The 1,139,950-nt window shown below is 39.5% G+C and overlaps 7 protein-coding genes and 2 long non-coding RNA genes across 50 annotated transcripts; 4 read left to right on the forward strand and 5 right to left on the reverse strand.

Moving 5' to 3' along the window:
- Window positions 1-19,224: 19,224 nt before the first annotated feature.
- On the forward strand, window positions 19,225-79,867 carry FUCA2 (alpha-L-fucosidase 2). Of its 8 annotated transcripts, XR_004476872.2 has the most exons (10): window positions 19,227-19,645; window positions 24,719-24,906; window positions 27,897-28,236; window positions 29,575-29,785; window positions 30,030-30,220; window positions 38,850-38,958; window positions 40,197-40,296; window positions 46,773-46,927; window positions 76,221-76,343; window positions 79,043-79,867. XR_004476872.2 is itself a non-coding variant. In XM_033405900.2 (8 exons), exons 1-8 carry the CDS (start codon window positions 19,248-19,250, stop codon window positions 46,841-46,843), a joined length of 1,608 nt encoding a protein of 535 aa, XP_033261791.1. In that variant the 5' UTR covers window positions 19,226-19,247; the 3' UTR covers window positions 46,844-48,362. The 8 variants fall into 8 exon arrangements, 4 of the variants coding, with proteins under 4 accessions (XP_033261791.1, XP_033261799.1, XP_049551549.1 ...); XR_007470661.1 differs by lacking the exon at window positions 79,043-79,867 and having other exon boundaries at window positions 76,221-77,212; XM_033405900.2 differs by lacking the exons at window positions 76,221-76,343; window positions 79,043-79,867 and having other exon boundaries at window positions 19,226-19,645; window positions 46,773-48,362.
- LOC117196621 (uncharacterized) lies at window positions 34,348-44,783 on the reverse strand. Of its 4 annotated transcripts, none has more exons than XR_007470682.1 (4): window positions 44,252-44,783; window positions 42,816-42,934; window positions 38,294-38,352; window positions 34,348-37,857 (listed from the first exon to the last, which is right to left on the reverse strand). It is a non-coding gene; the product is annotated as an uncharacterized LOC117196621 (long non-coding RNA). The 4 variants fall into 4 exon arrangements; XR_007470681.1 differs by lacking the exon at window positions 44,252-44,783 and having other exon boundaries at window positions 34,348-37,299; window positions 37,689-37,857; window positions 42,816-43,130; XR_004476895.2 differs by lacking the exon at window positions 42,816-42,934 and having other exon boundaries at window positions 44,252-44,778.
- On the reverse strand, window positions 45,752-81,599 carry PEX3 (peroxisomal biogenesis factor 3). 2 transcript variants are annotated; one of them, XM_033405913.2, is made up of 12 exons: window positions 81,324-81,599; window positions 73,139-73,270; window positions 68,466-68,547; window positions 62,244-62,287; window positions 60,868-60,992; window positions 60,494-60,560; window positions 60,332-60,386; window positions 59,634-59,802; window positions 57,977-58,047; window positions 55,744-55,866; window positions 48,358-48,454; window positions 45,752-45,976 (listed from the first exon to the last, which is right to left on the reverse strand). In XM_033405913.2, exons 1-12 carry the CDS (start codon window positions 81,379-81,381, stop codon window positions 45,893-45,895), a joined length of 1,107 nt encoding a protein of 368 aa, XP_033261804.1. In that variant the 5' UTR covers window positions 81,382-81,599; the 3' UTR covers window positions 45,752-45,892. The 2 variants fall into 2 exon arrangements, with proteins under 2 accessions (XP_033261804.1, XP_004263803.1); XM_004263755.4 differs by having other exon boundaries at window positions 81,309-81,441.
- Window positions 81,600-81,738: 139 nt separating this feature from the next.
- ADAT2 (adenosine deaminase tRNA specific 2) lies at window positions 81,739-187,442 on the forward strand. 12 transcript variants are annotated; one of them, XR_007470674.1, is made up of 11 exons: window positions 81,739-81,876; window positions 93,999-94,103; window positions 96,478-96,628; window positions 98,209-98,315; window positions 102,412-102,484; window positions 102,583-102,697; window positions 142,878-143,037; window positions 154,126-154,215; window positions 164,584-164,672; window positions 166,486-166,657; window positions 187,286-187,442. XR_007470674.1 is itself a non-coding variant. In XM_004263756.4 (6 exons), exons 1-6 carry the CDS (start codon window positions 81,781-81,783, stop codon window positions 102,624-102,626), a joined length of 576 nt encoding a protein of 191 aa, XP_004263804.1. In that variant the 5' UTR covers window positions 81,739-81,780; the 3' UTR covers window positions 102,627-104,337. The 12 variants fall into 12 exon arrangements, 2 of the variants coding, with proteins under 2 accessions (XP_004263804.1, XP_049551562.1); XR_007470667.1 differs by lacking the exon at window positions 166,486-166,657 and having other exon boundaries at window positions 155,771-164,672; XR_007470673.1 differs by lacking the exon at window positions 166,486-166,657 and having other exon boundaries at window positions 155,771-164,672; window positions 187,289-187,442.
- A 2,047-nt stretch (window positions 187,443-189,489) lies between these two features.
- On the reverse strand, window positions 189,490-423,009 carry AIG1 (androgen induced 1). Of its 3 annotated transcripts, XM_033405977.2 has the most exons (7): window positions 422,623-423,009; window positions 358,596-358,751; window positions 332,443-332,544; window positions 231,105-231,220; window positions 196,717-196,880; window positions 196,098-196,115; window positions 189,490-190,175 (listed from the first exon to the last, which is right to left on the reverse strand). In XM_033405977.2, the coding sequence occupies exons 1-7, from the start codon at window positions 423,007-423,009 to the stop codon at window positions 190,138-190,140; spliced, it is 981 nt and encodes a 326-aa protein (XP_033261868.2). In that variant the 3' UTR covers window positions 189,490-190,137. The 3 variants fall into 3 exon arrangements, with proteins under 3 accessions (XP_033261868.2, XP_004263805.1, XP_033261861.2); XM_004263757.3 differs by lacking the exon at window positions 196,098-196,115 and having other exon boundaries at window positions 422,623-422,951; XM_033405970.2 differs by lacking the exons at window positions 189,490-190,175; window positions 196,098-196,115; window positions 196,717-196,880; window positions 231,105-231,220 and adding an exon at window positions 328,406-330,820.
- Window positions 423,010-423,051: 42 nt separating this feature from the next.
- LOC117197176 (uncharacterized) lies at window positions 423,052-465,804 on the forward strand. 2 transcript variants are annotated; one of them, XR_007470688.1, is made up of 5 exons: window positions 423,052-423,186; window positions 426,910-427,005; window positions 427,799-434,179; window positions 434,410-435,226; window positions 464,671-465,804. It is a non-coding gene; the product is annotated as an uncharacterized LOC117197176 (long non-coding RNA). The 2 variants fall into 2 exon arrangements; XR_007470689.1 differs by lacking the exon at window positions 464,671-465,804 and having other exon boundaries at window positions 426,910-434,179; window positions 434,410-438,607.
- Window positions 465,805-468,132: 2,328 nt separating this feature from the next.
- On the reverse strand, window positions 468,133-506,700 carry LOC125960724 (basic proline-rich protein-like). The gene is made up of 3 exons (XM_049695629.1): window positions 506,329-506,700; window positions 505,503-506,214; window positions 468,133-478,733 (listed from the first exon to the last, which is right to left on the reverse strand). Exons 1-3 carry the CDS (start codon window positions 506,698-506,700, stop codon window positions 478,627-478,629), a joined length of 1,191 nt encoding a protein of 396 aa, XP_049551586.1. The 3' UTR covers window positions 468,133-478,626.
- HIVEP2 (HIVEP zinc finger 2) lies at window positions 505,128-698,253 on the forward strand. Of its 12 annotated transcripts, none has more exons than XM_033405994.2 (12): window positions 505,852-505,990; window positions 551,333-551,407; window positions 611,296-611,379; window positions 613,547-613,659; window positions 664,464-664,558; window positions 670,661-670,705; window positions 671,412-676,967; window positions 678,001-678,155; window positions 685,217-685,392; window positions 688,766-688,867; window positions 689,647-690,542; window positions 695,797-698,253. In XM_033405994.2, exons 7-12 carry the CDS (start codon window positions 671,799-671,801, stop codon window positions 696,619-696,621), a joined length of 7,323 nt encoding a protein of 2,440 aa, XP_033261885.1. In that variant the 5' UTR covers window positions 505,852-505,990; window positions 551,333-551,407; window positions 611,296-611,379; window positions 613,547-613,659; window positions 664,464-664,558; window positions 670,661-670,705; window positions 671,412-671,798; the 3' UTR covers window positions 696,622-698,253. The 12 variants fall into 12 exon arrangements, with proteins under 12 accessions (XP_049551522.1, XP_049551524.1, XP_033261885.1 ...); XM_049695566.1 differs by having other exon boundaries at window positions 505,858-505,990; window positions 551,330-551,407; XM_049695565.1 differs by lacking the exons at window positions 505,852-505,990; window positions 611,296-611,379 and adding an exon at window positions 505,128-505,540.
- Window positions 698,254-932,165: 233,912 nt separating this feature from the next.
- ADGRG6 (adhesion G protein-coupled receptor G6) lies at window positions 932,166-1,068,784 on the reverse strand. 6 transcript variants are annotated; one of them, XM_033406087.2, is made up of 26 exons: window positions 1,068,646-1,068,784; window positions 1,060,887-1,060,987; window positions 1,004,766-1,005,107; window positions 1,001,912-1,002,535; window positions 993,252-993,320; window positions 990,901-990,984; window positions 984,927-985,012; window positions 981,693-981,745; window positions 980,609-980,671; window positions 977,056-977,198; window positions 974,050-974,161; window positions 972,649-972,713; window positions 971,843-972,053; window positions 970,370-970,541; window positions 968,871-969,011; window positions 966,490-966,609; window positions 964,808-964,853; window positions 963,214-963,320; window positions 958,431-958,558; window positions 957,231-957,499; window positions 955,955-956,051; window positions 953,540-953,823; window positions 941,468-941,569; window positions 940,664-940,816; window positions 937,464-937,509; window positions 934,951-935,083 (listed from the first exon to the last, which is right to left on the reverse strand). In XM_033406087.2, coding segments are annotated over exons 1-25 (3,588 nt in total). In that variant the 5' UTR covers window positions 1,068,648-1,068,784; the 3' UTR covers window positions 934,951-935,083; window positions 937,464-937,495. The 6 variants fall into 6 exon arrangements, with proteins under 6 accessions (XP_004263807.2, XP_049551531.1, XP_033261972.1 ...); XM_004263759.4 differs by lacking the exon at window positions 937,464-937,509 and having other exon boundaries at window positions 932,166-935,083; XM_049695574.1 differs by lacking the exons at window positions 937,464-937,509; window positions 1,068,646-1,068,784 and adding an exon at window positions 1,068,265-1,068,592 and having other exon boundaries at window positions 932,166-935,083.
- Between the last annotated feature and the right edge of the window lie 71,166 nt (window positions 1,068,785-1,139,950).

The raw sequence follows: 1,139,950 nt of genomic DNA on the forward strand, positions 1-1,139,950 counted from the left end.
ACAGGTCCATTTCCACAGAGTCAGCCATGCTTCTCTGGTCCTGCTCTAAATGTCTCCTATTTTTCCCACCTCTTTAAATTTACACGGCTTCAAGTGTTACTACGTTGCTATCTTGTGTAGTTTAGGACAGAAAAAAAGATGCCTCTGCTTCAGAGCATTAACTTGCAATGTTTCAGTAGATAGGTCTTTGGTAGTATTGAAAGGGCCCTTGGAAGGATTTCCCCCTTTCCCTTGTAATCGACATTAGATTAGGATGGTGTTTCTCGTCATCCTTTGCTATCCTGCGTGTTGTATTACCCGGTGATGCTGTCTGTACTCCTCACGTCCACTTCCTTAGCGGTTAGGCTCCCCTTGTCAGCTGCCTTCTTTCTGGGGCACATTTGCCTCTTCTCTGCGCTTGGGTCTCACCCCACTGGATTCTCCCCATTGCTCACAGCAAGAGCACCTCCACCATCCTTCCAGGCCTCCTGCTTCTCCCTTTCAGGTTTATCCTGTATGTCACCTCTTTTGAAGGTAAATAAATGAATAACTAAATATTCCAAAACACATGAAGTCTTCCCCTGCTCATTATTCAGTAACTTATCATTTCAGCTTTCACTCAGTCAACACCTACTGGAGTGTCTCTTGAGGGCCAGACACTATGCCGCCGCGCCCTCCATGCCCTCGAGGAACCCCTCAGCCCTCCCTCCCTCCATGCATTTTCCTTTCACCACCAAGCTTCTAAAGAGAGTAGCCTCCACTTGCTAGTGCCTGTTCTTATAGTCCCCCTTCCCCATCCGCATTCCTTCACTATCTATAGGGTGACTTCTGCCCCTGCTACTTACTGCGTGGGCTGCTTTGCCACTATCACTTTTGAGCATTTAGCTGCCAAACAACGTACTGAGGACCTCTCAGGTCTGACCCCTGCTGCAGCCCTTGACACTCTGGACCACTTGTTCCTTTTCTGGACTCTGTGTCCCTGGTTTCTGGGACACTCATCTCACCTCTCTGCCTCCCAGATACCCTCTTCTCAGGATCTCTTTTTTTCTGTCTGTTCTTACCTAATGCTCCCCTGGGGTCCAGCCTCAGCCCTCTTCTCTTCACACCTGACGTATTTTTTCCTGGAAAACCTCACCTTCAGCTTTAAACTGTGCAGAGACACCTCCCAAATCTTTTCCTCCAGTCTAGAGACTTCTTTCCTGGTCTTTAGATCCCAGTGTCCAACAGGGCTTGTCTTCTGGGTGTTTCCTTGACACTCGGCAGTCAATGTTCCCAGAGCTGAATGCTTCCTCCTCCGTGAATCTGTTCTATTCTCCATCTAAAATAAATATCTCCAGAATGGGTTTCCACTCTGCTCTCACTGCCATGTCTTTAGCTTGAACCTTCATCTTCTATTTCCCCTTAAAGGAAGGGACTCTGCCTCTATGCTCACTTTCTTCCACTGAGCTCCCTTTCTCATTCCTAGCGTGATATTTCCAAAATACTCACAAGACTTTGCTGCTCCCCCATTTACATCCCTTCAAAACAACTATCCATGCCACATGTTCAGGCACATGCGCCCTAGCATGGCGTATCAGGGCTTCTACATCCTGCCGCTGTTAGACACACCCTGCTCTCTAGTGTCCAGACCTATTTGTAGTTCTCTGTTCCTCTTCTAATGGTAGCTTTGCATCCCCATTTCCTCTGCCTGAAGCATCATCCTCCACCTTCTCTAACTTTGCCCAACTCACCGACCACCACTCATCCTTCGAGCCTCAGGTCAAGTGTCTCCCCATCCACGAAGTTTTCCTGATGCCTCCCTGACCTCGGAGCCAGGCAAGGGCCCTTCCTGAGCAGTGCCATAACGTGCCCTGTATATCTCTGTTACGTCCCTTTTCACACAGGATTGCATATGTTGGGGTGCTAGTCTATCTCTCCCTCTCCCTGTGAGCTGCCTCAGGGCAGAAAGTACCTAGACTGGGTTGTGTTCTCCCAGCACCACTGTGTGTTGGGATGAATGAATCAGTTAATGAAGGCTATTTGGGCAGACAGACATTAACAAGTCCTTCCCTGGCAATTCATGGAAGGTGCTATGGAAACCCAGAGGAGCAGGACCTAACCTGTCTGAGGGAGAGGATCAGGGAAGGCTTCCCAGAGGAAGGGGCACCTGAGATGCACAGGCACCCAGGATGTGGGAGGGCATCTGAAGGACACAGAAGCTTGAGAAAGTGGGGCTCCTCAGGACTCTGTAATAGCTGGAGAACAGGAAGTCCACAGGAAGTAGCTAATTTTTGAGCCTGAAAAGTGGACAAGAAGTGGATTAGGATTCACTTTTCAAATGCCGTTATGTATCTGCAATCCTAAAATGATGACATATCATATTTATTGGGGGTTTTGTTTATTTCCAGTTTTGTTGATCTTATCTCACCTCTGGTATAAGATTTCAATTTCCTTAGCAATGTTCCTCAGCACCTAGGACAATATTCTGCCCAGCACTTAATAAATGTAGCTATTTGACAGACTGATAAAAAGAGCGGCAGAACATTCAATTTTTCAAAGCAAAATGTTTGTCAGTGTTATTAGTTTATTTGTTTGTTCTGCTCTTTTCGTTAAATATCATTTCTGAAAGCTTGGAAATAAAAACTGAAGATGAAAAAGGAATTACTTTTAATTACAGAGTGTTGTAACAGTGATTTAACACACCAAAATTATAATATCTTTGTTTTACCATTTAAAAAAAATTATGATTTATGTAAGATTATAAAAGACATAAATGAAAATGTATTGACTAGTTGGGTCTGCCCATTAATGCTTAGTACACCCTGCTTTCAGCAGAAGCACGTGCATTATTATCATAACTGCAATTTTATTTTGGTGTCTTCCCATCCCCCCACACATACACAAAGTTCCATTGATCAGACTTTATATGTAAAACACACACACAAATACAGTATATGTGTTTTCTTAGGAAATACTATTCCAAAATACATGGCATTAGAAATTAGTGTCTTTTATGGACAATATTGTTTCCTTAATACAGGTAGATAAAGTCTCTACGAATGAAAGAAAAGGTGACCAAAGTAATATCAGAAAAGAAGAGGGGCTTCCCTGGTGGCGCAGTGGTTAAGAATCCACCTGCCAATGCAGGGATCACGGGTTCAAGCCCTGGTCCAGGAAGATCCCACATGCCGCAGACCGACTAAGCCCGTGCGCCACAACTACTGAGCCTGCACTAGAGCCCACGAGCCACAGCTACTGAAGCCCACACGCCTAGACCCCGTGCTCCACAACTAGAGAAGCCACTGCAATGAGAAGCCCTCACACCGCAAGGAAGAGTAGCCCCCGCTCACTGCAACTAGAGAAAGCCCGCACACAGCAACGAAGACCCAATGCAGCCAAAAAATAATTAAAATAAATAAATTTATTTAAAAAAAAAGAAAAGAAGTGGCAGAGATCAGAATGGATGATACACAGTCAAAATGAAATAACAGAAAGGCAAGGAATCCAGATAATAAAGAGAGTTGGTAACAAAGGAAACGAGGGCAAAGGACCATAATATAGTGACAGTAGGTCTGCATTAAGGTCACATTAAAAAACAAAACAAAACAAAAAAACAAGAAACAGGAAACCAGTTTTGATGACCTCTAAGGTTTATTCTGGTCTGGGATTTGATGGTTCTATGAAAATTTTTATTTGGATTCATTTTAAAATTGAAGATAAAATTGTTTTATGAGAGAGGCCAAATCTGGTTCATAGTTTTGAACCCAAACTACCATTTCTCTTTAAGGTACTAGGTTGCATACTCCTTCCTTTCTCCCTCCCTCTCTTCCTTCCTTCCTTCCTTCCTTCTTCTCCCTCTAAATACAGCCACTCTGTCCTAAGGTGCCTAGGCTCTGTGCTACACACACAGAGATAAAGGAATTTCTCTAATCTCAGACTAACAGCCTAGGAGACAGAGGTGCACAAAGTACAGCAGAGATACAGCGGAGGAAATCATTGACCCTTTTTGGATGAATCAGGGAAAACTTCAATGGAGAAAACACAAGCGAGCCATAAAAGTGAGTGGGGATGAAAAAGAGGAAAAGGCAGGGAAAGCTGCCAGGTAATGGGAATACCATGTGTGAGGCCCAGGCTAGGAAACAGTAGAGAGGAGTAGGGAGGTGAGTCTGGCTGGACTCGGAAGGGAGTGGGGAAGTGGTGGGTTGTGAAACAGAGAGGGTTGTCAAAAGATTTAAGCCTAATAGTAACATGATCACAGGCATTATCTTTTGCTTCAATTTGGATACCTAAATCTGATACCTAAGTGAGGCATATACTTAATTTGTTAGTTGTTTTTAAGGATTGAAAAACATATATAAGGTGCTGAGCATAATGATTGGCATATTCTGGGAACTCAATGCTCTAAGACATTGGGGATATGCATTATATTTCTTTTTTTTTAAACACTTATTTACTTATTTGCACTGGGTCTCAGCTGCGGCAGGAGGGCTCCTTAGTTGTGGAATGTGAAGTCTTTGTTGCAGCATGCAGGGATCTAGTTCCCCGACCAGGGATCGAACCTGAGACCCCGCATTGGGAGAGCAGAGTCTTATCCACTGCGCCACCAGAGAAGTCCCTATATTTCTTTATCTCCGTAAATCATACCCAACTCAGCTCCATCCACAAAGGTTACCCAAAAGACATTTTTCAGGATTCCTTCCTTCTCCTTGTATCAAAGAAGAACTTTAGTACTTTTGCATTTAGGAAGATAGGAAGGGACTGTCCTAATTCTTAGTCCAAGGTCAGCTATAGCTTCTTTCACCTAGACTTCCAAGGCACCTGCATGTTGTGTCCAGGACACCCAGTCCCTACAGAAGCCATCCCTTCCATGTCCTGATTCCTTAGAGACTGTCAGAGAAGGTGCTAAGGTCCCCATCACTCAGCTGTCAAAACTCTCAACCCCATTCCCAGTGGGGGTGGAAGTGTCCAGCACACCTGGGGATTACATCCTTCTTAACTGAACTCTCAACTAAAACCAGTCGTTGATGGGAGTGCAAAAGTGCACAGCCACTTTGGAATCTAGTTTGACGGTTTTTATAAAGTGAAATGTACATTTACCCTGTGCCTCAGCAATCCCATTTATAGGTATTTGTCCAAAGGAAATGAAAACTTATGCTCACGCAAAAACCTGAAGGCAAGTGTTCATAGTGGCTTTATTCACAATCTCCAAAAACTGAAAACAACCCTAATAAGTACATCCATACGATGGAATACTACTTAGCAATACAAATGTATGAACCACTAGTACATACATCATGGAAGAATCTCAAAAGCATTCTGCTAAGGAAAAGCAGCCAAACTCAAATGGCTTTTGTACATTATTGTTCCACTTCAGTGACATTCTGGGAAAAGCAAAACTATGGGGGATCGAAAACAGAGCAATAGTTGCCGGTTGCTGGGAGCAGAGAGCGGGGATGACTTTTTTTGGCTGATGGAACTCTTCTATGTCTTGACTGTGGTGGTGAGTAAACAACCATTATTTGTCAAAAGGCATAGAATTGTATGCCAAGAAGAGGGAAATTTATTGTGTGTAAATTATACCTCAAGAAAAAAATATCTTTCCTTCCCTTTTGGGACAATCCAGCCTAATTCTCTTGAATGGCCAAGACTTTCAGCAAACAGACCTGCTTAGAGGTTGCTCTGTGCTTAGAAATTTCTCTGGTCTGGAAGCCTCGTACTCACATACGGAAACATTTCTTAAATGTTAAAATGCTATTATACGGCTCCCAGGAAGCAAAGGTCCACCCTTCTGGAAGGGAGACAAAGTTCTCTTTTGTCCCTTCTTGATGCATCTCCAGTTGCATGGTGGTGGGACTGGGAGGTGGAAAATCCGAAACAACCAAAACAAACAACAATAACAACAAAAACCAGAGGTCAGTTTAGGGGTTGTCTTTGGACTTCGCCATTTTTGTTTGTTTTTAAGCTTGAACTTCCAGAAGGGGGAGGAGAAGATAAAAATTACCTTTATTCCTGGATCAGACTGTCCTGCAGAGAAATAAGATAATGTAACTTCTCAACAAGTTTTCTGTTACATTCTATCAGGATTTGTTAGATCCATCCCAGGATTTGTTCTGAAGGCTGGGTCTGCTGGACTGAGGGGGCAAGCTCCAGTGAGCTCATGGAGGAACAGGGAGTGCAGCAGGGGAGGCTGAAAAAAGTAAACCCACAAACAAGGTCATTGCTCACAGTTGTAATACTTTGTAGAAAATTAATCGGGTGATCTGATAGGAAACAGCTGGAAGAAGGGCTCCATTAGCTAGGATGATCAGGGAAGGCCTTTCTGAAGATGGGACCTTTGTACAGACCTGAAAGATGAGGCATCCAAGGTACCAAGAGCACAGAGGGTGCCATTACAGGCTGAGGGACCAGCAGAAGTGAAAACTCTGCTGGAAGAATAAGCCACAGAAAGGAAGCCAAGGAGGCTGGTATGTAACGAGCAAGTTGTCTAGGGTGGGAGGGTAGGGGGGTAGGCGGTGGTAAAGGTGACCCAGAGAGGGAAGGGAGGTCCAGACCCTCCACTAATTCATGTGGAATGAAGTCAGTGAAAGGTTTTAAGCAGGAGAATGACATGACCTGAATTACATTAAAAAAAAAATTCTGCATTTTTTTTTTAATGCAAGTACTGATGGGTTGAGGGGGCGGGAGGGTTGAGAAAAGCAGTGAACCAGGGCTCACTGCAAGATTTTTGGCTTGAAAATAAGTGGTAAAATTAGCTGTTTTTTTTTTTTAAGGGACAGAAATGAGGAAGACTTGTTTCGTTCAATATTTTTTAAATGAGACAAAGCTATAATAATTAAAATAATTTGGTGCTCGTGTATTAAGAGTTGTTAAGACTTATTTAACAGGTAAAATGCACCAGGCATCCCTCTAAGTACTTTGGATGTATAACACATTTAATCCTCATGAAAAAACCTATAAGATGGGGACTCAGTAGCACTATTTTAAGGATGAAGAACAAAAGCACAGAAAGAGTAAGTAAAATGTCCCAAGTCCAAAACTCGGAGGTAGTCTGGCTCCAGAACCAATGCTCCAACCGCATATCCCTACCCATCCCAGGCCAATGGAACGTAATGTGGAATCCTAAAAAGTCCCCAATACACCTAAATCTTAGTCTATCATAAAGGTACCATCACATGGGAATCAATGGGAATTAGCCAATGAACAGTGTTTGGAAAATTTCCAAAGTATTTGAAAACTACTTTTTAAATCTTCCTTTGGCACATTCACTAATACACTAAATAAAGACAGATTAAAAAGGTAAATGTTAAAAAAAAGCACACACACACACAAACCATAAAAATTTAGAAGAAAACATGAGATAGAAAAGCACTGTTTAGGAATGAAAGTAATGGAAGAAATCACAAAGAAAAGAAATCAATAAGTTTGACTTCATAAAAATTAAAAACCATAATGCAAAACAATTAAGAAACAAAGTAAAAAGTAAATTGCCTTCCAGAAGTATTGTATCCAATTTACATTATGGTTCAGAAGATGGTATCAATTTACACCCTTCCTGCAGTGTTTGAGAGTACCCATCATACTTTGCCAGCGTTGGCCATAAAATTAAAAAAAAAAAATTTTCTAAATTGACAAGAAAGAAAATGATAAGCGTTTGTTATTATAATTAGTATTTTAAAATGGTAATTCAATCACCTGTTTGATATCTTTATTGGCCATTTGCATTTCCTGTTTGTGAAATGGTTGTTCATGCACTTTCTGTTTATCTGCAGGAGTTTTAGCCTTATTGATTTCTATGAGCGCTTTACAGACCAAGAAGAGTACAATTTTTTTCACATTTGTAGAAAATGTATTTGTCCAGTTCATTGTTTACCTTTCAGTTTCTATTTCACATTTTTTGGAGGGGTTGCTATTGTTAATGGAATAGTCTTCTCCTTTTTCAAGCCAGTTGCTGTGTATACAGGAAAGCTATTGATTTATGTATCTCTGTAACCTGGTACCTACTAAACTCTTTTTAGCTCTAAGAGTTTTTAGTTGATTCTCTCTTGGGTTTTGGGGGTCTATAATAATACTGTCTAAAAAAAGAAGGGAGGGATGGAGTAAGTAAAGGAGGAAAGAAGAGGGCGTGGGGATGTTTTCTCCTCCTTGCTAATAATAAAACTCTTATTTAGGCTTGTTATGTTTTTTTTTAGCCAGAATTTCCAGTAACTTTGGTGACAATAAATATCAGGGTTTTTTCCTCTTAATCTAATGAGAATGTCTCTGGAATTTCACTCTTAAGTATGAAGCTGTCTTTTGATTTGATATAGATATTAATAATTATCATAGGAATCACCCTTCCAAGTTTTTTTAAAGCATATATTGTGGCAGGATATTATTCCTATCTACCAAAGATGGTAACAGAAAAGAAAGCAAAATTTTAAACTTCATGCAGAAAACACACTAGCAACACTATTTATTGGGATAGCCAAGAAGTTCGTTTGGGTTTTTCCATAAGATATTATGGAAAACACGAATAAATTTTTTGGCCAGCCCAATATTTAGTTTGGCTGAGCTCAGGGGGAAAAAAAGTCCTCCTCAACTTTATTCTATGTGTTGTGGACAATTTTTTAAAAAATAGTCCCTTGATTTTCCTTTGGGCAGTACTCCTTTTCCCTTTAAAAACAGAAGCAAAAACAACTTCACTGAAGTTTAATTTACATATAATACACTGTACCCATTTAAATGTATGATTTGATGAATTTTGACAGATGGACACACCAGTGAAACTGCCACAATCAAGATACTGACAATTTCCATCACCCCTAGAAGATACCTCCTGCTTTTTTGCAGTCCATTCCTCCCTTTGTCCACAACCCTGGGCAACCACTGATCTGCGTTTTTGCCATTACGAATTTGTTGGCATTTTCTAGAATTACCCCCACTTCTACAAAGGTAGATGTGGCCCCTTGAAAGGTAAAGAAACTTGGCTCTCCTGAAGGTAGCCTCCCTTACGGAGCCATGGGTCCCCTGGAAGCACTGAAGATAATCTTCCTTCAGGAAATTAGTGAGTAGCTCTAATATCCGTGGTCAGAGAGGGTTAGTTAGACCATTTGTGTTTTGAGGGTTTACAAGGAAAAGTTTTCCTATTCCTGGCACTGAGTTCTTATTCCCTGGGAAGGAAAGCAGAACAGGTGTTCCAAATCCATAAGGGCTCAGACTCCAGAACTAGTCATGATGCAGTGGCCCCCAGGATTCTGGAGATGGCCGTGTGTGTGAACTGAAGGGACTGAACCCAGAGAGGAGGGCATCTAGGCAAGGAGAGAGATGGCCACTCATGTGAGCCAAAATTGCTAACCATAAAGACCTATCATTTTGAAAATCCAGACATGGACCCCTAGGCCCTCTGGGAGATAGCTACAACGTGCAAGCCAAAAGAAGGGACCATGGAGAGTTACTACCTTGAAAACCCACGTACCAGTACCCTGGGAATTTAGGGAGGCCTCATGTGTGATTAGTTTCCTATTGCTGCTGTAACAAATTAGCACAAACTTAGTGGCTGAAAACAACACAAATCTCTTATCTTACAGTTCTGGAGGTCAGAGTCCAAAATGGGTCTCAGTGAGCTAAAGTCAAAGTGTTAGCGGAGCTGTGTTCCTTCTGGAAGCTCTAGGGAAGAATCCATTTTCTTTCATTTTTCAGCTTCTAGAGGCTGTGAGCATTCTCTGGCTCCTGACTCTCATCCACCTTCGAAGCTAGCGGTGACCAGTCAAGCCTTTCTCATGATGTCATCCCTCTGGTTCTGACTCTCCTGCGTCCCTCTTCCCCATTTAAGGACCTTTGTGGTTACACTGGGCTCACCCAAATAATCCCAGCTAATCTACTTATTTCTTTTTCTCTTCTTTTTTTTTTGGTCATGCCACATGACATGCAGGACCTTAGTTCCCAGGCCAGGGATCAAATCCGTGCCTCCTGCAGTGGAAGCGGGGAGTCTTAACCACTGGACCACCAGTCCCTAATCTTATTTCAAGATCAGCGTATTAGGGACCTTAATTCCATCTGCAGTCTAAATTCCCCTTTGCCATCTCTTGTAACATATCCACAGGTTCTGAGGATTGGGAGTGAACATCCTTGTGGGGCTGTTACTTGGCCCACCACATGATGTAAACTGAAACAGCTGACTACAAAGACCTACCGCTCTGAGAACCTATGTACAGGTGTTCTAGGCATGCAAGAGATGGTCATGCGTGTGAATTCAATGAGCTAGCCATGGACAGGTGACCATCATGAGAACCCAGGCACCATCAGCCTGGGCACTCCAGGAAGATGGCTATGTGTGGAAGTAAAGCATGTGGGAGCATCCTCTCTTGAAGAACCCAAGGGGCCAGCCCCAAACGTGCCACAGCACGGAATTATCGATAGAATCGTTTAACTCCGTAGGGCAGTTCACAACAAATTTCATAACCAGTACAGGAAGCAGCAAGAAGCAGGGCAGTAGTGGGCAGTCCAACAACAGTGGTCTCCCCACTGGAATGTGGAAGCTGGACTTATGTCTTTTTGGATAGCGTGAGTGCCTACAACAGCTCATGTGGAAAGAGGGAGATAATAAGCTTTCTGCCAAGAAGATAAGCGGGTATTGAGGCAGAATTAATACAAACAAGCAAAACACTATGAACAAAATTTTAAATAAAGACAGGATCCAATCCTGCACTTAAGGGAAAAAAAAAAAGAGTAAGTGAAAAAAATCCTGTTATGCTGAGGATGAATCCAGACATGTGAGAACAAGTTTCAACATTGTGGACAAAAGTAAGGTAGCCCTGTGAGTTTCTCATTTATTATGCTGCTCAGTAGCTGATATAAAAGGATTTAGCCATGGCTCTTACCTTCAAAAATAAGCAAGATTTCATAGTATTGATAGTTTCTGGAAAACTGTAATGAATATTCCTTTTTTTTTTTTTTTTGCGGTACGCGGGCCTCTCCCTGTTGTGGCCTCTCCGTTGCGGAGCACAGGCTCCGGACGTGCAGGCTTAGCGGCCATGGCTCACGGGCCCAGCCGCTCCGCGGCATGTGGGATCTTCCCGGACCGGGGCACGAACCCGTGTCCCCTGCATCGGCAGGCGGACTCTCAACCACTGCGCCACCAGGGAAGCCCCTGAATGTTCCATTTTTATAATTCCATTTCCCTTGTCAATGAGTAGCTACATGGGTTAAATTTTAAATTTCCTGTGAAGAAAATTGGGAAAACACATAAAATATAGAGAATAAATCTTATATGGATATTCGAGGGAGTATTTTACATTTTGGAATGAACCTTTGAGCAGTTTTGTGGTCAGATAATATGGGTTTTACTGATCTTTACAGAATGAATGACATTCTTTCTGGTAAGTTCCCAAGGTATCAATATTTATGGATGAAAAGACTGTGTTGTGAAGGGAACTGGGATGTGGTCCCCATCTAGAGAGCTTCCAGGGATTGCAGTCATGTGTATTACACACGCCGCCATCTTTATTCCTCGATAAGAGACTCTACAGATAATAATATGCCAATCTGTCGGGCATGGCATCTCTTCAGATGAGCTACCACCTCACCACTGCACGCACTACCTTCTCTATTTTGACCAGTGTGTCAGGATAGAATCTTTGATAGCGATACAGGTCTCACCTATGTAGCCTCACATGGGGCTCTGATCATCTTATCAGAAGATTGTAGCAATTTCTTCTTCGTCAGACTCTGTCTGCAGGACTGACTCTTGACCTTCTTAGTGTCTTCAGCTACTGCAGTGAATAGCCCTCAGGGCTCTAAACTGGATAAGATCCTATGCCTGCCTCTTGTGAAAATTGCTTGAGGCTTCTTGAGTCTTCCTTACAGGTCTTACCCTTAGATTATTGCTTAGAATACCCTCAACCCAATGCCTTCCCTCCCACCACTCAAATGCTGCACACATCTCTCTCGCAGCAGCACCTCATCATTGCTCACCTCTGTGGATTCCTTCTCTCTTCACACTGGACTCTGGTTCTTGAGGGCAACAGAGTTTTGGAAGCTTCTTATGGGCTGGCTTTATATCCTGGGCACCTGACCCATGCTGTTGGCCTCTGTCTGAAATACCTTTGCTCCCACTGTCTGTCTACCTAATTAACTTACTCATACTTGAGAGACCTCAGTTCAAATTTTAATTCCCCAGGGAAGCCTTCTCTGACCACCAGACTAGATTGGGGTCCCCTGCCATATGCTTTCAGAGTAGTCTTTATTTCATAGCATGTACCCCAGTGTGCAATATTATATTTGGATCATTTGTTTAATGTCCATATTTCCCACTAGAGAGAAAGCCATATGAGGGAAAGAACTGGGTCTGTTTTCTTGCCATTGCGTCTGCCGGGCCCAGCTCAGTGCCTGGCCCAAAGTCAGGGCTAACTAAATGTATATTGACCTAATGAAATAAAGGAGTAATGACTAAATGAATGAAAGAGTGTTTCATTAATATAATAACCAGAGTCCAGGTAGCTCTCCTCAGTTTAGCATCATGGTCAAAAACATGGGCCCTAGACAATTTAGGCAAGTTATTTAGCCTCTCTGTGCCTCTTACCCTCATCTGTAGAATGGGGATAATAAAAGTGCCTTATGAGGATTTAATGAAACTGTATGTATGTATACAGATCGACCGATAAGTAGATAAACATCCATATATGTATCTTTAAATATTTAGAAGAATGCCCAGCATATAGTAAGTGCTAAACAGCATTTACCAAACCTTAAAACTCCCACTCCCTGCGATGACCGGAACGTTCAGCCATTGCTATTCTAATGCACTTACCCTGGCTCACATTAATATCAATATTTCATCTAATCTCTTTGTATATTTTTAGTGCTTCTTATCCTCTGTCTCTACGTTCTCCAGGGCTGACTTATCTATCGGTGTAGCAGGCACAGGGCCCAGGCCCATAATACTTGTAGAGACCCACAGAAATGTTTTAATGTCTTCTAAAATCTGAAGGGGCAAAAAAAAGAGCTTTTAGGTTAAAGAAAAATATTTTAATATATAATATGAATATATTTGCCTTTACCCCAGCATAGTCATAAAATATATGCTTTATTTGTTTGTTAGCTTATTTATTTTTACCGAGGAGGAAGGGGCCCTTGAAGGCAACAGTGTCCAGGAAAGTCAGAGTGCAGCCCGGCAGTTCTCAGCCTGACACTGCACCAGAGCCTTCACTCTTCAGTTAGAAGAAATGAGAACAAAAATGCCACCATGGCTGTGTCACAACTTTTGTGCACCATCTGAATGGTTTCTGGTAAGGGCAGGCAGCTCCTTGAGAAAGCACAGCCCTGGCAGTAGGTGATCTTGCTATTCTGGGTCTACCCTCTGAAAGCACATGCACTCCCCTAGAGCTGGGCTGCAGAGAGGACTCTGCTCCCTGCCGTCCTCTCTCTCCCACTGCTTCCTCAGCCCTCCTGCACCTCCTCACCCACAGGTTTCCTGCCCACACTCACCTCTTTTCCCATCTCCCCTTCGTTCACTTTCCTCTACCCCGGCTGGCTTCCTCTAAAGCACTCTTTTTTTTTTTTTTAACATCTTTATTGGCGTATAATTGCTTTACAGTGGTAAAGCACTCTTAACCTCCTCTTAGCTTTCAGCATCCTTCACCTCCTGGACGCTCCCCTGTGTTTCCCACATTGCTTTGCTTCTTTAGCAATGCTTTTGGGTGCCTCTACCTTATCCCTCTCTTCCTTCTTGTCACTCATCATTCTTGCACGTCGTCCACTTCTCTTTGCATTGTAGTTCCTTTTGATTCTAATTTCAGGCACTCTTTATATCTGCTGCTTTACTTATTTATTTTTTAAGAGCTCTGTGCTCTTAAGTTTTTTTTTCTTTAATGTCTCCTTTCTCCTTTTTGCCCAGTCCTTTTTCAGTTTTCTGTTAGTTCCTTTTCTTTTTTTCTGCTTCCTCTTCCTCTGAGGATGTGGTCCCTTACCTCTCACCTAACCAGGGCTGTGGAAACTCCACCCTCTGCTCTGATCCCCACAGCCAGAAAGGCCACAGGAAAGGAGACTTGATATATGACAGAGACCTCTTCTTCCTGAATTGGGCCTCCATGCACAGACACTAATTAGATCATTAAGTTTTCAGTGAAGACATTGAGAAGGAGAGAAATAGAAGGCAAGTGGATCGCACATTCTGATGCTTGGCTGTGTATCAGGGTCATAAAATTACCCGGGCCACCCACTCTCATCCAGAGAAAATGTGGCTCCTTTGTTTTGTTAGTAGTCAACCTGCTTGCCTTGCAGACCACCCAATTGCCCCCACCTCCCCAGCCCCCCACCAGTTGGTTGGTGAGCAAAATTGATTGTTCAATCTGGATTACAGGTAGACAAATCCCATAAATTAGCCTCTTTAGCAAATATTTAGGCTCCCCTTTGGGTAAAAAAGCTCAGTATCTCAGATGCTTCTCCATTCCCTGCTTCTCCTTAAGGTGGCAGGCTTAGCTGTTGTTCTCCAGGTGCTGGGAAGAAACATGGCATCCCTGCCCCTTCTGGTCTTCGGGTGCCAATATTTGTCCTGTTGATGTTCCCAGATGAAGCCTGAAGCTGCTATAATTCATGATCTGGTCTCTGTCAGCCCACCTCAGCTCTCAGTGGTATGCTGGAGTCCTCTGAGATATGACTGTGAGCCCCAAATCCTTGGCACAGAGGCCCCAGGGAACCACTGGAGCCAGATTCCCTGTTAGGTTCTCTGCTACCTCTGGGTCCTGTCTGTATCACTGGAGTATCAAGGTCACCCAGGAAATCTACAAGCAGCCTCTCCTGTCTAACAAGGCTCCATCTACTTAAATTTGCCTGTCAGCCTAAGAGGCTTCCTCTCAAGTCCTAAGTGGGAATCGGGAGAGAAATGCCCCTTCCCTTAGTCACCCCTTATTTATCTGACACATATAATAATAATAGTCTGTACTTAGATGAAGCTTAATATGTGCTTTGCGTGGTTTAATTCTCAGAACCCTATGAGGAAGATGTACTATTATCATTCACATCTAATAGGTGTGGAAACTGAGGCACAGGAAGGTTGAATGACTCCCTCAGGATCACAGAGCTCTGGAGTCAAGGGTGGAGCCAGAACGAGCATCCTGGTGGCCGAGCTGCAGAATCTGTCCTCTCAGACTCTGAGCTATGCTGCTCCCCTGCCTCCTCTGAGCCCCTTGGCCTCTTCCCTTCATTCCTCCTTCTGCTCCCCGCCCCCAGGCCAGAAAACGGCAGGATTTTATTTGCCCACGTCATATGCTCTCTCTACCCTGAAGCTGGTTTACTTACCATATAAAGAACGGCATGGGTTTGGTTTGTTTTGAACACTTTTCTTCTGCGTTTCCAGAGGGCGGCTGTATAGTGATGTCACCCGTGAGGCGAACGTTTCATTCTCCCATTGTCCACTTCAGCGGAATTCTGGGAACTGCTGAGACTGGCTGGTGGCAGCCATCCAACTCCCATATGGAGATCCAGAATGTGTCCTCGAGAGCCTCACTCAGATATCAGCTCCACCCTCGGCAGCTCACTACATCCCGGAGGACATCAACAGCGTGACTGCATCCTCCGGCAGCAACAGAAATTGACCAAGCCTGGCTGGGCTGCCCTGTCCCACTGGGAGATCAGGAGCAGTGACCATGGTAAGCACCCCGTGTACCTGCAGCTGCCCAACGTGTGGCTGCTGGCCCTGGTGGCTCCACACTGAGGCCCACCCGTTGCTGCAAGGGACAACTACTTTATCTTTCTACTTTCTTCACCTGGCACCTCCAGGTGACCTCAGACAAATAGGATGGGATTGGGGCTCCTTGACCGTGTTGCCCACTGGGGCCCAAGGTTCCCCAAGATGAGCCAAGCACACTTGGAGATCTATTGTTTCTCAGATATCTGGATCCTCTATCAAAACCTTTAATTACATAGTTTAAGCCTTAGGGTGGTGTGGTTCTATTGCTCAATTAGCAGTAGCTTTAAGTGTGAAGACTGCAGCTCTGTAAAGCATTATCACAGAAAGTGGGAAGTACCAGCTCTCCATCAGCGACCGTGTTCTAAAATGTTTCATAGATTTCATCCTTTTAGTCATTTAGCAAGCATATTTTGAACAAATCTCTTCATTTCCAGACAAATCTATTTCTTATTCATTCCAAATTCTTTATCAACGATTCCCCACCTGGCATTCTAGGATTCTTATGTGTCCTCAGGGCACTAAGGAAGGCCTTTTGTCTGTTTTCAGTATATCCTACAGAAATTGTACTTTTATGATAAGGTTGTAAAAATGTTCTTTGCCTTCAAGTGAAATGATAAATGACCCAGTGGCATTTATGCAGATCAGAAGGTCTGATTAGCACTCTTTAACTGAAATACATGGAAATGTAAATAACTTATTACATGATAAAAGAAATTGGTTTGGAAGATGGAAACTTTCAAAAGGTGAGGTTCACACGTGCAAAGGATGCTTGAGGAGAAGACAGGGCCCCACTACTGCCTTCTCACCATGGCTATGTCTACTGTCCCTCTGAGAGTTCACAGTCTCATTGTCACTGTGAAAAATGTCTTTTATGCTGATTATACAATTGTCTGTTTCAAGGGACATCAAGGCACAGTGACTAAAGGGCCATTTTTTTTTTTTTTTTCAAATATGCCCTGGAGGTTCAGGGGCCGCTGAGGTACTGGGTCATTCTAGGATCAAAGACTGGCTCATAAAAATTGTCACCCCACTTTATCACTAACTGGGGCCACTGCGATAGGTAATGATGTTCAGTGGATTCTCAGATCCCTCTCTTCCAGGAGACCCACAGCCTGGAAAGACTGGGGGCCCTTATGGCGGAGCTGTAGTTCTGGGAAGCCACTGACACTGCATCGAGAGGGTAAATGTCCTTATACCTGGGGTGACAAGTGGCTGCTGCCACTCCCATGTCTTTGCAGAGACAGGAGAATGAGGGCAACAGCTACTTAGCGTCATTTCCTTCTTTAATACTTTAATAATACTTGTTAAAAGGAAACAAGCAGTCCCAAATGGAGTCAATTGTGCTAAACCCCACCAAGATTTAATACCTAACTCACTGTAGTTTCAGCCTCTCCCAGGAGTGGAATTTTAAATCAGTCAGTCTGAAACTTCCTGGTCCACACTGGGGAGGTAATCTGCCCTAGACCGCCTGCATTCCCTTAAGGAAAGGTGACCTTACCTGAAATAATCCACTCTTTGAACTTCCTTGTCCCACCCTCTTTTTGCCCATAAAAATCTTCTATTTTGTACAATTCCTTGGATTGCCTTTCTACTTGCTAGATAGGATGCTGCCCTTTTATGAGTGGTTGAATAAAGCCAATTCAATCCTCAAATTCACTCCACTGAATTTTGTTTTTTGAACACACTCAATAATTAGAACCCTGATTCATTGAAGGACTTCAACAAACATGCTGCTCCGTGCCAGGCTCTGCCGTAAATTCAGGACTACAGAAAGGCAGATCACTTCCTGTCCTGGGGATGCTCATACACAGCCTCATGGGAAATGAGATCTGTATCCTAGCTACAAGATAATCCATGGACTGCTATATTAGTGATGGAATGAGATATTAATGGGAACACACAGGAGGGAGTAAAACGTCTGGGAGGGAAGGTGGTGACAGAAAGCTTCACAGAGGCACTGACATTTGAACTGGCCTATGGTAAAATGAGAGGCAGTTTTCTATGGGAGCAGATGGGGTGGGGATTCTGGCTCTACTCTGAAAGCATTTAAGAGGAGAAGACAATGAGCTTTTGATGACCTCCCTTTGAAACAGCAGGGAAGGCAGCAGGGCACAACCTTTAAAAGAAATGACATAGCCCTTGAGGATATGACAAAAACTGGTTAGATGCAGTTGGGCCCAAGATGGCGGAAGATTCGACTTCCAGTGGACCTTGAACCTCATTATACACTCATTGTAATACATTATCATATACTAAATGACACACCCACAGGCACCATGACAGTTCTGAGGCTGACCATAAAAGGCCAAAAAGTGGATGGTGGCCAAGTTCCTGGAAATCCCTGCCCCTCCCCCCAAATAGTTGGAATAATCCTCCCACTCATTAGCCTATGAAATTACCCAGCCCATAAAAACTAACCACCCCATATTCCAGGGCCTCTCACCTTCTGAGATGGCCCACACTTTGCCTGTGGAGTGTGTTTCTCCCTGGGCCACTCTCGCCTTTTAAAATGGGCCGCATTCTGTCTATGGAATGTGTATCTCTCTAAATAAAACAACTTCTTACCTATCACTTTGCCTCTCGCTGAATTCCTTCTGCACAGAGACATAAAGAATCCGAGCTTCAGAAAGTCCTGAAACCTACTGTGCGATTTCAATTAAAAGACAGTGGGTTCAAGTCCCGATCTGAGCTTTGGCTGGTTTTGAAGCCCATCTGAGCTGTGCAGTTTCACCTTGATTAATCATTCCAAGTTTCTGCCTTCTTTCCCAAGCCAGCAGATTTTTTTTTAAAGGAACATTTATTTATTTATTTATGGCTGCGTTGGGTCTTTGTTGCTGCGTGCGGGCTTTGTCTAGTTGCAGCGAGCAGGGGCTACTCTTCATTGTGGCTTTTCACTGCGGTGGCTTCTCGCTGCGGAGCATGGGCTCTAGGTGCGTGGGCTCAGTAGTTGTGGCATGCGGGCTCAGTAGTTGTGGCGCACAGGCTTAGCTGCTCCCCGGCATGTGGGATCTTCCCAGACTAGGGCTTGTTGGCAGGCAGATTCTTAACCACTGCGCCATCAGGGAAGTCCCACCAGCAGATTTCTTAAACATTCGTTTCACTGGTTTCACCTGTCTTAGATCACTTTGTTTTCTACTGCAGTGGTTTTCAAAGTTTGATGTTCAGACCAGCAAAATCAGCATCACCTTGAACTTGGTTAGACACGCAAATTCTGGGGCTCCAACCTGCATTGCAAACTCCTGGAATTTCACCTGATACAGACTCAAGGTTGACAGCCACAGTTCTAAACACACCCAGGACTCTGGGGAGTGGGAGCGGGGTGTAAAATGCAGAGGCTGAGAAGGATCTGGGTTTTTCGGTGCCACCGGCCAGGGAGGGGTTGGACCACCCGGCTGAGGTTCCCGCCTTGGGATCCAGGTCCACGGTTCCACCCAGGCTGGTCTCTAGCGTCTCCTCTGGCGGTTTCTCGAAGGGTCCTGCGGTTGAGGGGAGAGGTGCTCCCACAGGTCCCTGAACCAGACTCGTTTTTTCTCTCCCAAGCGGATTGACTAGGAGGCTTAGCTGAGCAGCCTCAGGGCTGGCTTTGGGGTAATACTGGCGTCCTTAGTTTTGCAAGTGAGCGATGCCGGCCTCCTGTGGTCGTTCTGTTCCGGCGCCGGGACCGCGGCCACTCCCATCCCAGAGAGGAGGGTGCCTCTCTCCTAGGACAGCTTGGTCAGGTGACCTTGGCGGCTCTTACTCAGCCAGGGACCCGGAAGGACGAGGGATCAGGAGGCCGCGGGCGTGCGGGCAGGACGGCGGGCGCGGGGCCATGAGGTCCCCGAAGCTGCCTGGGCTCGTACTCTCGCTGCTGCTGCTGCTGCCGCCGCCGGGTCCAGTTGGCGGCGCTGCGCGCTTCGACCCCACCTGGGAGTCCCTGGATGCACGCCAGCTGCCCGCCTGGTTCGACCAGGCCAAGTTCGGCATCTTCATCCACTGGGGCGTGTTCTCCGTGCCCAGCTTCGGGAGCGAATGGTTCTGGTGAGTGCACCTCCCTCCGTCTCCTCTGACCCCGCTTTGCACCCCACTGGCCTCCAGCCACGACCCAGATCCCAGCCTATGCCGGTTTGTTTTGCCCCCTAGTCAGTTTCACCTCCCGCTGTTTTAGCGGTGTTTAGCATTTCCGGGTGTTAAATGAAATTTACTGTGTAAGTGGTTCGTGCTGGGTGAACACCGAATTTTTCTTCCGTGTGACTGCAAGAGTTGTCCGACAACTGATGTGACTGGCTTCTCAGCTTCTTGATAGCTGCACTTATCAAGTTGTAGTTATCACTCTCTAGCCACCGAATGGCTAAGACAGCAGGAAAGTAATCGACTGTGTGGGGTCATACTGTGAAGCATGAGCCTAAACTGCCGTCCTTGTCCTTAGAGAATCAGACACCTTGTCCCGTCGCTGTTCTGCTGCTACCTGTCAATTTTTAGTTGTTCTGCCATGAAGTATGATTTAAACATAAATTCATGGGTATGTGAGACTTCTGTTCCTTTGGGCATTCACTGGCTCTTTAATGTTAAAATATTACCACGTGTGGCTCAAGAAACAAAAAGTTCTAGAATGTTTACCCTAAAAAACCCCAATTATTAATAGACTGCTATGTGGAAAGTGCTGCACAAAAAATTGCTCTGTAGCTTTTACCTTGAGATCTATGTAAAAATGTGCATGTAATCCCTTACAACTTTGCAGTGTCTCACATACTTTCCTGATTAAATACCTGAGGTATTTTAAGTTCTTCAAGATAGAACATATATAATATATTCCTAGTGAAATAAGAAAATAAACAATGAGTATTTAAACCTGCTTTATACTATATAGTGTACAACAAATTTAATATATACAATATATTTTAGATACGTCAACTGAAAAAAAATACCCTATGTGAGAGTTGTGAATTAAGTTTTATTTGGGGCAAAATGAGGACTGAAGCTTGGGAGACAGCCTCTCAGAGAGCTCTGAGGAGCTGTTCTGAAGAGGTTGGGGGGAGAGATCAGTATATATGTGACTCTGGCGAAGGCGGATACGTGCAATCAAGCACGCATTTTGGCAGAAGGTTACCGCTAGTCACGAGAAGGGTGCTGCTAGTCACGAGAAGGTTACCGCTAGTCACGAAAAGGGTGCTGCTAGTCACGAGGAGAAGATTCTCCCTTATGATTTTAGTGCTTTTCTAGATATGAGAAGATGCAAGAATTTGGGCTCATAAAATCTCCTGAAAATATCTAATTATCTGAAGGGCTGTTCTGCCAGTTTTTCCCAGAGCACAGAGTGCCTCATTCCTCATCTCCACCTTGAACTCCTCCCAGGGTGTGATGAAGGTCAGTGACTTCAGTGGCTAGCGACTTCATTCTTATAGAACCAGATGGCAAGTGACAATTTCTAGTTGGCAGATACAATACAGAGTATAAACTATATATTGTATTAACGTTATACTATAAACATTGTATCACTTTCTATAAAGAGACTTTCTGCAACCAGTAACTCTTCTTATTCAGTTAGGCCAGTTGATGTAAAAGAACTGTATAAACTATGGAGTACTATTCATATACTCTTTTGGAATCAACTTCAAAACCAAGGGACTCTTTCTTCCCATAACTTGTATTACCAAATATATTTGCTTCAGGATGTTATAAATCTTTCTTTGCAAGTTTTGTGCTGTGAGGCATTTTGAGTTTAGTTTTGAAATGTTTCAGATTAGCAAGGTACATCAATTAACAGATTTTTTCCTCTTAAGATATAATAAATTATACTTTAATTTGCCATTTTGTTCAACTGGGAAGATTAGGTAAATATACATTTGGTGCTGGGAGAGGATTTGATTGTTAACTGAAACTAGTGCTCTGTGCAAAACAGCTAGTTTTGAGTCATCTTATTCTTTGTAATGGTTAACTTTTTATTTTCTACAAATGAACACAAAGTTGTTTGTTTTGACCTAGGACAATAAAGATAATTCTCATAGAAAACAGAGTATATTTTTGATGGTCTGGAAGTGCAATAACCCTGTGGAAGATTCTTTAATTATCTATAGTTTCCCTTTGTGTCCCCTCTACATCTCTGCTCCCCACCCCAATTTGTCCTGGAGCCATCAACAGTAGAGATGGGTATATCTGACTGTCCTTAATGGCAGTTCGAAACCAAATATAAATTATGGGCTGTTTACTGTAGGTGCCTCTTCTCATCTCTATTAGTATGAAATTTGAGAAGTGACTCTAGACTATAATAGAGAATGCAAGTTCAAATTAGATGTGTTAGGAAAAAATAGAAATCTCTTATCTTTTAACTTTCTGACTGTCCCAGTTTCTCTTTTGTAGTTCGATTTAAAATGTAAAAATGCATCATGTATCAATTAGGATACTTTCACTTCAAGGTATAGAAAACCCAAATAAAAGGTTTAACAATAGGGGTTTGTTACTCTACATAATGAGAAGTTTAGAGGTAGTTGGCTCATTGATGAAATCAAAGACCTAAGCTTTCTGTCATCCTCAGCCTGTTGACTTGTCCTGTCATGGTCACATGATGGTGGACAGGCATCACTTCATACAACCTTGTCCGAAGGCAAGTTGTATCTCTTTCTATTAGAGAGGAAACCATTCCCAGAATCTCCCAAGTTGGCTTCCCCTCAAGTTCCATTGGCCAGCTTGGGTCAGGTTTCCATGTGGTAGGTGTGATGGAAACTGGGAAAGTATGTATCTGACTCTTGGGCAGGTAAAGAATAGTGCCTGTGACATATTATGTCCTTCAGTGAAGTCTTCTCAGTGGGATGAACCTCCTGATCATCTTTGGGGATGTAATGCTGATTATGGATTTACTCATCCCTTAGAAACACTCTTATGAAAGGAGTGGTGGAAGGAAGAGTAGAAGATGGGTCAGAGATGGGGCCTGCATCTATTTCATGAGCATAATATTACTGCCATATTTATCTAAAAATTATGTTTTCGATGTTGTTTTCCTCCTGAAGCTTTGCTTAGGCAGTTTAGGCCCCATTGCTCAGAAACCATGCATATAACCAGTGACTCAGAAACCATGCATATAACCAGTGACTCCTTGGAGGCTGAGTCAATATAGTAAAATAACAGCATCTTCTTAATTTTACTGTCATCTCCTCCCCCACTTGTTCTCTGCTAGTGAATATAATACATTTGTGTTACGCTTTATGTGCTTTGTCTTCTTTTGAAGCCTTCATCACTTATGTTACAAAGGACTAACTATGTAAAGATACTACATGTTGCAATTTAAAAGTGAAGAATTAAGAGCAAATGGGTGGCTGTGTTGTCTAGAATGTTCAGGTTGATGAGCTGAGTGGAGTTCACAGAGGGATAGATGGAAGACTATGGAAGTTTACATAAGCTTTCTTTAAGGTGAAGTCAAACTAAATGGGGAAGTGAGGAAGAGAATCTTGGTAATATGCGAGTAAGGGGGATTTAGTAAAGGGAGCTGGGGCAGTTACAGGTGACCCTTGAATGACACAGGTTTGGTCCACTTTTATGTGGATTTTTTTCAATAAATATACACTTGGCCCTCTATATTCGAGGATTTCACATCTCTGGATTCAACCAACCTCAGATGGAAATTTTCATCCACGGTTGCTTTAATCCACAGATGCCGAAACTGTGGATATGGAGGGCTGACTGTATTGGCTGACTGGGCTGGCCAAAAAGTTCCTTCAGTTTTTAAGTAAAAATAAAAGACACATTTTTCATTTTTACCAAGAACTTTATTGAACAACATATTCACTGTTTTGTTCCACTACCTTCTGCCATTTTTCAGGCAACTTCATAATTCCATCTTCCCCAAACTTTTTATCTTTTTGAGCAAAGAACTGTTCCAGGTGCCTTTTACAGTCTTCCAGGGAATCGAAATTTTTTCCATTAAGAGAATTTTGTAAAGACTGAAATAAATGGAAATCTGAAGGTGCAATGTCTGGTGAATATGGCGGATGAATCAGAACTTCCCAGCCAAGCCGTAACAGTTTTTGCCTTGTCATTAAAGAAACGTGTAGTCTTGAGTTATCCTGATGGAAGATTATGCGTTTTCTGTTGACTAATTCCAGACGCTTTTCGTAGAGTGCTGCTTTCAGTTGGTCTAATTGGGAGCAGTACTTGTTAGAATTAATCGTTTGGTGTTCTGGAAGGAGCTCATAATAGAGGACTCCCTTCCAATCCCACCATATATACAACATCACCTTCTTCAGATGAAGACTGGCCTGTGGTGTGGTTGGTGGTGGTTCAATTCGCTTGCCCCACGATCTCTTCCATTCCACATCATTGTACAGTATCCACTTTTCATTGCCCATCACAATTTGTTTTAAAAACGGAACATTTTCTTAATGTTTAAGTAGAGAATTGCATGCGGAAATATGGTCAAGAAGGTTTTTTTCGCTTAACTTATGTGGTACCCAAACATCAAAGTGATGAACATAACCAAGTGCAAATGATTTTCAATGCTTGATTTGGATATTTTGAGTACGTCAGCTATCTCCCGCGTGGTATAATGTTGATTGATCTCAATTAATGTCTCGATTTGATCACTATCAACTTCAACTGGTCTACCTGAGAGTGGATCATCGTCCAGTGAGAAATCTCCAGCATGAAACTTCGAAAACCACTTTTGATACATTCAATCACTCACAGCACCTTCTCCATACACTGCACACATCTTTTTTTGTGTTTCAGTCATTTTTTTACCTTTCTTGAAATAATAAAACATAATATACCAAACATGTTTCTTTTTTCTTCCATCTTTAATATTAAAATGTCTACACAAAAATTCACCAATTTTGATAAGTTTTTTTTTAAATGCACGCTGATATGGCAGCTGTCACAATACAATCTAATTGTTTTGAATGAAGTTAAAGACAAGTGGTACTAGAGCCATCTTACAGAAGAAAACAAACGAACTTTTGGCCAACCCAATACTATGCCATTTTATATAAGGGACTTGAGCACCCACAGATTTGGATATCTGCTGAGGCTCCTGGGACTAATCCCCGATGGATACTGAGGGATAACTATATCTCAGATGTTTATGTGAATGCTGCTTATATGCTGTTTCCTTCATCCCCTTAGGTGGTATTGGCAAAAGGAAAAGTTACCGAGTTATGTGGACTTTATGAAAAATAATTACCCTCCTGATTTCACATACGCAGATTTTGGACCACTGTTTACAGCAAAATTTTTTGATGCAAACCAGTGGGCAGATATTTTACAGGCTTCTGGTGCCAAATATGTTGTCTTAACTTCCAAACATCATGAAGGTAAGTACAACATTTGCAAAAACTCACAGTGGTTATGAAATGTAAAGTAGTTCTTTTGGACCAAGAAACTAAAGCAAGGTGATCCACATGAAATCAGAGTTTTCTCTTAGGAGCAATCATAAGTGCTTGCAGCTTAAGAGACCATGTGTTCCACCCAGTTAAGAAGCATTATGTATGCAGAAAGATCATACCCTCCACATGACAGAGAAAAAATGGAAACTGATCACATTTTTTTATATGCATATTTAACAATTTCCAAGTAATCCAAGATTTGATTTGAAGCTATTTGAAATGGGAAGTGGGTTGCAGGTCAAAGTTTACACTTGGAATTGCATTCTTCCTTTCTTTCCACCTTTGTAATGCATTCTGGGAAGGTACCCAGGGGATTATTTTGCTGTAGTTTTGCATCATGACGGACACACAAGGTTGTGCTTTTGGCCAACTCTTATATGGCCCAATTGAGGACAGTTTGCTAGTGATGAAAATGACGCAGGTCACCTGGAAGGAACAGGATTATGGAGCTGTAGTGGTGCCCAGAAATATCAGACATGGTGGAGGAATATGTAAAGGAAACACAGTGGTTGTATTAGGGTTCTTCAGAGAAACAGAACTAATAAGCAGTATAATATATAGAAAGGTTTATCATAAGAAATTGACTCACGCAACTATGGAGGCTGAGAAGTCTAGACCCAAGAGAGCCAGTTGTATTGTTCCAGTCTGAGTCCAAAGGCCTGAGAACCAGGAGAGTGGATGATTTAGGTTCCTGTCCAAGTATGAGTGCAAAGGCAGGAGAAGACTGATGTCTCAGCTCAAAGACATGCAGAGAAAAGAATTCTTTCTTAATCAGCCTCTTATTCTGTTTAGGCAGGACTTCAGTGGATTAGATGAGGCCCACCCACTGGGGGAGGGCAATCTGCTTTACTCAGTCTACCTATTCAAATGTTAATTTCATCTAGAAACACCCAGGAACATATCCCGAATGATGTTTAACCAAATATCTGGGCACCCAGTGGCCCAATCACGTTGACACATAAAATTACCATCATAGTAATCTTCCACTAATAGGATAGATTCCACCCATTACCATTCCAGTATCTATAAGATCAAGGAAGCATCAGCAAATTATTATTGTTCCAACAGCATGTTAATAGTTAGACAATTTGTTTGCATAACCATCTTTGCCTTGGAATAAAAAATTTTCCCTCATTATTTTCCCCAGGGGTGGGTAGGGGATTAGAAGGGAAGAACCAAAACCCAAAATAAGGAATTATCTTAGAATATTTTTCCCATTGGCCACATTCTAGTGGCTTAATGATTTTCTCCTATAGATGTTTCTCAGGCTGAGATGGATATTTATAAAGCGTATTTGCTTGTGAACATGTTGATTTCCTGATGCCTAGGAATTTCTCCAAGCTGCATGGCACAAGGTATTACATAGTGAGCTTATTTAAAAACAAAACAAAACAATCTTAATCACATTGTGAGGACAGATGATGTAGCCCACATTTATCAACTCTCTAGGACTCATATTGTTGGACGTTTTCATGCTTATGGGAGAGACCCTGCTGAGCCTGGCTAGGCGGGAAGACCACTGTGTGAGCTTCTGGTGGTGCTACTGAACCGAATACCCATGTGGTTTTAGCACCGCCAGACATTAGGGTCTGTCAAGTTGAAACATTTTGAATAAGACTTTAAATATCATCAGCAATGCTTTGAAGTTTACCACAAACATCTTTAGAACCAGTGTGAGCTCTTTTAAAAGTTTCTTCAAAATGAATCCAGAGTGTGTCCATCTTAGTCTTGTCCTAATTTACAAGAGTAAAGTGTTGCACCAAAGCACCTTACTTATGTCTGTTCTCAAAGATTCTTTTAGATTTTAGTGGGACAGCAACAATGTATTTATGTTCCTAGGTGCCAACTAAACATTTTGAGGCTTTTTAAATTATTTCTTAAGTATTTCAGTTTATATAGGGCTTCTATGGTTTTTATATAGAACAACCAGCAATCTAAATGCAAATTCCTTTTAAAATATGAATTATTTCAAAGTGCTTATGTAAAGGCAGACATTCTTCTTACCTATTTAGTTGGTAGGTAATTCACTTTTAGGTAATTTAAAGCACGACATCCAAGCTTATGATTTTAGAGTAGGATGAGATTACAAATGGTGGGTACATTGCAAAGTACAGAACTACTGGGGACTAGTACCCCACCCCCACCTTGATAAAATGAATAATGAGGGTAAAGGAGACTTACTACTATACATGGACACCAGTGTTCTAAGAATCATACTATAACAAAATAAATAATCCTAAAACCAGGGAATATACTTTAATTTTTGGTTTAGAAGACAAATAAGAATCTTGCAGGAGTGCATCTCAGGATCTTCACTGTAAGCAGTAACAGTCATTGTTTAGCATGGTAGATACGGAAGGTGTTCCTGTCTTAGCTGTGATCGCTAATGTTGATTGCTGATTTTGTGCTAGACCCTGTGCTAGCCATTGGCTGAGGATATAGCAGGGAACACTGCAGACATGATGCTGTCCCTCAAGGAGCTTATAGTCTAAGAGGGAGAATACAGGAGATAGATCAGACTATACAGACTTTATGGGGAACCCTGAGAGTTGCTTTTAAAAATCTTGGTTCTACTTTGTTTAAATTCTCATTTGTTTCTTGTATGAAAGCAAAATGTATACTATGGAAAAAAACTGCCATAAAGCAGTTGTTTGTGGAAACAGTGATTTATGTATTACGTGTACTGCCTATGTGATTTGAAAGCTTTCTTTTTGTTTTTTTTGGCTGCACTGCGCAGCTCGTGGTATCTTAGTTCCCCAACCAGGGATCGAACCCATGCCCTTGGCAGTGAAAGCTCAGAGTCCTAAGCACTGGACCGCCAGGGAATTCCCCCTATGTAATTTGTTTTGGTGTTTGTATATGTGGAAATTTACTAAAACAATTGATATGCTTACAAGCTTTTTAATATAATGTTTCAGGCTTCACCTTGTGGGGCTCAGAGCGTTCGTGGAATTGGAATGCTGTAGATGAGGGGCCGAAGAAGGACATTGTCAAGGAACTTGCAGTAGCTGTTAGGACCAGGACTGACCTGCGCTTTGGACTGTACTATTCCCTTTTTGAATGGTTTCATCCGCTCTTCCTTGAGGATGAATCCAGCTCATTCCAGAAACAACAATATCCACTGTCTAAGATGCTGCCCGAGCTCTACGAGTTAGTGAACCAGTATCAGCCTGAGGTCCTGTGGTCAGATGGTGATGGAGGGGCCCCAGATACCTACTGGAACAGCACAGTCTTCCTAGCATGGTTGTACAATGAGAGGTGTGTGTGTTATTAGATTGCTGTTGTGACCTTAAACATTCCTACTACATGTATAAAATTTTAATTCCCTTGCTTCTTGAAATATGTCCTTTCAGGCTCATTTGTGACATGGGGGAGGAAATCATTGTAAATAATGCTCATTAGATATATCAATATTTACTCAGAATAATCAAGAGTTACAAATCAGGAGTCAAATACAACTCAATAGTCTGATTTTGAAATCAGACTAAACGTCACAGGATCAAGAACTTTGAAGACATTAATTTTGTGGGTCCTCATTTTCATCTTCTATTCTGGGACAACTCTATTTATTCATCACTGTTTCTGATGATGTGCTTTTCAATTCCTCTAATTGCTTCTTTTCATCCTCATACATTTGATAATCTTTGCTGCTCAGACAGTGTCACCCTTGTTTGTCTCCTCTTTTCCCTCATCGTCAGCATTTCACCTCTTCCTGTTCTCTCCTCTTGCTTTCTAGCATGTTCCAAGCTACCCCATTAGAACAGGAAGTTCTGACTGAGCTCCTTGATAAGGCTTACACTATATGGAGCAAAGTTATATTTGTAACTAGAAAGTACTTGGTATCATGCTAGGAGGTCAGGGAGTGTCCTGCTTGTGTTCTCTGGGCCCACAAAGGGCACACATACAAATACTCTGGAGAGCTCTTGATATGTAACTGCAGTTTCTCTAGGTACTCCTTCCAAAAGGAAATATGGGGAACCCTCCACTTCAATTTGTGAACCAAACGATCCCCTCTAAGTGGAGAAGTGCAGGAGGTACCAACTGCTATGATGAATAATGTAGCAGGGATATTTCATGCTACAGTGAATTCCGTGATAACGGTCAACTTTCCTGAGGTTTTTCAATATTAGGCACAATTGTAAGAGAAAGAAAGGCTAGAATATATGTAGGAGATTATTCAGTCATAGGTGAGAAGAATGTCTTGACTGTAAGTTCAATTTTAGCTACCATTCACAATATGGAGGCAGGGAGGAGAACCTTCAAATAATAGTAAAATACTCTTATAAGTGCTATGTGTGCTGGGCACTGGGCTATGTGTTTTACATAAATTAGTTCTGTTCTAATAATAGATGAGGAAATTGATTATTCAGAAGAGTTAGGTAACTTGCTGTGGGACAGCGAACTTAGAAAGTGACAGGCCAGGACTACAATCTCCCCAGGTCTATTTGACTTCAAAACCGTGGGCTTTGTATTATATTCCACTACGGTTATTTTCCAGGAGTGAATTTCAGTCAGACCTCTTTTCAGTGACACTGCTTTTGTGTAAAAATTTTTTACTTTTTGTTTAAAAAAAAAAAATCATCCTTTTCATTTCAGCCCAGTTCGGGACACAGTGGTCACCAATGACCGTTGGGGAGCTGGTAGCATCTGTAAGCACGGTGGCTACTATACCTGCAGTGATCGTTATAACCCAGGACATCTTTTGCCACATAAATGGGAAAACTGCATGACAATAGACCAGTTTTCCTGGGGCTATAGGAGGAATGCTGGAATCTCTGACTATCTTACAATTGAAGAATTGGTGAAGGTACAGTAAAATGTCTGGTGACCATTATGGTAGCACTTGTAATAGTGTAGGTGTATGAGAATTATTTTTTCTAAATTGTATAGCTCAGCGGTCTATAACACAGGACATTACTCTTTTTTCTGTGTGTATTCTCCTAGATAGTGGCTATATATATATGTCTAAGTCCATAAATACCACATGTTAACACATTCAGGATGGAATTGTTTTCTTTCTCTAAGAACTATATTTATTCTTAATTTTTTAGCAACTTGTAGAAACAGTTTCATGTGGAGGAAATCTTTTGATGAATATTGGGCCCACAAAAGATGGCACCATTTCTGCAATTTTTGAGGAGCGATTAAGGCAAATGGGGACCTGGCTAAAAGTCAATGGAGAAGCCATCTATGACACCCATGCTTGGAGATCCCAGAATGACACTGTCACCCCAGAGGTATGGTAAGTACTATTAGATAGAGGAAGGCATTTAACATTTCTCAGAGGTAAAGAGAAAAGTAAACTAAAAAAGGAAATGGGATGAATGCCCACCTACACAAAACACTTTCTTTACTTACTCTACAAGAAATTAGAATATTTTAAAACACATTATTTATCAAATTGAGCTGAAATCATCTCTAGATTCCTCCAAACAGTGGACAGATTTCAGGGAAAAATATTCAGCTCTTACAAAAATTGTAGGCCATTCAGAAAAATGAAAAAAAAAAAAAAATGCTGAGTGGTTAAACCAAAAGAGACTTCAGGTTTAGTCAGGTAAATTCTAACTTTTGCAGGTGTTACATCGCACCAAATTAGCAGGAGGTGCGGAAGGGCAGAAAAAATATTAAAAATCTGCAAAAATAACAGCATTATTTAAATTGATTAAAAATCTTGTACCTTGTTCCTATTATTCTAATAAATCTAAACCTGAAGTTTCTTTAAAATTATCTTAACTGGCTAACTTTTCTTTTAACTAGTATCTCCTGTAAAAGCCTTGCCACAGGTTCTGTCTGAGCTTTGGAAAGTTCTATGGGCCAATGGGTCAGACTCTGCAAATACGGTGGTTTCTGATGTGCGGTCTTAACATATATAAATAAGAGTAGCATTAGTGAAGCTCTAAAAATTCACCTTATGTTGCCACCAAAGTGAGTACAGCCTGATCAAGCATATATCAAAAGATTAGACTAAATAATCTTCCTTGAACTTATGACTTAAAATAAATTGTCAGTTCATTGAAGAAAATAAAGTAAGGCAGTCTACACAGAAGCAACTGACTATAGAATTTTAGAATGCCGGGTCTGGGAGAAGCCACAATAAGAACTCAGAACCAATCTTTCATTTTACAGAGGCTAGTTTAAATTGGGTTTTAGAATTTGCTTCTGTGTTTGTATTTGACTATGAGGGTGTCTGATCTGGGATTTGACAATGGTTAACCATTATTCCATTACATTTTCTTTCAATAAGTAAAGATAAAAGCCAAACTACTTATTAGCAAGACCTATAAAGCCGTAGCCTGGCTCCACTGCACCGAGCCCAGTGGCTTGCTATCCCTGCCTTACCAGAGGAGCTCTCTCCCCACAGGTTCAGCACGTGTGCTTCCCCTCCTTGCTGCATCTTTAGATAACTATCTAGACTCCCAGGGCTATCCTTGAAATCCTTTGACATTTTAGCCCTGGCTCACTGTTACTGTCCCCAGAACTACTCTTCACATAATTCTTAGTGATTTTAATGTCAATATTCACAGCTCTTCTAATCTGCTGGCCCCTCAGTTCCGGTACCTCCTCCCTTCTAGGGATCCTTTCCCCTTCTGTTGGTCGTACCTTAGACCTTGTATTTCCAATAATTGTACTCCTTCTATGCTCTCAGTCTGAAGCATTCCATTGTCTAACTCCCACCTCTTATATTTTAGCTCACTTCAGCTTCCAAAGGGATCTGCCGCCTTTAATTCTGTCACTTTTTCTCTTCCTCCTGCCTCAACCCTCTCATGTCTTTTCTTTTTCCTTATCCAGGTCAGGTTCTATGCATCACTCCAGTGCATCCACCCTCAACTCCTTAACTCTCTCTCCCTCTGTCGTACTCATTAAAACTCAGCTCTACTTATTCCATATCTACCCCTGTGTAGCTAAATGTGACTAGAAACACACACACACACACACACACACACACACACACACAATGTCAAATGCTCTCGCTTTTGGCTTTAAAGCAAACCCGTGTATCCTGGATCCCATCCCAGATTATCCACTCAAGGATATTGTTCTAGCAATTCTCCCCGTTTGCTCCTCATCTTCAATTTCCCCTCTTTGTTAGATCCTTTCCTATCAGCATAAAAACCTGTTTCGGTTTTTTTCATCTTGAACTCTTTCCATCCTACTTAGATCTCCAGCTACTTTCCCATTTCTCTACTTTCCTTTATAGTAGAACATCTTGAAAGAATGTTTTTTACTTGCTATCTCCAGTTTCTTGCTCCAGTTTTCCTCTTTTTTTAAAAAAACTTATTTATTTATTTATGTATATTTTTGGCTGTGTTGGGTCTTCGTTGCTGCACGCGGATTTCTCTAGTTGCGGTGAGTGGGGGCTACTCTTCGCTGCAGTGCACAGGCTTCTCATTGCGGTGCTTCTCCTGCTGCGGAGCACAGGCTCTAGGCACGCGGGCTTCAGTAGTTGTGGCGCACAGGCTCTAGAGTGCAGGCTCAGTAGTTGTGGCGCACAGACTTAGTTGCTCCACTGCACGTGGGATCTTCCTGGACCAGGGCTTGAACCCTTGTCCCCTGCATTGGCAGGAGGGCTCCCAACCACTGCACCACCAGGGAAGCCCTCCAGTTTCCCTCTTAAACTCACTCTGGTCAGACTTCCACCCCACACTCTATAAAATCACTGTTATCCAGGTCCACAGGAACCTCTCCCTCACTGGGTCAGTCGCGGTCCCTATCATCTGAGCTTACTGTCAGCATTTGCCCCAGGTGATGGCTGTCTCTGTCTTCACTGTGCCTGTTGGCCATTCCTTCTTAGTCTCCTTTGCTGGTTCCACCTCAAGTCCCCGACCACTAAACCTTGAAGTGCCCTGAGGCTCAGCCCTTGGACTTCTATTCTTTATCTTAATTCCCCAGGTGATCTCATCTATTTTCAGGGCTTTAAATGCCATACTGATGACCTCTGCAGTGCAATCATCTTTTTTAAACTCCAGACTCATATATTCAACTTCCTAGTCAGTGTCTCCACTTAAAAATAAAGCATCTTAAACCTGTTGTGTCCAAAACTTAGGTCCTTAAAATTTTGCTCTAAATTAGTTCCACCCACAGTCTCCCCCATCTCAGTTAATGGCAGCTTCATGCTTTTAGGTGCTTGTCAGGCCCAAAACCTTGGAGTCCTTAACTTCCCTTTCTTTTACATCCCACAGCCAATCCATCAGTAAATTCATCATATCTTTGAAATATATCTGGAATCTGACCACTTCTCATCCTCTCTGTGGCAACCCTCTTCCTGTTAGTCTCCATCGTTTCCCCCGTGGATTATTTCAGTAGCTTCTTGTCTGATCTATTTCCATCTGTGCTCCTTTAATCTATCTGCTACAAAACCTTTTAAATAATAAGTCAGGTTACGACACTCCCATGCTCAAATTCTTCCAGCGGCTTCCAGTCTTAGAGAAAAATTCAAGACTTACAAAGGCTTATAAGGTCCTATAAAAACGAGCACCTTGTCTCTGTGATCTCATTGGCTATCATGCTATCCTTCACTTCCTCTCCTTCAGTCACTCTGCCCTCCTTGCTGTTCTATCAACAGGCCAAGCATACTGCTGCATTGGGACTCTGTGCTTGCTGTTCTCTTCCTCTGCTCACGTGGTTCTCCCTCACATCCTTCAGGTCTCCTCAACGCCACCTCCTCAAAGAGGTCTTCCTTGACTATTCTATTTATTTTTATTTTTTTGCATGTAGACTTTCTTCTTTATTGCTGTACACCCAGAACTTAAAAGAGTTCCAGGTATATTGTAGTCACAAATAGATAATTTTTGAATAAATGAACACATTTTAAAATTTAGGGGTCAGGTAATTTCCAGCAATGCCATTGGTTTAAGAAATTAAAACTGCTTCAGATTACCAAATGTGAGAGTGATTATGATTTCTAACATGGCTCAAAATAATTTTTTAAAATTTGAAGTTTGTCTCCAAATCAGTAAGGAATCAGTCTAGAGAATCAGAAGGTCTATGATTTTTTCTGTTTTCTTCATCACTGATTTACCTTGAGAACAAGTTGTCTATTCCTTTTAAGAAAGTAAGTTTAGTGAAGATTTAAATTAATGTGACAGAATGTACAGATATTTAATTTGAGGTTAGTATAAACACAGAGGACCCAAAGAATCCCCTAACAATCCTCTGATCTTCTTTTTTCTTTTTTAACATCTTTATTGGGGTATAATTGCTTTACAATGGTGTGTTAGTTTCTGCTTTATAACAAAGTGAATCAGTTATACATATACATATATCCCCATATCTCTTCCCTCTTGCATCTCCCTCCCTCCCACCCTCCCTATCCCACCCCTCTAGGTGGTCACAAAGCACCGAGCTGATCTCCCTGTGCTATGCCTGATCTCCCTGTGCTATGCGGCTGCTTCCCAGTAGCTATGGATTTTACATTTGGTAGTGTATATATGTCCATGCCACTCTCTCACTTTGTCACAGCTGACCCTTCCCCCTCCCTGTGTCCTCAAATCCATTCTCTAGTAGATCTGCGTCTTTATTCCCGTCTTGCCCCTAGGTTCTTCATGACCTTTTTTTTTTTAGATTCCATATATATGTGTTAGCATACGGTATTTGTTTTTCTCTTTCTGACTTACTTCACTCTGTATGACAGTCTCTAGTTCCGTCCACCTCACTACAAATAACTCAATTTCATTTCTTTCTATGGCTGATTAATATTCCGTTGTATATATATGCCACATCTTCTTTATCCATTCATCTGTCAATGGACACTTAGGTTGCTTCCATGTCCTAGCTATTGTAAACAGAGCTGCAATGAACATTGTGGTACATGACTCTTTTTGAATTATGGTTTTCTCAGGGTATATGCCCAGTAGTGGGATTGCTGGGTCGTATGGTAGTTCTATTTGTAGTTTTTTAAGGAACCTCCATACTGTTCTCCATAGTGGCTGTATCCATTTACATTCCCACCAACAGTGTATGAGGGTCCCCTTTTCTCCACACCCTCTCCAGTATTTATTGTTTGTAGATTTTTTGATGATGGCCTTTCTGACTGGTGTGAGTTGACATCGTATGGTAGTTTTGATTTCCATTTCTCTAATGATTAATGATGTTGAGCATTCTTTCATGTGTTTGTTGGCAATCTGTATATCTTCTTTGGAGAAATGTCTATTTAGGTCTTCTGCCCATTTTTGGATTGGGTTGTTTCTTTTTTTGATATTGAGCTGCATGAGCTGCTTGTAAATTCTGGAGATCAATCCTTTGTCAGTTGTTTCATTTGCAAATATTTTCTTCCATTCTGACGGTTGTCTTTTCGTCTTGTTTATGGTTTCCTTTGCTGTGCAAGAGCTTTGAAGTTTTAGGTCCCATTTGTTTATTTTTGTTTTTATTTCCATTTCTCTGGGAGGTGGGTCAAAAAGGATCTTGCTGTGAATTATGTCATAGTGTGTTCTGCCTACGTTTTCATCTAAGAGTTTGATAGTGTCTGGCCTTACATTTAGGTCTTTAATCCCTTTGAGTTTATTTTTGTTTATGGTGTTAGGGAGTGTTCTAATTTCATTCTTTTACATGTAGCTGTCCAGTTTTCCCAGCACCACTTATTGAAGAGGCTGTCTTTTCTCCATTTTATATTCTTGCCTCCTTTATCAAAGATAAGGTGACCATATGTGCGTGGGTTTATCTCTGGGCTTTCAATCCTGTTCCATTGATCTATATTTCTGTTTTTGTGCCAGTACCATACTGTCTTGATTACTGTAGCTTTGTAGTATAGTCTGAAGTCAGGGAGCCTGATTCCTCCAGCTCTGCTTTTCTTTCTCAAGATTGCTTTGGCTATTCGGGGTCTTTTGTGTTTCCATACAAATTGCGAAATTTTTCATTCTAGTTCTGTGAAAAATGCCAGTGGTAGTTTGACAGGGATTACATTGAATCTGTAGATTGCTTTGGGTAGTATAGTCATTTTCACAGTGTTGATTCTTCCAATCCAAGAACATGGTATATCTCTCCATCATCTTTAATTTCTTTCATCAGTGTCTTATAATATTCTGCATACAGGTCTTTTGTCTCCTTAGGTAGGTTTATTCCTAGGTGTTTTATTCTTTTTCTTGCAATGGTAAATGGGAGTGTTTTCTTAATTTCACTTTCAGATTTTTCATCATTAGTGTATAAGAATGCAAGAGATTTCTGTGCATTAATTTTGTATCCTGCTACTTTACCAAATTCATTGATTAGCTCTAGTAGTTTTCTGGTAGCATCTTTAGGATTCTCTATGTATAGTATCATGTCATCTGCAAACAGTGACAGCTTTACTTCTTCTTTTCCGATTTGGATGCCTTTTCTTTCTCTTCTCTGATTGCTGTGGCTAAAACTTCCAAAACTATGTTGAATAATAGTGGTGAGAGTGGGCAACCTTGTCTTGTTCCTGATCTTAGTGGAAATGGTTTCAGTTTTTCACCTTTGAGGATGATGTTGGCTGTGGGTTTGTCATATATGGTCTTTATTATGTTGAGGTAAGTTCCTTCTATGTGTACTTTGTAGAGGGTCTTTATAATAAATGGTTGTTGAATTTTTCCCAAAGCTTTCTCTGCATCTACTGAGATGATCATATGGTTTTTTCTCCTTCAGTTTGTTAATATGGTGTATCACATTGATTGATTTGCATATATTGAAGAATCCTTGCATTCCTGGGATAAACCCCACTTGATCATGGTGTTTGATCCTTTTAATGTGCTGTTGGATTCTGTTTGCTAGTATTTTGTTGAGGATTTTTGCATCTATGTTCACCAGTGATATTGGTCTGTAGTTTTCTTTTTTGACTATTTTATTTAAAAGAACACCTAGATCCCTTTTTGCCAACGTAGTGTTGACCTAAAATAGACTGCCAGTTATTTCTCCAGCAAAAGTGGGTTTATTTGCGATCAGCAAGGAATTGTAATTTGGGGTCTGCAAACATGGCAAGCCACATGTAAGTCCCTGCACAGCAAGGGAAGGAGAACTCTTTTACTGGGGGGAAAAGGAAGCTGGGAAAGCTATAGTAAATGAAGAGTCCATGGCTTTTCATTGGCTGAGTTGTTGCCAGGTAATAAGAGGAGCCTTCCTACTTCATGTGGGCTCTGCTATTGTTGCAGGGCATGGGAGCTCCCCTCTCTGGTCTCCTGACTCTATTTTAATTGAGCTTCCTGTTTATCAATTTTCACACAGGCATGCTCTATTCTTCTTACTGGGCTTCAGTTTTCTCCATAACATTTAATCATCATCTGACATACATTTTTTTGCTCATTCTAATTTTCTCCACTACATGTAAGCTCCATGAGGACAGGGACTGTGTTCAATGCTATGTCTCCAGCTCTGAAACAGTGATTAACATTTTAAGATGTCAATAAATATTTGTCAAATAATTGAGTGAAAAAATGAATGAATTCTGTTTTCTTTGTCTAGACCTTACTCTTCTCACCTTTTCCCTTTTGCTCACATTCATCCTTTAAGTCTCAGATTAAATGTCATTTTCTTGCTCATGGTATAACGTAAAAACATGCCTTTGTTATAATCTTTCAACTTCCTCTTCTTTCATAGTGCTTATAAAAATTCACCCTTCTATATTATTTGTGTGATTATTTGATGTCTCTCTCCCTCACTCTAGTCTAAGCTTTACAAGAACAAGAACTAAGTGTGTTTTGTTTTCTATTGTATCCTTAACACCAAGCACGGTACTGGGCCCAGCATTGACAGATACATACCTGTTGAATGAAGGAGTATGAAGATTTGATCATCAGGTGGAAAGCCATCTATTCTTGCATCTTATGCTCTTTGCTCACATTCCCCCACCTGTTTCCAGCTCCATGAGAAAAGTCTGATGAAGAAGAGTAGTACTAGAAAAATCTCGGTTCCAAGAACTTCCTTTTAGCACTGGGGAAGTGGGGAAGACAGGTGCTGTGATAATTGTGATTTATAATAAGAAATATATATTTGGTCTTTTTCTGTTTCTGGCACAGAGCTCCTAAAACTCTTGGAATTTCCTAAGCGATGAGAGCCATAAAGGTGTCTTTTGTTATGTCAGTGAGGTGATTTTGGACACTACCAAAGGATGAGGGCTGGTTGCCAGGAGACCCGACCATGTTATTAGAGGGTTGGAACTTTCAGTCCCACCCATGGCCTCCAGGGAGGGGTGAGAGGGTGGAGGTTGAACCAATCATCAGTGGTCATTAATTTAATTAATAATGACTAATGAAGCCTCCATAAAAATCCCAAGGATGAGGTTTAGAGAACTTCTGGATTGGTGGAGGTACAGGGAGAGTGGAGCACCTGGAGAGGGCATGGAAGCTCCCTGCCCCTTCCCACATACCTTGCCCTGTGCATCTCTTCCATCTGGCTGTTCCTGAGATATATCCTTTTATAATAGACCTGTAATACAGGAAGTAAAATGTTTCTGTAAATTCTGTGAGCTGCTCTAGAAAATTAGTTGAACTCAAGGAGGGGGTCGTAGGAAGCTCCAATCTATAGCCTGTGGGTCAGAAGCCCAGGTGACAATCTGGACTTGTGACTGGTGTCTGAATTTGGGGAGGGGGCAGTCTTGTAGGACTAAACCCTTAACCTGTAGAATCTGACACTATATCTGGGTAGATGGTGTCAGAATTGAGTTGAATTGTAGGACACCCAGTTAGTGTCCGAGAATTGCTTGGTGGTGTGGGGAACTTCTCCCCACTCCACACACATACACGGGAATTGGGATCAGAACCCTTCTGGTGCTTTTTATGCTACCATCGGGCTAGTTTTCCTTCACTCTATTAATAAAAACATTGGTAAATATTTCCTGAATGGAAGTATCTCTGTAAAATAATTCTAGACCTGACCCATAAATAATGAGAAATATTACTATGCTTTTATTCCCTTTTAACCAGGTACACGTCCAAACCTAAAAACAAATTGGTCTATGCCATGTTTCTCAAATGGCCCACATCAGGACAGCTGTTTCTTGGTCAGCCCAAAGCTACTCTGGGGGCAACAGAGGTAAGAGGGAATTTTGTCTTTATTGTTCCTTTAACTTGCTGCCTAGAATAACCTGATGAAGACATAACTTTTAACTTCAGGGTGAGCCTTATATGTGTTCCTCTTATACCTCATAAGAGTAATTTAAAAATGGACTTCATCAATGGCAATGTTTGGCAAAAACCTTTGAAAGTTTTCTTTCATTTCCCAGAAAACCAAACCTATAAAACGGCTATATTATCTCCATGCGTATCAATTAAAATATCTTCTTCACAGTCATTCTATGTTGTTCAGGCTCACTGCATGCATCCAAAATGAATCTTTTCGTAAAACTGGAGTCCAGATTCTTCCCCTGACATCCCACCCCAGAACACATCTGAATAACTATAAGATGTCATGGCCCTACCATTTCAAGTTCACAAAAAACTGGGGGAAAATTAAAGGTTAATCTCACAGTTTTAACCATCAGCTCTGGCATCGAGTTCACTTTGATATATTTTATAGATTATTTTTAAGAAACTGAAAATTTTCTGGGATATGAATTGTCCAAATGCTTTTCCTTGCATCATTTTTCCATATTTCATTTCTAACACTTATGGCCAATCAGGCAGAAAAGGAGATGAGTTCAGATCTGATGTTTAATTACAGCTTAGTGTCCTGGGCATGACATTATCTTTTTATTTTATTTATGTTCTCTTTGGCTGCCATCAATAGTGTTATTTGAAAGTTCACGGGTTTTGTTTTTATGTTACTCTACATGATAAGCAAAGTTTTCTGGTTCAAAATAACCACAGATATATAGAAAACTACTTATTGAAATTCACCTTGTATAAGATGAAGAATATAGAACAGTTACAGTAATAATTGATCACACTTAGGTATTGTTGATTAGTGGAGGTTATTGGAACATCTTGGGGGGAATGGTGGCTGGATAAGGAAGCTGAGCCTTTCTTCAAACATTCTGTGTGAGAACTGGGCAGGCCTTAGTTGTGCAGATTGGTTTGAGAATAATTTTCTCTACTCTGACACTATTCAATCTTTACAATTCTTCCCCAAATCCTGCACACTTTTAAGAGTAATATGGGAGCAAGACAGATGTATACACTCATTTTAAAACAGCTTGTAATCCACTAAATAAAAGTAAAAAATGAATCTTCTGTCCGCATTGCTTTTTAAGAGATATCAACCACTCCTTCCGAATAAAGTGAGGGAGTCAGAGATACACTTGGAGACATTTGTGTGTATGTTTTTAATTTCAGGTTGAACTACTGGGACATGGACAGCCACTTCAATGGACTCCTTTGGAGCAAAATGGCATCATGGTAGAACTGCCTCAGCTAACTGTTCATCAGATGCCCTGTAAGTGGGGCTGGGCTCTAGCACTAACTAATGTGACCTGATTTGCAGTAGAGTGCTTCCTGATGCAGTTATATCTAAGACTAGAATGTATCAGGTTTCTATAATTGTAGCACACAGAGAAAGCAAATGTAAAATTGGCCCAGAATTTCCTAAATTACTCACATAACTGGTTTAACTCTCCAGTGCACTTTGCTATTGACGTCCCTTCACACTGAATTTATTTCCACGTGTGATTCAGAGGTGGGGATTTTGTTTCAGAGTAGTGAGGAATTGGTGGTGTTAAGGACTGAGTTGTGTCTTCTGCCAAATTCACATGTTGAAGCCCTAAGCCCCAATGTGATTGTATTTGGAGATTTTAAAGAAGTAACTAAGGTTAAATGAAGTCATAAGAGTGGGACCTTAATCCAATATGACTGGAGTCCTTATAAGAAGAGGAAGAGCACGGATGCAAGCATATGGAGGAAAGACCATGTAAGGATGCAGTGAGAAGGTAGCCATCTGCAAGCCAAGGACAGAGGCCTCAAGAGAAACCAAACCTGCTGACACCTTGATCTTTCAGCCTTCAGAACTGTGAGAAAATAAATTACTGTTGTTTAAGCCATCCTATATGTGGTATTTATTATGGCAACCCTAGCCGACTAATAGAGGTTCATAGGTATATAATAAATTTGGCTTAATATTTTATTTCCAATGCTTACAGTAATTTTCTTTTTATAAAAAAAATTTGTCTTTTTTTCCCTCTTGGTAATAAAACTGATATGTTCACTATAGATATTTAAAATTATACAGAAATGCTTAAAGGCAAAATCACTGTTAAGATCACCACTACTAATATTTTAGTATGTATTCTTCCACGTTTTTCTTTGGCAGGGGGAGGTGAGTGTGTGGGATTGGAGGTATGGGCCTATTTTTGTGGGTGGGCTAATTTGAGGACCAATTTAAATTAACAAATTTACTTCCTGTATATGCTTTTAAGCAAACTGAAGTTGAACAGCTAGCTGAAAATTAGGAAGTCTATTCAGATCTTCCCTAAGAATGAAGCAAAAATAATACTGATGTAAATTTAAAGAAACACTGATTAAAGAACTCACTCCCCTTAACAAAAGATGTTCCACATGGCTAGATCTTTATTTGAAGTGCTACAGGCTTCATTTTGTCATATCAATCAAATGTGGACATCTCATTGTTCCCTATAAATGCTTCAAGTAGACAGGGAAATAAAATACTATTCATATTTATTTTCTAAAATCATCTTGAAGTTGAAAATCTTAAAAAAAATTATTCATTGCTGAAGTTTCTACAACTATCAAAATTTTGAAACCATGCCAAAGTATTTACATGAATAAGTACTTTAAGAGTTCTAAATCCCAAGTAACATTTTATTAGAGGTCCAAAGACAGATTTACATGATCCCAAACACTAGACTAAGGAAAAACAAAAAAAGGAAAAAATCCCTCAAACCCAAATAAACAGGGTTAGAAGAATCTTAACATAAAAGTGAGGTCATGTTTGTTTGAAGAAAGTTTTTTTTTTTTTGCGGTACACGGGCTTCTCACTGTTGTGGCCTCTCCCGTTGCGGAGCACAGACTCTCAACCACTGCGCCACCAGGGAAGCCCTGAAGAAAGTATTTTTGAGACTAAAAACCTGTCAATCATTTAAATTCCTACCCTGTCCATCTTGACCTTTACAAATAGAGGGAAAATGGAACTATTTAAGCAAATTATAGTTAGGTATAGGGTTTAGTTAATGGGTAGCTGTGAGGGAGCTAAATGATAAAATACAGCTCAGCATTCAGAGGTGCTGATAAAATGCTTTGCTAATAACCAGACATTATATATGAAACAGAATGAGACACCAAATTTAAGTTTATTTAAGGTATATCTTGCTTATATGTGAAATATACTATAAGTGGGACTCATAACAAGCATTTTAAAATATTCCATCAAATTCTTAGCATTATCATTGGTATGGAGGGCAGGAATTATAGTAAGGATAATTAAAAACCAGAGCTCTTATTACCTATTTTAGCCAATAGTCCTTAACCCCCCAAGCAATTGTGCCTTTTCCCAGAGTTACTAAATAGGCACAAAATTGACTTGTTTTGAATTTCAGTAACTTTGGATTTTTCTTTAATGATGAGAAATATTGAAGGCAAGCAAAGCTAGATTATTAGACTGAATGATTTAGACATTGATATCATTTAAAATATGGATATCACTTTAATAAGACTCTCATTTTCTTATGAGTGCCACATTGAAGCAACACAATTACTTTAAAAGGTCAGGCTAATCAAATAAATATGAATTAGGACAATAGAAAACAAGACAGATGTTTTGCCTTCTGTTCATTTCAATTTTGTAAGTAAAAGACCTGGTTAGATGAAAACCTTCCTAACTTGCAAAAAAATAAATAATTGTTCATATCAGATTTTTATATATATACAGTAACCAACACATTTATGCAAGTTTGAAGGAGAAAGTAGACGCTGTTTTAAGTAATCTCCATTTACCCAACTCACTAGATTAACGGATGCTCTCCATTTTCTTGGAAAAGCATACTGATTGACGCCCAGGCAAGCTGCAGGCTTTCAGTTAGTAGGCTTCTGTCTGGCACATGCTTCACCTTGATTTTCACTTGCTGCAATATATGTTTACCAAGGGTTAGTTGAGTTCGTTACTGTTATGGATTGAATAGTGTTCCCCAATAATTCACGTCTACCCAAAAGCTCAGAATATGATCTTGGAAGTAGTGTCTCTGCAGATGCAATTAAAGTAAATATTGAAGTAAGATCATACTGGATGCAGGGGTCACAAGCATGTAAAAGATGACCATATGGAGACAGAAGCAGAGACTACGCTGCTACAAAGCCAAGGAATTCTTGGGGCCACCAGAAGCTGGAAGAGTCAAGGAAGGACTGGAGGGATTCTTCCTGAGAGTCTTCAGAGGGAGCATGGCCCTGCTGACACCTTAATTTTGGATTTCTAAGCACCAGAATGGTGAGAGAATAAATTTCTATTGTTTAAGCCACACAGTTAGTGGTAATTTGTTATGGCAGTTCTAGGAAACTACTATAGTTACCAAACTGATTATGCCAGTAGAACTTTTTATCATGTTGCATAAGCAGATGAAATGAGTGTGAACAGTTATAGTTTCTGTGAAAACCAAGTTGAATACTTTGGAAAAACTAGATAAACATATGTTGCCTTTTTTTTTTTTCCAATTTAAATGTACTGGTTAATTAATTGTGGGTAAAACAGTTGTAAAAGGACTTCCCTGGTGGCACAGTTGTTAAGAATCCACCTGTCAATGCAGGGAACACAGGTTTGATTCCTGGTCTGGGAAGATCCCACATGCCATGGAGCAACTAAGCCCGTGTGCCACAACTACTGAGCCTGCGCTCTAGAGCCCGCGAGTCACAACTACTGAAGCCCGCACGCCTAAAGCCCGTGCTCTGCAACAAGAGAAGCCACTGCAAAGAGAAGCCCGCGCCCTGCAATGAAGAGTAGCCCCCGCTCGCCACAACTAGAGAAAGCCTGCGCGCAGCAACGAAGACCCAACGCAGCCAAAAAAAAAAAAAAAAAGTTGTAAAAGACTGAAGGGAAATATAGTAAAAATCTACAAGAATTCTGTACCCCTGGTTTACAACTATATAATGTAATACATGTGATCTGTATAAGAAAGACAATTAGAGAACCCTTAGAAGCAGATCTACACTGAAAAGGTAGAAAAGACATGGGTCCTACATTCAATAACTGGCAAATAAAGATTATTTATATTTTAAGTTAAAATATCTAAGAATACATGTGTTATTTTTTAAATGATACCCTGCTTTAAATGACTTCTTGGATTAACCAAACAACTAAGGGTCCCAGATAAAAGGGCTCCTACTGTACAATTAGAAGACAAATTTATAATGTCTAAGTCCAATTAGCTTTAAATACATGTGGTTTTTACCTTGTCATCTCTAAAACTGCTACAACTCTACAGAGGTAGATGATTCCAGGTGATAATTTTCAGATGATCAGCTTTCTATCCTTAACAAGGCTGCACCTGTTCATTCTCAAAATTTCCTTGGATGAAATCCTGCGTTAATATTGCTGGAAGAGATGCATGCCCTATTACACACACATTTACTAATTTTCCAAAATATAGTTTTTCCACCACCCTATTAGAAATAACATCATTATATTCTGTCAAATTTTGAAAAGAAGCATTTGCTCTCCTCTCCACTTTTACATCTGTTTTTTCTGTTTTTTTTGTTTTGTTTTTTGTTTTTTTAAAAAAATATTCTAGGCATAGATTCCCTAGTGGTTGGCTTCAGGCCTAACCTGGCCTTAGAAGAGACTTCACAATTCATTTTCTACCTTCTACTATTTAGATATATGTTATATGTTAGAGAAATAAAACAACATAAAATGATGCTACTGAAAATATTCTTATGCTACTGAAAATATATCTAATATAATGACGATCATGATTCATTTATTTCTGCTCTAATTACCCATATAAAGAACTATAGATTTACTAGAACAATGAATTATTTCTTTTCAGAAGGAAATGCTATTTATTTTTTCTAAACAAATAAGTTAAAAGAAAGCAACAATTACCAGTTAAAATGAAACTTGAAAACTAGTGTAATCTCCAAAAATAACAGCAAAAATGCTATGGGACAAATAAATTAATAGTTGTAAAGTATTAACTCAATAAAACCATATTTTACTAAAATACTTTATTGCAATAAGATTCACTGTTCAAAATCAATACAAAGTTATTAAAATTATTTACAAAAAATGAATGAAACTATGTACAGTAGTTAATCATAGCTGTGAGTAAACGGCATCAACACAATTTTTGCCCCTAAATCAATATGTAGTTTCCTAAGGATTGTTAACAACAGTAAAGAAAAAAATTGCTGATCATAGTTGTTCCCTATTTTTTTCTGGCCGTGCCATGCGGCATGCAAAATCTTAGTTCCCCCGACCAGGGATCAGGGATTGAACCCGTTCCCCCTGCAGGAGAAGCAGGGAGTTTTAACCACTGGACTGCCAGGGAAGTCCAGATCACAGTTGCTAAATTAACTGATTTCTCTAAAAAAACGAAGTCCTCAATCAGGTATATTTAAGACAAATAACTTATCCCTTTGAATACTAACTGGAAGTCTGATTCACTCCTGTATACTGTAGTCCAGAGAACTTAATGATTAAATAGCATTATTTTCCAGACTTCACACCTACTTCCCAAACAGATTTTACCTCAGTATTAATGTCAAAGTATACTGAATTTCCTATTATATAAAAGAAGTATCTACATTAATCAGTTTGGAACTAATATCCATGGTGTAACAAATTATTAACAATTCTGACATTTGCCCTGTGTACACTCAGATATGCCCACAAAAACCAGTTTGTTGATGACTTTAAAAAAATATATTAAGATGCCAAATAAATCTATTTTATTATGAAATGAAGACTTTGATTATGAATATATTTTTATTAGACATTTCAGTACCAAATCATTACCCTCTATATAGTTGATTTATTCAGTGTATTTTTTAAAGCAAATGAATTCCACTGTAGTTCTTCCTGAAGGAAAAAATCATTTCTCCAGTTGTTGAGGAGTACTAAAGGCCTCATACACATTAGCAGCGAAGTCTTTCACTTGCTCCATCATTAACAGATCCTAGCAAAGACGACAATAAAACATTACAGTTTATAAAAAGAACAGATAATCAGAATTCATTTCTGTAATCAAGCAACAAAGTTAGCTCTAAGTTTTGTGGCATTAAGGCCAAAAAGAAAACCATTTAATGAAAGAAGTAGTTTTTCTTATAATAAATTCCTGGAGATGTTTATTGTTTAAGTTCTTACGTGAGAGATAGTGGATATGATAAGTATTCAAGTGTGGCTTAGAGAAGACGACCCAAAATAGTCTTCAAATGGATTTCTGTGTGTGTCAAGTGCTAGAAGAGTATCTGTTGAATAAATGATTACAACACTATACAAGTCTAAAGGTACTTTTGCTGGAAGCTGACATGACATGATTGAGGTATATTACTTTCTAACATAGAATATATGTAGTATATCATCTATTACATATACACACATACATAATCACACATATACACCTGAGAACAGGGGTTCTTAAGGGATCTGTGAATGTAGATAAGGAAAAAATTACATCTTTATTTTCATTAACCTTCAACTAAAATCTAGCATTTCCTTCAGTTATGAATGTAAGCAACAAACTGATAGTAGCAGCAGAACCTCTGAATTTGCCTTTAGTAGAAATCAGACATTTTTACATCATATGATAGACAGCTGTGGAAGTTACATGGAGTGCCATTACATCTTGTTATTTAATGCATGAACAAAGAAGCAATATTGCTATATCGTAAATCTGATTTTTAAAAGTATTTTAAAACTGTATGCAATTGGTTTTCTTTAAAACCTACGTATTTTACAATATGCATTTATAGGCATTATTCTGAGGAGGCGTCCACAGGCTTCTCCAGATAGTGAAAGGATCTATGACAACAGAAACCATTAAGTGCCCTGTGAGCAGCAGAGAAACAAGAAGTGAACCTATCCTTTGTGTTCTCTCCTAAGCATCAGAAAACCCAAGTGAGCTTAGGTAAGTCTTGTTCTCACAAATTCAAGGTTAAATTCTCTGAATACCATGTGGCATTTTAACTCATAGAAATCATAGTTAAAAAAATTGGTGGAAGTCTTGTCAATTAATGGTCTAGTTTATAAACTCAATCTACATCCAGTCACACTAAGAAAATTTACTAAGCATTAGTATCAATGATGTTTTTACTAGGTTGAAACCTTTTGTCTTCATTCTCAATTATACAGACTTTAATTAATGTAGAACATAAATTACTTAAGCACCAGAGCTGGTGTTGTATTACGCTTAGCTGTATTTCCCACTTGTCAAGATGAACAGCTTACTGATGAAGCCAGAGACTTCATGAAAATGGAGAAAGATAAAGGTTTAAATGCCAGAAGTTATAACTTTTTTTCTCACACTAATATACATGTAAAAATTAAAAAAAATAAACAGAAAATTTAAAACTAAGTTTTTAATTAAGATTTTTTGAGCTTAAATTAAGCTTAAAATTAAGTGAAATGAGATCAGCCTTATTCATTCTTTCTTCTGAAATATGAATGGCTAATTCTCATGGGTGAGAGGATGACACAGAAGACTGAAGGAGTGAGGAAAAGTAGCATGTTAAGGACAAGCTAATGACACTATACAGAGAAAGGAAGAATTACAACCCATAGTCTCAGGACTCTTCATGTCCTCAAGTAGAAATCCACAGAGATAAACGATACTGAGAAGATGCCATCTTTACACTTAGGCCTAGGGTCTCTTTGCACTGCACATTATGGCAGTGGTTTGGAACTGAGGTGTATTGCGGGTAATTTATTACTTGTTGTACAGTTTCCAAGTTTGCAAGTGACTTGGAAAAAAACCTATGGATTCAAAGTTGTCCTTTTAATAAAATTAGTCTTACTCAATGTATTCTAAAATGCTTTCCTAAGAAAGGAGATGGAGTTATAGGTAGTCTAATGAAAAATTTAAATAACCTACTGAGTATGCAGTTTTTAATGAGCAGATTATTGGTGCACTATTAATTGTTGTATTTATTAGCTATTAAGATGCTTTACCTTTCCCATAAAAATTTTCAATTTTTCCTCAAAATGCGAGGAACTAGTTCGCTGATTTGCCTCAAGGCTCAACTTTTCTACTAGCACAGCTTAATGCAAAACAGTAACACTGTAAATTCAACTGACCACTAGAATGTATTTGGACTAAAATGTAGTCTGTCTAACACGTGTTGGACTATAACATGGAGAAAGGTATTCCCAAACTCATAAAAGTGCCATGATACATTATTACTCTCATGGGTCATGCTACCATACTCTACATGTGGTTTCAAGTTTTTGGTTTCTTTGAACAAATATCATAGAAGAGAAATGTAATTTTATGTTGGACAAATAGGATCACAACCAAGAGTACAGTCTGTTTTTAATAATACCCCCAAGCTTTCCTCTTACCTGAACAAAATGACTAGGTGTTTCACTGCAAACTGAATGGATCTGTCCATTTATTATTGGAATTATCTTAGCTAAAGGCAGGCTGACACTGGAAAGACTGAAAAATCATCACAGTAATAATTATTTTCTTAAATTATCTTATAGGAACTTAATATTTTAATTATAAAAGTAATAGTCATTGAAAAGTACTTATAGAAATGTATTAATAAGAAAATATAAACCACATATAATTCTACCACCTAGAAATAACAACTATGATGTCAATTGACATCATAATTAATTTTTTCCAGTAATTTTTTATATATACATATCTATACTTTTTGTGTTTTTAACACACAACTATAACATCCCAAGCAACACTTGTTTTGCATTTTTATTCACAGGTTATAATCATTTTTCCATCTCATTAAAAGTTCTTCCAAAGTTTTTGTCTGTTTTTTAATAATTATATAGTAATCCATCCTCTAGCTGTGACAATTTATATCATCAGCTCCCTACAGTTGGGCATTTAAGTTTTTGCCTAATATTCCTTAATATAAATAACTTTTTGTATTTACAGTAAATTACTGGGTCGAAGGGTATGAATGCTTTTAAGCTTTAAAATGTATATTGCCAAATGCTCTCTGCTTCTCTAACAGTTTATGAGGATACCTGCTCTATCATGCCTTCTTTCTACATCAAGCATTATCTTTTTCTTTAACCTTCATATGTCTGATAGCTGAAAATGGCATCTCACAGTTTTGCTCTGTATTTCTCTTAATTACTAGCAATGTCAAATGTTTTTTCCCTCTACTTCAGTGAACTGTACTGTCATCTAGTCAGCTGAGTAAGTAGAAAACCTGGGATCATCGGTACTTCCTTCTCCTGCCCATATCCAGCCTCTCCACAATCCTCAATATTTCTTAAATGTGTCTACTTCTCCCCATTGCCAAACCTATCCACACTAGGCATTATCTCTTCTCTAGACTACAGCAATGACCTTCTAACCTGTAAATGCTCAATAAACATTTCCTGGATGAATGAATGAATGAATGTTATATGTGACTATATATATAATGACTGTTAAATAATGAAACTACTTTTTGTGTGTGGGTTAAAGACTTGATTTATTACATAAAATATCACATTTCATACATTTAAACCTGGGACTACACTAAAATTTTCCTTTTAAATATCATGAAAATGCTGAAGCTATGGTATCTAACTAGTATGCTGTGCTAAGATTTGAGGGAATGCTTTTTTTTTTTTTTAACATCTTTATTGGGGTATAATTGCTTTACAATGGTGTGTTAGTTTCTGCTTTATAACAAAGTGAATCAGTTATACATCTACATATGTTCCCATATCTCCTCCCTCTTGTGTCTCCCTCCCTCCCACCCTCCCTATCCCACCCCTCCAGGCTGTCACAAAGCACTGAGCCAATATCCCTGTGCCATGTGGCTGCTTCCCACTAGCTATCTACCTTACGTTTGTTAGTGTGTCTATGTCCATGACTCTCTCTCGCCCTGTCACAGCTCACCCTTCCCCCTCCCCATATCCTCAAGTCCGTTCTCCAGTAGGTCTGCGTCTTTATTCCTGTCTTACCCCTAGGTTCTTCATGACATTTTTTTTTCTTAAATTCCATATATATGTGTTACAATACGGTATTTGTCTTTTTCTTTCTGACTTACTTCACTCTGTATGACAGACTATAGGTCTATCCACCTCATATTCCATTGTATATATGTGCCACATCTTCTTTATCTATTCATCCGATGATGGGCACTTAGGTTGTTTCCATCTCCTGGCTATTGTAAATAGAGCTGCAATGAACATTTTGGTACATGACTCTTTTTGAATTTTAGTTTTCTCAGGGTATATGCCCAGTAGTGGGATTGCTGGGTCATATGGTAGTTCTATTTGTAGTTTTTTAAGGAAACTCCATACTGTTCTCCATAGTGGCTGAACCAATTCACATTCCCACCAGCAGTGCAAGAGTGTTCCCTTTTCTCCACACCCTCTCCAGCATTTATTGTTTCTAGATTTTTTGTTGATGGCCATTCTGACTGGTGTGAGATGATATCTCATTGTAGTTTTGATTTGCATTTCTCTAATCTAAATTTGATTTGCATTTCATCATCTCTAATGATGTTGAGCATTCTTTCATGTGTTTGTTGGCAGTCTGTATATCTTCTTTGGAGAAATGTCTATTTAGGTCTTCTGCCCATTTTTGGATTGGGTTGTTTGTTTTTTTGTTATTGAGCTGCATGAGCTGCTTGCAAATTTTGGAGATTAATCCTTTGTCAGTTGCTTCATTTGCAAATATTTTCTCCCATTCTGAGGGTTGTCTTTTGGTCTTGTTTATGGTTTCCTTTGCTGTACAAAAGCTTTGAAGTTTCATTAGGTCCCATTTGTTTATTTTTGTTTTTATTTCCATTACTCTAGGAGGTGGGTCAGAAAGGATCTTGCTGTGATTTATGTCATAGAGTGTTCTGCCTATGTTTTCCTCTAAGAGTTTGATAGTTTCTGGCCTTACATTTAGGTCTTTAATCCATTTTGAGCTTATTTTTGTGTATGGTGTTAGGGAGTGATCTAATCTCATACTTTTACATGTAGCTGTCCAGTTTTCCCAGCACCACTTATTGAAGAGGCTGTCCTTTCTCCACTGTACATTCCTGCCACCTTTATCAAAGATAAGGTGTCCATATGTGTGTGGGTTTATCTCTGGGATTTCTATCCTGTTCCATTGATCTATATTTCTGTTTTTGTGCCAGTACCATACTGTCTTGATTACTGTAGCTTTGTAGTATAGTCTGAAGTCAGGGAGCCTGATTCCTCCAGCTCCTTTTTTCGTTCTCAAGATTGCTTTGGCTATTCGGGGTCTTTTGTGTTTCCATACAAATTGCGAAATTTTTCATTCTAGTTCTGTGAAAAATGCCAGTGGTAGTTTGATAGGGATTGCATTGAAAAAAGTGGAGAGATTTATGCATTCCTGAAGAGATCAGTCATTATTCTCCTTCACAGTACCTTTGCAGCATTTTTCTTTTTTTTTTGAATTTTTAAATTTAACTTATTTTTTATACAGTAGGTTCTTAACAGTTATCCATTTTATACATAGTAGTGTATACACATCAATCCCAATCACCCAATTCATCTCACCATCCCACCCCCCACCCCGCCACTTCTCCCCCTTGGTACCTTTGCAGCATTTTTCAAAACCTGTCATGATTTTTGTTTGATGTGTCTCTTTATATGTTAGTGAATTTGTCTTCCACAGAAATTGAAGACAGCACTACCACACAAGGTCCATGTGGTTTCATGCCCACCTCACTCACTGTATTATCCTAGCACTTTGTAAAGGGCCTGGTGCAGTGTGTGCTCAAAACATACTTGTTGACATGATTAATAAAAGTTTCATTCATCCATTGCTATGTCCCACCCCCAATGTCTACTTTCCCAATTCCACCTTCACAAAGCAATCAAAGTGATCCTACAATGTAAATCCCATCCTGTCACTCTCCTGCCACTTTTCCAGTGGCTCCCCAGCATTCTCAAGCTGACAATCATAACCTGTATGTGCTGAATTCTCCAACTTCATCTCACACCATTCTTTCCCTAGTTCCATCCTTTCAGCTGCCACACTGGTCTTCCAGGTCCTCGAAGTGTACTGTGGTCCTCCTGTCTTCAAAGTCTTTGCGCTATGACTTCTGCTCTGAATGTCAACTGCCTCACTCTATCCAAGACCTCATCTTTTTGTTCTTGTTCAAATTATTTCCTTGCAAACTCTACTTGACTTTCCATGTTTGTTCAAATACTTCTATTATATGCTCAACATTCTTTTCCTATATAACACTTATCATAGTTTATGCAATTATGTTTACTGTCTGTTTCTCCTACTAGATTATAAGATCCATGAGGACAGAGACTTAGTAAAGTACTTGATAAATAGCAGATGTTTAATAAACAGATTTTAGATAAATGGACAAATTGGTCATTTCTACATGCTCTTTTGTGAATTATGTTTGTGTCTCTGACCATCTCCTTCTTTGGGTTTCCTTCCTTAACTGATGTGTATATAATGCTATTAACCTCTGTATATGATGCATATAATTTGCAAATACTTCCCCAATATATCATTTGCATTTAATATTGATTATAAAGTTATAACTTGCTTGATCTTTAACTTTTAAATTTTACCGCCAAACATTATTTTATTCATATAAAGTTCTTTACTTTCATTCTTAGAAAAACTTTCTCCATCTTGAGATCAGCTAAATATTCACCTGTTTTCTATCACTTCATTTATGTTTTGATTGTTTAAACCCCCTGGTTTTTGCTTTTGTTTTTGTTTCTGGCTATAAGTATGGTACAGAAGGGCTCTAACTTTATTTTACAATTAGTCATCTTACCATGACTGTCTTACCGTTATTTACTAAATAATACATCTCTTCCTAACTTTTATCATATGCTATATCTTGTATATTTTAGAGCCTGTTTCTGGATTTTATATCGTATTTCACTGATTCATCTATTCCTAGTAACATATTATTTGAATAACTGTACCTTATAATACATGTTCTATAGGGAAAGTATTCATTGCTCTACTTCTTCAATAATTTCTTGAGTATTCTCAGCCCTTTATTCCTCCTTTAGTACTATCAGTTTTTTTTTTTTTTTTTTGTGGTATGCGGGCCTCTCACTGTTGTGGCCTCTCCCATTGCGGAGTACAGGCTCCGGACGCGCAGGCTCAGTGGCCATGGCTCACGGGCCCAGCCGCTCCGGGGCATGTGGGATCTTCCGGGACTGGGGCAGGAACCCGTGTCCCCTGCATCGGCAGGCGGACTCTCAACCACTGCACCACCAGGGAAGCCCAGTACTATCAATTTGTCAGGTTCAAAAATAACAAAGCAACCACTCTCTAATCCTCAGTGGATTTTGATGGTACTTTGACCACATTTATAGATTAATTTTGGGAAGCTAACTTTACAAATTTTAGCTGATTCTCTTGGATTTCTAAGTATAAAATCATGTCACTTTCATATAACAATAACTTTTTTCTCTCCCTTTCTGAAACTAATGTCATTTTCTGAAGATAAGAATTTAACTTAGAAAATCAAGAGTCAACTAACAGTTTATTATACAGTAATAAACATTCAGTAAGTGTCTCTTCGCAAAATAAATATATAAAAATCACTGGCATTCCTGAATTTGGTTCTCAAAATTGTCTCTTCCTAGTCTTACTGCACTGGTTAGAATAATAAAATGATGCTGAATAAATATGACAATAGTGACCATCTTTATACTGTTTTTAATTTAATGGAAATAATTCTAGTGTGTTGCCATTAAGTATACCATTTGCTTTTGATTTCAAATATTTTATTATATAAAAAGGATTTTTTATTTCTAGAAGAGGTTTTATCAGTAATAAAAGTTATATTTTATTGAATGCTTTTTCAGCAACACTGAAGATGATGCTTGTTTTTTGTCCTATTAACTTATTAATGTTATGAATTAGTGTAATAACTTTCTTAATGTTTAAACTTCCTTGCATTCTTAAAATAAACCCTAATTAGTCACAGTCTTGGAGAATAACTAGAAATTCCAGGCTCTGATGTGAGACAAATGTGAGTGAACATCTGGCTTTACTACTCGCTGGCTGCGTGACCACAAATTATTTAATTTTTCTCTGTCTTAGTTTCCTCACCTGTGGCAAGAGGAAGATACTAGTACTTACTTCCTAGGGCTATTTTAAGAATTCAATGAGATAATGTTCTGAAAAATACCTATCATACTTGTATGTAGAAAAAGAAAACAGAAGTACTGGTCACTATTATTACTGCTATATATTTCTGGATTTCATTTGTTTATATTTTATTTAGGACTCATATCTATATTCGTACTTTAAGTGCATAGTTTTTCTTTTACATCCCATGTTTATCCATCATATTTTCTATTGGGTTGTTTCTTGTGATAGGAAAACTTTTAATATTATATATATATATGTTTATATATACACATATATTATATGCACATGTTGTATATATAGTATATACATAAATATATACATATGTAATATATACATATATATGTAAAATTTAATGTTTTATTAGTTTACATCATTTTTCTGTTGATTCTCTTGAGGGTTCTGGATTATTAATTGTAGTACACATAATTAGTGATATTTTCTCTCTTTGCCAATAGTTAAGTATAAACACTGAGTACTACAGGAGTGATAATGAGTACTACAGGAGTTCAGAAAAGACTATCAATGGCTGATGTAATTGTAACATAATTTTTATAATTCTTTAGTGTATAAGATCAAGTATTTGTTTATATTATATCAACTATTACAATTCTTATAACTACTCAGGAAATGACTAATACTTCTGCTAGGTAGAGATTATAGTGAAATTTTGTTGACTGGAGCACCTTGATTTAGGGAGTATTTTATAGAGGCTGAAATTTTTTTTTGATAATTTAAAGAACTGCTAAAAAAGATTTTAGGATGATATTTAAATTGCTTCAGAAAATAAATTTTATGATGCTAGGCATTCCAAATCCTCAATGTTAACTGCAAATTATTCCTTTTTGTATAATAAAGATGGGTCCCAGAGAACCGGGCAAATAAAATAATCTTGCCCTGTGTATTTGAGAATTAAATTGGACATTGCACATACATACTGCATATCAGTTACTGTTACCCCTAATTTTAACAGATGAGTTTATAGTCAGTTAACATTGATTTAGTACCTATTATTTTCTGAATTTAACTTAAAAAACTGCAAAAGAGTGTAAATCCTAATAGGAGATTCAAGGTGCTCATGCTGAGATGATAAGAATATAATAAAACCATAAGATATCTTTTGGCAGTGTGAATCCATGACTTAGTAATAGTTATGATTAAAATCACTACCAATTGCACTAAATAAACATTCCTAATCCTACAATAAGGGCTGTAGAACTAGGAGATAATTCATCAAGTGGGAATTTAGAAACAAGAATGCTTGGCTGAATTATACAGGCTAATTATGGCTTATAGTACTGGAATAATATAAGAGAAAACATTAAAACTTAAATAATGTTTTCAGTTTTGTATTCTAAAGAGTGAAATCTAAAAAGCCCCAATAATTGAAATTTGGCCTATAGAAAAAATAGTTTCACAACTTAAGTACTTTATATAGTGGCAAAATTTTTGGAAGAAATGAAAGTTTTAATATTGAATACTGAAAGAGCTCCTCCTAATGAAGGAGTCATTGGTTGAACAGAGTTTAATTTGTTGAAAAAACAAACATTCAAATTTATCCTCTAAGATATTTTTGTTACCTGGAACAAAAAATAAACACATCCCAAAGCACTATTTTATTAGAACATTCTTTAGACTGATAACATTCTTTTATGTCTTCTTACCTATTCATGGAGTTACCGTGTTGCAGGTCCTGTTCAGTAGGTCGAAAGAACTCAGCCATATTGTCTAGCAGTCTACTAAATCCTCGGTTTAGACAGGTATTCAAAACTGTACTAAAATCTGGACTACACAAAATAAGAGGATAAGTTACTTTTCAGATTTTCAATCGAAAAGGACACAAATTCAATAACGATGTGGTTACCTTTGACAACCACCAACATTTCTAGTCACAATTTAGTTTTTAGACTAAAACACTATAAAAATATATCAAGGAGTCAATCTTAAAAGTTAAGCATAAAAAGTGAGCTTATTATTTAGCACAACACAATGAGAATATTCATGCATTTTGCTAGATTTTCTTACATTAGGCAGCACTTTATAAGTGTATTTTTATAAATATCAATAAATAGTATTACTTCTCTTGAGGAAACACTTGAAGAGGAATCCTCTTATAGTCACAGGTTATTGGTTTGCCTTATATACTCTATCATATCATCCCAGTGAGACAGAATATTTTATTAACATGTACAACAGATGAGGAACTGGATACTTGAGGGATGAAGAAATCTGTCCAAAGGTTATGTAATTAGTAAATATGGGAGCCAGAATTTGAACCCAGGCCTTTTTGATCTTAAAGTTCAAGCTCTTTTTGTTACATCATGTCAGTACCTCACAAAAACTCTTTGATATAAAGAATAATATATGTATGCTATGAGAGTTAGAAACTGCCTAGTTGAACAGATTAGTTCTATCTTCGACATGTAGAAATCTCAATTCAACTCATGAGAGTGGAGGGCTAGGGCTATAAGTTTGGGAATTACTAACATACAGACAGTAAATTAGTAGGAGTATATAAAATTGCTTGGGGCAGCTGAGGATGAAATAAGAACAAATACCTGGGAAACACTAATATTTAAAGGAAAGGCAGGCATAGAGGAACCTAAGAAGAAATGATCTGAGAACTGAGAGAAAAATTAGATTTTTCATTGAAGCCATAAGAGAAAGGAATTTCAAGAAAGCCTTGATCACCAGTGTCAATTACTAGAGAAAGGCCAAGTAAGATGAGCATTACATGTTGACTGGATTTGGGAAAAGTTCACTGATGACCTTTTTCTAGAGCTTCATGGAGTGGTTTGAATAAGAAAAAAAGTGGAGATTGCTACTGTAGAAAGTCAAGGGACTAGAACTTGATGAATTCAGATAGTAGAGTCAGTAGCTGAGTTAACCTAAAAATTTGCTGATTTTCTTCAAGATTATGAAAAAATATTATAAACAAAGGATATAATTTGCCCAGAAAACAGAACTAGAAAAAAACTAGAAAAAATGATCTTAAATTATCTTTAGTTGAAAAGAAACTTTGATATTTTAATCACTTAAGATAAAGTGGATGGAACTGGTATTACCACTAAGATTTCACAATGATAGAACTACCTCAACGAGTGTTAAGTGGCTCAATCAAGGTTGACCAGATAGTAAATAGGACAGCCAACCTTGAATCTAGGTCCTCTCGTCTTCTAATGCATAATCTGATGCTTTTTCCATTTCTAACACTCTGGCTCTCTTCTGGGTAATTTAAAATAGTAATACTCAGTTTAGGGAGGATGTGAAATTTTTATCACTCAAAGATTTAGGAACATTATAGACTATCCTGAAAGCATCAGGGGAAGTAGTTCTCAAAATTGAGTACAGGTGTGTGTGCATACACATTAGCATGTGTGTACATGTGTCTACACCTGAGGCCTAGCTGGAGCTGGCTAGCTTTGGCTGCCAAGAGCATCTTTTCCCAACTCTCCAAGTCAGCACTGAGTGACCTCAAGTTGGTAGTCAGCACTGCTGTGGCTACAATTTGTTTCTGGTCTTTTTTCTTTACAGGGCTGGTTGTTAACCATTTACCACTACACACTGAGCATATGAGAATCACCCTTGAAAGCCTTCCTCAAAATATAAATGCTAACTATCTTCCAGTTCCTTAACTAGTATATCAGAGTCTCTAGGCTAGGAAAGTAGGTGGGGGCAAGGCATGGGTCTCCTAAAAAAAAAATCTTTGCTTCCCTCCCCACCCTAATAAGAGGACCATTAGTTTAGGTAGGAAATCCTACTTAAGGCAGGGGAATAGATTTTAAATTTAATTTTAACAGAATATTATGTTGAACGTTGTTCAAAAAAAACTATAAAATGGTCATAAGTACATTCAAAAAAGAAACACATGCTTTCTGTTACATGCAGTATACATACCTTTCCAACATGTCTCTAGTTTCATTGAGTAGTTTAATAGTGGTAACATCTCTAGGAGAAAGCCCACAGGCCTGTGAAATTAAAAGGCCACATTTCAGGGTTTCAAATATTAGCACAGGGTTATGATGAAACAAATCATATTAATAAACTCAGGAGTTCAGGAAGCCTAAAAGTCTATGTTCTATCAACAATCAAAAAATGTTAAACTCAAAACACTATAAAGGTTCATGTGTACAGGTAAGCAGTATTTAGAACATGAGTCACAGTAAGATCTTTGTTTATCTGACCCCTCTTGGACACATTTCTAGAATATACTTACAAAGAAAAAAATAGCCTTTGAGGTTGCAGAGGCCAGGGATTTTTTTTCTGTGATTGTTAAGACTTTTTATCAGGATATGTATGTGTCTTTTCTCATCAATCTAGTTTAGTCTAAGGCTCTGTGTGTCCTTTCAATCTGAAGTTGCAGGTTTAAATTTAATTCAGGTAAGATTTGGTCTATCATCCCTCTCTTCATCCGTTCTTTTGAATCATTTTCTTTTTTAATTCCACTGTTGAATTTTAAAATTTGGAAATTGCTTTATCATTCCAGAAAGCTTTTAAAATACTATTATTGCATCTCCTTGAGATTCTAATTTGTAAGTAAGTTTTCTCCTGTTTCTTTCATTAATTCTGTCAGGTCTGTTCTGCTCGTTCAATTTAGCCTCCATCCTGCAGTTCACAGGGTTTCCTCACATGGTTTGCTTTTTTTTTTGGCCTATTCATGAATGCAGGGTCTCTCAGTACCCACAAACATCTATCTCTGGGGTTTCTGGGCAAGGGGGAAACTGGCAGGCAATGAAAAACATGGCAGTCTTTGTTCTAACAGGACCTTTACGCTGAGGTATGGCATAGGGGCCTCTCTGGTCTAAGACTTCTCCAATTGTTAAGTGAGAGATATTCTTCTCTCAATGGCAAAGAATGGATGCAATCCACTTAGGTATAAAATTTTTTAAAAATGAGGTCTATAACATGTACTCTTTGGCATTTTTATTATTCTTAACCAATGAATAACTTAAATCACAACTGGCTGGGACACACCAGTGTATAGCAACACCATAGCTGATAAATGTTAGATTAGGCCTTCTTTGTTTCTCAACTGGATGACTCCTTCAGTCCATTCAGATACTGCCATCATTGATTCATCTTAAAAAGCAAATGTGATTGTGGTACTGGCTTGATTAGAATTTGAAATGGAAGTTCAGACTCTTTATCTTGGCACACAAAGCTCTTTAGGATCTTGCCCCAACTACCAGCTTTATCTTCTGTTACCTGACCTCATACAGAAATGCTCTAGCCAAAGGAACTGAATTTGTCTGCTGTGTTCCCCAGGTGTAATTAATACATCTTATTCATTTTATATCCCAATCATACTAGTGTCTGTCACATAACTAATATTCAATAAAATTCTGCTGAATATCTAAAGTTTTTTCTAACTAGAAGTCAGTTCCATTTACAGTTTGTTTTCTAAATTAATGAGGTTTTATTTAAATTGCTGAAATACATGTCTTTCAATCACTTACCTTTCAAGAGACTCAGAAATCTAAATTTTAAGAGATAGTGAAAAAAACCTTAAAAAAAAAGAGTAATTCGTTTGGTTAAATGGTTATGAATGAAGCACCTGAACTGCTAATGGAGTTTCTTCATCTGGCATCATATAATGGCACAATAAAGATCTGGATCCATCGTTATTAATCCAAGAAGAAGATTTATGTTGCTCAACGAGATCTCTGATTTCTTTTAGTTTTTGCTCCAAGTCCAAAAGGGACAAAGAATGTTTAAGAGAAACACTAGAAACAGAGAAAAGGGAATTGGGATAAATTGAAACTATACAACACATCCTATACACACTCTTACCCTAACAGGTTACTACCTGAGATCCTGTTTCAACCAGTCAAACCTGAAACTGCTGACTGTGAAATCACTAGAGTAGATTAAGAAATCAGCTACCCGTTAAGGACCAAGAAAAATCTTGTTGCAGATTTCACAAGAAAATTCCCACTGTATGAACGGGAGTTAAAAGCCTCAGACACAGATTTTTAAAAGCAGGTTTTTTATCTCATGACCCAAATATCTCTGGTTTGTTTGGAAATCAATCAATAAACAATGAAACATTAAATCTTTTCCCTTAGTATGAAAAGGTTGATACTGATGAAGAAAATGGATTCCACAATGTAACACCGCAGGGCTGTGTCCATATTAGGTTAAGAGTTTCGCAGACCACCATTTGTCAAATCACTAGCTTCATTAGAACAATTCGAATTTTTCTTTTATTCATCAGAATCAGTAAGTCAGAAAAGCCAAAGCAAAATGCCTTACCTTCCTAAAATCTTCTGCACAGCTTGTTTAATGACAGTGATCAATTCTGTCAGGCCTATTAAAGCAAAAACAAACATAAAAGCGTTGTTGACTTTTTCAATTCCTCAATACTACGAATGAATGAATCAGAACTAGTTTACAGGTCACGAATAAGAATCTTACCATCTCCAAGGAGGTGTTGAATACTTGATAAATATTGCTGTTGGACATCTGGGGGGGCAAGAACTGTCTGTATAAAACAGAAATAAGGTACCCAATATTATTAGTAAATAATAATATTTTCATTATAACTTGAGCTGAGATTCTTTAGGACCTGGAACAACAGGAAAAATACTATTCTTTAACATAACAAAAAGCCTAGCTTCAAAATATGAAGAATAATAATGCTAAAAGTTTATAATCACATGAAATATAAAGATATTTATTCTATATGAATTATCATTCTATATGAATTATTTACCAAATAAATAATATTTGGTTAAATTTTGAACCTCTTGAAAGAAAGGGCAATATCTACTGAAGTCTATTAAACTTACGGTGCCATTTTTGCCAACTGCTGCATTATCCAGGTAAATATATCCACCAATTATGTTTAACTGGACTCGCAAAAGAACCACCAGCATGCAAGTACTGTACACAGCTACGATACTTCTTGTGAAACCTTTACAGAGAAAAGAAAACCACTTGGTACTAATTATTAAAATATAAACAAATGTGTAAAATCACAAACCATTCCTACAGTTATTTTTTCATAAGATGACTTTAAAAATACATTTGTAATTGTTTCAAGTACAAAAATATATCAATTCAAAACATTTCATAGTTTATCTGCTTAAAAAATGTTTATCGTAAATTAGGAATGATCTCTTAATTGAAACAATAACCAAAAAAAACAATAACGGATATATTCAGTGAAGGATTATATATTATTAGCTTAGAAAGGAAAAAAAGAAAGGACTGGGAAGCATTAAGTGTTGCAGCCTCAGAACTCAGAGCTGTCCAGGGAGCTAGTCCTGAGCAAGAGAAGAGGGCTGAGCATGGAAGAGCTCCAGCCGTCAACGGCAGGTAAAAGAGGATAAAGGATAAGCCCGTTAAAGGGCTGGAGGAAGGTACACAAAGACAGGGAAACACCCAGAGACCCGGCTAGGACAGCGTGTTCAAAACAGAGGAGAGAGAAAGGTGTTGACTCTTGTGGAGGGGTCTAGTAGGATGAAAATGTCCAGTGGATTTAGCAACACAGAAGTTACTACTGATGCTTGAGACCTCTGCTTGGGTGGAGATACACGACTGGAAACCAGGCTCTAGTATGTCAAAGAGTGAGTAGGAGTGAAGAAGGAAAGACAGGGAATGTAGAAATCTTTTGTATTATACAATGGATGTGAGAAAGTACAATAGCTGAAAGGAAATACAGGGTAGTACAAAAGTTTAGTTCATTTTCAAATAGGCAAAGTTTAAGCATGATTCAGTTGATAAGGATTAGTTGAATGGATAGGAAAACACAGGAATAACTGACAGTATGAAGTTCTGAGACATGAAGATACATCTCTTCTAGGGCAGCTTTCTGCTACAAATTTTTATCGCTAATCAAAGTCTGCATACAATATCAAAGTAAAGTTACTATCTGGGTTGGAGTAAAAACTTCCTTCAAAGTATATATTGTAGATATCAGTACCTAATATGCATATATGTAGTCTAGGACAGGTTTACATATTATCATAACAATACCACCACCACCGCTAATATTTATTGAGTAGTTTCTATGACCATTGATCTACTTGCTTTATGAGAATTATTTAATCTGAAAAAAACTCTATGAGGTAGGTAAAGAAGAGTTACCCACATAATAGAGTACAAAAATTTCCCATTAAAAATATTTTAAGGCTGTGCTGTTGCACAGAATACGCAGGCTTACTTATTATCTTCAGATCCTCCCATATGTCTAGCTTGTTTGAAGGCCTAAAGAAAAATATCAGAAAATAATAATATAGGTAATCTAACAGAAAACTTTGAACTTTACAGCTCTATACTTAATTATATTTTATCACAGGATAACTGCAGAAAACAAAGCCCATAAAATATAGTAAAAACAACTGTAATTTCAGTAACTGATAATAACAACCATTTTCATAGTATCCTGGTGTATATCCTTCCAGTCTTTCTCCTCCTTCTGAGCATATGCATATTATAAAATCATACAGGAAAAGCAGGAATATTTATTTCTTTCCCTTATTTACTGTTTTATAAATAATGCAGTAGGTTCTATAACTCTTCAAAGGTAAGTAATGAAGTATTTTTTGTTTACAAGTATCATTACAAACACATGCATTTAAATGTGTGTTTGATGTGTTTCTACCCACTGTAGCTATTATCCTTACTGATGTTCAAACTGCCCATCTTTAACTATTGTGGGACTATTCAGGTTAGTTCCGAAGTCCTTTTGACACGACCCCTTTTAGTCTTTGACAACTTCCTTGCTCTCTGACATAAAAAGCTGTTCTGGGTTCATCTTGTTCAATTCTTGCTGCAAACCTGAAATCATCCATTTCTCTGAGAGTCCTGGTTCCTAGTAGTGGAAAATGGTAGTCTGAGACTTAATCTTTTGATTAAGGATGTTCATTGCTACTGGGTAGGTCATTATTTCTAAGCCTTTTCAGTAGACTAAGCTAGTAAATATCAATATATGTATGTATTTATTTATTTATATGAACATATATTCAAAGAGATAAAATACATCATGAATTCATATTGATACTTCTAATTCAAAATTAGGACCACTGGGTTTTTTAACAATCTCATTGTCTTACATCTGTATTTCTTTTTGCTCACACTAGAAATCAGTGAAACTAACATAATTACTAATTTGCTTCATCCCTCACTCTATGGACAACAGTCTCAGAATAGCAATAGCAACAGTGAAAAGAGTTTAAGTTTTTTTTTTTCAATTCTGTATGCTCTAAGAGTATATATCCCACTAAAAATACACAGCCAAATTTCTATTTTTTTAATTAATTAATTAATTAATTTATGGCTGTGTTGGGTCTTTCTGTGCGAAGGCTTTCTCTAGTTGCGGCAAGTGGGGGCCACTCCTCATCGCGGTGCGCAGGCCTCTCACTATGGAGGCGTCTCTCGTTGCGGAGCACAGGCTCCAGACGCGCAGGCTCAGTAATTGTGGCTCACGGGGCTAGCTGCTCCGCGGCATGTGGGATCTTCCCAGACCAGGGCTCGAACCCGTGTCCCCTGCATTGGCAGGCAGATTCTCAACCACTGCGCCACCAGGGAAGCCCTCAAATTTCTATTTTAAAGTCAGTTGGCATAGCTTCTCTTTTTGTGATTACAACACCAACTAGATACGCATTTGGGTTAATTTCATTTATTTTACTATTACTTTTTAAACATTGCTTTTTAAACACTAAACATAGTTTTATAAATATGTAAAATATTTATATGGTTCCAAACTCAAATTTATACAACACAGTATATTCAAAGAAGTCCATTCCTACCCACCTTTATTCTTTTTCTTCTTCATAGGTAACTATTAAAAAAATATACTTTAACTTCCCATTGTTTTCCTTTATATAGGCAAATATGTATATATATTCATATCTGCCCCCTTAGATAAATGGTGGCATTCTATACACATTTTCCTTTATCTTTTAAAAAAATATAACAATATATCCTGGGGATCATTCCATAATAGTATAGAGATAGTAGCCATCGTTGTTGTTTTTTTTTTTTTAAAAACCATGGCATAGTACTCCACTCACTGTGTGTGTATACTATGTGGATGAAGTTCAGGGCTTTTCAAATCACCTTTGTGGTAGGACCAGGTATTTTTCTTATTTCTAATCTGTCACAGATGAACAGTTTGGTAAAATAAAATAAAAATGAATTACTAGAAAAGTCAAATTAAAAAACCACAAAGATACAAAAAATACAATCCCATATTCTTTATAATTATAATCAGACAATGAGTTACCATTACAATTGTGGGATATTACTAGCTTCTTATCTTTCTTTGGCACTGGAGAGACTGTAGAGCTTCAGGTGTCCCTTTCCTAGATGGCACAAGTGTGGTAGATATATGGAGAAAATCCTACCAGGCCCTGATGCAACCTTACGCTACTGTTCAGGCCTTGTGGCAGAACACCATATTTTAGTCCCATATTAAACTGGGAATCAACCACAATTCAAGGGTTAGGTATTTTAATGCAAGTAAATCACTTCTTTTGAATGTTATCTAAGATAAATTTCAAAGTGATTCTTATAGAAATTCTAAATGAAACAAGATAAGAAAACAGTGGTTCCAAAATTTTAACACAGGAAGTGCTCAACAGCAGCAGGCTGTGGAAGGGCAAACTAGGGTGTCTGCCTGGAAACTGTACTTACTGGGCATGATTTTGGTGGGACAGGACCGAATTATAGCCATGCAGGACATTTCTTCATGTTGACATTCACCACTATCAGACTTAAAAGTAGATTTAATTGAGTTATGAGACCTAATGTACAGCACGGTGAATACAGTTGATAATAATGCTTTCGTATACTTGAAATTTCCTGAGAATAGATGTTAAGTGTTCTCACCACACACCAAAAAAATGGTAACTACATGAGGTGATGGATATGTTAATTAGCTTGACTGTGGTAATCACTTTTAATATATACATTTACAAAAAATGAAAAAAAAAATTCCCCTTATCTGTTTTAAAGATTCTGATTCCAGACCTATGTAGAACAGAGGAAAGTACTTTCTAGGCCAAGATTCCTTTCAAATGATTTGTCTGATGGAAACCAACTTCAAGTTAAATACAATCAGACTCTTTAATATTACCAAAATATGTTTAAGAATTAAACTAATCCTTTCAAAGTGTTCTACCTGTCTTGTGATGAAGGATGTTTAAGATCCTTTGCCATTGAAACTACACTGCCATTATCAATCATCAATAAGAATGCCAAATATTAAAGGCAGTGTTGTTTATTTGCTACTATAAAACTGATAAAATAAGACTATCAAACCTTTCATTTATTTCTGATTAGTTATTATCACAATTAGTTCAAGGAGAAAATTAACTTGCTTGACAGGCTTATATGAGGCCGGAGTTGATTGAAAACCAATACAAAAGCAGTCATAAGATTGGAGGCCTTACTTTAATCACACTTTGTAAGGGCTCAAGCGTCTCTTTATGCAAATACTTCTCAAATGGACATTCTCCCCTCCCCCAGCCCCCAAACTGCAAATAGTAATTTCAAATCAAAAGAAAGGAAAGAAAAAATAACACAGAGATGTTTAAAGAGGAAACAGGCAATGAGGAGAACTGTTGTGCATCTTACCCTTCCAAGAATTTAAAAAATTCTCCTGTGTTATAAAGAGAAGAGGGCTCACGCCTTTTCTTTAAAGCTATCCAGGATTACCCATCATTAATCCCTTTGCTCTCTAGCCTCCCACATTTTCTCCCACATTTTGCTTTTACTTTTTACCACAGACTAACCATAGTATGTCTTGAATTATGACAATTTATTTCATCTAATTCCTCCTTTGGATGACAAAGTCTTAGAGAGAAAGAGACCTTATCTTAATTATCTTAAATCCTCCAAAACACAGGGAATGTAGGGCCTTACGGGAAACAGGGTTACCAAGAAAGAATCCCACTTATGTTTAATGTGTGTGTTTCTGTGTTGCTTTTATAAAAGTGTATTCACTTATTTCATTTGTCTTGCCTTCTCAGTAAGACTAAAACTTAAGGCAATTAAAATTTATTTTTCTATATGTTTCTTCTTTATATAATCACATGAACTAATTTATAAACCAAACCTTACATCCATAAGTAGTAGTAAAAGTGTGTCAGCCTCTAAGAATCATGAAACTAAGGAAAAAATTCTTATCACTAGCATTATACTTTAATCAGATTAAAAAACCTGATCAGTTGGTTGAATGAGGGAATATCTAGGTTATGCCTTTTTTAAAGTAGTTTTCTTTAGGGACTGTCATCATGTTGTTGAAGTGCAGAGTTGTAACTTTGCGTGGATTATGGACAGTCAATAATATGTATTTAAAAGCTGCACTATTGCAAAACGGGTGTATTATCCAGGTACTCATACATTTTTCTTTTACTGTTACTTGATTTTTATTTATTTTTTTAAAATCTATTTTTATTGTTGGCTGCGTTGGGTCTTAGCTGCAGCATGTGGAATCTTTTGTTGCAGTGCGTGGGCTCTTTGTTGTGGCGTGTGTGTGGGCTTTCTCTCTAGTTGTGGCGCGCAGTCTCAGTAGTTGTGGTGTGCAGGCTCAGTAGTTGCGACGCGCAGGCTTAGTTGCCCCATGGCGTGTGGGATCTTAGCTCGCTGACCAGGGATTGAACCTGCATCCCCTGTGTTGGAAGACGGATTCTTAACCACTGGACCACCAGGGAAGTCCCTGTTACTTGATTTTTAAACTTTGTTTTAGCCACTTAAAAACTGTTACGACACAATTTGCTTCAAATCCATTCCAAGTTGTATATTTGTTTTCTAATAAAAAAATTACAATTTATACCCCCATCCAAAAAAAGTACACAAACCAACTGTATATAAATTCACTGTTATTTTGGGAGGTATTGTCTGACCACAGAAAATGTCTTCAAAGAAATTTTCCAGCTTGCTGCGTAACCTGCCTGAGCACTAAATTCCTATCTGCAAAATGGAGTTAATAATATCTGCCTCAGAAGCAACCTAAGTGTCCATAGACAGATGAATGGATAAAGGAGATGTGGCACATATATACAATGGAATATTACTCAGCCATAAAAAGAAACGAAATTGGGTCATTTGTAGTGAGGTGGATGGACCTAGAGTCTGTCATACAGAGTGAAGTAAGTCAGAAAGAGAAAAACAAATACTGTATGCTAACACATATATATGGAATTTAAAGAAAAAAATGGTTATGAAGAACATAGGGGCAGGACAGGAATAAAGATGCAGATGCAGAGAATGGACTTGAGGACACGGGGAGGAGGAAGGGTAAGCTGGGACGAAGTGAGAGAGTGGCATGGACATATATACACTACCAAATGTAAAATAGATAGCTAGTGGGAAGCTGCCGCATAGCACAGGGAGATCGGCTCGGTGCTTTGTGACCACCTAGAGGGGTGGGATAGGGAGGGTGGGAGGGAGACGCAAGAGGGAGGAGATATGGGGATATATGTATATGTATAGCTGATTCACTTTGTTATAAAGCAGAAACTAACACACCATTGTAAAGCAATTATACTCCAATAAAGATGTTAAAAAAAAAATCTGCCTCACAAGGATACTGTGGAAATTAGATGGGAGTAATGTATCTAGCACTGGGCCTGGCACAAAGAGACACCCCAGAAAGAGCACTTTCTTTCCCCTGACTACTGGAGGATGATTACAAGGAAAATGAATATCTTTCGATAAGGCCACAATGATTAAAATATATTTAGTGAAACCATTCCCCTCCACCCCCCTTCTTGTTCATTAAAAGAAGCCATTTCCTTCTGGAAGTCTTCTCAAACTAACACAGCATCACACTAAATTACAATACTCCAATACACACTACTCTCCACATACAAGGTCCTATGTATGAAAGTGCTTTGTACACAGTACACTGTCATGGTAAGATAAATTATCATTATCATATGTTCATGTTATATTTGTACTTCATTTTGTTAATGATATAAAATGTCAGTTCATATGCTTTAGTTATTTAAAATGTATGTTCACATGCTTTAGCTAGTACGCTGTAAACTCTTTAAGAATATTAAAGAGTTAATATTTAATATTTAACATTACTGTCACTTCACAACATCTGGTTCAGGAACACATTCCCTAAGTACTCCATAATTAAATTTCTGAAAAAGTGTCAGAGTGACAGAAGATCTCTTCATATGAAAACCAGAATACATACAAATATTGTCACCCTAAATACTTTGCACACCAAGGTAGAACATAAATAAATGGACAAAATATTAATTAAATGATATCGTAAGTAAATATTTTTTTCTAAATGAGCTTATTTATTATAAGCTCTAAATAGAAAGAAAAATAAGAAAACAAAGACTTTTGAAAAGTATTTCAGTTACATTCTATAAATTTTCAGTGCAATGTATACATGAGAATGGCTGTAACTTGCATTTACCTGTTTTTTAGCAGAGCTGTAAGGCTCTCAGAATTGAGTTGCTGCATTAAGGCCTCTCTCAGTGTTGGAAGCATGGACAGCACTATAATACAAACAGAAAATTAAAAAGGTCACAAGTGATAGGACTGCCTTCACTGAGAAATGCACATTGTTTTAGGCTATATGACAGGACTAGCAACTATCAAGGGTTGGTAAGGAAGGTCAGGGCTTTCAAATTATTATTAAGAATAAAAACCAGTTACATACTAATAAATCATTTATCTGCTCATGTGAAGCAAAATTATGCATATACATGTGATGATCATAGTGATGCAAACAAGTACACGTAGAAGAAAGAATGGGAAGAATTATTACCAAATGTTAACAGTGTTGGTCTTTGGGCTACAGACTATGGATAATTCTTTTTTTTTTCCAGATCTTTTACAATAAATGTTTATTTCTGATTCAATAAAATGATCTTTTGTCTTTAGCTATACTTCTTGCTTCACATTTTATTTCTAATTTTAGAAAACATTTATTTCTTAACTACTACAAAGCAACAGGCATTTGTTACGACCTAGACAAAAGTGCATCAGGCTAGGGATTAAGAGCTGCCGAGTTGTAGTTTTGGTTTTGACAATGGCTATTGTTCGAATACCAACATGAAGATACAATAAGATATAATACTCTATGGAAAAAAAGACTGCATGTAATTTACGGGAGTTATTTATTTATGGCTCTATGCATGGTATAAGAAATGTTGGTGAAATGTACATACATAAATTTAAAAACTACTAAAGAAGTAGTGACAACAAAATGAAAAAATATCAAGAGATTACAAATGCCATATTCTAAAAGGGAAAACTTTAGTGTATGATTTTTACTTCTTGACAAGGCAAGATATTAATGACAAGATCCATGTTATTTTTTTTCAATAGAAAATTCAGCTTTTAACCTACTCTAAACATTTATTTCAGTGCTGCATTGTGTAGCTTCAGCACATTTCCTCAAGATACATGATTAAATCACCTAAGTTGTTTAGACCACTAACTAAAGTAGCAGCTCAGTCAATGTAAAACGTGGTTTCTCTTTTAGTGTCCGTGGTATGTATATCTAGCCTAAACACGGTATTTTATCTTACCAAGAAAAAGCAACACTAGAGTCCTAAATTCAGAAAAAGTAGTAGGGAACTTTAAAGATTATGTGGTATGACAACATGATTTAAGAGGAATCTCTTCAATAATTCTCCTGAGAGATAAGAGCTTCTGACTTTCCACTTCAGCATACTCAATCAAAGACAAGGCTATTCTTCTCTTCTAGCCATCTGTACTAACACTGAACAAATATGTTTCTGTATTGAGTTGAATACAGCTTTCATGTCTTGCTTTAGCCACCTGGTCTCCATGATAAACACCCCCAGTCCAACCACAAATCACAGGACAACCCTTCACCAGCCTTGAATCTGTGTGACCCTGAGCAAATTATTTAACTTCTCTGTGCCTCAGTTTCCTCATCTGTAAACTGGGGATGACAGTGGATCTACCTTACAAGACTGTTGTAAGGATTAAGGATAAAAGGCATTAGAACAGTGCTTCTTTACACATGGAAATGCTCAGCAAGTGTTAGCTCTGTTTATTATTATCCTTACTTGGCTTCTTCTGACACATGCCAGTTTGTATCTTCTTAACATGTGACAGGCAGAAATGGACCTCTGCTCTGACTACCACAGAGCATGTTATAACTACCTTTGAGCTGAACCACAGACTTTATTACTTCAGTCTAAGATTAAATTAGTATTTCCAGAAGTCACATCATACTCTGGTTCATAACAAGCTTATGTTCAACTAGAATTCCCAATCTTTCCTCATACCTCCTGTTTTTAAGCAAGCTTGGATAATTCTGTATCAGTACAATTGACTTTTAATGCAGAACAATTCTTTTATCCCAGTCTAGCACTTAAACGGGACTAGACTATTTTGCATCCCAAAACTTCATTTGTGGTGTCAGTTATGCATCCAAGCGTTGTGTCATGTGTAAATTTAATAAGCACTTCTCCCAAATCTTTAGTAAAATCATGAAGATGGTAGAGACAATGGGCAGGGCACAGAAGCATTCCATTAGATACTATCTTTCAAGTTGGGGCCAACTTCTTGGGTTAAAAAACTGATTATATTTACCTAAAAGTACTAAATTTTTCTAGTATGTCCATTACATCTTATTCAAAAGAATAGAAATTTAATTATATGATTTGTAACCCCATTATCAATACATATCAGAAAGCTAATCTGGAAATCTTTTCAGTGAACCTATACTTTGGATCTTAGTGGGCACCATATTTTAGTTCTAACTGCCTGTATCAGCTATGCATTCATCTGAGGGGTGTGATGGTCATGGAAATGTGCCGCTCGCATCTTCTGCTGGGAGGAGCATAATTAGCTGTCAGCTCCAGCTGCCACCCCTCTGGATCTACACTGCTCTCAGCCAATGACAGTGCTTGGTGGGGATACTAAGGCAGGCCCGATCCTGAGGGACTCCTCTACCAGGGAACTTAGGCTTGAGGACTCCCGACTGGCCTGCCAAAACTTTCTTAAAACCGTGCTGTAGTCAGAGACTCTTCTTACCTAACCTTCCTTCCTCTGCCCATTCTATTCACAACTATCAGACCTGTATGGTGGTCTAAAGGCTTTCCTTGCTTACTTCTCCTCCCTCCTCTTTATTCTGCATGGGTGTTCCCCCCAGTCAGTCTCCTGCACATCTAATCCCATCTTAGCTGTGCTTCCCAGAGCACCTAAACTGACACAAGGGTCCATGTCAAACTAAGATGTATTTTGAGATCCCAGAAGTCAGCATTTTTCATTTTTTGAAAATTTGAGTAATAACTGGAAATGAACTGTTCTTAAACTAGTGGTTAACAGTGGGGAGAGGGAAGGGGCAGGGGCAGTACAGGGGTAGGAAAAAAAAAGGATTATTTTGGGATTATATGAAATCATGTATGTGAAACTTTTGAAAACTGTAAAGCACTAAATAATTTTTCATTCAATTAAACAAAAAGAAAAGAAAAAAAAGAAATGGACTGCTCTTATTCTTTAAAAATTCATTAAAATGTCCTTGGTAGTACCACTACATTGAATGCTAAATATTGATTTAAAGAATTGTGTAATTTTTAAAAAGTTATGTTACTGAGTATTTATTATGTACCAAGCACTTTATATGAATTACTGCATTCTCATAAAACATTTATGAAGTGGGTTTTATGATGATCATTTTATAGAGGAAAGAACTAGATTTAGATTTGCCCAAAGACACACAGATATTACAAGGCAAAACTAGGAACGGAACCAGATCTGCCTCACCCTTGAGCCTGTGCTCTTACTTACTGTACCTTATCTGAGTTGCCATTTTACACAGCATTTATGATTAATTTTTGCTTTATAGATTGAAGTATTATTATTTCAAACATTAAAAATCATGGGACTTCCCTGGCAGTCCAGTGGTTAAGACTCTGCGCTCCCAATGCAGGGGGCACGTGTTCAATCCCAGGTAGGGGAACTAAGATCCTGCATGCCGCATGGCACAGACAAAAAAAAAAAAAAAAAAAAAAAATCATACTCCAGCTGAAATGCAATGTGTCTCTTAACCTTCTTAATCCCAGCCTCTTTATCAAATGAGACTGAACTAAAAACAAAGTTCTTCCAACCTTGAAAAAATATTCTACTTTTAAAATTGAACAAAGAGAACCTACCTTTATAAATTTTTTTCTAAATTAATTGTTCTTGAAAGAAATGGTAGAAAAGCATTAAGCTTCAAACAATAACAAAGAAAAACAAGTTTGACATGGATTTGAGAACTCATTCTTCAAGGAGTTATGCCAATTATAACGTAACACCTTGTTTTCTTCAAATATGGGCAGCTGATTTTGTTATAGCATCCTCCCAGTAGGTTTCTAGCTCTGGAGATTAAATTATTACCACTGATTAACACTGAGTGTATACTATTGTGTTAGACTTACAGGTCTCTAGGTGCCTTGTTAATGTAAGAAATTCTTTACTATGACATACATGGCCCAATGGCATCAGGCCCACTCCTGCAGCCCTGTCTCCTATCACTCTTCTTCCATTGCTCATGCTACTCTAACTACACAGCCTTTTTCGCTATTTCTCAAATATGCCAAGCTTGTTCCCACCACAAGCATTTTGTATGGCTCCCTCCATTGTATCATTTAATTTCTCCTCAAATGTCACTTCCTTAAAGAGGTCTGACTCCTGGTTGCCCCACCTTAAAGAGCACCCCACCCCTCACACAGCTCATTCTCTTGTAAGCAGTCATCACTGCCTAAAGTCATTTATCTGTTGTTTATCATCTTCTTCTCTCACTAGTGAATAAACTCTGAAGGTCAGGTTTTTGTTTTTTCACAAAATTGACCAAATTGTTCACCTTCTGTTTCCCCAGTGCTGAGTACTGTTGAGTATTTGCTGAATGAATAAATAAAATGAATGAACAAGCATCTATGTTGCATATTAATTTACATTGATTTTCCAAATCCACATTAAACGATGTATTACAGTTAAATCATGTAAATACTTGCTAGATTTAGCATTTTTGCCTTTTCCTCTAACTTTGGTCCTGGAGGTATGCAAATTAATATAAATCATCAAGCAACTTTATACATGTATAAATAGTTCTCTTTGTCTTACCTGTCATATTGCAAGTCCTCTGGTTACTTTCAAAATGATATTGTCGTCGTGCTTGGGCAATGTATTCTGCAGCCTCCCTTTCTTGTATTTCTCTGATTTTCTTCTGTCCATATTTCCCCAGGATATATATTCCTAAAATTATTTTTTAAAACAAGTTAGTATATCAATGCAGTTAATTAGAGTATTAAAAATTCTAAACAGTATTTTTAACCCACTTTATCCAAATATGAGGCTTATATTAGTGAAAAGCTAAAAATTACAACTTTTAAGAACCTAAATTAAAGAACTGTATAAGAATTGCAACCTGAAGAGAAGGAAAAGGAGACTGGCATTTTAAAAGCCAATGATAGATGGGTACATAAAGACTAGGTCTAAAGAAACAGAAAGGAATTAAATCTACAAAGTAAGGCAATGCCTTTAATAGTGAACTGGAGATATTCTAAATGTCCAGCAAAAGGGAACTGTTTAAATACATTATGGTCTAGCCATACAATGGACTCTTACGTAGCTATTAAAAACTACATTGCTAAATAGTTAATGACTTAAGGAAACATCCATGTTATAGTGTTAGAGGATAAAATAAGATCCTAGGAGTTTTGCTTTTTAATGTAAATAAACATATATGACAACAGATGGATTTTAATTTCTTACATATATTAAACAATGATCATTGCTAAATAGTGGGATAGCAGGTGATTTTTTTCCTTCTTCTTGCTTCTCTATGGTTTACACATTTTCTTCAACCAAAATATAATACTTTTTAAAAATATAAGAAAAAATTTAAAAGGAAGAATAAAAGGAAGGTAGGTTGTCAAGCAGACATCTAAAACTAGAAACTTAAGTGAAAAAGGGAAGGTGAAAAGGGTACAAAAATTCCTAAATTATGACACTATGATATAAAAATATAGGTGGGGTCTTACAGCCTGTAATTTACTTTAACACATTTCAGTATAGACAGTATAATATAAAATGTGCACATTTTGGTCATACCTTATAGGCATTCAGTTGTCCTGACTGGGAATGTTAACACTCCAGCGTGGTTAGTTAGCATTTGATCAAAAGCCATAGTTCAAGGTTTAAGCATTTCAACTAACCTAGCAAAATGAATATCAGAAATGGCTTTTCACAGATTAAATGACTGGTGTTTAAGATACTGGGTTAGCTGAAACATTTTAGTAATATTCATTTGAACAAGAATATACGAGAAAGTCCTTAACCCTTAGGAATGGCTTAGTCTCGGATCCTCAGCTGCTAGTTCGAAGGATTCTTAGTCAAGAGGGTTAACCACATGGCCAGCAGAATCCTACATCTAGAATACTGTTGCATTTGCTTTGGGTAAATCGTTTATGCATGGTGCTGTTGTAGCACAAAGAAAGGACAATGGGATTTCAATGAGCTTATAGAACAAGTTATGATACTGTTTTATCTATCCTTGATAATAGATGTTTTAATGTGAGCCAGAATTTGTTTCATGATAACCTGGCAACAAGGCTGTAGGAGAATAACTAATCCTCACCTACCTCCAACTGTCTGTAGCCTCCAATATAACAAGAAAGAACATAAGAATTGTACATGACCGAAATAACTGGATTTGGTCTGTTTGTCACAGGTGGGAAGGAGGAAGCCCACTAAGAACTGCAAAGCAAACACGTATCCTGAATTATTTTCACTAGTGTAAGCAATACAGATGAACTGATAACATGTTATATGTCTTAAAAAGACATTGAAAGAGTATGTGCTACAAATAATTAGAAATAAAGTGTGACTGCTGTTAGGTCTAGATGCAAAAAATGTATTACAATCTCCTTAAAGAATAAATAAAAATTCATATAAATGTCTTCAGAGCTACCTTTCTTGTAATTCATCCTCAATAAACTGAAGACAGCGCCATAATACTAACAGAATGAAGCAACTGACTTACGTTTCACGAAGTAACCCTTTGACAGGCAACTCTTAGATAATAACTACTTCTCAATGAATTGCTTCTATTTTATTTGCACAACAGATGGCTAAAAGTTATGTGTAAAATGATTATTATTTCTCAAATAATAATAATAGCGTAAAATGAAATGCTGCAATGACACCCCTTGTATAGTTAAGAATTTTCTGGAATAATAGTAAATTTGATTAGTCTATGTGTTTTCCTGGGGAGAAGGTCCACTGCTTTCATTAGATTTTCAACAGTGTCTGACAAAAACACTTTAGGAACTACAGTTGACCTCTGAACGACTCCAGGGATAGGGGTGCAGAACACTCCCTTCAGAAGTGGAAAATCTGCTTGTAACTTTACAGTGGGCTCAATTCATAGTTCTGTGCCCTTGGATTCAACCGAGGATCTGTTGTGCTGCAGTATTTACTGAAAAAAGTCTGCATATAAGTGGCCTTGCACAGTCCAAATCTGAGTTGTTCAAAGGTCAAATGTATTGTGTAAGTGGCCCTGTGCAGTTCAAACCTGTTTTGTTCAAGGGTCAACTAACTGTACTGTGTTTAATTTGGTAAATGTAATATATTCTTACTAAAGCTAAAAGATAAATTATTATGGGTTGAAGTGTATCCTAGCCCAAATTAACATGTTGAAGCTCTAGTACTTCAGAAAGTGACATTATTTGGAGATAGGGTCTTTGCAGAGATAATCAAGTTAAAAGGAGGTCACTAAGGTGGGCCTAATCCAGTACGACTGGTGTTCTTATAAGAACGGGAAATTTGGACATAGACATGTGTACAGGAAAGATGATGTAAAGACACAGGGAGGAGAAAGTTATCTACAAGCCAAGGAGAAGGGCCTGGAACAGATCCTCTCTTAAAGCCCTGAGACGGAACAAATCCTGCCAACACATTGATCTTGGATTTCTGGCCTCCAAAATTGAGAGACAATACATTTCTGTTGCTTAAGCAACTCAGTTTGTGGTACTTCGTTATGGCAGCCCTAGCAAACTGATACAAGGCATTAGGCTAAAATCCCACAATCCATTATTTTCCTCGAGTTAGCACTGAAGTAAATTCCTATACAAGGACTAATTTACCCAGGCTCTCATTTGCAAAATTCATAAATTCTGATTTTGTCTGATTTGTTTCCCTGCAGAAATAAGAATGAAGGCAGAGTATTCATTACCTAAAATGTGGAGTTCAGGATACACCTGACTTGCTGCCTGAAGTTTGGCCCAGAAGAGAGTACGTACTGATGGCTGTGGCACCAACTAGGCAGGTAACTTTAAGCAAGTCTTTCCTCTCTCTGGGTCTAAATTTCTTCATAAAATGAAAGGCTGGGATTATATGAGCTTTAAAGTTTCTTCTTTAGCTATGACTTTATTTATGAATAATGAAAACATTCACTAAATATCTCAAAGAATAAATGTAAAATGTTTTGACGTTTCCTTTCAGAACACTGCTGGTAAAGCAAAATATCTTCTAGCCTTCCCATATTACGAATTTGGTTTTCTAAAACCATCACTTAGTGCCTTAATGGATGAAAATCCTTCAGTATAACTATTTTACTAGGTTAATAACGTCAATAAGGGTTTGAAAATAATCTATTAACTTCACTCCCATACAAAAGACCACCAAACCCTTCTATTCTGATTCTATTTCAGAAATATTTTCTAAACTTTGCCACTTTAGTCCACTTCTCTACCACTGTCTTCATTCAGACCCAGATTATTAATGCTCTTGAACAGGTTTAACAGCTTCCTAACTCTCCTTTGTTTCTGGTCTCACACCTTTCCAATCCATCTTTTATATGCAAAGTGATTTTCTAAAACTTAAATCTGACTGTACTACTGCCATATTTAGAATTCTTCAACACCCTGCCATCATTTCTTAATGTACAGTCCCTGTTCCACTTACATCAGAATTACTGATGGGGTACTTGTTAAAAATGTAGCCTTGGGGCTCTCCTGGTGGCGCAGTGGTTGAGAGTCCACCTGCCGATGCAGGGGACGCGGGTTCGTGCCCCGGTCCGGGAAGATCCCACATGCCGCCGAGCGGCTGGGCCCGTGAGCCATGGCCGCTGAGCCTGCGCGTCCGGAGCCTGTGCTCCGCAACGGGAGAGGCCACAACAGTGAGAGGCCCGCGTACCGCAAAAAAAAAAAAAGTAGCCTTTAAGGAAGTTCCTTGAAAACATCCCCAAATGTTTTGTCTTATATGATGCTGTACCCCCAATATATAATATTGGTACACAATTGGAGCTCAATAAATATTTGTTGAATGAATTAAAGAATTAATGAACTGTACTCTGGACCTAAAGAATCAGAATCTCGGAGAAAGAATTCTATATTTTCATTAAGTCCCTTCAGTGATTTTTATCCATACTAAAGTCTGAGAAGCTCCAAATTCTGTAGAATGGCACAATAAGGAAGGCCCTTCACAATCTGCACTCTAGCTACTTCTCCAAATTTATCTTTTGCCACTCCCCATTTGTTCCTTGCACTTAGCCATAGTGAAATACACTTTGATTCACCAAAAACAAGGTCTCTGAATCTGCTGAGCAACCCCTTTACCTGTTGTGCCCCCTTCTACTTTGCTAGCTGTAACTCCAGCGGATTCTTTTTAAAATAAATAAATAAATAATTGATTAATTTTGGGCTGCGTTGGGTCTTCGCTGCTGCACACGGGCTTTCTCTAGTAGTGTCACATGGGGGCTACTCTTCATTGTGGTGCGTGGGCTTCTCATTGCGGTGGCTTCTCTTGTTGCGGAGCACGGGCTCTTAGGCACGCGGGCTTCAGTAGTTGTGGCTTGTGGGCTTAGTTGCTCCATGGCATGTGTTATCTTCCCAGACTACGGATCGAACCTGTGTCCCCTACATTGGCAGGCAGATTCTTAACCACTGCACCACCAGGGAAGTCCCTCCAGTGGATTCTTAAGGGAGGCTTGCTGAACACCTCCATTATTCTCTCTCTCTATGCTCCCACAGAACCCTGCTCTATTATGGTACTCTAATACTATCACTGTACTACTTTTGTTTATTTCCATTTCTGCTTTCTGGACTGCACTATGAGTTCCTCAAGGTCAAGAATTGTATCTTATTCCTGTGTATCACCAGAGCCCAATATAGAGAGAGTAGGCCCTCTAATTCAAATGTTTGTTGAATGAATGAAAAACCAAAGAGACCAAACATTAGTTTTTTCCCCACCACTGAATGGCCAAGATTCTTGAGCATGCAAGTTGATATCTTACCTAGTTTGCAAATCTGTCAAAATGTGCTACTTCTTCCATGAAGCGCTTTCCTAATTATTTCCAACTGCACAGGCTATCTGCCAGTTTGATATATACAGCATTTTTCAGGTCTTATTGTTTTGTATTTTAATTATTTGTATGCTTCTTGCTGTGGTTTGAATGTTTGTGTCTCCCCTAAATTCATATGTTGAAATTCTAATGCCCTATGTGATGGTATTAGGAGGTGGGAGTCTTTGGGAGGCACTTAGGGCATGACGGTGGGGCTCTCAAGAATGAGATTAGTGGTTTTTTTTTTTTTGCGGTATGCGGGCCTCTCACTGTTGTGGCCTCTCCCGCTGCGGAGCAGAGGCTCCGGACGCGCAGGCTCAGCGGCCATGGCTCACGGGCCCAGCCGCTCTGCGGCATGTGGGATCCTCCCGGACTGGGGCACGAACCCGTGTCCCCTGCATCGGCAGGCGGACTCTCAACCACTGCGCCACCAGGGAAGCCCGAGATTAGTGTTCTTATCAAAGGGCCTTCACAGAGATCCCTAGCCCCTTCTGCCATGTGAGACTACAAGAAGTCTGCAACCCCGAAGCGGACCTTCACCTAACCATGCTTGTACCCTGACCTTAGACTTCCAGACTCCAGAACTGGGAGAAATAAATTTCTGTTGTTTATAAGCCACCCAGTCTGTGGTATTTGTTATAACAGCCTGAACAAACTAAGTCATTTGTTTTCATTCCTTTTAGACCATAAAGTCCATGAAGACAAGAGTGGTGTACTGTGGAAAGAGAATGTGCTTCGGGATCTAACACACCTGGGTTTGAGTTCTAGCTTCCCTGTTCCTAACTCTGGGAACCTCAACAAGTTTTTAAATTCTTAGCACTCTGGTTCCCACATTTTTGAATGGGGATAACAATAACTATCCTGTCATCATCCCCACTGAATAGAAGAGCTTAATACAGGGCCCATTGGGCACCCACAAAATGGTAGCTATTACTATTAAAAATCTCTGTAAATCTTGTATTTCCAATCATATTACCTTCAACACTACAGGCACTGGATAAATATTTCTTAAAATTGATTAACTGATATGTACCATGTTATAGGACCTTTCCCTTGAAGCAGAAAGACTATGAGGCTCAAACAAATGCCAATCATGGTCATCTACTCTTTTTTCTTTTTAGACTGACATCCATTCTTGTTATAAAACACTAGGATTATTTTCTTTTTCTGTTCCTCTGAACCTCTTCCCCCCTTTCTCATTCCTCTTAATCTCTAACTATAAAGCTCTCAATAGATTTTTGAAAAAAATCTATAACTATCTTTCTTTTTTGAATTTTTGAATTTTATTTATTTTTTTATACAGCAGGTTCTTATTAGTTATCCATTTTATACATATTAGTGTATATATGTCAATCCCAATCTCCCAATTCATCACACCTATAACTGTCTCTTAAGTGTACTCTTTTGCTTCCCCTGTGATTATATCTAATCTACCATTAGGTTGTTCCATAAATCTGACGGGGTATGCTATTTTTTCTGAGATAGCTAAAGAGATACTATTTTCTTTCCTTCAGTAGAGGCAAAAATATTTTATTTATACTTCTTCCATTACACATAAATCATTAGTTTCTACAAATAAAGTGGACTCAGTAGTCTTTGTGTAATTTAAATATACATTAGATATCAGTGCATGAAGATATTAGAAAATATATTTTATCTATAAAGAATTTTTCAAAGAATGCCATTAAAATTTACATATAATCGAGGGTTTCCCTGGTGGCGCAGTGGTTGAGAGTCCGAGATCCCACATGACGTGGAGCGGCTGGGCCCGTGAGCCATGGCCGCTGAGCCGGCGTGTCCGGAGCCTGTGCTCCGCAACGGGAGAGGTCACAACAGTGAGAAGGCCGCGTACGGCAAAAAAAAAAAAATTTACATATAATCATTATTGATCTGTGGTAGACCTCAGAGAGGAGAAAAACATTCTCCTTGCCTCATTAACAAGAAGCCTGTTTCAAATTTTCAAGAATCAACAGAGCTGAATTATTGATGCTAAGAGTATTGCTAATTTCAAATTGTTTTGGGGCAATAGAATATAATCAATAGTAAGAGAAAAACAACCAAATTCTTTGGGAAACTTCTCTTGTTTTTAACTATTTCTGTAACCAAAGCATGTAGTCAGTGATAATACTTCTCCAAAAACTCAAATGCTAAAAATTTCCTCTTAACAGTCCTACATTTCCTTCTCCTGTATCACACAAGACCTTTTATTCTCTCCTTTAGACCCCTGCATGATTGTCTTATGAGGAAAAAGGCTCTCAAGATTGCTATCTAATCTGTTTCTAAATCTCCTCTCAGCCTGTGCAACTCAGTTATGTGAGCTAGGTGGGAATTCATCCCAATCTTGAAGATCCTGAGAAGATTGCACAACTTCCCGAAAGCACTTTCTTATTGCATAATTTACTACATAGTTTGTATTCTAAAACAGATGAAACAGAGCTAAAATATTGATTTGTGTTTCTTTGTCTAGCATATACCTTCCAGTCCTTCAGTACAATTGTGCTGTTTTCAAAAATTCAATTTAACTTTAAACAAGAACTCGAAGTGCAGGCTTTAGTTAACTTCCCTCGAGTATTATGAAACTTCTGCGAACGGTGAATGCCAAAGTACTGGAAGTACCAAACAGAAACGAAGAACCTCACAGTAAAACAATAGAAGAGAAGTAAAAAAATATGTAAGAGAACGGTGCCTTGAAACAGAAAAAAAAAAAAAAATGTGGTGGGTTCTCCCAAGGTGGGTGAGTAAAAGGCGAGAAACAGAGTAAGCGGCAGTATCAGGGCAAAGGGCACAAATTTCACAACTGCAGAGATGTAAAGAACCCTGGAGGTTTGTCACCCGGTTCCCCGTCCCATGGTTGAACGAATCCTGGGCCATCACCTCTATTTTAGAAGGCAGACATCTCTCTCTCACCCCCTCCTCCCTATGCCCCTTTCCAAGAACGCTGTCACCCACCTCCGAGGACCGTACCCAGGAAGATGCATTTCTTTTTGTGACGTTTCAGAAAATTCCACGTAGATCTCAGCATCTTCAGGCCCTGGGGGTGCGGGCTGCCTAAAGGGAAGGAGGAATGGTTCACCAGGAAAACGTTTCTTCGTCGCCTGGCACGGACTACCCGGCTGGACCGCCGTCGTCCCACTCGTTGCTCTCCAAAAACCACGAACGCGACTTTCCGCAGAGACTGTCACCGGAGCGGGAAGGGGGCGGAGACTGTAGCTGAGCAGCTGCGGTTTCTGTTGCTGCCGGCGCGCCGCCGCCGCCGCCGCCGCTCACTAGCCTGAGGCGCCGTGGTCCGTCTAGAATTCGCTCCCGAGTGCCTCACAGTTCGATTCCCCCGGAAACGACAGCCCGCCCCCACCGCGTTCCGTTGCCAGCGCTCCTCCGCCGCCGCGGCCTCCGGCACTGAGCGAGGCTGCCCCGGTGCAGTATGGAGGCGAAGGTAGGGTCCACGCAGATTACGGGCGGCGCGTGCTCTGTGTTGGCGGAGGAGACCGAAAAGTGGATGGAACAGGCGATGCAAATGGTGAGGGGGCGGGACGTGGATGTATAGGGTGGGAATTTTCTCTGGCTTATCCTGACCGAAGCGTTCGAGTAAACGTCCCCGGGGGTGCTTTCTGGTCTCAGTAATCTCGATGGCGCTCGCATTCTCTGGGTAAACAGCTGGCTTTACTGTCCTGAAATGTTCTTTAGCCCATTCTCACAGTGGTTCTGAGGAAAGGAAGAGACGAAATACAGAAATTATTTCTTTTTCACTTGTTTGAAGTATGCGCCAAACATCCCTATTCGGGGGCTGCTGGCACAGGCGTGCTGCGTCCCCTTGTTTCCTGTGGACATTCGCAAATCCTCGAAGTCACATTATTTTGTATTTATGACCTCTTGACTCTATCTAGTAGAAGGAAGGAAGCTGAGGACGTTTCCGGTAGAGAGCAGGATAAAAACAAGTACCTGAACAGCCAGATTCTCATTCATCTATCCATCCATCCATCCATCCATCCTTTCACTTCCCTCACTCCTTTCAAGACTCCTGATTAAGGAGGGCTCTAATAAGATTTGTGTATAATCCAAGCTTTACCCATACTTACGTGTCCCATCGAACTCTTTAATAGGGATAAAAGTCTATTTGGCATATATGTATATATATATAAATCATGCACACACACATATATGCATATGTTCATTTAAACTTGTTCCTCATACTCTTTTGAAAGTCACTCACAGTAAAAAAAAAAATCTATTTTGTATTACATTCCAGTAAACACACACAGATAAAATTGAAACAAAAGTTTTACAGAACAGTACTTAATCTTCCTATGTACAGTTTTTCTGGTATTTCTCTTTCATTGCATTTTGGAAAAAAAAATGCTGGTCATCACCCCTGATTTGATTTCATGACCCACTCTTTAAGCCCACTTCAAAATTTATTTCCCCCATTAAACTTACAGGATGCATAACTTTCTGTCTGATACTTTAATGTTCACATGTACCTTTAAATAATTAATTTGTTATTTGTAATATGGAGTTGTCTGTCCTGAACTCCTTTTATGTTACTAAATTCTCCAAGCTGGAGACAAGGAGTTTTCATGTGATATCAAAAATCTCACTCTCCTTACCCCAAATCATTTCAATAATATCATATGCCTGGCGGTGCCTTTTTTTTTTTTCTGGCCGCGCTGCGTGGCGTGTGGGATCTTAGTTCCCCCACCAGCGATCAAACCCGTGCCCACTGCAGTGGGAGCGCAGAGTCTTAAGCACTGGATGGCCAGGGAAGTCCCTGGGCAGCATCTTTATAAGTAGTGAGGATGATAATAAATGCACATGAAGGCTAAAATATCTCAGATTAAGCTGCATTTATATCTTTCTATGGGCGAGAGACCTGGAGGCCAGGGAATGCTGGAATACTGGGAATTCGTGGTCTCTTCCATTTATTTTCATTTGCTTCAGGAACTCTCCTGAATGTGGAGCTTGTGTAGATGAAATTTTGAGAGTTGCTGTCATAGAGGACTCAATAGTGGTTCCATAAACAGCTAAGTTTAATCAGTCATTGAGCTTTTCCACTTTGTGTATCAGAAATGTGTTTTCTTTCTGTCCTTTCATATCTTTGTACTATTCTCTAGTCTTCCGGACTAAACATTTGAGTCTTTTTACTACCTTTTGGTATGACCTTGGGCAAGTCACTTTATCCCCCTAGGGTATTGCTTCCTACTCTATAAAATGGGGTGGTTGAACTCCAAGTAATTTCTAAGCCCTCTCTGGCCTTGACATTTTTGTCTTTTAATTAGATTATAAACACCTAGGGGTGTGATTACCTAGTTTATCGACACAGGGTCAAGGAAGTCCTTAGTTTGCACTTATTTTTTTGGTTTTGGCCAATAGTATATGTTTCTTCCAGGACTTAAAAAAGGGAAAAAAGGGCTTGTCATAAACCTTGGGCTTTGTCCAACCATTCCCTCCCCACTAAAGAAACTTCAAATCTTAAACTAATTCAAAGAATTGTTGAAGTAATTGAAGGTGTATTATGTACTTATGAGAAGAATTTATGATTAGGCCAGAAGCACAGCTAGTACCAAATCTGGAGGCAGCAAGTTAATCTCTGATTAATGTGTTCTGAGGAACTTGAAAGTGAAATGTCCAGTATACAAATAATAGGGAGGATACTAGCATCCCCACAGCACTTGTACAGAGTACACATATTTATATGACCAGTTCAAGTAATTAGAATGTTTGTCTCTGATGTTAGCATTTGTTGGGCAAAGGCCTGGCGGAATTGGAATGGAGATGGATTCTTTAAAGTATATGACCAAAGGCAGAAAACATAAAAGGAAAATGAATAGGTTTTAGTTATATAAGTATTGAAATCTTCTCCATATTAAAAAGATAAGATACAAAGTAACAAAGCAAATGACAAAGAGGGAAAATATTTGCAATGTAAATAAAAGGACAGGTTTGATAACCTTAATATATAAAGAACTTTTACAAACTAATGAGAAAAGATGTACACCCTAATTTTGAAAAAGTCGAAGGATATGAACATGCTATTCTAAAAGAAATACAAATAACTAGCGAGTGAACAAGTGTGCGATTTCACTAGTAATAAATTAAATTCAAGTTAAAAAGAGTTACAATTTTTCACCTGTTAAATAGGCAAAGGTGAAAAAATTATAATGCTTGCTGTTGGTAAGGGTGTGTGTGTGAGGAGCTGGCTAGTTGGTTGCTGAAATTGGGGCATCCTTTCTAGAGGGCAACTTTGCTATGTATATATAAAAAAGCCTTAAAACTAGTTTATCCTTTGATCCAGTAATGCCTTTATGGTATTTTTTTTCCCAAATGAAAATATTTTAATATTTTCTTTTTCTGATTATATAAATAATTCATAGTCATAAGAAATTCAAACTATAAAAAGATTTAACAAATTAAGTAATAATTACCTAAAAATCCTACCATCAGAGATAATGTTATAAAAATTTTAGGGGCATCCTTCCATGTATCTCTGTCCATGTGTAAACAGACATATATACTTTTTTCTTATATTAAATCTCTGTGCTAGGTTTTTTCAAATTTATTTTTTGACATATATATGTTTAAATAAATGAAATTACGTATTTTCTTTATGATTGTGAATATCTTTTTCTAGACGTAAATATTTCTTATTTTGGTTTGTTTTCCTCACCCCCATTCCATAATACTTTTATTGCTATGGAATAGATTACCAAAAGTGGGACAAAGGATGTATGTATTTTAAAACCATCTAGACATTTTAAGATTGCCTTCTAGAATTATGCTGCCCAATGTAGTAGCCACTAGCACGTGTGGCTATTTAAGTTTAAATTGATTAAGATGAAATAAAATTAGATATTCAGTTCCTCAGTCACATTAGCTGCATTTCAAGTACTCAGTAGCAACACATGGCCAGTGGCTACCATATTGGACAGTGCAGATCAAGGGATATTTCCATTACTACAGAAAGTTCTGTTGGATAGCACTGGTCTGAAATGGTCGTAATTCCATCCCCAGTGTATGAGAATGTTCTGTCCTACCCCTGTTCCCACTAGCCCTGAAATGATCACTCTTTAATATTTGGCAATGTTATAGGTGAGAAGTATTATAATATCTGTGTTACTTTTTTTTGTTGTTCTTTGATAAATTTATCAAACTTTAAATAAAGTTCTCTACACTTTATTATTGTTTGTAAAATCACTATTTTTCATGACAGTTTTCTTTTGGAGAGCTAAGTGTATAATAAAGGTTATTGTTTTAATCATCAGAGAATATAATTCTAAGGGTGTAGGCTTAGAATCAAATAAAAGAATAACAGTGTTGCACTTTTACATTCCAGACACAGTGCCATGGATAGTGTTTCATGTAGGCCATAGTGTATAAGCCCCATAGTAGCCCTACGCTATCAGGTGTGTATTATTACTGGCCTCATCTTCAGAGGGGGACAGTGAGGTTTAGAGTGAAGTAAACTTCCCAAAGTTAGGGAGCTGGTAAGGAGAGAGCTGTGACTTGAGCCCAGCCACCTGTCTTCAGCCCGCCCTGCCTGTACTGTGCTGTGTTCGGTCACTCACTGCTCTCCAGTGCGCCCTACTGGACCTCTCTGCCTGTTCACTTTCATCCCACTGACTACAGTGTATTGAGCATCCTCATTAGACACTCGGATTGTTTTTTCTCTGTGAATTGCCTAGGCATATCCTCTTTTGCCCAATTTTATTATTAGTTTTATTTAAATAAATCACATTGTAGGAACCCTTTGTATTTTATAGCTATTTCTAGGAATAATTCATAAGGAAGTGATGGAGATATAAAGTTCTTCACTTGTTTATAATAGTGAGGGATTTGAAAAATAGCCCCATGTTCTAGTTAAACAATAGGGGACCAGTTAAATGAATCATAAATATTCATGTAAAGGAGCATCATCTAAGTTTAAAAAAATCATGTGCTGAAAAAATATTACTCAACATGGGGAAATGTTTGTAATATATTTCTAAATGACAAAGGCAGACTGTTGAACTGTTTATATAGTATAAATCTATTTGACTGTTTAGAAAACTACGAACATGTATATGCAGGCATAGAAAAAAACCTGAAAACTTTCTGTCACAGAATAATAACAGAGACCATATTTTGGAGTGTTGGGATTGAGTGGTTTTTATTTTTTGATGTGTGGATTTTTTTACCCCCAGGTTTTTTGCCTTGAACATACTTACTTCATAGTTAGGAAAAAAGAAAGCGTGAGTGAGTGAGTGTGTGTGTGTGTATGTGTGTGTGAGTGTGTGTGTGTATTATCAGAGGGTCAGAGATAGAGGGAGAAAAGTTGCAAGTTTTCTAGAATAAATCAATTGCATATTACTGTTCTTGCATTTTCTGGGCGCCTAGTATTACTATAATATTGTGCTAGGTCTGAGGAAAATTCAAAAAGAAAACAAGCACAGACACATGCGTTGTAACAAATGTGGTGTGATTTAGTGTTTCCTGTGTGTTAGGCCTTGTGATGCGTGCTAGGCCTGCAAAGGTGAGCAAAACAGGTTTGCTAGTGTTTGGATCTAGTGCTTGCCTCCCAGGAGCATACTGTTTAATTGATGAAATTAAGCCACGCACAAATGAAAAAGTTAATGGTAACAAGTTCAGGGTCCCAAATAAGAGACAGATATAAAGTACTATCAGATAATAGGTGACAAAGTCCTGAGCAAGTCAGTTGAATTAAATTATAGGATGCTTTCTTAACTTTAAAAAGGGAAAGTGGGATGTAGGTGGGTGGAAAAGGAGAGAAAGGTTGATCAAGCAGAGGAACCGTCAAGTCCAAAGAAATGGAGGACTTGGTCTTAGGTTAGGAGGTGATCCAGCTGTTTGTTCAGAATAGGGCTTCCTAACAGGAGCCCAGGTTTTAGGGGGATCTATAAACCCTGACGCTATGTATAAAAGTGTCATGTGCATGTGCCTTTTTCACGTTTGAGAGTCCATAACGTTCATCAGATTCTCAGAGGGGCTCTGGAAAGTTTAAGAACCAAGGACCTAGAAGGATAATGAAATGTTAGGCTGGCTTATTTGGCTGGTGGGAAGCGTGGGTCGTAGTTGGGAGGCTCTCGGTGCCAGGTTGAGGAATTTAATGTTGTAGAGGGAAAAGAGAGCTTCCGAGAGTCATTAGCAGTAACAGCTGTAGCGTAGTTTGACCTTTTGAACGTTATTATTTTCTACCTAAGAGTTGTTCTGGCTAAATTGTCTTTTCCCCTGATTTTTTTTTTTTTTCTTTTGTAGGAGATATACCTGGGGACTCACCAAGAGTCTGTGCACACTGCAGTCTGTCCCCATCTCTCCTCCTTTTACCACTGCATCACTAGAGAGTAGTTTATGGGAGCGATGGCTTTAGAGAAACTCCAAAATCTCTTCCATCCTAGAGCTGTCATTGTCTGTAACCTGCGGGCTCTGACTAGAGTGAAGGAAATGACATTTAAAGAGCAATAGAAATGACATTAAAGACATCTGGAGTAGAGACCAGTAATTGGGCCAGGAAGAAGAGAGATTTCATTCTTCAGTTTTGAAAGATGATAACTTATTAATTTATGAAAGACCAAGTTGCCATTTTAAATAGTAACTGAGCCTTGGCTCCTGTCAAAAAAGATGAGAGAGTTAAAAACCTACCTGCACACACTTCAGACCCACCTTGCCTGAGTTCTTGTGCATTCATAAAGAAGTGATCAGACTTGACAGAAGAGTTGGTGGGAGTATTGGAAAGTACGAGATGCGATGAGTTGAAAATTCTTTTCAGCTTAATTAAATCTATTTTGAATGTGACAGCAAAGCAAATATATATTTGATATATGCATATATACACATGTGTTTTATATACATGTAAACACACCCATCTATATTTTTTTTAATTGAAAAGCATTTCACTCTAAACTCACTTCCATGGAGTTTTTGGGTTATTCTCACCGCCTCCTCCCTAACTCGCCATTCCAGAGGCCCACCCCCTCACTGTGAGCTTGGCAACAACTTTAATCAACAACATTATTTGCCTTTTTAAAATACTCCCTTCACTCACATTTTCTCTCTAATTTGGACAGCAAAGGAAGGCATTTCACAAAAAAACACGTTAATCTAAGGAAGTAGGAAGATAATATTCAGGGTTGGGAAATAGAGTTAAAAGGAGATAATTTGCTGGAAGGGAGAAAGAGAAAATCCAAAGGAAAGAATGAAAGGCACAAGCCCCGTCACCTGGAGACCCTGGTGGAGGGGCTGCCAGGCCCTGCAGCGTGGCCCCGGCTGTCTTCCAGGTGTACGAGTCAGGACTTGGAAGGAACCCTGCTGGGCAGCTTGGGTTCACCTTCTCCCCGGCCACTTACTCCCTTTCCTCTTACTCTTGGATTCTCTTCTGCACATTTGAAACGGCCACATAGCCTCACATAGAATTCTTCAGGAGATAGTTTTACAGAAAATCCTTGTCACATGGCTCCCCATTTGTTTACTCTTGCAGTTTTTTTTTTAATCTTTAAACTTCCTATGCCTCACTCTCTTGCTAAATGTCCCCTCTCCTTTTGTCCCTTGAACTAGACCTACTAAGAACCCAAACACTGATAAAGTAGCTGAACAACGGTAATTACAGTAGAAATTAGAGACAGAGCCATGGCAGAGAGCCCAGGAACCTGACATCTGGTAGGTGCTCCACAAAGACTTGTTGAACAAATGAGTGGATGGAGCCAGGTTGCCTGGGCTCTAGTCCCAGCCTCTTACAGGGGCTAATTCCATAACCTTCCCATGGCTCAGTCTTCTCATCTGTAAAATGGGGAAGCTCACGGAACCAGTCTCATAGGGTTATAAACTAAATGAATTAATACAGTGCTTAAAATAGTCCTGGATCAAGGTAAGTTTTTCAGTAAGCTCTAAGCTATTAGTATTTGCAAGCTCAGAATCAGAACACTTGAGATGTAGACATAACAATCTGTTGTAATAGAAACTAAAAATGTAACTTATAGGCAAGTCACTCTTCAGGTCACTGGTTTCATTCCCTCCCTTCCACCCAAACTGACCCTTCTTTCTTGGCCTAGTTTTTTCCTTGGATCTTCCATAACACCAGATACTCCTGGTTTTCCTCCTACCTCAGTAGGCATCTCTTCTTAATTGCCATTGTAAGAGCCTTCTCTGTTTATTCCACCTTTATTTTTTTTTAATGTTTCAATTTGAAATAATTACAGATTCATAGGAAGTTGCCACAGAGTATACAGAGAAGGCTCACATACCCTTCAGGCTGTTCCTTCCAATGGTAACATCTTCCGTAACTGTAGTAAAATATTAGAGCCAGGAATGTGGCATTGACCCAGTCTGCAGGGCTTGTTCAGATTTCATCACCTTTATGTACTAACCTTAAAGCATTTGTGTATGTGCGTGTGTCTGTGTGTATGTGTAGTTCTATGCAATTTTGTCACCTGTTTAGTTTTGCGTAATCACCACCAGAACTGCTCCATCACCACAAGGCTTCCTCATGCTACCTCTTTATAGCCACCATCCCTCCCAAACCCTAAACCCCGGCAGTCATTTATCTGTTCTCCATACCTGTAGTTTTGTCATTCAGGAATGTTTTATACATGACTATGTCACCTTTGGGGATTTATTTTTTCATTCAACATAATTTCCTTGAGATCCATCCAAGTTTTGAGTCAATTAATAGTTGATTCCTTTTTATTGCTGTGTAGTTTTCCATGGATAGATGTAGCACACTTTGTCTAACCAGTCACTCTTTGAAGGACATTTGGGTCATTTCCAGTTTTTGGCTATTATGAATAAAACTCCCATGAACATTCATGTCTGTATACAAAATTGTGTATTGTATGAACATAAGGTTTCATTTCCCTGGGTAAATAAATGCCCAGGAGTGCAATTGTTGGGTCATATGTTAAGTGCATGTTTAGCTTTTTAAGGAACTACCGAACAATCTCCCAGGGTGGCTGTACCGTTTTACATTCCTACTGGCAATAGATGAGTGATCCTGTTTCTCTGCCTTGCTGGTATTTGGCACTGATACTTTCTATTTTAGCCTGATAAAAAGTAAATACTTTCTATTTACTTTTTATTCTGCTAAGTGTGTAGTGATAATCTCATTGTGGTTTTAATTTGCCTTCCCTAATGGCTAATGTTGTGACCATCTTTTCATGTGCTTATTTGCCATCTGTATGCCCTCTTTGATAAAATGTCTTCAAATATCTGTTGCCCATTTTCTAACAGTTTTTTTTTCACTGTTGAATTTTGAGCATTCTTTACATAGTCCCGATCTAGACTTTTGTTGAATTTGTGGTTTGTAAATATTTTCTTCCCGTTTTAGCTTATCTTTTCTTCCTCTTAACAGTTAAGGGTGTATTAGTTTCCTATGGGTGCTGTAACAAATTACCGCACATCTGATAGCTTAAAACAACACAAGTTTATTCTCTTATCGTTCTGGAGGCCCAGAGTCCACACTGAGTTTCACTGTGCCAAAACCAATTGTCAGCAGGGCTGTGCGCCCTCTGGAGGCTCTAGAGGAGAACATGTCTCCTTGCCTTTTCCAGCTTCTAGAGCGACATTCCTTGCTTGGTTCATGGCTCCTTCCGCCATCTTAAAAGTCAATAGAGTAGCATCTTCAGCTCTCTCTGCTTCCATCATCACAGTGTTTTATACTTTATGTGTCAGATTTCTCTCTGCCTCTCTCATAAGGACACTTATGAGTGCATTTAGGGCCACCTGAATAACCCAGGGTAACTTTCCTGTTTCAAGATCCTCACCAAATACTTGATGGATGAAAAAATGATTTGTCTCTCTTGTGTACCCCAGGTTATGTGTCATCCTAAGCTTATTTCATTTTGTCTTCCTTTAATTAATTTTTTATTTTTGTGAAGACAACACAAAGGAAAACTGATCAACATATTTGAACAGGAACTTCACAAGAGATATCCAAATGTCAGTAAACTTACGAAAAAATGGTAAACCTCTTAACGCACCAGGGAAATGAAAATTAAAACCACAGACACTACCTCATATCCATCAAAATATCCAAAATAAATAATATTAACAATTCCAGTTGTCAGTGAGGATGTAGAGCAACGGGAACTCTCACACACTGTTCATGGGAATGTAAATTATTACAACCACTTTGGGAAACTGGCAGTATCTATTGTACTAAAGGCAAACACACACAATAGCCTCTAACCCAGTAAATTTACTGTTAGGTATATACTCAACAGAAATTAATAGTACCTGAAGAGACAGGTATAAACATGTTCATACGGCATTATTAGTAGTAATCAAGAAGTGGAAACAACCCAAACATCTATCAACAGATTGCATAAATAAACTGTGGTATATGCATACAAAGTAATATAGGGCAATGAAAGTGAACTACAGTTACAGGAATGAACATGGATGCAACTTAAAAACATGTGAAACAAAAGCAGCTAGAAACAAAATATATACGCTGTGAGTCCATTTATATAAAGTTCAAAAACAGGCATAGTTAAGTCAGAATAGTGATTTAAGCTTACTTTAAATTTCATTCTTTGTGCGATGATTGCCTTAACTGCACCAGTACTTAGTCTCCACCCTCCTCAGCTGTCAGTCCTCCTCCTGGCTTTCCTTTCTATAGTAGCCTATGGTACATTTGTATATTTATTTGTATATAGTCACCAAACCTTGGAGCTCTTCAATCTTTCAAACTTTGCATAAACTGGGTATGCTTTAACTGTTTTTACAGAACTGGGACAGCACTAGCCTGTGGGTAGTTCATGACACAATTCTGAAGAATGCGGTCTTATTGCTTCAGATACTGTCTCTTTACACCTCTCCATGCCCCAGCTCTATCCCACCACTCCAGATGGGAGAGAAGTACAGTATGCTCCCACCACGTGCCTCTCCTTTCAGCGCTTTTGGCCAAATGATAAGTGTCAGTTGAGCAAGCTTGAAGCAGCTAAGGAACCCACGCTGGCATTATGATAGGATGTTATTGCTACTGTAAATAATGTAGCTGGGAGCAAGAGGCTAGTGCAGGAGACAGAACACACTGTTTTCAGCTAAGTCTTCAACTTGGCACTTTATATGCCCTATGGTTTGTGAAAATACCTCCGCTTAAATGGGAGTCTTGTCTTCCAAAGGGTCTCTGGCCTGCCACAGTAGGAAATGCTGTGCCTTTCTAGAAACAGCTGTACTTGGGATTTTTAATTGTAGTGAGGTGGCAATGATTGTATACTAGTCCAAGGGTTGCACCCGTTTAAGGTTCTCTCTCACCTGTGGTATCAGGGTATCCCAGAGGTAACCTGCCTGTTTTTGCTCTCTGCCTGAAGAAGTATTCCTTAGCTGTCCTGGGCCCCGGAGCTGCTGGAGTTCCCTCAGCCATAGCGCTAGAAGAAAAATGGGCAGCCTCTGATAGAGGGGAGACTTTGCAAATATAATAAATTGGTTTGCCATTCCTGGGATGGTGATGGAACTATGCCTAAACTTATTTTTCTCATTTGTGTTTTTCAGTTGAGGTATACTTCACATACAGTGAGATGCACAGTTCTTAAATGTATTATTCAGTTTTGAGTGATGCAGACATCTGTGTAAGCCACATCCTTATCAAGATAAAGTTTTCACCACCACAGAAAATTTCCTTGTGTCCCTTTCCAATCTACACATCCCCTTTCATGAAGCAACCACCGTTCCAATTTCTTCCATTGTAGTTTAGTTTAGTCTGTTCTAGTACTTCACATGATTTGACTTCTTTTCCCTTAGCACGTCTGAGATTCATCCATGTTGTTGTGTGTATCAGTAGTTTGTTTCTTCTTATTGCTGAATAGTCTTCTATTGTGTGAATATGCCATAGTGTGTTTATTCATTCTTTTGTTGATGGGCACCTGTTCTATTTCCAGAGTTCGGCTATTATGAATCAAGCTGTTATGAACATTCTTTTACAAGGTTTTTTGGTGGACATATATTCCCTTCTCTTAAATAAATACTTAGGAGTAGAATAGGCTATATGTTCACAGGCTATATGTATGTTTACTTCTTAAAGAAACTTGCAAAATGTTTTCCAAAGTGGTTATGCTATTTCTTTGTATAGAGTGCTCCTAAACTTTTATTGTCTCACTTAGAGCAGAAATTGTGGGCACAGGGAGATATCCAGTCTGGTCACCTTTATGCTGTTGGAACTCTAGAGGATATTTTCTGTAATTTTTAAAGAAACAAAACAATAAGAATTTCAACAAGGAAAGAATTTTAATAAAAGATTTATAAATGTTACTTATTCTTCTACCTCTTTGCAGATATATACACTATCTCAGAAAAGGTGCATAGACCCTGGCAATTAAAAAAAAAGAGTCAATAGCAAAAAGAGTCAGCAGCAGTCTTTTGATTACTTCTCCCTCCGGTGAGAAGAAAAAAGTCAGGGGACTCAGGACCTATGAAGGGGATTTGTTCCTGAGTCTCCTTAATATGGATATGATAGAGAACAAAGGCACTAAATACTAATATCTAGTATTAGTATTAGTATTATACTAAAATACTATGTTTGAGAAAAGGGAAGGCTGACCTGCATTTCTTTGTTCTGGTGTTTGTACGTGTGTGTACTGCTCAGGCTGCATCTTTTCTCTCCTACCATCTTTTCATGTTTTGAACATTACCTCTTAGATTTTCCATTTTGTCTTTCAGGCCAAAGAAGCCCTAGAAAATATTGAGGTTCCTGTTGGCTGCCTTTTGGTCTACAACAATGAAGTTGTAGGGAAGGGAAGAAATGAAGTTAATCAAACCAAAAATGTATGTGAGTTGAATAGTATAATTGCAGACATATGGAAGTGATGGTAGGTGTGGAATGAATTTATCGTAGATGACTAGAAGATGGGTCTGTGTAGAGTCCCGTGAGTATCAGTGGAAGGATGGTTTCCCTAAACATCTCTTTTTTTGAATGCCCTTTTTTTTCTGATTATAAAAGTGATACATGTTGATTTTTTTAATGAAAATTCTACTTTATAAAACACATCAATTTAATTCATATCGTATCCTTTAGTACCTTTACATAATGTATTCCTCATGGTAAATTAAAAAGTCACCCTCAGTTGATAGCTATGGAAGTATAAAAAGATCGTATAAAGGAAGCTCTTCCTAAATCAGATAATTCAGTGAAAGACAGTCTCCACCACCTGCCGTCTCTATCTACAGGTACACTTGAAAAGCTTGTGTGACTTTAATTTATTGTGGTTAGGTTGAGAAGTTCATGAATTAAGGCAACACTTCCTGAACATGGTATCACAACAGTGTGTCACAGTGAGTATAATGAAGTATCAAGTTTTAGGATTATAAAAAGTGCTAGGTGGACCCGAGGATAGCTTATGACTTTAATACCCCTCACACAGACCTTGATCTTACTTGGGAGCCAGAGAACACACTGGCGTTGGAACTGGTGCTGTGAGGACTTTAAAGTTCATCCATCACATCTCTCAAAAAGAAAACTCAGATTTAGTGAAACACAAGCAAAATAGGAACCCAGATTCATGAAGCAATTGTTATGTGGATATCAAAATGCTTCTGAGATAAGTAATAAACCATAATACAGCAATTAGTGAATATGCAGATACTTATGCAGGAGTGGAATTTTGTGTTTTAGATAATTGTCATATCTCCCTATGTGTATTTTGTAGTTCAGAACAATATCTTTAAGGTGAGATCACTGAATGTCCTAGCAACATCCATCTAAACCCCCAGTGACCTGGGTTTCTTACACACCTTGAAATTAACCTGGATTTATTTTTAGTTTTCTATGCTCTATAGAAGATCACCCTATAATCACAGTATAGAAAGACTCTTGACCCCAAGTGAGGAGACCCCAATCCTGCTTTTGGCTCTGATACCATCACCCTCTGTCACCACCACCATCACCTCTCCCAGCTGTGTGTCTTTAGTAACCTCCTAACGTAGCTTAGCTTCTGGTTCTTCAGCAGTAAAAGAGTTGATTGAGGTGATTTAGGTCAATGATTATTTCTTGAGAACTATGGGGACATTTGATTCAGTAGTTCTGAATCTGATTTTTAAAAAGCACCCGAGTTGGGGAAACTTTTCTTTTTTAAGCTCCACATTTGGTGCTGGTATGCAGTCATGGGTGGGAACCTCTTTGCTAAAGCACCTTCCAGCTCCGAGTTTATATTATTTCTGGGCCAGCAATGCTCCCATCTGCCTCTGGCTTCCATGGTACCTTGGCCACTGTGCCAGCACTTTCCACACCCTGCCCTATGTCACAGGTAAATGAACACCTTTCTGTTTGTCCCATCAAATTTTATGCTAGTTGAGGACAGAGACTTTTTTCCCCACAAAGAGTTTAGCACAGTGGCTTATACATAGTTGACATTCTGTGTAAGTTTATTGATAAACATGATTATCATGAATATTATCAATAATTATCACATAGCAGAGTGCATGTATCACGTTATGCGTCATTGTGCTTCATATAATTCAGATCGCTTTATGAGATGTAGATACCAGTATATCCAGTATTACACTGGGGAAACCAAGGCTTGGAGAAGCTATGTAACTTGCCCAGGGCTGTATAATCAGTAACATCACAGTCAGGATTCAGATTGAAGTGTGGTTCATTCCAGACTATGTGATTTCTCCTCTACTCAGCTACTCCCATGAGGTATCTGAGACTGATACCGAATCTCTGCTTCTCTCTAGAGTCTGCCAGTATATAAAATCTCATCCCAAAGAAAATACAAGTGATGACATTCCAGTGATGATATTCTAAATATAGATTTGCTTAGAGTGAGGTCAGTGACAGCCTTGAAAACATTCGTATTTCAAGTGTCCCCTGAAATATTCAGGAACCATAGACACATTTTTTTTTGAGACTTATCTCTCTATGGCATTTTAATTGAAAGAGTGTCCCCTAAAGTATTTAGGTACTTAACTAAAAATAGAGCATAATTCGTGTGGCATCTCAGATTAGGTGTCTTTTGTTGGTGAGATTATGGTACTTGAACTAGGAACTAGAGTGTCAACTGCTAAGGGTGTCCTGAAACCTTTATTTGCTAAAATGCTGGCAGAAATGATAGACCTATTTTTCATATTTACTTTTGAATATTTGTAAAATACAGTTACATGTAGCCAACAAGGTCAATGCAAGCACCTCTTCTTTCAGGCTACTCGACATGCAGAAATGGTGGCCATCGACCAGGCCCTAGATTGGTGTCGTCGACATGGCAAGAGTCCTTCTGAGGTGTTTGAACACATGGTGCTGTACGTCACTGTGGAGCCGTGTATCATGTGCGCAGCCGCTCTCCGCCTGATGAGTATCCTTTGACTTCATGGGTTAATGTCTCGTACTCTTCCTGTGAACTCGAAAATGGCCAAACATCATAGTAGAAACATAACCCATTTCTACTACATGAAAACAGAGACTTATGAAACAAATTATAGGAGGTGCACATTATAAAATACAGTATCCCTTGGCCAAAAAATTTTTAGGAAAGATTTTTGAATAATAAAATTACCTCGTTTTTAATATCAATAAACATATAACTATTAAGTAAGCTAGAGCAAGAAACACATGACAAACTGTCGTGTAAAGATAAACCATAAATTAGATTATAAAACAGTGTGCATAGGAAAAGATCTGAAGACTATGCATCTGTTTTGCCTTTAGTGAAGAGATTATAGGTGATTTAAAATTTTTCTTTCTCTGTTAATATGCTTTTATTGTTTATTTTTGCCATGAATACCTATTACATAGAAGGCTTGAAAAATTTTAAGTCAGAAGTAAATACAAAGGAAAAAACAAATCATTTATGATACTATAATTGTAAATAAATGGGAAATTGATAAAGTTACAGCTCTTTGAATTCTGTCTTTCACAGAATAAGCGACACAAATACTGAATACAGCAAGTTAACCTCTAAAGATCTTTTAAAAAATTATTTGATAATTCAACAACTCAATTTCATACTTGCATATGTTTATGTACTTATTTTGCTGTGTGTGAATCATTTAATCACTTTAAAAATAATAGAGAGGGTTTTGAATATGAAAATATGTACAGTTTCCACTTTACAAGCTCTCTGCCCATCCCGCCTTACAGAGTGGCTCTGCTTTAGTCTGGTTTGTACTAGGTCACAGGTTGTATCTCTTTGAGGAAAGAACAGGGAAAAATCTATTATTTTTAAGAGGTGAAAATCGCTGGATTAAATTCCTGCCTCCTTTCTGGCTCCAATTCTCTAATGATTCCAAAAAATCATCTAGGAAAGATCAGAGAGAGCACGGAGCTCTGAGCGTTCAGCAGCTACCACAGTCAGTTTTCATTCCGTTTGCAGTTGTGACACATTAGTTTCTATATTCTTTAAATCTCTTTCTTTTGTGTAACTGGATTGTGTAACTGGATTTTTAAGACGAAGCCTAAGTTTAATTATTTTTTGATAAGTGTGGCTGTTTTTTTGATAATTTATTTTTTGGCTGCGTTGGGTCTTTGCTGCTGCATGCAGGCTGTCTCTAGTTGTGGCGAGTGGGGGCTATTCTTCATTGTGGTGAGCGGGCTTCTCCTTGCAGTGGCTCCTCTTGTTGTGGAGCACAGGCAATAGGCACGTGGGCTTCAGTAGCTGTGGCTCGTGGGCTCTAGAGCACTGGCTCAGTAGTTGTGGCGCACGGGCTTAGTTGCTCTGCGGCATGTGGGATCTTCCCGGACCAGGGATCAAACCCGTGTCCCCTGCATTGGCAGGTGGATTCTTAACCACTGCACCACCAGGGAAGTCTCAGTTTAATTGTTTTTGAGAGTAGCATGGCCTTTCCTCTCCAGGCTAGCTGGTATAAACCCACCCTAGTTTTGTCACAGTAGGCACTTGAACTGCACACTCTTTGTAGGACCTTAATTCTTCCTTAGAAATCCCGCTGGTTGTCTATGGCTGTCAGAATGAACGATTTGGTGGTTGTGGCTCTGTTCTAGATATTGCCTCTGCTGATCTACCGAATACTGGGAGACCATTTCAGGTAACATGAACTGTTATACTTTTTCCTTTTTTCTAATTACTGTGATCTCACGATGGGCTTGCAAATAGTTAGCGTGTGCTCAGTACACCAAGAGGCCACGCTAGAACCAGGTGGGCTCTCGGGACCTCTGGTCAAGGTCATTGATGCCTCAGTGTAAGACCACAGGTTCATTTCCAGGTGAGTGCTCAGCTCTCTTAATTAACAGAATTCCTCCAGAAGGAGAGTCCCCAGCCTTCTGAGTTTTCCTCTAACAGTCTTCACCCATGCCTTCAGCTATGTTTGAGGACCCTACCACTGTGGGCGTTCTCCATCCATGCGTATGCCTGGCTCCACGCTGTACCAAGTTTGTGTGAGGCTTGGTTACAGTAGATGCTATTTACAGTGAATGTACAATAATTTTGCACAAAGTCAGTCGTTTTGCTTGATTGCCCTGTACTATTTTTGGTGCCTAGCAATCGATACCTGTTTTCATTATTTTTTTTCCTGCCTTTTTAATGTTGAAATTTCCCCCAGGCCCAAGAATCCACTTAGAAATTCTACTTTCCCTTGAACCTTGCCACTTCTCCCAAAGTTTTTATGTTTAAGGCTATGAACAGTAGGAATTTATATTTCAGCATTTGGTCTGTAGACAAATGCCAGTTTCCATAAACTGGTTTGATTGTTTTTTTCCAAGATGTAAGGTTGATCCTAAAAGTATTATGCTTTAAAAAGAAAAGGACTTAACAAATTGCTGGACATGGTGGGTAGTTAACAACAAAGACCTCAGATATTCTTGGGAGAATATTAAGTACCTATGAAGGGCTAAATTTGGCTGAATCCCACTGAGAACAAGATTTGGAAAACATTCTATTTTGAGTTTTGCCAGCTGAACATTGGCTTTCTTAACAACTCGTGCACTTTTGAGAATAGATGACTTTTGACATCACATCAGAAAAGAAATTGTAATAGAATGATGGAGAGTAAGCAATACAGTTAGCTTGATCATTAAAAAAATAGGCAAAGTGATTTGCTTTTTCCAGTTGCTTCTATCAGTAGCTCAAATTTTGCTTACATAACTCTTCGCAAGTGAATTGCTGACTCTACTTCATTTATGAGAAAGATCTAAAGAATTTCTCAAAGCTTCTGGGCAGAACAAAGATGAGCTATTGGATATCAGACATGGGGGAACATTTTTGACCAACATGCCGGTGACATTGAGTGCACACCATCCTCTCCTGCACGCCCCTGCACAGAATCCAACAGTATCTGGTTGAACCAAAAAATAAGTTCACTTGCAGTGTGTGTACCTGGCCAGATTGGCTCCATCAAAATGAATGGCCATGGTTTGAAGCCACATCTCCAGATTTGATGCCAAAATATATATTTTTTTTACAGTGTTTTGAGATTCTAGAGAAACTATCGATACCCCAGGCTTCTGGATGCTGTGTTTTCTACTTTTATTTGGTTGGCTTAGGGTGTGGGTAGGAGTGAGGCGGGAATTTGTGGGAGGTGGGATGCTGTTTTTGTATTGCAGAATTATAGATTCTTTTAATACTGTATTATAAGCAGCATTAAAGTTCATAGAGGAGACCTACAGAACTATTCTTTTCAAAGAAGATGGTGATTAATTTACTTTACCTGCCTTGTGTAAAAAAACTATTTTAATTAAGAATATGTGCTTTTTGTTAAAGCCACAAATTTGTAGCTATACTAGATGCCCGAAACGATTACCTTAGTAGCTTAGAGGGATCCAGTTTCCTTCTCCACCTGTAACTCAGTGGGTCTGGTCCCTGAGTGCACATTAGAATCACCTGGAGAGCTTGGACCCAAGCCTGTGCTTGGTCCCCACTCCAGACCCACTGAATCGGAAGCCGTGGAGGGAGGGGGAGCATTGGTATTTTTTTAGTGAGCTCCCAAGTGATTCCACTGAGCAGCCAAGGTGGAAAACCAAGGTTCTAACTTTACCTGAGAGGAGAGTGCTTTGTGCAGGTGGGTGCTCCTGAGACAATGAGGAGAGGTGGGGGACCCGGGGGACGGGAACACTGAACAGTGTAGGAAACGCTGTACTCACCAACATGGTTAGAAGATGAAGTACTGAGAAGCCAAGGGAGGAGAGGGTTCAAAAGAGAAGCAAGTGTAGCCAGGAGTCTCCACGACTGCAGAGAGTTGAGGAGAGTGAAAAGACCAGTGTTTTGGTCAATAGGGGCCCTTGAGATATCTAAGAGGGCAATCCTGGGAGCACAAGCCAGTGAGGATGAGGTTGGGGAGGAACTGAGAGCCGCAAAAGTGACGGCCACGATTCGGGAACGTTCTCTGGGAGGAGCAGGGTATCAGCTTGCGTGGGGGACAGGGTAGAAGGAAGATTATCGTTTTTTTTTTCCAGCTTTATTGAGATATAATTGACGTACAACATTGTGAGATTATAAGGTGTACAGTGTGATGATTTGATGCATGTATACAGCAAAATGTTACCACAATAAGGTTAGTTCATACATCCTTCACTTCATATAACTACTATTTTGTTGTTGTTGTTATTACGTTATGGTGAGAACACTTAAGCTCCCCTCTCATAGCGACTTTCAAGCATACAATACAGTATTGTTCTCTATAGTCACCATGCTGGAACTTATTCTTCTTATAACTGACGGTTTGTACCCTTTGACAAAAGTCTCCCCATTTCCCCCACCCCCTCCGCCCCTGTCAACCACCATTCTACTCTCTGTTTCTATAAAGAAAGTATTGTATATATGGTCATATATATATATATATATATATATATATATATATATGAATATTATTCAGCCATAAAAAAAGAAGGAAATTCTGCCATTTTCAACAGCATGGCTGGACCTCAAGGGTGTTATGCTAAGCAAAATAAGCCAGGGAAAGACAAATACTGTATGATCTCCCTTACATGTGGAATCCAAAAACATCGAACTTGTAGCAGGTGGTTTTGATGGGGAAGGTTTATGCAGGCTTTGTGGGCCCAGGCAGGAGCCAGCTGAAGCACAAGAGAAAGGGAGGCTCATCTTGAGCAGTGGACCACACTCGCCAGCCCAGTGCTTGCTCCATCCTCTCCTGGGCACTGCTTCCAGATGGAAGATTCCCTGGTATCTCCTCCACTCATTGCATCACTCGTGCACTTCCAAAGGGGGCAGCGTATCAAGTCCAAACGCCTTCAAAGCCCTATATATTTTGACTTCGTTTTTATTGCTTTCATTTCTTTCCTTGCACTCCCTTAATAATCACCCCACCCCCATCAGTTGGTTTTCTCACTCACGACCTAAGCCTATTCCTACTCTTTCCCTGAGATGATCTGCTCACTCTTTTAAAATATTCTCTATCGTTAAGGCAAGTTTAAGTTTCATCCCCCTGCTGTTACCACAATTTCTATTCTTTCCCATGTTGATCACTTCTCTGAAGGAATCTACCAAAGATAGAACAAACTGAACACTCAAAAAGACATCCTTTGTAGTAAGGATCGACTGATTTTTTCTTTAAAGAGCCTGAGGGTAAATATTTTAGCCTTTGTGAGCCACTTACATCTCTGTCACATATTATTTATTTTTTAACCCTTTAAAAATATAAAAGCCATTCTTAGCTGACCATTTCTAGCTGTGGACTGCCAACCCTAGCTCTATAGAATCAAACACTTAATGGGCCACCAGTAAAGAACAGCAGATAAAAATAGCTTAGTGCTTAGTGAGCGCTTAATGATATGCCAGGTATTTAACAGGGGTTATATTATCTAATCTCATTTAATCCTCACAGAATCCTTTTGGGTTAATTGCTATAATTCCCTGTATTTTACATATGAGGGAACCGAAGCATAGAAAGTTTAAGTATCCTACCCAAGATCACATAGCTAATGATTTGTATTATGATCACACAGTAGTTGATTGAGAAATAATAATTAGTTGATCGAGAGAGATGTTTGAGACCCTATGTCTGGTTTTTTTGGGGGGAAATATGCTTCCTTACCTATGTTACTAATATCCTCAAGGCATGTTAACACTGGAAATGTGTTTACATAATTGTGTATATATTGCAGTTTTTGTGGGATACAATACACATTTTCCTAGGCCTACATTCATTCTCAACTTTCTCGTTTCATCAGTGCATCCCTGGATATCGGGCTGAGGAAGCAGTGGAGATGTTAAAGACCTTCTACAAACAAGAAAATCCAAATGGTCAGTTTTCCACTACTGTATGTGTGTACTTCACTTAAATCAGTACGAAGAGAGTCTGCACGGGCCTACCTCTTCATTTTCTCTTTTTCTTTTCACAGCACCAAAATCAAAGGTTCGGAAAAAGGAATGTCAGAAATCCTGAACTTGTTCTAATGAAAGACTCATGTTCCTGGACGACACTCTTGGACAGAAAGCTGTTGACATTGTTGAATCGTATGTTTATATATTGTCCTTAATCCATGGGAAAATGGTTTTTCATCATTTGCTCTGTTAAGAGAACAAATTAGCACTTTTAAAAAGTCTGACAACTGCAAACAACTCCTAGATTTTCCACAAGCTGGAAGAACATTTTTAAGAAGGGGAAAAATTAAAGATTGACATTTTAGAAATTAGTAAGCAGTGCCTGCTCTTCCTGCCAAAATCGTTATGCTCGGTCCAGGGAAGTGCTGACTTTCAGAGGATGTGTATATCTGGCCTCAGTTACCTGGTGTGTCTGCATGGAGCGCATTGCCCCATGGACACCTGGTCTAGGCCTGGCCTTTCAGACTCGGACCCTTCATTTTTGGCAGACGCTATGTTCTCCCAGGGTGTGGGGGGCAGGATGTGACTTCCTTGGAAATTGTATATGAATCATATACATATAGACCGTGATTCTATGGTCCTTAGAGCAGACTTTTGCTTTTATAAAGCATTTAGAGAAAATACATACCGTTAAAACAAGTGCTTAAGTATCATTTCAAAATTACAGCATACTGCTATTGCAAAATCTTATTTATGCCTTCTTTGACGATGAATAGTCTTAACAGTAAAAGAAATGCATAAATGGACAACTCCTTCTTTGTTATTGAGCAACTAAACGGTGCCAGGCTCTGTTCGTTCGCTGAAGCAGTGAGCAAAACAAAGAATCCTGCCCTCATGGAGCTCATATTCTAGCAGGAGGAGACAGATAATGAGCTTAACAGATTACACAGTATGTTAGAGGGTGATAAAAATTATGGCAAAAATTATGGCAAAAATTATGGAAACAGAACGGGGTAGAAGGGGTGGGCGTGCCATTTGGTGGTGGGAATGCTGGTTGCAGAATTATGGTTAGTTTCATCTGAAATCAAGCACAATTATTTCTCTTTATAAAAATCCAGATTTAGAATTTAAAATCTAAAATGTAAAAGAACTTCCCTGGAGGTCCAGTGGTTAAGACTCCTCACTTGGCACTGCAGGCGGCAAGGGTTCCTTCTCTGGTCAGGGAACTAAGATCCTACATGCCGTGCGGTGCGGCAAAAAACAAAAAGCAAAACTAAAATGTGAAAGTGTCAGCACAACCCTCAAAGGGTATCCACAGCAGGAAGTCCCAGGTATCCATGCTTCCTGACTGCGGCAGGGGTTGCCTCTGATGAACTGCAGCTTTGCAGACCCATGCCGGGATGCTCTGCATCTGCCCAGAAGGGGGCCTCGCTGTTCCACCAGAAGCCCAGCTCCAGGCCCTGGAGGGCAGCTCCTCAGTTGCATTTCTTCAGTGGATTTATTTCCTTGATGCAAAGCATCTGTATTTGTTGGTTCTGCCATTTGAGCGATGTCTCTGACTTGTTTGTTTTGAATTACATTACAGGCTGGAATGTAATTGTGGTAAAGTATTTTTATATTGCCAAGAGTAGCAGTTAATCACAGTTACATGCTTCAGAGGATTTATAATTGCTTGGTTTTGTACATGTGTGTTTTTATCTGCATTTGAGAAGTTTTATGGAGAAGAATATGCATGATTTTAAATCTATAATAATGTTACATGTACCTTCCCTTCAATTTCACCTACTTTAAAAATGATCTTCTCATTAAATTTTAGTGCTTTGACTAGGTTATTCCTTTTTGCCGTTGGTCATGATTCATTTCTGCTTCTTATGCTTTTCTGCAAGCAGACTTCATTGCACTTATTGTCTTTGTGTCATTTTCTTGGGGATTATTGGTAGATAAAAACCCTGGGAACTTTTTTCTGGGGAGTACCACCCTTTAAGTCCAGCCAAGCATCTTATGTCAAGTAGGTTCTTGGTAAACATTTGTTAAATAAAATTATTGATTGAAATTTAAGGAAAAATTAATAATAAGGAGAATATCTGGGATAAAAAGCCAAAGCCAAATAGTACCCGGGTATTTTACCCCAGAGATAGTCACTACTAAAAGGATCAAGAAAATAATAAAACTAAAAAGAGGGAAGGACAGAAAAGACTTACCCACTATACATATGTTCTGTCTTTGCTGTGTTTTGGAGAATGGGTAAGTATTCCAAATTCCTAAGGATGGCTGAAAATTTTAATTTTGGTTATTACTTTTTTGATTCTCTTTCCAGTGATTGACTTACAGAATAGTCTCTCCTAAATTTTTGGTCTTAGGCACAGTTCCCTCCATTGCTTTGGGGAACAATCAGTTTGGATGGAGTACTGAAGATGGGAGGTCAGCACCTCCAGCACTGATACAGGACCATTGTGGGCTCACAGATGTGAAGGCTGTGGGATTTTGACAGCAGTTAGGCAGTGGTGGTGAGGAGTTGAGGATGTATGATGAGGTGATCCTGCTTCCTGAGTGGCATATTCTCTAGCTACTTAGATGTGGCTTAAAATATTGAAATGCTGCAGTTAGAAAGATTGAATCCAATTGATTGATACTGATGTAGTGTGTCAAAGAGACAAGCTGAGAGGCTTGTTTTGTGTATGACATAATTCTGCAAGCTGTGGGATGCACAGAGGTTTTAGAATCACAGCCTTCTTTGGAGAAATTAGTGGGAAATGATTGCATCTAAGTTGCTGGGGTACCCAATGTTTACTGGTCTGCACCGGACTCTGCTGAGAATGGGTGGTGTGTAATGCTTTGGCACCGTCAGTCACTGATAAAAGATCATGTTAAAATATCTGTGTTTTCTTGTGACTTGGCACTCTCCCTTACTGTGCTGTATTTGGAGTATCATGGAGAGAAAATAGATAGCCAAGAACTCCAACGTAGGCAAGAACTGTTAATTTTTCTTTAAACTCTATTTGGAAATAACTTCAAACTTAGAGAAAAGTTGAAGAAATACCTATATATCCCTTATTCCTTAAACCTATTAACATTTTATACCTTTAGATTTGTCATTTGATATCTATTATTCTCTCTCTCTCTAAAAAAATGTATATATAAATATATATATAAATACATATATATCAATATATGTTTTTCTGAACCATTTAGTAGAAAGTTATATACATCATACATTCTTATACAATTCTCATATAATCATGGTGTAGTTATTGACATCAGTAAATTTAACGTTGATATAATACTTTAATATACCATTTGTAGTCCCATTTTGTCTGTTGACCCCTTCACCTCCTTTAGAGAATTTTCCCCACCCCCCTGCAATATCAGATCCATTCTGAGGTCACATATTGCATTTGATTTTCATGTATCTTTAGCTTCTTTTATTCTAGAACATTTCCACAGCCTTTCTTTGTCTTTTGTGACATTGACATTTTAAAAATAATACAACCCTTCTGCTCCACCTCCTTTCTTTTTATTTTTTTATAATGGTGTTTCCTCATGATTAGATTCAGGTTATGCATTCTAGGTGATATTATGTTCTTCTCAGAGCGTCGCATCTGGAGGCCCCTAAAGGCCATCTGTCCCTCGCTGGTGATGTTAATTTTGGTTACCTGGTGAAAGTGTTATCTGATTTCTTTGCCAAATAATTATTGTTTTTTTTCCCCTCCCTTGCAAAGAATATGCAGTCTGGGGAGAGGAACTGTTACATTTTTTGAGAGAAAATGTATTCAACATTGATGGAAAGGAGGGGGAAGAAAATTAATGACATATATTTCAAAGCAACTGTTAAATTATTTGATTGTGTTCCTCCTCTTTTATTACGTCTGCCAAAATTTATAAAATTCTTTACAAATTCTTTTCCTAATAATATTTTAAATAGGAATGTCTTAAAAATCAAAAGGCAGCCTCAGAAATAAGTTCTCTCCTAATCTTTTCCTCAGCAAAAGTAACAATTATATCAATTTAATTATATATCTGATAAGATAGAGTTTTGGGAAAATAGGTCTAAGATGTTTCTGGTTTCACAGATGGCCTATAGTGATCCGAGAGGATCTAGGTAGGTAGTCATTTGGCCATAAAATGTGAATTCTCTTGGGTTTCCATAGAGATATCTAGACTTAAAACGTTTTAAGCACTGCTACTTTCAAAATGACTGTCAGTAAAAATAGCAAAAGCCAAGGCTCTTTTTGAAAAAAAATTAAACATTTTTTTTAAAGTAGTGAGAGTCCTGGTTAAAAATCCACGTTGAAGCCAAAGCTTGTCCTTCCCAGTCATTCTGCATCAGCTGGCCTTGAACAGCCCTGGGGAGAAGAGCCATCAGGAACTGCTTTCCCTGCCTTTTGGCAAAGGAATGAGACTACATTGACTTCATCTATGAAGACAACTGCCAACTATTTTCTTACTCCGTGAACTGTTAATTGTGCGTGGTGAGGAAAGGGGTGATGGGTGACATTATTTTTGTGCTAAGACTGGCATGTGTTTTTGTGCTAAGACTGGCATGTGTTCCGGCAAAAGTTTGACATCTTTAGTATCTTTGTTTTTTCAAGTTGAGCGAATAAAAACGGGCTCGTGGGATTATTTCTCACCTGATTTTTAAGTGACCACTGGGCTCCATACCATGTGTCCATGACTACTAGGGAGACTTTGTGACGTGGTTGAAGAAGCATGAACTTGGAGGTCTGGAGCAGGGGCCGGCAAACCCAGCTTGCTGGCTGTTTGGGAACAACTCACAGGTTGAAAATGGTTTTACACTTTTAAATGGTTGAAAAAAATCAAAAGGAGATTTTAGTGACCCGTGAACATGTGAAGTTCAAATGCCAGTGTCCATAAATTAAGTTTTGTTGGAACATAGCCATGCCCATTTGTTTCTGTATTGTCTGGGGCTGCTTCCGTGCTATAGTGGCAGAGTCAAGTAGCAGTGACAGAGACCTGTGGTTCCCACAGCCTAAAATGTCCAGTGTCTGGTCCTTTAAGAAAATGTTTGCTGGCCCCTGGTCTAGAGAATATGAAATGTTGAGGTTGGATTTCTAAGGTGCTTATTCAAGTTCTGTGACTTTGGAACTGAGTCATGTGGTTCATTGTGCAGCTGTGGTGAATTGCTTCAGTACCGTGATTCTTTTTTCAAGTCGGTTTATGAATATGAAAGAGAGATCCAGGATACTAAAATATTTACCCTGGCTTAGAATATTTTGTTTCCTTACATACACTTTAAGGGAGTGGCAAGGAGAAAAGATAATTTATCATTTTATTTGGGTTTAGACTAAAAAAGCCCATTTTATTCATGATCCTCATATAAAAAAGATTATCAAGTATTTATCACTTTTACTATAATGTCAGAAATCTATTGGACCCTTTTAAAAAGCAGGACTTAAACAGAAACTACCTCTATACCATCCCCATCACTGTGCCTTTGTCAGTTTTCTTGGGGAACAGGCTTGGGGAACAGTTTTCTTGGGGAACAGAACATTCCCATCACTGTGCCTTTGTCAGTTTTCTTGGGGAACACCCTTTGGTGCTAGAAAAGACAAAAAATAAACATTTATTAGGTATTGTGTGTGTTTGTGTGTGTGTGTGTGTTTGTGTGTTTTAACCCAGCATTGAGTTCAGGACAAAGCCTTATGCATAATAGACAGATACTATGTCTTAATTCTAAATTGCATAGTAAAGAAGTCTTTGAGGCAGACTTGATGGAGAAGGAGGGACACTAGCTGTGCCCTGAAAGGCAGGTAGGATTTGGGAAGGCAGGTGAGAGGGTGAGGGCTGCATATGCGATACTAGAGTAGGGGAAAAGCAGTGATGTGAAGATCCAGGCCAGGAATGCTTGGGCCAGGTTACAAAGATCCCCTACTTCTTTCTGAGAAGGAGTCTTTTTTTTTTTTTTTTTTCGGTATGTGGGCCTCTCACTGTTGTGGCCTCTCCCGTTGCGGAGCACAGGCTCCGAACGCGCAGCCTCAGCGGCCATGGCTCACGGGCCCAGCCGCTCCGCGTCATGTGGGATCTTCCCGGACTGGAGCACGCACCCGTGTCCCCTGCATCGGCAGGCGGACTCTCAACCACTGCGCCACCAGGGAAGCCCGAGAAGGAGTCATTTTTCATTCTCTTTCTGATGTGAGTGATTTCATACTCGTCCTGGAGTATGAGTGGTTTGGGGTAGGAGATTGCCAGGGAGCAAAGGTTCTGATCCTACTGTCACTGAGGAATCACACATCACTAGGCAAGATTTGAGTTGTGGGCACAGAATGTGTCAGTAATAGATGCTAACATTTGCATTGAATGTGTACCAGGCTCTATTCATATGTTACCTCAGTAATCCTCATATCAACCCTAAGAATCAGTACTGTTATCATCTCCGTTTTACATCAAGGAAACTGAGGCACAGGGAGGTTAAGTAACCTGTCCAGGGTCGCAGAGCACTAAGTGATTGTATCAGCATAGGCTTGTTTATGCCACAGGAACAGCCCTTACATTTTAGTGGCTTAGAACAAAGCTTTGATTCTCTCGTGCTTTACTTCTTGTCCATCTCAGGTCAGGCCAAGGGCTTAGGCCACCATCTGGGACATCATCAGTCACGGTGGCAGGGAGATGAGCAAATGGCGAGCAGGGCTCTTGCTTTGGAGCAGGGCTTCCCACTCGAATGTGCGTGTGCATGGCCTGGGGAGCTTGTGAGGTACACATCGTGAATCAGGAGGTCTGGGGTGGGCCTGAGATTCTGCATTTCTAGCAAGCTTCCAGGTGGGTCCTATACTGCTGGACCATGGGCCACTCGAGTAAGGAGGGCTTACTGACTTTTGCCCAGAAGTGAATCATCACTTCTCACATAGGAATTAAAGTAAGTCACACAGACACGCCCAACTTCAAGGTGGCAGGAGATGTAAGCCACCATCTACCTCAGGAGGAGGAGAATGGGAGTATTTGTGAACAGCCCTAATGAAGAGCAAAAAAATGTGAAGTTAGGATTTGAATTCAGGCAGGCTGTCTCCAGAGTGCGTGCTTTTTTTTTTTTAAAGGTTTCGGTTTTCACATTTATTTTCCTAGATTTTATTTTATTTTTTAACCATTTAAAAAAATTGAATTGTAGTTAATTTCCAATGTTGTTACCTTCAGGTGTACAGCAAAGTGATTCAGATATATCTACATATCTATATCTATTCTTTTTCAGATTCTTCTCCATTGTAGGTTATTACAAGATATTGAATATAGTTTCCTGTGCTATACAGTGGGTCCTTGTTGTTTATCTGTTTTATATACAGAAGTACATTCTCTTAATCATCACTCTGTACAATCATAGGTGTGGGTCTATTCGCTATGGAGAAAGGGCAGCACGGTGGTAGACAGCCAGTCAGGGTAGCCGTTGAGACTGATAGGTTGCTGTCAACTTGTGTGACAAGTGTCCGGTGTCCCAGGCAGCTTCGTGTCAAAGGCAGCAGTTCTCAACATGGTGTCGCAACTCTGAAATGTTTCAATCCATTTTTTTCTTAATAATGTGCTGACATCTCTGAATTATTTATTTTTGTTCGAAGCATACCTTAGAGTGGATTCAAGCCTTTCCCGATTATACTCTCTCTCGTCTAATATTGTGCCGTGCTTTCTTGTTTTGGAGAAAGGGTGGGGTTAAAGCCAGTATTCAGGGAATTGTGCATGATCCTGGGAACGCCCACGGGTGTGTGTCCATACGCCATTCATCATGTGTGTTTGCTGCAAAGTGCTGGAGTTGCTGGTCTGGAGGAGTCCTAGGCTTGTGGTTAGCACAGCAAACTCAGTTCCCAGCTGGCGGTGGCTGAGAAGCAGCTTCTCTGAGCCTGCAGCCTATGCCCATTCCTAGAAACTTCTGAGATTGTCCTTGACAATTGCCAATTGTGGGAATGAATGGTGGATACCAGGCCCACGTTAGAGTCTTTATTTTATTTTATTTTTTTTGCGGTACGCGGGCTCTCACTGTTGTGGCCTCTCCCGTTGCGGAGCACAGGTTCCGGACGCGCAGACTCAGCGGCCATGGCTCACGGGCCCAGCCACTCCGCGGCAATGTGGGATCTTCCCGGACCGGGGCACGAACCCGTGTCCCCTCCATCGGCAGGCGGACTCTCAACCACCGCGCCACCAGAGAAGCCCACGTTAGAGTCTTTAAATGGAGAAGAGAGACCTGAGTTCCTTACAGCACAGAGCCGAGTGAACGGCACATCTCCTTTGACCCTCCAGAAAGGTCACAGAAAGCACCCCAGCCCACTTTGCAGCCTGTTCCCAGGCTGAAGTGTAGACAAACTATTCAGAAACATTGGTTTCAGCAAGGCCCTGTCTGCCTTATGGAAAACCTGACTTGCAGATGATACTTGGAATGAATTGATTGTTATTCCGCCATTAAAAAAAATCCTCTCAAAAAGGAGACAGAGGTACATTTCAGTTTTACACAATAAGAGATAAGATTTCAGAATTAACCCATTACACTAGTTGATTCAGTCAGCAATTTAACTAAGCATGAGGGAGAAAATGGGCCTTGACAGCTTTTCTCTTGGAAAATCAAGTTAGCCATGTTGAAAAATGCTTTCACCCCTGTCCACCTTATCTATCATTAATCATGGGACGAACTGGAGAAACCAGAGTTTCTCCAGAGACACTTTTGTCACGTAATGCACGTAGTTCAATTAAAATATGCAGATTAATGCAAAGTTAATAATTAAGGGCACGTAAGAAACAAAGTCTTCCTATTTTTATTAATTACTTAGACGGGAAACCTACAGTATGACTTTCTAAAATTAGTGGAACAGAGTTCTACGGCTCGATCGTTCCAATCCTAGTCCTAGAAGGTACTACTAATGATCTTTCTTGGCTGTTAGTGCCCTTTGGAAAAAGACCTGTTCCTCCATCAGTAATCCTGACTTCACAGGAAAGTACTTTCAACTTTTAATCTAGTCTGAACTGGCATTGCTAGAAAGCCATTTCTTTCAATGACATTTCTATATTGGAGGCCTCAGTAACTTAAGGATGTCAGCTTGATTTTTGTATCAACGACATCACCATCCTGATTCAAATGCTAAACAATTTCAGGAAGGATGAAATTTCTTCCTGACCTGAGAGGAAACCCATTTTCTTAGTGATGATCTCTGCTGACACGACGGTCTGGGGAACCCAGCATGCCTTGCACCTTTATTGGTGGATTTCCTCCTCAGGTAAGCCCGAGACAACACACGGTGTTTTTTCTTTTTATCCTAAGCCCATTTTATCAACTTCATCAACCTCAAGCATTACTTTACTCTTCCCTTCAAAGTCTTGGAGGCTCCATGAAATCTTTTCCGATTACTCCAGCCCACAATGACCATTTTCTTCAAATTCCTACTTAGTGTCACATAGTTTAATACTCATTTGGTGTCTAATTACAGTAATTAGATTGTAATCTCCTTACAAGCAAGGATTTAGCCCGATGCTAGGCCCAGGGGCGGGTTTCGGTCAATGCTTTCGGAGGGATGGATTTGCAGTTCTGGATGGTTTCCAGGCAGCAGGACAAACATGCGTATTAGCACTGCCGAGAGAACGCCGTGTCGAGAGAACACCGTGTCGGCTGGCTGAGCGTGCCCTCTATCTCTGAGCGCTTTGGTGGATCGCTACCAGGCAGCTGGGCAGCCCAGGTAGCGTGACTTAGACCCCTGGCGATTTCCTCCAGCTCTTCTCTTCTCATTCGGACTGGGGCTCGAAGTTTCCCATTTCCGGGTTTGAGAAGTCAGGAGGACAAAGCAGGAGAGGGGCAGAGAGGTAAAACATTTTAGATCTGCTTTGCTAGTACCTAACCTTCCTGTGGAGGCATCACAAATAAAACGAGGACACATTGCACATTTCAGAGCGAGGAAAATGTTGTGCAGAGATTGATTTATATAACTTTTTTTTTTTTTTGCTAGATTAGTCCAGAAGCTGGATTAATATTTTAATCATATTCTCTTGAGAGGAAAAGGCAGCTGGTGAAATTGTTGGAGGTGACACGCCAATCTACATAGAAACCAAGTGTGGCTTGGAGACCACCATGGAAATAATAACTTCAGTCATTAAGTGGATAATGAAAGGAAGAAAGAAACCAGATAAGTTTTCCGGTTCAAGAATTTATTTTTATTATAAACTAACCTTAGGGAGACCATAAGCTTTATTATTATTTTAACATTTAAATTCAAATACTGATGGATTTATCTTTTCACTGCTGATTACTCTTGGCAGAAGCAGAGTTAGCAGTGAGGGCTATAGAACATCTTTCATCTTTTTATTTTTAAGTTGCCATTTTAATTGTGTACATAAGCTCAGTTGTGCAGGCAAAGCATGGCAAGGAGCACACAGTGTCACAATTCGTGTCGGGTTTGTTTTTTTTAATTTTAAAATTTTATTTATATTTTTATACAGCAGGTTCTTAGTAGTTATCCACACAATTCGTGTCTTGATACACAATTTCTCTCTCCCCGTGAACTTGGCTTTCCAAGGCTGGAATTCTAACAGTTGGTACAAAGTCACTGGCATCCTGAAATCTAAAGGAAGAGGCCTTTTTCTCTCTCTCTTGCTCTCTTTTTTTTTGTTTGTTTCCTTGCAGACCTGGATAATGCCAAATCTTCACAATGGGTCTGTAGCTGGCAATAGCAATAAGTGTCTGGAATATGCTCTGGGAAATGCAATCTTTTGCTTGGTAACTGCCCTCAGGTGGAAATTGATGTTTAGGTTATTACTGGGAATTTGTTTGTGCTTTAGAATTTTGTGGGATTAAGGCTGGTGCTGTGATATTCTCATTTGTTCTGTCGACCCTTAGGTATTTCAGAAAAGAGGGAAATGAGAGTCTTAGGGTTGAAATGATCAAACTTTGGAGGTGCTAAGGCTCTATTCCAATTATACTGGCAGATGGCCCAGCGTGCAGATTCTACCCAAAGGCCCAAATACTGTCTCTTCTGCCTGGAACTGAGTTAGTAGAAGGAAATAGGGTAGGGCGGAATTTTGGACTGAAATTTCTCTGTGGCAGCAGCAGATTGAACTGATGATAGGAGAAAGTTTGTATTGTTAACTTTTACAAGGTGACAGTCAATTTCAGGAATTTTACAGGGCTGGAGGATTATTTGGGCTATATTTTCATCTGGTGCTTATCGTTCACACTGCTTGGTTGGATAGCACAGCTGAGCAGAATCCAAGATGAGAAAGAGAATGGGGGCTGATGGTGGCATCGGGGCTAATGGAATTAATGTCCTGACCTGTTCAGCAGCTTTGGGGGCTACAATAGAGAAGCATTCGTAAAAACCGTGAAGGAATGAAGTAGCAACTCCTTGACTCCTGGATGATAGGGAGGAAGAGAATTTAGGAGAGGATAGGGAAGAAGGGCCTCCCTGAAGGAGAGGGTAAGACTTTCTTTGGCTTCTGTCCTGATCTCCTTTTCCTAAGGAGGACAGCAACTCTCAGAGTAGACTATGGCTCCCATGGTTAATTTCACTGGCTTAGTAAGAGAAACAGCCAAAAAAGGAAGAATGTTGGTGTCTAAAAGAGAGCAAGTCACTTGTCTATTCATGCTACTGGTTGGTTAGGTGAAGAGCATTGATTTGTCTTTGTGCTGATGGACAGAACTGCAGTGCAAAGTTAGAAGTCACTTTGGACTCTTTCTCATAACTCTTTTTTTTTGCGGTACGCTGGCCTCTCACTGTTGGGGCCCCTCCCGTTGCGGAGCACAGGCTCCGGACGCGCAGGCTCAGCGGCCATGGCTCACGGGCCCAGCCGCTCCGCGGCATGTGGGATCTTGCCGGACCGGGGTATGAACCCGTGTCCCCTGCATCGGCAGGTGGACTCTCAACCACTGCGCCACCAGGGAAGCCCCCTCTTTCTCATAACTCTTATGAGAACTAGGTGAGATAGCTTGGGAGCCGCTGAGAAACATCACTCTCGGCATTCATCCAGGCCTTGTATCTTCCTCTCTCTCATGAGTGTGGCTTTTCCTCACCTTGGAGTATAAAATCTGAGATTCAGTTTTTGTTCTGTACTTAGGATGGATATAGGTAGTTCAATACTAATGGGCTGTTTTGTATCCAGGTCAATTAGGCTCACCTGGTTAGATAGCCGCGTTCTCTAGCATGGTTAGAAATGGAGCTGACAGAACACAGACTCATCTGTTAGAATAACTAGTAATTGATGGTATTTACTCACTTTATTGTGTGCCAGGCACGGCTGTAAAAGGCTTTGCAGCTATTATGTGATCCTTGCAGCAACCTGCGGTGGTTACTGTTCTTTTTCCCACTTAAGGAGTGAGTTAATGTATGCAGAGTTTAATGTGCTCAAGATGGCAGAGCTAGTAAGGGGCAGAACCAGAATTTAAACTCTAGAGGCACATTTCTTCACCATTATACTGAACTATTTCAAGAAGATTACCCAAATAGGAAAAAAACCAAAAGGATGAGGACTGTTCTTCCCTGCCCAGCCCTCCGCTGGAGCAAAACTCCGTAACTCGGGTTTATTCATGAGGCTAGCCTTTGGCTTCCCTCAGTAGGTCATGAATTTGAATGTCTGTCTCTACTCTGTGTGTGGTATTTTGATTTGGTTTTGTTTTGTATTTTTGAATCTTCCTTGTTTTGTATTTTTGAATCTTTACAAGGTAAATCTTATAGAAGGAAAAGAACTGTTTTGCTTATAAGATCAGATCCCAGGATACTCACAAGCTTAAAAAATACAGCTGGACCATCTGCCTGGTTCTTTGCAAAAACTAGAAGTAAAACTGCATGATTTTGTAAAAACTTTTCAGTGAGACAGGTCTTGTTCAGGATCCGCAGATGAATTGCCAATACCTTTGCATATTCTGTAATCCTTCCTCCAAAATAACAGTACCTATTATCACTTTTACTGTTATAATTATCATTCGGTTCTGTACTAAGTGATTTACGTGTATCTTCTCACACTGACATGTATGTGATAGGTACTACCATCATGTATCAGTTATCTGTTGTCACAGCAATGTTATGTAACAAAACCCCACAAAACCTCAGTGGCATGCAAAAATAACTATTTATTGCTTATACACGTGGGGTGATTGGCTAAAGAGATCTGCCAGTCTTGGCTGGATTGGCTCATGACATGTAGGATTTGGCTCACTGAAGACTGATCTAGCCTGGCCTTGGCCGGGATAAATGGGGCAATCCAGCTCCTCCATTTGTACCTCCTCCTCCAATGGCCTGGGCTGGGCATGTTCCGTTGTGACTGGAGAGCTGCAAGCTCTGAACAAGCCTAATTGCATAAGTCCATTACAGCCTTCTTCGTGCAACATGTCTGTTAATATCTCAGACATGTTGGTTAAAGCAAGTCACATAGTTAAATGTAAGGATGTTAAATAAGTCATTCCATCCCTGTAGAGAGCACTGGAAAATGGCAGGGCAAAGGGTATAGATATAAGAAATGATGAACAATTGGGCCCATTTTTGCAATCTAGGACATGTTCGCTTTTTCAGATGGAGAACATGAGGCTTAGACAGTAAGTGTCTTGCCTAGGGTCACATAGATATATGAAATGACAGAGCTTGAATTTGAACCTGGGTTTGTCTTTTCTCAAAGCTGGAGCTCTTAATGATGTACTATAAATGCAAGCTTTAGAAACTAGATATGCCTCCAACTCCTTTCCAGATATAAGCCATCATTTAACTCCCTCATTATGCCTTTTAACCAATGAAGACAAAATGCAGCTGTTGATATTATATCATGAAAATGCGGTGAGGAGTAATTAGTGTTAGTAAATTCTCTGAAAAAGTGCTAGGTATTATGATCAAAGAAACACACAGACTTTTAAATCACTGCCTGACCTCATTTTACATTGTGTAGTCTTTCAGATCTCTCTTACCTGCCATAGTTTAGAAATGTACTGAGTTTAACATTCCTTAATATTCTCACTCCTCTCTGCCTCAAATCATCCTAGCAATGCCCCAATCTGCCTATACCAGCAGTAATTATATATGAAAGTTATACCCTATACAAATTGCTTTTACAAAAATGACAGTAATATCTTTAAGATTGTCTGGAAAGTTGTATGTTTTAACAGTTGATAAATGTGGACTCTTAGCTGATAGAAAATTTAGTCTTTATATCAACTGCCCTTTTTTTTTTTTTAAATAAATTTATTTTTGGCTGCATTGGGTCTTTGTTGCTGCACGTGGGCTTTTCTCTAGTTGTGGCGAGCGGGGGGTACTCTTTGTTGCGGTGTGCGGGCTTCTCATTGCGGCGGCTTCTCTTGTTGTGGAACACGGGCTCTAGGCATGTGACCTTCAGTAGTTGTGGCACTCGGGCTCAGTAGTTGTGGGCCTTAGAGTGCAGGTTCAGTAGTTGTGGTGCACGGGCTTAGTTGCTCTGCAGCATGTGGAATCTTCGCGGACCAGGGCTCGAACCCGTGTCCCCTGCATTGGCAGGCGGATTCTTAACCACTGCGCCACCAGGGAAGTCCTCAACCGCCCTTTCAACAGATGTGTCCTAGCCTAGTTTTGCTTTGTAACTTGCAGCTACTGTTGTTGTTCATTTTATTAAGTCAATTTCATGGCACATGTTTTGAAGAAAGTTGAAAAATTTTATATACTTCTGTTGACCCTAAAAGCAAAACAGCAGAACGGTACATTCAAGCATGCGGCTTGAATGCAACAACGCATTCCTAAAAAGGTAATTTCATGGTGTACCCTTTGGCTCTTGGTCTCTGGTCTTGTCCTGGACCATTGACAATATAACAAAGACAACTTCCTGCTTCTCAGGAAAAGGAATTTTTTATAGAGCTGTGAGGAGCACTGAGGGTCCATCAGGGTCTTTGTGAATATCCTGTGGATCAGTAAGGTTTTGGGGATCACCTTGGAAATTCAGATTTAGGAAGGGAGAATTTAAAGAAAAGGGAAAATTTGGAGAGAAGTGATACTGTGAAGATGAAGGGACATTGGTTCTGGAATGAGGGGAAAAAACAAGGCTGATAAGTTTCAGTCAACATACAAATGATTGGGGGAGACTGAGAAATTCAATTCAGATTCTTTGTGAACATAAAAATTTGGGGAACTTGAGTATGGGCTGTATCTCTTCATTCTAGCACTTACCACATATATGGCACTCCCCTGCTCTCCCACAGGACCATAAACTCACTTAGGGCAGGGACTGTCACTGTGTCTTGAGTGGTGTAATCACAGGATAGACCAATGCATTGCACTTAGCATGCACTACATAAATATTTGTTAATCAAATGTCCCAGAACCAGCTAATACTTCTGTTGTTTTCCTCTAGCAAGAACTCAAAAACTGCCTTTATCTTGTGTAACAAAAGAATAACCCATGAGTTGGATGTAACGTGGGAATTAAATAAAACATAATACCACAATTTATTTAATTGTGTCTGAAGGAAATGTTTCTCATTGTGGTAGGGAGAAGGAAGGAACATCACTGTAAGTCAGGGGACCTGTCTTCTCCTTGTTGCTCTGGTTTTGATCTTGATCACATGATCCATCAGAAGCTTCCCCATTTATATTTGAAAGTTTTTCAGAATTATAAGTGCCAGATTGATACTAGGTACTATCATTATATAAGACACAAGTTAAACTGGAAAGAAGAACTCCAGATACAGGAGCCATGTCTTTTGTCTTTTTTCATCTTGCACACGACTCCAGTGTCTAACTTGGTGCATGGTCAATAGCTGACACTTGGGATGTGTTTAGGGAATTAACGAATGATCCTAAACTGCAACATAGAATCATAAAGATGATCTCAAATAGTTATTCTTGTCTCTTTGTTTATAGATTGAGATTTTCACACATGATTATTCATACAGTTGAATTATTAAAAACTTATGTAAGATAAATAAAGTTGTAAGGCAGAATTTCTGCCCTCAAGAAACTTCCTGTCTCATTGGCACACAAGACTTAATTAGCTCCTCTTCCCTCAAATTAAACAGTAATAAAAGGCAATGGGAGGGGCTTCCCTGGTGGCGCAGTGGGTGAGAGTCCGCCTGCCGATGCAGGGGACGTGGGTTCGTGCCCCAGTCTGGGAAGATCCCACATGCCGCGGAGCAGGCCGCTGAGCCTGCGCGTCCGGAGCCTGTGCTCCGCAGCGGAAAAGGCCACAACAGTGAGAGGCCCGCGTGCCGCAAAAAAAAAAAAAAAGAAAAAAAGGCAATGGGAAAATCCTAGTTAAGTATATTTGGATGTAGGGAGAAACATTTACTCTTGTCAACTTAAGAGAAAAAAAAGCATGGCTCGCAGAAATGAAGGAAATGTGGAAGAGCCACAACCAGGAAGATCAGATCCTACACCTCCCAGGATCTGGGGGGTGGGGCTAGGACACAGGCTCAGCAGGACCCTGCAGCCGGGATGGTTTCGTTCTATCCACTTTCTCCTTCGGTCACTCCATTCAGGATTCTTGTTCCTGGGAGAGAGAATCCCATTGGCATGATTAAGGATAAATGCTCACTCCTTGGCCAAGAAAGAGCCGCTGGGCAAGAATGCATAAAGTGGGAACCGTGTAGTTTCCCGAAGCATAATTTGGGTGCATCTCTGAGATGCAGTGCATCCTACTGGCAGTATTACGAGAGTTCAGAGAAGGGGGATTCTGGTGAGACTTCACAGATGAAAAGGGGTTCAAGCTGGACCTTTAAGGATGGGTGAGAATGACACAAATGAAGAGGAGGGAAGATTTCAGATGGGGCCACAAGAGGGGCAAAGGTTCAGAGTTAGGATTGACCCTGCGTGTTCACCAAAGTTAGGCATGGCAGAGACAGAGAAAACAGAAGTTAGTAAAAAGTCCTTGGATTCGTCTCAGTCGAGAAGTGAGGACAGATACCAGGTTTAAAGGATAAATCAATGACTTGGGCAGGGAAACAGAAGTGTAGAGCTATCTGAATAGAAGATATTCCAGCAAAGTATAAGGGAAGCCTATGTTTTTTTTTTTTTTTTTTTTTTCCGGTACGCGGGGCTCTCCCGTTGCGGAGCACAGGTTCCGGACGTGCAGGCTTAGCGGCCATGGCTCATGGGCCCAGCCGCTCCAGGGCATGTGGGATCTTCCCGGACCGGGGCACGAACCGGCGTCCCCTGCAGCGGCAGGCGGACTCTCAACCACTGCGCCACCAGGGAAGCCCAAGCCTATGTATTTTTGAAAGAAAATCAGAAAAATAAATGATACACTGGGAGGAGCTTCTAGGTATGAGATTGAGAATCCAAGTGAAGGGGTGAGTCATGAAGAAGGAGGGAGTCACCACTTGTCCAGAGGCTGGAGGATAGGCAGGGGCTGGATGAGGGTGGAGCTATCAGCACAACAATTTAGATGACACTTGTTCTAAACAGACCAGATCTTAGCCACATAAGGTAGAGGTCACTACTGAGTGAAGGGCAGCAGTGCTGGATGAGGATTCAAAGATGAAGATGCTTTGGAGTATCCAATATGGTTAGAGTTCTCAGGAATCAAAAAGGGGTCAGTGAAAGATCACAGACAATATCTCTGCCTCCGTTAAGGTTAGCATGAATTTGAGTTGCATTTCCAAATGACTGGATAGAAGCTATTTTGGGTTAATATTCAAAAGCTAGGGTTTCCAAAACTTTGGAGTCGATTTTAAAGATAAGAAAATTTATTCAGGAATGTAGCCTTTGTTCCTAAACTTAAAGGATTATTGGAAATATTTGGAAGACAGCAGATTGACATATTTTGTTTGTGATGGTTTCCTTTGTTTATATAGGGAGTAGTTGCCACAGAAGTCTCTTGGTCTCATATCTTTTTCATAAAATAAATGTATCACTAGAAACACCAGACATTTTAGTGTTTGACTTAGCACTGAAATAGCACCAAATAGAATCTGTTTAGCCATTTTCAGCCTTCTTCTGTGCTTGCCCATTATTTATGCTGGAGTTATCTCAAAAAATGGATTAAAGGAGAAAGCATGAACCTACAAGCAATCCTTAACCTCAAATATTTGATCTATGTCATCACATTTAAGTCGTTCAGCATCTGCTTAGAAAAGACAACTAGGGAGTTTGGCTTCTCTTCACCCCTTTGAAAGAGTCAACATTAAGACTTATTAATGAGCCAGATTCTCCCCATGCCCAAGTCACCCTGTGGTGGCCCTTTCCCCAACTGCTTAAGGCAATACACAAATAATTGCTTTATGTCATAGATCTGGTTTTACAGAATTAAAAGTAAACCAAAATCTATCTTCTCCCAAAGAAGTCTATGAATCATGTTTTGATAAAAAATAATCACCTTTTATTTAACCATTTTTCAGTTTAAAAATGTATCTACCTGGTCTTAAAGGGGCCCTTTAGTATACTGTGTATAATTCTTCACAAGGCATAACCTAGTCATTAATATGGCTAATCCTAACAACCACGGTCACAACCACTGGGACTCCTATTGATTGAGTCTGAACTAAGTTCCTTACAAATATTGCCTATTGAATATAGATAATCATAATGTAGATTAGACTATAGATAATCATAATCATATGGAGTAGGTATTATTATGATGACCCATGTATGTAAATGTGTAACAAGGACAGTGAGGCTTAGGAAGACTAGGTAACTAGCCTGGTGTCACACAGTTAGTAACTAACAAGGCCAGACTTGAGCGTACATCTGGATGGTTCCAAAGCCTCTACCCTTGCACCATGCATTATAGTTTCTTTACTTAATAAATGCCTCTGTGTGTGACATTATGCTAAATTCTTGACCAGAAACCGGTACCCTTACTTGTTTGTCTTTAATTAAAAAATTTTAAACTTTTCCTTTTAAGTTAATTTTAAACTTAAAAAAAGTTGTACAAGTGGTACAAAAATCCCTGTGTATCCAGATTCCTCAAAAGTTAATCTTAAAAAAAAAAGTTAATCTTACATAATAGAGTACAATGATCAAAATCAGGAAATTAATACCATTCTATTATAGTATCTACAGAAGTTATTCACATTTCACCAGTTCTCCCACTACTGTCCAGGACCTAAACCAGGATGACATATTGCATTTAGTTGTCACGTCTCCTTGATTTCCTTTAGGGCCAGCCCTCCGCTCGCAAGACCCTGGGAGCGAGTGCTTCTGCAGATTTTGCACCCTGGGGGCTTGCTTGCTTCATTCCAGTCCCTTTAGTCTAGAACAGCTCTTCAGTCTTTCTTTGCCTTTCACACCCTTAACCCTTTAAAAAAGTACTCACCAGTTATTTCTGCAGAATGTTCCTTGATTTGTGTTTGTCTGCTGTTTCTTCATGAATAAATTTGCATTGTGGGTTAACTACTATAGAAGTTATGTTGTGTCCTTCTTGGGGCATCGTACCAAGTGGCATGTGATGTTGATTTGTCACGTCGCTTGTGATACTACCTTTGATCATTTGGTTAAGGTATCTGCTAGATTTCCCTACTATAAACTATTTTTTCTTTGCCATTAATAAGTATTTTGCAGGGGAGCTACTTTGAGACTATGTAAATATCCTGTTTCTCATAATACTTTTGCCACTAATTTTATCACTTATTGATCACTCTTGTCTAAAACAGTGATTATTATAGTGTTTGAAAATGGTGACATTCTTTTTCCATCATTACTTCTACATCTATTAATTGGAATTTTATTGTAAGGAAGAGCTTTTTCTTCTTCCCTGTTTATTCAATTATTTATTTATATTAGAATGGACTGATGGATTCTTATTATGTTCTGTGGTTTACAGTCTATTACTATCATTATTTATTTTGTTTGTTCAAATTTGGCCAAAAAAACCCCTTCGAGTTGGCTCCTGGATCCTTTTGATATGTTCCCATCATTTTGTTTTAAGCACTTACTTTCTGGCATCACAGGTTTTCCCAGGCCCATCTTGTACTTTCACTGCCTAGCCATGACATGAGCCATTTCTCCAAGGAGCCCTGGTTCATTCTGTTGGAGCATGGTATTCAGAAACCAAGATCTGGGCATTAGGTGTACTTACTGCTGCTGGAGTATCATTGCTTCTAGTTTCTCTCAGAGGAGAGAGCTAGAAACATATGTGCATATACACATGTTTATATCTATTTGAATACCTATCTTTCTATATATATAATAAAAACCATTATTTCATAGTGATACCTCCAATTCCATTCGAATACCACAAGGTTTATCCTGAATGCTCTTTATTTGTAACCCCATTCTCTGACAATGATAAAACAGGCTCTCATTAGCCACAATATTTTAATTTATTTACTTAATACTAGAATTCACAGAAAGTAATTTCCCATACCCCTGTATGTACATTTGTGCATGGTTCATTTTATCTTTGGTTTTAGTGCACATAGTAAAAATACTGTTTTTCAAAGTAACTGAGGTTTGTTCCTTTTTCTCCTTTGCTTTCTGTATGGTTGTGTTATTCATTTGTTATTTTACAGTTAGGTTTATTTCTTTGTTTGCCCTACCAGTTACCAATTTATTGCCCTTCATCTCCAAATTCACCCTTCATTACTTACTCTGCAATAATGGAGATGGATCCTTTAAGTATTTCTTTTTTGCAATAAGCACAGTGTTATAATTTGCCAGTGAAGGGCCCTACAGGGACATTGTAGAGAAAGGGATTTCTCTTCCTGGTTCCAGGGTGCTGCTGTTTTGTTATCTTCTCACTCCTGTCACATGGCTACCAGTGGTGTGTGGAAAAACCCAGTGCTGCTTGTCCAGACCACAGTGTTCTTTGGTGAGCTCACTGCCTTGACCCTGGTCCAGTGACCACCTCACTGTGTCCCTCCCAGTATGGACATCACACACTCTGGGCCTCGTGCTGCTCTGCTGATGAATGGGTTTCCAGTGTCCCAACTGCTTCTGTGTGCCAGTCCGCTAGTCTTGGCCACTTGGACCCCAGAGGAGTGCTTTTGGTTTGCTGGCCAGCTGTATTTCCTTCCTGAAAGCTTTGGCTTGCCTGTACCACAGAGGGTTATTTCCTGTTTATCTGGTGACTGTGGAGCTGCTCTGGCCCAGAAAATCCACTAATTTTTAGCATTCACTGAATCCAATGAGGTCTGAATCTCATCCTCAGGAAGGAGCCCCTTCCAAGTTCGTTCATTCCTTATACTCTCTCTCTCTATGTTAGAGTATTTTTTAGAGTACTGCTTACACCTTTACAGTTACTCCCATGTTATAGTTTACATTAAATTTCCCTGTTTGAATTAACTGCATGATTTCTACCTCCTGATTGGATTCATACATATTTCATTTGGTTTCCCTTTCCCATCCCTGTTGATTTTGACTATCTATATGCCTTGAGTAAGTGAATCACTACTATCATTGCCGAAAGTCAGAACTATTTAAAAAGGGCTGCTCAGAAGAGTCAATCCCCTGCCCCCATCAGTTCATTCTATCCTATTCTCATTTCCCCCATCCGTTACAACCCATTCCCACGTGCTCCTTGTATGTAACCAATCTCATTAGTTTCTACTTTAGCCTTTCTCTGTTTCCTTTTGCACTATTAAGCAGATACATGTATAATTTCTTATTTCCTTTTTTCTTTCACGAAGGATAGCATCCTACTGATATTCTTTTATACTTTGCTTTTTTCACTTAATATGTCCTAGTAAATACACCATGCCAGTTCATGGATCTTTATCATTCTTTTTTTACAGCTGCATAGTACTCCATCGTCTGCATATACTGTAGTTTATTCAGCTACTCTTTTAATCATGGTTATTTAATATGATTATTTTAAAAAACATGGTTGTTTTCAAACAGTGTTGCAATAAATAATCTGCACATATATATTTTTGTACTTTTGGAGATGTATCTTCAGGTTAGATTCCTAGAAGTGGGATCTCTCAGTTGGGGGGTAAGTGAATGAATTGTTTTGTTAGTCATTGCCAAGTTCCCCTCCCAAAGGGCTGTGCCAATTTGTATTCCCATCAGCAATGCGTGAGAGTGCCTGTTTTCCCCTAACCCTGCCAACAGGATGTGTTGTCATGCTTTTTGAATTTTTGCTTATCTGATAGGTGAGAAACGGTATAGTTCTAACTTGCATTTCTTTAATTATGAGTTATTTGAATATCTTTTCAAATGTTTAAATGACATATATACATTTTAAAATAAATTTTCTGTTCCTGTCTTTTTTTCTGTTTTTCTCTTGAGTTTGGTCATTTCTCCTTCTTACAGAATTCTTTAAATATTGAGGATATTAGCCCCTTGTCTCTGGTATAAGTTACAAACATTTTTCCTAGCATGTCAGCAGCCTTTTGACTTTCGCCATACAAGTCAATCTATTTTATTTTTTTCCTGTATTGGAAGTCATGGTTAGAAAGACTTTCCCTCTACCAAGGTTAAAGAGGAATATACCCATATTTTCTTCCCATACTTACATAGTTTAAATGTCTATGTTCAGATTCCTGATTCATTTAGTTTATTCTTGTGTATGGTGTGAGATAGGTATAGATTTTGTCTTTTTCTGGTAGTTACCCAGTTTTCCCTATTTTTGCCCCAGCAATGTGAGATGCCCTTTGTCACACACTAAATTTCCATATGTACGTGGGTCTCTTCAGGGACTTTTTATTCTATCCCACTGGTCTGTTTGCCTAATCATGTGCCAGTATCCAACTGCTTTAGATATAAAGGCTTTATAGCAGACTTTAGTGTTTGGTAGAGCCAGTTTCCCTTAGAGTTATTCTTTTTAATTGATCTCCTGGCTATACTTGCACATTTATTTTTCCATACTAATGTTAATATCAAATTGTCCTTGATAGTTAATATGATTGAATTATGTGATGATAAACTGAGGAAGCAATTCAGGAGCCCAGAGGTACAATTGCATCAGCAGTTAATAATTCAGCCAATGGGAGTCCATGGCAGAGAGACTTGGGTCCTAGCATCAGTAGCACAGATGGAGTAAGCAAAGTCGTAGAGGTAGGAGGCAAACACCAGGTAAGATCCATATCCTGGAAATCATGGTTGGCTAAAGCCTCAAATCAGAAGTTCAGAAGCAGTGGCCAAGCTCAGAAGTTGGCACATCACAGCCTTACACAACTGTGGTAAAGAGCCAGCAGTCTCAGTGTGGGAGCCCACAAATTCTGAGTCCACAGGTGAAGTGAACTTAAGTTACCCATTGGGTAGGAAAATTCTCAACTCTCTATTCAAATAACCAACAATATGGCTTTAAAGAGTTTTGTTTAAGTGTATTTATGCCTGACATATTTCTGGAGTAAGCTTTGTCTCATTTTGTTCCTGGGAAATCTAAGTTCCCTCTTGCAGAGTTCAATAATTTGAAACTAAAAGTTTTAAATGCATTTTAAACAGCCACTTTCCCTCCTCTACCCACACATTTACTAAAATAAACAAGGCCACCCTACAAGCCGCTCTTTGATTTGCATAGCAGCGAGAGCTGATGCAAATTCTCACATTTGGGGCTATTTCAGTTTCTGGGATGGCAAAGAGTTTCTTTCCTTAAATAATCTTGAGCATGGTACCTTTTCTAAAGCATGGTTACTGTAAAGTGAAACATTTGAGGAAATAAAGTGTTCATGATAAAAGAAAAATTTTAGATGGTGTCAGGTTTGATTTTTGCAGTAAGAAAACATCACATCCCTCAGTGGAGAGTTCGAATTTGTAGCCCGGAGGCTGGCTATGGCTACAGCCTTACTCCCACCCGCTCCCTGTCACACAGGGCTCCACCAGTCCTGCCCTCCACACACACGTGTCACTTTTTCCTTCTCATAAAAAAGCAGGACCTGAAGCCCCTTTGCACACTCTTCTGAGTCTTTTCTCCTTAAAAGCATAAAATTGCCACCTGCTGTGTTTCTCTTTTTTCCTAAAGTAAATTCAGGAGCTTTGTAATTTTAGCCTAATGTTTGTAGAGAATCCAGCAGAGCATATGCTCGTAAACGGGTAAAGAATAAACCCTGATTTATCCAACCTGGTGGTAAGACTGTGAAGTCAGCTCGGCTTGTCACGTCCTCACCCCTTTCTCCCATGGTACCATCTCATCCTGCCCTATTGTCTGGAGATGTCCAGTGTCCCTGGTTGTGCGTCCAGTGCATGAACATTGTTATGTTAACAAGGGTTGATAATGGGAAATTAACTGGTAAAGCAAATTGGAGGAAAAGGAGAGGGAATTAATATCTATAGAGCATCTACTTTGTCCAAGGCAAAAGTGCTTTAAGTACCTTGTTTCATCTAAATATCATACCCCTCCATGAAGTGGGCATTTCACTGTGTCATTTTTCACTTTGTCATTTTTTTCACTGTGTCATTCATTAGCCAGATTTTTTTCACTGTGTCATTCATTAGCCAGATTTTCTCTTGCCTCTGCCTGACCCAGAGCCCTTGCTGAATTATGGTGCCTTCATTTTTTCTTTCTTTTTAACATCTTTATTGGAGTATAATTGCTTTACAATGTTGTGTTAGATTCTGCTGTGTAACAAAGTGAATCACCTATACGTATACATATATCCCCATATCCCCTCCCTCTTGCCTCTCCCTCCCAACCCTCTAGGTGGTCACACAGCACCAAGCTGATCTCCCAGTGCTATGCAGCTGCTTCCCACTAGCTATCTAGTTTACATTTGGTAGTGTATATATGTCCATGCCACTCTCTCACTTCGTCCCAGCTTACCCTTCCTCCTCCCCGTGTCCTCAAGTCCATTCTCTACGTCTGAGTCTTTATTCCTGTCCTGCCCCTAGGTTCATCAGAACCTTTTTTTTTTTTTTTTTTTAGATTCCATATATATGTGTTAGTATACGGTATTTGTTTTTCTCTTTCTGACTTACTTCACTCTGTATGACAGACTCTAGGTCCATCCACCTCACTGCAAATAACTCAATTTCCTTCCTTTTTATGGCTGAGAAATATTCCATTGTATATATGTGCCACATCTTCTTTATCCACTCATCTGTCGATGGATGCTTAGGTTGCTTCCATGTCCTGGCTATTGTAAATAGTGCTGCAGTGAACATTGTGGTATATGTCTCTTCTTGAATTATGGTTTTCTTAGGGTATATGCCTAGTAATGGGATTGCTGGGTCATATGGTAGTTCTATTTTTACTTTTTAAAGGAACCTCCATACTGTTCTCCATAGTGGCTGTATCAATTTACATTCCCACCAACAGTGCAAGAGGGTTCCCTTTTCTCCACACCCTCTCCAGCATTTACTGTTTGTAGATTTTTTGATGATGGCCATTCTGACTGGTGTGAGGTGATACCTCATTGTGGTTTTGATTTGCATTTCTCTAATTAGTGATGTTGAGCATCCTTCCATGTGTTTGTTGGCAATCTGTATATCTTCTTTGGAGAAATGTCTATTTAGGTCTTCTGCCCATTTTTGGATTGGGTTGTTTGTTTTTTTGATATTGAGCTGAATGAGCTGCTTGTATATTTTGCAGATTAATCCTTTGTCTGTTGCTTTGTTTGCAAATATTTTTTGCATTCTGAGGGTTGTCTTTTCGTCTTGTTTATGTTTTCCTTTGCTGTGCAAAAGCTTTTAAGTTTCCTTAGGTCCCATTTGTTTATTTTTGTTTTTATTTCCATTTCCCTAGGAAGTGGGTCAAAAAGGATCTTTTGTGATTTATGTCATAGAGTGTTGTGCCTATGTTTTCCTCTAAGAATTTTATAGTGTCTGGCCTTACATTTAGGTCTTTAATCCATTTTGAGTTTATTTTTGTATACGGTGTTCTAATTTTATTCTTTTACATGTAGCTGTCCAGTTTTCCCAGCACCACTTATTAAAGAGGCTGCCTTTTCTCCATTGTATATTCTTTCCTCCTTTATCAAAGATAAGGTGACCATATGTGCGTGGGTTTATCTCTGGGCTTTCTATCCTGTTCCATTGATCTATATTTCTGTTTTTGTGCCAGTACTATACTGTCTTGATTACTGTAGCTTTGTAGTATAGTCTGAAGTCAGGGAGCCTGATTCCTCCTGCTCTGTTTTTCTTTCTCAGGATTGCTTTGGCTATTCAGGGTCTTTTGTGATTCCATACAAATTGTGAAATTTTTTGTTCTAGTTCTGTGAAAAATGCCAGTGGTAGTTTGATAGGGATTACATTGAATCTGTAGATTGCTTTGGGTAGTATAGTCATTTTCACAATGTTGATTCTTCCAATGCAAAACATGGTATATTTCTCCATCTGTTTGTATCGTCTTTAATTTCTTCCATCAGTGTCTTATAGTTTTCTGCATCCAGGTCTTTTGTCTCCTTAGGTAGGTTTATTCCTAGGTATTTTATTCTTTTTGTTGCAATGGTAAATGGGTGTGTTTCCTTAATTTCTGTTTCATATTTTTTGTTGTTAGTGTATAGGAATGCAAGAGATTTCTGTGGATTAATTTTGTATCCTGCTACTTTACCAAAATCATTGATTAGCTCTAGTAGTTTTCTCGTAGCCTCTTTAGGATTCTCTATGTATAGCATCATGTCATCTGCAAACAGTGACAGTTTTACTTCTTCTTTTCTGATTTGGATTCCTTTTATTTCTTTTTCTTCTCTGATTGCCGTGGCTAAAACTTCCAAAACTATGTTAAATAATAGTGGTGAGAGTGGACAACCTTGTCTTGTTCCTCATCTTAGAGGAAAAGGTTTCAGTTTTTCACCATTGAGAATGATGTTGTCTGTGAGTTTGTCATATATGGCCTTTATTATGTTGAGGTAGTTTCCCTCTATGTCTAATTTCTGGAGAGTTTTTATCATAAATGGGTGTTGAATTTTGTTCAAAGCTTTTTCTGCAGGTACTGAGATGATCATATGGTTTTTCTCCTTCAGTTTGTTAATATGGTTTATCACATTGATTGATTTGCATGTATTGAGGAATCCTTGCATTCCTGGTATAAACCCCACTTCATTATGGTGTATGATCCTTTTAATGTGCTGTTGGATTCTGTTTGCTAGTATTTTGCATCTATGTTCATCAGTGATATTGGCCTGTAGTTTTCTTTCTTTGTGACATCTTTTTTTTTTGCGGTACGTGGGCCTCTCACTGTTGTGGCCTCTCCCGTTGTGGAGCACAGTCTCCAGACGCTCAGGCTCAGCGACCATGGCTCACGGTCCCAGCCGCTCCGCGGCATGTGGGATCTTCCTGGACCGGGGCACGAACCTGTGTCCCCTGCATCGGCAGGCGGACTCTCAACCACTGCGCCACCAGGGAAGCCTTCTTTGTGACATCTTTGTCTGGCTTTGGTATCAGGGTGGTGGTGACCTCGTAGAATGAGTTTGGGAGTGTTCCTCCCTCTGCTATATTTTGGAAGAATTTGAGAAGGATAGGTGTTAGCTCTTCTCTAAATGTTTGATAGAATTTGCCTGTGAAGCCACCTGGTCCTGGGCTTTTGTTTGTTTGGAGATTTTTAATCACAGTCTCAATTTCAGTGCTTGTGATTGGTCTGTTTATATTTTCTATTTATTCCTGGTTCAGTCTCAGAAGGTTGTGCTTTTCTAAGAATTTGTCCATTTCTTCCAGGTTGTCCATTTTATTGGCAGAGTTGCTTGTAGTAAATCTCTCATGATCCTTTGTATATCTGCAGTGTCAGTTGTTACTTCTCCTTTTTAATTTCTGATTCTGTTGATTTGAGTCTTCTCCCTTTTCTTCTTGATGAGTCTGGCTAATGGTTTATCAATTTTGTTTATTTTCTCAAAGAACCAGATTTTTGTTTTATTGATCTTTGCTATTTTTTCCTTCATTTCTTTTTCATTTATTTCTGATCTGAGCTTTATGATTTCTTTCCTTCTGCTAGGGTTTTTTTGGTCCTTCTTTCTCTAATTGCGTTAGGTGTAAGGTTATGTTGTTTATTTGAGATTTTTCTTGTTTCTTGAGGTAGGATTGTGTTGCTATAAAATTCTCTGTAAGAACTGCTTTTGTTGCATCCCATAGGTTTTAGGTCTTCATATTTTCATTGTCATTTGTTTCTAGGTATTTTTTTAATGTATATAAATTTATTTTTTAATTTATTTTTGGCTGTGTTAGGTCTTCATTGCTGCATGCAGGTTTTCTCTAGTTGCAACGAGCAGGGGCTACTCTGTTGCTGTGCATGGGTTTCTCATTGTGGTGGCTTCTCTTGTTGCGAAGCACGGGCTCTAGTCACGTGGGCTTCAGTAGTTGTGGCTCGTGGGCTCAGTAGTTGTGGCTCACTGGCTTGTTGCTCCACAGCATGTGGGTTCTTCCCAGACCAGGGCTCAGACCCATGTCCCCTGCATTGGCAGGTGGATTCTAAAGTACTGCGCCACCAGGGAAGCCCGGCATTTTTTGATTTCCTCTTTGATTTCTTCAGTTATCTCTTGGTTATTTAGTAGCATATTGTTTAGCCTCCATGTGTTCGTATTTTTTACATTTTTTTTCTGTAATTGATATCTAGAGTTATAACGTTGTGGTCCGAAAGATACTTGATATGATTCCAATTTTCTTAAATTTACCAAGGCTTGATTTGTGACCCAAGATGTGATCTATCCTGGAGAATGTTCCATGAGGACTTGGGAAGTAAGTGTATTCTGTTGTTTTTGGATGGAATGTCCTATAAATATTAATTAGATCCACCTTGTCTCATTTGTCATTTAAAGCTTGTGTTTCCTTATTTATTTTCATTTTGGATGATCTGTCCATTGGTGAAAGTGGGTGTTAAAGTCCTCTACTATTATTGTGTTACTGTCTATTTCCCCTTTTATGGCTCTTAGCAGTTGCCTTATGTACTGAGGTGCTATGTTGGGTGCATACATATTTACAATTGTTATATCTTCTTCTTGGATTGATCCCTTGATCATTATGTAGTGTCCTTCTTTGTCTCTTGTAATAGTCTTTATTTTACAGACCATTTTGTCTTATATGAGAATTGCTACTCCAGCTTTCTTTTGATTTCCATTTGCATGGAATATCTTTTTCCATCCCTCATTTTCAGTCTGTATGTGTCCCTAGGTCTGAAGTGGGTCTCTTGTAGACAGCATATATATGGGTCTTGTTTTTGTATACTTTCAGCCAGTCTATGTCTTTTGGTTGGAGCATTTAATCCATTTACATTTAAGGTAATTATCAATATGTATATTCCTATTACCATTTTATTAATTGTTTTGTGTTTGTAGGTTTTTTTCTTCTCTTGTATTTCCTGCCTAGAGAAGTTCCTTTAGCATTTGTTGTAAAGCTGGTTTGGTGGTGCTGAATTCTCTTAACTTTTGCTTGTCTGTAAAGGTTTTAATTTCTCCATCGAATCTGAATGAGAGTCTTCCTGGGTAGAGTAATCTTGGTTGTAGGTTTTTCCCTTTCATCACTTTAAATATGTCCTGCCACCCGCTTCTGGCTGGCAGAGTTTCTGCTGAAAGATCAGCTGTTAACGTTATGGGGATTCCTTTGTATGTTATTTGTTGCTTTTCCCTTGCTGCTTTTAATATTTTTTCTTTGTATTTAATTTTTGATAGTTTGATTAATATATGTCTTGGCATTTTCTCCTTGGATTTATCCTGTATGGGACTCTCTGTGCTTCCTGGATTTGATTGACTATTTCTTTTCCCATGTAAGGGAAGTTTTCAACTATAATCTCTTCAAATATTTTCTCAGACCCTTTCTTTTTCTCTTCTTCTTCTGGGACCCCTATAATTCGAACGTTGGTGCATTTAATGTTGTCCCAGAGGTCTCTGAGACTGTCCTGAATTCTTTTCATTCTTTTTTCTTTATTCTGCTCTGTGATAGTTATTTGCACTCTTTTATCTTCCAGGTCACTTCTCTGTTCTTCTGCCTCAGTTATTCTGCTATTTATTCCTCCTAGAGAATTTTTAATTTCATTTATTGTGTTGTTCATCATTGTTTGTTTGCTCTTTAGTTCTTCTAGGTCCTTGTTAAACATTTCTTTTCTTTTCTCCATTCTATTTCTAAACTTTTGGATCATCTTTACCGTCAGTACTCTGAATTCTTTTTCAGGTAGACTGCCTATTTCCTCTTCATTTGTTTTTTCTGGTGAGTTTTTACCTTGCTTCTTCATCTGCTGCTTATTTCTCTGTCTTCTCATTTTGTTTAACTTACTGTGTTTGGGGTCTCCTTTTTCACAGGCTGCAGGTTTGTAGTTCCCATTGTTTTTGGTGTCTGCCTCCAATGGGTGAGGTTGGTTCAGTGGCTTGTGTAGGCTTCCTAGTGGAGGGGACTGGTGCCTATGTTCTGGTGGGTGGGGCTGGATCTTGTCTTCCTGGTGGGCAGGGCCGCATCCAGTGGTGTGTTTTGGGGTGTGTGTGAACTTAGTATGATTTTAGGCAGCCTCTCTGCTAATGGGTAGGGTTGTGTTCCTGTCTTATTAGTTGTTTGGCATGGCGCATCCAGTACTGGAGCTTGCTGGCCATTAGGTGGAGCTGGGTCTTAGCATTGAGACAGAGATCTCTGGGAGAGCTCTCGCCGATTGATAGTACATGGGGCCAGGAGGTCTCTGGTGGTCCAATGTCCTGAACTCGGCTGTCCCACCTCAGAGGCTCAGGCCTGACAGCAGGCTGGAGCACCAAGACCCTATCAGTCACATGGCTCAGAAGAAAAGGGAGAAAAAAAGAAAGAAAAAAGAATAAAAATAAAAGTAAAAATATAATAAGTTAAAAAATTATTAACATAAAAAAGTAATTAAAAAAAAAAGAAGAGCAACCCAACCAATAGACAAATCCACCAATGATAACTAGTGCTAAGAACTAAACTAAGATAAACATAAAAATAAGAAACAACTCCGTCGCAGACAGCAAACCCCAAGTCTACAGTTGCTCCCAAAGGCCATCACCTCAATTTTGAGACTCATTGTCCCAAATTTGGATTCATTGTCTATTCAGGTATTCCACAGATGCAGGGTACATCAAGTTGATTGTGGGGATTTAATCCGCTGCTCCTGAGGCTGCTGGGAGAGATTTCCCTTTCCCTTCATTGTTCGCACAGCTCCTGGGGTTTAGCTTTGGTTTTGGTCCACCTCTGCATGTAGGCCGCCCTCAGGTGTCTGTTCCCTGCCAAGACAGGAGGGGGTTAAAGCAGCGGCTGACTGGGGGCTCTGGCTCACTCAGGCCTGGGGGAGGGAGGGGTACGGTAGTCCTAATTGGAATGCAGGGTGAGCCTGCGGTGGCAGAGGCAGGCATGACATTTCAACAGCCTGAGGCGCACCATGTGTTCTCCCAGGGAAGTTGTCCCTGGGTCATGGGACCCTGGCAGTGGTGGGCTGCACAGGCTCCCGGGAGGGGAGGTGTGGATAGTGACCTGTGCTTGCACGCAGTATTCTTGGTGGCAGCGGCAGCAGCCTTAGCATTTCATGCCCATCTCTAGGGTCCGAGCTGATAGCCGTGGCTTGTGCCCATCTCTGGAGCTCGTTTAGGCAGTGCTCTGCCTTCTGTGGGCACACGGGGAAGGAATTCCCCTCTCCTCGCACACCCCGAAACAATGGTCTCTTGCCTCTTAGGCAGTTCCAGACTTTTTCCCGGGCTCCCTCCCAGCTAGCTGTGGCGCACTAGCCCCCTTCAGGCTGTGTTCACGCAGCCAACCCCAGTCCTCTCCCTGGGATCTGACCTCCGAAGCCAGAGCCTCAGCTCCCAGCCCTCACCCGCCCCAGCGGGTGAGCAGACAAGCCTCTCGGGCTGGTGAGTGCTGGTTGGCACTGATCCTCTGTGTGGGAATCTCTCCGCTTTGCCCTCCGCACCCCTGTTGCTGCGCTCTCCTCCGTGGCCCCGAAGCTCCCCCCCCCCGCCCAACCACCCCCGCCCCCCCGTCTCCGCCCGAGAAGGGGTTTCCTAGTGTGTGGAAACTTTTCCTCCTTCACAGCTCCCTTCCAGAGGTGCAGGTCCTGTCCCTATTCTTTTGTCTCTGTTTATTCTTTTTTCTTTTGCCCTACTCACGTACATGGGGAGGTTCTTGCCTTTTGGGAGGTCTGAGGTCTTCTGCCAGCATTCAGTAGGTGTTCTGTAGGAGTTGTTCCATGTGTAGATGTATTTCTGATGTATTTGTGGGGAGAAAGGTGATCTCCATGTCTTACTCCTCTGCCATCTTGAAGGGCCCCCCTCCAGTGCCTTCTGATTTATTCAGTGCCTAGGACAATGTCTGCTGCATAGTAGGTACTCAGAAATCTTGTGCTTATTTGTTGCTTAACCACGGACCTTCAAAGCTTCAAAGCCTGGTCCCCAAATCATTACTTTCAAAGTTGTGGGTGTTAGCAAGGCTGCTTTGGTAGATGAAGGCCTTTTCAGTATTACTCTTTTATCTCAGCCACACTGTTTAGAACACTGCTTTGTCTGACCCTGGATAAGATTTCCCTGACTTCTCTGATTCTGTTTCTTCTCTTTTCTGTGCCTTTGGCTGACCCCAAATTTAGAAAATCTCATAATATAATTTGACCCTCTAGATTTTCTCAAAAGTCTGTCCCTAATGACTGAGCTTACTCTGCACTGCTAGAATGCCAGCAGAGTCTGACCTCAAAAGTACTGAGTCTGCTTTTTCCCAACTGAGAATGTCATTCATATTTCTTTTCAGGATTCTTCCCAGCACAGGAGGATACTTCTAGATGTGGCCAAATACACATGACCAGTAAACAAATGTAAACATGCTTGACTTCCACTAACCACTGGGAAAATGATAATTAAAATTAAGAGAAGCCATTTTTCCATCCAACAGACTACCATGAGTTTAAAAAATTGAAAATATCCAAAGTTAGCATGGATGTGGGAAAACTCTCATCTATTTTTGGTGCGAGTGAATATTGATGAACATCTTTAGATATCCAATTAACACGGTTGATCAAGATTTCAAATGTACATATTTGCTAGTTTCCTTTTGATGGTTTTCTGTTGTTTGCCAATTAGTTTTTGAATTTTTGTCTCTTTTTTTTCCCCTGTGTTAGGCTTCTCCAGAGAAAGAGAAACAACAGGAGGTAGATAGATGGATAGATAGATAGAGAAATAGCTAGCTAGCTGTAGCTGTAAGTAAAAGAGGTTTATTATAGAATTTGCTCACATGATTATGGAGGCCAAGGAGTCCCACTATTTGCCATCTGCAAGCTAGAGGACCAGCAATGCCAGTGGTGTAATTCAGTCCAGGTCTGAAGGTCTGAGAAACAGGAACACTGAAGGCAGAAGACAGCTGTCCCAGCTCAAGCAAAAAGAGCAAATTCCTCTTTCTTTTGCTTTTTTGTTCTTTCGGGCCTTCAATGGATTCAGTGAGGCCCACTCACACTGGTGAGGGCAGTCTTCTTTACCCAGTCTACAGACTCAAATACTAATCTCTTCTAGACACACTCTCACAAACACACTGAGAAATAATGTTTAACCAGCTATCTGGGCATCCCTTAGCCCAATCATATTGACATGTAAAATTAACACATAAAATCTTTTTCTTTTCTTCCTTTCTTTCCTTCTTTCTTTCTTTCTTTCTCTCTCTCTGTCTTTCTTCCTTTCTTTCTCTCGCTCTCTCTCTTCCTTCCTTCCTTTCTTTCTCTTTCTTTCTTTCCTTCTTTCTTTCTTTCTTTCTTTCTCCTTCCTTCCTTCCTTCCTTCCTTCCTTCCTTCCTTCCTTCCTTTCTTTCTTTCTTTCTTTCTTTCTTTCTTTCTTTCTTTCTTTCTTTCTTTCTTTCTTTCTTTCTTTCTTTCTTTCTTTCCTTCCTTCCTTCCTTCTTTCTTTCTTTCTTTTTTTAAAAGAAATCCTGTGGCTGAAATTTGTTTCCTTAAGAGAGTCTTCTTGTGATGTGTGTCCTTCACTTGTTTTCCCCTATGTTCCTTTCATCCTTGCTTGCTTAGTTAGAGAGAGGGAAGCACCTATAACTGGGTTATTTTTTATTTAAAGGACTTTGCTGAGAGCCACCCTCATTCTTGAAGGTCAAAAATAAATGGGAGATGTGTTTCCAAAGAAATGAATTAACAGATATAGGGAGATACCTCAAGCACAGGCTGACTCTGTGCCATTTTAGAGGGTGGACTGGGTTCTGTTCGGACTGGGTTCTGCTCGGACTTTCTCCTCTTCATCCATAACATGTCCAGCTCCCAGGTCTCGTTTCTCTAACTGAAGACCCAGGGCTGTCACCAGCCTACGTGGGGTCATGTGTGAATTACAAGAGGGCTTTGGGTAATGCCTGCTGGCTAGTGCTTGGGGAGCAGATGCTGTCTTCAGGTGATCTGGGGAAAGGATTTAGCTCTGCTTGTAGAACAGAGCAGGGGCTTCATTCCAGCTCCCTCTGCTCAGCCTCTGGGCCAGGCATCCTTTTGCAGGGCCTGCCTGCACAACCTTCCCTGAAGCCCTGCAAAGTATGCTGGCTTTGTCTTCAGATCTGACATTGAGGAAATCGGCATTTTGCCTGAGCTCTAAAGACATGGTCCTTAGACTCCCCCACCTCAGTCCAGGCTTTAGAGTTTTGGGCAGTATGTTTTGTTTGGGGCATGGTCATTTCTTTGTTTCATTGAAGACAGTTTTCAGAGAAAAGAGTAAAATAAAATCCCTACTTCTTCTACCACGTTAACCAGAAGTTTAATTTCAGAAACATAACATTATAACTATTTGAAATTGTCTTTCATTTTATACTTTTTTTCAATGCTCACTTCACTCATTCACAATTGGCTGTGTTAGTCATGTACACTCTCTGCAGAGAGAATAAGTACTTAGATTGCTAAACTTACACAGTATTGCTCAAAAACACTTTTTTTCCCCTTGACTTTTGTGCCAGCAAGATCTTTCTCAGCCATCCTGGGTTCTTGTACTCTCCTATGTTCCTTTGCAGTTTTCCGAAGAACGCAGCTGTCTGGGAAGGCACACTAAAGGGGTCAACACTTAGATCATGGAATAATTCATCCATTTCCAATAAACAGCACCAAACCGAGCATTAGTTGGTTTCAGAATTCCAGTTGACTGTGATGATCGTTTTAGCTAAACTCTCAGCTGCTGGCAGGACTGGTGGAATGGTCTGCGTGAGGCTGTGCCTGTTTGTAAGTCCACACTGGGCACGGGGAGGTAGGGAACAAAACAACTACTTGGTTAAGAAATGCTAGTTTGTTGACGATTTTTTTTTTTTTTTTTGCTTGTTTAAAATTTTTCTTTTCCTGGGTTGTTCGGTCCAACTGGAAAAAACCAGTTTACAATTGACCAGATAGGGAAAGAGTCGGGTGTGGAAATCCAAATTAATTAGAGTTTTTTTCTAACTGATTCTGATACCTTAGGGATTACCACCCTGGGCCACTGGTTTTGTTTGTGGGCAGCCACTGGTGAGGAGAGCTCTTGGGCATCTTTTTGTTTTTCCCGAAGGCTGTGTCTTTGGCCTTAGAACAATTACTGATGTGCTCACGACCCTCCTATGAGTCCACCCAGCAGGGTGGCCAGGCCAGGACTTCGGCTCCGTCTCTTGCACGTGGAAGTGTCTCCTACATACTTAGATTTTGTGACCCGGACTCCAGGGTTTGAACAACAGCCCTGTTTGTAAATAGCTTTAAAAGAACACTTCAGTGTCCCCAAGTTGTACTGAGAATTTTTCTCCTGTTTTGTAACTTTGGTGTGTGGGGGGTGGGTAGGTTGGGGTGGGGTGTGTGTGTGTTTCAGTTTAAAGTCCTCAGAAGAGAGTCTTTTCTTTTTTTTTCTTTTTTTATTTTTTTTGAGAGTCTTTTCTTGTAAAGATTCTTTGTTTTAAAAATAGTATTCTTTGGTTTCCAATTTGCTTTTTATGAGGAGAAACCATAAAAACATATTCATTTATAAGGAGGAGTGGGGTAAAGAGCATACAAGAAATGCATACTTAACAGAACAGCTGTGACAATGTCTTCGTCTAACCAGCATGGTCCAGCACATTAAAAAAAATAAAAATAAAAATAATCCCGGGCTTCCCTGGTGGCGCAGTGGTTGAGAGTCCGCCTGCCGATGCAGGGGACACGGGTTCGTGCCCCGGTCCGGGAAGATCCCACATGCCGCGGAGCGGCAGGGCCCGTGAGCCATGGCTGCTGAGCCTGCGCATCCGGAGCCTGTGCTCCGCAACGGGAGAGGCCACAACAGTGAGAGGCCCGCGTACCGCAAAAAAAAAAAAAAAAAAAAAAATCCCAGTACCAAACAAATTACTCTTCAAGGGGAGGAGGTTGAGAGCAGTGTGTACAGAAAGTGTCCAGTTTAGGTAGAAAATGTAAAAGAATTGACCTCCGCCTCAGGGTCTGCTGAGTATTGTGGATAGACCCGGGACTGGGATGAACATCGTCTCAAACATGCTCACCGCCCAGGTCGTCTGTAATTTGCACTGAGGTGTAATTGAAGCTGCTTTCCAAGATGATCAATGTTTCCTTAGCATAAAAATCGGGGATCAGCACGTGATCTCCTTGGCTGGCTGGGGTTGGATTTCAGCGGAGGCTCAAGAGAAGAGAATCAAGCATCGGGAATATTTGGACCACGTGAAGCCGCTGGGGATCCTACACACCTGAGGCGTTTTGTGTAACAATTTTAACAGTTGCTGCCACGTTGCATCGTAGTCTTACCAGTCTTGCTAAAACATATTGCACTTTTCTGTTTCTTCAAAGCATGATAAATAAAATGAAACCTTTTTTTTTATTAATTCCATTTTTTCTCAAATTCTTTTCCCATTTAGGTTATTACAGGGTATTCAGTATTGAGCAGAGTTCCCTGTGCTATACACTAAGTCCTTGTTGGTTATCTATTTTAAATATAGCAGTGTGTACTTTTTAAATGTTTAAATCAGGAATAGCCTCAAAGCATTGATCAGTGTCTCCAGCTGTCGGCAGAGCTGGTTCCAGGGCCTGTGGAGGTTTGGGAGACCATCCTTTTGAATAGTGTGTCTGCTTTTGGTGGATATTGGTGTTGTTTCCCTGCCTTGTGGTCTGGGGTGCCTTCTCAGTGCCATCAGTGTGTGGCCTGCAGCCCCTGACCTGTAGGAGCATCTCTTCTATTTCCTTCTTTGCTGCTCCCAGGCTTCTGGGTGCTGAAAAACCCTTCAAACCAGCTTGTTAAGGTTGTTAAACTGGAGTCTGAGACACCAGCCAAGGCCTGAGAGGACTCAGCATGTACCATCTCTAGTGTGGACCAGAAGAGAGCTATTTTTGCCTAAAAGGTGCCTTTCTTGCTTACTTCTTGCCTCTGGCTGTGTTTTGTGTAGATGAGGGTTTTGGCTAGCATAATTTGATAGATTAGGAATCACTGTGGTTTGAAGGAAAAAGATGAATAAAAATAGGGTAAAGGCCCTATTGTATTTGGAAGTTGTGTTCTACCCTGACCACGTCAAGGCAGAATCCCCTACAACTGCTTTAACACCGCGTGGCTGGGCCCTAGGAGAGCTGTCAGCGAGCCTAGACTGTTGGGGGACTATAAAACAGAAACGTGGCTCTGGGTGAATTTGGTAGAAGGAAATGTGACTTCCTGTCCTGTTGCTACCTTGGAAAATAAACCGTCCATCATGGATCTGTTTCCTTAATTGTAAGTTGAAATATTTAAAACAGAAAATAAGAGTCTTCTAGCTTAGCATTCTGAATTGTGTGTGTGTTTCTATTTCAAGTCCTTTAAAATACAAGACTCATGGCAGGTGGCCAAATAGTACGCATCGCATCCAGTGCCGTCCTGACATCAGCTATCAGGACAGGAGCAGCAGAACAAATGCCCTGGGCCTCTCTCATCAACCCTGACCTGACGGAACAGGGCAGGCAATGTCGGAGATGGACACCACTTTTCTGCACAGAAACCTTTTAGCCAGCATCCATTAGACAGCAGAGAACGGGGTGACTTCTCTGCCGGGGCCCCAGAGCTGTCAAAATTGATGAATAAGAATAATTCTGACACACTCCTCATTGGTGTATGGTGGGCTGCCTGAATTTTAAAATCCTCTTCCTTTCTCTAAAAATGTTATATCTCATTCTGTATGTTCCAAGATGATCTACATTTAATATTTTTCCACCCCCTTAAATCTTGCCATCTACATGCTGATGGGTGAAGGGATATCTCATTCTGAAAATCTCAAGCAACTTTTAATTTTAACAAAACTGCAAAATTCATAAATTTTAAAAGGAAAGAAGAGGGGTGGGGAGGCGTATTTCACTTTCAACGTGTTGTCAGAAAGGAGTGAGCTAGAGTCTGGAGACAAAATCTTGGCCATGAAATGATGACAAGATACCCATGATTCTGATCTGTCACAGTGATGATAACAGACAGATTGGTTCTTCCCGAGGGTCCTGGGGGCTTCCTGAGGATGGCGGCTGGTTTGGAACCAGAGCTGAGATTTCCTCCTCTCCTCTTCAGATTGTGTTTGCAGCATGCTCGCCAGACATGGAATCTTAGAAGAGCCACTGCAAATGCTAGATGCAGTCTGTAGAATTCATTGTCTTTTAAATTTGGATATCATTCATGACCACACACATGCTTAGGAAATGGAGTATGCATATGTCATTCAGATGCTCCTGGTACAGTACGTATACTTGTGAAAATGTATCTGTGTAAGGTACTAGAGTCTCTTATAAGGTCCAAAAAAAATCCTGTGTGGATCTGTCCACTTTATAGACCCCAAGGACACCTCTGATCCCTGGTTAGTCATCCATTCACCCACGTCCCCAGTGCTCTGAGAGCTTCTGGGATTGCCTGCTAGGGTCTAATTCATACACTGTATTTACATGTTGAATTATAATCCTACTCTACCTAAATCAAATCACTGCCTTGCTTTCCTATTACCTATAACAATAAAGTCAAATTCCTTGCTTGAGTTCCAAGGCCCTTCTGATCTGGTCCATACCTCCCACCTCCTCTCCTGTCACTGTCCTGCCCAATCCCTCTCCTTCTCAGCCGCCCTGGCCTTCTTTCTGTTCCTAGAGCACCAATCTCATTTCCTCAGGGCTGTCGCACTTTCTGTTCTCTGTGCCTGGAATGCACGTTTCACTCTGCAAGACTGGCTGCAGCTTCTTGACATTTATTCTGTTCCCTGACCAAATGTCCCAACCTCCGAGAGGTCTTTCCCAACTACCCTATCAACCGCTACTCCCTCTCCATCACTTATCACATGAGCGTTTTATTTTTCTTCTCACTCTGAGACTGGATCTCTGTTTATCCGCTTGCCATCTGCCCGTCTCCCAGGCAAGAGAGCGAGCTCAACGGCAGCACGGACATTGCCGATGTTTTTCAAGGCCCCCTGGGCAGCCCCGAGAAACGGGCCTGGCACGGAGGGTGGCTGACTCCATATGTGTGGACTCAGTGACCACACCTGCACTAGCTGCAAAGTGAGAGTCATGTTTTGGGAGTCAGAACGACAACAACAAACTAAACTAGGAAAATAAAATTTCTTCTGAACGATTGGCCCAAATGTCATAAATCTCCATTTCCCGCTGGATTTACATCACTTGCTTTTGTTTGTTTGTTTTTTTTTTTTGGTACGCGGGCCTCTCACCGCTGCAGCCTCTCCCGTTGCGGAGCACAGGCTCCGGACACGCAGGCTCAGCGGCCATGGCTCACGGGCCCAGCTGCTCTGTGGCATGTGGGATCCTCCCGGACCGGGGCACGAACCCGCGTCCCCTGCATCAGCAGGCAGACTCTCAACCACTGCACCACCAGGGAAGCCCCATCACTTGCTTTTGGACAAACGAAAAAGTACAATTCTCTTATATCCCAGAGACTTTTCTGCATCCATTTGCTTCCTCCCATCCCTGTCACCTTGGAAATCGCTCGCTCAGCTGGCCGTGCTCTCCTGTCTCCTCTAAAGCCGATTTGCAGCTCCTGCCCTGAGGAAGCCCTTCTCATCAGCCTGTCCCTCCACCTCCGTCCTCACTCCTCAGCACATTTGGGTGCTGGCATGTTCACAGGCATCCTATGTGTGAATTTGCCCTTGCTCATGTCCTTTTCTAGAAAAGTAACTTTATCCTTTGATGTAGAGGTAGCAGGGAGAGGGACAGGCAAGGGTACTTTGTAATCATATTTTCAGTTACTTGAAAGTAAAAAATTGTGATTTTTTTTCCCCCTTTGCAAAAATTTTTTAATGCTGTTAACTGATATCAGAAGCCACCTGGGTCTCCTATTAAATGGGCCTGCTGTCATCTTCAGAAAGGTAGTTTGTTGCCTGAAAGAAACAACAAAGTCTTGTTTGTCTACCGACTAAAATTTAAAACACTCAATGTGACTGTAGCCAATCAGAATGGTCTCAACCTTTCCAGTAATGACAACGTGTCCATGGTCCTTGACAGCAGGACGTGAAGAAGGGCACTTACTCCTGTGAATCACAGGGTGCAGGATTTCGGGGGTCTCTGCCGACCTCCCAGCCCAGGACAGACCCTGTGAAGCCATCCAGCACTGCAGCAGAGCCAGCGAATAATGAGGTCACTCACCTCATCCTTCCTCCTGCCTCTGGGCAGCAGCAAAGCCAACCGACCCTAGTCAAACAGCTTTTACAAGAGCCGCACACACTTTCTCTTCAGTGTTTCCAAAGACAAAACCTTGGCGGGGTGTGTGAAGTGACAACACAGGAAGGCGGTTGTAGGGCCGAACCAACCCTGCTCTCCATTCTCTCTCCCAGGCTCAGAGACCAGCCTGCCTTCCTGTGGTTTCCGTGGAATCGAAATGTTTGCATGGGTTTCGTCATCTCCAGGAGAAGCTAGCTGGTCATGCAGTGACGGCCTCGTCCTTCACCAGGATGCCAAGTGTCGGGGGATGAACCCAGAGACTTCATAGAGCAGGTGTGTCCCCCCATCCTCCACCTGACTTCTGCACCTTCAGGTTTCATAACTCAACCTGTCTCAGAGTGAGGTGTTATTTAATGGTGTGATAAAACAAGGATACATATTTTTACCATGTTCACACCTGTGGGATTTTGAACTACAAAAAGGCAACAAAGGGGAAAGAGAAAGGGTCAGTGAAACCCTATACTTCATTTTCATTTCTCAACACCCCTGTTTCTGATACCCAAGCATTTCTTCCTTCTACCATTTTCTTCTCACTGAGTCCTCACAGCTCAAGTAGAAAACTTGAGAGATTTCCTGGGAGGTAGGGAGTACGACTGGCTCAGACCTCCTGCGTTGGTCCCACTGGGGCCTCACAGCTTCAGTCTGGTGGGGATATACTGAGCGCAGGCCTGCAGCTCACATCCCAGTCGAGTGAGCCCTCACCCGGGATTGGCGGGGCTGTGCACATGTGTGTATATGTGCATGTGTATGTGTGCTAGGAGCAGGCTCGTGGGATGAGGAGGGTGGAAAAGCCTCAAAATTCAACCTCCAGAGAGGAGTTTTAACTCAAGAGAGTCCCAACTAAAGACTTTTAGTACAAAACTAGAGACAAATGCATCCTTTATCAAAAGGTCTTACCAAGAAACATGTTAACTACTTGTTCTTTTCATTTGAACTTAAAGTTAAGTCACAGTTAACAGGCCCTTCTGGACTCTTAACTAAAGATTGTAGCCGGAACAGAATTATCTAGAGCTCCACAAGAAATCTTCCATGTGCTGTCTGTCACTGGCTTTGACAGGCCTGGTTCTACTGATGTTACCATGTCCTGTGTGTCTCTCTGAACTTGTTCTAGCCCGTGTTCATACTGTCTCTCCACACCCCATCTGCAGCCAGTATTTGAACAACTCCTCCTGTCTCTTTCTTCCAAACAGAAAAGAGGGAGGTACCACCAGTGTCCTCTCATGGAGTGTCACGGAATCACGGCTGTGACATCTTAATAGCCGCACTCCATGACAGAGCCAAAGTTGTCCCTGCTTTGCTAAATGACAGGTCAGGAGGGGCACAAAAAATGACTTTCTCTCAGCCTCCTCCTGTCCTGTACTTTAATGCATTTTCAGTCAGATTGCTCAGAATTATTAACATTTTATAGTGTATTAGAAAAGTGATGTCAGGTCATTTTCTTTTTTCTTTCCTTTTTTTAAAAAAATATTTATTTAGGCTGGGCCGGATCTTAGTGGCGGCACGTGGGATCTTTTAGTTGCGGCATGCGGGCTTCTTGGTTGTGGCTTGTGAACTCTTAGTTGTGGCATGCATGCGGAATCTAGTTCCCCGACCAGGAATCGAACCAAGGCCCCATAAATCAGGAGTGTGGAGTCTTACCCACTGCACCACTAGGGAAGTCCCGATGCCAGGTCATTTGCTAAAGCCTGAGTCTTCCTGCACTTTTATCCCCAGCTCAGCTTTTGAGCTGGTAGCATAAAACCCTCTCAGTTTTCCCATTTGAGAAGAAAGGTACATGAAATGGGCCTTCAATGTGCTTTCAAGAAGACATGATTTTTAAAGTCACTTTGAACAATTTAGAAATGAGCACAATTGCTTTTTCTATCCCTCATTTGGTTAATAGAGAAAAGGGTTTCTCAAGCTAAGATGAGAACTTCTGGAAGAGTCATGAGCTCTATGGCTCTGGATGTCTCCCAGCTGGTTTTAACAGGCAACTCAGGTCTGGGGAGGGATGGATGGCTAAGTGCCAGCTTAATTGGAACGTGGGGTTCCAACTCCAGCTCCACCACTATGTGTGACCTTGGTCAATACCCTAACATCATTACAGATCACAGTGATAAATAACATCGTTACATTATCAGTAGGGATAACAAGAGTAGCTACCTCATAGGATTACTATAAGGGTTAAATGAGCCCATCCATTTGGTTATTATTCTGGTGAATAGTAATTGTAGGGCAGAGAAAAGAGATTGATTAATCGCTGAGAAACTGGGAGGATGAACAGTTTAATGAAATTCAAAAGCTATTGGAAGAGGGCAATAAGTTGGTGGAATTAACATCACATTTTATTTTTATTTTACAAAATCCCTTTGGGGTTCTTGTATATGGAAGGGTGTCTCACTATCCCTGCCACCCCTGTCACTTTAGGCTAGACCATGGCAGCTTCTCCAAGGACTGTATTTTGTCATTTTAAAATTGGTTAGATGGGGTAACTCACCATATTTAAAACCAACTGGACTCATTTTCGAGCTCTTGGATTACACTTTATTTTCAAAAGCTTGGGGGAAGTTCTTACCCAAAATGCCCTGGTGAATTCTAGAATTACAGAAATTTCTTCCCAAAGTACATCCGAAGAACCAATTCTACAAACTGTCAGTTATAAGATGAATAAGGTCTGAGGACCTAATGTATAACATGGTGACTATTATTGATAACACTGTATCATATAATTGAAATTTGCCAAGAGAGTAGAACTAAAGTGTTCTCACACACACAAAAAAGATAACTATGTGAGGTGATGAACGTGGTAATTAACTCCACAGGGGAAATCTTTTCACAGTGAATATATATGGGAAATCATCATGTTGTACACTTTAAATATCTTACAATTTTGTTTGTCAGTTATACCTCAATAAACCTGGACGGATAGAGAGATAGATAGATAAATAAATAAATAAAGCAAGCAAGTAAGTGAGTGACAAATGGTTCCACCTCCTCTCAAATAGAGAAAGGTCTTTTTTGGCCAAGAGGAGGGAATTTCTTTTCCTTACTTCTCTCCCCAACTCTCAATGCAACCCCAAATCAAGATTATTTAAATTCTCAAACTTACTTAACAGAGTGGTCCCCCAGGGCTACAACCAGCCACGCTTCCGTGTGGAAACACAGCCAACACTTTTTGTTCACCCATTATTGAGTTTCTTTCTCCTCAATTCCTTCAAAAGATGAGAATTAGGTGGGGAAGCAATGTATCTGCCTGTGAGTTCTCCTGTGTCCAAGTTCAGTAGAGGGATGGAAATATAAGGCTTCTTCCCCATGGGGCAAAGATGGGAAGGTCTCATTGAAGGAGGCCTCCAGCCCAGAGGAGCCAGAGGCGGGTGCTGACATGTTTTCCTGGCCCCGGGATTGGGCTGTGACCTCCAGGGCCAGCGCTTCCTGCCTGCATCACCATACAGGCTCCAGGGAGTGGGCCTGGCCCCGGGACCATGGTCCTTGCTGTAATGGCCCTTCCTCCGCCTCCTTCCACCCTCACCTGGGCTGCCTCGTATTTTCCCAGTGGGGACCTTTCTCTCCACCCTCAATGCAGAAGGAGCCACACCAGCCTAGTGGTGAGGGTGAACTCAGGACAGGCTTTTCCCCATAATTCTGAATTTCCTATGTTTTGTCAGTGTAAACCAGACTCTTAATGCTATTTTAATGTAGTTGTTTTGTGTGTGAATAATATGCTCTTTTTGCCAAACCTCAAGCCCTGGAACTAAGATCTCATAAAAATGCCTAGAGTCCAAAGCTAATAGCTGTTATTCAGCTGTTATGGGGTAAGGCCGAAAAAGTTTCAGATTGATGTTATTCTCACCAAGGCCGTGGTGATACGAAACTATTGAGGGGGGCCCCAAGGCTCCAGATGCCCGGGGTGTAAGAAGCGCCGTGTCCCATCAGGATGTCCCAGTCGCTTTCCCTCCACAGCCCCTGTAACAGCTTCCGCCTTCATGATCCTCAGCTCAGTGAATAGCCTCACCTCCCACCCAAGCTGAAAGTCCTGGAAGTCACCTTTGACACCTGCCCCCCAACCTCTGTCACCCACCATACACATCTGATCGTCGCCAACATTCATTCAACAAGTATTTATTAAGGGCCTGTTGCACGCCCGGCGTTCTGCTGGGTGGGATGATGAAGCGACGCCTGCTTGTAGGATAGAGGGTAGGGTCATGGTTAAGAGTGTGGACTCTGAAGCCGGAGGTCACGGGCCGGTGCTGCCACCATTAGCTCTGTGACCCTTGACAAGGTCTTTTTGTCTCCCTGTGTAAAATGGGGATAATAATAGCATCTGCTTCATGGTTACTTTTTGACACCTATGAATTATAATTTCTAATGCACTCAGTGCCTGGCACATGGTAAATTCCATGTGAGTATTTGAAAAATAAAATGATAGAAGAGAGATTGGTATCAAGCCTTCATACAAACAAGTGAAGTGGCAGGCGGGAGAGGGTGGAGGCCCTGTGAGATCCCAGGAGCCTGGGCTGGGATGTGAAGGACGAGTGGGCATCAAAACGTCCATCTCCTGCCACTGTCCTCGTTCAAGCTACAGTCACCTCTCTCCTGGACCACAGAAATGTCCCTCTAAGTGGTCTTCTTTCCTGTTCCCCTCCTCGCCAGACAGCAGCCAGTGGGGTGTTTCTAAATCTTAAGTCTGATTGTGTCGTTTCCTAAATGGCATTCTTCAGTGGCTCCCAAGTTCCCTCAGGTCTATATGCAAGTATCCTCAGGGGGCTTACAAGGCCCTGCATCATTTTCTTTCCACCATTGTCTTGGTCCTCCTTTTCCTCGTCTCTTTAACCCCCAGGAAACACCCTCACACGCTATACTTCAACCCTGCGGAATTTCTTTTAGTTCTCTCTGTGGGCCACAGTCCTTCTCCCCTCTGGACCTCGGCTCTTTTAGTCACATCCACCTGGCATATCTCTCTGCTCTGCCCCACCTTTCCCTGGTGAGCTCCTATCATCCTCCAGACCTCAGCCTCAGCCTCACCTCCTCGGGGACTGCCTTCCCCAGGCTCCTAAGCTGGGTTGGAGCTCCTCCGTGATTTCCCGTGGCCCCTCCTAGGGCCCTATTGCAGTGTTGATCACTTTATCTATTGATCACTTTATTGTGTAATTTTCCCCTTTACTCTCTGTATTCCTGCCAAGCTCTGGGAGGGTAGAAACTGCCCTCTTGTTCAAGTGTATCCTCTGAATTCAGCACAGTGCCAGGCACATGGTAGGCTCACAATGCATGTTATAGGTTGAATTTATGTCCTCCCCCAAATTCATATGTTGATGTTCTCACAATGTGACCTCCAGTACCTCAGAATGTGACCTTACTTGGAGATGGTATTGTTGCAGATGTAATTAGTTAAAATGATTGGAGTTAAAATATTGAAGAAGGGTGAGCCCCTAATCCAATCTGACTGGTGTCCTTAAAAACAAAAAAACATGTGAAGGGAAAGACATGCATAGAGGGAAAACAATGTGAAGATAATCCAGGGAGAAGACATTCATCTACAAGCCAAGGAAGGCGGCCTGGAGCAGATCCCTCCCTCACAGCCCTTGGAAGGAACTACTCCTGCCGAAACCTTGATCTCCGGCTTCTAGCCTTCAGAACTGTGAGACAATAAATGCCTTACTGAAGCCACCCAGTGAGCGGTATTTTGTTATGGCAACCCTAGAAAACGAAGGCAACATATTTCTTCACAGACTGGGTTTCCAGCTCCTTTAAATGTGCTCCTACAAGTAAAGACTTCGCGTGTGCACAAATATCCCGTAAACAGCTCCGTGTTCCACAAATAGATGGATCCACAAGAATGGCAGGCCCAGGTGGCTGTCAGTCATCACAGCACACAGCCAATTTCAGCGTCGAACGACCCCTCTCCCTGGGTATTCCAAGATCTTCACCCGAGTGGGCAGGGGAGGTGCTCCACTTGGCAAACTCCCACAGTGGGGGGCATGGGAGCTGATGGGCAGGCAGGTGCTTGTTTTCCTTTCCAGCCAGGAGAAGCAGCTGAGAAGGAACCAGGCAGAGCAAAGCACAGGGAAGCAGAGAAATAAGAGTAGGCGTGTGGAGCCAGAGCTGTGCTCATTCTGGACTCCAGAACCATGCCACTGTCAGGGCAAAGCAGTGCATAAGCCAAAATGTCAGGGAGGAATGTTCCCCCTTTATAAAGAAAGTTCTCCTTCTCCATTTGATTGCAGCCTCTAAGAGGCAATTTTTTCAAATTTCTTCTGACTTAAGAAGTTCAGAGTTATGTTGAGCTGAAGAAACACCAGGATCGTAATTACGGTTATTATAGGGAGTTGTTGTATGCCCATCACCACAGCATCTGGCTGTAATCACATGCTTAATGGAATGCAAGATGATCCATTGCTCATAATGGGCACTTTCTGAGCCAGGCAGCCACCAAGCGCCCACCCTCCCACTTGGAGGCCCAACAGAACAGATGTTTGTGGAAAGAGAGGATGCTTGTGCCTGTCTGGAGGGCCAGCGACCTCAGGGCAGTGCTCAGGGAGAGTCATTCCATAACAAGGTCTTGGAACTCATACGGTTCTGACCAGTCAGGAAGGGCAAGAAGCAGGCTCTTCCCTTACTCTGGGTAGCAAGAAGGGGTTGGGGGGGATCGTGATGCTCACCTCTGATCACAATGAGCCTCACAGATGGTGAAGTGTGAGTATGGGATGTAGACCCATAGTTGCTCCTGGTAACCCCAAGCTCCTGTCCCCATTCGTTAGCAACTGGGATGCCCCAACACACTGAAAAGGCAGAATGACAATCCCTCTAGTCAAACAATTCTTGAGGTATAATTATCTTAGTCTGCCCTGGCTGCCATAAAAAAACAACAACAGCACTTATTTCTCAGGGTTCTGGGGGTTGGGAAGTGTGAGATCAAGGTGCTGGCAGATTCATTTCTTGATAAGTGCTCTCTTCCCTGGCTTGCAAATGGCCACCTTTGCCTTCTCGCTATATCATCACATGGAGGAGAGAGGAGGCTCTGGTGAGTCTTCTTATAAGGGCACTAATCCCATCATTGGGGCTCCACCCTCATGACTTCATCTAAACCTCATTACCTTCCCAATGCCCCACCTCCTATTCTCCTAATGCCATCACATTAGGGGTTAGGGATTCAACATATGAATTTTGGGGGGGACAAATGTTCTGTCTGTGACAATAATTACACTTGCTCTCTCTTCTCCCTTTCTCTCTCTCTCTTGTTTGTGTGTGTGTGTGTGTGTGTGTGTGCCCCCCATTTCTTCCTTCACACCTCAATTTTGAGAGCCAAGAAACCAAAAGTCATATGTCCCTGATCTGGCCTCAACCCTACAGATACGGCCCCTGACTGCTTTTAGTCTCACCCTGACCCCTTTTGGTCTCACCGTGCCCCAGGCTACCAGATGCCTCATGCTGGCTTTACCAGGTTTGACTACAGTGGAGTATTAGCTCATGTCTATAGGAGTCCCTTTAGACCGGTGCTATTAGAAACCCCAAGGCCACTTGATTGTACTGTGCCACACATTCCGGGTCTATTTTATTAACTTCCTCAAACATAAAACCCTATGGTCATCTAGCCTCTCTGGTATCATCATGCTTGATCTCTATGCTGCTGCTTTTTTATTGTAGTTTTCTGTGGCTGTCTTGCCTCTGTGGTTCCAATGCAAATAAACTTTCCTGTATCCTTAACCAATTCCATATCCAAGAATCTTCTGCATGCCCTAACAGGCATCTCAAACTCAACACTGCCAACGATGAACTTCTAGTATACTTTTGCCCACCCTATCCCTGTAAACAAATGTCTCTGCCATTGATTAGTTCAGTTGGTGATACCACCACCCATCCAGCTGACTATCCTTCTCCCTCACCCTACATCTTACCTAACAAATCCTATAGTGTTTAATCTCAAAATACTGCATATGTCAGACTAGAAGGCATGAGCATTTAAAATAGAGCCCCCTGGATTTTCAACTGGGAGATAATCTCTCAGACTCAACCATTTTTGAGGGGGGCAAATTTAATCAACAGTCAAATGTCTATATTTAAATTATTAATTTAGCTACACGTGTATATTTAAAATAGCACTTAAGCTATAAAGATATTAATTTAGAAATCAACATCCTCACTCATGTTTTCTGAAAGAGTTTTATTCAAACTCCTCACGTGCAGTTTTGACACCAGGGTTTCTTTCCTCACTGGAGCGTAGAATTAAGATGGTTTTCTAGAGCAAATCATGGTCAATTCTGTGTTGTTTGAGACACAGCATTTTAGAATCCAAATGTGGTTCTGTCTCTGGAAACAGTTCCTAAAGTCACAAGAACCCATCAAGCAGCTGGGGTTTTTTCAACTGTGTATTGTAATCCTTACTATGTAATCACTTAATATATTCATTTAACAGTAATCTTTCAAACGCTCGTTTGTAACACCATGCAACAGTTGTATTGTGAGGTCATAATCCCAGGAAAAATTACTGCAGTTCAATTAATTGCCTTTGCCTTTTTTTTGACTGAATCAGTCAGGAGGCCTCTCTAACACCTCAAACCAGCACTGATTCAAGCCATTTCAGGCCAGTGTGCCTTCTCCAAACATAGGGCGACCATATGCCCTGTTAGCCAGGGGCAGTCCTGGTTTAGCATGTTGTCCCTATGTAGTTATCAATAGGACCATCTCAAAAGTGTCCCAGTTTGATCATTAATCATATCATCAAGTACCGGTTTGTTGTTCCAACTAAGGTAATTGCAAGAACTCCCTAATAAGGATTTATAAAAATTCACATATAAGGTTTGTTTATCTTCTCCATAGGTTTATGTGGGGATGGGGAAGCACTTTGTCTAATATTTAGGCATAAGCGGTGTTTCTTATCAACTCTCACAGGAGCTTCCCAGGTGGTTTCTCTGCTTCCAGCGAGTTCCCCCTCAGTCCAGCTTCTACTGTGCTATCTCTCCCCTGCTTATGACCCTTCAATGGCTCCCCACTGACTACAGGATTATAGTCAAGCTCCTACCGTGGCTTACAACACCCTCATTTTCTGGATTCCCTTTTGCTTCCTAAAACTCATTTCCTGCTTTTCCCTATGTGACAGACTGAATCATAGCCTCCCAAGTATATTCACATCCTAATCCCTGGAACCTGTCCATATTATCTTATAAAAAGGGACTTTGCAGCTGTGATTAAATTAAATCTTGAGATGGGGAGATTATCCTAAAATTACCTGGGTGGATCTGATCTACTTACAGTGGTCCTTATGAGAGGGAGGCAAGAAGGTCAACGAGCAAGTAGGAAAAGGGAGGACAGGCAGAATCACAGGGAAGGGCGATATGATGACAGAAGCAGAGATTGGAGTCATTCACTTTGAAGATGGACAAAGAAGGAGCCAAAAGCCAAGGAATGCAGACCGACAGCAGACGAAAAAGGACAAGGGAGCAGGTTCTCTCCTAGAGCTTCCAGAAGGGATCAGCCCTGCCGACACCTAGACATTAGCCCTGTGAAACTGAATTTGGATTTCTGACCTCCAAAGCTGTAAAGAGAACAAATTTCTGTTGTTTTAAGCCACTGTGTTTGTGGCAGTGGGTCACAGCAGCCATAGGAAACACTATATCCTACTTGGTGCTTTGCATTCCAGCAACTTCTGTCTGTCTGATGCTCACCACTCACACCACGCTCTTTCCTGCCATCCCTCCTGCCTGGAATACCCTCTCCTCCCACCCATGTTTCTTTCTCACTCCAGCCCCCATTTGCTTGGTCAAATCCTGTTTACTCATATGACTCAGTGTGGGTGTTCCCATCACTGACCTCCACACCTACATCCACCTAGGTGGGGTGAGCACTCTTCCTCTGGCTCCCATGATTCATTCACATTCCTCTAGCATTTATTTTTCCATAGTTCCCTAAAATTATATATCTGATTGTCATCTCCAACACTTCCATGAAGGGAGTGTGTCATTTATTTTTCTATCTCCATATTCAGTAGGTGCTCAATAATTGTTTGTTGAATAATTAAAAAAAAGAATTTAAAGAACTTAACAAATATTTCTTATAAGAAACATTGGGTTATCCTTTGCCCATTTCCAAGTGATTTGAGGAAGAGCCACCTATGTTCAGTATTCTATTAGGTATCATCCTAGAAGAAATTGTGATTGCTGCCAATTGGAGAAATTCTAGGAATCAAAATGGAAGAGTTCCAGGTCTCTTTCATCCCTCAGAGAGGACTTTCTGGAATCTTGGCCCAGGGACAGATGTTTAGTGGATCAGAGAAAGCTTTCCCCTCAGATGAACTTGTTCATCAAGGTCCAGAGGCCAGGCTCTAAGCTCCATTGGGTAATGGGGGCCTCAGTTCAAATGGCTGTGTGCCAGAAATGTGTCCTCCCACACTTTAGCCCAAGGGGACTGTGCTGCTTTTTAAACAGGTCTTTCTGTCTCTACACCTTTGCTCACTCGTTTTCCTCCTCTTGGACTGCTCTTCTCTCTCCCTTTCCATGTTTCCATATTTCAACCTACTCGTTCATTGAAGTTCAGCTTCTAAAACGTTCCCAACTCCTAGTTGGCCATTTCACAGTTCAGATGAGAGAATATAAATAATTCAGTCCAATCCATCGCTACCAAAAAAGCTGAAGATCAAGTTTCTCCAAGACGGAGCCAACAACATCTTTCTCTACCAAGGAGAGCACATTTTCAGAGGAACGCAAGCCTATCTTTCGAATGGTGGTGAAATCTGCCATATAGGCCTCTGAGCATCCTCTTGTGTATCTTCTGTGGCCCATTATGGTAATTTCCTCTCCTCTTTACCTTCCTTGTAACTGGGCGATTATACTGCAGATCCCTGGGTACTATAATTTGCATTGCAATGTGAGGCTTCATTTGATGCTTGCAAATTATGGGCCCAGGGCTGAAGCTCTGATGTGGGACTTGCTTCCCCATAAGTCAGAAGAAGTTACATGTACATGAGTGCATTGGAATAAAGAACCTTTTCTCATAATCACAATTTAATATTTAAAAATAAAATTTCAGTTACAGAAAAATAATAGGATCAGGCCCACCATAAAAGGAACAGGAGAACTGAAATGAAGTGCTCTCATAAAAGTTTCATAAAATACAACCACACACATATTACACACTTGGGAGAAATGCCATAAAATTTCTACACATGAAGAGGCAATGTTCCCTTGATCTCTTTTCCTGTTCAACAAGGATTTGTTCTGAATTCTGAAATCCCTACAGGTGAGTGTTCACAGGCATTGCAGCATTTCAGAGGAAAAAAGTTACAATCACTGAGTTGGGAAGCTGGGAAACGAGAAATGAGCTCCATCCAGGGAAATCACAGGGTGTTGGTAGGACAACGATTTTCATATAGATGTGTTCTTCCTAATTCAGGTTCTTACAACAATAAGTAGTTTCAGGAGAATTCAACAACAAGAAAACATGGAGAAAGAAAATATGGTGTGTTGAGGAAGTTTCCTCAAGGTAAGAAGACCTGAGTTCCAGTCTCATTTCACCCTCTAACCCTTTATACAAGACCTTAGTTTCTTCTTCTATTTGTCATGGAGGTTGAATGAGGTTATTTTCAAGGTTCCTTCTACTGTAATATTCTAGTTCTGTCACCCAGTGCTCACTGGTGTGTGAGGACTAGTTTAGTGAGGGTCAAAGTCTATAGCCACTGAGGCAAAATCTTTACCTGGAGAATATTTTCCCAGCATTTATCTACATGAAGAACTTAGTGAGACACCAGATCTAGAACCTGGTAATTGGCCCCTGTCTGTTTTGTTGGTCTGAGAAAAATGCATCCTATTCTGCCCCAAAAATCTTCCATGGAGAGTTAACTTTCTCTGTAGAAGACGTGTGTGTGTGTGTGTGTGTGTGTGTGTGTGTGTGAGAGAGAGAGACAGAGACAGAGACAGAGACAGAGACAGAGAAGAGAGAGATAGATAGTTATGCTCTGAGAAGCACAATGTTAAAAGGATACATGCACCCCAATATTCACTGCAGCGCTGTTTACAATAGCCAAGGCATGGAGGCAACCTAAATGTCCATCAACAGAGGAATGGATAAAGAGATGTGGTATATACACAGTGGAATAGTACTCAGCCATTGAAAAGAATGAAATAATGCCATTTGCAGCAACATGGATGGGCCTGGAGATTATCATAGTAAGTGAAGTAAGTCAAACAAAGAAAGACAAATATCATATGATATCGCTTATATGCGAAATCTAAAAAAAATGATACAAATGAACTTACTTACAAAACAGAAACAGACTCACAGACTTAGAGAATGAATTTATGGTTACCAGTGGGAAGGGTGGAGGGGCAGGGATAGCTTGGGAGTTTAGGATTGACTTATACTCACTGCTATATTTTAAATGGATAACCAACAAGGACCTACTGTATAGCACAGGGGACTCTGCTCAATATTCTGTAATAACCTAAATGGGAGACGAATTTGAAAAAGAATACATATACATATACAAATATATGTATAACTGAATCACTTTGTTGTACACCTGAAACTAACACAACATTAATCAACTATATTCCAATATAAAATAAAATTTTTAAAAAAGAGTGGAAAAAATATTTCACGGAATTGACAAAACCGTGGGTGGAGAAGTGAGGCAGTCCTGAGCCAGAGTCTGTGAGCAGAAAAATAGTAGCCTTAATTGTAAATAACACTCAAATTATACTCTCTTCTCTGCTTTAGCTATAGGTCTGTGTTTTAATGAAATTTATATGGAATAAAGCAATTTCAGGCCCTAAGAAGTTCATTAAATGAAATTATTTATTTATTTAAAAATTATATATGATAAATCCTCCCATTTTCAATTGAGGTCTACTTATTTCAAAAATAGCCAACATAATAAGTTATGACACAAATTCCAAGGCAGCTGCCCTATAACAAAATGGCACAGAGGTTCTCTTGAATTTCATGATTATGAAATTTGACCCATTTGGAGTTCTACATAAAATAAACTGGTGGAAACAATCTACAATGACAATTCTGAACTGAAATCTTCTTTTTCTAGTCATTTGACCTATTTGGAGGCAGCATGGTAGAAGGCAAAGAGTTCAAGTTTCAGAGTCAGGCAATTCTGGGCTCAAACCCTGGCATTGGCACTTCTGTGTGAACTTGGGTGAGTTCTGCCATCTGTCTCTACTTCAGGGTCCTCATCTATCAAACAGAGATAACATCTTAGGGAATGGTTGTGGAAATTAGAGATCATATATTTAAGTACACAGTGACTAGCATTTGATAGGAGCTCAGTAACAGTAGCTACTGTTATTCCGTTTAATGGACCTGGCCTGTTACACCACTCCCCGCTACAGTGTGCCTGCAGGATGAGAAAGCACCAGTATATCCTGGATGTGGCCAGGAGAGCAGGCTTGCTACTCACTGCGGTAAAGCGTCCTGGAGGAAGCCCTGTTAATACAAACATAGGTGAAAACTACTCTCCGGCACTCACACCCTGATTTCTCATTGTCATGGTGACAGGGATACCTGGGCTCCCTCCCTCCTCTTCTAGCCACACCATCTTTGTAAATGCCTCCGTCCCCCATAACTTTTTGAACCCTCATTAGAAAGTCTAATGAATGGCCCCTTTTGAGGGAAGTTCTTACCTGCATGAGGTGGGAAGCTGGGCTGTGGGTGTCCAGGATCGCTTTCAGCAACACACAAAATGTACAGAGAGCCCAGTCTGGAAGAAGTGCTCATAAAATGTGCCATTGAAAAAGCCCTGGCAGCTAAAAAGAGGAGCTGTCACTCTCCAGCGCAGACACGCTCCAACAGCTTTGCGTCATTAAAAAAATACAACACAACACAGCAGAAGAAACAAACAGAGGGAGAAATGAAAATGCCTCAGTAAAATCTATGCAGTCCAGCAGGATCTAGCCCCTGTCATGAGATTTCCTACCGTTCTGTCCTCACTCTGCTTTGGCTACACCGGTTCTGCTTCAGGCTTCACACGCCCGTAATTCTGGATCTTTGCATGGCTCACTCCCTCGCTACCTTCAGGCATCTGTTCAAGGAGGCCTTCCTGGGCAGCTCTGGGTAATAGAGTCCCCATCCTCCCACCCCCTTCCTGCTTCTCTGTCTCTAACTTCTTTCCATTCCCCCGTCGCTACCTCCTGTTCTGCTGCTGCTTCTTCTTTGCACTTACCACTACTGGAACTTCATTTATTTACTTTTTCTTATTTTCTCTTGTCTTTCCTACCCACTAGAATTTAAATGTCATGAGAGTGAGGGATTTGTGTCTTGTTCATCGCTGCATCTCAAGTGCTTACAACTGTGCCTGGCATGTAGCAGGTACTCAATCAATATTTGCTACACGAGTGAATAAATAAACAGAGGAGCAAGAGAAGCAAGAGACTGGGTTTTCTCTCATACTAGGTCATGACTTTCCAACTCTAGAAGGCTGCAAATATTTTCCAAGTACAATTAGGATTGGAGTTCTAGTGAATTTCCGTTTTCAGTCTATACAAGGACATTACCACTTAAACCAGTTCCTTTTTAGAAGTGATATAGTATTACATTTAGTAGTAGTATGTTTTCTTCTAATTCAAGTTACTCTAGTTTTAAAGCAAGTGTATCTTCAGGTTGGTGGTAAAATCACCATATAGGTCTCTTTGTGGCCATTTCGTTAACTTCTCTTTACCTTTTTCATAACGGGTGAATCTTAAAACTGCAGAAGAACTTGGGTTGTCTACCGCAATAAAACCAGCAGCACTGTTAATAAGGGATATTTAAGCCCAAGACTGTAAGCTCAAGGAGGGCAGGAACCTTGTCTGTTTTTCTAAGTGTTTTATACACAGCACATAGCACAGTGCTTGGCACATAATTTGTTGAGAAACTTAACATATGTGATTAAGTAAATAGACGTAACTCTTGTTCTTCTTGGTTACTTTAGCATTGTAGACAGCTAATGAGACTACTGTTTCCTTAACCTTTGCATCTAAGTACCCACCTAGTAAAGTTATTAAGGCATTGATTCCTCATTATCTTCTCTCCTTCCCCTGATGGGATGGATTCTCACTCTCCCTGGTAGTCATTAAATTTTTCCTGCAGTCTTGGTTCTTGGTGGCTTCGTTCAGTGGATGTTGCTTCTACAACTACCTCTGTTTGTGTCTTTGTCCCCATCTGCTGCTACTTCGTGTTTGATGTTTCACTCTAATCTCCACAAGGACCTCTGAAGATGGAGGATGGTTATGTCTCAACTCATGGACTAAGCTTTCTCAGCCCAACTTTGGATGACACTGCTTCTCAGTAACCTGAGATCTTTGTCTAGTATCTTATATGTAGTCTGAACCTTCAATGTGACAGCACTCCTTTGAGGACTCAGAGTAACTTACCCAAGACTAATACCAGAAGATGAATGAAGGCACTACATGACTCATCCTGACTTCACTGAGTATCCCCCAAAACTCACGTCATTTGATTCTCTCCTACGTTAGGGTGATTTCACTATTCCCCCACCTGGGACATCCTTATCTTACCCATAGGTGTTGGGCAAACTTATTCTCCCATCCTGGTCTTAAAAGTTCTCTTTAACATCTATTCTTAATTCCCTAGAGGCAGTCATGTAAATAAAACCACTATAGTTCTGGAGGTAGAGGCAGGTGCAGATTAATCCCTACTTAGATTTCTGTTATGAACTCTACTTCGTTGACCAATATCCAAATAGGAAAAAGTCAAAATGGGGAACTTTATTACAATTCTAATAACTCTTTTCCAAACCTAACTCAATATTTACTTATTTAAAAATACTTTCAGGTTCTCCTCTCCTTAAAGGAGTAACAAGCCAAAGTAAATTTAGCTTTATAGTTATTTGTTTTATATATCATCAAAACTCTGAAATTCAATGAGGTACCTTGATCTTTCCTTTATTTAATGTTTTCACTATTTAGAATAAGAGTTCAATGACTTCCTGAATGATATTCCACAGTAATCATATTCCTGAACTCACCTGCCTCTCTGAGGGTAGGTATTGCCATCACCGCTTCAAAAAGTCAATCTCAGCTAAGGACATCTCTCTATCCACCAGCAGACACCCATTCATCAGTGGAAGACCCAAGTTTTTTATAGAAAATGGGCTTTTAACTCATCTTTTTATTATGTAGGACCAAATAGAAAATTTTATTATTAACATATAAGCTAAAATTTTTTCCACCCCAGGATAAACAATGGACTTCATGAGAAAAAATAGAGCATATGGGCCCTAAAATGTTTTAATAGGAAAATGTTTGTTTATTTAGTACCTACTATGTGCCAGAGAGTGTAAGTATTGTTGATTTGAAGACCATTAGCTATGTTCTATGCCCTTAAGGAGTGCAGAGTCTAGTAGAATAGACAGAATTAGTTATGTTAGGGTTAAAGGAATAATTTCCTATTGAATATAATCGATTTATTTCGGACCTCTAATGGAACTGGGAGGATGGAAGGGCCTCCTTGCTTGCTCTGGTCTGTGGGAGGAATGAGACATCCGTGAGGGAGATGGATCAGACACTGAGAATCAAGAGAGGACATTTCCCTACCCACGCTTCCTCCCTCCCTCCCTCCCTTCCTCCCTCTATTGCTTCTTTCCTTCCTTCCTCACAAAAGCCCTCCTCTGCCCTCTGCCAACTCTTTCTTCCCATCTCCCCACCAATGTCTATTCTTCATTTCCTTTCTCAAGCCAGTGGTTTAAGGGAGGGAAGACTCTTCTTTGGATCTTTTGTCCCCAAATGAAAAAAATAATGCCCAAGTCTCTCAGCCGCTTTAAGGTATTGGGTTTCAAAAACATTTTTACAACAGCCCTTCCAAGGACCACTCACCTGTCTGCCAAAGGTAAGTAATGCTCTGGAGTCAAGATCGCCTTCTTTGTCACAGGAGGGGAGGAGATTGTTTTTCACACACTTGGAGGGCTGCCAGTACGTTTGCTGAGTTTATTGCAAGCCTGTTTTAGGGTGTTGTTGGCTCATTAAACTCAGTTTCTTAATGTACAAGAAACTTGATAAGATCTGATAAGACCATCTGGACTATACTAGGGGCAGTGTTAGCTATTTATACCTCCAAATTACCTACACTTTGAAATAAAATGGCCAGTTTCACTCTAATTAAGTCATATCTCCACCAGGAAATAGGCAAAAAAATTTCTTAGTAGTTTCCTGATCTCCTTTTGCACTGTTGGACTTGAAACATGGTAGTCTCAGATTTTCATATCATATATTTATACAAAGTAACTTAAAATTATAACTGATATTTATGTTAATAAAATCAACTATTGATATATACTGATTTCCTGGTTTGAGCCATTAGTACATTCTAAATACATTATTGTCATTTTATACACATCATTTTCATTTCAAACTACGACCATGCAAGACAGGCAGTATTATTATTTATCAAATGAGAAAAACTGAGCATCAGAAAAGTTAAGTATCTTTTCCAAAGCCATACAGCTAGTAAGTGGCAAAGCCAAGATTTAAGCATAGATGTGTATATTAACACTTTCATATGTATATATTTACGTATGTCAGTAAACTATATGATAAATCATCCTCATGTTTATTTTTTCAAGACTGGTTGTAATTAAAATACAGTTTTTTCCTTTTCCATTTAAAAAGCTGGTTTTGGGGAGAGGAGAAGACAATTGCTAACAGATGTCAACAAATTTTTAGAACTGAGAAAGGAGTTTTTATTTGTCATAAAATGTGAACACTGAATATCTATTTAATTAATAACAATGTAATAAAACTAGATTAGGATGCTAGGAGATAGACAATGTCTGGAAGATTAGGGGCTGTAAGTGTAAGAGGCCTAATTCCTCATTGCCCAGAGTAGACAGTCAATAGAAAAAAAAATGTGAATATCAAGAAAAAAAGTTTAAACCTGTGTTAGAAACATGGAGATAAATATCTATCAGAAAACACAGGCAGAAGAGTCAAAAGCAGTCACTCATGTAGTAGGAGTTGAGAATGAGGAGGATTGGAGTCTGATAGTATACTTGACTTTTAAAATTAAAGATGAGGGCTTCCCTTGTGGTGCAGTGGTTGAGAGTGCACCTGCCGATGCAGGGGACACGGGTTCGTGCCCCGGTCCGGGAGGATCCCACATGCCGCAGAGCGGCTGAGCCCGTGAACCATGGCCGCTGAGCCTGCGTGTCCGGAGCCTGTGCTCCGCAACGGGAGAGGCCACAGCAGTGAGAGGCCTGCATACCGCAAAAAAAAAAAAAAAAATTAAAGATGAGTATTATCCTGATGCAAAATAAAATAAAACAAATGCATGCACATTGTAGATGACTTAGAAAATATAGATGAATACAGGAAGAACAAAGATCATCTCTGAATAATTTCTCCACCCACACTTAGCCATTAACATCTTATTGTGTTGTCCTTCAATAAATTTTTTTTTTTTTTTTTGCAGTACACAGGCCTCTCACTGTTGTGGCCTCTCCCGTTGTGGAGCACAGGCTCCAGACGCGCAGGCTCAGCAGCCATGGCCCACGGGCCCAGCCGCTCCGCGGCATGCAGGATCCCCCCAGACCAGGGCACGAACCCATGTCCCCTGCATCGGCAGGCAGACTCTCAACCACTGCGCCACCAGGGAAGCCCCTTTCAATACACATTTTTTGTTACAAACTAAATATATTTAAATATGTTCACACACATATTAAGAAGAATTGTGCATTTTAAGTACTTAATATAAGAGGTATTTTCTTATGTGATTAAAATTTTTTGCATAATATTCAGTTGTTTGAACATTATGTAATTAGGCATTTTACTGCTGTTGAACATTTAACTTTTAAAATGTATTACTTCATTTAGTCATTACAACAGCATTTTGAGTTACTTCTTATTATAATCCTCTCTTTTTTTAAAAAAAAAAAAGGACCTTGAAAAGGTTACATAACGTTATGTTGAAGTCCTAACCCTCAGTACCTCACAATGTGACTGTATTTGGAGATCAGTCCTTTAATGAGATAATTAAATGAAGATGAAGTCATTAGGGTAGGTTCTAGTCCAATATGACTGGTGTCCTTATAAAAGGAAATTAGGACACAAACAGGTGCAGAGGGAAAACCATGTGAAGACACAGGGAGAAGAATAATGGTCATCTACAAGGCCTCAAAAGAAACCAACTCTGATAACGCTTTGATCTTGGACTTCTAGCCTCCAGAAGTGTGAGAAAATAAATTTCTGTTGGTCTAGCTAGCACCACCAGTCTGTGGTGCTTTATTTTGGTAGCCCTAGCAAACTAACACATGTACCTATGGTCATGTCACCAGAGAAGGCTAAATCTGGGTTCAAAATACAGGTGTTTTGAATCCAGATTTCAGATCCCAAGCTCTTTTCCTCATACTCTGTACATGTGCGCACACACACGCACCTACATATAGACACACGTGCATTCGTCTTCCCTGGAAGTCACATTTCTATCTCACCACACACAGATTGATGCTGCCATCTTCTCCCTTTGCTTTTATTTCCATTCTTCTTTGTATGTCTTCTTAAATGTTTCCACTTTCTCCTTCTACTTCTTTTCTTTCTGCTATTCTTTCCATGGAAATTCTCGGGCAGCTTCTTTTCACCGTAAACATCTGTTTTGGAATAGCCACAGATCTTTTTATATCCTGACTTGTAGGTCTGTAACCATCTTACGTTCTGTTTCCTCAATTTATTCTTCAAGGCACATCTTGTTAAGAACATGATGTCACCCAGGGCTCTCAGGTATGAACTGGGATTAATAGAGCAACGAACTCCACAGCGTGATATAATTTGTGATATGAATTGAGATTTGATGTGATCAAAGAAAAACAAAGAATACAGTCATTGGCTTGTGATATTTTTGATTTGCAACTACCATAGTTTAACCTAGTTTCTCCTTGTCATACTCTCAGGGCTTTATTTCCTCTCCCCTCCAAAATCCCACCTTATTCTCCAGGATCCTATGATCAACAAAAATAAGCAACACTCTTCGTTTGGAGCAATTCTTGCCTTTATTTGAGCAGGTGCTAAATAATTATAGACACAGTTAGCATTTAAAGGGTGTGTTTCTTTTCAAGTCCTTAAAGCACATGTTCACATTGATGTTTCCAATGTAAAAACAAATTTCAAAGAGAAGAAACAAAGAGAACAATAAAATTTGAAAATCTCAAATCTTGACTAGTCCTGGTAAATAGAAATGGGACAGGTGGTTCCACTCTCCTGAAATCAATATTTTATTCTCAGGAGAGTGGAAGTCATTCTGGCTTAGAACCCCTTTAGAAATGATGAGGGCTTTGAGCACTTCTTTTTTTACAGTGCAGATATGAGCTGTGTATATTTTCTGGGGAGTCACACAATTGGCAAGCGTGTTGACATCCAGAGATTAGTTGTTGTGTCATACCTCTATTTTCCAGGCTCACAGATTTAAAATATCTTGACAATGACAGTGAGAGTTGATGATGCGGGTTGCTAGACACTGAAGTGTTTTTGGAGTTACTGTTTTTATGTCTTAGAATCTACTTTCTTGAAAGTCTTCAAAAATTTGATAGCATCTCGTATTTCCCCACTTCTGCCTAAAGGCAGAGAGATGGATGTAAGTGGCCTCTCAAGACTCCTTGAGCCCTGATAGTCTACGTTTGCCACTTGTCCTGCAGGCCACCAGATGGTGTTAACCATTAACCACAGGAAGTTCTATGGCCCTTGAAAATAGTAATTAATGAGAGGCATAGCTAAAGTTGTTAGGGGATCCGTTTACCTTTTTTTCCTCAGTTGCCTTAAATGTGTCAGAATCAAGTTGAAGGATGTCTATAATATCCACAGAATGGATCCACAAAAGCTCTAATTAAAGAGGATATCATTGTTCTCTCATCTCTTCAGTTGTACAATTTCTAGTGAAGGTAAGTCTGTGAAGACTCATTGATGTGATCTAAAGAGCTGTGATTGCAAGAACTTAAACCTCTTTAATCTCAAATTTGAGTAAAAAACCACCACCAAGTTAGGAGAGTGCAATTCTCCTTCTTTTAGCTGTGTAGATGAAACGTAATCCATTAGAGTTTTCCTTAGAACCCACCTGGATGTCCAGGAAAAGTAATATGGAACGTCCAAAATGTGCATGGGTATATAAAATAATGAGCATGCTTTGATGCATTTCAGTTAAGTTAAATTTTTTCACTCCATGTATGTGAAAGTAAGCTTTGACCTCGAAAATATTTCTGGATTGTATCAGGACTGCTTTTTTTTTTTCTGATAAAGCTCTATCTTTTAAAAAATTGCAATTGTATAAAGATGCAGAGAATTGAAACTTGCATTGCAGGAAAATCTGAGCAATTGCATGATTAAACAGTTTGCTCCTTCTCTAAAGACATGGGAATAATAAAAATAGACCCTGGATTCATTTCATGTAACTTCTGTTCATTCAGACATTTGATTGTGGTTGTGTTTACTTTGTTAACGAATTATTTATGTTATCCTAATTTTATTTTCGCCTTTAGATTCCAAGTATTATATGAACAATTAAGAGCTTAAGGAAGTACTATTTATGAAATTTAAAGCAAACATCTCTCTTCTAACATTTTTTAATAAAGCACAACATTGTAATATTTTATTCTCCCGTTACTCTATTTGCTGTCATTTTTATCCACGCGATCTCAAGTCCACACTGTGTGGGTAAAAGGTAATTCAACATTCTGGGACATTCTCTTTGTATTCAACTTCATGTTAGAGTGCCTGGGGGGATACAGATGATGTTTAAAGCCCTCTAGTGCTTACCAATTGGCCAAAATTAATTTTATTCTCTATGTTTCTGGCTTGGATATATTGAGTTTCATTGGGCAAAAAAGTGCTGTTGGTATTACTCAGAGTTTTATATTTTCCCTTTTAGGCTGGTCCAATTTAGGAAACGGAATCCTCTAAAGTCATAAGTAGAGATGCAAAAGCCTTCAGTTGCTTCTATGTTACTGAAATCTTGAGGTAAGATGCCATATATTCTAGCCTTTATGTTCTCTTAAACTCTTGTGTTTCAGGTGTGTCAAGCCTTGTCTTCTATATAACACTTCAACATTTGAGGTCGGAGCCTCCTGTTTCTTTTGCGTTCTTCTCTCTGAGTCCCTAATAGGTGCCCCAAAGTACTTAAGTGACATCAACTGTTAATGTTTGATGGCAGTCACCGTTGCCAGACAGTTTGGTATTACAGTCAGTAATATCGAGTCATCTTGACCATCTGTATTTCCCCAAAGCAGTTCCTAAAGCCCCAGTGATTTATTTTATGTGGTAAGGCAATTCATTCAGTTGTTCTTAAGCAATTCACTTTAATTTTCTTAATTCAAGTAGAAGTCTATATTGTTTTTTTTTTCTCCATGTTCACCATATTTCCCAAATGTCTGTCTGTATCTTTGTGTACTTCTGTATCTTTTCAAACTTCTGTATCCTAAACTTCTCTATCTTCGTGAACATCTGGACCTTTGACCTCCAGAGGGTGTTGCCTTCATTCCTCCAAAACAGTTGCTGGGTACTGTGTGCTCATTTGCCTGGAGTTCTTGACCACAGTGAAGCCACCTGTATTTGTTTTGGATGCCTAGCTGCCCAGACCTACATGTTTATTATATTTATTCCCACCTGAGTATACCTTGCAGTGGTTGGTGGGAATTGGGGGACCATGTTAACCCTCATGTATATTCAGTTAAGTCAGAGAAATCACTCCTGAACTTAGCCTAATCAAAAAGGGGAAATTATTGGAAAGACCCAGGGTAGCTCTCAGAGAGGAAGAACTGTGTAAACTAGGAGTCAGATTAGCTCCTGCAGCAACAGGTCTAGAATCAGGGGCTAGGTAACATCATGTACCCTCTCCTTCCCACATTGTTTTCTCCATTTCCTTTCTACATCAGTTTAATTCTCTCCTCCGACATACAGGCTTTCAACCTGTAGTAAAAACATGTGGTAAAAATATGGCTGTTCCAGATTCATATCCTTCCAGTTGTATAAAATAAAAGGGAAGATCCTGTTTTTAAAAAGCTAAAACCTGGAGAGGGGAACTCTAATGGCTGAACTTGACTTAGCTGTTCAGCTGTGGACTAGTTACTAGAGTCAGAGCATTGGAGTACTATCATAGGCCCTGTCTTGGTCACATGCCCACTCTTATGGCCAGGGCAGGTGGGGCAGTCCTGTGATAGACAGACCCTGCCAGAACCACAGGGTGAGAGTGAGGGAGCAGCTCTTCCCCCAAACAGGGATTAATGTTGACTGTTATGGACAGAATTATGTCCTTCTCAGATTCATAATTTGAAGCTCTATCCCCTAATGTGACTGTATTTGGACATAGGGCCTTAAAAGAGGTAATAAAGGTAAATGAGACTGTAAGGGTGACCCTAATCCAATATGACTGGTGTCCTTAGTATAAGAGAGAGAGAGAAATGCCAGGAATGTGAGCACACAGGAAAAAGCCAGAAGGTAGTTATGGCAGTCCTAGCAGACTAATACACTGTCCTAGGTTAGCAAACAATATCTATGACGTGGTACCTACCACACCCAGCTCCATTTTGCTCTGAAATTATCTTACAAAAGAAAGTTAAGGGCTTAGGAAATTAGCCAACTAGCTTTATAAAGAGATGCTCGCAGATTGGATGGGGTTGTCACCTGACCCAAGGGCAGCCCACTCCTAGGCTGGCTGGGATCCCTGTGTGTGTATGTGTGGGGGGTGGAGAGGGGTTGGGCAAAGGTTATTAGCTAAGTCATTCAGATTAGCTCCTCCTAGGAGGTGGGTCATGGAAGACTGGTTTATTCCTAGCAAGAAAACAGCAAAGACTCTTCTGAAGAGGCAGAATCGCCATGAGAGAGAAATGGAGAGTAACAACTTCCTCCCGTGACCTCAGATCGTGACAGCTTGCCATTGGGGGTGACCAACTTGTCCAAGTTTTCCTGGACTTCCCTGGTTTTGACTGTGAAAGTCCCATGTCCTGGTGGGTTTTCTGATTCCTTATGGTGGCTAAGTCAGCCTCTCTTCTTTTAACACTAAGAGTCCAATTATGATTACAACTGTTATAATTTTTTCTGACTGTTATCCTGGGGAAATAGATTTTTTTTATTAAAAAAAAACAAAATAGTGTTCTCTGTGAGTGAGTGAACTCGATATCTAGCCCTGGAGAGGAGAGGCAAGGAGAGAGAGAAGGACAGGATGTGAATGTGGGGGAGACCACTGAGGGAGTGGGAGTTGGTGATGTAGAGGGAGATATGATTAGTGAGAAGAAGTATAAAATGAAATTAAAGACCAAAATGAGCTCTTTGAATATCGCCCCAGCGTTCAGTGCCTGTGGGTAAACATGGGGGCTAGTTTGCCGTAGCTGTAGACCTGTGGGTACAGAATGGCCATTTGCCTCTCTTTCCCCTTGATTCACCTTTACTTGATTCAAAAGGAAATTCAGGTTAAATAAAATCATCTTCTACATATGGCCACATAAAATTTCTTTTATCACTCTGTGTTTCTGTTTTGTTAAACTTTTCATCTTTAAAAGATGTCTATAGTTGTTACACTTATTTTAAAAAAATCTACCTCTTAACTCTTCAGTCTAGCTTCTCCCTTCACACCTCTGAAATCATCTTGTCCGTCTTTATGATGACTTCCTAATTACTAATTTGTATGGCTCCTTCTCCAACTGATCATCCTTTCGTCATCCTTTCTAAGATTTCACACTGCTATTTTCACACTTTTGAAACTCGCTCTTCCTGTGGCTACCGAGATCCAACTTTCTTACGGGCCTCTCTCTATATGCCTTTGCTGACTCCTTTTTTTCCTGTTTCCTGTAAATATTGACACTGCCAAGGGCCTTCTTGATCTTTTCTTTTTTTTTTTTTTTTTTTTGCGGTACGCGGGCCTCTCACAGTTGTGGCCTCTCCTGTTGCGGAGCACAGGCTCCGGACGCGCAGGCAGCGGCCGTGGCTCACGGGCTCAGCCGCTCCGCGGCATGTGGGATCTTCCCGGACTGGAGCACGAACCCGTGTCTCCTGCATCGGCAGGCGGACTCTCAACCACTGCGCCACCAGGGAAGCCCAAGACTGTGTACTTTTTGATGATAGGAACCATATCTTTTCTCTTTTTATCACCAACATCTAACCCAGTGTCTGGCACATGGTAAGTGCCCAGTGATTAAACTATCTCTGCTTCCACCTTTGCACCCCATCTCTATTAGTTTCTTATTGCTGCTATAACAAATTAGCACAAGCTTAGTGGCTTCAAACAAAATAAATTTATGATCTCACATTTCTGGAGATGAGAAATGTAAAATGTGTTGGAAGAGGCTGAATTCCTTTTAGAGGTTCTAGGAAAGAATCCATTTCCTTGCCCTTTCCAGCTTCTGAGCTGCCTGAATGTCTTGGCTCATGTCCCCCTTCCATCTTCAAAGCCAGCAATGACGGACAAGTCTTTGACATTGTCTCACTCTTGACTCTGACTCTCCTGTCTCCCTTTTTCACTTATAATAACGATCCTTGTGGTTACATTGGGCCCACCCAGACAATCCAGGATAATCTCCCTATTTCTCCCCAACTGATTCTCCACCTTAATTCCCTTTTGCCGTGTGACATAGCATATTCAAAAGTTCCAGGGATTAGGACATGGACATTATTCTGCTTGCCACACCCTACTGTATATTTACTGCTGTTCTTTTAATTTTTATTTGTTTATTTATAAATTTAGTTATTTTATTTTTGGCTGTGTTGGGTCTTTGTTGCTGCATGTGGGCTTTTCTCTAGTTGCGGTGAGTGAGGGCTACTCTTCGCTGCGGTGTGTGGGCTTCTCATTGTGGTGGCTTCTCTTTTTTTTAATTAAATTAATTAATTTATTTTAACATCTTTATTGGAGTATAATTGCTTTACAATGGTGTGTTAGTTTCTGCTTTATAACGAAGTGAATCAGCTTTACATACACATATCCCCATATCCCCTCCCTCTTGCATCTCCCTTCCACCCTCCCTATCCCACCGCTCTAGGTGGTCACAAAGCTCTGAGCTGATCTCCCTGTGCTATGCAGCTGCTTCCCACTAGCTATCTATTTTACATTTGGTAGTGTATATATGTCCATGGCGGTGGCTTCTCTTGTTGTGGAACACAGGCTCTAGGCATGCAGGCTTCAGTAGTTGTGGCATGTGGGCTCAGTAGTTGTGGCTCGCGGGCTCTAGAGCGCAGGCTCAGTAGTTGTGGCTCACGGGCTTAGTTGTTCTGCGGCATATGGGATCTTCCTGGACGAGGGCTTGAACCCACGTCCCCTGCATTGGTAGGCGGATTCTTAACCACTGTGCCTCCAGAAAAGCCCCTACTGCTGTTCTTTATAATTTTCTGTCTTACCCATGTCAGCCAGGATGAGAGTAGGATATGTTGTTGTTGTTCACCGTTGTACATCCGGTTCTTAGAAAAGTGCCTGGCACATAGAGAACTTTCAATAAATATTTAGTGAATGAAATCAATGGATGCATGCATGCACGAAGCACTCTTGCTCTATCCAGGGCTGGAGGGTGTTTATGAGGTGAAGGAAAATGGAAGACCAGTGTTAAGTAGAGTGCCTGGATTTATCACAAATCTATTTATTTATTTATTTGTGGCCTTGCCGCATGTCCTGTGGGTTATTAATTCCAGAACCAGGGATTCAACTCAGGCCACCGCAGTGAAAGCACTGAGTCCTAACCACTGGACCACCAGGGAATTCCCACAAATCTATTTTTTTAATGCAAGGAATTCTCTCATCTTTATCATTAAATGAAGAGGCTCATATCAGCCTCTAAGGACAGTTCCTAAGTCAACATGACAAGTTTTTCAGGGAGTTATAAGAATTTGCGTTAAAAATACTTCAGGAGATGAGAGTGTCCTGCAGCAGGCAGCGTGGGGGCCCAGGCTCCCACAGACTCACTCTGTGAACTTCAGAGCCAAGAGAGTAGAGGAGCGTGTCTTAAGATAGATATATATGTATATTTATACATATACATATACATATGCTGCATGTGGGATCTTAGTTCCCTGACCAGGGATTGAACCTGCAGTGGAAGGGAGGCGTCTTAACCACTGGACCTCCAAGGAATTCCCAAGATTGGTATATTTTAAATGCTCCCTCATTAATTTTTTGTGGAGAGGGCCATGGAGCTGACTAAGACAGTTTATCTATGTACGGTACACACATGCACACAACTAACAATCTCGAATGCCAAAACATTCCTCCTCCACCACTCATCTTCCTTATTTGACTCCCAGACCCCTGGCAGTTAGATCTCCAGGCAAGAGTTTGAAAGAGAAATCTCAGGGCATCTAATCAATCAAAGAAAAAAGACCTACAGATGGTGAAATTGGAGAGCATCAAGCTGTCCAGATTAAGTCCTCTAATGGGAAGCGGTGGGTTGACAACCCCTCCCACCTTCTTAGGGACACAGATTGATTTTTTTAACATCTCTGTCTTAAACGTGAATGGACAACAAAAAACTGTCTTGCTTCTGGGGAAAGCTCTGAAATGAAACAGAGACACCCAAATAAAAAAGCAGCAAATGCAGCATGTAGTCAACAAAAACTATATAGAAAGGAATAATATATTTAAAACGCTATCAATAGCCTCAAGAAATAAGAGAAGGGATTGCATCCAGAAAATAAAAAAAATAGGACGCTATAAAATAGAAACATTCAGGAAACATAAAAAGAGTTTTTGGAAATTAAAAACATGTTAGCAGTTGAAAAGCTCAATTGAAGGGTTGGAAGATAAAATAAGGAAATTCTGAAGAAAGTAGAGCAAACAAAAAGGCAAAGAGATAAATGATTAGAGGAAAGATTGATGAATTAGAGGACTGGTCCAGACTGTCTAACATCTGAATAACAGGATTTCCAGACACAAAGAACAGAGAAAAATGAAGGGAATAAATTACCAATAAATAATTCACAATATTTTCTAGGCCTGAAAAACATCAGTTTCTTGATTAAAAGGGATTTGAAAGGGATCCCTGCCGAGCACTATAAAAGAAAAAGATGCAGTCCAAGGCACATCATCATAGAATTTAGGAATACTGAGGATGAAAAGAAGATTCTACAAACGCAGAATCTCTGATATGCTTCAGACACTTACAGGGTATCAGGAGTCAGAATGGTTTTGGACTTCTCAAAGCAACGCCGAGACTAAATGACAGTAGAGCTAGAAGATGGTAGAATTCTGAAGGAAAATTCTTTCTGACCCAGAATTCTGTGCTGACTCAAGCTCTTCACTCAAGTGTGAAGATAAAATAAAATTTCTGCTTGCAGACATACAAGGTCTCAAAACATTTCCACTTATCATTTCTTAGGAAGCTAGTAGAAGATACGGCAAGTACCAAATGGGAGCAAACCAAGAAAAAAGAACCATGGGATATGATAGAAGAAATAGAAGATACAGTGCTGAAGGACTGGGGGGACCCTCAGTTCACTGGGCAAGGGTACTCAGCAGCCAGTGTGACTCAGGAGACCAGATTAGGGTGGCCATCACTGTGACACCTTAATCCATTGTCTGTATGTTTAACCTGACAATGCCAGAGTGCGCCAGCCCAGATTCTAATTTGCATTTGGCTTATCTGAGCCATGTGCTGATGAGTTTTTTCTCCTCTTTCCATGCTCTGCTGCTGAATCAGCTGAGGATTCTCTTTCCTACACTTTGGGTTACTCCGGGTGCTACAGATTGGCCATGGTAGAAGCCGAGAGAACAGAATGGACCCAGCATCTGGTATACACTAGACCCCTGCCAGATGCTCTGAGTACGACTGACCTCATTTTTCCAGAATTTCCTAATGGCTTTGCCCACTGAGTGCCCCATCAGGGCCTCTTCTGATTGCTCAAGGAAGCTGACATCTATGACCTAGAGAACCTTGAGCCTCATTTTACAATGCAATATAATTGGCTTTTTCCTTACACGTCTAAGTTTGTGCTTTTGCTACTCTTTTTTATTAATCTAATTTCACTTTTATTAATATGTAAAATTATTAATAATAAAATATTTGTTTGAGGGAAAAATAGTTTTTTCATCCTTGGGCCTTGATTGGTCCTTGCAGCAATGTAAGAGTTGAGGACATGACTGTATGGGGGATAAAAGAAATGGCCTTGGCTTGTTGATGATTAGACTGAGGACCGCCTAAAAGAGATGGGTGATAGGAGCAGATACGATTAGTGGTCAGCTATTCCTGCAAGTGGTCTAAGATCATGGGGCTGAGGTGAGCATCTTCATGGCCGTCTCCACAATTATCTTATTAGAGCTTATTCCGATTTTCCCTTTGATAGGATTATCCTAGCCATTAAGGGCAGAAGGCTAAGATTCAGGCCAATTTCAATTGTAGTCACAGACTTTGTCCTCCAAAACCATCTGTAATTTTCCACTATCTCTGAACTTTAAGGATAATAAAGACAGTATGGGAATGGCTGTACATAAACAATTCTGATTTCTTAAAGTTAAGCAAATGTTCTGTGCCCTTTGCAGCATCTTGAAACCCTTCCTCAAGTGTTCACAAATTTCTCTTGTCTCTTTTAGTGGCTGTTGTCTGTAACACTGATCTTTTCCTGAACTATACTGTTATTTATTTTTTCTTTGCTTCTTTTATTAGACTGTGAGTTCCTAAAGGGCAGCAAATACCTTCCTCTCTAATTAGTCCTTTAGTTTCTACATTACATTGCTTTGGAAAAGTAGGACCGCCTTCCATCTCTTGAGTCCTTGTTATAATCTAGGTCAAGCCCATTATAACTGTCTCACTGCATGTGTACAACAGCTCAGTGAGGAAGGGCAGATTATCATCTCCACTCTCTAGATGAGAACGCTGAGGCTTGGAGGGCTGAATAAAGTGGTCCCTCAGAGAGGGAACAGCCCAGCTGGGAATCGAAGCCATGCCTGTCTGATTCTGCAGCTTGAGCGACTAAGCCCTACATTATTCGAGCTAACCATTCACTTCCTTTTTGTTTCAGACAGAATAGTTTTCTTTCAGCCTTAGGAAGGTAAACTCGGGAATTTGTCACAAAAGGCCATGAATGTTGTTTTTCTGTTCACTTCTGCCATTTCTTATCTATTACAATTTTTCCTTTTCACTAACTGAAGGGGCTGGGCTGGGACAGCAACAGAAATGAGGGAAGGCTGAAGGGTCTTGGGGAGATCCAGAGTTTGGGGTCTGTGGCAACAATCAATATGCTAATCACCTAACAATCCCCAAACAATTTAACATGAGTACTTCCAGCATCCTGGGACCCACACTTTCCATTTCTATTCCCATGCAGTGGGGGACACAAAAGCACTCTGTTCAGGTTAGCAGGAGGCCTGGCAGAATCCCAGCCCCACTCTGTCCCCATGTCCACACCCTTGTGTGGCCCCCTCGCCTGTCATTCCTCTGGATAAAAGGGACCATGCCTCCCAGCGGTGGGGTATGCCCATCATTCCCAGTTGAGGTTATGAAACCTGCTGTCTCAAGGAAGGAGAAAGAATGAAAATTGTTGGGTAGGGGGGCAATGTGGACAGGAATAAAGAGAAGCGGGCTGAAGGCTGATAAATGGGCAAAAATAATGAGTTAAAAAACTGCCTTGCTAGCAAATGGCCAGAAATCTGGGAAAAGGAGGAGGAGGGTCCCTGTGGAGATGGGAGGTAGGCCAGAGAAAGGAGAGAGGGAATGGGCCACAGCCATCTCCAAATTATTTTTCCTGTATTGTCGTTTTAAATGTTTAAATATTTGATACATACAGAGGAATATGTACATATCCCAGGTTATTTTTAAGCTGTTAGAATTTCATGTCTAAATAAAGTGTGAGAAAGCACACAGTAGGTAAGACAGGCTCTCTTCCTGGGTGAGAATGCAAGAGGGGAGATATGTCTTTAACTCGAGTGGAGCATTGAACAATTGCCCCTTGACTGCTTGAAAGAGTATATTGCAGTTAAAAAAATTATTTTTAGGGAAGTGAACAGCTTTGCCCTGTTTTCAGGGCTCCCATTCACATCCCCTCACAGCTGAATTGGAGAGATGCTTTACATTCAAGCCCTTCTGCAGGGAAACAGGCATTTAAAAAAAAAAAAAATTAATTAATTAATTTTTTGGCTGTGTTGGGTCTTCGTTGCTGTGTGCAGGCTCTCTCTAGTTGCAGCGAGCGGGGGCTACTCTTCGTTGAGGTGCGCAGGCTTCTCATTGTCGTGGCTTCTCTTGTTGCGGAGCACGGGCTCTAGGCGTGTGGGCTTCAGTAGTTGTGGCATGCGGGCTCAGTAGTTGTGGCTCATGGGCTGTAGAGCTCAGGCTCAGTAGTTGTGGCGCACGGGCTTAGTTGCTCCGGGGCATGTGGGATCTTCCCGGGCCAGGGCCCGAACCTGTGTCCCTTGCATTGGTAGGCAGATTCTTAACCACTGTGCCATCAGGGAAGCCCGAAACAGGCTTTTCTCTTGGTCGTAGTCTTAATTGATATTAAAACAATAGAGCACTCTGTGCCATAAATAACTCTTCTTAAAAATTAGATTATGTAGCAAGAGGTTAACTCAGGGAATATTATTTGCAAAAATCCAGTAACTCTAAAACTTAGGACATCTGTCAAGAGCGATTTGCCTGAAAATGAGCCTGACTAGGATTTGGTACTCACTGGTGGTACCTCATGGATGACAACCCAGGTGTTTTCTACTCTTATTTTGTGAATTTCTTCCCCTGATCTCTGGGACTCTTTGCTCAGGCCCAGATAACAAGGATGGAAGCACATAGGAAGCTGAGAATAAGAATGTCAAGTTCTTGGTCTCTATGTGCCAAAGTCCTCCGCCCAAACATGAGATAGGAGTGGTTTGAAAGAAGATGAAATTGGGCATCACAGGTCCCTGTCATGAGCAGATGAAGAACCTCTAAGCTGGAGAAGGGGAGAGAGTTCAAGAAGGATTGAGAAAGTTAGATTCCAGAACAGGGCTTTGCAGCCTGTGCCCCAGATTGAGCCAAGTCATTGGTGAGATAGAGGAGGATGAGAGAAAGGCCACAGAATTCAGAGGTTGCTCTGGTGGAGACATCCCGATGCCTGGCTTTTGGCCTGGAATTCTCTCCTGCAGGAATATACTCAATAATGCAATGGAATTAAATATAAACATGCCATTTGTTTTCCTTTTTAACGGGGATTGTGGAACTAGAATTTAGAAGGATCTTTGTGTTCATGTGATGAAAACCGTACAGATAGTACATCTGTATGTGAAGGTGCATGTTTTATGAATCCTAATATGATAATAAGCAATGCATTTGACTACATTAGGGAAAAAATAAATTACCTTTTTAGTCTCTCCATTGACAAATCATATCACAAAAACCAAGTATGAGTCAAAAAAGACAAGGAGAAAGTAGCATAGAGGTGACACGGACGATTACTGACCAAGAACATTTGTTACCTTCCTGGATTTTCTGTTCGTGGTAATTGTCAGCTTTGTAAAATTAGTGGTTTGTTGTGAATAAGCGTTCATGTTTGTATCTAATTTTTAGTGTATAATTTTGTATTGCATTCTTTTTCTTAAAAAGGGCCTCCAATCTGCTGCCCATGTAACTGTATTAGTTCCTGAAACAGATATAGGAAAAAAAAAAGAATAGCAATCTTTGTGCAGTGAACTCATGTCTCAAAAATGCCCTCATGAGCATCTCAATATGAGATCTTGAGGGATGCTGGTCTCTAGGTCTCTTTTCTGTGTGATGTATTTAGTTTGGTATTAGCAGGAGGGTCCCTAGACTGTGTGGGGCTCCAGGCAATTTTTTTTTTTTTTGCAAGGCCTTTGTCTATCTAAACAATTTGATTAAAAATTTATTACAAAATCCATGGGCCTCTGTCAGGCATAGGGAGAAAAGAGGTGTTCAAGTATTTGTTTATTGTCTAATTGGTGCACATAAAGTTTCTTTGTAGCATCCATTTCTTCCTATTTAGGTCCAGGAGCTGTTTCTTCCAGTTCTTTATTATCAAATGTATCATTTCTGGCTTCTTTCTTTCTTTCTTTTTTTTTGAGTTTCCATGTTCAATTTTTTATTTTTTTATTTTTTAAATATCTTTACTGGAGTATAATTGCTTTACAATGGTGTGTTAGTTTCTGCTTTATAACAAAGTGAATCAGCTTTACATATACATATATCCCCATATCTCTTCCCTCTTGCGTCCCCCTCCCTCCCACCCTCCCTATCCCACCCCTCTAGGTGGTCACAAAGCACCGAGCTGATCTCCCTGTGCTATGCGGCTGCTTCCCACTAGCCATCCATTTTACATTTGGTAGTGTGTATATGTTATTGCCACTCTCTCACTTTGTCCCAGCTTCCCCTTCCCCCTCTGTGTCCTCAAGTCCATTCTCTACGTCTGTGTCTTTATTCCTGCCCTGCCACTAGGTTCATCAGTGCCATTTTTTTAGATTCCATATATGTGCATTAGCATATGGTATTTGTTTTTCTCTTTCTGACTTACTTCACTCTGTATGGCAGACTATAGGTCCATCCACCTCATTACAAATAACTCAATTTCATTCCTTTTTATGGCTGAGTAATATTCCATTTGGCTTATTTCTTATCTCGCAACTAGAGATGATGTAGCAATGCTAGTATTACTCACAAAGCTGGAATCTGTTTGCACTGTTTGCAGTATTACCTCTGCAATTCTCTGCTACCTTTGATTCAATGCTGATCACACCATTACTCATGATGTCACATCACCCATCTGCCACCCATGAATACTGGCTTCCAGTGAGACACAGTAAAGTTGTTACTATGCTTTGTTGATGGTGACCACAAATGCAGGTCTCACCCCAGTTGTGCAGGGAAATGTGAATGCTATTTATTTTTCTGGTCATGGTCAATGTACTGTTTGGAATTTTAGGGCATGGATGTAGAAGTCTTTAGACTATAATCAGTGCACTTCTAGCATGTGATCTTTCTCAATGTTGACCACACTGCTGCTTTCCAGACACTGCCACGAGCTGGGAAAAGACGTGGGGGCCTGTGGGTAGAGCAGGAAGGGCAGTGCCATCTGTACAAGCAATGTCCCCTGATCATTTGGCACAATTAAAACCATCCTGGGTTAGCACAACCGCACCAGTCAGAGGTGAGAGGCAGAAGTCAATCGGAAAGGCAATGGGTGTGCTGAGCAATGATTTTAAAGCCCCCAGAGGAGACAGGTGCAACCAGTTCCAGGGGACTGCCTGACACGGCATACAGAGCTTGCAGAAGGGTTTGGATGGTCAACCCAGATGCCAGAGTGTGGAGTGCACAGGGTGAGGCATTCTTGCCACCACAGGAAAAAGATGCCTGCTGCCTCCAGGGGCTGTGCTCATGGGCAGCACAGCAGTCAGAATGTAGGGGGGTGAGAATCAAGGCATGGGTCCAAATATGTGGCTCAAACCCAAGTGTTGGCAGTGAACTCTTAGTAGCCCAGAGACCTAAACTTGCTATGTGTCTGACATAAGCGAGAGTCGCTCACACCCTGCATATCAGCACCATCTGGAGGCCCAACCTTTCATGATCCCTCAAAAGCAATATTGTGTTAGGCAGAGGGAGCAATCTGCTTGCCCGGCCTCCTTTCTGTTACTGGAACCTTGCCCTGGGGTCTCGGGTTGACCCTATAGGTATGAATCCCTGAGCAAATAGGGGCATATGGTTGAGCCCAGGTGAAGGGTAGAGGGTCAGATAAGAAAGAATATGGGGCCAGGACTTCTGAGGGTCCCAGTCCAAGCTCAAGGCTCCCTGCCCAGGTGTCATTGCTAGCCTCAGCTGATCCCAGGCACCAGAGGGGACTTAGAAGATCTTAAGGAGAGCACTTCAAAGTATGGGGCTACCCGAGGCTTAAGAGTCCAGAGCAAGGACACTGCTTGCTCAGGAGTAAGGGATGTCTACTGGATATCAGAGTGATGCTGGCCTCATAGAATGAGTTGGGAAGCGTTCCTCCCTCCTCTGTAATCTATAACTGTTTATGCAGGATTGATATTCTTTGTTCTTTAAATGTTTTTCCCCAGTTTTATTGAGATATAATTGGCCTATAACATTGTGTTAGTTTAAGGTGTACAACATAATGATATGATATATGTATATACTGGAGAATAACTAGCATGATAAGTTTAGTTAACATTCATCACCTCACAGTTGCAATTTATTTTCTTGTGATACGAACTTTTAATATTTACTTTCTTAGCAACTCTTTTTTTTAAGATTTATTTATTTATTTATTTTAGGCTGTGTCAGGTCTTAGTTGTGGCACACGGGATATCCATTGAGGTGCGTGGGCTCCCCTCTAGCTGTGGCCTGGTGGTTTTCTCTTCTCTGGTTGTAATGCGTGGGCTCCAGAGCGGGTGGGCTCTGTGGTTTGCTGCCCAGGGGGTCTAGTTGTGGCACGCGAGCTCGGTAGTTGCAGCACACGGGCTTAGTTGCCCCGTGGCATGTGGGATCTTAGTTCCCAAACCAGGAATCGAACCTGCATCCCCTGCATTGAGGTGGATTCTTTACCACTGGACCACCAGGGAAGTCCCTCTTAACAACCTCCAAATATAGAATATTGTTAACTATAGTTACAATGTTGTACATTACATCCCCAAACTGCTTTATCTTATAACTGGAGGTTGGTTACTTTTGACCACTTTCATCCATTTCCTCCACCTTCTACTCCCCACTTCTGGCAACCCCCCTGCTGTGAGAGATGACTCCTTCTCTTTTTCCTTCTTCTTCTTTGTACTTTAGTGCCTTCATTATAGGAATTAGTACCCCAAACATCCCTTTCATGACTTGGGGCTCTCGATCCTCTCCAGGCTCAATGTCATTGTCTATAATCCTTACTCACCTGGAGGGTTCCTTCATGTTCCCAGTCTATGCATTCATTTGTTCATCGGTACAACAGCTATTAAGGCTGCCTCATGCCAGGCACGCTGAGGACCCCAGGACACAGTGAGAACATGGTGGACACAGCCCGGCCTTCCAGGAGGGCATTAAACCACTAAACAAAGAGTCACCCCACCTTTACCTCTGCTCTATGGACCAGTGAGGACCCACGGGGTGCCGGGGCAGCTCCCTGGGCCTTTGCCAGCTCCTGGTCCTGCGCAGGGACAGGGTTGGCCATGGGGACTGCCCAAGGGCCGGGGTCCTACCACCCACGTGTGAAGCAGAGTTGGTTCCGCTCCCTGCGACGCGGTCACGGGGGGTAGCCGGAGAGGTCGTTTGGTCACAGCCCTTGGGTTCCCCAGCTGCTCTGCTCACAGCCTGCCCCAGGCAAATGCGGTCGGGTTTCCCAGTGTAGGTGCCTAGGCCAGTCCCCCGCCCCGGGCCAGAATTGTGTGAGAGACTTCTTGAAAGTGGGGATTATATTATTTCTTCTTTAAGTTGTCTCATAGAATTTTCCAGTGAAGACTTCTGGGCTGGGAATTATCTTAGTGACAATTGAATTAGGAATTCAATTTATTCAGTTTTTATAGGGAATTTAGGTTTTCTATTTCTTCCTGAGCACATTTTGGTAATTTTTTCTTTTCAAGGAAATTGTCTATTTTATCTAAATTTAAATTATTAGCATAAATTTGTTCATGATATTCTCTTATGACCCTTTTAATGTCTGTAGGACTTCTAGTATAGTGTAGGATTTCCCTTCTTTCATTCCTGATATTGGTGTTTATCTTCTTTTCTTGATCAGTTTAGCTAGAAGTTTATCAATTTTATCAATATTTTCAAAGAACCATTTTTTAACTTTATTGTTTGTTCATTTCCTGTTTCATTCATTTTTGTTCTTATTATTTCCTTCTGTCTTTGATTTCAGGTTTGTTTTCATTTCTTCTCCTACCTGTTAAGGTAGACGATTAGAGCATTGGATTTAGACTTTTTTTTTTTTTGCGGTATGCGGGCCTCTCACTGTTGTGGCCTCTCCTAGACATTTTTTTTTCCCCTAAAATAAGTATCTGTAGCTATAAATTTTCTTCTAAGCACTATTTTAGTTGTAGCACACAAACTTTTTTTTTTTGCGGTACGAGGGCCTCCCACTGTTGTGGCCTCTCCCGTTGCGGAGCACAGGCTCCGGACGCGCAGGCTCAGCGGCCATGGCTCACGGGCCCAGCCGCTCCGCGGCATGTGGGATCTTCCCGGACCGGGGCACGAACCCGTGTCCCCTACATCGGCAGGCAGACCCTCAACCACTGCGCCACCAGGGAAGCCCAGCACACAAATTTTGATATGTTGAGTTTTCAGTATCACTTAGTTCATTTTAATCCCATTGTAGCTGAAGAATATACTTTAAATGATTTCAATCCTTTTAAATATTTGAGACATTGTATTGCTCAGTATGTGGTCTGCCTTGTTGTATGTCCTGTGTGTACTTGAAAAGAATGTGTATTCTGCAGTTGTTACTAGGAGTGGTCTCTGTCAATTAGGTTAAGTTGGTTGATAGTATTATTTAAGTTTCTATACCCTTACTGATATCTTGTTTAACTGTTCTATCAATTACTTACTGAGTGTTGAAATATCCAGTTACAATTGTGGATTTGCTGATTTCTTTTTCAAAACTATGAGTTTTTCCTTATATATTTTGACACAATTGTTAGTTGCATGCACATTTAGGATTGTTATGTCTTTTTGATTAATTAGCAATTTTATCATTATAGCATGTTTTTCTTTATTCTGGTAGTATTCTTTGTTGTGAAGTTTATTTTGTCTGTTGTTAATTTAGCTATTCTAGCTTCCTTATGACTAGTGGTGCATGTTATATATTTTTAATCCTTTTATTTTTAACCTGTAACTTTATTTTAAAAATGGATTTCTTATAGGCAGACTATAGTTTGGTCTTGCCTTTTTACTCAGCCAGAAAATTCCTAACTCTTATTGAAATATTTAGATTCATGTAATTATTGAATGGTTGGGTGTAAATTTAAAATCTTATGATTTATTTTCTATTTGTCCCATCTGTTTATGCTTATTCTCCCCTTTTACTACTTTCCATTAGATTATTTTTTAACTTTATTGAGAAATAATTCATGTACAATAAACTGCATTCTTTTAAAATGTACATTTGATAAGTTTTGATAGTTGTATACACATATTGAATCACCACCACAATCAAGATACAGAACACTTCAATAATTGGGCATTTTTAGTATTCCATTTTATCTCCACAATGGGTTTATTAGCCATATCTCCCCTTTTTAGCAGTTGCCTTCGGATTTACAAATTACATCTTTAATTTATGACAGTTTGTCTTCAAAAACAGTATACCAATTTCTGAATTATGGAAGAACTTTACGAAGTTTCCTTCTCCCATTCTTTGTGCTAGAAGTTTTCATACATTTTACTCCTACATGTGTTTTAAACCTCACAATGTATTGTTTTATTTTTGCTTTAAACATTCATTATCTTTTAAAGAGATAATAACATGAGAAAATGACATATATTTACTCACAAATTTGCTATTTTTAATATTCTTCATTCTGTGTGGACAGCCAAGATCCCATCTGGTTTCATTTGCCTCCTGCCCGTACTGCAGGTGTAGTGCTGATGAAAGATTCTCTCAACTTTAGTATGTCTCAAAAAAATCTCTATTTTGCCTTAATTTTGGAAATACATTTCTCTGGGTATGTAACTTTAGGTTCACTGTTATTTTCTCTCAGCACTTTAACGATGTCATTACATTTCTTTGAACTTGCATAATTTCTGAGAAGAAATCTATGATTCTTATCTTTATCCCTTTCTATGTAATCTGTCTTTTTTCTACGGACAGTTTTAAGATTTCCTCTTTATGACTTGCTTTCAGTAACATGATTATTATTTCTCTTGATGTGATTTTCTTTGTTTTTATCCTGCGTGGGATTTGTTGAGCTCAGATTTGTGGATTTATAGTTTTCAACAAATTTGGAAAAATTTCTGCCATTATTTATTCAAATATTATTTTCTGCCTCCTCCCCTTCTCTTCTTTTTAAAAATAGGACTCCAGTTATATATATATAGTTCCACAAGTCACTGAGACTGTGTTCATTTTCTTCCTCCAGTCTTTCTATTCTCTGTGCTTCAGGATGGATAATTTCTATTGCAATGTTTTCACATTCACAGATCCTTTTTCCCCTACATTCTCTAATCTTCTGTCAATCCCATTCAGTGTATTTTTTATACATAAAGTTTTGTTTGCATTTTTAACATCTTCCTTTTTTTCTCCCAGTCATGTCAACTTTCCCTCTGTCTTCTTGACCCATGGACTACATTTATAATAGTCGCTTTAATGTCCTTGTCAGGTAATTTCATCTCTATCAATTCTGAGTCTGTTTCTATTGACTGACTTTTCCCTTGGTTTGGGGTCAAGTTCTCCTGCATCTTGCGTGTCTAGAAATTTTGGTTGGATGCCAGGCATGATAAATTTGGTCTCGAGTGTTGGATTTTTGTTTTGTTTTGTTCTTCCTTAAAGGGTAGTGTTCTTTTTTCTCTCAGGCAGTTAGTTTCTGAAGATCAGTTTAATAATTTTGAAGCTACTTTTAATGCTTTGAAGAGTGGGACTTGAGTAACATTTACTCAAGAACAGTGACTCATACCTGACCCTTCATGCCCTTTCTGTTCAATGAGGTCTCTTTACTCTGGCTAGTGGGAACACGAATTATTCCTGGCCTTAAATGGGCTCTTGGATTTATTCAGTTTATAGACCCTCAGCAATTGTTCTTTTCCTCAAACTGTAGAGCTTCATCCTACTCATGTGAAGACTGATATTCAGCCAAAGACTAGAAGGAACTCTATGCAGATTTCTGGAGCCCCTTCTCTTCAGAGCTCCCTTACGTTCCAGGACTCTCTCCACAAATTCTACCGCCTCAGGATCTCTGAACTCTGGGCTCCTTAACTCAGGGAGACCCCCCGGGCTTTGTTTGAGCTTCCCCTCCCAGTGCTATGATCTGGGAATCGCCTCCAGGCAGAAAGCCAAGGCGATTAAAGGGCACACGTAGTTAATTCTCTTTCTTCAGAGATCATAGTCTTCAGCAGCTCTGTTGACCACTGTCTGAAAATTAATTCTTTTATTATATTTTAACAATCTTTTCTAGTTTACAGTGTGGGAGAGGTAATTCCAGACGTTATCACTTCTTCATGGCTGGAAGCAGAAATCCCCTAGACACAATATACTTTCTTCCAACTTTGCCTTAATATTCTGCTTTGAGTGCAGAATACATGCTGCAAATTGCCAGGTTCTATCACAAATGCAAACTCTATTTATTACTGGGCTTCCGCCCCTCATCCCTACCACCCTCAGTTCTCAGAAACTTTTACCCAGACTTTCAACTAGACTTTTGAAATCAATATAGGGACTTCCTAAATTATAATTTAACTAGTGCCAAGATTATAGTCTCCAGTTGAGCCAATTTAAATGGAAAACTCACTTCTTAGAGGTACAGTCTTTTAGGGGATCTGCCTTTGGAAAACCATTTTGTAATATAAAAATTCCAAAATTACTGGTAACCATACTACAGAATTTATATATGTAAAAGGAGTGGTAAAATGGTGATGAAGGACATTTGGCTTCCCTGGAACTGCCAACCAGAATTATGGTTCAGGATAAAACTTGCCAAGTGTCTCACCTTTTCAGTTCAGACAACTGCCTTCTTGATGCCAGTCCCACATTGTGAGATGTGCTAACGGAAGGCCTCCAGCAGAACCAGTTTCTTAAACCCCACTACTTTGGTCTTTATAGAATAAAGAACACAGTGGGGACAAGGGTATTAGACTTCTGAAGGAAGGTTCATGACGTATTAACAATGCCTTTTCTTTCCTTCCTTCCTTCCTTGCTGGAGAGCCTGGGAGACAGAAAGCAGGGAGATTTCTATTTGTTCCACCCTCTTCTGTTGAAATCTGTGTTGCCCCAATTCCCTCCACCCTCAGTAAGAGCTGTGGGGTTGGGGGTAGGGTTGTGTGCCATGGAGCTGACAGAGCATTTGATGCTGCTGCTGGAGCTGTGAGAGAGGGTGCTCCAGAGCAGCCTGGGTACCCACCCTTGGCTTGGCAAGGATGGAGGAGTGCCTGTCAGAGAAGGTAGCTGGGGCTGGACAGAAGCAGAGACCTTGGGGTGGATTGCTTGTTGCCTTGGAAATAGGGGAGCAGAGGACAGGGGAACTGTGCGAGGGTGGACCCTCGTGGAGCTCCCTAAAGAGCTGACAGTTTCATCCCCACTCTAAAGCCAGAGTCAACACTTGTTTCCAGCCCCTTGGTGTCTGACTGAGAGGCAGAGAAGGGAGTTGCCAGCTCTGATGTCATTTTCTCTATAAGCAGAAATCCCTCCCTTTTTCCCCAGGCACAGGGAGGAGAGAGAGGGGGATGGGGAAGTTTTGACAGTTTGGATTTCAAAAAGCACAGGATGAAATATTAAACCTGAATGGGATGAAGAAATAAGGTGTCTGGCTCAGGTGGGATGTAGGGTTGAGGGCCCAGAACATTTAGCGCTGTTTGATAATGAATGAATTCCATTCTTGCAAATATCTATGTTTAGATTGTTCTTTCAGACTTATTAACATGCTTGTGCATGCATGTAAAACTGGAGATAGCAGTATAAAACTCTTACGTTGTGTTTGATTTTACATGCTTGCAAAATTCCCTTGAGAGAATATTGCTGCATGGGTTGATTTGACTGGGGCTTTGAAAATGTGTATTTTCAATAAAGCTTGGACATAAGATGGCTACCTCTCTTCCTGGCAAATCTCCCTGTAGCTAACATAGGCATTTGTTATTACTCCAGAATCCTTCGAATTGTACTTGAAATTAGAGTTATCTGTCTCAAAAATTTTCATTGCTTAGTTGATGAGGAGGCAAAGCATCCAAGTGTCTTTGGAAGTTTCCATGGGGACTTCTTCAATGACCCTCAGCACTTCCATTTCAATAGATCAGATTCTGAGTGACTTTGACAGGCTTTCAGCACTGGGTAATTGGTTTGGCTTAGTGAAGGACAGCAGTGTTGGTCACTCAATGATTAGAAAGTCACAAATATGAGTTAGATATTACCGTGTGGCTATTACTCTGTGTGTAGAGGGGTGTGTGTGTGTGTGTGTGTGTGTGTGTGTGTGTGTGTGTGTGTTTAGCATAGCACAAGTCTAGCCCACATAAACATATAAAAATGCTTAATGATAACATATGTTTCTTATTGCTGCTGTAAAAAATTATCAAAACTTAGTGGCTTAAAACTCAAATTTATTACCTAACAGTTCTGCAGGTCAGAAGTCCAAAAGTCAAGGTGCTAATAAGGGCAGTATTGAGGCTCCGGGGGAGAGTCTGTTTCCTTGCCTTTTTGAGCCTCTAGAGGCTACCTGCAATCTTTGGCTTGTGGCCTCTTCCTTGTGTCACTCCAACTTCTGTTACCATGGTCACATGTCTTGTAATCACTGTGAGTCTCCTGCTCCCTCCTACAGGGACCTTTGTAATTATGCTGGATACACTGGATAATCCAGGGTAACCGTCACATCTCAAAATCTTTACCTCAATTCTATGTCAAAGTCCCTTTTGCCATGAAAGGTAAGATATTCAAAGGCTCTGGCGATTAGAGGATGTGGACATCTTTGGGGGATGTTACTACCATGTCAAATTAACTAAAAAAGCAAAAACTCATATGATCTCATGCACCTGTAAAACGTTAAATTCCAACAACTGTTATGATCATGACTTCCTATCTGTCTATTGCCCTCATTTCCCTGTCTGCAACCTTATTAAGACTGCCAATCTCTGGACCATTTTACTACGTCCCAATGTTGGTCCTCTGTCTTTCCTCCTCAGTTCCTTCTAGACCCCATGGTTCATCCTTCCAACCATCCTTGCCAATGCCCTTGGCTCACACCTGCTTGTTCTTTTGTGGCACCTACTTTCAACTTCTTTATGATGCCTGGTTTGTTGAAGTCTCTTGGAGGAAATCCCCAAATGGTCCTTGTTATCACCAAGGTAAATTCATGATCTTTGAGGGCCCTCAGTGTGGGCTTGACAGCTTTCTATCTTTTCATAGTCTAGGCCACTCTTTTAGGGTATGTTATAGACTCCAACTCCATTCTCTGTTCTCTCACTCTCTTCACACCATTCTTTGAGGAAAAAATTGCAGCCATCAAAGCCACCAAAAAGAAGTCCATGAACTTTGCCCTTTGTCCTGCAAACTCACTTCCAAGGACTTTTGTCTCTTTCCTCTTTCCTGTGACAGTGGGAGAGGTGTTTCCTCCTAAGGCTAACCCAGAATAGTCACAAACCAGGAATATCCACAATTGATTCACATTCCCCTCGCAGACTGTGTTCTACAGGTCTAAGTTCTGCTTTCAAAATGGCATTCTGTGGGATTCCCTGGTGGCCCAGTGGTTTGGACTCTGCACTTCCACCACAGGGGGCATAGATTCAATCCCTGGTCAGGGAACTAAGATCCTGCATGCCTCGGGGTGTGGTCAAAAAAAAAAAAAAAGAGGCATTCTGTAATTGCTACTTCTTTACCATCCACTAATGTCAATGACTCCTCAATTCTCTGGAATCCAGATTCTGTCCCTACAACTTCACTGAATTGGCACCTGACCCACATACAGAAAAATCCAAAGTCAAGTTCATTATCAAACCCATCCCAGGCTAATTCTCCTCCAGGTTTCTTATTTAAGGAAATAGTGCTCTCATTATCTTGACTGCATCCTAGATGGTATTCTCTGAATTACCCTACAGTATAGCAGCTACAAGACCTGAAGATTCAATTTCTTAATATACATTATATTCAATTTCCTCATATATATTATATATAATAGTCAATTTCCTAATACCTATATTATACATAAACTATACATATTATATATAATATATACATACTTTTCCCATCTCTCTATTATAGGACCAGATGTTCATCTATATTTTCTTATATTTTTTATACTTTTTTTTTACATTTCATTATTTAATCTATCTGAAATTTTATGTGTGTACGTTTTGCGTGTGTGTGTGTGTGTGTGTGTGTGTGTGTTTTAAGGGAGGAATCTAGCTTTTTCTTTCTTTACCAAATAGTTATTCATTTGTTGTAGCACCTTTCAATCATTTAGTATGCCATTGCTGATTTGAAATGCTATCTTTATTATTTACTAAATGTATATATATTCTAGGACCTGTTTCTGGGTTTGCTTTCTATTTTATTGATTTTGCTCTCTATTCTTGAGCCATACCACACTATTTTAGTTATTGCATTTTTATAATATGTTTTAATAGCACAAGTATGCTTGAATTATGTGTCATTTTCAAGATTTTTCAGTTGTTTTTACCTGTTTCTTCTGTTAAATGAAGAAAAAAACTTTAGCAATTTTAGAATGGAGTTATATAGTACTTATAAATTATTTGGAGGAAGAAATAACCTCTTTAAGAATGGAGTCTTCTTTTCCAGAATTTAGGATATTTTTCCATTTTTATTTGTCTTTTTAAAAAGTCCCTCAGGAGAAAAATATACATCATTTGGTCATGAAAAATTGTCATTTTATTATAGTATTAGATTTAGGTTGCTGGTATTTTATCTATGATAAGCAAAATTTTGGTTTTATTTTGAGGGGTATATTAAGTCTGAAAAATAATTTGAGAAGCTTTTCATTGTTCTGCACCTTTGGTACAATTTCTTGTTAAACGCTTGCCTGTTAATTTGCATTAGTTAATTATTACTTCTTGTTCCAGAAGTGGATCTAGAAGCACATTCCTCCTCCTCTCCCCTCCTCAAGAATGTGGATGATGGAGTCGTCTTTACACTTGCACGCAGAGAAAAGGGTAAAGCGTGAACATCCTTTTGAGCACTGGTGGGGTTAAGCCAGAGGTTCCAAGCCAGAGGGAGAAACCGCAGGTCATTTTTTTCTCACCACTCGTTGATTACAGAGCAAGTAGTAGAGTCATCCCGATGGATTCTGCTCCAGGACAAGCCTGGAGCTTCTGTGAAGGGTCAGTGGGTGCATTGGCAGCACCTGGGCTGGGTAGGCATGTCTTAGCACATTCCCTGTCCCTGGCGAGACAGCCCTGGGTGTCCTGCCAGAAGTGTGGCCAGAGTTCAGGGCCTGGAGTTCCCAAAGCAAAGATGACCCACCATGGGAAAACCAAACCAAACCCCAAATCTGATCGTATGATCTTATTTCAAACCTAGCAGTGATGTATAAATCCAACGTGCTGCAGTATAAGTGAGTTGAATCAGCCTTAGGTCTAAAGCCCCACAGGTGTCAACTCCTTTAGGTGTTGGTTTGGTGGCAAAAAGTAGAAAAGTGTTATTTGCTAAAGAAGAGGGGTAGTAACAGGGCTCCAGATGAACTGTCCCAGAAAGTCTTTAAAAATATTCCATTCCTTGAGGTTTCTTCATTCTGAGAGTCAACTGGAGAAATAATTTCCTTTTAAATGGTGGTTTTTCTTTTCCTGCCTTTTTTTTTTTTAAACAACATTTAATTTTCTGTTAATAATATCAATTCTATAGTTACATAAAACTTTTTTTTAAAACATAGACCTTTCTCACTTCAGGTCAAAATATAACTTATTTGATGCTAGATGTAACACACAAACATCTCAGAAAAATAAGTAACACTGTCACGGACATCTTTATCTGGTTTCTGACCTTAAAAGGGAATGCCTTTGGTATTTGAGATGACTATTTCTTCTCATGATACGAGATATTTTTATATTACTAACGATATTATCAAAAATAAATGTTAAAATTTCTCAAATGCCTTAGAGCAACTGTGAAGAGAATCATGATTTTTTCTTTGTGAAATATTGAGGCAATGTTTTTAACAAAAATCCTAATATTAAGCCAGCCTTGAATTTTTAGAATAAACCTTACTTTTGAAAAATGATTTCTATAGTGTTGGGTTTATGTTGCTGATATTTTAGCTAAAGCAAGTAAAAAAGTTCTTTTTTTGCATGTTGCCTTTGTTTTGAGGGTTTTATTAACTTTGAAAAATAATTTGGGAAGTGTTTCATCATTCTGTAATCTTGGAACAGTTTAATAAACATGAGAATTGTTACTTGCAAGTTTTCAAGAACTTGCTCATAAAATACTCTGGACCCAACTCCTTTTTCGGAGCTAGTTAATTGAACATTAAAAAAAATGGCTTTCCACAGGGAGATCAGCTCGGAGCTTTGTGACCACCTAGAGGGGTAGGATTGGGAGGGTGGGAGAGAGATGCAAGCGGGAGGAGATATGAGGATATATGTTTATGTATAGCTGACTCACTTTGTTATACAGCAGAAACTAACACATCCTTGTAAAGCAATTATATACTCCAATAAAGATGTTAAAAAAAATGGCTTTCACGAATATGAGTCTATTACAGCTTTCTAATTCTTATTGAATCCATTTTCCTTGAATTTCATTGGCTTCTAAGAATTTGCTGTCATAGAGCTATAAGACATATTTTTATAATTAAAAATTTGTTTACATCTGTGCTTGTATTGCCAAGTGGTTTGTGTTTCTCTCTTTTCAGTTAATACATCAGTAGTTTCATATTTTAATGCTATATGTATAGATGAGGTACTGCATTTATTAATCAATTTATTTATCAATTCTGCTGGTTTTTTTTCTTGCCACCTTACTTAATTTCTGCTTTTATTTTTATTTGCTCCTTCCTTATACTTCTCTAAGATTTATTTTTAATGTGTTTTCTACTGCCTATTTGGCATTAGTATTATTTAAAAATCATTATGGTCAAAGACTTTGTAAGTTAGCTTTTTCTTTTCAACAAAATTATTCTTTTTGGATTTATCAAAAAGATACATATTTTTAAAATAAAAAAATTGCAAGAACCAGGCTCAGTAAACCCATTTTCAACAGGTAATAGAAAAAAAATAAGAAAGGAAACACCAGTGTTGTTAGGGGTTTGAGATGCACCATGCAGGCATTAGGCTAGGGGTTGCTTGCTCTTTATTAAAGTTATAGTTTGCATCTAGGAAATATTTCACAAAAGTAAATCATGAGATCCAAATACACTCAGGGTTTTAACTAAATCAATGCAATTATTACTAATATTGCCTTGTTTGAGACAACTGTGACATTATCGCAATAGGGAACATCCATCTCGTTTCCTCCAGGCTTACGCTTACATTCTTCAGCCTCCTGTAAGGACTAAATAAATACATGAATGCTAGGCTTCACATCTGCTCCTTTGACTTTCACATATTTCTCAACAAGAAACACAATAGGATTCTATTCTTCCTTGATTAAATGGAATTACAATTGCAAAAATTAAAATCCAATGATCAATTTTAGTTTTAAACATTAGAAGAAGTAAAAAAAAGAAAAAAGATGTTATTATCAATAATGAATTTGGAAAGAATTCTTTAAAACACAACTGAGGGCAAGTTATTTTGGAAATATCTGTATTTTATTCTTACATATATATTTCTGCATAAAAGGTGTTCCCTCTCTCTGGGGCAGGGAGGTGAAGGCGGATTCCACTGGTTTCTTTCAGGCTTCCTCTCCTGCATTACCAATGCCCGGGGGTAATGAGTCTTCATTGGTGGCTACATCCTGCTCTTCCGTTTAGACTTAGATCTCATTCCAATTTAGGCTTCTCTTTCTCTTCTTCCATACCTAGAAATACAGGCAAAGTTCTTTATTTGGACATCAGATTAAACTAGGAGCAGGTTTGCCAAAGCTGCTTTAAAGAACTCGCATCTCTCCACACTTCTCCCCACCCACCCTGCATGCCCATCCCTTTTCTCCTCGCTAAGAAGAAAAGTCATTTACAACTTTCTCCAGAAACTTCCTCAGTGACCTCCCTCCCTACCCTTCCCCCCAAATCAGGACATAACTTCTCTGAGACACACCCAGCTCTTAAGGCCTCTGGGAGTGAGGGACGCAAGTTAGTTCTTGACTCGTTGAGTTTGCACAGAAATCCCAACCGGACTGCCTTGTAACCAGCTTCTAGCAACAGGAGGTGTGGAGCTGATGAGTTTCAAAGAGCCCTCATTTATTTTTATTTTACTCCTTTCCCTTCCCAAGGCAAGGACTCTGGATTTTCAAAAGCAAATCTTTTTTATTTGTTTTGTTTTGTTTTTAAGGCCCATAGAGAGCTTATTAGCCACAAGAACTATTTATTTCCAGACCCACGTGTACTTAAACTCAAGTTCTCCCTCTGTTCTACCCAGGCCTGGTAGAACTGTTTTTCTTCCTGAAAGACTCATACGTACCGGACCGGTAAGACCTTGCCTGTTGTCTGTAATGAATAGTTAGTGATATTTCATTTTCCCGGAGATGAAAATATTTAAGTCATTCTCATAAATTAAAGTTAAATCTGGCAAATGCCCCCCACTTCTTTTTTCTTTTGCTTCTACTTAAACACCCTTCTCCTAACACCAAATTCTCAGAGCCTTTTGCTGGAATAAAAGAACCCCAGATACTGCATTGCAGGTTTTGTTGGTATTCTCTTATAAGTTGCAAATTCTCTGAAGGTAGAGCCCTTAACTGTTTTGTTCCTGATTATATCCCAAGCACCTAACACAGTGTCTTTCTGAGAGTAGGAGTTCAATTAATCTTTATGGAATAAATTAATAAACGGTGAACATAGAGAAGGCCATAGAGAACTAGTGGTAAAGCAGTAGAATGAAACATGGAGGCTCGTCACGATAGGGCTTAGAGTAGGAGAGACACCCCCGCGCCTTCCCCCAGCTCCCAGCTCCTAGCACCATGTGTTTGTGTGATCAGGGTGGTAGCAGCGGAGCGCGGGTAACATTCTCAGAACAGGTGTCCTTAGTCTTTTAGGTTTGGTTTTCATGACTAAGGAACTGGCAGAGATCTATAACACTTTTTCCAAAGTACTTCTCAGAAATCATGTTAAGGAAAACTTCACATTGAAGAGTAAGGACGTCTGAAGGGAGGAGGAATAGGGTTGAGGGGGAGAAGGCAGGACATGGCTTAGTTGTTGGGTAACCAAGGCAAAGGCGGAAAAACACAACATAGATTCTGTTCAAACAGCAACACATGACTTGGGTCCCAGCTCCGTCCCATGTTCCCTCTCCTGTGGAGAAGCTAATAACTGCTTGCTTTTCTTTTCAAAGTCTCTTTTCTCCTAAGTGTTCTCCTGCAGATGGGTTGAGTTGGCAGCAATAGTGGAATCTTAGTGGGGGTGGAGAACAGGGGGTGTTCATTGACCCAGACAGGGAAAATGGCTCCCCACCTACTTTAGTCTGGCAGCTTTGAGGTGGAGGGAAAAAATTAGACAGCTGTAAATAATATTTGGAAGAACCAGAGGTATAATTTCCACACCACTAGCAGAAAGAAACCTGTCACAAAGCTGAGGCACGATGCTCTTTCAGGAACGTAGAGGAAGAGCTGATTGACCCTCAGGGAGTCGGTCACGTGTGGTTCCCCCATGCTGGGAGAGGGGCTGCAGGGCAGCGCTGGAACCCTGGAGGCCTGCGTGGGCCTGTGTGGGACATGAGCTGGATGCGGGGCTGGGGGAGAACAGAGGCGGAGGTTTCTGTCACATGGGCGTGGCTCCGACCTCCTCTCCCTTCTGCTCTTTTACCTGCTTTCTTCGCCCTCACCCCAACCTTTCACTTTTGGACACTTGCATTTCTCCTCGTTTGAAATTTGACTTTAATAAGACTGGTCACCCCAGTCGGACACACTGGAATTAGAATAAATTTTTAGCTTAAGCACAGAATATTTCAGCAATTATAGGCTGAACTGTGTCTCCCTCAAATTCATGCGTTGAAGTCCTGATGCCCAGGACCTCAGAATGTGAGAGAAGGCCAAGGGTGTGTCTGCACAACCATGTGCTAAAGAGATGAGGCATGTGGATCATGGGTCCAAGGGACCGTCTAGGTAGAAGCCAGGGAGGACCTGTGGGGGACCTCTCATCTGATGATGTGGGACCCCACGAATTACATGGGAGAATTCTGTACCAGCAGAAACACTGCCAGCCTGGACTGAAAGAGACAGAGACAGGTTGAAATGAAGGAAGAATGAATCTGAAGGTGGCTCAGCGGCTGGCTGCTCCTTGGCCCCCGAGGGCGGCCACCCAGCACCTAGAGTGCAGGGCCACACCCCCCTTCCTGATGAGACCTGAGGGTATGGCATTCAGCCAAAGAGGATTAGTCTCAAGCCTTCAACTCGGAATTTGTCCTGCTGGCTTTCAAACTTGGTTGAGAACTGTGACCCTTTTCTCCCTATGGTTCTTTTTTTGGGAAAGGGGAATGTATGTTCTATGCCTGTTCCACCACTGGTTTTGGAAGTGATACATTTCTGTCTGGTTTCATAGGTTCACAACTGGAGAGCAATTTTGCTTCAGGACGAATCATACCCCGGGTCTTAACCCATACCTGATTTAGATGATATTTAAGATGAGATTTTGGACATAAAAGTTGATGCTGGAAATACTTTGGGGGTTGTTGGGAATGTACTTTGCATGAATGAAGGACATGAATTTTGCGGGGCAGAGGTAGAATGTTATGGGCTGAATTGTGTCTCTTCAAACATAACCCCTCTTACCTCAGAATGTGATTGTATTTGGGGATAGGGTCTTTTCCAAGTTAAAATTAGGGTGAGCCCTAATCAAATATGGCTGATGTCTTTACAAAAAGGGGAAATTTGGAGGTAGCCTCACGTATAGGGGAGCATGCCATGTAAACATGAAGACGGTCATCTACAAACCAAGGAGAGAGGCCTGGGACAGATCTCTCCCTCACAGTCCTCAGAAGCAACCAACCCTGCCAACCCCCCGATTTTGGACTTCAGGCCTCCAGAACTGTGGGACATTACATTTCTATTGTTTAAGCTATTTAGTGGTCCTTTGTTGTAGCTTCCCTAGCAAACCAATGTAACATCCACAAAACCACCTTGAGTTACTTTCTTTTCTTTTCTTCCATTTATTTTTTTAAAAAATATTTATTTATTTTGGCTGCGTTGGGTCTTCGTTGCTGTGTGCGGGCTTTCTCTAGTTGTGGCGAGTGGGGGCTACTCTTCATTGTGGTGCGTGGGCTTCTCATTGTGGTGGCTTCTCTTGTTGCAGAGCATGAGCTCTAGGTGTGTGGGCTTCAGTAGTTGCAGCACGTGGGCTCAGTAGTTGTGGCGCGTGGGCTCTAGGGCACACAGGCTCAGTAGTTCTGGCTCGTGGGCTCTAGAGTGCAGGCTCGGTAGTTGCGGCTCACGGGCTTATTTGCTCTGTGGCATGGGGGATCTTCCTGGACCAGGGCTCAAACCTGTGTCCCCTGCATTGGCAGGCGGATTCTTAACCACTGCACCACCAGGGAAGTCCGAGTTACTTTCTTTTAAAAAGAGCAAATGCTTCATTGTTAATTTAGCCTATTTTAAGGGCTTTTTGTTCATAGTTCCTATCAGGCTGATCTGTTTTGTTATTTTATAAGCTAGATCCATGATTCTGAGTAAAATTTCTGAGCTCTCATGTGTCTGGGTTTCCAATGGTGATGTTTTACTAGAAATAACAGAGGATTGAACATCAGTCAGAAGGTGTTGACTTTGCAACCACTTATTTTGGTGGGTCACTTATTGCTGGGCCTCAGCTTCCTCTTAGTAAAAAGAAAAATTGGCATAGATGGTTTCTAATCTAATTTTTGATTCTAAGATTCTGTAATAATGTGATTTTTTATTTTGAAGTTGAAGCCAACATAACCAAAGGAAGGAAACTGAGCCATTAAAAATCTGTAAAGATGGATCCAAGGAAGGGGGCTCAAATGTGGTATTCCTGCTCCTTGGGGGGTTTTATTTGGGGTGTAATAAATGTACTCAGGATTGTAATACTGTACTTGATTGTAATCAGTTCCTTCTAATACATACACACACACATGCACATACAGAAACGACTGCTTTTAATCAACAGTTTCAAACTCAACTACCTACAGAACCAAGCCACTGTAAGGGAGCAAAATGGCCTGGTGAGAACTAGGGAAACTTAAAGGGCCATCTAATGGGAGCAACTGATACTCAGTTCTAATCCATTGTTGCCAGAAGAGGATAGTGGGCTTGGTGTTGCCGGATGTTAAAATACTTGATTAGCTGAGAAATCCGGCCTCTATGTGAAATCTCCCAATTTTTAAATGTTGGTTCAGGGGGCTTCCCTGGTGGTGCAGTGGTTGAGAATCTGCCTGCTAACGCAGGGGACACGGGTTCGAGCCCTGGTCTGGGAAGATCCCACATGCCGCGGAGCAACTAGGCCCGTGAGCCGCAACTACTGAGTCTGCGCGTCTGGAGCCTGTGCTCCGCAACAAGAGAGGCCGCGATAGTGAGAGGCCCGCGCACCACAATGAAGAGTGGCCCCCGCTTGCCGCAACTAGAGAAAGCCCTCGCACAGAAAGACCCAACACAGCCAAAAATAAATAAATAAATAGACTTGTGTTAAAAAAAAAAATGTTGGTTCAAAAACAAAAATCCTGTGTAGGCCTAACAAAACTTTTTGGCAGGTAAAATTTGGAGGAGGCCATCAGTTTGCAATCACTCTCATAAACAAAAAAAATGCACTTGACACAAAACATCTGCCTCTGGGGAATTAACTAGATGGTTCCATGTAGATAAAATTAATCTCTACATCTGAAATGAGTTACAAAATGTTAGTCAACTTTAACTCACGTTATTAAGAGAATGGCACAAATTAAATTGGACAGATCATTAAAAAAAAACCAACGAAAACCTTAGCTTCACTATTCATTTTTAATGTCTAACTTAAACCTGCTAAAAAGCAATATTCTATTAATCTAGACTGGATCTTTTCTCTCCTGGTTTTCAGGCAATCTTCTCTTAGAAGTAGTAGAACATAATGAACGTTGGAATCGAGCTAATCAAGGGGAAACAGGAGTCATAAGGACTTCCTGAATAACACAGATTGGACACATTAGCTTAAATTTAAATATGGCCTTTCTCCCAAGAAACTGAGAAAAGTTTGTATTTTGTTTTGAAAATATTTTTGTAAATTAACTAAATATTTTTATAAGTTATCTAATAGAGAAAGATTACAATTCCCATTGAACATTGAAGAAAATTATTAAAAGACTAATTTCTGGTCCCCCAAGCTGTAGCCTGAATTGGTAAAATATTTAACACTTTTTCTAATAGACCACTGCCTAAAATCAAGCCAGTTACTGAGAAAGGAAACCCTCAAATTCCTCTGGGCCACTGAACATTGGCTAACACCTTGATGCATCCAGTCCTAGAAGATCCATGCACAGAACAAGTCCAGTTCAACAACATGCAATGACTGTGTTTTATTTGTCTAATTAGATCAACTTCCTGGCATAGTATTTGGCACAAAGTAGGGTGCTCAATGTTTGTGAATTACCGATCATTTGCAGGTGATGTCTACAATGTTGTGACTGTATCGGAGGCGATACCCAGAGCTCTCTAAAATCCCCAGACCATCTTGCCTTTGGATGTAGTTTCATGCAGCACTCAAATCACTACATATCTGTGCTGTCGTTTTTTCCACCTTCCCATTTTTATGTTATCTGACATACACTTTGGATAAGTTTTGTTTTGCACTGCTGGGGTAAGATTACGTGCCTTGCCAAGATGGAGGCTCTGCCATAAATAGAAACAAAAGGGAAATCAAATCATAGGTTAAGAGAGTTTTTGGAGCAATGAAGTATTACCCTTTACTGCCCGTCCCTCTTTGCCACCTTCAAGTCTTGAATGTGACAGTCACTGCTTCATCACACTTGCCAGAGGTATTCTGTGCTGCTGAGAGTTCTGGCAGAGTGGTGGCAAGCCCTCTTGCAAGCTGCTGCCCCCACGCGAAGGATGATATAAGAAGTGGAGATTTGGGTGATTTCTAATGAGACTGTTTGGTTACATTTAATCATTTGTCTATTTCACCCGGGGGTCCCTTTAGCTACGGCAGTGTTTTGTTAATCAGAGTGAACTTCCTAAATTTTTATTTTCTGCTAACACTACATTTCTCCCTATAAAATTTTATAGACATGCTTCTTTTGTCTTAGATTTGGATGTTTTACTAGCTAATATGACAAAGTGAGTAATAAACCTTTCAGGTAACTGCCAGCAGTTATAAAAATGAAACTCTTCATAAGGGATCCTGTGCTACAGTGGAATTTTCCATCCGTCTCTGCACACACTCTTTTAGGCAGCAATTCTTTTGTTTTATGCTCCCCCAAACAATACTTACTTCTCTCTGTATCCCAGATATAGCTGTTCAGAACTTCTCCCAGCAGGTACAAAAAGTTCATTAAGATGGTTGTAGACCCAAAGAAGAGGATTCTGGCTCCTGGGCCAATGTGTTCCAGGAAAGGGTACACCCACATCCCCGTTACATGATGCACCCAACACACCCTGCAGTGGAATCCGAAAGGAGACAGAGACAGGAGTTACTCTCATGTCAGATTTTAAAGCTGCTGATATAACAAATACAAACCCCCTACTACAAACATCCTTCAGCAATGCCAGTCGCCGTTTGCTTCTGATACTCTGCAACATCCCAGGTGTCTGTCAGCTGATAAACGGATGAGCGGAATGTTGTATACACATACAATGGAATAATATTCAGCCATAAAGAGGAACGAAATTTTGATACATGCTACAACATGGATGAACCTTGAAAACTTAATGCTAAGTGAAATAGGCCAGACACAGAAGGACAAATATTATATGACTCTATTTATATAAGATACTAGAATACCAAGAATACTTCATAGAGATGAAATGTATAATAGAGGTTACCAGGGCCTGGGGGGAGTGGGGAATAGGGAATGATTATATATGGTACAGAGCTTAAGTTGGGGATAATGATAATATTTTGGGTATAGATAGTGATGATGCTTATATAACAACGTGAATGGATTCAATGACACTCAATTGTACCCTTATAAATGCTTAAAGTGATAAATATTATGTTGTGCTATGCATATTTTATGACAATAAAACATTTCCATGGGGTGGAAATTAGGAAAAAAATATCTAAAAATTTCCTTGGTGGAGGGAGTCAATAATGAAAGAAAGATTGAGAAACACTGCTGTAGAGGGGAGAGGCACTCATTAAGCCCATCCAGGTCACCTTGACTAATTGTCCAAACTAAAAGATTTTTACCAAAAGAGGAAGCCAAGCTAGTCACAATTAAAATCAAAAACCAAAAAAACTGAAGCATTTGTGACAATCAACAGAAGTTAAGTTGAACTACCCTAAAGGATTCTGATGCATCATATTTTGTTTGTCCGTATCTTACAGGCAGTTTTATTTTCCTAATCTTGTCCTAATCTTGTCTTGTAAGGAGGTGTTGTGCACCCATCAAAGGGCTTATTAATTTCTATGGAGATAATATGCAATATACCCAAAATGTAATATCACAGAGCTGTAAATGATTTTGCAAACCAACGTATAAAATTATAATCTGACTCACTGTAAACTGTTTCCTCAATTAGGCAAATTAGGAGTAGTTCTAATTATGAATGCTAGTTATATTTTTACACTTGTTCCTGGCTTTCTACTTTTGTTCTACTTGAACGAAACTTTCCTTGGCAGCTTTTGGTAACGTCTCTGATGCCAGGCCGCTATTCCTCAGAAGTTGTTTGCAATGCACTTTTGGTCTGTATGGAATCATCTTATAATACTGAATAGATATAACAACCATAGCCACATCCCATCTATCTGTAGAGGACTCCTAAATTCATATCTCCAGCCTGATCTCCAGAGTTCCATACTCAATTGTCCACTGCACATCTCCGCTTGGAGGATGCATCTCCAAGCTAACGTTTCCATGATGTACTCACCATTCCTGCATCCTAATTCCTGCATATCTGCCCCCTCCCTCTGTCATCCAAAAGCAAACATATGTCTCCCACATCCTTCCCTTCTTAAATCAATGACTACTACCTTACTCCAGCAATTGCTTGAGCCAGAAAATATAGGGTCACTTTTGACATTTTTTCTCAAAATCCACATCCAATCAATCCATCCTTAGATCCTATTGGCTCTACTTTCCAAATATACTCCAAATATCTACTTCTCACCATTGCCACCACTGCCATCTGGGCTCAAACCATCATCACCTCTCACCGGCACCACTGCAATCTCTTCTTGACTCAGTTTTCTCCTTGCTACAGTTTATGTTATAGCCCATTCTCATTGCAGCATCCAGGCTGCTCTGAATTAAAGTCAGGTCTTGCCACTACTTTGCTCCAAGTAGCTTTTCTCTCTCAACTGAGTATAAGCAAGAGTCCCTAGATGGTTCTTCAAGGCCCTGCCTAAGCAGGCTGGGCACTTTTCTGACTTTTCTCCTACTAATCTCCCCCCTCACTCACTCCACTCCAGCCACAGTGACTTCCTGCTCTTCCTTGAGCACACAAAACATGCTGTATTTGTTCCTGTGCCCAGAACATTACTTCTTACTCCCATCTCCCCCAGTTTTCCCAGGGCTCCCTTGTGTCTTTTAGGTTTTCCTCTATGTCCTTTGTCAGCAAACCTTTTCTGTAAAGGACCAGTTAGTAAATATTCTCAGTTTTGCAGGCCTTACTGTCCCTGTCACAACTCTCAGCTCTGCCATTGCAGTGTAAAAGCAGCTGTAGACTGTATGTAAACAAATGATATGGTTGTGTTCCAATACAACTTTATTTATAGACATTGAAATTTGAATTTCATATAATTTTCACATGTCTTGAAATATTCATCTTCTTTTGATTTTTTCCAATCATTAAATAATGTAAAAACCATTCTTAGCTGGGTCATAAAAGAACAAAAAAAAACAGACGGTGGGTGGACTGGATATGGCCCACTGGCTGTAGTTTGCTGCTCCCTAATTTAAGTAGTTCTTTGTATGATGGCCAACAGGCACATGAAGAGGTGCTCAACATCACTAATCAGGGAAATGCAAGTCAAAACCACAAAGAGATATCATCTCATACTTGGTCAGAATGGCTATCCTCAAAAAGACAAGAAATAATAAGTGTTGGTGAAGATGTAACGAAAAGGGAACCGTAATATACGTTGGTGGGAATGTAAGTTGGTGCAGCCACTATGGAAAACAGTATGGCAGTTCCACAAGAAATTAAAAATAGAACTACAATATGATCCAGCAATTCCACTCCTGGAATTATACCTGAAAAAAATGAAAACACTAATTCATAAAGATATATTCACTCCAATGTCCATAGTGGCATTATTTGCAGTAGCCAAGATATGAAAACTATCTTAAGTGTTCATCAACAGATGAATGGATAAAGATGTGGTATATATACACAATGAAAAATTACTCAGCCATAAAAAAAATGAAATTTTGCCATTGCAACAACATGGGTGGACCTGGAGAGAATTATGCTTAGTGAAATAAATTAGAGAAAGACAAATACTGCATGTTATCACTTATATGTGAAATCTAAAAAATACAACAAATGAGTTAATATAATAAAACAGAAACAGACTCACAGATACAGAGAATGAACTAGTGGTTACCAGAAGGGAGAAGTGTGAGGGGAGGGGCAAGATAGGTGAAGGGGATTAAGAGGTACAAACTACTAGGTACAAAATAAGCTACAAGGATGTAATGTACAACACAGGAAATATAGCCACTATTTTATAATAATTTTATATGGAGAATAATCTATAAAAATACCAAATCACTACGTCATACATCTGAAACTAATATGATATTGTAAGTCAACTATACTTCAATTTAAAAAAGTAGTTCTTTTTATTTCACAAAGGACCTTCATGCACATTATCTTACTTAGTCTTCTCAGCAATCCCAGATATAGCATGTCATCCTCATTCTACTGAGGTAAAAATCAGAGTTTATAGAGTATAGTCAGAATATGTCAGAACTGACAATGGAAATGTAAAATTCTCAGGTTAGGGAAGTGGATAGCTATTCTGAGTATGTAATCCCCCTTAACTTATTCAAGCACCCTATGAAGTATGATTATCCCCATTTCACAGATAAAGAAACTGAGACTAAAGAACTTGTCTTTAAAAATGGCAAAGCTGGGAAAGGAATGCACACCTGATTTCTTTTCTCCTGCATGGACTTGCTTCTTTACATGAGGCATTTAATATTGTCTCCAAAAACAAAGAGAAGGTTTTCTTTTCTTTTCTTTTTTTTTAAGTTGTTTTGACTTAGTAAGTCATCATACCATCTCAGATATAGAAGTCCTGTTATGTGGGGTTTCACCTGGATTGGTGTGAGTGATGCACCCACTTGTCTTAACAGGTTGTGTGCTTTCACAATGTGTTTGCTTGATATAATCAGGGCTCAATTTTCTGCACAAAAATGACTCACGGCCTTGCTCGTCTATTTGTGGAGAGTTCTCAGTTCTTGGTTGACTTTCAACTTCGATCTCATTCTAAGACCTTCTCATTTAGTGCCCAAACAGCTTATGCTTAAGGTAATGATGTCAATTTAAATTTTAGTCTAAAAAAACTGATAACCATAGTGTGTGTGCATGTGCATACCTATATATGCATATGCTATGGTACTACGAGACTTCCGGGGTTGACTATGTTATTAAGTGTACCTCCAATTTCATTCACTTGAATGTGCAATTAAGAATGAAATTTATTGGGCCTCCCTGGTGGCGCAGTGGTTGAGAGTCCGCTTGCCGATGCAGGGGACACGGGTTCGTGCCCCGGTCTGGGAGGATCCCACATGCCGTGGAGCGGCGGGGCCCGTGAGCCACGGCCGCTGAGCCTGCGTGTCCGGAGCCTGTGCTCCGCAACGGGAGAGGCCACAGCAGTGAGAGGGCCACATACCGCAAAAAAAAAAAAAAAAAAAAGAATGAAATTTATTAATGCCTCCTGTCTGAGTTGTGCTGCACACTAGGGATACAGAAGCAAATGAGGCAAGGGTGATTCTTGTTCTCACGCAGTACAGTCTAACGAGGAATACAGATACAGAGAAAACACAAGTGTAGTAAGAATTAGGGTAAGTGTAGGAGTGTCATGGGGGCACAGGGATCATTCTCTGCTTTTTTGTGAACCTTACACTTACCATTAGGCTTTCTTTCTCTTGTGTATTCACCTTCCTTTCAAACCAGTTTTTTCACAGCTGATGAATATGCTCAAATGCTTCTCATTCAAACACAATCAAAAAGCTTCCATCAACTTCACAAATACTGCTCTATATGTCTCCTTCTCTTCAAAGACAAACTTCTCCAGTGAGTCTGCACTCACTGATTGCTGGTCTGTACTCTGCACTCCTCCTCCAACAGCCTGGCTTCTTTTCTTATGCTTCACCGAAACATATCAGCTCTTCGACCTCAATTTCTCCTGTTTTCTTCCTACCTTGTTGGCTGCTCTCCTTGGTTTCCTTTCTAAGTTCACCCTTTACTCCAGCCATTAAACGTTGAAGTTCCTAAGGATTGGCTTTTAAACACTCTTCTCATATTATGTCTTCTGGGTTGATAAGTTCTTCCATGTTCAATGCTGCATGTCTACCACCTATACAGATATTCCACAGATCTATGTCCTAATCCAGATTTCTCCTCTGTTCCAGAACGGTTGATCAAATAGTCCTCAGAAGATCTCATTTTACACATCTATAATGGTACCTCAAACTCCATACAGCTACAGCCAAAGTCATGCTTTTTTCCAACAAGCTTGGTCCTCCTCTGGTATTCCATTTCATTCAATGGTACTATCATTCATTCAGTTTTGTAACTCAAGCCTGGGGTTCATCTTTGCTGTGTCCATCTCTTTCACCACATATATATTCAGTCCATTACTTTGTCTTGTTAAGGTCGTCTCACACATCTCTCTAAAAGGCAGTTTTTCCCATCTCCATGAACAACATCTTAATTTGCGTTGTGATCACCTCTGTCTAGAGTAGCGTAATAGTTTCTAGTTTGTCTCTGCATTTACTTTTGCCTCCTTCCAGTTCATTCTCATAAGCACCAGAGTGAGCGTTTCAAACTAGAAACCTGACACATATGCCAGCTTCAAACATGTTATTGGCCTTCCATTGCTCTTTTTCAAAGCCGCTTTTTTTTTTTTTTTTTTTTTTTTTTTGCAGTACGCGGGCCTCTCACTGTTGTAGCCTCTCCCGCTGCGGAGCACAGGCTCCGGACGCGCAGGCTCAGCGGCCATGGCTCACGGGCCCAGCCGCTCTGCGGCATGTGGGATCTTCCCGGACCGGGGCACAAACCTGTGTCCCCTGCATCGGCAGGCGGTCTCTCAACCACTGCGCCACCAGGGAAGCCCAAAGACCCCCTATTTTTAATGAAGCCTAGAGTGCCCTTCATAGAGTTGGCTTCCACCTGTCTCATACCCCCACCTCCTACCTTGCTCCTCTTACATTGGCTTTCATTTGGTTCCTGGTTCCTTGATTTTACCATGTTCCTTCCTACCATGTGGATTTACACATGCTTCTGTTTCTGCCTATGCTGTTAGTTATCCACCCTTTAGACGCATTAAGTTATATTTCTATTTTATAGCTTAGCTCAACTATTATAACTAACCAGTCATCACACTGGAAAGTTTTCCCTGATCTGCTAGAGTAGGTCAGATTTTATACATTCTTATAGAACCATGAATCTCTTTTATTTTTTAAGCTCTCCTTTTATTAGTACTTAAATTTGAATGATATCTTCATTTGCATAATGGTTCTCCCCTTCTAGCATATCTAAGTTCTGTGAGGTGAGGGACTGAGTCTATTTCTACATATCATTGTATCCTCAGTGCTTACCACAATGCCTGTTACATAGCAGGAGAAGGAATAAATGAATAACGTAGCATTTAAGCTGTGATGCGAAGGATGAGTAACAGTTAGTTGAACAAAGGTGGGAGGCAAGAACTTTCTAGTCAAATGGAACAGTATGTCCAAAGACATGAAAGCAAGGGTGAATTCCCAGATGTTCAAGAAGAAACCATTCTTACTGAAATCAAGGGAGAGTGCATGAGGTGCAGGCAGGTGCCAAACTGTGGGTGGCTTTTTAAGCCATGGTAAGAATTATAGACTCTGTCCTAGTGTGGACAACTGGAAGTCTTTGAAGGGTATTAAATAAATATGAAACAGATCAGATTGACCTGGAAAACAATTGTATCAGAAGCGGTGGTGGCCAGGTCTAGAATGGTAGCATTGGGAATGAAAATTAGTTGGTAGATTTAGACCAGTGTCCATCAAAAACTGTAGGTCATAAGCAGTTGCATGCTGTATATATGCTCAGGAGAGCTGGTATCTTTAGGATGTTTGCAGGCTTGTTAGTTGGTGGCTTAAATTCAACCATGGTGGGAGTATTTATACCAAAAACTGCCAAATGCTACATATCTGGCTCTCCTTGCCTCGCCTCCAGAAGAGCTGGTTGTTAAACACTTGCCAGTAACCCACTGGTTACTAGCATTTTAAAAAGCAACAACAGAAGAAAACATAATAGAAAATATCAGAAAGCCTTGCACATAACGATGATAAATTTTTTTTTCAGAACTTCAGTTTCACTTGTGTGTGTGTGTGTGTGTGTGTGAGTGCGCGCGCGCACACATGCTGGTTGGGTCATGATGCAAAGGATGTTTCATTTATTTACAGTAAAATTAGTTTGAAAGGCACTGATTTAGGAAATGGAATTAAGAGAACTTGGTGATTGATTGGATTTAGGCAATGAGGGAACTGAGATGAGTTAAGGATTAATCATAGATTCCTGGCTTGATTAACTGGGTGGAGAGTGTTGCCATTTCCTGAGATAGGGAATGCTGTCAGAGAGCTGATTTGGGGGGATGATGAATTCAGTTTGGACACGTTGAGTTTGAGGCATCTGTAAGATATCCAAGTGGAGATATCTTGAAGGCAGTTACGTGGGTTTGGACTGTAGAGAAAGGACTGATGCGGCAATACAGATATTGGGTTCACTGGCAAAAAGATGGTGGTTGAGGCCATCGGAACAGATTAAGGTAGAGTACACAGTATGAAGGAAGTATGTCCATAAGAGAGCCCTGAAAAAGATCAAGATTTAAGGGGTAGTTTGAGGAGGATGAGGTTAAAAAGAAGCTGAAAAAGATGGGCTAGAGACATGGAAGAAAGACAGAAGTGTAGTGTCTTGAAGCCAATGGACAAGTGGTTCCAGGGTAGAGTAGGCATCTATTATCACAGTATCTTTGAGAATTGAGAATAATTAGAAAACTGACTTTCCACCTACAAAGTGGAAGCAAGAAAAATTTCAGATTCCAAGTGGTATGTGTATCACTGAAATCTACTTTGTTTGACTAGGTATAAATGATAAATATTTTTTACAGATCTTTTCCTGTAATTGATATCTAGTCTCATAGCACTGTGGTCAGAAAAGATACTTGATATGATTTCAATTTTCTTAAATCTACCAAGGCTTGATTTGTGACCCAAGATATGATCTATCCTGGAGAATGTTCCATGAGCACTTGAGAAAAGTGTGTATTCTGTTGTTTTTGGATGGAATGTCCTATAAATATCAATTAAGTCCCTCTTGTTTAATGTATCATTTAAAGCTTGTGTTTCCTTATTTATTTTCATTTTGTATGATCTGTCCATTGGTGAAAGTGGGGTGTTAAAGTCCCCTACTATGATTTTGTTCCTGTCGATTTCCCCTTTTATGGCTGTTAGTATTTGTCTTATGTATTGAGGTGCTCCTATGTTGGGTGCATAAATATTTACAATTGTTATATCTTCTCCTTGGATCGATCCCCTCATCATTATGTAGTGTCCTTCTTTGTCTCTTGTAATAGTCTTTATTTTAAAGTCTATTTTGTCTGATATGAGATAAATAGTAAGTAAAGAAAAATTGCCCTTGTCAAGCTCAGTAGCTCTTTCTGTCCCATGGCCAAATTTCATCCTATCATATAGACCATGAATTGTGGTGGTCACTGGAGCCCTTGAGGAGCTGTAGTAAGGGGGAAATATCACCCTTCCCTTTTTTGGCTCTGTCGCCCTTGTTCATCCTAGATAGACACATGTACCTATCTTACCTCAGATAACCTTTCAGTTCTTAAGATTAGTTTATTTGAAAGAGGATTGAAAAACTGATTTTATTATTCACATTTAGATAAGGAGCTAGGCTATTTGACAGCTGGGCTATTAGCCCAAAAGACACAGGACACAGACTCATATGCAGTAGCAGCTAATAGCTAACGACATTGAATTCTTAGTGACAGGCACGGTGCTCAGTGTTTTACAAGAGCAAATCTTTGGGGAAGGGATTATATTAGTACCATTTTACAGATGAAAACACCAAGGCTCTGAGAGGGTCAATAAGTGGAGAAGCGGAGATATCCACCTGAGTGGTTTCGCTCTTAACCTGTATGCCAGGCTCCCCTCGTGCTCTGAAGACTAGGATACAATGGATGGGAACAGCTGTTAATGCGCTTGGAACCAAAAGTATGATCCAACTTTGAAATCTCTGTGTAAATTTTTTTCTTTTTTTCCCCACGGAATATAAAAGCAACTCGTGCTCAGTGTAGAAAATGTGTGAGATGTAGAAATTTTACAAGATGTAAGATAAATCAGTTTTGGTGACGTTTTAACACAAGACTGAGTCTCTTATAAAACTCAGAAATCGAATTTTACAATGTCTCCCAAGGGGAGAAAAGCGACTGCAGGGATAAAATGATTAAACACTTCCTTCAGAGAAAGCTCTGACTTACCTCTTAAGAAACAGTCACATCATACGTGCAGTTAGCCTACTGGAATTTACAATTCTGCTTGGCAGGCAATGAGCCTGTGCCCCAAGGTGGGGTTAGACAAAGGATGTGCATCAGCTTCTTGCCCAGTGGATTCTGTGTGTCTCACATGGTACCTCCCACCTGATGCTTCTGAAGGACTTTTCAAGGGTAGTTTGGACCTTTGGCTCAAATGCTGACTTTAGACCTAGCCCTCTCTTTAGATCTAACTGTCTCATTTTAGGGCCAATCTAAAGGCCCCTTGGACATCTCCTGAATATTGATTGCATGGAGACTGGTTCTTGCTACATTTCTGAGAATCTAGAATTCTGAAGTGTTCTGGAGTTCATGTACTCACCAATTTACTCAACAAACATTTCTTGAGTCCCCACTGTGTGCCAGGTGGGAGCAAGCAGCAGTTGGGGTGCAAAGGTGTGCCCTTGAGGAGGAGTGCCAAGTTTCCCACTGAAAAGGCTGTAGGTCCCAGGGAATATGACAAAGGACATTTGTCTAGAAGAGAACAGGGCTCTGAAAACAGGGCTCAAAAAATTCTCCTTGGTGATGTGTATGGTGGTGCTAGAGAATTAAAGTGTTAATTCACAGGCAAATACCAGATGGAGACATCCCATCTGAAGCAGTGCTGAAACATCCTCTAGCTCAGTTACAGACATAATTTTAGAAGCTACAGACATAATTACATAATTCTTCATTTACTGCAGGTTTAATAGAGTATTCTTCAAGACAGTCTTTTAAGGTAAAATCATAATTTAAGATTCATCAAGGTCTTTTCAATGTTCTCCTTAGAGCTAGCCCAAATTTATAGAACCTGGGATGTATCTATACATGGAGCAAGGTTTATGGGTGCAGACACATGGGGCCCTGTGCTCAGAAGGGCCTCACAGTTGGCTTAATGCTCTGCTGTCACCATCTTGAAATTCGTAACAATTTTTGAACAAGGGGCTCCACACTTTTGTTTTGCTCTGGACCCCACAAATTATGTAGCGGGTCCTGTTCATGTAGTTGTGCCATTTATACTTCAGACCAACTTCCAGATCGTCCACGTGGTAGTCCGGTCACCTTGGGTATTATTGAACTTCTTGAGCCTCGGGCTCCCCTTTGGTAAAGGATGTAAACAGTACTGCTTCCCTCAGAGGTGTAGTCGTTAGATAGTGTGAAGTTCTTAGCACAGTCAACTTAGGTTAGACAAAAAAGCAAGCAAACCAAATAAACGAGTAAGCTTTCCAATGCTTCTCTTTATGCAGAAATATAGAATATTTTCCCCAACTTCTCATTCACAAAGATGTTTTCAAGGTTACTAGTCCCTCCACCCATCCCTGGGGAAGCAGGCAAATTGTGTGTGCCTCCCAGAATGAATTCCTGTAATGAGGTAATGAGGGGATGTGTTTTCTTCCTGATTCTAAATCACAAATATCAGAGTAATTTATCCACAAAGGCAGGCCAATAAGCTACCTCAGAATATTTTCCCACAGCAAATGTCCGGGCACACGTCTAAACTGGTTTCAAATGATTGGCCTCCTTTGGGTCCCACTTTCTACAGCCTACCTGGTCTTATGGTGATGTTGCCCTGGAGAGAATTCAATTCAAATTTCCCTTAATAAAATCATGACTGGTTTTGCTTATTAACTTTAATCATTTGGACGGACCTTCTCAAAGCATACAGGTACCAAACATCAAGTTGACACATTTCTGAACACCACAGGGAACATGTGTTCTTTCTGGAGGGAGGTGGGAAGTGTGGTCAGCAAGGGATTGTTATGGCCCAAGCAATCATCAGAATTGGCTGCAGGAATGAGAAAGCCATGCGTTTAAACTACTACCTCTGGAAAAAGAGGAGGAAGAACACGCTATACCCACAACTGAAAATCATAATTTTCCATATTTTGCCGAAATGATCTCTAGTGTCTCTCTAGCACATTTCATGCACCTCCCTCTCCTAGATTCTTATTTTAGGATTACAAACAATGTTTGGGTTATCCCTGCCATGATTACATCTTCTTTGATCCAAGCTCTCTCTAATTGCCGACCTTCTTTAATAAACAGCAACATTTCCAGACACTTCCTGAGCTCCTGCTTTGTGCCAGTGCCCTGTGTCGAGTTATAGTGAGGCCACCTCTGCATTATTTGTCACATTTGTCCTCTGTGTGCTGCTTCTACAACTGCTAAATGTTTCTTTTATTTTTTTTTTCATTCAACAAATACATATCAGGGCCTGGATGTGTCAGACATGAAAACAGCAGTATGTGAAGTAGATGTGGTCCCTGCCCTTGAGACAGGGTCCCAAGTCTAACAGTAACACAGACATTAGACGACGCCTTAGTATTATGCGCGAGGGAGGAGTAATAGAGTCAATTACTATTTTTAAGTTGAGTTGTAGTGTTCATTTTTCAACTTCATTTTAATTTTTGTCCAAATTAAACCATCAAAAGTTCTATAAAGCTGAAGTTAAAAAAGCAGAAACTCTCTGCCCTATCCAACTGCAGCCCTTAGTCTCCTTGCCATGCCCCATCCTGTTCTCCAGAGGAAGCCACATTTCAACAAGTTCAGCTGTTTCGTTTATCTTTAGTCCCATGTTTCTTAAAAATACCCATATATTGCTGTTTCTTGACTTATCAATTTTAGATATTATCTTCTGACTTGCTAAGATGAAAGATATGGGTTCTACTCTGTTACAACCTCTTTTCTCTTTTTTTCCAATTTTTGCCCACCAAATACATTTGTAACATATTTTGGGAAGCTGAATACGTTTTCAATATTTTTTTCCTTATGCTTTAGTGTTGTATCTAAAACCCAAATTCCTTGTGTTTTGTTATGGGAGTTGATGGTATTGAGTTTTACATTTAGATTTATGATGCATTTTGAGTTATTTTTTGTGAAAGGTATAAGGTTTGTGTCTAGATTCAGTTTTTTTCATAAGGACTTCTAATTGTCTCAGCACAATTTGTTGAAAAGGTATCGTTTCTTCATTGAATTACCTTTGCTCCTTTGTCAAGTATCAGTTGACTAGATTTCTACCTCTGGGCTCGCTCTCTATTTTGTTTCATTGATCTTTGTGTATATCCTTTCATGAAGACCAAAGTGTCTTGATTACTGTAGCTTTATAGTAAGTCTTGACATCAGGTGGTGTCAGTTCTCCAATTTTCTTCTTTTTCAATATTGCATTGGCTATTCTGGGTCTTTTGCCTTTCAACATAAAATTTAGATCCAGTTTTTTATGTCCACAAAATAACTTGCTGGGATCTTAATTGGGCTTGTGTTGAATCTATAGGTCAAGCTGGTAAGAACTGACATCTTAAAAATATTGTGTCTTCCAGTCCACGAACACAGACTCTCCCTTTACTTATTTACATCTTTTTTACTTCTTTCACAAGTGTTTTATAGTTTTGCATATAAATCCTGTACATATTTTGTTAGATTGTTATCTAAGTATTTCACTATTTTGATGCTAGTGTAAGTGGTATTGTTTTCAATTTCAAATACCAATTATTCATTGCTAGGACACAGGAAATCAATAGACCTTGTATTCAGTGACTAATTAGTTCCAGGAGTTTTTTTGTTAATTCTTTTGGATTGTTTACATGGACAATCATGTCATCTGTGAACAAAAACAGTTTTATTCTTTCCCTTAATCTATATATATTTTTTATCTTCTTTTCTTGTCTTATTGCACTAGCTAGGAATGATGCAGTAGGACTTCAGGAATGATTAGAGAGGACATCCTTGACTTGTTCTCAACATTAAAGAGAAAGCATCCAGTTTTTCACCATTAAGTATGATGTTAGCTGTGGGGTTTTTTGATAGATGTTGTTTTTTTTTTTTTTTTTTTTGCAGTACACAGGCCTCTCACTGTTGTGGCCTCTCCCGCCACGGAGCACAGGCTCCGGACGCGCAGGCCCAGCGGCCACGGCTCATGGGCCCAGCCGCTCCGCGGCATGTGGGATCCTCCCAGACCGGGGCACGAACCCGTGTCCCCTGCATCAGCAGGCGGACTCTCAACCACTGCGCCACCAGGGAAGCCCTGATAGATGTTCTTTATCAACTTCAGAAAGTTCTCCTCTATTCATACTTTGCTGAGTTTTCTTTTTTTTTTTTTAAGTCATGAGTGGGTGTTGGCCTTTGTCAAATTCTTTTTCTACATCTATTAATATCATCATACAATTTTTCCTGTTTAGTCTGTTGATGTGGTGGATTACATTAATTGATGTTTCAATGTTGACTGGCCTTGCATACCTGGAATAAATTCCACTTGGTCTTGGTGAATAAAACTTTTTATACACCGTTGGATTAGATTTGCTAATATTTTTGAGAAGTTTTACATCTATATTCAAGAGAGGTATGTGTCTGTAAGTTTCCTTCTTGTAATGTCTTTTTCTAGTATTGATATTGATGGCCTCATAGAATGAGTTAGAGGGTGCTTTCTCTGCTTCTATTTTCTGAAAGAGATTGTAAAGAATCGTTATAATTTCTTCCTTAAACATTTGGTAGAATTCACCAGTAAAACCCTCTGGGCCTGAAGCTTTCTGTTTTGGAAGGTTACTAAAAATTGATTTAATTTCTCTAGTAGACACAGGCCTATTCAGATTGTCTATTTTTCCTCTGTGAGTTTTGGTAAATTGGTCCATTTCATCTAGTTATTATCAAGTTTGTGGACACAGAGTTGTTCATAATATTCCTTAATTATTCTTTTAATGTCCATGGGATCAGTAGTGAGACTCCTCTTAAATTTCTAATATTAGTAATGTGTGTCTTCTCTGTTCTTTTCCTGGTTAACCTGGCTAGAGCTTAATCACTTTTACTGACCTTTTCAAAGAATTAGCTTTTGGTTTTATCAATTTCCAGTTTTCAATTTCATCTATAATTTTTATTATTTTCTTTCTTCCGATTGATTTTGGTTTAAATTGCTCTTCTTTCTCTAGTCTCTTAAAGTGGAAATTTAGGTTATTGGTTTTAGATCTATTTCTTTTCTAATATATGCACTTAATATTCTGAATTAACCTCTGAGCACTGCATTCTCTGAATCCTATAAATTTTGATAAGTTGTATCTTCACCTTCTTTCAGTTCAAAATATTTTAAATTTTTCTTGACACTTCTTCTTTGACCTGTGTAGTTTATTAGCATGTTACTTAAACTCCAAATATTTGGGGATCTTTTAGATATCTTTCTGTTATTAATTTCTAGTTTAATTCCATTGTGGACTATGAACATATTTTGTATGATTTCTATACCTTTAAATTTAAGGTGTGTTTTCTGGCTCAGAATATTATCTATCTTGGTGAATGTTCCACGTGAGCTTGAGTAGAATGTGTACACTGCTCTTGTTGAATAGAGTATTCTATGTATGTCAATTTGATCAAGTTGATTGATGGTGCTGTTCAGGTCAACTATATCCTTACTAATCTTTTGCCTGCTCGATCTATCAATTACTGAAAAACAGTTGTTGTAGTCTCCAACTATAATAGTGGATTTGACTATGTCTTCTTGTACTTCTATCAGTTTTTCCCTCACATGGTTTGATGTTCTGTTGTTAGAAGCACACATTAAAGGTTGTTATGTCTTCTTGGAGAATAAATCCCTTTATCATTATATAGTGCTTCTCCTTATCTGTGATAATTTTGTTTGTTTTGAAGTGTGCTTTGTCTGAAATAAAGATAGCTAAACCATTTTCATTTTGATTAGTATTAGCCTGTTAAATCTTTCTCCATCCCTTTACTCTTGGCCTATCTATGTCTTTATATTTAAAGTGGGTTTCTTGTAGGCAACACATATTTGGTTACTGTTATCTTTGTCTTTTAATTGATGTATTTAAACATTTACATTTAAAGTGATTACTGATATAGTTGGACTAATAACTATTTGTAGTATCTATTCATTGTACTTGTTTTTTGTTTCTTATTTTCTTCTCCCTTGTTTCCATTTTCTCTGGTTTTAATTAGTATTTTATATGCTTCCATTTTTTCTTCTCTCTCAGAATATCAATTATACTTCTTTTTGCAAATTTTTTCTAGTGTTTCACATTCATAACTAATATAAGTCCACTTTCAAATATTGATTCCTAGGTAGTGCAGATACCTAATACAGGGTACTCTCACTTCCTCGTTTCCATCCCTTATAACTTCATTGTCATTCATTTCATGTATCCACATACATTGTTACTATTGTAATTTTGAGGAACACTTCTCTAATAGATCAATTAAGAGTAAGAAAAATAAATATTTTATTTCATCTTTACTTATTCTTTTTTCTGTTATTCCTTTCTTTATATAGATCCAAGTTTCTGACCTTCATGATTTTCTTTCTCCCTAAAGAATACCTTTTAACATTTCTTCTAGGACAGGTTTGCAGGCAATGAATTCCCTCAGTTTTTTTTTTTTTTTTTTTTTGTCTGAGAAAATCTTTATTTTTCCTTCATGTTTGGAGGATAATTTTGCTGGATGAAGAATTCTAGGTTGTTGGTTTTTCCTTTCAACATTTTGTAAACTAAGTCAATTCTAAGTAAAGCAATGGAAACTATAGATAAATGAACACTGACCTCAGAATTTTTTTCTATTGCAAGACCTTAATTGCTTGCCCTAGCTTTTTCTCCTTCTGGTATTCAGTAAGTCCCCCAGTTTCTAGTCCTGCTGACTTTGAATCTCTCCCTTGAACTCATTCTTGTCTGTTCATTGGGAAAGCCCACATTTCCTCTATCATCCACCCCACCTGAAAGGTAAATGGATGCTTCCCAACAACTTCAAGCTGGAAACCTTCAACCCTTAATTCAGTTTAAATTTCTTCCATCTCAGTCCTGGGTCCTTTCCATTTCTGTCTCACCAGCCACACTCTTATCCAGTTCCATAGTAATTCCTACTCTCAATCTCACTGGAGTTTTCTTTTTGAAGTATTTAAAAATATATTTAATATCTGGCATGATTTTACATACCTCCACGTATTTTACACTTACTTGAGCCATTTATGATGAAGGTTAGTACTACAAGGGAAAGCCCTATAGAGCCCTGTGGAGGTTTCATGAATTAAAATAGCTAAAATTAAAGCACTAAAGTCTTACCAGTTCATAAATGTTTTCGGATCTCCTAGTCTCTGGGAAGGAGAAAAGTAAATTAAATTAAGAGTTACAGTTTTTATTCTCTCCTGAGTAAGTGGCAGAAATGATGTTTTGGGAGGACTGAATAGAAAAATAATGTTAAGCCTTAGTAAATTCTTCTATTTGAATGACTGAATACCAGTTGACTTCTCCAGCGATCTCTGTTAGAACAAGCCAGGCTGCATCATAGAGCTCCCATGTGCTGCTGTGAACTCCAATAACTGATTCACAACCAATGGGAATGACACTTCCCAGTTACATTTATTTTTAAAAAACAAAGACACTGGGCAAATCCAGGTGTTGAGTCACTAGGAAAGATGAACACCTACACAAACACAACAAAAATCCAGAAGCAATTTTCTTTCCACAGTGTTATCCTTAATATGTTAAAAAGCTGATTTTTTTCTTCCCTAGTTTCACATTGCACTCTTCTTAGTTACAATCACAAACTTGTCTTTCATAAGATTCAGCACTATCCTGGTCATCATTTAGCTCTATTTGTCCCTAGAGCAATGATATGAGGCCACTGAAGGTCATTAATAGGACATAATATAAGATCAAAGGGACACTAGTCCCGCTTCATGGACAGCTGCTTAAAAGAAAACCTGAGGGGACAGCATGTCCTCCTTTGGTGTTGCACCCAAAGACCAGCTTCCTGACTTTACTGGCGTTACCAATATTCTATTTCTTTTCATTAAGCAGTGACATGGTGAGTATTTGGATACTGTCTATGTTTCACATGGGAATAACAAAAGAAGGACTGCTACCATGGAAACCCACCTGATGGCCTTTGTGTTGAGCTCCTTGCTACTTGAATACATGCAAACTCCACATAATAAAGGGCTGATCAACATTAGGCATAAAGCTTCTCTGCAAGAGCACTGATTCTTAACTTTAATGAATGCCTTGGACACTGCAATCTGAGGCAGCATTATTCTTGTCCAACTTCATTATTAGATAAACATAGGGGAACTTGCACACAGACCTACTAGAGAATGGACTTGAGGATATGGGGAGGGGGAAGGGTAAGCTGTGACAAAGCCAGAGAGAGGCATGGACATATATACACTACCAAAAGTAAGGTAGATAGCTAGTGGGAAGCAGCCACATAGCACAGGGAGATCAGCTCGGTGCTTTGTGACGGCCTGGAGGGGTGGGATAGGGAGGGTGGGAGGGAGGGAGACGCAAGAGGGAAGAGATATGGGAACATATGTATATGTGTAACTGATTCACTTTGTTATAAAGCAGAAACTAACACACCATTGTAAAGCAATTATACTCCAATAAAGATGTGAAAAAAAAAAAGATATACTTTGGATTGCAAAGCAAGAGTCAATTTAAGGCCATCTCCCACTATCTGTCTCTTGTAAAAACAAGCTGCATAGTTTAAAGATGCATGCATTCAGAAATAAACTACTGAAAGCAAACTAGGAAGCTGGATCGTTGCCAGCTACATTTCAATAGATCAACATCACTTGATTTGTATGTGTCCAATATTGCTTCCTCTACACAGTGCCTTCCTCAAAGGAAAATTAATTCAAAGGCTTGGAGCATACAATGTTTTTTTTTTTTTTTTTAACATCTTTATTGGGGTATAATTGCTTTACAATGGTGTGTTAGTTTCTGCTTTATAACAAAGTGAATCAGTTATACATATACATATGTTCCCATATCTCTTCCCTCTTGCGTCTCCCTCCCTCCCACCCTCCCTATCCCACCCCTCCAGGCTGTCACAAAGCACCAAGCCAATATCCCTGTGCCATGCGGCTGCTTCCAACTAGCTACCTACCTTACTACGTTTGTTAGTGTGTATATGTCCATGACTCTCTCTCGCCCTGTCACAGCTCACCCTTCCCCCTCCCCATAACCTCAAGTAAATGTTGCTGAATTTTATATGCATAAGCATTTTAAAGAGGGATTTATTTGGTTAAGTTCAGGGACTATCCCTATTAACTGACTATGCTAGTAAAATTTTTAATTTTCCATAATATTTAATATTTTGGGGGAGTATACATAGTCAAAATTTTAACTGAGTTAACAAAAGGAATAAAAAATTGAGTTAACAAAATTGATGGTACCCCATGGGGGGGTATATCACTAGTAGTTTTCTTTCTTTTGAAAAAGCACTTTCACCCTTTCCAGTGTCAATTAAGAGTCTATCTCTCTAATGCTAGATTATATTTGAAATCCTGACTAGTACCCTATTCTTCTTTACCTGTTTTCACCTGCGTGAACAGCCTCTTGCCACTTTGTTTTATATTCTAGACCTTCATTCAAGAATGGAATACCAAATGTGGACAAAGAAAGAGAATGGAAGAATTGATGAACTAATATTTCTGAAATATTTATTTCCAACTTTGATGGAAAACTTGTTCAGAAATACAAATAAATATGTTTTGAAAAACATTAATCACTCTAGTTCTCACTTATCAAGGGTGTGAAAATTTATCTCTGAGGAATTGCAACCGTCAGTGTGTTGGAAAGACAGCCATATTACTATCCTACCCCAGTTCTTATAGTCTTTGACCCTCATGGATTCACGGTTTTGAAAGTATGCATCACTCATTCGTTCATTTATTCCTTCAAAATGTACTGAGCCCTGATTATGTACCAGGCATTGTCTGAGGCACTAAGGATCACATGGAGAATGTCGTAGTAGTTACTGCCCACCAGCCTGGCAGTGGTGCAGGGATGAGATTGCAGAGCAGTGCTGTGAGTGTTTTGATGAGTGACTGCAGGGATGCCATGGGAGGACTGGAAAGGGGCACCTAACACAGACTCAGAGTGTCAGGGATGGTTTCCTGTAGGAAGTGACATCTGATCTGAGACTCAAAGATAGACTGCATGTGGGAGTAAAGCCTGGAAGAAAATGGTCCCCATGGAGAGAATGATGCAAATGCCAGAGGTAAGAAGAGACCAAGGGAGGTTTGGGGAACAACAAGAAGATTAGAACTGGCTTGTGCAGTTCTGGAGAAGAGGCAGAGCTCACGTTGAAAGGGTTTTGTGTGCCATAAAGTTACATGCCTGTGCAGCATTATTTTTGGTCTCAATTCAAATGGGTCCTCTCTGTGGCCTGACATCCTTCTGCTTCCCTGTTAGCTCTTCTCCCTTTAATTATGTGGATACCTTATACCTTCACATTTCCATCTTCAGCCAAAAAAGTGGAAATAATCCAAAAATGTCCATCAACTGATAAATGGATAAAAGAATTGTGGTATATCCATACAATGACATATTATTTGGCCATAAAAATGTCTGAAGTATGAATTTGTACTACAACATGGATGAGCCTTGAAATCATTATGACAAGTGAAAGAAGGCAGCATAAAGACCACATTTTGTATGATTCCATTTATATGAAATGTCCAGAAGAGGCAAATGCATATAGACAGAGTAGATGAGTCATTGCTGGGCTCTAGGGGAAGAGGGGACGGACGGGACAGTGATTACTTAAAGGGTACAGGGATTCTTTTGGGGGTGATAAAAATGTTCTGGAATTAGGGTAATGGTTGCACAACTTGGTGAATATTCTAGAAACCGCTGGATTGTACACTTTAAAAGGGTGAATTCTATGGTATGTAAATTATATCTCTATAAAAAAACAAGGTAGAGGTGCAGATGAAACACGTTTGGCAATATATTGATAATTGTTGAACCTAGGTGATGGATAAGAGGGTTATATTATATTATTCTTTCTTTAGAAAACAAAACAAAAACCCCCTTCTTTGTCACCCACCTTTCTCCTTGCATTTAGATAATTTCATGTCACAATGAAAACAGAAATCAAGAGGTAACTTACTCAGCTTGCGGTCACCAAACCTTAACATTTGCTTACAGCCTTTCCTCATTCTTTCATTTCTGTGTTTTTGTTGTTTTTCTTTTTTAACATTTTTATTGGAGTATAATTGCTTTACAATGGTGTGTTAGTTTCTGCTTTATAACAAAGTGAATCAGTTATACATATACATATATATATATCCCCATATCTCTTCCCTCTTGACAAACGTTTTGCACAAACATTATTCTAGGAGGTGGGGATACAGAAAAACAGAAGCGGCCTAGCTCCCACCCTCAGGACATCCCCATCCAGCAGGAAAGCCAGATATCTAAGGAGTAATTCCAAATAAACAAGAAGCAGGAAGGAAGAAGCAGTACAGACCTAAACTAGATGAGGAATCAGGGAAGGTTTCTTGGAAGAAGTGATGTTTAAGGTACAAATCCAAGGGCGGGTAGATAACCTCTCAGTAGGTTAAGGGGTTGGGCTGGAAATCAGGTGATCAGTGAGGGAAGAGCATGTGTGAATGCCTTGAGGCAAGAAAGAGCACGGCGGCTCTGAGGGATGGAAAGTATGGAAAGTAGTGGAGTGTGGCTGGAGGGTAGAGGGTGGGAGGGCAAGGACGGGAAGAGGAGGTGGCACAGGGAGGCAGGGCCGGGATCTCACAGGGCCTCTAGAGAAATCCAAAAATTGTCATTAGTGCTCTGTTCAGATCTGATCAGGCCCCAGAGGGGTGAGCAGCTCACAAGAAATTGTCAGCTGGCTGAAGAGCCGTCAGATCAGGCCAAGTCCCTTCCATAGACACATTACCCCTAGCGTTCCTTGGTTACACAAAACCTCCAACTGGATGTACTAAAGTACTAAACTTTAAACCAAATGTATGCACAGAATTTCAGAAAGCATGTTATAAATAGCTGAGTACCGTGTGAAATGGTACCGTCACTGCTTCACGGCCAGCTCTTCTCCATCTATGCGTGCAGCAAATGAAGGTCACAGGAAGAATCAAGAACTCACTGTTCTTTCCCTCAACGATGGCTCGGGCACGAGCAAAGGGGTCTCTGCTGGGGACGATAACCCCTGTGCCTGGTTACCTTCTGTTATTTATTGCCAAAGATAAGAGGACGTGATGGTAGGTATGGGGCAGAGGAAAGCCCTACGGACGGTGAACCCAGAACAAGAGAGGTGTCTGTCCGAGAAGAATGCTGATGAGCGTAGCTCTGCTCCTACTGGCTGAGCTGGGGGATCTGGCATCACACCTACTGCCGTGATTCCGGCCGCTCCTGGGAAACACCACGCTCTCCTTAGTGAAGCTCCCTTGAACCTCAAGGCCACTTGTCACAGGTCCTGTTTGACCCCTTCAGTAACCAGCCGTGCATGCTGCTCTTCCAGCTGTGCCGTCCCTGGGCGCCTCTGGTCACACACTGCTGCGTGTACAGACTTGGGGTGATGCTGTCACCCACACGATGCCCATCTATGAGGGTTACGCATGCTCCATGTTATCCTGTTTCTGGACCGAGCTAGCTCATACTGGGAAGAATATTTCTAAAGGTTGTGAGAAAAAGATGCTCCAGCTTCACTACCACAGCAGAAATTGTACATGACATCAAGGAGGAGACGTGCTACCCCATCCTGGTTGTCAAACAGGAGCTAGTGCGGCTTTACTGTCCTCCCTGGAGAAGAGAACGGAGCTCCCCGACGTCAGCTGAGGCTCTCCAGCCGTGGGAGGCTCTGAGATCCGGGAGCTCTTTCCAGCCATTCTTCTTGGGCATGGAATCCTGGCATTCATGGGAATGCTTCCAATTCAACCTAAAGATGTGATGCTGATATTGGAAAGGACCTATATGCCAACACAATGTGCACCGTGTGGTCTGGTGGGATCACCAAGTATCTTGGTGTTAGTGACTATAGAACGCAAACAGATGCACAGCCCTGGAACCAACCACAATGACAATTAAGATGATCGCTCCTCTGAGTGCAGATATGGTCTCTGGCTGCTCCAGCTGATGTGGACTTGCAAGCAGGGCTCTGATGAGCCCGGCATTGGCCACTGCAAACACTTTTAAATGGACTGCTGGCAGATACACTGACTTTCTGTACGAGTTAGTTCACAAGTACAAGTTTGCCCTGGCAGAAGCACATATCTTATGTTAGATTCATCTACCCGAATATGTCTTTTCTTTTTTTTTTTGCGGTACGCGGGCCTCTGACTGTTGTGGCCTCTCCCGTGGCGGAGCACAGGCTCCGGACGCGCAGGCTCAGCGGCCACGGCTCACGGGCCCAGCCACTCCGCGGCATGTGGGATCTTCCCAGACCAGGGCATGAACCCGTGTCCCCTGCATCGGTAGGCGGACTCCCAACCACTGCGCCACCAGGGAAGCCCAGGGTAATTGCTTTTTAATTTCCCTGTATCCTCCAACAGACTGTAAGCTCCTGAGGACAGAGCCAAAGCTTTATATACTGTTTACCTCCTGCACTTAGCACCGTGCCTGGCGCATGGGAGGGACTCAATAAATAAACACCTGCTGCAGACAGTTAAGGAATTTCATCCTGAATCTACATGGACTTGGTTCTTTCAGAAGATGGGAGAATTAAAATATGATAATAATAATCAAACTAGTTCTTTCTCTTACTTTGAAAATTATTAGGGAAATGGGCCTACTTAAATGTATAAAGACAAAGTTTTGCATGGGTATTTTAGACCAAGTTCTCTTGCCATTTCCATTCTATCTCAAACAAAAGGTCTTTGGGGCTGTAAATTTCTTTTGACTCTTGGGGTATAAACTCAACTCTGGCGCAGATATCTCCTCATCTGAATTATTTTCAGTTGGTTTCCATTTTGTGTCTCCTGGGAGCCCAGCACTGCTGGGTGCTGTGGGAGATGCAATGCCGGGGAACACGCTTCTGCCCAGTTATTGCAGGCTGTGGAAATCATCTGCTGAAGGAGGGACTGGGATCACGGCAAATAGGTTTACGTAATCCCACCCATGCAGCCACCAGAGAATGTGTTCTGAGCCTTCAAAATACTGTTACATTGTCAAAGACATCGAGGAGGCTCTCCTCAGGGAAACGGAGAGGCTGTACTTGGGCTAATAAATGCATCTTTCCTCTACCTGGAATTTCTCATTGCCTGAACTGGGTCATCTCCCCAGGATCCCCTATAGGATGTTACTCTGGCAAGGTGCACAGACTGTGAGCTTCCTCCTACACGTCTATCAACGTCAGTTGGCAACTGAAATGAACCAGGCAAGTAGGAGAAGTGGCAATAAAGCTGAAATTCAACATCAGAGGAGGAGATGGTAGGAGCATCATAAACACTTTACATGGTTATTATTGAGCTAAGTGTAAGGTAGGTGTAAAATATATATAATTTAAAATTGTTTCCTTACTTTACCTGCTTGTATTTAAAACTCACATACTATCACGATGTCTCTTATTAAGCAATCTATCCTAAGAATGGTTTCTCTGACAATTTGATTGATGTGATATCTAAAGAGAATGGATTTGTATAAATCCTTAGAAAACTGTAGACGGAGAAGCTCTTTTTATTTTCTTGAAGATCATTTCAACTTTCTTTCTCTCCCTCTAGATAGTGAGGGGAGGGGATTTGGGTGGCAGACTTTGAAAGGATAAAGAAGATGTGGCACATAGATACAATGGAATATTGCTCAGCCATAAAAAGAAAAGAAATTGAGTTATTTGTAGTGAGGTGGATGGACCTAGAGTCTGTCCTACAGAGTGAAGTAAGTCAGAAAGAGAAAAAGAAATACCGTATGCTAACACAGATATATGGAATCTAAGAAAAAAAAAATGTCATGACGAACCTAGGGGCAGGACAGGAATAAAGACACAGACATAGAGAATGGACTTGAGGACACGGGGAAGGGGAAGGGTAAGCTGGGACGAAGTGAGAGAGTGGCATGGACATATATACACTACGAAACGTAAAATAGATAGCTAGTGGGAAGCAGCCGCATAGCACAGGGAGATCAGCTCGGTGCTTTGTGACCACCTAGAAGGATGGGATAGGGAGGGTGGGAGGGAGGGAGACGCAAGAGGAAAGAGATATGGGAACATATGTATATGTATAACTGATTCACTTTGTTATAAAGCAGAAACTAACACACCATTGTAAAGCACTTATACTCAAAGATGTTAAAAAAAAATTAAGCAAATAACCATATAACTACGACTGGTTTTTAACTTCCTAGATGGAAATGAACAGGTGACTGCAGTAGTGTACCACCGAGGGGCTGACCCAAGTCTTGGGAATCAGAGAAGGTCTCCCTGAGAAAGAGATTTCAGCTACTCTCTGAAGGCTGCGCAGGATGTGTAACTAATAATTATGGGTGATGTGACTGAGGAGAGATGGAGTTTGGATGGTGGTGTGGGGCAGGTGAAAGCTTTGAAGCTGGAAGGTACACATAGCTCTTGACCATCAGTGAGAAGGTCACCGTGGCTGTAATAAGCAAAGGGGGAAGAGGAGGGGGATAAGACCAGAGAGGTCGGTGGGGTCACGTAATGCAGGTCCCCAAGCCATGTAAAGGAATTTTGGACTTTATCCCTAGAAGCAATGGGAAGTCATCCGCATTCTCTGAGCAAGGGAGTGGCATGATCATATGTATTTTTAAAAAAGAGCTGAGGGGTCCTCCATGCAGATGGGGTGGCAGTGGGGAAATGCCAGCTCTAAGCAGTGGTTCAGCAGAGGGATGACTGCAGCTTGGACCATGGTGTTGGCGGTGGAGAGGGAGCAAAGTGTACGGATTCTAACAGTGCTTCAGAGGTGAAGCTAGAAACTGCTGGATGATTCTCTGTAATAGGCCCAAGTGAGGTGGGTTGAAGAGGTTCCATAGATTTCTGGCATGAATAACTGGATGCGTGGCAATGCCAAGGGGATACAGGTTTGGGGGTGTGATTGGGAAAGCAGGCACCGCATGAATTTGGTTTGCAGTTGCTAAGTGTGAGAAGCTTGTGAGCGGACATCAGGAGACAGCTCCGAGCTGGAGATCTGAGGTGGAGGTAGTTGTAAACACGGAGTGGATGGATTTATCCAGGGAGAAGACGTACTAAAAAAAGAGGACCTAGGTTACAAGGGTAGATTTCAAGTTAAGTATTCTTGCCACAAAAAAAAAATAATAGACAAAAAGAGAAAAAGACCGTGTGCTGAACTCCAAAGAACTCCAGCACTGAGGTCTGGGTAGGGTGGGAAGAGCCAGCAAATGATGCCGAGAGAGTTTTTTACGTTCTCTGCGAAGTTAAAGACTAGCCCATCTGCTGAGCGGGGGCAGGGCACAGGGAGGAGGGGGATGGGCAGAGCTGGCTGGAGAAACACGAAGTAAAATTGCCAATAGCATCAAAGGCACAAGCAGCATCGAAACGGCGATTCCGGAAGATGGCAGGGAAACGAAATAGGAGTGTTGGGGTGGATGGAGGCCAGGGATGTTGAGTGAGGAGTGGGGGAAAGGTCATAAGCGCATATAAAATGGTCTTGGTGAGGGGCCTGGTTACTAGCATATGGGGAATTCTAGTTCTTCGTGTATACCCAGGATGTCTGAGAACCAGCTGTTTGGGGTAAGAGAAGATGAAACTCAGAATAATAAACACTGGGAACTGACATGGATGATACACAAAAACCTTTTCTGTGCAGATGCTGATCTAAGACACTGATTCAACCAGCACCCAAATGGACGCTCTGAGGAGTCGCGTGCAAGCCACACGCTTAATCGGCAAGTCCTCAACTGTCTAGATAGGCTTCTCCTCCTCAGAGGATAAGAAAACAGTAACCACCACTACACAAAGTGTTTGTAGAAACAAACAGATTGGAATAATGGGAAAGCAATGACATTCTCAAATCTCAGGGGAAAAGCCGAGCTTGGGGAATAACTTAGCACAAGAAGCATAAGAAAGTTTCAGAACACTCTTGAGCATTCTTAATAGGTAGCAAGGAGACACAAACCCCACCAAGTAGGACCAAAATCCTTAAGAAGAGCCGAGGATAAAACGAAAATAAGGATGGTGGGGAAAAGAGGAAGAGAGAGAAATGAGACCTTTTCACAGAGACGTGGGCACTCAGGATTTTTATCGCCTGGGAGGAAGGAAAGATACTATCATTTCTTGAGTGACCCACGTGCTCAATGATCTATTATCTCTAGTGGGAGATAGTGTGCAGGTGTTCCCTCCCATGTTAGAGGTGGTAAAAATGAGGCTAAGAAGGAATAAGTAATTTGCTCAAAGCCCTTAGGAAGAGGGCATCTGAACAAAGACTGTCTGACTTCAAGGATATGGACCTCTACCTGCCAGAGTAGCATGACAGGTTAACGAGTGAAGCAACATGCAGAAAGGGGCTCATTCAGGCTCCCTAAGGACTGAGTATTCTTAGCGTAAACACGGACCAACAACAATGGATACTATACTGAGGGCCAGTCACGTGGCAGGCATTTTGTACCCATTTTTCTGACTCTCACAGCAATCCTAAGGATCATCACCTTCTTCTTTTTTCAGATGGGGAAACTGAGGTCCACAGAGACTAAATGACTTGCTCAGGTGTATGGGTTGTCTATTGTTACTGTAACACATTACCACAAGCTCTGTGGCTTGAAACCACACACATTTATCTTCTAATTCACAAATTTATCTTCTAATTAGAAATCCAACACAGGTCTCACGGGACTAACATCAAGATCTTGCTGGGGATGCACGCCTTTCTGGCGGCTGTGGAGGAAAATCTGTTTCCTTGACTTTTGTAGCTTCTAAGACAGCCCCCACTCCTTAGTTCCTAGCTTCTTACTCCATCTTCAAAGCCAGCAAATGTCGTTTGAGTCCTTTTCACAGCACGTCTGTCTGACTGTTCTCCCAGTCATGTCTCTCTCTGGCCACAGCTGGGAAAGGGTCTCTCCTTTTAAGATTGGATTGGGCCCCCTTGGATAATGCAGGCTAATCTCCTCGGGTCAATATCTTTAATGTAATCACATCCGCAAAGTCTCTTTTGTCATGTGAAGTGACACAGTCACAGGTTCCGGGCATTAGAATGTGTACATCTTTGGGTATCATTATTCTGCCTATCACACACTGAAGTTAAAAAGTATTAAAGGGGGCTTCCCTGGTGGCACAGTGGTTGAGAGTCCGCCTGCCGATGCAGGGGACACGGGTTCGTGTCCCGGTCCGGGAAGATCCCACATGCTGTGGAGCGGCTGGGCCCGTGAGCCATGGTCGCTGAGCCTGCGTGTCTGGAGCCTGTGCTCCACAACGGGAGAGGCCACAGCAGTGAGAGGCCCGCGTACCGCAAAAAAAAAACAAAAAAAAGTATTAAAGGGGTTTGAGTCTGGAGTTTAATTTGGATTTGGTCTAAATTAAACAGGAAATACAGTTGATTCTATCTTCAAAATATATTCAGAATCCTACTATTTCTCACACTGCCATTTCTACCACTTTGGTCCAAATCACATCATCTCCCTCCAAAATGACTTCTATGGCTTCTTAACTGTTCTCTTGTTCCATCCTTGCCCCCATCTGTTCTTAACACAGTAGCCAAAGTGAAGTTTTAAGAACGTCTACGATCATGTCAATTCTCTGTTCAAAACTTTCCAGTGACTCTCAGTTTCGTTCTGAATTAAGGACACAGTCCTTACAATGGCCTACGAGGTCCTACATGACCCTCCCTCCACCCCAAGAGTCTCTGTTCACTCTCCCTCTTGCTCTGCTCCAACACACTGGCCTTCTGCTTTCCTTGAACACACCAGGATTATCGCTGGAGCCTTGAGCGGGAGGGGACTCGACATTTTCATGCTGTCCTCCACTCCAGTGCCTGATGTAGAAGGGGAGGGTAAATCCTGATTCTGGGATGTCTCTTCTCCATCCAGGAAGTGAAATGGGAGGATGAATATCTTCTGCCTTCATTGCCCATAGTTGTACAAGTGGTTGCCACTGCTCCTCTGGCTAATACCAAATTCCCACTGATTCAGGCTGTGAGGCTGTTGCTCAGATGCTCACTTGTGCATGGGGTACATAGGCAGGAGGTTTGTAGGGGGTCTCTGAAGGGTTTCTCCACTTGCAGACGTTGTGGGAGCCTGGCTGGCTCCAGCTTGCCCTCTTCAACACCCCCTGGCTCCTGCCCACAGCGGAACCTTCTAGTTTTTTGCCCCTGGGAAACCCTTGTCCAGGGGCTGGCCTTCTTGAGTGGATAGTTCAAGCCCAGCAACCTCCCTTGATGTCACACCAGATCCACAAGAAACTTACCCATGTATCTTTGTCACTCACGATGGTAGGATCTAGGTTGCTCTACAGCTGCCCCTCCCTCCACCCTGCCATATCCTCCCAATGCCCTTTTCTTTGCTCAGGTAGGAGGCATAAGGAAGGTTAGCAAGTCTGATCCCTAAATTAGATTCCTGTCTCAGCCTGGATATTTACCAGGGCTTCGTTTGGAGCCTCTCACAACTAACTGGCTTTGGCGAGTGTGGGGAGGCACTTCCTTTCCCAGTAGCTCCCCTAGACCCCAAACTCAAGAATGCAAAGACCCTCTCCGTCTTCCCCAGCCAGGCTGAGGAAGGAGGGTGGTGAGGATGGGCATGGCAAAGAGTGTGGATGGCTTTGGGGATGGGTGAGGAAGCAGGGTCCTCTGGCTGTCTCTTATAAGACCCAAGAGGGCTTCCCTGGTGGCACAGTGGTTGAGAGTCCGCCTGCCGATGCAGGGGACACGGGTTCGTGCCCCGGTCCGGGAGGATCCCACATGCCGCGGAGCGGCTGGGCCCGTGAGCCATGGCCGCTGAGCCTGCGCGTCCGGAGCCTGTGCTCCGCAACGGGAGAGGCCACAGCGGTGAGGGGCCCGCGTACCAAAAAAAAAAAAAAAAAAAAAAAAAGACCCAAGAAAGGTATCTCTCTTCAGAATGGGAGGCACTTAGCACGTCACTCTTTCAGCTTGGTTCCAGTTTTCCGATGCCAGGAAATTAGGAAAACTTTCACACACTATCCCAGATGTAAAAGTCAACAGAGAGGCAGTTATGGTTGAGTGAAAGAGGCAAGTGGAACAGGAGACAATGCTGGTCATCTGCTGGCCAGATCTGTTCAGCTGGTGAAGAAACATCCAATTAAACAGGAGTTTAATGTGGTCCAAAATTTAATTTTCTTAGTGAAGCAGGTGCAAATTTTATGCGAAAAATTTTTACTCGTTCATGGCTTAATATTCTTTCCAAGACTTCTTAATTAGAGTACACTCTTATTTTTACTTTTAAGAATTTTTTCTCTACTTTAAAAATGATGTATGTTTCCAGAAAAAATTTGAGGAAATATAGAAACGTTTCAATAAGAAAACAAAAAAAAATCTGCAATTGCACGGCTGGGGCATAATCAAGTTTGGTGGTGATAAAATTCTGATTTTGGACCATTTAAGTTTATATCATAAAAGAAAGATCACACTTCACTATGATTTTACTTTGTTTTACTTTCTAGGTTGGAAAGTTGTACAATGGACACATTTGGGGCAGTAGGATTTGGAGTGTGGAATTTATCAAAAACAACTAGGGCCCTGAGACAACAGAAATTTCTATTTTGCTTTATATAAGCTCACTGCAGTGATAAGAAATGTTTATCCATGAGAAGACGCTCCCAGGACCCATCTTCTCCACTTCACTAATGCCTCCTTGCTTTTGACTGTGCCCTGCATTTAGTGGTCAGCATGTACTATGCACGGCCCCTTAGATCTCAGGTGGGCTCTGGCTGAATGAGAACCACCGTGGGAGGGGGTGATGGCCAGAGGCAGCAAGAAGACTCCTCAGCACACAGGAGACCCACTGTTGAATCCCTGGGGATGTAAATTTCCTAGGCTCTGCAGTGGTTTCCTGTTTGTGTGCCCTGCAGATTGAAAAGCAGAGCTGCAGCAGCAGCAATACTGCAGGGAGACAAGGATGTGAGGTGCTGGCGAGGAGGCACCACATCCAAGGAACAGATTGGCCACCAGGAGTCCTGCACCAGGTGGAGTGAGGACGTCTGCTCTTGTAGAATTTGTCAACTGGAGGGTGACAACAGTCAGTTGTTAAAGTTCACTTGTTTTACTCAGCCCCTCCTTCAAGATTTCCTGATGATCCTTTTAAACTTAAAAACAAATTTGTATTTTTATACCTTTATTGTTTTGGATTCTTAAAGTGAAGAGTGTTTAAGTGAGCAAGAATGAGTAAAGGAAGAGAAAGGACTTGTAGCATCAGGACTTGTAGCATCATATCTAAAATTCTCAGACCCTTGAGAAGAACACATGTGCTCTTGCTACTATTGCTGAGGAGCTTCTCGGAACTGCAAATGTAGAAATAATAATAATAATAGCAAATACAGAAGCTTTTACTGTCTGCCAGGCATAATTCTATGGGCTCTACATAGAGTAACTGAGTCCTCACCACCACCCCATGAGGTATGTACTATCCCTGTCCCTATTTTATGTCTGAATAAGTTAAAGCCCAGAAAGGTTAAGTGTGGGAGTGGAAATTCAAACCCAGGAAGTGGCCTTAACGATTAGACCTGGCTGCTACTGATGTATTGCTTCAAAACAAAACCTAAAAGCTCACTTGACTTGTTCACCCGTAGGGTTACCCTTCACACAGTAAGAAGGGGCAGAGAATATACGGTTCACTGTATAGACTCTGCAGCCACACCCCAGGGCTTGCACTATGCAGTCCACCCTTGAGCGACATGGGTTTGAACTGCGATGGTCCACTTAGATGCAGATATTTTTTCAGTAAATACTTAACGACACTACCACATGATCTGAAAGTGGTTGACTCCATGGATGTGGAACCTCAGATATGAAGGAATTGCAGATACAGAGGAAACACGTATACGGAGCTGACTGTAAAATTATCCTCGGATTTTCCACTGTGGCGAGGGTCAGCACCCCTAAGCCCCACGTTGTTCAAGGGCAACTGTAGTTCTGGCAACAAAAAATAGTGTCTTGTCCTTGGGCAAGCCATATCATCTCTCTAAGCTTTGGTGTCCTTATCTGTAAAATGAGCCAGACAATGCTTATCTCAAAGTGTTTTGTGGGGAACTAAATACAGTAATATTTAAAATTGCTTTTGGCACAGCAGTCGACAAAATGGTACTCAGTACAATTCCTGATAATTCCTGTTGCGTTAGAAACCAATGGGACTTCTGTGTTGTGTCCTGCATAGGAGAATACGGATCATCTCACTCATTAGGGGGAAATGTCACAAATAAGGTGCAGAGAAATGCGCGGAGGAGTGATGGTGGAGGAGAGGTGTACAGAAAGGGAGTTAAGAGCCCACCATCAATGGTCAGGGGATATTTGTGCCCCAGACCCCTGGGTAAGTGGAAAGACAGGTGGAGGTGGGCAAGGGAAGGGTCTGGGATGACTTCAGATGCTGAGCTTGGGTTGGACTGAGATGGGGGCTGGGAAGTGGAGCCACCGAGCGTGGGAGCTCAGTGGGCTCCGGTGTCCCTCGCTTTCTCAACTCTCGTGACCCAAACCTAGGAAGACAGCAGATTCAGACGGGTAGGGAGACTCGTGAAAATGGGCAGCAAGCTAGAATCAGAGCCAAGCAGACAGGCAGGCTGGCCAGCAGCCTCGGAGGTATAGATTCAGCTCAACCACACAGAGGATTTTAAGGGAGATCTACTTTATAATTAGCCTGTGACAAGAGGAATGCTTCCTTACATTTTGGCATAAGGTTCTGGAATGTCCAGAACGACCCTGGTATGTGGTATGGTAAAGATTTCACATCCTGAACCTTTTGCTGTTGTGTCACTGGTACGTCGCATCTGAGATAGTCCGGAAGGGAGTAAAACTCAGTACTTTTTGGATAACAATTAAAATCCCTGGGTTTGTATAATGTGACATGGTGTGAAGGGCATTGTTTAGCTCTTGGCATAGCTATGAATGCCTAGGGCAGAACACCAAAGGAAAAGGTCTACTTTGAAAGCTTTCTCAGAACATAGCTGGGAGAATTCGCTGGTTAATGCAGATACGTGTCCAAACAAGCACTGGTTTGCTCAGGGAGGGTGCAGAGCTGGCAGGCCGCCCTTGGCACAGAGAGCGTGAGTAATGCTTCATTTTAATGAGGGATCTTGGGGGTCTACAATGAAGACTATGTGGTATTTCCCACGTGTCTCTTTGGAATGTGGACTGATTGCACCCACAGTGGAAGAAAAGCCATCAGAAAGTATGTAGTTCCTAAAATCTCTGGGGCTCTACAAGATTCAGATAATTTAATGGCATATAAATGAACTCACAGAAATACACCCAGAGTTCCCAGAGTAAAAGTCCTCCCTTCCCACAGGTAAGTGTGTTTTGCGGGGAGAGGTGGGAAGGGCATTTTATTTTTACTTTTAAAATTTATTTATTATTTTTGGCTGCGTTGGGTCTTCGTTGCTGTGCGTGGGCTTTCTCTAGTTGTGGAGAGCGGGGGCTACTCCTGTTGCGGAGCACGGGCTCTAGGTTTGCGGGCTTTAGTAGTTGTGGCACCGGGCTCAGTAATTGTGGCTCGCTGGCTCTAGAGCGCAGGCTCAGTAGTCGTGGTGCATGGGCTTAGTTGCTCCGTGGCATATGGGATCTTCCTGGACGAGGGCTTGAACCTGTGTCCCCTGCATTGGGAGGCGGATTCTTAACCACTGCACCACCAGGGAAGCCTGGGCATTTGATTTTTAAACTAAATCTATAGGCAGTTCCAGATGTGTTGTAAACATTGTAGCAACCCTGGAATAACTGTTAGCTTTCCTACCTGACTCTTCTGAAAGATAAGAGTCATTTGAACATCAAGTTCTTATGTATAAAGCACATGAATTCATTCTTAAGATATAATTTCACAGTCACACTTCACCTGTGAGCCCGGATCATTTGAATTTTTTCTTTCAGAGAAAGCCAATACTTAATGTTTTGGGTAGAAAAAAAAATCTAAAAAGTCACTAGGAAAACAAACGTTCCCCAGTCCTCGTGAACAGTCGGTGACTCATCAATGAAGTGGCAGATGGAATTGAACATGACCGCATGTTTGTTCTGGGGTCTGTAGCCTGGATGTCCCCTTAGATCCAGCCACAGGGCGTGGCTTCCTAAAAGCGAATTCCCTTTTTGTTCAGATTTGGAGCATTATGTGATCATTCGGGCAAAGTATATGAAGTACTGTACTGACCTTTATTTTATATCTCTGGACTGGCTGGAGCAAAACGCTCCACAGGGACTGGACCTCCCAAAGTGCTCCAGGATTTTGGTGGGATTAAGTGCAGTCCTGGGTTTGGAAGAACGTGATTCAGTCCTAAAGACTTAAAGGAGGTGATGGTGACCCAGAACTCAGGACAAGAGAGTCCCAAGAGGCGGAAATGCTGAGGGGAGAGACCTTCTCTGTGTATGCTAATATATCAAAGAGCACTTGGAGTTATACAGAGAAATAAGAAATTATCTTAAGATAAATAATGCTGAAATGTTAAAACATGGTTAGAACTGAAATGAAAGTGAAGTAAACTCAACAGGCAAAAATTCTTTTATCAGATAAATTTGGCACCTCACACTTGGGGCTTATTCATGCCCAACAGACAAAGTAGAGATTTCCTGCTATGTATTTACCCCAATTTTTCAAAACAAAACCATTAAATGCGCGCTATATGTAATAGCGAATTCTGGAAAAGGTTTTAAACTGACTCAGGAAAATGTACATTTTCACTTGTTTCACTTAGAGGATAGAAGTCACTCCTCTAAGAGGTCATTTCTTCTGTCCTCATTTGCATTTGCTGCAACTCCCTCACTCCCAAAAAAAGCAACAACAACAAAAAATCCCAAGCAAAAAAGCCCTTAAGCAATAAAACTGATGTCCAAGAAAAACATTTAGTTTGAAAAAGAGTTGAAAAATGTAGCCTTGGAAGAACCACTGCTTACATGGAATTGTTCAACAAATTCCTGTTGTGTGAGGTTTGGCATATACTTTCTAAAAATATAAGCATCTGGGGAAATGAGACAAAGCCCAGGTCTTGGACCAAATGAGGCACGCAGTGTGAATCTGTTAGTGATTATATCCATAATGAAATATGTGCCCAAATTTAGCAGTGCAAAATCTAATACAATAAGAAAGCCCAGCAGGCACTGTCCTTACCATAATATATAGCCAACAGAGAAGGTACATATGGCGGCCAGTCCGCTGCTCCTGCTGGGATACGCATGGTGTGATGTCCTCATCTCAATTAATATAAAGGGCAAAACCGTCGTGTGCTGAAAAAGAACAGAGACCAGGTGACACAGGTTCTTATCATCACCCCTAATTAGCTATTTGTCTTCAGTAGGAGAATGGATAGTGTCAATTTCTATCAAAAGTGCCACAGCAGAGAGCAGTACATGGCTCACCTAGGAGGTAGAATGGACGTGAAAACATGCAGTCTATCAATTGCTCCCCTTCTTTTTCTTCTATATCTTAATGTTTAAAATTGTATTTTCTTTATGCCCGTTACAGGAAATTATAGAAATTATAGAAAGATATATAGGGAAAAAAGTTGCAACATAAGAAAGGAATAAAAACTACGACTGTTAATATTTTGCTACACGTTCTTTTCCCTCACTCTTTGTGCATATTATTTATACACAGCTAAGAAGTTAAGATCATACTGGGCATGCAGTTTTGTTTGGGATTATAGCATGAGACTTTTTGATATGCAATTATAGAAATACTTCTAGAATATAAACGCTGACCACAGCTGCTTAAAACTCCATTTTATAGATGTACCAACATTTACTTACTTACTTATTTATTTACTTATTTATTTATTTTTGGCCGAGCAGCTTGTGGGATCTTAGTTCCCCGACCAGGAGTTGGACCTGGGCCCCAGCGGTGAAAGTGCCGGGTCTTAATCACTGGACCGCCAGGGAATTCCCTGACCAACATTTATTTAACTGATTCTTTTTTTTTTTTTTTGCGGTACGCGGGCCTCTCACTGTTGTGGCCTCTCCCGTTGCGGAGCACAGGCTCCGGACGCGCAGGCTCAGCGGCCATGGCTCACGGGCCCAGCCGCTCCGTGGCATGTGGGATCTTCCCGGACCGGGACACAAACCCGCGTCCCCTGCATCAGCAGGCGGACTCTCAACCACTGCGCCGCCAGGGAAGCCCTCTGTTATTGTTTTAAAACAGTATAATTAGCTCTGAAGGGAACCACACAAAATGTACATGTGTGTTAAAACAGAGACAGTATGTATTTTAAAGATCTATTTTATTGGTTTTTTTCACTATAATTTAGTCACCTCAGATAACATTGGCCTGGAATTTCAGCAACAATTTGAGATGCCAACAACAGTTTTACAATAGTGCGTTCATGTAAAATTCAAATATATAGTTAGCCCTAAGGCCAAGATTTATCGAATCAATTGTAGAAGAAAAATACCTGCAAATGAAACGTTTACACTGAAGATAATGCTGACTCTTAATAGCCTGTGTGGGTTGTAGAATGATGATGTTATTTTTCACTCATTAATATTAAAAAATATCTAAGCTCTACCTCTTCCTCCATTGCTCCAAACTGAGTAAAAATTCACTCATTTTTCTATAAAGTTATATAAGTTCAAATAATTAACCTGAATATTCTTATCCAGTTATCCAGTTAACTTTATTTTACCTAGCCTACTTGCTGATCATCAGATGTCATACCTGGAAAGCTTAGGATGTGCTTTGGTGATGCCAGGCAAAAAAAAAAAATCTCTTTGAAAGATGAAAATCTCTCCAGATCACTCCATTTCTGGCATCATCACCACTAAAAAGGAGCTACTTGTTCCATAAGTGAGGACAAGAGATCTTTTGGTGCCTAGCTGTGCCTATGTCAGTCTGGCCAGCAGCAAATGTCATATGAGGGTAACAGTTTATCATCAAGAATTTACAGGCACTGAAGAATGTGTATCTGCCTTTCTAAAAATTTATAATGCAAATTATGTTTACTGATAAACAGTATATATTAACAAAGGTAAAAATAGTGCAAAATATTTATAGCGAATATGTTTCCCTGAAGGTAGCTGAAGTTTTATGAACTAAAAAAAAAAAAAAAAAAAAAAATCGGTAAAAAAATCTACAAAAGGTCTTGCTGAATCTCTAAGTAACCTTTGGTAGCTAATTGTGACTCAAAATCTGTAGCAGCAAGAGGGATAATTATTTTAGAACTAGGAGTACACGAAATTCAGTTCTAATCCACTCCCAGGCAACACTCTGCTTCAATGACTTAAGAACCAGCAAGGAAATAGTCAGCTTCATGTAAGACCATCAGCTGGACAAGAATGGTAAGCTTATGTTTTGTTCACTGTGGTATTTGTAGCACTTAAAAAAGAGCCTGGCACATAGGAGGGGCTCAATGAATATTGGTGCAGATAATTTAATCTTCAAAACCATATTTTAAGTGGGAGTTACCAACTCCATCCTGCAGATGAGATAATAAGGACTCATAAAAGGTAATTGTCTTGCCCAAGATCACAGAGCTATTAAGTCTGGAGAGGGTTCAAGACCAATTCCGTCTGTCTCCAAATTCCATGCTCTGCTTTCTATATTAGAATTATATCTTTAGAAGATATCAGAGTTAAATAATCTTTGACTCAAAAAACCTGTGGGAGTGCATGACTGAAGATCACTTACGATGTCTCTCAACAGACAAGAACTATTTTTTGGTTGAGCCTCAAAATAAAAAGATTTTCACTGTGAAAAACGTATTTTACTAAATGAGTTCTTTCCTGTGGCATACAGCATTCTGAATAATATTATATGGAGGAAGGGACCCACAAATGCAAAGTGCCTACTAAAGTCAAAAGTCCTAATGCAGTCCTGTCTCACGCTACTTGAGTTTTAAAACAAAAATTATTTTCTTAGTCAATTCACATTTTTTCTTAAATAAATCTATTTAAAGGAAAACTTATGAGATGTATAAACTCTCATAAATGGAACACATTAAGAAAGATAACCACAAAAACAAATACAATGAAAACTAATTGATCTTAATAAATGTTTGATAGACATGTTTGCCTGTTTGATTCTGAGGCCTGCTAAATAGGGTTGTTAGTCAGTATTAGAGGGGCATTAAAGACATGCTAGAATGCAATACAGACTCTTCTAAATGAAATCAGAAGGACTGAAAGATAATTGAGGGAGAACTACCTTTTCACCAGGTGATTCAATAGTATTTAATGCCAGGCCCCTGTACCACATAAATTATCTCACATACAATGAGAGACACACCTATGCACTGGAACAGATTATCTGTAAATTGTAGCTGTACCTTCTAAATGCTAAATTATTTGATTTATGAACAGGTGTTCTTTTGCCAGAAAAATGGAAAGACAGATGAGTAGGAAGTTTAGGTATTGATGGAGGAACTTAATGGTATTTAACAAGATTAAAGAAATGAATTTACATGACACAAGAAGGATCTGGACTTGCTATGGGGAAAAATATTTTCATTATCTGTGATGGCATTCAGTAGCCTATAAACTAAAGAGAAGTTTTATAATAAACTCTGCTGTGGAATAAATAGAAGGATAAAAATATATGCTGTGTGACAGTACAGATTCAGGCAAGTGGAGCGAATGAATTATGGGAGCACTCCAGATTACTTTAGAGCTCTAGCAACTGTGGCTGCAGTCAGAGTGTACAACACAAAAAATATCAGACAAGATTTGAGGACTCTGTTCACCTGCCATTTCTCTGGTCTTTCTCCTTCTCTCCAAAGTATTTTTTTTTTTTTTAAATAGAAGAGTACTGCTATCATACCACATGAACAAAGATTAAAAATTGTTTCAGTGAACAGTGGGATACATGTATCTTTTTGAATAGCCAGGACATGGAAGCAACCTAAATGTCCATCAACGGAGGAATGGATAAAGAAGATGTGGTACATATATACAATGGAATATTACTCAGCCATAAAAAAGAACAAAATAATGCCATTTGCAGCCTCATGGATGGGCCTAGAGATTGTCATACTGAGCGAAATAAGTCAGACAGAGAAAGACAAATATCACACGATATCGCTTGTACGTGGAATCTAAAAAAATGGCACAAATGAACCTATTTACAAAACAGAAATAGAGTCACAGATGTAGAAAACAAACTTATGGTTACCAAGGGGGAAGCGGGGGAGGGATAAATTGGGAGATTGGGATTGACACATACACACTACTATATATTAAATAGATAACTAATAAGGACCTACTGTATAGCCCAGGGAACTCTATTCAATATCCTGTAATGATCTATACAGGAATACAATCTAAAAAAGAGTTGATATATGTATATGTATAACTGACTCACTTTTCTGTACAGCAGAAACTAACACAACATTGTAAATCAACTATTTGCCAATAAAAATGAATTAAAAAAAAAAGACAAAAAGGGGCTTCCCTGGTGGCGCAGTGGTTGAGAGTCCGCCTGCCGATGCAGGGGACATGGGTTCGTGCCCAGGTCTGGGAGGATCCCACGTGCCGCGGAGCGGCTGGGCCCGTGAGCCATGGCTGCTGAGCCTGCGCGTCCGGAGCCTGTGCTCCGCAACGGGAGAGGCCACAACAGTGAGAGGCCCACATAACGCAAAAAAAAAAAAAAAAAAGACAAAAAGGATTGTTTCTTCCTTGGAAGCAAAAGCAGCTTTTGAACACGAGGTGTGCCAGACCAGCCCCTGCCTACCTGGATAATGAGAGAGCCGGCAACCCCATATCCACTTATTTGCATCTGTAGAGTACAGGCAGACCTCTGGGAATGTCCTCAAAGTAATGGATGCATCAAATCGCTAAAAATGAGATTGGGGCTTCCCTGGTGGCGCAGTGGTTCAGAGTCCGCCTGCCGATGCAGGGGACGCGGGTTCGTGCCCCGGTCCGGGAAGATCCCACATGCCGCGGAGCGGCTGGGCCCGTGAGCCATGGCCGCTGAGCCTGCGCATCCGGAGCCTGTGCTGCGGCATTTGGTTTACTGGCTTCCAGTGGAGTAGTGCTCATGGTGGTCCCCACGACGGTAGACCACATTTCTTGCCTTTATGGGTGTCAGGATATCTAGTTTTTCTTATATCCTATGACAACTTTTTTTTAATTTTTATTTATTTATGGCTGTGTTGGGTCTTCGTTTCCGCGCGAGGGCTTTCTCCAGTTGTGGCAAGCGGGGGCCACTCTTCATCACAGTGAGCGGGCATCTCACTATCGCGGCCTCTCTTGCTGCGGAACACAGGCTCCGGACGCGCAGGCTCAGCGGCCATGGCTCACGGGCCCAGCCGCTCCGCGGCATGTGGGATCTTCCCGGACCAGGGCTCGAACCCGTGTCCCCTGAATTGTCAGGCAGACTCTCAACCATTGTGCCACCAGGGAAGCCCCTATCCTACAACAACTTTTGATCATAAATAAAAAGTTGAAGGATGGCTGTGCGTGTGTGTGTGTGTGTGTGTGTGTTTGTGTGTACGCGTTCAGAGCACCTGCATTCTTGTGGGTACTTGCCTGCAGGCAGGGCTAGAGGTGTGACCAGACTTAATGGGGAGGATGCGGTGAGGGAGAGTTCTTATGATGTCCTAACAATTGACAGGTATATCATAAATAAAAATAATATGGAAAACTGCTCTAGGATACAGAAAGGTAAAATTAATAATTCTTATTAATTTCATATTGTAACATGAATATTTTGTTCCTTTGCTCCCCCCACCCCTTAACCACATCTAGAGTAAAAGGGGATTAAAATAGACATTTTTGTGCTGTAATAAAGCAAGAAGGAATTTCCAAGTTTGAAGATAAAGCCCATCGTGTTAGCAAAATGTGTTCTAAAACGATAGGAAGGGTGACATGAGAAAGACTGGCAAAAAAAAAAAAAAAAAAAAACCACAAAACACTAACTGATGCTAACCTTTGCAAATCTTCCAGGCTCTCCAAATAAGGCAAACGTTTGATGAACGCAGGGAAAAGCAGCGTTGGGTGGGGCATGCACAGAACTGGGGTGGGGCTTCCCCTGGAACAAGCATAACTTCAGAGTCAGTGGATGTCAGTACACGGCAATGTCATCCCAGGAAGCTTGGAAACAAAGCTGATGCAGGCTCTAAAAAACCTACATTTTTAACTCTGAAACCCTGACCAAATGTTTTATCCTGCCACCAGAAACTGTCGTTATTAATTTTACTGATGGGTCAGCTCAGGATTCGCCACCTTCCCTCACTCTCGTCACAGTAGGGATATTTTAGTGCTTTGAGTGACAGAAAACTGCCCGTTTTAACCTCAGTAGTTTCCAGTCTCCAGGAGTCAATGGAACTTTCCCACGTCATGGGCCTCCCTCTCCTAAGGGCTGAGGTGCTGGTTTTAATGTGGTGATGCCGGTACAATATGACACAGAATCTCCCCAGAAACTGCCAGAGCTTTTTAAATTGTGCCTTTCCTGTGTGGTGTTGGATACCCATTCCTGCCGGCTGTCAAATCCGTCTGAGATGCGCTTACACGGGCATCTCAGAATGACGTTAGAAAAGTGACCCAGGGGCAGGACTCAGATTCAGGTGGAACCAATATTTATTAAGCGCCAATATGTTCCAGGCATTTCCAGAATGCTTTATGGACTCATCCAGTTCTAACATTAGCCCCGACAGCTCTTAGGATATGGTTTTAATAATTAGGCCAAATAAACAAAAGAGTGCCACGCATTAAACCAAGCCATGCATATCCTTGCAATTAAGAGCAAATGATGCATTACAGAAACAATTACGCTAAGACAGTGGCATCATTTTACTGGGCTGTTACTTTTGCATTTAAAAAGCATTTTTAATATGACTTGAGAGAAGTTAATATCTCTTCCTGAATCTTCCTAATGAAGGTATCCACAAGGTGCCAAGCGTCTGTGGCATTACTGGGGGGCTCCAGAGTGGTGTCTTCTTTTCAGCCCAGCAGCCTGTGGGCCAACAAAAGGAATTCTTCTTTTTGTGAATGTGAGTCCAGAATTAACCCATGTTGTACCTTAAAACGTAACAGCGACTTGAAAATGACCTAATATTCACTTCTTCCGTGAACATTTCACAATTAGTGTTTGGGGTTCTCACAGAAGAGCACCTCGAATTACTGCCCGCAGATGATCAAGTGATTATAATATGATGAGATGCATTCATACGTGCAGACTCGCAACAGTGCAATGGTCAGAGTGATCTGGTCTGCTAGGGCGGGTTGAGGGAAGGATTCATGCAGCAGGAGACATTTCAACTGGGTTTTTATGTGTGACTAGGGCTTCACAAGCAGAAGACAGGGTAAAGGAAGAAGTTCATTCACAAGGCCAAGAAGAAGAAATAGTGTGTGGAGCACAGTACAGACCACCGAGGGACTGTCACCGTTGTAGGACAAGAAAGAGCATGAAGACTTAAGTCTGGACAGGTGAGGTAGGCAGAAGCCATAATGTGGAAGACTTGTATATGGACTTTGTCCTGTAAGAAGCAGAGCTAGCTCTATAGGCTTAAACTCCTCCATAGAGTTGAAGGTATACAGACACAGTAGAAACATATTTGGGTATTAATAGTAGAAAGAGCAAGCTGGAGGCTGGGTGGAGGATGGACTGCAGAGAGGAGAGATTTATCTACCGACATGCTCCTCTCTCCTTCCTCCTTTCCTTCCTTCTCGCTCTTTCCTCAAGAAATGGACTTGATTCTCTCCATGACTTTCTTCTAGGTCTTCCTCAGCATCCCCTCTCCCCTACCTCTCCTCAGCCTGCTTACCTACAATTTCCCCATTTCTACTCTTTTCTCTTTTACTTTAATAATTACCATAATACTGAAAACAGCATAGGGGAAAGGTTAAAAGAGAGAGCTAGTCTTAATTGTGGCAAAGCATATATATGATAGGTAAACACGGTAATCACTTCATTCATCCCTCTGTGTCGTATGTTGCTTCCCCCGTCATTCATTTATGTGCAGAAATACACAGTGATAAGAATGGCTACCATTTCCTGAGCTACTAAAACAAGCTCAGTTCTATGTTAAACATTTTGCACCAGCATCATGTTTAAATCTTAGAGCAACTCTAATGAAATTGTTTTTTTTTTTGCAGTACGCGGGCCTCTCACTGTTGTGGCCTCTCCCGTTGCGGAGCACAGGCTCCAGATGCGCAGGCTCAGCGGCCATGGCTCACGGGCCCAGCCGCTCCGCGTCATGTGGGATCTTCCCGGACCGGGGCACGAACCCGTGTCCGCTGCATCGGCAGGCGGACTCTCAACCACTGCGCCACCAGGGAAGCCCTGAAATTGGTATTTTCACTTTCATTTTATAAATGAAGAAATGGAGGAACAGAGGGATTAACTTGTCAGAGGTCATGTAGAACTAGTAAACGGTGCAGCCAGCCTCAGACCTCAGATCTACCAGACCACAAATCTGTGTCTTTACTGTGACACACACTGCTCCCCAAGCTTGCTTGTTTGTTCATTCATTCAGTAAATGCTGATTGTATTCCTGCCATGTGCCACTCACGATTTCAGGTATTTAAATATATCCCAGAACAGAGCAGACAAAGATCCTTGCCCCAACAGACGGCTGGCTGTTCTTGGGAATGCATTTCAATTAGGCTAATACAAACGTGGAGTCTCTCAGCTCAGAAAAGACCAGATTCATTAGGGCTGCATGAGGATTGTATGAGATTCTATAGTAAAAGTGGCTTGTACAGTAGATACAAAAAATAATTTAAGTTATTTTGGGATATTCCTCACTTAAGACGAAGCGCTCAATAACATCATCTAATGTCTACTGCATGCCAGTCCTCTACACGGATTGAAGTCATTTACGTCTCACATTGCTCCTCTGAGGCGTATGTTAACATCAATTCTGTTTCACAAAAACTGAGGCACAGAGTTGAGAAGTTGCTTGAGGTTACCAACTGGAAGGTGGTGGGTTTGGGCTTAGACTTGGGCAATTTGGCTTCTGAGCTTATCCTTTAACGGTGATGCTCTATGACCTGTGAAGCCCTTGGGAAGACGTGAGGATTGGGAACAGTCAATGGAAGAACAGGTACAGGGAAGGGAAGCTCTTGGTCTCATGGCTGTGCCTGCGAGAAGGAGCCTGGCCCTTCCCTCACCCAGCCATTCACCTCAGGGGACTCAGGGGCTGAGAGATGAGTGGCCTCTACACCCAAGTTTAAAAGGCAGGCTGTCAGACCAGGCTTTGTGCTCATGTTTGGGGATAAATCCCATGGGTACTAAGGGCCTCAGGTAGGCAGAGCGGCAGGAATAAGAATAACCCCAATCCGCTGACACAGACAGGCACTCTCTGAGATGCTACTGGTGTTCGTTTCTTGCCTTTTCTTTGGTCTACTCTCCTTAAAAGTACTTGGAAAGCATTTAGTGGGTGGGTTGAAGAGGGGTGGAAGGAAGAGCAATGGAAGATACAGTCTCAGTAGAAGGCAAGGGAAGGGAAATTTAATCAAATGTTCCTGTCATCAGTAAACTTTACAGCACACAGTCAAGTTCAGGGAGCAAGTCTAGAAAAATGAAACTCATTATTAGGAGTGCTCTGAAATTAAAAAAGAAACTGAAAAAATAAGAAACTAGGATTGTAATGTTATTCATATTCTTCTCAAAAATTATTTCGAGTTCCACAGAGTCCACCCATGCATGCACATCTGCATCCTCCACTGTCAGAGCATTATTCTGACCCCTTGATTCCCTTCTCTAAAAGAGTCTCACTATCTTCAGAACAAAATCCAAGTTTCTTAGCATTGCCTTCAGTGACTTACTCTCTATCGGACTCAGCCTGCTTTTCTAGACTAATCTCATACTGTTTTGTACTGGCAACTTCACCGTTCCACCAAGAGGCTTTCCATGGCCATGGCTTTGCTCATGCTCCTCTCTCTGACTGTAATCCCCTTGATATTTGGGACCTTCTCTTTAGTACACACTTAAGGCAAGGTCATTTTCTGCTCATCAGAGAACCATCCCTCACAGATCTCTGCCCCTTCACAGCTAGGTGGGGCCGTTGGGACGAGTTCTGGTCAACGGGCTGTTATTAACAGGAGTGATGTGGACACTATTCTAGGCCGATGCAGCTGTGAAGATACTGAATATTAATATGCCACATAATGCTACAGTGAACACCAAGGAAGGGGACCCTGAGGCGTGGGGAACACTTCTTTAGGGAGAAGAAACAAGCTTTACTGACCGCTGTACACTCAGCTCTCTTCTCCGTGCACGCAACTTAACAGGGTCTCAACAAACCTTTGTTCAAGGACCATGATAGTATGACTTTCCCTTAGGTAAACCCTATTTTCCATTAGTTTTACTATTTAAAAAAAAAAAACCCTGGCAATTTAAGATGAATAAAAAAATAAGTTCTTGGATGCTGTATATAAATAACTTAAAAAGTACCTTCATCTTGAAGGTACAAAAATTATAATTTTCTATTACAGAAAGGAAGGGGACTACTTTGCCCCAAACCATATTCATCTGGGACTAAGTCCCCCAACTAAAGCTACGTGTTCACAAAATGTAGAGAGGCATTAATTCTTTTGAAGTGAGAGAATAGTAACACATTTCCATCAACTTTGGTAATTTCCCCGCACTCTTCCACCACAGCACACAAGCAGATTTCCATGGTCCTAAAGAACCTTCTTCACTGAGTCTTCAAATACAATGATTTCAAATGGTTTTAATTTAGCCTTGTTTATGATAAAATAAATGTTATTCTGATTGATTGGCAAACGTTTATTGATTGCAGCAATAAGAGCAATTATGTTTGACATGAAGACGTTATAAAATCTATAACCCAAACCTTTAAAGCCCAATTTGAAATGTCAAATTTGACTTATGAGAACGAGTTATAATCCTGCTTCACGCAAAAAGCATTAAGTTAATGCTGGAGCAAAGTACTGTGGCCAAGTGTGCGTTGGCATAATTAATCAGGGATATTTCAGAAAAGAATCATCTCCAAGAGGTTATTGATTTATTGTCACGACACATTTTTCTTACGGCTGCGAGGGTGCTCTGGAGCTACGATGCACTGGCATGCATTTTTCAGTGACTAAGCCTTGATCTGTCCTCCTGGATTCCTGCCATCCTCACTGACATCTGCAAACACTCACATTTGACAGCCTCATGCCTGAGACTGGTGGCTTCCAAGTTGATTAGGATTAGTTCAGAGGGGTTTTGGACTAGACTGAGTGTAATCGAAAGCAGAGAGCCGTGAGTCTCCAGAGAGTGACATGCACCCTGCCAATGGCATCATGTTAATAGAGAATGTGCATGTGCGCACACACACACATGCAAACACACATATGCATACACCATAAGGCATATGCAAACACATCCATGCAAACACACCCAGACATACACACATGCAAACACATCCATGCATACACGTGCATGCATACACACACATACACAATGCAAACACACACATATCCATGCAAACATATCCACGCATATACCCCCCCCACACATCCATGCAAACACACACCCATACATTCACACACGCATAAACCCACATATACCCATGCAAACACACACGTACACACACCCATACGTATACATACACAAATGCACACACACAAACATACCAACAAACTTAAGGAATGGGGAAGATTTCAGTTTTAATCTTGAAGTTCATCTCTATTATCTATTAAATTAAATTCAAGCTTTTGCAGAAGCACTATTCAACACATATAGAAGTAGCTGCAACTTAGCTCTTTTTCACAGTGATTCCATGACATAGGGTAATACTGTCAGAAGGAACCTTTACAGCACAAAGTATTCAAATGTTCTCCCAAAGATTACAGGGGAAAGTCAAGGGAGAAAGAGGCAATTTAGCTCAAAGCTCAAAACTTTTTCTCCGTCGCCTCTTAATTTGGCTTTGCAAACAGAAAAGGACACACTTTCTACCTAAAGCAATGTTGGTGGTTACCGACGTGTGGGTGGGCAGACAGTAGGTACTGGGTGGAGGAAGGCTTCTAAGAAACGGATTACCCTGGGCACAGTACATCACGTTCAGTGCTCCTTCTAGGTCTTTGTTCAAGCAGTATTTCCCTGCATATTCTCGTCTTGCTTAGGCTGCACTGATGATTATGTGGCCAGCACTGAGTCCAGACTCCAGTGACCACATAGGCTCTGTTTGCTGTGGAGAGGTGGAGAGAAGACAGGACCAGGAAGCCATTCACCAGTAGCTGACTACATAACTTTGAGCCAACTGGGGTCTTTCTGGACCCCAGGCTCCTCATCTGTAAGAGTCTGCAACAGTTGACCGCAGGTCAGGTTCCCTGTGGAGCAGACTCTGAGATGGGAACCAGCAGACTCAGGTTTATTAGGGAGTGTCTGAGGATCAGTGCCTGTTTGGAGAAAAGAAGGAAGGGCGGTACGGCAGAGGGAGAAGTGTGTCTATGACGCAGTCTCAACAAGGGCCTTAGCTGACCCCACCAAGAGCTCTGAAGCTGGGCTGGCTGTTCAGTGTTGCCCCAGATTGGGGTAAGTGGGCCAGGTCTTTATATCAAGCATGGACCAGTGATGGAATGGGGCTGCCTCAGGGAAGGGGGCCTGACCTTTAGCAAGACAGCTCAGTTCAGGTGAGAGTGGCTCCTGGAGAGGGCCTTCAGTGAGGGGCTGAAGAGGCAGCATCCCCAGCTGCTGGGGAAGTAAGTCCTTCAGTCCCCAAAGGGGACCTGACTAGCACATCACAGCATCGTGAGTGCACACCCGCGGTCATCACATAGCCAGCTCCAACCTCTGTGTGTGAAACTCATCAAGGGAATAGTTACAATGATGGGAGCCTGACAGCTCACAACTGCACTGCAGGACTATGACCACACTGACATCGTACGACTTACTGTTTTAGGAGACAAGAAACTGGTCAGTATATGGTAAATTCCTCACTACCGCCTAATTTGGGGGCTATAAAGGCAGCTACCGTAATTTTATATATGGTCATGCATGACTAATAAGCTTCCTTGACATGTAACTGGGTTTCTCATTAACCAAGGCATAGCTGGCACATCATGCTCTTTAAAACTTGTTATCAGTCTTTAGCTATTGAACAATGTATTCCGCTGAGGAAGGCTGAATAAGGCACACGCTAGACCACTTAGTTTTGATCCCTGTGAACCTGAGGCTCTAGGAACAATGCCAGTCATACAGATGTCGTAAAGGTCTTTTTAAAAAAAAAAATTATTTATTTTATTTTTGGCTGTGTTGTGTCTTCGTTGCAGTGTGCAGGCTTCTCGTTGCGGTGGCTTCTCTTGCTGTGGAGCATGGGCTCTAGGCACATGGGCTTCAGTAGTTGTGGCACGTGGGCTCAGTAGTTGCGGCACGCAGGCTCTAGAGCGCAGGCTCAGTAGTTGTGGCTCACGGGCTTAGTTGCTCCGCGGCATGTGGGATCTTCCCGGACCAGGGCTCGAACCCGTGTCCCCTGCATTGGCAGGCGGATTCTTAACCACTGCGCCACCAGGAAGCCCCTGTCATAAAGCTCATATTCCCTTGTGAGACACTGCATTTGGGAGGGGTTGCTGGAGGAAGAAAAACGCTTCACGCTCCATATCTAGATCACAGGAAAGATCTTCAGTTTTATGTTTTCCTTACGGCCTTATGTCTTGTTATTTGCACACACAGGCCAATATTTTAAATGACTTTATTTGCCAAAACGTGTATTTCAAGTCCTAATTCTCCCCATTTTAATGTAATTAATCAAAGACATATACGTTGGCCAGCTCTGTTCGGATCAGCACGAGATCCACAGGATTAACTACACTGTACTCGTAGTTCAGGCAAATCAAAGAAACCTGACATTTCCCTTAGCCTGTCCAGACTAATCAGGGGTAGAGATACACTCTGTAAGCTCACACACAGCTTGTGGACTCTTCCCCACACCTGCTTTTGTTGATCCCTTGGGAGCAGGTCACCATTCTGCGAATATCTTAGGTGAACAGAAAAATCCCCAGTGTCCATAGCGATGAGTGGAATTTATGACACTTCACCAGGAACCTTCCTCATTAGTGGACAGTGGACTTTTAAGGGCTGTTCGTCACTTTCTGTCTGCAGGTCAACCCCTTGCTCCAGCCAAATGTCTCCCTGACCCAATGCTCCTCTCACTTTGATAGTCATGAATCTAAGCTTTATGGGAGCCACTAAAGAAAGAAGCAGGATGAGGTCAGAGCTCACTTGGAGCCTTGAGAATCTTTTCAGTTTTAAGAATTGAAGAGGATGAAGGGAGAATGGATGAGAGAAAGACTGTTCAAAAGGTATAAAATGAGAACCATTATGGGTTGTGTGAACTGGACATGACAGCCGGTTCCCAGAACACTGGGGATAAAGTGAGCTGAGGAATATAAAAAGCTGTGTGCTGTGCCACAGGAGGGGTTATGAAAGTGGAACGGACTCAAAGTATAAATTGATTCAGTAAATGTTTTGGTGAATTTGTGAGTATGATCAGTGAATAAAGGATTACTAGGACAGGCTAGGGTACGTTAAGAATATCAAGTGTCTTTAGAAAAACAAATATCGTATATTAATGCAAATACGTGGAACCTAGAAAAATGGTACAGATGAACCGGTTTGCAGGGCAGAAACAGAGTCACAGATGTAGAGAACAAACGAATGGACACCAGGGGGGAAAGTGGCGGGGGGTGTTGGTGGTGGTGGGATGAACTGGGAGATTGGGATTGACACGTATACACTAATACGTATAAAATGGATAACTAATAAGAACCTGCTGTATAAAAAAATAAAATTCAAAAATAACTATTCAAAAAAAAAAAAGAATATCAAGTGTTTTTAGAGTTAAGGAAGGACAAATAAGTCCATCTCCAACATGACCTCAGAGGACCCTTTCCTCTGGCCTTAACTGACCTGGGGTCTGACCCTCTGAGATGATTGCCCCAGTCCAGGGGAAACAAGATGACATCCAGTGTTTGAGCAAAAATGGTGGAATCTGTTAGATTCTTGAGCAGGAAATGTTTTACCAGCGTCGATGACGAACAGGGAAGGGAAGGAGAAAGAAGCAGGACACTGGCAAGGGCCAGGGCTGCTTTTCTGAGTCATGTGCATATTCTTTGGCTCTGCTTGAGTTGGCCCTTGATCACATTATTGTCTTTGATCAATTTTTGACAGATCATCTCAGGTGATTTCCCTTTAATGCCTGCCATGAATGGGCCGTGTCTTATCCTTATTTCCCTTTAATTCCTCACCTACGGAGCACGTTACAGACAAGCAGGATTCTGAATCAGAGTAATGAAGAGAAATGTCACTGAAGGATATTTGGGCCCCCCTGGAGTGGTAAGAGATGAAAGGAACGAAATGCACACTGTAAGAAGCTCTGACTTCACAGCCTTGCGGAACAGCCGGGGAGGAACATGCACACGGGGTTTTCAGAGAGTAGGTACTGAAGACATTTTTGTGGAATGAGGGAATGGGTGAGGATTCTGCAGAAACCCTGTGGATGCTGAGGGCGTGACCTGCTTACTTTCTGTCACTGACAGTTCACAGGGAGGATGAAGGGGTCTTTCTGGAAGGGTCTCTCTCACAAGGCTTTCTCCTCAGAGTGAGGTATACTGTGTCCAGCTCTTGCCAAATTTAAATTGCATCCATGTTAAAGAGGAAAAAAGGCTTTAGCACATTCCTTTGGGGAATGGAAACAATTTATTTTGTTTGTTTCTAATGGAGATGGCTAGCTCCAGAATCTCACTGTGAGGTCTGAGAATCTGGGTTGAGGACTGCCAGGCAGTCAGAGGGAGAGGGAGAGAGGAAGAGAGAGTCACCCAGACCTTATCAGGTGATGGAAAGAGCAGGAGCAGCCAGTTATAAAGGCGATGCTTAAAATAGAGTTCCTGGATCTAGGTCAGGAACACGTATTTAGCTAAATATTAGATAAACTGATGTACTTTCACTATTCTTTGTTCTAGTTTTTCTTAAAAATACTTGTTTTGTTTTCAAATTAAAACCTTCCTCTGCTGCTCAGCACAAGCAACTACAATATCTTTGGGGGTGACGGTTTCTGTTTGCTTTTCCTCCTTGATCTTCAGAAAAGGAAATTGTCAGGCTTCCGGCTCACCTTCCTTGGGAGCAGGAAAGTGGACGGCATAGATGCAAATGACCTGGACGATAACAAGTAAGGAGATTTTGGAAAGATTCTCAGATTTCCCAGCATGAACTGGATGATGAGAAACATAAGCATGATTTCTCATCTGCTGGTGTCCCCTGAAAGCTTATTTTATAATAGAATTTATTTCCAAAGGGGGGGGGTTTAATCTCCTAACAAGAGCGGAGCATTGTCATTGCCAAGCTGCAAGTGTCAGGATGCAGCCTCAAGGTTAACATGGGTGGCACAAATAACAAGGACAACGCATCCTTCTCAGCGTTCCCAAGCCTTTAATAAGACTGCTCGCGTGTTCAGTGATATACGGGCTCTTTTTATCTTCGGCAGAGAGCAGTACGCTTTGGGTCTTCGAGACACTGTTTGATTGCTTTACAGAAATCAATCGATAACACACAGGTAAAGTTGCCTGCAAGGCACATAAATCCTAGCATGGGGAGACCAGCTGTTGTGAGGTTCTGAATCGGTGCCAGTTTCCAACTGGGGAGTCTCAAGGAAATGATCCTGAATCTGGGGCCTTGTTTGGATTTCAATGGAACATAATCGGGCGACATCTGGTCCCCCACCTTGTGCTGGCTTGGCCACACTTCCTCCACTGTGACTCTGGGCACCTCCTGCAAGGCTTCCTGTGAGTGCCAAGCACCAGTGCCCTGCCCGTCACCAGCTGCCAATCAGTTTTTCACAGTGGGGGACAAAAAAAGAACTTGGGGCCTTGAAGACACCTGCTGAGAACAACTCCCAGAAATGCTCTTAAAATGCAGTTTGGGTCCCGCTGCCCCACAAGTTACTGGACATGAGACAAAAGAGAATCACAAAATTAACTTTGGGGGTTAAAAAGCGAGCAGGAGGGACTAAGGATAAGCATAGGAGATTAGCATGTGGGCACGAGGTGATGGAAAGGGAAAGAGGGGGTGAAAGACCTAATGAATAAGGGCTAATAATAAACAAATTCATGGAAATGTATGCACCCTTACTAATAAGCAGTTTCATTCAAGAGAAAAGCCATTTTCACATATTATATTAGCAAACCTTTCTTTTAAAATGAGGACACTTAATGTGGCAGGAATGAGGTGAAAAACACACACTCATGAACGCCAGAGTACATTGAAAATACTGTTTCGAAAGCAAATTGACCTTATTATCAAGGCCTCCAAACCCTTTCCCAAAGACTGTAATTGAACTTCTGGGATCTATGCTAAAGAAATAATAATCACCCGAAATAAAACAAATAAACACAAAATAAATATACACCCTTCCTTGGCTTAGTAAACAAAGATATTTTCCCTAACACTATTTACAATAGTAAAATAATTAAAAATTATCTTAATGATCTACAATGAGGAAACGTTTTTTAAACTAAGATATATCCACTCAATTTTGTAGCCATTAAAACATATTAAGAAAAACACTTAACATTATCATATTTAGACATCAAAGACCACTTATACTATCAAACATAGTTTTAAAAAGTCTTCTGTGTAAAACAGTCTAAAAAGAACACATTCTAGTGTTAACAGTGACTTCCTTTGTCTGAAGAACAATGAGGGGTCTTGTTTCTACATTTTTCTAGTTTTTCAAATGTTCTTTAATTTGCACATCTTAAAGTTAATTTCATTTAAATGTTTAAAAGGATACACTGGAGAGAATGTGGCATACGTATAGGAAAATATTAGAATATAGCATTTACAAGAAAAAAGAAATACGAAGAAACAAGACACAGCTTATAGGATAAGCTGAGAAGATGAACCGGAGAAAGGGCAAATGAGCAAGTTCCAGATACCAGAAATAAAATAGAGTGAGGGGGAGGAAGAAGCTTAAGTAAGTGACAAGTAAGAAAGAAAACCCAGTAAAATACCAAGACACGGAAAAGGAAAAGGAAAATGTATCAAATAAAAGTTGTAAGAAGTATTTAATATTTCCTATGCTACTTGGATTATATAAACCCATCTCCCTTCCCCTGGTACAGTTTAAATTTGCAAGTAGATTTAATATAGAGTTAAATTGTAGAGTTGTAGAGCTGTAGTTACCATAAGTAACACTGACTTTACAAACAGAAACGTCAAAGACAGTTGGGCCAAGTGCAGGAGAGTTACTAGTGTGATTTCCCTTGTACACAGTCATGGCCAAGGGTCATGGTGTTTTAGGTTTCAAATTTTCAAGTCGGTCGCCTGGGACCTAAGTGTCCTAACAAATATTCCCTGTGGCTTTCGCCTGCCAACTGGATTAGTATTCCCCTGTTTATCTCTTTTTTTAATTTTGTGTATAATATTTCAGGATGGCTAAACAGATTTATTTGAGGAAGAATGTAAACGGGAGAATATTAGAAAGGATTGCAGTAACAATGCACATTGAAAACTTCTGAAAAATTGACCACAATGTTTAGGCAGAAAAGTGTAAATTGCATAACTCTCATTTTCTATCCCTCGATTGGCCCTCTGGGAAATGAGTGGACAGCATAATTGTTATATGTCTTTCTAAGATCTTCCACTTGCTAGATTGTAAACCTTTGGAAAAAAAAGTCCTCAGTTTGTAGTTCTGCTTGATGTATATTGGCTGCCTCTATCTTTGTTTAATCCTGTGTAAAATCCCTTCCTTCATTCTAGAAATCCTTAAGAATCCTATTTCTTTTCTTTTTTTTTTTTTTTTTTTTGGCGGTACGCGGGCCTCTCACTGTTGTGGCCTCTCCCGTTGCGGAGCACAGGCTCTGGACGCGCAAGCTCAACGGCCATGGCTCACGGGCCCAGCCGCTCCGCGGCATGTGGGATCTTCCCGGACCGGGGCACGAACCCGTGTCCCCTGCATCGGCAGGCGGACTCTCAACCACTGCGCCACCAGGGAAGCCCAAGAATCCTATTTCTTGAAACCCATATATGATCAAGTAGTAAGTTAATGTGATTCCTGGCAGCAGTGTCCTCTATTTGAAGGCCATGGATTCCCAGAATTTCCTTAGTTTCCCTACCTCTGTTCCTCTTTTTTTTTGCAGCTTGAAAATATGATGAGATAAAACAGGGCAGTTCTTGTTTTCCAGAGGCACCACAAACATTAGGCAGGGCTGTGAGTATGTTAGACTTTCTCCCACAGTGAGTAATTCTTCCTGCCTCTTACTGGTGGATGGAGCCTTCAATTTCCTAGAGAAAAAAGTGCCTTGCCAATGACGTCACCCTGTTTTAACAACATGAAGTATTTAATACTTCCTATGCTACTTGGATTATATAAACCCATCTCCCTTCCCCTGGTACAGTTTAAATTTGCAAGTAGATTTAATATAGAGATGTTTTTGCTAAGCCATAGTATGAAAACACTTCCTCCTGCAAATTCTTAGACTGCTTTTAGTTATTTATTTCACTGAAATATCCACGGCTGAGCACAGCAGTTGCTGAAAGCCTCTTAGCAGCAGCACCTAGGACCTGTCATCCAATTCTATTTTTCAACAGCAGGATGAATTAAGTACTCCCATTCTCTCTCACAACTCACACATTTTCTGAAAGATAATCATTGAGAGAAATTGACCATAGACTAACCATTTGATTTTCCCAGAGCCCAAGGATTACCAGCCAGGTTAAATTTAATGCACTAACAGCAAGGAGGGAAAAGAACTTCAGGAAGTTCCTTAAATCACTGTGCGGTTAGAGCTGTTTGTTTAGCTCATTGCTCTCTTGGAGGTATCCTGAACTAGATTTCTTCTCTTTTCATGAGGCAATGTTAACTCTAAGTTAATGGGGTTTCCTCTAACTTTCCATTTTTGTGAACTCCACCCATGTGGGGTTAGTCTGGTGGTGATTCTATTTCTCCAGCTGTGTTGAAAAACTTGAGACTCAAGCATTAAAAAAATTTTTACATGAAGGAAAGGTAAGGGTTACAATTTGCCTGTGTTTTCTTTTTTAATATAAGTGTATTTATTTTTTTTTGGCTGCGTTAGGTCTCCGTTGCTGTGCGCGGGCTTTCTCTAGTTGCGGCGAGCGGGCACTACTCTTCGTTGCGGTGCGCGGGCTTCTCATTGCGGAGGCTTCTCTTTGTTTCGGAGCATGGGCTCTAGGAGCGTGAGCTTCAGTAGTTGTGGCATTCAGCCTCAGTAGTTGTGGCTCGCGGGCTCTAGAGCGCAGGCTCAGTAGTTGTGGCACATGGGCTTAGCTGCTCCGCGGCATGTGGGATCTTCCCGGACCAGGACTCGAACCCGTGTCCCCTGCATTGGCAGGTGGATTCTTAACCACTGAGCCACCAGGGAAGCCCCAATTTGCCTATGTTTTTTTTTAATAGCTTTATTTTCCCCCTATTAAACAAAGGGTTTGTTAAACATTTAAACAAAGCTACTTTTCAGGGGGAAACTTGTCTGTTTAGGTCAAGGCCACCAGTAGTCACACGCCACCCCAGAATCCAGCCTTGCATGGGTTGCAAGATGCCAACTTGAAGAGTAAGCCATGCTTTCCCTTCCTCCTTCCCTCGTCCTCTGCAGGGCATCCTCCGTGTGTGGGAGATAATAAGGTTCTCAGGTCATCTCCAGGGGACTGTCATTTTTAATTTTTCTTCCCTTTCCCTTCAACTAAAGAGCTGAAGTTAAAGAGAAAGGCATGCTTTTTGGTTTGTTTGTTCACTTTAATGAGCAAAATGAAGAAGGAGGCCAACGGCAGGCTCCTCTATGCAAAATATACCAATGAACTGGAAACTTTCGCAGGTGTGGGATAAGAAGAACAGTGGTTAAGGGAAGGGCTCTCAATTTAGACCTGGGTGGAATTCTAGCTTTTCGTTCAGTAGCTTTGTGATCTTGGGACAGACAGTTAACTTATTTAAACCTCAGTTCACACATCTCTAAAACGGGGTTAGAGAGAATAACTGAATCGTGCTGTGCAGGAGTAAAACTGACAACACAGAGAAAGCATTCATCACAGTACCTGACATAGAGTACGCATTCAATAAATGTTTGTGTTAATCGTCGTTTAATTGTTCTAGCTATAGTCTTTCCTTGATTCTCCCTTGTGATCACAGTATCCCAAAGGTTTTTGAGTGAACTTAGAATAGAGCAGACTTAATTGGCCAGTATGGGTAATCTATGATCATGGATGAATGAATGAGTGGATTAAGTTTACTGGTCCCCAAAGAAAAGCAGAGGACAGAAGTAAATCCCAACTATTTAATAAACACTGAGTACAATTATGTATAATGAACTGAAGTAGTGGGTAGGGAGGGCTGTCTTTAAGAAGTAGAAGACCCTCTCTGTCTCCCTTTATCCCCTTCTCCAATACAACTTTGGCCCACATATTCTACAGAAATTGTTCAGTTGGCCTTCAGGTCACTATACCCAAATCTTACTGAACTGAAACTTTAGGCAGCTGAAAAGCAGCAAGTCCAAAAGTAAATTCACCATCAGCCATTTTGCCATGTCATTGCTCTTCTCGTGTTCCCTGTCCATTATCCAAACAATTGCTCAAAAAAGACATTGTGTACATTCCCAACTTTGGCTATGAGCATGTTAGACAAGAGGAAACTTTATCATGTTCAAGTTCATGTGGGTCTAGAGCTTGGGAAAGAATCCTTAGTTAGGTGAAGCCATGATGTAGACAAGCTCACTTAAGAGAAAGGTGTATATTAAGACCAGAAGAGGGCCTGAGAACAAACCTTGAAGAACGCCATGTTTAAAGCTGGATGGCAGAAGATGAGCCTGCAATGCATAGTAGAGGAAGTAGCCAGAGAGAGAAAAGGAAAGCCAGAAAATGTATCATGGAAGCCAAGGGGAAGAAGATACAAGGATGGAGCAGTCAATTGCATTTAACGGCACTGAGAAGGCAAAATGAGGACCAAAAATGTCTACCAATGTTCTGGCCAATGGAGATCAACAGAGACCTCGGTAAAACCCATGTCCGTAGTTGATGGGGACAGAAGACAAAAGTGCAGGAGATCCTGATAACCCATGTTATCCAATCTAAACTCTTGGTACTAGAATTTAAGACCTTTCCTTCATTGTTCCTCAAGTTGTTTTCAACTTAAGCTTTCATATATAATTTTCAAAGTGTCTCTTTGCCTCAGCTATGCCAGTCCCTCTACAGGTTTCTTTTCTCATTCTTTTTACATGTCCCTTTTTGATTCTCTCTGCCAATTAAGTCTATGAAATACCTTCATTGGCTAGCAGAGGTTGCAAGGTAAGAAGCATTTGAGAGAAGAAAAATCTTTAAACAAAAGTTTTATGAGTTTTGCAAAAGGGTGTGGGTGAGAAGGGAAGATAGTACTCTCTTTAATGTTAACAATGGTAAAGAAGAAAGCTTGAACATTAATGTTATTGATAACTTGAGTCATAATTTGCCGGTGGTTGTTCCCAACTCATGAAGAGGCTGAATGAGCACAAGCTCATTTGAATTTATTCAGCATGTTCAATACTCTTATTTTATTACATATTAAACAAGGTGGAAGATTTTATCTTTATTTTACTGGTGAGGAAACTAAGGGATTCTCTAGCAATTGCATAGAAATGGTTCAGTCTAGTGGGAAACAGCTGCCCTTTGCCTTTGGAGAAACCTAGATTCAAATACAGCTGATGTCAGAGACTAAGCTGGAGGACCTTGGACATCTGCTTGGCTTTTCTGATTCTTATTCCTCATCTGTTAAATGGGGATAATAATATTGTCATGAAGATTAAATTATATAAACCCACAGCTGAGCATAAACAGACATTCAACAGTTATTAGTTTTCTTTCCCTTTCCTCCTTAAATTTCAAAATCCCAAAAGAGAAAGCACCACCAGCTGCACGTGGATATGCTTAACCTTGAGGGCTGGCAGGAAGTGATGAACGGTAAGGGGAACTCAGCCTCTCACCAAAATGCATGCTTTTGGAACTAAGTCTCCATCTTCCACAGACATTATTTGGCATAAGTAAAAATTAGAACTCATGAAGAGGTTATGCTGGCCTATTGGACTGACTGAGTTTGTCGAGTCAAGGCATAGTGTGCACATGTGAGGAGAGGGGCCATGACTTATATTTCTGTGTCCTCATGGCCCCTAGTACTGTATCAGAACCTACCAGATACCCTAAGAAACAGAAGATGGTGTGTTGGCTAGTTAAAGCAGATTTAAAAATGCTGGCTGAAAAAAAAATCTCAATTTAGTTTTGACACAAACTCTGCATGACTTGGGGGCAAATTACATAAAACATTGCAACTTTATTTCTTTGCCGAGCCATTTCGAGCCAAAATGTGAGAACAAAAACAAAACAAAAAACCCAACCTAACTAAACCAAACCAAACTAAACCAAAGCAAACCAAACTAAACCAAAAACAAACAAACAAACAAAAACCAAAAAAGCAAGCATAAAACTTTCTGTAAAAATATAAATGCTTGGGCTTCCCTGGTGGCGCAGTGGTTGAGAGTCCGCCTGCCGATGCAGGGGACACGGGTTCGTCCCTGGTCCGGGAAGATCCCACATGCCGCGGAGCGGCTGGGCCCGTGAGCCATGGCCGCTGGGCCTGCGCGTCCGGAGCCTGTGCTCCGCAACGGGAGAGGCCACAACAGTGAGAGGCCCGCGTACCGCAAAAACAAAAACAACAACAACAACAAGAAAAATAAATGCTTAACTGTAACAGTTCAACACATACACACATGCAGGGATTCAGTATGCATTTCCACGGAAAACCCCAAAGACTCACAAGTGCTGCATTTGTACTAATTTCAGAGGTTTAATTTGTTTTTTTTTTTTTAAAAAGGTTTCCTCAATTCTTTGTGAAGGTCAGTAAATGAAGATTTTTCTTTTAACATTTTTTTATTTAAAAATTGCAAATATTCAAACTCTTTCTAATAGTAAACAGCACATATCAAACTTCATTTTACTTTAGTGATTCAGGTGTTATTGACTCCAGGAACAGAATGGATGGAACCCAGGCGCTTGGAGTGCTCCCTAAAAGCCATCAGGCGTGGATCAAGGCAGTGAGCTGCCAGCTGTCTTTGATCCTGACACAGTGACTTCAGCAAAAATGACCTGGGGGCTTTGAAAGGATTCTTTCCAAAATAGCCATTCACCGGAAAGTCATAGGATGTCTTACGTATTTAGTTTCTATGACTGCAGCTGCATGCTTTAGGAGCAAATGAGATCAAAGATTGAAAACGTTTCCAAAGCCAATTTTAGGATTTAGGATTTCCAATCCCCTTCCACTGTCACTGTCCTAAGTGAGGAGAGGTAAGTGAGCACTGTCTTAATTTTCCCATCCACTACTGACATTTTTACAAGGGGCTGCAGTCAGAGGAAATAAATATGCCCCAGCTGATTTTGTCTTTTTTTAAAAAAAACAAACTGGGAACATAATTTTGTTTCTTCTGATATTTTAATATACAGAGAATGCTAAGCAAAGAAAGAAATAATCTACTATGGACAGTTGATGGACTGGGAATTCCACACAGAGAAGACTTCGGATTAGGGAAATACCATATTGATAATATGTTTTTATTTCAGCAGGACCCCTTCCTCTCCCTCTTTCAGCTATAAGTTCCATTGTTATCCACTTGGCATCTGTGGAAGATTTTGATTTTGTATGGATTTAATGTTTCCAAAACTAAAAAAAATAAAAATAAAAACCACTGGGCAAGAAAAATGTCTAAACCTATCAAAATGAAATTTATTGATGGCAAATGAAAATCCTAAGTTCTGGTTTAAAAAGTCAGTGACCATATATGCAATAAAAATAGTAGCCCCAGAGATCAGCATATGATAGGACCCAAATAAAGGTACAGGCCTACGAGAGAGGGAGAGAAAGTAATGGGTAGGGGTAACTTTTGAAGTATTAGTCATACTCTATTTTCCATTTAAAAATTTCTAATTTCTTTAGGTTTTTATCATAGGGCCCATTTCCCTACCACGTGTTTTCAGTGCTTTCCTCTGTACATGATAGAGGCATAAACAACACTGCCTATAATTGGGAAGTTCAACTTTATTTATTTTTGCAGTACTACTCCTATGTCCTAAATTCATAATTGCTTTTTAATTGCTATTCTCTTTAACTTCCTCAGATATTTATTTGATTTATAAAACGACATATTTTCTTAAGTACCTAGGCCACCATTTACAAAGGAAAACACTCTAAAACTGGACATCAATGAAAAAAATGCCACATCATTATTTTAGCCATCTCAGCAGGGTAAGAAAACACGTTCTCCAACTATTCCCTAAACTTTGGACAGAGTAATGATTCACCACCAAACAGAATATCTCAAAATCTAGAGAGGATGGACAATAGGGTTAATAAAATCACAGAATCTTTGTGAAGCATCAGCATATATCATCCCAACTAGAAAAATAATTAGGGAAGTTGATATAAAGCAATGTGTCCTATCTATTAGCATTCTTTGAAATTCCCATGAAAGGCGTGAACTTTCTCTCCAGAAAAATCCACAAACGCACACACTCACACATTTTCACAAACTATTTATGACCTCCAATCCATCTATGGGCATTATTGGTAACCCCATGTTACGGACTGAAATATGTTCTCCCAAAATTCATACATTGAAGCGCTAACCGCCAATGTGACTATTTGAAGATAGTGTCTTTAAAGAAGTAATTGATGTTAAATGAGATCATAAGGGTGGAGCCTTAATGCAATAGGACTAGTGTCCTTATAAGTAGAGGAAGACACACCAGGGGTGTGATCATGCATAGAAAAAGCCATGTGAGGACACAGTGAGAAGGTGGCCATCTGCAAGCCACGGAGAGAAGCCTCAGGAGAAACCAACCCTGTCAACACCTTGATCTTGGTCTTCCAGACTCCAGAACTGTGAGTAATAAATTTCTGTTGTTTCAGCTACCCTGTCCGTGGTAGTTTGTTAGGGCAGCCCTAGCACATTACTATACCCCATTATCAGATATGAAGGAAAGTGTGGTTTGATTAGTGCTGCTAACTACGGACCACTGCTGTTTAATACCTGAACTATTCTGTATCAGCAGCTATTTAAGGAGCTATTCTATGTCACGCTGGCTGATGCTCCTACCTGATAGTTTACCTAAGATCACATAATCAAAGCCTTCCAGAATGGGAAGGACCTACTTTTAAGTGTCTTACAAGCTATCACAACTCTAGTAGCATCTTCCTTAGAAAATAAAACAGAAAATACTTCACTGGAGCTAAAATTGTACATATGTAAGTTAGCAACTTAAACTGGGGAAAAAAAAAAGTACAATAGAATCAACCCATAACTAGTCCACGAGTTCATGAGTCAATAGCTAAGAAAAAGAAAAATTCTCAAGAATTTTCAGCTTCTGATGGTGTTTACAGATGCAAGATGTCTAGGACTTTGTCTCATGACAGGGTCTAACTGTTTAGGTGCCTGGGGAAGAGTCTCACTCAGATAACTGAAGTTGTTTTAAATTTAAATTTCCCACGTATAACATCTCTGGGGTGTCCACCTGGGCCGAAATTTCCACGTAAGGACGGGCCACTTTAAATGCCCAACCCCTGCTTCATGCAAGCTACAGAAGTTGCAGCACAGCGGAGAATAAGGCATGTTAAATACCCTCTCTTCCAAGTAATACTGCAGAGTGGCTTGCCTTCCATCTTCCCATTTTCTCTGGATCTCTCTGTAACTACCAAGACCTGTTACTTCTGCTTATTATTATTTTTGTTTATTTCTGCTTACACCGACAGACTCACATAAGGCAGGAGCCCACTACTTTCAAAAGGCATCTTCTCCCTACATGGAAGGGAAGAAGCCTTTGAAGAGGAAACAGGGTCAGTGGGAGTTGAGTTCAAAGCACCCCCAATGGCTAAGAAGCAAGAGAGGACTTCAAACAGGGAAAGGGCCAGTCTTTGATGAAGCTGAAAATTCAAAAGAATTTCTTCTGCTGGCCTAACGGGGAGATTCTTCCACATTGACCTGTAGGGAAAGGAGGTGGCATCATTACTAACCCGTGAGATTTAGTGTAAACAAGCCGGGACCAGGAACTTCAACATAGGGGCTTCAGTGATGCTGTGGTGGATGTTTTTGTTTAGTCTTAAGAATTCAAAAATGATTTGAAAAGGTTCCTTGAATTATATTTTCTGAAAGACTTTGAAAATGATTTGCTCTCCCTGTTGAAACATTCAGATTTTCAGTACAAATATTGAGGACTTCAGAGAATGAGTTCACAGTAAATGCATCATTGATTATCAGCGTATGGATAAATACTTTGCTTGGGGATCATCTGTTCATATACACAGTGTGAAATAATTAATGAGTTCCTGATGGCAGGCATAGTACTCCTAACTTCCCTACATGGCTATGCTAAAGATTTGTTAATTGGAGAATTTGTCCCAGCATCCCAACTTGACATTTGGAAAGCATATTCTCAAAGAATAACAATGGCATAAATAAATGTAAGTTAGAGTAGTTTGGTTAGTATGCTACTTGGTCTACTCTGGGTAAAATGGCCCTTACCTGGAAGTAAGCCCAGGAATTTAACTCCATTGTTTTTATAAGGAAATCCTACGGAATTCTTAGTTCCAACCAAGCAAGAAACAAATTTTGGAACACGATCCTTTCAAAAATACTTAGGGAATGCCTATGGTACTTACCAGACATGGCAGACAAATTCTAAGATGTATTTTCAATGATACCAGCTTCCTGGTATCTATGCCTTTGTTTGAAGGTAGGCACTGATTTGCTTTTAACTCATGGTATTTGGTAAAGTTGATAAGATACAACCTCTACGATTAGTTTAGACGAGACTGTGGGTTCTGTTTTGCTAGCAGGCTACTTCCCTTGCTGGCTTTGATGAGGCACGTAGCTATGCTGGGAAAGCCCACATAGCAAGACCTAAAGGGAGCATCCTCTGGCCAACAGATGGCTAGAAACAGAGGCCCTCAGTCCAGCAGCCCTTGAAGAACTGAATCCTGCCAACAGCCATGTGCACTTACAAGGAGATCCTTCCCCACTCAATCCTTCTAATAAGACCCCAACACTGGCTGACACTTTGCATCTTGTAAGAGGCCCTGTAGCAAAAGACCCAGCTAAACCGTGTTTGGAGCCCTGACTTCAGAAACTGTGAGATGATAAATATGTGTTGTTTTAGGCTGCAAAATTTGTAGTAATTTGTTATAGAGCCACAGAAGAAACCTAAGAAACCAAGTGTAGGTTCATCTAACTATTCCGACCTTACCCATCCAAGTTCAGACTAGCCCACCATCATTTCAACTGGGCCTTCGATGCTGTTTCAAAATAATTTTATTTACCTTATTAACTTCTTAGCATATTAAGGATTTTATTGCAAAATTTCTCTTCTCTTGTTGAATGTCCCTGATTCTCCCACATTTTCTATTCAATTCTCCAGTATTTTTTGGGTTCCTATACTGTTAGCTGTTCCTATAATATGCACTAAGAGGAAGATGAAGTGGATGGTAAGAATGCTCTAAGGTCTGGCAGAAAGGATGGTATTCACATAAATATCTGGTTTTCAAGAGAGAAATAAGTGACATAGAAAAGGGGTAAGGTGGCATGAAAATTCCAAGGAGGAGAAGGTTCTGTCTGTGGGGAGGGTAGAGTTTGATTAAGCTTTGGAGATGGAGAGTAGAAATGGAAAGAAGATATACAGGCGTACCTTGGAAATAGTGCAGGCTCGATTCTAGATCACACTGCAAATATTGCAATAAATCGAGTCACACAAATTTTTTGGTTTCCAAGTGCAAATGAATGTTATGTTTACACTATACTGCAGTCTATTAAGTGTACAATAGCATTATGTCTAAAAAATGTACATATCTTAATTAAAAAATACTCCATTGCTAAAAATGCTATCATCTGAGCCTTCAGTGAGTCATAAAAGTAACATCAAAGATCACTGATGGCAGATCACCAAAACAAATATAACAATTATGAAAAAGTCTGAAATATTGTGAGAATTACCAAAACATGACACAAAGACAGGAAGTGAGCAAGTATTGTTAGGAAGATGGAGCCAGTAGACTTGCTCAATGCAGGGTTGCCACAAACCTTCCATTTGTAAAAAAGATAATTATATCTGCAAAGTGCAGTAAAGCAAAATGCAATAAAATAAGGTCTGTTTGTAATGAGGTTTATTTCAGAAACAACAGTTTGCTTGATTTAAAGGGAACAAAAGGAAGGGCAGAATGCCTTTCTTATCCAGAGTGCGTGTGCAGGTGGTGAAAGGAAGAACAGTGGAAAGAACTGTAAAAAGCCAGGGGCCAGGATAGGATGGAGAAAAAGGCCAGAAAAGTCCCAGCTTTCAAGTTCAGTGCCATCTGAGGCCAGAGGAGTCATTTGGGTGCACAGAACCAGAAAATAAAAAACAATTAGAAGGGCTTCCCTGGTGGCACAGTGGTTGAGAGTCCACCTGCCGATGCAGGGGACATGGGTTCGTGCCCCGGTCCAGGAGGATCCCACATGCTGCAGAGCGGCTGGGCCCGTGAGCCATGGCTGCTGAGCCTGCGCGTCCGGAGCCTGTGCTCCACAACGGGAGAGGCCACAACAGTGAGAGGCCCGCGTACCGCAAAAACAAAAAACAAAAAACAAAAACAATTAGAAGGAAACCAGAGAATGCATTCATTCATTCAACAAACATGCACCTGTAATGTGCAGCCCAGTTCTACTCTCATGAAGCTTGCAGACCACCTGTGTCAGCAGATATAGTCATGGTGTTACCCTGAACCTACCTCAGGCCACAGTCCCCTCTAGTTTGCAAACAAATAGCATCAGATAGGTTGTCTCTCAATGTAAGAACTCTGGAGACTTCCAGGGAACATTTAAGACAGTATAGGTATTACATACCTAGGGGTTCTATAAAGCGTACCATAAATTGGATAACAAAACAACGAAATTTTATTCCCTCACAGTCCTAGAGGCTAGAAATCTGAAGTTAAAATGTCGGTAGGGATGCAGTGCTTCCAAAGTCTCCAGGGGAGAATCCTTCCTTACCTCTTCCAGCATCTTGAGGCTGCCGACATTCTCTGGCTTGTGGCTGCATCACTCCAACCTCCGCCTCCGTGGTCAGATTGCCTCCTCTCCTCCTCTGTTCTGTCTAATCTCCCTCTGCCTTTCTCATATAACGACACTCATGATCCAGGAGAAGCTCCTCCTTTCTCGATCCTTAACTAATCACATCATTTTGCCATCTAAGTTAACAGTCATTCTTTTGCCATAATAGGTAATATTCACAGGTTCTATAAATTAAGATGAGGACATATTTTTTTGGTCAAAAATTTTTACATTTCAATCTAAACAACTCATAGAACTACTTTGAGATGTATGACTCCCCTAATGTTTGGTGTTGTAGTTAGCCCATAATCAAACCAGGGTAATTAGCAGGAAAGCATTTGAAACCAAAAAGCCACATGGTTCCTTCAGGGACAGAGGGTAGGGGAGGAAGAATATAAAGAGCTGCTTCCTGTTGGAGAGCCAGCCTGGATGGGAAAGCATTCATGGAGAAGAGCGACTGAACCCCTGGGCCTGAGCTCAGGGCACACAGACAGCTGGGCTGAAGGGGGACCAGGCCAGACGTCAACACACAGCGGTGCCGATGGGGCTCGCCTTGTTCCGGACAGCTGCAGTGCTTTCTGAGAAGCCCCACGGTGCCTGCCATGCTCACAGTTTCCTTTTCCTAAGGGATTTATTATGCATAGCTTGCCATGCTGTATATCCCATGACTCTCCATTCCTGGTTGAAGCCACCTGGATGAAGAACCAGTGGTTGATCCAAAGCCAGCCTTCTGCAGGCAGTCTGTGACCCTCATGGTGACTTGCTTGTTGTGATATGTACTCGATGGAGGTGCATCATATGGAATCCTGACTGCTGATTCCAGTCTTTCTTTTATTTATTTATCTGGCTGTGTTGGGTCTTCGTTGCTGCACGCGGGCTTTCTTTAGTTGAGGAGCGCAGGGTCTACTCTTCGTTGCCGTGTGTGAACTTCTCATTGTGGTGGCTTCTCTTGTTGCGAAGCATGGGCTCTAGGTGCGTGGGCTTCAGTAGTTGTGGCTCGCAGGCTCTAGAGTTTAGGCTCAGTAGTTGTGGCGCAGGGGCTTAGCTGCCCTGTGGCATGTGGGATCTTCCCGGACCGGGGCTTGAACCCGTGTCCCCTGCATTGGGGTGGATTCTTAACCACTGTGCCACCAGGGAAGCCCCCAGTCTTTCTTTTAGAGGCTTTAAATGGGAGACACACAGAGAGCATCAGCAAACAGTAGGGTGGGCTGAAGCAAGAGACACAAGAAGAAGGCAGAAAGCAGAAGCCATGAGATAGTAGAAGCTCTGCGTAAACAGAAGCGATGATGTGGGAAGGTCGTCTGTAGCAGCAGCAGAAACCACAGCTGGTTATGGAATGAGAAGTCCAGAGGGAGGAACAGAGATGGAAGAGCTGAGCATTGAACTTGGGAGGCTATTAGAGTTGCTGTCGGCTGTCTAGAACTACTTTCAGATGAAAGGAGCTACTGTCCAGTCCTGGCCTTAACAATGACCTACGTTCGCATCTCTGTGAGGCCTGGCTGCGAGGCTGCCCAGCTGGTTTTAGGTCTTCCCTCACTTTACCGTGTACCCTCCTACTGCATCCACGTGTACTTCAGTGAAAGAACCTGAAACACAGCCTGCACATCCCACTGGTGTCAATAAATAGTTAATAACTGATTATTCTGCCAGTGTGAAACTGACTGTGCATGAAGGAAAGAGCTTCAAACCAACCCTTTGTCCCCAAAGAAAAAACATGAGTCAAGGGACATCCCCATGCCTGGAAGTGGCTTTAGGATTTTCTTCAGCTGTGGGCATTAACATCCAGTGTGAAAACACTTTAAAAACTGCAATGTATTTGTAAATGACAATTAAATTACTTTGTGGTACACTTGCCCTAATTTTAAAAATATGCATACTATATAATTATGTGCTTAACTTTCACTTAATACTAACAGCCCCTCTGACAAACCAAAATTAAATGTAAGTGGGGGGTTGGTTATTTCATTTCCCTTTAAAGAATGAACGTGCTTTAGATGCTGAAAATGAATATTAGATGATAGGTTGTTCTGTTTCATATATTTTGCAAATTTAAGTTTTTCCGTGGTGGCATCATTTCAGATCTATTACGCTCTTGACGTCTGCTGCGCCTCAGAATCTCTGTGGAACTTTGAGAATAGATGTCTTACCCTGGGAGATTCTGATTAATGAGGAATTCAACTAACTGATGGGAGCTGTAGGAAGCGGGGGTGGGTTACACCTACTTTTTGCCTTGATTCAAGTTCAATCGACTGAACTCACATAACTTGACCCCTGGCGTGGTGATGAGCGGGTCGTGTACATCAGCACGTGTGATCTGTGGGTGGGAGATGCTTGCCCCTTTGGTTTTCATCAGTGATCCCTCTCTGTTTGCAGTGTACTCAGAAAAGCTCTTCTCTGGGGGTGATGGGGTACGGTTCCCCTCCCACTACTCCCCTCAAAACATTCCAGGCCTGACAAGCAAGCGAGACAGGGGTTTAGGGTTTTACAAGCTTTAGCCTGGTATCTGCAATTACATCCTAAATTTCAGAGTACTAGAGACATCAAACTGTGCCTTCAAGAATATGTGAGGAAGTATGGTCTTACATGTACCATTGTGATGCACTGTATGTACACAGGCAGCTCCAGCCCTGCTTTCATGAAGACACTTACAGCTTAGGACTAAAATACCTTCCCTTGGCTTAAACTTACATGCATATATGGGTAAGTACTGGTAGCACTTTTTTTTTCCTGTAGAAATAATACAGAATTATTAGTTTCATAGATAATATTATTTTCAGGGCTCATAAAAACTCCACTGACTCTTTTTTTTTTTTTTTTTTGCGGTACGCGAGCCTCTCACTGTTGCGGCCTCTCCCATTGCGGAGCACAGGCTCCGGACGCGCAGGCCCAGCGGGCGTGGCTTACGGGCCCAGCCGCTCCGCGGAATGTGCGATCTTCCTGGACTGGGGCACGAACCCGCGTCCCCTGCATCGGCAGGCGGACTCTCAACCACTGCGCCACCAGGGAAGCCCTCCACTGACTCTTAATAGTCATAAGACAGTCCCAGGAAACCACTAAGGAGCACTTGCCTTCTGAGCCAGGCACTGATGTTCATCATAGCTCGATGTGCCAGAGAAAAGAACCCAGGCAGGGTTGCTAGCAACTTCATCTGCATTCAGGGGTACAAGAAGCCAAAGAGTCTCTTAGACACTGGTCAGTTGGGTTCTTATGTTTTTGCAAGGAAAAGCCAGAGGAAAACAGAGAGACCAAGAACTTTTGAATCAGATCCACCCAAGTTCAAATCCAGATCCTACTATCTATCAGCAGTCTGATCTCCGTAGACTCAATGAACACAGCAGCAGACAGCAAGGGGTAATGTTTACAGATTCCAGGGAAAGACTGCCTAGATTTGAATCCTGGCTCTCCCACTTACAGCTAGCAGCTCTTAGGCCTTTTTTTTTTTTTTTTTTAAGGCTATTTATTTATTTATTTAGACCAGTTTTTTAACCTCTCTGCATTTCAGTTTCTTCCTCTATGAGATGGGAATATTCGTAATGAAGAATTAACCTACCCAAAGAGAGGTCTGGTCTTTGCTCTTAGCTACTAGGACTTGCTCTCTAGACCCTTGGAATATCCTGCTTGATGGGGAGTGTCTTTGTCTGCCTGGGAACTTTGGCCACCAGCCAATCTAAGAATGTGATTTTATGATGAGGGCTTTGGGCCAAGTGGTAGCAGTTCTGCCCCCAGGAAGGACTGGAGACTGAAGGTCAGCCATGCAGGCAGTATGTGATGGAGCCCCAGTAAAACTCTGGACACCAAGAGCTCAGTTGAGCTTCCCTGGCTGGCTGTACTCTGTGCACAGGGTCGCACATCCTCACCAGGAGGAATTAACGCTGTTCAACTGGAAGTTCCACGTGTGGATCCCTCCAGGACTCTGCTCTGTGCCTATTCCCTTGGCTGATTTTATCTGTATCCTTTTCCTGTAATAAACATACGCAGGAGCATAGCAGCATTCAGTGAGTTCTGTGAGTCCTTCTAGTGGATTTTTGAACCTGAGGATGGTTTCAAGAACCCCTGAACTTGCAATGGGTGTCAGTAGTGAGGCTGGTCTTGTGTAATTTTGTAGTTGGCTCTCACTGTGGGCTGAACCTTTTGCATTCCCTCATATAGCTGCTGAGAGGATTACACAAGTTTTGACATGCAAAATATCTAGGACAGGTATATAAATTGCTCAATAAATGTAGGCTATTATTTTATAAACTTTACACACACAAATCATTTTTTAAATGAACACGTACTATGTGCCTGTTTCTGTGTTGAATGGCTCAAATGGATTGTCTCATTTATTTCCCACTAACTCTATAAGGAAACTGAATGAAACTTACAGGGGCTAAGTTAAGTCAGTTAGTGAGCAGAAGCCAGGACTCAAACCCTAATCTTTGTGACTTGAACACAGACCCGTATTTCGTGAAAGCCTATGCTTCTCGCTGATAAGCTAGACTGCGGCATAAGATACTACTGTTGATACACGGGCTACATTGCTATGATTACAGAGGATGTTTGCAAGCCCCCGAGCAAAGTGATCGATCAATGGGAGCCACAGCCATCAAGTTCCCAGTGTGTGTCCTTCCTGCACAGAAACACACAAATGTTTCTGCAGGAAAAATCTGGAAGAAGAGCCCCGCTTTTGAAACTGCTTCATTGGCTGATAGCAAAGAACAGCACCCTCATCTCAAGCTTGTTTATTTCTTTTCCAAGCAATTAACACTGTATGATTTTAGCTTTGGGAGGGGCAATCTTTATTCTTGATTGGATTTTGTACTGCCATATGAAATGAATAAACATTTTGGTTTCTGAATTAGAGTGTATCAAATTCCATTATAGTATCAATAAAATGAAAGCAGCAGTAAATTTAGTGTAGAACCCTCAGGGGAAAAATCAAATCACCATGAAACTCTACACACTTAAAATCTCTGGAAGCTGTGTTTTTCTCCCACACCTTTTTTTTTTTTTTTACTACTTTCGTATAAATAGATGCCATTTCAGTACACTTTGCTGCTGCACATATCAAAATGCTGTCTAGAAGAAGTGACAATAAATCCTGCAATTTCTCTCTGATGGATCGTACTGATGACATACCTGCTATTTCACCTTTCCTTGGCAACTAGCACCCCAGCCCTTTCTCCTTCTCAGTCTTGTTCATTTCAACTTCCTTCCTTTTTCTTCAATTTCTTACAAATTTGACTTTGTTTTTCAGGCTTCCCAGAGTACATTCTGTACTTATGAAAATGTGCTATTAATAGCAATGTTTCAAATTGGGATAATTCCTCAAATTGCATGCTGACTGGTTGCCAGGGGACCCAATTTTTTATTAGGTTCACTTGGTTCATCTTTGGGGTGCCTACTCACCTTGAAAAGTATTAAAGGGATCCTATAAACCCTGCATAATCCTCCTATGATTAACTGGCATGGTGTGGGAAAGGGCCAGTACACTTAATTGTCCCCAAATTCTCGTTGAAGATAATTATTCAATCCTCTGTTTCATTCTGTTTATACAGATATTTGTTCCAAAAAAAAAAAAAAAAAAAATCCCAGACCTAGGATAATGGCAATACTTACCACTAATCTAGGTTTAATAATACCTTTCCCTCTACCCTAAACGGTTATTGTGAGCTTTGAAAGATATCATGTACATCAGAGAAAGTGCTCTGTGAGCTGTCCTATACAAATGTAAGAGATTATTATAATATTAACTTGTGTAATGAGGGCTGGCTAGTGTTTAATATTTTGATGAATAAACACAAAAGCCTTGTTCATTAACTGGGCTTTGAGGGGTGTGACGCTCAACTAAAAATGATAATGGGGGCTTCCCTGGTGGCGCAGTGGTTGAGAGTCCGCCTGCCGATGCAGGGAACACGGGTTCGTGCCCCGGTCCGGGAAGATCCCACATGCCGCGGAGCAGCTGGGCCCGTGAGCCATGGCCGCTGAGCCTGCGCGTCCGGAGCCTGTGCTCCGCAGCGGGAGAGGCCGCGACAGTGAGAGGCCCGCGCACCGCAAAAAAAAAAAAAAAAGATAATGGTTGCTGATCCTTAATGCTGCTAATTTAGTGATAACAATGTTACAGACTGTTTCTTCTTTCAAGGTTGAACTATTAGATTAATGGCTGAGCTTACTTCCTTTATAGAGTATTTATTTAAATATAATGACTGCTCAGAGAATGAACCTAAGTTCAAGTTCTCTGGGTTGTCAGGAAAAGGCTTTAGGGGTAACAGATGCTATGAGCTTGTGAACCCAAACTGAATTTATGTAGTTGTCAAAGAAAAGGAGAATTAACCTGTAAAATGCCATAAAAGCACCTGAGCAGATGCCCAGAACCCTTCTAAGCTCTTCACATTTTCCCAGCTTGCACAGGTAGCGCATTTTCACAATTAAATTGATTCTCCAAGCTGGTACCCCACTATGTCCACAGTCTTTGGTTTGTGGACTTCGGGTTAAACTGTTGAGGGTGAAAGTCTTCTTTCCCCTGTATCTTCTGCTCCAAGCACATTGTACCTTCTTAGCAGTGACATTATGAGTACACACCCATGTGACACATTTACTGTTACTGGAGGCTACTCAATACGCTGTGAATTCACGGAGCCCTTGTAATAATTTTATGCCCCCAAGGGGTCCACATGCTGCAGAAGGGTAATTTTTCTATCAGAAAAACCCTTAACATCTTTACCTGGCGATCAAGGAGCGATAGCTCTTGACCTTTGGCCTGCCCCTTGACCCCAGAGCCTTACCATCCCCCCACTCAGACCTAAGGCTGAGAAAGCACTGTCACAGATCAAGCTATTCAGAGCCCCCATGCCTATCCCATCTTGACTAAGAGGTGAGCTCTCTCCTCCTTCCAGTCTCCTTCATGTTCATTTCCTCTGGGAAAAACTCCTTCAGGAATAGACAGTGACTTTTCCTTCTGTGTGGCCACACCATTGAATATATAATTCTATCATTTCATCTCAAAATATTGTCAGTCACTGTTGCTAGATCTGTTTCCCTCAAGAGTCTGTGAGCTGTTTGAGGTCAGGTGCTATGTTTTATTCATGTTTGCATCACCAGTGCTGACCGAGAAAGTAAGCAGCTTTCAACTCATGTGCTAACCGTCATGGCACATGAGAGGAAGGATTTTGATGCCGAATCTTGGCTTGGCAGGGAAGAATGCTGTGATTGATTAGCTGTGTCTGTGCTGAGAGCAGGTGGGGAGAGCTAAGAGCTTTTCCACAGCGGTGGGAGCTTGATAATGTCTGCGGTGTGGATGGAGAATGCTTTCTGGTTCAAACTGAATGGACATCTAGTCACAGATGAGTCTGGCAAGAACAGATAACAAATACTTGTTGTTTTTTCCCCTCCCTCAACCTCAACTCTCTCCAGAAAATCTCCATCTATTGAATCTTCCTTTCCCCCCACACCACAGGGGATTTCTCTTCCTATTTCACCCTCAGTGATAGTAAGGCAGTAGTCCAGAGCAATACTTCTGAACCATAGCTGGGTGGCAATATAGAATTATTTGTCTTCTTAAACAAGTTATAGAAAGTCTCCTTCCTCCACTGTCCTGTAGCAATACTATAACAATACCTGTGTCACCAAATAAAATGTACAGGTTGATCTGGGGTGACTTAACATCAGATATCTTGAAAGATGAGACTTCACCTGGTCAAAAGATTCCTGGCATTTTAGAATCTAGGATACTTTATCTGGTTATTTTTAACTAGGAGGTCATCCAAAGAGAGATAAGAGTAGGGTACCAAGCAAGTATGTAATTATGCGAAAGTACCTTGTCAATTCCAAGAATGCATGAGTTTCTTTCTTCTCTCCTTCCCTCCTTCCTCCCTCTCTCTCTCCCTCTCTTCTTTCCTTCCTTCCTTCCTTCTTTCCTTCCTTCCTTCCCTCCCTCCCTCCTTCCCTCCCTCTCTCTCTCTTTCTTTCTTCTGAAATCCCTATCAATGCTATTTTCACAATTTCACTTAGCATTCCAAGAATATCACTCCAGATGACCCATCCTGGAATTATTTGGCTTTTATTACCTTCTTGAATTGCTTTAGATAAACCACGAATATCCCAGCTAGAATTCCAATTCTGCACTCAGTTAGGCTTTAGCATCTACATATGCAACTGCAAATGTTCCCACACAATCAACTGATTGTTTATCAACGACTGAAAAGAAGCTGGACCAAAGATTACTGTAAACGGAAGGGAATGAATTTATACAAGCCCCGTGGGGTAATGAAAACACCCTCTGGTCTAGTCTCAAGAACCAGCTCTATCTGCCAACAAACTCTATGTGGATCTAGGATGGAAATAACCTTGGCAGAACCCCAGACCTCCAGTGGGTCATCCATCCAGGGCATCAGATCAGCGTCAGGCTCAGTAACACTTCACCTTCCATAGACCACACACAACCTTGAGTAAGGGACAGATCCACCGCCCCTCCCACCCCCGCCCGGCTCTGAAGTTTCAGTGAGGTTGTCCGGGGCACATAGTCTCAGCCATCATGTGAGATAGTCCTCTTGCAAGATGCCTAAGACATTGCCACTTCTAGGAAGTAGAAGTGTTCTGTTTCTAGTTAGTGGTGCGGGGGCTAGGTTTACCTTTCTTGGGTTTTTCCAGTTGAAAACAAACTAATAACTGGTTTAGTTTTATCTGTGGGTGCCATAGTTCTGAGACTTCTTGGACACATAGTGACTGGGCACATAGATTTAGGATTCCCCTATCCCATTCCCCCATGGCATGGCAGTCACTAACTCTGACAGTGTTGCTGAGTAACAACGGCCTATGATTTGGAGTCAAGATAAAACTGGATAGAAATTCTGGCTCTGCCAATCAGTAGCTGTGAGATTATGAGCAAGTGATTGTACCTCTTTTTCCCTTTATTAACTTTTTCATCTGAAAAACGGGGATAACACTTTTCTTTTCATAGGATTGTAAAATTAAACAAAGCTACATACCTAAGCTGCCATATAATATTCAAAATAGCATAGCCATTTCATTATTTTATTGCTACAGATGCATCACCATGTCCTTTGATGTGAGTCTGGTTACGATATACATGTGATTTGGGTTCTGTTTTCTCCTATTACATCCCAACCCTGCCACTCATACTGAAGTTTGTTTTCCCTTACGGTGACGAGAATCCCTTTTTTGTTATTTCTGAGTTGTGGCTGCTTTCTCATGCCAGAAGCCTTGTTTCTTCTGGACTGAGGCTCAATTCTCCTCACACAGCTCTTACTCCCACTCATTCTAAACCCTTCCCTCTACTTTCCTTTTTACCCCAGATGAGAAGATACACTGACACGGATAAAAACCTGGCTGTGTGACCTTGAGGTATTGCTTAAATGTTCTGTGCTTTAGTTTCCTCACCTATAAAATAGGGAGGGTAACAGAACTTACCTCATAAGCCTGTCATGAGGAATTTGTGTGAAAATTCCTTAGAACAGTGCCTGACACACAATAAGCACTGTGAAAATATTTGTTAAACAGAAATAAAAGGAAATAAAATAGAAAGTGGAAATTTTGATAGGAGGTTTAAGAGCAGGGCTGCATGGGAATAAACTCTCTTTGCTTGGCTCCTTTCTTTCTGTTTGTCTTTCAACAACCCATCCCGGAAATGGGAAGATGGTGACAGTCAAATTTGAGTTTGGACCTGAGGAAAAAGTTGTCAAGCAAGTTTGGCTTGAGTCAGGGGTATAGCATGAGGGGTAAAAGGGCACCACATAACCCTAATGGGGCTCAGTCTCATTCACGAGGGCTGGGCTTCACGGGGGATTTGCACTAATTCTGGGCTAAAACAGGGTTTCTGAGTACGCCCAGGGCCTGTCTCTTTCAGCAGCTCTCCTGACCCTGCTAAAAGTGACTTTAACATTTACCTGTGCCCAGCACAGGATCAACTGCAGAGGTTGTGGGGTTTTGTTTTTGTTTTTTTCTGATCATTTTTCTCATGCCCTGTGAGGATGGATAGAAGTTCTCCAGGCGGCCTTGCAAACATCAGCTCAATCAATGTTTGTGTAGGAAAATCTAGAGAGATCTGAGGAACACTGCCAGCGAAGGGCACACAGGATGTATAACATTTCCGCCTGAGGAATAACTAGCTCCTCATGGAAGTCCTTTCAATCAGACACTCAGAGTGTGGCCTGTGGACCAATGCTGGCTGTTGGTACAGATCCACGGAGAGATAAGTACAGGAACTGAGAATAAGCACCAAAAAAAGTGCCACACTAGGGAGAAAGGCTTGTTCTCCTATGGTTTCCTTTCTGCTCTGGACACCATTATAAGAAAATAATTCTGGAAACAATAGGAATCATCCTGTAACCACGAGGCATGAACTTTGAAGACGAAAGGCCCACACAGTAAGGGTGGCAGATCAGAAACTTAGAAGGAAACGAGGTCCTTGGTGGCATCACTGAGCAACTGGAATAACATCAGAAACACTTACCCTTTGACTTCTTTTATGTGAGAAAATAAATTCCTAATTTTTCAAGTCATTGGTCATGTTTTCTGTTACTTGAAGCCAAAAGCTTTCTGATTAATTCACTTCTTGAAGTTTTTTCCGGCTTTTCTCATGAACTTAGACTTTCCTCTTTTCTCTTTCCCCACAGTTCTAAACCCTGGAATTGCAGGTCCCTGAGAGTCCCGATATACTGGAAATCTTAACTCTGAGAGTCACACAGTTGAGAGATGGTATCGTTTTAGACTTTATAGGCCTGGTCTCTAGCACAGTGAGTGTACAATGTCCCTTACAAAAGTTTGTTAAATAAATAAATGTTGCCCCAACTCTGTTATAAGCTCCATGAGATAAGACTTCTTCATTAATTAATTAATTTATTTTTGGCTGTGTTGGGTCTCCGTTTCTGTGCGAGGGCTTTCTCCAGTTGTGGCAAGCGGGGGCCACTCTTCATTGCGGTACGCGGGCCTCTCACTATGGCGGCCTCTCTTGCTGCGGAGCACAGGCTCCAGACGCGCAGGCTCAGTAGTTGTGGCTCACGGGCCTAGTCGCTCCGCGGCATGTGGGATCCTCCCAGACCAGGGCTCGAACCCGTGTCTCCTGCATTAGCAGGCAGACTAAGACTTCTTCATGATTGCGTCCTCAGGGCCCAGTACAGTGCATGGCACACAGTGGTTGCTCAATAAATATTGATATTTGTTGGGTGGATGAATGAATGGGAATTGCTAACGGATGTGATGCTGTATTTAAGGAGTGAGGGATTAATTAGTCAAAGGCACTAATTCAAATTCAAAGCACTGGAGAATTAATATCAAGAGGGGGGCAGTACACACACAAAGTTAAGCTCTTGCACTCAGGAGCCAGGTGGTGAAGTTTAGGTTTGGGTATCATCACTAACTAGCAGAACAGTCATGGGTAAGTTACTTCACCTGTCTGAGCCCCAATTTCCTTACATGCAAAAACAGGAATAGGAACAGTACCTCTTTCATGTTTTTTTCCTGCGGATAAAATGGAATTGTGTGAACATAAAAGATGTAGCACAGTGCCTGGTATGTAGAAAAAAATTAATCTACATTCACTATTATTGTTGTCTATGCTTTTGGTGCAAATAAAATTTCTTAAAGAGGTATGAGAAAGGAATGCGGTTTAGAACAGACAAAGCAGTGGCATTTGGGTTGACAATGAAAATGGGTTTTAATGGGGGGGTGCATTTCTGGTGCAGGTAGCTCATTTTACTTACAGTTTGAAGAGGGGAAAAAGCTAAGCAGATGGCCTGGTGACACAAAGGACTGCAGCCTACTGTTTCTAGAGCTTGTAAAAATGGAACCCCACGCTGCCAGCTTGGCCGAACTTCAAACGAGTCCCACGAAATGCGTAAGTTGCTCAAGAGGGGGCAGGAACTTGGTGTGAAGCTCTCGAAAGTGCAAAGAACAGTATTATTACATTCATGGCAGCTTGACCCAGCGCTGGGGTCTGGCCCGAGACTGAATGGGAAGCTGGTGTCAGAAAACTGCAGTCAGACAGCGCACTCCATGGAGGGACTCCAGGGATGGAAGCATTTGAAACCCCTGACTCCAGAATAACGACAAATTGCCAACAGATGGCGTGAGTCATGGAAGCGGAGTCTGAGTGAAGCATCTGCAAACTCATGGCCAAGGTCCTGCCCTGCTGGGCTGAGCGGGCAGACGCAGGTCCCAGCCCAGATGGCCATGGAGGTCACCAGGAGAGACACCAGCCGTAACACGCTCCACTCCCAAGAGCTCACAGCCTGTAAAGCCCACAGAGGCTTCCCAGGATCAAACAAACCAAACTATCCTGGCCAGGTAAACCTTCACACCTCTTTTGGGCTTACTGGTTCAAGAAAATAAAAATGTATCAGGGGAGAAGGGAGGAAGATGGAGAGTCTGGGGGAAGCATTTAGCAGAAAAACTCTCCTGTTCTTCATTCCAGGACTGTATCTGAGACACTTACTTTCTCACACACAGGTTTAGCTTCAAATCAGAAACGTCCTGTAGGTACGTATATTTCCCACATATTTTTCCTGCAATTATTTTATAAAATATAGCCACGTGCCAAGCCATGTGCAAAAGTATCGAAATAAATTGTAGATTTTCTTCTTCTTTCAACAATATAGAAACACATAACATGTGCCCTGATGCAGACATGCAACAATGAAAAGAAAATACTGGACACTATTAAAAAAAAATCTTGCATAGAATAAAGTCCTCACGGCATTCCATCTGAAGACAAAGCCTGTCTTCCGGAGTTCCGCCTTCCACACCTTCTACTCCCTTACCTTGTCTGTGGCCATTCCCTAACCCACTTCTGCTACTAGAATTTCAGCCCCTCTAAGGTCAGCATCATACATTGGTCATTTTAAAATCCCTAACACCACCTACCTAACATTTAGTGGGCCCTCAATTAATGACTGAGGAGTGAATGGATAAACGCATGCATACAGGGCCATGGAGTAATCATTAATATTTTTCCCCAGGAAGGGCAGTGCATCTGAGCTCAGCATGGAATAATCCCTTTGCTGTGTTGTCAGCCAATCTAATTGAAGTTCATTTCATCCTCATCCCCCAATTAGTTTTCGCTGATGTCATGAATCATAGAATATTCACCCCCAGTTGTGAAAGGCCAGTTTCTAAATTCAAGGTACAAGTATTTCTGTTCCACCCTGTTATCAATGGTGTTGGTTTAGGCTCTAGAGTCTAATTGGGCTCCGTTCTTCCAGGATAAAATGATCTTAACCAGGATCTGTCTGAGGAATCCTCACTCACCCCAATCCAAAAAGAGCATGTGAAAAATCTACCTTAAGAGAAAAGAAGGTGCTGCAAGGTGACACTGGTTGGATGAATTCTTTTTTTCCCTTCCTACTATATTTCTCCAGCAATTAACTTTATTATTTTTTTCCCCCATACAAAGACAAAACCTCCAGGTCAGTGCTCAGTCAATTTTTCTTCTGAGACAAAGTTCCTGAAAGGTATCAGATGCTCCCAACCAAGTGGGAAAATCTCAAGGATTTTCTCTTTTCTTTGGGAAACCCCCTTAGGATACTTATCTGATTATCACTAATCACTCTAATCTACCTTTGAAAGAAGACAATTGACAAACAACAGGAATAGACCTAATGCAGTCTTCCAGAGCATAATTACTTTTTCTTCTTTTATGAGTGAGGACAATGTGTGAAGGGATCGTAAAAAGAAAGCTTTTACCTTTAAAAAGGCTACTTGCCTAGTGTTTTATTTAACAGTGGGAAAAACTGTCAAAGCCCAGGGTTTCCTCTCCTCCCTGTGACTAACCCCCTGGCCACCCTAGTCCCACAAGGCTGGGCGGGGGTATGTTTTAGGAGGGCTTTGCTGTTTTCAGAACATCATCCCTGCTGCTCGAGCACCATGGACAGATGCCAGGCAGGCACTGGAGCTGGCTTCCCAGAAGCATCTAACTCAAAATGCAGATACTTTTTTTTTTTAAAGAAAGGAAGAAATAAAGCCTTTTCTAATGATTTACTAACTCAGTAAACTGTGGACACGATAGAGACAGAACAGCAATTATTCACAACTGGCCCAGCAAAGCTGAGGCGATTTCCCAAATACCTAAACAGGGTTCATTACCCCCTTCCTCTTTATTATCTCATCAAACTACCAATCATTCCTGAATTTCCTGGTCTTTTCATTTGAGCGAAATAAATCAATCAACCATGGTCATGTAATCCAAGGACTTGGTGTTGAAATTTAAGAAACGGTAGATTTTAAAATTTAGGTTGAAAATAGAAGATTTGAGAAATGGCTGCAGTGTCAGGTAGAGCCACTGCTATGGTCCAAACCCGAAGGTGACATCAGAAGCACCTCAGGCTTCAGCCACTGTCACATGCTTTTGTCACATTCTGGGCTTCAGGGACAGGCGGGCTGGCCAGTGCTTAAAGTGGGGGGGATGTGAGACTCATGGACGGCACCCCCATCAGTGAGAACAACACCTCGCTTTGCTCCTGGCTTCTGTTCTTGCAAGCTGCTCCGCATACATTTTAGTTCTTAGCATTTGGCTCACGGGACTAGCATAGGCTGCGGAGCTTCCGGAGCGTCAGAAAGAGGGGGCGTGGCCAGCATATCATTTTGAAAAAACACCATTTACGTTTCTATGTTCATGTGCTCTACCTTTCCCACCTAAAAATGTATTGATGTGCTGTTTTTCGATTAGAAACCAATGGAGTTGAAATGGAGCTGTGGAACAAAATGGCGGAAGGGCAGATGGGAAGAAAAAGAAAGCACCCTGGAAGGTAGGCAATCCTTTAAAAAAAAAAAAAAAAAAAAAGAATCCAGAAAGCTTGTATTCTGCAGCAAAGGGAAAAGCAAAGCAAGGAACCAAATGATAAGCAGGTTATGGTGATAAAATAAGTAACCTATTTAAGACATTTGCCTTTTTAGAGAAGATGCCTAGAAAACAATCAATTTTTACTCCAAAAAGGAAAGCTATGTTATAGAATTTAGGGGTTGGAACATCTTGGAAAAGAAAGTAGTTGGAAGGTGATGGTGAGATATTTCCTTCAATGCATACACCTTCCCCTTAGGACAGGTGGCCTGCACACATGTGTTAAGTAATGGCACAATGCCTGAACAAAGAGCTTTGGTGGAGGGTAGGGTTGTCTATGAATTCACCAGGAGCTTAGCCTCAGCCCAATATTTTCTCTCTTACAACCTGATAGTCTCAGTTCTTCTTCCACCTTACCCTTAAAATTCTCATAAAGGTCCAGAAAAGTGATAAAAACTCATAAAACACTGGAAATGGAGAACAGCTGTCTACTAATTGCTAGGGTTTATATGAACGTTTCATTAAACGCAGAGAAACACAACAGACTGAGAAACACCACCAGTGTTCTTTGCACTGTGCCTCCACAAGCAACCTTTCCCACAGTTGCCAGCATAATCTTTCAAAACCTTAAATTTGATCTACATAAAACCTGTCCAAGACAGCAAAGGCTCCTGAATGCCCTCGTGATTAAACTGAGACTCTCCCGACTCAGCATCTAAGGCCTCTGTGGTCTGGTGTCTGACTACCTCTTCCTTTCATCCCCCACCGTCCACACACAGGTTGTGCAAAAGGCATATCAAGGCACTCACAGTTTATTTAATATTCCAGACTTTTCCTCTATCATCTATGCCTGTGCTGCCAAAGATAGTAGCCACTAGCCATACGTTGCTATTGAGCACTTGGAATGTGAGTAGTTAAAATTGACCTGTGCTTTACGTGTAAAATACACAGCAGATTTCGAAGACCTAGTATGAAATACAGAATGCAAAATATCTCATCAGTAGTTTAAAAATATTGGTTATCTGCTAAATGATAATACTTAAGATTTGTTGAATTAAATAAAATATATGATTACAATTGATTTCACTTGCTTTTCTGTACTTTTGTTTAATCTGGTTCATATTTGTGGCTTGCATGATGTTTCTGCTAGGCAATGCTGGTCTACAGCTATGCCCACATCCCTTTTTCACTTCGTCCATCAAGATGCAACTCCTCACCCTATAAGACTCAGCTTCAGCATCATCTCTCCTGGGAAGCTTGCCTAGCTGAATTAATGCTCCTCATAATCTGTATTATAAACATTAACATGGGGGCTTCCCTGGTGGTCCAGTGATTGAGAGTCCGCCTGCCGATGTAGGAGACACGGGTTCGTGCCCCGGTCTGGGAAGATCCCACATGCCGCGGAGCGGTTGGGCCCGTGAGCCATGGCCGCTGGGCCTGCGCGTCCAGAGCCTGTGCTCCGCAACGGGAGAGGCCACAAGAGTGAGAGGCCCGCGTACAATAAAAAAAAACAAACCGGAAAACAACAACAACAACAACAAAATAGCTAAAATAGGGCTTCCCTGGTGGCCCAGTGGTTGAGAGTCCGCCTGCCGATGCAGGGGACACGGGTTCGTGCCCCGGTCCGGGAAGATCCCATATGCCCCGGAGCGGCTGGGCCCGTGAGTCATGACCGCTGAGCCTGCGCGTCCGGAGCCTGTACTCCACAACGGGAGAGGCCACAACAGTGAAAGGCCCACGTACCGCAAAAAAAAAAAAAAAATGCTGGGTGTAGGCCATTTTATTTGTATTCCTCTTTTAGATGAGGAAACTAAGGCCCAAAGAGTTTAAATGACTTTCCCAAGGTCATGCAACACTAGAACCCAAGAATGGGAGTTTATTGCATATTTAAGGAGCAACAAATAGTTCTGAGTGGCTGAAATGATGGGTGGCAAGATAGACAGCTGAAGACATCTTAAGGAGTTGAACTTTCTCAATGTTCCTCTACTTTTAGCCAGTCCCTCCCACCTTTATGAACTCCGCCACACCTGTGAACAACCTGGACTACTACTTTCTTAGTACTTTTAAACTGGATTCTATAATATATTGACTGATTTACATTACTTTTCATGTTAAGCAGTAATAACAATGGTTTGATATATATACATACTTTTATTAAAATACAATAATATGATAGTATACTATTCTTATTAATGTACAATATATTCTTAATATATAATAATTTCTATGTAATATATCCTACAGTTTTACTCTAATATATGTAAAATTAATTAAACAAGGAAGACATTAGAGGAGGAGGTTCTAATGCCAAAACCTAAGCCTATAAATGCCTCAAGGTTAAGTAATCAACACCTAAGAACAACAGATCACAAAGCCAACTAAGCTTTCCCAAATAAGGCAACCGCTTAAGCTACAGCCCATCAAATAATTCCTTGCTTTGCTTCCATGTCTTCTCTATAAAAGTCTTGCCCCAGCTCCCATCTGTGTGGTGCTTCTAACCACTTCTGGTTTGGCACTGCCCAATTCAAATTGATTTTTGCTCAAATAAACTCTTTTTAATATGCCTCAGTTTAGCTTTAAACATATATACTTATATTTTTCCTCATAAATAGTAAAATAGGTATGTAAGTAGTAAAAACATTCACCAGTATGTCCGTAAAATAATTTCACACATCATTAGGAATATCCACACCATCCGCTGGGAAACTGCTGTGGACATCAGGGATCCTTTAAAAGATTTTAAACCTGCAAGTGACATAATCAGGTTGACCCTGTAGACTTCTAGAAGCCAATCTCATCTGAGGGTGAAAAGAAGGAAGGACGTTGGGATGAGAACTCTAGCCAATAGTAAGTTAAGAGAAGTTATGTGAGCTTGGAACCACATTTTAAATTACCTTTAAATAAAATAAACACTGAGATCATGAAATGTCATGTAGAGTCTGATGTAATGTCAGTTTCTACCTCTGAATGAGGCCTTGTAAATATGAAATAGTACTACATAATCCAACCAAGTTCTTCCATGACTATAGTCAAAAATCATTTTTCTGGGAGTCCAAATACCAGAAGCAACCAAACAATGAAATTATTATAAAAGGATTAAGGAAAAAAATTAAATGGTATCAGCCTGATCATTTTCTGCGGAGGGTGGTTTGCAAAGATGGTGTTATCTGATGAAATAAGAGTGACCAGTTGGCCAGGCCATGGTTGCCCAGCCCATGTGAGACACACAATCAGTGACGTCATCGCAGTCTCCCCGTACGGCAGGAGTCGTAGCATCCACTATGTGTTCTAGTGGATTTTAAGGCATTGACTTGCAAATGTGAAATGTGTATTATACAATATCTTTTTTCCAACTGCCAACAAGCACCACCTATCTGTTTGGGATAGAACCCCAGAGAAGGTGGAAGAGAACTGGCACTAGGTTGTGGGAATGCCTTGTTGGGATTCCCAACTTGGGAAATATTAGCTGTGGAATGCTTCTTTCACAGAAAGAGACACCAAGGGGCTAGGCAAGTGGAGCTCAATTACACCTTAAGCTGGTGCCTGTGCCGGAGTTAGAAGTTGAGTCTCTTCAGACTTTTTGGAGGCAAAGGTCTTCATATGTGAGTAGTAAGTACACATAGTTTTTAAGGTCTTTGTTCAAACTGCAGGAAATGGAGCTGCATTCTTCACGGTGCCTCACCGCCAAGTCCAAGGGCATTCCTGGAGTCAGGCCTTCCCTCCGCAGGAGGCACAGGGCCCACGTAGGGGCCTTCATTTCCTCTGGCTGGAAAGATCACAGTTTCTCCCATCTGGGTTTCTACCACGGTGTTGGTGTGATCCAACAGCTAAAAAGATCTCGGCCAAGCATCCTTCAAAATAATGTCTCATGAGGCCACAAAAACAACTTTTGACTTCCCGGGAATAAGAATTGAACTCTTAAATTGAGAATGAGTTGGTGTTTGACACTTGAAACGGAAAGAACACATTTTTAAAAAGCTAGCTCTACACCTACACAAAGAGGCAGATGAAAGTTACCTTTGTTTTCCCTGCTCCCCAGACTACACCCATCCATTTGGTGACAATCATTTCTTTATTGGTTTTGAGCTTCCAAAAGTCCCCCGAGTCCAGAGCCCTCAGAGTCTCTCTCATTTGTGTAAGGAAAGGAGGTTCATACCCCTATAATGGCTGCCCAGATGCTCTCTCCTGCTCCTCAGCTGCTCTCTCCTTCGTGCTGGCCTGTGGCTCTTTGATGCTTCCATCTTTCTACATACTCTGCTGGTTTGGGTGCCAGCAAGGTCCCACACCCACCTTGGCCTCAACTGACTGGATCAAGGGTGACCACTTCATTCTAGAATAGTCTGCTCTGTAAATAGGCCTAGTGCAAAAAGTCAAGATACAGCCCATTAGATTCTCTCTTGAGGGCCTACAGTGGTTATATTTGGTGATGCGGAAAAGTAAGCGATGAGAAAGCCAAAAAGGGGAGAGTGAAGGTTTTCAGAGCTCATTCCAAGGAGTCACTGGAGGTCTGCGGATGTAAGACAAGGGCCGGACGGAAGGGTGAGGGGAGGTCCGCAGGGAGGAACCAAGCCCACACCCACTTTATTCAGACTATTCAGACTAAGATGTTGCTCGAAGAAAGGTTTTTACTGCTTAAAAGTGTTTGAAAATCATAAAAAAGAGAAGAAATAGAACCAAAGAAGCTTAAGGAAGCTGGATAATAACTATCTAACAGGTGAAGGAGGAGGCAGTGGGCCCTGGGAGAACGGCCATTAATGCAGACCACTGATTCAGGAGTCATGTACTTCTGTTCTTCCGGGGCCCCGGCTCTTCCTAGCTGCCCCGGGGCCCGGCGTATAGTTCACGGCCACACCCCGCACCCCGCTTCCTCCCCCCATCCAATCACTTAAGGCAGCTGAGTGGTCCTGCATCTAAAGAACCTGTTAAAGGAGCCCCAAACTACCCAAAAGATTTTAACCGAGAGATCACAGCTCTTTTGGTGTATAATGGAAGGACTTGATCTCTGCATCATCATACAGGTATTTTAGGCCCTAAGGGTTGGTCTATTTTTTGCCTTTTTTTTTTTTTTCCAGTCTCATAATCTCTTAGGTCAAAGAATTTAGAAATCTCCAGATCCCAGATTGGAGGACACTTGTAGGATACCTCTCAGTGTTGCTTTCTAAAGCCCTCCTCCTAACGCCAGTTGAGTTGGATGGGGGTGAAGGAAGGGCCCAGGGCAGAGGCATTGGCACTGCTGTGATGGCTCCTTTCCACTAGACACTGTGCTCCGTGCAGCAGGGCAGTGCCTGGCTTCCCTCTGTATCCCAGCACTTAGCCCAGTGCCTGGTGCACGGCAGGCACTAAATAAGCACTTACTGACAGGCTGACTGACTGACTGACTGACTCCAGGTAAGATTCTTGCTTTCTGGGACAATCCTCCTACCTCTGAGAAGTCTACTATCTTTGTTCAAGAGTCTTAACTCAGTGACAGAAATTCATACAGTTAATTATTTTTCCATAGGGCATTAGGTTATCTTTGGAAATAGGATGCTTGGTGGCCTGTCCTGACATCCCAGAGTTTCCTTAGACAGAATGTAAATTAACTGCCCCTCTGTAATTCCATTAATTTTTTAATGGTTACCTAAATTAAGTAGTTTCTCTATAAATTTCATAAAATTATAAAAATTCTGAGGCCTAAGCATTTCAAATTCAATGAAAGTTAACTGCCTGTATTTTCATTTCTGAAAGCTCATGCTGAGATAAAAGTCTTGGGTAAAAATATTCACAGCAGTTTGCAGAATTATTTGGGCAATTATTGAATCCAAAAAAAAGATCTCGAATTAAAAAGTTAATGGAGAAGGGGATCTAGAACTGTCATTTTAAGGTAAGCTTGTACAGGTGTGACTTTTTTCACTACACCAGAGCATTTTTGTAAGTCAAACAAGTAGATAAATATCAAAATAGAAGAATTCAGAAAATCATGGCTGAGTTCCTCTGTCACCACCACTCCAAATGATCTCTTTTCAGACAAGGCGCTTTCTCTTAAAGAGATTTTGAGTAAAAATTTTAAAAAAATGTTTTGACAAAACCTATTGTTTCCATTCTTTTAACTGCAGATACTCATAAGAAAATCTGTATATTTTTATTGAGTATAAAACAGTTACATAAACAAGTATGCCAAAAGAGATGGTAATGCCACCTTACCTTAGAATATGTATAAATTTGCTTCTCAAATTGGGACAGAACAAGGAAAAAGCTAGACAAAATTGTCCCAGACATTCTGGAGTTTGGAGAGAGGCAGCCAAAGAGATTGATTTTAAGTATTTTACCATGTCCAAGTTGTAAGCAGATACCTGGCTTTCACAATATGCATGTGTAAAATTTGCTTCTTTTGCCAAAAATTTTTTTTTTTAAATATCAAATAATCTCCTTTTGGGCAAATCAGCCTAAAAGAATCAATGTGAAGCGTCAAGGGAAAGTTATGTGTAGTTTTAGAATCTTTACTGCTACAGACTTGATGGTTTTAATCTCCCAGTTCTTAAAAAAAGCAAAGTCAATGGGAATCTTTGCCATATAGTTTAAGGAACTTTTGGCTAACTGAGGAGGCAATGGCAGTATTTAGTTATTGGCAGAGCAAAAGTTACTTTCATTCAGTCATTTATTCATTCAAGCAGCATTTACTGAGTTCCTCTTATGTGCAGATCGTCTAAGGCAAAGAGACCTGAGCCAGATGTATTTGCTGCCTCCCCTCCCCCCCCGCCCCCCCACTGTGGGATGCCTACAACATAAACCTGATGGACTTCAATATAAAACAGAGAGCATCCAGGGCTCTAGGATAGGAATGTGACATGTTTAGAATTTAGGAGGTAAAGGGAGCGCTTCTCACTGGGCAGCCTGGAGAAGGCTTTTTGTAAGAGGTCACCTTCAGCATGAAAGACAAAGTGGATTTCAACAGTGGGGACAAAAACGAAGGATGTATAGTCAGGGAGGGGCACAGAAGCAAAGGCACAAGGGAAGACAGGACAGCTGGGGAAGCGGTCGGGTTTGCCGAGAACCTGGTATAGATAAAGGACGGTGCTTGAAATGAAGTCTGAACAAATAGATTGGAGCCCAAACAGGGAGGCTCTTAAATGCCATGCTGGGGAGTTTTACCTCTACTAAGTGGGCAATGGGAAGTCCTTAAAGGGTCTCGAGGCAGAGAATGGTTTAAGAGAGGTGGTTCCAGAAGATTAATCTGGCGGCAGCACACAGAATACAACAGAGGGGAGAAATACCCATCAGGACAGCATTACTATCCTCCCAGTGACAGGGACTGAGGATAGCGTCGGGGGCAGGAGGAAGGAAAATTAAAGGCCGATCCAGAAAACACTGAAGGCAGACATCGGGATGGTGGGAAGGAAAGGAGAGGGAACTGGTATTTACTGAGGACGTACCTCATGTTACTCTAACACATAACAATACATGACATGGGATGAACGTACATCCTGCTGTTCTTGGCACAGTCTGAGTTTATGCCTTGTTTTCTTTTTCTTTCTTTTTTTCTTTCTCTCTCTTCTTTCCTTCCTTCCTTCCTTCCTTCCTTCCTCCCTCCCTCCCTCCCTCCCTTCCTTCTTCCCTCCCTCCCTTTCTTTTCTCCCCTCCCTCCCTTCCTTCCTTAAGGTGCTGGAAGGATACTGAAGCAGTTGGAGATGTTGGCTGGAATTTGGGAGCAAAATCACACTCTAGTTACAGATTTGTGAGCCTTCCAAATCAACAGATGCAGGACCCTGGGACTGAATGACATCGCCAAGCATGAGACTGCAGGACAAAGGTCACAGCTCAGACGCCTGCAGCGGCCAGGCAGGTAACGCACGTGAGTGAGGTAGCAGTGGAAGAGGGAGGTGTTTGTGAGGATTATCCTCATTTCTCCCAGAAAGTATTTGCAATTTTATTGAAACAATACGGTCATTAAAACAGTAGTCTATTTCTTAATTAAAGCGGGCAACTACAGCAATTTCCAGTAATTTAATTTAAAAAAATCACAATTTATTTACAGAAATAGTAATTTCTTAACGATAAGACTTACTTAATAGAACAGAAAATGATAAACTGTAGTCATTCTATTTTTGTCCACATTTTTATCTTATGAGAGGTTTTTAAAAGTGCAATTAGTGCTTATCAAAATCCCTAGCTACATGCAAGTATGTTAAAACAAACTGCAGTGCCTTTTTACCGTCCTAAATAACAGCCAAGCAACACTCAGACACTACTGTCACGAACCTGTAAGTGGGGCTGGGGAGAGGGTAGAGGAAGATGGGGAGAGCAGAGAGGTGGAGGTAAAGAGTGGAGAGCATTTCAAAAGGCAATACGCCCAGGTTTCCAATGTACATACCAGTTCATTTATATTAGAAAAATTTATTAATGAGAACTTAAGTTACTAGTCTCGTCATTGCTTCATACCTTTAATTCAAAGCTAATAAGCACTGTAGCCCCCATGGGCCTCACCAGTGGTTCTCAGACTCTTCCTAGCACGAGATTTCCCTGGAATTGTTTACTGGGAGGATTCATTACCACACAGACTGTGGGGCCACATCTGTAGCTCTGGGATGGGTTGTGACAGTTTGCATCTTTAACCAGTTCCCAGGTGATGCCGAGGCTGCTGGTCCGGGGATCACACTTTGAGAACCTCTGGTCTACACACCAGTGAATACGCTAGACAGGGACTGGCTGGCTTCTGTCCTTTTCAGAATTACCGTGGAGCACAAACACGCACTCAGGCTCTGTTTCTCATGGCACTCTGGAAAATGATTCAATGACATGGCTTCACACAGAGGTCCAACTTTTTGCCTCATTGTCTGTGTTCTGAATCCAACCTAGTTTAATATTTTGGAAAATGTTACCCTTTTCTGTACCGAGCAAAGTAAATATTTTGTCAGTTGTTAAGGATGAGCTGCAGAGTAAGACCTAAAGATGTATCCAAATTCAGCAGGAAGGCTTGGAGCTGCTTCGGAACTTTTTCCAGATTGTGATTTGTAATGTATTTCAGAAGCCAGCAGAAATACCAACCACTCAATCTATTAAGAAAAGGCTGAATGAACCTTTTCACAGCAGATTTTTTTTTTTCCACACCAACTCTCATTATGCCTGGCAAAGAAAGGAGAAAGGAGAGACAAAATGCTTTTCTGTCCATAGGATTTCATCTGAGTATTGTTCTCACATAAAGAACTTAGTAGCAGAGTTTTAGAACTGGAAGAAATTTTTAACAATCCCTTTTTGACAGCTGAAATAACTAAGGCCCAAGAAACGTAAATGTCATTTGCCTGAGGACCAGACAGTGTCAGAGCTGGAGCTGGAATTAAACTCAAAGGCTCTTGATTCCCGGGCCAGCACTTCTCTTACTATAACATACCACCTCCATGCAGTAGAATTATAAGAAACGGATTTAAAAAGCAAATAAAAACAATACTACCAATAATGCATTTTACACTGCACTTTCACTGACAACTCCTAAACCAATTGGTTACTGATGGCTTCGCCTACTAGTGAGAGGGCTGGGGGAGCAGACAGAAGGTGTCCTGGAGGGTGTGCTCTTCTCACCTTCCTTCCTAAGAATTTCCAGAAGCATCTTGCAGTGTGGTGCTTTGGGTCTTTAACATGGTGTATGGACTAAGACAGTAGAAATATAGCCCTCAATACGGTAAAGTTCACATTTTGACAAAGAAATATGTGGGGGAAGATTTATAGAGGTAAAGGGATCTTACAGATCATCGGGGTCATACATCTCCTGTATAGATGAGGAAATCAAAGCTCTCAGGAGTCAAGGACATTGCTTGGGTGCTCAGTCTATTTAATGGCACAGCTCATGCCTGACTCCTGATCTCTTGCCCTGTTGCTATTTCTACCTTATTAACCTGTCTACTGTAGTATGGTGTGTTGATCTTTTTTTTCTTTTGGTTACGTTGGGTCTTCACTGCTGCGCATGGGCTTTCTCTAGTTGCGGCGAGCGGGGGCTACCCTTTGTTGCAGTGCGTGGGCTTGCACGGGCTCTAGGCACATGGCCTTCAGTAGTTGTGGCATGTGGGCCCTAGAGCGCGTGGGCTTCAGTAGTTGCGGTGTGTGGGCTCAGTGGTTGTGGCTCACGGGCTCTAGAGTGCAGGCTCAGTAGTTGTGGCGCACGGGCTCAGTTGCTCTGTGGCATGTGGGATCTTCCCAGACCAGGGATCGAACCCGTGTCCCCTGCATTGGCAGGTGGATTCTTAACCACTGCACCAGCAGAGGAGTCCCCGGTGTGTTGATTTAAGCCAGAAAAATGCATGCTTCACTGTGAGTCTAGATCCAAAAACACTAAATCTATTCAGCATTAAGAAAGTAATTATAATAAACATTTCTCAAGTGTGAGCTACGCCAGGCACCGTTCTAAGCACTTTACATGGATTATTGCATCTAATGTCATGTCACTGAGGAGAGGCTAGAACACCATAAGGTAAGAAATGGAAATGAAGAATGAAATGAAATAATGAATGTGAAGCACTTAGCACACAGCCTAGGCTGTTTTCCCAGGATACATGATTGCCTATTAAATGTAATAATCCAAGGTAGGGATTTGGAACAGCTCTTGGCTCACAGGGCATACTAATACTAGCTGTTATTATCACATTTTCCCTTATTTCTTCATGTGGAACAGACCAAAGAAGTTGGATCTAGATGAAAGTTATGAGCCATACCAGATTCAAACATAGGTAATATCCCAGGGAACCAGTTGCCACCAGTGGAGACCACAAAGACCACAGTGTAGCTTGGACCAAAATGCTCTCAAAGGCCAAATGCTGAAGCCAGAGACCACAAAAGAACAGAATTAAACAGGTTTGTATTGGGCACTGGTTTCAAAGAGCTCAGAGGGTTTACCGCCCATCTCCTCATCAATCTTAACCACATTCAAGTTGGAGAGGAAAGTGAACATAGTATGAAGACCTCTTTCATATGAAGGCAGTTTGCAAAGACAAAACTAATCACTCAAAGCCAGTGGTGAGGACCCAATTTCCTTAATAAGAATGTACCGATCTCCTGGTGGAGGATAAGAATATCACCATTAATTAAGATGAAACAACAACAATACTGCTCAATAAAGCACTCATGGTAGGTAAACTGCCTTGTAAACTGCCCACGTGGGAGTGCTTGGCATACCAGGTGCTTGCACACTGGCAAGAAACTAGGGAGATCCAGACAGAGTCCGCCCTACTGCTACCCACTTCCTCTCCAACCTGGCAACTAGTAAGGATTCATTCTGTTTTTGTTACAGAGGAGTAAATGAGGATCAGTGAGTGGAAGTTGCATGAAGGTAGACTTTGGCTCAAGATAAAAGAGAGAACTTTTTAAAAAAGACTAGTGGTATCCAATGACAACTGTGCTGCTGGCTGAGGTGGTGTGTGCTTTGTGGGTGACCAAGAAGAGGGAGGCCCAAGAAACACTCACAGGGTGTACAGTTATTGGTATAACAATTTCCATTGTCATTGTGATCATTTTCTTATTAGCATTCCATCACGTAGATAGGGGCACTGATTAGAGTTGAAAATGTTTCCACCAAGAGAGGCCACAAAACAGGGGAGTGTTGTTCTTAGGCCAAACTTGAGTTTGAATCCAGGTTCTGTTGTTAACTATAATTATGTGAATTCTGTTGCTCTGAGCTCTGATGCTTTGGAAAGTACCACTTCTATTTAATTAATTTTGAACAACAATACAGGATCTGTATTCAGTGCCTTGCAGTTCACAGAGGTTTCCTCAGAACCAAAGGAGGTGTCAGTTAGGGTTGAGGAGTGAAATTTGAGGGAATAGGATTAAAACAGCAACTTCTGACAAGATTTTTAAAAAGCTGAATCCCTCTTTCCTACCTGAGGAAACACTAAAACTGAAATTGGTAAAAGGGTAAACAGAATCAGGGGTCAGAGAGCACCAGAGGTTTAGGAAAACAAGAAAAGACATGGTTTGCAAAATAGTGAGAATGAATAAGGGATCCTTCAGGATGCCTATTTTTTAAGAATCACTACCTGAGGTAGAGGGAACAGTTTATGTTCTGTTTAGACTCAAGTTCTGGTGGACGGGAGGACAACCTGGCTACTTTAAAACACTGGAAGCAGGTTTAGAGGAAGGCACAAATCTGCAAAGATTTGTAAAGACATATGTCAGACACCTCCTTCAAGGACACGAAGTTGGGCAGGAGAGTTGGGTCAAATACAGGCAAATTTCCTACTTGGAAGAGGATAGTAACAATGGGGAACGTATGATATGATTTTTTATTCTATTTTTGACCATGGAAAGCAATACCAGCATGTGGGAAAAGGTAATTCAAGGTGTTTCCTGGGTTGGCTGACAGTAGTCATGGATAAATTGCCCTCTTTGAGTCAGTTAATGTTGGTGGCAAAAGCAAGGTGACAGGAGCATGCTCACAGGTTGCAACTTTTCAGAGCTCAAGGTACTCTCAGAAGAAGGCTAACAGGCTTCTATTCAAAGGAGAGTAAAGGTGTTCCAAAAAATCCCACAACTGGATGGAAAAAAAAATCCCAAATGAGGACAATACTAGCAGTAAATATAAGTTAACATCTTCACTCTATGTAGAGTTCATTCAAGTTGCTCAAGTAAGTGAATTCACAAACAAGAAAATGCAATTAGTAAAGACATACATGGGAAAATAAAATCACAATGAGATGCTGTACGCCTATGCCATGAGTGATGACAAGGGTATAGTGAAACTGGTGATCTCATGCATTGCAGGGGGCGTTGTAAATCGATACAGCCCTTCTAAAAGGAAAGCAATTTGGCAATATGTATTGAGCCATAAACATGATCATACCACATGACCAGTAATCCCACTTGTGGAAATCTACCTTAAATTTAAAAAATATGTGAAAAGCTATATCCATAAGGGTGTTTGTTGGAATAGTGTTTAAAACATTACAAACTTAGAATGGGCATGGGATTTCAATTCAATTCAACAAATGCAAATTGAATACCTATAAGTAGCTGGGTATAATAAAGCAGAATTCCTTCCCTCAATAATTCATGATCACAACTTAATGCCTGTCCTCTTTTCAATATTGTGAAACCATTGGAAAGGAGGCCATGGAAATACATTTTAAGCGATTAAAATGTGTGTGATATATTAAATTTTAAAAGCTGTAAACAAGCATTGTATTTACCACAATGTTTTGGAGGAAAAAGCAAATGAAAGAGCCAAGCAGGAAGTAAACTAAAATGGTAACAATGATGGAATAATGGATCATGTTTTCCTTTTCTTGACTCTAATGTGGTTATAGTACCTTTAAAATAAAGACAATAATAAACAAGAAGAGAAACACAGAAAAATGAGGTGGTGATTGAATAAAGATGAAGATTAATGAGGAAAAGTACTAAGTATAGTTAAGAATTTTTATTTATTTAAAAACTGCTTTTAGTTGTATATCTTTAGCAATTATTAGTACAAATGATTTGTTAGTTCAATAAACTGTGTTATTTTAGTGGAAAAATTATGAGGGTTCTAAACCACAGATTTATTGAGTCTCCCTCATGGAGGCCTTATGAATTTCACATAAATAAAAGTTACTCTGAAGCATGAGCTTACACAATTCTGCTACCTAAAAATGATAGGCTAAAATTCACTCCAAAGTGAAGAACAGATAAGATTCTGGTGTCCTAACCAAGGTGGGAAAAGCGGTTTCCCCCGGCAAGGAACTCCTGCAGGCAATGGAGCAGTGTAAGGAGGAGAAGCCACGTCCAAGAGCGATGGAGGCCCACGGGAGCAGGGGTTTCCCAGGTATTGTGAGTCCCTAAATTAACTGCTCCAGTTCCCTGGACCCTGCTCTTTCCAGGAGACCTGAAGACACTGTGAGTTCAACTAACACTGTGATTAAAATACCCACAGCATCAATCTTTGTGGGCTTTTTAAAAAAAATAGCGCTGTTTCGAGGCTACATAAAAGAGTCTTTTTCAAACGTGGCCATTGAAAGTTCTTGGGTTTCTCTCTTTTTAAAAAATATTTTAATTTTATTGGGGTATAGTTAATTTACGATGTTGCATTAGTTTCAGGTGTACAGCAAAGTGATTCAGTTATACATATATTATTTCTTTTTCAGATTCTTTTCTCATATAGGTTATCAGAAAGTTCTTGGATTTTTCTTTACCTTGAACCAAGCATGTTTGGATTTGAGCTTGTCATTCTACTTCTCACCTCCGGGCTCTTTAACCCCTCAGATCCTTTCTACTCTTCTATGACAGTGGTAATCCAAAACCTTGCCTTCTCTCCATGATGCCAGGCGGGCACAGGTGAATTTAATTCATTCACTTGCCACTGGTTGCCATGAGCTGTTAGAATTGTATTCTAGTTATCAACTAGGACTTCTCTGCATCTCACCTAATCTAGGTTAGATAATCAGTTCCCATTTCTTCCTACTTCCTGAATATGTTTCCTGAGCCCCACTCCCAGGATCAATTTCTGTATCAACAATAGTTCTTTAATGCAGGCAACTGAAACTGACTCTGATCATCACTAACCCAACAACAACAACAACAAGCAATTTTTGGAAGGCTATCAGGGGCTCACAGGACTAAATGGAGTCTGAAGGATCCTGCTTGTAAAGTGCCAGGAACAAGAGGTCTAGAGGTGTGGTCATGGGAACTAAGCAAGATCTCACTAACAAGCTGGTTTAAGTTTTGTGTTAGAAAGAAACTATGAAAAATTAGTGAAAAGTATAAAAAGATCTTAATTAAATATGTGTAGTATTGTATGATGAAAGAGCCCACTGTTGACTCTTAATTGTGGTTTTACCTCTAATTAGTTGTGTAGTTATTTTACATTTCTGAGCCTTAATATCACCCTCTGTAAAATAAAGAACCAGGTTAGAGATGGTTTAAACTATGGCTCCCTTCTAGCTTTCATGATCCTTGAGTCTATTCCAAGAGAGAGACCCTGTCAGAGCCCCTCCTCTCCTGCACCCATGCACCTGGGGCAAAACACTGTTAGGGAAGAGGCAGAGGCCACTTCTGTTAAAACGCAATACAGCCACAGAATCCTTCTCAATATTCCAGATATCTACTACCCATCGGTTGGAGTTTGCATGTAAGGGGAAATCAATTTGCCATTCCTGGTCTGTAGTATATTTTTCTGCTTTCACAGGATGAGCTAAACCAGAAAAACCAAGATATCCTAAGAGCATCAGACAAAGTCTTTGCTCAAAAGAATCTTCAAGACCAGCTGTTGTCCTGCTGCTAAACATCAGTTCAGCTTGTACGATCTCCCTGGTAACCGACTACAATAAGGTATCATCCCGTCAGCCTGAAAGTTTTGTTGTATAGTTCAAACACATTTTAGGAGCGCTCAGCGTGGCATTCGTCATTCAGTTCTTACAGGCCTTGCCTTTTGTCCTCTGTTCTCCTTGTTCACACACCTGATGCCTGTCCATTTATATTCTGCTGGAATCCTCCAAACTGAACATAATGAAGTTGAGGGAAACCTAGAAAAACCCGAGTCCAATTCAGTTGGTCTTAATAATCAAAAGCATCTGGAAAGAGCAATGTCAGAACTTTGTATAATTCAATCAGGAGACAGTAAGGGAGAAAGAGTCTACTGAAATAAAACATTTTTAAAAATGAAACAAGAGTCTTGGCAACTTCTCTCTTCCAAATCAAAAGATTCATCTCACCCAACAAGATGTATTAGGGTTAGATTTGCTACCCGTATCAGAAAGACTTGACATCTCAGTGCCTTAGAGCAGGGATTAGCAAGCTCCAATCTATCCTGCCACCTACTTGTGTAGATTAGAATTTTATTTGAAGACAGGCACTCATCTGTTTGTGTGTTGTCTGTGGCTGCCTTGGCACTCCAACAGCAGAGTCGAGCAGTTGTGATAGAGATTATATGGCCCACAAAGCCTAAAACACTTACTATCTGGCCCTTTACAGAAAAAGTGTGCCTACCGCTGTCTTATAGTGTCAGTTTAGTTCTCTCTCATGTAAAGAAGCCCAGAGGCCAGCGGCACAGAGGATTAATAGTGTCATCAGGGAACGGACTCCTTCTACCTTTCTGCTTTGCCATCCTAACTTTCATCGTCAAGAGCACCTTGTGACCCACGTGGCTTCTGAGACTCTCATTACCATTTCTAAAATTCAGGCCAGAAGAAATAGGGCAAGCAGAAGGTAAAGGGGGACCCCTCCCTGATGCGTCAGCTCATAATAACCCTTCCTGGAAGTTCCACAAAACACTATCACTTCCATTTTATTTGTCAGAACCTCGCCATTTGTCTTGTCTAGCTGCAAAGGGGACTGGGAAATAAAGGTTTTTTGGTTTTGTTTTTAAAAAATTTCTGGTGGCCCTGTGCCCAGCTAAAAATAAGGGTCTATTATTTTGGAGAAAAGAGAGTGTGGATGCTGAGTTAGGCAAGCAGCAGTCGTGGCCATAAAACACTATGTAGTGAAATCACAAACAGTAGATTCACAGGTAACCCATACCTTTTCCCTATACCTTACGGGGTGGAAATTTTTAAAGAATGAAGCATTTGTATTCTGACATCACAAATACTACTTGTTTTGTCTTATGTTCACCATTTGGTATGTATATTAGCCAATTATGTCAGTGATTGTCTTAGCCCATTCAAGCTGCTATAACAAAAATAACAATACTATCATAGACGAGGTGACGTAAACAACAAACATTTATTTCTCATAGTTGCGGAGGCTGTGAAGTCCAAGATCAAGGTGCTGGCAAGATTTTATGTCTGTTGAGGACCCCATTCCTGGTTCATAGCCAGCCTTCTTCTCACTGGGTTCTCATGTGGTAGAGAGAGAACAAGAAGGCATTCTGGGGGTCCCTTTTATAAGGGCACTAATCCCATTCATGAGGGCTCCACCCTTATGACCTAATCACCTTCCAAGGGCTCTACTGCTAATAGCATCAAATACCATTTGAGGGTTACAATTTCAACATATGAATTTGGTGAGGATACAACCATTTAGTCCATCATAGTGCTTGATCAATTCATTCATTCAACAAGGCTTACTGGGGACCTGCAATGTTCCACACATGGTATGAGGCAAAGGCAAAGTGTGATGACCCACAGTTCCTGCCCTCAAAAAGTCTGAGTCAGCAAGGGAGACAGATAAGTTTGTGGACACTGGTATTTCAGGGAGAGAAGTTTCCTGGGGAGGTGGATATTGGCATATCATGGAAAGCATATAGGAAGGTCTTAAGACTTGAGCTGAATGTTGAAGAACTAGTTGGAAAGAATTTGCTGGTGAAGAAGTGGGAGCAAGGGCATTCCAATGTGAGGGAGCAGCATGTGCAAAGACATGGCGGAGAAAGAGAATGAGCATGGATAGCCTGGCTGAGCACAGGGTGTGTCAGGGGCCACAAGAGATCAGCTGGGGAGGTGGGCACACATCACCCCCAGAACAGAAGGGATCTTGGCACCAAGGTGCTAGGTTTCCTCTGGACAGTGGTGAGTAGGCACTGAAGGGTATCACTTGGGAAAGTGACATGATCAATCTGTGTTTCATAAAGATCATTCTGGTCATAGTAAGGACAGATTGGGGTGGGGTGAAGAGATAGGAAGACAGTAGAAGGCTTCCATTTACATGTTTGCAATTATGCTTAAGTTAAAGTATAATCTTGTATTGTTGCATGAGAAGATCCATTCACCCAAAAGCTAATTAATAGAGAGATAGATGAATAAAAATAACCTGTATTTCATTTAATCCTCCCAGCCCTCCTGTGAAGCCCCACCTTACACAAGAGGTAACTGAGGTTCAGAAAGGTTAAGTGGTTTATCTGAAATCTCACAACTAGTAAGTGGCAGAGTGGGGCTTGCATTAAGGTTTCCTGATCCCAAGTCCAGTGCTCTTTTTACTGCATGTTGAGAGCAACAAGCATTCCAGACTCAACCTGTCACCCCTAAATCCAGGCCAGGCAGTACTATTTGCATGTCTTGGCAGTAGCATATCTTAGTGGCATTAAATGTAGGAAAACATGGAGGCATTTCCTTTCAGTTACTTTGTGAGGCAAGATATCAAGAGTATTTTATTAGGTTTTGGCAAATTCTCTTAATAGGAAAAATCAACCATATATTTTATTATTCTTTGTTCAATGCTGTGGCAATCATTCAAACACTCATGAAAGATCTATGTTTCTCTACGGTTCCAACTTTCTATTTGATTATAGCCCATCTTTCCTCGTTTATGTGGGGAGCCATAAAGATTCTCAAAACAGACTTGTTTAAAGTCTCGAATCAACAAAATTAAATAATATTTTTATTTTTAAAATTTTCTCATAGATTTTTGTCTTCTCAGAAAGAACTTTCCAGATAGCTGTTCTCATCCACACTCTGTCAAGACACTTAAAAACCTACATTGTGGGGGCTTCCCTGGTGGCGCAGTGGTTGAGAGTCCGCCTGCCGATGCAGGGGACACGGGTTCGTGCCCCAGTCAGGGAAGATCCCACATGCCACGGAGTGGCTGGGCCTGTGAACCATGGCCGCTGAGCCTGAGCGTCCGGAGCCTGTTCTCCGCAACGGGAGAGGCCACAACAGTGAGAGGCCCGCGTACCGCACACACACAAAAAAAACAAAAAGCAAACCTGCATTGTGATTGCTACTTAGTTTCCTTGTCTTTTTCTCCACTAGACAGTAAGATCCTTGAGGTCAGCAACAGGGTATTTATCTATCTTTATACCACCTCCAGGCACAGTAATTGGCACTTGATAGCCCACAATAAACTGTTTGTAGATTAATTAATAACATGGAGCAACAATGTAACTAAACACATACAATTATATTTAAAATGGCACTGTAGTAGAATATTGAGCACATAAAAAAAAATCTACCTTCACTGTAATTTTCCTGCAAAAAGTCAAAAGCTCTAGGGAAAGCTTCAGGGGTGTGGAATTCAGAGGGGATGCTTAGGGGTCTATTTTGCTGTTTGTTTAGACTTAAGACCACAATGCCTTTTTAACAAGTTGATCCAGAGATGGCTGCTTCAAGGTTCCTTTCCCTTGCCCCTCCGTCACATCGCCTACACGAAGCCTAGGCTTTACAGATTAAGTCTGCTTTTCTTGGTTTAAAAGCAAAGTCTTTCTGCTTTCTTGAGTTGCTGTCTTAGAAGAGCAGATGTTATGCTGGGCACATATGCCTTTAAAATTCACTTTGATTTCTATTCTTCGTCTGCTCTCCATGCTGGTACTCTACATTAAGGAGCCCCTAAAGTTTTGGCCCGCATGGGAGCTAAACACAGGGATTCAGATCCAAAGCTCTTCTCCACTCACACAGCTCACCCTCTCTCCTCCAGAGCCCAGCAGCATACGGTACCACACTTTCATTTTATGATGCAGTTTTGAGGACTGAATAGGTGTAACTACAAAGTAATGAGACATTTTCACCAACAGATCAGAATTCATTATCTGGTCGGTCCCTTGCCCTACACCTGTCTGGAAGGCATCTTTCAGAACTGCCTCAGACCCTGTTCATATCCATACCCTCAACCAGTCTCTAACTCTAGAACAGTTCCTTCCACCCTGACCTTGCCCTCTTTCCTTCCATTTGCTTTAAGCTCAGTTTTCCTCTTTTCTTCTGCTCTTGAGACCCCAAACCTGCACACCTTCAGAGCTCAGGGATGCAGAGGGGAGAGTCAGTGGGGCAGAGTAAGGAGGAAACCCCAAATCAAGCCTTGTGTGAAGCAATGGGGAGCTGAGGGCAGACTGACTGCCTTCTGTGATGCGGTCGTCCCATCCTAGGTGGCCAGTGTGGAGGCCAGGGGATGGCTGAATACAAGGAATGTAACGGCTGAGCTTCTAAGACTGTGCAGGGTTGCTGAGAAGAGAAGGCGGCGAGGGGAACAGCCAGAAGCATCAGACCAGATAGCTGGTCTTCAAGGATCGGTGGAATCAGGGAGCGGGGTCGTGCTCCTCACCCAGGGCGATTTTGCTCTCCAGGGAACATTCAGCAATGTCTGGAGACATTTTTGGTTGTCACGCTTGGGGGTGGGAGGGGTCACTGCTAGTGGGAGGAGGCCAGAAACATTGCTAAGCGTCCTACAAGGCACCCCTCCCCCGCAATAAAGAACTATCTGGCTCAAATATTCCATACTGCTGAGGCTGGGAAGCCCTGGGCTAGACAAAACACATTCAGAGCAGGTGTCATACTAAGAAGGAAAAAAAAGGTAGAAATTAACTTACTGCTGGAATTAAAAAAAATCATTCAGATCACATCTCATCAACCTCCACCTCACCTAATGTTTGCATACGAGGCACTTTTTCACATACAGATATTCATTTGCTCTTGGTACAGAGCAGTGTGACTGGCCCCTGGTGCTCTCGGAACTGGGTCAGTCTACCCTGGTGTTCATTCTTCAGCATCCTGTGCTGTGTCTCCTTCATAGTGCCAGGCACCATGAACACTGTGTCATTCTTATTTGTGATATGCCTCTCCTCCTAGAGTGTAAGCCTCAGGAGGCCAGGGACTGATGTGTCTCCCGTCTATCCCAGGACCCACCTCAGCAACTCATGTTGGGGATGGGCTGGGGGGAAGCAAAGAGAGTGGATGCTGGAGTCCCATTGAATGGGCTGAAACCCGCATTCTTCCACTAATTCACGGTCTGACCCAGGACAAGTCACTTCGCTCTCACAAAAACTCCGTTTCCTCATCTACAAAAACAGGGATATATGGCACCTGCCTCATAAGTAGAATTAAGTAATTTAATATGCACAAAGTGCTTAATTAATATTTGTCGATGGGTGAAGCATCAGAAAAGCAAACAAAGACAGGGTTAAAAATCTGCCTGTGATTAGGAGTTTGGGATTAAAATATACACACTACTATATATAAAATAGATTAACAACAAGGACCTACTTTATGGCACAGGGAACTATACTCAATATCTTGTAATAACCTACAATGGAAGAGAAAGTTAAAAAAATATATATATAAAACTGAATCACTCTGCTATACACCTGAAACTAACACAACATTATAAGTAAACTATATTTCAACAAAAGTTAAAAAAAAATCTGCCTGCAAACCACCAATGAAGAAAACGAAGAACGAAGAAAAACACATAAAACAACTTGGCTTTTACTTTGTGGGAGCTTCAGAATGTAAGATTTTTCTTCTTTGTGATGTAACAAATGTGGAAAGCAGTTTGTTAATATTTATAGGCAAAAGCAGTGAAAGTTTTAGCAGGATATACATTTTTGCCATATTGATTTTACTTCGCAATAAATGTTCTACCCAGGTTCTCTGACACGTCCAGTTTTCTCACTGTATTTATTGCGATAAGTTAATTTCATTTTCTATCGTCTCCTGCTAAAAACTGATTTACGGCACTATGGTTAGTCAACCTCAAAAAGGGCTTTAACAGTTTTCTGTGGTTGAACACTGCTAGCCTTCTTCCTGTGTAAATGCTACTTCTTTCTGCAGTCTTACATTCTTCTGTAGTATAGGACTCTCTCAAGCACACAGAGGATTTAAATCTTACTTGTTTTGTAATTGATATTTTCTGCTCTTCACAATTACTCTCCCTTCGGGTCTCTGATCGTGTACTACTCTTCGTTTTTCCTGGGTTATTTCCTATGTAATATATCTTGCAGAAGCTCCAGAGAGAGGCATGATTTCTAATCATTCTTTTATGTATGCAATCATTCACTTGACACTCAGGAAGCATTTATGGAGCGCCAGCGTATGCCAAACTCTGCTCCCAGCTCCTAGGTACAGGCAGTGAACACGTAAGCAAGATCCTGCCTTCCTGGAGGGGGCATTCTTGAGCGTGAAGGGAGACCAAAGAAAACAAAGAAGCAAATGCAAAAGGTAATTTCTGACCCTATATAAAGGAGATCAACAGCATGATTGCATTAGTTTTCTATGCCTGCTATAAAAAATTGCCACAAACTTGGTGGCTTAAAACGACACAAATTTATTATCTTACAGTTCTGAAGGTCAGAAGTCTGACATGAGTCTCAATGGGCTAAAATCTAGATGTTGTCAGGGCTGCTGTCTTTCTGAAGGCTCTAGGGGAGAATCCATTCTCTTGCTTTTTCCAGCATCTAGAAGGGGGTCCACATTCCTTGGCTAGTGGCCCCTTCCTCCATCTTCAGAACCAGCGATGGCCAGTTAAGCCTTTCTTAAATCATCTCTCTCTCTGACATTGCCTCCCTCTTTCCCATATAAAGGACCCTTGCATCCACCTGGATAATTCAGGATAATCTCTTTATCTTAAAGTCAACTGATTAGCCATCTACATTCCATCTATAACCTTAACTCCCCCCTCTACCATATTCACAGGTTTCTGGGATTAGGGCATAGACTTTTTTGGGGGTCCATTAATCTGCTTAGCACAATGATATAAGGAGGGACTATAATTTTAGTATCCTCTTCTATACCTACATAGAATAGATGCTTAATAAATTCAATACTTAGTAAATGGATCAGAACTGTATACATTTGCTTCTTGTTAAATATCCACAACGAGAGCTGTATTTTCTGTATTGCAGAATTGGTGAGGGGTAGGTAGTTTCGGTCAACCTTCCAGGTTAACCCAAAGTTATCCCAACACAGAGAGAGGCTCAGGAGCCCCTGCCGCATCAGGCTCTGGAGGAGAAGCCCCCTCTGCATTTCTCTTGCTTCTCCTTTGGGGCTGTGGCCCCTGCAGTATCACTAGTGTGGGATCCCTGGTGGTGATCATCCTTCCCCTCCTCCCACAGCCTTTCTTTTTGCAGCTTCCTGAGAGCTCCACCACCTTGATTTCTGTTGGCTGTGGCCATTTTCCTGAATTATAAAATGCAGTTTTTAAAAAAGATCCTAGATACCCTGAGAAAACCATATTCAAAAAGAGTCATGTACCAAAATGTTCAATGCAGCTCTATTTACAATAGCCTGGAGATGGAAACAACCTAAGTGTCCATCATCGGATGAATGGATAAAGAAGATGTGGCACATATATACAATGGAATATTACTCAGCCATAAAAAGAAACGAAATTGGGCTATTTGTAATGAGGTGGATAGACCTAGAGTCTGTCATACAGAGTGAAGTAAGTCAGAAAGAGAAAGACAAATACCGTATGCTAACACATATATATGGAATTTAAGAAAAACAAATGTCATGAAGAACCTAGGGGTAAGACAGGAATAAAGACACAGACCTACTAGAGAATGGACTTGAGGATATGGGGAGGGGGAAGGGTAAGCTGTGACAAAGCGAGAGAGAGGCATGGACATATATACACTACCAAACGTAAGGTAGATAGCTAATGGGAAGCAACCGCATAGCACAGGGAGATCAGCTCGGTGCTTTGTGACCACCTGGAGGGGTGGGATAGGGAGGGTGGGAGGGAGGGAGATGCAAGAGGGAAGAGATATGGGAACATATGTATATGTATAACTGATTCACTTTGTTATAAAGCAGAAACTAACACACCACTGTAAAGCAATTATACTCCAATAAAGATGTAAAAAAAAAAATCCAAAAAAAGATTAAACACTGAAAAGAAAAAATAAAAAAAAATAAAAAAGATCCTAGGAGAACATGTTCCAGATAAGGAAACTGAATTTTAGAATAGCTGGGGGGAAATATCTCAAATGACTCAGAAAGACTTTTGCCTGGTGCCTGAGAGATTAGACAGTTTTAAGGGTCTGCTTTTAGGCAGTATGAATATGGTGAGTTTAAGTTTTAATTTCTGCAGTGTTGCTTGATATTATGATGCCACTATTTTGCTGGGTGCCACGATTTTGCTGCCACGATTTTGCTGGTCCAAAGCATGCAATTCTTCCTCCTCACTAAATTATAGCCTTCGTTCCTCAGAATGTCTTATGAGAATTAAGCTTTGACAATTTAACAAGACCATGCATCAATGATCCTTCCTGCCCCCTGATTATATAACACAGTTGGCTGAATATGTGTCACTTGGCTTCTTTTATTTGTATCCATCTATTTTCCTCTGGATTCATGGCTATGTTCTCCATGCAACTAACTGTAAGCTCTCAGCAGGAAGGGAGGAAGTGGCGCATCGCTGTTATTTTGCTTGTACTTCTGCACAACGGCTACAGAGTTCTGTGGCCAAAAGTTGCTATGAATTATTTTAGTAAAAAGCATTGCTTGAAAACACTGCAGAAAAATGTTAATATTACTTCTCAGCTAACTTTTAGCTGTAGAACTGAACACGGGCCATGTCTATCAGAAAGATTTTGGAATTAGTTTTTCAGAGAAAACTGGTAATGCCAAGCCACATTTGGACACTTGAGGCCAACCCAACTCATCTGAAGATAAAAACTCAGCAGTGCATTCCTTAGCATGGTTTCTCTAAATGTTCTCGTCTTACCTCATGCCAAGTTAGATAGAATTAGATATGATCATTCATACAGACATTTTTATTTCTCTATAGAACAGTCACTGAAATCTTTGACCTAGAAGATGGTAAAGCAAACGTGAAATCTCCTAAATTAAAGACACGATTCTACCAACTGAAAGTCGGAGAGGAAAAAACCTTCTAGGCAAAATAAATATGTAAGGTTTATGCTTAGCAAAATGATCTGTGAAAACCAGAATTTTTTTCTTTGTTTTCTATTTTTAATTTTCCTTAAATCCACCCTAATGCTTAAATATCAGTACAAACTCATGTATTTTATATTCTACTCCCACTGGGAATGGAGAACAGAGAAGAATCCACTTTCTATGGTTCAGAATGTGAGTTGCCTGACCTTTCATTCTGCTACCGAAAGCCAAAGAACCAGTCACAGCTCCATGGACAGGAGAATCTAGCCAGTTACACTGTGTTTATAACACAAATCGGAAGGTATGTGTGTGTGTTGTAATGGTTACAAGAAATCTAAATTGAAACTTTGCTACATGTAGCTATAATGTTCACTTAAGTAACTGCTTTTCTTTTTCTTTTTTTTTTTTTTTGCAAACATAGTTTCTTACAAAGTCTTAGCTTGCTGCTATGGAAGCAATGACATTAACAGAAATAACAGTGGTGCCACAAATCTTCGGGGATTTTTTTTTTTTAATGGAAAGGAAAATTCTAAAACTAAAAATATACTTTTTATTTGCAACTATGGGAATACAAACACCAGAAAAACACAAGAGGACTGTATAATTGGGACATGGGAGGCATTCTATCTGGTGGTTTTAGGGAAAGGACAGTCATGGGATGGAATCTATGTCTTAGGTCATTAAAATTTGGGTAACAGAAAAAAAAAATCTGCATTAACAAAAGAGATGATATCTGGGAGGGAGTGACAGTTCCACCACACTCCCCTTGCACCACTTTACAGGGTAGGGGATACCTGCCCCAACGCCTTCTGGGTTTATATAGTTACTTATGACATTAGGAGCCCTGTCCCTTGGCATACGGTTTTTAAACACAGATAACCACTCACCACAGAGATATCATCCCCTATTTTAAATTTTAATTGTCAATCTTAATTGATATTTATTTTACAGAATCCACTGAAAAATGTTCAGATCTAAAAGTATCCAAATGTAAGAGAAATACCATCTTCTTTATCTCAGCTGTGACCATCAATGGCAGTTGGATTTGACGGCATGTTAAGACCAGTGACCTACCTCATTTCAATTGGCCTCTATTATCACTATTAGCAAAGAGCAGGATGGTTTTCTGCATGCTTACTGATCTTACGATCATAGCTGTAAATTATTTGTATCAAAGTGCTGATTCATATAACTTGCTTACATAAAAATTTTCTTTCCATTAAGGAGCACCATACTTTTTTTGTTTGTTTTCTCATCTTTTGCTTTCTCGTGGATCTTAAGAGTTTTAGGGGGTTAAAAGGAAAGATGATACTTTCTGTATTTTACATCTACTGTAAGGCTAAGATAGGTTAACACTAAAAAAGCAAAACCTTTCCTGTGTTTCTCTTATCAAATAATGTTGGGAAACAACAATATCCCTGGAATAAAAAAAAGAGCAGAGTTGGCTTTATGCCCTCTGTTAGCAGGCTGCAGTAGCATCTTCATTTACAAAGTGGAAGACATTGTATCAAGAATGTTCTTATTCAGTTAAATTTTACATCAGTTAATTGATTTAAAAAAATATTATTCCAGATTTTTGTGAAAAGAAAATATGATGCCTAAAGATTGAAAACTATCTTGAGAAAGAAAAAAAATTGTTGTTACTTATAATACATAAAGAATGACCCCATGCCAGAGTTACATCAGCACTGCAGTGAAGAAAGTTGCCTGCTAGCTATTTACAATGGACAGTGAAGAATTCAATTCTAACTTTTGCATTTTGAGCTATGTTGCACATATGGCTATGTCAGCCTTCACTGAAGTTTTGGATCCAACAATAACGACTGTATAAACACTGGAGCAAGTGGAAACTTAAAAATAAAAAGAGAAGTTGTGGAACAATGTAGTCAGATATCTGGGGCACTTAAAAACACAGATACAATAAATAAATAGATACAGACAATGTCTAATGATTTAGAGGAATGAAATTATATAACAATTGCCGTGTATTTCCATTGGCAAATCCACCAAAAGTTGATTTCTCAAGCAATTTCGCTATCCATAAATTCTCAAGGTTGATTTTTTTTTTCTTTTGCCCTGCAATCTGTATTCTATTAAACACTTTAGTTTGGGGAATTCTTTACTGCTGGCTAAAAGGACTCATGCATGCCCTAGGGTGTTGTGATAGCACATTAATGCAATATTACATTAATCAATGACACCAGAGACATATACTATTTTCAAAGGAAAACAACAGCAAAATCCACATGTGTGTTGTCTGGGCAAGTGAGCTTCTGACTTGGCAAAATGTTACATTCCAAATTCAGCTATCCTGAAACAAATCCAATTTGTGAACTTTATATCAACAACAGCAAACACTGATTGAGCAAAAGTAATGTATTTATGCATCCATCATTTATCACCAGAATATATAATGTGAAAAGAATGAGACATGATGCCAAAGAGAAACATTCCTTGAAAATTAATTAGCAAGTTTCTTGAGAAACTTCTTAAAAGGTTACATACACGTAGACCTGCATCAATCAACCCAAACCAACGGCTCTGTGCATACAACAGGAGCTAAGCCACGAGCACTGCTGCTTTGAGTACCTGCCAGAATGTCACCCTCATGTGGCTCAGTTTTTTTTATCCAGAAGGGGCTTGGAAGAGATTATCTGGATACTTTGTAGAAGTCAGAGTTCATGTTTTGCTACTCCAGCCTTGGTTCACGGCTGGTCTGCTCAATCCCTTAAGCATGGACTGGGGATGAAACCACAGATGGACTCCCTTTCCAGGGAGACCAATTTACCTCCCTCACAGCCCTGGAGCACAGCAGACTTTGGTGTGCTGGACGGGGTGCATGAAGAGCATTGAAAATATAAGCCCCAAATCTTGCAGTCAGTGACTTCAGACAAAAGTCTGTGTGAGGCATGCCTGGTAAAACCCAGTGAAGATACGCTATCAGAATGAGGAAGCAACCCAGAGGTAACATATATGGAGAGTGGGTGGGCAGTGTAACTTCCATTATGTGAAACTCCCCTTCCACCAGACAGCCTTGGGTTACCTGAACTCGATGAAAATAACTCCTTCTACGTTCTCTTGTTTTCATCTCGAAATTTCTATCTCCACTCCCTGGAACCCTTTTTCCTGGTCTTTATTGCCAAGGCAGACATGTCCCCCCACCACTCTAAGTATAATCTTTCTACCTTTGCTGTGAACTTGAACTCCCCACATGGTTCAGAATATGAGTAATTTTCTCTATATGGGAGATTAAAGATGGCTATAAATCCTTTGCTACTCCTCTCATTGAGAGGTGGCATCAAATTCCTTTCCCCTTGAACCTGACCTGGCCTTAGGGACTTGACTGACCAATAGGATGTGGCCTAAGTGATTCTTTAGGCTTCTGAGGCTAGGTCTTAAGAAATCTTGCAGTTTGCCTGGACCTCCTGGAACACTTCTCTGGGAGCTGCCACGTAAGAAGTCGGACTAGCCTGAGAGACTGATGAGGCCATATGTAGGTGCCCTGGTCAACCGTCCCAGCTGAACACAGCCTTCCAGCCATCCCCACCAAGGCACAGGACTGTGCCAGCTAAATACCACTGGGTGACCTCTGTTGATACCAGGTGGAACAGAAAAACAACCCAGCTGAGCACTGCCTCAATTCCAGAGCTACCAAATCCTGAGATATAGCACAGTGGTTGCTGTTAAAAGCCACTAAGTTTGGGGGTAGTGTGTTTTCTAGTCATAGGTGCTGGAACAGAACTCTAACTTGTAATTTCTCATGTTTACCAGTTCATTACCTTCTCCTAGAAATCTGCTCAGTTCTTCCAGTGTTAAAATCTTCCCTCAACCCTACCACATCATACAATAAAGCTCTGCTTCCCTCGATGGTAAACAGCTTCAAAAGACTAGTCCACTGCTTCCGTGTCCTCATTTCACTCTTTAAATACACAGCAATCTGGCAGGCACAGTCTCCATTCTAAAATGGCAGGATTCCAAAGTTGGAAGGTACCTTAAAGGCTGCATCAACCAGCCATATGTTCTCTCTTGAACTCCCTTCCATAAGGTCCCTTCTTAGTAGTAGGCGTCTTGATGATACTCTTAACATCTCAAGGGATGTGGTGCTTGGTGCCACTCAAGGACACTCCTTCTATCTTTGGATATCTGAGATTACAGGAAGTTCTCTGACTCTGCACAGAATTCTGTCTCTTTAAAGTTTCCATCCACTGGTCCTAGTTCTCTTGCTCCTCATTATATACAAAAAGACTAATCTCTCCAATTTTGGACGCACTGGGCAATCATCCAGGTAACACACGGATTAGGTGGTGGCAGTAGAGATGGAGAGAAGAGAGTATATTTTATACTTCTTCCAGTCAAAGACATCTTAGTGTTATTGAAATGTGTATGCATCTTAAAATTGATGCTTAATGTCACAGGGTGAATGTCACAATCACCTTTTTTGTTTCTATAATGTAACTGAACTTGGGTCTTGAGACGTCATTCCATTTAGCTATGGAAAACATGGAGATAGTAGAGTATAGAATGATACAGCACAGATGGTGGTTGAATCCTAGCTGCAGTTCCTTCTTATCTTTATGACCTTGAGAAATTTACCCTCTAAAACTACAGCCACTTCTAGGGATACTCAATCATGTTCAGTTATTTCAGTCAAATTCAGAACTTAGAGTCAAATTAGGGTTCTGCCCTTCCTTTTCTTTTTCCTGGGGTAGTATCTAAATTCTAAGAAGGCCCATCTGTGTCATGGCATCAAGGAAGAGACATCCGGTCCATTAGTTTTCACCCACCCCCAATCCTGCTAATCTCCACCCCCCCCAACGCTCCACCCTTCAACCAATGGTGCTAATCTTTTGGGGGGACTTTGCCCCACAATGCTTTTGCTGTTGAGGTTGCTTCTGTTTCCACAGCCTCTGGAACATGGAATCCTCATCAAATATGCTGATGGTGTTCCTTCCGTAGGACACCAAGGCCTTTTGGATCCCCTCCCAGGGAAGCCTCTGGAGACACAGGGAATTTTAAGACACTTTCCAGGTTGAGCGGATGTCTCAACCAGCTGCTGCTGCTTCCCCTCCACCATCAAGCTGCTGCAAGAGATCCCATTAGGTGTGGCTCCCCCTGGAACGATGGTTGGAATCTAACCCCATGGTTGGAATCTAACCCGGCTCTCTTGGACTGTGGCATCTCCCCAAGTGCCGCTGGGGTTTCTGTTATCTCCTATCTCCAGAGGCACTGGGTGTGGATCACCTTCTAAGGGTCCTTCAGCATCTCAACTGCAGATTCCTCTCCTGCCAACAGCTAAAATGTTATCTCCTTTGGGACACAAAACTTCTCAGACACCACCCTTCCTTCTCTCCAACTACTAAGTTGTCAGGCTTTGGCTCTTGATATGCAAAGCAAACCATGAAGACATTTTTTGAAGTTTATCTTTTAAAAAATTCTACCTAGTAATTCAACAAAACAAAACAAAACCCCAACCCTGGCTCCAGACTATCCTTTATGAATTGCATGACCCAATCTTAGAAGTCAATCACCAAGAATTTGCCTCTTTGTTTTCTGCAATTAGCTTGTGTATGAGGTGAAAAAGGAATTACCAAGAAGAAAAAAACATTGGTTAGAATTTGAAAAGACAGTCCTACTAATTACAGTTGATTTGGTAATGCTTACTTTCTTCCTGAAAACTATTATTAAATTAAAATGATGGGGGCTTCCTTGGTGGCGCAGTGGTTGAGAATCTGCCTACCAATGCAGGGGACACGGGTTCGAGCCCTGGTCTGGGAAAATCCCACATGCCGCTCCGCAACAAGAGAGGCCACAATAGTGAGAGGCCCGCGCGCAGCGATGAAGAGTGGCCCCCACTTGCCACAACTAGAGAAAGCCCTCGCACAGAAACGAAGACCCAACACAACCATAAATAAATAAAATTTAAAAAAAAAAAAAATGATGGTACATCTGACATCAATGACACAATAGCAATGAGGGAAAGAAACGTTAATTCAGAAGTAGTTTCTAAGCAGTTTGGTATAACAGAGTGGTTAAGGGGGTGCAAGCTGGAGTCGAATAACCTGAATTTAAGTCCTGGCTTCACATTAGCTGGGTGTCTTTGAGCAATTTACTAACTTCCTATGCCTCAGTTTTCTCATCTATTAAATAAGGATAATAATGACAATTAATTCATAGGTCGTTATGAGGATCAGATGAGTTCACAGATGCAAAGCATTAGGACAGTGTCTGGCACAAGGTAAAGACTCAAGAAGTGTTATTTATTGCTACGTGTTGGATGTGGAGGGTGGTACAGGAAAGAGGTAAGGACAACTCGACTGATCAGTTTTACAGCTAACTTGCTAGTCCCTGAGGTGGAACTAGAAGCAGGTTCTCTTTCCTCCAAGTCACTGTGCTTTCCCACAGAGAACAGAGATTCGTAAGGCAAGGATAAAACACAAGTCGACTTTAGTTCCACTTCTTGAGACCTAGTGGGATAGAAAGGAGAGTGCCCCCAGTTCTTCACAAAAGAGAATTAGAGTTACCGCTTTTCACCACTCTGGGCAGTAAACGGTGATGAAGAGGTCCCCAGCCTGTGGATTCCTAACCTGGCTGAGAGAAAGGCATCTTTTGGATGCTTTGTGGGGTCCCATCTACTTATGGGGCCCCCTGGGACCAGTCCTGACTGTAACCAAGTGAGGTCAGCTCGGAGAGCCTGGCTGCCCAGTATAAGTAGCCCACAAAATCCTTTAAAATATATAGCTTAAAGTCAACCACAAATTGAAATTCAAAGCTAGCACTGGTGCCTAAATCAAACTGCTGGGTTACAATGAAGCTATGTGGGAAAGCTTTCTTTTTATGGCTTACACACTTTAGCTACTTTAGGGAACAGTCTGGGTATCAAAGGACATTTCATAAGGAAATGATGGCTGCTTGGGCTTCCTAGTGGAATTGTCCTACGGATCCTTTGCAGACGAAATGATTCACTTTACCTGCTTGAAAAGCAAAGTAGATGGTGGTGCTATTTACTGAGATGGAGAACAGGTTTGGGAGGGAGGGAGGGGTCCAAATTTCAGTTTGGATCTGTTGTATATGAAATGCCTATGAGAAATCTGAGTGGAGGTATTAGGTAGATACAAAACTCAGATGAGATAGACATGTGAGAGATTTGTTGGTTTCTGTTAAGTGAAACTATGGAACAGAGGAGGAAACCCCTCTAGGAGACACTGTAGGAAGAAAAGAGAGTCCAGCATTGGTCCCAAGGCACCACAATACATAAACCTTCTGGAGAGGAGGAGATTGCACAGAAAATGAGAAGCAGTAGCTAGGAGAAAACCAGAGGCCAAGAAGAGAGTATTTTAAGGAAGAGGGAGTGGCCAGTTCGCTCAAATACTGCTCAGAATGTCAAGGGAAGTGAGGAGTAAAAACTGTCAATGGAATTGGTCAACACAGAGGTCACTGCAAATCCTCCATGTTGAACTGAACACAGGTTCAGTGGAGTGATGCAGCAGGCTTCTGATGCCGAGTGGGGTAAAGGGTGAATGGAAGTCAGGGATGCAGACATTCTGTGGGGACAACTCTTTGGAGAAGCTTAAGCTGAAGGAGAGAGGAGAGATGAAGTAGAGACAGGTGGGCTCTGGGAGGGTAAGAAAGGCTGAGAACTCAGCGGGGGGTGTGGGGGGGGGAGAGATACAGATCTTGTCACACCAGAGACTCGTTTTGTCTTTAATATCAACTGAAATCATTATGTAGTTTTCACAATGATGTTGTTGTCATAATTCCCATCCTCTACTCTAATAAAACTAGTCTTAAAATAAATCTTTTCTCTGTTCTCTTCAGTAGTATATTCATCATCTAACTACAGTTTCAACCACCCATTTATGCAGCTGACTACCCACACTAACCCCTCTCTGTACCCCAACACCATATTTGGAGACGGACATCTCATCTGGGGTCTCACCAGGGTCTCAAAGATAACAGGTCTCTATAAAGAACAGAAATTTTCTCAGTTGGGTCCTCTTTACTCCCCGATTTCCTTTAATGGGACATCCAGATACTCAACACTCAAAACCGTATCTGCCTTTCCTGTCACCAGGGAACCAACTCATAGTCTCTGGCTTGGAGCCTTTCTCTTGGTGGTCCCCTGCCCAGACCACTCTCTCCACCACCCCCATCTGCCAAAAGCCTACCTTTGTCTTTAAAGCTTACCATACCTGATCCAGGAAACTTCTGCTAATCCTTCCAATTTGATATGATCTCCTAACCTTTAAACCTCCTTGTATACTTCTCTTAAACTAGATTTATTTGAGAGACTGTCTTTTCTGCTTGATTAGACTTTAAACTCATGGGCTTTATTGTATTCATTTTTGCATCCCTTGCGTCACTAGATGCAGCAGGCACTCACCAAAGTTTTGTTTAATTGGCTCAAATTATTAATGAATTCTTTAGATGAAGTGAATTTTTCCAGTTGTACGCATGCAATATAAATAATAGTTCACTGGAAACTTAAGAGTGTACTTAACTGGAGTACAGAAATGAGCTCATATGAATATCAGGGCACTGCCAAAAACTGCTTTTCTTTCCTGGAACAAATATTTATTTAACTTTGTATTACTGTATGGAATATTTCAAATATACATAAAAGTAGAAAGAATAGCATAATGAACCCCCATGAACCCATCATCCAGTTTCAACAACTCATAACATTTTCCCAATCTAATTTCATCTGTTCATCAACCTTACTCCCCTTTTTTTTTTTTTCTGGAGTATTTTAAAGCAAACTCCAGACAGTATATCATTTCACTTATATATCCCTCAGGAAATATCTCTACCAGATGAGGTTTTGTTTTATAATTCAACCACATGTCAGACCTAACGAAATTAATCCTAATTACTTAAGATGATTTAATATCTAGTCTTTGTTCATATGTCCTCCATTTGTTGCAATCATTTTATTCAGAGAATGCTTGCTTTAATAGTTATAGCCTATTTTAAACAACTTAGTGCAAGGCACTAACTCTTGATTCTTTTAGCATATGTGCTGGAAGAGTTTAAGGAGAAAGGAGATATTCAATTTCTGCATTACTTAGTTTGCTTGATTCATTTCCTTCCCTTTTTCCGCTACTGCTGCTTTGAATCTTTCTCATTAGCATGTTTATCAAAGAATGGGAAGGGAAAGCAGGTGGGGCAAAGCTGTGATTTGTCCCACCATACCTCTTGTCCCTTTCTTCCATAAGAATAGAAGTCCTGGCACAAGGCTAAGCACTTAGAGATGACATTTCCTAGACTCTGTCGCAGTTAGATAGCTACGAGACCATGCAACTTTTTGAGCAAAAGTGATGTGTGCCATTTCGGGATCACACTTTTAACTGGAAAGACGTGTGCCCTCTCCTCTCTTATACCCACTTCTTAAGGGTTTATATACAGATGCCGATGAAGAAAAACCTTAGAGGATCCCAAAGCAACCAGATGAAAGAGCCCGGGGCCCTGGTTGACCTCATGAGGAAGAGCTGGCCTGCCAACTTCCAGACCACCAGTTTTTAAACTATGGTTATTTTGGTATCTGTTACAACAGCTGTTCTGATATCTTAATTAAGATAGAAGGTAAAACTCAACAATGTCAGTCTTACAATTTTCTAAAAATCTAATGAGAGTTTCTATTGCCAACATGACAGATAATCCAATACTCTTTGCATGTGTTTTCAATTATTACTAGCTATCACTCTGTCTTGAAGTATGATGATTGACTGACACTAGTTAACTGAATGTACACTGTGAAAATCCAGTGTGGTTGGATTTTGTTCCAGGCAAACTTTTTTTTTTTTAACATCTTTATTGGAGTATAATTGGTTTACAATGGCGTGTTAGTTTCTGCTTTATAACAAAGTGAATCGGCTATACATATACATATATCCCCATATCTCCTCCCTCTTGTGTGTTCCTCCAGCCCTCCCTATCTCACCCTTCTAGGTGGTCACAAAGCACCGAGCTGATCTCCCTGTGCTATGCGGCTGCTTCCCACTAGCTATCTATTTCACGTTTGGTAGTGTATATATGTCCATGCCACTCTCTCACTTTGTCACAGCTTACCTTTCCCCCTCCCTGTGTCCTCAAGTCCATTCTCTACGTCTGTGTCTTTATTCCTGTCCTGCCCCTAGGTCCTTCAGAACCATTTTTTTTAGATTCCATATATATGTGTTAGCGTATAGTATTTGTTTTCCTCTTTCTGACTTACTTCACTCTGTATGACAGACTCTAGGTCCATCCACCTCACTACACATAACTCAATGTCGTTTCTTTTTATGGCTGAGTAATATTCCATTGTATATATGTGCCATATCTTCTTTATCCATTCATCTGTCGATGGACACTTTCCAGGCAAACTTTTATTTGAGTTCTCCCCATGCTACTCCCTAACTATGAAGAAATTATTAAAACTATATGACACTTTAAAAATCTATAAAATGGGAATAACAGTGTTCCCTAGAAGATGAATTACAGTGAATAAATAATGTATATTAAAGGAGTGAACATGGTACTTGACACATAGAAGTATCCAGAAAAGGTTAATTCCATTTCTTTTGGTTCTCTGTGCCATAAGTCAGAAGGATCTAATGACGTTTTCCAATTCTCTACTATAGCTGTAGCCATTCAGGTCTCCAGCACTTGTTCAAAACAGCAAAGTTATCACTGGACACTGATTAGGGGTCCTGGGATTTTCAATGCCAGTTTGTTCCTAAAGGCTGAAAGAAGTTATAGGAAAAACTTGTGGATGAAAATCACGGACCTTATCCCAAGGATTATATGGCTGCTTAGAGGAAATGTTGATTAGTAGTGTATTAGTTAGGGTAACACAAGCTGAATAGAGCACACAACCCTCACATCTCAGAGGGTTCGAATCCTTTCGATAACAATAGATGTTTCTGGTTGGCAGGGAGGCTCTGTTCCATCTAGTTATTCAAGAGTCCAGATTGGCAGAGTCACCAACCAGCATGGTAACAAGGGATGGTAGGGTCAAGGGGGAGGTACTTATGGGCCACAACTGGAAGTTGATGTATGATTTGAAGTTCATATGATTTCATAACTTCCACCACATTCCACTGTCCCATGAGTCTTATGGTCAGACCTAACTGCAAGGGATGCTGGGAAATGTAGTCAGCTGAGCACCCAGGAAGAAGAGAAATGAATCTGGGGATCAGCCAGCAGCATCTACCATAAGTAGCAGTGAGACTGAAAGATAATTTACTGAACTATAATATTTAGCTTCAACTTGAGTAGTGGGAGAATACACTTGGAAAAACTTACTCAAAATCTCTATTAACAGTTTCTCACAAAAACCCTTTTATGATGTACGAAACAAATTTAGGAAAGATAATATTTTGAAGAGTTGATCAGAAAAAAAATTTCCTGATCACCTCCAAGTGACTCTAGTAAGTAATAAAAATTACTTTAAAAAGTTTTAATGTCAGAAAACCTAAATTATTTTAGTTAGAAAAAGACACAAGCCTTGGATCATTTTCCTCTAGGAAAAAATAAGCACTTTTGTTTAGGGAAGCATTTAAACTTCTAAGGGATTCTCAGAGTTATTAACTTCAAGTTGTCTTTTCCTAAACAATGATGTCCTAGTTACTGAATCAACAGTACACAGGTGGCCCAGAAACCACAAACACATTCATCACAGCCACTGTCAGAATCTCTGAGATATGTGGTGAAACCTGCTAAGAGGCTGCAGACTATTATGTTTCATTATAATGATATTTCCAGAAATAAAGGGGATTACACATTAATAAAGCAATGAAACTATGCAGGTAACCATGACAACGGCTGCAAATTCAATAACATTTTATACCCCTGAAAATTTTTTTCTTTTCTTTTTTTTTTTCTTGCCAGAAAGATTAGAGAAATTATGAGAAAGAACTGAGAAGCATTTATATCTCATCTGTACTCTCGTACCTCCAAGGATGTCATGGGCATGCTTAGCACATTCTAACACCAATTTCACAGCAACCTAAAATGCCCGTTCCGGTTCCTGTCTCCATATTTATCTTGAGAAATGGTCAAAGCAGGGAGCCCACAGTTCAATGTCTTCAAATGAACTTCAGGGAACTATTTCTCTAAGTCAGGTCCAATTTCATCCATTTTCTAAAATACATTTCTCTTTGAATCCTCACCAAAACAAACGGCTTATCTCTAATGACACGCCCACAGAAATTTCTGAAGGCTCTTAAACATCTAAATCAGATTTCAGAAAATTTTAAAGAAAGACATATAATCTAAATCATTCAGCTTTCCAATTAATCAAATTATGTTTCTGTTTATGTTTTTCTGGCTTCTGATGTGTTGACAAATGGGATGTCACAAATTGGAAGTATTATTTTAAAGTTTCTCTTCTCCACCCCTCAAGAAATGCACAAAACAAGAAAATTCTTTTTATCAGTGGTTCCCACATTCTCCTATGATTTAGCCTTATTATGTACAGATTAACATTCAGATCAACATAGAAAAAAAATTCTGGATGACAGTACATTAAGTGGTAGTAAGAACACCAAAGCCCATCTTCGTGTAGCTGGGAAAACTGACCCTGCGGAAGGTATGTGTCAGAAATAGCCCCTCTTTCACCAGGAGAAAATGGAGGGTCACAAGGAGGTGAGACCAGTAAGGGAAGAATTATCTACCCCTCAAATGCTGAGCTGCCCTTGCTTCTGGCTCAAGTGAAAGATGAAGTGATCCGTCTTCCCTCATCTAAAGAAATGCCACATTGATGAGATTTTTTAAAAATGCTTTTTGCTCTTCAGGCAGGCTCCTCTTCTCTCCACTGTTTGTCCGCTTGTGGTCATCTTGCCACTTGTCAGCACCTGTGCAGGTTGCTGTCCTCGTCTGATCAGACTTCCGTGTGGCCCAGGATGCTGCCCACCTGTCATCTCTGGAAGTGCCCTGTAACATCCAGGAAGCACTCTCCTCTCTTGGTTCCTCTTCCCCTTCTCCTTCAGCTATTCCCCCACCCCTGTGATGACACCTTCTCAGTTTTTCCTCCCCGTAGTGTGGGCGTTTCCACCCTCAGCCTCTTCCCCTCCCTCCTAAATGCAGGCTGTTCCTGTCAATTTTTCTCCCTCAACCCCGAAGAAGGAAATAACTGTCTGGTTCCACACTCCCTCTGAAATCCTTCAGCCACTCCCCAAAGCCATTAGGATCAAGTTCAGTCTCCTTCACCAGGCCTGGTCCTGGGTGACCTCCCAGTGCCACGAACTCCTCACACCTTTTCTGCATTCAGATGACTCTCCACACAGCTTGTCCAACATATGGTGGTATTTCTCGCCTTTGTATATGCTGTTCCTCTAGCTCGGACACCCTTCCTTTTTTTTCCCCATCTCTCTCATGTGTAAATCAAATCATTGTCCTCGTGCAAAACTTTGCCCTGCTTCTTGTTTCCTAAGATATAAAACCGAAACTAGTTTTTGGCATGTAGGGCTTTCCCAGATCTGAGCCCCTGCTTATTTCTCTAACCAAAGCTCCAGTTATGCCCATATCTTTGACTTCACTTCCAGAAATATCCAATTATTTTGAGTTCCCGAAGCTCAGCCTGAAAGGAAATTCTCCCTGAATCACTGCATCTACTTCCAATGTCAGCTCCTGAAAAGTGGTCACCTCCTCCACCCTCTCTTGGAGCTTTAATTTTTCTCCCATGATTGGCTGTTCCTTCTCAAGAAGAACGAAGTCAGGACCCAGAAAAGTCCCAAGCACAAGAGTGTTCAGTTGAGCAAATACCCCTGAATGGGTTCATCTCTCACTCTGACTGTTCCTCAATTCCCTCGGGGAGGCCTGAAGGCCCTGCTTCTCCCTCTTGCCAGTGTGTTTCTTTGTCCTTCTGCTATGAAGAGCCGCAGAGGTGCACTGAGAACCTCAGCTACTGCTCCCGGGGCAGTAATGACCACAGGTGCGTTGGGGTCACTACCCAAAGGTAGAGGAATCGAACACACATCCAGATTCTCCAGGGATCCTGAGGTTACAGCAGGCTGGGGACCCACAGGAAAGTAAGGGCCAGCCCAGAAGGATAAAGAAGACCTTTAGGTTTCTGGCCATACATTAAACTATATAACTTGAAATTATCTAAATAAATATGTGGATTAAAGACATTTCTAAGATCAGCCTCCCACTGAGTTATGATCTCCTGATGACAGACTGTCTCACATATAAAAATAGCCATTTGCATGTGACTTCTTCCTCCTCTCGGTCAACAGAGCAGGGGATGGGTGGGAAGAATCATTCCCTTCTAAATCACTTGCAATTCTTCCCGGTCTTCTTTTGCATTTGACTGATCACACTTGAAGCAATTTATTTCTCTTATATAATCCTTTTTCTTTCCCCACTCTTTTCTTCCATCTCTTGCTGAATTACCAGGAAAAAGGTTATTTCGCCACTGACCACTTAAATTTTCTAGCCCTCAGTTTCTCCTTCTGTGAAATGGGAATAATGATAGGGTTGGGATTAAGTATACAATATCTATAAACTGCTTAGCACAGCAGAAGGGGGGAGCGTGACATATGCTGGCTGTGATCACTGTCCTTTATATTCCATTTATGGGTAACAAACACAGGACAAGGCAAGAGATAAATCTCTATTAAGGAAAAGGATAGTCAGTCTTACGGTGAAGTTAACATATATGGCCAGAGCCATCAACTTCCTCACCCTCTTTAAAATAACCAGAACAATCAGTCAACACTTATTTCTCACTCCTAAGTGCAAGGCCCTATTCTAGGTCATGTGGAGGATACAAAAAAAGAGCAGTGAGGAATTCCGGAAGTCATAACTATTTCTTCTCTATTTGTGTAATGTATATTCTAACCATCTCTCAAAATGACAAGGCAGTTTGCAATATAAAACACTCAGGGCAGTGGCAATCAACACAAAATAAAGAATCAGATGAAAAAAATACACTGGGAAAGGAGAGAAAACCAGCTGGCTATGGCATGAGAACATGAAATGTGGCATCAGAGGAGAAGCGGAAATATCTCCCATTAATGAGAAGCACCAGGAGAGACAGCACTGTTTCCAGTATTAAATTCTAGGAGGAGACTATTGCATGGATACTTACATAAAAAAATACTGAGTCGAATAATAGGAAATATCTTCGGAGTCGTTTTGCAGAACAGGCAGCTGAGATTGACAGAAAAGTGCCTGGAGTCAGACAGGCTTGGTTTACATCCAGGCTAGGCTGCAGTGTCCTACCCTCTTTGACACATTAACTTCTCTGAATCTCAGAAACGGCGATAATGATCCCTGCCCCCCAGGGTCACTCTGAGGGTGAAATGAGATCGCGCAAGTCAGTGGCTGGCCACGGCAGTATTTAACAAAGACTTGTGTCCCCCACCCCCAGGTGTACCCTATATGAGTCATTATTCCTAATAAATATGTATGGACTTTAATGCTCATATATGATTCTTCATAAAAATGGATGAATCGTAAGTTGTCTATTTGTAAACTTGTTTGATTTTCTCTCCCGCTAGATTGCAAGCTCCACAAGGAGAGAGGTACCTCCTGTTTTTTCTTCTGGCATAAGGGGTAAGGAGCACACTGCACAAGTACGTGCTCCACCAATATTTATTGCAGGAAGGAAAGAAGGCATTTTTAGTGAGAACTCACTAATATGGTAAGCGCGTTGCTTTCTGGTGAGTAGCTTTGAGGTGTACACGTGGATGCAGAGACCCTCAAGAGAGAACGGTTTCTGCTCACTTGACAGGCGCTCTCAAATATCCACGTTAGATGTTCTGAATATCCTCATGCGCCTCCATTTAAATCTGCTTTCCCTCCAGTACCAGCATTCAAGGGAAAAGTGTTAAGCAACTCAGCTATTGATTTCATTGCTTTTATGTTCTTTAGATCTATGTGTTTCCAACAGTACGGTGTACTATTTATCACTGAAAGTGCACAATCAGCTTCAAAACAGAATGCGGAGAGTTTATGAGCTAGCCTCGAAAATGAATTACCACTTATAGAACAAAATTTTTGTGTGAAAATATGTTCCCAGTTCGAAATGACTAGCTCATGAATGAACTTCTGAAACCTGGTCCATTTGTACTTCAGGTGGTCTACAATGTACTGATAGATCCTATGAAAGTTTCACCTTCATAATGCCATGGCGTTAAAAAATGTAATCTAAAGTAAAATATTTTGTACCTTTCCTTTTCTCCTTCCTCCCTCCATCCCTCCTTTTCTCTTCCCATGTTTCCCAAACCCAGTTTTAAAAAAATTCCCTATATTCTAAGCCGCATTGGCAGAAGAAGCTCCGAAAAAGTGTTAAGGCTGTGACTCACCTCATTGTAATTCTCCTTGTAGGATTTATGGAAAAGGAGTGAAATCCAAGAGAATAAAATAAAACTGAAAAAATCCCACTGACAAGTAAAAATCCATTCTGTAGGAAATAGAGTTATATAAAAGATTTATATTTTGTTTCATATAACTCAGAGGAAACCCATATCCCCTGTTAACTGCCGTCTCTAATTAGTTACAGACCATTTAACTCCATAAATATTTTCAAGGATTAATGATAACTGACACATGTATTATGCCTTTAATCTTCTAAGTAATGTTAATATTGATTCATTTTTCTTAGAATCTTGGGGGTGGTGCCAGATTCTATCCCAGTAGAAACCGAGGCACCTTGTAACCAACGCATAATGGTTAGGTTGACCTGGTCATGCACGTTTACCCAGGTTTGTCTCTTTGCCGTGTCCTCCGCTCAGCTCAGCTCCAGCCATCACCACGGTGACTTCCCTCTTTGTGTTCTTCCATCAACCACTTTCCTCAAACCTCAAGGAAGCCTAGATACCCATGAATTCAAGGGCTCTCCAACTTGACTGTGCTTCAGAACCACGTGAAGGAGCATTAAAAAAAAATACAGATGATGCATGGGTCCCATCGCAGACTGAATCGGTCAGCATTCATTGGTTGGTCTCTGAGCACGAGACCTAAGTCAACCTGGCTGACCAACATTAGTGCAGTTTTAACGGCACAGAAAGAAGAAAGCATTATTCAAGACCTCTAAAAGTGAAGTTGTTTTTAAAGGGAAAGAGGAGTTTTCAACGGGGATCTGTAATGGTTAATTTTATGGGTCAACTTGACTGGACCACGGGGTGCCCAGGTATTTGGTTAAACATTACTCTGGGTGTGTCTGTGAAGGTGTTTCTGGATGAGATTAGCATTTGAATTAGTAGGCTGAGTAAAGCAGATTGTCCTCCTCAATGGGGATGGGCTATGTCCAAATCTACTGTAGGCCTTAAATAGAATAAAAGGCTGAGGAAGGGAGAATTTGCTCTCTCTGCCTAACTGTCTTCTAGCTGAAACATTGGTCTTCTCCTGCCTTTGGACTCAGACTTGGACTAGAACCTACACCATCAGCTCTTCTGGTTCTCAAGCCTTTGGACTTGGACTGAAACTATATAATTGGCTCTCCTGGGTTTGCAGCTTCAGATCTTGGGACTTTTCACCCTCCATAGTTTCGTGAGCCAATTCGTTGTTATATACACACATCCTACTGATTCTGTTTCTCTGGAGAACCCTGACCAATACAGGATCATAGTTCTTTTAACTGTGTGTGCTAGTATAAATATATATGAAGGTACATAGAAAACATTTGAGAGAGATTCTGCAATGATAAAAGCCACAACAGAAAAGAAGACCAAGAGCCATCATGTTAGAATAAAGGTTGAGAAAGTCCCCACCTTTGGAGAGCAGGCCCCTGTTCAGCTGAAGGGAGCTATGGGGGAATGCAGAATAGATCAATACATTTTTCACAAGAAAATGCTTTACATTCTGTTCACGTACACATAAGTAATCTCATGTGATTCTAATCAATAGGATGGTGAGAATGTGACTATAGATTAAAGGTGAAGGTGTTATCTGACTTATATTGAATAGTGATAAGCTCCCTGCTTCCTCAGACCTAAGATGTTTACTGAAAAGATAAATGAAAAATACCATCGGGAGGAGAAAGGCAGTGCTGTGTGCTGAAGTCAGCAAAACAGCGACACGAGGATTCTCGGTGATCAAAAGCTCTTTGGCCGGGGCCTCTCTTTTTTACTCTGGCTCTTGGTCCCTATGGTCTGTGATCTATGATGTTGAATACCAGAGGTCACAGTGTTCCTGATGGGTGATGTTCCCTGCTGCATTTCCCTCTCCTTTTATCTTTCCTCCTTCAGTCTTTTATTCATGTTTTTCAGTCCTACTTCATTTAAGAAGTTGAGAGATGTTTTAGGAAATACACTAAAAATCAGTCATGTTAATATGAGAGAGCTTTATATTAGGAATGAGGGCTATTTGGCAAATTATGTTCTCCATTTTAAAATACTGAAAAGTGGAAAAAAAAAAAAAAGGTAGTAACTGCAATTTAAAGCAAACCTTCCTAAATACAGACAAAGAAAACAGGATAAGATAAAGGAATCTTTCTGAGTTTCCTATGCCAGAACTATTCAAGCAAACTTTCCAAATACAGGCAACTGGGGAGAAAGAAAATTCACAAGCAAATAATTTAGCATATGACACTTAGTAAAATCTAATGAAATCACCAAACTTGATTTCAATATAAAACTGCTGCATGCAAAAACTGTTTTGCAAATGCATTACTGGTTTTAACATAAGTCGCTGTAGAAGGTGTGTTGCACTAGTTATATTCTATAATTTAGACTTTTAGCTTAGTTGTATGGCTTACTTATGTAACTCTACAAAATGATGAGTCTGGAAGGCTTGAGCTTATAAGGAAAAAATGCCTTCATTTTAGTGAGTCCAGTCTACACTCACAGAAATATCAAATTACTTATTGAAAAATCCCAGATGAAGTAACAAGGAATGTTCTGGGAAGTTGCTGTTGACAGTGTGTTGTCCTGATCTTATAGATGTATGTTTCCCAGGATTGCTTAGGGAGGATTATCAGCATTTAAAAAATGAGACTGGGGCTTCCCTGGTGGCACAGTGGTTGAGAGTCCACCTGCCGATGCAGGGGACACGGGTTTGTGCCCCGGTCCGGGAAGATCCCACATGCCGTGGAGCGGCTGGGCCTGTGAGCCATGGCCGCTGAGCCTGTGCGTCCGGAGCCTGTGCTCTGCAACGGGAGAGGCCACAACAGTGAGAGGTCCACGTACCGCAAAAAAAAAAAAAAAAAAAAAATGAGACTGGCCAGAGGTCTTTTACAGTCTCCTCAGGGAACTCTAGAGGGGTTGAATGGTCTTTTCTTCTTCTTTTTTAAAAAGAAGTATAGAATCTGATTTTGCATAAAAATCTGAGAGCTGGCTTCAGAGAAATAATGAAGAATTAAGAGAATTAAGTATGAATTAAGAGAAATGACTTGTTCCCCAATGTCCTTCCAACAGCCCACCTTGACTGCCCTGACCTTGGACTGTTGCAACTGTCCCATGTTGGTCAAAGCGAGGTCACAGGAGGGGAAGCTGAGGGGGACCTTTCCAAGTCATACCAATCCAGCAGCCTGATCACTGACTTCCAAATAAGGTTAAAGCACAGCTTCATTATCCAGAGCCTGAAATGTCAGCCAACTTCACCAGCATGAGAAGTGCAATCAAAAGGAGACATTGGGCACTGACTTAAAACACACCACTCAGTAAAACGGAAATCCGTATAGCAACAACTGATGTCAACATCGCTGAACATTTTTAAACAACTGCAACAGATTACAATATGGGTGCGCAAACTGAGATAAATGAATCGTTCCCTGCCTGGAGTCTAAATCCAATGAAATGGAATCATATCAACTGGGCAATTTTCAAGCACAGAGAGTTACTTCTTCCTACTGTCCTTTCTTTATCCACCACCTGCATCTTCATCCCCGTTTGCAGCTAACCCTCCATTTTAAGTTCCCATCTCCCCACTTACTGTTGGATCCTTTAAGCATCTTCCCTTCTTTCAGCAAATGTTTGAAAAGGGAACACCTAGGAGGAACAGCAGTGGGAAGCCAATTTTCACCATTACCTGATTTTTCCAACCTGTTACAAAGTGCAACTAATAAAATCAAGAGGGAGCATCATTCCTTGTGCACGTTCAACAGTCATGGTACACCAATACCAAATGAAGGGGCCAAGTTTTGACAATGTGATGAATACCCTTGTGGAAAGGGCTGGTGAAATGGCACTCCTTGAAGGCCCATATTTCACTAACTTGGCAAAACTTCGTTTCAAGGTCATTTCCAAATGCTCGTCTTGTGCAGAGCAGCATGCATAGAGCAGCAGTAGCGTGGCACCAGGTCAATCCATTAGTCATTGCTAGAGTGAGCCTTCTGTGGAGAGGCAGCCTGCTTCAGAGTCAGATGGGCTTTAGAAAAGCATGCCAAGAAAACCTGAAGATTTGAAATGTTACAGAAAAGAAGGTTGCTGCATCTTTTAGCTGCCTACTATCCTTGCAGACGGTGGCTTTTCATATTTTTATGCAAATATTACATCTCTACCCAGTGTGAAAGCCGGGTTAAAGAATGTGGTAAGTGAGTTTGTGCATATGTCTTCAATTGAGAACAGTGCTGAGTGCCAAACTTTGACCAAGCTAATCAGACTGTAGGTCTGTGTGAAAGCCTGAAGTGGTGGAATCTAGTTGCTATAGCTGCAAATTAAACAAATAAATGAGACACCATGGAATGCAGCAAAATATCTGTGGTCTGATCAGTTCATATTTGCCATATGTGTGAATATTAGCAGGCAAATTCTGAGTTTAAGTAAAGTTCTTTTCAAGAAGTGCAGCTGAGGGCAAATGCTTAGAAATAAATAAAGAAGGTCTGAAGTCTACGTCCAAAGATAAATAGTTTACATTTTATATGAGCTTTTAAGGAATTTCATTAACTTTTTAGGTTAGGGGTATATACAAATTCCGTGTTGCTACAAATACAAGATTTCCACCAGGGCACCTTCCCTGGAAGTTTTAGACAGAGTTTGACACTAATTTGTTACTTACTGTATGATGATAAGTTGAAATCATTAGCTAAGGGATTTACTTTATTTTATTTTACCTTACCTTATCTTTTCCCGTCCTACTTTAGAGGATTTACACTTATTTGGCCTACTATGTGGCGGGCACTGGGCTATGTACTTCCATGGCTACAATCTCATGAATTCCCACAAGCTTTAAATTCCCCACTAGTGGAACTCGGCAGAGAAATTTAGAAAGACTGTTGGGCAGAGAATGCTATTCTGATTAGCCTCTTAAATCACATACACTGAACTGTTTCCACAGAATAATAAAACTGGAGAAAACTACGGAGGTCACTTGGTTCAGTTCCCTTCTCTAGGTGGCTCACAGGTCTGCATCTATTTGAAGTGCGGCAAACAGAAACGGAGCAGCTTTTTTTGAGTTAACCTGGTGTGAGAAAGAGAATAGAGCAAAAAAGACATTCTGCTGTGTGTGCGGTCGCGGCAACAAGGACGTATAGAAAGAAATGTTTATTAACATCGATCTTTTTACCCTACACATATAGATAGTAGCAATGTGAACAGCAGCACGTGGACCTCTAAGATAATTAGATCTATTACCAGATCACATGAATTAATGTATTTGATAAGGATGAAAAAGTTTGCATTAAAGGGAAACATTTCCACCAATCAGGGCTAATCTTTGCACTTAGGTTAAAACATACCTTAACTAGATCATTAGGCGCAAGCTCCTTCTCTGAATACGGATACAGCAGAACAATAGGAAAAAAATCACTCTTGCTTAGATGAAAAGGAAAATAATTTAAAATGCCAAGAATGTTTACCAGTGTCTTGATGAAATATGTTTGTGAGCTATAACGACAATTCATGTTGAAAGACATCTCTTTAACTCGATGTTAAAGCTCCATGGAGAGAGGCCCTCGGTAGGGTAAGTGCCGTGGGGTCAGGCAGCTCAGCATTCTACTCCCAGCTAGTCCCCTCGCCAGCGGGGTGAGCTTGGACAAGTGGACGTCATTTTCAGTAACAGTTACTGCTGCCTGCTCTTCCTGTCTGCCACCACGTATGTCATCATCATCTAAATACCTGTCTTGACCTTAGGAATCAACCATCCTCTCCACGCACAGTTACAACGTGGTTATAATTTACTGCTCTGAAAAATCAATCATGTTGTTACTGACTTGACTCAGAGTGTTGTCTCCAAAGCAGCTTCAACTCAATGACACAAACTTAGGCACCGCAATTCAAAACAAAGAATACATCATTTTATTAACCCCCAGTATATCCATTCAATGATCCTCAAGTTCTTAGTCCTGCAGCTTCCCCAGAGCCCATCCCGTATTGGCACTGCATTTAACAAGCTGGAATTCCCTAGGAATACGTCTTAGGGTCCTGCAATTTGTGGAAAAACAAAAACAACAACTTTAAATCTTAGCTTAACCACACTGGTCAGGTAAGAATGATGTGGAAGCTTTAGTGTAGAGAACAGTGAAACTGCCGAAAAAGTTAATGGAAGCTTGGACAACACTAACACGCAAGGACGACCGCACCTGCCAAGTCATGTGAAAGTGTGAAGACACATCCAGACAAGCTGAAGCCTGCTCAGGGGAGACAGTGTGATGAAGGGTGTGTATACCATTTCCTCAGTAAATGTTTACTGAGTGTGCACTTAATCCCAGACACTATGCTAGGTTTTGGAGGAAAGGATAAAAAATTTTGTTGTCCTTTATGGCCTCATAGCCAATTGGAGGAGTAAGCAAGTAACTGAACAGTAACCAAACAATGTGATGAGAGAAAACATAGGTGTATAAACAAAGTGTCATGAGTGCAGTGAGAAGACCTACTCAGATGCCGAGGAGCCTCTGGACTGCTTCACTCATAGGTGGTGTCTGAGAAAGAAATGCAGGAAGGGGGCATCAGACCTTCAGTTCTTCTAGAAAAGTAACTGAGGCAGCAGTGCGGAGACAGGTCTGGTGATGAGACAGTGGGGAGGAGAGAGATGAATTGAGCTTGTTGCCTCAGTTCAGTTGAGTGATGATGAAGCCTTGAACCAAAGCAAGGATGGTGGAGGTCAGGAGGCTGGGGTAGACTCGACAGGTACTTTGGAGGTATACACGATATGGCTTGCCAACTAGCTCTGAGGGGTCTGGTGAAAAGGAGCTTTTAGATGCATCTTGCCATTATTGAGATGGAGATGCAAGATGGGGTTACAAGATTTAGAGGAGGGGTTAATGAGGTTGTTTCAATATGTTTATCTCAAGGTCCTTGTGTCAAATGCAGAGTGTGATGCCCTATGAGACACTGGACCAGGAAGTAAAGACTTGGGAATAACTCTTGTAGGGCAGAGACTGAAGTCATGAGGGAGAGTGAGACCCTTTTGGAAGAGAACATGAGGAGAACAAATAGGACTGGTGTTTCCATCTTGAACAATGGATGAAGGGACTGGGCAGATTTGGACTTAAAAAGAATGGAAGGCTCAGTTCCTTATGAGAGTCTTTCCTAAGCTGAAGACCCCATGGTCTTGGTCTACTACTGAAGCTCCATCATCAGGGATGCTCAAGCAGAGACTGAATTTGCCATTATATTGTTCAAGTGATTCAAGTATCACATGGTGTATGGACCAGATGATCTTTAGAGTCACTTCTCAAGTCCAAGATTCTGGCATTCTGTGCCTCTGTGGCAGAAAGTGCAGCTTCTCTCCCACTTCACTTTCTTTGGCAGCCATCACTGATGCTTGCTGAGGTTGGAACTTCAATTAAAAGGGAACTGGAAAGGATATAGGGATGGACTTCTGCCAAGGAGTTAAGTTTGTGGCTAATGAATGATCTGTCTGTGGTAGTGAAGAAGGAAGCCAGTTCCCAGGACAACACCTGCCTGCCTGTCCCCACCCGTCCCCCAACTATGAAGAGCTAAGGGCAGATGAATGGGAAACATATGAATGAAGTTTACTTTGAAATATCTATGGATTTAAGGATTAGGGGTAAGAAAACTTGAGTAAACCACTCTTTGGGTTTTGCTGACCCCAAAATATCTGAATATAATTTATAGACCTTCTGATGAACTCACACTACTGCTGGGCCTGCTCATCTATTAAATGTAGCAAGAAAAAGGGCAGAGTATAAGCCAAGTAATATTAGCCTTGAATTCTACCCTTGCATGGAAAATCAGTTCTACAAAGGAATTTGTGATGGCAGGAAGTTACTTTAAAAAGCCATCTGGCTATTACCCTAGAGAAAAAATACCCAAATAAAGCAATCAATATATGGAAGAGCTTTTCAATACATTTGATCCAGGCTATTACTTATCTGGCCTGTAGCTCTTAGATGTTCCAAGGACCCATGGTGTGTTCTTCAGACATCAATTCTGGCCTTTTCAGGTAAGAGAAACAATATATGTACAACCAATAAGCCCCGCTGGGGGGACAGCAGGCCGTGCATGCAAGATTTGGCTGCAGTGCAGCTGAATTTGAAAAGTGAAGTACAATACAAGGTAGGAAAAAAGTGAATGGTTTGGGGTTGCATTCTCTGTCAACAATTATGGAGGGGAAACGAGAAAGAGTGGGGTGAAAGAGAACAAGAGAAAATGCAGACACAGAATATTGATAAAGTCGATTCATTCATGCAATAAATTAGGTACTGTTCCAGGTGCTAGGGATAAATCAGTCACTAAAACAAAGATCCCTGCCTTCGTGGAAATTAAATTCTAGACGAAGGAGATGGACAATAAGCTCTAAACACAACATATAAATAAAAGCATATAATATGTCAAAGGCAGTAAGTGCCATGAGGGGGATAAGGAGAAAGGTACGGGGATTCCGGGGGGATGGGGTGGCTTCGGGGCCTAATAGGCTACTCAGCATAAGCCTTACTGAGAAAGTGCCACTGAGCAAGGATTTGAGGGGGGGAGGAAGTGAGTTAAGCAGATCTCTGGTGGAGAGCATTCCAAGACAAGCAGAGTGCTTGGTGTGCTCAAGGAACAGAAAGGAGGCCAGCTCAATCTACTAACATCTACTGATTCGTCAAATGATTATTGAGTACCTATACTATGCCAAGGACTGTGCCAGGCACTGAAGAGAGAAAAATTAATCCCCAAAGCTCAAGCAGCTATGAAGGAGATATGGTGTTTCAAACTGTGTGGTTTGGCTGTGACATTGTGTCTTCTTTACCCTGGGACATTTTTAATTCCCTTCCCCCCCACCCCGGTCTTCCTCTTTCTCAACTCCTATTCGATCTCCCTCCTTGTCATGGCCATTTCTCTTCTCACCCATGATGTTCCCTCCTTTCCTTTTCTCTTCTCCCTATCTTTTCCCTTTCCCCATCCTAGCCTCTCTATCTCCTCCTCTTCTTTCTTGCTTCTTTCAGGACTTTTTCTTTACCTTTGATTTTCTGTAGTTTAAAAGTGATACGCATAGGCGTAGGGTTTTTTGTTTGTTTGTTTTGATTTGTTTTGGCATTTATCCTGTTTGGTGTCCGCTGAGCTTCCTGGATTTGTGGTTTAAGATTAATTTGAGGGAAATTCTCAGTCATATTTCTTCTGTTTCTTTCTCCTTCTTCTCCTTCTGGTAATCCCATCATGCATCTGTTACACCTTCAGTAGTTATCCCATAGTTCTTGGATGTCTGTTCTGCTTTTTCAGTCTTTGTTCTTTATGCCTTTTGGTTTTTGAGGATTCTGTTGATATATTTTCTAGCTCAGAAGTCTTTCCTCAGCTGTGTCTAGTCTACTAATAAGCCCACCAAAGGCATTCTCTATTTCTGTTACACTGTTTTTTATTGCTAGCATTTCTTTTTGGTTCTTTCCTAGGATTTTCATCTCTCTGCTTACATTGCCCATCTGTTCTTGCATGACGCCTACTTTTTCCCTTAGCATATTAACCATAGTTGTTCTAAATTCCCAGTCTGATAATTCCAACATCCCTGCCATGTCTGGTTCTGATGCTTGCTCTGTCTCTTCTAATTGTGTTTGTTGTCTTTGGTATGCCTTGTGATTTTTTTTTTTGATAGCCGGACATGATGTACTGAGTAAAAGGAACTCCTATAAAAGGCCTTTAGTAATATGGTGGTGAGGTGTCAAAGGAGGAAAAGTGTTCTACAGTCCTATGATTAGGACTTAGTCTTTTAGTGAGACTGGGCCTCTGGACTATGAACTTCCCAAGTGTTTCTTGGGGGTTTTTTCCCCCTCAGGTAGGACAGGAAGGCTAGAGCCAGCTGGAGTTGGGTATGTCCCTCCTTCCAGGTCAGTTAGGCTCTCATGATACCTCAGCAGGTTAGACTCTGGTTAACTAGTTTCCATTAAGGTCAGGCTTTGTTAAGAGCTGAGTGTTCTTATGTATTTCACAATGGTTCCTTTTCTCTTCCCTCTGCTGGAAGCATGTGGGGATGTTTCTCTGAAACTTATTGTGGGAATCTGGTTGAGCTCCTGCAGGTAATCTCACAATATTGTGGGAACCTCTCTACGCCTGGGCCACCCTGGACTTTCTCACTCTCAGGTTGTCCTCTCTGAGCCTCCAGTAATCCATCAATTACCATTCAGGTTTCCCTCCCCGGGTGCTGGTTCCCACTCAGGAGACTCTGCTCCAGTTTAGTTGTAATTCTCTGTATTTGCTTGTCTGTCTCTCTAACCTTGGGGCAGTGGTTTGCTCTATGTTCTCCCTTCTCATATGGATCCAAGAAGAGTTGTTGATTTTTTCAATCTGTTTAGCTTTTTACCTGTGATGATGGAGTTGCAACTTCCAAGCTCCTCATATGTGGAACCAGAAAACCCTCTTCGTCTCTGCCTCACAAACTTGTTCAAAGGTTTCTCAAACATCATTTAAAAGAATACATTTTCTCAATTTACAATATTTCCAGGTGAAATAAAAAATGAGAATGAAAATTGACAAAAGCTAAAATAAAATACCTTAAAATCCATTACTGATTTAAAAGAGACAGAATAATCAAATCTTCATGTCAAACTTTAGACGGGCAATATCTAACACAGGAGCATTGGGCTTGGTAGAACTAATGACCACAAATGAAAATTCACAATGGAAGAAGCTAAAATCAGTAAAATTTGACACGAGAAAAGCTTATGGACGAGAACAGTATTCAATAATTCTGAAAGTATCTGCCTCACTGTGGATGTAGCTCTCCTTCTTGTTCTTTGGGGTCTTATTTGTTTTCTTTGGGAGGTCCATTGGGAGCCTAGGAAAGAAGTTCCCAAGAAACTCCTGACCTCTGCTCCAGTCTTACTTTTACTTTTGAAAATTTTCAGATATCTTCTAGTTACTTTAGAATATATTGTGAAAATTGAGAAAGGTAGTTTTTTCATATGAAAAAGAAGGTCTTCTTTCAGCCAACAACTTATTCTATGAAATATCCAATATCAGGGTGGCAGACTCCATGGGTCATGAAATGCATAATCTTTTTATCCCAGAAAAGGAAAATTTCTATAAGTTGTATTATGTACCAAAAGAATAATGTCAAATTTGAGTTCCTGCAAAACCAATGATCATCCAAGCAGTATTTAATGCCTTCTTTTCTGGGAAAGACAGATGTACAAAAACTTTGGTAATTACCAAATGTCAAAGTAATATTGAACAGAATAAACATTTGCCTAAATTAAGGTTCTCTTGAGGATCAGTTACATATAACAAGAACAACTGACAAATCAAGCATGATGAGAGGTGGGATTTATTTTTTTGTCTCCTGATTTATTTTTTTGTCTCTTGTGATTAGAAGAACATTTAGGTCATGTCTGCTTAAAGATCTGTGGGATAATAATAATATCCTAACCTTCTGCCGTGCTTGGCATTCTCAAAAGCACTTTATAAACATTAATTAGGTCTTCAATAAGCTGAGACTGTCTTGTTGGTTTTTTCCTGTTATAGCATCACTGAGAGTCTGCAATTTTTCTAGAGTTTAAATATTTATTTACTTATTGCTTTTAAAGTGTATTTACTCCATTGACAATGCTTTAAAATTATAATCAGCATTAGAGAAATGTTCACAGTCTACTTTTGCAACTAAGAAACAAGCCAGAGTAACAACAGTGCTTCTCCTTGCCCGAGTGAACAGTCTGTTGGTTTGGGAAACTGTTTTCTTACTTACCTTCATCCACTTCAAACACGCCCTTCCCATCCTTTAAAACTGCATGTGTTTTTCTCATCCTGTAACTACACAGTGCCTACCAGGGTGCTTTGCATGTGGTGGGTTTTCAAAAAATGTTTGCTAGATTGAATTAAACCAAAGCTCAGCCCACATATGTGGCAGCCATGCGGAATCCTACCACAACTATCTGTGACCACTCTCATTACATTTTGGAAACTCTGATTCATTTGCTGATATCACTTCTGTTTTTCTTTTGTCTGATTCTCAGTGGACTGAGAATAAAAGGTGATAGAAAGAAATAAATGTAAACTTGACATTCTTCTAAGTTTCAAAAGCAACTACACAAACATCCTTTACATTATCAACACTTAGTGAATAACTAATGGGCAGGTATGCTGTTTGAATTTCTGGGAATACAAAGATAATAGGGTTGCAAGGACAGAACAATTTTTGATTTTGGATATTGAACTGACTCCATTTAAATGTGCTATACTGGAGCTTCCCTGGTGGTGCAGTGTTTAAGAATCCACCTGCCAATGCAGGGGACATGGGTTTCGAGCCCTGGTCTGGGAAGATCCCACATGCCACGGAGCAGCTAAGCCTGTGCACCACAACTACTGAGCCTGCACTCTAGAGCCCGCGAGCCACAACTACTGAGCCTGCGTGTCACAACTGCTGAAGCTCTTGCGCCTAGAGCCTGTGCTCTGCAACAAGAGAAGCCACCACAATGAGAAGCCCGTGCACTGCAAGGAAGAGTAGCCCCCGCTCGCCGCAACTAGAGAAAGCCCATGCGCAGCAGTGAAGACCCAATGCGGCCAAAATCAAATAAATAAATAAACAAACAAATAAATAAATGTGCTATACTTTATATGTTTGTATTTTTAGTTGTAGTAAATTAAAATTCTTTGTGTGGAGCGTGTGTGGGTGTGTGCTATTTTAATGTAGCCTGGAGATAAGCTAGTGTTTACACAGCAAGGGTGTATTACCCTTCTATTCACCCATTTCCTCTTCCCTTCTGCAAATAAATTCTAGGATTGCTTGCTGAGAGAAAAGAGGAAGACAATGGAAAGAAAGAGATAGGATATTTTCCTTTAGTTATAATCATGTCTAACTTTTGGCAACTTTAGTGTAAATCAAAATTGAAACCCCTGTGGATTTCAGACCCTGTAAGTTTTCTCTTATGCCTGTTTGAATGCTGCAAATTCAAGACTGACTTGATGATTCTCCTGAAATGGTGTCATGATAGACTTATACACTGCATCTCAGTTCTGTGGTTCAGGGCTCTGGATCCCTAGAAATTATGTTGAGATTCTTCAAACAATGAATATGATTCTATACGTAAGAACAGAGTACATTCTCTCTTGGAATTCTTGTAGTTATAAAGATCTAAGCAGGCAATGATAGTGAGCAGGCCTAGAGAGCCGTAAACCATTTGCAGAAATATTTGACGATTACAAATTAAACTAGACAGTATTAAATAAAATATGTTCTATCCTCCTACATTCTTTGATATATTTTTGTAAAACAAAATAAAAAATATGATTGGATGAGTAGTAAAATTTATAAATTACAAATGTAAATATTTAGTATAATATAAATATCCCCAAATTTTATTTTCTTGCCTTCATTTCAGCAAATTCACTAAATATGTTTTTATAATGGAAATTCTTACAAAACTGGAGCTCTACTGACAGTATTAATCTAAAATATCAATTAAAAATAAAATTTAATTATAATTAAAGTGTATACAACTTGAGTGTTTTCATCAAAATATGAACATTAAATAAATGTAAAAATTTTAATGAATTATTTTCATACTTTAAAATTAGATATTCAGAAGTAGCTATTAAAATTAAAGGCAAATACAAACTATAATTAATTAAGTACAATTTTTAAAAAGCTGAAAATGCTGATTTAATTTTTTGATGCTTCATAAATCATATTACACATTTTTTATAAAGATTAAATTATTCATGATTGCAGCACTGAATGTTCATATTTTAATTGCCAATCCAAAGCATCAGCACCATGTTTTATGCATGATGTATTTAAAGTTTCACATATACATATTTAGAGTAATGTAAACTGTTTAATATTGCAAAATATTCCTCAGCCATCAAATGCAACTTCTTTGTGAGTAATTCTGGAACCATGAATTGGAACACGAAAAAAAGCCAAGAAATGGTCATTCAGCTTTTCTAAGACAAAATTCATTGGGAAAGAAACCTATTGAGCTCATATTATCTGAGAGGACTTGACATGTTCGTTAATTTATTTTTCCCTTTCCTAAATACTTCTGTCACTCAAATCCTCCTTGCATTTCTAAGTAGTGTTTTTCTCCAAGAGTGAGAATTTTAACCCATCAAAGTGAATCAAGGGAAAATTAGGAGCGTCCAGCTGAAGTTCTAATAACTTCATACAAACTTAATAAACCATTCATTCGCAACATTAGATGGTGCCAGGATCTGCAAAGATTGTCATTTATTCTCTAACCAGAAGGTAACACTGTACAGTTTAGGGATGTAGACAACAGGCCAGATTGCCCAGGACTCTTCTTCTATAGCACATGATGTAATCATTTGTTCTCAGCTAAGGCCCTTCTGGTGTCAGAAACCTTCTAAGCCTCAGTTTCTTCATCTGTAAAAGGGATAATAATTTCTTGTTCGTAGAACCACTATGAAAATTAAATTACATAGCCTGGCACACAGTAGGTTATCGAAAAATAGTAGTTATTAGTATTGACTGGCAAAGAATTATGGGGACTGGCTGTACTGCATTAGTCATCAATCTAATGATTAGGTACTGCTCTTCCTATATGCCAGGTGGCTGGGCAGAGACGCAGGATTCGAAGGCTGCCATTTTGCACTAGCTGTATAACATTTTTGCGGACATGTACCATGGAGAAATGAAAGTGCGGGGCCAGCACAGCTAACAGCAGAGCAAACTCGGCTTGTAAAAGTGGGGAAAGGCTCCATGAAGAAGACAGTATACAAGCTGGCAGGATAAGCAGGAGTTTCCCAGTGAAGAATGGGAAGGGCATTGGGGGCAGAGGATTGCAAAGACTTGGGAGTTCTGAAAGCATTTCCACATTCAAGAAAAGCAAAAAGTTGGAGAGAGGCAGAGTAACCATGTCAGGCTCCTGGTTCAATTTAATTGACAAGACCCAACAGATTTGTTTGTAGATAGACCTGAGGTGCCATGTTAATCATTCTACAGTGTGGCTCTAATTGGACTCAAGGAAAATTCCAGTTCTCTGAGATGTGCTACTTTTGAGGCGTTGGCTTACAAAAGGTTTGATCAATGGCCCTCAGTACAATAATGTTTGTTTGTTACTACACAGCATTTTCTTAAAATATACCAAAATTGGGGGCAGAAGGGAAACACTTACCTTGGACCTCAGATGCGTGATTTCCAGTTCTTCATTCCCCTATAATTTCTGTCATGGGTTGCCCTTTTCACTAGGAGCACCCAGGGACACATTCTAAAAACTGATGTAATCAAAAAATGCAGGCTTCTTAGTTAATTAGTTAACTAAGTTAAAACAGTGCTCAATTCCAGAGATGGAAAGGGAAGATGACACAAAATTTCTCTGCAGAAAATATACCCTCAAATCTTGTCAAGCAATGTGCAAACCAGCCAAAGTATTTGATCTGAAACTTGTGAAAGTAACGTCATTGCTAAAGCATCCGAAAGAATTAGACTGAGAAGGAAAAGACCTCAAAGCTGCAGGCAAATACCCTGGGATGGGCAGACCCTGACAAGGTGGACGACCACTGCTAAGGACACCTCCAACGCCTGTGACTCTCCCAGGAAAGTAACAGCCCTGCCTCTCCTCCAGGGGAAATTCTCCAAGTACACTGGTTACTTTCAACACAATCTCACTGATGGGAAGCGGAGGAGGCACGGGGTGTCCATAGTGGTGCAGGTGGGAATCAATCCTTAGTCTTCAACAGGGGACAAGCCTTTGAATGGCACAGAAATTAAATCCGTCCTGGAGTGAGCCAATTGTATTATACCGAACACCACTGACACCTCTTATAAACTATGGATTCATCTACTATGTAGTTTCAATAGTGACTCAATTTCATGAGAAGACATTTTTTATTTATGTTCAGTTTTCTTCTCTAACTGTACTCTCTCATTATAATTTTCAATTCACAGCTATTTAGGTAGATTCTGCCGACAGTCTAAATTAGAAAACAGCTCTTTAGTAGATTTTTTTTTAAATAAAAGGAAATCATTTGTTTTAGTCCACTTACCATTCCATGATTCAGCCACCCTGGGATAAAATTATCAAGCAACTTCGGGTAAATCATCTCTCTGTCATAGGCATAAATGATCCAGAACACCGCTACAACGAACTGGAAGGGAAAAAGAGATCCTTTATTTCAAAGGCACCAACTGTCCACAGAATACAATTTGTTGGTTATCTATTGTTCAAAGAACCCAGCAAAACTATAATTTATAATGAAAGACAAATCAGTAAGCCAGCTAATAACTGCAAAGATTGTTCTAACTTCATCCCATTAGTGGTAACTGTTGGGGTCCCTCCTCTTTCCTTGATCTCCCAACTGTGTTCTCTCAGGCGAAGGGCTCTGTTTGTGAGGGAGAGAGAGATGGCCTCTCTGACATCTGGAACAGCTCCCTTCCAGGGCTAAGTGTGTTGGTTTGATTCCTCTCAAGAGGGTTTAAAAGTTCATTGGTGGTTTTTTGGATCCCATTCCCCACTGTACAGCGTTAGAACACATTCAAGAAGCTGTAGTGTATTTTCCTTGAACCCATCATGTGGTTTAAATTAATCTTCACGTTCTCAAGTTTCTATTTCATCACTCACAGCATTGAAATCACTACTATAAAATGTCCCAAAGTCACAATTCCAGCAAATGTATTGATTTATATAGCCTACGCGGGGGCTTTAGTGACACTGAGAAGCAGAGTGTACGAACAGTTAAGGAAGATTCCTAATTTATGAATAATTCATAAATTCATCTGGATTCCAGAGGTTTATTTTGACCCATCAGCAACATCATCAAAAAAAGCGAAGAGAGTACTCAGTTTATTATCTTACCTTTCCTCAAACTAATGGTGAGAGAAGAAGCTCCGATAAAATAAAGAAATGAATGGCCCAAGGACTTAACCTTCACCATAGAATTTTTTTTAAAAAAATAAATGCTTTTGTAAATAGTCTATAAATGTAGCATGTAGAAAAGGGAATGAACCATCCCAGAGGGAGGTCTCATAGTCTCTTCAGAGTTACGTGTCAAAATAATAAATACTACGGAATGATAAAATGTGGCATGAATGTTAAACAGAAACAATTTTATCTCATTTCTTGTAAGTCATCCATGCCCTGACATTTTATTAATAATATAAATTTTATTGCCACTTTTTATAAAACTCCTGGTGTTTATAGCTCAAGGCTAGTAATCAGAAGGATTCCAAAGTTCTTTTAGAAGTACGTCAGTTATCACACGGATAGTCTTAGCCCGAAAAAAAATTCACCCTTAAAACCCAGGACGTTATGAACATTCACTGATTCATAAAACACACTGAATGATAATTACAATAGGCAACTGTAGATAACACACGTAGTTTTAATACCAGATTAGGGTCCCCAGTTATTTATCCTGCTTTTGGGGCAACTATTTTCACCCAGTGGATAAATGCACAAGAGGAAAAAAGAAAAAAACATCTATTATTAGCTTAAGGTTAACTATTGTCAGGATCTTTCCAAGTACAACAAATAATTTTTGAATTATCCGCAATTTGGGTTTGTTCATTCCACTACTAACTTCATGTGTATTGAATATCAGTGTTCCCTGCCCTCAGACCTGGGTGGGCTCCATGCTTTACAGTCTTGTTACGCAAAGTGTGGTCCCATGGGTCAGCAGCACCCACGCCACCTGAGAGCTTTTTAGATGTGCAGAATGCTAGGTCCCAGCCTGACATGTTCTGATCCTGTATTTTAATAAGATCCTGAGGTCATTCCTATGCACATAAACGTTTGAGATGTCCTGCTTTGGAAGGCTCTGCTCCAGCCACCTGGAACCTCCTCCCTCGCCATGGAGTGAGGCAATCCCAGGTCCAAGTGGCTGGTCTACCCAGAGCCTGCACCCCCTCCCCTTCTAAACCACATCCTGGGAAACCATGACCCTGGAATTTCCTGCCTAAGTAGACACAAGTATGCCTCAGGGCCTGTGTGGGTCTCCTTCTCGGGTCTGACCCTGGAAGACTGACTGTGCAATAAATGTTTGTATCCCTTGACCAGAGAGATGGTTAAGGGGTATTTATTCCTGTAGGATGAGAACCAAAGTTTTACATGTGGCCTGGGTGTCCATACACAGGCATGAAACCGTTTCAATCCTGGATGGAGCCATCAGTAGAATCCCTTTACCTTTGCCACATAGTATAATTTAATCATGACAGCGACATCCCATCACAGTCACAAGTCCCCTTCCATACTCAAGGGGAGGGGATTATACAGGCCTGTGTAGCAGGGGGCAGAATCTTTGGGCCGTCTTAGATTCCTGCTTACCATATGCTTCTACTCTTCTTTTCCAATATTGTTTTGGCTATTTTAAGTCCTTGGCATTTTCATTTAAATTTTAGAATCTCAGCTTGTGAATTTCTACAAAAACATCCCCCTAGAATTCTCATTATGACTGTACTGAATCAGTATATTCAATATGAGGAGAAAAGACATCTTAACAATATTGAGTCTTCTAACCTATGAACATAATTTATGTCTCCATTTATTAAGATCTTTAATTTCTCAATGTTCGTAGCCTTCAGTGACAGCTCTTGCACATATTTTAAGTCTACCACTAAGCATTTTATGTTTTTTCTGCTATTGTAGACAGCATTAAATTTTATTTTTTTATTTTTATTTTTTTTGAGGTACGCGGGCCTCTCACTGCTGTGGCCTCTCCCATTGCGGAGCACAGGCTCCGGACGCACAGGCTCAGCGGCCATGGCTCACGGGCCCAGCTGCTCCGCGGCATGTGGGATCCTCCCGGACCGGGACACGAACCCGTGTCCCCTGCATCGGCAGGCGGACTCTCAACCACTGCGCCACCAGGGAAGCCCTAAATTTTTTTTTTTTCACATTCTTTGTTTGCTAGCATATAAAAACACAAATGATTTTTTGTATATTGACGTGGTATCCTGTATCTTTGCTAAATTCACTTAGTCATTTGAGTGGTTATGTTATACATTATTTTTGGTTTTTATATGTACACGATCTACAAATGAAGACAGTTTTTCTTCTTTCTTTACAATTTGTGTGCCTTTTCGTTCTTTTTCTTTTCTTATTGCACAGTGTTGACCAGAAGTGATGAAGAGTGAGCATCTTTGTCTTCTTCCCTACTTAGGGAAAGTGTTCAGTTTCTCAACATTTCAGTTTAATATTAATTGCAGGTCTTTCTTAGGTGTCTTTTATCAAGTTGAGGAAAATCTCTCCTATTCTTAATTTATGTATATAATGAATGAGTGCTGAATTTTTTCAGATAGCTTTGCTGCATATCTTCAGGTGACCATATATTTTTTTCTCCTTTATTCTGTTAATATGATGAATGACAGCAATTGATTTTTAATGTTAAACCAACCTTTAATTCCTGGTCATTATGATGATCTTTTTTTATTTAATTATTTTATTTAATTTTTTAATTTTTAATTTTATAATATTTTATATATTATTGGATTCGACTTGCTGATATTTTAAGGAATTTTTTCCATCTTTATTCATAAAGTATATCAACGTCTAGTTAGTTTTTTTTTTTTCTCATAACGTCATTTTCTAATATTGGTTACAGGATAATGCTGGCCTCAAAAAATAAAGTGGGATGTGTTCTCTCCTCTATTTTGTGAAGGACTTTGTGCAAGGTTGGTATTATTTCTTCCTTACCTATTTGATATACTTCTCCAGTGGCATCATCTGGACTTACAAGTTTTCTTGTGAGAAGATTTAATTGTGAATTCAATTTCTTTAATAGATATAGAGGTTTCAGGTTTTCTATTTTTTCTTGAGTTACTTTTAGTCATTTTTGCCTTTTATAGATTTTCTCCATTTCATCTAAATTTTTGAGTTTATAAAGTTGTTCTTAATATTCTGCTATGGAAATCAGCAAATGCTACAAATCAGGTAGTTCATCCTTAGAGAGCTGGTTGTTAAAGTTTGCCAGCACATCACTCTGGAGAGCAACTTTCTGTTCACCAGGAATGATCATTCATGGTGTCCCTACCACATATAAAGCATTGTGGGGTCGATACTTAATAGTGCAATTTGGCCAATCCTTTGACCCTTACCATAGATCGACGGAATTATATGGGTTATTAAAAGCAAAGTGATTTTCAAGAAAGTGTTAGTCACCTTTCTCAGTGTAACACTAGAAGATCAAGATGTACAGCTAACTGAGTAAACAGCCTTCTAAACAATTCTTGAGATAAAAACACTGCACAGATGGTAGCTTCTTGGCTTCCTGCACTGACATCCTCTTGATGGTATGGTCATCAGCAAACCCAAAATAAGTTTGAACTCTACTACCAGGGCATGGATATGAACAAAAATAGGTTCTCTTGGACAGACTAAGTGATACTGAAACGTCCTACTGTTGTGAAGAAGCTTCTTCTCTGGCCAGAACTGGTAGCCAGCTGTTCCTCAGCACACACCTGCTGCTTCTGTGCTGCCAGGACCAGAATACTGTACTTGAACTGAGAGTGGGAGCAGCACAGTCACTTCCGAGTTCTTCAAGCTTCCCAGACAAAACGCTTGTGTTACAGTGGTTATTGAGGCCTCATTTGAACCCCCCGGAAGGATTAGAAATAAACACAAAAGAAAACTGGATTCATACTTTGTCTCTTTTTGTAAGGAGTCTCTCATATGGAGTCTAGTAGAAGCTGAAGCTAATCAGCTTTGGTTTAATTCTAAGAAAAAGCTTTACTGATCAGTGGGAAATTCCTTGGAGTTTAGTAACACCAATTAGAATGCAAAGGATGTCACAGAGACATTTCCCCTGAAGGAGGCTAAAATGTCACTTATCTGTAGATTGGTCTATGAAGGCCATTTAGCGTGATCTCAAACATCCACTGTTGAAGGAGGGAAGGAGGAACTAAATGAATGCACCTTTAAGTTTTCAGCTTCAACATGACTTGAGTTTATGGAATTACTTTCCCTTTTAAAACAAATCTATTAGTACCCAGACTTTACCAATTACTGATTGGAAAACATTTAAATTCTCTTTTGGGCTCTACTCCTTTGCTTCTAGATTTCCTTTTCATGATTTTCTTTCCCATCGATTCTTTCCAAGGTCATACTGTTGCTGAGAAGTAACATTTAGACATGTTTCCAGTTGTGATTTCTCTTTCCAAATGCACAAAGCATGAGAGTAAGTTGTGTGCTCTGGACGCTAGCTGGCTTTGTCTCTGATGGCCTCCATGCAGACAGTGAATGCCTCATTTTGACACGGCCCTTGTCTTCCCACTTTGCACATCTAGGAGATCCTGAGTCCGCAGGTGCTCTCCTTCTGGCTGACTTCCCTCAGCCACACCGTTAACTTCAGAAATGCACAGGGAAGCATAGGGCACTCTGAAATGTTACAGTATCTTTTGTTCCAGAGTACAATTTTTTTCTAGTACTCATTCCTAGAAGTGTGACAAAGAATTCCTCTACTGTAACGATGAGGCTGTGAGTTACATTATATTTTTTTATGCTGTACATTCTACTCAAATTACTTTAAAACCAGAATCTCCATGTAGAGAGTTTCTAAAGCACATGTTGATGTTACACCTTTCTCATGGCTTTCATCTTTTTGGTAGAGTTTATAATTTCTCCATATTTACCCACACTTAGGTCCTTAATTATCTTTTCTGACTGAGTAATTATGTGAGAATAAAAACCCAACTCCTACAGGAGCCCGCATGATTTGATGTCTGCCTGTATTTCCAGCCTTCACTTGTACCGTATTCTTTCTTGCTCGCTCCCTAAGCTCCAATTGGCAATTTGATTGTTCCTAAAACTCATCATGTGCTTTCCTGCCTCAGAACCACAGCATTTTCCACTCTATGCCAGGAATGTCCTTCCCTCATTTTCATGTGGCTGGATCCTCTGTTCCTTCAGGTCTACTTTAGACAGCATGGAAGCCTCACCACTGTTCCATTATTTTCTATCAGAAACCCTGATAGAAAATAGGCTTTTTCTTGTTGTTCAATTGTTCACTGTCTGGCTCTTTTATGAGAAAGTGAAGTCTCAGGAAGTAGGGACTTCTCTGTCTTGTTTACTGCTGTTTCCCCACTAAATGGCATATAACATGTTTTTGGTAAAAATTTGCTGAATAAATGAATAAAGGTGCATTGCTGTTCCTTGTATGTGTCAGACCCCACATGTCCCAGAGAAGCTAGTACCTCTTTACTTCTTCAATTTTCTTCCCATTGACCTAAGATTTCTCTTTTATGTTATCCACATTTTTTGTCCTCCTGTCTGTAAGGAGATAAGCCTTTCCTTCCAAGATTATTCTTTTAGCTCATCCCTTCTCAGATCTTTTACCTGTTTAAGTCTTCTATCATTTTAAAATAATCCTTCCCTGAATTTCTAGATCAAGATGGAAGACTAAAGGCTCTCTTTCTTGAAATCAACCAAGAATAAGGAGAATAAGAAACAGAAAGAAACCAATGGAAGCAAGGAACATCCCTAATCCAATAATCACTCTTCTCAGCAGGCTGCCAAGTGTTAGGGAACTTGAACACGGCTAGGGGGAGATACTGATGTGAGAAACAAGATCTGAGGGCTCTCTGGTCTAGCGAGCAGAACGGAGAGATCGCTACAGGTGACACACTGTAAGGGACACTCTGTGACCCTTGCTGGGAACTAGAGCTCTGAGATGTATGGGAGCCCTGGGGAAACATTCAGGTGTCAGAGGTGATGATGTTCAGTATGGCAGTGGGCAAGCACGGCATCTCTGCAAGAAGCAGGATGTGGGCATGTGAGGTAAACAAGACAGCATCTGTGGTCACCAGCCTGAATGGACCGCTTCTGCTCACCTGATGAAGACCAAGGTTTCTGTCACCATACGACAGGGCTGTGATCAATATGAATCAAAGAGAGAGAAATGAGTCAGACCCAGAAAGAAACCATTCTCCAGGGGAGGGCGGTGGTGGGAAACAGACAGAAATTCAAGCTGCCCTCACTCAGTTCCTTAGGCTGTCTCTAGTTCTAGCCTTTCACAAATTGCTGGCTCAGAAAGAACAAACCAATTTAAGGATGAGTAATCATTAAAAAAGAAATAGCATGGAATGTATTCATTACATTACCACAAAAAAAGAGATACCACAAAAAAGAGAGCGAGATAAAGCTGAATATGACCAAACGGGCGGGGGGTAACTGAACAATACAAAACAGAAAATGGACTAATTAACTGATGATCAAATAATTCTCCATTAAAGAAAAGCAGTCAGAGATGAAAAACTGAGACTTAAAGAAGAGAAGCTAGAGCGAGAGAAGGGGATAAAAGTGAATGGGTAGAATTTTGGCAAGAAATAAAGTATAAAAAATAAAACCACATAAAACTGAAAGTCGCATTATAAGCAGTAAAAGGAAAAACTGCCTTTGGTATAGACGGGGGTTTAGCTCTCCACGGTCCTGTGGACTAGGTACACTGAGAAACCTTCCTGCTGTGAAACATTAGGTGCTAAATAAATTACGACAAATATGCTTTCAAATGTATTGCTGAGCGGACAAGAAAGGAAGGGAAATCGCTAGGAACCAAAAGCCCCATACAGACAAAAACGAACAAGGAAAAAAACCCAGAACAGCAGCAAACACAGAAACTGGGACTGCCCTGGAGGCAAACGCTAACACCAGAATCTGAGTGTTCTGTGAACTGTGGCCACTGAGATGGATGACAGTGGCCTTGGGCCCATGCAAATCTAGGGACTGGGTCCTGAACCTGAGGGGCCTGGCCCACCTTCAAAGAAAGGGTAGGCTAGAGAAAGCACCCTTCATCTGGTTAAATCAATTGCTTTCTATTCCTAACTGCCAAGATTGTTTCAATCAAAAAGGTTTCATTTCATTGAATTTTGTTCTGCACTGAGATCATCCTTTTTCCTCCTTCATCTTTGTATTCACAAAAGCTATGTGTGGTGATAAAGCAAGTTTTGCGAAGTCAGAAAAGAAATTTTATACTTATATCAATTAACTGTGTGGATATTGTAGTACTTATCCCAGATTCCCTCTTCAGGGTCCATGCATCCATCGTGCAGATGTTGGGGATATCAGTTGCTGGCCACTGTCAGCTGCATCCCTCATTAGAATTGCCCTCAGCTGCAAGGAACTGCTTTGCTCAAGGCCATGCCCCTACCGCAGGGACAGTCTAAATCCAACGACTTACGGATGCAAGGATGCAAAGACCCAGCCCCTCTGCCTCAACTTAAGGCAACTCTGAAGGGTCATCCCTGCTCTAAGAGCTCCCAGGATGCCCGTTACAATTGCAGTGCGGGTCATCTTCTCCCTCTACCCAATGCTGTCTTCCTCACTTCCTAACAGGTATATCTCCCAAGAGCCCCTTCCTGCACGCACTCTCCATCTCAGAGCTGTTCACAGGGACCCCAATCCAAGACCACGCCATTCATGTAAAAGCTTAAATATGAAAACATTTGTTGTAAATCAATCACTGTAAAGAATTGTACAAAAATTAGTTGCAATCTCACCCTGCAGTAGTGAGTCATTGCCAAAAGGACAGGTATAGCCTTCAAGATTTTTCTCCACGCATGTAAAATGCATTCCATACAGTATTTTACAAAATTAGGCCACACTATACCTAGTCTTCTGCAATGTTTTAATTTTAAAATATTTTTTAAAGATACCCCATTTTTCTGAAGCACTTCATAGTACCCCACTGTATGTTACACACCATCATTTACTTAAGCAGTCACTAATGAATACGTACGTTAGTTCCAATTATTACAATTTGCAATAACGTTGCAATGGACATGTTAAGTTAATGGTTTTTGCACCTATATGAGAACCTCAGGGGAATAAATGACTAGACGTGAAGCTCTTGGATCCGAGGTCACCACTGCCTGTCGAGTTGACTTTCACAAAGGCTCCTCTGTCATTCCCAGCGCCAGCTGCCTTTACCCCAGCTGCAGGCCACCATGTCCCTGTCCCTGTCCTGGACTGTTGTGGTCACCTCTTGTCTAGATCCACTGGCTTCAGTGTCCTCTTAACTCTATTTCTACTTTTGGCCTCAGAGTTATAAAATGTTTGTTATAAAAACATTTAAGAACTTCCCAGTTTAAAGCTTCCGATGGCTCTCCCTTGCTTGCAGAATAAAATCCAAACTCCCTTTGTGATACGGCCCCAAATTCCCTTTGCAGTCCCTTGCCAGCTCCTTTCAGGAACCCAATCACCACACTATGTGTCGTTTTCCAAACTCACCACACACCTCCAAGTACCCATTCTTTTGTGATTTTTATAACCATAGCTTAAAACTCATTACAATTATTTTTCAAAATCCAAGCTCAATCAGTGTTGCTCTCATTGTGCAGTTGTTTCCTGCCCTCCCCCATCCCAGTCTCTTATCCGGAGTAATTATTTCCTTCCCTGACCCACCACAGGTTTCTTCTTGTGACAGCAGCCCATTTAGCTGTGACTCTTACAAGCCTTTTAACCTGCTGGCCCCTCTAAGATGCTGGAGGGCTCCTTCCACCTCCTTCCCCTCATGTGCTGCTCTCTTTGCCTGGAATGCCTTCTACCAGCCCTCCTAGCTCATCCTTGCCATATAGATGGTTCAGAAATGGCATAACCTCCAAGAAGCCTCCCCTGAGTTGCCCCAGACTCGGGCCCCCTTTCCCTGCATGGGTTCTCAAAGCATATTCTTTTCCTTTCTAACACTGAGTATAATTAGGATTAGATAATTTACGGTGTAATCAATAGTTTCTCTTTCCAGTGGAATGGAAGCTCCATGGAGGCAAGGATCAGACTGCTCCCTCTCTGTTGTATCATCACATCTCTCTTGGTGCTTTATAATTTTCTTAACTCTTCATTTTGAAATAATCTAAGACTTATAAGAACTTGAAAAATAATACAGAGAGTTCCTGTGTACCTTTCACCCAGCTCTCCCCAATGATAACATCTCACATAACTGGCATTGGTATAATACTATTAACTAAACTGCAGATCTTCTTCCAGTTTTTACATGCATTCTTTTTTAGAGGGTGTTATTGTACTATAAAAATTTACCACGTGTATCCGTTTATGTAACCTCTACCACAATCAGGGTTCAGAAGAGTCCCAGCCCCATAAAGACACTCCCTGATGTTATTCCTTTAGAATCACACCCTCCCCCCAATCTCAACCCCTGGCAATCATGGATCTGTTCTCCATCCCTACATTTCGTCATTTCTAGAATATTATATGAATGTAATCTTTCCTAGTACTTTATGAAGGATGGTTTACATCTATTTAGTTTCAACTATATATGGGCCAGAGGCTTCACGAGTAAGATCTTATTTAAGAATCACAACTACCTTGAGATAGCTACTATTATTTTTCTACTTTTATAGATGAAGAAACTTAGCTTTAGAAAACTTAACTTTCCCAGAGTCAAAAAGTAAATAAGCTGGCCAGAATGCGAGGCCAGACAGTGGGAACCCAGAGCCATTGCTATTAACCTCCTTAAACACTTTTTGCACGTAGTTCATACTTTTGAAGGAATTATAATTGAATGAATGAATAATTAAGTGCTATAAAGGAAAAACTCAGGTTTTTCCTTCCTGAGTAGGAGAAAAGCCCAGCTCTCCCCTACTATGTCTTTCTTTCCTGTGTGTCTCTTTACCTTCACCAAGAACACTTCACTTCTGACACATCGGGTCCCCAACTGTGTGGAGGCTATTTTCCCCCCCAACCAATTCTCTGACACCAGCTGAGTGTCCTACAGTTAAGCTCAATTCAGATACTACTGCCCGGAGATAGCAGCAGATCCCACAGGTTATGGGCTCAGTCCCATGAGCCTGGCCTCCTCCACCCTTCAAAGGCCAGCCGCAAGCCCGGGTTGTCACCTGTGCTTCTGGCGTGACTGGCTGTAGATCGAGGGTCCAACGATCCCCATCTTGGGTTCGATTAACTCAGGGAAACACTTACATTTACTGCTTTACTGTAAAGGACATGATCAAGGATACATATAAACGTCCAGATGGAAGAGATGCGTAGGGCAGGTATGTGGGAAGCGGTGTGGAGCTTCAGTGCCCTGTCTGGGTTCACCACTCTCCCTCCACGTCTTCACCAACCCAGAGGCCCCTGACCGCCATATTACTGGCAGTTTTGGAAGCTTCATCATGTACACATAATTGATCATTTACTCCATTTTCAGCCCTTCTCCCTGCTCAAGAGAAGAGAGGGTGGGACTGAAAATTCCAAGCTTCTAGCATGCCTTGGTCTTTCTGGTGACCAGCCCCTACCTAGGAGCACACCCAGAGTCACCTCATTAGAACAAAAGACATTCCTGGTGCTCTTTTGACTTAGCAATTTACAAAGGTTTCAGGAGTCCTGTGTCAGTTACGGGGTCAACGACTAAATATTAGAACAAGAGATGCTAGTAGTGTACTTATCACTTAGGAAACTACAAGGGTTTTAGGAGCTCTGTGCCAGGAACTGTGGGCAGAGACCCATATATATATTTCTATTATCTCACAAATGCCAAAGACTATTTCATTTCTCAGTTCTCTAGAAAGGCTTCCATAGAGCAGGAACTCAATGAATGTTTGGTGAGTAAATACTTTTGATTAATCATTCTAGAAAAAGGAAAAGGAAAATGGTCAGAGATGGAGAAAAATCACCAAAAATCATGGACTTAACATGACATACATGTAAAACCACAGGACAGTAGCATGAAACACAGAACAAGGCGGAAGCATCATTCTTGCCTTCATTGGTAAAAAGTGTATTCATAGAATTTCAAGCACCTCAACAAGGATGATTTGACGAGGTACGTCTTCCCTCTGGCAAATTAACATCCACAGGATAGAGAAGCAGTACTGATTTGGAATATCTGCTGGTCCTAACTGATACTAGGGGCTTGTCTTGCACCGTGGAGACATGCTCCCTTCCTTACTCAAAGTTTAGTTAACAGGCTCCTCTCTTATTTTCATGTCATCTTTGAGATGCAAGCCTTTCCCCACAATACCAGCTTGTGGGGCTGGGGCCCTGTGACCTAGAGTCTGCAGACTATTTGCCCAGGGTCACGCCCTGGGTCATCCCTGTGCCTACAGGCTGAAACCGCACCAATCACGTGGTTCCCCTGACTCTGGCTCTTTCCAGTGTTTCATGGCATCTCAGCCTGGCCTGTTTCACTACTGACTGAAACACGAAACTAATGGCCTTTATTAAAGATTGCTTTTCTTTCCCACCGACAGAACCCAAATTGCCTGGGGTTGGCCTCTAATGGTGGCAGTCTTCTTTTGTGAAGAGTGATGTTTGAAGGCTTATTACACTGTGCTGAGAGCATCCCAGAGACGGTGGACCTGATTAGTAAGGTGGTGTGCATTGTGAGAGGGTAGGGCATGGAAAAGAGGGGGCCCTGAGGGACGAAACTCTGTTTATTCCGCTTTTTGGTCCTCTGCCAAACTACAGAAACAGGGACAAAACACAAATGGCCTTATAATTGTGAAATCAAATCAGAAGTTAAAAATCTTCCCATAAAGAGTGTGAGACACAGATTGATCACTAATGGTCTGTCTCCAGGCTCATGATCTTTTGACAATATCTGGTTACCTTACGCCTCACACAGGTGAGATGACTCCGTAAGGTGTATCATTTTAGCATTCTAATAACTGACTCTCCTTTATGGGTTCAAAGTTTTAAATTGACCCATTTTATTTGTTTATTTTTTTATTGGGATATAGTTGTTTTACAATGTTGTGTTAGTTTCTACTGTACAGTGAAGTGAATCAGCCATATGTATACATATATCCCCTCTTTTTTGGATTTCCTTCCCATTTAGGTCACCACAGAGCACTGAGTAGAGTTCCCTGAACTATACAGTAGGTTCTCCTTAGTTATTTATTGTATGCATATTAGTGTATAAATTGATCCATTTTAAACTGAATTCCACACCCAAATAAATTGATCAAGGATTCTCTCACTCTCTGTCAAGTGACATAAATAGAATAATTAAACACATCCAGAAACCTCACACAAGACTATCTTATTATGTTAGAAACCACTGCCAGTCAATTAGCATTGACAGAAGTTTCTTTTTCGAAAAATGATTTGGATCTTTTGTCATCATAAAATCACTGAATAATCCAACTCTTGCTGTCTCTTTCTCTCTCTTTTTAATAAAAGGGGACTATAGTTATTTAATATGATTACATTAAAATGAATATTCACAGGGTAGCTATAAGTACATAAGAGAGATATCCAGCTAACCACAACCTGAATTTAAAGTTCCACCAGAAAATAAAGAAAAATCTAATGTAATCTAATCTAATAAAAGTTAATTAAGTAAGTAATTAGAGCATCCTTTTGTAGAAGCATCCTATGTTAGATGGCTGTGTCAATGATTGCCTATATTCAGTGCCTTGGGTGTAGTATCAGAATGGCTTGACAGGAATACTACTGTAACAGTGGAAGACGAAGCCTGAACAAATGGATTAGAGCCACCCAAGAAGGATATGTTAACAGAAGAAAACTGGTTGTCACAGTGGTTAGGTTTATTGGTATTAAAGAACACGAACGTGTCTCCAGTTTTGTACAGAGCAGGGGGTCCCCTGGCCCCCCAAGGTAGCATTATAATCTACCTAGCAAGTCAATCCTTAGGATGCAAAAGAATGGATCAGACCATAGTAATCTGACTACCCGCCACTAATGTCATCCAATTACCACCCCCCAGCCCCGTGCCTTGCTTTTGAGTTCCCCCAGGATTCTTCTGGCTATCCTTTATCTTCTTCAAAGTTGTTCTGCCTCTAGGAAGAGCTTACAGAGACTCCAGTTGGCCTGACCATTTTTTTGTAATTATAAATTAATTATCTTTCTGAGCTATACTTCAGTCTATAATCACTTAGCATGAGTTCATTTACTGAGAGAAGAATTCCTGTAAAAAAGACTCACAAAACTGAATGTTTGGGTCCTTGGTCCCAGGCTTTAATGGCATTTGAGTACTGTCGCAGCTGGGACACCCACAAATGGCCACCTCACTGCCTTTGAATTGCTATGGAGATAAGAGAGGAAGGAGGCTAAGGTTTTCTGTGTTTTGTTAATTTTTAGATTATACGCATAAACAAACTAGGAAAACAGTGTAGCCAGTTCTAGCCATAGTTTGCAATGGGAAAAGACCTTTTGGAGAGGTTGGTGTGTTTGTTTTTTAGTATCATATCAACAACATACCAGTGTTCCTTCTTTTTCCCTCTACGAACAATTTACCCTTTAAATTTAGATCATCTCTAAATAAGACATTTGCAAATGAGAACACATGTTCAGTTTTCCTATTACAAAAGTAACAAACGCTTATTGTAGAAATTTGTGTGAATTTTTGTTTTTGCCTTTATATCATTCTATGATGATCTATGCTGTATAAATAAAGTGGAAGGAGTCAAAAAGCAAATCGTCATCTTTGGAACCCAAATGGCTCAAAGATGCGTGCATGCAGCCTGAGCGTCAGCAATCCGTCTGCCTGACAGCGCTTCAGTTTTTTCCTTGGCATTTGGTCTACCTGAACTCTCTGTCATCTGTTTAGGCCCCCTCTAGAACTGCTGACCAATTATGGATTTTTTTTTTTTGGTTCAAGAACCCTTCTCGTCAATTAAGAGCCAGGAGGATATGCTAAACTAATTACTTTGAGGATAAGCATCTCAGGAAGGTGCCAAGATTGGGAAGAAACATCTGTTTTTAAGCTGTGCTAACAGAGCAAGGAGACCCAAAGAAAATCTACTTTGTACAGATGATCCCCCCCCCCCCCCCCCAGAGCTTGCTTTCTTTCTCCTCCCTTACTCCATTTTTGCTTGGGACTCTTCAAGCACAGAGCAACAGATATTTCTGACTGGGTCCAATACGACAGGCATTGCTCTCTCGATAGGACTGAGCAAAGCAAGAAGCGGCTCTGATGGCAGCAGCTTCCCCTCCTCGGTGCCCCAGTCCTCTTGTTGGCATCACAGTCTGTAGGGATGAGTGAGCTTCCTATTGCCTACTGCCTCTTGTTTTTATAAGATCCCCTAATAGAGGGAGTGAAACCGTGTGAGAGCATTTAACGGAGTACCTGGTGTATAGCATTCAATAGATGTTAAATGAATTTGCCAGAAGGTCTGTCGAAGGTTTCTCCCCATTTTCCTGGCTTGCCTCATTTTTTCAAGATAAAGTACATAAGAAAGTTCCTCTGTGTATCCCGCAGTGTAATACAGAAGACACATCGAATAGGCAAGATTATTTACAGGCGGCATTTGCTGAATGATGTTGAGGCCCAGGAGGCTGGGCCACTTTGATTAACTGATGTACCTCAGACCACCTCAAATCCTTGTTGAAAACAGGAGGGGGGGGATAAATTATAAATTTTAAAAGAAAAGCAAATTTGACAGAAACCTCTCTCTTGATAGAGCAGAACAAAACGGCTCTCGGGAATTCTTAGTGAGGCATCTCACTGGGCAGGCACAGTTGATTCGTTAGGGTACCCATGCAGAATGTACTGGATCGTCTCTTGCCAAAAATATTCTTTTGCAACTGTGTAGCTCTGAACTATGCCTTCTTAGAAACCCAGAGATGATTTACAGATGATACTAGATACATTTAGTATCCATTTTTTAAAAACGTAGCTAATTCTACTGATAATACCTTATTTTCACATATTAAAAACCAGTACATTGGGTAAAATCCATGGTGGCTTAAATCTGTATCCAATTGTTGAAACAAGAAGACAAGGCAGGAAGATGTTCTCTCCTTGCCAAAATTCGTACTTTGTAAACTGGCCTGTAAAACTGTATGAAACCACTGGCTCTATGGTGCCAATGAAATAATATATCACAGAGAAACAATAATAAGCACAAATGAACAGGCTTTGGCTAAACAGCCTCAAGGAAAAAGATAAACAGTGACTTCTGAGCCAGATTCTGCATAAGCCCCTTTCTCATTTTTGATGCACTGTCCTAAATGAGAAATTGTGGTCAGCTCGGAGTTCACGCACACAGCTGAAAGTGTGTATCAGCTGAATGACGAAAAGCAAAGCTGGGGAAAAAAAAAAAAAAAGCAAAGCTGGGTTTGGTTTGTCAAAAAGTTTAGAGTACTTGCAAAGAGCAAGCACTCCATCATTAGAATGATTGGGTTCAAGCCCAGGTCGCACCACGTCCTAGCCATGGACCTCAGGCAAGGGACCTGTAAAATGGGAACCCTGTCCGCCTAGCAGTACGACAGAAACATCTTCTGTGAAGAGGGAATGATGGACATTCCTACCTTTGGGGGCTCTGAGGATTAAAGAAACAGAGCACAGCCCTTAGTGTGGTGTCTGACCCCCAGCAGCATGTAGTAGGAGCGAGCTCTCATTCATAGACTTTTCAGGCTCTTGGGGTGCTGGTGGGTTTTGCCACTATGGGAAGGGAGACGGCAAGAAGTTTCAGAAAGTGTAAATGGAACTGCTCGTCCCCAGGCTGGAAACAAAAAAGAAAGGTGACAGCAAATGCCTCTGCGTATGTAGTATCTTCTTTAGGACTCTAAGTAATTTGGGAGGGAAGGGGGTACAGGTAGAATTTCTGAATAGTCAAGACAATAATGTTACCGTATTAGTGAATGTAGGGGCTGTTTTCCTTTGTTGACTCTGCTAATTTTGACAGCAAACCCCTGGGCTCCTACGTATTATTTTCTAGGCATGGGAGCGCTGAGGCTCTTTCTGTTTTGTTATTTGTGTTGGTATGAAGGCAGCCATTCTAATTTTGTAGTTGATTGTTAAGGCAAAGAAAGGGGAGGGGCCCTCCTTAGGATTAAGTGGGCTGAGGTGATAAAAATGGGCAGAGAAGACTCCTCTCCATTCATGCCTTCCAACCTTGGCACACCACTAATTTATGCTTAGGATTCTTTCCTACTTCACATCCCTCCCCAGTTTCCCCTTGGTGAATAACGAACAAAGTGGTAGGGAACTCATTGAAGCATAAAAGCAGATCGGGACAGAAGGGCTCCTCTGGTTCCCTCTGAGACACAGCTCCCTTCATTTTCCTTATGTTGCACCAGACTTTGGCCACCACTGCCCAAACTGCTGGTATGTTTGTTCCCTTTAAATGAAGCACAGACCTAACCTACAGGATAAAGGGACGTTCTGAAGAGGGAAACTTCTTGGAAAGGTTTCTTCACAAGCACTTAGGAACAGTGGGCAGGGCAACAGGGCCACCTGTGAACTGTGGCTACACACGTTCTCTCCCCTCACCATCTCTCATCTTCCCGTCTTCTCTCCTTCCCGCCTTCCTGCCTGTGTCTCTGGGAAAACGTCTCCCAAAGCCAGAATCATGCCTCAACTTCTGTTCCTAGGACAGTTACAAAAAGGCATGATGAATGAAAGTCCTATCCAGGACTGGCTCTTTGTAGTAAAATAAGCAAATCATTAGCATAGTAATTGCACAACAGAAAGTTAATACATTCTGTGTAGGTGGAAATTCCACTAGCTCCTTCCTTGGGGGAAAATATTCCTTTTGATATCGGCTGCTTAAACACAGCACATTTTGATCCAGATAAAACAGGTAAGAGTTACCTCAAAACGCCCACAGGGACTGTAGTAATTTCAGGAACACCCATACAGCAAATTGTTGTTTATTTTTCTATGAAGAAGGAGATGCTTGTGGTAGAAGGATGGGGTGGGGCAAAGGTAAGAGAGAAAGAGAGACAGAAACAGAAGTAGAGAGATAGGGAGGGAAGGAAACATGCAGAGATGGAAGACAAAAAATGAAAGTGTTCCTTTTTTCTTTCCTTTTCTTTCTTTTTTTTTTAAATCAACAACTAATACTGCATCTTGTTCTTGGTCCCCCAAAAAAGGGCATACAAAAGGTGCTGGTTTCTGGGGGGCGTGTCATTTTTTTTTTTTTAAATAAATTTATTTATTTATTTATTGCTGTGTTGGGTCTTCCTTGCTGCACACGGGCTTTCTCTAGATGCGGTGAGCGGGGGCTACTCTTCGTTGTGGTGCGCGAGCTTCTCATTTTGGTGGCTTCTCTTGCTGCGGAGCACGGGCTCTAGGCGTGCGGGCTGCAGTAGTTGTGGCTCACGGGCTTAGTTCTCTGTGGCATGTGGGATCTTCCTGGACCAGGGCTCGAACCCATGTCCCCTGTATTGGCAGGTGGATTCTTAACCACTGCGCCATCAGAGAAGTCTTGGAGGGGTCATATTTTTGAGAACAAGAATCATATACATTATTAATGTTATTGAATTAACATTTTTATGTTAATTGTTAATAGTAGAATTAATTAACAAGTCTACTTTTTTCTCCATTACATATTTCAAATACATATCTTACTTATGTATATAAATATGGGAAGAAGCTATCTTCATTTTCTGAGATAGATTTGTGGCCTTTTTGCCTAGAGAGAGTGGGAACTCTGTGAGATGGTATACAGAACACAATAATTCTCTACGATTTCTAGGGGACTATTATTAAAGGCAGATTTTTACTCACTGAACCCGGTTGCTGGACTAAAGCAGGGCTACCTCTGACAAATTTCATATGGAGTTTCAGAAAATGAACATAAACCATTTAGTCAGTTGTGTAACATATGTGATTTTCTTTGAGAAGAACTTCTTCAAATGTCAGATTTAGACAGTTGTTCATGATAATACTGCTGAGAATGCACCAGAAAATGGTATTGGCAGAAAATGAATGAAAAAAATTTGCCTTTCTTGGCTAAGATAGAAAATGTCTATGATTAGTTTCGTCAGTTTTACAATATCTATTTCTTATATCAACATAAACAATAAATAACCTAAAATTCTATTAGTTGTTATTTACTTTACATTTAATTATTATTCTCAAAATTTGTTACTTATAATATTTCTTGAAACTAGTGATTTTGTTTGGGCAGCAGTGTGCCTAACTCATGAGGATAAATCATAATTAATTTAAGTCCTCATGGTGACCTCATTCCCTTCGTCTCCTACTTGCTTTCCCAGCATTCCATGCAGCCAGTTCTAGCCATGTGACAGTCACATGAGATGCATGGGGAAATTGGCTGATGGAGCTTCTGGGAAAGGTTCATTGGTACGATGAAGAGACAAACCCTTAGGGAGAGCTCCCTTAAGAGTGTCTTCCTCTCCATGCCTTGAACATGGGTGCAAAGCATATGAATGTTTGGTGGTTTATCAACCCTTCTGAGATTGTAGGTAGCATGTTCAAAGACAAAAAGCCAAGACTCTGGAGACAGACGAGTGGACAACAGAAAATGCATAAGCCTCAAATGACAATACGGAGCAATACAGCCCGGAAACTACCTGCTTATAGGCTTCTTGTTTATCTTTATTGCTTAAGCCACGGTTGGTTGGATATTCACTCAAAAAATACTGAATTATTTACACGTTGCTTCTGATGCTTGGGTTATAGCAGTAAATTAGACACACAATCTCCCTAACCTCATAGGGCAGGTGTCAAGTCAGAGAAGACATACAGTAGAAATAAAAGAATAAACATATAATGTGCCAGGTAGCAGTAACAATGAAGGAGAATATAAAGTAAGTTAAGGGCATACAGAATGACGGAGGGAGGCTGATTTATAAAGGTTATTCATGGAAGATTTTCTGAGGTGGAATAATTTGAGTAGAGACCTGAATGAAGTGAAAGAGTGAGCCAGGTGAATATCTGGGGGTGTTCTGTTACTTGCAGCTGAAGAGTATCACTAACTTACACATCCAATATGTTTTTTAGTTATTCTTCAAAACAGAGCTCCAATATCATCATTTCTGGGAAGTCTTCCAGGACCTCCCACTCAGTAAAACCAATCCTTTCCTCTTATGGGCTACTTCTGTACCTGCGTGTGTTGTTATACTCATCATGTTACCTTTTAATTTACTTGTTGATATGGCTTATAAAGTCACCTTCTCTAAACTGTGAGACCCTGAAAGGCAAGATCAGTTCTTAGTGACCAGTATACGGCTCCTGGCACTCAGTACCTGCTACACCTAGCAAGCTCCAGGTACCTGCAAATAACTACTGACTTGACTAGAACTTCTGTCCTTTGAATGTTCTGGATATAAATGTGTGGTTTTCATTGTAGAGTGATTAAAAGTAGGCACCTACAGTAAAATTTCTGTCAAAGTGTGGTTATTTTTTGTGTTGAAGATATTTGTCTTGCAAGCTGATGACTCTTGAGTTGGCGTGAATGTGTACGAATTAAATAGTTCACCAAGGCAGAAAATCTTTGGTTTTCATTTAGGCGAGAAGAATATATAAGATGGTCAAGAAGCAACCTGGTTCTCTACCGGGAACATCTGTCTAGTCATATTCTGCCCTTGGTCTTTGGAAAAGGCATTCAAAAAGGTGAGTTTAAGACAACTCACCTAGGTTAGGTTATGACAGTCTTCGGAACATTTTTCAGAAGACTGAAGAATGGGATGGGAGGTAAAGGCTCCTTGTGCTAAGGAATGAATGAATCCTCATCTCCGAACCTACCCTTAGGCAACTCAGCTCACACTCATTTCAGCACAGGGCAAAAGCCTATGACTGACTCAACCCCAAATGAACTGGGTTTAACCATAAAATATGACCTTGCCGATATTTATATTTTTAACTTCAAAGGTGAAGAGAAAGAAAAAGGGCATTTGAAGAAACTTATAACCTCAGTGAAGGCTTAAAGAAAATAGAAAAGAGTTTGATTTTAGGTACCTGTGTGAAAATTTAATAAAGAGAGGATCAGGAGATATTAAGTGTATTAAATCCCAAGTTTCCCCTTAATATCAAAACAGAAAGAAAAGCATTTGCTTTTGTTTACAATCTCAAATAGAATCAAATTCCCTTCCTTTGTGTGTTACATTAACAGACATTAATATTAGTAACTAATATTCATTACTAAGTTTGCTTTCCATTTAAGCCAATCTCTTACCCCTAAAAATCGGAAATGAAAATAATGTTTTCTTAAATCGTAGAGGTATGACAATCTACATTTATATGCATCACAAAACTTTTCTGAAGGATGGCTTAGAGTTAGCTAGTATATCAACAAATGAAGACTTTGAGGAATCTCCTTCTGAAAATAATTGCTAGGTACGTTTGCTTTGAGTGTGCATTTGAAATTTCAAACTCCATTTTCCATGTTTCCTAACGTGATTATAACACCAGAAAGAGTTAACAAAGAGCTTTGAGAGTCAACTCAGATGAAAAGCTCAAATTCCAGAAAAGTTCATCGTGGCACATGCTCGTTTGCTCAGGACACCCTGGATCCCATCCTAGGTTAGAACAGATCCAAATTTCCAGGACCTTCTCAGACCCACTGCTTCTTTACTGAGACAGGTACATCCTCATCTTCACCCACCCATCAAGGTTAGCGAAGCAGCAACCCAGCATCTGCTCTAGAGTAACCCAAGTGAGCCCAGGCACAGAGGTGTACCGGAGAGGTGGTGAGATCTGATTATGTGCGTCACGCAAGCTGAGCAGCTGTGGAGGAACGGGATGCACAGACTCGAATTCATGGAAAATATCTAATTGTTCTTCGTCGTTCAATGGGCTGCTTGGGATAGCCGTTGGAGACACAGTTGGGAGTTTTGAAAGAGGCAATTTCATACTCATCATACTCATTGTGTGCTACTCTTTCTCTTTTTCTCTTTTTGGTTGAAAGCCTCAGCTCTAGTCTCCTAACTGGAAGAGTATCTGCCAGCACAAAAGTCAACGAACTCACAGGAGACAAAAGACATTCTTGGTTTGATTGCTCCTAATAAACTTCAGTGCTTCCAGACCACATAATGTCATAGAATTATTTGTAATGCTTCTTTAAAGGGGGGGACAGCGTTCAGAAATGAACTGCACATGGTAAGAAGAGCCTCCCAGGGGTTATCCCTGCAAAAATGAGCTGCAAGGCTTTGGGAGTGGTGGTGGTTTCCGGCCATTAGCGTTACTAATCAAGGCCAGCTTTGCATTTACGGGAATCTACACAAATCAGGAGGATACATGCTATGTTCACTCAAGCAGACCTGCCTGATTTCTTCAAGGTTACGCTGAAACAAAGCCTTAGCCCAATTATCTTGGATTGGAATGCTTCATTATTTTAATATATCCTTGAGAGAGAGAGAGAGAGGAGAGAGAGTACATGAAGTAGACACACATCAGGTCCATGGGTCACAAAATCATATTTAGTGCTTCATGCCCACATAAAGCAATTACTGTTGGCTCGTTACTGGAGGAAGCATTAGTGGAGAAAATACAAATCCTAGATAACCTACCAGGTCTTTCTTGCTGCCATAGTTACAGCTGAGGTGAGAGAGAGAGAGACAATGGGAGTGCCAGAAAAGCTCGGGCCTAAGAGGTCTCTTTGGGAAATTTTGAGCAGACGTGATACATTCAGCTGCCATTCCGCCCTCTTTTTATGCCCATTGCCTTTTTGCCCTGTACCAGGAAGCAAAAATAACATTGCTTTGCCCCCCGCAAACTTGTGGCGTGGAGCTGAGGAAACCAGGAGAAGATGGCAGAGGAAGTCCTCTGTGAGGTTGGCAGTCACTAGGCAGTCAGAGCCTGGAGGTCTCTGGGGACCGACCACAGGCTTCTAAGTGGAGCCTCTGTACCTTCCTCCTTAGGATGCTTGAGCCATGCCCCAGGCTCTCTGGGCATAGTTTGCCCTTTAGGATCTTGACTGTGTCAACCAACATGGTACAAGCTGTTTAATTACAAATGTTATAACCAATCATTCGCACACATAGGCATTCTTACACTACAGATCCTACAGGTCCTGGGCATTACTGCTATTCCTGTCCTTCTGATATAATGAACTCTTTGGGCCAGGCACCTCCCTCCCAGGCCGGGAGCCACAGGAAGAGTAAAGACGACACCACTTCAGGTGATTCCTAATGGCATTGCTTCAGGAAGGGTACATACGTTAACAAGGAAGAAAATCTTAAGTGGTAAAACTACCATGGAATTCCAGACCCTACTGAGCAGCTGGGGGAGATGGAGGAGTTACAGAAGTCATAGCAACGATTACGGCTCGGGCTTCCCTGGTGGCGCAGTGGTTGAGAGTCTGCCTGCTGATGCAAGGGACGCGGGTTCGTGCCCTGGTCCGGGAAGATCCCACGTGCCGCAGAGCCTGTGCTCCGCAACGGGAGAGGCCACAGAAGTGAGAGGCCCACGTACCGCATTAGGGCTCCTTGGAAAGGAAAGCTGGGAAATAACCATGGGGAAAGATAGGCAAAAATCATTAAATTGCATGTTTTAATGCAAAAATTATTTTGGATACAAATGATTATAAAGAACCAAATTCATATCCTCTGTAAATATGACTTCACAATAAAATTAATGGGGTCTAGGAAGAAGGCATTAACAGCTTTTTGCCTCAGAATGAATTTCTGTGCATTAGAGTGAGAAATCGGGTAAACAGATACAAAACATCAAATGACAGAGTAAGGAACAATGGAAAATGTAAGGAAATTATGGGCCAGGATTCTTCTTAATATTAAAGAGAGAGACAGAAAGAGAAAAAGAGAGGAAGGAGTGGGGAGGAGGCTCCAAAAAGGTCAGGAAAAATAAAAGGCCAGTGACCGTAAAAGGGAAAATGACTCATAATAACAGGGAAAATTATGAAAAACATAAATATTGACTATAAAATACCAGTGGGCAAGAGAAAAATAAGAGTTAAAGAAATCATTGAAACCGCACATCTCTGATTCCTTATTTGTTCTTTAAATTCTTCTGTGAAGCTCATCAGCTAGGAAAGGTACATTATGTGATGAAAATATAATATTATGATTTCTGGCTTAAAAAGGGGGTGAAATTAAAGGCATTATTACTTCTCTTCCCTCTTCTAAAACACACAGAAAACAACAAAAATTGTGAGGCACAAAGGAAAATATCAGATGTAATCAAACAAACAAGCAAACAAAAAAGGTTCCCATTCTTTTACAAACCATGAAGCATACACACACGGGCTGAATTCAGGAAGGATGCTGAAAGTTGACAAGTATCTCAAGTCTCAAGCAGGAGCAAAAAGTTTTTGGCTAAAGTAATGTCATAAATGTCTAAAGGGCATATGCAATGAGCCTTTGGTGAGAGTGGCAAGACATACAACTGAAGCTCACAGAGACACAGTTTGACACCACATCACAGAAGGGGAGGCAGAGCTAAGAGAAATGGTTAATATTATATTCCTATTTACCTTTGTATTGTGTTATTATTATATTCCTTCAGGCCAAGGAAGACTTCCAGAGTCAGTGACATGCCTATGGAAATTCCAAGGGAGTAAGGGGACTTCCCTCGTGGTCCAGTGGCTATGACTCCACACTCCCAATGCAGGGGGCCCAGGTTCAATCCCTGGTCAGGGAACTAGATCCCACAGGCTGCAACTAAGAGTTTGCATGCCACAACTAAAAGATCCTGCATGCTGCAACTAAAAAAAAAAAGAAGAAGAAGAAGAAAAAAAAAAATTCCAAGGGAGTAAGCCAGTAAAAAGTAACAGAAAATATACAGACTTGGATTTTCTAGATAATTCTTTCATGCAGAAAGTTTAGTCTTTACAGTTTATACCAATGGAAATTTTCTCTCAGATGAGTATTCTGATAGAAGGTGTTTGCATTTTATAAGGCAAGTCCAGAGAAGGAAATATCAAATATATTATGTAAAGCATTTAACTCTGTTATGTTAAGCAACAGAGTTTGACAGATTTGGTAGATGGCTTCAATCTGAGCAACTATCTAGGTTTTCAGAGGGTAAGGATGAGGAATGAACAGAGAAGTGTGACCAGATTATACTACTCTCCTTGTGTTGTTGTCAAGAGCTGAGGGTTACTTCATCCGAGAAAACACAACTCAGTACATAGAAAAAGCAATTCAGTGATAGTCTGGGTGTCCACTGACTGGTCTTAGAACAAGCACGTAGAGGTTTCTGCCAGGTATAAATAAGAGTCATTGGAAGGATTTATTTTTTTAAAGTTTTTTTTTTTTTTTTGGCTGAGTTGGGTATTTGTCGTTGTGTGCGGGCTTTCTCTAGTTGCAGTGCACGGGCTTCTCATTTTGCTGGCTTCTCTTGTTGTAGAGCATGGGCTCTAGGCAGGCAGGCTTCAGTAGTTGCAGCATGTGGGCTCAGTAGTTGCAGCACACGGGCCCTAGAGTGCATGGGCTTCAGTAGTTGCGGTACGTGGGCTCAGGAGTTGTGGCTCTCAGGATCCAGAGTGCAGGCTCAGGAGTTGTGGTGCACGGGCTTAGTTGCCCTGCGGTATGTAAGATCTTACCGGACCAGGGATTGAACCCGTGTCCCCTGCATCGGCAGGCAGATTCTTAATCACTGAGCTACCAGGGAAGTCCTGGAAGGATTTAAAAAACAACTTTCTGACTCTGCCTACAGAAGCCCTTGGACTTGGTACATGGGTTTCTATTTTTCCCAGAAATCAGGTGGCCAATGAAAGTTCTGAATTTGAATTAGATAACACACTCTTAATTGTTCTCACAATTTACAAGCATTCTCTCATTCTTCTCCTGGCTATACACAGGTTAAAATCTATAGAACCTCATGGGGCCCCAGCCCTTTAAAGAAACATGGTTTATGTACAGACAATGGATGATTAACAGATCTGTAAAGGAAGTTAAGCTAAGGAGGGAATCTAACTGAAAACAATGAAAATCAACGAAGCCAGAAGAGACCCAAACATTAAGCAGTATTTACTTAAGTGATATTAGCTAATGGCACCGCTGGGTAAGTGAAGAAGTATGAGCTAATACTGACTTCCTCTCCCAAGTTCAAAACTACCAGAATGGTCACAGACCCACGGAACATACATTTCAAGTTTGGGCTGCTTAAGAACGGCTATGGGTTGAACTGTGTCCCCCTAAAATTCACAGGTCGAAGTCCTAACTCCTAGTGTCTCGGAATGTGACCGTATTTGGAGGCAGGGTCTTTAATGAGGCAATTGAGATTGAATGAGTTCATTGAGGGGCTCTGGTCAGTATGACTCGGGTCCTTTTAAGAAGGGGAGATTGGGAGAGGGATACACACAGAGGGAAAAGCATGTGAAGACACAAGGAGAAGGAGGCCCTTTACAAGCCAAGGAGAGAGGCCTCGGAAGCAATCAAGCCTGCAGACACCTGGATCTCAGACTTCCAGCCTCCAGAACCGTGAGAGAATAAATTTCTGCTGCTTAAGCTACTCAGTCTGAGGTGCTTTGTTATGGCAGCCCCAATACGGAAGCCTATAATGAGCCCTTTTCTCCCTCTTAGAAGCCTGATGTAAGACCCAAGTTTCTTTCGTGGTTAAATGCTTTTGTACGTCATACTCACAATCCCAACAGGAAAGGCCAACACAGCCAGCATCCAGTCCCGGAGAGAGATGAGCTTCTTGAGCTGCCTCTCTTGTTCTTGGCTCCCACTTCCTCTAGTCAGGAGACTGGAAAGATCGGTCAGCACACAGATGCCAAAAAAGACAGCTTGAATAACCTGGAGGGAGACAATGATTGGTATTAGTCAATAAGATCGAAAGAAACCCAAGCTGTAGGACAGCAAACAAGCTACACCTTTGCAACATGACACAGGGTAAAAGAGGATCAGATGCACGTTTTAAGAGCTATTAGCCCTGCAAACCGAAAAAGAGTCAGACACTTACAACTTGCTACCATAGGGGAGAAAATTCATCTTAAAAACACTGCTTCCATTTTTGCACACCTAAGGACAAATGCAAAACATGCATGGACAGAAAGGGGTATCAGTTCTCAAATGACATGTCCCTTATTTTAAAACATCACATCTGTGGTTTAGTAATATTGACTAGTGTGATTTAACAAACATCTAAAAAGTGCAAAGAAAAAGACTTAAAAAAGATCCATAGGGCTTCCCTGGTGGTGCAGTGGTTAAGACTCCGCCTGCCAATGCAGGGGACACAGGTTCGAGCCCTGGTCCGGGAAGATCTCACATGCTGCGGAGCAACTAAGCCCATGCGCCACAACTACTGAGCCTGTGCTCTAGAGCCCGTGAGCCACAACTACTGAGCTCACGTGCCGCAACTACTGAAGCCCATGCACCTAGAGCCTGTGCTCCACACAAGAGAAGCCACCGCAATGAGAAGCCCGTGCACCGCAACGAACAGTAGCCCCGGCTCGCTGCAACTACAGAAAGCCTGCATGCAGCAATGAAGACCCAACACAGCCAAAAATAAATAAATAAAATAAATAAATTTTAAAAAGATCAATAATAAACGAGACAATTTAGTCTGAATGTGAAGAAACCTTCCTATGATTTAATCTCTTAGAGTCAAAATTTTTTCTACCAAAGGAAGTGGTAGAAAGCTTCTAGTCCTTGAGTCATAGAGAAATCAACTGAATGCAATAATCAGGACTGAAATGGAGCAATTTTCTGTTGTCATACTTGAACTAAATGACCTCCTTCTCAGGTTTTCAATCTTTATGAAATAAAATCTGTCCAAAGTAATGTAAACTTAGATACCCACACCATTTTCCCAAATAACGTACAACAACCACTTGTACATTCCCCAATCAATTACAAATTGAATTACTGACATCAGCTATGTTTACTTGGACTATCACAGAGAGAGAACATTGAAACGCTAGAGCCCAGTTATTTGTGAAATTCCTAAAGTGGGGGTAAAATTCCTAAAGTGGGGGGTAAAATTTGTGAAATTCCTAAAGTGTGAAATTCCTAAAGTGGGGTAAAGCCCAGTTATTTGTGAAATTCCTAAAGTATTGATGATCCCTAGCCTCGAGTGAAGGCAGGCAGCATACTGTAATACAGCTTGGCAGATGATAATTCAAATTATGGAAAGGGCAGAAAATATATTCCCTAGGCTCAAAGTCATACCCATTTAGCACCAAGAATAGATTCAGGGGAATTTTTCTGATTTCGTTTACAAGAAATAATTTACTGATGATTTATTTGTAAAAGATACAACTTTACTCATTATGTTTAGCAAACATAACAAAATAATTTTTTTAGTGAATTACCATCTTGGCGGTGGAACAAGTCTGTGAAAGCTCTGTTCCTTCCTGAGGCACAGAACAAAGGGAAGAAGGACCCTCAAAGTTACCCTCAGCAAAGCACTGACATACTCAGATGGTTAAACTCTTATCTTAGCCACTTTGAAAGTTCCCAGTAATGGAGAGTCCACCACCAGTTTTAGTCAAATAAACAAAAATCCTGCAGTATTTTTTATGTCTAATACCCCAGGCTCTTCTGAACTCAACAGATCCTGCTATTATCAGTCATTCTTAGTCAGAATAATGTTCTATTCTTCTTCATAATTTAGGCTATCTTTTGCCTTCAATGACTTAAGGGTTCTTGCTTTTCTACAACCAGAAAAAACAGAGGAGAAGTTAAGACTGCCACCTTGAGCATGGCACAATTAAAGTGTTGTCAAGAATCATGCTGTGATGACCAGAAATGATTTAAATGACTCAGAGAATAATTTCCTACTTGGGAAAATTTTCCATAGCACATCTTACGACTTTAGATGTTAGATCTTTATGTCAACCCTAATGGGGGTTGAGAAACTGGAGTGGCCATACTGGGGAATAATAATCTCTATGACAATCTGGCAGTGAACATATTAAAAGGTGTCCTACCTGATCGATAACCAGGGAAATGCAAATTTAGATAGCATATCTCATCCATGTAACTACTCACAATTTAATTCTGAGAGTACCAAGTATTATAAGGATGGAGAATAACCAGAATCCTTATGGTGGGAGTGCAAATTGGGAAAACCATTTCGAAGAACAATTGGCAATATCTAGTAATTTAAAGATGCATATACTCTTTTATCTAGTGACTTCACTATGAAGTCACATTTACATGAAAGTTAAATTTAACATTCATTGCTTCAGAAAAATGGCACAATCTAAATATCTCTTAATAGTTGACTAGATAAATAAATCATGCTATAGTCACACAATGGAATTCTAAGCACACATCGATTTTTCATTCTCACAACAAAACACTAAACAAACAAAAAAGGAAACAAAAAATGCTGCGTATTGACACCATTAAAATAAATTTCAAAAAATGCAAAGATAAATTTAAAGATGCACGTATATGAAGTAAAATATGAAGAAACACATGGAATTAATAACAGTAAATTTAGGTACCTCTACAAGGAGGATAAGATTGAGGAAAGCACACAAGGGCCTCAACTATATCAGTATTTTATTTCTTAAGTTGATTATTGGGTATACAGAAGTGCAATCAAATGCTGAAAATCTGTGAAAAAGAGGAAATCTTGAAAGTCACTACAGAAAAAGACATCATGTACAGAAAAGTAAAGATAAAAGTTATCTCAGACTTCTTGTATAAAACAACACAACCCAGAAAACAGTAAAATGATATCTTTAAAGTGCTTAAGGGGGAAAAACTGTCAAAGGTGAAAGACATTTTCAGGCAAATAGAAGCTGAGAGAATTCATTGCCAATAGCCTTTCACTATAAGAATGTAAAAGGAATTGAGAATATGATACCAAATATAACTTCAAATCTACACTAAGCAGTGACAGTTGCTAAAATAGTAAATATGTGGATAACTATAAAAGATTTATCTTCTAATTTGTTTTAATTTTTAAAAGATATTGACTATTTAAAGCAAAAATATAACAATATATTGTGAGGTCTTAAACATAGTTAGAAATAAAATTATGACTATAATAGTACAAAAGACAAAAAGGAATGGAAGGCATACTGCTGTTGAATTCTTAGTTACATATAAGGTGGTATAATATTATCTGGTAGAAGACAGTGATAAGTTAAAGATGCATATAGTAAACCCTAGAGTGACCACTGAAACAACAAATTTGGCAAACAACATTTGCCAAATTTAGAAGATTAATGGTACTATGAAATCTTATACTTCTCTACAGCTGATTCCTTTTCTTACTCTTTTTATCCACTGGTGTCATCTAACACAGCAGTCCCCTCACTATTACCTGTTGGCTACCCTGTCACTGTCTGTAGGTCTCTCCACTGGCTCTCCCCTGCTTACGACCACAGTATGGCCGCCATGCCTGAACTGCTGTGGAAGACTTCCCCAAAGTGAGTATGTGGAAATCAAAGAAAGGAGGTACCAAAAACAATTTTCACCTGATTTCCAAACATCAGGAGACAGAGAGAGAATTGTTGGGTTTTGTTAGGGTTGTTTTTTGTTTGTTTGTTTTTGTTTTGTTTTTTTAACACACACTGGCTAATCCTCAAAATGTAATACCTAAAAATTATGGAACAGGCCATCATTCCCTGCAGAGAAGCAAGGATTGACTTTTGGTTATTTGCTAGTTTAAGAAGCAGTTAGCTAGAACTGTTAAACCATTTTAGATTTCTGCTGCTTTGTTAAAATTTGATTTGAGCTGACAGCTAACAAATCACATTAGAGACATTTTACTCTATTGCCTATATATATTCTGTTGTCCATTGTAACTTAAAATTCATTAAGTTAAGAATGTGAAAGTCACATGGAGATGCACAAGTGAATCTTACGTAGGATTACCTTGAAGCATTATTCAGCTCCAGCCATTCTGCAGAGCTGGCATTTCCAAACCATCAACCCAGCATGACACATATACACCATCTGGCTTTGAGTTCTTAGCAGGCTGGTTGCTCTTATTATTTTGTATCATCATGTGTAGAAATGAAGTGGTCAAATGTACCATATCTCTCCAAGAAATATAAATAGAAATCTATCAGAATGAAAAAAAAAAATCCCAGGATATTTTTGAGTCATTCTAGCATTTGCTCCTCTAGAATGTTCTCTACTGTTTAATTCGCTCTGCATCTTCTCTCCGCCCCCTCAATTCTCCCTGTCAGAAATCACAACTTGTTTACTGAGTCATTTTAGGTTTAGGTTCATTTCCACAAATGTGGAAATGTACCAAAGTTCCATTCATAGCTTTATCTTTTTTACACGAATTGTTTTTATTAAATTAATTTAACATTATTTTCCTTTTTTCTCTGGAATGCACTAAACTATTACAATTCTGTTTGTACTAGAGGGCAAATTCATTAAATTTCTAACATTTACTCCCAAACATATATGATATAGTTTATCCAGAATGGGTTTTATTTCACTTCACTAGGTCATCTTCGATATCCTCATTTATATGTAATTGTACCAAAGCTACAGTCTATATATCAAGTTATATCATTACTTCAGTTGTTAATTTTTATATTTCAGCCTAATTGGCCAAACTCAGGCAAGAACCAAGGATGCACCAAAATAAGAAAAGCAGCACCTTAAGTAAGAAATGGAATCACTATTTGTATGAATTTTTAAAGACAGTACAGCTGTCTTGACCTTTGGGAGTAAGATTTCCAGTAACTTGTATCTATCACAAACTGCGTTTTGATTATATTGTACTTTCATAAGATTAATGCAAAGAGTACCACAGTGTTTGTTTTGAAGATTTTGCTTAATTTAAAGTTAATTTTAGACATGGCAGACAGAGGAAATAAGAAGGCAGAACTCTGAGGGGTGGCAATGAAATTGGAGTGACGTGGATCATGGAATGAAGGAAAACTGTGGAGAGAACAGATGGGAAAAAGGCAGTGAGATTTATAGGTGTCATAAGGGAAGGCCTAAAGGAGTCTTCTGTATGAGGACAGAGCAAGGGGAGATGATACAGAAGAAATGAAAAATCTACCTAAACTCTTTTGTAATTAGTGTACAATATTATGTATAGTAAATGTACATGTAATCTAGGAAAGAATAGTAGAATAGAAAGAAAGGAAAGAGAGAGAGAGAGAGAGAGGAAGAGAGAGAGAGGGAGGGAGGGAGGAAGGAATAAAAGAAAAGATAAGAAAAGAAACGTGACACATGCCCATGTAACATACCTGGATGTCTTGTATCTGTGTAATTTCTCCTATGCAGAAGGGTGAATAACACATTTGGAAAAATGGTGTGAGTTGGAGGTCTTCCTGTATCTCACACAGTCATATATCATGTGGTACTGTATAGCATAAACAGTTATTTTATTGTCAGTTCATAAAAATTTCAATGCAGTTCTTGCCTAAAAGCAATCCATGGCAATTTGTGTGTCCAATGAAGAGTGAATTTGACTGAAAGGAGTTAAACACTATGTTGAAAGAATACAAGAGCTACAAAATAGCAATACCATAACACACAATCTTCTAAGGGACTCCCCCTCCATTCCACAAATGCCTTACATTTTAATACTGCACAACTCCTTCTTATTATCAAGATCAAGAGTGAATCCCAAACGTATTTCGACACCAAGGGGCAGTGACTCAGTATGAAATCAGATGACTGAATTCTGCAAGGATTCTTTTGCATTTGCTTCCAGTGCCTTCCTTGCCTGAGACATCTGAACATCTGTGGCAATTCTACAGTATAGAGTCCATCAGTTACATGGAAGCCATGATCAGTTACACGTTTGAATGTTACTCTGTAGAGAAATAAATGCATTTAAAAGCACCACAAGTTCTCTCTGCCTCCTTCATCCACTTAGACTATACCCATCAGATGTACTGCCTGGTGAATTTTCCGTTACTACCCTTGGAGAGAGTTAGCCTGAACAAGACAATATGGTTCTCTCACTCTAATGACTGTAACTTTATTTTTCTAAATCCGCCATTTAAGTGATGTGCTTTAAGCCCAAGCATTTTCAAGGAATCTTCACCACAAACATTTCTGAGGAGATGGACTCATTGCATCACCAAGCCCGTGGTTTTCAGAATGTGATTTAGAGTCCTTGCCCATGTACACAGACATTTACCTCATACTGCTCTATCTCATTACTGAAAATCGATGAGGTCAGCCATAAGTCACCACTGGCTAGCAATCCACTCAGACAGACAGAAAGAAAAATAAGCTTTTCAGTCAGAAATAATGCACTTAGATAAGCAGCTTTGGAAAGGAAAGCTTTTCCACAAAATTCGTTACAATATCACAGAATCATTTTCAATATCTAAGCACGGAGAACAGTCATCTAAAGAAAACATTTGGATGTGCTTCACAAAGTGATGGGTGCAATCATGCCATGTTCCAGCACCATCCTGATAACAGCACCGCAGGGATCTTCCCAGAGATTCCATTCTAATCTGCAAATACGACGGAAAATTTCCCTCGGGTGTTTTCACGGTGCTACACTGACATTAGAAGTTACTCAAAACTTTTATAGGCTTAAAGATTTTTTTCAACTATTAGTATTAATCCTTTCAAATACTGAATTAAACACCCCATTGATTTATTTAACAAATATTTATTGATTACTACATACAAAACACTTAGTAAACTACTAACACAGACTATTAAATGATTGTACATTGTGCGGCAAACGTGAATGTACTTAGAAGTGTCTAACCTCTAACTTAGTGGCACCTGCATTTGCTAAATGCACAATAACAGTGGTGAACAGTTATTTAAAGAAAAAAATGTTGTAACTTTAATAACACAAATCTGTTCTGAAGTGCATTAAATTTTCTAACACTGTAAAATCGATTTTATCTGACTAAATTTTTACTTGTGGTAACAATTTACTGCAGCAGAAGATGATTTAAGTGCCAAACATAATCATTAGTTAAAGAGTTAGATAAATCTGAAACCTAAATAAAAAAGGACCTGAATTAAGACCAAATCAGATCTTAAGTAATAAGTTGACATAGAATCATAACCCATGCACAATCTGTATATAACAAACTAAACGTATTAAGAGCATATACATCTGCAGGTAAAGTTGTATTAATAAAGTCGATTAGGAAAACATGGCCCCTGTCCACAGACGTTTCTATTTTAATATTTATGAATCTATTGATTTTGATATAACGTTGAGTCTACATAAAGACTATGTGCATGATTGTAGACAAATACTTGGCAGGGAACTGAATGGTTAAAATACTTACAAAAGCAGTTCCCTGTTTCTAGATGCTGCCTTCTGCCTTCAGAAACAGGGTCTTCCACACAAAGCTTCTGGATGGGCTCTGAAAGGTCTCACTCCCTAACAGATAATATTTTGTATTTTTAACTCAAACTGGCCATTGTTGTACCACATTAATTTGTTTAGTATATCATTTTGAAGTTTACTGGTGCAGAGACTGAAAGGTATAAGATGAACCATTCTTTTCATTTCTATTCTCCACTAGTTCATCTATGACTCCATAATATTTTGCCTCTAGATTAAGAGTATTTAGAAAATCCCAGGGTTCTTATAGTTTGAGAAAGTATGAAGCTAGTGCTGGAAGGGTCCTACCGCCAATCAACTCAAGTGCCACTGTAAAATCTAGAAAAAATGAAAGGTCTCTAAGACATTTTATAATTACATTAATGATACAGAAAAGTCTGATAATATCAATTGTGGAAGATGATGTGGAACAATGCTAGAGGGAGTATATTTTGGTTCAATCACTTTGGAAAATAATGGCATTATCTAGTAAAGTTGAGGATGCATATACCTATGAATGGTCTTATGTATGTCTCCTGGTACCTAGAGTATACAACATGGAATGAGAATGGAGTTTTAGGTATATGCTTCTGTCCTTCAGATGGGTATGAAATTTTTAAAAGTTAGAAGTGGTACTGTTATTAGGAAACTAAGAAATACATTACAGTTCTCAATTACTTAGGTAACAAAGTAAATACGACCATTACTTTCTTCACAAAGTTATCACCTTATGTTTCTATTGAGAAACAACCTATTCTTATAGCTTTAAAATAGTTGACCCTTGAACAACATGGGTTTGAACTGCCCGAGTCCATTTACACACGGATTTTTTTCAGTAGTAAATACTACATACTACATGATCTGCAGTTGGGTGAATCCACAGATGAGGAACCTTGGATACAAAGGGCTGACTATAAAGTTATACATGGGTGTTTCTATTGCATGGGGTTCGGCGCCCCTAACTCCTACCTTATTCAAGGGTCAACTGTAACTTAATGGACATAATTTTGAGTCATAACTAAATTGTAACATGATTTTCTTGTACTTTACAAACTGGTGACATTTAGAACACTGGATGTGTAAGTTTATGCTAGGTTTTATATTTTTCGTTGACTTTTTTTAAGTAGGGTAAGTTTAATATAAAGAATGATTAGGCTATCATAGGAGAGTAAGTATTAGATGTAAACAGAATGCTAGAGGGTGCCCCAGGGCTCAGGGAGAGTACCCAAGGAAAGAAGAACTTGGAAGAAGCCCCCTCCCCAAGGATGGGCTTCAGACCTCACTAGAGAAGGTGTGTTTGCAGCCAGTTGCATGGTGGAGAAATTCTCCACCAAGAAGCAGCCTTCCCAGGTAAAGGGGGCCTCTGCTGATGGGCAGGTGCACAAGAGTTGAGTGACCACTGTGGGCAGGAGACCTGGTGCAGGTGGTGCTCTTGTTGGAAGAGCTGCAGGGACTCCACGTTCCCTGCCTGTGGCTGGGCCAGAACGATACTAAATGTCCTTCTACCCACACAGCTGACCACTGGGGCAGCAGCTGGAATCAGTAAGTGAAGCTCCATCCTCCTGCAATGTTCCTTCAGTGCCCTTTACTGAGAAAGCTCAACATTATCCTCAATGTGAAGGAGAAATGCTTAAAAAGTTATGGAAGAGCAGGTATTATAGGGTGAATTTGGAGCCGAGAGACAATAGATATCTCATTTAATTCACCATGACTTCCCTGATATTTAATAGTGTTGCTAACAATATTTTAGTTATTCTAATGAAATGCTAAGAATGAGGGAAGGACATTTGCTTTTAATTACTCAGATAGATGGTCTGACCTATCTCTTGACTTTGGGTCATTTAATTATTTTATGCCACCTTCTATAGATAGTACACCAGGAAAACTGATGGAGATATTATTGTAACACTTTAAATATGATGCAACATTCAAAGTGGTCAAATTTGCTACTAATTTGTGGTACTTGTGTTCGATAGAGAAGGCTGAAGTGAAAGACCAGAGCTAAAATTTGCATGCATATTGAAAATTAACCAATCTCTACCATACCTTTCCTATTCATATCTGAATTGTTTATAATGACAAAAAAAATCAAACAACCCAATGTGCACAGATTCAACCATGGATAAACAGAGGTATTAAAAAAATAAAATACAGCAGTGAAAATAAATTACCTAGAGTTACATATATCAACACAGATGATTGCACAAGCATAACACTGAACAATAAAAGCAAATCTTAAAAGACCGAGAAAGTATCACACTATTTAGATAAAGTTCTAAAAGAAATGAAAAAAAAAACAACCCCACAATATTAGACCAGGGACACACATGTGGTAAAACTATAAGGAAAAGCAAGACAAGAATAACAATAAAATGCTACCTAGAGCAAGTTAGAGTCCCCCTCTCCCTGCCCCAATATGCATTTCAGGTCACCTTTTATTTTTTTTTGCCACTTGATTCAAGTGTAATGAAATCATCATTAGTGTTGCTGTTTTATAAATGCCTGACTTTCTTGTAGACACATGGCGGCAGGGTTAGGTTTTAGTTCAATGTTGTATCCCTAGAGACTGGCACAACATCTGGGGTGTAGTATTAACACACATTTACTAATTACAGAATTAACGACAGTGGCAAAGACAGCTGAGTGGAGAAGAGAGGGGACCTGACTTGGGGCCAGTAGAAGGATGGCCGGGAAATGCTGGGGGCCCTATAAAGAAGGAGGTCACACAGCTATATTTCAACTGAGCTGCACTGTTTTATTACAGGTGTCCCCCGCTCTCCAAAAGCAGAGTGTTCGTATGAACCTCTCAAAAGCTGAAAAGGGTAAAGCAGAGAAGCAATTACCTTAGGACACATCTTGCTAACAGATGCACAAAATAAACTGACATAAAGCACAGATGCTCACAGACACAGTTCAAAGCTATGGTGGCTTGATGCTGTGATACTGAATGTACTTCCAGGGGAAGAAGCTTGGCAATGCCATTCTCACTGCTCAGGAGCATCTATAATAACTCCCTGTAAAACAAATGCTAAACGTTCTTTCCACTTTTCATCTTTCTTTTTTTTCCATAAAAGTGAAAGTCCTCTATGGATTTCTTTCAATTAGGGAAAACAGGTACTTTCATAAAAGCCAAGTGGTGTACAGTGAGCTCTGGAAAATCGGGGGGTACCTGCAATTTTTTCCAGTCGTGCTCAGTGCCCCAGTCACAAGGCACGTAAACGGACCTAATGGGTATGAGCGTCGGCCAGGCAAACCCACAAGGTGCTAGGGCAGTGAGGGTGCCCGGAGCTGAATAACTAAAGCGCTAGATCACAGGGTTTAGAGTGGTTAGAGAAAAACAGGGGAGGGATACAGCATGAGCTATTTTTTGGCGGCGGGGATGAGTCACAGGTCCGGTAGGAGTGAACACGTTGAATGATGGGAGACTGTGATCCAAGAATGAGCTAGAGGTCAAGCTGTTCTCAATGACCAGCAGACCCAGGGATGGCTGTGGCAAGCGGATCCTGGGCGGTTATGATAAGAGTCAGGGGAGTTGAGGAGAAAAAAAGTACCGTGAGGAGGGAACTTCATGCACTGATATGATTGTAAATGTCTGGGACAAAGAAAAATTAAAAAAGAAATTGGAACCAAAATGCGCAGAAGCATAGGTTCTAAAAAAATATCAGAGATAATTTAGAAACCTATCAATTAAGTGTATCAATATAAAATATATGTTTATAAAACAGTGAACAGCAACTGAGTGCCTTGCAGCAATAGAAATACAAGCAATGGCATTTTTCCTTTCAGTTACATTAAGGTAATACATCTTCTTTTGACTTTGTCACATTTCTGTTCTCATAAACATACAAAGTGTGTGTTTAAAAGCTAATAAATAGTAAAAACCCACCAGCAGCCAAGGCTGTACACGGACAGAACAAAAGAAAATAATGAATATACCCCATAAAGGGGTAAAGGTAGTCTCATCACTTTTATTGTGGATGGGATAACGAAGGTAAATCCAAAATCTTCTGGAGTTCCGACAGGTATTAATAAAAATACACAGTTCTTCTTCTAAAAACAGTATTCATCTGGAAACTTCTCCCGACAGATTCTGATTCAATACCACCCATTAAGAAATCAAAATAAATTTAAAAGTATAAAATCAAGGAGAAACAGCCTAAGAGTTCTAAAAACTCAGAAAACAGAAAATGCATATTTTATGTTGCTTCATAAGGTACATTAACTTTGAAAGCTAGCAATAATTTCCTCACCAGAATAACAAATAAATGAAAATAATCTGTTGTTGGTTAGAAATCAGAAAGTATACTAAATTTTATATCAGGAAGCACACTAAAATTTATAGATGGCTGTCTTTTTTTATTTTTCAGGATCATTTTCTTAAAAAATAATTATTTATTTTTTAAACATCTTTATTGGAGTATAATTGCTTTACAATGGTGTGTTAGTTTCTGCTTTATAACAAAGTGAATCAGCTATACATATATATATCCCCATATCTCCTCACTCTTGCGTCTCCCTCCCACCCTCCCTATCCCACCCCTCTAGGTGGTCACAAAGCACCGAGCTGATCTCCCTGTGCTATGTGGCTGCTTCCCAGTAGCTATCTATTTTACATTTGGTTTTGCTGCGTTCTTACATGGCAGAAGGGTCAAGAGACCTCTGTGGGGTCTCTTTTATAAGGGTACTAATCTCATTCACTAGGGCTCCATTATCATGACCTAATCACCCCAAAGATTCCACCTCTTAATACCATCACCTTGAGGGTTATGATTTCAACATATGAATTTCGGGGGAGGGAGACACAAAAATTTAGTCCATAGAAAACGTAAAGTTGTAGTATGCTCACTCATTCTGAAGGAAAAAATATATATACGTTTCATTCTTAACATTACATGGATGTTCAACTTACAGTCAATAAGTCTCTTGATCAGAATGCAGCAGCTGAAGGTTGATGTTTCAAACTGGTAAATGCTAGAAGAAATCACGTAGAAATATGGTGGGCAAATAACAGCTAATCTAGCCATCTTTTCTGTTGTGACTGACATCAGATGCTAGAACTGAATTGAAAATCGTATCTACAGGTGTTCATCAAATTATGTCAAATTTATAGATTGACCACGAGGAAGCTTATGTATAGTATATATAACATCTGCTTTGGCTATTTTAAAAAAATCCATTATTGATTTTGAGCCCAGGACAGAATATACTTTTGTGACAACAAAATATTATGAATGAAATCTCCCCAAATGAAGAATCAGAAAAATCTTTCTTTTTAGTGGCCTTCTTTTCCTTTGTTATGCTGTGATTGTGCTAATCACACCAAGCAGTGCTCTGAACAGGGTTTACAGGTAGGGACGAAGGCCTCTGCCCAAGACTCTTTATCTAGGTACAAGCCTCAAATCCCAAACACTGGAGGAAGAAGGGATAAGCCACTTAGATAACTAAGTCCAAAGTGTTCATGAGCTACTGCAAACACGTAACTGTTTTCCCCTTTATCTTAAGTGAAGGCTCCACAGTTTTGCAAAGCCTACCTTCCTCTGGGAGTATAGGAAGCGTAGTGCTTCAGTGCTGTTCTCTTCCATCCACAGTATATGCATCTATCATGATCAGGACCAGCTGCCTGTGCGCTTCTGGATTAGTGGTTGTTACCCATGCGCAGAAGTGGATTTTACTCCACTTAACTCATAACTCAGGTATCGCTCTAGAGATGGATACATCTTGAGAGGGCAGCATATTATGAAAATTATTCCATACTTCTGAATTGCTTTGTCTTCCAAAACCTTTGATTTAAAGATGTATGTGGCAGAGTTTATGACATGTTTGATATTTAAATGGAGCACATATGGGCAAAAATCTAAGTTGCTCTGGTAGCCAGCATGCTCCCAGACACGAGCTTAGAAATGTGTTACTAAGTGATGAAGAGAAAGTACTATGAAAATTCTTTCTTTGGAACTCTCTCCCGAAGCTCCCTATAGGGGTGGCATTGGCAGTGTTTTTCTTTAGGTCTCTCATTCCCTCTTTGTTGTAAAACTCTTAATAGGATATTATGATTTCGTTACTTATTACCGCTACCAAATCATAAGGCAATAAATGATAGGTCTTGGGGTTATGCTACTAAATTAATTCCTTTGTTTAATTCATTTTTATTTTTTATGTTATTGTAGTAAGAACACTTAACAGGAGATCTACCCTCTTACCAATTTTAAGTGTACCACACAGTATTATTAATTACTGGCACAATGTTGTAAAAAAGGTCTCTAGAATTCATTCACCTTCCGTAACTGAAACTTCATACCTGTTGATTAGCAACTCCTCATTTCCCCCTCTGCCCACCGCCTAGCAGCCACCATTCTACTCTCTTCTATGAATCTGATGATTTTAGATGCCTTGTGTACGTGGAATCATGCAGTATTTGTCCTTCTGTGACTGGCATATTTCACTTAGCATAATGTGTCAAGCTACTAAACTAAGGTCTTTAAATTGAATAAATATAGTCAACATGTGAAAAGGCTCTCTACAGATACATAATGACAAAAGCATGTTTACACAAACCATTTTCTGAAAGGTGTCTTTTATATAGAAAAATTGGCCCGTCTTAAGTCCAATCAACAGGTCTGTCTTACCTTAACGTTGAAAGCATATTGTAAATAATGTATACATCTATTTTAGTAATATTATAATCTCTGTGGACCCAAATTCCTTTGGTGTTTTTCCAAATCACATAGTAAATACAGAGATTGAGATGACTACTTCTACTTGAACACTATAATGAAACATTCTGCACAGGGCTGCAGGTAACCAGCTCCAGTGATGCCCAAATCATCTTCGTGCCTGAATCAATCTCTGATAGGAAAATACTTTAAATTTTTCATGTCATGAGGACAACATTTAGAAAAAATGTGTGTGTGTGTGTGTGTGTGTTTGGTAGTCACCACAATTGAACAGGTTGTAAAGGCTATACATGAAATATACCCCAATCAAATTTTGCACCCAAAATCATGATATACTGCATTTTTCCAAAAGCGTGTTACAGTAATATAATGATCATCTATATGGTAGTCTACAACATCTAATGTGCTTTTATATAGTTGTCATGCAAGTTGGCCTTTCCCCCTTTCCCACTGGATATCCCTTCTCAGTCTCTTTGCTAGTTCCTCCCAAACTTCTCAACCTCTAAACTCTGCGTACCCCAGGGCTCAGATATTGCACTGCTTCTCTGTTCCAGCCACATTCACTACATTGGAGATCTGATCCAGTCTCCTGACTTTGAATACCATCTCTGCGATAAGGACTATCCACAGTTACATCTCTAGCCCAGACCTCCCCCTTGAAGTCCAACTATCTATTCTACATCCTCACTCGAATGTTTCAAATAGGCATCTCAAAGTTCACAGGTCCAACATCAAACTCCTTGTGTTCCCCCACAAATATGCTCCTCCCACAGTCATCCTCATCTCCATGGATGGCAACTTTGACTTCATAGTAACGCAGCCCCCAAGCTCTGCTCATGCAATTCATTAGCAAATCCTGATGGCCCTAGTTTAAAAAATCATCTCCGGAGTCTGACACTTTGTACCACTTCTAGTGCTACCTCCACGGTCCGTGTCACCACCAACTCTCCCCTAGATTGCTGGAAAAGCTCCCATCTGACCACCTTGCTTTTCTGCCTTTCTCCACTCTATCCTCCACAGCAGCCAGAATGAGGTTGTGAAAAGTCAGATCATGTCACTCTGCTCAAAGTCCTTCAAAAGCTTCCTATCTCATGTGCAGTAAAAGCCAAAGTCCTCAATAGCATGTTCCACAAGGCCCTTCCCTGTCTCCTGCCACTGGCCCCCTCCCTCACCCTGCTCCAGCCCCAGTGCTCTCCTCTTTGGAGCCTCTAAACTTGCTGTTTCCTTGAACTACTTACTCACTGTCTTCATTCAAACATTAGCTTGTAGTGAGGCCTTCCCTGTAACTCTCTGTAAAATGTCCACCCCTCCTCCCCAGTGACACTGCCTAGCTCTCTTCTCTGCCTTTTCTTTTTCTTTACAAGAAACATTTTTTATATCCTCCCCTTTCTCTCCCTAGAATCTGATATCCTTGAAGGTTGGGATTTGTTGTATATGTTATCCCCTGGAGCTCAATAAATACTTGCCAAATGAATGAATGAATAATCAAATTTTAACTCTTTTTGTCTTCTTGCTTAGGATACGGTGGCCTGGCCTGCTCAAAATCATTCAACCAGTATGTTTTGCAGGCTGACTGTGAACCCAGGTCTTTTGATAGAAAGCTCATCCTCTTTCTACCAATGCTTGCTAATTAACTTGTAATACCACATTCTTACCGTCTCAGGGGGTGGGCCTGGTTTTCTGATTACTCACTTTTAACCCCAAATATCTACCAGTGCATGTCTCAACAGAAGAACATAAAAAATGTTCACTCAGAGAAGATGGTAACCACTTCCTGTCTATATTGTGAGCCCATCAAGGACAAAGATTATATTCTATTCATTCTCAAATCACCAGTGCTTGGTTCAGTGCTTGGAACAAGGCTGGAGCTAAATGTATGCTCAATCAAGAAGGAGAACCATATTAAGCTAACCCTAACCAGGAACATCGAAAATGTTGACAGTACATCTGACAGGTGTCATGGCATTCTGCCCCTTGCTCATTCACGGGGCAGCCAGGACACCTGATGGGAACTCTGCTACTTTACGAATCTACAGTTGCAATAAATGAGGAAGGCCGAAGCCTGGCTCTTCAGCAAAAATTATATCCTTGGTCAATAACAGTGTGGTCAACCACAGGTACTTACTTTGTGCCAAGACCTTTGCCTGATGCTTAACAATCTTATTTGACTACCACAAGAGTCCTTTAAGATAGGCATTGTATCACCATTTTACAAACTGTAACTATATAACTATGAGAGGTAGAGTGAATTCCTCAAGCCTGTGTACATTCCGCTATCAGTCAGTCTTGGAATTAGCCCTCTTGACTTCTACACCATGTTTTATGCCCTCACACAAAAGCTTCTTTTAAATATGAAAGATAATAGGCATTATATTTGCCTTGCCTCCCAAGGTATAAAAGAAAGCAAATATTCTGGTTCTGAAACTTACAGCTTTCTGTTAACATTTCTCCACATTCTTTTACATTGACTTAATTCTTATTTCAACACTGTAAGAGAAATGGGGAGTTCTAAACGAGTACAATCTTGCAGGGATGTAATTTGAACAGATGAATCAAAAGTCTTTAAAATATTTTTATAAATGCATCTTACTGGGTCACAAAAACTTACAGACAAGAATGTTTATTTCACTGGAGTTTATACTATTAACAATCTGGAAATTGTTAAACTGACCAAAATGACGTATTTAAAACTTGAAGGAATGGTGGGATGTTTATATATCCTTGAAACATCATGTCTTTCAACAATAGTTAACAACTTGTGAAAATATATAATCAAGTGTGAAAAACAAGTAACAAAAAGTAACCACAGATGACTATAGTTAATGATATTGTATTGCTTATTTGAAAGTTGCTAAGAGAAGGATCTCAAAAGTTCTCATCACACACAAAGTAACCATAACCGCAACAGCAACGACTAGTATAACTGAATGCTGACTGTGTGCCAGGCACTGAGCTAGGCTCTCTACTAACCCATCTCATTTAATCCTCACAATAACTCCAGGAGCCAGGGACTCCAATAATCTCGATATTACAGATGAGGGAATACAGGCCCAGAAAGATATCCGACATAGAGCATGATCTCAAGTTTTTGTAAAACATACAAAGAAACAGAGACCTAAAAATACAGGTTTTAGTCAGGATACCTGAACCAATCGATGGACATGATACTATAAGGGTATATAGTATGCCAGGATGCTATGTTCTAGTGATGGACTACCAGTAAGCTGACATCCATTGAAAATTTTATCACAGTTTAACTGACTTTTTCAAGGGGAAAAATACACACTTACAAGCTGAACATTTTATTCAAATTATAACTCACTATGTCTAATCGGTAATAAAAATAGTGCTGGCCTCATATTTGCTTGTATTCTCTTTCTTTCCCTGCCATCACTTTCACCTTTGTGCATTTTCTTTCCCACATATTTTAAAGTGGAATCAGAGAAGTTTTTCCATTCATATTTCTGAGAACTTGTTGAAAACTTGTAATGAAAACAGCAAGCTAAAGCATAAACTAATTATGTCAAAGGTTCTCACAGTATTTCCCCTTAGGAATTACCTAGCATTGTTTGAAACTAGTTATACTGTTTTTCAGGAGAAAAAAACAAGCATTAAATTGACTATCCCTAGAAGAGTTTTGAAAACAGGTATGTTTTGATAGCTCGGCTTGAAGGTGTGCTTTCTATGAACTTTCCTGCTATTCAGGGCTAGGAAGTAGATGAAACAATTACCTGTGTGTCTGGGTGAGTTGTTAGATTGGGATTTGGTTTGTATTCAGATCAAGTTAAGAAAATGTTTACAGTGCGTCTCTGTCCTAAGAGAACTCACAGAATCAACAAGTCGTTCCAGTACTTATTAGTGTGAGGGACACACCTACTGAATTAGCCTTGGGGAAGAAAAATCTTAAAAAGGCATTTAAAATTGTGGCTACCTGTATAGCCTGGGCTACTTTCTGGAAAGGAACAGTAGATTTGTTAATATATGTGGAAATACACAGGGCAGAATCTGGTTCTCCGACTTACCTCTTTCAAAGCTCTGATATTTATTTATGTGCTCACCATCCCAAACCACTATCATTTTAACACAAGCAGAAGACTAGCTCACATCTATGTTTTGCAAATGCTTTTACATCAACCTGGTATGCATTTTAATTTCAGTCCACCTAGTCTACTATTACTCATCCTTCAAGACCCGCTCCTCTCTCCTTGACAAAGCACAGCTGGAGGGATGACATACACCTTGGTGCTGAGATTTTATATTGTATATTGGTCTGTCCTTGAAGTTACGTCACTGTATTTAGGTGTTCATTTCTGTCTGGCTGCCCTAGAAGACCGAGCTTTTCCTGAAGAGGAGCATATGTCCTATTCATCTTTAGATTCTTAGGTCCATTTCACCTGCTTGAGTACTCAGCTGCTCTTAGCAAAGTTCTTTTTACACTCTGAACTTCAGTTTCCTCTTCTGTAAAATGGTCATAAGAATATATAACACACAGATTTACTGTGAAGATTTAATGAGATCTTGCACTTGGAAGCGCCTGCAACCTAGGCTCTCAATGACTGCTGACTTGAATTGCTGCAACACACATCAAAATAGTAAGTCAGAATGGAGCAAAATGCCTGAGACCTAGATCCTCACTACATGATTATCAGATGAATAAATATAGCAAACAGAAACCAAAGGGTGTAGACCAGCGGTTCTCTGAGTTACAAGAACTTCAAATATATGATGAAAGCTATGGCCTTTCTTCCCCTATGCACACATACTCAATTTTGTGTGGAATTTCAGGAACTCTCCAAACCTCCTGAAGTTCATTCATGGTCCCTCAAGTATATAGGCATCAGAACAAGGCCCTACCACAGATAATCTTGTATACAGACTAGATTACCTTGGTCCAGATGAATTCAGCTTTCTTCTCTGACTGCTATAGTGTCAGTTCATCCTAAACTGCACAAGGCTCTGGCCACCCTCCAGGCCCAGTAGAACACCTATGGAATCACTCTCAACCATGAAGTGTCCTCTCCTCAGATATGGATAGAGGGAAACCAAAATGTGAAGATCCTGCTTTGCTGGATTGTTTTCTGGGATTTAACATTATATCTGAAAAAAGAACTAGACTGAACATTTCAAGGCTTTAGGTTCTTCTCATTCATCATAAAGGCAAACATTTACAAAGTCAGGGTGAACGTTTGTCTCAAGTAGGGTTGGGTTTTGGTCAGAGAGCTCCTGGGCACACAAAATAAGATGCTAATTCTCTCAAGTCTCCACTAAGCTTAATGCATATATATCTCTCTAGTCAAAATAGAGCTTAATGCATATATCTCTCCATCCAAACCTCATAATGTTTATTTACATGTTCTGGTATCAACTGTAAATATTTTAACTCCTATACAGTTCTCTGCCTCTGGAGATCTGAGGGACAATCTCAGGAGAGCAACCGGTAACACCGACTACAGTGTTATAGGGTTGCCAGGAATTTTCCTGGAGATGATCTTTACTCAGCGGATTATTTCCCCACACATTATTTCTCTAGAGATCCCTTGTGTACACTTTAATAGAACTCTCTTAGACCTGGAATCAGGTGCCGCTTCTTCCGTTTTAAAAACACCTGTAACACGGCACTCATCAAACCACACAGTAATTACCTGTTAATGTTTCCGTTTCACCTTCTATATTGTGAGAGCCCATGAGCAAAGATGATGTCTTATTCATCTTTGCATCCCCAGGGCCTAACACAGTGCCTATTTATAAAAGCAACTGTGGAGGGAGAACACAAACATGAAAGGCATGTTTCTCCCCTTCAAGAAGTTCAGAGTGGGGGGGGGGATCAAAACAGATAAACACGATGCAATATAATATTAGAGTCGAGACTGGTGGGGAAGGATGAGATGAAGTCTCACTAGAGTGTCCCATCTGCGTTGAGTTCTGGAGAATGAGTAGGAGGCCAGGAGGAGGGTGACGGATGAGGAGAGGGCTGTGCCTGTTCTGGGCAGAAGCAGCAGCACTTCTGAAGGGCGAGCAGAGTGACGGAAGGGACCACGAGCGGTTCTGGAGAACTAACATCAAGAGAGGAGACAAGAGAAGTAGAGAGGGGCTCCAGTAGGACCCGGTTTAGAAATCCATGGTGAGGAGTTCAGCCTTTATGTCAAAGGAGAAGTAGAAGCCCTGTACGGTTTTAAACAGGGGAGCAACTCATTTCAGAGAGCTCACCCTGAGAGCAGATAACAGCTTGGAGTGTGAGAATGTTGAACGCAGGGGAGCCAATCAGGAGGCTGTTTAGGAAGGCCAGGTGTGAGGGGATGTGGGAACAGAAAAACAGTAGTGGATATGGAGAAGAAGACCGAGACTGCAGAATGTTGAGGATATTAAGGAGGAAGACTAGCCAGGATGATGTCACTGGACATGGGAGGAGAAAGGAGAAAGAGTCATCAATAACCACCTCCCAGTTTCAGGCCCACTGTAAAGGGTGCCACTCACCAAAATGCAGAGCATGTTACAAAGCATCCATTTTTGACATTAATTTTAAGGTGTCATTGGGGCACTAAATGGAGAAATCCAACGAGCAGCAGCTGGACAGAGGTGTTTGTGGCATAGGCTATTTCAAGACAGCCTCTGAAAATATCAGAATGCTGATTGATCGATGAAACCACAGAGATGAATGAGTTCCACTAGAATGAGAGTTCACAATGAGAAAACTGAGTCTGAAGCTGGCCGTGTGTAATCCCAACATTTGCAGGACAAAGAGAGCCTGGAAAATGGCCTGATGAAGAGTGTCAGAGAGGGAAGAGAAAGACCAGGAGAGGATGATGAACGTCAAGGAAGCCATGACAGAAGAGCTCCATGGAGAAGGAGTATTTCAATAACCTCAAATACTGAAAAGAAGCTGAAGAAGTACAAATGTTTCCACTGAACCTGACAAAGAGGAGGCTTTGTGTCTTGATGAGAAGAGCAACCTCAGCAGACGTCAGGAGCCAGTGTGAGAAGTCATTTGGAGCTGAGACACTGAAGTCAGTGAATAAGAAATATTCTTTCCCAAAGCATGTCTGGGGAAGGGAAGAAAAACAGAAGAGTAGAGGGAATTCCAAGAGACTTCTGAAACTCTGAAGCAGTATGCTCTCACTGACTCATGCATGATTTATTAAATTTTGAAGATTTTTTTTATTTAATGGGGAATCCACTTGATGGTAAATCCAACAAGTTTATCACTTAGTCACCTGGATAATATTTTGATCATTAATTATAAAATTTTTAATCTCTGGTGATTGGTGAAGTAAGTCAAAGATGTAGAAAGGTAGGTCCGGGATATAATTTATTTGTTTAGAATGGGCCTTTGCTTCAAGTCAATGAATTTGGTTCAGATACTTAAAATACACATTGGTTTCTTCATTCAACTATGCAATTACCCAAGACAGTAAGTCAGTCTGCTTCTCAATATTCTCTGTCATTCTTCCCACACCCATCTGCTGCTTTTAAGATTTCCAGAGATTCCATCTGGACAAGACATACTGCATCTCACCTACCTTAAACCACCAACCAAAAAATCCCCCACCTCCTCCTCAAGGCACAAGGGCACTTCCTCTCTTCAGCTTCAAAATAGTTTCTCCATAACATTTTGCTTAAGTTTGTGAGTCTAAAGGAAGATTTTGCTTCTATACAAACTAGAAGCAGCTCTCTAACCAAAAGGAGGGCACATAACTAGGAATAAAGCTAATAAAAGGTGTGTGAGACCACCACATAGAAAACCACAAAACTTTACTAAGATAAGCTTAAAGGAGCCCTAAAGAAATGGAGGAATATACTATGTTCCTGGAAGGTACAACAATGCAAAATGTGAATTCTCCCTAAATGGATAACATTCAATGTTATTTCAATTAATAACCTAATTTTTGTGTGTAAAAAATGGCAAGCTGGGCTTCCCTGGTGGTGGAGTGGTTGAGAGTCTGCCTGCCGATGCAGGGGACACGGGTTCGTGCCCCGGTCCGGGAAGATCCCACATGCCGCGGAGCGGCTGGGTCTGTGAGCCATGGCCGCTGAGCCTGCGCGTCCGGAGCCTGTGCTCCGCAACGGGAGAGGCCACAACAGTGAGAGGCCCGCGTACCACAAAAAAAAAAAAAAAAAAAAAAAACGCAAGCTGATTCTAAAATTAAATGGAAATGCAAAAGGCCAAGAGGAATAAAAACAACCTTGAAGAGTAAAGTTGGAGAACTTACACTACCAGCTATCAAGATTTAATTTATAGTTACTGTAATTATAAGTGTGGGGCATTGGTGCAAGAGTAGATAGACCAATGGAACAGAAGAGAATCCAGACACAGACAGACACATAAACAGTCACCTGATCTATAACAAAGCTGCCACTGCCATTCTTTGGGTAAAAGAACAGATATTCATATGAGAGAAAATGATCTTTGACTCCTACTTCCCACCAGACACAAAAATCACTACCAGATGGATGATTAATGTGAAAGGTGAAATGACACACCTTCTGGAAATATAGCACAGGGGAATATCTTCATGATCTTGGATTATATAACCATTTCTTAAAAGGGCAAAAGAAAGCGTGTACAGTAATGGAACAGATTAATAAATTGAGCTTCACTGAAAGTAAGAACTTCAATTGATCTAAAGGCACCATGAAGAGTGAAGACAAGATATCTTGAAAGAAAATATATTTGTAATATATATATATACACTTCTGAAATAGGACTCCTATATATATGTATATATTAATATACATACATATATACATCTATCCATATATTAATATATATGTATATATATTAATATATGTATTTTAAAAGCCTCCTACAAATCAGAAAAGAAAGACTACCCAAATTCTTTTAAATGGCAAAGGACTTTAACAGGCACTGCATAAAAGACGCTATTCAAATAGCCAATAAGCAAATAAAAAATTTTAACATTATTAGTGATTAGAGAAATATAAATTAAAACACAATGAAGTATTAATGTATAACCCCCAGATAGCTAAATTAAAATAATAAAATAAAATAAATTTTAAAAAATTGGCACCATAAATTGTTGGTGAAGATATAGAATAACTGGAACTTTTAAACATTGCTGGCAGGAATGTAAAATTTTAAAGCCACTCTGGAAAACCATTTGGCAGTATCTACTAAACTAAACATAGGTGTAGTCTATATTAACCTAGCAATTCTACTCCTAGGCAGACATACACGTGCAACAAACACATACACCAGCATTTTCATAGATGCATTACTCTTAATAGCTTAAAACTGAAACTAACCCAAAAGTGCATCAGCAATAGAAAGGAAAGTAAATTTTAAAATACACAAAGTAGAATCCTACACAGCAATGAAAAAGGAGAAATCACCGCTACATGCAAACACATGGATGAACCACACAGACACAATACTGAGCAAAAGAAGCTGGACCAAAAAACCCGGCACAAATGCATGATTCCATTTTTATAGAAACCAAGAACAGGCAGCACTAGTCTATAGTGATAGAGGCCATAAGAGTGGTTACCTTTGAGGGGGTGATGACAGGGAGGGGCCATGGGTGGCTTCCGGGGTGCTGGTGTTTGATATCTTGATCTGGGTGGTGGTTACACAGATATGTTCCCTTTGTAAACGTTTTTTTGAGTTACTCATGTAAGATCTGCGCACTTCTCAGTATATCTGTTGTGCTTAGAAAATAAATAAATAAATAAACAAAATAAAATAAACAAGTGAGTGAGTGAGTGAATAAATTTATAAATAAATGGGATACAGTAAGGAGGTATGGTCAAGTGTATGGAATCATGGCATTCCACACTAATACACCTAATAGTCCAGGGGTTTAAAAGGCATTTCTAACAGTAAATGTCTCAGAAAGTTAAATACCTGCGTGTATACCACATATATGTGTCTGTTTGAAACTGGCAAAGGCAAGTGTTAATATCCTCACGTACAGTTAAAAGTGTAATTTTATACACCAGAGCCAGGTTCTGGGTCCCATCAGCTGAAGTTAAGTAAGAATTCCCTGAGCTGCAAACGGCCCTTTTGTTTTGTATTCCTAGAAACAGAGGTTAGATCAGGGAAAAGGAAAAGCAAGGAGTTCTATTTCGCTTGTTGTGCTATCATACAGACACCACGAATGACCATCAGGGTCAGAAGATGTCTTCCCTTCCAAGCCTTTTCACTTGGTTTTAGGTTTCTCGAGATACTGTCTTAAATTGAGTAAATTTTTCTTAAACGTTATATAGCAGGTAGGAAATCTCACAGAAAACTCTTACCTTCCATTTTCAGTAGAGTAAATCTGGAAGGTTCCTAAACTAGGTTTGACTCTCGAGACTACAGCTCATTTTACAATAATCTCACACAGTAAACACAGCAGGAGAAAGCTGCCATGGAGTCACCTCTGACCACATAGGATATGATCTTCCCTGTACTCTGAAAATACTTTCTACTTAACTGTCAATTGAGAGATGTAATTCAGCATGAAAGCTTTTGTGCAGCCATTCTGACAAGTTGAAACATTTATGCAAAACATGTAACTCCAGTTAAAACAACAATAATTCAAGCACATAAATTTTCCGAGGGAAGTTTTCTGTAAAACCATGCTGTCCATCATCTGTTTAACCAGACCATGAATTTAATGAAAGTGTTTGTTCTTCGTTTCCCTCTTTTAGAAGAAACAGAACCAACCAAACACAAAGAACCACAGGAACCAAAACACATGAAAGATGTTAAGTTAGAAGTGTTTCCAAGTTATCACGGTGTAAGGATACTTTAGTGATTTCCAAGTTTTGAGAAAAGACTTGTAACTCAGGGGTTCTGAGAACGAGTACTACAGAAGATACCCCTTCCACCTCTGATTCAGAATTCTTCTCCCCTTCCTTGTGTCCTTCTGAATCGTCTTGTCCCCTTCAGAGTCTTCACTAAGGCTCTTTCCCCTCTGCTTTTCAGCCACTTGGAACAAAGGCTAAATGGTAAGTAAACAAATGATGGGGTTTCCACATACAGCCAGTTGGCATGTTTTCGTTGCTTGCACTCGGAGGGGAGGAAGTTTTCCAGTTTACATTTAAGGCCCCACATTTTCACTTCTAGTTTGAAAATATCTCCGTTCACTCACAGTATCACTAGAATTTTGTATAGTTAGTTCCCACAATCTAGATGATAGATATTTGCGTCGATGGCAATGTTATAGGTAAGTTATCACTTTGCTCCATTTAAATAAATTGTCCACGTAGGTTATTTACTCATGACACATCTCTACAATGTGTAGGCATCTTTATATTGAAATGAATCTTTTAAAAATTTTTATTTATTTATTTTTGGCTGTGTTGGGTCTTTGTTGCTGCGTGCAGGCTTTATCTAGTTGCGGAGAGCAGGGGCTACTTTTCGTGGTGGTGCACAGGCTTCTCATTGCTGTGGCTTCTCTTGTTGCGGAGCACGGGCTCTAGGCGCGCAGGCTCAGTAGTTGTGGTGCACGGGCTTAGTTGCTCCGTGGCATGTGGGATCTTCCCAGACCAGGGCGTAAACCCGTGTCCCCTGCATTGGCAGGTGGAGTCTTAATAACTGCGCCACCAGGGAAGCCCCTGAAATGAATCTTTGACTTTATTTGTTCATCAATAAAAAATTGCTTTTTCCCCCCCTTAAGAAAAAAGCTTAACTGAATGTACAAATTTTATTGTAAAGGAAGGCACTCCTAGAAGTGATATAAAGTTTTCACTTGCCTGTAGATACTATGAAAATTGTTATGTTTGATACAACCTATACAAATTTTATTGTAAATGAAGGCTTTCCTAGAACAGTGGTATAAAATTTTCACTGTATGCAGATACTATGAAAATTGTTATATTTAACTTTTTAAATACAGAAATGCCTGAATGAAGGGCAGTGGTAGGATCTGGGGAGAAGAAGCAGCAATCAAAGGAAGCCACCCTGAACCTAAGCCAGGGTCAAAAACCACTAAACTGGAAGAAGTTTGAGAATTGGGAGGACAGAATAAATGCTTTCCTAATTGAGAGATATCCAAGTGTCTACTGGTAGAAAACAGCATATTTACTTATTTATTCAATAAATATTTTCAGCCCCCCTAATTGTGCTGCTAGACACCATTTTATGGGATGAGGTTTTGGAGATGATCAGGACATAGTCCTTGACCTCACTGAATGCAGGGTGAATTGGAAGAGACAGACAAGAAACAATAATACATATATTCACTTTCTAGTACCCAAAATTGAATGGCTTAAACAGCAAAAATATATTGTCTCACAGTCCTGAAGGCTAGAAGTCTGAGGTCAAGGTGTCAGCAGATTGGTTCCTTCTTAGGGCTGTGAGATGAAAACTGTACCATGATGAAAACCCCAGCTTATGGTGGTTTCCTGGTAATCTTTGGCGTTCCTTGGTTGTAGAAGCATCATCCCAATCTCTGCCTTCCTCTTCACATGGTGCTCTCCCTGTGTGTGTCTGTGCCAAACTTTCCCTTTTTATAAGGATGCCAGTCGTGTTGGATTAGCGGCCCACCCTATGCCATTATGATCTCATCTTAACTAATTACATCTGCCATGACCCTATTTCTAAATAAGGTTTCATTCTCAGGTACTGGAGGTTAGGATTTCAACAAGAATTTTGGGGGAACATAATTCAATCCATCACAGTACAGAAAGAAAGGCATTCAACTTCACTGTACTCGTTCACCAGACTTTGGGAATCCTTGTAGAAAAGTACCGTTTCCTTAATGGCCTCCTTTCCTGCCACCTGTTTCCAGAAGTCAGTCCCCTGTTCCTACCATCTGCCCCATTTGGAGGCTGGCTGCCCGCAGAACTAAAATCTCAGGAATGGCAGCTACTGCGGCGGAGTGTGCCCAAGAGCTGGAAAGCTGTGTGAAGGTCCTCGTGTTCTACTTTACTTCCAAAGCAAAGCCCTATGTCTGAACCCAGGCTACTGAAGTTTCAAAAAACAAATCAGAGAACTCAGGAACACGTTACCCTACAGAAAATGATCCATTTCACTTGTGTTGCCAATTCAGGGATAGAATTGTGCCTGGGGACAGTTTTTTTTCTGGAGCTGTGGAAAGAATAATGACATTGTTCGACACTCTTTTCTCAGTAAAACTTACACTTCACAGTGTTTATAGTCAACCTGAGGAATCATTCCAGCTATCAACTCCTAGGCAAATAATTTAGACTTAAGGATGTGATATTAAAACTACAATACACAACAGATCTCTGTGCTTCCTGAGTTTTTTTCCTCTGAAGTTCTGTGTTCTATTCACTCACCCCTCACTGCTTCATCAGCAGCCTCACCTTGAAGATGACTCACACCCCGTTCCCCTTCTGAATGCCACACAGGGCTCTGCCTTTTCCCCTCAAATGATGCTCAGTACCTCTCACTCTTCGTGTTGCCTTGAGTTCTTTCTTTGATCGGTCAAATTCCTTTAGTTTATCTGGCTTTCTTAGCTTGGGATGCCTCATTAACCACTTATGTTACCCTAGCTTGACCACACCATCAGCATTCTGCTATGGTCTGTGCCATGGGCTCTTATTTTAAACAAAATTTTGTAAAAATATAGAAACACGGCCATGAGTTGAGAGGCACAGTGAGAATCCTATCTTAGCTGAGCTAAACTGCTAATATACCATTTTCTGCCCAGGATAAACATCCCCAGTTCTGGAGTTTATTCCAGGCCTACTAGCTAGAACTGTGGGACACACTCAGGATCTTCTATGGCTTCTCTGGTTTTCCTCTCTGATGCAGCACAGAAAAACAAAAACAGAAGAGCTCACACCTGGTACAGGCTAAGAGGTCTTTGGTGAACCAAACGTCACACACTCCAAGGTCTTTAGAACTACAGAGTGCCCATGTGAGACAAAGGACCACTATCCTTCTGCACAGATGGCATTTTCAGGATGGAAACAGAGACCTTCATGGAGAAAAGAATCTCTCACTAAAATGAGGTCAGAGGGAAGCTCCACCCACAGTATTAAGAGAGGCCAGAGTCCTTCATTTATTACTGTGAAGGGATTAGAGGAATATAAGGCAAAAGCCTTTATATGGCAGGGCTGTAAGCACTGTAACTTTTCGATGTTTGTATTTTTAGTTTGGAATCTTGTCTGTTTCCATGGAATGATCAGTTGAAAAACTCTTAAATTAAAAAAAAAAAGTCCTAAGGAGGCACTAGAAAGGCAAAAAAATGGGTTCTCAGACACCACCATAGACCAACCCACACCTCCACATTTGCTTATCTTATGGCTTCTCAGGAATACCTCTGGGGTTGATGAAAATAAAAACAGAAATCTCTTTCCATCTTCCCCACCACTGTCATCACCACCAGCAGGAGCAACAACAACAATCAGAAACACTGTCAATTCCTTCCACATAGGGCAGAAAAGGAGGGCAAAATATTTTGATGGGGCAAGTAATTTTCACTCAGTTATTCATAAGAATCCTGGCTAGTGACCAAACCCCTTCCAAGGCCATAGTAATTCTCCTTTAGTGATAATTTTGGGTTAGAACTTATCAGAAAAAAGGACATTCCCTAGCTCATTTTTGAAAACTTCTGTATTTATCATATCTCCCCTATCAGTGCTATAAATGAGGGCTCAATGTGCTAAAACAGTGTACTTCTAAATACAGCCATAGACTTCACCAGGCAAAGGGAGAATGAGTATATACATTCTACCAAGCAGTGTGGTTCCTGACGTGGGTGGACTTAATTTAGCTAATCAGGGTCACCTTAGAATCCAAACATGACTGTTAGGAATAGAGCTCTCAATCATTCATAAGGTGCTGTATATCTCTCTTTCACGATATCTCCACATTGTTTTATAAGTGTTTGGGTCTGACACTCCCATCTGACACTCCCATTAGACTGCCATATTTTTGAAGGCAGGGGCTGGGTATTACTTACCATTGTTACTATAACCTAGCAGAGCAACACGTAGTGTGTGTTCAGGAAGTGTTTGCGGGGTAAGTCAGTCAACTAATAAAAATGGCCATGTTCATTGCCTCTGTGTTGACTTTTTAAAATAAATTTATTTTATTCATTTATTTTTGGCTGCGTTGGGTCTTCGTTGCTGCGCGCGGGCTTTCTCTAGTTGCAGTGAGCAGGGGCTATTCTGCGTTGTGGTGCACAGACTTCTCATTGTGGTGGCTTCCCTTGTTGCTGAGCACGAGCTCTAGGCGTGCGGGCTTCAGTAGTTGCGGCGCATGGGTTTAGTTGCTCCGCAGCATGTGGGATCTTCCCAGACCAGGGCTCGAACCCATGTCCCTTGCATTGGCAGGCTGATTCTTAACCACTGCACCACGAGGGAAGCCCCCCTCTATGTGTTGATTTTAAATGTACACTCCAGCAACACTCTCCAAAAGTACAGATTCACTGGTAACGGCCTAAGTCACATTTGAATGCTAGACTTGTGCCTAAAGTGTACACAAATCTTCAGGACTCTGAGATATTATAAAAAAATAAAGTGGCGACAAACCTCTTAGAAAGCCTCATCCACCAGAGGGCAGAGAGCCAAAGCAAGAAGAAGTACAATCCTGCAGCCTGTGGAACAAAAACCACATTCACAGAAAGACACACAGTATGAAAAGGCAGAGGGCTATGTACCAGATGAAGGAACAACATAAAACCCCAGAAAAACAACTAAATGAAGTGGAGATAGGCAACCTTCCAGAAAAAGAATTCAGAATAATGATAGTGAAGATGATCCACGACCTCGGAAAAAAAATGAAGGCAAACATCGAGAAGATGCAAGAAATGTTTAACAAAAACCTAGAAGAATTAAAGAACAAAAAACCAGAAATGAACAATACAATAATTGAAATGAAAACTACACTAGAAGGAATCAATAGCAGAATAACTGAGGCAGAAGAACAGATAAGTGACCTGGAAGACAGAATGGTGGAATTCACTGCTGTGGAACAGAATAAAGAAAAAAGAATGAAAAGAAATGAAGACAGTCTAAGAGAGCCCGGGGACAACATTAAATGCAACAACACTCGCATTACAGGGGTCCCAGAAGGAGAAGAGAGAGAGAAAGGACCCGAGAAAATATCTGAAGAGATTATAGTCGAAAACTTCCCTAACATGGGAAAGGAAATAGCCACCCAAGACCAGGAAGTGCAGAGAGTCCCATACAGGATAAACCCAAGGAGAAACACGCCAAGACACATAGTAATCAAATTGGCAAAAATTAAAGACAAAGAAAAATTATTGAAAGCAGCAAGGGAAAAACGACAAATAACATACAAGGGAACTCCCATAAGGTTAACAGCTGATTTCTCAGCAGAAACTCTACAAGCCAGAAGGGAGTGGCATGATATACTTAAAGTGATGGAAGGGAAGAACCTACAACCAAGATTACTCCACCTGGCAAGGAAAAATATAGAAACACGGATTCAATGGAGAAATCAAAAGCTTTACAGACAAGCAAAAGCTAAGAGAATTCAGCACCACCAAACAGCTCTACAACAAATGCTAAAGGGACTTCTCTAAGTGGGAAACACAAGGGAAGAAAAGGACCTACAAAAACAAACCAAAAACAATTAAGAAAATGGCCATAGGAACACACATATCGATAATAACCTTAAACGTGAATGGATTAAATGCTGCAACCAAAAGACACAGGCTTGCTGAATGGATACAAAAACAAGACCCATCTATATGCTGTCTACAATAGACCCACTTCAGACCTAGGGACACATACAGACTGAAAGTGAAGGGATGGAAAAAGATATTCCATGTGAATGGAAATCAAAAGAAAGCTGGAGTAGCAATACTCATATCAGATAAAGTAGACTTTAAAATAAAGAATGTTACAAGAGACAAGGAAGGCCACTACATAATGATCAAGGAATCAATACAAGAAGAAGATATAACAATTATAAATATATATGCACCTGACATAGGAGCACCTCAATACATAAGGCAAATACTAACAGCCATAAAAGGGGAAATTGACAGTAACACAGTAATAGTGAGGTATTTTAACACCTCACTTACACCAATGTACAGATCATCCAAAATGAAAATAAATAAGGAAACAGAAGCTTTAAATGACACAATAGACCAGACAGATTTAATTGATATTTACAGGACATTCTATCCAAAAACAGCAGATTACACTTTCTTCTCAAGTGCGCATGGAACATTCTCCAGGATAGATCACATCCTGGGTCACAAATCAAGCCTCAGTAATTTTAAGAAAATTGAAATCATATCAAGCATCTTTTCTGACCACAACGCTAAGAGATTAGAAATGAATTACAGGGGAAAAAATGTAAAAAACACAAACACATGGAGGCTAAAGAGTACTTTACTAAATAACCAAGATATCACTGAAGAAATCAAAGAGGAAATCAAAAAAACCTAGAGACAAATGACAATGAAAACATGATGATCCAAAACCTATGGGATGCAGCAAAAGCAGTTCTAAGAGGGAGGTTTATAGGTATACAAGCCTACCTCAAGAAACAAGAAAAATCTCTAATAAACAATTTAACTTTACACCTAAAGGAACTAGAGAAAGAAGAACAAACAAAACCTAAAGTTAGCAGAAGGAAAGAAATCATAAAGATCAGAGCAGAAATAAATGAAATAGAAACAAAGAAAACAGTAGCAAAGATCAATAAAACTAAAAGCTGGTTCTTTGAGAAGATAAACAAAATTGATAAGCCATTAGCCAGACTCATCAAGAAAAAGAGGGAGAGGACTCAAATCAATAAAATTAGAAATGAAAAAGGAGAAGTTACAAGAGACACGGCAGAAATACAAAGCATTCTAAGAGACTACTACAAGAAACTCTATGCCAATAAAATGGACAACCTGGAAGAAATGGTCAAATTCTTACAAAGGTATAATCTTACAAGAATGAACCAGGAAGAAATAGAAAATATGAACAGACCAATCACACGTAATGAAATAGAAACTGTGATTAAAAATCTTCCAACAGGGGGCTTCCCTGGTGGCACAGTGGTTGAGAGTCTGCCTGCTGATGCAGAGGACACAGGTTCGTGCCCCAGTCTGGGAAGATCCCACATGCCACGGAGTGGCTGGGCCTGTGAGCCATGGCCGCTAAGCCTGTGCGTCCGGAGCCTGTGCTCCACAATGGGAGAGGTCACAGCAGTGAGAGGCCCATGTACCGCTAAAAAAAAAAAAAAATCGTGCAACAAACAAAAGTTCAGGACCAGATGGCTTCACAGGTGAATTCTATCAAACATTTAGAGAACAGCTAACACCCGTCCTTGTCAAACTCTTCCAAAAAATTGCGGAGGAAGGAACACTCCCTAACTCATTCTATGAGGCCACCATCACCCTGATACCAAAACCAGACAAAGACAATACCAAAAAAAAATAAAAATTACAGACCAATATCACTGATGAATATAGATGCAAAAATCCTCAACAACATACTAACAAACAGAATCCAACAACACATTAAAAGGATCATACACCATGATCAAGTGGGATTTATCCCAGGGATGCAAGGATTCTTCAATATAGGTAAATCAATCAATGTGATAAACAATATTAACAAATTGAAGAATAAAAACCATATGATTATCTCAATAGATACAGAAAAAGCTTTTGACAAAATTCAACACCCATTTAAGGTAAAAATTCTCCAGAAAGTGGGCATAGAGGGAACCTACCTCAAAATAATAAGGGCCATATACAACAAACCCACAGCAAACATCATTCTCAATGGTGAAAAACTGAAAGCACTTCCTCTAAGATCAGGAACAAGAAGATGTCCACTCTCACCACTATTATTCAACATAGTTTTGGAAATCCTAGCCACAGCAATCAGAGAAGAAAAAGAAATAAAAGGAATACAAATTGGCAAAGAAGAAGTAAAACTGTCACTGTTCGCAGATGACATGACACTATACATTGAGAATCCTAAAGATGCCACCAGAAAACTACTAGAGCTAATCAATGAATTTGGTAAAGTTTCAGGATACAAAATTAATGCACAGACATCTCTGGCATTCCTATACACTAATGATGAAAAATCTGAAAGAGAAATTAAGGAAACACTCCCATTTACCATTGCAGCAAGATGAATAAAATACCTAGGAATAAACCTACCTAGGGAGACAAAAGACCTGTATGCAGAAAACTATAAGACACTGATGAAAGAATTTAAAGACGGTACCAACAGATGGAGAGATATACCATGTTCTTGGATTGGAAGAATCAATATTGTGAAAATGACTATACTACCCAAAGCAATCTACAGATTCCATGCAATTCCTATATAAATTACCAGTGGCGTTTTTTACGGAACTAGAACAAAAAATCTTAAAATTTTTATGGAGACACAAAAGACCTCGAATAGCCAAAGCAGTCTTGAGGGAAAAAAATGGAGCTGGAGGAATCAGACTCCCTGACTTCAGACTACACTACAAAGCTACAGTAATCAAGACAATATGGTACTGGCACAAAAACAGAAACATAGATCAATGGAACAAGATAGAAAGCCCAAAGATAAATCCACACACCTATGGTCAACTAATCTATGACAAAGGAGGCAAGGATATACAATGGAGAAAAGACAGTCTCTTCAATAAGTGGTGCTGGGAAAACTGGATATCTGCAATGTAAAAGAATGAAATTAGAACACTCCCTAACACCATACACAAAAATAAACTCAAAGTGGATTAGAGACCTAAATGTAAGACCAGACACTATAAAACTCTTAGAGGAAAACATAGGAAGAACACTCTTTGACATAAATCACAGCAAGATCTTTTTTGATCCACCTCCTAGAGTAATGGAAATAAAAACAAAAATAAACAAATGGGACCTAATGAAACTTCAAAGCTTTTGCACAGCAAAGGAAACCATAAACAAGACCAAAAGACAACCCTCAGAATGGGAAAAAATATTTGCAAATGAATCAATGGACAAAGGATTAATCTCCAAAACAGATAAACAGCTCATGCAGCTCAATATTAAAAAAACAACAACCCAATCCAAAAATGGACAGAAGACCTAAATAGACATTTCTCCAAAGAAGACATACAGATAGCCAAGAAACACATGAAAAGCTGCTCAACATCACTAATTATTAGAGAAATGCAAATCAAAACTACAATGAGGTATCACCTCCCACCAGTTAGAATGGGCATCATCAGAAAATCTACAAACAACAAATGCTGGAGAGGGTGTGGAGAAAAGGGAACCCTCTTGCACTGTTGGTGGGAATGTAAATTGATACAGCCACTATGGAGAACAGTATGGAGCTTCCTTAAAAAACTAAAACTAGAATTACCATATGATCCAGCAATCCCACTACTGGGCATATACCCAGAGAAAACTATAATTCAAAAAGACACAAGCACCCCAATGTTCATTGCAGCACTATTTACAATAGCCAGGTCATGGAAGCAATCTAAATGCCCATCGACAGACAAGTGGATAAAGAAGATGTGGTACATATATACAATGGAATATTACACAGCCATGAAAAGGAACGAAATTGGGTCATTTGTAGAGACGTGGATGGATCTAGAGACTGTCATACAGAGTGAAGTAAAAGTCAGAAAGAGAAAAACAAATATCGTATATTAACACATATAAGTGGAACCTAGAAAAATGGTACAGCTGAACTGGTTTGCAGGGCAGAAATTGAGACACAGATGTAGAGAAAAAATGTATGGACACCAACGGGGGAAAGTGGCGGGGGGGTGTGGGTTGTGGTGTGATGAATTGGGTGATTGGGATAGACATGTATACACTAATGTGTATAAAATTGATGACTAATAAGGACCTGCTATATACAAACATAAATAAAATAAAATTCAAAAAACAAATAATTGGATAAAGTCAATGTCAAGATAAATTCAACACCTATGTTAAGTATACAAAATAAAAAAAATAAATAAAGTGGCAATCAGATATATGGAGTTTTGGGTTTGTTTCTTTGTTTTACTTTGGTTTTGGCTTTGAGGAAAATATAAATGACGACTTTGGCATGTCTACATCTGTCTCTGCTCATAACAAACTTCTGTATTTTATTAAGTCAGATATCTCTTAACTAGAACAGAAAGTAAATATGCATGATGGTGATGAAAAATAATATCAAAGCAGTATTATTTTATCTGGACAGTTTTACATGCAGAGTTCCGAATGTTAAAATGAATGCACTGATGAACAATTAATGTAATCTCCCACTTGGTGTGTTCTGTGTATGAGCTGTAAAAAATATTCAGAGGGCTTCCCTGGTGGCGCAGTGGTTAAGAATCCACCTGCCAATGCAGGGGACATGGGTTCGAGCCCTGGTCCAGGAAGATCCCACATGCCGCGGAGCAAATAAGCCCGTGCGCCACAACTACTGAGCCTGCGCTCTAGAGCCCGCAAGCCACAACTACTGAGTCTGCATGCCACAGCTACTGAAGCCCGTGTGCCTAGAACCTGTGCTCCACAACAAGAAAAGCCACCACAATGAGAAGCCCGCGCACCGCACCGAAGAGTAGCCCCCGCTCCATGCAACTAGAGAAAGCCGAAGACCCATCACAGTAAAAAATAAATAAAATGAGTTTATATAAAAAAAAAATTCAGAGACCTGCAATAATGACATTTCCATTTAACATCTCCTGAATGTTGTAAGCCATTCTTCTGACTGAAAACGTTTGCTCAGACATTAATTCAGGAGTCAGAGTAGATGATTTCTATGGTGGTCTTGTCTGACAAGCCATTCTGGATTCTTTCTCCCTGATTTTCAGGGCCCCACCCTTCATGTGTCCTCCAACAGATGCCAGTCCCTGCAGATCTCTCTTTTCCAGGCTCCATTCTTGCCCTTGAGCATGGTCTTCCTCTCCCCAACACTTCCAACTTGCTCCTCTTTCCTCCAACCAACAATTCCCTAGAAGTTAGACTAAGATGCTAGAATGCAAATAATGTGATTACAGAGTAATTCACACAATGCTGGGTATTATTGATATGTACCACCCTCGTGGGCTACTTGTACTTTAGTTGATAGAATGTGCTCCCTGGGACTTTTGAGCATTGGGTTCAGATGCCTCTAAATGTGCCATCTCACTGCCATATTTTCTCACCTTATTCCACTAAAATAGAAACTTGAAGAATGAAAGCCATCAACCTGACATCTCATTTTTATAAACTTTACCTATGTCTGCTACTTAAAGCAGTTTGACATCAGTACAAGTAAAAGGAGTTATAAGAGAAAAAAAAACCTCAGATATGCATACAAAAATGGTACAAAATAAAATTCAAGCTTTTATACCAGCGAGCTTAAATTAATTATTTAAGGTAATAAACTTTAAGTATGACCATATTATTCTATTCTCCATTAGCATCTTATAAAATCTTTGTGGGGGTATGTATATATCACTTGCCTTTTAAAACAAAGGTTAAAAAGATCAGAATATTGGGCTTCCCTGGTGGCGCAGTGGTTGGGAGACCGCCTGCCGATGCAGGGGACACGGGTTTGTGCCCCGGTCCGGGAGGATCCCACATGTCGCGGAGCGGCTGGGCCCGTGAGCCATGGCCGCTGGGCCTGTGCATCTGGAGTCTGTGCTCTGCAGCGGGAGAGGCCACAGCAGTGAGGGGCCCGCATACAGCAAAAAAAAAAAAAAAAAAAAAAAATCAGAATATTAAATTAGGAAGCTTTAACTAACACATTTTTATAATATTGAGTCCTGTTATTTCCTGAAGTAAATGAATGCCTTTTTATTTTTTTGATTAAAGTTATGGCCAACTGTCAAGTTTCTTCTTTTTCTGCTTTCCTTATAAAAATAATTGATAGCATTTTCTATCCAAATCACACTGAGACAAAATACTGAATTCAAAAGAATATTTTTAATGAAAACAAAACGCCAACCATCTCTGAGACCAAAGTAAACGACCTGGGTCAATGAATAGTACACATAGTTTTCTAAGCAAAAAGGGAAGCCATCTTTATGGAACTCTTATGGTTCAGAGGCTCCACTTGGCAGCTGGCATTGGAAGAATAGAAAGTCCTAGCATGAGCAGTGGCAAAAATTAAGCTCGTGTAGTCAACGAGTAGGTGACATCAGGACCCATGGGTTATATCCAAGCGTGCTGAAAGTTTCAACATTGCTGATCGAAGCTACAGGAAAGATAAATCCATTTTAAAATCAGTATGACACCACTGGCAAACAAACAAAATTGTACTTGAATGGAATTCAACTTTGGCTGAATTTTCTTAAAAAGCTGGCCACAGTTCTGCCCTTGACACACATGTTTCAGTTTGGCACTGGGCCTCCCAAACAACAAAGCAGGTGAAATTCCTCAAATATATGCATCTAATAAATCATTCTGTCAGTTAGACAGTAACATTTACATATCACCCTTCCAGTTCCTAACTGGCTAATCAGTTGCAAGACCAAATTACACAGTACTGAGGCAATAAGAAACACAGGCATGTAAACAATATCACAATGGCTCATTGTACTGTCAAGTTTACCCTACTTAAACATGCCATTTCTATCTGGATAAAGAAAGCCTCCATAATGATACCATTTTTATGAAGGCCCTAAGCAAGCAAAACTAATCAACACGATATATTGTTTAGGAGTACACACTATCTTTTAAAAGTGGGAATGATAAACACAAAATTCAGGATGGCGGCTACCTCTAGGCAGGAGGCAGAAATATGGGATGGGAAAGGAACATGATGTGGAAAACAACAACAGCAAAATCAATTTTATAATTATGCTTAATAACTTTTGCATATATCTATTATACTATTTTATGTGTATCATTTTTTCCACAATTGACTTTTGAAAAGTCTCTATCTTTCCTGGAATATGGAGTCCTCTATGTAAGAGAGCATTGCAAGCCTGGATTATGCAGAGTACCTATTTTTATTGTTAGTTAGAAATCCCTTAGAAAACTCTTTGATCTTTGCAATATTTCTGGCTGAAAAGCAAATAAAGTTTTCTACAGTAGTAGCAGCCTATAAAAAGAGCTAATGATGCACTTTTAGTTCTTTGATATTTACACTTCTTTGAAAATTAGGACTTTATTTATTTTTGGCCACACCACGTGGCATCTGAGATCTTAGTTCCCTGACCAGGGATCGAACCCACACACCCTGCAGTGGAAGCGTGGAGTCTTAACCACTGGACCGCCAGGAAGTCCCAAAATTAGGACTTAATTTATTTTTAATTTTATTTTATATTGGAATATAGTTGATTAACAAAGTTGTGTTAGTTTCGGGTGTACAGTACAGTGATTGATTCAGTTAAACATATACATGTATCTATTTGTTTTCAAATTATTTTCCCATTTAGGTTATTACAGAATATTGAGCAGAGTTCCCTGTGTTATACAGTAGGTCCTTGTTGGTTATCTAATATTTTAAATACAGCAGTGTGTTCATGTCAATCCCAAACTCCCAATCTATCCCTCCCCTCACTCTCCCCCGCTGGTAACCATAAGTTTGCTCTCTAACACTGTGAGTCTGTTTCTGTTTTGTAAATAAGTTCATTTGTATCATTTTTTTTAGATTCCACATATAAGCGATATATGATATTTGTCTTTGTCTGACTTACTTCACTTAGTAAGATAATCTCCAGGTCTATCCATGTTGCTGCAAATGGCATTATTTCATTCTTTTTAATGGCTGGTACATCGTATATATGTACCACACTTCTTTATCCATTCATCTGTCAATGGACATTTAGGTTGCTTCCATATCTTGGCTATTGTAAACAGCACTGCAATGAACATTGGGGTCCATGTATCCTTTTGAACCATGTTTTTCTCTGCATATATGCCCAGGAGTGGGATTGCTGGATCATATGATAGCTCTACTTTTAGTTTTTTAAGGAATCTCCATACTGTTCTCCACAGTGGCTCTACCAATTTACATTCCCACCAACAGCATAGTGGGAATACATAGTGGGAATACCTTTTCTCCATACCCTCTCCAGCATTTATTGTTTGCAGATTTTTTTGGTGATGGCCATTCTGACTGCTGTGAGGTGATATCTCATTGCAGTTTTGATTTGCATTTCTCTAATAATTAGTAATGCTGAGCATGTTTTCACGTGCCTCTTGGCCATCTGCACGTCTTCTTTGGAGAAATGTCTCTTTAGGTCTTCTGCCCATTTTTTGATTGGGTTGTTTGGTTTTTTGATATTGAGCCACATAAGCTGTTTGTAAAGTCTGGAGACTAATAATCCCTTTTTGGTCACATCATTTGCAAATATTTTCCCCATTCTGTGGGCTGTCTTTTCGTTTTGTTTATGGTTTCCTTTGCTGTGCAAAGGCTTTTGAGTTGGGGCTTCCCTGGTGGCACAGTGGTTGAGAATCTGCCTGCCAATGCAGGGGACACGGGTTCGAGCCCTGGTCTGGGAAGATCCCACATGCCGCAGAACAACTGGGCCCGTGAGCCACAACTACTGAGCCTGCGCGTCTGGAGCCTGTGCTCCACAACAAGAGAGGCCGTGATAGTGAGAGGCCCACGCACCACAATGAAGAGTGGCCCCTGCTCGCTGCAACTAGAGAAAGCCCTTGCACAGAGACGAAGACCCAACACAGTTCAAAATAAATAAATAAATAAATAAATAAATAACCTTTTGAGTTTAATTACATCTCACTTGTTTATTTTTATTTCCATTACTCTAGGAAACAGCTCGAAAAAGATATGGCTGCAATTTATGTCAAAGAGTGTTCTGCCTATGTTTTTCCTCTACGAGTTTTAATGTATCCAGTCTTACATTTAGGTTTTTAATCCATTTTGAGTTTTTTGTGTGTGTATCGTGTTAAAGAATATTCTAATTCCTTTTTTTTTATATATGTAGCTATCCAGTTTTCCCAGCACTATTTCTTGAAGAGTCTGTCCTTCCTCCATTGTATAGTCTTGCCTCCTTTGTTGTAGATTAATTGCCCATAGGTGTGTGGATTTATTTTTGGGCTTTCTATCCTGTTCTATTGATCTATATTTCTAGTTTTGTGCACCAGTACCATACTGTTTTGATGACTGTGGCTTTGTAGTATAGTCTGAAGTCAGGGAGCCTAATTCCTCCAGCTCTGTTTTGTTTGTTTGTTTGTTTAGAGCAGTTTTAGATTCACAGCAAAATTGAGGGAAAGGTACAGAGATTTCCTATATACCCCCTGCCCCTCCTCCACAAGATCCAACATTATCAACATCCCTCATCAGAGCAGTAATTTGTTACACCTGATGAACCAATATCGACACATTATAATCACCCGAAGTCCATAGTTTAACTTAGGGTTCACTCTTGGTGTATAAATTCTATGGGTTTGGACAAATGTATAATGGCATGTATCCAATATTATGGTAACACATACAAAGTATTTTCACTGCCTTAAAGTTCCTCTATGCTCTGCCTATTCATCCTCCCATCCCTCAACTCCTGGCAACCACTGATCTTTTCATTGTATCCATAGTTTTGCCTTTTCCCCAATGTCCTGTAGTTGTAATCCTACAGTATACAGCCTTTTCAGATTGATTTCTTTCACTTAGTAACACACATTTAAGATTCCTCCATGTTTTTTCATGGCTTGATAGCTCATTTCTTCTTAGTGCTAAATAATATTCCATTGTCTGGATGCACCAAAGTTTATTTATTCATTCACCTACCAAAAAAAATCTTGGTTGCTTCCAAGTTTTCGCAATTACAAATAAAGTCACGATAAACATCCATGTGCAAGTTCATTTGTGAACATGTTTTCAACTATTCTGGATAAGTTGCAAGGAGCACAACTGATGGATCATATGGTAAGAGTATATTTAGTTTTGTAAGAAATAGCCAGACTCTCTTCCAAAGTGGCTGTACCTTTTCCAGCCATGAATGAGAGATCCTGTTGCTTCACATCCTTGTCGTCATTTGGTGTCATCAGTGTTCTGGATTTTGGCCATTGTAATAGGTGTGTAGTGGTATCTCGTTGTTTTAATTTTTATTTCACTGATGACATATGATGTGGAGCATCTTTTCATATGCTTATTTTCCATCCATATATCTTCTTTGGTGAGGTGTCTGTTAAGGTTTTTGGCCCAGTTCTTAATTGGGTTGTTTTTATTGTTGAGGTTTAAGAGTTCTTTGTATACTTTAGACAGCAGGTCTTTATAAGATATGTCTTTTGAAAATACTTTTTCCCAGTCTGTCTTCTTCTTTTCTGTTGCAGAGCAGACATTTTAAATTTTAATCAAGTCCATATTATCAATTATTTCTTTCATGGATCATGCCTTTACTGTTGTATCTAAAAAGTCATTGCCATACCCAAGGTTATCTAGGTTTTCTCCTATACTATCTTCTAGGAGTTTTATAGTCTAGCTTTTTACATTTAGGCCTGTGATCCATTTTGAGTTAATTTTTGTGTAGAGTGTAAGGTCTATGTCTCATTCATTTTTTGCATGTAGACCTCCAGTTGTTCTAGCAAAGACTATCTATCTTTACTCCATTGTATTGCCTTTGCTCCTTTGTCAAAGATCAGTCTGTGTTTATTTGGGTCTATTTCTGGGCTCTATTTTGTTCCACTGATCTGTCCATCTGTTCTTTCACCAATGCCACACTGCCTTAATTACTATAGCTTTATAGCAAGTCTTGAAGTCAGGTAGAGTCAGCCCCCCAAATTTGTTCTTCTTCAATCTTCTGTTGGCTTTCTGGGTCTTTTGCCAGAATCAGTGTTTTGATATCCACAAACTAACTTTCTGGGAATTTTGATTGGGATTGCATTAAATCAAGTTGGGAGAAACAGACATGTTGAGTCTTCCTATCCATGAACATAGAATCTCTCCGCATTTATTTAGTTCTTCTTTGGTTTCATCATCAGAATTTTGTAGTTTTTCTCATATAGATCCTCCACAGATGATTTCAGATTTATACCTAAGTATTCCATTTTGGGGCATCCTAATGTAAATGGTATTTTTTTTTTAATTTCAAAATTCATTTGTTTACTGCTAGTATACAGGAAAGTGAGTGTATCCTGCAACCTTGCTATAATCACTTATTAGTTCCAGGAGGTATTTTTTGTCAATCTTTTTCAGATTTTCTACATAATATTTACCACTTTTTAGTGAAAAACAATGTGGCCATCTTTGGTCAAATCAAAAAATGATTTATGGTTATTTCCCTAAACACTAGGTAAAAACTGATTTTTTCAGCTTTATCGAGGTATAATTGACAAATAAAATTGTATATATTTAAGATTTATAATTTGATATTTTGATATATGTATACATTGTGAAATGATTACCACAATCAAGCTAATTAACACATCCATCACTTCACATAGATATCATTTTCTTTCCCTCCCTTTTTCTTCCTTCCTTCCTCCCTTCCTTTCTCTTTCTTTCAACATGCCTAAGATCTACCCTCTTAGCAAATTTCAAGTGTATAATATAGTACTGCTCCAGAAGTTATTCATCTTGCATAACTGAAATTTTGCGTCCTTTGATAAACATCTTCCTGTTTTCCCCTTCTCCCAGTTCCTGGCAAGCACCATTCCTAGTCTCTGCTTCTATGAGTTTGGCTATTTTAGATTTCCCATATTAGTGAGATCATGAAGTATTTGTCTTTCTGTGTCTGGCTTTTCTTCACTTGGCATAGTGTTCTCCAGGTTCATCCCAGTTGTTGCAAATGGTAGTATTTCCTTCTTTTCTTAAGGCTGAAAAATATCCCATTGTTTCTTTCTATCTATTTATCTATCTGTCTATCTCATTTTCTTTATTTGCTCATCCACTGACAGACATTTAGGTTGTTTTCATATCTTGGCAACTGTGAATAATGCTGCAGTGAACATGGGAATGCAGATATCTCTTCAAGATAGTGAATTCGTTTCCTTTGGACATATATCCAGAAGTGGCACTGCTGGATCATATGGCAGTTCTATCTTTAATTTTTCTAGGAGCCTCCATACTGCTTTCTATAATGGCTATACGAATTTACATTCCCACCAACAGTGTACGAGCATTCCCTTTTCTCCACATCCTTGCCAATACTTGTCATCTCTTGTCTTTTTAACAAGATCCATCCTAACAGGTGTGAGGTGATATTTCATTGTGCTCTTGATTTGCATTTCCCTGATGACTAGTGATGTTTTACACATTTTCATATAGCTGTAGGCCTTGGTATGTCGTTTTTTGAGACACGTCTATCCATTATTTATTTTTTAAATTATTTATACAATTTTTAAAGACTTCTTTCCATTTACAGTTATTACAAAATATTTGCTACTTCCCTAAACACTAGGTAAAGCCGATATTTTAAAAATCAAAAACCCTTTGCTAAAATATCTTCAAGACATAAAACTGGTTAAAAGATTTTTGGGTGCGTTATGTGCGTGCTTTGTCTGGTTTGAAGGTTATTCCCTGATTTACAGCAATTTCTCTAACAAAGGGATATTAGTTGATCATTTTCATCATATTATTAATACAGTAGCTGTCCAGTTAGGTTAAAAATTTCAAGAGCTAGATACTGACACTTAATTGTTTACACTTTTAAGCCTATTTTGAATAAATGAGATCCCAGTGGGGAAAGTACACAGAAGATGCAAATTAAAAATTCAGTTTATTCAGAGGAACAATGCAACCTAGATCTGTACAACACCGCTGTCCTGGATGATGGTGATATTTATTGAAACAGAGAACAATGAGGTAAAAACAAGTTTGGAAGGTGAAACCAATAATTGTTTTCGAACACAAGTTTGAAATGCATATTAATCCTCTAAGCAGAGACACAAAGCAGGCAGTTGGATATAAGAATAAGGAGGTCAGGAGAGATTGGGGCTCAAGATATAAATTTGGAGGATCATCATCACATAGAATATGTTTAAAGTCATGATGCTAAATGAGTTCCTCAAGGGAGCGAGTGTGGACTATACAGGGAAGAGGATCTAGGACTGATTTCTGGGGCATTCGAAATTGAAAGGTTAAGAAGAGGAAGAGAATTATGAAAGGAAAACTAAGAAGAAACAGCCAGAAATGTAGGTGGAAAGTCAGGAGAGTGTATTTTCCCAGAAACCAAGTTTTAAGAAAGTGTCTCAAGAAAGAGAAGGTGACTGACTGGATCAAATGTTCCTGAGAGTTTAAGTTAACTGAAGACTCAGAATTGGCCATTATATTTGTCATTGTGGTGGTCATTGGTAACCTTAATCAGAATGGAGTGGGTTTAAGAGATAATGGGGGAAGAGGAAGTGGAAATTGGAAGTGTAAACAGCTCTTTCAAAGAGTTTTGCTGGAAACAGAACAAGAGACATAGGGTGGCACTAAAAGATTCAAGACAAAGATAAATTTTATTTTATTTTGTTCATGATAAGACATAGTAAAGTATGTTTGCAGATTAATGGAAATGAAGCAGCTGAAGTGGGAAACTGTATAATACAGGAAGGAGAGGAAATAATCTCAGTAATGGAACACTCAAGTAGGCAAGAAGTTTTGGAGTCCAGCGCACACATGGAAGAGTAGTCCTTAGAAGTATGGGCAGTTCATCCATCCTAACAGAGGGAACATGGAGTACAGGCTCAAATGAAGGTAGATTGGCAGATTTGACGATGGGAGAATGAAGAAGTTTCTTCTGATTGCTTTTGTTTTCTAATTGAAACAAACAGCATGTTCACTATGCTCTTGGGCCAGTGTAAAGATTGTTCTCTGTGTGAGAGGATCAGGGAAGGGATGCCCAAGATTTAAGGATAGAGGAAAACAGATGAAAAAGGCGCTGTGAAAATAGGAGATTCAAATGATTAGGGAAATGTAGTGCATTGTTGGGCAGTACTGAGGGCCCACATGATATCTGTGGCCATAAATATGAAGGAGGACCAAACAGCATGATTTTCTTTAATTATGCTCAGCTGCTCAGGTGCAAGAATGAGTAGGTAGTAGTTGGGTTTAGTCAGAATTAAAGGTTCTCTAGGTCAATAAGACTGAAAGCAGAAAAGGACATGGTAGTCGATGGTGTGCAAGGGTGTGAAAATGTTGGACCATGGAATCTATGCTTAAAAAATGAGGAAATGAGGGGGGACATAAGGACTGGGAAAGAGGCTACAGCAGAATATCTCTGAGAAATTCTCCCTCTACAAAATAACAGAGCAATCCCCATTTCAGCAAAAAGCAAGGGAGGTTACATCTGACAGGCATTCTTCTAGGAAAAAAAAAATCTCACTTTTCCTTTATAATTTCGATCCTCTGGTATAGTGCTGCTCTCTTTCCATTTATGCCTAAAGTCCTTAGTAGCAATTTTTAAAATATCAAATTAGGTCACATCATAATGGCTTTCTGTGACAAACAGAAATTGGCTCAGATTATGTCTATTACAGTCAAGTTATGAGTTTAACTTCTGTTAACATATGGAGAAATTTTAGATATTAGAAGGAAAAATTCATTTAAAATGATAATGCTAGGTTGTCCTTCAGTAAAAATGTAAAGTAGGAATAAAGCAATTGTAATTGTATTACTGTATCTGTGGTATACTCCTATTAATTTCTAACTTAAATTTGATAGAGACCCATGTCTAGATTGAAGGATATTCCTTTTTTTTAATTATTTTTTTGAAGACAGAGAAGTTATCAAGAAAACTTCTAATCAAGTAATATCATATAGTATTTATTGACCATCATACAGTATTTATAGCACTGTGGTGGTATACACATAAGTGAAATCTTAGTTCAAGGAAATTCATATCGTGAGGTTTCAAGATTAAGTCTTATTTACAGTGACAACACAAGGTTCTTCTTTTTTTAAATTCTATGCTATTTGAAATCATATTTTAAGAGCAAAGAGAGGAGCAGTCTAGACAGGTGAGATCTCTAATTTTAGACTGGCCTAAATATGACTGTAGTTTACCTTTGAAACTGACCAATAATAAAAGCATTCTAACAGTTTAGAAAGGTGATTTAGCCAGTTTTGGTATATCAATTCATATAAACTGCAACAGAAGCAGCAAAACCAACACTGCTCAGATGAGTACTTTCAGGTGCTAATTACAAATAATTCTCATGGACTCACTAAAGTAGTATCTCTGCTAGGAAACATCTGTTCAGATTAGTTCTGTGTAACTTTAATCAAGAAAACAACATTAGAAAAATATATAATTCGGACCTCACTAACTCAGCTAGATGTCTGGCCAACAGTCTCCCTTAGAGACATTTTAGTTTTTAACTATTCCACTGGTCCTTGCAACCTGAAAAAACCTAACAGATTCTTTAGACTTTACCCTATAATTCATCATTTTCATAGACAACACAAGTTTTATACTATGCCTACTTCATTCTTGAATTTTACATTTTAATTCCTCTCAGCTTGTTCAATAAAAAGGGAGTAATAAATAGAATTTTTTTTAAAAAAGAAGAGGTAAATAGGGGTGGGAGTCTATGAAAACTGGCATAACTGATAATGAATGTCAATTACCTGAACTCAAAAAGATAACTTGGTTGAATACAAAATTTTAAATCACATCATTTTCTCCTCAAAATTCTGTAGGTGTTGCTCTGTTACTTTCTTTGATTTGGAGTCTAAATGATAGATACTAAATTTAGATGACTCAGTACTGTAATATTTGCTCCCTAGCAGGTAATTTGTTAAAGTGCTCTATGTTTATGTCTTATTTTGTTTTTCATGCGTGGAGACTTATATGATAGCTAATAATTATTTTAAATCACAAACTTTGCCAGGATGAGTCCAGATGTGTGTCATTTCTTATTTATTTTGCCTGAGAGATAATGAACCTTTTCAATTCATATGCCCAGAACTCTTTTCCCCCCAGCACTGGGAATTTTTTTCAGTTTTGTTTTGATTATTATTTCTGTTCTAACTGCTGTGGTTTATTTTTCAGAAACAATAATTGTTATTGAATTTCCATTCTCTTTACGTTATGGCTTCATTTTCATTATTTTAGTTCCTCTTCCTTTATCTTTTGAATTCTAGGAGAATTTTTTTAGCTTGTTCTCCATCATACTGATCCGATTTTCCACAGTGTCGATTTTAGTTTTTACTGGTCCCATTGTGGATTTTAGAGTCTTGCAATTAATCTTCTCTCACCCACCTTCCTTTTCATCTCATCCTGTTGCTTTTTCATCTTTCTATTCTCAACTTGCAACACTGTACTCTGTTTCTTGGATGCATGTCATTCATTCCAATGAATCTGAGAATTCTGAATAGTTTTCTACAACTTTTTGGTTTCCTAGTGTAAATAATCTTTATTACCATGCTCTTCTTGTGAGTTTCTAAGATGATATTCCATTTCCTTTGTTATTCAAATATTTTCAAGGGTTGCATATAGTTGGGTTTTATTCTATTTACTCAGCTCAGAACAAAAAAAGATTTATCTAAGACTAGTATTTTCCAACAGATAGGATATGTAGATTGATCTCGGGGTCACTCTTTTACTTCAGTGCTGCTCTAGTCCCAGAACTATGGATGAATAATAATTTATATGTACAATTTAAGCTCAATTTAGTAGTATTTTGTAAGCTTTCCAGGTAATGAGCATTCGCCCTGTTGAGAAGGCATTTTGCCCCACTCATAGGTTGGTTCTCTATCACTCTGAAGTAATGGAGTACATGAAAAAGAAACTGTAAATCTCAGAGTACACTACTGCTTAGTAGTAGAAACCTACAACACTTTGTTTGTATATATTACATTTCTTAGGATGTAATGCACTTCTGTTAGACCTCTTCCTACTTCCCTGCTGCCTAGTTGTTTCTGGGTTTTACAGACACCAATGAGGCAACACTTTGGCTGCCTCCCAGATCTATGACCCTGGAATAAAGAAGTCTTTCCAGACACTTTATCCCTGAATCAGAAACAAGAAAAGAGCTTCAGTACTATCATCTCAGATTTTAGACCAGCAGATATGGAGGGCCATCAGTTACATATCTGGAAACAATTTCGCTAGCCCTGGCTTTCATGGGACTATCCTCTCAGATTCTGAAACCAGGTTGACTGTAAATTCTAAATTTCTTACATTATTGTGAATTTCATCCTTTCTATTTTGTTTTAAAGATTTTTTGATGTGGACCACTTTTAAAGTCTTTATTGAATTTGTTACAATATTGCTTCTGTTTTATGTTTTGGTTTTTGGCCCTGAGGCATGTGGGATCTTAGCTCCCAGACCAGGGATTGAATCTGCACCCCCTGCATTGGAAGGTGAAGTCTCAACCACTGGACCACCAGGGAAGTCCCTCATCCTTTCTATGTATATACATATTTCTAGCATCCTCACTTTTCAGATGAAGAAACTAGGTCACAGAGCAGATAAGTGGCTGGTCCAAGGAAGCAGTCAGAGGCAGGACTAGGCTGCCAACCCAGGAGATTTTACTCCAGAGCCTGTGCACTTAATCATTGAACTCTCTATCCTTTCTGAACACTAAACTTAGTTAAAAAATTAGTTTCATCCTATAATGACCACAGTCCTCTCAAATCATGGTTCTTGTCTCTGTTGACAGGTATATATGTAACAATTAGAATAATAGTAGATAACATTTATTAACTACTTGATATGTGCCAGGCATTGGGTTATACAATTAATATACATTATCACATTTAATCCTCACAACTCTATGTGATAGATACTATCATTATTCCCATTTAACAAATTAAAAACAACAGCAATAATAACATTAGGCCTTAGAGATGGTAATAAATTTACCCAGAGTCAGATCTGGTAGATGGAAAGGCTGGGATTCAAATTCGATCTGACTTCCAAACCCAACTGCTCACCTTTTATCCTATAAAGCCTCTATTTAATAGGTATAATATGTTGCATATAATTCTACAATAAATTGATAGTATATTTTGCTAAAAATCTCATATGTTAAGAATTATATTATATATTCAACTATAAATACCTTCTGAAACAAAAATTTTCCTTCATCATATACAAATGGTTGCAAATTGGCCAGAGATTTCTGAATGTGCTTGTGGTAAGGGATTTAAATTCAATAAATTTTCCTATATTCACTTTGGTAGATCTCTGTGCACTGCATGAAGAGGCTTTCTTACCCTCTGACTTCCTGTAGGGTTTAACCAAGGAGGAGTACTGGCAGGAAATCAGACAGAGGAAGGAAAGGACCCTTGGGGTATTTGTTTTGTTCCCTCAATCCCTGAAGGTCCTTGCATGCCAGATGAGCACCAAAGGTCACTGTTCGGGCCTCACAGTGGTAACTTGCCCCTGTTACTAGCCCACAAGTTTTGTGCTATATCTTGTGACTTCTCTACACCCTGTCCACCCTTGTAAATCATTCCTTCACTAAATTCACTCAAATTACCGAAATTAAGTGTGCCATCTCTCTTCTCTGCAAAGACCTGGGCTGATACAGAAATGATCTGTTCTGGCATAGAACAAATGCCTTAATATTTTAGAAGAGGATATTCTCCCATGCTATATGCATTCTTAATGTTCATATGTCTTTTTAGAAATAGCAAAGATGTGTAAGTGTAATTACAAAGAAAAGGATGGGTAATGTTACAGCAGACACACTTTCCTTGGACTCCTAATGTTGACTTTTCAAATTGGATATAATAAATCACTCATGACTCAGTTAACATACAATTTTAATGCAAGATGAGTAGAATAAACAAGCAAACCCATGATTACTGCACATAGAAAACTATTTTGCTCACTTCAGCCATGTCAATTCCATCCTAACTGGGATGTTTTAGGCACTTAAAGATTTATGTTTGCCTCAAGTATTTATGAGCCCAAACTAAATGTGCCTAATACCACTGGGTTTTATAAACAGTCAAAGATAGCTAGTCACTCATATTTATGACATATGTGGTGAAATATTTACACAGCATCTCCTGGACAGGAAACTGTGGGGTTGAAGCACCTCGAGTGATCACTGGCATTATTTTTCTATTCATAGAAAAATGTGTTAGCAGGAATATAGAGAAATAAGCACTCTAAATTTTGGAGAGAATGTAAATTTACTGACTTAAAGTTTAAGATACTCTTTTAAAGACTTTGTATAGCAATTCTGCCTCTAATAATTTATCCTAAGAAAATAAGCACAGATGTGTGTAAAAATTTATTTATCCAATTTGTTCACTAAGACAATCAATATAAACACCCATATAAAAAGGAATATGCAGGGGCTTCCCTGGTGGCGCAGTGGTTGAGAATCTGCCTGCTAATGCAGGGGACACGGGTTCGAGCCCTGGTCTGGGAGAATCCCACATGCCGCGGAGCAACTAGGTCCGTGAGCCACAACTACTGAGCCTGTGCGTTTGGAGCCTGTGCTCCGTGACAAGAGAGGCCGCGATAGTGAGAGGCCCGCGCACCGCGATGAAGAGTGGCCCCCGCTTGCCACAACTAGAGAAAGCCCTCACACAGAAATGAAGACCCAACACAGCAAAAATAAATTAATTAATTAACTCCTACCCCCAACATCTTCTTTAAAACAAAAACAAAAAAAGGAATATGCAGTCATTAAAAATGATGTTATCGAAGAATGTATAATGGCATGGAAAAATATTTACAAAATATTCTAGGTGGAAAAAATAGGTATTAAAATGATATGTAAGCTACTTCCAGTGCCAGCCATGATGGAGAAAGCTGACTGCAGCCTATCATTCCCACTAAAACTCACAACAGAATACAAAAACCACCACCTAAGGACTTAGAAAAGTACACATACCAGGTGTATTGGGAATTAAAGTGAAAACTTGAATTAAGGATCCATAATGGGTGAGATCCATGAATTTTTATTTTCCTTTTTTCCCTAGAATTGACTTGAGGGCAAGCTGAATTCTGGAATTGTGCAGCAAGTACAGACAGCAAAAACTCCAGGAGAAACGCCTTCTTCTCTGCCAGAGGTATGGGGAAAAGACTGCTGTGTGCTGGAGATTTTGAGGGAGATCCCTTTTTTTTTTCACCTTTCATTTCTCTCCCAGCCGTGCTCTGAGGCCAGGCCCAGTCACAGAGCTGCACAGGCAACAGCACATGTATCTAAAACCCCAAGAAAAACCAGAGAAACTGGGAAAAGGCCTTCTTACAGAGGATTTTTTTCTCTTGCTGCTTCTCTGTGAAGGACGTTCCAATTGTGTAGGACTGCACGGCAGCATAGGAGGCTCAGATTCTGAGAGAACTCCATCTTTCTGGCCAGAGAAACCAAGGAAAAGAGTGTCTGAGGGCTGTAGAGTATGGGAGAAATCATGGAGAGAAGAGAGCTGAAAAGAAGCAACTCCTAAGTCTATGTTATGAACTGACATAAGTCTTGGACCTGCCCAGAACAAACCTAAAGAAGCATAGCAGATGCATCAAGACCTGAACTACCATAGAAAACATTACCGTAGTTCTAGACTAACCCTTGAGTGGTGTAAGCTCCAGTAAGATCCAAAAAGCATTGCAAAATCTTTGAAAATTCAGCTGACATCAGAACCACTATGAGACAGAATATGAAGTTAGAACCTAACTCGATTGATTGCCTCTTAAACAATCAAACAGAAAAGCAAGTCAACGTTTTCCAAAGGGCTTTAACAAGACCCAGAGTCTCACGACATAATATTCCAAATGTTCAGGGTATGTTCAAAAATAACTTGACATACAAAGAGCCAGAAATCTGATCAATATTCAAGGAAAAAGACAATTAACAAATGCCACTTCCAAGATGGCCCAGACGTTGGAATTATCAGGCAAGGACTTTAGGACAGCTCTTCAATGATCTTCCATAAGATAAAAGGTGAACATTGTTTAAAAGAATAAAAGATAGAAATGCTTAGTTGAGAAGTAGAAGCTATGAATAAAATGGAAATTTTAGAACTGAAAAAGACAAAAGCTGAAATTTTAAAACTCCTTGTATGCACTTAATAGCAGAATGCAGATAACAAAGGAAAGAGTCAGTGAATTTGGAGGCAAATCAATAGAAATTATACAACCTAAAGAACAGAGAGGAAAAAAAAGACTGAAAAAAGAAAAAAAACCCATGTCTTCAGAAACCTGTGTGACAATAATCAAAAGGTCTGATATTCATATCAATGGAGTCCCAGAAGAAGAGATAAAGGAGATAGATGGATGCAGAAAGAATATCTGAAGAAACAATGACTGAAAACTTCTCAAATTGAGTGAAAGATATCAGATTGCAGATTCAAGAGGTTCAGCAAATCCCTAATAGCATAAACTCATAAAAACAGGGCCAGACACATCATAATCAAACTGTTCAAAACTAAAGATAAAGGGAAAAAACTTAAAGCAAGCCAGAGGAAAACAACACATTACATTCAAGGGAGCAATGGTTTGGATGACTGCAGATTTCACATCAGAAATCACAGAGGCCAGATGACAGTGACACAACATCTTTCAAGTGATAAAAGAACTATTAACCAGAATTTTATACCCAGTGAAAATATCTTTCAGGACTGAAGGCAAAACAGAAGAAGTCTTTGATTAAGGAAACTAAAGGAATTTGTTGCCAGTAGATCTGTTCTTAAAGAAATGCTAAAAAAATGTTCTCAGGCTTATAGGAAATGATATCAGAGGGAAATACAGACACAAGGACGGAACGAAGAACAATAAAAATGGTAAATATCTGGGTAAATATAACAGACTATTTTACTCTACTAAGTTATTTAAAATATTTGACTTGATAGCAAAACTTATAATATTGTCTATGGAGTTCTCAAGTTATTTGGATGTACTTAATATGACAATTATCACATAAAGTGGGGAGGGTAAATTGATAAGGTTTGTATGTTTTAATTGAAGCGGTCAACTATTCACTCTAGATTGTGTAAAGTGAGGTGTGTATATGATAATCCCAGAACAGCAACTAAAATGATAATACAAAGAGATAATCCAAATAGCCAATAGTTAAATTAAAGTGAATACTAAAAAATACTCACATAATCCAGAAGAAGGCAGGAAATGGGGAATGAGGGAACAAAAAAAGGGTAAGAAAAAGAAAACAAATAATAAATGGTAGACCTAAATCCAACCATTTCCATAATTAAATTAAATGTAAATGGTATCTACTGAAGTATAGAGATTATCAAATAAGTTTAAAAATAAGACTCAGTATGTTGTCAAAACACAATCCACTTTAAATATACCACTATAGGTAAGATAAAAGTAAAAGGATGAAAAAAATATACAATCAAAAGAAAGCTGGAAAAGTTATGTTAATATCAAGCAAAGCAGACTTTGGAACAAGGAAATTTATCAAGGAAAAAGAAGAATATTTATAATCATAAAACAAACAATTCATCAAGATATATAGCATTCTTAAATGTGTATGTACTTAACAATGTATATGCCCCAAAATATGTGAAGTAAAACTGATAAAACTGAAACAAGAAATAGACAAACCCATAATTACACTTTTACACAATTACACGATTACAGAGAGACTTCAATGCTCCTCTCTGTTAATGAGAGAGCAGGCAGACAGAAAATCAGCAAGATACAAGAGACCTGATCAACGTTACCCACTAACTTAATATAATCGACATTTAAGGAACACTCTACCTAACAAGAGAAGAATACATTTTTTTTTCAAGTGTACATGAAATATTCAACATGATAGTCCATATTTTAGCCATAAAAACAAACTTAACAAATTTAAAAGAATTGAAATCATGCAGAAAATGATCTCTGATCATAATGGAATTTAAACTAGAAACAAATGATAGAAAGATATCTCAGATATAGCCAAAAATGTGTAAATTAAACCCCACATGTTTAAATAACCATTGTAAAATAGAAAGACTCTCGTGGGGGCAAGGAATATATGGGAAATCTCTCTACATTTCTCTCAATTTTGCTGTGAACCTAAAACTGCTCCAAAAACAAAGACTTGATAATTTTTTTTAAATAGAAAGACTCAAAGGAATTTAAAAAATATTTTGAAGTGAATGACAATGAAAATAAAATGTATTAAAACTTTTGAGATGCAACTAAAGCAGTACTTAGTATTAAATGTTTTAAAAGGGAAGAAGGACTCAATTTAATAAATAATCTGTTTCCACAGATTTATTAGTTAAGAAACTAATAAAGAAGAACCAATTTAACCCAAAACAAAAGGGAGAAAGTAATAAACTTTAAAAACAGAAATCAATGAAATTGAAAACAGAAAAACAATAGGAAAAAACCAGTGAATCCGAAAGCTGAACTTTGAAAAACATAAAGAACTTATGAGAAGTCCTTAGCCACACTGATAAAGAAAAAAGAGATAAGACACAGATTCCCAATATCAGGAATGAAATGTGGTTATCACCACAGACCCTAAAGACAATAAGAGAAAGATAAGGAAAGAATATTGATATTAGATGAAATGGATCAACTTTTTGAAAGATATAAACTACCAAATCTCAATGAAAAAGAAAGAAATAAGCTGAATACTCCTATATCTTGAAATCAACCAAAATGAATTTTCAACAAAGAAAACTCCTGGCCCAGTGGTTTTCAATTATAAATTCTGTCACAAATTTCAGGAAGAAGTAAAACCAATTCTGCTCAATCTCTTCCAGAACATTGAGGAGGAATAAGGCTAGCATTACACTAATATCAAAGTCAGGCAAAGAAGAAAAATAAAAAACTACACACAAATATTCCTCATTAACAGAGAGGTAAAATCCACAAAATATTAGCAAATCAAATTAAGCAATATATAAAAAGGACAATATACCACAGCCAAGTGCATTCACCCCAGGAGTGTAAGACTGACTTAATATTCAAAAATCAATCAATGTAATTCACCATATTAAGAGGGAAAAAAAGCCATATGAACATATCAATAGACGCAGTTAAAATCATTTGACAAAATTCAACATCCATTTACGATATTTTTTTTAAAAGCTTCTCAGTAAACAAGAAACAGAAGGAAATGTACTCAAACTGATAAAGGGTATATGCATAAAAAGTCTATAGCTACTATTATACTTACTTGCAAAAGACTGTTTCCTCCTAAAAAAGAAATGACAAGAATATCCACTCTCACCACTTATGTTCAGTATCATATTAGAAGTCTTAACCAATGCAACAACACATGAAAAAGAAATAAAAGCCATGACAATTAGAAAGGAAGAAAACTGTCTCTATTAGCAGATGATATGGTCGTCTATATAAAAAAAGAAAAGTCCATGAAATCCACAACAAAGCTCCTAGAATGAATAAGTGAATTAGCAAAATCATAGGATGTAAGGTCAATATGCAAAAATCAAATGTATTTAACATTTAACAAAAAGTAAAATTTAACAATACTATTTGTTTCACTGAAGAGGACATACACATGGCAAGTAAGACATGAAAAGATGTTCAAGATTATTAGCCATTTGAGAAATGCAAATTATAACCCCAATGAGATAGCACTACACAGCAATCAAAAATTAACTGGATGTCATCAAAATGATAAACTTTTGCTCTGCAAAAGACACTACAGATCATCCTCAATTTACCACGGTGTCACATCCTGATAAACTCATGGTAAAGTGAAAATATTGCCTAAGTCAAAAATGCACTGAACACATAACCTACTGAACATCATCGCTTAGCCTAGCCTGCCTTAAACGTGCTCAAAATACTTACATTAGCCTATAGTTGGGCAAAATCATCTCACCCAAAGCCTATTTTATAATAATGTGTTGAATGTCTCATGTAATTTACTGAATACTCTACTGAAAGTGAAAAACAGAATGTAGGTGTATTGGTTGCTTACCCTCCTGATCGCATGGCTGACTGGGAGCTGGGGCTCGCTGCTCTGCCCAGCATTGCAAGAGCATATCGTGCCACATATCACTAACCCAGGAAGAGATCAAAATTCAAAACTGGAAGTACAGTTACTACTGAATGTATATCACTTTCATACTATAAAAAAGTCGAAAAATCATAAAGTCGAACCATTGTAAATTGTGGCCTGTCTATACCAACAAAAGGTAAAGATACTCCCAGACAGGGAGAAAATGTTTGCAAATCACGTATTTGACAAAGAACTTCTTTTCAGCATACACAAAAACTCTCAAAGCTTAACAATAAGAAAACAACCCTTTTTTTTTTAAATGGGCAAAGGATTTGAACAGGCGCTTCGTAAAGAAGATATATGTATGATAAGAATGCATAAGAAAAGAGGCTTAATACCATGAGTCATGAGGGAAATGCAAATTAAAACCACAATGAAATACCACTGCACAACTATTAGAATAGCTAAAGTAGAAGAAAAATTGACAATGCCACACACTGACAGGACGCAGAGCGACTGGAACCCTCACACATTGCTGATGGCAGTGCAACGTGGCACAACCACTCTGGAAAACAGTCTGGCAGTTTTTTATCAAGCTAAACATATACTTGCCATATAACCAAGCGATCCCACTCCCAGTAAAAATAAAAACTCATGTTCATACAAAAACTTGGATGCAAATGTTTACAGTAGCTTTCCTCATAATCACCCCAAACTAGGAAAAACTCAAACGCACTTCAATTTATGAGTGAATCAACAAAGCGATACATCAATACCATAAAATACTACTCAGCATTAAAATGGAACAAATTATGGATACACACAGCAGCAGAGAGGAATCTGAAATGTATTATGCTAAACAAAAAGCACCAGGCTCAAACGCTATATCCCGTCTGCTTTACATATTTGTGTAGAAAAGGCAAAACTACAAGGGTAGAAAACAAACCTGTGATTGTTAAGATTCAGGGGAGGGTTTGACTCTAAGGGGGCAGCACAAGGGAATATTTTAATATTTTTAGGTGATTGTGGTGGTGGCAACTATGCATCCGTCAAAACTCAGAACTGCGCACCAAAAAGAGGGAATTATGGTGTCTATTAATTTTAAAAAACAAATTTATACAAACCATATGTATATATTGAATTTTTGTTTCAAAGAAAAGGCCATATATGGCTCAAAAGGCAAATGCCAAAATACTAACATTGGTATCTCCTTTTTAAATATAATTTTAAAATAATTTTTATAAATAATATGATTTTTCTGAAATCTGAATATATAAATGTGCACACACATATATACACATACATGCATATAATGTATACATGCATATATATACAGTCTGACTTTCCCTCTATGTGTGTTTCTGAGTATTCATGAAGTTCTGAAGAAAATACCATCTTGAAGCACTTCAATGCTAAGATGCACTGAAAATTAGGGACACTTAAGATGGAATATATTTGCTTCCCTACGGTTTCCAGTATTATACAAATTTTCTGGAATTTTAGGTACTGCTTTTGAAATTAAAATTTTAAGTTATAATACAGCCTGACAGTTCTAAATATGTCAACCTGAAAGGGCTAGACCACTGTCTCACTGACTTTTTAGAATTCCATGCTTCTAAAGCACTGTCATGAACACATGCCATTTGCTCAAGATTCAAAATGACAGTATTCTTATCACTTGGTGAATTCAAGCAATTTCTCTGGTGATTCCCAATTAGCCTGTCTTGATCCAGCCTATCAAAGCAACATTGCATACCTTGCTGCCCTCCACGATGGATCTGATCCAGGGGTCTCTCACATGCAGAGAGGGGTCTGTACTCACTGTCCTCTGGCAGGAATACCCTGCAGGTGAGACAGGGGCCCTTTAACTGTCTAGCCACAGGCTGCTAGACGCAAAAGAAAGCTATGTTGTTATGGAATCCTAAGCAGTAAGCTTTTTCCAAGTGTGCTTGGATCACAGGAACATCTGATTCAATATGGAAAACTGTAGTATTGTTCACACTTCCACAGAAACATATGACATTTCAGGGGAACACAGAGAAACAAATGAAAGCCTCAAGAGCAGTTACCAATTTTGTTAAATGTTATACCAGACATGGGGGATGGCAGAGATGGGAAAAGAAGTGACCTCAAGATGGTCAGATGACTCTGTAATTTCAATAACATTTGCAACTAAGAAAGGGAATTAGAGATTATATCATCAACTATTTCCCCGACTCTGACAAAACCAGGTCCCTATTTTATGTTTGCTCCAAAAGAAACACTTTCAAAGAGGGGGAAGAGGACTCTGTGTAAAGTATTATACTCAAAATTCTTCTCCCAGGTTAGGAAAAAGCATTATTTAATCCTTAAAGTTTACCTGCATTTTAGGGTCAAGTCTGATTGTACTGAAAAAAAATTTGCAGTTTCACCCTCTTTGTATAATATCCAAAAAAAAAAGAAAAAACCAAACCAAAACAAACCAATCTAATTTTGTTCAGACTACTCAATGAACTACTGGCCTTCACATGGCACTCTGCGGTTTTGACTGGCAAAGCTAAGTATCATAGTTACATAATAGTATGTAGAATCTCTTCTCAAGATATTTTATTTCCTATTTAAAATTAAGCCATGCACTTAATGGAGTCAAGAATATTTTATTATAAGTATATAAGTAAATATGACAAACTCAAATGCATCATTTAGTATACTTACGCAGTTTTTTCTCCCTTTTAAACATTTTTAAAGGTCAAAAATTCTTAGTGTGTCTAAAAGCAAAAAATCTATCCTCCAGGTGTACTTGACCATTTCCTGTTCTTTGAACACCCCAAGCTTTTCAACATCTGAACACTTATTTATCCTGCTCACTCTGTGGTTTTCTCAAATTCTTTTGTAAAACGGATTTAGATAACAAAATTAAGTACCCAGATTATACTACCTTAAACCTCTACAAAAATGCCTTCACCCAGTCAAAACAGAAGACCATGCCTTTGGCTTTCATAAAATCATAATATAAAAAACATCAACAATAAGAATATTTCTATTGATAATCTGCTAGAAAACAATCAAAGGCATTACCTGCTATGCTACCCGATGTCATTTATATGACTAGCTGAGTGATAAATAACCTTGCAAAGTCAGTGCCTGGAAGGAATTGTATTTTTCCTGATAAATTGTTATGCTTCCTTTATTCCAACAGTAGAGACAATACAATCAAATGTGTATTCTTTTTCACCTGATTTCCCTAAAGATTAGACAAACTTGTTTCTCAATTGCAACAAATAGCTCACCCTTGGTACCAAATACATATTTTTCTCTTTCTTTTATTTTACAGTTGTAATTTTTTACAACATGTTTTTAACTATGTCACAGTAAAAGTGACATAATTAAATATATTTTGAAATATGTTTAAATATGTTTTAAATATAGCTGGCAGAATTAATATATGAAGGCTGTGTCCTACAAGCTATTCCATGTTAAATTACAAAACAAAAACAGCATGGCCTAGAGCAGCATTTTTCAAACTAAAATGTGAAAAAGAATCACCTAGTGATCTTATTAACAGGTAGATTCTTATTCAGAAGGTCTGGGGTGGAGCTGGAGGGTCCACATTTCTACCAGGCTCCCAGATAAGATCACTGCTGGTCCTCACACTACACTTTGAGGAGGTAGGGCCTCACCGGTGTTCAGCCTGTGCATGAATGGAAAGTCAGTATAGGAGAAATAATGAATATAATGGAGCCCTAAGACATGGTAACTATCAAAATGGCGAGTACCACAAACTAGAGCAAATGGGATCATCACGTTTCTATTTCAACCTTTAAAAATCAGTTTCTTAAATCCAAAATCAATATTAATTTTTTATAACAAATGTCCAGTTCATGTTTTTCAAAGAAGTTGATTCTTATTCACGTGTTAGACATTCTACCATATAGAGCTGAATAAAATTCTGGTTGCTATATTTCAAAAAAAAAAAAAATCTGTAGTGTTTCGAATGTTTTTAGGAGGAAACAGGACAGGAAGAGAATACTCACTGAACATCTGGAAAGTTCCATTTATTCAAATGTTTCCTAACACCCAATGTATTCCAGCACTACTTTGAGGCCTCAACATCCAGTTTCTTTTTTCTTTTAATTTATGTTTGTTGGTTTGATTGATTCCTCATTTCTATTATTTTGGGGGACAATTATTATATAACTTGGGAAATTATTTGATTAATGAATAAGTGAATGAATCTGCATCATTTGAAGAAAATCCATCAGCTGTGATACTAGTTAAGAAAATATTTGAACATTCGTCAGTTTGTTTTTTCTTTCCAGCTTATTTCCAGTTAAGAGTATTCCTCCCAGCATGGCACGTTTCACAATGATAATTTCTAAAATACTTCACAGTAAAGAAAAGGCCTAGTTTTTCCAAAGTTATTCCATTTTCATAGATTCTCACATTGCCTGTTGTCACATGTATGTCTCCTCAGCATAGTTTCTGGTTAAAACTAAAATTAACCAGTTATCTAATACACATAAAGAACTAGCTGAGTCACCACATCAGTACAACAACATTTAAGGTTTCTTTTCTAGGTCACAGGATTTAGAGCCAAGTATACTAGTCTTCTATTGCTGCTGCAACAAATTAGCATAAATTTAGTGATTTAAACACAAATTTATTATTTTATAGTTTTGGAGGTCAGAAGTCCAAAATGGGTCTCACTGGGCTAAAATCAAGGTGTCAGCAGAGCTATGTTCCTTCTGGAGGCTCCAGGGATAATTTATTTCCTCGCCCTTTCCAGCTTGGAGACACCTCCCACATTCCTTGACTCCTGGGCCCTTCCTCCATCTTCAAAGCCAGCAGTGTTGCACCTCTCTGGGACTTTCTTCCACCGTCACATCTTCCTCCAACTGACTCTTCTCCCCTGCCTCCCTCCACTTTTAAGAAACCTTGGGGTAACATGGATAATCTGAGAAAATCTCCCTATTTGAAGGTCAGTTGATTAGCAACTTTAATTACTTTGCCATGTAACCTAACATACTCACAGGTTCCAGGGATTAGGATGCAGACATGCTTTGGGGGCCTATTATTCTGCCTATCATGTGGAGACAGTATTCCATTTACTTACTTGAATTTTCCTGAAGCACTTTTAGTTCTTTTACAGTGCTTCAATTCTAGGAAAAGAAGCTCTTGGGGAATAACAATAAGAGTATAAGATTACTGATAACAGTAATATATCAGTAATAGTTCAGTAATAATGTTCGGTATAAGATTACTGAACATTACTAATGTTCAAATATCTTCTTAACCAGTATCACAGCTGATGAATTTTCTTCAAATGATGCAGATTCAGTTATTATGTTATTATGCAATTATTATGCAGTTATTATGCAATAACTTTCATTTCACTTTTTACCATGAGCTCTGATTCTATTGGGATGACTCTCATACTCAAAGTAAGGTATGGATATAGCTGGAACGGCCCCTGCCACATAACCATATGATCCTGGATATGTGTCGCCTGAGATTCCTGAGCTACATTCTGGTACACTGATGCCGTGGATCATGGAATCAGACTGTGGCCACCAGGATAAATGTCCTGACTCTCTGTGATCCAAGTTGGCTAGGACAAGGGCCTTCTCACTGAAGTTTTGAGAAGCTAAACCCTCTTGCAAAATTGCTCTAATGAGCTTAGAATCATTAAAAATGTCCAAAGCACTAAGTAATAAAGTTTATTCAGTTTTTTTTTAACACAGAAAAATGAAAAGTTAAATGAGTAAATAATAGTGGCCTAATCTTTTCATACCAATAGTAGGGACTCACAGGCTGGTTGTTGTAACAGCTGTACAATGCTTAAGCTCCAAAGACTAAATCTCTAGTAACAAAAAGAATAACACTTTGCATGAGTGTTTCTTTGAATATATTCTAGACATATTTTCTCACAGGAACCCTCAATTAAAGATTTATTATATTTTAATCAGAAGCCATAGAGATAAAAAGTTTGAATGATTGGCTGAAGGCCCTATACAAACTGAATTTAAGTATGAAAGAGACAAAAATATATTTGTCATGATTATTTAAAATAGGCAGGTCCAACCACTAAATGCTAAAATATAAAGTGTATGACAGTTTAAGCCGAGTCAGATTGGCTCTACTACAGTTTCACGTCACTCAAAGGTTCTGAGAGGTACATCGTTTCTTGTGAGTCTTGTTTTATAACACACAGTAAGCAATGCCAATGTGAGTTGTCATTTCTCGCATGGGTTAACAATACCCTCAATTTCTACCGCTCTCCCCTGCTAATCCCCTCCCCTGCGCCCCCAAAACTATATCTAATGCAAAGGTGCTTCTGAGAACTGTTCATAGTTTCTATGGTTCTGGTGGGGTTTCCATCCGTATTTCAGCTCAGTGCTGTTCCTTGACAACACTCAAATGGGCCAGCTCAAAGTGAGATCAGGAGAAATGGGATAAGGTAGTGATCCAAGAGAAATTTTGTTCACATAGCCAGTAAAAGAATTCTGAAAATCTATGCACATATTTTTTAAATAACATCTAAATATTTTTAACATAAGTTTGAACAGTTGAAAAGGGGACATGATTTCTAACACTCTGATACATATTTATCAGAACTTCAGGGCTGCAGGTTTCAGTCTCCAGAAGTCTGCTACATAACATAAAAGGTAGAGCCAATCCTCAATGACGAGCCAATCAACTCAAGAAGACTTTCTGTCAAGATAAGTCTGACTTTGTTTTTCAATCAAATATGAAGATAGTTCTAGTGACAACTGTCTATCTTCTGAATCCTAAAAGGAACAGATAAATACAGCACAGAGCCTTGTCACGTGCTTGTCCCTTGGATGAACAAGGCAGAAGAAAGGAGAACTGGCAGGCAACACCCATGTTCAGAGACAGATCAGTTTCAAGAAAGAGCTGGAAGTTGAGGAACTGAAAATTGAAACCCCTGAAACACTCTATGCCCTGGTCAGTCTTGGTGCCCAGTTTGGAAAGTGCTGGGGGAAGGGCTTAAATTCTTCTCTGAAAGTATCTAACATGATACAAATTTAAAATGGTATTTCTATACAAAAACCTGCTGACTGCATATCTTCGAAACATCCTAAGCCTTTGGAAGTATCTTAAAACAGGTGTCAAGTTCTCTTCATCAAAACAAAGGGTCAACAATTAGAGATTACAATCTTGCTTGTGTAGCCAACCTTGTGCATAACCTTGGACGGGCAGTTCTGGCGATCCAGGAATTGGTTCTACATTTTCTCTAGTCCTCAAAGCTCCTCGCTTTTGTTTTAATTCTCTGTCCATACTTGACCATCTTTTAGTGTATGTTTGGGTCAGTCTTTCACCCTGAAGTTCCTAGGTTCCACCCCATGTCCTTATTGGGTTTTATGCTCATGTGATACTTCTCCAGCCCTTTCAGTGCCAGAAGTGGATAAACTTAAAAAAAAACAAATAAACAAACAAAAGCCCTCCAACTGCCAAGGCCATCATTGTGCCAACAGAGGAGCTGCTTATGCAAACTATTGCTAACTTTTACACGGGAAGATGGGGAAAGTATAAAGTCCACTGTGAATGCGTTTTGAAAAGCTCTCTCTTCTAATGCTTCTGGGGGGTGGGGGAAGGTTGGAAGTAAATTACTGACAATGGGCAAAAACAGATGCAAAGAAGACAACTTTATTAGGCGATTTCTCTTCTTTATGAGGAGCTTTCTTTCCTTTGTTAGGAGGACAGTCCTTTCAGAGGAAACACCAAGTAATTCGACAATACCCAGTTTCCTTCAGCTGCTGCGACTTGATCCCACGGTGGGTGCTCTGGAAAGCACCTTGGGGGCGAACGGGTCTGAGGCCACTCATGACCAAGGTCGTTCGATCCAGTTGCTAAGTTGAGAATCTTCCCGTGCCACCTCTTAGAAGCAGGTGTGTGTTCCCCTCCAAAGAGCCCACCACCTGGCTGCGCCCCACCTCCACTCGTGCCCCAGCTACCAGATAACGTTGGGTGCTACAGAAAATGCTGCTGCGGGGGCAGCCTGGCCTTCAGACGCAGTCACTGGGGAAGACGCAGTCACTGGGGAAGAGGCGAGGACCGGCGTGGATGCTGGAGCACGCGCGCAGGTGCCGGCGCACCCACAAACACACCCGGGCTCGGAGTGAGGGGAGGACGGGGGAGGGGGAGGGGGAGGGGAGCGGCCTTACCAGATCAATGAAAGTCAGGAATTTCCAGCTCCCTCCGTAGGTCTGGTGCGAGGGCATTTCGATGGCCTTGTAGTTGCACAGGATAGAGCAGTAGGACAGCAGGATGGCCACCCGCAGCACCTGGCAAGGGACAAGCGCCATGTTCGCGAAAGGCGCGGACGGGCTCGGCGACGAGGAGGACGGGCGGCGCAGGGCTCTGGCGGGCGCCGTGGGAACTCCGGCCGCGGGCGGGGCGGGCGGGGGCCCTGGCGGGACGTGTCCCGCGGGACCGGCGCGACCGCGAGCGCGCGCGCGGGCAACCTCGCGGGCGGGCGGGGCGGGGCGGGGCGGTGTGTGCGGGCACCGGCGGCTGTGGGGTGGGCGGCGTGGCGTCAGCTCTTTCGTCATCTACGTCATTCTGCTGCTGCCTTCGCGGGTCCCGGAGACCCGGCCCGGGGCAGCCCTTCAGAGCCCCGGGAGCGGGTGGGCAGCCTCCGAGGACGACCGGGACTCGGGGAGCGCGCGCCGAGTTCCGGGGACCGCGGCCAGCGGCAGCGGCCGGGCGGAGAGGGAGCGCGGCCCAGGGTGAGCGGGCGCGGGGCCGGGCGCGGGGGCCGGGCAACCCGCCCGGAAGGAGCGGACCCCGGGGTGGGCCAACGGTCCAGCTCGGGGACTTGCTGGCCAAGTGGCACCGGTGGAGGCGCGCACGTGGGGGGTGCAAACCCGTGAAACGGGGCCCCCGAGTGACTTGCTTTATTTTGGACCCAACTGGAATTTTAGTGTTAGACTACTGTTAATCTCTATGAAATCCCCTTATTAATTCTATTCCAGTGGGTAGGCTGCCCTGCACTTTTCCACCGGGGGTTTATAAATATCCTATCAATATATAACAAGGCCGACTGTGAACTGTGGACAAGGGGTTTATAAATAAAACGTTGTAAAGAAAGGAGTGTCAGATAAGTTTCTGCTGCAAGATTACATTCAGTTCAAGAGCAGATCATCCTGAGTCTGGATGTAAAACCCGTTTGTGTAATTTAATACTAATCTTTTGAGGGTTAAACTGGTTTTGCCGTTTTCCTTATTTATTTTTTCCTACACTCCAATACCAGGGCTTAATGGAAGGAAAATAAATATAAACTGGATTCCCTCCACCTTCCAGTAAATGTTGTCACACTGAAGTTGCTTCACTCTGTGGGCAGCATCACATTTCAGCTAACGAGATGCAGGGTCAGATTATGAAAGACAACATAGGTATTTCCTGTGGATCCATTTAAAACAGGTGTCCTCTGAAAATAGTCTCTTGAGTCACAGAATGTGGAGTGAGGGGGCAGGGAAAGCAGAGTGCACAGTGTTAAGAGGTAAAGTAGCAACTCCTGAATTTTTCCAACCAGTCTCTTAACCAAAATAAAGAAACCCAGTAGATATTTTCTAATCGGCCTCATAATTATGCCAGTAGAAGTTAATGTCCTCCAAATCAAGATAATTCCAAGAAGATTCTACCAGCATAAAACTATTCATTATTGATGATTCCTAGTTTTATTTTCATGTAAAAGTTGGGTGCATTTTTAAAAATTGTGTGTCCATGCTACAGGTTCATAAGATTGCAAAATTTAAAAGTAGATCTACTGAAGATCTAAGTCCTTAGTAAAGTTTTGAGTTCGTGTGATATCCTTAAAATTTGATACACCTTCCTACCTTACAATTTAGAAAATCATAAATAAGACTCCCTATCCCATACTAGAAAAATATAATAATATTTGTATAAAGCCATTTAAAATTTTATTCTGTACTCAATTTCTTTTTAAGTAACTATACCATTCAAAAAGTGTTTTGAACCTATTCTAATGGTTTGCTTTTGTTATTTTGTGATTTGCTAACCATAATAAGGTAATGAGTTTTGTGGGCTTTTTTTTTAAAAAAATGAAACATTTGCATAAACATTGACTCAAATATTTTATGAGAATGTCAGTCCACAATTTTTGGAACATCTTGCTGATTATTTATGAACACATCCAGGTTGCTCTTTTTGCTTTTTAGACCATATCTAGTAATCTTAGACATGTTTCACATGTCTCTGCGAAAAAAATATTAACCTACACACAGACTGCGTTTTTCTTAGTGTAAGTATTGCAGTACAGTATTGCACTTAAAACTTCACTCTGTGGAAAGTTATCCTTTTTTATGAACTATAATACATTAATCACTGATAAGTTTTACATGATTCCATATTTGAGTTAGAGAATACTGCTTTTCATTGTACACTGTACAGAAGAAATATCTGCATGTCACTTTTTTAGCTTTTTCATACTGCCCCACAATGAGTGGGGATGGAGGAGAGTAGCCTTGTCCAGTTGAGTTTCATGAAAACATGTTTCCCAAGGGAAGAGTTTAAGACCGTGTTTTAGCTTTTAGTTATTATACATTAGTGTTTCTTTGATTACTGTTAATAGTTCTTAGTCTATATATGGGCTCAAGATATTCTTCCTTAAGTACTTCTAAAAACTGATACAGAATCTTCATTCTTTTTCTTTTTTTTTTGAAGGGGGAGAGCATCTAACATATTGGTGATGATAATCCCTACTAATTTTGGAAATGACAAGGACCCTCTGTCTCCCTTACATTGTCTTCCAACAAGCCAACTTCATATAGCCATGGGTATTTGCTTACAAATTCAGGAGGAAGAATTGTGTTTATGCATATCCTTATAATATTCAATGTTTATGCATTTCCTTTGGTTCTGTGTTTACATTGGATAAGCATTTTCTAACAGTGTCAATGTATTTGAAAGGATTATTTTTCCCCCTTCACAGTTGTCTGCACCATAGGGTAGAAGATAAGATGTGTCCCTTTGAGAGGTTTGGGCTTAGGAAGAATCCCCTCAGTTTCGCAGAAAAGATACCTTTGGGTTGCTCATTTTTCTTTATTATAAAAGCAGCATATTTATTATATTAAAATAGGAAATTAAAAAAAATTACTCCCACTCTCACCACCCACAGAAAACACTGTTAACATTTTAGCACATACCTGCCAGTCTTTCTTACAATATATACTTAGTTGTGACATAACCATGTAACAATTTGCATCAAGCAGATTTTTTTTGCTTTAAATTTAATAAGTATGTTACCTTATTATTTAAAACTCTTTGTAAAAATCATTTTTAATTGTTGCATAGCATGACATAATAGGAGCATAATTTTGCTTAAACTTTATTTTTGGATATTTAGTTTGTTTCCAGTTTTTAATCACTATAAATACACTGTAATGTCTGCATATTTAGTTGAGAAAGCCACTTTTTAGGGATTATTTGTAGCTCAAAAACCAGTTAAGAAACCATCCTTTTACAACCTAATGTGTGTATTTGTTCACATGTGTTTATTATGGACTGTGGTTCCAAGGAGAGCTCTTTTGCCCTAGAGAGCAGTTGGAAAGATTAAAAAGTGGGCAAAAATCATTCTTTTTCCCAATAATTGATGCTCACTACAGATATTTTTAATTGCTTTAGATATGAAACATAGTGCCAATACATTTCATTAGCCAGATTTTTTTGCTATTAACCAGGAAGGGTTGTTACTTACAGGGCAAATGAGCGGCGGCGCCTAGCAGTTGTGCTGATGTTGCTGATTGCAACGGTTTTTTCAGGTTTAAAAATGGACTGAATTTGCTATAGAAAACTCTACTGGGACTTCCCTGGTGATGTAGTGGTTAAGACTCCACACTCCCAATGCAGGGGGCCCGGGTTCGATCCCTGGCCAGGGAGCTAGATCCCACATGCATGCTGCAACTAAGAGTTCGCATGCCACAACTAAAGGAGCCCATGTGCCGCAACTAAGGAGCCAGCGAGCTGCAACTAAGACCGAGTGCCACCAAATAAATAAATAAAAATATATAAAAATATATATAAATATATAAAAATATATATATATAAATATATATATATAGAACCCTAAGTTATGAGATTTCTAAACACCAAGGGTTCTAGACAGTCACTGAAAAGCTTTAGAAAAAGTAGTGCTGAGATTTGGTGTGAGGCACCGGTTAGATCTCAGACAGATCTGAAACATCCCCTTCACTCCTGAGATCTGTCAGTAACTTTGCCAAAGCTACTTGTCCTGCCAGGAATGCTCTCGGTGTGCACATATCCAGACCTAGCACATTGGGCAAGACTCAATGAAAGCCCACTTTGCCAGTCCCTCTTCGGGATGTAGGATGTCGTCTTCCGGCTTTGAACAATCCACGTGGATGGCTTAGTGGCGATCCAAATTCTACCTGTACTCACTATTTCCTTGTCAAAAACTGCCCCCTTTGCAGTGTCCGCGTTGTCTGCAAGCATCACAAGTGTGCTGTGTTAGAAGAGCCAGTCACTTAATGGCACCAAAATATCCCTGGAAGTGTGGCAAATTGAAGGTAATCCACTTACCAGAATTATTCTCAGGGAGGAAACGTTTTCATAAACTGCTTCAGTGGATGGGTGACTGGTGAGAGAGCCCTCCTAATGCGCTCCAGAATAATAGAAAATCATCGCTGAATTTCTTCTCCCCAGTGGGTGTCAGGGTAATTGCAGAGCTTTTGTTTTGCTGAGTAGACCATATACAGGAGTTTGGGAGGAGCTCACTTGCTCAGGGGAGTAGAGAAGAGGCAGACTCCTACCACCAGGGGGTCTTGTTTCCCAACAGCCTTCAGCCTCTAAATAAATGTTCAACAGATAGTTTAAAGATATTTCAGAAGTCTTAAATCCAAATCCTTCAGAGACCAGGCATGTATATAATTCAGTCAAGCTAAATGTAAGATAACAGTGTAAAATTGAATCTTTGAAAAACTGGAGCAAATGCCCTACGTAGACTCATTGTAGTTCAAATTTTTAAAAATTGTGTCAGCCAAAACAACAACGAGAACACCACCACCACACCTGTATGCTGGTGTCAGCTAGCAGGCTGCAGGGTGGGACTTTGGAAGAGTGCCATGTTAACATCCTACCCAGGGTGTCCAAAACACCCTCTCAAGCCTGCTGGACTCTGCACACAGAAGAAGGTAACAGACCCAAAAGGACGTTGGGAGCGTGCAGTGATGTGTCTGGGCCAAGCCACAATTCTGTGTAAAGTCGAAATCTGCTGAAAGGGCTTCTGAGAAGTATTCCATTAGTACACCCCTCCCTGTAGCCCTACCCCCATCCTTATTTTTCCTGTTTCACTGTGTACAGGATGACTGGAGCTTCAGTAGTCACCTTGTAAGCACGAAGAAAAGAATCAAAGGATCCCAGAGCGCTTTGCCCTAACATCTATAACCTGCTGAACCCATGCCAGCAGTGGCCTCCTTCCAGGCTTCTTGTGATGTGAGAATAACCCCTATTTGTTGAAAGCAATGTAGTAGGGTGTTCTGTTACACAGCTAAATGATGATACCAGGAGATACTTGGGGTGATTTCCCGGCAGGCTTCAAAAAAGTGTGAGTCATAGGACAGTGGGATAGTGCTAAGGAAACCAGGGTTCAAGTGTATCTATTTTTTATTTAATAAACACCCATATAACACCTACTGTGGGCCAGGCTTTGATCTAAGCCCTTTACAAATATTAGCTCTTCTTATCCTCACTGAGAATGGTTACTATTATTATCTGCATCTTACATAAAAGGAAATGGAGACAGAGAGAAAATCAGGTAAACTGCCCCAAAAGTCACACCGCCAGCAAAGGGCAGAGCTGGGATATGAAGTCATGTATTTTGGGGTTTTAATTATAACACCAAGCTGCGGATACTGCCAGTCAGTGCACCACCCCAGGTTTAATTCCCCTTGTTACTGAGGAGCCATGTGCTCTGGGTTGTGTTTTCTCATCTGTTACAGTTCCCACCACCCCTCATAGGCAGCTGCCTGCTCCACCCACACTAATATCTGACAGAAATGTATCATATGAGGCAGAAACAACATCTGTATCTCAGCATCTTTGTGGACATCATTGTCTGATTTATAAGGATGAGAAAATTTTAGATATGACTTCCCCGAGCCACAAATCATTTTATAATAATTTTCATAAAACTTCCATGATTGACAATCTTTTAGTTATCATTAGACCATGTCATTTAGTTTCACAGCACCTGAGGCATCTGAAGTTATCTTTTGAAAACTTGAGCTATTTTCTTTAAATGAATGCTTCACCAATACCCACTTACACTCCATTTCACCATTATCCTTTTCACATAAACTACAATTTCATCACCAGATTCATTCAATAATTATATGGTTCCATTTATTTTCCAGAATTGCATAATGATGTTCCTTTACAGTTTGCTTAAGCTGATGAAGTATTTTTTTCAACATACTCTTTTCTTTTACCTTCATAAGTATTGGAAAATATATACTATGGAAAACAATATGGAGATTCCTCAAAAAATTAAAAATAGAACTACCATATGATCCAGCAATTCCACTCCTGAGTATTTATCCAAAAAAACCAAAAACACTAATTACAAAAGATATATGCACCTCTGTGTTCATTGCAGCATTATTTACAATATTCAGGATATGGAAGCAACCTAAGTATCCATCAACAGATGAGTGGATAAAGAAGATGTGATATATCTATCTATATCTATATCTATCTATATAGATAGATATAGATATCTGGAATACTACTCAGCCATAAAAAAGAATGAAATCTTGCCATTTGTGACAACATGTATGGACCTAGAGATTATCATACTAAGTGAAGTAAGTCAAACAGAGGGAAAAAAAATCATGATATTACTTATATGTGGAATTTAAAGAAAAAAACCAAATCAAATGAACAAATATAGCAAAGCAGAAACAGAGTTATAGATACAGTGAACAAACAGATGGTTGCCAGAGGGGAGAGAGGTGGGGGGGAGGAAAGAAATAGGTGAGAGATATTAAGAGGTACAAACTTCCAATTACAAAATAAGTCACAGGTGTGAAATGTACAGTGTGGGAAATATAGTCAATAACTATGTAATATCATAACTACACTTACTGTGGTGATCAGTTTGAAATGTATAGAAATATTGAATCACTGTGTTGTGTAATAGGAACTAGCATAGTGTTGTAGGTCAATTATACTTCAAAAACAAAGAAACAAACTCACTCATAGAAAAAGAGATCAGATTTGTGGTTACCAGAGGTGGGGGGTGGGAGAGGGGAAATTGGATGAAGGTGGTCAAAACGTAGAAACTTCCAGTAATAAGATAGATAAGCACTGAGGATGTGATGTACAACATGATAAATATAATTAACACTGCTGTATGTTATATATGAAAGTTGTGAAAAGAGTAAACCCTAAGTTCAGAAGAAAAAAAATTTTTTTCTAATTCTTTAATTTGGTATGTATATGAGATGATGGATGTTCACTAAACTTATTGTGATAATCATTTTGTGATGCATGTAAATCAAATAATTATACTGTACACCTTAAACTTATACAGTGCTGTATGCCAATTATATCTCAGTAAAACTGGAAGGAAAAATATATATATATTGGCAGCCAGACATCTTTATATTGACAGTGAGAATGACAGAATCTTCTTTTTGGATGAAAAGTTAGAGATCAACTAGTCTAAGCCTCTCATTTTATAGATGATGGAACTGAGGCTGAGGAGAATTAAATGACTTTTTTAGTGTATTTTTTCTTTTCTTTTTATTTTGTTTAAATTAATAGATTTTATTTTTTAGAGCAGTTTCAGGTTTATAGAAAAATGGAGCAGAAAGTATAGAGTTCTCATATATTCCCTCTCTCCACGCCACACACAGTTTCCCCTATTATTAATATCTTGCATTAGTGTGGTATTTTTGTTACAATTGATCATTATTACTAATAAAAGTCCATAGTTACATTAGGGATCACTTTTTGTGTTGTCCAGTTCTATGGGTTTGACAAATATGTGATATCATGTATCCAGTGTTGGAAATATGTAAATTTAATGTTAATAGATGCTAAAAGGTCATCTCCTAAATCTCAACATTACTTCTGATTAAAATTCTTAGTGAGCTATGAAAGAAACAAGCTTTCTTAACTTGATAAGGAGTATTTTTCAGAAATCCAGAACAAATATAATACTTAATAATTAAATATGAAAAAAATAATTACATTGAAGTCATAAATTTAAGAAATCTTTCTGCTAATACCACTATCAGTCAACAGTATTCTGGAACTTCTAACCTGTGAAGGAATATAAGGAAAAGAAATAAAGTATACATATTGGGAGCAAATGTACTGTAATCACTTAACAACAATTATAATAACATCCTTGGAGCAAGACCAAGAAAATTATTTGATGTATTAATAGAAACAGAAAGTAAGTACAGGGAAACAGTCAATTCAAGTTAGAGTCAATAACAAGTTAGAAAATGAAACAGGAGAGAAGACTCATTAACAACACTAATAAACATACTTAGAAATAAATCCAACAAGAAAGATGTCAGCCTTTAATGAAATACAAAAAGCAAAATAAAGAATAAACATAACCATATTGGGGAAAGAGTATAAAGTGATAAATTATAATAAAGTTATTGCAACTACAATTGAAAACTAAATGTAGCATTTTCAGAACCTTGAAAAATTATTTTAAAATTTCACTTGGAAAAGAATAAATAAGTTAGAACAGCCAAGAAAAATATACAAAAGATTAATGAAATCTAGACTTGTAGTTTATTAGAACATAATACAAAAATAATAAATGTCCCAGAAGAAAATAATTTTTATGTGACGAATACCTTGCTAAATAACAGCATGATAGAAACCATAAAGAAAAAGATGAACAGAAATGACTATATAGGCAAAGATAAAAGACAAATGACAAAGGAGGGAAATTTAACTGTCAAATCTGTGAGATAAAGGAAAACACTACTATGTAAAATACCCCAAAAATATGAACATAAATTCATAAAAGAATTCAGATGATCATGAAACATTTTTTAAAAAGATACTCACTTCTGAAAGCAAATTTCACTTAGACTGGTGAAGAATAAAAAGGATTAAAATTTAAAGTATTAGGTATGACCATAAGAAAATAAGTGTTTTCATACATTCTTGGTGGAAAAGTATAAATTGAAATAATATTTCATCTTAGTAATTTCTCTTCTAGGAATTTACCCTACAGAAATATTGTCCCAAGTAATCAGAGTTATATGTATAATGCTGTTACCTTCAGCAAAAACATAAACGCAATCCAAAGGTATGTGACTGAGGGACTGGTTAAATAAATTATGATAACTCCATATAACAGAGTGGAATACTACACAGCTATTAAAAAGAGTGGGATGATGCTGTGTATTGATATAGAAAGATGACCAATGTGTATTGTTAAGTTAAAAAGCTAGTGCAAATCACACACACACAAACACTATGATGTATTATTTGGTAGTATGTTTACATACATGTTTGCATAAACACAGTTAAAAAGCTGGAAGGATATATACTACGTGTGATTAGTGGTTTTCTCTAAGGGATAGGGTGGAGACTCTCGCTGTTTTCTTCCTTCTAAATGATTTGGTTCAATGATGCTTATGTTATTTGTAATTAGAAAATCTAAAACAGAAAAACATGAAAATTAAGAAATATATGGTACAAATGGGAACTCAAAGCTAAATTTGTGCTTTAGCTCTAACTTTAAATACTTGAAGGGAAGAAATTTTGAAAGAAAATTACTTAGGCTAGTCCTAAATCTCTGGAATCAGATTTTGCAGAAATGTTTACCTTCCTCTTCCCCTGATTTTTCTGGGTATTACCTGCTGCACTGATTGATGGAGAGTCCAAAGGGATTTGCCTATGATCAGGATGCCAGTGTGTGGCGCCAGAGAGTCACCTAGCCCTAACCAAACTCAAGTGTTAGAGCAGGGTAGGATCCCCCATCATCAAAACCAGCAAACCCATGCCTGCCAAACCAATAATCTGACCTATAGAGCCATTTAAAAAAATCTCTAAATACTCTTCCATTGGTCCATGCACCACCACTGAAAGACAAGTAAGATGACAGCAGTTGCTGTATCAGGTAAAACCACCTGAGGCAGCTGCTAGTTTGGGCAAAAGAATTGCTCTCAGGACATGAAAACATATCTTTCATGAAGCAGGACATTGACTTGTAGGGAATAAAAAGAATATTAGAAATTAACTTGGGTAGTTCTTCTGGAACACAGACCATTTGTGATAGAAGCAGAAATTCCCTCAGAGAAAATTGCAGCAAATAGACTATAGCTACAAAATAGAGAACAGCCCAGAATATACAAATGAGCATGCCTCTTTGAACAAGTAACTGTATATTTCTACAGCATCACCTTCACGGCTAACAAATTTCATCTCCTTTACAGCTGTGTAACTGTAAGACAATTTGAAAAACAACACCACTCTTTACACTATTAAAATTTCAGCCCATACATGTACTTGTAAAAAAGGTTTAGATGACAGGGAAATCCATACAGTAGTAAATTAATTTTATAAATTATTAACTAGCTGACCCTTTCATCTAAGTAAGAGAATCATGAATTTTTCTCAGCATTTACTTTTAGGGAGATAATAAAGTTAGGCTGTAAAAGGATTCACAACATCCTGCTGAACAATAGATGATAAAGTCCAGGCAAATAGTTATTGGCACAAACTTGTTTTTCTCCTTATAGGAAGGGAAATTTCAAGAGTAACTCTGCAAACAGAGTAATTTTTATAGAGCGAAGACAATACTGTGCAGTAAAATGTGCATTTGACTGGGAGGTAGACCACTGGATTCAGGCCCAGTTCTACTGTTTATTAATCTGTGGAATTACATAGCTCATCTTGGGCAACCTCTCCAAACCCTAAACCTCAAGTTCTTTATCAAAAGATGGGATTGAACTAGATGTTTATAGTTATCAAATATAATTGCAGATTTTAACAGAATACTTCATGGTATATATATTCCAGGTTATTAATCCACAGGGAGTTGCTAAATAATGTTAGAATGTGGAGGAATCCAAAGAAGACTTATCTAAGTAAGGACTTCAAACCTATTAAAATGAAAAATAGAGAAAATGGGAATGAGGAAAGGAAGGAACAGAAGGAGGCAGAGGAGGAAAGAAAAAGGAAAGCGAGAGATGAAGGAAAGAAGGAAAGAAGGAAGTAAGTTAAATTTAGAATGATTTCAAGTTTTAATCTAATCTTTATTGGCAAAAGTTGATTCTGTTTTTCAATAATACTGTTCTTAAAATGTGCTTTTTCCAAATTAACAAAAGTATGTTTTCAAATGAGTTATTATATTTGAAGTCATAGTATATGATTGTTCTTGATACAGTACAGAGAGTAGTACATAGGCAAATGGGCCAGTTTTTGTACATGAAATACACAAAATATATGTATAAATGTCATATTACTGGGAAGACATTTTGAGTTGTATAATAACAAAAACACCCGGATCAAATAAATCAGAAATGCTGTTTTCTCATTGAACAGGAAAAGTGTTTACAAGAAAAAGAGAAAAAAGAAGAGGAAGATGATGAGAAGCTTAATTTTTTTAAACTAAACTTTTATTTTTGAATTGTTTCAGATTTAAAGAAAAGTCATAGATATTACAAAAGATTGCTAGACACCCTGGACCCAGTTTCTCTTACTGTTAACACTGTACATTTTTTTTTGTTTGTTTTTTGTTTTTTGTGGTACGCGGGCCTCTCACTGTTGTGGCCTCTCCCGTCGCGGAGCACAGGCTCCGGACGCGCAGGCTCAGCAGCCATGGCTCACAGGCCCAGCCGCTCCGTGGCATGTGGGATCTTCCCAGACCAGGGCACGAACCCATGTCCCCTGCATCGGCAGGCGGACTCTCAACCACTACGCCACCAGGGAAGCCCAACACTGTACATTTTATGACACATTTGTAACTAATAATATACAACTGATACATTATAATTAACTAAAGTCCATACATTATTCAGATAGCTATGATCTTTTTTTGTCCCAGGATCCCATTCAGGATGTCATGTTACCTTTAGTTGTCAAGTCTCCAGATTTGAGCTTCCTATAATTCCAAGTTCCCCACAGCTGCGCCTCCTGCCTTCCCATTTTCTAGAGCAATTCCAGCCCTGAATCAACGATATTTAATCTGCTCTGGTCCAGCAGAAAGAAGCCTTCACCTAAAATCCCATCATCATCAAACTGACCCCATACTAAAAGTTCCTGCTGAGGTACCAGATCAGTTCTGAAGCTTTCCATGGTGCTCTGTTCCAGCAACTGACTTGCTGAGACCAAGACCCCTTTGCTTTTCATGTGATCTAGTATGAAGTGTCTTCAGCTGAACTTTGACTTCTGCATTCATGCCCTAGTCACAACCTCCCTTTGGTGCCATGTTCTTAAAAGGTGGTCTTGTACCCAAACCCACTCTTGCTATGTGCCTCTGATTCTAAAGTTGGGCTGCTGCTTTAATCCAGTTCAAGACCTTTCTTAAATGACCTATCTGGATACTCTCAGAAAATGAGGAGCTTGTTTTATTCCAGGCGAATGCTCTGCCAGATATTGGAATCTTGTTCCTGAAATCAATTCCATCCGTGGACAGCTGGATCTCCTGCGCTGGGACCCACACGTTCATTGAGACACTGGTGTCGTGTCATGGATCTCCACTCTCAACCCTGGCGTCTAACACACGAGCCAAGGACTCCGTAGATGAAGGTAATGATTTCCAGGGTCCCCCATGTACTCAATTTTCTCTGAGTAAATGCCCATGAGCTTGAACCCAGGCTATAAGCCTTAGGATGCCGGTCAGCTTTCCCACTGGACAGAATGGGCCCTTCTGTCAGGCCTGGCTCCTCCCTGCCTGCCCTGTCCCACTGTGAGCCATTGGTCACACTGTCCAAATGAAATTCTCTTTTAACTGAACAGCTAAGCAAAAAAGGGGAAACTCAGTTTTTGAATGAAAAAAAATTAGGAAGATTTGGGGCTATTTCCTGATTTTATCTAAATATGTGTTAAATTCTACACTACATTTTGTGATTTTTACTAACCAAAATTATAATAGTGATTGTCTTTAACAGAGATCTTTCCTTGTTTAACACTACACAAGTCATGATTGGTAAATTTGACCAAGGTAAACTATTTACTTTAGTTCTTTTATTGGACATAAAATTGATATAATAAAAATTTGAAAATCAAATAAAAATATCTGGAAACACCAAAACCACTGGTTATGTAAATTAAAAATTCTACTCATTTTTAGGATCCTTTTTCTAGCAAGTATGTTTATTTGAAAAATCTGAACAAGTACTTTTTTCACCTAACTTCCAAAATCAGATTCAGCAGCTAACATAAACCATACTTCCTTGAACAATTTCATAGAATAGGCTGTGTCAATAAACACAATCTAGAAAGTATTTTTCCTTATATTCCATTCATTTTAATTTATAATTAATGTCTATTAGTATTCAATAAAGTTATTCTCTATTTGTAATTATTGGCACCTTTGTATTTAAGTGCTTCTGCAGTCTAGACAGGATACACTTATCTGTATGATAAATAATAGATAAATGATTAGTATGCAATTTGCTGTTAATGTGATTGATGGATTCCCCATTACACTACTTCTCTGTTCTTATTTTAGCTCTGATGCCAGTGGCCTCTGTCACTGTATGATGCCTATAATGCCTGCATAAAAATGAGTGGGGCTCCTCATGTTTCTTAAATCTGTTCTTCTTGTTTTGTCATTTCACAAAAATGGTGTTAAAAATGGAATGGTACACAATGGAGCTTCAAAGCAGGGTGTATTTTGCTCAATTGTTACTTTGCTATATAAAATTTATTTTTCAGAGGCAGAATCTTGGGGGTATTTAGTGGGAGGTGTGAAGGAAGAGAAACTACAACAGAAGTGCCTTTTTATGGCTGGGTTTACTGAGGTGATGCAGAATGAGAGAGTGGACTTTCTCCTTCCTCCTGTGCAAGTTCACAGGGCTTGTAAAGGGTGACCAGAAGGCTGAGGCTGGGAACTTCAGGTGGACCTCAGGAAGTTTGAAAAGGCCTCTGTCAGCAAGCAAATATCCATGTATCACCCTTACTCATATTAAAATTAGAAGAAACCTAACGTATGTTTGGAAACACCCTTGCTTTATTTCTATCAAGAAAAGGACACAGTGGCTTCCCTGGTGGCGCAGTGGTTGAGAGTCCGCCTGCCAATGCAGGGGACACAGGTTCGTGCCCCGGTCCGGGAAGATCCCACATGCTGCGGAGCGGCTGGGCCTGTGAGCCATGGCAAAAAAGAAAAAAGAAATTAAAAAGAAAAAAGAAAAGGACACAAAGAATAGGGTTAGAATATATAAATAATGAATATATAAATAATGAGAACAAGATTAAAATTGGAGAAAATATGTTCATGATTACAAGATGTAAAGTACTAAACAAACCCAGTGTCCAGATCCTAGTTTCTAATTCTATTCTCCAGAAAAAGGAACCAGGCTTTTTGGAGAAATGACTGATTCTAGGCCTGGAGCAGGCAATACACAAGATAAGCCTGAAGCATTTTGTAGTGTCATAAAGTAGGGAAGTGTTCCACAACAACAACAAAACCAAAGATGGAAGGATGCCAAAGGGAAACAGGAGCCAACAGAAAGAGCTCCCAGTGGCCAAAGCTGGAACCGTTTGAGCAAGAAAAGATACACTGTAGTATTGAATTATAACCCAAAGTATTTAACAAATACCATGAGTTTCTTACTGGCGTAAATAAATGAATGAATAAATAACTGCACATGCAGAAGAATTCCAAACAGTTTACATTAGATACTGCCTTCTCGAGGTGGAGAATAACGTCCACCCCTTAAGTGTGGGCTACTCATAGTAGCGCCCTTCCAAAGAGTACAGGGTGGAAAGAGGGGGAAAGAGTGACCCCACAGTGGAGAAGGCTTAAGGACACTACCTCAGCCAAGAGATCAAACTTAACATTATTAGTGATGAGTCACGTTGGTAGCAGGTACCTTTGATATGAGATGATAAAGATAATACTCCACCTCTGTGTTCCTCCTCTCCCAAATTCATAACCCCTGTCTAGTCATGAGGAAAAGATCATAAAAGTACAATTTGAGGGATATTTTACAAAGTACTTGACCAGTATTCCTCAAAACTGTTCAGACCGTGAAAAACAAGGCAAGTCTGGGAAAGTGCCACAGTGTGGAGGATCCTCAGGAGACACGTTAATAAATGATATCCTGGATGGGATCCTGGAACAGAAAAAGGACAACAGGTGGAATCTAAGGACATCTGAATAAAGTGTGGACATTAGTAAATAATAATGTACCAACGCTGACTCATCAGTTGTGACAAATGTACTCTGCTAATGTCAGGTGTTGACAGCTGGGGAAAATGGGTACAAGGTTTATGGGAACCTTCTTACAATCTTTACAATTTTCCTATAAATCTAAAAATATTCTAGAATAAAAAGTTCATTTAAAAATAAATTTAAAAAAAATTTTTAATTAAAAAAAAATAGTACTAGACCACAACATCAAAGTAGATAGAAGTCCTCATTCATAGAGCTCTAATAATCCAAGATTCAGACTAAAAATTACACGTAGAGCTGTTCAAAACAGAATTAATCAAGATAGCAAAAAAGTTAGGGGAAATTGGGGAAGATAAGAGTAAAATCATATTAGGCAGCCATTTTTTGTCAAGTTTTCAAAAGTATAACGGCATAGGAGAATGCATATGAAATAATACTAAATGGAAAGATGATATTAAACTGTATATAGAGACCGTCATACAGAGTGAAGTAAGTCAGAGAGAGAAAAATATCATATACTAACACATATATGTGGAATCTAAAAAAAATGGTATAGATTATCTTATTTGAAAAGCAGAGGGCTTCCCTGGTGGCACAGTGGTTGAGAGTCCGCCTGCTGATGCAGGGGACACAGGTTCGTGCCCCGGTCAGGGAAGATCCCACATGCCGCGGAGCGCCTGGGCCCGTGGGCCATGGCCGCTGAGCCTGCGCGTCCGGAGCCTGTGCTCCGCAACGGGAGAGGCCACAACAGTGAGAGGGCTGCGTACCACAAAAAAAAAAAAAAAAGAAAGAAAGAAAAGCAGAAATAGAGACACAGATGTAGAGAGCAAAGGTATGGATACCAAGGGGGAAGCGGGGGGGTGGAATGAATTGGGAGATGGGGATTGACATATATACACTATTGATACTATGTATAAAATAGATAACTAATGGGAACCTACTGTATAGCACCGGAAACTCTACCCAGTGCTCTGCAATGACCTAAACGGGAAGGAAATCCAAAAAAGAGGGGATATGTGTATACATATAGCTGATTCACTTTGCTGTACAGTTAGAAACAACTGTAACACAACATTGTAAAGCAACTATACTCCAGTAAAAAAAATGCAAAAAAATATGAACAACACATATATCAAAATATGTGTATTTTGGTTCAAGTGTTCAGGGGGGAGAGTAATTTTAGCATTATGTTTTTAAAAACTTCAAATAGATGTACCATATGTTGCAAGCCCTGAGTCTGACTACTCCACGATATTCAAAACCCCTCATCCTACCTTTCCCTATTATAGAATCAGGAATTAGGAAATCTAAAATAATCACCTATCCTGGTAGCAAGGGGTGTGCTGTGATGGGATGCAGGTAGATGTCCCTGGGGAGGCCCTTCCTGAACACATGATAATGGTTCACAAGGAGGAAGCTTTGTGCACTTCCTTCTTTGAATCAGCATTACTGACACATGCCTGTAAGCGCAACAGCCATCTTTCAACCCAGGGGATGCAAATCAAATGCCAAATCTGGCAAAACTGAACATCAGAAGAAGACAGGCTTTCTGATGATATCATTGAGCACCTGTACCAGGCAGACCTTGACTCCTGGCTTTTTGTGGCCTGAGACAATTAGACCTCTTACTTTTGAAAACCACTGTGGTCAGATTTTTATGTTGTCTGTAGCCAGATGCAATCCTAATAGTTAGAATAAAGAAATAGGGAAACAGGGCCTGAAGGGTGAAACTTGAGGCAAACTTTCTACAGTCAATATGGAGATATGTGACAAAAACTTTTGAACTTGAATACGTACATATTTCGCCTATTTACATTTATTCTATGGGAAAAATTACGGATATGCGTAAAGATTCAAATATATGAACACTAATTTGACCACTGTTAATAATATAAAAAAAAGAATCCATGTCCCAACAATATGTTATTCACCTAGGTATTGTGAAATGTTTACATAAATTATGGTATAATCATCCAATAGAATATTTGACAGTCATTAAAACTCAGGTTGTATAAGTTCACAGGAAAAGTTTCATAATAAATGTAAGAAGGAGTTTTTTTCAAATTAGGAGCCATCTGATTTTTAAATAAAATAATTATTATTGATATATAATATTAATAGTGTATAATAGATATTAATATATAATATTCTATAATACATTGATATATAACACACATACATTATGTTATATTATATAAATCTATATAATTATATATAATAAATGTAATTGTATAATACAATGTAATTGTAAAATATATAAAAGTATAATTATAATACATGGACAGAAAAGTTTTGGGTGGCAATCATATTGCAATATATAAATGTATCAAATCAACATGCTATACACTTTAAACTTACACAATGGCATGTGTCAATTACACCTCAAAAAACAGAAAGAAAAAAATTGGAGGGGATTTACTAACCAAAATTATAATAGTGGTTGTCTTTAACAGTGATTTTTATTTTTATTGTGTTACACTTCACATTTTTTACATTACATTTTTTCTACATTTTCGAGGTTTACATAGATTCTATATTACTTTTTTTTTTAACTTTCTTTAGGGGTTTATTAGTACAAAACAAAAAAAATATTACTTTTTAAACCAGAAAATATGCATATTATTTTTAAAAATTTAATCATGCTTAGAAATAGGCTGTGATATGAACGTAAATTCAATAAAGTTATTTTCAAATGGTTTGACCATAGCCTTACTCTTAATTAAATGCATTCCACCATGAGAAGAAATACTCTGCCTTGTGCTTTAGAGTCTAGAAAGCCGCAATTTGGTGTAACTAGGAAGCTGGATCTTACATGTGTTAATACACATTTCTTATGTGTTCCATGGAGTAGGGAGATAACAGTGTTTTAAATATAGCCCTTGTAAAATTTGGAAATTTGCATCCTAAATTTGGATTATTTGCATCTTCAATTGTGTTTCCACTAAGTCTCTTCATTCTTTGGTAATTATGTTTTCCTATATGTAAAAGGACACCTTCTATTATTAAATCAGGAGGCATTATGGAAAAATGATGTGTTCAGTGACACTCTACCCCTGGCAAAGGGTGAGCTGAAGTGCTTTCCTTTCACTTTCACACATATTACCTCACTCATCTCCACAACCTCCTAAAAGGCAGATAAGCAACAGACGTTACCATTACAAACAATCATCAGATGAGGCAGTGGAGTAAGCAGGCGTAGTGGGATGAGGATAAGTTGATTTGCAGACCACGTGGGAGAAGATTTCAGAGCCAAGGATGAATCCAGGGTTACAGCATCAGGTAAAAATGTACTTGCTCAACATTCCAGAGAGGGGAACTCCTTCGCCGCCTGACTTCTCCAGGCTATTCAAGGCCATCGTTTAGGGTGGAATGAGGGACAGCAGCTCACATGACTACTTTATGAAGCAGAAAATGGCATCCTACGTGGAGAAAAACCCAGGAAAAGACCCACATTAGCACACTCTTGGTCCCCTTACAGATTTCTTAGGCTTTTCCACTTAAAAGGAGTTGCTATCAGCACAATTCAGGGGCCTGGTGAGTTCTTTGTCCCTGGCATGGCTCCATTAACTCCAACCTGACTGGGATGCAGATAGAGGAGATTCCTTCCATCTCTACTTTAAAAAAAAAAAAAAAATTAAAGTAGTTCAAGAAAAACAGACTAGAGGAAAGATATGGAAATGTAGAAAGGGATACAATGTACCCCTGAAAAAAATATCAGGACTCTGCACTTGCTCTCTCTCTCTCTCCATTTATGCCAACTTGGGTGGGAAAATGTGGCAGTGTACACTTTCTGAGGATTTTTTTCCATTTTTATAAAAGCCTGGAATTTTACCTGAGTAGCTTCAAGATGTGGGCTACTCTTCAAGTATCGTTATGCCAGTTACATGCTAATCATATTAATTTTCACTCTTGTGTTGAAAAGATATATGATGTTTGAAGATTGATTAAAAATTCAGGAGAGTCAGTTTGAAAACTTCTACCAAGTGAACTGGTCCATATGACAGTCATTTCTCTAAAATTGTGACTGAATTTCCCTTTTTCCCAGAAATTCCAACGGAAAATGTCTTTTAGGGTCTCAATCCCATTTCTCAGTGCAGAAGAGACTGAAGTTACTCTTTGGGATTCCCGCATAGACAGGTTGTTGAACTTCACCCAGAGCTCAGCCAGGCTTTTTTGCATTATTGCCTAACTAGTAAGTCATTTGGGACAACAAATGGCTCATTCATTGACCCTCTAAACTTAGTTCCTCTTTGCCGTGCTCTGAGCCCAGAATTTTATGATGTCTCGAATATTAGCTCCACAGTCCTGCTTATGACCCATGTTTGAGGCGTTCTGTGTAGCACCAGCAAGATCTTGAATGGCACTTCACACTCTTCCCAACCCATCCTCACCTTCTGACTCCAGTATCAGTTGGATAGTATGTAAAATCCCAAAGTATGTTTCAACTGGTAAGACTGAAAGCCAACAACAATTTTGATTTTAAAGCCAATCACTTGATGAAATCCCAAGCTTCCACATGTCTTTTCTCATCTTTCTACTACCATCTTTTATTCATTCCGTTTTTGAGGCTCATATTTTAAGATTGATTAAAGAGATGGAACATGAGTTTTCATTTTCATTAATAGAATGTTAAATTATTACCTAATGAAAGAAGACAGTGTTCCATAGAGAAATGTCTGGCTCCAGGACTGAGACCAAAAAAGTGCAAGATAAATATGTTGTGGTACCAGAAAACAAGGAGGTGCCTAAAAGTGATGGGGCAATGTCAAAAATATACAGGAGTCAATTTGAATGGAATTTCAATGGTCAAATCTGGGACAATTTGAGTGAAAATGAATGAATTAATAATGATTATAATGGATTAAAATCTATAGGCTAAAATAACAAGCCATGGATGCATACTGATGTAAATAGATAATTGAAACAAATAAATAAGTGGAGAGAGTGGAAAGCTCTTCCTCATGCTAGAGTTCCAACTAACAAATAGAGAAGGAAGCGTGGAAACAGAAAATCGTCACTTGGCAACAAACACGGTAATAAATGTTTCAGGCAAGAATCAGCAATAGATGCCAAAATTACTGGGTGAAAAATATGATGAGAAATGGGATATTTATGTAGCCTCAAAGTATCTCTCTACAAATTACTTATTGATTGAACCACAGTGAGGAAACCTGGAAGATATCATCTTAACCAACTAATCAAAGTTAACATTACCAGTAATGAGACGATGAACAACAGCAGGTGTCTGCTGATGTGTTACAGTGAAGAGGACACAATAACATTTCTGTGGAATTTTTACCCAAAATAAATAACCTGAGTTTAATCTTGAAAGAATATCAGATAACCCTAGATTTAGTAACATTTTAAAAAATAACTGACCAGCACTCTTCAAAAGTGTCGAGGGCGTGAAAGACAAAGAAAGATTGAGGGACAGTTCCAGATTAAAGGAAACTAAGAATGTGTGGCAACTAAGTGCCACAGGAGATCATGAATTGGATCCTGGACAAGAAGAATGACATTCGAAGGATAACTGATAAAAATGTGAGTAAGATTCAATGATTGTACTGACCAATGTTAATTTCTTTATTTTTATCTCTTGGTTATACATGATGTTAACTCTTGGGGAATCTGAGTGAAGGTATATGGAGAATGATTATTTTATAAATCTGAAATTATATGAAAATTAAGTAAAGAATTATTTTCAATGCATAAAAATGGGTTGGAAAATAATTTTACATAGAACTTGAAGTACTTTTAGTAGTAACAATCCTGTGAGGCAGTATCGATATTTTTAAGATAAGGAAGAAGTTAAGAAAGTTGAAGTCACTTGCTGTAAGATCACAGGGTTAGTGAATGTTGACTTCAAGACCTTCTGACTTTAAAGCCTTAAAAGATAAGTGCTACGTTAGAATTCAATTTCATCATATAATTATGCCACTGATATTCTGCTTTAAAAATCACCTTTCTTGAGAAGTAATTTGTATACAATAATATGTACCTATTTTAACAGTACAGTTTGGTGAGTTTTGAGAGATATAGATGGCCATGTAACAACCACCATGATCAAAGTATAGAAGATCTGTCAAACCCAAAAATTCCCTTATGTACCTTTGTAGTCAATTGCTGCCATGCTCCCAGCCCCAAGCGGTCATATCTGCTCTCTGTCCATTTAAATTGAATTTGTCATTTTAAGGCCTCATTTAAATGGAATCATTTGGTGTATATTCTTTTGTGTCTGACATCTCTTGCTCAGGATAATGTTTTGAAACTCATCCCTGTTGTTGACTATGTCAGTAATTTGTTATTTTTCTGTAGTAGTAGTCCTTTGTACGCATATGCCACAACTTCTTTATCCATTCACCACTTGTTGATGAGCATTTGAGCTACTTACATCTTTGGTTATTATAAATAAAGTTGCTATGGACATTAACGTACAAGTCTTTTTGTGGACATGTGTTTTCATTTCTCTTGTGTAAATATCTAGAAATGGGACTGCTTGGTTGTATAGGAAGCATATGTTAACTTTTTTATTTTATTTTATTTTATTTTTGTGGTACGCGGGCCTCTCACTGTTGTGGCCTCTCCCGTTGCGGAGCACAGGCTCCGGACGCGCAGGCTCAGCGGCCATGGCTCACGGACCCAGCCGCTCTGTGGCATGTGGTATCTTCCCGGACCGGGGCACGAACCCGTGTCCCCCGCATCGGCAGGCAGACTCTCAACCACTGCGTCACCACAGTGGGCTGCATCTTTTTTTTAAAAAAAAACAACGTTATTGGAGTATAATTGCTTTACAATGATGTGTTAGTTTCTGCTTTATAACAAAGTGATCAGCTATACGTATACAGATATCCCCATATCTCCTCCCTCTTACGTCTCCTTCCCATCTTCCCTATCCCACTCCTCTAGGTGGTCACAAAACACCGAGCTGAGCTCCCCGTGCTATGCGGCTGCTTCCCACTAGCTATCTATTTTACATTTGGTAATATATATAAGTCCATGCCACTCTCTCACTTTGTCCCAGCTTACCCTTCCCCCTCCCCGAGTTCTCAAGTCCATTCTCTACGTCTGCATCTTTATTCCTGTCCTGCCACTAGGTTCTTCAGAAACTTTTTTTTTTTTGATTCCATATATAGTGTTAGCGTACGGTATTTATTTTTCTCTTTCTGACTTACTTCACTCTGTATGACACATTCTAGGTCCATCCAGCACACTACAAATAACTCAATTTCATTTCTTTTTATGGCTGAGTAATATTCCATTGTATATATGTGCCACATCTTCTTTATCCATTCATCTGTTGATGGACACTTAGGTTGCTTCCATGTCCTGGCTATTGTAAATAAAGCTGCAATAAACATTGTGGTACATGACTCTTTTTGAATTATAGTTTTCTCAGGGTATATGCCCAGTAGTGGAATTGCTGGGTCGTATGGTAGTTCTATTTTTAGTTTTTAAAGGAATGTCCATACTGTTCTACATAGTGGCTGTATCAATTTACATTCTCACCAACAGTGCAAGAGGGTTCCCTTTTCTCCACACCCTCTCCAGCATTTATTGTTTGTAGATTTTTTGATGATGGCCGTTCTGACTGGTGTGAGGTGATACCTCAGTGTTGTTTTGATTTGCATTTCTCTAATGATTAGTGACATTGAGTATTCTTTCATGTGTTTGTTGGCAATCTGTATATCTTCTTTGGAGAAATGTCTATTTAGGTCTTCTGCCCATTTTTGGATTGGGTTGTTTGCTTTTTTTGATATTGAGCTGCATGAGCTGCTTGTAAATTTTGGAGATTAATCCTTTGTCCGTTGCTTCATTTGCAAATATTATCTCCCATTCCGAGGGTTGTCTTTTCATCTTGTTTATGGTTTCCCTGGCTGTGCAAAAGCTTTTAAGTTTCATTAGGTTCCATTTCTTTATTTTTGTTTTTATTTCCATTATTCTAGGAGGTGAGTCAAAAAGGATCTTGCGGGCTTCCCTGGTGGCGCAGTGGTTGAGAGTCCGCCTGCCGATGCAGGGGACACGGGTCCGTGCCCCGGTCCGGGAAGATCCCACATGCCGTGGAGTGGCTAGGCCCGTGAGCCATGGCCGCTGATCCTGCGCGTCCAGAGCCTGAGCTCCACAATGGGAGAGGCCACAATAGTGAGAGGCCCGTGAACCGAAAAAAAAAAAAAAAAAAAAAAAAAGGATCTTGCTGTGATTTATGTCATAGAGTCTTGCTGTGATTTATGTCATAGAGTCTTCTGCCTATGTTTTCCTCTAAGAGTTTGATAGTTTCTGGTCTTTCATTTAGGTCTTTAATCCATTTTGAGTTTAGTTTTGTGTATGGTGTTAGGGAGTGTTCTAACATCATTCTTTTACATGTAGCTATCCAGTTTTCCCAGCACCACTTATTGAAGAGGCTGTCTTTCCTCCATTGTATATTCTTGCCTCCTTTACCAAAATAAGGTGACCGTATGTGCGTGGGTTTATCTCTGGGCTTTCTATCCTGTTCCATTGATCTAAATTTCTGTTTTTGTGTCAGTACCATACTGTCTTGATTACTGTAGCTTTGTAGTATCGTCTGAAGTCAGAGCATCTGCTTCCTCCAGCTCCCTTTTTCTTTCTCATGATTGCTTTGGCTATTCGGGGTCTTCTGTGTTTCCATACAAATTGTGAAATTTTTTGTTCTTGTTCTGTGAAAAATGCCATTGGTAGCTTAATAGGGATTGCATTGAATCTGTGGATTGCTTTGGGTAGTATAATCATTTTCACAATGTTGATTCTTCCAATCTCAGAACACGGTATATCTCTCCATCTGTTTGTATCGTCTTTAATTTCTTTCATCAGTGTCTTATAATATTCTGCCTACAGGTCTTTTGTCTCCTTAGGTAGGTTTATTCCTAGGTATTTTGTTCTTTTTGTTGCAATGGTAAACGGGAGTGTTTCCTTCATTTCTCTTTCAGATTTTTCATGATTATTGTATAGGAATGCCAGAGATTTCTGTGCATTAATTTTGTATACTGCTACTTTACTAAATTCATTGATTAGCTCTAGTAGTCTTCTGGTAGAATCTTTAGGAATCTCTATGTGTAGTATCATGTCATCTGCAAACAGTGACAGTTTTACTTCTTTTCTGATTTGGATTCCTTTTATTTCGTTTTCTTCTCTGACTGCTGTGGCTAAAACTTCCAAAACTATGTTGAATAGTAGTGGTGAGAGTGGGCAGACTTGTCTTGTTCCTGATCTTAGTGGAAATGGTTTCAGTGTTTCACCATTAAGAACAATGTTGGCTGTGGGTTTGTCATATATGGCCTTTATTATGTTGATGTAAGTTCCCTCTATGCCTATTTTCTGGAGAGTTTTTATCATAAATGGGTGTTGAATTTTTTTGAAAGCTTTTTCTGCATCTATTGAGATGATCATATGGTTTTTCTCCTTCAATTTGTTAATATGGTATATCACATTGATTGATTTGCATATATTGAAGAATCCTTGCATTCCTGGGATAAACCCCACTTCATCATGTTGTATGATCCTTTTACTGTGCTGTTGGATTCTGTTTGCTAGTATTTGATTGAGGATTTTTGCATCTATGTTCATCAGTGATATTGGCCTGTAGTTTTCTTTCTTTGTGACATCCTTGTCTGGTTTTGGTGTCAGGTTGATGGTGGCCTCGTAGAATGAGTTTGGGAGTGTTCCTCCCTCTGCTATATTTTGGAAGAGTTTGAGAAGGATAGGTGTTAGCTCTTCTCTAAATGTCTGGTAGAATTCGCCTGTGAAGCCATCTGGTCCTGGGCTCTAGTTTGTTGGAAGATTTTGAATCACAGTCTCAATTTCAGTGCTTCTGATTGGTCTGTTCATTTTTTGTATTTCTTCCTGGTTCAGTCACAGAAGGCTGTGGTTTCCTAAGAATTTGTCCATTTCTTCCAGGTTGTCCATTTTATTGGCATACAGTTGCTTGCAGTAATCTCTCATGATCCTTTGTATTTCTCCAGTGTCAGTTGTTACTTCTCCTTTCTCATTTCTAATTCTATTGATTTGAGTCTTCTCCCTTTTCTTCTTGATGAGCCTGGCTAATGGTTTATCAATTTTGTTTACCTTCTCAAAGAACCAGCTTTTAATTTTATTGATCTTTACTATTGTTTCCTTCATTCCTTTTTCATTTATTTCTTATCTAATCTTTATGATTTCTTTTCCTCTGCTAACTTTGGGGGTTTTTTAGGTTCTTCTTTGTCTAATTGATTTAGGTGTAAGGTTAGGTTGTTTATTTGAGGTGTTTCTTGTTTCTTGAAGGATTGTATTGCTATAAACTTCCCTCTTAGAACTGATTTTGCTGCATCCCATAGGTTTTGGGTTGTCGTGTTTTCATTGTCATTTGTTTCTAGGTATTTTTTGATGACCTCTTTGATTTCTTCAGTAATCTCTTGGTTATTAAGTAGTGTATTGTTTAGTCTCCATGTCTTTGTATTTTTTACAGATTTTTTTTCCTGTAATTGATATCTAGTCTCATAGCATTGTGGTCGGAAAAGATACTTGATGTAATTTCAATTTTCTTAAATTTACCAAGGCTTGATTTGTGACCCAAGATATGATCTATCCTGGAGAATGTTCCATGAGCACTTGAGAAAATAGTGCATTCCTTTGTTTTTGGATGGAATGTCCTATAGATAACAATTAAGCACATCTTGTTTAATGTATCTTTTAAAGCTTTTATTTCCTTATTTATTTTCATTTTGGATGTTCTGTCCATAGGTGAAAGTGGGATGTTAAAGTACCATACTATGATTGTGTTACTGTCGGTTTCCCCTTTTATGGCTGTTAGCATTTGCCTTATATATTGAGGTGCTCCTATGTTGGGTGCATAAATATTTACAATTGTTATATCTTCTTCTTGGATTGATCTCTTGATCATTATATAGTGTCCTTTTTTGTCTGTTGTAATAGTCTTTATTTTAAAGTCTATTTTGTCTGATATGAGAATTGCTACTCCAGCTTTCTTTTGATTTCCATTTGCATGGAATATCTTTTTCCATCCCCTCAGTTTCAGTCTGTATGTGTCCCTAGGTCTGAAGTGGGTCTCTTTTAGACAGCATATATATGGGTCTTGTTTTTGTGTCCATTCAGCCAGTCTATGTCTTTTGGTTGGAGCATTTAATCCATTTACATTTAAGGTAATTATCGATATGTATGTTCCTATTACTGTTTTCTTAATTGTTTTGGGTTTGTTATTGTAGGTCTTTTCCTTCTCTTGTGTTTCCTGCCTAGAGAAGTTCCTTTAGCATTTTTTGTAGAGTTGATTTGGTGGTACTTAGCTTTTTCTTGTCTGTAAAGGTTTTAATTTCTCCATCGAATCTGAATGAGATCCTTGCTGGATAGAGTAATCTTGGTTGTAGGTTTTTCCTTTTCATCACTTTAAATATGTCCTGCCACTCCCTTCTGGCTTGCAGAGTTTCTGCTGAAAGATCAGCTGTTAACCTTATGGGGATTCCATGGTATGTTATTTGTTGTTTTTCCCTTGCTGCTTTTAATATTTTTTCTTTGTATTTAATTTTTGATAGTTTGATTAATATGTGTCTTGGTGTGTTTCTCCTTGGATTTATCCTGTATGGGACTCTCTGCACTTCCTGGACTTGACTATTTCCTTTCCCATATTAGGGAAGTTTTCAACTATAATCTCTTCAAATATTTTCTCAGTCCCTTTCTTTTTCCCTTTTTCTTCTGGGACCCCTATAATTCGAATGTTGGTGCATTTAATATTGTCCCAGAAGTCTCTGAGACTGTCCTCAATTCTTTGCATTCTTTTTTCTTAATCTGCTCTGCATTAGTTTTTTCCTCTATTTTATCTTCCAGGTCACTTATCTGTTCTCTGCCTCAGTTATTCTGCTATTGATTCCTTATAGAGAATTTTTAATTTCATTTATTGTGTTGTTCATCGTTGTCTGTTTGCTCTTTAGTTCTTCTAGGTCCTTGTTAAACGTTTCTTGTATTTTCTCCATTCTATTTCCAAGATTTTGAATCATTTTTACTGTCATTACTCTGAATTCTTTTTCAGGTAGACTGCCTATTTCCTCTTCATTTGTTTGGTCTGGTGGGTTTTTACCTTGCTCCTTCATCTGCTGTGTGTTTCTCTGTCTCATTTTGCTTAACTTACTGTGTTTGGGATCTCCTTTTTGCAGGCTGCTGGTTCGTAGTTCCTGTTGTTTCTTGGTGTCTGCCTCCAGTGGCTACGGTTTGTTCAGTGGGTTGTGTAGGCTTCCTGGTGGAGGGGACTAGTGCCTGTGTTCTGGTGGATGAGGCTGGATCTTGTCTTTCTGGTGGGCAGGACCACGTCCATTGGTGTGTTTTAGGGTGACTGTGACCTTATTATGATTTTAGGCAGCCTCTCTGCTAATGGGTGGGGTTGTATTCCTGTCTTGCCAGTTGTTTGGCATAGGGTGTCCAGCACTGTAGCTTGCTGGTCGTTGAGTGGAGCTGGGTCTTAGCATTGAGACGGAGATCTCTGGGAGAGTTTTCGCCATTTGATAGCACGTGGAGCCTGGAGGTCTCTGGTGGGCCAATGTCCTGAACTCGGCTCTCCCACCGCTGAGGCACAGGCCTGACACCCAGCCAGAGCACCAAGACCCTGTCAGCCACACAGCTCAGAAGAAAAGGGAGAAAAAAAGAAAGGAAGAAATAAATAAATAAAGTCATTAGAATTAAAAAAAATTACTAAAAATAAAAAAATTAAAAAGAAAAAAGGAAAAAAAGAAAGAAAGAAGAGAGAGAGAAAGCAAACCAAAAAAACAAATCTAGCAATGATAACAAGGGCTAAAAAATATAGTAAAAAGAAAAAAACAAGAAAAACTGACAGAACCCTAGGACAAATGGTAAAAACAAAGCTATACAGACAAAAATCACACACGGAAACATACTCACTCACAAAAAGAGAAGAAGGGAACAAAATATATATATCGTTGTTCCCAAAGTACACCTCCTCAATTTGGGATGATTCGTTGTGTATTCATGTATTCCACAGGTGCAGTGTACATCACGTTGATTGTGGAGATTTAACCCGCTGCTCCTGAGGCTGCTGGGAGAGATTTCCCTTTCTCTTCTTTGTTCTCACAGCTCCCAGGGTTCAGCTGTGGATTTGGCCCCGCCTCTGCGTGTAGGTCGCCTGAGGCCTCTGTTCTTCACTCAGACAGGACGGGGTTAAAGGAGCAGCTGATTCGGAGGCTCTGGCTCACTCAGGCCGGGGGGAGGGAGGGGCACGGATGTGGGGCGAGCCTGCGGCGGCGGAGGCCAGCATGACCTTGCACCAGCCTGAGGCACGCCATGCGTTCTCCCGGGTAAGTTGTCCCTAGATCACAGGGCCCTGGAGTGGCGGGCTGCACAGGCTCCCGGGAGGGGCGGCGTGGATAGTGACCTGTGCTCGCACACAGGCTTCTTGGTGGCGGCAGCAGCGGCCTTAGCGTCTCATGCCCGTCTCTGGGGTCCGCCCTGATAGCCGCAGCTCGCGCCCGTCTCTGGAGCTCGTTTACGCTGAGCTCTGAATCCCCTTTCCTCGCGCACCTGAAACAATGGTCTCTTGCCTCTTCGGCAGCTCCAGACCTTTTCCCGGACTCCCTCCCGGCTGGCTGTGGCACATTAGCGCCTTCAGGCTGTGTTCACGTAGACAACCCCAGTTCTCTCCCTGCGCTCCGACCAAAGCCCGAACCTCAGCTCCCAGCCCTGCGCGCCCCACCGGGGGACCAGACAAGTCTCTCGGGCACCGATCCTCTGTGCGGGAATCTCTCCGCTTTGCCCCCTGCACCCCTGTTGCTGTGCTCTCCTCTGCAGCTCCAAAGCTCCCCGCTCCGCCACCCGCAGTCTCCGCCCGCGAAGGGGCTTCCTAGTGTGTGGAAACCTTTCCTCCTTCACAGCTCCCTCCCGCTGGTGCAGGTCCCATCCCTATCCTTTTGTCTCTGTTTTTTCTTTTTTTCTTTTGCCCTACCCAGGCACGTGGGGAGTTTCTTGCCTTTTGGGAGGTCTGAGGTCTTCTGCCAGCGTTCAGTAGGTGTTCTGTAGGAGTTGTTCCATATATAGATGTATTTCTGATGTATTTGTGGGGAGGACGGTGATCTCCACGTCTTACTCCTCCATCATCTTGAAGGTCCCCTGATGGGCTGCATCCTGATGGCCCAATAACCAGGCTCTTTTCTTAGAAGGGAATGCTTCCTTATCATCAAGTAAAATTTATGAGTCCTCACTAGGGACTTGGAGGGGAAGAGTTAATTAAACAAGAAATAGTTCTGTACCATTTTTGGCTGCTAAGTGTTCTAATATCAATAAAGTCATACCTAAAGATATAATAGCCAAATTAAACAACATCCTAACATTCTGTGCCAGAAAAAAGAAAATGATATATATTATGTAGAGGCAATTATGACTTTAAGAGTGTTTATTTCAACCTGTGACTGAAACCCTTTTATAAATCCTCCCTGTTCTCAAGATGATTGGGATATAGACCCTTTAGTATCTGGCTGAGTTCTATTTTTCTAGACTCTTCTCTCTTTTATTTTCCAGCTTTATTGAGACATTATTGACATATAACATATGTAAGTTTATGATGTACAGTGTCATGATTTGATACATGTATATATTATAAAATGATTACCACAATAAAGTTAGCTAACACCTCCATCCCCTGACATAATTATCGATTTTTTGTGGTATTAATATTTAAGATCTACTCTCTTAACAACCTCCCAATATACGATACAGTATTGTTAATTACAGTCACTACACTGTGTATTAGATCCACAGAACTTATTCATTTTATAGCTGGGAGTTTGTGTCCCTGGACCAACAATTGCACATTTCCACCAGCCTGCAGCCCCTTGCAACCACCGTCCTACTCTTTATTTCTATGATTTCAAGTATTTAATCTGTTTATTTTAGATTCCACATATAAGTGAAAATGTACAGTTTTTGTCTTTCTCTGACTGATTTCACTTAGCATAATGTCATCTAGGTCCATCCATGTTGTCACAAATGGCAGATGTTCCTTTTTTATGGCTAAACAATATCCCACTGTATATATAAATATATGCCACAACTTCTTTATCCACTCATGCATTGATTGACACTTAGGTTGTATCCATGTCTTGGCTTTGTGAACAATGTGGCAATGAACATGGGAGTGCAGATAGTGTTCTTATTTCCTTCAGATATATACCCAGAAGTGGGACTGCTGTATTATATGGTTGTTCTATTTTTAGCTTTTTGAGAAACCTTCTTACTGGGAAGCCATAATGGCTGCACCAATTTCTATTCCCACCAACAGTGCACACATCTTCCCTTTCCTCCACATCCTTGCCAACCCTTGTTATTTCTTATGTTATTTTTTCAGTGGCCATGGCTCACGGGCCCAGCCGCTCCGCGGCATGTGGGATCTTCCCGGACCGGGGCACGAACCCGTGTCCCCTGCATCGGCAGGCGGACTCTCAACCACTGCACCACCAGGGAAGCCCTCTTATGTTTTTGATAATAGCCATTCTAACATATGAGGTGCTATCTCATTGTAGTTTTGCTTTGCATTTCCCTGATTATTAGTGATACTAGTGATGTGGAGCATCTCTTTATGTATCTATTGGCCATTTGTATGTTTTCTTTGGAATAATGCCTAGATTCTTCTTTTGTCTTGCCCGCTCTGCCACTCCTTGCCTGCGCCCTAGGTGTCCCTCCTCATCCTCTCCACCCGATGAGCAGCTACACAGTTTTTTATGACCCAGCTCTTCTGGGAAACTTCTGTTCAGTCAGCTATAGTTTCTTACTTCTTCCTCTGTGTTTCTATACAGTTAGCACTTTTATCTGTTATAGTGTATCTTGATGATTTATAAGCCTATATTACCATAGGTCTATGAAGACTGTAAATTTCTCCTATTCATATTTTCATCTCTAAATTCTAATATTGTGGTTGACACATTTTAGCCAGATAATAAAAATTTGCCAGAAAAATAAATGAATCAATGAGTGAGGGGATTATTATAAAACACCATAATGAAGAGACATGGAATTTCATTCATGGAATAAAACTAGAAGGAATTTGCTAACTATAAATTTGTGCTAGACAGAATAGAATCAGCTCTGGTCTTGGCAAACCTTCTTAGTGTGGGGAAGGGGTTCATGGAACAACAGCAACAACAAATGTGTGGAGAAAGGAAAGGTAAGAGGCAGCCAGGGTAGGAGCGTTTACCTGTGTCTTCACCTTCTGGGGAATTTAATTGATTGGCTTATTGAAAGCATCTTTTTTTTTTTTTACATCTTTATTGGAGTATAATTGCTTTACAATGGTGTGTTAGTTTCTGCTTCATAACAAAGTGAATCAGTTATACATATACATATATCCCCATATCTCTTCCCTCTTGCGTCTCCCTCCCTCCCACCCTCCCTATCCCACCCCTCCAGGCGGTCACAAAGCACCGAGCTGATCTCCCTGTGCTATGCAGCAAAGCATCTTCTTTTTAAGAGTCAACTTTGTCAAAGGAATCTTTGTGGAAAATGTGGAATTAAGGAACTTCTCCCCTATCATTATAGGAACAAAAGATTAGGTAGACAATTGCATATAGGCCCATTATGAAAAAATTACATTAGGGCAATTCGTTTGAAATTACATTAAAATATTTTGGGACACCAATTTTTCATGGTATGATTCAATAGAAGACATTGATACATTTAAAAATACTGGTTTTAAAAAACAACATTTTCTTACTCTATTCATATCCTTAGTTTTTTCTTCTTAAGCTGCCCACAGCTCAAGGAGTAAAATTGCTATGCAGAAGAGTAATAAAGGACATTCTCAGGAAACTTAGAAAGGCTCAAATTTCAAAAAAAATCTCTATTCACCCATCCACCCTAACATCCATATGAGGACCCAGTAAGCTAAACAAAAGCACAGTACTAGACAAATAGATTATTAACCAGCATAAAATAAATATTTGTAATAAATTCACTTAGAAAAAGCAATTCTTCAGGAGGGAAGAGGAGGTATTGAGCAAACAGGTTTTGCTTTGATCAGATGGAAGAACTTGGGCATGTAACATCACTCTGCTGACATAGAAAGGAAAGGTCTGTGTTCTACATCTTTTGCACCAAACCAGTCACGTATTTCTTACAATATAAAAGGCGAAGTCTGCAATTATTATATTACTGTGTATTAATAGTTAACTTGATGAACACAACAAGTTTTAAATTCTATAAAAATTTAGAAAAAACTAATTAAAAGTACCTTAATATAGCTTTCAACCATATTCAGATTTTTACTGTCTCAACCCCAAGCACACTTTCATATTAAGTATAAATAGAAATATAGGATTTTATAAAATATTGTTAATTTACAAATATGATAGAAAAAATAAAGACACTCATTCCAATGATTTCAATATTGTGGCTAACATGTTGAGTTTTTAAAATATGTTTTAATGTTCACAAATGAGAAGAAATATGTTTTATATATATATAACATACATATATATTATATATATATATATAACAAATACCCACCTCTAATTATAGAAAGGCAGTGCAGCATCACACAATTTTGCATTAAAAGCACTTCGGAAATTTGCTGATCTTTTACCAGACATTGTCACACATCACATACTGTGACTTTACGTCTTGTGTGAATTAGGTAGAATTTTCACCTAGAATGAAGAACTGGATGTTTTTGAGCTGAATGATATCACTCATCAGCTGTGACAGGAGGTATGGTGAGTTCCTTGGCCATAGAACAGCAGAGAAAGCAGGTATGAGTAAAGGAAAGAGCTCTAGTAGGAAAGAAGTCTGTTAGTAATCTGAAACTTGCCGCATGACTTTAGGAACTTAATGAGATGAGACAGCAAACTAAAATGGACTCTTTTAGGTCAGGGCATCCAGCTACGACTGCTCACAACCAAAATACAATTCAGTAGTCAGGGTAAGTGCAGGAAGTAACATCCAGATTCTAAGATCATATTTAAGAATAAAATCTTTATTTGAAAGTACTCATGATAGTGATTGACACAGAGTAGATATTTAAATAATATATGTTGACTAAGCTTTTGTGAAATAGGAGCTATCTCATAGGAGTAACATGGCTACCGGCCATCTTGTATATTCTTAAGCAAGTCACTTAACCCCTTTGATCTTTAATTTCTTTATGTAAAATTTATACAATGAGAGCCCTTTAATGCTAAGATATCTACAGCACAAAGCACTACACTTTCTATACACTAAAGACTAGCAATGCAGTACAGTTCTCAAGAGGGATTGAACGGTATCTCGACAGGCTGTTTGTCTTTTCCTTTGAGGATTCAGCTTGATAGGCACTGTGTTCTAGGGGTTTCAGGATGAATAAGACAAAATCTCTCCTCTTAGAGAAAAACTTCTTGTGAATGATATCAAACATTTATCAAGCACTTCTTTTATACCAGGCCCTGGACTATATGACTTTACTTCATGACATGCTTACAGCAACCCAATGCTTAGGTTACTAGCATCACAACAGTGAGGAAACCATTCAGAAAAGTTGAAGACGATGATTATGGTTACACCTTACATAACCAGCAGGAAATAGAACAGCAACTACAGACCCTGAGTACTTCCCCATTGCAGTACAGTGTCTTTTTTCTCAGGCACTGGTTTGTTTTAAGGCAAAAAATGATAATTACTAAGCGATTGCTTCAGAAAAATGCTCAAGAGTCCACGAGAAAGAAAGGAAGACTCCTTCATTTTTAAGTAGCATTTGAATTGAAGTTGTAACATGGGTAAAGTGATGTCAAAAAGTCCCATGTCAAAACAGCTTGATCAAAGTAGCTGTAAAAATATGTTCTATATCTGCCATCACGGGCCAAATAAGAAAATGAGATTCACTAGATGGGAACAGATGGTCTCTTGGGGAACTGGGTTGAGTGTCTAATAGATAAGAAGTTTGGGGATATGATGCAAAATCCGAGGTCTAGTGATTGGTCCCCCATTTCTGAGTCTAGCAAGGAAGTGGTTCTAAACCACACTTAGAACCACTTAGCCGAGGAGCTCATGCTGTTTGACATCTTATGGTTAGTCAGAACTGTACCTCCTTGCTTTTGAAAATGTTTTTGCCTCTGCTTAGAATGCACCCCCTCTTTCGTTTTGTGTATTAATCCTACCCACCCCCTTTAAACCATGACGTTTTTCCCTTTGTACCTTCCGCTCCCCAGGTCTGTCTCATCTCAATCTCCAGACTGTTTAAATTTTTAAAAATGATTTTAGACTTTCAAAAGGTTGCAAAGACATTACAGAGAAGCTCTGTATGCCACTGACTCAGCTTCCCTAAAAGTTAACTCTTAAATAACAATAGCATATTTGTCCAAACTAGGAAATTAACAAAAGTACAATACTATTAACTAAATCACAGAGTTAATTCAGATTTCACTGGCTTTTCCACTGATGTGCTTTTCTGTTCCAGGATTCAATCCAGGATACCACACTGCACTTAGTTACCACACTTTTAAAATCTTATTATCTGTGACTCATTTATCACTCTTTACCTTGCATTTGAATGATTTGTAGACCTTTATCCTTCTACTAGAGTGAAATCACCTTGAAGGCAGGATTCACGGCAAGTCTGATTCATTTTGTTACCCTGAAGTGACTTGCACTGATTATATGCCTAGTAAATATCTGTTAAGTTATATATAAAATATGTGATTGAGGTTACATCATTTCTTCACATTCTCCTGGATTCTCTTCACCCTTGTTTGCCCTTCATTTGCCAGTTGCTCCTCCACTCATCCACTTCTAAATGTTGCATGCCCAGACCTCAGACTTTGGGCCACTTCTCTTTTCTTTCTATGCTGTAGGTGACAGGTAGGTGATCTCATCCAATCTTGAAACATTAAACACTGCCAATAGGCTAATTCTTCTAAAATTGTACCTCTAGCCCAGACTGCTCTCCTAATATCTAGACATCTATTGTAAAGTGCTTTCCTGACCTCTAACTTTGCATGTCTAATTAGACCGTCGAAATTAACACATCCAGCATGGAGCTGCCCACCTTCTCCGCCATCTCACGCCTGCTGCTCTAACGTTCATCTCCATCTCAGTAAACACAGCTCTGTTTACTCAAGTCAAATACGTGAGAGTCTCTTCTTTTCCTTTCTCTTACAGCCCACACCTAGCCTCTCAGAAAACACATCAGGTTTAATGCTTTGCATGATTTTCCCAGAGGTCACAGAGTGGCAGGAGAATTGGACTCAGATCCAGGCTTTGTTCCCATTATCCCACAGCTGCCTTGGGCATCAGAAGCCGTGGCAAGAAATTAAGTTGTTACATCTGGGTCCAGCTAGGGGCACCGGGCGTGGGGAGTACTAGAGTCAGCCATAGGACATATGCCAAGTGGATGCACAAAGGTAGGAGGACGTAAACACCAGGAGGTGGAGCCAGATCAGAGCCTTCAAATTTGGGGAAATAGGATCTGAGCAACTTAGACTGACAGGTCATGAAAAATGGAGAAGAGGCACCAATAACCAGAAGACCTTGTGAACAGAGACCTCAATCAAGGATCTTTTCTTCATATTCTTTTATTCAATCATGTATTCACCAAATAGGTGGCAGGCATTGTCATAGGCACAGGAAACACAGCAATGGAAAAGAGAAGTGAGGTTTGTGCTTTCACGTCCTTTACATTTTAGCAACAGAAAAGATAGACCATAAACCAGCAAACGAACACAAATTTTTCAAATGAAAATAATTGTTACGAAGAAAATAAAGCAAGGTGAAGTAACAGTAACTAAGAAGGTGAAGATAGGTCAGTGTAAGGAAGCAGCATTTGAGCTCAGCCATGAAGATTGGAGTGAGAAAGAAGATATACAGATCTCCAACAAACACGTGAAAGGAAGCTCAACATCACTATTCATTAGAGAAATGCAAATCAAAACTACACTGAGGTATCACCTCACACCGGTCAGAATGGCCATCATCAAAAAATCTGTAAACAATAAATGCTGGAGAGGGTGTGGAGAAAAGGGAACCCTCTTACACTGTTGGTGGGAATGTAAATTGATACAGCCACTGTGGAGAACAGTGTGGAGGTTCCTTAAAAAACTAAAAATAGAACTACCATACGACCCAGCAATCCCACTACTGAGAAAACCATAATTCAAAAACAGTCAGGTAGGGCTTCCCTGGTGGCGCAGTGGTTGAGAGTCCGCCTGCCGATGCAGGGTACACGGGTTTGTGTCCCGGTCCAGGAGGATCCCACATGCGGCGGAGAGCCTGGGCCCGTGAGCCATGGCCGCTGAGCCTGCGCGTCCGGAGCCTGTGCTCCGCAACGGGAGAGGCCACAGCAGTGAGAGGCCCACGTACCACAAAAACAAACAAAGAAAAAAACACTCAGGTACCAAAATGTTCATTGTGGCTCTATTTACAATAGCCAGGACATGGAAGCAACCTAAGTGTCCATCAACAGATGAATGGATATACAATGGAATATTACTCAGCCATAAAAAGAAACAAAATTGAGTTATTTGTAGTGAGGTGGATGGACCTAGAGTCTGTCATGCAGAGTGAAGTAAGTCGGAAAGAGAAAAATAATACCGTATGCTAACACATATATATGGAATCTAAAAAAAAAAAAAATAGGAAAAAAAAATGGTCATGAAGAACCTAGGGGCAAGACGGGAATAAAGACACAGACCTACTAGAGAATGGACTTGAGGATATGGGGAGGGGGGAAGGGTAAGCTGGGACAAAGTGAGAGAGTGGCATGGACATATATACACTACCAAACGTAAAACAGGTAGCTAGTGGGAACCAGCCGCATAGCACAGGGAGCTCAGCTCGGTGCTTTGTGACCACCTAGAGGGGTGGGATAGGGAGGGTGGGAGAGAGGGAGACACAAGAAGGAAGAGATATGGGGACATATGTATATATATAACTGATTCACTTTGTTATAAAGCAGAAACTAACACACCATTGTAAAGCAATTATACCCCAATAAAGATGTTAAGAAAAAGAGAGATTGGAGTGAGAGCATTTCAGATAGAGGGAACAGGAAGTGCAAAAATTTAAAAATTAAATTAAGTTTAAAAGTGACTTTGAATGTTAAAGGAAAATAAATACGAGTAGTGTGGCTAGAGAATAGTGGAGCAGCGTAGTAGCTATGAAATCAGTGAGATAGGCAGGGTCCAGATTGTGGGAGGCTTCGTACGTCCTGGAAAAGCATTTGTGTTTTATTCTAAGGGCAATGGGAGCCACGATCTAATGCAAAATAAATAAGGATTGTATGTTAGTTTACTGACATTTTGCAACTTAAGATGAACATCTGGTTGAAATGGGCAATGGAGGGGCTGAGCTAGATCCTAATGCTAAGTAGGATGTCTGACCAAAAAAATATCATGAGAGAATTGATGATAGTTTTATCTCCCTTCCTCCAACAGAGACTTAATCTCAGCAGAATCTTATTTTAATCCTCATATCATAACAAAGGACCAGAACCTAAAAATTCCATTCTTTAGTGGTGATATTCACCATTGGTAATGAAATTGCTGTTTGGGGCTAACATTCACTTTGTAATTACTGGCAAATAAATGCTCTATACATACGTCTTAATGGATGCACTAAAGTAGGTAGTTAGCCTCAGAAGAAGGAATCACATTTTCTCTCTTGTACTAAGATGGTTGGAATGTACCATGGAAGTCAGGACAAGGTGACTTAGACATCTGTTCTGAACCATGTGTAGCATGCTTGCATTGCTAGCCCCTCTTTCTCTCTCTGTCCCTCTCTCCCAATCTCTCTCTCCATTAATCCTCCAGTGAAACTCAACTGTAAAAGGCTGAAGTACCAACCTGTGCTTGTCACAAATTTGAATTCTGGAGACAAGAAACCTAGAAGGCAAGACAGCATAGCAGACTTATTTTGCTGCCACTTTAAAAATGTGGCTTCAAATTACTCAGATTTCAATATCTTCTTTTTCTCTTCAGTTGGTAATTACCATTAGGATTCTATTAACAACGAAATTTTAGCCAATTATGCTACTGAGTGCTGTGTTTCAAAAACAAACAATTACAGATGGCAATCTACTTCACAAATCTTTTATAAAAATGATATAATTTGTTAAGCTGGTTTGCTGGTCAGACAAAAAATTAAAGCAAAGGAGTTTGGGGCTTGTTTCTTATTTAGCACTGGTCAGTTGCACACAAGAAAACTGGCAGGAGACACTGCAGTACTTTCCATTTCGTGAAGGTTGCCAAGTAGAGTCAATTTATTTCCAGAATGACGGAAAACGTTCTTCTAATTTTCAGCAGATATGGTTTTGCTGAAAAGTTTTTGGCCTTTAATTGGGGTCTTTCATCCAAATATCTTTCCTTTTTTCTTGTTTCTTTTTAGAGATTATGGTCTTTTTTATATAAATGTGATAAAAATCTAGGTTTCTACCATAGATCAGCATACACCAAGTCACTTGATTCAATAAAGGATCTGACTCAGCAGGAAGACCAAAAATGTGACACACTTGTCATCTGGAAGGCCCACTGAAAACATCATCATCCACATCTCTACAAGTTTTCTTCTAGAAGCTCATTGTTCCTTTCAATCCAAAATTGTTCTTCGAAAGATTCATGAAGAGAGAATGAATGAAACAAACTGAATGAGGGAGAAGCCTGTAGTAGGCCTGGAACATCTGGGTCATGTAGGGCCATATTTAAACAATATCTTGTTGGAAGTTGTGTTTGTATGCACATGTGTGCCAGTGGGCGTGCAAATACTTCAATTTCATGTATTTATCAATTCACAGCCATAAAGCAGGGTGGACCTCAAGGAGAATACCAGTCATCGTTTACCCAAATGTAGCCAAATAGAACTATCCTTGAGGTAACATAATTTTCTATGGTATTGTTTTAACAAATCAGTTACTGACAGATGGGACATTTAAAATTTAACAGTAATTTTCTTTAACTAAACAAATTTAACAACTACTTATGTATCACGCTACACATTGAATCTAATAATTTTGGCGATCATAGATAATTTAATCAACGCTCCTTGAGCAATGAGCATCATCTTCTCTGTGTTGTGACATTTATGTGAGAAAGGATGCTTCCAACCACTTGTTCTGTGTCACGTGAAGGTTCCATTTCAGATGGAGGTTTCCAGTAACAGTGTAATAAAATCTTAAATGAATACCAGAAGCATTATTTGTTTTTAAAAAGTCAAACTGAAGTTTGTGGAGGAAAAGTCAGTCAGCGTTTAATGGATGGAACAGAGAGTGGAAACATCTGACAGAACAGTAGGAAACTTTGTACTGTTTTGAATGCCTCACCACTCCTCACACCATCTGTCATGCATTTCTCATGAAATAAACAATTTTCAGAAATGTTTTGTCCAGGAAAGAGACATTTTACATTTTACTGATTTATTTATTCTACGTGGACTTAAAGTAATGACGTTTAAGAAAATCGCTTGTGAAGGAGATACTTTTTTGCTAATAGCTAGTAGTTCTTTTAGTTATGGAGGCTATGAGATGTGGATACATATTATAATAGATGGATCAAATGGGAAATGTAGGGGGGCGGCCTGAAAAGAAAGGCAGTGCTGCCAGGAGCAAACGCTGAATTTCCTGCCGGTTTTATTTCCCCAAATCAAGAGTTTCTCAGAAGGTCTGGCTCATAGAAGGGACTGGGGAAAGGGAGAGGAAAGATGACTCTTCTCCAGGGGGGGTCTCTCCTTCATAAAATTCTTGAACTGTTGCCACAATCTGGCCATATTTTTCTGCCAGAGGAAACATGACAGTCATTATTTACAATTTTCATACTATGTCTCGGTTGATTATCCAAGTCTCTTCCCACCACTCCATATGTGAAATTACATTTTCTTAAATAGTTACTATTTCCTTAGTAGTTCAGGGGCATTTTCCACAACTGTTCCATGACTGTGACCCTTAACTTGACTTTGACCATGGCTTGTGAGAATGTTTTTAACATCACCTCTCTAGGACTTTTTCTACTTAATAATTTTCAGCTTCAGTTTTTCTCCTTTTGTTTCTTCGACTCTACAAATGCCTTTTTTTTTTTTTTTTTTTTGGTCGTATCGAGGAGACGAGTGTTGTGATAGGAGACTCTGAACACAGTCTCAGCTTCGATGTAGCTGTATGTTCTTGGACCAGTTACTTAACCTCCTGCTTCTTCGATCCTAAAAGGGTCGTGGTGACGCGTACTCCTCGGGGCTATGGTGAAGGTTGAATGAGATAATGTATGTAGAGCATCTGGTTCATATCAGGAAATAGATGTTTATTCCCTCCCCACACTTATTTCCTCTGTTTCTTTAATCGTTATTCCCATTACTGTATCCGTCTTCATCCACCGGCGTCTCCCGCTCCCCTGTGTTCCCGGCACTGCCTTTGTCCTTCTCATGGATGGATGACAAGACAGAGGCGCTGTGCGCTGAAACCGTGCTCTCCCCCATCTATTATGCTATGTTCAAAACAATTTTAAGGCTCCAAAATTCATACTTCATAGAGCAATAAAAAGTAGCAGGAATTCTAAAACTACCAGAACGTTGACTTTCACTCACGCTTTTCAAATTTATCTTTCAACCTCCATATTTCTGAGGTCCAGACATATGTTGTTGCTTTCTTTCTCCCACCCCCTATCTCTCTTTGTAATTTCATTATTCCTTTGTTTTCTATTAGCATTTTCCCCCTCCTTTTGCACTATCCTTTAATTGGGTATCTACCTGAGATTAACAGTGATTTCTTCTGGGTTAAATCTAGTGGCCTTGCATCTCTAAATTTAGTTGCCCTGTACTGACCTTAATGCTAATTACTGGCTTTAATGCTAATTACTGGCCTTGCTGTTTAATCTTTTCTTCTGTGGTAGCACCTATTTCCTCACATCTCTCATCCAGTTCCTCATTCTCACACGTGGCATAGCTTCAAATTATAGTACCCACCTTATCTAAAACATCTTTTATAGCCACTTTTTCTTTTCCCTTTTTCCAGGCACTAAAAAAATCTGAAACTCCACCTGTTTTCCATTTTATTTGCTATGATTGTTAGGGATCTCCAGAGAAACAGAACCAACAGGATAGATAGATAGATGATAGATAGACAGATAGATGATTGAGAGGTAGATGTCAGCTGGGCGAATAGATAGAGAGAGAGAGAGATCGAAGAGGAGATTTATTATAGGAATTGGCTCATGTGACTCTGGAGGCTGACAAGTCATCATCTGCCGTCTTCAGGCAGACGTACCAGGAAGGCTGGGGGTGGAATTCAGTCTGAGTCTGAAAGCCTGAGAACCAGGGAGGCTGTTGCTGTGAGTCCTGGAGTGTGAAGGCCCCAGAGCCAGGAGCTCCAATATCCAAGGGCAGGAAAAGATGGGTGTCCCTGCTCAAGAGGAGAGAAAGAATTCACCCTTCCTTTGCCTTTTTGTCCCATTTGCACCCGTAATGCATTGAATGATGCCCTCCATACTGGTGAGAATGGATCTCTTTACTCAATCTACCAAACCAAATGCTAGTCTCTACCAGAAACACCTCATAGACCCACCCGGAAATGATATTTTACCAGCAATTTGGGCACCCCTTCACCCAGTCAAGTTGATGCATAAAACTGGCCATCACGAGTCTACCTCTTATCAGCTTGGTACCCATATGCATCTCCTTCAACTTAATTTTCAAGTAAGGACAGTAACAGGATCATAATTCCACCTAACATGATACAGCTATACAGTGCATGACAGAAAACACACTCAGAATACCAAGCTTTGAGTGTCTGTGTACTCCCAAAATTCTTACGTTGAAATCCTAATCCCTAAAGGTGATGGTATCAGTAGATGGGGACCTTGGGAGGTGACTAGGTAGTGAGAGTGAAGCCCTCATGATTGGGATACTGCTCTTACAGAAGAGATCCCACAGAGCTCCCTAGCCCCTCCACTATGGGAAGATGAAAGAAGACTGGGACCTGGAAGAGGACCTCACCCTATCATGCTGGTCTTGGACCTCCAGCCTCAAGAACTGTGAGTAAATTTCTGCTGCTTATAAGCTACTGCCTCTGTGGTGGTTTGGTATAGCAGCCTGAATGGATTAAGACAGACATCTTCCTCTTGCAAGCTCCCATAAATCCTTCCAATCTTTCCCCTCCCTCGTTTACCTTAAACAATAACTATAAATGTTAAAACACCATTTTAATTGTCCCTACTTAGTTCAGAAACTTGCCATGCTTCTCAATTGTCTGTTTCTTAAAATTAGTACTGAAACCAAGTTTCAAGGCATCTCACCCACTCGAGTCCTGAAATCGGCTTATTCTTTATTATTCTCTATAAGTATTTCTTTGTAAGTTTTCCACATAGGCATCTAGGTATGTAGAAAAGAATCCTGCAATGAATGTATTACTTTGGATTGTCCCGGGCCAATGTTAACCAGTGGTAAAAGGTGGAGGAGCTGGTGTGCAGAAACCATCGTGGAGAAAGTGGAGAAAACAAATGATTTGTCTGTGGTTCTGTGTACTAATTAATTAATATTGAGACACCATCATACCTGCCTATATATGAGCTGACTAACTTTTCTGAGACAGAGAACTGTTCGGGGCTATTTAAAACTATTAGGGCTGTTAACTATTACTTCATATAAGCAAGATGAATAAATCTTATTGGCCAAATAATAACTGAGCTTTCTAGCTTTGTCTTTTAACAGCACCAAAGTCAAGTCTTCCAAGAAAACAACTGCTTTCACAAGTACCATCTCATGGTCTCCATGCTCTGTGCTGTATTTATTATGAGGACTGATAACTTAGTACTCACATTACTAATAGAGGCAAATATTGATACTTGTGCTGACATTTCAATTGGTTTGGCCTGATCCCCACAGTTTCTGCAGTGGGGCAGGGCTAACTGGCCTTTTCAACCAGCATGTTCCAAACAAAACGTACACTTTATCCTTATTAGGCCTAGACCATGCTTATCATGGTTCTTCCTATGCTGATGCTCTCGGTGACTCTGTGAAGGAAGACTTCCATCACCAGCAGATATAAACTAAAATAAAAGTAACACAGAGTATTCCAAAATATAAATAGTAATTTATTTATTGGCCATTTTTGATGCTTTTCCTCCATCATCTGGCCCATTGAGGAAGTCCGATGTGTTAATTCCTTGTCTTTCAGAGGCTGGATGACATCTTTAAGAAACCATGTAACACAGATTCACTGTTCAGTGGAATCATGCAAATCTAGGAGCCCAGCTGGAGCGCAGGCCACATATTAAAGAGATGCTATGGCCAAAAAAGAGTTCCACACTCCTCACCCTACTCCCATCCAACTTATTACTTTGTCCACTACCTGCCAACACCTGTCTCCACCTTGCCCCTTCTTAGTGTACTTGCATCTCCGCTTCTTGCCTTTCACTTCCTCTACAGGATCATGATATATCTCTTGCCTTCCAGTTTGACAAATGACAGCAAGATTATTTGATTTCTCGAACTGGACAGAACCTTTTCTCGTAAATGTTATTCTGGGCCCTGTTGCCTCCCTGGTTCTGGCTCCAGAGGATCAAGGTTGGCTGTTATCTTGAATGCTTCTAAGCCCTGTGGAAATGCAGACAGTGAGATACTTGAGTTTTTGTCAATGTCACTGTTCTACAATTGAAAGCATGCAATTTTTGAACCCACCCTACTTCACAGGAGAGATTCTCTTCCAGGTTTTTGGCTGCAATTGAAAAAGTTTAGGATCTTCTAGACTCTGTCATGTCTTCTTTCTGTAATAACTGTTTTGTAATGCTACCTTTATGATTCCAAAGTAAAAGCCAAGAATAATGTAACCTATATACACAAAGTTTCCAAAAAAATTAAAAAGAATATACAAACTTATATAAAAGAGAAATAGGAGAAAAATAATTCATAATAGATTAGCATGGATTTCATTATGTAAATGCGTAGGAATGAGCATTCTAGAAGACATAACACTGTAGTGAGATGGTTGTACCTATGTACCAAACCTACTTGTGACAACTATAAAGGCAGATGGTTAGAGGTGTGTTTTATTTGGAGACTCAAATAGCATACGTAAGTGGTGCTACTGTCAGGATGTGATCAAAAACAGTGGTAAAGTCCAAACAAAACAAAATATGATCTTCCCCCTGGGAAATGTAGCGTTGTTATATAAAATAGAATTAGCTTCTAGACTCAGGTAATATAAATAGGTTTTTAACTTATATGAACACCTTGTGGAACAATGACATGTTTTGTAGGATTCTAGATAATTTTTTATTGTCTGGACTGTCTCTTGTATTCCAGGACATCTAGCATTCCTGGACCCTGCCTATAGATCTAGTCAAAGTCAATAGCCTCTTCACTGTGGTGACAACCCCAAATTGTTCCTTCTCCCATTTATAAGATGCCACCAAGAGGGTGGTAGGGCTCCCATTGAGTGGCAGAGTTGGTGGGGGTGTGAATTGACATTTATTACACACCTACTATGTTGAAGCATCTATGAAGATAGCTTACATGTTTTTTAACTTCATTTTCAAAATCGACCTTTGAGGTAGGCAGCCTAGAGAGGTTAAATAACTTACTTAAGGTCACACAGCTAAGAATTAATGAGCTGAGTAGAGCTTGATTCCATTGCTGGTGGCATCCTTGGCTCTCTGTGCAGAAAACTAAGAAATGGTCAATATCATACACACAGCAGGAGAGGCCCTTTCATGGAAATTTCAAGGGGGTTCCCAGCTGAGCCATGCCAGATGCATGAAAGCCCAGCCCAGGCAGAGAATGTCAATCAAGCTATTCACAAGCTCCAGCTGAGTAAGGTCCTGTCCACTGCTGTGCAGCAGAGTCTAAATCTTGGCCCAAGACCCAGCCCTGGAACAAGGCTGCTCTCTGTGGGATTTTTCTTTCTTTCTTAAAAAAAAAAAACAACAAACCTACATTGTTTTCCTTCTTATAATGGAAATAATAGATGCTAATTGTAAAATATTCCTACAATGTAGAAATGTATAAAACGGGAAGTAAAAATTCTGTAATACCATCCCTCAAAGATAATTGTTGCTATCCAATTGGTATACATCCTTTGGAATTTTTCTCTGGAGTGTATAAAAACAGTAATTTTAAATGAGATCACACTATACACAGTGCTTTTAACTTGCTATTTTTATTTAACAATATATTGTGGCTATTAATCCTTGTCATTATACATACAGAAAACAACTCCTCTCCTTTATTTTTAATGGCTGCATAATATAGAATTATTTACTCTCTCTTGCTCTAGGTCCATAAGGAAACTTTGCCTAGGGGAAATAGACCACAAAAAGTAATTTTTAAAACTTTTCTGCCACCACAAACAATGCTCTAATGGACATCATTGAGCATATATAACTTTGCACAAGGGTATAACTACTCCCACAGGATAAATTCCTAGAAATTGAATTGTCAAATTGCCCTCTAAAAGGCTCTACCAATTTACAATTATACCAATGGTACATGAAAATCTCAATTCTCTACACCCCAGCAAACTCTAGTTGTTAACAATTCTTTTTTTTTCTACTGGTTTTGGGAAAATAGTGCATGTTCCTTATTTTAAAAATACAGTTAAGTATATGAAAAACTAATAATGCTTGAAATCACACCCTTCAAGGATTTCTTTCGAGATATTTTGCTACACGTCTGCAGTGTGTTGATTGGTGCCTCCACAGAGGTATGTCCACCAGGAACCTCTGAATGTAACTCATGTGGAGAAGGGTATCAATAGCAGTACCTGTATTAGTCAGGGTTCCTCAGAGAAACAGAACTAGTAGGATATATGGGGATACAGATAGAAGGAGACATTATAGGAATTGGCTCATGCAATTATGGAGGCCAAGAAGTCCCACAGTTTGGAAACCCAGAACCAGGAAAGCTGGTGGTATAATTCAGTCAGAGTCCATAGGCCTGAGAACTAGGGGAGTCAGTGATGTAACTCCCAGTCTGAGGCCAAAAGCCTGAGAACTTGGGTCTGTTGATGTAAGTCCCAGAGTCTGAAGGCTGGAGAACCAAGAGCTCCAAAGTCGTAGGGCAGGAGAGGTGAATGTCTCATCTCTCTCTCCCTCTCTCTCCCTCTTTTTTTCAGTGTGGATCTTTTAATGCACATTTTCTCAGTCTTTACAAGAACAACACAATGTAACTCTTACCCTTCCTCTGCCTTTTTGTTCTATTTGAGCCCTCAGTGGATTGGACTCTATTGGATTGGATGACGCCCATCCACACTGGGGAGGGCAGATCTTCTTTCTCAGTCTATTGATTCTCTTCCAGAAACACTCCCACAGACATATCTAGAAATAATGTTTTACCAACTGTCTGGGCATCCCTTAGCCCAGTCAAGCTGACACAAACTATTAACCATCACAGTACTTTGTTCCTTTTTATGGTTATATCAGTACTTCATTCCCTTTTATCATTACATAATGTTTCATTGCATGGATACACCACTTTTGTTTACCCATTCATCTATATTCCAATTGTTTCCACTTTTTGGTTATTATGAATAATGCTGCTATAAACATACATGTACAAGTTGTTGTATAGACATATGTTTTCAATTCATTTGGATGTATAACCAAGAGTGGAATTGCTGGGTGGTATGATTATTCTATGTTTAAGTTTTTGAGGCACTGCCAAACTGTTTTCCACAGTGGCTGCACCATTTTACCTTCCCACTAGCAATGTATGAGGATTCCAATTTCTCCACACCCTCACTAACACTTGTCATTTTCTTTCTTTTTTTAAATTATACTTAGCCTAGTGGATATGAAGTGGCATCTCATTGTGGTTTTGATTTGTATTTCCTTAATGACTAATGTTTTGAGCACATAATCACTTTTAATGCTTCAGAATAGTCCATTGTATGTATGTACCCTGGTTTATTTCATAATGTATTTAAGCTGTTTCCTACTGATAGGCAAGTAGTATTTTCCAAAATCTTTTCGCCATTATAAGCAATTTTGCAGAATATCTATTCGCTTTGCTCAATAAATACAGTTCTTTATAGTGTAAAGTCCTGGGATTAAGATTGCTAGTGAAAATAATGCTCATTTTACTTTTTTTTTTTTTTTTTTTGCGGTACGCGGGCCTCTCACTGTTGTGGCCTCTTTCGTTGCAGAGCACAGGCTCCGGACGTGCAGGCTCAGCGGCCATGGCTCATGGGCCCAGCCACTCCACAGCATGTGGGATCCTTCTGGACCGGGGCACGAACCCGTGTCCCCTGCATCGGCAGGCGGACTCTCAACCACTGCGCCACCAGGGAAGCCCTCATTTTACATTTTAACACGTATTAACAAACAGTCCTCCTGAATAGTTCCACTTATTTTCTGGCGGTGCCTGTTCTTCCACATGCTGGTTAACGATGTTGCAACTAAGCCACTGAGCCTTGGTGCACAAGAAATGTCATATTCCCTTATTTACTTAAAAAAAACAAAACAAAACAAAACTTAAATTAGACTCTGTGATCTATCCTGTTGACGTGGGAAAAGGGATTAAATTACAGACGTAATTGGGGATCTCCTCCAAACCTGTCCCCCACGCCAAGCCACAAGGTCTTGCAAAATCTGGGGATTCTTAAAACTATTCCAGTGCAGCAGAGAGATCCCCAGAGCCTTCTGTCCACAGGGCTGCAACAGCCATGCTTATTCTCCAGGGCCTCACTGTCCCTAGGCATCCGATGACTCTGCCGTTTCCACGCCATACTTGGGGAACTTTAAAAAGCTGTACACCTAGAGCTGGTTTCCAGACTCTGAAGTGTGCTTCCCCTGCCCCTGGCGGGGACAGGGGCTCAAGTCCTGCTGCCCTCATGACCCTTTGAACCCCAACTTTCTCTTTCCCTGTAAATCACCCTCTGTTTTCTTCCATCTCTCTCTCCATCTCTCTTTCCACTTTCTCCCAACCTCTCTATGAAACCAGACAATTTGGTCAATAAGTTCAGTTGTGTACAAATGACAGGCAGAGCCAGGGAGATTTTGTCTGGCAAATCTGGAAAAATCCATGAGATAAGAAAACAGAAAGGCTGGAATGGGGGTAGAACATGCTTACAGGAAGAACAAACACAGATTAATCCCTCTATCTGCTTCATTATGTCTGTCTTTTTCATCTCTGTTAATCTGATGTACAAAAATTGTTTTTCTTTTCTTTGCTCATTCTTCTCTTGAGGTGTTTCTTGTCTTCCACATTGATTAGAAATCTTTTTAATCTTTGTCACCCTAATAGGTATTAGATTATATTTTGCTTTCTTTGAATTTGTATGTATTTTATTTAATGATGTTGGTCAGCTTCTCCTGTGTTTGTTCTTCATTTATAAGTCTCTTCTGTGAATTGCCTTTTCCTTTTCTTTGCTTATTTCCTAATGAGTGTTTGACTTACTGATATGTAGGCACTCTTTTTGTTTTTTAATTGGAGTATAGTTGATTTACGATGTTGTGTTAGTTTCAGGTGTACAGCAAAGTAAATCAGTTATACATATAGCCACTCTTTTTTTTTTTTTTTTAGATTCTTTTCCCATGTGTAGACACGCTTTATAACAAAAATATTCAACCTTTCAAATGCATCACAAGTACTTCCTCTTAGTCTGTTATATACTGGCCAAGTTTTCTATGGTATTTAAGTTTCTAAATTTATGTAATCAAATGTCAATATTTTCCTTTTCACTTTTTGGATTTTTTCCTGAGTGTCACAATAGGCTTTTCTACACCGAGAAAGATTTTTGTTTTAGTGCTATATTTTGTTTTGGTGCTCCCATATTTTATTATATTATTATATTCTTTATTTGCATATTTAAACTATCTGGATTGTGTGTGTGTTATATGAAGAAAGAATATAATTTTTCTTGGCTAGCAAATTTTCCCAAATTATTTATTGATTAATCTACCTGTTATTTACCTACTTGAACTGCTTCCTTTTCCTCATTCTTTTTTCTAAGTAGTATTGCTGATGTATATAACTAGTTCTATATATTTACCTTATTTCTAACCACCTTACTGAACTCTAATGTGAAACTATCAGTTATTTCTTTGGGTTTTCTATATATAAGAGTACTAGCATAGCATCATCAAAGAGAGCTGTTTTTAGCCCTCATATAAACGTCAATGAAATTATAGTTTTCTTCATATGAGTTTTATGTATTTCTTATTAAATTTATTTATTACTATTGGGAATAGAGTAGATAGGTGAGTGTGGGTCTGTTTGTCTTATTGCCTAAGTAGGACATCTTGAGCAATATTAAATAATAAAGCTGAACCCCTTCTTCCCTTAAAAAATATTTTGCTGCTAGTGAATGCACATTTAAAGTATTTAAGGGACTTGTCAAGTTGCCCTCTTAAAAATCTTTCCAATTTATACTCCCACTCGAGTACCTAAGAGTGTCTATTTCCTACACCTATGTCGGAAAAGGGTCATAATGTGTAATATAGATATTTCATCTGGGCATGAAATGAACATGGTCTTTGAAGCAGTAAATCAGATCACCCTGGCAAGAGTTTGGCATATTTCTCTCCTAGTCTTGTTTTCCCATTGCACCAACCGTGGGCTCAAATTCTTTGCTTTGCTGCTGGTACTTTCTCCATTCAGCTCACAGCCTCCTATCTTGCCTCAATCTTGGCTCTAACCTAGCCATTCCTCCCCCTTGTTTGATTTGCTAACTCATCCCTACGTGTAGGAGATGGAGTTGGCCTGGTCAGTCAGATACTGGCCAAGTGGAGCAGAATGTGTCAAAGACTGGGTTTCCCAGGGACTGGAGCTGGGACTAAGTCAAAGTCCAGAGGTTGAAAAGCAGAAGATACCCTGTGCAAACAACAGGAGGACCAAATGCAAACACTGGACCCGAGCTTCTGAAACCCAGACACAGCTGGCTCACTGCTGAGCTCATCAGCCTCAGGGAAGCGGGTAGCACAGTAAGAAATAAGTCTGGAGAAGTAGGCAGGTACCAGAAAATGAGTAGCCGTGTGTACCCTACTTAGGCATTTGGACTTGGATGTCCAAGTAATAGGGAAAAGATCCAAGTTACAGAAATATGAAATCAGATCTGATAATTATTTTGAAAAATAATTGGAAAGGGGTATGACTGGATGAAAGCTCTATGGAGGAGAAAAAGTTGAGGAAGGCTTTTAGATTCTTAGTATGGATGTCTAAATGGCTGGGGCATCAATTCCACGGTTCTTCAGAGAAACAGAGCCATGATGGGCGATGGCAAGTCTGAAGTACGTAGGGGAGGTTGGCAGGCTGAAAACTCTCAGGCAGGAGCTAAGCTGATGCTGCTGTCTTGAGGCCAAATTTCTTCTTCTTCAGGAAAGACTCAGTGTTGCTTTGCAACTGATTGGATGAGGTTCACTCAGATTATAAAGATATTCTCCTTTACTTAAAGTCAACTAATTATAGATGTTAGCCACATCTACAAAGTACCTTCTAAGCAAGACCTAGATTAGTGTTTATCTGATAACTGGCTACTATGGCCTAGACAAGTTGACATATAAAACTGACCATTACAGACTGTGACACTATTAACTGTATAGAGACTACAGGAGAAGCGAATTTGGGGGCAATTGAGAAAAAAAATCTGTTTGGTTTTGGACACGTTGAGAGTGAGGAACCTACAGTACATCTAGGGGGAACAGAGATACTGTAGGGTGTCTGAGAATGTGTTCTGGATTAGAACTTTAGAGTGAGGTAGTTCAAACCACAAGTAAGGATAAGACTCCTGAGGAGGAACTCATGAGGAGTAGCTGCAAATACTCACTCATGGAAGAGAGTTTAGGGGGTGGACCAGAGATTTCAGTAAGCAGGGAGTGGTGAGGGCTATAGTAACCAGAGAGCAAATGGCCAGCAACTTCTATTTAGTTCCAACTAAGTAGCTATGCATAAATGTTGGTCTAGTGTTGTCAAATCTTTCCATGTTTTAAAGGAACCTGGAAAATCTAAATGAATAAATGAAAAGTTCAGGTTTCAAATCCTGTTTCTTATGTTTGCCTAAAATACCACTGAGCCCAAATTGAATGTATCTGTGGACTGTATCCAGTTTGTGGGCCTCTACTTTGAGAACTGAAGAAGAGTGAGACCAGAAGACTGTGGATGAAACTCTGGGAGCTCCAGCATTTAAGGATCAATATGAGAATGTGTCAAGCGTGGGATACAAGGACTAAAATGAGGCCATAAAACATGACCATTGGAAGTCAGGTGGTGAATTAGCCTGTGAAGTATCTTAGTAGTATGGTGGAGGCAAAAGGTGGATTATACATGTGGAAGAATGTTGAGACTATTTTTTCAAACCCTGTCTCATAAATAATTTTTTTTCACATAAACAGTTTAATAACTCCTGCCTCACTTTTAGTTCTTGAGAACACAATGTACGTTTCTTGCTCCCTTCATGGGTCTGTGCTCAGACTGAAGGAATATGTGGTTCTATGGTCCTCGAACACTTTGACCTTCCTGGTTCCTGGAGTTCAAGGGGCGCAAACAAAAAATATCAAATAAACCAAAAATGCAATTTATTTCTACCAATAAATTCGATGTAAGTTTGTGCAAAGCAATTAATAAAGATAATACATTGCAACAATTTATGAACACTGCCCTAGACAGAATCACTGCAACTTCATATATTCAGCAAAAATAATAAAATTTACACAAAACCCTCATTCTTCCCAAGATTCTCTAAGACCTCCAAAGAATAAGTTCATCAAAGGCCAAGGAAGTTGAAGTTTGTAGCTTCTCTACTTGTCAATTGACAATTCAGTATTTAGCCACCAGTCACGCCTGTATTTTTTTTTTATGTTCTAAGACCAAAAAGGTGAAAAAGTGTCCAATGCAATTGAAATTGTGTTTGCCCATGAATGAGGAAGAAGTGTTGCTTTGTGTGCATATGCGTGTATGTGTGTGTGTGTGTGTGTATGTGCACACATGAATGAAAAACTTTATTTCCTCCTGGGTTTATACCAGTCAGCAGGACTCTGCAAGCTGCTTTCATGCTCCATGAACAAAGCCGCACTCTTGCCGTCAAGCTTGAGATGGCAGCTGGAAGCGACTTTTCTGGGGAAATAAATGTAGAGTCTTTAGAGACTGGCCCTAACCAAAGGGGGAGGAAGCTTCATAAATGAGTTGGAAGTTAAAGGAATGAAGAAGTCTGTTACCATAGATGTCCCCACCCTGTCACCAAAATCCCCTTTAAATTCCATGGGATTTCACTAATTGTAGATGAGTATGGGTTAACATGCTTAAAATGCAAAATCCCAGGCAGGAAAAAGCAGTTTTTTCACACTTTAGGCTTGATTAGTTGGTTTTTCTGTTTACACTTCTCTGAGATCAGCAGGTTTGAAAGAATGTGAGTTTGATGGAAAAGGAAACTGGAAAAAAGTAGTGATCATCTTGGAGGGGGAGAGCCTTCAGAGGAGGCAGGGAGAGGACCTCAGAGAAGACATGAGACTCAAGGGACCAGGGGAGCACGAATCTGGGTAAGGATAAGGAGAGGGTTAGGAGGCAGAGGATAAGAACCAAGAAGTTGAAATGCTAAGTAGCAAAGAAAAGTTTTATTTATGTCCTATTGCCACTTGACTCTCCTTGCGGTTAGGTGATGAAGTGCTTTTCCTGGTGGCAATTAAACTGGCAGGGACTTCCCTGGTGGCACAGTGGTTGGGAGTCCGCCTGCCAATGGGGGGGACACGGGTTCGGGCCCTGGTCCGGGAGGATCCCACATGCCGCGGAGCGGCTGGGCCCGTGCGCCACAACTGCTGAAGCCCACGTGCCACAAATTCTGAAGCCCGTGCGCCTGGAGCCCGCGCTCCGCAACAGGAGAGGCCACCACGGTGAGAGGCCTGCGCACCTAGGTGGGGAGTGACCCCCGCTCGCCGTGGCTGGAGGGAGCCCATGTGTAGCGGCGAAGACCCAGCGCAGCCAGGAATAAATGAATGAATGATTAATTGAATGAATGAATGAATAAATAAATAAATTTATATTAAAAAAAATTTAACTGGCAGCTGCCTGGGCTGGGGTTGGGGATGATGAGGGTGGGGGAGAGGAGGGATTGATCCCACCCAGAGATGCTGGGCTAAAGTGAAGATGAGGAAGAATCTAATTAAAAGATCTCAAATTAATTAAGAAACCATGGTATTTGAGGGATGAGTCATCAGAGCACTGCCACAGAAATCACTTTCTAACATCTTCATCTATTGGAGAGGGGCTTTTCTCAAATCTGATTTCTCCATTTGGCTAAACTTAAATTGAAATTATGTGTATGTGTGTGTGTGTGTGTGTATATATATATATATATATATATATATATAGATATAGTAGCTAATACAGTTTAACTGTACAATTACTCTTGTTCTAACTTGACTTTAATTTGTCACAGGTTATTTTTTATAGGTGACTGTAGTTGTGTTAGTTCTCGGATTTTAAATGTATTTCCATAATTTTTATGTTAGGGGAGGAGTTAAAAAACTGGTACTAAATTATCTTTAATATCTTATATTCACATACAGATTTACAGTGCTTATTTTTGGACTGAACAGTAAAGGTGAAAAGAACATTTAACCTTTCAATCTGCACAAATTCCCTGAGGAAGGCATTAGTATTTCTACTTAACAGCTAAAGAAACTTAACTTCCCTCTCTACCCTCTTTGTGACTCTGTGTGAGCTATTTATTCACATATGTTGTTCAGAGGGCATCAGGAGGAAGCAGGCAATTAGGAAACAATCTGAGTAAGGTAAACAAATGCCATATAGAATGCTACAGAGTTTGATTAAAATGATAACTCTTGACTTATATTTTATTTTTTTTAGTTGATTGAATTGAGGAAGTTGTTTAATTTCTTTGAAATTCAAATAAAATTAATGGCTATTGTCAGGATGGAGAAAATCTGCATAATGTTGTTTGCATATTAATTATTACAAAGTAACACTCTATAATGTTAATTATTGCTATTATTATTATTATAAAAAGAAAAATCTTAACTCTAGTGCTCTGAAATTATAACTATTGACTTTTAAAAGAGTAAAGCAGAACACCAGATTCCTAACAACTTGGCTGTCCACACGTTTCTGTAGTACATGTGGCGGAGGCCTAGCAAATTTTGTCTTCACATTTGTTGTGAAAAAGAAATCCTTATGACTACCTGAGAGCTTGCTGTTTTGTTCTGAAGATTCAGTAAAAGCAAATGAAGTAAAGAGTGTGACTAAATATGACAGATAAAAATGGAAGAACTATGCGTCAGACATGAAAACTCAAGAAGACCCGTGATATTCTTATATTGCTGTTTCTCTTAAGCTTCCCAGGGTACGCTAAATTTTTGCAAAAAGTCAGGAGGTTTAGAAACCACACAGAGAAACATTCCTTGGAAAGAGGAACTCTTCAATGGTCTAAGATTACAGATCCTTGAATTGGAATGGTATGCAGTTGAGTTTTCCATTCACAGTTCCAGGAAAAAATGGGATTTTTTTCCCATTAAGAATACTGTTATTTAGTTATTTTGAAGTATACAGTACATACATGCTTTTTTCTTAAACCACTAGATTTCATAAGAGGCACACATTTGAGTATTTCAAACCTTCTCTGTTGATTTTAGATCAGACATGGGGCTCAACTGTAGATAAAATTTCATTTCAAGTACAGTACAGAACAGAAGCAGAGACATCCATCATACGGCTCATAAAGTGCTTAAATTTACTATTTACTTCTTGGGAATGACTCAGCATTCATATTTATAATAACAAAATACTACACAACAACTGCCAATAAATATTGGAAAGGCTGACCTATCTAGATACAGCGCAGTAATTATTATATCCTGACGAAACTCTTAAGTCTTGATGGCAAAGAGAAAAGTGCTTTAAAACTTTAAAAGAATCTTAATTAAATAAAAAATTAGAGCATTGACCTTTCAGTCAATTTTCCTTTTGCCCTACCAATTAAGTTGCTTAAATTCTCTAAACCTCAGTTTATTTTCCTATAAAATAGGGAAAGTAGTAACAGCTCAACAAAAAGCATAGGATTCTTTCAGTTGCAAATGAGAGATACTCAGCTCAAAATGGCAAAAGGAAACAAAAATAATGCATTGACCCTCCAGGAGTAGCCTTGCATTGGTGTGGCTGGATTCCAGTTCAAACAATATCAGTGAGGACTCAGTCACTGCCATAGACTGAAAGCTTGTGTCCCCCGCAGAACTCATATCTTGAAACCTAATCCTCAGTGTGATGGTATTTGGAGGTGGGGTTTTCGGCAGGTGATTAGGGCATGAAGGTCTTGAGGTGAGCTGATAAAAGGTAGTGCGTTTTAAAAGAGACCCCAGTGGTTAAAACTTGGCACTCTCACTGGCGTGGGCCTGGGGTTCAATCCCTGGTCAGGGAACTAAGATCCTGCAGGCCGTGTGGCGTGACCAAAATATAAATAAATAAATAAGAGAGACCACAGAGAGCACCCCTCCCCTTCTTGCATGTGAGGACACAGCAAGAAAATGACATCTATGAACTAGGAAGCAGGTTCTCACCAGATATCAGTCTGCCAAGCAACTTGACCTTGGACTTCCCATCCTCCAGAACTGAGAGAAATAAATTTCACCACCCAGTTTATGGTATTTTGCTACAGCAGTCCGAACAGACTAAGACCGTCACTCTCAATGCCGTGGCTCTGCCTTCTTCTGCTAGATCCAACTCTCAGGCAGGCTCTGCTCATGGGGTGAGATGGCCACCAAGAACTCCAGCTTATATCCAGCGAGCTTCAGAAAGAGAAGGTCTGTTTCTCAGCTGTTACAACAGTAGTTAAATCACTGATTGGCAATGACTCTGATTAGCATGACTTGGATGTTGTGTTTATCTCTGAATTACTCCTTGCAATAAAGCAGATGTGAAGTTTTATTGGCCCAGTCTAGGCTATATGTCCACCCCATAAATTAGAGGTATAGTCAGCTCCACTCAAACAGTAGGAACTTGAGAGTAGGTGAAGAGTAGCATTCTCCACAGAAAATCTGGGTGCTATGATGACAAATAAAGAGAATATATCAGGGTGACTATGATAATTAAATAAGATAATACATGTACATAAGATATTATGTGAACATAAGGGATTCTTATGTATTATGCCAGATGTTATTTAATTAGGATATCCCTAAAAAGACTGTTTTTTTTTTTTTTAAATAACGACATTTGAGATTTTGTAACTTGAAACATCTGAGTTCTACATCTCTTGAAGGTCTCTTTCAGTGTGCCAAATTCTCCTCTGTAGTTATGGTGGCAAATTCTCATAGAGCTGATGCAGGATTAAAGAACCACTAAGTATTGGAAAGCCTGACCTATCTAGATACAGTGCAGTAATTATTCTATCCTGACGAAACTTTTCTTAAGTCTCTATAGCAAAGAGAAAAGTGCTTCAAAACTTTAAAAGCTGTTGCAGGATTAAAGAACCACTAAGTATTATCTTTAACATAAGGATTTGAATTTCTCTGGAAGAATTAAGCAAGGCTTTGGCATCCAAATAACAATGTGTCTTAAATGAGTAGAAGAGACTAGTATGATCTTATTTTGGAATTACAAAATAAATGATACATTCTTTGAACAATAAATCTGCATGGGAGCACAAATGTTGACAATTGGTATTGTATACTTGTTATTTGAGCACTTACCTGAAAACTAGCTCTTTGATTTTGAATTGTTGTAGAGACTGGCTAGATGGTCATCTATCCTAGTTCCTATTCCTAGGCAGACACAGGGTTGGATTTAACAGCCTCCTTTTTTTTTTTTTAATTAATTAATTTATTTATTTAAGGCTGTGTTGGGTCTTCATTTCTGTACGAGGGCTTTCTCTAGTTGTGGCAAGAGGGGGCCACTCTTCATCGCAGTGCGCGGGCCTCTCACTATCGCGGCCTCTCTTGTTGCGGAGCACAGGCTCCAGACGCGCAGGCTCAGTAGTTGTGGCTCATGGGCCCAGTTGCTCCGCGGCATGTGGGATCTTCCCAGACCAGGGCTCGAACCCATGTCCCCTGCATTGGCAGGCAGATTCTCAACCACTGCGTCACCAGGGAAGCCCTAACAGCCTCTTTGCATTGGGTTGAGACCATGTGACTCTGTCTGGTCAATGGAATGTGGGCAAAGGTGATTTAATCTCCTTCTAGGCATATTCCTTAAAATATCTTGAGCAATTCTTCAGCCCCATCATCTAATATGACACCCTCAGAAGTCACATCTCTAAGATAGCAGATTTATAAAATTGCAGGAGCTTAAATCACTGAGCTAGCAGGAGCTCTGATAAGGGGAACCACTAGACCAACTTTGAAAGGTTTCAAGAGAGTGAATTTTGATCATATTAAATCTGATTTGGGGATTGTTTATTACAACCTGCTTAATCCAATGAGCGAGTCTAGAACAAAACAAAATGTCACTAATAATCACATTGTTTCATTTCTAGACAAATCTACATAGAAGTTCATGAATTTACCAGAGCAGCAATTGATTCAGGCTTCTCTAGACCTTGGAGGAAGTTTTCCTTATCTTTTCCATCTTCAGTATAAAAATAGCTGAAGAAATAATTAACAAATTTGACTCCTTTATTTATTAATTTTTAAAAATCAAACAATTACTATGCACCAAGGTTATGCCAGAAACTTACTAGATACCTGCAAACTCTCAAGCACAAGATAGCCACATTGAATCCGTTATCTTTCCCTATACCTTTGAATGACATCACCTAAGCACCCAGGCCAAATAATTGAGAATCATTCTTAATTCCTATTTCTCTTTAACTGGGTCCTGTAGACCTTACTCTCACATAATTCTTTAATCTTTACATTTCTCTCCATTCTTATCACCACTGTTTGGAAACATTTGTGACCTTGGATTAGGCAAGGATTTCTTAGATATGACAACAAAAGCATTATCCATAAAAGAAAACAAAATGGAAATGTTGAACTTCATCAAAAGAGAATGAAAGACAAGCCATAGACTGGAAGAAAATATTTGTAAATCAGATATCTGATAAAATAGTCTATTCAGAATATTTAAAGAACTCTCAAAACTCAACAATAAGAAATAACTCAGTTTTTGTAAATGGGCCAAAGTTCTCCACAGATACTTTATAGGCCAAAGTATCTCAAAAGATACTTTGCAGCTAGTCAGCATGTGAAAAGATGCCCAACATCATTAGTCATTAGAGAAATGCAAGTTAAAACCACAATAGGGTACCACTACATACCTATTACAATTGTTAAAATGAAAGGACTGACCACACCAAGTGTTGACAAGGCTGTGGCAGAAGGAGAATTCTTATAAACTGCTAATGGGAATGTAAAATATTTGGAAAATATTTTGGCAGTTTCTGAAGACGTTAAATATATACCAATCACATGATCCAGACATTTTGGCTCTAGGTATTTACTCAAGAGAAATAACAGCATATATCTCTTCAAAAACCTGTACATGAATGTTCACAGAGGCTTTATTTGTAATGATCAAAAACTGCAAATGACTTAAATATACATCAACAGGTGAATGGATAAAAAATAAAATACAATCCACATTGACAAATAATGAACTGCTGATGCATGTGACAACACAAAACCATATTTGTATCCATGGAAAGTGCTTTACAGTTTGCTAATATTTTGCATTTCCTAATGTATGATGCTGTGAACTGAGTGTTTATATCCTCCCAAATTCACATGTTGAAGCCTTAATTCCTAATGTGATGGTATTTGGAGGTAGGAGTCTTTGGAAGGCAATCAGGTCATGAGGGTAGGGCCCTCATGAATGGGATTAGTGCCTTTATAAGAAAAGACACAAAAGAGATGATCTCTCTCTGTGTCATGTAAGGCTACAGTAAGAAGACAATGATTCTGCAAACCAGGAAGGGGATGGAGCCAGGAACTGAATCAGCCAGCACCTTGATCTTGGACTTCCCAGCTTCTAAAGCCAAAATTAAATTTCTGTTTTTTAAGCCATCCAGTCTATGGTGTATTTGTTGCAGCAGCTGGAATTGACTAAGATATATGGATAGAGTCATCTCATGATAACGTAACTGTCATTTAGTAATGCAATGCTTATACAGTCTAGACCAGGGAGTGACAAACTCTTTATATGAAGGGCCAGATAGTATATATTTTAGGCTTAGCAGACAAGATTGTCACTGTTACAACTATTCAGTTCTGACTTTACCACACAAAAGCAGCTATAAACAATACATAAATGAATGGGGATGGCAGTGATGCAATAAAACTTTATTGAAATAGACAGTGAGTGGATTTGGCCCCCTGGTTTAGATTATTAGCACTGGTGTGAGTCTTTCAAACTTCCCCCTACTTGATAAGTTGGATCTGTGTCCTACTGGCCATTTGCCTAATTCATTGATCCTGGATATCAGGAAAGTCATCAATGGATCTCAGCCATCTCTGTGGTGCCAAGAAGCCTGAGTTATCTGGGGACTTTTCCAATGTCAGTGAACAGATTCTTTATCTCACAAGATGCCAAAAGTCCATGAGAAGTGTGGTGGATTAAATATGACTGCAATTTTTTTTGTCCCCACCATGGAGAGGTGGTTTATTTCTGCTCCCCTTGAATCTGAGCTGGCCCTGTGATCACTTTAGCCAATAGAATGTGATGAAAGTGATACTGTACCAGTTCTGTGCCTAAACCTTAAGAAGGCCTTAGAATACTCTGATTTTATAATTTGGGAGCCCTGAGCCACTATGTAAGTCATCTTCTTACCCTATGAAGATACCATAAGCGGAGATCACATGGTAAACACACGTGAAGAGCTAGAGATCCTGAAACTAGATGGAGAGAGAGAGGCCCGACCATTCCAGCATCCAAAGCTAAGTTTGGCCTCACATCCATCCTTAACGAGGCATTAGAGTGGGCCATCTTGGGTGTTCTAGCCAAGTCAAGCCACAGATAACTGCAGACTCAGCCAACATGTGGAACAGAACTGCCCAGATTATCCCAGTCAAAAAAGATAATAAAATAAAAAGCTACTACGTTTAATTAGCTGAAACAAGGAGATAAAAACATTGAATGAGACCTCCATCTGAATGAAAGAATTAGAGTAGGCTAGTGATTCTCAGAGTACGTTCTATGAGATGCCTATAGGTGTCCACAAAAAAAGAACATAAGCGTTTCATGCTCAAGTAAGATGAAAACTACATTGTGAGTCAATATTAAACAGGTTTAATATTTACTGCAGAATTAATGTGTACATTTACTAATAAACATTATGAAACTCCAAGAGGAGGATGTAAAATTTGCCTGTGACTTTTTTTAAGGTGTACTTATTCACATCCTGAGGAAGAATTCCCAGAAGATATGATATCTACGCTGTGTCCCGAACAAGAAATAAAGTCTGGAAGATGCTGGACAAGATGGTCTTAGTTTATTTCCAGCTCCAAAATGTCATTATCTAGAATCCATTATGAAATGGTCTCTCTCTCTAATACAAGCAGTAGAGCAAGCACATGGAGTTCCTGGTGGGTATCCAAGCCTCTCATACAGCCTTCACTCAGTTGCACTCATTATGGATAAAGGCTTCTGCTTTAAGCCACCCAGATACTTTTGACCTCCAATCCAAATTAATGCCTTGAAATGAAAATATGGTCATTGAGGATGGAAAATAAAACCCAAATCATGATCTAAGGTGTGAGACCTCAGCAAAAACTTTATACAAACTAAGCTTTTCTCATTTGGTATCATATTTCAAAATAATGACTCTGGTGACTCTTAATTTGAAAATAGGCTCAATGGGCTTTTCTTTTTTAAACTAGTGAAAACAAAAATGAAAACAGCATAACACTATCCAATCTCATTTACTTGTTAGGATATTATCTTAATTGCTTTACTCAACATCTCAGCACCAAATTTCTTGAGTTAGTTGTCCATACAGTTTGCATTTCTCTCCTCTCTTGCCATTTACTCCACAGTCTACTACAATTTGGCCCCTTCCTCTCATTCTCAATTACTTTCAGAAATGGCACCTGTTCCCAGGTGAGCTCATCCAATCCCAAACTTTCAACTCTTACCTATGTACAACATGACTGAGAGTAACGAGTGTCCCTATTATCTATACTCCAGTCCACCTCCTGCCCATACCATAAGCCCAATACTCACACTCCAGACCTATACTGTCAACTGCCTATTTCTACCTGAATATCACACAGGTATAGAGAAACTTCTCCATCCCCAACAACAACATCAAACCTGTTCAAGTGTTTATTCATTGATTCAACTAATTTTTGTTGAGCACTACTCTGGGTGAAGAACTTTGCTGGATATTAGATTCTGGCTGTGATCAGGACTCTATCCTTGGGGAGCTTATAGTCCAGTAGTGGAGATACATAAATAACCAGAGATAAATAACCAAGTCTTCCACTTACAGGGGAGAACACAAGTTTCTATGTGAGCACCTAGGAGGGACCCTTCATTCAGCCTTGATAGTGATGGTGGGGAGGTTGGAGAAGGGTGGTATAAAGGCATTCCAGAGATAAAAATAATTAAGTCAAGTCTTTAAGGATAGCTACGGCAGATAAAGGAGAAGAGAACAGCAGCCAGCCAGAGGAGGTACCTTTCTGGCAGACTTACAGGGAAGAGACTAAGTCACGTGCTCACAGAACAGCAAATCATTCTGCACGGCTGGACCAGTGAATGACGGTGGATGAAGAGTAACAGGAGAGGAAGCACAGGTGGAGGAAGAGCTGCTTTTACAGAACACAGGTTCATTGACCACGTTGATACTGTACAGCAGTTACATGTTTTCTTTTATTTTTTTCCTTGTAGATGGAATATTTTAAATACATATTCCATGTTTCTAATACAGTTAAACAAACTTCTACCCTGTGACCCAGAATTCTATTCTCAGGTATTTACTCAAGAGAAAGGAAAACATATTATGTCCACGCAAAGACTTGTACAAGACTTTTCAAAGCAACTTTATTCATAATAGCCCTAAACTGGAAAGAACCCAAATGTCTGTCAATGGGAGAATGAATAATTGTGGTATATTTAAATAATGGAGTCATAGTCATAAAACAGAGCAAGGTACCAAGACATGCAACAACATAGTTGCCCCTCAAAATCACTATGCTGAGCAAAGTGAGACAGATACAGATCACATACTATACGATCCAATTTATATAAAGTTCAAGAACAGGCGAAATATATTACAGTGACAGAAATCAGAAAATGATTGCTCTGGGTGTCAGGGTGGATGGGGAAGAGGAAATCGATAGGAAAGAGACAAAGGGAATTTCCTGGGATGGTGGAAATATTCTTTCTCCTGTTTTAGGTGGTGGTTACATGGGTTTAGTCAAAACTCATTGAGTTAAACTCTATGATCTATGCATTTTATTGAATGATAATTATACCTCCGTTTTTTAAAATGCCAACAAGAATATTTCTTTCAAGAGTCTAAGGATAATAATACTGTTTGCCCACAGAAAAGCTGCTCAAGTCTTGCAGTGTGGTCCATTACAATATAATGACCCTAAAATATATTCTTAAAGTCATGGAAGAGAACTATAAACACAAATCTAGGTGTAAAAAATTTACTCAAGAAGATGATAAAGCATAAATACTTTTTTTGGTTTTTGGCCTTACCGTGTGGCATATGGGAATCTTAGTTCCCTGAGCAGGGATTGAACCTGTGCCCCATGCATTTGAAGTGTGGAGTCTTAACCATGGGACCGCCAGGGAAGTCCCAGACTTCCCTGTCATTTTAACTGCAATTTGTAGATGTTTTGGAACTTTTCAATTTAAAAAAACCTGAGAAATCAATGACTTCCATGAATTAATTTATTAAAGCACTGAGAAAAAATCCAGATGAAAAAAGACTATAAAAGAAAATCGAGTGATAAAATCAACAGAAATTCTTTTAATATCAAGAAGTAAATTATAAAAAAAAATCTTTCAGATAATACAAAGAGCAATAATTCATTAAGAGGAAGAGATAAGTTTTGAATTAAAAGTACTAAACAGGCTATTTATTCTTTGATAATCTAATTAATGAAGAAGAGTGAATTACATGAACTTCTTGGGAAAATATTTAAATGTCTTTCAAATTAGATACACAACACTGGCTTTGATGGAGACAAAATCAAATTCACAATATACCATTATAAAAAGGACACGAATGACTAGCTGATTCACAACCATCATCAATTGAAAGAGTATTTAAAATTATTCATACATCAGAAAATTTGCAGTGCCCTGGAATCTTACAGCTCTTACAGCTTATGTATGAAAGAAACTTGATTGAGTTTTTTCTCTACTTGACAATTCTGAAAATTTACTTTTAATTATGAATAAGTTGTGAACCAGAAAGAAAACAAATTTTGATCAAGCATACCAGAGGAATAACTGAATTATCATTCTATGGGAAATGATACAACAAAATTCTTGTCTTGTGGTCAACAATATACAACCAAAATGTAGGACAAATAGAATTATAGATGTGAACCAGGTAGTTAACTAATAAAAAATATAGTTTTTTCCCCTTGAGTTTGTGATATTTCTGGAATTTGTCAGAATTTTAAAACTTGTAATTTGTTGTGATTTCTCTTTGAGATAAATATTCACTTTCACTCTTAATTTTGTATTTGTAATTTTGTATTCTTTTCTTAAAATGCAGATCCAAAATTACACTAGTGGAAGGCCCTACCACACCTGGACCCAACTGCTGTTTTTAGATTTTGTGTTCTTCAAGGTCGTGGGTTGTGATCCTTTTCTGTTTGTATTCCTGGCACACTGCCTGACAAAAAGTAGGAGCTTAACAAATATATGTGCAATTAAATGGAGTGGGGGAAATAATCTGATAGCTTAGTATAAAGCAAATATCATTGATGGAGGGGGCACTGCAGATACATCAGATCACAACCTAAATTCTCTCCAGGGAACAAATATCCTTTTACTTCTTGGGATACCGGCCTGGAAGACTCTAATTTTTAAGAAGGTTTATCCAATCCAGCCCTCCTATAACTTCACCCCTGCAAGTGCTACTCAGTTAAAATTAAAAATTAAATATAGGATTCTGTACATTGCCTTATCTCTAACTTCCATGTGAGGACATAAACTGAGTACCTTTCTGGTTTCATAATGTTTTGGGAAAATATTACAAAAGGGTAAGTAAGTTTTGAGCCTTTGCTGTACATTAAACTATATCCTGAATAACTTAGTTATCTATCTTTGCATTGCAAAACCTAATGAAAACTGTTTTATAACGCAATTAAATTGATAGTCGTTGTAAGTCCCAGTTTGCTAGGTGAACTAAAGTTATTTGTTACTTTTTCACAATTAGAAATAGAAGTGGTAGAATTACCAACCTATGGGTTTGCTTGAGAAGCTGTTTAGTCAGGCAGTGCCACCATTATTCTATCCCAACAGATGTGATGCTATTTTTAAAGACTTCTGGGAAAGGGAGATTCCCTCACCTCCCTCAGCAACCCGTTCTGATGTTTAACAGCACTTGCTGCCAAGGATGCTGGTTCTCTGAGCCTGGCTGGAGTATTTTTACGTTTCTGTGTGTTGGTGTTTTTCCTTGTTCCCATTTCCTCCTTTCGTATTTGTTTTATCCCCTCCCTTCTTTGCCCTTTTTTCCATTAATTTTGCTGGTAGACACCTTTTAATTTTTTTTGCAAATAAAAAAGAAATTTAAAATTGCCAAAAATCTAAAATAAAAGCAAAACAGGTAGAATATTAATTTAGGTGTCACATATACTTGGGATGGAAATGAGTTTTAACTTAAATTTTATGCAAATGATACACAGGCATTTGGTAATCTGTCACTCTGCATCTACTACACATTTATGAACTTGGCTGTGTTGAGGGCATATACCATTTTATTGAAACACATTACATTTTGGTAGCTTTAAACATTTCAACATATGTATAATTTCATTTTAGTCTTTAGTCTCTTCTGAATCTCTCCAAATTTCCATATTTTTCATTCTGTTGATGAGCTCTGAACTGGAAATGAAACTCTAACAGAGGTCTGGGTAGTGCTAAACATCTTGGGCAGAACGCCTTTCATCTTTACCTCGTTAATTTACAGTTTTTACCTGTGAATCCATCAATACACGTAGTACATAGCTGACCAATAATTCTTAAACACCCAGCTGGCTAAGTCTCATAGGAGAGGTGCGATTTGACAGATGCCCGGAAAATACTGTTGTTTTGAAATAGTTCTCATTATCAGACACCTGACTACTTGAAATTTCACTGTCAGTGATTTATTTAATTGGAACTGTTTCTTTGTGGGACCTTTGAAAATGGAAGACTTCCTAGAATTATAAGACTTTAATCAACTTAGTCCAAGAAATCAGCACCTGGCCAGAAGAGTGTCTGATAGATGGCTGGGAGTGGAGAGATGAAGAGAGAGGGTGACCATACATGCCAGTTGGCCCTGGACTGTCTTGGTTCATGCCAGTTGCCCAAGCTTGTTTATTCATAGCTTCTCCTTTCACTCTCAAATATATGGTCGCTTCAGTAAAGTCAATCAAAGGGAAATGTGGTTACTAAACGCATTTGTGAAGTCTGGGCCATAGCTTTCGAGCCCTTACTCCTGGACTTCAATCTCAGCTCTCACTTGCTGGCTGGCTCATTATGGGTAGGTTATTTAACTTCTCTTGCTCTCAGCCTCCCCACAGACCAACAGGGACCTAACATCAACTGTCTTTTGGATGTGTCTAGTAATGATGCTGCCGACATTATTATTGGAAACTCCTGTTTTGCCCGGGCTTGGCATTTCTACACTGCTCAAACCTACCAAGACAGATCTTTTTCAACTCTAGAGTCACTCTCTATCTTGTTATTTGCATTTCATTTCTTTTTGTTTTCCTAAATTTTACCTTTTTAAATGTTCTTTTATACATACCAAGGAACTGATCACACTTATAATCTGTGCCATTCTGTTTGGCGCTTACTTTCGCCTTCATCTATGTTATCGGCTATGGTTCTGTGTGTGTTTACTCTGCCCTTCCTACCTTATTGTAAGTTTCTTGAAAGCAGAAAGATTCATCTTGCCTTCTCCCAGAACCTAGAGCAATATGAAGAACAATAAAGAACAGATTCGTGCGGCTTCACTGAGTTAAAACCCTAGGCTATATAGCACTCTCAGCTTCATTCTCAAATTATTTTCGCCGAGGATGAAAGGCACCGAAACGATGGCCATCTGGTAAAGGGTGTCTAATAGCTTAAGAGAGGCCCAAACATTCTTAAAAAGTGTAGGCATTGCATCTTTCAAGGTTGAGATTCAAAATAAAAACAACTTTGATAGTGACAATTTCTTTGCAACGCAAACTGAGAAAATGAGTCTGCCTTGAACTAGAGGAAACTTCTACAGAGTTTGAGCTGCGTCTCCATGGTTCATTGGGTTCTTAGCCTTCTCACTGGGCCTGCCAATCAAGACACTTAGGAGAGTGTTTTTTTGGCAGACAAGCTCTGACTACTTGAAATGAGGCAGACATCACCAGAGCATTTCAGAGGCCAGACAACAGATGGTAATAGTACATTTCAACTCTTAGAAGTTTGGATCAGAAAGATAAAGGTGAAGGCCTTATCTCATTTGTCAAATGATGTAATTCATTATTGAATCAGGACAAACCAGTTAACATCTGAAGTATAATTTTGGTTGCTATTTATAACGCACTCACCGGTTCATTCGGCTTAACTGGCTTATTTAATTGTGTGTAGCATTTCGCAAAAAGGTTGGGGAGAGTGAGGAAATGACCTATGCAAATCGCAGTTCTGGATAAATCAAAACTTTTCTTCAAGGGCCAGTTAAACATTAGCATGCTTGAGTTTCTTGATGAAATTATGTTTTATTTAAAATAATTTGAAGCAGGGAACTCTCCAAGCAAATTTAGTGAGCTTTGACAATATGTGTAGGATTTTGGTGCCATAGTTTTTCAGAACGAAAGTGCACACAAAAAGCACTCATATTCAGATGCACAAAAAGAGAGGGTGGTGATAAGTGAGTCAATTAATCTTTTAAAACATTGTTACCAAAAGAAAAAATGAAGATGTTAGCAGATCAGGGTATCTACACTGGGAAATCTCTATTTCTTACTGAGAAGTGAATAAGTTTAGTCTTGAAGAACTTTAGAGGATAAAATCTTGGTAACGCTGGCATTGACTCCAGAAAGAAGAGATCATATGATCAATCAGATACTAAATGTTTTATAACTATCACACTATTTACCAATGGAGTTATCATTATCATCATCACCATCATGGCTAACACGTATGTGCCAGGCAATGTTCTAAGAATTTCTACCTGTCTTAATTCATTTTATTCTCTCAAAAATTCTGTGAGGTAGGTGCTCTTAGTATGCCCATTATAAAGATGAGGAAACTGAGGACACATAGATAGTAAGAATTACAGAATATTAGAGTTAAAAGGACACTTCGGGCTCACATTGTTCAACTCTCAGTTTATAAACAAGGATTCTTAGGCCCAGAGATTAATGGCTTACTCAGAGTCACATAAGAAGTTAGTGGCCAAGCCACAGATATTTATATAAACAACCAGCACATATTAAGTGCTTACTGCATGCCACTTATCTGTTGCAGTAACACTGAAATAAATACTATTGTCCCAATTTTGCAGGAGAATAGGCTTTCAGAGATGTTAAGGTATTTGTGCAAATTGACCTCAGGTAAATGAGGGTTTTCGGATTTGGACTTGGGTCTCTCACTAGAGGTCTTAATAATATCAGTAGACTGCCTTCCAAATAGGACCACCTCTCCTGTGTGTGCTTTCCCCCGTACCAGCTGGCCTCCTCCTTAGGCTATAAGCAGCTGCATGTTAATCTCTGATCTTGTGAGGTCTGATGAGGGAGGAAGCAGTTCATGGGATCCTGGAATGATTGAAGAAATAAACCAAAATGAGTGGCAGCTTCTCTTCTAACTTCTGAACCACCTAAACCAGTAAGAGCCTTTCAATTTTTTCCATATAAAACCAAACCTCCATAATAATAGAAAATTCAACCATATAGCTTTCAGACATTTTGATATTTAAAATCATGCAAATTTTCTTCATTTCTGCTTTCATTTAGTTTTTTTTTTTTTTTGGGGGTGTGCTTTTTGCAAACACTGCTATTATATTTATGTGAATGAACCTAGTGATGAAATCACTTATTGAGAACTTAAACTCAAATGTAAGTTGTCTTGTTTTTTTCCTTCCTCAAATTTCACCCTGACAATGAAATTTAATATTTCCCAGCATGTATATCTCACAGTGTTTGTTTTCAAATAACATCATGGTTCTAATTAATAAGGGATGTTTTAAAGGTGATAACTGGCTATTTGTTTTTAGCATATATTTGTTTCTACACAGTAAATATTAGAAATGCTTTTTAAAATGAAAAATATATATTGTTGACTAAAGAGAAGATATATATGTGTGCATATATATATATATATATACCTGAAATTTGTTTTGAATGTTTGAATTTTATTTATTTTTTTATACAGCAGGTTCTTATTAGTTATCCATTTTATACATATTAGTGTATATATGTCAATCCCAACTGAAATTTTATATAATCACATTTTTTGTAGTTACACACACATGAAAATGTTGGTTTTCTAAGCTGCCCAGCCAAATATCACATTTTCTGTATAAAGGGGAAAAACTGAAAAATTAGATTTTCAAGAGCAAAGTGAATTTGGGAGTTGCTTCATTGACATGGAGACATAATTTGAACTTAAGTATTCGCTAATAAGAGAAAGTTACCCTTAATAGATATTCAGAAGGCTATTATTTTTACTCATCTACTCTGATAACACAATGAATGTCTGAGACAAGCTGGGGGTGGTAACCAAGGGCTTCATTTATCTGAAATCAGAAGTGCCCATAATGGGTTGGCAGGGCTGTGGGCAACATTATGTGCTTCCCAGTTCTTTCTAATTAGCTGTAGAAAAATGTGAAGAATAGCACCCACATTATCCAAATTCTCTTTAGGATTTGCTACCTTAAAAACTATTTTCCTTTTGTTATGTTCAAAGTGTATAATTACGCTTTCAGAAAGTCCTCTGCTTTGGAATTCTTTCCTTGCTGACCTGCCACCCAGTTGCAAGTCATATCCAGCAGCCACTACTTATTTACTGAAGGTTCTTTACGGGAAAAGTTTTAAAAGTTAGTTAAAAGAATATATCATACATATATTTTTTAAATCTCCAATGTCTGTCCCCTTTTTTTAAGTCACTTACCCCAAAAAGGCATGTTCCTCTGGCTCCTGGTGGCTTCTCTTACATCATCTGTCACGATTCTCAGAGCTTCTTCTTGTCTTAGGGACTTTACACCTTCAGTTCCCTCGTCCTGGGGCTCTCTTTCCCTGCTCTTAGGTCAGTTCTCAGCGCAAATGTCACCTCTGCGGATACTCCCCACCCCCATCCAGTATTTCTCTACCTTATCTATCTACTGTCTATCGATTACCTTGTTTCATTCTTCATGATTTTTTTCATGATTTAGAACTATCTTGTTAACTTCTCTACTATCAGTTCCCCAACCAGAATGTGAGCCCCACAGAGCCCAGAGGCCTCGTCTGCCTTGTTTATCCCTATATCTCTAGCTACCAAATAGTACCCACCACATGGGCACTTGATACATTAATTTTGGGAACAAAAAAATAGATACATGGATAGATGATAGATGTCTTCACTCATAAACTAATCTATGGAGATAGAAGTTAGAATGCTGATTACCTCAGGGGTATAATAACTGGGAAAAGCCACAAGAAATCATCTTGCAGTGTTAAAAACATCCTCCATCTTGATCAGGGTAATGGTTATACAAACGCACACATAGGTATATGCAAAAAGCGATCTAGTTATATACTTACAATGTGTTCTTTTTTTTTTTTTTTCGGTACGCGGGCCTCTCACTGTTGTGGCCTATTCCTATTATTTGTCTGCACTGAAATGAGTGCTGAAGACAAAAGATAAATAAAAGGAGGAACTAGCATTTAGAGAACACCTACTAGGAGCCAGGCAATTGGCTAGACACTGTACACAAATTACAATAACGCTGCATAGTAAATATTTCTACCTCTATTTTACAGATAAAGAAACTGATACTCAAAGTTTTAAAAATAATTTGCTGAATTCCCAGCCAGTAATTGGTGTATCTAGAATTTTTGAGGAAGGTCTTTTTTTTTTTTTTTTTTTTTTGCGGTACGCGGGCCTCTCACTGTTGTGGCCTCTCCCGTTGCGGAGCACAGGCTCCGGACGCGCAGGTTCAGCGGCAATGGCTCACGGACCTAGCCGCTCTGTGGCATGTGGGATCTTCCCAGACAGGGGCACGAACTGCATCGGCAGGCGGACTCTCAACCACTGCGCCACCAGGGAAGCCCCAATGTGTTCGTTTTGTGTACCTAAATTTAAAAATAATACTAACTGATGTATCAGTCCAACGAGGCCCAGTCTGTGTGCATGGCATTTCGTAAGCTTGCTGCTTTGCCAGGCAACCCTAATGCTCAGCACAAAATCTTTGATTGTGCGAAAGTAATTATTGCCTTAAAGGACGGATCTAAGATCAACAGCAGAACGGGCTGCTTTCCCAAAGCCACATATTATTCTTTTCAACGTAGATCTGTTTTAACTCTGACCCTATCTGTGTCATTATAGGAGACTTTATTTGGCTAAGGCCATGCCAGGGCTTGTACACAGCGGCCAGGGAAAGGTAAGAAGGCAGGTGTAAAACACTAACTTTAAAATTTATTGTATTTGTTCACCCCAATGCATAGTTGACACAGTCTCTGCTAATTGAGGATTCCACAGTCTAGATCAGGAGAAATAATTAGAAGACAATGATAGATAAAATTAGAGGGCACTAGGGGGACATGAAGTATGTCAGTTTGCTGGGACAGAGCCTTTTGACATATTCATCTATATAGGCAAGAATGTCAATGGGAAATGACATACTGAATAAGTGCCTCCTCCATAAAAAATTTTTAAAAAGAATAAACCAAATAATTAGCTTTCCGGTACTGCTATACTCTATGAAAATCAATGAGAATGGTCTCATCTATGTAGGTGGACTTTTCAGATAACTGAATCTTAACCCTCTTAGCTACAAAATATTTTTAAAATAACTTTAATTTTCTCTTGTGGAAATCTTTCTAAACGATCATGGATTTCTTCCTTTCCTTATGCAAAATGTATTGCTATGACACACTCCTCTCCATGGTTTGAGCTCATGATGCACACTGATGGTTGCATGGGACCATCTCAGTGGTTATGCCCTGCACTGTGTTGCTACTGAAGTAACAGCTTAATGAACGCCCCTGCTGAACATCTATGTAATTTTGCTATCTCCTGCTTTGCTGAGAGTGTTCTCCTCTGGGTCTCAGCTAATATCCTCTACTAGTAGATCTCCTCTGACGTAAGGCTTTTAACATGCTACCTTATTTTACATAAAGTGTCTAGCTAAGGGCCTGAGTCACTACTCAAGCTTTGTGACAACTATTTGACTTCTTTTTCTCCTCTTAACTCAGATTCCAAGCTATATAAAAGAGGGTCAGATCTGATCAGTGGATAGATTGGGAGTGGGTCAAGTCACTATTCTCAGAAATAACCTAAGTGTAAGGATTTAGGTACCAGTAAAAGGCTTCATTGGATAAATTCAAGAAAAACACTTTTTTCCCTAAAACGTTTTAAGGCTGATAATGGGAAAAAAATTCTTCTCATTTCTGGGCATACAGCACATTGAATTTATATAGCATAGGTTTAAACCAAAATCTCTATCCCCTTATCCATAACCATTATTATTATTTTTTTAATATCTTTATTGAAGTATAATTGTGTGTTAGTTTCTGCTTTATAACAAAGTGAATCAGTTATACATATACATATATCCCCATATCTCCTCCCTCTTGCATCTCCCTCCCTCCCCCCCTCCCTATCCCACCCCTCTAGGTGGTCACAAAGCACCGAGCTGATCTCCCTGTGCTATGCGGCTGCTTCCCACTAGCTATCTATCTTATGTTTGGTGGTGTATATATGTCCATGCCACTCTCTCACTTTGTCACAGCTTACCCTTCCCCCTCCCCATATCCTCAAGTCCATTCTCTAGTAGGTCTGTGTCTTTATTCCTGTCTTACCCCTAGGTTTTGCATGACCTTTTTTTTTTTTTCCCCTTAGATTCCATATACATGTGTTAGTTACGGTATTTGTTTTTCTCTTTCTGACTTACTTCACTCTGTATGGCAGATGCTAGGTCCGTCCACCTCACTACAAATAACTCAATTTCGTTTCTTTTTATGGCTGAGTAATATTCCATTGTATATATGTACCACATCTTTTTTATCTATTCATCTGTTGATGGACACTTAGGTTGCTTCCATGTCCTGGCTATTATAAATAGAGCTGCAATGAACATTTTGGTACATGACTCTTTTTGAATTATGATTTTCTCAGGGTATATGCCCAGTAGTGGGATTGCTGGGTCGTATGGTGGTTCTATTTTTAGTTTTTTAAGGAACCTCCATACTGTTCTCCATAGGGGCTGTATCAATTTACATTCTCACCAACAGTGCAAGAGGGTTCCCTTTTCTCCACACCCTCTCCAGCATTTATTGTTTATAGATTTTTTCATGATGGCCATTCTGAATGGTGTGGGATGATATCTCATTATAGTTTTGATTTGCATTTCTCTAATGATTAATGATGTTGAGCATTCTTTCATGTGTTTGTTGCCAATCTGTATATCTTCTTTGGAGAATTGTCTATTTAGGTCTTCTGCCAATTTTTGGATTGGGTTGCTTGCTTTTTTGATTTTGAGCTGCCTGTACATTTTGGAGATTAATCCTTTGTCCGTTGCTTCATTTGCAAATATTATCTCCCATTCCGAGGGTTGTCTTTTCATCTTGTTTATGGTTTCCCTTGCTGTGCGAGAGCTTTTATGTTTCATTAGGTTCCATTTGTGTATTTTTGTTTTTATTTCCATTTCTCTAGGAGGTGGGTCAAAAAGGATCTTGCTGTGATTTATGTTATAGAGTGTTCTGCTTATGTTTTCATCTAAGAGTTTGAAAGTGCCTGGCCTTACATTTAGGCCTTTAATCCATTTTGAGTTTATTTTTGTGTATGGTGTTAGGGAGTGTTCTAATTTCACTATTTTACATGTAGCTGTCCAGTTTTCCCAGCACCACTTATTAAAGAGGCTGTCTTTTCTCCACTGTATATTCTTGCCTCCTTTATCAAAGATAAAGTGCCACATGTGAGTGGGTTTATCTCTGGGCTTTCTATCCTGTTCCATTGATCTATATATCTGTTTCTGTGCCAGTACCATACTGTCTTGTTTACTGTAGCTTTGTAGTATAGTCTGAAGTCAGGGAGCCTGATTCCTCCAGCTCTGTTTTTCTTTCTCAAGATTGCCTTGGCTATTCAGGGTCTTCTGTGTTTCCATACAAACTGTGAAATTTTTTGTTCTAGTTCTGTGAAAAATGCCAGGGGTAGTTTGATAGGGATTGCATTGAATCTGTAGATTGCTTTGGGTAGTAGAGTCATTTTCACAATGTTGATTCTTCCAATCCAAGAACATGGTATATTTCTCCATCTATTTGTATCATGTTTAAATTCTTTCATCAGTGTCTTATAATTTTCTGCATACAGGTCTTTTTTCTCCTTAGGTAGGTTTATTCCTAGGTATTTTATTCTTTTTGTTGCGATGGTAAATGGGAGTGTTTTCTTAATTTCACTTTCAGATTTTTCATCTCTAGCATAGGAATGCTAGAGATTTCTGTGCATTACTTTTGTATCCTGCTACTTACCAAATTCATTGATTAGCTCTAGTAGTTTTCTGGTAGCATCTTTAGGATTCTCTATGTATAGTATCATGTCATCTGCTAACACTGACAGCTTTACTTCTTCTTTTCTGATTTGGATTCCTTTTATTTCTTTTTCTTCTCTGATTGCTGTGGCTAAAACTTCCAAAACTATGTTGAATAATAGTGGTGAGAGTGGGCAACCTTGTCTTGTTCCTGATCTTAGTGGAAATGGTTTCAGTTTTTCACCATTGAGGACGATGTTGGCTGTGGGTTTGTCATATATGTCCTTTATTATGTTGAGGAAAGTTCCCTCTATGCCTACTTTCTGCAATTTTTATCATAAATGGATGTTGAATTTTGTCAATAGCTTTCTCTGCATCGATTGAGATGATCATATGGTTTTTCTCCTTCAGTTTGTTAATATGGTGTATCACACTGATTGATTTGCGTATATTGAAGAATCCTTGCATTCCTAGGATAAACCCCACTTGATCATGGTGTATGATCCTTTTAATGTGCTGTTGGATTCTGTTTGCTAGTATTTTGTTGAGGATATTTGCATGTATGTTCATCAGTGATATTGGCCTGTTGTTTTCTTTCTTTGTGACATATTTGTCTGGTTTTGGTATCAGGGTGATGGTGGCCTTGTAGAATGAGTTTGGGAGTGTTCCTCCCTCTGCTATATTTTGGAAGAGTTTGAGAAGGATAGGTGTTAGCTCTTCTCTAAATGTTTGATAGAATTCACCTGTGAAGCCATCTGGTCCTGGGCTTTTGTTTGTTGGAAGATTTTGAATCACAGTTTCAACTTCAGTGCTTGTGATTTGTCTGTTCATATTTTCTATTTCTTCCTGGTTCAGTCTTGGAAGGTTGTGCATTTCTAAGAATTTGTCCATTTCTTCCAGGTTGTCCATTTTATTGGCATAGAGTTCCTTGTAGCAATCTCTCATCATCCTTTGTATTTCTCCAGTGTGAGTTGTTACTTCTCCTTTTTCATTTCTAATTCTATTGATCTGAGTCTTCTCCCTTTTTTTCTTGATGAGTCTGGCTAATGGTTTATCAATTTTGTTTATGTTCTCAAAGAACCAGCTTTTAGTTTTATTGATCTTTGCTATTGTTTCCTTCATTTCTTTTTCATTTATTTCTGATATGATCTTTATGATTTCTTTCCTTCTGCTAACTTTGGGTTTTTTTTTTTGTTGTTGTTCTTCTTTCTCTAATTGCTTTAGGTGTAAGGTTAGGTTGTTTATTTGAGATGTTTCTTGTTTCTTAAGGTAGGAATGTATTGCTATAAACTTCCCTCTTAGAACTGCTTTTGCTGCATCCCATCTTACCCATTATTTATCCATCCTCCCAAATATATCAATTTCTTTAGAACTAGAAATTGAGGTTTTGCCCTAAGAAACCACTCAATAGCTTGGGAGGAATGCAAAGGTCCTTGATAAGCTCTTTCCCCTATTTTTCTCCTTTCTGCTCCCCTCTCTTCCTGTTCCCTCCCTTCTGACCCTGCTGGATTGCCAGGAGTTCAAATTTCAGAATCTGTGGTTAGAAGGGGATCCCTTTGTTGTTTGGATGAGGAAGTGGAGGCCTAGAGAGGGAAGACAAGTCTCCCTCTAGCTCAAGGTGCGAGTGGGACATATACTTTGGGCTGACAGAGCCACCCACCTCACTGCTCCCTGAGAAGCGCAGATCATCATGGTGCCCTCTCCATGGGTCCTGAGCAGAGGCATCCTCAGTGGGTGCCAAAGACCTTGTTCTGCTTTGCCTCTCTCTCACTTCATATTTCCACAACTTTTCCCCTTTAGTCTATGTCCTATTCCTAGACCTCTAGTTTAGCCCATAGCAGTTCTGTCCAAGCTTTGGCCTCTCTGTCTTACCCAGGCCCCCAATATCATTCCCATTTTTGCTTTATCAAGATAAATCAGTGTGCGTCCTAAGGTAGCTGTCACTCTGGAAAGGCAATTTAATAAATTAATCTCTCATAAGAAGTTAATGACTTATTAAGAGCTTAAGATATTAAGACCTCACTATTTGTATTTGGCTCGAAATGGAAGATTTCTATAGGTGCAAAGCCTTAACCCCAAGTGATGACTGTTGAGTGAAGGAATTTCAGCTACGACTTATTTTGGAGTGGGGAGGTGATGGAAGAGAGTAGAGTGGGGAAGGTCTAATTTGATGTTGTTAAATTATTAATGAGGCATTGTAAGCCTACGTTTCCCTATATCTAAGGGGGCATTTGGGCTTCAGTAATCCTGGACAGAGTCCTACTCCTGCTACTGACTGTTTCCTAATCTGATTTTTTTGTTCTTTACTCTTCAAGAAGGTTTTCCATGAGAAACCACTGAACTTGGTTTAGGATAACTTAGGATAAAGACCAGATGTGTGCAGCCCTTGAGTGCTCTCAAGAATGAAGAAGCTAGTTTCCCTAGCAGCTTGGACTGCTGAAATGTGCAGTACGCTTTCAGAAACTGTGGACATGGCTAGTCCCAAGCTAAACCAGAAAGTCATCAAAGTTTGTTTGCATCTTGTTCATCCCCATCAACTAAACTCTCCCTCACCCTTTTCTCCCCTGTACATTCCTAATTCTGTTCTCCAGCAGGCCTTCATCCGCTCTCCATCCTTCCCATCCCCAGGGCTGGTTTATTCACTGGGGCCTTTTCTTTTCTAACATATTTTTACAAAGATGAAATCTGGTTAAAATAAGATCCAAGAGAATGTCTTTGAAGAATAAAAAGGGCCAACTTGTCAAAAGGGATCACATGAAACCTGAGGAATGTGATAAAGAGGGGAGAAGGGGGTTCTCAGGCAGCCAGCCAGCCCCAGATCAGTCTTAGGGGTAAAGTGTAAAGCAGTGGTTCTCAAGCTTAAATGAGAATAGGAGTCAGGGGAATCTTATTCACTTAGGAGTTGCCCAGGCCTAACATTGAGGATTCTGATTTGTAACTTTAGGGGACAGCCCAGACTTTTAAATAGGCATTTCAAGAAACATTGCTACAGGTGGTCTTTGGAATATACCTAGAGAAACTCTGGAGTGTGGGGTGACATGTGGTTGGTTGGATATCTCTGGGCTCCACCCACCCTGCAAAAGGCAGGAGGATCAGAGCTTTATCCTTCATCCTAACAGATGTCACCTTGTGTCTCACTCAGTAAGTCTGGCTTTAGCTGATTTGTCCTTAATTACCACCCCCTCCTTCCACTCCCCAACCAAAGGAGGTTATACTGGGATAAAGAGACTGGTCTGCATTACAGTGGCTTGTATCCTAGTAACAATTCAACAGACAGGCTGATTCTCCCTCAAGATTCTTTTCTTCAACTAATTTTTGGAGACCTAAGTCTTCTTCACACCACACAAATCATGATTCTGCTTAATTTTTCTCCATATACCAATTAAAGCAGATGAGTAGGAAGTGGGAGATCCATTAGAAGGCAGTTCTAAATCATGCCTCTTTATTAAGACCCAAGGCTATAATCCATTTATTCATCAGAACCCCATAGCAGGTACCCCTTTAGTATTTTATGGATATATATATATATTTTATTCAACACTTACATTTTATTTTCTGAAGTTTATCATTTTTACAAAACAGAACAAAAAGCAGGTATCAAAAACAGCAAAGAGTTTACAGAATTTCTGCACCAGTTTTCACACAAGTCAGTGATTATGAAACTGGTGTCTAATGTAAATACTAGATACAGTCTGACTTCCTTCTTGGTCATAAGCATTCAGGTGGTTTGTTTTAGAGCTACTGAATAATTACTTTTCATAAGCGACGGTCATCTTTTGAGAACCGATTTGGTTTGTCCAACAAAGTAAACACTTTTTGACGTGTGGCATTTTCATTTTAAAAAAATAACACTGAGCTAAAATACAGAATGTGTATGTGTTTGGATCCTAACCAAATCTTTTGAGATCCCAATTACCCTGAAGAACACTGAAGACATTTATAGGACATATTAAATACTAGTTATATACCTCATAATGTTGAAGGCAGCTACTATAATTCTAAAGAAAATAGCATTTCATTCAGAGGCTGCCCAGAGTTTGAACTACATCATAGTTTCCACATCCTTTCTGATTTGGAGTAGTTTCCCCAAATAGGGCCATATTATTAGAAAAAAAATTGTATGCTCATGCCAAACAGGGTCTGGCATTTTACAGATACATTTGTGTAGAGCAAGATTCCTTGCTCTGTACCCCAGGTGGCCACAAAGAAATCAAGAGGCCACGATTATTGGATGCTGAGAGGAAGAAGCGTACTTAAACTCACATAATCTGGAGGCGAGTAGAAACAGAGTTGGAACGTGGTTGTGGTGTTCAGACACCACTTGTTCCAGGAACACATTTCGTTTAAATAAGGGAAGTATAGTCCAGTTTTGCAACGTTAATAGCTGCCAGTATCGCAAACCTTTTTTATAAATTTATCTGAGGGAATGGCATGCCAGTTAATTCATTTTGCACAGTTTTCTGGAGGTATTTATTACAGAGATTTATATAGAATGTATAGTCATAAGGAGTCAGCCACATGATCTTGACCCACTTCCTTACTTAAAAAAAATAGAGAAACCAAGGCCAAAGACTTAAGGAAACTAGTGGACACCTCCAACCCCCAATACTTAACTCCTCTTCTTTCCTTTGGGAACTTGTCTTTCCATGAGGACCACATCCCCACTCCAGGGAAAGATATGACCAATCAGATCATCCCATCACCCAGAGCTCAGTGATTGGTTTAGGTGCAAGGACTTGACTACTAAGGCAGCCTGAGCTATCTGGGAAGGTCTTTTCCTACTGGGGTTGCTAACCTAGGAAAACAATAATCTGGGACTGCTGCCACCACCCTGCAGAATGTTTGTCTGAAGAGAGAAATGAAGCAGAGAGACACAAAGAGCTGTGAGAGGAGAAATGACTGAACCAGGGTAACAGCATTTGAGCCTCAGGATCCCACTGAGTTGGAATTTAGTCCGTGAAATTCTAGTTGTGTGAGTCAGTGAAGTCCCTTTCATTAAGCTAATTTGAGTTGAGGATTGAAACTTGCCAACTGAAAGAGTCCTGATTAGTAACATGGCCTTGCCTGGTTCTGGAAGCTTTAGGTACAATGGCTCCTGGTACCCAGTTCTCCTGCCTGGGTGTATCAGCTTCCATGCTCTGTGGCAGTAGGTCTCAAGCTTTAGAATGGATAAGTGTCAACTGCATTGTCTGTTAAAATGCAGATTCCTGGGCCCATAAAGGTTCAGGTTCAGTGGGATTGGGTGGCAATGGCCATAAATCTGTCCTTTGTCAAGCTTTTTCCTCAATGAGAAAAGTCCTTACAGTGGCCTGGGAGGCTGTTCTATTCACTGGCTGTCACATCTTTTCCCATCACACTGTTTCTCTTAAGGTCCACAAACATGCCAGGCTTGCTCTGGTCTTAGAGCTTTATCTTAGCTGGTCTCTCTACCTGAAAAGTTCTTTACTCCAGGTCTGTCCACTGCTAAATCATTTCCTTCAAGCCTTGGCAGGAATGTCACTTCTCAATGAGTCCTATTCTGACATTCCTATTTAATACAGAAACACCCCCCCAATCCCACACACATCCTTTACCCTATTTTTGTTTTTCCCTGTAATTCTTTTTATCTTCCGAAGTTCTCTACCATTTATTTCTTATGGCTATTTTCTATCCTGTTCCTCATCCATCTCCTTTCCCCCCACTAGGATACAAGCTACAGGACAGCAGAGATCTTTCATGTGTTCACTGATGTATCTTAAGTATCTTCAGCACATAGTAGGCACTCAATGCATATTTTTTGAATGAAAGTGCTGTCAGTTCGATTTCTGACTCTGTAAAAATTCCATACTGCCATGCGGACATTAATTATTTTACTTTCTTAATATCTCATAATCCAGATTACCAGATTTCCCTTTCCTTTGAAACTGAGAAGTAATAAGAAAGACAAGTAATGAAAAGAAAGTTCCTACCTTGTTGTGATACTCCATATGGGTGCCTAGATGGGGTCAGCTATGCTCCAGCCAACCTCACTTTCCATAGATCTCCTTAGGGCTGAGTGCACAGTTTACCAATGCCAGTTTTGGTTTTGACTACAGAAGTTTTCTGGGGAGAGGAGTTTTTCTGTTACCATATTGCCCTTAAATATAAGCAACTAGACAGACATGTGTCAGCATTAGGGGCTGGAGACAGGGATGCCTTTACTTAAAGACAGTGATTCTTCCTAGCAGAGGGGATGTCACCTAGTTTACACATATTCATAAATATTTTTACTTGTGCTTCAACTCAATTCAGGCTATCTTCTTTAGTGCTTGATGATTTTGGAACAAGGCAGTAAGAATCAAAATTTGACTCATGACTGTCTTTAGGGGTCTTAGGTCATCAAAACTGATGTCTATTTGCTTTTTTTAAAAAATATATTTAAACGAATTACCTAAATATCCTAATATTCACATTATACCACTTAATCTAGTCCTTTAAAATAGGCATTTAAGATTTCAACTAATATTTATTCTTGTGAAGCAAAACGCTGCTTGCCACTTTCCTTGCTCAGTTTCTGGGAGCTTGGGCAGCTGCTGCTGTGTGTGCTGAAGGGAAATTGGATTCTTAAAGAAAGTGCTTAATCTTCTCTATTAAGCAATTAAATAAAATGGGCTCTGGGAGTATGTAGCAGGTGGGTTTGGAAGTGAAAAAAATGTTCGAAAATCACGTTTTGCGTTTTAAGTGGACGTTTTAAAAATGCAATGGCGTACATTTAAGAGAAAATGATGAGGGGGCAGTTTTTATTAATTGCTTCAAGTCAAGAAAGGCTGAATATTAAAGAACTTATACAATGAAAGGAGAAGCCGCTTAAGTGGAAGTAGGCCCTGAAGTTAAATGAGATCAATCTCAAAGGACACAGTGCAACTTATTTCAAATAGTTCAGATTTTTCTCCTTTGAAAAAAAAGTATCGATAAAAAAATGTATCACCGGTTTATTTTGCAGAGTCGCCCTTCACGGCTATGTCGCCATTGCTCGGGCACCTCAGAAATACACTGATTATAGGTCGAAATGAAAACAAAACAAAAACGAAACCGGCAGTGCTATTCTCGCAGTCATTAAAGGGGCTGTCCTTTTAATGCACTCGCTTTTAATGAAAAGGGAAAGGAATATTTGATATGCCTTGACATTTGGTCCCTTTCCGCGAAATCTGAAACTTGAGACGCAAAACATTCCGCAGTTGTCGGTGAAATACCTGCCTTAAAAGCAGAACCACAGTGAATGTCTTTGGCCCGGAATTCCAGAGACTAATTTCCACCCCTCCCACGGAGTCACCTGCTCAGGGGGAACCCCGGCCAGAAATCCGGGTCGCGCCAGGTCAAATCTTGCGCGTCTGTTGTTTACTCCGCCCGGGGCAGGGCGGCGGCGCGGCCGCTGGGTGGGGAGGGCCGCTTCGGCCCGCGGCGCCCGGGCACTCGGCTCCGCTCGGCTCGGCTACTTGGGCGCCCGGCAGGGGCGGCGCGCGGTCCCCGACCGGCCCGGAGACCACCCGGACGCGGCGCTCAGGGCGTCCGCTCGGCCCCGCGGCCCCTCACCGCGGTCCGGCCGCCGCGGCCTCCCGGGAACCTCCCCCAAGGGTGCACACGAGTCCACACAGGCAGGCTAGCGGCTCGAGGGAGCCCCGGTGTCCCCCGGGTGTCGCCGGGCCGGGGAGGAAGCCCAGCGCCCCGGCCCCACTCGCCTGGGATTCCCCCGCCCCCTGGCCCCGCTCTCCCCGCTCTGGGTGTGATTTCACTCGCGTCCCTTCGGAGGAAGGGAAGCGCGCAGGCTGGAGGCGGCTGCTCGCCCCAGGTCCCAGCGCGGCCCACCAGGAAACCGGCAACTGCTCCCCGCGCCGCTGCCCAAGCCGATTTGAATACCCCGGCGAGGGCGGGCCGCGTTCCCCGAACTGGGTGCGCCCAGGGAGCCCTGAAGAGTGACCCCGGGGAAGGCAATGGGGGCATTTCGAGCGCGTGAAAAGTTCGTGCTTCCGCAGGGGCAAGGGAAGGGCTACTAAAACACTTTGCAAAGCTCCAGAAATGCAGCCAGGAGCTACAGTCTGATTTTGTTTTTCTTGACCGATAGCATAAATGTGAGTAGAGGCGGGGGCGAGGGAGAGGAAAGGGATCAGAGGTACCCGGACAAAATCATAAAGACAATACTAATTATTCTATAATTCCGTGTGTCTTCAAGACAGGGAACTATCATCTGGGGAATAGGGAAGATGGGGGTGGGGGGAGGAGGTTTCCACATCCCTAAAGGAAATTCTCAGGCTCCTAAAGACGCCCAAGGTTTTTTTTTTGCAAGACAAGTAGAGACCGGCTCTCCGGGGAGATCCCCGACCGGAGCGAGCGGGAGCGCGGCCGCGATCTTCCCGCCCGGAGCGGCCTTGGCAGGGCCCGGCCCTGCCCTCCCGGTCGCCTCCCTCCCCAGTCTCCCCGCACGCCGCTCAACCCTCTCTGTTCGCCGGCTCCAGACTGGTTTTTCTGGTTCAGCCTCCCTCCCTGGGACGCGCTGGGGGATCCGATGACGTCGCTGGCTGAGTCTCTCCCTCTTCCTCCCTCCCTCCCTCCCTCCCTCCCTCCGCCTCTCCCCCCGCCCGCCCTCGCCGCGCACTCCTCCTAGTAACTTCTGTTCGGGGAGGCGCTGCCAGGAATAACCCGGTGCGTCCACAGACCGGGAGGGGAGGCGGCCGCTGCGGCTCCCGCACGCAGACTACTGCGGCCCGGGCCTCGCGGCTCCCTCCTGAGCCCGGTGGCCCCTGCCCCGGGCCCATCTCCGTACCGTGTCAGAAAAATAAATAAAGGGAAGAGGAGCCTGGGCAGGCGGTCGGGATCGCTTCCCTCCCTCCGCGCCCGCCCTCCCTCTGTCCTTAAGGAAATGCTACCAGACACCCCCCACCAGACACGCTCAGCCTTGGCGAGGAGCGGCCGCCGCGGCAGCGAGAACAAGGGCACCAGGGGGGTTTCCTCCCCCTCCTCCTCTCCCTCCTCTTCCTCCTCCTCCTCACCGTCCTCCTCCTCCTTCTTCTCAGCGGTGACTTTCCAGGTGAGCGGCCGCCGCTGCTGCTGCGAGGATCCCCCTCGCCCGCTTGGGCTCGGGCCGCCGCGTCGCGCCCTCCTCCCGCCCCTGTCACCCGGCGGCGGCCGGGAGCTGACAGCCGCCCGAGGGGCTCGCGGCCCGGAGGCTGGCGGCCGGCGGGAGGTGGGCTGGAGGTGAGGGGGTGGAGAGGAGGCGAGCGGGGCGCCGCCGAGCGCTGTCTCTCCCCGCCGGAGGAGGGTCTCCACAGGAACATCTTCGGTGACTGTGGCACAAGTCTTGGCCAAGTTGTGTCCTGGACGTTGAAGCTCCCGGGAGCCCGGAGCAACTTGGAGGGTCTCCCGGCCAGTTAACCATATTCCTGCACGTCTCGACTTTGGGGTACTGGGTGCAGCCTTGGGGTGCGTGGACAGACCATTCGGGCGAGCAGAGCGGCGGGAATCTAGGTTCCTCGGCTCGGTAAGTGGCCTCGGCGCGGTGTTTTTCCTGTCTCCTTTAGCATTAGGAACTCGTTTCACTTTACACGAAATCGCCTCCGCCGGACCCCACGGCCCCTCCCGCCGCGCGCCCCCGGCTTCGGGCGGGCGTCCAGAGGGTGAGGGTCGGAGGGGGCGGGGATGGGGGAGACCTCGGGAGGGGGGTCCGGCGCGTTGGGAAATGCGGGGAATACCCTGGCCGAGGAGCTATGCAGACGAGGGGACGCTGCTTTGCGTAAGGTCCTGGGTGGGGGGAGGAGGGGGGCGGCGCGGGAGCGCTGGAGGCAGGAATGTGCCTGGTTACTAATGAGGGACGTGCACCGGCGTGCACCGCCGGGCCACCGCTGCGGCTGCCGCGGCCGCCGGCCGCCAGTCTTCAGGTAGCGGGGGAGGGGGCCGCGCGGCGCTGGCCGGGGGCGGGCGGCCGGGCGGCGCGAGGGCCGCGCCGCCGGCCTGCGGCCCAGCGTGCGCAGCGCAGGAGCCGGCTGTTGGCATTTCGGCGACTCCTTTCTCCTCGCGAGCGAGGAAGGAAGGAAGGAACGGGAGAAGGAAGGAAGCGAGGAAGGAGGGGACTGACTCGATGGAAGGTTCAGGCGGAGGCGCCCTCGGCTTGCGGGTGCACCGGCCGCAGAACGGCTCCCCGCGCGGCGGGCTGCCCGGGGGCGCGCGGAGACGGGTGGGGGCGGTTTGCATGCGTGTTCCTCTGTGCGTCTGCCCGGGGACCGGGAAGGGACATGTGTGTTTGGGCTGTGCACTGTGGGGAGCTGGGTCTGCGCCTTTATGTCTGTTCCCTGAAGTGGGTGGAACGTTGGCCCGTTCCGGGAATGTTCCATGACGTGGTGCAGCCACAGGAAGGGGGTTAACGAGGGGCTCTCTGCCGCGGCGGCTCTGCCGGCTGCTATCAAAGCAGATGTGCTGCCGCTGCTCCTCCTCCTCTCTCACCTCCCTTCACCCCTCCCCCCGCCTTTCCATTCTGAGCGTCTGGTACTGGTAGGGGTGAGACAGGAAAACACTGCTGGGCGGGGGGTGGGAGTGGGGATGGGGGTGGGGATGTGTGTGTGGTGTCTGTCGTATTTGGTGGGGGAGACTCCAGATCTGCTCTGCCAGCCCAGCTGTTATCACAGATCGGTGCGCTTTTTACGCATGTGCCTCCCGTGTCCTGTCCCTCTTACATAACACATCCAGTGCAGCAGAGGACACGAGAAAATGCGACCCCAGCCCTCCAAGCCCAAACTGGGTGAGGGGATAGAAGGTCAGGAAGTGTCCCTCGGTGTTGTCCTTCAGGGACGTGGCTCCAGTGGGGGAAAAGGAGGGGGGAAGGAGGGTTTTCTTCAAGTGGCTCTTCTCTTGTCTGACTTGAAAGCATCTAAGTAAAAAGGACCGCAGGAACTAGTCCTCTCTAATGGGAAAGCTTTTACATGCTACGCCGAAGAAAAGTGGGTACTTTAACCTCGGGAGTGCAGAGAAGAGAGAGGGTCCTTAATAAAGGCACTCGGAGGAGATGGGCAATAATACGTGCGGGGTAGGGGGCAGTGGGGATGGCTTTGAGGGGACCGGAGGATTCCCCTGATAACAGATAGGTTTCGCTGGAGGGTTTAGGACACCTGTAATGGTTTAGAATTCGCACAGGAAGCGGAGTGTGCAACTGACATTGCAAAAGCCTTACTCTCTGCACAGTTACTTAGGCCTAAAATGAACATAAAAAGGCTCGTTTCCGGTACTTTCATTATAGTGGAAAATTTGAACTGATTTTTCTCCTTCCTTTTTTTTTTGCCATTTTAAAAATAATTCAGTCTACTTCCAAATTAATATTGGTACCCTCCCCCATCCCCAAAGGCTAGACCTGGGTAAGTCACAAGAGAACTGTGTTTTTCTAGCATGCTCAGAGCCCTAGTCAAGGGCTATTGATTTTTCTCTTCAGTACAGTTGTTTCTTCTGTAGTGCATAATCAAGCCCAGAAATTACTTGAAATATTAATAAGATACCTTTTAATTAAATTTGCAATGATCTGTCCTCCTAGAAAAAGGCAGTTTAACTTTATTAGAAACATTTCCTCTAGTGATATAGTAATCTTTGGTGATATTTGTCCTTGAGGAAATCAAGTTTAAAAAAATATGTGCATATATATTATGTGTAGTATATATTATATATATTATATTCATATCACATATATATATCAGAATTTGCAAATGTCCTGTGCTTTTTCACCTTATAAGAGTGCCAAAGCAAAATTTTAACTAAGAAATTGTGTAATGAGTAGATTGGTTTTGATTTTTAGGATATAGGCCAAATAGTTTATCAAGACAGAAATGCCCTCCACGTGAGTAAAATGCATATCATTTTCATTATTCAGACAAAATTCCTGTGGAACACCAAGAAGTCATGGTACCAGATGAAAACTGTGCATTTTCATTTTGAGGTGAATGGGATTTACCAACATCACCTTAATGATAGTGTGCTTCAAGTGTCATAATCCTTTTGACCACTAGGTTGGAAATGCAGTATATTTCTTATATACAGAAAAATGTTATATTACAATGGTGAATCTTTTGAAAATTGTCTGAGTTTCTTGCTTTGAACATAGGTCAGGTATAAAACAAAATCTGCTTGTTGGTGACTATATTTCTGTGATGGTGATTGTATTTTATGTGGTTGGCTTTATTAGAGACTGCTTTTATTTATGTAAGGGTATTTATGATTAAACTGATGTGAAATTGATTTGGGGACAATGTTGAGAATGGTAATGTATTAATGAAATTACAAATTAAGATATAAGTGATTTTTAACTGGTTAGATCCTTGTGGAGGTCTTTGGAAAAATACCATTAGAATAGATAAAACATGTCTATATTTCTCTTAAACATGGAATGTAAAAGTGAATTTACTATGTATATATTATCACATAATGAAATCATGCTATTTGACTACATTGAAAGATTAGCCGGAAGAATCTTTTGATTGATCAGGCTCCGTTTACATGAGATGTGTTTACAAATGTTCTTGTTACTATGAAACCAAAACAGAGACAACGTGTATGCAGGTGTTCCTTGTGGAATAATGGTACATGTGTCTGCTTGAGCTTTTGGCCCTTTGTCACTGTTCAAAAAATTAGGCTGAATCTTTTACGCTGATTCAGTCTAAAATGAAGAATCTTTAAGAATTTACCAGTTTTGTTTTTTGAAGCAGGACTTATTTCAACAAGCAGCAACAACAAATAACATGTACTCTATCTGTGTTGGTTTAAGATTTTTGAGTTATCAGTAATTAGCTGAAATTAATCAGAAAGCTTCAACATACGGAAAGTAGCTTTAAAGACTTATAGAAAATGTTATTTGGCGTGGAAAGTGTAATCCATTAAGATAGGGGATAATTTAATACCTGATGTGGTAATTATTATAATAAGGGGAATGTGGCTAAGATCAACTGGGTAGATGGTGGTGGATCAAACTAATCACCTATGTCTATCACAAATAAACACTGTTTTCATGTTTGGTTCATAGTCAACATCAATGGAACTCTCTGTAGGTCTATGCAGTAGACCTGTAGGTGGAGAAATGGTTTGCAATTTAAATCTCCACCTGACAATTACAATTTAAATCTCCACCTGACAATTACAGTGATATGCTTCTGGTTAATGTATTTATATATGAATTCATTGTGAATCCATATTTTGGCTAAAACTTGGTAGTATTGCACCTTTTTAAGTGATATTATAAAAAGGAGCAGAGGCAGTTTTCTAACTCAACTCAGTGGACTTCAGATTTCATAAGGAACTTCAGACCATGTGTGTGGCTTTGCTGTAACCACAGGGGCAGAGCGTTCATTAATCTTGAGTAAAACTATAGTGAATGTTCCAGTGAGTCTTCTCAAAGTTTGAAGTTGTGGGTGAACACAGAAGATGGCGGGAAAATGGGAAAACTTTATGAAAACAAGATTGTGCTTATTTGAAGCAAATTTTGTAAGTGATGTAATTTTCTGTTCCTGATATTTGATCACAATCAAAAGCATTGCTTTCTATATACTATTTATGGCAACTCTAACAAAAAGGAGGTTATAAATCAGTATTTGTAGCTATGAGATGGCTCTAAATAATTTGGAAAAAATATTTCAGCATTTTGTCTATTCCTGTGGAGCAACACCCAGGCCTTTGTTTACAAGGAGAGGACACAGCTTACTTGGTCTGTGCAATCTTTGGTTTCTCTGAGGTGGATCATGGCTACTAGCATGAAGTTAGATATAGGACTATACCGTCTTAAACACTGCATTTCGAATAGAATCAGAACTGCTTGATATTTTGTGTCACTATTGTCCTGGGCCAAATAATGTGCTGCTAATCTTGACATATACTCCCATTACCCATCATGTGGAGTGTTAACTGTGATGTGTGATCTATCCCACAAGTGTCCATAATGTTAGATTTCCTAACAGTTACAAATTTGGAGTCTGACCATTTGACATATTTGAAGAAAGTCCTTTGGAGAGAAACGATGGAAATGATGTTTGTGTGCCTTAAGACAATTCTGGGCAGAAAGCAGGTGGGGTTTGACCTACCCCTTCGGTCACAAGATGGCTGGATGTAAGGTCAGGAAGTACTCAGGGATGTCCAGCATTTTTGACTTGTCACTTCTAATCTTAGCCCTTTCTTCAGAGTATTATGACAGGTGCCCTCGTTGTCTTGATCAATGCAATTTATTTGTCCATTCATTCAACCAGTATTTACTATGGGTCAGGCCTTGTGCTAGACACCAAAGGTATAATGATGACCCAGACCAGAAAAAGAGCTTGTAATCTAGTGGGGCTGACAGATAGTAATCATGAGGTTTGTTATAAGTACTATGGAAGAAATGTAAAGGAGTGTATAACAAGGGGTCTACCACCCCTGTCTGGGAGTGAGGAAGAGGTCTCTCTGAGGAGGTGATGTTTGGGCTGAGACTGCAGGATAAATAAGAGAAGAAAAAGGTAGGTGGGGAGAGGGAGCATATTGTACAAAGAAGAAACGATGCAAATGCGCCGAGGTTGGGGGATATACAGTGTTTTGAGGAGTTGAAAGCAAGCCAGTGGGGCTGGAGGGCACATAACAAGAGAGGTAATGCAAGGTGAGGCCAGAGCATGTGGGCATGTTGACCACATGAATCATTATCTAACTTGGCATAAATGGAGACTGTCCTTGGCACATCAGGGCAGGTGATGACCCTACTCTTAGCCATGTTAGAGACTGATCATTGGAGAGGGAATTTGGGGGGCAGGGCCTAGAAGCTGGAGGAGGCTTATGTATAGCATGTGTCTTTTCACAATGCTTCCACATAAATGACCTCCCTGGAAATTTGTTATGATTTTATGTGCTGACATTAGTTTGAGGGGTTTAGTTGTATAATTATTTGCAGATAATTTTTTTTAGGAATAAATAATTTGTTTTAAAAAGTAATTATTTGGGGCTCCAGTTAACCAAATTGTCCAGCATCATTGATTCAGTTAATGAATAACTGCAAATTCAAAAGTCTCTCCAAGGTCACTGTGTGAAGTAACCGATTAATCTCTAGAGCCCTGCATGAGCTGGGTCCGTATGATTCTAAATAGCTACTAAAACAGTCAATTCCCCAGATAATTTGTCTACATTTTTGCAAATATCAGAAAGTTTAGAGAAATTTGGATGTGATTTTTTTTACTTTCCATATGATGAGGAATCAGTGTAATACATACAAAAGAGTATGAAGGCAAAGAATAGAAAAAAAGAGGTTCTTGAAATACAGCATTCCTTTATGCAGCCTTGGACTAATATTCCATTTTGTCAGCTGTATCATTTAACTATTTTCTCCCTGTTTTAAAATTTATATAATGTAGAAAATTCTATTTAGGTGGCAGAAAGGGTATGTAGTAATCCCAAGCCTGAGCTGTGGAGTCATACTGGGCGTCAGAATGAGTAACTGACAGAATAAAAGGACAAAGATCCCTGACCGCAAGAATTTTACAGTCTAGAGAAGGCATATGGCTTCTAAGTAAACTTTATTAAAACTTACTAGTGATTTTATTTGAACTAATTACAGAGTCACAGAAAGTTATAAAAGTACTGCAGACAGGTCCTATGTACTCTTCACATGGTTTTTTTCCCAGTGGCTGCCTTCTAGAATGAGAGTATTATACCAAAGCAAAGAAATTGATATTGTTATATGGCATGTGTATACTCCTATGTCTTGTTACCACAGGTATAGATTCATGTAGCTACCCTGCTGTCAAGAAACAGAACTAAAAGATGTTCCTTGTGCTGCCTTGAGGAGGTGTGGATATAGATCATACCTATCACCTTTCTCCCCACCATCCCTAAATCTAGACAATAATTAATTTGTTCTCCATCTGTGTAATTTCTTCACATTAATAATGTTAAATAAATGGAATCATATAGCTACAGCAAAAAAACAAAAAAACAAACAAAAAAAACCCCCCAAAAAACAAGTGAAAGCAGTGTATAAATGAAGGCATATTTTTTTCCAACAAGAAAGATTAGAAAGTCTTTATGGGAAGACGTGATTTTTTTGATTGGGGGCCTTTGAAAGTTGAGTAGAATTTCAGTGAGCAAAAAGGGAAGGGAGAGGGGCTTCCGTGGTGGTGCAGTGGTTGAGAGTCCGCCTGCCGATGCAGGGGACACGGGTTCGTGCCCTGGTCCGGGAGGATCCCACATGCCGCGGAGCGGCTGGGCCCGTGAGCCATGGCCGCTGAGCCTGCGCGTCCGGAGCCTGTGCTCCGCAATGGGAGAGGCCACAACAGTGAGAGGCCCACGTACCGCAAAAAAAAAAAAAAAAAAGGGAAGGGAGGGCCCCAGCATAATTTGATCTGTAGTCGTGGGGAATAGTTAAAGTTACGGGAGGGAAAGAACAAGGTGAGCCTGGGAGGGCATATTGGTTCCAGATCCTGTGAGGCTGTATAGCCCTCCTAAGAAAGCTGGATTTCACTTAAGGTTTTTGAGCAGAAGAGTGTTGCTATAATATGTATGTTTTAGAAAGATTATAAGGGTATAGGGGATACTGCAACTAAGACCCGGCGCAGCCAAATAAATAAATAAATAATTTTAAAAAAGGGTATGTGAGTTGGATATCTTGGTAGCTAAGAGGCAGTAAAATTCCTGTAACGCCCAAAAGAGAAGTAACTACTCTCTTACTTCTACTTGGTAGTAGATTGATACTACTGCCTAGCAATAGGAATTCTTTCATCCTGTTAATGGACATATTTAAAGCACCTTATAAAATAGTAACAAGAGTGATTAAAATATTTTGATAAACATGGCCAAATAGATATGGCAGATTGTCACTCTGAACGAAGTTTTAAGTACAGTGCTGCATTACAAGTACAGTGCTACTACAAAACTTTTTACTCCAGAAAACACTCATAAATATAATAGTGAAAGTTGACCATCAAACACCAACTTATAAAAATGGTTATACTTAGAATTACAAGGTATTTGTGTTTTTAGGTATAAATATTTAAGAAATGAAGAGATGATTCATTTCATGGTTCATTAGAATGCTGCTTTTATCTGATACCCAATTGTACCTAACGCACGACAATACTGGACAGATAGCCTACTGCAGTGGATTTGAAAAGCAGTGTTTTTTTGACAAAGATTTATTTGGTGGTTTCGTTTTCTCTGAAAAAGAAAGCAGGAGCTCACTGAAGCTCTTATTATTTGCATTGTGGCAGATTCACTTAATTTCAGAAGCTTAACAAATAGATGGGACTTTTGAAACTAGGCAGTAGGTAAATGTAGACACACCCTCATTTGTATTTGCTTGGGGATCTGTAGGCATGCATGTGTGTATGGGCACGTGTGTGCACGTGAACACACACATATACTAATCTTAGAAAATCATATGTATTCCGTGAGAAAGAAAATTTTGATACGTAAAATACAGCATAGTAATTCTCATCCTCATAGTCGCAGGAAGTATTTCTTTTAAAATGGAGATTAGGTCTAATTCTATAAAAAGAAGATGATAGGAAAGGTAATTTAAATTGGAAGCAGCTTTGTTCACTAAAATGCTACATTCATTTGAAACATGTTTTATTTCTTTTGGAAGCCAGACAACTAGTTTAATAGTGTACATGTGAAACACTAATTGGGCTTGTTAATTGGATGCAGTTAAACTGAGGTTATTTTATACTGCTTAATTGTCTGACAGTGACATGCGTTGCCATGCCTGTGTAATGTGAGGCAAAAATGGGGGGGTATAGTGGGAGTGGGGGGCGGAGGACGTAAGGTCTAGTTGTGTCTTTGCAATTAACTTTCTGTCAAAACTTGGAAACAGGTCGTTTTAAACTCTCTGGACTTGACTTGGAAATGGAAAGGATGGGAACAGATGGCCTCTAGAGCCTCTTCCAACTCATATTTTATCAGTTTATAAATTCTACTTTGTAGTTATAGAGAATGCAGTGTCATTATATTCAGTGATTATGGTATTACAAGGATGAACTAAACACTTAAAAAAATCACCACAGTGCCAATTTAGCAAATCCGTTAGAAGGAAAGGAATTTAGGCTTGAAGGGCACTTAGTCTGTGCAGGCTTCAGACCAGGCACTCTCCAGTAACAAACCCGAGAAGATTTGTTGCCATATTCATGGTTACACTTAAGGAAAGGGAGACTCAGAAAGGTTAAGTGGTTTTTGCAAGAACACTCTGATAGTTGGTGGTGAAGCAGGATTTGAACTCAGGGCCATTTGGTTCCAGAAACGTTTGGTCTTTTCACCATTCCATGCAGCATAAGCAATTGTTTACACATCAAAATTATTTCAAAAATTAAAAAAATCGTCAACGATTTTATCCCTTAGCACAATGTTCTCCACAACAGTTTATGCACATCTGCCAGTGGGAAACGCAGGTAGCCCTAGGGGTTAAGAGCCTGGTTTGAAGTCACACAGAACTGGGTGAATTCCAGCTCCATGACCAGCTGGGAGAATTTATGAAGGTCGGTTACCTTTCCGAGGTTACAAAATGAGGATGATAATATCTGTTTAAGGGCCACTGTGAAATTTTTATGAGAATGTGCACATTCTCTCAATGAGCACACAGTAAACATTTGATACCTGGTAGCTATGATTACTATTAAGAAAAGGTGAGATCAAAAGAAATGACAATAAAAGACTTACATTTGATTGAAATGGTTTAAGAAATGAAGTCAGAAGGCACTTGTTTTTCAATAGTTAACAAATGCAAATAGCAATTAAAGTTCGGGGTGTTTTTCCTTTAGCTCAGCCAGTGCTACACTAGTGAAGTGAACTAAATTCTCTGGTTCTCTGTGGATCATCCTTCTGGAGTTTTTGGTCTAAAAATAGGCTTTGAGCCTGGAATTACCCAACTTGAACTTCTACGTAAATTGCAAGAGCCAGAGAATCAGTATTTACCCCTGGGGCCTTGGGCTTTCTTAGGAGACCAGCTAAACTGTTCATGGGACTGCTGACTTTTATTGTTTGTTTTTTAAAACATCTTTATTGGAGTATAATTGCTTTACAATGGTGTGTTAGCTTCTACTTTATAACAAAGTGGATCAGCTATACATACACATATGTCCCCATATCTGTTCCCTCTTGCATCTCCCTCCCTCCCTATCCCACCCCTCTAGGTGGTCACAAAGCACCAGCTGATCTCCCTGTGCTATGCGGCTGCTTCCCACTAGCTTTCGATTTTACATTTGGTAGTGTGTATGTGGGACTGCTGACTTTTAAACAAACACTTATTAATTCAACAAAAACTTATTAAGCACCTACTCTGGAAAAAGTGCTATTCTAGATACTGGGGATTCATCAGTGAACAAAATAGTGAAAAAAAAAATTCCCTGTCCTCATGGCGTTTACATTCTAGTGGACTAATTTAGAAACTTTTTATGGCATATTCAGCCACTGTGCTACTTTCTAGTGTTTTTAGGAATTTCTACTTTTTTTTTTTTTGGAATTTCTACTTTTTAATTGGGTCTCTCAACCCAAATAACAGTTATAGAAGCATTGCAAAATCTTACTAAATCAATAATGAAAATATCCCATTTATTATATATATATATTTTTTTCTTAGTAAGGTAGTTTTTGAAGAGGTACTGTTTTTATATGACTAAATATTATAGCATTAGTTTTTCTGGTTTTTTGTATTTTGGCTGTGCCGCACGGCTTGTGGGATCTTAGTTCCCCTATCAGGAATTGAACCTGGGCCCTCAGCAGTGAGAGCACGGAGTCCTAACCACTGGACTGCCAGGGAATTCCCCATAGCATTAATTTTTTTTAAAAAGTTCCTCTTTATGGTTCAGCATTTCCCCTCTTCATACCTGTAGAATCAGGTCCTGGCTATTTTTTTATGGGGAGGAAAAAAAGATGGTTTACAAATGACACATATTGTAAAATGCATTGCTAAGCTTGCTAAAGGGAAGCGATGACCACAAATTATATTTGGAATGTATATTTTTAATCTTATTTAAATGAATTTTTCAGTTTTTAACTGATAATTTTTGTTATAAAATTTCTAGTGGGTTAGGATGGTTTACACTTTTACAAAAGTGTGGTAAACACAGTGCGTGGTATGCAGTAGGCACACAATAGATGTTTGGTGAATGCTTAAAGTCATAATTCTCAAGAAGCTTACTGTCTACATGGTGAGAAAAGACATTTGACCCAGTGTAAGAGAAGGGGTCATCAGAACCACACAGGGCATGAAGTCCTGCTCTCCCACACACCCAGTCCATCAGTCTGCTCACCCTTAACTGCTTCTTCGGTTTTGTAAAGAAGTTCTCCAGGAAACAGCTGCCTCACCGATCCACGCTGCGATCACAGACACTTCTTGAAGCCATAGTCAGCGCCTCCTTGGGCTCTGCACTTCCCGTTTTGTTTTTATAGCCAGGGCACAGATGGAGTCATCTTGAGGTATTTTTTTCCTACAGTTGGACAGAGAAGTTTAGAGTTGAACTGGGATTCTTCTGTACAGGACAGTTTTCTTTGGATGTCTTTTGTTCAGGGTGCTCTGAAAAGGAAAGCAGTGTGAGGATGGTCATTGCTCAGGAGGGTGGGGTGTGAGGAAGAGTTGTTTCTTGGTGGGCCTGCTTGGATGAATTAGCAGAAAAGAGAGAGTACTGTATATATTCCTTTCCTCCTTTGAAGACGCTTGCCCTATGGAGGCAGAGAAAAATGAAGAAGCAAAGGCTGGGGGTGAATCTTTTCCTCTCATTTGAAGCTAGTGATGAAATCTGGCGTTGCAACTCAGTAGTGGCCCATGGGACAATCCTGATGGCTGGCCCTGAGACTTTATGGACAGGTCATGGGAAGTTCAGCTTCTCCTTATGCAAGGAACAATTATCAAACTTTATTCTTCTTTTTTCTCCTGATGCTTACATTTTGAATAATCCCCATTTCTCTAAGCAAGGGAAAAATCCAGAGTTAGAAACATTGAATTAATTCTCTTTGGGAGAAATAGAGATTTTGGGGGGTAAAATGGGGATTTCAAATATCTCTTGTGCCCGCATTGAGAGGGTGTGCTCATCAGCGCCCACGCCAGGGGTGCAGAGGACACCAGAATGGCTGATGGGAAACCCTGATCCCCACTAGTCTATTGCTTGCCTCATTATTGATTTTCAGAATGATTCAGGCCAAGTGACTGTACCTCTGTTATATTTCACTGTTTCTTCATCTGTAAAAAATGAAGCATTGTTTATAGCACTGCCCTGCCTCCTGGGAACAGAGCAGGGTAACAGGAGAGAACTGGAACTATTTTTAGGATGTGAAGCAACACTGAGTTTTGAGAATAATTCAATTGTTGAAAAAAAATCTGATGCACAGCAATACATTTGTGACAAGGGTTAGTAGAGTGTTCTTGAGATAATTGACTGCTACTGATGCAGTTTATCACAGGCATATGTAACTGTTTTCAGAAAGATCACGGTCAGTAGCTCCATAGCTTGCTGTAATATCCCCGATGCATCTAAATTTTGCGTAGGTCACTAATGCACATGTGTAAAAATTTCGAGATACTTATACCCATGTGAAGCAAAAGAAAAGGAATCCAAAGACATTTGTTTTTGAATTTGTAATCTGTTTACTTCTTCAGATGACCTCAGTAATATTTACGATGAACTTGTTGCCCAAATTTAATCAAGTGTAGCTTTTGAAATGGGCCAAGTGGCTGAGAATATTCAAAATGACCTTTAAAAATAAATCACCTGACAGTGTAGAATATAGCAAATAATGGGATGCTGTGTGGAGATTAGATTTTTAAATGGATAAACTCCAAATTCGTTCTGTCATCAGTTGACTTTTGTCCATGTTTGGTGAGAATTTACTAATGTTAAACCTAATAGTGTCTGAAAATAGGTATGATGGATATTAATAGCTGATCTGGAAAAAATTTTACATTCTAGCTAATAATCTCAGGAACTTATATTGTGAAGACATTGTCCTCATAATTTGTCTTTCTTTTCCTATATTCTTTTGGGTTATATAGAATGGGAACAATGAGAAGTAAATAGAAGACATTTTGAAATTAATAACAAAGTTTTCCTGGCTTTGAAGCCTGCTGTGATTATTGTAACCTTTCTTATAGCTGTAAAAGCAGTCAGTGTCTAACAGTATATTTAACATTTGTCATCTCCTTTAAGCCAACTGGTTTTGGTTTAAGTTTCATAAAAAATTTTTATAATATGCCACAAAATTGTGTAAATCAGACTACTGTTCTTATGTCTGACATGTAAGTATTTCTGAAAAATGAGGCAATGAGACGGGTAGGCATGGGGAAATGGGATTTTGAGACTCTTTTGGAATATGCAAGTGGCCTCCGTCCTTATTCAATGGAACCTCTCCTTGTGCTTTTTTCCAGACAGGTCAGATCTTGGTTTTGAACAGGCTGCATCTTCAGTATCAGTTTAGTGTTTTGTGGGAAATTTTACCTCTTCCTGTCACTCTGATACAATGTGTGGTACTGCAGTGATGACTTATTTAGGGCATCCCTTAAAGTGCCTAATTTGAATTATGCTGGTTAATTTCCTTAAGGGTAGGATCTGATGTATTGATTTGCCAAGTGGTGACAGGACACTTTGCAATGTGAAGTCTTTCATAGCATTTCAGGATTAGAGAAAACCATCATTAAATCCCCAACTGAGCAAGTAGAAATCACTCAGGACAAATCACCAAGGACTGCCTGCATTTGGTCTCTGCTTACACACCTCTTCCTTTCTTAGGGAGGCCTTTTCCACTCTTGGACACTTCAATTTATCAGCAGTTGAGCCCTCTGCCGCTATCCAGAGCAAGTTTGCTTATCAACTTGCATGACAATCTTACCATTATTTAAAGATAGCGATCATGTTCACCGTAAGTATTCTTTTCTCCAGGCTAAATATCCCTAACTCCTTCAGCTAGACCTCTTATTATGTAGTTTTCATTTTTATTTTATTAATTTCTTTAGGGATCAGGCTATTCATTTCTGGAATTTACTCCAGGCTATTTTTTTTTTTTAATGAATCCTCAAAAAGAATTACTTATCTTCAGTTACTCTTCAGAATATATCCTCTTGCCAACTGGCTTAGAAATGTTTTACAGAAAAGGCCTAGACATGTTTGCTGAGACTTACAACTGGAACAGAGCAGGAATGTCTAATAATATAATACAAACCTATTTTAACATATATAATTTTGGAGGTCCTGGCACGTGTAAGATATATGGGAATATGAAATAAAGTATAAATAGAGTATAAAATATAAAGAAGAGTGTTTCACTATTCTCATCATCAAAACTTTTTTTTAATAAACTAAACTTAAATAATAATTAAGGCGAGCTTGGTCAGTGAAGGCAGGTTATAAGCAGAGGGGTTTTTAACAAGCGGTTCCCTTACCTGCTGTTCTTTAAGACAAGCTCAACAATTTCTGGTAATCACCAGTTTCTCTTAACCCTATGGGGCACGGTTTCAAACTGTTTACACCTGTGAGACTATCACTACAATCAAGATAGTGAACATAATCCTCACTGCCAGAAGCTTTCTTCTGCCCCTGTGTGTCATCATCAAAACTTTGACAATTTACTATATTGAGGGAAAGAACTATGCAAAGGAAGCCATAATTAAAAGAAGCAGGTTAAGTACCACAAGGGAGGCATGTATGAAGTATTAAGGTGCAAAATCACCCTTGGCTGGGGATATCCAGAGAGGCTACCTGGGAGGAGACGCTTTAGATAGGCCTTGATGTTGACAGGCACCAACCTGGGAAAGTGCCAAGAGTGTTTTCAGAAAAGCATCTGATTTGAGGGCAGCACAAAATGCATATTAAGTGAATGTTGGTGAAAAAGTTAGAAAGGTTGGGGTATGTTGTCTGAGGGCTTGTATTTCAGCCTAAAGAGTTTGTACCTAAAATGGTAAGTAGTGGTGGGCATACGTACTGTAACACACGGAGAGTCTGGTTCCCGATTTGGGCAGTTCCATACAAACACAGTTAAATGAAACAGATGAAAGACGTGTATGTGAAAACTTCTATGCAGAAAATCCTACTGCATTTGTAAATAGTTTGAAGTATGTGTATTTTGCATAGGAGACATATTGGCTTTGAATTAGCATATTATTATTGCAGTCTTGGTCCCAGGAGCCCAGAAATCTCGAGTATAATGACTTTAATCATAAAAATAAAGCAAATATATTGCTGGTGGACACGCTGTTATTCACACCTGTACCAGTTATTCAAACCTGTGCCAGTTATTCGAACCTTTTCTACTTCCCACTTTTTGGCCATAGAAATGACATGCCATACTGATACTAAGTTTAGCTCAAATGGTTACCACTTTAATATAAATTAACCTTTTCTTCAATTTATGTTTTCTGTTAATTGAAAGTGCAGATATAGAATGTTGGGAGGTACGTCCATGCAGGTGTATTACTTTTTTTTTATTTTTATTTTTTTGGCGGTACGCAGGCCTCTCACTGTTGTGGCCTCTCCCGTTGCGGAGCACAGGCTCCGGACGCACAGCCTCAGCAGCCATGGCTCACGGGCCCAGCCGCTCCGCGGCGTGTGGGGTCTTCCTGGACCTGGGCACAAACCCGTGTCCCCTGCATCGGCAGGCGGACTCTCAACCACTGCGCCACCAGGGAAGCCCCAGGTGTATTACTTTTAAGAATAATATCTAGACAGTACCTGCATGGGTTTTGTTGCATCTTAATCACAGTTTTGAGAAATATTCTTAATTTAGATCTAGCTTGTCTTTAGTGTCCATGAGAAAACTCTCTTCTTTTAATTTGCCTGCACAGATTGCTTATTAATCCACATAATGAATAGGAAAGAAGGTGGGTACCTAGATGGGGGCATATTTCATAGAACAAGTGGCACTGTATGTAGAAGTGATGTATCAGACAATAACTGAAAGTTAATAACTATATGTTACTGAAACAAAGGTTATCATTTTCTGAGTGGGCACTCTGACTGTGGAATCCTTGTAACCACTATGGAAAGTAGCTTATTTTAGATTTAACTCTAGTCACACTTTTAGTCTCTGAGGAAGTACACAGGATTTTGTGAGGAACTAGGAGAGAATAAAAAACTACGGTGTCGGGCTTCCCTGGTGGCGCAGTGGTTGAGAGTCCACCTGCCGGTGCAGAGGACGCGGGTTCGTGCCCCAGTCCGGGAAGATCCCACATGCCGCGGAGCGGCTGGGCCCATGAGCCATGGCCGCTGAGCCTGCGCGTCCGGAGCCTGTGCTCTGCAACGGGAGAGGCCACAACAGTGAGAGGCCCCCGTACCGCAAGAAAACAAACAAACAAACAAAAAAACCTACGGTGTCGTAATAAAAGAATTTGTCCAGTTCACTAATTTTTGATCTCACTTTAGTTCGTGTGGGAGCCCTGATGTCCCAATAATGTGCTTGACGATAGGCCATGGGGGCACTTAAACTATTATTTAGACTTTATCGAGGGCCAATTCTGAGATATTAAATGTAGATGGAGGCTGGAAAAGGAAGGGTGTTCTTAAGCATTTGAGTGCTGCATAAATATATTTCCATTTGAAGAAGACACTAACTTTTACGGAGAGCCCGAGGGTATGAGGTGATGATTCCTCCTCTTGCTGTCGTCTAGAGAGAGTGAACCACCTGTAGGTTCTTGGACTGTCTTAGTGCTGTCCTTTGTATGGTTATACAGTCTTGAAGAGATCAAGGCACTAGTCATTTGTGCTGAAGGCCACTTAATAAAGAGAAGGTTATAATTCGGGGGGTGATTTGTAAGAAAAAATCATGGGGCTTGGAAATACGGAAGTAGAAAAATGGTCTTACTGGAACCAGATTGTGAAGCATGTAGGCAGGTAGGTTTTTCAGGAAAGGTTTATTCATGTGTGTGTGTGTGTGTGTGTGTGTGTGTGTGTGTGTATGTATGTGTGTGTTTAAAAAGAGGTTCTCCCTTTATTCCTGTACTTTCCTGTTCACTCAGTGAGCTGTCCTCTCCATTGGACTATGCTTCAGATATTTCATTTTGAGCCGGGCTCTGACCTGGGAAAGTTCTGGCTCTAGAGGAACAATGCAGTCCTACAGTGTGTAATGAAATAGGATGTGACCTGAGAAAGAAGAGCGTCCTGATGATTTTGTTACTGCGTCTTTTGGGAGCCAGTTTTCTGGGAAAACAACAAATGACTGGCAGATGTCCATTTGAGAAGAAGAAAGACTCAATATTGGATATTATGAGAGAAGGATAAAAACTTAGGATGCCTGTATATTTTTAGAGATGCCAGCTTGTGAGACAAGTCAGTCTTTCACAGTCAAGTTACATCAAAGACTAGTCAGAGTCTAAGAAAATGTGGAACCTCTTGTCGCAAACTGGGATCTCAAGAAACATGGAGACCCAAACAATTACTGCAGTAACTCACTATTACTCTCATCTCGTCACTACACATCTAAGGGGAAACCAATCCTAAATGAAATAATGAGTTTTAAAAGAATTAACTTGGGAAAATTCAAGTCTCAATCCTTTTCATTGAATGAAGTGATAATACATTTTATTAAGTTGGATTTGTTCACTCTCATAACATACTTCAAAGCACAAAATTGGAACATTTAAAAATTTTTTTCTGGCAGTTGCTAAAGAGAAAGTCTAAAATATGCCATCCTGCAAAACATCCTTTTATCCTCACAGTCTACTTGTTCTCTTTCATGATATAAAAGAGATGCATTTGAAAATAGCACCAGGAACCTAAAGAATTCATACTTTATTATTATGGTTTATATTTTCAATTATATGTTTATTCACAAGTTGATTTATTTTATTGCTGTCATACTGGTCTTCATATAAGTCTATACTAAATTTATGGTAATACTGATTTCCTTTAGTATGTAATTAGGATTATAAAATAGGGTGATTTTTAGTCGTCCTTCTTTTATTCTTTCCAAGTGTCATCATCAGCAATTGAGTATAAACCAGAGAGCATGAACTTTGAATAAAATCTTCAGTGAGCTTAGACAGTATTTGGGCAGTTACTTGCAGCTTGTGGAGTGTTAATTATATACCATTGACAGATGATTGAAAGAGTAAGTAAAAATATGTTCTAATCAAAAACACAAGAATCACTGCAGTGATTTAATGGATAAAAGGATGATTGATATGAGGAGAAAAAAGACACAAAAAAGTTGATGTGAGATCACCCAGCAGACAGACAACCACAGCAGTATTTCCTAGGATCGAACACATTTGGAAACACTGTTACAATGGAGAATCCTTTGATACAACTTGGGAAGCCTAGGGAAGTTGTTTAAAAGTTGCTGTATTCAAACTAAGTAAATAACAGTTTGATTATTTCCCAGGCCTCTCCCAGCACTCATATCACAGAGGCGCTGGCTACCAAGCTAGCCTAAGAACATCTTATGTAGTACAGAAGGGGTGGTTTTAGTTTGGAGTTAGGAGTATGGAAATAGGAAGGGTTTGCTATTCCTTTTCAAAAAGATTGGAAGGAGCCCATCTGAGGTCCGTACATCTATGCTAGTCCTGTGTTCTCTGAGCCAATTTCTTGATAAAATGGGGATAGGGAATATATGTGAAATAAATGTTAATTCTAATAAACTGTGCCACTTTGATATTATTAGGTGATAAAATATCCCATTGTGTTATTCAGATGTTTGGAAAATAGGACAGCAGAAGTTCTCAGGGGCTTTGGATCACTTTGAGTAGAAGCCAAGGTTACCTTCCATATTGCCCTTAGTACATGCCCGGATAGGACAACTAACATTTACTAAATCGTAAAGTCTTTCAGGTATGTTTAAAATGTAAAAAAAAAAAAAGAAGATTTTAGTAAACTTAAAAAAATGTAACTTCTGGGAGTTCCCTGGTGGTCCGGTGGTTAGGACTCAGCGCTTTCACTGCTGTGGGCCTGGGTTCAATCCAGGGACCTAAGATCCCACAAGCTGCGTGGCCAAAAAATGAAAAAAAGTAACTTCTTTATCATGGAGGGGTAGACCTGGATGATGAACTTCATGAAAGCATCAAGATGATGATTTGTAAGTCTTTAGATTCATTTACTTGTGAATCCATAGGTTACAATGCAGTGCACATTTTCAATATCATGATTCTTTTAGCAGCCTAAATGTATTTAAAAATAGACTTTATTTTTTTAGAGCAGTTTTAGGTTCACATCAAAATTGAGTGGAATAGGGCTTCCCTGGGGGCACAGTGGTTGAGAGTCCGCCTGCCGATGCAGGTGACACGGGTTTGTGCCCCGGTCCGGGAGGATCCCACATGCCGCAGAGCGGCTGGGCCCGTGAGCCATGGCCGCTGAGCCTGCGCATCCGGAGCCTGTGCTCCGCAGCGGGAGAGGCCACAACAGTGAGAGGCCCGCGTACCAAAAAAAAAAAAAAAAAAAAAAAAAAAATTGAGTGGAAGAGAGACGTCCATATACTCCCTTGGCTCCCATCCACCTCTTCCCCCTCCCTCCTCCCCTCCTCCCCCCAGCACGCCTCCTCCACTATTAAAGTCTTGCACAGAGTGGTACATTTATTACAATCAATGAACCTACAATGACATGTCATTATCACCTAAAGTCCATGGTAAAGCCCTAAATGTTTAAATTCCATGTCCTGATGTGAAACATTGCTTAGTTCAAATGTTAAAGATATTGGCACAGTATAACATCTGTAACATTGATTCACCAGAACAGAATCTATAATTTGTTAAGCTCATTCACTTTTTATTTAAAAATGATTGTACAATACCTTATGGTCTCATTTTTAACCCTTATTAACCTTAAGTCACTGCTTCTCTGCAATTACACGTGGTTGTCATCTGGTTTGTGGTTTGTAACTAAATGGAAGGCTGGAAATTTTGGATAAAGGAAACTTTAAAAATCACCATTATTTTTATATGAATAGGTAATTTCCATTTTAAAACATTCTGGCCAAAAGTTTTGTGTGCCATTAAAGTGGATATGTACAAGACTGATTCTTAAGAGACTGATTTTTTCAAATATTAGATGAGATATGATAACTTAGGACCTAATAAGTAAAAGGACTTTATATGTTGTGTTTAATAATGAAAACGTTCAGAATATGCTTTTAGAAAAGTCTAAGGGGTGTCTTCTTGCCTTCTTTGACCTCACTGGAGCTGTGCAGGAGAGAACTGTTCTTTTTCCTCTTACAACTGACAGTTACTTAAGGAATCCATAAACGGGAGATGGCAAACGAGGAGAAAACATAATTGCAACAACACTGACATGCTTTTCACTTTTGATTATTTAAAAATAATCCTACCGGAGAAAAAGTCATCTTGGGGGAAATTACGTGAAAAATTAAGAAAAGAAACTTGCGCCAGGAAACTGCTTCCTCTGAGCACCTGGAAACCCACGCCTTTCCCCTCACTCCACGGAAGAAGCAGGAGGACGAGCGGCCGGGCCAGGCCGGGCTGGGCTGACCCGGGCAGGCGGAGAAGCGGCTCCCGCGCGGCCCCCGGCGCCGGGGTCCTTGCAGTCCCGGGGAGCCCGGGCCGCCCGCCCAGGAAGGGGCTGAACTTGGGCCCCCCGGGCCGCTGACACCCGAGAGTGTGTGAACGCGGTGACGTCTCCGCCGGTTTCAGCTGCACAACAGGAAATGCCCTCGGCCTCCCCGCTTCCTGCCCGGAGAAAGTGGGGCTCGTACTCGTGCTCCCGCTGCGCCGGCCCAGACCTAGTTTCGGGGCTGCGGCGCCGCCGGCTCCCCCGGAGGCAGGGCACCCTGAGAAGGCACCGACTTTGCCAAGGCTCCCTCTGCCGAGCCTGCCTGGGGACTCCGCTGTGCTGGAAAGGCCGGGAGATTGGGCGTCACAGGCCTTGGGGGAGACCGCGGCACTTGCATCATAGAGAACCCCGGTCCGCTGGACCAGAAGCCTTGGGGCGGATAGTGCTAAATAATGCTGGCTGCAGAGGGCCTGAGCGGACTTGTTCATTGCCTTGACAGAATGTACCATCTTTCTTTTTACAAAGCCCTAAAGGCAACCTCTTGTTTCACCCTACTTCTGTCACCTTTTTACTTTGTTGTGGAAGCAAAGATAGGATGTTTAGTGCAAAGCACAAGCGTCGTGCCCTTATACTCTTCGAGACAGAATCATTACAAGAAAACGCAGTATTTATGATTTTCATCGTTGTTATTTAGGTCGTGAATCTTATTTGAAAAAATGCTTATGATCTTGTGAATTTAGGAACAGTACTGTGGCCCTGGATTTACTGTGCTCAAATTATAGATGCAGGGTTTTTTTGTTATTGTTTTTTTTAAACTATTTTTCTACTTTTCTTTTTTTGCTATAGATAGGCTTAAAAAATTGAAGCCAAGCAAATCCAGCCTTTTTAATAACACGTGTTTTACTTTGCATTAATGATCTTTTGAGTTACATTTTAGAATCAATGTTCAATAATAATCTATTATTTAGTCACATGAATCTTGCCTCTTTCCTATACTAGTGAGCATGGTAAAGAAGAGTAATAGTAACATCGGCTGGGTGGTCATGATTGTGATTACTTCTCTGGTCGACTCACGAGTGGCCTTTGTAATGGTAGGTTGTGCCTTTGGTCCCACGGTCAAAATGCCAGGGTTCCCTGGGAGGTCTGCTAAGGTTTCTTACATCACAGACTTGACAGAGAGGATTTAATAGATGAAAATATGATTTAGTAGTTCATAGTAAACCTAGAAAATCATTCTGAACTGGCACATACACTGTTAACATGTTTTAAGTCAAACTGAGTCACAAAGCTAATGACTGACCTATGCTTTTACAATCGTTGCCTAAATATTTTCCTTTAAAAAAATTCCCGCAGGATCATTAGATGTGGATGTAGTACCATGTCATTTCCCTTGGGATGCTTTCAGCTGATGTATGCAATATGGGAATTAAAGAGTATTTGAGTACCCTTGGAATAAGAGCTATAGACTTAAACATTACATCTCTTTTAGATAGCTTTTTCCTTTGACAGAATATAATATAAATATCCTCTCTTTTTACCATGTGAGCCTCATTCAGGTTGTTTTCATAGCACTCTTATTTGGTTGGGAGTTGCACAAAAATATTTGTACAGGTATTCTCAGTGACCCTCTAAAGGAAATAAAGTTAGAAGTTAAGAACAGAGGGGAAGTTGTGACTGCTCCATATTATGCCAAAGAGGGTGGACTCCATTAAAGTTTGCTCTCAATAGTTAAACGGATTCAAGGGGCAAATGGGATGGTTTGAGGGAAAATGTGTTGTAAAGCTGGAAAGCAATATGTTAATGCAAGATTCTGTGTGTGTGTTTTTTTAATGTGATTCTTTTTTCCCATCTCTCCCCCATAATAAAATTACACAGGAGGAATATCTGAAATAACAAGGAAAACTGTTAAAGTGGAAATTAGTTTCAATCCTTTGTGGACACAATATAGTTGGGTCCCCTGCATTATGCCTATTTGCTTTATAATAAGATTTAACTGCTTTTAAAACGAGCTTGGACATTTATAGCACTGGTATTATGGAAGTATTTATTTAGCAGTATTAATATAAGGGTCAATTACTCCAGATCTGTATTAGCAATAATCCGCAGTTTTTATGCAGCATCTCATTGGGGGTGCCAAGTAGGATCCTTAGACACATTAATTAAATCGCATAACAACCAGGAGATTAGCGTGCTGTTTTGTAAAAACCACTGTGTGAGGCATTCTTATGGACTGTACATAGAATCTGCCTTTTTATAATGTTAACCCAAACCCAACACCTCATCTGTAATTGTGGTCCAAACATATATAACTTGATTCATATAGGAGTTACAAATATATCTACTATGGGGGGTAGATTCTACTTTTTATGTGGCAGGAGACTTTTGGATAGTGAACAAAACTATAAATCTGAGTAGGGTGGGTAGAGGAATAAATCGTTTATTTCTCAACTGAGAAGTTTGTGCTTCTTGGAGGAAAATCCTAGAATAAATGCAATCCATTATATCTTGGAATCATAATTTGAAATATTTAAAAAAGTATTTAAAAAAAAATTTGTTTTCTACTGTCTGCCTTTCCCAGTGAAGTTCACAAGCCAGGGCAGAGTTTGTCTTGTCCTCACTGATTCCTCAAGGCCTAGAACAGGGCCCTGCCCAGAGCAGTTGCCCAGGGCACAGGTGCCCATTGAAGATACTAAGATGCTGCCACTATCTCTCATGTGTTAGACGCTGTTTCCTCTTTCTGGGCTGTAATTTCAGAGTCCTCTTTTTGATCAGTGGTTTGAATTCAGCGGATATGAGACAGTATTTGGTTTTTTTCAACGAGGTGTAAACACATAGTAGAGGCACAGTAGGCATTTAGTAAGTTGAAAAATGTTGAAAGAAGCATGATATTTAGCAATATCGCCAGCCTGGGTGCTTTGTTTACTGTACTAATCATGTGTAGTCCTCCTTTTTCATCTAAGGAGAATCGTTTTTTAACAAACGTATTGACCTATTGATTTACAAAGGAAGACCTTCAGTGAAGCAAAAGATCAGTCCACTTGAATTTGAATCATTTTTATTAGCACTTAACCCTAAGGCGCTACATACCAGTAAGAGATCCAAAGATTCTTTGAGCTCTTAAACATGATTTCTCTTTGACCATTCATTGCCTAATAGGATCTTTGATGTTGCCTTTGAACCTTTCTGGAATTGGGGATTGTGGATTAAAAGTCCACTTCTCTACTTTCAGTGCCTAGGATGGTGCCCAGCATAGAATCTAGGGGCTCAAGAGGGCTAGCTTCGTGGGTGGGTATGTGACCTGTGCAGTCCCACAGGCCCCTGAGCTTGGTTTAATGCTCTGTTGCCTGGAAATTCTTAGTTTTTGAACGAGGGGCCTTGTATTCCTGCTTTGCACTGGGCTTTGTAAATTATGTAGCTGATCTTGGTGCTCAATAAATATTTGTGACAAAATGAGTAACTTGAGTATAGGACTTGGAAACTTAGATATTTTATTCCTGAAAGCATTGGTTTGATGGTGGGTCTTAGTTTCCCTGTCTCTCTGAGGTGCAATGAATGAAAAACAGACTGGGTTCCATCCAATAAAGTATCTCAACTAGAATATTATTTGGAAGTGAATATGAATGGCCTCAAAAAAAAAGTATTTTCCAAAGTGTTCAATATAACCTCTTGGTTGGGTTGGGCTAAGTAAAAGTTCTGATAGAGTGTGGAAGATTGAAGCTAACATAATGGGAAATGTAATAGGTAGCATCACCTCTCTATTTTATTCTTTTCTTTATGGTGTCAGCTGTATTTCAGTTCGTGTTTATTTAAGTATTAACTTATAAATATTTGTCCTTATCAGTGATGCAGTTGTTCATAATTATTGATTTATTGATAATAGTGTGTTAGATTGGGCAGAATTTATATTAAAACATGTTTCTTCGTTTTCTGGAGAGTATGGATGAGTATGTAAAATAATGAGAGAAGGTATATAGTAGTGGAAGGAGCATGCTGTGGTCATCTGGTCTTTCCTTTGCCTCCAGAGACAAGTTGGTCTTTAAAAAAAAATCTATATTTAATGCTCTAGGGATGTAAATTTCATCATCCTTGTTGAGAGCCAGTTCTGTTGCTTAATCAGGTTTATGGCTAGAGAAGAGGCAGTATAGAGCATGACCAGGAGTGTGGGTTTCAGAGCTGGGCTGCCTGGGTTTGAACGTTCCCTCAGCCACTTTCTAGTTGTGTGACTTTGGGAAAGTTGCATCATGTCTCTTAGCCTCAGTTTTCCTCACCTGTACAACAGGGGTAATTCCTAAAACGGATCTCAAAGGTTGTTCTGAGAATTAAATGAGTTAATATATGTAAAGTACTTGGTCTATCATAAGCACTCAATACATACTAGGAAAGGAGGAAATTGTAAAAAGTCTACTTATTTACCTATTTAAGTGACTTATATATTATCAAATAATAATTGAAAGCTTACATCGCTACCCTCAAAGCCATCATGGTCTAGCGAGGGAACTGACTTGTAATCCAAGGACTAGGATATTGTGGAATAAATGCAAAAATAGAAGGCAGTAGAGGGTGAGAAGACCTGGAAGAAGCCCTAAGCCATCCTTGGGGGAGGGGTGAACCGTTCTCTCAGCAGCTTTTCTGAGGGTCAGTAGGTCTCTAGAACAGTGTGGTGAGGGTTTGAGAATGCATGGGGGAGTTTGGGGAATCCTAAGTAGTTTACTGTGTGTGAAGCTTAAAGGATAATTGGGAGCTCATGAAAAATAGGGTAGAGATGTAAGCTGAGACCAGGTCATGAAGATGTGGACCAGAGATACAGGAGGGCAACCAGGAAAGTCATATCGTAGGAGCCAGGGTTTCCCCAAAGAGGGAGGGAGTGTCAATACCAAAGGCTATGGACAGTTAAAGTAAGATAAAAACTGAAAAGTGATTTAATAACTAGGAGATGGCTGGCATTTATTTTTTGTCTATCATTTGCTATTTCATGTGAATGGCTGTTTAAGCTCCTACTATTGGTAGGTGTAGGGAAGACATTTAAATTAGACACAGAAGTTTCTGATTTAGTATTAAATCCTCGAATTACCAAAAGAAGTTTAAAATCCTTTTTTCTCTAGAGTTTTCAGATTAGGATAAACAAGTTCAAAGTTAGTTCATGGCCCCACTCCATTGTCGTCTTCAGTTGGGAGCCGGGCAATAGAGCTTATTTATCATTGTAACTTTAGAATCTGATCAAGCTTTTAGTTAATAGTGATAACTAAAAATAAAAATTATTGAGTGCCAGGCACTTTTCTAGGCACTTTACGTGTGTTAATTTAATCCATATCTTTAAATCTTTATCCTCTTATCAGGTGGGGCTTTCAGTCTCCTCATTTTAAAGGTGAAAAAGCTGAAGGGCAGAGAGATAAAGTATCTTGTCCAAGGTCGCAAAGCTAGTGTGTTTTGGAGCTTGCGTTTAACAGGCAGTCTGAATTCAAACCTCAAGACACCTCTTTATCATGACTGACCCTCCTGCTTCCTTACTGTAGCTGTTATACGTTTGCTGGATACATGGGTGAATGAATGAATAAATTACTGGAAACAGATGGGATTGATAATTACTCTTATCCAGGTTAGTAAATCTGATTTTAAAAAGTCTTTCTCCCTGTTAGTGGTTAAGTTTCTTTTCTTTTTCTAAGGGCACTTTTTTAAAAAAAATTATTTCAAACAATAATCCATCTCCTAAAGTCTTGAAGTTTAAGATGTATTTGGGAATTTGTTTCTTGGTAGTTGGGGAATAGCCAAATGAGCTCTCTTTCTGGTATGGGTCTTGGGGGGTGGGTCCTCAGTTTGTTAGTGGTGGTAATCCAGAACGGGAACGTGTTACCTGGGTGGTACAAGAGTGGAACAGTACTGGAACTCCCTGGGAAATGGTAGCACTGTGAGCCACTGGACCAAGGCCAGCTCTGAGTGCCCTGACCTTTAGAAGCCAGGACTCTTGGAGATACCAAGATAACTAAGTGACAAATAAGTAGCAGAAGATGACAGGAGGGACATTATTCTTATGTTTGTGACTTTCTTTTTAGCTGTAACTCTGTGACCTTATGTAGCAGGTATGCAAAATGGTCTATAATTCTTATCTTTGGAGGTGAAATGAGTGTGAAAGGAAACGTTTGCAGGGCTTATAGAAAATTTGACTACTGTGTCTTTACAATGATCAGAATAACTTCATATGATGAAACTAAATTTCCTACTGTAGAAATATTTTTAAAAAGTTTATGTTTAAGGACATAAAAATGTGCTTGAAAGGTCTCTGTTTTTACCCAGAATAAAGAATATGTAGAGTGTTTTTTAACTCCTGTGGTTTCATCTGTGAATAGGTAACTGAGACATTTCTGCCTCCACTGAGGACCAAGATTCTTTGCTCTTTAACATTACTGACCAATGTGGAGTTGGCATATATTTATTTATAAGTTATTAATATTACTTGAGAATAGTCACACTAAATGTGAAAGGAGTGGAGTGAGAGCTGTGTCAGGGTATGTTTTTTTAAACTAAATATGATTATCAATATTTAAACATGTAACGTTACTATTCTTGCACAGATGATGGATATTGCGTTTTATTTCCTAAAGGTTAATAGGTTTGAACGTAGAGTTTATTTGTAGAAGGAAAATAAGAGGAAATTTATAAAAGTGGGTCTTTGAATAGAATAATAATAAACTTATCCATCCTATAAACTGCATTACAGCATGTGTTTCATTAAGAGCAATGTGATTTGAAAAAAAGGCCTGTATGTGAGAAGACTACTGTGGACCTAGATTTAATTAGAAGATATTTGTAGACGGTTCCTGATTTGAGCTGTCACTGGCAAAGCACATCCCTGACCTCGCCAAAGAGAATCTAGTAAGATTCACTTTTTGATTTTTAAAGCACAATTATAATCAAATCTTAAAATATGAAGCTCTGAAATGGGTGAATCAAAGCTCTGTCATCAGGAAGAAGATAGAGGAATTTTATATATTTCATACAAAATGCATTTCATACTATTATTTTCTAGTTTTCCTTTTATTTACTTTATTTAGATCATATCTCATGAAAAAAGAGAGTTGAGCTGACTTACTTTAAAGGTCTTTATAATTTTTGACAGTTCTTTTTGCTTGTGTTTTTATAGACCTAAAATTTTTTTAAAAATGGCAAATACACTGGAATTAAGAAATCCAGTGTGAGTGAATGAAAATGTCATTAAAGGGATAGATCAGTGACTTGGAGTTAACAAAGACATTTAAATCAAAGTGGAAAATATGTTTTAAAAAATAAAACAATCTAAATTGTATGACTTAAAAGTAAAATAATATGTAGGGAATTATATACTAAGAAGAAACACATGAATGTGTTAATAACAGACATTTATATTAAAAAAAATCATGGTGAGAATGATTTAATCTGAGACGTCAGGCTCTCTCAGTTAAATTGCTTTTATGCCATCCTCATTTTCAAAATTATTGAAACCTGTATGTGTCAGTTTGGTTTTACATTGCTTGGTCATGGGAGAAAAAACATTTGTGTAAGTTAAGGCTCTTTCATTCATTTATTTCCCCTGTACTTATAAGATATGAACATGTTAGTTCTCTAAAATTGAAAGCACATTGTGTTTATTGGTGAATAAGAAGTTCTTATAGAGTGCTCTATTTTTACAGCTGTGCTTCATGGCATCACGTTCCAAAGAGGTCAGCTGGGCATGACCTCATGGGCATGAATCTTGGGGAGACAATTCTGAAACAGCCACAGGCCTGCAGAGTTGAAAGCCAATGCAGAATGCCCAAATGCTGTAGTTAGGAGGCATCTAGTCTATTAGTGCTTTAATAGGGTCTTTTGGTTTTTTTTTTAAAGTAGAATCTAAATTCAAAACTGAATTCAAAGGTAAGAGGACCAAGTAGGGTATATGGCCCAGGAAGATGTAGCTAGTAGGAAGCAGAATTTGCATCCATGAAAACTCTGGGTGCTGTTGCAGTTTTAACTCTGAGTTTGCTTAATAGAAAAAATAAATAGGATGGTGAAGAGAAGGGTCGGGGGGGGGTTGAAGGAAGAAAGTATTGAAAAAGGGAGGAGAGAGACTATTGTGATAGTTTCATTTCAGTACTAATAGTGTTCTTGTTAAAATTATGGAAAAATATTATAGTTTTGAGAATGTGTGTGAAGCTATTTGAGAGACAGAATTTGTTTATCTGATGTGCAGATACGATTATTTTGGGGATATTGCTTAGCGTTGTTGCCCTTTGTACAATCATGTCCAAGGTTTGTGGCAGCTGTTGGGTACACATATCATTGGAAGTTGTACATAAGACTCTCATTAAATAAAATAAAATCTGAAATACTAACATTTCCCCATCATTTAGAAAAGATGTGTTACATTCTCTTTTATCATCACTGTTAATGAGAATGAAATTTGTCAATTTGAAGTTCACATGCACTCATACCTGTTGCCATCTTCTGTGGGTGAGCTTTACAGGGAAGTCATACATGTGGCTTCTGCTGGCTGTTGCTGTGGCCTTCTCAGCACCACACCAAGACATGCACTCAGGAAAATTTGAGGAAAATGTTTTAATAGGGCTGGGATGAGTAAGTGACTCTCATTTTGGAGATGTAACACCAGTACTTTATTTTTCTACTATTAAGCGTATTTTATTTTTCAAATCAAGCAGATTGATCATCTTGGAGAAGGAAGAATTGGTGGCAAAACTGAGAGCATATCACAGATGAAACTGTTACTTAACTTTCACTTGCTCATATGTGGACGATTAGAATAAGAGTAGGAAAGAAGTTAGCTAATTAGATTTGAAATTTTTAGTGACATAAATTAATATTGTTTGTGGCAGCATACATATTAACAATACCATATTAGAAGAAATATGTTTAAAATCTAGTTTAGCTAAACTAAACTATTGCCTATAATATTTTTGTATATCCACTGGGTTATAATAGAAGCTTTTGGAAAATTAAAAAGTACTGTATATAAAGAAAGAATTTCCATTACAGTATGATAGACAATTAAAACACCGTAGCTTCTTTCAACACATGTATCATATTTGCTTACTATTCCTTAAGTTACTTAACAAATATTTATCGAATGTCTGTTTATATGCCAAACACTGTTCTAAGAGCTGGAGATACAGTGGGAACAAGAAAGTCGTGGTTTCAGCCCTTGTGGGGGACACTCATCCATATTAATCCAATAATCATATGACTGTATAATTACAAACTATGCTTAAGTGCTACACAGGAGAAGAGGAAGGCGCGAGGAGAGAGGAGAATGGAGCGGCTTTGTCTTTTAGGCGAAGCCAAGGAAAGATCTTCTGAGGAGGGTTGTGTTGAGCCCAGAGTGACTGATGAGAAGACATTAACTAAGTGAAGGGAGTTGGCGGGTTCTGCAGGTGGAGGGAGCAGCTTGCACACCGGCCCGTGATGGGTGGGATCATGGGTCCCATCAAAATCAAAGGAGCACTACTGTGGCTGGCGCACCTTCAAGAGCAAGGGAGGTGAAGGGGGAGAGTCGGTAGGGCCATTCCATGCAGAGCCTTGGTTTAGGATTTTGGTCTTTATCCTAAGACGAATGGAATGGAAAGCCAAAGAAGTTGTTTGAGCATGGAGATGAAAGGGTCAGATTTGCTTTGTGAATATTAGTCTGCTGGGGAACAAATTGGAGGGTGCCAAGAAGGGATCTGGAGCTAGTCAAGAGGCTATCGCAGTAATCTAGGGAGTGGGTTGTTAACATTGGATTAATCCACTGCAGCGGAGCGGTGGAGGTGGAGAAAGGGGAAAAGTGGGGAAATTTGAGAAATTTCCGTGGGGAGAAATAGAGGATTTGTTGGTGGATTGGATGTGGAGAGTGAAGGAGAGGAAATAGCCAAGAATGAATCCTGTGTGTGGCCTGTGCACCTGAATGGGCAGAGTTGCCATTCATTGGCCTGAGAGGAGCCCGGTTTCAGGGAGTGGTGATGTTAGTTTTTGGATTTGTTGAGTATAAAGTGGCTTTGAACTATCCATGTGGTGATGTCAAGTAGCCAGTTGCACATGTGCATATAGAGGAGAGGATAGATTGGAGATAGAAATTTGGGAGGCATCAGCATATACATGGTAATTGAATTGGGGTAGATGAAAGGATGTAAAGGAGGATATTTAGTGTGAGAAGAAGAGAAGTCTTGGGGCCAACCCTGGAGAATCCCCAACTTTTAAAATCTTGAAACAAGGGCATGAGCCCACCAAGAAGATTAGAAAAGGCTGGCCAGAGAAGAAGAACAACAATAAAGAGAGTCCAGTGTCACAGCCTCAAAGTGAGGAGAGATGTTAGTTTTCCAGGGCTGCTATGATAAAGTACCATAAACTAGGTACCTGAAAATAGCAGACATTTATTTTCTCACAGCTCTGGATATTAGAAGTCTGAAGTCAAAATGCCAGCAGGGTTGGTTCCTTCTGAGGACCATGAGGAAGAATATATTCCATGCCTCTCTCCTAGCTTCTGGTTCAGGCCTACAGTCCTTGTGGTTCCTTGGCTGGTAGATACATCACTGCAATATTGGTCTCCATCTTCACATGCTGTTCTCTCTGTATCTCTGTGTCTTCACATGGCATCTTCTCCTAAGAACACTAGTCATACTGGATTAGGGTCCCACTGTACTCCAGTATCACCTCATCTTAACTAATTATATCTGCAACAACTCTATTTCCAAATAAGGTTACATTCTGAGGTACTGGGGTTCGAACTTCAGTATCTTTTTTTTTTTGTGGGGCGGGGCCCCAATTCAAATATAAGCAGATGGACTCTGTGTGAGACCTTACAGGGGAGGCAGTGACAATTAAGACAGAGTTCCCATTCTGATATAATATTTTAGCACAGGTAGTGTTCTTCTGTCCAATGAGGTCCAAATAAAGTGAGTATGGTGGCTGAGATGAATGTGAGGGTGCAATAGAAAGAGGGAGGATAAGATGGGAAAAAAATCTTAGAAGAAATGAAATTTGAATTGGGCCTTGACAGATGGGGTTCAGGATTTAAATTTGCAGACAGTCGAAGTAGAGGGGCCATTATGGGGGAGAAAATCTGCCCAAAGTCTTGATCTAGAAAAATGTTCCCAGCCTTTAAAAAGTAGGAATCTGTTATGTGTAATTTAACATCAAAGAGCCATGTACCTACTGGTTTCCCTTTATATGAAGGGATATTAGATGTTTTGTTTGTTGCAAGGAGTCTTGTGGCATGAATAAGGCTGGGTTGTACATTCAGTTGCTTTAGTCAGCAGTTGCTTATTGAGAACTTACTCTGTGCCAGGCACAGTGCCAAGGGCTGGGGATAAATCAGAGTTTAAGTAGGTATTTCACCATCCCTCCCCACACCTCTGCATTAACCGTCATTCTAACACACAGTTTATGGTTAATAATAGGAGGATTTTATCTTACGACCGCATCCATTTTCAGAGTCTTATATTTAACTAATAATAATTGCACAACTTACTCAGGGCCAAGCACTATTCTAAATACTAACATTATGTTAACAAATTTAATCTTTACCAAAACCCCTATGAAATAGGTTCTACCATATCTCATAGGCATTAAGGTGCCATCACTTGTAAGATGGCATTTGATGTATTTCTAAGAAAGAACAGTAAACCCTACAATTAATTGAAAGATGCTCTTGATGATAGCAAGACACCATCTGGCTTCAGAAATGTTGAAATAGGAAAACTATGCATATGTCTTAGAATTGGTGGACAACTTAAATTTGCTGGCATATGGTAACTGTCGTTAGTTGACAGATGAGGAAGTGGAGGCACCGAGAAGGTAAATAGCTTGCCCAGGGTTACACACGGATATGCAGTGATGCCCGGAGTCTAACACAGGGGGCTTAGCCATCCTGCTCCATCGCCTGTACCGCGACTGCAAAATCCAAGCACCTCCCCAGCGCCTTTGTTCATATACTGGGAGCCTGGTATTGTTTCAGGGCCCCAGGTTGACCAAGTTTGGGGGACGTTGTGGCAGAAAAGGTGTGTGTGGAGGTGCAACTTGCCGTTGGCGATTTGGCTAATCAAGCATTTGGTAGGGTGGGGCTTTTGGTTGGCTGCTTTTTATCAATCTAAAATGTTAAAAGTGAAGAAAGGCCATAATGATGAGCAAAGAAGATGGGGGTGAAGGTGAGGTGGGGGCAGGAGTGGGTGACTTTCTTGTGGAAAATGATGCGTCTACACGGGTTTGAAGTTTCGCTTCCTCTGTAGGCCACCTTAGCACCCCCTCTAGCCCTTATCTTGATCTCTCCGGCTGTCATCACTTGTGCTCTCGCTTTTTTGCCTGGTTTCATTTCCTGTGAAGTTACCTTTCCCCTGGCCTAAGGTGGCCCTGAAGGTATCTTTAGCTTCCACGGCTTGTGGGAAAGTGTCCTGAAGCTTAATTAAGAACTGGAAACTGAATTAAAGTTGACTAAATAAAACCCTGAGTGGTGAAGTACAAATGTGATAACTTTTCCTTTTTAATTTTTCCATCTTCATAGACACATCCAGTGTGCCCTGATACATGGGTTGCCCCCCGCAACAGGTTTTTTCTTTTTTTAAAATGAGACCTTTAATTAATTAATTAATCAATGTATTTATTTATTGGCTGCGTTGGGTCTTCGTAGCTGTGCGCGGGCTCTCTCTAGTTGCGGCGAGGGGGGGCTACTCTTCACTGCGGTGTGCAGGCTTCTCATCGCGGTGGCTTCTCGTTGCAGAGCACGGGCTCTGGGCGTGCTCAGCAGTTGTGGTTTGCGGGCTCTAGAGCGCAGGCTCAGTGGTTGTGGCGCACGGGCTCAGCTGCTCCGCGGCATGTGGGATCTTCCCAGACCAGAGCTTGAACCCGTGTCCCCTGCATTGGCAGGCAGATTCTCAACCACTGCACCACCAGGGAAGCCCGCCCCAACAGGCTTTTAAAAAATATCAGATATTGTTCATATGTTAGATTATTTGAAACTATCCAAATGATAACATGAAGGAAATTTACTTTTTTTTTTTTTTTTTTTTTTTAGTGGTCCAGAGGAAGTTCTCAGAGTGAGAGAAAGGGTTCTCATTTGAATCCCAAGGCTTGAGGTTTTGAGGACAGTGTCATTGCATGAATAAGAATCAAACTGATACAAACTTTATTGAAAAAGCTTCTCCTAAGCTATGCTGTCCAATTCCCATAGGTCACTGAGAGCACTGGCTTTGTCACCCTGCACGGGGGTTGGGGTCAGTCTCTGTGCGCTGGCTGATGACACTGACGTAGGGTAGCTGACAGGTAGCCCAGTGCTCCTCTGGTTTATGATATCAGCTCAATACATTTTAGGACCTACCCCTAAAAGAATTTGATTTTTCTCCTTCTAAATATGCAGCACAAGCAATATTTCCATCTAAGCAGTTGCCACTTGGTAATGATTACAAAACCTTACCATGCTTTAGACCTTTTTCTGTCTTCCTTTCATTTCTATATTTTTACTCTCTGGATGTTCCCATTAATATTATGTTCTAACCTAGTAGTCTTTTTTTTTTTTTTTTTGCGGTACGCCGGCCTCTCACTGTTGTGGCCTCTCCCGTTGTGGAGCACAGGCTCCGGACGCGCAGGCTCAGCGGCCATGGCTCATGGACCCAGCCGCTCCGTGGCATGTGGGATCTTCCCGGACCGGGGCACGAATCCGTGTCCCCTGCATCGACAGGCGGACTCTCAACCACAGCGCCACCAGGGAAGCCCCTTAGTAGTCTTTTAATTAAGCATATACCTTGTGTTTATGGAACTCTTATTGAGTTGGGTTGTGAGAGTGCTCAAGTGACCCTGCTGGTCTGGAGGAGCTCACTGTAGGGGGAATGATGTGCACATAACTATCAAGCTAGGATGAAAACCACCATGAAAAGAGAAGTACGATGAGCAGAAGGGATTAATAGATGTCTGAGGAGCAAGCTATGAATTTCTACTCAAGGCACTTGGACAGGCTTAGTGGAAGGGAACAACACAGTTTGGTCAGTGTTGTTGGCATATGTTTAGAACTAGATGTAAATAACAACTGTTGTTTGTATTGGGATCTGTAGTTGTATTTTCGGAAGGAATGGTACTCTGGAGCAGTGGTGTCCAATGGAAGTCTGCAGCGATGGGACTGCCCTATATCTGCACTGGCCACAGGGTAGCTACTAACCCCATGTGGCTTTGGAGCACTTGAAATGTGGCTGGTGCACCTGAGGGACTAAATGTTTAACTTTATTTAATGTTAATTTTAAATTAAATTTAAACAGCTACCTGTGGTTATCATATTGGACACTACAGCCAGAGGAAAGATGTGTCTAGCTAACCCAGTATGGCGATTTGGAGTGGTCATTTTGATCACAAATCAAAGAGACTTTGATTATTTTTCAGCACAATTTGTCATAAATGCTAGCTGCTGGAGCAGTCACGAGATGCTAAAGTACAGTGACTCTTTATTAAGAAATAATGACTGGTTAGTTAAATTAGTCACACACTCGTGTGCATACGTGTATGCTCATATGTGGGCACGCGCACACAGGTGTGTGCACGCGTGCATGCACACACACACAAAAACACACACACACATCTTCCCCCTGGCTTCTTGAAATGGAGGGAGGGAGAAACATAATGTTTTTGAATGCTTGCTGTTTTGAAGGACAGGTGATGAACTAATTACCCTTCTACCTGGGGCAGTGTCAGGCCGGGCAGAGAATCTCTGATGGAAGGAAAGGACCAGTTCTGGAAAGGGCCTCAGATGATTCTTAGTTTCCTCATCTATAGACTGGGCATAACAATACCTCCTCTGTCTGCCTCAAAAGATAATATGTATTTGTCAAAGCTCATTTTCAAGGTTCGCCCAAACAATGTCTAAGGTTTTGCTAACCCTGCATCTGGGCATTTCTCTGTGGCAGCAAGAGATATGATGATACGTATTTTCTTCTTGATCTTAAGTGCCCTCTGGCAACCCCTACACCTCTTCAGAGGCTTGCGCTTGAAAATCTCTCCTTTTCAGTTCTGCCCCACGCTTGTCTCGGAAGTCTTCCTTTATGGGTTCCAGTGGTACTCTGCTCAGTCCTGGACTTGGCCCCTCTCAATGTTCGTTTGCCCACCATACAGCGGAATGCTGCTGGGCCCGCATCAGCTCCCCCTGAATGCTGCGTGTGTCTATTTTAAAGCTTTTTCATTTGTCTGTGTTTTGTCTTCCTGGTCAGAATAGAAGCTTCCTGGGCAGCGACAGCTTTTCAGCGTTATTTTTAAAAAACTTTTTAAACTTAATTTTATCCAGTGCTTTGCAGAGGGTGGCACTTGGTAAGTGTGACAGGCTGATAGTGAAATAAGGACTTGGGTCTTTAAGCTCAGCCTGACATCTTCAATGAGCACTCTTTGATTATTCAGATCAGTGGTTTCAAGCTTTATCATGCTCAACAGGCTCCCGAGGTGCTTTAAAAAAGTTCAAGTTCTTAGGCTCTATAAATACGATTCACTAGGTCTGAGGAGGAGCATAGGAAACCTGAATTTTAAGAAGCAGATCAGGCAACTCTGATGCAGGTGATTTGAGGACTGCTCTTTGAGAAACATAGTCTATATGTTATGATACCATTTCCAAGTACTCTGCTTAAAGAAACCTTTTCTGACAGCAAATATATTTCTTTTAAGCAGAAGTGTGGGGTTTGTAATGTTTTTAGAAGGGGATGGGAGAAGAGGTGGGAAATTTTGTGGGTAGAACATTTGCTTAAACTGTCTTCTCAAATGCCTGTCTGGGTCAATAAGATAATAGAAATATCACATCAGAAAGAACGCCACGATTTCATCAAACCACAGTGATATAAAACACTTAATAAGCCATCACTTGGAGCTTATTTGTCCTTATTTGAGTCTCAGTTTTCACTGACTCAGTGATCCAATCTTCTAGAGATGATCAGGAGCTGTACATTAGAGGGAAGGAGAAGAGTGTCGCTGGTAAAGGATGGCACACTGATTGCAAGAGTGATAGCGGACAGCCTGAAAGTGAAGAAGGAAATAGACAAACTGTGGAGATCAGACATAAGATCTTAAAAAGGCAAACAAAATATAGGCCAATGGGGAAGCCGAAGAGTGAAGGAGTAAGCAAATGCATGCATCTCAGTAGCTTGAAGAGGCATTACTGAGTTACCCCAGTTTACAGTAACTATTGTTTGATCTTTCTGCTTAGAATCTAAGTCCTACCAGGGCTGAGACCATGCTTATCCCATCTGGTACTGCATTTCCAGGGCTTAATGTATTCCTTGTCTTATAGGAGAGTCTCCATAAGTGTTTGTGTGTGCGCGCGTGTATAAGATGTGCTATAGTAATCTATGCTCATGATAATGACTCTAGTATTTTTCTAATAAATCAATATAAATAAATATGTAGGTTTTCTGGGTGATATGTGTTCATGATAATGACCCTGAGAATTTTTTGGCTAAAAGCCAAGTACTTTTAACCTTTTTGATATATATTTTTTAAAAAATCTCAAAAATTTTTGGTATGTGAAGGCTTATTTTACATCCTTAGTATGTAATTCATTCCCCTGCTCTGTACTCTTTAATATTGTTGCCCTTTCCTCTGCCCTGTTCATATTTAAATTGTCTTAAAATGCATGGGGTTTATTTTTCAGATTATAAATGCTCATATACATAGATACATACTAAAATATTTTGAATCATCAACCAGTGTACACTATACCAATGCCACGTGAACACAGCATATTTTAAAGTCTTCAAAAATATTCAGATAGATTTATGTATATAGATAGAAATCTGTATATACCAATTTGAAGATGTCTTTTTATGTAGTTAATGCCAAATCATATTTTATATGGCTAATCATCCTTTGATATATCATAATGGTTTCCCTGGAGCATGACACATCTATTAAAATTGATATTTTAGCATGCATACTAATTAAGAAAATGTATATTATGTGCTAGGCAAAAACATGGGCTCCATATAGTAGAGAAAACCATATTCAGGTCCCTCCGAGATGGTATATCTCCTCTCCAGCTGTTTCTCATTTGTGTTTAAACTTGCTTTTTAGTAGGTTTTTGTTAACTGAAAAAGGAAAATTATTTCTTGATATTATATAAAGCAGGTTAAATTGTGCTGGCTTACTTTGTATTTTGTTTCAAAACTGTGCTTTTAATTGGTCATGTAGAATTGGGAATTCATTTTCTCAGAAGGTTGTGTCTTACTGGCAGGAGGAAGAGGTGAAGAGGAAATTCTCTTTTTCCATAAGTACATGTTTGGTCTTAGGCAAAATTTTTTTTTTTTTTTTTTTGCGGTACGCGGGCCTCTCACTGTTGTGGTCTCTCCCGTTGCGGAGCACAGGCTCCAGACGCGCAGGCTCAGCGGCCATGGCTCACGGGCCCAGCCGCTCTGCGGCATGTGGGATCTTCCCGGACCGGGCCACGAACCCGTGTCCCCTGCCTCGGCAGGCAGACTCAACCAGTGCGCCACCAGGGAAGCCCTTAGGCAAAATTTTGAAATAAGGAGAAGTGTGACTCTGAGAGTGACATCCTGCCACTTAGCAGCCCGTCCAACCTAGCGGGCCTGAGGGCATCAGGTTATCAAAATTTAGTCCTACGTTATCTATCACTATATTCCTTTCCAGTCTAAACTACTCCAACATTTCTAGTTCCTGAATCATCTGTTTCCATCCCAACCAAAAGTCCCAGTCAACAGTTATTTAAGTACCTGTCCTGATTTGGGCAATGAGCTTGGAACTGTGTAGAAAGAAAGGTGAATCCTATGCTATTTACATTTTCAGGGAGTATACATACAATCTAGGATTGCTTATAAGACATGCATAACTAACTCATTATACTGGAAGACAGAATATGCATAAAAGAGGCATAAACCAAATGAAATGAAAGTTCAAAGAAAAAGATTACAACCAATTGTAGGAACTGGAAAGGTTTTATGGACTTTGAAGAATGTTTAGCATCTTAAAAGCAGAGATGTGGTTGAGAGATGGCATTCCAGGTGGAGAGAATGTTACAGATGAAAGTAGGAGCACCCCGTATGGCTGCCTAAGAGTTGAATATTGCTAAACTTTTGAAGGCAGCATTCACATAGACTGTGGTATAAATGGTGCCCCCTGTAGTTGTTCAGCATGGTGGCCGTGAGTGAAAGCCAGGAGGCAAGAAGTGTGCAAGGATAGGATCAGAGAATCATAAGGAGTATAGCCTGGACCGCATTGTGATGGATCTTTAATGAAAGAGTGAAGTTGTTTTACCCCTTTCACTGTGAGCTGAAAGGTCTTAAAACCTTCTCAAACGCTAAGATTCTATGATTTCTCTAATTCAGTTGGTGAGAGGGGCTGAGGAAGATTTTTGAGCAATGGAGTGGCTCAAATTTTCAGAAGATGATTTTATATATATATATATATATATATATGGTGAAATGAATTGAGAAGTTACTAGACTTCAGATGTGTATAAAGTGATTCTGCCATCTAAGTGATGCTGGAGTAATACATCAAACTGGGGCTCTGAGGGGTCACAAGATTATTCCCAAACCAGCCCACCCTTACTTTGATACATCTTTACTTCTTCCATATCACACTAAGACTTCATTTTTTTTTTTTTTTTGCGGTACGCGGGCCTCTCACTGTTGTGGCCTCTCCCGTTGCGGAGCACAGGCTCCGGATGCGCAGGCTCAGCGGCCATGGCTCACGGGCCCAGCTGCTCTGCGGCATGTGGGATCTTCCCTGACTGGGGCACGAACCCGTGTCCCCTGCATCGGCAGGCGGACTCTCAATCACTGCGCCACCAGGGAAGCCCAAGACTTCATTGTTTTGATCTCTTATTTGGCATCCTTGTTAATAAGCTTTGCTAGACTTTCAACTTCAGTATTTCTTTCACCGTTTATGTCTTGTCTTATCTTTATGTATATCATGTACCTTCTGCCTGCACTTTTGGAAATAGACCTTTCTGAGTTGGTCCTAGGCTTGGACTCTGTCCTGTGAACTGCCTTAGTGGGCAGCCTCTTGATCACAGCTGTTTGTTTCTGGATTTCGATTCCCTTCTTTAGCTCCAGCTCCATGAATCAGGAGCCCAAGAAGGAGGCCGGTTATTAGGCTGTTGGAATAGGATAGGGACAGAGTCATCAGGCTCACACTACAGGAGTGAACGTGGAAAGTAATTCATTAATTCATCAAATGTTTATTGAGCCCTCTTGAGGGTAAGCACAGGCCTTGTGTGGCTTCCCTGACGGGTCCTGCTTTCATTTCTTTGACCCTTCCTCCCTTCCAATGCTCTAAGAAGTTTAAGATTTTTTTCACAACAGCTGAGTCTCTCTGGGAGTATCAGCAAGACCTCTGGTAGTGTTAGAAGGCAACAACCCGGGGACAGCAGCAGCTGGTTTTATTTTTGGTTTTCCTCAGTCAGGTGTTTGTAAGTTGAGAACTGCCTGTATTCAAACAACGTGATTTGGTAGCATGTCATGAACTCCCGTAGAAATAAGGGATGTGGTACAGTTAAAAGGATAACAATGAGCCATTCCTAACATCACAAGCTATACAGTAAATGTTTAAAGACCTGGGTGTGGATTAATGGCTCTGAGGACACGGATATGCTATGGGTCCTTTACAGTCTCATTTTGTGTAAAATTTGAGTCTTGCTTTGGGTGCAGAGATCCGGCCGTGGGTGAACTTGCCTGGGGAGTAGTCATTGTCTCATGGTAGGTACTGGTCGATGCATTTGGGAGATTTTATTTAGGAACTCATTAGATTACTGCATTCATTTGTTCTAGTCAAGTTTTAAATTTTATCCCTCATGCACTATTATGAAACAAATAAATAAAAGATATAACTATCCAATCACCTTTTACAATCTATCGATCTGATTTTTAGGTTTTCCTTGTATACTCCTGATCTTTGCTCATAGCCCCACATTTGAAATAGTTATAATCATGATATTGATATAGCCCTTATTTTCAAAACCATATTTTCATAAACACTTTCCATTTTGCTAATTTCTGTACTCTAATTTTCTTTTCTTTTTTTTTTTTTGCTGTACGCGGGCCTCTCACTGTTGTGGCCCCTCCCGTTGCGGAGCACAGGCTCCGGATGCGCAGGCTCAGCGGCCATGGCTCACGGGCCCAGCCGCTCCGCGGCATGTGGGATCCTCCCGGACCGGGGCACAAACCTGTGTCCCCTGGCATCGACAGGCGGACTCTCAACCACTGCGCCACCAGGGAAGCCCCTAGCTATTTTTGAAAAATAAATTTCTATGAGCTCTTTACATATTATAAATATTAATTCTTTTTTTTTTTTTTTTTTTAGTGTCAACAACTTTTACTACCACTTACATATTTCATAGGAAAGGGAATGTAGCAATCAAGTCAGAGTGGTGTAAAAACGCAGGTCGGCCCGTGTTCCTCCATTGACACCCGGGGCAGGCTCTCCGCGACATCAGGCACAGCAGCTGCACTTGTCCGAGGCCCCTTTGCAGACGCAGCCCTGGGCACACTTGGCGCAGCCCACGGGGCAGCAGGAGCAGCAGCTCTTCTTGCAGGAGGTGTATCTGCAGGCTTTACAGGTGCAGGAGCCAGCACAGCTGCAGGAGCCAGCACAGCTGCAGGAGCCACCAGTGGGGCAGGAGCACTTGGGGTCCATCTGGAGGAGAAGTGAGGCCCGAGGTCGAAAGCAAGGCGCAAAGCCGCTTCACGGGTCTGGGGGGGGCCGTGTATATAAATATTAATTCTTATTACTTTTACTTGGTTCTAATATTTCTCAATGGGATTTAATTTTGTTTTGTTATTTTGTAAGTTTAACAATTTTAGCTTAGTTTTATCTGGTGTATCTATTTCTGATTAGTATTTGATGAATGCTTTCAAAGTTTTTTAAAATTATAGTCATAAAGGTAGTGCAGTTCTCTGCTTATTATTCATGTTTCTTCTTGGTCTACTGTCAAGTGTATTGGATTCTTAAAGACATGTATATTCTAGAATCATGGAATGATCAAGCCAGAGGGAAATTATCAGCTTATATTTTTAATATTTGGAGGATCTAACAAATAATATTTCCCATATCTACAGATAAATGTAGATTTCCAGATGAGAGTTTAGAAAGTAGATGAAAATTACATTTAAGGCCTGAATACAGTGAAGCTGGTTGGTAAATTAAGAAATATATTTAACTTCAGGGTTTAATAACAAAAAATTGTATCATGTTTATAAAACACTTTAAAAACACTGTTTGAAAATCAATTTTTCCATGTGTTTTTGAGCGTTTATGACACTGCTTTCCAGTGTCCTAATTCTAAAATTTAAATATAATTTCAGAAATATGGCTTCAAATCATTGGTCATTTGCAAAAATAACTTTAGTGGCCTCTTACTGATTATCTAAACTGTGTCTTGTTGTTGGTTTTCTTCTTCTGAGGCTCAGATTCTATTATGTAACTGGGGTATACTTTTGGAATTTATAAAGCACTTCAACATTTTTTTATTGGTTTAATTGATCTTATAATCATTTAAAAATAACCTCAGTTACCTGATAAATATTTAGTTTATTGGTAATAGTTGAGCAGTTTTATTTCTCAACTGATTTAGAAATAGGTGTCCAATATATCTTCCAGTATTTCATTACAGGGAGGAAGAATTTAAAAAGCTAATGAAATGTTGTTTCCTTTAAGTAATTTTAGAAGAGAAATTGCTATATCAAAAATATAAATGGGGCTTCCCTGGTGGCGCAGTGGTGGAGAGTCCGCCTGCCGATGCAGGGGACACGGGTTCCTGCCCCAGTCAGGGAAGATCCCACATGCCGCGGAGCGGCTGGGCCCATGAGCCATGGCCGCTGAGCCTGCGCGTCCGGAGCCTGTGCTCCGCAACGGGAGAGGCCACAGCAGTGAGAGGCCCGCGTACCGCAAAAAAACAAACAAACAAAAAAGGGTAAACAAAATCATCAAAACAGTAGTTAGGTTGGTTTTAATACATCACAGAGAAGGAGGAGTCATTCCAATTGTGTGCTTATGACATATCAGCATACTCTTACCCTGGGTCAATAGATATGATAACCACAGTTTGCTCATGGTTGCTGAACTGATAAATTATGGTGTGGGATGTGAAATTGAACCAATTCAATTAGGAAGGCTCAGAATGAAGTTTGAGGCAAGTTAGGATTGACAGATGAGAACAAATGAATAATAAACTATTTTACAGACTATTATAGGTTCGCTTTTACATTTTTAATATCTTCAGTATTGGTAAAGATGTTCTTGCATGTGGGACTTTTTCTTTTGAGGGGTAAAAAAGGGCAATTTATCTTCTTTGATCACATGATCAATTTCATTGAGCTGCTTTATTTTCACTCAGAAAGGGGATAGGAACTAATATCCATAATGTGTTACTGTTTAGACCTAAGTACGCTAAAGGGAAATTTGTCAGTTCTGATAGTGTTTGGAATGGAGTATGACATTCATCTCTGATTCTGCACCTACTGTATTTTCTCATAGGTTTTATTTTTTCATTTCAAGTTTGCTGTCCCATTGCTCATGCTGAACAACAGACTTACAGAATCATATCTAATATATTATTGAAGGAAAGTATATGTGACACTGCAACCTTTTGACTCTCATATTGTTTTCAAATGTTATTTACTAAGTTTTCCATGAAATGATTTTTAAGGAGAATCAAAGGGATTCTCTGGCATAAAAAGGATTGATAAATCATATTTGGGAATGATGTTATAATGATTTCCATTATAACAAATGGAAAACAAAACAAATGGAAAACAAAAGAACATGTGTCTTCAAACTCATCTACTTCCTACTCATCTATTTCCTACTTCCTCATTTGGAGGTTCTTGTCAAATACACTAGTTGAAATCCAGGCAGGGCGAATTGATATTGTAAGTCTTAAAAGTACAAGAAGCTCATGTTTTGTATTGATACAAGCTCTTGTATTTATATTTAGTCTTCAGTGAGTGAGCTTGTACATCTTGCTCAGTTTTTGTCTCTGTCCTCATTCCCCAATGCCAGGCCGCCATTCTGTCTCCTTATAATATAACAAAATGACCAATCAGTGTTAGGACACTTTGAGTGAAAGAGATGCTCAGAGACTCATTTAAGCAGCAAATTGTCACAGAGATGTGGTTTAGTTTTGGCTATTGTTTACTTTATTTTGGTGGAATAATCAGCAAGAAAAGAAGAGAGGAGTGAAATAGATGCAAGAGAGGAATATTGTGGACTTTAAGAAGGCATTGTTGGTTGATAACACTTTCTTGAAAAACGAGCCCCAAAGTGTACCCCCATAGTGGCGATTTATTTTGTTTTGTTCTCTTAATTGATATCGGATAGTCAGAATCAGTATGGGAATAAAAGGGAATCACTTGAGTCATCTGCCCGAGTAGGGAGACTCCATATAAGTGAAGTCTCTGAGTCTAGATACTCTATACAAAGGAAGCACTATGTTTTATTTCAGAATTTCTTGAATTTACTCTTGACAAGAATGCCCCCAAGCCTGTAAATTATTATCATTGTTGTTACCAAGTGGCATAGATGAGAGACTGAACTTAGTAAATAATCATTTAAATTATATATTCAATCAACAGCAAGGGCAGATCTATTAAAAGTGTTTTCTGGGGCTTCCCTGGTGGCACAGTGTTGAGAATCTGCCTGCCAATGCAGGGGACACGGGTTTGAGCCCTGGTCTGGGAAGATCCCACATGCCGCGGAGCAACTAGGCCCGTGAGCCACAATTACTGAGCCTGAGCGTCTGGAGCCTGTGCTCCGCAACAAGAGAGGCCGCGATAGTGCGAGGCCCGTGCACCGCAATGAAGAGTGGCCCCCACTTGCCGCAACTAGAGAAAGCCCTCGCACAGAAACAAAGACCCAACACGGCCATAAATAAAATAAATAAATAAAATTAAAAAAAAAAAGAATGATCCATGCTTTAAAAAAAAAAAAAAAGTGTTTTCTGACCTGAAAAAATATTATATTTTCACATCATTGTTTGCATTGCCTTCAAAGGATGATTACAGCATTTGTTCAGGGTATAGTTTTTATGGGTCAACAGCCCAAAGTCTTAAATCTTGTGCCTGGGTAGATGCTGTGTTGTACAGTAGTAATTCTGTAAATTATTTACAATAAAGGGGAAAACACTGGAGAAAAGATGTATCTGTGTACTGCTCCCAGTTTTACAACAAGGGAATACTGTTAAAGTTCCAAAGTAGCTTCAGTAGTTCAGTAGTTGAGCTATTCCATCCCCCTCCCCCCTCTCCAACATCCTGTTTCATCACAAATATTTATCATTATATTCATTGGTTCTCCACCCGCCTTGTGGGCTGTTGTGCTTGCTGTCACCCGGCCAAGAGGCTGGGGAATGCCTATCCACAAACAGCATGGGGTGTCTGGCTAGGGTGCTCACCAGGTCCTGTAACTGGCTAACACTGAATTGTCGTCACTGTTGTGCCATTGAAATCCATGTAGAGTCAGCCTATTTAAATAATTACCAGAATCACCAATAGCAGGCATGTTGCTGCTAGTCATAGTGAAAATATACATACTATTTGTGGTGAGAAAAAAACTGAAGTCTACAGCATTTGGAGATGTCATTCTGATGTGTTATGGAAGCATTAAAATTAAAGAAAAAGAAAAATGACTATTTCAACAAAATTACTGCCTAAAAACACTAGTCTGTTTGACTGCTTGGTTAACAGTTTAAAAGACTTGTCTGGTTTTCCTGAAAAGTCCATTTAGTATTAACTGGCTACTCACTTTTAAAATATTAAATGTAAACTAACACAAAATACAATACGATAGACAATAACATACATAGCATACCGCGGCATACCCTGCTTGTTTCAGAAGGGATGGATTTTTTTGAAGAGTATTGGCCAGGAATTTTGTAGACTGGAGTTATGGGTTTTGGGGAAGAAGACCAGAGAAGGTGCCCTTCTCATTGCATTATATTATGGGATGTGTCCTGTCAACATAACTGATCACTGTGATATTAACCTTGATCACTTGGTTAAGGTAGAGTCTGCTAGGGTTTCCACTGTAAAGTTACTACTTTTCTCTTTCCATGTTCTGTTCATTGGAAGTCAGCCCACACTTAAAGGGAGAATAATTAAGCTTTACCCCTTGTAGGGAGGGAGTATCTACATGATTTATTTATTTTGGTATGGACTCATAAATATTTATTCTTTTATTCTTTCGGTTATCATCCAGTGCTAATCACTCTTTATTTTGTTGCTCATAAGCTTATTTTAAACTTTTTAAATTGTATTTTGCTTAGCCATCTGGTATTCTGTGTAGCTTGGTGCCTCACGCATCACCCGTCTTTTTGGCCTGTCCCACCTCCACGTGTTTATGTTCTTTCTTCAAACCAAGAGATTTGGTTTTGCAGCTTTGGTTAGCACTTAAGGTCATTTTCATAGTCAAGTCTTAATGTATGCACTGTGGGAGGAGAAGTCATAACACAAAACTTCTTGTCAGCAGATTGGCGAACTTACCTGAGAAACTGAGACTCAAGATTGTGAGAATGTGTGACTAGGACCGAAAGCAGATTTCCAGGTAGGAAATCAAAATGATTTTCTTTAACTCCTTTGCACTTGCCTTTGTAGAACTCAAATCACCATTTCTTGTGAGATGCAAAATTCCAAAAGGAGGGGTGGCATAAATATTGGGGTTGCATTAGCAAATCACGTTGTGTTCCTCTTTTAGATTCTTTTTAAGATTCTTTGATTTGATTTTTAAACAGTAAGGTAATAGCTGAGCTTTGAAATGAAACCCAAGGGAGCTTGCAGAAGTCTATCTGTATTTGCAAAATTATTATAGATATGATTTTGAACGTTGAGGCCTATTGAGAAGTACCCATCAGAGTAGAAATAATATTCAGATTTTTCATGTCAGAGAACAGCTGTGGTTACAGGATGTTTTATGTATTTCACAGAATATTTACTAAATACGGATTGATTTCTATTTGGCATTTCTCATCAACTCCCTTAAGATGTGATAAGGTCATAAACTCTGTTAGAAAGGAGGGGCTCAGGGAGAGGAAGCTCCCAGATTGCATATGTGCTCGAGTTTCTGCATACTGTTACCAAAACAAGCATCAGTTTGCCACTGTGGCAGTCTTACAAAGAGTAAGTTAAAAAAAAAATCAAGCTCATGTGAACACGAAGACAAGCAACTGAAAATCTGGAATACAACTAGAGTTAACATCATGCAGTGATTCTTACCTTTGCTGTTGGAAGTATAAAAGCAGCCTGATCCCTCCAGCTAAATTACAGAGATTTCAACTCCATGGGAACATGAAGAACCTATCTGTCAGAGGGTGTGTGTACACAAATGCTTTCAAAGCACGGGGGTGGGAATGAGTTTGGGGCGGGCACGGTGGCCGGGGCACAGAGACCAACCCTCCAAGTCTTGCCCACGCATTTTTATGTCTGTATTATAATAAGGCCTTTGTGCAAGGAGGCTAGATAGAACTTCATGTCTGCTGCCCTCTGGACTTTTACATGATCTAGCTGCCATCACCCACCTCCCTTGTCTCTTCAGAAAGGAGGCAAGAAAAGGCAATTAAAGAATACTGCGGGGAGGGAAATGCTCCTCCCCGTTTTGCTTTTTGGAATGTCAACAGAGTTATGGCTTTTCTGTGTGTCTCTAGGGGTAGTTGGCTGCTTCTGTCCACCATCTTTTTCTAGGAAGAGCCTTTGAATTGCAGTCTTCACGTGGTGGGGGGCTCCTGAAAGCTGTAATCAGCTTCCTCCTTTGTGGGGAGGAGTGCTTTCTGGTGGTCATCTGGTGTCCTGCCTTCTACTTAAGGCCCCAGGGATGGCGTGGAGTGATTGGTGAATTGAGTATCCCTGCCCACCATTACTTGGCCTCTGTCTCAACTCTGAAACTTCAAGTCCCTTATCGAACTTGTGCCTCACAGCCACGCTCATCTCCGTCAATCCCACCAATCCTTTGGTTAGTTTCTTCACTTGAAGAGATAACTTCACAACCTGACTATTTATTATTTGTCCCTGTCCCTGTCCTGTATTTTGGGAATGACAGAAAAGTCTGGAAAATGTTTATTTTTGCTGTGCTTCAGTTTAGCTGATCCGTGGGATAAATCAGATGTCCTGCTCTATCTTGGTTAGCTCTGAGAATAATCTCTAATAAGTCTTAGACCATTTTTGTACCACTTAAAATTTGAGGTTGAGTTTGGATGGCTCTCTGCACCAGGTTCAGCGATACAAATCTTTACTCTTTTCCTTTCACTCCTAAAGGTTATGCCTGCCCAACCTCATGGATGGCTCTGTGGTGGTAGAAGGAAATTATTGATGAAAGGCCTGAGGATTTTATGTGCCTGAGGGCATAATAGCTAAATGTTTTCAACTTACACTTTGGGCCACACTCATCATTTCTTCACCCAAAGAAATGATCTATTTCCCCCATTGTTTCTGCTTGAAACATTCTTTCTGGCTTTACTCTTAAAAATAAATGATCTGCAACTAAGATGACATATACCCACATACCATCAGTTTCATTTATTAATTAATTTATGACTTTACTATTTTTGACTCACTTTTGTGTGCTGGCCTGAACAGCTGAAACACAACTGGTAAGTGTCTGAGCTAATGTTCTAGAAGTAAAGTGCAGACTGCAAAATATTGCAATGCGTTGAAATGGGCTGTAAGAGAAAATACACAAAGCCTAACTGTGACATAACAGGGAATCAAGTTCTGCCGGGGGACTTGACAGAGGAGTAAATTCTAGAGCTGCATCTCGCAAGCTGCATTGCGGTCTGTCTAGAAGGCAGCACAAGGAAAGGCATTACAGGAAGACAGAGCCCTGGCATGCAAAGAAGCAAAGACATAAAACCAACAAGTAAATCTTCATATGGCTGGATTACAGGGTATAGGGAGAGGATGGATGTCACGAGGGGAGGATCTGGAATGCTCGGCAGGAACCAGGTCAGGGAAGGTATGCCATGCTTTATGTTGGAGCTCTATCCTATAGGCAAGGAGGAGAGACACGTTCAGATTTGCGTTTTACCAGGAGCTGTCAGGCCGCATCACGAGAATGAATTAGCGGGACCCAAGCCTACACTGGAAGACATAGTTTGCAGACAGTTACAGTAATCTTCAAAAGAAACAACTGGAGGCCTGAACTCATGCTGGGATATTCAGAATAGTGAGCACAGGATGGATTTGCAAGTCTGGGAAACAGTACTAGTGACTGAGTCAGTGTGAAGGATGAGGGAAAGAGAAGGCAGTTCTCAGGACTCTAGCTGGACCACAAGGTGAAGAGGGATGACATTGCCCGGGATGAGAAATACAGGAAGATGAGCAGGCCTTTGAGAAAAGCAGTGACCTGCATTTTAAACTTGTTCTATCTATCGTCATGTGTGGTCTATGGAAGATCGTTGGTTTGGGGATCAGAAAGAACCTGAGTTTCAATTTTACTTCTCCAATTTATCACCTGTGTAGTTTTAGGTAAGTTACGTAACCTCTGGGGTCCTTAAGTTTCCTGGTCTGTTAAGTGGGCGCTAGTAGTTACTAGCTTGAAGCCCATTGGTGAGGGAGAAGAGAGATAATCTATGTAAAGCTCCTGACTCAAAGCCAGTTTTTAAATAAAGGGCAGGTTATTATCTCTTCTGTGGTCTGTAGGCAGATCTTGAAACCTGGAGCCTAGAGGGGAGGCTGAAAATGCAGTCTTCAGATTCAAAAGCATAGGGAAGAACAGAATTTATCAGGGGCCAAGGCAGCCTGCCCATTCATTCGTCCAGAATCAGTTGTTCAGAGCTGGTGTGTGTCAAGTTCTGTGCAAGAACTAGGGAAGTTAAGACGAAAAAGACTGTCTCTGGCCTCAAGGATCTTAGAGCCTATAAGGGTGACACAGGGAAGGGAATCAAGAGTGTTTTGAATAAGAAGAGGATCAGGGCAAATCAATATATCCAGATTTTAAAAGTTGTGTAGGGCTTCCCTGGTGGCGCGATGGTTGAGAACCTGCCTGCTAATGCAGGGGACACGGGTTCGAGCCCTGGTCTGGGAGGATCCCACTTGCTGCGGAGCAACTAGGCCTGTGAGCCACAGCTACTGAGCCTGCGCATCTGGAGCCTGTGCTCCGCAACAAGAGGGGCCACGATACTGAGAGGCCCGTGCACCGTGATGAAGAGTGGCCCCCCCCCTCGCCGCAGCTAGAGAAAGCCCTCGCACAGAAACGAAGACCCAACACAGCCAAAAAAAAAAAAAAAAAAAAAGTTGTGTAACATAACATATATTCATAAAAAGACATATACAGTTGGATGAATTTTCATGAACTAAAGAGCAGATCAAAAAACAGGACATTATTAGCATTCCAAGAGCACTTCTCTTGTCTTTTTCCAGCACAAGGGTAACTACTATCATACAGATTTTGCCAACTTTTTACCTTACGTGTATGGAATCATGCCATACGCTGTGTTCTCTTTTCTTTCCGGCTTCTTTCACTTACCAGTATGTTAGCAAGATTCATTCATGTTTCGGGATGTAACAATCATTGTCTCATTGTTGTATGGAATCCCACTGTATGAATTTACTACAATTTATTCATTCTGCTATTAATGAATTTGGGTTTTGTGTTTGGCTATTACAGATAATGCTTGTGTGAATATCTTAGTACATATCTGTTGGGCGTATTCCTAGGGGTGGAATTGCTGGATCTCAGGGCTTGTACATATTTAGTGTTAGTAGTTAACAACCACACACTTTTTCAAAGTGGATGTGCCAATTTATACTCCTTTCAACAATACCTGAGGGTCCTAATTGCCCCCACCCTGCTGTGGTATTTTCATCTTTCTCATTTTGACCATTTTCATGGTTATGTAGTGGTATAGCCTTGTAGTATTAGTTTTCATTTCTCTGATGATTAATGAAGGTGAGCCCCTTTTCATAAGTTTTTGGCTGTTTTATGCTCTCTTTTATAAAGTGCCTGTTGAAATATTTCGTTCGCTTTTCTATTGAACTTTCTGCCTTTTTGAAGCATCAATTTTAAACAATGAGAATTATTTACAAAGGACCTACCAAGAGCTATTCTAGCAGGGGGATCAGAGGAGAGGACAGTAGAGTCATACTTTTGCCCTCATAATCTTGACCAGTCTTTCCAAAAGGTTGGCTGGGCACAGGAGGAGTGAGATGATTGACAGATAGAGGTGGGACCCAGAGAGCATTTTTGCATAGATGTGAACCTATGTATGTGTGCTACCAATATAGAGCCACTGGAGAGGGAAAGGTGGTTGATATAAAGGAAAGGTGATCATTGATTGAGCAGAGTGCTGGAGCAGCCAGAGTGCTCTTAACTCCAGGAAGGGCTGATTGGGGCAGAAGGAGGGGAGGATAGGGAGGTGTGCTACTAAGTTTATGGGCAGGAACTGTACGTGGATGAAATTTTTCCTTGACAAACTCATTATTTTATTTTACTTAAAATTTATTATTTATTACTATTTTTATTTTATATATAATTTCTAAAGGTTATACTCCATTTACAGTTGTTACAAAATATTGTGTTGTACAGTACATTCTTGTAGCCTATCTTACACCCAGTAGTTTGTACCTTACATTTTTTTTTTTTTTCTTGTGGTACGCGGGCTTCTCACTGTTGTGGCCTCTCCCGTTATGGAGCACAGGCTCCGGATGCGCAGGCTCAGCGGCCATGGCTCACGGGCCCAGCCGCTCCGCGGCATGTGGGATCTTCCCGGACCGGGGCACGAACCCGCGTCCCCTGCATCGGCAGGTGGACTCTCAACCACTGTGCCACCAGGGAAGCCCTGTACCTTACATTTTACTTACAGTTTTTGTGAAGGAGAAGGCAAAGCCACTTGTCCGTAAAAGTTGGATAATACTGAAGAAAATGGGGACCATTTGGAGCTGCCTCTAGAAGCATGGTGATAATGCTCACCTGACCTGCAGAGGGCTCAGCAGAAGTAGCCTCCACAGTTGATGGTCCTCAGCCACTCCGAGGAGGTGATGCAGGACCTGGAGGGCCAGTGATCTAAAAGTGGTTTTGTGGATGCGAACGCTGAAGGCCAAGGTGGCAGAGGGTGCTGGCAAGGATAAGGGAGAAGTTGGTTCCCAGCAGGATCTAGACAGGATCGGGAAAGGAGCCTGGAAGAGGAGCGGGGGAAGAGGAAGGAGCTGGGGAAGAGAGAGATAGGCTGGGGAGGAAGAGGTCCTGAAGTATTGGAGGAGAGGGGCTGAGGAACTGAGTGTCTCTGTGAGGCTGGAAAACAATAGCCCGGGAATGGGACAGGTTAGGTGACGTGATGAGATTGACTAGAATACCTGTCCTATCCCTGTAAGGTGTTGTGGAAAATGATCAAACACTTAATTAAGCAAAGAACCTCTCAAAGGGGGTCACATTTTGAGTTTTAGTTTATCTTCATTGTTAGTTAATAAACATTTTTCGTTAAATGAAGACTTCTGAAGAAGTTTCATTGGAGTATTGTCCCCCCCCATATCAGTCATTGGTCCTTAGTTGGTTCAATAAAGTTGGTTTTAGATAGTGAAGGCAAATATAGGGACCCAAATGTCAGGTTTTACCCTTAAGTAAAATGCTGAAAATGAAGATCTGTTGCATCAGCAACTTCCACTGAAACAGGGTGGGCCTGTCACTTTAAGCGCTTACATTGGGAGTCTTCATTTCATCCATTTGGAGTCCTCATTTAATCCAACACTCATTTGTTGTGTTTCCTCATTGCTACACATGGAAATTAATAGACTGTGCTAAAATCTTTGGTTTAAATTTAGTACATAAGATGCATATTGTGTGATGTTCTCAGCTGAAGTCTTGAGAGTGAAGTTTACATTTTCCTAAAACTAGCAAATATTGCATTGCTAAATGAAAAAGGCTTCAGTAGAAGAACTGTATCAAGGAACTGGCAGATTGCAAATCCTATGATGTATCCCAGTATGTGTACGATTTACCAGGTAGCTTGCTGAAAATGTAGATTTGGGGCCTGTCCATGGAGGTAATGATGTGGGTTGTCTGCAGACTCAACTTTGAGAGACTTATAGACCAGTGTCTAGTTTTGGAAGATTGCTACAGTTCTGGGCACCACCCTAAGTCATTGTGACAAAGAAACAAAATAAACAACAAGAAAGGAAAAAGTAGAAAGTAGAAAAAGTAAAGTAGAAAAGAAAAAGCTAAGGAGAAAATAAGATTGATGAGGGCAAGAAAAGAGACAAGAATTTAAGTCCTGAAGAAACCCCTCTACAAATTTCTGTTTCAAAAGGCAGATTTCAAAGGATGATAGAATCACAACGATTTTAAGATTACAAGTGAAAAACAATGTGAAGTATGCAAGGTTACATGGGAAAAAAATATCAAAAGATACTGTCCATGAAGAGCCAAACTGGTTATAAATTCAAACTTCAAGTATAAAAATTAAAATGTAACGGTAAGTTTTATTTTTCCAACAACTTTTAAAATTGTAATGTGATGGGTATATTACTTGGGATAAGTTTTGGTCATAGAACAGGATTGTTATTATAAACAAATTGGATTATTTTATTTTTCTCCTGAATATCAGATCATGCCAGTGAGTTATCGAGGCAACCTTCAATGTCCAAGATGATTAGCACTGCTGCCTAGGGTTGTTGTAAAGATTAAATGAGATTTGAACTCTGGATGTCAGAATCCCTGGGTTCAAATTATTGCCCTGCCACTAACTAGCTTTATACCTTTGGGCAAGTTAATGCGGCTTAGTTTCTTCATTGGTGAAATAGGATAATAATAGTGCCTACCTGTAGCAATGTTGCCAAAAATAAGTAAGTTAGTAAATGTAAAGCATTTGGAAAAGTGCAGGCCACGTGGCAGACATTCAACAAATGTTACTCTGAAACATAACATCTATTGTCATTCTCTGTAAAAGCACGTACATGTTTTTAAATGATTATTCAAAATAGGGACATACATATGATTTTATAAAGTTACACTTATCTTGAGCCTTAGTCAATTAAATTATTGAATACCCACTCCTAAGACACTCCAAGCACTGCTGTGACAAGTAAAACATGGCCCCATCCCCCCGGACACTCGAGCCTTGGTAAGTTTTCCTGTTAACTTGGTTTTCTGGGGTAGATATTATGCTATGTTGGGGAATAGCATAGATGTTAATTGAAACTATGTTTTGAAGCACAAGTAAAAGATAGTGCATGAAGGACAGAAGGGGATGCTAATAATAGATCATAGCTTGATGTATTTCTAAGCATAGCAGATCACCCAAGAAAAGATGTTGGTATTCTTCCAGAGCTAGATATAGTAAAATGGATGCAACAGAGATAATATCAGAAAAACTGGATATTCAAGTGCTAAGTCTGCTATTTCCTGATTATGTGACTGTAGGCAATTGATTTGACCTATGTCTCCGTTTCTTCACCTGAGAAACAGGCCCATAGCCACTTTGCTGAGTAGCTTGTTTAAATGAGCCAATGTTTGTGAAGATGTTTTATGAGCTACGAGATGTTAGGCATTTGTATGTTTTTTTCCATGATTTATATTCTATAAGGCTTGCGGATTTCTGAAGATCCATGGCTCAGAAATGAGTACTTAGAATAATGTAGTTTTAATAGGATTACAGAGAACTTTATTATTCTCTGTAGAATTACCTGTAGATCAATAATAGATGGGTAACTTGTAGCAGAAATCAGAGCCCCCAAAAAGTCGCAGCTGGAAGGTGAAACAGGACAGAGAGGTATGCGGCTGACCTAAGGAAACGGTTCACAAGCTGTGGAATAGGAACTGAACCGGAAGATTCTCCCCTCCGCTGTCCACACCATTCCTTGACTATTTCTCAACTGAGTGGAAGGAGTACAGGCTTTGAAGTCAGACCTGAGTTAAAATCCCTGCTCCGTCACTTACTAGCTGTGACTCAGGCAAGTTATGAAACCTCTGTGAGTCTCACGTCCCTCATCTGCAGAGGGGTAGAATCACTTGCCTGGCAGAGTTGTGGGCACTAGAGATCACGTCAGCAAGGTACCTGCCCAACAGCTAGCTGATATGTTATTTTTCTCATGATTATACACTGCCAAATTTCAAGGCAACTTGAATTACACACTTGTTGAATAGGAATACTAATGCAACTAATAATAGCAACTGTTTAACTGAAGCGTTCCATGTGCCAGGCACAAGTCCAAGTACACTACACCTATGAGTATTTAATCTCCAAAACAGCCTGATGATGGAGGTATTACTGTTATGGCCACTGAGGCTCCAGGAGTGTAACTAACGTGTCCAAGGTCACCCAGCAACTTTATGGTGGAGCAGGTTTCCAAACCTGGCCGCTTGTGACTCCGGATCCCACTTTCCTAGTTACTGGATTATTCCTGTTCCTCCCTGGCCAGTTTAGGGATGTGGGACAGAGAATGAAAGGACTAGTTGTTTCACGAGAACTGTTTTTTGAGTAGGGTGAGTATTTGCTTTCGGAATCTTCATTCGGGTAGACGGTATTGGAAGGGGCCAGCGCTTACCCATCATGTAACTTTTGAGTATGTTATGAAGCCTTGTAGAGCTCCACCTTCCTTCTTTGTACAGTTTTATACTTGTCAGGATTGTAGTGAGCATTTAAACGGTGGATGATAACTGGAGGGCACAGTCCTGGCAGCCATCTCCAGTTCTAATCTCTGCTCCCCACTCCCTTCTTAAGTAGCAGGCTGGCACTGAGGACAGAGCCTTGGGGAATGCCTGCTTTCTTTTTCCACTTTAAACCAATGGGGTTCTCTGTTATTCAGCACTCCCATGTTTTAAACCAATGGTGTTATATCACAGGATTCTGCAACTGATCCCCTTGAAAGGGCATTAAAATATTTGCTCACATACCTTCTCATTGATCTGTTACATACTTCCGATCAACTGCCTTAGGTGAAGATGGGCACATCACGTCGGTCTTTTCATTGATTTGCATCCTATGTCTGGATATGTGCACTCAGAGCACAGTCCCTTTAAGAACCACTAGCCCTCAGCAAAAATAACCTAGAGCAGCTCAGGTTACTGCCAGGCTCCAAAGACTCTTCAGGGGGTCAGGTTGCTTATTTCTCTGGCACCTACCTCAGCAGGAATGTAGGAAGAAGTTTATTTATGCCAGCAGAGGGGGTCTGGGTGGATCTGTGCACTGGAGTTCCCACCTCTAGCCCTCACCTCTGACTTTTTCAAGACGTGCCCCCTATTTCATGGTAGGAAGGTTTTTGGTTGGGCCACTTAAGTGGCATTCGATTCATTGTGACCCTGTCCCTGGACCTGGATGTCGGAGCCAGTCTTTCCTATCAACCTTGGGTTTTGGATTGTTTCTTTGAAAAACAAAAATGAAAACGATATCAAAAGCCATCAAAACAAACATGCACCTCCCATCCCAAAATTGAAAGCATGGCAGTGCAGTGAGGGGAGGTCACGGGAGGACACGGCCTTTTCCCCTGGACCCCCTGTGCCTGCACGTGTCTGTCTCACCAGCCTTTCTTGTAAGGAATGTTTTTACTGGCTGTACATAAGCCCAAGGAACAAAGAATAAACAGGGCCTAATGCTCTGTAAAGATAAACAAACAAACAAATGGAATGAAGTCTTCAATTGTGAAAACAGTGAGATATCTTAAGAGGCGGCACAGTATGGGAGGGGGCAAAGAACCGGCGAGGGCTTAGACCATCCGGGGCCTTGTCCCAGCCATGCTACTGAATTAGGTGAGAGGCAGAATTGTTGAGTTTTGTCAGCTAAGTGGTATCTGTGAGTGACTCACATTCTTTAATTTTCCTAGAAGGAAGATGTGGCTCAGAGAGGTTGGGTGACTTACCTAAAGTTACTCAACTTTAGGTTGGTAGTAGATCTGGACCTACAGCCCAAGTACACACATCATTGCTCGTCATCCTGCTGCAATGACATTGTAAAGAGTCAAGATCTCTCCAAGTCCCTGTTTCCTTATCTAGAAATGGGGATTCTGCTACCTGGCATACCTTCTTTGTAGGATCTTTTAAGGATCTGCTAAATGAGTGTGGGTGGAAACACTTTAAAAAAACGATTAAATTATATATTAATATTAATTAATAGTAAATTATATATATACACATATGATGAGATATATGTACGCTGTGATACCTAATATTTTGTTAAAATTCTTCTTGTGGGAGCATATTAACAAAAATCTGGGTTCTTCTTTGGAAATGTGAAGCACCATGAAATTCCCGGATGTATGGTAAAAACTCTAGACTTAGAGTCATTAACCTGACGGTTTTACCTACTAATGCTATCATTACTCTACCTTTCTGAAAAATGGGAATAATAAATTTCTCGGCCTATCTTAAGTTTCACGTATGTATATATGTGAAAGTACTTCATGAACCATAATGCACAGAAATGAATTATTATTACCAAATATTCCTGAGGGCCACAAACCCTATCCAGAGAGCACGTGAGGTATGATTAAGGAGATAGGTCATATATTCAAAAGCAGATTTCAACATTATCTGACCTTGGTGTCAGATAAAGACTGTACTCTACAGATAGTGATTGCAATGAATTAATAAGTCCTTTTATTATAGTTTCCAAATGGAAGTATAATCATATAGAAGGTAGAGATTTAAATGTTATTTTCACGACTTTCTCAGTTACACCATTTGCTCTAATATTTATATGTCTGATTTATCTCATTTGATTATTACAGAATATTTGTGAGTTTTAATTAATATCATCATTATCTGATGAATGAGAGGTCAAAAGATTTTCCTAAGACCTTATGGAATGTGAATGGCAGAGCTGGGAATTGAAACAAGGTCTTCTGGTCCCACATCCTGTGCCCTTGCTGCTGTAACCTGTCTCTTTGTGCTGTGTTGGGGGTTCCATTCTGTGGACTGTATTCTTCATTGGTTTCTTTCATTGATACAGTCATTCATTCAACATGAATACTCTATATGGAACTCTGTCATATTATCTCATACTCCAGGACTAAATCTCTTTGGATAGAATGGGTTGTTTTATGTCTGATTCCTTTAATGGAAGGAGAAGTAGTGACACTGACACTTGAACCTTGCAAAAATACTGATTTGGGGTTGGGGGAGAAGAGGAGACAGGCCATGAAAGGGGGAACCACTGTTGTCAGAGTCAAAATAAATCTTTGCTGTGCAATAAGGTAGTCCCCCAGTCCCATAGGGTATTTACATTTACATTAATTAAAACTTAAAAATCAGTTCCTTGGTCACACTAACCACATTACAAGTGTCAATAGTCACCTAAGGTTGGTGGCTACTATATTGGATAGTACAGATATGTAGACATGTGTCTGGTCACTGAAATAGATAATTTTGACGTCTGATACGTGTATGTATAATTGCACACCGGAAATGAAATTGTTCTGTTATACATTTCTACCTAAGACATAATGAGAGCTACCATTTATTGAGCACCTTCTCAATAAGCACTGGGCACATAATGTATATTGTTTTATTTTATCCTAACAACGTTTTTCACACTGGGAATCTAAGGTTTGAGAGGTTATGTAACTGCCTAAGATATGATAGGGCTATGGACTGATGCCAGTTTTCTTTGATTTCAAAGAGAATGCTCTTTTACTCTAGCATGCTGTCTTTCTATGTAGCCTAATTGGATTACATCAGGAGTTAACATTCTCAATGCATTGTCTTATCATTCAGTCCATTTCAGTTCAGCAAATGTGCCAGGCGGTCACTCTGTTGGAAGCAGGAGGTGCAGCAAAATCAGCACAGCACAGCCTCTGACCATAGGGAGCTCCAAACCAAATAGAGAGTTCAGACATGTAAAGAATAATTGTGATAGTGGAGCATGGTCTCTGACCCAAGACTGTGTGATGCAACCAGGAGCCACTGAAAGGTTCAATCCAATGAGTGCCATAGTCAGATTTATATTTGGTAAAACTCCCTTTTTAGTCACGGACAGTCTTGTTTGAGAGGGAAGGGAGAACCTATGATAGTTATTGTATTTACCTAAGTGAAGGAATGTTGAAGGCTAAAACTAAGGTCATAGTGGTGGAGTTAGAAGATTGATGAGAGAGAGAGGCAACTTGATAAAATTGTCAGGCTTCGGTGGTTAGAGCTGAGGGTAAGAGCAGTTAAAGGTGACTCTCTCGTATCTACCTTGGGTGCTTGGTGAATGTTTGGCCTCCTCAAAGGACGTTAGCTATGAGGAAAATGTTGTACATGAGTGTGTGTGGTGTGTTGTTGTGTGTTGTGTGTATTGTGTATGTGGTGTGTGTTTTGTGTGTGTGAGCAGTCACCCTCAAGTAGGTGAATTGCAGGGTGGGAAGGGGTGAAGATAATGACTTAATTGACCACAAGCCCATAAAATATCCAGAAAGCAATCTTATTTGGCAAGTGGAAAAGGCCGCTATAAAACAATGACATCTTTTAAGAATGCAATTAAAAAAATGAAAAATAAAACAGAATCCTGCCATAATACTGACTAAAAGGGAGAACTAACCTTATAGTCTAAATATGATGCATCTGTCCTAAAAGGACTAAAAGGGAGACTAAAAGGGAGACTAAAAGGGAGAACAAACCTTATAGTCTAAATATGATGCATCTGTCCTAGGCTAGCCATAGGATAGTGAACTCCATATAGTCACAACATGTAAAAATGTTTATTATCATGAGATTCCAATAGTAACACAGAGGATGGATTTAAATATGGCTTCTAGGGAGCCTAATGTTGAAAAGGCAGATTTTTCTACATTTTCTTTGGTATATGTGCCCCCCCCTTCTTTTTATATAATTAAATAATCTGTTTTTAACTTAGTGACCAGATAATTATGTTGTTTGATATTTCTAAAAGATAAAAGTTAGCAGGTGTTCTCTAACATGGTTTCTGGCAGTTCTTAATTTTTTTTTTTTTTTTTTTTTTGCGGTACACGGGCCTCTTACTGTTGTGGCCTCTCCCGTTGCGGAGCACAGGCTCCGGACGCGCAGTCTCAGCGGCCATGGCTCACGGGCCCAGCCGCTTCGCGGCATGTGGGACCTTCGCGGATCGGGGCACGAACCCGTGTCCCCTGCATCGGCAGGCGGACTCTCAACCACTGCGCCACCAGGGAAGCCCGGCAGTTCTAAATTTTAAGCAGTGGTTTGTTTGTGTTGCAGCAGAAAATAACCTCATAGGGTTAAATACTTATAATGATAGCATAGGTTCCAATCTAGAGTAAGGAGGTTCCATTTTCTTTAGAAAAAAAAAATCAATTGTTCTGCTGATAGTACATTTAACAGACATGGAATTACTAAAACCAGGAGTGCTGATGGAAATAATTTCTTCTGGAACTCAATCTGTGGTCTTTGGATTGATAGTTATGTCTGTGCAGTTTGAAACAGTGTCTGCTTTGGAGATTGTCATTGTTTTAAAATTATATGAGGATCCTCAATTCAGATTTGACCAGCATAGACCACCATGACAGAAGGCTGTCAAATGCATGATGCGGGGTGAAACCTGATTATTTCCGGGTGCCTTGTCTAGTTTTGAGTTATTTAAAAACACAAGCTTCTGTAAACTTTGTGAAACATTTTTGGTTTCTGAGTCAGTTAACTTTAAGTACTTCTTTCTTCTTGGGCAAATACAGACATATCTCATTATCTTGTGTTTTAGAATTTTTTTCCCAGTTTCTTAAAATTGTTTTTCCTCTATTCATTTTCAAAATGAATAATAAAATCTTATGAAATAAAATAGACTCTAGATTTAATGTTTTATTATCTCACATTTTAAGTTAGGAATTACTTGCTGAGCTGTTATTAATTAGGAAGTTTGCAATACTTCTATGGGGAGAGTGTTGCAGGTACATGTGTATTTCTTCAAAGTTGCTTAGCAGTGATGAACTAGAGGGCACCAGCGAACGTTTCTATTCGGGTTCTTTAAACTAGGCCACATACTGTTAACACGTATGCACAGGAGAGAAACGTGAATGCTTTGCGAAATCTTAGTACTAAAAATAATTTCCACCTGTATTTATAGCAGTGTTATCATACTTGAGGAGAGTGATGCAGAACCTACCAGTATAGGAAGAAAAATGTCACCTTGTTACCCTTCCTGGAGAGCTGCCCTCTAGAATAAAGCCCTTCAGTTTGTCCAGAGTTAGAGCAATGCTGCTCATAGGTCTTCTCCAATTGCATGGGCAGGATAGTTAATATCATTAAGTGCTGAGATACATTCTATCACAGAGAAGTGTTCTGTGCCTAATAATTAACTGGGTAACAATGAAAATCTGTCCACTATTAGGAAAAGATTGGTAATTAAGACTTCCAAATAGGGCATGCAAGTAGGAAGTGTTCGGGTCCCGAGGCAGCATTTGGGGTTCCGTCAAAGCCAGTTGCCTTCCTGGTTCATTGCGTCGGCACATTTGCTTAAAGGAAACTGGGGAGGGAGCATTCTTAGATATTCAGATATTAAAATGTGCATAAATCCAGCACTTTCTAATATGAGAGCTGTGTGAAGAGGCTTTCCTTTGCAGGGTAACTGTCCATATGTTTGAGTGGGAGAATAAAGAACAGATAATTTGAAAACTGTTGAAATTGTTACACATGTAAAAAGTTATTTTCCTCCTCATAAAATAAAAAACCAGGATTTAGTCTGAGTTAACATCTTGTCACTTAATGAAAATATTCGCATATTGCATTTCATTGGTTGATTCATTCATTCAGCATTTTGGCACACAGTAATATGCCTACTATGTGTCAAATACCACAGTAGGTATTTCTAATACATGTGAGATTTATTTCTATACATGAGCAAACCAATTCAGAAGAGATATAATTGCAAATATGGTGTGCAAAATGTCCACTTCTTGGGTGAAGCTTATAATTAAGCTTAACTCTACTTAAAAGCATGTTTTAAAAGAGTATAGCTGCAGAACTGCAATCTGTGTCACTTTCCTAACATTTATTTGGAAAGCAACTAATGTTCTTCTTCTGTGGATTGATTAAGTGTTAATGTTTGGGGAGCATGCTTTGAAAAACGAGGGACTGTTATATGAAGGAGAATGTGACTGAGAGAAAAGATTATGTGGCATTTTATAAGATAGTTGGTGGTACTGTTTAATGCTTATAGAGTTGTGTTAAAATTTACTAAACAGCTTGGTGTTGCAGGAGCTTATTTAAACCAGCTCTTTGTGGTTATGTCTGGTGAGGAAGCTTCAGCTTCGACTCTCTCCAGCCATATAACTGCAGCGTAGTGACTTCAGGTCTCTTGTAAGAAAGTCTAAATGTAGGCTGTTGAATAATCCCTTTGAGGGCCCTGTAACTATTTTTATGCCTGGATATGCGTCATCAGTGGGTATTTTCTCTGGTGACTTGCTTACATCAGGTCTCCTACCATACATTCTATCAGTGAGTGACTTATGATTGATGGGAACCACGGCTGTTGTTTAGCTTATCTGTGACCTCAGCGAACGGACAACAGGAATTTCCAGGCTGTCACATTCTCTGAATGCTTGAAGACAGGGGCTCACGGTGTTGATCCAGGCAGGTAGCAGAGTGATATTATTCACCAGCGGAGGATGGGAGGAGGGATAGGAGAAGCAAGGGGAGGGAGAAGGAGGGGAAGGGAAGGGGAATTCCTTTGGCGAACGGCGGCAATTCTGGCTCAGCTGGTTGCTTCGCCCTTGGAGGCTGTGTTGTGTGGGGAAAGGTGCGTTTCCTGAACCCGAGAAAGCGGCAGTCAGAGCCTTGATGGACGCACCGAGTGACTCCGTGGGGTTGGCCAGGGAGGGCATTGAGTTCTCTTTCATGAGTTAAGATTTTGTTTTTCTAATCAGTTGGGTTGATCCATGAGCCACTGGATTGTTCTGATCCTGGAGAGAAGTAAGGGCTTTGAATTGAAGATGTACCAGCATTCGTGGCGATGCGTAGGAATCCAGTGCTGTCTTTCGTCTAGAAATGTTTGGAGGTGATTCGAAAAAGTTAACCTGCACCTCACATCAACACATTTTTGGGGAGTAGAGCCGTGCATTGGTGTCTGTGTGTGGAAATGAATTATAAGTGAATTCACAAAAGTGTTTTCTCATTTTCTTCCTTTTCCCCACCTCTTTCCTACACATGGTGAATAAGTTTCCTGAACTGTAGAATGAGAGTTACCAGCATTTTCAGAGCTACATTTGCTTTGGGATAAGCGTGTCCATCTCCTAAACATTTTTCCTCATCTCTGTATTCCCGTCTCCTCCTTTTCTTCCTCATCCTCTTTTTTCCTCTTCCTCTCTATTTTTCCCTGGTGTTATTTTGTTTGCAAAAGCAGTTCTTGGCCTTTTGCTGAGTTAAAGATGACCAGATTCTGCACAGATGGAGTGAGGTACACATGTGAATCAAACCGATGCTGGTCTGCCCGTGTTTGCAGGCTATCCTTCCAGTGATTATTTTGTTTTTTTAAGCGACAATTAGACAAAATTACAACACTCTTTTTAGTGTAATGCAATTATATCATTTAAGCATTTAGGCAAAATTGTTTTTCTGATCTTTTAAGACTATTCTCATTATGGAAATATAACATTTATTGATTTGACTATCCAAGTTTTATTCCCCCCTTTCTTCCCCAGTACTGAAGCCATATCCCCTTAATGTAACAGATTACTAAGGTTACCATTCGTGTAACTAATTTCTTACTGGCTTGCCTTCCGGGAACCACATTCTGAGATATATCCAAGAGGCTAGTATCCCCAAACAGGTGCTAGGTGGGGCAAAAAAATTCCTAATGGAAAAAAGAGATGTTTATTCCGATCTTTTGTACCTCATCCAATGCCACTGAGTGGGCATGGACGTTCATTATTATTTCGATAGCCTCATTTCCAATTAGCTGTCCTAATGGTAAAGATCTGTCCAACTGTCAAGTCATATTGTTTCAATTTCAGACTTTTAAAATTCAGATGGTTAAAGGAGAAAGATAAATGAATGCCTTTGTAAGCCTCATCTACCAAAAAAGCCCACTTTTCTTTCCTCTCAAAAAATCGCTTCTTGGGTAAGCAGTGTGACTCATGACCAGCAATTTATAATTTGAAATTTGTGAAAGATTAAAATTCAGAACTCTGTGAGTTTTGAGTCATTAGTAGCTGAATGAGGTAAGGCTTCATAATGTATCTAATTCGAAAGAAATCATTAAAGTGTTAGATCTGTTGTTTGTGTTTATATCATGATACTTTCTCCAGGAGCCGTTGGTGACTAGCTTTACTTTCAAAAGAGTAACATTATATGAAAAAGGTACATTTGGGTGTTTGCTCAGATGTTAAGATTCTTTTTTGCCCTACATTGTAGGGGATGTTATTAGAAGCTGTAAAATTCTCCTTCTCTTTAAAATGTATGTATGCTTTTATGTGGAGGAGTGTAAGAGCAGAACCAAACATGTAGGAGGGTTATGTATTCTTCATTAAAAATATATTTCACAAAAGATTATAGTTTGTGTGGGAGGGAAATAGCTGCTTGTCTGCTGATTGCACTGTGCTTATTCCATGTAAGAACTATTTGAGTTTAGAAAGGATAACCTCATTTTGATAATTTGATGACTGCTTCTGCTTGAAGAAGAGAATGTAATTTCAAGGCTGCATGCTGATGGGCAACAGTAATTACTCTCTTTTTGGCAGAACTTAGCATGGAATCTGCTTTGGTATTTTTGTAACTACATGTGCAAATCTTTTCTTCCAGACCTTTTCTTTCCCCCTCTCTCTATGTGCAGAGCTTTTTGCAGTCTTCAAGACTGTGAAATTCCAAAGGTGTTATATCTAATGATATCAGTGTATGATGATGTATAAATCTAAGTTAGAGCAATACCTTGCCTTGAAGTGGAGTCTTTTTGTTAAAGCAGACGGTTCACTGTGAGTGGATTCCGCTGTATACTTGGTTTCTATGGCGACACTTTTATTACTTATGGATGATCAGAACATTTGAATGTAGTAGGAGTGAGTGGCGTATCGGCTTTGGTCAATGTGGCTGGTGGGGTTTCCTGGTTAATATGGGATCTTTCACTAAGTTTCTTGTTATGTTGCAAGGGGATGATGCAAATACCCAAAACCCACCTAAAACATTGAGGAGCTATGATAATTAATTTTACCTTCTTATAGATACATTACTCCAGTGTTACACAAGGAAAAGAAGAAACCCTCAAAATTATGTAAAATTAGGATAATACCTATAGGGAAGTGTCAGAACAATTGAATGACCTACATATAGAGCTCATTCTGGGAGGGTGTAAAAAGATTTCATTTGGCAAATGATTCTTCCGCTTTTTACCTATGTAATTAGTATGTTAACAGCATGGAAGGAATTCCTTAGTTTTATGAATTCTTCTTAGTGATTTTTCAAGTTTCAAGAGGCTGTGTATTTTACTGTTGTCATTTTACAGATGAGGACTGAGAGGTCTGATAAACTGATGGGCTTTATACCCAAAATTACACATTGTACTGACAGCGGCTAAGGGGCAGGCCCTCTCCATTGGAACTTTCCTGCTGTGGCTTAGGAGCTGGAAGGCTCAGATCTCATAGGTGTGGTGTCAGGAGAGAGCTTGGTGACGCTGGGCCCAGTCCTCCTGCAGCCCTGATAATGGTAACAGAACTGTGCTAATTAGGTAGGGCAATGTTTGCAGCTTTGAAGGTTTTGTCTTGATTCTCCTGGGACAGAAGTTGCCAGTGTCCTTTAGTGACTGCTGTGTGGATCCACTGTGAGGTCCTCAGATGTCTATTGCAAGACATCATTACCTGAGTCAGCAGGGTAGAGGCTCCTGTTGAATGGTGGCTCATAGAGCAGGAACAAGGAGCTCAGTGGTAGATGCAAATCACTCTGGACAACAGTGGATGGTGATAAGTGTATTTCTTGTTGAAATATTTCATTCTACTCTTTTCACTTAGTGTGAAAGATCTAGTTTCTATAAAAGGAAGAACCCAGATGCTATATTTTTGGATACAAATGATGGAACTCAGGTCTAAGAATTTTCATCAAAGGCATCCTTCTAACTTACTAAAGTTAGATGACACTATCTAATTTCCTCAAAGCTAAGGGATGGACAGGAATATCCTCTAAGAACCTGTGTAGGGGAATTCTTGCTGTGTCTTAAACAGGTTGCTGTCATTATCTACACTCACCTTCTCAGCATTCACTTGCTGCAGAATTTCATCTAAAAATATCTCCCTTTCCAAATCTTTAGATTTTTTATTGGATGTTTAAAAATTCTTGACATGGAGACTTACAGGTATTTAAATAACTAATTGTGCACAAGTGCCTCATTTTCTATAAAATTGCAGTCTGACTCCTGTGTGAACTAGGTAAGGTCATATTGAAAATGGTTTCTTTCTGTTATTTAGGTTAGTTTTATGTGAGTGGAGCGGTATTCACAAGGCCAATAGCATAATCCAATAAATAATTTATCTTCCTTCTGAGGGAATAAGTTTAAGAAAGACCAAGAATAAATGGTACCAACCATGAAAAAGGCCTATGCTTTTTAACTGTCAAGCATAAGGCAAAAATCCTCTGTCCTCAAGAAACTTGAATCTAGTATGGGGAGAAAATGGTGTGTGTCCCATGCTTTATCCAAACTGAGTGCTGGACGCATCAAGGGTGACTGAGGTTTGAGACCCAGTGGGTCAAGGAAGGCAGGGGGTCCTAATAAGAGAAGGCAGAATCACTGGGGTGAAGACATATTTGATTTTATAGAACTGCTCTGTCCAATAGATGTGTGAGGAACCTGCCATTATGATCGTGACTTTGAGTTATGCCTGGGCATTGACGGGAAAGAGAAATCAAGATGGAACCCAGCTGTAGGCTGAACTTTGCCTGAAGATGTAGTCAGAGTCAAAGCCATGTTGGCTAAAGGGCAGGTTTGGCCAACTGCGGAAGCAGAGCGGGTCCGTTTTCCCCATTACATTCATTTGTAATGAAGTACTGAAGCAGACCTTTCTGTTTTATGTGGAAGACTGTCTTCAAGGAAGGGCACCAAGTGCCTTTAAAGGTGTAAAGCCCTCGGGCCTCCGAGAGCCTGGACTTTGAAAGGCAGTAATGATCCCTGAGAAAAGAGGCTTCTTTGTCATTAATGTAGGACACTTTGGTGACTGTCTGGTGGCAAAGGCCTGCCTGTCAGTCCCACTTGAGGCTCAGCTGTCCCCACTGGGAGGGTCCGATTCCTCTCTGACCTTTGTTCCTTTTCACTGGAATCAGTTTTTTTTGGCAAGGCTTGACCTCCTGGAGCAGCCCTCAAGTTATGGGAATCTTGGCAGGAGTGTTGAATTTGTGTCCTAGTGAGAATAATTGTCTGAAATATCTCGACGTTCTCCTGTGTTGGTGGGGATGGATCTCTGTTGGAGAGAGAACAAAAAGGGAATGTAAGAGAGCTGACTTTAGAACCCTGGGAAATAGTCTTATTTGGGGGACAGGAAGAAAAACAGAATCTAGTAGAGAGGAACAGTGAGGGGGTAGATGGAAGACAAGAAAAAAAAGTAAATAAGAGAGATGCACTATAGAGTTTCCAAATACTATCAAATTTACTCGTTCAATATATATAGAGGGTGTTCTGTATGCCAGGCCCTGTGCTAGCTTCTGTGGATACAGTAGTGAACCAGACCTTGTCCTTGTCCTCAAAGAAGTCTTTGGAAGCCAGAGATCTCTGCCCACGTAGCACGATGGAGTGACTTCTGCTGGTGTTTCCAAGTAACCCAGAGAAACAGAGAAGCAGCCTGTGGGGTGAGCCAGGTTAGGAGGGGGGTCGGGGTGGGAAGATGGAGGGATGTGAGGAGAAGACACTGTAGGAGGCTGGTGAGGGTGTTACTGAAATGTCTGACTCTGTGGTCCGTGGTTGCCCAAACAGCTGAAGTCCAAAGGCCTGGGAAGGGTGAGATGAAGGGGCCAGAAGCCAACAGGAGGGCAAAGGGCCTCCTCTCCAGCTGTGAGGAAGTGAAAAACATTTCATGAAACGAGTCTGGGCTGAGCCAATAGAAATCTGAGTTTGAGATAGAGGAGAAAGAAGGTCCAAGAGGGTTAAATTTGGAATGTTAGTGGAGGGCTGAAAAGGTTGAGTGACTGAGCTGACCCTAATGGTAGCTCATGTACTATCCATCCCTAATGCGTTATTATCCCTGATACTCAACCTTTGTGTTCTTCCAAAAAGAAAAAAATCCCCTACTGTATATTTCAGCTACCACTACCCTCAAAAGGCTTTGCCTTGTCACACCTAATCTACTACAGCCTTCTAGATGCTACTCCTGACTCAAGTTACTCTACCTGGGATTCATTTCTCAGGCGGCTGCAAGGCTCACTTTCTTAAAATACCATTTTTAATAGGTTACTGTGAAGATCTAGAACCTTCACTGGCTACCCATTGCCTACAGTTTAAAGGATGTGCTCCTCCATAAAACGAGAAATGTCCATTTTCACAAGACTTCATAATTCACCCAGGGCTTCATATACACAACCTTACTGCGTTCTTACAAAACCCATATGGTGTACAGGACAGATATTGCTGTCTTTCTAAATTCACAAATGACATAACAGAGGATCAGACAGGTTAAATGACATGCCCGGAGTCACAGAGTTCATGAATGGCAGAGCCAGGAATAGAAATCAGGGGCTTCTGAGTTCAAGTTCAAGGTGCTTTGTACCACACCATGGCCTCACCTTGCCTGTGGAGCCCCATCTCCCTTCTAACCCTGTGATTTCTGTAATTAGGGTGACAAGGTGGTCGGTGTGCCTTCCCTTCCAGCAGGAGTACGCTGAGGCCTCTCGGCATCCTTGCAGTCCCTGTTCTATCTGCTGAGAACCGCTGGGAAATTGTGATCTAGAGTTGTCAATGGAGACACATTTCCTGGCTGGTTTTCCCTTAGACCGGGAAAAGACTGTCTCCTGCCAGGACATCTGGGGAGGCACAGAAAACACTCTGTACTTCCCTGATGTCATCCTTAGTGCCTGCTTGTCTCATGGGACTTGTAGAGAGGGTGGTCACTGACTTTGCAGTGGTTTATGGAGGTCCTTTGCTGGCAGGACCATCTCTTCCTCCTTTGACTGCTCTCTCTCCAATAAGGTGTCACTGAAGCACAGTTTGCCTTTTCATCCAGAGGAAGTAATGGTCTGAAAACTTGTTTAAAAATATATTCTTATTTGTTATATTAATGAATGTATAGATTTGTTACCATTTAGACATGAATAGTTCTGGGAAATACTGTATACAGAAGGAGGTAGAGCTGTGCTTTGAACTACTTGTTAAAATCAGGAACATTTGTTAGAATGCAATGATTAGTGAGTCTGTTAACATGATTTTAGAGTACACTCTGTTTCCATCATTTTCTCATTGGACTGAAGCCAATGTGATTTGGATTTTGACAGTTTGGGGAGGCAATTTACTGTATTCGAAATTTAAATGATATAAAAAAATATGCCTGACAGTTGTCTAGAATATCAAGAATTGCCTCCACTCCTATAAAAACTGATGTAGGAAATACATGCATAAGGATTAGCTAAATAATGTATTGCAAGAGTGTTGCACTGCCTTGAGGGCTCCACTTTAAGACACACACACACACACACACACACACACACACACACACACACACACACACATATATCCTGGAGTCTGTTTGGAAATTGTGACCCTGAATCCTTTAAGCTGTGTTTCCGTGATGAAGGGTGCATCATCTTTCCAATGACAAAAGCTTAGGAAGAATAGTTGCAACACTTTTTTGTAAAATGAAGTATTTTAGAGTCCTCATTGTTTTCCACCCCCTCGTAATAGTACATTCCTCCTGGGAACGATAGCGTACTTCTCAGGAGGCTGAGATATGTATCTCTTAATTTTTTTCTAATGCTTTCCATATGTTGGAATTAAAAGGCCAGTAAAGGTATGGGGGTAGGAATATGAAGAATTCAACTGCTAAACTCTGAATTTTTTTCCCTTTACTTTCTTTAATTTTACCAAAGGTATTATGATATACAAAATACTGGAATGACATACAGTTTGAACTTGGGTAGTAAAGCATTTTAGGGAGGCGACAAGACATGTAAATTCTAAATAGTGTTGAATGCAAATATTTCTGAAATGGAATTTCAATTCTGAACTCTTAATGTTGTATTATTTACCTTCTAGGTAATTTTTTGAAGTTTTATTTATTAAGGTACTCGTTGGAAATACTGACTTATATTGTGACCTTATATTCTTCATTGGACCTTAGTTACAATTAGCTGGCCAGGTAATAAAAATTGAATAATTAAAGAGGACACTCTTGGTTAAAAATAATTAGATATATATGTACTGTTAAAGATTGTTAGTATACCTAACAATCTTGGACTGTACAATAAGGTAAAAGATGGTTAGGTAGACTAACTTATATTTTATTTAAAGTATTAGCAAAACTAAAAGAAGCCTGATTATAAGATTTGATAAGGAGAAGAACAAAAATATGGAAAATTGATATTTTGTAGATATCTTTACTCCAGTCTTGAGGTCACATGACATATCTATAATAGGATTTTTCAAAAGGGCTTACTTAGCCTTTTTGTCTGTTACCACATTGTTTTTCTCCTACCTTGTTAAATGACTTTTACTATTAGTGGCACTCAGTTTAAAGTCATTCTCACTTCTTTAGAGCTGCCCCTGTGGCCCATTCACCTCCATTCTTGCCCCGCCAATGCAGGCTGTCATCACCCTGCAGCTGGAGACCATGGCATCTTCCACCTCAAATGGATCTTGTACATGGTCCAGTTAACTTGACCATAACTCTCTCAGAGCACCCCTCCTTCTGGTTCAGAATTCCTCAGGGGGTCTTTATTATTTACAAGATGAGAGGCAGCTTAGAGACAAAAAATAGCATAGGGCGTGGAGTCCAGACACCTGCTTTTAAATTGCTGGGCCTGGAAACATGACTGTTCATCAACACTCCTCAGATTTGTATGTTTCTATTAACAGTCTCAAGTTCACCTCCTGAACATCTTGTCAAAGCCAGTGGTGTCATTCTTTGTCTTCCTATAGTCAACTCTTAACAGTGTTTGGAGCAGTTGACCATCACCTTCCTTAATGAAATGCTTGATTCTCCCAGCTTCCCTGATCCTACACGTTCACAGCTCTTCGTCTGCCTTGGCTTCTCAGTCTTCTTAGCTGGCCTTCACCTAAGTGTTGTAGTCCCCCATGACTGTGTCCTAAATCCAGTTATCTTCTTTATCTGAACTCTCTAGCAGATATCAATAATTGCATTGTTTCAAATATCATCTATATGCTGGTAATTTTCAAAGTTTTATATCTATGAATGGGTCTTCTCCTAAGTTCCCGACTTAAATACTTCCTTAATATGTGCCCTGGGCAGTCCGATGGACATTTCAAAGTTAGGAAAGTCAAAAAGGAGCTATCAATGTCCCCCTGCAACAGCTCTGCTCCCACACTGAACTTGGCCCACTTCAGTAAGTAGAACCACCATGCCCCACCCCCCCATTGCTCAGGCCCAAATTCCGGAATTCATCTCCTTCCCTCTGACTTCCCATTCAGTGCAGCGAGTCCTTTGGCTCTCTCTCCAAAATAACTGCTGAATGAGAGGTCTTCTTACTGTCTTCTCTGCCATAGCCTCAGTTCAAGCCACCAGCATCTGGCCTAGTCTGATGCAAAAACTCTTAGCTCACTTCCCCGACCCCGCACTCCCCAGAGTAGCCTATTAAGTATGAATCGTATAACGCATTCCCTTGCTACAAATTCTCCAGTATATTTTCATTACCCTTAGAATAAAATGCAAGCTTCTCGCCATGCCCCGCAGGGCTCTGCCATTCTGAGCACATCTCCCTCTACTCTCCCCATCCCCTATGAGACTCAACCAAACGTTCAGCCTTCATTCTATTCCTTAAACTTGCTAACCCCCGCCTCCTTGCTTGGTCTTGCACTTACTGTTTTTCCTGCTTGGAATGTGGTCAAGCCACATCTTCTGAGGTATGGCTCCTTTTCCTAGTTTAAATCTCACCTGCAACATTCCTTCTTTGGACAGGCCATCTGGGACCCAAGTCTGAGGAGTTCTTCTCTCCATCTGCAATGCACCCGATATCACACTATTGTGATAGAACTTATCAGAACCTGAAATGATCAATTTAATTGTTTATGTGTTTTTTTGTGTGACTTTCCCCACTCTGGACCCTGTGAGGTCAGTGACGTTTTGTCACGCTCCTCTGCATCTCAGTGCCCAGCAGAGTAAACAGTGCATAGTGGGCATGTCAAAGTTTTTGTGGACTTGTTCACCACCTTGAGCCCAGTTCCTTATTTATTAAATAAAGGTGTTTGGACAGGTGACTTCCGAACCTGTCCTACCCAGACAGTTTTAATTCTTCGGTACGCGGGCCTCTCACTGCTGTGGCCTCTCCCGTTGCGGAGCACAGGCTCCGGACGCGCAGGCTCAGAGGGCAAGGCTCACGGGCCCAGCCGCTCCGCGGCATGTGGGATCTTCCCGAACCGGGGCACGAACCCTTGTCCCCTGCATCGGCAGGCGGACTCTCAACCACTGCGCCACCAGGGAAGCCCCACTTACGTTCTTAATGTCCTGTAAATGGGCTGTGTTTATTCAGGTCTTTAGGCCTTTGCTCACTCGCTTCTCTCCTGAATGTCCTTCCCCTCTTCTGTGCCTGACAAATTCCTTAAGGATTTCCCTTCTTCTCCTTTTGTCTGTACCCCTCAGAGAGGAATATAATTGTTTTATGTCTATGTGTCTTGCCTGTGCTACTAGATGGTTAGCTCCTAAGCATGGGGCTATAAGTTATAGTTATAACTTTGAACCCCCATGACATCTATTATGGTGCTAGCCTATACCACATACTCAGTACATGCCTTATAACTTAGTAATGAGGGCATGATGTCCCAAAATGTTGATTTCAGAACAGTAAGAATGTTTGGACTGTTTTACTAATTTACTTGGAACAAAACATTTTTAAAAAGCAACCAAATAGGTGTATCTTTTTTAAGCCTGAACTGGAGAAAAGAAAAATCTGCAAATGGAAATTTAGGCTTATGATGATGTGATATTTTGCAAACATTTGTAAGCAATCTTAACAAAGTTTTTTTAAAATATATATTCATAGATATTTGAAAAGAGAAATAAATGGGCATTGTTTTCTTATAAACTGAGGTTAAAGCTTGAGCTGGGTTTTTAATTTGGTTTGGTTGGTTCAGATATTAGGAATTTAGAGAAGCTCTATGAAAATATCCCACCTACACATTTTGAATATCCACTTCCTGCTTATCTTCGGAACAGCTTGGTTCTTTTAATAGCAAATGGCTGAGTGGAGGGGGAACCATTTGTAGTGGGTAAATTTAAGTACAGTGTGTCCTCCCATCCCAAGCAGAAGTCATGCTAACTGCCCAGGGATTGGTGCAAATGTGTTTGCTTTTTGCTGTTGGCCAGATGCCTGAAAACTCAGTAACTCAGGATGTTACCCATTCTTATGCAAGTAGAAGAATTACTGGTCAAATTTTAAAAAATTCAGGCGCTAGGGAACACCTCATCTATTCTTGCTATAAACATGTTGATTTATTATGTTTTTTTAGGGGCTGTTTTTTCAAATTTCCAGAGGCTAGGACAGGAAGAGCTGGTGTTGGGGAGAATCACAGGCTTGTTTCTTCATTTCATGTGTAAAGCTAATGCTGTATGATTGTGTGTATACACAAATGGTAAATTCCTCTTAATCCAGAGTGGCTGAAAACTGTGTGCTCAAAATTAAGGGTAATCATATATTCCATTCATGGATTAACTGTTTTCAAAGAATTCAGTCAAATACACTGATAGTATTTAAAATTAATTTTTAATAACATAAATGGCACTTAGTAGCCCATGGTAATCATTGTGTACATCAACTATTGGTGAAGAGCATTATTCTAAATAATGCCTGTGATTGGATTAATTCTTCGTCTATCCCAGAATTTGCTGTTTTGCATAAACGGCTTGGTTTCAAGGCATCCATTTCTTTTGGAAAAGTAGAGATGAGAAAAAAAAAGTCTGCTTCTATAAATATCTTGTTTGGGGTAAATAGCCTTTTTTTTTTTTTTTTTCCTAGTGAATAGATGCAAAGGATTTCCCAAAAGGTTGCTGTACTTTTGCATGGGAGAGCTGGGAGAACACTTGTTGGGTGCACTGTGGGCTGTTGAAGGCAGGGGAATCTTGTTCTGTGTCCTTATACAGCAACCTCATGCTGGTGTATAAGCTGTGTGGTGTCTGGAAAAAGGTTTGCTGTGTAATGCTTTAGGATTGGCGTTGCAAATTCTTCCTGTTAGGGGAGCATTGCTGATATGGATGGTGGAAGGATTGTGTCCTATGGCTGCTGGTGTGACCCCGTTAGATCCCTCAGGGAATTAATACCTACAGAGGTCGGGGCTGAGGAGACTGGGAATATAGAGAATATAGGGAATACAGTGGATTCAGGGTGTCTCAATCGAAGAGGGTGGGAACCATCGGGGTCACACACCGAAAAGTGTCGGATGGGAAATGAACCAGGAAGAAACCCAATAATGCATGGAATTTTACTGTAACCCTCAAAATTGGCCATAAAAGGGCTGACTTCAGTTTCAGGGAAAGGGTAAATACTTAATTCAGACCTATGTGTTTAGGTAAATCACAATATCTCTTTAGTTTGTTTTGGTAGGATGACTTGGACTTTTTCCTTTTGTTTTTAGGTAGAGACGCGAATGCTCTTTAAATGATACTCTGATATTCTGTGGGTTTCCTTTCCCGGTGAGCTCACCGGCTTGTCATTCCCCCAGACTCATCAGCAGCTGGTGTTTCACCAAGTAGTAGTGTGACTTTCACCACACATTCGCTTGAACAAAAAGAGAAGGCATCAATTTATGCTTTAAAATAGAGTTTGAAAGGTTTTATGAAATCACCGTCCATTTTGATTAATTTTTGCCAGCAACTGCCCGCACTCGGGCTTTGTTCTTGGTTGGGTCATAACTGTTGAGGGAAGATTGCTTCTTTTCTGGAATGGTTCCAAAGACTCATTGTTCCAGACATCGGACATCCTTATGTTTTTCAGGTTCTACAGTATTTGGTCTAAAGCAGATTAATTACTAAACTCTCAGTGAATAATTAACCATTTGACTTGTTCCCAAGTTATATACTCACTGGGTTAGAAATAATTTCCCAAACTACTGAAGATAAGAGAAGGTTATTCCTGGTTTCACAATGTCCCCATTGTTACCGACTTGTGTGTATATGTGAGAGACATCAGGTAATACCTATGCACTGGTCCGGCTACTCAATCAAACTACTTCCTGGGGTTTTCTCCGGTAATGGCAGTGATTCAGAAGACACCACAGTAGTTTTAGAGGACTGCTCCCTGTGCGTAAGACTGAACCTGAATGACTGGGAGCTGTCAAATTCAAAAGGAGCATTTTTGTTGCACTACCATTAAATCTGCTGTTTGCTTTTGCTCAAAGTTGCATTTCAGCTGAGTTTAGGATTGCTTGTCTGTTTGCTTTCAACAGTATATTTTTAAAGATTATTTACTTTATAGTAGTGGGTTAATGCCTAATTTCCATCACTTCACCAGTCCATGCCTTAGTTGAGTTCCCACTATGTACAAAGTCCTACTGGAGGCTTGGGGCTCCACAGGCAAAGGTAAATCATTTCCGGCAAGGTAGTCATTTGTACCCATTCAGGAGGTAGTGGTACTGGGGAGATAAGAGATCAAAATGGAGGGGCCCAAAAGGGTGTTAATGTAAACATATGCAATGTTACTATTACAATTACGTACTTCTATGATTTTAGTTTATGAGTCTATTACATCAGGGGTCCGCAACCCCTGGGCTGCAGACCAGTATTGGTCCTCGGCTTGTTAGGAATGGAGCTGTACAGCAGGAGGTGTGCAGCAGGCGAGTAGTGAGAGAAGCTTCACCTGCCTCTCCCCATCGCTCGTATGACCGCCTGAACCGCTGGCGCACCGCGCCCCCCCAGCCCCCATCTGTGGAAAAATTGTCTTCCATGAAACGGGTCCCTGGTGCCAAAAACACTGGGGACCGCTGTATTGCATAGTATGTTGCATAAGATAAATTTTGTATTTTTAGGATTTAATTTACAATATAAAGATACAGATAGAATTTCTTTTATAAAACTTTTGTTTTATTATCTTCCTTAAAAAGAAAATAAGAATTTTCATAATTATCTGAAATCGCAAGATATGTGTTCTTTTCCAGCCCTTCAGAAGCTCCAAAATTGCACTTCTGGCCTTTGAGTAAACAAGAACCTTGGGAATTTCAGAAAGTAGTTCTCTCCTTGGTTATTTTGACACTTGACTTGCCTTTTTCCTTCCAATTCTTTTTTTTTTTTTTTTTTTGCGGTACGCGGGCCTCTCACTGTTGGGGCCTCTCCCGTTGCGGAGCACAGGCTCGGGACGCGCAGGCTCAGCAGCCATGGCTCACGGGCCCAGCCGCTCTGTGGCATGTGGGATCTTCCCAGACCGGGGCACGAACTTGTGTCCCCTGCATCGGCAGGCGGACTCTCAACCACTGCGCCAGCAGGGAAGCCCTTTCCTTCCAATTCTTGCAAACCTTCTCCTACACTCTTGGCTGGATGATCCAGATCTAAGGAGATAACGTATAAGGAAGCATTCTGTAAGCTGGGAGGTATTGTGAATAAGCATATATTATCATTGTTATTATCATTGTTGTTACTGTTTTCATGTAATCACTGCATTGTCCTACCAAGCATACTTCACTTCTGCAATGTCAGAGATGACTGTGACTATCCCGATGTAGAAGCTACTTTCTGCTTGAGCTTAAGAAAATTTGGTTCACCGATGGGACCTTGTCGTAGGCAAAATGTTGATTTCACCAGACCTGCTATTGGCGTCCTGACTGAGATGGTGAGATTGTCAGAGAAAAGAGGTGATGGGGAGGTTTATGAAGGGAAAAGATTCAGTCTATTTATATTGTGTGGTAATTGTGCGTTGTTTGGCTATCTGCACACCGTGAGGCTCACTTTATAAAACTGATACTTGGTTTTTATAAATATCTTTATTCTTAAAATGAGAGGCTGTTCTTGGTAGTGGTTAAGAGTGCAGGCTCTGGAATTAAATTGTCATGCTTCTCATCCTGATTCCTTCATTTCTAGCTGGGTGAAAACTGGGCAAGCTTTTAATCACTTTGTGCCTCAGTTTTTTAAACTCTAAAATAGGGATAATTTCATTACACGGTAGGGTTGTTATGAAGCTTAAATGGAATAATGCATCTAGAGTAGTTTGCACTCGATATAGATTAAAGAGGAAATAAAATTCTGTGCTGAAGTGATGACATGTACCATTTCTTATACTGTTTTAGGCTCTATTTGATGGAATTTGGTTGAGTTTGATGCTCTGTGTCTTGAGAGGAAGAGAAAGGGACGAGGAGGGGTGGTTAGAGCAGAGGATGCACGTGGAGGTACAGGAAGGAAGGTGCGGGGCTGGGGTAGCCCTTCCTAGACACAAACCCACGTGCTTTACGGTACTCAGCAGCTTACAGAGTTCTCTTATATACATATCTTCCCTTCAGTCCTTAAAACAACCCCTATTTTACAGAAATGGGAACTGTGCCTCGGAGATACTCCTTGACTGGCTCCCAGACAAGTAGCCAGGAAGGGGCTCAGGGAGGTCAGAAAAGCAGAACTCCTAGACTTGGGTGGTAATGTCCTTCCAGGACATGGTCCTTCTCTGCTGTATACAAATGTTTATGATAACCTTGGTGCTGAAGCCCAAAGGAGCAGAGGGTCACATGCTGCTGCAGACCTGTGGGGAGGGTATTGGTGGAGATCTGGTGGTAGGGGCGTCTCCTCCTGTGACCCTCAGAGTACTAACCCACCGCTGTTCAGGGCTGGTCTTGCCACCGCTAGGGTTGTAAGTGTCCCCTAGCTCCTCTTGGCCTCTGTGTGACGATTGTGTTTCATTTCTCCGAAGGGCCATTTCGAATTGGTGTTCTATGGGAGAATTTGTCAGTCTGTCCTTCTTGCTAGGGAGGAAGGGAATGAACGTCTATTGAGTGGTCAGACACAAGCGATGCAAGCTTAGCAGTATGCATACACCTTAACCTAGGCCTGTTTGGGGTCACTGTGTTGATAAACTTGAAATTACTAACATATATAATCTAAACCTTAGTTTGATTTAAGTAAGTCTTCTGATTGTGAGTCGGTTCAAGTGTACATTTTAAAATGGTGGTTGTTATATAATATGTATTTTACTTTTGGGGGGGCGGGTTCTAAGATTAAACACAGCTTTAAAGTTCGATTTTCTCCTTATGCTGGTGGTCCTATTTGTCATATTAAAAATCAAGTGATGAGGGAAAATTCAGTAGAGTGCTCTGGAATTTTAAAAACATTGAGAACAAATTAAAATTGGAAGAATTAATTTATGCTTGCTAACGAGTAGAGATTGAATTGATTTTAGTATATTTAAATACATTATTTTTATGAAATCATTTTCTCCTCTGAATAAGAAATTTATATATAGTTGATACAATATGTTTGTCAAATAAATAAATTTGTTTTTATGCATTAAAATTTTGATTAGCGATAATCCTTTTTTTTGATCTATATGCACTGTAGTTTTCAGAGAAGAGGTAGGTAACAGTGACTTTTTTTTTAAGCAGCATCTAGACCAGGTATTCTCAACCTTGATACTGGTGACATTTGAGTCTGGACAGTGCTTTGTTGTGGGTAGGCTGTTTTGTATATTATAGGATGTGTAGTAGCATCCCTGGCTACCCACCAGTAGTCACCAATAGTACCCCCTATTCCCAGTCTTGACAATCAAAAATGTCTCTAGACATTGTGAAAGGTTCCTGAGAGAGCAAAATCATCCTCAGTTGAGAACCATTGATCTAGGATTTTCAATATATACTCAAATCATCTACCTTGCCTAAATCTATATTATTTTATAATTTTGAATGGATGTTCAGAATCATACCAAAAAGGAGAAAATACTATATTTATAGAGGCAATAAACTGTACTCATCAATTATGAAAAAATAAGACTTTTCTTCAATATGCATTGAAACGTCTTTTATGAACTCTCAGTTACCATGACAAATCCAATTTACCAGCATTCCAGATGTTTGCATATTCTGTCTCCTCATTTTCTCTCAAAGTAGATGTATCCCTTTGATTCTGAATTAATTTATAACAATGACTTTTTCTTAACTTCACATAACTGGAAATAATAGTGTGGTTTGCCACATATTAAATGCTCTCTCTGATAAGAACATTCTATGTGTTCCTCATGCACATACTGAAAGGCTTCATTGCCTTTACAGATGAGCAGGTGCCTCAGTGAAGCAGTTGTGCAAAAGGTGCTGAAGTTTAGTTTCAGAAACCCCTTTATGGACTTTTTAGTGGATGTTTTAGCATAAGGAGACACATAGATACACTTGGCTATTAACTCCCGTAGGGATACAGACATTTCACTTGGCCCAGGAATTACATGACTGCTTTCTAAAATGTGTTTTGTTAAGGATAGAACATATTTTTTGTTCTTGTGAACCATGAACTGAAGCTTTAGCCAATCAGAGGAAGGAATGGACTGTAGGGTAAAAGGAAGTATTTGTTCCGTTATTATAGTACATGGCCTCTCGCCATCTTTGATAAAGGATTGAAGTGTTGTGCACCCAAAGTCTGCTGCCCTCTTGACCCTTCATCAGTCATCAGCCAGACTGTGAGGTTAAGTGAACTGTGGCTCAGTAGGGTAACTATTGTTTAAGCATTGTGTAACTCTTGAAAACGGAAATTACTGACACAGCAGTCTTGCAGTGTGATGTCTTTCTAGTTTTAAGATTATAGACATATGTTTCCTTTCTGTTGCTAATTGTGCCAATTAGAGGTACAAGATAATATATAAGACTTGAAGTTGGGTTATTCAGATGGGTGACCCTGAGACTGTTGGAAGTTTCTTTTTCTTTTTCAAAATAAGAACATAGACAGAAATGACCTAGCACAAAATTTCAAGAATTTCACATGGGATCCTGTTGGAATTTTTATTGTCTTAAAACCACTAGGGTGCCTTGCAACTCGTGCATGCTGCTCTTCCACTATTCATGTATTAATTACTGAAAGCATATTTTTGTCCACATGTTTTCTGAGTAACTGATAGCATATACAAATCCTTTCATCACATAGCTTATTTTTTTTCTAACTAGCTCAGGAAAACTTTATAAGAGCTATGTCCAGTATTCACAGCTTTATGTCATCTCATCTCTATATTTATGCCATGTTCTTAAACAAGTAGAGTAATGTATCAGCTGCAGCTGTTGCTGACCAAGGCTGTTAGAGAAGTGGGTGGAGGAAGAATCAGAGATGCTGTGTTCAGGTTCTGTGTTTCAGAAGCATATCTGTTGCAGTCAATCTGTGATGATAACAACTGGCTTGTAGAAGGCAGATAAAGCCAGATATGTGTTTCATCTTTGACCAAATGTACAGTAGCTTGGATGCCCTAGCGATAGGTACTGCTGATAGTTAATAAACTGTTTGCGGATATACGATTGTCTGACTTGTACAATAAGAAATACTCATTAGTGTGAAATATTCATTAGTTTTGGCTGCAGCCTTTCTATAAAGTTATTAACATAAAGCTTGATTTTTAATAGCATGCAACATTTTAAAAGAGGACAAATGAAAATACATAATAGCCAAAGAGTAAAATGTATGTTTTCTGATGTAAGTGGGCAATGACGCTTTCTAGTTACATGTATTTTGATTAAAGTAAATATTTACGCCAAGGTACATATCCAGTTGCTTATTAGAAGAATATTAACACCACATTTACTAGAGCTGGTTAGGAATACTGGACTTAGTATAGTCCTATCTAAGATTTCTCATAACCCACTGGATCTCACCTTTCCCCATCTTCCATCATTCCCATTTTCCAGTTTACCATGAGGGCAGAGAAGAGAACTAAAAATCCCCATCAAAAAATTGTAGCCAGATTTTTATCTTTTTTCCCACTTTTTATAAAGACAGTTCAGGGGAAAGAGAAACTATGTTTTTAGTAGCAGTTAGAAAGAGATAATTAGCCATGATGGGCTGCCTCTCCTTGTTCTTTAATCCTGTTGGGGTAAAATGAAATCCTCATATGGTCAAATCAATCAAGGGAGAGACTTACCTTAAAGATAAAAAGAAAGCCCTTTGACAGCTTTACATATTAGACCTCCCAATAATTCTTCTCACTGTCATTAACATCAGAATACATACTGCTTTTGAGATTGTCTACATGTTTTCTAAGGAACCGATAGCATATACTGATTCATTAGGCTATAGGTGCCTTACAAAGACAGCCTCCCAGACGAAATACTTAACATTAAAGATAGGTGCTTTGATATGAATATACACGTACATTGGACAAAGATAATAAAGGAGTTAGCTCTTACCTAATTCTGAAAAAAAGCTTCACAGCGACGTGGAATTTCAGGAACTCTTTATTGCCGAAATATCTGTGTGGCTGGGGGTTGAGGAAAAGGAAGTGCGTGCCAATGTTTATGCTCAGTGACTTATTAATAGCTAACATTTACTGAGTAGTTACTCTGTGCCAGGTGGGAGTGCTTTATATGTACAGTGACCCCTCAGTATCACTGGGGAATTGGTTCCAGGATCCCTGCAGATACCAACAGTTGTGGATGCTCAAGTCGCATATATAAAATGGCATAGTATTTGCATATAACCACAAATCCTCCTTTATACTTTAAATCAGCCCCAGGTTACTTATAATACCTAGTACATTGTAAATGCTAGGTAAATCATCGTAAATACAATGTAAATGCCATGGAAATTGTTGCCAGTGTGCAGCAAATTCAAGTTTTGCTTTTTGGAACCTTCTGGAATGTTTTTCTGAATATTTTCAATCCTCCGTTGGTTGAATCCCTAGATGTGGAGCCCATGGATATGGAGGACCAATTGTATTAACTTATTTAGTTCTCCAACAAGCTTTTGAGGCAGTTACTGTTACTACCTCCACCTTCTAGATAAGGAAACTGAGGCACAAGGAGAATAAATAACATGCTTAAGGTTCTAGAGGTAATAAGAGGCAGAGTATGCCTCTTAACCAATGCACCCTGCTGTCTATCTAATTTAATTTCCATCACAGCCCTGCAAACTAGGGGTTTTCCTCACTTTACAAATTGAAGAAATTGAAGCCCAGAGTTACCTTTGTCAAAGTCACTGGTGGCCAACGGCAGAAGAAGGATTTGAACCAAGGTCTGACTCTCTCGGAGGTCTGTGCCTTTTCACTGCAAGAGGAGGCCTTCTTGGGAAGGCTCAGTGGCCCAGCTGGCACACACAAAACATGGGAGGTCTAACTCTTTCCTTGTAAAGACAGTTAAGGTTATAGATAATCCTGTGTCGGTTGTTCAGAGCTCATCATAAGGCAATAGAGTAGTTGTTTACTGAGGCATGAGAAACCCCATCTGGCTCAACTCTCTTCCAGAAATCCTGTGCCTCTGTCATCTGCCTGGGTTGTGCTTCAGTTGGTTTGGTGTGCCTCTTTTCAATGCACTGGGCTGTTCTATTCCTGTTTATAAATCTTTTAAGTGTGCACATTGCAGAAGTAATTAAATTGTCATTATAATTTATAGTATGCCTGAAGTCAATCATCTAATTAAACTGCAAGAGAAGAGAGGTGGTGGATTCATATGCATTTATTAAGTTACTGGATTAATTATTCAAGGATTTAGAACAAAGTGAAAGAGAAAACAAATGGTAACACTAGTCTTTAAAGGTTTTTCTATTTTTGCTCTTCTCAGTTCAATAATTTGAGATCCTCACTAGTTAGTAGCATAACCCTAATATCTTTGGGGGGTAACTTTTAATGAATTAGGATTTTTAGGTCTTTCACTCAGCATTTTCTTATAATGCTCCTGGCAGCATTAATGCACACCATCCCACATCCTAACTGAATAAGTAATTAGAAATATAATAGAAAACAAAACTTAAATTCATGAGTTATATATTTCAGTCCAAATTCTGTCTTGAACTATAAAAATGGTAGCATTTTGAATACCTGGAGTTATTCAGAGGAGATTTGGTTTTCCCAGACCCATAGTGACTGTTAAGATGCTTATTTTCTTATTAAGGAATACAAAAACCACAGCAACAAAAACAAAAACCAAATAGGGTATAATTAAACTCTTGCTGGAGGAAACTATTTTTGAAGAGTTTACTTTTCAATTCTAAACTCTAGTGCATATATATGTATATTTATTACGTGAGGGGAGAATTGATAACTTGGATAGGTGTTTCAGCCCCTTGGGAAGTAATTACAGTTTGTAATGGAATTGGCTGAATTCGTTCTTTTGGGATTTGGGCCTTCAGGAAAAGGAGAATACTGAGAGACATCATCAGGTGTCATCCATGTGAGTGACAGATTGTGTGCAGTGGATTTCCCCCTCCTCGTGTTTAATTTTTTTGTTTAATTCCAAAAGAGGCAATCCTTAAAAAAAGAAAAGGCAATGGAGAGCAGAATAAAGACATTTAATTGAGTTATGTATTAGCAAATGTACATGCCTAGAAGTTACTAGATTCTCAGACAACTCTTGGATAAACAAGTATCACATGTAAAGATTCCAGTTTCTTTGCCCCTCTATGTGCATATAAGATATCCTCAACTTATAAACAGTTTTCTTGGATAATATTTATTTTTCTTTGCTGAGTCACGAAAGCTGAGTTGACCTGTAAAATACTTGAATTATTGATAATAATTAAGGAGTTACATACCTGGGTGTCAGTTTCTCTGCAGAAATGCATTCTGAGCGATTTTGGGGAACACAGCTCTTTCTGCTATTGTGGGAGCAGTGTCTCTCCTACATCTGATTTCTAGGCTTCTCCCAGAGTTCTTTTTTTTTTTTTTTTGTGGTACGCGGGCCTCTCACTGTTGTGGCCTCTCCCGTTGCGGAGCACAGGCTCTGGACGCGCAGGCTCAGCGGCCATGGCTCATGGGCCAAGCCGCTCTGCGGCATGTGGGATCTTCCCGGACCGGGGCACGAACCTGGTCCCCTGCATCGGCAAGCGGACTCTCAACCACTGCGCCACCAGAGAAGCCCCTCCCAGAGTTCTTGATTGAAGAGTTGTGGGGAGGCTCCTGCTGACACTCTTGTGGGCTGGAGAGTGGGGGAGAGAACCAGTAAAGGTTGGTTTTGGTTTCAGGCTGCAGGACTAGCGGGGAGAGGGCGGCAAAACAGTGATATCCGCAATGTGGGTAGTGGAGGGAAAAGGCATCCCCTACAGCCCTTTTGCTGGTCTGGCTGCTTACTGGGTGGTCTTTCCAGTGGAAGAGCAAAAGGTAAATCATGTACTTTTAATTTGAAAATTGCTAACGCATATATATACTTTTAATACAGTCTTTGTTTATAGCAGTATAGACATTTTTCCATACTGGAACAAAAGCTACATAAAATAATAAGGATGATATTTAAATAAAGATTTTTCATATAAATGTGTTTTAGGGACCTGTGGACTATAAATATTCCTCAAATCAATGCTCAATGGAATGTGAACTTTTCCATAGAAAGATATGCATCTAATAAGATCCTAGTTCTTGTCCCAGAGTTTGATAAATTGCAGGCCCTCAAAATGTGTAACATGTAAAAGCATGGTTAGGAGAAGATAGATGTGAATTATTGTGAAAACTTTGATTTGTTATTTTTCATTTACTTTAAATCTGGCATGACATTTACTGTTGCATTTGACCTCTTTGGGGAAAGACTTTCTAAACTTATTTCCTCTTTACTTCTAAGAACTCAGTTAAATCTGTAGAAGGATTCGTAACTTGATATTTGCCATGCACTATCTTTAGAAATATTTTGTAATATTATATCTTATATGCTTTTTTTTCACACACACACACACACACACACAAACACACACTGTATTTTATTTTTACAAGAGATAAATAAACTGACACCAAGCATTGTAAATGGATGACCACAACAGAAGCAACAATGATTGCAATTACAAAACACGAAACACACTCATACTATGTCATAATATTGACATTCAGTCCAGGAATCCTCCACTGTAACAGCTCCTTTACTTTGCAGTGAAAATTGATTTGTATCTTATATGCTTTTTGATTCTCCAGAAAGCAGTATTTTAGAAAGCTTTTTATGCATAATAACCATTAATAGACATTAATAATGTAAGGAAGTTAATTCGTAATTTCCAAAAAGATCTTAGGTTTTAAAATAAAAGTAGTATCTGTGTTAATGTCAGGAACATTGACAAGGCTGAGAAGAGATTTTGCCTGTATTCAAAATTTATATTAAAGAAACCCAAACTAGTAGAATTCAGAGTTTATTTATACATATAGTTCTGCTATCTGAGGTTTCATATTAAATTTTGTGGTGTTTTATGTATGGAGCTATGGACAGAGAATTTATAAGAAAAATATAACCAAATCTGTTTTTGCCATTTTTATGTATTTCATTTGCTACAGTAACAAATCCATTATTCAATATACTTTTTAACTGTTGGAAGTATTAAAAATTGAGGAAGAAGTGACCCTTGTCTTTCACATCTGGAATCTAATACAAATAAATTTGTTTCATGCTTTCTTGTAATTATGTTAGTCAAACACATGTTTCAATTATTATTAGTGTTTCGTCTCTGTTACGGAGATTTATATAGTGGAAAAAGAGAACATAGGGCTAGATAAAGATTCAGGTATAAAATATTGACAACAGAGTCTTATCGAGATTGCTGGGCTGATGTGCTTCCTTAACTTTATAAACCTAAAATATGAAAAAATTTTCAAGTGACATTATAAAAATCTGAATACTGTTTCATTGTTGTTGTTGTTGGTTTTAATCATTACATAAATCAATAGCTCTCAAACTATTTTCCCCATCTTCCTGCAGCTGTCCAGAATTACCATCTGCTCTTGCAGGTGGACCAAATTCTAATCTCTGGTAAGGCTTGTCACACTGTCTGGTCTGCTTACTTACCATTTCTTTCTTAGGATCCCACTTTGAAATGGAATCCTTTTCTAAATAGAAGTTCCATACACTGAATTTTATCTATTTATAATTTGAAAGTGTGGGGCTGACAACTTTGAACCTAAGAAGACATGAAATTGTTTAGAGGGAAAGGATGAATTTCAAGGGCATTTATTGACAACTTGGAAAGAAAACCAAAACAGATCTTGTTTTCTGGAATATTAAATTTTTAACATCAGCCTGACTGCACAATGTGTATGTGTGTGTGTTTGTGTGTATCTTTTAGAAATTTCTGTTATTTGTGTGGTGCTAGTCTACCTTATCCAAGCACACCTGCAAGAAACAGAATAATTTTGTTAGGCTGGTTATCAGTGCAATCAATGTTATTGCATCCGATCTTTGGTTTACATGGGACATGGCCTTCCTTTTTCTCCTATGCAGAAACTAAAGATTATTCATCTCAAGCTTATAGTAGTATACATTTGTTAGAGCTCACCATTATTAGCAAATTGCTTCTATAGATCAATCATGTGAGTATTACTACTGGGGAAGGCCATTCTAATTGATCTGGCAATGAACAGGGAAAGACTTTGCTGCTTCCTAATAAAATACAACAGTGATCATGTTTATTTCCAAACATATAGAAGCAAAGAGGCTTTGTTATTCTAGCCAACATTTGCCTTTGTGAATGCACTTCAGCATTTGCATATGCTACCTGTGCTGCCTTCATTTGTCACTTGTTAGTGACTCTCTTGAGGTGTTTTCCGGTTATCTGATGCATGTACTCTCTAAGTAGATTTTTAACTTCCTTGAAAATCGATCCAAGTCTTCTATGAAATGATGGTTGAATTTTAACTTCTCTTTCTCTTTTATTTTTTCCATAGTTTAATGAAGCACCTAGAAATTAAAGAGGATTTATCTCATTTTAAGAAGTCTATTTATTACTCAGACAAGTTGCAAAATTTGTTAGGAATAAGGCCTTCTACCAGGGCCAGTAGTGACAGTAACAGATAGCTTGTGGAACTTTATAATAGAAGTGAACATATAAGTAATTGAAAAAAATCTTGAAACAGATGATGAGTACTATGAGTTTATTTCTCTCACATTAGGAGCTCATTTAAGTTTTTATCCTCTTGTTCTTCTTAATATTAGTGGGAATCATGTGAAGGCAACACATGTACATTTAAGCATAATTGTGACTCAGAGTTTTTCTTATCCATTTTACAGTTCAGGTCTGAGAGGATCTCTATTTTCTTTGCTGAATTGCTGCCTTTTAAAAGGAGAACTTGTAGGAAGGGGGGAAATGTTTACACTTTCCCTGTTGTGAAGTGTAACCCAAATGAAGATTTTGATTTTGGTTAGAATCCTTCCCTTTCAGTGACTTTCAAAGGATATTACCTCAACTTCTTGCCTAGCGGGACAGCAATAAATATTTTATTTTCAACTTCCTTTAAAAAAATTCTTTCTCTGGTCTTTATTTGGACAAGTTTACGTGGATCAAGTCTTATTGCTTTGCCTCTGAGAGGATGGTGGTGGCTGAGAAAATGCCGCAGACTTCTCTAGTAGTGACCAAAAGTTACAGTATCGGTAAAAGAAAAAAATACAGACAGAAATCTGTGTTTTACTCCTTTTTATATTTCTACAGTGTCTACATGGTCCCTGGCCCCAAAGTAGGCGATCACAAGTGATTCATTTAACAACACTCAGCAGATGTTGTTTTGAGCACCTGGTATGTGCTAGGTGCTCAGCAGAGTTTCCACCTCCAGAAGCTCTGGGTGTAGAAGAAAGGCAGATGTTAACGAACTCAGTGCAGTAGGTGAGGGTTTCCACAGAGGCTGGCACAGAAGGGGGGAGGTTGTGAATAACAGTGGAGGGAAAGAGGCATTCATTCTGATATTAATCAATCACTTGCTGTTTTCTAGGCATTGTTTAAGGTGTCCAGGCTACAGGGAGTAAACAAAACAATACTTCCTCTCTTGAGAAGTTTCTATCCTAGTGTGAGGGACAGATATATATATATCAACCTTCCTAGCACATATGCTTTGTGTGTGTGTGTGTGTGTGTGTGTGTGTGTGTGTGACTTAGGTAGGGAGAGGAAAAGGTGTGGGGGCAGATGACATTGGAGCAGGGACCTGACCATTCCGGCAGAAGGAACAGCTGCCCTTGTAATAGTGTGGGCTGCATACATATACTTACATGTCCCCTTGAAAGAAAGGAATGAACATTTTAAAGCGAGGAAGAGGGATAGCTTATTATAAATGGGATAATGTATCAGGCAGGGCATTTGATGCTTTATGCCATGTGTGGGCCACCAGGCTCCATACCTAGGCTTCGGCCAACCTGGAGGTGCCACTGGCCGGCTGCTGGTCCTGGGCACGGCCGTGGAGTTGGAGTGTTGCCCAAGCCCAGGCTGAGATCCCCTTTCCAGAAGGGTGCCCCCCCTTCCTCCCTAGGTCCTGACTCTATGCCTCAGCTCTCCTCCCACCCTTGGGTCTTGGCACAGGGAAGGCTCTGGCTTGGAAAGGATGAATCTGACCTAAAATTAAACCTGGAGCTATAATATAAAAAAAAAATGCCATGATTAGGTGTTTACAGTACGGAATCTTCAACAATGAAAGAGAAAAGGTGTGGGTGGGGTAAAAAATAGCAATACTCACACTCTGAAGTTTTTGAGAAAAACAGGAAACTAGTCTTTTTTAACCAGCAATGCCCAGAACTGGTTATTGCAGAGAGGGTTGTTTTTCTAATGCATTGTGGTCAGTGCAGCTGTGCCAGAAGTAGATTTCTGCTCATTATGACAGCTGTCTGTGGATTTCTTCAGCTGACAAACCTATAGAGAGGCAAGCGTAATTATCAGTAGTAACCTGGTTATTATGGCCGGATGGTGCTTGGAAAACAATTTGCACAAGTCCTGAAAGCCCGTGAAAACACAGAAAATAAGAGCGTTTGACCACCAGGCAGCTATTTCCAGGAGTTGTGACTGACCCAGACCTGTGAACCATACAATAGCTTATTGTAGATGGACAGTTTGAATTCTCTCTTTATTTGGATTTTTTTAAAGTTGCCAGACAACATTTGATGGCAAGTGACATAATATTTTTTCTAATTTGCTCATTAACTCAAGCTCTACTTTCTAACAGTGTTTTAGACCTCTTTATCTTTTGCTTATATTTGCTAGTTGGTGGCAATTAAATATGATTTAAAAAGTAAAATTGTTGAAGTCATAGAGATGTTATCTCTGGCTCTCAGAATCTCACAAATGCACCCTTACTGCTGCCTTTGTGAAATAGGAAAAATGATTACAGAAGGGATCGTTTGGGCAATTATTGATTACTTCTGTGTTCTTTTGAATAAGGTAAAATGCTTTAGAACCAAAGTGAAAAAGAGCAGTTCCCTTTATCTGCACTTATTCGTATACGGAAGACCAGGTTAGTACAGACTAGTCACTGAGGTTTCCCCTCAACTTCCTGTGTGGGTTCAGTGTTATTGGGGAGCCCCTCTAAACCAGAGCACTCTCTTGCAGGCCATTTCTTTGTGCACGTGGAGATGTCATCTTTTTAAGGATAAAAAGGGGTTGAGTAATAGAACCTAGAGTTGATTACTTAGTGCATTTTATGGTCACCAAGCCAAGCATTTGGTCTGTGCATTGAAGGATTTACGCTTGTCTGTTTGCATCAGACTTTACAGTTATCTCTTTAATAAGTAAATTATGCTTCTCTCTGGTGAAACTTGTTTGCAGTGCTTGATCCAGGCGGTGTGCCTGGGCCAAGCAATGCCCCCTGTCCAGCTGACTGCCCAGTCTGCTCCAAAAGGGCAGTCGTTACTGCTATTGATTTTTGTAGCGTGTTGGTCACGTTAGAGTTATTTGCAATGAAAGGGAAGTCAGCTCCTTGCATCTGCCTTTTTGTTTCACTACAAAAGTACTGTATACCAACACTTTAGTCTCTTGGTGGCAGTAACAGGACTCAAGGGAGATTCTTTTCCCTCCTTTTTCTAGGGGCAGCCTGGGGAGCAGTAGGTGGACTGGGGGGGCATGAAGATCACCCTATTTTTAACCATTTGCAACCTGCTTCTTAGTGAAATGGGGTGGGAGTACCTGCCATTTCCCCCTCACCAGCATGTGGCCAAAAGTAATGAGACAATGGTTGTCAAGTACTCTCAAATGCAGATGACAGATGATTTAAAAAGTACCAGCTCTGGGCTTCCCTGGTGGCGCAGTGGTTGAGAGTCCGCCTGCCGATGCAGGGGACACGGGTTCATGCCCCGGTCCGGGAAGATCCCACATGCCGCGGAGCGGCTAGGCCCGTGAGCCATGGCCGCTGAGCCCGGGCGTCCGGAGCCTGTGCTCCGCAACGGGAGAGGCCACAACAGTGAGAGGCCCGTGTACCGCAAAAAAAAAAAAAAAAAAAAAAAAAAGTACCAGCTCTTACTGAGAAAAACAAAACAATAAATGCACCCAGCAAACAAACATGTTTTATTAGAATGCCTCCTATTTCAAACACATTAAAATACTGGTTTTTACCTGGGAAAACATAGCCCTGGGAATGTGTGATAATGTTGAAATGGCAGAAAAAAAGGCTTTTTATTACTTTCCCTTCTTCTCTAGAATGGTGTATTTTTAATATGTTTTCATATTCAGATTTTTTAAATCTTGAGGACTAGAAATATAACCTTTTACTTTTCAGACTTGGTAGAGCCTGAGGCTATCATTGACATTATTACTTTTAAATAGCCCCACTACACATATGAACAGAAAAAACACAGAGTAGAAATCTCAGTGGGGAGACGGGGCGGGGGGGGGGGGGGTGTGGGGGTGTGGGGGGGTGGGCGGAGAGGGAACCATACCCATTCCTTCAGTAGAGCAATGAATGGAAATCCCAGTAGGTCCTGCAGCAATGCTGAGCGGTTCCCCAGAACTAATCTGGGTCTCTACCAAAGGGCTATTAAGATGTAAAGTATGTGTCTGTTAACTACCAAAGGGTCCTCAAATTCCTATTGTTGTTGCCCTTCCATTTTGCTTTCCTTGGCAATTGTTACGACAAAGACATAGTTCAAAACACACTGTGCTCTTTTTCTGTCCTCCCTAATGAGAAGGTGGTGCTTGGAGGTGATGCCTGTTTGTGCAGGAGGCTGTGGCTGCCGAGGCCAGTGTGTGATGATTAGCCCTTTCCTGAGGTGCACACTTGGAGATTGTCCCTTGATGTCTTGCTGTCATCATTCCTAATATAGCCTGAAGCTAAACGGAGACTCGCTGTGTCAAGCTTGGGGCCAAAAGGTTTCTCTTGCGGGGACCGGGTGGACTGTGTGCTGTATTCCCAGGCACCCCACAAGTGGAGCCTTCACTGTGGAGGGTTTCACAAAGGGACTTTACCTACTTTCTCTGGAGCAGCCCCGCTTCTCATTACCATCTGTGAAGAAAACCATCATGGTGGTGAGACTCGAAAGGGAGGTCAGAGATGACTAAGTCAAACTCTTTCTCTTAGTTGAAGAGAGGGCCAGAAAGAGGTTGCCAGGGTCGTGGAACTCTTTGTGTCCTGATTAGTGGCTCTGCTTTCATTCCTTTTCACACAGACAGCACGGTAAGGCTTTTCCTGGGGGAGATGGTTACTTTAATACTAGTGAGCTGTGAGCATTTCAGGAACTAGCTGACGTGCCTAGGCTGTCATTGGATGCTAGGGGAAGAATACGGCCGCCGTTTATGGAAATGCTTAAGGAACAGGATGTGGCCTTGATGGCAGGGTTTACATTCACAGAGGAGCTTGCACACTATGCCGCTCTAGGAAACTGCCATGTGATCCAGGTGATACACCAAGTTCGTGCCATACCCTTTCTGCCATCCTCGCGAAGTGTGGCTCTCCTGCTTTAATGACATCAGCGAAAAAACAGATGTCATTCTTTGTAACGCTGAATAGTGCTGTTGGTTGTTTGCAGAATTTCTCTTAGTTGAGCATGATCTTCACAGTCTGTCTCAGTGATTTGTGTCGTAATCACTCGCTTAAACACATCAGGAGCACAGTTCACAGGTAACAGAAAGTTACTGCAGCACAAAGGTTAGAGGGTTTCTCAACTTTGGTGCCATTAACGTTAGGGGATGGGTAATTCTTTGTTGTAGAGGGCTGTTCTGTGCATTGTAGGATATTTTCCGGCGTCCCTGGCTTCTACCCACTAGATGACAATAGCACACATCCTCCCTGGTCATAACAAGTAGAAATAACCCCAGACGTGGCCCTGCGTCCCTTGGGGGGCAAAATCACCCTGGTTGTGAACCACTGTAGGCTAACGGTCAATCTTGGTAGGAGGGCGCATCCACCAGACTGAAGCAGGTTGTCATTAACAACATACAGCTTGACTCTAAGGAGCCAGAGTCAGAAGTAAGGATTGGGAGGGTTAAATTACTAAATAACGAACATTCCTCGTCAGTGAATAGCAACCTAAACTGGGGATTTCCCTTGCTGGCTTGTGGCAGGAATTCCCTTTCTCTTCCTCTCGCCCGCCGCCCTCAACTGTAGGACGCTCCCTTTTCAGGACTGCCCTAGCTTCCGATTCACTTTCTCTTCCGCTCTTCTGCCATGTCTGTCTGTTGCCACCAGGGACTGGTCCACCACTGCTGCCTCTGCAAAAGCCTAGAGCCACTGGGATCTTCCAGCTGATGCCGCTGACCCATCACTCTGATCCTGGGGAAAGCGTCTTGCTATTCTTACTTTGTTATTTACTTATTAGAATTTTACCTAAATTTTTATGGCCCGTGTAGGGAACCGTGAGGAGGAGTTTCGTATCTAATGGACGCCAGTCCGCAGTGTGACTATTTTTTTCTAATAGAAGCTATGCCATATAAGGTGAGTAGGCCCCAAAGTCCACTTATTACATTGACTTAGGCTAATTCTCAATCAGGTTATATAAACTTTTGAAGGCTAGCCTGGAGTGCCAACCACTATTTGTGACACAGGTTCCAGAGGGACACATTCCAAATTTCAAATAGTAAGTTTAAAAGCAAACTTTTAGAACACAACTTACTTTAAGTGGGAACCACTTTGGCAGGCTGGCAGATGAGATGTAGTAGTCCAGCTTGCACCTGTTTCAAGCAAGTTCTTCCCCCAAACCACAAAGAGACCCTCAGATAGGCAGCTCAGACTCTCTCCCTTCCATTGGGACTGAACCTTCTTACCCTAAGTCCCAGACTTGGCAGGCAGACGAGCTGGACCAGCTACGGTTTGCTTCTCTGATGTGGAAAAAATAGGCATCTGGCAATCTCCTTGGATTCCATTTGGACATGCTTGTGTGTATAATCTCTGCCAAGTGAACTTAGGCTGCCAGAGTTTGCCAAAAGAGGAAGAGAAGAACACCTTAATCTATGGGTTGAGATACTAAATGAAGGAAATCAATAAGAAAACAACTGGAATCTTAGCAGGTCTAGAAATAGTAAGAGAAAGATATATGTTGTGCAAGTGTGCAATTAAACTAAGGAGAGTTTGGATTAATTAAAAGATAAGTACAAAAAATTACCTTACTCTTTGTTTCTACATCAAATCACAAACATTTACATCAAATTTGTCAAAGATAGGGATGCTTTTCATTTTAGACTAGAAACATCCAATGGAAAAGAAGCCTACTCCAGGACTTGAAAGGGTCTTCCAATTCTGATAATCCTATGGGTTTTTTTCCCTTTCCCTCTAAATTTGTCAAGTTGCACACATTAATATGTTAGACTGAGTGATAAATCTATGCAAGCTAGAATATAAGAATGGTAGCCAATGACTTCTTTGGGGAAGTTTCTAGAACACCTATACTGATGATTTTCAAATTAGATTTTCAGGGTATCCTGGAACATCTAGAAGTTTTGAAAAAAGTATAGTTGTGGTGGATTTGACATGTGTCTGTTTTAATCACCTCTAAATTTGAGGCTTCAGATCATGACAGGAGGGAGGCTTAGACCCCAACGTTAAAATAGTGTACATTTAGGAAAGAGTTGCCTTACTCAAATACTATTACATAGCTTTCTGATTACACAGCACGCCTTTTGTTTGGAATTTACACAGTAACAGTCTGTTTTCAATGTCCGTCCATCACTAGCCCCTAAGTTCCATGAGGACAAGAACCATGGCTTTGGGAGTACACAATTTTTTGTTGAATGAATAATCGAATAAATGAGGGGAAAAAATTAATCATGAACATTTTATAAGAAAAGCAGACTGCTTTCTTTTTTATAGAAAAATAAAATATAGAAATTTTCCAATAATGAAGTTAAAAGAAAATTGAAAAGAATGTCATGTAGTGAAGTTTTGTTTCCTTTTTGGAAATTTTTGGCTTTTTTTAAGAACAAAGAAATATTGTGTTTTCTAGAGAAGGAGAGCATGGCATGCCCTGCAAAATTAATCTAGTGGAACATGGGCATATAAAGTCCTCTAAACCTATCAATTTTAGCCTTAGTTTATAGTAATAAACACTTTTTAGTGCCAGAGTAAATTAGGACAATGATCTGGGTAAAAGAATACTCTTGAGCTGTATAAGATTTTGACTTTATTGCCAAACTTAGAGCAATGACCTTCATTCTAAGCATGAAAGCCTTCCATCGTCGTCGTATAAAGACCTGGTTGACCCACCCAAAACTCTGTTGCCATGTGGTTCAGTAGTACCAACATAGATAGTGAGTAATCAGGAATGGTTCAGTATATTGAACTTTCTTTGGTTTGGCACTGATGGTCCATTTGCCAGATCAAAATCATGAGTAGAACTGAAAATTGAGTGCAAGTAACTACAGGGTACTTGGATTTCTTCAACTCGAGAATCTTTTTATATTGCCACTATGTGTATCTTTTCAAGAGCATTGGTTTAGAGTCAGACTCACTGGATTAAAAAGCCATTTTCAGCACTTACTGTGAGGCCATGGACAAGTTTCTTAAACTCTTGCGGCCTTAAGTCCTCTCTAAGGAAGGTAGTAATGGTACCTGCCTCATAAAAGATTTAATGGGAAAATACACATAAATCACTTAGTACATTGCTGGAACACAAGGACTCAGTAAATGTTGATTGTTGATATCATTCTATGTGATGATTGTTTCAAACTCCATTACTATTTCTAGATCTTTCATTTTCTTAAGGTTTTCAGTAGTAAGCCCAAACTTTTAAGGTTCCTTTTTATGGAAGTCAGAGTCTAAACAGAGTCAAGGCTGCCAAAACTATCTGCTACATCTTATAAAGAGATAAGATAATGCTTGTTTTATGTGTGTGGGCCTCCATATGAAAGAATCACAACCCTAAATCTTGCCAGACTGAGGGCAGGTGGATCCCACTCTTGGCTGGGAACCAAAATCCTATTACCAGGCCTTATTTATTTCAGGCCTGATAAAGATGCTTCCTCTGGGTGATTTTTTTTTTTTCTCATCTCTTATTTAAAACATAAAGACCAAGGGAGTTGGAAACCTATAAATTAATCTTATAAAAGAAGTACAAAAGTGCTTCTATTATTTTTATATTTCCCAGAAACTGACTTTATAAGTCATTTTCAAAGTTCTAGAGAAACTCCTTTTTTCCTGAATTTTTCATCACATGAATGAAACTGTGTTTCCAGTTATAATCATGCAACACAAACCATCACATGAACATTAATATGTTTACCTTGGTAAAATTTCTTGTTTACTCTTTTGAGGACTCCTTTTTCATGTAGTGACTTTCAGGGTGCGGATCACTGAGGGGCATGACCCCAGACTGAGCAGTCTGAGTTAGTCATGAGGTGCCAAGTGTGGGGGAGGTCAGCGGACCTTTTAGGGGGCTCTTCAGAAATCTTCCTGGTACACTCACCGGGAACTTGTGATCGCCAGGTTCAGGAATTGCCTCCTCTTTGTCATGAGCAATTTCTTTCATCTTGCACAGTTTAAATTTGGTTTTGATATTTCCCAGTGGAAGCAGTTATTATTGCACAGAGTTAAAATCTGTTTTAGAATAAGGGATTTAAGTGGATCATCTGTAAAGTTTTGTTCAGCTTGAAAATCCTATGATCAAAGTTCACCTTTTTGCCTTTTAGTAGTTTTACTTTTAAGATTTCTCCAGTTTTGTGTGAAATCTTGCTGATTCCTTTTGGTTCCCCAAATCACTATTAGTAGTTAATTGTTGAGAATTTGAAATTTTACTTTAACACAGTCAAGTTTTAATTATGTCTCTCCACTGTGGCTAAAATGTAATCTTGTTAGAACACTTTTTTTTTTTTCAGGACTATAGCTTTTAAAAGGTCTCCCAACTTCAAAAATTAAACATGGTCAAATATCTTCCATTTTGGAAGTAAACAAACAAGCAAACTGAAACCAATAATCGTAATGGCTTGTCTAGCTCATATGTTATCTATCTCAGCTGCATCATGGTTTTGGCCACCTGCTTTAGAAAGGAATCTCAGTAACCTCTTAATTTTGAAATTCAGTGAAATCTTTTAGGTCTTTGCCTTTTTTACCTAGTTTTGATTTATATTTGACACTATCATTTAATTTTTTCTCCACTTGGCTCTGTGATGCTGTGACCTGGTACGCACCTCTGTTCTCAGCCCCTTCCCACACTACTCAGTTTCTGTGGCTTTCCCCAAAGTGCAGCCCTTGTGCCTCTTCTCTCTGTAGCTTCCCAAACCGCTGACAAGGCCCATTGTTTCAAGTATCACCCTAGATGCCGACGATGCTAGTGGTCTTCTAAACTGGGTTTTCAGCTTGCATATTCTTGTGGGTTTTATATCTATATGTCCCGCTATCTGCTTGGACATTTCTATCTGAGTATTCTTAAGGCACCTCAAACCTAGTTTGTTATAAAACGGAATATACTCTATTTCCTTTCAAACTTGGTTTTCTCCTTGTTTACCTGACAAGCTTCTGCTGATTACTCCAGGTTCATTTCAAGTGTCTCCATTCTCAGCCCTTCCTTGATCCGTACACCTCACTCTCCTGTGGGCCCTATTGTAACTTGTACTACAGCACTTTTCATCCTACCTGCAAGCCAGGTGTTCGTTGAGATCAGAAAACACATTTGTGTGCCTTCGGATGCAGCACAGTGCCTGGTGTGGGATAGGTACTTAGAAAATGATTGCTGAATATGCTAACAGGTGACAGAAACTGCAAATTATAGATATTGAAATAGGAAACAAAATTTTTATTTCACCAGGCAGAAACGTTTGTAAGTGGTTGGGTATTAAAAAGGTATTTTCTTATAGTTTTATAGAAAATGAAACCTTTGTTGGTTAGATGTAGATCCTAGGACTTCAGAAGGGAAGAGAAGCCTATATTTCCTTCCTAGACTCGTGGTCGACCCGGTACTTGCACTTGGTTTGAATGGAGACTCATTCATGGAGTCCTGGTAGCAGGTGTAGTTTTCTGAGTGGTTTTCCCAGCTATTTCAAAAAGCATCTGAATGCGCAGAGCAGAGCTCAGCTATCAGCTGGGAGAACATTTAGGTGTAATTTTTTCCTAGATGCACTTCCTCTCCACTTACTCTTCATTCCCAAATGGGGCTATGTGGGTCAGGATACGGGGATGATATATAGGCTTCTGTTTACTTAGGCAGAAAGTAGTGAAAAATAACGGTTTAATTTACAGAGTGCTAACCCCTGCTCCATCCTCCCTCCCTGCCCCCATACACACAGATAAAATTGTGTATCTGGGTGGGCTAGTCACACCCATTTAAAATCATCTCTAAATCCACTCATATTATCCTTTGGTACCAGTAGCTTCATCACATTGCATTGAAGGAGTATTAAAAAAAAAAGTTTGTTATTGGAATCTTTATGTTGTTGGGATCAGCTTCTAACTAAATGGAACAGTTATAATCTTAATGGATTCATCCATGTTAAGTTTTAAAATGAGGTCTTAGCAGTGAAGACTCATCTCTGACTGTCCTGTATGTAAGATGAAGTTCTCTGCACTGTGATACTGGACCACTGCAGAATTATGTTATGTAACTATTTCCCTTTTGGCATTCATAGAAACAAGAACTATGTCTCCAGAGGTCATCCCACACTGAGCAACAATTTTAAATACATGAATAAAAATTCCATCTGGCTTTCTTAATACTTTACATAGATTTGTCTTTTTGTTGTATTTTGTAGCCTTATACTGGCTTGGTAGTCTTTTATGAGGAACAACAAACAACACATCCTGTTTTTATAATATCCAGCACAAATCCCAGTGGAATTATTTCAGAAATAGCTAAGGTTCTTCTTATATCAGTTAGCAGTTTTTTTGAAATTTCCATTATTTAATGTTTCTCCTCAAAGTCTTAGAAGTGTAACTAAAACAAAATTGATTTGTGTCCTCAGGCACTGAAGTCCCGCTAAGTGTTAATGGTCCCGGGTTTTTATATTGAGTTTGAAGATAATGGAAGAGCAATGGTGACCATTTTAAATTGCAAATATTTGTAAAACTCTTTTTGATCTTTTTTTTTTCCCCTTCCATTTCACGGTTTCATCTTTTTGAAATTCTGCAGGATTAACTTTGCTTATGTTCAAATAAGTTAAAATTGAATAGAAAAGATATTTTTAAAGGGTTGCACTATGGCTTTAGGACTGGTGAAAGAGCCAGAACGATGATTCAGAAGCTGAAAATAACTCTACATTTTATGCAATCAAGTAAAACTCTGTACCTTGGCCTTCCCCACACCGGATTAGCAAGGAGTTGGAAGTTATTCTGCCCCCAGCATGCCACTAGGGATGACTAGCTGGGCTATGACAACCTGCCGCCTAAACGGAGCATGTGCGGCTAGAAGGATAACCCTGACGTACTGGGTGGATTAGAGTTGAGTGACCTCAACTCATATTCATTTCCTCGGAAAGGAAAGCTCACAGGGCCCTTTCTGTGCTAAGGGGTGTTGATGCGGTGTGGGTTCTCACGGTGGCACCCAGTCACTCCAGTGGCCTACGTGTGCCATGTTTCCCTGGGATGCTTGCTTCCTTGAAAGGGCTTCGGCTCATTCACAACATTTATCCTGGTCCTGAGGAATCACATTTTAAGATTACAGAAGGGAGAGTGGTTGATTAATTTTTCTTTTACTTTCTTACAGATTTTCCTTTCTTACTTTGTTTTCTGTATGTTTCTATGCAAAAAGCTATACAATAAAGGGGGGAGGAGAGAAGATAATTAATTCCTGAATGAATTCCCATTTCTGTTGAGCAAGTAGGGTAAACTTTTCCAGGTAGAACATTCTAGGTCCAAAAGCTGAGTCATCTTTGTGACAGAGTTCGATGCCTCACCGTAAGTTCTTGTTACTCCAAATGGGACTCTATGCTGTGTCCTGTCAAATAAATAAAACTGTCAGGTTATAATTAACATGCAGTGCTTCTCTAATTAAACAGAATTGATGGGAAATATCTGGGAGGATATTAGCAATGGAACAGTGATGTTTGCATTTAAATGATCTTAATTACCCCTTAGACTTAATGCCCTATTAAGATGGACGGGAGAATGTCACGTCTCACTTAGCCCTATTGTTTGAGACAGTGGCTGCAAGCTGAAAAGGACCAGAGTGCATTCACTTGCATTGTGATGTCTGCTTTTGCGGACAGAAGGTTTGGGAATGTATGTTCTTTGCTGTTCTTTCTTTCTTTCTTTTTTTTCTTCAAAGGAAATTAAATCACATCCCTGACAGGAGAGGGTAAAATCTCTGAGCAGACCTCCCCAGTGCTTGGAATTCACAGACTCTACCCTGTCCCAGTTTGCTATTATCCTAAGGCAACACACTCCCCTGCCGCTCTTTGCGTCTTTGGCTGCTCGCCAGCCTCCCAGGGCCTCCGGCTTTGATGTGAGGAGCAGGCTGTCCTCGGGCCAGCCTTTTGTTGCTGCCCTGGCCTGGGCTTCACTCACCCACAAGGCCAGAAGGGATGTCCTGTCTCGCAGTATACATTTCGACAGCCCAAGTCATCATCAGGGGTTTCTAACCCCCCCCCCCACAACGAGGCAGAGAGAGCTGCCTTCGTGTCACCACAAGTGGCTGCCCCCAGCCGCCCAGCTCGCTCTGCTGGCTTTTGGTGCCTGTCCTCAGGGGAGGGCCTCTCTGCCTGGGGGAAGACACCAGCTCTGCCAGGTTGGCTGTCAGTCTGAAGGGCCTCCTTGGCAGGGCTCAGGGGAACCGACCCGACGAGTTGAACAGCTTCCTCTGGGGACTGTGAATCGACCTTCATTTGATCTAGGCCTGGCAGCCCGGTTAGTGAGGACATCAGTTCTGACTCGGGGAAATCTCTCTTAACTGAACCTATTTCCACCATGGTTCCGGGCTTGCAGTTAGAAGTCGGTACCATTGTAAATTTAACTCTTAAAACTTCTGGTAATATCTGTGGGTAATTCTAAAAGTAGGTGGATGCATAAATACAGAGGATTACAAGGAGAGATACCAGGGAAGAAAAAATGGGGCTATGTCTTATGACTAACCAAAAGGCCAGCTCCGAGCCAAAGGGAGGGGGGTGGGGGGAGAGAGAGAGAGAAAGAGAGAGAATATTTCTCCTCGATGAACTGTCTTCAGAAGGGCCAATTTGATTCAAATAGAAATGGCCTTACAAAACTGAAAGCAGACCATGTCTCCTTGTAGTTTATGGCACAGTACCTTGCCCTGGATCTTCACAGGATTTAGTGATAGCATCTCCCACAGAGGGTGGCTTTCTTGCTTCTATTCTAGTAAAACCCACTCCCCAAATATACCTCTTTGCCAGCCATTATTTATTCATTTGTATTAAGTTTTATAATCTTCCAAGTTTTTTGTTTGTTTGTTTTCATAAAGTAAATTCTTTTCCTAATGAGAGTGTATTACATTTTTGGCAGCCAAGGATGAAAAAGATGATTAGCTCTTTCTTGCAGTAGATGGGGAGTGCAGCCTGAAGGATCCCATGACCTAGTCAGGGGAGGACACCTGAAAGGGTTCAGAATAGAAAGGGGAAGAGATTTGTAGACGATAAACTTCACAGTCTTATTAGGGCATGCCCGTTTGCCTTCTCTTTAGTATTTTGCAACCATTCATGGGTAACAGTTAATTTAGCAGTCTCATATTAATCTCTTTTTCTTGTCATTAATGAGGATACGCCTGAGTGGATTAGTGGGGCGTAGGGGAGAGTAGTGGGGGAGTAGGTAACCAGCCGTGCATCCTGAATACCAGGGCTTCATTTAGCACAGCTGTAGTGATGAATGTATCTTATGTTCAAGTTTCCAGACTTTGAACTTGCAGAGTTTTGTCATAATCTATTACCTAAATTCCATCTTCCAGCAAGCACAGGGAAGTTTTGTAGCACAGAAACATAGAAGGGACAGTAGTTGTGGTTAAACCATAGTCATGGCATTTAACATTCATGTGAAGTGTAATATTTGCAGGTAGCTCACATATCATTTCTTATTGTTTACGATAAGGTGATAAGGTTGGCAGTGCCAAAGACAGAACTGGAACTCGGTGAGATTGTTGACCTGCCTTGGGATTGCTAAAACCTACTGTTTCTCTTTCAAACGTTCCCTCCTACAGCTTAATAGGTATCCTCATTGCCCTATAATTTTCTTTAGTAAAAAAAGTGTGGAGTTTGAATTTTCATGTTTATATTGACCCTTGCGATCCTCTGTTCCTTTTCAGTTGAATCCATTGGACAATATATCTGACATACTGGGGGTTGATGGGAAAAGTTCTCTAAGGAGATTTAAAAAAAAACAGGGCTTCCCTGGTGGCGCAGTGGTTGAGAGTCCGCCTGCCGATGCAGGGGACACAGGTTCGTGCCCCGGTCCGGGAAGATCCCACATGCCGCGGAGCGGCTGGGCCCGTGAGCCGTGGCCGCTGAGCCTGCGCGTCCGGAGCCTGTGCTCTGCAACGGGAGAGACCACAGCAGTGAGAGGCCCACGTACCGCAAAAAAGAAAAAAACCAAAAGCCTTAGGTTATAATTCATTAATAATTTCATTCTGTTTCTGGATGTGTTTTCTTCCCATCGTCAGCCAGCGTGGGAGGAAAGGGAAGAATAATGCTGGAGCCGGGGGTGTTGTGTGGGTATGTGCCATCCAAAAGTATCTTCTAGGAGAAAAAAAGTGTTTATTTTTATAATAAAAGTAGAATTCAAACACTCTGAATAACAGAAAATTATTAATTCTATTGTAGTGAAAAGTTAATCCTAATGCTGTTAAAATCATTAATCATTAAAGACATCAGTTAATCAAAGGCATATACTGCATAAATATATATACAAAAATGGTAACTTTGTGGTACCAGGCTTAAACCTATCAAATGTCATTAATAACTATCGATGTTGCCAGTGAAGAAAATTTAAGACTAAAGCAAGATTGCCTGTTGCTTTACTGTCCTCAAACAGCATTGTAATTCCCAAACCTACACATTTTAAACAAGGTCAGGGGTTCCCTTCACCTGGTTAAAAGTGAATTCTGGTTAACATTTCTAATGATGATGTCTACAGCCACAAAGCAGGTGACGTAGTTTTCTCTTACTGGAACTCCAGGCACATAGCTCCCTTCGAGAATTGCCTTTTCTGGTCCTGCTCTTTCTCTATCCACATCCCCCCAACCTGGGGCCTGACCAAGTCCAGCCTGCTCTTTGAAGCCCCTTACCACTATTCTAGCCCTGACTGAACTCTTCCTGTTTTCAATTCCTATTATTCTTAGAATCATTAGCGCACATTTTAGCATTTAGCACTTAATTGTTTAAAAAGTCATTTTTTATGGGTTAGCTCAGGGCTAATCGCATGTACTTTATTATCTCCTCTAACAAGCAGCCTAGTGTTAGGTACCTTGCAGACATTCTTAGTTGTTGATTATTATTTCCATTGCCTGGCAGTCAGTAACAATTGTTACAGACTAGAATCTCGCTTCTCAAAGTGTGGACCTCAGTCGAGCGCATCACCATCACCTGGGAACTCCAAGCTGGACCCCACCCAGACCTGTAGAATCAGAATCTACATTTTAACAAGCTCCCCTGGTGGACTGATATGCATGGTAAAGTTTTCATTGCCCTGTTGAGGAAGGTCCCTCTCGCTGGGCGTGGCAGAGATCCCATGAACCTTCAACTAACTTTTACTTTCTGCCAGCATTGTATTTAGGTATCTGATTGTAACAGAATGGAAACTGTGCACTCTTACTGTAAGAATGAGGTTGTAAGTGTGGTCTTTACATAGAAACTGTACCATTTAAAAGTGGCCAGAGGGCTTGTTTAAGTATTCAGGACCGTATTTGTGTTCTGATTCAAGACAAATGCTAGATCCAAATCATTAAAATCCCTTTAAATGGCCTCTTTTAAAATTTCAAACTGAGGAGCAAAAAGTATGATTTCCTTTTTCTTAGTTACCTTTTTTTTGCACTTGAAGTGCTTACACCCACTCAACTTGCTATTTTGAACGCTGGGAAAGAAAATTTGTGGGCATCTTGCAGTCTTTCAGGAAACAAGGCTCAGATTAAATATTTGCCACATTTTCTCCGTGTTTCTTTCTTCAGGGAAGTGGAGAAGCACATCATTCATGCTTTCACTCAATTTGACACAAAGTGTGACTTTCTAAGTGTGGATGGAAAACGACTCCTGTCCTTATTTGTCTACCTTCACCCAGATAGATATTCCCGGCTTTTCCCCTCCCATTCCTTCTATTTGTCCTTCCCTTCCCTTTCACTGTAGTGTCTACAATTCTTCATATACCACATAGATTTAATAAAATATGAGATTTTTTTTAGAGTATCTAGGTCCATTAAATCAAGGAAGATAACGTGGATTTAATTATGATGTATGACATTATGTAGACTAATCTCAGTCAAGTTTACATTTAAAATATTTAATTTTTTTTTTTTTTTAAATATTTAATTTTAAGTCATTTACATTCCCTGTTGGTTTTTCTCTCTCGGTGAATACACACCTATTTCTCGGATAGCAGAAATAAGAGATATTGGTCAAGATGGAGGGAAAAGAGGGTATTAGGTAACCTCAGCCATTCAGCTTTGTTTTAAATGAACTCAGGGCTTTGTCTTATAAATACACTAAGAAAATAAAGTGGTTGCCAAGGCTATTATTTTGTGGTGGTTTTGTCCTTTACAGACAGCTTCATTTCATTTTCGTTGAGGCAATTAAGATGTTTTATTTAGAATAGGGCTTAAAATACTTGTCTTCCATTTAATCAGTGTTCACCTACATGTACAGGATATTATTCAGGGGACCTTGTGAGGAATTAACACAATTTAGTAGCTGAACTTGAGAATGAAGTATTTCCAAGCAAGTGAAATGGAAATGAGGAAAGACACAGAAGGAGGAGACTTGTAGAATGTAAATGTTTATTGAATATAAAAGTTAAAATGTAATAGAAGTAGAGGTGCATCATAATATACTATGTTTTCTTTACATGGGAAAACAGAATATTACAAAGATGCTTATATATGCGATTCAACACAATTCTCTTCAAACTCCTGATGAGAATTGTTTGGGTATGGCTGAATATGGAGGGTAGAAAATACACTTAATCAAATTATATAATCTGGGAAAATGGGTGAGAATTTCTCAAGTATATGTGTGCATACAAGGAAATATCAAGGAATATTTGAAAAAAAAAAGAGACTAGGGAGTAGAATCTAGACCTACTGTGGATTCAAACATACTATTAAAAAATAACAATGATTAAAACCACCTAACACACACACAAGTTCATGTAATAATGCACATGAAAACTATATAGCACAATGCCCATCACATAAATCTATTAGGTCTGAACAAACATTCCCTTTTAAATATGTAGATCAATGTAACAAAATGAGGAACCCAGAAATGGACCCATAATAATACAATATACACATAAAATATAATGTAGCAAGTTTAGTAAACAGCATTGTGGGAGAATGGGCTTGGTCAAAAAATCTTTGAATATATACCTCACACTGAGGATCCAAATACACACCAGACATATTAACTGGTTAATATCTAAAAACAAACTTAAGAACAATTTGTAGAAAATTTAATGTATACATATATTAAAAGGCCATTTAAATTCATAAGAAAAAGTAGGACCTAAATACAGTCAAATTATGTGAATAGAATAATGTAAAATTTTATATTAAAGATGAAACAATAAAATTATCTTAAAATAGGAGACTATGATCACCATTAAAATAAAAAAGCAATCCTAAAATACCATTTTATATTAAGTAAATCACCGAACAAATTTAATCACATACAACGGTGAGGAAGTCTAGTGAAAGTAGAATGCTCAGATTGCTGGTGGCTTTATAGGTAACTTCAATCTCTTGACATCAATATGGCTTTTTATGAAGTCCATAAAAATATTTATACCCTTTGATTTAGTAATTGTATTTCTGTTAGTATTTTAAGGAGAAAGTTGTGTTTCCAGTGTTAAAAATAAATGAGAACATCTGAAATACTCCCACATGTAGGAATGATTAACGAAATGACTAAGTAAGCATGCTAACTCTATGGAATATTATATGGCTGGTAAAAACGAGAACTTTGTGAATTACATGGAAATATAGTATATGTTTATGAAGTGTTAAATGAAAAAAATAGAACGCCTAATTATGTGTGTTATGAGAGCATCTGTGTGAAAATATGCTTACATGGGGAGCAAATAAATACTAGATTAGAAATTTTTTTAATGAAAATAATTGTGTTTGAGTCATGGGTTTAAGGGTGTTTCTCTGGTTAGAAACGTCTTCAGTGTTGTTATGTATTTATAAGTAAGTAAGGCAGCTGTACTAACTGACCATTAGGACACTGTTTTCTAACTGTTATTCTGGAGCTCTGCTAAAATGTGCCGAGACGTTTTGGGTGTGTAAGAGTCTAAGGTATTCTCAGTCTCCTATTCTCCTTGGCCAGTTTTTCACTAAGTTTGCAGAGAAGTGAGTTGACTATAGCTATGCTGAAGAGGGTGGTATGGCACCTGTGGTATTTGTGGGTCTGTTCTCACTCACTTTGCACCCACTTTCTTCCCTTCCTAAACTGAGAAGCATCTTTAATGTCGTTGGTGCTCAGTAAACTCCTGCTCAATGTTATTGAACTTTCGCCTACGGGGAGGAAAAGCTCTGTGATGTAAAGGGGAAAATGGTAGAAGAATAGTCAGGAGACCTGCCTTCTGGCTGTGTGACCTGAGGCAAGTGACTGTGACCTTCTGGGCCTCAGTCTCATCCTCAATACAAGGAGGGTGCTCCACAGCTGCTAAGCTTTAAGTACCAGGGCTATAAAGACATTACAGTTCACAAGCTCACTTCAGGGTGTCATTTACTCCTTTCAAGGGCAGTTTTGTGTGCTCCTAAAAGAGCTAATTTACTGTGTTCACTGTTGCAACAGCTCAGACAGCTAAAGCTTTCCTGGGAATGGCCTGGTCAGCTCAGGGAGCATGGTTCCTATCTACTACATGGGGAACCATTCAGCCAGAGAAAGTCACTCTAATCCTGCATTGTAGGTACACCTATTTATTATACAAAAATGACTGAAACACACCAATTGGTGACAAGCATGATCAAATATTAGCTAATGATAAATTACTCCATTGTTTAGACTATGTACCTGACTGAAATACAAAGTTCAGATGTATTTAGATTTTCTGATGGAGCCAAACTATCACTGACTGAAGTGGGTTTTTTTGGTCTTGCTTTTCTTTTTTCCTAGTGTGGTGAGGCAGGCAACAAAAACAAGTTGAAGGCAAGGAGGAGTAGACTCAACTGCTTTCATCAGCTTATAAAATTGTTTTAGGTAGGTACTACTGTATGGTATAAGAATTATAGGAAACCAACCGTCATCTCTCAAATGTTAGTCATTTCCAAGGAAATGAACATTTCTAAGGAATGTTGTATCATGGTTTGTACACATGAGGCTCACTTGTTATATACAGGCAACATATCTGTACCTTCTGCGTCAGTTAAGGGTGGTCATTTAACTGATAACATCCATACAGGTGACTAACATATTCTGTACTTATTGCTTTTGAAGCTTGGTAGGAAGTGCCCATGCCAACTGAAAAATTCCTAAATAATTTGAAGTCACTGACCACTCAGATAACCATAGTTAGATTTGAAACTAGAGCACACTTGCTATATTGTAGGTGAAAAACCTAAGTAAGATATTGGCTTGGTGGCTAGCCATGAAATGGTGCAAGAAATGAGGCAAAAACTACATAATTGAAGAAAAAGGCACTTTACCAAAAAAATGAACAATGACAGAAAGAGGGATTGTAGATCTAGACTCTTATACAGGTCAGTTTCATATTATACATTGAAAAATCAGTGAGAAAAGGATTCTTAAGAATCTTCAAGTCATTCTGCATCATGATGGGATGTGCCCTAGCTTTTTCTTGGCAAGTGACTAACTTAAACAGTATGCTAGCACAAAACCATCATGTAAGAATCCAGAGATGATAGGAAGTTAGTTACTGAACATCATTTGAAAGCGCCTTTGTAACGCTTTCATAAAGGGCCTGTAAAAGTACCAAAAAATATTTTCACAGCTCTCAGAGTGCAAATTGTATACCATTTTGCATCTCATTGTTTAGGTGCTATATTTGTTGGTCCAGTCTAATTAAAATAACCAAACCATTTGACATTTGTCTTGTCATATTTATGGCAAGAACCCTAGAATAATAATAATTAAGGCTGTTTATCATTGTTAATGAAGAAGCCATTTGAGACCATATCCAAATGAGTTTCCTAGATAACTATTTCTTGAATAGCAGCAAGACTAGAATCTAGACATTGGTTGTCTTGGAAGTGAAAACATATTTGCCATGGCTACCATGGGTTTCTACTTAGTATAATTATTGCTATTTGTCTTCTCCATTGGTAGGAACATTTTTTTTTGTTTTGTTTAGTTGGAGCATCTGCCTTCAAATAGTGGGAACAAATCTATTTCAATCTCCTTTTTTATACAACTGAAGTAACTGTCAATTTTCCTAATACGTGTAGTGAGACTAGGGGAGTGACAATATGTGGCTAATTCCAAATTGCATAATAAAAAATCATGTATTTATGGCCTTGCAATAGGTTTTTGAACTTTCACTGGAATATAGTTGTGTCTGATGTCCAGGGACTTTAAAATTACTTAATCTACCCTGGGGGGACCTGATTCAGAAGTAGCTGGAAGCTTTCCAATTTTCTGTCTCACTCTTCTGCTCTGCCTCCCAGAATCCCATTTATCTTAGGTTCTATCAGTTGAGATATAGCTTTCCTTCTCTAAAACTTTCTCTTGGAGCTAAGATAGCAATTTAATATTTGAGCTTCAGAAAAGGTACATCTACTGGTAAAATGAATAGAATTAACTGATATTATTTATGAACTATAATTAAGCTGTTTATGGAGCTTTAGTAAACACTTCTGTGGGAGACGAGGTATTACATTCTAAGAATGATTTGGAAATTTACGCTAGCGAATTCTCTCCAAATGATCTGTCTGGGTATTAGTTTATATGCCTCAACAGAAATTGCCTGTACCTAGGGCTTAACAGTTTTAAAGAACTGCAACCTACACATTTTCATTGCATCAATAAATTAATAAGAACCAATGAATAGAATTCCAAAGTAGTCAGTTGCATCTTTTCCTCATCTCTGATTTTACATGTCCTAACTGACATTATGTAGTCGTCACTTCCGTATGCCAATCAGTACTGAAAATAAACTCTTCTGCTCTTGCACTTTGTTATTTTATTGCTTTTTCTATGCTTGAACATTATTTTTATTTCCAAACTGGAAAATTTAATCTAGTTGCCAGATGCTTTTGTTGTTTTATAGTTTTAAGTAGCACAGTAACTTAGGAGAAGATATAATAATAATAATCTTGCTTTGATTTCTGTGTTATTAATGTATAGATCATATAATGCTGCTCTGGTTTAAATGCAATTCTTTGTTGTGTTTTTTTTCTTTCTTCATTAGGTGGAGTCTTTGAATTTTTTAAAAGACGATGGTAATCAGATCTACTTGAAAAATTAAGTGAATTGATTTGCTTGGAACACTCTTTTACCAGTTCTTTAACATTTAACCACTGGGTAAGTTGAGTCAAGTACTTTCTATGTGGTTTGATTTCAAAATTATTGGAAAGATCTCTCAAGCAAAATATTAAGCTTTATGGGAAGTTTTTGACAGTAATAATTTGAGGACCTCAAAACCTGTGAAAGATGTCTGGGATGCTATCTAAATGAAAATGTTCATAAGTCTTTACCACATCGGTGGAACTATCCTGATTAGAAAAATGGGAAGATTAGAAACTGTTATCATGTACAGTTTGAAACCAGATCCCTTCATTTACTGTTCTAATGATTATTTGCTTGTTGTAATCTTGAGGTAATGTGAGAATATCGAATTTTACTTTTAGTGAGATACGTGTAATTGTACTGTATAGTATCAGATTCAAATCTAAGGAATAAAGAATATATTGAGTAAATTAGTAACCCTCCTTATTTTATTTCTTTTTTTGGCTGCGTTGGGTCTTCATTGCTGTGTGCGGGCTTTCTCTAGTTGTGCCGAGCGGGGGCTACTCTTCGTTGCGGTGCGTGGGCTTCTCATTGCAGTGGCTTCTCTTGTTGCGGAGCACGCGCTAGGCGCACGGGCTTCAGTAGTTGTGGCTCGCGGGCTCTAGAGCGCAGGCTCAGTAGTTGTGGCGCACGGGCTTAGCCGCTCCGCAGCATGTGGGATCTTCCCGGACCAGGGCTCGAACCTGTGTCCCCTGCGTTGGCAGGCAGACTCCTAACCACTGTGCCACCAGGGAAGTCCACCCTCCTTGTTTTAAACCATTCTCATTTTGCAGAAAGCTTAGTTTCTGTGATAAGAATAGAAATCTTAAGGACTTGCTTGATCCAGCTTCCTTGTTGCGCTGTGTTGCTTCGGAAGGTTCTTGAGGTAGAGAATTCTTAACCAGGAAGAGTTTAGGCTTTTAGCAAATTCTTGGCACTGCCAAGACAGAATTTAGTGAGAACAGGACTTTGGCTACTGTTAAAATGTCAGTGTAGTAAAGTCTGCTCTGTCAAACAGATTTTTGACATCAGAAGTCTAAATGATGCTGATTTTAGGGTTTGGTAATTTTTGTTTTAATCCAGGCAAACTCATGCTTTAATTAACTCTTTACACAGTCACAGAAAATGTGGAAAAAATTTTGTATTCCTAGTCTAGGTCACATGATTTTAGTTTCTGAAATTCTAAATTTTATTCATGATTCTAAATTGTGCATCTCATTACTTAATTTCTCTCTGGATAAACTAGAAGTATTTAAAAATATGATGAATGATGGTAAATAAGAGAGGAAAGTGTCTAATCATTCGGGGAGCAGACTTCCAAACCAAACTAGTAGTGTCTGCTTTACCTCTGGGCATCTTCAGACGTGGTGGGGTCAGGTGGTTTTTCAGGGATACTGTCGCATATGGTTTATACAACGCTGACAACTGCCTTTGCTTTGTCTAAAATAATCTTCCTTGAGGCTGCTTCCCTGGAACTTGATTTGTTAGTGTAGCTTTTGAGCATCCAGTGAGTGCAGAAATATCAAGTGTGGAAACCCAGGGAATCTTTTCATTTGGCCTGTGAGGTTCATGACCCAAGATTCATTTGTGACCAGTAATTTCCATAGTTATGGGCACACGGTGCCATTCGGAACATTTTTTTGATAATTAGAGGGATATAAGGCAGTTATATTGAAAAACCCATCATGAAGAGAAATGATAAAGTTTCAAAAGCAAAGCCTTGATTTCTTCGGTAGTCGTAATAGATGTTAGAAGATGAAAATTGATACTCTGAACTACTCACTTAAATGTCTTTGTCTGCCACATTTAATTTTCCTTCTACTCACAAGGATTGGCTTTTACAGCTATTCCCAAGGGACCCCACAGTGTTACAGTTACATTTTGATTGGTGGGACCTAATTTAAATTATGTTTAGGAAACTGTTCTGTAAGTGCCTCCTGAGAATGGACATTGGCCTTCTTGCAAATGTCACTATGAATTCTGGGTGTCTTTGGTTAAGTCAGCTCTTTAAGGTCACTGTGTTTTAAAAATTTTTTTGTTAATTACATAAGGATGCTACTTAATTCATAAGGTTATGTGAGGATTAAACTCCTGGCAGGTGGTAGAGACTCAGTAGCTAGTAGTGATTATTGACAATAGTGATTCATGTTGGTAATAGTCACAATCATGGTTTAAATGTAACAATAATTGTATTTTATTAATCACATGACTGATTCTTTAGCCCATCATTGTGGACATAGTAGAAATGTACACAGAGATGAGTAACATTAAACCAAACACTTGGTAAGGAAACACTTCATATGAAATTGGTAAACTTTTTTCGTGCTGTATACAACATAATCAGCAACCTCTCAATCACTTTATCGCCTGAGCCTGGTCTTGTCTGTTGACCCAAGCAAGGATTTTTCTTTCAAATAATAAATTTTAAAAATTTCTCCAATTTACCCCACTCCAAATTGGTAGTAAGAGAAAACAGGGTAAAAAAGATTAAAAGGGGAAGTTTGCATGATAAAATTTTACACAATATAAAAGGAAAACCTGCATCATTAGAATGGTCTTTCTTTTATGGTACTTTTTGTAAAAGATAATAAATACAAATTACTTTATAATAATGTGACTTTTCATGTCCTGCTATTTTCCTTCAGATAGCCAGGGCTTTTGACTCGTCTTGACCTTATTCATTTTAAGGTAATAGTAGCTGGACTATAGGCCTTTAAACCAGGTGCACAGATTTATATGCTCTCATTGCATTGGATGTAATTATTTAAGAATTATGTAAGTGGTATGTCTTCTTTAAGCTGAGGAAAGATAAGAAGGAAGGTGAAAATTGTTAGCATTCACTGGATGTGTTCTGCAGAGTCAGGTTCTTTGCTATAGCTGCTTAATCTTTGAAAAGCAAGAATTAAGAATCCCATATTCATTTGAGAAAATCAGGTTTCAGAGCAGAAATCAATTTGCTGAGAATTACATAGTTATGATAGTAATTTTTGGAGTCAGAAGTTATTGAAATCTTACTTTAAATTAGAAAATCCAAACTATGTAACTCTATTTCCTGTACAAATTGCTGTATTTTGTGATTTCCCCAGACTCAGTGTTTATCCATCCATCTGTTCCTTTATGTTTTTACTTTTTTTGTCATTACTTACACCAGTATGGAAAATAAAATGGGAAAATTTTAATCTATTTAACTTGGGCACATTTTAGTAGGTCTTATAAAGATTTGATGAGGTTGCAAATAAGATTTGCTCTCTGTTCACTGTGGTTTGATACAACTTTTCCTGCTATCACATAGATTTCAGAGCAAACCTTATGAGCTTCAATGCGTTGTGGCCTTCAGTATGTTTCCTTTTATATTGGGCCATTTTTATAGGTTTTCAGATGCACACAATTCTTCTGTTGGGTCCTTTGTGTTTCAAGGTAACTGAAGAGGGTATCAGTATTTCTGACTGAATTTTACTAAACCGATGTGAAACCTATAGACTCGTAAGCTCTTACTATAAGGACTGCGGTTTGTTTCGCCATTACAGCCTTTGTGAGTGGAGCCCATTACTGTTAGCTTCTCAGGCTATATGGTTTCACTTTTCCAGAATTATTTTCTTAACCTCTTCTATAAAACTAGACTCCTCCTGCTTTGTTTTTCAAGCATCTCACTTGACTATACCTTGATTCGTTCATACATTCAGTTCCTTACCCATTCATTTATTCATCAGCAGCAAGATTAATTAAACCAGTAGTATGAGCAAAGCACATTTTGTTCCTTGAGCATTCTGTAGCCATTTGAAAAACTGACTGAGGGTTACTTTTTTTTTTTTTTTTTTTTGTGGTTCGCGGGCCTCTCACTGTTGTGGCCTCTCCCGTTGCGGGGCACAGGCTCCGGACGCGCAGGCTCAGCAGCCATGGCTCACGGGCCCAGCCGCTCCGTGGCATGTGGGATCTTCCCGGACCGGAGCACGAACCCGTGTCTCCGGCATCGGCAGGCGGACTCTCAACCACTGCGCCACCAGGGAAGCCCGAGGGTTACTTTTATGTCATTTCATAGTACTCTTCCTGCTTGTCGTTCTTCCTGTCTCCTTCCTTTAGCTTGCAGTGTAGGATGACTGTGTGTGGTGGGACCTCTCATCTTTTACTGGCTACACAGAATGCCCTGTTTCTAGGATGTCCTGAATTACCACTTGTGTAATGCTTTACAGTTTACCAATGGCTTCCATGTTACATGATCTCACTTAAGGCAAGAACTATTGTGTAGATATTACTTACATTTTGTTTTGTATGTGAGCAAACAGAGGCTCTAAGGGTTACAGTTGAGTGATTTGCTCAGTCACAGCATTAGTGAGTCATGAAGGAGGATTCAACCCTGGTTCTCCCAACCACAGGCAATATGTCATTCGATGCCAGATCACTGGTCTGGTTGACTGGTAGTGTTCAAATATTGGAGCTTTGTTGATAAGATCTGTATATTCTGTTTAGTATGAAACATATAAGGAAGTAGAAGCCATATTGGAGTTTGGGAGAAGAATCAGATCTCAGAGTTTTAGGGAATCTTGGAGGCAGTGTACCTTCCCTTCCTTGATGATAACTGTGAAATTCACCCAGTCACTCCCCTGCTCTGAGAATCTCATAGACTCCAAGCAACATCCTTATAGATCAAGAATGGCTTTTGGAATTCTGATTCCCTTGGCAGTTATAGTTTCCCTGTGAATTACTAAATTAGATATTGAACAGCATCGTCCACTTCAGAGATCTTCATGCTTTATCTCTTCTTCTCTCTGAATCCCCTTAATACTTTTTACTTCTCTCCTGTCTCTGTTTTGTATGTATTTTTGTGCTTATGCTTTTTAGTAAAGTGATTTATGTGGGGCTTTTATCTCACCTACCACACTGTAAGCTGCTTGAGGGCAAAGACTGCATCTTCATTTCATTGGTGTCCTCTTCAGCCTTGAAAATGGTGGTTGAAAAAAATAGTAGATATTCCATAAATATTTGTTGAATTTAATAAAAATATCTGATTGTGAGTTTTCATCTACAATTCATTTGGGGGACTGCAAATTGATACCTGGGCACAGATTTAATTTTAATCATGTTAGGGAGATGAATCAGCAAGTCTGATTCTAATTAAATATCCAGAGCAGAGCCATAAACAAATTTACGTGCTTTCTAGGTGATCTTTTTGAACGCAAAAAATTAGTCTTGAAGTAAAATAACAAACCCACCCCCCAAAACAAAACAAAACTCCCTCCATTCCCCTACAAGCATGTTTTATTGTCTTTGTCTTGGCCATGGGAACAAAAACGACTGACCTCTGAAAAGATTTAATGAGATAAAATAAAACATGGGCTCTGAATATAGAGGCTTCCTGGAAGATACAGGTCATGTGGATGTGAAGCACAGCTGTCTCTGGTTTCAGGACTAAGGATGTACATTTAATCTGCCCTGCGGTGCTGGGAAGCCCCTGAAAATTTTTGAGCAGGAGAGTGATGTCATCAGAGCTGCACTTTAGGAAGCTGAATCGGGCCAGGTTGTGTTGGATGGTGCGGGGGTAGAGGTGAGGGTGGGGTGAGTGGGTGCAAGAGTCCCTGAAAGCACAGAAGCCACTTAGGAGGCACTTAGCATTCATTCACACAAGAGCTGTCACCGCACATTATGCCCTTTCCCTCTCCTCCCACACGTATAGCACAGATGAAAGCACTAAGAAAACTTTAGTGAACACTTGAATCCTAAGTTCAGGGAATTCTTTCTTTTTTTTTTACTGAAGTAGAGTTGATTTACAATAATGTGTTCGTTTCAGGTGTACAGCATAGTGATTCAGTATTTTTATAGATTACACTCCATCAATAATGGCTATACTACCCCGTGCTGGAATTCTGACTTAACTTCCTCCAATCTCTTCCTTATTTCCTCACTTCGCAAGTTTTGCATCCTGGTGCCTTTATGGCTACTTTCAGCTCAAAGTATTTTCCTTAGGACTCTCCTGATGCTTCCACAGGTGACTGCCTCTGAGAATTGTCCCTGGATTCCATATACCCAATACCCGAGGGCATAGTGCCTAGACCTGTCCTGTGGAAATTTGACAGTTGGACCCGAAGCACTTTCGGATCTGACTTTGTACACTGAGAGTTCAGGCAGGTGTTGAAGGTCTGAACTGCAGTGGCGGCAATAAGCGTTGACAGGATGCAGACAAGATGAGAGAATGTGCAGGAGGCCCATGGAGGGCCGCCTGATTGGGTGCAGGAGGGGTATGTGTGCGTGTGTGTGTGTGTGTACGGGCGCATGCTTATATCCGCACTTCTGGGGGGCAGGGAGCAGTAGGAAGCTGTCAGTGATGACACCAGGCTTTTGAGCCTGCGAGTTTGAATAGGACTTTTTTTTTTTTTTGGCGGTACACGGGCCTCTCACTGTTGTGGCCTCTCCCCCGTTGCGGAGCATAGGCTCCAGACGCGCAGGCTCAGTAGTTGTGGCTCACAGACCCAGCCGCTCCGCAGCATGTGGGATCCTCCCAGACCAGGGCTCGAACCCGTGTCCCCTGCATTAGCAGGCAGATTCTCAACCACTGCGCCACCAGGGAAGCCCTGAATAGGACTTTTAATAGATAAAAAAAGGAAGTAAAGAGAGAAGCTGGCTTGGGTCTCAGGATGATGCATTTGATTGTGTACCGAGTTTGATATAAAAGCAGATAAAAAGCTTACTTTATACTACTCAACTTTTTTTTTCCCATGAGGGTTTATAGCTGGAAACAGGAATTCACTGGAAGGCATGAGTCTTCTTCCTCTTTTTACTGTTCTTCCAGCTCCTTAAATATTTCCCAAGAGCTTAAGATGTTTTGGGTTTTCTCAGCCTTACCCCTGCCAAAATCCCCCACAAGTTCACCTCCTCAGGAACATGTGTACTTGTCAGAGTACATGTTTAATCATATTAGGGAGATTAAACAGCAGCCTTTTGGCCTGCCAAGATAAATCATACGGGAAAAATAGCTATCTTTTCCTTTTGATAAGCGTGAGCATTGTCACCTCACAACTTGCTGAAATAGCACAACAAAGGAACACTTTTGGGCAGAGGCTGGAAGATCAAGGCAATGCGCGGACACAGACACTTCTTCTTTTCTTTACTCTGAGGCCTTCGATTGAAACAGTCTAGTTCAGGGAAGCAGGGGCATTTTTACTTGAGCACTAAAATCGAAAAAGTGTATTAGCCATTCGAATTGCAAGTTGTCCTCTCAGTTGGTGGTGTTTCTAACAAGATCCTTAGGCTCTTTAATTTGTTGGTAGCAGTGAGTCCGCCGGTCCCAATGTAATCCACTCCCATCCCCATCCACTGAGACGTTTTTGAATTTCAGCAGAGATACTCTTGATTCAATCAGTTTAAAAGCATATAACGATCCTGTAATTATCATTTGTCATTACCTTGTGTACTAATGATTAAAGCAAACATTTAATAACCAAAGGGCAGTAAATATATTTTAGATCTTGAGCCATAAAAAGATTTCCATTAACAGAATATTTGGGCAGAAATAAATTATTCATTGACTGTAGCAGAGCTTGATTCTGTCATCAGCCTTAAGTGGAACTTTTGAGAACACCAGTCATCACGGACACCAACACTAAATTGGCTTGAGCCCCCATCCTTCTTACATGGAACCTGAGGTTTTTTTGGCTATTTGTAAAAGCTTTAATTCGGTTTAATTCAGTGAATGTCCATGGTGTTTCTGCCATATGCAATTTAGTGTTCTGGTGGTTGGAGGACTACAGTGATAAGTCTGCATTTTAGTCTTTAAGTTGCTTGTAAACCGAAAAGAGAGACAAGATTAGTACATAACTAACCTGGATATAAGGAAGCTTAAGTAGCGCCATCAGAAATGTATAAATAAAATGTGTTGCACATTCAGAGGAGAAAGAAATCACATGAATTTTCTCATGGGAATGTGGAGGGAGGGATTTGGAGATCAGGAAGTGTTTCCTGAGGAAGGCTTTAAAGACAGGCAAGGTTTGGACAGATGGAGAGAATTACAACCACATAGGCAGAGTTGGGATGAGTAATGTAGGTGTCATAGGAACGAAAAGTAACATGATGTATTTGGAACACAGTATTGGTAAGTGAAGAGGAGACACCAAAGAGAGGAAAGAAAGATACCTAGAGACTTAGAGAGTGCATAGAGGACCTTGAAGGAGTAATTAGCACATCACTTTGGTAGACATTAAAGAACCAATTTTGAGCTAAGGAGTAATATGATTGGATTATATTTTTGAAATATACCTCACCTCACCTCACCTCACAAATAAGAGGTCGAAAACCTGAAGGTAGACAAGTTAAAAAGCCATTGGGATCATCTCCGTGAGAGGTAATACGTTTCTGAACTAAGTTGATTGTAATAAGAATACGAAGGAGGGGACAGATGGGAGAAATAGTGCAATCATTTGTCTATAGGTTTTGGCACATGATTGCCTACATGAGGGGTGGAAAAGAGGAAGGAGTTAAAAATTCCATGCAACGACTTTTAGTAAACTTTTGAATCCAGCCAACATTTATGGAAAACCAAGCCACGTGCAAGACGTTGTGCTCTGTGCTAGAGGTGTGTACTGAGAAAAATGAGAAGGGTCTTGTCTCCAAGTAGCTGAAAATTTGGGTGGGGATATAAGTGTACTCAATTAACTGAAATCCAAACCAGATCATGATTAGTGCGACAACAGGAGTAGCGCAAAGAGTTATGAGAACACAAAGGAGGGTGATGTTAATTTTGATGCTGCAAAAGTAGGGAAGCATCTAGGGGAGAAGACACTTGGGCCTCGAAGGTCAGATAGAGGAATCCAAAATATTGTAGCTGTCAGAAACATAGCAAGAAAACTAAGAGAGGCAAGTGTCAAAGAAGCTAAGGGGAGAGGACCTTTACAGATAGAGGAGCTCTTATTGCCCCTGGTATGTCAGATCCTGAGCTGGAAGCTCTGTATTTAAGGAAGGTGTGCCCCACAGTGCGAAGTGCTGCAAAGTGGTAACAATGCCATCTAAGAAAGGGCCCCTGCATTCAACAATTTAAGGGTTAAGAGTGGTTTTCAAAGAGGTTTCAGTTGAGCAGGGAAACATTCTAAAGGTTATTCCTCGTCTTGAACATATAATTAAACTCCATCAGTGAAAGAAAGGCTGAGCTTTCCTCAGTGATTTATCCTTGACGGGTCAAGTTTATAGAAACCTAAGTAGATCTTAGCTCACCGGCTGGTCTTCGAGGTACCCCCTGAGAATGTGTTAGTCCTGAGAAGTCTTTGTAAATTTTACAATATTGCAAACATGTTGGATGCCTAGATGATTTTCTCACAGGTCCAAGATTTCAACTGGCTACAAGCCTCCCTCTTTCTCACTTCTTCCTTCCTCCTTCCCACCACTTCCTTTTTAAACACCCGGCTGGTTAGGGTGAGCACATTTGCCACACCCTTGGCTCAGGGTCAGGGAAGTCCTCGGGCTCTCCTTGGCACTTTTCCCACGTGGAAGGAAATTTCTAGAGAACAATCCAGGGAAGTGCACGCACACATAGACACACACACACACACACACCCCCAGTTCTTTTCCTGTCCTTTAGGATATTCATGTGCCAATAAACAGACCAAACACACTGTCACATACAGGCATATTGTGTCACATTCACCCTTAGGAAACTGGGCAGAGAGGCAGTCATCTCGTAGGAGGTAATGGGGATACTATTAACATTTAGGAATAATAATAGAACTTAAAGAAAAATTTAAAAATTACTTTGTTAAGACGAATAGCATATTACTGTAGAGTGTGAAGGGATGACATTTGTATCAAGGTTATGTTTAGTGGATTTTTTTAAATCAATTAGTACAGCAAATTGGGCACAGTAAAAGAACTTTCACAGAGGCACTCACATTACCACAGAGGGGCATTTTAAATTGTATCAGGCCACCCCGTAATTTATTTATTTATATTTTTTTCCTGACATCATTGAATTTATTGGGGGAAAAAAACAATGAACAAATAACCATACAATCTTGGGCTTTGATAGGTGTTATAAAGAAAAATAAAGTAAGTTAAGGGAATTAAAAAGTAAGGATGGTGTAGTGTTTTGGATAGAAAGTTAGGGAAGTCCTCTCTGAGGTGGTAATGTTTGACTAGAGAGCTGAATGAGGGGTTTCTTGTGTATGATGTATACTATGTCCATTGCCACCCCGTAATTTAAAAGGAATGAAAACAGAGAATTTAAAAGGAGTAGTAGAGTGGAGGAAGAAGCAATTGCTTCTTTACCCCACAGATGCTTAATAGTACATGCACGTGGTAAGCGTGTGTTTATAATCATTCACTCATTTATTCGTTTATCCATTCACACACTTGATCCCTCAATCCATAAACATTTACTGAGTTCCTGTTGTGTCCCAGACTGAGTGCTGGGAAATATAAATGAGTAGAGAAAAAAAAGTAACATTTAAAATAAAATACTTCCTTATTATGGGAAACTAGACAATATAAGTAGATTTCCCTGTTTTATAAGTATACAGCTTGATGGAAGTACATTTATGAGGTATTATATACTCCTGATTTTACCCCTCAAAGTTCTTTCCTGCCATTGTAAACCCTAAAATGTGTTCAACCTGCTACAACATAGTAATTCAGTTATTAGATTAATGGTAATGGGACTTGTTAGAGCTTCTAAAGAAATTGTCATATGTTCTCATCAGACTTTACCTACTACACCACTGGAATTCCTTTCCCTTAAGAATTGAATTGGCAGGATGATTTATCAGGCTGATTTTCCTCTGTCTTGTCAGACGCCTTGGGATGATAGGGTCAGTATGCTTTTCTGTGTATCCATAGAAATAGCCTCAGGGAATTCTCCAAATGTAGGGCCATCTTCCACCTTTGAAAGCACTGTCAAGATCTTTTCAAACAGCAATCAAACTCAGAAGTGGGTAGGACCATTGAGTCTGACTTAGGCTGGTCTTCTAGGGCACAGTAAACCTGAGAGAGTTAGCGATATGTTCCTTGCCAGGTAATACTTTCTCTTTTTACTCTTTTTTATTTATTACCTCTCTTTGCCTCATTTTAATAATTTTATACTTTTTTCCCATACTTTAACAACTGTGGCTGATAGGTTTATGTCTTGCAGGACTTGTTTTAATGTCACCTTGGTGATGTATAAGAAAACAAGACCTTCATTTTCTCCCCCGCATTTGGTTTTTCAGCATACATTCATGTTTTGCGGTCAGCTATAACATGCTACCATGTTTACCTCTATTTTAAAAGTCAAAAATTTAAGTTGAACTAAGAAACCTATGGGACTTTTGTCCCAGAACTCTTAATCTTGGGTTCTTTTGTTTCCAAATCAAATAAAAAATATATATGTGCATCATATATGTGTAAATGGAAATAATTTTCATTATAAATGTCAATAATTTTTATTATGTCAAAATAAAATTTTGAGGTTTTGGAGTTGATGAATATATTAACATAGATTTTTGTAGAGATACTAAAATATTTTAATTCAACTCTGTTAATTTGAAAGTTTTATTATGCATACTTTAAGAATGCACTGACCCAAATTTGGAAATATTTATTGATAAAAATAAAATGTTTATGTGGATTTTTTTTAATTCTAGAGAGAGAAAAAAGTTAATTTCACTTCAGTATTATTTTCTAAATAGTATGCATTTGTGCCTGCCCATATCGTTTTCTAAGCATATATATACTCTTACACCTTTTATCTGGGGCCATGGAGGAGAGGACAGGAACTAGCCTGATGTGTGTACCGAGATCATTCATTCATTCACTCACTCATTCATTCATTCATCCAGGATAAGGATGGATGTTGACAAACAACTTGTATTTTCCATTTTGATAAATGCAAGTAAACTAAATGTTTTTACCTGGAAAAGATAGTATTAACAGGGAGGGATTTGACAACATATGTAAACTTAAAATTGTTGTAAGTGGATGGAAAATTGCCACCTGGTCAGGAAATACATCATAGGATCATTTTAATAACTTATTGATTAATTAATTATAAAATTCCCTTTGATCATTTACAGGTAAAAGGGATATAGTCTTTTCAAAATGTCTAGAACTATATGTGTGCTTTTAAATTTATGTGCTGTGAACCTTTACCAGTGGCAGGAACAAGACTTAAAATACTTTGATTAGTTATCAAGAAATTTTCTACTATATTAAAAAAAACATTAAAAGAATTAGGAAGATAAATATGTACCTAGAACAGAGTCAATACTCAATAAATATTTGTCATATGAAAAAAAAAGAAATTTTCTACTACTTTCAATAAAAATAGAGCTCTTCAGAGTCCTCATCTAAGCTTTTATTCTTAAGCTATTTAAATATATACCTAATGGAAATTTATTCTTAAGAATTTTATGATGAGACATTTTATTTTAAAGAGCTAGCTACAGATATTGAAAAAAATTTTCTATATCAGATATTTTATATTTGTATTTTTTGACACAAATGCGGTTGGCCTGTACAACATATGGGATATAATATCTGTTCACTTGGGATTTTACTTAGAATATAGAGGTGAGCCAGTGGACAAAGAAAACTTAATCATTTATTTGAAGATATTTATTACTTTATTTTAAACATTGCTAGGATTATAATCACTTATTTTTAATGTACCCCATTTTATATACATATATTTGATGTATTTTGGAAATCTGATAAAAATTTAAATTAAAATAAATTAATTCCGTTTTAAGGTTGGCACTGTGAATTATTCTTCAGAACAGATGCAATTAGTTAGCATTTTCTGAAGCACACATTTTAAAATCTTTTTACTCATGGTATCGTTATCATTTAAAGCCTCTTTTAGAAATCTTAGAGAATTACGTTTGGAAGTGTTCTGTATAAATTCTGCAATGTCTATTATAATTAAACATGCTTGAGTTTATACATTTAGTAATAAGATATATAACTTAGGAGAAGGATGACTCTTGGTAACTCAATGATGTCTAAGTCTTATTTTCTAACATTATCAAAACCTTAATGAGTGATTCCTGAATTGAATAATACCAGCGTTACATGGCAACACATAAACATTATGTGGGTAGTTAACTGTGGTAGGTAGGGAGCAGTGATTCATTAGAAAAGTCATTGGTTGAAATGTCAGGAAACCATCAAGGTTCTTGCCCTGGATCTCATAGACTAGTTTACGATCTTGGGCAAGTAACTCAACCTTCCCTTATTCTACTACCCGCCCTCTTAAGTTTTATATATATAATATAATTGCATTTCCATATATATCTGAAAAACCTCTAAAATTCTTCCTCTGTTTAAAATAATAATCTCTGAGATTCTGAAGAGGAGTAGAGACAAAAACCTGGTGGACTGCTTTCATGACAGTCTTGACGGCGAGTTGGTTAGAAGCCAAGCTTGGTTTGGACTTAAGAACACACAACTCGGGATTCGGCTGTTGCCACCAATATTTGTGGGGCCTCCAGGGTAAGAGTTCAAATGGAGGCCCACATGCCTTCTTCTTAACTGGATCAGTGACTAAATCTTTATTTATAAAGAATGTGAATTTGCAGGGATTTCATCTGACCTGTTTAAGTTGTGGATTTGGTGAGAATAAGTTTCTGGCTCCTTTTTGTTGTGAAGAGTAATTAAATCCTCATTAAAGAATTTGTAATGTCCTGTTAGTGAATTTTATACGGGTCATGCTTGATAAAAGTTGGCTTACTTTCATTGTTTTCAAGCTTCAAAAATTTAAGCAGATTGACTATTTTTAGATTTTTCTCTTCCTTTTTCCCCCCTTAGTTTATTGCTTCTGAACTCCAAAAAAGAAGCTACTTATACCAAGATCTTGACTTGCACTCATTCTCAATGAGCTAAGGGGTATAAAAATAGAATGTTACTTGTATTCAAAGTATACAGAATATCACTATGTTTTCATCAACAATGTAAATTAAAGTAAAAATTCAAAAACTATTTTAAAACAGATTTTTCTTATTAAATATCCAAAATTACTTTAAAATGAAAAGGCAAATCCATATGATAATGAATGTATAAAACGTTTAAAATCTAAATTATTTAAACAAAGCTAAAGCTTGTAAATATATTTTCTAGAAATTTTATTGTCTTCTTAAATATTTTAATCAAAGTAAATCTACACACATGTTTAGGATTCAGTGTTCTTTTAGTTGCTAATGTAAAGAATTAGTGTCGTGTTTTATGCAGTTTACATCTATACAAATTTAAGAATAAGAATTGCTTACTTGTGAAATGTTCCTGAGGTAACATGTGTGATTCTTTTTCCAAATGCTGCATTAATCATTAATAATTCTAGAACCACTGATCAGATCACTAAGAGAAGCAAGAAAAAAGATGCTGCCATTACTGTACTTTGCTATAAAAGACTTTGTTGCGCCATTTGAGAGAAATGACTGACTAGATAATTCAAAAGGAGTCATGTACCACAATGTTCCTTGCAGCTCTGTTTACAATAGCCAGGACATGGAAGCAACCTTGATAGTCTTTTCTTAAGCATTAATGCTGCTTACATCTTCTCTGCTTTTGAAATGATGTCGAACTCCACACTTTGCAGTGTCACAGCCCACAAACCTTCAGGGCATTTGAACTCGTTCACTTTTTGACTGGAACAAAGACATTGGGCGCAAGATGAGGAAAAGCATTTCCTGGGGCCTAAACAGCTCTAGTCAAGAGCTGGGACGTTTAGTGCTACAGGACAACTGGATGCCAGTGACAGAGGTGCCCGTATATTTGTCCATACATTTCTTTTGTGTATTTGTGGTATGTGGCCTTTCTGAAGTATGGGACCCAAGGCAGGAACCCCTCCTGCTCGGCGGTGTGGGCTCTGCTGGCTGTATCTGGGCGTGAGCGTACTCTTGAGGGGCACCATCTGCAGAGGCAGCAGAGTAGTTCCTTCCTGAGGACATTAGGGGGAGCTGTTGCAGGAAGGAAGAAGTGGCAGATGGTGTTGTGACTGGCTGTCAGACTCCCTTTGGGCTCTTATAAGTCCCCCTTGCTGGCATCCTAGAAATACATGGTTGGGACTTTTCAAGGGGACTGGAGGTCCTGTATGAGCAGGTGGGGCTGGAAACAGGAGCTGTGGTTAATTGGCGTTGATGCCACTTCATCTGTATACACCTGTAGGCTGAGAGGGTCTGGGAGCATTTGGGTAGCTCATTTCCAAGTCAATAAGTGCTCCCTTCACTTCCGTAGGGATGGGTAAAGACACTTCTATCCCGGAAATCTGTTTTCTCCACACATTTGGAAAGGATAGGATAGTTCCAATTTCATTTATGAATATTCTCTGTGAAGGGAGCTAGGGAAACAATTAAATCATTGATCCGAGATCAGTGAAATGATAAAGGGATTTATTATTTACATAGGTTGGGGGCCTTAACCACAAATGGATAGAATTCAGGGGGTCTGAGAACTTGGTTGAGAGAAAAATTAAAACTTTATTTTCACAAACATCTAACTGAGCTTCAGCACTCCCTCCATTATTAATGTAGGCAACAGATGATAGTAGTTTTAGCAGCATCTGTGACTTGGTTGCCAGTAGAAATCACAGATATTTTCATGTCCCACTACTACTGTGGGTAATATCTCAGAGTATCTTTATAATTATAACTACTCAAAATGATGGTAGATATTATCCTGTACTATATCTTCTAAAACTTTTTTTATTTATTTATTTTTACATATACAAGTATCTGTTCTTTTTCAAATTCTTTTCCCATTTAGATTATAATGGAATATTGAGCAGAGTTCCCTGTGCTATACAGTAGGTCTTTATTGGTTATCCATTTTAAATATAGCAGTGTGTGCATGTCAGTCCCAAACTCCCAATCTGTCCCTCTCCCCACCCTTCCCCCCTGGTAACCATAAGTTCATTCTCTAAGTCTGTGAGTCTGTTTCTGTTTTGTAAATTCATTTGTATCATTTTTTTTAGATTCCACATATAAGCGATATCATATGATATTTGTCTTTCTCCGTCTGACTTAACTTCACTTAGTATCATAATCTCCAGGTCCATACATGTTGCTGCAAATGGCATTATTTCATTCTTTTTAATGGCTGAGTAATATTCCATTGTATATATTACCCTGCACTATATCTTGTTTCTAATTTTTAATAAAGAGTCACATATGTTCCTGTCAACAAATTTGTTTAAATTTTTTAAGGTAACTGTATTTCATTATAATTGGTTTCCTTTATAATTCTATGTTTTTTTTATTTTATGTAGTTTAAAACATTGTGCTAAGAAGGGATCCCCAGGCTTCTTCAGACTGTCAGAGGGGTTCATGGTAACAAGAAGGTTGAGAAATTCTGATCTAGATAAAATCTCCTATTTTGCTGCAGAAGATCAAGGCCTTGGAAAGGCTAGTGAGTTACTTAAGGTCATCTAGTGGGGCAGGAGTTAAAAGTGGTGTCCTTCCTGTCCTGTGTGGCCTCCTTGCACCTTAATCCTGATCTCAGTGCCAGGGAAATGAGCTCCTTTGTCTTATTCAGCAGCCCTTTTATTATGACGAAGGCCAAGCCAACTTCCTTCTTTCTTTGTGTTTCCCTGGCCTGGAGTGGCCTTCCCACCTCTCACTTCCAGGCCTGCTGGTGGTGGAGAGGTAGGGTAATCTCCAGCAGTGCTTGCCCCTGGGTCCCACAGCATCACAAAGCATGTTGTTCTAAGACACCTGAGCGGATCAACAGAAAGAGCAGAAAATTTAATCTTGATTGCTTGACACCGTTTTAGTGGTGGTATTTCAGGCAATATTGGTATCCCCACGTTAGCAGGGGAAATCTTTCATCCAACCCAGTGGGCTTTGTTAAATTCATTAAGGAGCTCTTGTCACATGGTTTCTTCCTCTTTTAGACTAACGTAAGACTGAAATATCCGCAGAGAAATAGAGAATTAATTACTAATATTTATCTTTCACTTCCTAGTGCCATTTCTAAGCACTGTATAATTCTCTTACCAATTCTAACAACATTATCATTATCCCTATGTTACAGATGGGAAAACTAAGGCACAGAAAGGTTAGGTAACTTGCCAAAAGTTATTTATATGTCTACTAAGTGTCAGATACGGGATTCAAAAGAGGTATTCTGGCTCCGGAGTCCCTGGTCTGGGTCACTATGCCACATGTCCAGTTACTATTTCAATGTCTCACATCACCATTGCCCAACCGCTATCTTTCTTTGGTTTGGGGTTGGACTAGGAACCTACATATCTGGGGTGAAGGGAGCCTTTGGATTATTTTGAGGCAATCCTAGGAGGAACTCTTTCCAGTCTCTCGGGGCTGTCTCTGAAAGGTACTGTGTCGTTTGGTTCCAAGTCTGTTCAGCTTTAATCCCTTGCTTCTATGTATTCAGGCAATATGGAGAAGGAAAAACACATTCATACCCAAAAGGTTTAGTAGTGCTGCAAAATGCTTGCTATGGATTGACTTTGTCTCCATTTCAAGGACTTGACAGTGCTTTCATCTTCTCCTTTGAAGCCTTCTCATCAGCAGTATTGGCAAATATACCTTTGAAAATTTGTACCTGAATTCTAGTGTTTTGAAAAAAAAAAAAGTTTGTTAGTGTTTCTCTTCTTGAACACTAGTTGTTGTTTTGCCAACCAGTTAAATGTCTGAAAATCTGAGGGCTGGCTGAGAAGCTAAGCTTTCTGTAACCAGTTATCCCCAGATGGCCAGATTCCGTTGTGTACCACTTTTATAGATGTTTACTGGTTGCATACTTGGGGTTATGAGGTGTACTGTTCCACTTGTTTCTGCCAGCCATGCACAGCACATTATTTGATAGCATGAGACAGATGGTATAGCTCAAGCTAAAATGATGAGGGAGCGAAGAAAGTGAAACAACAGAAAAGGGGCACTGGATTTTCTAATTCACATTTCGGAGGTGAATTTAGCTTCTATCGTTAACTAATAAATGCAGTGTTGCTCTAAGACTTCAATTCATTAACGTCTGTTTAAACGGATATAACTGAGTAATCGGCAGGAAGCAATCTTTTCCTTCATGGAGGCTGTGCCAGCTTATGTGGGGTCTCCTCCAGATTTGAAAATGTTGAGCCATTGGAAGTGTCAGAAATAGATCTGGGTTTTTCAGACTAAGATGTACCACCATCAGTACCAATCAAAACAGAAAAATCCCAAATCTTATTTTTAAACTGGAAAAAAATATGTATATATAGCCTGGTGAAGTAGCGGTGATAAGGACAATTAATCAGTTTTCATGCAGCTGCTTCCTGACATTTCTGCAAATTGTTGTGGAAAAATTAATGAAGGTTAGATCAGTAATGGTTTCAAGCTTGGCCAGTGGAAAGTATGACAGTGTTTCCATCAGCAATTAAGCTGGGCTGCTTTCTTTTTTCTATAGGGGAAGTGGTATGATGTGTGTTCTCCACAGGAAATGGAAAACGGCAGCTGAACCCTGTGAGCACAGGTATGGAGCATTCTGGCGCTGCTCCAGCAGACTCTCCTTGATGGGCAGGACCCATTATTTTCTGCAGAAAGGCTTTTGCTCTACCACACTGAGACATCATTCCTGAAAAAGAGAATGAGGATTTAGGGATTTTCTTGAGCTGCCGTTTCAGAAACACAGATAGGCTCTGAATCTAAACTTTGGGAACCAGAAAGTGGAACTTATGACAAACAGAAAGTGAAACTCACCTATCTAATTTTATTTTTCAAGCCAAAGGTAGTTCAGTACAGGCCCAGTTCACATCCTGTGTAACCCTATGGGATTTTCCCCAGTATTAGTTAAAAATTTTCCCATAGGGTCACACAGGATGTGAATTAAAGTAAACACTTAACAAGCAAGATGAAAAGGAAATTAGCTTTCTAAATGATCCTTTCACTGTTAACATCCTGAGTAGCTATTAGAAACATGGGAAAGGATCACTTCAATGTCTCATTATCAAGTTGTTACATTATTAATAAACTATATTAATATTCTTTCCTACGACATATGAAATATATTGCTTTATATATGAAACTAGATTTTACCTATATATTTGCCTTTTTGGAAAACATTAAACAACCTAGCATAATGCTCTATAAATCAGTGGTTCTTAGCCTTTTGCAGGGAGGGATTCACAGACCTCTTCAGGACTCTGAAAAAAAGCTCCTGACCCTTTCTTCCAGAAAAATGCATATATAAACAACATTTTACATACAATTTTAAAAGTTTCACAGATCTCTTAAGTGACCTTGGACCTCAGGCATTTTTTCTAGGACTAGTTTTATAAAGCTTTTTATGGACAGATAAAAAATTATGATGAAAATGTTAATTCATTCCAAGTAAAGATTTTATAAGAGGCACTTTTTAAGAAACTTTAACTGTAGCAATAATAATTCATTCCGTTTTCCACCTGGAAAATGCTTCCTTGTCGTTGGAAGTGAGCTTGTACATTGGACAGAACATACAAAGCTGGCTTTGAAGCTGGCTGTGTGACATTTTAGCAAGTGAGTTTAGGTGTCCTGCCTCAGTTCATGATCTGTAAAATGGTGGCAACAGAGGTAATATGTTATTCGTGTCTGGCGAATAGTCCATCCTCAAAATATATCCCTTCCCTTCTCTTCTTTCCTTCCTCCTTTGAGATGTAGCTTAAATGTCACTTTCTTACACATTTTTTTGCGATTTCTGAAGGCAGATTTTTTTTTTCACTTTCCCCTCAGTGTTTCTCTAGTGCTCTGTAAATTTCTTTACTCTTTTTTTTTTTTTTTTTTGCTGTACGTGGGCCTCTCACTGTTGCGGCCTCTCCCGTTGCGGAGCACAGGCTCCGGACGCGCAGGCTCAGCGGCCATGGCTCACGGGCCCAGCCGCTCCGCAGCATGTGGGATCCTCCCGGACTGAGGCACGAACCCGTGTCCCCTGCATCGGCAGGCGGACTCCCAACCACTGCGCCACCAGGGAAGCCCTCTTTCCTCTTAAAATTGTGTCATCATTCATTGGTCACAACTAAAGGTGTGAGTTTTGAGGCTCTTGTATTTTATTAGTGATGTTTTATTTATCTCTTTGCATGCTGTGTCCAGCATAGTGCTTAAGACACAGACATTTCCTATTTATTAAATTAGTAATAGTATAATGCTTATTAGAAATGAAATAATTTGGATTTGGGCTTATAATTGTGATTATATCATGTTTATGTGACAACTAGTCATCTCAGAAGGGAGGTCAAATGATCTGTGTACAGCCGAAGTGAAATTTAGTGAGAGAACAGAGCTTCGAACTGAAAGTATGTGTTTTCCAGTTTTGGCTACGTCCAGAGTGTATTCTAAACCAGAGCTATGGTATTTTGGCTAGAGTTTTTAGTCAGGTTAATCACCAGGTGATTGGGGGAAAGTGATGCTATGGCATTACTAAAATATATATATCTATACGTTATCTGACTCTCAGAAGAGAATGTGGGCTCCCAAAGCCTTAGTTTATATTTTATTATTTAGAATCTGGGGTTGAACGATAGCTGGAAGGACGTACTGATCTGCCTTTCTTTGGATTAAGTCCTCACATGCCCTTGCTAATGCTTTTCAATTCAAGTTGAACAAAAATGTGGCCTGTCTTTGAGGAGCTGTCATTCGTCAACTCCCATTTCTCAATCTCTCCCTCTCTTTCTCTCTATGTATACTCACACACACACACACACACACACACACACACACACACACACACAGACCTGCAGCTATTACAAATATTTTTAAAGGCAACTTAAAAATTTATATCAAACCACATTGTCTTAATACTTGAATAACTCAATGGCAGTCAGCTCTGTTCTTTCTATATGTGTTGAATGGTTTCCAAGCAGTAAGTCATGATTTGGAGACTTGAGCATAAAGAATGACTTTAGGAGCCCTGGGAGGCTGGGAAGAGAGAAACGTCTAGTTGGCTGCTGGGGGTCTTGGAGCAAATTAGTGCGGGGAAACGGCAGTGAGATAGAGTGGAGAAAGTGAAGAGAGTGGAGAGAGCGGAAAGGGAAATATGGGAAGTATGGGATGATATCTGGTGGTCTGGGGAAGGTTTTTGACACACAGAAAGAAACTAGGAGTCCTAATCTTTAGCGTACTAGAAAACCGTGGGTTGAACACTGGCTGGGGTGATAGGCGAATCAGACCGATGGAAGGAACTTCAGAAATAGAACTGAGAATTTGTAGAGGTGCCAGTGGTGTTGAGCTGAGTGATGAAGAGGTTGTCATAGTTGAAACAGAATATGAACAGAGGCTTGTGCGTGGGAGATATAGGTAAAGAGATGAATTTAAGCTATAGGGAAGGAAAAAATAACGTGTCGGAAATGGGCTGACTTGGGGACAAAGAACAGTTGAAGATTTTGCTCAATACATCATTGGCCATGAATTCTTGGCACTTGTGAGATGCACACCATTCCTTTACTCAAGCATTTCCACCTCCTGGAAAGCCTCGTCTCTGCCTGTCAGAATTTTCAAGCCCTTATTTAACTTCTACCAGCTGCATAAATATTTCTTTCACAACACTAGCTCATAGCAGTTGCTCCTCTGCTGAGCTTACATAGTACGATTGTAAATGCAGTGGCACTTAATTGATGTTTAAAGCTATAATTTAAATTTTCACCTGCATGTCTTGTCTCTTCAATGAGCTTCTAAACTTGTGTAGAATTTGATAGTGTAAAACAAAAATATCTTTTCTGTGGTCTAATATGAAGTGGTGCCTATAGCAAGAAGTCTCTCTCTCTCTCTCTCTCTCTCTCTCTATATATATATATATATTTTTTTTTTTTTTTTGCGGTACGCGGGCCTCTCACTGTTGTGGCCTCTCCCGTTGCGGAGCACAGGCTCCGGACGCGCGCGCTCAGCGGCCATGGCTCACGGGCCCAGCCGCTCCGCGGCATGTGGGATCTTCCCGGACCGGGGCACGCACCCGTGTCCCCTGCATCGGCAGGCGGACCGTCAACCACTGCACCACCAGGGAAGCCCCCATTAATCTTTTAAGTGAAATAAACTCTCCTAACAATTTTGATTGCATTAATATAAGATGATTGTCTACAATCATAAAAAAATAATAACCTGCCCATGGGTTTTTATTATTGCCAAATATACTAATATATATGTACTTGGTAAAGTCAAACTAGTTATTTAAAACTGTAAAATTTATTTATAAGTTTTGTTAGTCCTTATTTAAGGTTCTATAGCAGTGACAGGTCTTATAAACAGTGTGTATAACCATCAATAGAAAGATTGTAAGGTGAGACAAGTCCATAATGTCATATACTTTTATTAATAGAAACTATGAGTACTTTCTTTTCACAGTGTTAAATGGATCTTCAACTATACCGCGAATTTTGTCTCAGCCTCAGGACAACTGCCCTCATTTAACTTTCAGGCACACTTTTGGAATTGTGGACTTTGAGTAGGGCCAAGTACTTTGTCTCTCTGTTTCATTTTGGATGGTCTCTATTACTATGTCTTCAAGTTCACTATCCTTTTCTCCTGCAATGTCTAATCTGCCATCCAGTGTATTTTTTCTCTCAGATTTTGAGATTGTCCTCTCTAGAAGTTCAGTTGGGGCCTTTTTAAAAAATATCTTCCGTATTGCTTCCACTTACATATTCATTCTTTACTCTAGTTTCTTGCGCATAGGGAATACAGTTAAAATAACTTCTAAGGGCCTTTTCTACTAATTCGTCATCTGTGTCCTTTGCTCCATTCATTTTCTCCTACTTATGGGTCAGATTTTTCTGCTTCTTTGCAGACTCGGTCATTTTTGATTGAATGCTAGAATTTTACTTTGTGGGGTACCAAAGACTTTTGTATTCCTCAACTATCTTTGAGTTTTGTTATTGGACATAGTTAAGATACTCGAAAATAGTTTGATTTTTTTCAGATCTTGCTTTTAAGCTTTGTTAGGTAGAACCAGGGCAGCATTTAGCCTGGGTTTAATTTTTTCCTCCTGCTAAAGCAAGACCCTTCTTAGTACTCTGACAACTTGTAAATTATGAGGCTATCCACTCAGGATGTTGGAAACAGGCACTCTTCTTGGCCCCTTTGAGTACTGGGCACTGTTCCCTCTAATAGTTTCAGTGTTTTTTCTCCTGACTGGGGGTAGTTTCCTCATATGCATATGCTGGTCAATATTCACCTGATATGGACACCAAGGGGGGGAAGTGGGGGGTGGGGGGTGGGGGGATGAGTTGGAAGATTGGGATTGACATGTATACACTACTATGTATAAAATAGGTAACTAATAAGAACCTGCTGTATAAAAAATAAATAAATAAAATTAAAAAAAAATATTCACCTGAGTACTTTATCTACAGGTCTTCCACGTTCTCTCAGTCCAGTGCTGTCCTTATCATGCCCTGTGACCCCTAAACACCATAGGTTCCCTGCACTTCAACCTAGGGAGACCACTGGCCTCTTCCTGAGTTTCCCTTCCTGACCGTGGTGAAAACCTTCTCCAGGTAGTAATCTGGGGCAATTTTAGGGCTCACTTCACTTGTTTGTTTTCTCTCAAGGATCTCTGTCCTTTGTTGCCAGTTGTCCAGTATCTTAAAAGTCATTGTCATATATTTATTGTCTATCTTTATAGTGCTTTACAAGCGGGAGAATAAATCTGGTTCCTGCTACTCCATGTCGATCTGAGGCTGAGTCAAGGCCTATTTTAGTATTTATTTACTCACTTATGTAATATTCATAAGCGTGAAGAATTCAAGGTGCTGTTAGATAATGGCTAAATAAAGGATTTAACTTAATGTGCACACCTAACATAGGGAGTTAGGTGTGTGAAGTCTGTGTTGAGAGAATGTGTTAGGAGGTGTTTTCATAACATGATGCCAAAGTATTGTTGGCTGTTCCTTTCGAAATGTTTTATCCATTTTAAAATAAACTAAAAAGTTATGTGATTTAAATCCAGTTGTGAATTTGTGAGATTTCAAAATAATGGCTCGCTCTTCTCCTTATTCCCGATCTGATATTCTTAAAAGCAGCCACATTGTGTGGCGGGGGAGGAAGGGAAAGAGACTTGTGACAGGCATGAAATTTTAGCCATTGCACAAAATGATAGGGTTTAGAAGATGTAAATAGCGTGGTTTGGACAAATCCACCTACTTACTCCTATTTGTAAGAAGCCAGGTTTTTAAAATTGATCTTAAGTGATCATTTTGCTTTCACTAACCTCTCTGCATCTACAATGGAAGAAGAGTTTAGATGTGCTGCATTTTACTCATGATTTGTCTTATAATTCTTCTGAGGTCACTGTGGTGGAATACTGTCAGATCCCCCCCCCCCTCACACACACACACACACACACACACACACACACACACACGAAAATAGAGACATCTTCCAGAGAATTTCCTGATGTACTGTTCTTTGAATGTGATGACATTTGTTTACACTGGAAGCTAGACACTGGATTCTTTTCTTTGGAGACTGTTTCAGAAACACATTTTCCACATTGGTTTTGCTCAATATGGCATGCATATGAACAACTTAACATATTTAATGTTTGGGAGACTGATGAAGAATTCCTGATATGAAGTGCCCTTATCAATCTACTTTAAATATTTAATGTTGGGAAAACATCCTCTTTCCTCTCCACTGATTTTTGTTTTAATTCTTCTTGGCAAGCCATAACATAGAAATCAGATTAAAGACAGACTTTATAACCTTACCTCTCGTGCCATGTTTTGCATGTTTTTCTATCAACTCAATACAGCCCCTATAGATTCTATTATATTTTCTTTGCCAGTTGAATCAAGATTCTTACTGGAAACATGGCAAATGGTTTGAGCCCCAAAGATATGGACTATGTCTGTGTGGGGTTTCTAGAAAAAAATATATATCAACATTTACTTTTACCCGTCCTTTTAATGTAGTACTTATAACTGCTGTCATCCTTGAGTACATCCAATTACCAGGAACTCTGTTAGGTGCATTATTTACATGAACTCTAGTCCTCGCGACAGCCTGCAAGGTAGGTACTATTATTCCCTTGGGAGACATGAAGAAATTGGCTCAGAAATGTAAGTGAGTTGTGCAAGATCACATCCCTAGTAAGAAGCAGAACTGGTGTCAGACTAAAGTTCTACTACCCTAAGAGATTAAGTAACATATCCCAGGCTTGTTAACAGTGATGAGTATACTTAGTAGATAAAATGTTAACTAAATACGTCTAAAATAAAATATTACTAAGAAACTTTTATTGAGTGCCAAGTGTGAGCCAGATCCTGCTCTGGGGATGATGGATTATAGAAATGAACAAAGCCTACTCTTCCGCCCCGAGGAGAGACACAGGGATTGTCAAATACATCTTAAATTTAAGATAATTATAGCTGTCCAGAAGAAAAAATTAACAATATAATAAGTAAAACCATATTAATATTGATTTTTAATTAATTAATAATTTCTGAAACTTTAAATTGTTGCTAGGGAAACAATTTGTGAGGGGAGCATGTATTAGAATTGGGATGCTTTTTATTAGACCATGGATATGAAATGTTACTCTCATTATAACATTGTTCTTATGGGAAAATAAGATTTGATTTACATCATTTCAACTTACAGGGACTTCCCAGGACTGCATCCAACCCCAACTTGTCATCCTACCTGTCTTTGGATGAAATACATGTCCGCTTGTCTTCCTTTTAGCTGGCCCCTCAGCCCAGCCTCATGAGAACTCTGCCTACAAGATACCTTGATCTGGATACAATGGTTGACCTCAATGCAAACGAAATATGGAGTGGACTCAGGGCATGCAAACTGAGTTTCATATTTGCTTAAATCAAACATGAAAGCACCATTGGCCTCAGCTGACCTTTCTAGCCTTCCCATTCTCAATCCTCTATACCAAACTACAAAGTACTATAGCCAAGTTGACTCCACTTTGCCCACCTACTGTTTCCCATCCCTAGGCTATTTGTTCATTGTCCCACCTCCCTGGGTTGCCTTCCCCTGTAATCTCTGCCTTTAAAATCCTTCTAACTCTTCAAGGTCCGTGTCCAATGTCACTGTTCTTCATTTAGCCATTCATGATTATTCCAGCCATAAATACATTTTTACCTCCCATGGATTATTCTTGTGCTACTTGTCACAGACTAAGAGCTGGGGCATTGCTTTGGGATGCACCTAGTTCCAATGCCAGCTCTGTATTTACAACCTGTGTGACCCTGGAAAAATTACTTAACCACTATAGCCCTCATCTATAAAATGGGAGTCACGCCACCTACCTCTGAGAACTGTTTTGTGATTAAATGTGATAATGTATGCAAAAAGCTTAGCATAGGGTTATCTGTCACGTGGTATGTCTTCAGAACATGTTAGCAATTTTTGCGTCTCTCCTCTCAGAATAAGTTCTGAGGTCAAGTGTTTTGTCTTATTTTTCTTCGTGCATTCCTCTCCAAAGCCTGCCTTTAAAATGGCCTGTCATAGTGCTTGAATACAGCAAATATTCCATAAATATTTCTTTGGAAGGAACTAAATGTGATTTTTAAATTGCAGAATCCACACCCCAAGGAGAGCTTTATGAAAAAAGTGACCTTAGGTTCTGGTTTGCCAAGGAAAGTCCCGGTATTAAGTATTAATAATGCTCCCTTTTGCTCTGATGTTTTGGATAGTAAATCTTATGGGCACCCTATTTATGGAATATTTGCAGTTTTGAAATGTCCATGGTACTTTTCCAACTATATCGTTATTTATTTTTCATGTAGGCATTTTGTCTCTTAAAGGAGATTGTAAGCTACTTGAGGACACAAACCATTTCATATCTCACTTCTCCAAAATGTACTGAGTGCCTTGGGAGTTCTGACAGTGCAGTGGAACCAGGGCAAATCTACAAAGCAGTGACCCAGTTCATGCTTCGGTTGTATTGGTATTGACCATGATCTAAATGCTGCTTTTTAAATGAACGCGTAAGTAATGTGTAGATGTGTTAGGCTAAATGTCAGTGGAGAATGGTCATTCTAACCCGTGATAGGAGGACCGTCTACAAGACAGAATTTCTCGAGGGCAGGGATCATATCCATTTGTTTCCCCACTATAGACCTAGAAGCAAGCACAGCACCTAAAGCATGATTATGTGCTCAATAAATATTTGTTGAATGAGCGAATGATGAGGATCTTGGTGCCCCACATATTGGTGTTTCATGAGTCTCTCCCAGATTCCTTTTGGGTCCTTTGCATATGGCAGAATATAATATATGTAGTAGAGTCTGAAGAGCTCTGGTATGCCTAAACATGAGCTCAGGAAGCTTATGAGAAGATGAAGCTAGGTCAGGAGACACCTAGCCTTCTCAGACCTTCTCTGGAAACTGTTTCCATGTAGAGTTTTTTTTGTTTGTTTGTTTTTTTCTGAATAAGCCCCCTTTCTAGAAGAAAAGTGGAAGATTTATTTTTGAAAAACTCTGCCTACTTGATAAGAGAGCAAATGAAGATCAAATGAAGGCAGCGCCCCTCTGCCTCTCTGCTCCTCTCTTCCAACAAAAGAAAGAGCAAGTTCCATGGTGTACAAGGTTCCTGTATTAGGTGGAGGGGGATCTGGCTTCTTCCCATTGTATTCTCTGAAGCTTGTTGGAATCTGAGAGAATGTGGAGGAGTTGGAGGGCTCCTTGGAAAGGAATGTTGGCATTAGTTGCTTCCCTTTCCCTCCTGGGGAGCACAGGCTGTGCCTTCTATGTGAGGGCAGCCAGGAGAAGTGGCCCAGGGTCACGGGCCACGTTTACCTTGCTCCTCTGGTTCTTTGTTTCCCTGAAGATGCCTGTTTGCCCATGGCAACCCATGTAATTACCCTTCTGCTTACAGTTACTTTGTCTACATTTTGCGTATAGTTCATCTTGCAGGGTAGAAACCTCACAATCTAGCATTACACAAAGTGACATTCTATTAGTGCAATGTTAAAGGATTCTGTTGAGTCTGTGTTTCTCGTTTTTGTAGTTTGTTTATCTTTGGGGCATGGGCTGAAACTTTGGTGGTCATACCCTATGGAGTCAAACGTAAAGGACTGATATTTCGCCATTCATCTTTTTCAAGTCTATTCAAAATAATAATCTAGCACTTTTCCTGTGGTGACTCATTCAGCCTTTCTCCAAGCTGAGGTGAAATGGCCTTCTATACAGGCACATGTCCTTATTAGGGTGCCCTATTTTCTTAAAAGAATGTCAGCTTTGCCGTTCTCCCATTGGCCATCTGTCTTAATTATCTTGGGCTGCTACAACAGAAATACCATAGGCTGGTATAAACAACACACATTTATTTCTTATAGTTCTGGAGGCTGGAAGTCCAAGATCAGGGTGCCAGTGTAGTCAAGTTCTTGGTGAAGGCCATCTTCCTGGCTTACAGATGGCCATCTTCTCATTGTATCCTCACATGATGGGGAGAGAGGGGATGCAGACGCCCTTGTATCTCTCCTTCTAAGGGCATTAATCCCAGCATGAGAGCTACACCCCCATGACCCAGTTAGCTTCCAAAGACTCCACCTCCTAACGCCATCCCATTGGGGGTTAGGATTTCAACGTATGGATTCTGGGGGGACACGGACAGTCCATGCAACTGAAATTCACGTTCATTCTTCAGCTGGCTCTTGGACACTACACTCCCTCCTATCTTCACCATGACACTCCATTCATTTTCATTACCTGCCTGGCCCCAAAGTGACTAGAATTGTGAACCCTGATATTCAAAAATTTATCCTGGTGTCAGGCTAGAACAGGAGAGAGTGAACCTATTGTACATACCTTCACAACAAAACTCCAACCTTTGTGAGACAGTCGATCTGGTTCAATACTAATGCAATTTTTTCTAATAGTGAATGAGGCTGGCCAAGTGTAGTATTTATTTGTAATTATTCCCAATTCCTTTGAGCTCCTTCCCACGAAGGTGTGGTTGTTGAAGCTATGAGCAAATTCTTCCAATTATAATTTATACATTTGGGTAAAAGTAAACTGGTATTGTGCTTCCATGAGCAGTTAATGTTTGAACCGGAGCCGCTGTACTGTATCATTGTCAACTTGCTTGCAAGCTTCATAAAATAATTAAAGGAGATTATGAAAACAGGCGAAAATAGCTTTTGATATTCATGCTTAAGAGCTCCTTCGGCTTAGAAGTTGAAACGCTTGCCAGTTCAACAAAGGTTTATATGGAAATGAGAGAATTTGGTTCCTTTCCCAGTACTTCTAGCCTCCCTTGCCTGAGGACTCAGGTGCATGAAGGGGCAACATTCCCACACACAGGGCACGCAGAAGAGAGGTTTCTACTCTATGACTTGGGCACGTGTACTTGGCCTTGACTGTAGAAAAAGAAGAAGCACTTCATTGTTTTCCCTCCTCCTTTTGCTCCACTTCCTGATACTTGCTGCACACGTGTGAGGTGGAAATAACTACTGAATCTACTTTCAGTGCAGAAGGCTATCTTCTCTTTGTGTTCTGAGTCAGTTTTACTTGTGTGTGTGTGTGTGTGTATGTGTAGTTGTTTTTGCCTCAGGGCTGGTTACAGCTGTGCAAGATACAGACAGCAGTTGTTTCCTAGTTAATCCTAACTCTTTGTGCCCACGTAGTGTAGGTGAAGTCTTTTTTTACCCTCTTCTTCAACTAATTATATGCCTTGCCTATGCAACTGTAATTATTTCACCAGCATCAGTGAAACCTATGTCATTCCTCTTTTAAAATATAGTCAGAAAAATAGCAGAAATAAACCTATTTTGAGAGCCTGTGTGGTGAAGCAAATTCCACTAACGTAAAGAGATCCTCTGGATTGGCATTACCCACACAGCCTGTCATCACCTGAAACTTCCCAGGGGTGATGAAATACTGGCATATACAGCTAGTTTCCTATTGGAGCTTAAACTTATACCTGATAGATTTCTTTTAGCAAAAATTAAATGCACTAGCAATTTTGACTTGGTCAAATGTAGATTAAAAAGTACTTTACATTCTACAAAGTTTTCTATGATGTCTTTAAAAGACCATGCATTCATCCTTGCTGTTTTTAGTGACTTTACTTAAAGCAAAATATTGTAAATGTCTTTTTCATCTGTGCGTTTGGTCAGCTTTTAAACTCAATTGATTTTAAAACCAATTAGATATTAAAACATCAACATCTGAATTTTATGATGTGAAGTCTAGCTTAGCTATGGAAACATGACAGGACTTTTCCTCTCAGTCATAAAAATGTAAAATTCTGAAGTAAATTGCACAGCGAGTAGATCTGTCATGTTCTATCTTTTCTTAATGTATCACTAGCAATACATTTTCTCTGTTTATGATTCTCCCTCTCTGTAATATTCCCTTATTATGCGGTGATTCTTTTTAGGAACTTTGGGCTTTGCTTATGATGCTTTTCTTCTTTCTCTATGTAATATAGTTTTTTATCCTTAATAGTGGGTTTGGGTAGCAAGCCACTAGCATTAGGAAAAGAAAGGCAAGCAGTGAATTACATCTAAATGCTATATTTTAGATACAGTAGATTTTTCTCCTTCATTACTACATGGCCAAGACTTGGGTGTACCATTCTTACATGAGGAAGCATCCCTGAAGTTTCTAGTATGAGCATGGCAGAGAGAGGCTGGCTCTTCACCAAGCCTCTGTCCTGTTCTTCCGGGGCTCACAGTTAGACTGCATTTCCCAGCCCCTCCTGCAGTTAGATGAGCCATGTGGCTGAGTTCTGGTGAATGGAATGAAGTAGGAAGTGCTGGGCGCCACATCCATGCCTGACTCATAAACCCTCCCGTGGGTGACCCTCCATGTTTTCCCTCCTTTGCCAGCTTGAGGCAGATAATCATGGTGGCCTTGCAATCCTTGTTTCAGATGATGAGCTGTAAGATTGAAGGAGCTTAGGTTCTTGAATTGAGGGGAACCACCCATCTGTCAGGACACTCGTTTTAGATGGCTACTGTGAACGAGTCGTTATGTGTTTTGGATGCTGTTTGGTACAGCACCCTGGAGTACATTAACAGATACAGATAGAATTCCTGCCTCCAAGGACCCCCCCACTCTAGTCTGAGACATACATACATCAAAACTATGGCACAGGGTGATGAACCGTTAGTAGATGTCTATCCTGTGGGGTCACAGAAGAGGATCTGGGGTACCTTCAGGGAGGCAGGACATATTCAGACTTAAAGATGAATGGGGATAAACCAGACATGTCCCTAAATCCATGAAAGATCAAAATCCTGTTAGAAATTGAGTCATGACACAAAAGGCCTGGGATGGGGACATCTATAAAACTGTGACTGAAAAGGGCCATGGAGTTAATATTCATATCTTCCAATGATTTTCATTTTATTATTATTTTCAAATGTATAGATTCATTTAGTTCTTAAAATAACTAAGGCAAGTAGCAGGGCAGGAATTATGGTGTCCATTTTATAGGTGGGAAAACAAAGGCCCACTGATTTGAAGTGATTTATCCGAGGATACATAAACAGGAGAGCTGAATTCATGTGCTGAGAGGCACCGTGGCTGAGTGGAAATATTTGGGGCACTGGAGTAAAAGAGAATTAGCTTAAAATTCTGTGCCTGGTCTGTACTATCATTGTGATCTTTGGCTTTAACATTCTCAGCTATAAAAGTGTTAAGTTTCAGTATTATCATGAAAATGCAATGAATTTGGGTATTGTAAAGTGTCCTGGTACTTGCTTTAATGTAGCATTCTTTTCCTGTTGCTATAAGACCTGTTACCTACAGCTGTGCCTCTTGTTCCTGCTTTTTTGATACTGGCCACTGCTTAACCTCATTCATACTCAGTAAGGCCTGGGGAAGACCCTCTCTTTTCAGATCTGTGGAGCATCAGAACAGGGTGGCAGGACAGGCTGGGCCGCTGGATAAGCCATCCAGCCCCTCTTCCCCGAGCAGACTCTAAGTGCGCAGTGTTCTCCATGCCATGCACTGAGGGGGTTCCTGCCTTCCTTGGTCTGTTCAAAATGTAGGGGTTTCTACACAATGATCATTATGTAACCAGTCTTTGTCAAGCAAAGCCAGCATTTACCCATTTACACCAAGAAGCAGCAAAGGATAAAATGATGATGCCTCCAAAGCTATTGTCTGGTACCGTTTGGATTGCCTGTCGTTAGCAGGGAGAAACACTCCATATTAAACAAGCATATTTCCAGTTTCAGCAAAGAGGACCAGTTCTTTTAATTATTTCCATGGATGTTAATACCTTCTATGCATTTTCAGGGATTCCTCCTCCTAAATCTTCCCAATTCTCCCTTTTTCTTCTGCTCGTCATCTCTCAAGACAGTAAAAGGAAGCCATTTCTAAAATTGTATCTTCTGGTTTTACATTTTAATCTCTTTCAACAACTTGAAATCTTTCTCATCAACTAGATATTCTAAGTAGAAAATGTGTTGTTTTATAAATTTTCATACATAAATTTACTCTTGATGATCGCCATGCATTTCTTGTTCCTAAGCATATTGGGCGTATATAAAAATGAAGGCCGGATACTTTGAAACTTGAGGCGATTCACTTGGAATGGAAGCAAATTCTCATAAAGAAGCATAAATCAAATGAAGATGCCATCTGGCAGTTCGAGCCCTACCTTATTAAACTTGAATTCTGCACTTTGCACAGAGGTGCTTAATAAGTGTTAACAGTGACTCATATCATATCATGGATGTTAATTGAATGTTGATAAGTATCTAAAAATTGCAGTGATAGAGCCACACTGCAGTAGCTGAGTGCAGTGATGCTCTCTCCCTCGACTTAATGCCTCAGTGATTTGTGAGCTTTGAGACGGTTTTTTCACACCAGTCAAATGCAGACATTTTCAGAGTTTTTTGCTGCCACCCAGCTGTACTGCAACCCAGGCACTAAGTCTGAAGTTAAGGGAAAATACATGCTGCTTAATCTAATTTCTGGGGGAGTTCTTGGGCAGCAATAAGGTTTTAAACATACAGGGGAGGGGGTGGGGTGTGGAATAGACTAGCAGTTTGACCTGCATTTGAAGAGAATCTGTTGTTCATCGGTGTTAAGTGATCTGTGGATTTTCAAGTACAAGGTGAGTCAGGTGAATTCCAAGCTAATCAGTGGTGCTGGGTCACTGTCAGGGGTGTTCCACCTCTTGCCAGCCTGCACAGGTGCTGTTTGCTCCCACTAACTGGATCTTAGCCCAGAGATTTCTCTGCTTTCTGAGGTGGCTAGTTTGTTCCTCCACCACCTAGAACTTTCATTACAGTTTCAGGTTGCATGATAGAAGTTAGCTGACAAAACTGATGTTGGGAACTTTAATAATTTGGGGGGGGGGGAATTGCTTTTAGCATGTGCTAATTTTCCAAATAACTTGTCGACTTTGAAGCCAACTATTAATGACCAGAAATTCACTAATTTTTAGTCACTATTCTATAGGAGCAGAGGAAACAATAAATAGCAATATGGACATCCAGTTTTTCCAAGAAAAGATGATCCCTGATTCTCTCTCCCTCCCTCTTTTCTTAGCATTTTGACCTCTCGAGAGAGATGGCGCTCCTGAAATTGACAAGATACATATTCACATTTGCTTTTCAGGGATACTTAGATGTCCCTCGTGGGCTGCACTGGGGGGCCTGAATGGCTTTCCTGCTGACAAGCCAGGAAACGAGCTACCTGTGATGGCTAGCCATTCTGCCATATGTATATATATATAAAAAACAGAAATTCTTACAACATTGATATTCTACTTAACAAGTTTTACTTTACAAAATACAGTTTTTTAAAGTTTGCCTTTTGAATATTTTCATGCTTTAAGTCATACCTGCACTGAGACAATATATTCACACGTGGTTGGACACAGGCAAAATTAAATAACCATTTTCAACGAATTTGATACATTTGTTATTCATACAGCTCAAATAGTAAAAGTCAAGTACCTACTTTTGTAAATATAATGTTTGCCTATATTTACAGCTGCTGGAAATTTAACTCTGATAGTATATCAATAAGAATGCCAGTACTTTATGGGTATTTTTAAGTGCCGGGTATTGTTCTGAGTGATTTACGTGTGGTATCTCATCTAACACTCAACAACCTTCTCACATAAGAACTATCGTTAACCCCATTTTATAATGAAGAAGCAGATGTTAGTAGCATTAGTAATTTAACTAAGGTCTCACAGCTGGTGGGTATGTTAGAATTGAGACCCAGTTCTCTTCCAGAGTCCATGGACTTCATCATCCTGACACAATCTTCGTGGGGTCACCTGTGACCCTGAGCAGTCAGGAGCAGAATACTTTTTACTTTGAGAGTGAGGCAGAAAATTGCAACCCAGGTGAAAGACTGTACACCTTTCCTTGGTGTCAGGCCTTCTTCAAGTTCATGGAGGTAGATCTAGGAAGTGGGAAACACCAGCCCAGGTGTTTTAATCATAGTATTTGTATAATGATGCCTTTGATAGCAGAGAACAGAGAACCTGACCCAACTCTCTACAACAAAAATGGAAACGTTATTGGCTCATGAACCTCAACAGTCCAGGGGTCGTGTGCTTTCAGGCTAGGCTTGATCCAGAGACTTGTGAAGCCTTCAGGCTCTGGTTTCTTCTGTTGGGATCTTTTGACTGTGTCTCCTCTGTGTATCAGATTTGTCATTAGGCTTGCTCCCCTCATGGTAGCAGCAATGACAGACGAGATCCCTGACTTCCTCTCCTCACCACACAAATCAAAGGAAGAGACAATTTCTTGTGGCTTTTCAGGATGAAAATCTTTTGACAGGCACTACCTGCTATTACCTAGAAGCTCAATTCATAATTACTTATAACACTCTTCTTGACATAATGTTACCACATTAGAAACAAAGGGAAGGATTTATTTAGTTAGTTATTTAGTTTTTGGCCGCGTTGGGTCTACGTTGCTGTGCGCGGGCTTTCTTTAGTTGCCGTGAGCAGGGGCTACTCTTCGATGCGGTGCATGGGCTTCTCATTGTGGTGGCTTCTCTTGTTGCGGAGCACGGGCTCTAGGCATGCGGGCTTCAGTAGTTGCAGCACGCGGGCTCAGTAGTTGTGGCTCACGGGCTCTAGAGCGCAGGCTCAGTAGTTGTGGCACATGGGCCTAGTTGCTCCGTGGCATGTGGGATCTTCCTGGACCAGGGATCAAACCCATGTCCCCTGCATTGGCAGGCTGATTTTTAACCACCGTGTCACCAGGGAAGTCCAGGGAAGGATTTTTGAGGCACATATATGGTATTTGGTATTTGGGCATACCAAACACATATGTACACAATGGGAAAACTGCTATTCCAGAAAAATAGCCCTTTGTTTACAATTTCGGATGACATTGTCTCCATTCCCTGTCTAGATGATTTGTGCCAATTTTCGCTTAAAGTCCTAATTGCTGTTTCCTTGAAGAAAGTATTTCAAATGTATTGCTTTTTGATGAGTTACAAGTATTTTCTTTGTTCCATGCAGGAAAGGGCTGTGAAACAATTTATAACTAAATATTTCAGTTCGATGTTTGGATTCACTTGTGTAGGTCAAGTTTAATTAATGCCTAATGAAACTAAAAATACCAATTTCCCATCCAGAACTTCGAAGTATAACTATTTTACACTCTACCCTTATTTTGTATCTCATGGAAATTAAATCACATAGCAATATAGTCACTTGAAATTTTCTCTGAGATGTTTTTGTCAGAGAAAATAAGCTAACAAGAATATGGAAACCCTCCATTTATAGTAAACCCTTGGTGAGGAGGTACTATTTATAAATATTTTCCATATGATGTGCTTGTATTTTTTGGTTCTGAGTACTATGTCCGTATTATTTCTTTTCTCTTGCTTTTTTTCTTATGAGTAAGGAGTTCCACTCTCTGTGCCCCTTTCTCCATGAGGAGAAAAGAAAGGAAGATCTATTTTATGAAACAAGTCATGGTAGCAGGGAATAAAAGAAGGTTTTCCACAGGCTTATTTATTGCACTGTTTCTGCCCTCTTGTTCACACATCTTCAGGTTCTGAAAAATGGATTTTATTGTTAACAGATCTGAAGAGAAGGGACCGTGATAGTCAAAAGGGCCATGGTCCAAATATAGAAAAACATTAAGGGTGAATATGCCATGTGTCTGCAAACACAGAGCCCTGTCCTTTTTATGGACTACATATCACTAAGCAGATGTGAATATTTCAGGGTTTTCAAGGGTATCAGTGACTCCCTACAATTAAAAACACTAGTGATCCTAGTGTTTTTTTCATGTGTCCCCTCCCATTTACTAAACTAAAGGTTGATGCTTACTGTAGACTGTGCCTGTAGGCAGGCACAGCTGAAATAATGCCGTTTTTAGCTTCTGGGGTGAAGATGTCACAGGGCCTGCACTAAGACGAGCCGTAAACCTCCTTTCACTGACGCATCTTCCCACCACAGCCCAGCAGGGCTCACGTGTCTACAGCCTTTCCAGCCTTTGCAGGTCCTTGTCAATGGAATCTCACTGTTGGGTGTATGCTAAAGTCATTTTTCATTAATGCATAAAATGAATATAAGTTTATTGTTGGTAGATGCGTACAGAAGGTTTTGGCTGACCTTGCTTAACCATCGAGTAGTCACATTATTATGTAGAAAGCTTTCTGACGGGTTACTGTGTGTTGATAGAACTTGGTCAGGGCCATCAGGGAAGTAGGAAGTATTAGTTAAGTCTCAGGCCTTTTAATTTCTTCTGTTTTTGTTTCTTTACCAACAAAACTGATTTGCCCATGAGTATCAACAACATTAATATCTACTATTCGGTGACTTAAAATTTTCATGTCACCGACTTTCACGTCCTCTCAATTTTTGACTTACCAACTGAGCGGTAGAAAAATGGGGCCGGCACCTTTATTATTCCCATTTTGTATATGAGGAAATTTAAGCTCAGAGAAGGTAAGGGAACCACACCCAAGGTCAGTCCATGGCGGAGGGGATCTTAAACCTATGTCTCCTGCCCACGAATCCCATACATGCTCTCTTAAAACTGGTTTATAGGATCTTCTGTGGTCCACGGAAGTAGCCTTGGGCTAGGAGACAGGAGGCCAGGTCTCTGCTCACTGATTTGAGAGATTGCTTTGAGAATTGCTTAACCTTTCTAAGCCTCAATTTCCGCATGCTCTTCTCACCATGTAAGGAAATTATGAGGATGAAATGATAAGCTGTGAAAAATAAAATAATGTACATACCCAAGACATTATTAAAACATTTTCTTCCCTATATTGCTAGTTATCAATTAAAAGAAATATTATAATCTACTTGTACACCCATGTTAAAACCAGAGAGCAGATGCTGCAGTAAAATTAGTTCTGGCACCTAGTCCAAGGCCTTTAATGAAATCAGAGCAAGCCTGATAAATTAAACAATACGATAAAATAGTTAATTTTGTAATCGTCTTTGTGTTTTTATTTGCTTAATTGTTTTTGCTTATTTTTTCTCTACTTTTGTTTGTTTTGATGAGAATCTGTGCTAATGAAGAATTCTTAATAAAATTTCTAAACAAGTTATTTTCCCTTCAGTGATATATCAGGGAGAATGAAAGTGAGATTCCAAATAACATCAGTATACGTGGAGTCAATGAATAATGTGTGAATTAAGACCATTTGTAGCCCTGCAGGTTTTGGCAAACGGCTTTAAAGCTGAAACCAAAGCATATTTTTCAAAGTTATTATAATTTTTTTCAGGGTGAAGTATTGCTGGTTGCATTATTTAAATTGTGTTCCTCAATCGTTTATATAAATGTGAAGAATAGAGAAATCAAGCTAATATGCCCATATTGGATACTGGTCAATGTTGACTGAAACCCAAAATTATGAATCCAAACACACATTCTCCAGCATTTAGATTTATTTGAAAACAAAGAGCAAATTAAATCACATATGATGGGCTAATCAAATCCCCACTGAAAATGGCTTTTATATTCTAACTCATTGTTTAAAATTTTAGTAACATTTATGATAGACGATGCTTTTACCTTTAAAGTAGAGGTTGATTTGAGACTTGAAATGCTTTCTGATCAAATGGATTCTAAACTTGTTAAAGTACATGTGTCCAAATCTGATTTTATACCCTATGGATGTTCAACAAATAAAAAACATTCATCCAACCCTTTCAATACTCTGCACAGGATCTGCGTGTAGAATCTGCCAGTGTAAGTTATCTGTGTCCAAGAATATGTCAGATGCATTTACCACGTCTGCTGCTGAGCCTTGACAGTAGCTGGAAATTTGACCATGTCTCAAAGATAATATAATTTGACCATATTATTTCCATATTATTCATATGCAATTCCTTAGAGAAGGAAAAGTAATTAATGTTTTTCTTGAGTTGTGTTATATGTACCTTTTCTGTTGTATTTATGAAATCCTTTCTCTTCTTGGAATCAATACAGTTGAAGGCTGAAGGAAAGAAAAATACTTGGGGAGTTTCCACATTACTTTTTATATACCTGGAACCAATTAATTTTCACAGTTGTGCTGCCCAAACACTATTGAAATATACAAATAGATTCAATTTTGGAAACAGTTCCCAGCTACATTTATTATGTCTTTGTAAGATTCCTCATTATTGAGGTGTGTATGTGTATAAATTAGTAAGTGTGAGCATGAGACAGTAGAAAAGAAAGGTATGACTAGTATTTGAAGCTAGAAATGATGCTAATGATCAGAATACATGCCAACAAGGCCTAGATACTTCCTAGAGAAAGGCCCCAGATTTAGATGTTTGCTTTCTAGCAGCCAACTTAAAAAGTGACACTACATAGGCTTAAAATGTAGTGTCTATAAAGTCAGTTTTCAGCAAAAATAAAATTCTTCTTAATACTGATACCAGATACATTTCTCTCATCTGTCTTCACTTTAAATAGGCAATTAAAACTTGTAAATTGCACAGCTCCTTTTTAATTGCTAAATAAACTGGAATAGACACCTTGCCTTGTCCACAGTAGCAAGCAATGCATATTTTCATTACCATTGAATTTGGAAACCAAAACGTGGCATAGAATCATCATCAATTTTCTTTGATGAATTATTGATTAAAACACTGAAACAAATCATCGCAATCACTAACAATACCATAAAAGTGAATATTCAGGCCATCAATAAATATTTCCTTAATGTTAATAGAATAAAGCACAGCATGACTATGGCAATGTTCTGCTTTAGGTAGTAATATAGAATTATGAGATACGATATCTGTAGTTATTGTATTCTCCTCCTCGCAGGATTCCCCCTTAATCTTACTATCTTTTAAAAATTAATTTATTGAGTACCTACTGTGACAGACATCCAGTTACAACAACCCTGATTGGGAGGAATTATTGTTTTCATTTTCTGAGAGAAGAAAGAAGGATCAAAAAGGTTAAATAAATTGTCCAAGATTACACAGCTACAAGATATTAGAACTAGCACAGGGGTAGGAATTTCCTGAATCAAAATGCAGTATTCTTTTCATTGCACATTTTCTTCCTCATCACAGCAACTTTATGTACTTTTGTAAAACTGTTTTAAATTATTGTATTAGTCTGCTCAATCTGCCATGACAAAATACGACCGACTGGATGGCTTAAACAGCAAATTAATTTCTCACATTTTGTAGACTTGAAGTCCAAGATCAAGGTGTCGGCAAGGTAGGTTTCATTCTGAGATCTTTTCTTGGCTTGTAGACGGCCACCATCTCACTGTGCATTCACACATGACCTCTTCCTTGTGTGTATGCAGAGAGAAAAACAGAGAGAACTTTCTGATGTCTCTTCTTATAAAGACACTTCAGTGTGGGAGGATATAAGCCCACTCTTTTTTTTTTTTTTTTTTTTTTTGCAGTACGCGGGCCTCCCACTGTTGTGGCCTCTCCCGTTGCGGAGCACAGGCTCCAGATGCGCAGGCTCAGCGGCCATGGCTCACGGGGCCCAGCCGCTCCGCGGCATGTGGGATCATCCCGGACCTGGGCACGAACCCATATCCCCTGCATCAGCAGGTGGACTCTCAACCACTGCGCCACCAGGGAAGCCCTATAAGCCCACTCTTTTATGACCTCATTTAATCTTAACTACTTCCTTAAAAGCCCCATCTTCAACTGTAGCCACACTGGGGACTAGGGCATCAGCACGTGAATTTGGGGGAGATGTGAACATTCAGTCTCTAACAGTTATCAATTAATGAGAAAATTTCATTAAGGAAGTGCGACCAGGCATCCCTTCCTCCTTCCTGTGCCCCTTGTGCATGATGATCTCAACCTAGACTCAGGGTCTTAACTTAGTACCAAGGCAGCTTGACTGAGTCATGGTCATCCAGTGCAGTTGCTTCACATTCTAGGTTGGCTCTACACCCTGGTACCATTTGGAATTGGAGTGACCAAGGGCCCGGCAAAGTCTCTGAGAGCAGTTATAACCCATAATAATAACAACGATAATATTTGCACAATTGCCACGTGCCAGACACTCTACTAATTGCTTTGGGTTCATTGAATTCAGTGGGTCTCATTGAATTCTCACAATTAAATGAGGTTGTTAGGTGATATTTGATATTATTACTTTCCTTTGTGCTAAGATTTTCATGGTCACATATCTAGTAGATGCTTAATTCATGATTTATTTGAACCTAGACAGTCTGATTGCTGTCTTAAATACTACCCCATTCTGCCCTACTAGTTAGCGAGTAGACCAGCATCTTGATAGTCAGTGAGGTAAATGTACGCTAAGACTGCAAAAGTAAAAATATTCATGATCAATGCCAAGTGATGACTTTTTATATCACGAGGGCCATTGATGTCAGCATTGCCTTACTCGTCTTGACCACCATTCAGGGCAGAGACAAAAGTTTGTGGCTATGTTGCCTCCATGCTTCAAGTTCTAATCCAGGAACAATCTTTTCCCCTGGTTTTCAGTGACCTTCACATTTACATATTTGACATAAGTATACATAGAATCAGCTCAGACCTCACAGGGATTTAGCAGTTAAAATGACCACTCCAATCAGTAAGGAGACAGGAAAGAAAGAGTGAGAAATTGGAGAGAACAAGTTAAATTAATATTTTATTGTTTACATCTTGGGTAAAGAGATTTAAGCCTAACTCTTAATTACTTACTTTAGTTACTGTGTTGAGATGAGATTCTTAACAAAAGGTAGAGTGATTGGATGTTTAAACTTATTATTTGGTAAAAAAAAAAAATATATATATATATATATATTTTTTTTTTTCCTACCTAAACTTCTAAATAACAAATAACCTCTCTGCACCTTTCAACATTTGCAAAAAATTTCTCTTTGTGTTTGGTAGCTGAAAAAGTGCCAGAAATTCTAAAATTAACCCTTTTTGAGGTTTTGGGATGCTCAACTTTCATGAAGTCCACTTGGGTCAGTCACTTACGTCAGTCACTTAGTCCTGAGGGGTTTCCATGTCCTCAATTGTTGCACATGGTGGTAGACTTACCAAGATCCCATCTGTGTTCGATGTCTGAGGGTTTATGAAGCTCTTTTTCAGTCGTTAATCAAGAAGAGTGTTTTCTCAGGTGCTGGGCACACACACGTGGCATATCCACACTCATTCATTATTTCATTCATTTATTCATATTTATTTATTCATCCATTCACTCAACTGACAAATATCTATTGACTTCCTACTCTGCCAGCCAGTGTCCTATATCCTGTGGGACATTCAAATGACTTTTTTAACCTTCAGTATATTTCATATGTGGTTGAATATATGTAGTTAATTCAATAAGGTAAGGAATCTGTATCCAGATATTAACTAACAGTTTGATCTTTTAAACTCTACAACATTTCTACGATCAGTATAGATAAGTTTTCATGTTTATAGTAGAAGATCGCCACAGCTGTTCTTTTAAAGAAACAGTAAAAAAAAAAAAAAGAGTATATAAAGTTTTTTAAATTGTTTTAAATCTACTATTGATAGATAGTGGCTTATATAGTTCATCATCTTCAGAGTTTTACTGAAAAATAAAATAAATTTATATATTTTATTGTATTATTAGATATAATTACGTTATTTAGATATATTTATCAACTTAGATGAGTTTTACATATATTCTGGTGTAAAATATTCTTTTAAATAGCCTAATAAGAAATAGTATTCTTCCTAAGCCTGTTAAATGCATTAAGTACTCGGGGAAAATAGCTGTTTAGACTCATCAAGCCCCTCAGCAACTCTAGCTCCCTCACACCCATGAGATGACCAGCCTTCTACTTTTCTGAGCAGATTAAGAACATCTTAAGGGGAATTCTCAGTTTCTTTTCTCTCTATCTAAAAGGTCATCTTGCTTCATTATTCCTTCCTCTCCTCCAGTCTAAAACAGAAGTTTTCATTCTTTCTTCTGAAACCGATCCTTTAATTTATGCCTTTGAGTTCCCTTTTCTTTCCTACTTTTCCAAGAGTTTATTCCCTAATGATCTTATCACTTGTATCTTTTCCCCCTTAGCTTCAAGCCTTCTTTACCTTTTTTTTAAATAAATTTATTTATTTTTATTTTTGGCTGTGTTGGGTCTTTGTTGCTGTCCGTGGGCTTTCTCTAGTTGCGGCGAGCAGGGGCTACTGTTCGCTGTGGTGCACAGGCTGCTCACTGCGGTGGCTTCTCTTGTTGCAGAGCACGGGCTCTAGAGCGCAGGCTCAGTAGTTGTGGTGCACGGGCTTAGTTGCTCCGTGGCATGTGGGATCTTCCCGGACCAGGGCTTGAACCCGTGTGCCCTGCATTGGCAGGTGGATTCTTAACAACTGCGCCACCAGGGAAATCCCAAGCCTTCTTTATCTTAAAGCAAATTTCGTCTCAATCATGTTTCTTTTTTAGGTAACACATTTGTAATTTGCCCAAGAAGGGATGGAAAGAGATGAGATATGTGTGAACTTTCTAAAATGTCTGATTATGGCAGTCTCTGATGGCAATCACTGTCTACCAAATGAAGTTCCCTTACCATCTGTCACCACCTTTCCTTCTCAGCCCTCACTCCCATTACCTCAATATGCCAAATGTTCTAGTCACACCGGCTATTTCTTCAGCATCCCCTGCTCTTCTCTGTTGCACAGTGATATGTTCATATTAAATGCCTTTCCTCTGCATCTCTACTTACCAAATCCTAGCATTGTTTTAAGACCTAAGAGAGTGTAGCATGCCCAGTCTCTTGTTTCTCTACTCCCATAATATCATTTTATGCCTCTGTAGCTTTTACAACTTGTTGTTTATATGGTTTTCTCACACATTAGACAGCAAGCTCTTTGAAAAAAGGATTCTTGTCTTATTTATCTTTGAATTCCACACGTGTACATTATTTTGAATTCATACTTGGTGTCATTGAAATGGATATAAATTATTAGATGGATAACTGAGACAATAATATCTAGATTCAAACTCAAAGTTATATGAAATTTGATTTCCAATAATATTTTATTTCATTACATTAGTATATATAAGCTTTGGAAAAAATATCATTTGACTGAGTGAATGAGCCAGTAGATGAAATTCTGGAACTGTCTGACAGAGTTTGCCTATTAGGATATTATAAACACCTGCTTGAAACTTGAGCATTTTTCTAGCCTTAAACTTTGTAGGTGATGACATACTCCAAGATGAGGCTGAAAATATAAATGCCATCCAGAGTTTATCAAAGTGCCAGGGGAGTACCTGAATAACCACATAGCAGAGGTGATTATAAAGCTTTTCTGGTTACGTCATTTGGATGAAGCATGGCTTCCATTTGAACCACTTACCTCTGTTGAGTCCTACCTGGTTGTTCAAACCCCTCTTGAGCATGTGCTTTCTTAAACTCTGTTAATAACTGATATTCAGATTATTTGTTGTTTTCTAACTTTATGTCCATTTCTAAACTCTTGAGGTTTGGTACCCTGTCGTTTATTTAGCCTGTTGCCTCACCAATCCTTGGACAGTGTGTAATCAAGATTTGAGGTTGGGGCTTCCCTGGGGGCGCAGTGGTTGAGAGTCCGCCTGCTGATGCAGGGGACACGGGTTCGTGCCCCGGTCCGGGAAGATCCCACATGCCGCGGAGCGGCTGGGCCCGTGAGCCATGGCCGCTGAGCCTGCGCGTCCGGAGCCTGTGCTCCGCAACGGGAGAGGCCACAACAGTGAGAGGCCCACGTACCGCAAAAAAGAAAAAAAAAAAAATGTGAGGTTCTACACCTCTACACTGGCGCATGAGTCAATTTCCCCATTCCCTGTAAAGCTTTTCAAGAGAAGAGACAGAATTGATTATTTCAGCAGCTCCGTTCCTAACAGTGGATAGGGCCCATCTGATTAGGTTACACGAAATGCCATAGGCCTTGCCGTGATTTCTTTTTGAAGGATCTTTATTGTATCGTGGACCTAGGGGAGGGAGACTGAAAGCACTTTTTTTCATTACATCTGAGAATCAGCTGTAGCATGAAATATTGGAATGGAATTCAAGTTTTCAGCTGTGCTTTCATTACTTTTGGTATTATTTCCATTGATGTGGGAGGCTCTCCCCTAAGAGATGGATTTTCCTTCAGGCAAGGTCAGCCTGTTTTATGCATACTCAAGAATATAATGCATATTTTATCATTTGATTTCTTCATTCTCTTTGTTTACATACTCCAGAGTTAACATTGGCTTTTCTGTATGCTAATCTTGGCACGTCCAGGAGTAAAAGGAGAATTGGAGAAAGAGTTATGACCTTATTTAAGTATACTGAAATAGTAACCAACTAGTAGCCATAAGTGCCATAAAAGATAAAACTGGAGAAAACAATACCTTGGAGTTATGACTTTGTTATGTCATATTTCTCATTAGAGTATAGTAGTCAAATAGTCCTCCTTTGGTTTTATCCTCCAAATATCAAGTTAAAGAATAAATATTTAAGATAGCTTGGCAAGAAGGAGTTATTTACCTGCCATAATGTTATTAAGAGATAGAATAGAGGGAATTGAAAGGAAGGGAAAGAAAAATGAAAGTGAGAATATAAAAATAAGATGTATCACACATGAGAAAACAAAAACAATTTTTTTAATTATACAAAACGTCTAATTGGCCCTGTTCTTTTGCAAAAGCAAGTCAGCAAACACCATTCTGCAAGAGAAGTAGTACCTGTGGAGATGGGGTACCATATGTCTATAGGCCTTGTTGGTGAAATTTTGATTTTATGAACCGAAGGGCTTACCTCCATTGACTGTCAATGAAAGAGCTGTCCTTGCTTTGGGAATAAAAATTGATAAACAGTTTAATGGAACATTGGTTTTTAGCTACTGTTATTTTCTGTTCATTTGACTGATTACCTTCAAGGTATGGATGATAAATGTCTTTGCTCATTCTAAGTTCAATTTTATTTATTCTTCATTTTTTTATTCCTTTATTCATTCAGTCAGTTTCTGCAATGGGGCCAGATTAATAAACTTTAAATAAGATAGTAATATGGATAATGGAAAATAGTTGACTTGAAAGGTTGAAGACCTAAGCTATAGCCCAGACTCATCCATAACCACCTATGAGTGCTTAAGCAAGTATTTTAACTTATCTGGTTCTCAGCTTTCTTTCCCCTATTATTTGGCTGATGGATTCAATGATTTCTAAAATCTTTCACAACACTAAATACTCCCTATATGATTTAGAATAAGCTCAACAAGTAATTGTGATAGAAGTGGATGGTTATATATTTGCTCCTAAAATAAGTTAGTCTGATGTCAAATATGTGGTCAGGGAAAAAAAAAATCTCAGTTACAACCCTGATCTTAGAAAACTTGACATGTGTTTAAGAATACACGTGGGGGAGATGTTCGCATTGCCAGTACCAGACAATCACAGTCCAGATGCAGAGTACGGAGCAGAGAGCACTATACGATCCTGAATCATCAAAGAAAGATTAAATTATGTTCAGGAAACTATAATTAACTCAAGGAGAAGGCTAATGTACTTTGGAAAATAATCACTAGCAGATGTTAAAACAAAAATTATTTCTCTGTCGGCTTTACCTAACCATAAGGTTGTATTAACTAGAACATTCACCTTATTCCTAAGCTTCCCCATGAACCAACCTTTCACCACACTAAAATAAAGTGTATGCAACTCAGGAATGATAGTCTTATGTTTTTATTTCATCTGATAAATGTATTTATCTCTAAATCTAACACTGAGAACTGTGGGCTTTTGTATATTAGCACACATAGTTTTCTTTAAAGACTTACTCAGTATCACTGCCTCTCTAAAGCCTTTTCTACTTCTTTTGGTAGGGTTGGCCACTTCCTTGTTTGTGCTCCCCCTGTACTGCATTTATATTTTTCTCAAAGCACCTAAAACACTTTGTTGCACTTATTTGTTCACAAATGTTTCCCTTCTAGGCTCTGAGCTCTTAAATATAGAGCTTGCCTTTTCCATTTTTGTATTTTGTAAACTTAGCTCATTTTCTGACAAATATGGACATTCTATAAGTTTCTAAAAGTATCATAAAATAGTCAGAAACCCTAGTTAAGGAGGCTTAAGTTACAATCACTAATTCACTTGTACCTACTTTTTTGTGCTTTTAGTAGTTCTAATTTACGCAGTGCTTTTATTTTGTATCTTTTCTGTGCTCCAGCACTGAGGACCTGCTGAGAAGTGGCAATAGACCAAAGGTAGCTCTAAGATCATTTTTACGGCAGTTTCCAGAACTGGAACCCTAAACAAAATGGCAGAGTAGGCGAATTTTGACTCAGTTTGCCCCATCCTCCTCTTGTGAAAACTCCTTTTTCCCAGACACACTTTTGACTTTTCAAAGCCTTCTACTTAGTTGTCCCAGCAATGAATTGCCCCATGCTCCCAGATTAACACTCTTTCCCATTCCTACTTGTATCTCTTTAACCCTTTTTCATCTTCTTTACATTCCGAACTCAATCCCAACATTTACCTTCATATCATAAATGTTTCTAAAGATCTGAGCTTATAATCAAATCATCATACTGATCAGGGTTTGTGTGCGTGTGTTGTGTTGTGTGTATGTGTTTGTGTGTATCTTCCCAGCCTATAACTGCCTTCTCTACCACCTCCTAAGTGCCTCTTACCTTGCCCCTCCAGATACTCCAGGTGGAACAGTGACCCCATTTAGAGTCTTTTTTTGTAGCAGGGAAAAGTTGCCTCTTTTGGTACACTTTGATAAAGTGTATCTTTTTTTCTTTTTTTTTTAATTTTTATTTATTTTTATTTTTGGCTGTGTTGGGTCTTCATTGCTGCGTGTGGGCTTTCTCTATTTGCAGAGATCTTCGTTGCGGTGCATGGGCTTCTCATTGCGGTGGCTTCTCTTGTTGTGGAGCACAGGCTCTAGGTGCGCAGGCTTCAGTAGTTGTGGCTCGTTGGCTCTAGAGCGCAGGCTCAGTAGTTGTGGCGCACGGGCTTAGTTGCTCTGTGGCATGTGGGATCTTCCCGGACCAGGGTTCGAACCCGTGTCCCCTGCATTGGCAGGCAGATTCTTAACCACTGCGCCACCAGGGAAGCCCTGATAAAGTGTATCTTGAGCGTGCATTTATCTTTCAGTACTCTCCTCCCATCTTTACCTAGTGCTTTTGAATCCCTTCTACTCCCTTCTATAAAAGAAGTATCTCTTCTCTAGTATATGAAGAGTGGTGTTCATTCTTTTAAACGTTCCTTTTAACTAAGAACTATAAAGATCATATCTTGTTTCCAGGTCCTATTTGCCACTTTTCCCATAGAGGTGATGCACATAATTATTACTTTTAATTGTGACAACTCTCATCTAAAGTGTAACTGGAATATCTTATTGGCTTTTCTACTGAAATTATGATCTAGTTTGTATGTATTTAACCTCAGTAAAAGGAGTGATGAGAGGCACTTATATTTGCATGAGAAGTTTGCTAATAAAGCCTTAACCGTAGTAAACCATTAAACCATAACTTGTCTTAAAATAATTTGGAAGAATAGAGAAATGAAATGATAAAGAATCTTACCAACAATGGATATTTTTTAAAAAATCTGTCTCTGCCTATCTATCTATCTATCTACCTATTTATCTAATCGTAGCTCAACATGACCTTTGCTTAGCTTAGTAATAATAACCTGTAAGCACCCAAGAATAAATATCTAATGCCAAGGATTATTTTTCTAAAAATGGAAAGGCTGAGAAACAATAACGCTTAAACTTTCCAAGTGTTTGTTACAAATAGTAGATGGAGTATTGGAAAATATTTTAAAGGCACTCTCCTATAAACCTGCAGACAACAGAAAAATCAGTCTTTACTTTGTTAGTAAAGTGAAGGATAATTTTCACCTCATATTTAGGAATGGATTTTAAATGACTTGGGGATATTTAACAAGATCTGTTAACACAATTTTCTGAAAACTTGTTAATTTTATTGAATATTAAAGTTTCATTGCATAGTGATTTCTTATGAATCTAAAAACCTAAAAGTAAAGTTTAAAAAAATGAAAAGTCTCTCTTTCCTTTATTCCATTGTTTAAAAAGTATGCTATATGAACTGCTGATTTCTAGGAAACATAAGCATGAGTTATAATACCAAATTCTCAAGAACTGTTTGAGGAAATATTTTTCTTTTATTTTGATGAAGAAACTGAGGCACAAAAACTCAATTAAAATTAATGCAAAAACAAATTTCTGAGATGGTTATCTCTATGTCTTTATTTTAATAGTAACAATAATTACCTCCCTTGTAGAGGCCACTACTAATTCAACTGCAACAAAATGATTTGTGCAAAATCCCCAAACTTGGTGTCACATCTTTCACGTTAATATCATTTAGATCTTTGCTTTAAAATCACACTGATTACCTGGAAGTTTCTGTGAGGTAAAATATAAGTACAACATTACGACCACCGCTTTTTTGTTCTTCAAGGGAAAACCAATCATTGAAGAGGTCATGCATAGCAATCCAGACAGCAGAAACAATTTTCAAATCCTCTGAGTGAGTGAAAAGAGGGATCTGCTAAATCTAAAATTCCAGATATATGTGCATATCATGAGACAACTATTTTCTATTTCCAGGAGCCATAGTCCTGGAGATTAAGACTGGAAAAGTAGAGTCAGAACTGGGAACACTGCCCCTGACACAGCTTGTCTGGAGGACTTACGTGCTCTCTTTTGCCTGTGGAAGCTGTTGGTAGAACTGATGGTTTCTGGGTTAGGGAACGGTTGGGTGCTTGTCTATATTTGCAGCACAGCTGGAAGGAGTGGGTGTCAGTGCTAGCCTTCTGAGGATTAAGTTCTCCTTTTCTCTTTTAAGGCTTAGTTCAATGACTGTGGGACTGCCAATCATAGGTAGTCACTGAATACTGCAAGTTGTTGTTCCCTATAAATAGCTGTATCTATAGAATCTTGGCCCATTTATGTCTTGGGTGAATTCTGTTCAGAGTGCAAAATAGCTCAGTGATTTATTCTTTTTTTTTTTTTTTTTTTTTTTTTGTGGTACGTGGGCCTCTCACTGTTGTGGCCTCTCCCGTTGCGGAGCACAGGCTCCGGACGCGCAGGCTTAGCAGCCATGGCTCACAGGCCCAGCCGCTGCGCGGCATGTGGGATCTTCCCGGACTGGGGCACGAACCCGTGTCCCCTGCATCGGCAGGCGGACTCTCAACCACAGTGCCACCAGGGAAGCCCTGATTTATTCTTTTTTATCTGCGAGATGCCATGCTTTACTTTAGCTTAGGTCGTGTTGCTAACGTACAGTTTTGTTTTGTTTCTTTAGCATTTTAACTTGATTTTTTTTTCCAAAAGAGGTGCTCTTTGGTTTGTTAATATGGATGTGGTTAATTATCATATATATATATATATATGAAGGACCCCACCACTATTCTCTCAGTGTTTAATCAATCATGTTCTTTGTCTTTGATGAAGCTTTCAATTTTGAGAATGGTAGAGCTTGTCAAGAGTCATTTAAGTGCCAGCAAATGGTTGATTTGAGGCAAGAAGAACAAAGTTAAAAAAGAAAATAAATCTAGCTTTCGCTTAATAATTTGCCCTTTGCAGCAACAGAATCTTATCTGACCACCCACATTCATCTGGCTGCTGACGTGGTTCTTGCTTCAATTGCAGAAGCTATTTTTGCACCTTTTGTGTCTTTTGAGGAACCGAGTGGGCCTACTTGCTTATAATGATTCATGTTGCAAAGTGCACAGGGTGTCCTGAAGTGCTACTGCAGTGATGTGCAGAAAGGAGGAAAAAATGAAAGCTAACTGCTTCCTTTAAGCATTTTGAACGTTCACATGACGTGGTAGTAGATTAAGGCACATTTTAACTGTCCTGTCTTGATGCTTTAGTCCTTCCTATGAAACACAACTTGTCTGAAAGAAAGAGCAATGTTTTTAAAAATGCACAAATATACAATAGATATCTATGGATATGTAGTAATATTTTTATATGGGCCTTTTTTACCAGGAGATAAACCATCTTAAGATAGTTGACTGATTAATCTATTTGGATTAAGTAGTTTGACTGACCTTCTATGCTTTTTTTTTTTTGGATCAGACTTGAATAAATTAATTCTAAGTATGAGAAAGTTCCTTTCTTTGTTACTTTCCAGAGTTTGTTATGTCTCAGGATTTTACTTTGGTTGGTTTTGGCTTCCTATTTTAGAAATTAATTTTAGCACAGAACATAACATTACTGAAATAAACTATAGAAAAGAATTTTCTATGAGGTTCTTCATCCTGTGGAGTTTAGTTGCTGATGCACCAAAAGAAGTTTTGTGGGAATCTCAGCTTTAAGACAGAATTGTATCGTGGATTGCAGTGGCATAATTTCTAGTTCCAATACCTCATTTTAACTCTAGCATTATTTTCCAAATTGCTTCCACGTTTGCTGTTACAGACAATTCTTTTATAATGCAAGTACTTATTCAAAAGATTTAAACTATGTGAAAAGAAAGGAAATTTTTTCTTGAAAGAAAAAGTCTTCTCGAGAGATCCAGTTCCAGATTTTCTTTTCTCAAGGAAGGCATTTCTATGAGTGAAGAATAAGCATGTCTGTTAAATTCACTACAAGTGTCATCATTTAAAAAATCTTCTTGTTCATCTTTTAGATTCCCAGAAGTTGTGCATGAGTTCCTGTGGAGAGAGTTGGCATCGTGGATAGCAAAGACGGTTATGATGCAGTTTTTTGATACGAGGATAACAGGTTAATAACTAAAATTTATTGTTTTATTCTATTGTTTTTACATTGAACTTGAAAAGCAGTTTTAACTTACTGCACACCAGTATGTGAATTTACTTTGTCTTCCAGTCTGGGAAGAAACAAGGTATATGCTATTTGGAGAGAAATATAGTGAAGGTTTTGTTTTGTTTTTCATAATAGTCCGGTTTTAATTATAATTTGCTTAATTGAGATAGCCTCATTTAAGAGAATTTCTTTCTGGCACAGTTTACTTTCATGCAAAATTCTATGTAGTAAATCCTAATAACGTTTGTTATAGAATGGGGACACGTTGCACCAGAAGAGCAAAATCACAATTGTAAAAAAATTGCCAAGAAAAATTTATGACAAAATCTTAAAATTAGCATGCTAGAGTCAAAATAAGTCACAAATACTCTGAACAGATATGCAAACTATACAACTATCTGCACTCATTGTAGCCAACATGGAAAAAATATAGTTCAGTTTTCCATTAGGCTTTAGATGTCAAATTAGATTTTAATGTATGTCCAATTAGAGGGTGATCATCACAATCTCTTTACTTTTCTCCAGAAGTTCTCTGAATTGTTTGGCAGGGTTTTGTATCATATACAGTATCCTCCTCATATTGGCGACTTGCTCCGTTTAGGGAGAACTAAGGTTGTTATGGGAGTTTTTACTAATAAAAGAAGCATTTATAATGAATTTGGCTCTCAGGAAGGTGCCTTTTTTTAATCATCCTGTGTAAATAAGTCAGTATTCAGCTGGGCTCTGGCACTGGTCATGGTTTTTCGGTAGACCCTTGTTTCCTTCATCCGGTACTCGTATGTGGTAGTGACTTGTGGGTCCGTCCGCATTAAAGCAACGGTGCTCCGAGATGCTCATGTATTTCCTAAAATATTTTGTAGTTGATCTATGGCATTTTGAAAGCAAATATATGGAAATGGCCTCTAACTTTTTGTCTAGTAATTGCTATCAGAAGACATATATTTTTTTACACGTGTAATACCACCTAATTCTCAACAACAAAAACCCAAATAACCATTTTAATTTGTTTGAAATGTTTTATTATTAAAACATTGGAAGCAGAGAAGTAGTGTTTGTTGCCCATCATTTTATACCATTATTATCTAGGATGTTATTATTTAATGCTCACTTGACTTTTGCCACCACTCAAGTAATGATTAATTTCCTGAGGTAAAGTTTTTTTCTGAGATAGTGTTTTTCTAAGCAAAAGATCCCAGATTGACAGCCCTGGATACTGTAGGCCTTTATTCATCTGCAGAGCTAGGCTGCCCTTCTGCCAATCCCACCCAGCTGTTATCCTGAAGAGACCTCTGTGGAGGTCTATAAGGGAGGCTGTTTCTGTGCCTTTCCTTTCAGGGCCTGTCTGAGGAAATTACTTAACTGGGTGCCAGATTTATTTGAGTGGGACTGAAGCGTGGCCAAGGGAGTGGGCACACTTTTAGAAAAATGGCAACTCTTCCAAGTAATATCATTTTCTTTTCTTCTGCTCAATTCCCTTATTTCCATTACCACTGAAATAGCCACGCAGAGGGTAGTGTCTTTTTCAATATTACCCCCCTCTGAAAAATGCACTGAGCCTGCTAGACAATGCCTGTCTTTCTTTACCAACCGAAGGACTCCTATGGGCTGGAGCGTCATCCACAGGAAAGCCAAAAGTCATATCCTCTTGCAAAATATCCTACTCCTTTCAGAGCACTCAAAGGCATTAGGGAAAATCTTAAATGTCAATGTGAGGCTGTGTTTGGAATACCGTTCCTTGGTTGGCAATGGATGCCAACAATGAATTTGCGTGGGTTTGGTTACCATATAAAGAAATCTCAGAGAAGGAAATGATAACTGGCTGTTTTCTTTTCATATGAGGATTGCTCGACTATTGCATTTTTAGACATATCAATCAATTGGGAAAACCAGAGATTTACTTTTAACACACAGTTAGAGTATGAAAAATGAAATGAATCTACACAATCATAGAGAAGTAATGTAGCTGTAATGAACCACATTACCATGGATCTTTATAGCTCCAAGTAGATCTTTATTGAGAAAATTTTGGTAAAATTGCAGGTATATACAATAATACATTTGATGGTTTATAATAATATTCTGAGATCCAAGGAAAATATTTCCCTATCTTATAAGCATTTTCATACATTTAAGTAATACAGCACAAGCCCAGGAATTTACGCCATTGTTGGTAGAGTAAGATGGCTAAGTAAAAGTATCACCTAGCAAAAAAAGACAAATGTCATTATCAAACTTTGGCTTAAACTTTGAAAGCCTTATGGATTTTCAAGTGAATTTTTTTCCCTAAGTGTAAGTTGAGGAGAGCAGCAAAGAGACTTTGAATACTAGACAGACATGCCATGCCCAGGAATAGATCTATGGTGCAAACAGTCTGCATTGCAGAATTTTTTTCAGTTTCCAAGATAAAGCAACTGAAGACAAGAGATTAATGAAAAGAGTCCATGTTCTTATTGGTTCATGAATATGAACCAGTATCCCAAAGGACCCATTACTCCTGTTTTCTCCAATCTACCTTTCTATACGCCTTAGAAACTCCAAGAAGGAGAGTGATTTTATGGATAGAAGTTAGTTGAAGGCTGTCCAAGGATGGTGTTGGAGAGAATATTATATGCTCAGATATGTTTAAAATCTCATGTAAAGGGTTCATGTGAAATAGGAGTGATTTCCAATTCCCTAGTAATATTCTTAATTAAGCCTTTCACTGAAGTGAAAAGTTAGACACTGTAGTTCAGAGGAATGTAGACCAGAGGTGTCCCTGATACTTCTGGGATCTCCAGCTCAGACAGAAGGACAGAAGCTCTTCTCTGAACAGCAGTAGGGAGCATGGCACTGGGTTTATCTAATTTCATGATGAAATGGTAGGACATCTTAGGCAGGTTTGTCATAGAAATTTAAAAGGAGGAGGTTTTCCTGACCAAAGCTATTTGCATAATTGTCATTTTCTACTGGGATCAAAGCTGTGAATTTTAAAACATTTTCTGGATAATAAATGCTATTGGAATACAGGACGGTCTTCTGTTAAGATCAGCAAAATTGATTTTTTTTAAATAAAATAGTAGGTGTGACTTTTTTGACGAGCCCTTTTCTAAAATTTAAACCCATCAAAAATTAAATAACTATTTAGATAATTTTTGTTCTGACCATTAATTGTCTACTTTTGAATTTTATGTAAATCGCTTTTCTTCGTCTCTGATCTGTTCTTTAATAGCAAAATATTATTGCTTTTGCTTGAAGTTTATTTGGTGATTCTCTTTTTATGATATGTCCTTAGTGAATAAGAATTGTATATGTCTGGTTTAGGGTGTAATAGTTTTAATTTTGTACTATAAACCATAAAAATTAAATCTGATTTAAAAAGTTATTGCTTTGTTGCTAAATGAAAACACTACATTCTATTTAATTATTAAATATAGTATCCCAGTCCTGTTTTTTATAAAATTTTATGTACATGTTTAACTTGAAGTCCGTGTTTTAAGCAAAATTATATATTTTATGTAAACCAAGGAATGGGAAGTGACCATATGCCTAATTTTCACTTGTGAGGTTCTTACTTTCCTTAAAAGTAATGCTTCTCAAAGAACAAAGTAAAACAGTTGTATGTCATGAGAATTAATCATGTTCTCACGAGGAGCTGTCTTCAGTAATACTTTAATATAAAGATTTTGAACATCATTTACACTATGGGTTTGTTTGAAATCCATATAAAACTCAAATAGTCTCCCAGGACCATGAAATATTCAAGCATTGGAAGTATTGGAGTCAAGTGAAAATATTTAGGAGAAAATATTCTTGAAGATGTATTATTTTACATTGTGATAAAACTTAGCAGTGGAGCTGGGGGTGGCAGGTGCTAGTTGGGGAGGTGAGACCCCTTAGCCTTGGTGGTCTGCCAAACCTGGATTTGATTCTGGTTCTGACCCTAAGTATCATCCTCAACTGTATATATGGGTAATAACACCTGTGGCGTAGGACCGTCATGAAGCTCTATACCAGTATAACTCTACCAGTGCGTGTAGTAAGCACACAGTAAATAGCAGTCATCATCCTTGTTATCACCATCAACAGAACTGCATACATAGATCAATACCATGATAAGATAATAAATATGAAAAGCAACCTAGAAGTTATTCAGTTCAAGCTCTGACTCTGAATTAAGGAAAGATGTGCAAAAGTTTCTGACTTGAGTTGGAAATACACTGTACTTCCATTTTGGAGGGTGTTACCTCTAAAGGTCTGACAGAGGTTGTGTCTACGTGAACCTCAAGTAGGTAGTTCATTAAACAAAAATTCAACCAATTTGGGCTTAACGATGCTTATTCTTCTTATTTGCATTGAAGTCTAACAAAGCCATCACTTCTCTTTCAGTGTTTGCCTCTTTACCTATAGAGGGATTCATAGGAAAATCACTGTATGGGGAAAAATGTAATTCAATAATAAAACGTTTTAGCAAACCAAAGTTAATATGCTTGTTGTTTAGTTTTCTGACAACTGCTTTACAAACCTACTGTGCTTCATGGCTATTAGCAGAAAGACTTTTTGATTATAGATACCTTGCTACAAATACGCAGGGGCTTCTGATTTCTCATCCAAAAGATTTATTGTTCCTGTGGGAATTTCCATGTTTTCCACCCTTTCTAAGTGCAACTACTATCATCATCAAAGTAGCATTCTATATTAGGGACCAAATTGGTCATGGAAATAAAATCAGTATTTGAGTTTTAGTTTGGAAAAATACAGTACGTTTACATGGTGGCATCCTTTTTCTTAACCAGTATTTTATTTAAAATGTGAACATGCCCGGGTTAAAAAAATAAGCAAAAATAAAGATTACCAAAAATCATAAGGTTAAAAGTAGAAATCCCTTCCTGTGTCCGTTCTTCTGACTCCCTGGCTCCATTTATGTGATTTAACCAATGTAAAAGCTGTTTGGCATTCTTGCAGAAATTTTCTGTTTATTGCTTGTTTTTCTTTTACACAAATGGGATTATAAAATACATTCCAGGGTGCAATAAACTTTTTTTTTCACATCTAATGTTACTATCTCCTGAATGAGCTTTTATATTAGTACTTATAGCTATACTTACTTTTTTTTTAATGGCTGAGTTTATGACTGACTTAATCCTTGTACATATAACTTTGTGCATTTGTGTACATCCATGAGGATACATTTCCAGAAATGGAATTTCTGAGCCAAAGGGTATGAGCTTTCTTACTTTGGTAAGCACTGCTACATTGCCTATCAAGGAAGTACCTCAGCTATCGTCGTAATTGATAGAGTTGAGCATTGAAGTTCTCAGAATCCTCTGGGTACGACATTGGCCATTCCCTTATGGAAATTGAGTATTCACTTAAAATCTGATAGTTTCTAAGTTGTCAAGTTTTCCTGAGCCATTCACAGTCATCTGGAGGACTCCTTCACTTTGCTGTCATGCAAATTTCCTGAAAAGGATATTTATACATTTAAATGTTTAAACCTATAGGTTGAATTTTTTAAAAACCCACTATTCTCTGGGATTCCCTGGTGGCGCGGTGGTTGAGAGTCCGCCTGCCGATTCAGGGGACACGGGTTCGTGCCCCGGTCCGGGAGGATCCCGCATGCCGCGGAGCGGCTGGGCCCGTGAGCCATGGCCGCTGTACCTGCGCGTCCGGAGCCTGTGCTCCGCAACGGGAGAGGCCGCAGCAATGAGAGGCCCGCGTACCGCAAAAAAAAAAAAAAAAAAAAACCCCACCATTCTCAACTTTTTAATATCTAAAGAACTAGAACCAGGCTTATTGTGCCAAAAGTCTAAGATGTTTTAATATATTAATCTTATATCTTAGAAAATATGAATCTGAAGTTTAAAAAAATTTTTTCTCCTTGAGTTGTTTTTGGACACAGTGTCAATCAGTGTTAGGTTTACTGCTTTAGTGCAGTGTTTTCTAAAGCAGTTACCTGCTGATTTTTTAGAGCACATAACATTGTGAGCCCTACATATAATGAACGTTAAATTGACATTTGCATACAACAATGTTGTAGTTTAATGGAACAATCTTTCCTAACTGCATTTATTTTCTACCCAGGAAGCGTCAAGACAATCATGCCCATGAGAACTCTAAACCATTCAGGTAACCATTATATTTTCTAATTGTCCCCAAAATATGTTTTGTTGCCCATATTATGAAGGTTTTATAACTATTTTATTTAGATGCACTTTTCTGCCTTTTCCAAAGTTCTGTGACAATCTTTGATTCTTACAGGTTTAGTCTAGCTCTAATCACTCCTAATCACCAATTTTAAGCTGTAAAATATATCTATATTTTTATTAACATTACATATAATATATATGACATTTTATATTAACTGTTGTATTATATACTTATAAATTATATTATATTATATATTTAACATATATTTTATATTAACCTATGAAATATATCTATATAGAGAAATATGTAGTACACTTAGCATGTAAGTCATAAAACTTGGTTAGAAATAGCTCTAAATTTATTTTAATGAAGCCTTTTAAAAATCTTATGATTTTATAAATAATATGTATCAAAAGTTTTCCTTTAAATGCTTTTCTGACCAAAATTAAGGGGTATTTAAAAGGATGACCAAAAGTTAAGCATTGAGGAGATTTATGCTTATGACTTAATGCTGTTTGCAATGAATAACCTTTCATTGTGGGATTAATGTAACAACCATAAAAAGGATTTCTTGGAGTAAAAAACATTTCAATTTATCGAATTTCAGGCTGTTTATTTAGGAACGGTTTTGGTTTCTTGCTTGATAACTACTATGACAATCTCTTTTTGTTTCGTTCTCTTTCAGACCATTTTATCTTAGTGAAACTGGCAACTGAACTTTGCTCTAGTTGATGGGCAAAATTTCTCCTAGAATATTCATCACCCCAAGTTCACCCTAGTTGAAAATATTCAAATGCCGTAAGAGATCTTTATAGATTTGCACTTAGCTTTTGGATGGACATTTCTACAATGGAGAGAACTGTGTTATAGCCCTGGTCCAAGGACATTACCATCTAATGCCCATAGACTACGGTGTGGGTGTGGAAGGTTCCAAAGAGAAGGAACACTCAGCAAGTTTGCAGACACCCTGGAACATGGAAGCAAGCAAGCTTTGAAAGGCGCAGCTTTGAAGACACTCCATGAGTCTGCACGGCTTTCAAGCGAACTAGCACTTGAGACCTTGTGTAACAAAATGGACACTGGGGACACAGCTCTAGGACAAAAAGCTACCTCAAGGTCTGGAGAAACTGATAAAGCATCAGGTAGATGGAGACAGGAACAATCAGCTGTTATTAAGATGAGCACTTTTGGCAGTCAAGAAGGACAGCAGCAACCACAAATAGATCCTGAGCATATCGGAAACACAGCATCAGCACAACTCTTTGGTTCTGGGAAACTGGCCTCACCTGGCGAAGTGGCACAGCAAGTCACAGAGAAGCAATACCCACCGCACCGTCTGAGTCCTTATTCATGCCAACATTCCCTCTCTTTTCCTCAGCACTCATTGCCACAGGGGGTCATGCACAGCAACAAGCCACATCAGAGCCTTGAAGGCCCTCCGTGGCTTTTCCCTGGCCCTTTGCCATCTGTTGCCTCCGAGGACTTATTTTCCTTTCCTATACACGGCCACAGTGGTGGTTATCCTAGAAAAAAGATTTCAAGTCTGAACCCTGCTTATAGCCAATACTCCCAGAAAAGTATCGAACAGTCGGAAGATGCTCACAAAAAAGAGCACAAACCCAAAAAGCCCGGCAAGTACATTTGCCCTTACTGCAGCAGGGCATGTGCCAAACCCAGCGTATTGAAAAAACACATCAGGTCCCATACTGGTGAGCGGCCATATCCATGTATACCTTGTGGTTTCTCTTTCAAGACAAAGAGCAATTTGTACAAGCACAGGAAGTCACATGCCCATGCAATTAAGGCAGGATTAGTCCCTTTCACAGAGTCAGCTGTATCTAAATTGGACCTAGAGGCCGGTTTTATTGACGTAGAAGCAGAAATACATTCAGACGGTGAACAGAGTACAGACACAGATGAGGAGAGTTCTTTGTTTGTGGAGGCTTCTGACAAAATGAGTCCCGGCCCACCCATGCCGCTGGATATCGCCAGCAGAGGTGTCTATCATGGGTCACTGGAAGAATCACTGGGAGGTCCGATGAAGGTGCCGATTTTGATTATCCCCAAAAGCGGGATTCCTTTACCTAATGAAAGCTCTCAGTATATTGGCACTGATATGCTACCAAATCCGTCTTTAAATACTAAGGCTGATGACTCTCACACAGTTAAACAGAAACTTGCACTAAGACTGTCAGAGAAAAAAGGACAAGATTCTGAGCCATCTCTAAACCTTCTGAGCCCGCACAGTAAAGGAAGCACTGACTCTGGTTACTTTTCCCGCTCAGAAAGTGCAGAGCAGCAGATAAGCCCTCCAAACACAAATGCAAAGTCTTATGAAGAAATCATCTTTGGAAAATACTGTCGGCTTAGTCCGAGAAATACACTCAGTGTTACAACCACAAGTCAGGAGCGCGCCACGATGGGTAGGAAGGGCACCATGGACTCATTACCTCACGTTAACACCAGGTTAGATGTCAAGATGTTTGAAGATCCTGTTTCACAGCTGATCCCAAGCAAGGGAGAGATCGACCCCAGTCAGACAAGCATGCTGAAATCCACTAAATTCAACAGCGAGTCAAGACAGTCCCAGACTATTCCATCATCTATCAGGAATGAAGGAAAACTTTATCCGGCCAGTTTCCAAGGCAGCAGCCCAGTTCTCCTAGAAGCTCCTGTTGACTCTTCACCCCTTATTAGAAGCAACTCAATGCCAACTTCTTCAGCAACGAATTTAAGTCTTCCTCCTTCTTTGAGAGGAAGTCACTCATTTGATGAACGGATGACTGGTTCTGATGATGTGTTCTATCCAGGGACTGTAGGAATACCCCCTCAGCGCATGTTAAGAAGACAAGCGGCTTTTGAGCTGCCTTCGGTACAGGAGGGGCACGTGGAAGCAGAACACCATGGCAGGATGTCAAAGAGCATCACGGGTCCATCCTTGAAGGAAAAGAAATTGATTCCTGGGGACAGGGTTGGGTATGACTATGATGTCTGTCGGAAACCCTATAAGAAGTGGGAGGATTCTGAGACACCGAAGCAGAGCTACAGGGATGTTTCCTGCATCAGCCCCTTGAAACACGGCGGAGAGTATTTCATGGATCCCTCGGTGCCATTGCAGGGAGTGCCAACCATGTTTGGAACTACTTGTGAAAATCGAAAACGCCGGAAAGAGAAGAGTGTAGGGGACGAGGAGGACACCCCGATGATCTGCAGTAGCGTCGTCAGCACGCCCCTGGGCATCGCGACTTCAGATTTCGAGCCCAAATTGCAGATGCAGGAAGGAGCCAGGAGTGGATTCGGCCTGGCTGGACAGGAAAACCCTTCTCATGGTCACTCGGAGCGCTTTGACCCGAGTCGACCCCCACTGCAATCTGGAAGTCCATCGCTTGGGTCAGAGGAGTCACCCGCAGCTGCTGATTCAGACAAGCCGTCAGACGGAGGGGGCAGGAAGCCTCCCGGCAATGTGATCTCTGTGATTCAGCACACGAACTCGCTGAGCCGCCCCAATTCATTTGAGAGGTCCGAGTCCGCTGAACTCGCCGCTAGCGCCCAGGAGAAAGCCTCGTCACCTTCCGAGACCTGTGACAGTGAGATCTCAGAAGCCCCGGTGAGCCCAGAGTGGGCTCCGCCCGGGGAGACCACGGAAGGCGGGGGGAAGCCATCCCCTTCGCAGCAGGTCGCGCAGCCGCCCTACCACGCGCAGCCCCGCCTCGTGCGTCAGCACAACATCCAGGTCCCCGAGATCCGCGTGACCGAGGAGCCTGACAAGCCAGAGAAGGAGAAGGAGGCCCAGAGTAAAGAGGCAGAAAAGCCGGTGGAGGAATTTCAGTGGCCCCAGAGAAGTGAGACCCTCTCCCAGCTCCCGGCCGAGAAGCTGCCGCCCAAAAAGAAGCGTTTGCGGCTCGCGGACATGGAGCACTCCTCCGGGGAATCCAGCTTTGAATCCACAGGCACCGGCCTCTCCCGCAGCCCCAGTCAGGAAAGTAACTTGTCGCACAGCTCCAGTTTCTCCATGTCTTTCGAAAGAGAAGAAACCATGAAGCTTGCGGCACCTCCCAAGCCGGATGAGTTTGGGAAGCACTCAGAGTTTTTGACGGTCCCTGCTGGTTCGTACTCGTTGTCCGTCCCCGGCCACCACCACCAAAAGGAGATGCGACGCTGCTCGTCCGAGCAGATGCCTTGTCCCCACCCAACGGAAGTCCCAGAAATTCGGAGCAAATCATTCGATTATGGGAATCTGTCCCATGCTCCGGTGGCAGGGGCGTCGGCATCCGCGTTGTCCCCATCCCGGGAGAGAAAGAAGTGCTTTCTGGTGCGGCAGGCTTCCTTCAGTGGCTCTCCCGAGATCGCCCAGGGGGAGGCCGCCGCGGATCTGAGCGTAAAGCAGGAACAGCTAGAACATCTGCACGGCAGCCTCAGGGCCACGTGGCACCACGCCCCGTGCTCTGTGCTTCCTGCCCTTCAGGCAGAGGACCCAGGGAAGCAGGTGGTGGGTCCTTGTGCCCAGCTGAGCTCAGGACCACTCCACCTGGCCCAGCAACAGATCATGCACCTGGATAGTCAGGAGTCTCTGAGAAGTCCCTTCATACAGCCGACATCCTGTATTCCAAGCAAGCACTTGACTGAACAGCCACATTTATTTCCACATCAAGAGACTCTTCCGTTCTCTCCAATCCAGAACACCTTGCTTCAGTTCCAATATCCTGCCGTCTGTATGGTTCATTTCCCAACTCAGCAGCCCCCCTGGTGGCAGGCACACTTCCCCCATCCCCTGGCTCCGCACGCTCCAAAGAGCTATGGAAAGCCTTCTTTCCAGGCAGAAGTTCACCCCAGCTACCCCTTGGAGCCCGTGGCGGAGCACACTGGAAAGAAATCTGCTGATTATGCGCACACGAAAGAGCAAACCTACCCGGGTTATTCAGGAACATCAGGGCTACACTCCAAGAACCTTCTTCCAAAGTTTCCGTCAGGGGAGAGCACCAAGTCAACAGATACTCCCTCCGAGCAGGTTCTTCAAGAAGAGTTCACCTCAGCAAACGCTGGGCCTTTACAGTCCTTACCAGGAACAGTGGTTCCTGTTAGGATCCAGACCCACGTACCGTCCTATGGGAGTGTCATGTACACAAGCATTTCTCAGATGCTTGGGCAGAACAGCCCTGCCATTGTCATATGCAAAGTCGACGAGAATGTGACCCAAAGAACACTGGTAACCAACCCGGCCATGCAAGGGATAGGATTTAACATTGCCCAGGTGTTGGGGCAGCACGCAGGCTTGGAAAAGTGCCCCATCTGGAAAGTACCTCAGACCATACCCCTTGGCTTGGAATCCTCGATCCCCTTATGTTTACCTTCCACCTCTGACAGCGTCGCCACCCTGGGAGGCAGCAAGCGGATGCTTTCTCCAGCCAGCAGCTTGGAACTCTTCATGGAAACAAAGCAGCAGAAAAGGGTCAAGGAAGAAAAGATGTATGGACAGATCGTGGAGGAGCTCAGCGCCGTGGAGCTGACCAACTCAGACATCAAAAAGGATCTCTCCCGCCCACAGAAGCCCCAGCTGGTTCGACAGGGCTGTGCTTCTGAGCCAAAGGATGGCTTGCCATCAGCGTCATCGTCCTTCTCCTCGCTGTCCCCCTCCTCATCTCAAGACCACCCGTCCGCCAGCGTGCCCTTGAGGGAGCCCTTCCCTCCAAGCTCCAGGGCACCCGCTCTGGGGCAGAAGTCCAGTGGGCCTTCTGAAAGCAAAGAGTCCTCAGATGAGTTAGACATTGATGAGACGGCGTCTGATATGAGCATGAGCCCGCAGACTTCCTCATTGCCACCCGGGGACAGTCAGCTGGAAGAGCAAGGGAAGGGCCAGAAGCTGCCTGCCGGCGTGCTGGTCCCCAGAGCGTCCGACCCAAGCGGGAAAGTGGCAAATTCGACTCTTCTTTTCACGGACGTGGTAGATTTCCAGCAGATTCTGCAGTTCCCCAGTCTGCGGACAACAACGACTGTTAGTTGGTGCTTCTTGAATTATACAAAACCCAATTACGTGCAACAGGCCACCTTCAAATCCTCGGTATATGCTTCATGGTGCATTAGTTCCTGTAACCCAAACCCATCAGGATTGAACACCAAGACCACGCTGGCTCTTCTGAGGTCCAAGCAAAAAATCACCGCAGAAATTTATACCCTGGCCGCTATGCACAGGCCTGGAGCCGGCAAGCTTACGTCATCAAGTGCTTGGAAGCAGTTTGCTCAGGTAACAAATATTGTTTCTCAAAGCACTCTGTGTTGTGGATTTGACTGCTGAGCAGAATACGTAGTGAAGGACGTACGGAAAAAAACATAAAGTAAAATGAAGACCAGAGCTGGGGAGGGGGTCCTCTGCAAACGGGCCTTACCCACTGACCCTGAACTTAGTTATGAGGGGTCAGTACCAGTCAGTACTTAGGAAAGTACCAAGCACAAAGTATCTCCTCAGCCGGGTGCAGTGAAATTCCACCGCAGGGGCTAATTCCTTGGAGTTCCTCTCCGTTCCAACCTGTGTTAGTGACCTAGCAGACCAACTTTCCTTTGATGTGAGGACTTCAGGAAATTGTGAAATGAGGACATAGAACAGAGAGTGGACACAGGAGAGGAAAGATCAGGAAGGAGGCTGCAGGGTGTTAGAACTGAACTTTGTGAACTTCTGAGGGAGGGGTTGTTCCCATTGGCTATTGTTTTACTAAAATTTATTTTTAATATAGTTCTCTCAAAACTCATTTTTCCAAGGGATTAGCAGGTTCGTTCCTACATGAACAATTATTGCCTTACATGTAGGATTATAAAAATATTAATAAGGGCCACTTTGGAATTTATGCTAAATTAATAAAGAAGTACATGGAGGTCTTAAACAAAAATATATAATAAATAAAATATAAAATATATTTACTCACTTCAGTTACCATTTCTCTTTAATAATTTTTGAGAATATTTTCTAAACGCATAGAGATTGCTTGAATTGCTACTTCCAAAAACAGAACATGTTTTTAACATTGTTATTAGTGTTGTACAGTGTACATGCTAGTGGGGTCTTGTTGGTTTTTTTTTTAACAGAATGTTGAATTTATTCTGTAGAAACTGTCATCTTTTCTGATTTTATTCCTGTTGTCCCTTATTTTATGTAGCCAGCCTATGGCCTTTTAGCATGGAGTTTAGGCTGATTTTCAGAGAACATGGAAGAGTGGGATGTGTGCGCTTCCTCTGTGTCTTAGGGAATGCATACGAAATGATTCTCTCTTTTTGGCCTACAGATGAAACCTGATGCGACCTTTTTATTTGGCAGCAAGCTAGAAAGGAAACTAATGGGAAATATCTTAAAGGAAAGAGGGAAAGGAGATATTCATGGAGATAAGGATATTGGATCCAAGCAAGCTGAGCCGATTCGAATTAAAATCTTTGAAGGAGGGTAAGGAAACACATGTGCAAATGTAAAGTATTCCATTAAATTCAGCATAAATGGTCCTGAGTGTCTGCATGGAAAAGTCGTATCTCCTCTGGTCTGAAGCATAAAGCAAATTCCTTTTTCTATACACATTTCTGAAGTCTGTCTGGTAATAGATAATGAGCTCGTGCCCTTGCTTTCATGACTTGCTTTTAATGAAAATGTCCCTATTGTATATGGTTCGAACTTCTGCCTTAAATTTTCATACCTCTAATTCCATATGAAATCGACTAAATTGCTGGACTCTTGATATTGTCTAAGTTTGTTCATTCTTTGGTATTACTTTGATAGGCATTTGTTGTGTTAGTAATGGACATATTTTTATTCTATGCTTACAAAAATGCAGTCATGCACACTCATGTATAAACCTAGAAACTAGTTTTATTTTATTGTTTTTATTATTACGTAAAGTCCAGACCTTATTGGGATTTCACCAGTTCCTTTAATACCCTCTTTCTGTTCTAGTATCCAAGCCAGGGCACCACTTCGCATTTAGTTGTCATGTTTCCCCAAACTTCTCTGGTCTGTGACAGTTTCTCTGTCTTTAGGAATTTCTTTTTAAGTGTTGAATTCTGAGTTGCAGAAACTCAAGTAATAAGGTTCAATGATTTTGTTGTCTATCTAGTTAAGAAACACTGCATGTATGTGTAATGTCCAGTTTTAGATTTTGATAGCAAGGTATCTTAAATCTAGTCACAGGGGAGAAAAAGCCCAGACTTCTGCTTTAAAATTTAAAAATTTTAAAGGACGTTAACCACATTTGGGGATGGTGATGTGTCTACCTTATCTTTGCAACAGATCTACAATCTACATATTTCCATGAGCATGATTTTATTCTAATTATATTTGGAGAACAAAATAATGTTATCTGTTTGACTCTAAAATGTTGAGTGGTTGGTGATATGAAGTATCAGTTTCTCACATAGATTTACCAGTTTGGAGATGGTTTATCAAAGTTGGTTCCCTGGTAAGGTTGACCCCCTTGGATGAATGCCTAGTATTGTCACCACTCAAGCCACAGCTGTTTGTAGTCATGAAGCTTGTCTCAGTATTTTTTCACATTCCTCATCTTTTAACACAAACAAGAGAAATAGAGATTTTATCTTTATAGAGACTGAGTGATCCCTGTGACTGAATCAACGCTTACATTCATCAGTCTTCTTCATAACAGCGCACTTGTACTAGATTAGCGAGACTTTCACAGTGACTGTATGATTTGGGGAGCCCATCTCCACTAACGAAGGACACAAATGAAAAAGTATATGTGAACATTTTATTGCTGTGTTTTGATGATCCAAAAGGATTGGGCCATATTTAATTTTCTCCTCATTTCATTGTCCAACGTTATGGGCTATGTCCCAATCATTCTTTTTTTTTTTTTTTAAACATCTTCATTGCAGTATAATTGCTTTACAATGCTGTGTTAGTTTCTGCTTTATAACAAAGTGAATCAGGTATACATATACATATATCCCCATATCTCCTCCCTCTTGCGTCTCCCTCCCTCCCACCCTCCCTATCCCACCCCTCTAGGTGGTCACAAAGCACCCGAGCTGATCTCCCTGTGCTATGCGGCTGCTTCCCACAAGCTATCTATTTTACATCTGGTAGTATATATAAGTCCTCAAGTCCATTCTCTACGTCTGCATCTTTATTCCTGCCCTGCCCCTAGGTTCTTCAGGACTATATACATATATATATATATATATATTTTTTTTTTTTTTAGATTCCATATATATGTGTTAGCTTACGGTATTTGTTTTTCTGTTTCTGACTTACTTCACTCTGTATGACAGACTCTACGTCCATTCACCTCACTACAAATAACTCAGTTTCGTTTCGTTTTATGGCTGAGTAATATTCCATTGTATATATGTGACACATCTTCTTTATCCATTAATCTGTCGATGGACACTTAGGTTGCTTCCATGTCCTGGCTATTGTAAATAGAGCTACAGTGAACATCGTGGTACATGACTGTTTTTGAATTATGGTTTTCTCAGGGTATATGCCCAGTAGTGGGATTGCTGGGTCGTATGGTACTTCTATTTTTAGTTTTTTAAGGAACCTCCATACTTTTCTTCATAGTGGCTGTATCAATTTACATTCCCACCAACAGTGCAAGAGGGTTCCCTTTTCTCCACACCCTCTCCAGCATTTATTGTTTGTAGATTTCTTGATGATGGCCATTCTGACTGGTGTGAGGTGATACCTCACGGTAGTTTTGATTTGCCTTTCTCTGATAATTAGTGATGTTGAGCATCCTTTCATGTGTTTGTTGGCAATCTGTATATCTTCTTTGGAGAAATGTCTATTTACGTCTTCTGCCCATTTTGGGATTGCACTGTTTGTTTTTTTGATATTGAGCTGCATGAGCTGCTTGTAAATTTTGGAGATTAATCCTTTGTCAGCTGCTTCATTTGCAAATATCTTCTCCCATTCTGAGGGTTGTCTTTTCATCTTGTTTATGGTTTCCACTGCTGTGCAAAAGCTTTGAAGTTTCATTAGGTCCCATTTGTTTATTTTTGTTTTTATTTCCATTTATCTAGGAGGTGGGTCAAAAAGGATCTTACTGTGATTTATGTCATAGAGTGTTCTGCCTATGTTTTCCTCTAAGAGTTTTATAGTGTCTGGGCTTACATTTAGGTCTTTAATCCATTTTGAGTTTATTTTTGTGTATGGTGTTAGGGAGTGTTCTAATTTCACTCTTTTCCATGTAGCTGTCCAGTTTTCCCAGCACCACTTATGGAAGAGGCTGTCTTTTCTCCATTGTATATTCTTCCCTCCTTTATCAAAAATAAAGTGACCATATGTGTGTGGGTTTATCTCTGGGCTTTCTATCCTGTTCCATTGATCTATATTTCTGTTTTTGTGCCAGTACCATGCTGTCTTGATTACTGTAGCTTTGTAGAATAGTCTGAAGTCTGGGAGCCTGATTCCTCCAGCTCCATTTTTCTTCCTCAAGATTGGTTTGGCTATTCGGAGTCTTTTGTGTTTCCATAGAAATTGTGAAATATTTTGTTCTACTTCTGTGAAAAATGCCATTGGTAGTTTGATAGGAATTGCATTGAATCTGTAGATTGCTTTGGGTAGTATAGTCATTTTCACAATGTTGATTCTTCCAGTCCAAGAACATGGTATATCTCTCCATCCGTTTGTACTATCTTTAATTTCTTTCATTAGTGTCATATAGTTTTCTGCATACAGGTCTTTTGTCTCCTTAGTCAGGTTTATTCCTAGGTATTTTATTCTTTTTGTTGCAATGGTAAATGGGGTTTTTCCTTAATTTCTCTTTCAGATTTTTCATCATTAGTGTATAGGAATTCAAGAGATTTCTGTGCATTAATTTTGTATCCTGCTACTTTACCAAATTCATTGATTAGCTCTAGTAGTTTTCTGGTAGCATCTTTAGGATTCTCTATGTATAGTATCATGTCATCTGCAAACAGTGGCACCTTTACTTCTTCTTTTCTGATTTGGATTCCTTTTATTTCTTTTTCTTCTCTGATTGCTGTGGCTAAAACTTCCAAAACTATGTTGAATAATAGTGGTGAGAGTGGGCAACCTTGTCTTGTTCCTGATCTTAGTGGAAATGCTTTCAGTTTTTCACCATTGAGAATGATGTTGGCTGTGGGTTTGTCATGTATGGCCTTTATTTTGTTGAGGTAAGTTCCCTCTATGCCTACTTTCTAGAGGGTTTTTATCATAAATGGGTGTTGAATTTGTCAAAAGCTTTTTCTGCATCTATTGAGATGATCATATGGTTTTTATCCTTCAATTTGTTAATATGGTGTATCACATTGATTGATTTGCATATATTGAAGAATCCTTGCATTCCTGGAATAAACCCCACTTGATCATGGTGGATGATCCTTTTAATGTGCTGTTGGATTCTGTTTGCTAGTATTTTGTTGAGGATTTTTGCATCTATGTTCATCAGTGATATTGGCCTGTAGTTTTCTTTCTTTGTGACATCTTTGTCTGCTTTTGGTATCAGGGTGATGGTGGCCTCATAGAATGAGTTTGGGTGTGTTCCTCCCTCTGCTATATTTTGGAAGAGTTTGAGAAGGATAGGTGTTAGCTCTTCTCTAAATGTTTGATAGAATTCACCTGTGAAGCCATCTGGTCCTGGGCTTTTGTTTGTTGGAGGATTTTTAATCACAGTCTCAGTTTCAGTGCTTGTGATTGGTCTGTTTATATTTTCTATTTCTTCCTGGTTCAGTTTCAGGAGGTTGTGCTTTTCTAAGAATTTGTCCTTTTCTTCCAGGTTGTCCATTTTATTGGCATACAGTTGCTTGTAGTAATCTCTCATGATCCTTTGTATTTCTGCAGTGTCAGTTATTACTTCTCCTTTTTCATTTCTAATTCTATTAATTTGAGTCTTCTCCCTTTTTTTCTTGATGAGTCTGCCTAATGGTTTGTCAATTTTATCTTCTCAAAGAAGCAGCTTTTAGTTTTATTGATCTTTGCTATTGTTTCCTTCATTTCTTTTTCATTTATTTCTGATCTGATCTTTATGATTTCTTTCCTTCTGCTAACTTTGGGGGTTTTTTTTTGTTCTTCTTTCTCTAATTGCTTTAGGTGTAAGGTTAGGTTGTTTATTTGAGATCTTTCTTGTTTCTTGAGGTAAGATTGTATTGCTATAAACTTCCCTCTTAGAACTGCTTTTGCTGCCTCCCATAGGTTTTGGGTCATCATGTTTTCATTGTCATTTGTTTCTAGGTATTTTTTCATTTACTCTTTGATTTCTTCAGTGATCTCTTGGTTATTAAGCAGTGTATTGTTTAGCCTCCATGTATTGTATATTTTACAGATTTTTTCCTGTAATTGATATCATTCCTTAATCTGTGATCCATCTTCTGCCTGGTGGTAATCAGCTGTTTATTCCAAGAAGTGTGTTACCACCTCTTATTTTGCCGATTGCAAAGTGATAAGTTCAAAAAAAAAAGTATTACTGACCAAATTTTTAAGTGTATATGTTTCTTATTACTATTTAATTCATAGACTTAGTAATTTAATTAAACATACCTTTTAATTATTTTTTTAAAGCCATGAATTCTTTTTTCCTTTTAATTTTTAAATTTTATTTTATTTTTTTATACAGCAGGTTCTTATTAGTCATCAATTTTATACACATCAGTGTATACATGTCAATTCCAATCGCCCAATTCATCGTATCTTTCAATTATTTTTTCAAAATCCATTAATTCTTGTATCAAGTAAATTCATGGGTCTGCAGAACTGTTGAAGGGTAAATATTTTATTTGTGCAGACTTTTCTAATATGGTTATATTTTATACAAAATTTACTCTATTTTCATTCTGGAAGCAAGTTAATCAGCTGAGACATTAAAATAGTGTTATTTGAAGATAATACATTGTACATTAAGTACAATGATGGGCCTAGGCCACAGTAAGCTTAAAGTACCCTTCCCTGAAGAAAAGTTGCTTTCTATAAAATTATTTGTTTTATTCTATATTCCTTAGGTAATTTCATCCTAAGGTAATTTCATCCTTAGGTAATTTCATGCCCTAAATTTGGGGCAGAGAATAGTGATATTAAAAGATGAAAGATATTTTGCATCTTTAAGTTCTTCTTTATTACAAAAGACAATGTGAGATGAAAGATAAAGTTCAAAATAGTTTTGAAGAAAAAGTTGACTTTGGAAATTCCTTGTCCCTAAGTGGGAAAGATTTAAAGGAGCAGAAAGCATGCAAAACTGACTATTCATATTTCTGATACTAGTCAATTCTCACCTGGATTGGTACTGAACAAAAGATAATCTTAAGATTAAATAGTACCCATAGCAGAGTGGATATTTAAATATGTTGGATGGATTTTCTCTCTTAAATATTCTTCAGTGGATTTGACAAATGAATTTGAACTTGCTTTTATTTCTGATGATAGATTAGCTAGAACAAAATAGAGAAGTTTGCAATGCTCTTAGAATGTAAGACGAAACAAAACAAAACTGTAAATCTAGTGCCTTTAAGTCAGTCCCCACTGAGTTAAGGCATTTTGTAGGTCACTTTACCTTTTGAAGTTATAAAAAGAGCCCTTCGAAAGGAATATCTTCCCAAGAATGACATTAGACCCATAATTCTAGCCTGAGATTTAAGAGATAATGGTATTCATTGAGTTATTCAGTAGAATGCTGCTATACTGTATGATAGGTCATGTTTCCCTGTATTCTAAACAAAATGTGATGGATGGTGAGCACTAGATAGGTTTCTTCCATTGATAATTACAGTGAATACCTAAGACTTTGCTCATCTAACTGATTTAATTAAACTAGAGGACCTCATTTATCCTTTCAAACTTCTCTATTAAATCCTTCCAGAAACGAATGCAAATTTGATTGAAAAATAGAATGTCTAGTTTTCATTATGTAACAGTACCTTCCAGAAGCCACTTGAAATTGAGACTTCACTTTAGTACAGATTCATGGTCCTTGGGAAGAGCAGATCAAATCTGTAGGCAACAGTTGGTGAGCTCAGCTCAGCCTGTGTAAGCTAGAAATTTCTGACTCTTGTGCCAGGATTGTAAAAATAGAGTAGAAACTTGCAATGAAGAATTCTATAATCAGTCATATTTATTCTAGCAAATTCAGAGGGGTATGCACATCTTAGATGATGGAATATTAGCAAATGATATGTGATGATTTAAATATGCTAGTATAACTTTTTGGATGTTTCTTGGCCAGAGGCAGTGAGGTGCACAGCTCTGCAACTCTTTGAGGCTTATATAAGCCCATTGGACATCTGTACGGAGTCCATATATTTACACTTCATAGAAGAGCCAATTCCGTTTTGAACTCCATGTAGAAAAAAATTCCCTTTTATTTACAATGCCAAATCTGTTCTTTCAGGACTTTACTGCATAGATTTCACAGGCTTTGTAGAAATAAAGTTGAATAATTGTAAAAGTCCCTCCTAAAAATTTGTCTTGCAAATGATTAGCTTTTGGTTTGATGTATAACGTGCAAAAGTATTTGGAAACACACTGTATTTTCCCTTTTTTAACAGGTATAAGTCAAATGAAGATTATGTATATGTCAGAGGACGTGGACGTGGAAAGTACATTTGTGAAGAATGTGGAATTCGCTGTAAGAAACCGAGCATGCTCAAAAAGCATATTCGCACTCATACTGATGTCCGGCCTTATGTATGCAAGTTGTGTAATTTTGCCTTCAAAACAAAAGGTACAGGTCTGATTTTTCTTTCTTTTTTTTTTTTTAGAGGAAAAACACTCTTTTTAATGGCTGCTCCAGATTCTGAATACTATTTTATAACCGTCATCGACAATTAGTTGGTTTTCTTTGTGAAAATGTGACCCCACAAAATGTATTTTCCTCTTCCTGTTAAGTGGTCTGAGGATGTACATGAGACAGTGAGGCTCCTTTTATGACCTAAGTAAGAGCTACAGACTTAGGTCCAGGCTAGTTGTCTCGAAGGAAGTGGCTAAGAATTGCCTGGATAGTTATTACCTCATGTTGGAAATGTTATGTGGTCTAGAGAATCTTTGCACCGGTATTGAAATACTGCAGGGAGATAATCCGTGCCATGGCATTAGAAAAGCAAGGCGGCAGCCGGAAAGAAAACATGTGCCCATGGTCAGTCTCAAGATTATAAATGATGTAGAGACCCGTGGACTCCCCGGTGGGCCCCTCCATCCACACTTGCATTAATTATGCATAGAAATTTGATAGCTTGTATTCTGTGTATTTATCAGCACGGAGACAATTTCTTACTCTCAGGCCATGGCTATTAATCTCATAAAACTAAGACTTGCCTTGAAATGATATTCTCTTTTTTTAAAAAATATCTGTTTTTAGAAGGTAGATTTATATGAAAATATTTTATACTAAAAGGTTGCTTCAATTATATTTCTATCATTTTATAAAATTATGAAAATGCTTATAAACCCAGTGTTCTCAGAATACAAACAGTAGTGAATTAGAGGTGGATGACTTCTGTAGAAGTATGTTTTACTACTTACTGTAAAGTACTAATGAATCCTCTAGACACACCCTCACTAACCTCACACTAACATTTTCCAATGTTTTAACTTTGGATTTGCATGCCAATTAATCTGCTCCACTACCCATCAAGAAAAATAAATATCAAATAAAATAATCTTTGGTAGAGAAATGTGTACCTATTTTCTCTTATACACAAAATCCTAAATTGTCTTTATTCGTTTGTCAGAAGTAAAAATGTGTAGCCTCTCAACGTATCTGTTTCTTCTTTATTAAAAAGATATTTATATTATAAGTATGCCTCTTTGTAAGCCAGAAAGAGGGGGAGGGAGTGTTCATTTGCATTTCAAAGGAGATAAACATAATGTCCTTTAAATACCATCCACTTTTGCAAAATCAAGACCTTTTATGTAGAACTTCACTGAGAGACTCCCTAGGACATAAGAAAATATAAACTTTGGTTTTAGGAAATAATGCAAATCCACCAGTCGTTACAACTGATATTCCCTGGGCATATGAGTTAACTGTAGTTATAGCTGCATGAAACACTGCGTGAAGAAACGTCACATAGCTATTTCTTTTTACCCAAATTAAATTTGGCTTTGAACCATTGTCTTGGAGTTTTAGCAGGAAATAATTTATTCTTGGTCATTACTGGAGTTTCCTTGTCACCCTTCGGGAATGTACAAATGTCTTGGAATCTTAAAAAGAGCAGATCATCCTGGGAAACCCCTCGCCAGCCAGTTTTCACTTCCGGCTGAAGTGCTTGTTGTCATGTCATCTGAGCACAGAATCAGAGCACACTTGTAGGACCGGTACCTCCTCTGTGCCTGTGTCACTTCTCCAGGTGCCCTTTCCTGCCATCCTGCTCCCCTCTCTTTGCTATAATCCTTCATATGTTCAAGGCTTTAATAAGCCAAAGTCAGGGCGGGGTTGTTTCTGAGCCCTATTTCTAACTACAAAACTACCCTGAGGATGAGAGCGCAAAGCCTCACTGCCTACTTGAAACGAGTGGAAAGAAAAATATAGAAGAAGAAACACATACTAAGCTCTAAATAAACTATCTTGACATACCTAACATCTACATATGTCCACATACTCAGATCACTTGCACCCTTATAGAAGCAGATGATTTCCATTAATTTATAGATATATTTAATTAATTTACAGATTTTAGAATTCTTGATCATGTATCTATAAAAATTGTTTAGATCTTTAGAAAAATTGTAGATATAGTTTTTTTGATAAAAAAGAGCAGTAAGGGCCAGGACATATTTCTATGTTTGGAGTTATCAAAATACCACATAAAATTTGTAGGTATATAAGCAATAAGCCAAATGTTAAGTAAAAAATAAAATAATATAAATAAAATAATAAACAACAGTGCCCCAGTTTTGAGTTGTGGCTCATATATTACATTAATAGTAAGCTAGACACTCTTACAAGGGGAATAAACTATTTCAGCAGGCTGGGTTTCCATCTAGATTCAATGAGCCTACTCTTAAAAATAAAGCATTTGCTGCTGTGTTACTAAAGCAGCGTCAGAGCGCAAAGATAATAATATGGCCCTTACAGCTGAATTACTTCCTGGATCTCTTTCGATAAGTTATATATATGACATGGAATAATATATATATAATTTCATAGATCCTAAATCAGAGGTGGTTGGATCAGTGTTTTCATAATTTCTCACATTCCATATAGCAATTATATAAATCTATAGAAACACACATATGTACTTAGGTACACGTATAACTGTATAGCCAGCTCTTCATATCTGTGAATGCTGAACCTGTGGATATGGAGGGCCAATTGTACTACACTATTTTACATAAGGGACAATTGTGTATGTCTTATCATCATCATAATACATATTTGACATAAAATTCTTTCTTTTTTCGTAGAACAGTGGGAGTTTCAAGATAAATAAGAAAGGAATTTTGCTGCTCCAGAACTTTAGAAGCTGCTGTCATAAACTTTGCTGATATATGCCAGATGGATAGATGCTAAATACTGAGACTAATGCTTCCTATAAGTAGTTAGCTAAGTATTTGTGTGGATCTTTGCATTCATTTACAGGATTGGCCCCAACATTAGTTTGCATATATTTTTTCTTCTGACAAGTGAGGATCCTGTGAGTTTAATCTATATCTGATCAATGCCAGAAGGTCTGGGGTCTGGTGGATATGTTGATGACAATATTTCATTGTGAAGTTGCTCAGAGAGGTGTGACCCAGCTTGTACCATCCTGGTTATATGGAGTCCAAGGAGGTGGGCCCAACTGGGCCAAAGATATTAGATCCCTTCTCAGCCAGGAAAGCCTGGGATTCCCAGTTGTACTTGAGCCTACTCTTGAAAAGCTGTGACCCTACACTTCGACAAGTCTTCTAGAATGCAGAAAACCTGAGATTGGGCTGAAGCTGTCTGGGGTTAATATCTTCAGAAGCCAAATTGTTCCTCTTAAGTTTGAGACAAGGGGTAGGGGCGAGAAACAAATCTTTATTATCTCAAGTCAGTTCATTTCACACTGAATTTTGCAGCAATCATCACATTTTGGTAACCAATTCATTGCTCTTTTTTTGGCTGTATTTTCCAGGAAACCTAACGAAGCATATGAAATCTAAAGCACACATGAAGAAATGCCTGGAGTTGGGGGTCTCAATGACATCAGTGGATGATACCGAAACCGAGGAAGCAGGTATTTCATACTTTAGTTGACTGAACTCTTTACTGTGCGTGCTGGAGCTTTGTGGCCAAGGTGGTAAAATAAAGTTAGGTATTTAAAAAAGATACTGATCACATTTCATTTTACTAAATACTAAATATAGAAAAGAAGTCTGACACATTGAATTGCTTGAAACTTACTGAGAAGAAATGCATTTCAGTTCTGGCTGAGGAGGTTGAAAGGCCTTACTATGGAAATACTTCTATCTAGAACCATAAAGGAGATCTAATTGCACCTAAGTTGTGATGGTGATTTAAAGTTTATGACACTTTTTGGGAAACTTGAAAAGCATTTTGTCTTATTTTTCCTATTAAGAGGAAATCTAGTAGTAAAAATAATCCATCACTAACCTCAATAGAAAACCTGAGGGTCAGCTGGGCCTCGTGAGGTCTTATACCTGTAGAGACAAGTCTTGCTTCTCTTTTTCCTCTAATACCATCATTAACAACATTGCATACCCATTTATTGAGGGTTTTCTATGAGTGGTATGATGCCTGAGTTATAAGGTCCTACTATGGAGTCCGTATTACAGGGTGGAGATGAAACCAGATAGGTACATAAAAAAAAAAAAAAAAGAACCAATCTAGAGTCACAGAGGTATGTGCCCATGTGTGTTATAGGAATTCAGAGATAAGACTGTCTCTAAGGGCTGGAGGGTTGAGGAAAGCTTTTGGAAAGAGATGGGGCCTAAATTAGCTCCTAACCTTCGTATTTGGATCTTGATCTTCACTGTCTTTGTTCAATTGCTTCAGAAACGATGGAAGATTTGCACAAAGCGGCTGAGAAGCATAGCATGTCCAGCATTTCAACTGATCATCAGTTCTCAGATGCTGAAGAATCGGATGGTGAGGATGGAGATGATAATGATGATGATGATGAAGATGATGATGACTTTGATGACCAAGGAGATTTGACACCAAAAACAAGATCAAGAAGCACCAGTCCCCAGCCTCCTAGATTCTCCTCCTTACCTGTGAATGTTGGCGCCGTGCCCCATGGGGTTCCTTCTGATAGCTCCCTGGGGCATTCTTCATTGATCAGCTATTTGGTTACTTTGCCAAGTATTCAGGTTACTCAGCTTATGACACCAAGTGACTCATGTGAAGATACTCCAATGACAGAATACCAGAGATTATTCCAGAGCAAAAGTACAGACTCGGAACCAGACAAAGACAGGTTAGACATCCCTAGTTGTATGGATGAAGAATGCATGCTGTCTTCAGAGCCGAGTTCCTCCCCAAGGGACTTCTCACCCTCCAGCCACCATTCCTCACCAGGATATGATTCTTCACCCTGTCGAGATAATTCACCAAAGAGGTATCTGATACCCAAAGGAGATTTGTCGCCCAGAAGACATTTATCACCTAGGAGAGATGTATCGCCCATGAGACATCTTTCACCAAGAAAGGAAGCTGCCTTGAGAAGAGAGATATCACAAGGAGATGTTTCACCAAGAAGGCATCTGTCCCCAAGGAGGCCAGTGTCACCTGGGAAAGAGATCACGGCCAGAAGAGACCTCTCTCCCAGAAGAGAGAGAAGATACATGACCACTATAAGAGCACCATCTCCCAGAAGGGCTTTATACCACAACCCACCGTTGTCCATGGGACAGTATTTGCAAGCAGAGCCAATTGTATTGGGGCCTCCTGTAAGTATAATTAGCTTTCTCTTCCTAATATATAAGTCCAAGCACATTGGAGTCTCTTGATGACACACTAGTGTGAAATGTATTATGACATGGGTCTCTCTCATGGGGAGGAGTAAATTTGGTTACTGAAAATAGAAGGAAGACATTTTTATTGCATGCTATTGTCAGTAACATGTCTGTGGTATTATCCCAAGTGTAGTATTACATCAGCGAAGAGCATTTCCAGCTGGTCACAGGGGCGATCTTTCTAAATGCTTTCTAAACCTAACTCATTATTGACAGGAGTTGAAACCTTTGCATGAGTAGAAAAGGTGAAGTCTTTGGAATAGCATGGCTGCCTAGACAGGCATTCTCAGGGACATTTAGGTGTCATTTATGTAACTCTTTGCCAGGTAAGGATTCTGATTCAGGCATTAGCATTGACTTTCAAGCAAAAAAATATTTTAAAATAAACTCATTACTTTGCCCACAGTGAGTGGACATGTGAAACCAGTGAGGGATCGGAAGAGGGGAGAATGAACCCCTTGGTATGTTTATAAATGAAAGGCATGAACATGTATGCTTTTCTTCCTGGTACCACCACTTCCTGCTACTGAGTGCCCTTGTAAAGTGAGATCTTGAGCCCACAGAGAATGGGGAGTTGGGAAAGCTAAGGGAGAAAGCACCAGAGGCGATTTCTATGGTATGCCCTCATTATAGATTAAGATAACAACGGCAGCAATCATGGATGAAATTTAGGCAGTGGGTTTATGCAGATCCACAGAAAAGCACCTGCCCTGCCTCATTCCACCGGCGTGGTAGACCTTGATGTCTCTTTCAGCTTGTGTAGGGTTTTAAAAAATGAATGAAGCAGGCACCTAGTGTAGACAGAGGAATGATACCTTTGGAGTTTGGTCGCTTTAAGTGTGCTTTTTGTTTCCTGGGCTCTATTCTTTGCCATTCTCCTTTTGCTCTGGATTTCCATCATGTGGGTCGGCACTGTCCTTCACAGCCAAAGGAAGCACTACCAGCTCCCAGCTCTACCGTCTTATCATTGCCCTAGTGGTCACCTTCCTCCCTCTCATCACCTTTTCACCACCCTGAATTATATGCTTAGGTTGTCATTTTTGAACTTTAGGAAAACTCCCTGCTGCATTCCACTCCCCTGCCCCCAGCGCCCTCTGTTTACAAGCCTGCCACCAGCTTAGTCTTCATGGTTCAACTACTGCGGAAACATGTGTAGCTATCAGGACTACTTGTAACTATTTGTCAAAAAATAAATTAACAAGCTAAGAAAAAGAGGGACATTTCCACAGGTTTTTTGTGTCTTGGTGGTGCTAAGTAGAAAGCAGGGCTCTTCTGAAGTTCATGCTATTGCAGCATGAATAGAGTGAGAAATCCCTCCGATACCAGGATACCACATCCAGGGTGTAAAATGCTTTTTCTGGTATAGACCCAATGATGCTGATGAAGTGTGTGAGATGAGGCTCTCCTGTTCCTGATCAGCTACAGCCACAAAAAATAACCCTTTGGTGCCAACACACTATTGTTATTAAAAAATAATAGCAACTCGCAGCCAACTTGGGCAAAGGAAGTGAAGGAGTAGACTGAAGGACTTCATCTAATTTTTAGATCTATGGCCAGAAGGTTGTTGTTGGAAGGAGATTGGTTTTTATTAGTCATTGACTTTGCACCAGTTTTTTTTTTTTAATACCAGTTCACCTGGATACTTACTATTATTGTTGAACTTTACCATTTATGAAGCCCAACTGTTGAGCCTTTGGTCTATTACCCAGTTTAATTCTCTGTAGAGAATTCTTAGCAGGCTGCTTTGTTCATGCGATAGAAAGGAATAGACCTTGGAATCCTCCCTGAGGATCCTCCCCAAGCAGAGACACTTGGTCTCGAACGCTTCCCGTTTGATGCTTTACCACACCTTTTTGGAGGGGCTGCAGAGGGTTTTCATCTTTCTATGATGTATGGACAGGATTTTCATTGCCAGAACAAAGAAGGATCAATGATCCTATGAGAAGTACGTCTCCCGATTGCTGTAGTAGATGAGTGCTTCCCCCTCTCTATTATTTTGGAATAACCCTAAAAATAATTCTTTTTGATGGAAATTCTATTAGCAATACCTTGTTGTTTAACATTGACCAAGGGCTCACAGGGCAGTGACCGTGGCATGAAAGGACCCTGTAGTCCAGTGTGGCATGCTCATTACCTGGTTCAGTCTGGAGTGGTAGGTCCCAGGGAGCAGGTTTGGAGGAGGTGATATGCAGTCACTGAGATTCTAGTATCCTGCTGTTTCCTCCCTAATGCCCTCCGGTTAGTGTTAATTTTAAGACAGATGATAGATAGGTAGATATATGATAGATAGAAAGGTAGATAGATAAACAATAGAATGGGAAAGAGAGAGAGGGAGGAAGGAAGAGAGGAAGAGAGAAAAGAGTTTTTTATTCATTCAGTAAATATTTTTTGAGGGTTTATCATATGTGGCTCAAGGATGATGATGAAAAAATTGTACAGTTTCTGGCCTCATCTTTTTTAAACAAAAAGTTTTCCTTTTCCATTTTTAAAGTTTTGGTAGATAGATAGCAAGGAGACAAAGAAAGTGTGTCCTGGTCCTCGGTACAGTGTCCGTGAACATTGTCTAGTAAAAGTGTCGTCCTACGGTTCCATCCCTTTTGCTCTCTGTGTGATCTTGAACAAGTCAATTAACCTCTTGGCCACAGTTTCTTAATCTGTTTGTGGCAGTCAGGGGGCTGGGCCAAGCAGATTTCTGTCCTTGAAAGAACTTGCCATTCAGCTCTAAGGAATGCAGTGAGCTGACAGCCTCCAGCTGTTCATACCTTCAGGCTAGGCCTCCATTTTCAAGCCAAGGTCACATTCTCCCCTGCAGCCCCCAGTCAATGGCTGAGCCTGGATCAGCCCCAGCTGACCACCTGCTTCCTCTTCCCATTACTGTCCCATACATGAACTCCCCGCTCCCCCATCACCACCCCCAGCTGAACCTCTTGCACCCCTACCTCCTTCTGAGCCTTTGCTTCCAGAGGACCTAGTGACACTGTTGAAAAGATGAGTGGGGTAAATATCTGGTACATGGGGTATATGTATAGATATACACACACATATGCATGCACTTAACACAACCCACACATGCATTCATTATTCATCTTTCCGTATCGAGATTTTTAAGTAAGATGGGAGTGTGTTCACGATATTACAATGATAAGGTCCAAGTTATGAGAATAGTGTTGCAAATGGAGTAAAAATTAGAGTAGAAAAATCTTCTTGAGAGTTTATTTGGAGGGTGAAGAAAGGGTCAATTCAAGGACAGAGGATGTGTGGAAAAGGCTGGCAGTATTTGGAGCCATGGAAGTGGTTACATGATAGGAATTGTACTTGTGCACTTGCTTCTGTGACTATAGTCATTTAATTTCTGGTCAGTAAAGGTCTGACTATAACACTTTTACTCTTAACACAAAATTCTGTTGGCTATTGAACATATTGAATACCTCCTATTTTTAGAGGACAGTTCACCACTCCCTTTGTTAGACTTGACTCAGAGATTTCATGAAATGGGACAGCTGTGTCTCTGGCTGCCTCACAGACCCCCATTCTGATTAGGTGTATGCAGTGGACATCACAGAATAGCAATCAAAAGCAAAATGGAAAAATAGCCAAGCTACATTTTGTTTTAAACTTTGCATCTGTGATAATCGTGATTAAAAGAAGATTCATTTGGTTAGCTTCAAAGGTCATTATTGTAGGCATTATGTTCTTCCACCTTACGTGGTGATGGATGAAGGAAACATGCCTTTTTTCTAAACCAGAGCAAGTACAAGAGGCATTTTTTTTTTGGTAGCATTTAAATGATTCTTTCTCATACCATAAAATTCTCCCCTTACCTAGCTTATGAGATGCTTGTGGTTATAGAGTTGATGATTACATGATTTCTCCTGCACTTTCAGCACAGGTCATTTGTTTTTGGCTTGAATAAGGTGAAGCCCAGAACAGGGTAAGGGCCAAGCCTGGTACAGAGTAGCAGAGACGATGCATAACTTATCGTTCTTGAGCTGGTCTCACGATCCAAATAGAACTGGATGAATCATTAATGGTATAGAGCATATCTTGAATTTTAGAACTGAAACATCCTTGAAATGAGTTAGAACATTTTTTGGTCTCTCCTGATTACTACCGTATTTGCCACATTTGTATCTCTCTGATTTTAAGTTCTCAAAAAACATAAAAATAAAAATACAGTGAGTCTCTTTTAGATGACGATTCATTAAAAGAATGAATCTCAGTAACTGAAACCTCATCATCTCGTCAAAACCTGATAATCTCACGGTATAAGTTGGGTTTTGCTACAGAAACAATTATACAAAATAAGTTCTCCATTTTCAGGACTGGGACCATAACATCTGGAATACTGGCCCCCAATTTTAAGTATCTTAATCCATTAATTGCCAAGAAGATATTTAAGTGGAAATAGTAGTATAAACAGAAGAATTAAAACACAGTCATCTTTGGTTCCCAGCTGTGTAGTTGAATGCAAGTTGTAATGATTTGAAATATTTAATATTAACTACTTTGATGCATAGTTTCCATACTAAATCTGGCCTTGAATTAAGATTTGATGGAGAAGCTGTGATCTTCTGCCTCGATGTCTCCTGAGCAGGCATTTATTCCTTTAGACCAATGTCTTGCACATTGGAGTAACCAGTTTGTGTTATCACCACCATTTTGTCATCTGTTCTGTAGAAAACTAAAAAAAAAAAAAAAAGCAGGCTAATTTTCAGGCTTGTCACTCCATTTCTATTCATCAACACTTAAGAAAAATATTAAAAATCTGCCCAGTATGTAAACAGATGGTAATCTTTTAACTTCCTTTTGAATTAAAAAATCTATTATTAGTGTTTTTTGGCTCAGTAAAGTGTTTTTGGTAATTATCCATTATTTTCTTTTCATTCCATCTTATGAACAAAACAGAGCTGGAACATGTCTCTGTACCTAGTGGAAAACACATTGCATGATTTATTACATGGCTGTTTAACAGCAAAGGCAACTTTTCACAGACCCACCGCCTCACTCAAGAATCCTAAAAGACCGCTGAGAAATTCTCTTTTGTCTTGAGAAATAAAAAATGGATAAAAAGATTAGGGAGTCTCCACGTGTCTTGAAAGAATGAGTGAGTGAGTGAATGAATGAAACAGCTTGACCTAAGCGTGAAGTGTGATGGGTCCTAAGCGTTGTGCTCTGTTTCCCGATGCAGAATTTAAGAAGAGGATTACCTCAGGTTCCTTACTTCAGTCTCTATGGAGACCAAGAAGGTGCTTATGAACATCCAGGCTCCAGCCTTTTCCCTGAGGGTCCTAATGACTATGTCTTCAGTCATCTTCCACTCCACTCTCAGCAGCAAGTGCGAGCTCCTATCCCCATGGTGCCAGTTGGTGGGATCCAAATGGTTCACTCCATGCCGCCGGCCCTTTCCGGTTTACACCCTCCACCCACATTGCCTCTGCCAATGGAGGGCTCTGAGGAGAAGAGAGGAGCTTCAGGGGACTCCTTCGCCAAGGATCCCTATGTGGTTCCTAAGCAGCACGAGAAGCGATCTCCTCACGCTCTGCAGTCATCTGGTCCACCTAGCACACCCTCCTCTCCTCGGCTACTGATGAAACAGAGCACTTCAGAAGACAGCCTGAATGCAACAGAGCGGGAACAGGAGGAAAACATACAGACTTGCACAAAAGCCATCGCCTCCCTCCGGATTGCCACAGAAGAGGCCGCTCTGCTGGGGGCAGACCAGCCAGCTCGGGGGCAGGCGCCCCATCAGAAACCCTTGGAAAGTGCACATGTTAGCATTAGACACTTTAGTGGACCTGAGCCAGGTCAGCCCTGTACCTCAGCTACCCACCCTGACTTGCATGATGGTGAAAAGGACAATTTTGGTACATCACAGACTGCATTCGCTCACTCCACGTTTTACAGCAAGAGTTGTCTGGATGACAAACAGTCGGGCTTTCAAGGCAGCAAAGAATTACCCTCAAGCACAGAGGAAGGCAAGGAACCTTTGTCGGAAAAGAGTCAACTACATTGATCTAAGATGCATGGAGACTTTCATTTCCACATTTTCCCCTTTGTTTTTGTTTTTCTAGAAATAGAGGTAATCAAGTTTATAGCATGCCTGTCCTAAGTTACAGTAGTTTGCTATTATATATACTTTTGTTATATCAGAAGAATTAGGTAAATTAACAAGTCATCATGAGCCTGACCAAAACAAAATTTGAAATTAACCTATTGGGTCTGGTACTTTTAAAATTGTACAGATGTTTGTGCCTTTTCTTTACTTTGCTTATATTCTTATAAGCATTTTTTAGCAGTAATTTGTACATATTTTAGAATTTGTGTATCTGCTTTGTAATAAATGTAATTTCTTTCCTTTTTTGGACACTTGGATCTAAATGATGTAAAGCAAAACAGCATCAATATATATGTGAGGTTGCACTAAAACATATTTTTATATGATTAAAACTGAACAGCTTTTATGTACAGCTCTGATTCTGTAATACTAATATTTATTTACTTTGTTTCATAAATTGTACATTTTTTCTTAATGTTGTGGATTGCTTTTCTATGTGAAGCATGGGATTTACTGTTGCGTAACTAGAACAAAAATGTATATTGTAAACAAGATATTTAAACTAGAGTATCTTATTCTGCACTTATGCATTAGTTTAAAAAAAAGATAAAGGATGTATCAGTCAGTTCTTAACTCTTGTAAATTTTTTTGTCTCTTGTTTGCTGGATTGACTATAACTTAAGTGCTGATTGTGATTTTAAACTGATAGTACCGTAAAGCATTAAAGTAAACAATGTGCTATTGTGAGTTTTTTCAAAGCTTTATAAATCAGTTATAAATAATATTAAAAGTATTTGGTCTTATGTGAACATGTTGATCTATATACTCATCTAAATATATGGGAAAACATTCCACCCCATGTAAATATGTACAAGTGCATCACTGGTACAATTTTATGTAACTCAGTTGGACACTAGGTTGCCACAGACCTATGCTAGGGTGTCTTTAAAAATTAAAGTGACAAAGCACATGGGACTGTGTTGAGCTTGGTTATCGGCCGGCCCGGTGGCTTGGCAGGCAGTGCTGTGCGCTGCCCATGGAGAAGACCTGGGCTTAGCAATCTCCTTGGTTCTTGCTGCACGAGATGGTGACTGGAACTAAGGCTACTACAGAGGGGTCGCGCTTGGACTGAGGGGTGGGTGTGGAAGTGGGGAAGGGCACGGAGACCTGGTCCCCAGCCCTTCCTGTCAGCCAGTCTGCACGGTAACAGGGTTGGCATCAGCTCTAGGGGAAGCCACTTGACCCTACTGCAGAGGGGAAGAGTGTCACACTCCTGGCTATCTCAGGGGGAACGGGAAAGGAGCTTTCCAGGGAAAAGAACTTGTGGGAGGATAATGTCTTTTGTAGATAACATTTAGAATGGGTTTTTGTTAGCGTGGACAGTGGGCAGAGCCTTTGTAGGTTCAGAAGAATGGAAGGAAGGGAAGGGGTACAACACATGCACACACACACACACACACACACACACACACAATCTGGGTTATCTTTGTGCTATATAGTGGATTATAATTCTGTGAAACCAAGTTTGTATATTGAATTACATTAAGGAGTGTTCTTTAAAAAGAGAAATAAATATACGATTACATGCTTGAGGTGTCTAGTTTTTATGTGTTGTTTTACATTTTAATCTCCCAATTTTGTTGCTGCAGAAATTTTGAGGCTACCAACATACCATCTGTGCTTTTAATTGCTAGGCTCTGCCTATCCCGAGGTGTGCAGAGTATGAACGCTTTTAGCATGTGAGAAGGCAGTCATTGGCTTCCATATGTCATCCGATTAGAACAGAGAGTGGTCAATACAGTGCGAGCTCTAGAAATGGGGTCCTCAGAACCTGGGCATGGGAATGGGTATCTGAGAAGAGTCATGAATAAATCAAATGATCATTTCCCCTTCCGCTTCCCTCTCAGTATGCATACATGTCTGACATTCCCCCAGTGGGGAAACCTCTTTATTTTTGCTGAGGTGACTGAAGGTAAAAACCAACTGAAACAAATACACCATAAAATCATAGAAATCATAGTTCCAGAAATCATAGTTCTTTCATTACAAAAAAGTAGAACCTTTTAATAATGGAAATAGCTCATTAAAGGTCAAAGTCTATCAGTATTTTCATTCCAAAAATCTCAAATTGGTGGATTTACAACTTACCTATTATGTTTTATGAGCAAGACTGTCTTTTTAAAAGTGTGTTTTACAAAGGTGAATTAAAGGCCACCACAGCTAGCCTAATATCTGTCTCTCACAGAGAATAATCCTTGCAACATTTAGTTGCATAGGGTGATTTTTGTGTCTTACTCCTCACTGGGGGGGGGGGGTGTGTGCATGTGTGTGTGTGATTCCCTGGCCAAATCAAATACTCTTCTTCTTCCTCTGTCTAACTCATTTCATGTATTCCCTTGTTCATAAAACAGTTTTTGAATGCCTACTATGAACTGGGTACTATAATTGACAATTAGGATGAAAAAGAGAGTATTCCTGCCATCAAGGAGCTCAAATAAAGAGGAGAGATGTATATGTAAGTAAATATATACAGTATGCTGTTAGTGCTAAAATAATGGCGCATTTGGTGTGTTTTGCAATCACAAAGGAGAGAGCAGTCACCCTGCTGAGAATGAAAGGAAGCATGGAGCAGGCTTCGCTGCAGAGGTGGCCCTGGAACTGTTACAGATCAGGGTTCTTGGCCTTCTTCATCAATGGAAATTGATCAGAGGCCAGACAAGAAATTCAGGTAAGGCTTTTTGGGGCCCCTGCTGCAGCAGGGGGGAGCGAGAACAAGCAACAGGTTCCCTCCCTTGCTTGCTCACTGAGGGGAAGTGAGCTGGTTCCTTATATGGGGTGAGTATGTGCAGGTCCAGCGGTCGGGTTGGAGTGATGGCTCAGGTTGTTTGCTCCCACCTTTGGTGGTGTTGTGTGCAGGGGGCATGCACAGTACCCTGCTTTTGCTCCCGGCTCTTCAGAAGTGGCCGTTGGTCCTTTTGGTCTTTTTTTTTTTTTTTTTTTAATTTTATTTAATTTATTTTTTAATACAGCAGATTCTTATTAGTCATCCACTTTATACACATCAGTGTATACATGTCAATCCCAATCTCCCAATTCATCACACCACCATCCCACCCCGCCGCCACATTCCCCCCTTGGGGTCCATACGGTGGTTCTCTACATCTGTGTCTATTTCCACCTTGCAAACCAGTTCATCTGTACCATTTTTCTAGGTTCCACATATATGCGTTAATATACGATATTTGTTTTTCTCTTTCTGACTTACTTCACTCTGTATGACAGCCTCTAGATCCACCCACATCTCTACAAATAACCCAATTTCGTTCCTTTTTATAGCTGAATAATATTCCACTGTATATATGTACCACATCTTCTCTATCCATTTGTCTGTCAATGGGCATTTTGGTTGCTTCCATGACCTGGCTATTGTAAATAGTGTTGAAATGAACATTGGGGTGCATGGGTCTTTTTGAATTATGGTTTTCTCTGGGTATATGTCCAGTAGTGGGATTGCTGGGTCATATGGTAATTCTATTTTTAGTTTTTTAAGGAACCTCCATTCTGTTCTCCATAGTGGCTGTATCAATTTACATTCCCACCAACAGTGCAGGAGGGTTCCCTTTTCTCCACATCCTCTCCAGCATTTGTTGTTTGTAGATTTTCTGATGATGCCCATTCTAACTGGTGTGAGGTGATACCTCATTGTGGTTTAGATTTGCATTTCTCTAATAATTAGTGATGTTGAGCAGCTTTTCATGTGCTTCTTGTCCATCTGTATGTCTTCTTTGGAGAAATGTCTGTTTAGGTCTTCTGCCCAGTTTTTGATTGGGTTGTTGGTTTTTTTAATATTGAGCTGCATGAGCTGTTTATATATTTTGGAGATTAACCCTTTATCTGTTGATTCATCTGCAAATATTTTCTCCCATTCTGAGGGTTGTCTTTTCATCTTGTTTGTAGTTTCCTTTGCTTTGCAAAAGCTTTTAAGTTTCATTAGGTCCCATTTGTTTATTTTTGTTTTTATTTCCATTACTCTAGGAGGTGGGTCAAAAAGGATCTCGCTGGGATTTATGTCAAAGAGTTTTTGTCCTATGTTTTCCTCTAAGAGTTTTATAGTGTCCAGTCTTGCAATTAGGTCTCTAATCCATTTTGAGTTTATTTTTGTGTATGGTGTTAGGGAGTGTTCTAATTTCATTTTTTACATGTAGCTGTCCAGTTTTCCCAGCACTACTTAATGAAGAGACTGTCTTTTCTCCATTGTATATCCTTGCCTCCTTTGTCATGGATTAGGTGACCATAGGTGTGTGGGTTTATCTCTGGGCTTTCTATCCTGTTCCATTGATCTGTATTTCTGTTTTTGTGCCAATACCATACTGTCTTGATTACTGTAGGTTTGTAGGATAGTCTGAAGTCAGGGAGTCTGATTCCTCCAGCTCCGGTTTTTTCCCGCAAGATTGCTTTGGCTCTTCGGGGTCTTTTGTGTCTCCATACAAATTTTAAGATTTTTTGTCCTAGTTCTGTACAAAATGCTGCTGGTAATTTGATAGGGATTGCACTGAATCTGTAGATTGCTTTGGGTAGTATAGCCATTTTCACAATATTGATTCCTCCAATCCAAGAACATGGTATATTTCTCCATCTGTTTGTGTCATCTTTGATTTCTTTCATCAGTGTCTTATAGTTTTCTGAGTACAGGTCTTTTACCTCCTTAGGCAGGTTTATTCCTAGGTATTTTATTCTTTTTGTTGCAGTGGTGAATGGGATTGTTCCCTTAATTTCTCTTTCTGATCTTTCGTTGTTAGTGTATAGGAATACAAGAGAATTTTGTACATTAATTTTGTAGCCTGCAACTTTACCAAATTCATTGATTAGCTCTAGTAGTTTTTGGTGGCATCTTTTTGTTTTTTTTGTATCTTCTTGTCCATAATTTGCCTCAACTGTGCATGCACAGTTATTTTTAGTCCCTTATAGTTTCTTTGTATTTTGTTGCTCAAGGAGAATTTGTCCAAGTGTAAGCACTGCAGCAAAGGGTCCCAGGTCTCAGCCTGTCTCAGAACAATTTATTGACTTACTCATTCAATAGATAAATTTCATCATGTACTCTGGGACACTGTTCTGTGTGCTGGGTGCATGGTACTGCACAAAACACAGTAAGTCTTTGCCTCCATTTTATATTCTGGTAGAGGTGAGGCATAAAAGTAAAGTGGAAAATGGCATGTTAGATGATCCAGGTTGTAAAGCTGTGAATGGGGAAAAAGCCAGATGTATTATAGCTAGCTCCCTGAGTCTGGGACAGGGTGGACGTGGTAAAGCTAGAAAGGTACTTCAAAGCCCAATTTCCTAATCCAATCCAAGGAGCGTGGATCTGGCCCTGTAAGCAATGAGGAGCTGAGGTAAGCAAAGATTGAAGCAAGAAAGTACATGGCCATTGTTAGTGTTGCTGTTATTATTCAGGAAAAAATCAATGTGACAGCAAGGAAGACAATGGATTTGAGAAAGAGTGGAGGCAGGGAGACCAACTGGGAGAATTATGAAGCTATGTCGTTTCCCTGGAAATAAGAGCAGCAACAATCCAAACAGACAATGGGATCATGGAGATAGAAGGGACAGTTTTACTTAATGAAGAGGAACTGATCATAACTAGTGACTGATTTGGTGTCAGGGAGAGAGAGATAGAGGGGGTAAAGATGACTGGAGTTTTAACCTGGGCAGTGGAATGAGGTGGTCTTGTTAACTAAGAAAAAAGATAGGTTTATATTGCATTTGGAGATGCAGATAAGAAAATGAGTTCCCTACAGTAGTTCTCAAGAAAGGCCCAAGCTGGAGACTGGTTTGTCTATTCTTGTCACTTACTGGTAGCTGAGAGCACTGAATTGGATGTGTACAGAGGGGTAGAAGAGGAAGTTAGAGGACTCTCACAGGAGAGAAGTTAATTCATGACACACAATGGATGTCTTAGGGCATCAGGGCTTACCCTTCTTGTGGAACCCTATTTGTAAAGGGATGGACTGTGGTATATTTTCCAATTCAACTCAAGGCCAGTCATGGAGTCAAACCTGGCTTTCCAGAAATTATATATTGAGTATCACAGCATAGCATAAAATTCTCTCAAATTGTACTTGAGGTGTGGGGGGTCCAAACTGATAGGTGCTGTAAATGTAAAATATATGCCAGATTTTGAAGACATAGCAGAAGGAGGAGGCCAAATATCTTTTATAATTGTTCATATGAATAACATGTTGAAATGATTAAAATTTGGATACAGTAAGTTAAATAAGTTGTTATTAAAATCGCCCACGTTTCCTTTTCTAAATGATGGTCCAGAAAATTGAAAATTGCATATGTGCTCATTGTATTTCTATTGGTTGATGCTAAAGAGAAGATAGATCTGAGGGGATAAGAAGGGAGACTGAGCTTAGCTCGGAGGCTATTTCCATAATTGAGGTAGGAGATGATGGTAGCTTGAAATAATGTGGTAGTAGTTAGGTTAGAGAAAAGCAGATAGCTTTGAAACACATGGTGGGAGAGACGGGGATATCTGGAATTTATGGGAATGGGGGTTTATTGGATATAGGCCTCTCAAAAAAGAGAAGAGTCACAGATAATGCTCCTTTGCTAGCTGGTCACTACTGGGTTAAACATGAAGCCTTTTCACTATTGATTAAACCCGGGTAGGGGACTTCCCTGGTGTCACAGTGGTTAAGAATCCGCCTGCCAATGCAGGGGATACAGGTTCGAGCCCTGGTCCGGGAGGATCCCACATGCCGCGGAGCAACTAAGCCCGTGCACCACAACTACTGAGCCTGTGCTCTAGAGCCCGTGAGCCGCAACTACTGAGCCTGCGTGCCACAACTACTGAAGCCCGCTTGCCAAGAGCCCATGCTCCACAAGAGAAGCCACCACAGTAAGAAGCCCATGCACCGCAAAGAAGAATAGCCCCTGCTCACCGCAACTAGAGAAAGCCCGCGTGCAGCAACAAAGACCCAATGCAGCCATAAATAAATAAATAAATAAATAAATAAAAAACCCAGGTAGGGGGCATGTTTGGGAGAGTAATGGGCAGTTTGTTGACCCTGATCTCCTAAGTTTGAGGGCCCTGTGGGACATCCAAAAGAAAAGATGCAGGAAGCAACTGGATATGTGTGTCTTCTAATACTGTATCAAAAAATAATAATACCATTATCATTTATTTAAAGCCTATCATATGCCAGGCATATCTCATTTAACCCTCACATGTATTCATGGATAAAAAAATATGCCAACATTTCCTTTCTTTTTAAAAAAAAAACATACTCTATACCCGTGGTTCACAGCCACCCTCTTTTCCTAATACATATTTTATTGTGCCCATTTTATATAATATAATTGGCCTTTACATATCATTTCAAAAATTTCAATATAATATCCTAACTGTATATAAGGGAGAAATGGCAGGAATGTAATCTCTAATACAACTTTATTTCTTTATTCTTAGATAAATGCTCTTTAACTATTACAGTTAAAGGTCAGAGTAGAAGATCTAATGAATATTTTGATACTTGCACCTCTATATAGATCACCAGGAATACGACAGCTACCAATGCAGGCTCATACCAGTGTGTCGTGTTGGGAACTCATGAACCACAAGTGGCATTGCCTCAAGGACATGATTTTCTGGAAAGGTGAACAAATCTTGGAAAGTTCCAAACAAAAGAAAACATTTTTCTTGATTTACATAGCAGTTGCCTTCCTAGAACAATTCAGTCTACAGTTAGTTCTGCTGTAACACTTGCTTTAAAATTTGTTCGAAAGCAATTGATAGGAACAATCTGAACATAATACATTTGCTTATGAGGACTTTTTCAGCGAGAAACACCAGGCAAATCCAGAGAAGTGCACTTTGCTGAATGAGCCATGTAGGAATACACACACGTACATGCTAACACACTAAACACCTACCAGCTACCTCGTTTCACCACACCTGCACACGTAGTGAATGGGGCTGTAATTTTCCATCCAGTTTCACATAACCCTCCCTCCAAGACTTCACAATAACTCACAGATGGCGGCTCTTCTGTTGCCCACTTCTACTAGCGAACTTTAGGTATTTTTCCAGTAAAATATTTATTGTAGTTCTTGTGTATTTCTTAACCATTTACCATGTATAAAACTGTGCTACTATTTTTACTGGGATCCCACCTTTTTATTTATGTCACTCATGAAGTTTTTGAGTATCATGTCCCTAAACCCATTTTTCTCATAAGCCCTGTTGTTTTTATTGCATGATTTTGCATAGCACAGTGATTTTTAGAAACACACATCTTACTATAGCAGAAATGACTTATTAAAGATCTACCCCCCAATTTGTCTTTATAATAAAACAGGTTCTAGATTCATATAGATCTAAATAGATCTTTCATTTTCATGAGTGTCTCCTCTGGAGGGACATCAGAAAGTTGTACAAAACTGTCCTACACGTTGCTGGGACCCCAGTATCCCAGAACCCAGTCTACTAAGTGCCGGTAGCTCCCTGCAGTAATGACACCCTGCAACCATTGAAGTAATTGATAAGCCTTCATACAGTTTCCAAAATACCCTAGGTGTTTATGTGTGTGATACTGCCCCAATTGAGAACCACTGGTCTGTTTCACGCTGGGGGAAATAAAGATGAATAGAAATTCATCAAACAGAAATGTATTTATTTATTCTAAAAAGCTCATCCTCAATCTCATGGAATCAAACATTTTGAGTTTTATGTGTGAAACCATTTTTCAAAGCAGTTGACAATTTCTGTAAGTCTATTCTGATTATAGTTGCTAACACACAAATTCACCCATAGTGTGTTAAGAAGACTACTACTATTTGAGTCAATTTAAAAATAACGATGCCAATAACTGCTTTTTTACAACTTTGTGGCTGCTATTACTAAGATGATGAAGTTCAAATCCAAGTAATTTAGACACTAAGATCACTTCTATATCTATTACATTAGTGTAGTCCATGCAGTCTCCCTATTACTATGTTTATTCAGTGTGATAACATAGATTTGTAAAATCTACAAGCAGGCAAACACCACTTTACATACACATTCAAAGATCTTCAAACTGACCTGTACCTAATAGATTCGTAAGAGTACTGCATTTCTTCATTGTTTTCACAAACCAAGCTGAATGCTCAAAGCTGCTCCCTATACATCTGTGCATTTTTGGTGTCACCAGTTGAGTTATCTGCGGTCGAATTTAATCCCAAACCAGTTTATTCAAGTTCTGTGATTACTGAAGTTACATAATTTAAATGTCCCATAAAACTATGTCGTACGAATGTGACAAGCATAGAGTACTTATATCTATGATGACTAAGTTATATGCTTTAGAAAGACTTAATAAAGATGAGTCGCTAAAAATTTCCATTGAATTATGTGTGGTTGATACAACTGTAAAAGATTCAAAAAATAAAATAAAAAATGATTCTTCCCTCCAACTGATTCTTGAATGTCTTTGAATTCTCATTCCTCTTTAAATAAATTAAAATTCGGATTTTAATTTATTGTGATTGGGTTTTATTTAAGCTACCTGATTAGATTTCCAACAACAGACTCATACTCAAAAGAAAGATGGCACGCTATAGTATTGCTAAAAGATGGTAAGTGTATGAGCATTTTTAACTTTTAAGTTAAAAGGAAATATTTAAAGATGCAATTATGAAGTTTTTATGATTCTTTGACTTTTTAAAATTAATCAGTCAACTACTAGTTCTGGTTCCATTGTATAAGACAACTTACTGTGCATGGCATTTGTAGAATCTGGCATGTGAGAACCAAACCACAACCATCAATAATGGAGTATTCACAAATAGGGCAAATTATATAGATATAGATCATCACTTGTTTGTCTTTAAAACACTGAGAGTCCAGGATAAGTAAAAATAATATCTTTCGGGCTTCCCTGGTGGCGCAGTGGTTGAGGGTCCGCCTGCCGGTGCAGGGGACACGGGTTCGTGCCCTGGTCCGGGAGGATCCCACATGCCGCGGAGCGGCTGGGCCCGTGAGCCATGGCCGCTGGGCCTGCGCGTCCGGAGCCTGTGCTCCGCAGGGGGAGAGGCCACAACAGTGAGAGGCCCGCATACAGCAAAAAAAAAAAAAAAAAAAAAAAATATCTTTCATCTACCTTCCTGAACCAAAACCAAAAAAGCAAAGTCTAAGGAAAATTCCAAAATGAATCATTTTTAATTGCTTTCTCTTCTAACAACCTCTGTTTTCATATTAATCATCTTCTTTTTCCTGAGATGGACAGGAGAGATTAATTACCCTTAATTTAAAAATGCAAACATCACCACAGAAAACTTCTCTTCACATTCTTTATCCATGAGTGAGATCTCAGAATTAAAATATCTATTTTGAGGCCAACCGGTAACTATAAACACTGAAGTAAACAAATCCTGCCTGGTGGGGAAAAATGGCAAGAATGAGCAGGAATGGTATTTTAGAGTGCCAATTTCTTTCTTTCCAAACTTATACCAGGAAGACTTGCCGATTTTTTAGGTACATCATACACCATCCAATATTTTGGACATGCACGTGTTTAGGATAATCTATATCAGACCACGTTCATTTCATTTTCATTTTCTGTAAAGTTCCAGGAAAAAAATTCTTTATTTGTTTTCTTAGTCATTTTAAATAAGGTGTCAAAAATCTCTAAGGAATGTAGACTTTGGAAAGCATGGGATGTCCCAGAGCCAGCCCTTATACATCTCTCCATCCCAACTTTTTCCAGCAGAAGTGCAGTACTGCTTCCAGATTTGGGTGGACTCTGCACTGAGGGACACTCCTGAGAAGGTGGCTGGTAGAGCTGGAGTTGGAAGAAATGGTAATTAGGGGGTATTTATAAGATGCAAAACATTAGTCCTACTCCTTGAAGGAACAGTAACAAGCCATTATCCTTGACACTATCAAACAAGATCTCTTTATTAAATTGGGAACATGTGGGTTTTCAAGGCACAATTGTGCAACGTAGAACTCTTACTATGTCTCTGTGCATTTCTTTCTGACTCAAGGTTTAGAATTGGGGTGGCAATATGAAGCAGCCCTTGGAGGATGTCAACAGTCAAACTTGTCCTGTTTCTCCGCAGGCAGCACTGTGCAATATCAGCAAGTTCAAATGTGTGCTTTGCTACTTCCCAGCTATGTGGCCTTGGATAAGTTATGGGAGGCTAACTGCTGGAAAAAACAGCCCCCAAATTTCAGGGGCTGGACACACAAGCTGCCTGTTATAAACTCATGGAAAGTTTCCTAGATCAGCAGGTAGCTTTCCTTTAAGCAATGATTTAGGGCAGGCTTGGTAAACTAAGGCCGTGACTGAATTTGGCCTGCTGCACTTTTTTTGTACAACCAATGAGCTAAGAATAGTTCTTACATTTTTTAATTACCATATTTTAAATGGTTATAGTCGTATCTACATAATACCTTCAATTCTGCTTCTTGGTCCTCAAAGGTATTTACTCTTTGGTATTTTACAGAAAAATTCTGCTTGATCTCTCCTTGATTTACAGACCTAAGCTCCATCTACCTATGGCTCCACCACATGTAACAGGAGGCTTCCCGAGTCCGTTCATTAATCAAGAAGGATGGTGGGTACATGAGAGGATTTAATGATCCAGGCCCAGAAGTGCTACACTCCATCCCCCAACCATGTTCTCACAGCAAGGACTCAGTCACTTGGTCACACCTAGCCTCAAAAAAGGCTGAAAAACTGTAGCCCAGCTGCCTTCTCAGGAAGCAAAAGAGAGGAGATGGATAATAGTTCACTAGTCTCTGCCACAGCAGATTACTTAACTTCTCTGTGTCTCTGTTTCAACTTGTGTGAAATGGGAATAAAATTTTAAAGAGAATTGAATGAACAGGGCCGGGAACAACACAAATGCTGTGTAAGTGTTTACTGTTATTTCTCTCAGCCTACAGGTTAGAAATCTCGATTTCCTTCTTGACATCTACTTTGCCCCATATGCAATCAATCACCACGTCCTATTGATTTCTAATATCTCTCAGATGTACCCTCTCTTCTCCACTATGCCACTATTGTAAAATATAGCTTTACTGTTATTGAGGTACAGCAAGGCCAAAGAATCAGGAGACAGTTGCCATTGAAAAGATAGTTTGTTATACTCACAGATCCCAAGAGGAAGGGTCATACTGCTCCATGGGGGGTCACGCGGGGAAGCACCAGGGTTTGTCAGGAAGCAGAGGGAGAGAGAATGTAACACGGCAGAAGCCTTTACTGTGGTTTCCAATGGAAGGGATGGGCAAGGCAGGGTAAACAGGTTTAGGTTTAGCTGGTTGAATCATTTCTGTGGGCTCTAGGGCTGTCTGGTTGTCTGGTACCTGGTCTTGGGGTGACTAGGGTAGGTGGATAGTGGCCCAGATTGTAAGAGCTTGATAAAAAAAAAAAAAAGACAGTTGGGGGTATGGGCTCTGAATTGTTTGGTTTGCATATAAAGATATGCTTGATGGCCAGTGGTTTACAATCTCTAGGAATTAGCTAATCCTGTGGAGGGCAGTCCCTCCAGGGTCAGCCAGGCCCCAGATGTCCAAGCATCAGAATATAGAAAGTGAGAAGACACAGCCACTGTCCTCAACTGGATGACTTGCAATATTCTTCCATCTCTCTTACCCTTGTGAATAAGACTCCCTCCCTGCAGGCAGAGTGACCTTCTGAAAGCCTACATTTGATTGTATCACTGGCCAGCTTAAAATGATGCAGGGTTTCCCAGTGCCCTTGGGAGGAAGATCAAAGTCATTCACATCGCTACAGTGCCCTCGTGTGCAGGCTTCTCTTCTGGTCGCTTCCCACACTTCTCTTTCCCTGGGCTCTGTGCTTCAGGCACACGGGCACATCAGTTCCCCCAAAGCGCCCTGTTCCTCCACCTACTGGGCCTTTGTACTTGCTCTACTTTCTGCCCGAAAAGCTCTTCCTTGCTCTGTGCTTTTGCCTCCTTCTCTGTTCAATACATGTTTCAAATTTCACCCCACATTCACTTCCTCAGAAAAATTTGCATGACCCCCCTGACACACTCATGCATTGTGTGATTAATTTCCTGGGTGCAAAGTGGCAAAGTGGATAAATACTAACCTTTGGAGTCTGACTAAATGGATTCAAATCCCACCTTCATCACTTCTCCCTGTTGGACCTTAAATAAGTTATTTAATCACTCTAAAACTCAGTTTCCCCTCTCATGGCATAAGGATAGCAACGGAACATTCTCTTGGGCTTCTTGTTAGGATTAAATAAGATAATACACATATAATGTTTAATAATTTCTAAGACTTAAATGTTTCATATTAAAATTTCCTATTAAGCCTCAGAATTTTTTGTAACCTAGAATTCTTGCCAGCTACTAGCAATTAGTCAGGATTCAAATTGAGACCATCTTCATAACCCTGATTAAAAGAATGGTTTGTTAAGTAGTATCAATCACTTCAGAAGGTTAATATAAGCTAATTAATAATTTAAATACTGTTATGGAAATGACATTTGCTCACCACGGGCACCAAAATGATTTTTTTGCTTATCTACCATGACATATAACAACATTCTTTTTATTAACCAAGAGTTCTACATACTGAGAATACAGAGAAAATAATTAAACATAACATATGATGGAAACAAATATAAGGGTATCGTTATTAACTTGCCTTTTCTCACTTTCTGCAGACGAAATTTCATTTTTATCCCTGAATTCCTTCTAATAAAGTCTTACTTTTATTAGGGTGAAAGAGTGAGGTATGATGAATGTGTTCATATACTGGATTTGATCGATGGTTGCCCAGGGCTGGGAGTGGAGGGAAGGCTTAACTACAAAGGGTCAGGAAGGAATTTTTGGAGGTGATGGAATTGTTCTATACCTTGATTGTGGTAGTGGTTATACAACTACATACATTTGTCAAAATTCATGGTGTTATACATTAAAAAGGTAAATTTTACTCCATACAAATTATATCTCATTTTTTTAAAAAAGAAAGATTGGATTGACAATTTGGTATTTTCTTAAGCTTAGGAAATGCTTGTGGCGACACTGGTCTTCCATTATTGAAGAGGTCAAGAGTAGTACATTTGTATATTCACAGAATCATGATCCACTGATAATTTCAAGTTTTAAAACTAATTACAAAATAGCTCAGTTATATGTAAGTGAACGTTGTCCTTGCCATGGAGACAGAATCTGGCATGCTGCAAAGTGAGAAACAGGGGAGGCAAATACGCAGGACATAGCAACCAAAGGGGACCTCCCAGAGGCTACACTTTCTCCTAAATGCATGGAACTTGGAAGTGTAGATTTTTTGTAAAAATGATGAGAGCCCCCTTTACATTGGTGCAGCTACTGTGATGTTAAGGCAGAGTGTGAAGGTGCAAATAGGGCAATCACTACACAGTAGAGTGTATGCTTTCAATACCAAAATGATTTACAGCCTGCTAATTAAATCATGCTGAAACTGGAATTTCATTCTTGTTTTTGATGGGTAAAAGGGGTTTTATTATATTTGCTTGGCTCTCATCCCTAGGGAATCCATAGAGCGAATGCCTTCTACAGAAACATACGGCTTCTTGGGAAGTATGAGTCATCAATTGAACCAGAGGTGTGGGAAAAAAAACCTTCTGAAACCAAACAAAACAAAAATGTTAAGAAGGTGGTTCCTATCCTGAGGCAGATGCTGTCATTGTTATTTGTAATGTTGTTCTTACTCCATGGAGGAGAACTTACCTCTGACAATCATGAGCTCTTTTCCTAGTTAAAAAAAAAAAAAGAATCTGTTTTAATGTTTGAAGGTGCAAAATCAGCCCTCTCTCTTCACTTTCCCTGGAGTGATCCTCTTATGAACAATTGATAGGTTATTTCTTGCATTTGTTAAACATTTATGAGCACTTTACTAGTTTCCGGGTATTGTACTAGATATTTGGAATTCAAGGACCTGTTTGCCCAGAGATTTTCTTACTACTATGCCTATGGATTTTTTACATTTAACTAGGTCAGCCTAATTTAATTTTTGGATTGAAAGAATTACTTTTAAAATGTTTCTCTTTATTCACTAGTACTTCGCTTAACTTCTCTAACAATCTATATTTGATACTCACCGGCAACATTATAATATGTATCATTAAAATTCTTGTCACAAACTAGAAAAGCCTATATAATATGAATGAAAAACAAATAATAAGAATTTTAATTTCTAAGGTTTGGGTTCTCAGGCTTCCCTGGTGGTGCAGTGGTTGAGTCCATCTGCCAATGCAGGGGACACAGGTTTGGGCCCTGGTCCGGAAAGATCCCACATGCCGCGGAGCAACTGAGCCCGTGTGCCACAACTACTGAGCCTGCACTCTAGAACCCTCGAGCCACAACTACTGAAGCCCACGCGCCTAGAACCCGTGCTCTGCAACAAGAGAAGCCACCACAATGAGAAGCCCACGCACTGCAATGAAGAGTGGCCCCCACTCGCTGCAACTAGAGAAAGCCCGCGCGCAGCAACGAAGACCCAACACAGCCAAATAAATAAATAAAATAAAGAAATAGAAAAAAAATTAAAAAAAAAAAAGGTTTGGGTGCTATAGGCACTTAAACATGTATCCATTTATTCAAAATTACTTCTTTAGGACTTACCATATGCCAAGCCATGTATTAGATATCAGAGATATAGGAGTAAACATGGCGGATGAGGCAACTGCCCTTCTGAAATGTATGTCCCAGTGAGGTGTAATAAGTTAGTAAAGGAGTGAGTAACCATGGTTCAGTTCAGAGAGTAAAGTGAAATAGAGCAGCGTCACTGAGTATGGGCTCCTTCAGGAAGATGTTCTCTGAGGATGTGACAGCTGATAAAACACCTGAGTAATGAGACGGAGTGGCCGCGTGAAGAGCGAGGAAGAGCTTTCAGGTGGAGAGCGTGCAAGTGTGAAGTTCTGTGGAGAGAATGCCCTTGGACTCTTCTAGCAGCTGCGCGAGTGCTGGGTGGTGCTGGGCAACTGGGGGTTTCTGTGGCGGGTGAGCGGGACCAGCTGAGGCTGGACTGCTTCTCCTGCTGCAGGTCAAGTGAGGAAAGCTGGATTCACCCTGAATGCATGGGAAACAGCTGAAGTACTTTTAGCAGGACAATGAAAGGCTTTTAAGACGAGGGGAAGATGGCGGAAGAGTAAGACGCGGAGATCACCTTCCTCCCCACAGACACACCAGAAATACATCTACACGTGGAACAACTCCTACAGAACACCTACTGAACGCTGGCAGAAGACCTCAGACCTCCCAAAAGGCAAGAAACTCCCCAGGTACCTGGGTAGGGCAAAAGAAAAAAGAATAAACAGAGACAAAAGGATAGGGATGGGACCTGCACCAGTAGGAGGGAGCTGTGAAGGAGGAAAGGTGTCCACACACTAGGAAGTCCCTTCGCGGGCGGAGACTGCAGGTGGTGCAGCGGCCAGCTTCGGCGCCGCGGAGGAGGGTGCAGCAACAGGGGTGCGGAGGGCAAAGCGGAGAGATTCCCGCACAGAGGATCGGTGCCGACCGGCACTCACCAGCCCGAGAGGTTTGTCTGCTCACCCGCGGTGGCTGGCGGGGCTGGGAGCTGAGGCTTGGGCTTGGGTCGGGGCGCCGGGAGAAGCCTGGCAGCGTGAACACAGCCTGCAGGGGGTTAGTGCGCCACGCCCAGACGGGAGGGAGTCCGGGGGAAAGTCTGGACCTGCTGAAGAGGCAAGAGACTTTTTCTTCCCTCTTTGTTTCCTGGTCTGCGAGGAGAGGGGATTAAGAGCGCTGCTTAAAGGAGCTCCAGAGACGGGCGTGAGCCGCGGCTAAAAGCGCGGACCCCAGAGACGGGCATGAGACGCTAAGGCTGCTGCTGTCGCCACAAAGAAGCCTGTGTGCGAGCACAGGTCACTGTCCACACCCGCCTTCCGGGGAGCCTGTGCAGCCCGCCACTGCCAGGGTCCCGGGATCCAGGGACAACTTACCCGGGAGAACGCGGCGCGCCTCAGGCTGGTGCAACGTCATGCCGGCCTCTGCCGCCGCAGGCCCCGCACTCCGCGCCCTTCCCTCCCCCCCGGCCTGAGTGAGCCAGAGCCCCCGAATCAGCGGCTCTTTTAACCCCGTCCTGTCTGAGGGAAGAACAGGCGACCTACACGCAGAGGCGGGGCTAAATCCAAAGCTGAGCCCCGGGAGCTGTGAGAACAAAGAAGAGAAAGGGAAATCTCTCCCGGCAGCCTCAGTAGCAGCAGATTAAAGCGCCACAGTCAACTTGATGTACCTGCCTCTGTGGAATACATGAACAGACAACGAATCATCCCAAATTGAGGAGGTGGGCTTTGACAGCAAGATTTATGATTTTATCCCCTTTTCCTTTTTTTGTGAGTGTGTATGTGTATGCTTCTGTGTGAGATTTTGTCCGTATAGCTTTGCTTTCACCATTTGTCCTAGGGTTCTATCCGTCCGTTTTTTGTTTTATTTCTTAAAAATTTTTTTTCTCAATAATTATTTTTCATTTTAATAACTTTATTTTACTTTATCTTACTTTATTTTATTTTATCTTCTTTCTTTCTTTCCTTCCTTCCCTCCTTCCTTCCTTACTCACTCCCTCCCTCCCTCCCTCCTTTCTTTCTTTCTTTTTCTTTCTTTTCTTCCTTTCTTCCTTCCTTCCTTCCTTCCTTCCTTCCTTCCTTCCTTCCTTTCTTTCTTTCTTTCTTTCTTTCTTTCTTTCTTTCTTTCTTTTCTTTCTTCTCTTTTTCTCCCTTTCATTCTGAGCCATGTGGATGAAAGGCTCTTGGTGCTGCAGCCAGGAGTCAGTGCTGTGCCTCTGAGGTGGGAGAGCCAACTTCAGGACACTGGTCCACAAGAGACCTCCCAGCTCCACGTAATATCAAACAGCGAAAATCTCCCAGAGATCTCCATCTCAACACCAGCATCCAGCTTCACTCAACGACCAGCAAGCTACAGTACTGGACACCCTATGCCAAACAACTAGCAAGACAGGAACACAACCCCACCCATTAGCAGAGAGGCTGCCTAAAATCATAATAAGGTCACAGACACCCCAAAACACACCACCAGACGTGGACCAGCCCACCAGAAAGACAAGATCCAGCCTCATCCACCAGAACACAGGCACTAGTCCCCTCCACCAGGAAGCCTACACAACCCACTGAACCAACCTTAGCCCCTGGGGACAGACACCAAAAACAATGGGAACTACGAACCTGCAGCCTGCAAAAAGGAGACCCCAAACACAGTAAGATAAGCAAAATGAGAAGACAGAAAAACACACAGCAGATGAAGGAGCAAGATAAAAACCCACCAGACCTAACAAATGAAGAGGAAATAGGCAGTCTACCTGAAAAATAATTCAGACTAATGATAGTAAAGATGATCCAAAATCTCGGAAATAGAATAGAAAAAATGCAAGAAACATTTAACAAGGACCTGGAAGAACTAAAGATGAAACAAGCAATGATGAACAACACAATAAATGAAATTAAAAATACTCTAGATGGGATCAATAGCAGAATAACTGAGGCAGAAGAACAGATAAGTGACCTGGAAGATAAAATAGTGGAAATAACTACTGCAGAGCAGAATAAAGAAAAAAGAATGAAAAGAACTGAGGACAGTCTCAGAGACCTCTGGGACAATATTACACGCACCAACATTCGAATTATAGTTATTATTTTCTCCTTGCTGCTAACAAACAACCATGCAGATATACTGATTCTTACCAAAATTTACTCCCTAGACTTAGCATTTCTTGATGATTCTTGCCTGCATTTCTCTTTACTGTGATGCTTGCAAATGATGATTTTCCATATCCAGTACTCACCCCACATTTACAATATTCTCCTGTTAGCAAGAGCCTCTCCTTCCCCTTCATTCTTTGATTCATTATTTATCATCAGTGTGGACTTGCAGATTCCTATTTTTTAAAGGTTTATGGTTAATTACTGCCCTGAATTTTTTTTTTTTTTCGGTACGTGGGCCTCTCACTGTTGTGGCCTCTCCTGTTGGGGAGCACAGGCTCCGGATGCACAGGCTCAGTGGCCATGGCACACGGGCCCAGCCGCTCCACGGCATGTGGGATCTTCCCGGACCGGGGCACGAACCCGTGTCCCCCTGCATCGGCAGGCGGACTCTCAACCACTGCACCACCAGAGAAGCCCTGCCCTGAATTGTTTTATTTCTCAAATTGTCCCAGTGGGAGCTACTTCAAATTTTTCACTTTGTCCTTGTGACAAGTCCTTATCAATTTGAGGCAACATTTCCTTAATTTTTCACATCAAGGGAAAAATTGTATCTTACTGTGTTTCCCTTACCTCAGCCCAGGAAACAATCATTTCTCTGAGATCCGTGATTCCTTTGAGTGGAGGTGGTGTCAGAAGTCAAGTTCTGGTTGCTAAATGTGCTCATTTTTTTTACTGGGAGTGTCATCGCTCCAGGGTTCTTTCAGCAGATAGAACCAGGAACTGTGTGTGTGTGTGTGTGTGTGTGTGTGTGTGTGTGTCTGTCTGTCTGTCTCCATATCCACACATGTGTATCAATACATACATATATTCAAACACATACACATTTTAGAAATCATGAGTCCATGTCAGTGCCTCCAAATCTCATCCATTCTCTCAAGGTCTCTCCTGCCTTCAACAGAGTAAGAAGACGATGTCAAAAGCTCTTTCTGTGGGCAACTCCATAGACAATGTCCTCAAGGGTGGGCAACATGGAAGCAGGGAGACCAATTAGGAGCCATTGCAGCAGTTCAGGGGAGAAATGATGGTGACTTAGACCAGGGTAAGGGAGGGATGGTCAGACTTACATTCTTAAGGTATAGACTGTACTGTAAGGACATGCTATGCTATGAGAGAAAAGGAGAGAAATAATGTATTACTCTGAGAGATTTAATCTGAGCTGTGGACATGACTCAATAGGCAGAATTTTCAGTGGCATTGATTTGACACTTAAAATGCAGAAAAATGGCCTTTGTTAGTAGATCCCTAGAGGATCTGGAAGTGAGAACATGATCACTGTGACCAAAGAAGTCCCCACAAACTTGGAGTCTATCAGTGGGAAAATATTTTAAAAGACTAACATTTAAATACTTCCTTTACCCACTTCAGGGAAGTGTTTGGGATACACAAATCCTCGAGAGGAGGCTGTTGGCTGAGGGGAATATGCTGAAGTTCCCAATATAAGCAAGTTCTGGAAGCAAAGCAAGAAAACCAGCCTGCTTTCCAGGTATTCCTTCAATTTATTTTTTAAATTTATTTTATTGTGGTAAGAACACAACATGAGATCTACCCTCTTCACAAATTTAAATGTATAGCACAGCATTGTTGCTTCTAGGAACAATGTTGTACAACAGATTGCTAAATAATTCCCTAACCTCAGGATACATTCAAAGTACATTCCAAAGAGATTCCAAAGAAAGCAGAAATTGCATTGTCCACTGTTCTAAGAGTTGTATCTCCTAACTATGACAGTCCTGGGGGAACAAGAAGATCCACTATCCTCCAAGAATATAACTACTCTCATTTCTTGTGTTTCCTTCAAGCAACGTTAATAGACATACAATTTCTACAATGAAGTCATCTTTGCATGCTTTATGATGTGTTTAACCCTCGTTTTCTGCTTTTATATCTATTGAAAATTATTATAGAGGCATTTTAATGTTTCTGACTATCCCGTTTGGGACTTTTCATGTCATCTTTTTATAATGTAGATATTCACTCTTGTACGCATCCTACCTCACTTCAGGGTGAGAATGCGTTTCAAGTCACAGAAAGAAAAATGATTAATAATTTATCTACTGATTCTTTGATCCTCTAACCAGAGGCTGAACTGTCAAATCTAAGCCTGCTTTCTTAACTGCAGAAGAAACCAAACACAGTTTTATCTGCTTCATTTACTATGGACATTGCTCCCATGAAAGAAATTCCACAGCAATGGCCAGATAGGAACTTAGATGTAAGTTTATACATACACACAACAAGCCCAGGGAGGAAACCCAGCTATCCATGTTTCCCAGGTCCTGATAGGGATTTCCAGTGGGTGATGACACCTGAAGAATGGCTTCTTGTCTGGTCGGTTTAGGACTGCCTACTCTACGTCTGGTGCAAAATTCCAATGGTCTTTCTAAAACCCGGAACAGTGCAGAATCTTCCTTATCTCTGAGTGCACAGGGGCCTGTGGAACCAGCACTTCCTGCACTACAGGAATAGGAAACACAGTGAAGATGATTTATTAAAGATGTTTCATGTTATAGTTTGTGCATCACTAAACCCCGCGGCTGTCTGTGTGGCCGTTTGTCTCCTCTGCTTCCGGAAACATTAAGGTCTAGGATGTACTCACCAAGAAAACATCAAGAGAGATTCCTTGGGTGTGGAGTAGATGCTGACATGTTGACCTTCAATTACTTGAGAAACACGATTGGGGTTTACTGATATGAGGAGGAAGTTGAGGCAAAGGAAACAACACAAAACTTAAAGCTAATTGTTTTCAAACTGCAAAGTCTGTGGGAATGTGAGTTCATTCTTGTTTTCCCATTACAGCATTTTCCCCTGCATACTCCCCTCACTGCCCTTCCCCAGGAGATGATGTTTTATGAGGCAAGGGATTTTAACATTTATTCTAAGAGAATTCTATCAAACAGATCAAAATTTGAACCTCTAAATCCAAATTATCACACACATATGGGAATAAAAAATAAAATTCTTACACTGGAGAAAAAGGACAGCAACTTGCAACTCACAGCCACTTTTTCTTGGCATTTCATTAGTAATTTCCTGGTAGCAGTTCTCAGTGAGGTGTTACCTGGAATTCTGCCAGATCAGTCTTACTGCAATTTGTTACAATGACTGTAGGTCACAATCTTTAACTGTTGGCAGGTGTTCTGGGCTTGCCCTCACTTGAGGAGCCCCAGTTGATTCAGTTTGGTACAATTCTTGTCTGCTTAGTTCTCGAAGATCCTTTTATATACTCTCTGAACCAGAAAAATTAGTTAGCATGATCTCACACACCACTCAAATCCTCAGTGCCTAGAGCGTTGATTTCCAAGAGCTGTGGGAATCTTTCGAGAGCGCTTCACATATCTCTATCTATTCTCAAAAGAATTTTCAATGGATCTGTGAAAATAAAAGGAATGTAATAGATACCAACATATTGTCAAGAGTTACCTGACCTGCTCCTGTAACTGTATGCATTAGTCCGCTTCGTTGCTATAACAAAATATCATAGACTGGGTGGTTCAAACAACAGATACTTATTTCTCTCACTTCTGGAGGCTAGGAAGTCCAAGATCAAGGTTCTGGCTAATTCTGTTCCTGGTGAGAGCCCTCTTCCTGGCTTGCAGAAGGCTGCCTTCTCACTGTATATTTACATGGTAGACAAAGCTCTGGTGTCTCTTCCTCTTCTTACAAAGTCACTAATCCCATCATGACAGCCTTACCCTAATGATCTCATCTAAACCTAATTACCTCCTAAAGGATCCACCTGCAAATGCCATCACATTGGGATTAGTGCTTTGACACATGAATTTTGAGGAAACACAAACATTCCGTCCATAACACTGTATGATTAGAGAATATAAATCCTGGAAGGAGCCTCGTTGAGTGTTGGATAAAATAACTTGACAAAAGAGTATCTGTCATCTGGGAAGGTAACCACCCTAAGCACTTATGGTTTCAGGAAGCTCAAGAGCAGTAGAACATTTTATTGCTCTTGGGTGAGAAGGTGTTGGGAGTTTCCCTGGCATCCAGGGTATTCATTCAAAGCGCAATGACAACATACAGCTTTTACAGCAGAAGCTGTGCTTGTGACTCAACCGAGGAAGCTCAGCCCATGAGGCACCTTTTAGAGTTGTGTCTGCCCGAGTTTCAGGAGTGGAGGACCAAGAGAAGAGGATCCTCGGGGGGCTTCTGGCTCTCTCTTCTGCTTAACCGACCAGCCCACTGACATCACTGTGAATTCTTGTAGTCTCCAATTGCCTCACACTTTGGTGATGAGCTCTGTCTTCTGGCTGTAACGTTGCCTCTCCCTCCAGGACTGCCTTCTTGCTCCTGAGAGGATGCCCCTTTAAGCTCTGACTAGCCTCATGGTCATCATCCAGACTGTGACTGGAGATTAAGAACAACAAAACCACCACAAAAAGATGTTGCTCATCCAGTGTTCCCAATATTCCCAAGGTGGTGGTATTGTGATATCTTGGTTACTTTAGGTTTTCATTACAACTAAGTCCAGCTATGATTTTCCATCAGTTATCAGATATGCACTGAGTGGGCAACCTCACTTTCATTTCATCCTATCAGATATCACATATATTCGTATCATCATATCAGACTGCCTACACCACTCTCCCATGCTCATACTAACTATGGCAAGTGGCTATGTTATCTATTCTGATGTGCTTGTTCATCTTTTCTTTTTTTTTTCTATTCTATTACTTTAATCTTTTAAAATTTTATTTATTTAGGTTTTATACAGGAGGTTCTTATTAGTTATCTATTTGATACATATTAGTGTATATATGTCAATCCCAATCTCCAGTTCAACCTACCACTCCCCATCCCCGCTTTCCCCCTTGGTGTCCATACATTTGTTCTCTACATCTGAGTCTCTATTTCTCCCCTGCAAACTGGTTCATCTGTACCATTTTTCTAGATTCCACATATATGCATTAATATACGATATTTGTTGTTCTCTTTCTGACTTACTTCACTCTGTATGACAGCCTCTAGGTCCATCCACGTCTCTACAAATGACCCAGTTTCGTTCCTTTTTATGGATGAGTAATATTACATTGTATATATGTATCACATCTTCTTTATCCATTTGTCTGTCGATGGGCATTTTGGTTGCTTCCATAACCTGGCTATTGTAAATAGTGCTGTATTGAATATTGGGGTGCATGTGTCGTTTTCAATTATGGTTTCTCTGGGTATATGCTAGTGGGATTGCTGGGTCATATGGTAATTCTGTTTTTAGTTTTTTAAAGAACCTCCATATTGTTCTCCATAGTGGCTGTATCAATTTACATTCCCACCAACAGTGCAAAAGGCTTCCCTTTTCTCCACACCCTCTCCAGCATTAGTTGTTTGTAGATTTTCTGATGATGCCTATTCTAACTGGTGTGAGGTGATACCTTATTGTAGTTTTGATTTGCATTTCTCTAATAATTAGCGATGTCGAGCAGCTTTTCATGTGCTTCTTGTCCATCTATATATCTTCTTTGGAGAAATGTCTATTTAGGTCTTCTGCCCATTTTTGGATTGGGTTGTTGGTTTTTTTAATATTGAGGCTGCATGAGCTGTTTATGTATGTTGGAGATTAATCCTTTGTCCATTGATTCGTTTGCAAATATTTTCTCCATTCTGAGAGTTGTGTTTTCGTCTTGTTTATAGTTTCCTTTGCTGTGCAAAAGCTTTGAAGTTTAATTAGGTCCCATTTTTTTATTTTTGTTTTTATTTCCATTACTCTAGTAGGTGGGTCAAAAAAGATCTTGCTGTGAATTATGTCAAAGTGTATTCTTCCTGTTTTCCTCTAAGAGTTTTATAGTGTCCGGTCTTACATTTAGGTCTCTAATCCATTTTGAGTTTATTTTTGTGTGTGGTGTTAGGGAGTGTTCTAATTTCATTCTTTTATATGTAGCTGTCCAGTTTTCCCAGCACCACTTAATGAAGAGACTGTCTTTTCTCCATTGTATATCCTTGCCTCCTTTGTCATGGATTAGGTGACTATAGGTGTGTGGGTTTATCTCTGGGCTTTCTATCCTGATCCATTGATCTGTATTTCTGTTTTTGCACCAGTACCATACTGTCTTGATTACTGTAGCTTTGTAGGATAGTCTGAAGTCAGGGAGTCTGATTCCTTCAGCTCCGTTTTTTCCCTCAAGAATGATTTGGCTCTTCGGGGTCTTTTGTGTCTCCATACAAATTTTTAGATTTTTTTTGTTCTAGTTCTGTAAAAAATGCCATTGGTAATTTGACAGGGATTGCACTGAATCTGTAGATTGCTTTGGGTAGTATAGCCATTTTCACAATATTGATTCCTCCAATCCAAGAACATGGTATATTTCTCCATCTGTTTGTGTCATCTTTGATTTCTTTCATCAGTGTCTTATAGTTTTCTGAGTACAGGTCTTTTACCTCCTTAGGTAGGTTTATTCCTAGGTGTTTTATTCTTTTTGTTGCAATGGTGAATGAGATTGTTTCCTTAATTTCTCTTTCTGATCTTTCATTGTTAGTGTATAGGAATGCAAGAGATTTCTGTGCATTAATTTTGTATCCTGCAACTTTACCAAATTCATTGATTAGCTCTAGTAGTTTTCTGGTGGCATCTCTAGGATTTTCTATGTAGAGTATCCAGTCATCTGCAAACAGTGGCAGTTTTACTTCATCTTTTCTGATTTGTATTCCTTTTATTTCTTTTTCTTCTCTGATTGCCATGGCTAGTACTTCCAAAACTATGTTGAATAACAGCGGCGAGAGTGGACCTCCTTGTCTTGTTCCTGATCTTAGAGGAAATGCTTTCAGTTTTTCACCATTGAGAATGATGCTGACTGTGGGTTTGTCATATACGGCCTTTCTTATGTTGAGGTAGGTTCCTTCTATGCCCACTTTCTGGAGAGTTTTTATCATAAATGGGTGTTGAATTTTGTCAAAAGCTTTTTCTGCATCTATTGAGATGATCATATGGCTTTTATTCTTCAATTTGTTAATATGGTGTATCACATTGATTAGCATGTATTGAAGAATCCTTGTATCCCTGGTATAAATCCCACTTGATCATGGTGTATGATCCTTTTAATGTATTGTTGGATTCTGTTTGCTAGTATCTTGTTGAGGATATTTGCATCTATATTCATCAGTGATATTGGTCTGTAATTTACTTTTTTTGTAGTATCTTTGTCTGGTTTTGGTATCAGGGTGAGGGTGACCTTGTAGAATGAGTTTGGGAGTGTTCCTTCCTCTGCAATTTTTTGGGAGAGTTCGAGAAGGAAGGGTGTTAGCTGTTGTCTAAATGTTTGATTGAATTCACCTGTGAATTCTGGACTTTTGTTTGTTGGAAGATTTTTGATCACAGTTTCAATTTCATTACTTGTGATTGGTCTGTTCATATTTTCTGTTTTTTCCTTGTTCAGTCTTGGAAGTTTATACCTTTCTAAGAATGTGTCCATTTCTTCCAGGTTGTCCATTTTATTGGCATAGGGTTGCTTGTAGTAGTCTCTTATGATGCTTGTATTTCTGTGCTGTCTGTTGTAACTTCTCCTTTTTCATTTCTAATTTTATTGATTTGAGTCCTCTCCCTCTTTTTCTTGATGAGTCTGGCTAAAGGTTTATCAATTTTGTTTATCTTCTCAAAGAATCAGCTTTTAGTTTTATTGATCTCTGCTATTGTTTTCTTTGTTTCTATTTCATTTATTTCTGCTCTGATTTTTATGATTTCTTTCCTCTACTAACTTTGGGTTTCGTTTGTTCTTCTTTGTCTAGTTCCTTTAGGTGTAAGATTAGGTTGTTTATTTGAGATGTTTCTTTTTTCTTGAGGTAGGATTGTATTGCTATAAAATTCTGTGTTAGAACGGTTTTTGCTGCATCCCACAGATTTTGGATCATCGTGTTTTCATTGTCATTTGTCTCTAGCAATGTTTTGATTTCCTCTTTGATTTCTTCAGTGATCTTTTGGTTATTTAGTAACGTATTGTTTGGCCTCCATATGCTTGTGTTTTTTATGTTTTTTTCCCTCTAATTGATTTCTAATCTCATAGCATTGTGGTTGGAAAAGATGCTTGATATGATTTCAGTTTTTTAAAATTTACTGAGGCTTGGTTTGTGACCCAAGATGTGATCTATCCTGGAGAATGTTCCATGTGCACTTGAGAAGAAAGTGTAATCTGCTGTTTTCAGATAGAATGAACTGTAAATATCGATTAAATCTACCTGGTCTGTTGTGTCATTTAAAGCTTGTGTTTCCTTATTAATTTTCTGTCTGGATGGTCTGTCCATTGGTGTAAATGAGGTGTTGAAGTCCTCCACTATTTTTGTGTTACTGTCGATTTCCTCTTTTATAGCTGTTAGCATTTGCCTTATGTATTGGGGTGCTCCTATATTGGGTGCATAAATATTTATAATTGTTATATCTTCTTCTTGGATTGATGCTTTGATCATTATGTAGTGTCTTTCCTTGTCTCCTGTAACATTCTTTATATTAAAGTCTATTTTATCTGATAGGAGTATTGCTACTCCAGCTTTCTTTGGATATCCATTTGCATGGAATATCTTTTTCCATCCCCTCGCTTTCAGTCTATATGTGTCCCTAGGTCTGAAGTGAGTCTCTTGTAGACAGCATATATACAGGTCTTGTTTTTGTATACATTCAGTGAACCTGTGTCTTTTGGCTGGAGTCTTTAATCCATTCACATTTAAGGTAATTATTGATATGTATGTTTCTATTACCATTTTCTTAATTGTTTTGGGTTTGTTTTTGTAGGTCCTTTTTTGCTCTTGTGTTTCCCACTTAAAGAAATTCCTTTAGCATTTGTTGTAGAGCTGGTTTGGTGGTGCTGAATTCTCTTAGCTTTTGCTTGTCTGTAAAGCTTTTGATTTCTCTGTCAAATCTGAATGAAATCCTTTCTGGGTAGAGTAATCTTCGTTGTACGTTCTTCCTTTTCATCACTTTAAATTTATCATGCCACTCCTTTCTGGCTTGTAGAGTTTCTGCTTAGAAATCAGCTATTAACCTTATGGGAGTTCCCTTGTATGTTATTTGTCATTTTTCCCTTGTTGCTTTTAATAATTTTTCTTTGTCTTTTATTTTTGCCAATTTGATTGCTGTTTCTCGGTGTGTTTCTCCTTGGGTTTATCCTTCCTGGGACTTTCTGCACTTCCTGGACTTGGGTGGCTATTTCCTTTCCCATGTTAAGGAAGTTTTCAACTATATCTCTTCAAATATTTTCTCGGGTCCTTTCTCTCTCTTCACCTTCTGGGGCCCCTGTAATGTGAATGTTGGTGCATTTAATGTTGTCCCAGAGGTCTCTTAGGCTGTCTTCATTTCTCTTCATTCTTTTTTCTTTATTCTGTTCTGAGGCATTGAATTCCACCATTCTGTCTTCCAGGTCACTTATCCGTTCTGCCTCAGTTATTCTGCTATTGATTCCTTCTAGTGTATTTTTCATTTCAGTTATTGTATTGTTCATCTCTGTTTGTTTGTTCTTTAATTCTTCTAGGTCTTTGTTAAACATTTCTTGCATCTTCTCGATCTTTGCCTCCATTCATTTTCTGAGGTCCTGGATCATCCTGACTATCATTATTCTGAATTCTTTTTCTGGAAGTTTGCCTATCTTCACTTCACTTAGTTGTTTTCATGGGTTTTATCTTGTTCCTTCATCTGATACATTGTCCTTTGCCTTTTCATTTTGCCTATCTTTCTGTGAACGTGGTTTTTGTTCTACAAGCTGAAGAATCGTAGTTCTTGCTTCTGCTGTCTACCCTTTTGTTCATCTTTTCTGATCAACTTTTAGCTTAAGGAAATGTTAACTTTTCTATGTAAGACTCCTTCCCTTATACAGTTACAGTGTTGACATGTGTTGGAGAGAAATAAAGAAGTTATATTACATCTCTTTTCAAAAGATTTTTATTTTTATTAATATCCAGATAATGTAACCAGCTCACTTCTCTAAGTTCTCATCCCTCTGTTCAGAAGACTTTGTTTAATTCAAGTGGTAAATAAAATCACAGTTATGGCCAGTCTCACGAAAAGAAGGCAGAACCTGAATTAACCTAGAAATGCTCAGAAATCTCTCCTTGTCTTATGTTAATGGCATAGCAGAATTTATTACTCAAGGTTCACTCTTGTCTTGCAGTCTAACCAGAGTTCCATAAATTTTCACACCTGGGAATGTCTTTTTCATGTTAAAAAAAATTTTATAGACCTATAATGAGGAAAATGTTAACTTAGAAAATATCTGAAAATATCATAACTGAAAGTTATGCTAAATTCAATAACATTTTAAGATGCATTTTAATTTGATCAGTGCTGAAATCATCTGGATACATTTGAAAAATGATAGCACATATGTGTGAGAAATTTAATTAGGCTATAAGCAAGGCTTGAGACACACATGGTAGGCACTTGATAAATATTGAAGATCGTCTGTATTACTCTTTCAATATCTGTCCTATTCAGACAAATTATTTACCATTAATTTGAAAAATAATACAATTCATAAACGTGTAAGTCACACAGAAACATACTGAAGTTTATGTCTCCTTTTATTATCAGGTTTATTTGAACATTTTATCTGATGGCCGGTGTTATAATTATATGGCCTCCATGACCCCTGGTGTATTTAATGAAAGGCTCCATGATTAGGGAAACTTTCAAGATTGCTTTCTTGAAACTGTTCAATCAATGGTGACTGAGAGGCAAAAAGTTCTAAGATAGTGGTTCTCAAACCCTCTTTTAGTCTTAGAGCCCTTCCTTCAAAACCAGTCTTGGTCAGAAGTGCCACATGTAAACCACATTGTCATGGAGGTACCCTCATTGAGGAAATGTCTAGCAGTCTCCCTGCTCTCTTCCCTACTGGAGGTTTTGAAGAACATCAGAGACGCACTGGTGCTCTGAGGAGCATAGTTTGAAAACATCAACATTTTCACCAGGAATCTGGCCATTTCAGTTCTGCTAACCTTGGCTAAGGGATCTTTGGAAAATCACTTCTGCAGTTTTTAATGTCTTCATCTGTTAAGTGGACATATCTGTTAAGACCTTTTCTGTTCTAAATTATAAACTCCTTCATTTATGCCTTAACACTCTTACTTTGTTTTGGCTTTCTTTCCAACTTCTAAGAAGCTGAGCTTCTCTGAAAGACAGGGCCCATCCCCAGTGAGACAAATCTCCATGTGTTCCTGTGAGAGGGGGGCACCCAGGAGGCTGTGAACATCAGTGCTGCTCTGTGACTGTTGCAGGGGAAAGTCACTGAGGATGAGCCTATGTCCTGGAGAGTCTACTCCACAAAAGCCAGAATCCAGGCTGGAGTCCCAGGAAGGAAGGAAGCCACTTCAGAGGTGTACTTCAAGATCATGACTCGGCAGCCATTGGTGGAGAGCTTGGGTCTCAGCAGGGGTGAGCCTTCAATTCGTCAAACACCTTCCCACTCAATTCCTCCTAGATTCAAATCTGTCCATATCCAAAGAGAAAACTTTCTGGTAACTGTTAACAAGCAATCTAGTACAAGAGTATAAAGCTCTATCCTTGGAGGAGCTGTCTGGTACTCAATTTTTACTTTTAATGATAATGATGATGATAATAATAATATAATTTTAATATGTTCTATGTGTCTGCTACTATCTTCACATGCATTAGCTCTTTAAACCTCACTGCAAGCCTTGTTGTATGAGGACTTTCATCCTCATTTTACAGTTGAAGAAATAGACATGGAGAGGCTAAGTATCCCCCTAAAGTCCCAATGCTAGTAAGTGGTAGAGCTCTAATTCAAACCCAGGCCTGACTGATTTGCTCTCTTTTCTTTCTTCTGACCCAGGAAGCTGCCATTATCTCTTGACCCCATATCTACACATGGTGTTCTCTGTTTCTTTTCTTAGACTCCAATCAGTTATAAATCCTTCCTGTTCTTAACTCTTAAACTGTACAGTTGGATATAGGTACCACATCTTCTTAATCAGGCTATTAGCAACCTAAATGTCCATGGACATTCTATGTCCTGGCTATTGTAAATAGTGCTGCAATGAACACTGGGGTGCATATGTCTTTTTGAATTATGGTTTTCTCAGGGTATATGCCCAGTAGTGGGATTGCTGGGTCATATGGTAGTTCTATTTTTAGTTTCTTAAGGAACCTCTGTACTGTTCTCCATAGTGGCTGTATCAATTTACATTCCCACCTACAGTGCAAGAGGGTTCCCTTTTCTCCACACCCTCTCCAGCATTTGTTGTTTGTAGATTGTTTTTGATGATGGCCATTCTGACTGGTGTGAGGTGATACCTCATTGTAGTTTTGATCTGCATTTCTCTAATGTGGTACATATATACAATGGAACATTACTTTGCCATAAAAAGGAATGAAATTGGGTCATTTGTAGAGATGTGGATGGACCTAGAGTCTGTCATACAGTAAATCAGAAAGAGAAAAACAAATATTGTATATTAATGTGTATATGCGGAATCTAGAAAAATGGTACAGATGAACCTATTTGCAAGGCAGGAATAGAGACACAGATGTAGAGGATGGATGTGTGGACAGGAGGGAAGCAGGGGTGGGATGAACTTGGAGATTGGGATTGACATATAAACACTACCATCTGTAAAACAGATAGCTAGTGGGAACCTGCTGTGTAGTGCAGGGATCTCAGCTTGGTTCTCTGTGGTGACCTAGATGGGTGGGATGGGGGCTGGGGGTGGGAGGGAGGTCCAAGAGAGAGGGGATATACGTATACTTAGAGCTGATTCACTTCGCTGTACAGCAGAAACTAACACAACATTGTAAAGCAACTATACCCACCCCCCCGCAAAAAAATGTACCATTGGAGAAAATAAACTATGGTTACATGGGGAACTCTGAAGCCATACTGCCTGGGTTAAAATTCTGGACCCACCACTTATTAGTTGTGCAATTTTGGATGAGCCAATTAATCACTCTCTGCCTCAGTTTTCTCATCAGTAAAATGAGGTTAAAAATTATACTTACCTCAAATGGTGATTTGATGCTGAAATTAAATAAGACAAAACATGAGAATCTGTTATAATAGTGTCTGAGTGTGTAGCATGCACTCCATAACTGTTAAGTATTATTACTTTCCCTGTTTATAAGAAACATATGCTGCACTATAGTTGTTGAGCTATGTCTGTAAGGTCTATGCTTATGGTTATCTGTACCACCAGGGATGGGCAAGGCCAAGGTCATTCTATCAGCACCACTCATCACACTGCCATGTGAAACGAGATACTTATCAAAATGCTCTGTGGTTGATTGTCTTAGTCTGTTCCAGCTGCTATAACAAATACACTATAGACGGGACAGCTTAAACAACAAACATTTATTTCTCACAGTTCTGGAGACTGAGCAGTTCAAGATCAGGGCTCTGGCAGATTACTGTCTAGTGAGAGCCTGCTTCCTGGCTCATAGACAGCTGTCTTCACACTGTGTCCTCACACGGCAGAAGGGACAAGGGAGCTCTTTCTGGTCTCTTTTGTAATGGCACTAATCCCATTCATGAGGGCTCTGCCTTCCTGACCGAATTACCTCCCAAAGACCCCTCCTCCAAATACCAACACATTGAGAGCTGGTTTCAGTATATGAATTTGGGAGGGGTGGGGGACACAAACATTCAGTCTATAGCAATGATGATGGTGATGAAAATACTTATTTTGGAAACTTATGGCCTGAATTTGTCCCTTTGAGGCCATGTACCTGTGCAGTACAGAAAAGGTCAGAGGTGGTCATAGAATTGGATTCTTCCTGCCTCGAGTAAGTGTTCATTTGTCTCGCTATGCAACAGCCAAATACAAATTCCTGAGAGCTTCGGATTACCACAACTCAGCCTGCACTCCTGGGAAACTGAGCTGTTCATATTTCCAACAGATTCCTTCTCATCAGGGAAAAAAACTAGTTTTCCTGCTAAAAATGAGTTCGGAGGCTCTTTTTCTACCATTGTAGAACCCAATATGTTCAATACCAGTGGCTACAGACAGTTTATTTTGAAATCTGTTGTAGGATTATTTTCTGCAGCAAAACTCATTTCAGCCTTTGGTTTCTCTTCACTTCCAAGCTTTCACAAAGAAAAAAGAAAACCTTTAAATAGCAATATTATTATTGCTCTTTTTGTTAATAGAAATAGCAAGAACATCATGCAACAAGCAAAATATTTTTCACATTCACTTTCATTGATATTCATGACAACCCTGTGAAGAAAGTAAAACAAATCCATCAGAAAACTCACTTTGTTTTCTCAGCATCTTTAAGTATTAAATCTTCATTTTAGGTTCTTTTCAATAACGTGCCATGTTGGACCAACAATGACATTTCGTTAAATCTTCCTGCTTTAGGACATTTGACCTTTGAATCTGTCTTCCCCATTCCCACTGAAATTGCCTTAATTAAAGCTGTCTTGTGTCTTAAAACAGCCTCCAATAGGTCTTTTTAGCTCAAATCAAAACCAATTGTCACTCATTGCTGTCAAAATCTTGCTCAGCCTTCAAAGATTGAGATTGAATCTTATCTCCTCCTAGAGGTCTATCGAATTCCACCAGAATTAATGTCTGTTACTGAACTCTCATTGCCTTTTACTTAAGGCTCTTCTCATAATAATATGCAGTATAATTTAGTTGTCTCCTTAACAGTCAGCAAGCTCTTTCAGGGCAAAGTTCTGATTTATTCAGGTGTGCAATTGCTCAGCCCCTAACCTAGACCTTCCACTTGGTAGTATTACACTGTTGAAAGAACAAAAACTCATGATACTAAAGTGCTCTAAGACAGTCTATTAAATTTATTAACATCAGCTACTCTTCTTGTGTAATGCTAACAACATTTTTTCAATGTTATCTTCAGCAAGGAGCAGTTTTTGTTTGTTTTGCACTAAGATGACTTTAATTGATCGGGTGACAGAAATTCTTTCTTGCCCCCAATTTCATGTTGGCTCCTATGGAAATCTGCTTGTAGAGTAAATATAGAATTCAAGATGTCCCTGAACTTTAAAGAGGTGTTCAGAAAGAAACAGGAAGTTGAATCTGAATTGAGGACAATTTCATTCACGGACCTCCTCAAATTAAGCAAGCTGTGGTTAACTTGGAAAGTTCTCAAAGGTCATACTTAGATAAAATTGAGTTTTGAAAAATGGGGTCAATGATAAGAGGATAATGTAACTCCAGTTTGTCAGGATAAAGAGAAATATGTATTTAAAACTGTGCTTTAGAGAGCATAGGTTATTGTTTTAAAGTTGTGTACAGGAAATTTCAAGAGATGTTGACTTTAACAAAATCCAAATGAAGTATTTCTTGATAATTGGCAGGATATTACTTTATACTTGGTAGAGAAACTTATCAGGAAGAAATCTTTGGGCTCTAATCTCTCCTCTGAAATCCATAATTATATGTCCAATTTACCTATTTGATATCTACAGTCGAATGCCTAAGAGACATCTTATATGTAGCATGCTTATTGTTAAATGCAAAAAAAGGAGTGTACACAGTGGTTTTTCTTTTGTATATGAAAAAAGAGGAAAGGGTAAATGAAATAATAGCAAAGAGTAAGTGAAGTAAGAATAGATATGTTCTCTCATATATGCATATTTTCTCATATTTTCAAAAAGAAACAAAGGAAAAATAAACCAGTAATTTAAATGGTTAACTCTAGAAGTTCATGAGAATGAAGTAGAGGTGACTGGGATAGGAGTGAGATTTCTCTGCTAGTTTTGATTTTTGTACCATATAAATATTATACATTATCAAAAAATAAAATTGAATTAAGAATGGTGAAATAAGAGCAAACCCTAATATTAGATTTTAAAAACTTACCTATATATCAACTTTGTAATGAAATCACATAGAAAAAAATTAATCCAAATAATTTTGAACACAATGCTCTGGCTGTACTTCTTATGTGAGAAATATTTTAAAGAAAAGAATAATTGCCAAAGAATCCCAAACTTTATTAGTTTTGTCATGGAAATGGTGTTGATGGAATAATTATAAAGTTATCTTTGTGTGTGCTAAGCTAAAGAGTAAATATATTGATGTTTTATGAACTGGGGTTTGCACTGTGGTAAAAGAGAGACAGATACATGACATGAGGGAAGGTGAAGAGAATGCTGGCAGATTTGAATTCAAGGTATCAGTATGAAGTAATGATATTAAAAGTAACAGATCCATGCAAATGACAACACAGTTTAAATGAGCAAATCTAGCTCCACAGTACTACCTACTAAAGGAACCAGAACTCCTTGCAGAAATGGCTGACTCTGAGCATGGGACTGGAAAAGCACAGGATGAGCCTAGAATAACTAGTTGTGTTCGAGAGCAAAAAGATAATCAAATACTGATGGGGACGGGACAAAGAGACAAAGAGGACTTTTCCTTTCACCAGTGATAGAGTAACAGGCATCTAACTTACCTTCCTGTCCTAAATAACTAGAAAACTGGGGGAAAAAAGATACAATAGTGTTTAGACATTGAACAACAGATATCACAGGATTATAACCCCTGAGAAAAGGAAATAAATAAAATTAACCTTTCAATTGACCTAGTTTATTGCTTGAAGGTAATTTCTAGGCTACAGCAGGGAGGGGAAACCTAACAGAACTTGGAATTCTGATCAACTGGAGGAGAAAAAGATTAAAATTCAGGCCAAGGCAGCCAGAATTTTCATGGTGGAATACTGAAGATGAGGGAGCTGCATAGAGAGAGCTCCAGAGATTTGCAGAGGGTCACCTCAAGGCTTTATCAGAGTACTGTTTTGTGCATGCTTGAGAAGAAAATACTCAAGGACAAAGAAAGACCTATTGGAATGCAGTAAGCTGCAGAATTTCTAGAGCTCACACACGGCTGAGAATGGTTTATGTTTCCACCAGCCAGGAGGGAAAGACTCATAGCACATGGACATTGGATAGGATTCTCAGGAGGATATCACCTTTGTAGTGGGGATAAATTTGCCCTAAACTAAAGGCTGCTCTTGACCCACTTCAACAAAACTTATTCCAAATTACATAACAAATAAAACTTATTCCAACTAACTACATGCCAGAACAAGTTCCAATAATAATTGAAGGAATATGACAAAATACAGAACTGACAACCTAAAAATCACAATATCCAGCATCCATTCAAAAATGAATAGCCATGCAATGAAGTAGTATAATATAACCCATGTCTATGAAAAAAATCAATCAATACAAATTTGCCCCTAAATAACTGAGATGTTGGAACTGGCAGACAAAAACATTAACATTTCTATTATAAATATGCTTGGTATGAGCAAGAAGGTAAAGGAGAAATGACCATAATGAAGACAGAAAAGACAGACACAAAAAAACCCAAACAGAAATTCTAGTGATGAAAAACGTATTAGAAATGAAAAATGTACTAAATGGTATTAATAGATTAATTGAAAAAGAAAAGGTCAATAAACTTGAAGATATAGAAACTGACACATGAGTCACAGAGAAAAAGCACTAAAGAAGAAGGAGAAGGTAGAGAAGAAAGTGATCAGGGGGAGGAGGAGGAGAAAAGGAGGAGAAAGAGGAAGAAGAAGAAGAAGAACAGCAACAACAAAACAAACACAACAAGAGCAACAAACTTCGGGAGCTATATGACAATAGCAAGCAATATAGTATACATGTAATTGAACTCTGAGGAGGAAGTATTTAACAAGATATTTGAGAAAAAATAGCCAAAGTGTCCCCAATTTGATTTGACTATATATATATACACATACACATATTTCCCCACAGATGCAAGCAGCTCAATGAACCCCAAATATAATAAACCTAAAATAAAACCACATTGAAGTACATCATAATCCCAGTGTTGAAACCAGTGCTAAAGAAAGAGAATATTTAAAGCAACTAAAAAGAAAAAGACACGTTAACAGATAAACAAATATATGAATTACTGCAGGCTTCTTGTCAGAAGTTATGCAAGTTAAAAGACAATGGAATAGTATCTTTAAAGTGCAAAAAGGTAAAAATAAATCTAAAATTCTATACCCAGCAAAAAATAAATGAAACAAAATAAAGATGTTTTTGTCAACAAAAATCTGGTAGAATTTACCACGAGCAGACCTGCAGTAGAAAAATGTTAAAGAAAATTCTTCAATAAGATGAGGTAGATATACCAGGTAGATGTTTGGATCTACACAAAGGAATAAAAAGTACTAGAAAATTACATATATATATATATATAAAAAACATTTCTTATTTTTAATTGCTTGAAACATAATTGACTATTTAAAACAAAAATAACAATTATTATTGTGTTTACAATACATACCGAAGTAAATTGTATGACAACAACAGCACAAAGGACTGGAGGAGAGATATGGAACCATATCATAAAGTTTTAAAATTATTTGTAAGACAGTATAATATTTTAAAGTAGACTGTGATTAGTTAGATATGCATATTGTAAACTCTTAAGCAACCAGTAGAAGCAAAACAAAATAAAGAGAAATACCTAAAATTTCATAGGAGCCCCTTTGAAGGGGCTTTCATTGATCACACCTGCAGCAACGTGAACATTAATGAGAATAATGAGCGTAATGGCGCATTGATTAAAAACAATCCATCAGTTCATAATGATGTTCAGACAGAAAGAAAGAGAGTGATAGAGGGAGCGAGAGAAAAAAGAAGAGAAAAAAACATTTTAAAAAATCCAAAGGAATTCCAATTAGTACATGCAAAAGGAATGATAGACTTTTTAAAAAATTGCTGTTTTGCAAAGCTAAATGAATAAACGTTTCATGCAAGAATAATTAATGGATGCTAAAGCCACTGGGTAAAAGAATTATTCAAGAATAATTAATGGATACTAAAGCCACTGGGTAAAAGAATACGCTTGCAAATTTTTACCCCACCAAATATTATTATTTATTAATTACAAAGAGAGAAGTTTCTTTTGAGCAGGGTGTTCTGGCAGAAACTACCTTAAAAGAGTTATCAAACTTGGTATCAAATCTGAAACTATTATGTGCCACTTGATGAGAGGCAATGAGAAGTATGCGCCAACTTTGTAGTATTCTTGCCAAACATTTCTAATATGAACCTAATCATGAGGAAATCATAGGACAAATTCAGAATGTGGGACATTCTCCAAAACAATTGTCTTGAATTACCAAAAAATGTCAACATCAAGAAGGACAAGAATAAACAACATTTTAAAAAATAAAGGGGAGTTGTTCTATATTAACAGAGACTAAAAAAATATGACCATCAAATGCAATGTGGGAACCTTGAGTGGGAAACCGAGGCTGTCCGAGCATAAAAAACTTGCCCCAGGTCACAAGGTAGTAAGAGGCAAGAAGAGGAGACTAAACTGGTTGTGTTCATCTCCAAAGTCTGGCACTCAACTTTTTGTCAGTATTCATGGGTTTTCACAAGACCCCATATTTAGCTTGTTAAAAGTTAGAGGAAAGGGCTTCCCTGGTGGCGCAGTGGTTGAGAATCTGCCTGCTAATGCAGGGGACACGGGTTCGAGCCCGGGTCTGGGAAGATCCCACATGCCGCGGAGCAACTAGGCCCGTGAGCCACAACTACTGAGCCTGCGCGTCTGGAGCCTGTGGTCCACAACAAGAGAGGCCACGACAGTGAGCGGCCCGCGCACCACGATGAAGAGTGGCCCCCACTTGCCACCACTAGAGAAAGCCCTCGCACAGAAACGAAGACCCAACACAGCCAAAAATAAAAACATTAAAAGAAGGCTCAACATTTAAAAAAAAAAAAAAAAGTTAGAGGAAAATCTTAAACATCAGTTTTCCAGAAATGCCATTTTCACAATTCATCCTTCAGCCTCATCAACTGATCAGAAAACAACAGGCATCCCAAAGTTTGAAAAGCATATTGATCGTAGACCACAAAAGTGACAGGTGATTTACTCCATCCTAATGGGAAATTGCAGGTCCGTAGAGACACTCTTTAGACCAAATGATAGATCTGGAAGATGGAGTCTAGCTCTTGACCTCCAGGGCTCCAATCATAGGCACCTACTTTTTAGAAGCTAGGAGGGAAGTGAACTAATGTGAAGCAGAGGAGGCAAAAGCATAAGAGGTAGAATATTTAACGGGAAAAAATGTGTCTGTAACCCCTGTCTCCACATTTAGCTCAGCTACCATCCATCATTTGCCAAGGAAAGCATGAAAAGCATCATGTTTGTGTTGAAAGGAGGAAAACGTGAGTGGCATACTTGGTAGCGAGGCTTGGAAGTAGGAGTCAGTGAGGAGCTATATATTATACCTGGAACTCAGGCATACTGGTGCCGGCTTCAAAAATGGATTTGAAAATAAGAAAGAGCTAAAATTTTAACAGAATCTGGAGCCTTTTGAAGTGTGAATGAATGAAATGAGATGTGTGAACATGTACAGACCCGTCCTTCTGTTCATCCTAGGAAGCTCCCAGCCTGCAGATCCCCAGATACCCACAGAGGAAAAGACCTTCTGGATGAGGACACACTGTGGGTTTCCCTGTCAGAACAGTGTGGGGCACTTAGGGATGTGTGTCAGCCTACTCTCTGGCCAGTTTTAGATCTCTCAAGTGATGGGGCTTCCTTGAGTCCATAATGGAGCAGCTTGTGCTGTCAGGGACATCTTCAGACCCTCACTGGCACGTTCACAGTGTGGATGTATCTGTGAAACACATTTGGCTCCTTGTCTCCTCTTGACGGTTGCCTGCCGTTCTCAGCATTACTGAGGGAGCTGGCATCCTGTAAGCTTTTCTTGTGAGGGCTTCATTTGGACTAAATTTCCCTTTAGAATTTCATTTCCTAGGGGATGCAAATTGGAAGCCAAGTTATTAGATGCAAAATCGTCCGAGTTCTCCAAGATCTGGGCATTCTGAACACTTCTGATGGGAAGTGAGGGCATGGAACGTACATACAGCCTAGGGAGAACAAAGGCTCTGCGTGTTCAGGAAATGGGAACATTCAATTCTTATATGTGCAACTAGTGATCCAGATATTAATAATTGTGTTTCTTCATGAAATTCAGCACCCTCAATTCTTGTTTCATACACCTCTCCTTTAATATAACATTCCTTTCTTAAGGCATTGAAGACAGTACTTTAAAATTTTGTATGTGTGGCCCTGGAATTCTTCTCAAATAATTTCCTTTGTGCTCCAATTGTTTTCCTATTCAGGTTTCTAACTATAGAAACACCAAGTCCTCCATTCCCACTGTGCTTTCCTTAGAGATCATTTTGCTTTAGGAATGTGGAAATGGACCTTTGCCCTTAGTCCCAGGCATTTTAGTGATGAAGCTGGGACCAGGCTTCCTAATTCCTGACCCCTGGAATTATTATCCCACTGCCCCTCCTGCCTCAGAACAGCTCTAATTCCCCCACCTCTCACATACACAGTACAGAGTAGGCTTTCAGGAGGCTCCTGCTAGCTAAATGAAAACTTAAGTATCAAGGATGGTGGATACATTTCCAGTTCTCTTCCCACAGAGCTCCAGCCCCCCTCCCTGGGGCAGAACTTCAGGCTGTCAGGGCACCTCCTGGGGGAGCAGGGTATGAGAGGTTTGCCAGAAGGCTGAGCAGCCCAGCTTGAACTGAGCCAGGCAGCCAGGACACATTATGGAATGGGACGTTCCACTCCCACATTCCTGCTTGCTCTTTAAACCCTAGATTATCATCAAGACATATCCTAACCATTAACACATGCAACAAGCACACAAGTATCATTTCTTCTTTGCTCCTTGCTGTGTGATGTCTGGAAAATGCACACTTGGAGAATCAAGCAACCTCAGTTCTAGTTCCAACTCCAGCTAAATAGCTATGTGACTGTGGGAGAATCTTCCTTTTTTCTTGATTTACTCATTTGTAAAACAAAGGGCGTTGAACTAGACATCTGGTTTTCAAACCAGATATATTTTAGAAGCGAGAGCACCTTTTCTTCAAAAGCATGCTTACTACAAAAGTCCATGTGTAAATCTGATGCTGAGGAAGCTGCACTGATCGTGGGGCTTTGGGGGACCCTGAGCCCTTTGGGTTTCCTCATCTCCTCCCGTAAACTTGAAGGGATTTTACAGAATCCCTGGGACATAAAAAGAAAGTCTAAACTATATGTGCTAATTAGTTAAAGTGCTTTTCACTGTATCATTCTCTGAGTAAACATGCATGCACACATGAACATATATGCACACATGAACGTATATACACATGAAAACAGTTTGATTGGTCACACAGGCAGTAGTTAGAGGAATACAGTCAGACTAGGAGTGATCAGGTCTTGGAAGTGAGACACATTCATGGGGGCGTGTCAGAGGGGGAACCAGGTCTTGGGCGTGCACGGCGCCTGCTTCTAGGGACAGCCAGCCAGTGAACTGTCCATATAATTTGGTGACTGTGAGGTGCTCAGGGGTCTGGAGGCCCAACAGGTTGTAGCAGATGACATCCCAGTGGTGGAGACTTCATGACTGGGAGTCTGGGAACAGTGTCTTGGAGAAATTGATGAGGAAGCGGGCTGGACACAGCTGGGGTTACTTAGGAGGCCCACGCTCATTAGATGTACTCACTGTCCATTGAAAGTACTATCCCCTAGGTCTCCTATATCCCAGATACACTGGCAATTTCCAAACAAGTTACACATTTTTTTATAATTAGAAATGGAAAGTAGCCCGTCTCTTCATTTCCCTTGGTTCTCCTGAATATCTCCATAACTAAATGCATACCTGAGGGACAGCCGCTTAGCTATCAACTGATATATTTGTCTCAAGAAAGATTTCTTTCTTTGCCCTGAAAGAATGCCTAGTCCCAATTCAGAGGGGGTTCTTAAAAGTAAAAGACATTATCTGGAGTTAGACATCCATTTTCTTAAAGCAAACATACTTAACTGTGAGGAGAAAAGCTTGCCTAGTCTTAGACATTAGTCTAGTATTTCCGGGGACCTCCTAAGTCTACATGGAGAGGTCCATAATCTCCCTTCTCTTGACAAGAAAAGGAGAGGGTTGGACTTTCATGCTGTCTCTCAAATAAAATCAAAAGTCACCTCAGGACTTTCCTTCAGAACTCTGATATTAATCATGCTTTATAGTCTGCAGACGAACTGTGGCATTCCCCTAATGAAACTATTGATCATTGGTGTCACTCAGATAAGGGAGATATTAGTCATTAGTGTCTAACACAGTGCCTGTTACCCATAAAAACAACAATTACACAAACCAACTGGCTTCAAGCCAACAACAGTCTTGGAAGCTTATTTCAGTTAAGGCCCGAGTGAACTGAGTCGAAGTTGGTTGCCTGCCAGGGCTCAACTAGTTGGTGACTTACAAATGTAATTTGAGCAGCTCTGACCTTTCAGCAGCAATTGATTTTTCTGCTGTACCCAAGGGTCAGAGCATCTGCACTAGCATGGGGGTGACAGGGAGTGTACCATTATTTTGGTAGGTTCTCTTTGAATACTTGTGGAGGTAGGAGGTTAATTAATGACTTCCTACTGGGATATCGGTAGCGCTAGGCTTCCATCAGTCACTGCAGAAGGACTGAGTGGGTTGGTATGAGTCAGGTGGGTGGAGTTGATAAGGGGTGATGAATAAGACCCACAGGAGTGCTGGTTAGGGTAGAAGACAAACTTGGATCATCTCCTAATTCCTAACAATTGCCTTGACTCTTAGTCTTCATAATACACTGAAGGAGATGGCTGTGCCTGAAGTTTGGGAAGATACAGAAGAAATGGCAGAGGTGACGCATAGCCTCATATGGGGTGTAATTTAGGTGAAGAGACAGAACACACAGGAAATGATAGGTGATGCATTTCTAAGCTTGCATCCTACTGTGGTGCATCTCTTGCCAGGTGTCCATTTTGTTTTGACAGTGGTACCAGCAGAATTTTTTTTTTTTTTTTTTTTTTGCGGTATGCGGGCCTCTCACCGCTGTGGCCTCTTTTGCAAATTGCAATTGCAAAACATGGGCCAATCTGCTCCCTCTATCCCACGTTTCATATAAACTCCTAAAAAAGAGAACGGTCAAGTCTCTGTCACAGCCTCTGGGAATCTACAGATATCATTGAGCAGATAATTGCTGCCCAAAATGGAGTTTTAAAGTCCAGCAGCAGTAGAATGACCTTAGAGCTGGGAGCTCATGGAAATGCAAATCATCTTCCTAACCCTCAAGTATCTGAAGGGTGTTGCCCTTCTGTGTTTTAAGAAGATCTTCAAAAGATTATTATACAAGCTGAAGGCTGAGGAAACACTTATAAAAACAGAGAGAGTTGGCCAACAACAGAGCTAGCTCTTTTTGTTGATGAGTCCCTGGCACATGAATTTTTAAAAATTTAATTGGACAGTATTTACCTCTTAATGGGAATATTTAATCCTATTGCATTTTATGTAATAACTGATATATTTGTGTTTATATCAACCACCTTACTTTTACTTATTTTCTGTTTTATCTACCTGCTCTACATTCCTTTTTTATCCCTCCTCATTCTTGTTTTTTTTTTTTTTTTGAATGAATCAACTATTGCTAGCAGTCCATTTTTCCTCTTCAGAACCTTTTTAGTTATACCTTCTTTGACTTATCATTTAGTCATTACCCTAGAGATTACAACTTGTATCCTTGACATATCAGTATCTAACAAAAATTAATATATTTATCACTTCTCCTATAATACAAAGATTTTATAACATTTTAACTCCACTTACTTCCTCCTACCTTTTGGTTACTGTCTTCATGCATTTTAATTTTATGCATATTTAAACTTTATAAGACATATTATTATTGCTTGTACAGCTAACATTTATTTATATTTGGCCAAATATTTGTCCTTTCCTTTGCTCATTATCCTTTTTGCATTTCCTTATATCAAAATTGCACTGCTTCCCTTCTGTATGAGCAATCCTTTAACATTTCTGTTATGCAGATCTACTGTGACAAACTTTCTTTTTTTTTTTCTAGAAGCTTACTTTTATTTATTTTGCATTTAGTTTTGAAGTATATCTCCACTGGTTACAGAATTTAAGGTAAATCACTGTTTTATTCTAGCACTTTGAAGTTATCAGTATATTATATTCTGATTTCACATTTGTTGAGAAGTCAGCTGTCAGTCTCATGGTTAATCCTTTAAAAATAATATTTTTTATCTAGCTACTTTTAAGATATGCTATTTTTTCTTTTTCTTTTGTTATGATGATATATATATGGATATATATAAATCCTAAAATTTTCCATTTTAACCATTTTTAAGTGCACAATTTATACAATTCAGTGACACTAATTACATTCACAATGTTGTATGACCATCACCACTATCTATTTTCAAAGCTTCTCCATGACCATTATTGAACATTTGTTGAAAATTCATAAGTTGAAACCCTACTACACAATGCGATGGTATTAGGAGGTGAGGTCTTTGGAAGGTAATTTTAATCAGATGAAGTTATAAGGGTAGAATTCTCATGGGGGGCTTAGTGCCTGTATGAGTCATGAGAGCTTGTTTCCTCTCTCTGCTCTTGATCACCTGAGGATATGATGAGAAGCTGGCAAGATGCAACCTGGAAGAGGGCTCTCACCAGAACCTGAATATGCTGACACCTTGTTCCTAAACTTCTTGCCTCCAGAACTGTGAGAAATAAATTTCTGGGTTTTTAAAATTTTTTAAATTTTATATTGGAGTATAGTTGATTTACAAAGTTACGTTAAAAATTCTGGTTTTTTTTTTTTTTTTTTTTTGCGGTATGCGGGCCTCTCACTGTTGTGGCCTCTCCCATTGCGGAGCACAGGCTCCGGACGCGCAGGCTCAGCGGCCATGGCTCACGGGCCCAGCCGCTCCGCGGCATGTGGGATCTTGCCGGACCGGGGCACGAACCTGTGTCCCCTGCATCGGCAGGCGGACTCTCAACCACTGCGCCACCAGGGAAGCCCGAAAATTCTGTTTTTTATAAGCCACCCAGTCTATGATATTTTTGTTATAACAGCCTAAGCTGACCAAGATAAGCACAAACAAAACTCTGTCCCCATTAAGCAATAACTTTCTATTACACCCTCCCCACCCCAGCCTCTGCTAACCTCTTTGCTCCGTTCTGTCTCTGTGATTTTACCCATTCTAGATAATTCATATAAATGGAGTCAGTCATACAATATTTATCTTTGTGTGACTGGCTTCTTCCACATAGCATAATGTTTTTAAGGTTTATACATGTTGTAGCATGTGTTAGAAATGGATTCCTTTTTATGACTGAATAATATTCCATTCTATGGGTAGACCACATTTTGTTTGTCCAATTATCTGTTGATGGACACTTGGGTTGTTTTCATCTTTAGCTATTGTGAATAACACCACAATAAACATTGGCATACATGTTTGAGTCCCTGTTTTCAATTATTCTGTGTACATACCTAACTGGAATTGCTAGGTCATATGGTATTCTATGTTTAACTTCTTGAGAAACTACCCAACTATTTTCCACAATGGGTGCACCATTTTATATTCTCATTAGCAGTATACAAGGGTTCCTGAAGTCTGAATTATGAGGTCATTGGAATTTCTATTCCTTAGCTTGTGTTCAGAATGTGTTTTGACAGGGACTTCCTTGTTTGCCTTTTTCTTCATTAAGCATTTGTTTGGTTGCTGTAAAACTTTAAGTATTTTTCAGAGTTTTGAAAAAATTGGTTCTAAGAGTTTCTGCTTGTTTTTTATTTTTTTGGGGAATATGTTTTTTGGGAGCTTGGAGGCTGCTTACTCCACCATTTTGCTGATGTTACTCCCAAGTGATATTTCTGTTTTTAGCAATGTTACTATTGTCTTGGAATGCTTTTCTTTGTATTTATTCTCTTTGGTACTTATAATACTTCTTGAATCTGTACTCAATTCTTTTCATCAAGTTTGGAAAATACTAAGCCATTATACCTTCAAATATTGTTTCTTCTCTTCTTCTTCTTCTGCATTTTCTTCTCTTCTGCATTTCACTTAAGCCATATATTACGCCTTTTCACTCTCTTCTTCTCTTTTTTCACTCTCTTCTTATCACTCTCTTCTTCTCTTCTGCATTTCACTTAAGCCATATATTACGCCTTTTTCCTGTGCCCACATATCTCTCATGTTCTGTATTAGTCCAGATTTTACAGAGACACAGAACCAATAAGATACATATATATGCAGAGAGAGACAGAAAATAAGCTCATGTGATTATGGAACCTGGCAAGTCCAAAATCTGCAGGGTAGGCCTGCAGGCTCAAGACCCAAAAAAAGAGCACTGATGTTACAGTTCAAGTCCAAAGGCCATCCACTGGCAGAATTCATTCTTGCTTCGGGGGAGGTCAGTCTTTGTTCTATTGAGGCCTTCAACTGATTGGATGAGGCCCACCCACATCATGGAGGGCAAACTGCTTTACTCAAAGGCCTCTGACTTAAATATTAATCACACATATACACACACACACACACACACACACACCCTCACAAAAACATCCAGAATAATGCTTAACTAAATATCCTGGCCTAGCTAAATTGACCCATAAAATTAACCATCACATTTTCCTTTCTGTATTTTCCATCTTATATCCTCTCTATACTTCAAGGTGGATTTCCTCCTGGCCTATTTTCCACCACTAATCCACATAGCTGCTGAGTCCCAACTGCTATTAAATCCAGCAGTTTATCTATTGGGTATTTAATTTCAAATATTATATTTTTTCTGCTCTATAATTTTCATTTGATTCTAAAATGCCAATAGAGAGCCAGAAAAGTAAAAAATTTTCCATCTTTGACCTGTTTTATTGGTAATATATTTACATTTGACTTTTTCTTTCTTAATTTTGTCACATTAATTATATCTTTCAAAATCCAAGTGTAATAAGTTTGATAATTAAAATACTTGTGGGTCTGCTTATATTACCTATTTTTTTCTCTTGGTTCTTTCCCTTAATATGACCATAATTTTTTATTGAGTAATGGATGCTGTATATGGAGAACAGTCGAGGCACCCTCTTCCTCTGAGAGGGTTACCCTATCCTTTGGTATGTAATCAGAGAAGGGGCAGATCACTTTGATTCAATTAGTAACTAAACTGACTGGAGGCTGGATGGAAGTTTTAAAAGCCACATCTACTTCTGATTTGCTCCTCATCAGTGGTGAGGTTCCCAGGAATTCCTACTGAGAGCCTGAGTGTTTACTGGGCCTTCTCTTCCAAGTCAGGTTCTGAACTCCAATTTTTGTGTCTTCAGCTGTGTGAGGCTCAAAACTCTGCTCCGATTTTCTGTGACTTTCTGCTTAGCTTCTTGTCCTAGGCAGCTTAAGAATTTGGCATATGCTTCTAGGAGAAAACGAGGTATCTAATTTATTTCTCTATGCTTCTCTTTTCTCCAGCGTTCTAACAAAGTATCTAATTTATTTCTCTATGCTTCTCTTTTCTCCAGCGTTCTGCTTCCTCAAGTCTCGGATGCTTTGGCAAACCAACCTCCCTTCTCTCCCAGTCTTTTTTTTTCCCTTCCCAGTCTGCAGCCTTTCGATATTTTCATAACCTTTGTTTCTCTGCTTATTAGCCAAAGCTCTCTAGGTGGATTCTTAGCCCCTGATTCCAAGCCCCAAACTAGCTACTACCCTGAGGGGAAATTTTGCTTGCAGAGTATCATCTAAGAGGTCTGTGGTTGCCTTTTCTCTTCTTTCCTGCGTCTTGGCCCCTCAAATCCTGGTTGCCTCAGTCACTTCCCATGCTCCCAATCAGAAGGCTGTTATTTGTTATTTTTCTTTGCATTTCAACTGACTTTTCCATTTGTTCTTACCAGAATAATTGGTCTGGTGCAAGCTACTTCATCTTAGCCAGAAGTAAAGGTCTAACATACGATTCTGAAAATATCACTCACCGTGTCTTTGCCTGTCTTTTGGTCACTTACCTGAAAAAATGCCAGCATCTTGCCTTTCTATTCCCATGCTATATAGTTCATTCAAGTAAATTTGTAATGTGCTTGATAAACTCTAGAATTGAGAGAGAAATCATTACCTTGAGATGTGCAGTAGAAACACTGAGTTTTGGGGAAAACAATATCACAAATAAGATTATATATGTGATTAGTGCAGATATCAGTTATCCTTGCAATAAAGACAATGTCTGTTCTACTCTTATTTTAATATACTAAGCTTTCCTCAACTTCCTCTGGGGAAATATTTTGCATCAAGACACTTGATATTGAATCTGGATGTGTTTCAGGTCTGATTGCACCTAGACCAGCACCTGCAAATTCTGCAATTTAGTTGTCATCACTCTTGTTTATAATTCCTACATTTCACTTCAGTAATTATTAAGGCAAATTACAGGTAGCTAGATTTGCTGAGGTTGAGCTGTCATTAAGCTTTTTCATTTTTGTTTGCATTTCACTCTGTGTTAGTCAGTACATTGTCCCTGCCTTGTCCAGTATTTTAGAAGGAAGTTTGTTTCTTCTTGCTTACTATTCTCTGCCTGTTTCATTACTTTTGTCCCAGAGGAACCCTGGGAGAGTGAGTACCAAATACAGAAACAGAACCCAGGTTTTCTTACTTTTAGATCTGAACTGGAAATCAGAAAACCAAAAGGCCAGATCCCAGATAGCTTGCTTTCTCTTTTATTCCTAGCATTAGGACAACCTCCACAAGAAGTGACCTACTTTTTCATAAGCCATTACTCATATCTTAACCTGTCTATGGGTATATTGCCCTCGGTCTCTGTGATTATTCTAAGCCTAAAAATATGATCCTCCTAAAATTACCTCTCCTTTTTCTTCTACCTACTGCCACAGCATGTGAAGAACAGTTGTATTATATTGATTATATACCTGTATAAGCGGTAAAATGTTATAGATATTTATAATGATACAAATTATCTAAAGCTGGCTCCTTGGTGAATGGAAACTGAAAGCAACTAATTCACTTTGTTTTATGCCTGGTCATTTCTATAGCAGCCAATGAAATCATACCGTTATTGCTAATTGTTTACGTAATGTACTCCACCCACCTGAAAGGGGCTCCAGGCATTGTAATGTGATTTACAAGGATATTGTAACATCATGGCAACTACACAGCTAATTGGGAAAATTAAGTCTGGCCTCTTAACTGGCAAAAAGGAGCAGAAATAAGACAGCTAAAGGAAACAAAGAAAGGAGAAAGGATTTAGGAATTATTCTCCAGCAGTCATTGCTGTAGAAAACATCCACAGAAATGACAGTTTTGATGTAGAGAGTGGAGGGTGAGCTGTGAGCTACAGATAAAGGAATATTTGAGGGTTTATTACCTTGACAGAGCAAGTAGATTTTGCATGGCACCGGGACACTAAATATTGCTTTGAAGGAAAGATTTGGGGGGAACAGCAATAAAATTAAAGCAACTGAGTAAAGAATGGGGGTTGCTGACTTAGTGATCAAACAACATTGTTTTCTTACCTGATAAAAATGGTGCATTAACTCTGTAACTCTCAATTGTGATATGTACTTTCAGGCCATGTATTCCTACTCTTTCAAGGTTCTCAGGAGGCCCCATTACAAATGAAATTTAATTACTGACTGATGGAAGCCACACTAATAAACGAGGAAGAGGTTTATTAGTTCTCTCTTTGTTCATCCCAGAGAGGGAAGCCAGTGGTCCTCTCTGTGTGTGTGCTATGGGGAACCCCAAACTTGGGATGGGGAAATGGACTGATGATCTAACACTGGACCCACCGGTTACTGATCCATTTTATTTGACTCTTACTGTTGTCTTTGAACATATTTCACACTCAAGAAACATGGGAAGTTATTAATGAAACCAAGAAGTCCCTGATTAAGGTGTAGGGAAGGTGCTCTGGCTTTTGCCGTCTCTCACCTCTGGATACTTAAGCAAGCTGTTTGAACTTTCTGAGCCTTGGTTTTATCATCCAATGAACAGGAATAATAATCCTTAATTAAGGGATTAAACGGGATAGTGAATGTCAGATGCCTGGCACATAGTAGTTAGTCAGTGAATGGTAGGAATTTTTATGAATGTAATTCTTTACAATTTCATAAATAAAAGTAAGTAGTAAGAGGAAACATGAAACTGTTTTTCAAGACTATATTCAAGGGTAGGGGGGAGAGAAAAATTCACTTTGTTAGTATTTGAGAGGGGATATGAAATGAAACACTGATGGAAGAAAGCCTCAAATACCTTGACACTTGCTTAAATGCTCTTGGTCAAATTTGGCGAAGCTTTGTTTCGTAGAGGAAGGGCACTGAGTCAAGTTTTCTCTACTCGAAGGGTTTGGTGATTAGACTTTGCACAGTTGCCAAACACCATGATATGGAATGCTCAGGGATCTACAGGCAAGTTCTTCAGGCTCAATAGTGAGTTGAGATAATTCAAGATGCCCTGATTCCAGGCGATCTCACAGATTCTCAGTACCCCTTGATGTCTTTCAGACTCTAGAAAGCAAAATGTGTAACAAAATGTATAACTCAAATATATAATGCAATGTATTCTTTTTTTTAATAGATTTTTATTGGAGTATAATTGCTTCACAATACTGTGTTAGTTTCTGCTGTACACCAAAGTGAATCAGCCATATGCATACACACGTCCCCACATCCCCTCCCTCTTGAGCCTCCCTCCCACCCTCCCTATCCCACCCCTCTAGGTCATCGCAAAGCGCCGAGCTGATCTCCCTGTGCTGTATTATTTACTTTGTAATCAAAGAATACATTTACGTTAAAGGCTAGCAGTTTGCATTGAAAATGATCTCAGGAGTTAATGTATACCAGTCCATGCCTTCCCCCCATTGGCAGCAATATATATTCCTACATAGCCTAGTTAATGTTGCCCCTTTACATTTTTTCTTTCTTTCTCAAAATTTCTTTTGTCCGGTTTGGAGACACAATGACCTTGACTTTTCCATAGTTGTAATCATAGTTGCTTATTGAGAGGTAACTGCCGTCTGAGAGTCATTTGATAACATTTAGTCTAACAGAACTCTAAGACAAGGACTTTGAATCACCTGCTTCTTTTTTTCAGCCCATGTTTATTTTCTGTGACTGCCATAACAAATTATCACAAACTCTGTGGTTTAAAACAACAAAAATTAATTTCCTTACCGTTCTGGAGGTCAAAAGTCCAACACACGTCTCACTGGGGTAAAGCCAATGTGTCTGCAGGGCTGTGTTCCTTCTGGCAGCTCTAGGGGAGGAGTTGTCTTGCCTTTTCCAGCTTGTGGAGACTGTCTGCATTCCTTGGCTTGTGGCCCCTTTCTCCATCTTCAAAGCCAGCAATGTCTCATCTTTCTTACCCTGTTTCTCTCTCTGATCGTAACTGGGGAAGGTTCTCCGCTTTTAAGACCGATGTGACTAGGTTGAACCCACCTGTGTAATTCAGGATCCTCTCTCCACCTCAAGATCCATTCCATAATCGAAGGTCCTCTGTGCCAGGTAAGGTAACATATTCACAGCTTTCAGGGATGAGAATGTGAACGTCTTCGGGGGTGGGGGGCAATTATTATTCTGCCTACCTTGAACAAAAAAGAGAATTATCATTTATTTTGGCAAAAGTTATACACGGAACTTCTAAATGCTGTCTGCAGCTGGCTCTCAGGTAGATCAGTCTTCCACTACAGGAGAGTCTGGAGGCGGCTTGTTAGACTCCTACAGTAAGTAGGTCCTTGATTGAATACTGTGGACAGAGAGAGTGTGGCCTTCGTGTGTCACGCCCTTTTATTACCCGGCAGGAAACGGGGCTCCCCTTCATACTCAGGACGTTATCAAGCACACGAAATTGCTCCTAAGGATCCTGGAGAGAGTGAGAGAGTGTGAATGATTTGGGAAAGGTCTGGAGAGTGGGGCTTTACCTTGGGAGTCCCTGGACAGTCTGGGCAGGGAAGGAAGTTCAAGCTGCCTCAGAGATGGCCTCTCTTGAGAGCCATGAGTGTGCCAGAATGGATGAATACCTCGTGTCTGGCAATCTGAGCGTGATGATACCAGAAACAGGACACTGTAGCTCTGATTGGATTAAAGAACTTGTAGGCAGCTACAGAAGCTCCAGAGAGGGTTAGAGAGGGTGAAAAACACCCCCCACCGGGGAGGGTGGCCATATGTGATGGTGCCAGGGTGGCTGCGTCAGTCTCGGGGAGGCTGGTGTAATAGACCCTTCTCCTCTGAGCTGGAGGGGCCGAGAGTGAGCTTCCGGGCCCAGAGGTGAATATTCTCTTTGTGAAAAGTAAACTGAGTGTGTTCCAAGATTCGTCCTGTGCTCGTTTCACCTGCACACCTTCTCATGCTGCAGATGAGGGAGCTGAAGAGCAGAGACAGAGCTAGGGGTGAGGAAAGGAGAAGTCGAAGGGTGATGGGCTTTCTGCAGTAGTTCGGGGTGAGTTCAGGGCCATTCTCTCTCCAATCACTTACTGGAACAGAGAACATTTCCAGGAGCTGGTAGAGTTTGGACTGAGTCTGGAGGGAGGGAGGAGAACAGTAATAACAATGATGAAGATGCTATGATTGAAAACAGAGTACAGAGAAGTGAAGCAGAAATCGCAACCTCTCATCTTGGAAAAGTAGAGGCAGCTTCACTGTCAGAGAGGGTCTTTACTGGCCGTGGCTTTTTATGTCTACTGAAATTATTAGAGCTAAACTGATGAACGGAGATATGAAGCAGCTGCTGATAGGCTGTGATATGAAGTGCTATGACCGTTTAATGCACATTTGTTAAGAAGTACCCTAGGGTGTCAGATGGTGTCTGAGCCACGGGGTCACAAAAGACCATAAGGGAATTGGAATAGAGAAGTTCATTACTCACAGGACTTGGAGGAGTACATGACGTGCCTCCAGGGGCCACAGGGGGAGGTCAAGGCCAGGCGTGGGTAGAGAGCCGCCAGGACCTGGGGCACATGCCTTTATCAGGGTCCAAGGGTGGAATGCTTTGAGGTTCCCAGGCTAAGCCTGGATTGGTCAATTCAATCTAAAAAGATCAGGGTTTTTGTAAGCTTTTCGGGGCTCTTACCTAAGGGTCACGCAAGAAGAAGGCCCTGGGAGATGGGGGAGATTGTTTATCACAAGGGTGACTGGGGGAGTCATGTCAGGGACTTTCATTTACTTGTGACTCTGAGGGCTATTGTCTAGGGTGTGCCGGGGGAGGGGCTAGTGTCAGTTGAAGGTCCCTGCAGGCCACTTGTCCATACAAAAGGATGCCAAGGCAGCAATACTATGAAGTAGTTTAGTTAAACTCTCAACATGAAGGCTATTGAAAGAGGATTGGATCAGGAAGACCACACTTTGTGCCTTTGGGGAGATGCATTATAACAGACATGCAATTATCATTATTTTTGTTGTTGTTGTCTTTACAGCAGTCACAATTCGTGGGGTACCTGCATCATTCCAGGCACTGTGGTGAAGTCCATAGGCTTTGAATGCAAACAGCCTGGACTCAAATCTCAGTACTGCCACTTTTTAATAGTATGATATTGAGCAACCTTTCCAAACCTCACCTTCCTCAACTGAAAAATGGGAATAATATGAGGTCGATCTTGTAGAGTCGTTGTCATGATTAAATAAGCTGATGTATTTAAAATGGTCGGTACAATGCCTGACTCTTCACATTCAATAACTTTCGCGCCTTTTTTGTGTGTGTTATTTAGTATGTAAATATTTTACAGATTTACCTTCGTTAGAATGTTATCATATATGAACATCTTAGGGTGAATGGGTTTTTCAGACCAGTTCTCACCTGCCAGGGCTCTGATAAAAAGGAATGTAATAGGAAAATTTGATGATGGGTAAGGACATGGAGAGACAGATCCCAAGTAGGTGACTCTAATTAGGAGTGCCCCATGATGGGCCCTGGGGATCCTGGGGGCTGTACTATGAGACACTGAATACTTTGGGGTGCAGAACAGAGTCCATTGTGCTCTTGTGCCTAGTCTAAGTGTTAAGTCTACTAAGCGTATAACAGAGATTTATGTCTATAACTTCGCAATATAACAAAGTTCTGGTTTCCAAGGTGTTGAATCTAATTGTGTTTGCTTCTGAAATTAAAAAAATAATCCCAGTTGAGGACTTCCATTAAATAACTCTACAACTTCTGGCACTCCTCATCTCTAAGATGAAAGCATAGGGGAAAAAGATTTCTAATGTCCCTTTTGTGTCTAACATTCCACGACTCTCAAAGTGAGGGCCAATAGGGCTTCCCTGGTGGCGCAGTGGTTGAGAGTCTGCCTGCCGATGTAGGGGACACGGGTTCGTGCCCCGGTCTGGGAGGATCCCACATTCCGCGGAGTGGCTGGGCCCGTGAGCTATGGCCGCTGAGCCTGTGCGTCCGGAGCCTGTGCTCCGCAATGGGAGAGGCCACAATAGTGAGAGGCCCGTGTATCGCAAAAAAAAAAAAAAAAAAAGTGAGGGCCAGTATTAGGTATTTCCTTTTATAGGAATTTGCTTTGCCTAGAGAGAGCAAAACCATAGGCCCCAAACATTGTGTAAGTCAGGTCAATTAAGAAGGATTGCTCCTTCAGCTCCGGGTTTGCTTTAGCAAATCTTTAGAGCGGGCTCTTTATTTATAACTATGTAGAGGACCAAAACAAGCTTACATCTGACTAGGGCATGGAGAAGCAAAACACAATTCAGATGCATTCCTAAATCATGTATTTTTCTCATTGACGTACATGACATCACAGAGAGTGCAGCTGCATGGCATAAATTTTTAGGGCTTGATTACAAACAACCTCCGACAGACATCCCTGGGAGAATGATGAGGAAGTTGTCCCTGTGACATAGCTGATCCTTCTCCTCTACAGAACAGGCTAGTGGTTTTAAGGGCAAATATCGGCACCAGTCTTGGCACCTAAGGAATAATATAGGTTGTTTAGGGATGGGCTGAAAATCATTCACCATCAATTCTTTCATATTTTGAGTTTAGTAATTTTTCTAGAAGGCTATCCTGAGCATTTCTCATTTCGACATGTCAAGAAATGCTAAGACTTGGGTCCAGATCTTCAGTAGCATTCTAAGCATCATTACATCCTGTTTATTTGAATGCTTGATGTCAGACTGTCCCCCAACCTGATGCTCCAATACCCTCAGACTCTGTCCTTTCACTTCTGGAACCTTAAACAACGGGCTGTACTATCATTGGGTCATCTACTAGAGGGTCTTAAAATTCACTCTCCCATCTCCCCACAACCCACTCCAAATTTCAGTTGTAAATTTCTTTATACCCCCAGGATGAGGATACATGTTTCTCTTAGACAGGCCTATAGTAACCTGTACTTAACGCCTTTGGAAGTACTTCTCCTGTGTGTTAATTTCTTCCTTTTTAGAATAAGCTCCTGGAGGAAAGGAATAGAAGCTGATTCTAATTGTAGAGAAACAAAATATGTTTGTGGAATGATTGAGTGACTGTATGTCATCTCCAATATCAAACACTGAGACACATGGAGATGTTTAAGCAATGGCTTGGCCCATAGTGACTCCTACCCTTATCCTTATTCAGCTTCTCAGTCATGGTGGACAATACTACCGTCTCCCTCAATCCTCACAAGAAAACCTCGGAGTAATCATGATTCATTGCTCTGCTTTGTACACATACTTCATGCAGCTGGTTTTTCTTTTTTAACTTCTTGCATATTATGTGAAGACTAACATTTATATATTTAGAAAGTCCGTAACATTCATTTAGACCCTCTCCTCAAGTGGAAATGTGAAACTAAATGATTAAGTTGTAATTAGTCCTCTATAACAAAGACATTTACCTACTTAATGAGTGGTTAATTGTTGGTCCTTTATTTTAGGGTAGCCACATGATTTATATTCCAAACCAGGACTGCATTGAGAGTGAAAGAGGGCACTATTAATAACTGCACAGGTCGACAGGGGTAAGCTTGGACTCTACAGGTCACAGTGGGACATATGGTCACCCTATTTATAGATGAAGATGCTGCTGAACTAGCACCAGCAAAGCATGCCCGTGGGACCGTCCTTCCCTAATTGTGATGTGTACATGATGAGCCAGTTATATCTGCTTATCAGGATATCCTTATGGCTGTTAGGACAGTTATGGACAAGGTTGGTTTGTGCCTGGATTTTAATTTATAAATGTGACAGAGAGGCTAACCCTATTGAAAGAAGATTTTTATTACTTATAGTTACAAGGAGAGGCTTACATTTTCCCAGAGGGGGCATGCTATGTCATGCAGGGCCACATGGGGAAGCACGAGGTTTGCCCCAGGGGCAGATGCAGGATCCAGGGGAAAGCGTGGTCCAGAGCTTTTATTGTGTTTTCCATGGGAAAGGAAAGGCGGGCAGGGGAAACGGCTTAGGACTGGCTAGTTTGAATGATGTTGGTAGGCTCTGGGCTATATGTGTGGGCTCTGTAGTTGTCTGGGTGATTCAGGGCAGGAGAAATATTGGCTTGGTGTGTCAGTTAAAAGAGGTGGTTGGGGGTTTGGACCCAGAATTGATTGGAGGGTCTGTGTTAGGATTTTTGTGCCCTTTGCAAAATCTGTATCCCAAGGGAGATGTAAACAACTTTGGCAATTCGTTCGACCCTAGGATGAATGAATGCCAATTTATTAATGAATGCCTCTGAGAAACTCACTGTCTCAGTAGAGACTGAAACCTCAAACTTCACATCAGTAGCTTGAAGCTCTAATCCACACAATGAGCTGGCCCATTCTCAGCTTAGTAATAATGGCCCCCTCAGGTGCCTGGGGACACAAACAAAAAGGACAGCATTGAGGGTAGGCTGAAGGTACATCTTTGAAATCAGTGGTTTGAAGTAGACTCCTCTCCAGGTTTTGCAAGAAGATGTAAAAATTTAAACATATTTTACTGCATTTCAAGGAGAATGGTAGCAGATTGGCTTGATTTTAGGTATGATGTGAACGTGAAGTTCTCTTTTTTGGTATCAGGGAGGGATTTACAGTTGAGAACAGGTGGCCCAAACTCAGTGCTGTCCAATGGTGTGGTGAGGAAATGGGGAGTCCATTCAGGGAGGCCATGAAGCTGTCACTCCACAGGCTCTCTTGTGACCCCAACCAAAAGGCCACGGGGATGTTCCCATGTTTATTTTATAGCTGAGGACACTGAGAGGGGTTGAGGAAGTGTCCTAAGTACTTCAGCTTTTAAGATGCAGAACTGATAATAGAATGTAAGTTTGTCCAACTTCCCCAGATTCAACTGGGAGCTCCCTTATGAGGGAAAAACAGAGATCCTTTCTGCACAAGCCTGCTCTCTCCTGGTTTAAACCAGGGTTTAAAACCTGTGCCTTTGGAACGGGCAGCCCTTGCTCCTCGGGTTCCAGCCTGGAGCAGGCTTCTGCATATCTCCCAGCGTGTTGCCATTTATGGATTTGGGCAAAATAACAGAACTGCAAAGCTTCAGACTCCCAGACGACTTTTTTTTTTTTTTTTTTCCCTTTTCTTCCACACCGAGCTTCCTGTTTCTATGGCAATGAATAGGATGTTTTGTACCAAGAAACACTTTAAATGCCACTGGGGGAAGGTAAGAACCCCACATAGCTCTCTACAGAGCAGAAAGGTGAAATGAGATGCTAAGAAGAGCTGAGAAGCGGAAAAGCTGGAATAGAGGTGGGAGGAGGGAGGAGGGAGGGAAAGAAGCATCTGCTGAGAAAGAAAACTAAAACCTAGGCAGCAACATGGCAGGCAAGAGCCAGGCCCCTCAGAGCGGCAGCTGTCAGTACAGGAGCATCAATGAGCACTTGGAAATCCATGCGGACACCATGAGAACCCCAGGGGTCGGGGTGTCAGGCAGTCTTCACCTGGCAGCGGGGGGCAGAGATCAGGGAGGCATCTCTAGATACGCTCACTACACAGGACCCACTGCCAGGTGGCTTCCTGTGTAACCTGTAAGGTAAAGAGGCTCAAATATTCTACCTTGCAAATGCTCACTCGACACACACAGGCTGGTACAAGGCCACTGAAATCAAGCTCTTCCACCTACGAGGTTAGAACCAGGATTTCTGGTTCTAACCAGATGCCCCAGGATGGACTCTGGAAGGCTCTGCCATCTTCCTTTCTTTTCCTGCCTTCTCTGGTTGTTTGGTTGTTTGGGTGGGATTGCTTACAATCCGTGTACCACACATGCTTACAAGAAGGCAGGTGTTTAAAGTAACATAAAATACAAGGGATACAAAAGAGAACCTGGAAAATTAAAGTGGTAATGGGGAAAATTTCTTTCCCTCTTTCCCCTGTCCGACTTTCCCCAACTGATATGCAAAAATATATGACCAAGTCCATATCCAGAAAGGAAACACCGTAGAACAATGTAAATTTTCACCTGGTAGAGCTATAAGTGGCATATCAAGTAGTTCTCACTTTGGGTTTTACTAATTCCTCCACTAGAGCCAATCCAAACATAATCAAACTTCATCTAGCTTGAAGTTTCTGTTAGACAAGTTTTTAAGAGCTATAAGCTGGAATTAAAGGCACAGTAACAGGAAGACCCAATCAGAGGGCAGCCTCAAAATAGCCCTGGTCCCCATGGAAGGCCAAGGCAGATGTATTTGTCCAGCTGCTGGATGCAGAAGGCCTCTCACTCACCAGAGGTCCGTAAAAGGCTCACCTACAGCTGCTTGTGAAATTGGTTCCTTGTAAATGAAAGTTGACCGGGAGTCACATGAGCCAATGGCAGCTGGACAGGGAGGGCCAGGGTGCCAAACGGAGCAGGAAGTGGCCAGGGGCCAGGGTAAACAGCGAAGGGCAGGAGCTGAGGTGAGTATCTGTCCCAGGATAGTTCAGCGAGGTCCTGCTTTCCAAGGGTTTGGCCAGGGCCACCTGGTTTATTTTCAGTTCATCTGGGTATGCCCTCATTGACTATGGGAGCCTCACATTTGCATGTCTGCTTTAGGAGACCCTAACAAGTACACATAATAAAATGTTAATTTATGCCTTCTGCTAGGGTTGGAATTGAGTGTGGCTCGATGCAAACTGCAAAACAGAACAAATCTAGAAATTCTGGCAGGCAGAAGAGTAGGGCGGAGGGAGGACGTGCTCCTCTGAGCTGTGGAAGGGAGGCTGAGAGGAAACTTCCGGCGTCAAGCTCCCTTCAGACCCCAGACAGGGGCTTTCTCCAGCAGCTGGGCTCAGTTTCCCCAGCACAGCTGAGCGATGGCCTTTCTGTCTTGAGAGCCCCGAGCCACACACTGTAATAGTGACCAGAACTGGGCACAGGGTAGGGCCTTCGTAAATATTGGGGGAATCGATTAATAATACTGGGAATGTTCTGAAGATGAGCTCTTCCTCCCACGTTTGCAAATTATCAGGTCTTGTTTACCTCTTTAAGAACTCCACACCCATCTCCACCTTAAAGGAGAAAGCCAGCACACGTGATGTTCTGAGTTATTCTAAAAAGCAATCCTCTGTGGGTCTCTGAATTCTACTAACCCTAGACCAGTGCACACTGCCTCAGGCAGTCTTGTGTAAACAACTCTTTCCATTCAGCTGTGCCCAGACCACCCTATCCTGGTGCCACCCCCATGGCCGACACTCCTGTGTGTCCTAAATTGGTCCCGTTAGCAGGAGTAAGACAGAAATCCCTTATAGCTATCCCCCTTTCCCCCATTCGTAGGAACATAAAGCTGATATCGTTCCAGGATTAAAATACGCCAGCAGAATTCTGGTTGGTCTCTGTAAACACCTTTTGGGGTTCCTGCCCAGCCCGTGACTCTGCATTTCCCTGAAGCTCAAGTAACCGTTTATTCACCAGGAACCCTCGACCTCCATCAGAGATTGCATCAGAGTTCCAAGCTGGACAATCATAGTCTTTCTCTTAGGAATTTGGAATTAAAGAGAGCTCGTTAGCATCTAGGTTTGGCTCAGACGCACATTTTGGAGCAATGGTGGTCATCTGCGGGGAGAATTGGAACAAGTCAGTCTTGGGAGGCGGGGGAGGAAATGCAAATATGCAGAGTAAAGCAGAGTCAAAAGAAGCCTGCTTACACTGCCTTCCACTGGGTTCTGAAGGTGACTTTGGGTCTTTAAATTCCTATTGATCGATCAGCCTACCACCACTGCTTTCTGATACATGTAAACAAAAAGACTTTAAAAAGACAGTAACAAGTTGCACCATAGACATCTGTGGCTCTAATCTATGCTGCAATTCCTAACCCTAACCTTACCCTTTTTCATCATATCTTGACTCTAAGACTCGACTCAAAGTCAGGGCGAAGTTCCCAATTGCCTATGTTACCATGACAACGACCCTTTATCTAGCTCTCGGTGAACCCCCTGCCTGCCCATCCCAAATGATTTCCCCCTGCCACTGCAACGTGCAGCTTTGCTTGAGTGTCGGCATTTTTTCACACTTCTCTGAACACACTCCTTCCTCTGTTTCCACTGGGATTGCTCGCTAGGCTTAGAATGGGTTTCCCTCTCTCTGTGGCCATACAGATACATCTAGATCGGATACTGGACGCTTTTGGTTTTTTTTGTTTTTGTTCTTGGCAAATGTAATGGTTTCTACTTGCTGACTTATGGAAACAAATTTTGGTGATGAAAAAATTGACAATAGCTGGGGCGCAGCACCTATAGGCACTTGGCTTTCACGTGCCTGGCACGGTATCTGGTCCCTGCTAATATCTGTATGGTAATAAAAGAATTACCCAATTAAAAAAATAGAGGAAATGAATGAGCTAAAAGGAGTGGTTGCTTGTGTCCTTGGCTTATCCAGGGATCCCGATTCTCCTCCAGCACGGGAAGACGTGACGGGTCTCCAGCCCCTGGGAAGTTAACTGGGCAGTGCCATTGTTCTCCTAGGGGTAAAGGGGTGAAGAGGTTTGAGGATGAACACACAGTATATAACACTTCGTCTAACTTCTTTTTCTGTTTGATGTCAATAAACTACATCATGAAATGAAAGCCCATGTGATGGGGGGAAAGACCCGTGAATGGCTGCTTAACCATCTATGAAAATATAACCAAGGAACTTATAGAGATGCCCTGTTCTCTTGCTCAGAGACCCAACAGGTGAACATAAATGCTTCTTTCACACAGAGCACAGTTGAGGACTGAGCATTTCAGGACACATGGGGCTCTGCCATGAGTGTGGGTCACACAATATTTCATACTATTCATGATGATATTTATGATGAGAAGCCTGAGGAAGCTAGTTCTGAGTTTCTAACTGTATGCGAAAGAAGCCTGCTCTGTGTCACAGGTATGCCTAAGTCTACCATTGTGATCCACCTGCGTTCACTGAGTGTAACCTGGGTGTACCGTTTAGCCCTGGGTCTTATTTTATTTTTTTATGTTTCTTTCTTCATCATATTCTTTTTCTTCTCTGAGAAACACTCTTTGGTAATATCTGCAGGAATGGCAAAAAAGACTTTTTATTGTGAGATAGAGTTGTCTCCTGCATATGCAACATAAGGGATGGTAATAATTTTTTTTAATGGCCACACATATGGAAAAGGTCCCTCATTGCTTTACACTCTCCACTGGATTTCTCCTCTACTCCTTCTGGCTTCCTGTTGTTCCCTGCCAAAAAGATGTTTTTCTGTCATTCTTTGAAGCCATTTAAATTTCACTGTGGAGTGGACTCCAGTTTGTTGAAGTGTGGCACACTGATCCAAATCATCATAATTTTTAAGGTTTGAAATAGAGCCGATTAGGAAAAAACACAGTTAAATGATTGTTTAAAGGATCCCACCAGGAGGAAAACTTTTAGGAGGTGGAAAACCCATGTAACACTGAAAATTTACAACCATTTCCAAAATGCATTTGTGAGTTGCTGGCTGCCAAAATGCTGAGGGCACTGTGTATAGGCGATAAGCACCGTGGACTCAGTAAATGATCTCTACTAGAGACTTTCTAAAAGAAAACCCCAGAGAATAATGGGTTCCACTGGAGAAAAGGGAAGTCCTTTTAAAAGAATGAAGCATTACATTTTCTAATTAGGTTTCAGGCCAAAGGTTGAGTAACTTAGTGGGGAATCCAGAGTCATCCCTGGATTTCTCATCCTCACACCACTTAGCTACTTTCTCTCTGGAAGTCTCTAACATTGTTAAATGAAAGAACAAAGTAGAGCAGGAGTTTTGAAAAATTGGATTATAAAAGACTGTGGCCTTCTGAACTATTTGAAACCTGGGACTCTGAAGAGAGGAGGGTGTGTGTCCAAAAGTCTCAAGACTGTACACACGAGAAAACAAGAAACTCATTAGAAAAGAAAGTGGCAGTATGCCCTGTAGTCCTCTGACCTGTCCTTGTGTTTAAACCTTTTCTTCTCTGGGTCCCCTATTCCAGGCAGGATGCCCCAGAGGCGCTCCTCCAGGTGGGGAGGTCACCGTGTGCCTATCCTGTGGTAAAGAGGACAGAGCAGCCCCGGTGGAGGACAGGCCTGGTTTGTGGGTGTAGGGGAGGTTTCTAGTAGCTCTTTTCATTCTTCCAAGTCATGACATTGGAAAACCAACTCTGAAGAAAGGGGACAGTAGCTGATTCAAATCACTGTGGAGAAGATGGCCAAGAAAATTCGGAATCTTCGTCCTCATGCACCCCCTAGTGTAGGATGAAAGGTAGTTCCTTGGTTACTGGGCTGCAGCTGAAAATCCTTCAAGCCATTCTCAATCACCCCCTTTGATAAATAGGACGTATTACGGGGAAATAAATGAGAAATAAAGTCCAGTAATGAGTTAAATTTGCAACTGCAACAATTGCAGACTACAAATTAATAAACATTTAAAGAAAGCAAGCAGCTTTGATATACTCAGGACTCAAATGGGAAGAAAGTGGGCAGACTCTCCATTGTTTAGACCAGCTTCTCAAATGTTAATGTGCATGTGGGTCACCCAAGGATCTTGCTAAAATGTTTGATTTGGTAGTTCTGGGTGGAGCCCTCAATTCTGCATCTTTAACAAGCTCCAAGTGGTATAGAGGATGCTGGTCCACAGACTACACTTTGCTAGCACTTCAAATAGCATGCAGGGCTGGTTTGTCCCCTCTGATTGGCCTGTGTGTTTTATAATATTCTGAAGTTCTGCTAGAGCTGCCGTCTCCACCAACACTCCAACCAGCCCTGCTAGCCCACTGCAATGATTCCCTCATTCATTCGGTGGCACTGTAAATTTGTCAGCTCAGAGATAATTCTTTTTTATTTTCTGAACTTAAATAATATTTACCAATTTGCATTTAACTATTTGTAACGCTGGATTGTTAATGACTACATATTACCGTGTGATCTCATGATTTATGAGTTGGTTTTGTTTTCCCAGCTAAGTTGTCTGCGCATAAGAATAGGGGCTGTCATACCACTTTGTTTCTTCCATGGGGACATGCACAGTGCAGGGCATATAAGAGACAATGATAAAATTTGTTGATTCCTACTGTCAGCTTTGTGTGTGTGTGTGTGTGTGTGTGTGTGTGTGTGTGTGTTTTGCGGTACACGGGCCTCTCACTGTTGTGGCCTCTCCCGCTGTGGAGCACAGGCTCTGGACGCGCAGGCTCAGCGGCCATGGCTCACGGGCCCAGCCGCTCGGCGGCATGTGGGATCCTCCCTGACCGGGGCACGAACTCGCGGCCCCTGCATCGGCAGGTGGACTCTCAACCACGGCGCCACCAGGGAAGCCCCCTACTGTCAGCTTTGATATGAAAAAATTTCAGATCTCTTTCCTAAGACTGAATTTTGATTCTTAGGTGGCAGAGAGAGGAAGAGTTGGGAAGGCACCAGGTTACTGTAAGAAGTGAACAGAGGATGCTGGGGAAATTTTGGACCTCTTCTAGCAATCAAGATAAATATATCCTGGACCTCAACACTTCGCCTAAGGCTTTCCTTAGAGTTAGGTGGCTTGTTTTGAATTCTGTTTAGGTTTGTACTTAAGATGACATATGTAAAAATATTCAGACATCCTGAGCAGAGGAAACAACAAAAAATAGATTTGAAAACAGTACACATGACATGACTGAGGAAAAAGTTAAGTGCTTTGAAGAAATATAAGATGAGATTTTCAAGTCAGGAGAAAGATATTGTATAAATAGGATAAATAACTCTTCTCTATTTTCATTGTGAAAGATGAGAGAAGGGCTGCAATGCCACAGGCTTGAGTACAAGCTATACTCTCATGCTTGAGAAATGAACAGATTAGGTGGCTTCACATACCATAGGGCTGGGTGTTTTTAAGACAGAAATGTCTCACACTTTCCAGAGCAGACCATGCTGAAATGGGCAACAAGATAAGATGTGAGTTCCTGGCCATAGACAATCACTGAGCTGTCCTTGTTGCCTAAAGACTTTTTAATTCTGCCTGTCTGGGCTAGGAAAGATGACTTCTGAGTTCCCTGACAAATCTGAGAGTCAGAGAGTTTTAAAAATAATTAACACCTATTATTAATGACTATGTATTGTACTGATTGATAATTATAATAGTTATTCATAATTATTTTGTGCAATAGACTTTCAGAATCTAAAGGCTCCCTAGAGGCCAATAGAAGCAATAGACATCTTTTTTCTATAGCAGCGTCTCTCCTTACGTACCCCTGAGAGCTACAACATCTATAGGTTCTGCTCAAACACCTCCAGCTAAAAGGAACTCCCTGTGTGCCAAGACAATCATTTCTGTGGGACAGTATTTTTCTGTCATTAGAAAAATAACTCATCTTCGCTGTAATAATTTTATAAAACAAAAGAGAAAAGCACAGAATGAAATTTAAAAATATCTATAATACTATCACCCAGAGAAAACCACTATTAACCTTTTGATGTATATGCCCAGGTGTGTGTGTGTGTGCGCGCGCGTGTGTGCACATGTGTATACTTTCATTTTGAAAAAATCATACTACCCATATTTTAGAACCAGCTTTTATCATCCTTTGTCATTAGTATTTTTCCATAACGTCAGTTTCAGAGGCTGAATAAGCATATGTATATATATTTTTAATAGCTATAATTACTAAAAATTTTTTTCTATCAAGTTGAAACTTACCTCTTTATAATTTATATACATTTGTCCTTTCTCTGCCCTCCAGAGCTACATGCAATAAAAAGTGTCATCCTTCTTTTCCACACAGCTCTTCAATATGTGGAGACTGCTTTCAGATCTCCCTGAGTCTTATTTTTGGGTTTCAATCAGCCTCAGGTTTTCAGGCCTCTTTATGGTTCTCAGGCTCCACTATCATGAAAGCTCTCCTCTGGATTAATTTCAGTATGTCATTTTGCCCAAAATTGGATACAATATTTCAGGGAAGATTAAAAGATGACTATCACCTCCTTTTTTTGGTGGAATTTGGAATATTTGTATGTAGCCCGTGTCCTGTTCACTTTTTGAAGTCTCGACTCGTTGTTGACCTACTGTCTTCCATGTCTTACTGTCATACCTGCTGCTCTTGAGTTATCACAATCTCCACCACCACCCTGCTACATCTTCTAATCATGCACTCAGGTTGCTCTTAGCCTGAATGCATAACTTTTTGTATATTCTTTCATTAATCCAACACATACTCATTGAACACTTGTTATGTGCCAGGAACTGCTGGGGTACTAGGGATACGATGGCGTTCTCTGCCCGTCAACAGACTTAGCAATCTGTAATAAAGAAAGGGACAGAGCAAGATGCTACAGAAGCACACAGGAGTCCTTACATGGTCCAAGCCTTGGGTAAGACATTGCTGAAGAAATATGATTTAGGTGAAGACCTGAAGGAAGATTGAGATTCATTCTTGTGAGATTCAGCCCATTTTCCCAGCCCACAGAGATAATTCTGGATCTCAATTTAATTATATTTTTCTCTTTTTTTTTTGGTGAAGGATAAAAATGGCACCTACATCATCGTATGAATTGTCAAGAAATGGTAAACGTAAGAGAGCCCAGGACAGGTTTTTGTGACACCATAGACCTTTCCCCAGACTTTTCCAGATCTATCTAATTGTGTTTTGCATTAAGAAACTTTTCTCAGTGAATCTATTTGCAGTGGGTAAAGAATATGGTTAATATGAATTTACTTAATTTTTCACTTTAGGATTCCTTGCTTAAATCGCTAATGTGTTTAGCCTCCAAAGGCTTGTTTTGGATGGAGTGTGGACATGACATTTCACACAAGCTCCTGATGCTCTGGAAGTGAGCTGTTGATCGTGAGCTCTGGCTTATGAAGCAAATGTCTGCCATTAAAGCTTCTTGGCTCCTTGCGTGGCGTTCCTAGAAGTTGCTCTCAGCTGGATGATGAGCATATGTTAAACTGTGTTTTCCTTCACATACCGCAGGCTTCCTCCATTATTCTTGTCCATGTTTCCATGCTCCTTTTTGCTCTTTTAAATAATCATGGGCTCATCATTCCTCCAAGTCCCACTCTGGCTCTGCAATATCCAAAGGGACCAATTCAGTTCCCAAAGAGTCAAGCATTTGTTTACACCCCAAATACAAACAACTGAGAGACTATATGAATCTTTCATTTTCCAACCTATTTTGACATTGTGGAGACACATATTCATCTTTTCTTGTTCTCACTCACCTTGAGCAACTACCTGGATGGAAAAAATGTAAAGCAATATTTTCTAACAGCAACATTGATTTCTTTTCCTGAATTGTTGCTTCATTTTATCATGTAGATGTGCTTTTGATACATTGATTGTAAACACCCAGAAAGACTGGGTGGCTTGCTGTAAAATGTAGTGAGTGCGACCCAGGGCCTGTGGTTACTATCAGTGACCATCTCAATCTCAGGCATGGGCTGGGGACACAAGAAGGAATCTCTGTCCTTGCAAAGTAAATTGCTGTTGAACATTATATGGCTGATATACTTCTTTGTGTGGAATGGTAATTCTTTTTGAAATTACTTCCAAACTTGGTTTAAATACAGTCTTGCCAAAAAAGCCAGACTGTCCTTCCCCTGTCGGAACTCTGTGCCTTCATTCAGTTAAAGAAGCATTTTTCAGGGACTATCTCTTCTGTTTTGCTGCTGCCATTTGATATTATCTAATGTTTTTCCATGAACTTACTGGAAGATTAGGCTGTTTTCTTTTCGGATTTATGTTGTAATGCCATCATTTATACAAATTCATCGCAGGCCTGTTCTGGGAGTTTTTTAATTTTTAATTTTAGCCATAATGTTACTGAGTTTCTGGGCAGAGAACACCTTTTTTTCTGTCTGGCAGTGAGTCACGGTTTTAACACCTTGAAAGACTTACCAGAGGCTCCTTTCATACACGTGGGTGCACTTTGAAAAGCATTGGGTTGAACTAGCTGATGCGATATTTAGGGTAGCTCATTGGCAGAGAGCTTAGAGAGCAGAGGTAGAGGGGTATTTTATTGGACATCTCAGGTGAGGTGAAAGTTCGCCTCGATCTCCACTGCCGACTTTGATGACACAAAGAAAGTGTTTCTCCCAGATACCAGGCATGAGGCAGACCCTCAGCAGGAGACAGGAAGACTGTCAGGTTTTCACATTTAGCAAGACATTTTTTTTTAATGATACTTTGATGTCATTCTTGGAGCTATCAGACACGTAGGATCACTGAACATTTCTGCGCTCTTCTAAACCTGTGATGTACAAACTAGCAACTATTTTCAGGTCACATTTTTTTAGCACAGGGTGCTACATTTTATTTTCATCTTAGCAATGACTGAGTCCTCTTGCACATTACTGAATGTTTTACTCATTTAGGAAAATAACTCTGGCTGGTCAAAAATACTCATTGAAGTGTTCAAGTGTGATATTTATTGATTCTCTAATATTTCACAAGTGCTCTGTCGAAACATTAGATTAAAGTGCTACGAGCAATTAATAAATTCTTTGCAAAGTTTATTTATTCACCCATTTATCTATTCATTATGGAACAAATACTTATTGAAAAGTTGTTCTGTATCTGACATTGACGATATAAAGATGAACGAGACACTGGTTTGCCTTCAGTGAGTTCACAATCTACTGGTACATGCAGGAATATCAGAAGAAAATTACATTCAGTGTGAAGACTATCACTCCAGAGGGGAAAAGAAGGTGATTGGGGAATCACAGAAAGGGTTCATTTTATTGTTTATAAGGGGAGGAGGCAGAGGACCAGGGAGGACTCCAAGAACTAGCTACATTCACACAGCCTTCTGGGAAATGCTAATGTAACTGGTGAGACCACAGTACCCCACCCAGAACAGCAGGCATCAGTTTGACACAGGATCTGATTACGCGCTAACTGTGGGACACAGGGCATTGGTGCTGTGGGACTGCAGGGGAGATGGTGGTCCATGAAGGTGGGAGTCGTCATGAAAGCCTCCACGCTGGAGCTTATGTTGAGCATTAAAGACGGTTAGCATTTTGATAGGCTTTTCACTTGTATATCTCATATAGGACAATCCAAAACAAGAACACTACCTATTGTAGGGGATGGAGGTACCATATATGTTTCCTGGAGATTATAGAGTATATGATACAAAGCCGATTTCTTCTTAAGTGATAAACCCTCAGGTAGGGTTGGGGGAGTCTACATGCACCACAAACAGATGCCTCCTAAGATTGAAACTGAACAAATATTTATAGTGAAAGTAATAGAACTGTCACAGTTCTGTTTTGAAGGGAACAAACGCGGGATACATTGTAAGGAAATGCTGAGAACGGGTCCATTTCTCAGCAGAAACAAGAAGTAGCCTTTCACAGTTTTACAATTATTTATATGTTTTTGTTGATCACATGAAAAGCACAAGATGGAAATTCAGGAATGTTGAGATGATATATAACTTTCTGGGAAGGGAATTTAAGGATCTCTAGTTCACTGAAGGGGGCAAGGGATGTGATGATAGAGAAATGGAACACGGGCTGCAGTACTCACGGACCATACATCTGCGCCGCAGGTAGTGAACAGATGAAACGAATTAAAATCATGTTTCTACTACTCATTTCAACCCACTTGCATAATTCTGAGCCAACTTCTGAAAGGAGGCTTAGCTGAGCTTCCTCTTCTGTAATTCCTGATAAACGGCGATATGCTGGTTGCATACAGATAACTGAGTTCTGAAGACATGAACTAAAGAAGACAAGAACTAAAGAAGACAAATCCCTGACAGCCAAGAGAGTATAATGGGGACTAAGCTGGGTTAAAGCAATTAAACCAGAAAATCCTTGTGACCAGAAAGTTCATGGTTTTACTCACAGCTGCTATCTTTCTGGGGCCATTGGCTGGTGAGATTCAGGAAGTACCTTGGAGTAATGGCTTCCGCTTAGTGGGGAAGAATTCTTTAGGCAGAGCTCGTTCAGATGTTCTTTTCTCTCCAAAAGTCAGGGTGATCTGTCAAAGCCCTTCTATGGCTTGGGACAAAGAAGAGAAGGTATTCTGTAGCAGGCAAGTGGCAGCAATCCCTCCCAAGCTGTAGAGTGGGCCCTGGAGACGAGCCATGCTTTCCACAGTTCTTGAATTTGCATGAGTCTATGCATTCACAAGTAGGAATCGAAATAGCTAGAGTTATATAAAGACAACTGATGCAGACTCTGAACTTTAATGTGTGAATATCGTGAAATCAGAGAAGACACTAAGAATTCTCCAAATCAGTCTATAAAGAAGGTCACATACAGACTGGTACAGAATATTAGGAGGATTTTTGCCCTGTTCTGAACAAGGCTTACAAAAGGAAGATAAGGACAGGGCAATGATAGAAATACTTGCCTTCCAGGTATCCGGCTAAGTGTTTTATCAATACTTTAGTGAGGAAATTTTGGAGGTAATACAACAAACCACCCTATATCAGTATGTTAGTTGTTGTAACTCAGAATTTTTCAGCATAATATTAATAAATTATACATTTTATGTTTATAACATCAGTTCACGATCTATCTGTCTATCTATCTAATTTAAATAAAAGTAATCCTATCTGAACCAGCTACAGAAAGATATTCTAACTAGGTGGGTCCAACTGATATTGGCAAAGACAATAAGCCTCAGACTTCACTAAATGGTGCCCGAACAAGGCAAATTCCTCGCCGGGTGTGCCAGATGGACAGCTACAGGCTTATGCTTGTTACAGAGATCCATGGAATGTTTGAGAGCCGGAACAGACCCCAAGTCCAATGCCCTTCTTTATATAGGCAAAGATGCTGCAGGCCAAGGCGACTTCCTGAGGAACGGAATTTCACCCCCAGGACTCGAACCCTGGGCCTCAGCTCCCAGTTGGGAGTACACCAAACAGTCTTGAAACAAAGAAAGGGGAATCAATGTTGATGTCCAGTAGGAAGATACTGTGAAATATAAGCATTTTCATCCACTCTCCAAGGAATGACATTTCCCAACTTGATAAACATATCCTGGATATTAAACAACCATGACAAAGAAGCCAGCAGAGAACTTATTTAGAAGTTCTCTTGCTCTTTTCGTTTACTCTGACTACCAGAAAGAGTGTATATCTCTTCAGTTACTCCTCTTTTCTTTCCTCAGCATGGCTGGGAAACAACGAATTTGAGAAGGCTGATGGTGAGAGCGCTGGGGGAATGGGGCGGTGCAGGGAACTGGGTGGTGGCGGCTGACGTGTCCCATTTTCTAGGTGGGCACAGCCGTGGCCTGACCAATCAATCAGCACTCAGGAGGAGCTGGAGTTCCTCCTGCCTGTCTTTCTAATCAGAAGTAAATCCTACTAGACTATACGAGTTCTCATCATAAAACAGGGGGAAGTCCACTTTTATTTATTATGAGAAAATAAATACTACTTTCTCTTTTGAGAAAATATGAGTATTTCTAAAAACACATCAGCAACACCTTTTAGAAGAGTTTTGAGCTTATAGGGATGGAAACACCTAGGGTGGAAATCCCTTACTGGGAGCGAGTTTATGAGATGAAACCTCATTGCTTAAGAGCTTAAGGAAAAGTCTTGGGAATTCCAAGCTGTCAAACATCTCAGGACGAGGAGTGAAACACAGCGGGAAACATAAGGAGAAATGTCTGGGAACTCGTGGATGGTCACACTGCAACTAACCAGGTTCCCCCGAGTCTGCAGAGACTTCCTGCTCCCTCTACAATCCAACACTATTCCTTAAAGGAAATATTCAAGTTGAGAGATATTCAGATTTAAAGAAGTTGTGTAGTGTTGTGTGGGGAAAATAGACCAAGGGCAGGAGATGGACCTCAGAGGCACAACAGGATTCAGCTTGGAGAACCAGCATCCAAGCAGATGTCTGTGCTCACCTACTGTGTTAGAAGATTCTGGAGCACAGCAAGCATTTCCTGCCTCAGTGCATTTGCATCTGTTCCCTCTTACTGGAAGACTCTTCCCCTAGCTCTTTACAGAGAGACTCTTCTGGCTGTATCATCCTTGTTCCCTGAAGTCCTACTCTTCTTTTAGAGGATGCCATTCACATCTTTAATAACATGAGTCACAGTCTACGCTTTGATTTTATTGCAGTCATTCCACAAGTACTCGTGAGCACCTATTCTATCTCAGGCACGTTCTACGCATGGGGAATAAGGCAGAAAGGAAAGTGGCAAAAGACTCCCGATCCCTGGGCTCACCTTCCGGGGTGGGGCGCTACCAAGAGCCCACACTTAGGTAAGGCTTTCCCTGTGCCAGGCCCTGCCCTTGGTCCCGGCACAGCAATTCATTTACCCTGCACCGAATCTCAGAGGTGGGCACTTTTAATACCTTCCTTAAGCAGACGAGGAAATGGTGGCATAAGAAGGTTAAGACAATTTGCCTTGGGTCACACAGTTTGTTCATCATTCCTTGGTTTAAGGACAGATCTTTGCTTATGATCTGCCTTTCCCAGTGAAATATAAACTCCATGAAGTTAGGGACCATCAGTGTCTTGTTCCCTGGTGTATCCTCAGCATCTGGTACATAGGAGGTGTTTATAAATACTTACAGAACGAATGAAAGAAAAAGAAGTGTCCTTACAAATACCCATTAGGACCGTCTGGGCTATTTTGGTAAAAAGGCTGCACATTTAAGAAAATGCTATTTCCATCCCTGTTGGCTGTACGATGGCAAAATCGGGCCATCTTCATCCTTGCTTTCTACCACATAGAAATGCATTTATTGTATAGCCATGTTAAACTACTGTATGCTTGTCGGTTAATACTGAAACTGAAGTTTAAATTCTTCCTTTATTACTGCCTCTTTTCTCCCCTATTTATTGATGCTGCTGGGTTTAGTCTTCAGGAAGCCAAGCTGAGTTCCTGAAATGAAAACCACCTTCCCTCAGCTTGGATTTGGGCTGCATGACTCAGGGGCTGGCTCCGACACCCTGACATCAGAACTCAAAAACCAGAAGTTTGGAAGAGGCTTTATTCTGGTATCTAAGTAAGAAGGAAATACCTGGTGCATCTTGTCAGCCTTGAAGAGGAAAAAGAGAGTAATCATCATAATAAAAGGGTGGTATCCTGGGTGAAGGTGAGACTGTTTACAAGCATATGTCTTGTGCACACTTGGCTTTGCACCGTGGGGCAGGATGTTCATTGTAGCTCCATGGAAGCTGCTCTCTGTTGTTTGTGAACTTTGATACCTTCGAGCTGCTTTGGAGTTGCTGATAATTATTAGGATTCCAAATCAGTGAATTAATGGAATTCATGCATGATTGAACATAATCAAGAAGAGGCTAAAAATTGTTTGAGAATAAAACCAACTAAACCAAAAGGAAAAGTCTCCATAACTGGTGTATTTATGGAAAATGTTTCTCAGCAAGTGGACAGAAGATGTTAATGACCACGATCATAGGCGTGCTGCTATGATTGTCCGACACTGGGCTAAACCTTTAGAGACATCTCTTTTTTTTTTTTTTTACAATACTTCTTGTTGTAAAGAGGATTATCCCTGTTTCACACTTCAGTAGCTCACTCAGCCTGTCGAGATGAAGTTGGGATCCAAACCTGGTTCTGATTGACTCCAGGGCTTAGTTAGGGCTTAAACCACCATGTCATGTATTTTTGAGGATGCTCTTCAGGGCCTCAGGGAAAGGAGAGGGGGTGGGAATGGTGACCTCTCATTCCAGGTACCTTCCTTTTCACCTGCTTGGTCTGGCACGTGGACCTTACTAAGACATTGGGCTGGAGAGGAAGATCTTCTGGGATTTTTAAGATGTTCCCCCTGGCCTGCCCTGCCACCCTGCATCCTAGAGAGTCATTTGGTACATTTGGGAGAGGAGTCAAGAGAGAGGGGGAACCCATTTACTCCTCACGAGTATTTTGCAAGAAGGTGTTAACTACCCATTTTACGGAGAGAACACTAAGATGCAAGGCAGAGATTAATTTGCACAGTGTCACATAGCTTCTCAATGGTAGAATTCCTATTTGAGCCCCAGTTTTTCTCAGTCAAAAGCTTTGTTCCTTCCAAGACTAAATCGAGTCCCTTTCCCATGGAGGTTTCTCTTCTCGTGTCTGGGTGACTGGCGTGGGTGCTTCTTCCTCAGGGGAGGGACACAGGGTGAAGCCAGAGACCCCACTGCCCTGCAGTTTCTTCCACGTCATCCCCTCAGTGAGGCCTCTCATTCCATGTCTGGTTATTTGTGGAGGGATTGTTTATTGAGTTGTTGACTGTTATTTTGTTCTTGGGGCCAGGTCTCTGTGTTCCCTCATCTTGGAAAGGTGTGTGATACAGGGAGGAAAGCAGGAGTTACGAGGCAAAGAAGGCAATTCTTCTTCTTCGATGCTTAGTGTTCATTGGTGAAAACTCGGGCTTGTCACACTGGATGCTCCCGAGAGGAGTGGGCAGATGAATTATACTGCTCGGAGTTCAAAAGAAAGAATTGACTGGGCTGGAAAGGAGGAAAGGAAACTGAGGGCCCAAGAAAGTGTCAGATACTTCTCTCCATCACACACTTAGACACAGAGCCCGAGAAGGGGGGGATTTCTCCGGGGTATGGGGGTGAGGTGGGTGGACATATGACCTGAGCCCCTGGGAGTGTAGGCTTGGCTTGCAACTGAGGGATTCCTTGCCTCTGGGGGACGTCTCAGGGCTGGGAAGCAAGCATCTCAGTGATGACCACATATGGACAGAAGACCAGGGCTTTCTAGCATTGTCTAATCCATAAGATTACAGGGAACTTTGCATGACTGGGGAGGTGGAACTAAAGCCCCAGTAATGACAGTGATTGAATTTCTCACAGCCTCAGAGAAAAGTGAACTTGGAGCAGATTAAGACAAGAAATAAATGTGATATTTCTTGCACTCTAGTTTTGTGGACCAGATTTTATATCCACTACAGATCCATTTCTTTGGCTGAAGAAAAATTTTTCTTGTAGTTAAACGGACAAATATTCCTGGAAGAAGTTGTATTTATAATCTAGTGTTCCCACCTTGCTAAGGATAAAAATCTCATCCTCAATTGTCACAACAGTGACTCTTCCCAAACCTTGGCTTTGAGGAAGGCATGATGAGTTGACAAAATTCCATATGGCGGAAGGGATTCTTCAGTGCGATCTCTTCACTGTATAGGGAATTTGAAAGCAGAAAGGAGCAATAGCAAGAGCCTTTAAAGAAAAAAGGTAAATAAAAGTTTTCCTTAAAGGAAAAAGGTAAATACTCCTGTTTAGTGATCCTTTGATACGGCACTCAACTTTCTCACCTGCTGACCACTGATGGAAATATGGACTGTGTCCCTTCCTCTTTTCCTCTATCTATCCTGTTGTTCTTTCCCTATCTTCTTTCCTCTTCCTTTCTTATTTCATCATTCTTCTCTCTACTACCATTTTTTTTTCCGTGCTCCCCGTGAATGCTCCAGCCTCATTTGGAATTTCAGCCAGTTAATATGATAGATGTATTGCTTGATCAACTAATGTATGGATGAGAAATGGCAGAAATGCAGGGAGGGGTTAGAATAAGGTTAGCACATCACGATCCTCTCTCTAGAGGGAATTGCACAACGTTGCTGAGATTTCTCACAGACCTGGTAAAGCAGGAAGCAAGAAGCAGAAATCTGTGACTTGCCTCAGTGTTCCCAAGACGAGAAGAAATTGGTGCCTTGGGAGAAGAACATCTAGTGCAGGCGCTGAGACCAGGGAGAAATTGCATTTTGGTGTTTACAGCATTGAGTGCACTCCAGGAAAATTTTGTGGAGTTTTGAAAAAGAAACAATTATGACATTGACTTCTTAATAGAGGGGACAGAATTCTTACTATCAAGTCCCAGCATTTTCCGAGTTCTCCTGGCATGGAGATGAATGCGAAGTCACCTGTGGGCTTCCAAGCAGAGGCACAATAGACCATAGCGGTGTGCTAAATTCTACAAGAGCTGTTTGCTTTTTCATGGCAGTCAAAAGGTCATTTAATGCCAGGACTTATTTGGATATGAAATAGTCATTTTGAAAATGTTCAGGTGAAGAAATAATGCCCCAACTCTCAACATGTGACTAATCCTTTGAGAAAGGTAATATTAACTTGCAGCATGTGATTCCAAGCAGAGCCAAGCCGTGGAGTGTCTGCTGGTTTCCTAACCATTCTTAAATTAAGGCGCTGCAATCTGTTACATAAATCTCTATTTTCTTATTTTAGGTTCAGCCAGCATTTTGCTAGTGAATAAATCAGACAGCCCAGATGTCATTTCTCCCTGACTAGATATAAATCACAACCAAAAGGCTCGCTAGGTTTGCCAAAAGTGCTTCATATGTCAACGAAATCTATCGTTACTGCCCCAGGATTCTCGCCTCCCCCCCAAAGGAATAAAGAGATCATTTGCCATCAGTACAGCATCAAAGAATATTAAATTCCCCTGTTGAGTAATGAAATTCTCTCCCTGATGTTTTACGGTATATAAATGGACAAGATACATCCCTTTCCCAGTTGACGTGGAGAAGCTTCTAGAGTTGCTTGTTTTCTCCTTAGAGATGACCTAACGGAGCCTTGTTGATGAGGGTCCACCACTTCACAGGACCAGAAGAAGATATGGAGTTCCTTACCAAGTCATTTCTTTAGGTGCTGTATTGGTCAGGGTGCTGTATTACTGTAAGAGACACCTTAAAATCTCAGTGTGTTACCCCAGAGAAGATGTCTTTCTTATTCACAACACACATCCAATACGGATACTCTGTTGCCCTCACTCCCACCAGTGGTTCTGTCATCACCTGGAGCCTCCTGAGATAGCTTCCCTAATCCTCTGCAGCTGGCTGGCCTGGAAGAAAAGGGAAGGAGAATGTGCAGTTTTATTGGGGGAGTTTCATGGGTCAAGACTGAAGGTGGTGAACACCACTGCCCCATTCCATCCCCTAGAACGTAGTCTAATGGTCACTTTCAAATGCAAGGGAGATGGTGAATGTGGGGTATTTCTGAGCGCAGCAGGAGAAATGAGATTGTGAATATGTGGTCATCTCCACCACTGATGCCAGACTCCTTCCCTGTCCTTCCCTTCCTTCCTTCCTTCCTTCCTTCCTTCCTTCCTTCCTTCCTTCCTTCCTTCCTTCGCAGAATCTATGGTGTTCTAGTTGTTTTGGTGACAGGTTTCCATGTTCTACCCCTCCTTGATGGTACCTTAAGTGATCTGGGTACCACTTCTGTACTGGGAAACCTAACTCAGTGTTGGATGGATGGTCTGGAAGGAGATTCAGAAACAAGTGCTTTAAAAAATTATTTTTAATCATTAAGAGCTAAAAGGGTAAAAATGAATAAAATATGGCTGACACATATATATCTTCAGTATATTATTTTCCACAGAAAAGCTGCAAAACTCCTAACATGGCCTGACATCATAGAAGTGAAATATTTCCAAAATGAATTGAGCCCAAATATTTTATATATGGTGGAAGCTCTATCTAGTCTAATTCAATATTTAGCAGTATTTATAATGAATAACAAGCAGTAACATTTTAAGTTCAAATTTCCTACTTTAAAAATAATTTTTCAAGTTAGTGAACGATGGATTTCTACTCTCCATCTTTACCTACCACTGGTGATAAAGGGTACCTTCCTGATAGTGATTCAATTATAGCAACTTAGAAATTTAAATTTTAGAAAGAAAGAAACATTCATTTCATTGATAGCTAATCTCTGGCTCACTGCACAGGGGGGAAGGGAGGGGGCTGAATGGTCATGGGGAGGAAGCTAAGAACAGTTAAACTTCTTTTAATTAACAGTATTTTATTCAGTAGATTACATAAGACATAAGTACTTTTTAAAAATTGGGCAACTTATCAGTGTTTTTCTCATAAGAATGTTAGTGAAGAAATTAATGCATTGGTAAAGACTGCTAAAAGAGACAGAAGGAATTAAGAAAGGATAGCACATAAATTGAAGAAACATTGGCTTAAGGCACAGAATAAAATTTTATTCAAAGCACAGTTCAGCTATTTCTTTCTGAAAATTAAAAATTTTTATTTTAGTTTATTTAAAAAATGTCTCCCTTATGGGTGAACCAATAAGGTAAAAGAGAATTGTAATAACTTTTCATTTCTGCTTTTCAAGGAGTAATTCATTCTGCTTTATTCACTTGAGAGACTGAAGCCATTTTACTGTTGAATTTTATAAAGCTTGCGTGAACAAGTTCTGTTCACCTATAAGCCCAAGTTGACATGGTTGTAATCTTCCTTTTCTCACTGGCTGCTTCATTTACCATAGAGAAATCCTTTCTTCAGCATTATTTTCTCCCTAGAATGTAAGCTTCTTTAGGACAAATTCTTGGCTTATTCATCACTGTATTCCCAGCAACTAAAACAATATCTGACACATACAGAGCCCTCAGTAAGTACTTGTTGAAGATTTGGGTTGATACAAGTGCAAGCAAGGTGCCTTTAGTCCTCTTTTATTGTGCCATAATGTCCTGGTTGTTAATCTGAAGAAGAATTAGATCATTTTGTGAACTCCATTGACACTGTATTGAAAGTTTATTCACTTACTCTTTCACTCATTCATTCATTGATGTATTTTGTGTTTATGGCACTAAGACGGACATTGAGGACCGCAAGGATTTATAGGATGCAGCCCTTACTAAGCACTAAATTCACTGAAGATTAAAAAGCCTATTCAGGGCTTCCCTGGTGGCGCAGTGGTTGAGAATCCGGCTGCCGATGCAGGGGACACGGGTTCGTGCCCCGGTCCGGGAAGATCCCACTTGCCGCGGAGCGGCTGGGCCCGTGAGCCACGGCTGCTGAGCCTGCGCGTCCGGAGCCTGTGCTCCGCGATGGGACAGGCCACTGCAGTGAGAGGCCCGCGTATCGCAAAAAAAGAAAAAAAAAAAAAAAAAAAAAGCCTATTCAAACTCAGGTGATACGATGACAAACATAATGTATTTGAACAGCCCAAGGCGGAATGTAGCCTTTCTTAGGAATGCTCTTTTATGAGGTGTCATTACTTTGTTCTTTTAAAAGCTTCTGTTCATCTTGAAAAGCTAGGGACTCATAAATTTCTGCAACTGGATTGGCAACTCCTTAGGGGCAGAAATAATATCTTTACTTGTATCTCCTATAAAGGGCAGAGTCTTTCTTTTAATTGGAAATCAATAAATATATGTTGGATGATTGGGTTATACTACTAAAAACACACTAACCTGCTGTAGAGATTTAAAGTGGTAATAATGATTCTAGTTTGTCTTCCATATAGAGCAGGGATGGAGATATCTTGCCTTATGAAAACTGACTCTATTGGGTAGCCCTAAGATCTTTACAGAAAGGATATATTGCAGAGATTGTTATAGTTCTAAAGTGATGATGAGTAGATGTCTCCATGAATCTTTCCTGTGGGGTGCATACAAATTCATTTCCCTGGACTTGTATATGAATAAACTGTGTCCAATTTGCATTGAGAAACCCACTACAAAGGAAATTACCCTACAGTTTGCAAGGCAGCGATAGAGACACAGATGTAGAGAACAAACATATGGACACCAAGGGGGGAAAGCAGGGGTGTGTGGTGGGTGGGTGTTGGGAGTGGTGGGATGAATTGGGAGATTGGCATTGACATATATACACTAATATGTATAAAATAGATAACTAATAAGAACCTGCTGTATAGAAAAATAAATAAAACAAAAAACCAAAAAAACAACAGAAAAGGAAATTACCCTATGGATAAAAGATGTGAGGAAGATGTTTTCCGAATGGATTGAATTTCTAGTGTTTGTCTTGTGTTATCTGAAGAAAGCAATACCTTCCTTCATCCTTTTAATACATGACAAGAAATTTGACAGGGGCTGGGAAATGATAGCCAAATTTTATTCAGCCTTCTGCCTTCCCAACAGTAAAATCCTAATTAAATAAGTATTAGATCCAGGATAGACTAAAGCGTGAGATAGAATAAAAGAAGACCCTTGCAATAACATAATGAGAAAAGTATTTTTAAACCGAATTAGCACTGTTTGAAAAATGAGGCAAACTTGATTCTTTCAAATGTAGGGCTCTCAAGAGGTGAAATTTTGTACACACAGCACAGATGTGTGCTGACAGATATTCAGAAAAGGGGGAAGATCATGCTGTGGAAAAACTGACATGAGTTGGTCATATAAATCTTTGGAACAATCACAGATGAGTCATGGCAAATTCTTACAAAGAATGCATTTTAATAAAAAATGTATGATTTATCTAAGGTGTCTCAATTTTTAAAAATTGTACTGATTAGCAAGAAAGAGAGGGAGGTGATGTGAATTCAGTTTTTTTCAAATCAAAAGGGAAGCAAAGAGGGGAAAAGAGTCAGTCTCTGTAAATGTCTTTTCAGTGGAATCTGGAAAAACCAGCTAGCTATTTCTTTCACTTTAGGGTCTCTCAAAATCATAAATTCTTGGAGACCTGAAACTGATTTTCTCTATGGATATCCTTGTTTCTAATATAGGTTATAAAAAAGATAAGTTGTAAGAGAGAGAAGAGTTAAGTTGCTGAGTTTGTTTAAATGTGGGTGGCTGGCTCTAAGAATTCATCCGGGACCTATGCTCACTCTGTCTTCTTGTTCGGTTATCCTCACCATGTGGCTTCCATCTTGTGATATGTCCACACTTCAAGCCAGCAGAGCAGAGAGCATACCCCTTCTTTCTTATTTAGTTATTTGGATTCCTTTTTGTTTTTTGGCCACACTGCACAGCCAGGCCCAGCAGTGAGAGCACCGAGTCCTGACTACTGGACCGCCAGGGAATTCCCATATACCCCTTCTGTTTTTTGTTGTTGTTTTTTGTTTTTGTTTGTTTATTTTTAATAAATTTATTTATTTATTTATTTTTATTTTTGGCTGTGTTGGGTCTTTGTTGCTGTGCGTGGGCTTTCTCTAGTTGCGGCGAGCAGGGGTCACTCCCCGTTGCAGTGCGCAGGCCTCTCACTGTCATGACCTCTCTTTGTTGCACAGCACAGGCCCCAGGTGCGCAGGCTTCAGTAGTTGTGGCACGTGGGCTCAGTAGTTGTGGCTCGCGGGCTCTAGAGCCCAAGCTCAGCAGTTGTGGCACATGGGCCTAGCTGCTCTGCGGCATGTGGGATCCTCCCAGACCAGGGCTCGAACCTGCGTCCCCTCGTTGGCAGGTGGATGGCAGTGAAACCTCTGGTACTTCCTGAGAGATGGCAGGAATATGGGTCCATTCCCCACCTTAACCTGGAACCACTGACTGCCTAGCTGATGCCACCAGGCTATAAATGGTTGCCAGGCTAGGGCTGGGGCTCTTGCTCTGCTAGGAGTTTCCTACTTTACCCAAGGTCCCTGTGGCACTGTTACCCTCAGAGAGGTCATAAAGTATCTGGGCCCTTTTCAGCAAGTGATTCTGGCCAGCCAGAGCAGAACTCTCTCTGTATAACTACCTGCTTATGTTAATTAAATTTAACACATGAGTTATGCATGGTAGGTCCTAGAAATATGAGTGAAACACAATCTGTGTCCACAAAAATCTTACAATCCATGTAGAAGGCAAGCCCAATAAAAATAACATTACAAGGGAGAATAAATTAAGTGCCCAAAGAGGTGAAAGGCAGTAATGTCATATCTGTGGAGGAAGCAAGTGTCCTATCAATGCACTTTGAATGAATTATGGCAAAGCTATATCATATGAGTAATTAATTGAATAATCCATGCTCTAACTGAAAGGGAGGGGGCAAGAAACAAAACAACTAAATTAGGGCAAGGCCATTTCCATCTGCCCTTCTAGTTAATGAGAATGCATCCTGGAGCGAGCGGGAGATGGGAGCTATGAATCTGCCCTTTCCTCGGTAGCCTCAGTCCTCTTGGGTGGTAGAAGTTTGCAATGACAAATCCGATATTGGACTTTAAATGTGATTTGAGGAGTTACACAGATGAGCTGTGACTAAGTTGCTTTATGCCTATGTGTTGATTCTATGACCTAACCAGAAATACAAGAAGTTACTCCACTTTATAGGAGTCTGGCAAACAGAGATGAAGAAAAGAACGTTCCTGGTGGAGGAAATGGCATGAACAAAGGCAGAGATGGGGCAGAGTAGACTATTGGGTGAACACAGGGAAGAGCTGGGAGAGGAACCTCAGGAAATGAACTGGAAGCTGAATATTTGCCCATCCGGACACCAGTTTTTCTATACTGTTCAGAATCCATCAGACTTAGGGCTCACTTCACATTCACACACAAGACGTCCGATGGCTTTCGGCTTTCTCCATCTCCCCAGCACTCCCCATGTTCCACGCCTTCATCCTTCCTGCTTTTTCTTTGAGATAATGAAGTGGAAGTTATGTGATCGTGAATTCAAATCCAGATGCTGTGAATCTGGGTCGTTTGGGGCTCATTTTCTCTTCTCTCCATTAGCATAGTAGCCCCTAACCCTCAAGTTTGCCTTGAGGATTAAGTGAGACAAGATAATGTATTTAAGACCCCACATGCTTGGCAAATAGTTGGTTTTCTCACTATCTCGCACCTGTTGGTGGCCCTGTCAAGGCCCTTTGCCTAGGCCTGCTCTTCCCTGCCAACAAAAACATATAGAACTTCGTGATTCCAAGAGTGGACTAGCTGCCCTAAAGCCTTTGCCTCTTTCTTTGACTCACTTTACCCGTCTGAAGTACCATCTCATCCCCTCAGGGCTTTGCTGTCTGCTTGGGAAATTACAAAGCATTGAGCGCAGATCCTAAATAAGAGTCTGGTAACACACCTGCGTTTTAACTGAGGTTTCTGCACACAGATCCCTACTCTAGAGGGAAAGGGTCGGGATTTGGGAGGCTAAGGCAACTTTGTGGAGGGAATTTTAAAAATCAGAGATACCTTCTTTAGTTTTTTTTTGTTTTGGCCACACCGCACAGCTTGGGGGATCTGTTTCCCGACCTGGGATTGAACCCAGGCCATGGCAGTGAAAGCCCCGAATCCTAACCACTAGACCACGAGGGAGCTCCTCTGAGATACCTTCTTTTGTACTCCTCAAATCATACAGTGTCGAGAAGTTGCCAAATCCACCCATGGGAACGGCAGCCTGAGAGAAAGATAAATTGAAATTTATCAGTGAACAGGGAGAATCTATATTCTTTTTTTTTAAAAAATCTTTATTGGAGTATAATTGCTTTACAATGGTGTGTTAGTTTCTGCTTTATAACAAAGTGAATCAGTTATACATATACATATGTTCCCATATCTCTTCCCTCTTGCATGTCCCTCCCTCCCATCCTTCTCGGTGGTCACAAAGCACCGAGCTGATCTCCCTGTGCTATGCGGCTGCTTCCCACTAGCTATCTATTTTATGTTTGGTAGTGTGTATATGTCCATGCCAATCTCTCACTTTGTCCCAGCTTACCCTTCCCCCTCCCCATATCCTCAAGTCCATTCTCTAGTAGGTCTGTGTCTTTATTCCTGTCTTACCCGTAGGTTCTTCATGACATTTTTTTTTCTTAAATTCCATATATATGTGTAAGCATACGGTATTTGTCTTTCTCTTTCTGACTTACTTCACTCTGTATGAAAGACTCTAGGTCCATCCACCTCATTACAAATAACTCAATTTCATTTCTTTTTATGGCTGAGTAATATTCCATTGTATATATGTGCCACATCTTCTTTATCCATTCATCCGATGATGGACACTTAGGTTGTTTCCATCTCCGGGCTATTGTAAATAGAGCTGCAATGAACATTTTGGTACATGACTCTTGAATGATGGTTTTCTCAGGGTATATGCCCAGTAGTGGGATTGCTGGGTCATATGGTAGTTCTATTTGTAGTATTTTAAGGAGCCTCCATACTGTTCTCCATAGTGGCTGTACCAATTCACATTCCCACCAGCAGCGCAAGAGTGTTCCCTTTTCTCCACACCCTCTCCAGCATTTATTGCTTATAGATTTTTTGATGATGGCCATTCTGACTAGTGTGAGATGATATCCCATTGTAGTTTTGATTTGCATTTCTCTAATGATAGTGATGTTGAGCATCCTTTCATGTGTTTGTTGGCAATCTGTATATCTTCTTTGGAGAAATGTCTATTTAGGTCTTCTGCCCATTTTTGGATTGGGTTGTTTGTTTTCTTGTTATTGAGCTGCATGAGCTGCTTGTAAATTTTGGAGATTAATCCTTTGTCAGTTGCTTCATTTGCAAATATCTTCTCCCATTCTGAGGGTTGTCTTTTGGTCTTGTTTATGGTTTCCTTTGCTGTGCAAAAGCTTTGAAGTTTCATTAGGTCCCATTTGTTTATTTTTTTTTAATTTACATTTCTCTAGGAGGTGGGTCAAAAAGGATCTTGCTGTGATTTATGTCATAGAGTGTTCTGCCTATGTTTTCCTCTAAGACTTTGATAGTTTCTGGCCTTACATTTAGGTCTTTAATCCATTTTGAGCTTATTTTTGTGTATGGTGTTAGGGAGTGATCTAATCTCATACTTTTACATGTACCTGTCCAGTTTTCCCAGCACCATTTATTGAAGAGGCTGTCCTTTCTCCATTGTACATTCCTGCCTCCTTTATCAAAGATAAGGTGACCATATGTGCGTGGGTTTATCTCTGGGCTTTCTATCCTTGAACAGGGAGAATCTATATTCTAATGCTAAAAAATTTATGGTATGACTCTCCCCTAATTTTTTTCCTTTCTGTGTGTTTTGTACCTTAAAATGTTTTGTCAAGAATTATAAAATTTACAAAGGAGAAGTGAAGAATTAAGGAAAATCTCTAGTAACAGCCTGTAATTGAGTTTCATGGATTACAGATTATGTAAAAGATACCAGACTTATTTGCAGAAGACATGTTAGAAGTTTGGAGAAATGAAAGTTCAGGGCTGCTGACATGAGTGTATTTCTTTTGGAAAAAATACACCATAACAACTTCAATGGCAATAACCAATTTATCCTTCATTTCTGGGTTTTAATGCAGATCTGATTGCAACGAAGTACATTGTCCAAGTTTCTAAAATTGGTCAGCTTAACAAACTGAAGTAATTGCAATCAGATGTAGCATAGGATAAGGTCAGCAAGTTATCTGAATGAGGGGAAAAAAATCTGTATAGGATTTTAAAAGGCAATCCCAATATGCTAGAGTTTATTCTTCTACTTCACACCCCCTCTCTCCTTCCCTCCTTCTACCTCTATGCCTTTCTCCACAAAATCCCCATTATTTGGGTCTAAATCATAAAACAGTTCATTAAATTGACAAACCATTCAAAAATCGAGACTCTGCCTCACTGGAAACATAGGGACACAGCAGGAAATACAGAACATGATCCAGGAGCAGGAAGTGATATAAAATGACAGAGAAAATGGAAAGATTTGAAAATGACCTCTGAAGCTCTAGAAAAAAGCTCACAGATCCTCCATCAATATGTTCATGAACAAAAATGAAAATTCCACTAAATGTTTTAGGAGGCAGATATTATCCAAGCCTACTGTGTTACAGCTCCAAGCCATCTTTCCTTTGTTCTTTTCATTTACTAGACGTCTCATATAGAAATGTTCAGATGTATTGATCTTGGTGTTGGATTTGCAAGTCCCTTTGCAAGACTATAAAAATAACAACCTTTAGTAGATTCGAAAGCAAATATGAGTCCCTTTTGCATTCGTGGAGTTATTATGCAAACAGGGTCAGTGAGTGGGCAGTGTACAGACAATGATCAATATTTTGGAGAGATGACATAGAGAACCAGAGAGTGCCTGGACAGGAAGCAGCTGGGTGGTCTAATCCAAATTCTGTCCCTGATTTCTGTGAACTGGGAGAAGAACATTTCCCAGTTAAGGAAACTTAACTTCTTTTTGCCTAGTATTTTATCTTGAAACTAGAGAGGGCTTCATAAATGATTTTTCAACATGCTTCAGAGAGCTCTGGGGGCTCAGAGGAGCTGTTTAGAGACCATAGGAGTCTAAAGGCCAAGATGGGAGGGGCTGCTGAGCAAGAGTCCTGGTACTTTCCACCTGATTCAATCAGAACATCTCTACAGACTTGCTTTACTTCTTTATGTTTCCAGTTTATGGTGCTTTTGAACAAATAATTCTGTGGTAAAAATAAAAACATAGAAAATTGAAAAACTCTGAATGAAAGTATCTCTGTTCTGGGAACCACTTTCCTACCCTGTGCATCTGTAAAAGTCTTCCAAAAACTTTACTAAGCTCTTTGAGGACATGAATTATAAAATCATAGATTTATGGTCTTTTACAACTTCAAGAAGACTGAGAGATTTTTTTTACCCATGAGAAAACTGGATCCTGGAAAGGTTTAGATTTACTGATGTCACATAGCCAGTTAGTGTGTTATTCATGTTTGAATGTCTCATGTCACCTGTGTATTGTAGTTGTACAATATATACTTTTAAAATGATTCTTTGATTTTTCACATTAAAGCTGAAAAGACTGGGAAAATCTCTATTCACGTGGTGATTGTAGGTCTTTCTGTGTATGTGTGTCCTTTCTATTTTGGTACTTTCCTGTTAAAATGAGTGTATTTCCTGAAATCCGTATCTCTTGTGTTTCTTTGCTTCCCTCCTTTAGCTCATAGAGAATTTATCCAAAGACTGAAGAGTTTTTGCAAAAAAACATTAAATGCCTTGGCTTGTGCTTCTATAAATTCTCAGATTTTAACCTAAGTGGTTTCCCGATTAATGAGAGCCCTAGATTTGTGTTCACCAGTGCCCTGTAGCACATGCCAACTCCCCGCCACAGATTTACTATGATTTAGAAAATGGATTCTTTTTCAGTTTGCATGGTCCTGCGTCTTGAGACATTCTTTCCATCTGCAACTTTTTGTTATATTGCAATTCATAATGTGGTGATGGGAAGGCAGGGGAAATTCTGCTATTTTCACTTCCTGGTTGAAGTCGATGCTAAAGTCAAATACTTCTCATGGAACTGTTAGAAAAAAACGTCAAATATATGAAAATTAGAGTAAAGGAAGGCTGTCATTGAGAGAAATGTCTAACTAAAAATTACCCAATCTTCTAGAGGCATATATCTTTGTTTGACTTGCTGTTTGTTTCGATTAGGACCTACCCAGGCACACAGTTTTTGCTTCCCAGAGTGAATTCCAAGTGGCCCTAGAACCTTTCCTTTGTTGAATCTTTTTTCTCTTTTGTTTTTATTTTCCTTCCTGTTTTTCTATTTCTTTCTATTTTTGTATTTTTGTTTCTGGATCTTGCCTAGGTGAGTTGGTCTGTGATGTTTGTCTATATTAGGGTTAGGACTCTGTTTCTTTCTATGGCTGGGACCAAGGATTGATAGTCATCAGATCAACTGGTTATAACTGTATAAATAATAGAACAGCCTGTATATAAAATTTATTGTTTGGGTATTGTGTCTTTCTACAACTTGCTCTGGAGTCTAGTGGTTATCAGACCATTAGGCTGGACTCAACTGAGTAGTCAGTCAGGAGATCACTCTGTATATAGTAATATAGTTTGTGCACAACTGATAAATTATTCCCTGTTGGAGACAGTGATAACTGGAAATCTTGTTTTATAATCTGATCACTTTGTGATCTCTCTCAGGTGAACAGTCGAGAGTTATCTTCTGTTGAGTGACATGCCACAGAGAAATGGAAATTGTTAGTCTTTTTTTGTCTGTTTTTAATGAGCTTAAATCAACTATGACAATGTTTCATGACCCGTGAAAAGTAGAATGGTCCTTTGAGATCCAGACTAGTAAGATTTTGTGTTCTGCGGGGGTTTTTTTTTTGTTGTTGTTTTGTTTTTTGAGCTATGGCTAAAGTTGTAGAACTGATGCTGTAAGCTCTTTTTGTGCTCGTATGGCTATAATTGAGAAAAGTCTTTATCTCTCACTGTGTAAGTTTGAAATATTTTCCTACTTTCTGAAGATATTACTAAATTAGATTATAAAACCCCTAAAATTGAAAGAGCTCTTTTCTGATTGATTTATGTATCTCCACTCATTTAGTTCTTTTACATGTCTCTATGTATCTCCATTCATTTAGATCTTTTAAATGTCTCTCTGCAACATTTTGTAGTTATCAGTATACTGGTCTTGCATGACTTTTGTCAAATTTATATTTAAGTATTTCATATATTTTGATGTTATGGTAAATGATATTTTTATTAATTTTAATTTCCAGTTGCTTATTATTAATATATAGACATGAAAATAATTTTTGTATAGTGTTCATGTATCCTGTACCCTTGCTCAACTCCTTTGTTAACTTAAATAGTCTATTGTAGATTACTTGAGATTTTATACAATGCCAAGTATGGCATCCATGAATAAAGCTTCTGTTTACCTCATTTTTCCAATTTATATGCCTTGTTTTTCTTGCTTTATTGCATTGTCTAAAACAGTATTGAATAGAAGTGGTGAAAGCAGATAGCTTTTCTCAAATTATCCTTTCTTGAGGGAATATATTCATTATATCATGATTAATTATGTATGATGTTAGCTGTAAGTTTGTGGTAGATTGTCCTTAATCAGGTTGAAGAAGTTCTCCTTCTTCTTTATTCAAAGTTTTTGTCATGAATGAGTATTCAATTTTGTCAAAAATTTTTTCATATGTGTTGAGAAGATCATACTTTTATTCAGTATGTTAATATGATGAAATACCTTGGTTGATTTTATAATGCTTAATTCAACTTGCATTCTTGGGATAATATCATTTGGTCATGATATTACCCTTTTTTATAAACAGCTTGATTCAATTTTCTGAAATTTTGCTAAGGATTTTCATTTCTCTGTCCATGAAGGATATTAATTTTGGTATTCTGTTCTTGTAATGTCTTTGTCTGGTCTCCCTATTAGGGTAATACTGGCTTTGTAAAAGAACTTGGGAAGTATTCTTTCCTCTTCAATTTTCTGTAGACAGATATACATAATAGAATCAATATTATTTCTTTTTTTTTAGACATATGAGGAAATTCAGTTAAATCAACTTGGGAGGGGTGTTGTTGGAAAATTTTAACTACAAATTCAACTGCTTCTAAGCAATCAGCTGAGGCAATCATAGAGCTTACCTCATTTGTTTCTCTTCTCTTAGAAATCATGGTCCTGTGCTTGCTATTGTTCATGTCTGAAGAATCATTGCTTCATATAATTTTATTCAGTGTTCTAGTTGTTTAGGGTGGGGTGATAAATCCTGTCTCTGTTATTACATCATTGTTAGAAGACGAAGATTTCGTCTCATTCTGATGTGTTTATTCTTAAAGATGTTTTGTTAAAAAAAGATTAAAGTTTTGGGAATTCCCTGGTTCTCCAGTGGTTAGGACTTGGTGCCTTCACTGATGGGGGCCCAGGTTTGATACCTGGTTGGAGAACTATGATCCCATAAGCCACACTGTGTGGCAAAAAATATATATATAATTAATTAATTTTTTTTCAATCTTCAAGTCACAAATTAGTCATGGATTACCCAGCTGGTTCTCAACAAGAATTTATGAAATGATATTCTATACTCATTAGGTAATCCTACCAGATAGCAGGATTTTATATGTCAGTAAAATAACTTTCTATGCTTTGTAATGACTTTGTTATATCTTTATTTGTTTAAAAAAAGCGAATAAAAAAGTTTCTCGGGGGCTTCCCTGGTGGCTCAGTGGTTGGGAGTCTGCCTGTCGATGCAGGGGACATGGGTTTGTGCCCCGGTCCGGGAGGATCCCACATGCTGCGGAGCGGCTGGGCCCGTGAGCCATGGCCGCTGAGCCTGCGCGTCCGGAGCCTGTGCTCCGCAACAGGAGAGGCCACAACAGTGAGAGGCCTGCATACCACACAAAAAAAAGGGGAATTTTAGACGCACACACACAAGGAGAATGCCATGTGAAGATGAAGGCGGAGACCAGGGAGATGCTTCTGTAAGCCCAGGAATGCAAACTGTTGCCAGCAAAACACAAGAAGCAAGGTGAGAGTCATGGAACAGGTTCTCTCACAACGCTTAGAAGGAACCAACTCTGCTAACACCTGCATCTTGGACTTCTAGCTTGAAGAACTATGAGACGATAAATTTCAGTTGTTTCACCCACCCAGCTGGTGGGCCATTGTTCAGGCAGCCCCAGAAAACTAATACACTGTGGATATCATCAATGAACTACTTTACATCTGATATTCTATGGGTAAAACAAAGTAAAATGCTTGACTCTGTGAGTGCTATAACGTTTTAAAATGTGGTTCTTATCGCTGAAAGACTTATGATTGATGTGGTGAGGTACAATATGGTCTTGAAAAATTAACAAAATTCTAGAGAGGTTGGGGTGAGGAGTGATTCTCAAATTGTTTAAAGGCTTGTTGCAACAACTGGATCAGGTCAAAAAGAGAAAATTACCTAACACAGTACAACCCTGGAAGTGATAAATATGGTGGGAGTATTGATTAAAGCACAGCTTGTTAGAGCACCGAAGTGAACATGCTCATCTGCAGGTGAAGGCAATAGGTAGAATCTTTCAAACCCAGGGCAAGAACAAATCCATAGCCATAGGGAAATAAGGAAGGACAAAAAGAAGGCAAAAGAAGGTGAACAAAGTGTTAACAGAGAGAGGGGGAAAAGAGGAAACTAACACATATTGATTACCTATTTGCTAGAAACTGTTCTAGACTTTTTGAAAAACATTTTCTCTCATTGAATCCTCAAGGCAGCCAGGTTAAATATTCATTTAGCAGTTAATATATTTGAGGTTCAGAGAGGTCAAGCATATTGCCCCAGGCCACAAAAGGCTCAGCTAATGAGTGGCAGAATAGAGTTTTAAACCTAGGCTGTTCTGGCTCCAAAATGCATGCTCATTTTAATGCCTTCCAGTTACTCTCATAATAATATAATGATATGGAATAAATATAACACAAGTGGCTTAACATTAGCTATAGTTATGGTAGTTATTAGTGCTGCTCATTAATTTCATCACTTCTTAGTTCGCTTCTGAACTTTCTGGCTCCTTTGGGCAGGTCATGGATTGATTCTAGCCCATTGTTTTGGCTTGTTCAGGGGGAAGCAACAGACACGTCACTTCTAGGCCAGAACTTGGAGTCACTAGGGAAAGACCCTCCAGAGCCCTGATTTCTTTGCCCCATAGTAGAAATGTGTATTGAGATGTAGATTCAATTAACCCACGTCCAGCAAAACTGCAATGAACAAACGCCTCAACTGACCCACGCTGGATACAAAATATGAGTGAAAAATAAACTTTGTTGGTTTAAAGTGATACTGACTGATAAAATAACATACAGTAACTTTTCTTGTAAAATGAGGGATGTAGGAACTAAAGGTCCTTCATGTCTAAAATGTTATGATTCTAGGCAGGTTTTGTTACTATAATTGCATTTAAAAAGCTAATTTGCAGTCTATTTAAATTATGAAACAAATTCATAAGTGTGCAAATGAAGTGAGTAAATTACTATTGGGAATGCGTTCTGATGTCAGTTTTTTTTGTTTCTAATCGTCAGATGTGTGATGGTGATTATAAATCTGTTGTTTGGGTACAAGGTGTTGGCCAGCCCCTTGTAGGGTTCACGCTTGTACCCCATGGTGGTGATGAGCAGGAAGGACTAACACAATGAGAGCCTCTTGTATGGTACCAAACAGTAACAGCAAGATATTTGAAAGGGCAGGGAATTCACTGGAAAGTTTCACAGAATCAGAGCTATTACATGTTTCATTTTTGATCACCTGGCAGAGGGAATACATGGCTATGGCTATGTAGTACATAGCCTGGCTATGGAATCAGAAATCACTTTGGGCTGACATGCCTAGAGACATTTCATGAGAAAGACAAGACTTGAACAGAAACTTAATGACTTGGAAAGAAAGAGACTGGTTGGCTTGTGGGCAGGAGGGGGTTAGGTAGAGATAGATAAACACATAGAGATGGCAAAAGCAAAGGGTGTATTGGTGTGGCAGGATCAGTGAAATACTGTGGCTGTACATAAGTGTGAAAATTTTTATTTCTAAACCAAAGATAGAACCCCAAATGTATGCAACAGTCAACATATTCACAATGAGATAATATGTGCAACAGTGATCCCAGCAGGCACTGGCATCTAGAGTGGGCGTGGTATTCAGGGCTATGTGGATGCTTGGTGTGAGCTTCAGTTGAAGGTGGGGAGGAGACTTTGCCTGATGGAAGAGAAATAACGATGTGAAGGACCAGCGGGAAATGAGGAACTTGCTAATCCATCCTCCCAAACCTGGGACACAGGATTTAAAGGTTCTATCTGGAGAAACTTTCTGGGAACAGGCAATCCTCAGGGCAGTGCCAGTCTTCAGGAAAGGCTAGGAGGCCAAAGGAATAATCATGGGATTAAGAGAATTGGCCCCCCCCAGTTCCAGGGAGCACTGAAGAAGTGTTAGGAAGAGAAGATAATTGTAGGAATCTGAGTAAGAAAAGAGGCAGCTCAGGGCAATATGAGGATAAAATATTGAAAGAGGAGAGATGATCAGAACCCAAGGGGCAAGGGAGGTGAGCAGGATGGGTTTAGCTGGCCACGAGTTGCCAAGGTTATACCCAGGGATCCCCTGGTGGACTCACAGGTGGTGGCCCTCAGGCCTGTCCATAGTCAGCCTGGTGACACTGCCCTTTCCAGAAAGAGAGAACCTCCAGGGGATGCGTGCAGTCCTACCTTTTTGGAAAGAGTCATCTGCATCTTCCAAGGACGGGCTAGCTGTCCTTGAGATTTTCCACATTATCCGTAAGTGGGATAAGAATCTCCACACTGTTGTAAGCAGGACTTGTGATCCAGCAACTGTTGCTCACCGCCATCACCAAGAAGCAAAGATGGACTGAAAATCTTTGCTGGAAACTTTGCAAAAAACACCTCTGAGACCTTCTTGGGAATCTAGAAGGCCTCATCTTCAAGTACCATCCTCTGGAGAAATAACTGTAGCTCTTGGGGATACCAAATCAATGACAACTCAGTAGAAACAGAAATAATTTAGGTTTAAAATGATTTTTGTGTCTATGTTAAGTTCATTTCCTTTTCAGCTATCCTGGGGAATGGCCGCCTTCTCGAAATTGTTAAATTGTAGGAAAAAGGCAATGACTTAGGAGAGGTTTTTCTTCCACTGTCTATCCCCTAAGGATCATTGCAGAAAACAAATCCCACTCAGTGCTGCCTGGGGCTTTAGGCTGAGTGGAGCAGAGGCAGCTCTGAGTGGGAGCTGATCCAACACAGGGGACTCACTGAAATGCTGCCCCACATGTAGAACCAAGCCCAAGTTTAACACGGGGAATATATTTTGAGAGGCCCCTATTCCAGTCTCCCTATGACCTCCAGAAGCAGCGATAGTAATTCAGGTGCCATATAGCGCTCACAAAGGCTGAAATCAGAGATGTTTTACTCATCTGTTACTGCCACAGATTTGCTTTGAGCTCACTCTTAAATTATTTAAAATCTTTCTCTGCTCTCTTTCATATGGCCCATGATTCAATTATCCAAGTTAAGCAGCCAAAAGCAATCAAAAATGATGGAAATAAAGACAAGAAATGGTTTTATTTACAATGCAAATGATCTGGTTCCTTCTCAAATAAGAGAACAAATCAAATTAGCTGCTCTTCAAATTCAGAGGAAGGCACTGTACAGAGCTGGCACTTATCAGAGCAGGGTTCTCCAGCGGCTCTTGGCTCTGGGGAGGGCTTCAGATGAATTTCACCATAGCAAGGGTTTGATTCAATGCATGTAATTGGAATGAAAAAAATATTGCAGGCAGTGGAAATGTACTCCATTACGACCTGACAAAATGCAGGTGCCAAATGGCTGTCAGAATGTCTCAGTGTCCAAATGACAAATACCCAGGGGAAGCGATGCAAAGTAACAAGGACAGCATTTATTAGCACTTCTACAACCTTGGAGGCTCAAAGAACAGCTGTTTTACCTAATTCAGTGTTTTCCCCTCCAGTGGGAAGATGGGCACAGCAAGACTTGCTCATAGGAAGAAGACTGGGGTGAGAGGTTAGGTGAGGGATAGAAATACTCTCTTCCACCTGGTTATTTTTCCACCTCAGTGCCAACTATTCTTCTCCCTGGAATTCCTCAGAAATGCTGACCATCACTCAGTGCTTCATCTTGCTTATAATAAGCTCTCCATGTGTCCTTTTACATCTCTCTTACAGCTTAGCAACCTGGCTTGCTAGTTACACCGGTCATCTAGATGCAGGAATGTAAACATACAGTGCTCTGATAGCCAGAACATCACACCACAAAAAGGAGTGGATAGGGCTTCCCTGGTGGCGCAGTGGCTGGGAGTCCGCCTGCTGATGCAGGGGACACGGGTTCGTGCCCCGGTCCGGGAAGATCCCACGTGCCGCGGAGCGGTTGGGCCCGTGAGCCATGGCCGCTGAGCCTGCGCATCCGGAGCCTGTGCTCCGCAACGGGAGAGGCCACAGCAGTGAGAGGCCCGTGTACCGCAAAAAAAAAAAAAGGAGTGGATAAGTTCATCAAAGAATAGTGGGTGAAGAGAAGACAGAGATCCAGTTTTCTAAGGAAAACACTTCAAAGTAAAATAGTTCCCTAAAGAAAAACTGTCCTCTTTTGCAACCTACAGAGTTGTTCAATTGACTGCAGCCTCTTTCTCTCCTAGAGAAGCAGCAAGCACAGCAGAGTAAGGTGCAGTGGTTTTCTGTGGAGCAGTAGGGTTCCTACCTCGGCTCATAGGGTAGGAGTCACATTCCAGAAGTGGTGAGCATCTACCTTCTCCTGCAGCTGAGCTCCCTGAGCAGCTTGGATGTGGGAGTCCTGAATGGAGCCCAGACTGGGAATTACGGCAAAGTGATAACTCCCAGCAATAATTTTACCTGGATAGTTCCCCGTCTTTCTAGTGCTGAGTCCAGTGTTAGGCATATAGTAGGTGTTAGTAGCGTCTTTTAATGAGAGAGAGGGAGATGGCTAGGATCCTAAAACCCTGAATCTTCCACTGCCTGCCTACCACCTTTGCAGGTCCTCAGGGAAGCAAGAAGATGGGATCCTCCAGGAAAAATAACACTCTATTCCTAGCTGAGGTTTTGGCTGTAAACTTTTATGTAGCTTCCTATTGAGAAAATGATTTGCACAGCACATTATCTATGAGGTATCTGTTACCCAGACTAGATGTTGGAGAGCAGAGCTGTCGACAGTTTTCCCACCCTTAACCTCTTCCTGAAGCTTCTTTTACAAGGTCTAATCACTCAGCAGCTGAGAGGTCACTTTCTCTCAAGAGACTGACACCACCATTTTCCTATTGTAAGAAAAAGGGACAATCCAAAGGAAAATTCCCTAAAGTGGGATTCCACCAAAGCAAAAGAATTTTTTGTAACTTTGATCCTTTCTGCGAATGCTCCGATCTCTAGTTAAGCTTGCCTAATTTTTAAATCTTTGACCTTCGTCCAAATTTTTCTCAATGTAGATTAAGCAGCTGGACAAAAGTTCTACCTTTAGCTCTTTGTTTGTGGAGGTTGGAATACGCATCTCACATATGATTTGCATGAATCAATGAAGAAACACAGAAACTCTGCCACTGCACTTCTCTTTCCAGATCTCGAGATCATATCTGTACTGGCACAGGATCTCCAAGCTACTGTTAATACAGTATCCAAGATAGCCAAGCCGGTGTCATCCTTCCAATAATTACACTAAGTGCTGGTAATTCACAAAATGTTTTGGATCATTCAAATAGCAGTGACTGACAAATTTACTTCAATCCTGGTTGTATTTGGGGATTCTTAATAAGAATTACTTTTGATCAACTCTTATATTAACATTATTTTTAATAATCAAACTCCTTGCAGTACATCTAAATTATCTATTATTATAAAATGGGAGTCTCTCTTGGTGATGTGAAATATGTTTCATGTCAGATTCAGTCACCCCCAGCTTTGCATGAAAACATTGGAGGAGATACAGTTCATTTTAAACATGATAAAATGTAGTCAATTTAAAGGATGAGAAAGCCCAGGCAAAAATCCTGTTTCAAAAACAGCACCATAGCACAGGTAGCTTTATGAGAAGTAGGAACAACTGAAGATACGGTTAGAATAAAGAAAAACAGTGATGGAATCCTTAGGGAGTAGAGAGAAACTTATCGATGAATACATATGAAACACCTTAGGAGAACTCTCAGAAGTAGCTGGGAAATTTTTGAATAGATGCAACGCTTGAAAAATTAATTTTGGTTATTCTTCTGGGGACCGTATGTAGTCTAGAAAGAGAAGGTAGAAAAGAATCACACCACAGAAAGGAAAGGTCAAGGTCATAAAGTTCAATGCTCTCATGTTAAAAATGGCAACTAGAAATTTTTAGAGAAGGAAAGTATCTTAAAGGATCATCTGATCTTATACTCCCACCCATTTTACAAATGAGAAAACTGAAGCAGAAAAAGGTGAAGTGGCTTGCTGGAAGTTACATGGTTGTATTTGGAAGCATTACTACCCAGCTTTGGAAGGCATTATGTCTACTTACAGGGATTCAAAGATTGACAGCTTCAGTGCCCTGTCAGAGCAAAAGAGTAAGAGTTTTCAGCAAAATAAATTTTCATTCTGACTTCAACTATTATCTAGTAACTTCAAGACAAAAATTTTTTTACTGAATTGACATATCTAAGTGCTAGAATTAAAAAAATACTAAAACGAAAACCTCCTTTCCTTGGATTCAACAAATTAATGTATAAACCATATGGCACTATTCTACAGTGCATGCATATTCATTCAACACACATTCAAGAAGTATTTTAAGGGAGAACATTTTGCTTCCTGCCCTCCAGACAGTATCATTTTAATTAGAATGATCAGATTTGGGCAAAAAACTAAACAAAACTACAGTACAGGGCAATAAGTGACAAGTGCTATGTGAGGTATATAAAAGAAGTGGCACAGGATTGGAGATTATGGAAATTCACTTCTAGCTTCTGGGATTGGAGAAGGCACCATAGAGAACACATACTTGAGAAAGGACATTGGCTAATAGGTGAAATTTTGTTACCGAACCAAACTTGGGTCTGCTTGCCCAAAGCAAAACAAAGCTAATCTACTGACACTGGCTTGTGGTGAAGGAAAGCACAGCACTTATTCGCAGGGCACCAATCAAGGAGAATGTGCAACTTGTGCTCAAAAAACCCAAACTCTCTGATGGATTTTAGGGAAGGGTTTTTAAAAGCGACATTAGGGGTGAGTGTTGCTGGGTGCCTGATCAGCTTGTGGACATTCTTCTGATTGGTTAGTGGTGAGGTAACTGGGTGGTATTTTGGGAGTTAATATTATCAACCTTCTGGTTCCAGCCAGTCTATAATCTACATTCTTGTGTCAACTTCTTCCATCTGGCGGGGGTTTTAGTATCTGCAAAACAACTCAAAGCTATAGCTCAGAATATTATCTATAGCCCTTGAGGAGGAACTAAGGGTCTTTGACTTTGTTTTATGGCTAAACTATTATTATTTTGTCTTGCTTGACTGCTTTCCTTTGTTTCTGCATTTTCTCGCTTCTCTAATTAAATTTGCTCTTTGGAACTTGGGAAAAGCGGAGGAGGCTAAAGCTTTTCTACAGACAAGAGGCAGGGGACATGGGGGCCTGTCCCTGGGAATGCCCCATAGGGTCCTGCTTGGTTTCAATTTCAATGGATGAAAATATAAGAAACAAGAGAGGTTTTTTTTTGGCAGAATAAATTAATTAAAAGAGGAAAAGGATAATAACAGCAATACAAATAAATTACCATTTATTGAATGCCTACTATGTTACATATGTGAGTTCATAAACTCTTCATGACAGTCTTCAGAAGTACTTATTATTATTCCTATTTAACAGAAGAGGAAACTGAAGTTCAGGGAGGAAAAATAACTTGCTCAAACATATACAGTTCGTAAGTAGTTTGACTTTGGCTCTGTTTGATCCCAAAGCCTCAGTTATGACCTGCAAAGACCTCTAACAAAATAGGAAAACCACAGCTAGTATCCACAAGTCCTCAAGAAATCAGGATGGCTCTAGTTAGGTGCTAGCACTGGTGAGTCAAGGGGAATATAGAGACAAATTTGACTTGGTTAATTCCATGGCCAGTAGTGAAATCTCAGATCTCCTGACTACTGGGCAAAGTTCTGTCCATTAAATACTTTTCAGCTATTAAAACCAAGAGAGTTAGAAAAAGGCAAAAGGTCAATGCAGAATACATTTCCCTTAATAAACATGTATTTAGAATTGTTAAGTTTTAAAAAAGTACTTGAATCATAACATTATGAATTTTAAGCCAATATGGCTGTGTGGAAAAGCTTAATACTATTTAAATGTTTTCTTTTTGAAAATTAAATATGTGTGAAAGCTGGCTTCTGTTTCCCAATGGCCTCCCACAGTATTCATCCAAAAAAATATTGGAAGCAATTTTATTTGCCTTATTCTTGTGGAATAAGCCTCACTTGCCATACATGTGCTCAAGGGACCAGGGAGCAGCACTCAGCATCCTGTAAGTTAAAAATTTTTGTTTGAAGTCCACCTTCTGAAAAGAGACCTCAACTTTGCCTGATAGAGACTCATCTCTAAGTCATCAAAATGCTAACTGAAGCACCCACAGGCAACATCTCTTCCATTTTCCATCTCTTGAATTATGTCTCTGACATTTCCCTTCCGTTGAGATGAAAGGCCAGATTGCCATCTGGAGTCTTTATGTTAAGGTTAATAATTACTCTTTCTATTTTTACTGCTGGTGCCACCTGGGGAGAAAACTTCCTGATTGACCACGATGAATCTCCAAGGGGATCAGGGGTGTTTCCTTATCTGAGTGTCAAGAAAAAGACAGACAACAATCTTTCTGGTTTGGTTAAAGAGCAGCATTTTCCAGAGGCCAGAGGTCCCTCCAGCTTATGGTCAAATGACTTCTCTTGTGAACAGAGAAACCAAGAGTTGTGTCTGACTAGTCATTGCTTCAGGCTGCCCTGCTCTTCCTTGGCAAGGAAAGACATCATTAGCTAAGGGCAGGAAAGCCCCGAGAAAGTAGGTACACTGATTTCCAGATGGTAGTGAGGATGTCTGTGCAAACAACTGGTTATGGGTGATATTGCTGTTTGAAAGGAACCTGGATTTCTGTCTTAAATAAATACTGCTAGGACTCGCCCTTGATCAGAATGAACTGTCAGTTTGTTCCAGAAGGACAAGTTTCAGCAACTGTGGAACAGTGGAGTGAGCTCTTCAGAGACAGAAGACCAAGCTGACTTTTATAGAATGACCTCAGGAAAGACCAACATCCCTGGAACCCCTTTTCAAGTGAAAAGTTGGCGTAGAATACCTAGACCACTGAGTAATTTGGTGGATTAAATATGGCAGTACTTGAGAAGCATTTGACACATAGCAGGCATTAATTCCTCCACCCCTTGGTTTAACTGAATATTGCTCACATTTTGACCCATTCACAGAGGCATATGGGTAATTCCTATGTCTTTCATCTTTTATCCACAAAATGAAATATTTTACCCCAACGCTCTCTTGACCTGGGGCCATAGCTCAGTAACCCCTCATGTGGGTAGGATCTTCTCTTTTCCTTTCTCTGACTTTGGCTTCTTTGCCATAATTATTGCCATCTCTATCAACGCCATTATCACTAAGACATCTGCCACAAAACTAGCAAAAACCACTTTATCATATAACATTTATTGAGTTAGCTTTGAGGTAACATTGTTAGGTTTTGAGGATTTAAATGTAAGGGGAATAGTTTTCTCATTCAAAAGACTTGCAGTCCACGTAAGAAGCCCACATGTTTCTTCTTGCTTCCATTCAACCAATCCTTGGGGAATCCTATTATTAAATGCTGATCCTTGAGTACCTGTCTTTTTAATATCTAATATAACAAAATGGGAAGTGTATATAAAGTAATTCTGCTAGATACCAAAGTATAGAAAGTGCTCGTGAGGTGCTTTCCGTTGCAAGCCCAACTAGCTAGTTCTTTCGTGGAATGCCAATTTTTTTCTTGGAAGAACAACTGACAGACTAGTTACGGTTATTCAGATTTGGGTATTTGGCAGACATTTTCTTTAAAATTAATAAAATCAATTAGTTCAAGGAAAATAATTATCACTCTTGGTTGCTAATGGTACAACAACAGCTTTCAAGCAAAAATTAGAATTTTAAAAAACTTGTATCTGCCACTTTTAGCATGACAGTTTTTCGATACTTAGAAAGTTTCTGATGAAATCAGTGGCGATTTTAATGAATGTGACTTTTTAAATATCGATTGATAAATATGTCAACGTTTAGAAGATGTGCTAACTAACTCAGGGAACCAATATGAGTTTTTGCAGATGAAAGATCCATTTAAAGTGAAGTTAGATTTATGAATATCAATGCAATGGATCATGAAACTTAATTGATATCATTTCTGACTCTATATTGCAACCAGCCTTTAAGAAAGTGCCACTTGTCAACTTTGCCTATTGTAGCGAAGAAGAATATTCACAATTATCTAAAAAGACCATTAAAATACTCTTCTATTTCCAAAGGCATATTTGTATAAGGCTGGATTTTCTTCACATACTTTAACTGAAACAACATATTGCAACACACTGAATGCTGAAGACATGAGAATCTAGCTGGCTTTTATTAAGCCAGATATTAAAGTGATTTGCTAAAAATATTTTAAAACGCCACTCTTCTCATTATTTTTTGTTTTGGAAAATATGGCAAACTAAACAAACTATATTACTTATATTACTATGTAATGCGTTTATTATTTTAAGATGAATTAATAAATATTTTCAAATTCTCAGTTTTCATACTGTTAGTATTGATAAATACAACCCATAAGCAGAAGTTATTGGCAATGCTTAATAATTTTAAAGAGTATAAAAGGAAGCTTAGACCAATATGTTTGAGAACCACTTTTACTGGGTTTACTCCATTTTAAAAATGAGACACAACTACATACAGAAAAGTGCAAAGCATATAGATATATAATTTAACAAATGCCATTAAATGACTTCTTCCATATAACCTCCCTGTGGTCAAGAACGATGCTGCAAGCCCCCCCAAACCCCAGTCTGCCCTTTTAAATCACATACCCTCCCTCCCCTCTTTCATTGGTTTATTCTCAAATAAATTTAAAAAATTATTTACACTTATAAAGAGCTTACTATGTGCCAGACACAGCCCTGAGTGCCTTAATTTATTTAATCCTTCTGTCCAACCCTGTGAGGCATTACTACCATCCCAATATATTGTTGAGAAAATAATGGCGCTTAAGTGGCTGGCCCAAGGTCAAGTGATGACTCAGCATTTAAACACAGACAATCTGGCTATAGCATCTAGCTAGTGGAAAACTTAATTATTGTATTGTCTCCCTCTAAAACTTTAGATTCTTGGCTTGAGGTTCAGGGACCACTCAGGTGATGTGATTCTGTGCAGCAAATCGAGAGCAGGCTTGTGAATAGAACTACTGAAGGTGGAGATGATGGGCTTTATCAGCTCTGGGTCACCCTCACTCTGAGACTGTAGCCCTAGTGGAGAGAGGGGCTCCTCTTAGACTCCCCATCCTAGGCTTGTTTTGGGCTTTGACTTCTTTTTTTTTTTTTACATCTTTATTGGAGTATAATTGCTTTACAATGGTGTGTTAGTTTCTGCTTTATAACAAACTGAATCAGTTATACATATACATATGTTCCCATATCTCTTCCCTCTTATGTCTCCCTCCCTCCCACCCTCCCTATCCCACCCCTCTAGGTGGTCACAAAGCACCGAGCTGATCTCCCTGTGCTATGAAGCTGCTTCCCCTAGCTATCTACCTTATGTTTGGTAGTGTATATATGTCCATGCCACTCTCTCACTTTGTCCCAGCTTACCCTTCCCCCTCCCCATATCCTCAAGTCCATTCTCTAGTAGGTCTGTGTCTTTATTCCCATCTTGCCCCTAGGTTCTTCCTGACATTTTTTTTTTCTTAGATTCCATATATATGTGTTAGTATATGGTATTTGTCTTTCTCTTTCTGACTTACTTCACTCTGTATGACAGACTCTAGGTCCATCCACCTCATTACAAATAGCTCAATTTCGTTTCTTTTTATGGCTGAGTAATATTCCATTGTATATATGTGCCACATCTTCTTTATCCATTCATCTGATGATGGACACTTAGGTCATTTCCATCTCCTGGCTATTGTTGGGCTTTGCCTTCTGACTACTACCCACCCCCCCATAGAATCATCAAAACCAGAACTCAAATTCCCAGAGACTGGCGAATGTTTTCAGGGCAAAAGTATCTTGCTAGTTCTTCAGTGCCTTCTAGAAATATTTTATAATATGCTTCCAGGCATTTTTAGATGTTTTCAGTAGAACATCTGGTCTGATTACTTAGCTTGCCATATTACATATTAATACAAAACTCCATACTATATTAAATTGAATCTCTATACACATAATAAATGTTAATAGATGTGCTTGGGGCTTGAGAGTTTGATGATATTCAATGCTTTTCTGGGCTTTAAAAATAGCACCTTGACCTGTCAGTAATTTAGGGTTTTATCCATTTATTTATTCCCTGCCTGTTGCTAAAAGAGCTTTATGCATGTTTTCAGAATACCCTTCACAACTTCCCTAAACATTTTTCTGTGTTGTAGAGTGTAGCTCAGTGCCCATCAGTTTATATCCATAGCTGTGGTACTTTGCACTTACCCACAATGAACTCATCTGCCATTTTATCCCCATTCATTGGACCAAGTTAAATCTCCATGTACTCCTCATTAATTTGGTGTTTTCACTCTTCCAAAGAGTTTAACGCCGTCAGCGTTCCTCCCCAACTTCTCCGTGGCACTTACTTATTATGTGAGATTAGTGAGAGTACTGATCTTTCCTGTGGTTTAAAATCCTTCATCCGTTGGGGTGCTCATTTATTCCTACCCAAGGCATTTCTCTGTTCTTGATATATCAACTTCTTTTCTAGTCACCAGGCAATGGCAGGAATAGTCATATTGTGACTCAAGTTTCATGATGGTTTTTGAGCAAACTTTTTTTTTTGTGTTTTTTCTTTATATCATTATTGAGCAAATTTTTTGAAGGTTTTTGGATGTTCCGATTATATTTACTGAGTTCTATTTTACCTAGAAATTGATTTACTGTCAGAGAACTCTCTGATGTGTTAGGAAACTATGTTCCTTTTCCCTCTATAGGTAAGGTTTTAGTAAATATTTCATCATTCTCTCGTTTTTTATAGATTCCTTTAAAACAGAAAAAAACAATTTGGTGTTTGTAACTACAGAATGGGCTCCAAAACGGACATCAAGAAAGTAGCTTAGACTGAGGGACAGCCCCTGAAAACCCAGCGTGTCACTCTGGCGACCTCACAGTCACCAGACACCTGAGCTCTTCATTGTGGTTCTCTTCTGCCACATCTAAATAGCATTGAGAAGTCACTGGGTTACCTGCACTGCTACTATCTTTTACCTTTTCTGGAAGTAGTTTGATCGACATTTTTTGTTTGTTGGTTTCTACATCAATCTGGCAGAAACAGGCAAAGGTCAAGAATCAGAGTTATCCAGTGACCTTTTGAATAATCCTAGCATCAAATTGTTTCCTTAAATGACACAAGTGCAGCTGACCTCTCCAGAGTCAGAGGCCCCAGATGTTACAGCCTCTGGGAGCCCGCCCTTCCCTGGAGAGGGTCAGGGCTGAGGCAGGGCCCTCAGACAATTTCGAGTGGCTGGTGATCTCAGCTCTCATTCCCTTCTCATCTGTACACGTCTACAGTTGCAAGTGATTAGATGACTCTTTAAACAAAACTATTTTGCACTGTACATTTTTGTCCAGGTCTGGGTCTCAAGAATGCCAGGCTCAATATTTGTGAGAGGAGAAGATGCTTTTTTGTAATGCCAGTGTTGGAACACTCTGCTGAGCAGGACAGATAGTCCACTGACCAGTATTTTTCAAAACCTCTTATTTCTCTTAAAGGAAAAGATAAAGGAATTATCCCTTTCTCTTCTAAAGTAATAATTGGAAAAAGTAAAGGCTTGCTCTGAGTGGGCAGAATTGTGGGCAGAGTATAGGAAAAACTACACCTCTACATATAATAGTAACTCAGGAATGCCTGTTGGAGGAATCCAACAGATAATAATAATAAAAAAAATTATCCTCTCTCCAAATCTGGGTAATTTACGGACATAAATGGAAGGTACCTGTGCTAGTTAATTTTATGCGTCAACTTGACTGGCCCGTGAGGAGCCTAGATATTTGGTCCAGCGTGACTCTGGGTGTGTCTTTCAGGGTACTTCTGGATGAGATTACCTTCTAAATCAGTAGGCTGAGTGAAGGGGATTGTTCTTCTTAATGGGGGTGGGCTGCTCCTCTACTCAACTGAGGGCCTGAATAAAACCAAAAGGTTGACCCTTCGGCAAGTAAGGGGGATCTCCTTCTGCCTGACTGTCTTGAGCTGGACATCAGTTCTTCCTTGCTTTGGACTAGAATGCAAACATCGGCACTTTCTGGCAGCGTTTGGATGGAAACTCAACCATTTGCTCCCCTAGGTCTGCAGCCTGCTGACTGCAGATCTGGGCTTGTCAACCTCTGTAACTGCATAAGCCCATTCCTTTTAATAAGTAAGTAATTTACTTGGTTGTGTTTCTCTGGAGAACCCTGACTAATACAGATTTTGGTAAAGGAGAAGAAAGGACACCAGGACTTGCTCTCCCTCTCCCTCTCTCTGCCATGTGAGGATGCAGTGAGAAGTCACCATCTACAAGCCAGGAAAAGAGCCTCACCAAAACTGGTAAAACTTCAGCTGGTACCTTGATCTTGGACTTTCCAGTCTCCAGAAATGTGAGAAAAAAATTTCTGTTGTCTCAGCCACCCTGTCTGTGGTATTTTGCTACAGCAGCCTGAGCAGACTGAGGCAATACCCATTGCAATTCTTCAGAGAATCTCTAAACAGTCCAGAGGTAACAAGATAGCAAAGCATATGCTCACTGCCTCCTGCAGGGTACCTAGAAAGACTACATTCACTTTTCAACTTCAGTAATGTCAGTGCAAGTGATCTGTACAAGGCATTGACAGTTGAGAGTGTTTCAGTGTAATTCTACTGTACAGTTCTTATTTCAGAATGCTTGGCAAGCAAAACATAACTACCTTGAGAAGATGAGCTGTCCTTTTGGTGACTGTGAGAAAGAAAATTCAATTTGCTTTTCAAGGGCTCTTTAAAGATTGTTTATATCAGAACTGTAGCTTAAGTAATGATATAAACAATCCTTAAAGTCCTTGTAAAGCTTCTACAGCTATACGAGGACTCTGTGAAGACAAAATGATCAGGTGACTTGCAGAGCTGAGAAGCGGAAGGACTGATAACTTTCTTTCCAGAATTCTGTTTATAAGCCATCCACACTGAATAAAATAAGCAAGTTACGCAGCAAAAATGGCCTTTGCGAATCCTCAAATTTCTATGTTCATACGATGTCCTCTATCCAACTTTTAGTTTTAGAGCCTAGGGAATATGAAGAGAATTTTCCAAGATCTTAGGAGATGGAGGGGAAAAAAAAGACCAAAGGGCTGGAAAATAAAGAAGAGGAACAGTTAGAGAAATCAGAATCAGCTAAGAAAATTTGTGCAGCAATAAAATGTCTTTATTTATCCAAAGGCCTATTTTTAGCAAGGTGATGGACAGTCTGTTTCTTATTCTACCTGAATAATGAAACTGGAATTTTTGAAGTTGAAGAGATTTATATTAGAAACAAGGAGAAATGATCTCACTAGAAGTGGCAATATCTACTCACAAGATAGAGGCATGGTCATCTGAGTCTCCAAAAAGAGTCTTGGGGGCTTCCCTGGTGGCGCAGTGGTTGAGAGTCCGCCTGCCGATGCAGGGGACGTAGGTTCGTGCCCCGGTCCGGGAAGATCCCACATGCCGCGGAGCGGCTGGGCCCGTGAGCCATGGCTGCTGAGCCTGTGCGTCCGGAGCCTGTGCTCCGCAACGGGAGAGGCCACAACAGTGAGAGGCCCGCGTACTGAAAAAAAAAAAAAAGAGTCTTGGTCTTAGGGCTTGTTATGGCCTCAGCACAGTCCTCTGGCCTGCTGAGCCAGAGCTGCCATGATGGTCTGGAGTAGCCAGTCAAAATGACCACTGGACAAATGTAGAAATAGCCCCTGTCAATGCTAAGTACAGAATTATAACTATTTTCTCACCATTCCCCCAAATCCCATTTTGTTTACATTTTCAAGAAATGTTAGTTAAATAGTAGATATACTGGCCTGACTTCTTTACATTATTTCAATTTTCCAATTGATGGATACATAAACCGAGTCCAATCTATGTTAAATAATGCAAAGAATGGTTAAAAAGTCTATGTGAGGAACCTTCACACAGAGAGCTGGCTGAATTTTGGTCTGCAAGGATTTAGACAAAGCCCACCCAGAGATTGAAGACTGGAATAAACGACCCTTGCAATTCCTACTAGCCTCACGATTCCATAGTTTATATGGTAGTTTACAATAGGGCCCCAACCTCTGGGCCATGGACCAGTACCAGTCCGTGGCCTGTTAGGAACCGGGCCGCACAGCAGGAGGTGAGTGAGTGAAGCTTCATCTGTATTTACAGCCTCTCCCATCACTCGCATTACCGCCTGAGCTCCACCTCCTGTCAGATCAGCGGAGGCATTAGATTCTCACAGGAGCAAGAACACTACTGTGAACCGTGCATGCGAGGGATCTAGGTTGTGCACTCCTTATGAGAATCTAATGCCTGATGATCCGAGCTGGAGCTGAGGCGGTGATGCTAGCGCTGGGGAGCGGCTGCAAATACAGATCATTCTTAGCAGAGAGGCTTGACTGCACAGAGACCATAATAAATCAATTGCTTGCAGACTCACATCAAAACCCTATCAGTGAGTGACAAGTGAAAAGAAGCTCAGGGCTCCCACTGATTCTGCATTATGGTAAGTTGTATAATTATTTCATTATACATTACAATGTAATAATAATAGAAATAAAGTGCACAGTAAGTGTAATGCTCTTGAATCATCCTGAAACCATCTCCCTCCCCCAGTCCGTGGAAAAATTGTCTTCCACGAAACTGGTCCCTGGTGCCAAAAAGGTTGGGGACCGCTGGTTTACAACACAAATAATAAACAATAGTTTTCTGTAGCGAGTCAGTTAAAAGGAGAAGTATCATGGTCTACAATAGTGAGTGTTAAGAACTGATGTTTTCCCAGATCTTTTCATCATAAGAAAATAGCAGAGACTTTACATAAGGGGAAAATTAAAGGCAAAGGGGTTTAGAAATTTTAATATTCAAGACTATGTTATTCATTTAAAAGAAAGGTTTAAAATGAGTTGTGGTGGCTTTGTAATGCATCAACTTGGCTAGGCTGAACTACCTTTCCCAGAATTCCTTTTCTTGTAGGTTTTCTGCTGTTGAGCCCCAAGGGATAATCTTGGAAGATTTAGAGAGCAGAAAGGAAGCAGCAACCATTTTGTACTTCTGATTCACAGATGCACTGACTTAGCCTTTTGGCTTAAAGAAGCATCTGGGTCTGTACCTGCTTTACCTTTCCCAAGATTCTTCTCCACCTTCTCTGACTCCTGGGCCAGATATAGGTGTTTATCTTCATGGCTTCTGCAGGATATCCATACCATTAATGCCAGAAGCAATAGGAACCAACACATTTCAGTCCATCCTTCTGTGTTCCAGACCCAGTTCTGTGTGCCTGAGCTCCAGCTGGGTCTTGCTCTCTCTGACTTTATGACTGTTTATCTTTCCTGACTGCCTGCACTCTGGACTTTGAGCAACCACATCAGACATGAAGACAATAACCTTGCAAAAACCGCTTAACCAGTTCCAACAATTGTGAAATCCCCTAAAACATACTTACATGTGTAAATCTCCTAACGGTTCTGCTTCTCTGGTTGAACCCTGGCAGGTACCCATGATAAAACTCTTCCAAGAGGGTTAGACATCAGGTGAACATTTAATGAAATGAGTAAATGCCTCCACTAAAATTAGAAATGTGCAGTCGTAGAATCTCAGCTCCTTCTATAATCAAATCACTTCCTTAAACGTCATTGGAGCCAAACCAAAAGAGATGAGCTGATACGGAAAACTATTTAACTATACTCAAGTCATTTGGTACTCTCTTTTAAATACGGATGGAGAAATACTCCCATCTCACACATAGGGAAAACTGAAGTTCGAAAGCTTAAATAAACCTGGGCCCCTGGTTGTGCTAGAAGGCAGTTCAAGGTTGAGCTTTTATAATACCCAGATGGTTCCATTTAAAGTTGGATGAATGGAGGAAAACTGTGATGGTTATCAGACTGACTTCCTGGACCCAGATGGAAGGAAATTTTATACATGGTGTATGCTAGACACTTGATGATTTTGTTCTGTACCACAGGGAGCAGTGACTTCCCACAGAATGTATAACAGAAAAACAAACACAGAATAATGTCACATAGAAGTCAGTGTGTATATATACACACATACATATACACAATTATTATAGCTAACATTTCTATAACACTTTGGTTGTATTAACTCAATTAGTCATCAACATATGCTGTGGCAAAGATATTATTATAGCTATTTTTCAGAGAGGAAAGCAAAGCACAGTGGGATTAAGTGACTTGACAGGGTCACACAGAGGTATACGGTGGAGCTAGAGCATGATAACCAGTGGAGAGCAGCTCCAGGGCTTCTGTGCCTATGGGTTCACCTCTGATAACTCACTTGCAATTGTATGATACATGTGGCTGTGTAGGTTTGTGAACCTGATATTCACCATTCTTAATAATCCGGCTACAAATTCCTTTTCCAACCCTATCTTTCTCCTCTCTCTTAAACGTTACATTCCTTATGTTCCAGCAAAGCTTTACTCTTTTCATAGTTTAGTATTTCTTTGTCTTATCACAGCATATAGAAGCCTCAAGGGATTCAGATAAATAGGCTAAGGTCAAGATACTTCCTTAAATTCCTAAAACCCACCCAATCCTTTCTTCCCTTTGCATCTTTAGTAATGCCATCCTGCTTCCTGGGACGCCTCACTCTATTCCACCCTCACCCACTCTGTGTTACTGTGATTTCTAGAAAATCTACCCATTTCATAGAGCACCCATTTCTTATAGTTTGAATAGCACCCCCTTCAGAATACATTCTGAGTCCCTTCTCAGAAGACAATCTCTCCTTCTTCAGAATTTTCGCAGCCCTGCTTTTTATGGATCACAGCATTGTGAAGCAGTTTATAAACTTGCTTTATATTCATGTTAGCAGATCGTACATAGACCTACATCACAAATTTTAGCCACATTTAAAGACCCGTCTTGGCACGCGGATATTGTACTCTTTTTGTCTGTGGTTGCTCACTGCGTCTGCTCTCACTTTAAGGAAGACAAATTAAAAGTGCCATTGAGTGCTCTGTATGTGAAACCATTCCTCACTGAGCCCCCCAGGGATAGATGTGACCACTGCGGAGGCCAGTTAGTTTTTCTTTATACTGTGGACACAGCCTTCTGCCTTCTCTGTGCAACTGCTTTTGATATTCCCAGATGAGAATCCCTGCTGTTTCTCACCAAGCATTTTATTAATACCTCTTCTCTACTATTTATCACATTCTGATAGTCCCCTGAGTACATCATCCATCCTCCAATAAAGAGTAACGTCCCTGAGACTAGAAACATATTTTATTCATCTCTACATGATTCCTGGAACAGTACATTGCATATGAGATGCTCACTGATTTTATTTGTTTAAATGTAAAATCAACTGTGTTCAGGCTTAATTTATCTAGAACAAAATACATCAATTGTAAGTGTACAGTGCGATGAGTTTTGATAAATGTATACATTCATCTCCCAGTCAACATTTCCATATCCCACTGGTTTAGCAAGGGAGGACGAGGTCGGCAAGAAAAGCTTGGTGGTAAAGAGAAATTTGTCACAGACATTGTTTAGATATAATGATTTTAAAAATCCGACTTTTTTTGGTACATGTTATTCTTGTTTTAAAATCTCTGCAGACAATATACCCACTTTATGGCCAGTAACCAGGGTAGATCATGCCCACTGCCTGCCCTTGGCATACCACTGCCCTCCCTCCTGCTGCTCTGAGGGTCCTTCTGCCTCCCTACCTCCAGGAAACCATCTGCCTCCTTTCTGCAAGAATAGATTATTGTTTTTCTGTTCTAGAGCTGCATATGAATGAAATCATACAGAATATACTCTCTCGTGTCTGTCTTCTTTATTCAGCGTGCTTTTGAGATTCATCCACATTCTCATGTATTATTAATCTATTCCTTTTTATTTCTGAGTAATAATTCCATTGTATGAATACGTCACAAATTTCTAACTATACTCTTGTTGATATACTTTTGGTTTATTTCCATTTTTGGCTCTTAAAAATAAAGCTTCTACGAACATTCTTGTACAAGTTTTTTCGTAAAATTTTCGTGCACATTTAACTTTAAGAAACTGCCAGTTTTTCTAAGTGATTTACAAACTTATTTTTTTACTTCCACAATAATTGCATGAGAATTCCAATTGTTCTGTATTCTCATCAACATTTGGTGCTCACTCTTTAAAAATTTTAGGCCTTCTAGTGTATATAAACTGGTATCTCATTGTGGTTTTAATTTAGTGAGCTGACGATTAATGATGCAGATTATTTTTTCACTTGCTTAAGGCCATTCATTTATCTTTTTTCATGAGGTGTCTGTTCAACTATGTTGCCAAATTTAAAAAATTAGGTTGTATTTCTTCTTACTACTGCGTTTTAAGAATTCTTTATATATTTAGGATACGGGTCCTTTGCATTTGTATATGTATTATAAACATTGCATCCTAGTTTGTGATTTGCTTGTGCATTTTCTTAATGATATCTTTCAAAGAGCAAAAGTTTTCAATTAGATGAATTCAAATGTTTTACTTTTTTTCTTCAGGTTTACTGCTTTTTGTGTCTTGTCTAAGAACTGTTTGCCTAACCAATGTTGAAAAGATTTTTCACCTATATTTTCATTGAGTCATTTTACAGTTTAAATGTGGTCTTTACCACATTTAGCAATAAAATTTGTAAATGGTATGAGAGTAAAGGTAATTTTTGCTTTCTAAATTTCAGTACTATTTGTTGAAAATGTAATCTTTCCATCCATTGAATTTCCTTGGCACCTGTGTCAAAAATCATTTGACATTTGTGTGGGTCAATTTTTGGACTTCCTTTGAACTATATGTTTATTCTTATGATATATTATCATGACTCAGGTAACATTTTAGTGATTCTTAAAATCTAGTAATGTACACTCTCTAATATAAATCTTATTTTTTCAAAATTGCTTTTTATATCAAGGTCATTTGCAATTCCATATAAATTTTCAAATTAGCTTGACACTTTATACCAAAAAAAAAAAAAACCACTGGGATTTTGATTGATACTGTGTTGAATCTATGTAAGAATGTGGAGGGAACTGACATCTAAATATCAAATCATTTGATGCATGAGAATGATATATTTCTCCATTATTTAGGTCTTTGATTTCTATAATCAGTGTTTGCAATTACCAACATACAGCTCTTGTACATAATTTTTTTTTTTTTTTCCTGTGGTACGCGGGTCTCTCACTGTTGTGGCCTCTCCCGTTGCGGAAGGGTGAAGCCCAATAATTTTTAAGCTTTATATTTATGCATTTCATGGTTTTAATTGCTGTCATATATGGTACTTTAAAGTTTGACTTCTAAGTGTTCATTGCTAGTATCTAGAAATACATTTGATTTGTGAATATTGGTCTTATACCCTGAGGCCTTGCTAAACTCACTTATTAGGCCTAGGAATTTTTGTAGATTCTTTGGAATATTTTATGTAGATGATTTCTTTTTTGGTGACTAGATACATTTTATTTTCAATCTCTATAATTTTTATTTCTGAATCTTGGCTTATTGCACTGGCTATCACCCCCAGAATAATATTAAATTGAAGCAGTAACAGTATACTGCTATGTCTTCTTTCTGATCTTGGGGGTAAAAAAACCAGTATCTCATCATCAAGTATGATGGTAGCTATAGTTTTTTCATAGATGCCTTTTTTCAAGGTGAGGAAATTCCCTTCTATTCTTACTTTGATGAGAATTTGTTTTTGATCAGTTTTGACAAATGCATTTCCTGATTCTATTGAAACAAGCAAATAGTCTATTATTTTCAGCATGTTGATATGGTAAATTACATTGATTTTTGAATGTTGAACCAGCCTAACATTCCCACATGATTGTGATATATTTTAAAATACATTTTTGGACTTGATTAGCTAATATTTTGTGGAGGATTTGTGGATTTATATTCACTAGGATTTTGGCCTGTAGTTTACTTTTATTGTAATGTCTTGGTCTGGTTTTGGTATGTGAATAATGCTAGCGTCATAAAATGAGTTGGGAAGCTCTCCTATTCTTCTACTTTCTGGAAGAGTTTGAATAGAATTGGCTTTTAACAATACTTAAAAAACTATATCTAAATTCTTTTAGCAGTTTGTGTGGTTTCGGGTATCTTTTCCTCTGTGCTCTGTCCAAAGGAAGCAAGTGCTTGCATCCACCTCTACTTACGGTGCTTATCTTTCCTTAGATTTTAGGTTAACTGGTAATTATGTGACCTCTGTGATGGCTTCAAGAAAAGTAAGATTGTATAGATTATCTGAATTTTTCTTTTCTTTTTTTTTTGCGGTACATGGGCCTCTCATTGTTGTGGCCTATCCCATTGCGGAGCACAGGCTCCGGACGCGCAGGCTCAGCGGCCATGGCTCACGGGCCCAGCCGCTCCGCAGCACGTGGGATCTTCCCGGACCGGGGCACGAACCCACGTCCCCTGCATCGGCAGGCGGACTCTCAACCACTGCGCCACCAGGGAAGCCCTGAATTTTTCTTTTTATTAAGCAGGAGCACTGTTTACTTTCTTGGTTTCTACCTCTATCATCTAATTGTTTACAGCCAGAAGGAAAGTCTGATTCCAGTTATTCCACTGTGACTAGAATTAGTCCAGTAATTTTGTTATAAATTAATTATAAATAGATACCAATGATCAAAATGAGACTGAGTATGGATGGATTGGAGTAAAACTACTTTGACTAAAGCTTTATATTTGTAAATGAAAAAAAGCACATATCAGTATGTCTGGCTCAGTTTTTATTTTCTAGGTGCTCAGTAGGATTGTGATAATTTTCACGTTTTTACAATCTTTTCCCTAATATATATCATCAAAGGTCCCTGATACACAGCTTTGTAAGGCACATCTGTGGATTTCTGTAAATAGTTCAACCATAACGGTGAGTTTCATTTCATGCTCAGATCAACTGTACATACACATAATGAAAATTTACTGGTATATATTTGTCTCTCAGTCCAGCCTTCCCAGGGGACAGATGAAAAAATGAAATAAATCCTATCAGCATTTTTACAACTTTTAAGGCAAAACCCAGTATACTTTTAAAGAAAATAGGAAGTATATTATAGTGGTCAAGGGACCAGAAGAGATAGAGGTACCCAAAGAAGTGCAGATACCCCAGGACACAAATGTTCTGGCGGCACACCTTTTCTAGGCATTTTTAAAGTCTAATTCTTGAATACCACAGGGGAGTTTCCTAGCAATGTGACCAAATTTATTATTCACAAGTTACGGCTCTGAAAGGAAGTCATGTGTCCAGGAAAATCTGGAACTGATTGTGAATTTCACTCCTACTTTGGGTGGGAGTCTTCTTTGTATGGAAAATACTTTGCTATCAGCTTTGAGCATTCAGTAGGTGCTCGATACATGCTTGTTAAATAAATCATTGTGAATGTTGAAGGCAGAGCTTTGAAGGCTTCTTCCAGCCCAGTGCTTCACCCCTCTTAGGCTGTGCTTTCTCTCTCACCAAACAAGTACGGAGGCCTTTTATGGTAGGGTCATTTCCTGGGAAAATACCTAAAAATCAAGTGTGAAATTGATGCTTTAGTTGGTAAATGAATATTTCACAGTATCGTAGGGCCAGTGTTCTTTATATTTCAAAGTCAAACTGTTTCTGTACAGAGTCAGCCCTCAGTACCTGTGGGTTAGGCATCCATGCTTCAATCAACCACGGTTTGAAGATCTTTGGGCAACCATGGATAGGCAGGGCCGACTGGACTACGCCCTTTTATATAAGGGACTTGAGCATCTACAGATTTGGGTAACTGTGAGGGATCCTGGAACCAGTCCCGAAGGGAGACCTAGAGAGGACTGTATTCTAACCCCGGACTATGAAGAAGAACCGTAATATGTACTGTGCAGCATGTAGCACATTCTTTCCAATTTGCTGTAGGTACATTAAAGGCATATATGCAAGCCGTTTAGATGCACAAGTCAGAATGACCAGGTCTTCTGTCATTACTCAGAGGTGAGGGGGCAGGGAACCACTCGGTCACAAAGCACTTCAGAACTCCCAGGAGATATCAATAAAATGAGACATGCCATATATAAAATATAATTATACAGCTCCCAATAGTGTTGTTTTGAAAAGATAATAACCCATTTAATATTCTGAAATGGCTTTGCCCAGACAGCATTCTTTGGAACATCTTGCACTTTCCTTGACCTCAGTCTCTAAGGTCTTCCAGCTTTTCAAAAAATTCTGTAATTCTTTGGACTTTGTGAGGAAAACAGTGAAGACTTATAATTGTTGAAATGGGATTTGCTCAGAATTTCAAATTGCTTAACCAACTAAAAGGGATAAAACTTGTTCTCCACTGTTCACTTTTTTTTTTAAATTTTAACACCTTTATTGGAGTATAATTGCCTTACAGTGGTGTGTTAGTTTCTGCTTTATAACAAAGTGAATCAGTTATACATATACATATATCCCCATATCTCCTCCCTCTTGCGTCTCCCTCCCACCCTCCCTATCCCACCCCTCTACCCGAGCTGATCTCCCTGTGCTATGCGGCTGCTTCCCACTAGCTATCTATTTTACATTTGGTAGTGTATATATGCCCATGCCACTCTCTCACTTTTTCCACTGATCACTTCTTCCCCTTCCACCCTTTTCTTATACAATGTTGTAAGCAAAGCATGGCTGTGCATCCAATTAGGGGCCTATTTCTTAACCTATGTCATTTACCTTGGAAATGAGGAAATGTACTCCTATTACTAATGATAATGACCTCCTTTTACAAACATTTCATTTACCTGACACATGCTCATAAGTCATTTGAGAAATAGGAATTAAATAAACTAGGATGTGTGGTAACATAGAATAGAGTTTTAAACAGAAGGCCTGGGTCAAACTTCTGGAATTCGTAGCTTTGTAAGGTGGTTTCTTAAATTATCTAACCATGGTTTCTTCATTTATGTAATGGGCAGAATATTATCTGCTTTACCTATTTCATGGGGTTAATAGAAAGATCAAATAAGATTATCAATATCTATCTATCTATCTATCTATCTATCTCTCCCCTACCCACATTAGCTAGGCTATAGTTTCAAATTCTTCCAGAAATTTTATACAAGCAATTTTTATACAATGTTTAAATGTAATATAATGTTTTGATAGTAAAGTGAATAAAAAGTAATAATACTAATAATGAATAGCAATCACTTTTGTGACACCTCTTTTGTGTCACATTTAATCCTTACACCTGTCCAGTTGAGGAAACTGATGCTCAGAGATTCCTTTGCCCTAGTCATACAGCCAGAAAGCCCGGCAAAGTAAAGCTCATGTTCTATACATCACTGTGTCCCTCTCTATCTCTCTGGATGGCAGAGTCAAAGGGACAATCAAGGAAATAAAGAAAACAAGTGACATGGATGGACATAGAGATTGTCATACTGAGTGAAGTAAGTCAGACAGAGAAAAGTAAATATCATATGATATCACTTATGTGTGGCATCTAAAAAAATGATACAAATGAACAGAAATAGAGTCACAGATGTAGAAAACAAACTTACAGTTACAAGGGGGGGGAGTGAGAGGGAAAAATTGGGAGATTGGGGTTGACTATACATACTACTAAAATAGTTAATTAATAATGACCTACTGTATAGCACAGGGAACTCTACTCAATTCTCTGTAATGACCTATATGGGAATAGAATCTAAAAAAGAGTGAATATACATATATGTATAACTGATACGCTTTGCTGTAAGGCAGAAACCAATGCAACATTGTAAATCAACTATACTCCAATAAAAATTAATTATAAAAAAAGAAAACAAGTGATAGGCTTAGATTTTAAAATAACCCAGTAATAAAACCCTACATGAATAGGTGATGTGGAAAGGATTTCTTACCCAGATCACTGAAGATCTTATTGCAGGTGATTTATAATCTTAAAAGTCCGGTATTTATGTATCTGACATGGAGTGATAGGGACTTTTCAGAGCCTAACCCACTTCAGTTATAGCACACTCTATATTAGGACAAACTGGATGAGAAAAAGCTTAAAGTACTCCCCCTTACCCCCAAGGTCACCTCCAAGCAAGGAGGCAGGCAGAGCTTGAATATGCTCTCTACAACATTTGTCTTTATAGCCCTGGGGCAAAGGGTCCCAAGATTTTGGAGGAAAGTTAAAAGAGTTACTGTCCCAAGGGCAGCAGAATACTGCATCTATTCAAACAAACAAGCTGGCAAATAAAAATTTTGTCTGGACCATAGCAAACGTTGAAACTTGTGATAGAGGTTTAACCTCAGTGGCAGCCCTAGAGTAAATGAAATGACACCAATAGATGGTCTCATCAGATAAGAACTTTTAAGCTAATAGTCCAGAAAAAACAATGAATTTTTCAATTATTTTATTTAAGAAGAAATTAAGTGTGAAGCATGAGACTGTACAAGCGCCCATTTGGCAGGAGTTTTGGAATAATATTTGTAAAGATCAGACGTCATGTTAGATTTCAAATTAACTTTTCCATGTAAATTTAATTTTATGTGGAGAGACATTTTCCATGTTTTACTGGTGCCGTCTGGAAAAGACTGAATTTTAAAGTGAATTCCAAAGAAATGGTAAAATCTTCAAGACGAGGGTTTGGGGTAAGCATATTCTTAGGGCTGCTACTGCTTTTCTTGTCCACTGGCAAACTGTTTTGAAACAGTTTTTCTTGTTTGGTCTGATTTTTAATATCTTATTAGAGACTAATGTAGGGTCTTGAGCTACAAGAATATATAGACTGTCACTGTCAAAAGAAAACTGCACTTTTTATTTACAATAATCTTTCTGATTCCAATATATATTCTGAAAAATTAATACCCAGTCATAAATATGACCTATTTTCTTTTTCTTATTCTGTCTCTCATCTATCTATCTATCTGTCTATCTATCTTACACTCAGATAGAGCATTACCTGACTATGCGTAGAGCATTACAAGCTTCTAGCCAGAGTTTTTCTTTTTTTTTTTTTTCCATTTTTATTGGAGTATAATTGCTTTACAATGTTGTGTTAGTTTCTGCTGTGCAAAAAAGAGAATCAGCTATACGTATACATATATCCCCATATCGCCTCCCTCTTGAGCTTCCCTCCCACCCTCCCTATCCCACCCCTCTAGGTGGTCACAAAGCACCGAGCTGATCTCCCTGTGCTATGCAGCAGCTTCCCACTAGCTATCTATTTTACATTTGGTAGCGTGCATATGTCAATGCTACCCTCTCACTTCGTCCCAGCTTCCCCTTACCCCTCCCCGTGTCCACAAGTTCATTCTCTCTCGGCCACTAGCTTCACCAGTACCGTTTTTTTAGATTCCATATATATGTGTTAGCATAGGGTATTTGTTTTTCTCTTTCTGACTTACTTCGCTCTGTATGACAGACTCTAGGTCCAACCACCTCATTACAAATAACTCAATTTCATTCCTTTTTATGGCTGAGGAATATTCCATTGTATATATGTGCCACATCTTCTTTATCTATTCATCTGTCGATGGACATTTAGGTTGCTTCCATGTCCTTGCTATTGTAAATAGTGCTGCAATGAATATTGTGGTACATGTATCTTTTTGAATTATGGTTTTCTCAGGGTATATGCCCGTTTGTGAGATTTCTGGGTCATATGGTAGTTCTATTTTTAGTTTTGTAAGGAACCTCCATACTGTGCTCCATAGTTGGCCAGAGTTTTTAAAAATGACGTTGCTTTAGAGAAGGAGTAGCTCATTGGCTTATTATGATGCTGCTATGAGTTATTTCTTTATCAGAGTTTTTCTGTTGTACTGGATGACTTGTGGATGCAAAAAGACATGGTCAAAGATATACAGAATGGACTTTGGTGTGAGAAGACTCACACTTATTCATGCCATTGGGCAGAACTCTGGCCCTGAAAAAAAAGCCAAAAAATTCTCAATAAGCCATGTAGCCATGAGGTGACTTCAAATCACCAAGATCATCTATTTTATTTCTCTCTGGATGGTCTAAGGCAGGGACCACTAAGTCAAGTATTTAGAGGAGACTCAGCAGGTGACATTCATAAGCAAAGCGAGCCTTATAAGGCAGTGACAAACTTGAGAGTACTTTGGATGTGTAGTTCTATTTCCTTAGGTTTAAAAAAAAAAAGGTGGAATTCTGTATTACGATGTGAAATCTTCCAAATGTAAGATCTTTGCTCTATATTTTTATTAATTGCATAGATCATCAAAACAATAGTATTAGGCTAGCATTGGCCTTTGGCTTCAATGTACCTTGTCTCTAAAATGCTTGATTCCTGTGCTTCGTATGTCAATCCTAATCTCCCAATTTGTCCCACCCTCCCCTTCCCCCACTATGTCCATACGTCCCTTATCTATGTCTGCATCTCTATTCCTGGCCTGTAAATAGGCTTGTAGGTTCATCTGTACCATTTTTCTAGATTCCACATATATACATTAATATACAATATTTGTTTTTCTCCTTCTGACTTACTTCACTCTGTATGACAGACTCTAGGTCCATCCACATCTCTACAAATGACCCAGTTTTGTTCCTTTTTATGGCTGAGTAATATTCCATTGTATATATGTACCACATCTTTTTTATCTATTTATCTGTTGTTGGGGACAGGAACCTCAGCTCAGTGCTCTGTGATGACCTAGATGGGTGAGATGGGGAGGAGGGAGGGAGGTCCAAGAGGGAGGGGATATATGTATACATATAGCTGATTCACTTCACTGTACAGCAGCAATTAACACAACATTGTAAAGCAATTTTACTTCAAAAAAAAGAAAACTAAAAGAAAAACTAAAAAAAATAAATAAAATACTTGATTCTAGGTCTTTCTATATAGATAGAGTGAGGAAAATCAAGCAGCATGGGATGTGTGTGTTTATTAGTCCTTCATTTATTTTCCATTTATAGAGAACATACTATATCCTAAGCCCCAGTTCTACTCATTTTGTATACAGTTGTGAACTAAACAAAGTTCCTACCTTCATAAAATTTATATTCTTGTGAGTAGGAGTGGTAAGACTGCTAAAAAAAAAAAAAAAAAGTAAAGACTGGAAAGAAATGACATGAACAGCAAAGATCCATAGAATTTTTGAGTGGTGTCAGAGTTTCTTCCTTCTTATCTCACAGACAAGGAAATGACTCCCATAGAGGTAAATGAATTACTCAAGACGTAGCAAGTTACTGGGAGAATCCAGGTGAGAGCCCAGGGCTGTCTTTGTAAGCGTGCAAACTGTGCCATTACACAGGACCCCATGCTTGCTTTGATGCTCTGTTGTCACTATTCAGAAAGTCTTAATCATTTTATCTTTGAACTTGTGATTTGTAAGAGAAATGCATGGAGTGTGTGTTGTTCTTTGTTACTTCATTTGCACATAGCATGTGGTATCCCTGATCACAGTCTTCTGGTAGACCCATGATGCATGGAGTTCAACAAGACTCAAAGCAAGTGCAACGTACGCATGTTAGCTCTACGACTGAGTAACTGTGGGTGGTGGTGGTGGGGATCCTGACAGCCCTGAGAGACTACCCATTCCATTCCAATGAGAACTTGCTTTGAACACAGCAAGGCTCTGGCATTCTAAGAAAACACAAACAACCAAAGAACCCTATCATATCCTTTCTTAGTTATGTGAATTCCTTGTATTAGTTAACCACTTATGCTGAACATGATCACACAGAAGGAAAGGTAAAGACAGTGCAACCCATAGTTCTTCTTTTTGATCTTTCCTTACCTCTAAGGTAGAGAGTATTGGTAGGACATGGGTGTATCAAGAATTGAAATAAAAACAGTTGAGTTAAAAAAACAAAACGAAACAGTTGAGTTAGTTCTGTGCAGAGTTTCCACTGTCTGGTAAGAAGGAAATACATATGCATGTAAAAAGTATTAAATATGAATTGTGTGATTTCAGTGATTTTGCATATGACTTATATGCCCTTATATTTGCATAAGGACAAATTAAAACTTCCCATGCCCAATATAATGGTAAATGGCAAAATTCATGCCAGTCATTTAAAATGTTAATTTTTCTTTACTTAGCACAATATTAAATAGAAATAAAAACACCATGATGCAGAAGAAAGGAAATAGCTTATATTTTATTACCTTCAATTACTCTTTTTTTCCTGCTTTTTGTCAAGGGTCCCTGCATTTTATTCTTGCACTGGGCCCTGAAAATTGTGTCGCTGGCCCTGCTACACCTAGGTTAGAATCCTTTCTCCTAACTTCTAAGTCACTATACCCACTATGCTCTGGTTTGGTGGTCCAGATTTTAATGGTGATGATTATAAGCCTAGAGCAAAGAAACAAGGAAGACTTGTTTACATAGTTTTCAGTTTACATAAGAGTGATCATAACCAAGATTTCATGGTTAAATATTAATGCATCCACACTTGCCCATCTTTGGTCTGTTCTGGGCTTTTAATTCGTTAGTGCCCTGCTCATGAGACAAAATAAGGTAGTGTAAAATGACAAGCAGTGCATACAACAATTTATGTAAATTACCGCTTCTCTTAGTTAGATCATTGAAAATGTGATTATCTGACATGGAAATAAAAGAGCAATTCTTTGTCTTAGTTGGAAATAAATGATGAGAATGTAAGGTGCCCTTTTCCAAAGAGAGGGTCTTTTCAAATAGCACATTGTCATTCATTTTTGTAGAATCATTCTGAAGAAATAATATTTGCTCTTTCTTCTTTTCATTTTCAAAGCTCTTAACATACAAACTTGAAAAGATTTCGAGAGGCATTTATATGTCTTAGGAGGTTGCATATGAACCTAGAGACAATTCAGTACCTTGAACAGTGTAAGGCATTAGCCCTGTGTCTTAGTTTGCTGCCGTGATAAAATACCACAAACGGAATGGCTTAAACAACAGCAATTTGTTGTCTCACAGTTCCAGAGGCTAGAAGTCTAAGATCAAGATGTCATCAGAGTTGGTTCCTTTTAAGGGCTATGAGGAAGAATCAGATCTATGCCTCTTCTCGAGCTTCTGGTGGCTTGCTGGCAATGCTTTGGCATTCCATCGCATGTAGAAAGAAACATCATTCTGATATATGCCTTCATCTTCATTTAGTGTTCTACTTGTGTGTGTATCTGTCTCCAAACTTTCCTTTTTAATAAGGGCACCAGTCATATTGGGATAGGACCAACTCTCACAACCTAATTTTAATTCGATTACCTCTGTAAAGATCCTAACTCCCAGTAAGGTCACTTCTGAGATACTGTGGGTTAGGACCTCAATCTATGAATTTTGGCAGAGGGGACACAATTCAACCCATAAAAACCTGACATCTCTGCAAATATTAAACGTGGTCAGACAAGGGACGAAATTCTTCTGTGTCCAGTCTCCATCTGGATCCTGATTAATATTCAATTCTTCAGTGGAGGCTGAGTCGTAGAAGACTCAGAAGTTGACATCAAGGTGAGGGAGACCAGCAGAAGGACGTGTCCCCTGCACCCCAAGACATCAGTTGTCTGAGCAGAAGGACATGTCCCTTCACCCCACTGCATCAGTAGTTCCAGACATGTATGCCAGGGACAATCATTGATAATAAGAATGGGAAAAATGAGGTCTTTGTGTAATCAGCAGTCACAGTTACACTTTTTTCCTTTGTCATAGAACAAGGTCTTAGCCACTGGTGACTTTGTGTGTGTGAGAGGGTATATTTTAAAGGAGTCAGAAAGATGTGAAAATGTTAGAGAGGCATGCTCTCCAGAAGACAGTAGAATTGATGGATAGCTAAATACCACCCCTACCATGTGCCATGGTTTAGATATCTGACAATGCCTGAAACATGGTGGATATTCAGGAATTTTTGAATTTTTGTTGACTAAACTAATAAAACTAATGAATGAGGGCTATGTTCTTACATACTATTTTCAACTTCTTACTTCCTGATTTTTTTTCTCTGTAGTCTGGATCATAAAAATGAAGGAAAGGGATATTACATGATGGAGGAAGGGGATATTTTCATATGCTTAGTTCATGGCCCACTGTCATCCCTGACCACTTTTACCCACAGCTCACATGCTTTTAATAAAGAAGGTTGATTCCTGCAGTGCACAGCCAAGTTTACTAGATGTGGATTGTTTAACTTTCCCCTGCTGTCAGAAATTCATTTGACTTAGAGCCAATCATTATGCAGACGTGTGTTTGTGACCGGTTGTGACCGAGATTGATGACCTCTTTTCCATCCTACCGTTTGTTGCCTAAGCCTTTTTATAGACTTTGTATGGTAGGGCAGACTCTTCACCAAACCCACTTTTGGACATCTATTCTAAACTGAAGAAAGAAGTCATAATTCTAGTTTTCAATTTAGTTTGACTTTGTGGATAGGGAATAGTCATGGCATTAAATGAGATTACCAGGAAGAGAGTGAAGAGAGAAAGGCTGAGAAAAGGGCCAAGAGAGAAACCATTATGTATGGCCTAAAGAAGCAAAATTCTTCTTTCAGCTGATCCCTGATTTAGGATTTGATGTCCCTTTCTGAAATATAAACAACTTTGATTCAGTTGAGGTAAAATCTTGGTCATATCATCTGTAAATTTATAAATCCATGAGAAACTTCTACTGCTTTCCATGATCGACATTCTCGTATTTCTCAATTTCTGCCCTGCAAACCAAGAACCCGTGCTTTTAATCAATGCATCAGACTTCCTCCCGTGTCTGTATTCCTCTAGATGGTAAGTCTCATTCACTTTTCTAATCTCTTTTCTCAGACATTATGGAAACCAGAAAATGGTTTAAAAGATAAGTAAATCATTCAATAACTATTATCCAGGGGCCTGTATTTTAATGTTAAAAGGTCCAAGTAAGCATGGACCTTTGAGTAAACTAGCATTCAGGTTTTGAGAAAGAATAGGTTAAATAACCTATTAAGTTTGTAGATTAGGCTTTCACAAATGTGCTCATATTATCTTTTTTCTTCCCATATCAACAACAGCTATCCCAGACCTTTTTCTCATTAAAGTTCCCAACTTCATCCATGTCCCCATCACGTTTACTGTTCACCACAGATCCTCTTACATTGCAGGCTGCCAGTAGATAAACTTTTCCTCTTCCCTCATATTCATGTTAGGACTTATTTAGAGGGTTACCCATCCTTCTGACTTTCCTACATTTTTCTAAGGAAGAAATGTACTTACCCAATTCCAAGGCCAGACCTTATTAAAAATTGCATATAAGCCTATGATCCTTTCTTAAACTAAGATGATAAAACAATCATAAAGTGTCGGTTGAATGGAAGTTCAAAAGGAGATTCAGTGACTTTTTGAAGGTGTGATATTCATGTTCGTATCCTCAGTACAGGGTCTGGCATACAGTAAATATCCAATGTGTGCCTTCTCAAACAAATTGGAGTAGGATGGAGGATGGATTTCTAGCTCAGATTAAAAAAGAAAGGCTATGTAACACAGTCAGAATTATAGGAAGTACAAAGAATGCTGGAGACCACAGGGCTCTTAAGGGGGAGAAGAGAGAAAAAGGCACTGGACATCAGTGCTTCTCCCTTGAAGTTTGGTCTCTGACAGGTGTGAGGATCTATGGTGTCGCTCTCCACGGATGCCAACAACTAGCTTCTGCTCTTGTTCAGATTTATTTTAAGGTGTCCTTAGAGATTCTAAGATGCCATGATTCTTACAGTAAAAGAAAAGGTAGAAAGATAATTAATGCATCTTAATCATTTCAAGCATCTCATAAGAGCCCTTCAGTTTTCAAACTTCCATAAATATTTAGTACTCTTGCCATATATTTCAGCACTTAGCATATTTTGCATGTATTGGGAAAGTAGTGAGCAATGATCATTTGTTAAATGAACTCAAAAAAAAGTGTGTCTCTGAGAGACGAACTAAGACCAGAAACCATTATTCTATAGTACAACCAACCAGCTGAGTAATGCAATTTGATTGTCTCAGCACCTAGGGAGTAGATACAAGAAACAAACAGATGGCTCAATTGACCTGAGAGAGAGGATTGTCTAGGTTTGGTGGGTTGAGGCACATGAGGGTTTGGATAAGAATGCAGAGGGAAATGTTTGTCCCTGCTGGATAGGGAGTTAGGCAAACCAAGAGAGCCATCATGGAAGGACTAGGGGACTGAAGTGTGACACTATCAAAGAGAAGATTTGATGAGAAAGGTGAGTGGATTGAGGAGTAGGATTAGAAAGTCATGGCCTCAGAATTAAATATTTTAAAGTAGAAGAGTTCAGAAAATGGATGAAGGGCCAATGTTGCTATGCATTGTTTTATGAAATGGAATGAGCAAAGTCAGTTGTAAGATTTATTTGAACTCTCCTTGTGATTCTCTGCTGTCCCGTAGCTGAGGGATTAAAGTGGCCGGTGGAGACACATTTCTCTGCCTCCAGTGCATCTCAAGTCATCCTAAGCAGGATGCTGAAGAGCAAGGTGTAAGAGAGGCTGTCTTAGGCTCAGTCCTCATATTCTCAAGGAACCTCTTATAGGAATATGCCCATTTGTGCTGGGCTCCGAACTGACTGCTCCCAGCTAGCCCATCCTTCCTGTCAGTCCTGGTCTATTCTCCCGAGACTATGCTGATCTTGGAATATGCCAACTGGCCTGTGCTCTTAGAATCTAGGACATCTTTAGTCCTTCTCCTAACTCTTAGGTGTTGAACCTAATCTCTGTTTAGAAACTACTTATCTACTTTCCCCACTTATATTTTGGCCTTAACTCTTCTCTCTGAACTATCGTATTTTTGTTCCCTTGCCTACAGTAGGTGACCTCACAGCTGTGATTCCCTCCCCTTACAGGATGTCAATGTCTGTCAAACTCTTTTGGTTTAGCTAGACATCAGGCTCTCTTTTCTTTGAGTCTATTCCATTTAGTTGCCTTTCAAGACCTTATTTAAGATCTCTCAGGGATTCATTTCCAAAAGTATCTGCTCTTTTCAGTCTTAGTTGGAAAGATCTAAGAAATGAGTCCACACTTAGAATATTATATCTCATCTTATTTTTACCTAATTTTTCTAAAATATGGCAACAAAGACACCATTTAAACAAGTGGGATAAATTTTTTAAGGCAGAAAGATCTTTCCTGTTGTCCTCAAATCATAATAGCTGGAACTCTAAGGGTAAGGAAGAAAGCCATTGCTGCCTCTCCCTCGGCTATTTCATAGCAAGACCAGACTAGCCTAGACAAAGAATAAGTCTGGCAGATAATATTCCTTACTCAACACAGTAGCTCAGAAGGTCTGATAAGGATGTTCATGGGCAATTTCTCTTCCTTGAAAACTGCTGTTTAATCTTGCTGACCTTTCTTGGAACGCTTGGAGGAAACATGTCCAGCAGTGGGAACTCTCCGCAGTTATGGGAGCAAGGAGACTATGCTATCGAGTGAGACTGACTTTGGAACGATGCCTGGGACCCCCCAGAAGGCACTCAGGATCCTAGAGTTAGCAGCTCTCATCCATGTCTTAAGAGACAGCTGGGTTAGGGGAGTGAGAAGTATTTTGTTCTCTAAGCAAAAAGCTTCAGGCTTTGGAAATCTGTGAGTATATTTTGCATATTCAGAATTGCTTTTACTTTCACAAGAATTAATTTTTTATTCTATCATAGTGTGTTTGTTTTGAAGATTTTGTCTTTTTTAAGCCTCTTTTTTTTCAGTTATTGTTTTTAGGTACTGATTTTAAATTGTTTTTATTCCTAACCAAGTAAAAATATTTGTTTCTTCAACTTTTTCCATGCCACTGGGGAAAATAATGCTTCAGATTTATGGACATTTGGCCAAACACCCCACCAATGCTTCTTCATATAAACACATCTACTGGTGACAAGTTTCCAAGGATGATACTCAACTCTGGCCCACGCACGAGAAAAAATGTCCTCTGGTGTGGAGCCCATGCAAAGTAGCCTTCCTATCGTGCGAGTGCAGGAAATGAGGTTGCTCTGCCCTCTCTCATATTTCCACCACCACAGTTCCTTCACAATGCAGAATCCTCAGTTTGACATGAGCCTTAGCACTTACATAGATATATTATTTCTTTGGACCACCTTTAATCAAAATGTCTTAGATAAAACGCTCACCCCTACACCCTACAGATACTCCGAAGTAAAGTACTCGCCACAAAGTTAACTTGGGAGACACAGTTGGGAAGTTAATTCCTGGCAAAATAGTTTGATACTACAGGAAATCATGTCATTTTTTTTTGGAAATTCACAATATGTATTAATAAATTAAAACCTCTGAAAAGTCCTATAGCAATGAAATGTCTTTCATATTTTTAATCCAGTGTCTCTCAAACTGAGATATGATCCCTCTTTCTTTCCTTTTGCATAGCACCTGCTCACCTCAGGTCAAACCCAGTCATGACAGCCTATGGGACCTCTGTAGAGTGTGCTGGGCTGAACAGCCCTTTGGCTTTCTTCCACCTGCCCACACTGAGTAGCATGCTGGGATGTTGTCTGGGAAGCTCCTTATTAAACTCATTGAAAGGCTGCTGTTTATCTTCACGACTGTCCAGTTTTCTCTTCATGAAACTCAGGCAGAATTTTTTCCCATCTCTCAGTATCAGAAAAATCATGATATCTTTGGGTAACAAATACTCTTTTATTTTATGGACTCTGTCTGTATTTTGTCTTCTTTGTGCTGATAGATAAAAAGGTCAAATTTTGAGCCTCTTGGACTGGACTCTCAACATGCAGTTTATTTACTAACCTATTTCCTTACTTAATTTAATTTTCCCCAAACACTTTTTTTCTTAACATTCTTGCTTATTTGGTTATTATAATGTTGCCCTATTCTAGTGTATGCATTTTATAAATTAATGTGCATTGCCATTGTAATAAGGAGGGATATAAAACATCATTGTTTAAAATTTCCATTAAGGGTTATGAATGAATGAGATACTTGGGCTGATCAACTTTAATATAACTATATTAGACAATATACTAGATGCTTTGAAGACTATCAAATTCAGGAAAATAGCTATCCTAGAAGCTTTACAGTTTTCACTTTTACATTTAAGACTGTGATCCATTTTAAATTAATTTTTGCATATAGTGTGAAATAGGGATGAGATGCGATCTTTTTCCATATAGATATCCAGTTGTTCCAGTACAATTTTGATGAAAAGAACTTTGTTTCTCATTAAATTACACTGACATCTGTCATAGGCTGAATGGTGACCCGCCCCCCCCCGCAACAATATCAAGTTCTAATCCACAGAACTTGTGCACATTATCCTGTGGTAAAGTTGTTTTTGCAGATGTGATTAAGTTAAGGCTCTTGAGATGAGGAGATTATCCTGCATTATCTGGGTGGACCCTGAGTGTCCTAAGTGTCCTGCTAAGAGAGAGGCAGAGGGGGACTTCCCTGGTGGTCCAGTGGTTAAGAATCCTCCTTCCAATGCAGGGGACTCGGGTTTGATCCCTGGTTGGGGAACTAGGATCCCACATGTCGCGGGGCAACTAAGCCTGCATGCCACAACTACAGAGCACGTGAACAACAACTACTGAGCCCGCGCGACACAACTAGAGAGAGAAGCCCATGGGCTGCAACAAAAGATCCCGCATGCCACATTGAAGATCCCACATGCATCAACTAAGACCTGACACAGCCAAATAAATAAATAAATAAATATTTAAAAAAAGAGAGAGAGAGAGGCAGAGGAAGGTTGGACACGGTCAGAAGGCAAAAACAGAGAGAGGTTGAAGCTGGCTTGGCAAGTGGAGGAAGGGACTGAGACAAGGAATGTAGTTCCAGAATATGGAAGAGGTAAGGAACGTATTCCCACATACACAGTTGTGAGAGTGACCCTGTCAACACCTTAATTTCAGCCCAGTGATACTGATACTGGACTTCTTGTCTCTATACATGTGAGAGGATTTAAAGAAAGCAAAAATCTTTGGCGATGGTATAAGTCATAGAGCAGGAAAGAAATGAAGCCTAGCATGAAGGAAGTCTCCTCTCCCACTTCACGGGGCAGGAAGCAAAAGACACTCTGGATTTGGGGGAAGCATTTGAGGAGAGACTTAAGGAGACTAGATTAAAGGTGGAGATGCTACCTGAGGTCTCTTGGGACTAGCATCCTTCATTCCCTAGGCCTGCCCAGGATGGAGAGAGGTGAGGCAAAACAAACCTCAGACGACGTGAGGTGAGAATCCGAAAGCAAAGAAGGCTGTGCTCCACTTTCTTTTTTTGGAATACGAGGGCTCTGGAAGCCAGCATAAAGTAGGCATGATCAGGTAGCCATAATCCAGGGAGATTTCCAGGCAACTGGACTCAAGAGAACATCCAGGGGAGTTTCACGGAAAGCAGCTGATAGTTTCTGAGCACCTAGGGAGGATGAGGGAAAGTACAGAGGTAAATGGCTGACTAAAGCTTGAGTTTGAGATAAAGAAGCTGAAGAAGGCAGGGAACTCTCATCTGGAGGCAGTGAATAATTTCATTGTCTTTTGTGATGGATTTTGGCACAGTGCCCAAAAGACCAACTTTAGCGGGTATTGGCTGAGGATGCCTGGTGATATGGCGGGCTTATGGCCAGAGATTATGGGCATGAGATATTTCCAACCAGTGCCCCAGGGGCATTGTTTAACTTTTTCTTGGTGCCAAGAAAGTGCAACATAGGAACCTCCTTGGGAACTCAGGTCAAATTTGGGCTTAATAATAAAGAAAAGGAAAGGGAAGAAACCTCCAAAAACTGAATATGTACCCTGAAGTGTCTAAGTATTAGAAAGTAACTGAGATGAGATTTCAATTTATTAATAAAAGATCAATGGATTGCTCTAGATTTATTAAAATTGGATAAAATAATAATTTTTCACTCTGTGGAGATTGGGAGCTTTAGAAAAAAGTTGAATTTTGATATAAGAAATAAATAATAAAGTTATATTTAAGCAATTCAAATATTAACGTGTAAATTTGGACACTGCCACATACATGTATACATTAATTTCTATTACAACAATAAATAGCTAGCATTTCCATTTTATAGTTAATAAAAGTTAGGCTCAATGAGTTAAGTAAATTATCTACGTAAATATAGTTTAAAAAGATAGAATTCAAATCTTGGTCCATTTAACTTCCAAGTTGTGTCCTTTCCATTGCTAACCCATGCCTCCAAGGGAGAAACCACTATCAAAAACCTATTAACACCACAGAGAGCTGACCCCACTCTCCTCAGCCTCAGTTTCTCCATCTTGAAAATGAAGATCCTCCTAGACATAAAAATTTATAATTCTATACTATGGTGTGGCAGAAAGAACTCAGTAATTAATTTTCCTGCAAGATACTTTGAGAGTTACCATCTTGATTATGGTAAAGTTGAAATATGAAAAAGTTGAGAAATTGTATGCAGAGCTCAGGGGAAAGCTTAGCATATGACATTCTCATTTTCCCTACTTGTTGGTACATTTGGGAGCAGGGAGTCAGAAAAGCCTTGACTAGCTACCAGCATTAGCCAACTTTAAGGGAGATAAAGTAGTTGAATTCTTCTTTTCTTTCTTTCTTTTTTTTTTTTTTTTTTTTTTTTTTTTTTGCGGTACGCGGGCCTCTCACTGTTGTGGCCTCTCCCATTGCGGAGCACAGGCTCCGGACGCGCAGGCTCAGTGGCCATGGCTCACGGGCCCAGCCGCTCCACGGCACGTGGGATCTTCCTGGACAGGGGCACGAACCCGCATCCCCTGCATCGGCAGGCGGACTCTCAAGCACTGTGCCACCAGGGAAGCCCGCGAATTCTTCTTTTAAAGAAAGGACTCTGCAATGCTTATCTGCTTCAAAGTGACTGGTGGGAACTAACCTTTATAAAAAGTTGTCAGACTTCAGTCTAAAATTTTCTTCTCAACTAATCTTTTATTATAGAGTTGGAGTTGCAAACACCTTCTTCAATTGTGGTAAGAATCAATATGGGAGAGAGAAAATAGAGTTTGTAGATAATTTCCTTTATTCTTCCATAAGCATTGAGAACAAGCATATTCTTCAAATAATACAACTAAGCTGCAGAGATATATTCTTCATTGCTCCATTGGGACTCCCCTCCCACTTATTCACTTTTAAAAACCCTTAAATTATAGTTTAACCAGAACTTCTCTAATACCCACCACACGCAATTAGACAAATTCTAAGATTCTGGTAACTAACATATTAGGAAATAACAGATATTAAATCTGAAACTTAGAAAATCAAATACATGGGAAAAAATGACCATATTTTAAAGTAAGAGTATAAGAACAGGAGTTGCTAAGAAACTACTATCACTGAAGTTTTCCTTGGAAATACCCTGTTTTAAACTTACAGTGAAGATGAACAAGGTGGGCAGAGTACGCACAGCTACAAAACAAATGCAGTGATGAGTTACGGAAAAAAGAGGAATGCAGTTTGTAACCACAGGATCAGATTTGTGGATCTAAGCAATTCTCAGTAAATATTTGTATGTTCTTCCTATTTTGTTAACTTTAAATTGAATTATAGCAGTTTTACTTTGTAAAGTTAGTAGTTGACAAAAGCAAATTATATAGAAGAACTCTAAAATTAGTTTCCTTAACTGGGTAAGATTTACCTCATCCATCTGAGCCAACCAACTTCGCCATCCTTACAGCCAAAAGAATGTGGATATTGGTCTATTTTAATAGTTCTAGTTCAGACAGAAGTCTACTATGCCCCAGAACTTCTCCCAACGATAAGCTGAGGCATTTGCAAGGTTCACCTTGTGTATTTCTTCTCTCTCAGAAATTACATTCTACACTGACTGATACCTAATATATGAAAACCATTGTTTCATATATTTGGGGGTCTTTTGGGGGGGGATTTTGGTTTTTTGTTTGTTTGGGTTTTTTTTTTTTTTTTCAGTTATGAAGGTAAATCTGGTTCCTGTTACTCCATCTTGGCTGGAAGAGTAGTCAATTTAATTTTATTTAATCTCATCTTTTCCCCTGTCTCATGAACCATTTCCTGGCTTTTGCCTTAGTGTAAAGAAGTTAGTATCAGTAACATTTAAATTAGTTTGGTCCCACCTCTGACTGCTGCTCTTAAGTCCCAGGTATACTTAATTCTGTCTTATAATTATTGGGCATTTCCACTGTGAGTCTCTGGCACGGCAGTGCTCGATATGACAGCCACTTCTCACATGGACTACTGAGTACCTACAGTGTGGCTAACCCAAATTGAGGTGGCCTATAAGAGTAAACTGCACACTGGACTTCAAAGATTTACTACAAAAAGGTAAAATATCTCCTTAATAATCTCTTACATTTATTACACTTTGAAATAAATATATTTTACACATGATTTCATGTTTCTCCTTACTTTAAAAAAATTGTTTTAAATGAGTGCACTAGGAAATTAAAAATCACATATGTGGCTTACATTATGTTTCTATTAGCGCTTTCCAGAACACTTTCAAATTCATTTGTAAACATCTGCTCTTAATCCGAGAACCATCTCTATGTCATTGGCATTTAAAGATCAGAAAATGTGTGAAAATGAAAATGGAGAGAAACCTAAAGAGATGATTTGAGTTGTAATCTCAGTTCTCTAGGAAGACGATCACAGTGACTTTTGTAAAACTTTGCCACTTTTCCACAGGCTCTGATTGGCTTTTCTGCCACTCTCTGCAGGTAATCTTTCTGTCCTCCGAATTTTCCTCTGTCTGTTTCAGCTTAAATATTCTTTCAGTTCTTTCTCAAACTGTGGCCTTTGCTTCAGCAGTAATAAAATTACTTGGAAGTTTGCTAGAAATGCAAATTATAACTCGTTAGTGATTCAAAAACTCAGCAGGTGGAGCCCAACAATCAGGGTTTTAACAACATTTCCTGTTATTTCAATGCATGCTCCTGCTTGAGGACCACTGCTCAGTATGAGGAACCATAGTTAACATACTAAACATGTCGATTGTCTTCAAAGTCACCACCAGCTCCCCTTTTTGACTTCCTTATTTCTATTAACCTTTCTACTTGTCATCAAGGTGCAAAACGTCAGTGTCAATTCATCCTTCCCCCTCAAACCCTATGTTCAGAAAGTCATCAACTCCTGCCATTACTGATGAGCAAGTACCACAGCTTGGACTAAATATGCCCTCATTCAGTGTCTCCTTTTTCTCTCCTTCCTGCTATATTCTTCCTGCTATATTCTTATTCTCTCCTTCCTGCTATATTCTATATTCTCTCCTTCCTGCTATATTCTATATTGAACTACTTTTTCTGTAATGCTCTACTTTGATCAAGTTGTTCCCACTGGTTAGAAACTGGTCCTTACTCTGGAGAACTTACCCATTTCTAACTTCCCAGCGGTCAAATGACCTGTTCTTAAAATTAGAGTTCAAAAGCCACTTTGGGGAGGTTTCCAGTCTTCTCAAATCTACAGTTATTTCCCTCTTTCCTAATTGAGCAAAATCTCTACCTCTTTCCACCGTTAATTTTATTTTTATCTCTTTCATTACTCTACCATGTGTTTTACCCTTCTAGTAAATTATAAATTTCTTGAGGGCAGGCTTCAAGTCTAGTTTATCTTGTTATCCTCTAAGAAATAAGAAAGGGGGAACTAATATTTCTCACATAAACGCCTGTACCAGGGCTTTTGCACTTTCTATCCCTTGTGCTTCAAATATTCTTCCCCCAGTATCTTTATGGTTCTTCTGCTCACTTACTTTAAGTCTCTTCTTAAGTATCACCTCACAAAGAAAACTTCTCCCCCTTGTTGTCCTTTTGTCCTCTTGTCTTATTTTTCTTCATAAGACTTATCCCTAGGTAAGACATATAAAAATATAGGGGCTTCCCTGGTGGCACAGTGGTTGAGTCTGCCTGCCGATGCAGGGTTCGTGCCCCGGTCTGGGAAGATCCCACATGCCACGGAGCGGCTGGGCCCCTGAGCCATGACCACTGAGCCTGTGCGTCTGGAGCCTGTGCTCCGCAACAGGAGAGGCCACAACAGTGAGAGGCCCGCGTACCACAAAAAATAAATAAATAAATAAATAATAAAATAAAATAAATAAATATATATATAAAGATATATAAAGATAAAAAGATATATATTTTTCTTTTTGATGACTGCTCTGTTTCAAGTATCTTGAATTAGAATTATTTGTTGAATGAATGAATGAATGAATTTAATTCCTGAATCTCAATCACTGCATCTTTAATGGTTAAACCATTATACGTACTTGTAAGAGATTGGGAGAATAAATGAGGTGACAGAAACACATCATGGAACCACATCTGACACATGCCCGCCCATAGTAACTGATTATTATTATTTTATTATTTCATTAGTATATACTGTTTTGGGTTCTTGCCCTTTTGCCCTTAGACTGTAAGTTCTCTGTGTGCAATTACTTTGGATAATTAGTTTTTGCATATCAGAAAGAGGTATTCAATAAATAATTCCTGAATGCATGACCTTAGCAGTGTCTGGATTGCAGTTTCTTCACTTGTAAAACAAGAGAATTAAAATCTCCCAAGTCTTTTCAGCTGTGTCTTTTCACTAAACAACTTGTTAAAAACCCCATGGTCTGATAGTTTGGAGGCAGAGTTAGAGTATAGAGACTGCTCCCTTTAGTGATATAGTCTTCAAATCTTTACAATATCCTCAGTGAGAAACAGACATGTGCCTCTTGGATTTGATATTTGCCAAAAACCCTAAATATCCTCTTATTCTTTTCCATATAAAAACGCACACACACATATTTCTTCTCCATTTCCTCTTGATTGAACTTAGTTCTTCTTTCTGCCTTTCTGGATCCCACCCCTAATATATTCTTATGATCAACCAACCAACTTTTTAAAACCGCTGAAATCTTGGTGTCATTTGGTGTGGGTTGTGCTGTACAGTGTTTCTAAGAAGTTATGTGACAATTGAGGCTCATTACAGCATTTTAAATTAGGTACCCTGAGTGTGAGAACAAAAACAGTTGTTCACAGAGCTGGGCTGGAATTCTGTCTTTGCTGGGCTGAAATTTCTGCACATCTCTTTGAGCAAGCATGTACTCCTCTCTGCTATGATTTCAGTGAACTTTCTGCCGGTTCCTGCAGATCCTACATTCTGTCTGGCTGACTAATGATATATTCCCTTTTTTCTTGAGCCATCCTATGATTTCATCACATAAATAGTAGCTTGGTTTCTTTCCTTGAATACTTGGAATGCTACCTTTTATTTGGATTGCCTCAGACATCAGTAGAATGAGATCTGAGTCATGATTTATTTGACCTGTTTGAAGGCAGAAAAGCAGAGGCATATTTCTGATGAGAAAGAGGTTTGCTTCTAACAAAATAAGTTATTCTAAAACTAACCACACATATTGTCATTGCTTCAGAATGACACAAAGGGTCAAGGCAGCAACCCCAAATCCCTATATGCACCTAAAGGGGCAGCCATGCCTGGCTTTGGACATTATTGTCATGCTGAACCATATGGACCCAATTTTGCCAACACTTCTGATTATTCAAGAGAAAATATAAATCCAGATTTTAATGTGAATTTTTCTGATTTCACAGATTGACAATGAATTAACTTGAAAACAACAACAATATTTAAGTGCTAAACAAAATACGTCTGTGACCAAAGGCTATTAGTTTATAATCTCTGGTCTATCCATCCCACAGGTTTGGCTTTTTTTTTTTTTTTTTTTTTTGTGGTACGCGGGCCTCTCACTGTTGGGGTCTCTCCCATTGCGGAGCACAGGCTCTGGACACACAGGCTCAGCGGCCATGGCTCACGGGCCCAGCCGCTCCGCGGCATGTGGGATCTTCCCGGACCGGGGCACGAACCCGTGTCCCCTGCATCAGCAGGTGGACTCTCAACCACTGCACCACCAGGGAAGCCAGGTTTGGCATTTTTAAATGAAATAATCAAACAGGATATTATACTGTCTCTTAAGTGTTCGTGGAGAAATACATCTTTCAGAACAATGTTATGACAGACTCTTCTCTAAATATCTTCCAGTTCCTTGAGAATCTAAAAGGCAGTAAAACTTCCATCAGTTGCCTGCTATATGCAAGACAATGTGGGAGATACAAAGCCGTCTAAGTCATCATCTTTCTCTTTCGCTTTCCTCAAGGAAGTAATTATTTAGTTTGGAGAAACAGACATTATACATTCTTTCTTATAAAGTACCATTCCTCCAAAACATGACAAATGTAATCACCAAAGAAGTATTTCTATAAGCTCTAACAATTTCTAAGAATTCAAAGGGGGCTGTAGAAGATAAACATGAGGATGTGTTGATCCGAGTAGACCTTATGAAGTGGAAAGCACAGATCAGACATGAACAAGAGGATAGGAAAAGTAGATGGTAAGGAGCAAAACTGCAAAGATGGGATTGCATCTAACATTATTTGTGAGTAATTGAGAAAACCAGTCCATTGGAAACTAAGGGTTTATGTTGAGGAGTAAGGGGGTGAAAATGTGTTTTCCAAATTTGGCAAAAACAAACCAAAAAAACCCACACAAACATTTTGAAAACTTAATTATGAGGCCGAAATATTTGGGCTGTCCAGTCGTGGCTATGAAGGTGGACACATCAGCCTATCTTAGGCTTTTCCTATCTAATACTTTAATCTGAGTTAATTCTTTTTGTTTGGATTCTGTGCTCACCAAGCAATACTTCAATTCTCACTTGACATTCCTGTGAGCTTATGAGATTGACCCTAAGAGATGATACCTATTAGGTCTCAGACATTTTTGATCCAACTGTTTTGACCCTGCTGATTTTGCTCTTTGCTCTAAGGAAATATATATATTCACTGTTATATATTTTTATCTTAATTATATATGTTTATCATCAACTGTATGTACGTATACAGTTGATGATATATATATATATACATATACACACAGATATATACATACATACATAGTATAATGATATACATTTGTGTGTATATACACATATCTAATGATAATTTTTACCAAATATTATTTTTCAGATAAAAATTCATTAAGCTAACTTAGTTTATTGTTGATTTCCCTCTAAAGAGCTGTCAAACCATTTTGAATTCTCTTTTTCCATTTTTATCCTACTAAAATTATTTCCAGTGGGATCAATTAATTTTACTACACATTTGATTTGATCACTTTTGAAATCCACATTGTTTTATGCTGTATAAGTTCTTCCTTTTAGAATTTTCTCTTTTATGGTTATTATTTCTCCAAGTCTGATTTTCTGAGATCAAATTACTGCTATAACTTTTACTAAGATGTCTCATTTTTCTATAAATACTTGGACAATAACAAAATTTATAGGCCAGTCTAGCTATTTATATTTTATTATTTCTGTTAAATCTATTTTTGGATTCAATAGTATTCATTATGAGTTGGACAAGAGACTATTAGTTTATTTCTTAGTAAGTCTGTGAGATGATGGTGAGAGGTTTTTTCCAGACATTTCATGATTAAGTTTTTTTAGGCTTTTAAAATTCTGTTACTAATCACTTTATTCCATTAGCTTCTGATCACATTGTGTACTATGTACTCACCATCCTTGACATTGGTGTGGACAAAAAACAAACAATGAGGTCAAATTAATGACATTGAAAGGTACTCCTTGATGTACAGCCACCTTAGACTTCATGGTGACCTTCTAGTTTTATACGACTGTCTTTTGAGCTTGCATTCATTTATTCAACAAGTGTTTACTAAGGACCGACTATGTGTCAGACATACCACTATGCAAATACAGTGGTGAGCATGTTCCCAAGCACCTGTGCTCTTAGAGCTCACAGCCCAGTGGGGAAGACAATCCAGTCAGTAGTTCCCATAATGTATGATGAGTTTTATGATAAGGAAAATGCTGGGGACCATGGAATGCAAAACCTAATCCAAACTGAGAGCCAGGGAGGCCCTTCTAAAAAAGTGATGTTTTGGCTGAGGTCTGGCGGATGAGTAGCAGTCAGCCTGATGAAAAGGAAGAGGGATGTGGTGGAAGGAACAGCATTCTAGAGAGTTGTGTCACTAGAACATAAGAGTCAGAGGAGAGTGTGTCAGGACATGAGGTAGGAGAGAGGAGGAGATCAGATCGTACAGAGCCTTGTCAGCTATTTTAAAGTTCATCTAAAACATACTTGGAGCCCATTAAAATATTTTAAGAAAAGTGACATGATGGACTGAGAGAACAGTGTGGAGAATGGGCTAAAGGGTCCAAGGCTGGAAGCAGAGAAGCCAGTTAGGATGGATGGCTATTGTGAGGGGGAGAAATGATGTTGACTTGGTTAGCATACTGGTAGTGAGAATGGAGCGAGTTAGAGAGATTTGAGTATTTGGGAGGTAAAAGTGATTGGGTAATTGATGAGTGGCAGTGGGAATGGGTTGGGAGGGGGGGAACAACTCAAGAGTCGAGTTCCAGGTGATCACCTTGCATGACTAAAAAGTGAGTGGAGTGATTTGCTCTAGAAATAGCTAGTTTGGGGAATAATATAACAGGTTCAGATTTGCAGATGCTTGGTTTCAAGTGTCCATGAGATATCTAAGTGTCCATGTTCAGTAGATAGTCGGAAATAAGGTTGTGGAACTCTTGAGGGAGAAGTAGAAGGGAGATATTGAGAGTAATCTGCATATGACTGTTAATCAAAGCCATGGGAATGGATAAGGATGCCTTGGGACAGTGATTAGAGTAGGAAAGGCCTTGGGCCCCTGGTAGCACTATGAGGATCACCAGTATCTGAAGGGGGGAAAGAAGTAGGGGACTCTACAAAGGACATTGAAGCATGGACACAGAAAGGAAGAGAACCAGGAGAGAGGGATGCCAGGGAAACCAAAGTGCTGAAAGTGCAAGCAAGGTGGGGGTCTGAAAATGTTCATTGGAGTTAATGACATGCTGGTAGTGGATTTTGGTGGGGCAGGAAACTAGGTTGAGCAGTAAATGGGGAATGATGGGGTAAAAACAATGAATTCAACAAGTTTGCTTGCAAAGAAGAAGAAAAGAAATAGAACCATAGCTGGAGAGAAATATAGGGCAGAGAAAAAGATGTTTGTTTTTGAAAGAGACACGAAGGTATTTAAATGATGATGTAAAGACATCCGTTAAGATAGAGAGGATGACGTTATGGAAGAGAAAAGAGAATAAAGAGATAGGGAGATAGAGGCCTGCAAAGCAGGAAACATTTCAAATGAGAGCACAGTGGTGGGGTGGCCCTTAAATTTCAAAGAAACAAACATGAACAAGTAAGTCCATATCATTTTTCCTCATGGACCACTGAAATCCACCTTAGCATTTTTCTTGGCCTCTGTGCTCAGAAATTCCTAACCACGTCTCTCTTTTATTTTTGAGATGTTGCATTTTGACCTCTTCTCTTCCCTTTCATTCACCATTCTCTATGTTAAATTCTTCCTCCTTTCCCCCTGGGAATGCATAAAGATGTCACATCTCTATGCTTTTTAATGAAAAAGAAGAGATGCTGAAGTCAGATGGCTGTGGATTTAACAGTGACTCCGTCACTCATATTTGTAGTTTCACTTTGGACAATAACCTAAACTCTCTAAGACCTGCTTTCTTATTCATAAAAATGGATATACCATTTTGAAAATTAAATGAGAGAACATTGTAGACTCTTAAGTGTATTCATTTTCCTTCTTTTCCCTTATAAAGAGTTATCCCCCTCAGCTGGCAATCATCTGCATGATTTACAAAAGCATTTCCAAGTTTTGGGACTTCCCTGGTGGTCCAGAATTTAGGACTCCACGCTTTCACTGCTGTGGCCCGGGGTTCAATCCCTGGTAGGGGAGCTAAGATCCCGCAAGCCATGGGAGCGGCCAAAAAAAAAAAAAGGAATAATAATAACGGGACTTCCCTTGTGGCACAGAGGTTAAGAATCCACCTGCCAATGCAGGGGACACGGGTTTGAGCCCTGGTCTGGGAGGATCCCACATGCTGCAGAGCAACTAATCCTGTAAGCCACAACTACTGAACCTGTGCTCTAGAGCCCACGAGCCACAACTACTGAAGCCCATTCACCTAGAGCCTGTGCTCTGCAACAGGAGAAGCCACCGAAATGAGAAGCCCGTGCACCACAATGAAGAGTAGCCCCTGCTCGGCACAACAAGAGAAAGCTTGCGCGCAGCAACAAAGACCCAACGCGGCCAGTAAAAAATAAATTAATTGATTAATTTTTTAAAAAAGCTTTTGCAAGTTTTTCATTCAGTCTCATCTCATTTTTATTTTATCTGAATGCTGGTTTCCTCCTCATCCTAACAGTCATCCTAAAAGTCCCAAGCTCAGTGGGTCATCAGTTGCCATTCTTTAAATCAAAATTTTTCTGATAGGAGGAAAGAAATTTGGGGGATGGGGAGGGAGGAGTTAGGGCAGAGTCATTTCTAAACTTCAATCTATATGCTTATAATATATAGCAAAGAATCAGAAAAAAAATAGCATAGGTTAGACAGAAGCAGAAACTTCAATCCTGGTTTCAATACCAGAGGACATTACTGACTATCTTAAATGAAATTGTTCACTTCCTCCGTTTAAAAAAAAATTTACAGGGCTTCCCTAGTGGCGCAGTGGTTGGGAGTCCGCCTGCCAATTCAGTGGACACGGGTTCGTGCCCCGGTCCGCGAAGATCCCACGTGCCGCGGAGCGGCTGGACCCGTGAGCCATGGCTGCTGAGCCTGCGCGTCCGGAGCCTGTGCTCCGCAACGGGAGTGGCCACAACAGTGAGAGACCCGCATACCGCAAAAAAAAAAAAAAAAAATTTTTTTACAAAGCAACGCTGCAGGTCTTTTGAAAGGACTGGGGAGACTAGTGAATTTTTAAAAAATCAAGCTCTTAAAATAATAACTGTAACCCCAAGGTAACTTTGTTTCTGTGCAAATATGTTGATTTCTGAGACAGAGAGTAAAACTTGGGAGCAGCCAAAGACCTCTTAGTGTAAACAAATAGCTCAGAGACAACCATTGGTTTTTCAAGTGGTCTAGACCAAATCTTGTTTGCAATGAGAGTTCTATCTTGTCATAGGAATTTTGTACATGACAGATATGAGATGTTAAAAGCTGTATATAAATCCTGTTTTAAAAAATTATTTGATGGGAACAAAATTAATCACTTCCCTCATTTTAAAAACGCAGGTTCATTTCTGGATGAACCAGATCATTATGTCAATACTCACCTCACAGTATGATTCTTTTTTTCATGTTTCTATGTAATTTTAAAAGGTGGTTTTCAACAGGAGCATATGTAATATTTCAACTCCTGGGCTGTGGGATGGGTACTTGGGGGTTCATTATAAAGTCTACTGAAATCAAAGTAAAGTACGAAGCCTAGACTATTCCTCTGACCACTTTGTTGGAGGCCCTTGAAGTGCCTGAAGTGCAAATACTTGTAAGGGGAGTAACTGCTCTGATTCAAGATAAATACAGAGTTGAAGACGGGGGGAGAAATTAAATCCTGGGAAATCAGAAAAGGAAATGTAGGGAAAGGCGCTGTAGTACATTACACTACAGAGTTTTTCAAGCTGTTTTTATTTAAAATAAAATAACATGCAAAATGCAACTTATCTTTTAAAAATATGTAGGTGTTGGGAAGCATTTCCTTTTTGGGGTGGGGGCAGTTGGCTTCTCTTCACTCCCTCTAGAGCTGTGAACTCTCTCTAACTTGGAGACTAATCTCTCACTACATCTCATTTCCGAACTTCATGAAAAACGAGGTGTCAGACACCGAAGTGATTTCAATTTGGCTAACAGTTCAAGAAACTAAACTACTGATTGCTTTGTAAAAGTCTCTGTCCTGAACAGAGTAACTGAACACTGTACAACTATTTTAGAATAGAAAATTCAACTGATGGCTTTAAAAGTAATTGGAAAGTCCTTAAATTGACCAAACTCAATGCTTGTTACCCTTTAGGCTGTCCTTCACATGCTGCCCTTCACATGCAGCCCTGTGAGATTATTTCAGAAGATCCAAACTCTATTTCCCATTTCAGTTCTGACTTGTACTTGCAAACATGCTCTCTTCTTCCTTGATTTTCTCCACACCTATTTACTCAAAGAGCTATTTTGGAGTAAAATAATGGAAAAGTGATCTTGGCAAGACAAAGAAGCTGCAAAAGGAATGAGAGAATTTGAAACGCTACTGAAAACAAGAATCTTTAAAAATATATGTTTTTAGGGGAAGAGGGTAGACCTGTAGTCCATACATCAACCTACGGTTTTCAGGACTCTTAAGATCTGGTTAAGTTTGCTTTGAATGACCTCCCAAGATTTCTATGAATTTTGGGGAGGGTATTTGTACCATCTCATGATGACCTCTGATTTGGACTTTTGCCTCTACTGATTTATTATTTTTGACTTTGCATCTACAATTTCATTTCTCTCTACCATAGATGGTTCCCAGAGATGCATGAGGTCACTATTCTTGATTCCTATGACAAATCTATTCACAAAGTCCTGCTCATGCACTGAAAACTTTGCTGAAAGTTAGAGACTTTTGTTTTTTTAGGAGCAGAAAAAATTTACATAGACTAATTTTTTTTTACAATAAACGAAGATGTAAACATCTTTGTTATTAAAGATCCTACAGCTAATCTCCTGTGTTTCTTGATCATCTTTCCTCTCTTCTTGCCACCCTACCATCTCCTTTTGACTCTTCTACTTTCTCTCTCTCTAAGGAGAAAACTTGATGCTCCCATTTCAGGTGTTTCCAGCCTTCCTTGCTTTTGCATACCTAACCATTCAACTAAAATTTTGAAATTTCCTATTAGTTTTTAGATAAGATATCGTTCTTTTTCCAAGTACTTTTGTGAAAGACAGGATGGGAATTAGGTTTGGGAAAGTAGGGATCTATACCTCTTCTTGTAGCCTTAGTGGCAGTACAGTCCCAGTGTTTGCCTCTTCATCGTGGTCTTTTGTCAGCCTTCCCCATACTCTTTGAAGTCCAGCCACCCTGGCTTTCTTTATGTCTGTTAAGTTCACTGTAGTAGTGATCCCCAAAAGATGCCCACCTCTTAAATCACGGGAATCTGTAACTGTGTTAGGTTACAAGGCGAAAGGCTGCAGTTGGAATTAATGTTTCTAATCATTTGACTTTAACATAGGGAGATTATCTTGGATTATCTAGGTGGGCTCAATGTAATCACAAGGATCTTTCAATGAGGAGGAGGGAGGCAGAAGAACATGTCCGTGTGATGCAGTGTGATACGGTTCGACCTGCCATTTCTGACTTTCAAGATGGAGAAAGGAAACCTTAAGCCAAAGAAAGCGGGTAGCCTCTAGAAACTGCAAAAGGCAAGGAAATCAATTCTTCCCTGGAGCCTCTGGGAAGGAAAACAGCACTGGTGATGCCTTGATTTTAGCCCGTTGACACCCAGTGTAGACATTTGACCTCAAGAACTGTAAGATAATAAATCTGTGTGGCATCTTTTCTTTCATTCTGCCTCTTTTCTTGCCTTTTTTTCTTGGAATAATTATTGTATTTTGTGGAATTCCACCTTATTTTCTCTATTGGTTTTTAGTGTACTTCTTTGCACTACTTATGTATATATATATAGGCTGTTGTAAAGATCATAATGTGCATCCCTAAAACATATACAGCTGATATTTCATATGAAATATAAGAAGCTTGTAATAGTGTAGCTTATTTTACCCCCATTATTTGTGTGAGTTTTCCACATACATTATGTCCACATACATTATGTGCCTCACAATATGGCATTACAATTTTTGCTGTAAACAGTCATATAACTTTTAAAGAAAATAAGAAAAAAATTAGTCTTTTATATTTACCCACATATTTGCCATTTCCAAGGCTTTTCATTCTTTCATGTAGATGAAGTTTCCATCAGATGTCATTTCCCTTCAGCTTAAAGAACTTTCTTTTTTCATTTCTTGTAAGTAAGCTCTGATGGCAATGAATTCTCTTACTTCTGTATTACGTGCAACAGTCTTTAGTTTGCATTCATTTTTGAAGAATATTTTCTTTGAATGTAGAATTCTGGGTTAATAGTCTTTTTATTTTCTTTAGGCACTTTGAAGATGACATTTAATTGTCTTCTGTCCTCCGTTATGGCTCTTGAGATGGAAACCAGGATTCATATCTTGGTTCCTTGTATGCAATGTGCCATTTTTTTTTCTGACTTCCTTCAAAGTTTTTTTTAGCTTTTATTTTCAGCAGTTTGACTATGATGGGCCAAGGTAGGGGTGTGTATGTGTGTGTGTGTGTGTGTGTGTGTATTTGTGTTTAAGTTATCTTGCTTGGTATTCACTGAGCTTGTTTGGTCTCTCAGTCAATTTTTTTGACCAAATTTAGAAAAGTTTTGGTAAATATTTCTTTAAAGTTTCCTCCATTGTCTCCTTTTTATTCTCTCCTTGTAGGACTCTAATTACTTGTAAATTAGAGTTTTTATATTGCCCCACACTCAAGAGGCTCTGTACACTTTTGTTGCTATTGTTCATGATCCTTTATTCTCTTTTCTTAAGAATGAATAATTTTTATTTTTCTATCTTCAAGTTGACTTACTCTTTCTTCTACCATCTCTACTCTGCTGTTAAGCCTATCTAGTCAAATATTCATTTAGGTATTATATTTTCTAGTTCCAGAACTTCCACTGTGTGTTTTATATCTTTAGCTTTATTGATAAATGCTCTGTAAGTTCATTTATTATGGCCCAATTTGTCTCGAATATATTTGTAATACACTAAGGTCTTTGAATATATTTTTGTCTCGAATATATTTGTAATACACTAAGGTCTTTGAATGTATTTGTAATACACTAAGGTCTTTGAATATATTTTTGTCTCGAATATATTTGTAATACACTAAGGTCTTTGAATATATTTTTGTCTTGAATATATTTGTAATACACTAAGGTCTTTGAATGTATTTGTAATTGCTCCCTTAAGGTTCTCATCTGCTTTTGGCAAAATATACGTTATCTCAGAGTTTGTTTTATTGACTGCTTTTTCCTCTCTCCTAAGAGTCACATTTTCAGGTCTTTACATGTCTAGTAATTTTTATTGAATAATTTTTGTATTAGTTTTCTAGGACTGCCACAACAAAACACGACAAACTTGGTGGCTTAAACAAGAGAAATTCATTTTCTTACAGTGTCTTAATCTCTTCCTTTTATAGTGGCACCACTCATACTGGATTAGGGCCCACCATAATGAACACTTTTTAAGTTAATTGCCTCTTTAAAAGTCCTGTCTCCAGGGCTTCCCTGGTGGCGCAGTGGTTGAGAGTCCGCCTGCCCATGCAGGGGATGCGGGTTCGTGCCCCGGTCCGGGAAGATCCCACATGCCGCGGAGCGGCTGGGCCCATGAGCCATGGCCACTGAGCCTGCGCGTCCAGAGCCTGTGCTCCGCAACAGGAGAGGCCACAACAATGAGAGGTCCGCATACCGCAAAAAAAAAAAAAAAAGTCCTGTCTTAATACAATCACATTCTGAGGTACATATGAATTTGGGGGAACACAATTCATCCCATAACAATGGATATCATGAAAAATACATCTTAGAACTGTTGATTCTGTTATATCTAATTCTAAAAAAAATGTCAATTTTTGTTTGTTTGTTTTAAAAAGCAATAATCTTGGCTAGAAACAAATCCATACTCTCTCTTGAAGGGAGCAACAGCTGAGATGTTCTCTCAGCTTGTTGTTGTTTTATCTTCCAGCTGTTGCTTTTTGCTGAAATCCTTGAAGTCTACCTTACACATGAAGTCTACCTTACACCTGCATAAGTAAGTGTTCAGGCATGGAATTGAATGATGTTTGCGCTCAGATTTTGCTGTTCTCTCTCCTGTAGTTTTTGTCTTTCTGGAATTATCTTCACATTTTTCAGCTGCTTTGGCATCCCTGAACCCTGCACTTTGACCTTTAAACCAGTAAAATCAAGGCTTTCTGCTCCAATTCCTGATATCCCTGTACTGTGTAGCCTGAAAGGTCTCCTCAGGGGAAAAGCCATATAAGGACAAATCTCACCTAGCACAAGTCCTTTCTTTCACGGTTCAACTTTCTCCCAGTTTCTGTCTGATTTGATTTGTTCTATGGCACCTTCAATCATTTTTTAAAAAATGTTTTATCCAGAGCATATAATTTTTTTTTCTGTGGGAATGTTGGTCTGATACAAGCTGCTAGTTTATTACCAGAATTTTAAAATAAATTTTGAATTTTTTGAGTTGTTTGTGTAAATACAGAGACAAGACACAAGATAAGCATATTTGATTTAAAATCCCATGTTAGAGGGAAGAGATGTGGGAACATATGTATATGTATAACTGATTCACTTTGTTATAAAGCAGAAACTGACACACCATTGTAAAGCAATTATACTCCAGTAAAGATGGTAAAAAAATAAAATCCCATGTTGGTCTGCATGTCTTATTAGAAATATTGTATTGAAGTGGTATGCACTTCTGTCTTCAAAAAGAAGCAAGAATACATGGCAATTATGATGGAAAAGCAAGGAGCAACAAAGAGAAAATGAGTTAAAATAAAAGATGAGATCAAGGCAAATGTGCAAGTAAAGGAGACTCAGATAAAATAAGGAATGCAAGGAAGCTCCAAATGCAATGCAGCGGCAAAACCAAAGTTTATGCATTTGAAGAAGTAAAGATAAAAATTGGGAACATAGCAAAAGGAATCAATAATTGCTATGGTCTGAATGTGTCTCCTGAAAATTCATAGGTTGAATCCTAACCCACAAAGTCACGGTATTAGGAGATGAGGCCTTTGGGAGGTAATAAGTTTATTACGGCAGAACCCTCATGAATGGGATTAATGCCTATTAAAGAGAAATCCCTCACCCCTTCTGCCATGTGAGGATACAACAAGAACTCTGCAACCTGGAAAAGGGCCTTCACTCTCAACCATGCTGCACCCTGATCTCAGACTGTTAGCCTCCAGAACTGTAAGCAATAACTTTCTGTTGTTTATAAGCCACCCAGTCTGTAGTATTTTGTTATAGCAGCCTGAGCAGACTAAGATGGTAATGTAATTTAGAGGATCAGTTTGAAACATTTCCAGATGGTCAATGATGTTGAGAATTGTGAGAGGAGATTATAATCACAGAGGAAAGAGAATAGTGGTCCATAATTAGAATTCTGTTTGTTGTAAAGGAAGAAAGGTAGATGAGTGGAATAAAAGCAATAATTAAAAGTACAAGAGAGAGTGCATAGAAAAAGAACTTGAGTCTACAAATCAAATAGAGCTTTTCACTTACCATATGTGTGTCACTATTGCAGGCTCTGGGCGTACAGTAGTGAACCATACAGGGAGGGTCCCTGCAACGGCAGATTTTCTGTTCTCACAGAGGTAGAAGTGCAATACTCAATAACTAAGTTAATAACATATATAATTTTAGATATTTATAATTGTCATGAAGAAACATACGTTTGCAAAAGAAGGATTATTCTCCAGGGCAGTACTTTACAATTTTTACATAGAATAACACACTAGAAAGGGAACTATTTCTATGACATAGTGGGGTAAACTTGAGGGAATATGAGAGTGATTATATATATTTACATATATATACACACATACAGTTTTGTTAAGCAAAATAGAATGCCAAGATTATAAAATAAAATAAATGCTGATATGGTAAAATACTTTTTTTTTTTTTTTTTTTTTTTTTGCGGTACGCGGGCCTCTCACTGCTGTGGCCTCTCCCGTTGCGGAGCACAGGCTCCGGATGCGCAGGCTCAGCGGCCATGGCCCATGGTCCCAGCCACTCCGCGGCATGTGGGATCCTCCCGGACCGGGGCACGAACCCGCGCCCCCCCGCATCGGCAGGCGGACCCCCAACCACTGCGCCACCAGGGAAGCCCGTAAAATACTTTTAAAATTAAAATATTCCCCAAATATTTTTAATGAGCACTTGAACTTACTTCTATGAACGTTAGTTTTTATTCTCTGGTTAAATGTATCCACAATTCCTAGCCACAACTTTTTAAGGATAATTTCTTTAGATAATTTATCATTACCACTGACAATAAACTTTGTTTACCCAAATAGATGATAACAAATTTAAATTTTAAAAAATAGCCACCCCAAATTTTACAACAGTTAAAATGATATTTAAAAAAAACTAAGAGCTCTTCCTTTTATTTCCCTGACAAATGCACTCTTGAAATAAATTGTGATAAAGCAAACGGGTTTATATGTAATTAAAGTTTGTATATCAATATTTAAAAATAACAAAAGCTCTAATTTGCAGTTTGTGCTGCATCACTAGAACAACCATTCTGCTGCTGGCTTGAAAGGCACATTAAACACAAAAGCATGGGAATACCCAAAATATGTGGTAATAGAGACTTGGGGCTGCTGCCTGGGCATGTTCCTGCTCTTGTTCCTTAACATTCAGCCTCAATCTTAGCTGCACAACCTGCTCCTTGGGCATCACTACATGAACCCCCTAGCAGCTGCAAGGCCTTTTGTCTATGACAGGCAGCAGATCACTCTCCAGGTGGATGCTGAATCAAATTCCTAAGTGATAGAGCGTTTCTTTGACCAGGCTCTGTGTACTGTGGTACAGAGAAAAGATGTTGTTATTGCATTCGTTGTTGCCAGAGTCATGTTGTCAGACTCTGTTCAGGCTATTCCCTGAGCAGTCCCAGAAAAAGCTCCCAATGCAGGGGCCCCGGGTTTGATCCCTGGTCAGGGAACTAGAGCTCACATGCCACAGCTAAAGGATCCCGCATATTGAAACGAAGATCCTGCATGCTGCAACTATGACCCAGCACAGCCAAATAAATAAATAAATAAATAATATTAAAAAAAAATTGCTGCTCAAGGTTGGAGGTAACCTATCTGAAATTTCCAGCAGCCTCAAGCTCCATGAATGATTGAAGGCTTAGTAGGTCTAGGACACAAGAGTGCTTATTAGTTGGGAAACTGTTTTAAAGTACAGAAGTCAATAGATGGTTATTTCCCCAATATACTAGTAGCTGAAACTTGTGTTTGGTTTTTGTTAATAATTCTTTGATTGTCTAAAATATTTGCTTTCTGTATGTTGATGCTATGTTTGGGGACATGTAAATGTCCTTGATTACTTTTGTTTCGTTATTAATTATAACTTTTACCAATTTACGAAAAGATTCCCTTCCTCATTGTAATTATAAGTTTACTTTGTCTGGATGGAAATACCATAACTCTGATCTCTTTTATGTTTAATATTTGCCTAATAAGTTTTATTCTTTTATATTGAACATTCCTTTGTCATTTTGATTTATATATTAGGAGCCTAGCAGCCTAGGTAGTTTTATGTTTCTTCTGTGTGTTTGTCCTTTAGAAAGGGATGTTTTCCTCTTTACTATTTTTATTGTCTAAACAAATTTACTTATTTTTTCCTCTGTTATTTTGCCTTATGCTTCCCCTTTTTGATCTTTCTTGGTATTTATTGCATTTTATTAAATCTTTTATTTCTGTTTTATTCCTGTTAGCCACATATCTTTTTCTAGAACATTTATAATTTTATTACTCTCTTTCCCTGGACCTTTATGTTGATCATAAATCGTCTTGACTCTCAATATTTTAAACTCATTCATGTTTTAGTTGAAACTGTGGGAGACACTTAAGTTGATAGTTCACAGATCAATTTATTTTGTGCGTTGTCAAGTCTATTCATTAATGCCTCCAATTCAGATATTAATTTTGGTTCTGCATTAGAAGACTTTTTTTATTTCAGAGTGCTTTCTTTTTTATCTGTCTTCATCTTAATGAATTTTCTTGGTAATTTCCTACTCCTTTTTCATAGTTGCCATGTAGTCTGACTCCTTTTAATGACATTAAGAAAATGCCATTTATAATTATTTTTTCTTTCTTACTTGAAGTTATTTTTCAAAGGCAAGCCTTTTCACTGAGTCTTTGGAACTATGTTTATATTCTCTTATAAATCAGTGTCATTTCTCTAAAGATTTGTTACATATTCTTGAACGTGAAGAGATTTAGTTAAATCTAGAATTTGCTCAGAGTCATGAAAGTCGATATGTTAATTCTCATTTAGTGCTCATCTAATGGTTGACCATTTACCCATTTTATCTAACCTGGAAGTGTTCACTAAAAATATTTGAAAACACATAGAAAGGCGTTGGTCAGAGATGGTTTATCAAGAGAACTGTTTGAAGTGAAGGGAATGAATTAGGTAATCACTCAAGACTAAAATTCCTTAGAACTCCCTCCTTGCTATTATTTATTAATGGCCCTGCCCACCTCTCATAACACCAACCTGGGGAGTTCCAAGAAGATAGTACAGCATGTGCCTTTGACTAGCAGCTCTGTGGAAAGTTGTGGTTGCTTGCACTGGATGACATCATTTCCTGGAGAATTCAAGGAGTCAACGTTTTAAAAAAAAATCTCTAACACTTTCAAAATGAGCATGAATTTTTTGCATCACTCTTTGCTTTGGGATTAGCAATACTAAGACAGCTGCAATAGCAAGAGAAATTTAAAACCTAGCCAACCACAAAGTTAAATACCAGGTTTCTACTCTTCCAAAACTCAGGAGAGAGTTATGAACAAGTCAAAACTTGTCAAGTGCTTCAGAAATTGGAATGTGTGAGGTGAGTTTTAGGTAAGCAGTGAAACAAGGTTAAATTGTCAGCTTCCATCAACATACTGAAAGTTTAAAGAAAACTCAGTGGGATTGACAACATTTATCACAACGTAATTTGCTTTGGTTGGCCTTCATGCTGGCAAAGGTCAGGAAGCTGGCAAAATAGGCTACATTTCAAAAGGATTTACAATTTCCTTGGAAAAAAAGAATTCTTCCCCCAGTTAATTTGTTTTCTATTTGTTGTGTTAGGCTCTAAACTTGCATATTCAAACCCTGCATGGGAGTAGGTGTTTCTGGGGAGGATGAGCTGAGAAAAGCATGGATGGATGCGGTTTGGGAAAAGAATAGGATGTAAATTTCAGAACAGCAAAATGACTGTCTAAAACCACTTCAGAGAGAAGGAAGTGGCCTAGTGACAACATCTCAGGTGTGGGAAATGAGCTGAGATGCCTTTGATTCCATGGTGCGAAGAGAAGAATCTTTGCTTATCATTAAGCTGCTCAGACTCTTCCACCCCTTTCTTCCTGCCTCCCTCTCATGTTCTGTGAGTTCAGTCCTTTGGAAAATAAATCTTGCTGTTCCAGCATTTAACATCATGCCATTTGCTCAGCGATGATCAGGATCAGAAAAAATATCTCATCAGCAATTTAGATATTAATCATAAGTTTTTGAACTTTTTTGTGGTACGCGGGCCTCTCACTGTTGTGGCCTCTCCTGTTGCGGAGCACAGGCTCCGGACGCGCAGGCTCAGCGGCCATGGCTCATGGGCCCAGCCACTCCGCGGCATGTGGGACCTTCCCGGACCGGGGCACGAGCCCGCATCCCCTGCATCAGGAGGCAGACTCTCAACCACTGCGCCACCAGGGAAGCCCAAGTTTTTGAACTTTAAACAGATACTTGAACTCAGTGGCAAATCTTAATTTAGATAAATAAAAATGCACACGAGAGGTTTCCATTGTAGCTCAAATGCTCACAAGTTATTTGGTTTCTGCGTCTGTGGCACCTGTAAGGGGGAAGGAGTTCTTTGGTGCTGCTTTGCATTTTGGTACTTCTGGGTAAACACAGGCTGTGAAGAATATGTAAGGTGATACCTCATTATGCATCTTCTGTGAATTTCAGGAAAATGTGATGCTTGATGTTTGATCAGAGCTGTTATCTCTTTTTCTCCACAGCTCTGTTTCACACCCATTGATGAGTCAGAGCAGACTCTCAGGGAAAAAAAAAAAAAAAAGAAATGGTACCCCAGAAGTTTTTAGTTACTGCTACATGTACTCTTATTAAAGAAGCCATAGAGGGATTTCTGAATCAAAGGGAGACTGAAATGTCATTGGTTAAAAATGGAGTAAAAGGTTTCTCCAGAATGCAGAAGACAAACTCTCAGCATTTTCTCAATGATGCTCAGTTATGTAAGAAGCAAGATCATCATCAGAATGTTTCTTTGGTGAATATGTGAATATAGAGAAGGATTTTAAAAGGAATTCAGGGACTTCCCTTGTGGCACAGTGGTTAAGAATCCGCCTGCCAATGCAGGGGACACGGGTTTGATCCCTGGTCCAGGAAGATGCCACATGCCGCGGAGCAACTAAGCTCGTGAGACACAACTACTGAGCCCGCCTGCCTAGAGCCCGTGCTCCGCAACAAGAGAAGCCACTGCACTGAGAAGCCCACGCACTGCAACAAAGAGGAGCCCCCGCTCACTGCAACTAGAGAAAGCCCGTGAGCAGCAACCGAGACCCAACGCAGCCAAAAATAAAAAAATAGATAAAAAGTAAAAAGGAATTCAGATAATCTCATAAAGAGACCTTCAGCTGAGAGAGGGATAACCTTGCTCACGGGATAAGGCACTTATAGTCCCATGACCAACAGTATTCTCACTTGGTAATTCTGAATACACTCTTGATAAAATTCTGATGCAGCCCCTTTTTCTATGTTCCATGCAGGTTATGTGCTAGTCATAACTTTTCTTTTTAATTTATCTTTTATTGAAGTAGCGTTGGTTTATAACATTACATAAGTTTCATGTGTGCAACATTATATCTCTATTTTGGTACACAGTACAGCTTGCTCACCACCAAAAAGTGATAACTTTTGTTTTCTTTATAAACATGCATATTCGACAGATTTAATATATGAATGCCAAGGACTTCGGCTAAACTCTAGAGCAGGGTTTCTGACCTCTGCACTATGGACATCTGGGGCTGGATCACTCTCTGTGGTGGGGACTGTCCAGTGCATTGCAGGGTGTTTAGCAGCATCCTTGGCCTCTACCCACTAAACACGGGTAGCATCTCCTCTGTCCCGTCCTGCTCAGTCACAACAGTAAAAATGTCTCCAGACATTGCCCAAACCGAAGCTGCTCTAGAGTTCCTTTGGTCATTTGTTTATAAGAAACCTTTAAGTTGGTCAGTCATTTACAAATTATTATATTGCATTTTATTAAGGCCAACTTCCCCTGCTGACTAACTAATAGTCCCTGAATGGCAGAATCTATTTTTTAAAAAATCAGCATTTATTATCAAGATTCTGACTTCTTAATGGCAGATGGAGTCTGCTATATAATGTATTTGGTGCAAGGTTCTGAGAAATAGAAGGCTATAATACATGCAGTTTTTTCTTAAAATCTAGATTTTTTTTTTTACATCTTTATTGGAGTATAATTGCTTTACAATGGTGTGTTAGTTTCTGCTTTATAACAAAGTGAATCAGTTATACATATACATATGTTCCCATATCTCTTCCCTCTTGCATGTCCCTCCCTCCCACCCTCCCTATCCCATCCCTCTAGGTGGTCACAAAGCACCAAGCTGATCTCCCTGTGCTATGCGGCTGCTTCCCACTAGCTATCTATTTTACATTTGGTAGTGTATATATGTCCATGCCAGTCTCTCACTTTGTCACAGCTTACCCTTCCCCCTCTCCATATCCTCAAGTCCATTCTCTAGTAGGTCTGTGTCTTTATTCCTGTCTTACCCCTAGGTTCTTCATGACATTTTTTTTCTTAAATTCCATATATATGTGTTAGCATACGGTATTTGTCTTTCTCTTTCTGACTTACTTCACTCTGTGTGACAGACTCTAGGTCCATCCACCTCATTACAAATAACTCAATTTCATTTCTTTTTATGGCTGAGTATTATTCCATGTATATATGTGCCACATCTTCTTTATCCATTCATCTGATGATGGACACTTAGGTTGCTTCCATCTCCTGGCTATTGTAAATAGAGCTGCAATGAACATTGTGGTACATGACTCTTTTTGAATGATGGTTTTCTCAGGGTATATGCCCAGTAGTGGGATTGCTGGGTCTTATGGTAGTTCTATTTGTAGTTTTTTAAGGAACCTCCATACTGTTCTCCATAGTGGCTGTACCAATTCACATTCCCACCAGCAGTGCAAGAGGGTTCCCTTTTCTCCACACCCTCTCCAGCATTTATTGTTTCTAGATTTAAAATCTAGATCTTTTTATGCGTGGCAGAATCCCTTCATTGGCTCTACAGCTCATTTTCTCTTATATTTTCATGTACTCAACTTCCATTATTCTCCTTTACCTGATGTCAGCCCTCCTCAGGTCTCCTGGATAAACAGTGGCAATTGCTTACATACCTTCTCATTTAAATATTTAAATATTTAAAATACATTTAAATGTTTGATATTTAAAATTATCCATCAATTGCTGCTGTCTACTCTGAAACAGGCATCACATAAAAATCTCAAAACCTTCCTTCCCCTTCTTTACATTATTCATTATCTAAAGAAAAATCTGGCTTCTTCCTGAGGGGGGTGGTGAAAAAAGAGTTCTTTCTTTGCTTCAAAGTTCCTTTTTCCAAAACACTGTAATGTCACTGGACACATTGTGTTACTAGTCATATGTCTGTCTTTCTCACTAGACAATGAGCCATTTGAGAACTTTACTGTCTATTTCATTCTGTGTTTGCACGTGCCTAGCACAGAGGCAAACTGTTAGGCAGTATTGTTAAATGAATTGTGTTAGGTGAACAGAGTTGTAAGAAGATGGTACTGTAATTCTAGAAGCTGCCCCAGAGGGTGACTGCTTAAGTCATTAGACATCTAATCACACTTCTCTTCTCCTGTCTCACCATTAAGCCCATCTCTCTGCCTTGTCCTACCTCACATACTCAGGGCAAATAGAATTCTGGAGCTTTTGTGTTTTGATTATGGGTACTATGAAATGTGATTCAAGGCTGAAGTGGGAAGGGGAATTTAGAAGCAAGAATTGATTAGGCAGAGGTATGTCACTATCAAGTTTACATTAAGGAATGATGCACATTGAAATATGAAGCCCTTCTAACAAAAGGAATTAAGTGAATTAACTTTCAGGAAAGAAAGGGGCCATATAATCTGTTTGTAAATTTTACTTTTAGAACATATAGAGCCTAACGTCTTAAAACAGTGAAGTTTCTAGGTTAATACTAGAATACTAGGAGGGGGGGTGGGGGCAGGGGAGGCAGGAGTTAAGCGTTTTCCCCCATGTCTCAAATTTGACCTTTTAAAAGACCTCCTCAAGGGTGCAGGTCATAAAAGATAGCTTAAGATCGAGTGATAGTTAAATAAGAAACTAAACCCACGTATTCCTAAAGAGACTCAGTCTCTAGAAATAAAATTTGTAATTGAAGAGTGATGACATCTAGATCATATCATTCTAGAGCCAGGAAGGACTCAAGTCTCCTCGTTTGTGACATGAGAAGTTAGAATAGATGCTTGTTATATATTTTTTCTTGAGATCCTATAACATTTTGAATCAATTGAGGATGATTTGATTTGAAAAGCAAAACTAAAATCAAAACCAAAAAGCACCTTTTCATAAAATTCTTCAAGAGCACATCTCCTGTATGCAGTGATAGATAGGTGAATTCAAATTAGGTGTCTGCAGAAACCATATGATGTAGGAAGAGGCTGAGAAGGATGCTAGGTAGCACAGAAAAATTTACAAGGAGTGATCACTTGGTAAAAATATATAAAAATTGAGAGCACCTCAGTGTTCATAGCAGTACTACTTACAATAGCCAAGATATGGAAACAACCTCAGTATTGATCAACAGAAGGGGATGTTCTGGCCTGGTCTTTTCAATAATAGAGATGGATTTAGTCTGGTGCATCATAATACCCTCTTGCTTGGTCTTCTTTGTGGCCTTGGAAATAGGATTTCTGAGCAGCTCGCACATAGTCTGAGGTCATGGAACTGTATTAGACTAACAAGGGCCAGGGTCTTGTTTTTGGCCTCCTAGGTGAGGGGATCTCTCCAGGTGAGGGAAAGGTCACATAAGGAAGGTTCAGTGAGCATGCACCCAGCTGTTAGGGCAGAGGTTCTCAGTGTCACCTGCATCACTGCCCCTGGGGAGGGTGTTCAAAATGCAGATGTCTAGGCCCTTCTCCCAGAGATTCTGATTTTAAAAGTTATACGTTGGGGCCAGAACTTTGCATTTCTAACCAGCAGTCCAAGTGATTCTAAAACAGGTGGTCCTGTTTGAGAAATGTAGTTCTAGAAGTTCAGTTGATTTCTGCCTCTCCTCCTTGGCTCAGGTCCTTTGAATTAGGCCCATTAAAAGTTTCTTTTCTTCATCTGCTCCTATTTTGATGAAGCCAGTTTTAGAATCATAATTTACTTCTAGAATGCTCTTACTGTTATTCAAAATAGTATCATTTGGCAAAGTGGAAATGATTTTGAGAAGAGGGAACATAAAAAGCTTTTGAAAAGAAAACCAGATCATAAGATGGCCTATTAAGCAGCAAGAATAGATTCAACTTTGAAGCTATGGAGAATTTTAGCAAATGGTCTCCATGAGGAAATGACTAATGGAGATTCGGGAGCCAAGGGAGAGAGAGCATCATACTTCTGTCAGTAGTTAGACCAAGAATGTTTGTTCTGCTAGAAGACCTTGTGACACAGAGGGAGCCAGGTGACTGGGAGATTAGTGTTCCCGGCACAGACTTTTATTCACTTATGTGGAAACCATTCCAGCTGAATTTGCGTTTCCAAGACTGTGAAGAACATCTAGGGAAAATTTGCCTGGATTTATAGGAAGTCTAAAAACCTTGGCTTCAGCCTGAGTGTTTGGATCTTAGGTTAGAACAGCTGAGAGATCGATTTTGTGGTCCCCATTATTAGAAGAGGCCAGGGTGGTTAATTTTCCAGTATGGGTCATGGTGGGAAATGGACTTAGGCACACACACATGAAACATGGGGAAAAGTTTGGAAAGAACAACATACAGGTACAGAGGTGTTTGCCCTTCTGTCAGGAGGATCATTTTAGTAAAACAGAAAACAAACCAACAAAAATGCACATGAATTGGCAGTTGGCCAATGTATGTCAAGAAGTATAAGGATTAACAGCAAAGGCAGTGGAAAATGCTCTGAAATCTGTTCTCACTATAGTTGAATTCATACATTCACCATGGGGAGGACTAATAAATAATAATAACATTGAAAAAAAAAAGTACTGTAGCAGGCAGTCTGAGCCAGTCCTTTCCTCAACGGCCTCCAGCTTACCTTTTTGATAACTGGGGCCCAGGCCTCCTGTGTCTCTAGACCGCCCTCTGGCTGTCGCTGCTGGTACTACTCAGTCTCTTCTAGGCAGAAAGTCTGCAGAAAGCCTTGGAAAACAGATGGCTTTGCATCCCATTGCCTTCTTGTCTCACTCCCTTCTACTAAATTTGAAAAGCCAATGATGTTTAAATACTTCTAAGAATGGAATCCTTTCTTCAAATACCATTTCATGCAGGGCAGTACGTAAAACAGATAGAAGTAGAACTGCTTAGCTTGAAGGGGGCAGGACCTGCAGCCATAATCATTTGGCCTTCAACTGGAGTCAACCCAATAGGGCACAGTTAGGCAACTACTGTGACAAACTCATTGTGGCAATGGACTCCTGTTAGTCATCTAACAGGATATATTTGCATTTAAGCAGAGGCATCCTGAAAATAGTACATTCATCAGAACTCTTTAGGTTGGAATGGACAGAAACCCAAGCAAACTAACTACATCAAAAATGAAAACTTTTGTTTATGAATCTTGCAAATGCAAAGGTGTGATCTGAAATAGGACTAGATGCAGATGCTCAGAGGATGTCGATAGGAATTGTCTCTTTCCACCTCTCAGGTCTTTGTTAAAAGGTGTTGATTTTTGGGGCTTCCCTGGTGGCGCAGTGGTTGAGAGTCCGCCTGCTGATGCAGGGGACACGGGTTCGTGCCCCGGTCCGGGAAGATACCACATGCCGCGGAGCGGCTGGGTCCGTGAGCCATGGCCGCTGAGCCTGCGCGTCCGGAGCCTGTGCTCTGCAACGGGAGAGGCCACAGCAGTGAGAGGCCCGCGTACGGCAAAAAAAAAAAAAAAAAAGTGTTGGTTTTACCCTTTGTAAGTTCTCTCCACAAAGTTGCAAAAGAAAATATCTAGGCTTACATGGTGGGCATAGCTGGACTGTCATAAAAAGAGACAACATCGTTTTTCCTCTGCCTGAGTCTTGGGCTCTTCCCCATCACCCACGCACTCTAACTGGCCATGGTCAGGACCGAGATCCATCATTGCATCAGGCACTGATGTTATATATCCATGACTCCCACATGGAATGAGGGTATCATTAAGGATCCCTATTACAGAATATCCAACCTTTTTTCTCTTTTCTTAATAAAGGGAACAGATCATCGAAAGTGAAAGCCAAGAGGGGGTTCAGGATCCAGAGGTCCACAGTGTCATTAAAGCTGTAGGTCCAGCTCTGCGCGCTTGGTTTTGCCCTCCTTTTCATGTCTGCTTTGTCCTTGGTCTTCACACATGCTAGTATGATGGCTGCCACATGCTCTCTCATTCATATATATTACCTAATGAAAGACCTGGGCTTCCGCTGACTAGATCAACTAGGCTAATGGGCACGGCCCTAAGTCAGTTACTGCTGGGAGGGATTGGGAAATCACTGTTTGGCTCAGAACAGTCAGGGATGACTCCTGTAGGTAGGGATGGCTCAGTGGATAAAAGGTTGTGGTTTGAGAATAAAGGGATAAAAGGAATAAATGCCCTTCTCTACAATATAGTGGGGGAATTTAACTCCCAATAAAGAACCGTGTCAATCTGTGTTTGATCAGAAAAGCAGAATCACTAGGAGATATAAACAGGTGATATAGATATATTCTCTATCTAGTTACGGACTAGATGATGTCCCTCCCCCCCAAATTCATAAATTGAAGCTTTACCTCCAATGTGATTGTATTTGGAGATAGGGCCTTTAAGGAAGTAATTAAGGTTAAGTGAGACCACGATCTTGGACTTCTAGCCTCCAGAACTATGAAAAAATTAATTTTTGTTTTTCAAACCACCCAATCTGTGATATTTTGTTATGGAAACCTGAGCTGACTAATATAGATTTTGGTACCAAGAAGTGGCACGCTGCTATAACAAATGCCCGAAAATGTGGATGTGGCGTTGGAACTGGGTAGTGGGTAGAGTCTGCTAGAGTTCTGAGGTGCATCCTAGAGAATGTCAGGATTGCCTTGAAGGGACTGTTAGTAAAAATATGAACATTAAAGGCAGCTCTGGGTGAGATCTCAGAGGAAAATGAAGAACTTGCTGTTGGAAACTAGGGGAAAAGTGATCCTATGAAGCAGAGAAGGCAAGGACAAAGTAGAACCTGCAAAGAAGTATTAGAGCTCCCAAGGATGCTTTGGAACTTGCTGGTCTCTCACCATCTCTAGGGCAGCAACCTTGATGATGGAGAGACCTGAAGGAGCAGCTGGGCTCCCTTGCCATGGAGCTAACCATGCAGTTGTCATGGGAATCACAGAAACTAAAGGAGGTGATGTGGCAAAGCAAAGGGGCTGTGGGTCTGGCGGCTGCCTGATACTAAGCAGGTGACTCAGTAGGTAAGTGGCGGCATGTCTGAAATCAACAGTGCTTCATGGTCTGCATCAACCTTTCAAGCATGAAAAAAAAAATGAAAAAAGAATTGCTGTTGCTTCATTTCTGCCTGCCAGATCTCATGCAAAATGTCTCGTGTAGCTAATGTTAATTCAGAACTATGCAGTGATGGGAATTCTAAAAAACATAGTGCCAGATTTGCTAAATTGGCACAGTACAAATCTACCACAGGAATTAACACAAGGTAAAAAGAAAGGTAACAGACAGCATCTTCACCATTGATCAAACTGAGGATTTTAATCTACAGGAGTCCTCCATGGACACTGGAGAACTTTCTGTGCCTATCCTAGGGCACTCTGTCTCCTAGCTGGGATTGTAGCAGGGTCTGTTTACCAGGAAGATTCAGGCAAAAGCTAATTCTGAATGCTGAAGTTCTGTTGAGGTTATTAAAAACAGCAATCACCTTACCTTGGAGTCATTCTTTTTTTTTGAATTTAAGAATTGACTGTTTTCTGGAGAGTTCTAGGGAAATGTTTTGCTTCCAGATCTTTCTTATTTTCTAATGTTTAAATTTATTCACATAGGAACGAAGATGACAGAGAACACACAGGAGAAAGAGAGGGGAAAAAAAAGACAGAGAGATTGGGAAATGGAGAGGAGAGAGAGAGAGAGAACAAATTTAGGATTTCCATCACTATCAGAAAATAGGTCGTACCATTGGGTAGTACTATTTTAAAAATGAGCTTTACTGTAGTGGTGAAGCTAAGTGTTGCCTTTTTAAAGTCAGCAGGGAGAACTGGCTATGAGTTACACCTAAGAAAGTGCACTATTTGTATATATTTGTGTATAAGACGAAATAAGGAGACTGGAGTAGGAATACATTTATAAATCCAAGGATCAGAATTAGAGCCAGAGAAACCTGTGGGTAGCTGTAATACATAGAGCTGAAAACAATAAACTGTGTTTTATTTGAAACTATTGGGTGCTCTGAGAGGCAGTAAAGTGAAGTGCATAAAAGCATGGACTTTTGAGTCAAACTGTTTGAGTTTCTACCTGGTTTCCGCTGTATACTAACTAGCGGACCTTGGACGAGTTGCTTAAACTCTCCTTTGACTTCCTTTATTCATATTTAAATGGGGATGAGAGTAAGAATGGCTCCTTGTAGTAAAAGTGCTGAAGAGTACCTGGCATATAGAAAACACTATGAAAGTGTTAACTATTATAATTCTACATCTGTAGGAATTAAAATGATGGAATGTCATTATTAGGGTTTTTTAATCGGCATGTTAAGAAACACCAAAGATACTATTTTGTAAGGGGTTATCGTCTGCTGAGCACCCGTTATACGCCAGCTGCTGTTACTGAGTCCCAGCTCACTCTGCTCACTGCACGACAGGCCAATAAATAGGGAGACGAGTTATTGAGGCAAGGAATACCGACTTTATTTGGAAAGCCGGCAGACCAAGAAGATGGCGGAGTAGTGTCCCCCAAAAACATCTTATCGGGGTCTGGAAGCCAGTTTCTTTTATAGAACAGAGAGGGGAAGGAGGTGAGGAAGTGAAGTAAAAAGGCCATTAGCTTTGCAAAATATCTCCTGGCTTGGCCAGCATCTGGGAAGGGGATGTGTTAATTTCTTCTTTTCTGCAGCCATTCACAGGTGGGCAGGGTCAGAATGTCTGCCTGTGAGCTGAACAAAGGCACTTTAGTTTAACATTCAGCCAGAGGGTCAGGGTTCCCTGAGGCAGGCCATTATGTATGATTATAATAACAAAAGCAATGAAAAGCAAAAGTTAAAGTAAAATAAACAGATCAAACATGGAGTCAGATTTTGCTCTTCCCTGTTACAGTGCTACACAAACTACCTTCCAGTTATTATTTACTTCGTACAACAGTCCAAGAGTATAGATTTCCTTATCCCCATTTTGTGAATAAGGGAACCAAAGCTCAGAGCTGTTGCGTAATTTACCCAAGGTTGCCTAGCTAAAAAAGAAAACAACACGGATTTTAACCTGAGAGCTCCTGAGAGCTCTATTATGTGGTAAAGCCACACCCCATCCTTCCAGCAGTGAGCCTTCCCCTAAGGCACGCCCTTTTGTGCACGTTTTTAATCAATCTTTCTCTCAATGCTTTGACAAGAACCAAGTCTTGAGCTTTCTGTACAGGGGACAATTTTAGGCCTTTTTTTTTTTTTTGTATTTGTTGTCCTGACTTTTGAGGAGGGTCCATAAATCTAGAAAGCCTTGGGATCCTTAGCTAGTCTGGGGATGAAGGGGTTGGAGATAAAGCTATGAACATTGGGAACTGATTTTCACTGAGGTTTTGCCCTCAGATCAGAGCAAGGAGTTATCAAAGGGAAGAAGATGGAGAGAATTGATGGAACGTGTTGGCAAGACCCCTGAATATCTGAGAGCCTTATCTGGCTTAGGCAAGATAGCCAGAGGGGCCTACAGCTAAGGCAACTGCCCCTAGGCAGTTTTTGAGGGACAGAGTGATGAATCCCCTGAAGAAGCTACAGCTCCCCAGTACATCTGTGGCTGCCTTAGGCTGCTCAGCTCTTGGTACTGGACTTGCCCTTTAGGTTGTTCTCCAGTCCCCTGGGGATTATCTCTGAATAATGACTTGTGACTCAAATTGCTGATTAGAGACTAAGCAGTTCTTTCTTTGTCAACACGTTATGTGTGCTGCAGCCAACTATAACAGCTTTTTGTTGTTGTTGTTGTTTTAAATAAAATATTTGCAACGGTAGCACCTACAATGAATTTCAGGGCCACTATAGTCACATTGTGAGAAAGACATATGTTTGTATATAGGAAAACATTGCTCTATTGACCTCCTCTTTGTCCCAAAAGATCCTTTTTTTTCGTGTCCTGGTTGTGAAACTGCTCAGAAGACCCTGGAAGCTTCCTGACTACACATCTGGTGACTGATGGGAGTGTGTGTGTGTGGGTATAAAGGTGCCACTAACTCATGTATCTTATTCCACACCCCCTCTCCTTCATCAGCTCCAGGGAACTGATGCAGAATCAGTACAGCACATATTCCCTACATCAGAGACCTTTCTAAATGGTCCTCAAGTATTTGAGAGAACTCCCTTTGTCACTTGTCTCAGCAACTTCATGGCCTCAGGGTAAACATTATTTTTGATTCTATAAAGAGTCCCAGAAAAACTACCTGGAGAAAATTAAACAGAAAGAGAGGCTGTTGCTTATTTTTTAAGAGTATTTTTTCCTCATCTAAAAGTGATGTTGACCAAGGTAAGTTGATTCACAGACAGGAAGATAACTCTCTGTCTCTTCCACATCTTATCTGTTCCACCTGGAGACAAAAACTAATGATTGGTCATAAATGGTTAGCTGATGCTTCTGTACTGACTTGTGGTTTGCTGCAGCCTTACTTCCTTTGCTTTGTGACATCATTTTCCTGTTCATTTCCCACACTTGCATATGTGGGTTTGTGGGAGCCACACTGATCCAACAAATGGAAGAAATTATGTACCATGTCAGAGAGCTTTCAGGAATAGAATTTGGAACAAAGGGGTCAACACTTGAAGAGTTCATGAAGTAAAAATGATGATGAGATAACTGATGAGGAGTGCTTCTCAGCCAGCGATTAAAGAGCCCTGCTCACCAAATGTTTTGAGTGGATTGTGGTGATTCTCTTTATCACAGATGCTCTTCGTGCTGGCAACACTCACTTCTGGGCTGGTGAGCATGTTGGGCAACTGGACAGATATTTACCCTACAAAGCCTGACGGGGTTGACCAAGACTGAGTAGTCACCTGTGGAAGTCATTTCCATCAGCAGGAGAGAAGAGGGCTTCTTTGAGGTAGTGTGGTTTGAGGGAACCATAAGAAGTCCAAGAACCTTAGGATAGTGCTGCAGTTCTCATGCAGAGAGAAAAGAGGGATTGAGGGTGTTCCATTGGGCCAAAATGCCTTCAAGCTGGAAAATGCCTCCCGAGGTAGCTCTGGGTCACTGTAAATTCTGTAATCATTTTAACCCTGACAACCTCACTGCCCAATGACACTAAGAGCATCCTGGAATTTCAGGGGAGTGTCAGAAGTGCCCCTTGACTGATGTTAACATTTACTCTGAAGGACGATACCTTGCATTGTACTTTTGTTGATGTTTTCTGCTATGAGGAGCACCTCTGGTAGTTGCTGACTGAGATTCTCTGTCAAACAGTTGGGGTCTCAGCTTGATAGTCAAAAATAAGGTGCACTGCTGTTTGGTGTCTATTCGTTTCCTGTGTCCTCCGAGCACTAGATGCTACACTTGTAGGAGGGAGAGACACTTACATGTTGAGCTGACCACTTCCATGAAGCCCGTTATCCAAACAGTTTTCACTCAGAACTTACCTGACTGTAGAAGAGGTACCCTCTTTTCAGGAGTCTGACATAGTTCTCAAAATGGATCTGGAATAAGCAAGGCTAGCACATGGCATCCGCAGAGGTTCAAGGAAACATTAGAGTCACAGGGTGTGTGGCAGTGCTTGATCAAGGGAAGACCACATGGTTATCAGCAAAGCCTGGGAGGACAGCAGGAGATATGAGAAAATTAAAAATTTAAGTCCCAAGAGACTGGGTTATCTAAGTATCTTCAGTAGAGTTTTTCAGTATTTATGATACTGGCATATAGGAAGTCTCAGTAAATGTCTTTGAATGGATGCTAAAGGAGTGCTTAGGCTGGGCAGAGCCTGGGGAGGGCTCTTTACATGATACTGCAGCCTGACTGCAGATGCCTCCTGCAACTGTTGGAGCAAATGCTGCCATAGGACTTTCTCTTCAACAGAGGGTCGGTGGAGCTTGATATATGGAAGAAAACTCTGTGGTTACAGTGACTTAGCCTTCAGAACTTCAGCTTACTCATCTATAAAATGGGATACGGAGACATACAGGACTGGAGCAAGTATTAAATTGTATTATAGGTTATTGTAGTGGGAAAAGCATCTAGTACATATACATATACACTTAAACACACATATAGAATGTCATATGCTATCTCCTCTACTCTTCCCAATAACTCTGTAATAGTCTGTGGCTTATATAGACCAGTTGAGCCTTAAATACTTAAATAACATATCCAGCTAGTAAATAATGAAACCGTAATTTCGGTCCATTCTATCTGATTCTCCAGCCTATGCTCTGTTCTCCACAGGATGCTGCCTCCTGTGGGTAGTGTAAATTGGGTGAGAAGAGTTTAGAACTGTTGAGTTTTTTTACTTTTGGCATTTAGTTGATTAACTTAATTCTCTGCTTGTTTTCAAGAACATCACATGTAAAAGAGATCTGGGCAAACCTTGTACCTAATTGTCTAGTAGTCTATGCAAATTAATTTTAAAACAATTCTTGTCTTTGAGAAGTCAAGTAACAACTAACATTTGTAATTGACTGATCTGATTTTCCTTCAGTTTTAGTAAATTTCTATTTTAGCATTTCTTTGAAGCATTGATGCAATGGAATTTCTTTTTTTTTTCTCTTTTTGCATTTTTTTTCTTGTCAGTTTATAGGTTTGTCTTTTTCCAGAAGGAAAAGAAATTCCTTTTCATGTTTGAGAGATGAATGAACCACCATGGATAAAGATACTATAATACACGTATACACATTGGCGTGCACACACCCCCGTATATGTATATATGCATATAGGATATGTGCATATGTAGATTACATATGATATATATGTGGAAGATATATATATTCTACATATGTATATACACTCTTTATGTATTCCCAACAGGATCAGTGTGAAGCAAATTGTTATTCTTAAACCTCTGATTTGTCTCACATGCCTTCTACATCTCTCATCTAACATAGTAATTCTCTTTCCACCCTGTTGCAAAATGTACACCAGTATCACTCAGAACAAATGTTCATGAGTCTTTCCTGAGAAATTGCTTTTAAGTGTCTACTGTCATCTCACAACTTGGACCATCTAGGCTTTGACCCCAGGAAAATTCCTATGTGCTATTGCCTTTAAAGACCTCCGAAAATACACTCCCCATCAGTCTAGATGTATACTTCTCTGTCTTTTCAAAAGCATAGGTTCATCCACTTGTTATTGCAACATCTGTCTCCAGGCAAGATGCCACCAGGCTGCTGAGCCAGCCTTCCGGTCTTAGGCCTGCTGTGGTGACCCCTTCATCCTGAGCTAGTGACCTCTCATTGCAGAGGCACAGCTGGTTCTCTCAAACAAGCTGAGGAGGACAGTGACCAGCTCTGAGCTGTTTGGCTGGGTGCAACTCCTCAGGCTGAAATGAAGGACACATGTAGGTAAGATTGGCATAAAATGGCTGAGATGAGGTGCCTTCCGAGTGCCCGCCCTCCCACTGCCCCTCACATTTCTGGACTCTGTAGCAAGCAAATGTCCGCTGTCCAGAGTTCCAGTGTGCGGGAGGGGTAACAAAGGTGACATGTCAGCAGTGTGGTCTTTCAGGTTCCACTGCTCAGGGGGTCTTCTATTTTCTGTCACGACAAGTGTCCCAAAGGCTGCCACAGAGCCTTCATCACCACCAGTAACACGCATCTACATTTCTTTCCCTCATTTACTGTCATCCCTGGGAGAATTTGGATGATGGGTTTTCACCCTTAATTGGATGATTAAGCCTAAGCTTTGATAGTCCATTGGCCCCAGGTTTATATGAACACTATCTTTTATATGTCACTGTATACTTTTCTAAATCTTTTTTTTTTCTTCTTTTTTTTGCGGTACGCGCGCCTCTCACTGCTGTGGTCTCTCCTGTTGCGGAGCACACGCTCCGGACGCGCAGGCTCAGCGGCCATGGCTCACGGGCCCAGCCGCTCCGCGGCATGTGGGATCCTCCCAGACCGGGGCACGAACCCGCGTCCCCTGCATCGGCAGGCGGACTCAACCACTGCGCCACCAGGGAAGCCCCCTAAATCTTTTATTTAATTGCTCATGAGTCAGAACAAATCAAAGTTGTCTACTGATGGTAGGAACTTTTTTCTTTCAGTTGCTTCTGTGGGAAAAGGAGTGAGTTGGGGTGGGAGTGGTGTTGAGGCAGATGGAGGAGTACAGAGGGGACTGTAGCTGATCCTCTGACTCAGGTGCGTGAGTGAGTGAGGCTGGTGGAGCCACCATCACCAAGACAATTACCTGTTTGTCTTCACCATCACCATCACCAAGCACAATTTGTAAGCACTGTTTGCACATGGTTGGAATGAACGACCACAATGCTCAGATGATTGTTTCTGAGAGCTATCGGGGGGCATGGGAGTCAGCCGGGATCAAGCCCAAGGTCCAGCACAGTGGAGGTCAAGGCCATTAGTTAGCTAGCTTAGAGTACCAACTGAGGCTTCCCAGTTTTTCCCCAATCATGCAAAATTAGAAAATGATAATGTTTTATGGCATTTGGATAAGTGGATAAAGATGCTGTTGGCCCAAGCCTACTGGTCCAGGAACTTGGGTGACTCCAGGCCCCACATGACTGCCCTAAGGCCAAGGAAAGTGGTATCTCAGCAGCCGATGACCTATCCCTGGCCCAGCATTGCACTACTACCTGCCAGTAGAGAAGTGCTGATCTGCATTACCGATATTGATGGACCACATGTGTACCAACTGACAAAATTCTGTACCTATATAATATTTGAACTTTCCCTTAAATTAATGAATGTATTTAAATAGTCAACAAAATGCTAAATTCCATTGATTGTTCCTCTGTGAATTCTAGCAGCTCAGTTGAGGGAGAGGAGGAGTCTGTCACAAAGTATGTCAAGGTTTCATTACTACCAGATGTCTCTAAACCATAGATCCACTGTTTTCAGAGTACCCAGGAATTTGGTAGGAATATTTCTACTTGGTTACCTTTAGAGAGATAAATCCCAGGCAAGTCCAAAAAATAAATCAAATGCTCCACTGGGTATGGTAGCATGAGAGGGAGACCAGATAGTGTCCCCAGGGAGCATGGGAGGTAGCTAGATGGTGTTGTCCAGGGGGTTTTCCAATTACAGCAGCACTTAATAGTTGCTTTAAATAGTCACAGTATAATAGACTCAGGCCACGCCCTCTAAGAGAGTATTACGCGAGGGTGCTCCTCAGGAGAAATTAAATGTACTTCTCGTTCAAGATACAAGACTGGGGCTTCCCTGGTGGTGCAGTGGTTGAGAGTCCGCCTGCCGATGCAGGGGACACGGGTTCGTGCCCTGGTCCGGGAGGATCCCACATGCCGCGGAGCGGCTGGGCCCATGAGCCATGGCCGCTGAGCCTGCGCGTCCGGAGCCTGTGCTCCGCAACGGGAGAGACCACAACAGTGAGAGGCCCGCGTACCGCAAAAAAAAAAAAAAAAAAGATACAAGACTGAAGCCACTTCCTCCTAAAAGTTTGTGGCTGTGTTTCCCCAGGAGCCCCCTTCTCAGGAAAGCATCTTGTTTCCTCTTCTATGACAGTCCTGCACGTACCATATGGTAATTGCTTCTTAAGAGTATGAACTCTTTAAGAGCTGGGACCATGTCTCATGCATTTCTGAATCTGCAGCTTCTTACAAGTACCCAATAAACTATCAAATGACAGAGGATGTGAAATATGAAATTTGGGGAATATTTCTCCCCTATTTTATGAATTTTATTCACCACAGATGATAAACTGGTGTGTTATAGACAGTTTGCCCCCAGTATATAAACATTGGGCTTTCCCAAAGTCCATTTTATTAGGTAAGTTGTAGGAAATTCAGAAAGGGTTTCTTGGAAAAACATTTTTTATTTTATATCGGAGTATAGTTGATTTACAGTGTTGTGTTAGTTTCAGGTGTACAGCAGAGTGATTTAGTTACACATATACATATATCTATTCTTTTTCAGATTCTTTTCCCATATAAGTTACTACAGAGAATTGAGTAGAGTTCCCTGTGCTATACAGTAGGTCCTTGTTGATTATCTATTTCATATATAGTAGTGAGTATATGTTAATACCAAAGGCCCAATTTTGATGTATGGTGGGTAGGTTCCCGCCTAAGCTATAAAATTCAGTGTAACAGGGAGTGTCGTGGAATCATCAGACTCAAGTAACAAGAAGGAAATCTGGACTGGGAGACAGGGGTCTCATAGTGCAGTAATCAAGGGATAGGGTCTGTCTTCTCTTATCTGTTCGGGGTTGGCCCTTCAAGGAATATTTATATTTAAGATTCTTCCATTTATCGTAGAGCACTATTTTGCCTCATGCTAGATCTGCCCTATTTCCTAAAATGCTGCACTTTTAAAAATATCCCCTTTAACTCCAATCACAACACAGATTTTCTCCCTGGTTGAGATCTCGCGCTTGCATTCGGCACAAAACAATCTCATCCAAATGAATCCCACGAAAGTGAATGACTTATCTGTGAGACGCTTGCTCTGTGGAGTGGGGATTGAGGTTAGTCCTCTAAACTGTTCTTGATTTTCCCAGATGTTGCCTGGCTTTGAGGATCCACAGTTCTCTCAATGCTCTGTTATTTCATCCCGAATTTCTTGGAAACAGAAATGCCAGTGTTTCCTTTAGCCTGGGCAGGAATGACCCTCTGTGTCACTCCTGGATCATTTATTTATAAACCAGGAATGTGCAAGTCTGGTACTGTCTGTGCTTGGGAAGGCTGACTAAGGTTCCCCACCCCAAGGCGCTGGGATGCCCACTTCTCTAAACCTTCAGAAGGCGGCTTCTGCCGCTCCCGTGAACAGCCTGGGGAACTTGGGAGCCACCCTGGGGTTTGGAGGCTTGAGTTAATGAGATGCCTGGCCGTGGTTACTGGCTGCTTTGCCAAGGTTGTTCAGCTGGTTGCCTGTGTGTTGGAAGATTCTGATGCCCCCTGCTGTATCCTGGATTGCCAGGGAGAGCAGTTCCAGTGGGTTTAAGGCGAGCACAATTTATCTTTTCTCAAAAGCATCCTTGTTCCTTGGCTCCTGGCAGGTCGGGCTCGGCTCAGGTTGTGGTTACGTAAGTGTTATACGCTGAGCCATCTGCCTTCCCCAGAGACCAGGCTGATTTACAAGCGAGGCATGGATTTTACTTCAGACTTGAACCTCCGGAATATTTTGTGCTGTGTTCACTTCCTCGCATGGATAAGGCAAGCCTTCCATGTTTGTTTGTTTTTTTTTCCCTTTTCTTTTTGCCTGGATTGTTTGTTTACCATAGTGTCGTATAATACCACAACCATTGCTTCAACTCTCTTAATCTCCTCAGATGAAGATTGTTTTTGCCTTCTATTCAGTGGCTCTCTCTACAGCTGCTGGATGTGTTTCAAATTTATGCTTTTATTAAATATTTAAACATGTATTTTCAGGGATGGAACATATTCTCTGCTCAGAGCTGGGCGAGCAGTTTTATCTCCTCTACTGGTGGGGAGATGAATTTATGAAAGGCTATGAAGTTTCCCCAAGTAGCTAGCTGCAAATGGAAATATCAGAGGTTTTATGTTATTTGAAGCTTCAGACTGGCCCTTATTCCTAGAAGACCCTTGGTATGCAGCAGCATTACAGGGCTGTGAGATTTCAGGGTCAGCAGCACAGAATTAAACTGAAATGCATAATGCATGCTGATTTAAAGTAAAATGTGCACCCCCTGAAAGAAAATGGTAACATTTACATTCTTGCAACCAAGGCAAAAATCTTTTATTCAGTGAACAGGGCTCCTGCAAGTAAACTTTGCAAATGAGATCATCTTTTAACATTTGTGTGGACCCCTCCAAGTGTTTTCTGAGCCCCTGCCATGTGCTCAGCCTGCTGGTGGAGAGGGGCTGCTTTCAGAAACAGCATTTTAAAAAAGCCTCTGCAACTTTGCCAGAACATTAAGAGCTGAACCCAGTCCTGTGAGGGCATCAAAGGTTTTTTTCTGAACGCTGGCCTCCCCCATGCACTGCCTCCAGGGTAAGTGATGCTATCTTCTAAAAAGGAGAATAGAGCACAGAAGGGAAGACAGGTGCTTTGGCATCGACTAAGTAAGAACCCCTGGGAAATACCAAGCCAAGGTGACACGTAGTAAGAAAAATGTAGTGTTAAAACAAACATAAAATAATTTATTTAGTCTACCTTAAATGCAACAAGCATTATGATACCTAAAGGCAGATCAAAAAAAGTGGTCATACTAGTTGTCTTTGCATCCTTTCAGCTCCTCCTGTTCTGAGCATTATAAGGGCTCTTATCCAGTGATTGGCCAGCAGTTCTCCAGTTACTGCACCAATCCCCACTTCATGTTTCAAAAAAGAGCAAGCAGACACTTGCCTTGATCATTATACCCAAATTTCCCTGGAACTAGCCTCCTGCTTGCTCCTTCCAGATCCTTGAGATACTATCTTGCCTCTTGACTCCAGTCCCATAAGTAGGTACCTGGTACTTGCCTCCAAACCTTCCTCAAGCTGCCTCCCAGCCTACCTGTCTGCCGCCTCTCACCTGTCACTACATTCTCTAGTACCCTCTCTGCCTCCCTGCTTTCATCTCCTCTTGTTTCCCACTGCTGGGTTTCACCCTCAGACCCCTCACCCCAACACACACATACAATTCAAACTGGACTTGTTATATACTGTCTCTTTGTAAGATATGTAATCTTTTAATTTTGATCTAATTTCATCGCTGCCGCTGGCTGTTTTATCATCTTTAAAATATATATACCTTCTGTTCTAAATAATTAAAGTCCCAGTGAAAATTACAAATTAATATTGTTTAGAGTTCAAACACCTTCCATCCTTCTGTTTTGCTTATTTCTTGGGTTTCAAAACAGTCAATTGCCTCTTCCTGAAAGAACCTAAAAAAAACCCAAAAAACCTTCCTCCTACATCCAGCTGCCATCTACAGTGAAGACTTCTCTTCCTGGAGCGGCCTCTCTTGCTCTAAGCTTCTTGCTCTTGTGTGTGACCACCCTCTCCCCTCTGAAATTCTGAGATCGTGTTTAGGTACCTTATGCCTGTGCCGACCAGCTTCCAATGACTTCAGTCTTCCAAATCTTCAGGTTTGACACTAGGCAAATGATTTAATCACTTAGCATCTTTTGAAAAGACCAGAGTTATTTTCATGCACAACATATGTTAAAACGAATTTAATCTCACACGTAGATATATATAAACAAATAACTTCCCTCACAGTCCCTGATTACAGTCTACTTGGGGAGACAAGGCTAGCACACGTACATTAATTCTGGAACAATATAAGGGTGCTAAGCGAGGTGCTAATTCACGTGGACTGTCAATAAGAAACCAAAGCATATAGGGAAGTATGGGAAGGATAAAGGCAGCAGGTGAGTGAGCTCTGAAGGGGTAGCCTTTGAAGACCAAAGGGGTTGAATTAGGAGAAGGAAGAAAGGGAGGGCATGTAGGCAAGAAGGACGATCGAACAGAGGCGAAAACAGGGATATGGCTTTAAGGGGATGAGAGAAGGGTGTTTAAAAGATTAGCTGACAAATGCATGGCTGGAAGTGATGAAAAATAAGTTTGAATAAGCAGGGTGAATCCCAATTATGGAAGGCCTTAACCAGACACTGGCACCTGGGTTTACATGCGCAGGTGTTAGGTGCTGAAAATGTTTATGAACACTGAGTCTAGAGAATCTGAATTCAGGAACTTGGCAACAGTTGGGAGGTTATTTTAGTTATAGATTTACAAGACAATGAGGCTCTTGTCCAGTGATATTTTTTCTTTAATAAAAGATTAAGAAAAAATTTCCTTTCTATAATTCCTCTTTATTGATATTAAACAGAGTATAGGTATGATTGGAATCAGTTGAAAAAAAAAGAGGGGAATAAGTGAGCGGTCAGTTTCCATCGGTACAAGTGAATCTTGCTTCACTTCATCCTCCGTCATTTTTCAAGTATCCCAGAGGCAGAAGGAGAGGAAAGGCAGGTTAAAGTTACCATTTAGCTTATTATCAATAATGGATTTGGTCTTGTGTGCATTAAATTAGCAGCAATGTCAGGAAACCCAAGCAGGAGTCAGAAGTGCTCAGGAGGTGCCCTCATGCCCATCAAATGACACGTTCTTGATGTGTGACATGCTGTTCCTGCATGTGGAAGGGTTTCTGTTTCCCTGCTACGTTGCTCTTATGGAATAAGCTGTAAACACTCTATTTACTTGAGAAACTTTTTATAATGAAATATACCCAAATTAAACTAACTGGCTAAACTTAGTAGATCTACCTTGTATATTTGTCAATAGTAAATATAAATAAAGTCAGCTTTTTCAGTGCTATCTCTGTGAGCCGGCACTAGTTTTCTGCTATGCAATCTACTAATCTTGATTCAGTGGGTGTTGAACCAGTACCAAAGAAGGGACTTCATGGCCTGAAAACCTTTGTGTGTCATGTAAGCAATATCAAGGAGAGGGCCAGTAGGCAATGACAGGCTACCAGAGTGCCCCAAGGGTCCTCAGTTAGATTTCACCATCATTAATGGAAGAAACCAAAGACCTGAGATAGGCCATTGCAAAGAATATTGGAACATTCAGAATTTTGCCAGAGTGGGATGCAGAAGTGTTGAAGAAATCAAGGATAAGAAGCTTGGGGATCCGTATTTTCAAAACAGTGAGGGAAATGAGTAGCAAGAAGGGTTTAATGTAATTGTACAAGTCCCCTTACAATTTGTGTAAGGAGGACGAATGCCAGAAGTCTGAAGACTGAAGAAGAATGCTTGATCAGGTGAAGAGGAGCTGTTAGATTAAATATCAATATGGGGAGATGGGGGTTTAGATATGTTTAAAATAAGAAATGCTGAATTTATGTTTGGTATTATGCTTAGGTGGGTTTAGGACTTGTAATTGGGAGGTGACTCCTGTCCATTTCAGAAATAATTTAGAGACAGAATTTAGCCAATCTAGTCTAGAAAAATAGACAAAATTTTTGTTATTATTATTTTAATTTTAATTAAATTATTAACATAAATATTTTCAATTACAGGAATCAAAACATATGTCTCAGTAGCTACAATGTAGAGTAGGGAACCCAATGATTAAGATCTTACTGTTTGGGCTTCCCTGGTGACGCAGTGGTAGAGAGTCCGCCTGCCGATGCAGGGGACACGGGTTCGTGCCCCGGTCCGGGAAGATCCCACATGCTGCGGAGCGGCTGGGCCCGTGAGCCATGGCCGCTGAGCCTGCGCGTCCAGAGCCTGTGCTCCACAGAGGGAGAGGCCACAACAGTGAGAGGCCCGCATACAGCAAAAAAAAAAAAAAAAAGATCTTAATGTTTGAATGAAAAGAAGCCAATTCCTAGCAGAATACCGGACAGCAACATTGTATCATAGAAACCTACCTTCTAATCTCCTCTCTCTAAAACTAATTTGTTCCAAATAGCATAGCTATTAAGAGTGGGACCTAAACCCAGATGATCTGATTCTGAAACATCAATATCAATTTTGGGTCCCTTGCTTCCACTTTGCTTTCATCTGTAGATCACGCTGAAGCAATCTGCAGCGGAACTGGTCTGTCTTTGCTCAATCCTCTTTCAAGGCAGAAACTTAAGGGATTTAATCTTCCCTTCATATATCTGTTTATGTCACTCAGAGCAGCTATACGTGCTCGAATTTGTAATTTCAAATTCAATGTATGCACCTTTAAAAAATTAATAATTGATCTTTTAATCTCCTAAGAAGGAATGCTAATGCAGACAGACAAATAAATAAGCTTTATTTCTGGTGGGTAGGGCTAACAGAAAATTTGAAAAGAGAATTAAAGGGAATGTAGCAGCTAGCCTGGGGGTCCTCAGGTAGGTTACAGGAAATACCATAAAGTAGGCCTCACCTTTTTTTTACCTTACACACGTCTGGGTTCCTATCAGGCTCTGTATCTTTAAGTGACTAATGAACTTAGGTTTTGGTGAGCAGTATATCCTTCATTCTATATTCTGGGAAAGTATAGGTAAAGGAACAGCCCTTTGATTATGGTAACGTATCAATATTTGTCTTAGTCAGAAACAGAGGTCATTCAAAGAAGCTAATAAAAGTGAGTTTTATCAAGGAATTGGTGGGATTAAGGAAAAACAAAATGTGAACAAGCACCCTGGCATGGTAATACCACCCATAGGTCTAAGGAACAAAGAGAGGGACACGTTAACAGAACCTAAAGATAGTGTGGTACTTAGCAGTAGAAGTAGTTGTAAATGAGATTGGGCAGACAGGAGCTGCAGCCTTCAAACAAAAAACGGGAAAGAAAAGAAAAAACTCAAGCAACCCTAGTGATGACCCAGCTGTAATGGGACCAGGGAAACACACCCACCCTGATTGTCCCCTCCTTCCTCACTCTGATCTCCTCCCAGTGGCTCCCATGGCAGAAGCCAACCACAAGCCTGGTGGCAAGAGAGGCTTTGCTGCAGAGGTGGAGCGCAGTCTCCCGGGGCTCCAGGAGCAGATGAGGGGAGTGGATCTGAGAGGCAAACAGAAAGTGACCAGAGCGGACAGTGACTGTGAGTAAGATGAAAGCAAAGTAATCTCTTTGTAGACCAATGCTGATCATATATGATTGACAAATACTTGATCATTATTCTCTAAACTAAAGGCTCTTGGGAACAGAGATTCCCTGTTAATAACACCCTCAGAACCTGGAAGTGAACATCACTGTCTGAATCTGGAGTTCGAACTGGGAACACTTGAAGTCTGGCCAAAGCTGACAGGGCTCTCAGAAGGAAAGACAACGGGAGGATTGTGGCTTTCACTTTCCTAGAGAAACAACCAGGAGGGTGAAGTAGATGAAACCAGTGAAGAAGGAAGGGTTATTTCATGGTCAAGCTTCTTCTAGATATTGGAAACGAGAGCCAGCTTAAACGTTCTTTTTGCAAATGAGTTGGCAACATTTCTTTAAAGCCAGTTACACTTACCTCAGATTGAGAATGATTATGACCAGTGCTGTTCTCATTTTAAATCAAAGGTTTGAGGTTCATTTGTGAGAAATCAGTGTAACCACATTTATCCTTGGCCTAGTATTGAAACAAAATAGTTACAGTAGAAATGATTCTAGTCTTTTGAAGCTGTGGGTAATATGAGTGATACTGACTGACTGGAAATTTAAGGTTAAGTGTATGAAATAGCAATTCAATAATGATGTGGAATTTGGGTACAGAGCATGGCGGTAGATTTAATCTAAAGACACATAGGTAATTTATGTGCAAAAAAATATCATTGTGTTCCAGTAAATGATGTGACCCTGAAATGTTCATGGAGTGGGCACCATCACACTGCCACAGCCGAGCACATTTTCAGCACTGGTTAAATATACGCTGGGGATGCAGTAGAACAAGGCCTGTGCTGATGACAGCGAGCCTTGCAAAAGCCGTGCAAAAACCAGCCCCGGCAGAGTAGTCCCCTTCTGTTTTCCTGCTTTCAAGAAAGGGCTTCAAGCGTTCATTTGAAATTTGTCTCTTAATCTGTTTTCCATTGATGGCAGCAACCGAGAAAAGTTTTCAGCCGGAAAAAGTTAAGTTAAATCAAACCAGCCTTGCACACAGCAAGCATACAAATTGGCTATTTTTTAAAAATCAGAAGTTAACCATATGCTTTGAATTCAGAAGTGAGATTACATACTCAAAGGCTGCATTATCGCTAAATCATCCCGTCTGTGTGCGTGGGTGTGCCGGCACAGTGGGGTGTGTGTGTGTGTGTGTGCGTGCGCACACGCATGTGTTGGACTGTTCTCTCATCACCCTACCTCGCTGTGACCCTCAAACAGGGACAGTGCGATAGGGGACGGCTGCCACAGAGTCCTGTACAATGCCCCGCAGGCAGAGATCTTCTCTTAAGGACACTGGAGAGACAGGCTCGCTCTACGTAAGCTCTGAGAGCATACGTACAGAGCCCCAGAAAGCACAGAGAAGATTTCTACAAAGTATCTTTAATAAATAACACTTGAATCAATATGTTCTTTTAAAATAAAAATGGGGGGGTAGATAGTATTCCTTGAAGTTTAAATAATTCCCCACCAGCTACCGTGTATGAGAGGAATGCTCGGCAGACTAGATCTGAGTACAGGGAAAGGAATAAAGGGAGACCCTCCCACTCCCACATTCACACACACGCCTCTGCAGCAATTATGGAGCTGGCTGAATTGAAAATGTAAAATGGATGGCTAGTGGGAAGCTGCTGCATAGCATAAGGAGATCAACTCCATGCTTCTGTGACCACCTAGAGGGGTGGGATGGGGGGGTGGGAGGGAGACGCAAGAGGGAGGGGATATGGGGATGTATGTATGCATATAGCCGATTCACTTTGCTATACAGCAGAAACTAACACAACGTTGTAAAGCAACTATACTCCAATAAAGACGTGAAGAAAAAAAACAACGACAAAAAAGTAGCTCTAGAAGAGAGACTGCTTCAATGCCTCAGATTTACATACCAGGACTCCTGAAGTTTCAGTTTGGGGTTTGTTTGTTTCTTTTCTGAGCAGTGTGTATACGCACGTGGCACTAGCGCTCCTGTTCTCACAGCGGGTGGAGCCCAGACGTGGAGATATCCCATGGCGGTGCTGAAGGAACCAACCAGGGATGCAACCTCATGTTGTAACCAAGACTGGGTGAGAAGAAGTGGCGTGTTGTAAGACCCCTGCCCCCATTCGACCTTGTTTTAGGGCAGTCGCTTACCTCAGTGCTCGCCTTTCCTGGGAACCCTGGTATATTATCCTTAAAATGCAGGTGCGTCCTTTGCTCAATTTCCTACACATGTTATAGGTAAGTGAATTACTGTATAACCTTTCCCAGACCTGTTATTGAACCTTGAGGCAGAAACATGTGCTCCAAGGTCTTTGTGTCTCAGTAATGTTTCCAATTATCCACTAATATTTCACAGATGTTGCATCAGTGTTAGGAGACTGTTGGGGGCAGTGCCTTATTTGGGTACTGCTCCATTCTCACCCACACTAAGTAATCAGTGATGCCTGGTACAGGGTAAGAGTGGCAGCAACCAACGACCACCTGGGGTCTTGCTCCTCTTTGAGTAAGGAAGACCGCCAGCTGGGAATCTCAGGTCAGGCTTGAGGTGGGAAAGAACGAAACTGGAGTGTGCATCTCCTTCCTCTGTCTCATGCTCGCTCCAAAATGTGCGGGTACCTAGGTTCTCTGGACTTTTGGAGGATGCATGTGACCAGACACATTGGAGAAGAGAGTGGAAACATAGCTACAGACAGAAGGATGACCGCCTTTACCTAACTGCTGGACAACACGCTGTGTTCATTGGGCCACCGTGGGTAGAAAGAGAGGAGCACGGCTGCCAACAATGTTACAGATGTCTAAGTAGAAAGTTTTGGCACAGCAGGTCTTCCCCCACCTCCAAGTCTTGGTAAACTTCCTCTCTAGTCATAGATAAATCTAATTAAATTTCTGGAATACTATTTTGTTATAATCCCTGTCATAGTCTATCATTAATATTTTTAATATAAAAAAGTAAGCAAACGTTTTGACAATAATTCCCAAAGTACTATGGCTGTGAGGTAACTCCTAAGAAGCAATGTATAGTTGCACTATAGCTGGATTCAGACAGAAATTTTGCTTTATTTATTTTGTTTTTTTTTGTTTGTTTTGTTTTGTTTTGTTTTTGCGGTACGCGGGCCTCTCACTGTTGTGGCCTTTCCCGTCGCGGAGCACAGGCTCCGGACACTCAGGCCCAGCGGCCATGGCTCACGGGTCCAGCCACTCTGCTCTCAACCGCTGCATCACCAGGGAAGCCCGCTTTATTTATTTTTAATGAGACCAGCAATCACAGATGGGTTGACCTTCCTGTGGCTTCCATAGCACCTTACATTCCGCTATCACTTGTCGCATTGTACGTAGTGATTTCTGAAGTTTTCAGCCCACAGCATGCATTTAAAATTAAAACACTTGCACCCATAATTGGGCTAACAGGATAGAGCTGTCCACAGCTAGAGGCAAAATTGGTCTGGGTCTCCAGTCCTCCAGGGCCCCACTGGTCTCCCTGGGTACTGAGTTGAAATCTTTGTAGGCTTTTAGAATGTCTCCACCGCCTGCAGAGCAATGGAGATGCTGGCTAGTCTTGTCTTTTGAGAGACTCGATCTCTTCTGTGTATGAATGGTGTGAAATTCTGACAACTGAAAAATGCCCTGCAAACAGATTAGTGTGTGAAGTGACCTGAGCTGACTTGATGACACATTGATCCCAATCTAGGTGAGGTTCATTTATACTGTGAGTGCTTATCCACCACATCTGATTTACCTTGTCTCTGGCTGTTGTGTGCATGCTGCCTTAGGAAGTGAACTGTCACTGTGTTTCCTCTAGCATCATGGGGTCTCCCTATATCTTGACATGTCAAGAAACAATGAAAACATGTAACACATGATTCTAAAGGCCTAGTGTGACTCCCTGGTATTCTGCCTTAACTGTGAGAACATGATATACAGAAGTGTTAATAAAGTTAAATGCAATCTAACCCTCTAATAATATTGAACTTGAGTATGAAGATCCCAGACTTTGATTCTGTCAGTCAGGATAGGCTATGACACCAACAATCATTTGTCATTAATCTACATTCCATCACGATCTGGCAAGAGGGTTATCCTCACCATAGACACCCAGGAACCTGGGATGATGGAGGCCTCATCTCACCACACGGTTCCATAATGCAGAAGCAGGGAAGAGAGAGGGTGCAAACCACAGGCTGCTACTTAAAGTTTCCAACCAAATATAACACATATTTCTTCTGCTCAGATGTCATCGGCTAAACAAGTGCTATGACTGAATTCCCTTATAGTCAGGGACATGGAATATTTGTTAACTGTAATACAGTATACCACTGACTGAATGGCCTCATTACCCAAAAGAAGGCATTCATTAATTCAATGAACACTTTTGAGCACCTATTATATGTCAGGACTATTTGAGGTTTTTGTGATACATTAAAAAACAAAATGTACAAAGATCCCTGCCCTCATGGAGTTTATATTTTAGTGGGGAGAGAAAGACAAAACAGAATAAGCATCATGTATAAGAAAATTATATGGTTTGTTAGGAGGTGATAGGTGCTGTGGAAAAAGAAATTGCAGAACAAGGTTGGAGGAGATAGCATGTGATTGCAAATGCTAGGTCAAGAAGAATGGCAATTTTATTTCATTTTATTTATTTATTTTTAATTGCAGTGTAGTTTATTTACAATATTGTATTAGTTTCATGTGAACAGCAAAGTGATTTGGATATATATGTATAAAATATTATATATATATATAAAAAATGGAATATCTTTATTACAAGATATTGAATATAGTTCCCTGTGCTATACAGTAAATCCTTGTTGCTTATCTATTTTATATATGGTAGTGTGTATCTGCTAATCCCATACTCCCAATTTACCCCTCCCCCCTCCCCTTTGGTAACCATAAGTTTGTTTTCTATGTCTGTGAGTCTGTTTCTGTTTTGTAAATAAGTCTTTACTTTGAGTCAGTTAGGAAATCATTGATGGGTTTTGACCAGAGGAGTGACATGACTAATGTGACTTCTGTTTTAAAAGGAGCTGCTCTGTTGAGTGTAGACGGTAGGATGCAGGATAAACACAAGGAGACACATTAGAAAGCTGTTTCAGGAATCCCAGTGAGAAATGATGGCAGCTCAGATCAGGGTAACAGCAGTGGAAATGACGGGAAGTAGTCGAAGGAAGGAAGAGAGAAGTGAAGGAGGGAGGGAGAGAGGGGGAAAAGGAGAGGAGAGAAAAGAGGGAGAAAGAAAGAAAGATGCATGACATCCATTAGTGGCTTCCTACTGGCCTTGGGAGAGACTCACGCCTCTCATTACTTGCTTGCTGCCTCTCCAACTCTCTCCTCCCTCCCCTTCACCCACCACGGCTAACTCTTTCATCTGTTCTTACTCCTAAGGATCCTTTTCAGGTCTCAGCATAAATGTCAAGTCTCTGAACCCACCCCTCTACTCCCACCAGACTGGGCCAAGTGCCCCTGACATCTGCTTCCACAATCCCCTTATTTCTCTTATCATTACAAGCGTGATACGGTGCTATATTTGGATTCAGACAGGTTGTGTTGCTCATCCACATACACCCAGAGCCTAGCATTTTGTGAAGCATTCAACCCAAATGTATTAAGAATGTTAGTAATAAAGGACAAAAAGGACACTACAGCTTTATTCCATCTATAGAGTGTTTGCTTTGTAACAGGGATGAAAGCTTTGATTTAAGAGCTGAAGCTGTCATTGGTGCTGGGGAAGAAAACTGCAAATGCGATTGGAGAGAAAACTCTGAACTGCTCAAAATGTTGGGAGCAGATAAGGAAGTGGCAATTCCCTGGGTCCTGCTTCCTTTAAAATGTGAGCTGAAGATGGAGGGTGTGATGTGTCCGACAGGGGTGTAAGTCCTGCACGTTCCTTGGCCACTCCCCTCTCCTTCTCCTCCTTTCTGCCTTAGCATTTCACAAAGAAGGAAGCTTTCTTGCTTACTTGAATTCATGTAAATTTATTTGGAACTACCTCATTCTGAAAGCTGTTTCTATCTGCCTGTTTTTAATTTACTGGAAATTTCAGAGAAGAAGATGATTTATGGATGTGTCAAATAATTCATGTCTGAGGTAACTTAAATAGCAGCATTATTTGTCCTGCTGAATATTTCAAATATGAAACAAAATATCTGTCTTCAGTCTTCGGAGGCTGTAGTAGGAACTATCTGGGAATATGCGGCATCTTCCACAGCATATTCATTGCTCCATGTACTCATGAAACGACCACCCAATATTGCAACCTTTCTCTTTCCTTCTTCCCTTCCCCTTTTCATCCATTTCTTTATATACAGATTCATGGACAAGCAAATTGCTTAGCCAGTTAATCAGGAAAGATTGGAAAAACAGGATTAAGGAAGGCTGGGTAGAGAGCCGTGTCTGGATTTATGGGAGTGGAAAGGTAGATCCTTGCATTCCATGTTAATGGTCACCAGAGAGCATCCACTACAAAAGAATATCTACCACTAAACCACCAAGTACACAGGACAGAATAACTTGGCCAGATCGGCCAGCCTCTGTCATCAGATGCCAGTGCACAAACAATGGTGCATGAACGGAGTAGCCCTGGTGGCAGCGATGAAGGGGTCCAATATAATATGCCTTATAACTTGAGACCAATCAGCCACCTGGTGGAAAGTCCTGCTGTGCCACCACCACGGAGCTTGGAATCTCATTGCTAAGTGAAGCTTGTAGCACAATAGTTCTTCCTGCAAAGATCCTCTGCTATTGGCTGAACACCGCTTGTTCCCGACCCCCTCTAGTGGATGCGTCTCTGTGCTGTTTTTCAGCTCTTTTGCCCTCTTTCCTCACGCTGAGTTTTCATGGAAGGAACAGCTAGGAGAAGGAAAGTAGAGAAAAAGGAATATATGGAAGGAAATGCCTCAGGAATTGATGGCTGCATGATTATAACTTTGTATTTCATTGTATAATTTGTAGGTTAGTCTATGACATTTATAGACACACTGTTTAATTCAACAGATATTTATTAAGCACCTACTATGGCTTAGCTACTCTTTACTAAGCATGTGCTAGGGTTGGGCAATGGTTATATAGAGATAAATAAGATAACGTCCTTGTTTTCACAAGAACTTACCTTCTTAAAATATGTGACCTATAAGCAGGTAAGTTAAGGGTTATAGGTGCTAAGAAAAAACTCTGCTTAGGTAGAGTAACTAAATAACTTAAGGGGGGCACTAACTTGGGATAAGCTGACTTACATGGAATATCGGGACAACAGCATAAAACAGAATGGTCCAAGAAAAACCAGGACATAGTTTCACATTATGAATAAAATAAGGCACACAAAGGACAGAGCAGGCAGTTTCACAGGCTGATATGAGCAATGACTTCATTAAAGATATTTTTGAGCTGAATCATAAAAGATGGGTGGGTATTGCGGTGGACACTGAGAAAACTCATTTCAAACCATGAAAAGCACCAAGGTGTGGAAGAGAAAAGAACAAATAGCAAGTGATTCAGTCTGGCTGGAGTGGAGGATCTGAAGAGAAGAGGTGGAGACTGAGACTGGAGAGTTAGGAGAGTATAGACCATGGAGACAGGAGCTTGTATGTTATACTGGGGAGTCTGGAGTTCTCCAGTGGGGATAGGGAGCCACTGCACAGCTTTAAGCAGGAGAAGAACATGATTGCATTCGAATTTTAAAAAATTAACTCTGGCAGTAATGCGTGAGATGGATTGAAGGGGCTGGAACATAAGGCTATAAGCATATTTCAAGCTTAAGGATCAAGTTTGGGAGGATTTTGGGATCAGTGATCATACTAAGGTGGTTTGCTGGATATCTACTATGTTCCAGACTTTTACTGGGTATTGGGCCATTTAATTCTACAGCCACTGTTGGAGGCGAGAATTACTCTGATGGGTTGAATTGTGTCCCCTTAAGATTCATATGCTGAAGCCTAATTCTCAGTGCCTCAGAATATGGCCTTTTTGGCAACGTGGTCATGGCAAACATAATTAGTTAAGATGAGGCCATACAGGAGTAGGCCGGGATCCAATGTGACTGATGTCCTTATAAAAAGGGGAGATTTGGACACATACAGAAACAGAGAGAACACCATGTGAAGATGATGGCAGAGATCAGAGGGATGTGCCTGCAGCCAAGGAACACAAATGACTGGCAGGAAACCACCAGAAGTTAGCAAGGAGGCACGGAATAGACTCTCCCTCACAGCCCTCAGAAGGAACCGATTCTGCCAACACCTTGATCTTGTACTTCTAGCTTCCAGAACTGTGAGTCTATAAATTTCTGTTGTCTGAGCACCAAGCCTGTGGTAGTTCGTTATGGCAGCCCTAGCAAACTAATACAATTACTTTTTCCATCTTACAGATGAGGAAATTGAAGTTCAGAGAGTCCAACTAACATGCTCATCAGATGGTAAGCAGAGCCAGGATAAGAACTAGCATCTGTCCTATCCATAGTCAGTGTTCTTCCCACCAACCGCACATCATTAATTCTTCAATGTTGCACCGTTGTTTAACATACATACACCACAGTGAAGTCATTGCTTCATGCAATGCTGTCTGTAGAGCTCAAATGGGAACTCTGGACTCTGGATTCTGTTTCCCTACAGAGCAGCTGCAGTGTTACTAGAATGTCATCATTTCTCCTTAGTATAGAAAACGATTCTGGATTTCTTGGTGGAGTAGGGCGGTGGGGGTGGGGGACTTTTGTAACACGAGAGATTTTATTCTAGACAAAGAAGTAGAGAAAATCTCTTATTTTGGTTGATGTGTCAGCAACAGAATATATATGAGCTGTAAAGACAAGCAGATGTTGCTACAAAAGCCAGGTTGGCATCAGAATATTTCGTCTAATGTTCCAAGACAACAGCCTTTCTGTTTAGAAATCTGAAAATGGTCAGAAATTCTGCAACCCTTTTATCCAGACAAAAGGTTGCAAATTGAAAGCCAGAGACTTTGCAGATGAGTCTTTCTTGGTCTTCAATATAGTGTAAATATAATACATTACACTGTTGCTTGGACTTGGTCTTGCTTTCTAACATATTTTTTACTTATTTGACGACTGTGAAAAATCATGCCCTTAAGATAAAGATAAAATCATGCCCTACACTTTGCCATAGTCCTCACCGTTCCACAATATTTACACTGGCCCTGCACCACTCATTTAAGATCTGTAAACATTTCAGTTTTTGACCCCTTGTCTAGGTATTTAACAGTTTTTTTTATGATGTTCTGAGTTTCATGATTTGATAGCTCTAGTGTTTAATATCCAAATGACCCAAATGCAAAGCCCTTTTCATTTTCTTTCTTTTTGTTTCTTTTTAAAACAAAAGAAGGAAGACAGTCAAAGCTTCAGTCTATATTATGTTTATACTCAAAGGAGCTAATGATATCCTAACCTAAGGACATATCTGGGAGAAAAGATTAGTTTTGTTATTTAAGTAGAGTGCAAATTTTACCTAGCAAAAGCTTTTTAAAAATGTATCCTCAGAGAACACTTACTTCTCTGCTTGAGTAGTGCTATATGCCATTCAGACTGAAGGACATAGATGTGAGGGTAATATTTAATTCATTCCTCTCATTTCCATGTCTTTGGGGCTTTTGTGCTAACACTTAGCTGTAATGTCAACAAACACTAACTTTAAAATTTCCAAAGGTTTTCTTTTTTTCCCCTCTTTTCTCAAAAACATCCCTCTTCCTTTTGCACATTTACAAAATAAATCTGAAGCTAGAACTTCAAACTTCCTTTAGCAAGAGCCCCATTTCTTCACTAATAACAGGGTTTGCTTCAACTAAGCCCCAGAGCTTGCCAGCTCTCCACCCTCATTGGATTCCAGGGAGGAGAGAGGGCGATGAAGCAAACTGGTGATTGATGAGATCTTGTGGGGATGGCAGAAAATAGTTCCAATTTTAATTTATTAGGCTTATATTGACAAAGAAACCATAGCTCTTTTTAAAAAATTAATTAATTTAATTTATTTATTTATGGCCGCATTGGGTCTTTGTTGCTGCACGAGGGCTTTCTCTAGTTGTGGCGAGAGGGTTTACTCTTTGTTGTGGTGCGCAGGCTTCTCGTTGCGGTGGCTTCTCTTGTTGCGGAGCATGGGCTCTAGGCGCACGGGCTTCAGTAGTTGTGGCACACTGGCTCTAGAGCGCGGGCTCAGTAGTTGTGGTGCATGGACTTAGTTGCCCCATGGCATGTGGGATCTTCCTGGACCAGGGCTCAAACCCGTGTCCCTTGAACTGGCAGGCGGATTCTTAACCACTGCGCCACCAGGGAAGCCCGAAACCATAAGCTCTTAAAAGCTTACTTCATTCACATATTTTTTGGCCAGCGAAAAGTTTCACCATTGCCAAGTAAAAGTGCTTCCTTTATTTCTCTCACTTCTGCTGACATATAGATTTTTTTTGGAAAGACTTAATTAGAATCAGAAAGCAGCGGATCCAGCCAGAACTGGTGATGGAGACAAGGTGTTTGGTAGCTGGATCTTGCTAGTTTTTTGCTATTTTCCTGGTTTTGCTATAGACGGGAGTTGAGGAGGTACAGTCCTTTGACACAGGAGAGCGCCTCTCGCCCTGGAGTCTATTCACTACTGGGGAAAAGGAAAATGAGGGCTGTGTGTACTATTCCTACCCATGTGGATGCTGCTGACCTTGGAGGTTCCAAAAGAATAAATGCTGTTTTATGATTCTTGGAATAGCTGCCGCAGTGAAAAAAAGACTTGAATTCTTGATGAATTCTTTAGAAAAATGATATTTTCAGTCTGCTCAGCTCTGTACTTAAAACCGGAAATGAAAGAGTTAAAGAAGCTGAGAAAATAAAGACCTTCTCTAATCACGAGTTTGGGGGAAGAAGTGGGTGGATCCATTTGAAGCTTGCCAAATCTTGCCTTTCTGTTTACTTCCCTCTTGTGCAATCATTCTTCACGATGCTCTTGTTGATGTTAACATTTAATGAGGGCCAAAAATATGCTAAGCCCTCAGTGGTACATAGAACGAGCAAAGCCCTTTCTCTGAAGTTCACATCAAGACACAAAGCGGGTAGAGAAAGAAAAGTTGAAGACAGGAGCCATAACTGTAGAATTATAAAATGAATTCCACCAGCTGTTCTCAAAACAACGCAAAATACTGCCCCCTCCCAATAAACAACAAAACGCAACCCACAATGAGACACATCAATTGATAGTCAGACTATATATACTAGAATATGTGAAAAAATATATTTTCAGGGAATATATGTTCATGAATTTATTCCTTTACTCCCCTCATTCGAAAAATCTTTATTGCGTTATTGCAAAGCCCTGGTTTTGCATGGGATAAAAACGTGTTTCCATAATATTCCTGACCTAAAGGAATTTCTGATCTGGTAAGAAAGACAAAATATGCACGTGGTATCTGTTGATTAGATAACACCACACTCTTATTAATAGGAAGTCAATGACTCTTCCCACCCGAGTACCATCTATTTCTCTCCATCCCCAAACCTTAGTCTGGATCCCAACATGTCCTTCCTGGTCTCCTAATTTCAGTCTTACTCTTCTCTTGTCCATTCTTTATTCAGTAGTTGGAGGGCTTTTCTTATCTGGAGAAGGCCTGGAGCGTATGTAAGATTTGCACTACAGAAGGGAACTGGGAATGTTCTCAGAAGAAGAAATTCCCATGTGAGGGAAGCAAGTGAATAGTTCCTTTAAGTAAATGAAACATGTTCCTGTGCCTGGGTGTTGGGTTATGCAAAGAAGGAGGTGGTGAGAGATGAGGAGGGACGTGCAAGGCAGGGTCTTGCAGGTTACGTGAAGGAGCTTGTGCTTTCTATCATAGGAGAGTAATTGAAGGCGTGGAAGTGTTTGCAGAAATGCAGAGCATCCCTTCACATTTCCTGCTTTCCACACCTCTCCACCTTTTTGTGCCCATTGGATGCTTTACTCATCCTTGAGAGCATTCTATTATGATTCCTTTCCATATCTGCAAATGACTATCAGATTTGCATCCAGTATTATGGCAGATTGAGTTAACACAGATAGATATCTTTCCTTTTAGATATACTTGTCTGCAGTGGATAAAATACTTAAAACACAATAAAATACTATAAAATTTACCCATAGGGAAAGGAAACTCTCAAGGGCTAGGAGGTAAAATGGGATTTTCAAGTCAAAGCAGTGAGTGTCTAAGCCAATGCTAGGGGGTATCTAACCCAAATAAAAGCTCTTAAATGCTAAACACTGAAATTTTGATATCCTCACAGGGAATCCCAAGCCAGGACCATATTATTATAGTTTGCTAGACTCTCATAACAGCACCACAACTGTACAGGTTAAAGCAACAGAAATTTATTCTGTCACAGTTCTGGAGGCCAGAAGTCTGAGATCAAGGAGTTGACAGCCTTCTAGAGGCTCTGAGGGAAAGTCTGCTCCATGCCTTTCACCTGGCTTCTGGTGGCGGCTGGCAATCCTTGGTTTTCCTTGGCTTGTATATCACTCCAATCCCTGTCTGCATTGTTAGATGGCCTTCTTCCCTGTGTTTCTGTATCAAAATTTCCCTCTCCTTTCTCTTATAAAGATTCAAGTCATTGGATACTATATATTGGATCCAATACGACCTCATCTTAATTGGAGTACATCTGCAAAGTTCCTATTTCCAATTGAAGTCACATTCACAGGTATTAGGAGCTATGACTTGAACATACCGTTTTGGGGAACACAATTCAATTCACTACAAGGACATTAATATAAAATTTGGTCCCAGGGTAGTGAAATACTGATAGTGCCACATCAATGCAAACATCTCCTCCAATCAAGTCACGTAGGACTCCAACACACACACACACACATACACATCTGAAGATTAGCTCACAGCAAAAAAAATTACAGCGCATACAAGGACATGATCTACCAATGTTCTACAATAAAGAAGTATCAGGTAAAACACTAAGGGACAAAAATTTGAAATAATAAAAATATCCAAAGGATTTGCAATTATGAGAAGAATCCACTATAAAATAGTTACTGAAGTGTTTAAGACATAAAAGAAAAAACAGAAAATAAAATGAAAGATGAGAGGAAGAATAATGTGGACTTGGAGAAGAGAAATAGATCCTCTAGAAATAAAAAATATAGTTATTAAAGTTACAAACTTAATAAATTGGCTAAGCAATAGATTAGACGTAGCCAAAGGAAAAAATCAGCACATTGGAAGATGAATCTGGAGCAAGTGTTCAGAAAGAAGCACAAACTGATGAAGACATTAAATGTATATACATACATATATATGTAAAAGACTGAGTAAGGGGCAAGGAAGACTGGAACAGAAAATCCAATATGTATTCAAAATAACTCCAGAGGAAAAAAAGAAAATTAATGTGAATGAGGCAACATTTTAAAAGACAATGGCTGATAATTTTCCAAAATTAAGAAAAGTCATGATACTCTGATTGACCCCTGAACACTCCAGATGCTCAATAGACTGCAGAATACCAAAGACAAAGAAGAAATATTTAAAAACAAACAAAAAACCTATAAAGGAACAGCAATTAGATTGGCAACAAAATTTCTCATAAGTAAAAGTAAAGGCCAGAAGAAAATAAAACAATACCTTTAAAATACTAGGAACAATAACAGTCCACTAGAATTATACACCAGGGGACCTTATCATTCAAGAAGGAGTCTAAGAGAAACCTAAACTGAAAAAAGGGTAAGAGAATGAGTCACTAGTAATATAAAAGCCATGATTTAGGAAGTAAAATGAAACCCAGAGGAAAAAGAGTAGAAATACAAAGCAATAGAAATTATAAAAAATAAAACCACTAGCAATGCCATCTAATGAACACAGTATAAAAACCATGAATGAAACATTAGCACATCAAATCTAACAGTGTACCTTAAAAATACAGGCAAGGTGCGGGGAAAGAGATGAATTGGCAAAGCACAGAGGCTTTTTAGGTCAGTGAAACTATTCTCTATGATACTATAGCAATGGATACAGGTCATACCTTTGTCCAAACCCATAAAATGTACAACACCAAGAGTGAACCATAATGTAACCTATGGATTTGGAGCGATAATGATGTGGCATTGAAGGTTCATCGATTGTAACAAATGTACCACTCTGGTTGGGGATGTTGATAATGGGGGAGGTTATGCATGTGGGGGGGAAATAGGTACATGCCTCTCAATTTTGCTGTAAATCTAAAACTGCTCTAAAAATTAAAGTCTAAAAAAAATACATGTGACAAGGAAGGGTTTATCTCAGAAATATAAGGATGTATTAATATTAGAAAATATAATAAAATCACAAATGTGTAGGAAACACATTTTAAAATGGAAAAGGGGGTAAAACAAAGTGCATAATATCTCAGTTGATCTAAAAAAAGTATTAGATGAAATCCAACATCCAGATGTTACTCAAGATACACACACACACATACACATACACACACTTAGCTAACTATGAATAAGAAGGGAACCCTTTAAACAGGTAAAGAATATCTACCTAACACTTACAGCAAATAACATAATCTATTTATTAAAGGTTAAAGACATTTCTGCAAAGTCCCAAATAACACAAGGATGCCAATTTACAAACATGGTTTTTTAACTTTTTACTTTGAACTAATTTTAAACTTACAGAAAAGTTGAAAAAAAACTAGAGAAAGTCTTTTTATATCGGTCACCCAGCATCCCCTCATATTAATATTTTATATTATCATAGTACAGTTATCAAACCAGGAAATTAACATTGGTACAATATAATCAACTAAAGACCTTATTCAAATTTTGCTCCTTTGCCACTGATGTCATTTTCCTGGTCTAGTTTTCTATAAAAGATTCTAGTGATGTTTGCCACTGATGTCCTTTTCCTGGTCTAGTTTCCTATAAAAGATTCTACATTATGTTTCCTTGTTTAGACCTAACTGTCTCCAGTGATTTGTAATAGTTCACCAGTGTTTCCTTGTCTTTCGTGACCTTGACACATTTGCAAGTGTTGGTCAGTTATTTTGTTGAGAGTCTCTTGGTTTGTATTTGTTTGATGTTTTCTTATGACTGGGCTGGGGTTATGCAATTTGGTAAGTCTAACACTGAAATAAGGTTGTATTCTTCTCAGTGCATCATACCATGGGGCTCCAGTACCTCCATATGTACAAGGTGTAACAAGTTGTCAGAACAGCAACACACTACAAGCCAGAAACTTACTGGTTTAAGAATTGGAATGAATAAAGCAAATTGTCTTTTTTTTTTTTTCCACAGATAATGCTTGTCTACATAGAAAAGCCAAGACAATATACAGACCAACTATTAAAACCAATTACTAGCAAGTTTGCTAGATAAAAGATCAAAATATAAACTACCTTTATATTTTTATTCACATGCATTAATCAATCTGAAAATGTAATAATAATAGAATAAAGCATAACAAAAATATCCAAGGTACCTAGAAGGAAATATAACAAAGATATACAAGATTTATGGAGAAATTTATTAAACATTTATAAAACATGAAAGAATAACAAAACGCACATGAGATACACTTCATTCATGGACTGGAAAGATAAATAGTTAAAATAAAACAATTCTCCCTAAACTGATGTATAAATTCAATGTAATTGGAATCAAATTCTCAGCATAGCTTTTCTTGGAATTAAACAACTGATTCTAAAAAATTATAAGAAAATAAACCATCAAGAAGAACCAATACAATTTGATGTAAGATTTTTTTATAAAGCTTTAGTAAATAATACTGTGCTTTTGATGCAAGGATAAATAAATAGATCAACTGAAAAAAATGGAGCAGAAACAAACTTACATATTTTGGGTACCTGGTATATGAAAGAGGTGGCATTAAAAACCAACGAGGAGGGGCTTCGCTGGTGGCGCGGTGGTTGAGGGTCCGCCTGCCGATGCAGGGGACACGGGTTCGTGCCCCAGTCCCGGAAGATCCCACATGCCGCGGAGCGGCTGGGCCCGTGAGCCATGGCCACTGAGCCTGCGCGTCCGGAGCCTGTGCTCCGCAACTAGAGAGGCCGCAGCGCTGAGAGGCCCGCGTGCTGCAAAAACAAACAAACAAACAAAAAAAAACAATGAGGAAAGGATGGATTACTCAAAATGGTTTTTTTGATAAGTGGTGATTCTTATTAACTGCCATGTCACACCATATGGATTAAAGGTCTAAATCAAAATATCAACGTCCTTAAAAGTCTAAAGGTCTAAAGTTAAAAAATCAAAATTGCAGAAGTTCAGAAAACAACAGAGGAGACTATCTTAGTGGCATAAATTAGGACAACTTAAAGCCTAAATAAATAAATAAGCGATACAGTAAAAATTGCATACAATTGACTACTCTAAAATTCAAAACTTCCACACAGTAAAATACACATAAAGTAAGTGAAAGGACAGGTAAACAGAACATCACAAATTCGTATAATGGACAAAGAATTAGTATCCAGGACATCGCATAACCTAGATTATAAAATGCACATTTTTCACACTTTGATATCTCTAAATTTGGATATATCTTACTATTGAGAAAGCAATTGGCAATATCTGATCCAGTTAAGAATGCTCATACCCTCTGACCCAGCAATTCTGCTCCCAGATATATACCTTAAACCAGTGTTTTTCAAACCTTAGATCCTAACTCATTGTTGAATCACAGAAATAATTTAGTATGTCATTCTCAGAATTTAAAAAGGAATAGAACAGAATAAAGTAGAAATACAGCAGAACGTACCTCAATTTTGTTTCAGTTAAATGCATGTATATATGTTTATGCGTGTTTGCCCCTGGGCCTGTGGATGACGATACATAATGTAGTCAGACTGTGGGTCCTTGTCAAAATGAGGATGAAAAACACTGCCCCTAGTGAAATTCTGACAGACATGAACAAGGAGGCATATACAAGAATGTTCACTGGAGAACTATACTTAATAGAAAAAACTTTGAAACATGTAAATATTCATCAATAGTAGAAAAAATAGATTATTATAAACTCATAACAAAATAACATTCAACTGCAGAATATATTGAACTAAGTCTACAAGGATCAACTTGGATAAATGTCAAAATCATAATTTGAATGGAAGATGTAACGTCCAAGAGGGCTTATAGAATCTGATACTATTTTGAAATATTTTTAAAAATCAAAATCATACATTTTATAAATACAGGACCACCAGGTAACGAGACTAGTAGTTACCTTTGGGAAAGGATGGTGAGAGAGAGAGCGAGGGAAGGAGAGAGGGAGAAGGAAAATTAAACTGTTGGTTGACAGCTCTTTAATTCTGTTGGTAACATTTTCTTTTTTACCAATACAAGATCTCCAGAAAACTTGGCAAAATGTTGACGTTTATTTCTACTTAGTGTTATATTAATTGCTGTACTTTTTGACTATTTGCTTTGTTTTATAGTTAAAAAAAAATAATTTCTTGAGAGCAAGACAAAGTAACACATGTATCATGTCCCATATTCTCAGCATCCAGGGCATGTTTGGGATACAGTGTGCTTAATTCATTGGTTAGTCAACCAATGGACTTTGGAATATTTAATGCCATTAGAGAACATATCTCATGTATGAAAGAACCTGGTAGAGTCCTCAGGCTTGCAGGGAGAGGGTGGGCAGCATTGGCAGGTGATGACAGCCTTGTGGTCAGTGGCTCCATTCATTCCAAAGTACTCCACAGGGAAGCAATAGGAGACTTCAGACATCCCAGACGATGTATTTGTGATGAAGCTGACAGTATGGAGAAAAATATCATTATCCTTCCTTCTTTAAGAACTCGAGGTCAGAACCAGGAAAGGATGTTTGGCTGCCGGATGCCTTTCATCAGTGTCAAGAATTCCCAGGAGATCTTTCTCCCAAGAGACTGGGGGAAGGAGGAAAATCTTAGGGCAGCAGGGGACCACCCAGTGTGTCTTAGACTGCCATCGAGTTGGAGATTCAGAGAAAGGGTGGGGGGTGGGAAGAGAGAGGCAAAGAGGGTCTCTGGCTCTGGGGAGTGGCTGAATTCCTGCTCTGACCCTGTGTGGTTCTATAAATTCCACTGCAGCTCTCCTGGTGGGGAGTAGAGGCAGCTGTTTGTACTCAGGACACTTCCCCTTCCAGGCTGCAGCTGTGATGGATTCTGTTGCTCTCAGGGAGAGGACAGAAATAGGTTGGTGAAGGCGTACAATTCCCTGGTTTAGAGAGAGAGAGAGAGTTGACAGCGAGAGGAAAGATGGTCCACACCCATTCTTGCCTGTCTGAGATGCTGCTTTGGAGAATATGCAGTTCCAAGCCCTTTGAGGTTGATTAGAAGTGAAAGTCCACTTAGTAGCTGATCACCCTGCTAAGGAATCGATTTGCCCCAAATTAATTTTTAGTGCTTGTTACAGACTGACCGTTGCTACCAATTAGGGGAGGTAGGGGGCAGAGGGAAATTTCTTAGGTATAATTTTAAAATCTCCCTGACTTGTCCTCTTTTAAGAGAGAAATCTGATTTATTTGGACAAAGAAGAGGGATTTTCTGTTCTTCTTTCCGTAGCAGTGGACTTGTCGGGGCGCAAGGAGAGAGAGGGTCTGTTCTCATTTGGAGAGTGAATGCACTGGCAGACCAGAACAAAACGCAGGCTGGACAGAGCAAGTCCAGGACTGAAAAAGGTTGCACCAGAGGAGAAAGGAGTTAAGGAGAAGGAATAGAGAACTAGAGAATGAAATAATACCTAAAAGTTATTTGGAGTTTACTATAGATCAATCACTGTTCGTAGCATCTTACGTACATCGTTTTATTTAACCCTCTAACAACCCTCAGATATAAGTATAGTAGAATTATTACAAGTGAATAAAGTGAAGTACAGAAAGTTAAGTAACTTACCTGTGGGAGTCAATTAAGTCAGCTCACCACTATAGCTGTCCCTCAGTATCCGCGGCAGATTGGTTCCAGGACCCCCATGGGTACCAACATCCACGGACGCTCGAGTCCCTTATACAAAATGGCGTAGTATTTGCATATAACCTATGCACATCCTCTTGTACACTTTAAATCATTTCTAGATGACTTATAATATCTAGTACAAGGTAAATGCTATGTAAATAGTTGCCTGTGCATGGCAAACTCAAGTTTTGCTTTTTGGAACTCTCTAAAAATTTTTCCCCAATACTTTCAATCCTCATTTGGTTGAATCCATGGATGTAAAACCTAGGGGTATGGAAGGCCTGTACAACAGTGCCCCTGCTTCTGAGCACCGGATAGGATCTCACATTCCTGCTTCCTGAAGGCAGATATTACCATTGACTCGCTTTGTCCTATAAAATATGAGTGGAGGTGACACGTGCCACTCTGGACAGAGATTTAGGAAATGGTGCTTCCTCTGTCCTTGTTCCCTTCCCCTTACCATGACAAATCAGAGACACTCCAGATGGAGGCATTGCCATCAGCCTGGGTCACAGAGTGAAGAGGCATGACCGAGTTGTGCATTGATCAGAAAGCGCAGCCGAGAAGCTTCAGCTATTTAAACAACTGTGTAAGCAGCTAATTCAATGAATTCAATTCTTTCTTACTTAAAATACCTGCAGGGGTTTCTGTTTCCTTCCCTGCCTGATACACTTAAAAAAGGACTCCTGCAGAACCTGATACAGTGAACCACTCCCTTCTTGACCCTCTCCCCTCCGTTTCCATGGCACTGTTCTTTTCTGAGTTTTCTTACTCCTTCCCAGTGCCCTTTATAGGTTTAGCACCTTCTGTCCATCCATAAATGTTGGTGTATTTCAGATGTGATTCTTGGCAATCTTCTCTTATTGCACAGTTTGCCTGTAAATTTATATCCACATGTTTATTTATCATCTGTATCTATGCCTGCCAGTACATGGATGGCTATCTTCAGATCAGACCTCTCTTCTGAGCTCCAGATCTGTATTTCCAGCTGACTCCCAGAAATCTCTGTCTCAGCATTAAAATTCAAAACAAAATCCATCCTCCTCAATAACACCAAACCTGCTCCTCCTCTGGTGTTTCACATCACAACAAATGGCATCACAAGTCAGTTCATGACTTCTAAGGGAAACCAGTCTTCTTCAACTATTCCTTTCACCAACCCTCATGTGTCACCTCCCATCCATCAACAGTGTTTCTCTTTCTGTTACCTTTTCATTTGTTTAGAAAATATTTATGAAACACCTAAATGTGTTAGGAATATCATGTTAGACAATGGTGAACAAGATGTGGTCCCTGCCCTCAAAGAGCTTAGCTTAGTTCACACTGTCACCATGTCTCCCCAGCCTATTACAATAGCCTCCTAACTGGTGCATCTCTCCAATCTACCATGTTGTGGCCCAGTGACCTTTCATTATTGAAAAATGAGCTTAGAATATGTCTCCTGTGCTCAGAGAGGTCTGGTACTGAATACCTGCCCTTAAACTGGTTAGTTGTGTACCCTGTGCAAATTAACTAAAAAAATTTTTGTGTGACTGTCCTTTTATGTGACCTAGACATCAGGTAGCTCAATAAATATTAGTTAATATTAGTAAAATGAAAATTTGACCAGATGACTAGCAAGCTTATATTTCCTTTGTGAATCTTTACTGTGGATAAGATAAAGTCCAACCTCTTTGGCACAGGGTACTAGAACCTTAATGACCCAAGAGAGGATGAATTTGCTTTTATTTTCCTCCTTCCTCACACTCCCGCCATGTGTTCCCACCATACCGAATGATTTGTACTGAATGTACCTGTTACAGTCTTTCTGGCCTCTGTGCCCTTGCACATTTTGTTCTTTCTGCCTAGAATACTCTTTTCTTGGTCATCGTGGACTCCTGATCATCTTTCAATTCATCCAGCAACATTTACTGGCCATTTATAATTTTCCAGACACTGCATTAGGCATTCAGGACTCAATATTTTATAAGGCATCGTAGCTGTTCAGGAGATCCTTACAGTTTAATGAGAGAAGCAGCCAGTAAGCAGGTCATTACAATATCAAGTGATGGGAGCCCTGATGGGCAGAGGAGGACAGAGGAAAGTTGTTTACCTTGGATTCGGAGGGTCCTAGAAGATTTCTGGGTTAAGGAGATGTCTGAGCTAAGTTTTAAAAGAGGAGATGGAGGAGAGGGAGAGAGAGTATAGTCCGTGCTTTTGAGGAATTTTGCTGTATAGGGGGACAGAGAAATAGGATACAAACTCTTGGAGGAAATTGGGTTGAGAGGTTATTTTTTTTAAGATAGGAAATACAAAAACATGTTTGTATACTGATGTAAATGACCCAACTGACCCAATATAGAGAAGCAGTAATTGATGGCAAAATGAGAGGGGAATAATTGAATCACTTTGCTGTACACCTGAAACTAACACAACATTGTAAGTCAACTATATTTCAATTCTTTAAATACGAGAGTGGAGAGTTGCTAAAGTGCTAGCTTCGAGAAGACAAAAGAAGACAGGATCCAATGTGCAAGTAGAGTGCTTGGCCAGAGATCGGAGCGTGGGGGAGGGGCGGGCTCATCTGCAGTAACCTCATGTCTGCCTTCTCCTCTGGTGTACTCCTTTTCATCTTTCTAGAAGTCCTTATTACCATTTTCCCAGCAGGGATAGGATTTTAACCATACCTCTGTATGCAGAAGGCTCTCAAAAATTTATCCGTGGAATGAATAATGAATGACAAATGACCTAGATACTGTACCAGCATGTGCAAACCTAAAACACAAAACTTGCTGTCCAAAGGAAAGAATAATTGAATTACAAATTATCCTTTGGAACACACTTATTCCTAAGTTGAAAAGTGCCTTTAAATTTCGTTATTGCCAACAATTTGACTTTTAAGTGGACTTAAATAATTTTGTAACTTTTTTGCGAATTCTGTTTACACAATTGTCCACTTCAAAAAATAATTTCGTGTTATGCAGAGAAGCCCTCAAGTTTTGATATTTTGAATATTTGCCATGAACTAAAGAAAATATTTCTTAAAGTAGAAAGATTTAATTATGTAATCGTTCATCACAGAAATGTTAATAATAATAAAAGAATTGGAAAAAAGTAATCTGTAAGAGGAAATTACATTAAAATATTTATTAAATTCGATACATCCACGAAATGAATGAGAAAAAGAATAGGCATATTTAATGACACAAAACCTATTTATGACATATATTTAAGCGAAATAAACAGTTTACAAAGCATACGTTCAATATTTCTTTTAGAAAAATACATAAATTTAGACATTGAAAAAATTCCCGGAAGGATATATACCAAAGTATCACATAATTTCCCCTACATGTTTGAATCAGGGGTGGGATTTTTTCTTTTTTCTTTTCTTGCTTTTCTAAATTTTCTAGTTTTTTTGGTGATGAAAATATAGTATTTCTGATTTTTAAATGTTATTTTTAATCAAGAAAAATGCATATTCATTCTGCATAGTCCATCAGCTCCTTCAGTCAACATTATACCTACATGGCCCATAGTTCTCCATCACTAACATCCTTAATAGACCACATTTTCCTGTTCCTTTTCCTTTCACAGGCAAAAAGCAGTTAACTCCCGTGTTAAGTCTCTTCTGAAGCAAAAGGCTGTCCACACAGTGTTAGCATTCATCTGGGAGGAGTGTAATGGTGTGGCAAACATTTTCTATTTTCCATTCCAGACCAGGAAATTTACAGGTGGTCTGGGTATGTCAGGAGTAAATATTCATGATCAGTGGGTATCTTGACTATCCTGAAAAATGCTCTGTGGAAGTGTGACTGTTTCTTCAGGTGGTAAATTATTATTCATTTATCATCTCAGAATATTTCATTTTCTCCAATGCAAGTGTGATGTTTAAAAAATAGCCTTTGGTTTTTTTTCAATTGAGGGAAGGGAAGCTTCATTGAAACTGGTGAATGCACTGTGCCTTTAATACAGAATCTATAGCATCTTCAAAAAGGCATCGAAGAAATATTACAAAACAGGTGTTAGTGTTTCCGAGCTTGGCTGGTTATAGGTAAAAGTAACATTTTCAATTTTATGTACTTAATGCCCTCCATCTTAGCCATCCTTAATTTCCACTGTAATCTTCTCCAAAATTAACTTCCAATAGAACACAAGCTTCCTCTCCAAATATAGCCTCCACCAGCACTAAAATAGCAAGCTTTTTTTTTTCTTTCTTTCTATTTCTTCTTGGTCACAATCAGAGAAGAGAGAATTCAGTAAAATTCTTCCCTTTGAGGAGCATGGTAGCATAATTTGAATCCTTTTGGGAAAATAACAACCCACTCTAGATATGTAGAAGACAGGCATTTGAACTGTTAATATTTTATGTGGCCAGTGTGTTCCTTCAGCCCTAGAATGGATTTTGACGATGCAGCTGTGTGGACTTCTCCATAAGTCAGGTGATGGGAAGCAGGCAGGCTGTCAGTTCATCTCACACTGTACATTTTCATTGGTACTGGGGCCGAGAAGAATGCTGATATGTGTGGAATAAAGAAATTTCAAAATAGAACATGAGAACGGAAAGGATCTTCACATTCATGGTGGGGGGGAGTGCAGAATTATAAATATATGGGAAATAAGTGTCAGAGAGAAAAAAATGGAACAGAACAAGATTACTAGATTAATTAGATGTAGGATGCCCAGCTAACTGAGAAAATAATCAGTCCTAGTCAAAGGAAAAGAGGTATAAACTAGAGATTTACAGAGCTTTTTCCACATAAAAAATTAAGAGCAGAGGTATGAGACTAGATGCATAATAAACGTTCTGATATGACACCTCTTTTCACCCTTCAAAGGGAGAATTTTGAAGTGAGCAGGGAACACATGCAAAGGGAAATGTAGTTTATTGGAGAGAACAAGGCTTTGGAGAGGAAAAGACTTGAGAGTTGCTTTCCAGCTGTGTCTCATGGGGCAAGAACACTTACCCCTCCACCTTGTCTTTGCTTTCTCGTGTTTAGAATGAGCAAGTTAACCTCTACCTCCTTGGAGTTTTATTATCTCTGAAAGTAGATGGTATAATGCCTGATATGTGATTGATGCTAAACAAATAGTACCTATAATTATTTCAGAGAAGGTTCAAACCTTTAAATATAGCTTCCCAAGAAATGTTTGGTTACTCTGGCTTTGGGGTATGAATAACATAGTGATGCCCCAACAAGTTTGTCCAGTGTAGCCGATGTTCTTCACTCTTTACGAGTAAACCAATGTAATGCACCAGTTAATTGATAAATAATATGTTTTTTCACCAAGAATCATGATTCAGTGTTAAAAGTTGTAAATATATTGTAGATATGTTTTGCTTTTGTTATATAAATTTAGGAACTAGGGCTTCCCTGGTGGCGCAGTGGTTGAGAGTCCGCCTGCCGATGCAGGGGACACGGGTTCGTGCCCCAGTCCAGGAGGATCCCACATGCCGCAGAGCGGCTGGGCCCGTGAGCCGTGGCCGCTGAGCCTGCGCGTCCGGAGCCTGTGCTCCGCAACGGGAGAGGCCACAACAGTGAGAGGCCCGCGTACTGCAAAAAAAAAAAAAAAAAAAAAAAAAAAGATTTCATAACTAAAATTTACTTCAGACCACTTGAAGTCTCCCTTGTTTAGACTACTTGTTTTTAAATTTTAGTGATGAAAAGAATCAGCTTATTACAGATTCTCTACGCCTATTTCCAGATATTCTGATTCAGTGAGTCTTGGAGTCAATATACATCACAGGAGTCAGTATACATGACAAGCAGCGCCAAGCCATTCTGATGTAAGTAGTCCATAGACTGCCTGAGGAACCTGCTATAGATTTACTAAGCTTGATATAATGGCCTCCTTTAATCAAAGATCTAGTAAGTATTTTCTTCCTTCAGTTTCTAGAACACATCCTGTTCCCATTTTCACTTTTTCTTAAAAATGGCACTCATTTCTGGGCCAAATCTAGGCCAGGCTGTGAAAAAGAAAAATATTCCTTGTGCACAACTCTTTCTAAATGCTCGACGCTAGTGGTCTTCTAAGTGGTGTGTGTACCCTAAAAGCTACACGAAGTGACTTACTAGGGTGTGGGGAAAAATTAGAATTTCTATTTCTATTTGCTTTATCTTAAAAGAAAAATTAAACGTCACCAATTTGAATGAATTGGGACAATAGTGTATATGCAGTGTTTCTAAGTAAGTGAACTTACACATAGAGGCACACACACTCAAACACTTCACTGATAGAAATGAGTAGTGAAGAGACTGAGTACCAGCTGCTGTAATCAATAAAGTTCCCATTTCCCTAAATCTTTCAGCATTTATTATTGCCTTGTATCATTGCTTACATTTAATGTATTTATGTCTTCTTTTCCCAATTAGAATGTAAACTGGAAGACAGGAACGGGTTATTCAACCCTCTCCCCACACCCAGCACTCAACCCCAAGTTTCCAATTAGTGGGCATTTAATAGCTGTTTGGAGATGAACAAACTTGTCTTATGTCTTTGTCTATTAGTTCTTCAATTTCAAGGTGATTGGCAGTACCACTGACTGTCCTTTCTCACCTCTTTGTTTTCACACGTTCTGTCATCCAGAACTGCTCTTTACTCACATTCCCTTCCGATGAACATATATGTCTTCTCTGTGGCTCAGCTCCAATATTATCTCTTCTCTGCTGGCTTTCCTACTTCCCCAGCTTCAGTTAGCCCCACTTCCTTCCTGGCTTTCCAGAGTAACTGATCCATGGCTCTTTCATAGTAACTGCTATGCTGTGTGCAAGCCTGAACTCTCTCTGGATTCCAAGTTTACACTCAATGCCTGTTCTTGAATGATTGGTTGAATAATGAATGAAGGAACCAAAAAACTGCCTTTATCCTTTGTCTGGGGATTTTTTAAAAAATCTTAGAAATATGTTAAAAGTCTACAAGAGTAGATAGCATCATCTAATCACCCTAAAGGGATTTTTCACAACAGCTTTTCATTTCAATGTGTGAATAGAGAATTGTTGTGCTAGAGCTAAAAAATTGTAGGCAATGCTTTAGCTCAGTTTCCTCTCAAAGGTAGCAATTTATAAACAATTACGAATGAGAAATGCTCTGAAGAATGCACAAGCACACGAGTGCTGATGGGTTAATATGGTAATTTCAAGAAGTAAATAGATGAAGGCAACTATAAATAAAAGAATAAGAAATAACCTTAATTAAAGTGCACCTTATTGGAATAGACATTTTAAATGAATCTCTCTCCACGTTTTGTTTATCTAAATGAATATTTGAACCTAGTGTTTGGAAATTTTCTATAAATTGTTCCAATTATTTTTAAACCTCATATTTCCTAGCAGCTGAGAGTGACTCCACCACATTAAGTGCACATTTCCAGAATGATTTCAACTGAGATGTTTTGTAATATGCTCTGGTTGCTATTCTGTATTCTATACCTAAAACTCTAAAGAGATTACCAGAACTCTGGGGCCCAGGACGTGATTAAAAGGCCTTCTTTTTTTCTGAAAAAGAGGGACAAAATGTTCTGATCTCTAAAGTTAGTGAATATTTACACCTATCAATGGGAAAATACTTTATTCGTTTATTTATTTATTTACTTATTTATGGCAAATCCAGTGATTGAGGTAAGTAATGGGGTTGTAAAAAGTAACTGCTATTCATCACTATTTGTCTATTCATCCATTTGTCTGTAATTTGTCACTATTCATCCATTTGTCTGTAATGGAATTGGCACTGAGTAAGAAAATGACTGTCTCATTTCCATGGCCAAATGTCCATTTACTATTGCATAGGATAATGAGAAGTAGGTCTAGGCCACTTATCTGACTCAGGAACATTTAGAAGGGCAAAAATTGCATGTAAATACAAAGTTGGTAACACCGACAACTTTGATGTCTTGTCTGGTGCTTTAAACATCAGGCATCTAACCCTAAATCTCGCTTCGGTAACCTATTACCCACCCTCCTTCCATGTTTGAAATTAAAATGACAACAAAGTGTACGGGAAGAAGAAATAGGAAGTCACAACTGTTTTTTCGATGCTGGAAATTCAGAAGTTAATAAAACAGAAGTATCCCTTCCCCCAAAGAACTTCTTGTCTGGGGAGACAGGAAATGAAGAAGTAAACACATAAATAAACAAAATCATTTCAAACAATGAGAAATGTCATGACAGAAATTGGATGACATGAGAGAAGAGACCTTCTGGGCATGGAGTGGAGGAAGGTGGGTCCTACTTTGATATTATGGTCAGTTTATACCAATTTGAGAGGACATTCAAGCAGAGACTTGGAAGTTTCCTCCCTATGAGGAACCAAGCAGGGAGAATTCAATTATCAAAGCTCTGTGGTAGGAAGGAGCTAGCGTATCTGAAACAGAATGAGCAAGGGATTGGGTACAGTAGGAAAAATAAGCCAGCTAATGTGGTGTCATTTTATATATATGTCACATCACTATACGTAATGCCATATTTCTGCCAATAATACATAACCTGAATTTAATCATGAAGAAAGAAAAGATAAACCCAAATTCTGCAAAAACAACTGATGTATAATCTTTAAAAATGTCAGTAGTGAAAAATCAGTGAAAGATGAAGGAACTGTTCCAGATTAAAAGAGACAAAAAGAAAAAAAAAAAGAAAGAAAAACACAATCAACTGCAATATTCAATCCTGAGACTGGATACTGGATTGAAGGACATGTGGTTGCTATAAAGAGCATGACTGAGAAATTGGAAAATTTTAAATAGGAAATATTAAATAATATTATAGTATCAAAGTGCACATTTGATCATTGCACATGATCTTAGAGAATATCCTATTTCTTAGGAAACTCACGCTAAAGTACTTAGATATACATAAGCATGAGAGAAAGAAAATGTGGCAAAAAATACATTTGGGTAAAGTTAAGTGGGAGTTTATTGAACTATTATAGTTCTTCTCTATGTCTGGAATTAGCTGAAAATTAAAGGTTAAGAAATATCACTCTGGCTGCTGTGTGAATTCTTTTTAAGGAGACAACAGAAGCAGTGAGGCCAGTTAGGAGGTCTCTGAAGCCCTCCATGTGAAAGATAGTAGTGGCTTCAGGTAGGAAAATGATAACACATTTATCTTTATCAGATTTTAGGGAGAAATTTCACAATTAAGTATGATGTTAGCTTGAGGTTTTTAGTAGTCATTGTTTATTAGATTCAGGAAATTCCCTTCTATTTCTAGTTTATTGAGTTTCAGGAATAGATACTGGACTTTGTCAAATGCTTTTTCCTTCATCTTTTGAGATAACATATGTTGTTTGTTTTTTTTAGTTTATTAAAGTGGTGATTTTCATTGACTGATCTTTAAATGTGAAGCCATCCTTGCGTTCCTCAGATAAACCACACTTTATGTCCACTCTCACCGCTAGAACAAGAAGTGGGTTTTGCAAGATAGTAGAATATGAGCTCAATTTACAAAATCAGTTGTATTTTTACATATATGCAATGAACAATCAGAAATTGAAATTAAAAAACACTATTTACAATAGCATTAAATTATGATCTACTTAGTGAATAAATCTAACAAAAGATGTGGAAGACCTCTACACTAAAAATTACAAAATGCTCCTGAGATAAATTAAAAGATATTTAGATAAATGTAGAGCTATACCTTGTTCATGTCTTAGAAGACTCAATATTGTTAAGATGCTAATTCTTTCAAAATTGATCTATAGGGGCTTCCCTGGTGGCTCAGTGGTTGAGAGTCCGCCTGCTGATGCAGGGGACACGGGTTCGTGCCCTGGTCCGGGAAGATCCCACATGCCATGGAGCAGTTAGGCCCGTGAGCCACAACTATTGAGCCTGCGCGTCCGGAGCCTGTGCTCCGCAATGGGAGAGGCCACAGCAGTGAGAGGCCCGTGTACCACAAAAAAAAAAAAAAAAAAAAATTGATCTACAGATTCCAAACCATCCCAATTAAAATTCCAGGATGCTATTCTGTAAAGATTGAAAATCTGATTGTAAAAATCATATGCAAGTGCATAGAACCAAGAATAGATAAAACAAATTTGAAAAAGAAGAACAAATTTGTATGACTTGCACTGCTATTTCAAGGTTTATCATAAAGTGACAGTAATCAACACAGTGTGGTATCAAAACAAAAATAGGTAAACAGATAAAGGGAGCAGAATAGAGAATCCAGAAATAGATCACACATTTATGGACAACTGACATCTGACAAAAGAACGAAGGTAATTCCGTGGAGAAAGAACAGTCTTTTCAACAAATGGTGCTGGAAGAAGTGGAGGTCCATATGCACCTCTCCTCCAAAATGAACTTTGAGCTGTATCACACTGTATATGAAAATTAGGTCAAAGTGAACTGTAGAATGAAATGTGAGACCTAAAAGGATAAAATTTACTGAAGAAAACATGGGTAAAAATTAGTGTGACCTTGAGTTGGGCAAAGAAGAAGTCCTAAACCTAAAAGAAAACAATGGTAAGTGGACTTCATCAAAATTAAAACCTTTAACTCTTCAAAAGAGGCTGTTAATAGACTGAAAAGATAGACTAGAGAAAATATTTAGAAGATATATATGATAAATAACTTGTGTCCAGCATATATAAAATCCTCAAAACCCAATAATAATAAAAAAAAAAAACAACTTGGGCTTCCCTGGTGGTGCAATGGTTGAGAATCTGCCTGCAAATGCCGGGGACACGGGTTCGAGTCCTGGTCTGGGAGGATCCCACATGTCGCGGAGCAACTAGGCCCATGAGCCACAACTACTGAGCCTGCGCGTCTGGAGCCTGTGCTCCACAATAAGAGAGGCCACGATAGTGAGAGTGGCCCCCGCTTGCCACAACTAGAGAAATCTCTTGCACAGAAATGAAGGCCCAACACAGCAAAAATAAATAAATTAACTAATAAACTCCTACCCCCAAAATCTTCTTTAAAACAAAAACAAAAACTTAATTCTTGAAAAATGATCAAAATATTTGACTAGACATTTCATCAAAGAAGGCATAGAGGTGGCAAACAAACATATGAAAAAATGCTCATCATCTTTAGCCATTAGGGAAATGCAAATTAAAATCATAATTGCAAACTTATTAGAATGGCTGAAATTAAAAAGACTGACCATACCAAGCACTGGCAAGGATATGGAAGAATGGGCACTCTCATTCACTTCTGGTGGGAATATAAAATGGTATGCCTTTTTGGAAAATTTTATCAGTTTCCAAAAAAGATAAAGATGCACCTTTTATGATCCAGCCATTCCCCTCATATTATTTATGTGAAAAGAGAGCGTTTGCTCATACAAAGGGTTATACACAAATGTCAGAGCACTTATGATCTCCCCAAACTAGAAATAATTCAAATTTCCATCTACAATGAATGGATAAACAAATTATGATTTATCCATAAAATAGAAAACTACTTGGTAATAAAAAGCAATGAACTATTGACACATGCAGTGATATTGATGAATCACAAAATAATTATGCTGAGTGAAAGAAGAATACATACTGTCATTTATATAAAATTCTAGAAAATACAAACTAACCTCTAGTGACAGAAAGTAAGTCAGTGGGTGCTTGGGCATGGGGTCATGGATGGGATGGGACAGACTACAAAGGATGAGAGGAAACTTTGGAAGTGATGATTTCACAGTTGTATACATGTGTCGAAACTTTAAAATTGTACCTATTTTTGTACAAAATTGTACAAAAATTTTAAATTGTACATTTTAAATCATGCAGTTGATTGCACGTCAATTATATCAAATTATGAGGCATGTGTTGAAGACTCTAATAAAGTATTTTAGAATTTATAAACCAAAAATGACCATTGAAAAGCTTTCTTATAATTATATTTATTTCATGTTTCTTAAGAACGAATAAGTGAAATAAAAAGAACTATTTTCTCAAAAGAAAATTCCAGGAAGATTTGGTTATCCCACTAGTTCCTGGGTAGATGTTTTTACCTTTTAAGGTAGCTGGATCCAGGCATATACCTCCACAGTTTATTCACTATAAATTTTATTTAGGCTAATTTATCATATACTCCCACATATTGCTAAACGTTTTATTGCTTCTTCATCTCTGATAATTGCTAAAATTTTATTGCTTCCTACAACTATGATCAGAGTCAAGTATAGCCAAGTGACATGAAGTCGTGCTATGTGCCAGTCACTGTTTCAGTAAAAATTCCTTACTTCACTACTAATCATCTGAAGACACTCTGTCAAATTTAACTATAACTTCTTTATGGTTGGATCATCTTTAATCATTTATAATGTAGAAATAAGAAAAAAAACTCTGATATCTTTAGCCTCAGTATGCTATCAAAATGAAAAATGGCATATGAAATGTACTTAGAAAATTGCCAAGCATCGCTCAGCCAGTGGTTTTTAACACTGTTATCCCTTTCTCATTGTATCTCAATGAATGTCCATCCATATGTCTGTCTATAAGCATCACTCTCCTAGGTGTCTGTTTCTAGAAAGAGCGAACTATCAAACATCCCAAGGTAAAAAACCAAACAAACAAAAAAACCAAGAAAAAAAAAGCAGCTAGTAAATGATGGAGCTGGACTTCAAACCCTCTCTACCTGACCCTGATATCTGTGCTCGTCACCATTCTAGTGCTCTGCTCCCGACAAGTGCCAACCAATGCCCCTGAAATATAGTATAATAGATTCTCATAGTAGGTGCTCAATAAATATTTCTGGAATTGAATAGAATTGAAGCTTGTATTAGGAAGAGGAGATGATTACCTTCCAATACTTTTTTGCATGATAACATGACCTTTGTGTGGCTTCCTTAACAAAGAGCAATGCAGCTTAATTTCTCTGCAGTTCCCTGAATAATTTCCCACTGCATTTGCTATGTATCCTCCTATTGCCAAAAAGCCAGATGCTCTTTCTTTGATCTATATTTGTTCAGTAGTTCTATTGTGCATGCTATTAATTGGTCAGTAGGGATTCATAGTATTTATTCCTTCACAATCCAAACAGTTCTAATTCTTTGTGGGCAGAGAGCAGTTGTTGATGATGTATTTGGGCCTGGAGATCTTATTCTGTGAAACATCAGCCTCTGCTTATACTTGCCTTTCAAAAACATTAGAAGTCGAGAATCTTTGTTTCTTCCTCTCAATTTTGTTATAAACCTAAAATCACTCTAAAAAATAATCTTTTTAAAAAAAAATCCCTGTTTCTTCTTCTCCTTTAAATTGCATTCCAAACCTCACCACCAATCCAGAGAAACCATGAAAGAAATTCAGAGTGTATCTAAGCTTTCTTATATTTTACGTAATGGATATATGTGTCTGTGTGTGTGTGAGAGAGAGATTTGTGCTTGTTATAAATGAAGTTTTTAGCTGATATTGGTATATTCATATTTAAAAGATCTAATTTTCCAAAAATATTTTGGGGGAAAGACCCAACATGTCATGAGTGCCTACTGTATATGTTAGGATTTTGCATAGTATAAGCAATCCTATGAGAAATGATTTTTAAAAAAATAGAGATTCTGAGAAATTAAGGAAATTGTCACATTGTAGTGACCGTAGTGATAGTATGTGGCACTATCTGGATTTTTCAATTCCAGTTTTCCCTATTTTAATGTCCCACACTAGAGTTGCTGGGGTTAAAAGAGGATTCTTATCTTGGGAAGTCTGCTGCTTTCCAATGGTCCTAACACCCTTCTATCTTGAGTCCATCTGTTCTCCTCAAAGTTAGGAGGGGTTAAAGCTAATTTTAAAGAATCAAAGTTTAGTTCAGCTGTAACGTTGACCCTAACAAGAGCCAGTCTCCTCATCTCCTTGCTTCCTGTTACCCGCAGTGAAGCTCTGATAAACTGGTGAACTTTGGAGCAGACCAGTGTGCAGGAACTTGTCAGGCATTTCACAAGCTCCCTGGGGGCCCCGTCCATCTCATGGTGGCCACTGTGAAGTCCCTGTGGTTCTGCTCTGGAAAGGCAGAGTAGAAAACCTAGGAAGGCAGTTAGTGGAGAGGAGACATTAAAAACAGAACTGGGCATAGTGACTAAAAAAAAAAAAAGGAAGAAGAAGAAGAGGAAGAAGCAGCAAGCAGAGAGCATAAGGGTCAGAGGTCAATGATATGTTTCATTAGCTGCTCTGGACCTCTAATGGAATATGGATTAGTTTGCCCGGTGAAGGATGGCTACAGCATAAAGTTGGTGATAATGTTCTTGCAGAATACATTATTAAACTTGTTCTTCTGCCGTAGCTGATATATCATGGTTTTATAGTAAGGCAAGCAGAAGTGTCATAGTGAATTTTTTCAAGGAAGAAGCTTATAGAATAAAATTGGTAAAACAACATGAGAGAAGATATTAGACACGTTTATAAATCTTCTCTTTTATAAAATGTACTTTCAACACATCATATATCACCTAATTTTAATAATACTTTTGAGTTGTAGGACTCAAGGGTACCATTCCCAGCTTTTGGTTGGGAAAATTTAGGCAATACAGGCAGTTCCAAATTTACAATGGTTTGACTTACGATTTTTCAAATTTACAGTGGTACAAAAGTGATATGCATTCCATAGAGACTGTACTTCAAATTTTGGCTTTTGGTCCTTTCCCAGGGTAGTGGTATGTAGTGTGATACTCTCTTGTGATGCTGAGCGGCTTTGCGGAACTTGCAGCTCCTGGTCAGCCACGTGACCCCCAGGGTAAATAACCAGTACACTTACAGTTATTCTGGACATGGACAACCATTCTTTCACTTTCAGTACAGTATTCAATAAATTACATAAGATACTCAACACTTCATTATTAAACAGGCTTTATGTTAGATGACTTTGCCCAACTGTGGGCTGATGTAAGTGTTCTGAGCATGTTTAAGGTAGGCTGGGCTAAGCTACGATGTTCGGAAGGGTAGGTGTTTTAAATGCATTTTCCATTTACGATATTTTCAACTTACAATGGATTTATTAGGATGTAACCCCATCATAAGTCAAGGAAGATATGTATAATCAAGTTATTTAGCCAAAGTTTACATGGTTTGTGGCAGAAACACAGGTCTCACAACCCCATGTGCTGTCAGTTACTGGTTAAACTTCGTATGTTTCCCTCCTGCCAGGACAGACTATGCACTCTGCTGTGGTTTCTAGAGCTTGGCTAACCTGAAGTAAAATGTCATCATTGTTTTGAACTATCGCCATCATGGAAAAATAGGCAGATCCTAAAAGTAATGATGATATACCAAAAAGAACAAAAATTTTAAATTGTCTTTAAGAAGATAAACATCCATGAATTAGGCTCAAGCAGCACCACTTCTGATCTTGACATTGATTTTTCTTGTCAACTACAGGCTTCTTTGAATATTTACGAATTAAATGACTATGAAGGAGGAACTAGGGGTCCACCAATGGCTTCCTTCCTAGGAAATAGTTTTTACACTTCGAGTTCCATGTCTATCTTATCAGGCTCTCATGGGAAGGAGGAAAAATATTTTTTTTCCTGTTCAGTCATTTAGATCAGAAATAGTCTTTTGGATTAACTTGTTTGACTACAATGCCTAATATAGGCCCTCAAAAAAAAAAAAAAAAGCTCTGATGAGAATTGCTTTGGATTTTGAATTGACAGAAATTGATGCGTGCAGACTGCCCTGTGTCCTGGTCAATGTCTCGTTGCCCAGTGGAAATACTGAAAGAGGACTTAACACCTAAACAAGAGAAGATTTTTTTTTTTTAATTCCTCATTTCTTGAATTTTGAAACTACAAAGGAATGTTAATTATTCCAGTCTTTCCCTCCCTCTCTAAGAAAAGAGAAAATATTTTAATCATTATAGAATATGATTCATCACCTCTCTCAGATTCAGGTACCTTTTACTTATTTGCGTTTTGAAATTTAAATGAAATGTTCCTGTAGTGACTGATTTGCAGCCTGACCCAGTTTCCTGGGCTGAAGTGGAACACAGTTTGTTGGTTCCCCAGAGATACGGGATTTGAAGTGATTTGAATTCAGGCGTTGGAGTTGGACAGACTTGGATTCAGTCCTCATCTCTACCACACGCTGGCTTTTACACACTCGACTGCTACGTAACCATAAGTGTCTGAGGACAGTTTTCCTAACCCGTGAAATTTGTATTACAGTAGGAAAGAGCCCATAGTTATTTTTCCTAAGTATTATCTGATACAATGCCTGAAAGTAGCTAGCCAAAAATAAACAACAAGAAAAACCCCCACTCACTGTACATGTTAGCTATTATTATTAGCATTACTCGTGCTGGAAGAATTGATAAGGTTTCTAAGCCCGATCACTAAAGATGGAAGGGATCATACAACTGTAAAAGGCTCATAACATATCTTGACTGATGTAGCTGGAGCTGGGATGGATGAGGTGCAAGTAAGGTCGAGATAACCACTGGAAAGGATTTCGGAGTAAACTGGTCAAACCAGGAGTTAGAACTGGGAACTAGTCATGTTATTGGAAGCAAGAGCCAGAATAGGACTCTGGTTAATGTAGCTCGTGGAACTGATGGAGATACAGGTTCGGGAGCAAGCAGGGACGTAGATAGCCTAAGCAGAAGGTTCCAAAATCACTGCCCGGAACCCGCCTGGAGACGCCATCAGACACAGCCCGGGCACCCCCGCCTTTGCCGACCCTTCAAAGAGCCTGGTGTTGCCACTGCACCAAGAAGGCATAAATTCTCACTTTGCCTCCTTCTTTTCATCACAGTCTCCAAATTCAGAGCTCTGGAGAGGTGGGTCTGATCAGCAAAAGGGCCGAATAGAGCAAGCCTCACTTTCTACTTTCTAAATGGGAGTCAGTTCCACCCACCATGACTCAGAGGGCAGGCGGAAGATCCCCAAGTAAAGAAGGACAAGGAGATGCTGGCCAGCCAAAAATCTTTGTCCCCTGTTATGAGGACAGGATCAGTGTCAGGTGTATTATCAGAACCAAGGGTGTGAGACAGTCTGCAGTGGGATTCATGCTTAGGATGTAGTAGGGAAGGTCAGTAGTTAGAGCCACTGAGTTATCTGGTGCCTGGGACCCATCACTGGTCATTTTTTTCTGGGAGGCATCTGGCCTACTCCCATGGCGGTCCCTCAGCTATCCCTGTTTGCTTTCAAAATGCTTATGGAAAAAGCTGCAGATTAACCTGTTTGGGAATTAAAGCAGTTTCCCTCATCTTGGTGGATTCAACAGTTCTTTCCAGGCCTGAATGGGAGAAGAGAGTATAGGGCTTTGATTTGGAAAAGGGGGACACCCATAATACAGGGTGGGTATCCATGCCCTGTCCTCCCAAGTCCAGCCTTAGCCCAGACTCCTGAGTTCTCATGTTTGGGGTCAGGGAAGGGGGAAGTCTTTGAATCTCTTCCTTAAAAGGGAATTAGTTGACTCAAATTTAGTCTAAATAGAGAACATAAAAATAATTCTACCAATTACTGATGCTTTAAAAAATAAGCACATGGTTTTATATAAAAGTAATATAATTTTATTATTTTATTTTATTTTTTTAACATCTTTATTGGAGTATAATTGCTTTACAATGGTGTGTTAGTTTCTGCTTTATAACAAAGTGAATCAGCTATACGTATACATATATCCCCATATCCCCTCCCTCTTGCGTCTCCCTCCCACCCTCCCTATCCCACCCCTCTAGGTGGTCACAAAGCACCCGAGCTGATCTCCCTGTGCTATGCGGCTACTTCCCACTAGCTATCTATTTTACGTTTGGTAGTGTATATATGTCCATGCCAATCTCTCATTTCGTCCCAGCTTACCCTTCCCCCTCCCCAGTACTATAATTTTATAAAAGGGAATATTTAAAAACTAAAGAAAGGAGAAAAGTTCATTATCCCACCATTCTACAAAACCACTTTGGGCCTTTGGGACTGTTTTCTGTCACAGATCCTCTGCTGTTAAAAGCCATCTAATTGATCCCCAAAGTCGTTCTTATAAAATAGAAGTTGAGGATCAGCTCCAGGTGTACTTATGCATCTTTGGAGGTTAGGGGAAGGGGAGAGGGAACCAGCCCTGGGTGTTGGCAACAGGAACGTGAATCCCATCTCTGCCATTTACAGCTAGTGACAATGCCAACCACACAGAGTTGATATGAGAATTAATGGAGAGGAATAAAGCAGCAGGTGGAACAGTGGATAAAACACACACACACACACACACACACACACACACACACAGAGACAAAGAAATCGTAAAAATCGCCACTTATTTCCTTTTTTCTCCATGGACTAGGCAACTTATGAGGAACTTCCAAACTCTAATTATGTTTATTAGTGGCTGTTATCTAACCAGCATTTAAATACAGCACTTCTGTATGTCAGGCCCTGTTATAAGGGTTTTATAAATTAACTCAGTTACCCTGTTAACAACCTATAGGATGGTATTATTCCAGAGATAAGATGACAGTGTCATCACTTACAGACCTTAGGTGGCACAGCTGGTAAATTGCAGGGCTGGGATCCAAGTACAGTGGCCTGGACCCAAATCCGTACTCTTCACCATCACAGTACACTGCCATTGGCTGAGCTTTGGAATACTGAAAATGGAAAACAATCATCCTGTTCCAGCCCAGTGGTCTCTTTGGAGTGGCCAGAGCGTTTCTTTTTAGGAGCTAGTTGGCTATTGTTCTCCTGAAATCACCTGAAAAACACAATTCTAAAAGTGGCATCTTTCCTACGGATTTTATCAAAGGCTGGCACCTTGGGGCTGCAGACCAGAAGGAAGACACATCTGGACAGAAGTGTGGCCCTGTCTTGGGATTATTCACTCACTGGAGCCATATCTTAGACTTTGCTTAAAAATAGACAGGCACTAAAATAATCTAAATATTTCCCAGTTAGGAAGATAAGATAAAAGAGTAAAATTTCCCCAGCCAAAACAAAAACCCAAGAGCACAAAACAACCACAAGTTCCTCTGAATAACATTTTTAAAATATCTCAAAACAAAGAGATAAGTGTTGAGTGGATGCAGGCTCAATGCAAGGAGTGCTCCTTATCAGGAGGCTGGGGGTGAGGGATTCCAGAGGGTAGAATTCTCAGTTGGAAATTCCCTGTGGGAGAAACCTCACCCTGAGAAATAAGCCCCTTCAGGTGAATTGCACAGTTTCCACTGGGGATGGAGAGAGGAGGGAGGTGCTGACCTTTTGGCCCATAGGGACAATATACACGTTTCCTCAAGTAGACACCCGGAAACTGCTCCCTCCCAAACCTCATCCCTCAACAACAGATGACCTCATTTTTGAAAATAAGAAAATTGACTGCCCAAGGGGCTATGTCTAAATTTCCACTGGTAACAGACCTGAGGTCTCCAAAATATCCTAATAAGCTATTCCCTAAGTACTTGTACTCACCTGCCCTTTCTCTTCCCCCTTTTCTTCCTTCCTTTCTCTCTCTCTCTTTCCCTTTCTTTCTTTCTCTTCTCAACTCTGCCTTATTCCTTAAATACTTGCTCTCTCTTTGTCTTTTTCGCTGTCTCTCTCTCTCTCTAACATTTCCTCTCAGCTCTTTTTGCTAGTTGGATTAGAGAACGTTAAAAAAGCTCTTTTCTTGAGAATTGTCAAAGAGTTATAAGTGCATTCTCATGTTACATGAGTAATAACAATAGATACTGTCCTGTTAAGCACCTAGTGTGTGCAAGATACTTTCTACACACTGTTTTTGATCCTATTAAAAATGTTCTAACAAGTACTTGTTGTTAATCCCATTTTACAGGCAAAGAGAATGAGGCTCTCAGAAGTAAGCGACTTGTTCAGGGTCACACAGTGACCTTGTATTAGAGCTGGGATGGGAAGTGAGGTGCACATGAGGCAAAATCCACGTTCCTTCCTCAGGCAGCCTGTCCTGGAAACTCAGAAGGCTGTCATGCTTGGGGTAGATTTGGTGTTTAACATGGAGTGCTTGTAGATAGGACTATATAGTTTGAGATCAAATGGTTATATCCCAGAAGCATTTGGCGTAACTGAATCTAAGGAGGTATTGCACGCTGCTTCTTTGTCAATCTGTGAACCATGATGGGACTTAATTTTTATGACGTGTGTGGTCCTGAAGCAATGGCTCCAAATTGCCAATGAATGAATGAGTGAAGTGTGGCTTGAAGGAAAGTGGAAATAGGAAGCAGTGTGGTCTCTCAGAAATGATGTCATATCCCTCCCCCACCGCCCCCCGTGGTCTATAAAACATCTTCAGAACAGGAGTCCTATAGAATGGCAAGACTCAGAGAATCAGCGCTTAATAAGTCCAGGCATTTCTCACTCATACATCATGAAGCTCCATTCAGACCAGAGTACTCTGAGTTATTCCCCCTACCAAGTAAACTGTGTGACATTCCTTCTCCCACACTCGCTCCCACCCTCACACGTGGATTTGTTAGGGGAACATGCGGCACCATGATGTGTTTAGTGCTGCCAGGTGTGGAGTGTATGTCTCTCTACAGGAGTAGGAGACAGGCATGGAGGGAGAAACCTCTTTACGTGCCTTTGAGTAACTCCTGGAAGAGGGAAGTCAAATAGCTAGTGCATAAAAGGCTTTTAGCTTGTCATTGGTGCAATTTAATAAACAAATTGTCCCTAGTAAAGGAAATTGTGAACTTTGTGGTCCTTGATACTCTTCCAGAGTTTTAAAACTGAACAAACATCCACTAAATAAGTATCTGAATCATTCAGGAAGTTTGCACAAATTCATCTGTCCAGCACTGTGTCAGCATCAGTTCTTCACACATACTTCATTGTTTTATGCTCCAACTGGCAGTGCAATCATTGTCGTTGCATGTTGATCTTACGCTGTTTATGCCTTTGGAGCTGAGGTTCTCTCTTTAGGGTGGTGTGAGGATGAGAGGAATGAAACCTGAGTTTAGCCACCAGACTAGATCTTCAATTACCCCTGAGTTGTCAAGCCTGGAGAGTTGAACAGCTGCCCTTCCAGCAGGCAGATCATACTAGGGCTGCAGGTAACAGTTTGTGAGCATTAGCTGACACCATGCCACCTTGGGAATTTCCCCATCCAGGTACATTCAGTGGCTCCCAGACAGCCAGGAAGGTATCAGGGCTCCTCTCGCTGCCTCTCTCTTTCTCTCTCTCTCTCCCCCCTCTTCCCTTTCTTTTCTGGAACTGAGGAAAATATGAAGAAATTCAAGGATTCTATAATACATGTAGTAAGTGCTCATTATAAAAATTCAGAAAAATGGAAAGCTTCAAAGAAGAAAATAAATGGCTTGAGGAAATACACAGTTTATAGACAAACACTGTTAATATATTTTTATATAGCTTTCCAGCTCATTTCTACTATGCTTGGAAGGGGGAAGAAGGTATGAAAGTGTTAAGCCCTTCTAAGGACGTATTATGCTTCATCTTGCAAAAGTAAATATAATTTACCATAAAATACTGTTGAAGTGTGAGGACCGAATTATAATATTTCCCATGGGCCACCCTGAAACCTATATTCTTCATATTTTAGCATAATATTTCATAACCATTTTAGATTTATAAACAAGTTGAAAAAATACTATAAAGTATTTCTGTACATCCCTTAACCCAGATTCCCAAACATCAACATCTTCCCACATTTGCTTTATTATTCAATCTGTCTTACTTTCTCTTCTATAAATAATAGACCATAAATAGGTAATTTTTTTCTAAACCATTTGAGGGTAAGTTGTAAGTTGCAGACATTGTACCCATTTATTGATGAATACTTCAATGGATATTACCTAAGAATAAGAGCATTCTTTTCACAACCACAATTTGACTATCAAAACTAAGAAGTTAACATTGATACAGAAACATTGGTTTCTGTATCTAAATCTACAGACCTTTGGCAGAGACCTTTGTTTGGTTCATGGGTCAAAATTTTCCAATGTCTGTGTAATGGAATAAAGCACACTTTATTCTTGATACTTTAGACAGAGCGGTCAGAGAAGACCTCTCTGAGGAGAAATGTTTTAACTGAGACTTTAGGAAAAGCCAGTGTGTTCTGGGAAAAGAAGCAGGAAACATGAGAGCTCTAGGGCATGGCAAAGGCTTGGGCTGTTCCGGGAACTGTCTGGAGGCAAGTGTGGCTGGAGTGTGGTTGGCAAGTGGCAAATAAAGGTTGGAGGGTGGACACGGAAGGCTGTGCAGGGCTTGTGAGTCAGCGTGGGAAATTTAGCTGTTCTCTCAAGTGCAAGGGAGAGTCACCGAAGGGCTTTAAAAATGGAGTGATGTGACCTGACAATTAAAGGTCAAGCAGCCTGTGGAGAAGGATTAGAAGGTGACAGGAGTGAGGAAGCCAGCCTGGAGGCATTTGCAAGAATCCTGTGAGAGACCCACTGAAACATTTACTCCGTATTTACTTACTGCTATTATCTGTCCTATGAGGTCTCATCATTCCTAGGAAGTAGTTACTGCTATTATCCAAAATTACAAATTAGGAACCAAAGTAACTTGTCCAAAGTGATGAAGCAGGGATGGAAACCCAGGGAGATGAATTCTCAGGTCTGCGGCAGTCAGCCTCCCCTAGTCCTTTGCCCTTAAGTCGCCCTTCCCACCACTGCTTGTGGCTTTGTGTTTGAGTGGTTTCCAGAATCCTCTGGCTCCATTCACCATGATTCAGCAGTAAGCCGTACCACCTTTGGATCTGGGCACTTACCACAGCCAAAAGCCTGTGTATTTGATGCCTAAATGCAGGGAAGCCAGTGTTCTCCATGGGCAAACTTTTCACCTCTGAGATTCTGTGCCAGAAGATGTTCACAGCTGAGACCTGGCCGAGCGTGTGTCAAACATGAAGATAATGTCGTTATTCAAAAGAAATTGTGTTGCAGGTATTGAGAATGCTTTAAATATCACTTTCTCTTTGTTCTTAACTGATTGCACCGGTTTGTCATAATCTTCAGGATTTAGGGTTGGTTTTTTTTTAACCAAGCAGCAAGCACGTTTTGAGATTATTACTCTCACGCTTGATTTTATGCATTTGGGGAATGATGGATATTTAGAGCTGGAAGGTCTTTGCAAGATCACTCGGGGTGGTAGTTTTCAAACTGTGCTCTGGGGAAGCTGAAGATTCCAGAGGAGGAAGACAGAAGCTCAAGGGGAACAAATCTCTATTCAAGCACTTTGCTTTATTTTACTTACTGAACTCTTGGTTAAGATAAAAAAAAACTAAAAAAAAATACTCCATTGGTAAAAATATTTGAACCTACTTACCTCATCCAATGCCTTAATTTTTATAGAAAAGGAAATTAAGGCCCACTTTGAATGATTTGCTTAAGAACCCACGAAGAGTCCGTGGCAGGACAAGGACTTCAGCCCTGAATTTGTCACTTGAAGGATCACTGTGGTGAAATGCTAGAGAAAATGTTGGGTCAACTGACTTGCATCTACTACTAGCTGTGTGTTTAGGCAAATCATTTTACCTTCCTTAAGTCTCCTTGTTTATAAAAGAGTTATAGTTGTCTTTTGTTTTTCTTCTTTTCACTATAACACTCTGTCTCAGAAATATGACTTTCAAGGAGTTGAGAAAGGGTGAAGAAGGAGAAGAAATTTTAAAAAGACAAGCTGGAGTATTGTGCATCTTACTCCACTAGAATGTTCTTCTTCAGAGCAGAGTTCGTGTCTGTTTGTTTACCAGTGTAAACCGGAGTCTGAAGAAGAACCTTGCACACAGTAAGAGATCCATAAGCACTTGTTTAGTCTATAGATCTCCGGAGAATGGAACAACCTACCTTGTTCTAATGGTTTGCTCAACCATTACTAATGATGTAATGCCACCTGCTGGCAATGTGCATAATTACAGCTACATCCCTGGGAATGGAATCTTGAGGGACACTTTCCTTTTTTTGCTTTTATATTGCTTTAACAGTGTTTTGAGAAAATATTGTGTGAACACTTTTTGTCTTTTATAATAAAATAAAAAATTAAGACCTATTTAGACCAGAAAAATCTCTTCATTTTCTCTGCAAAATGATAAACTATGTACCCTCACCTATACTGAGAAATCTAAGCAAGTCTGGGAAAAGAAAGGCTGGATATAAACAGATGCGCCTGAGAGAGAAGGAATCAAACAATGGTGAGGGGTGCCACCCTGGACATTCAGAGCCTTACCTAGAATGAAGGGATGAAGGTTCTACCGGTAAGACCCTTTCTTAGAGAATTTAATAATGCTGAGATTCCTGAATCCCTAGAAAAATCCAAAGTCTCATTGATTATTGGGCCTGGTTCTTTACAAATAAAATCTCCCTGAGCATGTATAAGTTCTTCCCACCATGTTTTTGTTGTTGTTTGGTTTTTGTTTGTTTGCTTCTTTTGTCTTCCCACCATGTTTTAACACAAACCCTTGTGAGCACAATTTGTTTATTCGAAGCCAGGATAAGTTGCTGCCATGTGGGATTTCTCTGGGCCTCGTTTGTCCTATGAAATATGGATTGCTCTAGAGAAACTCTAAGGTAATTATAGCTCTGAAAACCATTGAATCTGATACGCAATTCAGCTTTTCTGTTCTCCCCATCCCTTCCCTCTCTAGGATGTAGTACCTGTGAATATGAGAATTTACATGGCAAATGGGACTTTACAGATATCATTAAATTAAAAATCTTCAGATGGGGGGGATTAACCTGAATTATCCGGGTCATCCCAATGTAATCACAAGGATCCTCATAAGAGGGGGAAGGAGAGCCAAAGACAGAGAAGGCAATGTGGCAACGGAAACGGAGGCTGGCGTGATACGGCCACCAGCCAAATGTGGGCATCCTCTAGAAGCCGGAAGAGGCAAAGAATGGATTCTCTGGAGCCTCCAGGAGGATCCAGCCATGCCGACGCCTTGATTTTAGTCCCGGAAGACTCAGTTCAGACTTCTGGCCTCCAGAACTTTAAGAAAACAAATTTGTTTTTTAAGAGAACAAATATGTTGTTTCAAGTCACCAAATTTGTGGTAATCTGTCACTGCAGCAAGCGGGAACTGATACTGTCCTTATCTTTAAGAAACAAGAATTTTTAATATAATCGTCATGCTGTCACACTTCACAAAATTAATCATTCCTTCATATCAAATACCATATTCAAATTTCCTTGATCTTGTAGCTCTAGATGTATTGTCTTCACCTGTTTGATACCTACTTTCCCCAACAGACCAGGAGCTTATTAAGAAGAAGGGTTGATTCCATTCGGTAATGTATCTCCTACAATGCCCAGGTCCTAGCATGTCATAGATGCTTAGTAAGAGCAGGCTGAATTGAAATAAATCACATCAATAATAGCTTTGATGTGAAATTGCTGAAAATTCAACTTCACTATGGTAACTATATACACCAAGTCAGAAAGATATCACACTATAATGGCGAAGTCACCATTTATTGATTGGCCACTCTGTGACAATTCTTTTTATGTACAGTTTTAAATTTAATTGTTATAACAGCTCTGAGAAATAGTATTATCTTATCATATAGTTGGTCACACTGAAATTTAGAGATTGGTTACTTGGTAAATATTATCCAACAGGTGATTAACAGAGACAAGATTCAAATCTGCTGTTGAAACCACCTTACATTCTTCATGAATAGCTGCTGCTTAGAGAGCTGAAGTGTGCAACAAATGTACGATGGGGTGGGGGGCAAAGCACGAGTGCTTAGGCAAGAACACCGCTTGCTCTAGTTCCCGTGGCAGAACTGTAGGTGGAGAGACTAACAGTCTAACAGAGAGAGTACCTGAAAGCCAGGCAAATTGGAATGTGGTGATTAATATCATTTAGTTCCTGAGTTGAGACTGAGTAAGAATGAATGTCATCCCGGCCCCGCCCACACAAAATATCAGCTGCGGTAAAAGCAAAATGAAACCATTCAAAGGCTATGGTGTGATATTGTTCCTGGATATCGGCTGGATTTCTCACTCCTTGGCTTGCTCACTGTGGGAGGCTGAATTCTGCCTCCTAGAGATATCCAGAGATGTACCTGGAATCTGTGAATGTTATCTTGTACGGCAATACGGACTTTGCAGATGTGATTACATGAAGGCTCTTAAGATGGGAAGATTATTCTTGGTTAATTTCACAGGACTTAAATGGAATCACACGTGTCCTTAAAAGAGGGAAGCAGAAGGAATTACACACACAGAGAAGAAGGTGATGTAACTGAAGTAAAAAGAGATTTCACTTTAGAGGTAAAGGAAGGGCTCACAAGGCGAAATTACCTAGAGCCTCTTTAAGAGCAGAGCCTGGCTGACGCCTTGATATTAGCCCAGTGTAATGATTTCAGACTTCTGGCTTCCAGAATCACAAGAGAATAAACTTGTATTGTTTTAAGCCACTGAGATTGTGGTAATTTGTCACAGCAGCCATAGGAAACTAATACAGTCACACAAAGAGGTTACCTCCAAGTGCAGCTATACTTTAGTTTATGGAATAGGCATGCATCAGAAAGGACTCCTAAAAAGTATATAGGTGTCTCAAATCAATTTTTCCACTGCTTTTCATTATGAAATTGCAGGTGTTATTTTATAGCACCCCAAGGACAGCTGTCACAGTTGCTTCTCTAACAACCATCACACTGGTTTATTTTTAAAAATACATACATAAAGAGAAGCTCACAAATCATAAGTGCAACTTGATGAATTTTGAAAAAGTGAATGTTTCCATGTTATCACCATCCATCAAGAAGTAGAACATTCCCAGCACCACAGGAAGCCCTTCCCGTCGTGCCGCTTCATAGTCATTTCATACCACTACCAGCTTTCTCCCGAAATTTACCTCTATCTGATTTTTTCCTGTTTTGAACCTTATACAAATGAAATCAACAGCATACAATCTTTTCATTCTAGCTTCTTTTACTTGACATTGTGTTGTTGCGTTTTGTAGCTGGATTGTCTTCATTTTCCCAACTGAATAATATTTTGTTATGTGATTATAAAGCAGTTTATTTATCTATGGCACTGTTTCTGGACAATAACACTGGGGTTACTGCATGCAGTAACATGAACATCATCATGCATCTTTTTCAATACACGCAACTTGTCTTTCCATTAGTCACATACTTAACGATGGACTAGCTGGGCATAGAGTATGTGTCTGTTCAACCTTAGGGGTTATTACTACCAAACAGGTTTCCAGACTGTTCTATCAGTTTATATTTCCACCAAGAATGTATGAGCGCTACGTTCTTTCGATATTGACGGTTTGTAAATGTGAGCCATTATGAGGTGTATATGATATATCAGTATGAGTTTAATTTTAATTTTTGGAAGTTCCTGTTCACGTCTTTGGCCCCTTCTGTATTAGACTACCTAACCTTTTTTAATTTTCTTTCTAAATGTAGGACTTAAAAAATATTTTAGATGTGAGTTTTTGCAGGACATGTATTTCAATATTTTAATAGTGTGCATGGTCAGTCTCTTAAATGGTGTTTTTTGATAAACAGAGGTTCTCAATTTAAAACTGAAGGACAAAAAATCACAATATTTTTGTGTTGTCTCTTTAAGAAATATGTACCTACTCCAAGGTCACAGAGATTTTCTCCTATGTTACTGTATAGAAGCTGTATTGTTTTACTTTTCACATTCAGATTTACCAGCCACCTAGATTTGATTTTTTTGTGTGGGCAGTAGGAGTCAAATCCTATTTTTTCCATGTGGGTATTCAACTGACTCCACGTTACTTATTGAAAAAATAATCTATACTTTACTCCATAAGCTGTTAGTTTTGTCAGAAGTCAAGATACCATAATAAACCTGTGGGTTTATTTGTGTACTCTCTATTCTATTTGTATATTTGTCAAATCTCCATGACCATATCACATTGTCTCAAATGTTGTAGCTTTATAGTAAGTCTTGATACATGGCAATGTAATTTTCCACTGTGAATCTTTAAGATTGCCTTAGTTATTATCGACCCTTCATTTTTCTATAAAAATTTGGGGGGACCTTCAAGATGGCGGAGGAGTAAGATGTGGAGATCATCTTCCTCCCCACAAATACATCAGAAATACATCTAAACATGGAACAACTCCTACAGAACACCTACTGAACGCTGGCAGAAGACCTCAGACCTCCCAAAAGGCAAGAAACTCCCCACGTACCTGGGTAGGGCAAAAGAAAAAAGAAAAAACAGAGACAAAAGGATAGGGATGGGACCTGCACCAGTGGGAGGGAGCTGTGAAGGAGGAAAGGTTTCCACACACTAGGAAGCCCTTTCACGGGCGGAGACTGTGGGTGGCGGAGGGGAAGCTTCAGAGCCACAGAGGAGAGCGCAGCAACGGGGGTGCGGAGGGCAAAGCGAAGAGATTCCCACACAGATGATCGGTGTCGACCAGCACTTACCAGCCCGAGAGGCTTGTCTGCTCACCCGCGGGGCTGGGAGCTGAGGCTTGGGCTTTGGAGGTCAGATCCCAGGGCGAGAACTGGGGTTGGCGGCGTGAACACAGCCTGCAGGGAGTTAGTGCACCACGGCTGGCTGGGAGGGAGTCCGGGGAAAAGTCTGGACCTGCCGAAGAGGCAAGAGACTTTTTCTTCCCTCTCTGTTTCCTGGTGCGCAAGGAGAGGGGATTAAGAGCGCTGCTTAAAGGAGCTCCAGAGATCGGCGTGAGCCGCGGCTATCAGCGCGGACCCCAGAGACGGGCATGAGACGCTAAGGCCGCTGCTGCCACCACCAAGAAGACTGTGTGCGAGCACAGGTCACTATCCACACCTCCCTTCTGGGGAGCCTGTGCAGCCCGCCACTGCCAGGATCCTGTGATCCAGGGACAACTTCCCCGGGAGGACACACGGCGCACCTCAGGCTGGTGCAAAGTCATGCCGGCCTCTACCGCTGCAGGCTCGCCCCGCATCCGCACCCCTCCCTCCCCCTGGCCTGAGTGAGCCAGAGTCCCCTAAGTAGCTACTACTTTAACCCCATCCTCTCTGGGTGGGAACAGACGCCCTCAGGTGACCTATATGCAGGGGCAGGGCCAAAATCCAAAGCTGAACCTCAGGAGCTGTAGAACAAAGAAGAGAAAGGGAAATCTCTCCCAGCAGCCTCAGGACCAGAGGATTAAATCTCCACAAACAACTTGATGTACACTGCATCTGTGGAATACATGAATAGACAACGAATCATCCCAAATTGAGGCAGTGGACTTTGGGAGCAACTGTAGACTTGGGGTTTGCTGTATGCGACTGACTGCTTTCTGGTTTTATGATTATCTTAGTTTAGCATTTAGACTTTATTATCATTGGTAGATCTGTTTACTGATTTGGTTGCTCTCTTCCTTTTATATATATATATATTTTTCCTTTTTCTCTTTTCATGAGTGTGTATGTGTATGTTTCTTTGTGTGATTTTGTCTGTATAGCTTTGTGTTTACCATTTGTCCTAGGGTTCTGTCAGTTTTTTTTTTGTTTTGTTTTAGTATAGTTTTTAGCACTTGTTATCAGTGGTGGATTTGTTTTATGGTTTGGTTGCTCTCTTCTTTCTTTTTTTTAACTACTTTTTAATTTTTAATAACTTTTTATTTTAATAACTTTATCTCTTTTTATTTTATTTTTTTCTTTTTTCTTTCTTTTTTCTCCCTTTTCTTCTGAGCTGTGTGGCTGACAGGGCCTTGGCGCTCTGGCTGGGTGTCAGGCCTGAACCTCTGAGGTGGGAGAGCCAAGCTCAGGACATTGGTCCACCAGAGACCTCCTTGCTCCATGAAATATCAAACAGCAAAAGCTCTCTCAGAGATCCCCATCTCAACATTAAGACCCAGCTCCACTCAACAACCAGCTAGCTACAGTGCTGTACACCTTATACCAAACAACTAGCAAGAAGGAACACAACCCCACACATCATCAGAGAGGCTGCCTAAGATCATAGTAAGGTCACAGACACCCCAAAACACATGACCAGATGTGATCCTGCCTACCAGAAAGACCAGAACACAGGCACTAGTCCCCTCCACCAGGAAGCCTACACAACCCACTGAACCAAACTTAGCCACTGGGGGCAGACACCAAAAACAATGGGAACTATGAACTTGCAGCTTGCAAAAAGGAGACCCCAAACACAGTAAGTGAAGCAAAATGAGAAGACACAGAAACACACAACAGATGAAGGAGCAAGGTAAAAATCCACCAGACCAAACAAATGAAGAGGAAATAGGCAGCATACCTGAAAAAGAGTTCAAAGTAATGATACTAAAGATGATCCAAAATCTTGGAAATAGAATGGAGAAAATAAAAGAAACGTTTAACAAGGAACTAGAAGAACTAAAGAGCAAACAAACAATGATGAACAACACAATAAATGAAATTAAAAATTCTCTAGAAGGAATCAATAGCAGAATAACTGAGGCAGAAGAACAGATAACTGACCTGGAAGATAAAATAGTGGAAATAACTACTGCAGGGCAGAATAAAGAAAAAAGAATGAAAAGAATTGAGGACAGTCTCAGGGACCTCTGGGAAAACATTAAATGCACCAACATTTGAATTATAGGGGTCCCAGAAGAAAAGAAAAAGACTAAGAAAATATTTGAAGAGATTATAGTTGAAAACTTCCCTAATATGGAAAAGGAAAAGATCAATCAAGTCCAGGAAACACAGAGAGTCCCATACAGGATAAATCCAAGGAAAACAAGCAAAGATACATACTAATCAAACTATCAAAAATTAAATACAAAGAAAAAATATTAAAACCAGCAAGGGAAAAACAACAAATAACAAACAAGGGAATCCCCATAAGGTAAACAGTTGATCTTTCAGCAGAAACTCTGCAAGCCAGAAGGGAGTGGCAAGTCATACTTAAAGTGATGAAAGGGAAAAACCTACAACCAAAGATTACTCAACCCAGCAAGAATCTCATTCAGATTTGACGGAGAAATTAAAAGCTTTACAGACAAGCAAAAGCTAAGAGAATTCAGCACCACCAAACCAGCTTTACAACAAATACTAAAGGAACTTCTCTAGGCCGGAAACACAAGAGAAGGAAAAGACCTACAATAACAAACCAAAAACAATTAAGAAAATGGTAATAGGAACATACATAATGATAATTACCTTAAATGTAAATGGATTAAATGCTCCCACCAAAAGACATAGACTGGATGAATGGATAAAAAAACAAGACCCGTATATATGCTGTCTGAAGAGACCAACTTCCGACCTAGGGACACATACAGACTGAAAGTGAGGGGATGGATAAAGATATTCCATGCAAATGGAAATCAAAAGAAAGCTGGAGTAGCAATTCTCATATCAGTCAAAATAGACTTTAAAATAAAGACTATTACAAGAGACAAAGAAGGACACTACATAATAATCAAGGGATCAATCCAAGAAGAAGATACAACAATTGTAAATATTTATGCACCCTGGGGCTTCCCTGGTGGCGCAGTGGTTGAGAGTCCGCCTGCCGATGCAGGGGACACAGGTTCGTACCCTGGTCCGGGAAGATCCCACATGCCACAGAGCGGATAGGCCTGTGAGCCATGGCCGCTGAGCCTGCGCGTCCGGAGCCTGTGCTCCGCAATGGGAGAGGCCACAACAGTGAGAGGCCCGCATACCGAAAAAAAAAAATTTATGCACCCAACATAGGAGTATCTCAATACATAAGGCAAATGCTAACAGCCATAAAAGGGGAAATAGACAGTTAGAGAATCATAGTAGGGGACTTTAACACACCCCACTTTCACCAATGGACAGATCATCCAAAATGAAAATAAATAAGGAAACACAAGCTTTAAATGACACATTAAACATGAAGGACTTAACTGATATTTATAGGACATTCCATCCAAAAGCAACAGAATACACTTTCTTCTCAAGTGCTCATGGAACATTCTCCAGGATAGATCATATCTTGGGTCACAAATCAAGTCTTGGTAAATTTAAGAAAATTGAAATTGTATCAAGTATCTTTTCTGACCACAACGCTATGAGATGAGCTATCAATTACTGGAAAAGTTCTGTAAAAGACACAAACAAATGGAGGCTAAACAGTACACCACTAAATAAGCAAGAGATCACTGAAGAAATCAAAGAGGAAATCAAAAAATACCTAGAAACAAATGACAATGAAAACACGATGACCCAAAACCTATGGGATGCAGCAAAAGCAGTTCTAAGAGGGAAGTTTATAGCAATACAATCCTACCTCAAGAAACAAGAAACATCTCAAATAAACTACCTAAACTCACACCTAAAGCAGTTAGAGAAAGAAGAACAAAAAACCCCAAAGTTAACAGAAGGAAAGAATTCATAAGGTCAGATCAGAAATAAATGAAAAAGAAATGAAGGAAATGATAGTAAATAAATAAAACTAAAAGCTGGTTCTTTGAGAAGATAAACAAAATTGATTAACCATTAGCCAGACTCATCAAGAAAAAAAGGGAGAATACTCAAATCAATAGAATTAGAAATGAAAAAGGAGAAGTAACAACTGACAATGCAGAAATACAAAGGATCATGAGAGATGACTACAAGCAACTAAATGCCAATAAAATGGACAACCTGGAAGAAATGGACAAATTCTTAGAAAAGCACAACATTCTGAAACTGAACAAGGAAGAAATAGAAAATATAAACAGACCAATCATAAGCACTGAAATTGAAACTGTGATTAAAAATCTTCCAACAAACAAAAGCCCAGGACCAGATGGCTTCACAGGCGAATTCTATCAAACATTTAGAGAAGAGCTAACACCTATCCTTCTCAAACTCTTCCAAAATATAGCAGAGGGAAGAACACTCCTAAACTCATTCTACGAGGCCACCATCACCCTGATAGCAAAACCAGTCAAAGATGCCACAAAAAAAGAAAACTACAGGCCAATATCACTGATGAACATAGATGCAAAAATCCTCAACCAAATACTAGCAAACAGAATCCAAGAGCACATTAAAAGGATCATACACCATGATCAAGTGGGGTTTATCCCAGGAATGCAAGGATTCTTTAATATATGCAAATTAATCAATGTGATAAACCATATTAACAAATTGAAGGAGAAAAACCATATAATCATCTCAATAGATGCAGAAAAAGCTTTTGACAAAATTCAACAGCAAATTTTGATAAAAACCCTCCAGAAAGTAGGCATAGAGGGAACGTACCTCAACATAATAAGGGCATCTATGACAAACCAACAGCCAACATTGTTCTCAATGGTGAAAAACTGAAACCATTTCCACTAAGATCAGGAACAAGACAAGGTTGTCCACTCTCACCACTATCATTCAAAATAGCTTTGGAATTTTTAACCACAGCAATCAGAGAAGAAAAAGAAATAAAAAGAATCCAAATCATAAAAGAGAAGTAAAGCTGTCACTGTTTGCAGATGACGTGATGCTATACATAGTGAATCCTAAAGATGCTACCAGAAAACTATTAGAGCTAATCAATGAATTTGGTAAAGTAGCAGGATACAAAATTAATGCACAGAGATCTCTTGCATTCCTATACACTAATGATGTAAATTATGAAAGAGAAATTAAGAAAACACTCCCATTTACCATTGCAACAAAAAAGAATAAAGTACCTAGGAATAAACCTACCTAAGGAGAGAAAAGACCTGTATGCAGAAAACTATAAGACACTGATGAAAGAAATTAAAGACTATACAAACAGATGGAGAGATATACCATGTCCTTGGATTGGAAGAAACAACATTGTGAAAATGACTATACTACCCAAAGCAATCTACGGATTCAATGCAATCCCTATCAAACTACCAATGGCATTTTTCACAAAACTAGAGCAAAAATTTTCACAATTTGTATGGAAACACAAAAGACCCCGAAGAGCCAAAGCAATCTTGAGAAAGAAAAACAGAGCTGGAGGAATCATGCTCCCTGACTTCAGACTATACTGCAAAGCTACAGTAATCCAGACAGTATGGTAATGGCACTAAAACAGAATTATAGATCAATGGAACAAGATAGAAATCCCAGAGATAAACCCACACACATGTGGTCACCTGATTTTTGATAAAGGAGGCAAAAATATACAATGGAGAAAAGACAGTCTCTTCAATAAGTGGTGCTGGGTAAACTGGACAGCTACACGTAAAAGAATGAAATCAGAACACTCCCTAACACCATACACAATAATAAACTCAAAATGGAATAAAGACCTAAATGTAAGGCCAGACACTATAAAACTCTTAGAGGAAAACATAGGCAGAACACTCTATGATATAAATCACAGCAAGATCCTTTTTGACCCACCTCCTAGAGAAACGGAAATAAAAACAAAAATAAAGTAATGGGACCTAATGAAACTTAAAAGCTTTTGCACAGCAAAGGAAACCATAAACAAGATGAGAAGACAACCTTCAGAATGGGAGAAAATATTTGCAAATTAAGCAACTAACAAAGGATTAATCTCCAAAGTTTACAAGCAACTCAATATCAAAAAAAAAAAAAAAAAAAAAGCAACACCCCAATCCAAAAATGGGCAGAAGACATAAATAGACATTTTTCCAAAGAAGATATATAGATTGCCAACAAACACATGAAAGGATGCTCAACATCACTAATCATTAGAGAAATGCAAATCAAAACTGCAATGAGGTATCACCTCACACCAGTCAGAATGGCCATCATCAAAAAATCTATAAGAAATAAATGCTGGAGACGGTGCAGAGAAAAGGGAACCCTCCTGCACTGTTGGTGGAACGTAAATTGATACAGCCACTATGGAAAACAGTATGGCGGTTCCTTAAAAAACTAAAAATAGAGCTACCATACTACCCAGGAATCCCCCTACTGGGCATATAGCCTGAGAAAACCATGATTCAAAAAGAGTCATGTACCACAATGCTCATAGCGGCTCTATTTACAATAGCCAGGACATGGAAGCAACCTAACTGTCCATCGACAGATGAACAGATAAAGAAGATGAGGTGCATATATACAATGGAATATTAGTCATAAAAAGAAACGAAATTGAGTTATTTGTAGTGAGGTGGATGGACCTAGGGACTGTCATACAGAGTGAAGTAAGTCCGAAAGAGAAAAACAAATACCGTATGCTAACACATGTATATGGAATGTAAAAAAAGAAAAACGTTATGAAGTACCTAGGGGCAGGACAGGAATAAAAACTCAGACGTAGAGAATGGACTTGAGGACATGGGGAGGGGGACGGTTAAGCTGAGATGGAGTGAGAGAATGGCATGAACTTATATACACTACCAAATGTAAAATAGATAGTTAGTGGGAAGCAGCCACATAGCATAGGGAGGTCAGCTCGGTGCTTTGTGACCACCTAGAGGGGTGGGATAGGGATGGTGGGAGGGAGACGGAAGAGGGAGGAGATATGGGAACATATGTATATGTATAACTGATTACCTTTGTTATGAAGGAGAAACTAACACACCATTGTAAAGCAGTTATACTCCAAAAAAGATGTTAAATAAAATAAAGTAAAATTTAAAAAAAAGTTTGTTTTTTTTTAAAAAACAAAAATTTAGTTTTAGCTTGTCAATTTATACACACAGAAAGAAAGCCCACTTTGATTTTTAATAGGATTGAATTGAATGTACAGATTAATTTGAAGAGAAGTGATATTTTTATATTGTTGACTTTTAAAATCTATGAACATGGTATATATCTCCATTTTATTCAGTTCATCTTTAATTTTTGTCAAAAATGCTTTACATTTGTCAGTGTAGAGATCTTGCACATTTTTCTCTACATTTATTATGTTTATGCAATTGCAAATGGTATTTTATATAATTTTATTTTCATATAACTTATTGATATAAATAAATAAATAAAATGAATGCCAAAAGAAGAAGTAGATAGTAGAGTTTCAACATATAGAAATACAAAAGTACATCTGATTTTTTATCTGACATTTTATCCAGTAACCTATTAAATCTATTTAGTAATTCTAATAATTTATTTATGACTCGTAGATTTTCTGGGTACAGAATCACATTATCTATCTACACATAAATAAACTTTTATTTTTTCCTTTTTAATCCTTATAATTTCCTTTTTTTTCTTGCCTTGTTGTTCTGCTAAGACCTACTGAATAGATGTGATATTGGCATGCATCCTTTCTTGCTCCAAAATGCAGCAGAAACTTCTAATATTTTAATATTAAATCTGATATTTACTGTAGTTTTTATTTTGTAGATAACATTTCCTTGTAGTTTGCTAACAGGTGTTCATGATAAAGAGGACTTTTGTGTATCTATTGAGATGATAATATGGCTTTTATTCTGTTTACATCACAGTGATTGTCTAAAATGAAACTCGTCTTGGTTATATTACTCCTATTCAACATTGAACTGGTGGTTTTATCCAGTGAAGTAAAATAAAAAGAAATAAAAGTCATCCAGACTGGAAAGAAAGAATTAAAATAGTCTTTATTCCTGGACGACACGATTGTATATATAGAAAATCCAGTGGAATCTATAAAATAGCTACTAGAACTCAGATAAAATCAAACAAAGTCTATAAACTCTCCCCTGAAAAATGATGACACAAAAACATGTTAAAATAGCTTTGGGGAATTAGCAGACCCCTGAGAGCTCATGCATGGAACATGGTTTTAAAACAGTGTCCTGGGGAGTGCTGTCCACCCACACATGGGTAAATGAAAGATCATCACAATTTTAGGGACTGTGTGCATGTCAGGAAGGAGGAGGTAAGGGCTTCAGTGGAAGATATGGTAAGAAATGAGGCTAGAAATGCAGGCAGGAGTGAGGTGAACCCACAGAGCACTGGTCTGACTTGATCAGGTTTATGTTTTAGGAAAAAAAAATCATTCCTATGTTACAGGAGATAGACTGCCAGGTGGGTAGACAGAGGGAGAAAGTAGTTAGAAGGCTATCGTGGAAATCCAGGGCAAAAATAATAAAAACCACTATGGAAATTTCCTTATGGAGGCTTGAACTTCATAGCGCCTGGTTTCATATTTTCATTTGTCCTTTTTTATAGGAAAAAAGAATGTTGATAACTTTTATGACCATTTCCCGTGTAAGATCTGCCAATGGTCAGTAAATGACTTTTCTGTTACTTTTTGCCTAATGAAGGATGAAAAATAAATTGAAAGTTCTTCTACTCAAAGTTTCTTTTTGTTGTTATTGAGGGATTCTTCTGGCTTACTCTGCAGATCCCTCATCTATTTAGAAATATTTGTTCCTTTTTTAAGGACTAGACAAATGCCTGGACACGGGTTTTTGCCCGACAAAGAATTATGGGAGTAAGAAAGACCAGGAAACCTGCGCACAGTTCATCTGCCTTCATAGACCCAGGAAAACGTACAATGGATAGGGAGGGGAGGGTCAGGACTCCTTTCAGTTGCTGTAGCATCTGCAGTGCAGCCACAGACACACCTGTCCTGCCCTCTGCCTTCAGTAGGAGCAGGTGTCCCCAGCTTAGAACCCGGGATCCAGCTGGACACTGGGTGTTTTCTGTCTTTGGGAGGCTGACTGACAGTGTGCTAGTAATATCTAAGCAGAGCTTGCTCTTTGCATTTAATAGAAATTAAATGCATGGAATTTGACATATTCTGTCTGTAGTTTCCCTCTCATTTGTTAAGAAGATTTGAAGGACAATGTAGTCTGGCACAGAAAGAAAACCCAAGATTGTTATTATTTTATAAATCCATGATTTCCATGAATTCAGTTCTCATAGGAAATTTCAACTTATTGATTTGACTTCTTTCCCATTAGATCATGCTATCATCCTTGAAAAGCGATTTCGTTGGTTTTAAGAATAGGGAACTAAATGTGGTAAGGACTTGCTGACATATTTGAAGTCAGGAGAATAAGCAACTCTGAGTACATTTAACTTTGCTTTCTTGTAGCATATATTATAAAGATTGCAAAAGACCATATTGATATTTGCTCAAAGTAAGAAACAATTTAGTGGAGTACCTCTGCAAGAATTGTGGAGACAAATAGATGCACTGGGCATGGAAATGGAAAAGTAAATTATCTTCATATATTTGGAACAACTGTTATTAATCTACCTACACAGGCGAAGACCTTGCCTCTCTCCACACAACATCAGTAAGTTAACTCTACATATAAAAGAGACAGGAAGGAAAATTAGACCATAATGTAGGAATAAAATGCACAAAATATGTTAAATTTGAGATCTACTGAGTGGAAAGGGGAACCTAAAATCAGGTCTCTTAAGACTCTTTAAATAATTCCAGTGCCTTAGAAATGAGGGACAGTTTCAAGGTAATTTTTCAACCTAATCCCCACAACTGTATGAGGTGTTATAAGATATAAATGAAGAAAATAAAATCCCCATAATTATATAAGCTATTATAAAGCAGAGATGATGAAAAAATTAATAAACAACAACAAGAATACTTTGCCTCAGATTCCTCAGGCTTGTGCTTCTGTGCCCAGACAGTTCTAAAGAGAATTTTGATGCTAAAAAAGCCCTGACTCTACATGACCTTCGAGTCTGGGGCAGGTGTTTCTGGGGAAGGAGATGCGAAGTGAGGTGAGACACAGCTTTCCACTCCCCTGGAGCATCTTTGGAATCTGAAGGTAAAGCTGTTTCAGTGTTTGGTTTCTATTAATGAAATTTCCATGAACAAAACTACTTGATTTTGGACTTGCCAAGCCTCCACAATCTTACAATCCAATTCCTTGAAATAAAACTCTCTTTATATATACACATATCCTGTTGGTTTGGTTTCTCTGGAGAAGCCTGAATAATCAAGAATGTTAGATCTGTTATATAGTACATAACATATATGTACACACACACAATGCAACCACTGAAATGAATGAGCTCTACTGCCCCCCACATCAAGTTAAAACTAGCCTGCTGACCAAGTGAACAGAACATCCTTTTAGGAGGACGCCCACCATGCCCTGGTTGTCTCTAGGTTTGAGGTTCAGGGTTCAAGAGAGAAGACAATAATCTCAGCTAAATGCTTGAGTTGCTTTCTTCTCGGTGAAGGAAGAAAACAGAACTCCACTTTGCATTCTTGGACAATTTTCATTTGCCTGAACAACATGGAACAATTTTTAAGAGAAGAACTATTTCATGAAACCTGACAGTTCATTTTCATGAGTTTTAGGAAATAGCACTACCATCATTTAGGAAACAGATTCTGGGTCCCTGCCCACCCCCACGCGAGCCTTTTAGAGGTTTGTGCTAACAAGAATTTAGAAGGAAAGAGGGATTAGGGTCCAGTGGATTTGCCCTGCTATTTTGTTGTGACTGAAGAAAGCAAGACTTTGCACATCATAATTCTACCCAGAAGCACTTGGAAGCCCTGAAAGCCCCTCACACCGGTGAGAGTAATGGACAGAAAAGGGGTGACTGAAAACAAGGAGAGGCCGTGAAATACAGCTTCCTCCCCATGACTCTGGGCTCATCACAGCCCCCTTCACCCCACATACATGCTAAGTGAGATATGGGGAAAATTAACTTGAGGATTAGGGAGAGAGTGCCTAAACTTCAAGTGCTCTTTTTGAGTGAACAGAGATCATGCAAAACAGCAGAACCAAAGTTAGGAAAAAGATCCTGTGAAGGAAAAATGTTCGAAGTGAATTGGAAATTATTTGGAAGAATGAAAGCCACAACTATGTTAGCAATCCCTTATAGCTTTTGCGGATAAGGGAAAAAAACCAAAAAACCAACCAACACTTTGTAACTACAAACTGAGTTTTCTATAACTGTGGCAAAGACCTAGTAAAACATTGTCTAACCCTTGTTTGGAATCCTTGCTTGGAATCGTTCTTGAGAAAATGTCCTTTTTACAATTCTTTATTTAGAAAACATTCTGTGTATATAGTTTTCTACCAAAGTTTTTGAAGAAATAATTTTCTATTACCTTCAGATTAAAATGTTAACTGGAAGTGGGCGAACCAAATAGTGACAACTTCTACTTGCAGAAATAGATCTGTTACTTTAAAAACAAATATTAAGATACTACTCTGGTAGCTGTATTGACCTCTAAGCTGTTCAAGCATCCCTCTCACCTTGCTCCACGTCTTTGTATTGCCATAGATGATCTCCCATTGTAATGGGAAATCTGTAAACTGGTGTTTAATACAAATTAGGAGACTCTCAGGGCCCTTGAAAAGGAATCACATGAAATATTATGTCTTTAAAATGCTTCTTGGATATTTGGCAATGAGTTGCGCACTAGGAACTGCCCTCCATAACTTACGTGCACACAGCTGTCTCTAATTTGAATGCAAACCTGGCCGAGGCATCCAGAGCGAAGTTAAATAAGCTCCTCTGCACCGTGGGGCACGTCCATGTGCATTTATTACATGACACCTATTGGTTTTGTGTTTCTCACTTACCCAGCAAGAGACCCTGAATTGCCCATCTGAGGCACATTCTTGGCAACTGTCAAATCTGTTTTGCTTGCTGTCTTCGTATTTCCTGCTGATCTGTTTTCTTCTTTCCCTCTGTGGACCGTGCACAGCGTTGTAACACAGCTGGGGAGGAGAAATGGAACTTTTGTACCTATGTTGGGAGGATCATTAATTCCACAGATTTGCCGAAAGAAAACCAGGATTTTAATTCTGATTTTCACAATGAGTAAGTACTGCCTTACTGCTGGGGCATCTTCTCTTTTGTATCTGAGAGTGAATCTTCCTATTAATTTTATCTGCAAAAGATATAATTAGTGCCCTGAAAATACTAAAGTGTTTGTATAGAAAAGGCATTTATTTTGGAAATAAAAAAGACATAAAGATGTTTAAAAAAAAGACATAGAATGCGTGCATTCCCTTGAAACATTCAGATTGAACAAGATCAAATGATTTGCTTGACATTTAGTGTTTGGGTCTTTGGATTCTGTGTTTAAATAAAAACGACTAGAATTTTTCTATTTAAAGAAGTTAACGGGAACTATAAAATTCTAGTGCTGAAAACATTTTAGCTCTTAAGCAGCTTCTTTTATTTGCCAGATAAATAAACTGAGGCCCACAGCAGAGAGGTGACATACTAAAGTCACATAGCACAGACCATTACCAGTGACCTTTCTTCTACATTCTGTGATTCCTTCAGAGTGAAGGAACTGTTGGCTTTAGCAAAATGGGGTCAATCTACCTTTGTAAGCCTTAAACAATAGTAATTCTATATGACTGCTTTCTCCAGTTTTTCTCATCCTTACTAGTTAACAGTATCACAGCTCACCATCCTTCCTGCAGGTTGTACCATGGCTTTCTCACTGGTGGAAACTGCTAGACAGTAATAGAACCCCGGCTAGTAAGCTGGTTGGTATCTCCGTTTTTTCTTTATATGCAATGAGTTAGCCAGAACAAAAACATATTTATCAGAAGTTCATACAAAGCAAGTCTAGCAAATATTGGATTTTCGTTAACCAGTTACCACTGTTCTCTCAGCAACCTAACAGTCATTCAAGGAAACTGATGAATTTATCAAATGGGGATGAAGAAAAATAATTTTCAAATGATCAGTTCAGCTTGGTTTCTAAAACATCTCTTGACTTTACGTAGTAAAAGTAGAGAGAGAAAAATATCCCTTGGTCCCGGCTTCTTCAAAGTCTGGTCCCAGGGCTCCATGAGGACCCTGTGTGCTCGTACATTAAATTCCCTATTGAAGCCAGTTTGAGCCAGAAAACAGTTCCCAAGGCAAGTGCTCAAAAGCAGGTTTGTGTACTTATTCATCTCAGACTTCTGTTGAACCTAGTTCCTTTTCCAAAACTGTTAAAAAAGATTTAGAGTTAACATCAAACTTGGTATCGTTTTGTTCTTATCTTACTTGCCTGCATCATATAAGGTGACATTTAGCAATGAGGGTAAAGTATCTTGAACTGCGTGATGCTAATATGTTTTTTCCCCTTTACTTTGTATTTCTAGTCCATATCCTTACAAACTCATGCAAATCCGAGGTACTCTGAGATCTACTTTTCCAAAATATAAAATGCAAATGGACCAGGTAAACTCCATATAAATTCAATAAACGCGAACAGAGCACCTGTTATGTAGCCAGCAGTATGCTATCACCTATGAAAATGATGAGAATAAACATAACCCAGTGCATCAGACCTTAATATTAATGTCATTCAGTACAAGAGTCACACATATGAAAATTAAAAAACCAAAAATACAGTATAACGTGTCACGTTAAAGTGTGCTAGACATTGCAGGAGCTAACTATTTATTGCTCTTAACAGTATTATGGGAGACGATGTATTAGCTCTAATTTGGCAGTAATGATTACATTTCAGAGCTTTACAGATAAACTGATTTTTTTTAGTTAAAATAGTTTCAAATGTGTCAGATCTGTCAGTTCAGGCCAGTGAACTCCTCGTAGGAAGGTTACAGGGTTGTCGTCACTTAATATCCTTGGTTGATTGATTGAACTTTAGGACGATGAAGGAGGAAAATACTGTGGTGCTCTGGAGATCTTTCTTTTGTTCTTAGAGTACTTAAACACTTTATTTTGCTATTATTGTGTTATTTTCTCACACGGTGTGACTATATATATCAATATTAAATTGTATTTAATGTGAATATCAAATGTTCTATTCTCACTGATATCCTGAATTTATAAAAATCATTTAAATTAATTCATGATGAAAATAAGCCAACCAGAAGATGTAACTTAAAAGATTAACAAGATTGTGGGGTAAGTGTGCAATCATTTGTCATCCAATTATTCTCAAATGTTTAAGATAAGTCAATAAGGTTTGAGACTTTAGAATATTAAATGTTTGGTTATGAACTTGAAATAAACTAGTTTTTCAAAACACACCAAATAAAAAATTTTAATAAGATGATTTGGAGAATGTACTTGCAAAAGCTACTCTAAGGGCAAACGCCATTTACCAGCTTATTTGAATTAATTTAGCCAAGGATTTGCATTCCCCGTAAGGTTGTTTCAAATTTTAATTTTATTCATATCCCCATCCTGATACTACTGCCCTTACAATACCCAACTTGTGAAATGAGCCTCTAATTATTTTAATTGATAAAAATCAGGAAACTCAACACTGCCTCACTATCAGCCCCTCTATACCTCCTTGCTCATCTCATAACCTGTCCCTCAAACTCAGAAGAAAGCTATGCCTCTTCTCTTTGCCAGGGCTAACCCTGTCCCTGTAATTCTCATCATCCTCACCCTTGCACCTTCACATTTATTCTTATTTTTTCTCTAGGGAAGCATAAAAAGAAAACGGTTAAGTATTCTTCCTCGATATGAAGAGGGAGGGAAGGAAGAGAGAAAGGGAAGAAGTGAGAAAAGCAGGAAAGTTGGGGGGAGGTAGACAGAGAAAGGGAGGGAGGGGGACAGAAAGAGGGAGAGAGATTTAGTGCTTCTATACAAGAAAAATAGAATGTTACTCGGCTGGAAACACGGGCATTCTTCCAAAACACGGTATTTACAAAGCCCAATTCCTTCAGATTTCAAACTACTACAAACACAGGTCAGCCTGCAAATCAAATAAGTGTTTCCCACCTACTTCTCACTGCTGCTCCCTCAGCTTTAACCTGCTGTATGTAACTGCAAATGAAGCTTCAGCAAATGTTTGCCTGTTTTCCTAACATGGCTTGGCCAGGAGTTGTGAATGTTGGCTCAGAAGACCTGAGTGAGCAGTGACCAGCCAACAAGCCTCACAGCTTAGCACTGGGTAGGGCCGTGAGCCAGAGTGGGCCTTGGCTCTCTGCAGAAGAGAGTTATCCTAACTAATCACAGCAAAAGGAAGGGAGGAGGTTCTGTTCTACTCATGCAAGTCAAGTTGGCTAAATTCTGTCATTTTCTAAGCCTCCTATAAATGTGAAAAAAAATATCCCATGACCTAACTTCTATGTAGTATTATTGATTTGTTTCCCTTTCAAGATGCTGAAGACTTCCCAAAAAGGAAACCTACATTGCTTTTAATTTGCCACAGAGCTTGGCTTTGCATCAGTCATCTTAAGAAAATCTAAGAACTTCAAAATGCATTAATCCCCAGTGAACTGAATCTTTCTAAAATATTCATTTTTAGTGTTTTGGCAAAGTAGCCCCATGTCACTAGCTTAATTGCTGCCAGGTTATTTTCCAGTTGTCAAATAATCTTTTCCTATTTAAGAGTCAGAAATAAAAACGTTCACTCATAAAGGAATTGAATAATTTGGATCACAAACAACATAAGTATTTATTTGAAAAACATTTTCTATTTGAGTAAAATGGCAAATCAGGTATAGTAGGTTCTTACTACTAATTCTAATTTGCACTCACAGTCACTTTTTATTCATCAAATTCAGAGATACTGCTACAGAAAACTATTTCACAAAGTATTTAGAAAAAAATATATACAGTCTCTCTGATAAAAAGTTAATTAAAAGAACAAAGCCAGGCAATATAAATGTAAGATATAAAACAAGCTCACATTTATAAACAGAAATAAATAAATATATACAAAAGAGTCTACGTCAACATTGAACAAATAAAAGCTTTACAATGCAAGTCATCGTGACAGCAATGGAAAATATCTCAAGATCTTAGACTGACTCTAACATAATGTTAAAAAAAAAAAGAAAATAAAAACAACCAAAAATACCCCAGAGAGTCTAAATTGATATTATTCTCAAAGTTAAGCTAAACTAAATTTTGGCTCCACAGCTAAATTCCTGTGTTTCTGCTCTCATGCGGGGCTAGATGAAAGTGAGCACTACATGCGCAGAACTGAGGGTAGAATTTGACTCAGTCTTTTAAATCCACTTGCAAATGTTTCTATTCAGCTGTTTATCCATTGTTTCTTTCCTTACCTGATTACTGGAAATTTATAAAGTGGAGCTGATATTGTTGTCAAATTTGAAAAAAAAAAAAGTTTTCCCAGATCTGGATGAATACAAGTAGAAATCAAAGCTATTTTTAAAGCTATCTCTTAATTACTTTTAACTGAATAAGCACTTTGGGTAGAAATCTCACAGTCGAAAGCTAATTAAATTCTACCATCTCTAAGGCTTGGGGGAAAGTATATGAAGATTCAGTGACTATTTAAGGTTAATTTTCACCTAGATGTAACCTCTGCCCAAATAAGCAGCCTGTTAATATAGATGCCTAGAGAAAAGGACATGGCTCTACTGTAGGGTCTTGGTGACCTTAGATTTACTATCCTTTCCTACTACCTACACCCCTCCCCTGTGAAGGCCAAGCTGGGCAATGCTCCTGTCTTCCAGAACAGTGTTCCAGGATGCTACAAAATGGAACAGTATGAAAACCCATTATCATCCATTTAAGTCTGGCCAAAAGCTTCAGGATTGAAGATCAGCAAAAGCTGAGAGGACCCTTGTTTGCTGCATAGCCTGAAAGCTTTCCTATGTTTCAGACTGAGAGCTACCTGCTTCCTGCACAGAGAGAAAGGTCCCCAGGTGCTCAGTCTGGTTTCTGCCTTTAAGCAGTTTGGTTCTGCCAGAATGTCTCATCTTCTCATCACTTAGGCTGCCACCTCCCAGAACCTGAAACATCTCAGATAACCTAGAGCAAATGTAAAGGTACAGCATGTACTGAGACCGATTTCTAAGAAACTGGATATGAGTCCATCATTTAAGAACAATTAAAATGTGGTCTCTTACACATTCACTAGCAAACATATTCCTCAGGACAGTTTGATAGCTAGGTTAAGCTGCTTAATATTATGCATGGCTTATATGCAGAGACCTAATCCATAAATAACACCCCATCTGTCTTGCCAGACCTCCTCTGGCTCTTATAATCAGAGGACTTATGTACAAATAGTTTGCAGACTGGCAAGGGTAGACCCACACAATTATAAATTATTTTGATTATGATAAGTCACCCACGTAAGTCTCAGTTTATATTCTTTGGAACAAAACTCTGGAAAGAGGAAGTAAGAGGCTTTTCATTTGTGCAAATGGAAATGTCTTAAAAAGTCTCTGGAGCAAAGACAAGACCATAGAGTCTCAATGGTTGTTTTTCCCAAAAGGGAGAGACTACTGTACACGGCATGCCTAATGGAAATCTGCATTCCTCCCATGAGCCCGCAGCTCAATGTACAGTAGAGCAGCAAAAGCAGAGGTGTAAGAGGGTCATTCTTCAGCTCCTGGGAGCTCCACTCTAATGGAACATCAACACTAAACTTGATTCAAATGTATAGGACTAAATTATAATTAATGATGATGCTTAAGCCTTGTGTCTTGAATAGGATAAGTGAAATAACATGGCCTCTTATTAACTAGGTCAAAATTTGGGGAATTCTTTCTTTCTTAAGCATGTTGTGGTCTTCAGGGTTAAACATCTGAGATAATGAGAAAAAATTCCTTTCTAAACTTTGAGTCAGACATTAAATACTCTTTTGTATCTGTGGTTGAAATTTCATTTAAAAAGAGGAAATGCTAACGTGTTCATAGAAACCAGCACTGAGATGGGACCTGTGGGCATCCGAGATAGTTATAAATATTAGTATGCTTTTGATTGCAGAGAAAGATGATGGAGCAGGTGGCCATATCCAAATCTAATTATTATGTGGGGTGTGAATGAGCTCTAAACTAGGGCTTGTCCCAAGCTCGGCCTGTCCCTTGCCCTCTAATTTTACTATTCCACCCCACAGCCCAAGTTCTGATTGATCCATTCAATCATATAGTTAAAAAAATCCTATCCCTGTGGCTACTGAGTGCTGCTCTTAGTACTGAAGTTGAGTGATGGTGGAAACTCCCTCATGGAAGAAATACACTGAAAAGACAGATTTTGAATTTCACAAAAGCCTTCTTCACAAAACACATTCTTCATATATATATGCAGTTACCTAGGTAATACCACGTTTACATCTGCTAGTCAGAGTTTTCACAGCTTGCACATCTTCACGTTGCTGCAGACTGATGTCTCTTCCTTATATTAAAGATATTAAAACTTTGTGCTGTGGCTGAAGGTGTCTGACATGATAATATTTTTATAGAAATTATCTGAATGAGCATTGCAATAACCCTTGACCTTATCAATGACCTGATGGACAGGGATGATTGATGTTTGTTCTCCATCAGCATGGGTCAGTTTTGATGAGGACTTGTCCATGGGAGCATTGTCTGCAAGAAATGATACAAGAAATTAGGCTACAAGATGAGCTGGTGACATGCCTAAGGGCTAACGTTCTGGACGCTCTTTTGCACATTAAAGAAGATCACAAAGGAAATGAAGCTCTGGTTCTTTCTTAGTTTAGGTGATAGGCAGCACTAAAATGTCATGTTTTTCATCTTCAAAGTGCATCCTTGCATATGAAAGAATGTTAATGTGCCTTCTAGTAATTTGTGTTGGGAGTTGTTTTAAGAAATATTCTTGTAAGTGGTATTTTTCAAAGAGCCAGTGAATAGAATAATCAGAAAATTGCTGCAAAAATATATGTGGCAAATCAATCAAACAAGGTAGTAACAGATTATATAACAAATGAATTAAAAGGTGCTGAACTATCTGTGGAAGAAATGATATGATGTCTATGGTATGTTTTCAAAATAATACATGGAGGGGAAAATGTGTAGGTGGCTATGAGTTGATATGAACAAGGAGATTCATTATATTATCCTCTCTATTTTTCATATGTTTGACACTTTTCATAATACAATTTTTAATAAAATATAATTTAAAGAATTTTGGAAAAGACAAGTGAATAAAAAAAACATAAAGGCTATTTTGAACACATTTTCTCATGGAAAAAACCTGTGAAATGATTGCAATATAGAAAAAAGTTATCTTTTATTAATTATTTTTAAATTATAAAAATCAAAATTATCTTTATCAGAAATATTTTAAGTATATATTTTCTTTAACTATGCTACAGTCTCAGAATGATGTTATTGCTGGCAGCACTAATATCAGAGCAATTGATAGCAATAAAGGACTGCTAAATATATTTCTGTTCTGAATTTTCCAATATCACATATTTAAACATTATTTTCCTAGACCCAAAGCTTTCTAAAAGTGATACAGCTAGTGCCCTGAAACTCAGCTAAGCACTATTATCTACAAATACATATGGCTGTCTTCATGTATCTTGTAGGTATCTGCTTTCCACATTTTGGAGAAAAATGCTGTCTTAAAATTAACTACAGAGATTTCACATCAATGAAAGAGCAAATGACCTTCTACAAAGTCCTCAGTTCCCTACAGTTGGATCTTTTCTATTCACTGTGGAAGAGGCAAAAACTCTATCATGAAAACCTGCTTCTAGGAATCATGGCTGAAAAATTGGAATGTTCACTCTAGGTGTTTTATATTTTGAGTAAGTTTGACCCAGTAAGTGACATAACATTAAAAATCCTCAATAATTGGTAAAAGCCATCATCATTTTATCTGTTGTCTTTGGAAACGGCTCAGATTGTTCAAGTGTGGTCTTGGTGTTGGAGCAGACACTAAATAAAATGAAGGCTAAAATAGAAAATGGAGTGTCTATCCCAGTAAAGGAAGCAAGAGAGAACAGATGGCCTTTGGGAAGAGTGGGCAGACCGAAGCATGGTGGAATGATCATGTCCCAGGATTGGTGAGAAAAAAGCTCAGGGAGTCATTTTATAAGGCCCCCTCCCCATTCGGCTCTCAGCAAGCTGATTGATTCTGTGCTTTCCTTCAGTTCATACGTTCACTAGCCATTGGTTTTCTGTTGGGAATTTTTCTATTGACTTAAATCTCAATAATGAACAATTTGTACTTGATGTTTTTAGAAAGCCACACATCCTCAAAGAAACTTCAAGGATACAATCACTCTGCTTCGCTGACAACTTCCAGGGTCACATTCTTTTTAGAGATTTTGACCAGCTCCATTCCAAATACGTGACCCAATTTTCTGGGTCTTCACCATCTAAGAAGGTAAAGTTCTGAGCAAGGTTTGTATTTCTATATATATGCTATTCCCAGTCCTCTGGGTAGCTATTATATTGTGGATAATATAGATTTTGATTATGGCTGCAAGTTTGAAAACCAGGGGCTAGGGAAATGAACTATTATTTCACCTATGCTTAAATTTCAAGCAGACAAAAGTCCTCAAAAAGCAGGCTTGGAATCGACAATTTCTCTTTTATGACTTCTGTGAATATACTGTGACATATCCAGTAATTCATAAGAGCAGTGAAAAAGTAAAGAATTTCACTCTGTTCTATAACAAACCTCTCAAGTACTGCTTTTTTTTTTTTCATTATTTTACCTGGTAATATGACCCACTAACTCCAGAGCATGGTACATTTCCTAAAAGGAGCGGCTTGCAGACACCCCCATGCAGAGAAGAGCCAGCACAGCACAGGACCATTTGAAATTTCAGAAACTCCAGCTCAGTGCAGGAATTTCCTTGTGCTAGCTGAGAAGTATTGTAAAGAACAAGCAACTTTGCTGGTGCGGCAAGAGTCTTAGTTTAATCCATGCAAGTATTCTCTTACTACCTTGCAAAAAATTCATGCATTCAAAGAAGTAATAAAAGTTTACCTGAATGATCCACTTTTGTTGAAGGAATGCTCTTAGAAGACATTATCTACACCATAAACATATGAATCAATGCCAAGAAATAAACCATCTAGATATCCATGATGCTATGCAGTGACTTTTTGCATACCCTGAGTGACCCAAGAACGTCAGCAGTTTCACTGAGAACTGGCTAGCTCGCAGAAGACGGTTTGTACATCAGCTGATCGGAAACTAGAATTTATTATACCGTGGAAGTAATGTCATACAGCTGACTACATCCTTATACTTGTTGACAAAAACCCACTTAACCCCAAGGATTTTAAAAGAAACAGAAAAACGTTAATGAATTCTTAAAAAAAAAATACACAAGATTTTGAAATAGTTAAGTTTTCCTTAGGTACCCCCATTTCTGCAATTCATTTTATCTTCTAGTCAGTTTTCCCCATGATGCTTACTATTTCCAAATATTTTAATACTTCCAAAATGTCCTCTGTTCCAAATTATGTACTTTGTTATCTTCTTTCGCCTTTTAATAGTGGTTCTTTAGGCCAACTATTAGCTGTGTTAAGAGGAAAACAATTCAATTGGTCTAATTCCTATTCATTCACAACTGACTTACAATGCATTAAGTATTTGCATTTTAGAAGGGGAAACAAAATGAGTATCTGATTTTAAGGCTGCTTACATAAAGTAAAAAGTTCACTTATTATAAGTACAGTTGAGCCTTGAACAATGGCAAGGGTTAAGGGCACTGACCCTCCTGCACAGTTGAAAATCTGAGTATAATTTACAGTTGACCCTCTGTGTCTGAGGTTCCTCTGTAGCTGCAGTTCTGTATCCACGTATTCAGCCAACTGCAGATCATGTACTACTATTTGTTGTTTTTACTACTGAAAAAAGTCTGTGTTTAAGTGGACCTGTACAGTTCAAACCTGTGTTGTTCAAGAGTCAACTGTACAAGATGTTTTGTGTCAGGGAACTACCAATTAGGTAGAATTATCTATCTCAGACTATATACCTGTTATTAATTTTCTTACACAGGTGTTTCGAGCAGGAGTGCACAGACCTCTTAATTTTAGGCAAAACTGTTTGTGTGCAGGACTCAAAGGCTGCACTCAAAGGCTGGAAGAGAGTCCACAGCTTTTATTCAAATCCCCAAAATGTCCCTGACTCCAAGAAACTTTAAAAACTGCTGTACTAAGCTGCTCCAAGTTTTCAGATCTTTCTTTACTTAACCTTGGAATTAAAATCCTCAGTAAACATTCATACTTTTTTTCCACAGAGCTATCTTGAATCCCAGGCAGTGGGGACCCTAGTGGCACAAGCAAGGACATGTGGAAGGATTCAAATGTACATACGGGTCATTTGAAATTCAAATGTTTGCAATGTGAACATTTATAGACACATTGCACAAGTCACTCCCTGCTTGCAAAAAGCTAAATATGAATCTTTTTGGTGTCATTCGCCTTTGCCTACATTAATTAGCTAAACAAATACAAAATTTATTTCCATTGTCCTTTTAGAATCATCTTTAATTAGGAAAGTGCTGGATGCTGAGTGTTGAGAGCTGATTGCTCGAGGTTTAATTAGTATTTAAAAGTAGCATTTCTGCTATTTTCAATTGAAATTATTAAAGGATTACACCTTTTCACACTGCTCACTGGCTATCAAGGACTGCAAAATAGTCTTCACGGGCTATGTCATTTTATTTCACTTCACTTTGTTGTCCTTCATAGATTACAGTTTTTTTTTTTTGCTTCCTTCTTTCATAAAGTATTTTTTTTAACATCTGTATTGGAGTATAATTGCTTTACAATGTTGTGTTAGTTTCTGCTGTATAACAAAGTGAATCCGCTATACATATACACATATTCCCCATATCTCCTCCCTTTTGCGTCTCCCTCCCGCCCTCCCTATCCCACCCCTCTAGTCGTCACAAAGCACCGAGCTGATCTCCCTGTGCTATGCGGCTGCTTCCCACTAGCTATCTATTTTACATTTGATAGTGTACATATGTCAATGCTACTCTCTCACTTGCCCCAGCTTACCCTTCCCCCTCCCCGTGTCCTTGAGTCCATTCTCTACGTCTGCGTCTTTATTCCTGTCCTGCCCCTAGGTTCATCAGAATCTTTTTTTTCTTTTTTTAGATTCCATATATATGTGTTAGCATACGGTATCTGTTTTTCTCTTTCTGACTTAATCTCTCTGTATGACAGACTCTAGGTCAATCCACCTCACTACAAATAATTCAATTTCATTTTTTTATGGCTGAGTAATATTATATTGTATATATGTGCCACATCTTCTTTATATTTTTTATAAATTATAGTTTTTATAAATTGAAGTTTTGTGGCAGCCCTGTGTGGTCAGATGACAGGATAAGCATTTGTTTTAGCAATAAAGTACTTTTTAAAATTAAGGTGTGTACATTTTTTGACATAATTGTATTGTACACTTAATAGACTGCAGTATAGTGTAAACATAATTTTTATAGGCACTGGGAAACCAAAAACTTTGTGTGACTCTATTGCAATACTCGCTTTATTATAGTGGTCTGAAACCAAATTCACAGTATGTCCAAGGTCTGCCTGTATTTGCACACTGTCTTCAGGATTGTTCCTGCTCAGTGTCAGAAAGTGTGATCATTGTAAATATCATGAAGATTCAGTAGACGAACAAAGACACGGTGTTTCTCACCATCCTGTATCACCTTCCAAGTATGATGCTCCCTATTTCATACTTAGTCAGTGATTTGAAGAGCAATTGCCAATAACTCTGCCAATGGTTAAGGACTTAGGTATTTTTTTCTCTTTTGACTGAGGAATAATTGACATATATCATTATATTAGTTTTAGGTGTACAACATTATGATTTTATATTTGTATACATTTCAAAGGACTTAAGTCTTAACTGTAACATGTAAGCTGGATGGTATTTCTTTCTGTTCCCATGCCAACTTGTCAAGTAACTTTCCTACTATGCTGAAATAATCTACAACTCAATTTCTGTACTTTTTAAATAAAAACACATAACTTTTTAAAACAAGAGACCATACCTTTTAAGGAAAATTAAGTTTTAAAGCAAATGAAGTTACAAAAATATTCAGAGTTAACGATATTCTGGCAATATAGATTCAATTTTGGTTGCAATATTTTTTAAAAAGACAAAATATTCACAAAGATGTCCCAGAGAACATCTTTACCATGGCCAGAGTGACTCACCGGTGTGGCTATTCCTTTTGAAGTAGGTGGTAGAGCTGTATTTAGACTTGGATGTAAGGTAGGTTGAGTTAGAGCCAATGGAGCTTGAGGACAAAGATTTTCCTAGATTATCAGAACTCTTCTTGATGATATTGGTAGCTGTCTTACTCCAGTCTGAAAGAAATGACATCTCTCCATGAGTCTGCTTTAGGGGGAATACACTCTGCCCTGAAGAATCATCACCGCATTATTTAAGTAACTGATCCAGAGCATTAGACGTTCTGACACGCTGGCAGTGACTCACACAAGAGACTGACATGTCAACAATAACAACCTGAAGAAACATAAAAGTTTCTTACTTTGACCCTATGTTTAAAATTATACTTTAATATGTTAAGGGTGAGAAGTAACCATTGGTGGTTAAAAAAAAAGTAATATTCTTCTTCCGAGATTTTTTATATTGAGAAAGATCTCTTTGCCTAATAATGTAATTAAAGACTTCAAAAATCTGGAAAGGTATGTATGGTATAGTGGATATATGAGTTGTTAAATTAGACATGAAACCTTGGGCAACTCACTTAACCTGTCTGGAATTCATGCTCCTCCTTTGTAAAACAGGAAGGTCAGGCCTAGAGTGCTCAGATCTCTTGCAGTCCTAATAATCTAAGACTACAACTAACTACAACTAACTACATCTTTATATACACTGCCTTTTCAACTTGCTACCACTGGGACTGGGTTGCTCAGACCACAGAAAAGCAAAATGACAAAGGTTTCTAACTACTCTCCGATGTAAGGAAAACGATCACCAACATGCTCCTTTACCTGAGTTGTCTGCTAATCGAAATCGACCACAGCAGAGGTGCCGTCTCCACTGCTTCTGAACATTCTCCTTCATAGCACAGTGGAAGATAAATATAAATAAGCCTGGGATGAAAGAAAATATAAACAATTAGGCCAAAGGACACATTTTTAAAGATAAACCTTACGAAACATATGGATTTATTTTAATTTAAATTTTTTTACATCCAAATCACTAAGAAACAGAGCCTAAGGAATCTTTAGGTATGCAGTAGATGTTTTAATCCTTTAGAACAGAACACGGAGGATCAGATAAAACTAGAACGATTACATGGATCTAATTCTGTCTTTGTTTTGTTTGGCATTCGTTATGACTTAACCTAAAGACTAAGCTGAAATAGGCAATATTCAATGTAAGAGGCATGTATATTTCCCTTATATCTGTTTTAAAATTATGTGAAAACATTTCACAAAATTTAGAAAAAAAGAGAAAACTGAAAACATCCATGAGCTCATCATCTATTTCAACTTGTACATTCTAAGCTATTTTATGTAAGCATACTATTGTAAGTTTGGGCAATAGAAAAGTGGTATTTTTACAAGTCAAAAATGGGCCCAAATCAGCAAATTCATGTGGCTCCACCTGGCCTGCTTTAGTTTCTCAATACTTTAATGCAGAAATATTTCTGTATTGTCAAGTGGTCTTCATATTTAGTCACTCCCTGCATCTATCAAAAACTAATTGTGTCATTCGTGCTTTGGGAGCCAACCCCTTTTAACTTTTCAAGGAATTTGCTTCTGCCTTTTTATTCTCCCTTTGCTGCCTCAATTTCTCCCTCTATTCCTCCATACTTGGGTTATTCCCATTACTTACAAGCATATTCTAGTAACTCTCTTTTAAGTAATCGAACAAATAATTTCTCCTTTGAGCCCCAATCTTCTTCCAGCTTCCACTTCTTCATTCCCTTTCTCAGTACAACGTGAAATGGTTAACCTTCGCCATCTCTACCTTTTCTCATTTCTTTTCTTCTCAACCTGCTTCAAATAGGTTACTATCCACAGCTACAAGGCCACTACAACTGCTCTTGTGAAGGTCACAGGGACTTCCCTATTGCTAACTCAGTTTTCATTCCTGTTTTACTAGATCTCTGAACAGTATTCAACACAATTGACCATTCTCTCATTTTTGAAATACATTCTTGGTACCACTTTCTCCTAGGCGTCTTCTTAATTTGCTTCCTGGTCTCTGTAGCACATCCCTCGGCTTTACTTTTAAAGGCTGACACATCCATGACTCAGCCCTGGATTTCCATCTTTTCTACGGCTAGTAGAAAAGATGGAAATCTTTTAATTAATATTAATATTCTTATATTATAATTTATTAATATTAATTAATAAATTAATAATTTATTAATATTAATTATAATTAATATTATTATATTATATTACACTGTCCTAGTAGGTACTAATCATGCTGTATAAGTACCATACATTACTTTTTATATGTGCCCCCATTGCCTTCTCTCCCCCCCACCACCACCAGGATTCCAACCCACACTGCTTGCAGGACATCTTCATCTGGCTGTATCTCCACTTTGTTGCATCTCACACCCCTGATATTCTAAATAGGAGTCTTCTTCATCATTACCCTCCAAGAAACACATCAAACTCATTTCTGCCCAATAATTTGAAGGCTCTTCCTTTAAAGCTTTCCCTAACAGGTTCTTACCTGTCATTCAGGTCTCAGATCAATTGTTAACTCCTCAAAAAGGCCATCATCAACTTTTTATTTTTTATGTTTTAGATCACACCCTTGCACACACCTATTTTCGCTATAGCACAGATCATTACCTGATATTCTTGTATTCCTAATTTATTCATTTATTTCTTTGCTTAACTGTCTCTTGCTAGTAAATAATAAGCTCCAAGAGCACAGGGATGTTTGTCTATCCAGTGTTGTACTAGCCATTCCCAGAATGATGCCAGGAACTAAGCGGGAACTCCATAAATGTTTGTTGAATGAATGAATAGTAACCATGATTAATCGCTCATCTATTCTACATGAGTTAATTGAATACTTACATGTACATCTGAATGCCTTAAATGTATTTAGGGGTAGGGGCTTACACTTACTTAGAAGGTGCTCTATAAATTCCTAATGAAGTTACTGGTTGAAAATCATTACATATGTTGACTCATAGAGGAATGCCATTATGAAAATACTAAATTTTGGTCACTGCTTTCGAATAGACAACTAGCCTATTAAAACATTCCTGGGAGGGGTTTCCCTGGTGGCGCAGTGGTTGAGAGTCCGCCTGCTGATGCAGGGGACGCGGGTTCGTGCCCGGGTCTGGGAAGATCCCACATGCCGCGGAGCGGCTGGGCCCGTGAGCCATGGCTGCTGAGCCTGTGCGTCCGGAGCGAGGCCCGTGTACCACAAAAAAAAAAAAAAAAAAAATTCCTGGGAAATTCAAACACATTTACCTCTGAGAAGTATAAATAAGGCATTCAATGACCTAAGTAGTATTAGTAATCAGTAATAGTACCATTTTATTTATTATTATTACTATATAATTTTATACATATTTATTTAAGTAAAACACTTATTTTATTATTATATTACTAATAATACTTTATTAGTAATAAAATAATTAGTGAAGAAAATATATCCTAGTGACCTAGTTATTTGTCTAAGATGATATCAGATAGGATAGGGGAGTTCTAATTTTAAAAGAAAGCTCTAATAAATATGAATCAAATTTCATTCATTCAGAAAATACACACCCACACACACCCCTCCTGGAAGTCCCTGTGCTATGGACAAGGAGGGAAGCTGGGTTGGGGAGGGAGAGCTGGAGACAAGAAATCGACTTGCAGCCTGGCCTGGAGCTCGGACGTGACAGGTCTCAGAGTGGGAGAAAGACTTTGCTCCACACTCAAAACCCCTCAGAACCAGGACCTGCAGGTGGATCTACCTTCCCAGGGACAGGATAGACACTGGGTTCGGACCCCATCTTCACACTCTGACTAAATCTGATTGCCTTTCAAAGCCTTCCTCACGGACAAACCCCCAAGTCCCTAACTTGCTTGCTAACACAGAAAATCCCTTTAATAAGCACACATGTTCTGTAACACGGGTAGTGTGAATACCCAAAGAATATATAAAATGTGGATGGGTTTCCCTTTGAGAATCTTTCAAGTCTTTAAGAGGTGGTCGCAGTTTCAGAGTAAAGACAGCAGAAGGCATGGAAGCTTGAGGTGATGTCATCATAGGTTACAGATGAAGGAGTCTGTGGTTGGAGAAGGAATCCTTTGCCTTGGCTTGACTCTATTTTTGTGAACTGGGACAGAATTTGCAGAATTTGTTGTTGGAGGTATTTTTGTCCTACAGCTGAAACTATAGCTAACCACGTGTTTCTTAAACAATTGTTTAACAAACTCACGTATCAGAGCTGTAAAAGATTATAAACTCCAATTAAGGACTTTGGTTCTAAGGCATCAATCCTGGCATTACTCGCTCTCGGGTCCCACACTGAGCAAATGATTTTCTTTTAGCTGAGGCAGAAGTTGAAAATTTCTAGATGTTGTTTCCCTTAACACTCAGAAGTTTTTATAAATGTCATATATATCGGAGGAAAAACTTCAGAGCATATGTCTGGTGTTTTGAGGACACTGGAAGAGACCTAGTTCTTGGATTTGCTCCTTTGGCCTTGCTGGGATATTAAGATGTGAATTATTTTGAGGCTCTGATGCTGACCACAGTCACATGGGAGTAGGTTAAAGCCAAGAAAAACTGACTTAATAAAACAATTTTTTAGATTGTGCAGTGCTGCTCTGTATCATAATTACATAGCATTAGATGACACTGCCTACTTTTAAGCAACCTGTAAATATACAGGCATCCACTAAGTTTAAGAGACACGTATATAAATTAGATTTAAAATCTGATACATCTCCTCTAAAATTATTTGATCGAAGTCATTTACATGCTCTGTCTCCCACTATGAGTTGTGATGCTATGGGACAAAAGCAGATAATAGGCGTGAGAAATTAGAATTCTCTGGAATAAATATATTTTAAAATTCCAAGGTATTATGCAGATTCTTTAGCCGTGAGGTATGTTTCCATTTTAAATTAGAATAGGATTCTCATAATAGGTTATTTTACTATTTGTAGTAACTAGCCCTTTTCACATGAATTTAAATCAGTCTGGCAATAAATATTACCCCAAGATTATTTTAGGACAAAATATCCCTCTTAGAGTTCAGCTGTGGGAAACGTGGAAGGTATCCACATCTGGAAGAGCACACATGCCGTATGGAAAGAAATTCTGAACACTGCAAGAAGGAGGAGTAGAAAATGCAGCAGGGGAGCCAAGGGCACTTGGAGGCCAAAGTGAAAAAACAGAGGGCTAGTCCCTCTTCAGTCTTGAGGGTTTTTTTTTTTTCCATCTACTTACAGATTTTGGTGCCAGAGCAGCACTTAAAATCACAAAACTTTAAAGAGTTTTACATTGGCATCCAAGGGAATCTGTTTGATTCTCATCCCCAGCTCCGCTCTCTTTCAATGCTCATTTCAGTCAAATGTTTCCCCTTTGAGAATCTTTATATAAACCCACGCACCTCAAAGAGGCTCTTCATACCACCTGGAAAAATATGCTCTTCTAGTTTTCTGGAAAACTGTGACCAGGGACCAGAATAATTGGTTTTTACTCCTCATAGCGCCTTACAGCTTTATTTAACTGACCAAGGAGTAGGGAACATTGCCCATAAAAGCTGGATGCTAAAATGACTGAAAAGATAGAAATCAGAGGCAAAGTCACTGCTTCATCTTGACAGGCTTGTGCTAGTTTCACAATGGCCCTTTTGGGGTGAATTTTAGCCCAGAAAATGACCGCTCTGATGAATGTAAGCCAGTTCCTTAGCAATAGTTTCTTCAGGTTGATAACTGCTTGGATTCTTTATCTTACCCATACAAACCCAGATTTTATGCTAAAACAAGAAAAAAAAGTTAAACTTTCTTTAAATGAACAGATCCTAACCAGTTCTCTACCTGTTCATCCCTTGCCTTCCTTTAACCTCCATCTTTCACTAACCAGAGGTTTCTGCTCACTTTTAAAAATAACTTAGACCAATATATGAATTCAAGATATCTTAATTCTCAGCAAATCTTGCAATTTTCTCAATTAAAATAAATGGCCTTTTCCATTGTGATGGAGGAAGGGCGTTACAGGCATGTGGGAAAGAGGGCCTGTCTGTGAGTCCTGGTAGGAAGGAAAACATAAGGAATTCCACCTCTCCAGGCCCTCCTAGAGAAGCACACCAGGGGCCAAGGCTGACTCAAAAAACAAGAAGGGACACCCAAGAGGGTGCTCTAAACCTCTAAATGTGGAGTGAGAAACACTCTGAGAAATCTTGTCAAGTAGTGGGTTTGGAAAAAAAAAAAGCTTCCTTCTAAAGTACTGGCTTTATATCCAGACTGTATGGGCTTGTGTTTAATCTTGGTCTTTACAAGAGCTGTTTAACTATTTATTTAGGAAAAATAAAGATATCCTTACATTCAATATTTTGGCTAGGAATTTGGCTCCCACATAGAATTCATTCTCTTAGGTTGAGTTTTGGCAGAAACATGTGGAGCAAATGTAAAACAAGTAGCCAAAAGGATGTTCTCAGATCTCTAGCCCGATTATCAAAAGTTTTTTAAAAACTGCCCAGGAACAGCTTCCCTTGGATTTGAAAATAAATGCCATACTGTAAAATTCAGGGAAACATGTATTGTCATCCTTTTACTGGTCTACAAAACCACTTTCAAGAAGTCTGGTGAAGGAAAACAAAACAAAACAAACGCCTTAGGTGCTCATTTCCTAATGAGTTCTTTACCAGCCAAGGGCCATTGACGCTTTCAGCAAGGCTCATCATCAATACATTCTGACAAACGACCTAAGTTGATTTTTCTTACCCTGGATAATAAAGATCCAGAAACACAATGAAGGGGAAGACTGCAGATATAGATAACTTTTCAGACTGTGAGATGGAATCCATCAAGAATTAATCAAACAAGGTGTTGGAGCAAAAAAGGATACGTGGTCTCGATAACCGATCTTTGACAAAAACGATCTAGATAACTTCTGAGCTTCCCAGCAAGCCTAAGTCCAAATCTTCCAACAGCTCATCTGTTTTGTTGTCACACAGACGTAGCCAGCTGGCTGCTGGGATGGGGAATCTCTAGAGTTTATGACTCTCTCTGAGAACCTCTTGAATCCTCCTTTCATTCGACAAGGTGCCCTTTAGAAAATTATTTCTCTGTGGCACAAAATGCTCTGCCAAAAGATGAGTAATTTATTTCCTTGCAGTGTGTAATGTCTCGGCCAACATGATGCCATTTCAGATGCTAACGGGTTTAAAGGTGGTTCATCTCTTTACCTTGGCGCTGATTCACCGTGTGTGTTGTACATGTGATCATGGCCCAGCTTAACCGTCAGGAGGCTCCTAACCCATCATTTTATTTAATTTTCTTAGTTTACCAATTGGATTAAGATAATAATGATAAATACATTTCTATAGATGGTTTTTGCTGAATAAGGGTAAGAGAGTAAATTTCCATTTATTCATTAAATGTACATTTATGAACAATTTTTTTAAAAGGACATAGAGACTCACTTCCTAGAAACTTGGAAATAAAAAGTTGAAAGGGCAGTAATTGGTTTTATATTTTGGCTCATGCTTTGTCATCTAATAATGTGCTTTTCTGTTTTCATATATGCTATGTTATAAATATTACACTGATCTTAGGTAAGTCATTAACTCTTCTAAGCCTGTTTCTTCATCTGTAAAATGGAGCGAATACCCTTTTTCTTGGGTACCTACTTTTCAGATTTGCTACAAGAATTAGATCACAGATGTTGTGTGAAAGGCTTTAAACCACAATGCACTATGCAAATATGTTATTTCTGTTGCTCTGGGTATCTTAATGTTACTGAATGAATTAATGGCATACATGACCTCTGAGTAGACTGATGATACCCTTCTGTGTTCGCCATTGCAGCTTCTATTTGCACAACCATATGCTGCATGGTATTATGCTGTCATATATACGTACAGAAGATGGGCTGATTACCCCCAAAACAATCAATATTGTTTCACGTGCATGGAAAACTAAAGTTGAAGATTAAGCTCTCAGTATGGGGCTAGACTTTAGATCCTGATGAACTTGTCAAGAGAGTTAAACCTCTCCATATATTGGAGAAACCTAATCTAATCAAAAATGTCAAATACTTTTGTACGGTAATGAAAAAAATATACATTCCGAGATACTGTTCATCGTTTGTATACTAAGCAGCAATGTGTACAGGCTGCATCTCAGAGCAATAAATCAATCCTGCAAACACATCAATATCGCCAAGGGACACAGATGCCCAAGAGGACTCTGGCCAAGATCTTCTCAGCAACCAGAGAATTGCCTTTTACTTCTTTAGGATGAATTACATTATATTTCTTGAAGTACAGGCTAATGTTCTCAGGCATGTGAATTATGATGTACTTTCATCAAACATCTGTTCTCTTTTGAATAGCAATTTGTATACCATATAATTTTCTCAAGTTGTATTCTTTAGCAAAAATTAAAATTTCTAATAAAATGATTTGTCACTTTCATCCTGGGAAAGCAGCAAAGGTAGTAAAAGGAGTTAGAAACATAATTGTTTCTAATTATGAATTGTTTCTAATTATGAATTATGAAACATACCTCGTTAAGAGAAGGTATGTTTATCTTTTCATCTTAGAATTAAAAATTCAGTGAAATGATTAATATATAACAATCAAATGAAGTACGTAAGAAAAAAAGAACAAAGCAATATACGGTGGAAAATTAGAAAATAATAAATTTGGTTTAAGCCTGGATTCGAGTGACTTCATTTGCTTATTCAAGTAGGTAAAATTTTAGTTAGAGCCACACAGACTATAAGAATTTTATCATATCCAGTTACCATGATTTTTTGGAATTAAATTGTATAATTATAAGTGTACCTAAAAAATAAAAATTCATATAAAAATAAAAATACATATTGAAAATAAACAAAAATAAAACATCTAAAATAAAAATACATATATAAACTTTAATATATAAGCTATACAAATATATGAGCACTGACATAGTTATACATGTATATGTCTTTGTACACACACACATACATACATACATGTATTCCTAAGAATCCTGAAAGATAAAATGGATTTTTAACATCTTTGAAAAAAATCTTTAAAGACATACACAAAAGTGAAAAGAAATCTGTTAGCAAAAGCCACTCCTCTGATACACGTGCCCTGACACCACTGCTCAAACACATCTTGTCCTCACAGGTCCCACCTCTGTAACACTACAGGGTGACTTGTGACCTTGCTGATTTTAAGATGTTCAATTATAAGCCAAATCTGAGAAGATTAAAATTTACTTTGGCATAGTTGTAGGTTTCAGAATATTGCATTACATTATAAACCTTTAGCCATTGCTAATTCTTATAATGACAGGCTTCAGTTCACTACAATATCGCATTAACATGAAGCTTTCTTATCCTAATCACTGCAGAAAAATAAGAGTTTAATGACCAAGCCAATGATAAGTGTTTTGCAGTAGCACACTTTCTAAATTTCTCTTGACTCTGCTCATGTGTCTCTAGCTCCCCCATTCCCACCATAGTCTAAAACACCTTACCTTACCTGGACCATTGCAATAGCCTCTCATCTACAGTCTCTATTGGGCTGCTCTAATCCATTCTCTACATTATGTCCAGCTTCATCTTTACAAAATGTACATCTGCTCATATCATTCCACAGGCCTAAAACCTTTCAAGGACTTCCAATTGCCCTTATGAAGATCAAAACAGAGAGCCTCCTGGTCTAGCCTTTGCCTCCCTTTTGTGTCACACCCACTGCTCTGTCACTCTCCTGCTCTTTCTGGGCTCTCAGCTTATATGGTCTTTCTTTTAATGCCTTGAGTATGTGCTATAATCACCAACTACAGCAAACTTTTTGCACACGAAGTGCCCTCTACCTGAAACAGTTTCCCTCACTCCTACTCCCACCTTTCACCTAGTTAATTCTTATTGATCCTTCAGATTTCGGCTTAGACATCATGTCTTCTGTCATGTGCACTCTCAACACCACCATGTACACTTTATACAGTGACATATTGGATTAACCTTAGTCTCTCCTACTACAATATAAGCTCCATGAGACAAAGGGATCAGGTCATGTTTTTTGGCTGGAATAAAGAATACTAGAAAGAAGTCGACACAACGTAGTTCGCCTAAGTTCAACATGCATTCACCGAATTGTTTCTTTAAACTGTCTAAGTTCTACATGCTTCTCTTAATAAAGCATATACCTTTAACAACCAAGTCTCTCATGGAAGGTTCTGAAAATGATGCAAATAAAAACCATTAAATGGCTTTCCATAGTGTCCTCTGAAGCTTTTGTACAAGGCTGGCCAGTAAGGAACTGTTAGACTCGTGTGCTCTGTATCACTGTCTTTTAATTTACATTTCCTTTTTAGGAGGTGTTTTTGATATCATTGGATGGGCAGAAATCTGCTCTGAATTTATATCATTTAAAATCAGCCTTAAAAGTCAGTGATTTATGAAGAACACTCACTCTATGATGGTTTACAACATTTTTCCCTCCTGAGAGAAGACCTACGCTGGGAAAAATAAAACACCCCGATTCTCATTAATGGAAACAGAGCTGAACAGACAACTGTAACTGTTGAAGGTTGCTGAAACTGCCAGGAAATTCTAAAAGCAAAAACAAGGTTGGGCTGGCAGATTAATGTGCCTTTCATATACAATCCTGAAATATAAAACCATGGAATTTTCTAATGTTAATGGACATTTTTGTCAATATTTGTCTAGGCACTTTTATGTTGTGTATGATAGAAGAGATTAAAGAGAGGAAAACTCACTTTACAAAGGTGGATCCCAGTGCAGAGGTATTCATATGCTACCTCTTCAGTTTCCAACTTCTGGAGGTGTACTTGAGGCTTATTATTTTATTCACTAAAGATAATGAGCCTACATAGTTCCTCTGTTATGGGAGAATGAATCTGAATAAAATTAACTCAACTAATTAATGCATATTTATGCTGGAGGAGTCTCAGATTGAATTTAGGCCATCCCCAAAGCCCCTCCCTTCTTCATCCACCAATCCAGTTACTGATTTAACAAATAATTATTGAGCACCTTCTAAGTGACAGGTTTTTCTACAGGAGCTCATGAGCTAGTGGGAAACATAGGAGGAGAAGCAAAACAGATATGTATGATACAGAGCAGTAAACACTCTCCTGCAGGTAAATACAGACTTTTCTTAGAACACACCTGTTGGGAGCTCCTACCTAGGCATCTCTCCTGGTGAGAAGCACAAACCTGATTTCCACACTTTCCATCCCAGCTCAGATTTGTTCAACTTTAGTCAGCTCTTCCTTTCCTAGACACCTTCAAGTGTGTGACCAGTAGCTTCAGGTAAGCCAGTAATACTGCCCTGCTCAAAAAGATTCCAAACTTTGTCACCTCATTCCTACTGGAGTGTGGGCTTCATGGAGCTTCCAACATTAAGGAGTTTCATCAATAACACAGGGTATATCCAATGTCTTATAGAATGTTATTGAGTTTTCAAAAAAATACTTTATGTTCACTTAAGCTTAAAAGTTAAATTCATCCTAAAAGGGAACCCTCCTACGCTGTTGGTGGGAATGTAAGTTGGTGCAGCAACTATGGAAAACAGTATGGAGGTTCCTCAGAAAACTGAAAATAAAATTACCGTATGATCCAGCAATGCCACTCCTGGGCATATACCCGGACAAAACTATAATTCAAAAAGATACATGCACTCCTATGTTCATAGCAGCACTATTCACAATAGCCAAAACATGGAAACAACCTAAATGTCCATCAACAGAGGAATGGATAAAGAAGATGTGGCACATATACACAATGGAATACTACTCAGCCATAAAAAAGAACGAAATAATGACATTTTTAGCAACATGAATGCAACTAGAGATTATCATACCATGTGAAGTAAGTCAGAAAGAGAAAGACAAAAACCATATGATATCACCTACACGTGGAATTTAAAACACGACACAAATGAACCTATCTACAAAACAGAAACTGACTCACAGACATAGGGATCAGACTTTTGGTTGCCAAAGGGGAGAGTGGGGAGGGAGAGGGATGGACTGGGAATTTGGGGGTGGCAGATGCAAACTATTACATTTAGAATGGATAAATAACAAGGTCCTACTGTATATCCAATCTCTTGGATAAATCATAATGGAAAAGAATATTAAAAAAAAGAATGTCTGTATGTGGATAACTGAGTCACTTTGCTGTGCAGCAGAGATAGGCACAACATTGTAAATCAATTATACTTCAATAAAAAAATTTTTTTTAAAGTTAAATTCATCCTACAGTACACTAGGGTAAGTGTTACGGAATCTGAAGCATGACAGTAAGCTCCTTGAAGGAAGCCTTGTATTTCTGAACAGAGCAAGCCATTTGTTAGATTGTTGAATTGACTGCCATATCTTATGAAAAAATAAGCATTTCTGAACTAGATTGTTGGTATTTTTTTCTGAAATCCAAGGAACCAAGGAATCAAAGTGAATTGCTCTGTCCCTGCACAGAGTCTAAAGATTCTTCTGGCCAAGAGCACTACACCCACATGGTTCCATGGAGAACACCAACACTCAGCAAAACTGTAAAGAAAGCAAACTTCATCTGTGCCTCTCTTTACACTTCCCATTGGGCACCTCCTTGCCTACATCCACTCACGCAACAACATATATTTATTGAGCACCTACTATATTCCAGGCATAGTTCTAGGTGCTTGGTATATATATCACTGAAAACAAATAAACAAACTGATGTTCTACCTCTTCTCTCCATTCAAGGTCTTTTTCACGAGTACCCACCCTGTGCCTGGAACTGTGCTCAGCACTTGGGATAGTGACTTAGAAACTTAGCATGGCATCTGTCCAACAGTGAAGCTCTGCAAATATGGTAAAATTAGAAAGGGAAAATGGTGCGGTTACCATTTATCTTACCTTGTAAAGAATTGAAGATGGAGAAAAGGTACATGAAAGGGACATTCAAAGGTCCCCAGGCAAAGAAAGCAAACCCCCACGTCATGCCCAGTAGAAACGTCAGGCTGACCACACTGCGCAGGTTCCTTAGAACCTCCTCGCGTAGCGTCCGGCTGCTCCTTTTGCCATTCCTCCCGCAGATCTGCACCATCACCACAATGAACATGGCGACATTCAGGAAAAACATGAGTCCAAAATACCCGGCACAGGTCACATAAAATATGACAGGATCTTTAATCCAACAGCTTAAAGGAGAAGAGACAAGAAAGAACGAGATTTATCATCATGCCCTGTTTACCTAAGACTCCTCCTGGCTAAGTTTGGGCTTCTGCAGATTTCATAGCTGGGCCTTCCTCAAATGCCTTTAGAAAGTCACTTCATTTTCTTGGGCCTCAGTTTCTTCCTCAATGTTTACATAGATTTTTGTTTTTGTTTCTTGCTTTGTTTTGGATAGTCATCCTCTTAATACCTAGTTATTTAAGTCAACAGTTAAGAAAACAAGGTGGTCTCCTGAACTCTGACTTGGCATGAAGACACTCTGTTTGGCTCACCCCAAACCATGTCTACCCCCTTTCTCTTATGCGCCTGCACTCCTGAAGGTGGGAAACTTTCTCGGTCTCCGTTGTAGTTAAAGGAGGGCCATGTGGACATGGTTCTACAAAATGATAATGGAAGCAGAGTCTGCTAAGGATTTTTTACACCTATTCTTGACAGACTCAGCTGGCAAAGCCCTTATTCCTTCTTTCTGCTTCAAACATGAATGCAAGCTCTGCAGCTGTAGTCATCATCTTATATCGAGGAAAGAAAGGCCAAGAGAGCTGTAGAATTGCTGGTCCTAACATTTTCAGCCACAAAATTAATGCCAGTTGTTGCCTTCTTCCAAATCTTATCATGTCTTATCATGTGAGAAGAGTAACTCCTACTTATTTAAGACACACGTAATTGTGGATTCCATTACTGTGGACAAAAGAATTCCTATTAATATAATTGGCTTAGTTGAGGCAAGACCTTATTGTAGAACGCTGATATTCTTATGCTGACACTTCTCATACACAATTAAAAGGCTTACATCAATCATAACATCCTTATGAGATCAGGAAGGATACACTTGATATTCAGAATGATATAGATTGGAAAATAGATGAGAGTAATTTTAAAGGGAACTAAGAGTAAAATTAAAATACTGCAATTTGTGGATGCCCCAGTGCCTAACTAATACTATGGAAGTTCTTAGGTACCAAAATATATTAGAAGAATTATTTAAGACAATTAAATTAATCTTAAAATTCGAATGTAAGTGGTCATCATTTTGGTTGTGTCTTTCACCATGGAACACAACCTTCACAAAGGCAAAAGCTGTCTTGAACATCTTTGAGTCCTATAACCTGATTCCTGGCATATAGTAAATGCTCAATTAATGAAAGTTGTTGCTGGCACAACAACTTAATAAGTCGTACTTTAAAGTTCTATAAGAGTTGACTCACATACTTTTTAAGTTCCCTTATTTAGAACATATGTATTGACTTCTACTTTTAATATATCTTATTTTAAAGGTCCCCCAAATGACACTGCTTGTCTCTGGAGCTAATCTTTCTTTCCATATGGAAGTTCCCCTAGAATCTGAAATTCCTGACCTAGATCCTTTATTTCCGACTAGTTCTTGTGGAGGCTTTGGACTGCTACTTTGGAAATATAAACGGGAAGGCCAGGAGGAATGGCACAGGATTGGATACTGACTGGATATAAAATTTTTATCCATCCATGAAATGTGCACAGAAATGTGGCATCACAGTCTGGAATAAACTCTTTATTCATTCAGTAATTCATTCAATCAACAAATAATAATATTGAGTACCATGTACTACATAAAATACAAGAGAACTAATTGCCAAAACTGAAGAGTTTAAAAACCTTAGCTTCAGTGATCTCACAGCCTGAAGGGAAATTTCCAAATTATTCAAGATCCACTCTCTCCACTTCCACACAACACTCATATTGGCACTGAATCCTTCACTGTCCGATGCTGCTACTTAACTCTCTCGAAGATGTGTGTGGTTTAAGGAGGTGGGAGTATTACAGAATCTCCTCAGATAGAATAGGTCTTCTGTGTCTAGAAGATAGTATCTTACACTTCTTCTGAATTCCCCCCGATGAGAAAGCACAACATTAATATGGAAAAGCAGCTCACACAGTTCAGAGCATTCAACTGAATTCATCTGTGGTGTAGCAGAGACCTTGGCAAAGACATGCAAGTACACTTTAACCTTCCAAAATAGAAGCTCACTCACTATTGGGATGGAAACTCACACTAAACTTCAGCAAACAGAGGATATATACTCATCACAAATAAATTCCCAACAAGCTTTTATTACTTACAATTCATCACCTTGTTCTTTTCCATAACTCTCTTTTCCATACACTTCATTTTGGTTTCTGCTTGCTAGAACAATGGACACCACTAAGGCAGGCAGACCTGTTATAACAAGACCATGATAGAAACAACTTTTCTGAAGCATCTGTAGACTGCTTTATAAGACTGATAATGGCAAGGGGGAAAAAAAGAAAGAAAACACTGCATATCATAGAATCAAATTTCTTAGAAAAGGCAACTTGGTTAGAAACAACAATAAAATCGCTTTTGTGGTGTGAAACATCCGACTTTAATTAGAAACAATCTAAACCTACTCTCAAATGACAGGTACTTAAATATTCTGTTTGCTTACTGGTACCCACTAGAGTACCAGGACCTGATTTATACTGTATGCTGCACCAGAAAATGTAGTTTCATTAATGACACCTGTCAGACTGCCTGAGTTCAGGTAAGAAGGTAACTACAGCTTCATTTTGCCCCTTTCTATAGAAAGAAAAGTCTTTAGAAAAAGTTGGGGGGAAAACAATGGGGACATAAAGTCTTTATAGTCTTTTCTCTCAAGAGGGCCAATATAGTATTTCCATGTATATTTCAGTGGGGAAACGCTACGCCACCTGAATTCCCTGAAAGGTGCTTTCGTTGCCTCCTAAGGTGGTACTAAACACCTTGGAAACATCTCATTTCTACATGGCAATCTGAAAAAGAGATTTGTGAGAAAGCTCGAAAATGCCTGGCCCAATACAAAACCCAGATAAAGGAGCCCAATTAGAAGACTGCAAACAGGCTAACACAGCTGTCCATGTGTGGCTGAGGAATCATGGTAAGAAGCTCAAAGCAAGAATTCTGTCAGTATTCTGGTTGCACACACAAAAATAACCTTCTTGCTCAGGTTTCCAAGACATGGGCATGTGTTTAGGGCGAGTAGAGTTAGGAGTCTGAGCTGGCCTTTCTATTTTGAAATATAATAGAAATGCACCACTGTCTGCCAGCTGCCTCTTCAGACTTGCGTGGGCTGGCTCTGGACACAGGAAATAAGGTGGTGGTGACTCAGGAGAGCAAGGGTTTTTTCCCTTTACTCCTGACTTTAGTGAGGAATGTTGAACAGTTTTTAAAAACACCGTTCTGAGGAAGCCCCTTCCTTAGGTTATGTACATCACATCCACATCATTCACAATTTTGAAGTTTCTTTTAGCAGTGCTATTCTTTCAAAATAGGATTTTCCTATGAGAACCTAGTGATTTCCATGATGGAAAAAAAGAAAACAAAATTTAGGAGGCTTACCCCAGCCAATGATGCAGAATTTCAGTATGTATCGGCGAATATAAGTGTTAAATACTTTAACCAGAGCAATGTACATATGAATCGCTTCTAGCCCCATCCACGTAAAGGTAGCTAGAAGGAAGAAATGCAGCAGGGCTGCAATGGCCGTGCAAAGTCCATCCACATGAAACGAGGTGATCCAGCCATCCAGGAGGAAGAGGAGATTCAGGAACAGCAGGGCTGTACTCAGATTCATCAAGATTTTGGAGGGATAATCCCTTCGTAATTTTCTTATAAAGGACAAAAGAAAGATATATGAGAATAATATTGTAAATAAATCTTTTAAGCACAGGCAGTAAATTCGTATCTTATACAGCTCTGCAATAGCCTAGGTAGTACCATCTTTATGACATGGTTCCACTAGGAGGAGGGCTAAAGATATAGGAGTATTTAGCAAATTATAAAGACTTTTTTAAACACTAATTTTATTTCAAAACTGTTTCCAAAATTTCTACCTGGTTACAACAGATTGATTTTTTTTTGTTTTGTTTTGTTTTGTTTTTGTGGTACGTGGGCCTTTCAGTGTTGTGGCCTCTCCCGTTGCAGAGCACAGGCTCCGGACGCGCAGGCTCAGTGGCCATGGCTCACGGGCCCAGCCGCTCCGCGGCATGTGGGATCTTCCTGGACCGGGGCACGAACCCGTGTCCCCTGCATTGGCAGGCGAAGTCTCAACCACTGCGCCGCCAGGGAAGCCCAGACTGATTTTTTTAATCCAGGAAAAATTTTAGATTTACAAAAAATGGTATCTTTGTTGAAAAGCAATTTCCCTAAAATTTGTTGAAGTTTCTTGATTTTTAATAAGGTCAGGACCCTTTTTTAAAAAAAATTTCCTGTTTCAAAACCAATTTTATAAGATTTGTGAAGCAAATGTTTTCATCTTTTACCATGTAAAAAGCATTTCATACAATTGTTATTTACTTAAATGCTAATCATCTCTAACAGGCTTAAATACATTTTAAATAGAAATATAGTAACTATAAATTAAGATTCTAAAGGTGGGAAATTCGTGATATATCTTATAAGAAATCTGAACATTAAAACTGAACCACTGTACGTGACTCACAAAGTGTATATGTGCTTTTAAAAGCTGAGGCAATTCTCTTATTCACATTCTGGGACAGTTAGCTCTGGACTTGGCAGACAGAAAAAACAAATACTTACTCAAAAGCAACATATGTCAGGAGGGTAGCTGCTGAAAAAATAGCAGATATTCCACACCCAATATTGGTAATGAAGGTGAGAACTTTAGTGTTTTTTGAATCCAACTGTGAGGCAGTTCCTTGAAGGTCCTACCAAAAACATGAGAAGCAGTTGTAAGAATCTCTCTTTTCATGAAAACGGTGATTTGTTTTATTAGAAAGGTCACTGATGGCCCTTAGAATCTCAGCTCAATCTTAGGGGCTAAAAACAACAGTGTAAATCAGGACATGCGTACCTCGTTTTATTGTGCTTCCCTACACTGTACTTCGCAGATACTGCATTTTACAAACTGCATTTTACAAACTGCATTTTACAAACTGAAGGTTTGTGGCAACTCTGAGTCAAGCCATTTTTCTAACAGCATCTGCTCACTTTGGGTCTCTGTGTCATACTTTGGTAATTTTCACAATATTTCAAACTTTTTATTATTATTATATTTGTTATGGTGACCTGTGATCAGTGACCTTTGATGTTACTGCTATGATTCACTGAAGCTCAGATGATGGTTAGCATTTTTTAGAGCAATAAACATTTTTTAATTAAGGTATCTACATTGCTTTTTTAGAGATAATGCTATTGCACATTAACAGACTATAGTATAGTATAAACATACTTTTATATGCACTGGGAAACCCCAAAATTCGTGTGACTCATTTTCTCTCAATATTTGCTTTATTGCAGTGGTCTGGAACTGAACCCACAAAAAAATCTTTGAGATATGCCTGTACTGGAATTTCCGTTTATTGCACTCTTGTGGATCACTCCATGAAACAAAAATGTAGCATTATTTGAGAGAGTTGCACATTTTTTTTAATCATTACCCTGTTACCCAAGCTCTTTGCACATCAGTATAACTAGAAGAGCAAAACCACTGGGGCCCTAACAAACTGGAGAGGAGGTCATTGTCATGCATAATAAACGACCAGACCCTTCCTATCGTTTGCAAGGCTAGGGACACAAGTGAAAATGGAGGCCACCATGGCCCCGTGACCAAGCCTTTAGGTGGGCCCTGGGTTCTTTGATTGGTAGGGAGGGGCTCAGCCGAGACAGCCAGAGGCTGGCGGTGGTGTGTGGCTGCCCAGTCAGAGAAGAGTGCTGAGGCTCTTACTGTGGTCATTTCAGAGCTAGGTATGTATCAGGTGGGGTGGTCTCTGTTTGTTTTTTTTTTTTTTGGTTTTTTTTTCATAAGTGAGAAGCCAGCAAGAGTTTGGGGGTCATAGTTTTTTGATACCTATAGACCTGAAAGGGTGCCACTTAAAAGTGTTAGGGGTTGTTGTGAGGGGAAAAAGTCAACATTTTCTAGCATGTGAATACGAAGCCTTAATTTTAATTTCACTGTGCAGAGGGAGGCAGACTTGCAAAGTCCAGGCCTGGTAGGAAAATCTTTCTTTTCTTCCTTAAATGTAGAATTGGGTTAGGGATAAATCTTGAATGAAGACCAACCACTCAAGCCTTGGTTGGAGGAGAAAGGCATCTCCATTATGCAGATGTTTGAAAACGGAGCCTTCTTGGAGAAGGGACATATTCCAAAAGGAATATCTGGTTTAAACTTTTAGGTCTTAAACTACGAAAAAAAGTTTGTGTTATAAGTTTTCATTCTATAATGTTAACTTTCTTTACTTTTCACCAAAATGTCAATAAAATCTGCTACTGAAACAAAGACCTCCAGGAAGTGGTATCTGTGTGAGTGTACGTGTGTGAACTCATGAGACGGGGCTCAGTTCCAGGTTTGACTGAGGCAGGGAGGAGCTGGTAACAGGTTCCCTGTAACACCAAGAAATGCACAAAGTGATGGAATTCAGTGGGCGCAGAGACTCAGGTCAGAGAGGACCGTCCCTATCCTCCTCTCCCGGGAATCCCTGAAAACACTGGGAGGAAGTGGGACTCCCACAGCACATGGGATGGGGTTTGAGTCAGTGGCACTTGACTCACTGGTAGCTTTTACCCCGACCAACATTTCGGTTCCTCCAGGATTTGACGAGGTCAGAGAAATATCTTGGGAACCTCCAAAGGACTTGTCATTGCCTCTTGAAAAACCTACGGCTCCCATTTAGAGGAGGCAGTATACTTGCAAGTCACAATTAAAGCCACAATTTAAAATGTAAATTGAAAAAAATAATGCTGTTTACGGTTATACATTTACACACAGTTCTCATGCTGTTTTATACTTTTAGAGAATGAAGAATATGAAAATATTGATTCCTCTGATTTAGCCAACATGAGAATGTACTAATGTTAAAAATATGAAAATCAGCTTTACTACAAATAACGTAGCGGAGGATATGAAATTTTTCATACATTTGTAGATTAGAAGATATAATTATGAATCTGGGGTATGTTTTCAAATTTCTCATATGGTGAATGTGTCATGGGGCAAGGTAGACTCTGGGAATATCTTACACAAGTGAATACAGAGTTTATACATCAAGAAAGACTCTTAACAAGGTTGTGGTGATCTGGAAAAGCTGAAAGGATATGGGCACATCACCAGAAAAGATAAATTCTGGGAAGTTTTTCTTCCAGAAGTTTAGAATCTTATAAAGGCAGCCGCAGTGGAAAATGGAAAAATAGCACTGAAAAATGCACATATCCATGTAAAACTAATTATTTAATCAAATGACAACAGAAAAAGTAATATATAATTACAAACTCATAACAACATTTAAACAATATTTGGAAAAACTAACCATTCAAAGTAACAGGAAGCCAAACCTTGGTTACTTATAGGTCATCTCTAAATAGTGACTGTGTTACTGTTATCTATTTATCTAATATTAGACTTACGACACACACAATCATGCTCAAACACACATGCAGTTGAAATAATTCAATGAATTATGCTAAAGCTTACATACCTGAAAGATTAATGATGCAAAACAAGCATTTTATGAAAGAATGATGCTGTCACTTTTCAGAAAAAGAATATGGAAGAAAACTGAGGGTTTTATTTTTAATTACTTAGGGAAAACATGCTATAGTTTAATTGTTCATTTTCATGGTCTGGCAGTAAATGAAAACATTTATATTTTGGGAAAGTTAAGCTGTTTTTTATGACTGTCCTCTTTATTTTTTTTACTGTTTTTTTTCCCCCAGCTTTATTGATCTATAATTGGTAAAGAAACAATTGCACATAATTAATGTATACAATTTGGTGAGTTTGAACTTATGTATACACTTGTGTTAACATCATCACAATCCAGGTAATAACTATATCCATCGCCTCCACAAGTTTCTTGTGTTCCTTTTTCATTTGCTTTTGTTTCTGAGGTAAGAACACTTAATGTGAAATCTACCCTCCTAACAAATTTTTAAGTCTACAATACCGTATTATTAACTATTTTATATAGCAGATCTCTGGAACTTACTCCCCTTGTATAACTGTAACTTTATATACTCATTAAACAACTCCCCATATATCCCTCCCCCCATCCCCTGGTAACCATCGTTCTATTGTCTACTTCTATACCTTTGACTATTTTAAATGCCTCAAATAAGAGGAATCACGCAGTATTTGTATGACTGTCCTCTTTTTAAATGACTTGGTCTTATCCCTCAGAGCTTTAAGTACTGGATTGTCAGGAAAATTACAACGTGCACGGTTGCTATATGACAATGGCCATTTACATAGGCCAGGTAGATCCATGAGCCAATCACTGCATCCCACAGTTCCTCGCTGCTTCCTTCCAGTCCCACAGGAAGTAGCTGTAAGATTTAAGGGACGGGATAAACATATCTTGATGTCTCTGATTCGAATTCGAAAAGCTTTATTGCCTCGGTACACATTACTCCCATCTCCAACTAAAAAATAAATTTGGTTTGATCACGCTTATGGAAGCTATACAGAAACAATGGCTCTGTTATGATCTGGAGGGTGTACTTCGCACCAGGAAAGTGTCTGCAGACACACAAGCGTATCAGGTTATAAGGTAAAGGTGTAAGTCTGTGGATGCCGTCGCACAAGTTGCTGGTTGTAAGGTGGCTCTTGAAAATTTGGTGGGCTGAAAAAACATATCAACGCAATCTAATCTCTGCTTAAAACTGTAGAACAGGCTGGCTAATGAGATAAAACTAGGGCCAAGGGAAAGAAAGCAGGAAGAAAGAAAGGAAAGAATGATATGAAGGCCTAGTGGTGAGTGAAACGTAACACCCATCATCTCCATTGCAGGCTTGAAGCCTCTGTGCTATCCTAGTCACTAGTCTAGCCTAACAGGCTGTGATCTCTAGAGAGGGATTGCAGTCATTTGGGGGTAACAATTGGATCACCAAGCACAGTACCTGGTACAAAGTAACATTCAAACATACAAGTGATAACATATTATAAGAAAGAAAATTTTTGATGAAATTTTTCATAGCACCCTTCCATGTTAGTAAAACCCGACATTTTCTTCCTCTTTAACTTTTCTGTCTCTCCCTCCCTCCCTCTCTCTCCATCTCCCTAACTCTGTTTCTCTCTTAATTCAAGGGTTTCATGGTGATTTTCTTGTTTCTGGGATTATTTATCATTACCGTTAAAGCCAAAGGAAAAAAAAACAGTAAGATTCTTCTCTATACTTATCTTGCACTTTTTAAACATATGATCTCTCTCAACAGATTCTTCATCAAGAATCAAGATTCAGGATACACATGAAAATTATCAGGAAGAAAATTTCCCCAAACACATAATCTAAAAAGGTGGACTCACAAAAAGAAATATGCCTTCCAAAATTATGTCATTTCAAAATGTGTTTAGATGTTCCTCCCCTACCATCAGAATCCCAAAGTGGGTCAGGTGGTTACACAGGCAGACCGTCTCGCTGGCGTCTGAATCTTTGTGTGCGACACATCCTGAAGTGTTCCAAAATCCAGAACCTTCTGTAGGAGGAAGTCAACAAACAGTGTGAAAATAACAGCAGGTCAGTCCCTTCTCTGTAATGGATGAGCTTTTTCCCTTGGGGAAATATGCCTCAGACCCTTCTGCTTTGCAGTTTATCTGTAAAATGGATACTATCTTGAAAGCTGCTAATACACGGAAGAATTTCGATTCCTGGGATCATAGAATGTTAGTGCTAGGTGGGCAGTCAGAGGTTAGGTGGTGGTTTTCAACTGTGTTCTACTGAAGTGCTTCAGGGGTCTGCGAAAAATTCAGTTTTTACATTTTAATACATGTTAATATTTCAACATGTATTTTACTTATTTAAGTATATTTATATAATAGATTATATGTAATATAAATATATATTGAACATAAATATATTAATATATGAATTGATATATAATTTATTTATTTAATATATTTTAAAGTCAACTTCCATAAAAAGAGTATCCCTTTTCAAATATGTTATATACTAACAAAGTCTCTAGAGATCAGCACAAGTTTTTACCCCCTTGGTCAATCTATATCTCTGTGAAGACATGAGAACAAAGGAGGTCAGCTTCCTTGGAACATGCTGTTATGTACAAAGCAGTCACGCACAGAGACAATTTACTATAAATGCCTTTAACGCATCTTATCTGACCTTTACGGTATGCTATGGAATATGAACAACTCATATATTTGAAGGGTATTTTAAGACTACAAGGTGATATCATTTTTAACTATGTAGCTAGTAAATCAGGATCTTCTCAAAACTGCAACTAGAAACCAAACAACAAGAAAAACTTCCCAACTAAGACTGGAGTATCAAAAAAAGAGGTTTGGGACACTGGCGCTTGTTTGATTGGGCCACCATAATCCCACTGGGGAACCCCAAGGGAAGGTGACGCTTATAGGGCAGAGGTGGGCGGTTTTGCCACTTCCCTTCCCTTCACAGACATCTCCACACTTCACACCTAGTGATTACCCTTAATTCTGCCTTTCTCTCTTGACTGTCAAATGTCATTCTGGAGGCAGTTCAATTCTTTCAAGTAACATGTATCCATTATAACCAATCCTATAGTTACAATCCCTTAATATGATTTACCCCCATAATCTGTGGTCTGGAAGCTGGATTTGAAATTGCAGGCCTTGTGCACATCAAATACCCTCCTCAGAAGTGTCCTAGAAGAATGTGGTCAAATGTACATTGACATTCATCTAGAAGTAGCAATAAAAACGTAAGCTATAGTTTATAAATAACTGAAATCAGAGGCGGTTTGTTTAAAACAAAAGTCAAGTCTGCCTATTTCTTCTTGCAATGAAGAAAAAGTTACAGAAATTAGAATTCGCTTCCCAAGCTACCTAAACTAAATTTTGCAGCTCAGTTGCCCTCAAACTTACATTGTGACTCACTCTGATTTGGGATGGAATTAAAGAAAACGGGGGTGTCTAACGATGTTGAAAATTCAGTTGTTATTAAGACAGCCAATATTTTAAAACGTACCGTTTTTGTTCAGATCCCAGAAGGCACAGATGGGATGAGGCAGAGCCTGTATTAACATAAGAACAAACATGTGAAATTGTGTTTCAAATAAATAAAAAATCATACAATTTGAACATGGGAAACGAGTAAAAATGCTAAGGTTTTCACAAAGAAATAGGTCATAATTAGTCACGGCAATATGACCAAAGAACGGCAGGCAGTTTAGGGGTTTGCTCTCACAGACTTCAAATGGAAATCAACTATAAATCCAGAGGAATCAGGTTACCATTTACCTGCAGATTACTAATTATGTCTCATCATAAAGTGTAATTCTCAGCATTTAGCAAGGCTCTTTACACTAAAATTTCACTTCATCTTCAAAACTCTCCTTTATGACTAGGTATGTGCCCAAAAGAACTGAAAGCAGGGACTCAAACAGATATTTGTACAACCATGCTCACAGCAGCATTACTCACAACAGCCAAAAGGTGGAAACAGCCAAAGTACCCATCAATGAATGAATGGATAAACAAAATGTGTGTGTGTGTGTGTGTGTATGTGTATGCAATGGAATATTACCCAGGCTTAAAAAGGAAGGAAATTCTGACACATGCTATAATATGGATGGAACTTGAAAGTACCAAGTGAAATAAGCCCATCACAAAAGGACAAATACTGTATGATTCCACTTATATGAGATACCAGAGTAGTCAAATTCATGGAGACAGTAGAATGGCAGTTTCCAGGGGTTGCGGGAGGGGTGACGGGAGTTGTTGTTTCATGGGGACATAGTTTCAGTTGGGGAAGATGAATAAGTTCTGGAGATGGATGTAGTGATGGTTGCAGAACAACGTGAATGTATTTAATTCCACAGAACTATACACTTAAAAATGGTTAAAATAGTAAATTTTATGTTATGTATATTTTACCACAATAAAAATTTTTTTATAGATGAAGGAGCTGAAACAAAGGAGGCCAAAGGGTAGAACAGGGAAGTCTCAGAGGTTTCGTGACAAAGCAGGGCTAATTCTTAGAAGATTTCAGTTCCAAGCCTTAGTCCTTATCAGCCAGCTCACTTCCCGCCTGCCTTCCTGCCTGCCTAATGGTCAAATCATGACTGGGACCCTCTATAAATCAGGGGAAAACTGTGGTTGGGCCATTTAAGACAATAAGAACCCCACATAATTTTATCAAATAAACAGATGACAGCAAGGGTAATGAAGCAAAAAAAAAAAAAAAAAAAAAGCACAACATTTGCCAAGATTTTAGACAACTGCTAAGCTCCCAAAAAATGTCAACTCTCTTCTGTTTCTCCCATTTCCCTTCTGCTTTCCTAGTTTCAGTATTCTCTGGCTTTAAAAAGACAACCAAAACCTTTAATGACACAACTGTGCATCTACATCTAAGTCAGCTGAAGTAATTATACATTGTTTCTCAAAAGGTGTGACTCTTTCCTTCACTCTTACTCTCTTTCAGATGACTGAATCCTAGACAAGACTAACTGCCCCCATCCCACCCCTGCCCTGCCGCCACTGTTCACCAGGACATTACGGCACTACCTGACTAGCTGGTCTCGCCTTTGTGGAAAACTGCCCCCTGCAAAAAAAGTACTAGTTACTTCTAATCATGTATTTTAAAAAAGGCCCCACAATTCTATCAAACAGTCTGCCTCTGTTCCATGGCTATTTGTAGCTTTTCCTTACCTGAGTCCTTGTATGTTTGATTTTAATTCGAACAGGATCCTTCAGATCCTGGATAGTAATGTTTCCAATACTGCATGCCATCACATAACTCACTAAGGTGCCTTTCTTGGTTCCTACATCCTTTTAAAGAAAAAAAAATTGTGTATTAGTCAGAAGTACACACTTTTATTTTATTTTGGTGCTCCAAAATAAGCAATCTGTCAGCACTTTTTACACTTAAGATCTTCAGTTATAGAACATCCTGTTTATAAGATCAAATTGCTAGCTTTCCTGAAAGAGCTCTGCTATTTCCCTTATTATAATAAATACATTGAGGGAACAGTATGAACCAATGCTGTAAGGCGATGTTCATAAAACTTCATTCTTCACTGTTGTGGCTGATGCCAGCCACTTAAAATCTGAAACAATGCAAACCCACAAATAATACACACTCATAAAAAGCTATGAAATCATTAGATCATTTCCCTATCCTAAAAAATAAATGAAGTTGTTTTCCTTTAGAGAAGTACCAAGGAAATATGGTGTGAAAAATAAAAATCAATTCATCTTTCATGTCCATGACAACAATCTGAGTGTTTACTAACGTAAACCTAGATGTAATTCTACCGGATTAAAGCCCCACCAGAACTTTTACCATCTCTGGCTGCACACTTGCCAGCATCTGTAGCTTCCACTTCAAAGATAAGGATGTCAGGAAATCAAATCTGTGCTGCAAAATGGCTGGGACCAGTAGACTGTTTCTCCAGCAAGACCATCACCACTTTCTCCTTCCCTTTGTGTTTCCTGTTGAGCCTCCTGAATTTCTCTACAACAGCTTATAACTCAGCTGTTTTGAAATAATACAGGATTCCTTAAATGCTACCTAGCTCTCAGAATCCAGAATATAGCTTTTTATTACATTTGTGTGGTCTCTCTCAATAAAGTGGCTACGGCTTGGGGATACCCAGCCTTTCCTTTAAAAATACTCTTATGCTGTTCCCTGTGTGAGGGGAGTACCATAGAACCCTTACATTTTTTTCACTCTGCCATAAATTTACTTTAAAAACCAAACATATGTTTCCTAATAATGTCGCTGATTGGGAGATGCCAAAGGAGAAACAAATGATCGCGTGAGAAGATGAGACTCAAAATGAAACTGTGACAGATTCTTACAAAGCTGAGACTTCTCCCAACTCCTCCGGCTGGGCTCCACCTCTCCTCTCAATGGCCCCCTCTCCCCCATTCACATCATCTAACACCTACTACATTTTTCATATTATTATTATTATTATTTTGGCTGCATTGTACAGCATGCAGGATCTTAGTTCCCCAACCAGGGAAACCTCTGCCCCCTGCAGTGGAAGCGCAGAGTCTTAACCACTGGACTGCCAGGGAAGTCCTCTTGCATTATTTTTAAAGGCGACATTGTTATAAGCCTCAGATAACTTTAACAAATGCAGTTTTACGTGTTTGTAGCTATTAAATCCTTCAGAGCAATTGCATGTAATTACATTCTTAATCTGCTCAAAATTTTTATATAGCTTGTTCTTAAAGCATTTGCTGATAACATTTTAAAATTTTTGAGTTAATGACTGTAAATGATTCCATGGTCCTCCTTTTACTTCCCTGTAGCCTCCTTTGCCATTCCTCTAAACATGACGTATGGCACAAGTCTTTTAAAAACATTTCTACTGGCTTTGAAACTTGCAGTTCTCTCTTACATAAGCCACACTGTTTGATATACACAGGTATCTTCAGTTTAATAGGTAACTTTTATTGAAAGGGCTCGGTGAAACTGCTCAGAACGGGTTGTACTTTCAAAGGCAACCAGAGGTCACCAGTGTTTGCTGGCAGGGGACTTTCTAGTATCTGGAAATGATGCCAATAAAAATGATAATATGTGCTCAGCACAATGCCACCCTACTCAGGGGATGTGGGAAGGCCAAAGGTCATTTGAAATACTAATGGGAAAACTGATTAAAGCCAAGAATGCTGCTCATTATGTAAACAGTGCTTCCTGCTGAATTAAAAAAAAAAAAAACTTTCCTTTGGCACACAATTTCTTTAACTCTGAAGATCTAAATTGCTGGAGAGCGTAAAATACTTAACAAAAGAAATAATAAATAATAACTTCTCCACAAATTCCATTTCTAATTGTATCATGCAAGTCTTAATCTGATTTATTTAAAAACCTTAAATGAACACATCCTATTAATAAGCATATAATTATCTAAAATAAAATATTTAAACAGTTATGTTAAAATTTTTCAGTTTTGAAAATACAGTAGATTAATTTTTCTATACCTCTTGATACATTTTCAAGAAATCTGAACTTTTATCTTTCCTTTTGAGCAATGAAACTCAATTTACGATTGAAAAATAATAATTTAATGAACTCTTACCTGGAAAAGTCCAGTTTTATTGAAGAAAGTAAACTGTGCTCTTTTAACTAATACAGAATCTTCTTCACTCAGGTTCTCAAGCAAGTTTGGAGGCAAAATTACAGAAGCCAGTGGATCTATTTGTCCACTCTCAAAATCCATCTGTCATACACACAGAGTATGTCAGTTGAGTAATCATATTTAAATTGCAGTAATAACTTTACTCCACAGGAGAGTAACTGCCAGCATCAACTTGGCCAGGACCAGGGCTCCCCTTTACCTCCGCCACAGTCACTGCCCTCAAGGCTGAATCCCTTACAGACAAAGGCCTGGATCTCATTCGCATTTTGCAAATGGGGCAAAACGGGATATGCACCGACATTAACTAAACACAAACTGAGAGATCTATAAATCAGTTGCCATTTTCAAGTATAAGAATTAGATTTACACTTAATAGATTTTGAGCTTTTCTCAAAACACACTACCAGAAAAATAACTACCAGGAAAAAGAAAAAAAAAAAAAAAGACGAGTTAATTTGTTTGCTGAGAATGAGTATCTTTGCATAGAGGAAGCAGCTGAAGTTTTCTGAACATTCTTGGGTACCATTTTTACTGAACCCACAGATCAGTCCAAAGAATGTTTTCCTGCAAATGGACTTGAAATGAGACGGAGGCTGACCACATTTTCACTCTTAAAATGTGAAATAGAATTACCCAAAAGAGGCTTTGGTCCAAAGTAGAAAAATAAGTTCTTCATTATATTCAGATTAAAAAAAATATTCTATCTTGGTTTATCTCCACAGTTAAGAAGCGTTAAATGCCACTTATGTGTTCTCCCATGTCAAGGGCGATGCTTCAATCATTTCATTTGCCCACGTGGCTAACACTGTCTAGCACACAGTAGGAACTTGAAAATGATTTGCTGAAGTGTCACTTGAACATGTCAGGGAGGATCTCCATTAATCTGGCCCCAGATTTCGTGTTCAGCCTGCTTATCACTTGCCATTCCTAGCCTCTGTACCATTGGTTCTCTAAGTACAATCCTCATACCAGCAGTACCAGCAATATCTGGGAACTTGTTAAAAGTGCAAATTTTGGAGATCCACTCAAGATCTACTAAATTAGAAGCTCTGGGGATGGGATCCAGCAATCTGTTTTGATAAGTCCTCCAGGTGATTATAATGTAGTTTGAGAACCACTGGCAAAGAGAATATACCATGCATCTTCCCACCTTTGTGTCCTTAATAAATGTCTTCTGATTGAACAGCTCCCCATACCCCACTCTCAATAGGGTGGCACTCACTCATAATTTAATGCTTAGTTCCACTATCACCTCCTGTAGAGGGTAAACTGAAAGTATACCTCCTCTCTGCATCCACATGTCTTATGGTTACTACTGCTGTTAACCAAACTTCGGACTAGCCTTCCACCCCTGGAACTAAGATGTCGTTGCAGTAGCAACTAGCAGATGATCAGATTTTAATTCGTCGAATTAATTAAAGAAACCACTGGCTTATTACCTGGAAATATGATTCATTATTGCTTGGAAGACCAATGCTAAAATTTGAAATTTCATTGGTCTCTGGGGACACAGATGATACTCCAAGAGCCAAATTCCGAGTTGTGATATTCACATGCGATGTGCTATGTAGGTCAATCTTGAAGGCCAATTCATCAATTGTTTTTAAAGCTCTAAAGAAATGACAAATAATACCACTGTTAAGTGACACATTTTAGGTACTTGCACACATGTGATATCCTGCAGGACAAAATACAAACCAAATAAAATTGTCCTTAAACTTTTTCATCTTAACATGAATACCCACAACATTCCCCCAAACCACAATAACATCAGTTAAAACACTGAATCGTGGTGATAAATTCATCCTCAAGAGAAATACATGCTTTAAGGAAAAGCAACAATTAAGTCATCCTAAACAAATATTCTGTTTTTCATCTGTTTTAGCCTTTCTTTCCTCATATGAAAAATACCCTTCCTACTTCATAACTGAGTGAGAATCAAAGGAGATAACATGATAAAAGTATTTTTTGAATTGCAAGGCCCTGTAAAAAAAGTTTGTAATTGTTATGTGCATAAGGTAAGTTAGGGAATACATTTTAACAAAGACAAAATTTTCGTCAAAGAAATTTGGTTGAAAGGAAGGAAACAGAAAAAATTAAATATCTTAATACTAACACGCTAACTGATACAGTTGGATACACACTGAATTGTGTAAAAATAGGTATATTTCACCCTGCCCTAGGCATTTTCATTTCAGAAGTATAACAGTCACAGAGGTGTGGCAGTTTTGTGTCACAGTCTGTAGGATAGTGACCTACAGCGACCAAGTTATGCCTAAAACATGTGAGCTGACTGTTTGCTGTCTCCTTTGCAAGCAAAAAGAAGTGTCATAAATTTATATATATATACTAGTTTATATTTTGATTAACACCAGTTAACATTTTTCAGATGTAAACATTTTTCAGATGTAAAATGAAATACCAATTATGTCTTTTTTTTTTTTTTGCGGTACGTTGGCCTCTCACTGTTGTGGCCTCTCCCGTTGCGGAGCACAGGCTCTGGACGCGCAGGCTCAGCGGCCATGGCTCACGGGCCCAGCCGCTCCGCGGCATGTGGGATCTTCCCAGACTGGGGCACGAACCCGTGTCCCCTGCATCGGCAGGTGGACTCAACCACTGCGCCACCAGGGAAGCCCCCAGTTATGTCTTTCTGGGACTATTTATATTATCTATCCAGATCGACAATCCCAATCAATTTGTAAATTATTTTCTCAGGAAAAAAAAAAAAACAAAATCAAAAACAGAACTTTGAAGATTATTCTGTGAATGATCTTGGGAAATATCAATGGATCGTCTAGAGATTTAAATTATGAAAGCTGGGCACCAAGCATTCAGATCTGTGAGAAATTGTATAACAACATGTGTATCCAATAAATTTTACTCTCCAGAAGAAAACAAACAAACAAACTTACTCAGAAGAAGACTCAAGCAAGTCTCTGTCTGGACTGGTTAAGATATTAGAAAATATATTCATTAAAGTTGAGCCAAGCGTTATATCAATGTTTTCTTCTTTATTTACAATCCTTTTGACCTGTTCTACGATGCTGGTGATATTGGCTGAGTTTAATGTCTGCCCATCACCAGTTAAATTTAAAATCTGATTGGCAACTTCATTTGCTTCACCTAAAAAATGGCAGAAGAACAACATAGAGTTTTACCTGTGTATTATGAGCATTTCCAAGAATCCAAAACATAGTATGGTATTTCACTTCATAGTAAAGTAGTAAATCAGTTTTCCTGTGTGTACCCCTTACCACAATTTTAACAGGACAACAGTATTTCGTTATACTCAGAAACTAATTTCTCTCTTTAGTAAGACACAAATTGTGCTATTAAGCAACTTAGGTAAATAACTTGGCGGGACCAATATTCACAAATGGTTCTAAGAGAGATAGCCCCAGAATCACTAAATAAGTATATATTTGCTGCTTAAAAAAAATACAGAACTATAAAACATTGATACAAATTTTAATTTATATATTCTCTTCTCCAAAATTTTATGACTATTTTTAATCTCCTACAGAATGAATAGAACAGAAAGTCAGAATGAGGCAAAACGGTATTTTTTATCTTAAGTGAGTGAAGCAATCATTTGCTTAGCTTTTAGTATTATGGTGGTATCACAGAACAGAAGAACATGTTTGAAGAGGATGAAAACCGTGAAGCTCGAGGTCATCTCATTTTGCCTTTGAGAAATGAAGACAAATCTCTCACTTACTTGAGCAATTGGAGATATCAGGAGGACCCCAGTAAGCTAGAGATGTGTTGGCAGGGTCATGGTGACTATAAAACAAACAAACAAAAAAGGTATTGTAAATATTTGGCATACATGACACTATAGCTGACAAAATTGCTTAATAATAAGCTTTAGAATTTCCCTTAATATCTAGGTAAGTTTCATTTGAAGATAAGACTATAATACATTGACATAAAACTCATATTACAAGTTCTTATTGGAAAAAAAATCAGGTGCATGTATCAGGGAAAGAAAATACTAGCAACAGCCTATTGTAACCTAGGCTACATCAGGTTACTAAGGTTAAAAGCAGAGTTGGTAACGTGGATCAAGTACTGCTTTAAGAACTTTCCAGATAAAATCTCATTTTTGATTTCACTTAACTCTGTAAAGCAGATTATAATCCACATTTTAGAGATGAAGAAATAGACTGAGCTAAATCAAGGAATTTTCCAAGGTCTCACAGCCAGGAAGAGGTAGAGCTACAATTCAAATCCATGTCCGCAGGGCTCTGAAGCCCCTTTCTTTCCTCTCCACCACGTGTCAAACCAAGCAGTGGGGGCAAAGTATTTCTATGTGGGCAGTTTCAGTGTATGAATTTCCCTGCAAGAAAACTCTAACTGAAGGAGGGTGGAGGGTGAGGAACTAGGTCTGACTTGTTATTCGGTGAATCCTCTGCAGTCAACCTGTCTGAGGTTTCCGTTCAATATTTAGGAAAAATCCACACCCTAACAGTCTCCACTAGCAGACTGCCCTAACCTGGATCTTGTCTTTATTCTCTTACTGTCTCTTTCCCCTTCCAACAATAACCACTCCAAAAAGTTAAAAAGACTCAGAATGTCAGATGTATGTTATGAGGCTGTGAGTTTGTTCATCCACACATAAGGTGCTTTGCTCTGGAACCACCCTCTGGTTTCCAAATTGCTCTGTCTTTCTTTGGAGAAGCCTAAATTAGCATGTTTCTTGGAGAGAGAAAAAAAAGGCTTTTCTTGGTAACCTACCTGTCTTGTCTTTACCTCACATGGATTTCACATACACAACAGAGATTCCCGCCCTTCTTTCCAATTAATATACACTGCACGGGAACTACGGTGCAACACCTGTAACCCTGGGAAGGTAGGTTACATGGAATTTGCTGGCAAGAGTCAGGGACTTCCCAGGTGGCACAGTGGATAAGACTCCGCACTCCCAATGCATGAGGCCCAGTTTCGATCCCTGATCAGGGAACTAGATCCCACATGCATGCTGCAACTAAGAGTTCGCATGCCGCAACTAAGGAGGCTGCCTGCCGCAACTAAGGAGCCCACCTACTGCAACTAAGACAAGGCACAACCAAATAAATAAATAAACTAAATAAATATTAAAAAAAAAAGAAAGTATTACCATGTCCGTGAAGCATAGAAGCCCGGCTTCCCTGGACAGGGAGCATTGTATACAGAAGGTTGGATGGCTGGCCATTTATAGCCTTTGGGGTCCTCATCATCATGACATATACCTATGTGAAAATACGAGAAATATTAACCTAGTTTTTGAAATTAGAGGTGCAAGATGAGAACAAGACAACAATGTTGGTAATTAGGTATTTATTCCATGCAATACTAAAATACTAGGTTTTTATGTTCAGAATTTGTAAAAGTTTAGAAGTTATGAAAAATAAATGTTAACTACATTTCATATTTTAAATTACATGTTACAAAACTATCAAATAAAAAAACACACTTATGCAAGTATAAACAGGAAACTTATAATATCATTCTAATGTAAATCATTAGTAGATAAAATTAGTAAAACAGAGGTTTATTAAAAAAAAAAACACACTACATAAAATGAAAACTGTCCTGAAAAATTCAAAATGTAATTTAATCTTTTTCAAAGGGGAAAGCCTATAAAACAGGGCCTCAATAGTGTTGTCACTGAGTTGCCAGCATATTTTATGGAAACATTTTCTAGCTGCTCTGAAAGCATATTTCACCTGGAAGTTTGCTGGGGGAATGACAAGAAGACACCTGTAGGCCACACATTGTACACACATGCCTTCATCTTCAAATCATCCCACCTGTTGTTTGAAAACTCTCCAGGCGAATTTTATGACATAAATCACTCAGATTTTACACTTAAAAAATATCAAAATAAAAGCACTATATCAACAGCAACAACAAAATCTCGTATTTCAGTACTGAAAAATAGTAAGTTACACTAAGACTACTGGGAACCAGTATTGTAGTCACCAACTGAACATTTAAATAACTTTCCCATTTATATTCTGAGGTTTTTTTCCAATTGGTGGAAATTTTTCTTCATAGACCCACTTGCAGAAGAAAAATAAAGTATAGGATTTAAATTAAGTGGTATAAATTACTTGTCTAAGTAATTCCTCAGCCTCTGAGGACAGAGATAAGGTTGGTCCTCATGAGGCTCCTTTGCCACGTACAAACTACCATTCATCAAGCTCCTTCTCTGTGGAGACCCTTATGTGTGAAAGGGCAGCGTTTGGACTCTGCTCATCCCCAAGAAGCTCTGTTTATTAAATAAGCAAGCATTTTCCCACAGAGGCTCAGAAACTGCTGTTGTTGATGACGATAATGATGATTTGCATTCTTTAACCTCAACGAGTTCCTTATACATCCATCCCTCAGTATTCTCGAGGGACTGGTTCCAGGAAACACCCCTGTCAACACACACACACACACACACACACACAAGATAACAAAATCCGAGGAAGCTCATGTCCCTTGTGTAAAATGGTGTAATATTTGCAATAACCTATGCACATCCTCCTGTATACTTTAAATCATCACTAGATATAATAACAAATACTGTGTAAAAGTTATGTAAATAGTTTTAAATATAATGTATATTTCAAGTTTTGATTTCTGGAACTTTCTGAATTTTTTCCCCCAAATATTTATTTATTTATTTTTTGTGGTACTCAGGCCTCTCACTGTTGTGGTCTCTCCCGTTGCAAAGCACAGCCTCCGGACGCGCAGGCTCAGCGGCCATGGCTCACAGGCCTAACTGCTCCATGGCATGTGGGATCTTCCCGGACCAGGGCACGAACCCGTGTCCCCTGCATCGGCAGGCGGACTCTCAACCACTGCACCACCAGGGAAGCCCCCCACCCCCAAATATTTTTGATCCAAGGTTGGTTGAATCTACAGATGCAGAACCAGTGGAAATGGGGGGCTGACTGTAACTGTGTAGGTTGACAAATTAGAGATGGGTGGTTTCTCACAGAAGCAAAGATGCCTGCTTCTTTATTACATTGTGATTCTGGCCTCAGCCATAATCCTGCTCTTAGAGGCTGAGGAATAGCTGCTTCCCCCACTTCAACCTCCTGCATGTGTGTATAAGGAAATGTGTCAAAGTTTCCCTTTCTTTTGAGCTCTACTAATATACCTAATCAACTGTCATCATAACATTAGAATGATAACGTTATTTTTTGTTATCCATATTTTGATCATTTACTTTTCTAAAATATGCCCATCAAGCCTCATTTGTTTATTTATTCAGGTATTTAAGGGTTGGGGGATATGCTGGTTGCTGGGGGGAGGTAGGAAGTGAGGGTGTTAGAAAAATAAGATGTGTTCTCAAGCCAGGGGAAATTCCTGTTTAAAGAAAATGTATGAAGCTGTGGACAGCTTGAAGTGGAGTCTCCAAGACAGTGATATCTATTCGTACATGATGATGTCAGAAAAGGCTTCATAGAAGAGGTGACTTTGGACTGTCCTTAATACTATATAGTTGATCATCAGGTGGGCAGTGAGAGGAGAGGAGAGAAGTGTGGGCAAAGACAGAGAAAAGAGCACTGCACGTTTGGGGAGGTGCTCGAAGCACCACACCTGTGGCTGGAGTTTAGGATGTGAATGGCATCCAGGTGAGAACTGAATCTAGGTCCAGGATAACTCCCAGATTTCTAGCCTATTCCAGCAAAGACGGTGGTATCTTTAATGGAGACAGAGAACATAAGAGAAGAGGATGTTTTATAACATGAAATAGTCTTTTATAAGATTTACCTCATTAGAGATCCCAAATGCACACACACACACACACACACTCTTTATTCCTAAAGTTGAAGCCAATTCTGCTCAAGGTTATCTTGGCATTTTGCTCATATTCTTAGTATTTTCATAATAGGTTCCTAAAATAGGGTATACACTTTCATCTGCCTCTTTCATTCCCTTGGATTCACAGGTATCAAGGTACTACCTTTTATGCTAACCTTGTCACCCATTTGTTAACAATGTCACCAATAGGATGAATTTCATCATCAGAAAAAAATAGCTTTAAATAAGCAAACACACAAAGGAAGAATATTTTTGTTGTTGTTTCAATTAAACCTGGATAGTAGTCACATAAAACACATATTATAAAAATATTAAAGGCACTTACCCAGTCGCCTCACGTTCACTCTGTGTAGCCTCAAGCCCTCATCCAGGGACTCATTATTTCTTAAGAGCTTCTGCTGAATGGTTCTTCCTTCTAAATCAGGATTGTTGGTAGCATTGTAAACTAGAAGGGCCAAAATCACCAACCTAGGAAAACAATTCCGATAGAATTGTTGGTGGTGCTATTGACCAGTTGGTTGTTTTTTGGGTGGAAAAATAGAACATTTGGATATGGTAGTAAGAGGGTGACCATAAAGTGCTGAGACTGAAGAAATATGCCAAGGCACTCAAAGACTTCTGCCACTGCACAAATTATAATGTTAAAAAAATCTCAATATGAATAGATTTTATAAGATACTGCCTGTATCATCTACCATATCACCCCATTTCTTTTGAGAAATTCTTTTAAGTAATGTTTTACAGCATACATGCAAGAAAGGCCATATTTGTGGTTAATTCCACATTGTTTCTTTAAAGCAAAAAATAAAGTTTTTCAAGAAAAATTAGAATTTCAACTAATCTGACTAAACTTTTAACTTTTGAAAGTATTAAGTGTTATTGTTTACAAATACATTACAATTTCTCCAGAATTGTGATAAATGATTTTCTATCTCCATGAAGTATTTACTAGTACTTTGTACACTGAAAAGTTACAAAATAAGTACTTGAAATTCACTCAGTGATTGGTCAGCATATCACTGAAGAAGTTTATAGACTGCCTGACCCTGCGTGTCTTTAAAAAGAAAATATCTCTATGGGAAGCAGAGACATATCCTAAAAGCCCCACCAAAACTTTGGTTCTACTATTTGAAGTAATATAATTTTCTCTTCTATTGTAATCACAGCTGTAGTCAAGAGCAGAAATCAAAAGATGCCCAAGTGAACTCAGTAGAACTGTGTTACTATGAAGTCCTCAGTGGAGAGGCAGTAGCATATTTTATTTATGAAATTCCGTGGGTATCAGTATAAATGAAATAGAGTATTAACATATTTGTGATGCTTAAAAAAAGAAAAATAAGTGAAATATTTGCTATTCAAGGTTAGGTGAAATTTAAAAGTGGCCCTATTTTTTCCCTATCTGTGCTAATCTCAAGGACAACATACTTCACAATTCTCATAATTCACTCTGAAAAGCTATTTATCTCTAAAATCATTTACTGCTTAATGTTCATATATGAGTCATATTTCAGGATGAGACAAACATAGATGTGAAATATAAGGTGAATTGTGATAGCTTAATAATTTGTTCAACGGCCTATTAAAAAAAAGTATCCCTTGATTAAATTATTGTTGGAAACTAACCTTTGCCACTCCAGTAACTGAGAACTTATAGTTGGGAATATGACCTTTCACTTCCTTTGAATATTGAGAACACAGTACAATGTGGATGGTACTGACCCAAATTCAGCAATTTAAGAATGACCGTGCGTTTTCACAGGTCTTATCTGTGTTGCTTTCCTCTCTCATCCTGGAAACTGAAACTATTTTATGGTTCTGTAAAGTCCAGTTCTATCTGTTGTTACTATCAATTGTTCTTTATTTGAATAAACCAGTCTCTGCAGCTTTGGTTTCCTGTCTGTCTAGGTAATAGAGTATGATAGCATTATCTAAAGCTAGGGTCTGTGTTAAGTGTAACAATCTGATTGAAAGAAAAGGTTGGGAAAAAAGCGTGTGTGAAGACTAGTAGATTGTTGTTTGGACAAAAACTATGAGAGACTATAAAAGTTCATCCATGAACATAAAAGAAACAGCAAGCAGAAAGAAAGAAATGGAGGTAAAGCCAGTAAGAACAAATTTTAAAGCAATGCCGGAGTTCATACCAAAGAAAAACAAAATGTGTGGATTTTCCCATATACATTGTCTAAGTTCATTCTCCCTATAATTTTCTGTAAAATTACCCATTGGTTTGACAAACAGGAAACTGAGATTCCATGAACTTAAATGTTTTTTGAACAAGAGTTTCTAAGGTGCTGACATATATTCATGATGGCTGATTTTAGTATTGTCAGGTAGTAGAAGAATCACTTTAAGTGGGACTACGGCATGGCAGCACAAAGTCAGAAATCCCGGCTTTTCATATTGGTTGGTTGATCTTGGGCAATTCACTGGGTCTTAGTTTTGTCACTGGTTGAAAGGGCAGGATGCTTCCTGCCTTATCTATGTCAGGGAGTAATTGGGAGAGGGAATCCAATGAGCCAGTGAATGTGACAGTGCTTGGAATCATAAAGTGCTGTGCAAATGTAAGGAGACACTGCGATGAAGCTTACAATGAGGATGAGGATGAGGATTATGCTTCCAAGAAGCATTGGTTTAATATATTTATACTTCTGAGAAATATGTTATTTGGCTCTTCTTATAAAATTGCACTGTTAGAATCTGGGTTTGAGCCCTCTGCAGAGGGTATACCATTGGAGATACCCTGAACTAGGGCTGCCACAACTGCAAGACAAAGTGTCCAGCAAAGCGATCCAGATAATTGCTGGATCCATTATTCAAGGCTCAATATGATCTAGCAGTAAGGTTTGGAAAAAAGAAATTATTTGCCTAAATAGAGGAGAAAAGTCCTGTTACCATCAAGAATACAGTGTTAAAATACATTAAATACATTATTTGTTCTTTAGATCACAAAGGAAAAGGAACAATTCCAGAAAATAAAAAACAACTTTCCCTAACCAGGTGGCCCAATCCAGTCTGTTGAATACTTACAGAAATAAGTTTGAAATATAATCTTAAAGACGTGTTTTTCTAATGCCGAATAGAAAAAGAAAAGAAATAAGAAAACTCTCTAGTCAACTCTCATATGAAATTTTATTACTAGCTTCTCATAGTAAGAATGTATCACCTGAAAAGAGATGTATTCCATCATTATAGTTGTAAATACATAATATTAATTCAGTCAATTGAAACTGAGTAAGAGATGTGAACTTTTGCTTTTCAACTAATATTTTTATTCTGTGGAGATGCAATATATCACCTGAACACAACTACATTTATTTCATGTAGGAGTTTACATTATTTTTTAAGAACAGTTGCCCTTTAAATGCCAACTATTACATATGGTGAACATATCCATTAAATTACCTGCCTGCGTAAGTCATGACCTTGATATAAATTTAAAAATGAAGACTTCAGAAAATTAGCCGATGGCTTTGAATGTTGAAAATATTTCAGCATCTATCACCCATATTATTAGATGCTATTGTACATAAGTACCTTACTTGAAATAACACTATAATTATTTTCTTTCTTTGAAGGTCTCTGAAATTTCAAATAAGAGGTAATTGGTTATCATAAACTGGAAATACTAAAACTAACAAATGTTCTACTTCTGAATTATTTTTTATCAGATGTACATTTCTACCCATTCTGCTATATTACAGTTTTAACTACAGGAAAAAAAAAGAAGACTGTCCACTAGAGATAAAGACATAATTTAAATGTGCCACTGGATTGAAATGTTTCTCTCCTACTGCACTGATTTCATTTCTCTACCAGACAGTCAAAGCAGAGAGCAAGAGAAAGATGTTACATTTTCTGCAAGACGTTGCCAGCGTTACCTTTGATCATTCACAATGCTTCTCCTCACTTTAATCTTGTCCTCTCCAGTGCTCAGGTGAAAACTAAAAATACAAATAAGTACATTCATTATCAGCTTCATCTGCTGCACGATCAACAACAAAATTTGAGGACGTGAGAGAAAGAGGCAGAAAGGACATTCTAAGTCAGTGTTTGCAAATGTGTGTTCTGAGGTCCTAGTTCTTTCATATGCCTGAGACGAAACAGCTCCATGGTCAAATAAAGCTTGACAGCTACGTGCCTTCTCTCTCTCTCTCTAAGATTCATGATGCATATCAGTACACGAAAGAACCTGAGATGCTTGGATATACAGAAACTTGCTTCAGTTTGTTTAATAATTTAGCTCCTGAACTAATTTGACTTTTTGATCCCTTTTTCTGTGTTATTACATCTCTTAGGTTCACAGAAAACATATTTAGGGTTCATCAAATACACTTTAGAAACTAATTTAAGTATAAAACTGTAAAAACAAGGTGCAGAGGAAGACAGGTGAATGACAATATCTGCTAGAGATTCAGTGGAGTGTTTAAATAGAAGATTAGTGAAAGATAATTTTGAAAGGCCAAGTTGCAATCAGACTGTAGATGTCTTATCTTGTAGAAAAATCGTCTCCAAACTGGGGTGCATGCAACCCAGGGGGTGCTATAGATGATCTACTGGTGTGTGAGAAGCAAGTAACAGAACTTCCATTTATATTTAATTATCCTCGCAGTTTATGATACATTATAACATAATATATTGGTTAAGTAATATACACACATGCATATATACAATTTATTTAAAATCACAAATATATTTTGGAAGTACAAACTACATTTTAAAAAATGATTGGGATCTACAATCAAAATTTTTAAAACCACTGCTGCATCATTGAAGCTTTTTGTGCAAAGAAATGATATAATATAGAGTTGTTTTAGAAAGATTATGAATATGGTGTGTGTGTATGTCTGTACTTACATGTATGTGTGTGCAGGAATAACCAGAGAGAGAGGGGGAGAGAGAGAGGGAGACAGAAGTATTAAATTAGACACTACTTTTTATTTCTCAATTTATTCTGTCATTTACCTGATATTAACCACATAAACAGTATAGTTCCAATTCTGGAAGGTTGAATTGAGCTGAAAATACAATAGAAAAGGATAAGTTTGAGTAATACTTTTAAATAGTTAAAAAAAAAATTTAAATCCAGTTTCTTCTCTCCCATAAAGTGTTACTGAAATAAGACCCTGGGAAAATTCCGAAGAGCTAGAGCAGTGAAAGAAAGTACAGATAACAGTTACTAGATCACTGTATGCCAAGAACCTTACAAATGTTATTTCCTTCATTCTCACAACTAATGAGATAGGTATTATCTGCACTGTCCTCCCACCCACTACACAAAGAAACTGAGCTTCACAGAGATGAAATAGCTTGACCAAGCTGCAACTAAGAAGTAGCAGATCCCAGATTGGAACCCAAGTCTTGTCTGTCTGCAAACACTATACGTTCGTCTCCAGCCCCTATTATAAAGGGCTTTCTCTGTAATGGGCCTTCAAATTAGCTGTAACACTGAAAACTTAGCTGCAATAGGGTACACAGGGAAGATGAGCACAATACACACCTTCCATATTCTTCATCCAACAATCACTGAAATGCATTAACATGTTTTTCTAGCAATTACCATGTCAGAAGAATATTAGTAGTAAGAAAAATTATAAGTTAACAATATAAACCTTTAAAAAAACAAAAAAGTTCAACATTATGGGGAACTGTGTTCTAATTGTTATGTGGTCATTTAAAAATTTTTATGGGTCTCAGCACCAGACGTTTTAATGAAGCAATGGATTCCTCTCAGTATAAATAAAAAACCCCCATATGCATTGTCTAACACAATCACAGACCACCATTTCTTTACTGACACTAAATTCTCTTACTTATGTATCTCCTCCAAAGAGTTTTTTAGGTCTTGTTTCATACACACGTTTAGCCTTCCTTGTAAGCATTTTTAAAATGAATGTAAATTCTAGGAAATTCTGGCAAGAAGTATTAAATTATTTTTAAATTATAAATAGTAATAATATGAAACAGTATGAAATAGTAATAATATGAAACAATAATATGAAATAGTAATAATATGAAATATATTTTCCTGTTTCCAAATATCTGCTCTGGTATCTTACACCTTAAGGGACAAGTGTCCATTAAAGTTTAGCTTCAGATAAAAATGATGTTATGTTGAAAACCATGCATGAAATAAATATAAATGTAAAATTATACCTTGTCTAAAGCACAAACTTTCCAATGAATGCTAATTTACAGAATTAATAATATTAGAAGTGGTTCCTTTGAGAATAAAAATAAAGAATTTTATATTTTGACTAACACAGCATTGTAAATCAACTATACTTCAATAAAATAAATTTAAAAAATAGAAGTTTTATCTTTTGAAAACATTCTGACTTTAAAAAAGCAGAGAGAAGAATGCTGGAAAGAAAACAAGATGCAAGATTATACTCATTCAGTAAAGCCCTTTCTTGCCTTTAAAAATAAGACTATGTTTTCCTACCATTCTTCAAATATCTATCTATATCAATATCTATCTACATATAAACATATATATGTATGTATAAAGTATTATCACCACTACCTCTTATTGTATGGTTTAACTTTCTTTTGCTACCAAGGACACACTTATTAGACAGCTACCATGTACGAAAACCCATTTTTCTTACTTCAGGATGTATACCCAAATGACAAATGACTTTTTTCACAAAAGTTGTCTGAACTGTAGTAGTACATAAAAACAGTACATGGTCTCACAGTATGCTGTAGATAGGAAATAAAATAATAGAAAAAATAGAAACCTATGGAGTGTTAAATTTTTGATATTGTTATAGAGAAGAAGAAAATTTTTTTAACCCTTAGGCTGTATTTGTAAGAAAACTAAGAAAATAAAATGCTTAGGGTTTTTTTTAACTGGAAATTACCAAAATATTAACCAATAGAATGCTGGTTAAATAAATTATAACCCAAATATCCATCAGCAGAAAACTTGTTAAATAAATGACTAGAGAGCCACATAATGGAATATTGTACCCTGTTTTTTAAAAAAACGATAAGGACGGTCTCTGTGTACTGATACTGCAAATCTGGCAATAACAAAAATAAGTACAGTGTGGAATGGTGTGTGCAATATGCTACTTTTAATATAAAAAGGAAAAAAAAAGGATGTATAGTCATTTTCTTTTACAGTCACAAACAAATTCTTGAAAAACCCAAGAAAAACTAACAGTGATTTCTATGCAGACAGGTTGGCCTCCAGGCAGATGAGTGTCAAGGATGGTGAAAGATATTCATGATATATCTTTTTATATTTAGTGGTTTTTGAATCAAACACTCAATTAAATAAAAAAATAAGAAATGTATTTTTAAAAACAGTGCTGAACAAATGAATGAATTCACTGCTTATTCCAGCCAACACCTGAAGATAGGGCCCATCTCCCAGTCTCTGTAGGAGGATAGGAGCCTAACTTCGATAGGCACCAGTTAGCAACCCCAGAAGGGTTTCTTATGGACCAACCACCCCTCCCACTTTTTTGTAATTTTTCACTTTCCTGACTCTGTTCAAGTCCCTACCATTCCTCCTCCCTCCACCCTCACTGTTCCTTTAAAACCCCCAGTCACCTCTGCACAAATCAGAATGGGGCTCAGCACGTTCTCCTACTGTCAGTGGTTACTGAATAAAACCTGCTTTCACTGCTTTAAAAAAAACAGAACAGGGCTTCCCTGGTGGCGCAGTGGTTGAGAGTCCGCCTGCCGATGCAGGGGACGCAGGTTCGTGCCCCAGTCCGGGAAGATCCCACATGCCGCGGAGCGGCTGGGCCTGTGAGCCATGGCCGCTGAACCTGTGCGTTCGGAGCCTGTCCTCCGCAACGGGAGAGGCCACAACAGAGAGAGGCCCGCACACCGCAAAATAAAATAAAATTAAAAATAAAAAAATAAAACAGAACAAAAACAAAGTGCTGAAAATGTATGGATATAACAGTAAATAAACATACCTCTCAAAACACTTTTCCATTTGTGAGGCACCTTTCTTATTTGACATAATAGTCTATTAGGCTCTTTCTTGTCCTTATTCAAATGTATCTCTCTTTCTATTCAAAAGTGCAATATCTCACTTATATATCTATACATACATTTATAATGAATAGTATCTATGTTTCAGTATGATCTGTGGATTCAGTTAGACAGTAGAGTCTTTTCCAGATTTCCAGAGATTAAAGTCTTAAAGCCAATAAAGAAATTTTACAATTCACTTACCCATTCGGCCACCTTGCTCTGTACTTTTACCTCGGGGTGATGAAGGATGTTTTGAATCTCTATGAAAATTCTATAAATAATTCCATCTGTCCATTGGAAATAAGATTTAGTCCATTAATTATATTTTACAGTCATATACTTATCAACTTACACTTACAAGGACATGATTTCATACAACTTAAAAGAAACGCCTTCTACATAGGTACAGAAAATTTACAAGATATTTTAACTTCATTCTCATTGACCTTCGCAACTTTTTAGAAATAGTTATCATTTAGTTTACTCTTATGAAGTCATTGCTTCTAAATTATCACCTGCATATGTTTCTTCATATTTTTTAATTCTATAGAATTCTATCTCCTGTATGTAAAATGGTGATTTTTCAGGTACAATTTGATTTGTTGTAACAAAAAATTATCCTTTTTTTCTATATGACGAAGAATGATAGTTTGGAATGTGAAAACTTGAGTAAGATGATGGGCAGAACTTAATTTGGAAAAGAACAGGCATCACATATTTTTGGCCCACAGCCCCTTATCCTCTCTGTCCTCTTTCCCCTCTTCACTAAAGCAATTACTTCCATTAAGTTATTGGGTTGTATTTCACCAGATTTTTAATCAAGATTCTATAAATGTAGTCATTTGTATCAAGTAAAGGGGGAAAAAAGAAAGAATATTTGCAGATGGAATTTTAACTGGACTCACTTGTTTTTAAAAGAAAATCCTATGTCAGAAGGAGGTTCAGCTTTTTTTTTGGGGGGGGGGTGGCAGGGTGCAATCTTTAAAGTAGTCTGCCATATATATATTTTTTTAAAATGAAAATCAAACTGACCAGCCAGGGTTTGCTAAATCTCTCTCTATGTGTGTTATAGGGTACCTTACTAAAAGTAGCTAATGAGAAAAAAAATCTTTTTAAAAATGGTAGGTTATATACAGAAAAAAATATTGATTCTTCATTATTGTCAATCAATCATCTACCTTCATGCTTACAAACATGAGAAAAATATGCATAGAAAATATAAAAGTATATAATTAAAACAATGGGAAATAGATTTAATGAAGATTTGGGGGAGGCAGTAGATAAAAGTACAAAAGTATGCCTCTGGGAACTCCCAAATCTACCAAAATGCAAATTCCAGTCATACTCCTAAAGGAATGTTTTTCCACTACAGGGGTCAGAAACTCATGCTAAAATAAATTGCCGCTCCCAGGTATAATAATATAAATCTATGAAATTGGTACAAGTCCAAGGATATTTAGTTTAATTTATGCATACTATTATTCCAGCTTCTAAAACTCTTCAGGTATTTTAATGATCCTGACCTCATGGTCCTTTAAAAAATATTCTGAATGAAAAATAATTCCAGGAGTATATTTAAAATAAATGATAATAATTCAGACCAAAAAACAAAAAAAAACCTTTTTACACTGTAGCTCTCATCATATCAAATCATGGACATTCTGAATGAACGAGAGGAAATTCAAGTTGCAGAAGTCCAGGATTCTATATTGATGTCAGGATCTGAGGGCTATTTTGGGCATGTTCCCCGGTGCCAATAAAGTAAGTGACAAGCTACCACTAGATGGAGACCTAAAGCATGTGTTTATGTTAGGAGCTGTATTCCTTCCCTCTCAGGAGAATCCTGCAAAATACTAAAAATCAGTATTTTTAATCATTCACATTTCTGAAAGTTTATGGAAGCATCCAAACGCTTAAGATGTTTTTCTTTAAATTTAAAATATTTCCACACTTTTTTCCCAATTCAGTTTTTATAAATAAGAAAGACATTACATATCAGAGTCAGCCTAAATCAGTTTATAAATATATGACTCTCTCTAGAGTCACACTGCTTATGCTAAATAAAATATGTGAATATACCAGAGAACCTACTCCTAAGTGTTAGAGATTCTCCGGGGCTGTGGATCGTTTTCCAGCAGTCTCTCTTCAGAAGCCTCAGAATGAGGTATATATATATATTTATATATATATATTTAGCAAAAATTATTCAATAGTGTCTACTGGTTACACTTATTTAAACTTTTTGGATAACGTAGTCAACAAGTAATCCTAGGAAATGTCCAAGAATGAACTGTCAAGGCAAGATAAAATGTCCACTGGAGGGGACATTTTGGACCGCAATGAAATAATTCTCTCAAGCATTGACATTACAGAGAACGCACAACTAAGATACACTGATGCAGGCTTTTCCCTGTCCTCCTAGTAGTCAAGTTGCCTTCTCCTATAGATGTAACAACTCACATTGTGTCTCAGTAGAAAAGCTATTCACAAATCTTCATATGTTCCAGACACTTCAAAAGATGTATTGTCCTAATAATGACATCCAAGCCTGAAGAATTTGTGATAGACTTTTTTCCAATTAGATAACTCGTCCAGCCTCACAAAACTTCAAAGTAGAAACCATTGCTTGCCATAACAGATGTGGTATCAAACCATGTTCCTGTCTGTAGATCTTTCTCCAATTATCTTTCCCCATTTTTATCTTCTTAACACTCTCCTGAGAGTTTCTTAAAAGATATAGAAATGACAGACACTACTTCATTCTCCATTCAAGGGTATGAAATATAGGTTTGAAAAGGTAGGCTTTAAAATATACATTTGAAAAGATAAATGTTAAAGTATAAACCAAATGTTATTTTAGATTCAAGATTATTTCTTTGAACTGGTGATGTGGCAATTATAGTATGACAGTGGCATTTATAATATGACTGGAGTCCTGTTCATCCTACACACATGATTTCTTTAAGATCCTTGGCCTGTAAAGCTAGATGATTGTTGGGTGCACACGAATATCCTGAGAGTGAATTTTTTTGAGTAGTCAAACGTATGGGAGGAACTAGAAGCAATGATACAATTTGCACTTGTAAGTTAGGTTTTTAGAACAATAATAGGGACTAACAAAGTTAGTTCCTTACTTGGATGGCTTGTGCTAACCTCACAAAAGTCTAATATTCAGCAGCAGGACAGTGATGTTTCAAGCATAGAACATATGATTTGGAATGGAAACAATGATTAGTCCAAGAGCTTTTCCTGGGAATGTAATGCAGAAGGCACTAAGGTTATTTGTAGGAATACCTAGATTATCTCTCATATACTGAAATATGTGTTTATGAAAAGTAGCTTAGAAGATAAGATTTTCTTAGTATATAATCTGAAGTATCAGATAAAAATCCTATTGAAAAATAACAAAAAGAACTTTACACAGGGGGATAGGAACATTTTACAAAAGCCAGGAAGATAAATTTGATTGATATACTGAAAAAATATGTCTGATTGCCAAACAATCTCAATCCCTCTCCCTCTGACACCAGCATATCATGATTGACGAACTCAGTAAATCTCTTTAATAGTCCAGAGTTTAAAGGACTAGATAAGGTAGATAACAGATTTGATAGCTGTATATCTTTCTTACAGTGAACAAAACAGGGTTCCCTAATATATCAGATCATAGGCCTGAGAATGTTTACTACATCAGTTTCCCAAGGAGTAAGAAAAGTATATTTGAAACTGTTGACAGTATGTGAATAAGCTTAGATAGTCTAGGACATGACACTAAGTCCCATTTATTCACAAGGTAAACAAGTAATTCTCTTTTCAATTATTTCAAATTTGACTATACCAAAGAAAAAACATCTTAATTACAGTGTGTCTCTAACCCTTTGTTACCCTCTTTTTTTAAAAAGATAATGAAGGCTTTAGGTGCTGAGATGTGAGAAGGCAATAGGATATAGAGAGAATACAACAGCATTGTTTTCATTACATTTATTTTCACTTTTCACTTCTATTTTAAAACAAGTAGTACTGGTTTCATTTTACAACAGTGATATTAATTTATTTATATGAATATAAATGTTTAAGTAAAAAAGTGAGTAATTTAGGGGGAAAAAACTATTAAATAAATAGTGGAGGTGGTTCAAGGATGTGGTAAAATTGTTCAGATGGTACATCAATTTGAGTACACCATTCTGAGACTATTGCTACTACATGACTTTCAAATATTTTTAAACATTTTTAAGTGCTAGGATTACATTTTTATCAAGAATGATCTGAATTAGATTTTTTTTTCTTTAAAGTGGCTAAGTCAAACCATTTTAACTGATTCTAACATTTGCTTGCTTTGTTGAAACTCCAGTGAAGGTTATGACGCAGAGAGAGATGGACTGAACAAGGCTCTCTTCAAGAATGTCAGAAATGACATGATTGAGTGAATACAGCTCCACTCCACCAAGTCAAGGACTCTGAAGCATCATGTAAACGTTCTTGGGCAGCAGAGGATGTGCCAGTCCTAGAGGGAGAATGCCACAGAGGCTCTTTGTATGTTCATACAAAGGGTGAAATACTTAGTCAGAATTATAATATTCCCATCTACTGGCTGGGGCCCATGTGAAATATGCACTGGAAATTTCAGCTGCTGTTGCTTTCTTGGGGATTGTTGGAATTTTTGCTCCATCATAAATCTCCTTGGTGTAACTACCAGAATAACCATGAACACTTCCCTGAATCGATGTCTTTATATCCCTAATGAAATTTATATCTACGTTTCATGTAAAATATTCCGTACTTCCAATTTAAATGTCCTTAAATGTACAGGAAGTTGATGTAACCCCCAAAGCCAAAAGAAAAAATGAACTATGTGGGTTTCTTTTCTCTGGGTTTTGGTCCCTGGTGATATGTTACAGATGTCTTGGCCTTGCAAGTTAAATGATTGGGGTTGAGAAAATTCCTTTGTTTCTTTTTTTTAATTTACTTAATTTATTTATTTTTGGCTGCTTTGGGTCTTCATTGCTGCATGTGGGCTTTCTCCAGTTGCAGCGAGCGGGGGCTACTCTTTGCTGTGGTGTGTGGGCTTCTCATTGTGGTGGCTTCTCTTGTTGCGGAGCACAGGCTCTAGGGACATGGGCTTTAGTAATTGTGGCACTCAGGCTCAGTAGTTGTGGCTCGCGGGTCCTAGAGCGCAGGTTCTGTAGCTGTGGCGCACAGGCTTAGTTGCTCCGTGACTTGTGGGATCTTTCCGGACCCGGACTCGAACCCGTGTCCCCTGCATTGGCAGGTGGATTCTTAACCACTGCACCACCAGGGAAGCCCCCTCCTTTGTTTCTAATACCTCATATTTGAGAATACTACTGTGTTTGAAGCAATGGTGTGGTCACCTGATTGGAATTTCTCTTTTTGAGAAGAAACTGAAATCACTTACACTGAATTACCAGAAGGCTATGCGTTGTAGTTAATATAGGTAGCAGATTAAATAATAACTCAATTCACCTGGCATTTCTCCAGTTCATTCCTTATCTTATGTGACTGCTATATTTGCAAGTTACAAATAATATAAACAAAAACATGTATATATAGAGGGAAAAAACAGAAGGTATTGGCAGTTACTTGAAGTTTTGTCAGTCGAAAATTGATTTATGATTTAATTGATATACAATCACATTCTAACCATTATTCATTATTTCAACAAATAAAAACAGAGAGCAAAGTATTACCATATAAAAATAATTTAACTGTCACAAATGTTTGAACATAAAGTTGGCCTTAGTGAGAAATTAAATTACTAAAATTATTTAGTTTTTTGAGATTATAAAATGCTTTAAAAACTAGTTTCCTTAGAGAATAATCTGACAGAATGTGATGAATATTTTTCTTCTCAGATCTCTAGTATAATGCAAATTAATTCCTTTAATTTAATGCCTTTCTCTTAAAGCTTCCTTTGAAAGAAATTTTAGCTAAAAGTGCAGAAGCGTGGCACTAGAAATGTACTCATTCCATTGGTCATTAGAATGGGGAACTCAAAGGAGTCAAGTGATATTTATTTTACTAGTCTTACAAATGTACAAATGTACCAATTGATTCTAACAATAGAAACTTTGTTGGAACATTAGATATTTCCACCCTTAGAATACAATTTTTCATCAAGTCAGACATACTACAAGTATAAAAGATAATGATTTCTTACCATTCCTTTGTTTATCGGTTCTATTAGTAACAGGCATGTTAGTGGTGACAGTGGGTGGTGTAGTACTAGGAGAGTTTACAGTAGCTGGTAAGAAAGATGAGAGAGATGTAATTTTGCAAGGAGCACATGAAAGTTAATATGGATGAGCAATCTATGGTTAACGCATGAAAATATATAAAGGAGGAATGGAAACCATTTCTTGCCACTAAACACAAGTCCCAAGGTTATAATGCATAAAATGAAGCAACGCTTTCTATGGCACATTAAGAATCTGTTCCCATGGCCTTTCATGCCATATTGTATGAGAGTCTGGAACCGGCACAAAGGGAATGGAGAAAGAACATTTAGATTCTAGATCTAGGTTTGCCATCAAGAGGCTGATGACCACACAGTTAATGACTAAACCTTATCCAGAACTCAGTCTGCTAAGTTTGTAAAAAGAAAGGTTAGAGAAGGAAGTCTGTACAGCACCTGTCAGCTTGAAAATTATCTAAAGTCAGTCTTTCTGATATACTGAGACTAGCAAAATAAAATCTCAGGGGAAAATGCACATCTCCTAGAGAAGGTAAATGTAAAGGGAAACAAAAGAGAATGAAATGTATAGATGAAATCAATCATCTAAAGATCCCAAAATCTTTACTACACACTGATAGATGAAATGGATTTCATAAGGGCAAGTCATACAGGAGAGACTTTTCAAAACAGTATGTCAAGGCTATGCTTCTGATATTACTAAAACTCTCAAAGATTAAGCCCTTATGTAATGCTTTAATACCTTTCCAAGAAATTCTGGAGGAACAATGTAAGTAGTAAAATAGCTATACACATTATTTTCCTTTAGTTTATCTTTGGAGTATATTTGTATAAGATGTACCTTTCTATGTACAATAACCATTTGTTACGTATTTCTCTTAATTAGAAAAAAGTTACCTAAATTTAAAACATTTCAGTGATTATAAAAAGAATTACCTTCCAAAGCCTCTTTAGAAAATATTGAATTCCTTATTCAAAATGTGTATTCTTAACTAAAATAATTTTCCATTCCAAAGTAATATGTAACACCTAAGAATGGGGATTCTTTTTGAAAGTCTTTTATATTTTTAAATTATGAACAATCAGTTATATTTATTTAATGTAAAATACATCAATGAATATGAAAATGCTTTTTGGTCATTTAGGACATAGGGGGATAAAAAGCTGGGCATCTAGTCCTTTGACCCAAGGAATCATTCCTACCTCAGATTAAAAGAAAAAAACAAAATTAAAATTAAAAAAAAACTTCACACCTTGAATTAAGCAAAACCAAGGCTTTTTTCTATTTCATATAACTATTTTAAAACTACACTGAGTTCATGGAAAGAAGCTACTTAATGACTTTATTTTCTTAGGGTATTCATCAATAATAATATCAAGAAATAATGTCTCAGAAAGGAAACAAAGATAATAATGAATTACACCCCTTCTCCCTGCCTCCTCTACTCCCACACTGGAGCTACAGAAGAGAGCTTAGGTTTCTATTCCTTCCATCTCACTTCTAACCCCCATCACTTTCATGTTATGATCCTCTTAATAAAAGATCCCGCTTCACAAAAGGCATGGTCATGATTCTTAATGTGGCACATAGAAATGCTACTTCAAAAAGAAGTATATAATAGAATAAATGGATGAAAATGGGTCATGGGTAATTAGAAGAAGCATGATAAAATTAAAGTAAAATATATTATGTTAAAATCTATGCAACCATGTATTATTTAGCATGCAACCATTCAGTACGTAATATATATACTGACCACAGTATAGTCATTATGCATTATAATAATTAATAAAAGAACATCCATATTAGTTCAAACTATTTTTATCTTACATACATTCAAACTATTCATACATTCAAACTTATCATACATTCAAACTATTTTCATGTTAATATTGAAGTTACATTGCACATCATAAATTGCCTCATGGCCTTGTCTTAACTAACTATTCAACTTAATTTTTCCCCTTGTTTTTTAAACATGAATACTTTTTCAAAATATTGTATGGCTATATTATACTGGACAATATTCTTGAGACCAAATTGAGGGAAAAAATGAAGTCAACCTTTCCTAATAGCATATAATCATTCACATTTAAAAAACTCAGTGCTTTATGGAAATGTGGTCATACAGTGTGTGAATGCATTCCTTCTCTACACTGCACACCCACACAACTAAAACACATCCAGAAATTCTTCTGGTTTTCTGGTTTCTGGCTTCTCAAGTGAAAAGATAAAATTCAAAACAATGACAACTACATTTTCCAAAATAGCAAGTAGGAAACAGAGACTCCAGAGGAGGACGATGTTGACTCCCTACCTTGGCAAAGGGTCCCCAAATCTGCACAGTTGGCTAGTTCTGCGGCCGGGAGCGGGATCAGGTAGGAACCTCGATCAACACAGAAAGATTGTACAAATTTGACTTATGATTTAATTATAGTTTTTCTCCCCAAAAATCATGAATCATCTGGTTGGTGTAATAGGAGCAACCCTGGAAGAGTCCACCAGTAATATTCCAACATCAAGAAAGTCTCTAACGATCTTTATGTATCAATGTCAAGCTATTGAAATGTAAAATCAAGCTCCTGAAATCTCCCTCAAAATCTTTAACTCAATCTACTGGCCCCATGCACACATGAAAGGAAAATAAGTGCTACTGCCCCTTAAAGTGTGAATAAAAAGTTCAGGGCCTTTTTGCATAATAAATTATAAGGCTTTGGTGGAAATTCATACAAATGAAATAATAAGAACATCAAAGATAAGTTTCAAAAGTGAACTTGGATATTACTAACACTCATAAAATGCAAGTTTTTGGTTCATAGGCACTAGCACATGCTAGCTGCAATTCCAGAAATAAGTTTCCGTGACTGGAAACTTATTGGTCTCTGTGTCTTTTTATTTCAAGCTTTGCCTGACTCATCCTCAGCAGGAAACAAATTTTGAGCTGATTTTCTAGTAGGAGTAGTGGATTTTTCTCTGTTGCACTAAATCTCCCTCTGGCTTTTAACAGACTTTTACCAACAGGTTGAGGCTGAGGAAGATAGGCTAAACTTATCGCAAGGCATATTGTACTATGAATAAAGACAGAAGAATAAATACAAATATATATACATACATACACACATATATTTAATTTTTAAAGAACATTTCTATAATAGTGACTACATTCTAATGTTTAAACATTTTCCAAACTTTCCTGTGGGAATGGTACATAAAGGCAGAGCAGGTACATGAGCCAACAGAAGATGTCTAATTAGGTTAATTGTGTGCATAATTAGAAAGCATCCCAGCAATTTAGCAGCATCTCGGGAGTCGTGGTTTCTTCACTCTTGATTGCCTCAGGCAGCTGGTCCAAGGAAGGAATCATGTTATCTCAGAAAGACTCAACCCTGTGGCCTCCAGCAGGTCTGCCATGTTAACTGGCAAGAAGATCTCATCACAGACCTTTACATGTTCATCCAATAAACATTCACTCACTGTTTAAAGTGTGTGAGACATGGAGGCTAGAAGAATGCTTTAAAACAATGCCTCTGCTCTCAGAGAGGCATGAATGGGAGATGGCTTCACAGTTCTCTGCATGATATAGATGCATAGTGGCCAAAAGGAAGATGTGACCAGCAGTTTGGTGAGAAGGGTGAATAGGAAATCCACTACAAAGATTAACCGGAAATATGAGGGGTCACTATACTGATCAGGGGAGAAGAGACTAGAGATGGTTATTACTAGCAGACAGAATTACTGAAACATATACCAAGAAGGCAGTGAAATGGTCTGGGAACCCAGGTGGCATGGCATTACTGGAATAGGACATTTATAGCAAATTGGTAGGAATGATCAGATATATAGGTAATGGACAGCTTGTGGAGGGCTTTGTAGAATGCAGGCACTATGAGTCTCCAGACTTTTTGTCTTTCTTCCAATGGCACATCCCACACACATAGTCGGTGGGTCCTCTGAATAAATTATTGAATGCGATACGAATGACTGAACATTTTGAACTCTTTCTTGAAGTAAATGGGAAAACAATGAAAGGGAGTTTGGTGAGAAAATTGACTTAAATTTAAAAACAATCACATTTGAGGCTCTATAACTAAAAGACAGGCAATACAAGAAGCATGAATAATACCAATAATTCAGGCTTGATATCATAAGCACAGTGAGGATAGACAGAAAGATATGGATACAAGACATTTGAAGATGGAATATATAGGATTTATTTAGTGACTAACTGGAGAACAGAGAAAGAAAGGGAAGAATAGAAGAATTTTTCTGGTTTCCAACTTGAGAAATTGGTGCACAATGATCTCATAAAAGGACATAGTAAATACTGGAAGAAAAGCAAACTTAGGTGGGGTAGGCTAAACAGTACATCCAGGAATAGGAACTGAGCTACCTGTGTGACATCTGGTACAAGGTGTACATGTTTTTGTAAGAGGCCTAGCCAGGAAGTACTCCACAGAAGCTATAGATGTGTCTGGGATCACCTGAGCTAGAAGATTTGATGGAACCATAGATATTCTTATATTTAAGTTTCAGATTAAAAGAAAAAAAAAGAGCTATAGATTTGAGAAGACAAAAATAGCTCTTGTAGAAGGTGATTTTACAGAATTCAAGTGAACAAAGTTTCATGGAGGGTGTGGCCACCATCAAGTATACAGAAAGTTCCAGAATGATAAAGACTGAGAAGACCCTTCACTTTGCACTGGAATTTCGGCAACAGCTCTTCAGTAGAAGAAATTCTCTTCAGTAGCGTGGGAATGATGCACTCTAGATTTCCAATGTTTGAGAAGTGAATGCAAACAGAGGAAGCTTGGCTATGAAAGGAAGCAGAGATGGGCGGGCGGGGCGGTGGGGGGCGGTGGTGTGTGTTTCCGATTAAAAACTTAATCTGTGTACTATGGAGAAAGAGCACGTGAGGAGGTAGAAGTTGAAGCCAGCCTAGAATTCGATCTTGAATGTTTTCTGCCCATTATTCCTTCCCATCATGCCCCCTTCTTGCATGACCTTACTTCTCCTTTAGGTATTTATATTTTAGTAAGGAACTTCTGAAAACTAAAAAGCTTTTAAAACTCAGAATGACTGAGGAAATCTCAGCCACTATAACATGCAAGAGAGGAGACCCATGGACTGAGTGTTTGTGCTTCTCAAATTTCACACAATGTTGGCAGACAAAGGCTCCTAAGGCCACTTCCGGTGCTGATACAATATCTCTGGAAGACAAAGGGAGATAAGGGGACAGCATTGTGGGAAAGCAAGTTTTCAGGCTAACTACATTTCCACTGCAGATATCAAAGAGCTGAGAGGTGGAAATAAGGAGAGAAAATCAGGAGAGTTAGGATTTAGAGTAAGATGTTTAACAATTTTCTTTAACATTTCATCAGTTTCGTTGTATGGTAGCAAGTCTAAATTTCATCATGTGATATGCTTGTTATGGAAAATTGTAACATTTACTTCTCAGTATTAAACTATCAGTTGTTCCTTCTTGGGTACTTTTAGTTTAGCAAATTGACATTGCTTTATAAATACTTTATGAACACTATTTTATGATGATTCAGTATAGCAACAGAAATTAAATTTGAAGCATGTTTCAGTGAAAATGGTTTGAATAGGGACAAGTTTAATTAGAAAGGTCCAGAATATTGATAAATGAAATCTTACATTACAAATATACCAAATTACATACACATAAAATATTAAAAATGTGCACAAACTTTTTATTTGTACCCAGTTCCATTTTCAGCATATCTACATAGAAAAGTCATTCTCCCAATCAATTTTTCTAGGTGGACAGATTTACAAACCAGAAGATTGTTAAGGAAAAAGAGACAATTCTTTGTCTTGGCTATTAATATATTTATCATTAAGGAACTTTTTTCAGAATGTGACCTATGTATATTCACTGATATTTGTGGATACCAAATATTTAAAGGTATTTACGGTTTAAAGGTATTCACTTAATATTATCTGCAAAATTTAAGGTTTAAAGGTATTCAGTTAATGTTAACTGCAAAATTTAAAGTCAAATTTCCTTAAAAAAAAAGTAATCTCTAAGAAAGGGCAGTAGACGAAAAGCTGTAAAGCTGTTAATCTTTCTTCTCTACTTTTGTTCTTCCAAAATTTTGCTACTGAAAGGAGTCAATATTTACACAAGTTGTAGTGAAAAAAGACTGAGTAGCCAATAACCCATCTCACACCCAACTTAATGACAATCCAAATAACAGCTGACAGAGCTAAACTCTCATGTGAGTTGCACTAATAAGACAAATAATAATCCCTTTCAACTCCTTCTTTGCAGCTGTTACTAAATTGAATTTGGTTTTTTTCATAAATATATTTAAAATAAAATTATTTTTGGATGCCATTTATGCTCATAAAGAGTTTGGGCATCTTCAAAGAATAACATCCTTTGTAAAGATGAGTGATTTCATCTTTATTATTTAAAAAAAATTCAGTCATCTAAAAATGCTACACTCAGTAATTTGTTAGGAATGAAAGGAAGGAGCCAATAGTGAATCAGAGTTTTATGGCTGTGAGGGACAAAACTGCAATAATTGAAAATGAAAGGGTAGGAATCCAGGAGTTGATGAAGCCTTGGTAATTAAGTATAAAATTTCAGAGAGGAAAACAACAGTCGGTCCAAATCCAAAAACTTCTAGAAAAGGATTAACATCAAATTTGGGTACTTGTGAGCTGTGTCTTATCTCTACATCCACAGTGGTTAATAAATGGAAGTGATTAATAAATGCTTCTTAAATAAATGTAATTTGTTTGAACTTAGACTCTTCATTGAGTTACACAGTAGCACTCAGGAAAGAGCAGTCATGAGTAAAATAAATATAACTGGTATAGAAGGCACTATCTGTACTTTGTGAAAATTGATGGACATTAGTCAGTATCTAAACTCGAATCATAACTCAGGCAAATACTTGCACTTATGATTAAAGAGTCCGTTAGGGAAACTGTCTATCCACGGAGGTTATAAAACTCATTATTGTTTAATAACATTGCCCTAAGAAAAAGAATGATGATATAAAATGAAAAGGAATTGCTGCTAAATAAAGCATTTCTTTCTGAAAAGGACTGACAAGATTAACCATGATTAAAAAAAAAAAGTGCTGGAAATTTCCTAATTACGTATATTCCCTAACTATACTTAGAACAGCATAGGAAAACAAAAGTCCAGTTATGAAATTACTAAAACGTTTATTAATAAAATATTGATTTTATTAAGGTTAGGATATTTAATATTTGAAATAAATGACAGGATGCTTTAATGTTGAATGCAGTCAGTTCTGTTCTACCATCCTATTTTCATATTAAAATTTACTTAGCAATAGACCTTTGGAAAATCTATTCATTTTCTATCACAAGTTGACTCTGGAATGAAAGTTCATATTTAACAGACATTGTCAAGCCAATGGAATGTTAGGCATGAAATTCTGTTTTCCCATTGGCTACTGTACTGATCATTAGTTTTGGGAAATTACCATTACCAAAAACAGCAAGCCACAGAGTTCCGGAAAAAAGGAAAGGTTAAAATGTTAATAGAGCATACTTTTTTTCACTTATTCAAGTTTTGCTTAGCTAACAAGCTTAGATATAATCTCTGATACAGGTATTTCCTGTCAGTTAATAAGTGACTTGGGTTCTTCAACTCCCAAAGCTTATGATTAAGCAGCAGGAAACTCCCTCTCCTGTTATTAGTCCTGATATACAGTCCAGGATATCTGACTGTACGGAACGGGGGTGTTTAGCGTCATTGTGGAATGTCAAGAAGATGACTATAAAAGTTAAAGGAACTCAGACACTGACTCTGTAAACTTGTGCTACTCCTTTGATTGAAGTCATTTTGAAAACTTACCAATGGCTGAGCTCCACGAGCACATATCTGATGCTTTCCAGTAATCGTAAGGCTTGGAAAGGAGCTTTAAAAACCGTGTTAAAGAAAATATGAGGACTCCCAAGTATAACCCCTGGGCACGGGGACAGGAGACGAGAATTTTAGCCCACCAACTGCCTCGGCCACTTGTGTTTTCTAAGCTTCAGTTTCCTGCCCTTTATAAAGTGAAGGGCGTGGGCTAAATTGGAATTCTCAAACATAAGTGCCTACCCCGGCCAAAGTCAATCTACCGGGGGCTGGCGTGGGGAGAGTATGGAGGGTGCTAAGGGCCGAGGGCACCTGGAAAGCCCCTTCAAAGGGGGTGGTCACCACTTAGCTTAAGCTGCGTTGCTCAGGCAGAAACACTAGACTAGTGTTCATTTTTTCTTTATCAGAGAATCCAAACATTCATTTTTATGTGAAATCAAATTTTTTAATGTTGGAAATAAATCATTATTTAAAAGCATTGCGTGGAACAAATGTAAATAAATGAAAACAAAGCAGTGCTGCCACCACCACCTATGTCTAAGGGCTAAATTAGCCCCTGAGGGACTGGTCTATTATCTCTGGCCCAGAAGATCTAGCAGGTCTTTTCCAGTATTGTCCAAAGTGTGTGCTTCAGAAAACTAGACCCTTTGATTTTATTGGTCTAGTTTCAGGGGTTGGCAGATTTTCTCTTAAAGGGCCAGAGAGTAAATGTTTTAGGATGGTGGGCCATGTCATCGCTCACAGTCAGCTCTGCAGTTGTTAACACAGAGGCAGCCACAGGCAATATAAAACCTCATGCGCATGCCTGGGTCCAATAAAACTTTATTTACAAAAACATCCTAGTTTGCCAACCCCGGGTCTAGAGGATTTCTTAAAATAAGTTTAGGAATTCTTGTATACTACAGTCCTCACATTTTATTATATTAAGGTATCAAAGAAGCACTGCAGGAAAGAAACCTTATTTTGTTTAATACAAATACCATGCTAATACCTGGGAAAGCTAGTGTTTTGGCCAGCAGTGCTTTCTGGCCCGAAGAGACAGCTCTTGGACCTTTGTATTCCTCATCTTGGCAAGAAGTGACTCACCTACTCTAGCACTACATCTCATCTTCTAGTCCTGCCTATTCTGAAAGACAGTCTAAGAGAACACAGTTCTAAAACTGAACTTTCTGACTTCAATTCCTGGCTTGGCCACTTATTAATTAAATGACCTTGGATAAGTTATTTAATCTCTTTGTGCCTCAGTTACTCATCTGCAAAATGGGATTAATAATAAAACTCACATCATGCAAAATGGGGTTAATAACAAAACTTACATCATGGGATCTATGTTGTAGGAAATGTTACCATGCATAAAGCACTTAAAATAGTACCTAGTACATAATATACATTCAATTTAAGTATAATTTAAGTATTTTGCAACTATTAATATGACTAGCCAAATCCTTTTTTCTTTTTTTTCTTTTGGCTGTCATAGTCCTCAAATATTGACCCACAGGAAGGCAAATACTAAATAGTCTATATTATGAGTTTTTAATAATGGCCAAGGATATGATGAAAACAGGTCCCTAGACTAAAGAGAATCACCCTGAACATAGGAAGTACACCACTGCCCTCTCCTCGCTGTTCACCATGCCACACCAAACACACACACGTGATTTTCTCAGTTCCCTTGCTGAGTGAAAGACTTCTTGGGAGTCCCTGAAGGTCGTTCTCTGTAGCTAATCTCAGAATGAGATGATGCTGGGAACACCACTAACTCTTACAAAGTTCCAGGGTCTCCTGGAACAGGGTTGTGGTTTACCCTCTTTCCAACAGCCCACAAGGAAATACCTCTCAAAAGACATCACATAACTGCCTCCCACCATCTTCAGGAGCACTAGGGACCACACGGAGAGATGGGTGGCCCACAGAGGGGTAGGTGACAGGAGCCCCCCAGGCTGGAAGGGCAAACGCAGGTCAGGGAAACAGGGCAGGTGACCTCAGGTCTTCACAGTGGGTCCTACTTTGTTGAATGTATTGGGAATGAAGCTCTGATAGAATTCCCTCCAAAGTCACATACAAATGACTTTTGAATATTAGGCCCCTTCTATCCCTCCTTTATTGACAGTTATCTCTGTGACTAAAAAAATATATATTATCAACACCTTAGGTTTAGTCATGACATTGAAAATTGATAATGAAATTTATACTTTTTATATTTGACTCAGTCCTACAGTAAAATAAGGACTTAATTGACTTATGTACACAGAGAATAACTGCTAGAAGTTTATTTTCATATAATTTTTGTAACTTAGAATTATTTCCCTAAATATTTTGCAGTTAGCTACTCAGAATAATATCACATTTAAAGTCTCCCAAAGAGCAACCTGAAAGACAAGAGTATTTTTATCAAACAACAAATGCTCATTTTCAAATAAATGGAGAAAAAAGTTAAAGAAAATTGATAATTCCTGATTATCAAGATTTTCCATAAAATGAACACTCTTTAATATTGGCTAAGTAAATACCATTCTTTTTTTTCTTTTTTTTTTTGCGGTATGCGGGCCTCTCACGTGGGCTCACTGCTGTGGCCTCTCCCGTTGCGGAGCACAGGCTCCGGACACGCAAGCTCAGCGGCCATGGCTCACGGGCCCAGCCGCTCCACGGCATGTGGGATCTTCCCCGACCAGGGCACGAGCCCTCGTCCCCTGCATCGGCAGGTGGACTCTCAACCACTGCGCCACCAGGGAAGCCCTGTAAATACCATTCTTTTAGGTGGTGGTTGTTTAAGTAATGCTCTGGAAATTTCATTCTAGGATGACAAAGGTCAGCTTTTCACTGTATCATCTTCATGATTAAAGACAGTAACTTATTAATTTCTTTTGTTTTAGTCCTGGGGTTAACATTTCTGTATGAGACGCAATAATTATACACAATTGTTTATATTAGGTATAAACCATGTGATATTTTATGATACAGGAAAAAGTTAAAAATGGTAGGACTAAAGCTTTGATTGAATATGTATGGCTGGTAAGCACACACATATATGTGTGTCTATATAATTTCTTGTTGACAAACATATTCATAGAACAATGGAAAAAAATTAAAGAGTGACTATGCCAGAGACTTACCACAGCTGAGGTTGCTTTCAGCTTTCAGAGCTAGGGTTGGGATATTCCAAAAGTCATTTTGCCAGTCCACCACATTCCCTTTCACATTGCAGCTGAGGTTGAAGAGGATTTTGGAATTCATGGCAAAATTCCAAAGTCGAAAGTTATAAATGTCCCCTTTTAGAGAGGCAATTTCATTTTGATTGGAGCCCAGCAACAATTTCCCATTCCCAGGAATAACTTTACTAATGGTAGAATCACATGAAACTGCCCCATAGTTTCTTTTGAAATTTACACCAACGTATCCCAAAGAATTATTCCAAACGATGCAGAGCTGCTCAAAGCTTTCTGTGAAAATATCTTCCTTATCTTTTACAGGTAACGCACTGTTTAGTAAGCATTTTGAGCCAGAAATAGATAGAAAGTAGCCATTCTTGGTCTTTCCGAAACTGAGCAATTGTGTGAAGGATGCATCTGAGTAGGAGAAAGCTGTCCATTCGTTGTCTTCCTTGCCAATTTTGGTTGCTTCAAAGCAGAGTGTGAAAGCTCTGAGCTCTGGAATAGAGACACTTTTTGCAAGAGACACCTGGTAAGTATCTAGTGTCTGGGGTAAAATGACCTTTTGATTCCTTAAGGACACGGCAACTAGGACAAAACACAGTAACAGATAAAGCCTGTTAACGTCAGACATGGACTAATGAGATGCAAAATGTCTGATACAGCCAACCCCTCCACACTCTCTACTAATTGGCTTTTACCCACCCTTTGTCCCACACTCTCCTCTTTCTCTGTCCACCACTCTCTTTCACCAACCCAGTACCTTATACCCATAACAATAAGAAACCCCACCCATTTTTAACTCTAATCACGGTTGGCTCTCACACCTAAACCTTCCAGTTATAGCTGCCAAGGTGACAGTTTTTTTCTTTTTTTAAATCCCTGATTTGGGTGGGGGGGAAAATTAAAGAACCTACTGGTTTCAAGAAAGTTCTGTTTATACATTATGATTTTCAAAACTATGTTTCTTTTCAAATAATTTCTAAACATAATAACTAATAGTTCCATTTTTCATTAACTTTCACCCTTCTCAAACATTCCTGTGCTACCCTTTCCCTTCAGACACCCCATATCCTACTTGTCTTCCCCATCACCAGGCTATTTTAGGATCAAAGGCAAAGACAATTCCACTGAGGAGAGGGAGTCGGGTAAAAAAACAAACAAAAATGGCATTTTAAGCTATATTTCTTTTACATCTGGGCATGTGAGCTAGTTTCTGAGAGACAGTAAAGAGCAGTGGTTAAAGGGCAGACAGTGGAGCTCCCTGCCCAGCTCTCCCACACAGTGCCCTGTGACCTTGGGCATGCCACTTTACTTTAGCTCCCTTGTCCATAAAACAAAGGGAAGGGCATCTATTATACAGGTGGGCCATAGGAACTGAATAAATTAATCCCCTCAAAGCGCTGGAGCGGTATCTGTGTCATAGTCAATATACAGCTATTACCGATTACTAATATAGATTACTATAATTCTGTGCATGACAAATTCAAAATAAAAATGCTTTAGCCTAGTCCTTCTGTGACATATCTAAAATTATTAAGTAACACAATGGATTTAGCTCTGTGCTAATATTATAGATATTGTGAAACATTATGTACTGATTTGAGAGAGAAGTAGCTCTCCCCAAAAATACTGTTCAATACTGGCTTCATATGAATACTAGTTTGAATATATTTTAATACATACCAAGAATAGCTCTATAGTAATAACATCATTTTAATATAATATTCTAGTCAAAAATTCACGATGGAATCTAATAGAATGATTATATTTTAGTCTACTTCTTATATATAAAGCAGTTTCTAGGTCTACTTACCCAAAGGTATACTTATACAATATGTAACCAGTATTCTACATGCATTGTTAAAATAAGAAGGCTGGAAGGAAATATGTCCATCAACATTTTATTAGTGGTTATGGCTGGGTGGTAGATGTACAGGTAATTCTAATTTGCTTTTCTTTTTTAATTTTCAAATTTCCTACAGTATTTTATAACCTTAAAACATTATTTGAAAAATTAAGGCATGCGTGTTTCAATTAACCACATATATATCTAATGCCAGTCACAAACAGTAAATAAAGCTGAAACCAAAAACACAATAATAATGGTCAGAATGGTGCCTTTCTCTTCTGTTTCTTTTTTTGATACATAACACCTACTTAAGCAGCTCAGAAGGAAAAAAAAAGTATAACTGAATCTCACAGTCTCAAAGCTTGAGCTTTCCTTAAGGAAAGACTGGCTTGGAGAGAATGAGATTATTTAAATGTTCTGATATGCCGGAACCTGGGAAATACGTCTGATAAAAATATATTTCTTTCCTTCAGTTAGCCATTTTCAAGGGTCTTTCCTCAGGCTCTGCTGTTTATTAGCTTCAGTTATACATAGCTCTTTTTACATTTAAATTTATATGTTTATTTCCCACATTTGTCCCCCTAGTTCCTGAAAAGGGCAACATCTTAAAAGCCTAAAATAAAAGGATTTCTAAATAAGAATGTTTTAAATGTTTGACGGAGAGATGTTAGAATTACAGATTCAATTATTAGCTGTGGGATATCTACAGGGTCTTTCAAGCAGCCTTTAAATGTTCTGTATATAAACAATATAAAAGAATTCAGCTCTACTGTAACCAGATTTTGGATCTGGTAACTATATCACTAATGAGAACGTTCAGAGAACACTAACAGATTCTTGCACTTAAATTCTAATCCTAATCATTCACATTCACATAAAAGAGCATAACCGTCTTCTGGTCCTCGTGTTTATTGTAGAACAGGCTAAATGAAACCAGAAGGTTGGCGCTGCCTTTGGTTTACATACCTCTGATGTAGCTGGCATTGAAACCTTTCTTCTGGATGCTAAAGTCACTTGAAAAGGACACATGCATTTCATTCGCACTTGAGTTAAATGATAGGCCTTTGGCAGTTGCTCCACAAAATTTAGTCTGGCTCTCTCCATTATCAAGGGATAATGAGTCATAAATGCAATTGGGAGCTTCTTCAATGTCGAAGTCATTAAACGTTATCTGAATGATATAGCCCGCGGGGGCTCGGAGGGTCCACATGCAAGCCTGGCTGTTGGGGTAGTCGTTAGGGTAGCACGGAGAAGTAAAGGTCCCAGAAGGGTTGGAGAGGACAACCCTGCAGTTGGCACATCCCCACGCTGCTGGGCAGACAAAAGAAAGACAGAGAGAAGGACTGGGATCAGAGGCGTGTAATTACCCAAGAGTACCACACAATGGGGACAATCAAACAGTAAACATTTTAAGATACCAAAACATAATCATCAACATTAAAAGGAAAATGAAACCATCTCAAGAAGAAAAAGAAAAACCAAGAGAGCAACAAAAAGTAAAAGAAAAATACAAAATTTTAGAGCACTGATTTTTTAAACTGGGGGCTCATAAATGCTGAGAATCTGATAAAAGTCAGGGGAACTCCCTCCAGTAAAGTGTACAGGGGCCACTGCCCTTGGCATACAATGAGGCCTCAGGAGGCAACACTGGATTTCACATAGGTACACTGACTCAGATGAAGAATCTCTACTCTACAGGCTAACTGAGCTGGGGTGGAGGGGATCTTATAGAACCATAAATGTAGAACAATATTACAAACCATGGAAGAGAAACAGGAAATCAATGTTTAAAGAGAAAGCTAGCTACCAGTACAAAAAATTCAACAAGTTATCTTCTGGCAGATTGTAGTTTTTTCTAAAATTCAAATAAACAGCATCACCTTGTATGTGTGAAGCACTTATAGTTTTGTTTTGTTTTGAATTTATTTATTTTATTTTTGGCTGCGTTGGGTCTTCATTGCTGCATGCGGGCTTTCTCTAGTTGCAGCAAGCAGGGGCTACTCTTCACTGTGGTGCGCGGGCTTCTCATTGCGGTGGCTTCTCTTGTTGTGGAGCACGGGGTCCAGGCGCACAGGCTTCAGTAGTTGTGGCTCGCAGGCTCAGTAGTTGTGGCTCGAGGGCTCTAGAGCGCAGGCTCAGTAGTTGTGGCTCACGGGCTTAGTTGCTCCGTGGCATGTGGGATCTTCCTGGACCAGGGCTCGAACCCGTGTCCCCTGCACTGGCAGGCGGATTCTTAACCACTGCGCCACCAGGGAAGCCCAGTACTTATAGTTTTGAAAAATACTTTCACTTCTCCCACTTGTTTATTTTAGTTGGTAATTATATACCTGTGCAATTATCTTATTTATTCATTCATTCAGTGAATATTTATTGAGTGCCTGCTACACGCCAGGCACTATTCTAAATAGTATACACCAATAAGCAGGAAAGACAAAGTCTCCGTCTGAATGATTCTTACACTTCAGTTTTGGACCCAAAGATAAACAAACAATAATGTAATGACAGATGATAATAAGAGGTAGGAAGAAAAGTAAAGCAATCAATTATTTCTCAAGTAGTACTTATCCAGGGCCTGGTCACCAGCTGGATCCAGAAACCAAGGTCTACTGTCTTTCTATTTAGTGATGCTTTTGAAATTAATATTCATGTTGTTTTTAAACATTTGTATAAATGTAGGCAGCAATGTCATTTATCCAACATTCTGGATAAATAAACTTTCATAAAACTGACACATATACTTTCTAAAAGTAAAAGATTCTACCATGTTAATGGAACTCACTCTCAACTTACTGTGTTCTTCCCTCTTTTACTGAGTTGAGTAGAATGAATATGCAATGACTTTTCTTGAAAAGGTAGTTAGTACAAGTATTACTTATTCTTCTATGACGCAGTGATATATTCAAGGATTTAGATGTGTTATGCTGCTAGAGTTAGGTTTTTCTTTTTTCCTTTCCCTGTGGCCACCTTGTGTTATGCAGGGGTTTGCTTTGCCAATTCTGCTCCCCAACCATTCTTTCTAACTTGCCCTCCCTCTGGCTCTTTCTCCCTAAGTCTCCAACATCTTTTACAGGGCTGAGGATAGACAGAGAAAACAATCTATGATCATCAAGTGTTAGCGAAATGCCTTCTCTTTTTTTTTTTTTTTTTTTTTTTGCGGTACGCGGGCCTCTCACTGCTGTGGCCTCTCCCCCTCTCCCGTAGCGGAGCACAGGCTCCGGACGCGCAGGCTCAGCGGCCATGGCTCACGGGCCCAGCCGCTCCACGGCATGTGGGATCTTCCCGGACCGGGGCACGAACCCGTGTCCCCTGCATCGGCAGGCGGACTCTCAACCACTGCACCACCAGGGAAGCCCCAAATGCCTTCTCTTATCCATCCCTGGAGCACGATGCTCCTCTCCTTGTAGCATGATTCAGAGCAGCTGGGTTAATTCCATGTGTGAGATTATTTTGTTTATTGTCAGATTCTCCCACTATTCTCTAGGCTGAACAAGCAGAGGGTATGTACTGTCATAGTCACCATCTTACCCCTCAGGAACTCACAGCACCCCTGCCACATGGGAGACCTTTGATAAAATTTGTTAAATTTATGAACAAATAAATGAGTCACTTAAATGAAAGAAAACACACCTAACTTAAAGAATGACTAAGTACAGTATATGAAACTAAGTCAACCAAAGTCTAAGTCCAAAAAGTGGCTGAGTGCATAAGGTCTGGGATATCTCTTTGGATGGGGTTTCGGGGCTCTTTTTTCCAATGGTTTCACTCACAGCAAGAGGCTGAGATGAGCGGGGCCTGCCTCTCTGGCACATTTAGCTTTCTTACTATACCTTGGGCTCAGGAGAGAGAACTAATCCTAGTAGATTAACAGTAATGTATCCAGTGAAAGGCACTGGAGATTATAAAAGAAAAAAAGAAAGGAAAATAAGATACAGTCTCTGTGTCATTCCAACATGCATGCAAGCAGCATCATTTTTCCAAAATGAGATGCTATCCCCTACATCCAAGACCCAACTAACGTTCATTGTTGTCTTTATCATGATACATTATTTTTGCCAAATTCTTCCCTAGAACTAATGAAAGGTATACAAACAAGTCAATCTGACAGATCACACTGACCATGTAATCTTGAATAAATTAATTTCTCTGTACCTCAGCTTCACCACTTTATACTGGTGGTAATAAAAGTGCCCACCACCCATGGTTATAGGGAGGACTAGATAGATTAATACTGGAAGGTCCTGGAAACTGTACTGGCCACAGAGTTAGCACTATTTAAATGTTGGCTATTATTAATCATTACTATAACAAAATCTGTGAATCAATAATTTAAGAGAGAAAAAGTAGCACCCCACCTTAACGGAATCACTTTTTCCCTTAGGCACTCATTGTGATAGAAAAGAGAAAGAGAAGACACCCATAATAATCACTTAAAAAGCACTTAAAGCATTCTTCTATGTGATTCTCATCTGCAGTAGCTAAACCGCATTTAGAGATAATGCTACCAAATAGTGATTATCTTAATTGGATGAAATGTCAATTAAACTAGGCACAGTATCATGGTGTTCATTATATTTATAGATCACAGTAAAGGGCTTTCACATAGATTATCTCACTTGGTATCATAACAACCCTGGGAATTAGTACCTCCTCCCTCTTCAGATGACACGAGGAAGACTATTATAGATTATATAACTTGTCCAAAGTTACATATCTAATTGATAGCAGGACCAAGGTTCAAACCAGCTCTTTTGAATATAAGTCTAGTGTTTTTCTAGAGGAGGAAAAAAGTTGCCAAGATTAAACAAAAGACACAGCAAAGTGATGAGCCCAAGTCTTGTTTTAAGAGACAATGCTTTTTAATGGGCAATTTCAAAGTTAAACATATGAAATTAAGTGTAAACATATGTTTAAACTTAGTGTAATCATGCTAAAATTGGTGTATTTTAAGAAACTAATTTTGAAATATTTTAGTAAAGAATGTTAGAGAGTCTAAAATGTAGTGCTTTGGATTTGTCCACTTGGAGCAATCAAATGTCACTGCTAATTGATTCCTACACAGTGAGCCAGTTCATGAAGAAATTAATTTGTTTTCTCTTAAAGGCAGGGCTACTTAAAAAGATGGCTACTGAAGTAGCCACTGAATGAGGGCTTGGTAAAACCAGAGTTAACATTTTCTAAAAGCGAGCCAACTCAAAACATCTGCCTCAAGTTGTTCTCAAAGACAGATATAATAACATATTCACACTCATAATTCAGAAAAGCAGTTTTCCGGTAATCTAAACAAACAAACCAAATTCCACCCTTGGTTCTTGCCTATGCTTGCAATGTTGAGTAATAATTTACTTCTGCATATTTTCACAAAACTTTACTCTTCAAAGAAACGCAAATCTGAAATGGAAAACCTCCCAGTTATGCCAAAGGCTATCTCAATTTATAAAGAAGATTTAGATTTAATGGAACCATTATCTCATTTTTTTTAAATCTGAGATTTGGATTCTTACTCCACCTTTGCTGTAAGTACTTCTCTATAAATCAAATACTATGTGCTTTAAAATCTAAGACAGGAGTATCAGATCCTAAGAGATAAATAGAAAGAGATCAATTTTAGCGGCTTTCAACCCACATCTGTAGACAAAATAACTGATTTTCCTATACTGTGTTAAGTGGTGAAGAAATGAATGTACTTAAATCTTTTTTTTTTATTTTGAATGTGTGTAAAACTGACACTAATAAATTTGCTGTAAAATCTGGCCGGTGAAAAAAATATCTCCAGAAAATTTCCTTTCAGTTGCCTGTTCAGTTTGCATCTATTCAAAGTCACTGTTTGAATTACCTATGTGAATCTATTAAATTCTAATCAATGAGTTGCTTAAAAAGGTTTAAAATATTTAGTAGCCTTGGTGGTTTCTGAAGATTAAGCCTAAGGGCAGCAACTGAGAGCTCCAGGATCAGCCTGATGCCTTAATCACTACCAAGCCAGGACAGCCACACACCATTGCTCCAGATCAAGAGAAATGCTGCCAGATATAGCATCATTGAAACGTAAAATATAAATAATACTTTAGATGCTGGCATGTGTTAAATGACTGATAATACACAGAACTGAATGACTTCATCAAAGTAAGTATTTAAATTTAAGTGATTTCAGGCCTCTATGCATATTTTTTCAGGATGGCAAGGAATCTGAAGGCAATCTGGCTGTGACATCTGCGTTTCTGTTAATGTGACAGACTTGGCAAGCATCCCCGCACTCCCTCACCACTCCTCTTCAAGCTCTGCACTCAAAGAGAGCATTGCCGTCCAGGGGAAAGTCACTCTTTCACCAAGGTTACATTGTCCATTCCATTCTCCTGCTAGAACTCTCAGAAGCCAAGGAAGGATATCTGTTTGCTCTCAAACTCCTCCTAAAGCACTGGCTTCCCCAGGGTTAACCGGAAAATTGTCTGATTTCCCTCTGGGATGTTTCAACCTCAAAATGTTCTTTGGAAGCACCATGAATACGAAGGTACCGCAGTGACTTAGGCCTGGGTTCAAAAGTGTACCACTCTACTCGAATGAGTTCAATTAAGTCTGGCCTTGCTAGAAAACTAACAAAAAGTTGAAGTGAAGGTTTCTTGGTGAGGCACCATTAAGCTTGACAATTTTTTGAAGCTCCAAAGAGATTCATACGCACCACACCCTCAAACACATTTCTGTCTGTAATATTGTTAATGCTTAAACTTTGAATCCTGTCTTTCCATAATCACCTTGGCATGAAAACATTCCATATGTAACTGCAAAAGCTAATACTGTGGGGAGATCCAAACAAGTGAACTGCTGTAAATCCTTCTAGAGTCAGCTTATTATGTAGATATATATCCCTTGCAAGAGGATTAAACACACAAGCACACATGCATGCATTTGCACACACACCCACACACATTCTCATGGGAAACTATTCTCTCTTAAGTAATGGCTGAGTTTTTCTCCAGGTGTTAAAATAATAATAATAATAATAATCTAAAGGCAATGCACCATTTGAAACAGTCTACAGCTGCTTGGCCTATCACTTAATCTACCTTCTGGTTAATACATTCAAGTCTCTTATCCCCTCCCTTCCTGCACTGTAAACCCCTAACTCTGTATTAATCTAGCCATGGACCTTCTTGCTCTCTAATGCATAGACTTCTGAGCACTGTTGAAAGAATTCTCAAAATCATGCAGTTTATTTATACTAAAGAGGCTTCCAATTTGATCTTACTCATGCTCTGTAACATTTGATGCCTCTGAACACTCCCTGATTCTGAGTCTCTCCACTCGGTTCCTACTGTCTCCTTGCTCTCCTCCTGCCTTTCTCTCTGCCCTCTCTGAGCTTACCTCTGCTCTACTGGCCCTTAAAATCCTTGCAATTCAAAGTATGGGCCTCAGACCAGTAGCATCAGCATCAGCTGGGAGCTTGTTAGACAAGTGGAATCACCCAGACCTTCTAAACAAAATCTGTATTTTAACAAGATTTTCTGGTGATTTGCAAGCACATTAAAATCTGAAAAGCACTCCTTTAAGTAACAACATACTGCCAGAAGCTATTCACAATCTCCACATACGCACCTGCTCCCAGGAAGAGCTGCCTCTCCTACATCTCTGGTAGTTGTATTTGTCCCATGACCCCAGGGGAGGACCCCTGACCTGAAGGGAACCAAATCATGGGCTTGGCTACTCAGTCAGATTCCCTCTCTTTGAAGTTAGAGGCACAGATAATTTATTCAGAAAACGATGAACAATAGAATGACAAAGTTATATAAACTCAAAGTAGCAGCTTCCTTGGCCACTTGCAAACAAAGACACTGATGGGCAGAGAAAAGAGAAAGAGAAAAAAATGTAAGAACAGAGAGATGAGAGAAAACCAGAACTTTGAAGAGCAGAGACTTTAATTCTAGACATGCCATGTGCAGTCATCAACGGAGGAGCTGTTCTTTGTGGCTTCTCCTTGGATTCTACGACAAGAACTCTTACACCTACCGTGCCACTTCTGTTGATCCTGCATTATGGATTTCTGATCCTTAAAAGCAAGTGTGCCCCAAGCCACTCCTTTATGGGGCTCTCCTCTCTCTTCAGCTCTGCTCCCCCATGTTCATTCTCTCTGGGTGATCTCATCTAAACATAGGCCTCCATTATGTCCAAATGCTGATGACATACATGGTCTAGTGCACACCACACCCACACTCGAGAATGTCTACTCAACATCTCCACTTGGATATCTCATAGATCCCTCAATCCAAACATCTTTCCTCAAACCACTTATCCGTGTTATAAGTGTTAGTTGTAAGAAAATCATCCAAGCTAGGACTCTGAATATCCCTTCTCTCTTCCTTCTTCCACACCCCTTAAAATAGTTTGTCAAGGGCCATGACCATATATGATTTTATTCATGGTTTTTCATTTATCCCCTTCTCTCATTCCCATGGCTACTTAGTTTAAGTTTCTTGTCTTTTCTCTCCTGGAGAAAAGCTCAGTAACTAGTCTTTTTGTCAATAGTCTTGTCACCTCCAATTCATCCTCCCCATCACTACAAGAAATATCTGTGAAAATGCAAATGCAAGTACAAAAATGTTTTCTCAGAGAAAACCATAATTCAAAAAGACACATGCACCCCAGTGTTCACTGCAGCACTATTTACGATAGCCAGGTCATGGAAGCAACCTAAATGTCCATTGACAGATGAATGGCTAAAGATGTGATATATATATACAATGGAATATTACTCAGCCATAAAAAAGAACGAAATTGGGTCATTTGTAGAGATGTGGATGGAACTAGAGACTGTCATACAGAGTGAAGTAAGTCAGAAAGAGAAAAACAAATGTATGTTAACGCATATATGTGGGATCTAGAAAAATGGTACAGGTGAACCGGTTTGCAAGGCAGAAATAGAGACACAAACGTAGAGAACAAACGTATGGACACCAAGGGGGGAAAGCGGGGTGGGGAGTGGCATGAATTGGGAGATTGGAATTGACATATATACACTCATATGTATAAAATAGATAACTAATTAAAAAATAAAATAAAAAAAATATTACACCCTGTAGCTAGCATTCTTACACTGTTTCTAATTTAAACACAAATAAAAACAAAATGAGAAAGAATTGAAAAAAAAACTAAAAATATAAAATGTTTTCTCTAATTTGAAATCTTCTCTGAAATCTAACAAGACAAGCTTCTTTGAATGACACATATAGCACTCCATATTTGTCCTGTTCACCCTTTCTAACTCATCTCTCACCATCCCCCCATAACCATTCACTCAGTAAATACTTGTAAAGCATTTATGTGCCTGGCACTGTGCTGGGCACTGGGAATACAGTTGTGGGCAAGATATAATCCCTGATGTTATGGAATGTAGAGATTACTACAAATACAGATAAATAAGTAGATTGTGATAATACAATGTGAAAATTGCTCTAATAGAGCAGGTAGATGAGTGCCATAACCAATGTTTAGATTTCGTAGAAACAGAGCCATTCCTAACAGATGAGAAAGAAACTGAGATCTGAAAATGCAGCAGAGAAGTGGGCCAGTGAAGAAGGGAAGCAGAGGAGAAAAAGAAGAGAGGGTTCTGTGCAGTAGGGTCAGCAGGTTGCAAAGGCTTGTGGGTGAGACAGAGCAGTAACTTAAGAGTTTAGTTTAGCTGAAGCAGAGTGTGCAAAGTGGGGAGAAACATGAGATAAAGATGGCAAGATAGGCAGAGATTAGATTCTACAGGATTTTGCAAGCAATGCTAAAAACTTTCTTTTTCAAATGTAATAAAAGCAGTAGGGAAAATAAAAAGGTCTTAATTAGGGGAAAGTAAAATAATCAGATTTGTATTTAGCAGATATTTTTTAAAACCTAACCCTTGTACACATAAACAACACAAAATTACCAGTGAACAAAGACTGTTGTAAGAATCACAGCAGCCTAACCCAAAGGGCTGACGGATGACAAGAAGAGAGACAAAAGACAGCAAACCATCCTGGCAGCTTGTTTGTGGAAAGAAAAAAGCAGTTACAGTGGTAAAGGAAGATTAATTCTACAAGGATTCAGTGAATCAAAGCCTAACTGTTGATGGGTAAGATAAAAAGGTAGCAAAGTGACCAATGTAGCATTTATCGAAGATCTGTCTTACTTTGACGTATTATTACCCCTAAAAAAGAAACTGAGGGAACTATAAAAAAATAAACACTCACCTAATGTTCATTTTACTTGAGAATGTCACAGAAAATCTTTCCATATGGACTATCTAGGCAGCATTGCAGGGTAAAACTGGTTTATGTTAGCATTAACCAGAAAAGTATTGGTAAATATTACCAACATAAGTAGAGAATGTCTTAGCCTAATAAAAGCTAATTATAGTTCTAATACCCATGAAGGCAATGATGTAATTACTGGCTAAATAGCGCATGACTAACTTCTTAAGCACATGAATGCAGCTAATGAGATATCCATGTAAAGTACTAGGACTGTACTTGGTTCAAAGTGAGATGCTCAAATCATATTCATTTTTACTGTTGTGACTGTGGTTGTTATTTAATAGCAGAGCATGTTAGCCATATTTCAGTTTGTTCATTCATTCGTTTATTCATTCATTCATTTATTCAATTTTCTGGGCCCCTACTTCCATTCATTTTCAGTTTTCTTTTAAATATCTTTACATATGTTTATCAGAGGGTGGTCAGAGGGAAGGTAGGATTAAAAGGTCCTTGTTATGTGGGTGCAGGTAAAGTCCCTGAAATTAATAGCTACAACTAGTTTTGCTTTTACAAACTTGCCCTCCTAATAAGTTGGGAGAATATATTGGGAAGAAGACAGTAGTAGCTGAGTAAGTGTATATATCTTAGCTCAAATTTTCCAAATGAGCCTTTTATTTGAAGACATAAAAAAAACAAAAAACACTCAGGTTTGTACACATAATGGAAGCAGTTTAAATAGTCAAGGTTTGGAGCAAAGCAAATTATAGATGCAACTGGCATAATTTTGCCCCTTTACAGAATACTTTTTAATGTAAACATCTTAGTAATAAGAAAGAGCTGATGTAAACATTACATAATATAGATTTTTAAAATGTTTTTTCGTTAAAACTTTCTATTTTATACATAAATAGGTTGCTTACAACTGTTACCTGCCTTAAGTTAATCCATCACTGGAATTAATTACTTTTCAAAGTATTTATATAATGTTGACTTTGCACATAGATCTCAAGTAAAATATATTAGAGAAGTGTGTGAGAGAGGGAGAGAAAGAAATAGATTATCTCAAGATATTTTCAGTAAACTCTAAAGTTGAACTTTAAAAAGATTTCTTCTAGTCCAACTCCTTTCTAGCTAAATCACAAGGTCTATCTGATAAAAAAAAAATTGTTACTGTTGTGGGAAAAAAACACTGTAGCAAGAACAATAAAAAAATCATTGTAGCAAGAACAATATGCTTATGAAGCTGAACTAGAAGCTTTCTCAAGATCCTTTCCAGATCTAAAGTTATACCTTTCAAGGTATTTTTTAATGTGAATATAAGCAATATAAACACATATAAAAGTCATCAACCCGTCTTCTCTGGAGATGCAGAGAAATAAAAATAACAACTGTAAAGCAACTAGCATTTAGTGAGTGATTACTTTGTGCCAGATGACAGGGGATTAAATTGCCTTTATCTTGAAATAATCTATGGTTGTGTGAATATTTGGGATATATTGCAAGTGGATCACAGTGGGTTCTGCCCCTGGCTAGCGACTAGCCATTGAGGTCTTGGTTTCCACAGCTGAAAGAATGTCTCTTATGGTTCTAAAACTCTAGTATGAGTGATGAACTTAGGGCCTCGCACACATCAGAGCTTCAACTGCTCCCGCCACTAGGAAGAAACTTCCAGGAGAGTCATGAAGATATCTGATGCTCCCCAAGGAAAGGAGTATGCTGACGTACAGCTCAAGATATTATGAGGCAAGAGGGTCTTTTTGAGTATTCATGAGTCTCAGCTTGTTTGTGTTATTTGTCCACTTCGGAGCCATGAATCAGCCAGTGCAGGTTGAATGCAAGTAGAGCTAATGCTCGGCAAACATCCTGGCTTCTGGGATATATTCCGACTGCTCAAGAAATTTCCACATCTTGCTAACAGTACTTATTGTGCTATTTTGAATATTGCTGGCTTAGAACTACAGAGCAAGCTGTGACAGATTGTGAAGATTTAGAGTGTGGTTACATCAGGGAAAAAAATCACCTCCTTTCTACTTAAAATAGCTGCTTTTGTGTGTTCTTGATGCCTACCAACTTACTTTACAAAAGAAAAAAAATCACCTATTACTTTCATAAAATTAATACACCTATTGAGCAGTGAGGTTGAACCTTGGTTTGCCACACCATTGCCAAAATGTTTATCTGATTTCAGATTGCACTGGGTCGGGGACAAGGCGATGTAGGTGTAACGCTGTACGGCCTCTGGCCGGTTATGCATATCCAGGCAACTCAATCAACTTCTCCACAGTTAAACGGCTTCACCTCTGCCCTGAGGGAGCCTCCACATCAATCACAAGTCTGCAGCAAAAACACTGGAAGAAGTTCATGAAGTTCACCAAGCTGCATAATTATAAGTTTCCAGGAGAATATAAAAATCTACTTGCTTACTGTTTTCTTTCAGCCAGCTTTATTTTTAAACTTCAGAAAAATGGGAGAGTGACTTGTTATAGGTGGGGGAATAAGGTCACACCTGCAGGCAAGCCAGAGAGGAAGCCAAGCCACCAAAAGTGGGTGGGCTGGTTGGCCTACGGAGCAAACAGGGCAGCGTGTTTCCAGTTGGAGGTGCAACCTAAGAACAGAAGTTGGTCAGTGTCTGCGAGGGCTGAACTGGGGCAAACCTCTCCGTCGCTGGACAGTGTCAGAGTACTCAGGCTGCACATAACTGTTTCACTCACTACTGAGGGAGCTGAGCCATCATTCGAAATGTCTGGAAGTTGCTTCTATGCTCTCGATCATTTAGCTTTGCAGTGTTGTTTGAGGGAAAGGGAAATATTATTTTAACGTACAGATTCCTTTCACGATCCCATTATTATTATTTTCCAATAATAATAGGTATAATATTATTCTGGTTCAGTACCAGGTATCATGCATAGTTCAGTCACCGCCCCCCTTCATCAAAATAACACTGATGCTTAGGCAGACTGAGCCCCAGGGATTATTGAAATGACATTAAGGAAGTCCATCTTAGAGAAAAACTGAAAGGGGAATTTCAAATAATGGCGATTTGGGATTCCAATATAAATACAAAGCTTTAGAAACACATATATCATTTTCCCAGGGAAGGGTATATGGTGGGAAGGCTATATGCCATTTTGGCATCAAATCTCGATCCAAAAAAGGTGAGAAACTTTAGATTTTTTGATTCTTTAATAATGAATTAAGTAGGAGATATCTGGATAACAGATCTTTTCTGAAAATTGTTTGCTAAGATAATCTGAGTAAAATCTCTACTCAAGGAAATCAAAATGATTTTCTTCTCCAATATAATTGGCTAACTTTCCATTTGGGGGATGAGTAAGACATCAGGCATTTTTCTGAAGGACCACCCAGCCAGAATGGTACTGCTCTAAGTAGAACTGTTAGCTTCACTATGCAAAATGAGCCAAAACAAAAGAAGTTTATTGAAATTTTAATAAAAGTTAATACTTGCTTGTAAAGCGATATTAATAGTTTGCATATAGATGATTTTGCCTGAAAGGAATATTTTCTTAAATTATCAAAAATATTTTTCTCTGACACACCATTTTTCTGGATATTATTTTATGATGTTTTACAATTATTCTTCTACAAAACTATAAGTCACGATTCAAAAGTGAACAATGCAGATGAAGTTCCTCTGTCTCATAACAAACAACAGTCAATAAGAAATATATGAACCATGCTGAACTTAAAATGCAGGCCAAAGCTCTTGGCTAAAACATAAAAGAGAAATGTTCTAAGTGACTATGAAAAACTTAATGTATAGCAACAAATGCAGGATCATATCTGGTCATTAGCAACTCAAACACAACAAAGACCCTTTTCACAGAAGAAGATGAGAAAAGCAAAACCTTAAAGGATAGCCTAGCTTGTCATTTCTGTTTACTATGTTTAAACATTTGCTCACTGGAGAGCTGAAAATTAAACACCTATAGTTCGCGTAATACCTTTTGGACGCAAATCTAAGTTTCCATTTGAACTGGCTCCGGAGTTGCTCCTATGCTAACATCTGTACAGCTGCTCTCAGTACGTAAACCCTCCATACACTTGACTAGAAATAGCACACTGCCTGGCTGGAACTTTTTGCACAGCGTTTCAATGAAAGACACCACTGTCCTCTAAAACACATTATTCAACAATTAGATTGGGGCTGCTGAAGCGAAAGACAAAGGCTCCACTATATCCTGTTTCGTTCTATCAATTTGCTTCATGATATCATTTTTAGGTACAGCCTTTCAATTCACAGTTTGATATTTTTACAGGGCTTCTAGTGATATAGAAGCTATGGAAAAAGATGTGCATCTACCTCCTAGGGTACAGTCTTTTCAGAAGTATAAAAAATAAGGACTTTAGTTAGAAAATTTCATGTTGGAGTAACTTTTCTATCAAAACCTTTAATAAAGGCAAATTTTAATGTTAATGAAATTTTAATGAAAAAAAGTATACCCAATGGTACCCCACTTGGTACAACCTCCAAGTAATGTAAATGTGCTGATCCTTTGGCTGTCTTTAGCAGACTGAAAAAAAGAAATAAAAAAGAAAAGATACGGCCAATGCTCAGCTGATTTGATCCAGGATTTTAGGGGAAGGCTGGAGGGAACATTCTGCACTAAGAATGTTTGAATAAGGTGTGATCAAATCATCTCAAGATGAGTGGCATCTTGTTAGATATAACTGGAATAGCATTATGGCAGATTAAACTATCACATTTTCCTCTTGACCTCCTTTGGTAACTGGGGTAAGGAATACAGAGAAGTAAAATAAAATAGATTTTGGACATAGCTTGGGTGGGAGCCCTTTGCTGTCTGCTTCCTCTTTGACTCTTTGGGTTATATCCAATAAAAATGTAAGTAGAGAGAAAAAAAAAAACAAATGGATATCTCTAAGATGACCAACTTATCTTCATTTCATTCCGTGACACTGTTTAATGCCAGTACACGAAGGTACAAATTCCCTTCATCCCACATAGAGGAAGGCTTGGGTTTCTTGTTTCTTCAGGGTTTTTTTGTGTGTGTGGGGTGGAGATCTGAAAATCTTGTGGTACACATTCTGAAATTCAAGACTATTTTTCTTGGCACTCTTCATCTAATTTTATTTGCTTGCTTTTTCTTTGTCAGATTTTTTTTTATTGATTAAATACCACAAATTCATAAGATGAGCCAGGCTAAACAAAAAAGTAAAGAATAAAAAAGGACAAAGCTCTACATGCACACACACAATATGTATGCCTTCTGGATGCATATATGATATAGACGCAGACAATTTCCATGACGTCAGGCATCATGGCCACTTAATTCACTGCAAAATACCCAGTGCCCAGTGTTAGACATGGCAAAGATTCATAACTCAAATACCCAGAAATTGAGAAAAGAACACACACACGTGTGTACTTCAAAATATATATACAACACTAACATATATGCCTTTACGTATATTTTAAATATATGTATTATATATGTAACACAAGATATATTTTTTTAAATAATCAGGATTCTTATATGATAGAAAAACATCAACTTGTTTATTCTTTCCTGGTTATGATAAAGTTAAACTAGAATTCCATTCTAGGCTGAGATTATATTTGATTTCATAAAATATGTTTGCTTCACTCTAATCAATCTATACTTACTCAGCACGTATATGTTTAAGGCATAGGTTCTAAGTATTAAAGAGGAAAATGATTTACTTCGGGAAAAACATGAAGCCATAGCACAGGGGTCATGAATTTCCCAAAGTAGGAGGGTCACTGTATGTAAGACCAGTTATTGACGTCATACATGTTTTCATTTTGAATCACCTGGATCTCTATTATCAATAACATTTAGCAGGATATCACTGCTTGCAGAAATCTAGGTCACCCACCTCATGCCCCTCATTTTACAGATGTGGAAGCTAAGGCCCAGAGATACCACTGACTTGCCAGAGAGAAAATTATAAATTAAAATCAAAATGAGAATTGTTTCTGTTTCCCAACTATGGTAAATGCAAATATTCTCTAATATGTGCATGCCTGTGCTATATTTAAACCAGAAAATAAACTTTAGCCTGCCTAAGATGTCTCAAGTCATGTACAATTATCTTTCCATATTTAAGTTAAATTCTCATAACAACCTTGCATAGTATATCACTGTTTTATTGAACGGAAAACTAAGGTTTCTGGTATACCATCTTAATGCATCCCTTTGCTTGTATAATCTAGTCTGTACATTTCTGAAAGTCAGGGGTCACATCTAATTTGGGTTAGTAATCAACATTATATGCTAAGTCTATTTCTAGTGGTGGCCATAAGGGTGCCCACAGTATTAACAATAACAATTAATAATAATCTTCAAATTTTCTCCAGAATCAAAGGATGTTAAGGAATCTCAGAGTTTAGATAATCCGCTCTACCATCTTTCTCACTGTAAGGAGGAGTAACATGAAAAGAACATGAACTTTGGAGTCAGGGACACTTGCCATTTGTATGTGATCTTCAGCAAGTCATTCAACCTCTTTAAACCTCTGTTTCTTCTTAGGAAAGAGAAGACATCACCTCCTTTTGGGGGTTACTGCATGAATTAGTGAAGCCCTACATAAAGTGCCTTACAAAACAGCTGACACAGCGTAGTCATTCGATTACTGGTGATGTAATGGATGCTGCCCAACACTGACCAGATCCCCCCTTCAGGATTGTACTCATTCTCTCAGCTGCTGAGGCTGCTTGCCACTGACAGCTCACAGGTGAGTCTCCCTCAGAAGACTGCCGTCACCTGAAGAGACACTGCACCCAAAGTCACGTTTGCTTCCCAGAGTAGCCCTGATCCAGTGACTGACCACAGTAGGGGCACAAGGGCCAGCCCCCTTGCCCCAATCTGAGAACTCAGAAGGGTATCCCAGCTCCAGAGCTGCCTGTAGTATCTGCTGGGGTCATTTCTGTGACTATGTCGAAGCCCAACTTCTCTCTCTGCCCTAGGAGACCACTCCCTGATACACCTCCTACATCTAATCCCCATTTCAGTTCCTTCTGAGTTGAAGAAAGAACTCAACCTGCAACATCTGGTCACTTCATTGTCTCATGCTTGAATAGAACAGTAGGCACTGAAGATGCTCAGTAACTAAATCTCCATGGAAACTGCAGTGATCCAGTAGAAAAAATACTAAAGTGAGAATTAAAAGATGTTACGTCTGGTTCCAGTCATTACCTAGGAATGTTGGGTCACTTTAATATCTCAGCTTTAATGGTTTAAAATGTGATGGCATTATAATTTTGACATAACATTTAGGTTCCCTCATTTTAGTTCTCTCTTTAGTCCCTGGTATTTCTACAAGGCCAAGAATAAAATTACCTGTATTGAAAACATGTCAATAGTTATATTTTCATCAAATCCCAATCAATTCACAGACCAAGATGACTCATTTAAAGATCATGATTTTTTTTCTTAACATACTTGGAATGCAGAAATTTCCAGATTAATCTAACCAAGTGACAATTGATTAAATAATTCATTGCGGAATACTAATCAAAGTATACTCTTGATCAATGAAACTTCCTATACTATTGATACCATTAAGATTTAAAGTAATTTTTAGGAAACTAGTTCTTCTTTTTCTGAAGTCTAAATATCTCAGAAGAAAACTTTATGTTCAAATATCGCTTTGCTCATGACCCATGAACTTTTTTGAAACAAAGAAAGGAAGTTATTTAGTCACTGAAGTACACTTTGCCTTCACGCTGAAGTAGCAGATGCTTTCAAATGATGTTAGGAATGAACAGAAGAGAAAATTAGAAAATGATATTTTCCATTATCCTATTTTTACCAATCCAAAGATACACAATGTTCCTGCTGGAAAAATGACCTTTCTTAACTTATGTCTAAATTTGCCTCTTTCTTTTGATTTTTAACATTTGATGCAGAGTCCAATTGTAAGACGGCTCAGTTGATCAAAGACGGATTTTCATATTCCTTTTGATGTATCTTCTAGAGGGCTTAACAAACACCATTTTAAAAACATACTGTACTAGAACATAAACCTATCACTCATGTTTGTTTTTTATTGAATTTCTGGTAAGCGAGTGGTGTGATGATTCTCAAAACCTGAATTCCACCACTCTATTACCATGTAGCTAATGGGTTCAGAAAAATCCAACCACAAAAACATAATCACAGTAGTTCTCTGTAAAGAGGTACCTGAAACCTCATTGATTATGACACTTAAAATGTTCCCTGTGAAGGTCAAATTCAAAACATATTTATGAAAAATAAACCTTTATGTTTAGATTTTAAATCTGTTGGCCAGGAAAAACATGGTAGTTTGGTCCAAAATATAAAAAACTAACATAGGAATCCAGGAGTATATTTAGCTACCTTATTCAAATAAAAACTCTTGTCAGTATTTGGAAGCTATGATGAAGAGTTCCCTAGGAATTTAGAAATCAGATTGTTCTTTAAAGCATTAAATTTTCACTCTTTTGCATTGATACCAACAGACATATTCATCTTAGAAAAAGAGAATCTTCCTGAGAAGAGGAAGACTTGACTATTATCAAAATGAATGCAGAGAAATAAAATAAATATGGTAAAAGGAAAATCTAAGAAGAGCTCAATGGGAATACCTATCTATGTACTGTACTAGGCCAGCAAGAAAGTCCTAGAAAATGGCCCAGAGTCCTTGTGAAATGGATACACAAGGCTCATTTGGATTGATAGGGTTAAAAACTGGATTCATCACAATCTTTTAATTCATGCTCAGACCACTATTTGGCTTCTTATATAGGTGTACCATCTATTCTTCCAGCTCCTCTGATAGATATTACTCATCATATATCAACAAATTTGTTCATTAAAATTTGGTTTCTCAAGTAAAGAGATATCCCCATGACAGCGATGTGAATAGGGGTAATTTTAAAAACATTTAACAACCTGTAACAATTAGGACTTGGGCCCCAACAAGTTAGAGGAGATGCTGGCCAGCTGAATATCATCAGTTCTGACTCAGATTTCTGTACATCCTTTTACTTATAAGGAAACTTTCAGTTACTTGTTTTAATATTTTTCTTCCCTCTCATACTGTTAGGTCCATGAGCACAGGGACTTATTTACCACTGTATCTCCAAAACCTAGTCTAATTCCTGGTGCTGGTCCTGAAAATGAATGAATGAATGAACAAAGGAGCAAACAGACAAGTATTAACTTGGATGAACCTACCATTAAGAGATCGATTTACTTTCACAGTGGGCTCAAAATCAAACTTCTGAGCCTCCAAGACTGAGGGTTAGACTAATTCACCAAGAAGACCTTCAGTGAGGTCACCTGGGAAACAGTTTTAGCATCCTTCCTACAAGCAGCCGGCTATCTTGACCCAGCCCTCCAGACACTATGGGGATTTTCCCCACAGAACCTACAGTGAGATTACCAACATAAGAAACCTTTATATTCTTTGTCTCCTCAACACAAATCTAAGACATAACAGCAACCAACAAATTTAATGGATTAAGATCTTAAGCCAATTTTGCTGCAAATTAAAGTCTGCCTAGTAGTTACAAGTTTGATTACTGAAACAGTCACTTTGACCATGTAATAATTAAACTTCCCTTTTCAGTTTGTTGTTTTAGCCCCAGACTATTAACCATGTTGCCATCAGGAAAAACGCATTTTTAGTTGATGAAATTATCAGATCATAAATTTATGTTTCAACACAAAATATACCATCTTAAAGGGTATATTCGGAACATGCTGGGAGGGGGGGTTCCAATATTTATATTTTATTTCCTTCCCTTTTGTGTGTCAGAAAAACTCAGTGAAAAATCATGTACTTAACTGACATGCAAACCAGAAAGACTATTTTGAATTCAAACACAGTTGATCATGATACGAAAAAGATTTCTAACCAAAAAAGCAAGAGGTTTAATATAGTGTTTTATATTTACAAACCAAAATTTTGTTCAGTATTTTCATTGTGTCTACAATCTTTATAGATAACAGCCAACAAGTATAAGTAGAACAGCCTTCATCATGACTGCCAAGGATACCAAGATATTCTTTCAAGTTACATACATTTTCCCCTGGAGTAGTTCCTAACTGAAAACTAAAGAAAGATTAAAGGCAACTGCATTTTTAGATCAAAAACTCTCAATGCATCAACAAATCTGTAGCACCTATTTCTTTCCTATGCCACTCTGCAGGAAATTTTTCAGTCATGCAAAGTTTTTACTGCAAAATGAATATTTCTCAAGTCCCCTTTGACTTTTATAATCGACTGTATTTTACAATCCAATTATTGAATGATTCATAATTCTGATCTTTATTGGGGCTGGTTTGACTCTCAATTCTCTTACTCTCCCATTCCTTCTTTCTGCCTTGTTCTAACCTCGGGTCCCTGGAATTATTTGAAGTGGGAGGAGAATCAGTTCATTCCCTAATATCCCCATCATCTAAAGAGATCTTCAAATATCCTGTAGTCATCAGTCTATTTTATTGCAAAGACAACTTGATAACTATAATTCTAGACTCATACTGAATATCAATCACAATGTTAGATATGTTAAAAGTAGTGTGTGTGTGTCCTGTCTGTCTCCTTTCCATTAAATCTTATCTACCAATTATTGCCTAAAATAGAATGGAAGCAGAAGCTTTTTATTTATAGTTTTAAGGCACCCAGCTACTTTAACAAAAGTTTCTGGAGGAGGCAGTACCTCATAGTATCAATTGTCTAAAGAAAACATCTTTTAACTAGTTAATTGTAAAAGTTACTAGACTGTCTAGCTTCGGAAATTTCCTTCCTGTAAGTGAGAATCCTTTAAATATTCTTCCACACTATTTTCTTTAAAATATGTCTATAACTAAATGCCAAGTCAATTTTACACACATCCAAAGGATAAATCATATCATATCTTTAAGATTGGATATCTTGGAGGAATTCCCTAGTGGTCCAGTGGTTAGGACTCAGCGCTTTCACTGCCGTGGGCCCGGGTTCAATCCCTGGTTGCGGAACTAAGATCCCTCAAGCCGCAGGGCTCGGCAAAAAAAAAAAAGAAGATTGGATATTTTGTATGTACTGTAGCCATGACCTAGGATAGCTCTGTGTGATGTGCTAAAACTCACATAAAACATTCAGATTATATTAATAAAGCATTTCAAATACTCTTTTACTACAAAGTTATAGTATAAAGAAAAACATTTACAGTATACTGATCATACATTGTTATGACAGTTTTTTCTCAAGTATGTATTTCTTTTACTTGAGCTCATGTAATATTTTTCTTATCACTAATACTTTGGAAACAAAACAATCAAACACCATCTAGAAAAGGCTTTTTTCCCCCTTTTCACAGAGTAATAAATCCAGAATAATAAATCACGTATCAACATGTAAGCTAGATCTTTCTGACTTCCCTATGAATGCCCTTTCAAGTCTTCCAACCAAAAAAAAAAAAAGAAAAATCCAGTAGGAAATGTAGCTATTGTTCAACAGAGATATCTTTCATACATTTCATTTAGTATTTAGATAAACTGTAGAAACAGGAATTCGGTGCTGTAAATTTTAAGTATTACTGAAGTGTACCATATAAAAAAACTATGGGGTATTATCAATTTTAATGGTATTATAAATTTTAGTGTTTCAGTCCAGGAGAAAGTAAATTAAGAACTTCCCCACTTTGAATTTTGTTTTCTTTTGCCAGATAGTTCACACAAAAAGTCTTGACGTTTTGTGCCTTATTAAAATAAATAAGTAAACTGCACATTTTCATGTCTCTAGATCTGGTCAATCTAAAAGTTATGGATGATTAAATATTATGATGCTTGGAAGCTAAATGTATTTTTCCAAACCAAATTACTCTTGCTCTCTTCTTCAATGGTATTTAAAATATTAATACTAATTTTATATTATTCAAAATTTGAAATCCATAATCTTATACTTTATAGATTTTTTAATAAACTAAAATATATAAAATACTTATTTCTAAAAACTTTATCTTTTTATCTTTCATAGAACAATTTCACTAAATGAGATCATTAGGGAAAAATAATAGTTTAAAATAAACAGTAAATAAAGATCTTGTTCAAAGACACTGGTGCCCCTCCTCGTTCTTATTAAAAGTGATAAATATAATGTTTTCAGAATGTTATTAAAAATAGGATTTAATATTTATTTGCTTAAAAATGGTTTACTAGTTCCAGATATTGAATTTTTGAAAGATATTGTGTTATTTTCTTACTTTCAAGTACTCTCTTCAAACAACCATGTAAGTTCTAGTTAAAGGATACATGACTATGAAGAATACACAGACACTTATCCAGGTATCATTAAAATCACTAAATAAAAATATAGGAGGGCTTCCCTGGTGGTGCAGTGGTTAAGAATCCTCCTGCCAATGCAGGGGACACAGGTTCGAGCCCTGGTCTGGGAAGATCCCACGTGCCGCGGAGCAACTAAGCCCGTGCGCCACAACTATGGAGCCTGCGCTCTAGAGCCCGTGAGCCACAACTACTGAGCTCATGTGCCACAACTACTGAAGCCCGCGCACCTAGAGCCCGTGCTCCACAACAAGAAAAGCCACTGCAATGAAGAGTAGCCCCCGCTTGCTGCAACTAGAGAAAAGCCCGCGTTCAGCAACAAAGATCCAAAGCAGCCAAAAGTTAAATAAATAAATTTATAAAAAATATATATATAGGAAAAGCAAGAGATTAATTTTATATAGTTGTCAAAAACACATATCTAATTTTGCAGAAAATACAGAGAATGTATTTATAGACAAGTATGTATATTGTTAACCAGCTTAATATAAAGAATCCATTCGTGTGTATCTGGGAGCCATGTTGGGGTACATAGAGTATGTGAGTAAATCAGAGGCAGAATTTCATCTGTAATTTCAGGAGAAATTTCACTTATTTAAATATATTTTTAAATAAATAAAATTGCATCTTTTCCAATATATTTTCCTATTCTAAATAGCTAAATATATATTTACTGTGGGGAGATGACAATTTATGCCAGATGAGCATGAGTGAAACTGATTTCATTCATTTTTCTACTATGTTATCAGCTTTGTTAAGGAATTTTGATAATTTTTTTAAATGCTTATAAGGCTAGTAAACTTAAAAAAATAAAAAATCTCAGAAGAAAAATGGAAACTATACTACCACCAGGTCTGTGGCTCACTAATTTTGATCTTGCTAAAAAACAACTGAAATGGTCAGTTAACTATGAAAACTTCTTTGTGCTTTATTTAGATGGTAAAGCTTTAATAAGAATGCTCAAAAATTGGGAGTTTTATAATAAATATTTTCAAGTTAATGATAGGGATCGTTACTCCTAAAGTTCTTTTTAAAAGAATACATTGTATGCTGTGGACCAATAAAAATCGTTCAATTTTTCCTTGATTATTCAGGACATTATAACTTCTCATTCTGAACAATGATTACTGTACTACAGCATAAATATGGATTGGGAAAGCATTGTAGAAATGGGTCTCCTCTGGAATTTGATTTTTGGAATAAACCCTGAGATAAACTTAGTCTCCTAATGTTTTTCCTTTCAACAATTTTCTCTTGCCTCTGGAGAATTTTTTTCCACTCAGTTGTGCTCTGTCTCTCTACCACTTGCTACAATCTCTCCAAAACTCCTACTGCCTGCATGCCTTCCACTTCAATTTATTCCCTCTTTGCACACAGGTCCTTATAGCTTCAGGCTCATGACAAGCTGAGTCACCAAACACCGGAACTATGGGCCTCTTAAGAGGTGAACTGCACCAAAGAAGTGTTTTCTAAATGGCAAACCTTCTAGGCGTGGGATCTGACTCAGATTCCACTTTCACATTCATTTCAACTAGTCAAGTTCCAGTGAACAAGTTTTTTAAAAATTTGGTATTCATTGGTTAAATGCTCACAGAATTATAGAACTCTAATTGGAACAGAATTAGAGAGCATATAGTCCACTGTTTCATTTTATAATTTAGAAGGAGGAGGAAGAAGAGAGGGGAGAGGTAGAGGGAAAGAAAAGGAGGGCACAAAGTCTCCAAGGCCACAGAGTTACTCAGTGGCATAACTACAATTAGAACCTTGCTCTCCATTCACATTTCCAAGCAAGCAATAAACCAAGATCTTGATTTTTCCATTAAAAAAATGCGTTCTTACACTGTGCTAGGCAGCCCAATGAAGCAGACACTATTAATAACCCTATTGACACAGGGAACTTTATTCCTTATCCTGTGATACACCATAATGGAAAAGAATATGAGAAAGAATGCATATATATGTATAACCAAATCAGTGTGTTGTACAGCAAAAATTAACACAACATTGTAAATCAACTAGACTTCAATAAAATAAATTTCAAAAAATATCTGTCTCTGGAAAAGTCTACAACTCGAAGGGCCTAAGAGTTGAGAAAGAATGGAAATCACATTATCTCTTTATTTTATTCTTAAATAAAGAGTAAGGATATATTCTTTTGAATATTTTCTTAGTGTATCCAAGGTTTTGTTTTACATGATATACATGTGAGCACTTATGACTATATGCTCTGTAACCTTATTTACCTATAAGAGCACTTCTAAATTCTTACAAGTGACCTTACTATCATTATAACCTCCTACAGCGAGTTGAAAGCACACTCTGGGAATTGAATAAATACAGCGTTACTCATGAACAGGAAGACCGGTACATAGTAGATAATCAATAACTATTTGGCAATATACAAATTGCCACAGATGGATATTTACTCTTGGGAATACACCTACATTTCATATTGTCTTCCTTGCAAAATAACTTGCAGCAGATGTTGGTACATAAGCATAACTACACTTGTTAATCTAACTCCCACTATCTAATGTTTCTCTTTTCACAGATGTGTAGTTACTTGCAGGAAAGACTACCTGGTCCCATTGCACATATAAGCTACTGTTAATATGCAGTATTTTTGATTAACAAAGATGTTAACTTTATTAAACAAGATTGGCTTAGCACTACCTAACTCTGCATCTAACATGTGTCTGTAGGTCAGGAGACAGAATTTCCAGTGTCAACCACACCTGCAAAACACATGCATAAATAACAATGCAAGACAGAAGGGAAGGCTTACCCTATTATGTTGAAAAGTAATATACGAGAATAAAAGCATAAGAAAAAAATCACCTGGTTTCTGAAGTTTCCTGGTGTAAGACAATCCAGAAAGAATTATCTGGCATTAAATATAGAGGGCTGTAATAAAAAGATTAAGTAGGTAATTCATAGTGGTTTTTATTTTGTACTTCTAGTAAAGCCCATAATAATCCTTAAAGTCGAAACATCCCAGGAGCATGCGTCTTGACGAAGGCCTGCTTGTGATTGTCAAGTGTGACAGAGCACTGCACAAATCAAACTCTTGACATCACAAAACGATTGTTTTTTAACAAAAGACAACATCAGTAACGACATGGAATGACAAATCTGGGTACTCAAGCAAAGCAGAAGTAAAAAAGAAACAGCCAAAGTTGGTCTCAGTACTCGTTCTTGGCACTGCACAAGGAAAGAAGGGATTCTAATTTTAGTGTGGTTTCTAGAAAGCTCTGAGATCAGCCCTAACATAACCATGCTTGATAGTTCTTAAATCAATTCTTAGTTTCAGTGCCTCATGCCAATTTTACTCTCTGCGGGTCCCCAACCTTTCTGAAAGCATTCACATTGTCGTTGCATCTCCAAAGCCAAAGGGCAGTTTACAGTGTAGAAGGGATTCTCTACCTGCCTGGTCCTCGCATGAGCTTCAAGTGGTCTCTTAACCTCCAATAAGTGATTATGGAAGCTTGTGCACAGCAAGCATCAGATTCTCAACAGGGTCCCTGACTCAAAAATGTGAAGAACACTATCAACAAATACAAATGTTTAAATTAATATCTGAGGTTTGTACAATAGCTAAGACACATTACAAATTAATAACTGTTCTGAATATGAACATTTCAGAATACAGAGAGAAAATTCTTACCTTAATTTAGAGAGTTGGTACAATGTCAATTATATCCAGTGGGATGCAGATTGTGTTTGTGTCTGTGGAGGTGGTGGGGGAAATGACAAATTTCTGGAACAATTAGTCACGGGGAGAAAAGTCCATTTATATTTGGGTTGCTTCCAAGTTTGTGTGTGTGGGTGAGTGGGTGGGTAGGTGGGTGGATGGATGACAGGTATTACTATTTGAATTACAAAAGTCATTAAACTTGTTCGATTACACATCAGATGAAACTAAGAATTACATTTAACTTTTTAAAGATTATTTTTAGGATTATAATATATAAATCTAATGACGTTAACTATAACTATTTATGAGATGGTAATTACCTTGAGAACTCTTTATATTAAAATGAAGAAAATTAAATTAGATATTTTAAAGTTTTAAGGATAAGATGACTCTGATGATATATCAGTACAAAGTTTTTAGTCAGTATTTAAACACCAAGTATTTGTTTTAAATTTATGGACTATGATAAGTACTCTTATTTAGAGCCTCCATTAAGAATTGTTATTGAACTACAAAGGAAATTAGATTTTCTCAACATAGTTTAAGACACAATTTTAATATTATTAAAATTAGAGCGCTTCCCTGGTGGCGCAGTGGTTGAGAGTCCGCCTGTCGATGCAAGCGACACGGGTTCGTGCCCCGGTCCGGGAAGATCCCACATGCCGCGGAGCGGCTTGGCCCGTGAGCCATGGACGCTGAGCCTGCGCGTCCGGAGCCTGTGCTCCGCAACGGGAGGGGCCACAACAGTGAGAGGCCCGCGTACCGCAAAAAAAAAAAATTAGAGATTTACCTCTTTAATTTCAATATAGTGTCAAAGATACAGGGCATAGGAAAATTCATTGTCAAAATACTTGTTAATTTGCAGCATAAGAAGTATATTTAAATTCAGTGTCCGACATGTATATAAAATGATCAGATATTAACTATTCACTAATAATATTCATTTCACACGAGTCCACAGTGGCTTCTACGGAAATGCACTAGGAAGCCCTAGAATGCCACCTCCCCTCAGATAGGCAGCTACCTATCGGCACATAGGAGGGCAGAGTCAGGATGAGCAGACCCAGTTATGCCTTCCACAAATTACCAATCATTTAAGTCCTTCCAGGAATAAAGTCAGCTTGGAGGTCCCTTCACAGGGAGGAACTATCAGAAGAAACAGATGTTTCTCCCTAACATGTACTGTTGCCATTTTTCTGGTTTGTTTCGGTTTCATTGCTTGAGTCCTACTGCAGCATTCACTAAAAGAGTTGTATAAGGTTAAAACAGAACCACAGTCTATTTTATTTTAATTATAACTTCCAAAAGACAAAGTGCAAAATCTTAAATTCTGATGTCATTGGAATACTTCCAATAGATGGAAATTTCCTTCACCCTAAGAGTTGCAGGCTTTTTTTTGGTAACACACAGTCCCAAACTCACAAAGAATACAAGATCACATGAAATTCTTGAAGACACATAATATTATAATAAAATTTCAGCATATTATCCTAAAGAATGCTAACGGCAAGAAAATTTGAAGATGAAAACTGGATAGAATGGTGTCTGAAATTTACTTGAAAAGAAAAAACAGTCCCTACAGAGGCACCCTATGGTGAAAGGGACACTGTGCTGAAGGATGCAGGCTGCCCAGCTGGTCCTGAACCCCAATGTGCTTTAGCTCTCTCACTCGCTCACCCTGACACTGAAATCTGAGGGCAGACTCCACGTCGATGTCTCCATATTCTAAGAAGTACAGCATGATGCAGGGATGGGGAATATCGGATTTGAAAACACACTGTCCTAGGGTGCTTTCTCGGCTACTTCCTCTGTTCATCTGAGCTTGGACACTTATAAGATCTCTCACAAACTCAGTTTGCTCATCTGTATAATAGCAATAATACCGCCCCTCTAAACAGGTTGTCATAAAAGATGATAATATATACACAAATATATATATAATTATATATAATGTCCAGCACAGTACCTTAGAACATGCCTTGATATATATGTGGTCGCTGTTACATTTATATTAGAATACTAATCAGAAGAAACAGAGATCTAAACAGAGATCTAAACAGAGATCCACAACTAATTAGTAGAATTAGTGTATTTGATTACCAGTAGCATATAAAACTATAGCTGCTACAATGTAATACGTGAACTATTTGAACCAAAAACTGAAGTTTCAGTTAAGGCAGTTACTTTTTTTTAAATCATATCAGATAGCAAAACATAAAATAGCAAACTCTTAAGTACTCCCCGATTACAGTCTTATCTGTATGTATAAGGAAACTAGTTGTGAGTAGGGATTTGCACTTTCTGAACTACTACTTAGACCAAAGTCAGTCTTATAAGAAAGCTATCGTATGCACATCATTTCAGAGATAACTGGGTGTTCTGTGCTAGTATGCTCCAATCATCTACTCTCCCCAAGAAAGGAAAGTAAAGGCAATCCTGTCCTCCAATGGAGCTTAATCCAAAACCACAAATTTAGTCTGATGTGAAGTCTTTCTCCCAAGAGAAGTCTGAGCAGCAGTGTGGGGAAGGATGCTGCACCCCTGGGCACAGAGAGGCATTGCTAGCTATCACCCAGAAGGGAGGAAAAATAAATCATGAAAAGTCGCTTTGAGCAACAAACACAACTTTTACTAATTTATAATTTGGCTGCTTTGGGTTCTTTCACATTTACAAAATTATATGGTCACCCCAGTTCCCAAGCTCTTGAAAGGTGGTTAGAATCCTCCACGGAAACTTCCAACTTGGCTTTGCCTTTACTTCCCACCTTTATGGTCTCTGAAATGATCACATTTTCTGGAAGTTGTGCTCTTTCTCAGCCTCCAAGAAATACTATCTCTTGGGTTTTCTCCTTATTCATTAAGTATGCTTTTATTACTAACTTCTTTCATTATTTTTCCTTCTCTTTCCAAATACTTTGCTGTTCCCTAAAGCTGAGTTCAAAGGTCTCTTATCTTTTCACCTGATAGTCTCATCTTTGGAATTTCATAAAATTGCATTTTCAGTTCTGTCTTCCATGTAAATAATTCCCAAATCTGTGTCTCCATTCCTGACCTCTGTCCCATTTACCAGTTCTGCATTTGTGGCTGCCAGATGGACAAGAGGACCTGCTCTCACACTGATACCCTCCAAAAGCTTTTCTCCCCCATGAGTTTCCCATTTCAATGAAAAGCAGCTCTGTCCTCCCAAGAGCTGAATTCTCACTACTTCTGCTCTGGACTTCAACTTTTCTCACCTAGACTTTTTATCCCTCCCTTCTCTTTTCTAAACCTTCCTTTCCACCACAACCAAATTAATAGTTATGAAACAAAGTTCATATCATGTCCATCTCTATTTAAAAAATCAAAAACTTTCCAAAGAAATCAGGTGTCTACCAAAGGCCAAACCTATGAACCTGAAATCCAAGTTCCTCAATTCCCTGACACGGATTTCTGATTGTTTTCCCTCAATACTGTCCTCCAATCAGCTATATTAAAGGACAACGTTTGCCCTGTAGCCCCTTACACGTCTTTTGCTTACTCTGTATAAGTTCTTTCCTCCAACAGAATAATACAATACAGGCAGACCTCTGTATTGTATTATCGTGGGTTTGGTTCCAGACCACTGCAATGAAGTGAGTATTGCAATAAAGTAAATCACACGAATTTTTTTGTTTCCCAGTGTATATGTTATGTTTACACTGTACTGTAGTCTGTTATGCATACAATAGCATTATGTCTAAAAAAATGTACATACCTTAATTTAAAAATACTTTATTGCTTAAAAAATGCTAACCATCATCTGAGCCTTCAGCAAGTTGTAATCTTTTTGCAACAGTAACATTAAAGATCATTGGTCACAGATCACCATATCAAATATAATAACGATGAAAAAGTTTGAAATTTTGTGAGAATTACCAAAATGTGACACAGAGACACTAAGTGAGCAAACGATTTTGGAAAAATGGCGCCGATAAGACTTGCTCAATGCAAGGTTGCCACAAACTTTCAATTTGTAAAAAACATAGTATCTGTGAAGCACAATAAAGTGAAGTGCAATAAAACAAGCTGCGCCTATACTAAATGCAACAGATAAATTCTTTCCTAGATGTGTTTACATCCATTGCAAATCACCTTTATTCATTCTATTGAGATTTATTATAATCACTATGACGGGCTTTATTCAGTATGACTTTCAAAAGAATCTCCTATTTTGGTCATTTTCCTCTAACATCGATTATTCTGAATTAGGTTTGATTACTTTTTTTAAAGGACTGTCAAGTTAATCTTATTTCATAAGCCCAAGTCCCTCCCTGTGTATATTAAAGGATATTTATGAAAAACAGTAAACCTTTGAGTATGAGAGAGAACGAAGGTGTAACCAAAACAGTCACAGAATCATGGAGTCTTGGTAAGGGATCTTCAGGTTCATCTGATTCAAACTGTGACCCTCTGCTGAAACCCCCAATGGCACCCCTGCCAGACAATGTTCTGGCTGCTGCCCGATTCTCCAACGGGAGGAAGCTCATTACTTTGGAGGATAGGACATTCCATTGTCGGCAGCTCTTATTGTTAGAAAGTTCTTCCTTACTCTGGGCCAAGATATACTTCCTGGTAACTTTTCCTCATCACTCCCAGCTCTAGTGCTACAAACACTTGGGCTTCTGTTATTTCTGGAAAGTTAGGTAATAGGACTCCTACAGTCTGTTAATGTTTGCAAATCCAATGTATTATTTTATGGAACCCAGGATGGCATAGTCTGGATCACCTAGGTGCTAACCAATGTACTATATGTCTACTATATCTGGTAATGTGGAGTAGTTTTACCTTTCTTTTCTTTCCTTTATCACTTTCTTCCTTCAGCCAAACTTGCTGTTTTGACTCCCTGCTTCTTACATGAAATGGTATTCTTTCTAGTTTCCCCACTGGATTATTTCTTCCATCCTTTGTCTTTCCACTAATGACCTAATTTCTAGCATTTCAAGTTGAGTGGTCATACTTTGGAAACACCCTAAAACTACCACAGAACAGACTGCCGTACCCATTCATCGGGAGTTATTGGAAAACCCACTTTCCTCCCCCAGTGAACAATCTGATATCATTAATCGGCAATAATTTATATCAGCTTTCCTTCAGTAAACACCATTAGTTTACCTATACACTGTTCCCTAGAAAAGATGAGCAAAAATCCATTTGAAATAAGGGGAATGACAGTGTGGACAGGACACAGGACTGGAGACAGAAGGCCTGAACCAAGCCCTCCCTGCCTCTAAGTTCCTAAGGTGATGATGGGCAAATCAATTAACTTCTCTGGAACTCAATTTCCTCATCCCTAAATAATGATCAACTACAATGCACCAGAGACATCTGTCATCGTTTCAGCTGCTCTGTAGTGTGACATGGGTATTTTTAATTCCATCCTCAAAAGATCTGAACATGAAGTACTGTTGCCAAGTTCCCAAGGCCTGAAGTTTAAAGGTGATGAAGGTGAGTTAACAATCCAGTGGGCCTGATTCCAACACCCATTCTTGAGTACACCACACACTAAAATGAGGAAGAAGAATTTGCTGATGATCAAGGTCTATCATATTTTATCATTCTAATGACATATGCAAACACTCAGGGAATAGTAAAATCACTTAGAAGGGATATAACCCTAAAAAACCAACATTGAATATGCTTGGTGACGAATTAAAACAAATGAGTCATCACACAGTGCTCTTTTTCTGGCCATTCGGGCCTCTCATTCTATCTGAAGATGTTTCCTGGGTGGGTTTAATCACTGAGACATTGATTATTTGACAAATTCAAGCAAGAAAATAATATAATGTTGCCTCATTAATCAAGCCTTGTATCATATATTCTCTTTGCTGTGAAATGTGAGGCAAATGACAGGACCATACTTTTCCAGGGTTATCACCATTTGAATAATGTAAGACTGTTCAGACACCTCTGAGTCAGTGAGGTGAGTACTAGGCTGTTTTTATGCTCAGCAGACTTCCTAGTGTAGGCAGCTAGGATGGTAACTAGACAACACACTGGCACTGCCATATGCTTAACCTTCCAGGCACCTGGACAGAAGTCCTTCCCTGGAAGGTTTAAGAACTCCTATTGGCCTCTCCCTCTTGCCATAATCCTTCAGCCCATATTATAGTTTTTCCCTTGTTTCTCTGGAGTGGGAGGGAAAGGACCTCAAGGACATTCTTACTAATTCACATAAAATAATTTACAGAGGAGGAAGGTCTGGAAAAAACCCCAAAGATTAAAAAAACAAATGTATATAAAATAAACATTATCATTATCTCTCTTACAAAAGCTCTAATTTCTTGACTTGGTAAATAATAATGTTTTATGGCCACACAACAGCCAAGCTTTACAGCAAGATTTATAAGGAAAGGAAATCATTTCCTCGAGAAACTGCCTTGGAATGAGGTGGCTCATTATCTAAGCCAGCAGAATGTCAACTCTGCTTAACCCAGACTTCCTTCACACATGAGTCAAAAAACATCCTGGTTAAAAACATTCTAGTTTAGTGGAGAACAGAGAAAGGTCGTCAAGCCAATAGTCACATAATTTACTTTTATTAAAAATAAAAAACTTTCCATCTCTATGGAATGTCATCTAATACTTACATATGTTTACATTTCTTTGTGAATAGAATTAGAAGAGATTATCACTTATATTCCAGACCATGCTACTTACTCATCACTACGCTAGCAAGTTCAGTAACCAAATCTTTTTTAAGGAAGGATGGGAACCTATTATATATTACAGAGATATAGTCACGCTAAAGTAATCAAGAAGGGGTAAGCTACCCATGTGTTGATATTAAATTCTGTTATATCTACTTTAAGAAGAATTGTGTGCCGGACCAGAATTTATATATGCTTTCTCTTTTTTCTGGAACTCCAATATATATATTTTAGATTTGACAGTATTTTATTCTAAAGTCTTAAAGATCTTTATTTAATTTTCCCATTGTAAAGCTCTCATTAACACGAAGTATCAGTAGAGTCCTGAGTTGTAAAAATGCAGTTAACTTTTTTGACATAATCTTTCTTCACATCTCACTAAAAGATGGCCGGCCTAATACACAAGACAAAAAAATTAACATGAAAACATGCCAAACTCCACAAGCTGTGAATTAAGTTGATTAGTTAACAGAGAGGGGGTGGGGAAAGCAGTGACATGTATTTTCCTACTTAGTCATAAGTACACTAAAAAAAAAAAAAAGCAATTAAAAAATAGAGCAGAGGGCGAGTTTTCACAAACTATTCTGTTTCATTAACCCTGCTAATAGTGATCAATATTGTCTCTTTAAATTTTTTTAAAATATTCCAATCTAGATCTATAGTCTGTGAATACAGTGCACTTCAGAACAATTTTCATGAACAAAAATAAAATGAGGTTAAGTTAGCGACATTTCTAAAAAGTTTTCTTTTAGCATCCTTTTCAGAGGGTATGTTGGATTCCCGCTACATTTTTGTCATTCACAGTGATGATTATACCGGCAAACACAGAACGGAAGAATCTCTTTTCATTTCTGACCCTGCAAGATGAGATCACAGAAAGCCTCACACAAAGCCCATGGGCTGCAGGACATGTTTCACTGGGCCTAAAAGAACACAGTCCTTTTCACTGTGGCTTTCTTTGAACTACACACTTTAAAGGAGCCATAAGACTTGAGGTGGGTGGGAGTGGGCGGGTGGGGGGCAGGAAGGGAGGCAGTGACAGAGGGAAGAAGAAGAAGAGGCAGTCTATCTTCTCAGAACTAGAGGCATCAAGATGGCAAAGGTGAGAACCTAGTGGGAAACACTAAAAATCCAGGACAATTGAAAAACAGTAGTTTGACAGCTTTTTTTAAAAAAATTCTTTTCCTGCTATATTCTATAGAATATCCATGTCATTCACAGGCACTTCTGACCTCAACTCCAAAGAAGGCTCATCCTCCTGGGCCCCATCAGTGACCTCCAGGCAAAGGCAAGTTTCGCTTCTGTGATGCCATGGACAAAATTGTTGATCAAGCCCCATTATATAAATGAAGCTCAAAAGACCCTTTTTGAAAAAAATTCCCAAATGTTTTTATGTGGGCAAGAACTCCATGCTTTAAAAATACTGTTCTGCAGCTCCTCTGATGTGTAATAAATTGGAAATTGACTTTCCAAGATACAAAGAGCACCTTTTTATACTCTAGTAATAAACACGGAAAGAGTAAGTTGTAAAGTCCTCCTCCTCAAAACCCCAAATTAAAGACCATTAGGGAAAAAGGCATATAAACTACTTTCAACTTTCAGCCCACTGAATGCATTCAGTCCTACAAGGTTATAGTAAATCAAATCTGTCTTCTCAAGCACGTTTTGTTTCTTTTCCTGAGGGGAAAAGCAAGGTATCAAACATCATCTGTTTCTTGATTCTGAACAGCGTATAGAAAACTCTGAGCCCAAAAATGGACCTGGTGGCCTGGTGTATGACACTGAGGGTTTGGGGAAGCCCTTTGCTTAATACGGTTTTCACAATTAATTAATTATATTACCATATATCCTCCCACATCCTTCCAGCTTGCATAAGACCCATCTGGCTTGAGAACACCACCAAGAAAAAAATGTTTTCACCACATAATTCCTAACCTCTCCCTTACCCTGTTTTGTTGTTTATATATATAAAAAAAAATTGCAGTGGCAAACAAAAAAATTTCTTTCAGGAGGACATGGTTTTTTTTTTTTCTTGCCAGGGTCCGTTAAAGACTAAAATAAAAGAGGCAACAGTTGCTGGCGATGGGCTGCAGTGAAAAGTGAAGTTGAAGAGCAGCACTCACACACCTAACCTTTGCACAGCTGCCTTTCCCCTACAATCTCCTTTTCTACCCTCTTCTCGTTAGCAGTGGCAGATTGGTGGCAGATGCGTGACTATTGCAAACTTACAGGAGGAGCAAGAGAGCCTAAGGAGTAAACTGGGAATGCCTTAGCGACCTAAGTATTAAAACACCAACGTTTAAATGAAAAAGAAACCTTCGGTGTAAGAACACCTTTCCATCACTTCCGGGTCCTATCGCGTACCCTCTGTGTGGATCACAACAGCAATGACTCAGGGATGAGAGCTTTCTACAAATAACAATTATTCCCTGAAGTAAAGAGGAAACACTAGAAATTGTAGATTAAATTCACTGTTAGAATTATCTTTTAGTAAGAATCATGAGAAATCTCATGGATTAATAAAAATAGATGTTAAAGGTTGCAGTAGATGGCGGAGGCCCAAAAGCTGGTTGCTTATGTAATCTTTTACTTGCCTTTCAGAAGTGAAAACATTAGAGGAGAAAAAGGAATATTACCTTGAAATGATTTTTTAGCACAAACATTCTCTTTATGCCACTTTTAGTTATTAACAGTTTATTAAGATAAACAAGCAAACAACATTTAGAAAGGAAAAACAACTGCTAATGAGACATGCACATTACTGTGCTAACCCCGGAAAAGTCTTCTAAATTCGTGGTTTCCCCCAAAGTTCATTTTTAAGATCCTTAGTTGAAACAAAATATTATTTTCCAAAATAATATTTACTTGGTGAATAACCCTTCACTGTGTTTAACAATTACAGCTAAAACTTCATCGGTGTTTTCCAAGGGGTCAGGCTCTGCTAAATACGTTACATGGATTCTTTTATTAAATTACCACAACAACCCTAGGAAGTAGGAAATATCATGACTTCATTTCACAGAGAAGTAGCTTTTCCCGAGGCCACATAACTGGTACGTAAACAGTGGTACCCGTATTCCAACTCATAGTTTGTCTTCAGAGCCCACGTACTGAGCCATTCTACTCTCCAATCTCAGGTAGCTAACGTGGTGGATGCAGACATCAATAAGAACAGTATTATAAATGCTGGATAGGCTCCTTAGATATCTCAAGAAAAACATCAAACTTAATTAACCAGAATTTCAACTGCAATGGATGAGTTAAAACAGTGGTCCTCACACTTTAGCTTGCACGGGAATCACCTTGGAGGGTTTGTTTAAACGGACTGCTGGACCCCATACCCAGAGTTTTTGAGCAGGCAAGGATGGGGCCCAAGAATGTGCATTTCTACCAAGTTCCCAGATGATACTCATAGTGTTGGTCCCAGGACCAGATCACACTTTAAGAACCGCTGGTATAAAACATCACTCTGGTGATATTTATAATTGAAACATAAGGGAAGAATTTTTTGAGTACTATTACTGAATAAAAAATCAGGCACAAAATACATACCCTGCCTCCTGGTTATGGAGATGAAGTCAGTTTTGTCAGAGAAGGACAGGCACACGAGGGTGTGTGACTCTTTGTAGCCTTTGCGTGGTCGGTGTCTGTGGGCCCTTTGGGGATCCACCTCTAACATTAATAGAAAGAACCAGGACGAGGAGCCAGAAAAGCTCTGTTCTGCTTCTTACGCTACACAGCTGGGTTTAAATATTCTTCAATTCAGTCTCCTCCCCTGGAACACCGGAATAATAATTCCCTTGTTTTTGTTTTTTTTAATGCACCAAAGAATAATACACAGAATAAAGCAGCATTACTGAGACTCTAATCAAATTTGATTTAATCTCAAAATGTAGGACTTTTGTTTTCTTTAGAGAAGATTACCTTTTATACCAGTTTATGATTGTTGATCATAATAAAGAGTCATGATTAGGGCATATTTTAATTCAAAAATGTCCTAAAGAGAGACAATGAAGGTGGGAAAATTGGAATAGAGTTTTGCCCCTTATAAAAGTAACTGACTTCTAAACAATAAAATGAAGAGAGATTGGTTAGCAATCCTCTTGAGGAGAAAGAACAGAAACAGAAGAAGAGGTGATGGGTAACAAGTTACCACAAGCACAGGTACAAGAGTTCTGGGGTTACACACTTATTGAGAAAAGGTAATATGTATTTCCTAGACATATCTAACAGCTTATTTTTCAACTGACTTAACAGTGGTCAGCCTCAAAAGTGTATTCTATGTCTGCACTAATAAAATCTGTTTCTTACTAGCACTGATTTTCGTACTGTGTTCAGAAACAACATTTCCTAATATAAAAGGTGGACCTCACTTGTTAAATTTGAATTAGGGGATTTTTCCAGTTTATACAGAAAGTTGTTGTTATGATACTTCCAGTTCCTCCTGGTCCTCAAAGACTCATTAAAAAAGAAAACTAAATTCCTCTTTTTCTCTTCCTGTCATTATTTTAGTTGAAGCAGTGGTCCATTTGCTTCATCCTTTATTTTATGAGGCTTTAAAAATTAAAACAATTTTAGAAAAATAATCTCCCACTGGCGATCGCATTACATCTGAAAACAACTTAATTAATAAGTATAAATACCCAAACAAAGTTTTAGGGCAAGATGGGATACTAGTCTTTCATAATCAGACCAAGATGAGAAATTGCAACTTTCACAATACCCGTGATTTGGTACTGAATCACTAAATAATGTGTTAAGACTTTTCTGGATGCTATCAGTTTCTGAAACAATGACATATGTCAATTAATCTAAAAAGATTCTTAAAGTGAAAAGATTTTTAAATTAAAAACAAACCTATGCAAAAACAATCCCACAAGTATACAAAAAGGGCTCACCAACCCCCCAACACACACACACACTCTTCCTTAACCCTCACACAACCTGATGGTATAGCCCTTTCCACAGATGCTTCTGTGATCACTTCAGCCATGAAGTCTCTGTCTCCACCTAATAACGGAGTTTTGATAACAGATGATCTCAGTCTCATAGAATGAGTCTCTCTCTGCACCATTAATTTAAAAGAACAGCAAACAGTCAAGGGGTACATAGGAACAAAACAACTTTGTTCCGGACAAGGAGTCAGCATTCAGCGTGACACTCATCTTGAACCACGTTCAAGACCAAAAAAAAAAAAAGAAGAAGAAGCTGAGAGCCTGAAAAATGATGATAATATTGCATATTATAACTATGTAGGCCCAATGAGATCTGCCAATTCTCTTTCCAAAAGCCTTGCTCATTTTTAACTCCTGTTTCCTTTTGTATGGGAGTTCTGAAAATTCACAAATCTTGAAGCAATGCAGGGAAAAGGAGCCGCAACAACTGGGAAGTGCTTATTAATAATAACTTGTTAGGAGGGAATATAGAGAAACAAAAATTACAGTTCTGAGTCTGTCTTGAGGCACACTGGTTTCAATCAGCCTGCCTCATTATTCCAGAAGCAACATGTTTAAAATCAAGTAGAATTCTTTTGAAGACTCACTTTGAAAACCTGAAGCCATTAGTCTGAACTTTCTTCCTCCTATTTTAACCCTTGCGCACTACCGCCCTAGACTCACACATACTTCGCACACATGGCACTCACACATACATCTAGACTCACACATACTTCGCACACATGGCATATCTAACATTGAGTATTGCTATTGCTTATTATTCTAAGCCCTGCGTCTATTTCTATGTTGTAATTGTAGTCATTTTGCCAACTTCATAAAATTATTTAGTGTTAATGGAATTTTAGGTGGTTTGTTTTTTTTTCTACTGTAGATAGTATTAAACGAGCAGCTTCACGTGTGAAACCTTTGTTTCTATTAAATTATTCTCTTTGCTAAATCTCCCAGTAATTAATCAAAGATACAACATCATCTTGCTGGATGAATCCAGCATAGACTAGTTTTAAAAATCAAACATCTAAATTTAATTTTAGTATACTAAATCCTTTTTTAAAAATCTGTAAATACTCATCTAAATGAGAAGCATATCATATAAATTGAAAAACGTTTAAAGCACTGATTATGTCATGTTTCTAAATAATGCATACTGAGAATATTTTAATTTGATTTAAAAGAATTGGACACAGACACAATGAATTTTGAAATATTTGGTCATAAAACGTCAAGAATACCAAGTCCAAAATGTACTAATTCCTATATTACAAAAAATAAGCTCCTAGCTGGTTGTCTGGATTTTAGAACTGTTTTTCCCATGGAAATAACATAATAAAATTCAGTTAAAATCCCAGGCCAACTCATAACATAGCTAAGACAAAATTAATAGCAGCCCAGAATCCCAAATCCACTTAATACCCTGGAGCCTCAGCCCAAGATTCTGCTAAGCTAATGAGCCTCCTGGGAAATGTACAGAATATGAAGATCATGGAAGCTCCAGTGCCTCTCCCCCCTCCTATGGAAAGGGGAGGAAAGCGGGTTACAATAGGGAATGTGCTGGAAGCAGAAACCTACCATGGGGATAGCTCAGTCAAGAAAAGACAGGAAGAGACAAACTTCATGATACTGGACTTTTAGACATGTTTTGTTAAGGCAAGAGTTCTTACGTTATCAACTTCTTAGGACGTTTTTCTTAAGTACTATGTAACTTGGGGTATACACCAACAGAGCCAAAGTGAATGAAATGCAGAATGAGCCACCAGGGCCTGCAGCACTCTGAACAGTTCAAGTAGACCTGCTCCAGTATGATAACCGAGATGCGCGTCTCGTGTCTTGGTCTACTTGTTCAAGACAGAGCTTCTATGCCTTTCACGTCAAACCTGTAGAGTGGATGGGTTACCTTAATCTCAAATGTCTCCCTTTAAATAATATGCTTTAATTCATTCACATTGCAGTACACACACTCTCTTGGTTTTGTGCAGAACACAAGAAAAAAAAAAAGAAGAAGAAGAAGACATAGCCCTTACATTTTAGGCACTCATAATCAATAAAAAAGAAAACACAAACAGTAATAATCATAAAACGCAATTCAACAAAAAAACATAGAATAAGTACAAATTATTATAGAATTCCAAAGGAGAAATGAAAAAAAAAGTGGGGATATAGAAAACATTTCCCGCTCCATTTCTATCTTTAAAATGTTATCTAACAGGTGGTTACGTTGATATATACATACATGAAAATTAAGGGAAAAAACCTACTCATCTTACCAGCCTCATTTTAAATGCTCCTGGCGTGAGGAAGCATTTAACACATGTCTTGAGGTGGGGAGGCACCTTATTATGTAGCGAAGAAGAAGAAAGCCTTTTTAGGTTGAGGAAATAGTGTAAAGAAAACTTAGAGGCAGGGAAATATACGAAATGTCAGAGAAAAATATGTTTTTCAATTTGTTTGTTTCTTAGATTATGAATAAGGAATCTTAGAAACGGCTTAAAAAATACTAGTTAAGAATATATGGTGAAGGATCTCGAATGTCAATCCGTAAAGGCAGTACTTAATTCAGCAATCAAAAGCTCTTCAAGGTTCCTGAGCAAATTACACTCTAAGAAATGTTTATATGAAAGTGGTTTATTACTAGCTTGCAGATGAAACCAGGAGACAACGGCATCAGTTTTTCTATCATTACAAAAGTTGAGGCAAGAAACCATAAGGGTCTGCATTAGAATGAAGATCATTCAAAAAACCAAAGAGATACAACAGATGCTCCCAGATTTAGCAATAGATTAGGTCTCAGAGAAGGGTTGCTAAGGGAGCGTCAAAGATACCTTTGACATCTTGATTCTGGAGGGAAGAAAAATTATAGTAGTGACACACTGAAACCAGGAAAAAGCAACTCTGAAGAATATCTTAGGCTGCAGCCCAGAGGTCCGAGAGAAACTCTCCTAATCAACCTGCACTTAACTGATGCCTCAGGTTAACCTACTCTCACGACTTTCTTCGTAAAATACACAGAATGACACTCAGTGAGCTGAATATTCAAAGCTAATAGTCCTCTGAACAGCTGCTCCCAGAAGTTGAGCTGTGCTTATTAGATCATGTTCATTCCCAACTATTTTTTGCCAGTTATACTTCATATTCTAGCTATGAAATTTACTATATTTTACATAACCCAATAAAAATACAAAAGTAAAAGGATATATGGGTCTATGAAAACTTAGTTGAATCATTAGGAAAGTTGTGAATAGAGTTAAATAAAAATAGCTGTTCAAATAGATATGGGTGAGATGATCTTTAATGACTAAATGGTAAAACTCTTAAAAATGAGGATTCTGTGTTCAGATCACTTCAAAAGCAATCTCTCTTCACTCTAAAGGAAACAAAATTAAAAATCACTGAGCTGTATGTAAATTATATCTCAATAAACCTGGAAGAAAAAAATCAATGATGACACTTTATGGGCATAATTTATTCAAAAGAGAAAACACTCTCCAATTAACAAATCTATCCTCAAAGAAAAGGACTTTGTTTTATATCCAATGATTGGCTAAAAATGTAAGCTTACATTCAGTTCAAATAAAATAGTAGGGACTCCCGGCTCCAGCCATAATGAAGTAACAAATGTTGGACTCCTTCTCTCAGCAAAAGCAAACATATAAGTGGACAAAATACACACACACAAGAAAAACTGTTTTCAGACACTGGATAACTGATAGAACAAACCTTTGATCCTTAGCAGAAAGAAACACAAGAAGTGTGAGCCCCATATTTCTGTCTGACGGCACTTTCCAAGCCACTGCACAGGTAACTGGAACCCTAATAGAGAGCGGTAGCTTCACAAGATAGAAGAGCCATAAAATTTCCCCTACTCTATTATCACATAGGCTTGGTTTCAAGGTACCCCAGTATCTTAATAATATATGAAGATTTTTTTAAATAAAATAAAGTGCTGTCCTATCCAATGGCTAGAGCCAATGGAATTGTAACTACCAGCACAGGTCCCCCTGAGTAAAGCATCAGCTAAATCAGCTTAATTTTAAACTTGTCTGAGATCAGACTTTAAGATGTAAAAGTTGAGCGTCACCTTTTTGTAATACTTACTGAAGTTTAAAATGATGCCACTTTTCCCCTTTGGATTTACTGAATTATACATAGTACTTCCTCAAAGTATCCATCCAATAAGGATACATTCTCTCTTTCAGAAGATGTTTTTGTATAATCTGTGTATCATCTGGGATCTTAATATTAACAGTTGATGATTATTAGTCTCATTATTTTGCTTCCATTGATGGCCACATTCTCATTACACCATTCCTAGGCAAATAGTGACCTTTACCCAGGGACACAGTCACAGCAGGTGCATCTTTTGAAATGAGACTGTCTTGACTGATGCTTTCAACCCACTATTTACCCATGAAAACCTCTCAAGTTAGGAACGAGGGCAGAACAAATAACCTCTCAGAAACCATTCACCAGGTGCTGAGTGTAGTCTAGGTTGGAATTTTCAAGTGTTTGACCGAAATTCACTTTCTGATTCATGCTTTATATTTGCTGAGCAATCAAATTTACAAAAAGATTTGTGGAGTTTTTCACAAATACCACATGTTTGCGAAATGAGTACAAATCACTTTACAGTAAATGATAAACAGCTCTGTAAAGATAAGATAAAATGAACAGAAAGAAAAACATGCTTATAACACAACAACGAATGGAGTAAGTGTTCCTGAAGCACCCTTTTTTATCTTTCATGTTATGAAGCAAGCCAACAATATCAATAAGTCTCCCTTAAGGTCTTAGTGAGGAAGCAAAATCTTATACATGAAAAATATAACTAATAGAAAAAAATTATATCCTAATCATTGCATGCACTTTTTTTTTTGGGGGGGGGGCGGGATACGCGGGCCTCTCACTGTTGTGGCCTCTTCCGCTGCGGAGCACAGGCTCCGGACACGCAGGCTCAGCGGCCATGGCTCATGGGCCCAGCCGCTCCGTGGCATGTGGGATCTTCCCGGACCGGGGCACGAACCCATGTCCCCTGCATCGGCAGGCGGACTCTCAACCACTGCGCCACCAGGGAAGCCCTGCATGCACTTTTATTAAATGGAGGAAAGAAGCTCTCAAGGAAAAGAGCTGCCAGGTAAAGGTACAGTATATAAGTTGAACTTTTGAATGTATGTAGAGGCTGAAGAGGCATGACATGGAAGCTTACACTTGAGCTAGGTGAAGTTTATATCGTTCACAGAAATGTCTTCACACACACACACACACACACACACGAGTATTCTTAAGTACTGAAAATATGTAAATAAGCCTAACTAATTCATAAATAGTAAAATTAAATATGCCTTTCCTGTTAGCCAAACAAAAGCCAGCATATCAACAAAGAAGTTGTATTGTAGAAAGCTATTATTTAATTCTTGATATAGCTAGTAAAATCCTGATAGTTCTGGAGGCATTAGAATTCTATTTATTGTGTCCTCTTAGAATTCTTATGAGTATTTTTTCCAATTAGCTGAGATTTTATTTTTTGGAGGTATAAGTGACACACATTAAAATGCATAGATTTTAAGTGTGCTGTTCAATCCGTTTTGATGGTTGTATACCCCTCTGTAACTACAACCCAACCAAAATTTGGAAGATTTCCATCAATCCAGCATATCTTGCAGTGTCCCCTTCCAGTCAGTTGCTCCTTGGAACTCAGTCATCCAATGTAACCACTTCCAACCACCCTCTGCCTGATTTTGCCAGAAACAGAATTTAAAAAATCAGGCACACAAGTTTCACTACATGTAATAACTTGTCTCCTCCTACATACAGTCCATGGGGAATAAAGCTCCAGTACACACACTGAGAAGGTATTTCTGACTATAAAAGAACATCTTGGCAAAATTTTATTTCAGAGTCAGCATTTAGCTCATGTTACTGATGGATCAAGTTACTCAGTCAACTTAGCAGTGTTATTGACATCAAACCAAACTTTTCATTCTCGTAATTAGTTTAAACGCATCAAAAAATACTTTGACACCATAGTATGTACAGTTCAAGTTTAAATAAAATCCAACATAGGTTTATATTTTTTAAAATATGCTTTTCAAAGGCACATTTTCTCTTAAGCAATACAGGATTCACTTGTATTTTTAACCTGAAATAGCCCACAATAGATTTTATTTATGACTACGATTATTAAAATATAAAATACTCAGAAGGTACTATGATCTTACTTTTGAAAAAAATTAAAAGTTCTCCTTTAATAACAGGGAAAAACAAAATTATACAAGTTCAATTTGATGATTAGACTTCAAATCTGATATTTTTAGCTTCCAGATGAATAATAAAACTGGTTTAGTTTTTATATTCTTCCCTAAGAGCTAAAAGACTTCTAACACACAAAGCCTAATGAACTGCTTTTCTAACCAAAACGATGGTGTTCTGACTTACAGCACTACATTTTTATATCTATGTACTTCTGCTTCAAACAAATGGGAGTTTCAAATGTAAATTAGTTCCCAACTCAAGGTGTTTTTAAATATAACTATAACAAAGATAAATGTTGTTGTAAAGCAAAGCCAGGCACACACAGCAGACGAAGAAAAACGACAGTCTTTCAGCTTCACTTGAACCAACCATTTTGAAATAAATATCCTAATAACTGGCATATAGAAAATTTTAAGATATGAAAAGTACTCAAAAAGAAAGAAATAGGAATGGGAAACAGAACTAACTGGCAAATCAGGATGTAAATCTGATTTAAATGAGCAACAAAAAAAGAGGTAACATAAGCTTCTAGGAAGTCAGAGGCACCTAAAGGAACAATTTAAAGAATATGAAAAACATGCAAAGAGGTCTATTCTAAAAGTTGAATATAAGTCATCTCATTTTGTGACACAATTTCAACCTAAAACAGACTTCTATGAAGAAAGTGTTTTCTTGTCTTCTTAATAACAAAACGTTACTGCAGTGAATATGGTCCACCTACTTAAAAAGAATTTTTTTAAATAAATAAACCTTTGGGGAAGTTCAGACTAACTTAGGAGATCTTTAGAGAACCATAACATAATTGTTTACATACACACACAAATTGATAACCTGTCAAGGCATCTTCAAAACAGAATAATCTATTTTTAGGGGTGAGGAAGTAATAAATCCAAGTGTAGACTAGTCTTTGAAGACTTTAGGAAATGAAAGGAATGACAAATGAAAATGAAAACTGAATAGAACACAAGTGTGGAGGGGATGTGGGAAAAATTTGTTTGCTTTATAAAGAAAAGACTTGGACATGTTTGTGGGCTAAGCAGGGAAGGTTTAACCCAAGATAAGAAGCTAAAGTTACAGGTGATGATGGGGATAACTATGGAAAAGACGGCCACAGGGCAAGGGGGGAACAGCTTAAAGAATTTAAAGAAAATAATAACTTTTACTATTTTCAACAAAAATGGATTTTTTTTTAAAGAGTGTACATTTTAATAGTGATGAGATCAGTTTGGCACTAAAAAAACGTATTTCCATGAGAAGCTTAGCCCTTGGAGCAAGTGAGAATAAATACTCTAGTTATTTTTACTCATTTAGAGGCACGAATAATTATTTTATGAAACTTCCTCTCTCAAATAGCTGGTCTTCCACAAAGATGGAAGGGTTGAACCATTAATTTCTAAATCTCAACATAGTACCTAGGCCAAGCACAACTTTTTTCTTTTAAATAACTGAATACCTATGACTAAATCCTCATTTTGCTTAGCAAAAATATATAAATTCTTCAATTTCTGTACTCATTCAATATTTAATTGAGACCCTACTGTCCGGCAGGCACTTGATAGGGCATTACAGAGCTAGGGAGCTGTGACATTACATAAATTAAGGACTGTGGACTGTATCCTGTAGGCAATAAGAATCTTCAGGGGAACTTAAACAGGGCAGTGGCATGATTCCAACAGTGGTTTAACAGAAACACTGGACACACCTGGTGGAGATGAGAGCCTCAGAGACAGTCATTATAAAGATAAAAAAGGCATTTCTAACCTAGACTCAGCAACTCTTGGTCACAGCTAAATGTGAGTTTGAGCAAGAAAGAGAAGGCAGCAAGTGTGCCTAAGATTCTACTGATATCTCCAGGTTTTCGATATATACATGAACGCTGCTCACCAAGGAGGAAAGTAAGACTTGCTTTTCTGAAGTAAAATGGTACCTGATAGAGAAAAAGCATAAACCACAGACTCAGTAAAGAAAAGACAGGTCTGACACTGAGTTACCTAACTATAATCCTAGGGAGTTCTTACCCTCTGTTCCCTTCAGTGTACATTTTTGGTTGCACGTGTCTCACTGAGCTATAGTGGGTAATGACATGCCTATCTCCCCTACTGAGCTAGAATTCCTCATTCAGCTCTGACAGCACAGTCCCTCCATTGACATCCTCCACAGTCAGGCCTCCTGCTTAAGTGTCTACGTTCATTCCTTATTCTCTTCTGCAGAGACCCTTTATTCTAGGCACAGGAAGTATGGATCCTTCCACAAAATCAGGTTCAGTGAATTCCTAGGTTTGCCCTTTCCCTTTCTCTGCCTACCTCACCCTTCTCCATTTCCATGCTCACTTTCCATCTTTTTGTTTTCGGTCAAGATCAGAGATGAAATTCAGTGGGGACGAACCACTCCCACAACGGCAATCAGTTTGTTGTTTGTTTTTTTAATATCTTTATTGGAGTATAATAGCTTTAGAATGGTGTGTTAGCTGCTGCTGTATAACAAAGTGAATCAGCTATACATATACATATATCCCCATATCCCCTCCCTCTTGCGCCTCCCTCCCACCCTCTCTATCCCACACCCCTAGGTGGTTGCAAAGCACCAAGTTGATCTCCCTGTGCTATGCGGCTGCTTCCCACTAGCTATCTGTTTTACATATGGTAGTGTATATATGTCCATGCCATTCTCTCACTTTGTCCCAGCTTACCCTTCCCCCTCCCCGTGTCCTCAAGTCCATTCTCTATGTCTAAGTCTTTATTCCTGTCCTGCCGCTACGTTCTTCAGAACCATTTTTTTTAGATTCCATATATATGTGTTAGCATATCGTATTTGTTTTTCTCTTTCTGACTTACTTCACTCTGTATGAAGACTCTGGGACCATCCATCTCACTACAAATAACTCAATTTCATTTCTTTTTATGGCTGAGTAATATTCCATTGTATATATGTGCCAAATATTCTTTATCCATTCATCTGTCGATGGGCACTTAGGTTGCTTCCATGTCCTGGTTATTGTAAATAGAGCTGCAACGAACATTGTGGTACATGACTCTTTTTGAATTATGGTTTTCTTAGGGTATATGCCCAGTAGTGGAATTGCTGGGTCATACAGTAGTTCTATTTTTAATTTTTTAAGGAACCTCCATACTGTTCTCCATATTAGCTGTACCAATTTACATTCCTCCCAACAGTGCAAGAGGGTTCCCTTTTCTCCACACCCTCTCCAGCATTTATTGTTTGTAGACTTTTTGGTGATGGCCATTCCGACTGGTGTGAGGTGATGTCTCATTGTAGTTTTGACTTGCATTTCTCTAATGATTAGTGATGTTGAGCATCCTTTCATATGTTTGTTGGCAATCTGTATATCTTCTTTGGAGAAATGTCTATTTAGGTCTTCTGCCCATTTTTGGATTGGGTTGTTTGTTTTTTTGATATTGAGCTGCTTATATATTTTGGAGATTAAAATATCCTTTGTCAGTTGCTATGTTTGCAAATATTTTCTCCCATTCTGTGGGTTGTCTTTTCATCTTGTTTATGGTTCCTTTGCTGTGCAAAAGCTTTCAAGTTTCATTAGGTCCCATCTGTTTATTTTTGTTTTTATTTCCATTTCTCTAGGAGGTGGGTCAAAAAGGACCTTGCTGTGATTTATGTCATAGAGTGTTCCGCTTATGTTTTTCTCTAAGAGTTTTACAGTGTCTGGCCTTACATTTAGGTCTTTAATCCATTTTGAGTTTATTTTTGTGTATGGTGTTAGGGAGTGTTCTAATTTCATTATTTTATATGTAGCTGTCCAGTTTTCCCAGCACAACTTATTGAAGAAGCTGTGTTTTCTCCATTGTATATTCTTGCTTCCTTTATCAAAAATAAGGTGACCATACATGCGTGGGTTTATCTCTGGGCTTTCTATCCTGTTCCATTGATCGATATTTCTATTTTTGTGCCAGTACCATACTGTCTTGATTACTGTAGCTTTGTAGTACAGTCTGAAGTCAGGGATTCCTCCAGCTCCGTTTTTCTTTCTCAAGATTGCTTTGGCTTGCAGTCAGTTTTTACAGCCAGCCATCCAATCTGATTACAGGGAAAGCTCTTCAAATGGTCAATGACAAAGCCATGTGATTTTGTAAGTATTTTTTCATCACCCCTGGTAGAAGATGCAGTTTTAACATTATCTCTTCTGTGCAAACTTTTCTGAGATCTCTTCTGTTATCCCTTGATATCACAGTCACAATTCTATTAGACCACATATCACAGTGCTTCCTATTTGTCTCATGTCAGTCTCCTTATCAACACTAAAACTTCTTGAGTTTAAGGATCATGATTTAGCTCTGCATAGCCAGGACTTTGAAAAGAGTCTGATACACACACACATGTGAAACGCTCAAATATTATGGTATTATTGTGACATAGCCCTCAGCTTTTAAATGCACTTAAAAGTAGCATGCTAACTATGTTCTCTGCAACTCCATTAAGTATTATAATGCTGTCACAAATGTCTGATTTACTTTAATAATATTGGGGGAGGGAAAAGGTTCTGATTAAGAATACCTAACAGTTAGATCTGCTAGATTCACTTTGGTAAGGAAAATCCAAAGTCACAAAAGGGCAGCTTGGAAAGCAATTTGATTCATTCACTACACATTTACTGAAAACCTCTTCTGTGGCATTACAATCACAGCATCATGTCTGTAAACCGACAGGACCTTAAATATAAGAAACAGTCGCATAGTATAAAGTTACATGTCAATTCTTTTTAAAAAGTAATTGTTGCAAATTCAGAGAGAACTTTCCTCTGAAACAGTTACTGAAAAAGTCAGACCTCTCTAGTGTGTGTGAGAGACAGGTAAGCAAGTCAGATGATGAGAAGTAATAATAGTCCTAAACAAACACCAATGAAAGTATCAGGGCTTACTGAACTGGAAGGAAAGTCCTATGTCAAGCTAGCAAAGACTCTGAGAGAACCACAGACCTTATTGTTTATTGATATATTTGTACTTCATCAGTATTGTTACAGAAATTTTTTGGTCATGAACTTACTACAAGTAACAGATTTTCAGATTACCATTCTAAAGAGAGATGAGATTAGCAGTCCAAGTAAAAACCTAATTTTCACCTCTGATGACCCAGCCAGGAAACACCGATTCGGAGAATTCAGGAAGAAGTGGGGACCATATTCCATGATGCCTTAGTGTATATACTTAGGAGTTCATTCTCTCTAAAAAACCCAATATGGAGGCAAAATATCTCTATAAGTCTAGCTTTCTAGCTTTCCTCACCCCCTGTAGCATCAGTACTGAAGACAATCAAATCACTATGACTTGAAAACCCTCATTTTCTGTCTTAAGATTCTCTTCATTAAAGCCAGTAACCCAGTAAAACTGTTACTTATACTCAATTGAGGCCAGTATTAGCTGTATATAATGCCATATTTCTGTGCATATATTTAAGGCAAAAAAAAAAAAAAAAGGAAGGAAGAAACTGTGGATGTGTTTAAAAGCAGTGATTAATACTGTATTCCCATTAAGAGTATTTTCTTTTTTTCAGATCTGTATTTTACTTTAACAGTACTCTTTAAGTTTCAACCAGGTAAAGAATCTTCTAAAAATACCATTTTGTTTACGTATTTGTAAAAATCATAAGCATTAACTCATTCTTATAGCTTTGCATAGTCCAATAATAGTGATTAGTGTAATTTTATAATTAAAGAGATGAAAAAATTTTTCATTTTCAAGGGGGTTGACACAATCCATCACCTGGCTCTACTGCCAACAGTTTCTCTCTTCCTGTTATCTAAACTAGCAGCACCAAGCTGGGAGCAGAATGTATTAGCAGAGGCATCTTTTTTGACTCATAATAGTTGATTTATTAGAGAAAATTCTGTAATTTTTTTAAAAAGTGTATGATTTTTAAACCACAAGTTTAAGATGAGCCTGGTTTAGGAATAACTGTAAACCAAGATATTTTGACATCAAATAATTCAAACTATTTTTCTGACAAAGGAGCTCTCATCTAAAAAGATTAATTGGCTATAAATAGTTTTAACAATTTTTGAAAAACAAATCAAGATAATTAGTCTTAACCATAGAAATACAGTAGTAACACAGTTCCCACTGGATTACTTTATTCCTCTCTGAGAGGTTTTTTTTTTGGTAATGGTTAAATAGGTTCATCTGAACTGGTGATAGCCACCACCCATGTGCTGGCAAATTACCTCATTTTTTTTTTCAGGTGTTTAATCATCTTTGTTCAGTGAAGGGGAAAAGATGTTTACAATATTGTGACTTCGTGCTCATTGTCAGATTAATATATTTTGTCATCTAACCTCCTTACTTTCCTACCCTGCTGCCCCACCTTATAAATCATATTTACTCATTAAATCTGGAATAAGTTTTTTTCCTCTCTCCTTGGTTCTTTTCCATTTTGTTCTTTTCCACATTTTTAATTTACTAAACACTATGACACTGAAATCTTAGGAAGAATGGTGCCAAAAAGCACATATTCTACTTGCTGAAAATAAAAGGAAAACTCCATAAAGAATTATTAATTTGAAAGTGGCAGAAAATTTTGTACCTGCCAAAGTCTAGAGTTCCCCAGGTTTATCTTTTCTAAGAAAGTTACCTTCCCAATCTCTAATTGAGTATAGAGCTTACCTGCTAAAATTGAAAGGAAATACACACAGAAGAAACTTTTGAGGTAACTATTAAGAGAATGTGTACATCAGGAAAACAGGCTCTTTATCGTACTAAGTGAAGTAAATCAGACAAAGGCAAATATCATATGATATCACTTATATGTGGGATCTGAAAAAACAGTACTAATGAACTTACTTACAAAACAGAGACAGCCTCGCAGACATGGAAAACAACCTTACAGTTACCAAAGGAGGGTGTGCGGGATCAAAAAAAAAAAAACACAGAAGTTCTATAACACACACACACTCACTCTATGATTAAACTGTAGGCTGAGGAGGCCTTCACGGTTTTTAGTACAAATTCCTCTTCAAAATGAAGACTCCTTCATACCTTCTTCATCACCAGTGATGGCGATTTCGAAGGTCAGCTGGCTCTATCTTTTGGCAACCAGTTACTAAGTCATTTGGAGCATCAACCCCAAAATACTTAGACTAAGTCTGTTTTCACGTCCAAATGACCACTTTTCAAACATCTAAAGACCACTATCGCATTCTTATTGACATCACTATTCCAAAGTAAATGTGCCATTTAAATCGATTTTTTTTAATTCAGCAAGATTTTTATCTTTCAAAAGAAACCAACTTGTTACACCAAAGCAACAATGTGGTGGCTGACTCGAAGGGCATGGGTCCACCGCTGCAACCCAGCCCCACAAAGGCTTCACATAACAGTGGAGACAGAGATGCTCTGAAACATTCCTCAGATTGCTCGAGACTCATCACCAGGCTGATCTGCCTGGTCTAGATACTCTGCTTATGAACTCTCTCTAAAGGATAACAACCATGCCCGGAGGCGAGCGTGATCTGACCAGCAAAGGCGAAGACTCTTTGCTAACACCTCACTCTTCCTCATGCTTAATTCCTACATGGTGTCAGTTTCACTGGAGGCCCCATCACACTGCTTAGTCACTTGAGATAGTCAGTGTGGTGACAAGATGAGTCACCCTCATTCCACATTTACGTAATTGACTTTATGACCCCAATGTAGGATTTCATATTTACCTACATCAAAATCAGATCATCTCAAAGGTATATGAAGGCAGGCAATTATCTACAGGGAAGACGCATGAAAGAAACTTCTGTATACAAATTTCTAAGGTTTGCTTATTCAATCACATTGGCTCTTCTAATCTGAAGTGTAGAATGGGAAAACAGCCTTTTAGCTGAAAGCTTCAGACAGTAATTTGGAGCACTTTGACCCTAACTGGAAAAACTCCCACAAATATTTATTGTCATATATTACAGTTTTCTGTTAGTCACTTAAGCGTTACTCTGGCTCTTTCTTCACTTAATAAGAATAGTTTGCACAACTAGAGCCTTATTTTTGACGTTTCAAATATACTTATTTATTAATTAATGACATATTAATGTTAAAATGGCTAGAAGAAAAACCTGGCAGATTTATAAAGGGATTATTTTTCTATGCATTCGAAAGCCATTTGATTGCATATAAAAATATGTATAAAAGATGTCTAACACTCCAATACAAACTGTAATGTAATTGATGATCATGAGTAAAATTAACACACAAACCAAAAAAAGCACAAGATTAGTCCAATCATCTGCCTTCCAGAACCGTGCTGTCCTATGGGTTAGAAAGCACACAATTCAGGCCAGATTGTACTTTCAGAAACATTTCCCCTTTTAGCTGTTGATGTATCATAACTATCAGAATAACAGTGAGCTTTGAAATAATCTGCTGATGTCATCAATTTTCGGAAGAGAAGGGAGGCTCCTCCCTCAGTGCTCGTGACTAAGGCTATCTGTGTGGAAACAGGCTCCTGGTTGCTAAGGAATCCGTTGGCTCTTGGCTGGCTGTTTCCCACTCTGTTTGAAGCCACAACCTTCTGTCTGCTTGAGATATCATCATTCATCTTCAGATCATAGTGTGTCACGTTACATAAAAAGAGGTTCTTACTTGAAACAACTTTTAGAGATTCATATCAAGTGAAGGAAGAGTCGGAGTAACGGTTACATGACTAGCATTATAACCATACTTATAAAAGTATAATATTCATACATGTCAACAGTCTCTCTGGCAGTTTTTTAATTTTTATTTATTTATTTATTTATTTTTGCGGTACGCGGGCCTCTCACTGTTGTGGCCTCTCCCGTTGCGGAGCACTGGCTCCGGACGCGCAGGCTCAGCGGCCATGGCTCACGGGCCCAGCTGCTCCGCGGCATGTGGGATCTTCCTGGACCGGGGCACGAACCCGTGTCCCCTGCATCGGCAGGCGGACTCTCAACCACTGCGCCACCAGGGAAGCCCTCTGGCAGTTTTTTTAATGCAGCTTCTTTTTTTAATACCAAGGAATCTTATTAGGATTTTTTTGTTTTCCCAAACTCCTACAGTAATACATGTTCATTGTAACAAGGCAAATCATTCAAAGTTGTATTAAGTTCCATCACCTTCCCCCTTCTCACTCCCACCCTGAAATAATCCACTTTACGCCCCTATGATAACCCATTTTAAAACCTGATGTGTATCATTCCATGTTTTATTAATGTTTATACAGTCTTACACAAAAGTATACACACATCATAATCCCAGTTTTGTAGTACAACTTATTACAAATCTAGGATAATCTTATATTGTTCTGTAATTTGCTTTTTAACTTAACTTTATTATCTTTCCAAGCCAATATACATAGTTTTGAATGGCTACACAGTATTGCATGGTATGAATATAAAATAATTTACACAACCATTCCCTTGTTGATGAACAATCAGAGTCTTTACCAATTGTTTGCTATAACAATGCTACAGTTAACATATGGGTACATATTTCTCTATATATTTATGGGTTTTATTTCTATAGGATAGATGCGTACATGTGGGAGTGATATGTTAAAGAAAATACACATTCTTACTCTAAAAAAATATTGCCCAGTTACTCTCCCAAAAGACAGAGCCAATAGTGTTAGTGTGTCTTCTTTACCTAAACTTTAATAATACTGGATGCTACCAACCTTTCTAAATACTGTCAAGCTAGTGGGTAAAAAACAATCGTATTTTGTAATTTGTACTTCTGTGGGACTGGTTTAAATATTCAAATGTTATTTTGCTGTAGTTCTTATTAAAAGTTATATCCAGGGCTTCCCTGGTGGCGCAGTGGTTGAGAGTCCGCCTGCCAATGCAGGGGACACGGGTTCGTGCCCCAGTCCAGGAAGATCCCACATGCTGCGGAGTGGCTGGGCCCGTGAGCCATGGCCGCTGAGCCTGTGCGTCCGGAGCCTGTGCTCCGCAACGGGAGAGGCCACAACAGTGAGGCCCGTGTAACGCAAAAAAAAAAGTTATATTCATCACCTATCAAGAGACAAGGTATTCTGTTTCTATACTACTTTTTAAAATTCTAAAGGGCATAAACGTTGTATACTATTTGCTTTGTAAATGTCCACGAAACTACAAATGTTAACTTACCTAGAAGATTTAACATTGCAGTTCTATTTTATGAGTTAAATTGTGGATATTATCAGAATTAAACTACAGGATCCTAATTTTTAATCATCTGAACTAAGTGTCAAGCTTAACAATCAAGAGGTTTTGCCAACCCTCTAACCCAGCTACAGCAGTCAAATTAACAAAATATTAACAACCAAGAGAGTAACCAAAATCAATAGATTATCCCTAAAGGGTGAAATGAGAGTGATAAGGGGACTCCTTTGAATTGGGGGATAGGCAGACTTATCTGAGATGGTAATAATTAAGACCTGAGTATCAAAAAAGAACCAGGCGCATGTGGATTAGGGAGAAGAGGTACTAAGAAAGCATGGTTAAGGAATAGAAAGGACATGTATCTGAAACATAGTGACTGTAGGAGAGACTAGCAGGATAGTAGGATGCACTGTAATGCATGAGAGTGAAGCAGATTTGAGGATCGGAGGTAGGAATCAAGAATCTTGTTCAGGGCTTCCCTGGTGGCACAGTGATTAAGAATCCACCTGCCAACGCAGGGGACATGGGTTCAAGCCCTGGTCCAGGAAGATCCCACATGCCACAGAGCAACTAATCCTGTGCGCCACAACTATTGAGGCTGCGCTCTGGAGCCTGCGAGTCACAGCTACTGAAGCCTGTGAGCCTAGAGCAGGTGCTCCGCAACAAAGAGAAGCCACTGCAATGAGTAGCCCACGCACCGCAACTAGAGAAATCTTGCATGCAGCAACGAAGACCCAACGCAGCCAATAATAAATAAATTTTTTTAAAAAGTTAATATAAAAAAAAAGAACCCTGTTCACACATGTGAAGTCTGAGGACTATTATATATCCAAGTGTATGAGAATAAGCAACCCAAGAAATGACTCTGGGTCCAAGAAGGGGCCGGGTACAAAGATAAAGACTGAGGAGACACTGGCGTCAAGATGCCACTGAAAGCCACTGGATTCGATGAGATCACCTAGGGGTCATCCAGAGAAGTGAAAAAAGTCAAAGATTGCCTATACAGAGACATAAATCACAGTTAAGTACCAGATGTTCTTCAAAAATATAGTGGTATTTCACCATGATTGAAAGATAGGACTCTGAAAATTAGATATAGCTAAAGTTTCAATATGCATTATTTTAACAAACCCTACACCGAGTTACTCATAAGGCACAATTTTGATATTAAAATGCCAATAATAGCCCCTAATGTATTTCTGTGAGTTCAAATATTCATGTGGGAGGTGGTGGCATTTTAAGTGAGTCATATTTAAGATATATAGACACAAAACATTCTGGCTTCATGAGAAAACACAGGTAACTATCTGTCACAAAGCCTTAGGTGATGCACACAACATGTGGGGTAATAAAAGAAATTTTTTAAAAGATTTCTTGTGTCAGACAGTAACTTAAAAACACATTTAAGTACTTTGATTCCCATGCCCTTGCGAATGAGCACCTCCTTAAATTTTACATCCCAGGTGCTTCCCTTGCCCCATCCTAGTCTCAGCCCAGTTGACCCCATTTACTTAGTCTAAAAACGTGTGTTTCATTTATTCAAATGATTAAAATAATGAAGGTGCATATACCAAATAAAATGTTGACATCTAAAATAAAAAGTCCCAATTTAAGGTTTGAAGAAGGCTTGAAAATTTACAAATGCTATGACCTAACAAAAATGAATTTTAATCTCATAATTTATCTTACATCATGTAATTGGCTCCTGGAGGGTCACTTTTGAAAGTTAAGAAATAATTCAACACTGTACATGATAAAAATCTAATGTATATATAATTTTCAGATCTCTTTACAAGTGTGCTTCCTCTTTCTGGCAATGAAAGTAACAGAAAGATAGACTTTATAAGGAAATTGAAACAAATACACCAAGAAAACCACTCAAAGATCAATTTTGTTTTGAAGCCAGTAAACAAGTACCAGGGATTTCCCAAGTAAGTAGCTGAAACTACCTGATGGCTTGGAAAAAAAGTATTTGTATATTAAACACTAGTTAAATATCTTGATCCATGAATTAGCAATTTTAGCAGATAATCTATTTCCAATTTGTTAAATGTATTATTTATAATAACATACAGGTATGTCATAAACATGGAATGTATAAAATCTTGAGTAAATCCCAAGTAATCAATACATAAGGCTTCAGGAGTAATGACTTCATTCTAAAGGAAAATATAATAAACTGAATAAAGACAACAGTAAAAAAAATAAAAAGTGTAAAACAAAATGGGCTTAAGAAAAATGCAGTTTGCTCAAGTAACAAAACCAGATAACTTTTAAAGATCATTCACATTCCTCAAGTTCTTATTGGCTCATTCATATAATTAGCTGTTTATAGAAAAATTTGGCTTTCAATAACAGCTAAAAAGGTCTTATTTCAAAGTTGAGAAAAAAATTGTACTCTTTTTAAAAATTAAATATTTTCATTCCAAATGTACTGTAATTAAAATTAACTTTGTCACAGCATTTTAAGTCAACTAAATAACCTTCATGATCTAAAAACTTAATTTCAATTTCCTGTCTGATACTTGGCAATAAATAAAAATAGCAAAGCCTATACTTTACTTTTTATAAAGAACTGAATGAAAACTTGAAAAGAGAGAGAATTAAGTACTGTATATTTATTCAACCGTAGAAGAAACAGCTAGCACATTTTTAATGTCAGATATGTAGCTATCTCATCATTCAATATGGGCGAGATAAATAAAACTAAAAGAAATGTAGCTAAGATTAAAGAAATACACTCATTAGAAAATAAAACAATGATCAAAGTAATAGAATTCACACATAATTAAAGAGGAATGAGAGGCCATGGACAGAAAAAGCCTGTAAAGACAGAAAACATCAACAAATAAGAGGCACACTTATACTGAAGGCAATGTAATCATTATTAAATTCTGAGTTTGAAAGAAAAAGAGTCTTACTTACCTGAGGGAGGAACATACACAATATATAAAGCAAATAAGAACAAAAGAGAACTTGGCTTCCATTTCGAATGACAGCTCCACATTCGGCCTGAGTGAAACATCCTGTCATGGAAAAAAGCAACAGTCAGGACACTTAGATTCAGTAAGGCATTCGGTCAATAAAATCTGTAGGTTTCCAGCAGGTACTGGAAAATAGGAACCTTCAGATTCAGCCTTGCTTCCAAATAAAAAAAAAAACTTTGAAGATGATAAACTAAGCATCCCCTTTAAGCTAATTAGGCAAAAGAGAAAAATCCATGCATTTTATTTGTCACTTGGTGGCACCTTCCTTATCAATGAATATATAATAGACGATTTCTTCATGAAGATGGGGAAGTATTCAGATAATACAAGATAAAAATCACTTATAAAAAAAAAACTATTTCGGCATCAACCTTCAGCATCACCAGTCACATGCCCATCTGAGTAGCAAGAGGATGTTTTTATCAACCTCTTCTATAATCTCCCAGAAATTTAGGCTCTAGGGAAATGTTTTCATTTTATAACATCTGCTGCTTCACAAATGGAAATATTTAAATTAAAATGCCCAAACTTTCTTCCTTCCCCTAAAATTAAGTACAGAAGCACTAACATTCTAAAAAGATTAATTTCTTTATATGTAATAGCTATCAGTTTTTAAATGGCTAGTAAACACCAAGTATTATAGAAACTAATAAATGACATTAGATGGAGAGGTGCTGCTTTGAAAACTCTCAAATAATTCTCCGTACAAGAGTCTCATTTTTTTAAAAACATTTTTAAATTTTTATTTATTTATTTTTGGCTGTGTTGGGTCTTCGTTGCTGCACGCGGGCTTTCTCTAGTTGCGGTGAGGGGGGCTACTCTTCGTTGTGGTGCGTGGACTTCCCATTGCTGTGGCTTCTGTTGTTGCAGAGCACCAGCTCTAGGCGCACGGGCTTCAGTTGTGGTGGCACGTGGGCTCAGTAGTTGTGCCTCGCAGGCTCAGTAGTTGTGGTGCACGGGCTTAGTTGCTCAGAGGCATGTGGGATCTTCCTGGACCAGGGATAGAACCCATGGCCCCAGCATTGGCAGGCAGACTCTTAACCACTGTGCCACCAGGGAAGTCCAACAGTGTCATCTTTAAACTCACAATTATACTTAATGATTTAGATGGGGACATACATATTATCTTGGCTTCAGACAGTGGTGTGATACTTTTCATTGACTCAGCCCTATCAAAAAAGGCAAACCACTGAAGGGGGCAGCAGCTGCAAGAGTCAGTCACAAAAAGGGACCACAGATGAACTGGTGAGCAGAAGAGTCATGAGGCAGGAAGAACAGGTGAGTAGCAGTAAGAAACCTCCAGATCTTAAAATCCCCAAAGAGAGTTACTTTGATTGTAAGTGGTAATCGAGAGTCATTTTATTTCTAAAAAGAGGAGCAACTAATAAGATACTTTAGGGCCACAGTAATACCTTTTTTCCTGAAGGTTGCTTATCTGGAATAAAATGTATAATACTAAATAGAAAACCAGAAAGTTGTAAGAGAAATACTTGAATAAGCAAAAATAGACATCAAACTGATTCTTGCACTTGCCTTAACCCTGCATTTTCAATCTGCCTTTTACTGTTAGAGACTACTTAAGTTACAAAGAGAACAAGATCTAGAGTCAGACAGACCTGGGTTTGCTACTTATGAACTATGTAACCTTGGAAAATTGACTTCACCACCTTGTGCCTCCTAGTTTTCACCTGTAAAATAGGAACAATAGAATCTAGTCTACGGAGCAGCTGGATGATTAAATCAAATCATGTCATTTAAGAAATATGCCTAACATTCAGCAAGTACTCAATAAATATTAGCTATTTTTATTTTTACTACCATCCTGAGCATTCTAATATAAGTGTGGTTATTCTGTCAACAGCAAAGCCAAAAGAAAGGACTGAACCAGGAACAGATAATAGGATCAATGTTATAAGCCAAAACCAATCTATTCACTTTGTGGCTACTTCTGGGATCCACTTAGAACAGAGAAGAAATGGATTATTCATGTATGCCATTATTACAGAAATTTAAAATAGTATCTGATACTCAGGACATGTTTTTATATTCACCAAACTACAAGCTCCAGCATCATGCAACTCCTAGGGGAATTTCTACATGAGAAAAAGGCTACGTCCTAAAGAGCATTTTTGCACAACATTGTAAATCAACTATACTCCAATAAAAATTTTTTAAAAACAATAATAATAGAGGATTTTTGTATGGAAGGTATGTTTTCAAATACATCCATCCAAAATATTTGAAATTAAAATCAGTGTTACTGTTTACAAGAAGCAAGATGTTATAGTGAGTCATTAATAATAACGTAATAATAATGGATGTGAACTCTGGAATAGCACGTAGTTACATCCTGGTGCTTCTGTTTACCGTGTGCTTTGGGAGCAGAGTCAAGTACTTAAACTCTGAGCCTATTTTCTCTTCTGTAAATAGAATATTATCCACCAAAAAGAACTAGAGGTAACATTGCATGGAACTTAGTGAGTGCTTTAAAAAGGGTAGCCTGTAAATTTTTGTCACATGGAAAGTTCACTTTTTTGGAAGAATGGGTCCATTTCCCATTGATGCTGGATGAATGAGGTGTTTCCCATTCATGCTGGGGATGAATGAGCGTACTTCTGAAACAAAAGAACAATTATATATTCAAAGAAGTTATCATCTAAAGGACCAAAGATGAAGTCTAACCTCCTCATTTCACCGAGGAGGAAACTGAGGCCCAGAGGAATAAAGGGGCAAACCAGTGAAGCCTGGCTGCCAGCCTTATAGATATTAATAGAAGGAAGTATCAGCCCAGGAGAACTCCTAGCTTCTTAATCTTTGTGGCGCATGACAAGCCTCCGTTATCAATATGTGAATAGTGGCCTCCTCTTATGTTCCCGTGCTCTCTAAACAATACTCAGGGAATGATGTTCATTAGTTTGGCGACACTCAATACTATTTCATGTGCTCGTGGAACTTTTTTTTGCTATAAAAGGTTCTGACACTTAGGAATTCCATATTCACTCCTGAAGCTATTTTATAAAAGCTGCCTGCAATCCTGTCAGACAAGAGCTGCACAGGACAACCAAGGGCTTAATGCATTCCAGTTCTCAGGACTCCATCACTTTGCACAGAAAAGGAACCCAGGACAGGGCAAGAACTTGTAACCAACATAAACCACCTTTCATCCACTTTACTGAAGAACAGAAAAAATAAATTAAGAATAGAACAGAGGAAGGAAAGCATTGTATGTCTTCTCAGGGGACCAATTAGCAAAGACAAATCCCTGGGATTTAAACAACTTTCTCACAAGAATGGAAAATCCTGAACAGGGTTACTAAGGTTCTAAACAGGAACTACAAAAAACACAGTACAATTTTGTGTCATTCAAGTTGTGGCCTCAAAGTTCTATTGAAAAGAATAAGAATATTTTTTAAGTAGAAAGAGGCATAGATTTCTATAACCTGAAAAGAATCTAAAAGTTATGCAATAAAACCTATCATTTCACAGATGAAAAAACTATGATGTTAAACTACTTGCCCAAGATCACATAATCAGTGGTGTCAGAGCCAAAAAGACCCCCTGTGTCACCTGCCTTCCAACTCAACTGTCCTTTTTGAGAAACAAGCTACTACTCTATTGCAAACTCACTCTCCTTTTCAATGAATATAGGCTACAAGATACAAAATACTTAAATCCTGTGTCAGAAAGCTTTAGAATTCAACCCTTTTATAGGAATTGTTTTAAATGTCAATATGACTCCTTGTAGATGTCATTTAATCCAAATGCATTAAAGTCTAAAAAACCTACTGTCTTCCATCTCTTTACTCCTACTGACTCCCCTAAAAGTCACAAAGAGAAATTAGTGAAGAAATTTTGAAATTGGTGGAGAAATTAACATGGTACTAATTCTCTTAATATCAGCAATAGTCAGAAATAACTTCATTCTCCATATACCAACTGTATTTCTATGGCAAATCTTTTCAGAAAGGGACATGAGGAGTAGCACAGAGAATACCTTAATTCTTCCAGAGTAAAAAGAATGGTAATTTGGTTTATTCAAGCCTGCTTACAATTTTGTTTCATTTTCTGGTTAAAGATCATGTTCCTGAGCCTAAACAATGAATAAAAAGAGAAGTGCTATTCTATTACTCATTGTAACTTCTTTTATTAAGTTGGGTTCACCCCCCCCCACTTCAAAAAGGCGGAAAGATTTATTCTTCAAATCTGCACAAATCTTGACCCTTATTTGAGCTATAATGTACATAACTGGCTTTACCATAAATGAAATTAAAAGGTAATCATGAGAAATACACACACACACACACACAAATACATGTAAAACTGGGAAAATCTGAAAAAGAGAGGTGTATTGTATCAATATCCTGGTTGTGATATTGTACTTTTAGTTTTGCAAAATGTCACCATTGGGAGAAACTGGGTAAAGGGTACTACGTGGGCTGTCTCTGTATTATTTCTTAAAACTGCATGTGAATCAACAAGTACCTCAATTAAAATTTCAATTAAAAAAGTAAACCCTGAAGCCCTGATGAATGTAAGTTACTTTCAGATGGTTCAGTAAAAAAATGTGTGTGTGTGTGTGTGTATGTGTGTGTGTGTGTGTGTGTGTGTGTGTGTACGTACGTACAGACAGCGGAGGGGAGAAGAGAAGAAGAAAAATGATAAAATGAATAGGGTAAATATTTACAATAAGTGTTTCTGTGTAAAGAGTATACAGCTGTTCTTTGTGTTATTTTTGCAACTTCTCTGTAGGTTTAAAACTATTTCTAAATAAAGTTAAATACACACATACACATTTACACTGAAGGGTATCAGTGTTCATCTGATGACACTTTCATCACTACTGAGTATTATTGCTTTAATCATTGCCAGTTGATAGAAGAAATAATGTCTCATTTGGATTTCCTTTGTTCAGATTGGCATATTCAAGTCATTTGTATAGTTTTCCATTATAAATAATTTTCTTTCTAGTGATTTGTGATTTTTTAACCAATTCAATACTAAATATGTTAAGCCTTGTTCATATCTGCTATAAATGTTTTCAATACAGCAATATTAAAGTTTTCCTTAAGGCATTCCAAATAATTTCATCCTGAGGAATGCTCATAAAGGAAAGTAAGATGACACTTAAGTAGCACACTCAAGTTTTATTGGCATTTTTACTTATGATTGAAATGTCCTTTAAATGTTATCACCCCAGTCACTCAGTGTGCTTCTTAATGTCATCCGATGTAGGTAATGTAATAATGTCATCCCATTAGAAATGAAGTGGAAAGATGTAGTTTTGGCCCAAGCATGCCACACACACTGAACAAAGTCTTTTCCTATTTAGTCTAAAGTCTAAATAGTTTCAAGAAATTTTTGATCATCCCATCAGAGATGTAAACTCTTGTAAGACATGGGCAGTCAGAAAAATGGTTAGGTTTAAGGAAGTGGTTATCAGTTTATTTTTAATATATAAACTGATTCTCTTTCAAATCATTATTTCCAGAAATCAGAGTGACATGCTTCTAGTTGGGCAGTAAAGCTACAAGCTTCTAATATTTCCCATAAGCCAAGAGACAATAGCCTCATTCACCATTCACATTGGAAAAGCACAATGTCATGTAATTTATATAAGCCATAAATGGAACAGTAGCTTCATGCAGCTTGAGACCAATTAATGCAAGTCTTGCTAAATCTATTAAATTTCTTAGGGTATGAAAAATATGCAGTCACTACAACTCCAAAGTATATTTATAAAGTCTGTAATTCCAGAATTTGAGTGTAACAATATATACTCTATCCACAGGAGTCGGCAGAAAATATACTTGAATAATTTGTGTATTTGAATCTATCAAAATTAAAATTTAAAAGGTAGATAATATAGTTTATGTTTCCCTTTTGAACGTTTTTCAACAAGATAGTAGGAATCTTTACCTTGGAAAGGTTGGTATTACTTCCATATACTCTAACATACTAATATCTAAAAAGAATCAGATAATCTTAAACCATTCCATATGAATTATAAACAGCAAAAGGGAAAAAAGAAACAGTTATAATCTGGCAAGAAATGGAAAAACTTTCTGTCAAAATAGTTCAATAAAGAAACTCAAATCAGGGTATTAAACTCCATAATTTTATGTGATTAAATATTCATGCTTTTACTATATAATGACATGAGATTGTTTTAATCATATAGAATTCAAATGGACTATATAACTTAATTTCATAGCCAGAAATTTTTTACATCACTTGTTGATCAGTTTCACATCTTTTATTTTAAAACCTGGTATTCATATTTTCTTCATGTGTAACATAGTTTTTTCCCCATAAGATTTAAATCACCTAGGAAAGCTGAAAGGAAGCTAGACAAATATCTGCTGTTAAAAACCTTACTATATTTTCAGAAAAAACTGAAGTTTAAAACAAACTCACATTCATTCAAAATGTGTTGCCTGTATATGAGAACAAGTCTTATATGAGATTGTTGGCTGTATCCCAAAATAAATTCTTTCAGGTTATACCTTGCTAATTCCACTGGGTAAATGGAACTTTAAAACTCACAGGTGTGGAATTACTTCACATGCAGTTTAATAAAAATAAGTGGTTTCTGTCTAATTATACTGCTCACTACCAGGAACAGAGCTGCCAAGTGCTAGGCTTCTGGGCACTAACCCTTTTTCCTATTTTGAAAATGTGTGCTGGAGGGAGGGAGGCAGACGGTGCAAGGAATGGACAAAGGCCTGAGGGGCTTGTCTCTTCCCGGGTATTACACTGAAAGAGGAAATTTAAGTGGAAATAAATAAGGCTCCAGAAGGTGGGGGAGGGAGGGCGAATATCAATTTCTAGAAACTCTTGTATATTAGTGGAAGGGAGTAAAATGTCTGCCCAAGATTAAACAAAACACCAGAGGGAAAATTACATATTACAAGAAAAGGTAACTTCTGAGTTGGCCACAATAATAAGCTTGGTCCTTCAGAGAACAACCTTCCTTTTTCCATTCTGGAAGGCTAGGGGGTGCTCGGTGGCCCTTCCGCAGGGTCGCTCTGAGGCACTTCACCACTTGGATGACAATTCCAGAGGCAAAACCCATTAGGTTTCTCTAAGCGTTTCATCGCCCTATACCCCCCACTTCAACTTCTATACAAGACCCATCACAGATCCTATCACGTTCAATGGCATCTTCTTTAATTACTTTTTAATCTACAAAGTACACCGTGAACCTTTTCTGCGCGCTTTTTTTTTTAAACCATTCAAATAACCCAAAGATCCAAGAATAACTTCTACAGTCAAGGGTGGCAATGTGTAAAGTCAACATTTTCTCGGCATACTAGTACCTTCCAAGCCCCCAGGTGCTGATCCAGGAGAGCGGCTTCTTGGCAGGGCGAGGCCCCTGGATGGAGCAGCCGCGCGGGTGATTCCTTGTTTAATTTGAATCCAAAACCTTTTCCCCATTCTTGAAGCCCTGCCCTTTTTATTATGCTTTACGCCGCCCAAACGTGAGGTTTACCTCTCGCTGGAAAAAAGCCAGCGGCACACACTTGTCACAGCTCCGGCAGGCAGCAGCAGCTCACCCCTCAGTGCCTCGAGGGGCCAAGGGAAGACAAACCGGTTTATTCCGTCAATGCGGTTGAAGTCCTTACAAAGCCCTTGGGGTGGGGCAGGGGGAGGCACAGGTAAAGGTGTGAAGGAATTCTGAGCTGAAAGGGGGGACTTACATGTCGGCATCACTGCGCTGAGGTCCCCAGGGGCCGCGCGGTCATGCTCCACCACCTTCCCCGGCTCTGCTGCTCCGAGTTCCCCGATGGAGCCGCCCTGGCGCCTGGGCCGAACGCGGCGGCCGAAGCCTTCTTCACGCTCTTTCTGGAGAGGTCATCGGGGCTTCCCGACAGCCGCTCCTAGCCGGCGCTCGGGGTGGCGCAAGGTGGACGGCCGGCTCCGCGGAGTTCAAGTGCGGATCGCGGCGGCCAGGGGGCGGGCGGGGCGGCAGGTTCCTCCTTACAGAGAAGTTGGAGGAAAGTTAGGGCGAGAACGTTGAAGCTTAGCGGCTGGGTCTGCCTTCGAGCTGGTGCTGGGTGCTCGGGGTACCCCGGGTGCTCCCAGGGCGGTGGGCGGGTGGGTGAAGGGGTCCGTTTCCGTAGGTCCTCGGCCCCGCTGGCGCGCGGCGGCACGTGGTCACCCCCTTTGTGGCTCTCGTTTCCCCCCCTCCCCCGCCGCGGGCTCGGGCTGTTCCCGGGGCCCGTCCACCCGGCCCGCGCTTCCGGCGCCGAGGCTCTGCCCGGGCAGCGGGCTCAGGTGCTGCTGCCCTGGCGGCGCGCGGCGTCTGGCCGGGCCCCGCGCGGCCCTGGGGCGGCCCCAGCCTCGGTGCTCGGCGGCCGGGACCGTCCCGTGGGCGCAGCCGCCCCACCCAGGATCCCGCCCCGGGGCAGGAGGGAGAAGTCTCGCTGCGGGTTGGGAGAGGCGCTCCCCAGACTGGCAGCGAGGGGCAAGCTGCGGGGGCCGGAGGGAGTGGGAGACTGGCTCCGGGCCTCGGCGCTGCTGCCAGCCGGCGAAGGGGGCGGGGCGGGGCAGACCCGGAGGTCACCCGAAAGCCGGGCGCCCTGAATCCGCGAGACCCTCCTCGCGAGAAATGAGCAGCTCGGAACGCCCGCGGGGATGTGGGCACCTTCTCCTTGCTCGCCGGGGTGCTGCGCTGCCAGCCCAGCTGGGTCTGCGCGGGACCCCTCCGCCAGGTTCCCGGGCCACTGCCTTGCTTTTCTTTTACTTTTCAGTCGCTTTTTTTTTTTTTCTCCTCCTTCCTTTTCTTACATCTCTCTCTCCCCTCTCCCTTCTTTTGTTCTTTTTCTTTCTAATAATCAGAGTGAAGTGAGAACTGTCTGTCTTCACAGCACACTCAGACCCCCCATACCATCACCACATCTCTTGGTCTCTGCTGGGGTAGAAGGGGTGAGAGTCCCTCAGCCCCCCCTCTCCAACCAAGGATGAAGACCAGCCTTAAGAGGGGGCTGAGCAGGCGGCAGTCGCCATATACCTATGCTTACCACCGCGCCTTCCACAGAAATACACCCACTATCTTCTCCCACTGATTTGTTGACACGTGTAGTTCCATCCTTTTGCCTTAGAATTTTGTCTTCTGTTGAAATACATCTAAATACCCCAAGGAGTGGAAACACTTTAAAGCTTTGCCATTGCCCTTGGTTTGGATTGTTCAGATCGCTTCTGGAAAGAAGCATTTGTGCTGTGATATGAGGTGGAAACAGCCTGAGAAATCTGAAAGTGGGTGCAGAGGGATTCAGTGAAAGCCAAAACTTGGCAGGACTAGTGACAAACTGATTGCTCCACAGTTTGGCCTGGGATCCTCCTCCTTCAACCCTCTCCTGCTGCTTCACTGGGACTCTGGGATAGGACTAGATAAGTCATGCTTCCTTTTAAAATCTGCACCACTTTAAAAAAAAAAATGAAGGGATATTAACATGGGGCTGAGTAGATATTCACCTAACATTCAGCAGGATTGATTTGCAAATGCAAATCCAGTTACTCAGTAGGGAAAGTCCACTGCCTGGCCTCCAGTGCTCCTATAGAGTCGCTGCCTGGCAAAGGGATCTGGACACACCTCCTTGGAAATGAGAAGAGAAAAACAAGGACTCAAACTCTCAAAGACGTTCCCTTCCCCTTCGGAATCGCCAGTTAATCCATGAAAATGCTGGAGGCAAAACCGAATGCCAGTGCTGTATGCACATCCAGAGCCAGAGCAGCCCGGCTTGAACTGTGAACATGCACACACACGCATCCACACACAGGGCACACACAGAAGTGCCAAAAAATGCACATAGCATTGATTGGCTATTGATAGAGAATAGTTGGGGTGGAAAAAAAGAAGTAGAGCAGGACTGGAACACAGACAGCTAGCTACTTGCACAAAGGACGCTGGAACACTGCCACCAAATCCAGAGGCCTGAAAATCCAGGGTGTGTTCTTTTTGTGACTTTTATCAATATTTACTCTGATGACTAAACCATATGATTAATAGAGACATTGAACTGTAGCACTTAAGGGAAACTTAAGTTCTAGTGTCTAGTCCTCTCATACTACAGACAGGGAAATGAGACTCAGAGATGTGAGAGCTGTACAAACTAGCTGGAAGTGACTGAGAACTAGGACCCAGGTCTACAGATTCAAGTGACCAGAGGCTAGGACCCAGGTCTTGCAATTCAAATCTGTGTCTATTACACCAAACCGTCTCAAGGGAAGTTAAGTTCCACTCATAGAATATTATTAAAGCAAAAAACATTTATTATTCCGCAGTTCTCAGGTTCAGGAATCTGAGCACAGCTGAGTACGGTGTCTCTCATGAGACTGCAATGAAGGTGTTGGCTAAGGCTGTGGTGTTACCTGAAGGCTCAGCTGGGGAAGGATCTGCTTCCCAGCTCATACATGTAGTTGTTCCACTCATAGAATTTTAAAGCTAAAAGAAACCAGGAAACACAAGGGCAAAGAAAGAAATATAAATAACTGAATTTATCAGAGTTCTCCAGAGAAACATAAACAACAGGATGTGTATATGTATATAGAGAGGTTTAAGAAATTGGCTCACATGACTATGAGGTGCCAGTCCAAAATCTACAGGGTAGGCCAGGAGGTTGGAGACTCAGGAAAGAGTTGCAGTCACGTCCAAAGGCAGTCTGCTGGCAGAATTCCTTCTTGGAGGAGGTCAGTCTTTGTTCTATTCAGGCCTTCAACTGATGGGATGAGGCCCACCCACATTATGGAGAGTAATATGCTTTACTCAAAGTCCAGTGATTTCAATGTTAATCTCATCTAAAAAACACCTTCACAGAGACATCCAGAATAATGTTTGACCAAGTATCTGAACACTAAGGCCCAGCCAAGTGGACAGATAAAATTAGCCATCGTAGTAGCGGAAACAAATGTACATACATCTAAAAGACAGGAGTAGTATACTTAATGTGCTATTATATGTTAAATAGTCATAAACTTATGTACTAATATTGCTATACAATTACATGAATCATAGCTAAAGTATTTCAAGAAGCCAGTGCTTTCGACTGGTCAGTACATCAGTAAAATCTGTGTATTTTGATACTTCTGTCCTTAAACTAAGGATTTGTTCACTTTCTTCAAAAGGGAAATGGAGTGTGTAGAGGCGAGTACACCGTCTTTTAATGCAACAACCTGGGTTTAAAACTTGGTCCTGTAGTTTACCGGCACTATAAACTCTGGTAATTTACTATGTAAACTACATAAGGCTAATCTGTAATAACACTTACAGTGTTTAGTTCATGAGACCATCAGGCAGACTCAGTGAACTAATGGTACAGAGCACCCAGCATATTTCCTGGAATTTCATAATATTGGTGGCCTCCGCCTGCCCCACATATCATCCTAAAATGGAAAGTACGAGGCCACATTCCTCTGCATACAGGAATCCTCTGACAGAATTCCAGACATAATGAATACTGAACATCTGCTTGAATCCTTAGCACTGAAGAACACTCAACTAAGAGAAACTTCCTCTTTCTGTTGATTGGATCAAACAATCATGCCATCAACTTCCATTCAGAACAAGGACATGCTATCTTCCACAAAAAGCCTTTCAAATCTCTGAAGACAGCTATCATCTCTCCCTTCAGCCTTCCCTTATTCACTTTTCACAGCCCCAGTTATTTTAACCGTTCAATGCCAGACTTCTCACTACCTGTGTGATTCACCCTTCCCTATTGACACATGAGTCATTATCAGCCCTCTTGACAATGTACTCAAAGTGGATTCCATACCTCCCCCATGATGAGTGGGATCCTTACCTTTCCTGAACTAAAGATTACTTTTGTGTAAATAAAAGTTAATATTGACCTTTTGAACAGCCATATAAGATATTTATAGTTGGGATAGGAGTAGCTTTTATTATATTGATCTTCTACTGTGTGCCAAGGAGTGTATAAATTTTATTCTAACAAATCAAAGTTGTTCAAGGCATTACCTTAATCTGTAAATAATTCAACCCAATTTTTGTTTTAATCTCTCCTTCTGCCTTAATCAATCGTATCCCTCCCCTTTCACGAGACTTGTTATTTTCTTCGGCTGGGGAGGTGGGGCAGGGAGTGAGGTGCAGAAGGAAAGCAGTCTTTGACTTATCTGTGTCAGCAGGTACCAAGCTGTCTGCTTATCGGTTCACACAGGTTATCGGTGAAGGTCCTCCAGGTTTATGGCTCTTTCTTGACTCCCTGATGGGCCACAACTGTCCATCAAGGAGCCCTTCTCTCTCTGGGACCTTGACTCCTCTCTGGGTCTCTAACTGGGAGGCAGGGTGCAGGAAACCACTTAACTCCCTGCTCTCAGGACCGCCCCCCACCATCTCTCTTCTTTCCCTCCAACCTGAGAAGGGAGAGATAGCTTCTCTTTCTCTGCTGTGTCTCAACTTTTTATCTGTACCTCAGCTCCCCTCCGTTCTCTTGGTGCTTAAGGTTATGAAAAACATGGGAATTTCCGGAAGGTCCAGTGGTTAGGACTCTGCACTTTCACTGCCGAGGGCGCAGGTTCAATCTCTGATTAGGGAACTGGGATTGAACCTGCATTCAAAAAGTCATGAAAAACAAATGCAGACATCCTGAATGCCTTCTATTTTCTCCTCTGCCCCACCATTTCCAGAAGCTATGAGCATACACCCGCTCGAAGACCGAATAGGGAACAGGAGAAGGGGAAAAAAGCAGAGGAAGAAAGGAAAACAAAAAATCTCACAAAAATATCATGCCTCCCCCAATTCAATTTCTTCACAAATGATTATTATTCCTATTTAAAGACAAAATTAAACTTCAAAATGGTTATGCAAGTTACCCAAGATCATGCAACGAGCAAGGGGAGGCTGAGCCCATACCAAGATCTGAGTGACGACTTTGCCCTCATGGCCTCTCCTCATGTTGGCCCAAGTGTTTTCACAGGAGCTGTCACCAAGTCAGAAAGCCCATCCTGCCTAATGCACTGGTCTGAATCCATGGTCAGGTTGCTGAGTACATCTTATCCTGTTGAATTCAATCCAGTGTATCAGTGTGAAGAAATTGATTCCTTCATTAATCCTGTTAACAATCTTTTCTAAGTTTTTGCTACATGCAAAGTTAATAATTATGTTTCCTATATTTGGAAGATTTACATAGAGTTTCTAGTATACAGTCTGGTCAGAAGAAATGCATGGAAAAAGACATATAGGGAAATGCAAGCATAGAGGTGTTTCTGCTATTGCATTATCCAGTTTTCAAAAGCACTCCAAAGCTGGCTTTCACTAGGTGGGTGGGTATTCATTAATGTTTCTGAGAATCCAGTTGTATATATATAATACATTGCTTTTGTAAACTTCACAGTTTCAAAAACTGGGAAACACTCCTGAATTATATAAGAAAATCAAATATGGGAAGAAATGCAATAATGAGAGCTATATTCATCCAGGTAATTATTAATTGCCCTTTTCATTCATTCATTTATTCATTTGGTAAAAATACTGATCACCTACTATATGACAAGTATTGTTCTAGGCACTGTCATGACAGCCGTGAACAAAAATAAAGTTTCTGCGTTTGTCAAGCTCATATTCCACTTGTAGTGGGAGGGGAAGTAGATAGTAAAGTAATAAAAAAATAGAAAGAGAGAAAGAATATAGATGGTGATAAGTTCCATGAAAAAATAAAGCAGGAAGAGATTAAAGAAGATAGGGGTGTCAGGTGTTATTTTCTACAGAGTAGTCATGGAAAGCCTCTCTGGTAAAATGTCATTGTAGAAGAGATTTGACTGAAATGGAGAATAGAGTCAGGCAGTTGTAGAAGGGAAGATTTTCCCAGACAAGAAGAACAAGCAAGTGCAAATGCTCAGTGGCAGTATGGACTTGTCCTGCGTACCAGAGCAAGGAGAACCGAGAGGCTGAACTTGAGGGAAAAAAATGGAATGTGGTCTGAGAGACAGCAAAAGGCCAAATTTTATGCCTAGTGGGCAAGAAAACAAGCTTTGGATTTTATTGTAAGATAAGTAGTCATTGTAGTAATTTTGAATAGAAAAGAGCACAGTCTGGGGCTTCCCTGGTGGCGCAGTGGTTAAGAATCCACCTGCCAATGCAGGGGACACGGGTTCGAGCCCTGGTCTGGGATGATCCCACGTGCCGCGGAGCAACTAAGCTCGTGAGCCAAAACTACTGAGCCCACACGCCACAACTACTGAGCCCCCGTGCCTAGAGCCTGTGCACCACAACAAAAGAAAGCCACCGCAATGAGAAATCTGCACACCGCAACAAGAGAAAGCCCGCATGCAGCAACGAAGACCCAGCACAGCCAAAAATAAATAAATTTTAAAAAATAAATTAAGGAAAAAGAAAGAAAAGAACACAGTCTGGCTTATGCATAAAATAGACTCTAGGGAGTTCATAAGCATAAGTAGAAGACTATTTAGCAGGCTGCACAATCAAAAAAAAAGAGATAATGATCGTTTGAACTGTGGAGGTAGAAATGGAAGTGGTGAGAAGTAATTGGACGTGGGATAGTTTGAAGGAGTTTTGCTGATAAACTGGATACGGAGTATGAGATAAAGCAGAGACAAGGTGTACTCTGGGCTTTTCACATATACAGCTGAGTGAATGGAGTTACTAATAACAGGCTTGGAGAAGAATGAGGGAAAAGCACGTTTGAGAGGGAAAAAACAAGAGTTCCATTTTGGTCATGGTTAGTCTGAGATGTCTATTAGACCTTCTAACACATGCAACTACCACACTGCCTGGAATATATTTGGTGCTCAATGAAAGTTAATTAATTAATTAAGCAAGCAAGCATTGCATTCTAAGGTTTTACCTGAGATCAATGCCAAGCTTCTTTAGCAAATTGTTTGTAGAATAAAATTTCATAGAGGAGTTGGAAGTTCAGTTAAGTCTTGAAGAATGGGTTAGAGTGACAGCAAAAGAGGCAAAGAGTAAGAATTTGAAGCAGGAGAACTATTTTTAACAATGTAGGGAATCCCTGGTGGTCCAGTGGTTAGGACTTGGTGCTTTCACTCCTGGGGGCCCAGGTTCAATTCCGGAGCAGGGGATTGAGATTGAGCCGGGGATTAAGATCTTGCAAGCCACCTAGCGCAGCCAAAACAACAACAACAACAACGTAGGAATAAATATCTGAGGGTAAGTGGGCAAACAGTCTGGATGCATTTGTCAATTCTAGAAAAATAAAAGCTAATTGCTGGTAGACTGTGGAAGGCTTGAAGAGTCAGGCTAAAGAGTCTGTCTCATTTTTAACTGTCTTCTGTTTTTATGTGTCTTGTTGGCAAGGGAGTCACATGATGAAAGCAGTGTTTGTGGAGAGCTAATCAGGATGGACTGCAGCAGAGAAGATTTATGCAAGGAGAAGACTGCAGTAACACCAGATGAGAAAATGAATACTGTGCAAACAGTGGAAATAGAAAGGAAGTAATGGGTTCAAGAGCCTTATGAAGTAATGAAGACTTGATTCTTATCTAGTCCAAACCCACATAAGAGTTATCTAACCTCTTGATGCTTGACATCATGCAGACAAAGTATGGTTGGCTGCATTCTTGTTAATTTATACATGATCCTTCATTATTTGTACATGATACAGCTCTGGGAGTCATTAGGGCTGTTTATCAGGGTGGTGCTTCACCTTCTCTGCACACGGTAGGAGTGCTCCATCCTTTCCCTTGGATGTTAGGCATGATAATGTGACTTGCTTTGGAAAATAGGATGTGAGTATACATGACGTGTACCATTTTGGGACAGAAGTTTTTAAAATATAGAGTGCAATTTGTCACTGTCTCTTCCTTTGACACAGCAAATAAGCTTTTGTTCCTATAAGCCACTAAGATTTGGGGTTATTTGTTACTAAGGTAAAATCCAGCTGATGCTGACTGATATAATAACTACTGTCTAACGAATCGATAAAACAATAGACGGTCAAATGTCAAAGATATTTAAATAATGGAAACGGACCTACTCTATGTGGGGAGTCTTACCTTTCCATTTCAAATGTATTAAACAACAGATATATCACTTGAAGTTTGATGATATTCGTAAGTCTGGCCAAAAAGAGATACGCACTAACAGGAAGTAAAAGTTTTTATTATGCATTTGCTGAACTGTGTTGATTCTATATAAGTTTTCTGTGATCTGTATTTTAAAAATCAAAATAGTTTTCGAAGGATTTTGCAGAAAATGGAAAGTGTGTGTGTGCACATGTGTGTGCATCTGTGTGTCTGTGTGTGTGCATGCACGTGAGAGAGGAGAAAATCAAATTCCCTATGGAAGAATGACAAACCTGGAGTAGAAGTAAACACTTTGTGAAACCAAAACTAATATCCTTTATTGGTGCAGAAATTAATATCCAAGATACTTTTCTACAATTGGAGAAAAAGTTGATTAATTTTAAAAGCTGATTAATTAAAAAGGATAAACACACTCCTTAACACAAAGAACAGCATGCAGGCTTCCCTGGTGGTGCAGTGGTTGACAGTCTGCCTGCCGATGCAGGGGACACGGGTTCGTGCCCTGGTCCAGGAAGATCCCACATGCCGCGGAGCAGCTGGGCCCGTGAACCATGGCCACTGAGCCTGCGCGTCCGGAGCCTGTGCTCCGCAACGGGAGAGGCCACAGCAGTGAGAGGCCCGCGTACCGCAAAAAAAAAAAAAAAAGAACAGCATGCTATTTCATTTAGAACTATACAGCCGATGAATTTATAGAGCAGAACAACCAGTTTTACATTTTAGATGTGTTGGAACTGACAGAGACTCTCCTTGACCAAACTCTAGACAGATTCCTTTGAACCTGACTAGGCCCCATCCTTGGGCATTCCTCAAAAGTCTACTTTTAGCGAGAATCCCACTAAGTCAGTTTAGCCAGAATCCCCACCCTCAGTATCTGATCAGATTCCTCACCCTCACACCCTGCCAGGTAGTATCCAATCATCCTGGCTTCTCTTTGGCAAGAATTCTGTCATGTCGGTTTAGGCAGAAATTTCCCTTTACCTCTGTTGTTCCCTCTCAGTAATCTTCCATCTACCCTGCTACTTACTATAAATCCTCACTTTTCCTTGCTGTATTAGGAAATGAATCCAGTTCTATACTGAGGTCTCTTTTCCCTGTTGCGAGGATCCCACGTGCCGTGGAGCGGCTGGGCCCATGAGCCATGGCCGCTGAGCCTGCGCGTCTGGAGCCTGTGCTCCGCAACGGGAGAGGCCGCAGCGGTGAGAGGCCCGCGTACCAAAAAAAAAAAAAAAAAAATTCCTAATTTAAAATCTGTTTTTACCACTTTAACTACTGTCCAGCTCTAGTTTTCCTTTGACAGAACACATTTCAATGATTTTCTTAAAAAGAAAATGCGATGGGAACCCATAGAAGTATTATCTAGATATAACTAAGCAGTCACTGCTTTAAAAAACTGTGAAAACCATTCCTGGAACAAGGTGTTTTAATCTGGATTGGTTACCTATAGAAAGCACCTTCAGCTGAGACCTGACTGACAAAATGGAGCCAGCTATACAAAAATTGGGGAGAAGGGCATTCACAGCAGAGGGGTGTAGCTACTACAAAGATCTAAGGCAGGAACACATTTAAATGTTTAAAAGTTGTGGCTGGGGACTTCCTTGGAGGTCCAGTGGCTAAGACTCCACACTCCCAATGCAGGGGGCCGGGTTTGATCCCTGGTCAGGGAACTAGATCCCGCATGCCGCAACTAAGAGTCCGGATGCCACAACTAAAAATGATCCCGCATGCTGCAACGAAGATCCCACATGCCGCAACTAAGACTCTGCACAGCCAAATAAATAAATATTAAAAAATAAATAAATAAAGGTTGTGGCTGGAGCATAGTGGGTAAAGGGGAAAAATAGAAAATGAGTGCAGAGATATAAGCAGGGGTCAGATTTTATAGTCTTATAAGTCAGGTTACAGAGTTGCAATTTTCTTTTAAGTACTATGGTATGCTATTAAGGAGTTTAAATGGGGATCTGACAGTTGGAAGTGGGGTTGAGAATGGATTAAAAAGAATAATGGAGACATGGTGACCACTTAGGTGAGTATTACAGAGGTCTGGGGTAGGCGGTAATGGTGGCTTGGATTAGGGTGTTGTAGGTGTAAAGATGGAAAGTGAAGTAGACAGATTCAGGACAAGTTTTGGAGGTTGAGGTGACACGAATTATAATGGTTTGGATGCAGGATGCTGAGGAATCAAGGAGGACAACTGGGTTTTAGTCTTGAACAGCTGAACAGGTGGTGGTGGGTAAAGGCTGACACTGTGGAAGGGGTAGTTTTGGAGGAAAGGGGACATGTTGAGTGTGAGATGACTACAGAGTCTAAGTAGAGATACTAAATAGACAATTGGTTTATGTATCTGGAGTTTAAGGAGTAGATGTGGGAATCATCAGCATACAAGTGACATTTAATGCTCTTAGAATGAGTCAGAGTGTTATCCAGGGAGACATATAGAGAAGAGAAGGGAGCTGAGACCGTGCCCTGGGACAAGCCAAAGCATAAAGAGGAAGAAGGGTCAGCAAAGAACACAAAGAAGGAGTGGCAAGTGAGGTAGAACAAAAACAGGAAAATGAGTTTTCGCAGAAACCAAAAGAACATGTTTCAAGGTGGAAGAAGAGTTCAGCTATGTTAACATCGCTGATAAAACTCTCTGTTGCCACATCCATCTATGTCGGATGTGGCAACATAAGCTCCCCAGTGACTCACAGGATCAGTGTCAGTGGAGTGGTGAGACCAGAAACCATAATGAAAGAGCCTGAGGAACAATTGGCAATCTTCAAATTTTTCAGGATGCATAGCTTTGAAGCAGAGCAGAACAATGGAACACGGTATTCTTGAAAAGGAGTGTGGCACAGATGTTTCTCTCCAAGTGGAGATGCAACAGTATGTTTGTAGGTTGATATAAATGATTCAGGAAAGAAGAAACTGATGACAATAGGAGTGGAGGGTAACTTCAGGGGTGATGTCCTTGAGAAGCAAGAGGGAACTGGGAACGAATCCGGAGTGCATATGGAGGACTTGGTCTCCAATAGTTCCCACCACACTATCCAGCATGGTGTCTGCAAGATAGTGATTGTATTGATGGATCATTAACATCAAGCAAGAAGGTGAACTCATGGTGGGACTGATAGGTGGTGAAAACTCTTGATAAGACTGAAGAATTGTTAGAATTCAGATGAAAGAGCAAGTGAGCTTTGTTCAGTTTTTAGGAAGGAAGAAGCTGACTTAGATTTTTAAATCCCTATTTTCCTAAGCAGAATGATGACTAGTTTAAAATTTTAACTGCTTGAAAAAATAGGTATAACATCATAGAAATTTATATAAATTATTTTTCAGTCAAAGATACCTATTCACATGTAAACTTTTGAACATACTTTGTCTACAAGCTTATGCGTACTTAACTGGATCACTGATTATTCATCTGATATTTGCTGTGCCAACTGGTATAAAATATCACCAGAGTTTGGACTTTTTACTTTCTTTAACAGTGCTTTTAATCACACCTTCTCTCTACTGGTCTTGGAGAAGCTACTTTTATTGTTAGTTAGAATTGTCTGGCAGAGTCAGAACAATTGGAAACAAAGAAAAGCACAATCCCAGGCCAAGAAATAGAACTGAAAATAAGACATGCTGTTAGAACATCAATGAGAAAAAGGATCGAGGAATCAAATTTGTTTAAAATGAGGCACAAGGAATTTAACTTTGGAATAGAGGTCTCAGAGAGTAAAACATCAAGAGGTGAGAGGCCCTGCATCCAGAAGAATAAGTGATAAACTTGGGGTCCAGTAGAAAGCAGAGCACAGTGGGAAAAACACACGCTTGGGAACCACAGAAGCAGGAATATAAACCCAATCTGTAAACCCAGTCTCTACTGTTCACTCATTAGGTGGACTTGGCAAGGACTGGCCTCTCTGAGCCCAACTCCATGTCTATAAAGGGAAATAAATGATGCCTATCTTCATTAACTGTTATTATGCTTAGAGGTAGTACTTGTAAAATGGCTGGCAGAACTGGAGCTTAAAGATGATAGGAGCTATTGTTATTAATAATAATTTCAAAGAAGAATCGTATTTTTCAATGGAAAAAAAGAAAGATCCCCTCATTGAAGAAGGCAAGATTTACTACCAGAAAAATTAGTTAATTCATACCAGTTTGTATTCTGTGACTCTGTTCAGTATCTGACCATTCCCACCCTGGTTATCATTTGTAGCCAGCGGTCCTTGAATTGTGGTGTAATAGATTTTGCTATCTCAAATGTCATTGTCTGGCTGAACTGCTATGGAGTAAAGTACACACATCTTGGACTGTGGAAGTGTGATGTGATCACTGAAGATTGCTTAGTGTTTTTTCATGTTTACAGTGCAAATGTACAAGCCAGGTAAACTGGGTGTTCAGCCCATCTGAACTGAAACCCTTGAAACACAACAATTTTGTGAGCAATACCATCATCAGAAACAACTTTTTCTGAGTTCTCTATAAACCAGCCCTGTTTTTGCTTAACAAGAAAATTACAACAAACTCTTGTTTCCATAATTTCTCTGAAGTTCCATTTGTATACTTGCTGTCTGTATTACATACAATTTTTTGTAATTTCTTACTTATTTTATTGAAACATTCCAAAATGCTGTTTCAAATTACAGTTAAAATGGTGTATTGAGCTATATCAAAATTTTATTGTAATATAAACATTACATAAATTCACCATTTTAATTATTTTTGAGTGTACAGTTCACTGGCGTTAAGGTCATTCACATTGCCTGTCAACCATCTCCAGAATTTTTCATCTTCCCAAACTGAAACTGTATATCCATTAACAGTAACTCCCCAGTCTTCCCACTCTCTAGCCTCTGGTAAACTCTATTCTACTTCTGTATCTGTGAATCTGACTATGCTAGGTACCTCATATATTTTTTCCTTTGTGGCTGCTTTATTCCTGCTGGAATCGCACACAAGTTTAAAAAGTGGCCAGTAAATCCAAGGCTTTTGAAGTGGAGGGAAAGTGGGTGGTCAGAAATTGGACAAGTTTGGCAGAGACCATCCTCATTTCCCATAAAGATTGATGACCCTGTGCTACCCTCGTTTCATCTCTGATAACAGGTCAGAGAATTATGAATGTAGATAATAATTTCCCTATTGCAGAACTTAATTTCTATCCTTGAAATTTTGCAACATCTCTTTTGGAGAACCAAAAAGAAATTCAACCTGGAGGAAAACAGAACAAATTCAACGCACCTCTCTCACCCCTTTTCCGTGTCTCTTAGCCAGCATTAAATATTTGAACAAAAACAAAAACAAAAAAAATGATTGGAATGCTACCTGGTAAACGAGAGAAGTGTACTTCTGCAGAGTTAACAGCTAGCAAAATCTTACTTCCAATAAAAACTTTTGCTTTGTAGACTATTTTAATATGCCACAGAATGAATAATTATGTTTAAAAAGTGGCAATAAAATTAAAGGAGACAAGAAGGAGGTGCCTTCCATGAAAGCCAGAATTGAAACTTTCGTTTGAAGCGGTAAAATATCATTAATCTTTGAGTGAAGCGAAAACAATCCTCCCTCTCTTCTCACATAGACAGCTGCTAATAGTTAGGTAGTTTCAGGAAAAAAAATATTTTGACATGGAAAATATTAGTGCATTTAGGCATGGGCAACTATGTCTATAATCCAAAGTAATTCAACCAATAAAATATTTTTTAAATGAATTTCATTAAAAATATTTTTAATCAGTATATTTGACAGTATTACCCATAATGATGTTTTTTCTTAATTGTTTCTGAACCGTATTTATACATTTATAATCAGCTTCTCTTCTCCCTTTTAAAAAATAATGGCTGGTATCAAAGAAATCATCATTTATACCACAAGTTGTTTTTGTTTGTTTAGTTTTAGTTTATCAGCATCCCCAAGTGGGTATGTCAAATTTAATATAGCTACTGTTGAAATGCAAAATGCCACTTATAATCTATAAAGTTGCACTGTTAACTTATATATTTCTCTTTTTATATGTGGCCATTGATTTAAGTGGAAATCTTTGCCAAAATTAATAAGAGTCATGTTTGTGAGGCCATGATCATTTTTATGGTTTCCCCAAATGAACCTGAATCTCAGATCTTGCTTTCTCAGCCCAGCTAGACTCAACAAACTTTTATAATCAAGGCAGAGGTCATTGCTTTGGGTAGGAACAGCCTCCAGTGGAACTCAAGAGAACTATTAATCTATTCCTCTTGGACATTGTTGGTCTTCAGCCTTTTTCATCACACTCACATGGAGAACTGTACAGTCATATACTAAAATGGCTAGATTGACCATTCAAACATAGTTGAAGTGGCCACTGCATTTTAAAGGAGACATTACCCTTTCAGTGAATCATTATAAAAGCAGGCAAGATAATATACAGTTATTTTCCATAATCCTTTGTTTTTAACTCTCAAAGCTAGATTAATGAAGAAATCTGGAATTTCTTACATTTAATTATTAGCAAATCAACATTTGCTGAGTTTAAGGTATATAGAACTCAATGAGAATATTTGATATTTCATAGAAAGTGGAGTGATAATTCCAGACTAAAAGACCATTTTTTTGTTTGTTTTTTGTTTGTTTGTTTTTATTTTTATTGGGCTATAGGGGATGGGTTGGGAAATATCTCTGCAAGTTATGCCCTACTAGGGAAATGTCCATTCTACTTTTCCTGGGACAGCTTTCGGAGCTTTTTCTTTTTCTTGGAACTGCTGCTCTCGCTGGCAGCATCCTCCTCAGGTCCACTGCTGAGTGGCTCCTCCTTGGAAGAGAATTTCCTCTTTTTCTTAAGGACTCTCTTGTTTCCTGACTCTTCAGGGTCACTAACTGGTTACTCTTTGGGGAAAGATTTCTTCCTCTTGGTAAGCCAACTGTAAAAGACCATTTTTTGTGTGTGTGCTATTATTTACAGCAAATTTTCAAATGATTTAATCTGATTTTGAACAATGTAATAAAGTTCCCTTTTTAGATCTCACTGAAAGAGATGATAAACATAAAACATGTACTAATTATGCAGCCCGGCACAGAGTAGGTATCCAATAAACTGCAGTAATTATTATTGTTAACAAAAGTATTACATTCTACTTTTGTAGTATTCTTTTGTCATCAAAACAGTTTCCCATTCCTGTCATTAAAATAAAGAATTGGATTCCACGTTTTCATGAATTATTTATTCATTTTTTTGTGTGCACCTAAAGTTCTTCCTAAAAAGGTAAGCTTCTTTTTTTCAAATCAAACTTAACTTTAAATTTCTGCCTCACACTAGAGGTAATTTACTAATATATTCATGCTATATTTTTTTCCTGTTTGGTCACGTTTCACCTTGTCTATATTGTGAAACTTATAACTACTTATATTATGTATTTTCCTTAATGTTTATGTGCCAAATAATGATATGCTAAAATTAGTATTTTGGCTTAAATTGATGAGCTATATATTACATAAATATGAGTTATGAGCTCTGTAATTATATGTAAATATATATGGTTTGAATTTAATCTAAGTTTGAAATACAAGAATAATTTTTCATTTCTTGGTTTTTGGACGGAGTTATTGATTAAAATTATAAAATTCACATTTTTTATATAATCTCTATTAGTCCTACAATATTATAGCTATGGAAGCATAGTATAAATGAAAGAAACATTGCTTTTAGAGTGAAAATGAATATGAACGCTTACCAAAATTCCAGAGAAGCTCAGCTGAATGGTGTGTGGTGTGGTCCATGGGGATGTTAGAGCAGAATTGTCTCATGCATCCCATAAATATGCATCATAACTCTTATGTGTCACAACTGCTATCTAAAAAGTTTGAACACTTAATTTTGGTAAAATTGGGATTATAGCAACACCTATTCCACACATAGTATAGATCGTGTTAGATAATAGGTGGGGCAATGCCTGAAAAATTGCAAAATCTAGGCAAATGTTTGTTATTATTTGAATCTTTTCCATGTGATTTTAATTGTTTTCAGAATTCTGGTTTTTGGGTATCAGGAGACAAATCCAAATAGCTCCATGTTTGATGATATCAGGAAGCACTTTTGATATTGAACTATAATAAATAAAAAGGATCTTAAGTGGGTAAAATCCTGGCCACTGTAAGAGAGAACACAAAGACAAGACCTCAGGCAGAGCTGACAGAGGTCAGTCAGTGTTCTTCAAAGCAAGTAGAAACCTCCAACGTCTAAACCAATGACCTATTGTTTGTTTGGGACAACTAGATCAGGAGAGACTGGATGGTCTCTCAAGCACCCCTGGACCCCACTGGCATCATGTTCTGGAAGAAGAGGCAAGACTGAATGAAAAAGTGTGAAAACATAGCACCTTAGCAAGAAACAGTCCGTTGGTATGACAGTGTGGTGGAGAGACTCCCAGTGCGAAACAGTCCTACAACTGTCAATTTTCATCAAGCAAATTTAAGACAAGCCACATGCACACACACACACCTTCTGTCATATGAATTTTTTCTCTTGAGCTATGGAATCTTCCAGATGCCAGCTAAAAAACAAAATCAAACAAACAAAAACCACAGCAACTGAAAGCCAAAAAAACTAAGCAGAGACATGTTACCACACACCTCATGGAGACAGTTTTCATAATTTAAGTCCAGGCAAGTTCCAGACTACTAGACAAAAACACTGACACTGCTCAGCAGAGCAAAACAGATTCCATGGTTTCTTGAGTGCCTAATTTCCAACTAAAATTTATTAGTTTTGAAAAAAGTTATACAAAACAAAAACAAAAACCAGGGAACAGACCTGTCGATAGACAGTAATTTAAAGTGGGCCCAGAGGTTCAATTTAACAGTTATAAACCTCAAAACAGTACTAAAAGTATATTCAAATAATGAAAGGAAATTTGTTCAAATAATTTAAAAATATATATATTAATGAGTAAACATTTGGGGATACCAATAGAAAAATGGAAATTATTTTAAAAAACTAAAAATTCTAGATCTAAAAAGTACAATAGGGACTTCCCTGGTAGTCCAGTGAGTAAGACTCTGCACTCCCAAAGCAGGAGCCTGGGTTAGATCCCTAGTGGGGGAACTAGATCCCACAGGCATGCCACAACTAAAGATCCCGTGTGTCTCAACTATGACCCAGCACAGCCAAAATAAATAAGTAAATAAATATTTTTTAAAAATGAAAAGTACAATAACCAAAGTAAAAAACTGGCAATAAGCTCAACTGTAGATTTTAGATGACACAAGAAAAAAATTAGTGTACTTGAAGACAGGTCAATAAAAACTAACCTTTCTGGGACTTCCCTGGTGGCGCAGTGGTTAAGAATCCACCTGCCAATGCAAGGGACACGGGTTCGAGCCCTTGTCCAGGAAGATCTCACATGCCACGGAGCAACTAAGCCTGTGTGCCACAACTACTGAGCCTGTGCTCTAGAGCCCGCGAGCTACAACTACTGAGCCTGCATGCCACAACTACTGAAGCCAACATACCTAGAGCCCGTGCTCTGCAACAAGAGAAGCCACTGAAATAAGAACCCTGCACACTGCAATGAAGAGTAGCCCTGCTCACCGCAACTAGAGAAAGCCCACACACAGCAACGAAGACCCAATGCAGCCAAAAGTAAATAAATTAAAAAAAATTAATTTATTAAAAAAAAATTAACCTGTTTGACAAGTAGAAAAAAAGGAAAGATTGAAGAAAATGAAAACATTTTTGTGACAATATCAAGTGTTGCGGCACATGTGTAATTTGAGTTCCAGAAGGAAAAGACTGAAGAAATGGGCAGAGAAAAACATTTAAAGAAATAATGGCTTAAATTTTTCTAAATTTGTTGGAAAACAAAAACTTATAAATCCTAGAGGCTCTGTGAAACCTAAGTAGAATAAAAACAGAGAAAATCATACTCAGGCACTTCAGATTCAAACTAATGAAAGCCAAAGATAAATAGAAAGTCTGAAAACAGCAAGAGAAAATGAAATATTACCTAGATAGAGATAATAGTATAATTAACATTTGACCTTTCATCAGTAACAATGCAGGCTAGAAAACATTGGGGTGATGTGTTCAATTTTCTGAAAGAAAAATTATTATTCAAGATATCTGTACTCAGAGAAATTATCTTTTGAAACTAAAGCTAAATTAAAGACATTTTTAGATTAAAATAATTGAGTGAAGTGAAGTCTAGCTACACTATTTAAAATGCAATTGAAATCCCTTCAGACTGAAGGAAAATTGCACCAGACGGTAATTCAGATATGCCAAAAGGAGTAAAGAGCACTGGAAAAGATAAATATATGATATATGAGTTAACACAAATATATCTATTTTTTCTTTTTTTATAGGCTTTAAAAATATATATTTGTATATTTAAAGCCAAATTTATACTACCGTATTGTTGGAATTATAATATATAGAGTCAAAAACAATGCAAAGATGGGAGGGATAAATAGAACTATAATGTCAAATGTTTCCTATATTCAATTGGAAGTCATTTCAATATTAATTAGGTAGATTTTGATAAAAGTTGCATTTATGATCCCTGGAGTAATTACGAATAAATTAACATATAAAAATGTCAATATAAGATTTATATTAATATACTGCAAATGTTTGCTTAACACAAAAGAAAACAAGGAAGGAGAGGTAGAGGAACAAAATGAAATGAAACAAATAAAAATAACAGCAAAATGGCAGACTTAAAATCCACAATATAAATAATTTTATTAAATGTGGATATACCAAACACACAAAATAAAAGGCAGAAAATGTAAAACTGGATTTAAAAAGCAGGATTCTACTCTATGCTGCTGAAAAGAGACACACTTTAAATACAGACACACAAATAGGTTGAAAGAAAAGGTTAGAAAACAATATACATGCAAACAATAAGCATAAGAAAACTGGAGTTGCTATCTGAATATCAGACAAAATAAAATTCTAGCCCCAGAATATTACTGCATAAAAGTGGAGTATTTCATGAAGTTAAAAGACTCTATCCAATAGGAGATGCAACAATTTTAAATGAACATGCACCTAATAACAGAGTTCCCCAAACTGGCATAAATGAAAGGAGAAATAGATACATTTAAAACTTTAGTAAATGATTTTGTAGGAGAGCAGAATTTGCCACCCCAAAGTATGTCTCTTTGGCATATTAATTATTTTAAGCTGGATATTTTCTAAGAAACAGCCGTCATGGGAGAAACTCTTAAAACCAAGTAGGAGTTGCCTTTTTGTAAAAAACATTTACATTTACAAGAGAAACGTCCATTTGTAAGGGTGTTTCCCTCGATTACCAGGAAGAAAAGGATGACCAATATTCTAGAAGCCCTTATCAATGAGGAAGAAAATGACTTAAATCTGCACAACCTTACCCTTGTTTACTGTGCTTTTCCTGGCAACCACCCATAACTGACTCTCCCCACCCTCAACATCCTCTTTTAGCTTTAGTTGAAGATGGTATTTAAGGTGAGAACTTCAGCTGTTTTAGCGAGTTACTCAGTTTTCCTTCGTCTCTCCCATGTATACATGTTATTAAACTTCTGTTCGATTTTCTCCTGTTAATCAGTCTCATGTCAATTTAATTCTTTTTTTTTCATTTTAACATCTTTATTGGAGTATAATTGCTTTACAATGGTATGTTAGTTTCAGCTTCACAACAAAATGAATCAGCTATATATATACATATGTTCCCATATCTCTTCCCGCTTGCGTCTCCCTCCCTCCCACCCTCCCTATCCCACCCCTCCAGGCGGTCAAAAAGCACCGAACTGATCTCCCTGTGCTATGCGGCTGCTTCCCACTAGCTATCTACCTTACGTTTGGTAGTGTATATATGTCCATGCCTCTCTCTCGCTTTGTCACAGTTTACCCTTCCTCCTCCCCATAGCCTCAAATCCATTCTCTAGTAGGTCTGTGTCTTTATTCCTGTTTCACCCCTAGGTTTTTCACGACATTTTTTTTCTTAAATTCCATATATATGTGTTAGCATACGGTATTTGTCTCTCTCTTACTGACTTACTTCACTCTGTATGACAGACTCTAGGTCTATCCACCTCATTACAAATAGCTCAATTTCGTTTCTTTTTATGGCTGAGTAATATTCCATAGTATATATGTGCCATATCTTCTTTATCCATTCATCCGATGATGGACACTTAGGTTGTTTCCATCTCTGGGCTATTGTAAATAGAGCTGCAATGAACATTTTGGTATATGACTCTTTTTGAATTATGGTTTTCTCAGGGTATATGCCCAGTAGTGGGATTGCTGGGTCATATGGTAGTTCTATTTGTAGTTTTTTAAGGAAACTCCATACTGTTCCCCACAGTGGCTGTATCAACTTACATTCCCACCAACAGTGCAAAAGGCTTCCCTTTTCTCCACACCCTCTCCAGCATTTACTGTTTCTAGATTTTTTGATGATGGCCATTCTGACTGGTGTGAGATGATATCTTATTGTAGTTTTGATTTGCATTTCTCTAATGATTAGTGATGTTGAGCATTCTTTCATGTGTTTGTTGGCAGTCTGTATATCTTCTTTGGAGAAATGTCTATTTAGGTCTCCTGCCCATTTTTGGACTGGGTTGTTTGTTTTTTTGTTATTAAGCTGCATGAGCTGCTTATAAATTTTGGAGATTAATCCTTTGTCAGTTGCTTCATTTGCACATATTTTCTCCCATTCTGAGGGTTGTCTTTTGGTCTTGTTTATGGTTTCCTTTGCTGCGCAAAAGCTTTTAAGTTTCATTAGGTCCCATTTGTTTACTTTTGTTTTTATTTCCATTTCTCTAGGAGGTGGGTCAAAAAGGACCTTGCTGTGATTTATGTCATAGAGTGTCCTGCCTATGTTTTCTTCTAAGAGTTTGATAGTTTCTGGCCTTACATTTAGGTCTTTAATCCATTTTGAGCTTATTTTTGTGTATGGTGTTAGGGAGTGATCTAATCTCATACTTTTACATGTAGCTGTCCAGTTTTCCCAGCACCACTTATTGAAGAGGCTGTGCTTTCTCCACTGTACATTCCTGCCTCCTTTATCAAAGATAAGGTGACCATATGTGCGTGGGTTTATCTCTGGGCTTTCTATCCTGTTCCATTGATCTATATTTCTGTTTTTGTGCCAGTACCATACTGTCTTGATTACTGTAGCTTTGTAGTATAGTCTGAAGTCAGGAAGCTTGATTCCTCCAGCTCCGTTTTTCGTTCTCAAGATTGCTTTGGCTATTCGGGGTCTTTTGTGTTTCCATACAAATTGTGAAATTTTTTGTTCTAGTTCTGTGAAAAATGCCAGTGGTAGTTTGATAGGGATTGCATTGAATCTGTAGATTGCTTTGGGTAGTAGAGTCATTTTCACAATGTTGATTCTTCCAATCCAAGAACATGGTATATCTCTCCATCTATTTGTATCATCTTTAATTTCTTTCATCAGTGTCTTATAATTATCTGTATACACGTCTTTTGACTCCTTAGGTAGGGTTATTCCTAGATATTTTATTCTTTTTGTTGCAATAGTAAATGGGAGTGTTTTCTTGATTTCATTTTCAGATTTTTCATCCTTAGTGTATAGGAATGCCAGAGATTTCTGCACATTAATTTTGTATCCTGCTACTTTACCAAATTCATTGATTAGCTCTAGTAGTTTTCTGGTAGCATCTTTAGGATTCTCTATGTATAGTATCATGTCATCTGCAAAGAGTGACAGCTTTACTTCTTCTTTTCCAATTTGGATTCCTTTTATTTCCTTTTCTTCTCTGATTGCTGTGGCTAAAACTTCCAAAACTATGTTGAATAAGAGTGGTGAGAGTGGGCAACCTTGTCTTGTTCCTGATCTTAGTGGAAATGCTTTCAGTTTTTCACTATTGAGGACGATGTTGGCTGTGGGTTTGTCATATATGGCCTTTATTATGTTGAGGAAAGTTCCCTCTATGCCTACTTTCTGCAGGGTTTTTATCATAAATGGGTGTTGAATTTTGTCGAAAGCTTTCTCTGCATCTATTGAGATGATCATATGGTTTTTCTCCTTCAATTGGTTAATATGGTGTATCACATTGATTGATTTGCATATATTGAAGAATCCTTGCATTCCTGGAATAAACCCCACTTAATCATGGTGTATGATCCGTTTAATGTGCTGTTGGATTCTGTTTGCTAGTATTTTGTTGAGGATTTTTGCATCTATGTTCATCAGTGATATTGGCCTGTAGTTTTCTTTCTTTGTGACATCCTTGGCTGGTTTTGGTACCAGGGAGATGGTGGCCTCGTAGAATGAGTTTGGGAGTGTTCCTCCCTCTGCTATATTTTGGAAGAGTTTGAGAAGGATAGGTGTTAGTTCTTTTCTAAATGTTTGATAGAATTTGCCTGTGAAGCCATCTGGTCCTGGGCTTTTGTTGGTTGGAAGATTTTTGATCACAGTCTCAATTTCAGTGCTTGAGATTGGTCTGTTCATATTTTCTATTTCTTCCTGGTTCTGTCTTGGCAGGTTGTGCATTTCTAAGAATTTGTCCATTTCTTCCAGGTTCTCCATTTTATTGGCATACAGTTGCTTGTAGTAATCTCTCATGATCTTTTGTATTTTTACAGTGTCAGTTGTTACTTCTCCTTTTTCATTTCTAATTCTATTGATTTCAGTCTTCTCCCTTTTTTTCTTGATGAGTCTGGCTAACGGTTTATCAATTTTGTTTATCCTTTCAAAGAACCAGCCTTTAGTTTTATTGATCTTTGCTATCGTTTCCTTCATTTCTTTTTCATTTATTTCTGATCTGATTTTTATGATTTCTTTCCTTCTGCTAACTTTGGGGTTTTTTTGTTCTTCTTTCTCTAATTGCTTTAGATGCAAGGTTAGGTTGTTTATTCGAGATGTTTCCTGTTTCTTAAGGTAGGATTTTATTGCTATAAACTTCCCTCTTAGAACTGCTTTTGCTGCATCCCATAGATTTTGAGTCGTCGTGTCTCCATTGTCATTTCTTTCTAGGTATTTTTTTATTTCCTCTTTGATTTCTTCTGATCACTTCGTTATTAAGTAGTGTATTGTTTAGCCTCCATGTGTTTGTATTTTTTACAGATCTTTTCCTGTAATTGATATTTAGTCTCATAGCGTTGTGGTCGGAAAAGATACTTGATACGATTTCAATTTTCTTAAATTTACCAAGGCTTGATTTGTGACCCAAGATATGATCTATCCTGGAGAATGTTCCATGAGCACTTGAGAAAAATGTGTATTCTGTTGTTTTTGGATGGAATGTCCTATAAATATCAATTAAGTCCATCTTGTTTAATGTATCATTTAAAGCTTGTGTTTCCTTATTTATTTTCATTTTGGATGATCTGTCCATTGGTGAAAGTGGGGTGTTAAAGTCCCCTACTCTGAATGTGTTACTGTCGATTTCCCCTTTTATGGCTGTTAGTATTTGCCTTATGTATTGAGGTGCTCCTATGTTGGGTGCATAAATATTTACAATTGTTATATCTTCTTCTTGGATCAATCCCTTGATCATTATGTAGTGTCCTTCTTTGTCTCTTCTAATAGTCATTATTTTAAAGTCTATTTTGTCTGATATGAGAATTGCTACTCCAGCTTTCTTTTGGTTTCCATTTGCATGAAATACCTTTTTCCATCCCCTTACTTTCAGTCTGTATGTGTCTCTAGGTCTGAAGTGGGTCTCTTGTAGACAGCAAATATATGGGTCTTGTTTTTGTATCCATTCAGCCAATCTGTGTCTTTTGGTGGGAGCATTTAGTCCATTTACATTTAAGGTAATTATCGATATGTATGCTCCCATTCCCATTTTCTTAATTGTTTTGGGCTCGTTATTGTAGGTCTTTTCCTTCTTTTGTGTTTCTTGCCTAGAGAAGTTCCTTTAGCAGTTGTTGTAGAGCTGGTTTGGTGGTGCTGAACTCTCTCAGCTTTTGCTTGTCTGTAAAGGTTTTAATTTCTCCATCAAATCTGAATGAGATCCTTGCTGGGTAGAGTAACCTTGGTTGCAGGTTTTTCTCCTTCAACACTTTCAATATGTCCTGCCACTCCCTTCTGGCTTGCAGAGTTTCTGCTGAAAGATCAGCTGTTAACCTTATGGGGATTCCCTTGTATGTTATTTGTTGTTTTTCCCATGCTGCTTTTAATATGCTTTCTTTGTATTTAATTTTTGACAGTTTGATTAATATGTGTCTTGGCGTATTTCTCCTTGGATTTATCCTGTATGGGACTCTCTGTGCTTCCTGGACTTGATTAACTATTTCTTTTCCCATATTAGGGAAGTTTTCAACTATAATCTCTTCAAATATTTTCTCAGTCCCTTTCTTTTTCTCTTCTTCTTCTGGAACCCCTATAATTCGAATGTTGGTGCGTTTAATGTTGTCTCAGAGGTCTCTGAGACTGTCCTCAGTTCTTTTCATTCTTTTTTCTTTATTCTGCTCTGCATTAGTTATTTCCACTATTTTATCTTCCAGGTCACTTATCCGTTCTTCTGCCTCAGTTATTCTGCTATTGATCCCATCTAGAGTATTTTTAATTTCATTTATTGTGTTGTTCATCATTGTTTGTTTCATCTTTAGTTCTTCTAGGTCCTTGTTAACTGTTTCTTGCATTTTCTCTATTCTATTTCCAAGATTTGGATTATCTTTGCTATCATTATTCTGAATTCTTTTTCAGGTAGACTGCCTATTTCCTCTTCATTTGTTAGGTCTGGTGGGTTTTTATCTTGCTCCTTCATCTGCTGTGTGTTTTTCTGTCTTTTCATTTTGCTTATCTTACTGTGTTTGGGGTCTCCTTTTTGCAGGCTGCGGGTTCGTAGTTCCCGTTGTTTTTGGTGTCTGTGTCCAGTGGCTAAGGTTGGTTCAGTGGGTTGTGTAGGCTTCCTGGTGGAGGGTACTAGTGCCTGTGTTCTGCTGGATGAGGCTGGATCTTGTCTTTCTGGTGGGCAGGTCCACGGCTGGTGGTGTGTTTTGGGGTGTCTGTAGAGTTATTATGATTTTGGGCAGCCTCTCTGCTAATGGGTGGGGTTGTGTTCCTGTCTTGCTAGTTGTTTAGGATGTCCAGCATAGGATGTCCAGCACTGTAGCTTGCTGGTCATTGAGTGAAGCTGGGTGCTGGCGTTGAGATGGAGATCTCTGGGAGATTTTTGCCGTTTGATATTATGTGCAGCTGGGAGGCCTCTTGTGGACCAGTGTCGTGAAGTTGGCTCTCCCACCTCAGAGTGGGAGCACCACTGCACCACCACTGCTGCAGCACCAAGAGCCTTTCATCCACACGGCTCCTTAATTTGGGATGATTCGTTGTCTATTCATGTATTCCACAGATGCAGGGTACATCAAGTTGATTGTGGATATTTAATCTGCTGCTCCCAAGGCTGCTGGGATAGATTTCCCTTTCTCTTCTTTGTTCTCACAGCTCCCAGGGGCTCAGCTTTGGATTTGGCCCCGCCTCTGCGTGTAGGTCGCCAGCGGGCGTCTGTTCTTTGCTCAGACAAGACGGGGTTAAAGGAGCCGCTGATTCAGAGGCTCTGGCTCACTCAGGCCGGGGGTAGGGAGGGTCACGGAGTGCGGGGCGGGCCTGAGGCAGCAGAGGCCGGTGTGACATTGCCAGCCTGAGGCGCACTGTGCGTTCTCCCGGGGGAGTTGTCCCTGGATCCTGGGACCCTGGCAGTGGCGGGCTGCACAGGCTCCCCGGAAGGGGGGTGTGCATAGTGACCTATGTTCGCACACAGGCTTCTTGGTGGCGGCCTTAGCGTCTCATGTCTGTCTCTGGGGTCCGCACTTTTAGCCGCGTCTCGCGCCCGTCTCTGGAGCTCCTTTAAGCAGCATTCTTAATCCCCTCTCCTCGCGCACCAGGAAATAAAGAGGGAAGAAAAAGTCTCTTGCCTCTTTGGCAGGTCCAGACTTTTCCCTGGACTCCCTCCCGGCTAGCCGCGGTGCACTAACCCCCTGCAGGCTGTGTTCACGCCGCCAACCCCAGTCCTCTCCCGGCACTCCGACTGAAGCCGGAGCTTCAGCTCCCAGCCCCGCCCCCTCCCCCCCCACAGCGGGTGAGCAGACAACCCTCTCGGGCTGGTGAGTGCCGGTCGGCCCTGATCCTCTGCACTGGAATCTCTCCACTTTGCCCTCCGCACCCCTGTTGCTGTGCTCTCCTCCGCGGCTCCGAAGCTCCCCCACTCCGCCACCCGCAGTCTCCGCCTGCGAAGGGGCTTCCTAGTGTGTGGACACTTTTCCTCCTTCACAGCTCCCTCCCGCTGGTGCAGGACCCGTCCCTATCCTTTTGTCTCTGTTTATTTTTTTCTTTTGCCCTAACCAGGTACGTGGGGGGTTTCTTGCCTTTTGGGAGGTCTGAGGTCTTCTGCCAGCGTTCAGTAGGTGCTCTGTAGGAGTTGTTCCACGTGTAGATGTATTTCTGGTGTATCTGTGGGGAGGAAGGTGATCTCCGCATCTTACTCTTCTGCCATCTTCCCGGAAGTCAATTTAATTCTTAAACCAGTTGGAACAGAGCGGTAGAGGAAAACTTCTTCCACCCCCAACAACTTCAGTACTCCTCTCTCAGTATCTAATAGAAAAAGAAGACAGAAAATTGGGAGGAATATGGAGGACTTCAACAATTATCAACTAACTAATTGACATGCATAGAAGACACCATAGAGCAAAAACATGATACACAATTTTTTCAAGCATACTTGTAATATTTACCACAAAAAAGTTTTGATAAACTTAAAGGATTGAAAGCAAGTGTGTTCTCTATGTTGGTGACAGAAATATTCCTCCCCAACTTCCCCTCCTAGTTCTTTTGGTCAGTCAGATAATTAAAATGACATAAGGCAGATTAACAGGAGAAAAATTAAGTTTATCAAGTACATATGGGAAATTCACATAAGCCTGAAGAATCCCAAAGACAGTAAGTCAAGATGAGGTATATATGTCATTCTGGACTAAGGAGAAGGAAGTAGGGGTCTGGGACTTCACAGGGAAGTAAGGTAATTCACAGGAAGATGAAAAGAGTTAATGTTCATTAAATAACTGTTGGCTGAGCCATCTAGAGACAATGGGACACAGAGAGGACTTTGATCAAAAGGGCCTTGCTAAGTTTCTCCCTGCCTACCATACAAGTTCATAGTTTACTATAGTTATCTATGGTGATATCTTCTTCCTGGAACAGGCCTTCTATCTTAAATTCTGTTAGGCAGTAAAGGGGAGTTCCAAAGCTTCTTCCTGAATCTTTTGGGCCTTGGTTGATTTCAGCTTGAAATAGTCCACGTGCCAGAGTGGCATATCTTGGGGTGATCGGCCTTAAACCCCATCATCTAACAAAAAAAAATTGAATTCAAACAGAAACATAGCTGGAAATTCCCTTGAATATTTAGAGATTAAACAATTTGGCAATTAAACAAATACTTGGAAATTAAATTAACCCATTGGCCAAAGAAGAAATCAAAAGGGGAATTAGAAAATATTTTGAGATGAATGATAATGAATGTACAATATTGCAAAATCTGTGGAATGAAATCAAAGCAGTGCTTAAAGGGAAATTTATAGCATTCAATACTTACATTAGAAATGGAAGATATAAAATCAATGATATAAGCTTTCAATCTAAGAAGGTAAAATTAAATCCTTTCTAAGTAGAATGAGTGAAACAAAGAAAGAGCAGAAATCAATGAGATAGAATAGAGGAATAAGGAAAATAAGTGAAATAAGAAGAAATAGGAAATTTTTGAAAATCTTGATAAAATTGATGAAACTCTAGCTAGTCTGGTCAATAAAAAAAGAGGAAACACACAAATTGTCAATGTCAGGAATGAAAGAGATGAAAGTGTTGCTGAATGTAAGTTCCTGTGCTTAACACACAGTGAGGCCAAACAAACAGAAACACTGGAGTCTAGAGCAGAAAAAGACAAGGGTCAAACAAGGAGAATGGGTGGCTCATGATCAAAAAACCCTAAACTCCCCAATAGTTCTCAGGGAAGAGTTTTTATAAGCAAAACTGGGGGTAAGGACTGCAGGGTGTGACTTTCTTCTGGTTGGTTGGTGGTGAGGTAACAGGATGGTGTTCCAGGAATCTTATCCTCAGCCTGAAGTTACCATCCTCCACCTGGATGGGGGCTTTAGTTCCTGTAGAAGAACTCAGAGATATCTACCAGATTGTTCTGTTTATCCCTTGAGGAGGAACAAGGACCCTGTCCCATGCTGCACTATTGTTTCTTGACTGCTCATTCTTTGTTTTTACATTCCTTCCCTTCCCTGATTAGTAACTGTTGGAATCTTCCCTTTGGAACTCAGGTAAGGTCTAAGAGGCTGAAGCCTTTATCCTACAGACAAGAAATGGGGGACATGTAAAGGCTTTTGTACCCAGGAGGGCCTGACATGGTCCTGCTCAGTTTCAAGAGGATTCTACAGGTATCAAAAGATAATATTATGGAAAACCTTATACAAATAAATATAATACTTTAGTTAAATGAACAAGTTCCTTGAACAAAAGAAAATTGTCAAAATTTGACTCAAGAAGAAACAGAAAATCTGAATAGCCCTACATCAATTCAAATATTGAATTAATAATTAAAATTCTTTCTATAAAGAAAAGTCTGAGCCTAGATGGCTTGATTGGTAAATCCCATCAAACATTAAAGAAAAAAGTAATATCAATTCTACACAAATTCTGTCAGAAAATAGAAGAAAAGGGAACATTCCCCAACTTATTTTATGAGTCTCTTATTCCTCTGATGCAAAAATCAGAAAGGAAAAATAAAATTCAGGACAAGAAAATTACAGACAAATATTCCTCACCAGCTTAGTTGCAAAAATCCTTAATGGTATTAACAAATTAAATACAACATGACACAAAGAACATAAAAAGGGGAACACAATATTTGTGTCTGAGATAGAACATGTAAGTTGGGAAATTTTCCAAATAAGAGAAGGAAAGGAGAAGAGTGTCAGATAAAAGTGGATTCACATTCTACTTCCATTTGCTTTATAACTCTGGAAGTTTACTTAATCTCTGCTTACCAACTATAAAATAAGAAGAAGAAAACTCATCTCATGGGGTTGTTGTGAGAGATAAGTGAGATAATGTATATACATTGCTTAAGCAGAACCCAGAGCATGGCATAAGTTCAATAAATTTTAGCTGTAGATATGATGCTGAGAAAAGAGTGAGAAGCAGCACAGAATCAGAAAAGCACAGCCATGCTTGGGAAAGACTAAGAGTCTTCTTTTCTTGGATGACTAGATGGGAAGTAAAGAAATCAAGTATTCAGATAGGAAACAGAGTTCATATTTTGAAAATCACGTTAAATAGGATATGGTTTTCATCCTACACTCATCAATGGATAGTTGAATCAGGTAGTGAAATATTCAAAACTTTAAGAAGACTACTCTGGCAGTGTAGAAAATGGGTTGAATGTTTAATATATTTATGTGTTTATTGCAATAGTCTAGGCAGGGAAATTGGCAGTAAGGCTTTTTCAGTGAAAATAAATGTTTTGAACACTGCCAAGATAGAATCAAGGGATCTTGGATTTTGATGTCAAAAGTGGAAATGAAATGGTTCTGAGGCTTGTGCCTGGATAAACAGAAGGATGGTAATTCCAAAATTAGAGGAAAAAGTGTAGGCATTCTTTTCCAGAAAAAGATCCGTAAGCCACTTATGGGATTAAAGGGATGCAAATCTCCCTTTCTGCACCTAGTATGCTCTGCACCCACTGGAACTTTCTGGTCTTTAGGCAAGACATTTAACTTCTTTTAGCTTCAGATGACTTATCTCTACTTGAAACAGAAAAAGAGACAGAGACAGAGACACAGAGAGAGAAAAACAGACACAAGAGAGACACAGAGAGAAATTAACAAATGCCTGACATCATCACAGACTGCTCTATTTCAGTGAGGATAAAGACCTATGCAAACATGAATATTACTGTTATTATTCAAATAGTATGTAATCTAATCACATAGAGTATTTGTTTAAGGGTGACTGTGTTCTAGTTTAGAGCATGCTTTTCTTAGAGCCAAAGGCAGCCTCTATGTGTCTGCACTGTAATGTGAGGTTATAGTTCAGGGGAGCATCACTCATTCCGTAAAAGAAGAGAGTCTTTCTTCCCCTTCCTCATGCTGTCACTGAAGAATTAAATACTGTATAAAGTGACTTGCCTCGGGTTTATGCAAACCGGCTGTGAATTAGAAGGACAATAGGGGAGACCTTCAAGATGGCAGAGGAGTAAGACGTGGAGATCAAGTTCTTCCCCACAAATACATCAGAAATACATCTATATGTAGAAAAACTCCTACAGATCACCTACTGAACACTGGCAGTAGACCTCAGACTTCCCAAAAGGCAAGAAACTCCCCATGTACCTGGGTAGGGCAAAAGAAAAAAGAATAAACAGAGACAAAAGAATAGGGACGGGACCCACACCAGTGGTAGGGAGCTGTGAAGGAGGAAAGGTTTCCACACACTAAGAAGGCCCTTTGCGGGTAGAGATGGGGGTGGCGGGGGGTGGGGGTGAAGCTTCGGAGCCGCGGAGGAGAGCACAGCAATGGGGGTGCGGAGGGCAAAGCGGAGAGATTCCTGCACAGAGCATTGATACCGACCGACACTCACCAGCCCAAGAGGCTTGTCTGCTCACCCGCCGGGGCGGGCGGGGCTGTGAGCTGAGGCTCGGGCTTTGGTCGGGTCGCAGGGGGAGGACTGGGGTTGGCTGCGTGAACACAGCCTGAAGGGGTTAGTGCGCCACGGCTGGCCGGGAGGGAGTCCGGGAAAAGGTCTGGACCTGCCAAAGAGGCAAGAAACTTTTTCTTCCGTCTTTGTTTCCTGGTGCGCGAGGAGAGGGGATTAAGAACGCCGCTTAAAGGAGCTCCAGAGACGGGCGCAAGCTAAGGCTATCGGCGTGGACCCCAGAGACGGGCATGAGACGCTAAGGCTGCTGCTGCCACCACCAAGAAGCCTGTGTGCGAGCACAGGTCACTATCCACACCCCCCTTCCGGGGAGGCTGTGCTGCCCACCACTGCCAGGGTCCCGTGATCCAGGGACAACTTCCCCGGGAGAACACACGGTGCGCCTCAGGCTGGTGCAATGTCACGCTAGCCTCTGCCGCCGCAGGCTTGCCCCGCATCCGTGCCCCTCCGTCCCCTTGGCCTGAGTGAGCCAGAGCCCCTGAATCAGCGGCTCCTTTAACCCAGACCTGTCTGACCGAAAAACAGATGCCCTCAGGCGTCTGACAGGCAGAGGCGAGTCCAAATCCAAAGCTGAACCCCGGGAGCTGTGCGAACACAGAAGAGAAAGGGAAATCACTCCTAGCAGCCTTGGGAGCAGCGGATTAAATATCCACAATCAACTTGATGTACCCTGCATCTGTGGAATACATGAATAGAAAATGAATCATCCCCAAACTGAGGCAGTGGACTTTGGGAGAAATTGTTGACTTGGGGTTTGCTTTCTGCATCTAATTTGTTTCTGGTTTTATGTTTATCTTAGTTTATTATCATTGGTAGATTTGTTTATTGATTTGGTTGCTCTCTTCCTTTTTTTTATATAGATATTTTTATATTATTTTCCTTTTCATCTATTTATGAGTGTGTATGTGAATGCTTCTTTGTGTGATTTTGTCTGTGTACCTTTGCTTTTACCATTTGCCCTAGGGTTCTGTCTGACTTTTTTTTCTTTTTCTTAATTACATTTTAATTTTTCTAAATTTTTAATAATATTTTTAATTTTTACTTTAATAATTTTATTTTCCTTTCTTTCTTTTTTTCTCCCTTTTCTGAGATGTGTGGCTGACAGGGTCTTGGTGCTCTGGCCGGGTGTCAGGCCTGTGCCTCTGACGTCAGAGAGCCGACTTCAGGACATTGGTCCATCAGACACCTCCCAGCTCCACGTAATATCAAACTGTGGAAGCTCTCCCAGAGATCTCCATCTCAACGCTAAGACCCAGCTCCACTCAACGACCAGCAAGCTACAGTGCTGGACACCCTATGCCAAACAACTAGCAAACAGGAACACAACCCCACCCATCATCAGAGAGGCTGCCTAAAATCATAATAAGGTCACAGACACACTACAACACATCACCAGACGTGGTCATGCCCACCAGAAAGACAAGATCCAGCCTCATCCACCAGAACACAGGCTACAGTGCCCCCCACCAGGATGCCTACATAACCCACTGAACCAAACTTAGCAACTGGGGGCAGACACCAAAAAAAAACAGGAACTACGAACCTGCAGCCTGAAAAAAGGAGACCCCCAAACACAGTAAGTGAAGCAAAATGAGAAGACAGAGAAACACACAGCAGATGAAGGGGCAAGGTAAAAATCCATCAGACCAAACAAATGAAGAGGAAATATGCAGTCTACCTGAAAAAGAATTCAGAGTAATGATAGGAAAGATGATCCAAAATCTTGGAAATAGAATGCAGAAAATACAAGAAATGTTTAACAAGGACCTAGAAGAACTAAAGAAAAAACAGAAAATGGTGAACAACACAGTAAATGAAATAAAAATTCTCTAGAAGGAATTATTACCAGAATAACTGAGGCAGAAGAATGGATAAGTGACCTAGAAGATAAAATAGTGGAAATAACTACCACACAGCAGAATAAAGAAAAAAGAATGAAAAGAATTGAGGACAGTCTCTGAGACCTCTGGGACAATATTAAACAAACCAACATTCGAATTACAGGGCTCCCAGAAGAAGAAGAGAAAAAGAAAGGGACTGAGAAAATATTTGAAAAGATTACAGTTGAAAACTTCCGTAATATGGGAAAGGAAATAGTCAATCAAGTCCAGGAAGCTAACTGTGTTCTGTACAGGATAAATCCAAGGAGAAACACACCAAGATGCATATTAATCAATCTATCAAAAATAAATACAAGGAAAAAGTATGAATAGCAGCAAGGGAAAAACAACAAATAACATACAACAGCATCCCCATAAGGTTAACAGCTGATCTTTCAGCAGAAACTCTGCAAGCCAGAAATTAGTGGCAGGACATATTTAAAGTGATGAAAGGGAAAACCCTACAACCAAGATTATGACAGAGAAATTAAAACCTTTACAGAAAAGCAAAAGTTAAAGATACTTCAGCACCTCCAAACAAGCTTTACAACCAATGCTAAAGGAACTTCTTCAGGCAGGAAACACAAGAGAAAGAAAAGGCCTACAATAACAAACTCAGAACAATTAAGAAAATGGTAACAGGAACATACATATCGATAATTACCTTAAATGTAAATGGATTAAATGCTCCCACCAAAAGACACAAACTGGCTGAATGGATACAAAAACAAGACCCATACAAGAGACCCACTTCAGACCTAGAGACACATACAGACTGAAAGTAAGGGGATGGAAAAAGATATTCCATGCAAATGGAAATCAAAAGAAAGCTGGAGTAGCAATTCTCATATCAGACAAAATAGATTTTAAAATAAAAACTATTATAAGAGAGGAAGAAGGACACTACATAATGATCAAGGGATCAACCCAAGAAGAAGGTATAACAATTGAAAATATTTACATACCCAACATAGGAGCACCTCAATACATAAGGCAAATGCTAACAGCCATAAAAGGGGAAATCGAGAGTAACACAATCATAGCAGGGGACTTTAACACCCCACTTTCACCAATGGACAGATCATCCAAAATGAAAATATATAAGGAAACACAGGCTTTAAATAATATGTTAAACAAGAGAGACATAATTGATATTATAGGACATTCCATCCAAAAACAACAGAATACACTTTCTTCTCAAGTGCTCATGGAACATTCTCCAGGATAAATCATATCTTGGGTCACAAATCAAGCCTTGGTAAATTTAAGAAAATTGAAATCATATCAAGCATCTTTTCTGACCACAACAGTATGAGACTACATATCAATTACAGGAAAAAATCTGTAAAAAATACAAACACATGCAGGCTAAACAATACACTACTCAATAACCAATAGATCACTGAACAAATCCAAGAAGAAACAAAAAATACCTAAAAACAAATGACAAAGAAAACACCCCACCCAAAACTTATGGGATGCAGCAAAAACAGTTCTCAGAGGGAAGTTTATAGCAATACAATCCTACCTCAATAAACAAGAAACATCTGAAATAAACCATCTAACCTTACACCTAAAGCAATTAGAGAAGGAAGAACAAAAAAGCCCCCAAAGTTATCAGAAGGAAAGAAATCATAAAGATCAGATCAGAAATAAATGAAAAAGAAATGAAGGAAGCAATAGCAAGGATCAATAAAATAAAAGCTGGTTCTTTGAGAAGATAAACAAAATTGATAAACCATTAGTCAGACTCATCAAGAAAAAAAGGGAGAAGACTCAAATCAATAGAATTAGAAATGAAAAAGGAGAAGTAACAACAGACACTGCAGAAATACAAAGGACCATGAGAGGTTACTACAAGCAACTATATGCCAATAAAATGGACACCTTGGAAGAAATGGACAAATTCTTAGAAAAGAACAACCTTCTGAGACTGAACTAGGAAGAGATAGAAAATATAAACTGACCAATCACAAGCACTGAAATTGAAACTGTGATTTAAAATCTTCCAACAAACAAAGGCCCAGGACCAGGTAGCTTCACAGGTGAATTCTCTCAAACATTAGAGAATAGCTAACACCTATCTTTCTCAAACTCTTCCAAAATATAGCAGAGGGAGGAGCATTCCCAAACTCATTCTATGAGGCCACCATCACCCTGATACCAAAATGAGACATAGGTGCCACAAAAAAAGAAAACTACAGGCCAATATCACTGATGAACATAGATGCAAATATCCTCAACCAAATACTAAGCAAACAGAATCCAACAGCACACTAACAGGATCACACACCATGATCAAGTGGGGTTACCCAGGAATGCAAGGATTCCTCAGTATACTCAAATCAATCAATGTGATACACCATATTAACAAATTGAAAGATAAAAACCATATGATCATCTCAATAGATGCAGAAAAAGCTTTTGACAAAATTCAGCACCCATTTATGATAAAAACCCTGCAGAAAGTAGGCATAGAGGGAACTTACCTCAACATAATATAGAACATTTATGACAAACCCACAGCCCACATCGTTCTCAATGGTGAAAAACTGAAACCATTTCCTCTAAGATCAGGAACAAGACAAGGTGGTCCACTCTCACCACTATTATTCAACATAGTTTTGGAAGCTTTAGCCACAGCAATCAGAGGAGAAAAAGAAATGAATGGAATCCAAATCAGAAAAGAAGTAAAGCTGTCACTGTTTGCAGAAGATATTATTCTATATATAGAGAATCCTAAAGATGCTTCCAGAAAACTACTAGAGCTAATCAATGAATTTGGTAAAATAGCAGGATACAAAATTAATGCACAGAAATCTCTTGCATTCCTATACACTAATGATGAAAAATCTGAAAGAGAAATGAAGGAAACACTCCCATGTACCATTGCCACAAAAAGAATAAAATACCTAGGAATAAACCTACCTAAGGAGACAAAAGACCTGTATGCAGAAAACTATAAGACACTGATGAAAGAAATTAAAGATGATACAAACAGATGGAGAGGTATACCATGTTCTTGGATTGGAAGAATCAACATTGTGAAAATGACTATACTACCCAAGGCAGTCTACAGATTCAATGCAATCCATATCTAACTATTAGTGGCATTTGTTACAGAACAAGAACAAAAAATTTCACAATTTGTATGGAAGCACAAAAGACCCTGAATAGCTAAAACAATCTTGAGAAAGAAAAATGGAGCTGGAAGAATCAGGCTCCTTGACTTCAGACTATACTACAAAGCTACAGTAATCAAGACAGTATGGTACTGGCACAAAAACAAAAATATAGATCAATGGAACAGGATAGAAAGCCCTGAGATAAACCCGTGCACTTCTGGTCACCTTATCTTTGATAAAGTAGGCAAGAATATACAATGGAGAAAACACAGCTTCTTCAATAAGTGGTGCTGGGAAAACTGGACATCTACATGTAAAAGAATGAAATTAGATCACTTCCTAACATCACACACAAAAATAAACTCAAAATGGATTAAAGACCTAAATGTAAGGCCAGCCACTATAAAACCCTTAGAGGAAAACATACAACACTCTATGACATAAATCACAGCAATGTCCTTTTTGACCCACCTCCTAGAGAAATGGAAATAAAAAAAAATAATAAAAAATGGGACCTAATGAAACTTAAAAGCTTTTGCACAGCAAAGGAAACCATAAACAAGACGAAAAGACTACCCTCAGAATGGGAGAAATATTTGCAAATGAAGCACCTAACAGAGGATTAATCTCCAAAATTTACAAGCAGCCCATGCAGCTCAGTATCAAAAAACAAACAACCCAATCCAAAAATGGGCAGAAGACCTAAACAGACGTTTTTCCAAAGAAGATATACAGATTGCCAATAAACACATGAAAGGATGCTCCACATCACTAATCATTAGAGAAATGCAAATCAAAACTACAATGAGGGCTTCCCTGGTGGCACAGTGGTTGAGAGTCCGCCTGCCAATGCAGGGGACACGGGTTCGTGCCCCGGTCTGGGAAGATCCCACATGCCGCGGAGCGGCTGGGCCCGTGAGCCATGGCCGCTGAGCCTGCGCGTCCAGAGCCTGTGCTCCGCAATGGGAGAGGCCACAGCAGTGAGAGGCCCACGTACCGCAAAAAAAAGAAAAAAAAGGAAAAAAACTACAATGAGATATCACCTCACACCAGTCAGAATGGTCATCATCAAAATATCTGCAAACAATACATGCTGGAGAGGGTGTGGAGAAAAGGGAGCCCTCTTGCACTGTTGGTGGGAATGTAAATTGATACAGCCACTATGAAGAACAGTATGGAGGTTCCTCAAAACAGTAAAAATAGAACTACCATATGACCCAGCAATCCCACTACTGGGCATATACCCTGAGAAAACTGTAATTCAAAAAGAGTCATGTACTGCAATGTTCATTGCAGCACTATTTACAATAGCAAGGACATGGAAGCAACCTAAGTGTCCATCGACAGATGAATGGATAATGAAGATGTGTCACGTGTGTAGAATGGAATATTACTCAGTCATAAAAAGAAATGAAATTGAGTTATTTCTAGTAAGGTGGATGGACCTAGAGTCTGTCATACAGAATGAAGTAAGTCAGAAAGAGAAAAACAAATACCGTATGCTAACACATATATATGGAATGTAAAAATAAATAAATAAATAAAATGGTTCTGAAGAACCTAGGGGCAGGACTGGAATAAAGACACAGACGTAGATTATAGACTTGATGACATGGGGAGGGGGAAGCATAAACTGGGATGAAGTGAGAGAGTGGCATGGACATATATACGCTACCAAATATAAAATAGATAGCTAGTGGGAAGCAGCCACATAGCACAGGGAGATCAGCTCGGTGCTTTGTGACCACCTAGAGGGGTGGGATAGGGAGGGTGGGAGGGAAATGGATATGGGGACATATGTATATGTATAGCTGATTCGCTTTGTTTTAAAGCAGAAACTAACACACCATTGTAAAGCAATTATACTCTAATAAAGATGTTAAAAAAAAAAAGAACAATAAAAGAGGATCAGAGAAATTGATAAAATATATCTATGCACAAAACAGGAGATTAAACATTTGTAAAAACTACCACAGTGCAAGCGAGTATGTGGGATTATCACGATGTTGGTGCTGAGTCCTCCTAGATTTGATACGAGAGTGGTGTCATCTTGCTTCTGATCACACACATGCGGAGGACTTCAGGGAGAAAGTGACATTAAGTTGGCTCTAAAAATGTGAATCTTCATGCCTAATCTCCCAATAATGCTCCCCTGCTTGTCTCTTCTTTCTTTTATAGCATCTCCCCCATTCCCTCAGGGTCAGGCTTCCTCATGGTCTTTCTGTTCTCGCTCTATCTCTCCATCAAAATCCGTTGCCAACTGAACAGTTGGGAAGGCTGTAAATAAGAATCAGAACTAGGAGCATTATGCTACCTTTGTCCCGGGGTCGGAGTATTTGTAATTTAACGTGTAGGGGACAAAATTAATAAATATCAAATGGTAGAATTTAGGGAATTTCCAGTATTAGCAAAGGTAATATTCAGGAGAAGACCTTTGCCAACAGCCGGAAAATCAGCTCTGTGATCTGCAGCTACATTCCAATCACATGAATCAGAAAGATATCAGAATGGCAACTGGAATGTGACTTTGTGTGTGTGTGGGGGGGATCTTCAAAAAGATCAAAGGAAAGCAGAACCTTATTATTGTACAACACACCAAAACGCAAATAATTTGTAAAAAGATGTTTAAAAAAACCCCCAAAAAACCAGAAATGTCTTTCCTTGCATTGTACCTAGAGAAAACACTTGGTCAAAAAAAAAAAAAAAAAATCCTTTTTGTACCTCCCAGATGTATAGAAATGCAAATCATGGACACTTGATATTTGAACTGTTGAGAAACCTGAATATTAAATTGGCTTCTGGGCAGCAGTTGTCATTTCCAAGTCATCATTAAATTCCTCCTTAAAATGTCCCATTGGTTGAGCAAGGGGGATGTTTTGATAAGTGCCCAGAATTCCACTAGAAATTTGTATACTCTCTCTGTACTTGAGGCTAATAAAAATATGCCCTCTGAAACTTCCCTAAATATGGTTCCTCCAGGGTATCTTTGAGTTTCATTTTGTTTTGTTTACAGGAAACTTTATTCTTTGGCCACCTAGACTTCATTTCAGCACTTGTTTCTTTGCAGGCATTTAAATGCCTATGCTTAATGGTCAATTAATAAATCAAAAGAATAAATCAAAAGAATAAATCAATAGTTTCCCTCCCTTGAGGTAGGTGTTTCTACCAGAAATGTTGGCTGAAACTTGGTTTTGAAATTTATTATGCATGAAAAACAAGGAACTGGTGGGTGGTCAGTACAATGAGGTGGTCACAATGGAAACCAGAGCAAACTGAAAACCTCCTTGTGGAAAACACTTGCACATGTTTAAAAGTTAAAAACATATAAAGACCCTGTTAAGCAGTGAACTTCTACAGCAAAAGTAAAGTTAATTTAATGTCACCTCGGAGCAGAGTTTTTAGTGGTTTAGCTTAAACTGTAAACAACCAAAGGTGGTAGAAGAAAGCATAAAATGTAATTGGGCTAAATTTGTAAATCAGTGAAATGAATAAATTACCGATGAAAGTAGAATAATGTATTTGCTTTTAAAAATAAGAAGGATGATCTTGGTATAGATCATCATTCAAGTACAGTACTACCTGGATACAAAGACATGAAACCCATGACTTCCATTAACATTTTTGTTTTGCTGTGATTGATTACTTGTGTTCACTGCTGAGTTAAAGGGTTAGAGTTCTGACTTCCTCTACCTCGTAAGCTCTTAACTAAAAGAAATGAAAGTATATATTGAAGATACTGCCTCTCATCAGAGATGCTGATGGCGTATTGGGAAGTTATACAAAGAGCTTATGGAGGTCCCCAGGTTTCTGAGCAGGACATAAATGACAAGTAACCAGCAACTCCATGACCACTGCGATCTCTGTTCCATGAACATTCTGAACTTAAATAATTAGATACATATTCAAGCTTGATTTGATTTAAAAAAGAGACAGCCCAGAATATTGAGTTGTCTGACTCCTCAGAGTTACTTCCCCACTTTCCTTCCTTCTGTGAAATTCAATTCTTAGTGCTTGAGTTCCCACGAATGTACTTAGCACTTTGACCAGCTTCTGTGGAAAGTTAAAAAGAAGTGAAAGATGAGATTCACATCTGTGCTTTATCGTTTGATCTCTCTTCTGACCTAAAAGCCCTTCCTGTTGTCTGGCCCAACTTCCCCCATTATTTCCTGATGAGGAAAGGTATCATCAGGTGCTAACTTCTTCCTAAAGTCTTCTCTTCTTTAAACTGTGCTGACGTCCATCTTCCAATTCCACTATACATTTCCTAAAGGTGGGGGCTATCTTACTCTACCCTGAAGTCGGAAGTCTCTAACACTGTGTCTTGTGCAAGGTAGGCGCTCCCTGATATTGATTAAATTTTACTGCCTCATCAGGAAAACAAGCCCCAGACTCCTGAGGAAACAGTCACAATAACATTACAAAGTAAAGGATAAGTAGGTAACAAAGTGAGTGATGCAGACACAAGATGACACAAGAGTTCTGAGGAAAGCATCACAGAGAAAAAGAAAGATAAACTGGGCATCGAAGGAAGGTAGGAATGGGATAAATGTGAAAAAAGGAGAAGGACACATATAAATTTATAGGCAGAGGTACCACCATTCAGAAGCTACCGCAGCAGAAATAAGTAAGAATCATGAGATCTACCTGTCTAGCATGGCAAGTTCTAAGGAGAATAGGAAACAATAATACTCAAATTTTATGGAACATTTTAAAACAGGGAGAAGGGATTTCCCCAGCGGTCCAGTGGTTAGTGCTCAGTGCTCTCACTGCCTGGCCTGGGTTCGATCCCTGGCTGGGTAACTAAGATTCCACAAACCACGTGGCACAGCCTAAACAAACAAACAAACAAAACAATTTTATTGGGAGAAGAAATAATCCATCTTGTATGAGAGGTCTTTTGACTTTTTTTCAATGCCTTAGAACAAGGGTTCCCAACCCCCGGACCGTGGCCTGTTAGGAACCAGGCCACACAGCAGGAGGTGAGGACTGGTGGGTGAGCAAAGCTTTATTTGTATTTATAGCCGCTCCCTGTCGCTCACATTACCACCTGAGCTCTGCCTCCTGTCAGCATTACGGTGAGTTGTATAATTATTTCATTATATATTACAATGTAAAAATAATAGAAATAAACTACACAATAGATGTAATGCGCTTGAATCATCCTGAAACCATCCCCGCCACACACACACCCCCGGGTCCATGGAAAAGTTATCTTCCATGAAACTGGTCCCTGGTGCCAAAAAGTTTGGGGACCACTGACTTTGAAAGTAAAATATTTTAAATCGATGAATATGTCTAGACACTCCTATCTTAGCTTTCTTGGACCTCTGCTAGAGCATGCTGCCCAGTTTATTGTATAGTCACAGCTCCACGCTGGATGCCCAACAGAACTGGGTAGTTCTCCCAGTAGAAAGTGGCCCTTGCCCGCAGGGTCTATATAACTTCTTTTTCCCTCAGTCTTTCATACCAGCGGATACAGTGCACAGAGGTTCCTGCCTATAACATTTTTTCCTTAGATTATATAACCACCATTTAGTATTAGAAACATACTCCTGAGAGAGGTAAAGAGTATTTAATCCAGGATTTAGTAACAAAAAAAATTGAAAGCTAGAACAAATACACTGATTGACTTAGGTGACCTAGAAAGTTAGAGACAAACTAAGACCAAAAGTCCGGGTCTCTCAAATTTATATCCAAGTGTCCTCCTCCTTCTGTCTCATGGCCACACTTCATCATCTAAGGGTCTACATGCATTGGACTTTATATTAAGTGCTATCAGTTCTCTGTTCTCGAGCAAGGAGCGTTGCAAGCCTGCCCATGGGGAAGAGTCATTTCAGTTGTACTCAACTGCAATGTAAACCCCTAAAGCAGGATCCATGCCTTCCTGTTCTCTTTTTCTGTGACCCCTAGTAACCTGCTGGGAACACAAGGACAACCAATAAAAGATCTGTTCAGTGTGTGTATTATGGGCTTCATCCTGCCAACTAAAGCGTTGAGGAAGGGCATGCCCATTAAATTCAACATACATAACTCAGAAACTTTTTAAAGGGGATTCCTCTGGCCTTTCAGAGCAAAAGATTTGAGGACAGACCTTTGATCTATTTTCCTCCCACATCAGCTGACTCTTCACATCTGGTACCATCTTCTCACTTCCCCAAATCTCTGTATATCACATGGAAATATTGGTGTCCGGGTCTCAGTTCCCACCCAAGAGAGGCATCTTTGGGTCTTGCACTTTGCAATTTATAAATGAAAATCTCATAATTGGGTGAAATTGCATACAAATCCACTCAGGCTTGCCAAAATACTTAGAAAACAAAGATGTGGCTGGTTAAAAATATCACCTAACACATTTTCCTGATTAAAAATCAAGTTATTCCCATGCCTTGGCATTTAGGAGGGAGCCATGTTTTTTAGAAAAACATACTTTTTAGAGATGTCTGACACATATTTAATCAACACATACAGCTAAGAGCTTTTATGTTTTGGTGGTCTGGCTGAAGAAGAAAAGGTATAGAATACTGTGTAACTGACTATTTTGAAAACGGGTAAATAAAGCAAAAGGATCAAACATGCGTCCTGATTTTCCTATAGAACTTCTGTCACTGTGCAACCACATCATAGGTAAGGGGAGCTGCACTTTGTAGATATACAGCCAGGGTTGAGAATCACAATGCAGAAAACCCCCTTCTCAAAAATAACTAATGGGTTAGATCACAATTTCACTACACAGTGCTTCAAATGGGTTAAGAAAGTTTAGGATACAGATTGCATCAGTCCTCTGCATTGCTGGAGCCCCTGAGCCTCTGTTTATGTACTGCAATGTGTTGTTGATATATTAGCATTTTCTGTGTGTGCCCACAGAGAAGGGGAAGCACAAGAGTAAATAAGAGCAGAGCCTTGTTTTCGGAGAGCACTGGGAAATGCCCAATTGTTACCAGGGCAGGGAGAGAAACACTAATGGGGCACTTCTAAGTTCTTTCCCTGTGGCGGTCATGGTCATAAAAACACACCACTCAGATCCTCTGCAAAGAACATAATTGACTGACAGATACAGCTGCTGCTCCCTCACTTCATGCACCCGCTGTTCCCCTCAAGGCCTATCTTCCCCTTCCAGGCCGTCAGTGGCTGAGCGCCACAGCCATTCGCACCTAACTTGAGTCTCCTGTAATGTGTAACTTTGTCTCAAGGACTCTCCATTGGTCTGGCTGAAATCTTCTCAGAACTGTGCTGTAGTCTGAGAACTCCTCCCCAGTCCTGGTTCCTTTACCCTCTCCTTCACAGATGTCGGAACTGCGTTGCAGACGGAAGGATTCCTCCTCCTCTCCTATTCCCTTCTCTTTAAATTTCATGAGCATTACCCCCCAGAACTCTCTTACCCTCCTAATCCCATCTACTTCTTGGAGATCTAAAATTAACACACTCCTATTAGCACATGGGTAAGAATGAGTGCATCAGATATAGTAACCGTTTCCTTGGAAGATAGAAAAATCTGGCTTTGAAAAATAAGATAGGAAAACAAGTAAATTTCTGGAGAAACTAAAGGAAGTCATTTTTCAATCGGTTCAGTAAAGAATTCTTCAACTATGGATAGAGAGAACAGAGCTTCAGGAGATATCCATCTGGGAAATTAAGGAGTGAGTTTAAAAACAAAGAATTAGAGTCACAAGCTCGAGAGAAGAGTATCCTAGGTGAGTTCCTGGCAGGGATGTGGGCTTAGGGTGGGGGACATACATTCAGTCAATAATTAATTCAATAAATAAGTGTCTAGTCTATACTAGATCTTTTAAAAATATTGCTGAAAAGAAAAAAAATATCAATATCCCTTCCCCGTGGAGGTTCAGTGTCATGGTGTATACTAAAGATGATCTGGCTACTTTTCAGTCTGGTGTGCCAGAGTCCTAAATTTTACTTCTCTGACTTTGAGCAGTTGGGATCTTTATTCTCTACTGCACTGTTAATGCAAAAGCTTGTTCTTCCTTATCTTATAGTATCTTTCTAACCCAGAGCCAACCTTGAACTGGGTCTAAAACAATTTGTTTGCATATCTGCTTTTCCAACTAGCCTTTGAACTTCATGAGGTCTCTAGCCTCCACCATAGTACAAGGTCCAGAGCAGGAATGCAATAAACAAATGTGTACTGAGTAAAAGGCAAGACAGGACATTGAAAGACATAGGTTTCAGGGGCAGAAGTCCTCAACGTGTTTTCCTGGAACCACTTATTGAGTTAGAGAGCCTGAATAAAATGGAGGATCACACAGTCATGTATAGTAAAGCCCTCTCTTGAAGAATAATTAATCTGATTAACAAAATAAAGGCTCTGAGAAGTCCTGTAATAAAGAAAGGTTTAAATTTGTTTAATCTGGGTCTTCCCTGGTGGCGCAGTGGTTAAGAATCCGTCTGCCATTGCAGGGGACATGGGTTTGATCCCTGGTCCAGGAAGATCCCACATGCCACTGAGCAACTAAGCCCATGCACCACAACTACTGAGCCTACGTGCCATAACTACTGAAGCCCACACGCCTAGAGCCCTGCTCCGCAACAAGAGAAGCCCACGCACTGCCCCCACTCGCCACAACTAGAGAAAGCCCACGCACAGCAACGAATATCCAAAGCAGCCAAAAATAAATAAATAAATAAAATAATAATAATAATTAATTAATTAAATTTGTTTAATCTGTAATTTTGCAAAGTTTACCACTATTACTATTTAGCTGGAACTATGAGTTTAGTAAGCAGCGATGAAGGTGGTCTTTTTTTAGATATGGCTATTTTCTGGTATGAAGTCGCCCTTACATTGATATCTTCAGCTTTTTCATGACAATCCTCTGACTGCTCTGTCACATTTCATTGATCAAAATTTTGTTCTAAATTCAAAATTTTCTTTGTTAGCTATTCTCCTTGACAGATGTACTTCATGGGAGAACAGGACACTATTTGCAAGATTGAACATTCTTACACATTCTTCTCATACACTCTTATACATGAAGAATGTCAAGATGGGGCTGGTCTTCTCAGTCAGCTGAACAGAAGAGAATATAGCTCTATCATTTAGAGTCATATGAGGAAATGTTTTTATCTAACATTTTAGAGTATTTCTTTTTAAAAATTTCATTATACTTTTTAGTAGTCAAGAAGGGAGGTTAACCTGGGAACTTCACGCTCACACAAAATAAACTTGAGTACAAAATTTTAACAAAAAAATGGTATCTTTGAATGTACTCATCTTTCCTGTTTACAACACAAAATTAGATCGAAGTGAGTCCATGCCTGTACACTTTATCAAGACTATGGGCAAGAACAATCACTATAAATTGACAAAGGAGAACAAAGACAATCACCTATTTTCAAAAACTGTGATGTATCTTTTCAATGATATTTCTCATTTGATCCTTTTCTACATTAGGAATAAGGAAAGTAAGAGAGTGTTTCTTAGTGTTTATTAGTAAGAATTAGAAACAAGATAAACCTGGACTCAGTTATCAATTTCACTATGTATTAGTTGCTGCTTAAGTCCTCCAGTTAGTTATGTGAATATTTAGTTGTAAGAATAAAAATTCCTACCTCATATTTTTGCTAAAACTATAGAGATTTTGTCAAATATACTTAGAGATGAAAATGTAAGTACAGATATGAACTATTTTGTTAATATATGGCAATAGTTATTTTATTCTTATTCACTGTCCTATATTTTAAAAGAACAAATTTTTGTCTTCAATTTTTCTATAGCAATTATCAGAGATAATTGTACATAATCTTTTAAGTATGGGCATATTTTGGTAGACTAACGTAATTTGTCCTACGATATAGTATAGTATAGAGTAGAAGAGTATTCTGTTTAAAAACAATAAATATGGATTACTTTCCATTACAAAATAATGTTGAATTTTTTCAATTACCTATAAAAGTGTCTAAAGATATCTGGTACCTTATAATCTGATTTTGGACAGCAAGAATTTTGCCTATCAACTATTTCCAAAAGTCTGCCCCAGACTGATGACAAAGCTTTAATTTCATTAACAATAAATAAATTTTCAATTTTGAAAATTTTATAATTTTAATTTGAAACACAGAGAAGAGCACAGAAAATAATATAATATAATAAAATAATATAATAATATAATATACATACATTGGGTATGTATATTATACATACATACATAATACATTGGGTAAATATACATTTACCCAACACATTAGTATTTTGCCATTTTTGTTTCAGATCTGTAAACTAAAATTTCCCTCACCCCCATTCCTTTTCCCAGCATACTTAGTGAGGTAACCATTACCTTTAAGTTGGGAGTTTTATGTCTGTTTGTTTTTATACATGTAGTGCTTTTGTAAGTCTTCACGAGCAGTATGTATTATTGTTTTTTATATTTCAAAATGTTGGATAAATGGTGGCTTGCCAAACGTACTCTTTTGCAACTTGATCTGTTTCTCAACTTTATATTTTTTAGTTTCTCTATGTTGATCTATACAGACGTTGTTTATTTAATTTAATGCAGTATAAATTATATTAAATGAAGAAACACCATTTATATGTAGCCATTTTCCTACTGCATTTTCCCACATTTTGGACATTACAAACCGTGCTTCAAATGCACATCCTACAACTTCCTCTTTTGCAAATGTGAGAGTCCATTTAAATGAGGAATTACTGTGCCATAGGGAATGGAACCTTCATTTTTACTTGATAGCTAAATTACTTTCCAGATTGCTTCTATCAATTTAAGCTGTCAACCACATGGTTTAAAAATGGTTCCCTACAATCTTGCTAACTTTATATTCTCAGGTCTTTTTATACTTTTTTAAAAGCCATATTTAGTGTAAAAGTTGATATGTCTCATTGTTTAATTGATAATTTCTTGATGAATGCTGAGGTTAAGTTTCTTTTATTTGTTTCAAGACCTTTCCAGTTTTTTCTGTCACTAGCCAGTTCATAACCTGTGGCAGAGGGCACTGCCAAAGATTCATGCTCCCCTATGCTTTTGTGGACCTGTTGCTGATAAATGATATCATCCAGAAATATTTCTAGGCACCCCTGTCATCTCATTTGGACCAGATGACTTGCTCTTACCAGTGGAATAGGAGCAGAAATGATGTGTTACACCTGGATCGAGGTGGATAAGAAGTGAGTGTGCCTTCTCTACTCTTTTTTCTCTTTTATCTGTTTGCAGAGGCCTCTGAAGCCCTGGGAGATGGAGAGCTTTCCAAGATGGAAGGAATCTGAATCCCTGAGGACCATGTGGAGGAAAGCTGGCCATTAACCAGGAATACTTTCTTTGAACTGTTAAATGAATGGAAAATGAACTTTTGTGTTAATCCAATGAAACTTGGAGGTTTAATTTTAGAGATGCTAGCAGCATTGTCTTAAGTAATGCAAATCCTTTACTTGTTTGTTGGGTTGTCCTTTTGTATTAATATTTAGTAGTTTTCTTATATTTGTTGCATATATAAAGTTTCTAATACCTCCTCCCAATCTGTGGCCTGTTTTTCTCCACTCCTAATTACCTCTTTGTGTATAGAAGTGTCAAATTAAAAATAGCCATTTTTGTTAAATTTTTTCCTTTATGGATTGTGCTTTTTTTTTAAAAAGAAATCTTTCAGGTGGGATAGGGAGGGTGGGAGGGAGGGAGACGCAAGAGGGAAGAGATATGGGAACATATGTATATGTATAACTGATTCACTTTGTTATAAAGCAGAAACTAACACACCATTGTAAAGCAATTATACCCCAATAAAGATGTTAAAAAAAAAAAAAAAGAAAAGAAATCTTTCCCCAGATATGGTAACTATTTTCCTATGTTCATGCAAAAATTTTATCTAAAAATTAAAAAAAAATTTTTTCTCAAAACTTTCCAGGCATTTTATTAGTATTTGACGTGCACTACAGATCTAATTTCACCTTTTTCTCCCATAGCTAATTGTCCCAGAACCATTTATTAAATATCCACTGTTTCCCTACTGATCTTTAATGCCTACTCTAATGCCTTTCTGAGCTGTAATTCATCAAGTTCCCATTTATACTAGAATATAGGACTAGAAGAGTGAGCTGAGAAATTGACCTTTCTTTCCCTCTATGTACATAATATAAATACACATGCAGAAGGATTTTTAAAAAATCACTGTTTTATAAAAATGAGATTATATTAAATATATTTTATGTATCTTGTTTTTTCTGTTTAACATTACTTCTGGGAATATTTCCAAGTAAATTAGTAGAGCAGTAATTTTTTATTGGTTGAATAATACAAGGGCTCATGATTATGAATAAATGTTCATAAAATGCTGAAAAAGTGTCCTATAATTTCTTCATCTACTCCTCTATTAATGGATGTAAATATTTTGCTTGTTTTCTTGCAGCTAAAACATGGCTGCAACAAATAGCTTTTTACATATGTCCCTACATGTTTGTACTTATATTTCATTGGGTTAGAGCCCCAGAAGAGGAATGGCCCATCAAAGGATGTGTTTATTTTTAATTTTAGTGTATCTTGCCAGATTGCCTTCCAAGTGGCTGTAACACATCATATTTCCACAGAAAATATATGAAAGTAATATTTCCCCTCATTGTGCCAACAATAGGTCTTATAGATCTTGTTAAATTTTACTAGTCTGGTGGGTATAAAGTGATATCTTTCTGGGTTTTTTGAGCTTTTTTTTTTTTTTTCAAATAACCATTTCTTTCAAGTGTTTCTTGCCCATTTAGATTAACTCCTCTGTGATTTTTTTTTACACTTAGGCTGTGCTATTGGATACTTTGTTTGATTGTCTGTCATTTTCTTGTAAATTTTTGTATCTTTGTATACCATATATATTAATTCTTTAGCATCTACATTACAAATTACATTACAAATATTTTCCCATTATATGGTTGTTACCTCCTGATTTTATTTGTAACATTTTTTGCCATCTAAAAACTTTTAATTTTGAGATTGTTAAACCATTTGGAATTTTCAATATTAAGACGATTTTCTCTCCCCCTATGTTTTACACAGACTCCTCTGGATTGTCCTACAAAGCTATACTCATTTCACATTTTGCCTCTGTGTCTCAATTGTTAATCTGGAAAAAGTACAATAAGCACACAGTTTTTCTTGTGTTTCCATGGACTTTTTGGACAGTCCATGCAGTATTCAAAATTGAAGTCATTGCTTTAAATCTAGAGGTACCTCACTTTAAAACCTGTCTGAACGATTTTTGTTTTAAAGAATATTGAAGATAATTTTCAAATTATAACAAACATACTGCTTAACAAGAAGTTTATCCTATGTTTCCCAACTTTTTGGAAACCTTGTAAAATGTAACCTGATATTCTCTCTTTTATAAGTCCATTTATTTCTATTTATTCCTTCCATTAAATGTGTTACTTAACTTTAGATTCTTAATCTCGTTCTTGCATGTTATTTTTACAGTTTGATCAAATTTTTATTCATTTCATTTTTCACTACCTTGTTGTGGAATTTCTACTGTGTTTTTACATGTTATCAATGATCAGATTTCCTTTCTCTGTTCATGTAATGAGTCACAAACAGCACAAACATATGTCTAGTGAATTTCAGTTTCCCCTTCAAGATACTCTATTTCCCCCCTGCTTCTCTACCATCTTAATATCAGAAGAATATTAGAAAACTTTCACTATCCCCTTCCATTTAATGTTCCTTCCTACGTCCATGAGAACTCTGGCATGTTTCACTTCTCCCACCCATTTCCCATTCCACTCCTAATTCCTTGGGGAATTTTGCCATACTTTTATCCTCTGGAACAGTTTTTTTTTTTTCAGATAGATATAATAAGTAGATTGAAGAGTGCACATAATTTGCCAAGTAAAACATTGTGACCTGATGTTTTTCAGGAACTCTTTTCTTTTTTACCTTTAAATACAAATTCAAATTTCTCAATTAATATTAATGTTGTATTTTTCCAAGAAATTTTTCATTTTATTGGTGTTCAAATTTACCAAATATAAAGTTATTCATGTAATTTTCTTTGATTAAAAAAACTCTATTACATATAGTCCACCCCTACACACTTTTATATTGTTTATTCTTGATCACTCTTATCAGAGGTTTGTTGATTTTCGTAGACAATTTTTGGTTTTGTTGATCCTAAATATGTTGTTTTCAATTATATTAAATTTACTCTCGTCAGTATTTGAAATATACTACCAGAGGTCAAGCCGCGGTGCAAGACGTTTTGTTAATGACTCTGTGGTGTGTTGTGAAGGGCAGCCAGGTATACTCTTTGCTGTTACAAATGGTCACACCGTCACTTCTATTCAAGTCTTGTTGTTACTTTCATTTTTCCCTCTGTTTTATTTTTCTTTCTTTTCTTTTTTTTTCTGAAAGTCTTTCACTCTTCTATCAAAATGTATGCCAAGACTCTCTGAGACCGTTATCAGAATAAAACAGAAAGATATTTACTTGCCTATTTTTAAAATGGTTGACCCATAGTATCACTAAAAATATAAAACTGATTTGAGGATTGCTACAAGACCGAAATATCCCTAATTAGTTATTTAACTAGGAATTATTTAACTAGATGAACCCATTTTCAATGCATATTGTCAACTTAAAAAAATACTACTGTTCAGAAATTGATGTGGTCACCCCCCCCATCCCCCCATTCTGGAATAAGGTAAGGACTGGAGGCAAAGAACAGTTCTCAAGAGTTAATAGAGAGGGAGGTGCTTCTCTCAACTCTCCTCCAAAGGCAGTCCCCCACCAGCTTCCACGGGGTTACCCATGGGGAGAGATGGCCTTCTTGTACTTCTCCCTGCAGCATGGAGGGTGGTGTGTGGTGCCCCAGGTCCCTGTATATCATAACTCCCTGTATATCCACAGGAATGATCAATAATATTTAAATGGTCTTCTTAGGGTCCAAGGGGTTCCCATTAACAGTGGTTTACTTGATCTTACTCTATCAGATATGCTGAATGAAGCCAAGTAGATTGTATTTCCTCGTGTATTACCACTTGTGCTTTATAAATGAAACAAACAAACAAATAAACAAAAAACAGTGACTCAGAGATACAAGGCAACATTTTTTTAGCTTTGAGTGCAGAGCCAAGATGCAAAGTCAGATCTCCTGATTCCAGGTGCTGTACTCTTTCCACTACACTTTGCTGCCTTCCTAATAAGAGATACAAGAATTCTATGAGCTTTATCTATTTGTGTGGACCCTGGACTGTAGAAGAGAAGTAGGACAGATGACAGCCAGAGTCGTCTCCTGAGAAATTCTTCTTCAACATTATCTGACGGTGACATAGAGAATGACAAGCATTCCAAAGCTACATTTTGGCATGGCCTCGCCTCCTACACTTCCCAGGGAATGAGTTTTTACAGTGAGCCCTAACCACATTCTGTCCTGTCTTTCCATCCTCCTTTTCTCGGTACTCCTTACCTTTATCCTCTAAACTTTCACTCATCAGTCATTTACACTAGAACTGCACTGACCTATAATAGAGGAACCATTGGGCACATGTAGCTATTTACATGTAGCTATTTATAAATTAGTTAAAATTAAAAACTCAGTTGCTGGGACTTCCCTCGTGGTGCAGTGGTTAAGAATCCACCCGCCAATATAGGATACACAAGTTTGATCCCTGGTCCGGGAAGATCCCACATGCCGCGGAGCAACTAAGCCCGTGCGCCACAACTACTGAGTCTGCGCTCTAGAAACTGCAAGCCACAACTACTGAGCCTGAGTGCCACAACTACTGAAGCCTGTGTGCCCTAGAGCCTGTGTTCCACAACAAGAGAAGCCACCACAATGAGAAGCCTGTGCACCGCAACGAAGAGTAACCCCCTTCACCGCAACTAGAGAAAGCCCGCACGCAGCAACGAAGACCCAACACAGCCAAAAATAAATAAATAAAATAAAATAAATTCATAAAAACTCAGTTGATCAGTTTTTCTACCCCCATTTCAAGCGTTCAACAGCCACATGTGGCTACTGGGCTACGAGTCAGACAGCACACTATATACAGAACATTTCCATCATCACAGAAAGTTCCATTTATTGGACAGAACTGCACTAAAGTGTAAGTGACTAATGACAGCTTAAAATATTTTTCTTTTAGGGAGACCTATATTTAATTAAGTTCTTTTACTAAATGAATCCAACTCTGATTTTAGTCTGATATTAGTCTTTGTGCAGCCGGGCAGAAGCAGGCTGGCACACAGCTCTGCTCACTCCCAGCCAGAGCTCCATCCAGTATATGTTGCTGTCTCTTCAAGTAAACATTCATATAAAGCAACATCAGACAACTTGAAATCCATATAACAAAGGCAATGCCTTCATCCAAAAGAGAATGGCTTTAAAAAATAATAGGCTGGAAATGAGGACAGATACAAGTTTTGTGGGTCCCTAATCTTATACAATGTGTGGGGCTCTCTTTAATGAGAAGAATGCATTAGATATTAAAACAAATATTTATTAAAATTATTATTTATGTTATTAGTTATTAACTTATTATTTTAAAATCATAACTACAATTTCCAAAAACTGACACCACAAACCAGAAAATACAGAAGAAAGAATTTTATTAATTAACTGCTGACACACATTATAATGTGTGTATAACACATTATATATATATAATATATATAATGTTGGTATATATAACAACTGTTATAATATTACTCTTGTGCGAATGAAAAGAAAATTCAGTGTTTCCACTATTATGAAAGACTAAAATTGTTACTCAATAATTATAGTTATTGATATTTTAGAAAACTTTCAGCTTCAAAGCTGAAATGATAATGTCATAAATTTTTAGGGTTCTTGTCAAATCTGGGGAAACTTTATCAGGTTTCCTTTTTCACATACAAGCTGTGGGATTTCTGACATTTAAAGTTTTCTTGTCTAGTGACTTATTTTAAATGCTCACTAAATTGCTAACACTCATTAACCAGTTTGTCATTGATTTTGCTTAGTGGTTTATTAGGAACTTGTGTTATTTTTGCTAATGTCAGGCTCTGGGTCAAACAAAATCACTGAAGGAAAGGCCGAGGTCTTATTTGACTCCAAATCTCCCATGTGACAATGACACATGTGCTCTTTATATGTGTAAATTTCTTAAAGGACTAGAATTTATGGCCACCATCTAGCTTCATTTGTAAACTCTGTAGATGATTCTTCAAGACACAGAAATATAAACTTCTCTAGACAGAGCCAGGGTGAGAATTGTTTGCAGTTCTCATTATTTTCCTTCTACATTGTGGGGAAAACAAATAAATCTTCTGATTATATTAAAGCATGGGAACCACTCATAATTAAAAAAAATTTTTTTAAATCTTCCTTTTAACTGAAGCCAATGGAAAGAGACAGAGGTTTGCATGCTAAAACTCAGGCCATCTCCATCTCTTTTGTTGGCCTTTTTCTAATAATTGGAATTTCCTTTGGAAATCATTTATTGTAGGTAGTTTCCCTCCTCCAGAATACTATTCTTAGAACACGCTTATTGGTTGTAATTTCTTGCCAGCTTGCGAGTTATTTATAATGTTTTCCACCATCAAGAATTCCTGTTGTGGTTTATTTTAAATGGACTTATTGCCTAGTCCCACTGGGAAAATTTCATGATGGAATTTATAGCTACTCAATTACTTTTTTCACATGTTTTATATTTGTAAGCCTCCTGGGTGAATAGTATATAGAAGACACGTAGATTTGGCTTCGTTTCTGATTTTTCCTCTGTTCCACTGCAGGACTCTTTCAGCCTACACAGTGGCCAACCTCACCCCCTCCCTCTTTCAACTGTGCTGCAGCCTCATCCATCAGGAATTCGAATAAAAGTAAAACTGGAAAGTTCTCCTTTACCATCAACATTATTCTCAGTTCATTTCAATCTTATTCTGATTGCAGGTTTGAAGCACCTCAGCTGCGTGGGAGAAAGCAAACTGAACTGGGACTCTTTTAAGACTTGAGCAGATTAGAAATTTTTTCAAGTATGGATTTTCCTTGTTTTAAAAAAACAATCAAAAACACTTTCATCCTTTTGAAAAAATTCTTGCAGATTTTCATACTAAATAATGTTGACGTAAAACAAATAGACTGCCATTTATTTCTCCAGCAAAAAAAAAAAAAAAAAAAAAGAAAGAAAAAGGGTGTTATTCTGGATCAGCATAGTGTTGCAATTCACTGTATGCAACCCTGGCAAGCCACATGCATGTCTTGCAGGACAAGGGAAGAAGTACTCTTTTATAGAGGAGAAAAGGAAGTTGGGAGGACTATTGTAAACAAAGAGTCCATGGCTTTTCATTGGCTGAATTATTGCCAGGAAAGAAGAGGAGTCATACTTCTTCCTGTTGGGCTCTGCTGTCTTCTCAGGGCCTGAGAGCTCCCCCTTCTGGTCTCCCAACTCTAATTGAAGTTTCTGTTTAATAATTTTTTACAATAATAATAAAAATATGCAACTGCTTTTCAAACTAAGAAAACTTTGACAACATGGATGGACCTGGAGGGCATTATGCTAAGTAAAATGAGTCAGACAGAGAAAGACAAATGTGTACCTCAATTATATATGGAATCTGAAAAATAAAACCAAAACACCAAAACCAAACAAACAAAAACCCCAAACTTATAGACACTGTCGGCCTTCTATATCTTTGGGCTCCTCATCTGCAGGTTCAAACAACCACAGCTTGAAAATACTTGAAAAAAAATCCCAGAATGCTCTAAAAAGCAAAACTTGAATTTTCTGTGTTAGCAACTATTTACACAGCATTTATTATTATTTTATTTATTTATTTATTTATGTTAACATCTTTATTGTATTATAATTGCTTTACAATGGTGTGTTAGTTTCTGCTGTATAACGAAGTGAGTCAGCTATACGTATATCCCCATATTCCCTCCGTCTTGCGTCTCCCTCTCACCCTCCCTATCTCATCCCTCTAGGTGGTCACAAAGAACCTAGATGATCTCCCTGTGCTATGCGGCTGCTTCTCACTACCTATTTTGCATTTGGTAGTGTATATATGTCAAAGCCACTCTCTCACTTCGTCCCACTTTACCCTTCCCCCTCCCCATGTCCTCAAGTCCATGCCTGCTTGTTTATTCCTGTCCTTCCCCTAGGTTCTTCAGAGCTTATTTTTTTTTTTAGATTCCATATATATGTGTTAGCATACAGTATTTCTTTTTCTCTTTCTGACCTACTTCACTCTGTAATGACACTCTAGGCCTATCCACCTCACTACAAATAACTCAGTTTTGCTTCTTCTTATGGCTGAGTAATATTCCATTGTATATATGTGCCACATCTTCATTATCCATTCATCTGTCGATGGACATTTAGGTTGCTTCCGTGTCCTGGCTATTGTAAATAGAGCTGCAATGAACACTGTGGTACATGACTCTTTTTGAATTATGGTTTTCTCAGGGTATATGCCCAGTAGTGGGATTGCTGGGTCATATGGTAGTTCTATTTTTAGTTTTTTAAAGAACCTCCATACCGTTCTCCATAGTGGCTGTATCAGTTTACATTCCCACCAATGGTGCAAGAGGGTTCCCTTTTCTCCACACCTCTCCAGCATTTGTTTGTAGACATTTTGGTGATAGCCATTCTGACCAGTATGAGGTGATACCTCATTGTAGTTTTGATTTGCATTTCTCTAATGATTAGTGATGTTGAGCATCCTTTCATGTATTTGTTGGCCATCTGTATATCTTCTTTGGAGAAACGTCTATTTAGGTCTTCTGCCCATTTTTGGATTGGGTTGTTTGTTTTTTGATACTGAGCTGCATGAGCTGCTTCTATATTTTGGAGATTAATCTTTTGTCATTTGCTTCATTTGCAAATTTTTCTCCTATTCTGAGGGTTGTCTTTTCATCTTGTCTATGGTTTCCTTTGCTGTGCAAAAGCTTTTAAGTTTCATTAGGTCCCATTTGTTTATTTTTGTTTTTATTTCCATTTCTCTAGGAGGTGGGTCAAAAAGGATCTTGCTGTGATTTATGTCATAAAGTGTTCTATGTTTTCCTCTAAGGGTTTTATAGTGTCTGGCCTTACATTTAGGTCTTTAATCCATTTTGAGTTTATTTTTGTGTGTGATGTTAGGAAGTGATCTAATTTCATTCTTTTACATGTAGATGTCCAGTTTTCCCAGCACCACTTATTGAAGAAGCTGTGTTTCCTCCATTGTATAGTCTTACCTACTTTATCAAAGATAAGGTGACCAGATGTGCATGGGTTTATCTCAGGGCTTTCTATCCTGTTCCATTGATCTATATTTTTGTTTTTGTGCCAGTGCCATACTGTCTTGATTTGTAGTATAGTCTGAAGTCAAGGAGCCTGATTCCTCCAGCTCCATTTTTCTTTCTCAAGATTGCTTTAGCTATTCAGGGTCTTTTTTGTTTCCATACAAATTGTGAAATATTTTGTTCTAGTTCTGTGACAAATGCCACTAGTAGTTAGATAGGGATTGCATTGAATCTGTAGACTGCCTTGGGTAGTATAGTCATTTTCACAATGTTGATTCTTCCAATCCGAGAACATGGTATATCTCTCCATCTGTTTGTATCATCTTTAATTTCTTTCATCAGTGTCTTATAATTTTCTGCATACAGGTCTTTTGTCTCCTTAGGTAGGTTTATTCCTAGGTATTTTAACCATTTTGTTGCAATTGTAAATGGGAGTGTTTCATTCATTTCTGTTTCAGATTTTTCAACATTATTGTGTCAGAATGCAAGAGATTTCTGTGCGTTAGTTTTGTATCCTGCTATTTTACCAAATTCATTGATTAGCTCTAGTAGTTTTCTGGTAGCATCTTTAGTATTCTCTACATATAGTATCATGTCATCTGCAAACAGTGACAGCTTTACTTCTTCTTTTCCAATTTGGATTCCTTTCATTTCTTTTTCTCCTCTGATTACTGTGGCTAAAACTTCCAAAACTATATTGAATAATAGTGGTGAGAGTGGACAACCTTGTCTTGTTCCTGATCTTAGAGGAAATGGTTTCAGTTTTTCACCATTGAGAACGATGTGGGCTGTGGGTTTGTCATATATGGTCTTTATTATGTTGAGGTAAGTTCCCTCTATGCCTACTTTCTGGAGGGTTTTTATCATAAATGAGTGGTGAATTTTGTCGAAAGCTTTTTCTGCATCTATTGAGATCATATAGTTTTTATCTTTCAATTTGTTAATATGGTTTATCACATTGACTGATTTGCATATATTGAAGAATCCTTGCATTCCTGGGATAAACCCCACTTGATCAGGGTGTATGATCCTTTTAATGAGCTGTTGGATTCTGTTTGCTAGTATTTGGTTGAGGATTTCTGCATCTATATTCATCAGTGATATTGGCCTGTAGTTTTCTTTTTTTGTGACATCTTTGTCTGGTTTTGGTATCAGGGTGATGGTGGCCTCACCTCTTAGAATGTGTTTGGGAGTGTTCCTCCCTGTGCTATATTTTGGAAGAGTTTGGCAAGGATACGCGTTAGCTCTTCTCTAAATGTTTGTTAGAATTCACCTGTGAAACCACCTTGTCCTGAGCTTTTGTTTGTTGGAAGATTTTAAATGATAGTTTCAATTTCAGTGCTTGTGATTGGTCTGTTTATATTTTCTATCTCTTCCTGATTCAGTCTCAGAAGGTAATGCTTTTCTAAGAATTTGTCCATTTCTTCCAGGTTGTCCATTTTATTGGCATATAGTTGCTTGTAGTAATCTCTCATGATCCTTTGTAGCCTGTGTCTGTTTTTACTGCAGTGTCTGTTTTTACTTCTCCTTTTGCATTTCTAATTCTATTGATTTGAGTCTTCTCCCTTTTTTTCTTGATGAGTCTGGCTAATGGTTTATCAACTTTGTTTATCTTCTCAAAGAACCAGCTTTTAGTTTATTGATCCTTGCTATTGCTTCCTTCATTTCTTTTTCATTTATTTCTGATCTGATCTTTATGATTTCTTTCCTTCTGATAACTTCGGGGCTTTTTTGTTCTTCCTTCTCTAATTGCTTTAGGTGTAAGGTTAGATGGTTTGTTTCAGATGTTTCTTGTTTATTGAGGTAAGATTATATTACTATAAACTTCCCTCTTAGAACTTCTTTTGCTGCATCCCATAGGTTTTGGGTGGTTGTGTTTTCTTTGTCATTTGTTTCTAGGTATTTTTTGTTTCTTCTTGGATTTCTGCAGTGATCTCTTTTTTATTGAGTAGTGTATTGTTTAGCCTGCATGTGTTTGTATTTTTTACAGATATTTTCCTGTAGTTGATATCTAGTCACATAGCGTTGTGGTCGGAAAATGTACTTGAAACAATTTCAATATTCTTAAATTTACCAGGGCTTGATTTTTTGACCCAAGATATGATCTATCCTGGAGAATGCTCCATGAGCACTTGAGAAGAAAGTGTATTCTGTTGTTTTTGGATGGAATGTCCTATAAATATCAATTAAGGCCATCTTGTTTAATGTATCATTTAAAGCTTGTGTTTCCTTATTTATTTTCATTTTGGATGATCTGTCCATTGGTGAAAGTGGGGTGTTAAAGTCCCCTACTATGAATGTGTTACTGTCGATTTCCCCTTTTATGGCTGTTAGTATTTGCCTTATGTATTGAGGTGCTCCTATGTTGGGTGCATAAATATTTACAATTGTTATATCTTCTTCTTGGATTGATCCCTTGATCATTATGTTATGTTCTGCTTTGTCTCTTGTAATAGTCTTTATTTTAAAGTCTATTTTGTGTGATATGAGAATTGCTACTCCAGCTTTCTTTTGATTTCCATTTGCATCGAATATGTTTTTCCATCCCCTCACTTTCAGTCTGTATATGTCTGAAGTGCATCTCTTGTAGACAGCATATATATGGTTCTTGTTTTTGTATCCACTCAGCCAGTCTATGACTTTTGGCTGGAGTGTTTAATCCATTTAAATTTAAAGTAATTATCAATATGTATGTTTCTATTACCATTTTCTTAATTGTTTTGGATTTGTTATTGTAGGTCTTTTCCTTCTCTTGTGTTTCCTGCCTAGAGAAGTTCCTTTAGCTTTTGTTATAAAACTGGTTTGGTGGTGCTGAATTCTCTTAGCTTTTGCTTGTCTGTAAAGGTTTTAACTTCTCCGTAGAATCTCAGTGAGATCTTTGCTAGGTAGAGTAATCTTGGTTGTAGGTTTTTCCCTTTCATCACTTTAAATATGTCCTGCCACTCCCTTCCAGCTTGCAGTTTCTGCTGAAAGATAGGCTGTTAACCTTATGGGGTATCCCTTGTATGTCATGTGTTGCTTTTCCCTTGCTGCTTTTAATATTTTTTATTTGTATTTAATGTTTGATAGTTTGATTAATATATGTCTTGGCATGTTTCTCTTCGGATTTAACACATAGGGGACTCTTTGTGCTTCCTGGACTTGATTGATTATTTCCTTTCCCATATTATGGAAGTTTTCAACTATAATCTCTTCAAATATTTTCTCAGTCCCTTTCTTTTTCTCTTCTTCTGGGACCTCTATAATTAAAATGTTGGTGTGTTTAATGTTGTCGTGTTTAATGTTGTCCCAGAGGTCTCAGAAACTGTCTTCAATTGTTTTCATTCTTTTTTCTTTATTCTGCTCTGTGGTAGTTATTTCCACGATTTTTTCCTCCAGTTCAGTTATCTGTTATTCTGCTTCAGTTATTTTGCTATTGAATCCTTCTAGAGGATTTTACATTTCATTTATTGTGTTCTCATCATTGTTTTTTTGGTCTTTATTTCTTCTAGGTCCTTGTTAAGTGTTTCTTATATTTTCTCTATTCTATTTCCAAGATTTTGGATCATCTTTACTATCATTACTCTGAATTCTTTTTCAGATAGACTGTGTATTTCCTCTTCATTTGTTTGGTCTGGTGGATTTTTACCTTGCTCCTTCATCTGCTGTGTGTTTCACTGTCTTCTCATTTTGCTTAACTTACTGTGTTTGGGGTCTCCTTTCTGCAGGCTGCAGGTTTATAGTTCCCGTTGTTTTTGGTGTCTGCCCCTAGTGGTTAAGTTTGGTTCAGTGGTTTGTGTCGGCTTCCTGGTGGAGGGAACTGGTGCCTGTGTTCTGGTGGATGAGTCTGGATCTTGTCTTTCTGGTGGGAAGGACCGCATCTGGTGGTGTGTTTTGTGGTGTCTGTGAACTTATTATGATTTTAGGCAGCCCCTTTGCTAATGGGTGGGGTTGTTTTCCTGTCTTGCTAGTTGTTTGGCATGGGGTTTCCAGCAGTGGAGCTTGCTGGTCGTTGAGTGGAGTTGGGTCTTAGCATTGAGACTGAGATCTCTGGGAGAGCTTTCACTGATTGATATTATATGGGGCCAGGAGGTCTCTGGTGGACCAATGTCCTGAACTCGGCTCTCCCACCTAGAGGCTCAGGCCTGACATCCGGCTGGAGCACCAAGAACCTGTCAGCCACACAGCTCAGAAGAAAAGGGAGAAAAGAAAAAAAGAAAGAAAGAAAATAAAGTTATTAAAAAATATTGTTAACATAAAAAAAATAAAAAAGTAAGTAAAAATAAAAGAAACAAGAGAGCAAGCAAACCAATAAACAAATCCACCAATGATAACAAGTGATAAAATCTATACTAAAATAAACGGACAGACAGAACCTAGGACAAGTGGTAAAAGCAAACCTATACAGACAAAATCACTGAAAGAAGCATACACATACACACTCAAAAGGAGAAAAAGAAAAAATATATATAAAAGGAAGAGAGAAACCAAATCAATAAACAAATCTACCAATGATAATAAGCTCTAAATAGTAAACTAAGATAAACATAAAACTAGAAACAAATTAGATTCAGAAAGCAAACCCCAAGTCTACGTTGCTTCCAAAGTCCACTGCCTCAGTTTTGGGATGATTTGTTGTCTATTCAGGTATTCTACAGATGTAGGGTACGTCAAGTTGATAGTGGAGATATAATCTGCTGTTCCTGAGGCTGCTGGGAGAAATTTCCCTTTTTCTTCTTTGTTCGCACAGCTCTTGGGGTTCAGCTTTGTGTTTGGCCCTGGATCTACATGTAGGTTGCCCTCTGGTGTCTGTTCTTCACCCAGACAGGAGGGTTTTAAAGGAGTGGCTGATCCATGGGCTCTGGCTCACTGAGGCCAGGGAGTGGGAGGGGTACAGGTTATGGGGTCAGCCTGCAGTGGCAGAGGCCAGTTTGACATTGCACCAGCTTGAGGCGTGCTGTGTGTTCTCCCGGGGAATTTGTCCCTGGATCACGTGACCCTGGCAGTAGTGAGCTGCACAGACTCCTGGGAGGGGAGGTGTGGATGGTGACCTGTGCTTGCACACAGGCTTCTTGGTGGCTGTAGCAGCAGCCTTAGTGCTTCATGCCTGTCTCTGGTGTCTGCACTGATAGCCTCAGCTCACACCCATCTCTGGAGCTTGTTTAGGCAGTGCTCTGACTCCTCTCTCCTCGCACACCCCAAAACAATGGTGTCTTGCCTCTTAGGCAGTTCCAGACTTTTTCCTGGGCTCCCTCCCAGCTAGCTGTGGTGCACTAGCTCCCTTCAGGCTTTGTTCACGCAGCCAACCCCAGTCCTCTCCCTGGGATCTGACCTCTGAAGCGGGAACCTCAGCTCCCAGCCCACACCCACCCCAGCAGACAAGCCTCTCAAGCTGGTGAGTGCTGGTTGGCACTGATCCTCTGTGCGGGAATCTCTCTGCTTTGCCCTCCGCACCCCTATTGCTGTGCTCTCCTTGGTGGCTCTGAAGCTCTCCCTGCCCACCCCCCGTCTCCACCAGTGAAGGGGCTTCCTAGTGTGTAGAAACTTTTCCTCCTTCCCAGCTCCGTCCCAGAGGTGCAGGTCCCGTCCATATTCTTTTGTCTCTGTTTTTCCTTTTTTCTTTTGCTCTACGCAGGTACATGGGGAGGTTCTTGCCTTTTGGGAAGTCTGAGGTCTTCTGCCAGCGTTCAGTAGGTGTTCTGTAGGAGTTGTTTCACATGTAGATGTCTTTTTGATGTATTTGTGGGGAGGAAGCTGATCTCCATGTCTTACTCCTCCGCCATCTTGAAGGTCCTTCTAGGTTCTTTTTTACCATCATCTTTATTAAATAAATGTGGCATTACAGTAATACAAAAGCTCTATTCTATTTCATAACTAAATTCTTGATCAATTCAAAGAAAATAATCAGCTAAACTGGACGTTTGCCTTTTTGTTAACAAACAGCAAATTTAGTGAACATTTCCCAGCCTTGACAATGTTTCCCTGGGACTAATTTAATAAACTAGCTTATTAGCCTTAGTCTCTCTTTTCACAGATGTTTGTTGCTAAAGCAGCATGAAGAGTGAGCACTGGGGTTTTTTACTTTGTTCTGTTGTTGGGATTCAACTGAGTTTGAATATCCGAAATAAAAAAATCTGTTGTAGTGAATATTTTTATAAGCCTCAGTTGTAGAAGGCTTTCTAAGCATTTCACAAAACCTAAAAGCAATGAAAGAGAAAGAGAAATCAAATTTGACTCATCTAAAATTTAAATTTTTTCTTACTATATACATATGAAAGCACAGATAAGGATGAAATACAAACTGGAAACATACTTTCAATATACATGAAAAACAAAGAATTGATAACCCTATGCAAAGAGCATGTGCAAATTAATGTAATAAAACTAAACCTCCATAGAAAGATTGGCAATGAACATGAAAGACAATGGGCTCCCAAAGAACTGAAAATAGTCAGCTTCACTAATAATAAAAGAAGTGCCAATTAAAAATGAAATGGGGAGTTCCCTGGAGGTCCAGTGGTTGGGACCCTGGGCTTCCACTGCTGGGGTCCCGGGTTTGATCCCTGGTCGGGAAGCTAGCATCCCACAAGATGTGGGGTGCAGCCAAAAAGAAAAAAGAAAAGAAAGGAAATATACTTTGCAAAGGTAAAAATATGAATAATACCAAATGCTGCAATGTAGAGGACATTGGGAAAAGGGCTCTACTACATATCCTTGATGGGGCTGTGACTTGACATAACCTTTCTGGGAGCAGATAGAAAATATATTTAAGAATGTAAAATATGCAAATTCTTTGATCCAGCAATCCCACTCACATAAATATCTACCCCCCAAATAAACACCTAAATGGCAAAAGATATACCCACATTTATGTTTGTTGAATAATTGTCAATTATAACAGCAGACAGGGAAGATATTAATTAAATTATGACAAACATAAAATTGAGTACTATGTTGCACTACAATTGATGACATATACTTTTATTGTGGTGATGTGAAAAAATATAATAGATATTGCTAAATAAAAAGAATCAGGATATAGAATTACGAGTGGTATTACATGATATAAAGATCTTACAAATATATAATCGTGTAGAAAGGGAGCATATTTATCAAAATGTTTACAGTGATTATCTCTGGGGCTTGAGGTGGTTTTTCACTTACTACTTTGTTCTTTCCTAATATGTTGGATTATTTTTCCCACTGAGAATGAGTTATTTTTCCAAAATAAGAAGCTATACATCTCATATCTGTGAAAATCAACCTACGATGATTTGAATACTAGAGTTTGTTCACAAAGTCTGATTCCTCTTCCTCCTGGGCACATAGCTATACTGCATTTGTCATCCTCCTTTGCAGTTAGGTGTGGTCATGTGACAAATTCTTTCAATAGAATTTGAGTGGAAATGATGTGTACAACTTCTGGGGAAAAACTTTTAAGAAGAGGGTGTATCACCTCCAAGTTCTTTTCCCCATTCCTCCAGCTGTATATTGATGATAAAAAGCCTCTGGGGGATGAGAGAGCCACAAGACAGAAGCAGCCTGGGCCCATCACTCACCACTTGCAATACTATGTTGAAAAAAAGTGGCTAGAGTGGGCATCCTTGTTTTGTTCCTGATCTTAGAAGAACAGGTTTCAACTTTTTTACCATTGATTGTGATGTTGGCTCTGGGCTTGTTATATATGGTCTTTATTATGTGGAGGTACATTGTCTCTATACCTTCTTTGCTGAGAGTTTTTTTCATAAATGGATATTGAATTTTGTCAAATGCTTTCTCTGCACCTATAGAGATGATCATATGATTTTTGTCCTTCATTTTGTTAACGTTGTGTATCACATTGGCTGATTTGTGAATATTGAACCATTCTTGCATCCCTGGAATAAATCCCACGTGATCAAGGTGTATGATATTTTTAATTGAATTCAGTCTGTTGATATTTTGATGAGAATTTTTGCATCCATGTTTATCAGTGATTTGGCCTGTATTTTTTTTTCCTGAGGCTCCTTGTCTGCTTTTCGTAGTATGCTATTTTCTATTATATTAAAATTAACTTAAAAAATCAGAACAGTCAAGTGCTGTTTGCATCTCCAATAGGTATTTCCTCTCTTTTGTCACCACTTACCATACAATGCCCAACATTTAGGAAGTTTTTAGTTATATGACAATACCAATAAAATGCTGGTCTCAGTTGAGGGTTGCTATTAAAGATGTGAGATATTTTCAGGTGTGAGAATATACAATTGCTTTAGTGAAAAAGTAAGTCCAAACTTTAGGAAGCACAACTTAAATGTTTATTGATTTTTCAGCTGCATTTTAGCATCATTTACTTCTTCTACATTTTGGAAAACTCCCTGCAAGACATTCTGAAAATCTCCCATGTGATAATAGATGTCATTTAACACAACTTTCTGTACCTGAGGCAGAATGTGCATCTCTATTAATGAGAAATATTAGTTTTGAATTCCTGAAAATGCATCAAGGTTCATAAAGTACGGAAAGAAGATGTATCACTTAACTTAGACCTTGCGCAGTGGAAAGCTGGCAACATTACAGTTTTGGCATTCCATTTTGTCCAAGGTCCAGATATTATACTTTATTATACACTGTATGTTCTTGACTTCAACAAAACTAGCATGTCTGTCTTTCATTACCCAAAGAAGTGAGTCCTGGGAAGTAATGATTAGATTACTCTATGTATATTTTCAAAAGCAAATTGATCAGTGATTTACAATTTTATAATGTTTGCATTGACGGTTTTAATTTAAAACAATTTTTAAATACCCACAAGTACATATTTAACAAGACTGCTTGTTACAAGAGCATATGGAGGTTGTGCTGATAAGTGTTTTGTAAGTTTTAACCAGCAGCAGACAAACGATGCTGCTGTTGACATAGGTATACTTGTTGCTTTTTACATGGTGTAGTTTTACGTAAGGGAAGAAACAAGTCTTTTGGAATAAGAATTTCTTTTTTTTCTGATAGACTCCAAAGCAACAGATAAGAATGGCACCAGTAAAATTGTATCAGGCATTTCCCTAGAACTTTACAGAACACAAATATCATTATCAATTTTAATTAACAAGATAATTCAAAAGGTGCTTATTTACACTTAACAAGTAGGAAAATGGAAACACTTTTTAAAGTCATTTTGGCATCAACATTTTATACCAGGATTAGAAACAGACCCCCAGAATTCCAACAAAGGAATCATCAGAGACCCTATCACTACTGGGAATGGGAAACACATCTCCTTTGGCACATGTCCTCTTTATTGGATTTTCATTTTTTTACAACAATTCCCTGCATGATATTTTAGTAGCTGTTGGGTTCATTTGGAAGCCTGTAAAGTAACAATGTCAATTAAAGGAATTAAAATCACTCTTCCCTTGGCTCTCATTCCTGCATGAATGAGTTTCATATGTGAATGTAATCCAGACACGGAAATGGTGGAAGCCAGAAAAAATAAGAACCACTGAGAAAGAAAAGTACTGAGAAAAAGCCAAGTCTGACGGAGAACTGTGCTTGTGATTTTGCTACAAAAATATTTACTGGAACATTTGGACCATTGTCAAAAAAATATATATATATTTACCTTTGGGGTCCCAGTAGACATTGAGTGATGTCAATGTCAGATTACCTAAGGTTTTCCTTTTAACTGTAGCAACAGACACTACTACTAGGCAAGGTTTTTAACCTGTACTTGTGCATGAACATCTTTGGTGAAGTTCTCAGAATAATATTTTAAATGAATAATATAAATAATATACTAGATTTCTATTGCTGCCATAACTACTTACCACAAACTTAGTGGCTTAAACAGCACAAATTTATTATCCAACAGTTCTGAAGATCAGAAGTCTGATACAAGTCTTACTGGGCTAAAATTAAGGTGCTAACAGTGCTGTGTTCCTCTTTGGAGTATCTAGGGCAGAATCTGTTTCGTAGCCTCTTCCAGTTCCTAGAGGCCATCCACATTCCTTGGCTCATGGCTCCCTTTTCTCATCTTCCCTTTCCTCATCTTTGCATTTGCCTGCAAAGGCAAATCAAGTTCTTTTCATGTCCCCCTTTTTCACTACCACTGGGAAAGATTCTCTTTATTTTTATTTATTTATTTTACTTTGTTTTGTTGTTTTTTTCGGTACGCGGGCCTCACTGTTGTGGCCTCTCCAGTTGCGGAGCACAGGCTCAGCGTCCATGGCTCATGGGTCCAGCTGCTCTGCAGCATGTGGGATCTTCACGGACCGGGGCACGAACCCGTGTCCCCCGCATTGGCAGGCGGACTCTCAACCACTGCGCCACTAGGGAAGTCCGGCATTTCAATTCTTAAACTACTTGAGGAAGCTGAATAATACTAGAAACTTGAATTCAGTCCTAATGAAGTGTTAAAAGCTTTAATAATGTTGATGAAGGTGATATAAACTCTTTGATTCACAAACTCTTAAAGACGGTAGAGGTCCCCTAGAGGTGATCTAATCCAATCCTTCCATTTTTACTAAGGATGTAATTGAGACCCAGGAGAGATGCATTTACTTGATCAGTATCACAAAACTGATTAGTGAAAGAGGGAAAAAGAAGAAACTCCAACTTTCAGAGCAAGAATCTTTTCATATAATAGATCTTGTTCTGAGGACTAGCTCAAAAAGACTAAGCACAATTCTTGAAATTTGTCATTTTCACCTAAATATGTATGTAAATACAGTGTGAATCATTAATTGATTAACTGGTCAATCACTTCATACATATTCACCCATTACTACTCTTAAAAGCTCTCAGAGCTCCACTGAGGAACAGAGATGTGTATTACTTTATTTATAGAGATCCAAGCTCATCAGGGTGGTAAGAAACATACGCATGAAAGATATATAACATCTCAAGGCAATGTATGATAAAATGCCAAATCGGTGAGAGAGAAAAAGGTCTCTTGATTGAGAAAAAAACATATTTACTGTTTTAACTTCTAGCTGAAATTTACCATTCTTTGTAAATATAAATATAAACAACAAACCACAGTGGTATGAGCAATTCCAGTGACTCTGTTACCAATAAAAATTACAGATATTTTCATACCTCATCACAGTCATTGCAGTTGTTACTGATACATTGAAAAATCATCTACACTCACCGCTATTTTGAATTTATGGACATTAGTAGACCTGTTCTAGATCTTGTTATTAAATACACATTATTATAGGACAAGTTTGGCTTTTTAATATATTTTTATTACTGATTTCCACATAATTATTTCATCCATAATCCTAATTATGTAGAATAATGGTCCCCAGAGATCCCCAAGCTCTAATCCCCAGAACCTGTGAATATGTTACCTTACAGGGCAAAAAGGACTTTGCAGATGTGATTAAACTTAAGGACCTTGAGGTGGGGAGGGGATCCTGGGTTATCTAGGTGGTCTCCATCTACTCACATGCATTCTTTAAAAAAAGAGAATCTAGGGTTTCCCTGGTGGCGCAGTGGTTGAGAGTCCGCCTGCCGATGCGGGGGACACGGGTTCGTGCCCGTGTCCGTGAAGATCCCACATGCTGCAGAGCGGGCACAGGCTCCGGACACGCAGGCTCAGCGGCCATGGCTCACGGACCTAGCCGCTCCGCGGCATGTGAGATCTTCCCGGACTGGGGCACGAACCCGTGTCCCCTGCATCGGCAAGCGGACTGTCAACCACTGCGCCACCAGGGAAGACCACTTTGCAACTTCTTAAGCAAAGTTTGTTGAACTGAAGTAGATTGAAAACCTACAGTATCTGTTCATCAGCTCAAAGATCATTCATTAGAAATGTTTGGATCATCTCTTGCACTCCATTTTGAGGAGAAATAACTACCCAGTACGGTAGGAACGAAAATGCACCTCCAGTCATAGCAGATGAGGAAATTATAGTAGAAAATAAATTATTTATGGTTTTCTTTGCTTTTTGTTCCACATAATTCTAAAAATAATTTTCAAAAGGATTACTGTCATTCATGAAGCAATTTCATTCTTTTTTCAGTATTGTCTTAAGACACTGTTTATAAACATCTCCTGACTTTCTAAGTGTTTTCAAAAGTCTGCCAAACAAGCAGCTTGGAAAAAATTTATTCCAAGTCACTATAGTAGAAGCTCTCAGATTAATTATATATACATATGTAATATATGTAATTTATATAATATAAATATAATTACATATACACAAACACAACACATTTATTTAACAGGATCTTCTATGTTATTCTACCTGTGACATTGAGAGTTTTCTCATAAATGGTACCAATAAATAAAGAATTAGAGAGCTTTTGTAATAGTGACTTGGAAGAAATACTTTCTATGCTGCTTGGCTGGCAGACATTTGGAAATACATAGAAAATCAGGGGATGTTTATAGACAGTATCTCAAGACAATATTACAAAAAGAATAAGTATATATATATACACACTCTCAGTAAGTATATATACTCATTTGTAAATAACTTAGCACACCCATGCGTTTCCCTTTAAATTCAGCATCAAAAAAAGCAGACATATTGCTTGCAGTCTTCACACATGTAGAAATAAAACCTCCAATTTTGACAAACAGGGTCAGAAGATTATTCTCATATCATCCTATGTAAGAGTCATTACAAAAGAAGAAGAGCAAACAAAACCCACTGCAAAAGGAAAAAAAAGATACATTGGTTTTATTCAGGGTCATAGACCAATTTTAAGGGTCATATTTTCTTATTGTTCCATCAATTAATAAGATGGCTATTAAAGTCCCCAATTATAATTCTGAATTTTTCTATTTCTCCTTGAAATTATACTAGTTTTTGCTTCATGTATTTTGAAGCTCTGTTAGTAAGTACATAAACCTTTAGGATTGTTATGCCCTCTTGATTAACTGACCACTTTTTCATTATGAAATGACTCTCTTTGTCCCTGGTAATATTCTTTGTCAGATTTTTGCTCACTGGCAATCTTTGCATTGGCAGTAGAAAATTCCCTGCCCAAAGGAACAACAATTATTTTGCTGTCTTGGTCCTTGGTTTCAACTTTGTTCAAAAGTATTTACTTACTGAATTCTTGGCATATTAATATAAGATATTCAGGGGATATTTATTCATTAAATAGGATGGATGTTAGAATTTAAGTTTTGAAAACATGGTATAATGTGTCTAGTTCAAATGAAGACTGATTCAAGGACCACTGACCTAACCTCAAAATTTGCCTACAGAAATCTATGGAGTAGTCAGAGACTTAAGGAATCTTAGATCTTTCAAGGACATTAGATATCTAAACCAAGCTGCTTATGTTATATGTGGGACGACTAATGCTCAGAGGAAGGTCAGGGAGGGTAAATTTTCTCTAGTCAATGGGCAGAAAAGATTACAGCAACAAGGGTACTGGAACCACGGTTAACCTGACTCAGAATAGAACACTTTGCATTATATCACCCTTTGCCCGTGGTTTTATAATCTTCACACCTTTTCTTCAGTTGCTTGTCTTTGGAGCAGTGGGTAGAATAAAGTAGTATATACTGAGAAAAAAAATTCAAATGAGTTCTGACTTTTCTCAAAATGTTCAGGTCTCAGTGGCTGCTTCTAAAATTTTAAACTTTTATTTGCCCATTCATCTGTAAAAACAATCTTTCAGTTACAATTTCCTCAGACACCACAATTATTTCCAATTTTCACTGTGGCCTGAGTATTTTTTTCCCCCTACTTTTAAGACAGAGGTTTTTTTGTCAAATAACTCCAATGGGCTTGAACATGTTAATTTCTGCTAGAGTACAGGTAGACTGAGAACCTATAAGCTGCCAGCAGGGAACATGTATGTTGTTACAAAGATGTTATTAGTATATATGATAAGAATGTTCTGAGCATATCTAAGTCACTGTTATCCTTCATGTTTTCAACAGATAAAGAACCATGTATTTGAATTAGTAATCAAGACTTACTGGGTGGTATAGATGGGTTCTACCAATATTCCAATATTCTGATATTGTGGAATGAGGGTTTCTTAGATAGCAATGATTAACAAATGATTTCAGAACATTTGGATGTAATTATCCTTATAAATTTATCTTACACTTCAATATTTGAGAACTTTGAACACAATATTTGAGGTTTCTGAACACAATTAACATTTATTTTATGAGTTCAGTATAATATCTTTATTCTTCCACCCATTCATCTATTAATTTTGCCAGTTAGGGATACTTAATATGCAACAGACATCATGTGAAATACTAGGGATTCACAGATGTATAAATAGCTCTCACCATACTTAGCATCTAATGATCTATCTATATATATATTTAACTTACATGATATATAAGGTGAAGATGTAAATAGTAATTTTGCCAAGTTATGGTTGTTAGAGGGGTATTATTAGTTTTATATAAAATAGTATAGGGACTCCCTTGGTGGTGCAGTGGTTAAGAATCCACCTGCCAATTTAGGGAACACGGGTTCGATCCCTGGTCCAGGAAGATCCCACATGCCACGGAGCAACTAAGCCCGTGTGCCACAACTACTGAGCATGTGCTCTAGGGTCTGCAACTACTGAGCCCGCGTGCTGCAACTACTGAAGCCCGTGCGTCCTAGAGCCCGTGTTCCGCAACAAGAGAAGCCACCACGATGAGAAGCCCGTGCACCACAACAAAGAGTAGACCCTGCTCGCTGCAACTAGAGAAAGCCCGCACGCAGCAACGAAGACCCAACACAGCCAAAAAAAAAAAAAAAAGTATAAAAGCACAGCACAATAGACAAATCTACATTCTTCTTCTTTCTCAAGGGACTTTGAATGGCTCCTTTATCACAACACAAAATAACACAGCTGAGGGGTCAAAAAGACAAAACCAACTTGATGGTTTACCAATATAAAGCCAGCAACCAATATGTTAGGAGCATATCTGAGGCGATCAAAGCCTTAAACTGTGAGAAATTTAGGTTGGAAGTCCAAGATCAAGGTGCCAACAGGGTGGGGTTCTGGTGAGTTCATTTTTTCTGGCTTGTAGGTGGCCGCCTTCTCATTGTGCCCTCGCGTGACCATGGAGACAACTCTGGCATCTCTTATTTCCAATAACACCAGCCCTATGGACTTAGGGTCCCACCCTTATGACCTCATTTAACCTTAATTACCTCCCCAAAGGCCCTATATCCAAATATAGTCACATTGGGAGGTAGGGCTTCAACCTGTGAAGTTTCGGGGGGAGACT

Source organism: Orcinus orca, chromosome 12, assembly GCF_937001465.1.
Source record: "Orcinus orca chromosome 12, mOrcOrc1.1, whole genome shotgun sequence".
Lineage (NCBI taxonomy): Eukaryota > Metazoa > Chordata > Mammalia > Artiodactyla > Delphinidae > Orcinus > Orcinus orca.

Excerpts from the sequence above, each read along its gene's own strand:
- ADAT2 (XM_004263756.4), top strand. The coding sequence starts at position 81,781 with ATGGAGGCGAAGGTAGGGTCCACGCAGATTACGGGCGGCGCGTGCTCT. Across the intron at positions 81,877-93,998 it reads TGGAACAGGCGATGCAAATG|GCCAAAGAAGCCCTAGAAAA; the intron begins GTGAGGGGGCGG and ends TTTGTCTTTCAG. Across the intron at positions 98,316-102,411 it reads ATACTGGGAGACCATTTCAG|TGCATCCCTGGATATCGGGC; the intron begins GTAACATGAACT and ends TCGTTTCATCAG.
- PEX3 (XM_004263755.4), bottom strand. The coding sequence starts at position 81,381 with ATGCTGAGATCTACGTGGAATTTTCTGAAACGTCACAAAAAGAAATGC. Across the intron at positions 73,271-81,308 it reads CCTGGGTACGGTCCTCGGAG|GAATATATATCCTGGGGAAA; the intron begins GTGGGTGACAGC and ends AAATAATTTTAG. Across the intron at positions 55,867-57,976 it reads ACTAGAGACATGTTGGAAAG|TCCAGATTTTAGTACAGTTT; the intron begins GTATGTATACTG and ends TATTTTGTGTAG.
- ADGRG6 (XM_004263759.4), bottom strand. Across the intron at positions 981,746-984,926 it reads AGAGCAAGGTGGCCGAATGG|CTCAATTCAACCTTCCAGAA; the intron begins GTAAGTGAATTG and ends TTGTATTTTCAG. Across the intron at positions 964,854-966,489 it reads TCAAACATACAAGGACTCAG|GCTCTGCCTCATCCCATCTG; the intron begins GTAAGGAAAAGC and ends ATGTTAATACAG.
- HIVEP2 (XM_049695565.1), top strand. The coding sequence starts at position 671,799 with ATGGACACTGGGGACACAGCTCTAGGACAAAAAGCTACCTCAAGGTCT. Across the intron at positions 678,156-685,216 it reads ATTAAAATCTTTGAAGGAGG|GTATAAGTCAAATGAAGATT; the intron begins GTAAGGAAACAC and ends CTTTTTTAACAG. Across the intron at positions 685,393-688,765 it reads TTTTGCCTTCAAAACAAAAG|GAAACCTAACGAAGCATATG; the intron begins GTACAGGTCTGA and ends TGTATTTTCCAG.
- LOC125960724 (XM_049695629.1), bottom strand. The coding sequence starts at position 506,700 with ATGCAAACCGCCCCCACCCGTCTCCGCGCGCCCCCGGGCAGCCCGCCG. Across the intron at positions 506,215-506,328 it reads TGGCCCGGCGGTGCACGCCG|CTCCTCGGCCAGGGTATTCC; the intron begins GTGCACGTCCCT and ends TCGTCTGCATAG. Across the intron at positions 478,734-505,502 it reads GAAGAAGGAGGAGGAGGACG|CACCCAGATTTTCTGTGGAG; the intron begins GTGAGGAGGAGG and ends TTGTCATCATAG.
- FUCA2 (XM_033405900.2), top strand. The coding sequence starts at position 19,248 with ATGCCGGCCTCCTGTGGTCGTTCTGTTCCGGCGCCGGGACCGCGGCCA. Across the intron at positions 30,221-38,849 it reads ACTGTCACCCCAGAGGTATG|GTACACGTCCAAACCTAAAA; the intron begins GTAAGTACTATT and ends CCTTTTAACCAG. Across the intron at positions 38,959-40,196 it reads CTACTCTGGGGGCAACAGAG|GTTGAACTACTGGGACATGG; the intron begins GTAAGAGGGAAT and ends TTTTAATTTCAG.
- AIG1 (XM_033405977.2), bottom strand. The coding sequence starts at position 423,009 with ATGACGAAAGAGCTGACGCCACGCCGCCCACCCCACAGCCGCCGGTGC. Across the intron at positions 332,545-358,595 it reads TGGCCTTTCCTGTTGGGATT|TTCGTTGTAGCGGTGTTCTG; the intron begins GTGAGTATGACG and ends TTTCCCTTCCAG. Across the intron at positions 196,881-231,104 it reads TCTGTTGGCTATATATTATG|GGTGTGTTGGGTGCATCATG; the intron begins GTAAGGACAGTG and ends ATTCCACTGCAG.